This window comes from Pleurodeles waltl, chromosome 2_2 (genome assembly GCF_031143425.1).
Source record: "Pleurodeles waltl isolate 20211129_DDA chromosome 2_2, aPleWal1.hap1.20221129, whole genome shotgun sequence".
Lineage (NCBI taxonomy): Eukaryota > Metazoa > Chordata > Amphibia > Caudata > Salamandridae > Pleurodeles > Pleurodeles waltl.
In genome coordinates this window covers 508445868-509599300 of record NC_090439.1, presented here as the reverse complement: position 1 = coordinate 509599300, position 1153433 = coordinate 508445868, and the positions used below count along the sequence as shown (strand labels likewise).

At 45.4% G+C, this 1153433-nt stretch overlaps 4 protein-coding genes across 5 annotated transcripts in view; 1 reads left to right on the top strand and 3 right to left on the bottom strand.

The window, feature by feature from the left end:
• The window catches only part of RMC1 (regulator of MON1-CCZ1), a 219715-nt gene extending 37655 nt beyond the window's left edge, over positions 1-182060 (bottom strand). Inside the window, exons 1-18 of the mRNA XM_069220023.1 lie at positions 181850-182060; positions 148646-148722; positions 146918-147002; positions 134603-134659; positions 108168-108254; positions 104464-104604; positions 96284-96384; positions 84205-84294; positions 79904-80009; positions 74901-75012; positions 58201-58245; positions 51457-51510; positions 44052-44180; positions 39656-39762; positions 27906-28022; positions 12402-12479; positions 1577-1681; positions 278-346 (exon numbers count right to left, since the gene is read on the bottom strand). Of these exons, the coding sequence (XP_069076124.1) occupies positions 278-346; positions 1577-1681; positions 12402-12479; positions 27906-28022; positions 39656-39762; positions 44052-44180; positions 51457-51510; positions 58201-58245; positions 74901-75012; positions 79904-80009; positions 84205-84294; positions 96284-96384; positions 104464-104604; positions 108168-108254; positions 134603-134659; positions 146918-147002; positions 148646-148722; positions 181850-181984 (1695 nt within the window). The 5' untranslated portion in view covers positions 181985-182060. The remainder of the gene's footprint in view (positions 1-277; positions 347-1576; positions 1682-12401; positions 12480-27905; positions 28023-39655; positions 39763-44051; positions 44181-51456; positions 51511-58200; positions 58246-74900; positions 75013-79903; positions 80010-84204; positions 84295-96283; positions 96385-104463; positions 104605-108167; positions 108255-134602; positions 134660-146917; positions 147003-148645; positions 148723-181849) is intronic.
• A 69148-nt stretch (positions 182061-251208) lies between these two features.
• On the bottom strand, positions 251209-304363 carry RIOK3 (RIO kinase 3). The gene is made up of 14 exons (XM_069220021.1): positions 304090-304363; positions 303005-303114; positions 291352-291473; positions 288861-289006; positions 288671-288778; positions 286400-286509; positions 285831-285974; positions 278780-278907; positions 278211-278393; positions 276136-276295; positions 275158-275238; positions 274978-275067; positions 267439-267546; positions 251209-252483 (listed from the first exon to the last, which is right to left on the bottom strand). The coding sequence occupies exons 2-14, from the start codon at positions 303065-303067 to the stop codon at positions 252376-252378; spliced, it is 1551 nt and encodes a 516-aa protein (XP_069076122.1). The 5' UTR covers positions 303068-303114; positions 304090-304363; the 3' UTR covers positions 251209-252375.
• Positions 304364-489251: 184888 nt separating this feature from the next.
• Positions 489252-1023128, top strand: TMEM241 (transmembrane protein 241). The gene is made up of 15 exons (XM_069220019.1): positions 489252-489435; positions 516607-516653; positions 534759-534836; positions 592508-592589; positions 608597-608674; positions 615997-616022; positions 623286-623337; positions 718890-718938; positions 722410-722455; positions 759644-759679; positions 762850-762884; positions 805896-805965; positions 837650-837743; positions 1007675-1007739; positions 1022029-1023128. Exons 1-15 carry the CDS (start codon positions 489364-489366, stop codon positions 1022087-1022089), a joined length of 891 nt encoding a protein of 296 aa, XP_069076120.1. The 5' UTR covers positions 489252-489363; the 3' UTR covers positions 1022090-1023128.
• Positions 1023129-1118836: 95708 nt separating this feature from the next.
• CABLES1 (Cdk5 and Abl enzyme substrate 1) overlaps positions 1118837-1153433 on the bottom strand; it is a 442043-nt gene continuing 407446 nt past the window's right edge. For both annotated transcript variants that reach the window (XM_069220017.1, XM_069220018.1), the window contains 2 exons: positions 1133473-1133680; positions 1118837-1120223 (listed from right to left, as the gene is read on the bottom strand). In XM_069220017.1, the coding sequence (XP_069076118.1) occupies positions 1120083-1120223; positions 1133473-1133680 (349 nt within the window). In that variant the 3' untranslated portion in view covers positions 1118837-1120082. The remainder of the gene's footprint in view (positions 1120224-1133472; positions 1133681-1153433) is intronic.

Sequence of the window (1153433 nt, the reverse complement as noted above, 5' to 3'; positions counted from 1 at the left end):
GGGCATAAGGATGTTTGAGATTACCCAAACTCTATGCTCCCAGTAGTCAATCTTTTCAGTATGGCCAGAAGATAAACTAGATATAATGTCTACCATCTATTGAATTAACAAACTTCCCAGATGTTTCTCAAACTATGGGTACTAATTTTTCATTAAGGTATGAAACCTTGTAGCTAATTCCATCACGGAGTCTAACCGCCAAAATATCTAGACTCTTAAGAACACAGTTGTTTCACATTCATACATGAGTTTCGTTCTACAGTTTGAGGATTCTCACCTTAAGCATATCCAGAGAAAGTTGATGTGCAGGGGGGTAAATACTCTCTAGGGTGAGTAGCTGGCATGCCTAAAACCAAACATCCCAAAAAGTTAATATCTTCAAAGTGAAAAACAGAAAGAAATCAGTGTCTGTTTATTCAACTGTTACTGTATACTGGCTAAAACATGGCAAGCACAGGAGGGCTTTAGTAGCTTTAAATGTAGAGCTCTATACTATTAATGCTCACAAATCCAATGTTTGTTTTTAAAGTCATAACACATTCTGGACTATATTACTGCTTTAAGATATAACAAGCAATAATCTAGGTAATATAAAGACACTATGCATGCAGCCTCTGTATCCCTGGTACTGGTAACCACAAACATAGGTGACTAGTGAAACAAAAATCTTGTTTACTTAGCAGATGAATGGTTGTAAAAAGCCTAGGTCCAACAGCATCCATCTTTTGTCCTTGGAAGTCATTATTTGCTCACACGTGATTGACATTACATTGTTAACACAGTGTGTTCTATTTCTGACAACTGGTCACACAGAGAAGGATGGTAATGACAGCATCTCAATTTCCCAGGTCTGGTTCTGGTGAATGAGTCTTCAAGTCCATCCTTAAGGACAGACAGAATTAAATAGGGATTCTGGCTCTTCCTCAATGAAGGTGATCTATAATAGCTGTCGGGGGCCTTGCTCTTTCACACTATAGGTCTTCCATAAACTTGTCGTTGCTGTGTATTTCCTATTCTGTTACACTATTCTAATCACTGGACTCGAGAAGAGATAAATCTTTACTTCACTCCATTCTCTTTCTTTTTTTCATTTTAATGCAAACATCTTTCCTTCTTCATCTAAAGGTAAGAAATGTTAAGTTCAATTTATCTTTTTTACTGATACCAACTGCGGGGGAAAAAATGTAATGGTCTCATAAAGCTCACACTCCTGAGCATCCCTATGTCTCATTGCATCAATTAGGCTTGCAGTAGAGAAACAACAGCCACCAGAGCAGACTTATTTATACTTTTGCCAATGAAGTAAAGAGCCAAACCAAGAGTAGAAGCTTTACCTATGAGGAAATGATACACCTAAAAATGTTCTTTTGAAACACTTATCACCACTGTCAATTATTTAAAAGCTGAAAGATTTCAAACATCAAAGCAGTTAACTGAATGAGACTTAAACGTTCATTACTGATAGTCATACAGGTATTAAATGCATGAAATAATGACTGCAATTCCAAAGCACTACTATCATCAACTCCCTTAATACAGAGACTGGATTCAATAGTGTACCATTTAAAATACATACCAGAGGCTTGGAGTCACTGAGAACATGATACTGAAGGAACTGGTGCAGCATGTAAAAGAGTTTGTGGTGGACGAGGGTTTTGATGACTAACTCATACAGGTAATGCTGTAAGGAGAAGATTAAAAGATTAATGCTGATGAGATTTGACGACTGCCAAGTGAGAACATTCAGAGTAAAATACTGCCTTGTAAAACCAAAACATACTCTAAGTACCTGATTAAAATTTAAATGTACTACTCTCTACTAACAGAAGAATTAGAAAAATCGGTCACATTAAAATTTAAAGTATTCTGTAGGCCTAAATCTCATCAAAATCCTGAAATTGCACTGTCCACAACTGATTATCCGAGGCATCAACAGTGCTGCAATTGTATGCCATAATGCAAGATCATGTACTGGGGTCCTAGGTCACTTAGAGGTTACGGTATTCCGACTGTAACAACTGGAGTTATTTACCACTGTGTATTAAGGGACAGGCTGGTTCCCCCCCTCCCTTTAGTATTAAACTTTCTCAGGCCTAGGCTTACTCAAGGATACAATGAAGGTTAGACACTCACAATACAGTACGCCACTTCAATGGCTCTTATAATTTACTGTCTAGTCAGTACTTTACTTTATAAAAAGAGACACTTTAATAGACATACACAAAATATACTACACATATAACAATGATATACAAAGTAATCCAGAACTCATGTCTCTTTCCGAGCCTCAGATCTGACCCCAAGATCTAAATCCTATACTGTATGTTAACATTAGGGTCTTTCACTAAGGTTAGCCTAAGGCAAAAAAGGTAAACTGCCTCACTTGCCGGTGTGCCACAGGCTGCCTTGTTTCTTCTGACACTGTGGTAATATTGCTCGGTTCTGTTGGTGACTGCCACTATCGTGCGAGCAGGCCATAAACTCCTCAAGATGTCACCTGCAATCCCCCCCACGTATCTGAGGGTTGTTCTCCTCCTCCTGTTGGTGACCTCAGACCTCTCCTGCTCTTGTTGCTTGTGCCCCGGTTGACTCCCTGGAGAGAACCTATGCCTGTCACTATGGTGCTTCCCTCCTGCCAAGGCTCAGAGGCCACTTGTGTTCTTCGTTTCACAGGGGTTAGTCAGTGATCTCTCCAGTTAAGCGGGATGTCTCACCCAGATGCCCCTAGGTTTGTGCACTGCTTCATAGCCAGGGTAAGCTTTAGGATCCCTATGTGCTACTTTAGTACTTTAGTAGAATTAAGGAAGGAGCAGACCTTCAGCCTTTAGCGACTATCTCCATGTTAGGCTCAACCATTTTGAGTGTAGGCCCACTGCTTTGTTGACTAGTGGTTATTTTGGTGTTTTCAAACAAACAGTTATCCACGTAAAGGTGAGGCGTACCCTTTTCTGGTGAAGTAAGTGACCATCAGACCTATAAACCTGCTGAAGATGTAATGGGCTAATTTGAGACTGAATAGTACAGATAGTGCTGTCCATGTACCAGGAGTGCTTTGTGTGCCCACAGTATGTTTATATACAAAAGTAGGAATCCTTCAGGTATATGGGCACTTGAAAGTCTTTTATGTCGATAGACTATAATGGGTTTTGTGGGAGTAACCACTAACGATTCCTGTTTCCTGAGGGCTTTGTTTAGTCGGGGGTGGGGTTGGCACACTTTTGTCTTATTCTTCAACAAAAATAGCACTGAAGAAAAACCCTTGCTTTTTTGTGTATTCATAACTTTCTCCACTAAATTCAGATGTGGGTAATGTTCCTTCTTCAGGAGGGTGGGGTTGTATCATTAAGAACAAATTCAATACAACCATAGCTCACGACATCAAGCACTCAGCTGTTGCACAAAACTTTCAGCTGCGCTGGCAGATGCCCCTGAACCTTGCCCACTACAGCTCATTGCTGCACAAGAGGGATTCCTGGTGGCAGTCTTGCTCTTCTTGCTTACTGTGCCTCCCTACTTGAGGAGTCTGCTCTAAAGGTTTGTTCTGTTTGCGCTCCCTGTTGCCTATGGGGTTTGATAGACTGGGCACAGCACTCGTCACAACCCTGTGATCTTGTCTGTAATGATAAAAAGTGTGTCTCTCAGATTCATAACTGTTGCTCTGACCCTTTGCTCAGAGGTCGGTCTCTTGTGCTCGAGTATGGGGTGAAACTTTGTACAGTCCCACCAATTTTAGCTGTGACTGTGCCAGTCCTTAAAGACTGAAGCCATTCAACTACATTTCTCAAACAAACTGTGTTTATGGAATGACATACCCTATATGTGTCATTCCATTTTTGGTCCAAACAGTGCATGCATGGCTATCCACACCTCACCACAGTGCCACTTGACAAATGCCTGAAATTGGGTTAAGAGACTGTTCGCCAGGAGAATGGATTTGTCTGAGGCTTCGCAATCTCCAGGTAATTCTCAAGAAAGGGTGCTTTGTTTTGTCATACCAGTCTGTAGTAACATGACAACATGGCAGGTGAATTGATCACTTTCAATTAAGTGCTTGCAAAAGTATTCTCTCTTTTTCTATTTATATCCATCTTCTTAACCTTGCCATCCAGTATCACTCTGCAAAAAAGTACAGGTTGTAGGACATTTCTTTGCTCCTGGGTGAAGATTAACGAGTCTGCTTTCACTTGTAGGAGACACACCAGTACCATGCCTGGAGCCTTGCACATTTTGGCTAAGGAGGCAATACTGGAGGAAGCCCCTAGCTTGATTCTTTATGCACAACAGTTCCTCTTCCCAGAAATGATCAGGAAAAAAAAAAAATCTAATGGAACTACAGAATCTGTCCTTAGTTGTAGGAGCAATACAACTTTCCTGTAGAGCCCTCAGGCACATTGAATATTTAAAAGCATTATCAATAACAAAGTGAAATTTAACTGTGGCATCCAGAATACACATCCTGACACAGGGTCTGATTCACTGTCACCAATAGCTATTTAAGGCTGTAGTTTACTAGTCCAGTCCTGTTAGGTCAGTCTGAACTTCACCATCCTCATTCACATCCCCTTCAGTCGCTCCCTACTCTTGTTCCTCTTACCCAGTAACAGTGTTGGAAACTTGCAATGTGCATCTTTTCTAGGCTGTTGAATCACTGGTAGATAGCACTTGTGCAGGAAGTTACAGGGCAGACAGTGGAACTTCTGGTCCCTCTTGAGACACATAAATTATTAATGCATAAGAAGGCTCAAGGTGCTGGAAGCAATCATGGGTCTTTCAATAGGTTGGTAGGGCCAAAGACCTCTGGTTGGATCACTGTCTGGTAAAAGGACTCAGGCACAGCTTTTTTGTGACTAGCCAGTGCTTAATTTGTGCTAGTTGTTTCCAGTGCAGAGCACCAGCACTTATTTTTGAGGGCCGGCGCTTAATTTTCTGCCTCAAGCATTTATTGCAAGCAAAATGACACATTTAAGAAAGACTGAGGAAGAGTAAAACGAAAAAAAGGGAGAGAGTAGAAAGCTGCAGGAGTGAGCTGAAGGGGCAAGGAGGAGCTGTAAATGGATTGAAGAGGCCTGAGATGGCTTCAGGGTTATGCTGCCCCAGGATTCTGTGTTCCCACATGTAATTGCAGCAGCCGCCTATTTAAAAGGAGGACTTTGGGCATCTGCACATTTTTATTTACAAATTAAGCACTGTGACTAGCTGCTAATCATGTGTAGTTCTGTTTGACCTATTACATTTCCTTGTGAGGGAAACCATGTCACAAGTCTGACAAATGATTTACATGATTATGGCCTGCGGCTTAGAAAATAGCATGTTAGACTCTGGTGAACGACTGGGGCCCTCTCAAAGTGATACTCCTTTTAACATAGGTGCCTACTGCCCCATCACACACCTGACAGCTGTTGGCAGCAATTGTAATAATAGAGTACAAGTCATGTTTATCTGAACCCTAGTAAACAGGCTGCCTATCGGAACTCCACCGTAAATCTGTGACCCGGATCACGTGGGAACAAGTGAGTTAGTGTAACAATGTTAGATGTCCCACTTATATGTATGGCACCCTTAAGGCTGTACAGCACTTTATAAGGTTATTGGTGTCTGGAACTTGCCGTCTCTCCTCTCCCTCCACGCCACACTGCACTGCTTCTCTCATATCCACCCCCTCATCAAAATGCCAAGTGCAACTGCCTAGCTTGAATACCCATTTTCAATGAAGGAGAAAGAGACATTTTGTTTTTTGGGGGGGCTGAATAAATCAGCTCCAGCCAAAACGCAAAGCCAGGATGCATGCCTTTGCAATGAAAAGTGAGCACTTGCCCCAGACCATGCTTTGTGCTGCTAAAAAGAAATGATTGAATCCACAAACCTAAAAGGCGGACATGCAGATAAGGCACAGAAAGAAATTCACTTCTAGTTCACTGAACCTTTCAAGTTTTAAAACTACTTTGAATCTGAAAAGAGTCTGATTAGGGCCAACTACTCAAGGACTAAATATAGGCTTACCCCTTCGTCATATCTAGTGCTCTCCTTATTAATTCAAGGAGTTCTGCAAACGTGTGGAGAAAAACAAGAACCAGGAATCTTAAGCCTTCTCCCTGTTTGAGGAGAAAGGACTATACCGCTTCTGAACCTACCAAAAGATGGAGCCAATCAATTACTTCCCAGCCGGACCAGCTTTCGCACCACGTCTCCAAAGGAGATGCACTTTTTCCTATTACCCCATTGATCACTTAGCTGTGCTCGATAATCTCAAGAGGCTGTGTGCCTGCAGCCTGCACTTGTGCCCTGTGCACACTGACTGAGTGAGGCCAGCGTGCCCGCACTCTGCATAAGTCATACTTCTAAGTGTGCTTCAAAAACATGTGAACCTTGATCTGCACTTTACAACAGTCACTTAAGAATCCTGTTCCTGCTGATCAACTGCCTCTACTAGGTGGGGGTTTGTATCGTTCCTCCGGCTGCGTGTTCCTCCTAACTGTCCAAAAATACACCCCAGCCCCCTCCTTCCCCAAGCTACTACCCCTCTTCCCTAACCTGGTGCATGCCAAGTAACATGACACTGTAACTGCTGACAAAGAACATTGCCCACTCCTTCAAAGGACGCTAAAAGAAAATGCATTAACTGTAACCAAACACACTCTTATATTAAGCGAGGTGTAGCCGCTTGTATTGTTTCCTTGATCAATGTACACAAGACTACCTTTTACCTAGGGCTAGGGATTGGAATTCACATTCAAAACATGAATGGAGAAAAACAGAAGACAGAACCTGAAAACAGAAATCACAGTTGTAATTAGTTAAACCAGAAATTAAAGAGCCTCGGAGGTTAAGCACAAAATGTTTTGAAGAATTATTTTATCCCATACTAAATTCCTAAATTTTGTCAAAAATAGTTTAATTTCAAAAAGTCCTATCAACGCCTGCCTTCAACCTGTGTTTGGAGAGTTACATTGTGATACACCTAGAAAAGATTGGTTATTATGAAGACATCACATATAAAATGGGTGTCAGTACCAAGACTGCACTGTCCTGAAATATTTTATAGTGGTTTCAAGACTACTATTAAATAGTCTGGTCAGACTCACTAAAATGTAAGTCAAACTGCCTTCATGCGGCTAATTAACATTTGCTATAAAACATACCATATATGAAGGTATGTCAAATTTAGAAAAATTTGTCGCATGTACTTCTTATTGCTTCAGACTTGTGTCGATGGACAGTTAAGATTTTCATCACCATCCTTTCATTGTACAGAGGGAATGCTTTAAAACATAAAGCAGTCTACCAAAAGAATAGATTACCTACCTGCTGTAACACTTTTTGGTGAATACTGTAACTACCTTCAGATTCCTCACCTTTAGAATTTCTCCAAGCTGGATATGGAAGATTTTAACAGTAATGCTCCCGCACACCGATAGGTGGTGCTGTGCGGCTCTGTGTTGACCTTGTTACACCCTAGTAGTGACAATGGAGCCATATATAATTGCTAACTCTCTATATCGACATTTGGTTTTTTTTTGTGTGTCTATCCACACCTTCGGATGTAGGGCACAACCATAATCAGAGGTACCAGTGTGCATATTCCTAAACTGGGGACTTTTAACATGGAAGAAAGACCATTCCATAGAAAGGGGAGGCTTGTGGGCAGGGAGAAAACTGCCTTCTTGGCCAGTGCATATCAAATCTTAATGCACAGGAATATTCATTCCAACAGTCCATTTCTGTACCGGCTTGCCCTGCTTCACCCCCACAAAAACCCACAAAGAGCGAGAGATCAAGATAAATGGGTAAAGCTCCTTTAAGGTTCAAGCAAAGAAGCCTCTCCTCTTTTGAGGGGTGAGGCAGAGCAAAGAAGGACAGAAAAGCGATGGATTGTCCAATGCGCAAAGCAGTCACAACTTTTGGAAAATAAATCTGCCCTGGTCTTTAACACCACTATCTGGAAAAACAGTGGTGTAAGGCAGCTGCAAGGAAAGAACTTAGCTTCCACTCACATGGCAAGCTGAAGCTACCGCAAACAAAAACACAGTCTTCGTAGTCAGGAGACCTGGTGGGCAGGTTCGAATGGAATGTAAATGACGAAAGTGAGGACAAAATTAAGATTGCACTCCAGTATCACAAAGGGTTTTGAAGGAAATAATACAATCCAAGATTTTCCCTATTGCTGAAATATCACCTTTGCCACCTCAGGGTATCACCACCATTCGTGACCAGTCACACTGAGTTTGTCCGCGCTGGCATTCAAAGATCCCACAAGGTGGTTCATAACAAGAGGGATGACCTGGCGCTGCTGCCTGTTTCAGAGGTGACGTTGCTCCTGGCACAGGACCTGGACCCCACTCAGCCTTAATTGTTGCAGTCCCACATGGCAGTGGTGTTGTACATGAAAACCTGAACCAACCTCCCTTTGATGGGCAGTAAGGAAGGCTTTCAGCGCCTGCCAGATGCTCCACAACTCAAACAGATTAATGTGGGGAAGGGTCTCAGCTGGAGACCAAAACCATCTGATTTCCACCTCTCCCAGAAGACCTCCCCATCCCAGCAGTCATGCATCTGTCACCACGACAGCTCCGGGTGGGGCAAAGAGAGGGGGTCTGCAGTCAGCCCAACAGCAGTGGAGCCACCAATGGACATCTTCAGCAGTCTCTTCTGAAACCTAGATGGTATCAAATAGGTTACCCTGGTGGTGGGCCCACTAAGGCTTCAGGTAACATAGCTGATGATCAGGATGCCATAAGGTCCAGAAGCCTCAGAACCGCTCTTATCAAGACTGAGGCTGGAACATTGGGATCATAGCCCAAACATCTTCAACTTGTGGTGGAGGGAAGGCTCAAATCAACACTGTGTCCAGGATGGGTCCAATGAAAGGGAGCCCATGCGAAGGAGTCAGACGTTACTTCAACAAATAGGCAGTAAATTCCAGCAACGTCAGGAGAATCAATGTTGTCTGCAGGTGGTCTATTACTGACTGTTGTGAGCGCACCTTTATTGAGTTGTCTTGGTAGTGGAAATCTAGAATCCCCAATCTCTGAAGGTGTCCTGCACCCAATGCTGTCACTTTCGTGAACACCAGAGGGGCACTGGAAAGACAGGAGAATACTGAATAGTCAAAATGCCCTGGCCCACCTTGAACCGCTAGTAGCATCTGTGGAACTGCAAGATGGGTACATAAAAGTAGTCATCTTGCAGGTCCAAAACCTCAATCCAGTTGCCTAGATCCTGGGTAGAGAGAACGTGGGCCAACACAAGCATCTTGAATGTGTCCTTCAGCAAGAAGGTATTTAGAGGATGAAGATCTAAAATAAGACAAAGGCTTCTGCCCTGCTTCGCCTTGAAATAGCAGGACTATCAGCCTGTCCCTATTTCCGGCGCTGCTCTCTATGGTGACTTGGACCAAAACAGCCTGCAATTCTTGGAGCAAGATGGACAGGAGTTCCTCTGAAGGATGCTCTGATGTTGGTGGGAGGTGTGACAGGCCTAAAAGGAATTGCAGGGCAGTGCATGTTTAACAATATGCATAACCCACCTGTTGGATGTTATCCTTTTCCACCAGTAGAGGAAATACCCAATCCTTCACCCATGGGGTGGTCATTTGCCACTAAAGGCAACATTAAATAATATTAACAGACTGATAAAGTGTATATAGATACAGAAACAATGTAAAATTTTAAAACATACTGTAAATCTGAAGTAATTTGAAAGTGGAGGAACAAATAAGTTAGTATCGTCAGATGTATTCGAGGGAGCAGTGCAAGAGCATCAAACAGAATATGCTTTAGATGATGAGTGGCCTCAATTAAATTTATAAAAGTTCCCATTATAAAAAAAATACTATTAAAATATAATCTGATGAATGTTTGTTTCTGTATTTCTTCTTACACCTCAAATCACTGAAATGCTTAGGTCCTAGGATTCCAATAATGGCTCAATGGGAGTCCCCTGATTCCAATAACTATTCAGTGGGGGTCCCCAGATTCCAGTAATGAGTAAGTGGGGGTCAACAGAAGTCAAAATGTTAAGAACCACTCGTTCAAAGCATGGTAATATCTCTCCAGCAAACAGCTGGCGAGGACCTGACTGAAGGGCATGACTGGTAGAGAAAAACATCTGTTTTCCCAAGTACTTCAATTAGTTTTCACTCTCTGTCAGGAGTCATGGGGAAACAATTGGGGGTCGCCCTACTGGTGGAAGCCTGAACCATCAAACAATCTGGTGCAGGATGCAGTGTTAAAAACTCAGGCTTGCTTGGCGCCAGCCTGTGGTGTCTGGCGATCTGCCTGTTCAATGGTGGCCCGAAACAAGGTTTAGACCAGGTGGCCTTGAAGGTGTTGGTAACGCTTCATTAAATGGATGGAAGGGCTCAACGGAAGTTTGTCCAGTTTGTAGAACCTCTGGTAACAAATTAGTTTTGACTTTCATAGCTGGCAGCTGTGGATCTAAGATTTAAGACCTTCACTGCCCATCTCAACTACGGAAAGGGAGACACGCTCTTCTCTTGAAGATCTGCAGGAGAACACAACCGGGTGTCAAGGGATGTGTCCACAACTCTGGCATCTCGAAAGACCCTAAATAAATTGTCATCATTATAGTGGAGAGGAAAATAACTCCCTTCTTCTCCATTACTACTTCCAAAGGTTGGGTGCCTCTGTTCAGAGTCCGCACCGAAAAGTTGGTGGAACACTTGGGTGTTGCTCTTAACCAAAGGCATGGTTCTGGCTGAGGTGAATTGAAACAGGTCTGGAGTGTTGACTAGACTAGAGGTCTTCAAGGATCCTTCGGGCCTCAAGGTTCACTGGAGGAAGCGGAAGGGTGCACAGGATTTGCGACATGGACTCTCTGAAAACCTCAATCTACCAGAAATTCAGGGTGCATCGTGATCAGCTGCGGAATCAGCTCCCTGATGGGGGACTGGGAACAAGACAGAGAGGCACCTTGACACCTCATGACTTCTGAGAGAGAGTGGCAAGACTAGAAAGGGCCTCGTTTGGTCTTTTTATGCTTCTTCTCCAACTCACCCGAAGACTTGAACTGTGACAATGACCTGCTACGGAAGCAGTCCAGAGTGTGGGAAGGAGTCTGTGTCCACGACTTTGAACAGGAGAGGGACGTCCAAGACTTATTTCAATAATCGGTGAAATTCAGCTTGGCTTCAGGTTTCCACATTACTTTTAGATTCAGAAGGGCACACTTCTATCTGGAATGGCAGTTGTTGCCCGAACCAAAACATCAGTAACACACCTAGTGGGGAGCAGTCACATACATCTGTTTGTGACTGTTCATATAAGGCTTAACCTTTGTAGTTTTAGGAGGGGGGGGCATGTCTCTTTGCACACTGGAAAACAAGAATTTTGAAGAAGAAATCTTGGCATTAGAAGACAAACAGTTTGGGAGCTAGGCCCCAAACCACAATCAAAGAAGAAAGCAACTGACGTTGACATGCAGGAGTGGAACCTATGTGCGGCTTCGTCGTCACTTCCAGGCACAACAAAGTCAACACAGAGCCACATAGCTCACCTACCGCAGCGCAGGAGCATCACTGTTAAAATCTTCTTGGTCCAGTCTGGTACCTGGGAATATTCTAAAAGTAAGGAATCTGCGGATAGAAATATCCATCAGAAATAGGTCACACATGCTGAAAATCAAAATGGCATGTAGGAATAATGGTCTGTGAGAGGTTCATGCAGTGTTGAATTAATGTTTTGTGTTCACTCCTCCTCCACAGACGATATGGGATGCAATGCTGGATACACGAGTCTTCCAACTGTGTCATATTTTGATTCATCACAAATGACTGTCTTAAACTGGGTAGGAGCAGTTTTATATCTAGTCTATGTTTCTGAAAAGGCTAACTAGTAAGATCCTGCGTTTCAACATAATCTTTATGCCCCATCAAGATATAGCATAACTTTTAACAATTCTAAACATCTGCCTGTGTTGAAGTAATAAAGGAAAACGAAAATTCCTGCAGTCTTGAAACTCACAGGATTTCCTTTGTTTGAACTTTAATGGCTTCCAACAATCTAGGCTACCAGCTCGGGATGGTTACCACCAAAACTGTGTGCTACTAAGAAGCCCATTATTTGCAACGCTTTCAATGCAACATACTTTTGCTCACATCTTGTGTAACAGGTTATACATTAGGGTCAGAAAACAATGCAGTGGAGGTTTTCTAAAGCTTTCCATTGTATCAGGCACCTTCTCTGTTTCTGTTCCGAGAAAGTGGAGGGCCATCGAGTCAACAGAGCTTAATCTCTCACAACGCCCTCCCACGGCTTCATAAAAAGTCTACATAGCATGCGTTCTCAACAATTTTAAGCAGTGTCCTTACTGTCATCTCAAATAGAAAGGCAGTGCAAAACAAAAAAGGTAACAGGCTATGAATTGTTTGATATCAGAATTCGTACCTGAACTGGAATCTGAAACTGGTTCAGTGAGCGAATATACTCCATTAGAACGGCTGAAACAAACTTGTGTGGCAACTCCTAGAACGAAAAACGAGGATGTTAGCTGACCTTTTGAACATTACTGTAACCAGTTAAAAAGAGAGCAAACCCAGTTCCCATCCCACGTGCTTAATCACAGCCCCTCGAAGATGAGAACCAGCAAGAAGACTTTGCATGCCAACAGATATCATTAGCTGCTTTTCACGCCTGACAAGTAACATTTACCAGAGTTCCTTAATTGAGTTTGTGAATATCAGTAGAAATGAAACAAAGCCATATTAGAACTGTAATTCGCTGGTACTTCAACTCTGCATATCACTTACAAATGAAGGAGGAGCTGGTGTGTGTACCATGTAGGAGTAAGAATAATATACTTATTACATACCGCAATTATTGCACTATTCTGCATTCTCCCTGTTCTGTGTTTATAGGTTTCTGACAACTTCACTGTTTAAGGGGACATCTGGCAACAGAACTTTGCATGGAAGGATCTGCACGACGATTTGTTCACTAGTAAGATTTAATTTTATAGATTGATTTTCTATTCAAACATCCCGCCCTTACCATTCTACATACAGTTGTTCTGAGGAAGCCTTTTTGCTTCGCTCAGCACACTCCAGACTAATGACTGAGCCTTTATTCAGGGTTTCACAGAGGAGAGGAATGTAGTGTATGAGCTTTTAAAAACATTACTTTTTTAGCGATATTAGCATCTTTTCTTGTCAACCATTATTACATCCTCTAAATAACAATTCAGCACTACGGTACCCTCAGATGAACGATGCACAATGCAAATATAAAAAATAATTATAGCTTCATTACAGCCGTTACGGATATTTTTCTTGCAGTAATATTGAGTGAACAATGAGTGAAAGCATACTTGTTTACTTTGTCAAGTCCACAGATGGTGTGCAAATGTGTTAATTACATTGTGCTAGAGTAAGCTTTCCTTCCAATGGACTGATCTCTGGAAGGTAAGTAATATTTGTGTTTACAAAGGTTCTTCAAAAACAACCGTGTATAAATGTGCTCAATTTGAGCGGCTCAAGAGTCACCGTGTAGTTTTCCATGCCCTCTGTATATTGCACTATGGTCCATCTGAGGTTGGACAGGCAGAATTCAGGAAGAGCGAGGAGAAATGTCGACACATTGGTGCCTAGGTTCTAACAGTATTATAGGAACAGGCTCTACATTAAAATGGTAGAGGCTTCCAATTTATTCATTTTTTAAATGTTGCTGAGCTAATGTTTGATACTCATAATTCACATGTTCCAACAACCATTAGTTTCAAATAAAAGTGATTGTGTGTGACTTCACAAAAGTAACGTGGTGGACCTTAAGTAAACAAATTACCCTGCTGAACATGTTATAGATTCTGACGATGCCTCCATACCTATCTACCACTGTGAAGAAAGCCAGCAAGATTAGCGAGAAACCCCCTTGCATTGTCTGCTCTCTGAATTCTAGCAGAAGTATGCAAATCAAAGGCAACTCTGACAGGGGTTTGGGTCGGGGGAGTTAGGGACTGGAACGGGGCAAGGGGTGCCGGTATGAATTCTGGGACAAGTGCATTAACATGTGGGCGATCACATCCAATCCCATCACTTCAATCTATCCAGCAATTCAGTGGATCCTGTGGAAAGCAATGTCCATGCCACTCATGAATAGTTTTGGTAACCCAGAAGAGAACATGCAACCACGTGCTGCTGTATGCTAGCGGGAGCACTGTTCCTTTCCTAACACACACATTACTTCATGCCTGCAGGTTTGGAAGGTAGCTGGACACCACACCAGTCAAAAGCAGTAAGTCCCCATGAGGGCCGCCCTCTCAGAAAGGCTTTCATATATGACTTCCAATAATGCCACACTAATCCTTTTTAAAGATATAAGTTAGTAAATGATAACAAGGAAAGTACTAGTCCCCACTTTAAGTCCCTTCACGTTAGCTTGTGTCCGCCATGGATGTATAAAATCATAATATGAATACGGTCATTGTTGTGCTTACTAAACTATGACTGATGAAGGATTAACACCCACAAAGCAGCATTTACCCCTATAGCATAGCACACCTTTCCTTTGCCCTCAAACCCAGGACTTTCCTCAGCAGATGGCCAACATAATCATTCAGTATAACCAGAAGAAAGCAAACTATAGGGTCTCCCATCACCATTCCTGCCCTCACGATCTTCTCTTGCATGAGATCTTATGTGCGCACTCCACTCAGTAGACTGAGGATTTCCCAATCAAGGACAGACACGGTTTGGGACCTAGGATCTTGGAACTCAGTACTAAGGACAGCCTAACTCAAAGGTTCCCTTCCTGAACCAAACTCATACTTCTTCACGCTAAAAGAGTAATCTTCTCCATAGTGGCAGTAAAAATGGGGCGTGACCTAGCAGCCAGCAATGGCAGACACGTGAAACTCACTCTCCGAATGGGCCCAAGCATTTCTCCTGAGTAAAGAATCACCCGGCCTGCCCTGAGCCAGCACAGCCTGCTGCAGATGAGTTTGGGATCCGGGGAGATCCCGAGAGGACGAGCAGCACCAACCGGGAGAGGTGAGAGGTGGAGGGGAGGCCCGGGCAGCCGGCTCATGAGTATTGGATGCTAGGAGTGCAGAACGGTTAGTCCAGACCTGGGGATGTCTTATAATCCCGGGGGAGAAAGAGGCTAACGGGCAGAATTGGAGGCAGCCGGATTGTATCAGCCAGCGTACACTGCTGCCAGAAGAACCTGCGAGGTAGGGGTGAGGTTTGAGACCTAGTTTCGTGGACTCGAGGCCTGGTCCTGTGCCTCCCGATCCCGTTGGGCCACTGTGAAAGAGACAAGTTTCTCCCAGGACGGGCTGTTGCAAAAAGGCGAACAGCGACCCTCTGAGGTGAGGAGCAGATGGCAGTTCAAAACAGAAGGGCCATGCTTGGGGGACGGGAAGACGAATGATAATATTATGACCTAGATATCCACACGAACGGGATGGCAACACAGCGACAATGTGCTGGCGCTTGGGCCCGGGGCATGTTGCACCATTAGGCGGACGGGAGGAGTGAATGCTGACCTGAATAGGGCTACAACAAACTATTAGAAAGCCCAGACTGGAAGAGGACAAGTATACGATTAACTGACTTTGACAGGGAGTGGCTGAGTTGAATTGGGGCACAATGGGGAAGCACGAGTGAAATCCTCTTAGGAGGCTCCGGTCGATGTGAACATGCCGGAGACGCTGTCTGAACAGTGGAACAGGAGGCCATCTCCGCTACCATGCATTCTCAATTTGATAAAATCTTATCAGCGACACCAAAACCATTCTGCAACAAGCTATTGGGGCAGTTTCAGTGGGCCTGGGGTTACTGCAGACTTAACACGAAAGCTGGCGGATAGGGTGCAGGAGATAGAATGTAATATAGCAGACTGACGCCCAGCTCAAAAAGCACTTATGCACCAAGTCACCAAACTGACCGACTGAGTGCATAGACTGGAATATCTGACAGAGACTTCTAGTTGCAGATTCCTTACCTTAGAATTTCCTACAGGCGTGAGACTTGATCCAGAGATTTTTCTTTGAGCAATACCTTTGCGCGTCGGTAGGTGGTGTCAGTCGACTCCGCGGACGTCATTGGCGTCGTAGTCGCCATGATGACGTCGGGAGTAGTACATAGACGCAGTCTCAGTGCAGTGACGTCCGTTCTTTTCTTTCCGTGCCACGCGCTGATCCGGAGAGAGCTACCCTGAGCTCTTTTTGACTGATTTTGACCGTTTTGCCGAGTATTCTAGTGAGTTTTTGGTGCATCGAGGATGTTCCCGAAGACCGGGTTCAAGCCTTGCGAGGACTGTAACTGCATGATGTCGGTAACGGATCCGCATCTGGTTTGTCTGTGGTGTCTCGAGCTCGACCATAACCCAAAGTCGTGCTCCAACTGTCGGGCCATGCACCCGAAGGCCTTGAGGGAGAGGTCTCTCAAGCTCACGGTGGCCCCGCGGTCGACTCCGTGTAGGTCCCAGCCTCACTCGAGAGGATGGACTCGAGATCGTTTGCAGAGCCATCACCACTCATCTACCTCAAAAAATCTTCGGGTGCAGCTAAGAAGTCGTCGAAGCGGTCTCATTGCACTCCGACTTCGCCCTGTCGTTCGGCTGACACGACGCGGGAGGAGCGTCGACGCTCAAGGCCTCCATCCTCTGAGCCTGCTTCTGGGTCTGCTCTGCGCTTCCCTGAGCTTCCAGGAGCCGGAGCGACTCCCGCCCAGCTTAAGGAATTCTATGAGGCCATGCACCTCATCTTTGGGCGGACCGATATGGTGCCTTCGGACCCAAGGGGTTCGGTTGAGGGGCCTTCGGGTTCCGCACCGGCGGCTTCGGCTCCGGCCACCAAGGTCCCCTCTGGATCCGCTCACGGATCTGCTTCCGCACCGGTCGCACCATTGAGACCTTCCTCAGTGCCAGGTCGATCGTCGGCCAAATCCTTATCCCCGACGACTCTGAGTTGGGGCGGCGTCGGCTAACTCCGCCTCTGTCTTTGATGGGGCCTACTCACCCCAGGTCCGATTTGGACCCTTTTTTTTTATGGGTACCAATTCGGGGAAGAATTGGAGGAGTCCCTGGACCCTTATGAATTCCAGGGTGACCCATCTTTGGACTGGGCACAGGAATTGGGCGACGCCAATGGACTGGACACTTCTCCAGACGCAGGCATGCTGTCCCCTCCTACCGTGGCTACGGCAGAGGGAGCAACTTATTGTATGGTGGTCAGTAGGGCGGCCGAGGTCCTTGGCCCTGAGCTACCTATTGTAGAGGTCAGGTCCAACCTCCTGACATAGGTGCTTCAGCCAGGGGCTTCCACATCTGAGCCCCTTTTACATTTCAATGAAGCCCTCACTTAGGTCCTTTGGGTACTTAATCCAAACCCAACACAGGGGCTCCTGTGAATAGGACTATCGCACGCCGCCATCAGCCCGCTCCGAACGTCCCTAAATTCCTATCCCAACACCCCACGCCCCAGAGTCTTGTCATCCAGGCTTCCTCTTCCTCAGGCGCATTCCCTTCTGCACCCCCGGATAGGGAATCAAAAAGACTGGAACAATTTGTGAAAAGTTGTTTTCTTCCTCCAGTCTCGCGCTGCGGTCTGTGAACACCGTATGCCTTTTGGGCCACTATACCCCTCTCTATGGGATACGGTTGCGCAAGTCCTGCCGCAGATACCATGCTATCGTCTCCCAAGCTGTCAACGATGGGAGAGATGCAGCGAAGTTCACGATCCGATGTGGGCTGGACACGACTGACTCTCGGGGCAGATCAGTTGCTATGACAGTGGCCTTGAGACGCCACGCCTGGTTACTTACTTCTGGTTTTTCTGGGGATGTCCAACAGTCTCTCATGGACAGGACCTGCCAAACTGGGAATCCATCACTACGGACAGGTGGGTTTTGCAGATCGTTCGAAAGGGCTACTCCCTCCCTTTCGAATCTGCCCCACCGGTCAGGCCTCCATCACTCAGCCTACTCCCAGACGATCATTTGGCACTTTTCCGCCAGGAAGTCGCAGCTCTCTTGGCCAAGGGAGCAATAGAGAAGGGCCCTGTGCCAGATGTAAGTCATGGTTGTTATTCCCGCCCTCTACTCTCTGATGCCGAAAAAGGACAATGGCTTACGTCCTATCCTAGACCTTTGGTACCTCAACTACTTCCTCAAGAAAGAGAAATTCAAAATGCGCACCCTGGCTCAGGTTCTGTCTGCCTTAGGCCCAGGAGACTGGATGGTAGCGCTGGACTTGCAGGACGCTCATTTCCACATCCCCATCCTGCCTGCCCAAGGCTTTACCTACGATTCGTGGTAGGTCACAAGCACTATCAGTTTACTGTGCTCCCCTTAGGTCTTACCAGCGCCCCTCGTGTGTTCACAAAAGTGATGGCGGTGGTTGCAGCTTATCTGCGCAGGTTAAGGGTCTCAGTCTTCCCCCTACCTCGACAACTGGCTGTAGAAGGCGGACTTGCCCCAGAAAGTTGTCTCCCACCTTCAGACTACGGCAAACCTTCAGACTACGGCCAACCTCCTGCACATGCTGGGGTTCACTATAAACGTACCAAAGTCACACCTGACTCCCTCTCAGATGTTCTCTTTCATCACAGCTGTTCTGGATACAGTGCAGTTTCAGGCTTATCCTCCCGAAAAGTGAGTCCAAGATGTTCAGGCTATGATTTCGATCTTTCAGCCTCTGTCTTGGGTTTTGGTGAGACAGACTCTGAGGCTGCTGGCCCTCATGGCCTCCTGCATCCTGGTAGTGACATTCCAGATGGCATATGAGGGCTCTGAAGTGGGACTTGAAGTTCCAGTGGGCGCAACATCAGGGGAATCTCTCCGACATGGTCCAGATCTTGGAGGGGACTGCGAAAGACCTGCAGTGGTGCTTTCAAATCCACATTGGGTCCACAGCAGATCCCTCTCCCTTTCCCAGCCAGATCTATCTATAGTGACAGATGCGACGCTTCTGGGTTGGGGCGGCCACATGGGAGAGATGGTGATCAGAAGCCTCTGGTCTCCGGCGGAGTCTGGGCTCCATTTCAATCTTTTGGAGTTCCGGGCGATCAGGCTGGCGCTGAAAGCATTTCTTCCCTCTCTCAAAGGGAAGGTAGTGCAGGTGTTCACGGACAATACTACTGCCATGTGGTACTGCAACAAACAGGGAGGAGTAGGGTCCTTGACCCTTTGTCAGGAGGCACTACATCTCTGGACATGGCTGGAACATCAGGGCATTACCCTGGTGGTTCAACATCTGGCGGGTTCTCTCAACGCCAAAGTGGACAAACTCTGCCCTCGATGCACAGCCGATCACGAATGGCGTCTCCATCCAGGGGTGGCGCAAGGTCTCTTTCAGCGGTGGGGAGAGCCTTGGTTAGATATGTTCGCCTCCGCAGAGAACACGCAATGTCAGCTGTTTTGCATGTTGGAGTTTCCAAGGCGGCACTCGCTCGGAGACACTTTTCGTCTAGAGTGGAACTCCGGCCTCCTTTACGCCTTTCCACCTATACCACTTCTGCCCAGAGTTCTCAAGAAGATCAGGAACGACTGGGCCCAAGTCATCTTGGTGGCTCCGGACTGGCCACGGAGAGTATGGTATCCGGAGCTATTGAGTATGGCCATCGATCCTCCACTCAGACTGCCTCTTCAGGCGGATCTTCTGTTGCAGCAGCAGGGGATGGTTCTCTACCTGAACCAGTCCAATCTCCTTCTTCATGCGTGGAGATTGAGCAGCGACAGTTGACAACTTTTGATCTACCACCCAAAGTCTGTGATGTTATCTTGGCAGCCAGGCGTCCCTCCACCAAAATGGTATACGCCTGTCGTTGGCATAAATTTGTGGCATGGTGCACCAACAAATCTGTTGATCCCCTCTCTGCACCTCTATCTGAGGTTCTTTTGTTCATTATTTCTTTGGCCCAGCAGGGCTCTGCTTTGGGCACCCTTAAGGGGTATTTATCTGCCATTTCGGCCTTTCTTAGGTTACCTGATCAGCCCTCACTCTTTAAATCTCCTATTGTGAGTAGATTCCTAAAAGGTCTCAACCATTTATTTCCTCTCACTTCATTTATCATGCCTCAGTGGGACCTCAATCTTGTCCTTACTTATTTAATGTGTACTCCCTTTGAGCCGATGCACAATTGTCCCTCATGGCTCCTCACCTTCAAAACTGTTTTTCTTGTTGCCATCACTTCTGCTCGCAGGGTGAGTGAGCTTCAGGGCCTTTCGTCCAAACCTCCATACTTGTCTGTGCATCCTGACAAAGCGGTGTTGCGCACTAAGGCTTCCTTCCTTCCAAAGGTGGTTTGGCTTTTTCATGTAGGCCAGTCTATCACCCTGCCTACTTTCTAGGCACCCCCACATCCTTCCCATGAGGAGGAGAGACTCCACCGTCTGGACACAAAAACAGCATTGGCGTTCTATCTTAATCGTTCTAAAGATTTCCGGGTGGATGATCAACTCTTTATCAGGTATGTGGGTGCGAAGAAAGGAAAGGTGGTGCAAACACGTACCATCTCTCTATGGGTACTTCTTTGCATCAAGATGTGCTATGCTTTGACCAAGACGCAACCCCCTGAGGGCTTGTGTGCTCTTTCCACCAGAGCAACTGCTGATTCCACTGCGTTAGCACGCAGAGTTCCTGTCCTGGATATCTGCCAGGCAGCTAAGTGGGCATCCATTCACACGTTTGCTAAACGCTGCTGCAGTTCGGTCCTGCAGGACTTTCTAATATGATCCTGGTTCGCAGCCCACCACAGAGGATGCCATTGCTTGGGTATCTATTCTAAGGTAAGGAATCTGCAACTAGAAGTCTCTATCAGATGAACAAGTTACTTACCTTTGGTAACAAAATAGCTGGTAGAGACATATTCTAGTTGCAGATTCCTTACCGGTCCAGCCACCCACCCACCCATTATCCCCGGTTGCGAACTGATTTCTAGGGACAGGGATTCCCCCCTTCAGGTCCTTAGATCTGGTGCACTAATCTCAGTGTTCTTAGCAGCTCTGCAATTTGGTGTGGAAAGCCATTAAAAGAACTGACATTACTGCGCTGAGGCGGCATCTATGTACTGCTCCCAATGTCATCACGGCGACTACAATGCCCGCGGAGTCGACCGACACCACCTACTGACGCGCAAGGCTATTGCTTGAAGAAAAATCTCCGGATCCAGTCTGACGCCTGGGGGAAATTCTAAGGTAAGGAATCTGCAACTAGGATATGTCTCTACCAGATATTTCATTACCAAAGGTAAGTAACTTGTACATTGTGCAGAAGGTCGCAATAGATGCAATAACATCCGATTGGTGGGACTCCCAGAAGGAGTGGAAGGTAACGACATGGTGGCGTATCTCGAGACTTGGCTCAAAACTGCAGTGGCTCCTAACAGACTCACCCCTTTCTTCGCTTTGGAACAGGCGCATAGAGTGCCAGCCCGTTCACCGGCCCCAGGTAGACAACCACGCACAGTGGTGGCCAAATTGCTGCATTATCTCGATAGAGATGTTATACTGAATTTTGCCTGTAGAGACGGCCCCTACCCCATTGAGAATGGAAAAGCGATTATTTTCCCTGATTACACTGTAGCAGTATAGCATCTTATGCAGAAGCGAAGAGAGCACTGAGAGAGATCGGAATACAGTACTCATTGCTGTTGCCGGCTAAACTGAAAATCATAATGTACAGCAAAACACATTTTTGTGATGACCCCAGTGCGGCGTGGGACTGGCTAGAGGCGCATAAGGCTGGGACCCTCTGGGCAGGGAAGAAGGATGAACAGCGAGATGAAATCTGGGGACCTACTGGAGAATGCCGACAAGTTCGAAGACACAGAACGGCGATTGAAAACCACCCAATCGCAAAACCTCACTGGGAAAGAAGCAGCAATCAAGGCGGCGGCAGACATTGCAAAACAGCAACGTATAGGATTCCACTCAGGGACTGATGCGGGTGGATCAATAACAGACTCGGAGGCCGATAAGTCTGACCCTGAGAATGAGAGACTACCAGTGGTAACCCCTCAATCTGTGGACAAACTTAAATAACTCACTGCATAGTTACATTACCTAAGAACAAGATTGTTCTAACACCACAATATATAATGGTGGAAGCATGGTCAGTTTTTATGGACATGGGCACATCGGAAGCGGACTACTATTGTACTTGTTGGGCAGGAGTGACATTGCTAGCTTTAGACTGCTAGTAGCTTCTCCCCCTCCACCATGCTCTCTGGAGGAGCATATGGAAACAATTCAGAAGACATGGTTTCGTTTGCAGAAGTTGACTTGTTTCGGTGGAAGGCCTTTGCTGTTCCGTCCTGGGGTTGGGAAGTTCATTAACGGGTTTCGGTTGATGTTTTCACAAGGCAGGATATATGTTATTGGGAGTGAAGGAAGACTGGAGGAGGAGGGGAGACCGGATGTGTTTGCAGGACAACTTAATCCACCGGTATTTACATGGCTACTACAGCACAACATATTACATGCGTGACTTGGAATGTCCGGGGTCTTGGATAGGCAGCCAAACATTATAAAGTTTTACCAGTACTTAAAGCGCAGAGGTGTTCATATAGCGATGTTGCAGGAGACGCATTTGGAGGGGGTAGAAATAGCTTGGCTAGAGAGCAAAGGGCGAGGCCACCTTTATGCTACCTCTTATTCTGCCTAAGCAAAAGGGATGGTGCTTTGGGTCAAACTGGGAGTCCATTTTGAACCTGTGCACAAGCTCACTGATAAGGAGGGGAGATATGTGCTAGTCACAGGCAGGTTGTCAGGAAGGGAGGTCACCCTGGGTAGCGCTTATGCCCCGAACCAGGACCAACTTGTTTTTTTAAATAATATGTCAGCACAGGTGGGCTAGATACTGAGGGGAGATCTGCTGAGTGGCGGGGATTTTAACTGTGTAGACAATGTCCAACTGGACCGCTCTACTCCGCCATTGCAGGGGGCTCCGGCCTGGAGAGTTGCAGTGGGGTTCAAGGAGTGGCTACGGCAATGGGCCCTCTTGGGATTGAGGAGGCTCCAACACAGAAATGAACGTGACTACTCCTACTACTCATGTATACATGATTTACACACGAGGATAGATAAACTGTTCTGCTCGGCGGGACTATGTGATGAGGCAGTTCCACTATGGAGGCTACAACCGGCAACATTTGAAGATAATAGTTACAGGGACTCATTGGGAAGGACCAAAGCAGATTATTTCGCAGTTAATCAGGGATCTGCCTCTTCTGCCTTGGTGGAATGGGAATTTAATCAACGAATAACATGCACATGCAGCACAAACCAATACTTATCAAAAATAACATTAATGCACCAATTCATGTAAAAAAAATATACAATGCATTACTTATCTTTCAATGCAAAAAAACTATCTGGCTGCCCAAAAACACCCAAAAAGATTTTGTGTAAAGAAAAGTGCTTGTGAAAAGAAAGATTTTGACCTCCGAAGACGAATGGAAGGGATGTACCTCTGTGGTTCATTAAGCGGACATATCATTTTGGAATTTAGTGCCCAGTGACCATGTGAACCGTTTCCTGGTATGAAGATAAATTAAATTGTGGATGTCCTTTGGATTACACAAGAAAAATTAGTCTCCCCTTCTAAACCTTGGCAGGATTAAATGGAATTTAAAACTAGGTAAGGGATATATTACTTATCTACAAAAGATTTTAGGTTGCTCAGACTTTGGTTTTGTGCCCTGATGAAGACCCGCTTTTGAGGCGAAAGGTGGCCCAATTTATTGCGCCAGGTCGAAACGTCAATGATCTAGATTGAGCCTGCAATAATTGTTTGGACTACCAACGGGCAATAGTGATTTGGACACTTTTCCATAATTGAGAGTCACATATATTTTGTTATAGAATGGTCAATTGACAGGCTCTTATGTACATAATCTGAATAGAATTGTTGAGATAGATTTATTTTATTCTTCTTCTTTCTTTTCACAAGCACTTTTCTTTACACAACATCTTTTTGGGTGTTTTGGGGCGACCAGATAGTTTTTAATACATTTTGCGTTGAAAGATAAGTAATCAATTGTATATTTTTACATGAATTGGTGCATTAATGTTATTTGTGATAATAAGTATTGGTTTGTGCTGCATGTGCATGTTATGCGTTGATGAAATTTCTTTTTCGAGCAATTACCGGTTGGACCATTGTAGTTGTGTAATACAGAGGGTAACCCATTAATAGCCCGAAGGACATGGGTAAATCATATGTTTAATGGTTTGGTGGAATGGGAGGCCTTTAAGGTTGTGGGAAGAGGACATTATATGGGACAAACTGTGGAGGCACGTAGGGCACAACAGGAGGAATTGCGGACCCTTGAAGCTAATATACATGAATTAGAGATGACTAAGAGGTCTGACCCCGAAACAGAGAAGCAACTACGGGAAGTACACAAACAACACAGTGCAGCGTTAGATAGGTTACAAAACACTGACCATAAAGCGTATGTGGACCGGACTCATGAAGAGGGGGGTAAATCTGGTTGTCTACTGGCCTGCTTGATCTGCCCAGAATTAAGAAGCACCCCCATCACACATTTAAGTAAAGAGACTAGAGAACATATCCACTCCCCAGAGTTAATTAATGACGAATTTCAAACATATTATGAGACGCTGTATGGGCGACCAGAGTAAATACAGGATGTTGAACAGGAGGCACTTTAGGACAGACTCCTCATATCTACACTTCCGCAAGGGGTGTCTGAGACATTAGGGGGAGCTATTAGTGCACTTGAGCTATGTCAAGTTATCAAGGAAATGGGCAAGGGTAAAATGCCAGGACCCGACGGCCTTCCAGACAAATTTTATTTGAAGTATATGGATACACTGATCCCTAATCCCTAGTGCACTAGTGGTCCCATTGCACAAGACGACTAATTCAGGGCACCCACTTCAGCATACCACCCTCATTCTATGTTGAATACAGACTTTAAAATCCTTAATAATGTCCTAGCAAATAGAATCCTTCCTTATATCCCAGGTAGGAGCATCTCCCTTAACCTATGCAGACTTTTCCATATCTTATGCCACCCAGATACACAGTCCCAATCAGGGGCCACCCTTATGTCGGTAGACCTCAAAAAAGCATTTGATTCTATCCGCTGGGATTTCCTGACCAAGGTGATGGGGCGCACAGGTCTGGGGGAAGACTGGATAAAGTGGGAGATGCTTTTATATACAGAACCCACGACTAGAGTATGAAAGGGGGTTACTGTGTCTCCCGAGTATGCCATCTTTAGAGGGACTAGGCAAGACAGCCCACTGCCCCCTTTATTATTTGTGATTGCCATCAAACCATTGGCAGCCTGGCTCCGAACAGAGGGGACACAATCTGGTCTACTAGTGGATGGCCACCATCATGTTATTTCATTACATGCGGACGATCTGCTACTATACTTAGAAAACAATGGAAGGAGGTAATACACAGTGTCGAAAGACTGGAGGAGTTTGGGAGGGTATCAGGTTTGCGGCTGAACCGTGCGAAAACTTGGCTGTTCGTCTGTATGAAGGATACTTGCCCCCCACAGCTGGGAATCAGTTGGGAGGCCTCCTCCTTTCAACATCTTGGTATTCAAATTTACCACACCATGGAAGATGTATATGAAGGTAATCTGAGTAGAGTATATCATTCCATAAAAAGCAATGTTGTCTTTTGGAGATCCCTGAAAATGTCTCTGACGGCTCGTATAGCAGTAACAAAGATGGTGGTATTGCCCCGCCTACTTTATTAGTTTGCAAATATACCGATTACTATTCCGGTGGGATGGTTTCGTCGGGTGGATGCATTAGTTAGCGACCTTATATGGGATTGAAATAGACAAAGATTATTCCTCGCAACCTTGAAACGTCCCTCAATGGAAGGAGGACTGCGAGTACCGGACTGAGTTGTATTAATTAGCCAACCAACTACAATGGACTGCCAGATGGCTGGGAAGGATTCAGCAGGGAGGGTTGAAGTGACTGGGTTTGCTGCCTTATCAAGACAGGCTGTTACCGCGGTTAAGAGCAGACATGCCGATCCCCCACCCAACAATACTGGTGAAGGTGGCACTATACTCCTGGAAAAGGAGTCAGGTGAGGGCTCGTAGGCTGGTGGTGTAGGCACCCACCAGGGCTTCATTTAGTGGGTCTCCCACATGGCACACCAGTTACTAATTTTACAGCAGCGGGCTCCAGAGCTGGTCGGCTACAGGTCTGGGGTCTGTTGGCGATTGTTATCAAGAAGGTGGGCTTATTCCACTGGGAGATCTCATTGACACTCTAAGTCTAACTGACTCTCACGTTCTATCCTGCAAAGCTGTAACCCATGCTTTTGCAGACTTATGGCAATGCGGTCACCAAGAACCCCCCACACACAAAGTGCTCCAACTTATTCTTTCATTGGGGTCAGCAAGGAGGGTGATTACCTGGTTATAAAGAGCATTGAGTGACATGGGGCGTACACCCCTGACAAGACTGAGAGAAAGATGGGAAGGGCTATAAGGAAAAGAAATACCGGATAAAGAATGGAACAGGATGATGTCCTACCCCAAGAGTGTCTCCCGGAACACTAGACTTCGCTATATTCAATTTAACTTTCTACACATGACCTATCTTACGCCACATAGGTTAAAGTGATATATGGTGGGGAGGCCCGGGGGTGCCCGAGATGTTGACTGACTGATGCTAAATTCTGTCACATGTTGTGGAAGTGCCCTTTGTTGCAGGTCTTCTGGAGGGCAATAATAAACAAACTACACACTTGATCATGTGCTCCCCTGTACCTTGGAGTTATGTCTGATGGGAAAGTTCCTCAGGACTAAGAAAGGCAGGGTTGGGTCCAGATTCATAGATCTAGCGCTAGCTTTGTCAAGGAGACGTATTATGTTGGCCTGGAAATGAGGCCAGAGGTCTAAGCTTTATTGCATGGGAAAATATCTCACGAAGTGGACTGGAGCGGAAGGGCAAGCACTTCAGAAAGAGGATGCTAGGAGGATTAGGGGGCACATATTTGGGATGAGATAACTGATGCTGTAGTGACCGAATCTGACACGGGGGAGAGCTCCGCCTAGAGACACAAGCTATAGAGAAAAAGTTGCTAAGGAAAACCTATATAAGATGAGCGATAAACCAGGACCAGACAGAGGTGGAAAGGGGAACATTAGCACTGGGGACTGACCACGAGAGGGACATAATGTTGGCCAACCTGGATGCTGGACTCTTAAACATATCTATTCCTGGAGGATGGAAATAACGAGTTTACCGTGGTTGCTTGACCAATAGGAATAAGTAACGCGATATGGTCCCCTTTGACCTTCGGCCGTTAGCTGATACCTACAGGCAAATAGACGGAATTAAATATTCCTGTCTGCCTTTCTGTGATATCTTTGTTTTCCTTTTTTGTTCTCTTTTTTTTTTGTTGTTTTTTTGTTAAATTAGTTGATGATTAAATACATAGGCTACAAGGTTTCCGTAGGAATATTAGATAGACTGATACTGATGCAATACATTGACAATGCTTAAGAATTAAGAACCAAGAATGATTGGACATTTCTGTGACCATAACATGATGTACGGGTCTAATACATACAGGGAAATGCTTTCCATGATGTTTTGCATGCTAAACATACAGTTGAACCGATTTAATGCCAAAATGTTTAAAATGCCAATAAATAGATTTGAAAAAAATAGTGGCAGTAAATATTTATACAATTAATTTAAAAACATGCTTTTATTCACATCTACATCCGTTAAAAAAAAAAAAAAAACACTCAAAGTTTATATTTCTGATAACAATGGATCTGCAAGAGCTAACCTCTGGGACATATTTCAGAGGAGGCTCAAAACAAGTGAGAATCAACCAGACGTAGTCTTGTGTCAGCCTGACAGACAGAAGGCTAGCATAAAAATTTAGCAGGTTAACAAGGCAAAAAGATTCCTCTATTCTCATCAAGTGACATACCTTTTCGGTAAACACAGAAAGTACATGAGTGTACATATCAGACTGGTCGATGATTGCTTGGGTCTGGGGTGATCGCTTCATTAGTGAGCTCCCTCTGTTTTGTCCAGATTCAACTGCCTGCACAGGAAGAAAATAAAACACAAAATACAAGCCTTTTTAGAAGGTCATACAATACACGTTTCAGAACCTGCTGTGTTTAATGCAGTACAGACAATGCTAACAGTATCATCTATGTGTCATGCCAAACATTTCTGACAAAAGAACAATGATTGAAAATGAACACATTTGTTCCTGCTTATGCAAGCATGCATACTAGTTTTATAATTCACAAGGAAGGTTCATTATGCTGGTTAATTAAAACTGCATTTAAGTTATGCCCGTACAAAAACAGAATGAACTACGTAGATTCTTCAGGAAGGTTATCAAGGACTAAGACATGTACCCATCTCTGATTCAACAATATTCAGGTAAAAGATATGTTACATTTATAGTGGAAATGGTACGTACGCCTAGTATCTCTTCCAATACTAAGTTGTAAGAATCTGGCAGCACCCTGAAGTATGAGAAGACACTGATTATTAGGTTGTATAATCCAAAACTTTATCAGTTCAGCACCATAAATGCATGACAAATGTCTGAAAATATGGCTTTAGTCTACAATAAACCCTACTCCAAATGCTTACCATACATTGTGAGGAACCAAAAAGAGAGGATCCTGATTAGTCGAACTCAAACTGCTATTTACAGTTGAGGAAACCAGTTACGGCATAACAACATGCCAATAACAGAGTATCAAGGGTCCATTATAAAACGCACCCATAGTTTCAAATCTACAATTTACAATAAAGGGCATTTATCAGAAACAAAAATTATGAAACTGCGAACCTTGCAAAGCACTGTGATGATTCGAGATTTTAGAATGGCCTTAGACATACATAAAGTCAAAATCTCCATCAACTAGTGCCATGCTGGAGTCGTGTCTAAGGGCCTTACAACTAAATTACAGGAGTTTGGTTATCGGTCTTTGGACGAATCCTACATTCGGAAAGGGTAAGTTAGAAAACAATCTAAATTATCCTGTAGTCACCCTCCGGAAGCTTGGCACAGAGCAGGCTCAACTCAGAAGGCAACGTGTAAAGTATTTGTGCAATAACTCATACAGTAGCACAGTGAAAACACCACAGAAAGTACACCACACAGTTTAGGAAAACAGATAATATTTATCTGAATAAAAAGACCAAAACAACAAAAATCCAATATGCACCAGACAAGATATCACTTTTTAAAGGTTTAAACGGGGCTCAAACCTGACAGAGTCCAGATGTAGGTCCAGAGGTGTCTGATTTGGTGGGGTCATAGACCCAGTATATATACCCAAAAGTGTCTTTGAAGTGGAGGAAACTTCAAAGAGTGGTTCTGAAGTGCACAGAAACCCCTTTCAATACAGTCCTGTCTGCTGGAACTCCTGTGGGGAGTTATCAGTCCTTTGTGTGAGGGTAGGCCACTGGCCTTTGAAGTGCAAGTGAGAGCTCCTCCACCCTTCCTGCCCAGGAAGACCCATCAGTATTCAGATGAATGTAGATGCAGCTGAGTGTTCTGTGTTTATGGCAGCCTGGGTGGAACTGCACAAAGGGAGCTGTCAACCAGCATAAACCAGACGTGGACTGGAGACAGGCTGTAAGGCATGGAGAGGAGTAAGGGCAGAGAAATACCTACTTTCTAAAAGTGGCATTTCTACAATAGTACTGTAAAATCCAACTTTACCAGTAAGTAGGATTTCTCACTACCATTTCAACCATACCAAACATGACAATGCCACTCCTTTCAGATCAGAAATTACCACTTAAAGGTATATAACGGAATACCCAATGCTGGCATATGAGAAGAGCAGACTTCACAGTAGTGAAAAATGACTTTGGGAGTTTTCACTATCAGGACATGTAAAACTCACAAGTACATGTCCTGCCTTTTACTTACATAGCACCCTGCCCTGTGGGCTACCTAAGGTCTACCTTAGGAGTGGCTTATATGTAAAAAAAGGGGAGTTTAAGGCTTCGCAAGTACTTTTAAATGCCAAGTCGAAGTGGCAGTGACTCTGCACACACAGGCCTTGCAATGGCAAGCCTAAGGCATGGTTACGCGGCTACTTATGTGGGTGGCACAATCAGTGCTGCAGGACCACTAGTAGCATTTAATTTACAGGCCCGGGGCACATGTAGTGTCCTTTACTAGGGACTTACAAGTAAAATAAATGTCAATTGGGTATGAGCCAATGTTACCATGTTTTAGGGCGAGAGCACATTCACTTTAGCACTGGCTATCAGTGGTAAAGTGCCCAGAGTCCTAAAGCCAGCAAAAGTGAGGACATAAAAAGGGTAGGAGGAAGGCAAAAATGTGGGGTGACCCTTCAGAAAGCACCATTTTCCAATAGGTTGCATTGAGGGATAACCAAGTGAACTGGGGGAAAGGTGTTGTGGACCTTTGAGGAACCTATTTACAATAGGGGACTTGGAGAGATAGATGATCTGGCAGCAGGTGCAGAAAGAAATGAGATGGCAGATAAATTACCCTTCAAGGTGCCCAATGCAGAGCCCTGCTGGGCTAGGGTAAGGATAAACAAAATAACATGGGAAAGGGGAGCAGAAAAGGGATCAATCATCTTGTCAGCACACAATGTCACAAATTTGTTCCAATGGCCGGCATTTAATGTCTTGGTGAAGGGACCTCAGGCTGCCAAGTTGCCATTGCAGACTTCAGATGGTAGGTCGAAAGCTGCCAACTGTCAGCGCTCAATTACCACGCTTGAAGGTAGAATTTTGACAGGATCAGGTGGAGAACCCTCTCCTGCTGCTACCACAGAAGGTCCGATCAGGCTGCCCCTTTGGCAGGAGGACCAATGGCCATGATCAACAGCTCAAGATACCAAACTCTACAAGCCAACTCAGGAGCCACAGGAATGTCTTGGGCTCGGTTGTTCCTGATCTTCTTGATATCTCTGGGCAGGAGTGGTTTTGGTCGAAAGGAATTCAGGTCAGCTCCACTTGAAACGCAAAGCGTCTCCGAGCAAGAGCCGTCTGGGGAACTCCAGCACACAAAACTGCTGACATTGTGCATTCTCGGTGGTGGCAAACAGATCTAACAAAGGCTCCCCCCCACTGCTGACAGATAACTTGCACCACCTCCAGATGGAGATGCCATTTATGATCCGCTGGGCGTCTTCGGCTGAGTTCTGTTACCCTGGAGTTCAGAGAGCCCGCCAGGCGTTGAACCACCAGGGATATATCCTGATGTTCCAGCCATGTCCAGAGGCTCAGGGCCTCTTGACAAGGAGTCCACAACCCCACCCCAACCAGTTTGTTGCAGTACCACGTGGCTGTGGTGTTGTCCATAAACACCTGCACTGCCCTTCCCTTGATGGAGGGTAGAAAGGCTTTCAATGCCGGGCGGATCACACAGAGCTCCAATAGGTTGATATGGAGTCCGGATTCCACCGGAGATCAGAGGCCTCTGATCTGCAACTCTGCCAGATGGCCACTCCATCCCAATATTGAAGCATCTGCTACTACTGTCAGGTCTGTTTGGGGAAGGTAGAGGGGTATGCCACTGACCCAAAAGCAGATTGTTAACCACCACTTTAGATCTTTTGCAGTGCCCTCCGAGATCTGGCCTATGTCGGAGAGATTCCCCTGATGCTGAGCTGACAGACTTCAGGTCGCAACGCCGAGCCCGAATATGCCAATGGGCATGTGTCACAATCAGGATGCAGGAGACCATGAGGCCCAGCAGCCTCAAAGTCAGCCTCATCAAAACCCAGGCTAGAGGCTAAAATATCGGTATCATAGCCTCAATATCCTGGACTCACCGTTCAGGAGGATAAGCCCGAAACTGCACTGTGTCCAGAACAGCTCCAATGAAAGGGAGTGTCTGAGAAGGAGCCAGGAGGGACTTCAGCACGTTTATAGTGAGCCCTAGTGAGTGCAGGAGGTCTCCTGTATTGTGGAGGTGGTAAACGACTGCCTGGGACAAGCCCGCCTTCAACAGTCAGTCCTCGAATTAGGGAAAGACTGGCACCTCTAATCTCCACAGATAACCTGTAACCACTGCCATCACCTTGGTGAACACCCAAGGGGCTCTGGTACAGCCAAAGGGTGGACCTGCAAACAAAGTGTTTGTGGCCTACCATGTGCCGCAGGTAACGTCTGTGGGTAGGCAGAATGGGGATGTGGAAATAAGCGTCTTTTAAGTCTAATGCTACCATCCGGTCTCCCGGGTGCAGGGCAGACAAGACTTGAGCAAGCATGACCATTTTGAATTTCTCCTTTATTAGGAAGAAATTCGGAGGGCGTAAGGGTAGGATAGGATGAAGGTCTCCTTCCTTGTGCACCAGAAAATAGGGGGAATAGCAACCATGACCTACTTCTGATGCTGGCACCCTCTCTATGGCTCCCCTGTCCAAGGCAGCTGCTACTTCCCGGCAGAACTAAGAGATGGTCCTCCATCAGGCCCTCCATAAGTGGGTGCTATTGTGGAGGGGTAGTCCCAAAGTGGAGGGAGCAGCCTCTTCGGACAATCTGGGGAAACCAGTGGTCTGATGTTATTGATCTCCAGTGGAACAGGTGATGCTGTATCCTGCCATACACTGGTTGCCCCTGATGGTTGGATGGTAAACTAAAATGGTTTGGATGCCACAGCTACTGGGGAAGGTGGTGGGGTGGGCGGGTGAGGTGGGTGGACTGGGCTGAACAGTAGCTGCCTGAACCACGAGGTCTGTGGATGCTGCGTCCTCAGCCACACAGGGGCTGGGAAGTTTGCGGGCCATGGTGGCTGGGCGGACAAAGAAGTGGCTGGAAGCTCCTTCCGCAGCCACAAAAGGAGGGAAAGGCAGACTGAGTTTGGCAGGGAGCCATGGAAAGGCCCAAGGACCTGACTGTAGCTCTGCTGTCCTTCAAGTGCTCCAGCGCTGAGTCTGCTTTGACTCCGAAGAGGAGGGAGCCATCAAAGGGTAAGTCCTGAACTAAACTTTCACATCCCTTGAAAAGCCAGTCATTCTCAGACAGGCATGGTGCCATAAGGCCACTGACGAGCCACTCTGACTACTGAGCTGGCCGTGTCAAGCTCACATCTGCGAGAGTATGGCCCAGTCCTCCTCCAGGACCCTAGGCAGCACCTGTGCAACCGACTCCTAAAGGGAATTACAGTAATGGCCCCAAAGTCATGCAGTTTTCACAGGCTGCAATGCCAGGCTGGCAGAAGAAAACATTTTCCTTCTCAAGGTGTCCAGCCTTTTGGATTCCCTATCCTGTGGGGCCGTAGGGAATGAAGAATTTACTCGGGAAGTAGAAGTTTGGACCAGTAAAGCCTCCAGGGTAGGGTGTTGGTCAAGGTATGGTGTTAGGTGAGGGAAAAGGGGTTCTCTGGGGCGGGGAGATGGTGGCGGGCAATTGTCCAGTCCCCAGGAGCCTTGGTGCAGGGCTTGGACCATACCTCGAGCAGGACATCCATAAAGGGCTTCATTAATTGTGAAAAGCGGGCCTGAAGGGGTGCCACCTGGCTGAAGCAATTCCTTCCAGAGGTTAGTCTTGACAGTCACAGATGCCAACTGAAGGTCGAGGACCTTGGCCACCCTCCTTCACCACCACAACAAATGTGGCACCCTCCTCTGCTGCCACAGAAGGAGGAGAGGAGAGACCAAGCCAGTATCTGGGGAGGCGTCCTGTCCACTGGTATCCACCAATCTCTCACACTAATCCATAGTCGTGGCCAGGGACTGGTATTCTTCGAGGTACAGTAGCCCATCCTAATCGTCCCAAGTCCTAGCCATAAGAATAGGGCACAAGCATGGAGGGAAAGGCTCCAGTCAGTGCTGGATGATGCCCCTCTGGCTCCATGTCGGAGTCGGGGTAAAAATGAGGACAGTGGGACCTGGAGCATCGACAGTGCAACTGGCACCAGGGAAGGTCAAGGTGGTACCGGCACGTCTGTCCGGATCCATCTGGGGATACACAGTGCAGAGGGTGGACACGCCGGCAATGAACCAGTAGGGGCCTCTCCTGAACGCTCTAGGCCTGAAGACGCTCCAGCGAGGACGGGCCTCCCAATATCAGGTACATTGCCTTAAAGAATTCTCTGAGTTGGGTAGGGTCGTCCCTGAGAAAATTGAGGAGGCACAAAGACTGCCCAGAAGCAGGCTCAACCGCAGAGCCAGGCCTCAAGTAAAGGTGCTTCCTCATCTCGCCGGATGACTTCAACGGACAGGGTGAAGTCAAAGACCTCTTTGACTTCTTGCTCTTTTTCTTTTAGTGGGACTTATTGGAGTGGGATGACTGAATGCAACAATGATCTATGGCTCTGCAGCAGATCCCATGACCTTCCTCTCAACCAGGATAGAAACCATCATGGAGTCACACAACAAGATGAAAGGAGCTTGGTAGGTCGCTCTCTCAAGGACTGGGACTGCATGTCATGGCAATCAAAGCAGGTCTTGGTGGCATAATTGTGCTCACGGCACCAGAAACAAATAATGTGAGGACCCGTCACAGACATTTGTTGGTGACAGGCGCCGCAGGGCTTGAAGCCAGCCCTACTTATGGACATCGCTGCGATACCAGGAGATATATTTAAAAAAATTAAAATCTTCAACAAAAGTCAAAAAAAGGTCAGTCAAAAAAATTATTGAGGGTAGCTCTCCAGATCTGGTGCATAAAGAAAAGAACTGATGTCAGCGCTTTGGGATGGCGCCTATATAGGCACAGCGCACGTCACTTCCGGCACAGATGACGCAGATGATAGTACGTAGAGTAGAACAACATCATCTACCAGCGCACAGACATACTCCTCACAAAAGGTTTCCTGATCCAGTCTGACATCTGTGGATAACTGTGAAGAAAGGAATCTACGACTAGAAGTCTCTATCAGAAATGCGTATCACAGGTGAGTTCAGGCCTGGTCTACCAGAAAAGGACCCTAATATAGGCTATCTCTATGCTAAAATACAGGTTACGCATGTACGGTAATCAGATGATATTTCACATTCCCATGTGGATTCAACCGCTAGCAATTTTATCTTTTAGCAGCTTCTAAACAGTATAGCTTTGCATTTAAGTATCTTCCCATTTACTATATGTCACTTAAGGTGTAGGCCTATGTGCAAGGACTGAACTTGTTAAATGGTATTCACTTCCACTGTAACTGAGGCCTGGTAATCCTGCACTGTTTTGGTTATTTTCAGGTAGGACAGGGGTTACTGGACTCTAACTGTGACAACTTGGAGTCTTATCTCTGGTGTCCTGGGCCCTTGTACAGTCAGATCCCATACAGGATTACCACGTACTCCACTTTAGCACTTGACTCAGAATAGCGAAGCAGAGAGGTCGAAAGCTTACTCAAGGAAGGGGCATAATTTAAAACACTCAGACCAAAGCAAAACAGTAATATCACTTAAGAAGGCTACCTTCCACACAGTGCTTTACTTTCTAAAAAGAAAAATACTTAAACATATGGCAAAATACAATGTATAAAATAAGGATCTACAGGAAAAACCAAGACTCGAAACTCAATCCTAATGGACATCTAGCCCAAACATCACTAAAGCACTTAGATAATGAATGCTACTGTTCTCAATGCTGGAGTCCTTGAAAAAGGTAATTCAATGAACTGGATTCACAATACTCAGCTCCACAATCTATGCACACAGGTTACAATTTCAGTAGTAAGAAGCACACGTGCAATCTGCTGTCGCACTCTTGCTGCTGCTCATGAGACACCAGCTCTACTTGCTACAATTCCAAGATATCACATATATTTGTGGCTTTAGTGACTGGGGTTTCCTGTTACTGTTCAATGTGAGGAATCAAATTAAAAGGTTTCCATATACTTTCAATATAACATCTCCAGACCCGCTATCCCCAAATTCAGCTCTCAATAGAGGGGGTAACCACCCAAAAGACTGGCAAGAAAACATTTACACAAAATAGGATTCAGGGACAATGTCCAGTCCCTAATGATGGAGGCAAGAGTCACAGAAGTCTATTAGACAGAAAGCCTTTTGGGGGACTAAAGATGTTTCTCGTGCCCCTTACCAGAATCCCTGTAAAGGAAACAAGATATTTAAAAGGCCCTTTATCTTTCGACCCTCCTCAGTAGAATTTTATCAGCTTCATGGGTGCTCAAAGATTTGTGGACACATGCACATGTTCTGGCAGCAAAGACCAACTGGAGAAAAGTGAAAGGGCATTCAATGGTCAATTTCTCGAAAAACAATAGATGGATTTCTACATGGTCAATGGCTCATCAAACAGCCTAGCCCACCTAATTACCCATCAAACTTCCTCAGGCCAGACGACTGAACAGAGGTGGTCCTCGAGGTTCCTGGCGACAACCATGGCCTCACACAGGTTTTCTTCGAGCAGAGGCAGAATCTGGGACAAATAGGCTCACCACCAATGATATGGGCATTAGCTCTACCTCTGGGACCCAGACAATGCAGACAGATGTCATTAGTACTTCCTTTTGTACAGGGATTGGCACCCTTACATCCTGGAGCAGCGCAGACTTCATGGCAGCACTCACAAGTATCTGAAATAATGAACTCCTTCACACAGGCAGTCTCTTCTCTGTCCCATTTCACCACAGGCAGACCTCTTCCTTCCAAGGCAGTTGATGCAGCTCTTCAAGCAGGACTTCAGTCCAATACTAGGTCATAATCTGGCAAGGGGACAACAGTCAAGCAAACACTGTCCCTGGAACTCAACCCTTCTCAACAGAACTGATGCACAGTTCCTTCCTTGATAATAAGGGATTCTGGAATCAAGTTATTATACAGCCAGTATTTATCATCGAAGCTTATGAGCACTGGTGGACATTTTAAGTGGCTTCCCCGGTCAAACCATACCTTGCTATGGCCACTGCATGATTTGCTCATGCTAGCACAGCAGACCACAGAAGCCCATGCTGGGTTGGTTGGTACTACCCTGCCCAAGTAGAGATATTAACATGGCCCAAAAGGCAGACAATATCTCTTGTAGATATTGCAGATCAGGCAGGGTAAAGAGCTGAGAGGGCTGTGGCTGAGTTAAGATGGCAAGCTGTAAAAGAAAGAGATCCTGACACCTTCAACCACAGAACAATAAATACTTTAAAAGTTTAATCCCACAGAGAGAAGAATGCACAAACGTTGACTTGGGAAGACATTGCAGGTTGCCTCACAAACGTGAAATCCCAAATGTATCCAGTAGCAACCATTAGGTGCACACAATCCACACACCCAACTTCCAGAAAACGTATAGCAATCTACCATTTGTAAGCCTACCTTCCACGTATTTTCTAATGATACTGAAGTAAAAGCTTCAGGCAAAGGGCGTAGGGAGAGGTACTTAATTTTTTTAACATGCTAGATACCAGTCGTAATCTCCATTTAAAGGAGATACACAAATAGGTCTGCCCTTTTATATACATTGCACTGCCACCACAGCCTGCTCCAAAAACTCTGATTATAGAGAGGAGTCGACACTCTCCCTGAGGGGTGCACTTTGTATGTGCCTCTAAATTAGAGCACCATTCTGAGGTCTCAGTACATTCTGAGGCCCTCTGGGCATTCATGATTATTGAGATAACTGGGTCAAAATGCACAGAGATAACAACATAGGGAAGGGGAGCCTGATCTACAGAGAACTTAACTGCCACTATATCAAACTCACCAGTAAGCGCTTTGCTGGCTTCTAGTGGACACAAGGATCAAGTGTAAGGTAGTCTAGACCGTACCTAAAGTATACTGAGGTAATACCTGCAGGAAAGCCACGTTATGCACCAAACAAAAACCTCCATATCACCTCCACACATCTGGCTAACCTATAATCTTTCTAGAGTCCAAAAGACAGAGGCAGATGCCGGGGTACACAACGGCCTACAATATTAAAGGCCCTTAAACGTAACTAGAGATCTGAACCCACCCACAAATGGTTTAAGAAACTGAGCAATTCAGACTTGCATTCAACAGAATTCTTTACAGAACAGGGGTTGAGACCGAAAAAATATCAGACAGTCGTTCACCTTATACGAATGGGCTCTTACTTCCCTTTCCCTCTCACCATGCTGTATTTCTGTCTGCCCTCACAGCGCTCCGAAGTAAATGAAAGGGGTAATTTACTACTTTACAAAACCTCTAAGTAAATGTTTGTCTTTATGCCGTCCTTCAAAGACACATGAATAGGCTCTTACTTCCCTTTTCCTCTCACCAGGCTGTATTTTTGTCCACACTCATAGCGCTCCGAAGTAAACGAAAGGTGTAATTTACTACTTTACAAAACCCCTAAGTAAATAAATGTTCGTCTTTATGCGCCTTCCTTCAAAGACACATGAATGGGTTCTGTGAGAATGGCAGTGTCAGGACAGGGGTACTTGCATACATTAAGCAACAGGAGTTTGCAATGCACAAGGTATGCAGAATCGATTTTATTTATTATCCCTTGTAGTAATTGTTATTTCCTAAAGATATATTTTATATATTTTTATTGTTAAAACCCTAATGACTCAGTCTAGGTTTCTTTTAAAAAGGTCCATGAAGCATGTGATATTCCATTATTTGATACGCAAAATACTGCTAAGCTGACCTGTATTGGCAGAGGTATTCAAGAGTTTGTGCCATCTGATAGTCACTTCTTTCCATCAATGCCAATGAAGGTTAGCCTAAACAAATGGCTCCCTAAAAATGTGCAACAGGTGAGTTGAATACCATATCATACGATTACAATTTATGTTAAGTAATATTTAGTCCAAGAACCTCCATTCAACCAAATAAATTAGCAGCTCTTTATGACCCAACTTCAGTACGTATTGGATGGCTCAGGATGCACATCTATGAGGTCTCATTGACTCAAACACGTCCAAAGATGCTCAGGAACAGTCTACCGAAGGTTCATCCCAACAGTGCTGAAGATGCAGAACACAGTGAGCAGATTGAAGGACACACAAGATGTTTACTCTCTAGCTGCATTCCTTTCTGCACAGCTGCAAGAAATCCCTCTGATCAAATTAGTGGTGTTTCAAACAAGCATTGGCAAACCCAGTAGACCTGGTGGTGGCCACCAACCTTTTGGCTTTGTCAATATATGTTTTGCCGTACTGTTTGCAAACTTCTTGTTGGTGGAAGCCACCAGGCTCCAACCATTCTAAAAATATAAAATATAAAAACCACTGGCTAAAAGAAAACATGTTATTGTTCTCAAAAAGCACATACTGCCACAGTACACCTAGAAGAAACTATTGTGTGCGGATGTGCTCCATGTGAAAGAACAGAATGCAGTCACGCACTGTGAAGTTACCAAATGACTGAACTGGGCTGACCCACTGCCCCAAGCTGAATATTGTAATTGATAGAATAAAATGTGAATGACATAATTAAAGGCCAATTGGTGAAGAAGGCTGACGGAAGACATTTTGGTAAAAGTAAAAAGGCCTTTTCTAACGGCGGACCTAAAATAGAAAAAAAATGTAAAAGTCTTTCCCTAGGAGATCTTTACATCTGTGACTGTGTGCAACGTTGTGACATTTCATAGGACCGTGACAACACTGATTAGCCATCAGTTCAGACCAAGGCCCCAATGTTTACGAAAGGGAGCGTATGGCTATAATAATAGTGCAATAATTTATGGTACTTTAACTGGGCTGGTAGACTACCTTGCACTTCAACACTGCTAATGAACACCTTTATGCAGGTTTTTTTCAACTTATGAAAGAAAAGATGGGCACCTCACCCCAGTGTAGCTCTGCTCCGCTTCCAGGTATTTTTTATATTCAAAATTCAGTTTGTCAAACACAGTGGCAATAACAGATAACGGCCCTCTGCTCGGTCCACTTAACACTGTAAAAGACAATGTTTGTAACATGGTGAGAAAAGGCTACAAAGGAACACTCTTAACATTCAATTTATCACTTAAACCAATGCATAACATTGAACGCAATTTTAATGGGAAACCGATGGCCATTGATGTCATAATGGTCTGAAGTTTAACTTGTTTTTTTATCAGTTTTTAAAATGGAAGAATATAAAACTCAGTTTGACTTCCCACCCTTCTCTCTTTCAAATAAGACCCAGGACCCTCTTATTTTTTCTATTGCCCCTGCGTCCCCCATGTATCCCATGAATACCCGATCCGAGTCCAGAGCAGCAAAGAACATACTCAGTAATCACCAGATCCTTTTCTGTGTCGCCCTATTACAGAATTTACACACTCCCCAGGAAGCAACCCTGCACAAACACAGTTTCACTTTGTCATTAGTCTTTTGTCCCACAATGATTAGTTGGGCTTTTACTGCAGGTAAACTATTTAGCACTCTTTAGCTCTTTGTTCATGAGTTTCCTAAATATATTGAGGAGTGGCTCAAAACCAGTTGTGTAGTTTGGGTCGAGAGCCCTATTAGCAGCAAGGAAAATACCCCAACAGTTTGTATTATAATAAGTACAAAACTGGGGTGTAACGGAACAGTTGTATCCCTTGAACTTTGGTGTCAGTGCTTATGCTGCACTAATGATAGGCGCACCCCTGCTCACAGGTCTCAAGTTCCTCATTCTACCTGTGTTCCTTCTCTCTCACATCTTTATTCCTATCTCATTTTCGCACAGAGAGGGGGAGAGGGAGGATATGAAAAATAAATTAAATAAGACAAAAACTGCCAGGGTGCAGGCTCTCTCCAGCCCAGCAACCATGTTGCTGCGCTGGAGCGAGCCCTGTGCGCATGTGTTTGGACGGCCCGAGATGGCCAGCCAAACATACATGCGCAGTGAGGGGGAGTGCTGTGCACTCTCCCCTCAGTGCACTTCACCCCTGTGACCCCGCCCCTTTCAAAGAAAACAATAATAAACATAGTATATTATTGCTTTCTTTGAGAGGTTTTGCAGCTGCCGCTTCCTTATGGAGGAGCCACCCTTGGTCCTTACCCCTTTACCCTTTCTGTCTGATCCTTACCTTATTTACCATTCTGTTATAGATTCTTCTCCCTCTCTACTTTGTACCTATAATCTAATTTTTTCATCCCTTTTCACTCCTCCATTTCTCACTTATCTTCTATTTCCTCCATACACCTCCCTGTTCCACCCTCCCCAAAGAGTAAACACAAAGGTACACACTAGGCAGACTCTGTGCCTCAAGAATTCTAAGAAGGCAGCCTCTAAAATAACTGCAGCTAACGCAGCGCAGATTGTCCCCACCCCTGGACCTCACTGCCATTGCGTCAGCTGCACTACAGATAGCTATGCCCCATGACTAAAAGTAGTTGGTCACTGTTAGAAATGGGGTCTTTGGTTGACAGTCAGGTTACCCCCTGTTCAAGCAAGGGCCCTCACTCTAGTCAGGGTAAAAGAGAATCACCCTCTGCTAACCCCTGCTTACCCCCCCTTGGTAGCTTGGCAGAGCAGTAGGCTTAACTTCAGAGTACTAGGTGTAAAGTATTTGTACCAACACACACAGTAACTTAATGAAAACACTACAAAATGAAACAACACCAGCTTAGAAAAATAGGAAATATTTATCTAAACAAAACAAGACATAAAACAAAAAAACTCTGACATACAGAAGTCAAGGTATGAATTTTTAAAGATTAAACTCAAAAATAGCGCTTAGAAACACAAAATGCTTTGATGAGGTGTTAACACGGCGTCGTGATGGAGTTGTTCCCAACAATCTGACACCAGCGGCGCCGGACACGGAGTCGCATAGACCCCCAGGTACAGTACCTTTGGTGAAGAGTGAAAACAAACCGATGCGCGAAGTCGGGGATCGCGGCGTCTGTGCGAAACGCTGAATCCGTGCACTTCAAGCGGTGTCGGTCACGACGTGGTGCAGCGACTTCCACGGAGTTGCAGACTTCGGCGGGGCTGCAGCGATGTCAGGCCTGCGAAGGTCGTCGTGTTCCAGCAAAGATCATGGAGTCGGTTGCCAGCGGCGTCACCGGATTCAGCAGCGGCGTCGATCCGGAGTCGTCCAAAGTGGATTTCCTTGAATTTCCACCAGCTTTTCCTTTCAAGGGCTCAGGGACTGGATAGGGCACCACTTGTCAGAACAGGAGTCTCTCCAGAGACTCCAGGTGCTGGTAGAGAGAAGTCTTTGCTGTCCCTGAGACTTCAAACAACAGGAGGCAAGCTCTAAATCAAGCCCTTGGAGATTTCAGCCACAGGCAGGGCAGCTCGTCTTCCTCAGCTCTTCTCCAGGCAGAGGTTCCTCTTGTTTCCAGAAGTGTTCTAAAGTCTGTGGTTTTGGGTGCCCTTCTTATACCCAATTTCTCCTTTGAAGTAGGCCTACTTTATAGTTAAAGTCTCTTTTGAATGTGAAATCCTGCCTTGCCCGGGCCAGGCTCCAGACACTCACCAGGGGGTCAGAGACTGCATTGTGTGAGGACAGGCACAGCCCTTCCAGGTGTAAGTGACCACTCCTCCCTGCCCTCCTAGCACAGATGGCTCATCAGGAAATGCAGACTACATCCCAGCTCCCTTTGTGTCACTGTCTAGTGTGAGGTGCAACCAGCCAAACTGTCAAACTGACCCAGACAGGGAATCCACAAACAGGCAGAGTCACAGAAATGGTATAAGCAAGAAAATGCTCACTTTCTAAAAGTGGCATTTTCAAACACACAATCTTAAAATCAACCTTACTAAAAGATGTATTTTTAGATTGTAAGCTCAGAGACCCCAAACTCCACATGTCCATCAGCTTCCAAAGGGAATCTACACTTTAATCATATTTAAAAGCAGCCCCATGTTACCCTATGAGATGGACAGGCCTTGCAACAGTGATAAACGAATTTAGCAATATTTCACTGTCCGGACATATAAAACACATTACTATATGTCCTACCTTAACCATACACTGCACCCTGCCTTTGAGGCTACCTAGGGCCTACCTTAGGGGTGCCTAACATGTAAGGAAAGGGAAGGTTTAGCCCTGGCAAGAGGGTACACTTGCCAAGTCGAATTTACAGTTAAAACTGCACACACAGACACTGCAGTGGCAGGTCTGAGACATGATTACAGAGCTACTTATGTGGGTGGCACAACCAGTGCTGCAGGCCCACTAGTAGCATTTGATTTACAGGCCCTGGCAACTCTAGTGCGCTGTACTAGAGACTTACTAGCAAATCAAATATGCCAATCATGGATAAGCCAATTACATACAATTTCACACAGAGAGCATATGCACTTTAGCACTGGTTTATCAGTGGTAAAGTGCTCAGAGTTAAAAAAACAAAAACAAAAAAAAACAACAGCAACAGGTCAGATAAAATAGGAGGCAGGCTGCAAAAAGATTGGGGATGACCCTGCATAAGCAAAAAAGTCCAACAGTCACTCTATTGCAGCAGCTGGTTTCTCCACTGCCAGTAGGCCCCATTTCACAACACTCAAAGTCAGACGCCATGACGCATTGGAGTCAAGACCCAGAAGGACAACTTGAAGTGACCAGTGTAAAAATGAGTATTTTATCTAGACTCACCAATTTAGGGCACAACCAGAACATGTCTTGCAATGTGTGACTACATACACCAACTACCAGATATTAAGCTACCCACAAGTGGATCTCTAATTATAACATCATCATGCTCAGGAATGGGAATTGTGCTACATCCCATTCAGTGCTGTACATGTTGGCTGCCTAGACAACCATTCTAGAACAGTAGCACTACATGGTGTACACCCAATGCAGGCTGTTGTCAGGCAGGGTCTGTAAGAAACAGTATGTGTGTATGTATGATAAATACTACTGTAAAGAATGGGGAAAGCAGCAAGATGGTAATCAGCGTGCAAAACCTTCTGTGTTCCATAAACACCTGATGCATCAGATGTCATCCATTGTGAAAATTGTTGGTATGCAGATAACAGCCTCTTTGATTGAGTTTTTTTGTGTCTGGGAGCACCCTAAAAGGTTACCCTGTGAAAGTCTCTCTTTGCAAGGAATGAACTAATATATTCCTTTTATATCAATTGCAATGTTTTTTGTCAATAAAACTACTCGGTGTACAAGATTACAGGTTTGGTGCATTTTTCTGATTTTCTGTTTTGTGAAAATCAACAGTAAATGTAATGAAAACATGATTTGTACCAATACTTTGGATTTTAAGAATGGGGTTCAAAACAGCAACAAACATGAAATGTAAACTTACTTTGAGAGCACACCGATAAAATGACCATTTTGCAGTCTTTCCGCTGAATAAGAAAATCCATTAGCACTCCTTTGTCAGGCAATAAATTTACCACCGGCTGTAGTTTTACCTGTAGAAACCACAGATAACCTAGGTAAAAGAAGATATATTAAACATTACAAACTCATTCTAAATTAATATACTGCTTTCTTCCCACCCCTGTAATAGCACAGCTGCAGCACATTCTTTTCCTTCGAAGGGATACAGCCAGATGCTGCCAATGTAGAAAAATACCCCCTCTCACTTTCAAAGCACAAGAAAACATTACTTACGTCTTACAATAGTTCTCTCCAGACTGGGGATTTTTAGCAGAATTACATGGTGGAGACTATTACACTATCTCCGTGGGAGGGTATGAAAAACCACTGCGGAAATTGAACTGAATATTTAGGCCATATATGTCTTTTTAACGCAGCCATTTTGTTAGACCTACTGACAGGTAGAAATAGGCAAATAGGTGGTCTGTTATAATTGTAGTTTAACTTGATGGAACTGAATTAGAGTTTTAAAGACCACCCTCATAGCGGGGTTGCTTCAGAATACATCCACGCTGGTGAACCACTATTGCCTGTCAATACGGTTTTCATCTCTAGCGTGCGGTTCTGGCTTCGAATTGAACACTAGGCAGTGAAAGGAAACACTGAAGGGTAGTCCACTGGTCTGACTTCTCCCGCTCCCCCTACTCCAATGGCATGGTGGCTCCTCTGAGCACCTTCTCCAGGGCTTCAGTTTGTGCTGCACTTCAGCTCAGCTTTGGAACAGAAAACAACTGTGGCAGTCTTACATTTTGTATTACACTGTAGACACTTCAATATATTACATTAAAAAGAAAACAAATGATTACTTTGAGTAAAGTAGCCAGAATTGAAACTGAAATATGTAAATTTCAGACAATAATTCAAGATGAACACATTACCTGGCAAAATGTCACACAAATGCCAACTAAATGACTTCAAATAATGAAGAAAGCAACAAGGGAAAGCAGAGGACATTGTAAAAAAACCTAATTCAAATATACATCTCAAATTTAAAATAAACTAGTTAGTGTTAAACCATTTCGCATGGATTAATCATACCGAACAGGGTATTTTCCACATATTTTTGAAGAAATGGACCAACATATATATACATACATATTATATATATATATATATATTCAGGTGGGTGGGTCTCAATAGCTAGTTTGTGCTGGTGTTTCCAAATTTAAAAGATGATGCACTTGCAATAGCAAGGCTTTTTGGAACTAGCTGAACTTGATTTTCAACGGACCACCCCGGAAATGAAGGACTATGTAAGAAAAGATCCATTTATACTGCGTTCAGTTGGTAGCTTCTCTGGCAATAAGAGTCACCTTTGAGGTTCTGTTGAAGAATAGGGCTGAGTATTTTCTAACCCGCTAATTAATAGAGCAAAGACGCCTCAATGGTCAGTTTTCCAGATTGTGAACCATTTTAATTACAGGTCTGTTGGTTGTAGTAGACAATAACAACCATTTGCAAAGCCAAAAGCTCTGGCTTCCATTATAAACCAGATATACTTATTTTAACCAATAGTGCCTAAATTAATGTAAAATGTAATGCTATGTAGAATATTTGTATACATTTTCACGTTTTTGCTCAAATTAAAATAAAAGTATACTTACTGCTAAAAACGAGGACATAAAAGAAGGACTAATAAAATTTTGTAAACAACTTACACTGAGTTTATTTACAACTGCAGATTCATATGCAAATGCAGGCCTGAAAATATTGATTTCGAGCAGAGAAGTAGCATTTGTCCAAGTGTTTCCAATCTGATTGATTGCACTGGAATCCCATTACCTCATTTCTCTGCCCTAGTCAAGAATTGGAGGGTCGGGGCTTTAGCGGGTGCCTCCAGGGAAAATCTCACAGAATGTCAGAGTTCGCATTTCGAAAAGGGAACAGAAAACTAATCAGATTGAGAGTTAGCAACAAATATCATCTAGTGAGTTTGCTAACTTGACACCCGAGAGATACGGAAAAGAGCGATGACTATCTGCTTCTTTGCAAGGACACTTCCCATTGACAACCTACCAGTCTAAATTGCTTCCCGCCATGCAGACGCTAAGGTTTCTTTAGGATCGGGGGATCCACAGAAGGGCTCTCTGAAGATACCATCAAAGAGACTAGGAAGATGGAAATCAGTTTGCTTTATGCTGTATGTACACCTTTGAGAGCATGTAAACTTCCACACAGACCTTACTTGGATCCTATTCCACCAAGGTTTCTCTATACTTGCCCAAATGTTTGCAGCCCTTCCTTATGCAGCAGCTTAGGGGTCTTGCGTGGCAGAACCCACCAGCAAGACATGGCACAAAATACCAAGTGATCCACTGCAGCTATGAGGTAAAGATGAGGCTAAAGGAGGGTAACTAAGAACCCTGGCCATATGAAAAGTCACAATGACTCGCTCACATGGAGAACTCAAAGGTGCTCTAAACACTGAAATCTGGAGTTGCCAAATGTAACAGAGCCCACAATGACATGGTACAGAAATGCTACCCCAAAAAACTACTCTGGAAACTTGAACATCTTAGAAGCGAACTTTCATGCAGAAATTATGGGGGATCCTGAATGGATCCAGGAGAGAACGTTCAACTTTGAGGTTATTTCTGTCTGGGAACTTCAAGAAGTAGACGGACTCGGAAGTGCAACAAAGGAATGAGTAGACAGGAAGATGGCCACCCAGCAGAATGAAAGCAGCACAGTTGCTTAAGGTTTACATCCACCTGGTTGGCCTTATTAACTGAAGTTGAATGAAGGACGGATACAGCAAGTGTTGGGTTGCCAGGTGTTTTTAATTTACTGATGGTGAATGAGGCCCAGCTGCCGGATGTAATACAGCCACTAGGTATGTCTGACAGACTGAAGCGCAGCTGCCATAGCCTCACGGCCACTCTATGCCTAACTGACTGAGAGACAATGACTCGGACCTATCTGACATATCAAATCCCATATGATCCCTGACTGACTGAAATCCATGGGTGGTCGCAGGCACTTAGGGCCTGATTCCTACTCTGGCGGGCAGCGGTCGCCGCCCGCCAGGCGGGAACCGCCATATGGCCTCTCCGCAGTCAAAAGACCGCTGGGGCCATTCCGACTTTCCCGCTGGGCCGGCGGGCGCTAACATTGTTAGCGCCCGCCGGCCCAGCGGGAAGGCGGCCTGCAACACAGAAGCTGGCTCCGAATGGAGTCGGCGGTGTTGCAGGTGTGCGGCGGGTGCAGTTGCACCCGTCGCGCTTTTCACTGTCTGCTACGCAGACAGTGAAAAGCAGGCTGGGGCCCTGTTAGGGGGCCCCTGCACTGCCCATGCCAGTGGCATGGGCAGTGCAGGGGCCCCCAGGACACCCGTTCCCGCCAGCCTGTTCCTGGCGGTAAAAACCGCCAGAAACAGGCTGGCGGGAAGGGGGTGAGAATCCCCATGGCGGCGCTGCTTACAGCGCCGCCATGGAGGATTCGCCCAGCCGGGGGAAATCCGGCGGGAAACCGCCGGACCCGGTTTTCCGACCGCGGTCGGAATGGGCTATGAAGCACCGCCAGCCTGTTGGCGGTGCTTCAGTCATTTGAGCCCTGGCGGTCTCGGACCGCCAGGGTTAGAATGACCCCCTTAGTGGGTGTGGACCAATTGCACTAATCAGTTGGAAACATGTACTCATAACGTGTACCTGCACTTATCTATTTGTATTTCATGCACTGCAACTATGGCCGCACAATATTTTCAGTGTACACGGACCCGGGCCGCTTGTTGTTATTTTTAAACCATTTTGAAAGCCCCCTCTGGGTTCAGCGCTCTTGTAAACTGTGATCTTTCTGGGAAGTGAGTATTGCTTGGCGAGGGCGCTTTCTTGAAGCTACTTCTCTTTTGCGGCTGCGGTTTCTGGTCATCTTAAATAATCACATACTTCATGCAAAAGATTCACAAATGTGTTCCTCGTTGTTAGAATTAAAATCCACGTGAACCCGTGAATGAGGTCTTAGAAGTCCATAGTTACCCCCAATGCGCAGTGGTGAAGGACTGCTAGCCTCGCAGGGAACATTCCCTCGTGCACGCGCGGCTGGGGATCCAAACCTCCACAACAGTTCCTCACACCACTGCGACAGACACCACGAACACGCTCACTTTAGATGGAATAACATGCGCGCCTTTTCACAGGGCAAGAGGGGCTCAAGCAGAGGCATATTTGTAAGAAGTACTGCTTTCTGAATGCCCTAGAAATAATCCTATTTACGTTTGCACATTTTGTATCGGCGCGGCAGATCCTGACTGCGCCACAGTGTCTGTGAAACAGAGACAGACAGTGCTTTTAATGGGCAGGTACTCTCCGGTACGGAGTACCGGCACTTCTTTAATTTTAAAGGGAGAGTACCTGCGCTTCTCAGCACTGCTGCAATACATTTAATGGAAGAGTACCAGCACTTATTAGGAGCAAACAGGTACTATAAAGAGCGAGTACCTGCACTTCTATATTTCTGTGACCAGCACTTCTGTTTTTATGACTATTTCTATTTTAACAGCTGAATAATGTACTTGTCTATAAATAAAGTCAATTTTTAAAGAAATCAGTGAAATTATTATTAGGGGGATATTCTGTTTAAGTAACCCTACACCAGCTCTGGAAGTGAACTTTGACTGTTCAACCCTGCTATCTTGAAAGACAAAGTCAAGTCAAGTAAAAAAAAAAAAAAGGAGGGCTTGGTCATCCAGTCAGTGGAGGGCCCCTGTTTTCTGAACCCAAGATGTGAGAGGTAAGCACCATTAATTGCTACTATTGATGTCCAATAGCTTCTTGATTGCTCTGGGACCTCAACAAGAGCCACCCCGTATGGCCTAATCCAGTCCTGGAACACTATATTCATGAAGTCTTGCTGCACGCCGACAAGTCTTATTTGGAGAAGCACCCTACTGACTTGGTCTTTCTCGCACAACCTAGGTCTTATTGAAGACAGTATGACACATTTCCTCCCTCCACATGTGGGAACGGCTGGGATGCTGTTCTACATAATCAGAATTTATAAGGTTTAACCAAAAACAGTCTGAACCCGGCAAGTAATTCCTGAACACAGAGGTACAGTGATGCCTCAGAGATCCCTTAGTGTTACCTGAGAACATACACTGCATCTGCATTTACTACTTTTTAGGAGACACTTTCCGCAAGTCTTTTCTGCCCATCGATAGAGAGGAAGGTTGTGTGAGAAACCATCACTTCCTCCAAGTTTTGAATTCTTGGTTGTTCAGGCATAATTGAAGAGTCTTAAGCTCAAGCACCAATGTCGGATCATGACATATTTAAATGTGATTTCTATCTTGTGAAACTTAGGAACTACAGCAACAAATTCTGGTTGATACAGAGAAGACTCCACTGTATTCAGAACAGCTCCTAGAAAGTGGAATCAATGTCAAGGAAAGAAGCTGGACTTGTTTCGCTTGTGGTGCGCTTGTTGTCTTGTATGAAAGCTCCTTGAATCAGCCAATGAACGAGACATGGATTGGCATGTGGTCCCAGCACACATGCAAAAACTTTCTGTGCCCATCTAAATCTTAGAGGGTAGTCTTTGAATCTGTGCGTGACCTCCTTGCCAAATTATGAAAGTGATAAACCTCCTGTCCCAGGGTCGTCAGTCAGGGGGGAGAGGGGTTACTTTGAGCTGCAAGTATGTTATCTGAATCAGAATTATGAGAACATAATAGACAGGTGGGATACAATTAAACTTCATGGGTTATCTAAATTTCTTCTATTTACAAAACCTAATCTCACAATAAAATATTCTTTTCAGAAAAAAGGAGAACGAACCCACACGCAAACTTTGATTGTCAAAGCAATCATAAAACCAGGGTTAAGGTGTTATCTAAAGGAAGATAGAGCACTTAGGACTTCAAACTTGATACCGAAGAGTAAGTATTCTATGAAGCAGTGAAGAGGGTTAACATTTATATATTCAAAAAGGCACTTTTCACCACAAGTTTTTTTAAAGTTTAAATAGTTTAAACACAAAGTTCTCTATGATTACTTTGGGCTATGATTACACTACTTATTAACAATCTTTCTGGTGGATACTTTAACCTTAGATTCCTCATTTTCCAGAGATTTTGGTCAGCAATGAACTAGCGTGCTAATAGGGGTGCTTTGTGATTCCAAAGTAACTCAGTTCTTCCTCGGGCATGACAGACTAGAGCAACATGTATGTCCATCCCTTATTGCAAATTTTCAATCCTTAAGATACCAATATTTACTTGTTAAGAAACCAAAGCTCATCAGGGATTTGATTTGATTTTACTTTCTGTCAAAAAACACATTGAACCATTGAAGAGGAGTAAGACATATGGCAGGAAAATGGAAGTGGAATTCATAGCACCATATTACACTTAGGCCGGTAGGAGACATTGTAGAAGAGAGGGCAAACAAACTGAATCCTCAATGCTCTAATGATAGCCTGGTAAAACTCATCTTCCCATGCAAAATTTGCAATTTATGAAGCACAAAGAACCTTCTATAAATACTAATAACACAGCATTACATGCGTCATGACAAGTCCACCAAAATGAATAAATACAGCCAAGATACGGTTAGACTTCAGTTCCTCAAGCATAGTTGGTACAATATGCCATCCTGAGCTGAATATTGTTTAAAAAAATGATTAAAGGTATACCTAAGGGGTTAATTTACCCCTCAACCCTCCCCACTCTCTCACCCGGAGGGCAGTGAGGCACTGTACAAAGCAACAGGTTATATAGTCATCACATGAAGACAAAGAAACATGCTAGAATGTTTCCAGTGAGAACCAGGAACACAAACACAGAAGATAAACAGTACGACCATGGAGTAAAGAGGGAAAGGAAATATATGCAATTTATGATGGTTGAAACATTGTTTAGAGGTGGGTGTTTAGTCCTTTTACTGAACTGAACCACCGAAGGAAGAAGTCTTGGGCAAAAAGGAAAGTCATTCCAGTGTCTTGGTCCATATGCCAAGACAGCATGCTGGTGTTTGCTTAATAAAAATAAAACATGCCATTAAAATGTATTGGTATGGTCCAGTATTAATACTAATGTTTAACCACACTTGTTAATATGAGACACACGGCATTTTGCACACGTTATTTTCCATCTATACCACTTAAACATACGAAGATTAATTATTGCAGCTGAGTTCTTTGAATACTGGAGAAAATTATTTATGCAACTTTAAGTTAATCATGGCAATGGCTATAAAGGACCAGATTTGCAAAGGCATTAGTTGACATCAAATGGACCCTTTATCTGGAGAAGCCGCTAATGAGGGCCTAATCAGAAAATTTTAATAATTCCATTCCTTCAATTGAAGGTTTGCTGCTTCCCAAAAACATACCTTCGCTGGCACTGATGATAATATCTGGCTGAAAGACAATCCAGGATGAAGAATCTGCAGTGAGTTAAGGAAAATCTTCTCTTGAAAAAAAATAAAAATCACAAATTGTATTCTCCAAAGTTAGACTATTCATATTATGTTGGACAATACTTTTTGCCAAATTGCGCCACTGTTTTTGGGATGAATCATCTTCATGCAGGGCCATGCAGGAAGAACAGTCAAGAAAATATGAACACAAGACTGTATGGAAAGCTTAAAACTTATCAAACAAAAGAACAGATTGTGTAGCATAGTGACCCTACAGGTAAGTTCTACATTATATTCCCAGTGGTGATACCCACTCTATACAGCTGAACAATCTTAACAGTGAAATGTACCAATGACTGCTGGTATGAATTTCCATAAGTCCTTATAGAGCTTAAAATTAGGAAAAGGTAACCGTTACGTAAGAGGGCACCAACACAGACCCTAGTTATTTAGCAAGACTGCCCTTGTTTTAAGTCACCTATTTTTACCAAACAGACTTTTAGCTGTGGAAAATTCCCAGCACAATGTATATTACAACTTGCAACAACAAACGAAAAAGGTGGACTATTTAATATTGTGTGGATATATGTATAAAACTTTCCACTGAAAACACATTTTTGTTTTCTTAAGAACCTTGGCATTGTCATTCAAACCTGCTTGAAGCTTTCCCATAAAATTAGTTCATTCAATTTGGGTTTGATATGTAAGTTTATTTGCAGATCCACCAAGCAGAGGACAAAAAATAAAAAAATAAAAGAGTGGATGTGCAAAAAAGCAACATTTCCCATATCAACAGCTTAGGATTCTTTGATCTCCAAAGCAGAACATGGGGGAACAGACTTAAAGCAAACTTGGCATGGAAGTAGAACATTACTCCAGAGGTGCCTTTGCTTGGTTTAAACTGAGACCACTCAGTAGTTTCCAAAGTTAGCATTCATGTTTTTGAGGGTGCTTGAAAGGGTTAAAAAATACAGCAATATCTGAACTTTTAATCCATAGTGGACTGCAAATCCATGTTTGCAAACCAGCTGCACATCCATATTTAAAAAAAGGAACAAACTTGAATGGACAAGGGAGATCTTTCTCTTATCCCTTCTGGGTCTGTCAATGAAAAATCAGAGCCATGGACCTGGAGATCTCCGATTCACAGGCCACAACTTGATATCAATGGTGCAGTTATTGTTACATGATTCAAGACTCGGTCCCATAGTCCTGAAATGAGTTAAAAAACGCAAACAGGAGCAGTTATAGCATCATCTGACCTCTTGGCTTACATGGTGGGGCCCAAATAGCTCTCTCCCCTTCCTTTGAAGGCAAAATGAAAAAATATTACCTATTCTGCGACAGGTTTCACAGCCTCGGTTGGTTCACAAACCCATGGCTGACGTCTTGGGCCCTTGTTAGCCATCCCATGGGGTTCATGACTCAGGACCATGTCCATAGACCTTGCACAAGGTCCAACATGGGTTCAGAATCAGCAAGGGTTCACAAACCCTACACCAGGATACACAAACCCTTAAAACATTCTTAAATAATTTTAAAAGGAAAAGACAGGGCCTGTTTGAAACCTAGGCCCTTTGTCCAATTCCTTACCAATGGTCATGCACCTGAGTCGGTTGATTGCCCGTAACAGACAAGCGCAGGTCTATGTAGTTAATCTAACTGCTCACAGGTAAAGTCTGTGGACCTTGCCAAAAGGTCTAACATGGATCTAGATGGCAGCAAGGGTTCATGAACCCTTTAAATAAGCGATGTTATGGTTACGTTTTGGTTATAACACTTTAACATAGGTTTTAAAAGATCTCAAAAATTCATTTAAAAACACAAAGTGAAGGTATGATTTCAAACAAATCTGAAAACTATTGAAATACACTATTATGGTTAAAAAAAAATATCCATCATTCACTCTCCAGTCGTGCACAACGAATTACTTCACATATGGTAAACGACAAAGCTGATGAAATCATTCTTTGGTACCAATAATTCTTCGTTACCAATAATTCTTCGGTACCAATAGTCCGCTCATTTCCCTTGTAAACAGATTAATATTTATTAAGTGTCTCACTTCAAATACTGTTACACCTAATTAAACACTCATTGCAGAGTTAATAATCCATATAACTTTCTTATGGATACACCATGCAATAATACTGCATCCATTCCTAAAGAAACTTAACTATTTCACACATTAAAACACTAAAATCATATAAAAAATAACTTTGTATACCCTATTAAGAAAGACTCCAAATGTCATAAACTACTATAAAATAAACAACATGGAAATAAGCCTACTATCTCAGATACCACACATGCACAATCATGACATAAAACAACCACCATATCACACAACACAACAGCTTTAAAAAATATAACACAAATCCCATATTGCAACACACCTTACATGAATTAGAAACATTCCCTTGTAATATAAATACTACGCCAGTATCATAGGACCACACATTCATTGATCAATATAAACCTAAAGAATGTCTGACTAAATTAAGCTGTAACAGTTATCAAATATCACAATAAAACAAATGAATCACCATTCAAATACAAAAACACAAACTCAACGACCACTTCTAAAAAGTGCAACCTAGAACGATGTAACTGATCTATAACTTAGAAGAATTATTACAATACAGCATGTAAACAATAAAAATGTATTACTTTTTAAAAATAATTTTCCAAATCAGTAGATCCAAAAAAAAAACATTATGAAAAAAGATTTTACTATTATTTCCTAAAGGACTCTTATTCCAAGTTTACTCAACAAGCGTCAAACCAGGAGAAAATAGGTAAGTAAACCACCCGAGTACAGTAGCATTGTGTCCCCCATTCAGTTGTCTGCCCAGTCTGTCTACAAACATACCCTGCTGCTATTATTCCAACCCCTCCTGTTGTTCAAGCCTAACAACAAATCATTTATCAGTGGTAACACCAAGTTCAATTCTCTTTCATATAATATTGTTCACAAGGGGGGCGTGCATCGGATTTGGCCTCTAGGTACATGTACCATGCATCATACTGAACCCTGCTTGTATCTTCTGCATTCACCATGGAAAGCACACCCATTTCTGCATACATCCATTTCATGAGATCTCACAACCAGTCCCAGAATTGTGGCGCTACAGGAGCCTCCCAAACCATATCTATGTAACGTTACACCAGGACCAGGACTAAGTGGAATTCCCAAATGTGTTTAGTCTTTATCGTGACAGTCAATAGACCCAGCAAAGTGCCATCTACTTGGGTATCAGTCTGCCAGTTACTTCAGTCAGATATTGCACTACCTCATTCAAAAATCTGGACAACTCAGATTAATACCAAACCATAGGGCAGAAATCGGCATTTGTCTCAGCACGACTCAGGCACTCATTGGAAGCAGCCTGATACATGTGTCCAGTGAAGGTGGTTAAACTGAGTGCACTTCAACATGGCATTTTTTGAGGCGGTCTTCATACTAAACAAACATTTCAGCCATTAAAGTAAAGTTTAAATGGGTTTCCCACCATCTTTTAAGATGGTGTACAGAAACATCCTGTACCTATAACAATGCTGTATAAAGTACTATGATTGTTTTACATCCATGCCAATGTTTTAGGGCTACCTGCAACCCAAGAGAGATATTGGGTTCTTTATGGGCAGTGTCCCATATCAAAGTTAAGTGTTTCCAGACCTCAATTCATACATTTATCTTAATTCCTCAAAAGAAGTCAGAACTCAGTTATAACAAAAGTTCCCCCAGCTACGAGTTCTCACCTCCACCCAAGGATGTATGTTGTAATGAATTGTGAGCCAAAAGCAGTTGGGCAATGATCACAATGGTAACTATGGCTATTAAGAGATCTGTCTAGCTTTTGGTTGAATGTAGGTGTTCCTAAACTACTTCGTCACCATCATAAGCAAACTGATGGGAGTGTTTATCCTACCTCTGTTCATGAGCCATCAAAATATTTCGGTGTCTGCTAATCTTGAGTTAACATCCTTCTCAGTACTGCCTTTATTGGAAAACCAGCGACTCAGCCACTGATGCTGGATCGTGGCATAGTAAAGCTCATAATTCGGGCGCACATCCCAACTTCCGCTAAGGGGGCATACAGTTTTGATCTACTGACCAGACGACGCTCCATACCCTATATGACTGCGATCAGCAGTGATCTCAATTCCATATAAAAGGCCTGCATGAGCACCACTAGAACTACAGCAAACAGTATCACAACCTAGACAGGACTAGCATTTTAGAGCTAGCCACTAGGCCAACAGGAGAAAGAGGTAGGGAACACCAAAAGGAGAATAAACATCTTGCCATAGTAAGTGCTCACCCCAAATCGCCTTCTACTATATCCCATTCATCATGATAAACATCCACTCACAAATATTTAAAGGTATCAAAATGCCACTGCACCACTATGTTAGGCACCAATCTAGATTGAGCGTCAGAGAGAGGGAACAGGCACAACTTATCCCAGTTCATTCGAAGACCCAATATCCCCCGAAACTCATTCAAACAATTCATTAATAGTATCAGATTGTGGGATCATTACAGAAATAAACCAGTGCATTATCGGCACATACAAATATGATATACCATCTATTAGTAACTTTTAACCCCCACTCAAGACCCCTTGTGTATAGCAGATATGCCAATGGCTCCATGGCCAATGCAAAAACAGGAGGTGCGAGTGGGCAATCCTGACCGGTTCCCTTCTTAATCGGGAAATTCTGCGTAATCACAATGCCTAAAAAGATTTAACTCATATCAATTATTTTTTAAATATCAAAATTCATTATTCACACCATTATAAGTATCAACACTAACAACAGCAGTCTCATGAATACTGTCAGTGAGGCCCATTAGTGATGTCATCAATGATCCGGTTTACTATTTCATGAGTGAAGTCATATGTGAAGTCATTCGTAAAGTCATCAACAATGCATGACGGTACACAAGTTATGGTTATTCTACCTTACCCAGAGGTATACAAAACCATATTTTAGTGAAATATGAAAAGTATTTTTCACAGTTCTCTGTGAAATTTGGGTTTCATCATCATATTGACAGCCTCCAAACCACCAGGCAAAGCTTTACCAGTGCAGGGCTACTAGTATAATATACATGAAAGACAAAATTATATGGTAAGATTATCTAAATTACATGGCAAAAACTATAGTCATGAGGCACATCCTCCTGCAGTATGATTTTCCTCCATCTTAGCTAATATAATTTTTTTGTGTGAAATCAACAAACTATACGGCAACTCCATAAGTATGCCTCACATGTCAATTTAAATCAATTTTCTCATGAAATGTAAACAAAACCTAAATCTAAGCATTCTTATTCTAGTCCATGCCCATCTTTAGCTGTACTTTGAAGAAAACTACTTTTTGAAGCAAAAGAAACATGACAAATTAAATATATAATACTTAACAGGTAGCATGTGCAATGTGATCCTATAATGTCAATCTGGGGTTTGCAAACCACGCAGCCTTGTGGTTTATGATATTACCAGAACTTCTAGGTGTAAATGTTGGACCATATTAGGATTACCTGTTATATATGTACCACTGTGTATAATCCCCCATTAAAAGACAATAGATCAAGGGAATAAATATGTCATGTTAACACTGATTTGGCCTCCTTTGTTTATTTCTCTTGCAGCCTTTATTCCACATGATGTTAATCAAATTATCATCTAATGATTATATTATGCAATTATCCAGAATGAATGTGAAGAGGGCATATTTAACTAAGGTGTGAGGATCCACAAGACAGTAAAGAGTTCCCAGAAAGACCCCAAATGACAATGCATTAGAAAATTGGGGAATGGGCACTAGATAGTGTCATCAGTGAAAGCAAACTGAACTCTTTCTGGAAAGGTACAGCAACAAGTCCAAGTTGTATTCAAACTAAAGAGGCACCCTATGATATGACTGATATTTCACACTTGTGAAATTGAAACCTTTGCTCCCCAACACGTCTGCAGAGTGCTAGAGTAGTGGTTTAGGGGATACGATCCATGATCAGGAAAGGTGCCCAAAGTATCTTAATTTTGAAAGGAAGTAATATGTGCTGTTGATGGCTAGCTGATTTCAGACTTAACCTGGGCTCAGTAGCTGGGACAGGGAGACCTTAGTTCGAGACACATGATGCAGATTGATCTGAAAATATGGCGTTGTCTAATGGCCATGAACTTAGCGATTGTAGTCCCTGGAAAGGGGATAAAAGTGCTGCCACTAACACAATGGCACTGGAGATTGCCAGACATTTTAAACATGTGACACAATGTAAACAATGGGAGAAAACAATGGATTTATGTTTGGCAACCTTAACCTGAATACCTATTGTTGACTAGAAAGGATTTATTTCAAAAGGTGTTGTGGGTATTCCTTGAATTAATAGCAAATAATTCTGTTAGATTAAATGGGGTTCACAGGCAGCAGAGAAAAAGTAATATTTCCACTTATACTTCCTTAAGTGTCTGATAACGGATGGGCATAGAGTTAGGCGGGTTGAAAGCTCTTATTTAATCTAGATTTATGTAGCTTGGTGTGCAGCTGCAGGACAGCTTCCTACTCTTTTTACTCTTGCTAAATTTCTAAACCTAATTCATATGTCAAACAAAAAACTTACAATAATAATTCAACATTTCATTTACCAAATCTCTACATTTACACCAATGCATAAAACATTTTTGAAAAGTGAATAAAGGATACATAGTTTGCAGGGAACAGGTGACTGGCTGGTTACAGATGCAGGACCTGTACACACACAAAAATATAAATACACAAGTAATATGTACATTTGAAAATAAAAGACAAATCACTGTCTCAACTTTTAGCCATTGGATTCATAATCTCATTTCAATAGTGCAACTTCTCTCCAGAGGAGAGCAGTCCCAATTAAGCAGCTTATTGACATTTCTGTTAGGTCTATTCAACCTCTCCCTAAATGGTTGACTAGTTTCTAGAAATATACTACTTAAAAGCTGCTTGTGATTTATATAATGCTGGCATGCCACACTAGGCTATTTAATATTAAGATCATGAATAAAAGCAACTTATTCAACCACTGAATGTACAGCTCACATGTAGCAGCCGTATGTGGTAACAGCAAGCAGCCCTGCTTTCTTTTTTAATTTATAAGTTCTATTTGTTAGAATGTGCAAGAAACATAGTCCAAGTGGCTCAGGGCAATGAGGTTATTGGGTTCCCATTATGACAAATGGAGTCATCTGCCACTGGTGTCCAGGACTAACCAAACGTTTGGACCCCAAACAGGATTACCAAGTAATTATCTCCTTAGGACTTGGAATGCTCTGCCTCGCTACCCGGAATGAGTCAAACGCTTCCTCAAGGAGGTGATGTGGGCTAGCCACTATAAAACATAATATCCCTTGTAGGAAAGTACCCTAGTTTTGGCATGTTACCCCCAATGTCTGCCTGATGTCAGTATGTTTGACAGTGTTGACAGGGATCCTGCTAACCAGCACCCCAGTGATTATGCTCTCTCTCCTCTAAATGTTGTCATTGCATACTGGTAACTCAGGATGTCACCCAAAATTGCCATATAGGTCCCCCCTTATAAGTCCCTAGTATATGGTACCTAGGTACCCAGGGCATTGGGGTTCCAGGGGATCCCTATAGGCTGCAGCATTTCTTTTGCTACCCATAGGGAGGCCATGCAAATGCTTCTGCAGGACAGCCATTGCAGCCTGTGTGAAATGGTACATGCACCCTCTCACTGCCATTTACACGGAATCAGGTCACGTATAAGTCACCCTTATTGCAGGCCTTCCAGCCCTGAAGGCAGGGTGCAGAGTACCTGTGTGTGACGACACCCCTGCATTAGCAGAGGTGCCCCCACAACCTCCAGTACCATTTTCCCAGACTGCGTGAGTGTGGGGACACCATTATACGCATGCACTGGACATAGTTCACTACTTATGTCCAGCTTCACAATGATAACTCTGAATATGGCCCTGTTTGGTATCAAGCATTTTGAAATCAAACCCCAAGGCTTTTGCTAGCATTGGTTGTATGATTCCATGCACTCTGTGGGCTCCTTAGAGGACCCCCCAGTACTGCCAGTACAGCCTTATGGGGTTTTCCAGGCAGCCCCAGCTGCTGCCACCTCACAGGCAGGTTTCTGCCCTCCTGTTGCTCTAGCAGCTAGAGCCCAGGAAGGCAGAACAAAGGATTTCCTTTGGAAGAAGGGTGTTACACCTTCTCCCTTTGGAAATAGGTGTTACAGGCCCATGCCTCCGAGAGCCTCTGGAAATGCTTTGAAGGGCACAGATGTTGCCCTCCTTGCCTAATCCAGTCTACACCGGTTCAGGGACCCCCAGGGACCCCCAGACCCTCAGCGTGAAACTGGACAAAGGAAAGGGGAGTGACCACTCCCCTGTCCATCACCACCCCAGGGGTGGTGCTCAGAGATCCTCCAGAGGGTCCCTGGGTTTTGCCATCTTGGATTCCAAGTTGTCAGGGCACTCTGGGAGCATCTGAGTGGCCGCTGCCAGCAGGTGACGTCAGAGCCGTCCCCTGATCGGTGCTTACCTGTGTAGCTGACCAATCCCCCTTTCAGAGCTATTTAGGGTCTCTCTCTTGGGTGGTTTTTCACAATCGGATTGCAAGACTCCAACAGAAATCCTCTGCATCCTTTACTTCACCTTCTTACCGAAGAAACTGCACCTGGATCCTCCAGGAACTCTACAAACTGCAACAAATAAGCAAAGACGACTTCTGCAACATTGTATCTTCAGCTCCTGCCAGCAACTGCAACTGTTTCCAGGTCGTGCATCCTCCGAGGACTGCCTGTCTTCAGCCTCCACCATAAGAACGAAGGAATCGCCCTTGAAGTGAAGGAGTCCCTTCTCAGCAGGCACCACTCTGCAGCGACGACCGGTGGTGTAGGTCTCTCTCTCATGAAGAAGTGAGTGGATCCAACAACACAGGTGGTGGACTGAAGTGGTCCCAACGGTCCTGACTTCCTACTGTCCAACTTTGGTGGAGGTAAGAGCTTGCCTCCTCACGCAAGACATTACCCCATGCAGCAAATGTTTTGCAGTTGCCAAGGCTTGTTGGCATCCTATCACGAAGTTCTTCATGCACCATGCAGCTCTGGCCCCCAGCACTCTATCCTGCGATGCACAGCTTCCTGAGTGGTTCTCCAGCTGCATGGCATTCCTTTGTGTAGTGCTGCATAGGCCTCCTTTTGCACCTTCCTTGCCATCGTGCTGTGGGACTCCTGAGCGTGCTGCCTGGTCTTCCGAGGGCTTTCTGAAGTTGCCGAGAGCCCCCGTTGACTCACCCTGCTGGGTAGAGTCCATCAGGTCCCTCCTGGTGCCGGGGAGCGCCATTTTCTGCTAACAGCGTGCTTTGCGTGTGCCAAGGCTTGTTGGCGGAATCCAGCAACGCAAACAAGACTGCATTCATCCAACCGGCGTGGGACATCTTGTACACCAACCAGGAACCCGCATCTGTCTTCTTGGGTGCAATATTGACTTGTTCCTCACCAGTGGTTCCTAACTATTGTGATTTTCACTATTGCACTGTTTTCGAACTGTATTTACAGCTATTTCTGCATACTAGTGTATATAATTTGTGTATTACTTACCTCCTAAGGGAGCATGGCTTCTATGGTATTTTTGGCATTTGTGTCACCAAAATAAAGTACCTTTATTTTTGGAACACTGAGTATTTTCTTTCATATGTGTGAGTACTGGTTGCATACAGTGGTATTGCATGAGCTTCGCATGTCTCCTAGTTAGGCCTTGGCTGCTCATCCACACTACCCCTAGAGAATCTGGCTTCTAGACACTGACTACATTTCACTAATAAGGGATAACTGGACCTGGTATAAGGTGTAAGTACCTTAGGTACCCACTACAAACCAGGCCAGCCTCCTACATCCCTTGGTAATCAAATGTCCTGTTGGTGCTTTACCAAAGAAGAGCAGAACTCTTTAGCTCCTTAGAAGTCTAAAATCAGACTGCAAATACTATTCTAGTACCAATGCAAAAAGCACTGTAGATCCCTACAATGGAGTCTGATTCAATAAAGCGTGTTCCCGATCCTCAGGTCTGCAGTCTAGGGACACAAGGCACAGTCTCAATAGTCAAAAGCACATACTTCAATCATCAATTTTACTGCTTCTACTCTATAGACACCAAATTGGGTTGATACCCTTCCAAGACCTGTTGTATTTTCCTATTAGTACTGACTAAAATATGTGCTATGGGTGTATAAGAGTTCTACAATGTTTCTGTATACTTCCTATGAAATCTCTCTAGACCCAGAGAATTACCCCGAGTCACACCTATGAAAGGTGTCACCAAGTGCTGGCTCAAATACCTGATAGGTCCAGTCACTGTAAAGGTTTTTTTTTTGCAAGGGTTGCATCCAATGCCCAATAGGAGTATAAGGGTCACAGAAGTCTGCTTACTCAAAAGGATTATCTTTGGGGAAACAAAGATGGTTCTGGTGCCCATTCAAACAAGTCCCTCTAAAGTGAAGATGTTGTTTATAGGTCCTGTAACTTTAAAACCACTGGCTGCAGATAGATATTCTTACAGCATGCAGTGCCTACAGACTAAGGGGCATGGACTCCACCAGCCACGACAGAGCTGGCAATAAGAGACTGTGGCTTCAAAGGCTACATCTTTGGAATCATTTGGATCATTTCCACATGATCAATGGTTCCTGACCCAAATCTGTGCAGCCTTGCCTGGTTACCTCTCAAAATTTCCCCAGCCAAGTGGCTACAACTAGGGGACCATTCATTTGTTAAATCAATATTTCTTTATTAGCAAAATGATCACATTGTAAAGTAAGCTGCATATTATTTGACAAGATAAACAACTAGTGTCATATCTAAATTACAAACATAACTTTTGACTAGAATCAGTGGCATAATTCCATAGATATACAGGTGTATTCAAGTCCAGAATAGAATTATAGGTGGAGAACCAAAGCTGGGCCAAACGTCCCTTTCTGCAGTCGGTGGGGGGAAACAGATTTTTGCTTGGATATTAAAACTGAGCGGGCAGTGATGTGCACATTGAAATAGGGAAGGGATCACGGCAAAGCGGTTTGGAGAACGTGGGGCCGGAGGGTGATATCCCTGGGTAGCTCAGAGTGGAGGGGTTAGTTACTACAAATGAGGACCAGATGCAGTCGAAGCTATCGGTTTGGTCTAGTAGAAAGTGGAGGCAGGTCAGAGATTAAGCATGCTCACCAACCACAAAGTAGGTAGAGAACAACTTTTCCTCTGCGTAATGTAAAGATATGTTGTAGCTCGGTATCCTGAAGTGGCACAGACATCACTTTAGATCCTAAAAGTCCTCAACAGGTAACTGGGCTGTGGTCTCCTCCAGGCTGGCTCTCATCTGAAGAGTGAAGTCCAGTGTTTTCTTTCACAGAAGGTTTAACTTGCCTTCATACATGTCAGTACAGATGTGTTTCCAGCAGGTGTCCTGACCCAGACAGTCTTAGAATGGAAGATTGTAGCAGTCTGGTTCAATATGTACTTGGAACTCAGTTATACTCAACTGGTCAGGCACACGGCTCTGCCCTTGGTCATGAGGGATTCTGGAAAACTGTACTGGTAAAGCTTGTCAGCGTTTATTTTTGAGTGTATTTATGACCAAACAGCTTTCTTATCTTTTTTAAATTTCATTACAAGACCAGAGGCTACCACTACCACTATACTTAATCTTTTTATTGCTGCCCTAACATGCAGCCCTTTAAAGAACATCTATTACATCATAAAACATATATTCCAAGTTGGACTCCTTAAACAGAGTATATAAGTCCTTGTCACATAATCACATTCCTCTTTAATTGGCTGCTCCTATCAAATATAATGCTGTTCTTCCATGTATATTTACTTATTTTGTTTCTTTTATAACATTTACTTACTTATAGTAGGTGTTTTTCCTGTGTTCTTTCCCCTACAATTCATGGTCAGGTTCCTCGCTTTTTTCTTTAAGTTCTTGTAGTATGTAGTGTTTTTAAAATAATCATTTTGACCTCAACCTCTCATGGCTCTTAATGCTAAACAGCGATTTTCTAATCTGCTTTCTTGGCCAACCACTGGACAGGCTTGGGATGAGACTTGCTGATTTGGATGAGAGCGCTACATCTATACTGTGCAGGCTTCAAAATGGGAGGCACGGGTGGTGGCTTCGGATTCAGAGGAGCAGACGGTGCATGCTTCTTCTGACCAACAAAACAAAAGGGGAAAGTGCAGTTACTTCCAGACACCTGCCCCTCTCCCTCAATGAAAGTCCTCAGTCAGAAGCGCAACGCGTACCGACAATCAAAAGAGGACTAAAAAGAAGCTGTAATTTTGTAGTGGGCTTTTCTTTCAATTATCCCGTCACCACACAAATAGCACTGCCATGATGACGTGACTCTAGCAGTTACAAGTAACCGCGGTTCGCTGCCCCAGTGGAGGGGAAACTGTATCTTTTTATGGGATCTTTATATAAAAACAAAAGCAGGGAGAGAATCAGAAATTAACCCTTAAGAGAAGGAAGGAAAGGACTATATCCTTTTTCTTACCAAAACACCTTCACTATGACAGATGATATGCCCTCTCAGGTAGCCCTTCCTCCTGCCTCAGTGAGGGCTTATTTAAAAGATATTTTGACAGGGAGTTTAAATCTTCCCTTAAAGAGGTAGTAGAAGCCATTTTTTTCAAATGGAAGAGAGCTACTCCTTCAGAGGAGGACTGTTTCTCAGCTTTAGAAGAGGATTCCCCTGTAATTATTAAAAAGGGAGGTAAGGTGTCAAAAAAGAAAACACCTTGTAAGAGAGGACTCTATGGTTCAAGGAGACTTGGTGCATGGAGTCCTTAACAGAACACTAAGCAGGAGAGACCATTTTGTTGCTACAATAGGAAAGGGTGTCCTATGGGACACAATTAGAAAGAGTGTCCCTAATGGCACAAAAGATGGAAAAAAACTCCTGCAATCCAGGTAAACATCTTTATGATGATTTACAACTGGATAAACATTTCTTTGATCCGCAAGAGACCAATTTACTCAATAATGATCAACAACAGCCTTCTACCTCAAAGGCAATTAGAGACCTTCTGGGTGCAAATATGTTTAATCCCAGAGCTATCAGCTACCCTTGGGCCTCAGATTGGTGGCCAAGGAAGCATATTCCTCACGCTCATAGCAGCTTTTAAACCCACAGGAAAGATGATATTCTCGTTGTTAGAAATGGGGTCTTTGGTTGGCAGTCAGGTTACCCCCTGGCCAAGCAAGGACACTTACTCTAGTCAGGGTAAGTCACACACAATCCAAATTATCCTGTACCCACTCTCTGGTAGCTTGGCACTGAGCAGTCAGGCTTATATTAGAAGGCGATGTGTAAAGTATTTGTGCAATAATTCATACAATAACACCATTTAGCACCACAAAACTACACCACAAAGTGTTTAGAAAAATATATAATATTTATCTGGATAAATGCAGGTCAAAATGATTAAAACGCAATAAGTATATGTTGGGATATCACTGAAAAGTGATATAAAGTGTCTTAAGTCTTTTAAAAGCAAACAAAGTCTCTTTCAAGCACAAAGTACCTGGTTTGCGTGAAAAATCTCCACAAAGAACCGCAGAGGAGGAGAAGCGTGGAAACAAAAGGGTGTGCACCGATTTCTTGGACCGCACACGGCGACGTGTTGTTTAGTTTTCAAGCAGGAATGGCTGTGCGTCGATTTACAGTGCTTAGTCGTGGATCCTCTCCGGGTTGCGGGGTTTTCAGACGCCACGGGGACGATGCGTGGATCAGACAAAGGTTTCCCTAGTGTCCCTGGGAGAAAGAGAGATGGTGCCTAATGCCCACATGCCAGAAAATACTTCAAATTATAGGCAGTGGGTCACCATTGATGGGCAAAGGGTCGAGGCTCTGCATGACACAGGAGCAAGTATGACTACTGTCAAGATCAGCTGGTGTCAGCAGAGCAGACAGTCCCTAATACATTCCACTAGGTCATAGTCGCTGACAATCGTGAGAGTCACCTGCTGGGGGCTCTGGTTCCCTTTGAGTGTCTGAAAGTAGCTGTGAGTCCTGCCATGCCTGTAGGGCAATGATCTTGAGCATACTGACTCGAAGGAGGTAGAGCTCAGATCCCACCTGGAGATGTTAGGTTTGCCTGAGTGGGTCTGCATGACCACAAGGTCCATGGCTGCCCAGGAAGGAAGTCAAGGGCATCTGGAGCCTGGAACAATGGTCCAGACAGCTGCAAAGACGAAGGACAAGAGGCACAGGAAACCTGCTTCAGATGTTCCCACGGTGGTGGGCGGGCCCCTGAGGAGGAGGCGGCCCCTGAGCCAACTGGGGAGGACATAGTTGGCCTGGGCAACATACCTGAACTTGCTGACTGGCAAGAAGTGGGTGGGCCAACCAGGGCAGAATTCTGCAAGGCGGAGAAGGAATGCCCGACCCTTGAGGGTCTGAGGCAACTGGCCGCAGACCAAGCAGCAGGTGACGCCTCTGGCACTCATATTTACTGGGAGAATGATCTCCTTTACAGTGAGCCTAAGGTTCCAGGTCCTGGGGCATCATGTGTGCTGGTGGTCCCCCAGTGTTACAGGGCCTTCCTACTGGGTCTGGCTCACAAAATTCCCCTGGCAGGACATCTGGGCCAAGACAAGACCTTTAACAGGCTTGTCACCCACTTCCATTGGCCCAGAATGAGGGTAGCCTCAGATAATTTCTGAAGAGCTTGCCCCACCTGCCAGGCTAGTGGGAAGAAAGGAAAAAAGCTTAAGGCTCCCCTGATCCCACTCCCCGTCGTTGGCACCCCCTTAGAAAGGGTGGGCATCGACATTGTTGGTCCCTTGGACCCCAAAACTGCCTTGGGCAACAGGTTTATCCTGGTTTTGGTGGACCATGCCACCCGCTATCCAGAGGCAATCCCTCTGAGAACAGTGACTGCACCGGTGGTGACCAGAGTCCTGCTGGGAATATTTACCCGTGTGAGATTCCCTAAGGAAGCTGTCTGACAGGGGCACAAACTTCATGCGTCTGCGTATATGAAGTCCATATGGGATGAGTGTGGGGTGATCTACCAGTTTACCACCCCTTATCATCCTCAATCCAATGGGCTTGTTGATAGATTCAACAAGACCCTTAAAGTAATGATTAATGGCCTGACTGAAGCCATGAGGCGTAAGTGGGACGTCCTCTTACCATGCCTGCTGTTTGCTTACAGGGAGGTGCCCCAGAAAGGGGTGGGGTTCAGCCCCTTTGAACTTCTCTATGGTCACCCTGTCAGGGGACCACTGAGCATAGTTAAAGAGGGCTGGGAGAAAGCTCCCAAGACACCTCCCCAGGATGTGGTTAGCTACCTGCTGGCCCTCTGCAACCAAACCCAGCGCTTCTGGAAGCAGGCCAAGAGTAACCTCGTGGCCAGTCAAGAGGTGATGAAGGAGTGGTATCACCGGAAGGCCACTCTTGTTGAGTTCTCACCTGGAGACAAGGTTTGGGTGATGGAGCCAGTAGAGCCTCGGGCTCTCCAGGACCGCTGGAATGGCCCATTTGAGATTAAGGAGCATAAGGGAGAAGCCACTTACCTAGTGGACCTCAAGATCCCTAGGCACCCCCTAAGGGTCCTCCATCACAACAGACTCAAACCTCACTTTGAGAGGTCTAGGTCAGTATGGCTCCTAGTCACAGATGAGGGCATGGAAGAGGAGAGTAAACCTCTCCCCGACCTCATCTCTGCCAGAAAAGGTGATGGGTCAGTGGAGGGTGTCATTCTCTCGACTCCCTGACTCTAGACCAAAGAGGCGACTGCTATGAGTTGTTAGAGCAGTTCTCTTCCCTGTTTTCCCTTACTCCTGGACTTACCCATCTATGTGTCCATGATATTGACACGGGAGACAGATCCCACTGTGAGGAATACAAGTTACAGGTTGTTGGATAAGGTAAAGACCAACATCAAGGAGGAGTTCTCCAAGATGTTGACCTTAGGGGTTATTGAGAAATCTAGTAGTCCCTGGGCCAGCCCTGTGGTGCTGGTTCCTAAAGCTGCTGCCTCCAGCGCGAAGCCAGAACTCTGGTTCTGTGTGGACTACCGGGGTCTCAACTCAGTCACACGGAATTACGCTCACCCCATCCCCGAACTGATGAGCTCATTGACAGACTAGGTGCTGCCAAGTTCCTGAGTACGTTTGATCTTACATCAGGGTACTGGCAGATCGCCCTGACTGACGGGGCCAAAGAGAGATCTGCATTTTCCACATCTGATGGCCATTACCAGTTCCAGGTAATGCCCTCTGGGTTGAGAAATGCCCCCGCTACCTTCCAACGGTTGGTTAACGGGGTCCTAGCTGGCAAGGATGCTTACTGCGCAGACTATCTAGATGACACAGCTGTCTACAGTTCCAGCTGGGAGGAACACCTGCTCCACCTCAAGGAGGTGCTTCAGGCTCTGCAACAGGCAGGCCTGACCATCAAGGCTAGTAAGTGCCAGACTGGGCAGGGTTCCGTGGTGTACTTGGGACAACTGGTAGGTGGTGGCAAGGCGCAGCCACTCCAAGCCAAGATTGAGACTATGAAGGCCTGGCAACCACCTAGAACACAGACTGAAGTGAGAGCCTGTTTAGGTCTCACTGGATAATACCGCAGATTTGTCAAGGGCTATGATACCATTGTGTCACCCTTGACAGAACTCACTTCCAAAAAGCAACCTAGGTTGGTGAACTGGACAGAAGCTTGTCAGCCAGCCTTTGATTCTCTGAAGGAAGCCATGTGCATGGCCCCCGTGCTCAAGGCCCTTGACTACTCCCAGGAATTTATTGTGCAGACAGACGCTCTTCAGAGCATGGCATAGGGGCTATTCTAGCACAGCTGAATGAGGACGGCTCAGACCAACCAGTAGTTTTTATTATCACAGGAACATAGGTGGAGTGCTATTGAGAGAGAAGCATTTGCTGTGGTCTGGGCACTGCAGAAGCTGAGACCATACCTGTTTAGGACTCACTTCTGGGTTCAGACAGACCACAGGCCCCTTAGATGGCTCATGCAGATGAGGGTTGGGAATCCTAAACTCTTGAGGTGGTCCATTTCCCTACAGGGGATGGACTTTACGGTGGAGCATCACCCGAGGATTGACCACGCCAATGCTGATGGTCTCTCCAGATACTTCCACCTTAGCGATGAGAGCTCCCAGGAGGTTGGGTAGCTCTCCCCACTTTCAGCTGGGGGTGGGGGGGACACATGTTAGACCTGACAGCCTTATGGTGGTCACCCCTAAAGTTTTGCCTGCCTCCCTCCACTTTTTAGATACCGTTTTTGCTAGTTTTAAGACTCTGCGCACTTTACCACTGCTAACCATTGGTAAAGCGCATATGCTCTCTCCCTTTAAACATGGTAACTTTGGATCATGCCCATTTGGTCCCTATTAAAATGCACTATATGTGCCCAGGGTCTGTAGAGTAAATGCTACTAGTGGGCCTGCAGCACTGGACTGTGTCACCCACTTCAGTAGCCCCTTAACTTTGTCTCAGGCCTGCCATTGCAAGGCCTGTGTGTGCAGTTTCACTGCCAATTCGACTTGGCATTTAAAAGTACTTGCCAAGCCTAAAACTCCCCTTTTTATACATATAAGACACCCCTAAGGTATGCCCTAGGTAACCCATAGGGCACGGTACTCTGTAGACAAAAGGCAGGACATGTACCTATGTAGTTTACATGTCCTGGGAGTGTAAAACTCCTAAATTCGTTTTTACATTGCTGTGAGGCCTGCTCCCTTCATAGGCTAACATTGGGGCTGCCCTTGTACATTGTGTGAGTGGTAGCTGCTGATCTGAAAGGGAGGTCATATTTAGTGTGGCAACAACTTCAAGAACTAGAGCGTGGAGCATACTTGGGAAAAAAATCAGTGTTTTAAAAAGCGGAATAAGATAGGCCTTCCTCGGACCTTCATAAAAATTTACAAAACATTATACAATGCAGAGTGTCTTACAGAGATAAATTATCGCAACCACAAGGATCAAATGCCTCCTCCTAAGAAAGGATACTATAGGGCGGATCAGATCAAACCTAAATCTAGTAAGAAGGAAGCACTCACAGGTGCTTGTTACCACCGTAAGGTACGGCTCATTAGACGGGGCAGACTGTAGTAAATAATGGGCACGTACCCGGGACTTCAGGCGTGCAGCCTCATCCTGTGCACTAGCCCTAAGCTGGAAAACAAAATCCTTTGCCCACTTACGGTGGGCTCTAGTAATTCCTTCTGGGGTTGTGAACAGATCACTCCTTACTAGGCTCAGGGTAAGATCCCTAACATACTTAAACCAAGGAATATTAAGAAACCTATCCAGGGCCATATAATCCTTTAAGCCCCCCCCTCCCTGTTCAAGGTAGCGGATGGCCATGACCAAATATTCAAACATAAAGCAGAGGGACGAAATGCAGTTACATTCGTGACGTAGCCTATACCCAACTCCAGAGGAGAAAACTTAGATGTACTCTAGGGGACCCGAAGTAGGCATCTAAGAAAAGTAATTTCAGCTACTTGTTAATCATTCTGAGTAACATACCCCCACACCCCACTCCCGTAGACTGTGTAGGAAACACATTTAGTTTGGTATGTCTGCAAGATGGCCTCGGTCTTCTCCTCAAATGTGAGGCAAAGCCAAACGGAAACACATTTGCCCTTGCAAGTTCCTCTTTCCTCTTAGAAACCAAGGGATGTCAGCACAAAAGAGAATCAAAGAGAAACCTCAGGTAAGAGAAAGTCCTTGTTCTAAGGAGCACACTGTTCCCCAGGGTGAACCTGCATGATATGGTCCTGTGGGGTCCTACCACCTTCACGTAAGATTTATTAACATTAACTGTATGGTTCAAGTCCTCCATTAAGTTAGCAAAGGCATTCAGCACGATCTGCAAACCCCTAGTAGTCTTAGCCATAGGGACAGCATCATCGGCATAGAGGAGCACCAGCAAACTCCGGGCCCCCACAAGTGAACAGTCTACCACTACATCAATCAAAGCCCGCTCCAATCTAATAATGTAAAGATTCCAAAGAAATAGGGTCAAAATGCAGCCCTGGGGAACACCTATTTTAATGGCAAAGGTGCAAGAACATTTCCGGTTGTTGTGTTCCGAAGGAAGTCTTTTAAAAAGAGAATGATGTCCCGGTCCACCTCCACTTACCCCATTATCTACCAGAGCTTATCCCTGTTAAACCCTATCAAACACTGAGGAAAGATCCATAAATCCCTGGTGTATTGACCTGGGGTGGCTACAGTATATTTGCTTAGTACCATATAAAGGGTCATGCACTGATCCTCTGTGGATCTCCCAGAGTGGAAGCTGTACTGCAACTCCGACAGCACAGCATTATCCAACCTCCTTCCCCCCCAACCTGTCCAGGTGCATGCGCCTTACAATCTTCACAACCAAAGCAAAAAGGGAGATAGGCCTACAACAGGACGGATTATCCAGATCCCCTTTTTTAAAGGCAGGTACAATAATAGAGGGACACCCATGATTGCTGAGGGCCTACGCTAACGGCTCATTTACCACCAAGGTTAGTTCAGGAGTCCAGACCTCAGTGCCACTAATGTACCAGTCTAGGGGGGATACTGTTAGTTCCTGGGGCCTTACACCTGGAGAGACCAATAATGCCCTTCCTGACTTCGACTGAGGGAAAAAAAAAAAACTTGGAGGAACCCAAAACACCCCCTCAGCAAAAACCATCATTTTGAAGGAGTCAAAAAGCGACCCAGCAGTCCTCTGTGATGTGAGCACTCACAGCGGTAGCCATGTCTGCGGCCAGGAAAGGACAGTTAACAAGGCCCAAAAATTTGGAACCACATTTCAATATAATGGCCACGGTCAGTTCCTTCCACACCTCTGCACTTAAGGCATTTTTACATCTCCTCAGCTCTTCTTGGTACTGTATATGACTTGCCTTCGCCTGAGTGGGGTCCTGATGCTTAGAGTTTAAAGCTCCCATGAGTTGCCTGCGAGCCACGCTGCAGCCCTTATCAAACCAATTTGGCCTGTCCCCCTATTCCCCGGACGCTGGGGCCTTCTGAAGACTTGAAGCATGCCACAAGATTTATTCGAAGGAGCCCAGGACCACTTGAGGCGACCTGCCCGGTCCTAGGCAAGTCCTAATCTCATCCCCACACAGCAAATATAGTGTCTTAAAAAAGGCGTTGGGACGTAGGCCTACAAACCGTCCAATCCCCTCCTGAACCTGCTCGGGCAAAAAGGCCCCCAATATGGACAAATACACAGGATTGTGTTCACTAAACGGGTTCATGGGTATATCACACTTGACAATACGTGGGAGAAAGGGAGCCGAAACAAGAATAAAATCTATAAAAGGGCCACTTCCTCTCCCACAAACAGTGGGATTAAGGTCCATCATAGCTAAGGTGGAGCTCCCCAGAGTGAAATTTAAGTTAGACCCACTCATCAGTGCATTAAAAAAAAGATCCCTGCAAGGAAGGGTCCAGATGAAGACCTGGCAGTAACATACAGTCTCGGCCACCCTCCCCCCCACTCCTGGAGGTCCCAACACAAGTGCAAATTAAAACCTCCAGCCATCATGAGATTGGCTGGAGATAAGGCTGGGGTGGACAACTTCCGTAGGCAGGCAGCCAAGGCATGGATGTTTTTTGCATCCCGAGGGTCGAGCCAGGCATTATAAAAGCTCAGCAAAATTAACTTGGTAGATCCCCTGGAGGAAAAGGACAAACCCTGGATAGTTGTGGTCACAGTAGGCAGACCCCGGATTCTGGAGGGTAAATCTATTACCACAGGTGAGGTCACAGGAAGGATCAGCCCAGTTGTCCGATAACATGTGGAGGCCCATGTGCATGCTGACTCCTGGGGACAGATCTTCCCACTACTGAAGTTGGCCAAAGAAAAAAATGCAAGGGGAGAGCCCTGATAGAAGTAGCAACGGGCCCCGCACTGAAACACCTAAGAGTAGCAAGTAAATGGTCAGTGATAAAGGGCTTAAAATTAACAATCACACAATCACCCTCCCCACACCTTTTACCATTACCGACCGAGAAAGCGTCAAGACCACATTGATCCACCTGCCAATCTGAGTTCCCATGTTCAAGTTCTGGTCAAGCCAGTGCAAAACTTTATTTTTTAGCTGTGGAAAACTTTCCTAGACCCCGGCTTCTGGGGAGGTACATTCCCCAGAACTACAGAGGGGGCTGCTTCTGGGTGCAAATTGGGGGTGGCAATATGGCAAGGTGTTGTCTCCCCTCCACCTACACTAGCAGCATCTTCCACCCTGGGGCTTAACACCAAACCCCGAGAACAAGTGAGCCCCCCTTCACCTCCGAACACCCTACGTAGCCCCTGTCCATCCTTACTGGCTGGCCTCCCCCTCCTCTTCATGTCCTCCAACAGTCCCAGAGACAGCAGCGGTGAGGACAGCGGACATCCTGCTCATCTCACTGTTGTCACAGCCCCTGTCACGGACAGGGACAGATCACCGATGACCTTAGAGGAGGGGATAGGTGGAATCAGGGCGAGGGAACAATCGCCAGAAGGGAATGCACAGGTGGACTGCTTACTCGCCATTAACTCAATAGGAGATAGCCGCTCCCCCATTGGGCTCCATTCAACCAAGTCCAGGGTGGCGATCGAGGTGGTGCAGAGGGAGCCCAATAGACTTTGCAACTCATCCTTCACCAAAGGAGGACTGCGTATTGATAACCATGGGACATTTGGATTTAACCCCTACCTCCTGTATCTTTTACTTGCCGCCCCTGTATCTTTAGTCAGAGCTATCACAACTGCCGGCTCTAATGGAATGTTAGTTATGCAAGGCCCCCGAACTGCAGGTGCCAGTTGCAGGGAGAGGGTCGAGGGCTCCTCATCTCCTATTTCCGGTTGTGAATCGCGCAGCAGAAATCCTTTATGGGAACCCTGGAGAAGAGGAGCTGGGGAGGAAAGAGATAAGTGACGTTCCGCCAATGTAGTTTCCTGGTCTAAAATGTTCACAGCGCGATAAGATGACGTCCATTGTGGTGTTAGGTTGAGTTGTGGGAATATGCGTTGGTATTCTGTGTCTACCCATAATTTGGCAATACAAAATTACATGACCTACATGTAACCTATACACCCCCTCCTTATCGGCAAATAATCGACCCGCCTACTCTCCTCTCAAAAAGAAGGTGGTCACCCCGTACAAAAGGTAAACAGTGCAAGCAGACAAGAAAGAACCAATTAATTTTCCCCTGTCTGGATCGCCCTCTAAAGTAAGGCCCGTACCCTTTGCTTTTATAACACAGACTAGTTGCTGGGAAAGATACTAATAAAGTCCCACCGTTCAAAAGCCCAGGAACCAATAGGGTGGGGTGGGTGGGGTGGGTGGGCCCAGCCCAGCCTCTTCTCCTCTCTGACAGGCACGGACGGGCCTAGGTGTTAACCGGGTACGACCCCGTGCATCCCGCACCATGGGCAAGAGGAAGGTGCTACATGCGCCTGGGGCTGGCTCTGCCCCCTGTACTCCCCAGTACGAAGCAGAGAGCTCCCCAGGACCGCATGACCCACCAGGAAGAGTGGTGTCCTGAGGCGTCCCACGCCGCAGGGAAGAGGAAGGCACTGTATGTGCTGGAGGCTGGTTCCGCCCCCTGCACTGCCCCGTCTAAAGCACCATGCTCCCTGGCACAGCGAGTGCCACCAGTGAGAGTAGTGTCCTGAGGCATCTATGTAACAAACTTGTGTGGTAGCATTTTAAATTTGGAGGGGTTACAAACAGCATGAGAGATGATGGCACAGAACGAAGAGATGGAAATCGATATAGATATCAATCACGGAACTTTATTTCATTCAATTACCTCTTCAAATTTTGACAATACCTTTTAACTTCCAATCACTGGGATGGCACTAGGGAGCAATACAGATTATGATAAAGTCTATGTGTACTTTTTCGAACAAGGGCACATACTGTATCAATTCGTTTAAGAGTAAGGTCCCACACAGATGGCGATTTATAAATGACACTTTAGTAACATGGCAATGCTAGTAGCGAGTTGCACCCAGAGAAGACATCACCCATTTTTTTTACTTCTTTATTTTCATGAATCAGAAACTATGCTTTAATGGCTGAGAGCCCAAAGACTCATAATTCCTCATGCCTCATTACAGATATCACCAAAGGGACAAACGAGAAACTGGGTAATAGTAACAGCTTGCTATTTAGAGCCTTACAAAATAGCTGAACAGCAGTAGCAAGTGGTGTACAGAAACAGGTTTTCCATTACTATGAGTGACAGGGTATTTTGTTGAAGCAGTGGATTTTAACTTTCCTACAGCGCCCCAAACTACTTTTGCTTTCTGTTTAACTAGTGTTTAATTTAGTACACTTCAGCGATTACAGCCTACAAAATACAAAGATCAGACACTCATACCTGCCACAGGAATCTGGCATGGGTGCAGAGATCGAGCAGGAAGAACTGGCCGATGATATGTGACTGTACCATCAAACTCTCCTCGCAATCGAATATCAAATATTACTGAAGTCTGCAGTATTGAAAGAACGAACAGCCAGAATTGTAGTTATTATTAAATGTGCATGTTCTTGCTATGCAAGTCAAAAATACAAACACAAATCACTCATTGAGGGACTCAATGACATTTCATCAGAGGCTAGATTGCACAGGATAGAGAATGAAATAATATCACCAAATGTCTGAACTAGAAGAAGGAACATACAGCTATAACAACCCACCCTTCCCCAAAATTTCTCCTGCCATGATATGCGAATGTCCCCTGATGGCAACAGGAATTTGCACCAGTGTTTTGTGCTCCTGTGGCATCCTGGATCACAGAAACGGACACAAACAAATGGGCAGCCCCTTCCGAAGTAATGATCTGGCAGGCACACGTTTTGTTCTCATGCAGTCTCAAGGTGACTTTTTCTCAATAGCATGGGCGTGTGGCACGATTCAAATTAATATATTGTCTTTACTCATGTGCCTGTGCCATATAACTGACACATTCAGGGAAAAGCAAGCTGCTGAGAGGTACACTGACTGCGCCATTAAGGACGTGGCACATAGTCAGTTGTCCTCAAAGGGTGCCTTTTCAGAGGCAGAATATGAAGGTCCCATGGTCCTCAAGGCACTGTCCCACCACCCCTTACAGGCAGATACAGTCCCAATACAGCCTAGTATGTGAAGATAACGGCCTCCTCTATAAATTAAGGCTGGTGTTTCCATCTTGAAAGACAGGTCAGGGGTTTGAAATCACTAGTCTGTCATTTGGCACACCCTATAAGAGTGTACCATGACACAGATTGGGACAGAACACCTGATAAAGTAGTAAGGTTCCTGCAGTTCACACGAGGTTAGGTACAACGCAAACCACTATTTCAACATCTTTCACTTCTTTGTTCCCTTAGATCACAGACACATGGTGGGTGGGAAACATCCTGAACGACTAGGTCTAAACCACTACTTGCCTGAACCACTACTGCTAAACAACTAAAAAGTCTCTACAACTAAGTACTGAACAACTACTGTCTAAACAACAATTGTGCCTGAATAACAATTGCCTGAACAACTAATTTTAAGGTAAGATTTTCTTTTTGGTTTTTATAATTTATTAGTTGTTTAGAATATATATATATATATATATATATATATATATATATATATATATATATTTAGTTGTTTAGCAGTAGTGGTTTAGGCTATAGTTGTTTAGGACCTAGTTGTTCTGTCACATATTCATGGTGGGTTGCTGATTGAATTGAATCAAGGCCTTCGGTTCTAATATTGGGTCTCCTAAATAATGAACCTGGCACATCATAAGCATGTATGCTCCACCACCATTAACAAAATAAATTCTTACAGTAATAGGAGGGGATATTACCACCATGATGGGGCCAGCGTTCAGGAGGATTTTTTCTGTTAACGTCCGTAAGGCTCCCAGGAGCTTGACAGTGGCTAAATGGACATGTTCGCTGGGGCTATGCAATATATGTAGAACATAGTGTCCCACTAGTGCACAATTTACATTCCAATGGCCACACACCAAGCATGGTCATGTATGGATGATTTTTTTCTCCCAACGGAAGACACCCATAAAGTACTAGGGGCTGACATCCTCCCCTTCAGGATCTCCGGCCAGATTTGATCTCTTTAGGATACTCAATTGCCCCAACCCATAGGCGGACAGGCAGACCGCTTGCACTCAAACCTTTGCTGGCTGGTGGGAGAAGAGTTTGCAACTTTCATCAGAGAGGAAAACGAAAATTACATTGATACAAACAGAGGCTAAGTGACCTATTGTTCCATATTGTGGGAGGCATACAAAGGAGTGATCCAGGGGTGTGCATGATCCTTTCTGTAAGGTAAAGAACAGGCAAAAGTGCAAAAATGCATGGTAAACCAAAACCTGCATCTGCTTAGGCAACAGGAAGTAGCCACCGACAAGCTACGTAGCAGGGATATATCACAGAATAAGTATGAGGCACTGCCTGAAGCATATGTACATTGGCTTCACATGCTTGGAGAAAGCATTTGATTCCCTGAGATTGGATTTCCTTTGACGTTTGTGACTAAAGTGCATCTTGTGTAGGATCTGTCACTCACTTCTTCACCTTTGATATTTACAGGCAAGGGAGCAGGTGAGTGGCAACAACATCTTGGCTTACCCATTCAAGCCTTCCCGAAGTGGAAGCCTGTTTGGAAGACAGAGGCTCATACGTTCTGGGTATCACACTCTTCTGTCCCAATATGAAGCCACCAGGACGAGGTGATTCTTGATCTTTTTCCGAAGTTGATCCAGGAAAGGGAGTGGCAGGAAGACATACAAAGGTCCCTAGTTTCATTCCAGCTGGAATGCGTCTCCTAATGAGTGTTCTAGTGGAAACTCCAATGTGCCAGACCCCTCCCTCCCCCCCACCCCCCCAAACCTCGTAGAGATGTGTCTCCACCAGGCACAGAAGTTATGCATTCATCCCCATTGTCAGCTCTGGGTGGAGGGGCAAGCGTGGCCTGTGGCTGGGCAAATTAGGATCAGTCTGCCACCACTGCAGATTTTAAGTAGTCTCTTCTGAGACCTGGATGGTGTCAGAAAGGTGGCCTTGATACTGGCCTGCTGGGATTTCAGGTTACACTGCAGTGCTCATGTGTGCCAGGTGACCTAGTTGATAAGGCAGACCGACAAGGCTAAGCGATCACAAAGCCCCGGAACTATCCTTGCCTGGATCCAGGATCAAGTCTGACACATCGGGATCCTAGCCAATATAACTGAACAGGTTGCTGCAAAGGTAGGGCATTTCCTTTCTGAATAATGTGCTAGACCCATCTGTCGGACATGAAGGACATTGGTCGAGCTTGGGCTGACCTTGGTTCAGGATTAGACAATCATAGACACCAGATCATCTCTGAACGTCTGGGTGGCTAGAATTGGTGTGGATTTCTTGGCTAGAATGGAAGTCGGTACCGGACTCAGCACAGATCCGATAATGGGTCCAGATGGGACAGACAGTTCTTGGGAGGGACCTGCTGGCAATAATCCAACGGGAAACCTCCAGAAGTTCTGTGGAGCCTGAAGTGCACCATACATAACTGGAAAATTTGCAGCATTGCCTCCTTGAAGGTCTCAATCTTCTGCAGAGGTTGATAACAGCCTGGGAAAGTATCAGGACCAACTGAGAAATCAGCTCAGTTACCAGTGGCTAGACTGACTGCAACTGACATCTTAACTAGCTCATTCCTGCGCTTTGGAGTCAAAATGGTGGAATGGGCTTGGGCCCGCTTGCTTTTTTTAAGCTTATGTTGGACTTTGTGTAACCAGAGGACATCCAGCACGTAGTGGAGAGGCTGCCAGGATGTCCCTGTGATCGGGATCAAGACCATGCCTGAGTCTTGGAGCAAAAGACAGATCTGCATGAAGGTCACAATTTCTTCTTGTGTGCGGTGACATACAACTTTGTCACCCAGTCCCAAAAGGTTCCGGGTGCATTTATCACAAGACCCTGAGTTGTGTCCAGAGCCCATGCACCAAAGGTGTGCCTTGCAATGGCCTGTGACAGACATCTGTTTTTTGCACTTATGGTACAGCTTCTTGCAGTCGTGGCCCAGCTTGAATTCTCTTGTTTTTGATGGGGACATTGCTCCTTAGCACACTGGAAAGAGTTCTGGAGTCATTGCACAAATCAACAAAGTCGGGTCGGGAAAAGGAACGGACTTCAGCGTGTCCAGGTAGATCTTATTTGTGGTTCTGCTCCATCACATTCCTAGCAGTATGGAGCCCATCCACACCACCTGGTGGCATGCATGAGGACTGTCTGGCACCAGGGGGATATTCGTAGGTGTGTAATCTCCAAAGTATCCATCAGGGAATTTCTTCTCCAAACACATACTTTTTAAATGGATTAAATACTGCGCTCATTTGAGGAGGAGAGGCCATTAAAACGGCATAGGTTTTAAGATACAGTAGAATTGAACTAAAAATTGATTTCATTAAATGAATGCATCAACAGGTAAAGACTAGTTACTGGCCACACATTACAAATAAGTTCAAGGGACACCAATGACTGGAAGAACTACAAGTTTAGAGCAGGACTCTACCATAGACGCCACAGTTTAATTATTTGTCTGTGGGAATATACGTGGTCCAGGAGGTCTAGATTTAGGCACAGTAGTTCATATTAAACGTAAAAACAATTGCAACAATTTGGAAATGTAAGAAAAACTGAATACTGTGTGGCTACGATACTCAGGTACCATGAGACATGCCTAACACCCTTAAGATTTGTGGCATCACAAAAGTACACAATTTTAACAATCCAAATGTGCTTATCATTACTTATTATTAGGCCCCCTAAAGAAACAAAAGGTTCTATCAGTTTGGTGAAGAGAATAAGTATTCAAATACAGATCTTGAATTCAATTTTATATTTATTACTAACAATTTTGTTTGATTTTCATTTGATAGAAATCTCCTTTATGTTAAATATGACAAACCTGCCACACAAACAATTGTTTTGTACCATAGGGGGCCATATCATGATGCCGGTTTCTGCCCTGCACCAATGCAGCTGGGGTATGCATACCTCTTTTTACGATGTTCAGCACATGAATTAATTTGAAAAATATTTAAGTTAATGCAGATTTTGCTGAAAGCATACCTCAGAAACAACAAGAGGCAATTACCACCCTAAAAGTTTTCAAGTGACTATATGCACAGAAAAGGCCAAAAAGAATTACTCAGCATCCCAGAGCACCGTAATCCAGTCCTAGGTTGCCTAATTTAGATAAACAGCACATGTACCTGTTCAAAGACATGCATACAAATTATCGTCTACTGCCAACGATCCACAACCTTGAAATGTTTGAAGAAGAATGCAATCCAGACTAACTGCTAGAAAGAGAGACAATATTCTGCAAGCAAATCATACCTCAGTGTCTTGATGATGAACTACCACCAGGTTATCCACCACATTCACCGCAAACTTCCCTGTCCGATTCAGCTTTAGTACGTGCATCTTTTTACAAGAACCTTCCCTATAGTGATAGTAACAGATCAGAGTAAATGCTAACATCAAACAATAATTTTTACATCCACTATTTTCAATGGAATGCTCGCAAAAGAGATTGAAAGAGTATCTAGTGCAATTCATAACATCATATGAAAAAGAATGGTACCAATTATGTCATCTTGTCATGGGGTAGATCCCCATGTGCAGAATTAGATGAAAAAGGAACTAACCATTAGGACCAGCAATATGGTAAGAAATAAAGTCTATTGAAACCAACAAGTTGCTTTTCTAGTGTCGTGCATCACATCAAAGTGACCTAGCGCCACCTAAGCGCTATATAAACAAGCAATGACAATTCTTGTTTGTTTAGTCATGGCTTTTGCAAAACTTTATTGTTTGGGAAGCTGCCGGGTGTTTATCATTTGAAAACAAAAAAACATTGAAAAAGGCAAAAATGGTTTTTGGTCTCAAAAAAGCACACACTGCTTTATTATGCTCTGGCACTGAAAGAAACTACTTTGTGTGTGGATGTGCTCCCTGTGAAAGGACGAGGCTTAACTTACAGTGAGGTCAGCCAATGGCTGACGTGGGGTGACATTCTGTTCCTTGATGCATGCTAGAGTGGGCTGAAGAAAAATGTGAATGATGGAACCATAGACAAATGAATGAAGTGTGGCTGAAAGCCCCTCTAAGAAAGTAACTATGTCATAGTCATACTTTTATTGAAATCAGACTGGCAGCCTATTGCCTTTGAGAAAGAAAGAAGGAAAAAAGCAAAGATGGAAAAAAAGAAAGAAAGGAGGAACGAAAGAAGGCAAGACAGAAGGAAAGAAAGAAGGCAGGCAAGAAGGAATGAAGGAAACACAGGAAGAGGAAATAAAAGCAGGAAAAAAAAAAAAAAAAAAATCAAGAAATAGAAGAAAAAGAAGAGAGAAAGAAGGAATAAAAGAAAGAAAGAAAAAAGGAAAGAAAAAAGGCGAGAATTGAGAAATTAAGGGAAGAAGGAATGAAAGCAAAAAAGAAGGAAAGGTGGGATGCAAGAAATAATGAAAGAAGGAATGAAAGCAAGAAAGGAAAGATGGGCCAAAAGAAAAAAAAGGACTGAAAGAATAAGGAAAGGAACAAAAAAGAAAAACAGAAAGAAAGACGGAATGAAAGAAAAAAGGAATGAAAGACTAAGAAAAAGGAGAAGGAATGAGAGGAAAAAAATCAAAGGAAAGGAACAAAATAAAGAAACATGGAAAGAAAGAAGGAATGAAAGAAAAAATGAAAGACTGAAAGAAAAAGGAATGAGTGGAAAAAATCAATAACGGAAAGAAGGAATGAAAGAAATAGGAAAGGAAAGATTGAAATGAGAAATTAAAGACAAGAAGGAATGAAAGAATGAGAAGAGAAAGAAAGAAGAAAAGGAATGAAAGAATGAAAAAGCGTGAATGAAAGAAAAGCAAGAAAGAAGGAAAAAGTAGCAGAGAAAGAAGTAAGAAGGAAAGAAAGAAAATAAGAAAGAAAAAGAAGGAAGTAAAATTAAGTGCTACAAATGCTGCAAATAAAACACAATAAAGGCTGGTTTTCTTCCTGGGTAAAGTTTATTAAAGAACTAAGGGTGAAATTGAGCCCAGAATAAACGTGTCCTGAAGAAATTTTTGATTATGAATTCACATGTATAATATTAAAGTTTTCGATAACTTAATACAGAACAGTTTCAAATGGACGCAATCTGTTATGCTGTGAAAATACCAGCAGTCAGATAAAGGACACTCCAAAAGGAGTTTACAACAGCACTGCCAGGAGACAGCAACTAATAAAAGTGTGGAATGTGGACTGTGCCTGCATGTGCCTTTAAAGCATCCTACTATCACATCAGACTCAACACAAAGGGAACATTAAAGTAATACATTAAATAACAAAAACACTGGCACAGAAAGGAACTATCTTGTGTGAAGACATGCTCCTTGTGAAACAGCAAAATGCAGTTGCCCAAAGTTACGTTATCCAGTGGCTGGAAGTGCTCTGACCCCCTTCCCCAAGCTGTCTGCTGTAGTGGCAAAATGTGAATGACACACCAGCAGACCAGTGCATGAAGAAAGCTAGCTGAAAGCCCCTTTAAATAAGTAAATTGTATATGTGTATGTATGTATGTGTGTATTGTCAGACCTAAAAATAAGAGAGGATGTCTACATTGGAAAATGCCACTTCATCTTGGTGAAAGCGTGAAAGGAGAAAATGTTCCACAACTTAATAGCTTGCAGCCAGTAATATGCATTGTGCTTCACCACACAACCAGTCCACCCCCCTCCAAGGCATTATCCGTCAAACCATCACAGTCCCTAGATTTTAATTCTGGTCTTTCCAACTGCTGACGATGACCCAATGATTTTTGGTTAGTGCTGGGAAAAGCAGTGAAACGAAAAAAACAAAGGGTACTGGATTGTCTACAAGGTCATGTTAGTTTACCTTTACGTACTGTGGCTCGCAGACCGCTGGGTTGTGTCTTATTGCAGAGCCAGCTGAGGCTTCGCCGTCCTAAACCCGGCACTCCCCACACCTCAAGAGGCAGAGGACACTCTAGCTTAGTCCCAGGTGCCTCTCTTCTTGAAGTGAATGTGTCAGTCGGTTTCAGACTTTTGCACTAGCAGGAGAACCCGAGGGGCTAAAGGCACTCAAATGAATCACTGGTCCAAGTAGGACCACCTACAAATTTGTACTTTATGGCTACGTCCACACTGTGTTCGGCAGTAACAACCGCTCAGAAAGAGCTACAAAGATAATTCATATAGTTCATAAATCAAATTGACTTCCCGAAGCCAGAACAAGAAGAAGCAGCAACTTGACCTCGATCAGTCTCCTCTTGAGGTTTAACTTCCTCATACTTGCTGGGCTGGGCTGGGCTGGGCTCATGCATTCTTGCTAGGCTCATTCCATTGAGATGTGTTCATGAAGGTCTACAGTCAGCAGGGTCTTGTGCTGCTTTTACTGAGGAGCAGGTGGGCTCCTCCCGACAGGCACAGATGAGCTCAAAAAAAAAAGCAGATATTCTTTCAGTTTCCCCCAAAGAGTAACTGCAGTAAGAGAACTCAGCAGATGTCCCAGACTTAGGTCAGCCTGAACGGAAAATGGCAACCATGAAGAGGTGTCACGCCCTTCAGCTGAGGAGTTTCACCTAGGGCGAGAGTAACATACACTGGACAAAGGGAATGGGCTGGAATACTCAATTACCCACCAAAAACATATGTTTAGGAGAAAGGAACAGTCAGGGAGTAGTTACAGGCTGGGATGTCCAAGATGGAAATGACGCAAAGGCTTCCATCAGTTTAAGTGGCATGATCACCGGGTCACCATTAACCAGTCTACCTGAAAACCGCACATCCCACTGCCATACACTCTTGACAAATGTCCAGCACATAATGAACTAAATGGACTATTTTACGGATCCTTTACAAGGCAGAGCCTTAACACTAGAGAGATAGAAGGAACTCTTGTAAGAGGGGTACATGTTAAGGTATGTTCCCCACCACTAGTCACTGCCTTGCCTGGGCTGAGAGTGTAGTTGCCGCATTTTCAGAATGAGGATACACTGAGTGTTCCCTATGATCAGAGAGCAGCTAAAAAATAACAAAACTAAAAAATATCCGGAGAAATAATGGGTTTGCTCAGTTGTCGACTCCACTAGCAGTAATACGCAGATTAAGCCAGCAAAGCATGAAAGGGAGGGGCTGCACCGCTTTTCAAAGCTGTGGGGAGGACTTTCTTCCTCAACACTGTGGTCAAGCAAACAGTCGAACATGTTAATCAATTTTTGATAACCTAAGACTTCATGAGCAGGAACCATAGGCTTTTCACCTACTTATGGATTCATGGGAGGAACAATACAGATGAAGTGATGTATGTACTCACTCGGACCTTATTCTGTTTAGGGAAATGCTCGCATTTTTAAATTAACTGTAGAGCACTAAAATCAAAATGGTGATTTATGAATAACGGGGCTAGTAATAAAGGGAGTACGACAGACAGACTTCCCAAAAATATAAATGTGAATTACCCTGGTGAGGCAGAAAAGGCCCTGGGGAGGCCAGAAGGTGGACAATTGTATGCTAGTAAAGCAAGAGAATCTAGTAAAGCAACATGTCTGCATAATATGCAATAACTTACATATACCTTTTCTGCAAGCAAACTTTTAATTTTATTAATGCAACATCTTACTCTTTTCTTTCAAGGTGTACCTTGGCATATGATATAAGACCACTTCTGCTCCATTGCTGTTTGGAGTTCTCCAGTGATGTCTCAGAAACAGGACGAACAACTGTCCATATCTACAAAAACATTGTTGGTTATCACATAGATATTGGTGAAATTAACTCAGTTTTAGAAGCTCGCTAATGATAAAGATCAAAATGGCAAAATATTAAAAACACAGTTATGGTCTATCAGAGGTTTCTGCAGAATAATTAATTACACTCACCTGTAACGTTTATTTCCATGGTTTCAAACTACCATCAGTGCTTACAATCTTGGGGTACAATTACCGTAATACGAATGAGATCCAGAGAAATCACACAACCTTGGTTATGAGTATTTGTGAATTTTCTACTCAAGTAATATTCTGGACGCTGACCCAGAGGCAAAAAGACCATCAGGAGTCACAATGTGTCCCAAAAAGAGGCGGCACACAATCAGCGCATCTTCAACAGGGACCTCACATCACCCCACCCCCTTTCACCTCCTTGAAATGCATGCCAGGCTCCACTTGAACTGTTAAAGGCAACTACTTCAATCAGCCGCTCTGCCCTTCGCTAATGCGCTACCCTCAGGAAAGCTGCAAGTTCATTCTGCTCTTTGGGCAGTGTATTACCTGTAAGAGGGAACACTGTCCCAGGTTATGCCTAGCACATCTAGTTAAAGGTGCACCGGACGCAAAAGGGGACAGTGCACTTTAAGTGTAATAAAATCCCTGGGCCATATTATCTAAAATGGCTCAGTTTGGGAAACTGATGTTTGTACACCCTTATTGCACCCCCAGGCTCTCCAGCATTACAGAATGAGTCACAGATGCCTGTGATGTCCATTCTGTAGTGCAGATCTATCTAAATGGGGCCCAGATCCATGCAAATGAGGGAAATTGTGTGCCAGCATACATAATATTGCACACAGGCAAACTAAGGAAAAAATAAAGAAAAAAAAATAAAGGTAATCAGGAGGAGCACCGACTGCGTCACAAAGAAATTGTGTAGTCAGTGCACACCCTGAAAAATAGTTCTGAAAAGGGCAGAAAGGGGGCCCATGGACCGCCCTAGGTTTCATCCTACAGGTGGGTGCAGTCACACATTGCATCTGGCTGCAGGGGGAGCACTGTCACCAGAGCGGCATGGATCAGTGTCTGCTTTTGGGCAGAGCATTATATGTAAGAAGCAGCACTGCACCTGCTTGCCTCCTCAATAAGGTGTGCCACAGTGCAAACAGGGAAAGTGCATCCTTTTTATAATACAGTCCTTGGAGTCAACAAAATGCCATAGACGCTGATATGAAGAAATAGGAAAGGAAGGACATATTTCGGAAATAAAAATACTACATATAGAGCTAGGTGGAAGATTAATTTTCTAACAGGCAAACTAGCAGACATGTTAGCAGGAGGGAGTTTAAGTGGGGAGGGAGATAATCTTCAAATAAATAAACATGTAAATTACAAGGAAATCAAGATTGTAAGGAAGTATGGGAAGAAATGAGATATGTTGATCAATGGTGGTGGGTTAGTTACTATGTAAAGCACATTTATACCTTTCAGTGCACCTTCACTATGTAAAACTGTTAAATATATCTGGAAACGCGACATGTTTGAAGGATGTGTGTTGGGGGTGGAGCAGGCTGGAGTGAATGTGTGGATGGTTGTGTCCTTAATGTAAACGGAACTGGTGTGCACCAACCTCCATGTGTGCAAGCTTGGAATGCATTTTCCAGCCAAGACATTCCAGAAGCTTATACACAATCTCCTTTTTCCCTCCCTAAAACTGGTGTACCTGGCAGATAGGGCAGGAAACCATGCCATGCCCCTTTATCTTACCTCTGGGTTCTTAAAAAAGAGTGAAATCCATCCCTTCCCAGTTTCCTTTGTTGCGGCCATTTCCTACAGCAATGGTCTCCAGACTAGGCCAATAAACATAGCAGCTCCAATTCGGCTCAGTTTGGATAACACAGCAGGAAGTCTTCAAATAGGGCCAACTGATAGAAACCGGGTCTGTAGTTGGCAGAGGTATGCACCCAGTCCAAGTAGGGACCACAGCTCTTGTCAGGTGAAGTCAGTGACATGTCATAAAGTAGCCTGTGCTCACCTTCTGGTAGCTTGGCGCAGAGCAGGCAGGCCTAACTGCAGGCCTTACTTAGTAGAAATGTGTGAAGTACTTGTGCTACACACACACAATCATACAAGGTGCACCACAGACAGAGTTCACACCTGTATATAGAAAAAGTAAAGCTCATTTATCTAGACACTCAAGTTCAATGCAATACAGAAATACTTACCTTTGAAAGCTGAAGGAAGTAAGATCAATGTGCAAGAAAAAAGAGTAATAGGTCAAAAATATGGTGCCAGGGACTCTTTGGCACGGCTGTCCAATGTCCGTGATCGTACTCCTACCAGGAGCGGGACGCGGCTATGAATGTCCAGAGTCGTTCGGTCTGAAGTTGACGAAGTGTGAGTGGTGGAGCGGGACAGAGGCTGCTGGTGGGAAGCTGAAGGGACACGAACGGCGAAGCAGGGCAGAAGTTGCTCGGGTGAGGTTGTTGTGATGAGAGCAGCAAAGCAAGGCTGAAGCCACTCGGGTGAAATTAATGCAGTGAGAGTGGCGAAGCAGGGCAGAAGCCGCTCAGGTGAAAAGTTGATGCGATAATAGCAGCACAGGAGAGCAGGAGCCACTCGGTGTGGTTAAAGCAATGAGAGCTGCAAAGGAGGGTAGAAGCCGCTCGGGTGAGGTTGATGTGATGCAAGCAGCAAAGCAGGTCAGAAGCCGCTCAGATGAGGTTGATGCGCTGCAAGCAGCAAAGTAGGCCAGAAGCAACTCAGGGGGAGTTGTTGTGAGGCAAGCAGCAAAGCATGCCAGAAGCCGTTCGGGGAAGTTGTTGTGAAGCAAGTGACAAGGCAGGGTAGAAGCCGCTCGGTTGAGGTTGATGCGATGCAAGCGGCAAAGCAGGGCAGAAGTCGCTCTGGGAAAATTGTTGTGATGTGAGCGGCAAAGCTATGCAGGGGCGCTCGGTGAAGTCAAAGAGTTGTGAGGCGATGAGTGAGGGGAAAGCTGGACCACTTGGAGTCACTCTGGGCTTGGAAGTCGAGTCTTGGGTTACCAGGCAGAGATCAGGAGGAACTAGGGCACCACAAACAAGCATGGCATCAGTTTGTGAGAGCAGTCATTCCAGGTAGAGTGACAATCCTGGCACACAGCAGTCCTTACTCCAGCAGTGTGTCTTGAGTCCAGAAGTGTACTGTCTTGAGTGGGTCATGTGCCCAATATTTATATCAAAAAGTACCTTTGATGTGTGGGATGACTACGAAGTTCTTGTGAAGTGTACAAGTCTCCCTTTTAGGCCAGCCTCAGCTCCAGACTATCATTGGGAGGAATCAGCCCTTCTGTGTGTACTCCAGACACTACTTCTGAGGTGTAAGTGTGAGCTCTTACCAACCGTCTCCCCAAGAAGACCCACCAGTATGCAGATGCAGTGACCTTCTGGCCAGAGTTCTTAATATACTTTCTGAGATAGGTTAGTGAATGAGAGCTATGACTAGCATCCCAGTGAAAGTTAAGTTGGATTCCGGTCCAGTTCCATGTCCATCGACCAGGTGTCACACCGAGGCCTACCCAGTCTTGTCTGATTTACATAATGGACAGGAGCTCACTGGCAGGGTCGAGCACTGTGTGTAAACTATAATTAGAAGGGTCTTTTTAATACACTTACTAGTATATTGGGTCCTTTTCAGTGTTCTCGAATGGTAGCCGCTAGAAACACAGCCCAACGAGTTGGTTCCAAAGCTGTGGTATACCACTTTAAATACCTGATTAGTGATACCAGCGTTTGACATCCTACTTCACAGGTCACTTTAGTGAAATTAGAATTGGCATTTGCTGCTGGATATAACTGGTCTTGGAATTGCCCTGCCAGCATCTCAAAGCACCCAAAATCTGGATAAGTTGTGGGCATTGTTTTGTTCGTGACACACTTCATGGCAGGTAAATTGAATGTGCATACATATTTGTTCACCTGAACCTCAAATCAGTGCAGTGACACAAGAAACATGCATTTTTCATTGAATAATAACGAGGCAAACTGTTACCCCTTTGAAATATACCTTTGACAAGATGGTGACATGTACTGTTCTATACTCGCAAACAGCTCTACCGCCTAACACTGACAACAGAGTCCAAATTTAACAGGAACTGCAGAGCTTAGAGCATGAGCACTACGATAGTTGGGATCACATCTCTGGTCAAGAAGGAGCTAGATATGTCTAGTGTTCTTTGCTGATCATTACTTTAAGTACAGTATTTAGTTTAATGTACATTAACACTATTTTATTTTTACAAAGTAAAGCACTAACTAGACATTCAATTATTAAGATGTAGCATGCTGCTCATTTGTGTTCTCCGTTTTTAACCCCCATCACCTCCTTGAGTTAGCCGCGGACTGACTCCATTGAGTTCAGTGCTAAAGAGAAGTGAATTGGATTCAGAAAAAACAATGGCTTCCTCGAAGGAGGTACATTTTTGATTAAGTTATTATTAATGCTAAGGCAATAAACTATGGAAATTGGCTCTTGGTTTCCCTGTAATAGCAAGTTTCAGATCACTACCTCACATATAGTATAATCCAACAAGAAGGTGCTTAGGTGTGGCAAGCAGATATCCCCTAGAGGAAAGGCACCCCCAGCCATTAAGCATCAACTGGTTGACATTTTTGGCTAAGCATCAGCCTCTGAACTCTATTATCCGTTTTTGAATTTAAGAACATAGGGGTATCACAATGCATACTTTAATCCTTCAAACTGGAATTATTTCTCAGAAGTGGAGAGCATGGAGGCACTGTGAGCCTGAAGTGAATTCTACTGCAGAGAGTAATACCTTAATGGTAATATCTGCCTCTCAACTTTAATCACTAGGAAGTCTATAGTGCTGTATTTGAATTCCTTAGTAATACACTTTAAAACTCAAAATTCATTAAAGCGCAGGGAATAGTAACTATGTGTCATGAATAATTAAAATAACAAATGTGCCTGACTAACAAATACAGTTAGCGGTCAATGGGAATTAGCTGCCTGGTCTTGACAGCTACACTCCAACACAAAACTCCCCAGCGCTTTCTCTTTCTTTTTTGCCCGGTCTCTTTTGATCATCTAGAACTGATACAAGTCAAACCCAGAAATATGTTAAATTGCTAGGCATTATGATGATCTCATTATCAGTCTTATCACAATTGTAAAATGTAAGCACTTGTTCAAGTCCACATATCTCACTGACAAGGGGCAGCACTCAACAAAGCATTTAGGAATACTCATGCCTACCATTTAAGGACTTCTGAACTCTTACACAAAGTGATCAACTTAACCCCTTGGGTGCCTCGCACGAGCTGGTCTCGTCCTCAGCCACGGTTGCCGTGTGAGGAGGACGAGAACAGCTCGTCCTGCACCCGGCCCACAGGGCGTGTGCTAGCGCTCCCCCAAACCTCCCACCCACACCCCCATCAGAGGTTTAAGGGGATTTGCTTCTCCTTCCACCCCTGACCACCCCCCTCAGCATTCGGATGACTTCGGCACACTCACAGCCCGCCAACGTCATCAAATGCTGCCAGGGATGCGCTGGAAGCCATTTGCTTCCAGTGCGTCTGGAGAGAGGACCTCCTTTAGGTAAGTACTTCTTCTGGGGGGAGTTTTAGGGGGGAAAAACAGACACAGGGGAAAAAGGAAAGAGTTTTTCCTTTCCACCTGTGCCTGTTCTGAGTGGATTCCTGCTCCACGATTGCGGGCAAGGGCCGCGATTGTGGAGAAGGAGTCTACCCACTAGACACCAGGGATTGATTTTTTGTGCATTTTGGGGAGCGACCCCTTAGGCAAGGGTCGCTCCCCTAGGGGCAATGATCTATCAGTGTTTTGACCCCCCCCCCCCCCCCGGGGCCTAGTTCGGCCATTTTTTTCAGCCGATCTGCCTGGGTAGAGGGGCCGGGGGGAGGGCTGAAACCCACTAGACACCAGGGATCACCTGATTTTTTTATATCTTCGGGCAGCGACCCCTTGGTAAAGGGTCGCTGCCCAGGGGGCATGATATTTTCTGATGTTTCAGCCACCCCTAGGGCTAGATCGGCCATATTTTCGGCCGATCTGTCCCCCTTGGGGTCGAAACCCACTAGGCCCCAGGGATTGTGTTTGTGCAAGGGTCGCCCATCCCCCAAAAGGGGCATAAGAGTGATGGCCATTTCTGTCCCCCATGATGCCAGGAATTTTTTTTCTTTGTTTTTTTTGTGTTGGGGGGCACCCCCTTCGGCAAGGTTCGCCCCCCCCAAAGGGGGCATCGAATGGTTGGCCTATTTTCTTTAGGCCCGTCTACCCCCAAAGGGGAGGGGCAGAAGATCAGGCTATTTTTTTTTTTAAAGCCCATCTGCCACTAAGACGCAGTTTTCTTTTTTTTTGCCCTTTTTTTTGTGGGGGTGCCCCCTTTGGCTAGGGTTGCCCCCCCAAAGGGGGCACAGAACTGATGGCCATTTCTGCCTCCCTTGGAGGCAGATTGGACTATTTTTTGTAGGCCCATATACCCTCTGGGGGGCAGAATCCACTTAGGCACCAGGGAAAATTTCTAAATGCTTGGTGGCGGGGTGTTTTTCAATTGGCAAAGTATTTGCATTTGTGATTATAACAATGTATTTCTCCTTTTTGGTCTAGTTCAAAGCTCTTGCTTCATTTTCTGTGTCTCCTTGCAGTTTTGGCAGTTTGGGACCTGGGATTTGCGTAGTTGCATGTTTTAGGTAAGTAAAAATAGTTTAGTCCAAAGGAGTATTGTTGCCATGCATGAACAACATGTTTGTAGGTGGTGTAATAAATACAGTATTGGTTGCAAAATTGTCCTTACATTTGTGCACAATGATATTTGTGTTGTCTTAGGTCTAATTTGCTTTTCTTTTTTCTTTTTAGTGGGACATCATTGATGATTTCTGTGTCTGTGCAGAATAGTTGCTGGTGAGTTTAGCTTTTTCAAGCAAGTGAGTGGTATAGTTTTTGAGTACATAACTCTTTGTGATAAAGCCACACTTTGTTTATTACTTATTTTAGACACCGCTGGTTGTTGTTGGCGCATTTGTCAAGTTACACTTCTCTGGAAAGGATCATCAAGGCTAGCCGTAGTGACCGCTCAGCAGGTTATTGGCATGCTTTTTGAGTCGTCTTCTGACCATGATGATGAGACTAACTCTGCATCTGAGGCAGAGGAGGAAGTGAGAGATTCTGGCAATGAGTTTTCTGTCTGAGAGGAATCTTCTGATGAGGAAGTCACTCAGTGCAGATGAAGGGCCTGTTTTAGAGGAGGACCCTGGTGTGCCGATAGTGCAGCAGCCTGGGGCTGAAAGGTTTCCCATTGGAAGACCGGACACTTGGGTTGACCCAAAAATGGAGCAGCCACAGTAGCCTGCCTTTACTGGTCTCCCAGGATGTAGAGTTAATCCGGAAAACTTTTTGCCTGTCAATTTCTTTCAGTTGTTTATGGACGGTGTGTTTTTGGAAGAGATTGTTGAGCAGACTAATTTGTATGCAGAACATTATTTGAGGGACAACACTGCCAGACTTAGCCATCAGTCTAGATCTACTGAGTGGATTCCCACAAACCTGGAAGAGTTGAAAAGGTTCCTGGGTTTGACTTTTTTGATGGGGTTGATAAGGAAGCCGTCCCCGGCTTCTTATTGGTCTACTAGTCCCTTGATGGCAATCTATATTTCCTGCAACCATGACTCGTAATCAATTTGCTTCTTCTTCGGATGCTGCATTTTGTTGACAATGCTTTAGCCTTGCCATAAGATCACCCTGATTGTGACTGTCTTTGAAAAATTAGGCCTGTCCTTGATCATTTTGTAGACCGGTTTTCAGAGGTGTATGTTTCAGGCAAAGAAATAAGTGTGGACGAGTCTTTGGTCCTGTTCAAGGGGCTTTTGGTTTTTAAGCAGTAGATTCCTAGCAAGAGGGCATGATATGGAATTAAGATGTATATACTATCTGAAAGTAATACAGGATATGTGTATAATTTCCAGGTCTACACCAGTAGGGATTCCAGTATTGACCCCCATGGTTGTCCACCCACTTTTGGAGTTAGTGAGAAAATTGTGTGGGAACCTGGTAGACAACTGTTCAACAAAGGTCACCATTTGTACGTAGATAGCTTCTACAATGGAGTGTAGTTGTTCAAGAAATTGTTCAGAGTGGACAATGTTGCTGGTTGCACAATCCGTCCTAACCAGAAAGGCTATCCACGAGAGCTTGTCTGTAAAAATCTTGAGAGGGGACAGTGCAGTGCCTTGTGTAGTAATGAGCTGCTAGCTCTGAAATTTGTAGACAAGAGGGATGTGTACATGCTAACTACCATCCATGATGAGAGTACTTCACCAGTGGCTGTTTGGGGTCAGGTTGCGGAAGTGCGCAAACCTGTGTGAATTTTGGACTACAAAAAGCATATGGGTGGTGTTGATAGAGTAGATCAGAGGTTGGATACTGCTCTTCGTAAGTCTTACGTGTGGTATAAAAAGTTGGCCATCCATTTGTTTCAACTTTTTAATGCTTTTATTGTGTTCAAGGACTGCTCCCCTGAGTCAAGGATGACATTTGTTAAATTTCAGGAGTCGGCGAGAGTGCCTTATTGTGGTGGAACAGGCAAGAGTTCCTAGAGTAGCAATGGTGGAGGATGTGGCTAGATTGAAAGATCGCCACTTTCCTGATGACATTCCTCCCACTCCCAAAAAAGACTTGCCCACTAAGAAATGTAGAGTCTGTGCCCGAAGAGGAGAGAGAGCTGGATGTACTGCCCGGACTGTCCTTCAAAGCCTGGGCTGTGTGTGGTTGGCTGTTTCAGAAGAATTACTGGTAACTACCATGAGCATAAACTGCCTGTTTTATATTTTCATATGTTCAGTTTCACGGTTGGCATTACTGTAATGTATTTAGTTAGAGCTTTTGTGTTTGTAGTTTTGTACTTATTTCTCATTAGTTAGTAATTTCTTTGTTGTTTTAAAAAAAAGTGATGGCGGTGTGCGTGGAGTGGCGTTTGGCTGGCGGTGTGCGTGGAGTGGCGCTTAGCTTGCGGTGTGCATACAGTGGCGCTTAGCTTGCGGTGTGCATGGAGTGGCGCTTGGCTGGCGGTGTGCATGGAGTGGCGCTTGGCCAAATGCCAGTCCACACACTCCCATCAGCTGGTGTGATTGCTGTATAAGGCATGTGGGCATATGAAAGTGATGGGCCCTTGAATGGCGCTGTCTGTTGATGCGAGTGTAGTAATGTGCAGGGGCCCGTGGATGGCGGCTTGAATGGTCTTGTGCATGTCATGTATGAACGGTGTGTGAATGGACTGGAAAGGGGTTGGTGGCTTTACGTGGCTTTACAGCTCACGAGCTGTGAGTCATTGGTTCAGCTTTTTGGCCTTTCAGTTATTAACAGTGCATTTAATTTTTGTGAAATCTCTTGTTAATAAAATTTGATCTACTGAACCATCACTCACCCTTGTCCCAAAACCAACCAGTATGTGTGGTAAAAATGACAAAACCTGCTCCGCTGTAATCAGGTGCCACAGCAAACCCGTGACATGCCAGGTGTCTCGGGTGGGACCCCAATGATGAAGCATGCCACCAACTTGGTTGGTGGGTGAGGGGTCTTTTTAACATAAGCTAAGTGTGTTTCTTTTCTCAATTTTAGTATTTGGAACATCACAGAAGGCTGTGGATACATTAAAATGATCCATTACAAAACTACCTCTTTTTCTGGGGGGGGACTGAGGGCTCAGGGAGGTGTGTTTTTGGTCCCCGGTACACCGGTCATCTAGGGAAACCTACCAAAACCAGACATTTCATTTTTTGAAAACTAGACACCTGGAGGAGTCCATGGAGGTGTGGTTTGCATGGATTCCTCAAAATGTTATTACCCAGACTCCTCTCAATCCACAAAATTAGCTTAAAAAAAAACATTTTCCTCACTTTTCTTTGTAGGATCACCACAGCGGCACAAATTTCCTACCACCCAGCGTTCCCCTCAGTCTCCCAAGAAAAATGATACCTCACTTGTGTGGGTCCCCAAAGCAGAGTCAGCCTAAAATGTATAAAAGAAGTAATTGTGCTTATCAACTTGCTGTGCTATCCACTCAATTTCTACACGTTTTTGGCCTTATCCTGATGCAGGCACCTGGGCCACCCACAAGTGAGGCATCATTTTTATGGGCAGACCGAGAACACTGGGTGGTAGGAAATGTGTACAAGCACATTGTTCCTACAAACAAAAGTGTGGAAAATGCGATTTTTTAAAACTATATTTGAGGTTTGCAGAGGAGTCTAGGTAAGAAAATGTTGGGGGATCCACGCAAGCCACACCTCCCTGGACTCCACTGGGTGTCTAGTTTTCAAAAATGTCTGGGTTTGGTAGGTTTCCCTAGATGACCGCCGCACCGGGGACCAAAAACACAGGTGACCCCCTTGCAAAAACAGGTAGTTTTGTAATAGATCATTTTGATGTGTCCATGTTGTGTTTTGGGGCATTTCCTGTTGCAGGCACTAGACCTACCCACACAAGTGATATTTTTGTCGGGAGACTTGGGGGAATGCTGGGTGGAAGGAAATTTGTGGCTCCTCTCAGATTCCAGAACTTTCCATCACCAAAATGTGAGGAAAAAGTGTTGAGGTTTGCAAAGAATTCTGGGTAATAGAACTTGGTGAGTTAAGAGGCCAAAATCCACTGCTAGGCACTTTCCAAAAAACACTTCAGATTTCAATGTAAAAATGTGATGTGTCCATGTTGAGTTTCCTGTTGCGGGCATTAGGTCTACCCATGAAAGTGAGGTAGCATTTTTATCGGGCGGCATGGGGGAAACACAGAATTGAAGAACAAGTGTTATTGTCCCTTGTCTTTCTCTACATTTTTTCCTTCCAAATGTAAGACAGTGTGTAAAAAAGACATCTATTTGAGAAATGCCCCGTAATTTAAAAGGTAGTATGGGGATCCCGGAATTCAGAGATGTGCAAATAACTACTGATTCTCAACACCTTATCTTGTGCCCATTTTGGAAATACAAATGTTTCCTAGTTACCTATTTTTCACTCTTTATATTTCACCAAATGATTTGCTGTATACCCGGAATACAATGAAAACCCATTGCAAGGTGCAGCTCCTTTATTGGCTCTGGGTACCTAGGGTTCTTGATGAACCTACAAGCCCTATATGACCCCGCAACTAGAAGAGTCCAGCAGACGTAATGGTAGATTGCTTTTGAAAATCTGCCAATGCAGGAAAAAGTTACTGAGTAAAACGTGGAGAGAAATGGCTGTTTTTTTCACCTCAATTTCAATATTTTTATTTCAGCTGTTATTTTCTGTCGGAAAACCTTGTAGGATCTACACAAATTACCCCTTGCTGAATTCAGAATGTTGTCTACTTTTCAGAAATGTTTAGCTGTCCGGGATCCAGCATTGGTTTCACACCCATTTCCGTCACTAACTGAAAGGAGGCTAAAGGTACAAAAATGTTTTTTTTTAAAAAAGGGTATGTCCCAGTAAAATGCCAAAATTGTGTTGCAAAATGTGTTTTTTTCTGATTCAAGTCTGCCTGTTCCTGAAAGCTGGGAAGACGGTGATTGTAGCAACGCAAACCCTTTGTTGATGCCAATTTCAGAGAAAAAAAACATAGGCCTTCTTATGCAGCCCTTTTTCCCATTTAAAAAACACGAAATGTTTGCTGCATTTTGGCTAATTTCTTGGTCTGCTCCAGGGGAACCCACAAACTCTGGGTACCTCTAGAATCCCTAGGATGTTGGAAAAAGGACGCAAATTTGGTGTGGGTAGCTTATGTGGACAAAATGTTATGAGGGCCTAGGCTCAAACTGTCCCAAATAGCCAAAAAAAAGCCTGGCACCCTGAGGGGGAAAAGGCCTGGCAGCGAAGCCACAAATGCTCCATTACTTTTAAAGATTCTCTTCTCACTATGCCACTACTGAATGCAGAGGAGTTCCAAGGCAAGTATCCTCCATAGTGAGGATATCAAAAGTTCCAAATTAAGGACATGTGTCTCTCTTGAATACAAAAGGTACTTACATTGTTGCCATTGCAATATCTCTCTCAGAAAGTTTTAGTGGCTTTGGCACTGCTGTGGGCAACTCAATTTCAAACTTTGACAATTTTGACATTGTTCCACCCTGTGTAAAAATGAGATTTGATTAGCTTTTATGTATAGTTACTTTGTAAGAACATTACAAATATATTTTTTTATTACAGATGTACAGAAAAGTAGTGAATGTGGTTTAAATACCTTTTAAAGCATTTGACTGTTAAGTTTAATTTTAAAAATGACTGAAAACATGCCACATCCGACAACCCGACTACAGTGAAGTATTCCGCTTCAAACTGAACAATCCAAACATGAGAGCAGAAACTACGCCAACTATCTACCAGCCAGACTTGCATACCAGAGCTGAGGAGTTCAGCAGTAGTAATAAAGGTTTTTTTCTTAAACTACTACTTAAGTTACAAAATTAGTCTGTAATAGTGGCAATGACAGTCTATATGTATATACACATATAGTTAGCTTCATGGTGACTAAGGTATTCATATTCCAACTATGGTTAACCGGACATATGGTATGCCCAAGCGTGCACTTTTGCCACTTCCGTTATTAATAAAAAGCCTACTTTTGTGAATGGTTTGACCAGTGGCAATGGGTAGGAGAGTGGGTGTTGGGAAGAGAAGACCCTGGAAACCAGAAGTGCGGGTCACCCAACTGCAGGAGTAGCAACAATATAAGCTGCCTCTCTACTGCCGACCACTGGACAGAATGCCAAGCAGGAGCAAAAGGGAAAAAAGGAGTGTAATAAGCAGCACTGGCACACAATGACTAAAGTAAATATGTATTTTAAGAAACCCTTGCACTTTCCAATTGTCGCATAAGCACTGCACATCACCTTCTGGGGAAATATCAGTGTGGTGCCTCTTCAATGGGTGCGTTTGCATCTGCGATCATATTCATGTGGGCAATCTGTAGCCAATATTCACAGTCCTGCCAACAGTGCTGTTTTACGAGTGATATCACATTTGGAAAGGCTGAACCATCTGGTAGTGAAGTGTACCTTCCACCCTCCCCCTTCCCCCCCACCATGCTACTATGGATATCATCTAACAGAATTACCATGAAGGTTGAGACATCTTTGGGTAAACTCTGCTCTCTCCCTTTTAAATAAGCAAAAACATGGGCTGCATGTTTCTGTATTTGCTACATGTGTTAATTAAAGTTGCTATGGTGTGTTCCATAATTACCATATGGCAGTACTGGGTCTTTATGGGAAAGCATCAACAGGTTTCTAAAACATGAGCAATAATTAAATGTAATGATCATCATGATATGGTTTATCAATCTGCATTGTAGTGTTGTCAGGCTCATTAGCCCAGTTTAAACAATGTTAATTAAGAGAACTACCTGACACACTAGAGGTACCCCCTTGTGAATTACCTGCTGAATCGTGACATGCTCCAGCCAACAAGAAGAGACCATGACTCTCCCATCCCTCAAAATTGGGGTTGTTAGGGTTTGTCTCTCATACTGTGCAATTCTCATTATAGTGGTGTAACAAGGTACATCTTATCTCCATATTTGTGTGGACTTAAGGCGGCAAACGTATGTGATTGTGATCTCTAGTTGGTGACTAGCAAGACCCACAGTCATTTAGATCCTGGTTGTTTTAGAGATCATCCATGTGTTCCTGTTACATCTCAACGTAATTCGTGAGAGATAAATTAGAGGGAAACATTCATTCATGGCTCAATCAGTCGTGCATTTAGAGGCTATAGCTGATTTTTGTAAATTGGCTCGTGGCCCATAGTGGCTTTCCTGTTCTGTTTGTTATGCCCTGCATACTTATCAATAGTCACCTTTCAAATACACATTCATGAGCTTTAAATCCGAGTATTAATCACTCACACACACTATTCTTCCAAAAATAAAATGTATTCTCCCAAAGTCACATATTAGCTGTTTACCCACAGGCTTCTGAGACATATGTCCCCTCAGGAGGGAAATGGAAAACTGGCTGAGGTCCAAAGCCTAGTCCAGTTGAGGCTTCAGTTATTGTGCACAAGACCACCTTTGTGACGAAGCAAATCACTGAACAAAGTACTTCCTGAGGAGAGAAGTATGTACCCTCATATGGCGGCCAGACATGGCTAATGTGAGGGGTGGGGGGGGGGGGGATTGCTTCTTTCGATCCCTATATTTTCAGGCTTACTGCTCTGCTGCCTCTACTGAAACCGGTTTACGATGGCTCTGGGCGGTGGACAATGACTTGCTCTTAAGAACCATTTCACTGGGAAATGTTGGTCACAGGCAAGAAAGAGAAAGTGGCATGTTTCGGTAAGGCAGGGAAAGAAGAGCTTCTTCACAGGGGGAAGGTCTTGGCTATCTTTCAGTCCTTACACACATCACCTTTGCAAGCAGGGGGGACTGGGTAGGGGCAGACATGGGCTGACATGTCAAAAAGGATAACTAGCCCTGCACAATGGAAACCAAAATCTTGTGCAAAATGCATATGTTGTGTTTAATGGGCATCAGCACCCACCAGTCCATTCATCACAAAGTAAAAAACACATACTTGACATTCAACATAAGCACCCTTCATATTTGCCCCAGACTTGATAAGGCCAAAGATCCCTATTTAAGGGGAAATGAACAGACATTTACACAATTTGACCGGTGGGCAGTCTCTCTGCCCCAGAGATATAGAGGAAAAAAGGCCTGTTCTTAGACTACAAAATATGCTGGTTTTATTGTCAGTCTACTGGGTAGAGAGGGCAGTAGCCACTCTCACAAAACAGGTTCTCTTGGGGGTCCCTGACTTAAAGGCACAGCTCAGATGTCTTAAGTCACTTTAAAGAAGACCACACAATTCCCAGTGGGCTTGACCGACTGTCAAGCACACTGAAGAAAAGGTACAGGACGGTCCAGACACATAAGAGGTGGCAATGTAAACATGAGCCTCCCTGTGACCCCAACAGAAACTGCTGGCATTTCAAGTAATACAACTATGGGACATTGAAGTAACATAAGAACATTGTTCAAGGTATGTACTTTTTGCAATAATAGCAAGGGATTTCATGAATGAGCAGCTACCAATACATTTATCAAAATGTTTAGTTAATAAAGAATTTGGACAGGTAGACCCCAAGGTACTGTCATTTTTACATGACAATAAGTACAGTAAAGATGTGTACGTACAGAAAAAACAGCGGTTTAAGAAGAATATTAAATAGAAAACTATATTAAATAGGAAACTGGACAGATTCAGTCAGAAATTTCTAAAGACTAGGCAAACTATTTCCAATTGTCACATAAGCTGATGTTTCGAGGTGGTCATCAAGACAAAAATTCTATAAATGAGCAGGCTAACCGGGTTAGGAAGGTGAACCCTCGTTAGGCCAAGTACAAAAGTCAATCAAAGAATGGCGGAAGGGGCACACAGGTTCCACAAACAAAAGAGGGCAAACGCAGTGGAGTCGACCAAAGGTTCCGCCGCCAACAGCAGCACCATGATGGTGGCATGAAGGGTCAGTGTCTGCAAGTTGAGAATGGCTGTAGTCGAAGTCGCTATCCACTGCAATAACAGCTCTAACTCAAAACAAAAAGTTTCCACTTCTTGGCTTTAATTTACTGGTTTGTCTGAAGGGGAAAGCTGATGCTATTAGAGGCCACAGATTTGATTTTGCAGTGACGTTTACTTGGCAGGTTCTTTTGATTGGACTGGCTGGCATTCCCGTTGTACCTGAACAACCACAGAGGTGGGAAAGGACTAACACATGTGGCTGGAATCAGGGGAAAACAGGGAACGTGTGTGAGAAAAACATTGTACTGCCTCTCACTCCCAGGATGGATCATTTCAGGCTGGGGAAGACACAGGGCATTCTTGATGTTGGGAGAAATGGAACGTGACTGAACTGGCTGTACCATAACTGGGAAGTCACAGGTAAGTATATTGTTGGAAGCTGAAGTGAACTATTAAAGCTTAGGAGGAGTGTAGGCCTACTGTTTTCTGTAGCAGGTGTTACTATGCTGGGCCAGCGGCTGACCAGGAGATCAAACGGAAAAACTAGAATGCTAACGCAAACCAGATCAGCCAGGAGATGAGAGGAAAAGATACCAGAGGGTTTCAGATATGTCCATGGGCACGGAGAACTGTCAAGTTCCTGATGTTCAGATCATCTGAAAGTCCCTGCTGTTACTGGACACTGACGGCAGTAGGGAAGGACTAATATTTGTAGTAGGAATGGGGAGAAAACAAGGAAAGGGAGTGGGAGAAAAACACTGGACTGGACCATCACAGGCTGGGAACATCACAGGGCAATCTTGATGCTTGTAGGAACAGTATGTCATTGAACTAGCTGTAGGATGAATGGGATAAATGGGAAACTGCAGATAGGTATACAGGTACCAACTTGATTGCACTATAATAACATGATTATTGTAGTTAGTCGGAAGCTGCCTCTTTATATAGTGGACCAAAAGAGATACATCGTGCAAAGAGTCCAGGCAAACCCCAAAGGTATCACAGAGGTACAAAAGGCAACCCAAATGTTCTCTTTTGTGGTAGTGTGGGCAAGCAGTTAGGCATATCAGAGGGTAGTGCTAAGCTTGTGAGGCACACACAAAGGCAGTAAGTGTGACACACACACTCAAAGAAATCCAACACCTATTTATAAAAATAACAAGTACTTGTATGTAAATTTACATAATAAGATCACTGGAATCAGAGGAGTACTTTTCGAGATAGGAATATTTAAAGTTTTCAAAAGTTGACAGGGCATTTTTCTGCAGCTGCAATGCTACTCTATGATAGAGAAAACATACACAGCAACCAGGCACTTCACAGCAACTAACAGGACCAATCTTCTGGACTTAAGAATAGTACAGGACAAGGTCCAAGTCTGCATCAACAGGTCACCTCTGGGAGCACTGGGACTCCCAGGTGCACTGGTGCAGTTCAGCGTTGGGTGCCCCAGGTAAGTTTATGGGGATTAGTCCGGTCACAAAGATGCTGAAGGGGGGTAGACAGAGAGTCCAATCCAGGTAAACCACCATGGGGGGTTCAGTTCTTGCGATGCTCAGGGACGAAAGAGACACCAGTGGTCCTGTTCTTCTCGGTCCAGGGCATCTGAGTGCAGAGGTGGTTTAGACCATCGGGTTTCCACCACCAGGGGCGGTTGCGATAGAGGGGGCCTGCAGAAACAGGCTGTATGTGTCGACTGGGAGTCCAGCCCGACTGAACCAACAAGTGGGCTCAGGTCCCACAAGCCTGGGGAATGTAGGGACACCAGTGGTCCTCCTCTCCTCGATCAGGGCGTCCGGGTGCAGAGGTGCAGTGGATCGTCGGGTCGTAGTCATCTGAGGCGGTCACAGTGAAGGGGGGTCTGCAGAAAGAGGCTTCTGCCACTGTCAGGAAGGCCATAGGGGGCAAACTCAAGGTGACCTTTGTCTCTGGAGAGCCTGGGAATCACGTTGACACCATTGGCCCACCATAGGGTAGGTGGCTCGGGTGTGGTGGTGATGTCCAAAGTCAGGGTTTGGCAGTCCAGGGTCCTTGCAGTTCTTCTTTTAGTGCCTGCAGATGCAGGGAAGCAGCTACTCTGCTCCAAGGGAGTTCTCCTTGGCGATTTGCGAAGCACTGGCAGTTCTCCCAGTTTCTCAGATGCTGCAGTGACAAGACAGCTCAGTTACTCCTCAAGGGTTGGCTGCAGCAGGCAGGCTGGCGCCAAGTACATTGTGCTCCTTGGTTCTCAGGTCAGCAGGCTTCTTGTCCGCTCTTTCTTTTGTGTTTTCATCAAAGATCTGTTTTCCTGGCATCAGGAGGTCCCCCTAAATACTCTACTTAGGGGACTTTAAGGGGAGTAAAGGATAGTAGGTAATAGGCTACTTAATCTTCGGGTCACTAAATCTCCTAGATGATTACTTCCTTTGGGTAGTGGGCATCACCCGGTCCCAGAGTTTCTAATTCCACCACACACAAGATGGCAGGGCTGTGTTCACTTCAGGCTGGTCACCCTAGGGGTGTGCCCAGGCTTCAAATGCAACACACTTCCTGCATAGCTAATTTTCCCTATCTTTCCAGGTGCCAAATGGGCCCTAGGGTGGGGTGGGGCTATTGGGAGAGGGGGAGGGGCTGGAGGGGGGCGGGAGAAGGGGAGAGGTCTACGGTCAGCATCTCCCCCCTCAGGACAGCCAGATCTGCATAGCAAAGGCAGCGGGCTCCTTTGAAGCTTCCTGCCTTGGAATGCAGATTTGCAAGTCATCCTGTTTGGAAGGGTGTGTAACACCCCTGCCAAAGCAGGCTCTTGTTTCTGACCTCCAGACAGCAAATGCTCTCACCCCGAGGGTCAGAAATTCGTCTGTTTGTGGCAGGCTGGCTAGAACTAGTCAGTAAGCCCACCAGCAGTTAGTAGGTTTTCAGGGGGCAGCTCTAAGGTGCCCGCTGGGTGCATGTATTAATAAATCCATCACTGGAATCAGTGAGGATTTATTAATACAAGATGTCGGATGGCAAACATCCTTATTTTCTGTGAAGTCATCATGTTGCTGGGGAACTCGTATTGACCAGTGTCTAGAACATGTATTTAGAATGGCTTCCCTGTTCACTTACTATGTCGAAAAATCGACAAAGACATGGGGGCATATTTGTTAATGTATATATGCCCTCACCTGTAATAAAATGTACCCTGCTTTAGGGCTGTAAAGCCTGCTGTAGGGGTGACTTACAAATATTACAGGCAGGGTTAGGGGAAAGGGCACACAAGTGAATGCCATGTTGTGTTTTCCCTTTCTGGAGCATCTTTTCATGTAGCTTGCAGTGGCCGCCTGCATGAGTTTTCTGTTGGGTTACCTAGAGTGGCACAAGTTATGCTGCAGCTCTTAGAGATCCTCTTTAGTCTCCAGGCCCTAGGTATCAGAGGTACCATTCACTAGGGACTTGCAGAGGTGCTAAAGGACCTGGCCACCTGGGGATCAAGTGACCAAGTGTCTTGTTTTGGGGAAGCAACACTGGCACTGGGGACTTGGTTAGCAGGAACCCAGTGCACTTCAGTCAAAGTTGCATCAAAAAGTGGGGGTCTTCTGCAACCAGAACCCAACTTCCTACATAGGCATACTGTTTTTTTGTAACAATGTTTGACAAGCCCCTGCCGGACCACAATACCAGGCGGGAACCCCAGAACGCCACAGCAAACCAGACCAGCCAGGAGATAAAGAAGCAAGAAATAAAATAATACTAAAGGGTCTAGGGCACCGAGAAGGGAATAAAATAGCAAAAATGTGGAGAATACACATGTGAAGTGGTACAAAACGGAGTGCTGCAACTAATGACAGGTCGGGCATAAACTTCAAGTCAAAATGTCCTTAAATACTGGCTCTTATGCCCCAGAAATATACCAACAACCATGAAGTGAGTGTCTATCTAGTGTTCAGAACCTCATTAGTTTCCACTGTCCCATTCTTCCCACAACCTGCTGTCTTGATTAACCCTATGCTTGATTTTAAATCTTTGCTGAGCCTGAATATTAACATCATTCCAGCAAAGCGTAAACAGGAGGGAAACCCCTCGAATCAAGATAGAGCAGTTATTACAGTAGACAGTGGCTTGCACTCTAGCCCTTTTTTAGCACGTGGAAACTGATCCTTCAGTCATCTTTGATCAACTCCGGCTGGATACACTCCAGCATGTTTATCTTTTTTGTTTGGTGAACCTTTATTAGCCTCTGTCGTTCTTTGACTAACTCTTGTACTTTTGGCCCATCCATGGTCAAACCTCAGACCATATTATCCTGTATTTCTACTGAATCTTTGCACTGGTAGTGACTTACAAATAACAAGCATGAATGAAGTACATTGATGTAGGTGATTTAGGATGCTAGTACAACACAGAGCCAACAATGGTTTTTCACAGTAAGATGATTAAAACAGCATTGTATACAGACTCCAAACAAACTCAAGTTTTCTGTGCCCATGTGAAAGCTGGAACTAGTGTGCTCATATCAAATGCAGTTGCCTCTCACAATCCGAGATTCAGTGGCAAAAAGCTAAATAGCATCTTACTTAAAAAGTGAAATTCTTTTCTACACTAAATTATTTCACGCATACACACTTTTTTTTTTTTTTTTTAAATGAAAAGGAGAGTAAGGTCTCCCACCCCAGCCTAGTCACAAAAGAGCTGCTTATGCAATCAACCCCAGTAATCTCTGTCTCTTACCCTGAAATAGAAAGGCTGCAAGACGTTGCAGAGGACAGTGGTGGACAGCAGGATCACAGCGCTTTCTGGGCAATATAGGTACCAGTTGACATTGATGCTCTGACTCTTTAAGAGCTTCAGGTAACGTTTTTCTGGAAATACCTGAAAACGACAACATAGAATAGATGTTGAAGAGAGTACAATTCTAAAAGCAGTTTTAATATGAGCAGCAGTAAACTGTAAACCACAGGTTCAGCTTAAACAGAGAGCATAACAATGACACGTAATGACTGAAGACCATAATTCACACTTAAGAGCAGCTATCTTCTCACATTTAAGTGTACCCAATGAATGCAGAAGACACGATTCCAAAGCTACTTTGTGGTACTGTAGACATGAGTATTACTAAAGCTACAGCAAGGAACATAGAACATGCATGCACACATTTGTATAGAGATCACACATACATCTCCACACATCGAGAAACTCTGTTTGATTGCAGTTCACCAGTGTTGTGGCCCAGACAACAAGTGGTTAACAAAAGCACCTACACTTGATACTGCCCCATCAACAATAGCTTAATCTGAATCCTAAGTAAAGGCATCACTCCTCCCCTACGTTCTTTACTTACATTGATGGCTGGCACCTTCCTGGCCTAACTTAGAGGCAGTACACATCGCTACTTGAATATTTCTAACTGCCGGCCCTACCCTTGGACTACCTCACCAGGGGCTGACTAAAATCAAGGACACAAGGGAAATATGAAATTCCTGCTTATTTGTAAAGAACACTGCATTTACAATACAGTAGGGGTTGATTTGTTCATGCTTCCTGACTGACCTCCAAAGGGGAATGACTACTGCCCTTGTCGAGCACAAATTCTTCACATCAAAAATCCCTTCAGAGCAGAACTGAAGAGATACATTACTAAAGACAAATCCTCTACTAGCAGTCACCTCACGCCTATGCTTGGACCATTATGCGATTCATGGAGTCTGTTAGAAATGGGGTCTCTAGTTGGCAGTCGGTTTGCACCCTGTCAAGTAGGGACCCTCACTCCAGTCAGGATAAGGGAGATATCCGCTCAGATAACCCCTGCTCACCCCCTTGGTAGCTTGGCACACGCAGTACGGCTTATCTCAGAAGCAATGTGTAAAGCATTTGCACATAACACACAGTAATAAGTGAGAACACTACAAACGGACACCACACCAGTTTTAGAAAAATAGCCAATATTTATCTATAACAAACAAGACCAAATACGATAAAAATCCAACATACAGTAATAAAAATATAAATTCTGCAAGATTTACTCAAAAATATAGTTCCTTGAAGTCGATAGCTCCACCTGGGGCTATCACAGCGTCGTGATCAACAAAACCAACAGTTCAGGCCAGCCGCGCCGTTGAGGGACAGCTACGATGTCGGGAAGACCCACAAACAGTACCTTCAATTTGCAGGGCGTCGTGATCCTCGCGGTGAGCTCCGGAGAGGTGCATTGTGGTGTCGGTTCTGGAGTCGGTGCATGAGTCGTCTGGCCCTTGAGGTCACACGTGTTGCGGATCGAACTCCAGGCTGGTGAAGTCAGGTGCACCAGCGTAGATGGCGTCGGGGCTGCGGTGCGAAGCCGGATGATGTAACGTGCGGTGTCCACAGGTCACGGTGCAGGGAGCAGCGTCGTCGTTGCTGAAGCGCTGTCGTTGGTAGGCCCAAGCCAGCGGTGCAGGACGGGACGGTTCTTTGTGACCCTCACAAGCTGTGTCCACAGGCCACGTTCCAGGCAGGATGCCTGATGGCGACACAGGAGCTGATGGTGCTGGCGCCGGTGTCAGCAGGATCGTCTTTATCAGGGATGCCCAGGCTGCGGTGTGAGCAGGCAATGCCTGAGTGCGGGGCTCACAGGTCACGGTGCAAGCAGCGGCTCGGTGAAGTCATCCGATGACGGCGTATGGGAAACCAGGGGCGCGGTGTGAAGCAGGGCAGTGCGACTCAGTCTGGCGTCTGCAGGTCACAGTGCCGGCCAGCGGGGTCACGTTGGTTTCTCCTCTTGAACAGCACAAAACACACAGTTCCCAGTGCTGCAGGTCGAGGAAACTGAAGTCTTTGGTGTCCCTGAGACTTCCAACGGGAGGCGTGCTCTACTCTAAGCCTTTGGAGAATTTTCTCAAGCAGGACACACAGCTAAGTTCACCCTTCGCACTCTTTTCAGGCAGAAGCAGCAACTGCAGGCCAGTCCAGCAAAGCAATACAGCAAAGGGACAGTACTCCTCCTTCAGTTCTTCAGCTCTTTTCCTGGGCAGAGGTTCCTCTTGGTTCCAGAAAAATTCTAAAAGTCTGGGGTTTTGGGTCTTCTTCTTATACCCAGTTCTGCCTTTGAAGTTGGCAAACTTAAAAGCAAAGTCTCAAGTGTTTGCAAGATCCTTCCTTGTCCAGGCCAGACGCACACCAGGGGGTCGGAGACTGCATTGTGTGAGGGCTGGCACAGTCCTTCCAGGTGTGAACAACCACTCCTTCCTCACCCTCTAGTTCAGATGGCTCATCAGGATATGCAGGCTACACCGCTGCCCCCTTTTGTGTCACTGTCTAGAGAGGTGCAAAACAGCCCAACTGTCAAACTGACCCAGACAGACAATCCACAAAGAGGCAGAGTCACACAATGCTATAAGCAAGAAAATGCCTACTTTCTAAAAGTGCCATTTTCAAACAGACAATTTAAAAACCAACTTCACTAAAAGATGTATTTTTAAATTGTGAGTTCAGAGTACCTAAACTCCGCATTTTCATCTTCTCTCAAAGAGAATCTGCACTTTAAGGATATTTAAAGGCATCCCCATGTTAACCTAGGAGAGAGATAGGCCTTGAACAATGAAAACCGAATTTGGCAGTATTTCACTGTTAGGACATATAAAACACAGTAGTATATGTCCTACCTTAAACATAAACTGCACCCTGCCCCTGGGGCTAACTAGGGCCTACCATAGGGGTGCCTGACATGTAGTAGAAGGGAAGGTTTGGGCCTGGCGAGTGGGTACACTTGCCAAGTCGAATTGGCAGTTTAAAACTGCACACACAGACACTGCAGTGGGAGGTCTGAGCCATATTTACAGGGCTACTAAAGTGGGTGGCACAACCAGCGCTGCAGGCCCACTAGTAGCATTTGATTTACAGGCCCTGGGCACCCATAGTGCACTTTACTAGGGACTTACCAGTAAAGCAAATATGACAATCATGAATAAACCAATCAACAGTACACATTACACGGAGAGCATTTGCACTTTAGCACTGGTTAGCAGTGGTAAAGTGCCCAGAGTCCTAAAGCCAACAAAACCAGGTCAGAAAAAATAGGAGAAAGGAGGCAAAAAGACTGGGGATGACCCTGCAAAAAGGGCCATTTCCAACAGAGTCCATTTCATTCTAATCTGTGAGAGATGACGAACTAGATTGCCCTGCAAGAGTTGGGTGCTATTCTTATTACTGAAAGACCTCCACAAGGCCCAGCTGACCGATTATTTAGATTGAACACTTTGGTAGTATGTTTTTGCAGTTAGACAGAATTCACCATAAAAACTATAGTCACTAATCATATAAACATGTTAATAAAGCAAAACGTTCAGAACTTGAAAACAACTTTTTTTATAACTTTTTTTTTTTTTTAAATCTATGCCACAAAAAAAATATACATCATCATGGATCTCACAAGCACAGATTGAAGGTAACAAATTTACCTGATAAAACTCGATGCCTTGATCAGTTATGAAGACTATTTCTGTGGAGCTTGTCCAGCAGAATCCTAATATGCTGGCATTTCTGGTCTTCAAGAATAAAACCAAGTGAAAACATGTTAATATATAAACAGAAACTGAAAAAGAAAATATTGTTCGAGATATTTGTCTTTTTGAGTGGTTTTCATTTCTGTTGTATAAAATGACCAACGCTATGTTGTAAAGTACTGTAAATTATCTAATCTGAGTTGGTACGTATGGCTTGCAGAGCTGAAGTTCTATAGATGGAAATAACCTTGGACATATAGAACATATTCAGGAGGCAAAGGATGCATTGGAAGTAGACGTAAAAGATCTTGCCACCTGGCTGACAAACAGCTTAGTGATATTCAGGACCACGCTGTGCAACAGGCAGTTTCAGAGGTCTTCTGGAATCTTACAAACCTGAACAACTCAACAAGTTAAATATATGCTCCTTGAGTTTGTACACAACCTGCAAGTCAAGGGTTTTAAATCTGGAAGATAAACAGAGTCTTCAAACCTTTTGAAAATCTATGGTATATGAAATCAAAAGCAACACATTGCATAATATAACTCAAACGTGCAAAGTGACTATTTAGTTCGGAGACTGCAAATTCCTAATTTTTTAAAATTCGCTCCTAAGTACTAGTTTGTTTTTATAGACCACAGTATACGACAGTAGACTGTTTAACCTCCCAACAACCGCATCTTCCTCCAAGTAACACCTCCCAGCATTTGGCATGATTTACAATTGGCAGGGGTTAAAAAAGGCCCAGTTGCTCAAGAGATAAGCTGCAGTACCTCAATAACATGATTAAGGCTTCTTTCTTCAAAAAAGGGTCTCGAGGGCATTTACCAACCCAAAAGGAGCTGAGGTTCTCTCATCTGCAGTATGCTTACCTACAAAACCTGCAGATCCAGCCTTTCTAACAAATTCACTATTTGATTAGCCTGGAGTTATGGGACCTGTACCGAAATTGAGTGCTAGTCCCTTTTAACAGCAAGGGAAGCAGTCTGCTTTTTAATAGCATGAAAAAGCAAGAACCAGAAGAGGTGATGTGATGTGATTTATACCAGGTGATAGTGAGAAAATGGGTGATTTGGCCTTTGTCAACACTGTATGCGGATAGGCTTGGCCTACAGGTAAGAAAGTGTCTCTTCCATGGTAAATGCTGTGAACTGCTTAATCTCAATACTGTTTCTATAGTACAGCGAAGAAAGCATGTTAGTTCACTAATATTCATTGAAACTTTTTTTTTTACTTGAAATCTTTTTATTGGCAGCTTGTGATAGCATATGATTCTATCCAACACTTGTGATCAATTGTGATATCAATATGGGTTTAACAGTAATAAATTGTAAGCACATAGTGAACACAGCAGGATTGAGAAAAAAAGCCCAGCAAAGGGGCAAAGCATTTTCTGGATCGCCAACTCAAGTAAGCAACATTTAAACAAAACCTAATCAGAATTAGAAATAAAGGAAAGAATAAAGTATGAAAGGTCAAAAAGAAGGCTTTGGCTGAGGACACTGCTCCGGGGAGAAATATGGCCGTAGAAAGACCAGGAGGGAAAGCAAAGAGATTTTAGTGTGGCAGGGAAGAGAATAGAGGAAGTACAGAGGGACACACCTTGTAAGTGTAGTCACTGTAGCCAGGGAGCGTATTAATAAAATAGTTCAAGAGCTTTGAGCCTGGGTGGAGTAAAACAGGAATGTTCCAGCCGTGTACAGTAGTTTATCAGGGATTGTCAGATGTGAAACAATTTGGCATCTGTGTGCGCTAACTTATGAGACAGGCGTTCCATAGCTAGGACATGCCAGAGGCGTGTAACCATTGGGCAATCGGGAGGGGCAGTGGTTTTCTTCCAGTTTAGAGCAATGAGTTGTTTGGCTGCACCTAGCATATGCCTTATTATGCACCAATCAGTGTGTGACATCGCCGCCAATGTCAAAGGGCGGATGCCCAGGATCACTGCATTGTAAGAGTTTGGAAGAGGAAAGTCTACAACCCTTTGATGTGGCTATGGACTTCCTTCCAGAATGTTGCAATAAGAGAGCAGGAATACCATATGTGGAGTAGTTCTCCAGGTGCCAAAGTGCAGCGCCACCACAGAGGCGAGGTGGTAGAGTATGTAGAGCGAAAGCATTTCTGCGTATAGTACCATCTCATCATCACTTTGTATGCCATCTCGCAATGAGATGAGTTTCTATTAATCTTAGAGACGTTGAGCTATAGTTGTTCTCATTGTTTCTGGGTGGCATACTGGAGGAAAGCAGTTTAATGTGTGGAGCATTGGCCACAGTGGAGTAAAATGATATTGCCAATATGAGGTGACCACAGAGCCATGCAGAAGGTCTCGGCGAGGTGAAGCTCACAAGATATGTTAAGGGGTAAATGTGGTCTGAAAAAGCAGTGACCAGGATCAGGGTAGGTACATAGCTAAAGTAGGGTAATGGAGAAAGAAGTTAGCTTAGTTACTAAGTGTTAAAGCATGTTGTGATAACTGGGCGCATGTGGGAAGATAAATGGTAGAGAATTACCCCAGGGGAATCGGTCAACCTAAAGAGGAAAAGAGGCAAGTTAGAAACACAAACAACAGGAGGCCAACATGGCCTAACAACTTTACTCAAGTACTAGTAGGGCCAGCACATCATTGCGCTAGCCATATTGGAGAAATAACTCTCTTAAGGGTTGAATCGAGGGGGGAAAATGCAGCATTGGTCATTGGTCCCATGCATCTCAACCCCCCATGGCCAGCTAGAACCAAGGTGGAGATCAGTCCAAAAGTGTTCATGAGTGGATCTGAGGCCTAAAATGGTCTGAATCAACTGTGCCATAAGGTGACAGGGCAAACAGGGATGGCGATGTATGAGCCATAAGAGAGACCCGAACTAACCCATCCTCTGCTGATGAAGCACTTACTACTGGATTCACGTTTTCCTCAAGCTGCCGAAGTATGGCGATCAAGAGGGTTGAGGCGCCCTTCATTCCATTACGAGTCCTAGTGGGAAGGAGGGCCCGCAGTACACAGATCCTGAGGTCGAAGGAGTGGGCGAAGGGTCTCTCTCCATGTTGCACAAGTGTGGTATGATATCCTTTTTGGCTTTGTGGGATGCAAGTTCTTTACCATAGAATGCCGGGGTTTCTCTGTGGTCCGTGGTCCGTGTAGGGCGTATGGCCTAACAAGTGGGAGACTGAGGCAGAGAGGGACTGATGTCCTGTGAGTCTGTCTTCAAATTTCAGAATGGTTAGGCCTCTCTCAATAATTGTATGACCCGGCACTTGCATTCCCATGTAAAGATTATGGTAAATAGGTGGCTCCACTGATATCAGATGTTGAGTTCCCACAGTTTGCCTGTGACAGGTCTAAAGACTCTGCTGCGCCGCAGGGTAACAGGTGCGAATTTTTGAAAGAGTTGAACAGTGTGGCCTTGAAAGACCAAAGCAGCCTTTTTTCGTGATGCCTACAGAGTTGCCTTCTTTTCCGTAAAGAAATGGACCCACTTTAAGATGTCTGGAGTGGAGTCAGGACGCCCCAGGGCAGATGCCACTCGGAGAGCCCTATCTAACACAGGGGAGGAGATGTCATTGTCCTCCGGAATCATGTGTAGAACCTCAACAATGAAGGTCATTATACCCAAGCTCTCCATCCCTCTGGGAATCCACCTAATGCAAATGTTGTTCCTCAGGCTCCTGTTTTCGAGGTGCTCCAGCTTCCCTTGCAAGTTGATCTGCTGTTCCTCAAAGATCGTGACCCAGCGCCATAAAGCCTGTTGGTCCTCTGATCAAGCATCGACAGTGTGTTCCAGATCATTCACTTGCTCATCTAGCTCATTGACATCACATTTAAGATCATGGCAGCAGGATCTGAACTCAGATTTTAGAGCACTAATTTCAGATCCGAGTTCCTGTAGAAAGTTGACCATGTAGGCTTAGTGATGGGCACTGGGGTGGCAGCCCTAGAGGAGGTATCAGAAGAATCAATGGATGCAGGAGGTGCTCTGTGCCAAAAAGAAGTAACCGGATTGTCCTTCGATGGGCCACTAGATGTGTCCTTTGCGGGTTTGCCTCGTGACATGGCAGAATTCAGGTAGGAAAATGGGAATGCGTTGTGGCACAATACAGGTACCTGGCTCAGATGGGCAGCTTAGAGCAGTTTCCGGAGCAGCAAAGAGGTATCTTGCAACAGCATTGAGTGGTCGTGGGTCAGGTAGTAAGGACAGTTCCCGTGATGTGGAAGAAAGTTCAGGCCCCCAAGTTAGGGTGTTTGTGGCACATGATTTCCATGTGAGGGAAGGTAAACCCGAGGAGGCCAGAGTCCGGCACTGTTTTGATGTTAGTCTCTAGTTTACTGCTGTGCTTTGTCATGAGGCATCACCTCTATGTCCTCTGGTGCAAGGCAAAAGAGAGAGGGGGTCAGGCACCCATAGCAGGCCTCCACGCTGTAGGCCAGGCTGTGCAACTTGGACCCTGGGGGGCCACTGTTTATGGGATCAACCAGTTTATGTCAGGAAAGGATGCCTGCGTTCTTTATGAGAAGCCCTTTATTGACCCACAAGTGGTGTAGGCCAAGAGTTACTTTTGCAGCCAATTCGCAATTCGATTCCCTTTCAGGTGCTGGGCCCAACATGTTGGGCAGTTACAGGGGTCTATAAGCAAGTCAAATGAAGGAAGCATATAGGAGCTCCTTGCCCCAGATCTGTGTACTTCCAGGGTTGATCGCAGTGCAAACCTCGGGTAGCGATTGTGTGATCTACAGCAGTCTACAGGGTACGCATGCTTCTCAGGCCCACCCGCTGTCCCAGAGACAGCACAGGCCAAGATATGAAAAGGAACCACTGATCTGCAGCCCAGTCCTCCCCCTAGTCTCAGGTCACAGCCCTGTAGCCAGTTCTAGCAAACTGGTTTGGAGTCAGGCCAGCGGGTTATACAGGCCCCTTACTCATTCACTGCTCACCGTTTGGCCCACCTGCAGTGCCGGTTATATGCAGCAGGTTGTGGTGTGGTGTCCTCGAGCATGTTGTGCCTCTCCCCATAATCAGCTGGCAACAGTTTCCAGCAAAATATGTGGGGAGGGAGAGGGATCAAAGTCCGCTCACAACTGCACGTTGGGAGGTCAGAGGGGCTTGCAGATAGGCCCACCGCCGTGGAGGTTCCTCACGATGGCAGGATCTTGATGCGATGCCTGGTGAGTCAGGGTCCTGGACAGCAGAGTGGAGCACCTTTCCGGTCCCAAAAGAGGTGAAAGTTGGGTCGGGTCGCTGACAGTCCTGGATGTCGGTCCGCACAGATGAAATTTCCCCAATGCAAGATGGAGGCTTTGAGGCTACAGTTTAGGTCGCCGACTGTACCTCATAGCGGGGTTGCTGGGGGAATCATTTTAGGGTCCAATGTCGATATTTCAAGCCCCACAGTAAGCTCAGCTACTAGATCTCCCTCTACCCCCAAATACTGTGGTGGGATCTAGTAGCTGACCTTGCTGTGAGGCATGAAATCTCAGCCCTGGTGTGTTGGATGGAGATAGAAAGCCGATGATGATCTGGAGTTCAAGATACGCACATCATACTCCATGTTCCGCCAGGCCACGAGCTCCCCCTCCCCTGCCTCAGCACTGAATTCTATGTCTTATGGTACAGAAGTACATTGAAGTGGGATAAGAAGCGTATAGGCAGACGAGAAACATGGTAGGACTGTATGAAACTTTGCGCTCACTACAATGTCTCTAATTTTTTGCACAGTCTGAGGTGCGGGTATTTAAACCTGTTAGGAATTTAATAGCCAAATGCGAGGGGTCTTGTGATGAAACAGAATGCTGTAAACAAGAGGTAGTTTCAGAGTATGAACCTATAATAGGATTACAATTCACAAAATGAAAAACTCAAGGCTCATTTGTAATGGAAACAAGATAAACAGTTTTTCAAGCTGCCATTTATTTTGGTGAATGAGTGTCTCTGGAATAAGGTAATCAGAAGGCAATGGGGGTTATGATATCAACTGTGTTTTGGAATTTTAAGCTGAGAAAGATAGTATCAGAGTGAAATGAATTGGTAACCACAGACATCCTGCTCCCCCACCCCACCAACAGCTCTTGTTGTTCACTTTGTGCTAGGCACCTATTGACATGTTATATGCTCTTGAGCATTATTATGGCTCACGTGAGAGGAAATATCAAAAGTGCATAGAAAATGCCTTCATCGAAGTTGGCAACTACTCTGAGGAAGCTGGAAGACCATCTGTGGGAACTTTTTTTTCATAATTCCCAGGGCAGACAGGGGCTACTGGGCTTGGCTTGTGACAATCTGACAGCCTTACCACTGATGCCCTGGGGCTTAAATTTACTACTATATACTAATCATACTGCTGCAAAACCGTAACCCATGCCCTGGTTACAAGCAGACTCGACTGAAGAAACAACAGCACATCCAAAACCCCTCCGCCAGACTCCTCCTGGACATCCCCCACCGAGAACACATCACCAATCACCTACGAGACCTTCATTGATTTCCTATTGAGAAAAGAAGTAACTTCAAGCTCCTCTTCCACACTTACAAGGCCCTTCACGACCTAGGACCCGCCTACCTCAACCACTGCATCACCATCTACTCTCCGCTCAGCAAGCACTAGCCATCGTACTCTGCGTATGAAAGATCTCAGCCTTTCGGAAGATCTTTCGCCTACCTTGTGGCAAAGAGCTGGTACACCCTGCAACTCAGGCAGTCACAATCGCTACTTCAGTTCAGGAAGGATGTTAAGACCTGGCTCTTCAACTGAAGTGCAGAGGACAAACCCCCTTAGCACTTTGAGACCCTTACAGGTGAGTAGTTGCGCTTTATAAACCCTGATTTGATTTGATTATTGCTACTACTAGTGATCCCAAAACTGAGCACCTAGTACACCCCTTTAGAACCTGACCTTCAGGGTAGGGAATTAAGCAACCCAAAACTTACTAAGGAAAATTGTGCGGAGTACAGACTCCGAACTCAACAAACTAAGCAAGATAAGTTAATAATAATTCAATGTTCAAGACTTTGAAAAAGAAAAAGTACTTTACTGAACCACACACCACTTAATATGGTACATAACATGTCAGAAGGTAAACATACTGAATGTTCTTCAAAATAATTCAACAATTACTGGGACAACTCCTAAGCTTTTTCCATTGGGACAACCTCTTTAAGGTACTCCCTATGCAACAACCACAAACGATCTCTTAGGATTTTCCTTGGTGGAGGCACACAGAAAATGCAAATCTTTGGGACGGTCACTCTGGAAGTGTCAAAACTTGTGATTACTATGTCCCTGTGGTTACTGACCTTGCTCCTCTTCCCATTCAGTGTTATCTTTGATGGCATAGCTCCTTGTTGCCAGATTCAGGCAGCACCAGCATTGTCAGTGTTCAGTGGGGCTGTGCTGTTCCCTGTGGTGTGCTCTGCAAGGCCTCTGGAGCACAGCTAGCAGCATCTTTGCCCTGTCTTGCCCAAATAGTGTGTGAGCTTCCTATGGGGGTGGATACTGAGGGTTACGGTCTAACTAATTCTAGCACCCTAGGAATTTGTGTGACGTCTTCACAACAGAAGTTGGGATGAGTCAAGTTCTCCAGTACACTGCATTCACAGTTTAGTTTATGCTGCTGGGACACTTCAGGATCCGTGGGCCAGACCCTAGCAGAGTGTCCTTCCCGTCTGCTGCAGCAGATAACTATAGCTTGCCCCACTCAAGCTTTATCACGGGCCCTCTCCTTTTGAGCAGTGTCTTCCTAGTTCAATGGCACCTTCAATGTACTTCCTGGTTAACGTTCCCCAGGCTGCTTTTCCTGGCTGGATTCGTGACTTCCACTGATGTGGAAACTCCAGATTCTGGTAGAAAATTCTTGCCATTTTGATTGCCTGAAGTTTCTGGCCCGTTTTTACACCAAAGCTGTACACAATATTAGTTAGTTATGAGACCAGTTTTGGCCCTGTTGTTCATTCAACTCAAGCCAAGGTCTTTGTTGCAAAGTCTTTGTTGCATAGTGCTTGCAGGAAAGTGGGTGGGAAGGGCCAGGAGAATTGGTTGTTTCCTGTCAGGAAAGAGCCAAAACAAGGGTACAAAAAGAAAAACACAGGCTCCCTCATTTAACTACCTGTTAACCTTTGGTGGGAACTCAGTCTCCTCTCTTCAACACCCAACACACTGACCTACTACAAAGGATCCCTGAAATAACCCCTTAGGAGCCCCGAAATTCACATCTTCTCTCGGGGCTTTCACATCTGCTCTCTGGGCTCTCTCCTGCCCTCCATCTTATGCACTGCTTGGATACTGGAAGGTCAAAATGGATTCCAGTGTGATTAGGACCAAAAGCATCACAAGCTTCACACACGTTTTAAACACGGAAGCAACCAATGCACATGCAACATCCATGCCAGACGTAGATAGACAAAGGTTTGTTTGCAAGGGACTAGCCGAGCCCCATAAAATGCAGGACAGGCCAGTAACCAACTCCCCTTGGCAGAGACCGGTAAAAAGGCTTGTCTTGCCACCACCCTTTTTTTCTTTTTTTTCTTTTTAATCACTGCCACCACTGTCAGTCCTCTACAGCTCGGCAAGCCATACCGGATAAGGAGGGTGTCCATAGTGTTGCCCAAAAGACAAAGTCTGTATCTGGGTTGCAGTCAGTGTTGCAACAATGTCTGTAGCACACATGCACAACAGTCATGTGTTCTAAAGCGGACTATAATAACCTCAAAAAAGAGATGCATGCTCTACGGGGGATCTTGCTCAACCCCAACAGCATCGAATGTGGATTTCTGATCACCAGCCTGGCATAGGTAACCTGATGCCCTGTGTTCTAACTTCTGCGTTGGTGGATTCAAACACCTGATTAGATGAATAAGAGGAAATACATTTCTAATTGACAGGAGACCAAAGGATAAGATGACCAGAAGGCAATATCAGCCAATTTCGAACTGTAAAGTAAAAATAAAAAATAAAGTGAGTGGTGTAGGGAGCTGTGTCTTTACAGGATATATCAAAATGTGAGATATTGTTGTGCAGAGTGTCCAGGTGTTCCCTTACTAATAGACATGGGCTTTCTCTAGCAATCCCAAGGTGCTCTTTTATGGGGTAGTGTGGTACAGCAGCCTTAGGCTAAAAAGAGATGAGTATTACTCATTTATCATAGGCACACAGTCAATAAATGACGCACAACTCCATAAGGAGACCCACATCAAATTACAAAAATAAAAAGTCTCTCTCTGTATGTTTCGGCACCAGAATCAATACGATCAGATAAATACTTTTTGCAAGAAGAATCTTTACAAATGTCAAAATTCTACAGACGCAGCAATGTTATCCTTTGGAAGAAAAACAAGTACTGCATACAGGTATAGTACAGCCACTTACGGGACCAATCTCCTAACTTAAAATGAGTGTGGGGCAATGTCCAAGGCCACACCAACAAATTACTCTGGGCAGCAATGGGGCGGCCAGGTGCAGAGGTGCAGAAAACTATAGGATACCCGATGTTAGTTTATGGGAATCGGTCCGGTTACAAAGAGGCTGCAGGTTTGGACTGGGGGGGCCTGTTGGCTGAACCAACAAGTGTGCTCAGCTTTCACAACGCTCTGGGACACGGGGACATATTAGATCCTCTTCTCCATGGGTCTTGCTCTTGTTTACCCCCCTTGGAATTAAGATTTGGGGACTAAGGCCACTGGGCTGCCCCAGTGACTATCAGAGCATTCCATTACCCCCAAATCCTGCATCTTGCTAACTTTGCTCTGATGCTATCCTTCACTTTGTCAGATTGTCTGTGTATTTTAATTTTGACAGGCATATGGCCATCGGTGTCCACACCAGTTAGTCTGAACGGGGTGAGGGAAAAGAGCTTGGCATACTGCTGTAGGACATACCTGCAGTCAGCCTGCTGCTGGGCAGTGAGGGTGTCTGAAAAGACCACTACATCAACTGACCCATCTTTGGAACTGTGGGAAAGGAGGCTCACTCTCTTCTTCCTGATCCTCATCAGTGACCATCCGCATGGCCACATCAGCCTTGTCATGGAAGAGCTTAAGGCGGTTCAGATGTATAATCCGGTGAGGGTTTCTGGGAGTGCCTAGTCAACCAAATAGGAGGGCTCACTCTTCTTCCCGAGAATAGGGTAAGGGCCAACACATTTGTCCTGGAGTGCCCTGAGAGCCACTGGCTCTAGTACCCAAACCTTCTGCCCTGGTTGGAACTCCACCAAGGCAGCCTTTTGGTCATACCAGAGCTTCTGGAGCTCTCGGCTGGCCTCAAGGTTTTTGGATGCTTTCTCCATGTACTCAGCCAACCTGGAACATAGGCCAAGCACATGGTCCACAATATCTTGTTTGGGCACTCCCAGCCTTCTGTCGCCAGACACAGTGGTTGCTTACAGGATGACCAAACAGAAGCTCAAAGGGGGAAAAACCTACTCCCTTCTGTGGTACTTCTCTGTAAGCGAAAAGCAAGCATGGTAACCGGATGCCCCATCTCCTTCTGAGTTTTTCAGGGAGTCTGCAACCACATGCCCTTCATAGTTTTGTTGAATCTCTCAACTAAATTGTTTGCTTGTGGGTGATATAGGGTAGTGAACTTCTACATCACTCCACATTCATTCCACATATCCTTGAGGTATGCAGACACCAAGTTACTACCTCTGTCTGATACCACCTCCTTAGGGAAGCTCACTCTACCGAAGACACAGAGTAGGGCCCTAGCAACTGCAGAAGCAGTGGCAATCCAAAGGGGTATAGCTTCAGGGTAACTGGTAGCATGATCCACTACCACCAGAATGAATCTGTCCCCTGATGCAGTTGGAGGGTCTACGAGGCTAACAACGTCAACCCCTATCCTTTCAACCACAGGAGGTGAAATTAAGGGAGCCTTGCCACTGGCTTGACAGGTGACACAGGAGTCACAAAACACCTTCACCTTCTGGGGCATGCCTGGCCAGCAGAAGTGAGGGACTAACCTTCTCCAAGTTTTGGTCTGGCCAGTTAAGGGGATGTAGTGTGCTACGGTGAGGAGAAACTCTCTATGTTTCTGAGGCACTGCCATTCTCCAAGTGGCACCAGGTTTGGGGTCTCTGACCTCAGCATACATGAACCCTTCCTTCCAATAGGTTCTGTGGGAGTCACTGACATCCTCTGTTTCCCGGTCAGCAGCTTGCTGTCTCAGGCTTTCAAGAGTGGAACAGGTCCTCTGTCACTGGCACAACTATTCCCTAGAGGGTTCCCCTGGGCATAGGAGCTCTGCCGTGTAAGGGTCAAGTTCTTGGGGCTTAGTTCCCTCAAGGGCTGACAGGTCTTCTCCCTGAGGAGAGGGGACCTGTGCTTAGGGCTGCTCTGAAGCTTGCTTACCAGTCTTCCTGCCTTTTCTCTTGGGAGGGCTGACACACTATTAAAGGCTCCAGAACCTCTTTTTCACCCTGGGCTTTGCAATCTCTGGTCTTCACACAGACGCATTCAGGTATACCCAGCATAGATGCAGGGATCTTTTTTTCGACCTCAACCCACGCTGAGGACTCCACATCATTTGCTAGCAGACAGGCCACAGGAATTGCAGAGGATACCACCAATTTCGTTTGTCCAGTAACCTCCCCCCACCCCCCCCCCCAAAAGACACAATTGCCATGGAGTGCACCTTAGCTTGGTTGTCAGCATTGATGACTCTGTAGGTTTAACCAGTCAAATACTGTTTTGGGGATATCAGTTTTTCAGTCACCATAGCGACACTTGCACCTGTATCCCTCAGTGCTTCATGCCACCACAGCCCCGTACTCCTGGCAGATGCTGGAGCAAAGTCCCAGAAGCACAGCTCACCTACGCTCTCAACCACTCCCTCCCACTGGATGCAGCTGATGCTAATGAAGCCGCAAGCAACCTACACCGCTGGCTCTCAAACTGCACGGACAGCATAGCCCTCCTGAGGAAATCATCTGGGAATCAACAGAGCAAGACACCCAAGTGGTTTACGCCAGTCCTACCGGAATCCAAGCATGCCTGCAGACGACTGGAACAGAAATGGTGCCTCCGCAAATCCACCGAAGACCGCACAGCCTACAAAAATGCAGTCACCACACACCACCAGAATATCAGAGCCGCCAAAAAAGCCACCTTGTAAGCACGCCTCAACTCCAAGGCTTACAACAGCAAAGAGCTCTTCATTATCATCAAAGAGTTCACGAACCCCGGGACAGACACCTCATCCATCTCTCTATCCCAAGACTTCAGCAACAATCTCACCACTTTCTTTCACCGTAGGATCCAGGACATCTACAAAGGCTTCAGGAACCAAAGCCCGCCAGCCCCGCTCACCACCACGGACCTTGCAACCCACCAGATACTGAACTCCTGGACCCCATCACCATAGAGGACACCCAAAGATTGATAAACTTCATCTATTCGGGAGCACCCTCTGACCCATGCCCTCATCACATCCTCAACCTGGCCAGCGCCACCAGAGCACCGGAGCTCTGCCTAACCATTAAACTATCCTACAAGACTGCCACATTCCCCTCAGACTGGAAACATGCAAAAATCAGCCCGCCACTCAAGAAACCCACTGCCGACCCTGGAGAGCTGAAGAACTACAGACCCATCTCTCTGCTCCCTTTCCCAACCAAGGTAACAGAGAAAGCAGTCAACCAGCAACTCACCGAGTTCCTCGAGACACACCATAACCTAGACCCGTCCCAGTCTGGATTCAGAAGCAACGACAGCACCAAAACCGCACTCTTAGCAGCCACCGACAACACGTGCTTCATACTGGACCGCGGAGGCATGGCCGCACTCATCCTCCTCAACCTCTCCTCTGCATTTGACACCGTCTCCCACTCCACTCTCTGTGACAGACTGCACAATGCCAGCATTCAAGACAAAGCCCTGAACTGGATCAGGTCCCTCAACAGAAGAGCACAGAGGGTCAGACTACCACCATTTACGTCAGAACATAAAAAAAACACTTGCTACGGAGTGCCCCAAATCATCACTCAGCCTGACGCTTGCAACATCTACATGGTCCCGCTCGCTAAGATCACCAAACAACACGAGCGAAACAGTCTCCTATGCTGACGACACCCAGCTTATCCTCTCCCTATCTGAGGACTCTACGCAAGCCAAGAGAAATTTCCACAACCGGATGAGAACAGTCTCCGCCAGGATGGAGGCCAGCTGCTTCAAGCTCAACTCGGACAAGACAGGGATCCTAGTGATCGGCTCTACCCCTTCTGCCTGGAATGCCTCCTGGTGGCCCACTGCTCTGGGTAACGCCCCCACCCCCACTGACCATGCTCGCAACCTGGGCATCATCCTGGATTACTCTCTATCAATGACTAGCTAAGTTAACGCTGTCTCCTCATCAAGCTTTCACACCCTCTGTCTTCTGCGGAAGATCTTCAAATGCATTTCCCCCTGACACGAGGAAGACAGTCACCCACGCACTCATCACCAGAAAACTAGACTACGGCAACGCACTCTATGCCGGCAACACCAAGAAACTTCAATCTAGGCTACAAAGAGTCCAGAATGCAGCAGCCAGACACATCCTGGACATCCCCGGTCACAGTCATATCTCCTCCCACCTCAGACACCTACACTGGCTCCTGGTCAACAAGCGCATCACATACAAACTCCTGATCCACACCTTCAAGGCACTGCACAACATAAGACCAGCATACCTCAACCACTGCCTCAACTTTTGCGTACCCAACAGAAGTCTCAACTCCTCGCAGCTCGCCCTTGCAGCCATTCCCAAGATCCGGAAAAGTACAGCAGGAGGAAGATCCTTCTCTTATCTAGCAGCCCAGACATGGAACACACTTCCCCCTCAAGCTCAGGCAGACCACATCACTGAAGCAGTTCAGGAAGAACTCAAGACCTGGCACTTTGCTGAGCAGCACACCTACATTCAGTGCTTTTAAACCCTATGGGTGATTAGCCGTGCTTTACAAATCCAGGATTGACTGATTTGATTGGTATTATGCGTTGCCAGGACACCCTGCCCTTGTATTACGAAAATAAGAAATATGTTGAACTGAAAATTCAGTCAGCAGTGTCTTCAAGTCTCGTTACCAATCCAATCAATCTTTAGTCTGCAACTCTGATCCCATTAATATGAGGCTGTTGTCTGTACTTCTCCAGATTAGTGGGCCAGACAGCTAGGGCAGCTACTTCTACCCCCACCCTCGGAGACTAAAGTTCCTTCTGTGAGCTCTCTGACATAGTCCGGGCCCACCTGGGATCCCGTCTGGAGACATACCACTGCAGCAGGATCTGCAGGTGCAATAGGGGTATTCTTTTTGGGACAGGCAGGGTCTCCAGTTTGGTGCCTACTGGTGTTGCAATTAAAGCACCAAGCCTTCATAGATTACCAGCTCTAGCCCTGGTACCCATCCTTGGTCTGTGTCTTGTCTTGAGGCCCACCCTCCTGAACAGGTTTTTGGCGGCCTTTAGAAGACTCTGGCCCTCATTACAACATTGGCGGGCAGCAACCGCCGCCCGCCAAGTTGTAACCGCCGTGCGGCCGCCAATGCAGCCGCACTCCCGCGGTGCCCATTATGACATCCCCGCTGGGCCGGTGGGCGGACCGGCCCAGCGGAGATGTGGGCCGCAACATGGGAGCCGGCGGTGTTGCGGCCGTGCGACGGGTGCAGTTGCACCCGTCGCGCTTTTCACTGTCTGCAGAGCAGATGGTGAAAAGCCGCATGGGGCCCTGTCAGGGGGCACCGCGACTCCCCGTACCGCCAGCCTTTTTCTGGGGGACTCGTAATCCCCAGCGCTGCCCTGGTGGATTACTACCGCCGGGGCCGGCCCCGGTGGTGCGACCGTGGCGCTTCCGCCACAGACGTAATAAATTGGAAGCACCGCCAGCCTGTTGGCGGTGCTTCCGTCATTTCAGCCCTGACGGTCCTGTACCACCGGGGTTGAAATGACCCCCTCTGTTTTTATCTTTAGACTGGTCAGCATCTTTTCTTTGGAGGGGGGGGGAGGGTTTACAGCTCCTTTATTTAGTCACTCCCACCATGAGTTGTCTTGCTTGGATACCCTAGTCTTGACTCAGCGGTCTGCCTTCTTATCCAATTCTTGGGGAGAAATTGGACCTAGGTCTACCAAGCACTGATGCAATTTTTCAGAAACACAGTTACTTAATAGATGCTTTTTCATATTAAGACTATAAAGCCCATCATAGTCTTGCACCTAGTTCCCTTTTAACCAGCCACCCAGTGTTTTGACTGAGAAGTTGACAAAATCTGCCCCAGATTGAATAGAGGTTTTCCTAGTCTCCCTGAACCTGATCCTGTATTCCTCAGTTGTGAGTCCAAAGTCCTCAATCAGGGTATCTTTTATGTGGTCATAGGACGTAGGCTCCTGGCACTGAATGAGACAGATGCTATCACAACGCTTTCCTGAGAACAGCTCGCAGAGTAGAGAGCCCCAATATTTTTGTCTGAGTTTCCTCATTTTACAAGCCCTCTCAAAGGCGGTTAACCTCTTGGTGATATCATTACCTTCTTCGTATTTGGGGACAATCCCTTTGGGGATCTTTGGGTCAAAAGCTTTTTCTTTCTCCCTATTTAACATTTTGCTGCCATTACAGATGGGTCCTAAGCACATCTCAACTCTTTCTTTTTCTATAGCTAAGAGTTTAACCTCCAATCCTATCCTCATAGCTAGCTTCTGGAGTTCAACATCGTCACTGTCTTCATCTCCTTGGGAACTATCAAAAGTGCTCCCAGTGGTGTTACTCTCAGCGGAGTCGTAGAAGAATTCATCATCCTCTTCCTCCTCCTTCTCACAAGGGACTTCTTTACTTGCCATGGCGCTATCGTTTTCTGCAAGCAGCTGCTGCAGATGGGCTTTTGTGGGATTAGACTCCATGGTTAGTTTCCATGCTTAGCAGAGGGCCTTAAGTTGAGCCACCTTAATGTTTTGGTAGGGGTTCAGGTTGAGCTCCTGTGATGTACCTGCTGCATCATACATGGCTTTTAAAACAGCTGGGACCCTTTTAGAAACTTAAAAAAAACTAAGTACACTTCTAAAGCACATAACTAGCTAAAGTATTTTAATTTCTAAATAGTTTGGACTGTGGGACTTAACGCAAGGCCCCAAAAGTAAATTTCAAACCATTGAGAAAAATCGGGAATTGGTAAAAATGTTTTTGGATTCCTTAGTGGCATCACACATTAACTGACTGATACACCAAAAGTCAAGTCTTGTACTCCACCGTTGAGTCACCAATGTAGGAAGCTGGCTCTTTATATGATATATCAAAATGAGATATATCGTGCAAAGAGTCCTGGTGGACAGGGGCTTGCTCTAGCAATCCCAAGGTGCTCTTTTAGAGGGTATTGTGGTCAAGGAGCCTCAGGCTTATCAGAGAGAGCGTTAGACATCTGCAAAACACACACACAGTCAGTAAATGAGACACATGAAGGAGATCCACACCAATTTACAAAAATAACACTTATCTTTATGTATGATTTGGTACCAGAATAAACATGATCAGGTTTTGCAAGAAAAAATGTTTATAGTTTTTAAAAGTCGACAGTGCATTTTTCAAACGCTGGAATGTTATCCTATAGAGGAACAAAAAGTAATGCATACAGGTATAGTACAGCGACTTACTGGACCAAGCTCCTGGACTTAAGGTGAGTATGCGGTACTGTCCAAGGCCACACAAACAGGTCACACCGGTTGGCACTGGGGCAGCCAGGTGCAGAGGTGTAGAACAGCATTGGGTGCCCAATGCTAGTCTATGAGGCTCCAGATTTGGACAGGGCAGCCCTCTGGGCGGAACCAACAAGTGGCCTCAGCTCTCACAGTTCTTGGGGGCACCTTAAGCACTCTTCTACACGGGCCAGGGGCGACAGATGCAGACCCTTGTCTTGAGGCATCAGGTTTTCTCCACCGGGAGCACTCACAGTTGAGGGGGCTTGCGGGCAGAGGCTGCAGGCAGCATCAGTGAATACACAGTGAGCAAGTACAAGGCGGGCCTTGCCTCTGGAGGGCAAAGGGACCACCCTGGCACCATTGGTCCACTTCATCTCGGGCTAGGCGGCACAGGTGCAGTGGTGCTTTAAGGTGTCTGGTTTTCAGTGGTCCGGAGTCCTTGCAGTTCTCTTAGGTTGCCTGCAAGTTGCAGGGAAGCAGCTTTGCTGCTCCACGGGAGGGCCTGAGTCTTTTTGAAGGCATGCAGTCCTCCCACGCTATCGGAGGCACAACAGCTTGCAGGAAGAGACGACTTTGGTGCACTTCAACGAGATCAGCAGACAGGCCGTCATGGCTGGATCCAAGTCATGTGCTTCTTCCTCATTCTTTGCTTTTGCAGCTCTTTAGTGCCCTTCTCCTTCATAGGTCAGCAGGAATCAGATTTCCTAGTGCCAAGGGCTCCCCTAAATAATGAATTTACGGGTGCTTTGGGGAGAGTAGGGTAGTAGCTAATGGGCTACTTACCCCTGGGGTCCTTACACCCCCTATATGACCACTTCCTCTGGGAAGTGGGCATAACCCTGCCAGTGAGTTCTTAGTTCTCCCATCACCAAGATGGCAGACTTTCAAAAGTTGTGGTGGGACCCTTAGGGGTGGGACTGGCCTGAGAGGTGGGCAAGCCTCGGACTACTAATTTTCCCACCTTTCCAGGTGTCAAATGGTCTCTGAGGTGGGGGTAGGGTCAACATCTCTCCTTTAAGAAAGGCCAGATCTGCATACCAAGGGAAGTGTGCGTCTTCTAAGCCCCCTGCCTTAGAATGAAGATTTGCTGGTCATCCTGTTGGGTGGTCAGGCTTTGTTCCTGACCTTTCAAGAGCAAAGGCTCTCACCCTTGGAAGTCAGAAGCATGTCTGGTGGTGGCAGGCTGGCTAGAACTAGTCAGTCAGCACACCAGCAGCTGGTAGGTTTTTAGGGGGCACCTCTAAGGTGCCCTCTGGTTGCATGTAATAAGTCGATCACTGGAATTAGTGAGGGTTTATTATGACGAGATGTTTGATACCAAACATCCCTATTTTCAGTGAAGCCATCACGTAGCGGCAAAAGTCTTACTGACCAGTGCCCAGCACATGTGCATAAAATAGCCTCCTTGTTCACTCACTATGTCTAAGAATCAATAAAGACACAGCAGGTAATATGTAATGTAGCACCCTGCCTTAGGACTGTAAGGCCTGCTGTAGGGGGTCACTTACATTTATTGTATGCAGTTTTAGGGGACATAGCATAAAGGCTGTGTGCTATGTCGAGCTTTCACTTTCACATACAGTGCACGAGATCTTGCTTACAAGAGACATTGTTTACAGTAAAAGGCTTGAAGCCTGACCATACCTTGTCATTCTTCTTTGCTGCTTACTAACTGGCCAGAGCGGGCCAGACGTCACTTCCTTTTGTGAGGAGCACTGACCAAGCACAGATTAATTTAACGTAATTACTGTCCATCTGCTGCGCACTTTCACGTTCTAATTCAGGCACTATTTCTTCTTTCCCCTCCCACCCACCCTTTTATGTGTCACTTCTTCCCCTACCAGTCACCCATTCTTCATGTTGCTGCCGCCCATTGCCATTGCTTGCCCGTACCCACACCATTTCCCCATCCTTGTTTGCCCATCCGCATAAAAGCGCTTTAATATGGTGCTAGTGCTGTCCACGTCAAAGCACTTTTTATTGCTTTATTTTGTATGTTATCCAGGCACAATCACACAATAAAAAAATGGTATATGGCCACTACCACCAAACACCATTTTGAAAGCCTATATAAATTCCAAGGTTATTAATAACTTTTAAGAGAAGCTGGCAAACAAGGTGGATCTGAAATCCAAAGACATATCTATTCCAAACACTGTATGTACAGTACAAATACAAGTCATATCCTCACCACTGATCAGCAGTGTTAGGAATGGGGTCTCTAGTTGGTAGTGGTTCGCACCCTGTCCGAGTAAGGGCCCTCACTCTAGTCAGAGTAAGGGAGTCACACAGCTAAGATAACCCCTGCTCATCCCCTTGGTAGCTTGGCATGAGCGATTAGGCTTAGCTCAGAGGCAATGTGTAAAGCATTTGTACACACAAATTCACACAGTAACAGTGAAAACACCACAAAAGTACTCCACACCAGTTTATAAAAATAGCCAGTATTTATCTACCTAATACATAAGTAAAGTTAAGAATTTTCAAAGATTAAATCTCAGTATAGCGCTTAGAAACACAATAGCTCCAACGGGGGCTATCACAGCGTATTTACAGAGTCACTTCCAACAGTCCAAAGCCACTTGCAAGGGAGTATGGGCCAATCACAGAGTCACACAGACCCTGGGTACAGTACACTGGAAAACGATGCGGAAACAAAGACGCTACCCGGAGTCAGGGATGTTAGGCATCACTAAAGCTGGCGTGGCATTGGTTCCTCACTACTACCGGGAAGGTGAGGTGTTGGTCCCTTACTGTTGCAGGGGAGATGTTGAGGAGTCTGTTCCTTACGGTTGCAGGGGAGGTGATGCAGTGTCGGCTGTGAGGCGTCTGTTCCTTACGACAAGGCGGGGTGAATGAATCCAGCAGGTCAAGATGGGAGGTGTCGACTTTGAGGTATCGCGATCACACCACAGGGCCACAGGAGCTGTGTCAGAGTCAGCATAGGAGGTGTCACGAAGTCTGTGACATGACAGTAGGAATCACACTGTGGCGGGACTTAGGAGACTGCAGCAGTATCCGGCCTGTGTTACAGGTTGCAGTCGCTGCACTTGGGGAGGGACCATGGCTCTGGTGCAGGCACCGACGCGGAGCCAGAGAGTGGCGCAGGTTCCGAAGTCGCTCTGGAGTTGATGTGCTTAGTTTCTTCTTAGTTGCACAAGAGCTCACTTCCAAGACCCCAGGAACTGGATTTGACAAAACTTGGCAAGTCAGGACTCGAAGCAAAAGAGCTGAGGCACTGGCAGGTGAAGTCTTTGATAGCCCTGAGACTTCTTAACAGGAGGCATGCTCAGTTTAAGACCTTGGAGAACCTTGAAATCAGGATGTGGAAAACCAAGTCCAGTCTTTTCACTCCCAGGGTAGGATCAGCAAGCAAGCAAGCAAAGCAAAGCAACAGGCAGAGATGCAGTCCCCCCCCTCCCCCCACCCTTACAGCATCCAGCTCTTCTTCCTGGCAGAAGGTTCTCAGTCCAGAGGTGCTTTAACTATGTGACAGAGGGCCAGTACTAGAGTGAATGCACAAACAGTTCAACTGTCATCGTGACCCAGACGTGTATTCAGCAGACAGGCAGAGGCATAGAATGGTCAAGCAAGAAAATGCCCACTTTCTAAAACTGGCATTTTCAAACTTACAATGCAAAAACCAACTTCACCAAAAGCTATATTTTTAAATAGTGGGTTCAGAGGCCCCAAACTCCATATCTTTATTTACTACCTATCAGCTTACACTTAAAAGATATTTCAAGGCAATCCCCATGTTATCCTATAGGAGGGATAGGCCTTGCGATAGTGAAATACTGCTAAATTCAGTTTTCACTATCAGGACATGTAAACAAACAACAGTACATGTCCTACCTTTTAAATACACTGCACCCTACCATGGGGCTGCTTTGGGACTACTTTGGGGGTGACTTACATGTAGGAAAATAGATGGTTTGGGGCTAGCAAGTGGGTGCACTTCCGGGTCTAAATGGCAGTTTACAACTGCACACACAGACACTACAGTGGCAGCTCAAAGAACATGTTTGTAGGGCAACTCATGTGGGTGGCACAATCAGTGCTGCAGGCCCACTGGTAGCATTTGAGTTACAGGCCCTGGGCCCACCTGGCACACTATACTAGAGATGTGCTCGTAAATCAATTTAGCCAAACGTGGAGAAATCAATCACCAATATATTTTAGACAGAGGGCATATGCACTTTAGCACTGGTTAGCAGTCGTAAAGTGCCCAGAGCCCTAAAGCCAACAAAAACAGGTCAGAAAAAAAGGAGGACGAAGGCAAAAAGTTTGGGGATAACCCTGCAAAAAAGCCAGATCCAACCATATCTATTTAACTATTTTTCTGTAGTGCAAAAGCCAATACATCTGATCTCTGCATAACATTTTTTTGTCATACTCTAATAGTAAACTACTTCAGTCACCCATTTTTTTGTTTCAAATTAATAAACACCAAGTTAAGTGTATGCCAAAAACATATGAACACTTGTTTGTAGGTAATGGTGCATACTCTTCAGTGCATTTAATTTGAATTGGTTAACTTTAGAGGCACAAAAGCAATTCTTTGATACAGACACTTAAGATTCCCAAGCTGCTACTAAGCCTTCTCATTGTTGCTCATTGTTAGCTGAATTATTCTACCTACAAAGCTTTGCTAATCCCCTGCCCACTTCACAGCTGAACATGTTTTAAAATAACTGCAAATGGTTTATCTTTATTCCATGCATATTCTCTGCACCCCATACCAATTTCATGGGCGGTTGTGAAAGAAAAATTAGCTCTAAATTGGTAATATTCAAATCATGAGGCATATCAAGCCACCTTCACTGTGTTCAATTTGTGTTTGAGTTTTTTTTTTTTTAAGTGGGTGAGCGTAGAAGTGAAGCATTTTAAATTCCCTCACCTTTCTGTATATAATCCCAGCCCCCTGATATACCTCAGTAAAAAAAATAGTTGTCTAAAGATTTTTTATTTTTTATTTCTGTTTTTGGATCATGAGGGAAGTAATTTAGCTTGAGTAGACATTGTTGATCCAGACCGAATTTTTCTGGCAACATTTTTAAAAATAGCAGATGTGTTGCAGTGATGATGTAATATTTCAGGACCCATGAGACCTATATACTTCATTTTGGTGTCAAAACAAAGGTTTTGTGGGTCAAGTAGTCTTAGAGACAAAAAAATAACTCCCCAGAACAACCCTTATGCCATTTTCCAAAATGTGGGCTAAATAGAGGAAGAAGAGACATATATAGACATGAAACAAATAATAATAGTTTTTAATCCTTATGTATACACCAAACAATGTTTATGATCTGAATATGAAAAAGTAATGTTTATCACTCCTGTTTTAGACACATTTTCATAGTTCACTTTATTTGTTTCAGCAAACGCTCACGGTACAGTTGCAGAATGCTGAACATTTGAGAAGAGCACATTGACAGGGGCATCTTTTTGTAGCGTGTACGTGTGAGTTCTGTAGGTAGAGGCTTTAGAAATGTCTTAGTGCCCCATTAATACCTTCCCAACCAAATTCACACATATCTTGCTCCACATATGCATGATTCAAAACAATTACACATCTTCTGTCCGAGTAGAATGCTCTTTTTAATGTGTCCGCACACAGAATATGAGGTCAGTGGAAGGTCACTTAGAGGGACTGATCTCTTGAACTCACTGTACCAAAGATAGTCAAATGTGCGAGTCAGAACTCGTTACCTACACACGCACATGGCAATTTCTACATCTTTAAAGTTGCATTCTTCTGTCTCAGCAAATCCTTTTAGAAACTTCACAGCAGTTTAAGTTCCAAGTTTTATTCCAATTTTGCTCATTGTGTAATCCCCCATAAGAATATGTGCCTTGATAAGAACACGGGCATCTCTGGGTCAAGTTTCTTGTACAGAACATGAAGCGGGATTAAGTGTCTTTTCTGGTCTATTCCATAACGCATCCAGGGCTGATAATCCTTGACGTATGAACATTGCCACAAATCTAAGTAGCACAATAAAAACATCTGTGTCATTTGACAGTACAATGACAGAGAACCATTTTGAACAGCCACTCAATATGTGGCACAACACGAAGGTCGGCTTCCTCCAATTTGGTGTTAAGTTCTTCAACAATATGGATATCTCCCTCCAGACACCAACTCATTATTGGCAATCATTACACTTGCAATAATTGGAAATTCAGTGTTCACTGAAGCATCAGCAGTGTTTTGGCGAGTTAACTTTTCCAAGTTCATCTTGTTCGCTCTTTTCCTAGCCGCTCTGACTACTACTGAGTCTGGTGGAACCTGATGTGCGATACAGTCTGGGTCTGTAGGGGCAGGCTTATATTTTTTGTCAATTCTAGGGGTGGTGACTTTAGCTTTGACAGGCTCATTAAAAATTTGCTCAGCATGTTTAACCATTCCAGGCAACACTGGGAGACACTGGTACCTGCAGTGAGTAGAAGACAGTGTGTTAAATAGAAAGTCTTCCTCCAGGGGTTCAAAATGCATAAGCACTCCATGATAAGCCAGTGCCCTAGAGACTACTTGGGTGTAGGCAGTAGTGCGTTCTGGAGGATAAGGTTTAGATGGGTAGAGGTCTGGGTCATTGTCTGGAATGGGATCAGGGTCATAGAGATTCCATGGGTCTACTGTATCTCCATGTGAATATGAGTGTTTTGGAGAAGGCAATGGTGGTGGACTATTGTGAGGTGAAAAAGAAAGCTGTGGAGAGTGAGGAGGAGAAGTAGGGAGAGGTGCAGGTTTCTCCTTTTGTTTCTGCACTTTTGCTTATGGTTGAACAGAGTCTAACTCCTCTTGAAAAGCCAGCTTTCTTTAATCTTTAAAGGAGGTGCACTCATCCATAACCTATAATATTGGCTCATTCTCAGTCTCTTCTTCAGAAGCTTTGTGAGATACCTGCATGGGCTTTGAGATTTGCTTTAGTTTTCTCAAAAGTCCCTGTTCCTCTGTGTAGGAGGATTTTTTCGGCACCAAAGTTTGGATCTTTTTTGTTCCCGAAAAAGTAATTGGTTGTTTTGGTTCCGAAACAGAGTGTCAAATTTTTGACTCTGAGGAATGAGGTCGTTTACTGGAGTCTGAGGTGGAAGCTTTAACCAATTTACTCAGCTCCGATGTGGACCAAGGAGTGGCCTTTTTCGGCGCAGACCCCGAAGGTCGGTCGCCAACAGTCTTTTTTCGGGCCAACCCATGGCCTTCCGGCAGTGGTGTACCCAAGGCCTTCACATGTTTTTTATGTAAGGGTGTAGGGGCAGATGTACTCACATACTGGCCAGCTGTGATGGGTCTATCGTCTTCGATTCTTGTTCGGAGTCGGTGTCTCGGATTGAGACTGCTGTCTGCGCCTGCTCTTCCTCCATGACGTGGAGATGTTCGGTGCTTCTCGACGCCATTTCTAGTCTTCAGGCTCTGCGATCTCTAAAGGTCTTCTTTGATCGAAACGATCGACAGGCTTTGCAATGTTCCTCCCGATGGTCTGGAGAAAGGCACAAATTAAAAACCATGTGTTGGTCTGTATATGGGTACTTCGCGTGGCATCGAGGGCAGAAACTAAATGGAGTTCGATCCATCAGGCTTTCCATGCGGTAGGCCCGAACAGGCCCAAGTCGGGCGCACGCGCCCCGAAGGGCGAAACGAAGGTTCCGACGCTACTACCGGTTCGGTGCTAGATGGGAAATGCAATCAAAACAATACAGACATATTAACAGGTTTTCCGATTCGAAATCTCAGAGCGAGAGGAAACACGTCCAAACCCGACAGCGGAGAGGAAACAATCTAACTATGGAGTTGATGCCCATGCGCACTGTAACAGAGAGGAGGGGTCACTCGATCCTGTGACTCCAAAAAGACTTCTTCAAAGAAAGACAAATTGTAACACTACGAGCCCAACACTAGATGTCGGAAGAGATATGCATAGCATGTGTATGTGCAGCTACAAATACCACAGAATATTTTATATATATATATATCCGGATTAGCAATGTTAACCCAAGCTAAAGTACTTCTCTAATGATACAAAAATACAAATCGAAAATGAAAATTTCTGGACAACAATTTTTTTTAGGGATGTATATAAAGGGGCCAGGACCAATAGCAGCTGTGTTATTTAATTCCTTGTTATCAGGTCTTTTCCCATTTACCTTGTTAGAACAATATTGAAATTAAAGAACTGCAAATATCTTGGTAAAACGCCCAACCTTGAAGGGAGAGGCCAAGAGAGTGGCATGCATAAATCCGGAAAAGCACCTAACAAAGAATGACTCCTTTTCCAACGCTTGAAACTATCCTCTCTTTCAATTTCACAGTCTCTGGGATTTTGTATCCCTAGGATACCAAAATATGCAGAACCTAAATCATCATCTGATATGTCATTGTTATTAATGCTTAGTGGCACTCCAGCTTCTTCCATTTATACCAGCTCTGTGTTTTTTTGTGTGTTTTTTTTTTTATTTTTTTTTTTACTTTGCTGAGTTCCATGGTTCTATTTAACAATTAAAAGTTCTGTGCGTGAATGTGTTTCCATCAACTGAACGTTCAGGCTTAGCAGGCCCCTGTGAAACTATTTCAGAAAGTTATTTTTTATCAGAAACTTTATTACCTTATCCGGATAGTTTAGAATGTTGGCAGTTCTTGTTTACATACCTTTTTGTTTCTAAAGTAGATGTGAATTTGTACATTTGAGTTCCATAAAGTTGCTGATCCATCAGCTCCAAACTGTGGTTTGTTGCTACACCCCCATTGCTTGTTCCCCTCTGACACCCGACCGCCCCAGCTGTGTCAGTGTTGCTTCATCCCTCCCACCTTCTTGTTGTAGGCGTTGCTCACCCCTCTAAACTCCACCCCCTGCATACACCATAACAAAAAAAGTGGGCAGCGCTGGCTATGTCACAGCACTTTTTTATCTAATTTTACTTTTAGCCATAATGCGCAGCCACGCTGCTGTACAACACGGCTAACAGACATTGGCAGAGCCAATAGCTCTAGCATAGGCTGGACCAATTAGCTTTGTCAAAGCTTGTTTAAGGATGCTTTCATCCATGAAATGCAGTGGGATGACGTAAGCAATGTTGGGCAAACCTGTTAGCCAACGCCTAAAGCCAGCTGAACCACATAAGTTACGAGCTAAAAGGGGCTCTCCGAAAGCCCCGTTTTTTTTTTTATATCTATGTATGTATATGTTTGTGGAGTGTGTGGTGTGTCGTGTGTGACAGCAATCTCTCTCTCCAAAAAACTGAAGCGGTCTCTAGGTGAGATGTAAAACAAATGAGGATTTCAATACTGATTTTCTGTCCCATTTTGACAAATTTTACAAAAATAAATGTAATATTTTGACCAAACAAAGACCAATTATTTTTACATTAGTGATGTAACAGAAAACCAGAATTCAGTTTACCTCTTTAAATTTCTGTCAATTTTTTAATATTATGTTGCTCATTCTCAATTAAATACATTTTTTTTAAAAATAAAAATATATCACCATTTTTCCTGGTTTTTCAGACTTTGTTTGAAAACTCGGAGCACGGTTAACCTTCTAAACCCAAAAAGACATCTACCTTGGGTCTGAAATCAGTAATTACCAACACTAGACACTGTGACCTCATAAAAAGATCTACAGAAAGTGGTTGTGAGTGACATGGGCTTTTAGAAACGACCTAAGCAAAGAAGGCTTATAGCCTGTGTACTTATAACTGATATTAATTAATGTATTCAAGTTTAACAGTGGAAGATCACTACTTACCTTGCATTCCTGTGAATAGTCTGTCTGGGGGCAGTCTGGTATGAAGTTTAGGAAATCCTAAATAAAGAAAAAATAATTACCAAATTAACTTGCAGACGTAGTGAATATGACTGTAACACAGTAAACACGGTCTCTTCTAGCCATACAAAACTAATGCAGAACAATAACTGACACTGTCTGCTTATAAGTGAGGTACTCACTTTCTTGTAAAATATGGTCTATTGACTACTCATCTAGAAAGATTCTGGGGTGCTCAACAAGATCTGATAAAAATGTTCATATGCTCTCAGGAAGGATCTAAGCAGCACCAAAAGAGATTCCACCTTCAGAGCGGCACATAAATCCTCAATGGTTTTCCAAAATGAAGTAGAATGTATTGTGCCTGGCAATGTCTCAGAGTGATCATCTGCATCTTCTTCTATCATTTAGAATTACCTGATATGTTTTCTTCTCAGAGACCACTGTAATTAGTCTCCTGACAAGTACTAAATATAATTATGTATGTTGCCTGTAAACACTGAGGGTCACAGGTATATTTTAAAGTTGTGCTCCTATTGCGATGGGTGGCTACAATGACATCAACTGTTGTTACCTTCTGATAATAGAGAGATACAGTCCTTTTAACCTGAACCCCTGCAGATTCCAGCTTACTTCCCTCTTCCTCCCCCACACAAACCTGTATAGTAAGTCACGACTAAGCCCTCCAATTCCAACAACTGTAAGTAGTATGCATGAGTGTGCTTGGGAACATGAGAGGTGGGATACCCCTGGACTGGGGTTCCCCATGTCCCATGCTTGATGCAGTGTATCTTTATTTTGTGTGTAGTAATTAGCTCATTTATTAGGGTTTTATAAAAGTAAAGCACGGACAGGACATTGATTTATTATTTGATACTTCTGTGTTTTACTATGTTAATAGATTCTAGCTTGCACCACTTCCTTCAGTAAGTCTTGGACTGCTTGGCAAAGGTGAGAGTCAGGTGCTTGATGAACAAGTTACTTCCCTTCGGTAACGAATTATCTGGTAGAGACATGTTCTAGTTGCAGATTTATTACCTTAGAATTTACCTCAGACATCAGTCTGGATCCGGAGATTTTTCCTTGAGCAGTACCCCTGCGCAACTTTAGGTGGCAATGGTCGACTCCGCGTCTGCTGTGGTCATCGGATACAACGTTGCGGGTCATATATAGGCGACACCCCGGCACGTTGACATCAACCACTCCCTCCCACCTGATGCAACAGATGTTAATGAAGCTGCAATTAACCTACACTGCTGGCTCTCAGACTGCGCCGACAACATAGCCCCCCTTAAGAAATTCAGCAGGGAATTGTCACAGCAAAACTCCCAAGTGGTTTACGCCAGACTTACAGGAATCCAAGCGCAAAAGGCACACAATTAGAATGTAAATGGAGGTTCAGCAAATCCACCAAAGACGGCAAAGCCTACTAAAATGCAGTCACCATGCAGCACCAGAACATCAGTGAAGCCAAAAAAGTTACCTTTCAAGCATGCCTCAACACCAGCACTCACAACAGCAAAGAGCTCTTCGTCATCGTCAATGAGCTCACGAACCCCGGGGCAGACACCTCATCTATCCCTCCCTTGACCCCTGCAACGACCTTGTTACATCCTTTCACAGAAAGATTCAGGATATTTACGAAGGCTTCAGGCACCAAAGTCCACAAGCACCGATCACCATCACGGACCTACCACCCCACAAGATACTGAACTCCTGGACCCCCATCACTATAGAGGACACCCAAAGACTGATGAACTCCATCCACTCAGGTGCACCATCAGGTTCATGCCCTCATCACATCCTGAACTTGGCCAGTGCCTTCACAGCACCGTAGCTTGGCCAAACCATCAACCTATCCTTCAAGAACGCCACATTCCCCTCAGACTGTAATCATGCCCAAAATCAGCCAACTATTCAAGAAACCTACAGCCGACCCTAGGACGCTGAAAGACTACAGACCCACCTCTCTGCTCCCTTTCCCAGCCAAGATAACAGAAAAAGCCATCAACCAGCAACTCACAGAGTTCCTCGAGACAAACCATATTAGACCCTTCCCAGTCCGGATTCAGAAGCAACGACAGCACCAAACGCACACTCTTAGCACCGACAACATACGCATCCTACTGGACCGCAGAGGCACCACTGTACTTATCCTCCTCAACCTCTCTGCTGTATCTGACACCGACTCACACTCCACCCTCTGCGACACACTGCATGACGCCAGCATCTGAGACAAAGCCCTGAAATGGATCAGGTCCTTCCTCACCAGAAGAGCACAGAGGGTCAGGCTACCACAGTTCACATCAGAACCTTAAGACACTTGCTGCAGAGTGCCCTAAAGATCCTCACTCAGCTCAACACTTTTCAACGTCTAACATGGTCCCGCTCGCTAAGATCACCAAACTAGAAAAAGTAGGCAAGGTTATGTATTGACTTACATGAAAGGGCATGACCACTTTAGGTAAAAAGAGGAAGCCCTGGTACAGAGCACCACCTTGTCAGGGTGTGGATGGAAATAAAATGTGGCTTTGAAGAAAGGGCCTGCAGCTCACTCACTCTGCGAGCAGGAGTGATGGCGACCAGGATGGCTGTCTTTAGAGTAAGAAGCCAAAGTGGATAGTTATAAAGTGGCTCAAAAGGACCACACATCAGCAAAGAAGAAAGAACCAAGTTCAAATCCCATTGGGGCATTATGAAGGGAGAAGGGTTAAACATATGGGTAAGACACATCAGGAATAATTCCAACAATGGAACATTTAAGCAAAGAGGAAGCCGAGATAGCAGACAAATAACGCTCGAGGGTGCCCAGAGCAGAGCCCTGCTGGCTAGAGAAATAACAAACAAAATGACCTCAGAAAGAGGGGCAGAGAGGGGGTCAAAAGACCTGTCTGTATACCATGGAACAAATTTGTTCCAACAACAGGCTTATACCATTTTGGTGGAGGGACGCCTGGCTGCCAAGATAACATTACAGACTTCAGGCAGAAGGTCAAAAGCTGTCAACTGCCGCCACTCAATCTCCATGCAAGAAGTCGAAACTGGACAGGTTTGGGTGGAGAAGCGTCCCCTGCTGCTGCGACAGATGATACTCCCCAAGGAGCAGTGTGCTTGGAGGATTGATGGCCATGCACAAGAGCTCGTGGTACCAGACTCTTCATGCCCAATCCAGAGCCACAAGAATTACTTGGGCCCGGTTGTTTCTGATCTTCTTGACAACTCTGGGCAGAAGGGATATTTGGCAGAAAGGAGGCCTAAGTTCCACTTGAGACGAGAGGTGTCACTGAGCGCGTGCCTCCTTGGAAACTCCAATGCGCAAAACAGCTGACATTGTGCGTGCTCTGCAGAGAGAAACAGATCTAACCAAGGCTCTCCTCCGTTGCTGAAAGAGACCTTGCACCACCTCCGGATGGAGACTCCATTCGTAATCGACTAGGCATTGACGGCTGAGTTTGTCGGCTCTGGCATTCAGAGAGCCCACCAGATGTGGGCAGAAACCCCTGCCCTGCGCAGATGAACTGCGACCACTGCCATCACTTTGGTGAACACTCAAGGGATGCTGGTAAGGCCAAAGGGGAGTGGGAGACTGAAAATACATGTGGCCTACCGTGAACCACAAGTTACATCTGTGGGCAAGCAGGACGGCAATATGGAAATATGCATCCGGGAGGTCCAATGCTACCATTCAGTCTCCTGGGTCCAGGGCAGACAGGACCTGGGCCAGAGTGAGCATTTTGAACTTCTCCTTTTTGTTTAAGTTTGAGGAACAGGAGGTCTAGAAACCGGAAACCGGAAAGTATCGGGAATAACAACCACGGCCTACTTCTGGCAAAGGGACCCTTCTCTATGGCTCTCTTGGCCAAGAGAGCTGTATCCTCCTCGCGGAGAAGTGCCAAGTGATCCCCTGTCACCCGATTGTAGGATGGTAGCACTGATAGATGGGTAGTCTTGAAGGGGAGGGCGTAGCACCTTCGGACTATTTGCAAAACCCACCTGTCTAACGTGATGGATTCCCAGCAGGGCAGGTGATAGCGAATCCTGCCTCCGACCTACCCCTTATGGTGAAGCGTAACACTAGGAAGGTTTGGAGGCTGCAGTGGGAGGGGTGGTGGACTGGGCTGACCTCAGGCCCCTGATCCACGAGGACGCTGGATACCACAGGGGCGTTGTTGGGTGCACCTACTGTAGCCACGAAAGGGGAGAAAAACAGACTCGGGGGGGAGCAAGGGACAGCTGTGAGGCCCAAGGACCGTGCTGTAGCCTAGGACTCCTTAAAGCGATCAAGCGTCGAGTCTACTTGATCTTCGAAGAGATGGCCGCCATCGAAGGGCGAGTCTATAAGCACAGCATGGACATCCCCTAAAATCCAGATGTCCTCAACCAAGTGTGGCGCCTCAAGGCCACCGTCAATTGTAACCGATCTACCCAGTGAGTCAGTCGTATCCAGTCCATATTGAATCATGAATTTAGCTATGTCTCGCCCATCAGCAACCCACTTGAGAGAGAACGGCTGGTGCTTCCTCCGGGACCTGTGCCAGCATGCACGCAACCATGTCTCATAAAGTATGGGAGTAACGGTCTAAAAGGCTTGTGGTGTTCACGGACCACAATGCTAGAATGGAGGAAGAGAACATTTTCTTCCCAGGTTCTACTTCCTGCCTATTAAGCTTCTGTCAATAGATTTGCCTTGCAATCAACTACAGGGAGCTGCAAGTCAAGAACCTCAGCTTCTTTTTTGATCACTGAATGAAGGGAAAGAACTGCTGGACTAGGTGGGCCGACAGACAGGAAATTCGATTTCTATCTCTGTGGTAGTATCCAGGCACTTACTGAAGACAACCCAGGTATTTCAAAAATATGTGCCTCATCTTCTGTATAGGGTAGAAGATCAGAATCAGAACCAAACAGTTGGTATCTCTCTGTGGCATTCCTACTCAAGTAATCGTAAGTCTTCCTATGGGATCTATGGTGGGGGAGGATCTGTGGTTAGAGGAAGAGGGAGAGGAAGAGGTGGTGGTGGTGGTATAGGCTCCGTCTTTGGCTCTGGCAGAGGTGCTATTAGTGGCTTCTGGGACAGAGCCTGTGTTACATTCAGAGATATTTATCATCTTCTTTATTGTTTTAGATAACCTTCTTGTAAGAATATTTAGTTTACATATTATTTATTTATGTATCGTTATTTGGAGATTGTGCTCCGCTCTGTGCAGCTGTTCAGAATTTAGAACTCATGTTCTGGCTGAGCAGCTGACAGACGCAGAGCCACTTTGATGCTGTGCTGTGAATAAACTTTCTTCTTCAAACCACCTTCTGCCTGTCTGGAAATCAAGATATATTCTACAAAATTGGTGACGAGAGCCCAGAGCATACAGTCATCTGTTATATACACAGCACAGGTACATTTTGGGGAGAATTTATCTTTAGCTTCTGGGGCTATTGTCGATCGTGCTTCACATGCAGTTATTTCAAGCATCTAAGAAACAGTGAGTTGGGTCATTTTTTTCTATTGCAATTGACTGAGAATAGTACTTCACCATCGGTTGGATTTATTACTGCCACCTTGCTGTGCATTAAGGCAACGTTCAGCTCATCGTCGCTTTGACACAACAGTGACATATTTTAAAGGACTTTTCATCTGCGGTCTGTAATATGCTTGTTCCAGTTTACAGTGCAGTGTTAAATCATTTTAAGTACTAGGACTCATACTCTTCGCAGAAGAGATGGTTACCTTTGCAGCATGTTAAATGCATTATTTAAACTCATTTGACATGTGCTGCCTCGCGCTTTATGCTGAAGCATTTCTTTTGGAACTGTCTGAGAGCGAATACATTTACTGCCCCATGCTTCTATTGGTTTTCATTATATGCGCTTACACAGTGTTTGCACTTACTGGCAATCTGATTTATCTTACTCACGCACAACAACCAAAAAAATTGTGTGGGCAATAAATAAACATTAGGAAATTTGACCTTCCTGGATAATTTATTAACTTACTGTCAGGAGTCTGGTTTCTTCTCCTTGGATGCCTCCTTACACTTGTCTTCTCTTCTCCTCATCTGCTGGTTGTCATCAACATAGGACTAAACATTAATGGAAAGAAAAATAGGACAACCTACCTTACACTCATCTGCTCCACAATAATATACACACAGAGAGCTTGGTTGTCATTAACAACAACATAGGACTAAATATTCATGAAAAATAGGACAACCTGTTCAGAAAACAATTTGCTATACACAACCTCCAGACAAAAGTGACCACTTTATTTATGTTAACTTATTGTTTTAATTAATAAGTTCTTTTTTGCAGGTCCATTCAGCATTCTGACAACAGTGGCTAGGTTTATTTTTATTAATTTCTTATTTTAAAGTATTGTAAGGGTTTAATCACAGTTAAACATGCAGTTTGATCCTCCAGTCAAATTTCTGCAAAACAAAAGGGAACCTGTGATACCGTGGATAGGATGGAAGGAGGAATTTATAATTTATAAGAAAGCCTAACATCAGTATTGCTTTAAACAAGTACAAATGTTTTACTAGATCACAGAAGGAAGGCGATTTTCTCACTGCTTTAAGAGCCCTTTCTATGACATGCACTTTTGGGCCTATGACTGATGAAGTGATCAGAGATCAATTTGTAGTCCATGTAAAAAGTAAAGAAAATAGAGGAACAGTTATGGGTCATGGGGGACCCAAAATTGCAAGATGCCATTGCTACTGCAAAATCTTTGGAACAGCCAGAAAAATTGATGAATTCAGTGCCCAACAAATGTCACAATAGTTAAGAGGTTTGTGCTATTAACCAAAATGAAAAAAAGTGTGTGTGGTGAATAGTGCATGATTTCAAAATAGTAATGTTAAAGGTGAAAAGATCACTACATGTTACAGATGTGGTAGTACCAATCATATTGCCTCATTTTCCCAGTGTACTGCAATTGGAAAAGAATGTACTAAATGTGACCTGGCAGGACATTTTGCTCAAGTATATAGAGACACAAAAAAGAATATTACAAGTTCAAAAGCAAAAACATCATATATTGGGGAAGGCAGAGAGCGTAGCGGAAAATGTGAGTGTGGTAAACTTGAGATGTGCACTAGAGGAGTTGCATTTACCATTAAGAATCTTAATGCAATTGAGGTGGAACATGAAGTTAAAAGTCAACCCAAGTGTGTTGTAAAGGTTTAGAATGTTTGCTTGGAACTCATGGCTGATTCAGGCCCTCCATGGACTATTGTTACTAGAAGTTATTTCATTGAGAAACTTGCTGAAGTGTTAGACAGACACCAGTTAAAGAAATCTGCCATTAATGATTATAAGATATGAACTGGTTGACGTATACTTTAAAGACAGGGTGGCTCAAGTCAAATTATATATAGCTGAAAGGGGAGTAAATGTCCTTGGCTGGAATAATCAATGCAAATTGGGCATTATCCTTAATACATTTACCACCAGTGTAGTTATTGAGTTTCTCAAAGAGATTTTTTTGATAGAAGGGTACACTGAGGTGTTGATAACAGACAATAGTGTCCAGTTGAAGTATAAAGAAATGGAAGATTTTTACAGGGAATGTAAAATACAACATATCACCACAGCCTTGTATGAACCTCAAGGGAATGGACAGGTGGAGGGATTCAACTGTGTACTAGAAGAGTGGGTAATGGATGCTAAACAGTTTGGTGATGAGTGGAAAAATATATTGAGAGAGAAATTATGGTTATATAGGATAATATCTCATACTATCACAGAAGTCAGTCCTTTCAAATTATTAAAAGCGAGAGATCCTGTATCTAAATTGTGTCCATGGTGGTTCAAGAAGAGGTGGGTAAAGAAGATTGATGTGGTTGATGTTGAGGATGTGGAAAAGAAACAAAGTAGAATGAAAACATGGTATGACTAAGGGGAATGTGAAAGAACCCAAGCTTGAAGTGGGTGGTTGGGTGAGAATCCGGCTGCCAGGAACTTTGACAAAAGGCACACCAAAATATGGCAAAGCGATGAAAGTAAGAAAGGTTAACACTAATAGTTTAATTACACAGGACAGAAAGGTATGGAATGTCAGACGTGTGTCAGGAACCAGAGAGAAGATGATAGAATGGAAAAATAATTAGAGGAGAATACTCTTCTTAAGATTGACAAACCTAAATGGAATGATGGCTGTACAATAGAAAGGCAAGGATTGGAAAATGCGGATTCAGTGATGAATGAAGAGATTATTCCTTGTTTTGATTCGGTGACTTCAAGAGTCAAGGAAAATAATCGAGTGAGTCATGCACCTGGAAAATACAAAGATTTTTTTTAGTAAGCTGTTGTCTTTTTTTTGGGGGGGGGGGGGGGAGGAAGATGTGTTAAAAATCAGACACATTTATTATTATCTTTATTGTTTTAGATAACTTTCTTGTAAGAATATTTAATTTACATATTATCTATTTATGTATCTGTACACAGAGATTGTGTTTATGTTTAATTGCAAGGCTTCACTCTGTGTAGCTGTTTAGAATTTAGAACGCATGTTCTGGATGAGCAGCTGACAGACAAAGAGCCACTTTGATGATGTGCTGTGAATAAACTTTCTTCTTTAAACTTTCTTCTCTAAACCACCTTCTGCCTGTCTGGAAATCAAGATGTATTCAGACAGTCAGAGCCTTCTACTGCATCAGTGGAGGCCAAGTGAACCTAGTTAATTGTGTGAAAAATGGAGCCAGCATGGCGGGATTGACATCAGACGGTTGATTTTTTGCAAAAATGTTGAACATAGCATTTCAGAAGGCTGCTGGGTCATTGCCAAGAGCCTGGAACTCTAGTTGTGCTTGTCTAGGCATCGGTTCGGATGAGAAGGGTACCGGTGCCAAAGGCTCAGGAAGGAAGGTGGCGCTGGTGGCATAAGCATCAGAATAGTGACATCATGGATCAGGTGAAAAGCAGGTGCAGAGCCGTCTGGAGAGCTGGACCTCAAATGATCTAACTCTGGCTCCAAGGAAGATGATCCTGTTGGTGCCCAGGGATGTTTTGGAGACTTACCTTTACCCAAACGTGTTTTAATGTTTTTTATGCTTTTTTTCCTCTTGATCTCGTATGAAGAAGGTGACCTTGAAGGGGATCGAGAGTGACAACAATGTCTTCTGTCTTCACGAGCCCGGGCCACAAAAGGTTTTGGGCTGAGCTTCTGACGGCCTTAGAGTTCATACTGAGGCAAGAGTTGCAGTGCTGCGAGTCATGATCAGAGCCCAAACACCACAAACTAATAGGATGGTGGTCAGAAACAGACATCTGTGCCTTGCAATCTCTACGTGGCTTGAAGCTCGAGCGCTCTGGTGGAGCCATGATACTGCGCAAAAAATGTTTGTGTGGAAAAAATATTTCCAAAAGGCTTCGGAGAGACGGAGCTCCGGACGGTTGTATGTGCATATACTTTAATGTTATAACTTTTATAAGTATAGTTTACATTATTAGTTCTTAAGATATTGTTTACATTTTACATGTTTCAAGTATGTACAAGCTTGATGTTTACTTTCAATCCTCTAACTGTTCTTGAGTGGAGGTTCTAGATCTCACAGACGGCTGAGGCGATCTGGATTTGATTCTGTATGGACACCTGTGCCTGCCGTGGACCCGCAATAAATACAGCGCTTACTCACTCAACGTTTTATCTTAACGTTTGGAGATCTCGTTTTTTGGAGTGTTTATTTTCTCGACGTGTTCCCTTCTACAGGTGTTGAAAAAGTAACTGATGCCACTGGCCTGGAGCGGGTACTATACGGCTTCTGTGACATCACCTAATGCCACTTCCGGCACCCGCGCCATCTATCAGCGACGTGAGAGCTTTGAATTTCTAGAACCAGTCTGATGCCTTGGGTTGTTCTACAAGTGAGTAATCTGCAGGTAGGAGTAATCATCAAAACTACGGTTACTTGGCTCTATTTATAATTGAAGACACACTTTAGAACCCAGTAGAATTTGACTTTCATAAGTTATTTTTGATCTGCCCTGGATACTTACTAACACACTTGGTATCTGCCACGAGTATTGCAATACTCAAAAAAGCTACTCCAAACTTAGGGGGTCATTACAACCCTGCCGGTCAAAGACCGCCAGCGCTGTTGTGGCGATTGCACCGCCAACAGGCTGGCAGTGTAATCCAGGGAATTATGACCGCAGCAGAAGCGCTGGCGGTTTCGCCCCACATTTGCCCCGGCGGTGATAATCCACCTGGGCAGCGTTGCTTGCAGCGATGCCCAGGGGATTACGAGTCCCCGACCGCCAGCCTCAAACCGCCAGGAAAAGGCTGCCGGTTCGGGGAGTTTCACTGCCCATGCCATGGGCAGTGCAGGGGCCCCCTGACAGGGCCCCATGCAGCTTTTCACTGTCTGCATAGCAGACAGTGAAAAGCACGACGGGTGCAACTGCACCCATCGCACGGCTGCAACACCACCGGCTCCATTTGGAGCCAGCTCCTGTGTTGCGGCCCAGCAGGGATCTCATAATGACAGCGGCGGGAGTGTGGCTGCATTGGCGGCCGCCCGGCGGTAAGAGAGGGCCTTAGTAATTTGTTGATCAGAAGTTTAACAATGTTGAATCGCCCCCACCCTCCACCCCCCTTGGGATAATCCTACTAAACTAGAAATGTAAACATCACAAGATGTTGAACGAGCAAGAGATTGTCAATCTCTGCCGCTTGATCACTCTTATTCACCTAGCTTTAATTTTAGGGTCCCCTCTCAAAAAAATCTACTGTGTGTTATGCTGGGCTGTGCCAGCCAAGATAAATAAGCATACCATTTATGAAATGGTAGCAAACTTGTTCATATTACTAAAAATATGCATTAGCTCTAGTTCGGGCATCCTTATGTTCAACAGTCTTGTCTATGGAAATTCTTGTAAGCAATCAGATGAGTGGAATGAGATGTTGAAGGACACACAGTGGAGGAGGCCGGAATAGGGCATACATGAAACATCAAAAATAATTCTTGAAGGTGAACAGCAAGAACATTTAATGAATTATTGAAAATCAAGATATTACACCAATTCACAGATGTCCTATGTACATGTAGTTATAATATGGATGTATATGTTTTGTAAGCGGCAACGTTTTTTCAGTTCAGCGGACATAAATGTTCACGATAATAACAGAGATATGCATTTCTGGTAGCTTCTTCTAAAATAACAGTATCTGTGGAAAGTGAGCTTGGAAAGGAGTAGCAGGGATTTTGATAAACACTAAGGCGACAGATGTTTTCTTTAGTGGTCCAAACTTCATCACAGTTCATCATAATATGGTAGTATTTGTTCCTTAGGTTTGCAATATGCATAGAGACTCATTAGGGAGGCCATATTCAAAATATAGAAAACAACATTTTTATATGTGCATGCATGTAGACGAAACACGGTTGCCATCTTGAAATCAAAGAAAATAACATTTTCTATACTTTCAAATTCAGAGATGGCTGGCTGCTATTGTTGTCTTTACCAAAAGCAGGCACAATTTTAAAACCATCTGGCATTGACAATCCAGATGGTTTGGCGCAGAGAGGGAGGCAACAAAAGATGGGCAACAGCAGAAGGAAAAAAAAAATGCAGGAAGGGAGAGAAAAGCTGATGGGAAAAGGAGTATGGGTTGGGGGAGAAGCGAATGGGGGGGGTGGGGAAGAAGTGAATGAGGGGAGTGATACCCAGATACCAGCCACAGCACTGCTCAGTCTCAGAAGAAGCAGACAACACAACATAAATTAGAGATTGATGTACAGACACAAAGACAGAATAAGGAGTTAGGAACCATAAAGAATGCAAGCGCATGATTGAGGAAAAGTTAAAAAAGGAGCAGGATATGAACTTCTGAGAGGTGCTACATCACAAATGGCAATACCAACAAAACAAAAAAAATCAAACCCAGGCTAAACAATATATGTTCAAACGTAGGAGCAAACACAAAAATACATAAGATAGCCATCAGTTCAAGAGCAGGGAAGTGATCGAGACTAGAAAGACATACAGCCAATCATGAGCAAGGAGCTGACCAAAAGCCCCTTCTATTTATTATTGCATGCAATGCCGTCAATGACAGACAGACACTGTCTGTGGTGAGATCACAAAAGGCAATAATATCCATTCAATATTATCCATCTGAACAAGGTATATGAAGGCAACCAGTAAGAACTAGTGAGACAACTAGGAATGCACAAAGCGGTCAGAGACTCTCTCTTTTAATTCATTTATATATGGTTTTCAAAGATTCATGTAGGGAACCAATACTCCCTTTAGTAATCATATCTAACACAATCACATCTCTCAGAACAAAATGCTTACCACTGCCTTTGGGGTTCGCTGTATCGCCAAAATCCTGTTCCCAATGGAAAATTTGATGCATTTCACCTCCCCCTTGTCTTCCATCCTTTAAGACAAAGTACACATGAAAATGTCAGCTTTTGGCTACATTCAAAATAAGAGGAAGCTGTGCGAGTGAAAGTAATTCTAGAAGGATAAGGTAAGCTATATAAACTGTTAAACTAAATGAATCCAGCAGAAATACATGAATGTTGCACTGTAGTGAATAAAAGTGGACAAAAAACACACAACATTGATCATTTGTTTGTGTGAAGTACTTAGCACACAGACTCAAGGATTGAATTGACCTATGGAGGGACTATACATAGGTCATCAACTGACAGCTGCAGAAAATTCTAATTTAGGCGTCATTGAGTATTTGCACACAAGTTGTAATTCCGAATCAGGTGCAAAGTTTACACAATAATGCATCTTTTCTCTGCATAAATGTCACCTGGCACAAACCTGACAAAATTTGTGCAAATAAAATAATGCAATATTGTGGACTCTGTAGCTTTGAATGAAGGAAAAGGTACAGAAGTACCACCTTTTCCCCCTAATGTGAGGTGTGGAATGTGGAATTGGGAGATATGAACACTTTGGGGAAAAAAGAACTCCACTGTATCTTATTTCCTCAGGCATTAGTAGATCTATATAATACCAAGGACAAATAGTAGAGCATTTTATAAATGGAAGAAGCAGCCAGTCATTTAATATGTGGAACCCTAAAGTAACAGAGAGAGGGCAGTTAGATTGTGAAGTGTCTAATATGCCCTGCTCTAATCAAATAGTACCAAAGGCCATTATGAGGAAGAAGAATACTGAATAATGTATTTAAGTGTTATTGGCTCTTTCAACTATTTATTAGGTGTAAGCAATACAAGAGGAGGTCACACTCTACTAAAGTTATAAGCTTGTACAATATGAAGGTAAAGGTAGGTCACCAATCCAGAAGATCCACATTGTTACGAGTGGGGGGAGGGTGAAAGGGGGGGGTCACTGAGGTGAATGTATATTAAACCATTTTATCCATGCACATCCCAAAAATTTCAAGGGAAAGTGGTTTGTCTGCTAAAAAATTACAAACTGAAATGATGCAAGAGGTCATTCTTTACACGATAAAGCAGAGTACAGTGCAACCTCCCTATATTTCTGAAGTATTCACACAGTTTGTTATTTTTGTGTCTACACAATTGCAACTATTCAGACATTAAAGGTTTACAAACACTATTTCCAAGCGGTCTTTTCTGAGAACGATGGCTTAAATGGCACAAATAATGAATAAGGTGTTCTGTGCCAGCATGCCAGAGAAACTGTGCCTAGTGTGGTGGGCCTGTAAAAACATTGTGTGTGAGCATGGCTGCAAGGAATTGTGGTAATCCTAGAGGAGACACTTTCTTCCTCCTGCGGAAGACAGGTCTTCACTACAATACATCTCCATGGAGAGATTCACAGAGGAAAAATGGCTCACTTGGACTCCTCTTATCCCAAAATGCAGTAGCGATCAAACAATAACTAGTCTTTAACATTATGAGCTGTGAAGGTTAAATGCTGAGGGCAGAGATTCTGGATTTAGCAATGCAGCCTATCTCTCTGTATGGTATGCTCCTGGGATTAACAACCCTCTGTGGAGGTTTGTGTTTAACCATGAACACTTACTCTGTGACTAGATGTAACAAATTGAAAGAACAACTCAGCCCACTACATTACCTGAAGGAGATTGGATTTCTGTCATCGGGTCCTTTCACAACAACCCCAGTGGTCCCACCAGTCCGAACAGCAAATACCTAGAAAGGATAAAGATATGTGGTAACTATAAAGACAAGTATTTGTAACCTCACCCATTCACTCAATTACAGTTGTTTCATTAAAGGCACCACCAAGACAGATGCAACCTTTAGGATTGCTGGATTCTGATGTGCAGCCCAGCAGGACCCTGGCACAATCGCCACCCAAGAACATGCGCCTCATGCCTCATTTTATCCCTGTGGGCGACCTATGTGTTCCTTGGCTGGAAACATGAGTCACAAGTTCCCCAACAGGTGCTCCACATGTTTCTGAATGTATGAATAATGCTCACCGCTAGAGCTCTAGACCAGTATTTCCCAAACTGTGGGTCGTCAGGCAATTTATGGTGGGTCACATCAGAGCAATAAACAAAGATGCCTTTACATTTTGGATTTATCTTGTCACATTTGCTGTGTTTACCGAGGTCACATATTAGCCTACCTCTTCTAACAAATTGCTACTTAGCCTTTTAACATGGGGATTGGAATTTATTTTCATTTCTCCAACTGCAAATTGAGACAAGTTTTTAAAGTGAACTACGTGACAATCTTGATGAGGTACCGGGAGTGTGAAAGGAAAGGCTGAAGGGTGTATTTTTTTATTTTCAAACACACAACAAAATTGTAATACCTGTAAACGAACACATATTTCAGAATACATTAGTAGTTAGGAAAGCAAAAATGAAGAACTTTTTTTGTAATCTGAAGTGTGATGGAAACAAAGATGTTAATAGGATCAAAACAAATCAGACACTTTTACTTGGTGATAAGCAAATGATGAATCTTCACTAAACCGGATTTCCACGCAATCACTTGTGTCCTATATAGATTTATCAGTAAAACTGTATGTCTGTGCATAGGTTGTGGCCATTTCAATGGAAAACGTGCTGTCTGTAAATGGCAGTATGCTACTGCACTATGCTTTAGTAATATATTTGAGATACTGTGCTCCAAAATGCACCACCAGCACCATACTACACCCTTGCCACTCTTGTGCTGGATACATTTGCTACACTGCGTGAAGCTAGGACTTTTTACACACCGTATGACTTCAATTATGTAACACTGATGTCAGCACCCCATTGTGAACATTGTTCGTCTGGTGCAAAGGTGCTGAACTATACCCCTAAATCCAGTTTTAAAACAAACCCTTGCAAGTATTCTCAAGCTAGGTTCTGGGTAAACCTTCCTGTAATTTTTGCTAAAAATTGGGTTGCGGTTCTAAAATGTTTGAGAAGCACTGCTCTAGACGATTAACAACTAGTGACAGCCAACATACAGTGGTCGGCAAATAGCCTTTTCACCTGAATTCCTGTGGCTAACCTTTATTCTGGCTCTGCCCAACCTTTATTCTGGCTCGCCCATGAAAAATAGTGTTGTGTGCCATGATTTGGGTTCCTCATTTCGTTTCAAGTATAAGATGTATGTCTGCGAGTTTGTGCCTGGTTACAAGAAAGAGAAGATACCTTTGGATTACCTAATTATCCCTGCATCCTGTGATCTGATCTGCCAACCAGCCAAAGCCCAGCAACAGCCCTTGTAAGACAAGGAGGTTGGCTGTTTCATATACAGACAGTGAACATTATTGGATGCTGCCATGCTCAAGGGAACCAGAGAGAGAATGCATATTTGATAGCTAGTCGCCCCCCCCCCCAAAAAAAAAAAAGTACAACACGTCTAGGAAAAATACAGTTCTGACTGCTTCCCTCAATGGGGACCACTTTGAATCAAGCAGGCCAGATAACTTGAGCCCACTGGCTTATATTTCTGAAAAGAGGAAGACCCTGAAGGTCTGAACAGAGTGGCAAACTAACCTTGGCATTGAAATTACAGATGAACAGTGGAAGTACTGTTGTGCACAAACAGACACGTTGACACCTAATTAGAGACTTTGATTATAAAATATATATATATATATATATCGCACCCATGCTAAACCACACAAAATAGGTCTAGCAGTGGACTCCTCCTGTGCTTGCTGTTGGCAAGAGATGCAAACTTCTTACACTTAGTTTGGCAGTGCCACAAAGGGACAAATTATTTGGGATGCTGTATATGACTGTATTCAAGAGGTGTTGGGCAATGTAGTTAGAGATTGGGGGCCTTACTGAGTTACATCAAGGATGTTGTTGCTTGCATCCATAAACTTAATGCCATGATGCTTCACCAACAAAAAGAAGAGTGGCAATGCATTGGGCGAGAGGGAGGTCCCCTCCACATTGAATTGTCGTTGAAAGACGTCTCATATCATCAGGAACAAGAGGCAGAGAACTGGACAATGATGCCAGCCAAATGTCGACCTAAGGATTTATGGTGCCAGATCGGAATGTATCTGGCTTCAAAGATGACAACAATTTTTTTTTGTAAAGCATTTTATTAATTTTTTAATCAAATAACATACAAGAAAATACAAAAACATCCTTTCCTCCCTCCTCCCATCCCACCCTCACACATACCCAGGTCACCGACCATGCAATTGTTCATTCATTGCAAGTCCATCCTTTCCATAATTTGTCAAATTTCTTAGGGCATCCTCTATTTTTATATATTGCTTTTTCCTGTGTGTAACTCAGATCGATTTCCCTTTCCCAGTCTTTTTTCTTCGGGTCCCTGCATGTCCTTGTCTGCATGCTATCCTCCTCTTAGACAACAAGAACCCCAAATTAATGAGTATTCATTGGTACGAGGTGGCATCAGAGTAGATCAAAATGCCTAGTACGGCCAATGGTGCATTCATCCTATCTCCAGTCCACTGACCACCTCCATCCTATGATGTACCTTCTCCCAAAAGTCTTTGAATATGGGCAGTCCCAAAGGGTATGGAGAAAGAACCCCGATTGCCCACATTATCGCAAACAAGAGGGATCAGGTATTTTCCCAAAAATGTGTACGTGTGACCTAGTGTAGTAAACTCGATATAGGATTTTTAATTGTATTCATTTATAATGGGCTTTAATCACCATCAGCTTGGGGAATTGTAGCGCCTCTATCCAGTCTTCATCCTCCAGCTCACCAATATCAGCCTGCCATTTATTTCTTAGTGTGGCCAAATCTTTTTGGTTATTTCTCATAAGAGTCTGGTATGTAAGCGAGATTTTCTTCTTCTCCACGGGTCTGTTCAATAGCCTATACTCAAGCGAGGAGGGCTTCAGAGTTTCCGCCCCTGCGCAATCCACGTTTTCAAGGCATGAGGCAATTGTAGGTATCTAAATATTTGAGGGTTGCATTTGATATTCTGTTTGAAATTACAAGAATGGTGCAATGCCATTGGTGTCCCACACATCCACAAACATAAAAGTCCCTATTAGATCCCATTGTCCTAAACTTTCAGTGTTGTGACATCTCGTAGTCTTGTACCCAACCATAGTGGGGTCCCGGGAGTTAGCTGCACTTTCCAACCCATCAATCCATGCAGCTCAGGCACAAATCTACTAAAAACCTCGTAGCTCGGAGAGCATCTCTTATCAATTTCCCCCCATAGATGACGTTTGGATAACCTCTCTCTCGCCTATTTATTCGAAACGTTGGATTGGTCAGCAGTGCAAAGGCCCAATCATTAATTATAGATTAACCTGCCACTTCATAGTATGATTTTTTTTTTTTATTAGGGAGGGCTCCTTCATATGAGGAACGCTGTAAGGTAACAAGGGCCATTCTCGGAGTGCCGCCTTCCTGGAGAAGAGTCTGCAGAAGTGCATCTACCACAGGGAAGAAATGTGTAGGCAATCTATAGGGGATATTTTGTAATATGTAAGGAAACCTGGGGAGTGCCACCATTTTATATATTGCCGGCTTTCCCAGCAGGGAGATGGGCAGGCCTTCCCAATGTTTAACGTCCTTCCCTAGGTTCCGCAACAAGGCAGCAATACTATCGTCATAGTGCATAATAGCAGACTTCGATCTCAAAAATTCCAAGCATTTCAAATGTGTCCTTTCAATCTGCAGTGGCAGCAAAAGAACCTGTCTCACCTCCCAGTACGCATTGGGAAAATTAAGGATTTATCCCAATTAATACGCAGTCTAGAGTATTCCCCAAAGAGCTTAAATACTTCCTTAATTCTATCTAGAGTTCAGTCCGGATCTGCCACATATAATAAAACATAATCAGCGTACACTGATATACGCTCTTCCCAAGATGAATCCCACCTCCAACCTGTGTATCATGTCTTACCCATTCCGCTAATAGTTCTATTGTTAATGCAAACAACAACAGCAACAGGGGACATCCCTGGTGTGTTCCTCTATCAGGAATGTATAAGAGAGAACTCCATTTACCTTCACTCTCGCTTGAGGTGCGGTATACAGTAAAAGGATCCAATGAAGAAATTTGGAGACAACTCTAATTTTTGCTTGTACTGCAAACATGTAGGGCTACTCCACTTAGTCAAGTGCTTTATGGGCGTCTAGGAGGGCCACTGCCAACAGCACCTGTAACCCTGTCGCTGCCACCATATTGGTATATAATCTTCTAAGATTAAAGCGTGTAGATGGATGTGGCATAAAGCCATTTTGATCTAGGTGTATCAGGTCTAGTATTACTCCCCTTAGTCTATTCGCCAGTGATTATACCAATGTCTTAGCCTCTACATTGGGCAATGATATGGGTCTATATGGATCCCGTCTATCTACAGGTTTCTCTGGTTTCAGGTAGCCGTCCTTAGATTCCCGGCAGATCCCCTTTTTCATAGGACTTAATGTACATCTTGTGTAGGGAAGGGAAGGTACTACCTTCGCAGCCATATGACGAAAGACTTTCACCGGTAGCCCACTGGAACCCGGGGTTTTCCTCACTTGCAATTGTGCAAGTCCTGTCCTTACTACTTCTGCTAGGTCTGCCTCAAGTTATAGTGCTTTCATCCTGTTCGATTTTCTGCAGGCACAGGCTTTCACAATGTCTTGTAGCTCCAAATCTACATAGCTATGAGTACCCCTATAAACCTCCTGCAAATAGCCTGCTAATGTCTCTGCTATAAGCTCACTAGTTTGTACCTCGTTCCTTCGGGGGTTTATCAAAGCCACTTTATGTGATCTTGTAGCCATCCTAGTTGTCAGCCATACGAGCAGTTTCCCCACATTGTCTTCTCCTTCATGTATCCTTCATTGTCGTGCTTGATATAATAATTTGACTTTGTTTGTTACTACCGCTTTATCTTCTGCTCTTCTCTTTTCTAATTGTCGGGTTATGTCATCCATGTGTGAATGAGCCTGGCTATCTTCTAGTCATCTTATGTCCCTTTTCAAATCTTTGCCTTCTTTGTCCGACCACCGCTTATCTGCCACCTCACCAGCTATTATCTCCCCTCCTAATGTCACTTTATAGGCCTCCCGTAGCACTGTCTCATCCATAACAGTCCCCCTGTTTTCTGTAAAGTAATTATCTGCGAGTTTAGCCAGTCTCTCTACTTCTTCCACCAAGGTTAGTTGCCATGCCGCCATTCACCAGGCATCTGTCTTGCAATATTAGTTTGTATTCTGATCTCGAAGATGGAGTGATTTGAGATACCTCATGCTTTAAATTGGGTACCTACACATATGTGAATTGTCAATGCAGGTGTAAAGATATAGTCTATATGAGAATGTGCATTGTGAGTCTCTGAATAATACGAATAGGCCTTATCAAGAGGGTGTATGGAGTGCTACACATCCACCAATCCCAAAGTCCAGGTGAATCCGCTAAGTTTCCCTGCTAGGTTTTTCCCTCATCTGTTAAGTTTCCCCTCTTCCCTCCAATTTGCAGATAGGAATTCAGTACATTTTGAGGTGGAATCTCCACTGCCAAGCCAGTACATACATTCTATGCTGGAGTTGGAAAGTGGCACTTGCTGCCTGATTCGAATAGTGGAGACCAGGGATGGCAGATGGATCAGCAGTCCACCATCTCACAGATGAAGGCAGCAATTTATCACCCACTCTAGGGAACAAATTAATGCATGATGTGTTAGACCACTGTTAGAAATGGGGTCTTTGGTTGGCAGTCAAGTTACCCCCTATCCAAGCAATAGGTCACACACAATCGAAATTATCCTATGCCCACCCTCTGGTAGCTTGGCACTGAGCAGTCAGGCTTTACTTAGAAGGCAATGTGTAAAGTATCTGTGCAATAAATCATGCAATAACACAGTATAGCACCACAAAAATACGCCACACAGTGTTTAGAAAAATATATATATAGATATATAATATTTATCTGATAAGATGCAGGTCAAAACGATTAAAATGCAATAAGTATATGTTGACATCTCACTGTAAAAGTGATATAAAGTGTCTTTAGTCTTTTAAAAAGCAATCAATGTCTCTTTCAAGCACAAAGTACCTGGTTTACGTTCAAAATCTCTGCAAAGAACCGCAGAGGAGGAGATGCGTGGAAAACAGGGAGGTGTGCATCGATTTCTCAGGCCACTCACGGTAATGCGTTGTTTAGTTTTCACGCAGGGACGGCTGTGCGTCTATTTCGGGCGCTCGGTTGTGGATCCTCTTCGGGTTGCGGGGTTTTCGGACGCCCCAGGGACGATGCATGGATTACCGGTGCTGACAGGACAAAGTCACAGAGGCTGCGTCAATCCGGTGGGCGTTGCGTGGAAATTTCTACTGCACAGCAGGCGCTGCGTCAATTCCTCTCTCGAAGTCGGGCTGCGTCGTTCCGGCTCTGCGTGCGTCGATCCAGTGACCCTTGCGTCGAATTCCCAGTCACTAACCTGCCGCTGCGTCGATCTTCTCGTTGCGAAGCCGGGCTGCGTCGTTCCGGTTCGGCATGCAGTGAATTTTTCACCGCGATGCAGACTCTGCGCCATTTCTGGCAGGCTGTGCATCTATTTTCGCCGCACAACGAATCCTTCCTGTAGAGATGAAGTCTTTTTGGTCCTGAGACTTCAGGGAACAGGAGGCAAGCTCTATCCAAGCCCCTGGATAGCACTTCTCACCACAGCCAGAGAGCAGCAAGGCAGCAGTCCTTCACAGAAAGCAGTCAGGTGAGTCCTTTGGGCAGCCAGGTAGTTCTTCTTAGCAGGATGCAGGTTCTGGTTCAGGTTCTATTCTCCAGGAAGTGTCTTGTCAGGTTGAGTGTCTACCTCAGAAGTGTCTAAATTGGTAGGGTCAGAGACCCTGCTTAAATACCCAAATGTGCCTTTGAAGTGGGGGAGACTTCAAAGGGTGGGTTAGAAGTGCACAAGGTCCCCTTTCAGTTCCATCTTGACTACCAGGGTCCCAGTAGGGGGTGTGGCAGTCCTTTGTGTGAGGGCAGGATACTGTCCTTTGACATGTAAGTGTCAAGACATTCATCCTCCAAGCCCAGGAAGACCCATTCAAAATACAGATGTATGCAAGTGAGGCTGAGTATCCTGAGTTTGGGGTGTGTCTGAGTGAATGCACAAGGGAGCTGTCAACTAAACCTAGCCAGACATGGACTGAAAGGCACAGAAGGATTTAAGTGTAGAGAAATGCTCACTTTCTAAAAGAAGCATTTCTAAAATAGTAATATAAAAGCCAACTTCACCATTAAGCAGGATTTTGTATCACCATTCTGACAATACTAAATATGACATGGCTACTCCTTTCAGATCAGGATCTACCACTCAAACAGTATATGAGGGTAGCCCCAATGCTATCCTGTGAAAGGAGCAGGCCTCACAGCTGTGTAAAAACTAATTTAGGAGTGTTACACTACCAGGACATATAGAACACACATGTTCATGTCCTGACGTATTTACATAGCACCCTCCCTATGGGATACCTAGGGCCTACCTTAGGGGTGACATAGGTAGAAAAAGGGGAGTTTAAGGCTTGGCAGGTACTTTTAAATGCCAAGTTGAAGTGGCAGTGAAACTGCACACACAGACACTGCAGAGGCGGGCCTGAGACATGGTTAGGGGGCTACTTATGTGGGTGGCACAACCAGTGCTGCAGCCCACTAGTAGCATTTAATTTACAGGCCCTGGGCACACGTAGTGCACTTGACTAGGGACTTACAAGTAAATTAAATAAGCCAATTGGGTTTGAGCCAAGGTCACCATGTTTTAAGGAGACAGCATATGCACTTTAGCACTGTTTAGCAGTGGTAAAGTGCACATAGTCCTAAAGCCAGAAAAAGAGAATGAGGAAGGTAAAGTTTGGGGGGTGACCCTGCAGAAAGGCCATTTCCAACATATCCCCCTTCCAGCCTAAAGCCAGGGTAGACTATTCAACACTCTGATGGACTTCCCTGCTTCAGGCAATAGAACATGGACAATGGCCCACTACTATAGGGGCACTTGCCAGTTCTACGCCTTTCTGACTCAGGTAGGCTCCTCTGCCTATACTTTCTGGGGCCACGGAACTGCCCATGGGGAACCCTTCTCATCACCTGAGGGCCCCATCCGTGAAGCGCCTAACTTTAATTCGCTCACAGATGTATCCCAGTAAGCAGACAGTACAGCCATGGCCAACAAAGTGATGTGGCCCGTTCCATTCCTTGGGTCGGACTTCTGTCCCTAACCCAGGGAAAACTCTGCCCCCAAAGACAGAAACCAACAGACGCTACTGACAGCTGTCAGTGTCGAGAGCCAGGCCCCAGACCATCCACTGCTAAGTGGAGACCTTGAGTGGGGCCTTTGGATGAGCTACTCCTCCAGCTGGGGGGCTGGTATGGAGCTCCCAAGGGGCTACTGAAGCATCTCAGAATGGGGGGTGGTAGCCCCAGGGGTCTTGCACCCCTTCTCCATTCTTACCAGTTCAGGGTGGGTCCCTGACACTGGTCACTCAGTCCAGGGTCTGCACCCTGAGGCTGAACAGAGGACAAGGGTGAGTCCTTCCTCACCTTGCCTCCACAATTGAGCTCACGTACTCTCTTCTGGGGAGTGGTACTGCCAGACAACTGAACTGTCAGGGCACCCTTAGGGGTCAACCCTTTCAGTTCTCCTAACACTAGGGGTAGCTCATTCCCCAGAATGCAGTCAATGAGCAGCTATAGACTAACTATGACCCGCCTCTGGGTGACCTCCCCACCCCACTCTTGGGACACCAGGGCCATGGGGCGGAAGAAATCCTCCCCAATGGCTGGAGTCACTCTACACACCTGGCCAGTGTACTGTTCTGGTGACACTAGTCTCTCCACCATCATGGTAAGACTAGCCCCTGTGTCTCTCAGAGCGGTGACTGGGACCCCATTCACTCCCACCTGGTGGAAGTGACTCCCCCACCCTCACGGATCACCAGTTTACCCTCTGAGTCCACCTCCCAACTAAAGGAGATGAAGGTATGGTCTACAACCTGCCCCTGGGTACCACTTTCCCCGAAGGCCACATTGGCCACCCCTGTAGAGGTCCCACCAGGGGTGATGTCTTTGGACAGACAGAGTCCCCTTTCCTGTGTCCTAGCTGGGAACACTCAAAGCAGTGGGGTTGGGAATGGGATGCTTTGGGCCACCGCCCACCAGAACCACCACCCTGTTTCTCAGATGGGGCCATGGGAACCTTGCCTCCCCACTTATTCTAGGACTTGTCTGGGTCACCTCTAACCTCCCCCTCACTCTGTTGGGGGGGAACCCGAACCACCCTTCTTGGGGTCACTCCCAGGTACCTTTTTGGACAGTCTGGTGCTAGTCCAGAGGTCCACCTCCTCAGCAAGCTTCCTAGGATCAGTCAGCTTACTGTCAACCAAGTGCTGGCGCAACTCTGTCAAACAAAGACTGAGTATATGCTCTCTCAGAATTAAATTAAATAACCCTGTGTAAACATCTACTTTGCTGCCTTGCACCCATCCATTAAGTGCCTTATTGGAGAAATCAGTACAACTTACCCCCCAAGTTTGTGTGAAGAGTTTGGTGCTGCCCCTGAACCTCTGACAGTATTTCTCAGGAGTCAGACCAAACTTGGCAAGTAAAGCGGCTCTCATGGGTGAATATATGTTTTGATCCCTAGGATCCAGTGTAAGAAGTGTATCCCTCCCCACAGCTGGTACATACCACCACAAGGCCGGCCCCCATTGCTCTACACGAACCCCATGAGCCCTGAGTGCAACTTCATAAGCAGCCAGCCACTTATCAATGTCATCCCCCACCACATAACTGGGCACAACATTTTTAGGTATGCAAACCTTTCTTTCGCCAGCAGGCTCTACATGTATGCTGCCACCATTACAGCTGGACTCAGACAACTTTACCTTAAGATCCAGCTCCTTGAGACTCAGTTCATGAGCCAACAAACGTTTCTTTTCAGCCGAGACTCTCTCAGCTGCAGCCTCAGCTCTCCTCTCTTCTGCCTCTCTTTGAGCTTTCCTTTCTTCTGCCTCCATGTATAACTTTGCCATTTGCAGTTGAAATTCTCTCTCCTCCCTCCTTTGCTCTGCGGTCAGGCCACGGTCAGAGACACTGCTCCCTGGTTTACCAGGAGGCACGATTCCAGGGGGAACGCCCCCTACTACTGGTAAGAAATTCTCTGAGGGGCCAACATCTGGACCCTCTGCCTCAACATTCTCCTCAGAATGGGCTTCTGCCCAGACCCTCAGCGCCTTTTGGAATACCTCCCATCTGGAAGCCTCCTCTACATTTGTGTAGATGAGGGATATCAACTGCGCTTTCCTAGGAGCCTTAGCCTACATTAAACACTACTTATTTTGAAGCACAATACAACGCCTTTGAAGTAGAGGGGGGTGAAAATTGACTATTATCTGTTCTCTTGTGCATTAGAAATAAAGGTTCACAGTTGATGTGAGCCTATGGTGCTCTGATCTCAAATGTACTGCTGTGGTCCTCCTGCTGCTCTGGGACTTGTGGTCAGTCTAGTTGAAAAAGACATAGTGGGGGACTACATGAGGCTCAAGAAATGTCACAACCTGAAAGACAATGAGGGTGGAAGCAAAAGCAGGTGTTTCTGCTGTTATTCGTTGACTAGCAAGTGGGGCAGGCAAAAGGGTGCCTCTGGAAAACTTGAACAGTTAACCGTCCCTTTCTACACCCCTCCCCCCCCGAAGAGCAGATGCTTGTGGACATAGGAGATGAAAGGAATGGTTAATGGGAAACCAACATACAGGTGGGGATGTACAGCAGTTAAACAGGGCCTGCAGATGCAGTATTCAAAAGTGAAAAGACAGTGCAGGTGGGAGGCAGCCCACATAAGGAGTGGCCCAGCTGGATTCCTGCACCAGTATATGGGAGATGCAGATGCACCTTCACAATGAACACATACAACCAAGGCAGCAAGAAAAAGCGCTGGCCATTTTGATTGGATGTGCACCTCCGCTCAAGATTTACAGGGTAATTAGAAAATGAACCTGTGGATGTGGCCTGGCCAACAGGATATAGCCCTTGAGTGCCAAACCAGCCCGTAAAAAAATCCTGCACAAGCCTAACATAAATTTTCGCCCCCTATAGCAGATGTAGGGAAGCAGACGGGATCTGGTGACATGTGGCCCCATTCACTGGGTCCCCTATGAACATTAAGGTGACAGAAAAGAGTCAACAATCGAGGGCCTATCAGGGTTCAGATGGGGCCATGTGGCAGTGGGTCTCCCTGGCAGTGGATTGGGGAATGCTGCCCAACCTAACTGGTGTAAGGCGATCCTGGCGAGCATAGAGGCCCGCTGGGAGGAGGGGCACCCCGCTGAGAGGAGCCCCCGGCAGGAGTGCAGGCAGTGCGGACCACTATTGTGATCCAGCACTGCAGGCGCTGCCCACCTCCAGGGCCTCACAGAGCAGGCTGTACCTTCCAGGTGCTGGCGGAGGAGTATCAGCGAGGCAGGCAATGACAGGAGATGTGTTGGAGCTACTCCAGCCCATGCTGGTGGCAGCCATGACCAGTAACAGGGCCCCGGGGAACATTAACACATGAAGGGGGCCCACCCAGCCTTGGCTGCCCCCACTGGTGATTAATTATTGAACAGTGAGTAGCAGGAGCGGTATTCAGACCTGAGGCCGGGGCTTGGAAATGGTCAGCCCGCCAGACTTAGCTTCAGAGAGGCAGACCAGGAAATGGGAGCTGCACACTGCAAGGGATGGCATGGTTGGGCCACGACCGGCCCCTGATCCTGCTTGAGCAGCAGGAGGGGCCACAGAAAAGTGAAGGTGACCCTGCTATCAGGGATGCAGATATTGGTGCAGCACTGAGAGGCCCTACAACATAGTGGGGTGCTTCATGGGGTGTATGGGGCCACACCACAGATGGGCCGATCTATCGCTCCTGCAAAACATGAGCTCATCGAACCGCAGGCAAGAGGTCCTGGCTTGTCGCTACTGAGTTAACACTACAGGTGCAGAGTGTTTAGGGCCTACTCGCAGTGGAGCACAATCCCAGAGGCCAAATAGACTTTTTCTGTGTGGACTGTCGCACTGGGGCTGCAAGAGCATCAGCAGTAGTGCCCTAAGAACGAGAAAGTGGAAGTTGGGAACAAATCCAGATAACGCTGGTAAGGGATGGGCTGCTGCACACAGATGCAGATCATGATTAAGGACATTCCTGTGCACTTGCACTCCACAAACACTATCACTCAATATACTACTCTGCAACAGCCAACCCAGAGACTTACACAGCAAGGGTGGGTGGTCAACGCAGAAGGCTGCCAAGATAGGGAGTAGGAGCCCACCAGCCTCTTGGATTTCCTATCCGGGGGTGAGGAAGGGAATGCACCATGGGAGGTCGAGCCTTAGACAACCAAACTCTCAGGGGTGGGGTGTTGGCTGGGGAAACTAGGATCACCAAGGGCAGGGCGATGGCGGCTGCAATTATCCTGTTCAAGGGAGCCCCTGTGCTAGGCTTGGACCAAGTTCCCAGCAGGACATTGGTCAATGCTTCATTGAAGGGCAATAGGGGTTCTGAGGAGGAAGCCCCAGGCTGAAGCACTTCAGTCAAGAGGTTAGTCTTGACTGCCACAGAGGGAAGTTCAAAGTCAAGGAACTCCGCTGCCTTCTTCACCACCATTGCATAAGATGATCTCTCATCCATAGCCATGGTGAGTGGAGAGTGCAAGTCAGTGTTCAGGCCACTGGCATCTCCTAGCTGCTCATAGCCGTTCAATGATGTTGGGGTCTCTAACTGGTATTTTAAAGGATCCAATGATCCCTCCCACTCTTCCTCCATGTCTGACTTCCCCGGAAAACTCTCAGGCAACGACCTCGGATCAACGGGCTTTGCTGGCATCTGAACCAACACTGTTCTAACTCATCGGGGATGAGAATGTGGCTGGTGCCGCAGGTGGGCACCAACAGCGACGGTGCTGGACGGGAGGTCACATTGGCAGGACCGGCGCCGGTTCGGGTCCATGATCGGATCCATGAGGCCCCATCGGAGCTGAGGCTGAAGTAGTCAGCGAAGAGCATGAGCCTCCTCCGATCCCACAGGGCCTAAAGGCACTGCAGAGGTGTCAGCCAGCTCAAATATGGGGCGCAATACCTCGTAAAAGTCCTTAACTTGAGTAGAGGTCACCCCTGACTTCCGAAAATTGGGGGATGGGGATGTGCGGAGTCGATCTGGCAACAACTTCTCAGAACTGTGCCTGGAATGCCAATGCGCCAAGTTTATCACGTCAGCCGACAGACGAGGAGAAGTCCTTTTTGACTTCTTATGTTTCTTGTGGCTCTTCCCCAAATGTCCAGCAGACTTTGAGTGAGAAGAAGAGGGGTTGGGACTCCTGGAGCAGTCCCACCACCTTCTTCTCGATCAGGACTAAGATTTCTTAGGAGCCATGCTCATTGGCAGTCCAGGCATGACTTCGAATCATGGTCGCACTCGAGACATCATAAGCACACATGGTGCAGGTCTGTTACAGAGATGATGCAGTGACAGCACCACATGGCTTAAACCCTACCTTCCTAGATGATATTTCTAGACACACAGGAAAAAAATATGACAACATGTTGAAAACAGCCTGTCAATGAGAGACAGTGGGGTAGCACTTCTCCAGATCACACTAACTGGCGTGTAAAGAAAAGAACTGCCGTTCGTGCGCCTTGCTGGCACCTATATAGGTGACCGCAACATCACTTCTGGCTCCAACAAAGCTGATGACAGACAGAACCAAACAAAGCCCTCCAATGGCGCTCAGGGGTACAGCTCAGGCAAAAGTTTCCGGATTCAGTATAAAGTATGGGGAATTCCAAGGTAAAGAATCTGCAGCTAGAAGTCTCTATTAGATGTCTATGATCACTCACGGGGAACTGGAGCATTGAGTCGAGGATGCTGAGTGTCATTACCACCATAGAAACATCCGCGCCTTGGCTTTCCCAGACAGAGCAGAAGGGACCTCCACTGAAAGATTCCTCAAGGACTGGGTGCGGACAGAGCTAAAACCACAATGACTGTCTGACTTTTTTTTGTGGTGGAGCAGGGGGCGCATAGGGCTCTGGTCCTCTACCCCCTCCCCCTTGCCCACCACCACCTGGGGCCCTGCCCACAGCAATTATTGCCAAAATACTAAATTACTGCGACAAGGACAGTGTTCTTTGAGCCACCAGTGAGCAGGTTATCCCCGTTCTTCTGGAGCAGCAAGATAGCCATTTACCCAGACTACACTAAAAAGGTGCAGGAGCAACGAAAATCCTTCTTAAGCATAAAGCAAAAGCTAAGGGTGCTACAACTCAAATACATGCTCCTGTACCCAGCAAGACTGAGGGTCATCTCCCAAGGAAAGCCTCACTTCTTCGACCACCCTGACAAGGTATGGGAATGGCTAGAACTCTGGGACAAGACAGCAGTGCTCCATCCAGGGGGAAGTTAGCAGCGTAACCAGGGATTCCAGACACCACTGGGCCCCCACGCAACCGATCCACACAGGATAATTCAAACGCCCTTCTTTGGGCTCTCAGAAAATAACGATCAAGGAAGATGGGGCCATGCAACTACACAGCTCAGAAGCACAGGATATGGAGTTGGATGATGGGACTCAGCCACCTGAGACTGGAGCAGAGACTGGGGCATCAGGCCCTGCACTGGACTTTGCCCCAGACACCATGGTTGCCCCAGAGATGGGAAATTAAGATGACTGAGGATGATTGCTACCCCTAGAAAGAGCTGCTCGGGTTTGTGAGTTGAATGACAGGGAGAGCCAAAAGTTTCTGGAAGCTAGTCTGACTCTCAGCTGGTGTGTGACATATAGCAGCTGTGAACTGGGATGTTGGGTGGCGGAGGGTGGTGACATTACACAGGGGCGCTATGGTAGGATAGTCAGACAGGTATACCAGACCTGCTGGGCAGGACTGCTGCAGCAGAAGTGTGGGGAAAGGGATTAAGCATTGTGTGCAGGTGTGAGTGGCTGGCCAGGCTGATGGCCAGTTGAACAAGTTAGCCAGTCCCTGTTGGATAGGCAAGTCCTGGCACATGCAATGGGTGGGCATTGATAGATGAAAGGCTGAGCTATGTTTGTCCATGGGTGTGTGTGGGGGGGGGTGTTTGGTTTGAGCTGTTTAAATATGTTGTTGTTCAGATAGCAGCTGAGAGTGGGTGTGATTCATGGGGGCGCTCAAGCAGGTTCACTTCATCTATGATGTGGGGTGCCTACAGAATTGTGACCTGGAATGTCAGGGGATAAGGTACCTACATCAAGAAATACAGGGTGCTCACCTTCTTGAAGAGACATAAGATCAGTGTAGCGTGCTTGTAGGATATTCATTCGTACGATGTACGGGCTAAGCAGCTGACAAAGAAGTGGCGGGACAGGTTTTTCACTCCTCTTACTCTACATATGCCAGGTGGGGACACTAATCCGGATAGGTCCAGTGCTGCCATTTACCCTAACATACATGGGGATGTATGTGGGAGGGAGGTATGTGCTGCTTCGGAGGACCCTTGATGGGAGAAAGTTGACAATACTGAACACTTATGCCCCCAACATCAATGGCCCGCCTTCTTTTTGTCCACGTGGACCCGGTAATGCAGGAGGCAGAATCACCCCTTATATTGCTAGGAGACTTTAACTGCGTGCTAGACGGCACTTTAGATCGAACACCACCCATGGAGGGTATGAAACCTCATGACTGCTACACTTAGTGGAGTAATGCAGAATATGGGCCTGGTGGACATTTGGTGCGAGAGTCACAGGGCATACATGAGCCATTCCCTGACTCACAACACCTACAGTAGATTAGAGTGGATACTAGTGGCTGGGATTCCATGGGCTGAGGACATTGAGATGAGACACTTGGCTTGCTTCCTGTCTGATCAATCCCCTGTCAGCTGCACGTTGCAAGGGGAAGGCCCTGACATAGAGTGAGGTGACATGGAGAATGCCAGTAGATATCCTTATATCCTTATCCGATGGGGAAGAAGGCGCTCTCAAGGATGTTGACGGACTACATGGAGGTCAATGGGGGGGTTCCACGGCACACAGGGCCACGGATTGGAAGGCCCTTAAGGCAGTGCTCAGGGGAACCTGCCTGGGTCTGACCTGCAAGATGTGATGACAGCTGCAGGTGGAACAAGGGAGAGAAGAGTCAGAGCTGGCGGGGGATCAGTCCCTTCCCAACACATGCAGAAGGGAACAGGGGGAGAGCAGATTTTTAGGACCACCTAGACAAATTCACATTGAAGCAATATAGACAGAAGCTGCACAGGGAAGGCAATAAACTGGGCAGGCCATTGGCCTGGATTCTGCAGAAGGAACACTTGCCACCTCTGATGACACACTTGCTGACATCGGAGGGCAACAGTGTTACCACCACAGCAGGCATAGTGATTGAGTTCCAGGATCATCTACAGCAGGTGTATACTGCAGACCCCGAAATAGATACGGACTGCTAAAGGCCATTCTTAGAGGTCCTGGGGCTGCCCAAACATAGGGCCACAGCTGCCAAACCACAAGATGAACCCATAGACCTAGAGGAGCTGGGGGTGGCGTTACATATGCTGCTGCGGGCCAAGGAGCTGGGTGGAGAGGACTTCCCTGCTGAGTTTTACCAGGCCATCTCAGCAAACCTTTTACAGGGCTTACTTGAGGTCTTCCATGAGGCTCAAGACAAAGGAACACAGCTGCTGACTAGGAGAGAAGGAGAGATTTGTATGCTGGGAGGCGTCAAGGCCAACCACGTGGCGTACAGGCTGCTTACCATGATAAATTCAGACATGAAGGTCCGGTGTAAGCTGTAGGCCAACCGATTGGGCCTCCATATGACCAGCCTGGTCCATGAGGATCAGTGCAGTTTTATCCTCGGTCGGAATACCCGGATGAACCTAAGGCGCTTATCCCATGTTATGCACAAAGATGAGTACTGTGAAGACAAAATGACATTGGTCTCCACTGACTGAGAAAAGGCCTTTAATACAGTGAACTGGGGTTATCTGCTCTGGTCCTATGGACCATGGGATTCAGACCCCATTTAAGAGGGTGGGTCCGGTTATTGTACTCTAACACAGTGCTAGAGTGCGTGTTGGACAGAGTCGCTCAGAAAAATGGGACCTGTGCTGAGGAACGCGTTAGGGTTGTCCCCTCTCGCTGTTCCCGTTTGCTCTTGTGATGGAGCCCTGGCAGCCCATTTGCACCAGGAGCTGCAGGAATGGGGTATACGCTTGGGAAATGTTCAACATATTGTCTCGATGTAAGCGGACAAAGCATTAGTCTATCTTTTCTCTGCCTTGTGTCTTACTGACAATCCTAATGCGCCTGTTGGATGAGTTATGGGTCCTTTCCGAGTTCAGGCTCAATCGTGCTAAGTCTTTGTTGTTCCCCTTGAGTCCCTGGTTGGAATACTGTGGACTGCCGCCCGAACATTTGGTTGCTCTTTAAAATACTTGGAAATCATGGTGGTGCATAATAGGACACAACAACCGAATCTCAACATGGGCAGGGTGCTGAACTCATTGAAGGCCTCAGTGACATTCTGGAATACACTCCCCCTGTCTTTGACGGGCAGGGTGGCCATCTCAAGGGTGGTGCTCCTACAGCGCTGCTTATATGTCCTGCATAATTCTATTTGGCCCATGCTAGCAAGAGATCATCACCTTCTTGTTGTGGACGAGCAGACATACTAGGGTAGTCCTGGCTATGCTGACTAAACAATATGAGGAGGTTGGACTGGAGACCCTCCAGCCACGGCTGGACTTTTATAGTCATACTACACATTTGCAGCACACGGCGATGGGTGAAGGCAGGGGATAGTTGGGGGAAGAATCTGCTGCCAGGGACGGTTGGGGTAGCCCAGCTACCAGGGATGTTAAGGGGGGGAGTGGGTGTCGCTGGTGACTTGCCTTATGTAGTGCAACAGACTTCAAGAATATGGAAATGCTTTGTAACAGCGCTGTTGAGGCGTGCCCCATTCCACTGAGAACTACTGATATGGATTCTGGCACCAATCAGGCAAATGGCAGCCAATAGGTCCTTTTAAGCATGGAGGGAGGACGGCTGTACCATACTGGGGGCTTTGTACCCTGAAGAGAATTTCATCGCTTTCAAGGAGGCAAGAGCGGAGTTGGCACTGGGAATTGGTCACTTCTTATTTATTTATTTTGACTTTTGTAGATATTGTTATATATATGTATATTATAAACCTGAAAGGTATCCTGGCGCTAGAGCAGTCAACCTGGAGTCAAACAGCAGCCAGAAGGAGAGAGAGACAGTTGTAATGAATGTAGAAAGACCTCCTAAACCGTAGAAGATCAGTTGAAGGCCTAAGACAGGTTGGAAGTCTATTCGAGAGCTGGGCAGCCATCACTGAGAAGGCACGACCTCCCTGCCTGGTATTCTTGGAACTGGGAATACAAACAAAATTAGCTGATGAGGAGCCGAGGTGTCTCCCCGCCCGGAGCATATTTTTGGAATGCATTCTGAAGCGGATTGGGCAGCCGCCCTGAAGAGCCTTGAAGACAATCCAGGGGGCTTTAAAGGCAATTCTTTGCCTGATTGGGAGTCAATGAAGCTCCTTCAGTGCATCCGATGCAGATGACCTACGAGGCTTATCCAGAGCCAGTTTGGACTGCAGCGACCTGGACTCTGTGAAGCTTTCGCAGCAAAAGGACTGGAGCTCCTAAAAAGGAGAGCATTTGAGTAAGCCAGCTTACTTAATATCATGCTGCGTACAAATCAGGGTTTTGGCAGAGGGAAAAGTTTCCACAAACTTCATAAAAGTGAAAAACATAACCCAGCTGTTTTAGTGACGTGACATTCCAAGGATAACTTGCTATCAAAAGTGACTGCCATATTACGGACCGAGTTTGAGGGAGATGGTTCTTCCTGAGTAGGCAAGGCCAAAAACTGGTTGGAAGAGTTAAAGGGATTTTGTTAGCAGAACAGCACCAGAGATCTGTTTTGACTCAATTCAATTTAAATCAGTTAGCATTTAGTCAAGTAGCAATGCCTTTTGTGCAGTTGTGGAAGGTCGTAATCTCTATCTGGTGGCCACTGTCCAGTGCCAGAATTAGCTTGGTGTTATCAGAGTAGTTAACTAGATGGATATTGAACGTTTTATTAAGGGTCACCAGAGGTCATAGAAATGATAAACAGAATGGGGCTAATGGCCAATCCATGAGGGACACCATACTTGAAATTCCTAAAAGCAGAGTGGTAAGGAGGTAGAGTAATGGCCTGGAGTTGCTCTGACAAGTAGGAAGACATCCAGCTCAGGGCAGTGCCCCTTGTCCCGGCCATGGCAAGTCTTTCCAGGAGGATACTGTGATTTACTGTTTCAAAGGCGTTAGACAGATCTAACAAAATCTGAATCGTTGATCTGCCACCATTAGCTGGCATTCGAAGCTCATCCATGGCCGTGAGAAGGGCAGTTCCCATTACATGCCCAGGTCTAAATCCAAACTGTTCCTTTTTCTAACTGAGAATGAAGTTCTAGATAGTGAGAGAGGCTTTTGCTGTAATGTCTTTCCAGTAGCTTAATCGGAAAAGGCAACAGAGAAATTGGCCTGTAGTTGCCAGGGATGGTCAGATCTAGGGAAGTTTTTTGAAGGCAGGGAAGACAATAGCTTTTTTCCACGTTTGTGGAACTGTACCCATATCTAGAGACTGATTGCAAATCTGTCCCAGCAAAGGGAAGGATTCCTCTGCCAGATCTTTCCAAATCCTATTAGGGAAGGGATTAAGCGTGAAGACTAAGGATATGGAGTTAGCTACGGAGCAAAAATCATCAACTGACATAGTTTCAAACTTCTCCAGACTACATTTAGGGCTAACCGAAGGGTTAGGTGAGTCGAAAAGACTGCAAAACACAAGAGGGAGGGATTCCAAGAATGAGCTGCCATTTAAAATTCCAAATACAGAGAGACTAATCAGATGAGGGGGACTGTTAATGTCCTCCAAGATTATATTTATTTTTTCCTCAAAAAATAATGCAAGGTCACCACATAATTCATGGGACGGGGAAATTCTCTTTTCAAGCAATCTGGATTAGACACCTCTCGTATAATATCAAAGGCCTTCTTAGTATTGTGGAGTGCAGTGAGAATAGCTGTGGTGTAGAAGTCTGCTCTGCAGCCTTGATCTCTTTCTTCTATTTATGTGAGGAGGATTTTAGCTGTATCTAATCCTGCTCTTTTTGAGATCTGTACCATTTCCACTCGGCTCGTTTACAAGCTACCTTAATTGCTTTAAGGAGGCGCTGTACCAAGGGACGAGTTCGCTTCCTTCTTTATTGCAGTGGGATTTCAAGGTCGAGAAGCTTGAGAATCTTTTCTTCCATGACTGTGTCATTTTCATTTACTGATCTGTCTTGGGCAAAGGAGGCAGACAGGTTGCTAGGACCTGCTTTGTGTATGCCATGCTCTGTTAGTTATTGAGATGGTTTCTGCCTTTTGACAGGCAAGATTTTGCTTGCGTAGAGATGGAAAGTGATCAAGGCATGGTCAGACCAACAAAGCGCAAAGATGTCTAAGATAGAGACCAACTTCTCAAGGCAAAGATAAGGTATAGAGTATGACCACTGGATTGAGTGGGGCCAGAGACCATCTGGTGCAGACCTAGGATATTGCAAGAACTGCAGAAATCTTTAAAAGCAGAAGCGGGGGAACCTCCTCCACCCACATATTAAAATCCACAAGAATGAAGATATTAGAGTGGGCCAAAACGACATTAGAGATTATCCTTATTAGAGGTTATAATTGGAATGCCAGGAGTACGGAAGCACAATAAACCTGATAATACGCAACCTTTCTGAGACTTGAGAGAGAAACCCATACTGTCAAGAGTTAGGGACACCACATTCAAGCAGTTCTTTGAAATAATTCCTACTCCTCCCCTGTATATTGGCACATGGCTTGTGGAGAATACTGTAACCCATAAGGGAAGCCCAGGCCAAGATATTGCACCATGGGGATTTAGCAGGGGTTGCCAAACAGGCCTGGCCATCCTTCCCTGAAGTGCCTTGAACCACCCACATCCTAGGGATCTTGCTGTCTTGCAGGGCGGGCAGGCACCTGATATCCCTATTATACAAAACCAAAGTTGGCCGACACAGCGGACAGGATGCCGCAGACTTGTGGAGCCAAGGGTGCCAACTTAGGGGCCCTGCTGGATGATGGAGACTGAGCTCAAGCCTGTTCCACTAGTCACTGTTGGCTGCAATAAAGAAAATGTAGAAATGTGTAAACTGAATAACAGAAGTAGAAGGGCAAAAGAAAAATGAGCAACAGGCCTTTAGTCGTGAAGTTATAAATCTGTAGGATTTGGTGCATGTTTCTATTCTAGATAGCATTCTTTGCAATTATAGATTTTAATAATTTATACAGAGAGCACTAACATTTACCAATTTCTGTGCTAACATTAAAAAAATTCAAAAGGAATAGCCGCATTCACATACGTGTCAGTGAAAGCAATTTTTACTGCAAAATTAATTTTTTTTAAATTGCAAAACATTTCAAACATAATTAATAGGTGTGTGTGTGTGTGTGTGTGTGTGTGTACAAAGATTTGTAGCACAATATTCACAAATACTATGTTGAATAAGTAATCCATGACTGCCGCTCCACCCGGATCCACGTAATCCAAAGAGGGTCCAGGATTTACGAATCCTGTTATTAATTATTCAACGCTCTACTGCTATACTTGGCCAGAGGCCACACGTTGGTGGGTTGAGAGCAGGGCCAGGCCTCTGTCCAGTTACTACTGTGCGCAGCAGGTGGTGGCTGTCCGTGGTGCAATGGAGCCTTGCGGCCAACCACAGCAGGGTACAGTCCAAGGTCTTGCACAACAGAAGGATGTCTCCAAGCTGCAAATCAATGTGCAGGGAAAGTTGGCCTCCTACCGAGGTTGTACCCTGGTCTTGCTGAAGGACCAAGAGATGTGACCTTGCCACCTCCCCCCACGACCCCACCACGAGGTATTGAGGGCATGTACTACAACTTTCCTTGCAGTCTGTGGAGGACCCAAATAATTTTCGTAAGTGTTTTTATCATGTCAAAGCAGGATGCGGCGACTGAAATATTTTGCTGCTTCAAAGATAACTGAATCAAACTTTACTCAGAGATGTCTTAGCTGACTCAGAAAGAACGAGGAGCATACCTAATTCATCAGGCCACCTGTTATCAGTCCATAGTTATTGATTTTTCCCAGAATGTATATTTGTGACTTTTCTGAATTAAGTTTTAGACATTTGTCGTTCATCCAAAAAGAGAATGGATAATACAATGTTTAAACCTGTCTTGACAAAAAGTCAACTCATTGGAACAGGACACAAAGGCAGCCAGAGGGGTCATATAAGTATTAAAGAGCATAAGCTTCAAAGATTAACCCGTGGCACTCCATACTTGAAAAATGACGGGTTTTAATAAAATGGGGTAAGGCAGACGGATTCACTTCTCCTACAAAAGAATATTAGCTATTCAAAAAACTTCTGTATGCTTTATTTCTATTTCCTCTAATTGTTGGATCAGAATGGTATGTGACAAGATGTTGAACGCAGTCAACAAGTCATAGGAACCGCGTAGCTATTCCTTATCTAAGATACATTTAAGGTATTCCGACATTGCCAGAAGAATCAATTTTGTGCTATGTGCCGCCCAGAAGTTGAATTGGGGGGAATCCAGAATATTATTGCCTGAGGTAAAGGGATAGATGATGGCTTACATGTCTTTCCATTATTTTGTCTGGGGCTGGTAACTAAGATATAGGATGATAGTTGTTGAGGATAGTAGGATATGCATTAGTTTTCTTTAGAAGAGGTGTAACCCAAGCTTGTTTCCAAGAGTCAGGGATAGTAGCAGTATTAATAGATGTGTTTAGTAAATTACACAACATTGGTGTAAACGTAGCTGCCCTTTATTTGAATATAGAAGGAGAACATGAGTCACAGTGAGAATCCATATTTATATTATTAATTAGTCGCATCATTTCAGGAAGGGAAACAGAAGCCAACAAGAGTGAAGACCCGTCCGTAAATTTCACGGGCCTTCCTTTATTTGGGTCTCACGCCCGTTGTCTATGATGATTCCTTTTATGGACATCTTTTGCCCGTAATTCTAGGGATTGCAGTGTGTTATGTTGCTCCACGGTGAGAAGGCTCTGTGTTCTGCACCAGTCACCTTGTAGGTCACATTGTTTTAAGTAACATTTCCTATAGACTGACTTACACACGTCACTGTCGCTGTATAATGTGTGTGAAATGTAGCATGCTTGAACACTCTACTCTACATATGAGTAGCACTAATAAAAATATTAAATACACATGAGAGAGGGTCTGTGTGGAGATGAGGGGCACGATTGCAACACCGGGGGGGGGGGGGGTTCCTGAGGGAAATCAATGGAAGACAAGGTCTTTGAGGGTGTGGGAAGATGCCAACAAAGACTGCCACCAGCAATAAAGTTTGCCCTGCCTGGGGGAGGATTAGGTTGAGGTGGGGCAGCCACTGAAAGTGCGTGCCAGCCTCAAGCCTGATGCCTGCTCCCATTGGAACCTCACCCACATAACAACGCGAGCTTTTGTATGGCTTCTGTCTGCCACCCTCGCTCTACCTTCATGCACCCAGAGGTAAAAATAAAGCATTAATATTTGAGGCAAAAGGGAGAGACACATGGATACCCATTTGGTGGCTCGTTTGTACAAAGGGAAACCCCCAAACCTGAATTAATAGCGGCTTCCCCTTAACCAAACTGTGATCTTAGACAAATATTTTATTTTACCGATCCTCCTTTTTCTTCACCTTCACATATGAAGGCATCCTTAAATGCACAAGTTCAGAATACCAGCTGTACAAAAACGTATTGAGTTTTATTTAACATACTATAATATTGCTAATTTTTAAAGCAATCTGGCCCACATACAAGGTTCATAGGCAAGACATTTGTCATATTAGTTTGCTAATGGCACTGCTGCCAAAGTGGGGTGGGGGAAGAAATAGTTGTAGGTTCATGTTTTACAACTATCACCTTATTAAGTACATCTTACTGCAGTGATATAAAGTGATGTATTATTGTCAATGGTTCTACATGTTAAAGAAATACACTTTTTTGAATTTCAAAGAGACTTTATAATATTTTACGTGATGTCTGTTGTTTGATTTACATGGCAAACATTTTAAGGGTTTGGATTGTGCACAGGCTCCAATTGTACAGCTAGACCCTTGGCTTAGTTCTGTCCCAACTCACCTTGTTAATTTGTTGGCTTGCCCAACACTAGGCTCATTCCTGCAGCCTGTGCAGTGTCCCTGATCCCAAGGCAAAAGCACTTCAGGGCCTGATTGTTAGATGGACTGGTAGCAAGGCATACCCATAGAACAGATAGATTTCATTTTATTGTATTTTCTGTAAAAAAATTATTTCAACATTTCCAGTTAGTGGAGCACGATTAGAAATACCTAACATAACATGACCAGTGTGCACTAATCCCAAAACGCTGTAATGCTACACTGTAACCTGCCTGGCAAAAGCCCTGCACTGGAGCCTTGAATGGACTTCCCCCTTATTTGTTGAAAAATAGCTTTGTCTTAAACATTTCCGGTCTGTCTATATGTTACATTAAATTGATTTGTAAAGCGCACTAATCACTCGAGTGGGTGATCAGGCGCTTGAGCATGTGTGTAGTTTTGTGGTCCCCAAGGTGCTAATAGGAAGAGCCAAGGCTTCAGCTTCTTGCGAACTCAAGAAGTGAGGAGGAGGCTCTGATGTGTAGATGAGGTCTTCCATGTATGTATGTGTTATTTCAGTTGCACGGCCCCAGCCAGAAATCGACAGCACTGTACATGATCCAAAACTACATTTATGTCTGGACATCTGTGCCAAATCACTGAGGGGCATATTTACCCAACAGTTCCAGTAACACTGAACAGTAAGTGAAGTTGCTGCGTTGCATTATGTGAAAGAGAACAAAAGCACCATATTCCCAAAGAAAATGTGAATTGCAATTGGGACTGAAAGCTCTGATATGCAAGTTACACAGTGAACCATCACATAATCTGTTTCCACTCCCCTTTCAACCTCTTCCTGTCCAGTTCCCTTGTCTTTATCTGCTCATGCCTATCTCCTACCAAGTCTCTGCCTCTCTGAATCCCCCCCATGAGTTTTCTTGGTTCCTCCTACCGTGCGTTTTAATGCCACCTCTACCTTTTTTCTCTTTGTCATAGCACCTTTCTGTGTCTAATTTTTGCTAATTTCTCTGCCTATCTTCTTCTGTAATCCCCTTTTCTCTTTTGAATTGCCTATTCTTTCTTTCTCCCACTGGCAGATCCTTGCTTGCTTTCCTCTTCTCTCACTGTTCACTCTCACTGTGCAACTTTGTGTCTCTTCATCTCTGTATATAAACCGCTCTCATTCTTTCACACTATCTAGCAGTGCTAATGCCTATGAACTTCAAGTCTATGTTTAGCAACATAGTGCTGCTTCCGGCACTATCATTCATGGCACAGGGTCCAATTGCGAAAAACAGTCCTTATTTTGTCTGTCAAATTCTGCATGGAGTGTGTATGTAAACTAAACATTATAAACCTAATTTGGCTTGTAGTTTTGTCAGCAGCCTGTTTTACAATTGTGCAACGTCTTCAGATGTGTCCTTTGAAATTACCATTTGTCCTGAATTTTAACTGTCGCTGTCCAAAATGTGCTTTCTTGCCAGGTGGTCACCCTAGTGCAAACTTGCTAATGCCACATGGAATAGTGGGGTAAATAGTTAGTGGAAGAAAAAGATTACTGAATATTTCTGGTACGAAGAGTTAAAGCTTCATGCATATGGGTTATTTTGACCAAAAAAGTGGTCAGGTTACAGAGTGATTGAGAGTAAATAATGTCTTGATTAACGGCTGTAGTACGAGTCCTAGATTTGACAATACCAAAGATTTATTTCTGTGAATTTTTTGCAGATTCATTCTTGTTCCCGTAAAAAATGGATTTAGCTTGTTTGATTGCCTTATGATAGAGTTTTCTAGAGGCACAATAGTGCTTTTTTTCTGGTGCACTCAAGAGGATCTCTATTTCTTTTCTGGGCAAGCCAGGGCACTGGTTTGCTCCGAGACTAGGGTTAGTTTCTTCTTTAATGGAGCCAATTCGCTGAGGGTTGATATGATCCAGTCCTGGTAAAGGGTGGCATCCTCTATGGTAGCCGGGAATGCTGGTCTGTTCTTAGCTAAAGAGAAATTGTTCTGATTCGACAACCAATGCTATGCTCCTTTGAAAGAAACAGACTTCCTTGGCTGATGTCAGAAGCAGGTTTAGGCACCATACAAAAGCACTGCAAAGTGGTCAGACCAGATTAGAGGCAACAGTATATCACAGGATAGGTTCTCTAGGTTAGAAAATATCAGGTTTAACACGTGTCCTGCACTGTAAGCGGCCTGGGACATCTCTTGAATGAGGTTTAGGACCATCAGCTGTTTCGCTGCATTATTTGTGTTCATATCAACATGGTAGTTGAAATCCACTAAGACAGTAAAATATGACGATCTGATTATGTAGAATGATAGAGTCTCAGCAATTTCTTTACAGAAAGTGGTAGAGTGCCCACAATATCTATAAACTAAAGAACCAGACAAAGAATAGGTGGGTTGTATCAGGGTACAGATGGGGACCTCAGCTTTGGTAATATTAATTGCAGTGGTTGTACAGGTAAATGTTTCAAAATGATGGCAAAGCGCCCTCTGTTCTTATTGAGGTAGTTCGGATGGACGATGGAATAGCCTGTAAGAATTGCCACTGCAATATCCAGTGCGGTGCACCCTTTGAGGCAAGTTTCAGTACGGAAAGTGACATCAGGCTTAAAATCAGTAATACATTTAAAGATATCTGGTTTATGCTTGTGTAACGATCTAGCAACAATTAAGTAAAATTTAAAAGACTGTGCGCCATCTGGCCCATTCCAATTATCACTAAAGAGAATCTTGGGGTTATCTGTGCTAAAAGAAAAATGACAAAGGCAAGTGGTTTGCTCATGGTTCAATATTTTAATGTCAAGAGGTTTACACTTACTATGGGAAGGGTGGGGGGTGGAAGCAAAAAGCGTGTACCTTGAACATGAAATACCTTACACCAGGAAACCACCGGGAGAGTGGCACTGCGCGTGATCCAAGCGTGGATGAGCTTGCCTTCAGCATGCCCATTGGCACTGAGAGAGCCTAGTTTAAATAACATATATTAAAATGAAATGCTCATATCAATGCTTAACGATGTTGCATAGAAAACGATAATGATAGTGATTTTGCTTAAACGTGCATTTGAATTAGGACTATAATGTGTTTGGCTACCAATGTATATGCGAACTAATAACTCATTAATAGAATCATTAATGCTATGGTTAATCAAGTCATATTAACGATTATGATATTGCATTTATATTAAAAAATCTCATAGGCCTTAAGTTAGCGTGAGCTGTGGGTTTTAGCTGCCTAGCTCTCAAATTAAAAGCATTTTTCGGTTTTTCAGCGTGCTGATTTGCAAAGGGCTATGACCCTGCAAAATGTTCCTTTTCTTCAACTTAATGTATCGGTACAATTCTGTTCTCATCCGCATGCTTGCTGCTTTAGTATGAGTTTATACACAAAGTTGAAACAAATGTAGATTAATGTAATGTACAAGGACGTTTAAACCATGGACAAAGGAACTCATGACCCGAGAAGACGTGCCAAGCTGTGAAGTAACCTCCGGATGTGCCACCTCCGAAGACGTCAATTATGAAGACCAATCAAAGTGTTATGAATTATCGTGGGGTGACAATTAGAATTACCTAATTTATAATTTGATAGGTTAAAGATAGTGGGGTATAGCAAATGTCCAATAGAATTTTGGGGGAAGGTATTATGAAAAAGGGATAAAAACCCATGTCGCGAAAGGGTCGGAAGAACTAGGTAGGGAATGCTATTGATTTTATCCAGAAACTCTGTCACTCTGTTTGGTGACTTTGAGACTTATTAAATCATCCTCACCCATAGACTGCCCCTATACACTTCTCCTCCTTATGAGGGAAGTGTCCCCTGTCCTTTAGACAAAGTTTAGACTGACGGCGTTTTGACTGATGTCCTGAAGACGAAGACTGATCCTGCGTGTTGAACTAATCTTTGGAGGGTAATTATGACAATGCAATTTGTAATTTGTCTGTTTGCCTTTCCTTTCTAGGTACCAACTGCTCATTTTGATAGAGACCATAGTTAGATGTTTTCTAAATTGGTGTTCTAAATTGTTTTTGCATGAAGCCCAACATGCTGATGCTAATTAGTGGTTAGGACAGGAGTTCACTTCAACTGACGCAAAATAGACAAATGACTGAACGTTACGCTATGCTGAACTGAGACATATACGATATTCACTGTATTATGATCTATGTTCACGCCGTGCTATGTTCTTATGTTTGTGATTCTTGCATTAATGAAATTTTATCACAGTTGCCATATCATGACTATGCTCTTATGCTTCCTGGTATTGAGATTAACTCATCTGCTCGTAGATTGTAATCAATAGGGAATAAAATTCATAAAATTCTATCAAAGGTGTGGTTATTCATGGCTGAAAGGCCATGGTTGCGCTGACAATTTGATTAATGTCTTTATCTAAAGTAAAGTGCATTGTGATGGTAAATATTGATGACATTATTGATATATTGCTTGACATATTGATCAGTTATCTCGTCCTACGGTGTCTCACCACTGGGTCACAAGATTCATTGGCCTAAAACGAGTCCTAATGTGTATAAATTAACATAGAAGGACGCGTTATCAGTTCAATATGCAGTTTTGTCACTTTTGTATTACCCTCTCCTGGCGTAGGGTATGGCCCCAAAAAAGCTACAGCACTAATGCACTCAAAGTGCGCAGAGGCCTGAAACGGGGGCAGTGGGGTGGAGGACAAATAAAACAACAAACTGGATTCCAGCAGGTCTTGTGTGAGATCAAGCTCTCTTGACTCACACACTACCAAGAAAAGTAAGATAATTAAAAGAAAAGTGTGATCACTAACAACATAACCATAAAAGACTCATGGAACCGAGCACTAAGTGGGAGATGGGCACCCCCACAGAATTACAAGGAAAAAAAATATTCAAATTAGGAAAACAAGGGGGGAAATATTACCACATCTTAGGAGGCAGTTACCAGTACATTGCTGGTAATTGCCACCTTTTCCAAGCTGTCGATGAGGCTGGAAACGAGGAGGAAAATCTGATGTGATTTTCATTTGAACAGTAAAATTGCTACCTGTGAGAAGATGATACTGGACTGTACCTTTGAAGAAGAAGTGCCTGTATACCAGGAAGCCCACATACTTAGGAGACCTGTAGAGTGGTTGAGGCACTCGGCAAGGTCCAGAGCATGAGGTCCCTTCACCCAGCTGCTTAATCAAACCACCAACTCTTTTCTGCATCTCAATGGCATGGGGAAGAGCTATTGTCATTTGCTCATTCTGGGGACAAGCCTCCTTTGTCTGTACCTTGTCCATGCTGCAAGGAAACCTGTGTGCACCTTCAAGTTATTTCCTTGATCCTTGACAATCACTATGACCATAACCCTGGCCTGGGAATTTGAAAATGTAGCTGCAGGAGGTCGACCATGTTGATCGCAATGAAATGCATTTCAAATTTGAACCATTGGTCTGTGTTTTACAGCTGAGTATTTGCTGGCGAGTTTGTGGAGCCCACTCATTGGGGTCTGTGGGTACTCCTGGCAATGTTAAATTACTGCTGCAACTGATTATTCTATATAGATCACCAAACACAGAGATGCAGATGTACCGGCATCATCGGAAGTCTCTCTGCAAGCAGTCTAAGCTAGTAGACTTCCATGGACTGTGCCCAGTCACTGGGCACTGAATGTTGCCCCAGGAGCACCCTTTTAGTGACCACTGCATCCTCCTAAGGCTCACCTAGCTAACTTGGACAGTAATTGAGCATCGCTTTGGTCCACAGATGGCTTGTGGCAGGTGCATGGATACCTCAAGAATTTCTACATCGGCACATGAACCAATTCTGGCCTGTGAATACAGAAAAGTAGCAAGGTGAATCATTAACTATTTTAAGTATACCTTTTTCAAAGCTGTGTAACCAGTCACTCTTTGAGAACGACTTGTGCTGACTGTAGAGACCTCAACTCACCAGCACATTCACATTTCTGTGCTTATTTAAGTGAACGGTCATCACCCATAAGGTTTGGTTCTTTACTCACTAAAATGCACTGGTGATAGCAAACAGCTCTAGTTTAAAACTGGCTATAGAGTCCAGTGTTAACACCATAAGAACGTGCTGCCAAATCTCCAGGTAGGAAGAAACTAGAGTTTGCTACTTTTCGTAATCACTGTTTCATGTAAAGCATTTCATTTTTGTGTATTAAAGCACTTTTATTTTTAAAAAGTTAAGCATATTCCGTTACTAAGGGACACCATTGTGTTTCACTGTGCGCTGAGTGTCTAACCCTTACAAGCTCCTTCGCTAAAACTCAGGCTGCTCAACCTCATTATTATTTAGAATGAAAGGATGAAGGGGTGCAACGGGGATTTTAATTTAGGGTCCAATAATATTTGGGCCCATGACACAAGGTTGTAAACAGTTCTCAAAATCGGAGGCCATAACCCTAGATTGCTCTGGGACCACAAGTACCAGTATCTCGGGGCAGAAGGAGTCTGTTCAGTCAGTCAGTGAAACACAGTGCCCTGGAACACATCAGTAAGGCTAGAGGGTCAGACAGACGCGAGTGAGAACTGGTATGAATCGGAGCTGGTCAACCAACAGGTTGAGCACATCCATGTCAGTTGCTGGAAGCAGAGTTTATAGAGCAGATGCTGTTGGGTAATAGGCGTTGTCTTGTTGGAACGACTCTAAGAGCTCCAAATAAAGAACATCTAGTGGCTCCAAAGTTGCATACCTTACAAGCCTAAAGCAGCTGTATAGAGAACCTGAGGCTCCTGTGAAGACCATTAGTCAATGGTGCAGATCCGAAATGTAAACTAGTGTAATAAAGCAGACCCCAAATACTGCTAAAACAACCTGCTGTGGACCCAGAATTTTATGAGCTATAAGCCTTGGTCTATCTTCTGATATGTATATCCTCCACCAGTCCCAGGCCAGCACCCAACTTGCGATGTACTGTTGCCCACAGCGACAGGACAAGCTGAACGCAGCACACACAACACCGGATGCACTGAGCTGCTACAGCGGAGTATATTATTATATACAAGTTGTTAAAGCAGATATTGCTAATTAGAAATTATTAAAAATTGCGTATATGTTATGATTTATAAAAGTTAATAGAGAAATTAATTGTAGAGAAAACTGATGTGCATGTTTTTGGAAAATGTGCCCACGGGGTATGTCAGCCAAATATACGAACTTGTCCTAAAAGAACTAAAAATGCGTGAAATAATGAAAATGTGTAATAATGATGTAGTAATGTGCCATAATGAAATGTATAACCTATGTTTTGCATTGTATCGTAGAAGCTAACTTAGCCGAAGCCGTGGCCTACTTGCCAGGCCTCATGCAGAAGCAGAATTATTAAACACACGCTATAGAAGTTGCTAGTGCCCATGAACCGACCATGAACTGTGTGCTTAGCTAGAAGTTTCTGCAATGTACCGACGAACAGGAGATGATGAAGTCAATTTGATACAATTATGTGTGGAGTAGGCTGAATGTACTTTCCCAGGACTTGAACAATAGAGGCACTGACTGAAGAGGAACATGCAACATTTTCGATACCTGGAGAGCCGGATGATGAGGACATCATACAGTGGACCAACCCATGAACTGAGGAAGACTAAATACTTTGTTGCTGATCCATTTCATGAATAGGTAGCTATGACAATGTGACTGATTAACCTTTCTTTCTAGGTACCAACTGCGCTGTTTTATAGTTTTCTTAGGTAGAGGTTTTCCAAATAGGTTTTGCATGAAGTCCCACATGCTAAATGCTAATCTGGGTTAGGTAAGGGTTCTTTGGGTGACGTTGACAGTGACAAATGATCGACGGACTGATTGCTGAACTCTGCTGTTAATGCTGTTATATTCATCCTTGTTGGCTTATGCTGAAGCATGAGAATATGTTTTCTCAAGTTCTGATTACATTATGTTATTGGTGGTTATTAAAGAACAATTTCTGAGTTGATTGAATAAAGTTTGATTTAACCTGATGACTTAGTATTGTAGCTAATAGGGAAATAAAATTGATAAAACATATAATTGAGTTGTGGTTATTCATGAAATGCTGATTTATTGTCTCATGCTTAATGATTCTCTTAGTGGTTGATTGATTACATTGATAATTGATGTTCATCAATTACTGCATAACTAGGATACTTTATGTGATCCAAAAGGTTCATCGGCCTATACACGTCCCCTTGTAAGTTTACTTACTAAGGACCAGGCACGCTTGCAAAGTCAACACTCAGTTTAGATAGACGGCTCACTGTTTTCAATTAAGAAAATGTACTATGTTGTCAAAAACGCCCTCCATCCCATGCACAGTTATATATTGAAAGATTAATTACCATAATTTCTATCCTAACTCTGCCTTTTAGGTACGCTATGGGCAGAAGAATACGTCCAACCTTCACAACGCGTTACATCACTCTTCAGGTAATCAGAGACAGGTCAGGCGCAATCCCTGAAACCTGTGACGTTGACAGTACACAGCAGGACGCTAAACTACAAATCAACATACCCCTACCTGCAAAGAACAAAGCAGCATCCTATGCCTGCGGCCACACAGAAAACTGCCACTCTCTGGCCCGGCACATACCAGTAATCATTTCTAGCAACTGCCAGCCCTGTAAACATGAACCTGGCATGTGATCCACTACACCCATCACCCAATGCAGCCCCAAGCTTCCGTACTTGCTTGTTTGCTTCATCGAAGAATACACTGTTGATGCTAGATGCCTTCTCAAAGTGCACCGGCCTCGGGCACAGCTCTAGGTAGTAGTCGCCGCTCATGTTTGTAGCCTCTGAAGTTGCCTCCAGCGAAAGCATATCAGAAACGGAGCGTGCCCCGGATCACCTGCACGGGCTGGCGTTGGCTGGGCGGTGTCTGTGCCAGTGTCCACATTTGTCCTTCTTCTACGTCTATGCCGTGACCAAGTGACGTTTTGGTCCCTCCTCTATGTCTACTGCCTGTACCTACTATCAGCTGATACCACTGACGGCTGGGAAGACCTTGTCCCTTTTTTGTGTCTGTGGCTCATGCACACAAGCAGATGAAACACAGGCTGCAGCTCCTCAGAAATCATTTGTACGGCTACTTAAAGTTAGTAACAGTGAGCAAGAAATGTGGAGTTTTATGACACCTAATTTTATGGGACAGTGTAAATTAAATGATACTGTGTGCTGTCGACTTCAGAATAGAGAAACCAGGTTCGAGTTCTGGCGTCGGCCTGCTGGACGTTCTGTGATTCATAGCAAATCATTTGATCTCCCCGTTCTTTACGAAAAAATAAAATCTGACCTTATGCAACGTCACATGGCGCTCATGTAAAAATACTTTTTGTGTGTGTTGGTGTATCTCATAGTGGCATGGTTCTAACTATAACTACACAATGGCTGGCTGTACCAGGTTCACATAAACACTAATAGACCCCTTTCAGACGGGAGACTCCAGATTCGTGAAGTCGGCAATGGCTTTATTTTGCCTGTCTCCCACCTGAAATTGAATTATTGTTTCAAAATCTCATACTTTCCTCTTTTAAAATGTTGAGATGTATGGGTTTAGTTAATTTGTTATAGCTGGGAGGACAACTGTGTAGTTATAGGGAAGAGCCGGTTTCCATAGGAAATTGATTTTTAGTTTTACAAGACCAGAGGCTCATATTATGCAGTTGTTTCTTGATTTTGATTCAACAGTAACCAAGCAAGATAAATAACTATATTTCTCAGAAGAAATTGACAACAGGACTACAAACTGTGACATCACAATAGAACAGCCAATGGGAAGTTGAATAACCCAATAACTATCTTGACTGAGAGCAACAAATCCTCTTGTCTTGCTTCTCGCAGTTAAGATAAGTATAACATTTACTATACATTAATATATACAGTTATTTAGTATTCTGTATTTTATATATCAATTTTATTATTTGGTTATTGAATGGACTTAGCTTTTACGAGCGCACACGCGCTTCCTTCTTTGCTCGTTTCCTCTTGAGCATTTTTCAGTTATAAGCGCTCTATTTTCTGCACTCCTCACCTCACTGCTACAGGTCGCCTTCATCTTGCCACCTCAAACAACGTACTGTTGCATTTAAGACTTTTTATCTCCTCATCCACTAGCGGTATTCTTTTCCCTTCTTTGCTCCTCCCATTTCGCAGCCCTTCTATGGCCGAGTCCTCCAAATCCACATGCCCCCTTCTCTCCATTGGTGCCCTCTAAAAGCTCTTTTGCCTTAAAGCCAGCCTCTGTTAACCCTTTCCTACCATTTTTACTCAAGTAATTCCAATTTTACATTTCTTTCCTTGAATTTTGAGTATTTAAAAAAAAATGTGGTTAATTATTTGTTTTCCCCTTAAATTTGTCATTATGTCTGAGGAAGAAGAAACTCAGGCCTTTAAAGATAATTTTAAATCCTTCATTAAAGATTCAGTTCAACAGGCTGTTGTTGTTTCTATGCTGGATGTGTTGGAGCTTAAACATCATTAATAAAAGTGTGCTACTAAAATGAAATGAAATAGCGTGATTAAAACGTGTAATGCTGAAAAATGTGTTTTAAAAAAACGTGTTGTGTGCTTTAGAAAACATGTCCACTACGGTGGCAGCCATAAATCTAGTTCGACATAATAATAAATAACTGCCTAAAGAAATGTATTTTTGTTGGTTTATTATTAAATGCATGAAAAGATTAATGGTTTGAAAATTATGAAATGTTTAACTCTGCATTTTTTTAGCATTCATTTTAAAAAGGGCTTATGTTAGAAATGCAGCTGCATTGTTTAAACTGCTAATGTTGTGAAATGTTTTCCTAAGCATCCTGTGACATGTTCTTTGCTTGCAGTGGGAAGGTTATGTTCTTATGTTGCAACATTTGTCTGGTTTTCTGAAGATAACATGTACTTGTGAAACAAAGGCTTACTGAATTTCTGAATAGGCTTTATGTGTAATCTGCAACATTTGTATTTTGCTGCAGAAACTGGTGACTAAATGGAGAAAGGATGAACTAATGATGAACACAGAGAAATGAAAAGGCTACGGTAGAGAATGTGGAATGAATTTAATTGGCTCTTGACCCAAACCACCCCATAGACTGATCAATAGGGTTTTTGCTAGTTGCTTTAAAGGAGTTTAATATAACAGAATTAGGTGATGTAGAGTTTCTGAGTTCTACTGCTCCTGTCAGGGCTGACTTCGTCTGCTCCTGTGTGCCTTGCAGCTCTTGGCTGTTTTGCAGATGTGCTTTTATTTCTGCTAGTGAATAATGTGCTATGTGTTTAACTTTCTGCTACTGACAGTTCAGATGCATTAAGGCCAAACATTACTGAACTGTTTTGTATATTGTCCCTGACCAATGAAGATGACCAGAAGGTGCTCCACTGATGAAAACTTTGCTGCCTGCTGATCCATTTAGGAGGGGTATAACCAAATTGCACATTTGTCTTTCTTTCAGATTTGTATGTGTTATCTTTTAGAAACCTAACCACTATTTTTGGTTAGTGCCATAGTCATAAGTTTTCCAAATTAACTTTTGTCTTCTTTTTTTTTTTTGAGCGAAACACAAACATTTATATATAATTAGAGTAATAGTTAGGGATGCCACATTCTAAATTTGACTGTTGCATATAAATTGATTGTAAACAGTTCATCTGCAATAACTAAATGCATTCTGTATCAATCTTTTATTTGCTATTGTTGTTATTCTACATGGTGGTTCTTGAATGCCTAATGATAAATATTCTGTCTAAGTTAAGATTCTTTCAAAGGTTTGGTCAGACTGTGTTATTCATGTACTTTTATCATTTGGTCTTGCATTTGGTTTAAGTGATCTCAGCATTGTTAATCTAAAAGGCAATAAATGTTTGAACTTTACTAAACTGGTCTGGTGATTCATGGCCATATGGGCCATGGTGCATCTAAATTACTGACTCCAATATGAAAAGGGATGTTTTTTTATTTGATTTCATTATTGTTAACCATCTCACCCCTATCTGAGTCCAAAGGTGCGTGTCGACCTCTAAGGGTAATTGATGGATACCCTATACATGTCACCTTATAAATAAATTATCAAAAGAAATATACGGCTAGACACACCCACAGATGTTTCTAAAATACTGGAAGCTTCACTAACAAAAATACTTTCTTCAGGGCATGCCTGGCCAAGGCAGAGACCCGGCACAACGCTTCTCCCCTGAGCTCCCGCTCAGTGCCCCTTTCATCCTCGGCAACTGCGGCTTGTGGCAGGGTCCACATTCCCTGCCACCCCCACTGTGTTGCCCAGAGACAGATTTATCCCACGAAGGGATGCAGGGGACTCAGTATCAGTGCGTGGCTGGCTTGGACTGGCCTGGTCGATGGCTGGGCCAGAGGAGCGGCCATATTGGGAGCTGCTGACAGGCCTCGTGGTGCATACCACCTGGTGGTGGGCGGACCCCACTGGGCTGAGACTCCAAAAGGAACTTTTTCACCGACAGACTGGACAAAAACAGCCACAACAGCTGAGAACTCTTCAGCATCGTCAAGGAGTTCTCCAACCCCAGCGCCAACGCCGTCACGCCCTCACAGGATTTGTGCGAATCCCTCGCCACTTTCTTCCATCGCAAGATCAGCGACCTCCACGACAGCTTCGGACACCAGACCCAACCAAACACCACCGAACCCGCATCCCCGGCCATCACCCTCAACAACTGGACCCACATCAACACGGAAGAAACCAAATCCATCATGAACTCTATCCACTCCGGCGCCCCTTCGGACCCATGCCCGCACTTCATCTTTAACAAAGCTGACAACATCATCGCCCCGCACCTCCAGACCGTCATCAACTCTTCTTTTTCTTCTGCTACCTTCCCCGAATGCTGGAAACACGCCGAAGTCAACGCCCTACTAAAGAAACCTACGGCTGACCCGAGCGACCTGAAAAAATTCCACCCCATCTCTCTTCTGCCTTTCCCAGCCAAAGTAATAGAGAAGACCGTCAACAAACAGCTGACCACCTTCCTGGAAGACAACAACCTGCTCGACCCCTCACAAACCGGATTCCGAACCAACCACAGCACTGAAACCGCCCTCATCTCAGTTACAGACGACATCAGAACCCTGATGGACAACGGTGAAACAGTCGCCCTCATTCTTCTCGACCTCTCGGCTGCCTTTGACACTGTCTGTCACCGCACCCTAATCACCCGCCTCCGCTCCACCGGGATCCAAGGCCAGGCCCTGGACTGGATCACCTCCTTCCTCGCAAACCGTTCCCAAAGAGTTTACCTCCCTCTGTTTCGCTCAGAACCCACCAAGATCATCTGCGGCGTACCTCAAGGCTCATCGCTCAGCCCGACACTTTTCAATGTCTACATGAGCCCCCTCGCCAACATCGTACGCAAGCACGACATCATCATCACCTCCTACGCCGACGACACCCAACTTATACTCTCCCTCACCAAGGACCCCGCCAGCGCCAAGACCAACCTACAAGAGGGTATGAAGGACGTCGCAGATTGGATGAGGCTCAGCCGCCTAAAGCTGAACTCTGAAAAAACGGAAGTCCTCATCCTCTGCAACACCCCATCCGCCTGGGATGACTCCTGGTGGCCCACGGCCCTCGGCACCGCACCGACCCCCACAGACCACACCCGCAACCTCGGCTTCATCTTGGACCCTCTTCTCACCATGACCAAGCAAGTCAACACCGACACCAGAAAAACCGCGACCCACGCCCTCGTCACGAGCCGCCTGGACTACGGCAACACCCTCTACGCCGGGACCACAGCCAAACTCCAAAATCGCCTGCAACGCATTCAAAACGCCTCGTCCCGCCTCATCCTCGACGTACCCCGCAGCAGCCACATCTCCGCACACCTGAGACACCTGCATTGGCTCCCTGTCAGCAAAAGGATCACCTTCCGACTTCTCACCCACGCACACAAAGCCCTCCACGACAAGGGACCGGAATACCTCAACAGACGCCTCAGCTTCTACGTCCCCACCCGCCTCCTCCACTCCTCCGGCCTCGCACTCGCTGCTGTCCCTCGCATCCGCCGCTCCACGGCGGGTGGGAGATCTTTCTCCTTCCTGGCGGCCAAGACCTGGAACTCCCTCCCCACCAGCCTCAGGACCACCCAGGACCACTCCGCTTTCCGGAGACTCCTAAAGACCTGGCTGTTCGAGCAGCGATAACCCCCCCTTTTCCCCTAGCGCCTTGAGACCCGCACGGGTGAGTAGCGCGCTTTATAAATGTTAATGATTTGATTTGATTTGAGACTCTAGCGGTGACGAAATGGGCCACTGGAGTCAAACCCAGGCGGCACAGCTGCTGCCGGGAGGACGGGAGGTGAATGCAGGCTGCTGGGGCTGCCAGAGGAGGCGTCACTACCTGGCTGCCTGACAGAGGAAGAGGAGGTGACATGCTGGGCCACTGGCCTTGCACATGACAATGCAGTATGGCGCCTGAGAAGAACTGATGTATGACTGTTCCCTTGGGGCCCTGCTGCCACGCCGGCTCCCACGCTCAAGGTGCTATACTGAGCTTCTACCGGGCTTTTCTCTGGCTGCCCTCCATGATCTATCTTCCACAGGGTGCCATTGGTGGATGTCACCTCATTAGGCTGCTGCAACTAATTTTGGGTCGTGACATTACATCTTGAACCTTTCCCCCTTCCTCTCCAGGCACGGGGATCTGAAGCTAACCTGGGATGTACATTCTGCATCTCCACGGCCATCTGCAGATGCTCTTCTGGTTCGGGTGGTGGAGCCCTGGCCTGTCTGCACATCTATAGCTTTTTTCTGGCCCGAGCTATTGCTCCTAGTGACTGTTCTGTTGCAACATTGCTGCCTGCTGTTTTTTATGCTGAACTTTCTTGCACCCATGAGGGCATGGTGGCCCTGTTGACGTGATAGCAGGACAGTCCAGGTTTTCACGAGTGCCTCCGCATCTCTAATTGGACGATCAAAGACTTCTGGTCCAGAGCGAAGGATACTCCCAGCCCTTCCGGGCCTTTCAAGCCCTACATAGGCCATGGTGACCAACCAAACTAAAACACTTGGGAGTACTTCCATTAAAGATTTGCTTCAAAAGCCAGACCTGACTGTCCGGTCGCAGGGGGGGGGGTGACTCTCTAGCCCCAAGCCAGCTGTTGTAAATTTCAGCTGACAATCAGAATCCGGCGACCAAAGGGGATATTCAGCTTTTACTGGCTGAGTTTGCGCAAAGATATCAACGTGCTTCGCCAAAATTTTACGCACACTGTCTCGGACCCTGACAAATCAGTCTGACAAATAAACTCACACCTAACTACAGTTGAATTGGCTTCTGCCGACCAGGTTTTGGAGAATGTTGACCGCACAGCACATATTGAGAAACTCAAGACAAACTGCAATCTCCTTCAAGACAAATTGGATGATCTGGAGAATTGGTCCAGACGTAACAATGTTTGCATTGCTCTCCCCACGTCGGACCTTGAGACGCATGTTCAAGCTCTCTTGGCCCACCTTCTGGGCCCAGACTATGATCAGCCAGTGCTTCTTGATCGTAGGCACCAGGTGTTTTCACTGTACCAACAACAGAAAAACCTTCCTCCTGACGTCCTCACCAGAGTTCATTATTTTCATATTAAAGAGAAGGTGATGCAGGCGGCCAGGTGACAGAAACCGGTGGTTTTCAGGGGCGACAGCCTATCTATATACTAGAATGTGTTCATGCATACCTTAGCAAGATGTAGAGAATTCAGGGATATAACACTCCAACTGCTTGAGAACAAGATCATATATCGATGGGGCTTTCCCTTGCGCCTTCATTTTACTTACCAGGATAAACGAGTGGCGGCACATACTTCGGCGGAGGCCGGTGAGGTACTTGGTCTGTCGCCTCCTCGTACCTCGGAGAAGATTCTCCTGGGCCTTCAGTGCCTTCCCTAGTGGACTGAGGGGGTATGGCAATATCCGAACTCAAAGAAAAAAAGGAAAAAAGCCTGCAAGCAACGAAGGGTAGATGCCCAGTCTCAGCTTCGTGCTTCCTCTGATGATGACACCCCTGTTTGATGGTTGTGCTCGCCTGGGGACTAGATTAAGCCAGTGGTGGCAGAGCACACATGAGACTCTAATATATGCTGTGCACTCTTGTTACATGGTTTTGAATTTATATCCTTGATGGGGGGTGAGTCCTACTATTGGGACTTGCCTCCTAACTTCTGCCTTCTCTTCCAGTTTGATGGATTTTCTCTTTATTCCATGTCATATTGTTTGTTTTTATCAGGCTGGCCCACACGGCCCCTACTCACACAGGGGCGAGTCTGGGCCTTTCATATTGGTGCATTAGGCACCTTTGTTTGGTTTTTGTTTGATGTTTTATGTATGTTTGATTATATGTTGTCTGACGCATTGACACCTCTAGGCCAGTCTTATTATTGGAAGACACGTGACGACCTCAGTGTTTGTTTCACTGTGACGGTGCTGTCTATCCTTTTAGCTTATGGCACTTAAGTTGGCTACTTTGAATGTAGAGGGCCCCAATTTCCCCATTAAACACAGGGTGCTGACTAATTGGTTTCATCAACGGCAAGTCGATGTTGCCTTCTTACAGCAGACACATCTTCTTGGGGCCGACACCAGACGTCTGCGATCATATTGGTATCCTACACAATTTCACTCATGTTACACTTCTAAAGCACAGAGGTGGCCCTGATGTTTCGTAAGGGGCTTTTGTTACAACTCGAAGCTACTCATAGGGACATAGAGCGGAGTCTGGTGGGTATCAGGGTTTCTCTGGGTCCTTCTATAGTTACCTTAAAGTCAATCTATAGTCCTACCACTGACAGTGACTCCTTCTACACTACACTATTCCCCACCCTATCCCACTTTGCCCACAGTTCTACTATCCTGGGGGGAGATCTAAATGCCACACTCGATCCCTGCACTGATAGATCTGGAGTGGGATTGGGCAGGAGACAACTTCACTCTGCTTTGCTTCAGGGCATGGCCGATCTTCCTCTGCTTGACGCTTGGAGACACTTTCATCCTCGAGAACGTGATTACACGTTTTATTCCAATGTTCACAAAACGTATTCACACATTGATTATTTTTTAGTCTCCAACACCTTGGCCTCGCAGCTTTTCTAATCCGAGATTGGAGTCGAGGCCATGTCAGACCACGCACCTGTATACCTAGATATAGGGTACGATACCCCTCAGCCCCCTTTCCCTTGTCATTGGGTGATGAATGAGGTGGCATTTTGACATCCCTCCCTTTGCGATAGGGTCAAAGACACTTTAGAATGTTATTTTACGGAAAATGGCACTGGGGATGTGTCTCCTGTGAACCTCAGAGACACGGCAAAGGCTGTTTTAAGGGGTCCATTGATATCTCACACAGCTGCATTTGAATGCACAGCACAGTTGTGAAGGCAGGAATTGGAGACTAACCTAGCCAAGGCGGACCTCCGAAACATTAGGGGAGAGTTGGAGCACTTTCTCATGAAAGAGGCAGCTAAGAAACTCCTCTACATTGGTCAGACATACTATGAGCGAGGGGACAAGGTGGACAGATTATTAGCACACAAATTAAGCCACCATTCCACATGTAACCATATACTTGAGATTTGTGATGAAGAGGACTGCCCTTTTTCCTCAACCCCAGACATAATGAAGGTCTTCCATGACTATTATTCATCCGTGTACCAGTCTCAGGCTCTGTCTGAGCATTTATAGGATGATTATCTGGATGGATTTGACCCCCTGATTGCAGGGAAAATTTATCACATCTCAAGTCCGAGATTAACTCGTTTTAAACATGCATAATATGATCCTCCAGTCTTGTAATAAAATTGCGATTTTCCTAGCCGAGATGTCAGAAAGGCTAGATTTTATTAAAAACATGGATGCAAGTGTTATCCCACCACTGTTTCCATTAATCCTTCCTGTAGGAAGCTGGCCTGGTGTGTGGTGAGTACCTATTGTATTATCACCTTATACCAGGTCCAGGTATCCCCTATTAGTGAGGTGTAGTCAGTGTCTAGAAGCCAGGCTCTCTAGAGGTAGCTATGTATGAGCATCCAAGGCATATCTAGGAGACATGCAAAGCTCATGCAATACCACTTATAGTCAAACAGCACTTACACACCTGAAAGAACCACACAGTGTTACAAAAATAAAGGTACTTTATTTTAGTGACACAAATACTATATTAGCAATGAGTAAACACACTATTGCACACATCTTAGTTGCCAAGAATGAGCATAGAAAGCAATAGAAAACAGAGCAATAGCAAAATGAGTGACCCTAGGGGGAGCCCAAACCATATACTAAAAAAATGGAATGCGAATAAGGGATCCCCATCCAGGTAAGTGGAATCTGTAGAGGGGAGCTGGATGAACTAGGAACCAAAAAGGTAAGTACCATAGTGCCCCCCAGCGACCAGGAGAGAAGAGGTAAGTACCTGTTGTTTCCCCAAACCCACAGAGAAACTTTGAAAAAGGACTGTGCAAGACCCAAGCAAGACTGCAAAAAACATAAGATGGATCCAGACAGAAGAGGACCTGCAAATGAATGGGACCAAGTCCAGTTCAAGTTGGAGTATCCGGTTGGGGCAGCAGCCACTTCCCACCATTCTGGAGTTGCAGGAGCAGGTCGACCTTGAGAACTAGGAGTTGACTTTGCAGCACAGGAGCAGAGGAAGAGTTCCAGGAGTGATCCAGTTGATGTTCCACCTCGGAAGAAGAGTTGCAGTCCGTCAGTGGTGTGGAAAAAACACCAACAAGCTTTGGCAAAGGCAACAGTTACAGAAGAAGATTTGCAGAGCTGCCGGGGACCAGAAAGCTCTGAGGGGACTCAACCCGCAGAGGAGAGTCCCAGGCATCCCCAGGCAGTCAGGAGAGCAAGAAGTCATGGAGGCAGCCCCCATAGGCAGCTCACAGGCAGCAGGAGTTGCAGTGAGGCCCACTCTGCACATTTGGAAAGGGGTCCCATGTCGCTGGAGCACCAGGAAGGAGAACCTACATTGCAGGGAAGAGTGCTGGAGGCTCGGGCTGCACAGAGCCTGAAGATCCCTTGGAAGAAGAGCAAATAAGCCTTGGTAGCTGCAAGAGTTGCGGTGCACAGGGGTGCTGCCTGCAAGGAGAGGCAAATACTCACCACCTCCTAAGTTGGACAGCTGGTAGAGAGGACCAAGGGGACTACTCAGGACCACCACTTGTGTTGCAGGATCCAAGAAGAGTTGCAGGAGAGAGGACCCACACAGACGGTCATTGTTGCAGTTGGTGCCTGCGGATGCAGGGGAATGGCTTCTTCACTCCAAAATAGATTCCTTCTTGCTTCTTGGTACAGACTGAAGACTTGCTGCCCTCAGAGGATGCACAGCCAGGGAAATGTTGCAGTTGCTGGAAGGAGCCGGAGAAACAACGTTGCAGGGCAAAGTCGTTGCTGGAGCTGCAGATTATAGGTTCCTGTGAAGTCCAGTTGCGGTTCCAGTTGCAGAAGTTGAAGTAAACATTGCAGAGGAGTCCTGCTGGTATCTTGCACATCGAATCATAGTTACCATTATGCAACTGGACATAGTTAGTGACCTATGTCCAGTACACATGTAAAATGGCGTCTCCTCACTCATGAAGTCCAGGAAAATGGAGCTTGAGTTTGTGGGGGCACCTCTGCTTATGTAGGGGTGCCCTCACACACAGGTACCTGCAGCCTGCCCTCTGGGCTAGGAGGGCCTACCATAGGGGCATCTTATAGTGACCTGGTGCAATGACCTGAAGTGAAAGGGTGCATGCACCTTTTCACGAAGGCTACAATGGCAAGCCTGTAGACACATTTTACATGGGCTCCCCCGGGTGGCATAATACATGCTGCCTCCAATGGGGAACCCCTGGTGCCCTAATGCCCTGGGTACCATATACTAGGGACTTATAAGGGGGCACCAGTATGCCAAATGTGGGGTGTTTGTGGTACAAGCAACCACGTTTAAAGGGAGACAGCACAGTCACTGGGGTCCTGGTTAGCAGGATCCCAGCACACACAACCAAAACACACTAACAACAGGCTAAAAGTGGGGTAACCATGGCAAAAAGAGAATACTTTCCGACACTCCTTGTTTTTTTCTGATGTGCCAACACCTTCTTCCTCCTCTTCTACCTCCCCCAATGTTGGATGAACTATCTTCTCAGATACAATTTGCAGAATCACTTCATGGATCACTTCTTCTGGGTCGAAACGGTGCCCCTCATCTCCTTTTAGACTGCTTTGCAGACTTATTGTCTATGCTGGTTACCTACTATTCAGTGCTATGGCTTCTTTCTATGTCTTTTATTGATACACTTGCTACAAGAAAGGAGGATTTGTTGCTCTCAGTCAAGATAGTTATTGGGTTACCCGATGTCCCGTTAGCTGTTCTATTTTAATGTCACAGTTTGTAGTCCTGTTTTCAGTTTCTTCTGGGAAATGTAGTTTTTTATCTTGCTTGGCTGCTGTTGAATTAAAAGCAAGGAAAGACTGCATGATACTCGCCTCCGTGTCTTTAATAAAAATCTAGCCTTTTGACACCAAGGGTAGGAAAATGTCAATCTTCAAGAAACATTGCAATAAAGGTTCATCTACTTCAGCTCCTTCCTGGAAAGTTTCAGTGTGATCAGCTAAGTGGGGGTGAGGAAATGGTGTCCCAAAACACATTTTCTCCATGAAATTTCACATAGAGACTTTAAACACAGCTACAGCCAAAACAGCTGAATGCAATTGCACCAAATCTGGTGAAATGCTGTGGCCCTCATCACGACCCTGGTGGTCTGAAGACCTCCAGGGCTGTAGTGGCAGTGTCACTGCCGATGGGCCGGCAGTAAATACTGCTAAATTAGGAGTTTAGTCGTTTTGCCAAACCCAAACTGCTGAGGCTCTACCCGTCCTGCCACATTACCGCGTTCCACCCAGGCTGGGTGTGAGCACCTCCAGCATGCCGCTAGTGGTATCACGAGGTGGGAGACCGCCAGCATTTTTCTGCCAGTCTCACCGCCAGAAAAAGCTGGCAGTGTTGCACCCTGGCAACAGGAATAAGCATTGCTGTCGCCAGGATACACTCGCACATACATCCCTATACCCGCACATATGCACTTGCATACTCCCACACACACACACCCACGCACTCGCGTCATACACCCCCATTAACAGTAATATACAAACACCGCACTCATTCACGCATTCACTCCCCAGCACATAAAAACATTCACACACCCCTCCCCCAGCGCATACATACATGCACACACCCTTCCCTCCTCCCCTCCTCCCCCAGGGCATACATACATTCAAACTGCCTACAACCTCCCCCAGTGCATACATACATTCACACCCTCTCCCCACTCCCCCCAGCACATACATACATTCCTATTCCCTCTACCCCGGCGCATACATACATCCACCCCCTCCTCCCTGCACCACATACACTCACTCACCCGCTCTCCCTCACTCCTTCACCCACACAGGCACGCACCACCCTCCCCCGTCCACTCACACAAACACTCACCCCCCTCCCCGTCCACTTACATACACATTCACACGCATACAAGCACTCACCCCTTCCATCTGCTCAATCACACTCACGCACTCAATCGCTCACACACGCACTCACACACTCACCCCCATCCACAGTCACTCACCCCCTCCCTCATCCACACTCACTCAGCCCCCATCCACAAACACTCACACACGCAGACATGCAGCCACAAACACCCCTCCCCCCGCATTCATGACATTCAGACACGCAGACTCACACACACACACCCTCCCGTCAGACGTTCCACTTACCTCGTCCGTCGAGGAGGTCGTCCGGGAGGGGATAGGTCCTGGCACTTCCACCACCGGCAGTGCCTCGCCATATGGACACCGCCACACCGTATTACGGTTTGTAATACGATGTGCTGTCTCTTTTTGGCATGGCGGTACAGGTGGCGGTACAGCCTCTGCAGCGCCGACTGCCAGCACAACTGTTCTCAGAATTCCACCTGATTTTGGGCAGAGGTCAGAGATCAGTCGTATTAGGGCCGTCTTAAGACCGCCAGCACTGGCGGTATTTCGGCACCGGCGGCTTCAGCGGTCTTTGGAAAATAACACCATAGTCGTGATGAGGGCCTATATCTTCACCCACAAAGTGTGCTTTTTGTGATTTGGTGTAAATCTGTTCAGTAGTTTTAAGAAACTAAGGTTGAAAATGTATTGCTATCTAGAGATGCAGGACTATCACAGGAGTGGAATATCAAAAGATAAGGTCCGATTGGCTGCCTCACATCATTAAAGATGTTTGGCAGCCGTTTTAGAACTCAAGCCCTAAATCCCCTAAATCCCTAAAAAAAATGTAAAAAAAATAATAAAGGGGAGCTCCTAGATTTTGAGGGGATAAAATAAAAATTAAGAAAAAAAACAGTACCACAGTAAAATCTTTTGATAAAAGTGTGGACCCTGCATTTTTCAATCACATTCTCACCAAGGTGGTTCAGGGCCATTGGAGAAGGAGGGGATCAGGCACATTGTTATTTTAAGGGATGTGGTGCGTGCCCCCCACCACCTCCCTGAGCCATTTATTTGCCCAGAGGACCCCGTCCCTCCGGGCCAGATGTATTTTTTTTATTTGGGGAGGAGGCGTGCCCCCCCTCAGCCATACACCCAATCGGGTATGCTGTTCCATACGTGAAAACAATACTGTTTCAAAATATTGTGCCTCGTGTGACAGGGACGTCGTCGCAATCCCTGCACAAGACACGGAGCAGACAGTGTACGCATGAAGGAGCCCCGGGGGAACAACGGAAATCCCTCCCCCCGGAGTACATAAAAACATCTAGGTCGCAAGGAGGCGAGGAGGAGCGGAACCCGGAAGGACAGAGGGAGACCCGGCTGAGGAGAAGAACGAGGAATCCAGAGAAAACGAGACCAGGAAAAGAAGGGACATCCAACGGGAACCCAGCATCGCCTGGAAACCGTGAACCACAGAGATATTGTGGAGCCGAACGAAGGTGGGAAACCACTTGCAAAGCCACCTGAGGGAATTGAGTACCCCAGAGACAGTGAAGGAGAGATGCCTGCATATTCGGAGGCCCCACAAGATCAACAAAAGGACACATCATTCCACCATCTTTGGCGAGACATGTCTGACCAAGGTACGGGCAGTTTTTCTGGGCACTGGGATAGAAGGGGTGGGAGGCAGCAATGTGAAGGCAAGAGGATGGTGGAGACGATAATAGGGGAGAAAGTGCATGCCATAACTCCCTCACTTGTGTTAGTTACAGACAAAGAGAAATGCCTCTATACTTTTGCACCCATATGTCATGTGACTGCGCTAGTGAGCACTTCCCTCCTGCACAAACCCTCACTAACCTTCACGAACCCTTCCGCCCCAGAAATCCCTCTGAGGAAGAGACCCTTACCTGACGTTCGTTTGTTGATTCTTCTGAGGGACGGTCATCTGCAAAGTCCAGAGTTCCAGAGAAGACCAGTTGGTGGCAATGAAAGAGGATTAACCGAGGAGAAAAAATAAAAAAGAGACTGACAGGACAATTAGATAAGAGAGACTGTATGAGTTGGGAACTAAAAGAGAAAACCATTATAAAAAGAATAAAGAACCCTGAAACTCCCTTCAATTTAACATATTATTACTTCATTACACAGAATAAATAAGTCTCCATCAGAGGGCCACCCAGTGACACTTGGCTTGTTACTTCTCACAACTGTTTGGTGCACATTCTTTTTTTGCTCCAAACTCTATATCCTTGATACACAATTTATCCTGATCTTTTCAAATGGATGCTTTGATGTCAACACTTGCAGTCACCCTGTTCACCCTGCTGACTTGCGTGCAGCCCTATAACTATCCATTCACTTTTTCAAGCATTCATGGACTTTGCTTCTTATTTGGATTCTATATTTTACCTTTTCTTTTTTAGTTGTTACTCAGTTTTTCAGGTCTACATTTTTAAATCCTTTTCAAATAATTGGCACCCACCAGTCTGGTAGTGGAGTAAGTTAGTTTACCTCATTCGGTGTTGGGTCACCTGATTTCAACATTCACTTCAACTCCACTTCTTTAATTAATTCTTCTATTTTTTGTCACAGTGATTAATACTGATTTGGTCTTCCACCTTTTTTGTAGACTCTTCTCCATGGACCGGGATCTATAAGTAAACAATACATTCAGTAACCTTCCTGAAGTGTATTCCCTCCTTTTTAATTTTTTTATAAGTCTAACTCCTGATCCTTCATTTTTCAGCTTGCAGATACCCTGTTTTTTCTTCTATATTTATTCAGTAGTCCTGATGATGACCCTCAAGCTACCTAGGTTGAAACATGGTTGACACCTTAGACCATGTGAACATACTACATCTTTTAGTTGTACTGGAATCTGAAGATTTGAGACCCTCCAACTATACAAACTTGTATACTTTATATTTCTCCTGTTGTCCCATTGCCGCCTTGTGTTATACACACCACTGCACAAACTTATTGCCACCCACTGTATGATCACTTGAGCACAGAGCAGTACACTGTCAAACTGTAAGAGCTTAATACAATTTATTAATGCAAGTCAACCAGGTCTCTCAAGCAGAATATTTTAATTACTGTTGTTTTATTTGTATTATAAACCACATTAACATATTTGTAATTTTTTATTTATGCTATATCCTGAACCATTGTTTGTATTTCTGACCCCCCCCTGTTAAAGCCAATAGGCCAATCGTTTATATTTTGGTGTTCTGACCCTTTGACAGAGTCAGTAGGTCTGCCTTACTTAAAATGAGATCTGTTTATATAGTTACTCTATTTTCTTTTGAACACTCAGAAATTCACTGAAGAAAACAGAGGTTAAAGTAGCGTTGTAGGTAGGTTTGGTAATAATATCCTACTTTAAGTTAAAAAATACTCAGAAATTCACTGGAAAAACCAAAGGTTAAAGTGATGGTATAGTTAGTTCCAGTAATAACTTAGTTTACATTCAGATAAACCTCAGAAATGCACTGAAAAAAACAAAGGATACAGTGATGGTATAGGCAGGTGAAAATGTCAATAAAACTAGCATTTTCAATCTATAAAAACACTGAACTTGACAAGCTGTAGTTTACTGAAGTAACTATTTCATGCACCCTTGCCATGCAATGCTTATCACCAGGCATACTACAATACTTTAGACATGTTCTATGACATCATTGATAACATCACTGATGACAACTACAATTACATTGTTGATGACATCACTAGGCATGGCTAGGGCATAAATTCTAGTTATTTCAGTTAACTATATGTAGTGGGTTTCAGTGTTTTTTTAAGTTTAAAATGTTCCTTTTTTACTGCCATTTTCATGTACCAATAATACACACACACACACACATATATATATATATATATATATATATATATATATATATATATATATATAATTTTGTAAAATATTTCCCATTCTTTTTGCTAATGAAAAACCGTCCTTGCCGGATTAATGACGACCATGAGTTTCCTCAGGTTGACAAGAAAGGGGGGGGGCTCCGGTACTATGGTGAAGATTAGCTTGGATGGCATATGTTTTTCCATTAAAGGTGTGCCTCATGTTTTATACACAGCTACCTCTAGGTGAAAGTTCAACAATATAGTTAAACATATTTGGTTCTTTTTTTAGTTATGCATCTGCTGGAGCGCTCTGCTTTCCGGCTCGAGTTCAGAAGCCGCAAGCACTCTAGTGAGACACCATCACTATTCTCACCATTAGAGGTTGACTAGATCTTTGGACTTGGTGAAGAATGTAGTAGTCAGATTCATTCAATCACAAATCATCGACATGAACCTGAGGGAGCGTAGCACTTATACTCAAAATTAACATTAAATGTTTATGAACTAATGCCGCATAGAAAATTTATTAATGTGTTATTTCTAAACACGCGCTTCAAATGTGCCCATGGGAAGTGGCCACCAATGTATACAATGACTAATGAAACTGACTAATAATAATGAAAATGAGATGTTAAAGTATGATTTTACACTAATATTAAGAGTTATATGTTAAGGTTTTGCTAATAAATCAATAGGCCTTAGTTAGCATGAGTCGAGGCCTAGCTGCCCTGTTTTCATATTAAATGTGTTTTTCTGACGTGCAGTGTGCTGACTTGCTGAAGGACATGTACTCGTATTTTTCCAAAGCTAAAGGATGAATGTAACCGTAGTAGATCCGTTCTCATGAAATTCGACTTGCTCAAAGAAACATTTTTGCTGAATGAAACACTGTAGACTAGTTGCAGGTGTAAGGTCGCCTGAACCAGTACAGACAATGGACCTACTGACTGAAGATGCGAGAGGACCTCGAGAGTATGAAATCATACCGGACATTCTGCCCGCTGAAGACGTCAATCATAAGAACCAATAAACTATGTGAGAACTGTTATGGGGTGACAAAATTTGATACTAACAATGTAAACCCATTGGATGCAGATAGTGGGGTGCCAACCCTAACCAATCAAGAATTAGGGGACTGTACAACAGAAAAGGGATAAAAACCTTTGACACAAGGAGCCATTAGGAGATGCCATTGCAAACTTTTGTTATGAGCCAGACACTTTGTCACTCTGCATAGAGACTTTGCTGTTTGGTTCTTCAAACCATCCTTGCCTTACCTTGCCCGTTATATACTTTTCCTCCTTATGAGGGAAGTGCCCCCTTCTTACCCATCTTGCTGAATTCCCTGGCTGATGGCGAATCAACTGATGTCCTGAGGACGAAGACTGAATCTGTATGCTGACCCATTACGGAGGGTAACTATATGATGATTAAATTGTAATTGACTGATTGCCTTTCCTTTCTAGGTACCAACTGCTTCTTTTGACAGAGACCATAGTTAGATGTTTTTCCAAATTCATGTTACCAAATTGTTTTGCATGATGCCCAACATGCCAATACTAATTCGAGGTTAGTTAAGGGGTTCACTGAATCGGACGCAAATAGACAAATGACTGGTTCAATGCTTTGTTGAATAATGCTCTAATGATACTCTGCTAAGGATAACCTATGTTGACGTCGTGCTATGTTCTAATGTTTGTGATCTTTGCTTTGATGAAATCTTATTCAAGTTGCCATATTATGACAATGCTAATGTGTTTCATGGTTTTGAGACTAATAAACTTGCTAGCAGAATTGTAATCAATAGGGAATAAACATCACAAAATCGTACTAAAGGTCTGAAAGGACTGAAAGGTCATGGTGGTTTCTGAGTCTAATTGATGACGTTATTGACATGTTGATCAGTTATCTCGTCCTAAGGTGTCTTCAATCAGGATCAAAAGATTCATTGGCCTAAAACGAGTCCCAGGGTGAATAAATTAATCAGATTGGGACGCGTTAACAGTTCTGGAAGCAGAGCGACGGTTTCGGCCCTTTGGGGCCCCAGGATGAGGGACCATTGTTTAAAAGTGTTTTTCAAAATAATGCAAATTGGAGGTATGATGTGTCTCTAAATTCCCCATGACTTTCCCTGAATCTCGGAGCTTGCCTAAGTGAGTTGGGTATGTTCTCGGCGTTTTAGTATGCGTGGTGTAGGGTTTGCGCTTATTCAGCTTGTGCATATTGCAGGTGATTTGTGAAATTTGTGTGGATTTAGGCCAGGTAATGTTGTTTTAGTAGGAGTGGGCGTACTCTGCAGTATGAGAGTAGGGAAGTCGGCAAACTTCATGTGAATGTGGCGCTTTGTGCTAAAAAATTATCCACGTGGTTGTTGGTGATGTGTGGACCCGGCGTGGTCTAAGACTCCGGAGTATATTGACAAGTGTAGGAGACACTTGGTTTATGTTGTAATTTGTGCGGTTTAATAGGTCAATCGGGAGTGGTTGACAAGTCGAGTTTGAGTCAAATTGTGTGAGTGAAACCTTCGATGGAGATTTGGCAAGTTCTAAAGTGCACTAGAACAAACCATTGACAAGTTGAGAGCAGGATTTGCGGGTCGAATTCTGCTTGCGAGTGCGTGAGCTGCGAAGGAGAGAGTAACGGCCGAGGCTTCAAGTGAAATCTCTGTAAAGTTCTAAAGCAATTGTGTTACCCTTCCTGTAGTAAACCGGCAAATTTGGGTTTTTGTTGTTAAAGGTGCTCGCAATATATTGCATTAGTTTTGTGTGAGGAGGACAAGCCGCAAGACTTTGTCAGCCGCAGTGTGTGTGTGAGTGTGACATCATTGGAGCCGCGCTGGGATAGGTCAGTTGCTGAGAGGGGTCGTGCACGGATTGGCAGCCATCCGTGAGAGGCAATTGGTTGAGAAGGTAGGCGAAGAGTGTTCTGGGGATTAAAGTCACTTCCTGATTAGATTCTAAACAAAATAAAAGATGCAAAAATGAAGTTTTTCAAGGCTCTAAAGTGTGCTTTGAGGGGAGATACATGCATTACAGCAAGTGTGGGGGAGCCTACACCGCCTGAGGGTACTCCAGCTTATATCGTAATGGAGGGAAAGGGAGTCGCGCCATGTCTTTGGTTAAAGCAGTGGTGCAAATTGACAGAGAAGGAGGGATGTTTGGCGTTTCCGGAACACGGAACGTTTAATATAAGAATTTTGGAAAATTTGCGATTGATGCTAAGTGTGCAAAAACCGCCCCCAATACCAGCTCAGTATGAGGCATTATTGGTCTGGGATTTAATGGCCATACAACAGAGGCAGCAGAAATTTATGAGGAGAATGAAAAGAGCAGAAAAGACTTTAGCGGAAGCTAAATGGGATAATGAGACCAAGATGTGGAGAAGGGGAATAGTTGACGGAATTAAGATGTTTCCGGCAATAACCCAAGAAGATAAGACACAGGGAAAGAAAGCCACTTGTAAGACAGACAAGGGCTCTAGTAAGCCAAAGGAGACTCAGAGGTCTTGGGCAGATGAAGATGATTCAGATGGTGAAGAGTTTCTTAATCAGTTGTTACATGATCGCCCGCCACCATATGCCATAAATAATAATATACAGAGCACTAGTGTGGGTTCTGAAGACCCGGCACAAAATAAGGGAATCACGAGTACAGTGCAGACAAGTGATACAGTCTTGATACAGAATGGTGTCAGTGTACCCACTGTGCCAGATACACAGATACAGTTGCAGCCACCACAGATTCAGAGGCTCTATCCTGATGTTTCAGTATTAGAAACAACTACGAGTTTGATGGTGCTGCCTGATCCAGTATACACAAAATCAAAGTTAGTGCAGATTGAGCCAACTCTGCAATTGCTGCCCCAGCCGCAGCAACAGATGGTTCAGAGTTACACTTCTGTTGCAGGACCGCAGTCAGTAGCTACAGCACCCATGATGAATCAAGCTGTGGGAGTTAATGCTCCACAGGCTTTGGGAATTGGACAGTCACCAGCTACTATATCATTGCCAATTACTGTTGGTCCACCAGTACCGCTGTATGCGCAAGTTAAGCCTGGCGTATGTGATTAGGGAGTAATGACCCAAGAGGCAATAAGAGGAGGGTCTACCGGAAACTTGCAGGGAATGACACAGGGAGGACAGACAACTGAAAGGTCTAGATCCTTGTTGGACTTTAGTCCGATTGAGGTTCCTTTGGAGACGATGAGGCAAGCAGGGTTGGGAACACTAACCCCACAGGTAATGAGTACAAATACGACACAGACACCAATGATGCAGTCTGGAAATGTCTCGTTGCAAGGCTTAACAGCGCAACAATTGAAAGAGTGGTTAGATAAGCTCAACACTCCGCAGACTACTACAGTGACCGCAGAGTGGTCAGAAAGGGAAGAATACCTGAATTTCGTGGGACTGGGTGTAGAAGCCACGGAACTAGTGGAAGGAACAATGGGGGTGAACAGATTAGAATCATACACAGAAGCAGAATTGAGGTATGTGTGCCCCCAAAATAACCGAGTAAGTGAGCAAGGTGCATCAGATGTTGGCAAACCTAGCAGACAAATACAGCATAGACATGTAAAATAGTAAGCATTTGAAAAGGAGCTATAGGTTAGACTTTGAGCCTAAAGATTTTGATCATATGAGATCTACCGGAATGAAGGCACACCTCAAAGAGATACTGCAGAGTGCTCAAATTTGGGGAGAATTAGAGAAATGGGAAGGCAGATGGGCAAAGAAGAGAGATAAAGAGAAAGGTGATGGCCCGGAACCAAAGCAGGCGAAAGCTGCACCAGACACGGGGACAATAAAGATGTTACCAATGAGAGAGACAGCTGGAGGGGTTCTAGTCCATGTACTGTGGTCCAGGGGTGACATCCTGTCATTTACAAATGATTATCCCAGGTTGAGGCAGAAGCCGATAGAATGGTACCAGCAGACAGACAGGTTTGTGAAGCTTGCGAAATGTCTCTGGGAAGACTTGAATACCCTGTATGAGATTATAGTTCCCGTGGAGTTATGGCTTGAGTGCAAGAGAGGTGTGGATTGGCCGACAGAGGAACCAGCAAGGGACAAGGTTACTGGAGTCTTCTGAAGTGATGAGGTATTATCACAAAGTGATTGAGTTTTTGAAGCAGAAGGTGTCGCCGAAGGTGACTGATTGGCAGAAGATTGATCGAACATCACAGGAGGGCAAAGAGTCGATACATGCTTACTATGAGAGGTTGTTGAAGGCATTCAAACACTATAGTGGCACTGAGGTCATAGAACTGAAAGATATGAATCACCTTGTGTTCAGGTTTGTCGAAGGGCTGAGACCAGAGATTAGCCAGATGATTAAGAATCATTTGATCTGTTAGCAAGCGAAGCCGATTGATGAGGTGTTGCAGTATGCAAAATACTGTAGTGATGAGATTGAATTGAAGCAGAGAAAGTTGAAGGAGAAGGTGATGGTGATGCAAATTAAGGCAGCGCAAGCAGGGATGCAGGGAAATGGGATACAGTAGCAACCGCAGGGAACTGGAGTGTTTCAGGCACAACCGAGAGGTCGAGGTCGAGGAGGTTTTGCGAACCGTGGTCCAGATATGAATACTGTTGTTGTTCAAAATTATGTCCAAGAGATGAAAAAGGTGTCACCATGTCACGCATGCGTGGGCGTGGGGCACTGGAAGCGGGAATGCCCAATGGTGGTGCAGGATGGTGTTGTTCGACAAAGCAATGATATCGGTACATTTCAAAATGTCAGGGGTCCAAAAGTGAGGGGCCAAAATCCGAACTTCCAAAATAATATTGTGCAGATGCAGGGTCTCTAACCCATGCAACAAATGCAAATGCCACGTGTTCAACCAGCACAAATGCAGCAGGCACAACAGCAGATTCCCATGGTACCTAGGTGGTCATTCTGACCTCGGCGGTAAAAGGCGCCTACCGCCGGTCAGAAATCCTCCATAATTCCGCCGCGGTCGCGGTAATCCACCACGGTCATTCTGACCCGCAGCAGCCAAACCTCCGAAAATCCGACAGCCACAACATACCGCCAGACCAGCGGTCGGCGGAAAAGTGGAGGTGACCAAACCTCCACAGTCACGCCAACAGAAATATGCCCATGCCATTACGACCCACGAATCCACGCGGCGGTCTTTCAAACGCGGTTTTCCATTGGCGGTACACACCGCCGCGGTCAGAATACACACAAACGAACAAAACTCAGCCACATTGGACGATTTGAATTCCACACACCTGATACACATACACACACCACTCCCACACACACAATACAATATAAAACACACACCCACATCACCCACAAACCCCTTCGACCAAAATCCAAAAAGAAGCACTGAGAGACACAGCAGCGATCACAGAACACCATCACACAGAGGCACACTACACCATCACCCACACAATATGCACACACCAAACAACACACACCACCACACTCAACACACTTAACTACACATACTCCACCCCACAAATCATACACACCACTCCATGGCACCCCAAAGACACCCCCGCTTCTCAGATGAAGAACTCAGGGTCATGGTGGAGGAAATCGTCCGGGTAGAGCCCCAGCTCTTCGGCACACAGGTCCAATACACCAGCATTGCCCGGAGGACGGAGCTATGGCAGAGGATTGTCGACAGGGTCAACGCTGTGGGACAGCACCCCAGAAATCGGGAAGACATCAGGAAGCGATGGAACGACCTACGGGGGAAGGTGCGTTCCATGGTATCCAGGCACAACATCGCCGTGCAGAAGACTGGCGGAGGACCCCCACCTCAACCCCCACAATTTACAACATGGGAGGAGGAAGTCTTGAACATCCTGCATCCTGACGGCCTCGCAGGAGTCGGCGGAGGAATGGATTCTGGTAAGTTGAAGCTTCAATACTGCTTCCCCCCCACCTGCATGCCAAATCATACCCCAACCCTCACCCCCATCCTCGAACCCCACCCTCACCCCCACCCCCATCCTCACCCCCACCCTCACCACCACCACCATCCTCACCCCCACCACCATCCTCACCCCCACCCCCAGCACACCTATTCCCTGCCAATGTCTCACCATCACAACCCACACATCCCAAAACCTAGGCCTGCATGCGTCCACTAAGCATGGACACCCATCACCAAAGCATGCCCAATGCATATACACATCCCCCCCACAAGCCACCCTCACCAAAGCCCCCACACACGAATGCCAGCACTTGGGGACACGGGAACCCACAGATACACCCATATGGCACACATTGAAACTATAACCATACCTCTATACCCCTGCAGGACCCGACCGCCAACACACCGCCACGGAGGGCCCAGAATTCTCCACACCCCCCACCCAAGAGGCCGTCAGCGATGACAGCAGCTCTGTCGACCTGGACACTGATGACCAGCCCGGACCATCGGGGACCTCTGGACAGTCGGTTCCCCTCAGACAGCCACAGGCCACTACAGACCCAAACCCCTCCGGGAACACCAGCACAGCTCCCACCCAGCGGGCCCATGCCTCTGTCTCCAGGGCGCGTCAATCAGCGGTGTGTCTACCACTACAGGGCACCCAGGATAACCCACCACCCCAACAACAACAGGGACCTGGGGGCAGTGGTAGTGGGCACACCGGCCAGGGGGCAGAGGCCCAGGGAAACAGGGTAACTGGGAGGGCAGCTGTGCGACAGGGGGGGGACGGGCCCAGGGAACCCACTCTCCACGAGGCCCTCACCACCATCATGGGAGCATACAACCGCTCCCAGGAGACGATGGCGACGGTACTGGCCAGGTTCCAGGAGATCCAGGTACTGCAGGAGGAACACTATCGGGGGTACAGGGAGGACATCAGAGCCCTCACCTCCACCCTGGTTACCATGGTAGGGCTGCTGCAGGAACTCATCAACACCAGGACGGACACTCAACAACAACAAAGGGCCCCTGCCACTAGCCTGGACCAAGAACAGCCAACCACCTCCGCCGGCGCTAGTGGACAGGAGGCCCCCGCACAACAGCAGCCCACCAGACCCCCACCTCCTGCAGGAGAAGAACCACCCCGCAAGAGGGCCCTGAGATCTCGCAAGAAGACAGAGTAGGATGTCAAGACCCCCGCCAGCAAAGGATACCACCTGATGTCATCCCACTGTCCCACATTGTCACCCTGTCCATCCTTGAACTGCCCATGCTCCATCTCTCCACAGGCCTATGGACAATGCACCTGTGTGACTGTTACTCTGGACTCTGCCATGGACATTCCTTCACCATAGCCCCCACCCACTTGAAACCACCCATCCCATTTTGAGCACTGAAATAAACACCTATTTTGCACAAAACTATCTGGAGTCTGGCTGTGATTTCAAAATATTGTAATTGACATGACAGTGCAAATATGTCCTTGTACATAGTGAAGTCAACAAACAGCTGCCACAAAGCTGTAGTCCATGGGGAAACGAAGCACAGGACTCGTAGTGGGGACCCCAGATCTGAAATAGGGAGGGAAAAGCCACAACTCAGTCATCATACACTGGGGCAAATAGACAGGCAGCAGAGATGCAGGAGAGTAGTTTACATTTACTAAATTATGTTTGAATTGTTACCTGTGTCCTATTGGAAGTACTGTGCAATGATTCTGTCCCTGTTGTCTGTTTCATTCCCGTCGTCTTCCTCCTCTTCACTCTCCACAGGTTCCACAGCTGCCACAACACCACCGTCTCGACCATCCTCCTGCAGGAAAGGCACCTGGCGGCGCAAAGCCAGGTTGTGAAGCATGCAGCAGGCCACGATGATGTGACACACCTTCTTAGGTGAGTACATTAGGGATCCACCTGTCATATGCAGGCACCGAAACCTGGCCTTTAGGAGGCCGAAGGTGCGTTCGATCACCCTCCTAGTACGCCCATGGGCCTCATTGTACCGTTCCTCTGCCCTGGTCCGGGGATTCCTTACTGGGGTCAGTAGCCACGACAGGTTGGGGTACCCAGAGTCCCCCAATAGCCATACACGGTGTCTCTCTAGCTGTTCCATCACGTAAGGGATGCTGCTATTCCTTAAGATGTAGGCGTCATGCACTGACCCAGGGAATTTGGCATTTACATGCGAGATGTACTGGTCAGCCAAACACACCACCTGGATGTTCATGGAATGGTAACTTTTTCTGTTCCTGTACACCTGCTCCCTGTCTCTTGGGGGAACCAAAGCCACATGGGTACCATCAATGGCACCAATGACGTTGGGAATATGTCCAAGGGCATAGAAATCACCCTTCACTGTAGCCAATTCGCCCACCTCAGGGAAAAGGATGTAGCTCCTCATGTATTTCATCAGGGTAGACAACACTCTGGATAACACCTTCGAAAACATGGGCTGAGACATCCCAGAAGCAATTCCCACTGTTGTCTGAAATGACCCACTTGCCAAGAAATGGAGTACTGACAGGACCTGCACCAGAGGGGGAATCCCTGTGGGTTCGCGGATGGGGGACATCAGGTCGGGCTCCAGCTGGGCACACAGTTCATGTATAGTGGCACGGTCAAGCCGGTAGGTCAGGATAATGTGGCGTGCTTCCATTGTCGACAGGTCCACCAGCGGCCTGTACACTGGAGGATTCATCCGTCTCCTCGCCAAACCCAGCGGACGGTGCCTAGGAAGGACAACATGGAGCACACAGTCAAGCAACCCACAGGTACGTACTCACAGCTTGCACAGTAAACGATTCTCTATGCAGTGAATGGCGTGTCTGAGTGGCTATGCAAGGCCTAGGCCTGTGTGACGCAGTTGAAATTGAGCCATGTGGACCCTCGAAATGGCGGCTGCCTGACCTGTGAAGTGTGACAATGGGATGTGAGGTCAATGCGCTGGCGTGGCACACCGCGGCGGTCGGCGGTCGAAGACCGCGGCGCGAAGCCGCATTGGTTAACATTGAAGCCTATGGGTTTCAGGAGCCAATGGCGAAGGGCGCCGGCGGTGGCGGTACGCACCGCCGCGGTACGCACCGCCGCGGGCGTGACCGCCATTTTCTATCTACTTATTCACTCGCGACTTGAACTTTCACAGGAGAGGACCTATACTGCAAGTGTTGCTGTGACCTCGGTCTGGAAGGGACAATGGCTGCTGCGCCTGGGGAAAGGGCCCCTGCCTTCACTGGAGAAGAGTTGGAGAAACTTGTGGATGGGGTCCTCCCCCAGTATGCGCTACTCTACGGTCCTCCAGACCAACAAGTGAGTTTAATTCAATATGGATTTGGGGCCACTGGCTGGCTTGGGGGCCTGGCGGGGGGCCTGGTGGGGATGGGGGGCATGTTGGGCCTGGCGGGGGGGCCTGGCGGGGATGGGGGGCATGTTGGGCCTGGCGGGGATGGGGGGCATGTTGGGCCTGGCGGGGGGCCTGGCGGGGATGGGGGGCATGTTGGGCCTGGCGGGGGGCCTGGCGGGGGGCCTGGCGGGGATGGGGGGCATGTTGGGCCTGGCGGGGGGGCCTGGCGGGGATGGGGGGCATGTTGGGCCTGGCGGGGGGCCTGGCGGGGGGCCTGGCGGGGATGGGGGGCATGTTGGGCCTGGCGGGGGGCCTGGCGGGGATGGGGGGCATGTTGGGCCTGGCGGGGGGCCTGGCGGGGGGCCTGGCGGGGATGGGGGGCATGTTGGGCCTGGCGTGGGGCCTGGCGGGGGCCTGGCGGGGATGGGGGGCGTTGGGCCACTGGCAACGAAACTGCAGACAAACTTGAACGTGGTATTTCTCCCTCCCTATACGTGTCACATAGGTCCGCGCCCATGAGAAGATCGGGATTTGGCGTGCCATCGCCAAGGAAGTCCGGACCCTGGGGGTCCACCATCGACGGGGCACCCACTGCCGCAAGAGGTGGGAGGACATCCGCCGCGGGACCAAGAAGACCGCCGAGTCTCTGCTGGGGATGGCCTCCCAACGTAGGCGGGGTGCCTGCCGTCAACTGACTCCCCTGATGTTCCGGATCCTGGCGGTGGCCTACCCTGATTTGGATGGGCGCGTGAGGGCAGCACAGCAGACACAAGGGGGTGAGTACAAGCATAATCTACTCTGTTGTCGCGCAGTGGAGGTGTCTGGGTGGGGGAGGAGGGCTGTGGGTCCCCCTAGGCCAGGGCGATATCTGTAGGCTGGGCACCCCCGTAAGCCCCTGTGTCCCCAGCCACCACCCTCAGTAGTGTGCCAGTACAGCCATCCCTGGGCCGTGTCATCCATGGGTGCAGTTGTCAACTCTAGGCGTGTAGGGCATGTTCCACGGAATGCGTAGCGGACCCCAAGTGCGCAATTTAGTGCAGGGGGCATCTGTGTCTGTCATGTCCGCTAACTGTACCGGTGATCCATGTACTCAAAATCTCTTTATTTCTCTCTCCCCCCCCTTTTTGTTTGTCTTTCTGTGCTTGTGTGCATCAGCATCATCAGGCGGAGGAGAAGTGGCATCGGGGCAGGAGGGAGCTGCATCTCACATGGCCCAGGAGGGCCATGCCACAGAGTCTGACTGGACCAGTGAGACGGAGGGCGAGGGGAGCTCCACAACGGGGACGACTGGACCCTGCAGCGACACGGACACGTCCTCGGAAGGGAGCTCCCTTGCGGGGGTGGCACCATCCGTGCCCCCCGCCATTACAGGTACAGCCGCCACCCAGCGCACCATCTCCGCCCTCCCAGCAGCCCCTCAGCGTTCGCCCCGTGCCCGCTCTGCCAGGAAGCCGGGCATCTCCTTCGCCCCAGGCACCTCAGGCCCTGCCCCTGTTACCCCCGCTGCCCTCAGTGAGGAGGTCATTGACCTCCTCCGAACGCTCATTGTTGGGCAGACTACCCTTTTGAATGCCATCCAGGGGGTGGAGAGGGAGGTTCATCGCAGCAATGCGTACCTGGAGGGCATTCATTCGGGTCAGGCTGCCCATCAGCGATCGTTCCAGGCTCTGGCCTCAGCACTGACGGCAGCCATTGTCCCTGTCTCCTGCCTCCCTCTACTAACTCCCTCCTCCCAGTCTCCTGTTCCTCTGCCTGTCCCACCCACACCATCAGACCAGCCTGCACACACCTCAACACCCAAGAGCAGCTCATCCAAACATAAGCACCACAGATCACGCAGACATTCACACAAGCAACATTCCGATGCAGACATGCCAACAGTCACTACCACCTCTGTGACCCCCACCTCCTCGTCTCCCTCCTCCCTCCCTGTGACGTCTACACTCACACCTTCATTCACCTCACCATCAGCCAGTGTTTCCATCACCAGCACACCCTCCAGTACAGTCCGCACACATGCAGTCACCACCCCCACTGCCATTTACACGTCCCCTGTGTCCTCTCCCACTGTGTCTGTCACCCCCTCTTCCACACCACACAAACGCAGCCACCCACCCACCCAACAGCCATCCACCTCACGACAGCCTCCCGCTCCTGCACCTGCACCCAAAGACAGCAAACTTGTCTCGCCTACAACCACATCCTCTCCCTCCACTCCCATACCCACTGTACCTACCACTATCCATTGTCCCAAGAAAATCTATCTCTCTACTGCTACCTTCTTTCCTGACCCTGAGCCCCCCCCTCCTTCTCGTCGGGGTAAGAAGAGCACCTCAGCCACCACCAGCCCTGCAGCCCCCTTGACAAGGGTGCAGGGGTATTGGAGCCCACCAGCCCGCAGGTCTGGATCTTCGCCCAGCAGCAAGGGGACAGCCAGCCCACCCCCTGGGAAGAGGAGCAGAAGGCGGAAGGGCCGCCGCAGGAGCCCGGGTTCTATATCCCCCCAGGACACTAGCCAGCCACCGTCACCAGCCACAGCTCCAAAGGGAGGAAAGGGCCACAGACTCCCGACTAAGGAGGGCAAGGGCAGCAAGGCGGAGAAGTCAGGCAGCAGGCCTGCTGCCCATGGGGGACCCGTCACAGCTGCCCAGGAGGATCCCGCAACCCCCATAGCCGCTGCCCAGGGAGGAACCGTCACAGCTGCCCAGGGAGAGCCCACCACCCCCATAGCCGCTGCCCAGGAAGGACCCAGCCCAGCTGGCCAGGAGGGCCCCACCACCCACAGCCCAGGTGGGCATTGAAGGAGCACCATCCCCGCTGCCCAGGAGGGCACCACCAGGCAATGAGCAGTTGGCCATAGAATGGCCGCCGTCTCCAGCACCGCTGAACTGGGCCCTTCAAGGCAAGAACCGCTGAACTGGGCCCTTCAAGGCAAGAACCGCTGAACTGGGCCCCGCCGTCTCCAGCACCGCTCCGCTGGGGACCGCCGTCTCAAGAACCGCTGAACTGGGCCCTTCAAGGCAAGAACCGCTGAACTGGGCCCTTCAAGGCAAGAACCGCTGAACTGGGCCCTTCAAGGCAAGAACCGCTGAACTGGGCCCTTCAAGGCAAGAACAGCTGGCCCTTTGGCAGACGTGGCAGGGCAGGATCTGTCTCGGGCAGGGCTGCAGGATGTCCTCTGGCCAACATGCCTCCTCCAGTGGCAGTGGAGTCTGTTATGGACTGTTTGGACTGTGGCTTTGCTGTCCCCAGGATGGCCCAGTGGGCAGGCCACCCACTGTATGGACTGTATGGACTGTGGCTTTGCACTCCCCAGGATGGCCCAGGGGGCAGGCTACCCACTGTATGGACTGTGGCTTTGCACTCCCCAGGATGGCCCAGTGGGCAGGCCACCCACTGTATGGACTGTATGGACTGTGGCTTTGCACTCCCCAGGATGGGCCAGTGGGCAGGCTACCCACTGTATGGACTGTGGCTTTGCACTCCCCAGGATGGCCCAGTGGGCAGGCCACCCACTGTATGGACTGTGGCTTTGCACTCCCCAGGATGGCCCAGTGGGCAGGCCACCCACTGTATGGACTGTATGGACTGTGGCTTTGCACTCCCCAGGATGGCCCAGTGGGCAGGCCACCCACTGTATGGACTGTATGGACTGTGGCTTTGCACTCCCCAGGATGGCCCAGTGGGCAGGCTACCCACTGTATGGACTGTGGCTTTGCACTCCCCAGGATGGCCCAGTGGGCAGGCCACCCACTGTATGGACTGTATGGACTGTGGCTTTGCACTCCCCAGGATGGGCCAGTGGTCATGGAGTCCCCTCGTGGATCTGGCGTCGTGTACTCAAGTGGCTGAGGTGCCCCCCCTTCCCTTCCCCCTGAGGTGCCTGTCCTTTTTTCTTTCTGATGCCCCTGCAGTGTTCTCTCCGTGGAGTTCTTGTCGTGGGACTGGGCCTTGCCCCTTTGCTCAGGACCCCTGTGGTCCACGGACAGTGGTTGGACTACATATAGTAGATGTATATATTTTGTACATAGTTTATTTATTTATTTGGATTACTGCTGTCCATTTTTCAATATATCTGCCCGTTTAAGATCTCTTCTTTTGGTCTTTGCATTATTTCGGAGGGGGGGGTTTGTGGGTTGTGACAGTGATCTGTGGGAATGCATTGATGTGTGTGTTGTAGTGGGTGTGGGTGGGTGGGTGTGTGCCGGTAATCTTTTCCCTCCCCTGTGTCGTAGGTGCAGTACTCACCGATGTCTTCCGCGCCGCCGGGCGTGCTCCTGGTACAGGAGTAGGTATAGGAGTGCGGGGATGACCTGTAACTCGGGTTCCATACTGCCGGAATCTCGCGTGGAGTATGTGGAGGTGAGCGTTTTCCCGTTCGTAGTCTGTTTCCGCTGTGTTTTTATCGGCGGGGCTCCCGCCCCGGAAAAGGTGGCGGATTGGTGGGTCGTGATAGGGTGGGCGGTACATTGTCTGCCGCCTGGCTGTTGGCGGTGACCGCCGCGCTGTTTGTTTGTTCCGCTGTGGCGGTCGGAGTGTTAATGCGGCTGGCTGTGTTGGCGGTTCCCGCCAGGGTCAGAATTGCATATTTTGGACCGCCGGCCTGTTGGCGGGTTGGCCGCCGCTTTATCACTGACCGCCAGGGTCAGAATGAGGGCCTTACTGTGTAAAACAAGGTGTTCGATTACCTGTTCCAATGAAGGGATTGAGGTGCAGACAAACAGTGATGATGAAGGGGACGATGGTCAGTTCTCAGAGTTAGAGACGGAGACCGCAAATGAAGAATACCCTTTGATAACCCTATTCCCGATGTTCACAGTGACCGACTTCCAGGCGAATTACAGGGAACAGTGACAGAAAAGGTGTGGGACTTGACAGGAAAAGAAGTGGGACTAATAAAAGGAGTAGAACCGGTCAAGGTAGAGGTGAAGCCAAATGCAGTGTTTCCCCAGGTACCGCAGTACCACATGGCACAAGATGTCATTAAACAGGTGTCGCAGATAATTGCAGACTTTATAAAGCAAGGTGTTCTAAAGGAAGTGATGAGCAGCCCGTGTAATTCACCAATACTTTGTCTGAAAAAGCCTTGTGGGAAAACTCGAATTGTTCAAGACTTGAGGAAAATAAATGAGATTGTGGTCAAATGTTGCCCCATAGTGCCAAATCCAGCCGTGATCATGTTTCATGTTCCGTGTGATGCAGAGTGGTTCACAGTTGTGGACCTGACTCAAGCATTCTTTTCGGTGCCTCTTCATGAGGACAGCCAATTTCTTTTTAATTTCAAATTCCTGGACAAGGTTTACAGTTGGTGTTGAATTCCTCAAGGGTTTTCTGGATCACCTTCCATCTTCAATCAGATACTGAAGAAGGATTTGGAATCATTAGAACTGCCTTTCTGTTCGACTCTAGTACAGTATATTGATGATTTGTTAATTGCATCCAGAACAAAAGATGACTGCAGGTATGACACAATTGCCTTACTGAACCATTTGGGAAAGAATGGACATAAAGTGTCCCCAAAGAAGCTGCAATACTGTCAGAAAGAGGTGAAGTACTTAGGTCACCTGATTGAGAAAGGGTCGAGAAAAATATCCAAAGAAAGGGTGACAGCCATATTACAGATGAATCCCCCAACAACTAAGAGAGACGTTAGGATGTTTTGGGGAATGGTTGGCTACAGTCGTCAGTGGATTCCCAACTTCTCGATTATCTCTAAGCCTTTGGTGAGATTGACTGTTAAGGAAATTCAGGATGGCCTGGGTGCCATAACCATGTCCGAGAAAGAGATGAAGGCATTCATGGAACTGAGGGAAAGCATGTGCAGGGCACCAGCTTTAGGTATGCCTGATTACACAAAGCCTTTTGTACTGTTTTGTCATGAACGTGATGCTTGTTCTTTGTCTGTCCTGACACAGGTCCATGGAGGTGCAAACCGCCCAGTAGCATATTTTTCAGCTACTTTGGACTCAGTCGCAGCAGCCTTACCGGGTTGTTTGCATGCAGTTGCCGCAGTTGGTCAAAGCCTCACTCAGTGTGAGGGTATAGTGATGGGACATCCTTTAACAGTAATGGTCCCACATTCAGTTGAAATCCTGTTGACCCGAACCAAGACGCAGCATATGACAAATGCGAGATTAACTAAGTACGAAACAATTATACTGGGTTCACCCAATGTGTCACTGAAAAGATGTACTGTGTTGAACCCGGCAACTTTACTTCCTATTGAAAATGCAGACATCGATGATGCTGAGGAGGTAGAACATGATTGTCTTTAAGTAACAGATCTGTGCACCAAACCGAGACCTGACATTAAAGATACCCAATTGGAAGAAAATTATTACATTATCTTTGTTGATGGTTCATGCCTGAGAGACGCAGTAGGAGTACTGAGGGCTGGATATGCTGTGTGTACAATCACTGGTATCTTAGAAGCTTCCTGGCTCGAAAGAGTATACTCTCCTCAAGTGGCTGAATTAATTGCTCTTACTAGAGCATGCCACGCAGCTGAAAACCTGAAAGTCACTATTTATACTGACAGCAGATATGGATTCGGAATTGTACATGATTTTGGCCAGTTGTGGTCACAGAGGGGTTTCCTGACCTCTTCTGGTTCTCCAGTGAAAAATGGCAAGAAAATTAAGGACTTGTTGCATGCAATTCAGTTACCTCTTGAAATTGCCGTGGTGAAATGCAATGCTCATGTTAAGTCACAAGACTTTGTGTAAATGGGAAATGAATATGCAGATCAAGTCGCAAGATTCTGTGCACTGAACTGTATATTGTTTCAAGACCAATGGGAATTGTTAACTGAAACTGAAAATGAAACATGCTCAGGGTATGCATTAAGGGTGATTGACACACTGGATGAGCTAAAATCATTGCAGGGACGTGCCAGTAAAGAGGAGTAACGTTCCTGGCAAAGAATGCAATGCGTACAGAGATCTGATGACTTGTGGGTTTAAGAGGAGGGAAAAATAGTTTTGCCAAACAGTCTTTTGTCACAATTTGCGAGGTTTTACCATGGTCAAGCACATGTTGGGAGAGACGCAATGATCAGGTTGTTCAAAATTGACTGGTTCAATCGGAAATTCAGACAAGCCACAGAGGTTACCTGTCACAGGTGCATCATCTGTCAACAGATGAATGCAGGAAAAGGGACTGTGGTGACTTTGAGCCACAAAGGGAGAGCTGGAGGTCCGTTTAGCAAGATGCAAATGGATTTCATTGAAATGCCTGTATGTGGAGGATTGAGGTATGTGTTGGTGATTGTGTGTGTTTTCAGTCACTGGATTGAAGCATATCCTACACGTAGGAATGACAGTCTCACAGTAGCAAAGCTGTTGCTTAGAGAGCTAATACCAAGGTTCGGATTTCCGGTCTCTTTAGAATCAGATAGGGGAAGACACTTCAACAATGAGGTGATTAAGCTCTTGTGTGCCGCATTGAACATTGAACAGAAGTTGCATTGTAGCTATCGCCCTGAAGCATCAGGACTAGTGGAGCAGATGAATGGTACCTTGAAGTCAAGAATGGCAAAAATGTGCGCAGCTACCAATTTGAAATGGCCAGATGCATTGACCTTGGTGCTGATGTCAATGAGAAACACACCCGACAAGAAAACAGGACTGTCTCCTCATGAGATTCTTATGGGCGAGCTATGAGATTGCCCGCAGTGCCTGCAAATGTTCTTGTGAATATCACGGATGATATGGTGTTGGACTACTGCAAGGGTCTGGCTGACGTGGTCCGCTCTTTCTCTCACCAGGTGGAGGCTACTACTTTGCCACCGATAAGTGATCCAGGTCACACCCTGAAAGCCGGTGACTGTGTTGTTGTCAAGAAACACGTGAGGAAGTCATGTTTGGAGCCACGTTGGAAGGGGCCATATCAAGTAATACTGACAACTACTACTGCTGTGAAATGTGCAGGTCTTCCAAATTGGATTCATGCCAGTCACACAAAGAAGGTGACGTGTCCAACTTATGAGGAACTTGAAGTGTCCAAAACAACAGCTGCAGAGAAGGAAGTCTCAGGGCCGGAGAGTAATCAAAGGGGAACTGAGACTTAAGGAGAGCTCGCTGAGGACGGCTTAATCACTCAAGCAGTAACCGAGATCCAGAGGGGTGACAGTGAGCCTATCTCAGCTGAGGTAACAGGGGAACCGGCACAAAGAGAGGTTCTCCCAGAAGCAGACGGATACTGGTTTGAAGTTGATCCCATAACTGACCCTGAAGGCGAAGGAGGTGAGGCAGAAGGAGGTCAGAGTGTTCAGACTCCTCCTGAGCCACTTGCAGACCCATCAAGAGAAAACACCATAGTACAAGAGGAGGGCACTGTTCAACATCCTGAAAGGCCAAGTGGAAAGAAAACACTTAAAGGAGATAACTGGCCGGAGCCACAAGCTGCAAAGGAGAAAGTGATCCCTAATGAAACAATAGAGGAAGAAGTTGACACAACTAGGAAAGAAGATCTCAGTGAAGGAGAATTACATGGTGATCGCAAACTGAAAAGAAAGAGAGTTGCAAACAGGAGGTACGCAGGTCCTGAATGGGCGTACGCAACATCAGCTGAATGGCAACAAGAATTCTTGGCATTCTGTTTTGATCGGGAAATTCCAGGTCAATACTACGGCACCTGAATTCAACCATAGAAAGAGACTGTGTTAAAATTTTAAAATTGAATAAAGAAAGAAATCTGAGGAAAGAGACTGATAAACTACCGGATGTTACACTGATAACCTGAATTGACTCTGAAAAACAGATTATGACAAGCTGCTAACCTGATTTGACAAAGGGTCCTGGTAGTGAGTGAAACACTGTAAATACTTGCTAAGAGAAAGAGACTTTGCACAAAGAAAAAAAAAAAAAGACCTTTAGGTCTACCTCAAAGTTGATTGTTTGTTTTATCCTATTCTGCTCTCTGATTCTTTATAGATCATGAGTAACACTAGAGATAATGATAGGGGTAAGATGTGTGGTTGGTTGAGTGCTATTTTGGGTATTGCGTGCGTAATAATAATTATAGGTGTGATTGTGGGAATGCCATTGGTGGATAAGAGTGCGATTAACAATGCTTCAACTCCTGAAACTGCTACACTAACACCATGGGAGAGGTTTGAGCAGGATACAAAATACTTGCATGAGGGAACTAATTCAAAAAGGGAACTATCTACTAATGTCTTTTATCGCTTGCTGAATGAGTATGTTGATACAATGGATGCAAAGAATTGCTATGTGTGCACAAAGATTCCTTTGTCAGTACAAGAAGGGGTTACTTATCATAGTCTGCCACTTACATATGGAATAACCTGCAGTTTGCTATTAACGAGATTCTATGATCACGAACATGTTCAATACTTCTATTCTAATTTAGATGTAGTGTTTTCTTTTGTGCCTATAATTGAGTTTCTAAATAAATTAGCTAAAGAACATAACATAAAAATAGTTAGGGGTTTCTTTGAGCCAACACTGACATTTGGAACAGTTTATGCGCACCGCAATAATCTAACCTGCTTACTAACGCCTGTAGAAAAGAGCTTCTTAGATCACACTGATGATAGAAGAAAAGCATTAAAGGAAAGGCTAGGGAAGGGATTAGAAAAACGAACGTTTGCAAATGGTTATGCTTATAGTGCAATAAAGACACAGGGCAAATTAGCTATAGATGCATTACACGTAGGAAGGCTTTGTATTTATAGGCCAAAATCTGAGCATGACACTTTATTTGTGGGAACGAATGAGTGCAGGCATGTGTTTTTGTTTCAGTGTAAATGGACGTTCATGTTAAATGGACAGGATCCAGCGATCCCTGGGATCTATTATATATGTGGACTTAATGCTTATTACCGTCTACCAAAGGGATGGTATGGGACATGTTATTTGGGAATAGTTTTCCCAAAGATCTACCAAACTGATGACTTAAGGCAACTTCCTAAAATGTCAGAATTACATCATACCAGACAAAAGAGAGAGACTGCGTCAGCTGTCGTAGGTGACATATTTGGAACCATAATTCCTTCAGTGGGGGTAATCTTAAACTCCATAAAGATTCAAAAGTTGTCTACTATTGTGGATAACATGCTGACAAACTTCACAGGGGCTATACTCCTGATGGACACTGAACTTGCTGCGGAGAGGGCTATGACTCTTCAAAACCGGCTTGCTTTAGACATTCGTTTAGCGAAGAGTGGCGGAGTCTGTAAGATGCTTAATGAGCGCCATTGTTGTGCATTCATTCCTGATAATAGTAATAAGATTAGAGGTATGCTTACTAACCTAACAAGATATAGTGCAGATTTGAAGGAGCTGAAGGAACCTGGAGTTTGGGAAAGAGTTGGAAAAGGAATTACTAAAGTAGGGAATTGGTTTAGTAGTATTTGGAAGGGGGTACTTGCAAAAATATTAAGGGGTATTTTGATTGTTCTAACTTGTTTATTCGGACTATGGTTATCATGCAAAAGAATTAAAAGAAATTTGGCAAACCGCAATAAAAGAAAAGAAGAAAGGAAAAAGGAGAAAATGTTCAAAGAAATTTGGGAAAGATCACACGGGGGAAGAAATTGAAATGCGTGGCCTAAGAAAGTGAAAGGTTGTGGAGGGAAAGGTTTTGTGTGATGACAAGTGTCAACAGAGGAGGGACTGAGGAAGCATAGCACTTGTACTCAAAATTAACATGAAATGTTTATGAACTAATGCATAATAATGCCGCATAGAAAATTTATTAATGTGTTATTGCTAAACACGCGCTTGAAATTTGCCCACAGGGAGTGGCCACCAATGTATACAATGACTAATGAAACTGACTAATAATAATGAAAATGAGATGTTAAAGTATGATTTTACACTAATATTAAGAGTTATATGTTAAGGTTTTGCTAATAAATCAATAGGACTTAGTTAGCATGAGTCGAGGCCTAGCTGCCCCGTTTTCATATTAAATGTGTTTTTCTGACGTGCAGTGTGCTGACTTGCTGAAGGATTTGTACTTGTATTTTTCCAAAGCTAAAGGATGAATGTAACCGTAGTAGATCCGTTCTCATGAAATTCGACTTGCTCAGAGAAACATTTTTGCTGAATGCAACACTGTAGACTAGTTACAGGTACAAGGTCGCCTGAACCGGTACAGACAATGGACCTACTGACTCAAGATGCGAGAGGGCCACGAAAGTATGAAATCATACCGGACATTCTGCCCGCTGAAGACGTCAATCACAAGAACCAATAAACTACGTGAGAACTGTTATGGGGTGACAACATTTGATACTAACACTGTAAGCCCATTGGATGCAGATAGTGGGGTGCCAACCCTAACCAATCAAGAATTAGGGGACTGTACAACAGAAAAGGGATAAAAACCTTTGACACGAGGAGCCATTAGGAGATGCCATTGCGAACTTTTGTTATGACCCAGACACTTTGTCACTCTGCATAGAGACTTTGCTGTTTGGTTCTTCAAACCATCCTTGCCTTACCTTGCCCATTATATACTTTTCCTCCTTATGAGGGAAGTGCCCCCTTCTTACCCATCTTGCTGAATTCCCTGACTGATGGTGAATCAACTGATGTCCTGAGGACGAAGACTGAATCTGTATGCTGACCCATTACGGAAGGTAACTATATGATGATGAAATTGTAATTGACTGATTGCCTTTCCTTTCTAGGTACCAACTGCTTCTTTTGACAGAGACCATAGTTAGATGTTTTTCCAAATTCGTGTTACCAAATTGTTTTGCATGAAGCCCAACATACCAATGCTAATTCGAGGTTAGTTAAGGGGTTCACTGAAGCGGACGCAAATAGACAAATGACTGGTTCAATGCTTTGTTGAATAATGCTCTAATGATACTCTGCTAAGGATAACCTATGTTGACGTCGTGCTATGTTCTAATGTTTGTGATCTTTGCTTTGATGAAATCTTATTTGAGTTGCCATATTATGACAATGCTAATGTGTTTCATGGTTTTGAGACTAATAAACTTGATAGTAGAATTGTAATCAATAGGGAATAAACATCACAAAATCGTACTAAACTGGTGTGGTTATTCTTGACTGAAAGGTCATGGTGGTTTCTGAGTCTAATTGATGATTTTATTGACTTGTTGATTGACATGTTGATCAGTTATCTCGTCCTAAGGTGTCTTCAATCAGGTTCAAAAGATTCATTGTCCTAAAACAAGTCCCAGCGTGAATAAATTAATCAGATTGGGACGCGTTAACAAACCCATAAACAATTCTGAATACCATTAACAATTTGACACTAAATCACACTCCAAACTGAATAAAGTTTCAAAGCTCTATTACAATCCCAAAATTAATGTAACAAATATGGTGCGCAAAACTAAATTATAAACATACATGAAAACCAATGGCTGACCAAAATGTCTAAAGAGATTTAGCCTACTAAGCATCAGAACTGTTAAACACTTCAAAAGAAAAAACATAAATTACCAAAACCACAATATGCACATTAATTTCAGATTTCAAAACAGATGATGGTGACATCAGTAAATCAGCAAAATACAATTTTTAACAACCAATTTCAGGGCCGGGTCATCGTTATTTCTAACACAAATTTAGACTTGCATGTGTGGGAACGGGCCAACACATGCGAGCAAAAGTAAAAGTCAAAAATAATTTGAAAAAGTCATCCAACTAGAGTTACTCTATATGAAATATGCTGGTATAAGTATCTAAACTGAAAAGGAAACAAGAAACCACATTTAGTTATACCTCTCCTCATGGGACAGCAGACAGGAATACTTCATCAGACAGAGCGTTCACCTTCTCCTGACATCAGTAGACAGCAGCATCAGGACAGTGCAGAACATAGTCTGCACATAGGATAAATCAGCAGTTCATAATTAGTTGGGCATATTAGTACTGAAAAGCATAAATTAATGGGGCAATTAAGACTAATACAAAGATTAAAAATGGCAGTAAACTTTGAGAGGGGCAGGAGGTGGAAATGACAGCAGCATCCTTTGCCAGGCATCAGCCGACTCTGACAGAAACGTAGTAGACTCGATGCAGGGGTAGAATAACTTATGGTTTCAAAGTTCCTCACTCTTCAGAGATATCCATGGTCCTTTGATTGGTCCTTCAGGTGAGCTCATCTGACGCACAAGATTCAGCATCCAATAGTTGTCGCTAGCACCATCAAGTTTGCAACTATTCTGAATTTTCTCAATGAAAGCGCATTGTCATTTCAATGATTTCATACAGTTCCAACAAAATATTACATTCTCTAGTTGTTTGTTACTTCAGAATTCTTTCTCACGATACACAGGATGGACTAAAAATTTCTCACATGAGAATTGTGAGTTTCCCGTCTTGTTCGACAGCTAGAATAAAATATTGTTACACAGCTAACAGTTAACATTGCAACATGTTCTTCGTCTTCAATACAATGGGACATTCAATATCACATCAACAACCTGGGGAAAGAATTCAGGTCAGAGGGAACAGAATAAGCAAGCAGTTTTCCTCTACTGCTGCAAATATAAAACTTCAGGCCTAGTCAACCTAAAAAAGCCTAAATGCACCTTAATATAATTAATACATTTATAAAACCTATTACGCATTTTACTTTAAATCAAATATTCAAAACAAATTATTTTATTTGCAAAGATTATTTACATGTTAGAACAGTTTAAACGTGCATTTATTTTTCTGCACACATATAACTCTATGTTAATAGAATCCATTTACATCAATATAAACACAATTAAATCATTTTCATTTAATACTTCAATTCTAAAATTCATCTAATAAAAACACTCAGCATTAATTCAAGTCAGTAGCTTACTGAAATATAAATGCACAATGTCTTTGTGTCAAAACATGATGTCAAAATGCGAATGTTGGTCACAATGTCCACTATAATTTAATATCTGTTAGGCTATTAAACCGAAGGTCTGTAACATACCATATGCTAACTTCTATGCCACTAATATATATTAGTAAAATGTGATCTCTCTCACATCTGACCCAACCCCATTTGTGCTCAGGATCACACTCCCCATACTTTTGTGTTCACTTCAACCACCAAGTACTTATCTCATAAGATACATTTGGTTGCTATTGAAAGCATTATGGTAATTGTTTATTTTGTTATGAATTTTCACACAATATCTTGGTGACAGCAAATCAGTTTTCTGTCTTGTTTAAAATGGCAGTCATCAGTTGTGTTCTTGTAGGTCAGTTCTTGCCTTTCTTTGAGTCAGTCGCACAAATGCTTGCTCTTTGAATAGGTGCACAAGGATACAATTTCAGTATTGTAAAAGCACTATCAGGCATACAAACCTGATATCTGCATAGTGCATATGTAAATGAATAAGTCTTTCAAGTCATCCCTCATACCAGCATATCTGAAAAATGTGCATCCCACCAACATATGCATTTTCAGGCCTCCCTATCAGGGTCATTCATGGAGGGATTTTACTTTCACAGCTTGGAGAAGTGAAAGAATCAAACATTTTCTAGCATTCCTGAACAAGAATTTTTAATTGTATTAAGGACACGGAAGCAAGGACTATGCATTCTCCCTCTTGGATTGTTTTTAACAGGAGTCACAGTGAGAAAAACATTAAACTAAAATAACATAGTAGTAGTACACAACTCATAGTTGCTTGAGGAAAAAACACTACTTCCAAGATGGGAGACCATCCACCAATCACAGTCCAGTATAATATAAAAAAAACTCTGGCCCACTGAAAAACCACCTCTACTTTATTCAAGGACTTCTTCTCTGTGGCAAAATGGAGGACTTACTTGATAACTTTCTCAGTTGGCCTTGCCACATGACCTCCAACAGCCCAAGGAGGCAATTAAAGATGTAAACTGTGAAGAAAAACCACAAGAAAGAAAGAAGAAAGAGAAGATAGAAATAGAAAAAAGGCTCCTGTTTCTTACCCTTCAGAATGTAAACACATAAGAGGAAGAAATAGAAGAAGGACTTCAAGGAATTGAAGAATGCTGAAACCAAGACTAAAGACGAGGGGGAGGAGTTTGGTGGAACCCAAAAATAGAACAGCTGCACCAGCCACAGACACTGAAAGATTGGCCGAAGATGATCTTGAGATACACAGAGGAGCATGCAAAAGGGGGGAGGCCCCACTACCAGCCACAGTGCCTCCCACCTAGTACAACCCAGTACAAGGACTGGAGAGGCACCTCGCTCCCGCAATGTTCCTGGAGGAGCATGGCTTAGCCAGATGTGTGATTGCTTTCGGGGGTGGAGACATGGGACAAGTTGTGGGAAGTGAGTGGAGCGGGGAGCAGTCAAGAAAAGTTTCAAAACTCAAACTCCATATTTAAAAGCAGAGTATGGACTTTTTCTTTCTTTTTCTTAAATTAGTTTATTTTGATTTTCTTCTGTTAATGGTATGTTCTTTTTGAGAAAGACAGAATTGCCTAAATCACTTAAAGTGAACTAGCATTACCAGGTATGCCTAGAAGAGATAAAAAAGGGATGGGATTACCTTATGCTAACAGATGAAGGAAACCAAGGCTCAGGAACAAAAACAAGCATCAGAAGAAGAGGACGTTTTTCTGATTAGAAGAAAGCAAAAAATAGGATCAGGACCAACGATTGTACTCTACATAAAGGAGTTATCTGGATGACCTCTGCTGATTGGCTTCTGATCTGATAAGTTACTCTGGGAATTATAGGAAAGGAAGGAAAGACATAATTGCATCCTGACCATTCAGGGAAAAAATGCATCTGTTGCTAGGGCTAGCATATCTACCTCCAGATATGACATAATAAATCATATCAATCTTGCAGTGCCCCTACCTGTCCATCAAAATCATGAATGATGATGGATAGAGTTTCCATTTGTCGAAATTGTGAAGGAAACAATAACTCCATTTTGGCAATTTATATCGCGATGATTGATATTTTGTTGGTCAAGCCGAATTGCCAAAACACTATCACAATGTTCTCTAGGATGTGGGATCTCGTTCCCACAAGCAGCTGATGTATTGAATAGCTGAAACATTGAACATTGTCCCTTTGAAGCAGTATACAACAATAAGAATTCTTTGGGGGTTGCGTGAACAGATTTCAAAGAATCTCACCAGAAGATGGAGGCAGTTAACTGCTTTGTGTAACTGCTCTTTTCTTGGGACCATCTGCTTCCTGTAGAGCTTTCTCTGCATCCTGCTCCCTAACTGAGAGAACTGGCATCCACTTCTATCACAATGGGCCTGATTTAGAGTTTGGTGGAGGGGGCAGCCGACAAACGTGATGGATATCCCATCCGCCGTATTAAGATCCCATCACGTTTGTGACAGAGTAACTCATCTGCCAATATCTAAATCAGGCCCTATATCTTGCACAGTACCAAAGATGGCCACTCCATTCCAAGTTCCATGTGGGGTAGCCACCATTGAAGCTCTTGTTTCACTTTCTGAGATAGGAGTATTCCTTGAGCATAAGAGAGACCTTGCAATGCCAGATTCAATTGCGGTCATGCTCTGTAGTGGAACATTCTAGGATGGTCACTTGAATGGAAGCTGAAAAAAAGTTCTGGTCTGAAAGAGAAAGGGCTGCTGAGGTTCAGAGTCAGACCCGGAGACAAAGAAGGCGTGGGCACCAAAATAAAAGTGGCCTCCGTTAGTGAATCAGATAGCTAAAAAAGTGACCCATGTTTCCAAACTGGGGCAATCCTGAACTCAGAAAGACACTCTGTATAAGTGTTTTGCGAGGTATGGAAGATAGCATGGATTTGAACTTGCTACAGTCAATGTTTGTTTTAATGTCAGGAAAATTAACAGTAAAAATTCGCCCAGCAAACCATAAAACAGGCAAACAAACACCCAAAAAATGGCCCACGCACTGACCTGTCAGACCAGCCCCTTGCGCACTGCCTGATTGCCCTATCGGCTAGTCCAAACCTGCCATTCAATTGGTTCTCTGTGTTTTGACTGTGGGGAGTGGGGTTATATGGCTGGCTTGTGACCTCTCAAGATGAAGCCAGAATCTAGGGATATAAGTTTGAAAGGAGCTGCGGGCTAGAAAACATACTTATGTAAAAGAAGTGGTTGTCTTTATTGACTAGGGCACTAGTTGATAGCGGCTGTGTTTAAACAGTAGAGAGTTCTGTTTTGTGCAAAAAGGGGATTGAGGGACCACCAGTACCAATCACACGCATACAAGGTGACACTCCAACATACCTTTGCAGACAAATTGAGGTAGTGATTAATGAAAAGCAATATGACTCAACTGTTGGGGTACTAACCAGCCCACGTGAACCTGTTAGTTTAGGGTCAGATATTCCAGGCTCAAACAATGTATTCTTTAGCAGAGCATCAGAAACAAAGTGGGAGTCAAAGGCACTGCTTTACTGCACTGATGTTTAACGTGTGTGACAAAAGAACCAAAGGGCAGAAGTCAAAGACAGAAAGAGAAGAGGACAAGAAACACCACCTTTGTGGCAAATGGGAAAACGTGCAAGATTGATTGAAAAAGTGAATCTAAAGCTACATTCTGACAGGAGCAACAGAGGGTGTGGCAACACAATGTTTTTAGCAAGTTAATGATCTGGTTCCCCAGAGCTCCTATTACCATTGAAGAAGGAGCTGATCAACCTTGCTCCGATGGGTTCGAAGACAAACTAACTCCTGGTTCTCAAACCTTTCCGAAACATTGTGTTAAAATTAGCTCAAAGTAATTTTGGGGCTGGACATCAATGGGCTGTAAATGCTCAGCAAATTATTCTTCATAGAATCTTCTGGCCAGCAGTGTACACATAAACTGTGAAGTTTTGTAAACAGTGTGCTTAATGTCAGCGCATAAATAAAAGCTTCATACCACAAGCTCCTCTTCAACCACTCACATTGATTCAAGTTCGATGGACCCTCAGAGCATTCAGGCAGAAGACAGTGATATGTTTTGGTTTTGGTAGACTGGGCCTGATTTACAGTTCGTTCAATGGGTTACTCCATCCAAATGTGATGGATATCCTGTCTGCCACATTACAAGTGCGTTATTTCAAATTGCACATGTAATACAGCGGACGGGATAGCCTTCAAGTCTGTGACAGAGTAACTTGTCTGCCATACTCTAAATCAGGCCTGTTTATTGGTGATAAGCAGGGGTTCTTCCTTTACATGGCACGACTGTAGCTCACCTCTGTGATATAAATATTTCATTGTTTTAAATGGTTGTCCTAACTTCTAAAATCCTTACGGACCATGGTATCAATTTCATGTCATAATTATATTTCCAGATGTGTAAACTGCGAAATATAGAACACATTAAAACTGCTGTCTTATCATCCTAAGATTGACGGCCTGGTGAAAAGATTTAACGAAACAAAACTGATGTACAGAATAAGTATTCAACCAAATGGCAAAGGCTGGGACAGAGGCCCTTTCCTGATTCTGTTAATTTTTCACAGTACTCCTCATGCCACAATAGGGATCAGCCCGTTTATACCTTGCTTGGGAGACAACCCAATTCCTTACTTGTTATGACCTTAGAAGATTGGGAAGAAAAAGATCAGGCAACTCCTCTAGTAGAATATGTATTTGCCATGAAAGAAAGGTTACACATAACATGTATATTTGTAAAGCACATGTTCACCCCTTTGGACATCCTGGTGCTGAATAACAGATGTTTATTGTTACCCAATACAGTGGTACTCATTGATATTGGATGGATAAGATGCTGAGTGGACTTGTTGAGTGGATGCATGAATCCATTTGTATTACATTTGGGGCAACATATGGCTACAAACCATTTGCAAACTTTTATGACTGCCAAGGAAAAACAATCCAATAAAAGAGCTTGTCTGCAAACAAATAAATGTATGAGACAAGGTGGTAATACTCTTGCCCCCATAGGAAAATAAGTTACTGGACAATTGTCATTGGTGATGTCACTAGTAAAGTGATATATTGAGTAGCATATCGGAAATCCACCTCCCAGATGTACAATCTTAACGCTCTAAAGAAATCAGAAGAGTAAGACAATCCTAAAATGATAGGGATTGTGGGGATTGTGAAGCAAATACCCACCCCATGCAACAATATGTTCTCCCTCTGATGCTCAGGCACTCTGAGTGAGTTGGCAGACAGATCATCAGCCTCCTCTATTAGGAAACAAAATAAACACTCATTCTACACATGATGGGCTATTTCTTCTTGATACTGCTGAGGCATACCTCTTCTGTTGCACACACAATAGATACTCTTGAAACTATTAGAGTTTGTGATATAGCCATATTGTCAGCATAGAGCCATACTGTATCCCTTAATCCCTCGAGAAGTGGTAGTCAATTAAGTCAATATTACAACTATATCCATATTACAATTCCCTGTCAGGTTATGCATCAACATCCATCAAGTGGGTAGGAACCTACTGTAGTGTAAGGTCTTGTACCATGGTCTAGTGGGACTGTGTCGAGGGGTCCTTTCCATACTCTCCCCTGTATCAATGCCATTATGAGTTATCCAGTGACCCCATATCTTATGGAACTTCCTCAGGCACCCTTTAGCATTATAGGTGACCTTTTCGGGGGGGACATGTATAAATCCATCCCTGTTTTTCATTCTCGGAGGGTTGGTTGCTCCGGAGCTCCCCAATGTTAGGCCAAATCCCTTTCCACCACTATGAGGTCCAGATTACTAAAAAAGGAGCTTAGAGCTTAGCTTGAGGGATGTCCACTTCTGTGGATATACATATTAGGACATATTTAAGACCTACCTGGATGTTCTCCCCAGTATTGTATTTAATTCCTGTATTATATCAGTCCAATAAGATTGCATTCCAGGGCATTTCCACAGTGTGTGCAAGAACTACCCTCTGTCTGCCCCACATCTTAGACAATTAGGAGACTCTCCCCTGACAAATCTAGGGCAGGTGAGCCCTGTCATAATAGGACCCATTAAGGATCTTAAATTGGATCGGTCTGAGCCTGGATTTAAATGCCACCTCCCTCGGGTGCATCAACGCTGCCACCCAACCCAATCTGTATCATCTAGTTCTCCTGCCTCACTTTCCCATCTGTCTCTCATTTTTCGTAGTGAGTCCAATATATTGTTGTTTGTTGTCTTGTATGTCCAGGAAACTGATTTCTCTTCTATCACCCCCTGAAGCAATCTCCCTTCTAGCGGGGCATACTTGTGGATATCAACAGTGTCGAGTCTCTCTGTCCTCCAAGTGTGTTTTAATTGAAAGTACTTAAAGTCTTGTTCAGCTGATAGTCTTGATGTAGAGAGCTGAAGAAGATCAGGTCTCCTCCCTCTAGGATATCACCCAGTTTAGAAATCCTGATTGTGTCCCAAATTCCAAACCCCCTCAGCCTCCTGATCTCCTTCAGGCATGTTCCTACCCATAGGGGGGGGGGGGTTCCCTGGTAACCTTCGTATCCTATCTTATACACCTCTTTGCCCCTTTCCAGGCTTCTAATGTCATCTGTGTTGCCGGTAATAAGTTCTGTACTCCCTTCTCTCCACAGAGGTAGACTAGATAGGAGATAGACTGGAATTGGGTTCTCTCTAGTACGTAGCTGGTTTGGTCCCCAGGCGCATGACCGAATTCGTTAACCACTATTAAGCGTGCTGCCCAGTAGTAAGCTTCTATATCGAGAAGAGCTATTCCCCCATCATACTGGTTTTGCTGTAACATCCCCAGCACCACTCTTTGGTGCCTCCATTCCACAGCAATTTCCGGACTGTCATGGGTTCACTTTTTAGCACCTAGGTTGGGCACCCATATTTTAGCCTTTAGCCCCATAGCCTGTGCCTTTAAAGCACGCCCACATTTTTATTCGCTTTTATTAATTTTTATTAGATTTTTCCACAGGTAGCTGATAAAATGTAAAAGCAACAAACTGAAAAGCTATCATTCTCAGAAAACACATTTTATTTGTGTTCCACATTTATCTGCACATTGTATGCATTTTGTTCTGTGCTCAGCTCAAGGCTGTTATATTTATCCACCATACTTGACTAAGTATTGCGGCTACAAGAGTACGGAGTCACGGACACACAATCACGTCAGGCCTGTTCACAGAACACAAACGTTTTATTATAAAAACACCACCCAAGCCAAGGGAAGTTAGAGAGGACATTCCAGCCATAGAAGCCATCTTATGCTGTGTGAAACTTCGTTGCAGCTTCACTGATCTTGGTCTTATCTTGCCAGCCAACTGGGAGGACTGCCAGGCAGACCTACAGGCACAACCCTGGACTATTTCTCAGGTATGGGTTGGGGTTCCTTCCCTAGGACCGGTATGGGCAGAAGAGACTCACACTGCTACGCTTTCATGTTAGAGAATAGGGTGTCGGTAGGAACTCTTAGACACATGATCATTCTGGGATGGTGGGACTGTTTACCTGTTTCTCCCTAATGGTCACAATTATCACTGTGTCATGGTTAACCCTCCTTATAATTGCAGATCATGTATTTCATCGTAAAATGTAGTCATTTCAATAAATGCATTGAAACTTGTCCTGCATCTCTCTGCCTATCTTTGCTTGTGTATGAACATTGTGTAACTGAGAGAAAAGGGCACGGTCTGTCAACCATGACATGCATTTAGGCTGCCACAAATTGCCTTTACTTTTACTTTGCCTCAGGTTTCGGTGAGGTGCTGCTAGCTAGCCAATCGGCTGAGGTCAGCAGCATCTAACCAGTGAGGGACTGACTCAGTCACCCACATCTGGTGGTGCTGCCGCCCAAAACCTAGCAGTCTTGCCCCAAGGTAAGAGTCCTATGACAGGACCTCTCCCTCTATTCTGGTCAATATCTCCTCTGGGATTTTGTGATATGTATTTTGAAAAATGTATAGTAAGTTTGGTAGGGTTATCATCTTCAACCCTTCCCGATGATGTAAGTGGCAAAGTTCTCCATCTTTCCACATCATTTTGAAAGTCTGTAAATATTTTCCAAATATTTCGGTCTAGACTGCCTTCTCTATCCACAGTCAGGTAAAGTCCTAGATATTGGAACCCCTCTCTGTCTATGCGTAAATGGTCTGGTAGGTCTTGTGTGTGAAGATGCCCTCACCCCCCCCACGGATAAAGACAGGATTTGCCCCCAATTGATCCGGTAATTTGAGCATGCCCTACATTGTTCAAATATTTCACTGGAGTTTGTGACATACTGAAGAATGTTGTCAGCATAGATGGAGATTTGTTCGTCCTCCGCTGCATCTTCCCTAAAGCGGAAGCCTGTTATGTCCGGGTGTGTGCAAACTGTACACGCCAATGGCTCCAGTATGAGGGCGAACAGTAGGGGGCGACAAGGGGCATCCATGTCTTGTTCCCCTCTCTATTGGGAACTTTCCAGACAGCTCCCCGTTTACTCTAACTCTGGCCACTGGGTTTCTGTAGAGCAGTGCTATTGAAGCTAGAAATTTGGGTCTAAACCTGAATCCCTTCAGAGCCTGTGTCAGAAAAGGTCAATGGGTGACGTTGAACGCCTCCTCGGCGTCTAGTAATAAAAAATATATATGGGTTTTCCCATATTCACACTGTCTCTAGCTAATTTTGGAGCCTGCGGAGGTTGAATCTTGTCACCCTCCTTGGCATAATGCCTTATTGATGCTTATGAATTAGGGGGGGTTATCACTGTCATTAGCTGAGTGGCCAGTATAGTTGTCAGGATCCTTGTCTCAATGTTTAACCACAAGATTACGCAGGTGGTAGGAACTACAGTAAATTAAGTCAATATTATGCAACAATTGGCTAATATTGTGCCATCGCCTACAAGTGAATATCCTTCTCCTGTCACGATTGTTTGCAGCCATATGAGTCAATAAGATTCTATATCCATTTTAGAGAGGTCGACCAGATTTCAAAATTTGACACCTACCTAATCCAGAGAGTAGATAAACTTGTTGAAAAACAATAGTAGTCAGACATATAAGTCTATAAATGCCCTATATACAGGTTATTGTTAAGGCCCATTAAAAACCCTTAAAACGTACAAGACCACCTTTTCCACACACTCAGATTATCTACCCTTTCAAGGTAGTTCCTTTCGATTTACATGAAGCCCTGGCAAAAGCTTACAGGAAATGCGATGCGCATTCAGAAAGAACAATGTCAAAACCTTTCTGTGTTTTGGAGTTATTAAAGGCGTCTTGCGCTTACTTTTCTGAAACAGCATGTCCTCTCACATCCCTTTTTAAGACAAAAGATCATATAAAGTTCCTTGGGAAAAAGGGGGAGATAGTTTTTACATAACTTTCTCCTATGCTACGGCTAAACCAGTATTACATTGTCTTGACTTCGCCAAGACATTTATATTAACTTAATACAAATGATTTAGGTGTAGGTCTGGGTGCAATGCTGTCTCAGATTTTCGAGGAGTGCATTCATCCCACTTTAATCCTATTTATGAAACTGCTCCCAAATGAAATAGCATGTGCCACACTTCTAAAAGAATGTCTAGTGATTTGTTGGGCCTTAGAGGCCCTACGATAATATTTGTAGGTTTACATTTTCATGTTTATTGATCATGCCGCGGTTGCTGGTTGGCACCAGATAAGGATTTAGATCTGTTGGTTCTCTAACCTCAGTCACTTTCAGTATTTCACAACCCTGGATATCTCTAAGGTACTGCAGATGATCTTCTTACCTTACAGAACAGGCCTAAGGTACTATTCACATGCTGAACATCTTGCCTAAATAATGCTGTGATGGCATGGGTGGAGGGTGAAATGCAAAATATTAAGTAGTCTTTGACTTTTGAAGAAATCTAACACTACATGGTGCTTAGCAAGTGGTAAGTCCCCAGGAGGCGTTGATCTCTTGGCTGAGTTCTACAAGGAGTACTTGGACCTCCCGGCCCTGCAATTCCTAGAACTATATGACACCGTTGATAGGGGTTGTTTGCCACCTATTCTGCTACAAGCAGTGCTCATGATATTTTCAAAACCTAATATGGATCCACAACACTGCTTTTCGTATCACCCAGTGTCACTTTTAATTGTGGACAACATTTGGTCCTCCCATATCAATCTGGATTTATTCCTTAAAGATCTATTATACATAATCCACACACAATGATGTCTGTTCTCCATCACGGTGATTCAGATCTGCCTGCTTCTGCCATTTTATTGGATCCCCAAAAGACACTTGATTACCTAGTTGGCCCTTCTTTTTTTAAAGTGCTGGCACGTAGTTAGGCAACCTTGGTTATTCTTTTATACATACGGCGAGAGTCAACGTAACTATCCTGCCCAGCCCCTTTAATATCGGAAGAGGCACCTGTCAGGGGCATCCTTTACACCGACTAATTTTCTCCATTGCTGCTGAACAATCGGTATGCCTGCTAACAGAGTTTCACTCCAAAGTGGCTTATTAATCATGGGTAAGCTGCATCTGGTATCGCTCAATGAAGATATTATCCTTTATATTCAAAAACTGGACACAAATATTAACCCTGGTGTTGGAAATAGCCTTTTTTGCAGGGTCGTCCCCGGTCTTTTTGCCTCCTTCCTCCTATTTTTTCTGACCTGTTTTTGCTGGATTCAGGACTCTGGGCTCTTTACCACTGCTAACCACTGCTAAAGTGCATATACTCTCTGTGTAAAGTGTACTGTTGATTGGTTTATCCATGATTTGCATATTTGATTTATTGTTAAGTCCCTAGTAAAGTGCACTAGAGGTCCCCGGGGCCTGTAAATCAAATGCTACTAGTGGGCCTGCAGCACTGGTTGTGCCACCCACATTAGTAGCCCTGTAAGCTTGGCTCAGACCTGCCACTGCAGTGTCAATGTGTGCAGTTTTAAACTGCCAATTCGACTTGGCAAGTGTACCCACTTGCCAGGCCTAAACCTTCCCTTTTACTACATGTAAGGCACCCCTAAGGTAGGCCCTAGGTAGCCCCATGGGCAGGGTGTAGTGTATGTTTAAAGTAGGACATATACTAGTGTGTTTTATATGTCCTAACAGTGAAATACTGCCAAATTCGGTTTTCACTGTGTAAGGCCTATCCCTCTCGTAGATTAATATGGGACCTGCCTTTAAATATCTTGAAAGTGCAGGTCCCTTTGAGAGCAGATACAAATATGGAGTTTAGGGTCTCTGAACTCACAATTGCTTTTAAATTGTCTGTTTGAAAATGCCACTGTTAGAAAGTAGACATTTTCTTGCTTATACCATTCTGTGACTCTGCCTGTATGTGTATTGTCTGTCTGGGTCACTTTGACAGTTGGCCTGTTTTGCCCCTCTCTAGACAGGGACACAAAATGGGGCAGGGTGTAGCCTGCATATCCTGATGAGCCATCTGAGCTAGAGAGGGAGGAGTGGTCGTTCACACCTGAAAGGACTGTGCCTGCCCTCACACAGTGCAGTCTCTGACCCACTGGTGTGTGTCTGGGGCCTGGCCTGGACAAGGAAGGATCTTGCAAATACTTGAGACTTTGCTTTGAAGTTTGCCAGCTTCAAAGGCAGAACTGGGTATAAGAAGAAGACCCAAAACCCCAGACTTTTAGAATCTTTCTGGATAGGAACCTCTGCCCAGGAGAAGAACTGAAAGAGGAGTACTGTCCCTTTGCTGTGTTGCTTTGCTGGACTGGCCAGCAGTTGCTGCTTCTGCCTGAAAAGAGAGCAAAGGGTGAACTTTGCTGTGTGTCCTGCTTGAGAAAGTTCTCCAAGGGCTCAGAGCAGAGATTGCCTTCTGTTGGAAGTCTCAGGGACACCAAAGACTTCAGTTTCCTCGATCTGCAGCACTGGGGACTGCGTGTTTTGTGCTGCTCAAGAGGAGAAACCACCACGATACCGCCAACGACTCTGCTGGCCTGCCCTGTGACCTGCCGACGCCGCACAGTCGCATTGCCCCGCGACCCTGGTCTCACCGACGCCATCATTGGACTTCACTGAGACGTTGCTTGCACCGCAACCTGTGGGCCCCCCACTCCGGCATCACCTGCTCACACCACAGCCTGGGCATCCCCGACGATGACGCTCCAGCTGACACCGACGCCGCTGCCTGCACCGTGGCCTGTGGACACTGCTCTTGAGGTACACAAAGCATGTCCTGTCCCACACCCCAGCCCCGGTCCACGGCACCAGCATCATCGTCACTTCTGTGTCGTCACCAGGCATCCTGCCTGCACCGTGGCCTGTGGACACCGCTCGTGAGGGTCACGAAGCAGGTCCCGTCCCACACCCCAGCCCCGGTCCACCGGCGCCAGCATCATCATCACTCCTGTGTCATCACCAGGCATCCTGCCTGCACCGTGGCCTGTGGACACCGCTCATGAGGGTCACGAAGCACCGTCCCGTCCCGCACCGCTGGCCTGGGCCTACCGACGACAGCGGTTCAGCAACAACAACGACGCCACTGCCTACACCGTGACCTGTGGTCACCGCACAGCCCGCTTCACATCGCAGCCCCGGTCTAACCGACGCCGCTGGACGCTGTCACCGAGCTGCTGCCTGCACCATGACCTGTGGGCAACGCCTGTGAGTTGGCTATTCTCCATTGGTTGGCTGCCTGAGATGCCACCATCTTCCCTGCAGCATCAAACTTCCTACTCTCTTTGCCTGGTGGGGGTGCATCACCTGACGACTGTGAGTTCGGCCTCTTCATGGCAGCGCTTACCACTACTGAGTCTGGAGGTAGTTGTTGGGTAATATAGACAGGATCGGAAGGAGGTGGCTTATATTTCTCCTCCACTCTAGGAGTAATTATTCTTGCCTTTATAGGCTTGCTAAATATCTGGTCAGCATGTTTTATGATGCCGGGGAGCGTAGGAAGCGACTGATATGTTGCATGCGTGGAGGAGAGTGTATTAAATAAGAAATCATCCTCTAATGGGTCAGTATGCATGGTGACATTATGATATGTTGCCGCCCTAGCTATCACTTGAGTGTAGCCTGTACTTTCCTCTGGTGGTGAAGACTTAGAGGGATAGCAATCTGAGTTATTGTCTGGAATGGGGTCTAGATCATAAAGATCCCATGGACCCACATTGTCCTGCTGCGAATCAAATGAGTGCGATGGTGACTGCATAGGTGTAAGACTGGTAGGAGGAGAGATATGTAGATGTGGAGAGTTAGGAGGAGACTGAGGAGGAGAACATTGAGGAGGTGGAGGTCTCTCCTTTGTTTTTGGCACTTTAGCTGGAGGCTGTGTAGTGTCCAATTCCTCCTGAAAGGCTAATTTCCTCTTTGGTTTTGGAGGAGGTGGTTAAAATTCTGCCAGTTTCTTTATGGATATGAATCCTGGCTTGTCTTTTATCCATTGCTTCCATGATTGGTTGCATTTGTAAGTCCTCCTCAGTAAATTTTTGGCTTTCTCTAAGTGCTTTTGAAAGTCCATGCTCCTCAGTATAACTAGTTTTTTCGGATCCGAAGCTGGCATCTTCGGTATCGAAAAAGACGGGGTTGAGGATGGTCTCGGCTCAGAAAATGATTTTCGAGATTTAGACTTGGGAGAGTGGTGTTTGCTCGGTTCGGAGACGGAACTTCGGCTCGAGTCCGATGGCTTCGGAGGGGTGGCCTTCTTCAGTGCCGAGCTGGTGGGTTGGTCACCGAGCGTTTTCTTTCGGGTCGAGCCTTGGCCTACCAGCAGTGCCGTCCCCAAGACCTTATGTTTGGGCTTAAATGACACAGGGGCAGGCGTACTCACGTGCTGTCCTGCTGTGACTGGTCAGTCCTCCTCAGAATCCTGGTCGGAGTCAGATCCTCGAACGGAGACTGCGGTCTGCATGATTTCTTCCTCTTCGATGTCGAGATGTTCAGTGCGTTTTGATGCCATCTCGAGTCTCCGTGCTCTTCTGTCCCGGAGTGTCTTTTTCGACCGGAAGGATCAGCAGGCCTCGCAATTTTCTTCCCCATGGTCGGGGGAAAGGCAGAGATTACAGTATAAGGGAATTTAGCATGGCGCTGAGGACAGAATCGGAATGGAGTCCGATCCATGAGGCTTCCACGCAGTCGGCCCGACCAGGCCTGAGTTGGGTGCACGCGCCCCCAAGGGCGAGGAAAAGATGTTTGTTTTGACAGTACGGAAGTGTAGATCGAAGGTGTAATGTGATCTAAACAATACTGACAAGAAATTAAGAGTTTTCAAGCTTTTCCGAATCGAACTATCGGAGCGAAAGGAAACACGTCCGAACCCGATGGCGGAAAGAAAACAATCTAACATGGAGTCAATGCCCATGCTCAATGGAGCCGAAGAGGAGGAGTCACTCAATCCCGTGACTCGAAAACACTTCTTCGAAGAAAAACAACTTGTAACACTCCGAGCCCAACACTAGATGGCAGACGTATGTGCGATTTGTTGTAGTTGAGTGAGAAACCTAGCTTGTGAAGGGTTTCTATAACATACTTTGTGTGTTGTGACCACCGTTCTTGCGTATTGGTTTTGATTAACCAATCGTCTAGGTACGGGAACACATGTATTTGCTGCCTTCTGATATGAGCTGCCACCACTGCCAGGCATTTTGTAAAAACTCTTGGCGCTGTTGTTATCCCGAATGGCAACACTTTGAACTGGTAATGTACCCCTTGGATTACAAACCTTAAGTACTTTCTGTGGGAAGGATGTATAGGTATATGGAAATACGCATCCTTGAGTTCTAGTGTTGTCATGTAGTCTTGTTGTTTGAGCAATGGGCTCACGTCTTGCAGTGTCACCATGTGAAAGTGATCTGATTTGATGTATATGTTTAATGTTCTGAGATCTAGTATAGGTCTTAGAGTCTTGTCTTTTTTGGGTATGAGAAAGTACAGGGAGTAAACCCCTGTTCCTTTCTGATGAATTGGTACTAGTTCTATTGCATCTTTTTGCAACAACGCTTGGACCTCCAGTTGTAAGAGATCCATGTGTTGTTTGGACATGTTGTGTGTTTTCGGTGGGACTTTTGAGGGAATTGAAGAAATTCTATGCAATAACCATGCTGGATAATGGCTAGGACCCACGTGTCTGTTGTAATTTCTTCCCAGTTGTTGTAGAAATTGGTTAGTCTCCCCCCCACTGGTGTCATGTGTTGGGGATTTGTGAGGTTGAAGTCACTGTTTATTTTGTGGAGTTTTGGGGCTCTGGAACTTCCCTCTACTCTTTGGGAACTGTCCTCCTCTGTATTGTCCCCTAAAACTTCCCGCTGATATTGACTTTGATAAGTGGGTCTTGTTTGTGAGGGTTCTGTGCTCTGTCCCCGAAACCCCCCTCGAAAATGTGTTTTCCGAAATGTGCCTCTGCTCTGTGGGGAGTAGAGTGCGCCCATGGCTTTGGCCGTATCTGTGTCCTTTTTAAGTTTTTCTATGGCAGTGTCCACCTCCGGCCCAAACAACTGCTGTCCGTTAAAGGGCATATTCAGGACTGCTTGTTGTATTACCGGCTTGAATCCTGAGGTTCTTAGCCATGCGTGCCTCCGTATGGTCACTGCTGTATTTACAGTCCTAGCAGCTGTGTCGGCTGCATACATTGCTGAACGTATCTGATTGTTCGAGATACTCTGGCCTTCCTCCACCACCTGTTGTGCTCTTTTTTGGAACTCTTTGGGCAGGTGTTCTATGAAATGTTGGCATTTCGTCCCAATGAGCCCTATCATATCTCGCCAGCAATGCCTTTGAGTTGGCAATGCGCCATTGGTTGGCTGCCTGTGCCGCAACCCTTTTCCCCCGCAGCGTCGAACTTGCGACTTTCTTTGTCTGGAGGTGGGGCATCTCCTGAGGTGTGTGAGTTCGCCCTTTTACGACCTGCCCCTACTACCACTGAGTCTGGTGTTAATTGCTGCGTGATGTACACAAGGTCTGTTGGTGGCGCTTTGTATTTTTTCTCCACCCTTGGAGTTATGGCCCTGCCCTTCACAGGCTCCTGAAACGCTTGTTTGGAGTGTTTGAGCATTCCTGGTAACATAGGGAGACTCTGGTACTGGCTATGTGTAGACGACAGTGTATTAAAGAGAAAGTCATCCTCTATAGGTTCTGCGTGCAGAGTGACATTATGAAACGCAGCTGCTCTTGACACCACCTGTGTGTAGGCAGTGCTGTCCTCAGGTGGTGACGGTCTCGCTGGATAACAGTCGGGACTGTTATCAGATACAGGCGCATCATAAAGATCCCATGCGTCGGGATCATCCTGACTCATCCCTGTGTGAGTTGGGGACTGCATCATTGGTGGAGTGGCTACTGGTGATAGTTGTGGTGAGCGTTGTGGAGATGGTGGCGGAGTCACTTGTCTTGCCACCTTTGCCTGTGGCTGTGGCTGCTTGTCTTTCTCTTGGAAGGCAAGTTTCCTTTTCATTCGTATTGGAGGGAGAGTACTGATCTTCCCTGTGTCCTTTTGAATGTGGAGCCTTCTTTGAGTGTAATCTGGCTCCACTGCCTCTAGTTCCTGTCCGAATCTGTGTCCTTGCATCTGTGAGGACAGGCCCTGTTCCTCGGTGTAGGAACTTGATTTCGGTACCGAGGCCGGATGTTTCGGTATGGAAACCTTTTCGGCAGTCTTTTTCGGCTCCGAAGACACTTTTTAAATTTTCAGCGTACTGATCTCTCGATGCAGACTCATTTTGGTGCCGCCCTCTCGGTGTCGAGATTGCTCTGACCCGGTGTCGAGTCTGCTCTGTGCCGGTATCTCGACCGGAGTCGGATGTCTTCGACACATGCATGCCCTTTTTCGGTGCCGATGGTCGGTCACCTATTTTTCGGGTTAAGCCATGGCCTGCTGGCGGTGGTGTCCCCTGGGCTTTAGCGTTTTTTCCGTGAGTTTTGTGTTGTGACGTCTTACTCACGGTTTTCGGCGTCTGTTCAGGATCGACCTCGTCCGAATCCACGATGGAGAAGGTTTCTTCCTCTTCCTCCAAGTGTCGTTGTCCTGTCGGCGCCAACGCCATTTGTAGACTTCTTGCTCTTCGGTCTCTTAACGTCTTCCTCGACCAAAACGCTTGACAGGCCTCACAAGTATCCTCTTTGTGTTCTGGAGACAAACACAAATTACAGACCAGATGCTGATCTGTAAAGGATACTTGTTGTGACATTCGGGGCAGAAGCGGAATGGGGTCCGTTCCATTAGCCTTGAAGACGCACGTGGTCGGGCCGACCAGGCCCCGCCGGGGAATCGAAAACCCCGAAGGGCCACCGGAGCTCTTCAGAAATCTGTGTTGATCTGTTGTAACTAGCCCGATACCAAACACAAACAATACCGTCAAATTTTCTGAGATTTTAACTAACTTTCCGAACCGAGACGCGGAGCGAAAAGGAACTCGTCCGAACCCGATGGCGGAAAGAAAACAATCTAAGATGGAGTCGACGCCCATGCGCAATGGAGCCGAAAGGGGAGGAGTCCCTCGATCTTGTGACTCGAAAAAGACTTCTTTGAAGAAAAACAACTTGTAACACTCCGAGCCCAACACTAGATGGCGGGATGTGCACAGCATGTGTATCTGCAGCTACACATGCCATCGAATATATATATATATATATATATATATATATATAGCATGACACAAATGGGTAAAAATGAAAATGTCACTTACCCAGTGTACATCTGTTCGTGGCATTAGTCGCTGCAGATTCACATGCTGTGCATAGTCTGCCGTCTGGTGTTGGGTCGGAGTGTTACAAGTTGTTTTTCTTCGAAGAAGTCTTTTCGAGTCACGAGACCGAGGGACTCCTCCTCCTTTGTTTCCATTGCGCATGGGCGTCGACTCCATCTTAGATTGTTTTCCCCGCAGAGGGTGAGGTAGGAGTTGTGTATGTTAGTAATAGTGCCCATGCAATGGAATGAATAAGTATGTACAAAATAAAGTTTAAGTAATATATTTACAAATGTACAAATGTTGAAGATTACTTCCAAACGGCTACAGGCTCCCGGGGAGGCGGGTGGGCGCATGTGAATCTGCAGCGACTAATGCCACGAACAGATGTACACTGGGTAAGTGACATTTTCAGTTCGGTGGCATGTGTAGCTGCAGATACACATGCTGTGCATAGACTAGTAAGCAGTTATCTCCCCAAAAGCGGTGGCTCAGCCTGTAGGAGTGGAAGTAGTTTGAAATAAAGTTCTTAGTACGGCTTGACCTACTGTGGCTTGTTGTGCGGATAGCACGTCTACACAGTAGTGCTTAGTAAATGTGTGAGGCGTAGACCATGTGGCTGCCTTACATATTTCGTTCATTGGAATATTTCCTAGGAAGGCCATGGTAGCGCCTTTCTTTCTGGTTGAGTGTGCCTTTGGTGTAATGGGCAGCTCTCTCTTTGCTTTAAGGTAGCAGGTTTGGATACACTTAACTATCCATCTGGCTATACCCTGTTTTGATATTGGGTTTCCTGTATGAGGTTTTTGAAATGCAATAAACAGTTGTTTTGTTTTCCTAATTAGTTTTGTTCTGTCAATGTAGTACATTAGTGCTCTTCTGATGTCTAATGTATGTAGTGCCCTTTCAGCTACTGAGTCTGGCTGTGGAAAGAACACTGGTAGTTCTACTGTTTGATTTAAGTGGAACGGTGAAATAACTTTTGGTAAATATTTAGGATTAGTTCTTAGAACTACCTTATTTTTGTGTATTTGAATAAAAGGTTCCTGTATAGTAAACGCTTGAATTTCGCTTACTCTTCTTAGAGATGTAATGGCAACGAGAAATGCAACCTTCCACGTTAAGAATTGCATTTCGCAAGAATGCATGGGTTCGAAAGGTGGACCCATGAGTCTTGTTAAGACGACGTTGAGGTTCCATGAAGGAACAGGTGGTGTTCTTGGTGGTATAATTCTTTTTAGGCCTTCCATAAACGCTTTAATGACAGGTATCCTAAATAGTGAAGTTGAATGGGTAATCTGCAGGTATGCAGAAATTGCCGCGAGGTGTATCTTTATGGAAGAGAAGGCCAGATTTGATTTCTGCAAATGTAGTAAGTATCCTACTACATCCTTTGGAGATGCATGTAATGGTTGAACTTGATTACTATGGCAGTAGCAAACAAACCTTTTCCATTTACTTGCATAGCAGTGTCTAGTGGATGGCCTTCTAGCCTGTTTTATGACCTCCATACATTCTTGGGTGAGGTTTAAATGTCCGAATTCTATGATTTCAGGAGCCAGATTGCTAGATTCAGCGATGCTGGGTTTGGATGCCTGATCTGTTGTTTGTGTTGTGTTAGCAGATCTGGCCTGTTGGGTAGCTTGACATGGGGTACTACTGACATGTCTAGTAGTGTTGTGTACCAGGGTTGTCTTGCCCATGTTGGTGCTATTAGTATGAGTTTGAGTTTGTTTTGACTCAATTTGTTTACTAGATATGGAAGGAGAGGGAGAGGGGGAAAAGCGTATGCAAATATCCCTGACCAATTCATCCATAGAGCATTGACTTGAGACTGCCTGTGTGGGTACCTGGATGCGAAGTTTTGGCATTTTGCGTTCTCCTTTGTTGCAAATAGGTCTATTTGAGGTGTTCCCCAAATGTGGAAGTAAGTGTTTAGAATTTGGGGGTGAATCTCCCATTCGTGGACTTGTTGGTGATCTCGAGAGAGGTTGTCTGCTAGTTGATTCTGGATCCCTGGAATAAACTGTGCTATTAGGCGAATGTGGTTGTGAATTGCCCATTACCATATCTTTTGTGCCAGGAGGCACAGCTGTGTCGAGTGTGTTCCCCCCTGTTTGTTTAGATAATACATTGTTGTCATGTTGTCTGTTTTGACAAGAATGTATTTGTGGGTTATGATGGGTTGAAATGCTTTCAACGCTAGGAATACTGCTAACAATTTGAGGTGATTTATATGCAGCTTCGTTTGATGTACGTCCCATTGTCCTTGGATGCTATGTTGATTGAGGTGTGCTCCCCACCCTGTCATGGAAGCATCTGTTGTTATCACGTATTGTGGCACTGGGTCTTGGAAAGGCCGCCCTTTGTTTAAATTTATACTGTTCCACCATAGAAGCGAGATGTATGTTTGGCGGTTTATCAACACCAGATCTAGAAGGTGACCCTGTGCCTGTGACCATTGCGATGCTAGGCACTGTTGTAAGGGCCTCATGTGCAGTCTTGCGTTTGGGACAATGGCTATGCATGAAGACATCATGCCTAGGAGTTTTAATACCATCTTTGCATGTATTTTTTGTGTCGGATACATGGCTTGTATAACCTTGTAAAAATTTTGAACCCTTTGTGGACTTGGAGTGGCTATCCCCTTTGTTGTGTTGATTGTCGCTCCTAAGTATTGCTGTGTTTTGCACGGCAGAATGTGTGATTTTGCATAGTTGATGGAGAAACGAGTTTGTAGAGGGTTTGTATGACATACTCTGTGTGGTGTGAACACTTTGTTAGGGAGTTGGTCTTGATTAGCCAATCGTCTAGGTAGGGGAACACGTGTATTTGCTGCCTTCTGATATGTGCAGCTACTACTGCTAGGCATTTTGTAAATACTCTTGGTGCGGTCGTTATACCGAACGGCAACACTTTGAATTGGTAATGTATTCCCTTGAATACGAACCTTAGGTATTTCCTGTGCGAGGGATGTATCGGTATGTGGAAATACGCGTCCTTTAGATCTAAGGTTGTCATATAGTCTTGTTGTTTTAGCAGTGGTAATACGTCTTGTAGCGTGACCATGTGAAAGTGTTCCGATTTGATGTAGATGTTTAGTGTTCTGAGATCTAAGATTGGTCTCAGTGTTTTGTCTTTTTTTGGTATTAGAAAGTACAGTGAGTAAACTCCTGTGTTCCTTTGTGTACGTGGTACAAGTTCTATTGCGTCCTTTTGCAGTAATGCCTGACTTCTAATTCGAGAAGGTCTAAATGCTGTTTTGACATGTTTTGTGTTTTTGGTGGGACATTTGGAGGGATTTGGAGAAATTCTATGCAATAACCATGTTGGATAATTGCTAAGACCCAAGTGTCTGTTGTTATCTCCTCCCAAACTTTGTAAAATTGGCTTAGTCTTCCCCCCACTGGTGTTGTGTGAAGGGGTTGAGTGACATATGAGTCACTGTTTGGTTGTAGGGGTTTTGGGACCTTGAAATTTTCCCCGGTTTCTAGGGAATTGTCCCCCTCTGTACTGGCCCCGAAAGCCTCCCCTTTGGTACTGTCCCTGGTAGGTAGACGGTGTCGATTGTGAGGTGCTGGCTTGTGTGGCTTGACCCCGAAACCCCCCTCTGAAGGGTGCTCTGCGAAATGTGCCTAAAGTGCCTCTGCCCTGCGGGGAATAGAGTGCGCCCATGGCCTTGGCCGTGTCAGTGTCCTTTTTCAATTTCTCAATTGCCGTGTCCACATCGGGTCCAAACAATTGTTGTTTGTTGAATGGCATATTGAGCACTGCCTGTTGTATCTCGGGTTTAAACCCAGATGTGCGCAACCATGCGTGCCTTCTTATGGTTACCGCAGTATTTATTGTTCTTGCAGCTGTATCCGCTGCATCCATAAAGGAGCGTATTTAGTTATTAGAGATATTTTGTCCCTCCTCAACTACTTGTTTTGCCCGTTTCTGTAATTCTTTGGGTAGATGCTCGATGAGATGCTGCATCTCATCGCAATGGACTCTGTCATATCGCGCTAGGAGCGCCTGAGAGTGCGCGATGCGCCACTGGTTTGCAGCTTGTACAGCAACCCTTTTTCCAGCTGCGTCGAACTTGCGGCTCTCTTTGTCCGGAGGTGGGGCGTCGCCTGATGTGTGCGAGTTGGCTCTCTTGCGAGCTGCCCCTACTACAACTGAATCTGGTGGCAGTTGTGATGTGATAAAAGCAGGGTCCGTGGGCGGTGCTTTATATTTTTTCTCCACCCGTGGAGTTATCGCTCTGCTTTTGACAGGTTCTTTAAAGATCTGTTTTGCGTGCCTTAGCATTCCCGGGAGCATCGGCAGGCTTTGATAGGTGCTATGGGTGGAGGAGAGGGTGTTGAAAAGGAAGTCATCCTCGACAGGTTCTGAGTGTAACGACACGTTATGGAACTCTGCTGCCCTAGCTACCACCTGTGCATACGCTGTGCTGTCCTCAGGTGGGGAGGGCTTGGTAGGGTAGGACTCAGGACTATTGTCTGACACTGGGGCGTCGTATAGGTCCCAAGCGTCCTGGTCATCTTGGCTCATGGTGGTATGAGCTGGTGAATGTGACGGAGTTTGTGCCGGTGATGTATGAGTTACAGGTGGAGGAGAGGGTGGTGGAGTTACTTTCTTCACCACTTTTGCTTGTGGTGTTTGTTCTTGTGTTTGGAACTCGAGTCTCCTTTTCCTCCTGATTGGGGGAAGAGTGCTGATCTTCCCTGTCCCACTCTGTATGAAGATCCGCTTCTGGGTGTGGTCTACGTCAGTGGTTTGTAACTCTTCTTCAAATCTGTGTTTGCGCATTTGAGAGGACAGTGATTGTTCCTCTGAATACGAGCTGGCAGTCGGTTCGGTTGCTGGGCGTTTTGGTACCGAAACTGTGTCTTTGCTTGTTTTCGGCTCCGAGGAGAATTTTCTCTTTTTTGTAGTCGAGCCTTCTCGGCGTCGATCATCCTCGGTGACGCTGTCTCTGCGTCGAGCAGCTTCGGTTCCGCTGTCTCGGCGTCGACCCTTTTCGCCAGCACTTTCTCGGTCCCGAGATTGCTGCGTGCCTGTGTCTCGACCCGAGTCGGACGATCTCAGCACGGTTCGCCCTTTTTCGGTGCCGATGGACGGTCACCTATTTTATGGGTTGAGCCATGGCCTGTTGGCAGAGGCGTCCCCTGGGCCTTGTCTGTTTTCCCGTGTGGTGCTTGTTTCGACGTCTTACTCACGGTTTCTTCGGCGTCGAACTCCTCCGAGTCCGATTCATGGATGGAGAAGGCTTCCTCTTCTTCTCCTTGTTCCTCGAACCCTCGTTGTCCTGTCGGCGTGGACGCCATTTGCAACCTTCTGGCTCTTCGGTCACGGAGCGTCTTTCGGGACCGAAACGCACGACAGGCCTCACACGTTTCTTCCTTGTGCTCGGGCGACAGGCACAAATTACAGACCAAATGTTGGTCTGTATATGGATATTTACTATGGCATTTAGGACAGAATCGGAACGGGGTCCGTTCCATCGGTGTCGATGTTACACGCGGTCGGGCCGACCAGGCCCCGACGGGGGTCGAAGTTACCCCGAAGGGCTACCGGACCTCTTCACGATTCGGTGTCGATTCTATCTAACCAGATACCGAACGAAACAATACCGACGTAGTTTTCCGAAGTTCTGACTATCTTTCCGTCCCAAAACCCGGAGCGAAAAGGAACACGTCCGAACCCGATGGCGGAAAAAAAACAATCTAAGATGGAGTCGACGCCCATGCGCAATGGAAACAAAGGAGGAGGAGTCCCTCGGTCTCGTGACTCGAAAAGACTTCTTCGAAGAAAAACAACTTGTAACACTCCGACCCAACACCAGACGGCGGACTATGCACAGCATGTGTATCTGCAGCTACACATGCCACCGAACTATAATTAACCCAAGGATGTGTTCATATATGGTAGGGTTCATGTATGAGAAATGTATACATAAAGAACAATTTACTTATCTTCAGTAGCACTCCTTCTGGTAGAGACTATCTAATCACAGAATCCTTAAGTTTTGATTATTTCCCAGTGGTCCAACTGGATCCAGAAACTTTTCCAGCAGTAACTTTGCAGGCCAGTAGGTGGTGCTGTGCAGCTCCACAATGACACTGTTTTGCTACAGAAGTGACATGCAGAGCCTTTATAGGTGATACTCCAACATGCTGTAAGTTGCTTTCGAACCTCTCTGCTCCCCAAGACACTGAGCCCCAAAAGAAAACTAAATGTGACCAGTGTGCGGACCCCTAGACTTGGGATGTTATTATTGGATACAGTCCAATGATCAGAACGCAGAGGGTGGCGGGTCAGTGAGGAATCTGCAGTTATCTTCTGTAATGCTCTTCCTGGTAAAGAATCTAAGTGACTTATTATTCTGATACAGACTTCTAACCATAGATTCCTACTTTCTGAATAGATACTAAAGCAGTACCTATTTGGAAGTGGTTCTATGAATGGGCTCAAACCAAAAGATTCTATAGCATTAAGTGGGGGGGGGAGGGGTAGAGCACCGGACACAGACAGGGAGTTGGTTTCACAGACATGGAACAGCATCACGGCTTTCAGCAAGATCAGTGCTCACGTCTGCAGAACCAGTTTGGGGAAAACGGGGTGTACAGTGGGTTGACACAGAGAGCTTGAAACTCACTTAAACATAGCACTGATGTTATGGCAAGAAGGAACCTCATCTTGGGAGTGAGATGCTGCAAGAGACAGCTATGAAGTAGCTCAAAGTGAGTACACAACAAATACAGGAGGACCAAGTCAAGGTCCTACAGTAGCATGGCAAAGGCAGAGGGGGGGAGCTTTAAAAAAAACATGCCGCAACCAGTGACAAACTAGGAGGGCTAATCTAGCAACCAGAAAAAGGCTAAAAGAGCCCCTTTAGCTCTGCCCAGAGCAAAGTCTTGACAGGCTAGGGTCAAATCAAACACCAAAACGTCAGACCTCTTTGCTTTGAGCATGTCTGTCGCTTGTCATACCAAGCCACAAATTTGTCTCAACAATACGCATATACAGTTGCCGTTGAGGGACACCTGGCTGCGAAGAAGACATCAACCACCTTCAGAGGAAGGTCGAAGGTGTTCAGCTGTCAATCAATCTCCATGCAGAAAGATGGAAATTGGGCAGGCCCGGGTGCAGAACTCTGTCCTGCTGCAGTGACAGCAGATCCTCCCAGAGGGGAAGTCTGGATCAGGAGACAGGATATTGGATATTATACTCCCCAGTCCCAATCCAGGGCCATTCAGCAGATCCTCCCAGAGGGGAAGTCTGGATCAGGAGACAGGATATTGGATATTATACTCCCCAGTCCCAATCCAGGGCCATTAAGATGACTTGGACCTAGCCAGTCCTGGTCTTCCAAACTTGGTGTTTCCAAGGTATCTCTCTTCTATATCTCTTCTACCCCAACAGGCAGCACTGCTGACACAGTGTTCTCAGCAGTAGCTAACAGATGGAGTCAAGACTTCAAATTTGTGAAAAAGACCTTGCACCATGTGCGGATGCAACTTCCATTAATGATCCACTAGATGTTAAAGGCTGAGTTCATTTGTCCCAGCATTCAAGAAGCCTGCCAGGTGGTTCGCCACCAGAAAGTGCCTGATGGTCCAAACATTTCCAGAGGCTCGGGCCTCCTTGCACAAGGTCTGTGATCCCATCCCCACCCCACTTTGTTTGTTACAATACCACATGGCAGCCCCTGTCATAGCCTCCCCTTGATGGATGGAAGGAAGGCTTTCAAAGGCAAGCGGATGGCCTTTACCTCCAGAAGGTTAAAGTGGAGCCAGGACTTGAAGACCAGACGTCTGTGATTTTCATATCTTCCAGATGGCCACCCCAACCCAGGAGCGATGTATCGCTCACCACTGTCCGCTTACTGTGAGCTAGGAAGAGAGGTTGCCACTTACACAATTGGCACCACTGCAGCTCTTTTGTAGGCTTCTCTGAAATCTGGACATGGTCGGTGAAGTCTCCTTAGTGTTGGACCCACTGAGACTCCAGATCCCACTGCAGAGCCCACATATACCACCTGGCTTGCTTGACCAGTAGTATGCAAGATGCCATGAATCCCAGCAGCCTCCGTCGACCTGACAGAAATCCAGAACTGAGAATGAAAGATTGGGATCGTAGCCTAAATGTTCTGAACTCTTTCTGGGGGAAGCCAAACCATGGCCAGAATAGCTCCAATGAAGGGAAAAATCTGAGGAGTCAGGTGTGACTTTGGCACATTGATAGTGAACCCAAAATCTGGAGGTGTTTTGCAACTGCCTGGGGAGATGAGCCCGCTTTCAACACCCAGTCATTGAGATAGAGGAAAACTAGAACTCCCTGACCTCTGAAGGTGTGCTGCTACCAACTCCACCTTCACTAACACTGGAAGGGTGCTGCTGAGGGAGCACCAGGCACTAAAATGTCCCTGTCCCACCATGAACTGCATGTTGCACTGACCAGCCTGTAGTACGGGAACATGGAAATAGGAGCCCTGCAGATCCAACGCAACCACTCAGTCTCCACGGCCAGTGGTAGATAAGAATTGAGCCATGGTAAGCAGAATGCATTTGTCCTTCTAGAGAAAGGCTGAGAGGGTGCACGTCTAAAATAGGATAAAGGCCTCCATTCTTGTTTTGCACCAGAAAATAGCGTGAATAACCATGGCCCACTTCTGATCCAGGCACCCTCTCTCGACAGCCCCTTTGGGCAAAAGGGATTGCACTTTCTTCTGTAAGACAGTCAGATGGTCCTCTGTCAGTCGGTTCAGGGTTGGTGGACGGTGCAGCAGAGTGGTTGTGAAGGGTAGGGTGTATCCCTTCTCGACAAGCTACAGGATCCAGCGGTCCGATGTTATGGCCTGTCAACTCAATAAGTGGATCCTGTCTGCAATCGGGTGGCTGTTCTCCACTTATGGCAAGATAAAATGATTTGGTAGGTGAGGCCATGGAGTAGTATGACTGGTTCATTGACCTGGTCGCGGGGGTCGGTGGGTGCCACAGCACTACCTTGAGATTTCTGGGCACCTTCCTGAGGCAGGCGTCGTTGTCAATACGCGGTGCCTCTGCCAAAACTGCAAAAGGCATGGTACGGCTGATGCCGCTGGCCAGATACAGCAGACAATCCCAGGGAGAGTTCTGTGGCCCTGCTCTCTTTGAACCACCCAGAGTGAAATATGCCTTGTTTCCAAAACAGAAAGTATTGTCAAAGAGCGTGAACACAAGGGACAAATGGCTATCACTTGAAAAACCTGTTGATCGCTGCCAGGCAACACTGGTGTGTATGGCTTGCCCAATAGAATCAATGGTGCCCAGACCACAATGAATTGTGAATTTGGCTGCTTCACGACTGTCGTATATCTTGGTCCAGAACAGACCATAAGTCTTCCAAGACATCTGGGAGAACTTGAGCCCTACAATTACAGAGGGTCAAAATAGCAGCCAGCAGGAAAATGGGATTGACTGACCTGAAGGCCAAACTGGTGGAAGAAAATACTCTCTTAAATGTCTCAACTCTTGAAATTCCACTTTGGGGTGAGGGACTGGTGGTGGGAACTAATTGGAAAAGTATTTTGTTTTTTTTGGCTAGTAGAAGCCTGCACCACTAAGCTCTCAGGAGATGGGTGTGGAGACATATGGGGGGCTGAAAAGGGCAGGTCGTTGGTGTCTTTCAATTTTGACCACGGACAAGGAAGCATCTATGGGGTGTAAGAAGGCCAGAATCAGGAGATATGTCAGGGCTACAGACACCCTCAAAGTCATCATACCAGTGCTACTCACAGTAGAGTTAAGACAATTTCTTCGCATGTCATAATAGTTTTCAGAATCTATGCCAAACGGGCAGCCCCTCCTGTCTTAAGAGTTGTGACTCAACCCAGGCTCCATAGGCAAACCTGATGAGGATCTGTCATAGACGTGCTTGTAACAGTCACTAAATGGTTTGAAACCTGTCTTGGGAGGGGGCATTTCCCTCGCACAATGTAATTGTTCGGTAAAAGAGGTCTCTGAGACATGTGGTAGATCTGCCGTGCTGGAAAAGGTTCTGGATACAGTCTGACAGCTGGAGAATATTCAAAAGGTAAGGAATCTGCAGTTAGAAATCACTACAAAAAAGGGGCAACTGCAGTTTTTACTTTGGTGTGCAAAAAATATCATCTGTGAGTGCAACCAGCAAAACTGTGTGTGCGCTGTGAGCCCTTATGTCGAAGGGGGCCACAGGGTGCATCAAGACTATCACCCTCCGAGAAGTGAGGATGCTGTGGGAGCACCTGCACACCATCACCCATACAATGGACCCAAGACAAGATTGTCGCAACAAAGCTCCACACTAGAAGCTCCCGACTACACGCCTGCTGGTGCGGGTTGACTTTAATTTAGAGTCAAAGTGGACTCTGGAGACTTGGACTGCTAGCGGGGCATACCCTGGATGTTACAAATAGCAAGTAACTACTATCACTAATGCAAGGTGGGGATGGGACAGGAAATTGCCACAGAAACACTAGTGCACTGGTAGGGGGCTGAGGCCCTGCTGGAGGGCACCAAATGGAGAGCCGGATTCAAAGATTGTAGAATGACAATGAATTGGGAGTACGCATTCATGGACATTGTTCCAGGACAACAGGAATGAACGGGTCGAAAAAGTCCAGTAGGGGCACTGTCGGGCTTCAAACCCAGAGCCCGATCTGTACATGTCTGAAACAGGTGCAGAAAAAAAATAAACAATGTAACAATGGAGCTGATACATGTGGACATTGCCAATTAAAGAAAGGGTCACTATACCTTATGACTTTAAAGACTTCTTTAGAAGAAAAACAAGTTGCAAGCATCTGAGCACAACATTAGATGGAACAAGTATACACAGCATGTCTATCTACAGTCATACATGCTACGAACAGAAACTTTTTGAAAACTGTAAAGATAATCGTAGGACTCAGAAAAGTACTCTTTTCATAGTCATTGAGACCCATGATAGGTTACACAGAAGGTTAAGCCATCATAATCCTAATGTGCAACTAAAACATAGGAACAAAAAAAAAATGTTAAATAAAAACTCAAGTGCTTTCATTTTAGGTTTATTGTTCACTTTTTTTTTTTTTTTAATCAATTGCTTTGAAAATGAAATCCAAACTTATACACACACACACACACAGAGAATAACATGACTGATGTTTCTTGTTCAAGGTCTGGTATGCTTTGTCTTCAGATACCAACACCATAACCCAGTGTGAGATGGAACAACAACGGGCATCCAACCTTTTGTTTACTTTAAGTGAAAACACAAAACTGGGGCTGGAGAGGAGGTGAAAATAAAATGGCATTTCAAACGCTAATTCTTATTGCATAGTACAAGAGCACTTTCTTCAATTGGTACCAAATGTAAAGGGATTGATGGCTAAACTTTATTTTTGTCTTGCTTCCCTATTTCTGTACTTTCATGACAGAGAAAAACAATTGAGCTCTGTGATGTTGCTGAATAATGTCTTAACTATTCTTGACCAAAACTGACACTAAAATACAGTATTTCAATACCAATTATATGTCCAACGAGTCTTTGGTTTTTAGTATTTTTGCCTTATTTTAGTTGATTTCCAGATTTCACAGTATGACAAGAGTGTTTAGCTACAATCATACTGTGCAAGACTCAATAACCTTTTGGTTGCAAAATTAAGAACCAACCACTACAGGATTAGAAAATAAATGATATACCATATGAACTGGAAAAAAAAAATATATTTTGTGATAAAAAGCAGTTCAACCTATTTAAAAAAATTAAAAAAAAAAATTTAAAAAAAAAAAACACTGCACTTTTCAGTTTTGTGACAAATTATCAAGCAATTTGGTTGGCCAAAGAACATTCTTCCTGGGTCTATAGACCCTGCAGTAATGATGCCATAAAATCCTTTAGATTAGGAAATTGGTCAGTAATAATGGTCTTCAAAGTAATCTAAGACTTACTCTGGAGCACAGTATGACAGCAATGGTGCTCATTCTTCTAGCACCATACTTTTTAGCATCCCAAAGCGGGAAACACAAACTACTCTGAAAACACTGAAGTACTGTTGCACATCTAGAGTGTCTTCATGGTTTTGTTTTTTGATTGCCATTCAATTTTACTGCACTTTCCATTGGTCATTGGCAGCGGACTTTAACCACTGCACAAACACCTTCAGAAGCAGCAAACTTGTGTTCCTCTTACTGAAAGGACATCCCTTTTGTTCTCTGTATGTTAATCATCATATATTCTTGGTGGCCCATCATCATCTGTAGTGAACGAAGAAACCTTTTTTCCATGCATCTGCACATGATCTTCGTTGCGTTTCTCCAACCTTTCAACCTAAAGTGAGTGAAGGAAAATAATTAGGAAATAACCAACAATAATAAACCTTAAAAATCCAAAATCAAGTTAATGCTGTAAGTACTGATTATCAAAGGTAGAAAGATAAAAGGAAAAGTTACTTACTTGCAATCATAATTTTTAAGCATAGGAATCTTTAATTACATCATGAACTGTATATCTCTGTAAGCAGCAGAATCCCAGTACGAATTCCCAAGAAAAATATGTACACACACAAGTCAATTAAATTGTCAGTGTCAAAAAATGCAGACTCCAAATTTTCCATAGTGCTTCACAGGGCATTCGGGCAATAAAACCTTTACTTAGAGAAACATAATTGTACCTTTAAGAAACCAAGCGGACTACCATCACACAAAGCACAGTTCCAGAAGATTTTGAAGCTTGTACCAGAAGTTTGTACTAACTCGTAGGGTAGTGCATCAATATGACATAACATGTATTTGTAAAGCAAAGATTTTTATTGTTACCCAACTGGATGGTACTCACTTTAACAACCATGGACGGATGAAAGGCTGAGTACACCCACTGTGATTCCAACCTCTGACTAAGAGGTCAAAAAGGGATTTTTAAAGTGGATGCATTCGTTCACTGAGCCACCAGGGCTGGCAAAGGAAGAAGCATTGAAGATTAATTTAGTAGAGTTCTTGAGAAAGAACTCAAGTAGTTTTCATTGTCCATCATGGGAGGTTTACTGATATTCGTGAGAGTTCAACAGAACAGCAAGCCCAAGCATTATCTTTAAGAGAGTACTAAAGTACTAGAGGCAGATGTCACAGGTGGATGTCTGGGGACAGGCCAATAGAGCTACAGAATTTTTTTGCAGATATGGTTGTCTAACTTGGGTCTCTATCATCAAGTTAGAATAAATAAGCAGTGCTTTGGAAAAGGTGTGAAATCATTCCGATAGCTGCTCTGGAAAGTTCTAATGAAACATTATTAAGGAGTTGTATAGTGTGGTGCATGTCCCTTGCGATTACACCTCAGAACAACACAGAAGTCCTGGTGGGAGGGAGAAAATGCACTCTTTTAGGTATGGAAGGACCTCCTAGATGATGCTTCGTTCAAAGGTCCTTTGTCATACATCATTAACGTGAGAAAGAGAACTCTATATGGGGCTATGGTGGCTCCTTTCCTTTTGGTTCACTGAGCCCTTTGTCTTCCTAAGAGGAATCTGTTCATTCCCTGGAGATAAAGCATTACTGCAAAGACAATTCAACAAGCTGTAGACAAGATATCACCATTCCTGTGTGAATCTGGCTACAACTGCCAAAAAGATAACATGGAAAGATGTCTTGTTTTGCCCACAAGATACCATAGAGCCCTTCTTGTATTTAAGGGTACATTGACTTGTCCATGAATGTAGACTGAGGAAACCGTAATTTGAAATGCCTCGTGAGGAAGGCTGGGGGGGATTTTAGGGTTATCATACTGCTTTGCAACATCGTCCATTTGTTAGATTAAAGTCCATATTTAACTAAATCTGCCTACAGAAGTAACAGGCACAAGGAAGGCACCCCACTGTGTGCTGTGTGGTTTGAAAGGAAAGGCTAATTAATTTATTAGCACTATATTAAGTTCCCAAAGAGCGCCAGGTACCCTAATTACTGATACACAGATTTCCCTATAAACTGCAATAGATGCTGTGTGTGCTTTTAGAGATTGAAACTATAAATCAAACTTTTCTATTGAAAGAGAAGGAAATAATTCTTGGCACTTCACTGGATCAATGCCCCCCCCCCCCCCCCCAATCCACCGTATGCAGAACTTCTTTTTTTCAAACATATAAGATAGCTTGTAAGGCCTTCTCTTCTTTCTATCATGGGAGGCTAAACTGGTAATACTGCAATAATTCAGTACGCAGGCCATTAAGCTAAACAACACAGAAGAGATGGTGCGGTGGTTGTTTCACCAGGTGAACATCTGTGTCTGTATAACTTTTTCGCCTTCTTTGTTCTGACTTGCCTACACATGATCACCAAAATAATTAAAGTGTTAGATGAAAAGGCACTGAGAAATGTCATTGACCAGCTCATCATAAGCATGTTTCTTGTTCTTGGGGTTAAGTACCAGGGCACGTGGCTTGGCATTTTGCATTTTTGACAGCCAAACATTTCGATCTGGAATTTCCACAAATCACCAAAAACGTGCCCATTTGTGGGCTATCAGCCTTCTGATTCTGTTCTCCTGGTAGGTGAAGACCAACAATGTAGATGTTGAGTTATTGGCCTCTCAGTATACTGCCAGTCAAAGATTTCAAGGAAAGTTGTCTTGCTCTCAGCTTTTGCATTTGGCTATTATATGAGGGGTCCTTTTGTAACCATGCGCAATGAATATGAAGGTTTGAAGAATGCCTCTCACTTAAGGGATGCTTCGGTTTCTACTGTTTGGGAGCGAGGTGCAGGGCCTATTCTTGCAGTGCTGAGATGACGTGGCCTTAGAGATGACGTGGTCTTAAATTAAACAAGTAACTTACCACTGGGATCCATGTACTAGAATACTGGTCCATTCGAACAGGAAGACAAAGTATTACCATTTAGCACTCGTTTCTCACACATCAGTGAGGATCAGCAGTTAAGGCCTACTTAAAGATGTGTTGCAGAGTAACTCAGGATGTATCAGTTAAAACAGTCAATGTTCAGTCAGTGCTTTAGACTTTAAAAAGAGACTAACTTCAAAACTCACACACTCTAACACTAATCCCTGGCTCGTGTCAAAATTAATCAGCCAATGAGCAAAGTAATTAAGTTAATGTCAACCTTTGGGGGAAGGCTTGTGGGATCCAGGCATTAACAGTAGCTAGCTATTGAAAAACCACATAAAATGAATTATTTCCCAGTACCGAGATGGAGACCAGTGTACCTGGCGACATTCAAAAGGTGAAGCATCTGCAGGTATAAGAATCCACCAGAAAAGCCACGTTTTGAGTGACTTCCTAAAAGGATAGTAGCTTGAGGGTCAGCTGCAAGTCAGAGAGCAAACAATTCTCCATCTTCTAACCTGGAAGGAAAAACCAGTCCACTCTGCTCTGTCCTCTGGCCTCAATTACAACAAGTAAATATGATGGGATAGAGTGTAGGGAGGAGGTCTGAAGATTACAATTAAGTAAGCAAAAGATTTCCCGAATGCTCAGAACAACCTAATACATAGCCTTCTAGAAAGCAAAGAAAGAATTATCTCAATCAGTCTATTCAACTTTATGAGAAACAGTTCTCTAGTACTCGTTGACAATGACTAAACTGAAACACATTGGCAATAACTTTAGGCGAGTACAAAATAGCCCTTTCCCTCAACTGTATTCATCCTGTTAAGAAATGCACTGAAGTATGAAAATATTGAGGAGTCAGTGTCAAGGTGTGTATATATTCTTTATACCCTGCCAGTGGAAATACATAAGGTCCAATAAGGATAGGTTACTTACCTGTAAATCCTAGTTCTCTTCCAGGGGTATCCTCATCAAAGTCATAAACATTGAATATTCCCGCCCTTGTGCGGGGACCCCGGAGCATATATAAAATACACACATATTAACATGTGTAAAAAACAGCAATGCAGGCTATAATGTTAAAAACAGGCTAAAATGCTTTATTTCTATGAAGTTTTTTTTTTTTTTTTTTTTTTATATTATAAAGCTATAATAGAGAATAAATATCTACCCAAGCCCCTCAAACTAGGCTTAGGGAAGTAAGCGGCAGCAAACTCTAGAGAAAAAGAGAAAAAACTGCATTGAAAAACAATGAAGCATTCTTAGCCAATAGGCTGCATGCAGGTTAACACAGGAGAACCATAAAAACTTTGGCACCGTGCCTTTAAGACCCTGAGCACCTCCAGTATCCCACCATGCCTCAGGGGTGAAGGAAAGGTGACAGTTGGTTCACAGTTAGGTCAGTTCTTTTTACGGTGACAATTTGTATAACTGATTCAAAACACAGTCTGTCCTGCACTTTTAGGAGACGTGCGTCCGGGGAGGAGGGTGGGTTGTTTATGACTTTGATGAGGATACCCCTGGAAGAGAACTAGGATTTACAGGTAAGTAACTTATCCTTCTCTTCCAGGGGATCCTCATCAATAGTCATAAACATTGAATAGATTAGCAAGCCCATCCCTAAACCCAGCGGACTGTCCGATAGAAGTGCAGGAATAGATATGTCTTACGCAAATAGATTTCTTAGAGAGGCCTGCCCCACTTGGGCATCCGCTCTTGCATCTGAGTCTAAACAATAATGTCTTGTAAACGTATGGACAGACTTCCATGTAGCAGCTTTACAAATCTCAGATATCGGAACATTGTTAAGGAGAGCAGCAGTAGCCGCTTTACCCCTTGTGGAATGCGCTCTAGGCCGCGCTAGCAATTGTATATTAGCTAGCTGGTAAGTATTAACAATGCAAGAAACTATCCATCTTGATATTGTTCGCTTAGAAGCTGCCTCTCCTGTCCTTAAATGACCATAGTTTACAAACAAGCGGTTAGAGTGTCTAATCGATTTTGTCTTGTCCAGATAAAATTTCAGCACTCTTTTCAAGTCTAATGAGTGCAATGCTTTCTCTGCCGGAGTCTCCGGATTGGGAAAGAACGTCGGTAAAGTTATGGTCTGATTAATATGGAATTCTGACACCACCTTCGGAAGGAAAGATGGGTGAGTTCGCAGAACCACTCTATTGTCATGAAAAACCGTGTACGGTTCTTTTGCAGACAAGGCCTGGATTTCACTGACCCTCCTCGCTGAAGTAATGGCCACTAGAAAAGCCGTCTTCCACGTAAGGTGTTGTAAAGAGGCCTTATGGATAGGCTCGAAAGGAGGGCCCATAAGTTTTGCCAGGACTATGTTTAGTTCCCATGGAGGAGAAGGCCTCAGAATTGGCGGAAAAACTTTCTTCAAAGAAATCCTTGACTACAGGTTTTGTAAAGAAGGACTCCTGAGAAGGCGATTTGCGATAGGCAGTAATAGCAGACAAATGTACCTTAATAGATGATACCTGCAGACTGGACTTCGCTAGATGAAGCAAATAGGACAGTATGACATCCTCCTGCGCCCGTATGGGATTATGACCTTTCTGACAGCACCATATGTAGAATCTCTTCCACTTAAAAGCGTAGGAACGCTGCGTGGAAGGTCGTTTGGACTCTTTCAAGATGCTCATGCACTCCTGCGAGAGTCCTAGGTGCCCATACTGCAGGAATTCAGGAGCCATGCTGTTAAGCTCAGAGAGGGTAGGTTGGGATGTAGAATCCTGCCCTCCATTCTGCTCAGAAGATCCGGTCTGCACGGCAGCCTCCTGTGAGGTTCTTCCGACAGGTTGAGGAGATCCGTGTACCAGAACTGTCAGGGCCATTGCGGCGCTATAAGAATCATTCTGGTCCTGGATCTGTAAAGTTTGCTGATCACTGCCGGAATGAGGGGAATCGGCGGAAAAGCGTAAAGAAATGTCCCTGACCAGTCGATCAACAGGGCATTCCCTCGAGATCCCCGACGGTAGAACCTGGATGCGAAGTCTGGGCATTTCTTGTTTACTTCGTCTGCGAAGAGGTCCAGTTGAGGCCGACCCCATTGCGCGAAGATGTATTCTGCGACTTCGCCGTGCAGGACCCAATCGTGAACGTCCTCCAGGTGTCTGCTTAGAAAGTCTGCTTCCACGTTCTGCTGACCTGGCAGGTGAACTGCTGTAATTGACATTCCTCTGGCCAGGAGCCAATGCCATATCGCTTGGGACTCTCGCGATAGGGGTAGGGACCTCGTTCCCCCCTGTTTGTTCAAGTAATACATCGTGGTTGTATTGACCGTCTGTATCAAGAGAGTTTTCCCCTGAATTAGCGGTATGAAGGACTTGAGAGCGAGATGGACCGCTCTGAGTTCTAGCAGATTGATGTGGTACTGCTTTTCCTTGTCGGACCACAGACCCTGTGCTTGAAAAGGACCCAGATGAGCCCCCCATCCCTGAAGAGATGCATCCGTTACTAGGGTGTCGGATGGAAGCACCTGGTGAAACGGAGCACCCACTGACAGGTGAGGTCTGTGCATCCACCATCTCAATGACTGAAGTGCTACCTCCGGTAGCCGCACGGTGTCCTCCCAGCGACCTGTTCTCTGGCTCCAGTTGGTCTCCAATGCCTCTTGGAGGGGTCTCATGTGGAGTCTGGCATTTGGGACAATAAAAATGCACGATGCCATAGAGCCCAGTAGTGATGTCACCTGACGTGCCGTAGGTGCGCTGGCTCTCAACAGGTCCTGGCACTTTTTGTTTATTGAGGATAGTCGTTCCTCCGAAGGATACACTTTTTGTAGTTCTGTGTTTATGATAGCTCCTAGGTAGTGAAGATTCTGCGTTGGAGTCAAGGTTGACTTCTGGTAATTGACCTGAAGACCTAGAGCTTCGCAAACTCCTAGTACAATGTCCCAATGGCTTCTCGCCTGCTCCGGAGAAGAAGCCTTTAGTAGCCAGTCGTCTAGGTATGGATATATGTATATCCTTTGTCTTCGGAGATGTGCCGCCACCACTGCCATACATTTCGAGAAAACTCTTGGGGCAGATTTCAGGCCAAAGGGTAGAACCCTGAACTGGTAATGCTGTAACGCTATTCGGAAGCGCAGGAATTTTCGATGTTTTGGAGCTATTGGGATGTGAAAATACGCATCCTGCAGGTCGATGGAGCACATCCAGTCTCCCTGATGCAGTTGAGGGAAAATCTAGTGAAGCGCTAGCATTCTGAACTTCTGCTTCCTTATGTATTTGTTCAGCAGCCGTAGATCCAGGATTGGCCTGAAAACGCCCTCTCGACCCTTCTTTGCCACTAGAAAGTAACGGGAGTAGACCCCCTGTCCTCTTCGTGCAGGTGGAACCCTTTCTATGGCATTCTTTCTTAGGAGGGCGAGAGCCTCCTTGCGTAGCAAGCTGAGATGAGATGGATTGTCTTTGGTTGGTGGCAAGTGTGGTGGAGGCTGTTTGAAAAGAAGAGAATAGCCATGTTCGACAATATTGAGCACCCATTTGTCTCTTGTGATAGAGTGCCACTCGTGAAGATAAGCCGTAATACTTCCCCCCACCGGAGTGGTGTACAGTGTCGAGGGAAGCAAGATTTCATTGCTTGGTGGGTGCTTTCGGAGTGGATTGTTGAGGTCTGCTTGACCCTCGCTCCCTTGTGTTTCTTCGTTGAAAAAGAGGTCGTCCCTGTCGCTGCTGTGACCTTTGCGCCCAATGAGGGGTTTGAACCCTCTGCTGGAAAGGGCGCCTATCATACGGCCTGTACCTCCTCCTGAAATCTTTCTTTCTTTCGAGGCCCACCGCCTTCAAGGTATCCACCTCGGTCTTCATGCGGGCCATCTCTTCGTCTGCATGGGCACCGAATAGAGAGTTCCCGGCAAATGGGAGATTCAGGATGCGTTGTTGTGCTTCCTGTTTCAAGCCAGTGAGCCTCAGCCAGTAAGATCTCCTTGCACAGATACCATGTGCGTACCCATGAGCAGCCAAATCCGCCCCATCCGCTGCCGCGGTGATAACCTGGTTGGATACCAGGCATCCTTCTTGTAGTATCTCCTGGAAATCTTGTCTGTCTTCTCTGGGCAATTTTTCTGTAAATCTACTGAGGGAATCCCACAGAGAACGATCGTACCTGCCCAGGAGCGCAGACGCACTGGAGACCTTCATTTGTGAAGCCGCCGTCCCGCATATCTTCCTCCCTAGAGAGTCTAGATGCCTGCTCTCTTTATCCGGGGGTACCGTGGATGAAGATGCCACCGAGTGGGTCTTACGGGCGGCAGCTATGATCACCGAGTCCGGTGGCGGATCCTTTCTAAGGAATAAAGGGTCTTGTTCTGGAGCCTTGTATTTCTTAAGAATCCTAGCCGGGGCAGACTTAAGCGATGCTGGGGCCAGAAAAGTGTCCATGGTTGGCTGCAGCAAGCCAGGCACTAGAGGCAGCAACTTTTTCGACGCTGATCTCTGTTGTAGAGTCTCAAAGATGATCGATGAGGAGGTAGATGGTTCTGGAACCTCTATGTTGAGTTTCTGCGCCCCTCTTAGCAACACCTCGTTGAATGTGGTAATATCATCCACCGGTGAGACTCTAGCAGGTGGTGAATCTGTAAGGGTGGGTGAGTAACGCCCGACAGAAGAACCTGATGAAGACCAAGAGGGTGATCTTCTCCTTGACCGCGACCTGGATCTCCGTTGAGAGCGAGATCTGCTGCGAGACGCTGTAGCAGAGCGTCTAGGCCTCGCGGTCGGTTGGCGAGGAGCTGAACGAGCCCGTTCTGCCCTGGCTGTCGGTGATGGCGTTCTTGGCAGGGAGGCAGTAGGTGAATACATTCGCGAATACTGCGAATCTGGGGAGGCCGCTGGTCTGTTGAGGCTCTCCAGCCATCTCGGAGATAGATTGATGGGCGAGACATGCCCAGATGATGCCACTCTTGACCGAGAAGAGTCGCTCGGTATGGAGACCACTGGAGATGGCGCCTTGTCTGGCGTGGGGCGATGTTCTGCTCCCTGTGGGACAGGTAAAACCTGCGTCGACGTCGATGGCTGTTTCGACGTCGAAGGGCGCCCAGCCGGTTGGTCCTGCCTCGACGTTGAGTGCCTCGACGTTGAGTGTCTTGACGTCGAACGACGCTCCTTGGACCTCGACCTGCTCGCCGTCGTGTGCCTCGACGTGGAGCGATGGGAGGTCGATGGCGGATGTTTCTCGTGCCGTCGTGGTGATCTCGACGTCGTGTGTCCTGACGTCGGGGGCGCACAGCCTTTGCCGGCGACCAGGCACGACGTCGATGGCTCGACGTCGATCGGCGGGTTGCCGTCGACGGAGACCTGCCCCTGCTCTGATGTTCCCTAGACGCCGTTCCCTTCGACGTCGGGTGTGTCGCCGCCGACGGCGATCTATGCCGGTGAGACGGTGGTAGCGACGACGTCGACGGTGAACAAACAGGCACTTTCCTACCTGTCGACGTCGACCGGGCCATTCTCTCCTGAGAATGGCCTTCTGGCTGTCTGGGAAGTGAGGAAGACGATGTTCTTTTCCTCTCCTGAAGCCCATGAAGTCGGATCTTCTCTCTGTCTTTCAGAGTCCTCCTAGACATGTTCTTGCAGTACTTACAAGTGTCAGGGCAGTGACTCGGAGGCAGGCACACTATGCACAGAGAGTGGGGATCTGACTGGGCCTTCTTCTTCCCACAAGCAGGGCATTTGACAAAAAGAGAAGGCATTTTTCTGTCAGAAAAAACCTTCCTAGCTCAGACAAAGATATTATTTGGCGAGTGAAAAATGAAAAAACGCTTTTTTAAAGAATTTTTCTGAGAAAAACTCAGAAAAACTGAGAGCTCAATGCTCCAGGATCCTCTCAGAAGAAGCCGAAAAAAGAACTGACCTAACTGTGAACCAACTGTCACCTTTCCTTCACCCCTGAGGCATGGTGGGATACTGGAGGTGCTCAGGGTCTTAAAGGCACGGTGCCAAAGTTTTTATGGTTCTCCTGTTTTAACCTGCATGCAGCCTATTGGCTAAGAATGCTTCATTGTTTTTCAATGCAGTTTTTTCTCTTTTTCTCTAGAGTTTGCTGCCGCTTACTTCCCCAAGCCTAGTTTGAGGGGCTTGGGTAGATATTTATTCTCTATTATAGCTTTATAATATAAAAAAAAAAAAAAAAAAAACACTTCATAGAAATAAAGCATTTTAGCCTGTTTTTAACATTATAGCCTGCATTGCTGTTTTTTACACATGTTAATATGTGTGTATTTTATATATGCTCCGGGGTCCCCGCACAAGGGCGGGAATATTCAATGTTTATGACTATTGATGAGGATCCCCTGGAAGAGAACTCATATTATTTGAAGCAAGTGTAGTAATAAACGTAGGTTGACATATTTCTTCAGGGTAAAACCCAAATTCCATGTTTTTACCACAGTAGAGCTGTACTTTCTAGGACTTTTTGAACCCAATCATCAATGCTTTGCTCTATGGAGCTTTGCAAGGATATTGCACACTGGGGCTGTTGAAATGTTACTTTTATAACTACTTCACATGAAAGTAGTGCATAGCATAAGTCGTATACTGATGCACAATGAGAAATGTGAACTTTATTATCATTGTTGAAGGAGGGCAGTGGCAGCATGACTGACTTAAGGCTTTCCTGCTTCATGGTCCTTCCCCACAATCAACAAAAGGAATAATGTGCATGTTCCACTCGCTGCATGCATAACACTTATTTATACCCATTGGCATTCAATAATTATATTTGTAGCTGCGTTAAGTGCTTTGGCATCAAACTATGTTGTCCTTGCTACATAAAAGTACAAATAAAGTGATGCGTGGTGGAATGTAAAGTTTCCTAGTTTATGTAACAAAGTTTCAATTCTTTTCTCCAAATAACTAACATGTTAAAAAGTAACTCCTACTGTCTGCTTTGAAAAGAGGAGGCAACAGCCATCAAATTCACTCGGGCAGATGTGTAAACTAATCCTGAATTTTGAAACATTAAAAGAAATAAAACTGATGTCTTTGATGCTTTAAGTGGGTCTTGTAGAGTATAAAACCATAATTTCACAAATCCACTGCATTTAGCTGTTTAGTAGCCTGCACTACATTCTGCGCAGCACATTCCTTTCAGAAAAGGCATACACTCAATTACTGGTGATACCCAAATAGTACAATTTCATGTGCCATACTGGTAAAGCGAGTGATGCAGGATGGCCAATAATGGTTCTCAATCCCATTTTGGAGCAATGGGGATCAATGTCATGAAGCAGACTGCAACCCGATATGGTATTACCAGAAGTAGGGGAAACCATAACAGAGGGTCCTTGACCAATACATCTAAAGGGCACTCCCTGACAAGCGGCGTAGAGGTACCTGGAGACAAAACTCTACCTTTTTTGTTGTGTAGTGTGTTGAATAGATCAATTTATGGAGTTTCTTATCTTTGGAATTAAAGTATTAGAAAGAAGGAGTGATGTCTCTTTTGTGTGTCTCCTGGTGACTTCTACTTAAGAGATCTGCTGAGTAGATGTATACTCCTTGCAGATTGTCTGCCACCAGAATTATTTCACAAAAGTAAGCCCGGTTCCAAACTGCCTGTGCCATTTTTTATTTTCCCAACAGCTGCTGGTGAATGTAGTATCTGACGGTCATAATGTGTCATTATTAGCAATACTTTGTGGCACAGCTGTTTCTATAAAGCCTGCTCTACATTGAGTTACAACACACCAATGTGCTATAGGTTTTCTTGTTGTTGACTGCTTGCCCTGAATTTACATTCTAGGCATGTGTGCTCCCGACATACAGAACAAGCTTCAGTGATAGAACGAGACAAATGTACTGCTTGGCAGATAATTTTCAGACCTACAGCCATCCATGGCTATCAACACGGCTGGCCATGTAGATAGTCATGGGTGACAGGGTTTAGAAATGATCTGCCCTGCAATACATTTGTTTCGTTCCTACTGAAGGTTGTGCTGTATTTTGGCTCTAACAAAACTTGATCCTTCTGTGTTCAGAGAAAACTGGCTTGCCAAGTATTCCTGAAATGTACATAAGTCTAGGCTTGCATCCGGAACTTGTGCACTGCATAACCTCCAATGGTCCCAGTAAATTTCATGAGATTCCTCACGGTCAGAGGACAGCAGATCTGGACAGGCAAATATTAAACTCTCTACATTGTTGGGTAGGCTTTTGCCTCTGCTGAATTTAGTGTCGCTCTTAGAAAGGCCTTAATTAGCTGCAGTTTTCGTTACACAAACTGTGAATCCCAAGCAGTCTGTTAAGGGAAACGTTTGGTGAATGAAAAAATGACATATCTGCCATGTTGTTCTCTTTGCGAGGCATTTGTCCAGAATTACACAAATTTAAGAATGGAGATGTGCCGCCTCCACCGCTAACAGATGTTTTGTCAACACCCTCAGTGCTTGACTTCATGCCAAATGGGAGAACAGGGATCTGGATTTTATGACAAACCTGAGTAATTTCAAGTGAGTTGGAGGTATATGCACAAACAAGTACTCATCCTTGAAATTCAATGTCATCAGAAAGTTCCTGATGAACAAGTTACTTGCCTTCGGTAATAGTCTTTCTGATTGATACTCTACCTAACCGCAGATTCTTCACTCTGTGAATGCCCTTAAGCGCCAGACTGAATTCAGAGCTTTTTTTCACATCATTGTTTCTGTGTGGCAGCAAAGAGAGTTATGTTGCTTAGAGTCAGATTACTCCAGCCATTGAAAAGGCACCAGAGCAGCATATAAGTACAAAACCTGTGCCTTGACATGAGTTTCTTTCTTGCTGCGGTCCGCACCCTCAGACCAGAGCTGAAAAGCTGATCAGATGACAGTGTGCAGATCTCTAGATTGGGTCTTTTTTTTTTTATGTATGAAAAAGAAGGAGACCATTTCACAGAGCAGGCGGGGGAAGGGAGGGAGGGTGGTGAAGAATCTGTGGTGAGATAAGAGTATCTGCCAGAAAGACCATTACAAAAGGCAAGTAACTTGTTCTTCTGATGGACACTTCTAACCACAAAATCCTCACTTTGTAAGTACATAACAAAGCAGAACCTCCCAGGAGGTCAATTTGTGGAGTGGCTAAGAACAAACAGGCCTGCAGGGCTGAAAGGGCTAAATGCACATAAAACTGACTGTCCAGACAATAGTGCTTTGCAAACATGCGCACTGATGCTCAAGTAGCTACTTGACAGATATCCAACACAAGCATTCTGTGTGCCAGCACATGGGTGGAAATGCTTAATGTTCTTTTGGGGTCCAAATGAGGAGTCCCTCCTCCTCTATCCAGGGGTGAGGTAGAGCAAAGAACGTTGAAATGGATTGTCCAGTATGAAAGGGAGTTACAACCTCAGCAAGAATACTACTCTGATCTGGAAGACCACATAACAAAGTGATGGACAGAGTGTTGAAACTTTTCAAACACTCGCCCCCCCTGTCACAGGTCAGGTTGCAAATCAGCCTTGACCCTGCTCCCCGTGGAAACAGACCAGCCCAACTACCATGCTAGGCCCTACCTGGACTGAAAATAGGCATCCTGGGACTTGTTTTGAGGTATCACCTCATCAGCCAGGCTAGCTTGAATCCAGCGGTGCAGCGAGTAAGGGATGCACATCTGGGCATACCTTAGCCCTGATCTGGTAGGCCAGTTTGTCCACCTCGCATGATGAGCTCTAGTTATCGCAATGAGGAGACACAAAGGACAGGTGTGCATTGGTTCAAAAGGGCTACACGTAAAGTAATGTAAGAACTAAATTAAGGTGCCAATGAGACATATCAAAGGGGTAAGGTGGAAACATATGTTCTAAACCTTTGAGAAAAAGGCTCAACACTAGGGACTTAAACAAGGACTGTTGGGCTTGTAAATGCAAAAAGCCTGACAACCGTTAGCCTTGCAGGGCTAAGGATGACACAAAAAGCAAGACATTAAAGAGCTTTGCCTGTAATGGGTCCATATTGTGGGAATCACACTATGTCACAAACCTATCACACTGCCCAAAATAGACAGATTTTACCGATGTATGACTGCCCGCCAAAATGACATTAGTGACTTTGGGAGGAAAGTTGAATGCAGTCACTGGCTGCCACTTAATTTATACACATGACTATGAGGTTGCACGGCCTGGGTGTAAGACCTGGCCCCACTGCTGCAACAGAAGATCCTTCTGAAGTGGCAGCCTGATCGGAGGACAGATGCTCATACCCAGAAGTAGAAGGTACCATTCTCACCATGCCCAATCCAGTGCCAATAGAAGGATTTGGGCATGGTCGTTCATGATCATCTTCAGAACTCTAGGCAGGAGAGGCAGAGACGAGAACCCATACAGTAGTAAGTTCTGAGCTCCACTCCATGCAGAATGTGTCTCGAAGGGAAAGCCTTACTGGGAACTCCCACAGGCAAAGTTTTGAAGAGACAGAGCCACAATTCTCTCCACAGCTAGAAGACGCCCCATGCCACCTCAGAAAGCAACTTTCATTTGTGATCTGCTAGGCGTCACTGGCTGAGTTTCTCCACAGTGATATTCAACAATCCCAGTAGGTGGTTAATGACCAGGGAAACGGCCCAACAGGTCAGCCAGTTCCAGCGCACACAGACCTTACTAGCTTCCCTTCGATGGTCAGAAGGGAAGCTTCTAACACCAACTACAAAACGATGTGCAACCAGGTCTCCGCTAGAGGCAGCAGTCCTCTGATCACCATCTTTCCCAGGTGACCACCCCAACACAGAAGGGATGTCACCACTGTCTGCCCTGGGTGGAGTAGGGAGAGGTCAGCCACCAATCCAATTGCGGTGCAAGTCTTTTGCAGTCTCCTACGAAACCTGGACAGCATCTGACAGGCTCCTTGTTGCTGAACCCACTGAGACCCGAGATACCACTGCAGACCGGCATCTGCCATCTAGTGACATGCAGGATGATGGAAGCGAAGTCTCAGAGCCACACTCACTGAGGTTCAGGTCAGAGGTCCGAATGTCCTGTTGACAGGAGGTAAGGCTCAGAACTGCACTGTATCCTGAAAGACTCCGATGAACAGAAGTCTCTCCAAAGAGTCAGATGTGACTTCAGCACATTGATCGAGAACCCCAAAGATTTTAGGGGGTTTGCTGTCAGGTGTAGGTGGTCAGTGACTGACTTTGGTAAGCCTTTCCTCAAAAGCCAGTCGTCGGGGTAGGAGAAGACTAGTACACCCAGCCTCCAAATATGTGCTGTGACCACCATCACTTTAGTGAACACCAAAGGACACTGATAAAGCTGAAGGGAAGCAGAAAAAAATGAAAATGTTCTAGGCTCACACTGAACTGCAGATACTGCTGAATGTGTTTTGCTAAACAGAACATCTTCCACTGCTCCTGAAAACAAAACAGCCCAGATATTGATAATTTACTCAGTTTGCCCATTTTTGTTCAAACTAAATCAGCAGGGATAGCTGGATTACATTTCCAGCATTACTAAGGCAGGCTTACCTCCACAAGGAAGTCCACTTCATTATCAGCTGTAATATTCAAACCAGAGACGGCATTGAAAAGCTCCCGATCACTGAGAACATCTGTAACACCACCTTTCTGGAAAAACTGTTACACATAAAAAATACATTAACATAAGCATTGCATTTTAAATCAAAGAAAAAAATAGAAGCCAACAAATAACACAGAAAAAATAATATTTGCCCTCTCAATGCCTCATGCGCTCTGGCACCCATACAAAAGTTGCTTATCTATAATACAGGTTTGACATGGATAATTCAGTTCTATTTGCACGTGGTACGGACTCTTTACAGCAGATAGAGTGAATCCCAGAAACCTTTCAACTCTTTATACTGTTAACTCAAGAGGGGGGGGGGGGGGGAGGTAAAATGAAATTTAAACTGAGACCGACAACCATCTGGGGCAAGCTAGCCTGCAATGTTTGACAATAGAACATTGAGAAAATCTTGAGAACCTTTACTTAGGGAGGAATTAATGTTACATATATCAGAAATGAAGACGGGCAAAACGCCAGTCACAAATGGACTTGCGTTTTAATTGTATTAACTCAACAGTAGTATACTGGTAGATTGGTTGCTAGAAGCACATATGGAGGCACAATGAGGGAGGCTATGATCTTAGCAGTACCCCAAAAGGTTAGGCATCCGGTGGACTGCTGCTCGTACAGTTCTTTGTCTATGCTCTACATGGAACTAAGTGAAGTCACTGTGAATAGGCTGCTGAAATTAGTACGTTGATTAGTACTGACTAATCAGGGTTTATCCCACAAAAGAAGGACTACACTTAACTAGTGATGATTGGCACAATAGAAAATCTTTCTGAAGACTGTTGAAGAGTGGTTTGTGGTGGCAATGCTCAATTTAGAAGAGGCACTGAACACAGCTGGATAGGATGTTCTGCTTGATCACTGCACAGTTACAAATCTGATCCCTAATACAGCACTTATAAAGATACTTTATAGATCGTCTTTTGGGCGACTGTCAGGGAAAAACCCTAGCACACTGTCATCCATCCTATTTGTTCTAGAGGTGGAACCACCAGCAACAACAATTAAACTCAAGATATATGACTGGAGAATACAAGTAGGGAAAGTCATGCAAGTAGTTTCAATGTGTGCAGGCAACGCATTGGTTTAAATGTGGTACCCTGAGAGAACCACTGTGCGCCTGACAAAACATCTTTTAGAAAAGTTAGACGTTTGCTAGAGCCTCGGGGCTCATCAAAAACTAGTAAGTCAAAACTGTTCCAAATAGGGCATATTTCGGGGGTGCCTGGAGAAATGGAGATTGGTCATACACTGGATCCAGCTGGAGAATTCCCTCACTGAAGAGTAAAGTGGCAGATGATGTGCCGGAACTGTGGAGAAATTAGTATGCTATTTTGTGCTGACCCCAGGCCTGCAGAAGAGATGGAGCACTGGCGGAAGTTGCTGATAAAAATTATAACCTCTCCATATGTGATGTTCTCTCCAAATGTAATGCTATCATAGCTTGAGAGAAAACAAAAGAGATATGGATATTTGCAACTGTCACTATATTAAATAGGAGTGAAAGCTTATACTTGTCAGATGGGAAATGGCGGGTCGCCGTAGTGGGTCACTTTGCTTGTTCACTGGGCACCTTACGCTATATGCATGTATTTTTTTTATTGGAAAAATGCAATAAAACATTAAAATAACAAACACAATGAATATTGAAATCTATGATTACACTGTGCTCAACTGGTGCGTGCTGTTCATTTAAGTATTCGAGGGAAGGAAAGAGTTGCAAGCATGCAGGGCAACAAAGAAGTATTTTCAGTTCAGATTGCTTAGCTGTGATTAACCTCTGCTGCATGTTCAACCCCAGGGAAAAGAAGGCTGGTTAGGAGAGGGAATGGAGGGGAAATCTGTTCTATTACAATCATGCTTCACTACATCCACCAAGGCAAACAATGCAAAAGACTTCCTGATTGATGTGTGGTATATGCTCCACGTCCTGTTGCGACATCTTCAACCGATCGGGCCCGTCCAAAAGCAAGCACCCTTTTCTTCTCCATAACGGGACAATGATGTAACAGTTTTTATGCAGTGCTTCCTTCCAAACAGTTGGCATTTCTGCGTGATGTAAATGGACTCACAACTCTCATACAAAAGTTGCTTTCTAATAAAAGAGACTCTTAAACATAGATTGCCCACTCCATTTGCACACGGTACAGTATTCCCAGCAGTTGGGATGGATCTCAGAAAGCTCAATCCTTTAAATTTTTATTTACACCTCTTTTGAGCTAACAATAAAACTACAGACTGAGATCGATGACTGTCTGTCAGAAGCTAACCTGCATTGTACTGAGATCAATATATCAACTATAAAAGAACGACGCATTGAAGAATGAACACCGTCAGGCCACTCATGAAGCTGCTAGGCAATATTACCTCGTGACAGAGTAAATTACATGAAGTAGGGATTAGGACGGGCCACCTTCCAGCCAGACTAGGCAAAAGATATGAATAACTAGATGGGTGGAAGAAAATATAGAAGAAAATGGTACTATGGTTGAAGAGGCCTGAAGTATTCATTTCACTGGCATTTGCTCAAAACTAACATGACCTGTACAAAGCTACACGAACGGCCACAGAAGGGGATTCCACAAAGTTCCTGTGCCAACACTGGAGGCAGAAAATAGAAGTGCACTGCAGGAGACCTATCCCTGTATGAAATTTCTAAAGCCCTGAAATTGATGCCAGATGGGTGTGTATATATGCACACACAAAGGAGGGGGGGGGGATATGGGGTGATGGCACAAAAATGCTTCCCAAAATAACCAAAGAAAAAAAACTTGCTCCTATATTAAGTGTGCACCACTTAGATATGCTTCAAGAAGCCAGAGAGATGTGCATACTGGCCCCCGGCTTAAGACTTGCAATCATAGTAGTAATACATAAAGGCAAACTGAAAACCCCTTACAACCCCTACAGGCTCATTTAATTTTTAAATATCGAAGTTAAGATCCTCGGCAAGGCACTTTCAATGGAACTAGTAAAAGTCATTACTAAAATTACACACAAGCATCACACAGGGTAATGCCGGGTGGGACGATTAGGCAGAATCTTAAAGATTGTACACTTGATTACATGAAGTAAGAGGCACAAGAGTTTTATTGGCCATTATACTGTTGGAGGCTAAGAAGGAATTTGATTCTATAGATTGGTCATAAACAACCTTGATGTTGAGGATGTTAGGTTTTAGCCCAACCTCTTTAAATGGGCAACATTGATCTATAGTGGGGCAACATTGATCTATAGTGGGGCAACATTGATCTATAGTGGGGCAACATTGATCTATAGTGGGCAATGACAGCTGAGAGGCTACATGGTGTGGTCGCTGAACCGTCTGAGCTGGGGTATTATACTAGGCAGGGACGCTTGCTTACCTCACCCCACTTGCTTTTTGCTCTCTGTATAGAGCCCTGGCCGGTTTGGTTAGGTTGCAAGATTTAACAAGATTCACAGAAATCACGGGAGACCCTGAAAAGATCTCACTTTACATGGACGACATTTCCCTCTACCTCACTGGTCCCGGAAAGTCAATCCTGGCTGCCTTGACTGTGTTTCAGTGCTACAAGATGTGCTAGGATATTAAATTAACTGGAATAAATCTGTCTAGTAGAATATAGGCAGATGAGGAGTTATAGAACACAAGATATAATATAACTAAGGACCGCTACAGATCCTTGGGTATTGAAATAATGAATAACCTTAACTTTTTGGACATAAACCTAAAAGTGGTCATAAATGACTTTCTGGTAGACCTGGAGAGAAAGGGTGGGGGGGCAGGGGGGAGCTGGAACTGCCATTATTGCGGATGGGCGAAGCCTCGATTTTTATAGATCACACTGCCTAAATTATTGTGTATCCTGCAGAATACCATTGTGTGATCCCAGACTCTTTCACATGATTGATAAAAAGGATACACACATATGTGGGATGGGGCCCTCCCGATTCGATCTGCAGACATTGCAAAGGTCAGACTATAATGGTGGAATTGTAATCCAGATATTAGAGCTCATTATGAGGCTTCCCAACCCCAGACTGTTAATGGAGTTTCGCCCCGAGAAATGACCTGGCACTACAATTGGAAACCGGAGATATGACCAGTATTTAAATGTGAAAATAATCTGGAATAGATTGTTAGAACCAAACCAAATGACCCGCTACAGTTAGGATAGGGCCACTAAATATTTAGACTGGAAAGAGTAAAGAACAAAGGTGATGCCATTATGAAAAGAACCATGCAAAGTGAAGGAGGAAAATTAACAGGATTGAAAAGTAGGACGCCACAAGCATTTCCAATATGGGCCATGTAGTAGAGGATACAAGACTGAAGTGGTCTGAGAAACTACAGGATACGTATGAATTGGTGCATACTCTGAATCAGAAATACACGTCTGGCAGCTGAAAATATAGCATGGGCAGAGGAATCCATTCTATGAACCTTTGGAGGCAAAAATATTTATGGAAGAAATACCAAACAAGAGAGTCTTCCAGATATGTCGAGCCCTTATTACCATGTGCCCGATACCCTGCAGAAACTCAGGAAGACATGGAAGGGGAATCTTGGAACCCCTGATTGGGAGGCAGTCCTAATGCACCCCAGAGAGGTAGCTATAAATGATCGACTGAGATTATTAGTCACAATTTCTGCATAAGGCATGTTACAGTAAAATCAGACTACATGAGATGGCAGAGTCCAACTATTAAGTCACAAAAGAGAGTACGGGGTTTTTTGGAAATATAAATGGATTGGAAGTGTGCTAATTGCGTCACCATGCCAGTCCTAAATCTCAACTAGAGATACAACGCGGGGTGGTTCACGGTCTGTGGAGGGAGATTTCCTTTACGGACTAGGTGGTCTCACACACTATATAGTGTCATGCTTCATCATATGACCACCTAGCCCCACCCAGGTAGGGCAATACCACCTGGGCGGACTCAACCTCGCTGTTAAAGGAACAGGAGGGAGTGCGAAAATTAAGTTAGATTTCTGGAAAGATAGGGATCCAGCTATGCTATGGGAATAAAAACACCTACTCAGATACCAGGGTGAGTTTTAATAGAAGGTTCTGTGTGGCGTGTTTAAAAGGAATGGGAGACCAGTGTGAGAACAATGACTCACAAGGTCACCTATCTAGCCGACATGTTTCTGCCCTTGTGATTGAGCTATGGAGGGTCTCTGGGCATTCATCAGGGCGTTGGATCCCTGTAGCGGATGCTAATAGCGCGCTGCAGTTTAATTCGCAATAGGAAAAAACGTGGGAAGGGAAGGAAGGGCCTACCTTAGACAAGGGAATACCTGGGGAGAACCCTAACAATAAAGGCTACTAGCCTCTGGTATCCTGGAGAGGGAGCGTCCCCTTATAGTCAGACTTGCATCAAAGGTGGGCGCTCGCTGTGCGCCTATACCGACCTCTCTGTCAGGACCGCAAGCGACAGAGGTCGGTATAGGCGCACAGCGAGCGCCCACCTTTGATGCAAGTCTGACTATAAGGGGACGCTCCCTCTCCAGGATACCAGAGGCTAGTAGCCTTTATTGTTAGGGTTCTCCCCAGGTATTCCCTTGGCTAAGGTAGGCCCTTCCTTCCCTTCCCACGTTTTTTCCTATTGCGAATTAAACTGCAGCGCGCTATTAGCATCCGCTACAGGGATCCAACGCCCTGATGAATGCCCAGAGACCCTCCATAGCTCAATCACAAGGGCAGAAACATGTCGGCTAGATAGGTGACCTTGTGAGTCATTGTTCTCACACTGGTCTCCCATTCCTTTTAAACACGCCACACAGAACCTTCTATTAAAACTCACCCTGGTATCTGAGTAGGTGTTTTTATTCCCATAGCATAGCTGGATCCCTATCTTTCCAGAAATCTAACTAAATTTACGCACTCCCTCCTGTTCCTTTAACAGCGAGGTTGAGTCCGCCCAGGTGGTATTGCCCTACCTGGGTGGGGGTAGGTGGTCATATGATGAAGCATGACACTATATAGTGTGTGAGACCACCTAGTCCGTAAAGGAAATCTCCCTCCACAGACCGTGAACCACCCCGCGTTGTATCTCTAGTTGAGATTTAGGACTGGCATGGTGACGCAATTAGCACACTTCCAATCCATTTATATTTCCAAAAAACCCCGTACTCTCTTTTGTGACTTAGTATTGTGTTTGGGGAGTCGAGTACGATGGGTGCCTTTTCTTACTCCCTTATACTCTCCCTTTGTGTACGATCAGAGTCCAACTATTAACAGATTCTGGAGGGTAACAAATGCAGAATTAGGAGCAATACTGGGCACCGGCATAACACTCCGCCCTCATTTTAACATCTTGAGTATACCAACTGATACGGGCCTCCCAAAGTCGAAGGTGTTGTTTTGTTCAGCAGATTTTCTTTCAGCAAAAAGACCCATAACTAAAATATGGAGAAGTAAGTAAGCTCTGACTCAGCTAATGGGGCACAAAGGCATAAATATGTGTATGGTTTCGGGATCTATACATATATTCATGCTGGTTTTCCACATCAGCTTAGTCGAGCTTACTTACTGAATTGCTTAGTGTATGAAGCGAGAGGGTGTTGTGGAAATTCAGGAAAGTGTGGAACTTATTGTGAACTTGACTGGGAAGTGCGCTTGCTATTGAGCAGTAGCCCTATGCCTGTGCAGCCAAATGAAAGCACTAATGAAGAGGGACAAATGTAGGTGGGGCTGCGGGGGACAATGGACTAGGTGGCTGGATTGATAGAATGAAGCAATATGGAGGAAAATGCCTCCGAACTGGAAAAAAAGAATAACGTTTTTAAAAAAAACATGAAAGGATGAAGATTGGATAGGCCTTGCTGGTGGTTAAACTTATGACATACATGTCACACCAGTTGTCAGCAGCAAGCGCTTTACTCGTCAAGTCACATTGCTGGCATAAAACTAATCCCCAGAGTTATGCTAAAAGAATCCAAAAGAAACTCCTGGTAGGAAGAGGTGGGGCATAAACCCTGCCACCTAAACTGCAAGGAGCCCTGCCATAACTGAGCATCACTTTCACACCCAAGGAAAGCCAGTAATGAAAGCTGCAGTACTTGACTGAGTCCATGTAGCTGCTCTAAAACATGTGTGTTATTAACTCTTAATTTTGTAGAGTGCCCTCTAGGTTTTTTTTTGCTGCTACTTTGTATGAACAGGTCAGTGATAGCCTGGTTAATATTCTTAAGTGCTCCAAAACATGGAAAGTAATCTGTGGTCTTCATGAGATTCCTTACAGGTCTTGTGTCATTGTACATTCATCTTTGTCTAGTTACAGCTTAAGGAGTAGGAAAACGCAGCAGTAACATGAGATTCCAGGAAACTAATTTCAAAAGGAAAACACTCAATTCACATCACTGAACATGTTATCAGTAAGTGTTCTGGTGAGGATGAAATCTAACTTGCACATAGTTACTGCAATGGGGTTTACTTAGTTAACAGGTATAGGTCTTCCGTAACTGACAACAAGGATCATCTTACCTGCGAGACATTCCTGCAGTCCCTGAAGAGAAATTCCAATCCATGAGGATGGGTAGGCTCAACAGACTGGCTTACATCGATGAGCCATACCTACAAATATAATAATAGTTTTGGTGCTCTCAATGATTGTTCAGCAAACATTTTGCATTTAAGGTAAACTTTAACAGTGACTTGGCTCACCTTTCCAGCATGCCACAACATATTGTATTCACTCAAATCAGCATGGACCAGATTGCACTCATTGTACAACTGCTGCATCATCTGCAAGTGGAAATAGAGTGGGGGGGAAACAAGAACAAACCAAATTATCATTTTCAACTAAACAATTGTTATATCGAGAGCATGGGATAACAGCTCAAACAAATTAGAAAAGAACAGGATAAGCAAAAGCATTACTTTGAACAGGCTAATGTCAATACTACATGGAGTCTATTATGGAGAAAACCACTGTAGGACTTGCATACAGTAAGTTCAGACATCATTTGAACACATACAAGAAACATGTGGCTGTGATGCAACTAGCACCATATAAAAATATATAGCCTTAATCTACCAGTCTTAACCCAACCCCCCCTTCCCTCCTGGCCACAGGTTTCAAAATCGGCAGAGCCAAATCAGCCATTACAACAGAATATAAAGCATTAGGCAAAGCACTATTCAGGTGCCAGATCATGATTTTACTGAAGCATAAAAAAATGCAGACAAAGTCACTTTATGCAAAACCTTGTGGATTTTTGGAAAACGTCAGAACTACTTAAGAATATATCTAAGAATCTGAAACAAATTAAACATATCTCACAATGAGATTTCTTCTGCACATAACGAAGTGTAATACAGCGTAAAGATGTGTATAATTTAAATCTAAGTTAAGCAGACAAATGTATCATTTTATGAATAAATGCAGTCTTCATTAAATATGTAAATGGTCAAGACCTCGATGAACTACTAATAAAACACCAAAAGAACACAGGTATACATTTGATAATGTATTCACTTTTACCACCTCAATAAACCGCATTTTAAAACGGATTAGCATGACGGGCGTTCTATTAGTCAACAAAACTAAATCAGTTCTAAACAGAGGGACACAATTGTTTTAATCTACAATCCATGTGTATCCTAGGAGGTCTACAAAAGGAATGGGTATGAGAAACTTACATAAAGAACCTGATAATAAGCTCGTTTCATGTCTTCTCCGTTCAGTTTAACCTCCTTGAGTTTGGGAGCTGGGACCTGATCCTGGCCGATGAAAGACATCACCAGAACGTGTTTCTTCAGCATTACTACTTCAGGACAAGGGATTCCAGCTTTCTGCATTCTGCAAGAAGGGGCATATTAACTCTGATCAGAGACATCAAATTGAGGTAATACCAAAATCTATAGCTAAAGTATACCAACATTCATTTTTAACACTATTAATACGGCAACTTTTCCCAAACATGAACTCATTCCCCTCCAACCACAATATCTTATATTGTATAGTCATTATTTTCTCATTAGATGACATTTAACTCATTGGTTTATCCTAGTTATGAAACTGTGCCTGAATAGTCTCACCGAACTGCTCGTTACTAATACGATATATAGAATTACTAATATGATATATGGAATTTAAAGTTTGTGTATATTATTTTGATGATATATACTAGTTGGTTTGCAGATTAAACTTCCCTAAATTAAACTGATTGGAAAAATACCCTAAATTACATTTCTAAAGTACCAACTAACCCCCAATTTAAAATAATACATCTAAAATACCTGCCAGGGATATAGTTAGTTCCAATGACCCTCAACAAAATATATGTAGCAATGTACCCAAAGTGTCTCAGAGGCACTGCTGAGCATGAACATGTTATACATATGATATGGACCTGCCCATGGTTGCTAACTTGAGGTCAGGTATAGTAAATAAATGTATCTGCATAGTATCTTTAGAACTTAAACAATGCATACAAGGTTTAAATAAGGACCCAAAAGGGGAAAAAACAAATGCAACACAGGTAATAGAGGTCACTAACCAGCCAAATTATAATACTGAATAAGCAAATTACTCAAACCAGGAATAGAAAATACCCTCCCATTGCTAGAAGCAGATCCAAACATACAGAAAATGGACAGAAGACACACATTCCACAAAGGCTGTGAGAAAGCATGGATGTTGAATATGGCATAATGAATACCTAAGCAATTTAGAAATGCGTGCCTCATACTAAAAACCTGTATGCTTATAACCGGTTATAAAATGAGGGGGGAAAACATTTTTTTTAAAACAACAAAAAAACACACAAATTAGCAGAGCAGTTTACTGGTTTGGAGACACTGGGATTCACATATTTATTTTGCAACCAATATTATTCTAATATTAATCATAAGAAAGGCATTCAGTTATAATGGATGATTGTGACAAGGTACAGGGGAGGGCAAGACTGGCCCATGATAAATAATACCTTTAAAAAAAGTTTGGACACAGAAGCATAGCATGGCAGACAGAACAGGTTTCAATGAGGTAGACCTGAAAACAATATGGGCATCCAGGCATATCTAGCATGGCTTTATACAGTCACAAATGATCGGGGCTAGGAATCCAAGTCAAGGGGCTTAGATGACCTGGTATCTGGGAAGAGAGAGTATGTAGTCTCCCTGCATAGAAACAAGTGCAAAGCACAGGCACCCATGTACTACATATCTGCTGCCACGACAAGCAGTCATCACAGAGCCTGCACCCAGTGGGTAGTAGCCAGTCCCACTCAGGAGATAGTTTGGTGCAACCTAGCAGCTTAGTGGACTCCCAAGATTGGCGAGGTTACTAAAAACACAACACAGGGTCATCCAAAGGAAAAATACTGGGCGACTGCAACAAAGGTATGGAAAGGCCATTCATCGTAAGGACAACAGGAAGCTTAAGAAGGAATTGGATAACCGCTCAAACGCCAGGACTGTTCAATCCTGGCTTTTTTGTAGTGGGAGAACTGCGGTAGTTTTAGTAGCTACAGTTCTACTGGAAACTGGGTTAGGATTATCACATCCTGTCAGATTACCAACAAACAACGATTTCCTGCCACATAAACACTGGCAGGATTTGAACAGACAAATTGCTGAGGGATTAAAAACACCCAGAATGTATTAGTCCATTCCATAGAAAATGACACCACTGATCTTATACAAATATTTTATTCACCTATGGGCAAAACAAAAAAGAAGCCAAACGAAAACTAATACAGTTTTAAAATTACCTGTTTAAATTATGCTTTTCCTTTTCAGCCCACATGCGGATTATTTTGCGTGGATTGAGTTTACTGAAACGCTCCTTGAATCGATAGTCATCCTTAATGTATTTGTCACGGTTCTTGAATTCATTAAGGGTAGTTTTAAACACCTTTATGGCACACTCTGAAGGCACTGCTTTATCATCAATACTTAAAACAAAAATAAACAGCAATATTAAAAAAGGACAGGGGAGATCTTCGCAACTCAAGTAAAGCATCCGTCCACAATCTCAGTGAGTAATGCTCTCTAAAATATATATATATTTTTTTTTAATGAAGTGCTGTTCAATATCACCATTGTGTGTTCTATGTAACGGAAAGGTCCCATGACAATAAATCTAATACACACCGTAGTTTGGAAACCTGCTTCAAACAAACTTGCCATCCCTCTACTTTCACACACTCTGTTCCGATTTCTATAGACACCTTTAATATCTACAAAAGTTCAACGCCCTAGACACACAATTGGCCGTAGATGCAACTTCTACAAGCAACCAAAAGAGGGCAGCTTAGACCACAGAACAGAAAACACTCACCTTCCCCCATTAGCATGGAAGACCACAGATTCCTTCCCAGTACTGAAGCAGCCGTTGATAGACTCCAGCGTGCCAGCATTCACCATTTTGTACAACAGTAACCTTGTCTTAGGATCCACTGCTTGTTCCTAAAAGGAAGAAAATGATAGTGCTGAGTAACACTTTTAAAAGTGGGGTTGATAGGTAAGAGACATGCCATATACAGTACCATGCTGATGTGTTAAAGCCAAAAGATGTGCCTGATGCAGGAGGTGCATTTCATTCGCCTGAATGACCCTAGGACTCTATTCCATCCGCATTCCCGGAAAGACTGAACCGTTTTTCGCCATGGATATCTCCCATGCTAACATAACCACAATCCTTCTTTGTGGCATAGTTATGGTTAAGACGCATGTAATCGACACCACAATCATACAAATACACTAACTAGCAAATGAGCGCAAAGGAACAGGTGAGGCCACCTCTGCATCAAAGTATACACCCGACAGTGCAGCTCCCTGGCCCCTCCATTCTCACGTGGTGCAGCCCTGCAAATACACACCGATACCGCCCCATCCCGAAGCGCAACATACTCAATATCCTGCCCAATTACGACTGCCATCTGCTTGCCTACGCCTTATCACTTGGTGGCTTTGTCCAGATGCCGGCCTGTGTGCCATATCTAATCCAGAATTGCTCCTGGCCTAAGAGTTGATTTCGAGACCTTCTGCTTACTTTCGTAAAGCCTTTCACGTTTGAGTGTCCTTCCTCCACTACCAGAGAATGCCACGGTACTGCAAGATACTGCTGCTTCTGAACAGAACCGTGCTTATACAAGACTACGCCTCTAAACTTAAGGAGGGAGTGGACTGCCCCCTTCCTCCAGGTCCTACACTTACCAAAAAAATAAACATTTTTTTAAACTCTACATTTTAGGAATTGCCATGAGTAATAACATATGCCACTACATTATTGCCTCAGAATAGTCATGTTGAGTAATGTTGGCAACAATTTAGAACGAAATTTCTACATACATTTTTCCAGTATCGACCAAGAATTCCATGCAGTATTCACAGGTTAACGCTCCCAAAAGGGATCCCAGATATCTGGAGCCAGGTCCACTAGTGCATCAGAGGTGCAGGCTAGTGCCAGGCCTCTAGATCTGTCTGAAACCCAATACTAGCTTTAACCACCCTTCCACTAGCTATTAAAGCATTCGAGTAAACCCTCGACAAACCAGAAAAGGGTTTCCAATTAAATCCGAATGTCAGTCCTCCCACAAGCACAGGTGACCTATGGAAACAGGAGAGGGTGGATTAACTAGTGGCAGTTATAACTATCCCCTCTCCAAGTCGTTCCTTAACACTCGCATCTGAAAGTGTTGGACATCAGATATCCTTGGTCCTTGCGGTCAGGCCCTAATAAATCTTACTGGCTTACCCGACCTTCAACTCATAGACCTGTTGAGGTTTCTCTCACTATCCACATGATATTTTTCAAGCCTAGCATTCTGCTCTCGGGGAGGCCTCGTGAAGGCATGAAAAGAGTACTGTTTGTTGCGCATTTGTAATAAAAATAATAATAATTTTTTTTTTTTAAAACACCAACATAACCACCACTTCTTCCATCCTTACTCTAACACCCAACCCGACACCCTCTCCCACACTCTCTAGCCACACAAACACCAGGCTGAGAAGTTGATGCAGATGCACAGATCAACCAAGGACATGCAAAACACCACAAAATTATGTACAAGACCTTTAAGTATTCATAGAATCCATGATTTGTAGAAGTGTAATTTGTAATCCTAAACTAGCAGTATTATTGTTATGCAGGTTTGCAATCCCTCTAGGACACAAGCGTGGTATGGTTCTGCTCACCTGGCCCCTCTCTGTAGAGCCATTGTCTAAAGAATGTATCTCGGTGCATTTCATTCATGTTAACGCTTTTAAACAGTCCTTTTTAGGTCGAGTGCGCAAGAGCTTTGACCTGTTGTAAGTATTGTGGGCTTTAAACCACACCCATCACATTCACTCGTTCTTGGGCTTGCAATAAAAACAAAACAAAAAAAAATATATATATATATATATCACTTGATGTCATTGGTAATTGCTTTACGTTTGTCTTGCCTGGAGGCAGTTTTTTGTCACACCTTGCGGACTGCCCCCGATACATGGATTATTGCACGATTGCTGATATAATTCTGCATGAGCGAACTCGTTTTTGGTCTCTCCCCTTCCTGCTGCATGGCGCTCACAGCGTGAACAGGTTCAACAGTGTGAACTCAATCAGCAGTATTGAAGCGCTTGTCATTTTGTTCACAGTTACCTAATCAGAGTGATTTCTTGTGGCTCTCCCCTTTTAAAAAAAACACTTAAAATTGGTAAATGCTTTATGTAAAACAGAAATCCTCAAAGCGAATGACTCTCTCCCAGCACAGTGGAGAGCCGCTTCTACAATATTCACTGCACTTGGGAAAACTCGACCCATAATGCTTTGCAAGCATTCCTTTTCACAACATTTCAGCCCATAACTCAGCCTGTGGTGGTCCTAGGACAATGGGTGTAGGAAGTTGGCTCTGTATGTGCTATTTCAAAGTAAGGAATAGCATGCACAGAGTCCAAGGGTTCCCCTTAGAGGTAAAATAGTGGTAAAAATAGATAATACTAATGCTCTATTTTGTGGTAGTGTGGTCGAGCAGTAGGCTTATCCAAGGAGTAGTGTTAAGCATTTGTTGTACATACACATAGACAATAAATGAGGTACACACACTCAGAGACAAATCCAGCCAATAGGTTTTGTATAGAAAAATATCTTGTCTTAGTTTATTTTAAGAACCACAGGTTCAAATTCTACATGTAATATCTCATTCGAAAGGTATTGCAGGTAAGTACTTTAGGAACTTCAAATCATAAAAATTGCATGTATACTTTACAAGTTATTGACAAATAGCTGTTTTAAAAGTGGACACTTAGTGCAATTTTCACAGTTCCTAGGGGAGGTAAGTATTTGTTAGGTTAACCAGGTAAGTAAGACACTTACAGGGCTTAGTTCTTGGTCCAAGGTAGCCCACCGTTGGGGGTTCAGAGCAACCCCAAAGTCACCACACCAGCAGCTCAGGGCCGGTCAGGTGCAGAGTTCAAAGTGGTGCCCAAAACACATAGGCTAGAATGGAGAGAAGGGGGTGCCCCGGTTCCGGTCTGCTTGCAGGTAAGTACCCGCGTCTTCGGAGGGCAGACCAGGGGGGTTTTGTAGGGCACCGGGGGGGACACAAGCCCACACAGAAATTTCACCCTCAGCAGCGCGGGGGCGGCCGGGTGCAGTGTAGAAACAAGCGTCGGGTTCGCAATGTTAGTCTATGAGAGATCTCGGGATCTCTTCAGCGCTGCAGGCAGGCAAGGGGGGGGATTCCTCGGGGAAACCTCCACTTGGGCAAGGGAGAGGGACTCCTGGGGGTCACTTCTCCAGTGAAAGTCCGGTCCTTCAGGTCCTGGGGGCTGCGGGGTCTCTCCCAGGCATCGGGACTTTGGATTCAAAGAGTCGCGGTCAGGGGAAGCCTCGGGATTCCCTCTGCAGGCGGCGCTGTGGGGGCTCAGGGGGGACAGGTTTTGGTACTCACAGTATCAGAGTAGTCCTGGGGTCCCTCCTGTGGTGTTGGATCTCCACCAGCCGAGTCGGGGTCGCCGGGTGCAGTGTTGCAAGTCTCACGCTTCTTGCGGGGAGCTTGCAGGGTTCTTTCAAGGCTGCTGGAAACAAAGTTGCAGCCTTTCTTGGAGCAGGTCCGCTGTCCTCGGGAGTTTCTTGTCTTTTCGAAGCAGGGGCAGTCCTCAGAGGATGTCGAGGTCGCTGGTCCCTTTGGAAGGCGTCGCTGGAGCAGGATCTTTGGAAGGCAGGAGACAGGCCGGTGAGTTTCTGGAGCCAAGGCAGTTGTCGTCTTCTGGTCTTCCTCTGCAGGGGTTTTCAGCTAGGCAGTCCTTCTTCTTGTAGTTGCAGGAATCTAATTTTCTAGGGTTCAGGGTAGCCCTTAAATACTAAATTTAAGGGCGTGTTTAGGTCTGGGGGGTTAGTAGCCAATGGCTACTAGCCCTGAGGGTGGGTACACCCTCTTTGTGCCTCCTCCCAAGGGGAGGGGGTCACAATCCTAACCCTATTGGGGGAATCCTCCATCTGCAAGATGGAGGATTTCTAAAAGTTAGAGTCACTTCACCTCAGGACACCTTAGGGGCTGTCCTGACTGGCCAGTGACTCCTCCTTGTTTTTCTCATTATTTTCTCCGGCCTTGCCGCCAAAAGTGGGGCCGGGCCGGAGGGGGCGGGCAACTCCACTAGCTGGAGTGTCCTGCTGGGTTGGCACAAAGGAGGTGAGCCTTTGAGGCTCACCGCCAGGTGTGACAATTCCTGCCTGGGGGAGGTGTTAGCATCTCCACCCAGTGCAGGCTTTGTTACTGGCCTCAGAGTGACAAAGGCACTCTCCCCATGGGGCCAGCAACATGTCTCGGTTTGTGGCAGGCTGCTAAAACTAGTCAGCCTACACAGATAGTCGGTTAAGTTTCAGGGGGCACCTCTAAGGTGCCCTCTGTGGTGTATTTTACAATAAAATGTACACTGGCATCAGTGTGCATTTATTGTGCTGAGAAGTTTGATACCAAACTTCCCAGTTTTCAGTGTAGCCATTATGGTGCTGTGGAGTTCGTGTTTGACAGACTCCCAGACCATATACTCTTATGGCTACCCTGCACTTACAATGTCTAAGGTTTTGTTTAGACACTGTAGGGGTACCAGGCTCATGCACTGGTACCCTCACCTATGGTATAGTGCACCCTGCCTTAGGGCTGTAAGGCCTGCTAGAGGGGTGTCTTACCTATACTGCATAGGCAGTAAGAGGCTGGCATGGCACCCTGAGGGGAGTGCCATGTCGACTTACTCGTTTTGTCCTCACTAGCACACACAAGCTGGCAAGCAGTGTGTCTGTGCTGAGTGAGAGGTATCCAGGGTGGCATAAGACATGCTGCAGCCCTTAGAGACCTTCCATGGCATCAGGGCCCTTGGTACTAGAAGTACCAGTTACAAGGGACTTATCTGGATGCCAGGGTCTGCCAATTGTGGATACAAAAGTACAGGTTAGGGAAAGAACACTGGTGCTGGGGCCTGGTTAGCAGGCCTCAGCACACTTTCAATTGTAAACATAGCATCAGCAAAGGTAAAAAGTCAGGGGGCAACCATGCCAAGGAGGCATTTCCTTACAATGGGACTACCACCAAAATGTTCAGCACAATGCACTCTGTCTAGGTCATCTTTGGGTCCCCACACTAGGTTAGTGGGGACCCCAAAATAATAATCCTTCCTACCATTCAATGTCTTTTTAAGCATTTTCATGGCTGGAACTTTTGTTTGCAGCTGGAAATAGCTTTAGTTTTAAGGGTCTTTTTTGGAATATCATTGCTATAGGCCTGCTTCCCCCTGAAAATATATAATGCACTATGCTACTGGCTACATACATGGTTACTCTGCATTATTTATTGCCTTTTCGTTTGTGTGTCCTCTAGGGGCTCACTATATAGTTACATGACCATTGTTCTTACAAATGCTATTTTCGTTGTGGTGCCTTCCTGGGGCTGTTCAAAGCATCACAGTCATATCAACATATTAAAATATTTGTGGTACGGAAACCTGCCCCATAATGCTTTGCAGGGCATTAATTTTGCAAAACATTTTTGCTCATAACTCATCCTGTGGGGGTCCTAGGACAATTGGACCACCTTCACAACATTGACCACAATGTGCTCTTTCCGTCTAAATCTTCTCTGGGTCCCCACGCTATGTTAGTGGGGACTCCAAAATAATAACCCTTCCCACCATTCAATATGTTTTAAGCTTAAAGGCCTTGTTTTGAATATCATCGCAGTATGCCATTTAGCTTCAAAAATGTCCTCAAGGGGCCAAGTATATAGTTACTCTGCATTACTTTTTCCTGTTTTGCTTTTCATTGGGTATGCCCTCTAAGCGCTAACAATATGGTTACATGGCCGTGTTTCCTACAAATGATATTTTTGAAATGGTGCCCTCTAGGGGCTGTTTTAAGCATTACAGTCTGCCAAAAGTTTATTTCCGATAAAGATTTAGTTGATAATTGTATATGTTTTAATGATTTCTCCTTTTTACAATTATGACCATAATTCAGGCCAACTTAAAATCCTTATTACACTATGACTGTGTGAACACTCATAGTTTATTTCTTCTGTGTGGCTGTCGTGTCTTTTTTGGGGGGAATTGTGTTAGCCAGCCAGCAACTCTGATGGTGGGGTAGTGAAAGCGGTATTCTATTGGAATTAGCATGGCAAATTTAAATTAGGAGGCTAAATGGCAACATTGTCATTTTTTGCTGCAGGCAGAAGAAAAAGAAGGTAAATGGAAGCACTTTAGTTATATGAAAGGGCACTGGAATTGTATAGCAGGAAGACAAAATTATGAAGCGGGGTTGACCAATTTATGTGGCAGGAAAAGTCAAGTTATGAATTTACAATGCCAACAACTCTAACTCAAGCAAATGCGAGACCTATTGCATTGCAAATGCTTGTTTTAAGCAATTGCTCATTTAGGGTGGTTTTTCCGCTTGCTATCTCCTCCTCTAGTTCTTCTACATTTTCCTCACATTTCAGGGCTTCCTTGTCCGCTGTTCTCCTCCATAAAATTTTCTCAAACACAACCCATAATACAACATTCTTCATTGTTTCTCATTCCACTCCCCTGCTACAGCGTGTGCTAATATTAGGTTTGAATATATCCCCCCCTCCATGCAGCCCTTCTGAATATTTTGTTTGGCAGTCCGCGAGGGAACAGTCTCCAAGCCAGAACACAGTGTCTTAGTTTTCCTAGTACACACCACTTCAAATGGAGAACGATCCAAGATTGACCTACCCAGGTAATTCAATTTGGTGAATGTCACCCCAACGACTGTCGCATATTTTGTGTCTGTCCAGAGAGCTACACAAAACTCACACTGATCATGCATTATAACCGAACTAATTCTTGCATTCTGTCATACGTAACACACAGAATGGTCATGAACCTACCGCAGTAGAGTGTTCCTTCTTCTCATGGACCTTAGCACTTCGGCGCTGCTCAGAAATGGCATGTTGTTTTAATGCATTGAAAACTTGATTGGACAGTTTTAAATCCATTTGAATACCATCTCCAACCTGAAATTCTGGTGCAAACTAAATAAAAATAACAGTATTATAATAAAGTTGTCAAGGAATGCAAAACAAGAAAAAGGTATAGTTGAACAGAAAAGGTTTGTCTGCACAAAATCTTTAAATATTTTCACATAACAGTTAGAATGCAAGCTTCCCTAGGTTTGAAATCACACTAATACTCATCTTTTGCACTGTCTTAACAACTGAACAGTTGGGATGACCGGTCTAGCTCACCAACATGACCCTCAAACATTAGGCAAGATTAAAGGCAACACTGATAAAAACATCAAATGCTGAAGAATATATCACTAACAAGGGTTTATTAAAGTAAAGTGGATCAGCTTTCACTTTCCTAGTTGCTGAACGAACTACGGTCAACTGCCCTGATAAAATTATAATTGTAATCTATAAAACCTTACATACCACATATGAAAAGCAATTCTTACATTTTCCATTCTGGCAGTATTTTTTCGGCCACACACAACCTCGTCATGTTTTGTAGTGATGTCTTTTCCTTTTCCACTGAAGCCTTTTTTTGGAGTGGTGGTAGGTTTGTCTGCAAATCATTATAAACATTAGAAAAGTGAGTTATGGCAAGTAGAAGAACAACTGCAAACTACGAAAACATTGTGTTTTTTTTTTAGAATACAAAATTTTGCGACTATCAGTGTAAACAGAGCTCAGAATGCATTGTGGATTACGTTTTGGTGGCTCTGCCCTAACCTAATCAAATGGGGTGGGGGAGTTTGGGGAGGTCGAACAAGTGATCATCATTTCATTGGAGCCTGTAATACCAAACTGTTAGGTGCCATGCTTTTAGAGGACAGGCTAAAGGTGGCAGGCAGGGGTTCCTGTGGAGGTTATCAACTAGCAGCTGAGATTATTGCACACACGTATCAGAAAAGCTAACACATGCTGTATATGGTATAGAGGATCTGTCTACGCTTCTCTGAGACACATTTGAGGACTACGGAGTACAAAAAGAGTACTTCCAAGTGCCATAAGGCTAAAGACAATAGGCTTGGTAAATTAACATACTTGAAATGGGAAATCTTGTGAAGAGATGACAAGATATGTGAGAAGTATGGACAGTCAGGATTTACTTTACCCAGCTGTTCTATCAAATTTGGTAGAGGTGAAGGGCACTAAGATTCGTTGAAAACTATTTTAAGAATTGCACGTGACTAGTCTTAATTGCTCTGTTACCTAGAAAGTTTAGTATGGAGTTGGGAATTTTGTGGTGAAGGTTTGTTTTCCAAAAGTATTTGGCGATATTTACAAAAGAAGCATTACCAAATTCTAGGCAGAGTTCACAGTTTATTCTGAATGACTTAAGTCAAACATTCTAACCTTCAGTACTTAGAGAGGTCACCAAAAACTGCAGTGATGTCTATAGTATGAACAATATCACACACTTGCCTCCCACCAACATTTGTGTACCAGTAAAATGAATGAAAAAAGGTTTGAAGGGAAATGCAAAGGAGTTCGGTTAGGGTAACAGGAAGAAAGATGTGAGATATAGAAGTAGGAATGGGGTACGTATAGATGCCTCAGCTAGGGGTGGGTAGGGTAACGTTTTAATGGAGGATTCAGGTCAGGGACGCGCATGGTATTTTGAAGCCCAGTTTCTCCACGAGCCACAAATCGTGTTTAAAAAGTATGGTTATCCTCAGAAATAGAGCTGGATACACTCAACTATGCTTTGCCCTCTTCAAATCCTGAGAATGGAAAGAAGCCAGAGGAAGGCAGATCCCATAATGGCATACAAATTACTTTTGTTGTTTTTAAAGTAGCCATTAAAAGTTATAGGTTTCAACAATACTACTTCTTCTCTCAGAACAAAACATGTTAAAAAGGCACTTTTGATGCCCTAAGAGGGTAAGGCACATTAACACTACATTTCTCCTATGATAGTAGTAGACACCATTCGAGGATTCCGGGTATAGAAAGCATACTGAATAACTACCAATTACAACCACCTCACCTTCAATAGGTGGTAGTAGTTTGCACAATCTGTGAACCCCAGTTAAACCGCCCCGCCCCCCAAGACTCTCCCACCCCTCCCAAACAAAGAAATGCTGAATGGAGTCACTCCACTTCATCATAGGTGCTGCATGAATCAAATTCATTTAGGAGTAGATGAAAATTAAGCATTTCAGTACTGTGTGATTTCATATGAAGACAGTCCTCAATACATGAGGACTGTAAGAAGCTAGATTGAGTATTAGCGCAACAACATATTTATGTTATATTGAAAATACAATTTTGGGCTACACTATTTAAAGTTTTAGGTTTTGTGGGGGAAAAAATAAATAAATAATAATTTTTTTAAAAAATCTCCGAGTTGATAGAAACACCCACTTGGCGTTGTTTACGCCAAGCAAATATTCAAAGGAAGTAATGTGCTCAAACTGACAATCTGTTTCGCGAGATGGAAGTAACTAGCTGCATAAATAGGTGAAACTTTATGATTGACATTTGCAAGGTTTGCTTTTTTACCTCCTTCAATACTACAAAAGCCACCTAGGAAAGAGGTACTCTTCCAAATGTCTGATGAGTGTTATCTGACAGGTAGCCTCCATCAACATGACACTGGAATGGGAATTATTTTTCTTGCGCACTGCCTTTTTAAGAAAACTCTAATGGCACTGCACAGATCACAAGTTATCCTTGTCACAGAGAAACACATTTACACTTACTCAACATGAATAAATTACCTGCTCTGTAAGGGTCGTGACGAGTGTCCTGCCAGTCTACTTCATCTTCAGAGCTATCACTTTCCTCACAAGGATGAACCTTTCGATAATTCTCAAATGATATGGAAACTACAGATTAAAGAATAAAAGACCAGTTATGAAAGAAGCCAATGATTTTATTGATTAAATATCAATATATTTAGTTTTGAACCTTTGCTGTCTCCATTGAACTTCTTTTCCTCCCGCAGAAGCTGTGCATCATATTCCCTGTCGAACTGCATTTGCAGCATCTGAGCTAGTACTTCATCGCTGCAAGTATCAACGTCGTCGCCAGTGATCAACAGTCCTTCATCAGTCCTTAAAATTTTAAATAAATGTATGAGAACAGTAAAACATTCACTAATACAGATGTGCAGTTACATTTCTTAACTATGAAATGAAATGACTTTACAATTCGAGAATGAAGCATGTGAAATGGGGCAAGAAGAAATCAAAATAAAGTACATTTAAAGGCAGGTGGATGGGTTGACCGTAGGCACCCACATCTGTAAACCACCAAGCCTCTGTTGGTATCACATAGAACAGAGAAAACTCAAGTACATTTTGGATATTTTACATGTAAAACTCAAATCAAGCACAACACAAATGCACCACAACACTAATGTTAAAACTCTGGTCGAGAGGTCATTTTCAGTAGCCCTTAATGCAACTACCTTACTCACAAGAATATAAATAGAAAGCAGTTTTCCCTTGAACACCTGTCATTAGCTCATTCTGAAGAAATTTGGATTAAAACTGTCCGAGATGCCACCAGAAAGCACTACTCTGTCTTCACGCTGCTCTATATAGCAGCGGAACCCTTGGTGCTCTCTCTGATCTAGGAGGGCAACAAGAAGCAGTGGGGTTAAAGGAGCTCCCTCCACCCCACAACACCCCGATGGAACGGACAGGATTGCAGCTGCACCCTTGCAGCAGAAACTGAAGTGGATACAGGGGAGAATGAGCTTTCTGGAGTAGCTACATAAGAAAGGGGTGGCAGTGCCCATCTGCAAACACAATATAGTGGTTCATGGATCTTCTCATCTTCTGTCATTGTCACTGAATGCTTTCATTTTCACATGCTATTAACATGGGCGTAGCTTTGCCAGTAAGATGGGGGAGAGGGAGAGTGGGAGCTTTAAATTTCCCAACAATCACACTGGCACATAATGTTAAAATACATTAGAGGACAAGCAGAGTGCACGAGAAGGACTTGAGGGGGAAGTGGAAAGCGAAAGCAATGCGGATAGGTAGGGGTACTAATTGAGAGAAAGCACATAATTTTGTGAAATAACCAACACTTTTGAAGTCTTTCCAAATAAGGAGAGAGTGAGTTTGCATTTTTGTCTGTGTGTGTAAAACGTCCTGGTGAAATCAGACAGAAACCTCACCATACCCAACTATTTATCACAAAATACATTTATTAGGGTTTGAGGAGGTGTAAAACCCTAAACGCACCCACCCCCGCAAAGTCCCCCCACCCCGAAGTTACTCCCCTGGCTACTAATGAAATTCAGGGATAGCCACTGATATAATATGTAGAGGTAAACTCATAGAAAGACTAACAGTGTTGTCTTAAAGTATGTTCCCTTTACTTAAAGTACACTGTGTTGATGTAGGTGTATGTGTTTAACAATACAAGAGGATTAAAACCATGTGTATTTTTCCAAAGAACTGCAGAGATTGTACGATGGCAGGATGCTGATGGCACTGTTATAATTTTCATGAAGGAGCGTAATTAGCTGTGTAGTCTTATAAGGCTATCCACTTGGTCTGAGGGGTTGCTCTCCATTTTGTTTGGTAAATAAAAATATTTAAACTGTGAAAAGTTTCTAAATTAAAAACTTGAGCTTGCAAAAATTAGGATTCTATAGAATATTCAAAACCTCCACAAAAGGCTTGTCAGACCAAATGTGTGAATATCACTTAGAGCCTATTTGCATCATTGGGTTATGCAGACATATCCAGGGTGAGTAAGCTGTAATAAATTGCTGAAGAATCATTTGCTCCGTCAACAAAGTTTTTTGTGGAATGGTAAATTAAGTTATAGTACTTTCACATATAAAATTTGATAAAAATTGTGAATTTGCATTTAGATTTTTTTTTTTTTGTTTACTAGGATTCATCACTCAGCAAGTATGTAATGTCTGGGTGTTACTAAAATCTATATTTTTTAATAACTTTTTTATCTTAAAACTTTTTCTGCATTTTGTAGCACCCTAACTTATACTATTCGTAATGATTCCTGCCACAGACTGGGGCCTCGTAGTTCTAAACATACACGTTACTATTCTCCATTGCACCAACCAGGATTCAGTTGTGTGGCACTCTGGTTCCACACACAGACCTCTGCAGTGTAATAACTAATAGAAGTTTCATAATGTATTTACCACTGATTAACTTAACTTGCATTTTTCATTTAAAAAGTGCGTTATTTTATGTGTAGATAAATATATATTTTTAGCCATGCCTTTGACCCCGCCCCCAGGTTCACTCACCCCGCCCAATTGTGCGTAGCATCACAGTTCCTCATACTTTTTTTTTTTTTTTAAATGCACTTTGTCTACTGTACAGACCTAATAAACTACTACAAATTCAGAACAATTGGGACAAGCTACATAAAAAGCAACATAAAAAAATGGCAATTTCACACACAAACTTACAGAACTGTTTCAGGAAAGGCATCACTTTCTTCTCCTAGCTGTAGTTCCTTTGCAAGTTCCTCACTCATAACATCATTCAGTGAGCAGGGTATTACTGCATTTAAAGATGCACCCCATGGACACTGCAAGACAAACATTTGCACATTGTTTAGCAGAGTAGTGGCAAACGCCACAGAGGCAGATCTAGAACTCAGAGAATTCAACTCCAACCTTTTAATGTTTATTGAACATAGCAATATTGAAAGCATAACACATAGCTAGCAAAACACATTACAAAAAAAGTATAGACAAATAATGTCAGGTCTCATTCACAAAAACAGAAGTAGGTATATGTTTAGAATGAGTCAACATTTGCCCTCGGATTATTTTTCTTTAGTTCAAAGAACTCCTGTGTTGTATTTAGTAATCAACGACACTGGTGGATTTCCAGGCAAAAACCCTAGCCTCCTAATCCAATCTGGTTTTGACAATAAGTTTACTGTGCAATTTGTACTTTTCTACAATACCCATTTCCGTACCAAGAAATCCCTTCCCCAAAGTTATTAAATTTGGTAGGGTTTACTTTTTTCATGCAAAAAATAAATAAATAAGTAAACCTTGTGAATACCTATAAAATTGCAACTTCCTGATGTTCACTAAAACTTGTATTTTAACCCACCCTTCAAAACCCAATTCTTAACCTTGTCCCACAACCCCCTAGTGAACTTACTGGAACAGAATATTCCAACAAGTAGGTGGTTTTGTGCGCCAGAGGTGAAATCTCTGGTTTAAAAAAAATTAATTAAAAAAAACATAAATGAAGCGTCTGTGAACAAGGATTTTCAATTTACAAACGTGAAACGCTTTGTGCTTACATAAATGATATGCGCAAAAAGGCTAGTGAATGAAGGCCTAAACATTGTGCTACTGTTACAAAGAAATCAGTACTAGCCAGTTGGTACTAGGAGCATCTACAAAACGAAAATCGTATTGACTGATAAAAGAAAATGAATTTCTGAATCTGTAATGCCTGAGTCAGCAATGTTTTTGAGGTATTGTTTTAAAGAGTAGTGTGATGAAGAAAGGATAGGAAGGAACCAGTTAATTTAATTGTCTGTGGGTGCCTCACCTGCTGAGCTCTATCAGGCTACACAACTACGATATCTGGTAGAGTGGTCAAGGGTAAGAACAGAGAAGCACTGGTGCTTCATCGACCAGGCAGTGGCAGGGCAACACATTTGGAAGATCCCTTGGCTTCCTAGGGCATTTGGACCCCAGGGGTCAATATATTCCCCATTTTGAAAGTCACAATGGAGGTGTGGCATAAGGTGTATGTGAAAAAGGGTCTGTCCACTCCTATATCTCGATAAACACCGATCACTGGCAACCCAGGCTTTCTGCCCGCACTCACTGGATACTTGTTTCAGAGTTGGCAGGACTGTTACTGTAAGACGGTTGGGGATCTTTTTGATGCTGACAGTGTCATGGAATTATCGTGACTTTAGGAGACCTTTGGGATACCTTCGAAGGCATACTGGCAATATTTGGTGGTGCGCCATTGGGTGGCCTCCCCAGCAAATTCGCCAGCAGGCGGGCAGACCCCTTACACCATTTAAGCATTGGCTACTTACCCACACATCTCATATGAAAAAAATTAAAAGTACCTCATCTCTATGCGTTTTTGGTAAGGACTCCACTTCTGGTAAAAACTAAGGCGAGACGCAGATGGGTGAGGCAATGTGGCCAATCCTTCTCGGATAAGGAGTGGCGAGGTGTCCTGCATAGGGCGAGGGTCTCGGCATGCAACACAAATGCAAAGGAACTGTTCCTAAAAATAGCTCATTACCGGTACTAAACACCGGAGCAGGTTACGGCCTGGAGGTTGGGTGGCACTGATCAATGCTGGCGCCGATGTGGTCAACTGGGTATGCAGACACATTCTGTGGCAATTCCCCAAAACAGCCTCATTCTGGGACTCCGTATTACAGGCTATCGATAGCATCTATGAAACTACTAACCTAAGATTCCCAAGCTATGTCCTGCTGGGGCTTCCGAATTCCGCTAAACACTTGATAACTTCATAGTGGCGCATGCGCGCACACACACACACACACACACACGTTATGGTATATATTGGGCATGAAAAAGATCATAGTGAGTGCGGCGGGGTGGGGAAGGGGGAAGGCTGCAGTTCAATAAGACATGGGGCCCATGCATCAAACACCTCTCCAATGAGTTTAAGTAGCGGACATGTCTGCAGTACCTTCACATTCTACACCTGACCGCTCCTGGCGACACCTGCCCTAAGCAGCACTCACCCCTATACAGATTCATAGATAGTAGTTTCAGAGGATGGACCTGTTGGTAGGACCTAGAGAAGATATGGATGTATTTGCTGGTTGGTTGTGTTTCCCCCGTTTCTTCCCATCAGTAGAAAATTGATGGCCACCAGATGAAATTGAGTTGGGATATAAATGTATCTGGTCTATGCTTAAATTGAATATAAAGATCTTAAACCTAAATTAATTTAAATATTTTGTACAGAGCTGCATGTTGCCTGGAGGTCACTTCAGGGCTCTATTCAGTTCGAAGTTAAGACCATAAATGCAGCGCAGACAGCGTCCCATCATTATCAGGTGTAAGCTGGTAAGATATTTATCACTCACCACCAACAATTTTGAATCTAGTCAAATGTAATTCTAGACATTTCTGTTTTAGGAGTTTCCCAAACATAGATAGATGGGTTCTGATCTCAAGTTTGTGTTCAGAGTGTTCCACAGCTTTGGTCCTTCACTCCCAGCAATCCGTCCCCATGCTCTAGTCTCCTGGGTGATCTGGAGTGATGTATTGGACCAGACATTTCTGATTGAGATGCTCAGGAGGTAGTACTGTTTTTTAATGTGTCATAGACGTATTTGCCAATATGCTTTGTGTGTCATAAACAAAACTTTTAACTTAATTCTCTCTTCTACAGTCTGCCAAGACTGTGAAGAGATTTGTGTGCTGGATTCACATGAGTCTTTCAAAATAACCAGGCACCTGATTCTGTAGTCACTGCATTTTTTCAAGGTTTTTATGGGATGTTATGTGTAAACTATGTAATAGTAGTCCAGTCTTTCCAGTACCAATGATCTTGTCAACGTCACGCTAAGGAAGCGGAAAAGATAGTGTCCTAAAGAGTAACTGCAGGTTTACACCCATGACCATGGATGATTTTGGATATTAAAAAATAAAATAAAATAAAAAATTGTAGGTGAGGAACATAACACCCAATTGCTTTGCCGTCATGGCAGTGGGTAGCCACCTTCCCAGATTCTGCTGCCAATCGGAAGACAATGATTTCAGGCCCTAATCAAAAAACACCAGGCTCTCCGTTTTTGCCAAACTCAAAGTTAACTTTCTTGCATCTATTATTATAACATATGGTTAAAGCATGGTTTTATTTCATTTTGCATGGTCTCAGTCAATCTAATATGTACGTAAGCTTCATCAGAAATTTGAAAGAGTACCCCCATGTTGCTCAAGGGTCTCTGCTCGATATGCACATAGAGGCTGCAAAATAAGAATGCTCAGCCGTACAGCACGCCAAAAGACATCAACATAGATGACGATGCAGGACCTTTTTGCATCAGTTGCATGTAATAACGGAGAAAAAGAGCAGATTCCGTCTAAAGCTTTCCGAGAGATTCCTATCTAGTTCGGCAGCTTTTCAATAGTACTGAGTGGTCAACTCTGTCTTACGCAGCTAGAAGGTAAAGTAGAATCAGGACAATGTTTATCTTCATCTATTGTCTCTCTAAGTGGTTTTGGTGCTTCTTTAGAGCCCGACTGATAGTCATGTAAAAGGTGGTTCTCTTCCAAATAGTTTTGAAGTAGTTTAAGGACTTATTTTTCTCAAATTGTACTGAAATTGATTAAACTGGATATCAGGCACGAATTAGCATCTCTGGATCAATTTTTATTTTTAAGCCGTGGTGTGATAAATGCATGCATCAGCAGTTTTCACACAGAACATTCTAGGAGCTTAAAGTCCTCACAAATAATTGATATCTTAGATTCTCAAATTGAAACAAGTCTGTTGCTGTGTTATACGGATGAACATGATGATCATTTTCAAGACTTGAGGGTTAGTTAGTTCCTGGATGACACCAAAGATTACACTAGATTTGTTTGGGGCCTCTTTGATGTGTTTCATAAATTAAAATGGGCTGCTCATTTTGCTTTCTTTGTGGCTCTGTTGTATCATTTTGTAAATAACTTGAAACTTATCTTGTCTGCAGATGAAAATGTCTTGCACCATCGCCATTCGAGCAGTTTCTTTTTACAGTATTGCTAAATCATTGTTGAGACATTTTTTTAAGGATGAAAATAATTTATTTTACTTAATTAAAACAGTAAAGATATAGACGAAGTCAACTGCACAATCACCTGACATACTTAGGCCCTCATTACAGAAAATATAAAACAGATACTAGTACTGAGATGCTGATAGTTGTCATTTACACAGTTAGCGTATATTTGATTAACTCATTCCACTTAAAAAACTGAACCAACATAAAATTCCAAATTAAGATAAATAATGTTCTAAAAAGTGTACATTTATTCTCGTTTTTTCCATCATTCAACTACTTCAATATATTTAAAATGACAACCACCATTCGAAAATCACCACCTTTAAGAAAAAGTTAAGCTTTTTATGTCCCTTTATATCCCTAAAAAAACCGATCCAACCAGCATTCTCGCAATAATCTAAAATGCTGGCATACACATTAGGGTCTGATTACGACTTTGGTGGACGGGATTACTCAATCACAAACGTGACGGATACCTTGCCTGTCGTATTACACGTTCCATTATATGCTATGGAACTTGTAATACAGCGGACGGGATATCCCTCACCTTTGTGGCAGAATAGCCCCTACGTCAAGGTCGTAATCAGGCCCTTAGAGTATGTGTGTGTGTCAAAATTTCCTCAATGAAACCACAACAACAACAACATTGCTCAACCTCCAGGTCCCCAGCTCTCGAAATGGTAAAACATAAAACTACCACGGAATACACGTGCGTCTTCACTGTCTAGGTCAGAGAAGGTTGCACAACTTTTATATATTTGCTTTTTTCTGAACTACATTTGAACTTGTTTGAGAAGGGCTCACTTGCCGAAACTTAGAAATGCCGTGTTATAATGACTGTTTCTAGCATGGCTTCTGGGTCTGGAGTGGAGAACGGAAAAAAAACCAAAAAAAACAAAAACTGTCTAGCCATTTTGTAAATTACTAGCCACAGATACTGTATAAATGTCCTCCAGCTGAACAGGCACTGTTTGAAACAAGCCACTGGGAAAAAAAAAAAAAAAAAAAAAAAAAAAAAAAAGCAGCGTGGACAAATTTTGGATTAAGATCAATACGATTGAATTTAGGGCATATCATTGTGGATTGGTATGGCAGTGCTTTAGGAGTAGCCACACAAAAAATATTTCTTGCACGGTAAATAATAAAAACGCCTGTGTGTAAAACGTGATGCCCTAATAAGTAGAGTTTAAGCGCTTATAGGATAGAAACACAGGCTCAGTAACAAAATTTTATGACAAGACCGGAGGCTCTATTATGCGTTCTTTTCTCACTTTAATTCAAACAGCAGCAGTCAAGAAACTACAACTCCCAGAAAGGTTAGAGAACAACTAACCAATGGGAGCAAAACCACAACTAGAACTGGACCAATAGGCAGGTACCATATACCATAGAGAGCACCCTTGACTGCAAGCAGCCCTCTTTTCTTGCTGCTCGCAGTCAAGATAAGTACTCTCCGGTTTCGTCTTATACGTGTTTTCTTGTTTGCTATGTTTAAGACTTTTAAAGTTTTCTATACTGTTATTGTTGCATACTGTTTCTGCTAAATATTGTTTATTTGCTTTTCTTTTGTCCCGGCGACGGTTTATCCCGCTTCCTTCCCTCCTCCCGAACCTCAACACTTGTAGGCCTTCCCGCGCGCTCCTTCGAGCGTTCTAATTGCGCAGTCCGTTGAATTTTCTTCAGCGAACGGCTCATCTGAACTATCTGGGAATCCACCTTACCGTTCGGCGGCCTGACAGACGAGGCGCGTCTTCCTCGTTCGCTTTTCGCAGCCGCTCCTGCTTCAGCGGCGGTGTCAGAGAACAGTGTTCTCTTCGCTCTCTACTCGGGACTGACGCGTGCGTCCCCTGCATTCCTTCCCTTCAGGTTTCCGCCCTGGGGAGGGGCCAGTTTAGTTTAGGAGCGTGTTGCTCCTGTTAACCCTTTGTGAGCCCTGATTTCTCTCTTTCCCTGCTGGAGCTTTGGTTTTACTGTTACCTTTGTTTCGTTTTGTCATGGATTCAGGGAGTTCTCCCTCAAGGTCTTCCTCTCAGGAGGAGGAGGAATCTTTTCATTATTTAAATACATTTATCCAGTCCCCAGTAAAGCATGCTATGAAAGCATCTATGCAAAAAATGTCCAAAAATATTGAAAATTCTGTATTGTCCATGATGTCCAAATCTATGGCCTATTCTGCGGGGGAAAGCAGAAAACGAAAACTATCATCTTCCAAATCACGCAAAGGTGCACAGACAGGAAGTGAGCTTGACTCACACCAGACTGAGGACTTGATTCCTCCCAGGCCTCCTTCAAAGGAGGGGATTTCAGCTAAGAATTCGGCGTCTCATGCTAAGTGCAAATCTAAATTGAAGCATGTTTCTGTGCCCAATAAGATCGTGATATCAAAGATTTTGGACTCGGACGATGAGGACTTGGATGACTTATCCCAATCTGATAATCTGAATGATACGTTGTCCCCCCCATCACCTAAACGTATCAAAACTGCGACAAGTGGTCCTTCTAACAGCGTAGTAGACTCCCAGGGTGTGCCCATGTTCGACCCTTCCCTCATTCAACACCCTAATTCAACGGAATGGTTGCCTCTAGATCATGTTGGTGATTACATATCTTCCCGTTTGCGCCTCCCCCTAGACAAGCAAATTAGATCTAAATTAAAATCAGAATGCCCTAGGCCCTCTCTAGAATCCAATATTACTGCAACCCCAACTATTGATGATTCTCTCATCACCTTCTTTTCCAAGTTCGGTAAAGACCCTCGTAAGGGAGTGGACAAGGCCTGGACCACTTGTCAAGACTAACTTTTGGATGTAGTGGGTCCTCTGGCAAGGATCTTCGATTTAGCCGAATCAGCCAGAATTGAAGAAACTCCTATTGATCCTTTGGATCTTTCCCTTTGGACTCAGCGGGCATTTTGTTTTTTGGGCAATGCGAATTCAGCTATTATACATGAAAGACGCAAGGGTCGCTTACTAAAAATGGATCCCAAGTTGGCTAATTTGGCCACTCGAGACCCCGGCATTCAGGCTGACGGGAAACTTTTCGGAGATAATTTTATAAAGGATGTTAGTCGTTTTGTTTCCACCTTCTCATCCCTGGACAAAGCACAACAAAACCTCAAAAAGGTTTTTAACCAACGTGTTTTTGCCCGGGCCAGTAGAGGCAGGAGCCGCTTTACCGGCCGCACGTACAGGAACCAAGGCTCAAGAGGTTATTCCGGCTCTTTCAACTCCTACTCCTACGAGTTCAAACCTCAGTTCTATCCCCAAAGATCTAGGGGATTCCGCAACCGTGGCCAGCGCTCCTCCAGACCGCCCATCAATCAAGGTAAGCCTACCTTCTGGCCCTCCCGTAGGAGGTCGACTACGTTTTTTCCTTCAAAAGTGGAAATCAATCACTACAGATCCGTGGGTACTCTCAACCGTTCAGGGATACCAAATCGAATTTTTTTCCCCTCCTCTCCAATCTTATCCCCCTCCTCTTCCAAAATTTTCTCTGGAAATGTCCTCCCTAATCTCTTTAGAAATTCAATCCCTTCTAAAAAAAGACGCCATCCATCCTTGCGCTCTAGACCCATCCGGGTTCACCAGTTCCATATTCCTTGTCCACAAGAAGAACAAAAAACTGAGACCAGTAATCAACCTAAAAATTTTCAACCAGTTTGTCATTTACCGGCACTTCAAAATGGAGACTATTATCCATCTCAGGGATATTTTGCTCCAGTTCGACTGGTTAGTCAGACTAGACCTTCAGGATGCATACCTGACCATTCCTATTCATCCCTCTCACAGGAAGTTTTTACAATTTCTCTGGAATTCAGAAAGTTATCACTTTTCCTCTCTTCCTTTCGGCCTCTCTTCCGCCCCCTGGTGCTTCACAAAACTTTTGAAACCAGTTGTAACCTTCCTTCGATCCCTAGGTATCAGGCTAATTATTTACCTCGACGACATTTTGATTATGCACCAAAACAAATCATCCTTACTGTCTCACCTACAGATTACATCCACCCTCTTCTCGGATCTCGGTTTCATTATAAATTTCGAAAAGTCAGTTATTTTACCTTGTCAACAAATAGAGTTCCTCGGATTCCAAATAGACTCTGTTTCAGCGGCTCTGTTCCTTCCCCGGTCCAAAGTCTCTACAATAAAAAAAGAACTAATCTTAACCCTTCAAGAAGACGTTATCTCTCTCAGAACCCTCGCGAGGGTCGTCGGCCTTCTCTCGTCTTCCATTCAGGCCATCTTTCCCGGTCCCCTCCATTATCGCGCCCTCCAGCGCCTAAAAATCCGCCATCTTCGTCGAGGTCTCGCTTATTCCGATCTCGTTTCACTGGATCGGGAGTCCCGGATGGAAATTCAATGGTGGATATCCCATTTAGAAGCCTGGAACGGCAGGTCCATCTTCCCCTCTGTGCCCGATCTTGTGTTAGAATCAGATGCGAGTCTCACGGGTTGGGGCGCCCGCTGTGGTTCGATCCCGACTGGCGGTATATGGTCCTCAGAGGAGTCCAGATTGCACATAAATTGTTTAGAGCTTCTTGCAGGCTCCTTTGCGATCAAAAGTTTCACAAAACACAGAGCACGTTGCTCCATTCTGCTCCGTATGGACAACATATCGGCAGTGCGTTACATAAACCTCGTAGGAGGCACCAGGTCCAGACCCCTGGCTCTTCTAGCCAAAAGTATCTGGGATTTTTGTTTGTCCCACAATATTTCCCTCTTAGCAGAATATCTCCCAGGCTCTTTAAATTCCAATGCAGATTGGCACTCTCGCCATCTCACAGACGCCAGCGACTGGAAATTACATCAGTCAGTCTTTCACCAGATAGAAAGGAAATGGGTCCCTTTCCACATAGATCTCTTTGCGTCCAGACTCAACTCCCAGCTTCCTCATTTTTTCAGCTGGCGTCCCGATCCTCTGGCTCTGGCTACGGACGCCTTCCTACAAGATTGGTCCGGCTCCCTCAACTATGCCTTCCCTCCTTTTATCCTGATCAACAGGGTCCTGAATCAGGTCAGACGGCAGAGAGCTTCCATTGTCCTGTTAGTTCCCTTTTGGCAATCTCAGGTTTGGTTCCCTCCCCTTCTAGAACGGACGGTGGATTTTCCTATTCTCCTCCCCACATTTCCAGCTCTCATTCTCGATCCTCTCGATCAACCTCACAATTTGATCCTCGACCAAACTTTAACACTATCAGCCTGGCTCATTTCCGGGCTACCCAACAGCCCCATGCTATTTCGTCAGAGGCTTCTGAGTTCATCAATAACGCATGGGCTCCCGGCACGAGGAGAGCCTATAAATCAGCTTGGGCTCTTTGGTCAAGCTGGTGTCTGGGAAAATGTTCCAATCCCTTTTCAGCGGATTTGAATCTCATTATTAATTTCTTAGCCGCCCAAGCGGGTCTAGGTAAGTCATACCGTACAGTTAATCTTTACAGATCAGCCATTTCCATGAACCACTCATATATCGATGGAAATCCTATTGGTTCTCACCCCCTAATCTGCCGTCTCCTGAAAGGTGTCAAACTCTCTAGGCCCCCTTCTGCGAAGTATTCTTATCTTTGGGACGTTTCCCTAGTCTTGAATCTCTTCCTCTCCTGGCCAGATAACCCAAGCCTTTCTCTCAAGATGCTCTCCGCTAAACTTACCATGTTGTTATGCCTAATTTCTATAAAAAGGACTTCAGACGTCAAGTCCTTAGATGTCTCCGCCCGTCAATTCTTACCTTCAGGGGTTCTATTTCACATCTCCAAACGCACCAAAACTAATTTACACTCAGTTTTCTACCCTTTCTTTCCGGACAAGCCTAAGTTATATGTTGGTCTTTGTTTAAAAGAATACGAAAAAAGAACAGTCAACCTGAGAACGTCCTCTTCAACCCAGTTGTTAATTTCTTTTCGAAAACCTCACAATCCATTGACCTCCGCAACTTTAGCTCGCTGGATCAAATTGATTATGTCCCTAGCAGGAATAGATATTTCTGTTTTTGGGGCTCATTCCTCCAGGGGAGCTATGGCCTCTAAAGCGTTTGCTATTGGGTCCAATTTAGAGGACATTCTCAGGTCGGCTGACTGGTCAAATGATAATGTTTTCAAAACTTTCTATTGCAAACCTGTTAGAACTGCTTCTTCTTTAGTTATTGACCAGCTTTAAACGCGCATAATAGAGCCTCCGGTCTTGTCATAAAATGTAGATTTTCCTAGTAATTATGACGGAAAGTCTTAATTTTATTAAAGACACGGAGGCGAATATTATCCCACCACAGTACTTCTATTAATATGTACTCTTTATCTCCCTCCCAGCGACTCCTGCACTGCCTCCAGCTTCCGGGTAACTCGTCTCCTTCAATCAGCTCCATCCTCAGGAAGAGACTTCTGGGGACGTCTTCTCAACCTATCCGGAGTCAACTTCCTCAAGCATCGTCTCTTCGGTTCATCGCCCTGGTTCAAGACTTGTGCTCCATCATTTTATCCCTAACTATTGTTGGCCTCATTTATCCTTTGTTCCATGACTCTATCTGACTTGCTCGTTCAAGAAAAGAGGGCTGCTTGCAGTCAAGGGTGCTCTCTATGGTATATGGTACCTGCCTATTGGTCCAGTTCTAGTTGTGGTTTTGCTCCCATTGGTTAGTTGTTCTCTAACCTTTCTGGGAGTTGTAGTTTCTTGACTGCTGCTGTTTGAATTAAAGTGAGAAAAGAACGCATAATATTCACCTCCGTGTCTTTAATAAAATTAAGACTTTCCGTCATAATTACTAGGAAAATCTACATTATATGCACTTCTCAAAGCAAATTTCACAATACACCCCACACCTTGCCGAACTAAGGCTCAATATGGTATTTATTATTCTAAAAATTAACATAATCTGGCATTCCTCTCAGGTCTTCTTTTTGTAAGGTTTGTAATTTCATCTTTCAAACGTGACCTTTGTTGTACCCCCTAAGCGTGTTGCTGGCAGACCAGTTACAGTGGTCGCTGAGGAACCGAAGATGTTCACAAGTATGTAAAGAACAAACGTAGACTGGCGAAATAGTCTCGGGCATTCCCCTAGACTTGTCATTACGTCACCGCGCATGAGTCACCCTTCTAACAATGAACACGACGACAGAATAACAACCACTGGCCAAGACTATTCCCCACCCCACTACTTTAACAGCCCATTGGTAGTTTTCAGAAACTAGAAGAAATTATATTTCACTCTGCACACAAGAATGGTCTTTTAAGCCTTAAAACTTTCTTGTACTTGTACTGTATTGAGAAATTGTTGTGAAGTAATTCAATTGTGAGAAGGGGTGGGGCTTTCATAAATTATGAAACACTGCTCACCTTTTGCTGAGGCCAGGCTGTGCCTGGCTGTGGTTCTGGTATCGCGACTTGCACTGGTTCCATATTGACATTCAGAGGTAGCAGGGACTGACTGACGGAAAATGACAGAACTGCAAGAGGACACGTAAGATTAACATATGTATTTTTCCAAACTGCCAACATCAGAAAAAACACTATCACGGAAATGACAAACTCCTTTTGATGAATATTAGAGGAATTGTATTCTCATACAAGGAAATGTAAATACATTCAAACGTGTGGTGTTAAGAAACATAACTTAGAAAACAAAAAACGGGTTCGAATAAATAGTCCTTACCAAGAATAAAGTGAGAATAATCTAGCAAGACCTAAAGGTGAGGAGACATTCACTCGGTCTATTTTAGTGCGGAAAGCAATATTCGGTCATGGTCTAGAAGGGGGAAGTGTATTCTGTGTATAACAATAGTATGAGGACGATATTTTAATCTTAGTAGGCGGTACGTTTCTATAATATACCATGGGTGGGAGCTACTGTTTGTTGCCCAAACCAAGTTCAGTGATGTAACGCTCGCACATAGAGATCTAATAAGGGCAACTCAGGTTTACAGCGCTTGCAACCAGCAAGCAAAGCGTTATGAAACACTCTGTAAAACAGGTATTACTCCGATTATGTGAAGTTTAAAAAGCCGAGATGGGAATATCAAGAGTTGCAACATTATGACGGATCACTTAAGTATGGGAGACAGTTTAATTATCAACACAGGAGAAAAGAAATATATAGGTAACAACCAATACAACGAAAATACTAATGTGTCGCCCTCATCCTTATGGGAAGATGCTTTATTCAGTCTTTTCCAGCAATAAAAGGGAGTCGTAATCTACCGTCATAATCAGAAAAGAGGAAGGAATCATTGTGACCACAAATATAACAATTTCCTCTTTTTATTACACATGTAACACTGGGTCCTGACCAGGAGTTTATACGTGATCACCAGCCTGTTAAAGGCCGCACCCTTGCCGGGCATGCCCGGGCACAGAGCACATCACTGGACTCCTGTGAACACACTCAAATTCGACTAGCGACGATTTATTCGTGAGCACTCTACCTGGGGCGGTGGAGTCCGGTATCGGCAGATCTGGCTGTGGTCGGGCTTGGGGTTGTAATCTGGGCTTGATGGTACGGCCGGTGCGAGGTGGTAATTCGAGCAGAGGTGTTATTCTGGCTCCAGATGGAAATGGCCGTGTAAATTCTTGACAGCTCCACTGATATGTTCAGACGGTGGGGGCGGAACGGGCATTCTAAAAAGCGCAATGACGCACTTCCTTCGCACGCACCCCTCTAAACCGGGGCGCGGCGCCTGTTGCTAAGGCTTTGTCACTGTGCTTTTTTTATGCGGTCCAAAGGGTGACTAGACGCGTCGACGTCACAAACACAGCACCGTGGCCTGCCAATAGCTTAGCTTCTGTTAGAGGCAGTCACGGGGCGCTGCATATGTGGTTAACTTCTACATGAGTCATTCCGGGTTTTATTTGTATTGGACTTTCCTTTAGAGACCTTTTGAGTTCACTAAAATCTTATGTATTATTTACTATAGGGGAGTTTCAACCATTAGGTCTGACGTTAGCCAAGACCTTTCAATTTTACTAAAATAATAAAAGTATACTAACAGAGAATTTCAGCCAATAGGTCTTGCATTAGCTAACCGTAGCTGCCAAGTTTTCAGCTTGCATATGTGTGACATTTCCATGTTAAAGCATTTTTAGGTTTTATGCATGACACTTAACATTCACACTTTTATAGTGAGTAGAACAGTGGTTCCCAAACTTTTTAGAACTGAGAGAGCGTAGCTTATATAATCTATATTAACATAAAATGTTTATAAATTAAGATGTGATACTACTGCATAGAAACTATAGTAATAGCAATTTTGCTTAGACGTGCGCTCGAATTGTGACCACGAAGAGTGGCCACCGATGTATACGCAAACTAATAATGATGATCAAAATGCTTATGTTACGTTCAAGTGAGCTTATACTAACATTTGCGTTATTAAATCTGTATTGAAAACCTCATAGGCCTTAAGTTAGCATGAGCTGCAGTTTAGCTGCTTGGCTCTCATATTAAATGCATTTTTCTATTTTCCAGTGTGCTGACTCACAAGGGGCCATGACCCTGCTTATTCTTTTTCCTTCGACTTGGAAGATGAATGTAACCATGTTAGATCCGTTCTCAAGCATATTTTCTATGCCCATGGAATAAGTGTTAAAATACATTGAAACAGTGTAGATTAATGTAATGTACAAGGTCATTCAAACCGGTGAATATAGTGGAACTGCTGACCAAAAGATGTGCAAAGAATTACAGAGGGATGAAGTCACACCGGACGTGCCACCTCTGAAGACGTCAATTATGAAGACCAATCAAAGACTTGTAAACCAATATGGGGTGAAGATTAGGATTACTTAATGTACTTTCTGATAGGTTAAAGATAGTGGGGTATAACAGATGACCAATAAAGTTTGGGGGAATGTACTACGAAAAAGGGAATAAAAACCCATGTCACAGGAGGTCATCTAGGCGGGTTAGGGAAAGCTATTGATTTTATCCCGAAACTCTGTCACTCTGTTTGCTGACTTGAGATTTTTATTAAAACCATCCTTGCCCTTAGTTTGTCCATTTACACTTTACCTCCTTATGAGGGAAGTGCCCTTTTGCCCCAGAGCTGAGTTCTGACTGATGGTGATTTGACTGATGTCCTGAAGACGAAGACTGAACCTGTGCGCTGACCTAATCCTTGGAGGGTAATTATGACAATGCATTTTGTAATTTGTCTGTTTGCTTTTCCTTTCTAGGTACCAACTGCTTGCTTTTGACTGAGACCATAGCTAGATGTTTTCCAAATTGGTGTTCAAAATTGTTTTGCATGAAGCCCAACATGCTAATGCCAATCAGAGGTTAGGACAGGTGTTCACCAAAACTGACGCAAATAGACAAACAACTGAGACTATGCTTTGTTGAACTGACGCAATATTGACACTCTGCCAATCTTGATTTATGTTCACGCCGTGCTATGTTTTGATGTTTGTAATTTTCGCTTTAATGAAATCTTATCACAGTTGCCATATCGTGACTATGCTATTATGTTTCTTGGTGTTGAGATTAACGCATTTGCTGCTAGATTGTAATTAATAGGGAATAAAATTCATAAAATTCTACTAAGCAAGGTGTGGTTATTCATGGCTGAAAGGTCATGGTACCGTCATTTGAACTGATTAATGACTTTGACTAAAGTGAAATGCATTGTCGTGATAAATATTGATGACATTATCGATGTATTGATTGATATATTGATTAGCTATCTCGTCCTACGGTGTCTCTCAACTGGGTCAAAAGATTCATTGGCCTAAAAACGAGTCCAGATGTGTAATAAAATATCATAGAAGGATGCGTTACCAGTTCTGGTACCAGAGCGACGGTTTGGCCCTTTGGGGCCCTCGGACGGAGAATCATTGTTTAAATTGTTTTTCTGAGATAATGCAAATTGGAGGTATGATGTGTTTCTAAATTCACCATGACTTTCCCGGGATCTCGGAGCCTGCCTAAGTGAGTTGGGAATGTTCTCGGCGTCATCGCGTGTGTGGTATAGGGTTTTGCGCTTGCTCAGCTTATGCAATTTTGCAGGTGATTTGTGAAGTTTGTGTGTATTTAGGCCAGGTAAATGTTGTTTTAATAGGAGTGGGCGTACTCCGCTGTATGAGAGTAGGGAAGTCGGCGTACTTCATATGAGTGCGGCGCTTTGTGCTCAAAATTATCCACGTCGTTGGTTGTTCATGTACGGACCCGTCGTGGTCTAAGACTCCAGAGTATATTGACAAGTGTAGGAGACACTTGGGTTTATGTTGTAATCTGTGCGGTTTATTAGGGCAATCGGGCGTGGTTGACAAGTCGAGTTTGAGTCAAAATGTATGTGTGAAACCTTCGATGGAGATTTGGCAAGTTCTAAAGTGCACTAGGACGAACCATTGACAAGTCGAGAGTAGGATTTGCGGGTCGAATTCTGCTTGCGGGTGCGGGAACTGAGAAGGAGAGAGTAGCGGCTGAGGCTTCAAGTGAAATCTCTGTAAAGTTCTGAAGCAAATGTGTTACCCTCCCTGTAGTAAACCGGCAGATTTGTGATTGGTGTTAAAGGTGCTCGCAGTAATTTTCCATTCGTTTTGTGTGAATCCAGTGAGGGGCGGATGAGCCGCAAGACTTTGTCAGCTGCAGTGTGTGAGTGTGACATCAGTGGTGCCGCGCTGAGATAGGTCAGTTGTCGAGAGGGGTCGCGCACGGATTGGCTGCCGTCCGTGAGGGGCAATAGGTTGAGAAAGGTGGGTGAAGAGTGTCCTGGGAATTAAAGTCATTTCCTGATTAAATTCAAATAAGAGAAAACTTAAAAATGAATTTTGTCAAGGCTTTTAAGAGTGCTCTGAAAGGAGACGTGTAGGAAGTTGGCTCTGTATGCACTATTTCAAAGTAAGGAATAGTATGCACAGAGTCCAAGGGTTCCCCTTAGAGGTAAGATAGTGGCAAAAAGAGATAATACTAATGCTCTATTTTGTGGTAGTGTGGTCGAGCAGTAGGCTTATCCAAGGAGTAGTGTTAAGCATTTGTTGTACATACACATAGACAATAAATGAGGTACACACACTCAGAGACAAATCCAGCCAATAGGTTTTTATATAGAAAAATATCTTTTCTTAGTTTATTTTAAGAACCACAGGTTCAAATTCTACATGTAATATCTCATTCGAAAGGTATTGCAGGTAAGTACTTTAGGAACTTCAAATCATCAAAATTGCATGTATACTTTTCAAGTTATTCACAAATAGCTGTTTTAAAAGTGGACACTTAGTGCAATTTTCACAGTTCCTGGGGGAGGTAAGTTTTTGTTAGTTTTACCAGGTAAGTAAGACACTTACAGGGTTCAGTTCTTGGTCCAAGGTAGCCCACCGTTGGGGGTTCAGAGCAACCCCAAAGTCACCACACCAGCAGCTCAGGGCCGGTCAGGTGCAGAGTTCAAAGTGGTGCCCAAAACACATAGGCTAGAATGGAGAGAAGGGGGTGCCCCGGTTCCGGTCTGCTTGCAGGTAAGTACCCGCGTCTTCGGAGGGCAGACCAGGGGGGTTTTGTAGGGCACCGGGGGGGACACAAGTCCACACAGAAATTTCACCCTCAGCGGCGCGGGGGCGGCCGGGTGCAGTGTAGAAACAAGCGTCGGGTTCGCAATGTTAGTCTATGAGAGATCTCGGGATCTCTTCAGCGCTGCAGGCAGGCAAGGGGGGGATTCCTCGGGGAAACCTCCACTTGGACAAGGGAGAGGGACTCCTGGGGGTCACTTCTCCAGTGAAAGTCCGGTCCTTCAGGTCCTGGGGGCTGCGGGTGCAGGGTCTCTCCCAGGTGTCGGGACTTTGGATTCAAAGAGTCGCGGTCAGGGGAAGCCTCGGGATTCCCTCTGCAGGCGGCGCTGTGGGGGCTCAGGGGGGACAGGTTTTGGTACTCACAGTATCAGAGTAGTCCTGGGGTCCCTCCTGAGGTGTCGGATCTCCACCAGCCGAGTCAGGGTCGCCGGGTGCAGTGTGGCAAGTCTCACGCTTCTTGCGGGGAGCTTGCAGGGTTCTTTAAAGCTGCTGGAAACAAAGTTGCAGCTTTTCTTGGAGCAGGTCCGCTGTCCTCGGGAGTTTCTTGTCTTTTCGAAGCAGGGGCAGTCCTCAGAGGATGTCGAGGTCGCTGGTCCCTTTGGAAGGCGTCGCTGGAGCAGGATCTTTGGAAGGCAGGAGACAGGCCGGTGAGTTTCTGGAGCCAAGGCAGTTGTCGTCTTCTGGTCTTCCGCTGCAGGGGTTTTCAGCTAGGCAGTCCTTCTTCTTGTAGTTGCAGGAATCTAATTTTCTAGGGTTCAGGGTAGCCCTTAAATACTAAATTTAAGGGCGTGTTTAGGTCTGGGGGGTTAGTAGCCAATGGCTACTAGCCCTGAGGGTGGGTACACCCTCTTGGTGCCTCCTCCCAAGGGGAGGGGGTCACAATCCTAACCCTATTGGGGGAATCCTCCATCTGCAAGATGGAGGATTTCTAAAAGTCAGAGTCCCCTCAGCTCAGGACACCTTAGGGGCTGTCCTGACTGGCCAGTGACTCCTCCTTGTTTTTCTCATTATCTTCTCCGGCCTTGCCGCCAAAAGTGGGGCCTGGCCGGAGGGGGCGGGCAACTCCACTAGCTGGAGTGTCCTGCTGGGTTGGCACAAAGGAGGTGAGCCTTTGAGGCTCACCGCCAGGTGTGACAATTCCTGCCTGGGAGAGGTGTTAGCATCTCCACCCAGTGCAGGCTTTGTTACTGGCCTCAGAGTGACAAAGGCACTCTCCCCATGGGGCCAGCAACATGTCTCGGTTTGTGGCAGGCTGCTAAAACTAGTCAGCCTACACAGATAGTCGGTTAAGTTTCAGGGGGCACCTCTAAGGTGCCCTCTGTGGTGTATTTTACAATAAAATGTACACTGGCATCAGTGTGCATTTATTGTGCTGAGAAGTTTGATACCAAACTTCCCAGTTTTCAGTGTAGCCATTATGGTGCTGTGGAGTTCGTGTTTGACAAACTCCCAGACCATATACTCTTATGGCTACCCTGCACTTACAATGTCTAAGGTTTTTGTTTAGACACTGTAGGGGTACCATGCTCATGCACTGGTACCCTCACCTATGGTATAGTGCACCCTGCCTTAGGGCTGTAAGGCCTGCTAGAGGGGTGTCTTACCTATACTGCATAGGCAGTGAGAGGCTGGCATGGCACCCTGAGGGGAGTGCCATGTCGACTTACTCGTTTTGTTCTCACTAGCACACACAAGCTGGCAAGCAGTGTGTCTGTGCTGAGTGAGAGGTCTCCAGGGTGGCATAAGACATGCTGCAGCCCTTAGAGACCTTCCTTGGCATCAGGGCCCTTGGTACTAGAAGTACCAGTTACAAGGGACTTATCTGGGTGCCAGGGTCTGCCAATTGTGGATACAAAAGTACAGGTTAGGGAAAGAACACTGGTGCTGGGGCCTGGTTAGCAGGCCTCAGCACACTTTCAATTGTAAACATAGCATCAGCAAAGGCAAAAAGTCAGGGGGCAACCATGCCAAGGAGGCATTTCCTTACACAACCCCCCCCCAAACGAAAGAGGATGAGACTAACCTTTCCCAAGAGAGTCTTCATTTTCTAAGTGGAAGAACCTGGAAAGGCCATCTGCATTGGCATGGGCAGTCCCAGGTCTGTGTTCCACTATAAAGTCCATTCCCTGTAGGGAGATGGACCACCTCAACAGTTTAGGATTTTCACCTTTCATTTGCATCAGCCATTTGAGAGGTCTGTGGTCAGTTTGAACTAGGAAGTGAGTCCCAAAGAGGTATGGTCTCAGCTTCTTCAGGGACCAAACCACAGCAAAGGCCTCCCTCTCAATGGCACTCCAACGCTGCTCCCTGGGGAGTAACCTCCTGCTAATGAAAGCAACAGGCTGGTCAAGGCCATCATCATTTGTTTGGGACAAAACTGCCCCTATCCCATGTTCAGAGGCATCAGTCTGCACAATGAACTGCTTAGAATAATCTGGAGCTTTTAGAACTGGTGCTGAGCACATTGCCTGTCTCAGGGTGTCAAAGGCCTGTTGGCATTCCACAGTCCAGTTTACTTTCTTGGGCATTTTCTTGGAGGTGAGTTCAGTGAGGGCTGTCACAATGGATCCATATCCCTTCACAAACCTCCTGTAATACCCAGTCAAGCCAAGGAATGCCCTGACTTGAGTCTGGGTTTTTGGAGCTACCCAGTCCAGAATAGTCTGGATCTTGGGTTGGAGTGGCTGGACTTGGCCTCCACCTACAAGGTGGCCCAAGTAAACCACAGTTCCCTGCCCTATCTGGCATTTGGATGCCTTGATAGAGAGGCCTGCAGATTGCAGAGCCTTCAAAACCTTCTTCAGGTGGACCAGGTGATCCTGCCAGGTGGAGCTAAAGACAGCAATATCATCAAGATAAGCTGTGCTAAAGGACTCCAAGCCAGCAAGGACTTGATTCACCAACCTTTGGAAGGTGGCAGGGGCATTCTTTAAACCAAAGGGCATAACAGTAAACTGATAATGCCCATCAGGTGTGGAGAATGCTGTCTTTTCTTTTGCTCCAGGTGCCATTTTTATTTGCCAGTACCCTGCTGTCAAGTCAAAGGTACTTAGAAATTTGGCAGCACCTAATTTATCAATGAGCTCATCAGCTCTTGGAATTGGATGGGCATCTGTCTTGGTGACAGAATTGAGCCCTCTGTAGTCCACACAAAACCTCATCTCTTTCTTTCCATCTTTGGTGTGAGGTTTGGGGACTAAGACCACTGGGCTAGCCCAGGGGCTGTCAGAGCGCTCAATTACTCCCAATTCCAGCATCTTGTGGACTTCCACCTTGATGCTTTCCTTAACATGGTCAGATTGTCTAAAGATTTTGTTCTTGACAGGCATGCTGTCTCCTGTGTCCACATCATGGGTACACAGGTGTGTCTGACCAGGGGTTAAGGAGAAGAGTTCAGGAAACTGTTGTAGGACTCTCCTACAATCAGCTTGCTGTTGGCCAGAGAGGGTGTCTGAGTAGATCACTCCATCTACTGTGCCATCTTTTGGGTCTGATGACAGAAGATCAGGGAGAGGTTCACTCTCTGCCTCCTGATCCTCATCTGTTACCATCAACAGATTGACATCAGCCCTGTCATGGAAGAGCTTAAGGCGGTTCACATGGATCACCCTCTTGGGGCTCCTGCTTGTGCCCAGGTCCACCAGGTAGGTGACCTGACTCTTCCTTTCTAGTACTGGGTAAGGGCCACTCCATTTGTCCTGGAGTGCCCTGGGAGCCACAGGCTCCAGAACCCAGACTTTCTGCCCTGGTTGGAACTCAACCAGTGCAGCCTTTTGGTCATACCAAAACTTCTGGAGTTGTTGGCTAGCCTCAAGGTTTTTGGTTGCCTTTTCCATGTACTCTGCCATTCTAGAGCGAAGGCCAAGTACATAGTCCACTATGTCCTGTTTAGGCTCATGGAGAGGTCTCTCCCAGCCTTCTTTAACAAGGGCAAGTGGTCCCCTTACAGGATGACCAAACAGAAGTTCAAAGGGTGAGAATCCTACTCCCTTCTGTGGCACCTCTCTGTAAGCGAAAAGCAGGCATGGCAAGAGGACATCCCATCTCCTTTTGAGTTTTTCTGGGAGCCCCATGATCATGCCTTTTAATGTCTTGTTGAATCTCTCAACCAAGCCATTAGTTTGTGGATGGTATGGTGTAGTGAATTTATAAGTCACTCCACACTCATTCCACATGTGCTTTAGGTATGCTGACATGAAGTTGGTACCTCTGTCAGACACCACCTCCTTAGGGAAACCCACTCTGGTAAAGATACCAATGAGGGCCTTGGCTACTGCAGGGGCAGTAGTCGACCTAAGGGGAATAGCTTCAGGATACCTGGTAGCATGATCCACTACTACCAGGATATACATATTTCCTGAGGCTGTGGGAGGTTCCAGTGGACCAACTATGTCCACACCCACTCTTTCAAAGGGAACCCCCACCACTGGAAGTGGAATGAGGGGGGCCTTTGGATGTCCACCTGTCTTACCACTGGCTTGACAGGTGGGGCAGGAGAGGCAAAACTCCTTAACCATGTTGGACATATTGGGCCAGTAGAAGTGGTTGACTAACCTCTCCCACGTCTTGGTTTGTCCCAAATGTCCAGCAAGGGGAATGTCATGGGCCAATGTTAGGATGAACTTCCTGAACAGCTGAGGCACTACCACTCTCCTAGTGGCACCAGGTTTGGGGTCTCTGGCCTCAGTGTACAGGAGTCCATCTTCCCAATAGACCCTATGTGTTCCATTTTTCTTGCCTTTGGACTCTTCAGCAGCTTGCTGCCTAAGGCCTTCAAGAGAGGGACAGGTTTCTTGTCCCTTACACAGCTCCTCCCTTGAGGGTCCCCCTGGGCCTAAGAGCTCAACCTGATAAGGTTCAAGCTCCAAAGGCTCAGTTCCCTCAGAGGGCAGAACTTCTTCCTGAGAAGAGAGGTTCCCTTTCTTTTGCTGTGTTGTAGTTGGTTTCCCAACTGACTTTCCTGTTCTCTTGGTAGGCTGGGCCATTCTTCCAGACTCCAGCTCTACTTGTTCACCCTGTGCCTTGCATTGTGCTCTTGTTTTCACACACACCAGTTCAGGGATACCCAGCATTGCTGCATGGGTTTTTAGTTCTACCTCAGCCCATGCTGAGGACTCCAGGTCATTTCCAAGCAGACAGTCCACTGGGATATTTGAGGAGACCACCACCTGTTTCAGGCCATTGACCCCTCCCCATTCTAAAGTAACCATTGCCATGGGATGTACTTTTCTCTGATTGTCAGCGTTGGTGACTGTGTAAGTTTTTCCAGTCAGGTATTGGCCAGGGGAAACCAGTTTCTCTGTCACCATGGTGACACTGGCACCTGTATCCCTCAGGCCCTCTATTCTAGTCCCATTAATTAAGAGTTGCTGTCTGTATTTTTGCATGTTAGGCGGCCAGACAGCTAGTGTGGCTAAATCCACCCCACCCTCAGAAACTAGAATAGCTTCAGTGTGGACCCTGATTTGCTCTGGGCACACTGTTGATCCCACTTGGAGACTAGCCATACCAGTGTTACCTGGATGGGAGTTTGGAGTGGAACCTTTCTTGGGACAGGCCTTGTCTCCAGTTTGGTGTCCATGCTGTTTACAGCTATGACACCAGGCCTTTTTGGGATCAAAGTTTTTACCCTTGTACCCATTGTTTTGTGAAGAGGCTCTGGGCCCACCCTCCTGTGCAGGTTTTTGGGGGCCTGTAGAAGACTCTTTACTATTTTTAGTTTTGGTTGTCTCATCACCCTTCCCCTGGGGAGTCTTTGTGACCCCTTTCTTTTGGTCACCCCCTGTTGAAGTCTTGGACACCCTTGTCTTGACCCAATGGTCCGCCTTCTTTCCCAATTCTTGGGGAGAAATTGGTCCTAGGTCTACCAGATGCTGATGCAGTTTATCATTGAAACAATTACTTAACAGGTGTTCTTTCACAAATAAATTGTACAGCCCATCATAATTACTTACACCACTGCCTTGAATCCAACCATCTAGTGTTTTCACTGAGTAGTCAACAAAGTCAACCCAGGTCTGGCTCGAGGATTTTTGAGCCCCCCTGAACCTAATCCTGTACTCCTCAGTGGAGAATCCAAAGCCCTCAATCAGGGTACCCTTCATGAGGTCATAAGATTCTGCATCTTTTCCAGAGAGTGTGAGGAGTCTATCCCTACACTTTCCAGTGAACATTTCCCAAAGGAGAGCACCCCAGTGAGATCTGTTCACTTTTCTGGTTACACAAGCCCTCTCAAAAGCTGTGAACCTCTTGGTGATGTCATCACCATCTTCAAATTTTGTCACAATCCCTTTGGGGATTTTTAACATGTCAGGAGAATCTCTGACCCTATTTATATTGCTGCCACCATTGATGGGTCCTAGGCCCATCTCTTGTCTTTCCCTTTCTATGGCTAGGAGCTGTCTCTCTAAAGCCAATCTTTTGGCCATCCTGGCTAACAGGAGGTCATCTTCACTGAGAGCATCCTCAGTGATTTCAGAAATGTGGGACCCTCCTGTGAGGGACTCACTATTTCTGACTAACACAGTTGGAGACAGGACTTGAGGGGTCCTGTTCTCCCTATTTAGGACTGGAGGAGGGACATTGGCCTCCAAGTCACTAATTTCTTCCTCTGTGATGTCATCATCAGAGGGGTTGGCTTTTTCAAACTCTGCCAACAGCTCCTGGAGCTGAATTTTGGTAGGTCTGGAGCCAATGGTTATTTTTTTGATATTACAGAGAGACCTTAGCTCCCTCATCTTAAGATGGAGGTAAGGTGTGGTGTCGAGTTCCACCACATTCATCTCTGTATCAGACATTATTTTGCTAAGAGTTGGAAGTCTTTTTAAAGAATCTAAAGCTGTTTCTAGAATCTAATTTCAAACCTTTAACAAACTTTTAAACTCTAAAAGACAATGCTAAACAGGGACTTAACACACAAGGCCCTAGCAGGACTTTTAAGAATTTAGAAAAATTTCAAATTGCAAAAATGAATTTCTAATGACAATTTTGGAATTTGTCGTGTGATCAGGTATTGGCTGAGTAGTCCAGCAAATGCAAAGTCTTGTACCCCACCGCTGATCCACCAATGTAGGAAGTTGGCTCTGTATGCACTATTTCAAAGTAAGGAATAGTATGCACAGAGTCCAAGGGTTCCCCTTAGAGGTAAGATAGTGGCAAAAAAGAGATAATACTAATGCTCTATTTTGTGGTAGTGTGGTCGAGCAGTAGGCTTATCCAAGGAGTAGTGTTAAGCATTTGTTGTACATACACATAGACAATAAATGAGGTACACACACTCAGAGACAAATCCAGCCAATAGTTTTTTATATAGAAAAATATCTTTTCTTAGTTTATTTTAAGAACCACAGGTTCAAATTCTACATGTAATATCTCATTCGAAAGGTATTGCAGGTAAGTACTTTAGGAACTTCAAATCATCAAAATTGCATGTATACTTTTCAAGTTATTCACAAATAGCTGTTTTAAAAGTGGACACAGTGCAATTTTCACAGTTCCTGGGGGAGGTAAGTTTTTGTTAGTTTTACCAGGTAAGTAAGACACTTACAGGGTTCAGTTCTTGGTCCAAGGTAGCCCACCGTTGGGGGTTCAGAGCAACCCCAAAGTCACCACACCAGCAGCTCAGGGCCGGTCAGGTGCAGAGTTCAAAGTGGTGCCCAAAACACATAGGCTAGAATGGAGAGAAGGGGGTGCCCCGGTTCCGGTCTGCTTGCAGGTAAGTACCCGCGTCTTCGGAGGGCAGACCAAGGGGGTTTTGTAGGGCACCGGGGGGGACACAAGTCCACACAGAAATTTCACCCTCAGCGGCGCGGGGGCGGCCGGGTGCAGTGTAGAAACAAGCGTCGGGTTCGCAATGTTAGTCTATGAGAGATCTCGGGATCTCTTCAGCGCTGCAGGCAGGCAAGGGGGGGATTCCTCGGGGAAACCTCCACTTGGACAAGGGAGAGGGACTCCTGGGGGTCACTTCTCCAGTGAAAGTCCGGTCCTTCAGGTCCTGGGGGCTGCGGGTGCAGGGTCTCTCCCAGGTGTCGGGACTTTGGATTCAAAGAGTCGCGGTCAGGGGAAGCCTCGGGATTCCCTCTGCAGGCGGCGCTGTGGGGGCTCAGGGGGGACAGGTTTTGGTACTCACAGTATCAGAGTAGTCCTGGGGTCCCTCCTGAGGTGTCGGATCTCCACCAGCCGAGTCAGGGTCGCCGGGTGCAGTGTGGCAAGTCTCACGCTTCTTGCGGGGAGCTTGCAGGGTTCTTTAAAGCTGCTGGAAACAAAGTTGCAGCTTTTCTTGGAGCAGGTCCGCTGTCCTCGGGAGTTTCTTGTCTTTTCGAAGCAGGGGCAGTCCTCAGAGGATGTCGAGGTCGCTGGTCCCTTTGGAAGGCGTCGCTGGAGCAGGATCTTTGGAAGGCAGGAGACAGGCCGGTGAGTTTCTGGAGCCAAGGCAGTTGTCGTCTTCTGGTCTTCCGCTGCAGGGGTTTTCAGCTAGGCAGTCCTTCTTCTTGTAGTTGCAGGAATCTAATTTTCTAGGGTTCAGGGTAGCCCTTAAATACTAAATTTAAGGGCGTGTTTAGGTCTGGGGGGTTAGTAGCCAATGGCTACTAGCCCTGAGGGTGGGTACACCCTCTTGGTGCCTCCTCCCAAGGGGAGGGGGTCACAATCCTAACCCTATTGGGGGAATCCTCCATCTGCAAGATGGAGGATTTCTAAAAGTCAGAGTCACCTCAGCTCAGGACACCTTAGGGGCTGTCCTGACTGGCCAGTGACTCCTCCTTGTTTTTCTCATTATCTTCTCCGGCCTTGCCGCCAAAAGTGGGGCCTGGCCGGAGGGGGCGGGCAACTCCACTAGCTGGAGTGTCCTGCTGGGTTGGCACAAAGGAGGTGAGCCTTTGAGGCTCACCGCCAGGTGTGACAATTCCTGCCTGGGAGAGGTGTTAGCATCTCCACCCAGTGCAGGCTTTGTTACTGGCCTCAGAGTGACAAAGGCACTCTCCCCATGGGGCCAGCAACATGTCTCGGTTTGTGGCAGGCTGCTAAAACTAGTCAGCCTACACAGATAGTCGGTTAAGTTTCAGGGGGCACCTCTAAGGTGCCCTCTGTGGTGTATTTTACAATAAAATGTACACTGGCATCAGTGTGCATTTATTGTGCTGAGAAGTTTGATACCAAACTTCCCAGTTTTCAGTGTAGCCATTATGGTGCTGTGGAGTTCGTGTTTGACAAACTCCCAGACCATATACTCTTATGGCTACCCTGCACTTACAATGTCTAAGGTTTTTGTTTAGACACTGTAGGGGTACCATGCTCATGCACTGGTACCCTCACCTATGGTATAGTGCACCCTGCCTTAGGGCTGTAAGGCCTGCTAGAGGGGTGTCTTACCTATACTGCATAGGCAGTGAGAGGCTGGCATGGCACCCTGAGGGGAGTGCCATGTCGACTTACTCGTTTTGTTCTCACTAGCACACACAAGCTGGCAAGCAGTGTGTCTGTGCTGAGTGAGAGGTCTCCAGGGTGGCATAAGACATGCTGCAGCCCTTAGAGACCTTCCTTGGCATCAGGGCCCTTGGTACTAGAAGTACCAGTTACAAGGGACTTATCTGGGTGCCAGGGTCTGCCAATTGTGGATACAAAAGTACAGGTTAGGGAAAGAACACTGGTGCTGGGGCCTGGTTAGCAGGCCTCAGCACACTTTCAATTGTAAACATAGCATCAGCAAAGGCAAAAAGTCAGGGGGCAACCATGCCAAGGAGGCATTTCCTTACACAACCCCCCCCCAAACGAAAGAGGATGAGACTAACCTTTCCCAAGAGAGTCTTCATTTTCTAAGTGGAAGAACCTGGAAAGGCCATCTGCATTGGCATGGGCAGTCCCAGGTCTGTGTTCCACTATAAAGTCCATTCCCTGTAGGGAGATGGACCACCTCAACAGTTTAGGATTTTCACCTTTCATTTGCATCAGCCATTTGAGAGGTCTGTGGTCAGTTTGAACTAGGAAGTGAGTCCCAAAGAGGTATGGTCTCAGCTTCTTCAGGGACCAAACCACAGCAAAGGCCTCCCTCTCAATGGCACTCCAACGCTGCTCCCTGGGGAGTAACCTCCTGCTAATGAAAGCAACAGGCTGGTCAAGGCCATCATCATTTGTTTGGGACAAAACTGCCCCTATCCCATGTTCAGAGGCATCAGTCTGCACAATGAACTGCTTAGAATAATCTGGAGCTTTTAGAACTGGTGCTGAGCACATTGCCTGTCTCAGGGTGTCAAAGGCCTGTTGGCATTCCACAGTCCAGTTTACTTTCTTGGGCATTTTCTTGGAGGTGAGTTCAGTGAGGGCTGTCACAATGGATCCATATCCCTTCACAAACCTCCTGTAATACCCAGTCAAGCCAAGGAATGCCCTGACTTGAGTCTGGGTTTTTGGAGCTACCCAGTCCAGAATAGTCTGGATCTTGGGTTGGAGTGGCTGGACTTGGCCTCCACCTACAAGGTGGCCCAAGTAAACCACAGTTCCCTGCCCTATCTGGCATTTGGATGCCTTGATAGAGAGGCCTGCAGATTGCAGAGCCTTCAAAACCTTCTTCAGGTGGACCAGGTGATCCTGCCAGGTGGAGCTAAAGACAGCAATATCATCAAGATAAGCTGTGCTAAAGGACTCCAAGCCAGCAAGGACTTGATTCACCAACCTTTGGAAGGTGGCAGGGGCATTCTTTAAACCAAAGGGCATAACAGTAAACTGATAATGCCCATCAGGTGTGGAGAATGCTGTCTTTTCTTTTGCTCCAGGTGCCATTTTTATTTGCCAGTACCCTGCTGTCAAGTCAAAGGTACTTAGAAATTTGGCAGCACCTAATTTATCAATGAGCTCATCAGCTCTTGGAATTGGATGGGCATCTGTCTTGGTGACAGAATTGAGCCCTCTGTAGTCCACACAAAACCTCATCTCTTTCTTTCCATCTTTGGTGTGAGGTTTGGGGACTAAGACCACTGGGCTAGCCCAGGGGCTGTCAGAGCGCTCAATTACTCCCAATTCCAGCATCTTGTGGACTTCCACCTTGATGCTTTCCTTAACATGGTCAGATTGTCTAAAGATTTTGTTCTTGACAGGCATGCTGTCTCCTGTGTCCACATCATGGGTACACAGGTGTGTCTGACCAGGGGTTAAGGAGAAGAGTTCAGGAAACTGTTGTAGGACTCTCCTACAATCAGCTTGCTGTTGGCCAGAGAGGGTGTCTGAGTAGATCACTCCATCTACTGTGCCATCTTTTGGGTCTGATGACAGAAGATCAGGGAGAGGTTCACTCTCTGCCTCCTGATCCTCATCTGTTACCATCAACAGATTGACATCAGCCCTGTCATGGAAGAGCTTAAGGCGGTTCACATGGATCACCCTCTTGGGGCTCCTGCTTGTGCCCAGGTCCACCAGGTAGGTGACCTGACTCTTCCTTTCTAGTACTGGGTAAGGGCCACTCCATTTGTCCTGGAGTGCCCTGGGAGCCACAGGCTCCAGAACCCAGACTTTCTGCCCTGGTTGGAACTCAACCAGTGCAGCCTTTTGGTCATACCAAAACTTCTGGAGTTGTTGGCTAGCCTCAAGGTTTTTGGTTGCCTTTTCCATGTACTCTGCCATTCTAGAGCGAAGGCCAAGTACATAGTCCACTATGTCCTGTTTAGGCTCATGGAGAGGTCTCTCCCAGCCTTCTTTAACAAGGGCAAGTGGTCCCCTTACAGGATGACCAAACAGAAGTTCAAAGGGTGAGAATCCTACTCCCTTCTGTGGCACCTCTCTGTAAGCGAAAAGCAGGCATGGCAAGAGGACATCCCATCTCCTTTTGAGTTTTTCTGGGAGCCCCATGATCATGCCTTTTAATGTCTTGTTGAATCTCTCAACCAAGCCATTAGTTTGTGGATGGTATGGTGTAGTGAATTTATAAGTCACTCCACACTCATTCCACATGTGCTTTAGGTATGCTGACATGAAGTTGGTACCTCTGTCAGACACCACCTCCTTAGGGAAACCCACTCTGGTAAAGATACCAATGAGGGCCTTGGCTACTGCAGGGGCAGTAGTCGACCTAAGGGGAATAGCTTCAGGATACCTGGTAGCATGATCCACTACTACCAGGATATACATATTTCCTGAGGCTGTGGGAGGTTCCAGTGGACCAACTATGTCCACACCCACTCTTTCAAAGGGAACCCCCACCACTGGAAGTGGAATGAGGGGGGCCTTTGGATGTCCACCTGTCTTACCACTGGCTTGACAGGTGGGGCAGGAGAGGCAAAACTCCTTAACCATGTTGGACATATTGGGCCAGTAGAAGTGGTTGACTAACCTCTCCCACGTCTTGGTTTGTCCCAAATGTCCAGCAAGGGGAATGTCATGGGCCAATGTTAGGATGAACTTCCTGAACAGCTGAGGCACTACCACTCTCCTAGTGGCACCAGGTTTGGGGTCTCTGGCCTCAGTGTACAGGAGTCCATCTTCCCAATAGACCCTATGTGTTCCATTTTTCTTGCCTTTGGACTCTTCAGCAGCTTGCTGCCTAAGGCCTTCAAGAGAGGGACAGGTTTCTTGTCCCTTACACAGCTCCTCCCTTGAGGGTCCCCCTGGGCCTAAGAGCTCAACCTGATAAGGTTCAAGCTCCAAAGGCTCAGTTCCCTCAGAGGGCAGAACTTCTTCCTGAGAAGAGAGGTTCCCTTTCTTTTGCTGTGTTGTAGTTGGTTTCCCAACTGACTTTCCTGTTCTCTTGGTAGGCTGGGCCATTCTTCCAGACTCCAGCTCTACTTGTTCACCCTGTGCCTTGCATTGTGCTCTTGTTTTCACACACACCAGTTCAGGGATACCCAGCATTGCTGCATGGGTTTTTAGTTCTACCTCAGCCCATGCTGAGGACTCCAGGTCATTTCCAAGCAGACAGTCCACTGGGATATTTGAGGAGACCACCACCTGTTTCAGGCCATTGACCCCTCCCCATTCTAAAGTAACCATTGCCATGGGATGTACTTTTCTCTGATTGTCAGCGTTGGTGACTGTGTAAGTTTTTCCAGTCAGGTATTGGCCAGGGGAAACCAGTTTCTCTGTCACCATGGTGACACTGGCACCTGTATCCCTCAGGCCCTCTATTCTAGTCCCATTAATTAAGAGTTGCTGTCTGTATTTTTGCATGTTAGGCGGCCAGACAGCTAGTGTGGCTAAATCCACCCCACCCTCAGAAACTAGAATAGCTTCAGTGTGGACCCTGATTTGCTCTGGGCACACTGTTGATCCCACTTGGAGACTAGCCATACCAGTGTTACCTGGATGGGAGTTTGGAGTGGAACCTTTCTTGGGACAGGCCTTGTCTCCAGTTTGGTGTCCATGCTGTTTACAGCTATGACACCAGGCCTTTTTGGGATCAAAGTTTTTACCCTTGTACCCATTGTTTTGTGAAGAGGCTCTGGGCCCACCCTCCTGTGCAGGTTTTTGGGGGCCTGTAGAAGACTCTTTACTATTTTTAGTTTTGGTTGTCTCATCACCCTTCCCCTGGGGAGTCTTTGTGACCCCTTTCTTTTGGTCACCCCCTGTTGAAGTCTTGGACACCCTTGTCTTGACCCAATGGTCCGCCTTCTTTCCCAATTCTTGGGGAGAAATTGGTCCTAGGTCTACCAGATGCTGATGCAGTTTATCATTGAAACAATTACTTAACAGGTGTTCTTTCACAAATAAATTGTACAGCCCATCATAATTACTTACACCACTGCCTTGAATCCAACCATCTAGTGTTTTCACTGAGTAGTCAACAAAGTCAACCCAGGTCTGGCTCGAGGATTTTTGAGCCCCCCTGAACCTAATCCTGTACTCCTCAGTGGAGAATCCAAAGCCCTCAATCAGGGTACCCTTCATGAGGTCATAAGATTCTGCATCTTTTCCAGAGAGTGTGAGGAGTCTATCCCTACACTTTCCAGTGAACATTTCCCAAAGGAGAGCACCCCAGTGAGATCTGTTCACTTTTCTGGTTACACAAGCCCTCTCAAAAGCTGTGAACCACTTGGTGATGTCATCACCATCTTCAAATTTTGTCACAATCCCTTTGGGGATTTTTAACATGTCAGGAGAATCTCTGACCCTATTTATATTGCTGCCACCATTGATGGGTCCTAGGCCCATCTCTTGTCTTTCCCTTTCTATGGCTAGGAGCTGTCTCTCTAAAGCCAATCTTTTGGCCATCCTGGCTAACAGGAGGTCATCTTCACTGAGAGCATCCTCAGTGATTTCAGAAATGTGGGACCCTCCTGTGAGGGACTCACTATTTCTGACTAACACAGTTGGAGACAGGACTTGAGGGGTCCTGTTCTCCCTATTTAGGACTGGAGGAGGGACATTGGCCTCCAAGTCACTAATTTCTTCCTCTGTGATGTCATCATCAGAGGGGTTGGCTTTTTCAAACTCTGCCAACAGCTCCTGGAGCTGAATTTTGGTAGGTCTGGAGCCAATGGTTATTTTTTTGATATTACAGAGAGACCTTAGCTCCCTCATCTTAAGATGGAGGTAAGGTGTGGTGTCGAGTTCCACCACATTCATCTCTGTATCAGACATTATTTTGCTAAGAGTTGGAAGTCTTTTTAAAGAATCTAAAGCTGTTTCTAGAATCTAATTTCAAACCTTTAACAAACTTTTAAACTCTAAAAGACAATGCTAAACAGGGACTTAACACACAAGGCCCTAGCAGGACTTTTAAGAATTTAGAAAAATTTCAAATTGCAAAAATGAATTTCTAATGACAATTTTGGAATTTGTCGTGTGATCAGGTATTGGCTGAGTAGTCCAGCAAATGCAAAGTCTTGTACCCCACCGCTGATCCACCAATGTAGGAAGTTGGCTCTGTATGCACTATTTCAAAGTAAGGAATAGTATGCACAGAGTCCAAGGGTTCCCCTTAGAGGTAAGATAGTGGCAAAAAAGAGATAATACTAATGCTCTATTTTGTGGTAGTGTGGTCGAGCAGTAGGCTTATCCAAGGAGTAGTGTTAAGCATTTGTTGTACATACACATAGACAATAAATGAGGTACACACACTCAGAGACAAATCCAGCCAATAGTTTTTTATATAGAAAAATATCTTTTCTTAGTTTATTTTAAGAACCACAGGTTCAAATTCTACATGTAATATCTCATTCGAAAGGTATTGCAGGTAAGTACTTTAGGAACTTCAAATCATCAAAATTGCATGTATACTTTTCAAGTTATTCACAAATAGCTGTTTTAAAAGTGGACACAGTGCAATTTTCACAGTTCCTGGGGGAGGTAAGTTTTTGTTAGTTTTACCAGGTAAGTAAGACACTTACAGGGTTCAGTTCTTGGTCCAAGGTAGCCCACCGTTGGGGGTTCAGAGCAACCCCAAAGTCACCACACCAGCAGCTCAGGGCCGGTCAGGTGCAGAGTTCAAAGTGGTGCCCAAAACACATAGGCTAGAATGGAGAGAAGGGGGTGCCCCGGTTCCGGTCTGCTTGCAGGTAAGTACCCGCGTCTTCGGAGGGCAGACCAAGGGGGTTTTGTAGGGCACCGGGGGGGACACAAGTCCACACAGAAATTTCACCCTCAGCGGCGCGGGGGCGGCCGGGTGCAGTGTAGAAACAAGCGTCGGGTTCGCAATGTTAGTCTATGAGAGATCTCGGGATCTCTTCAGCGCTGCAGGCAGGCAAGGGGGGGATTCCTCGGGGAAACCTCCACTTGGACAAGGGAGAGGGACTCCTGGGGGTCACTTCTCCAGTGAAAGTCCGGTCCTTCAGGTCCTGGGGGCTGCGGGTGCAGGGTCTCTCCCAGGTGTCGGGACTTTGGATTCAAAGAGTCGCGGTCAGGGGAAGCCTCGGGATTCCCTCTGCAGGCGGCGCTGTGGGGGCTCAGGGGGGACAGGTTTTGGTACTCACAGTATCAGAGTAGTCCTGGGGTCCCTCCTGAGGTGTCGGATCTCCACCAGCCGAGTCAGGGTCGCCGGGTGCAGTGTGGCAAGTCTCACGCTTCTTGCGGGGAGCTTGCAGGGTTCTTTAAAGCTGCTGGAAACAAAGTTGCAGCTTTTCTTGGAGCAGGTCCGCTGTCCTCGGGAGTTTCTTGTCTTTTCGAAGCAGGGGCAGTCCTCAGAGGATGTCGAGGTCGCTGGTCCCTTTGGAAGGCGTCGCTGGAGCAGGATCTTTGGAAGGCAGGAGACAGGCCGGTGAGTTTCTGGAGCCAAGGCAGTTGTCGTCTTCTGGTCTTCCGCTGCAGGGGTTTTCAGCTAGGCAGTCCTTCTTCTTGTAGTTGCAGGAATCTAATTTTCTAGGGTTCAGGGTAGCCCTTAAATACTAAATTTAAGGGCGTGTTTAGGTCTGGGGGGTTAGTAGCCAATGGCTACTAGCCCTGAGGGTGGGTACACCCTCTTGGTGCCTCCTCCCAAGGGGAGGGGGTCACAATCCTAACCCTATTGGGGGAATCCTCCATCTGCAAGATGGAGGATTTCTAAAAGTCAGAGTCCCCTCAGCTCAGGACACCTTAGGGGCTGTCCTGACTGGCCAGTGACTCCTCCTTGTTTTTCTCATTATCTTCTCCGGCCTTGCCGCCAAAAGTGGGGCCTGGCCGGAGGGGGCGGGCAACTCCACTAGCTGGAGTGTCCTGCTGGGTTGGCACAAAGGAGGTGAGCCTTTGAGGCTCACCGCCAGGTGTGACAATTCCTGCCTGGGAGAGGTGTTAGCATCTCCACCCAGTGCAGGCTTTGTTACTGGCCTCAGAGTGACAAAGGCACTCTCCCCATGGGGCCAGCAACATGTCTCGGTTTGTGGCAGGCTGCTAAAACTAGTCAGCCTACACAGATAGTCGGTTAAGTTTCAGGGGGCACCTCTAAGGTGCCCTCTGTGGTGTATTTTACAATAAAATGTACACTGGCATCAGTGTGCATTTATTGTGCTGAGAAGTTTGATACCAAACTTCCCAGTTTTCAGTGTAGCCATTATGGTGCTGTGGAGTTCGTGTTTGACAAACTCCCAGACCATATACTCTTATGGCTACCCTGCACTTACAATGTCTAAGGTTTTTGTTTAGACACTGTAGGGGTACCATGCTCATGCACTGGTACCCTCACCTATGGTATAGTGCACCCTGCCTTAGGGCTGTAAGGCCTGCTAGAGGGGTGTCTTTCCTATACTGCATAGGCAGTGAGAGGCTGGCATGGCACCCTGAGGGGAGTGCCATGTCGACTTACTCGTTTTGTTCTCACTAGCACACACAAGCTGGCAAGCAGTGTGTCTGTGCTGAGTGAGAGGTCTCCAGGGTGGCATAAGACATGCTGCAGCCCTTAGAGACCTTCCTTGGCATCAGGGCCCTTGGTACTAGAAGTACCAGTTACAAGGGACTTATCTGGGTGCCAGGGTCTGCCAATTGTGGATACAAAAGTACAGGTTAGGGAAAGAACACTACACACTTTCAATTGTAAACATAGCATCAGCAAAGGCAAAAAGTCAGGGGGCAACCATGCCAAGGAGGCATTTCCTTACACAACCCCCCCCCAAACGAAAGAGGATGAGACTAACCTTTCCCAAGAGAGTCTTCATTTTCTAAGTGGAAGAACCTGGAAAGGCCATCTGCATTGGCATGGGCAGTCCCAGGTCTGTGTTCCACTATAAAGTCCATTCCCTGTAGGGAGATGGACCACCTCAACAGTTTAGGATTTTCACCTTTCATTTGCATCAGCCATTTGAGAGGTCTGTGGTCAGTTTGAACTAGGAAGTGAGTCCCAAAGAGGTATGGTCTCAGCTTCTTCAGGGACCAAACCACAGCAAAGGCCTCCCTCTCAATGGCACTCCAACGCTGCTCCCTGGGGAGTAACCTCCTGCTAATGAAAGCAACAGGCTGGTCAAGGCCATCATCATTTGTTTGGGACAAAACTGCCCCTATCCCATGTTCAGAGGCATCAGTCTGCACAATGAACTGCTTAGAATAATCTGGAGCTTTTAGAACTGGTGCTGAGCACATTGCCTGTCTCAGGGTGTCAAAGGCCTGTTGGCATTCCACAGTCCAGTTTACTTTCTTGGGCATTTTCTTGGAGGTGAGTTCAGTGAGGGCTGTCACAATGGATCCATATCCCTTCACAAACCTCCTGTAATACCCAGTCAAGCCAAGGAATGCCCTGACTTGAGTCTGGGTTTTTGGAGCTACCCAGTCCAGAATAGTCTGGATCTTGGGTTGGAGTGGCTGGACTTGGCCTCCACCTACAAGGTGGCCCAAGTAAACCACAGTTCCCTGCCCTATCTGGCATTTGGATGCCTTGATAGAGAGGCCTGCAGATTGCAGAGCCTTCAAAACCTTCTTCAGGTGGACCAGGTGATCCTGCCAGGTGGAGCTAAAGACAGCAATATCATCAAGATAAGCTGTGCTAAAGGACTCCAAGCCAGCAAGGACTTGATTCACCAACCTTTGGAAGGTGGCAGGGGCATTCTTTAAACCAAAGGGCATAACAGTAAACTGATAATGCCCATCAGGTGTGGAGAATGCTGTCTTTTCTTTTGCTCCAGGTGCCATTTTTATTTGCCAGTACCCTGCTGTCAAGTCAAAGGTACTTAGAAATTTGGCAGCACCTAATTTATCAATGAGCTCATCAGCTCTTGGAATTGGATGGGCATCTGTCTTGGTGACAGAATTGAGCCCTCTGTAGTCCACACAAAACCTCATCTCTTTCTTTCCATCTTTGGTGTGAGGTTTGGGGACTAAGACCACTGGGCTAGCCCAGGGGCTGTCAGAGCGCTCAATTACTCCCAATTCCAGCATCTTGTGGACTTCCACCTTGATGCTTTCCTTAACATGGTCAGATTGTCTAAAGATTTTGTTCTTGACAGGCATGCTGTCTCCTGTGTCCACATCATGGGTACACAGGTGTGTCTGACCAGGGGTTAAGGAGAAGAGTTCAGGAAACTGTTGTAGGACTCTCCTACAATCAGCTTGCTGTTGGCCAGAGAGGGTGTCTGAGTAGATCACTCCATCTACTGTGCCATCTTTTGGGTCTGATGACAGAAGATCAGGGAGAGGTTCACTCTCTGCCTCCTGATCCTCATCTGTTACCATCAACAGATTGACATCAGCCCTGTCATGGAAGAGCTTAAGGCGGTTCACATGGATCACCCTCTTGGGGCTCCTGCTTGTGCCCAGGTCCACCAGGTAGGTGACCTGACTCTTCCTTTCTAGTACTGGGTAAGGGCCACTCCATTTGTCCTGGAGTGCCCTGGGAGCCACAGGCTCCAGAACCCAGACTTTCTGCCCTGGTTGGAACTCAACCAGTGCAGCCTTTTGGTCATACCAAAACTTCTGGAGTTGTTGGCTAGCCTCAAGGTTTTTGGTTGCCTTTTCCATGTACTCTGCCATTCTAGAGCGAAGGCCAAGTACATAGTCCACTATGTCCTGTTTAGGCTCATGGAGAGGTCTCTCCCTACCTTCTTTAACAAGGGCAAGTGGTCCCCTTACAGGATGACCAAACAGAAGTTCAAAGGGTGAGAATCCTACTCCCTTCTGTGGCACCTCTCTGTAAGCGAAAAGCAGGCATGGCAAGAGGACATCCCATCTCCTTTTGAGTTTTTCTGGGAGCCCCATGATCATGCCTTTTAATGTCTTGTTGAATCTCTCAACCAAGCCATTAGTTTGTGGATGGTATGGTGTAGTGAATTTATAAGTCACTCCACACTCATTCCACATGTGCTTTAGGTATGCTGACATGAAGTTGGTACCTCTGTCAGACACCACCTCCTTAGGGAAACCCACTCTGGTAAAGATACCAATGAGGGCCTTGGCTACTGCAGGGGCAGTAGTCGACCTAAGGGGAATAGCTTCAGGATACCTGGTAGCATGATCCACTACTACCAGGATATACATATTTCCTGAGGCTGTGGGAGGTTCCAGTGGACCAACTATGTCCACACCCACTCTTTCAAAGGGAACCCCCACCACTGGAAGTGGAATGAGGGGGGCCTTTGGATGTCCACCTGTCTTACCACTGGCTTGACAGGTGGGGCAGGAGAGGCAAAACTCCTTAACCATGTTGGACATATTGGGCCAGTAGAAGTGGTTGACTAACCTCTCCCACGTCTTGGTTTGTCCCAAATGTCCAGCAAGGGGAATGTCATGGGCCAATGTTAGGATGAACTTCCTGAACAGCTGAGGCACTACCACTCTCCTAGTGGCACCAGGTTTGGGGTCTCTGGCCTCAGTGTACAGGAGTCCATCTTCCCAATAGACCCTATGTGTTCCATTTTTCTTGCCTTTGGACTCTTCAGCAGCTTGCTGCCTAAGGCCTTCAAGAGAGGGACAGGTTTCTTGTCCCTTACACAGCTCCTCCCTTGAGGGTCCCCCTGGGCCTAAGAGCTCAACCTGATAAGGTTCAAGCTCCAAAGGCTCAGTTCCCTCAGAGGGCAGAACTTCTTCCTGAGAAGAGAGGTTCCCTTTCTTTTGCTGTGTTGTAGTTGGTTTCCCAACTGACTTTCCTGTTCTCTTGGTAGGCTGGGCCATTCTTCCAGACTCCAGCTCTACTTGTTCACCCTGTGCCTTGCATTGTGCTCTTGTTTTCACACACACCAGTTCAGGGATACCCAGCATTGCTGCATGGGTTTTTAGTTCTACCTCAGCCCATGCTGAGGACTCCAGGTCATTTCCAAGCAGACAGTCCACTGGGATATTTGAGGAGACCACCACCTGTTTCAGGCCATTGACCCCTCCCCATTCTAAAGTAACCATTGCCATGGGATGTACTTTTCTCTGATTGTCAGCGTTGGTGACTGTGTAAGTTTTTCCAGTCAGGTATTGGCCAGGGGAAACCAGTTTCTCTGTCACCATGGTGACACTGGCACCTGTATCCCTCAGGCCCTCTATTCTAGTCCCATTAATTAAGAGTTGCTGTCTGTATTTTTGCATGTTAGGCGGCCAGACAGCTAGTGTGGCTAAATCCACCCCACCCTCAGAAACTAGAATAGCTTCAGTGTGGACCCTGATTTGCTCTGGGCACACTGTTGATCCCACTTGGAGACTAGCCATACCAGTGTTACCTGGATGGGAGTTTGGAGTGGAACCTTTCTTGGGACAGGCCTTGTCTCCAGTTTGGTGTCCATGCTGTTTACAGCTATGACACCAGGCCTTTTTGGGATCAAAGTTTTTACCCTTGTACCCATTGTTTTGTGAAGAGGCTCTGGGCCCACCCTCCTGTGCAGGTTTTTGGGGGCCTGTAGAAGACTCTTTACTATTTTTAGTTTTGGTTGTCTCATCACCCTTCCCCTGGGGAGTCTTTGTGACCCCTTTCTTTTGGTCACCCCCTGTTGAAGTCTTGGACACCCTTGTCTTGACCCAATGGTCCGCCTTCTTTCCCAATTCTTGGGGAGAAATTGGTCCTAGGTCTACCAGATGCTGATGCAGTTTATCATTGAAACAATTACTTAACAGGTGTTCTTTCACAAATAAATTGTACAGCCCATCATAATTACTTACACCACTGCCTTGAATCCAACCATCTAGTGTTTTCACTGAGTAGTCAACAAAGTCAACCCAGGTCTGGCTCGAGGATTTTTGAGCCCCCCTGAACCTAATCCTGTACTCCTCAGTGGAGAATCCAAAGCCCTCAATCAGGGTACCCTTCATGAGGTCATAAGATTCTGCATCTTTTCCAGAGAGTGTGAGGAGTCTATCCCTACACTTTCCAGTGAACATTTCCCAAAGGAGAGCACCCCAGTGAGATCTGTTCACTTTTCTGGTTACACAAGCCCTCTCAAAAGCTGTGAACCACTTGGTGATGTCATCACCATCTTCAAATTTTGTCACAATCCCTTTGGGGATTTTTAACATGTCAGGAGAATCTCTGACCCTATTTATATTGCTGCCACCATTGATGGGTCCTAGGCCCATCTCTTGTCTTTCCCTTTCTATGGCTAGGAGCTGTCTCTCTAAAGCCAATCTTTTGGCCATCCTGGCTAACAGGAGGTCATCTTCACTGAGAGCATCCTCAGTGATTTCAGAAATGTGGGACCCTCCTGTGAGGGACTCACTATTTCTGACTAACACAGTTGGAGACAGGACTTGAGGGGTCCTGTTCTCCCTATTTAGGACTGGAGGAGGGACATTGGCCTCCAAGTCACTAATTTCTTCCTCTGTGATGTCATCATCAGAGGGGTTGGCTTTTTCAAACTCTGCCAACAGCTCCTGGAGCTGAATTTTGGTAGGTCTGGAGCCAATGGTTATTTTTTTGATATTACAGAGAGACCTTAGCTCCCTCATCTTAAGATGGAGGTAAGGTGTGGTGTCGAGTTCCACCACATTCATCTCTGTATCAGACATTATTTTGCTAAGAGTTGGAAGTCTTTTTAAAGAATCTAAAGCTGTTTCTAGAATCTAATTTCAAACCTTTAACAAACTTTTAAACTCTAAAAGACAATGCTAAACAGGGACTTAACACACAAGGCCCTAGCAGGACTTTTAAGAATTTAGAAAAATTTCAAATTGCAAAAATGAATTTCTAATGACAATTTTGGAATTTGTCGTGTGATCAGGTATTGGCTGAGTAGTCCAGCAAATGCAAAGTCTTGTACCCCACCGCTGATCCACCAATGTAGGAAGTTGGCTCTGTATGCACTATTTCAAAGTAAGGAATAGTATGCACAGAGTCCAAGGGTTCCCCTTAGAGGTAAGATAGTGGCAAAAAAGAGATAATACTAATGCTCTATTTTGTGGTAGTGTGGTCGAGCAGTAGGCTTATCCAAGGAGTAGTGTTAAGCATTTGTTGTACATACACATAGACAATAAATGAGGTACACACACTCAGAGACAAATCCAGCCAATAGTTTTTTATATAGAAAAATATCTTTTCTTAGTTTATTTTAAGAACCACAGGTTCAAATTCTACATGTAATATCTCATTCGAAAGGTATTGCAGGTAAGTACTTTAGGAACTTCAAATCATCAAAATTGCATGTATACTTTTCAAGTTATTCACAAATAGCTGTTTTAAAAGTGGACACTTAGTGCAATTTTCACAGTTCCTGGGGGAGGTAAGTTTTTGTTAGTTTTACCAGGTAAGTAAGACACTTACAGGGTTCAGTTCTTGGTCCAAGGTAGCCCACCGTTGGGGGTTCAGAGCAACCCCAAAGTCACCACACCAGCAGCTCAGGGCCGGTCAGGTGCAGAGTTCAAAGTGGTGCCCAAAACACATAGGCTAGAATGGAGAGAAGGGGGTGCCCCGGTTCCGGTCTGCTTGCAGGTAAGTACCCGCGTCTTCGGAGGGCAGACCAAGGGGGTTTTGTAGGGCACCGGGGGGGACACAAGTCCACACAGAAATTTCACCCTCAGCGGCGCGGGGGCGGCCGGGTGCAGTGTAGAAACAAGCGTCGGGTTCGCAATGTTAGTCTATGAGAGATCTCGGGATCTCTTCAGCGCTGCAGGCAGGCAAGGGGGGGATTCCTCGGGGAAACCTCCACTTGGACAAGGGAGAGGGACTCCTGGGGGTCACTTCTCCAGTGAAAGTCCGGTCCTTCAGGTCCTGGGGGCTGCGGGTGCAGGGTCTCTCCCAGGTGTCGGGACTTTGGATTCAAAGAGTCGCGGTCAGGGGAAGCCTCGGGATTCCCTCTGCAGGCGGCGCTGTGGGGGCTCAGGGGGGACAGGTTTTGGTACTCACAGTATCAGAGTAGTCCTGGGGTCCCTCCTGAGGTGTCGGATCTCCACCAGCCGAGTCAGGGTCGCCGGGTGCAGTGTGGCAAGTCTCACGCTTCTTGCGGGGAGCTTGCAGGGTTCTTTAAAGCTGCTGGAAACAAAGTTGCAGCTTTTCTTGGAGCAGGTCCGCTGTCCTCGGGAGTTTCTTGTCTTTTCGAAGCAGGGGCAGTCCTCAGAGGATGTCGAGGTCGCTGGTCCCTTTGGAAGGCGTCGCTGGAGCAGGATCTTTGGAAGGCAGGAGACAGGCCGGTGAGTTTCTGGAGCCAAGGCAGTTGTCGTCTTCTGGTCTTCCGCTGCAGGGGTTTTCAGCTAGGCAGTCCTTCTTCTTGTAGTTGCAGGAATCTAATTTTCTAGGGTTCAGGGTAGCCCTTAAATACTAAATTTAAGGGCGTGTTTAGGTCTGGGGGGTTAGTAGCCAATGGCTACTAGCCCTGAGGGTGGGTACACCCTCTTGGTGCCTCCTCCCAAGGGGAGGGGGTCACAATCCTAACCCTATTGGGGGAATCCTCCATCTGCAAGATGGAGGATTTCTAAAAGTCAGAGTCCCCTCAGCTCAGGACACCTTAGGGGCTGTCCTGACTGGCCAGTGACTCCTCCTTGTTTTTCTCATTATCTTCTCCGGCCTTGCCGCCAAAAGTGGGGCCTGGCCGGAGGGGGCGGGCAACTCCACTAGCTGGAGTGTCCTGCTGGGTTGGCACAAAGGAGGTGAGCCTTTGAGGCTCACCGCCAGGTGTGACAATTCCTGCCTGGGAGAGGTGTTAGCATCTCCACCCAGTGCAGGCTTTGTTACTGGCCTCAGAGTGACAAAGGCACTCTCCCCATGGGGCCAGCAACATGTCTCGGTTTGTGGCAGGCTGCTAAAACTAGTCAGCCTACACAGATAGTCGGTTAAGTTTCAGGGGGCACCTCTAAGGTGCCCTCTGTGGTGTATTTTACAATAAAATGTACACTGGCATCAGTGTGCATTTATTGTGCTGAGAAGTTTGATACCAAACTTCCCAGTTTTCAGTGTAGCCATTATGGTGCTGTGGAGTTCGTGTTTGACAAACTCCCAGACCATATACTCTTATGGCTACCCTGCACTTACAATGTCTAAGGTTTTTGTTTAGACACTGTAGGGGTACCATGCTCATGCACTGGTACCCTCACCTATGGTATAGTGCACCCTGCCTTAGGGCTGTAAGGCCTGCTAGAGGGGTGTCTTTCCTATACTGCATAGGCAGTGAGAGGCTGGCATGGCACCCTGAGGGGAGTGCCATGTCGACTTACTCGTTTTGTTCTCACTAGCACACACAAGCTGGCAAGCAGTGTGTCTGTGCTGAGTGAGAGGTCTCCAGGGTGGCATAAGACATGCTGCAGCCCTTAGAGACCTTCCTTGGCATCAGGGCCCTTGGTACTAGAAGTACCAGTTACAAGGGACTTATCTGGGTGCCAGGGTCTGCCAATTGTGGATACAAAAGTACAGGTTAGGGAAAGAACACTGGTGCTGGGGCCTGGTTAGCAGGCCTCAGCACACTTTCAATTGTAAACATAGCATCAGCAAAGGCAAAAAGTCAGGGGGCAACCATGCCAAGGAGGCATTTCCTTACACAACCCCCCCCCAAACGAAAGAGGATGAGACTAACCTTTCCCAAGAGAGTCTTCATTTTCTAAGTGGAAGAACCTGGAAAGGCCATCTGCATTGGCATGGGCAGTCCCAGGTCTGTGTTCCACTATAAAGTCCATTCCCTGTAGGGAGATGGACCACCTCAACAGTTTAGGATTTTCACCTTTCATTTGCATCAGCCATTTGAGAGGTCTGTGGTCAGTTTGAACTAGGAAGTGAGTCCCAAAGAGGTATGGTCTCAGCTTCTTCAGGGACCAAACCACAGCAAAGGCCTCCCTCTCAATGGCACTCCAACGCTGCTCCCTGGGGAGTAACCTCCTGCTAATGAAAGCAACAGGCTGGTCAAGGCCATCATCATTTGTTTGGGACAAAACTGCCCCTATCCCATGTTCAGAGGCATCAGTCTGCACAATGAACTGCTTAGAATAATCTGGAGCTTTTAGAACTGGTGCTGAGCACATTGCCTGTCTCAGGGTGTCAAAGGCCTGTTGGCATTCCACAGTCCAGTTTACTTTCTTGGGCATTTTCTTGGAGGTGAGTTCAGTGAGGGCTGTCACAATGGATCCATATCCCTTCACAAACCTCCTGTAATACCCAGTCAAGCCAAGGAATGCCCTGACTTGAGTCTGGGTTTTTGGAGCTACCCAGTCCAGAATAGTCTGGATCTTGGGTTGGAGTGGCTGGACTTGGCCTCCACCTACAAGGTGGCCCAAGTAAACCACAGTTCCCTGCCCTATCTGGCATTTGGATGCCTTGATAGAGAGGCCTGCAGATTGCAGAGCCTTCAAAACCTTCTTCAGGTGGACCAGGTGATCCTGCCAGGTGGAGCTAAAGACAGCAATATCATCAAGATAAGCTGTGCTAAAGGACTCCAAGCCAGCAAGGACTTGATTCACCAACCTTTGGAAGGTGGCAGGGGCATTCTTTAAACCAAAGGGCATAACAGTAAACTGATAATGCCCATCAGGTGTGGAGAATGCTGTCTTTTCTTTTGCTCCAGGTGCCATTTTTATTTGCCAGTACCCTGCTGTCAAGTCAAAGGTACTTAGAAATTTGGCAGCACCTAATTTATCAATGAGCTCATCAGCTCTTGGAATTGGATGGGCATCTGTCTTGGTGACAGAATTGAGCCCTCTGTAGTCCACACAAAACCTCATCTCTTTCTTTCCATCTTTGGTGTGAGGTTTGGGGACTAAGACCACTGGGCTAGCCCAGGGGCTGTCAGAGCGCTCAATTACTCCCAATTCCAGCATCTTGTGGACTTCCACCTTGATGCTTTCCTTAACATGGTCAGATTGTCTAAAGATTTTGTTCTTGACAGGCATGCTGTCTCCTGTGTCCACATCATGGGTACACAGGTGTGTCTGACCAGGGGTTAAGGAGAAGAGTTCAGGAAACTGTTGTAGGACTCTCCTACAATCAGCTTGCTGTTGGCCAGAGAGGGTGTCTGAGTAGATCACTCCATCTACTGTGCCATCTTTTGGGTCTGATGACAGAAGATCAGGGAGAGGTTCACTCTCTGCCTCCTGATCCTCATCTGTTACCATCAACAGATTGACATCAGCCCTGTCATGGAAGAGCTTAAGGCGGTTCACATGGATCACCCTCTTGGGGCTCCTGCTTGTGCCCAGGTCCACCAGGTAGGTGACCTGACTCTTCCTTTCTAGTACTGGGTAAGGGCCACTCCATTTGTCCTGGAGTGCCCTGGGAGCCACAGGCTCCAGAACCCAGACTTTCTGCCCTGGTTGGAACTCAACCAGTGCAGCCTTTTGGTCATACCAAAACTTCTGGAGTTGTTGGCTAGCCTCAAGGTTTTTGGTTGCCTTTTCCATGTACTCTGCCATTCTAGAGCGAAGGCCAAGTACATAGTCCACTATGTCCTGTTTCGGCTCATGGAGAGGTCTCTCCCAGCCTTCTTTAACAAGGGCAAGTGGTCCCCTTACAGGATGACCAAACAGAAGTTCAAAGGGTGAGAATCCTACTCCCTTCTGTGGCACCTCTCTGTAAGCGAAAAGCAGGCATGGCAAGAGGACATCCCATCTCCTTTTGAGTTTTTCTGGGAGCCCCATGATCATGCCTTTTAATGTCTTGTTGAATCTCTCAACCAAGCCATTAGTTTGTGGATGGTATGGTGTAGTGAATTTATAAGTCACTCCACACTCATTCCACATGTGCTTTAGGTATGCTGACATGAAGTTGGTACCTCTGTCAGACACCACCTCCTTAGGGAAACCCACTCTGGTAAAGATACCAATGAGGGCCTTGGCTACTGCAGGGGCAGTAGTCGACCTAAGGGGAATAGCTTCAGGATACCTGGTAGCATGATCCACTACTACCAGGATATACATATTTCCTGAGGCTGTGGGAGGTTCCAGTGGACCAACTATGTCCACACCCACTCTTTCAAAGGGAACCCCCACCACTGGAAGTGGAATGAGGGGGGCCTTTGGATGTCCACCTGTCTTACCACTGGCTTGACAGGTGGGGCAGGAGAGGCAAAACTCCTTAACCATGTTGGACATATTGGGCCAGTAGAAGTGGTTGACTAACCTCTCCCACGTCTTGGTTTGTCCCAAATGTCCAGCAAGGGGAATGTCATGGGCCAATGTTAGGATGAACTTCCTGAACAGCTGAGGCACTACCACTCTCCTAGTGGCACCAGGTTTGGGGTCTCTGGCCTCAGTGTACAGGAGTCCATCTTCCCAATAGACCCTATGTGTTCCATTTTTCTTGCCTTTGGACTCTTCAGCAGCTTGCTGCCTAAGGCCTTCAAGAGAGGGACAGGTTTCTTGTCCCTTACACAGCTCCTCCCTTGAGGGTCCCCCTGGGCCTAAGAGCTCAACCTGATAAGGTTCAAGCTCCAAAGGCTCAGTTCCCTCAGAGGGCAGAACTTCTTCCTGAGAAGAGAGGTTCCCTTTCTTTTGCTGTGTTGTAGTTGGTTTCCCAACTGACTTTCCTGTTCTCTTGGTAGGCTGGGCCATTCTTCCAGACTCCAGCTCTACTTGTTCACCCTGTGCCTTGCATTGTGCTCTTGTTTTCACACACACCAGTTCAGGGATACCCAGCATTGCTGCATGGGTTTTTAGTTCTACCTCAGCCCATGCTGAGGACTCCAGGTCATTTCCAAGCAGACAGTCCACTGGGATATTTGAGGAGACCACCACCTGTTTCAGGCCATTGACCCCTCCCCATTCTAAAGTAACCATTGCCATGGGATGTACTTTTCTCTGATTGTCAGCGTTGGTGACTGTGTAAGTTTTTCCAGTCAGGTATTGGCCAGGGGAAACCAGTTTCTCTGTCACCATGGTGACACTGGCACCTGTATCCCTCAGGCCCTCTATTCTAGTCCCATTAATTAAGAGTTGCTGTCTGTATTTTTGCATGTTAGGCGGCCAGACAGCTAGTGTGGCTAAATCCACCCCACCCTCAGAAACTAGAATAGCTTCAGTGTGGACCCTGATTTGCTCTGGGCACACTGTTGATCCCACTTGGAGACTAGCCATACCAGTGTTACCTGGATGGGAGTTTGGAGTGGAACCTTTCTTGGGACAGGCCTTGTCTCCAGTTTGGTGTCCATGCTGTTTACAGCTATGACACCAGGCCTTTTTGGGATCAAAGTTTTTACCCTTGTACCCATTGTTTTGTGAAGAGGCTCTGGGCCCACCCTCCTGTGCAGGTTTTTGGGGGCCTGTAGAAGACTCTTTACTATTTTTAGTTTTGGTTGTCTCATCACCCTTCCCCTGGGGAGTCTTTGTGACCCCTTTCTTTTGGTCACCCCCTGTTGAAGTCTTGGACACCCTTGTCTTGACCCAATGGTCCGCCTTCTTTCCCAATTCTTGGGGAGAAATTGGTCCTAGGTCTACCAGATGCTGATGCAGTTTATCATTGAAACAATTACTTAACAGGTGTTCTTTCACAAATAAATTGTACAGCCCATCATAATTACTTACACCACTGCCTTGAATCCAACCATCTAGTGTTTTCACTGAGTAGTCAACAAAGTCAACCCAGGTCTGGCTCGAGGATTTTTGAGCCCCCCTGAACCTAATCCTGTACTCCTCAGTGGAGAATCCAAAGCCCTCAATCAGGGTACCCTTCATGAGGTCATAAGATTCTGCATCTTTTCCAGAGAGTGTGAGGAGTCTATCCCTACACTTTCCAGTGAACATTTCCCAAAGGAGAGCACCCCAGTGAGATCTGTTCACTTTTCTGGTTACACAAGCCCTCTCAAAAGCTGTGAACCACTTGGTGATGTCATCACCATCTTCAAATTTTGTCACAATCCCTTTGGGGATTTTTAACATGTCAGGAGAATCTCTGACCCTATTTATATTGCTGCCACCATTGATGGGTCCTAGGCCCATCTCTTGTCTTTCCCTTTCTATGGCTAGGAGCTGTCTCTCTAAAGCCAATCTTTTGGCCATCCTGGCTAACAGGAGGTCATCTTCACTGAGAGCATCCTCAGTGATTTCAGAAATGTGGGACCCTCCTGTGAGGGACTCACTATTTCTGACTAACACAGTTGGAGACAGGACTTGAGGGGTCCTGTTCTCCCTATTTAGGACTGGAGGAGGGACATTGGCCTCCAAGTCACTAATTTCTTCCTCTGTGATGTCATCATCAGAGGGGTTGGCTTTTTCAAACTCTGCCAACAGCTCCTGGAGCTGAATTTTGGTAGGTCTGGAGCCAATGGTTATTTTTTTGATATTACAGAGAGACCTTAGCTCCCTCATCTTAAGATGGAGGTAAGGTGTGGTGTCGAGTTCCACCACATTCATCTCTGTATCAGACATTATTTTGCTAAGAGTTGGAAGTCTTTTTAAAGAATCTAAAGCTGTTTCTAGAATCTAATTTCAAACCTTTAACAAACTTTTAAACTCTAAAAGACAATGCTAAACAGGGACTTAACACACAAGGCCCTAGCAGGACTTTTAAGAATTTAGAAAAATTTCAAATTGCAAAAATGAATTTCTAATGACAATTTTGGAATTTGTCGTGTGATCAGGTATTGGCTGAGTAGTCCAGCAAATGCAAAGTCTTGTACCCCACCGCTGATCCACCAATGTAGGAAGTTGGCTCTGTATGCACTATTTCAAAGTAAGGAATAGTATGCACAGAGTCCAAGGGTTCCCCTTAGAGGTAAGATAGTGGCAAAAAAGAGATAATACTAATGCTCTATTTTGTGGTAGTGTGGTCGAGCAGTAGGCTTATCCAAGGAGTAGTGTTAAGCATTTGTTGTACATACACATAGACAATAAATGAGGTACACACACTCAGAGACAAATCCAGCCAATAGTTTTTTATATAGAAAAATATCTTTTCTTAGTTTATTTTAAGAACCACAGGTTCAAATTCTACATGTAATATCTCATTCGAAAGGTATTGCAGGTAAGTACTTTAGGAACTTCAAATCATCAAAATTGCATGTATACTTTTCAAGTTATTCACAAATAGCTGTTTTAAAAGTGGACACAGTGCAATTTTCACAGTTCCTGGGGGAGGTAAGTTTTTGTTAGTTTTACCAGGTAAGTAAGACACTTACAGGGTTCAGTTCTTGGTCCAAGGTAGCCCACCGTTGGGGGTTCAGAGCAACCCCAAAGTCACCACACCAGCAGCTCAGGGCCGGTCAGGTGCAGAGTTCAAAGTGGTGCCCAAAACACATAGGCTAGAATGGAGAGAAGGGGGTGCCCCGGTTCCGGTCTGCTTGCAGGTAAGTACCCGCGTCTTCGGAGGGCAGACCAAGGGGGTTTTGTAGGGCACCGGGGGGGACACAAGTCCACACAGAAATTTCACCCTCAGCGGCGCGGGGGCGGCCGGGTGCAGTGTAGAAACAAGCGTCGGGTTCGCAATGTTAGTCTATGAGAGATCTCGGGATCTCTTCAGCGCTGCAGGCAGGCAAGGGGGGGATTCCTCGGGGAAACCTCCACTTGGACAAGGGAGAGGGACTCCTGGGGGTCACTTCTCCAGTGAAAGTCCGGTCCTTCAGGTCCTGGGGGCTGCGGGTGCAGGGTCTCTCCCAGGTGTCGGGACTTTGGATTCAAAGAGTCGCGGTCAGGGGAAGCCTCGGGATTCCCTCTGCAGGCGGCGCTGTGGGGGCTCAGGGGGGACAGGTTTTGGTACTCACAGTATCAGAGTAGTCCTGGGGTCCCTCCTGAGGTGTCGGATCTCCACCAGCCGAGTCAGGGTCGCCGGGTGCAGTGTGGCAAGTCTCACGCTTCTTGCGGGGAGCTTGCAGGGTTCTTTAAAGCTGCTGGAAACAAAGTTGCAGCTTTTCTTGGAGCAGGTCCGCTGTCCTCGGGAGTTTCTTGTCTTTTCGAAGCAGGGGCAGTCCTCAGAGGATGTCGAGGTCGCTGGTCCCTTTGGAAGGCGTCGCTGGAGCAGGATCTTTGGAAGGCAGGAGACAGGCCGGTGAGTTTCTGGAGCCAAGGCAGTTGTCGTCTTCTGGTCTTCCGCTGCAGGGGTTTTCAGCTAGGCAGTCCTTCTTCTTGTAGTTGCAGGAATCTAATTTTCTAGGGTTCAGGGTAGCCCTTAAATACTAAATTTAAGGGCGTGTTTAGGTCTGGGGGGTTAGTAGCCAATGGCTACTAGCCCTGAGGGTGGGTACACCCTCTTGGTGCCTCCTCCCAAGGGGAGGGGGTCACAATCCTAACCCTATTGGGGGAATCCTCCATCTGCAAGATGGAGGATTTCTAAAAGTCAGAGTCCCCTCAGCTCAGGACACCTTAGGGGCTGTCCTGACTGGCCAGTGACTCCTCCTTGTTTTTCTCATTATCTTCTCCGGCCTTGCCGCCAAAAGTGGGGCCTGGCCGGAGGGGGCGGGCAACTCCACTAGCTGGAGTGTCCTGCTGGGTTGGCACAAAGGAGGTGAGCCTTTGAGGCTCACCGCCAGGTGTGACAATTCCTGCCTGGGAGAGGTGTTAGCATCTCCACCCAGTGCAGGCTTTGTTACTGGCCTCAGAGTGACAAAGGCACTCTCCCCATGGGGCCAGCAACATGTCTCGGTTTGTGGCAGGCTGCTAAAACTAGTCAGCCTACACAGATAGTCGGTTAAGTTTCAGGGGGCACCTCTAAGGTGCCCTCTGTGGTGTATTTTACAATAAAATGTACACTGGCATCAGTGTGCATTTATTGTGCTGAGAAGTTTGATACCAAACTTCCCAGTTTTCAGTGTAGCCATTATGGTGCTGTGGAGTTCGTGTTTGACAAACTCCCAGACCATATACTCTTATGGCTACCCTGCACTTACAATGTCTAAGGTTTTTGTTTAGACACTGTAGGGGTACCATGCTCATGCACTGGTACCCTCACCTATGGTATAGTGCACCCTGCCTTAGGGCTGTAAGGCCTGCTAGAGGGGTGTCTTTCCTATACTGCATAGGCAGTGAGAGGCTGGCATGGCACCCTGAGGGGAGTGCCATGTCGACTTACTCGTTTTGTTCTCACTAGCACACACAAGCTGGCAAGCAGTGTGTCTGTGCTGAGTGAGAGGTCTCCAGGGTGGCATAAGACATGCTGCAGCCCTTAGAGACCTTCCTTGGCATCAGGGCCCTTGGTACTAGAAGTACCAGTTACAAGGGACTTATCTGGGTGCCAGGGTCTGCCAATTGTGGATACAAAAGTACAGGTTAGGGAAAGAACACTACACACTTTCAATTGTAAACATAGCATCAGCAAAGGCAAAAAGTCAGGGGGCAACCATGCCAAGGAGGCATTTCCTTACACAACCCCCCCCCAAACGAAAGAGGATGAGACTAACCTTTCCCAAGAGAGTCTTCATTTTCTAAGTGGAAGAACCTGGAAAGGCCATCTGCATTGGCATGGGCAGTCCCAGGTCTGTGTTCCACTATAAAGTCCATTCCCTGTAGGGAGATGGACCACCTCAACAGTTTAGGATTTTCACCTTTCATTTGCATCAGCCATTTGAGAGGTCTGTGGTCAGTTTGAACTAGGAAGTGAGTCCCAAAGAGGTATGGTCTCAGCTTCTTCAGGGACCAAACCACAGCAAAGGCCTCCCTCTCAATGGCACTCCAACGCTGCTCCCTGGGGAGTAACCTCCTGCTAATGAAAGCAACAGGCTGGTCAAGGCCATCATCATTTGTTTGGGACAAAACTGCCCCTATCCCATGTTCAGAGGCATCAGTCTGCACAATGAACTGCTTAGAATAATCTGGAGCTTTTAGAACTGGTGCTGAGCACATTGCCTGTCTCAGGGTGTCAAAGGCCTGTTGGCATTCCACAGTCCAGTTTACTTTCTTGGGCATTTTCTTGGAGGTGAGTTCAGTGAGGGCTGTCACAATGGATCCATATCCCTTCACAAACCTCCTGTAATACCCAGTCAAGCCAAGGAATGCCCTGACTTGAGTCTGGGTTTTTGGAGCTACCCAGTCCAGAATAGTCTGGATCTTGGGTTGGAGTGGCTGGACTTGGCCTCCACCTACAAGGTGGCCCAAGTAAACCACAGTTCCCTGCCCTATCTGGCATTTGGATGCCTTGATAGAGAGGCCTGCAGATTGCAGAGCCTTCAAAACCTTCTTCAGGTGGACCAGGTGATCCTGCCAGGTGGAGCTAAAGACAGCAATATCATCAAGATAAGCTGTGCTAAAGGACTCCAAGCCAGCAAGGACTTGATTCACCAACCTTTGGAAGGTGGCAGGGGCATTCTTTAAACCAAAGGGCATAACAGTAAACTGATAATGCCCATCAGGTGTGGAGAATGCTGTCTTTTCTTTTGCTCCAGGTGCCATTTTTATTTGCCAGTACCCTGCTGTCAAGTCAAAGGTACTTAGAAATTTGGCAGCACCTAATTTATCAATGAGCTCATCAGCTCTTGGAATTGGATGGGCATCTGTCTTGGTGACAGAATTGAGCCCTCTGTAGTCCACACAAAACCTCATCTCTTTCTTTCCATCTTTGGTGTGAGGTTTGGGGACTAAGACCACTGGGCTAGCCCAGGGGCTGTCAGAGCGCTCAATTACTCCCAATTCCAGCATCTTGTGGACTTCCACCTTGATGCTTTCCTTAACATGGTCAGATTGTCTAAAGATTTTGTTCTTGACAGGCATGCTGTCTCCTGTGTCCACATCATGGGTACACAGGTGTGTCTGACCAGGGGTTAAGGAGAAGAGTTCAGGAAACTGTTGTAGGACTCTCCTACAATCAGCTTGCTGTTGGCCAGAGAGGGTGTCTGAGTAGATCACTCCATCTACTGTGCCATCTTTTGGGTCTGATGACAGAAGATCAGGGAGAGGTTCACTCTCTGCCTCCTGATCCTCATCTGTTACCATCAACAGATTGACATCAGCCCTGTCATGGAAGAGCTTAAGGCGGTTCACATGGATCACCCTCTTGGGGCTCCTGCTTGTGCCCAGGTCCACCAGGTAGGTGACCTGACTCTTCCTTTCTAGTACTGGGTAAGGGCCACTCCATTTGTCCTGGAGTGCCCTGGGAGCCACAGGCTCCAGAACCCAGACTTTCTGCCCTGGTTGGAACTCAACCAGTGCAGCCTTTTGGTCATACCAAAACTTCTGGAGTTGTTGGCTAGCCTCAAGGTTTTTGGTTGCCTTTTCCATGTACTCTGCCATTCTAGAGCGAAGGCCAAGTACATAGTCCACTATGTCCTGTTTAGGCTCATGGAGAGGTCTCTCCCAGCCTTCTTTAACAAGGGCAAGTGGTCCCCTTACAGGATGACCAAACAGAAGTTCAAAGGGTGAGAATCCTACTCCCTTCTGTGGCACCTCTCTGTAAGCGAAAAGCAGGCATGGCAAGAGGACATCCCATCTCCTTTTGAGTTTTTCTGGGAGCCCCATGATCATGCCTTTTAATGTCTTGTTGAATCTCTCAACCAAGCCATTAGTTTGTGGATGGTATGGTGTAGTGAATTTATAAGTCACTCCACACTCATTCCACATGTGCTTTAGGTATGCTGACATGAAGTTGGTACCTCTGTCAGACACCACCTCCTTAGGGAAACCCACTCTGGTAAAGATACCAATGAGGGCCTTGGCTACTGCAGGGGCAGTAGTCGACCTAAGGGGAATAGCTTCAGGATACCTGGTAGCATGATCCACTACTACCAGGATATACATATTTCCTGAGGCTGTGGGAGGTTCCAGTGGACCAACTATGTCCACACCCACTCTTTCAAAGGGAACCCCCACCACTGGAAGTGGAATGAGGGGGGCCTTTGGATGTCCACCTGTCTTACCACTGGCTTGACAGGTGGGGCAGGAGAGGCAAAACTCCTTAACCATGTTGGACATATTGGGCCAGTAGAAGTGGTTGACTAACCTCTCCCACGTCTTGGTTTGTCCCAAATGTCCAGCAAGGGGAATGTCATGGGCCAATGTTAGGATGAACTTCCTGAACAGCTGAGGCACTACCACTCTCCTAGTGGCACCAGGTTTGGGGTCTCTGGCCTCAGTGTACAGGAGTCCATCTTCCCAATAGACCCTATGTGTTCCATTTTTCTTGCCTTTGGACTCTTCAGCAGCTTGCTGCCTAAGGCCTTCAAGAGAGGGACAGGTTTCTTGTCCCTTACACAGCTCCTCCCTTGAGGGTCCCCCTGGGCCTAAGAGCTCAACCTGATAAGGTTCAAGCTCCAAAGGCTCAGTTCCCTCAGAGGGCAGAACTTCTTCCTGAGAAGAGAGGTTCCCTTTCTTTTGCTGTGTTGTAGTTGGTTTCCCAACTGACTTTCCTGTTCTCTTGGTAGGCTGGGCCATTCTTCCAGACTCCAGCTCTACTTGTTCACCCTGTGCCTTGCATTGTGCTCTTGTTTTCACACACACCAGTTCAGGGATACCCAGCATTGCTGCATGGGTTTTTAGTTCTACCTCAGCCCATGCTGAGGACTCCAGGTCATTTCCAAGCAGACAGTCCACTGGGATATTTGAGGAGACCACCACCTGTTTCAGGCCATTGACCCCTCCCCATTCTAAAGTAACCATTGCCATGGGATGTACTTTTCTCTGATTGTCAGCGTTGGTGACTGTGTAAGTTTTTCCAGTCAGGTATTGGCCAGGGGAAACCAGTTTCTCTGTCACCATGGTGACACTGGCACCTGTATCCCTCAGGCCCTCTATTCTAGTCCCATTAATTAAGAGTTGCTGTCTGTATTTTTGCATGTTAGGCGGCCAGACAGCTAGTGTGGCTAAATCCACCCCACCCTCAGAAACTAGAATAGCTTCAGTGTGGACCCTGATTTGCTCTGGGCACACTGTTGATCCCACTTGGAGACTAGCCATACCAGTGTTACCTGGATGGGAGTTTGGAGTGGAACCTTTCTTGGGACAGGCCTTGTCTCCAGTTTGGTGTCCATGCTGTTTACAGCTATGACACCAGGCCTTTTTGGGATCAAAGTTTTTACCCTTGTACCCATTGTTTTGTGAAGAGGCTCTGGGCCCACCCTCCTGTGCAGGTTTTTGGGGGCCTGTAGAAGACTCTTTACTATTTTTAGTTTTGGTTGTCTCATCACCCTTCCCCTGGGGAGTCTTTGTGACCCCTTTCTTTTGGTCACCCCCTGTTGAAGTCTTGGACACCCTTGTCTTGACCCAATGGTCCGCCTTCTTTCCCAATTCTTGGGGAGAAATTGGTCCTAGGTCTACCAGATGCTGATGCAGTTTATCATTGAAACAATTACTTAACAGGTGTTCTTTCACAAATAAATTGTACAGCCCATCATAATTACTTACACCACTGCCTTGAATCCAACCATCTAGTGTTTTCACTGAGTAGTCAACAAAGTCAACCCAGGTCTGGCTCGAGGATTTTTGAGCCCCCCTGAACCTAATCCTGTACTCCTCAGTGGAGAATCCAAAGCCCTCAATCAGGGTACCCTTCATGAGGTCATAAGATTCTGCATCTTTTCCAGAGAGTGTGAGGAGTCTATCCCTACACTTTCCAGTGAACATTTCCCAAAGGAGAGCACCCCAGTGAGATCTGTTCACTTTTCTGGTTACACAAGCCCTCTCAAAAGCTGTGAACCTCTTGGTGATGTCATCACCATCTTCAAATTTTGTCACAATCCCTTTGGGGATTTTTAACATGTCAGGAGAATCTCTGACCCTATTTATATTGCTGCCACCATTGATGGGTCCTAGGCCCATCTCTTGTCTTTCCCTTTCTATGGCTAGGAGCTGTCTCTCTAAAGCCAATCTTTTGGCCATCCTGGCTAACAGGAGGTCATCTTCACTGAGAGCATCCTCAGTGATTTCAGAAATGTGGGACCCTCCTGTGAGGGACTCACTATTTCTGACTAACACAGTTGGAGACAGGACTTGAGGGGTCCTGTTCTCCCTATTTAGGACTGGAGGAGGGACATTGGCCTCCAAGTCACTAATTTCTTCCTCTGTGATGTCATCATCAGAGGGGTTGGCTTTTTCAAACTCTGCCAACAGCTCCTGGAGCTGAATTTTGGTAGGTCTGGAGCCAATGGTTATTTTTTTGATATTACAGAGAGACCTTAGCTCCCTCATCTTAAGATGGAGGTAAGGTGTGGTGTCGAGTTCCACCACATTCATCTCTGTATCAGACATTATTTTGCTAAGAGTTGGAAGTCTTTTTAAAGAATCTAAAGCTGTTTCTAGAATCTAATTTCAAACCTTTAACAAACTTTTAAACTCTAAAAGACAATGCTAAACAGGGACTTAACACACAAGGCCCTAGCAGGACTTTTAAGAATTTAGAAAAATTTCAAATTGCAAAAATGAATTTCTAATGACAATTTTGGAATTTGTCGTGTGATCAGGTATTGGCTGAGTAGTCCAGCAAATGCAAAGTCTTGTACCCCACCGCTGATCCACCAATGTAGGAAGTTGGCTCTGTATGCACTATTTCAAAGTAAGGAATAGTATGCACAGAGTCCAAGGGTTCCCCTTAGAGGTAAGATAGTGGCAAAAAAGAGATAATACTAATGCTCTATTTTGTGGTAGTGTGGTCGAGCAGTAGGCTTATCCAAGGAGTAGTGTTAAGCATTTGTTGTACATACACATAGACAATAAATGAGGTACACACACTCAGAGACAAATCCAGCCAATAGTTTTTTATATAGAAAAATATCTTTTCTTAGTTTATTTTAAGAACCACAGGTTCAAATTCTACATGTAATATCTCATTCGAAAGGTATTGCAGGTAAGTACTTTAGGAACTTCAAATCATCAAAATTGCATGTATACTTTTCAAGTTATTCACAAATAGCTGTTTTAAAAGTGGACACAGTGCAATTTTCACAGTTCCTGGGGGAGGTAAGTTTTTGTTAGTTTTACCAGGTAAGTAAGACACTTACAGGGTTCAGTTCTTGGTCCAAGGTAGCCCACCGTTGGGGGTTCAGAGCAACCCCAAAGTCACCACACCAGCAGCTCAGGGCCGGTCAGGTGCAGAGTTCAAAGTGGTGCCCAAAACACATAGGCTAGAATGGAGAGAAGGGGGTGCCCCGGTTCCGGTCTGCTTGCAGGTAAGTACCCGCGTCTTCGGAGGGCAGACCAAGGGGGTTTTGTAGGGCACCGGGGGGGACACAAGTCCACACAGAAATTTCACCCTCAGCGGCGCGGGGGCGGCCGGGTGCAGTGTAGAAACAAGCGTCGGGTTCGCAATGTTAGTCTATGAGAGATCTCGGGATCTCTTCAGCGCTGCAGGCAGGCAAGGGGGGGATTCCTCGGGGAAACCTCCACTTGGACAAGGGAGAGGGACTCCTGGGGGTCACTTCTCCAGTGAAAGTCCGGTCCTTCAGGTCCTGGGGGCTGCGGGTGCAGGGTCTCTCCCAGGTGTCGGGACTTTGGATTCAAAGAGTCGCGGTCAGGGGAAGCCTCGGGATTCCCTCTGCAGGCGGCGCTGTGGGGGCTCAGGGGGGACAGGTTTTGGTACTCACAGTATCAGAGTAGTCCTGGGGTCCCTCCTGAGGTGTCGGATCTCCACCAGCCGAGTCAGGGTCGCCGGGTGCAGTGTGGCAAGTCTCACGCTTCTTGCGGGGAGCTTGCAGGGTTCTTTAAAGCTGCTGGAAACAAAGTTGCAGCTTTTCTTGGAGCAGGTCCGCTGTCCTCGGGAGTTTCTTGTCTTTTCGAAGCAGGGGCAGTCCTCAGAGGATGTCGAGGTCGCTGGTCCCTTTGGAAGGCGTCGCTGGAGCAGGATCTTTGGAAGGCAGGAGACAGGCCGGTGAGTTTCTGGAGCCAAGGCAGTTGTCGTCTTCTGGTCTTCCGCTGCAGGGGTTTTCAGCTAGGCAGTCCTTCTTCTTGTAGTTGCAGGAATCTAATTTTCTAGGGTTCAGGGTAGCCCTTAAATACTAAATTTAAGGGCGTGTTTAGGTCTGGGGGGTTAGTAGCCAATGGCTACTAGCCCTGAGGGTGGGTACACCCTCTTGGTGCCTCCTCCCAAGGGGAGGGGGTCACAATCCTAACCCTATTGGGGGAATCCTCCATCTGCAAGATGGAGGATTTCTAAAAGTCAGAGTCACCTCAGCTCAGGACACCTTAGGGGCTGTCCTGACTGGCCAGTGACTCCTCCTTGTTTTTCTCATTATCTTCTCCGGCCTTGCCGCCAAAAGTGGGGCCTGGCCGGAGGGGGCGGGCAACTCCACTAGCTGGAGTGTCCTGCTGGGTTGGCACAAAGGAGGTGAGCCTTTGAGGCTCACCGCCAGGTGTGACAATTCCTGCCTGGGAGAGGTGTTAGCATCTCCACCCAGTGCAGGCTTTGTTACTGGCCTCAGAGTGACAAAGGCACTCTCCCCATGGGGCCAGCAACATGTCTCGGTTTGTGGCAGGCTGCTAAAACTAGTCAGCCTACACAGATAGTCGGTTAAGTTTCAGGGGGCACCTCTAAGGTGCCCTCTGTGGTGTATTTTACAATAAAATGTACACTGGCATCAGTGTGCATTTATTGTGCTGAGAAGTTTGATACCAAACTTCCCAGTTTTCAGTGTAGCCATTATGGTGCTGTGGAGTTCGTGTTTGACAAACTCCCAGACCATATACTCTTATGGCTACCCTGCACTTACAATGTCTAAGGTTTTTGTTTAGACACTGTAGGGGTACCATGCTCATGCACTGGTACCCTCACCTATGGTATAGTGCACCCTGCCTTAGGGCTGTAAGGCCTGCTAGAGGGGTGTCTTACCTATACTGCATAGGCAGTGAGAGGCTGGCATGGCACCCTGAGGGGAGTGCCATGTCGACTTACTCGTTTTGTTCTCACTAGCACACACAAGCTGGCAAGCAGTGTGTCTGTGCTGAGTGAGAGGTCTCCAGGGTGGCATAAGACATGCTGCAGCCCTTAGAGACCTTCCTTGGCATCAGGGCCCTTGGTACTAGAAGTACCAGTTACAAGGGACTTATCTGGGTGCCAGGGTCTGCCAATTGTGGATACAAAAGTACAGGTTAGGGAAAGAACACTGGTGCTGGGGCCTGGTTAGCAGGCCTCAGCACACTTTCAATTGTAAACATAGCATCAGCAAAGGCAAAAAGTCAGGGGGCAACCATGCCAAGGAGGCATTTCCTTACACAACCCCCCCCCAAACGAAAGAGGATGAGACTAACCTTTCCCAAGAGAGTCTTCATTTTCTAAGTGGAAGAACCTGGAAAGGCCATCTGCATTGGCATGGGCAGTCCCAGGTCTGTGTTCCACTATAAAGTCCATTCCCTGTAGGGAGATGGACCACCTCAACAGTTTAGGATTTTCACCTTTCATTTGCATCAGCCATTTGAGAGGTCTGTGGTCAGTTTGAACTAGGAAGTGAGTCCCAAAGAGGTATGGTCTCAGCTTCTTCAGGGACCAAACCACAGCAAAGGCCTCCCTCTCAATGGCACTCCAACGCTGCTCCCTGGGGAGTAACCTCCTGCTAATGAAAGCAACAGGCTGGTCAAGGCCATCATCATTTGTTTGGGACAAAACTGCCCCTATCCCATGTTCAGAGGCATCAGTCTGCACAATGAACTGCTTAGAATAATCTGGAGCTTTTAGAACTGGTGCTGAGCACATTGCCTGTCTCAGGGTGTCAAAGGCCTGTTGGCATTCCACAGTCCAGTTTACTTTCTTGGGCATTTTCTTGGAGGTGAGTTCAGTGAGGGCTGTCACAATGGATCCATATCCCTTCACAAACCTCCTGTAATACCCAGTCAAGCCAAGGAATGCCCTGACTTGAGTCTGGGTTTTTGGAGCTACCCAGTCCAGAATAGTCTGGATCTTGGGTTGGAGTGGCTGGACTTGGCCTCCACCTACAAGGTGGCCCAAGTAAACCACAGTTCCCTGCCCTATCTGGCATTTGGATGCCTTGATAGAGAGGCCTGCAGATTGCAGAGCCTTCAAAACCTTCTTCAGGTGGACCAGGTGATCCTGCCAGGTGGAGCTAAAGACAGCAATATCATCAAGATAAGCTGTGCTAAAGGACTCCAAGCCAGCAAGGACTTGATTCACCAACCTTTGGAAGGTGGCAGGGGCATTCTTTAAACCAAAGGGCATAACAGTAAACTGATAATGCCCATCAGGTGTGGAGAATGCTGTCTTTTCTTTTGCTCCAGGTGCCATTTTTATTTGCCAGTACCCTGCTGTCAAGTCAAAGGTACTTAGAAATTTGGCAGCACCTAATTTATCAATGAGCTCATCAGCTCTTGGAATTGGATGGGCATCTGTCTTGGTGACAGAATTGAGCCCTCTGTAGTCCACACAAAACCTCATCTCTTTCTTTCCATCTTTGGTGTGAGGTTTGGGGACTAAGACCACTGGGCTAGCCCAGGGGCTGTCAGAGCGCTCAATTACTCCCAATTCCAGCATCTTGTGGACTTCCACCTTGATGCTTTCCTTAACATGGTCAGATTGTCTAAAGATTTTGTTCTTGACAGGCATGCTGTCTCCTGTGTCCACATCATGGGTACACAGGTGTGTCTGACCAGGGGTTAAGGAGAAGAGTTCAGGAAACTGTTGTAGGACTCTCCTACAATCAGCTTGCTGTTGGCCAGAGAGGGTGTCTGAGTAGATCACTCCATCTACTGTGCCATCTTTTGGGTCTGATGACAGAAGATCAGGGAGAGGTTCACTCTCTGCCTCCTGATCCTCATCTGTTACCATCAACAGATTGACATCAGCCCTGTCATGGAAGAGCTTAAGGCGGTTCACATGGATCACCCTCTTGGGGCTCCTGCTTGTGCCCAGGTCCACCAGGTAGGTGACCTGACTCTTCCTTTCTAGTACTGGGTAAGGGCCACTCCATTTGTCCTGGAGTGCCCTGGGAGCCACAGGCTCCAGAACCCAGACTTTCTGCCCTGGTTGGAACTCAACCAGTGCAGCCTTTTGGTCATACCAAAACTTCTGGAGTTGTTGGCTAGCCTCAAGGTTTTTGGTTGCCTTTTCCATGTACTCTGCCATTCTAGAGCGAAGGCCAAGTACATAGTCCACTATGTCCTGTTTAGGCTCATGGAGAGGTCTCTCCCAGCCTTCTTTAACAAGGGCAAGTGGTCCCCTTACAGGATGACCAAACAGAAGTTCAAAGGGTGAGAATCCTACTCCCTTCTGTGGCACCTCTCTGTAAGCGAAAAGCAGGCATGGCAAGAGGACATCCCATCTCCTTTTGAGTTTTTCTGGGAGCCCCATGATCATGCCTTTTAATGTCTTGTTGAATCTCTCAACCAAGCCATTAGTTTGTGGATGGTATGGTGTAGTGAATTTATAAGTCACTCCACACTCATTCCACATGTGCTTTAGGTATGCTGACATGAAGTTGGTACCTCTGTCAGACACCACCTCCTTAGGGAAACCCACTCTGGTAAAGATACCAATGAGGGCCTTGGCTACTGCAGGGGCAGTAGTCGACCTAAGGGGAATAGCTTCAGGATACCTGGTAGCATGATCCACTACTACCAGGATATACATATTTCCTGAGGCTGTGGGAGGTTCCAGTGGACCAACTATGTCCACACCCACTCTTTCAAAGGGAACCCCCACCACTGGAAGTGGAATGAGGGGGGCCTTTGGATGTCCACCTGTCTTACCACTGGCTTGACAGGTGGGGCAGGAGAGGCAAAACTCCTTAACCATGTTGGACATATTGGGCCAGTAGAAGTGGTTGACTAACCTCTCCCACGTCTTGGTTTGTCCCAAATGTCCAGCAAGGGGAATGTCATGGGCCAATGTTAGGATGAACTTCCTGAACAGCTGAGGCACTACCACTCTCCTAGTGGCACCAGGTTTGGGGTCTCTGGCCTCAGTGTACAGGAGTCCATCTTCCCAATAGACCCTATGTGTTCCATTTTTCTTGCCTTTGGACTCTTCAGCAGCTTGCTGCCTAAGGCCTTCAAGAGAGGGACAGGTTTCTTGTCCCTTACACAGCTCCTCCCTTGAGGGTCCCCCTGGGCCTAAGAGCTCAACCTGATAAGGTTCAAGCTCCAAAGGCTCAGTTCCCTCAGAGGGCAGAACTTCTTCCTGAGAAGAGAGGTTCCCTTTCTTTTGCTGTGTTGTAGTTGGTTTCCCAACTGACTTTCCTGTTCTCTTGGTAGGCTGGGCCATTCTTCCAGACTCCAGCTCTACTTGTTCACCCTGTGCCTTGCATTGTGCTCTTGTTTTCACACACACCAGTTCAGGGATACCCAGCATTGCTGCATGGGTTTTTAGTTCTACCTCAGCCCATGCTGAGGACTCCAGGTCATTTCCAAGCAGACAGTCCACTGGGATATTTGAGGAGACCACCACCTGTTTCAGGCCATTGACCCCTCCCCATTCTAAAGTAACCATTGCCATGGGATGTACTTTTCTCTGATTGTCAGCGTTGGTGACTGTGTAAGTTTTTCCAGTCAGGTATTGGCCAGGGGAAACCAGTTTCTCTGTCACCATGGTGACACTGGCACCTGTATCCCTCAGGCCCTCTATTCTAGTCCCATTAATTAAGAGTTGCTGTCTGTATTTTTGCATGTTAGGCGGCCAGACAGCTAGTGTGGCTAAATCCACCCCACCCTCAGAAACTAGAATAGCTTCAGTGTGGACCCTGATTTGCTCTGGGCACACTGTTGATCCCACTTGGAGACTAGCCATACCAGTGTTACCTGGATGGGAGTTTGGAGTGGAACCTTTCTTGGGACAGGCCTTGTCTCCAGTTTGGTGTCCATGCTGTTTACAGCTATGACACCAGGCCTTTTTGGGATCAAAGTTTTTACCCTTGTACCCATTGTTTTGTGAAGAGGCTCTGGGCCCACCCTCCTGTGCAGGTTTTTGGGGGCCTGTAGAAGACTCTTTACTATTTTTAGTTTTGGTTGTCTCATCACCCTTCCCCTGGGGAGTCTTTGTGACCCCTTTCTTTTGGTCACCCCCTGTTGAAGTCTTGGACACCCTTGTCTTGACCCAATGGTCCGCCTTCTTTCCCAATTCTTGGGGAGAAATTGGTCCTAGGTCTACCAGATGCTGATGCAGTTTATCATTGAAACAATTACTTAACAGGTGTTCTTTCACAAATAAATTGTACAGCCCATCATAATTACTTACACCACTGCCTTGAATCCAACCATCTAGTGTTTTCACTGAGTAGTCAACAAAGTCAACCCAGGTCTGGCTCGAGGATTTTTGAGCCCCCCTGAACCTAATCCTGTACTCCTCAGTGGAGAATCCAAAGCCCTCAATCAGGGTACCCTTCATGAGGTCATAAGATTCTGCATCTTTTCCAGAGAGTGTGAGGAGTCTATCCCTACACTTTCCAGTGAACATTTCCCAAAGGAGAGCACCCCAGTGAGATCTGTTCACTTTTCTGGTTACACAAGCCCTCTCAAAAGCTGTGAACCACTTGGTGATGTCATCACCATCTTCAAATTTTGTCACAATCCCTTTGGGGATTTTTAACATGTCAGGAGAATCTCTGACCCTATTTATATTGCTGCCACCATTGATGGGTCCTAGGCCCATCTCTTGTCTTTCCCTTTCTATGGCTAGGAGCTGTCTCTCTAAAGCCAATCTTTTGGCCATCCTGGCTAACAGGAGGTCATCTTCACTGAGAGCATCCTCAGTGATTTCAGAAATGTGGGACCCTCCTGTGAGGGACTCACTATTTCTGACTAACACAGTTGGAGACAGGACTTGAGGGGTCCTGTTCTCCCTATTTAGGACTGGAGGAGGGACATTGGCCTCCAAGTCACTAATTTCTTCCTCTGTGATGTCATCATCAGAGGGGTTGGCTTTTTCAAACTCTGCCAACAGCTCCTGGAGCTGAATTTTGGTAGGTCTGGAGCCAATGGTTATTTTTTTGATATTACAGAGAGACCTTAGCTCCCTCATCTTAAGATGGAGGTAAGGTGTGGTGTCGAGTTCCACCACATTCATCTCTGTATCAGACATTATTTTGCTAAGAGTTGGAAGTCTTTTTAAAGAATCTAAAGCTGTTTCTAGAATCTAATTTCAAACCTTTAACAAACTTTTAAACTCTAAAAGACAATGCTAAACAGGGACTTAACACACAAGGCCCTAGCAGGACTTTTAAGAATTTAGAAAAATTTCAAATTGCAAAAATGAATTTCTAATGACAATTTTGGAATTTGTCGTGTGATCAGGTATTGGCTGAGTAGTCCAGCAAATGCAAAGTCTTGTACCCCACCGCTGATCCACCAATGTAGGAAGTTGGCTCTGTATGCACTATTTCAAAGTAAGGAATAGTATGCACAGAGTCCAAGGGTTCCCCTTAGAGGTAAGATAGTGGCAAAAAAGAGATAATACTAATGCTCTATTTTGTGGTAGTGTGGTCGAGCAGTAGGCTTATCCAAGGAGTAGTGTTAAGCATTTGTTGTACATACACATAGACAATAAATGAGGTACACACACTCAGAGACAAATCCAGCCAATAGTTTTTTATATAGAAAAATATCTTTTCTTAGTTTATTTTAAGAACCACAGGTTCAAATTCTACATGTAATATCTCATTCGAAAGGTATTGCAGGTAAGTACTTTAGGAACTTCAAATCATCAAAATTGCATGTATACTTTTCAAGTTATTCACAAATAGCTGTTTTAAAAGTGGACACAGTGCAATTTTCACAGTTCCTGGGGGAGGTAAGTTTTTGTTAGTTTTACCAGGTAAGTAAGACACTTACAGGGTTCAGTTCTTGGTCCAAGGTAGCCCACCGTTGGGGGTTCAGAGCAACCCCAAAGTCACCACACCAGCAGCTCAGGGCCGGTCAGGTGCAGAGTTCAAAGTGGTGCCCAAAACACATAGGCTAGAATGGAGAGAAGGGGGTGCCCCGGTTCCGGTCTGCTTGCAGGTAAGTACCCGCGTCTTCGGAGGGCAGACCAAGGGGGTTTTGTAGGGCACCGGGGGGGACACAAGTCCACACAGAAATTTCACCCTCAGCGGCGCGGGGGCGGCCGGGTGCAGTGTAGAAACAAGCGTCGGGTTCGCAATGTTAGTCTATGAGAGATCTCGGGATCTCTTCAGCGCTGCAGGCAGGCAAGGGGGGGATTCCTCGGGGAAACCTCCACTTGGACAAGGGAGAGGGACTCCTGGGGGTCACTTCTCCAGTGAAAGTCCGGTCCTTCAGGTCCTGGGGGCTGCGGGTGCAGGGTCTCTCCCAGGTGTCGGGACTTTGGATTCAAAGAGTCGCGGTCAGGGGAAGCCTCGGGATTCCCTCTGCAGGCGGCGCTGTGGGGGCTCAGGGGGGACAGGTTTTGGTACTCACAGTATCAGAGTAGTCCTGGGGTCCCTCCTGAGGTGTCGGATCTCCACCAGCCGAGTCAGGGTCGCCGGGTGCAGTGTGGCAAGTCTCACGCTTCTTGCGGGGAGCTTGCAGGGTTCTTTAAAGCTGCTGGAAACAAAGTTGCAGCTTTTCTTGGAGCAGGTCCGCTGTCCTCGGGAGTTTCTTGTCTTTTCGAAGCAGGGGCAGTCCTCAGAGGATGTCGAGGTCGCTGGTCCCTTTGGAAGGCGTCGCTGGAGCAGGATCTTTGGAAGGCAGGAGACAGGCCGGTGAGTTTCTGGAGCCAAGGCAGTTGTCGTCTTCTGGTCTTCCGCTGCAGGGGTTTTCAGCTAGGCAGTCCTTCTTCTTGTAGTTGCAGGAATCTAATTTTCTAGGGTTCAGGGTAGCCCTTAAATACTAAATTTAAGGGCGTGTTTAGGTCTGGGGGGTTAGTAGCCAATGGCTACTAGCCCTGAGGGTGGGTACACCCTCTTGGTGCCTCCTCCCAAGGGGAGGGGGTCACAATCCTAACCCTATTGGGGGAATCCTCCATCTGCAAGATGGAGGATTTCTAAAAGTCAGAGTCCCCTCAGCTCAGGACACCTTAGGGGCTGTCCTGACTGGCCAGTGACTCCTCCTTGTTTTTCTCATTATCTTCTCCGGCCTTGCCGCCAAAAGTGGGGCCTGGCCGGAGGGGGCGGGCAACTCCACTAGCTGGAGTGTCCTGCTGGGTTGGCACAAAGGAGGTGAGCCTTTGAGGCTCACCGCCAGGTGTGACAATTCCTGCCTGGGAGAGGTGTTAGCATCTCCACCCAGTGCAGGCTTTGTTACTGGCCTCAGAGTGACAAAGGCACTCTCCCCATGGGGCCAGCAACATGTCTCGGTTTGTGGCAGGCTGCTAAAACTAGTCAGCCTACACAGATAGTCGGTTAAGTTTCAGGGGGCACCTCTAAGGTGCCCTCTGTGGTGTATTTTACAATAAAATGTACACTGGCATCAGTGTGCATTTATTGTGCTGAGAAGTTTGATACCAAACTTCCCAGTTTTCAGTGTAGCCATTATGGTGCTGTGGAGTTCGTGTTTGACAAACTCCCAGACCATATACTCTTATGGCTACCCTGCACTTACAATGTCTAAGGTTTTTGTTTAGACACTGTAGGGGTACCATGCTCATGCACTGGTACCCTCACCTATGGTATAGTGCACCCTGCCTTAGGGCTGTAAGGCCTGCTAGAGGGGTGTCTTTCCTATACTGCATAGGCAGTGAGAGGCTGGCATGGCACCCTGAGGGGAGTGCCATGTCGACTTACTCGTTTTGTTCTCACTAGCACACACAAGCTGGCAAGCAGTGTGTCTGTGCTGAGTGAGAGGTCTCCAGGGTGGCATAAGACATGCTGCAGCCCTTAGAGACCTTCCTTGGCATCAGGGCCCTTGGTACTAGAAGTACCAGTTACAAGGGACTTATCTGGGTGCCAGGGTCTGCCAATTGTGGATACAAAAGTACAGGTTAGGGAAAGAACACTACACACTTTCAATTGTAAACATAGCATCAGCAAAGGCAAAAAGTCAGGGGGCAACCATGCCAAGGAGGCATTTCCTTACACAACCCCCCCCCAAACGAAAGAGGATGAGACTAACCTTTCCCAAGAGAGTCTTCATTTTCTAAGTGGAAGAACCTGGAAAGGCCATCTGCATTGGCATGGGCAGTCCCAGGTCTGTGTTCCACTATAAAGTCCATTCCCTGTAGGGAGATGGACCACCTCAACAGTTTAGGATTTTCACCTTTCATTTGCATCAGCCATTTGAGAGGTCTGTGGTCAGTTTGAACTAGGAAGTGAGTCCCAAAGAGGTATGGTCTCAGCTTCTTCAGGGACCAAACCACAGCAAAGGCCTCCCTCTCAATGGCACTCCAACGCTGCTCCCTGGGGAGTAACCTCCTGCTAATGAAAGCAACAGGCTGGTCAAGGCCATCATCATTTGTTTGGGACAAAACTGCCCCTATCCCATGTTCAGAGGCATCAGTCTGCACAATGAACTGCTTAGAATAATCTGGAGCTTTTAGAACTGGTGCTGAGCACATTGCCTGTCTCAGGGTGTCAAAGGCCTGTTGGCATTCCACAGTCCAGTTTACTTTCTTGGGCATTTTCTTGGAGGTGAGTTCAGTGAGGGCTGTCACAATGGATCCATATCCCTTCACAAACCTCCTGTAATACCCAGTCAAGCCAAGGAATGCCCTGACTTGAGTCTGGGTTTTTGGAGCTACCCAGTCCAGAATAGTCTGGATCTTGGGTTGGAGTGGCTGGACTTGGCCTCCACCTACAAGGTGGCCCAAGTAAACCACAGTTCCCTGCCCTATCTGGCATTTGGATGCCTTGATAGAGAGGCCTGCAGATTGCAGAGCCTTCAAAACCTTCTTCAGGTGGACCAGGTGATCCTGCCAGGTGGAGCTAAAGACAGCAATATCATCAAGATAAGCTGTGCTAAAGGACTCCAAGCCAGCAAGGACTTGATTCACCAACCTTTGGAAGGTGGCAGGGGCATTCTTTAAACCAAAGGGCATAACAGTAAACTGATAATGCCCATCAGGTGTGGAGAATGCTGTCTTTTCTTTTGCTCCAGGTGCCATTTTTATTTGCCAGTACCCTGCTGTCAAGTCAAAGGTACTTAGAAATTTGGCAGCACCTAATTTATCAATGAGCTCATCAGCTCTTGGAATTGGATGGGCATCTGTCTTGGTGACAGAATTGAGCCCTCTGTAGTCCACACAAAACCTCATCTCTTTCTTTCCATCTTTGGTGTGAGGTTTGGGGACTAAGACCACTGGGCTAGCCCAGGGGCTGTCAGAGCGCTCAATTACTCCCAATTCCAGCATCTTGTGGACTTCCACCTTGATGCTTTCCTTAACATGGTCAGATTGTCTAAAGATTTTGTTCTTGACAGGCATGCTGTCTCCTGTGTCCACATCATGGGTACACAGGTGTGTCTGACCAGGGGTTAAGGAGAAGAGTTCAGGAAACTGTTGTAGGACTCTCCTACAATCAGCTTGCTGTTGGCCAGAGAGGGTGTCTGAGTAGATCACTCCATCTACTGTGCCATCTTTTGGGTCTGATGACAGAAGATCAGGGAGAGGTTCACTCTCTGCCTCCTGATCCTCATCTGTTACCATCAACAGATTGACATCAGCCCTGTCATGGAAGAGCTTAAGGCGGTTCACATGGATCACCCTCTTGGGGCTCCTGCTTGTGCCCAGGTCCACCAGGTAGGTGACCTGACTCTTCCTTTCTAGTACTGGGTAAGGGCCACTCCATTTGTCCTGGAGTGCCCTGGGAGCCACAGGCTCCAGAACCCAGACTTTCTGCCCTGGTTGGAACTCAACCAGTGCAGCCTTTTGGTCATACCAAAACTTCTGGAGTTGTTGGCTAGCCTCAAGGTTTTTGGTTGCCTTTTCCATGTACTCTGCCATTCTAGAGCGAAGGCCAAGTACATAGTCCACTATGTCCTGTTTAGGCTCATGGAGAGGTCTCTCCCTACCTTCTTTAACAAGGGCAAGTGGTCCCCTTACAGGATGACCAAACAGAAGTTCAAAGGGTGAGAATCCTACTCCCTTCTGTGGCACCTCTCTGTAAGCGAAAAGCAGGCATGGCAAGAGGACATCCCATCTCCTTTTGAGTTTTTCTGGGAGCCCCATGATCATGCCTTTTAATGTCTTGTTGAATCTCTCAACCAAGCCATTAGTTTGTGGATGGTATGGTGTAGTGAATTTATAAGTCACTCCACACTCATTCCACATGTGCTTTAGGTATGCTGACATGAAGTTGGTACCTCTGTCAGACACCACCTCCTTAGGGAAACCCACTCTGGTAAAGATACCAATGAGGGCCTTGGCTACTGCAGGGGCAGTAGTCGACCTAAGGGGAATAGCTTCAGGATACCTGGTAGCATGATCCACTACTACCAGGATATACATATTTCCTGAGGCTGTGGGAGGTTCCAGTGGACCAACTATGTCCACACCCACTCTTTCAAAGGGAACCCCCACCACTGGAAGTGGAATGAGGGGGGCCTTTGGATGTCCACCTGTCTTACCACTGGCTTGACAGGTGGGGCAGGAGAGGCAAAACTCCTTAACCATGTTGGACATATTGGGCCAGTAGAAGTGGTTGACTAACCTCTCCCACGTCTTGGTTTGTCCCAAATGTCCAGCAAGGGGAATGTCATGGGCCAATGTTAGGATGAACTTCCTGAACAGCTGAGGCACTACCACTCTCCTAGTGGCACCAGGTTTGGGGTCTCTGGCCTCAGTGTACAGGAGTCCATCTTCCCAATAGACCCTATGTGTTCCATTTTTCTTGCCTTTGGACTCTTCAGCAGCTTGCTGCCTAAGGCCTTCAAGAGAGGGACAGGTTTCTTGTCCCTTACACAGCTCCTCCCTTGAGGGTCCCCCTGGGCCTAAGAGCTCAACCTGATAAGGTTCAAGCTCCAAAGGCTCAGTTCCCTCAGAGGGCAGAACTTCTTCCTGAGAAGAGAGGTTCCCTTTCTTTTGCTGTGTTGTAGTTGGTTTCCCAACTGACTTTCCTGTTCTCTTGGTAGGCTGGGCCATTCTTCCAGACTCCAGCTCTACTTGTTCACCCTGTGCCTTGCATTGTGCTCTTGTTTTCACACACACCAGTTCAGGGATACCCAGCATTGCTGCATGGGTTTTTAGTTCTACCTCAGCCCATGCTGAGGACTCCAGGTCATTTCCAAGCAGACAGTCCACTGGGATATTTGAGGAGACCACCACCTGTTTCAGGCCATTGACCCCTCCCCATTCTAAAGTAACCATTGCCATGGGATGTACTTTTCTCTGATTGTCAGCGTTGGTGACTGTGTAAGTTTTTCCAGTCAGGTATTGGCCAGGGGAAACCAGTTTCTCTGTCACCATGGTGACACTGGCACCTGTATCCCTCAGGCCCTCTATTCTAGTCCCATTAATTAAGAGTTGCTGTCTGTATTTTTGCATGTTAGGCGGCCAGACAGCTAGTGTGGCTAAATCCACCCCACCCTCAGAAACTAGAATAGCTTCAGTGTGGACCCTGATTTGCTCTGGGCACACTGTTGATCCCACTTGGAGACTAGCCATACCAGTGTTACCTGGATGGGAGTTTGGAGTGGAACCTTTCTTGGGACAGGCCTTGTCTCCAGTTTGGTGTCCATGCTGTTTACAGCTATGACACCAGGCCTTTTTGGGATCAAAGTTTTTACCCTTGTACCCATTGTTTTGTGAAGAGGCTCTGGGCCCACCCTCCTGTGCAGGTTTTTGGGGGCCTGTAGAAGACTCTTTACTATTTTTAGTTTTGGTTGTCTCATCACCCTTCCCCTGGGGAGTCTTTGTGACCCCTTTCTTTTGGTCACCCCCTGTTGAAGTCTTGGACACCCTTGTCTTGACCCAATGGTCCGCCTTCTTTCCCAATTCTTGGGGAGAAATTGGTCCTAGGTCTACCAGATGCTGATGCAGTTTATCATTGAAACAATTACTTAACAGGTGTTCTTTCACAAATAAATTGTACAGCCCATCATAATTACTTACACCACTGCCTTGAATCCAACCATCTAGTGTTTTCACTGAGTAGTCAACAAAGTCAACCCAGGTCTGGCTCGAGGATTTTTGAGCCCCCCTGAACCTAATCCTGTACTCCTCAGTGGAGAATCCAAAGCCCTCAATCAGGGTACCCTTCATGAGGTCATAAGATTCTGCATCTTTTCCAGAGAGTGTGAGGAGTCTATCCCTACACTTTCCAGTGAACATTTCCCAAAGGAGAGCACCCCAGTGAGATCTGTTCACTTTTCTGGTTACACAAGCCCTCTCAAAAGCTGTGAACCACTTGGTGATGTCATCACCATCTTCAAATTTTGTCACAATCCCTTTGGGGATTTTTAACATGTCAGGAGAATCTCTGACCCTATTTATATTGCTGCCACCATTGATGGGTCCTAGGCCCATCTCTTGTCTTTCCCTTTCTATGGCTAGGAGCTGTCTCTCTAAAGCCAATCTTTTGGCCATCCTGGCTAACAGGAGGTCATCTTCACTGAGAGCATCCTCAGTGATTTCAGAAATGTGGGACCCTCCTGTGAGGGACTCACTATTTCTGACTAACACAGTTGGAGACAGGACTTGAGGGGTCCTGTTCTCCCTATTTAGGACTGGAGGAGGGACATTGGCCTCCAAGTCACTAATTTCTTCCTCTGTGATGTCATCATCAGAGGGGTTGGCTTTTTCAAACTCTGCCAACAGCTCCTGGAGCTGAATTTTGGTAGGTCTGGAGCCAATGGTTATTTTTTTGATATTACAGAGAGACCTTAGCTCCCTCATCTTAAGATGGAGGTAAGGTGTGGTGTCGAGTTCCACCACATTCATCTCTGTATCAGACATTATTTTGCTAAGAGTTGGAAGTCTTTTTAAAGAATCTAAAGCTGTTTCTAGAATCTAATTTCAAACCTTTAACAAACTTTTAAACTCTAAAAGACAATGCTAAACAGGGACTTAACACACAAGGCCCTAGCAGGACTTTTAAGAATTTAGAAAAATTTCAAATTGCAAAAATGAATTTCTAATGACAATTTTGGAATTTGTCGTGTGATCAGGTATTGGCTGAGTAGTCCAGCAAATGCAAAGTCTTGTACCCCACCGCTGATCCACCAATGTAGGAAGTTGGCTCTGTATGCACTATTTCAAAGTAAGGAATAGTATGCACAGAGTCCAAGGGTTCCCCTTAGAGGTAAGATAGTGGCAAAAAAGAGATAATACTAATGCTCTATTTTGTGGTAGTGTGGTCGAGCAGTAGGCTTATCCAAGGAGTAGTGTTAAGCATTTGTTGTACATACACATAGACAATAAATGAGGTACACACACTCAGAGACAAATCCAGCCAATAGTTTTTTATATAGAAAAATATCTTTTCTTAGTTTATTTTAAGAACCACAGGTTCAAATTCTACATGTAATATCTCATTCGAAAGGTATTGCAGGTAAGTACTTTAGGAACTTCAAATCATCAAAATTGCATGTATACTTTTCAAGTTATTCACAAATAGCTGTTTTAAAAGTGGACACTTAGTGCAATTTTCACAGTTCCTGGGGGAGGTAAGTTTTTGTTAGTTTTACCAGGTAAGTAAGACACTTACAGGGTTCAGTTCTTGGTCCAAGGTAGCCCACCGTTGGGGGTTCAGAGCAACCCCAAAGTCACCACACCAGCAGCTCAGGGCCGGTCAGGTGCAGAGTTCAAAGTGGTGCCCAAAACACATAGGCTAGAATGGAGAGAAGGGGGTGCCCCGGTTCCGGTCTGCTTGCAGGTAAGTACCCGCGTCTTCGGAGGGCAGACCAAGGGGGTTTTGTAGGGCACCGGGGGGGACACAAGTCCACACAGAAATTTCACCCTCAGCGGCGCGGGGGCGGCCGGGTGCAGTGTAGAAACAAGCGTCGGGTTCGCAATGTTAGTCTATGAGAGATCTCGGGATCTCTTCAGCGCTGCAGGCAGGCAAGGGGGGGATTCCTCGGGGAAACCTCCACTTGGACAAGGGAGAGGGACTCCTGGGGGTCACTTCTCCAGTGAAAGTCCGGTCCTTCAGGTCCTGGGGGCTGCGGGTGCAGGGTCTCTCCCAGGTGTCGGGACTTTGGATTCAAAGAGTCGCGGTCAGGGGAAGCCTCGGGATTCCCTCTGCAGGCGGCGCTGTGGGGGCTCAGGGGGGACAGGTTTTGGTACTCACAGTATCAGAGTAGTCCTGGGGTCCCTCCTGAGGTGTCGGATCTCCACCAGCCGAGTCAGGGTCGCCGGGTGCAGTGTGGCAAGTCTCACGCTTCTTGCGGGGAGCTTGCAGGGTTCTTTAAAGCTGCTGGAAACAAAGTTGCAGCTTTTCTTGGAGCAGGTCCGCTGTCCTCGGGAGTTTCTTGTCTTTTCGAAGCAGGGGCAGTCCTCAGAGGATGTCGAGGTCGCTGGTCCCTTTGGAAGGCGTCGCTGGAGCAGGATCTTTGGAAGGCAGGAGACAGGCCGGTGAGTTTCTGGAGCCAAGGCAGTTGTCGTCTTCTGGTCTTCCGCTGCAGGGGTTTTCAGCTAGGCAGTCCTTCTTCTTGTAGTTGCAGGAATCTAATTTTCTAGGGTTCAGGGTAGCCCTTAAATACTAAATTTAAGGGCGTGTTTAGGTCTGGGGGGTTAGTAGCCAATGGCTACTAGCCCTGAGGGTGGGTACACCCTCTTGGTGCCTCCTCCCAAGGGGAGGGGGTCACAATCCTAACCCTATTGGGGGAATCCTCCATCTGCAAGATGGAGGATTTCTAAAAGTCAGAGTCCCCTCAGCTCAGGACACCTTAGGGGCTGTCCTGACTGGCCAGTGACTCCTCCTTGTTTTTCTCATTATCTTCTCCGGCCTTGCCGCCAAAAGTGGGGCCTGGCCGGAGGGGGCGGGCAACTCCACTAGCTGGAGTGTCCTGCTGGGTTGGCACAAAGGAGGTGAGCCTTTGAGGCTCACCGCCAGGTGTGACAATTCCTGCCTGGGAGAGGTGTTAGCATCTCCACCCAGTGCAGGCTTTGTTACTGGCCTCAGAGTGACAAAGGCACTCTCCCCATGGGGCCAGCAACATGTCTCGGTTTGTGGCAGGCTGCTAAAACTAGTCAGCCTACACAGATAGTCGGTTAAGTTTCAGGGGGCACCTCTAAGGTGCCCTCTGTGGTGTATTTTACAATAAAATGTACACTGGCATCAGTGTGCATTTATTGTGCTGAGAAGTTTGATACCAAACTTCCCAGTTTTCAGTGTAGCCATTATGGTGCTGTGGAGTTCGTGTTTGACAAACTCCCAGACCATATACTCTTATGGCTACCCTGCACTTACAATGTCTAAGGTTTTTGTTTAGACACTGTAGGGGTACCATGCTCATGCACTGGTACCCTCACCTATGGTATAGTGCACCCTGCCTTAGGGCTGTAAGGCCTGCTAGAGGGGTGTCTTTCCTATACTGCATAGGCAGTGAGAGGCTGGCATGGCACCCTGAGGGGAGTGCCATGTCGACTTACTCGTTTTGTTCTCACTAGCACACACAAGCTGGCAAGCAGTGTGTCTGTGCTGAGTGAGAGGTCTCCAGGGTGGCATAAGACATGCTGCAGCCCTTAGAGACCTTCCTTGGCATCAGGGCCCTTGGTACTAGAAGTACCAGTTACAAGGGACTTATCTGGGTGCCAGGGTCTGCCAATTGTGGATACAAAAGTACAGGTTAGGGAAAGAACACTGGTGCTGGGGCCTGGTTAGCAGGCCTCAGCACACTTTCAATTGTAAACATAGCATCAGCAAAGGCAAAAAGTCAGGGGGCAACCATGCCAAGGAGGCATTTCCTTACACAACCCCCCCCCAAACGAAAGAGGATGAGACTAACCTTTCCCAAGAGAGTCTTCATTTTCTAAGTGGAAGAACCTGGAAAGGCCATCTGCATTGGCATGGGCAGTCCCAGGTCTGTGTTCCACTATAAAGTCCATTCCCTGTAGGGAGATGGACCACCTCAACAGTTTAGGATTTTCACCTTTCATTTGCATCAGCCATTTGAGAGGTCTGTGGTCAGTTTGAACTAGGAAGTGAGTCCCAAAGAGGTATGGTCTCAGCTTCTTCAGGGACCAAACCACAGCAAAGGCCTCCCTCTCAATGGCACTCCAACGCTGCTCCCTGGGGAGTAACCTCCTGCTAATGAAAGCAACAGGCTGGTCAAGGCCATCATCATTTGTTTGGGACAAAACTGCCCCTATCCCATGTTCAGAGGCATCAGTCTGCACAATGAACTGCTTAGAATAATCTGGAGCTTTTAGAACTGGTGCTGAGCACATTGCCTGTCTCAGGGTGTCAAAGGCCTGTTGGCATTCCACAGTCCAGTTTACTTTCTTGGGCATTTTCTTGGAGGTGAGTTCAGTGAGGGCTGTCACAATGGATCCATATCCCTTCACAAACCTCCTGTAATACCCAGTCAAGCCAAGGAATGCCCTGACTTGAGTCTGGGTTTTTGGAGCTACCCAGTCCAGAATAGTCTGGATCTTGGGTTGGAGTGGCTGGACTTGGCCTCCACCTACAAGGTGGCCCAAGTAAACCACAGTTCCCTGCCCTATCTGGCATTTGGATGCCTTGATAGAGAGGCCTGCAGATTGCAGAGCCTTCAAAACCTTCTTCAGGTGGACCAGGTGATCCTGCCAGGTGGAGCTAAAGACAGCAATATCATCAAGATAAGCTGTGCTAAAGGACTCCAAGCCAGCAAGGACTTGATTCACCAACCTTTGGAAGGTGGCAGGGGCATTCTTTAAACCAAAGGGCATAACAGTAAACTGATAATGCCCATCAGGTGTGGAGAATGCTGTCTTTTCTTTTGCTCCAGGTGCCATTTTTATTTGCCAGTACCCTGCTGTCAAGTCAAAGGTACTTAGAAATTTGGCAGCACCTAATTTATCAATGAGCTCATCAGCTCTTGGAATTGGATGGGCATCTGTCTTGGTGACAGAATTGAGCCCTCTGTAGTCCACACAAAACCTCATCTCTTTCTTTCCATCTTTGGTGTGAGGTTTGGGGACTAAGACCACTGGGCTAGCCCAGGGGCTGTCAGAGCGCTCAATTACTCCCAATTCCAGCATCTTGTGGACTTCCACCTTGATGCTTTCCTTAACATGGTCAGATTGTCTAAAGATTTTGTTCTTGACAGGCATGCTGTCTCCTGTGTCCACATCATGGGTACACAGGTGTGTCTGACCAGGGGTTAAGGAGAAGAGTTCAGGAAACTGTTGTAGGACTCTCCTACAATCAGCTTGCTGTTGGCCAGAGAGGGTGTCTGAGTAGATCACTCCATCTACTGTGCCATCTTTTGGGTCTGATGACAGAAGATCAGGGAGAGGTTCACTCTCTGCCTCCTGATCCTCATCTGTTACCATCAACAGATTGACATCAGCCCTGTCATGGAAGAGCTTAAGGCGGTTCACATGGATCACCCTCTTGGGGCTCCTGCTTGTGCCCAGGTCCACCAGGTAGGTGACCTGACTCTTCCTTTCTAGTACTGGGTAAGGGCCACTCCATTTGTCCTGGAGTGCCCTGGGAGCCACAGGCTCCAGAACCCAGACTTTCTGCCCTGGTTGGAACTCAACCAGTGCAGCCTTTTGGTCATACCAAAACTTCTGGAGTTGTTGGCTAGCCTCAAGGTTTTTGGTTGCCTTTTCCATGTACTCTGCCATTCTAGAGCGAAGGCCAAGTACATAGTCCACTATGTCCTGTTTAGGCTCATGGAGAGGTCTCTCCCAGCCTTCTTTAACAAGGGCAAGTGGTCCCCTTACAGGATGACCAAACAGAAGTTCAAAGGGTGAGAATCCTACTCCCTTCTGTGGCACCTCTCTGTAAGCGAAAAGCAGGCATGGCAAGAGGACATCCCATCTCCTTTTGAGTTTTTCTGGGAGCCCCATGATCATGCCTTTTAATGTCTTGTTGAATCTCTCAACCAAGCCATTAGTTTGTGGATGGTATGGTGTAGTGAATTTATAAGTCACTCCACACTCATTCCACATGTGCTTTAGGTATGCTGACATGAAGTTGGTACCTCTGTCAGACACCACCTCCTTAGGGAAACCCACTCTGGTAAAGATACCAATGAGGGCCTTGGCTACTGCAGGGGCAGTAGTCGACCTAAGGGGAATAGCTTCAGGATACCTGGTAGCATGATCCACTACTACCAGGATATACATATTTCCTGAGGCTGTGGGAGGTTCCAGTGGACCAACTATGTCCACACCCACTCTTTCAAAGGGAACCCCCACCACTGGAAGTGGAATGAGGGGGGCCTTTGGATGTCCACCTGTCTTACCACTGGCTTGACAGGTGGGGCAGGAGAGGCAAAACTCCTTAACCATGTTGGACATATTGGGCCAGTAGAAGTGGTTGACTAACCTCTCCCACGTCTTGGTTTGTCCCAAATGTCCAGCAAGGGGAATGTCATGGGCCAATGTTAGGATGAACTTCCTGAACAGCTGAGGCACTACCACTCTCCTAGTGGCACCAGGTTTGGGGTCTCTGGCCTCAGTGTACAGGAGTCCATCTTCCCAATAGACCCTATGTGTTCCATTTTTCTTGCCTTTGGACTCTTCAGCAGCTTGCTGCCTAAGGCCTTCAAGAGAGGGACAGGTTTCTTGTCCCTTACACAGCTCCTCCCTTGAGGGTCCCCCTGGGCCTAAGAGCTCAACCTGATAAGGTTCAAGCTCCAAAGGCTCAGTTCCCTCAGAGGGCAGAACTTCTTCCTGAGAAGAGAGGTTCCCTTTCTTTTGCTGTGTTGTAGTTGGTTTCCCAACTGACTTTCCTGTTCTCTTGGTAGGCTGGGCCATTCTTCCAGACTCCAGCTCTACTTGTTCACCCTGTGCCTTGCATTGTGCTCTTGTTTTCACACACACCAGTTCAGGGATACCCAGCATTGCTGCATGGGTTTTTAGTTCTACCTCAGCCCATGCTGAGGACTCCAGGTCATTTCCAAGCAGACAGTCCACTGGGATATTTGAGGAGACCACCACCTGTTTCAGGCCATTGACCCCTCCCCATTCTAAAGTAACCATTGCCATGGGATGTACTTTTCTCTGATTGTCAGCGTTGGTGACTGTGTAAGTTTTTCCAGTCAGGTATTGGCCAGGGGAAACCAGTTTCTCTGTCACCATGGTGACACTGGCACCTGTATCCCTCAGGCCCTCTATTCTAGTCCCATTAATTAAGAGTTGCTGTCTGTATTTTTGCATGTTAGGCGGCCAGACAGCTAGTGTGGCTAAATCCACCCCACCCTCAGAAACTAGAATAGCTTCAGTGTGGACCCTGATTTGCTCTGGGCACACTGTTGATCCCACTTGGAGACTAGCCATACCAGTGTTACCTGGATGGGAGTTTGGAGTGGAACCTTTCTTGGGACAGGCCTTGTCTCCAGTTTGGTGTCCATGCTGTTTACAGCTATGACACCAGGCCTTTTTGGGATCAAAGTTTTTACCCTTGTACCCATTGTTTTGTGAAGAGGCTCTGGGCCCACCCTCCTGTGCAGGTTTTTGGGGGCCTGTAGAAGACTCTTTACTATTTTTAGTTTTGGTTGTCTCATCACCCTTCCCCTGGGGAGTCTTTGTGACCCCTTTCTTTTGGTCACCCCCTGTTGAAGTCTTGGACACCCTTGTCTTGACCCAATGGTCCGCCTTCTTTCCCAATTCTTGGGGAGAAATTGGTCCTAGGTCTACCAGATGCTGATGCAGTTTATCATTGAAACAATTACTTAACAGGTGTTCTTTCACAAATAAATTGTACAGCCCATCATAATTACTTACACCACTGCCTTGAATCCAACCATCTAGTGTTTTCACTGAGTAGTCAACAAAGTCAACCCAGGTCTGGCTCGAGGATTTTTGAGCCCCCCTGAACCTAATCCTGTACTCCTCAGTGGAGAATCCAAAGCCCTCAATCAGGGTACCCTTCATGAGGTCATAAGATTCTGCATCTTTTCCAGAGAGTGTGAGGAGTCTATCCCTACACTTTCCAGTGAACATTTCCCAAAGGAGAGCACCCCAGTGAGATCTGTTCACTTTTCTGGTTACACAAGCCCTCTCAAAAGCTGTGAACCACTTGGTGATGTCATCACCATCTTCAAATTTTGTCACAATCCCTTTGGGGATTTTTAACATGTCAGGAGAATCTCTGACCCTATTTATATTGCTGCCACCATTGATGGGTCCTAGGCCCATCTCTTGTCTTTCCCTTTCTATGGCTAGGAGCTGTCTCTCTAAAGCCAATCTTTTGGCCATCCTGGCTAACAGGAGGTCATCTTCACTGAGAGCATCCTCAGTGATTTCAGAAATGTGGGACCCTCCTGTGAGGGACTCACTATTTCTGACTAACACAGTTGGAGACAGGACTTGAGGGGTCCTGTTCTCCCTATTTAGGACTGGAGGAGGGACATTGGCCTCCAAGTCACTAATTTCTTCCTCTGTGATGTCATCATCAGAGGGGTTGGCTTTTTCAAACTCTGCCAACAGCTCCTGGAGCTGAATTTTGGTAGGTCTGGAGCCAATGGTTATTTTTTTGATATTACAGAGAGACCTTAGCTCCCTCATCTTAAGATGGAGGTAAGGTGTGGTGTCGAGTTCCACCACATTCATCTCTGTATCAGACATTATTTTGCTAAGAGTTGGAAGTCTTTTTAAAGAATCTAAAGCTGTTTCTAGAATCTAATTTCAAACCTTTAACAAACTTTTAAACTCTAAAAGACAATGCTAAACAGGGACTTAACACACAAGGCCCTAGCAGGACTTTTAAGAATTTAGAAAAATTTCAAATTGCAAAAATGAATTTCTAATGACAATTTTGGAATTTGTCGTGTGATCAGGTATTGGCTGAGTAGTCCAGCAAATGCAAAGTCTTGTACCCCACCGCTGATCCACCAATGTAGGAAGTTGGCTCTGTATGCACTATTTCAAAGTAAGGAATAGTATGCACAGAGTCCAAGGGTTCCCCTTAGAGGTAAGATAGTGGCAAAAAAGAGATAATACTAATGCTCTATTTTGTGGTAGTGTGGTCGAGCAGTAGGCTTATCCAAGGAGTAGTGTTAAGCATTTGTTGTACATACACATAGACAATAAATGAGGTACACACACTCAGAGACAAATCCAGCCAATAGTTTTTTATATAGAAAAATATCTTTTCTTAGTTTATTTTAAGAACCACAGGTTCAAATTCTACATGTAATATCTCATTCGAAAGGTATTGCAGGTAAGTACTTTAGGAACTTCAAATCATCAAAATTGCATGTATACTTTTCAAGTTATTCACAAATAGCTGTTTTAAAAGTGGACACTTAGTGCAATTTTCACAGTTCCTGGGGGAGGTAAGTTTTTGTTAGTTTTACCAGGTAAGTAAGACACTTACAGGGTTCAGTTCTTGGTCCAAGGTAGCCCACCGTTGGGGGTTCAGAGCAACCCCAAAGTCACCACACCAGCAGCTCAGGGCCGGTCAGGTGCAGAGTTCAAAGTGGTGCCCAAAACACATAGGCTAGAATGGAGAGAAGGGGGTGCCCCGGTTCCGGTCTGCTTGCAGGTAAGTACCCGCGTCTTCGGAGGGCAGACCAAGGGGGTTTTGTAGGGCACCGGGTGGGACACAAGTCCACACAGAAATTTCACCCTCAGCGGCGCGGGGGCGGCCGGGTGCAGTGTAGAAACAAGCGTCGGGTTCGCAATGTTAGTCTATGAGAGATCTCGGGATCTCTTCAGCGCTGCAGGCAGGCAAGGGGGGGATTCCTCGGGGAAACCTCCACTTGGACAAGGGAGAGGGACTCCTGGGGGTCACTTCTCCAGTGAAAGTCCGGTCCTTCAGGTCCTGGGGGCTGCGGGTGCAGGGTCTCTCCCAGGTGTCGGGACTTTGGATTCAAAGAGTCGCGGTCAGGGGAAGCCTCGGGATTCCCTCTGCAGGCGGCGCTGTGGGGGCTCAGGGGGGACAGGTTTTGGTACTCACAGTATCAGAGTAGTCCTGGGGTCCCTCCTGAGGTGTCGGATCTCCACCAGCCGAGTCAGGGTCGCCGGGTGCAGTGTGGCAAGTCTCACGCTTCTTGCGGGGAGCTTGCAGGGTTCTTTAAAGCTGCTGGAAACAAAGTTGCAGCTTTTCTTGGAGCAGGTCCGCTGTCCTCGGGAGTTTCTTGTCTTTTCGAAGCAGGGGCAGTCCTCAGAGGATGTCGAGGTCGCTGGTCCCTTTGGAAGGCGTCGCTGGAGCAGGATCTTTGGAAGGCAGGAGACAGGCCGGTGAGTTTCTGGAGCCAAGGCAGTTGTCGTCTTCTGGTCTTCCGCTGCAGGGGTTTTCAGCTAGGCAGTCCTTCTTCTTGTAGTTGCAGGAATCTAATTTTCTAGGGTTCAGGGTAGCCCTTAAATACTAAATTTAAGGGCGTGTTTAGGTCTGGGGGGTTAGTAGCCAATGGCTACTAGCCCTGAGGGTGGGTACACCCTCTTGGTGCCTCCTCCCAAGGGGAGGGGGTCACAATCCTAACCCTATTGGGGGAATCCTCCATCTGCAAGATGGAGGATTTCTAAAAGTCAGAGTCCCCTCAGCTCAGGACACCTTAGGGGCTGTCCTGACTGGCCAGTGACTCCTCCTTGTTTTTCTCATTATCTTCTCCGGCCTTGCCGCCAAAAGTGGGGCCTGGCCGGAGGGGGCGGGCAACTCCACTAGCTGGAGTGTCCTGCTGGGTTGGCACAAAGGAGGTGAGCCTTTGAGGCTCACCGCCAGGTGTGACAATTCCTGCCTGGGAGAGGTGTTAGCATCTCCACCCAGTGCAGGCTTTGTTACTGGCCTCAGAGTGACAAAGGCACTCTCCCCATGGGGCCAGCAACATGTCTCGGTTTGTGGCAGGCTGCTAAAACTAGTCAGCCTACACAGATAGTCGGTTAAGTTTCAGGGGGCACCTCTAAGGTGCCCTCTGTGGTGTATTTTACAATAAAATGTACACTGGCATCAGTGTGCATTTATTGTGCTGAGAAGTTTGATACCAAACTTCCCAGTTTTCAGTGTAGCCATTATGGTGCTGTGGAGTTCGTGTTTGACAAACTCCCAGACCATATACTCTTATGGCTACCCTGCACTTACAATGTCTAAGGTTTTTGTTTAGACACTGTAGGGGTACCATGCTCATGCACTGGTACCCTCACCTATGGTATAGTGCACCCTGCCTTAGGGCTGTAAGGCCTGCTAGAGGGGTGTCTTTCCTATACTGCATAGGCAGTGAGAGGCTGGCATGGCACCCTGAGGGGAGTGCCATGTCGACTTACTCGTTTTGTTCTCACTAGCACACACAAGCTGGCAAGCAGTGTGTCTGTGCTGAGTGAGAGGTCTCCAGGGTGGCATAAGACATGCTGCAGCCCTTAGAGACCTTCCTTGGCATCAGGGCCCTTGGTACTAGAAGTACCAGTTACAAGGGACTTATCTGGGTGCCAGGGTCTGCCAATTGTGGATACAAAAGTACAGGTTAGGGAAAGAACACTGGTGCTGGGGCCTGGTTAGCAGGCCTCAGCACACTTTCAATTGTAAACATAGCATCAGCAAAGGCAAAAAGTCAGGGGGCAACCATGCCAAGGAGGCATTTCCTTACACAACCCCCCCCCAAACGAAAGAGGATGAGACTAACCTTTCCCAAGAGAGTCTTCATTTTCTAAGTGGAAGAACCTGGAAAGGCCATCTGCATTGGCATGGGCAGTCCCAGGTCTGTGTTCCACTATAAAGTCCATTCCCTGTAGGGAGATGGACCACCTCAACAGTTTAGGATTTTCACCTTTCATTTGCATCAGCCATTTGAGAGGTCTGTGGTCAGTTTGAACTAGGAAGTGAGTCCCAAAGAGGTATGGTCTCAGCTTCTTCAGGGACCAAACCACAGCAAAGGCCTCCCTCTCAATGGCACTCCAACGCTGCTCCCTGGGGAGTAACCTCCTGCTAATGAAAGCAACAGGCTGGTCAAGGCCATCATCATTTGTTTGGGACAAAACTGCCCCTATCCCATGTTCAGAGGCATCAGTCTGCACAATGAACTGCTTAGAATAATCTGGAGCTTTTAGAACTGGTGCTGAGCACATTGCCTGTCTCAGGGTGTCAAAGGCCTGTTGGCATTCCACAGTCCAGTTTACTTTCTTGGGCATTTTCTTGGAGGTGAGTTCAGTGAGGGCTGTCACAATGGATCCATATCCCTTCACAAACCTCCTGTAATACCCAGTCAAGCCAAGGAATGCCCTGACTTGAGTCTGGGTTTTTGGAGCTACCCAGTCCAGAATAGTCTGGATCTTGGGTTGGAGTGGCTGGACTTGGCCTCCACCTACAAGGTGGCCCAAGTAAACCACAGTTCCCTGCCCTATCTGGCATTTGGATGCCTTGATAGAGAGGCCTGCAGATTGCAGAGCCTTCAAAACCTTCTTCAGGTGGACCAGGTGATCCTGCCAGGTGGAGCTAAAGACAGCAATATCATCAAGATAAGCTGTGCTAAAGGACTCCAAGCCAGCAAGGACTTGATTCACCAACCTTTGGAAGGTGGCAGGGGCATTCTTTAAACCAAAGGGCATAACAGTAAACTGATAATGCCCATCAGGTGTGGAGAATGCTGTCTTTTCTTTTGCTCCAGGTGCCATTTTTATTTGCCAGTACCCTGCTGTCAAGTCAAAGGTACTTAGAAATTTGGCAGCACCTAATTTATCAATGAGCTCATCAGCTCTTGGAATTGGATGGGCATCTGTCTTGGTGACAGAATTGAGCCCTCTGTAGTCCACACAAAACCTCATCTCTTTCTTTCCATCTTTGGTGTGAGGTTTGGGGACTAAGACCACTGGGCTAGCCCAGGGGCTGTCAGAGCGCTCAATTACTCCCAATTCCAGCATCTTGTGGACTTCCACCTTGATGCTTTCCTTAACATGGTCAGATTGTCTAAAGATTTTGTTCTTGACAGGCATGCTGTCTCCTGTGTCCACATCATGGGTACACAGGTGTGTCTGACCAGGGGTTAAGGAGAAGAGTTCAGGAAACTGTTGTAGGACTCTCCTACAATCAGCTTGCTGTTGGCCAGAGAGGGTGTCTGAGTAGATCACTCCATCTACTGTGCCATCTTTTGGGTCTGATGACAGAAGATCAGGGAGAGGTTCACTCTCTGCCTCCTGATCCTCATCTGTTACCATCAACAGATTGACATCAGCCCTGTCATGGAAGAGCTTAAGGCGGTTCACATGGATCACCCTCTTGGGGCTCCTGCTTGTGCCCAGGTCCACCAGGTAGGTGACCTGACTCTTCCTTTCTAGTACTGGGTAAGGGCCACTCCATTTGTCCTGGAGTGCCCTGGGAGCCACAGGCTCCAGAACCCAGACTTTCTGCCCTGGTTGGAACTCAACCAGTGCAGCCTTTTGGTCATACCAAAACTTCTGGAGTTGTTGGCTAGCCTCAAGGTTTTTGGTTGCCTTTTCCATGTACTCTGCCATTCTAGAGCGAAGGCCAAGTACATAGTCCACTATGTCCTGTTTAGGCTCATGGAGAGGTCTCTCCCAGCCTTCTTTAACAAGGGCAAGTGGTCCCCTTACAGGATGACCAAACAGAAGTTCAAAGGGTGAGAATCCTACTCCCTTCTGTGGCACCTCTCTGTAAGCGAAAAGCAGGCATGGCAAGAGGACATCCCATCTCCTTTTGAGTTTTTCTGGGAGCCCCATGATCATGCCTTTTAATGTCTTGTTGAATCTCTCAACCAAGCCATTAGTTTGTGGATGGTATGGTGTAGTGAATTTATAAGTCACTCCACACTCATTCCACATGTGCTTTAGGTATGCTGACATGAAGTTGGTACCTCTGTCAGACACCACCTCCTTAGGGAAACCCACTCTGGTAAAGATACCAATGAGGGCCTTGGCTACTGCAGGGGCAGTAGTCGACCTAAGGGGAATAGCTTCAGGATACCTGGTAGCATGATCCACTACTACCAGGATATACATATTTCCTGAGGCTGTGGGAGGTTCCAGTGGACCAACTATGTCCACACCCACTCTTTCAAAGGGAACCCCCACCACTGGAAGTGGAATGAGGGGGGCCTTTGGATGTCCACCTGTCTTACCACTGGCTTGACAGGTGGGGCAGGAGAGGCAAAACTCCTTAACCATGTTGGACATATTGGGCCAGTAGAAGTGGTTGACTAACCTCTCCCACGTCTTGGTTTGTCCCAAATGTCCAGCAAGGGGAATGTCATGGGCCAATGTTAGGATGAACTTCCTGAACAGCTGAGGCACTACCACTCTCCTAGTGGCACCAGGTTTGGGGTCTCTGGCCTCAGTGTACAGGAGTCCATCTTCCCAATAGACCCTATGTGTTCCATTTTTCTTGCCTTTGGACTCTTCAGCAGCTTGCTGCCTAAGGCCTTCAAGAGAGGGACAGGTTTCTTGTCCCTTACACAGCTCCTCCCTTGAGGGTCCCCCTGGGCCTAAGAGCTCAACCTGATAAGGTTCAAGCTCCAAAGGCTCAGTTCCCTCAGAGGGCAGAACTTCTTCCTGAGAAGAGAGGTTCCCTTTCTTTTGCTGTGTTGTAGTTGGTTTCCCAACTGACTTTCCTGTTCTCTTGGTAGGCTGGGCCATTCTTCCAGACTCCAGCTCTACTTGTTCACCCTGTGCCTTGCATTGTGCTCTTGTTTTCACACACACCAGTTCAGGGATACCCAGCATTGCTGCATGGGTTTTTAGTTCTACCTCAGCCCATGCTGAGGACTCCAGGTCATTTCCAAGCAGACAGTCCACTGGGATATTTGAGGAGACCACCACCTGTTTCAGGCCATTGACCCCTCCCCATTCTAAAGTAACCATTGCCATGGGATGTACTTTTCTCTGATTGTCAGCGTTGGTGACTGTGTACGTTTTTCCAGTCAGGTATTGGCCAGGGGAAACCAGTTTCTCTGTCACCATGGTGACACTGGCACCTGTATCCCTCAGGCCCTCTATTCTAGTCCCATTAATTAAGAGTTGCTGTCTGTATTTTTGCATGTTAGGCGGCCAGACAGCTAGTGTGGCTAAATCCACCCCACCCTCAGAAACTAGAATAGCTTCAGTGTGGACCCTGATTTGCTCTGGGCACACTGTTGATCCCACTTGGAGACTAGCCATACCAGTGTTACCTGGATGGGAGTTTGGAGTGGAACCTTTCTTGGGACAGGCCTTGTCTCCAGTTTGGTGTCCATGCTGTTTACAGCTATGACACCAGGCCTTTTTGGGATCAAAGTTTTTACCCTTGTACCCATTGTTTTGTGAAGAGGCTCTGGGCCCACCCTCCTGTGCAGGTTTTTGGGGGCCTGTAGAAGACTCTTTACTATTTTTAGTTTTGGTTGTCTCATCACCCTTCCCCTGGGGAGTCTTTGTGACCCCTTTCTTTTGGTCACCCCCTGTTGAAGTCTTGGACACCCTTGTCTTGACCCAATGGTCCGCCTTCTTTCCCAATTCTTGGGGAGAAATTGGTCCTAGGTCTACCAGATGCTGATGCAGTTTATCATTGAAACAATTACTTAACAGGTGTTCTTTCACAAATAAATTGTACAGCCCATCATAATTACTTACACCACTGCCTTGAATCCAACCATCTAGTGTTTTCACTGAGTAGTCAACAAAGTCAACCCAGGTCTGGCTCGAGGATTTTTGAGCCCCCCTGAACCTAATCCTGTACTCCTCAGTGGAGAATCCAAAGCCCTCAATCAGGGTACCCTTCATGAGGTCATAAGATTCTGCATCTTTTCCAGAGAGTGTGAGGAGTCTATCCCTACACTTTCCAGTGAACATTTCCCAAAGGAGAGCACCCCAGTGAGATCTGTTCACTTTTCTGGTTACACAAGCCCTCTCAAAAGCTGTGAACCACTTGGTGATGTCATCACCATCTTCAAATTTTGTCACAATCCCTTTGGGGATTTTTAACATGTCAGGAGAATCTCTGACCCTATTTATATTGCTGCCACCATTGATGGGTCCTAGGCCCATCTCTTGTCTTTCCCTTTCTATGGCTAGGAGCTGTCTCTCTAAAGCCAATCTTTTGGCCATCCTGGCTAACAGGAGGTCATCTTCACTGAGAGCATCCTCAGTGATTTCAGAAATGTGGGACCCTCCTGTGAGGGACTCACTATTTCTGACTAACACAGTTGGAGACAGGACTTGAGGGGTCCTGTTCTCCCTATTTAGGACTGGAGGAGGGACATTGGCCTCCAAGTCACTAATTTCTTCCTCTGTGATGTCATCATCAGAGGGGTTGGCTTTTTCAAACTCTGCCAACAGCTCCTGGAGCTGAATTTTGGTAGGTCTGGAGCCAATGGTTATTTTTTTGATATTACAGAGAGACCTTAGCTCCCTCATCTTAAGATGGAGGTAAGGTGTGGTGTCGAGTTCCACCACATTCATCTCTGTATCAGACATTATTTTGCTAAGAGTTGGAAGTCTTTTTAAAGAATCTAAAGCTGTTTCTAGAATCTAATTTCAAACCTTTAACAAACTTTTAAACTCTAAAAGACAATGCTAAACAGGGACTTAACACACAAGGCCCTAGCAGGACTTTTAAGAATTTAGAAAAATTTCAAATTGCAAAAATGAATTTCTAATGACAATTTTGGAATTTGTCGTGTGATCAGGTATTGGCTGAGTAGTCCAGCAAATGCAAAGTCTTGTACCCCACCGCTGATCCACCAATGTAGGAAGTTGGCTCTGTATGCACTATTTCAAAGTAAGGAATAGTATGCACAGAGTCCAAGGGTTCCCCTTAGAGGTAAGATAGTGGCAAAAAGAGATAATACTAATGCTCTATTTTGTGGTAGTGTGGTCGAGCAGTAGGCTTATCCAAGGAGTAGTGTTAAGCATTTGTTGTACATACACATAGACAATAAATGAGGTACACACACTCAGAGACAAATCCAGCCAATAGTTTTTTATATAGAAAAATATATTTTCTTAGTTTATTTTAAGAACCACAGGTTCAAATTCTACATGTAATATCTCATTCGAAAGGTATTGCAGGTAAGTACTTTAGGAACTTCAAATCATCAAAATTGCATGTATACTTTTCAAGTTATTCACAAATAGCTGTTTTAAAAGTGGACACAGTGCAATTTTCACAGTTCCTGGGGGAGGTAAGTTTTTGTTAGTTTTACCAGGTAAGTAAGACACTTACAGGGTTCAGTTCTTGGTCCAAGGTAGCCCACCGTTGGGGGTTCAGAGCAACCCCAAAGTCACCACACCAGCAGCTCAGGGCCGGTCAGGTGCAGAGTTCAAAGTGGTGCCCAAAACACATAGGCTAGAATGGAGAGAAGGGGGTGCCCCGGTTCCGGTCTGCTTGCAGGTAAGTACCCGCGTCTTCGGAGGGCAGACCAGGGGGGTTTTGTAGGGCACCGGGGGGGACACAAGTCCACACAGAAATTTCACCCTCAGCGGCGCGGGGGCGGCCGGGTGCAGTGTAGAAACAAGCGTCGGGTTCGCAATGTTAGTCTATGAGAGATCTCGGGATCTCTTCAGCGCTGCAGGCAGGCAAGGGGGGGATTCCTCGGGGAAACCTCCACTTGGACAAGGGAGAGGGACTCCTGGGGGTCACTTCTCCAGTGAAAGTCCGGTCCTTCAGGTCCTGGGGGCTGCGGGTGCAGGGTCTCTCCCAGGTGTCGGGACTTTGGATTCAAAGAGTCGCGGTCAGGGGAAGCCTCGGGATTCCCTCTGCAGGCGGCGCTGTGGGGGCTCAGGGGGGACAGGTTTTGGTACTCACAGTATCAGAGTAGTCCTGGGGTCCCTCCTGAGGTGTCGGATCTCCACCAGCCGAGTCGGGGTCGCCGGGTGCAGTGTGGCAAGTCTCACGCTTCTTGCGGGGAGCTTGCAGGGTTCTTTAAAGCTGCTGGAAACAAAGTTGCAGCTTTTCTTGGAGCAGGTCCGCTGTCCTCGGGAGTTTCTTGTCTTTTCGAAGCAGGGGCAGTCCTCAGAGGATGTCGAGGTCGCTGGTCCCTTTGGAAGGCGTCGCTGGAGCAGGATCTTTGGAAGGCAGGAGACAGGCCGGTGAGTTTCTGGAGCCAAGGCAGTTGTCGTCTTCTGGTCTTCCGCTGCAGGGGTTTTCAGCTAGGCAGTCCTTCTTCTTGTAGTTGCAGGAATCTAATTTTCTAGGGTTCAGGGTAGCCCTTAAATACTAAATTTAAGGGCGTGTTTAGGTCTGGGGGGTTAGTAGCCAATGGCTACTAGCCCTGAGGGTGGGTACACCCTCTTGGTGCCTCCTCCCAAGGGGAGGGGGTCACAATCCTAACCCTATTGGGGGAATCCTCCATCTGCAAGATGGAGGATTTCTAAAAGTCAGAGTCACCTCAGCTCAGGACACCTTAGGGGCTGTCCTGACTGGCCAGTGACTCCTCCTTGTTTTTCTCATTATCTTCTCCGGCCTTGCCGCCAAAAGTGGGGCCTGGCCGGAGGGGGCGGGCAACTCCACTAGCTGGAGTGTCCTGCTGGGTTGGCACAAAGGAGGTGAGCCTTTGAGGCTCACCGCCAGGTGTGACAATTCCTGCCTGGGAGAGGTGTTAGCATCTCCACCCAGTGCAGGCTTTGTTACTGGCCTCAGAGTGACAAAGGCACTCTCCCCATGGGGCCAGCAACATGTCTCGGTTTGTGGCAGGCTGCTAAAACTAGTCAGCCTACACAGATAGTCGGTTAAGTTTCAGGGGGCACCTCTAAGGTGCCCTCTGTGGTGTATTTTACAATAAAATGTACACTGGCATCAGTGTGCATTTATTGTGCTGAGAAGTTTGATACCAAACTTCCCAGTTTTCAGTGTAGCCATTATGGTGCTGTGGAGTTCGTGTTTGACAAACTCCCAGACCATATACTCTTATGGCTACCCTGCACTTACAATGTCTAAGGTTTTTGTTTAGACACTGTAGGGGTACCATGCTCATGCACTGGTACCCTCACCTATGGTATAGTGCACCCTGCCTTAGGGCTGTAAGGCCTGCTAGAGGGGTGTCTTACCTATACTGCATAGGCAGTGAGAGGCTGGCATGGCACCCTGAGGGGAGTGCCATGTCGACTTACTCGTTTTGTTCTCACTAGCACACACAAGCTGGCAAGCAGTGTGTCTGTGCTGAGTGAGAGGTCTCCAGGGTGGCATAAGACATGCTGCAGCCCGTAGAGACCTTCCTTGGCATCAGGGCCCTTGGTACTAGAAGTACCAGTTACAAGGGACTTATCTGGGTGCCAGGGTCTGCCAATTGTGGATACAAAAGTACAGGTTAGGGAAAGAACACTGGTGCTGGGGCCTGGTTAGCAGGCCTCAGCACACTTTCAATTGTAAACATAGCATCAGCAAAGGCAAAAAGTCAGGGGGCAACCATGCCAAGGAGGCATTTCCTTACAAGACGCATACATTATGGCCAGTGAAGGGGAGCCTACACCACCTGAGGGTACTCCAGCTTATATAGTTATGGAAGAAAAAGGTGTCGCACCTTGTTTATGGATGAAACAGTGGCGCAAATTAACAGAGAAAGAGGGATGTTTAGCGTTCCCAGAACATGGGACGTTCAATACGAGGGTGCTAGAGAATTTGAGGTGGATGTTAAGTGTACAGAAACCACCTCCAAGGCCAGCCCAGTATGAGGCTTTAGCGATTTGGGATCTAATGGCTCTTAAACAGAGACAAGAAAAATTCCAAAGAAGAATAAAAAGGGCAGAAAAGACTTATGCAGAAGCTAGGTGGCTAGGAGCAAAATTTGGAGATGGGGAATAGTTGATGGATTGAAATTGTTCCCAGCAATAACACAGGGAGAAGAGACGGAGGGAAAGAAAGCCACCTGTAAAACAGACAAAGACTCTAGTAAGCCTAAAGAAACTAAGAGACCTTGGGAAGAGGAAGACGATTCAGACGATGAAGAATTCATGGATCGGATATTACATGATCGCCCACCACCTTATGCGGCGAGCGACAATGTCCTGAGCACTAGTACAGATCCTGGGAACCAGACGCAGGAGAAGGGAGTTACTGATACAGCACAGACTAGTGATACGGGTTTGATACAGAATGGTGTCAGTGTACCCACTGCGCAAGACATGCAGATACAGTTGCAACCTCCACCGCAGATACAGAGAATCTATCCAGACGTCCCAGTGCTAGAGACTACTACAAATCTGATAGTGCCGCCAGGCAATCAAGGTTAGTACAGATTGAGTCAACTCCACAATTGATGCCCCAGCTGCAGCCACAACTGATACCAGGGTATAATCCAGCAGCAGGTCCTCCATTAATACCTGCGCCGGCTTCACTGGATCAGACTTTTGGAGTTGCTGCTCCACGAGGTTTGGGACCAGGTCAGAGCCCCGCTGCAATATCATTGCCAATTACTGTTGGTCCACCGGTGCCACTGTATGCACAAGATAAACCTGGTGTATGTGATCAGGGAGTAATGACCCAAGATGCAATAAGAGGAGGGTCCTTAGGAACTCCCCAGTTAATGGCTCCAGGAGAGCAAGCAGTTGAAAAACCGAGGTCCTTTATTAAACCTTAGCCCAACTGAAGCACCATTGGAGGCAATGAGACAGGCAGGGCTAGGGGTGTTAACCCCACAGACGATAAGTACGAATGCTTCACAATTGCCAATGATGCATGGAGGGAACATTTCACTGCAAGGTTTTACAGTACAACAGTTGAATGAGTGGTTAGAGAAGACCTATGCTTCACAGAAGACTACAGTGACTGCAGTAGAACCGGAAAGGATAGGGAGAGATGAGTACCTGAATTTTGTGAGACTGGGGGTGGAAGCTGCCGAACTAGTAGATGGAACAATGGGGGTAAACAGATTAGAGTCATACACAGAAGCAGAATTGAGATACTTGTGCCCTAAGATTACTAAAGAGGTAGTTAAGGTACATCAGAGATTAGCAAACCTGGCAGACAAGTACGACATTGATATTCAGAACACTAAACATTTGAAAAGGAGTTATAGGTTAGACTTTGATTCAAAAGACTTTGAGCATATGAGGTCTGCCGGAATGAAAGCGCATTTAAAAGAAATACTGCAAAGTGCGCAAATCTGGGGAGCGTTAGAAAAGTGGGAAGGCAGATGGGCAAAGAAAAGAGATAAGGAGAAAGGTGACAGTCCGGGGTCGAGTCTGGCTAAAGCTTCACCCGATACGGAATAAGTAAAAATACTACCCATGAGAGAAACAGCTGGTGGAGTTTTAATTCATGTGCTGTGGTCCAGAGGAGACATCCTATCTTTTACAAATGATTATCCCAGGTTGAGGGAGAAACCAATCGAGTTGTATCAACAAACAGCTAGGTTTGTGAAGCTTGCAAAGTGTCTCTGGGAAGACTTGAATACTTTGTTTGAGATCATTGTTCCGCCTGATTTGTGGCTTGAGTGCAAGAGAGGGGTAGACTGGCCGACAAAGGAGCCGGCCAGGGATAAGGTGACTGGAGCTCCCTCTGAGGAGGTGATGAAGTACTATCATAAGGTGATTGAGTTTTTGAAGCAGAAAGTGTCGCCGAAGGTGACTGATTGGCAGAAAATCGTCTGAACCTCGCAGGAGGTTAAAGAATCATTTCATGCTATTATGAGAGATTGTTGAAGGCATTCAAACATTACAGTGGTACTGAGACCATTGAGCCGAAAGACATGAACCATCTCGTGTTCAGATTTGTTGAAGGGTTGAGACCAGAGGTTAGCCAGATGATTAAGAATCATCTTATTTGTTGGCAAGCGAAGCCGATTGATGAGGTGTTGCAGTATGCGAAATACTGTAGTGACGAAATTGAGCTGAAGCAGAAAAAGTTAAAAGAGAAAGTGATGGTGATGCAGATAAGGGCAGCGCAGGCTGGTATCCAGGGAAATGGAGTTCAACAGATGATACAACAGCAACCGCAAGTGAATGGTGTGTTTCAGGCACAACCGAGAGGTCGAGGTTTTGTGAATCGCTGTCCAGACTTGACTACTGTTGTGGTTCAAAATGATGCACAAGGAATGAAAAGGATGTCACCATGTCACGCGTGCGGGGGGGTGGGGCATTGGAAGCGGGAATGCCCAAACGTGGTGCAGGATGGTGTCGTTCAACAAAGCACTAATGTCGGTACATTGCAAAATGTGAGAGGTCCAAAATTGAGAAATCAAAATTCGAACTTCCAAAATAACATGATTCAGATGCAAGGGTTACAGCTCATTCAGCAAATGCAAATGCCGCGTGTTCAACCAGCGCAAATGCAGCAAGTACAACAGCAGGATCCCATGGTACCTAGACAGCAAATGCAATTACCAATGGCTCCGATGGGACAGCAACAGGTGATGCTTCCTCAGCAGGTCACAGGTCAGGTGATGAGTCAAAATAATACAGTACAGCAATTCCCATTGCGCGGTGAAGATGGAATGAATGAGGAGTGGTCGGATGACAGCTCAGATAGCGAAGAATGCAGGCTTGCAGCGTCCCTAGAGGTAGATCAGAGGGGACCCTATGTAGAGGGAAAGGTAATGGGTCACAAAGTGTCATTTTTGGTTGATACCGGAGCTACACGCTCTACTGTTAGGAGTGCAGAGGTTCCAAAATTACCACTTTCAGGGCGTACCATAAGGGTGGTCGGAGTGGCAAACCAGTACCTCACAAATCCGATTACAGATCCAGTGCAAGTTGAGATCGGCAACTTCCAGGGACTGCATAAGTTTGTAGTCTGTGATTCAAGTCCAGTGTCCCTACTGGGAAAAGACTTATTGTTCAAGACAAAATGTTCGATTACCTGTTCCAATAATGGAATCGAAGTGCAGACAAACAGTGATGATGAAGGGGATGATGGTCAGTTCTCAGAGTTAGAGACAGGAACTGCAAATGAAGATTACCCCTTGATTACATTGTTCCCGATGCTTACAGTGATTGACCTACCTGCCGAGTTACAGGGAACAGTGACAGAGAAAGTGTGGGATTTGACAGGAAAATAAGTGGGATTGATAAAAGAAGTAGAACCAGTTACAGTACAAGTGAAACCAAATGCAGTGTTTCCCCAGGTGCCGCAATATCACATGGCACAAGATGTTCTAATTCAAGTGTCACAAATAATTGCAGATTTTGTGAAACAGGGAGTCCTGAAGGAAGTGTTGAGCAGCCCATGTAATTCACCGATAATGGGTCTGAAAAAGCCTTGTGGGAAGGTTCGAATTGTGCAGGACTTAAGAAAAATAAACGAGATTGTGGTAAAATGTTGCCCGATCGTACCCAATCCAGCAGTGATTATGTTTCAGGTCCCGTGTGATGCTGAGTGGTTCACCGTTGTAGATCTGTCACAAACCTTCTTTTCAATACCTCTTCAAGAGGTAGGAAAGTACCATCTTGCCTGGCATGTTACCCCCATTTTTCACTGTATATATGTTGTTTTAGTTGTATGTGTCACTGGGACCCTGCTAGTCAGGGCCCCAGTGCTCATAAGTGTGCCTGAATGTGTTACCTGTGTTATGACTAACTGTCTCACTGAGGCTCTGCTAACCAGAACCTCAGTGGTTATGCTCTCTCATTACTTTCAAATTGTCACTAACAGGCTAGTGACCAATTTTACCAATTTACATTGGCTTACTGGAACACCCTTATAATTCCCTAGTATATGGTACTGAGGTACCCAGGGTATTGGGGTTCCAGGAGATCCCTATGGGCTGCAGCATTTCTTTTGCCACCCATAGGGAGCTCTGATAATTCTTACACAGGCCTGCCACTGCAGCCTGAGTGAAATAAGGTCCACGTTATTTCACAGCCATTTTACACTGCACTTAAGTAACTTATAAGTCACCTATATGTCTAACCTTTACCTGGTAAAGGTTGGGTGCTAAGTTACTTAGTGTGAGGGCACCCTGGCACTAGCCAAGGTGCCCCCACATTGTTCAGGGCCAATTCCCCGGACTTTGTGAGTGCGGGGACACCATTACACGCGTGCACTACATATAGGTCACTACCTATATGTAGCTTCACAATGGTAACTCCGAATATGGCCATGTAATATGTCTATGATCATGGAATTGCCCCCTCTATACCATCCTGGCATAGTTGGCACAATCCCATGATCCCAGTGGTCTGTAGCACAGACCCTGGTACTGCCAAACTGCCTTTCCCGGGGTTTCACTGCAGCTGCTGCTGCTGCCAACCCCTCAGACAGGCATCTGCCCTCCTGGGGTCCAGCCAGGCCTGGCCCAGGATGGCAGAACAAAGGACTTCCTCTGAGAGAGGGTGTTACACCCTCTCCCTTTGGAAAATGGTGTAAAGGCAGGGGAGGAGTAGCCTCCCCCAGCCTCTGGAAATGCTTTCATGGGCACATTTGGTGCCCATTTCTGCATAAGCCAGTCTACACCGGTTCAGGGACCCCTTAGCCCTGCTCTAGCGCGAAACTGGACAAAGGGAAGGGGAGTGACCACTCGCCTGTACCTCCTCCCCTGGGAGGTGCCCAGAGCTCCTCCAGTGTGCTCCAGACCTCTGCCATCTTGGAAACAGAGGTGCCTCTGAGTGGCCAGTGCCATCAGGTGACGTCAGAGACTCCTTCTGATAGGCTCCTTCAGGTGTTGCTAGCCTATCCTCTCTCCTAGGTAGCCAAACCCTCTTTTCTGGCTATTTATGGTCTCTGTCTCTTGGGATTCCTTAGATAACGAATGCAAGAGCTCATCCGAGTTCCTCTGCATCTCTCTCTTCACCTTCTGCCAAGGAATCGACTGCTGACTGTGCTGGAAGCCTGCAAAACTGCAACATAGTAGCAAAGACGACTACTGCAACTCTGTAACGCTGATCCTGCCGCCTTCTCGACTGTTTTCCTGGTGGTGCATGCTGTGGGGGTAGTCTGCCTCCTCTCTGCACTAGAAGCTCGGAGGAAATCTCCTGTGGGTCGACGGAATCGTCCCCCTGCAACCGAGGCACCAAAGAACTGCATCACCGGTACCCTGGGTCTCCCCTCAGCACGACGAGCGAGGTCCCTTGAATCCAGCAACTCTGTCCAAGTGACTCCCACAGTCCAGTGACTCTTCAGTCCAAGTTTGGTGGAGGTAAGTCCTTGCCTCCCCACGCCAGACTGCATTGCTGGAAACCGTGACTTTTGCAGCTACTCCGGCCTCCGTGCACTTCCGGCAGAAATCCCTTGTGCACAGTCCAGCCTGGGTCCACGGCACTCTAACCTGCATTGCACGACCTCCTAAGTTGTTCTCCGGCGACGTGGGACTCCTTTGTGCGACTTCGGGTGAGCACCATTTCACGCATCCTCGTAGTGCCTGTTTCTGGCACTTCTACGGGTGCTGCCTGCTGCTGAGAGGGCTCCTTGTCTTGCTCGACACCCCCTCTGTCCCCTGACGCAATTTGCGACATCCTGGTCCCTCCTGGGCCACAGCAGCATCCAAAAACCCTTACCGCACGATTTGCAGCTAGCAAGGCTTGTTGGCGGTCTTTCGGCGGGAAAACACTTCTGCACGACTCTCCACGGCGTGAGGGATCCGTCCTCCAAAGGGGAAGTCTCTAGCCCTTCGCGTTCTTACAGAAACCTACGCTTCTACTGTCCAGTAGCAGCATCTTTGCACCCACAGCTGGCATTTCCTGGGCATCTGCCCATCTCCGACTTGCTTGTGACTTTTGGACTTGGTCCCCTTGTTCCACAGGTACCCTCGACTGGAAATCCATTGTTGTTGCATTGTTGGTTTGTGTCTTTCCTGCAGAATTCCCCTATCACGACTTCTATGTCCACTTTGCACTCACTTTTCAGGGTCTTGGGGTGGGCTATTTTTCTAACCCTTACTATTTTCTAGTAGTCCCAGCGACCCTCTACAAGGTCACATAGGTTTGGGGTCCATTCGTGGTTCGCATTCCACTTTTGGAGTATATGGTTTGTGTTGCCCCTATCCCTATGTGTCTCCATTGCATCCTATTGTAACTATACATTGTTTGCACTGTTTTCTAATACTATTACTGCATATTTTGGTATTGTGTACATATATCTTGTGTATATTTGCTATCCTCATACTGAGGGTACTCACTGAGATACTTTTGGCATATTGTCATAAAAATAAAGTACCTTTATTTTTAGTATATTTGTGTATTGTGTTTTCTTATGATATTGTGCATATGACACCAAGTGGTACTGTAGGAGCTTCACTCGTCTCCTAGTTCAGCCTAAACTGCTCTGCTAAGCTACCATTATCTATCAGCCTATGCTGCTAGACACCCTATACACTAATAAGGGATAACTGGGCCTGGTGCAAGGTGCAAGTACCCCTAGGTACTCACTACAAGCCAGTCCAGCCTCCTACATTGGTTGTGCAGCGGTGGGATAAGTGCTTTGAGACTACTTACCACTCTTGTCATTGTACTTTTCATAAGAGAAAAATATACAAAACAAGTTCAGTGTGTGTACACATAACTAAAAAGTTTTTGCATTTCCTCTTTTCACTCTTTTCTAAGTGCTGAAAAGTACTTCTAAACTTTCAAAAAGTTCTAAAAAGTTTAAAAAGTTTTTTTTTCTGTCTTTCTAAAAGTTCTGAAAAACTTTTTTTCTCACTTTTTCTGTCACTTAAACTCTTTCTAAAATGTCTGGCACAGGCCAAAATGTTGATCTGTCCAAAATTGCATATGATCACCTTAGCTGGAAAGGAGCAAGGAGTCTCTGCATAGAAAGAGGTTTGAGTGTAGGGAAGAATCCTTCTTTGGAATTATTGCTTAACATGCTTAGAGAACAAGATAAGGCCATAGGGGCCACATCTGTTGAAAAAGTAGCAAATGGTTCCCAATCTGATCCAGGGACTCCCCCAGGAAAAGATTCAGGAAAGAAACTTCCTAGCCTGCCCATTACTAGACAGTCTAGCATAGTTGGTACAGATGCTGGGTCACATCATACAGATGATGTGCTCTCACATTACACTGTTAGCCAAGCTGTTAGGGTGCCTTCTGTAAGGGACAGGTCTCCTTCTGTCCATTCTCACCATACTTCTGTGTCTAGGAATGTCCCTCCCACCCACCCTGATGACAGATTGTTAGAAAGGGAGCTCAATAGATTGAGAGTGGAACAAACCAGACTGAAGCTCAAGAAGCAACAGCTGGATTTGGATAGACAGTCCTTAGAAGTAGAGAAGGAGAGACAGAAACTGGGTTTAGAAACCCATGGTGGCAGCAGCAGTATTCCCAATAGTCATCCTGCAAAAGAGCATGATTCTAGGAATCTGCACAAGATAGTTCCCCCTTATAAGGAGGGGGATGACATTAACAAGTGGTTTGCTGCACTTGAGAGGGCCTGTGTTGTACAGGATGTCCCTCAAAGGCAGTGGGCTGCTATCCTATGGCTATCATTTAGTGGAAAGGGTATGGATAGGCTCCTTACTGTGAAAGAAAGTGATGCCAATAATTTTACAGTTCTTAAGAATGCACTCCTGGATGGTTATGGCTTAACCACCGAACAATACAGGATAAAGTTCAGAGAGACCAAAAAGGAGTCTTCACAAGACTGGGTTGATTTCATTGACCATTCAGTGAAGGCCTTGGAGGGGTGGTTACATGGCAGTAAAGTTACTGATTATGACAGCCTGTATAACTTGATCCTGAGAGAGCATATTCTTAATAATTGTGTGTCTGATTTGTTGCACCAGTACTTGGTGGACTCTGATCTGACCTCTCCCCAAGAATTGGGAAAGAAGGCAGACAAATGGGTCAGAACAAGGGTGAACAGAAAAGTTCATACAGGGGGTGACAAAGATGGCAACAAGAAGAAGGATGGTAAGTCTTCTGACAAGGGTGGTGACAAATCTAAAAATGAGTCTTCATCAGGCCCACAAAAACACTCTGGTGGGGGTGGTGGGCCCAAATCCTCTTCAAATCAAAACAAAGAAAAGAAACCATGGTGCTATTTATGTATAATAAAAGACCATTGGACAACAGATCCCAGTTGTCCAAAGAAAAGCACCAAGCCTCCTACCACTACAACCCCTACTGCTACACCTAGTGTCCCTACTAATAGCAGTGGTGGTGGGAGCAAACCTACTAATAGCCAATCCAAGGGAGTAGCTGGGCTCACTTTTGGTAACTTAGTTGGGGTTGGTCTGATTAGGGAGACCACAGAGGCTGTGTTAGTCTCTGAGGGGGCTATTGATTTAGCCACCTTGGTTGCTTGTCCCCTTAACATGGATAAGTACAAGCAACTACCCCTAATAAATGGTGTTGAGGTTCAGGCCTACAGGGACACTGGAGCCAGTGTAACTATGGTGATAGAGAAACTGGTCCACCCTGAACAACACCTACTTGGTCACCAGTACCAAGTAACCGATGCTCACAACAACACACTTAGCCACCCCATGGCTGTTGTAAATCTCAACTGGGGGGGGGGGGGTTACTGGTCCAAAGAAAGTTGTGGTAGCTTCAGATTTACCTGTAGACTGTCTATTAGGGAATGATTTGGAGACATCAGCTTGGTCAGATGTGGAGTTGGAGGCCCATGCAGCAATGCTGGGCATCCCAGGGCATATTTTTGCTTTAACCAGGGCTCAGGCCAAAAAGCAAAAAGGACAGGGAAGCTTGGATCCTGGAACAATGGACCAAGTGCTCCCTAAAGCTAGGGCTAGTAGAAGTAAAGCACTTCCTACTATCCCTCCCTCTACAGTGGATTCTACTTCTGAGGAAGAAGAATTTCCACCCTGTGCAGAACCTACACCAGAGGAGCTGGAAGCAGACACTGCTGAGCTTTTGGGTGAAGGGGGGCCTGCCAGGGAGGAGCTGAGTGTGGCACAGCATACCTTTCCCACACTAGAGGGTCTAAGACAGCAAGCTGTCAAACAGGCTAATGGGGATGTCAGTGACTCTCACAGAGTTTACTGGGAGGACAACCTCGTGTACACTGAAGCAAGGGATCCTAAACCTGGAACTGCCAGGAGGTTAGTGATTCCTCAGGAGTACAGAAAGTTCCTCCTAACTCTAGCCCACAACATTCCCCTAGCTGGGCATCTAGGACAAATGAAAACTTGGGACAGGCTTGTTCCCTTGTTTCATTGGCCTAGAATGTCTGAGGACACAAAATAATTTTGTAAGTCCTGTGAAATCTGTCAAGCCAGTGGCAAGACAGGTGGCACCCCAAAGGCACCCCTTATTCCACTGCCTGTGGTTGGGGTTTCCTTTGAAAGGGTAGGGGTTGACATAGTTGGCCCCCTTGACCCTCCTACTGCTTCAGGCAATAGGTTTATCTTTGTGGTAGTGGACCATGCCACACGATATCCTGAAGCAATTCCTTTAAGGACCACTACAGCACCTGCAGTGGCAAAGGCCCTCCTGGGAATATTTTCCAGGGTGGGCTTCCCAAAGGAAGTAGTATCAGACAGGGGAAGCAATTTCATGTCTGCTTACTTAAAGGCCATGTGGAAGGAGTGTGGTGTGACTTACAAGTTCACTACACCCTATCATCCACAAACTAATGGACTGGTAGAGAGATTTAACAAAACTCTCAAAGGCATGATTATGGGACTCCCTGAAAAACTCCGCAGGAGATGGGATATCCTTTTACCATGCCTCCTTTTTGCCTACAGGGAGGTACCCCAGAAAGGAGTGGGCTTCAGCCCCTTTGAACTCCTCTTTGGACACCCTGTTAGGGGTCCACTAACACTTGTCAAGGAGGGTTGGGAACAACCTTTAAAAGCTCCAAAGCAAGATATAGTGGATTATGTACTTGGCCTCAGATCAAGGATGGCTGAGTATATGAAAAAGGCCAGTAAAAACCTTCAGGCCAGCCAAGAGCTCCAGAAGCAATGGCATGATCAGAAGGCTGTTTTGGTTCAGTACCAACCAGGGCAGAAAGTGTGGGTCTTAGAGCCTGTGGCCCCATGAGCACTCCAAGATAAATGGAGTGGACCCCACATAATTGTTGAAAAGAAGGGTGAAGTCACCTACTTAGTTGACTTAGGCACTGCCAGGAGTCCCCTTAGGGTGCTCCATGTCAATCGCCTGAAACCCTACTATGACAGGGCTGATCTCACCCTGCCCATGGCAACTGATGAGGGACAGGAAGAAGACAGTGATCCTCTACCTGATCTCTTCTACTCCACAGAACAAGATGCTCTTGTGGAAGGTGTAGTTTTGGCTGATTGTCTTACTGCTGAGCAGAAAGACCATTGCATAAATCTCCTGGGTCAGTTTTCTGAACTCTTCTCTACTGTGCCAGGTACCACTTCTTGGTGTGAGCACACTATAGATACTGGAGACAGCTTGCCTGTCAAAAGTAAGATCTATAGGCAGCCTGACCATGTCAGAGACTGCATAAAGCAAGCGGTGCAGAAAATGTTAGAACTGGGAGTGGTTGAGCACTCTGAAAGTCCACGGGCCTCTCCTTTGGTACTTGTACCAAAACCTCATTCCAAGGATGGAAAGAAGGAAATGCGGTTTTGTGTAGATTATAGAGGTCTCAACCAGGTAACCAAAACTGATGCTCACCCTATACCCAGGGCAGATGAGCTCATAGATACACTGGCATCTGCCAAGTATCTAAGCACTTTTGATTTGACTGCAGGGTATTGGCAGATCAAATTATCAGAAGATGCTAAACCTAAAACTGCATTTTCAACCATTGGAGGACATTACCAATTCACAGTAATGCCTTTTGGATTGAAAAATGCACCTGCCACTTTTCAGAGGTTGGTGAACACAGTCCTGCAAGGGCTGGAAGCTTTTAGTGCAGCATATTTGGACGATATAGCTGTCTTTAGCTCCAGTTGGGATGATCACCTGGTCCACCTATGGAAAGTTTTAGAGGCCCTGCAAAAGGCAGGCCTCACTATCAAGGCTTCAAAGTGCCAGATAGGGCAGGGGAAGGTGGTTTATCTGGGACACCTTGTCGGTGGGGAACAGATTGCACCACTTCAGGAGAAAATCCAAACTATTATAGATTGGGTTCCCCCTACTACTCAGACTCAGGTGAGAGCCTTCCTAGGCCTCACTGGGTATTACAGGAGGTTCATTAAGAACTATGGCTCCATTGCAGCCCCTCTTAATGACCTCACATCCAAAAAGATGCCTAAAAAGGTATTGTGGACAGCTAGCTGTCAGAAAGCTTTTGAGGAGCTGAAGCAGGCCATGTGCTCTGCACCTGTCCTGAAAAGCCCTTGTTACTTTAAAAAATTCTATGTCCAAACTGATGCATCTGAATTAGGAGTAGGGGCAGTCCTATCACAACTTAATTCTGAGGGCCAGGATCAACCTGTTGCTTTTATTAGTAGGAGGTTGACCCCTAGAGAAAAGCGTTGGTCTGCCATTGAGAGGGAGGCCTTTGCTGTGGTCTGGGCACTGAAGAAGTTGAGGGCATACTTGTTTGGCACTCACTTCATTGTTCAGACAGACCACAAACCTCTACTTTGGCTAAAACAAATGAAAGGTGAAAATCCTAAATTATTGAGGTGGTCCATATCCCTACAGGGAATGGACTATACAGTGGAACATAGACCTGGGAGTAACCACTCCAATGCAGATGGACTCTCCAGATATTTCCACTTAGACAATGAAGACTCATCAGGTCATGGCTAGTCTTATTGTCCTTCGTTTGGGGGGGGGGGGGTTGTGTAGGAAAGTACCATCTTGCCTGGCATGTTACCCCCATTTTTCACTGTATATATGTTGTTTTAGTTGTATGTGTCACTGGGACCCTGCTAGTCAGGGCCCCAGTGCTCATAAGTGTGCCTGAATGTGTTACCTGTGTTATGACTAACTGTCTCACTGAGGCTCTGCTAACCAGAACCTCAGTGGTTATGCTCTCTCATTACTTTCAAATTGTCACTAACAGGCTAGTGACCAATTTTACCAATTTACATTGGCTTACTGGAACACCCTTATAATTCCCTAGTATATGGTACTGAGGTACCCAGGGTATTGGGGTTCCAGGAGATCCCTATGGGCTGCAGCATTTCTTTTGCCACCCATAGGGAGCTCTGACAATTCTTACACAGGCCTGCCACTGCAGCCTGAGTGAAATAACGTCCACGTTATTTCACAGCCATTTTACACTGCACTTAAGTAACTTATAAGTCACCTATATGTCTAACCTTTACCTGGTAAAGGTTGGGTGCTAAGTTACTTAGTGTGAGGGCACCCTGGCACTAGCCAAGGTGCCCCCACATTGTTCAGGGCCAATTCCCCGGACTTTGTGAGTGCGGGGACACCATTACACACGTGCACTACATATAGGTCACTACCTATATGTAGCTTCACAATGGTAACTCCGAATATGGCCATGTAATATGTCTATGATCATGGAATTGCCCCCTCTATACCATCCTGGCATAGTTGGCACAATCCCATGATCCCAGTGGTCTTTAGCACAGACCCTGGTACTGCCAAACTGCCTTTCCCGGGGTTTCACTGCAGCTGCTGCTGCTGCCAACCCCTCAGACAGGCTTCTGCCCTCCTGGGGTCCAGCCAGGCCTGGCCCAGGATGGCAGAACAAAGGACTTCCACCCTCTCCCTTTGGAAAATGGTGTGAAGGCAGGGGAGGAGTAGCCTCCCCCAGCCTCTGGAAAGGCTTTCATGGGCACATTTGGTTCCCATTTCTGCATAAGCCAGTCTACACCGGTTCAGGGACCCCTTAGCCCTGCTCTGGCGCGAAACTGGACAAAGGGAAGGGGAGTGACCACTACCCTGACCTGTACCTCCCCTGGGAGGTGCCCAGAGCTCCTCCAGTGTGCTCCAGACCTCTGCCATCTTGGAAACAGAGGTGCTGCTGGCACACTGGACTGCTCTGAGTGGCCAGTGTCATCAGGTGACGTCAGAGACTCCTTCTGATAGGCTCCTTCAGGTGTTGCTAGCCTATCCTCTCTCCTAGGTAGCCAAAACCTCTTTTCTGGCTATTTAGGGTCTCTGTCTCTTGGGATTCCTTAGATAACGAATGCAAGAGCTCATCCGAGTTCCTCTGCATCTCTCTCTTCACCTTCTGCCAAGGAATCGACTGCTGACCGCGCTGGAAGCCTGCAAAACTGCAACATAGTAGCAAAGACGACTACTGCAACTCTGTAACGCTGATCCTGCCGCCTTCTCGACTGTTTTCCTGGTGGTGCATGCTGTGGGGGTAGTCTGCCTCCTCTCTGCACTAGAAGCTCCGAAGAAATCTCCCGTGGGTCGACGGAATCGTCCCCCTGCAACCGCAGGCACCAAAGAACTGCATCACCGGTACCCTGGGTCTCCTCTCAGCACGACGAGCGAGGTCCCTTGAATCCAGCAACTCTGTCCAAGTGACTCCCATAGTCCAGTGACTCTTCAGTCCAAGTTTGGTGGAGGTAAGTCCTTGCCTCCCCACGCCAGACTGCATTGCTGGAAACCGTGACTTTTGCAGCTACTCCGGCCTCCGTGCACTTCCGGCGGAAATCCTTTGTGCACAGTCCAGCCTGGGTCCACGGCACTCTAACCTGCATTGCACGACCTCCTAAGTTGTTCTCCGGCGACGTGGGACTCCTTTGTGCGACTTCGGGTGAGCACCGTTTCACACATCCTTGTAGTGCCTGTTTCTGGCACTTCTGCAGGTGCTGCCTGCTGCTGAGAAGGCTCCTTGTCTTGCTCGACACCCCCTCTGTCCCCTGACGCAATTTGCAACATCCTGGTCCCTCCTGGGCCACAGCAGCATCCAAAAACCCTTACCGCATGATTTGCAGCTAGCAAGGCTTGTTGGCGGTCTTTCGGCGGGAAAACACTTCTGCACGACTCTCCACGGCGTGAGGGATCCGTCCTCCAAGGGGGAAGTCTCTAGCCCTTGTCGTTGTTGCAGAAACCTATGCTTCTACTGTCCAGTAGCAGCATCTTTGCACCCACAGCTGGCATTTCCTGGGCATCTGCCCATCTCCGACTTGCTTGTGACTTTTGGACTTGGTCCCCTTGTTCCACAGGTACCCTCGACTGGAAATCCATTGTTGTTGCATTGTTGGTTTGTGTCTTTCCTGCAGAATTCCCCTATCACGACTTCTATGTCCTTTGGGGAACTTTAGTGCACTTTGCACTCACTTTTCAGGGTCTTGGGGTGGGCTATTTTTCTAACCCTTACTATTTTCTAGTAGTCCCAGCGACCCTCTACAAGGTCACATAGGTTTGGGGTCCATTCGTGGTTCGCATTCCACTTTTGGAGTATATGGTTTGTGTTGCCCCTATCCCTATGTGTCTCCATTGCATCCTATTGTAACTATACATTGTTTGCACTGTTTTATAATACTATTACTGCATATTTTGGTATTGTGTACATATATCTAGTGTATATTTGCTATCCTCATACTGAGGGTACTCACTGAGATACTTTTGGCATATTGTCATAAAAATAAAGTACCTTTATTTTTAGTATATCTGTGTATTGTGTTTTCTTATGATATTGTGCATATGACACCAAGTGGTACTGTAGGAGGTTCACTCGTCTCCTAGTTCAGCCTAAGCTGCTCTGCTAAGCTACCATTATCTATCAGCCTATGCTGCTAGACACCCTATACACTAATAAGGGATAACTGGGCCTGGTGCAAGGTGCAAGTACCCCTAGGTACTCACTACAAGCCAGTCCAGCCTCCTACACCAGTTTTGATTCAGTTTCAAATTCCTGGATAAGGTGTACAGTTGGTGCAGGATTCCTCAAGGGTTTTCTGAGTCACCGTCCATCTTCAATCAGATATTGAAAAAGGACTTAGAATCCTTAGTACTGCCTTTTAACTCGACTCTAGTGCAGTACATTGATGACTTGCTGATTGCATCAAGGGCAAGAGATGACTGTAGGTATGATACAATTGCCTTACTAAATCATTTGGGAAAGAATGGACATAAAGTGTCACCCAAGAAGCTGCAGTACTGCCAGAAAGAAGTGAAGTACTTAGGACACTTAATTGAAAGAGGGTCTAGGAGGATATCGAAAGAAAGAATAACAGCCATTTTGCAAATGAACCCCCAACAACAAAGAGAGATGTCAGGATGTTTTTGGGAATGATGGGCCACTGCCGCCAGTGGATACCCAACTTCTCGATTATCTCAAAACCATTGATAAAGCTGACCGGCAAAGAGATCAAGGATGAGCCGTATATTATAGCTTTATCCAAGGAAGAGCTTGAGTCATTCATGGAATTGAGAGAGTGCATGTGCAGGGCACCAGCTTTGGGTATGCCTGATTACACGCAGCCTTTTCTACTGTTTTGTCATGAACGTGATGCTTGTTCTTTGTCTGTCTTAACACAGGTCCATGGAGGTGCAAATCGCCCTGTAGCATATTTTTCCGCTACTTTGGACCCTGTCGCAGCAGCCTTACCGGGTTGTCTGCGCGCAGTTGCAGCAGTTGGTCAGAGCCTCACACAGTGTGAAGGCATAGTAATGGGATATCCCCTAACAGTAATGGTTCCGCATTCAGTTGAAATTTTGTTGTCGCGAACCAAAACTCAGCACACGACAAATGCTCATCTTACCAAATATGAGACAATTATACTGGGGTCACCTAATGTTTAGCTAAAACTATGTACTGTGTTGAACCCAGCAACTCTACTTCCTGCTGAGAATACTGAGGTTAATAATAAAGAGGAAGTCAAGCATGATTGTCTTGAGGTAACAGAACTATGTACCAAGCCACGACCTGATATTGAAGATACACAGTTAAAAGAAAATGACTGTATTATGTTTGTTGATGGATCCTGTTTGAGAGACTCAGTCGGAATGCTAAGAGCTGGTTACGCTGTATGTACCATAGCTGGTATCATCAAAGCTTCCTGGCTCGAGAGAGTGTATTCTGCACAAGTGGCAGAGCTAATTGCCCTTACCAAGGCATGCCACGCAGCTGAAAATCTGAGAGTCACTATCTATACTGACAGCAGGTACGGATTTGGAATTGTACATGATTTTGGCCAATTATGGTCGCAGAGAGGTTTCATGACCTCTTCTGGTTCTCCGGTGAAAAATGGTGAACAAATTAAGGATTTGTTACATGCGATTCAGTTACCTCTTGAAATGGCCGTGGTGAAATGAAATGCTCATGTTAAATCACAAGACTTTGTGTCCATGGGAAACGGCTATGCAGATCAAGTCGCAAGGTTTTGCGCATTGAACTGTATATCTTTTAAGGATCAGTGGGAATTGATGCCACAAACTGAAAATGACACATGCTTGAACCTTGCATTAAGGGTGGTCGATACACTAGATGAACTAAATATACTACAGGGTCGTGCTAGCAAAGAGGAAAAACGCTCCTGGCAAAGAATGCAATGTGTACAGAGGGCTGATGACTTGTGGGTCTCAGAGGGGGGGAAATTAGTTTTGCCAAACAGTATTCTGTCACAATTCGCTAGGCTCTACCATGGACAGGCTCACCTCGGGAGAGATGCGATGATCAGGTCATTCAAAATCGATTGGTTTAATCCAAAGTTCAGACATACCGCAGAGGTTACCTGTCACAGGTGCATCATCTTTCAACAGATAAATGCCGGAAAAGGGACTGTGGTAACTTTGAGCCACATAGGGAGAGCTGGTGGTCCATTTAGCAAGATGTAGATGTATTTCATTGAAATGCCTGTTTGCGGAGGATTGAAGTACGTGTTGGTGATTGTGTGTGTTTTCAGCCACTGGATTGAAGCTTACCCCACTCGTAGAAATGACAGTCTCACAGTTGCAAAGCTGCTGCTTAGGGAACTAATACCCAGGTTCGGGTTTCCGGTCTCTACAGAATCAGATAGGGGCAGGCACTTTGACAATGAGGTGATTAAGCTCTTGTGTGCCGCACTAGACATCGAACAGAAGCCTCACTGTAGCTACCGCCATGAAGCATCAGGACTAATAGAGCAAATGAATGGTACCTTGAAATCAAGAATGGCAAAGATGTGCGCAGCTACCAATATGAAATGGCCAGATGCATTACCCTTAGTGCTGATGTCAATGAGGAACACCCCTGATAAGAAGACAGGACTATCACCCCATGAGATCCTCATGGGCAGAGCTATGAGGTTACCCGCAGTACCTGCAAATGCTCTAGTGAATATCACGGATGATATGGTGTTGGACTTCTGCAAAGGCTTGGCTGATGTGATTCGCTCTTTCTCTCACCAGGTAAAAGCTAACACATTGCCACCGATCGGTGATCCAGGTCACACCCTACAAGCCAGTGAGTGGGTGGTTGTCAAGAAGCACGTGAGAAATTTGTGTTTGGAGCCGCGCTGAAGGGGCCATATCAAGTAATTTTGACAACAACCACTGATGTGAAATGTGCAGGCGTTCCAAACTGGATACATGCCAGTCACACAAAAAAGGTTACGTGTCCAACTGATGAGGAACTTGAAGTTTCCGGCACAACAGTTCCAGAGAGGGAAGTCTCAGGGCCAGAAAACAGCCAAGCGGGAACTGAGACTGCAGGAGGGCCCACTGAGAACAGCCTAGTCCCTCAAACAGTGAATGAGTTCGGGAGAGGTGACAGTGTGCCTATCTCAGTAGAGGCAGCAGGAGAACTAAATCAAGGAGAGGTTCTCCCAGAAATAGATGGATACGGGTTAGAACTTGAACCCGTTACAGATCCAAAAGAAGAAGAAGAAGGGGAAATAATAGAACAAGACCAAAGTACTCCGGCATTCCCTGAGCCAGTTGCAGGTCCATCAAGAGAAAACACCATATTACAAGAGGAGGGTGCTGTTCAGCGTCCTGAAAAGACAAATCGGAAGAAGACGCTTAAGGGAGATAACTGGCCAGAGAAACAGGCTACAAAAGCAAGAATCGTACCAGGTGAAACAATAACAGAAGAGACTGATACATCCCAAGTAGAAGATCTGAGTGAAGGAGAATTGCAAGGTGAACGCAGACTGAAAAGAAAGAGAACCACAAATAAAAGGTACGCAGGTCCTGAATGGGCATATGCAACAACATCTGAATGGCAACAAGAATTCTTAGCGTTCTGTTTTGATCAGGAAGTACCAGGCCAATACTACGGTACCTGAAGTAAGTCAAAGAAAAGGACTTTGTTAAAATCGAAAACTGAAAAACTAAAGAGAGAAGATTTATAAGTTACCGGATGCGACACTGATAACCTGATTTGACTTTGAGAAACCTGATTATGACAAGCTGCTAACCTGGTTTGAAAAAAGGGGTCCTGGAATGAGTGAAACGCTGTAAATACATGCAGAGAAAAAGATACTTTTTGCATTAAGAAAAGAAGAAAAAAAAAAAAAAGAGAAAAAGAGTTTTATATCGTCCTCAAGTTGATTGTTGGTTTGCTGTCTGATTCTTTACAGACATGGCTCATAATAGAGGTAGTAACAAAAAGGGTAAAGTGTGTGGTTGGTTGAGTCTTATAATAGGTATTATGGGTGCAATAATAATTGTGGGAGTGATTGTGGGAATGCTGTGGTTGGATAAGAAAGTGACTAATAATGCTTCAAAACCTGAAACTACAACATTAACACCGTGGGGAAAGTTTGAGCAGGATGAAAAGCACTTGCATGAGGGAACTGATTCAAAGGGGGAACTTTCTACTAATGTCTTCTATCGTTTGCTGAATGAGTATGTTGAGACCATGGATGCGAAAAACTGTTACGTGTGTACAAAGATTCCTTCATCAGTGCAAGAAGGGGTCACTTATCATAGCTTACCGTTAACTTATGGGATAAGTTGTAGCTTGCTATTAACAAGATTCTATGATCAAGAGCATGTGCAATATTTTTATTCAAATCTGGATGTTGTGTTTTCCTTTGTGCCTGTGATTGAATTTTTGAATAAGCTAGCTAAGGAGCATAGTATAAAATTAGTGAGAGGTTTCTTTGAACCAACGCTTACATTTGGGACAGCTTATGCACACCGCAACAACCTGACTTGCTTATTGACACCTGTAGAGAAAAGCTTTTTAGATCACACTGATGACAGACGCAAAGCATTGAAAGAGAGATTAGAGAAAGGGTTAGAAAAACGCACATATGCAAATGATTATGCTTACACTGCAATAAAGACGCAAGGCAAACTTGCTATATATGCACTGCATGTAGGGAGGCTTTGTATATATAGGCCAAAATCCGAGCCTGGCACTTTATTTGTGGGAACGAGTGAATGCAGACATGTGTTTTTGTTTCAGAGTAAATGGACTTTCATGTTAAATGGACAGTATCCAGCGATACCTGGGATCTATTATATCTGTGGACTTAATGCTTATTACCGTCTCCCTAAGGGATGGTATGGGACCTGTTATTTGGGAATAATTTTCCCAAAGATTTACCAGATTGATGACTTAAAGCAAATACCTAAAACGTCTGAATTACAACATGCTAGACAAAAACGAGAGACAGCGGCTGCTGTCGTTGGAGACATATTTGGAGCCATAATTCCTTCAGTAGGGGTTATCTTAAACTCCATAAAGATTCAAAGGTTGTCTACTATTGTGGATAACATGCTGACAAATTTTACAGGGGCTATACTCCTGATGGATACTGAACTTGCTGCAGAAAGAGCTATGACTCTTCAAAATCAGCTTGCTTTAGACATTCTTTTAGCAAAGAGTGGCGGAGTCTGCAAGATGCTCAACGAGCGTCATTGTTGCTCATATATACCTGACAATAGTAAAAAGATTAGAGGTATGCTTACTAACTTAACTAAGGATATTCCAGATTTGAAGGACTTGAAGGAACCTGGAGTATGGGAAAAATTTGGAAAAGGAATTGCCAGAGTAGGGAGCTGGTTTAGCAATATTTGGAATGGGGTACTTGCAAAAATATTAGGGGGTCTATTAATTGTTATGGCCTGTCTATTAGGATTATGGGGAGCATGCAAAATTAATGATAAAATCATAAGAAATTGGACAAAGAGAATCAGGAAAAATGAAGAAAGTGAAAGGGAGAAAATGTTTAATGAAATTTGGGAAAGTTCACACAAGGAACAAGATGTCAAAATGTGAATTATGCATAATGTGAAAAATTGAAGCGAAAGGTCAAAGGGAAAGGTTTGTGTGATGACGAACGTCATCAGAGGAGGGACTGAGAGAGCGTAGCTTATATAATCTCTATTAACATAAAATGTTTATAAATTAAGATGTGATACTACCGCATAGAAACTATAGTAATAGCAATTTTGCTTAGACGTGCGCTCGAATTGTGACCACGAAGAGTGGCCACCAATGTATACGCAAACTAATAATGATGATCAAAATGCTTATGTTATGTTCAAGTGAGCTTATACTAACATTTGCGTTATTAAATCTGTATTGAAAACCTCATAGGCCTTAAGTTAGCATGAGCTGCAGCTTAGCTGCTTGGCTCTCATATTAAATGCATTTTTTTATTTTCCAGTGTGCTGACTCACAAGGAGCCATGACCCCCCTTATTCTTTTTCCTTCGACTTGGAAGATAAATGTAACCATGTTAGATCCGTTCTCAAGCATATTTTCTATGCCCATGGAATAAATGTTAAAATAAATTGAAACAGTGTAGATTAATGTAATGTACAAGGTCATTCAAACCGGTGAATACAGTGGAACTGCTGACCAAAAGATGTGCAAAGAATTACAGAGGGATGAAGTCACACCGGACGTGCCACCTCGGAAGACGTCAATTATGAAGACCAATCAAAGACTTGTAAACCAATATGGGGTGAAGATTAGGATTACTTAATGTACTTTCTGATAGGTTAAAGATAGTGGGGTATAACAGATGACCAATAAAAGTTTTGGGGAATGTACTACGAAAAAGGGATAAAAACCCATGTCACGGGAGGTCATTTAGGCGGGTTAGGGAATGCTATTGATTTTATCCAGAAACTCTGTCACTCTGTTTGACGACTTGAGATTTTTATTAAAACCATCCTTGCCCTTAGTTTGTCCATTTACACTTTACCTCCTTATGAGGGAAGTGTCCTTTTGCCCCAGAGCTGAGTTCTGACTGATGGTGATTTGACTGATGTCCTGAAGACGAAGACTGAACCTGTGCGCTGACCTAATCCTTGGAAGGTAATTATGACAATGCATTTTGTAATCTGTCTGTTTGCTTTTCCTTTCTAGGTACCAACTGCTTGCTTTTGACAGAGACCATAGCTAGATGTTTTCCATATTGGTGTTCAAAATTGTTTTGCATGAAGCCCAACATGCTAATGCCAATCAGTGGTTAGGACAGGTGTTCACCAAAACTGACGCAAATAGACAAACAACTGAGACTATGCTTTGTTGAACTGACGCAATATTGACACTCTGCCAATCTTGATCTATGTTCACGCCGTGCTATGTTTTGATGTTTGTAATTCTCGCTTTAATGAAATCTTATCACAGTTGCCATATCGTGACTATGCTATTATGTTTCTTGGTGTTGAGATTACCGCATTTGCTGCTAGATTGTAATTAATAGGGAATAAAATTCATAAAATTCTACTAAACAAGGTGTGGTTATTCATGGCTGAAAGGTCATGGTAGCGTCATTTGAACTGATTAATTACTTTGACTAAAGTGAAATGCATTGTCGTGATAAATATTGATGGCATTATCGATGTATTGATTGATATATTGATTAGCTATCTCGTCCTACGGTGTCTCTCAACTGGGTCAAAACATTCATTGGCCTAAAAACGAGTCCTGATGTGTAATAAAATATCATAAAAGGACGCGTTACCAGAACCATGACCCACTTTTCAGAACAACAAACGTTCACAACCCATACACCTTTAATTGACATGAGGAGGAGCGATTTTCAGGTCTGCCTAGAGAGCACGTGCACTGTATTGAAGAGACGTTGTGTTCAGCCTGTGGGCCTTAGCTCACCCATAGACTTACCATCTGCTCGCATATTCTATGTCCCCATTTGTCCATGGCATACATGCATCATGCCTCTTCTTGTGTTTAGCCCTCCCACAGAGCATGGATCAAGTACTTGTGTCCATCAACTGCTCCCGTTTTAGGAGCTACTTTATTCTTTGTGTATGAGCACACCACACAAATCCTCGTGTTTTCACTCGCTCTGTCCTCCATCTCCTTATGTCTCTTTCCCTTTACCACCCACCCACCCCAATTGCAACCCAAGCCAGATGACCCTCACATCTGAACGTAGTCCAACTCTGTATATAAGTCTCAATATAAAAACTATTAATGTGAGGGTGAGAAGTAAACAGTCATAAACTGATCACTATGTACGGCTGACATTACGGATACACAAACGTGAATATAAATGTATGTAGCCTCATCTTTACTTTCATAATGTAATTTTTTTGGAGCTATTCCACATTCAAAAAATGCTCCTTGCCTATATGCAAAGAGCTGTGTGTGCTCTCATTGGAAGTGTTGTCTATCCTTTTTTGGCCCCCCTCCCTTTGTGCTTGTTCATTGGTGTTTTATTGCCTCTCTCACTACGAGGCCCAGGAAACTTTGCTTTATCTGGCACGTAGGAAAATGGTCTTAAAGCAATCAACATGTCCCCTGGCGAAAGTAGACATCCCTGTCTGGTGCTTAACACCCTATGAGTCAGTTGCATTTGCTATCCATTAATCCAAATAGTGGCAGTGGGGGAGGCATGGGAGCTCATAATTGTATTAATCATACCTGAGCCTAGGCCAATTTTATGAAGAACCTCAAGGAGAGTGGTCCAGCTGACCCTATCAAATGCCGTCTCCGCATCAAGCGAAAGAAGGCAAGAGGGAAGTTATGATGGTGGGATTTCTCAACCAGATGCGCCGTCCGGCGAATATTATCCACCCCTTGCTGATTACGGATGAAGCCCACCTGATCAGGGAGTATGAGGCCGGGTAGGTACTGTTCCAGCCAATTTACTAAGATATTAATGAAGATCTTGGTGTCGGTATTCAGGAGAGCTGTAAAATGATAAAAGGAGAGGAAGGCGGGGTCCTTGCCCAGCTTGGGAATGAGGGCGATCTCGGCTGCCACCATAGTGGAAGTAAGACCCTTGTCAGATGTAAGTGAGTTAAATAATGTCAGTAAGAGGTCTTAGATGACGAGAAGGAATGCTCTGTAAAAAGTGACAGAAAGCCCAAATGGGCCTGGAGTCTTGGCGACCGGAAGGCCCCTCAGAGCACAGTGCAGTTCTGCTAGGGTGATTGGAGCATCCGAGAGTGCTGCATGCTGTGGGTCAAGTGGATCCCAGTTGCTGGCACGCAGGTAAGAATATATTAGATCCCGAGGGTGTCTTCCTGAGTGTAAAGGGTTTGGTAGAAGTTGTGAAATGCTTGCTGCTTTGTCCGTTCAGTGGTGGCCCAGGTCGTTTCACCAGTCCGGATGTTTGCAATATGAGCCCTGGCATGTTACTGACACAGTCTGCAAGCAAGAAGGGAACCAACCTTATCCCCCCATCGTATTATTTCTGTTTCAGTGGCCAGGAGTGACCGTTCAGCCTTGTTGGTCCTGTGCGCCCTAAGCTGCCCCACAGTATCTCTAGCTGTCGCGTATTGCGCCTAGAAAGAGCGGACTGGTCAAGGCGCTCGACGGCTTTGATCTCAGACATCAGGCCTGTCCCCACCAATCGAGACTCCCTCTCACGCATGATAGCAATGGACGAGAGGACCCCCCAGATGGTGGCTTTGAAGACATGCCAAAGCGGGTGGGCCGATACATCCAGGTGATCACAAAGGTCGAAGTAATCTGTTATCCCCTTTTGGATCTTTGGGCCAGATGTAGTAAGCCGTTTGCATGTCGCAAACTGCAAAAATCGCAGTTTGCGGCATGCAAACGGCCGAACGCGATGCACATTCACAAATAGGAAGTGGTGTTCCCTTCCTATTTGCGACTCGCATAACAATTCAGACTTGCTTTGTGACCGCGAATGCGGTCGCAAAGCAACTCGCGGTTACCACCAGTGTCACACTGGTGATAACTCATTCGCAAAAGGGAAGGGGTCCCCATGGGACCCCTTCCCATTTGTGAATGTCGAGAAAAATATTTTTTCAGAGCAGGCAGTGGTCCTATGGACCACTGCCTACTCTGAAAAAACGAAACCAAATGGTTTCGGTATTTTTTTCATTTTGCAACTAGTTTTCCTTTAAGGAAAACGGGCTGCAAAATGAAAAAAAAAAACTGCTTTATTTAAAAAGCAGTCACAGACATGGGGGTCTGCTGAGTTGAGCAGGCCACCATCCCTGTGAGTGCAGGGACTCGCTATGGGGTCGCAAAATGCGACCCACCTCATGAATATTGATGAGGTGGGTCTTTGCGACCCCATAGCGAGTCGCAGAAGGTGTCTGAGACACCATTCTGCATCCGTTTATGTGACTTGCAAATTGCGAGTCGCTCAGACTCGCAATTTGCAAGTCGCAAAAACGGATTTTGCTACATCTGGCCCTTAGCGAAATAAACTGGATCTCTGAGTAACCGCAGAGGAAAGCGCCAGCGAGGCGGAGGCCGTCCCAAGCCACTGCCTCAGGTCCACACTAGTTCCACGTGGGTGTGATCCGAGATGGCGGAGATAGCTGCAGTCTTCAGGTCATGAAGCAGTGAATGGGTGAGGCTAAGGGTAGTCAATGCGGGAGTATGAGGCGTGAAAGTGTGAGTAAAAAGAGTAATCTTGTGTGTCTGGATGTCTGTAACTTCAGGCGTCCACTAACCCCAGATCTGTAAGGTCACACATCACCCCCGTACCCTGGAAGGGTGCAGTGCTATGATCAAGCTTAGAGTCCCACACCAGGTTTAAGTTGCCACCCACCACAAGATCACCCCTCTCATTTTTCAGCTTTTTCTGCAAAAGGTCTCTAACCATTGATGTCATTTAGGGATCACCTGGGGTCACAGCTGTGACCCCTGGCTTTCCCCTTGTGATCCCTGGCACTGTCTTTGCGACCCCTGGGATCCAGCCAGAATCGCCATGGCCTGCGTTGAGCATTCCCTCCAGGGCGCTTGAAAAGAAAATAGAAAAACAAGTCCCTGCGCTGGAAGGGGTTATTAAATCATTTCAGAATGCATGTGAAGTCATTCTGTGTGAGCAAAGGTCATGGAGGGTTCATGCATGTTAGTAATTACGCTACTATTGGTTCCTCATTGCAGTCAATAAGCTAGCTGCTCTGATAGCAGGACACCTGGTTGTGTCTCTCCTCTCGAAATATTCAGGTAAAGCTTTAGAATGCATTACTTTTTATAAATGTATATTTAAATTATTGTGATGTTTCCAAGTTGATTCCACACACCTCCTAGCAGTGCAAGGTACTTAACAGCCCATCCTGTCTGAAACACCCCGATTTCCCACGCAAAGCAGACAGGGCTGCCTTCCGTATTGGACCATGCTTGGTGTTTTTTGCAAGAGGCCTGCCCAGATTTAGCTCCTGCTTCCTTAGTCCAAAGTAGGGGCCTGCTTTGCTTTTCGTTCAGCCCTGTGTCCCTCTTTGTCCCTTTTTAAACTCCCGTCAAAGCCCCATGAAGTCGCAGCCCAAAAAGCTACGGAAGTCAACCCTGGCAGGCATGAACACAAGGACAGCTCAGATAAAGGGAAGACTGGGGTTCTGGGTGACCTTAGCTGACAGGGAAAGGAAAGGGACTTTATATATGTACGGCTGTGAAACCTCAATTACATAAAAAGCTGCTAGAAGAGTTTAGCTCGCTGTCTTAATCCATCTTGGTTGGGCAATGCTCCTGCTCAAGAGAACTAGCTGATGGTAATACCATTTTGCCAGTTGTTAAATATAAACATTAGTGATTTATATATTGTATTTACTCTTAGTTAGCAGACATTTACACAGTGTTATTGTGCACCAAGGAAACACTCCTGGAACTGGAGAATAAGAAGTATGATTCTTGCCATATTGAGAAAAGTTATGCCAGGGAAAAATGGTGCCCACACCTGGTTTATTACAAATGGGCCTGGCATCACAGTGATAATGACTGTAAAACATGGAATATAGTACCTTTTTTTGTCAGCACAGAATGTTGGCAAGTATGCCCCCTGTGGCTGGATGTGGGCTTCACATGTTACTCTTCTTCTTGCTCGTCCACTCTTTGGCGTGTTCTCAATTTTGGAATGTGCACTTGTGTATGCTGCCTAAAACCTGCGCTTACAAGTGTAGTCAATTACCTATTATGGGATACGTACTGATATCAAAGCATTGCTGGCAATGCATAAACTAGCCAATTAAAATTGTAACGAATCTGCTTATACACTTTGCAGCGGAAATTAATTACTAAAGTGAAGGCACAGTCCCACTATAATATAGCATAATTGCTAACAAGTGCAGACACTGTCCGGCTGAATGTATAAACACTGCTAACAGATACTGTCACTGCCTCTTTAAATAATAACAAATATGACAATTGTAGATAGTGACCAATTCATTAAAGTTGCAGTTGCATTGTAAGGCATGTGTTCGGTATGTTTGTAGAAAATGTAGCTTCACCGTAGGCAAATACAAATGCTGCCTCATTAGATGTCAGCCTTGTTGACAGGTGCAGGCAAAGGCCATTCCTGAGAAACTTGGCTACCACCTGTTTATTGAACAGAATGACCCCCTTAGTGTCTATATTGTGCCCGCTAGTGTATGGTAGTGGGCAGTATGGGCCAGAGGAGAGAGGGTAGACTTCCCCCGGGGAGGCACACGACCAAGTGAGATGGGGAGGCAAAAGAAAGAAACAGCAACAAAAGGCCAATAGGGCCTAACAACTCCATTCAAGTTCTGGCTGGGCTGGCGTAGATATGCACCGGGCCTGTCGGAGGAGTCACCCTCTTGAAGAATGAGTCAAAGTTGTAGGCCATCAGGAATGTTTGCCAGGCCAACCGGAAAGGGCAGACCACCCAAAAGGAAGGGTGGCATTTGTGTTAGCAAAGTCAGCTAGGCCTTCTAGACCCCTGTAACTGGCATTGGTCAAGGCCCAAGGATAACTGAAGACAAGACAGGCAGAAATCCAAGACCCCTCTTGGAAAAGGAGTTGAGGTTGGTCGGTCTCACCATCAGGCAGTCAGGGAGGCATATAGGAATGATTCCTTTTCTATATTTTGTGGTTCGGGCAACAATAACTAGTGCGTCCTTTTGCAAATGCTCTGGCAGGCTTGTTGCGACGTCCAGGGTGTATCAGCCATGAGGCCTTGGGTCCCTCACTCCCTATTCCACCGGTGAAGACGATACTACAGGAGAGACTCAGTGTTACAAAGAGCCAGCTATGGGTGGGACTGTGGAAGAGCTCTTCCCCACATTTTGAAGATGCTGAATAATGTCATGTTTGGTCTCGTGGGTGGAAGTTTCCTTGTGGTGTTTGTCTGAGCGGCATGGTGGCACCTTGTTCCGGGCAGAACGCAGCACCTCCCCATTTGGCGAGCGGGTCTGCAATAGGTCTCCATCCTGAGGATCAACTGGCAGACCCAGTAGAATATTTGCCTCTGTTAAGGACAAAATGGTGCGTCGCCTTCCAGGGATACAGGATGGCAAAGGAATGGCCCCATTGGTAGCGAATGTTCAGGTCTCGTAATTTATCAGGGATGGGCTTTTAGTCTTCTGCGGCCCAGTGTAGGAGAGGAGCGGTATTAAAAAAGCTGAATTTCATGGCCACAGAAGACGAGGTCAGCCTTGCTCCTGGAAGCCCGCATGACAGCTTCTTTGTAAAGAAGTGAACTTAAGTCTGGATGCAAGGAATGGAGTCAGTGCGTCCTGGTTCAGAAGTCACATGGTGGGCCCTATCCAGCTCCACTGCCAGGGATCACCTGCAAGAGTTTAGCAGTGAAAGCCATAATGTTGATGCCCTCCACCCGCTTAGGCCCATCCCTGGTGAGGATGCTGTTGCGGCGTCTTCTGTTTTCAAAGCGTTCCTGCTTTGCTTGCAGTTTCGTTTGCTGTTCTTAGAGGACTACCACCCTGAACCAGAGCATCTCTTGATCTTCTGAGCGTGCATCAACTGTGCGTTCCAGGTCATCCACTCTGCCCCATACCTCAGAGATGTCACATAAAAGTTATTGGGGACAGGATTTAAAGTCTGACTTAAGAGAGCCTAATTCAGAGAGGATTTCTTCCAGAAAGCAATCCATATAATCTTGCGATAAGGGCACTGGTGTGGTATCTCCACCCATGCCTATAGAAGGGAGATCTGCCATCTCCATATTGACTGAGGATGCTTTATTTCACAGCAAAGTCACTGAGTTATCTTTGGTGGGTCCAAGTGCCATGTGTTTGGGGGGATTTGTGATGGGGCTTAATATCTATTTGTAGGAGCTTCGGAGGCGAAGAGCTTATAGCTGCACAAAACGATGTCCATGGGCTATTGCGAAATGGTTGACACCGTTCTAGTGCTGTACCAAAGTGAGGTCACCCGCAGCACCCAGTAGATTCGCAAGTGCAGAGTGGCACAAGGATCCCTAGAAAGAGTGGAGGGTGTCCCTGATTTAGGTCCCAGCCAGGGATCTCATCAGGGGTTCAGATTCCCCAGGTCTGGCACAGGATCCAACAGGGTGGGTGGAGAAGCGTGTCAAGAGTCCCTACAGGGCTTAATTGCTAGCTGCTGACCCCGCATCAGGAACACCTTGAAGGGTCAGAGAAGGCTGTCCTCAGCTCAAGGACACTCCCTGATGCGGAGATTTAGCAAGGGAAATCCCTGATACCGCCACTGACGGGACCACCTCCGCAGAAGTAGTGGGGTGAGGGGGCGCACTGCGGTGCTATGTCCGATTAAGTGTGCCTCCCATCAGAAAGTCATTAGCGGAGCAGAGTGACATGGCCCTCCGCCAACAGTTACAGTTGCGTTCTCCTCTCATCAGGCTGCTTCCAGGGGAAAAACAGCATGCTCCAAGGATTGAGTCTTGAAGGTTGCGGCAGCTGCAGCGAGCCTACCTCAAACTGGTGGTCCAGTTACACGCCTGTGCTCTGCCAAGGGTAACAGATAGTCCTCACACGATCGGCGCTAAGTCAGAGGGGCTCGTCTGTGCCACCAGATTCTCCAGCTAGGTACTAGCATGTTTCCATTGCAGGGTCGCCGCGCACCCCACCCAGCAGCAGCACTGTGCAAGCCCATCCCCAGGGGAGCAGCAGTTTCCTATCAGCAAGCGCGACACCTAGGACACAATGCTTCAGTCTGAATTTCAAGTCTAACGGGAGGCCACCACTCCAGTGGCAGCCGAGCACAGGGCCACCCCCTCAGCAGGCCGTAGGGAGGTCTTCGCTGTTGCCACAGGAAGCACCGCTGCTGCAGATGATGTGGGGCAGAGAGGAGTTGAGACGTCCACCACTTCTCCACAGCGTTCCCCCTGCCTCGGTGCCAGGTCCAACTGGGCAGCTATCGGATCAGAAAGTCTGGAAGGGGGCAGGGGCATATAAATGCGTGTTCTTTCACACCAATGGTGTCCGGTGCTGGCTCCATTTGCCAGGCAACTCCAGGAGAAGAGCTGCAAATTCCAGGGCTGCCGCTCAAAGGCTGCCCAGGCCGCACTGCGCTACTCCCAAGTCTGCACTCCACTCACCGGACCGGACTCCATAGAGGGCACCTAGTCAGTCTGGTCGTGAGCAGCGCAGTGTCAGGAGGGCACGCTTGTGTCACCTGGTACCCTCACCAGGGACAAGCACTCTTCTTTTGGAGGTGTGCTGTGTGTCTCCCGCAGTGGCTTGCAAGCCAGTTCACAGGGTGATGCTAGTCCCAGCAGCGAGCATGCCGTTGAGGCCATAATGCTGCAGCCAGTGTCAGATGGGAGACGAGTACCAGGACATGTAGAGATTCCCATGTTGCCAGTCCTGTCCACCTTCACTAGGTCCGATGGGCCCTTGCCAGTCCCTGCCTCGCCGTTGTCCCTGACCAGACAGGCAGAAGTTGCAGCACCACAAAATGGCTTCCTGGATCAGACTGGGCCAGGCCACAGTGAAGGGGCCTCAATGCCATTGCAGGTGCTGCATCTGTCCAAGTATTGGTCCATCCCCAGGTGTAAAAGCAGGGCCTGAGGTCCCTGCTGCCGTTAGCGCTGCTCATACACAATCTCGGTGACTAGGATGGTGCTGAAAGGCCAGCGAGGGCCCGGAGGCGAGCCAAGACACGTCTCACTCCATGGTCTGCTAGGCCACAGCCCCTATATGTATCTTTTTATAGAAACATTTTTATAGGCATTTATTTCCAATATACAAAAATCAACAAAAAATGTATTGGCTCCCCTTTCGAAAAATAGTACATACATAGTGCTATCTATTTCCCCACCCCAGTTGCCCACCATCTCCATCTATATGCCAGTGTTTGGGTCTAGTCAATCACATCATTGACTCTCCATGTTGCGAGCCGAACATTCGGCTCGGGACGCAGACGCAATCCACGGCAGCAGGACGTGCTGCACCCCTGCCATTACATATTTTAGTCGAGGCCCCAAATTGGGCATGGGGCCTCGACGAGTTACGGGCATGGCGCACCCCTGCTAGTTCTTGCCTCCTTCCACACACTAATTCACACCCACTTTTCTGCTTTCCTTGTTTCTCCCTGTATTTATGCCCTTCTTTAGTTGCCATGATCCTTTCTCCTTCCCAGCATGTCTTCCTTCTCCCTGCATGCCTTTGGAACCTTTTTTAACATGGTGACTTTTCTATAGGTTTGTATGTTATATTTCCAACCCAATATGGTGTATTTTACTTCCTGTTGGTCACTTCCTGTTCTTTGGGTATATAAGGTGTGTGATTCCTGTTCTCTTTGCGCTGCAACACTTCCTTTGGGTGGTGATCTTCGCTCCTTTTTCTTCTGCGTCAGTTATATTTTTTCCTTAGACTGTTCCAGCTTTTTTCATTGTCATTTTGGCCCTGGTAAATCCTGCATACCGCTGTGCTGACGGCCGTCAAGATACCGTGGCCACGGCGGAAATTCGCTACAGGTATTACGACCCACATCTCGTAATCTGCCACAATACAGACACCCACACAAGTCCGCCACACCAAAGGTCAGTGATAAACTGGCGATACCAAAACCTACACCGTCACGCCAACTGGAATACGCCCACACTATCGCAACCCACTAATCAACGCGGGGATCTTTCAACCGCGGTAATCCATTGGCGGTACACACCGCCGCGCTCAAAATACACACACACTTACAAAACACAACCACATTGGACAGTTCAAAATACACACACCTGATACACATACACACACCACACCCACACACTCACACCACTATAAAACACCCACCCACATTACCCACAACCCCTTACAATGAATTTTTTGAAGACGCACAGAGAGAGAGAATAGCAAACACAACACCAGCATCCACAGGCACACAACACCATCACTCATACAACATCTACGCACCTCAAAGAACACACACCAAGACAACACATCACACAGTACAACAAACATCACCTCACACATCACCCACACCACATTATGGCACCTCAAAGACACCCCAGGTTTTCTGAGGAGGAGCTCAGGGTCATGGTGGAGGAAATGATCCGGGTAGAGCCACAGCTTTTCGGATCACAGGTGCAGCAGACCGCCATTGCTAGGAAGATGGAGCTATGGCGGAGAATTGTCGACAGGATCAACACAGTGGGACAGCACCCCAGAACACGGGATGACATCAGGAAGAGGTGGAACGGCCTACGGGGGAAGGTGCATTCCGTGGTATCCAGACACCAGGTAGCAGTACAGAGGACTGGCGGTGGACCCCCACCTCCTCCCCCACAACTGACAACATGGGAGGAGCAAGTCTTGGCAATCATGCATCCTGAGGGCCTCGCAGGAGTAGCAGGAGAACTGGACTCTGGTAAGTCAGATCTTTACTACTACATCCCCCACCCTACCTGCATGCCATCACAAACTCCTACCCCTACTCTAACCCCCATCACTCCACCACCTCACATATGCCCCACCATCACAACCCACCCATCCCAATACCAAGCCCTGCATGCAACAACTATGCATGAACCCCCATCACCAAAGCATGTCCAGTACAGATACCCACCCAGGCCCCAAAATCACTAATCATACAAGGGCAAACACAATAATGCAAGCACAGGAGTAGAGGGTAACTCCCCCATTGCACAAGATGGCACACACAGACACAACAACTATGCATTTACACCCCAACAGGACCCATACCCAATGTCACCGGACAGGAGGTGTCAGACATATCCAGTCCTCCCACAGAAGAGGCCCACAGTGATGACAGCAGCTCTGCATGCCTGGATCAAGATGACCAGCCCGGCCCATCAAGGACCTCTGGACAGTCGGTTCCCCTGCCACAGTCACAAACCACCACTGAACCTCCCCCCTCAGAAAACACCACCACAGCACCCACCCAGCGGGCCCATCCCTCTGTCCCCAGGACACATCAATCAGCAGTGTGTCCACCACTACAGGGACCCCAGGCAAACCCACCAACCCAAGACAATCGGGGACCTGGGGTCAGTGGCAGTGGGCACACGGTTCAGGGGACAGAGGCACAGGATAACAGGGAAACTGGGGGGACTGCTGTGCGACAGGGGGAGGACAGGCCCAGGGAACCCACTCTCCACGAGGCACTCTCTAACATCATGGGAGCATACCATCATTCCCAGGAGACCATGGGCACGGTACTGGCCAAGTTTCAGGAGACGCAGCAGCTGCAGGAGGAACAATACCTGGGGATCAGGGAGGACTTGAAGTCCATCAACACCACCCTGGTCACCATTGCAGGGGTGCTGGCAGACTTTGCCAACACCATGAGGGACACAGTGGCACACAAACGGGACCCTGACACTAGCCTGAACGATGAACAGCCCTCCACCTCCGCCGGCGCTAGTGGACAGGAGGTCCTGCCACAGGACCAACAGGCCACCAGCACCCCACGCCCTGCAGAAGGAGAACCAGCTCGCAAACGGTCCCTGAGATCCAGGAACAAGACAGAGAACATTGCCAAGACCCCCACCAGGAAATAAGACTCTCCTGATTGTCACCCTTTTGTCCCACTATGTCACACTGACAACTTTGAACTGCCATTACTCCACTTCCTATGCCCCCTTGGACAATGCACCTGTGATACCAAGAGACTGGACTCTACCATGGACATTCCTCCACCATCACCCCAGCCCATTGCACATCCCCCTCCATTTATTAGCACAGACATAAACACCCTTGAATCACAAATCAATCTGGAGTCAGTCTGTACTTTCACAAATGTGTAATTGCAACCGCTCCGAAAAATATCAATGTCAATGTTCATGTTCACATACTAATGTTCGACAGTTGTTGGGCATCAGTAAACATAGCAGAAGGCAGAAAGTGGGACCCAGATCTGTGAAATGGAAAGCCAAAGTGACATGTCAGGGTCCACACACAGGTAATAAGGCAGATTCATACAATGTCCAGCAGTAGTATGATATGAGAGGAGCAGGGCCAGTCTCTTACCTGTGTCTCACTGGAAGTATTGCATGATGATGTTGTTTCGGTTGTCTATATCTTCTTCTTCTGCCTCCTCCTCTTCACTGTCCACAGGCTCCACAGCTGCCACAAGACCAACATCAGGCCCATCCCTCTGCAGAAAAGGCACCTGGCGTCGCAAAGCCAGGTTGTGCAACATACAGCATGCCATGATGATCTGGCACACCTTCTTGGGTGAGTAGTATTGGGAGCCACCTGTCAGATGGAGGCAACGGAATCTGGCCTTCAGGAGGCCGAAAGTCCGCTCAATTATCCTCCTAGTTCGCCCATGTGCCTCATTGTAGTGATCCTCTGCCCTTGTCCTGGGATTCCTCACTGGGGTCAGTAGCCATGACAGGTTGGGGTAACCAGAGTCACCTGCAAATATCGAGGGACAACTGTTAGACATACACCAACCCTTAGGGACTCACCCATACCCAGATACCTATGTCAACTGTGTTGGGACCTTGGGCTCACCTATTAGCCACATACGGGGCCTCTGGAGTTGCCACATCACATAAGGGATGGTGCTATTCCTCAAAATGTAAGCGTCATGCACTGAGCCAGGATACTTGGCATTCACATGGGAGATGTACTTGTCTGCCAAACACACCATCTGCACATTCATGGAATGGTAGCTTTTGCGGTTTCTGTACACATGTTCATTCCTGCAGCAGGGGACAAATGCCACATGTGTACCATCAATGGCACCAATGATGTTGGGGATATGTCCCAGGGCATAGAAGTCACCTTTCACTGTGGGCAAATCCTCCACCTGAGGGAAAACGATGTAGCTGCGTATGTGTTTCAGCAGGGCAGACAACACTCTGGACAACACGTTAGAGAACATTGGCTGTGACATCCCTGATGCCATGGCCACTGTTGTTTGAAAGGACCCACTGGCCAGTAAATGGAGAACTGACAGGACCAGCACTAGAGGGGGGATTCCTGTGGGATGGTGGATAGCTGACATCAAGTCTGGCTCCAGCTGGGCACACAGTTCATGGATTGTGGCACGATCAAGTCTGTAGGTGATAATGATGTCTGTCTTCCATTGTCGCCAGGTCAACCAGGGGTCTGCATACCGGAGGATGACGCCATCTCATCACCTGCCCCAGCGGACGTGCCCTATGGAGGAGAGGGGTGAGCAGAGGGTCATACACATAGGTTTCACAAGGGTGTTTAGAACAATCGTGATGTAATCGGTGTGTGGCGCTGTCTGTCCGTATTCCTGGCCAAAAGTGCTGTGACACAGTTAGTTGCCCTGCCATGTGCCCCCCTGAAATGGCGGCTGCCTGACCTGTAATAAGGGACAAGGGGAAATGAGGTAACTGCGCTGGTGTTTTCCTGCGAAGCGGTAGGCGGTCGAAGACCGTGGCGCAAATCAGCATTGATTATCATTGGGCCCTATGGGTTCCAGGAGCCAATGATGATGTACTCTGGCGGTGACGGTACGCACAGCTGCGGACGTGACCGCCATTTTCTATCTGTTCACTCACTTGATACCTGACCTTCAACAGAAGAGGACCTACACTGCAAGTGCAGCTGTGACCTGAGTCTGGAAGCAACAATGGCTACAGTGTCTGGGGAAAGGGCCCCTGCCTTCACCGCGGAGGAGTTGGACAACCTGGTGGCTGGGGTCCTCCCCCAGTACACGCTACTCTATGGTCCTCCCGACAAGCAGGTGAGTACACTGTGAGCATGATGGATGGGACATGAATGTATGGAGTGGCGTGGATGGAAGATACGGGGGGCAGAGGCCAGCATGTGAGGATGGTCAGTGTATGTTTTTCTGGGCCGGGGTGGGAGGTTTGTGGCCAATGAGTAAGAAGAACCGGACGGGGGTAAAATCCATTCTTACTTCACTTTTCCTCAAGGTCAGAGCCCACCAGAAGAAGAGTATTTGGCATGCCATTGCCAAGGAAGTGCAGACCCTGGGGATCTACCATAGACGGAGCACCCACTGCCGCAAAAGATGGGAGGACCTGCGCCGCTGGAGCAAGAAGACAGCGGAGGCCCAGCTGGGGATGGCCTCCCAACGTGAAGGGGGTGCCCCTCGCACCATGACCCCCCTGATGTACCGGATCCTGGCAGTGGCATATCCTGAGTTGGATGGGCGCTTGAGGGCATCACAGCAGCCACAAGGGGGTGAGTACAGTCTCATTCAGCTGACTCTGTGCACTTTATGAGGCTTCTGGGTGGGAGAAGTGGGCTGTGGGTTCCCCTAGGCCAAGGCAAACGTGCCAGGGTAGATCCATTGTTTGGCAGGCTCAGTGGCACTCCAAACCCGAAAGTGGTAGTGGCCCTCTACACCTATTCAGGCTCCTTTGGGTTCCAGGTGTGCATCAAATGGGTCTAGGCATAGTCCCCCATGGGCATGTGCTTTTCCGCTGAACTGTTAGTGCATGGGCTAGTGCATAGGGTTGCTCCCTGTGTGTTGTGTCCGCCAACGGTGGTGTTGTTGCAGGCATTGACCATATGTCTCTTCTATATTTCCTCCCCTTTTTGTTTTGTCACCCTGTCCTTGTGTGCATTAGCATCATCTGGCGGAGGAGCACCGGCACCGGAGTAGGAGGGAGCTGCAACCCACATGGCCCAGGAGGGTGAATGTATGGAGTCTGAAGGCACCAGTGGGACGGAGGGTGAGGGGAGCTCAACGATAGGGACAAGAGACACCAGCGACAGCGACTCCTCCTCTGATGGAAGCTCCCTTGTGGTGGCAGGCACCTCTGTGCCCACCGCATCAACAGGTACAGCCGCAACCCCCTCTACCAGCACCGCCCTCCCAGCAGCCCCTCAGCGTGTTTCCCGTGCCCGCTCACCCAGGAGGGTGGGCATCTCCTTCGCCCCAGGCACCTCAGGCCCTGCCCCAGTCAGCCCTGCTGCCCTCAGTGAGGAGGCTATTGACCTCACTGTTGGGCAATCAACCATTTTGAATGCCATCCAGGGTGTCGAGAGACATTTGCAGCAAACAAATGCATACCTGGAGGGCATTCATTCTGGCGTGTCAGCCCAACAGAGAGCATTTCAGGCTCTGGCCTCAGCACTGATGGCAGCCATTGTCCCTGTGTCCAGCCTCCCCCCTCCAACTTCCAGTACCCAGACCCAATCCCCTCTACCTCAGCCTATCCCAAGCACACCATCAGACCAGCATGCACACTCATCAACACACAAGAGTGGACATGGCAAATATAAGCACCACACATCCCACAGGCACTCACACAAGCACTATCCCCATGCAGACATGCCAACATTCTCTGCGTTCACTGTGTCCCCCTCCTCCACGTCCCCCTCCTCCCTCACAGTCTCGTCTCCACTCGCACCTGCATGCAATACATCCTCATCCACTACCTCCATCACCAGCACGCCCATCACCACACATCGCTCACGTGCAATCACCACCCCTACTACCATTCACACATCCCCTGTGTCCTCTCCCAGTGTGTCTGTGAGCCCTCCTCCCAAACTACACCAACGGAGGCACACACCCGCTCAACAGCCATTCACCTCACAACAGCCTCCAGCCCATGCACCCTCACCCAAACTCAGCAGACGTACACCTCCTACAACCACTACCTCTTCCTCCACTCCCAAACCCCTCCATCTTCCCGTCCCAGTGTGTCTAAAAAACCTTTCCTGGCTAACATTGACCTCTTCCCTACACCTCCCCCCCATCCTTCCCCTAGGGCCAGGATGTCCAGATCCCAGCCCAGCACCTCAGCCACGAAATCATCGAGCAGTGTGGCCCCTGCAAGTCCAGTAACATCGTGGGCGGCACCCATCAGGGCTGCCTGTGTGCCACCTAGTGAGGCCAAGGATCACCCTATTCCGCCACCTGCCAAGGTGAAGAAGGGGCCCACATCCCGTAGGGAAAAGCCGCACCAACCACCCAGCAAGGCCTCATCCAAGACAAAAGAGGACAGTGCCAAGGTTCCAGCAGTGACTTCCAAGGTGGGGAAGGGAGACAAGGCTAAAGGGAAGTCAGCTCCGGGCACAGAGCCTCCGGGTGAGGGACTGGTGTCACCCCTTCTGCCAAACAGAACAGCAACCTGTACGGCGGTGGCCAACGCTGCAACCACTGCCACCTGTACTGCCACCTGCACCACCTCCTGCATGTCTGCTGCTTCTGCAACAGTCCCCAGCATCATCCCCAGTGGGCAGCCGTCCGAGGCTGCAGGAGATGTCCTGCTGTCTCCCTCCACAGGTGCGGACACATGCACCACCGGCAGCATCTCCGCCACAGACACCGCCGCAACCACCGCCACCTGCCCCGCGACGTGCACAGACAGTGCCACCACAGCCGACATGAACATCATTACCAGTGGGCAGCCGTCCGAGGCTGCAGGAGACGTCCTGGACCCTGCACAGACTACATGAGGCACCACAACCAGCACTGTTAGTCCCAGCAGTTGGCAGGCAAAGTCGCCGCAGGGTGGAGTGTGTCTCTTCCTCCATGGAGTATCATGCTACCTGTTCCCAGAAAATCTTGTGGCACACACGCCCAGGTGAGGGAATGGGAACTGCCACACACCATGTGCAGCACACTGAACACCATACTCCCTCCAGAACCAGTGGAGAAAAGCATCTGCTACCCCAGTCCTTGGCAGGATGAAGCACTCTTGGCACCATGCCCCCTCCAGAACCAGTGGCGAAAAGCATACACTACCTCAGTCCTTGGCAGGATGAAGCACTCTGGGCACAAAGCCCCCTCCAGAACCAGTGGAGAAAAGCATCCACTACCCCAGTCCTTGGCAGGATGAAGCACTCTGGGCACCAAGCCCCCCCAGAACCAGTGGAGAAAAGCATCCACTACCCCAATCCTTGGCAGGATGAAGCACTCTGGGCACCAAGCCCCCTCCAGAACCAGTGGAGAAAAACATCCACTACCCCAGTCCTTGGCAGGATGAAGCACTCTGGGCACCAAGCCCCCTCCAGAAGCAGTGGAGAAAAGCATCCACTACCCCAGTCCTTGGCAGGACGAAGCACTCTGGGCACCATGCCCCCTCCAGAACCAGTGAAGAAAAGCATCCACTACCCCAGTCCTTGGCAGGACGAAGCACTCTGGGTACCATGCCCCCTCCAGAACCAGTGGAGAAAAGCATCCACTACCCCAGTACTTGGCAGAATGAAGCACTCTGGGCACAAAGCCTCCTCTAGCACCAGTGGAGAACAGCATCCACTAGAGAGACTGTGGCTTTGCACTCCCCAGGACCAATTAGTGGGCAAACCACCCACTTGAGAAACTTGTGAGACTGTGGCTTTGCACTCCCCAGGACCAATCAGTGGGCATGGAGCTCCATTGTGGAGCAGTGGTGTCGTCCCTTCATCCGGCTGAGGTGCCCCCACCCTTCCCCCTGAGGTGCCTGTTTATTTTCGACCTGATGCCCCTGCAGTGTTCCCTTTTTGTTTTTTTTCCCTCTGGGACTCCTTCCGGAGGGCACGGACTGCCTTTTGCGTTCCCTCCGTCAGCAGCACCGTGGCTACCAGAAAGGGTCGCCCCTACATGGGTCAAGGAAGAACCTATAGGAACCAAGACCTCAACGCATTTTCAGTGGGCCACAGACATAGACAACGAGTAGTTCGTGACAGATTGCAGTGCCTAACGAACTAGACTTCGTCAGGCAGAATGGAAGATGCTGCAACGGCTGCTGCAGAACCTAACCAGTCCCTACTCGTAACTCTTCAACAACAAGCCCAGGAATTGCAACAATTAAGAAATGAAAATGTGGCTTTACGGCAAGCCCTGACATCCCGAAGTACCAATGTCCCTACCGTTTCTACTAGTACACCTCGGTTTTCAGGAGACCCAAACAAGCTGCGAGAATTTCTTGCTGCCCTGACTGTCTATTTTGCCTTTAGACCAACACAATTTTCGCAAGATAAAACGAAAGTGAGTTATCTCATCAGTGCCTTGTCTGGTCCTGCCTTGGCCTGGGTGACCCCGTTAGTAGCCTCCAACGACCTGGTGCTGTCTGATTATTCAGCCTTTGTGAGAAGATTTAAACAAATGTTTGAACGCCCAGGATTGGAAGCATCAGCAGAAGAAGCGCTATGTGATATTCAACAAGGCACTCAAGATGTTCTCCAATACATCACACACTTCAGACAATTGGCAGCCGAGACGACATGGATGGAGCGTACTCTGGTAACTCTGTTTCGCAGAGGTCTACGAGAAGACATAAACGACGAATTAGTACATTCTGCCAGAATAGATGATCTACGAGGGTTGATGGATTAAGCGCTCTCTATAGAATATCATCTCCAAGAACGTCGTCTAGAAAAAAGAAAGAATCATGGACCCTCCCAGTCAAGCAACCCACGTATATTTGTACATCGTCCTGAAGAACCTCAACCTGTATCAAGGGAGACAAAAGGAGAACCTATACAGGTAGATACTGCTCGTGGTCCACTCTCTACTAGCGAGCGAGAAGATAGACGGAGAAGAGGACTGTGCCTATATTGTGGTGCAGCTGGCCATTTGCTCTGCACTTGTCCAGTTCGTCCTATGAAGACCTCGGGAAACGCCACTTCCCGTCCTCTGTGAGAAGGGAGGGGACGGGATCTTCAGCGATACCTTCCATCAGTTCTTCCAAGGAAGATGCCACTATTCTATTTCTGTTACCTGTTATCCTGCAATTACCTGATGGTCGTGAAGAAAGGACCCTGGCATTATTAGATTGTGGAGCTAGTGGCATTTATATGGATATGACCTGGGCTAAAAAACTACAAATTCTACAACTGCCTAAAGACGTTCCAGAACAAGTGCATACTGTCGACGGATCCTTATTATCATCTGGTCCTGTCATTAATACCACATCAATTCTAGGTCTACACTTTGGGAAACATCAGGAACATGTCTTGTTTGATTTAATTTCCTCTCCCAATCATTTAATAATACTAGGAATACCATGGTTTATGAGACACAATCCATATATTAACCGGGAAACCAGAATCATTTCTCTGTCTTCTAAGTTTTGTCACGATTGCTATGCCTCTAATACCTATTGGTCGCCCAGAAAAATAATATCCTCAGAACCAAATTTAGGACACTCCATAAGCTCAGTCCAAGGGGTACCAAGTCAATATCTGGAATTTATAGACGTATTTCAAAAACCATTAAAGCCTTTACTCCCTCCACACAGAGACTACGATTGTACCATTCTCCTGGAACCTGGAGCGGTTGTTCCTTTTGGAAGAATGTATTCTCTTACTGAACCAGAAAAACAGATTCTCAAGGACTATCTTCAAGAAAATCTACAGAGTGGTCTTATTACACCATCTTCTTCTCCTGCGGGGGCTCCCCTCTTCTTCGTACCTAAAAAGACGAAAGATCTTCGTCCCTGTATAGACTTCCGTGGATTAAATAAAATCAACATAAAAGATCATTATCCACTAGCCCTCATCAAAGACATTTTGGAGGCTGGCAGAGGAGCACAAATGTTCACAAAATTAGATCTTCATGGAGCATATCATCTCTTGCGTATCAAGGAGGGGGATGAGTGGAAAACTGCCTTTCGAACACCCTTTGGACATTTCGACTATAAGGTAATGCCTTTTGATTTAACAAATGCCCCCTCAGTTTTTCAAAGTTTTATGGATTCAATAGTCTCCGACTTATTAAGTCACACTGTGGTGATTTATCTAGATGATATCCTCATATTTTCCAGACGCCCTGAACTTCATCCTAAACACGTAAAGCAAGTCTTAAACAGACAAAAAAAAACTGATTCTCAAGGACTATCTTCAAGAAAATCTACAGAGTAGTCTTATTACACCATCTTCTTCTCCTGCGGGACTCCCCTCTTCTTCGTACCTAAAAAGACGAAAGATCTTCGTCCCTGTATAGACTTCCGTGGATTAAATAAAATCACCATAAAAGATCATTATCCACTACCCCTCATCAAAGACATTTTGGAGGCTGTCAGAGGAGCACAAATGTTCACAAAATTAGATCTTTGTGGAGCATATCATCTCTTGCGTATCAAGGAGGGGGATGAGTGGAAAACTGCCTTTCGATCACCCTTTGGACATTTCGACTATAAGGTAATGCCTTTTGGTTTAACAAATGCCCCCTCAGTTTTTCAAAGATTTATGGATTCAATATTCTCTAACTTATTAAATCACACTGTGGTGATTTATCTAGATGATATCCTCATATTTTCCAGACGCCCTGAACTTCATCCTAAACACGTAAAGCAAGTCTTAAACAGACTTAGGCAACATCAGCTTTACTGTAAGCCAGAGAAGGGTGAATTTGATAAGACCGAGGTGAAATATTTAGGCTATCACATTAATCAAATTGGTATCTCTATGGATCCGGAAAAAGTTCAAGCCATACTAGATTGGCCATCCCCTTCCTCAGTCAAGGAAACTCAATGTTTCTTAGAGCTGGCCAACTTCTACCGTCAATTTATCCTGGACTTTGCTAAACAAACCAGTCAAATCACACAAACTCTCAAAAAAGAGAGTTTGTGAAACGGTTTCATCTGGACGGACATGGCTGAGACTGCTTTCCAAAACTTAAAACAGGCCTTCACCCAAGCACCCATACTGAGACATCCGGAAACCAATAAACAATTCATAGTTGTTACTGACACCTCAGAAAGAGCTATCGGGGCAGCATTACTACAACAACAAGACGACGATGGTTTAGAACATCCGATCTTTTATCTATCCCATGTGCTCTCTGATTCTGAGCAGAATTATTCAGTACTGGTAAGAGAACTTTTGGCACTGAAAACAGGCTGTCAAGAGTGGAGACAATTCCTCATGGGTTCAAAAGAACCTTTTCAAGTAAGAACGGACCATCGTAATCTGCAATGCTTATGCAGTTTTCAGTGTTGAAACAGTCGACAAGCTCGTTCTTTTTTCTTTAGTCAATACGATTCCTATCTTACCTATATTCCAGGATCTCAAAATATTTTAGATGATGTCCTATCTCGCCGTTATCCTGACAGTTCTAATACCCCTTCACAATATCTACTTGAACCAGACAAAATAATTGGTGTAGTTCAGTCATTCCTCGATGAAGTACAATCTGAATACTCAACCCTTTCAGAACAAGAACTAAAGGATCTACGTCCCAAAGTATGTAAACATAAAGAATACTACTATTACAAGGACACCTTATTTCTACCTTCTATAAAAGTGCAAGAAAAGGCACTTCAGATGTGTCATGTTTCCCCTGTAGTCGGTCATCGGGTATTAAGGCCACGCAGGAATTACTTCTTCGCTCTTTTTGGTGGCCTACATTGAAACAAGACGCAGAAAGATACGTGGCATATTGTCCCATTTGTGCCCAAGTGAAAGTACTAGGCCCGCAGGACTACTTCAACCATTACCAGTTCCACCAGCCCCCTGGCATTCCATATCAACTGATTTTATGTGTTCTTTGCCTCCATCAGCGGGAAACCGAGTTATAATGGCGATGATAGATTCATTTACTAAGATGGCTCATTTTACTGCCCTGAAGAAATTACCCACATCTCAAGAATTGAGCCAGATCTTTATTCAAAACATTTTTCATCTCCATGGTCTTCCACAAAGTATTGTGTCAGACAGGGGATCTCAATACATATCACAGTTCTGGAAACACCATTGCAGAGTTTTCCTACAATAATACGGTTCATAGCGTCTCTAAAGTCACCCCTTTTTCCTGCTCATATGGATTCCATCCCACATCTTTTCTTACCACTCCTAAGATCTCTTCTACACTTCCTGCTATCACCTCTCTTTCCAGGAGACTACATAGAATTCAACGGCTTATTCGATCCAATCTACTAGTCACTAAAAGATACATGAAAAGAATGGCCGATAAGAAATTAAGTGAGGCTCCCGCTTATCACGTCCAAGATAAAGTCTGGCTTTCTTCAAGATTTTTGCCCCTACGTCTTTCCCAAAATAAGTTTAAACCCCGTTACTACGGACCCTTTTGTATTCTTCAAAAAATGAATCCCGTATCTTTCCGCCTCCGTTTACCTCGAACCTGGAAGATCCATCCAGTATTTAATGTCTCCCAATTGAAACCCTATACAACTGATCCTTTTTCCCGACATTTCACATGTCCTCCTCCTTAGTTGGTGGATAACGAACCTGAATATGAAGTACAAGAAATATGTGACTCTCGTATATTCCGTAACCATCTCCAATATCTTATTCATTGGAAAGGCTATCCTCTTAGTGAATGTTCTTGGGAAGATGCCTCTTCTGTTCACGCCCCACTTTTGATTCGTCAGTTTTTTGGGCTGTTTCTGCACAAGCACGGGGCTCTGGGGGGGGGGCACCTACTGGTTTGCGGCACAAGCCGAACATTCGGCTCGGGACGTGGCCACAATCCGCTGCAGCAAGACATGCCACGCCCCTGCCATTACATATTTTAGTCAAGGCCCCAAATTGGGCATGGGGCCTCGACGAGTTACAGGCGCCCTTACTAGTTCTTGCCTCCCTCCATACACTAACTCACCCCCACTTACCTTATGCTTCCTTTTTCTTTCTTCTTTTCTGCTTTCCTTGTTTCTCCCTGTATTTATGCCCTTCTTTAGTTGCCATGATCCTGTCTCCTTCCCAGCATGCCTTCCTTCTCCCTGCATGCCTTTGGAACCTTTTTTAACATGGTAACTTTTCCATAGGTTTGTATGTTATATTCCCAACCCAATATGGTGTCTTTTACTTCCTGTTGGTCACTTTCTGTTCTTTGGGTATATAAGGTGTGTGATTCCTGTTCTCTTTGCGCTGCAACACTTTCTTTGGGTGGTGATCTTCACTCCTGTTTCTTCTGCGTCAGTTATATTTTTTCCTTAGCCTGTTCCAGCTTTTTTCATTTTCATTTTGTCTTTTGTTCAGATTTACTTTTTACTTTTTGTTTTTGTTCCAGGAGTTCCTGCTTAGAGGTTTTTTCCCTTTTTGGGTTTTTTCCCCCTGGGACTCCGTCTGGAGGGCACGTGCTGCCTTTGGCGTTCCCTCCGTCAGCAGCACCGTGGCTACCAGAAAGGGTCGCCCCTACTTGGGAACCAAGACCTCGCCGAATTTCCAGTGGGCCACAGACATAGACAACGAGTAGTCCGTGACACTCCAAGCCAAAGTATGTCCACCATTTCCTCCAAATGGTCTCAAATTTACATAGGCTGCCACTAGCTGTATATATTATCTCTTCCATTTCGCCACAACAGTCCATTCCTTTAATCCAATCAGTCAGGAATGGGTTTTCAGGAGAGGTCCTGTTGGGCTTGCTGTCTCTGCACCACGCACACATTGAAGGTGCGGCCGAAGTTTATCATCATCAATGAGGCCCTTCCGCGCTGTCCTGAAAATGCCCACTGTCCCTCAGGAAGCTGCTTGCCATTCTAGTCTATCGACCGCTGTATCCTAGCGTCGCATCACTTTCTTGTTCGTCCAGGCACTCACTTGTCTCCTTTCCCAGTGTCTCAGCATTCTTGGTGGTGGATTTCTATGAAGCAGAGACTTTTACCAAGATACTCTTCCACGTTCTAGAGCAGCCCTTGCATGAGCGTCGGGTTTGGACTGAATTTCCCTCAGTGACCATGGAACTTTCTGTGAAATCATGTATTTGTAAAGTGCCCCTTTTTGGATTGTCACCTCCCACTTTTTGCTGTCAGGTGCTGTTGTTTTTGACTTGTCAGTGTACTGAGACATGCTAACCAGGCCCCAGTACCAATGCTCTTTCCCTTCAATTGTATATTGAATTGCATAGGTCAATTTGCAAGGACCTTACAACCCCTGTAATTCACAATAAATGGTACCCAGGGCAAAGGAGTTCCCTGGGTGGTAAATGGGGTTACCAGGGCTGCAGCACTGATTGTGCCACCCTGACAAATCTGAGTCAAAGAGAGCCTGCAGAGCTGCCATGTCAGCCTGCACGAGCAGCCTGCTGCTCGAGTATGACTCTGCCCACACCAGGTGCAAGCAGAGTCCGTGTTACTGCCCATGGACAGTTTAGTCACCCCTAAGGCAGGCCCCCTCTGCAGGGTGCACTGTCCCATGAGTGAGGACGTATGTGCAGAAGCACATATACCCTGTGTTGGCATTTAAAACGTGATGCTGGCCCGAGTAACCAGCAGTGCATTAGATAAGATGGGGTGGTATCTGACTACTGCTCAGATGTCCAACCCTGCAATGATTCAGCTGAATCCCTTCCTGTTTGGTATCAAACACTGTGTTTTTAACCCTGAACATGATGCCCATGTTTAGGATTAAAAAGCAGATGCCCAGGTGGCACCCTTAGAGGGTGCCCACCAAGTTATTGAGTCCTGTACTGTTTTGGTGGGCTCTCCCAAGCCACTGTCACCGCATAGAAGAGCCTGACCTCTTCCTGGTGGTGCTAACACCTTGGCAGGATATAAGACAAAGGGCCGGAGCAGAAAAAGGTCCCACCTCCTCCCACCCAAGCTGGCTAGTGAAATAAGCATCATGTCACGGTTTTCAATGGGCTTACCGTCGAAGCTGAGAGGCGTAGGGGAACGGCCTCGGTTCCGGCAGGTTCTGCTCTGGCCGAGGTAGGGGCGACCCCTTCCGGTAGCCACGGTGCTGTTTGGTAAGAGCAAACCACTACAGTCCGTGCCCTCCAGAAGGAGTCCCAGAGGAAAAACCCCAGTAGGGTAAAAAACCTCCACAGGAACTCCCTGAAACAAAAGGAGGACACCAGGCGTTAGGACTGAAGATCAGGAAGACTGGAGAACAAAGACAGGTCAGGAAACACTGGAATCGCAGGAAGAAATCAATCAGAGCGTGACTACCACCAAGGAGTGTTGCAACGCAATGAGAAAGAAGCTAAAGTCCCCTTATATACCCATAGACAGGAAGTAGGAAACAGGAAGTAGAAACACCACCATCTTGGATTGGGAAAAAGGACATCGTAGTGAATAAAGTACACGTGTTCCAACAAATAGAAATAATGCATGCTGGGAAGAAAGGAAGTGGACAGCATGCTGGGAAGGAAAAAGGCAGGCATAAAAACACCACGTGTGCCAATGTTCGGCTTTTGCCTCTAAACCTAGGTAAGTGGTGAGTAGATTAAATCTTATGTGGGCTGAAATGAAAAGCGCACTAATTGCGCTAAGCGCGGTCAGACCCGAAACCCACTCGGGGTCTCAAGGCCTGCCGCGTCTGCCTTTGCGGCAGAACAGAAAGAAGGGGGCGCGGCGAGTGCCGCGACCCCTGATTCGACCTAAGGCGGTTTCCGCGGTTTGAGCACAGACCGCGGCTTTCCCCGCGGCCTGAGCGCAAACCGCGGCTTCCCCCGCGGCGTGTGTGCAAGCCGCGGCTTCTTCCGCGGCTCTCACACACGCCGCGGCATGTAAAGCATGCCGCGCCGCGGCACCCCGAGCCTGCGGCCGGGGCCGCGGCAGTCGCGGCGCGACAGTATATCACCCCCGAGGCCCCAGGTTTGTGAGGGAAGAGTCGAAAAAAGCGACTGACCAAAATAGGAGCATGAACTGAAGGGGCATCCTCCCAGGAGCACTCACTCATAGGGTAACCTTTCCAATGAATGAGATATTGGAGGCGCCCATGAAAAAACCGGGAGTCACAGATTTCCTGGACCTCGTACTCGGGCACATTATCAACCAACAGAGGAGGGGGACAAGAAAATTGTCTGTGAAAAGGATCGGGACGATAAGGTTTCAACTGAGAGACATGAAATACAGGGTGGATCTTCCACGTCCGGGGCAGGCGAAGACGCACAGACACTGGGTTGATCTTTTTGAGAATTAGGAAGGGGCCATAAAAGCGAGGTTTGAATTTGTTCTGAGTGAGTCGGAGAGGTAGGAATCTAGAGGAGAGCCAGACCTTTTCATGAACCTGATATTGAGGAGCCGCACAACGTCTCCTATCTGCTATCTTTTTCATGCGTAACGTAGTGGCCACAAGGTTGGAATGGAGAACTCGTTGTATACCCCGTAGCTGTCGAACATAGGAGGAGATGGCAGGAAGATTGGAGTTATCTCTCAGGGGAGTCGGAAAAGCCTTGGGATGGAAACCGTAGGAGCCATAGAACGGAGAGACCTTCGAGGCACTGTGTAGGGAGTTGTTATAGGAGAATTCTGCAAGCGGTAAAAAGGTAGCCCAATTACTTTGTGTAGCATTGCAAAAACTACGTAAATACTGTTCGAGACCCTGATTGAGTCGTTCTGTTTGTCCGTTGGTTTGAGGGTGGAACCCGGATGACAAGGCCACTTTGATTCCCAAGGTCTTACAAAATTGATTCCAGAATCGGGAGATATATTGAGGACACCTATCCGATATAATGACCTGAGGTAACCCATGAAGCCGAAAGATTTCTTGAGTAAAGATTTGACCCAATTCCTTAGCCGTTGGTAACTTTCTTAAGGCCGTGAAGTGAGCCATCTTGGTGAAGGAGTCCACGGTTACCATTATTACGTGGTTCCCCATTGAGGAAGGTAATGCGCACATAAAATCCGTGGAGATGGTATGCCATGGGCCGGGGGGAACTGGTAATGGACGGAGTAATCCCACTGGTCTGGTACGGGGTGTCTTGGCTTGAGCGCATATAGGACAAGAAGATACATATGTCTCAGTATCAGCTTTGAGAGTTGGCCACCAGAAGGAGCGCAGCAAAAGTTCTTGGGTAGCTTTCATTCCTCGATGACCTGCGATAGGGGAATCATGGCACATATGTAAAGCTTCAGTTTGTACTACTTTAGTGGGTAAAAACAGGGCCTTGTCATGATAATAATAGCCATGATCTGTATGCAGTTGCGGACGCAACTTTCTCAGCTCTGCTTCGTCTAGGCGGGCATATTCGGACTTGACTTGGTCTAAAAAAGTCTGTGCTACCCCAATGATCTTGTCGTTGTCAAATAAGTTCTGAACAGTAGAATCGCTGCACTCAGGATAACGTCGGGACAAGGCATCTGCCAGGATGTTCTGAGAACCAGGGATGTAAGTGATATAGAAGTCGTATTGGCTGAAAAAGAAAGCCCATCGAGCCTGCCAGCTATTTTGACACTGAAAGTTTCTGAGGCACTGTAGATTTCTGTGATCTGTCCGGGGCTTCAAAAGGTTCCTTTGACCCCATCAAAAAGTGTCTCCATTCTGTGCACGCGGTTTTTAAAGCGAGTAATTCACGTTCTAACACGGAATAATTCCGCTCTGAATCAGATAAAATGTGTGATAGGTAAAATACAGGGTGTTCTAAATCATCATCGTCTTGTCTTTGCAATAAGGCAGCTCCAATGGCCCTTTCTGAGGCGTCTGCGACAACAATGAATTGCTTGCTGGTGTCTGGGTGTCGTAGGATAGGGGCTTGAATAAAGGCTTTCTTTAACTCCTGAAAGGCTAACTCAGCGTCTTGTGTCCAAAAAAAACCCTTCTTTAGGTGTTCTTTTTTAAGGGTTTGCGTAATATAGCTGGTTCTCTGGGCAAAGTCTGCTATGAACTGGCGATAGAAGTTGGCTAGTCCCAAAAAACACTGAGTCTCCTTGATGGAAGAAGGAGATGGCCAATTCAATATAGCCTGCACCTTGTCTGAATCCATGGCGACTCCGGTTTGGTTTATGCAGTATCCCAAGTATTTTACTTCTGCCTGATCAAACTCGCATTTTTCAGGTTTGCAGAACAAATGATGTTGTCGGAGTCTCTCTAAGACTTGGCGAACGTGCTTGGAATGTTCCTCTGGATGAACCGACTAGATTAGGATATCGTCAAGATACACCACCACTGTTTGTTGCAAAAGATCGGAAAAGATAGAATCCATGAACCTTTGAAAAATGGACGGGGCATTAGTGAGTCCGAATGGCATTACTCTATATTTGTAGTGACCAAAAGGTGTTCTAAAGGCGGTCTTCCACTCATCACCTTCTCTTATTCTTAGAAGATGGTAGGCTCCTCGGAGATCCATCTTGGTGAATCTCTTTGCTCCTCTGACTGCCTCTAAGATGTCCTTTATGAGGGGTAACGGATACCGATCTTTAATAGTGATCCTGTTTGATCCTCTGAAATCGATACAAGGACGCAAGTCTTTAGTTTTCTTTGGTACAAAGAAAAGAGGAGCCCCGGCGGGTGAAGAAGAGGGAGTAATCAACCCGCTTTGTAGGTTCTCATCAAGATACTCCTTCAGAATCTGTTTCTCTGGTTCTGTGAGGGAGTACATCCGCCCAAAAGGAGCCACTGTATCTGGTTCTAAAGGAATGGCACCGTCGTATTCTCTGTGGGGTGGCAGTTCAGGGTTTTCTGGCTTCTGGAATACATCGGCATAATCCTGATAATGCCTGGGAACTCCCTGTAGAACGTTAATGGAGCCCCCCACTTTAGAAGGCGCTGTTGAGAGGCCTTTTGGGGACCAATAATCCCCGGCGGGATAGCAGTGGTGTTGGCAAAAGTGAGAGGACAATGAAATGGTTTTCGTTTCCCAGTTGATGTAAGGATTGTGCCGTGTGAGCCATGGAATTCCCAGGATCATGACGTGGTGTGGTGATGAAATTAAATCAAACAAAAGGTTTTCTTGGTGTTTTCCAAACTGTAAACAGAAGGTAGGGGTGGTATATTGTACAGGTCCAGAGGCCAAGAGTGACCCATCCACGGTGTGTACCTGTTCTGGTACATCCTTAGGTATTTGTGCTATCTGTCGTTCCTTGGCCCAGGCTTCGTCTAAATAGATGCCACTGGCTCCGCAGTCCAATAAGGCCAAGGTTCATTCTTCCCGACCATCAGTTAAATGAAGGATAACTGGTAAGAGAAAAAGAGCAGTTCCTTCTTCCCTGGAAGAGCAAATAGAAGGTATATCACGATATCCCGTCCTCACCCTTCTTACTGAGGACGGGAGTTGGCGTTTCCCAAGGGCTTGGTTGGACGAATGGGGCAAGCGCGAATTAGGTGACCAGCTGCACCACAATATAGACAAAGCCCCTTCCTTCGTCTATGTTCCCTTTCACTGGCTGATAAAGGTCCTCGAGCCGTGTCGATCTGCATTGGCTCTTCCTCAGTATTCCCTTTAAGTTCAGGACGGACTTCCTCGGTACGATGAGAGAAGGAGCGAGACGGTACTGAGTGAAATGGCAAACGCCTCTTCTTTTTCTCCATTCTTCGTTCATTCAACCGATATTCTATCGTCAGAGCCTGGTCCATTAATCCTTTAAGGTTTTCAATTCTAGCAGAGTGCACTAGTTCATCTTTAATGTCCTCTCTGAGACCTCTACGGAACAGTGTCACCAAGGTACGTTCCACCCAGGTTGTTTCTGCTGCTAATTGTCTGAAACGGGTGATGTATTGTAATACATCTTGACTCCCTTGTTGGACTTCGCAAAGAGCCTCTTCAGCTGACGCCTCGAGTCCAGGGCGTTCAAACATCTGTTTAAAAGTAGTGATAAAGGTGGAATAATTAGATAGGCAGGGATCGTTTCTGGTTACTAGAGGTGTGGCCCAAGCCAAGGCTGGCCCGATAAGGCACTAATCAAATACACCACCTTGGTCTTGTCTTGTACAAATTGCTAGGGGCGAAAGGCAAAGTACACCGTCAAGGCATCCAGGAATTCTTTTAATTTGGTAGGATCCCCGGAAAAACAAGGTGTAGTGGCAGCTACTGCGGGGACATCTGTGGTCCTGGATGCAAAGGCTTGTCGATAGACAGTATTTTCAGTACGTAACTGTTGGAGTTCTTGAGCCTGTTGTTGTATCGTCATAAGCAGGGTCTGGCTCGTAGGTTCCGTGTTTGCCACTGGATTATCCATGATACCGGACTGCAACTGGAGTTTTGGGCGTTGCAATCTGTCACGGTTTTCAATGGGCTTACCGTCGAAGCTGAGAGGCGTAGGGGAACGGCCCCGGTTCCGGCAGGTTCTGCTCTGGCCGAGGTAGGGGCGACCCCTTCCGGTAGCCACGGTGCTGTTTGGTAAGAGCAAACCACTACAGTCCGTGCCCTCCAGAAGGAGTCCCAGAGGAAAAACCCCAGTAGGGTAAAAAACCTCCACAGGAACTCCCTGAAACAAAAGGAGGACACCAGGCGTTAGGACTGAAGATCAGGAAGACTGGAGAACAAAGACAGGTCAGGAAACACTGGAATCGCAGGAAGAAATCAATCAGAGCGTGACTACCACCAAGGAGTGTTGCAACGCAATGAGAAAGAAGCTAAAGTCCCCTTATATACCCATAGACAGGAAGTAGGAAACAGGAAGTAGAAACACCACCATCTTGGATTGGGAAAAAGGACATCGTAGTGAATAAAGTACACGTGTTCAAACAAATAGAAATAATGCATGCTGGGAAGAAAGGAAGTGGACAGCATGCTGGGAAGGAAAAAGGCAGGCATAAAAACACCACGTGTGCCAATGTTCGGCTTTTGCCTCTAAACCTAGGTAAGTGGTGAGTAGATTAAATCTTATGTGGGCTGAAATGAAAAGCGCACTAATTGCGCTAAGCGCGGGCAGACCGGAAACCCACTCGGGGTCTCAAGGCCTGCCGCGTCTGCCTTTGCGTCAGAACAGAAAGAAGGGGGCGTGGCGAGTGCCGCGACCCCTGATTCGACCTAAGGCGGTTTCCGCGGTTTGAGCACAGACCGCGGCTTTCCCCGCGGCCTGAGCGCAAACCGCGGCTTCCCCCGCGGCGTGTGTGCAAGCCGCGGCTTCTTCCGCGGCTCTCACACACGCCGCGGCATGTAAAGCATGCCGCGCCGCGGCACCCCGAGCCTGCGGCCGGGGCCGCGGCAGTCACGGCGCGACACATCAGGGCAGTGAGCCTCAAAGGCTTCTGCAGCCTTTGATGTGTAAGTAGCTGCCCTCCCCCCCCCAGTGGAGGACAAAGCCCTTCCAGCCCTGCAAGATGAGGCAGGTGGGAAATTAGCTATGCAGGAGGCGTACACCTGCAAAGGACTAGCCACACCTTTAGGGTGGGCTAGGAGGTCTGCCCAGCTGAGGGAGGATTCTGCCATCTTGGCAGAGCCTAAGAATAGTGTGTTCTGGGTAGAAAGTGACATACTCCCACAGCAAGTCATCACTGCAGGGGTGGATTAGCCAAAGGGACTAGTAGCCCATTGGCCACTGTCCATCACACCCTTAAACACCCCCCTAAACCAGGATTTATGGGGCTCCCCCAGCACCAGAACTTAGATCTTACCTGGAATGGAAGAAAGATGCACAAATAGCCGTCTGCACCAACAACAGGACCTGGACTCCAGCCCCAGCTCAAAGAAGAGAACACAGAGTGGCCTAAGAAGACCAGTACTGGAACTGTGTACCAGACGTGTGCCCGAGGTGAAGACCCGTGGGTCCCAGCAAGAGGGACCCCAGTGGACACCGAGAATCCAAGGAAGATTCCCCTGACTGGTGGTACAAGTCCCCTGCAAACTGCAGGAGTAAAGGTGGGCGGAGATCGAAGAACTGTGACTCGACAGGCTCTGTGTTTCTGAGCCTAAAGAAACTCAGTGCCCAGCATCTAAAGGGTGGGAGTGAGGCCCGTGCCAAGTTTCAAGCCTCTACTCCCTACCAAACGGCCTCCAGCCACCAGAAAACCCGTGGACCTCCCTTGCAGCTACTAAGGCTTGTCTGTCACCTACCTAGAAACCGACAGCCACGCGAAGTTCACCGACTCCAGAACACCTCCCCAGCATAGAGACTGACATCGCCAGTGACCCCTGTCCCGTGGGTTTGCAGCCTGAAGGAAGTGACTTCAACTGGAGCAGCAAGCCATCTTTTGCACGACCAGCCCAGTGATTGACAGCTAGAAGCCACCTCTGCACCCGGAGAGGTGAGGTTCCAATTGTCAAATTCTGCTCAAGTCCCCCCAAGGATCTCTACATCCTTAGAGTAGAGTGTGGGTCCACCCCCAAGTCCAGTTTTACAACGGAGTGCAAAACGCACCAGCCACTGCGGACAGTACGGCACCAAGCTGAAGTCCCTGGGCAAGGTAACAAACCTCTGACTGTTGAATCTTGGTCTAGGTCGGCGCAGAACCTTAAGTTCCCATTGGTTCATCTGTACTCACCCTACAAGTGCCCAAGTGCACACTGCTATTTTCCCCATTGACTTCAATAGAAGCGCTTTAAACCTACAAAGTACTGTATTTTCTAAAGACTTAAAAATTCACATAACTGGTTGTACCAAAGGTACAAAGTTTGTTTTGGTGTCTAAATTAAGATTAAAATCTAATTTATTTTTCTAAATTGGTGTCAGATTTCTATTGAGTCGTGACTTATTGTCCATGTTGGGAATGTGAAATGCTTTACACTTGTTCCTCTAATAAGCCTAACTGCTCTTTGCCACACTACCAGGACTGAACTAGGATTTTCTGAGAATGAATCCGAGGTCCACTACTGGGTATTATGTTGGTATTCTATGGTAAGACTACCTAGTCATACCATATAATACCTTCACTTTGCTACACTGTAAAACAAGAAAACGAACAAGTATTAAAGACCTGTAACATAAACACTTAGCTCAGTGGTTCCCAAACTTTTTCGATCCCCGGCTCCTTTGACCTATTGGCCGTGTTGGCCACGGCTCCCCATTATGTAACTTTTTTTGGGCGGGTGGGGGAACGTAATCCCAGCCTGTACCTGTACCTACACTATTTACAGTTTGTCTTCTTTATTCTCTCCTTCAGGTTGCTGAAACCCATTTATTGGAAACTATTTTTGTTCTTTGGTCATAGGGATATTATTAATGGTACTTTGGCGCCCTCCGCTGGTCACAATAATTAATGCAGGGGGTTTTGTTTCCAATACCACGATGAAAAGCTGCCGATTTAAAGCACCTCCGAGTGGTTTCCAGACTGTGTGCGGCGCCCCTGGCTAGTTTTGAGGGCGCACCAGGGAGCCGCGGCGCACAGTTTGGGAACCACTGACTTAGCTGATTACTTCATCGTGTCTCACATCCCCATGTTAGCTCCCGATTTAGCATTGTGCTCTGAGTGGATTCTCCTCGACTTGCATGCAGTACAATCCGTAAATCCCTGCAAGACAAGAAATGAACAAGCATCAAAGTCTGGTAACATAATTGCCGGTAATGCTCTTAGCACAAAAGACACAATATAATCACAATATATACTTATCTACCTTAAAGACGATTTCTGGAATTTTCCTTTGCACTACGGTCATCCAAATTCGCTGTGACATTGATGAACTATAAACCAAAAGAATAGAAAGCATTAGAATCCACATACAATTAAATTTAAATTTAGTTCTTTAGATTGTGATACTAGCTATGGTCAGGTATGATGTATAATGCTTTTTCCTGAGTTAGTTGTATGTTATGGTCAGTTATTAAGTTTACAGAGTACTGACATTGTTCAAGAAGTGTGACAAGAAGAAGACTAATAAGGCTTCTAGGTATGTCTTTTCACATGCATATAGAGACATATGAGTAAGGCTGTGTTATAACAACTTGGAATGACCCCTTATATTTATATTTGTTTTTGTAGCACATGTACAGTATCCTATTGGCCTAATCCTACCACATACAGGAAAAGGGGAATTAACAGGTATTTACTGCACTATTCTCAAACATAATTGAAGGACAGATTTCAGGGGAAATATTCACAGTACCTTATATTAATGATAATTTGTTTTTCTCTACAGGTAGATCAGTAAGTAGACGAACCATAGGTTGAAGTGTAGCGCTCTACTCCGTGGGCATTCTCATATTCTTTATCTCCCTTCCCATTTTCCCTGTTTGATGAATTGTGGCTTTGACCTTGTTGGGCCCTTTTAGCCAACACAGAAGTGGAGATTACGCTTTGTGTCGTCAGTCTTCACTCCTGTGGAATACTCAAGATTAGAACCTGTCAGTTCCATTGCCCATAGACGTTTCTTGTGGTCACAACAATTCTCAGGCCCACCAACTTCCTATCTTACCTAGGACTTCCCACATCTGCCAGTCTGCCCAACAGTGTGAGTCTAGGGTGTGCCAGAATCCATGACCCAACCACCCTGGAGAGGGTATTCATTACATTCGCCCAGTGCTTGTGTATCTGTGGACAAGACCATATCATATGATAGAAGTCCCCATTCGGATCGTGACACTGGAAGTATGTAAGGGTGTCTCAGATTCTGGCTTTCCAAGTCAAGTCAAGTCAAGTTTATTTTAATGCATAGTTAATAAAAACCATTACATCATACATGCTCACAACCATTTTTTTAAATGATAACATATAGATTTGCTATAACTAACTGAGAGATCTTCAATTTGCATTTATAGCTATATATATTATTAATTGTCATTACTAACAAAAACCTCATTGAAATACTAAAAGTTTTTAATATCATTCTATGTTAAAAATTGTTTTAAATATTGTAATATCAAATTATTTATAGTTTAGTTGGTACTCTGAAGGCAGAAAATACCTCCAAGGATTCTGATAGGGGAAACTTAAAAACGGCATGATCTTCATCTTATAGGCCAGCCAACATGTATTTTGTTTATAATGGTTAATGGATATATGCTAGTTTTTTGACTGTCAAACGCATAAACTTTATAAATCTGGCGTTTAGGATATAGTCAGAAGGTTAAAAAGAAGCTATCACCTTTTCTCTACAGGAGCGTATTCCCCTCTGACTAAAGGCTATTTTTAGGAGAATCTGTGCTCATTCAGCAGACCATTACAGATGCAGATCAGATGAGTAATGTCTCCCACTCCACACCCACATAGCCTACACTGGAAGATTGCTTCAGTACGTTCCCATGTGGGTAGGTGAGCACCTCCAGGAATAAGTCCAAAACGATGTTTGATAAAAAGATTCTTATTAGCTTTTGACCAACCAGCCTACAGGTATGGTTGGCATTTCAAAATTTTGTACTCGTTTATGAGCATCCATGAGTGCAACCTGGTTGCTAATAGGCTCTTATCCATAAGTACTGATCTTTTCTTCGCTATTTGGTTCAGGATTTTTTTTAAAGAGCAATAGGAGAGATTTGAATCCCATAGTTCCTGTGCCTCCAAATCTTCTAGGCCTGATCTAAATACTGTCTAGCTTTGGTTGTAGGGTTCGAGCTGATCTCATTCCAGAGTGCCTGGTAGAGATGATTTTCCTTTGTTAATTGTAGGTCTTTTCATGTTTTGATGTAGCTGCATTTCCTAGCTATATTTTGGTTTAAGTACCCAAACTCCAGCCTAATTTGAAGTTGCAAAACGTATCCTGGTGGTTGGAGTAGAAACCTAATATTTTTCTAAATATTCCATTTAGAATAGCGGCATCTTGTCCTTGCAGGGCGCCACTACCGTATCCTATAGTTGAATTTTATTTTGCTGCAATAACTTGTAAAAGAGGGTGAAAGCTAGGGCCATTTAGTGACTTTTTCAGAGTGTCAAAAGCAAGCAGTAAAACATTTCCTTTCCTATGTAGATCCTGCTTCTGAGGGAGAAAAGAACCCCGTTTATCAAATAGTACACCCAGGTATCTATAATAGTTGACTTGCTTGTTCTAATACTTCCCCTTGTGTGTACCATTTATCAACTCTAAAGTTCTTTTTACTGACTTCCATTACCTTGTTTTTTTCTGATTGATTTCCATTCTGTTCTGCTCAGCATATTCAATTACATTTGCAATCAGCCAACATAGTCCTACTTTAGTTTGACTCAAGAGTACTACATCGTCAGCATGTAGCAGAATGGAAATGGACATGTCCCTAACTTTAGGGGAATGCATGTTTACCCTATTGAGCCTAGGGGTAAAATCTGATAAAAAGAGATTGAAAAGATACAGAGCCAGTACTCACCCCTGTTTCAGACCTTGTTTTGCTTCAATTTTCCTTGAAAGGAAAGAACCGTCCCCTATCTTAACTCTAATCCATGTATCAGTATATAACTGCTGAATAGCCTATAGTAATTTCTCTGGTATACCCCAGGCAGCTAGCTTTTCCCATAGAAGACTTTGCTGTACCAAATCAAACGCTGATTTGAAGTCTACAAAGTAAAAATACAAAGGTTGATTTTTTTGTTTGCATTTGTCAATGACGATGGAAAGAGTTAAGGTGTTTGTAGCCGCCCGGGGCCCACTTGCAAAACAAGTCTGATTTGGGGGGAATGATATTGTTCTCAGTTGCCCAGGCACGAAGATGCTCCAATAGTAGGCCAGCATAGTATTTTGCCTCTAGATCCATTAGCGTAATCAGACGATAGTTTTCAGGATGACATTTACTGCCTCCTTTAAATATTGGATGAATTATAGCCCCCCTCCAAGAGTTTGGAATACTCCCTAGTTCTATACAGTGGTTATATGTCAAAAACAATTTTTCTCCCCAAAAGGCCGGGTTAATTTTAAATAGTGCATTTGGGATCCAATTTGGGTCTGGGGTCCCGCACTTCTACTGCTCTTTATTAAGTTGGCAACCTCCGACATCGAGAAGGCTAAGTATGCGGACTCATTTTGGACAGTTGGGGTATTTGGTGTTGCTCCTTCTGAGCATTGTTTGCTTGTCCTTACATCTTCCTTTTTTCCATCATATCAGCCGAAGTGAGACGTTAAGTATTCAGTCCACAAAGACTCCGAAATATTGGAACTGGTTAAGGTCATTGGGGCCTTATTCAATTCATTTACCATTTTCCAGAAACCCTGTGCATTTGATTTTTCACTCAGGAATTTTGCCTTAGCCCAAAAGTCATGAGTATTCCGCATTTTATGGTTCCATATTTGTTTTTGATAGATATTGTTGATGTTTTTTAGATCGTCCTTTATATGACAGTCTGTTGGGTTTTTCTTATATAGTCTTAATAGTATGTTCCGTTGTCTTCTTAATTTGGTAATATATGCTGACATTTTTATCTGCTTTGTTTGGTATTTTTTCTCGACCCTGGTTTCGGTGGGTTTTTTGTAGTCTGTCTCTAAGAAAACCAACTGCGAATCTGTCCAGAAATGTTGACCATGCCATTACTGGGTCACAAAGCATATCATTTTGGCATTGTTCAAATATCGTAGTTGAAACAATACTAATAGACTCCATTGATTTTTCATTCCATCGAAGTTTCTTATAGCTCGAGGTAGAAACATCTTTTGTTGCAGTAGGAGCAGGATTAAATATAGGAAAGCCACAGCCAATCTCGAGACATTGTTGACCATGGTCACTTTTATCTGTTTTTATAATATGATACTTAGGCCCTCATTACAACCCTGGCGGACGGCAGTAAAATGGCTGGCAGGACTTTTCCCCATAGTATGACATTGGCAGTTTGGCTCAAGCCAAACCGCCAATGTACCACACTGTCCCCCACGGCGGTAACGACCGCCGGGCTGGAGACTTCAGTCTCCAGCCTGGCGGCCGTAATTAGCCCGCCCGCGGGATTATGACCCCGCCTATTGCCATGGTTTTTGTGGCATGCTTACTGCCACAAAAACCATGGTGGTAGCACTGTCAGTGACAGGGAATCCCTTCCCTGTCACTGATAGGGGTCTTCCCCGCCCCCTCCCCCGGTCTCATCGCCCCCACGACATACATGCACCTTAACGCACCATCAAACACACGCATACACACACTCATACCCACATTCATCCACGCATGCATACATCCATTCACACACACATCCACACACACTGACATATATACAAGCACACACGCTTGCTCACAACACAACATACATGCACTCACACATCCATACACGTACACACAGACAACACGCATCAGACCCCCGCATACATGCATGCACAGACATGCACACACACAACAACCCCCACCCCCCTCCCCTTTTGGAGCACCCGACTTACCTGATGTCAGGGGGTCCTCTGGCAGGAGATGGGACGGGATGCTGCTGCCACCCGCAGCGTCCCCTAGCAGAACACCACCAGGCCGTATCATGGGTCATGAGACCGCCATCCGCCGGCATGGCTGCAGCCGGATTTCCACCATCCTTCTGGTGGAAATCCGGCTGCGGTCACAATACAGCGGACGGCTGGTAGCTGCGGTGACGGTATATACCGCCAATATTGTAATGAGGGCCTTAGTGATTAAAGAAAATAGGGACTAGGAGGCCGTGGTATAGTCAAGTGTTGCTTGAGCTCCAGTGACATAACGTGACCGCCGGCGGAGTATCTTGTAGAAACCTCCCATTTAGGAGTCTGAGTCTGAGGCCCTCAAGGTCTTTTACTAAGCAGAGTGCCTTGGTGTCAGATTTAACTAGCTCTAAAACCCCCAGGGACTGTTGCGGCACTGCCCACTGCTGATCTTGCAGCATAATGTGGGCATGCTTTTCAAAGGAATTTAATAATTTCATATTGAAGTCCCCCGCTACTAAAAACTCTGGGGATCTTAGATCCTGATAGCCAGTTAAAATTATGTCTATCAATTTAGAGGATATGTGTTTTCTGGAGCGTGCATCAGGATGGATATAGACATTAACTAGCAAAAGTGAGCTTGTGAGCTCCGTGTCCCAACCATCTAGTCCTACTATTAAAAAGTCTTAATTTTCCTCATATACCCGTGTGCATGCTATATTTAATTCAGCTGAAATAAAGATTGCTAGTCCCCCCCTCAGGTGAATCTCTTTTCCTTAATTGCTGGGGAAAAATAGCCCATAAATCCGTCAATTGTAAATAGGTTGGTATCCCAAGTCTCCTGTCAAACAAATAAATTGAAATTGATTTAATAGACTAGTAAGATCTTTTTGTTGGATGTTTGATCTACTCCTGTTTATATTCCAGGAGCATACTTGGAGAGGTTTATCGTAGGGAGTTGCCAACCCAGAGCCTGTTGGGCTAATCGGAAGTCACTGACGATTATCTTTGTGGAGTGCTGCCGAGAGCCACCCTAAATCTAGTTCCTGTAAAGGGTGATCATAAGATACTTTGTGCCCTGTGTATTGGTCATCAGGACATTGATTCCCAATTGCAGATCTAAGGACTGAAAAAGGTTTATTTATGCCTTTTGATTTATTTAATTTGGTTTTATTATTTTGGGCCTCTAATGGGTCAGGATACCCTATTTGTTGGGGTATTCGAAATCTAATTCCCCATCTTGAGAAATAATTTTTTTCTTTTATGACTCTTTTGACCACTTGTGATGACTTCCAGGTAACCAGAGTTGATCTGTTTGTTTTACCTTCATTGCTCTTTACCCCTGGCAGGAATTATATCGAGACTGATATTATGATTCCAGAATCAATTGTTTACAATCTGCGGGAGGACTATTTTTTGGGCTTCTTATAAAGTTGTCCTGGTCTCCAACTAGAGCTATTCCTTTGTGTTCTACATTATGGAGCCCTGGCGAAGGATCTCTGTCAAGATCTATCTCAGAGAGTGGTCTGGGAGTTTCCACCATTTCCTTTGCCCCTGGTCTCACCACTTCCAATTGTCTAATGGCGAACCCATTTCCTTTTTCTGCCTGGAGCTGAGTCAATCGAGCCCCTTGTTGTTCGGCACGTTCGAAATTAGAAATTTACAGCTGTAATACATATGCCTTCTTCTTCAAAGGACCTCCCACGGGTCTCTGGAGTAATGCTCACTTCGGTTTTGGGCTCCCTTTGGTATAGTTTGATATTTCGAGGTACCAGCCTTGCTGGGTCTGTTCCCTTTAGATTTATCAGATCCTGTCTGTCATTATTTATTATGTGCTTTACTGTAAATTAGAATTGTTTGAATTCCTATGATCAGGGTAAGTAGGCCCCTTCTTATGTGTATTGAATAGTGGGAACAGATTGTTGACCGTTAGACTGTTCTTTTTGTTGATACTCAAGTCATGAGACATATGCATCCCATTTCTTATATCTTGAGGGGGAAGAGAGGAGCTCACCTTTATTGTAGTAGGGCGCGTTACAATGTCTCTTTTTTTATTCCTTGCTTTCCGTTGCTTTTTCTTTTATCTTTTGGTGGCCAGCTTTTCAGTGTGTAACGAGTACATCGCAGATTTAGGGGAGGGAGGCGAATTTTCAGTTTTTTGAGTCTCAGATTGACGGCCTTCATCCTCCTCAGAGAATTTCAGTGGACATATCTTTTCCCTGGGTATTACCCCCTGACCGAAGCACAGTTCTTCAAGGAAATCAATTTTTTGTCAGTTGTTATCTCAGGACAGCGAGTACTTGGATTGCTCATGTTTGGATTTTGACCCGCCACCTCTCGCTGCTTAGGAGATTTTTGCTCTACAAATTCACCGCATTTTATCTTATTTAGATTCACCTTAAGGTCTGTTATCATTAACTTTAGGGCCTCTGGGAGTGTGGCCAGCTTGTTAATTATGGGCTCACAAGTACAGTCTGTTTTTGTCATCTCTGCAAAAGTCTGTGCTTGCTTTATCAAGATGTTTAAATTAGCCAACTTCGGATCAATCCCTGAGACTGATTTTGCCATGACATTTAGCAGATCCACCTGGACATCGATTTTTGATGATTGATATGACAGGGCATCAAGAGTTAGTTAGGAGGTCTTAAAAAAGATACCCCATACCGCATTTTGATCCAATTTAGTTGGAGTAGTTTGTGTAGTTGGTGAGTTCTCCTTTATAGACTACATACCTTCAAGTTCATTTATTTGTGTTTTTGATATACCAGAAGCATTTGAGGATCTAACATCAAGGGCAGGGATATCTAATTGAGTATCTGAGGTAGAAGCCTGCATTTCTTGTGGAGTTTCTCCCACCTCTTTAGTGCACAGACCTTTGAAGACGTGTAAAGTGGAGCTCTATTCTAATTGTGTACGAGATGGGGAGAGCTAGGGTTAAGGTTTAATAAGCCTATTTTGTTATTATTGTTCAAAGTATGAGTAATTTCTGAAGTGTAGTTCTCCCTCTGCATTTGACAGGCCTCCTGTGGCCCCAAAGCGGATAGTCTTGGCATGGAATCCAAACCCCTTTTAATAATTACATTTACCTCGAGAGGAGGTTTAAAACCTAATTGTGGATGGTCAGTCAGAGTTTTCAAGGCTGGACAAGTGGAGGCGACTGGGTACAACGATGATGACCTGAGGGTCAGTAGTTCTAAGTTGCTGATCGAACCCCAGATATTTTCTTTAAATGTATCCTCCGTTTACTTTGTAGTATTATCAAAAGCAGATTTTTCAGCCACCCCTCCTCCTTGAGCCCACTCATATCACTTGGTTTGTATAGCAGACTACTTTAGCTTTTTATGGGGGAGATAAGATGGGGTAGATCCGCTGAGCCATTTGGTATAGAAAGAATTGTGTCCACAGGGTTCTTCAGAAAGTCAAATATATGGAGGATATTCACCGATTTCTCAACCCTTTGTAAAAAAGGGTTTTTTGGGGAGATTAAGGAGTGATACTCTGACTTTGTTTTTGTTTTCCGTTTTACTTTTAAAGTGGAGAGGAGGGTTTATAGTTCTTTTTATTCCTCTTTGTTTGCGGCTGAAAGGCCCTTTCTTTCCCAGATTGCATCTTCCCCAGCGTAATGATTTTTCTTCACACTTTCTTTTATAGATGCGCCGCCACACCTCAAGGATTGAGGGGCACAAGCACGCGAAATTCTCCTCAATCTGCTATTGGATCCTCCTCAATCTGTTCCTGGATCCTCTTTAGACCGGTAGAGAGCTTAATCGGCTTGATCGGCACCAAGGGATCCCAGTGCGGATGGCCTTTGATCACCGCAGTTAGTCATTTTTATTGCGCTGCCACACCTCAATAATGAGGGGCACAGTCCTCCTCCCACCTAGAGTCAGGCAGAGCCAGCTGGTTTGGTATTCACTGTGGTGAGCAGGTCACAGTGGCTGTCCTACAAGCCGTACCCAGATCTGCCCGGGCCGCTTCTGTAGTGGCCTGGACTCTCCCTTGGTGGCAGTCACCCACGAGTGCCGCACTCACCAATATTTGTCACGATTCACCCTGGGCTTACCATCGATACTGGAGAGGGATGGTGAGCGGCCTCGGTTCCTGCAAGTCCTGCTCTGGCCGAGGTAGGGGCGACCCCTTCCGGTAGCCACGGTGCTGTTGACAATAGTAAGCCACTACAGTCCGTGCCCTCCAGAAGGAGTCCCAGAGGAAAAACCCCAAGGGGGAAAAAACCTCCAACAGGAACTCCCTGAAACAGAAGGAGGACACAAGGATTAGAACTCAGGATCCTGGAAATCTGGAAGACTGAAGACAGAACAAGAACGACTGGTGTCCCAAACGAAAACCAGCCGAAGCGTGACCACCACCGCTGAAGTGTTGCAACGCAATGAGAAGAAGAAAGGATTCCCCTTATATACCCCTAGACAGGAAGTGATAAACAGGAAGAAGTAACACCACCATCTTGGCTTGGGAAGGAGCCATAGCTAGAGATAGAAAATATACCCTTGTACAAAAGGAACAGATGCATGCAGGGAAGAAGGGAAGTGCACAGCATGCTGGGAAGGAGAAGGCATGCTTTAAAACCATGCATGTGGAAGAGGAAGGCCCTGAAGGCGTGTGGCAGGTGAGTAATGCTAGGTGGTGAGGCCCAGGCACCCTAGAACAGCGTCTGCATTGCGCGCCGTGCGCGGCGAGGACCGCGGGCCAATTCTGGGTCTTCAGCCCCGCCGCGCTTTAATAACAGCGTGCAGTTGGAGAAAAGGGCCACCGCAGGCGCCGCGAACCTTGACCCGGACCGCGGCTTCCCCCGCGGTTTGGCCGGGATTCGCCTCAGCGGCCTGCGGTGCAACAATATTTGCCAATGCAGCTGATACTGCCAAGATTGCTCTGAGTTTCTGTATTTTGCTGTGCTGTGCCTGTATTCCCTAATTAGTCCACTAGCACTCTTCTGGCCTTGTTTTGGACCCCTGGATTCTTGCCTCCTGGGTCCCACCCCCATCTACACCCCCACTGACCGCCTTCCTACCTCTTTCCTCCTATCCTCATTCAATCTCCAGGGAAGAGGGGAGGCCGGGGTAGGTCAAGCACTGCCTTGGGATTGCTGGGGGAGGTCAAGCACTGCCGGGGGCTACACGGGGCTGCTTGTATAGATTTGATGTTTAGTGTTTGCACATCAGAACATCAGAACATCAGCACTTCAGCACGGCTCGGTAGGGGCAGGGGTAGAGGCAGGAAGTGGCATGAGTGGCAAAGCAGGGAGCAGCACAAGGCTTTTTGGCTTTCTACTGCAGCCGTGCTCACCCAACTCAGCTTGTGCTTCGCTCCTCTCCTCCTCGGCTCAGCTCCTCGGCTCAGCTCCCTGCTCGGCTCACAGGCTTGCAGGCAGCTTGCACAGCTGCACAGCCTCGCTCCACTCACTCCGCACCTTGGTCCGGCTCCCCGGCTTCTGAGCTTCCGGCTCCGACTCCTACGTCCCACGTCACGCACTAGCGCTTCCAATCAGCGCGTCACGCACCAGTTCAGTAGCTCCCTGCTGACTGATCTGCTCTGGCTCAACACCTTCCTGGGTCCCAGGTAGTAAACTGCCCCAACAATAAGATTCTGGCTTTCCACATTAAATGAGATGTAAGGTATGCCTGATGCAGATGTTTGAATTGCATAAGTCAGAGCCTCACCGATATAGCCAGGGTCCGAGGCGTCATATATGCATCTCACCAGTCAGCCTCATCTAGCCCTCCCACCCACTCCTCCCAGCTCTCCTGCAGGTGACCCATCAGGTCAAGTGAGTTTGCTTGGAGAAAGAGGAGAGGGGGGCTGGGAGCCAATGAAGGTCCAATACCAAGGCTCCGCAATAACCATATAACATATGAGGGAGGTACTGTTGCTCTTAAAGAGAAAGGAAGAGAACAGGGCGGAGGATGAGACAGGGACAGGAAACCCTAAAAGTTATCTCTTGGTGCCCCACACATCCCTTAGGGATGTCATGCTTCATCATAGGGCATGCTCCTCATAGGACCAGTGCTGCAATGTCCTACGGCCCCCACAAAGAGTTGCTTTAGCAGAGACATTTTTTCTGTTATTCCTTATGATGAGTAATAAAAGTGTGACGGTATCGTAGGTGTGTGGGGTGGAGTGATAGTGTATGTCCAAGTGAGGGAAGATTAAACCAAATAGATCCTTCAAGGTGATGTCTCTCTTGACAGGACAGGATTAAAAAACTAATAAGGTGATCAGGGCTACTATAGGGGTATAATGTACCCAAGCAGCCTAAAAAATGCAATTAGGTCGACATGTTTCGCACCTTAAGGCCCAAGAAAGGATCTGAGGTGCTTCTTCGGGACCTAAAAAACTGTGGGGGTGCGACCCTACCCCACACTTAAACTCTCATGTGTAGTAAAGGTGTTGGCCTTGAAAATTATACCTGCTGTATTGGGTAAATGATTGCCCAACCTTTTGGATCAATCAGATATGCCCAAAAGGCCGGAGTCAGAGGTTAGTGCCCAGCTGCCAAGTAGTTACTGCATGGAGAGTGTGACCGACCTACTCTCCTCGGCTCACCTATATTGAGAGTTCGCTACCAAGGTTTTATAGATCTGTGAGATTCCCTTTCCATAGATGGCCCAAAAGCAAGCGCCCCTCAAGTGGGCTATGTTCGGGGACCTCATCTAGGTCCCAGTGATATTCATAAAACTAATGATGGATCTGCAGATATCAATAACATTGTGAGGTAGGCCTTTGGAAGTCTTCGAATAGGCCCTGAAATGCCCTCATGTGGTTTTGTTCCCAACTATTTCCCAATTTTGAGATCTCTATTGACTCCCAGCCTCTGAATCCCTGTAAGTCTGACACATGTCAGCCAACATCCCTCCCACAGAGTGGTTTAGATCTTGAGTTTGTGGTCCCATTCGGTCCATTTGAGTGCTGCTCTTCACACCTGGAACATCACCTGGGTTGGTTCTGGCAGGGATACAGGAATGTGTTCCCCATATAGGATGCCCAACACCATGTTTAAGTCAAGTAGGAACAACTTTCCCTCATATGCGAGGTCTCCACACCCCCATACATCCATTCATTTATGGGTAGTAATATGGCAGACCAATAATACAGGCAGACGTCTGCCATGGCAAGGCCTGCTCCATAGACCAAAAAGGGTGCATATTCTGAAATCTACTCTCTGGTTTACTGCCCCATATATATCTGCGCCCCATGGCTGCCAAAGTATTGAACCAGGACTGTAGGATGTGGCACGGGTATTTCTGAAGAACATAAAGGAGCCTTGGGAGGTTCATCATTTTGAAAAGGGCTATCCTACCCAAGACGTTCAGCTGGAGTTTGTCCCATCTCGCCAAGTCCTCCCTAGTCTTCCGCAAAAGAAGACCAAGGTTAAGGCTCCAGGTGAAGCCTAGTTCCCAGGAAATATGCATTCCAAGGTATTGAAAGCTAATGTGCCATATCAGGATCTGGGGCTGCCAGATATCATCTTGTCAGTCGCCTCTCAGAGACACTAGTAGGGACTTATCCCAGTTGACCTTCAGCCCAGAGGCCGCCCTGAAGGCATCCAGAATGTAAAGGAGCCGCGGTCCCATTTCTGCTGGTATGGACAAAAACAATACTATGTCATTGGCGTAGAGGGCTATCCGGTCCTCTGTGGCTAGGCCTCAGTTGAAACCACAGACCTGGGCGACGCACTGGATCCAAACCACCAGGGGCTCTGTGGCACAGAAAACAAGGGGGAAAGGGGGCCGCCCTGTCTGGTGCCCCGTCTGATGGAAAACTGGTGGGACAGTACCCCATTGATACACACCTAAGCCCGCAGACCAGCATATAGGACCTTCCTTAACATAGTCACAATATTTGGGCCCAGACCCCACCTTCATGAGAGTCTCCTCTTAGAACGACCAGTGGACAGTATCAAACACCTTTGTAAAGTCTATCAATAGAAGAGCTGCCTGTCACTGAATACCTAATGCGGTCCAGTGCGAGGTGCATCCTCTGGATGCAGTGATAAGTGCTACGGCATGGGATAAAGCCACATTGGTTTGGGTGCATGAGGTGAGTGATGACCTGCAGTAGCTGATTAGCTAATGAGAGAGATGGGTTGGTAAGATGCACATTCATTATGGGAACGACCTGGCTTTGGCCTAACACTATCATTGCCACATCTGTGTAGGGAGGAAGTGGCCATTGGTGGTTGCCTCCTTGAATAAATCTAGGATGGGTGGGACGATGTTAGACAGCTTGTGGTAGTATTCCTCCGGGTAGCCATCCGGCCCCAGTGTCTTCGCGGGGTTCAGGTCCATCAGTGCATCTCCCACTTTCTCAAGTTTAATCATTTGCTCTAGCACTGTCCTGTCTGCTACCATTAGTCGAGACATTGGGATATCTGCCACCAAATGGGTTATCGATTTGCATTCCGGGCAGACCCGGGCAGCATAGTGCCCCTTGTAGAAGCAAGCAAACACTGCTGCAATCTCCTGGGCTACCTGCCTGGTCTTATCCTTGATATTGGGTATTACCCTTGCTTCGGTGTCTTTTGTGGCTTGTCCAGTGGGGAAGCTTACTCGACTTGTCCCCCACTTGCACACCCTTTGTGTGGAGGCCATACATTTTCCGGGTTTCTTTCAGGCATACCTAGCGCAGTGTTATTCAGTTGTTCACTAACTGGCACAATGCCTGGTCTGTGAGAGCATTTGGTTTCCCTATTTCCCATTACAGTATTGAGACCTCTAAATTTGCAATTCAGTTCTGTTTTCACTTTCCATCCCCTGACAAAGGAGCGGGCGATAAATCTCATGGAGGCCTTGTATGCCCACCGCAACACCCCTGCTGTGTCTACCTGCCATTATTTAAGTGTAAAAAGACTTTTAATTCAGCAGTCAGATATTCCGTAAACTGTTCATCCACTAGGAACTAAGCATTACGTTGCCACACAGGGTGGTCCCAGGATGTGGAGCACCCCAGTGGGTAAAGACCAATAACCTGCGGGGAAGTATAAGCGATCCCATGGTCTGCAGCAGGTCAGAGTCCAGGAGAAACAGATAGTCTACGTGAGAAAGCATCCGATGCCCCACCAAAACATGTGTGTATTCCCATTTCCCAGGGTTCCACACGCACCAGGAGTCGCTGAGTCCCAGTCCTGTTGATCGCTCTACTAGGCCCTTCCCTGCCTCTGGGGCCCTTCCCTCGGTCTGTGCCAATCCATTTATCCCATCACATCATTGAAGTCCCCCCACAATAGTTACCATGTGTGACAAGTGTTGTTAGAGTGGACTGGTGTGTGGCCGGTGGGACATATACACACATTATATTGTATAAAGTGCCTTTGAGTGAGCTCTCCAGATTCAGGTATTGGCCCAATCATCTTGTGTTGCTATTGTCACTACCAGGGATAATGTCCTGTGTAGTAATATGACCACACTGCGAAATCCACTATGAATCCCGCATGGTACACCTTGTCATAGCCTTTACATACCAGGAAGTGGCAGTTATGTCCCCATAGGTGGGTTTCCAGGAGCAACAGGATCTTAGGGTTATGGGGGTCATTCTAACATTGGCGGGCGGCGGAGGCCGCCCGCCAATGTTCCCCCTCCAAAATACCGCTCCGTGGTCGCAAGACCGCTGAGGGTATTTTGGGATTTGCCCTGGGCTGGCGGGCGGCCGCCAAAAGGCCGCCTGCCAGCCCAGGGCAAATCAACCTTCCCACTAGGACGCCGGCTCAGAATTGAGCCGGCGGAGTGGGAAGGTGCGACGGGTGCTGTTGCACCCGTCGCGTATTTCAGTGTCTGCAAAGCAGACACTGAAATACTAAGTGGGGCCCTCTTACGGGGGCCCCTGCAGTGCCCATGCCATTGGCACTGCAGCCCCGCGGCACCCCGCAGGGGGCCCCGCGGCACCCCCTACCGCCATCCTGTTCCTGGCGGGAGACCCGCCAGGAACAGGATGGCGGTAGGGGGTGTCAGAATCCCCATGGCGGCGGAGCGCGCTCCGCCGCCATGGAGGATTCCCCCGAGCAGCGGAAAGTCGGTGGGAGACCGCCGACTTTCCGTTTCTGACCGCGGCTGAACCGCCGCGGTCAGAATGCTCGAGGGAGCACCGCCAGCCTGTTGGCGGTGCTCCCGTGGTCGGTGACCCTGGCGGTCACCGGCCGCCAGGGTCAGAATGACCCCCTATGTCTTTGCACAAATTGAAAAACTGCCCCCTCTTGATACATCTAGAAATTGTTGGAAATGGCTCTTCTGCAGGGTTATCCCCAGACTTTTTGCCTTCCTCCTTCTCTTTTTCTGACCTCATTTTTGCTGGCTTTTAGACTATGCGCACGTTACCACTACTAACCAGTGCTAAAGTGCATATGCTCTCTCCCTTTAAACATGGTAACATTGGATCATACCCAATTGGACTATTTAATTTACCTATAAGTCCCAAGTAAGGTGCACTGTATGTGCCCAGCGCCTGTAGATTAAATGCTACTAGTGGGCCTGCAACACTGGTTGTGCCCCCCACTTTAGTAGTCCCTTTACCTTGTCTCAGGCCTGCCAATGCACGGCCTGTGTGTGCAGTTTCACTGCCACTTCGACTTGGCATTTAAAAGTACTTGCCAAGCCTAAAACTCCCCTTTTTCTACATATAAGCCACCCCTAAAGTGTGCCCTAGGTAACTCCTTGAACAGGGTGCTGTGTGGGTAAAAGGCAGGACATGTACCTATGTAGTTACATGTCCTGGTAGTGTAAAACTCCCAAATTCGTTTTTACACTACTGTGAGGCCTGCTCCCTTCATAGGCTAACATTGGGGCTGCCCTCATACATTATTGAAGTGGTAGCTGCTGATCTGAAAGGAGTAGGAAGGTCATATTTAGTATGGCCAGAATGGTAATACAAAATCCTGCTGACTGGTGAAGTTGGATTTAATATTACTATTCTAGAAATGCCACTTTTAGAAAGTGAGCATTTCTTTGCACTTAAATCTTTCTGTGCCTTACAATCCACGTCTGGCTAGGTTTAGTTGACAGCTCCTTGCGCATTCACTCAGACACACCCCAAACACAGGGTACTCAGCTTCACTTGCATACATCTGCATTTTGACTGGGTCTTCCTGGGCTGGGAGGGTGGAGGGCCTGCTCTCACACAAAGGACTGCCGCACCCCCTACTGGGTCCCTGGCAGACAGGATTGAACTGAAAGGGGACCTGGTGCACTTCTTAGCCACTCTTTGAAGTCTCCCCCACTTCAAAGGCACATTTGGGTATAAAACAGGGCCTCTGCCCTACCACCTCAGACACTTGCTGGAGAAGAAACCTGAACCAGAACCTGCATCCTGCCAAGAAGAACTGCCTGGCTGCTCAAAGGACTCACCTGACTGCTTTCTACAAAGGACTGCTGCCTTGCTGTTGGCCTGCTGCCTTGCTGAACTCTTGCCTTGCTGCAGAAGTGCTCTCCAATGGCTTGGATAGAGTTTGCCTCCTGTTCCCTGAAGTCTCAGGACCAAAATGACTTCTCTTTTTCAACTGGACGCCTTGTGCACTGAAAAATTCGACGCACAGCTTGCTCTGCGGTGAAAAATTCACCGCACGCCGATCCGGAAAGACGGCGCTCGACGCGACGCCTGCAGCGTGACCGGAACTTTGACGCACGGCCCGTCTGGACAACGCCACCCGACTTCCAGAGAGGAAATCGACGCGACGCCTGCCGTGAGGAAGAAAATTCCACGCACAGCCCACCGGAACGACGCGCAGCCGGATAACAAGCCTAGGATTTCACGCACAGACCCTGGGACATCTGGTAATCCTGCAACGCACAGAAGGAGACGGTCGGCGTGCCGGAAAACAACGCACGTCTTCCCCGAGTGAAAAATAACGACGCAAGTCCGTGTGTGAAGGGGCGAAACCGACGCACACCATTTTTCTTCCCAGAGAACGACGCACGTCTCCCCGCGTTGAAAATAACAACGCAAGTCCGTGTGTGAAGGGGCGAAACCGACGCACACACCATTTTTCCACGCATCTCCTCCTCTGCAAACCAGGTACTTTGTGCTTGAAAGAGACTTTGGTGGTCATTCCAACCTCGGCGGTAAAAGGCGCTTACTGCCGTTCAGAAGACCGCCATAACACCGCCGCGGCCGCGGTAAACCGCCACGGTCATTCTGACCCACAACAGGCAAACCGCCAAAATACAGACATCCACAAAAGTCCGCCACAGCAAAGGCCAGCGGGAAACTGGCGATGACCAAACCTCCACCGTCACGCCAACAGAAATACGCCCACACTATCACGACACACGAATCCACGCGGCGGTCTTTCAACCGCAGTATTCCATTGGCGGTACACACCACCGCGGTCAAAATACACACACACTTACAAAATACAACCACATTGGACAATTCAAAATGCACACACCTGAGACACATACACACACCACTCCCACACACCCAATTCAATATAAAACACACACCCACATCACCCACAAACCTCCACTCCTAGAGATTCGTGAACACGCACCGAGAAAAGACATCCGAGCACCCAGACGCCCAATTCACTGTCACCCAGCAATATTTGCACGCACTTCACACAACACAACAATACACATCACCACACTTAGCAGCACACAATCCACCCCACACATCACCCACACCACCCCATGGCACCGCAAAGACACCCCAGGTTCTCTGATGATGAACTCAGGGTCATGGTGGAGGAAATTGTACGAGTAGAGCCACAGCTGTTCGGGGCACAGGTGCAGCACACCACCATTGCCAGGAAGATGGAGCTATGGAGCAGAATAGTGGACAGGGTCAACGCTGTGGGACAGCACCCAAGAAATCGGGACGACATCAGGAAGAGGTGGAACGACCTACGGGGGAAGGTGCGTTCCATGGTATCCAGGCACAACATCGCGGTGCAGAAGACTGGCGGCGGACCCCCACCTCCTCCCCCAGAATTTACAACATGGGAGGAGCAAGTCTTGAACATCCTGCATCCTGAGGGCCTCGCAGGAGTAGGAGGAGGAATGGACTCTGGTAAAGCAAATCTTAACTACTTCTCCCCCCCACCCCACCTGCATGCCAACTCATACCCCCACCTTCACCCTCACCCCCATCACATCCTACTCCTTGCAACTTTCTCACCATCACAACCCACCCATCCCAACACCTAGCCCTGCATGTGTCCACAAAGCATGGACACCCATCACCTAAGCATGCCCACTGCACATACACATACAAACCCCCCCCCCCAACCACCGTCACAACAGCCCCCACAAAGGAATGCCAGCACTGGGGTACACGGGCACCCACCCATTGCACGCTATGACACACACAGAAGCAATAACCATGCTTTTATACCCCTGCAGGACCCGAACGCCACGTCACCGCGCAGGAGGGTCCACAAATGTCCCCTCCACCCCCAGAAGAGGCCCACATTGAGGACAGCAGCTCTGTCTCCCTGGATCTAGATGACCAGCCCAGCCCATCGGGGATCTCGGGACAGTCGGTTCCCCTCACACAGCCACAGGCCACAGTAGACCTTCCCCCCTCTGGGAACACCAGCACAGTACCCACCCAGCGGGCCCATACCTCTGTCCCCAGGACACGTCAATCAGCGGTGTGTCCACCACTACAGGGAACCCAGGCTAACCCACCACCCCAACAACAACAGGGACCTGGGGGCAGTGGTAGTGGGCACACGGTCCAGGGGACAGAGGCCCAGGGAAACAGGGGAACTGGGAGGGCTGCTGTGCGACAGGGGGGGACAGGCCCAGGGAACCCACTCTCCACGAGGCCCTCTCCTCCATCATGGGAGCATACCACCGCTCCCAGGAGACGATGGCGACGGTCCTGGCTAGGTTTCAGGAGATCCAGCTTCTGCAGGAGGAACAGTATATGGGGTTCAGGGAGGAACTAAGAAACATCAGTTCCGCCATGGGTACCATCGTAGTGGCCCTGAATGAGGTAGTCACGACATTGCGGAACACTGTGGCACCTCAAAGGGCCCCTGACACTAGCATGCACCAAGAACTGCCTACCACCTCCGCCGGCGCTAGTGGACAGGAGGCCCGACACAAGACCAACAGGCCACCAGAACCCCACCCCCTGCAGAAGGAGAACCACCCTGCAAGCGGGCCCTGAGATCCAGGAAGAAGACAGAGTAAGATGTCAAGACCCCCGCCAGCAAAGGATACCGCCCTGATTGTCATCCCACTGTCCCACATTGTCACCCTGTCCAACCTTAAACTGCCCCTGCTCCACTTCCCACAGGCATTTGGACAATGCACCTGTGAAATTGATAGTCTGGACTCTGCCATGGACAATCCTCCACCATCACCCCTCACCGATTTGCAACCACACATCCAATGTAGAGCACTTGAATAAAAACACTTATTGCACAAAACAATCTGGAGTCTGGCTGTGATTTAGAACAAATGTATTAGACATGACCGTGCCAAAATGTTCATTCACATTGTGATGGTAACAAACCGCTGTCACACAGCTGTAGTCCATGGGGAAACAAAGCAGATGTCACGCAGTTGGGCCCACAGCTCTGAAAACGGAAGGGAAAGTCACAACACAGTTACCATACACTGGGGGAAAAAGTCAGACAGTAGAGAGGTAGGAGTCATTAAGTAAGTGTAATATGCCGGTGTCTACTCTTACCTGTGTGTCACTGAAAATACTGCTGTATTACTGTGTTCCTGTTCTCTATGTCGTCCTCTTCGGCTTCCTCCTCTTCACTCTCCATAGGCTCCACAGCTGCTACAACACCACCACCTGGACCACCCTCCTGCAGAAAAGGCACCTGGCGGCGCAAACCCAGGTTGTGAAGCATACAGCAGGCCACGATGATCTGGCACACCTTCTTTGGTGAGTACATTAGGGATCCAACAGCGAGCACAGAGTCAAGCAACCCACAGGTACGTAACCACAGCTTGCACATAGCACGATTCCCAATGCATTGAATGGCTTGTATGAGTGTTGGTGCATGGCCTAGGTATGTGTGACGCAGTTGGTAAATAGGCCATGTGGGCCCTTGAAATGGCAGCTGCCTGACCTGTGAAGGCGACAGTGGGATGTGAGGTCAATGCGCTGGCGTGGCACACCGCGGCGGTAGGTGGTCGAAGACCGCGGCGCAAAGCCGCATTGGTTAACATAGAACCCTATGGGTTTCAGGAGCCAATGACGATGTGCGCCGGTGGTCGCAGTACGCACCGCTGCGGTACGCACCGCTGCGGGCGTGACCGCCATTTTCTATCTGCTTAATCACTCGATACCTGATCTTCGACAGGAGAGGACCTACACTGCAAGTGCTGCTGTGACCTCGGTCTGGAAGAGACAATGGCTCATGCGACTGGGGAAAGGGCCCCTGCCTTCACTGCGGAGGAGTTGGAGAAACTTGTGGATGGGGTCCTCCCCCAGTATGCGCAACTCTACGGTCCTCCAGACCAACAGGTAAGTACACTGGGACCATGCTTAGTGGGCAATGCCTGGGTTGAGTCGGGTGGATGAAAGATGGTGGGGAGGGGAGCGATTGAGGCATGCATCAAACGACAGATGAGAGCTTGTGCCACATGGCAAGGGTGGGATGGGGGGCCACTCACATCGAGCATGCAGAAGGTGATGACACATTTTCTCTCCCTGTACATGTCACATAGGTCAGCGCCCACCAGAAAGTCGCGATTTGGCGTGCCATCGCCAAGGACGTCCGGACCCTGGGGGTCCACAACAGACGGGGCACCCACTGCCGGAAGAGGTGGGAGGACATCCGACGCGGGAGCAGGAAGACGGCGGAGGCTCTGCTGGGGATGGCCTCCCAACGTAGGAGGGGTGCCAGTCGTCAATTGACCCCCCTGATGTCCCGGATCCTGGCGGTGACCTACCCCGATTTGGATGGGCGCGTGAGGACATCACAGCAGACACAAGGGGGTGAGTACAAATACATTCTGCTGACTTTGCGCGCAGTGGAGGTGTCTGGGTGGGGGAGGAGGGCTGTGGGTATCCCTAGGCCAGGGCGATTTCTGTAGGCTAGGCCCCTCCGTAAGGCATGGCCCTGTGCCCCCGCCTCCCACTTCTGTAGGGTGCCAAGTACAGGTATCCATGGCCCTGTGTCATCTGTGTGTGCAGTTGTCGTCCATAGGCTTGTAGGCCATGTCCCACGAATTGCGTAGTGGACCCCAAGTGCGCGGCGTAGTGCAGGGGGCTTCTGTGTCTGTCTTGTCCGCCAACGGTAGCGGTAATCCATGCACTCAACATGTCTTTATTTCTCCTCCCCCCTTTTTTGTGGTCTTCCTGTTCATGTGTGCATTAGCATCATCAGGCGGAGGAGAAGTGGCATCGGAGCACGAGGGAGCTGCATCTCACATGGCCTTGGAGGGCCATGCAACTGACTCAGATTTCACCAGTGAGACGGAGGGCGAGGGGAGCTCCACAGCGGGGACTCGTGCTGATGTCAGTGACAGCGACTCGTCCTCTGAAGGGAGCTCCCTTGTGGTGGCGGCAACATCCGTGCCCCCCGCAACAACAGGTACAGCCGCCACCCAGCGCACCAGCACCGCCCTCCCAGCAGCCCCTCAGCGTTTGCCCCCTGCCCGCTCACCCAGGAAGGTGGGCATCTCCTTCGCCCCAGGCACCTCAGGCCCTGCCCCTGTCACCCCTGCTGCCCTCAGTGAGGAGGTCATTGATCTCCTAAGGACCATCATTGTTGGGCAGTCTACCCTTTTGAATGCCATCCAGGGTGTACAAAGAGAGGTGCACCAGAGTAATGCATACCTGGAGGGCATTCATTCGGGTCAGGCTGCCCATCAGCGATCGTTCAACGCTCTGGCCTCAGCACTGACGGCAGCAATTGTCCCTGTCTCTAGCCTCCCCCCTCCAACTTCCTCCACCCAGACCCAATCCCCTGTACCTCTGCCTATCCCAGACACACCATCAGACCAGCCTGCACACACCTCAACACCCAAGGGAAGCTCATCCAGACATAAGCACCACACATCACACAAGCATTCACACAAGCAATATCCACATGCAGACATACCAACACCCACTGCCTCCACTGTGTCCCCCTCCTCCTCGTCTCCCTCCTCCCTCCCTGTGACGTCTCCACTCACACTTGCATGCACAACATCTTCAGCCACTACGTCCATCACCAGCACACCCACCAGAACACTCCGCACACGTGCAGTCACCACCCCCACTACCATTTACACGTCCCCTGTGTCCTCTCCAAGTGTGTCTGTCACCCCCTCCTCCAAACTACACAAACGCAGGCAGCCACCCACCCAACAGCCATCCACCTCACGACAGCCTCCAGCCCAAGCACCTGCACCCAAAGACACCAGACTTCACACTCCTACAACCACATCCTCTTCCTCCACTCCCATACCCACTACACCTACCCGTCCCTCTCTTTCCAAATTGATTTTCCTTTCCAAACTTGACCTCTTTCCTACAACTGCCCCACCCCGTCCGTCTCATAAGACTCCAATCAGCACCTCAGCCACCACAAAACCGGGACCAGTGAAGACTGTTGTCCATGGACTGTGGAGTCCCCCACCCTCAAGGGCATCCAGTTCAGCTAGGAGCCAAGGCATGGCCAGCCCACCACCGGAAAAGCATCCTAAGATTGCCAGTGCCCGGCGCGAGCGACCAAAGACCCCAGGGACCAAAATCCCTACATTGGCACCGTCAGGAAGTGAGGTGCCACCTGGCACACCGCCAAAGGTGGGAAAGGGCCACAAGCGTGCAGGGAAGGGTGGGAAGGGCAGCACGCCCGACAAGTCCGTCAGCAGGCCAGCTGGCCAGGAGGGCCCCACCAGCCCCATCCCAGGTGTGCAGGAGGACGCACACAGGCCCGGTACTGCAGCCCAGGAGGGCCCCGCCAGCCACAGCCCAGCTGCCCAGGAGGGCCCCGCCAGCCACAGCCCAGCTGGGCAATGAAGGACCGCCAGCCACAGCCCAGCTGGGCAATGAAGGACCGCCAACTCAAGCACCGCTGAACATGGCAAGGACTGCCAAGGCAAGCACCGCTGAACAGGGCAAGGACCGCCAAGGCAAGCACCGCTGAACAGGGCAAGGACCGCTGAACAGGGCAAGGACCGCCAAGGCAAGCACCGCTGAACAGGGCAAGGACAGCTGAACAGGGCAAGGACCGCTGAACAGGGCAAGGACCGCCAAGGCAAGCACCGCTGAACAGGGCAAGGACCGCCAAGGCAAGCACCGCTGAACAGGGCAAGCACCGCTGAACAGGGCAAGGACCGCTGTACTGGGCCCTTCATCTCAAGCACCGCTCCGCTGGGCACCGCCGTCTCAAGCACCGCTGCACCGGGCCCATCATCTCAAGCACCGCTCTGCTGGGCACCGCCGTCTAAGAACCGCTGCACTGGGCCCTTCATCTCAAGCACCGCTCCGCTGGGCACCGCCGTCTCAAGAACCGCTGCACTGGGCCCTTCATCTCAAGCACCACTCCGCTGGGCACCGCCGTCTCAAGAACCGCTGCACTGGGCCCTTCATCTCAAGCACCGCTGAACTGGGCCCTTCATCTCAAGCACCGCTGAACTGGGCACCGCCGTCTCAAGCACCGCTGAACTGGGCACCGCCGTCTCAAGCACCGCTGCACTGAGCCCTTCATCTCAAGCACCGATCCGCTGGGCACCTCCGTCTCAAGAACCGCTGCACTGGGCCCTTCATCTCAAGCACCGCTCCGCTGGGCACCGCCGTCTCAAGCACCGCTGAACTGGGCCCTTCATCTCAAGCACCGCTGAACTGGGCCCTTCATCTCAAGCCCCGCTCCGCTGGGCACCGCCGTCTCAAGAACCGCTGCACTGGGCCCTTCATCTCAAGCACCGCTCCGCTGGGCACCGCCGTCTCAAGAACCGCTGCACTGGGCCCTTCATCTCAAGCACCGCTCCGCTGGGCACCGCCGTCTCAAGCACCTCTGGACTGGGCCCTTCATCTCAAGCACCGCTGAACTGGGCCCTTCATCTCAAGCACCGCTGAACTGGGCACCGCCGTCTCAAGCACCGCTGAACTGGGCACCGCCGTCTCAAGCACCGCTGCACTGGGCCCTTCATCTCAAGCACTGCTCCGCTGGGCACCGCCGTGTCAAGCACCGCTGAACTGGTCCCTTCATCTCAAGCACCGCTGAACTGGGCCCTTCATCTCAAGCACCGCTGAACTGGGCACCGCCGTCTCAAGCACCGCTGAACTGGGCCCTTCATCTCAAGCACCGCTCCGCTGGGCACCGCCGTCTCAAGAACCGCTGAACTGGGCCCTTCATCTCAAGCACCGCTCCACTGGGCACCGCCGTCTCAAGAACCGCTGCACTGGGCCCTTCATCTCAAGCACCACTCCGCTGGGCCCTTCATCTCAAGCACCGTTCCGCTGGGCACCGCCGTCTCAAGCACCGCTGAACTGGGCCCTTCATCTCAAGCACCGCCGACTGCATCTGTGTCGGGCAGGGCTGCACGAAGCACTCTGGGCACTAGTCCCCCTCCAGTACCAGTGGAGACTGTTATCCACTTGAGAGACTGTGGCTTTGCACTCCCCAGGATTGAACAGTGGGCAAACCACCCACTGTAGAGACTTGAGAGACTGTGGCTTTGCACTCCCCAGGATGGCACAGTGGGCAACCCACCCACTGTAGAGACTTGAGAGACTGTGGCTTTGCACTCCCCAGGATATGGCAGTGGGCAAGCCACCCACTGTAGAGACTTGAGAGACTGTGGCTTTGCACTCCCCAGGATGGCACAGTGGCCATGGAGGCCCCTCGTGGATCTGGCGTCATGGACTCATCAGGCTGAGGTGCCCCCCCTTCCCTTCCCCCTGAGGTGCCTGTAGTTTTCCTATCTGATGCCCCTGCAGTGTTCTCTCCGTTGGAGGCAGGTATCCTGTGTGGGCTTTGCCCATGTGTTTTGGCCCAGTGGCCCACGAACAATGGCTGATGGACATATCGGACTGGACAATTTATGTATATGAAGTTATAGATGTGTGATATATTTTATACTCAGTCTTACAATATAATTCTATATTTATAATTTCCTTTTGCCTTTGCATTCTTCCGGGGGGTTTGGGGGTGTAACTGTGATGTGTTGCTATGCATTGATGTGTGTGTTGTAGTGGTTGAGGGTGAGGGTGGGTGTGTCACATATGAGTGTCCCCATAATTTTTTGCCTCCCCCTCCCTGTGTCGTAGGTGCAGTACTCACCGTTGTCTTCTGCACCGGCGTTTGTGCTCCTGGTAGAGGAGCAGGAAGACAATGGCTGCTAGGATGTGTAGTTCGGGTTCCATGCTGTCCAGATTCCTCGTGGGGTGTATGGAGGTGAGCGTTTTCCGTTTTGAAATGTCTGTTTCTGCCGTGTTTTTATCGGCGGGGTTACCGCCCCGGAAAAGGTGGCGGATTGGTGGGTTGTGATAGGGTGGGCGGTACATTGTCTCCCGCCTGTCTGTTGGCAGTGACCGCCGCGCTGTTTGTTTGTCCCGCCGTGGCGGGCGGTGTGTTAAAGTGGCGGTCTTTGTTGGCGGTTTCCGCCAGGGTCGGAATTGCATTTTTTTTACCGCCAGCCTGTTGGCGGTTTGACCGCCGCTTTAACACTGACCGCCAGGGTTGGAATGTCCCCCCTTGTTTGCTTTTTAAAGACTTAAGACACTTTGGGGGTCATTCTGACCCTGGCGGCCGGTGGCCGCCAGGGCCACCGACCACGGGAGCACCGCCAACAGGCTGGCGGTGCTCCCACGAGCATTCTGACCGCAGCGGTTCAGCCGCGGTCAGAAGCGGAAAGTCGGCGGTCTCCCGCCGACTTTCCGCTGCTCGGGGGAATCCTCCATGGCGGCGGAGCGCGCTCCACCGCCATGGGGATTCTGACACCCCCTACCGCCATCCTGTTCATGGCGGGAAACCCGCCATGAACAGGATGGCGGTAGGGGGTGCTGCGGGGCCCCTGGGGGCCCCTGCAGTGCCCATGCCTATGGCATGGGCACTGCAGGGGCCCCCGTAAGAGGGCCCCGAAAAGTATTTCAGTGTCTGCTAAGCAGACACTGAAATACGCGACGGGTGCAACTGCACCCGTCGCACCCCTGCAACTACGCCGGCTCAATTCTGAGCCGGCGTCCTCGTTGCAGGGGCATTTCCTCTGGGCCGGCGGGCGCTCTTTTGGAGAGCGCCCGCCGGCCCAGAGGAAATGTTAGAATGGCCGCCGCGGTCTTTTGACCGCGGTGCGGTCATTTGTCGGCGGGACTATGGCGGACGGCCTCCGCCGTCCGCCATAGTCAGAATGAGGGCCTTTATATCACTTTTCAGTGATATCTCTACAAATTCATATTGCACCTTTTATCGTTTTGACCTGCAAATCTCCAGATAAATATTATATATTTTTCTAAACACTGTGTGGTGTATTTTTGTGGTGCTATATTGTGTTATTGCATGATTTATTGCACAATTACTTTACACATTGCCTTCTAAGTTAAGCCTGACTGCTCAGTGCCAAGCTACCAGAGGGTGGGCACAGGATAATTTGGATTGTGTGGGACTTACCCTGACTAGAGTGAGGGTTCTTGCTTGGACAGGGGGTAACCTGACAGCCAACCAAAAACCCAGTTTCTAACAGTAATCCACTGACATTAGAGTTAATGACAGGGTGTGTCCCTATTGTGATGTAGTTGGTGTATTATGTTGGATTTCTATGGGAAACAGCTGACCCTCCCTGTCAGGACGGCCCTATTGGAGCCCAGCCCCGGCAGTGCCACAGAGCCAGATTCACAAGTAGAGCGGGGTCGAGTGGTACACCTAGTGTTAGCAAGCAGCTAAACCAGAAAAACAAGTCAAATAGTGGTAACATAAAAACATCTCCCCATCCTCCAACTCCGCCCACCCTAAACTTCCCACCTTGTGGAAGCATCCATTGCCCATCTCCAACTAGGAAAGAGAACTAACTAGGGAGTGATGTGCTTAAATGGTGTGGATGAATCACCACCTCCCCCTGAGCAACGTCATCTTACAAAGTCATTGTAGGATACAGTGGGGCTGGTGTGCAACATAAAATCGCAGTCCACATGTGGTACATTCTGAGCTCGATTCCTTGTCCTTGGCGAAGAGTAGCAGGGATGCAAGCCTGTCAGCCGATAGGCATTCATTCCCCTTGGAATCCCTGGATGCCTCTGCTGCCGAATACTCTCCATGTCTCCAATGTGACCGCTTTGGGTGGCACTTTGTAGTCGTCCTCTCGGGCACCGGACCTGCTGTCTTGGATGGAGTGGCCGGCTGTCATGGCGGTGGTCGATTGGTACATAGTGGGTGCTGTTCAGTGAGCCAGGTCCGATCCTCCTCCAGAGAGTTGAAGAACACAGTCTTGGATTCATGGATGATTCGGAATATGACAGGGTAGAGAATCACATAAGGCACCTGCATATTGGGTAGCTTTTGTTTCACTTGATCATCTGACTTGCACTGTGTAGTGAAGGAAGATCCTTATGTGACATGATTGGAACAGTAGTTGCCTCTTCACTCTGGCGCCCCGCAGGACTCATCCTGATCCCTGTATTTGCAAGAAACATACTATCAGTGGGTGTGGTGGGACCTCAGGTAGAGGTTTTTGGGCAAGGGATCTGTGGGCCTGCTCCAGAACGAAACAAGAGGACAGACTTCCAGAGTCTATCCATGACCGGATCCATTGTTCCCAAAAAGTCTCTGGGGCTAAACCCTTAACCCTCTCTGGAAATCCAATGAAGTAGAGATTATTAAGGCGGACCCTGTATTCACCATCTTCAGTGCTGTCCTGCAGTGTTGTGGTGTGTTGGGATAAGTGGGTGACTTCTGATGAGAGGCTCTGTGTCATGTCCTCCAACTCTGATATCTTCCCCTGTGCCTCTGTTATCCGGTACACAGTGTGTCAATGGTCCTGGCGTGACAATGCCAGATCCATTCCAGCCTTTTCAGTTTTGGCCCCCAGTGTGGCTCGGGAATGGCTTGCAGGATCACTGCAGTGTTGTCTCCGGTAAGTGGGTTTCCCTCTGGAGTACATTTGGACCCCCTGACCGGTGCTCTGAAAGTGTCCATCGTATCTTGGCCCGGAGAGGCCTTGTTGTGGAACCCCATGGGGCTACTCAGCCACGGTATATGGGAAAGCCAGCGGGGGAGCGTAGCCTCTTAACAGTACCTCCGATACTGGTAGTCCAGTGTCCAGGGCATCTATATAGGGAGGCCAACCTGCTAGCACCAGGGGTCTTGTGGGCACAAGAGCAGTCGCCCTCCAGGTCCCGGGCCCTCACCCCGTTGTCTACAAGCCGGCACCATACCCACCATGGGACCTCTGGTCTTTCAAGGGGCCGATTGACCTCAGAAATAGTGGCAGGAATAACACCAATAATTGAGGACATGTTGAAGAAATGGATTTTAAAAGCAATAGTCCAGAGTCCTTGCAACACACTGATTATGTGCTTACAGAGGCCCCATGCGAAGTTCAGAATAGTACAAGATTTGAGAAAGATTAATGACATAGGGCCTGATTTAGATTTCGGTGGCAGATAGCCCGTCTGTCGAAATATAAATCCTATGGGATATAATGGGATTTATATTTCGGCGGACGGACTATCCGTCACTGTTATGACGTAGTAACGTGTCCGCTGAAATCTAAGTCATCCCATGTTGTCCTGTGGTACCAAAATCAGCCACAATACTTTATCAAATTCCGTGCACTGCTGAGTGGTTCACTGTTGTGGAACTTTGGCATGCTTTCTTTTCGGTTTCATTTCATGAGGATAGCCAATTCCTATTCTCATTTGTGTTTCGAGAGAGTCTTAGCATGGTGTTGAGTCCCACAAGCATATACTGATTGAAGGTATACTGAGAGTCTTTCAATCTTTAATCAGAGTCTAAAGAAAAATCTGGAAACGTTGCAGATGCCTTGTAATTTGGTCCTTGGACAATGGATGCATGAAAGCTTTCCTAGAGCTGAGAGAAAGTCTCTGCCATGCCATAGCACTAGGAATGCCAGATTATTAAAAAATGTTTACACTGTCTTGCAGTGAGAGTGGCAGTTGTGCTACCTCAGTGCTTACTCAATTACACAGCGAGAAAAGAAAGCCAATGGCCCATTTTTCAATTACTGTTGACCCTGTCACTGCAAGGCTGTCTGCTTGCCTGAAAATCAGTAGCGGACGTGAGCATCAGTTTTGAGAGGTGTGAAAGCATAGTGACACGACATCCTTAACTGTTATGGTCCCTCACTCCATTGATATTTTGCTTACCAGAACGAAAAGCCAGTACATTACTAATTCAAGGTTAACAAAATCTGAGCAGCAAATCCTTGCATCTAACAATGTGACGATGAAATGTTGCCACGTTTTGAACCCCAGTACCTTGTTAGCCCTGCCCAAAAATGATGTATCTAATGATTTTGAACTTGACTGACTTGATATCACGTAGTTATGCACCAAGCCAAGACCCGATATAAAAGATGAGCCTTAATTAGACCTGATTATCTGCTTTTTATGAATGTATGATGGAACAACGAGTGCTGGAAGCATGCATGCCTGAACAACACGGTCGGAACGATGACCACGTTGTTACCATGAATGCCTTTACCACGCATGCCTTTACAACGAGTTTTTAGTTGTAAAAGCATGCCTAGTAAAGGCATGTGTGGGAACGGCATGCATGGTTCTAGCATGCGACCCCCAACCTCACCTAAGGCCCAGAAGTATCCCACCCCTAATACTAAAACTACCCTGACCCCACCCGTAAAACAAAACTACCCCAGATACCTCCCACCCACTCTAAGCCCTAACCCCTTCCCCGCTCTCCCCCACCCGACCTAAAAACAACCGACCCCCCACCCCGCCCCTAAAAACAAAATTACCCCTATCCTCCCCCCCAAAAACAAACTACCCTGATCCCCCACCCCACGCCTAAAAACAAAAGCACCCTGATCCCCCCACCCCACCCCCAAAAACCTAACTACCCCGATCCCCCCACACCAGCCCCCAAAAACAAAACTACCCCCACACTCAAAAAACAAACTACCCCGATCCCCACCCTGTCTTTATAAACAAAAGTACCCGATCCCCCAACCCTTGCCCCAAAAACAAAACTACCCTGATCCCTCCACCCGCCCCCAAAAACAAAACTACTCTGACCCCCACCCCCAAAAACCAAATTACCCCGATCCTCCTCCCCAAAAACCAAACTACCTCGATCCCCCACCCCCAAGTCAAAACTACCCCGATCACCCCACCCTTGCCCCCAAAAACCAAACTACCTGATCCCCCCACCCCCAAAAACAAAACTATCCTGACCCCCCACCCCTGAAAACAAAAGTACCCGACCCCCCCACCCCCAAAAACCAAACGTATCCCGATCCCCCACCCCCCACAACCAAACTACCCTGATCCCCCACCCCAAAAACCAAACTACCCCAATTCCCCACCCCTACAAACCAAACTACCCCTATCCCCCTACTCCCCAAAACCAAACCACCCTGATCCCCCTCCCCTACAAAGAAAACTACCCCGACCCCCCAAAAACCAAACTACCCCGACCCACCACCCCCAAAAACCAAACTACCCCGATCCCCCTCCCCCACAAACACAACTACTCCGATTCTCCCAAAAACCAAACTACACCGATCCCCCACCACCAAAAACCTAATTACCCCAATCCCCCCCCTAAAAAAACTAATTACCCCAATCCCCCCACCCTCCCACCCCCAAAAAACAAACTGTCCCACCCCACCCCAAAAAAAAAGTATCCCGACCCCACCCCAAAACATAACCCTGAACACCCACCCCTAAAAACAGAACTACCCCAATCCCCCTTCCCTAAAAACCAGAACTACCCGATACCCCCACCTCTGCTCCTAAAAAAACAAACTACCCCGTCCCACCCACCTCTGTCCCAAGCCCTTAATCCACCCCACCCCTAAAAACTCTCCCCAACCCTGCCCCAGCCTCACTTACCTGACTGCGTCCTCTCCCGGTGCACTCACCCTTTTTCTGTGCCTTAACCACGCATGTCCGTTGTTCAGCACATGCATGGTTAAGGCAGAGAAAAAGGGAATTGTTGTTAACCCAAGCGTGGTTCCTCTTGCGTTAACAACGTAATTGTTGTGCCGGACGATTTCTGCTTTTTATTGATGGCTCATTAAGAACAAATGATGGCTCCCTGAGAGCTTACACTGTCTGCACAATAGAAGATATTGTGGAAGCCATCTGGCTTCAGGGCATTACCTCAATACGAGTTGCAGAACTGATTGCCTTTACCAGAGCTTGAAGTTTAACAGCCCAAATGAGAGTGACTATATTTACAGATAGTCAGTATGATTTTGGCGTAGGCCATGACTTTGGTCAGGTATGGTCACAAAGAGGTTTCATTACATCATCTGGTTCACCTATACATAACTGTGAGCATGTGAGAAGACTATTGGAAGCTTTACAGCTCCTAACTGAAATTGCTGTTGTTAAATGTGCCGCTCACAGGAGTGACAATGGTTGTCTCACAGTCGGCAACAAATATGCAGATGTAGTAGCATGTTAATGTGCTTTTGTGGCCTGTACATTTAATGGAACATTCACTGATGAAGCTCAAGAGGACATTGTATTTTCAGTGTTGACATCTATAGCTGGCACATTAGAAGAACTCAAAAGTTTGCAGGAAAATGTTTCAAAGCAGAACAGCAGAGCTGGATCAGAGCAGGATGACATTTGGACTTTAGCAGTTGGGAAACCAGTGTTACCAGACAGTTTGTTATCTCCTATGACACAACATTTTCATGGCCCATACATTTAGGTAGGGATGCAATGGTCAGGTCCTTTTGAAAGAATTGATTTAACCCCAGATTCATGACACGTGCAGAAGATTTGTGTCACCGTTGTGTAACATGTAAAGCCACGGTCAGAAAACCGGGGCTGGCGGTTTCCCGCCGTTTTTGCCCCGGCTGGGCGAATCCGCCAGGGCAGCGCTGCAAGCAGCGCTGCCCTGGGGATTCTGACCCCCTTACCGCCAGCCTGTGGGCCCCAAGAACCCCATGAACCCCCAACTGCACCCGTCGCACCGCCGCAACACCGCCGGCTCCATTCGGAGCCAGCTCCTGTGTTGCGGCCCCCATTCCCGCTGGGCCAGCCGGCGCTAACTTGGTTAGCGCCTGCCAGCCCAGCGGGAATGTCGGAATGAGGGAAGCGGTATTTTGGCCGCATGGTGGCCAAATGCCGGTTCCTGCCTGGGATTGGAATGAGGGCCTAAGTCACTTAGGGAGATCAGGTGGTCCCTCCAACCAGATGCAGAGGGACTTCATTGAAATGCCTATTTGTAATGGGCTGAGATATATCCTGGTTATAGTGTGCATTTTCACTTGATAAATGTAAGCCTAACCAAAAAGGAGAAATGACAGTCTCACGGTACCTAAACTTCTGTTAAGAGAATGGGTATTGAGGTACGGAATGCTGGTTTCTCTGGAGTCAGATCGAGATACTCACTTTAATAGTGAAATCCTTAAAATGTTCTGTGCAGCATTACAAGTGAAGCAGAAGTTGAAGTATAGCTATCGACCAGAGGCTTCTGGTATAGTCGAGCAGCTTAATGAAACAATCAAGTCCACATTGGCAAAAGTTTGTGCATCCACTTCACCGAAATGGGCTGATGCTTTACCTTTCGTGTTGATGAGCCTTCAAAGTACACCTGACAGGAATACAGGTTTATCTCCTCACTAGATCCTTATGGGAAGAGCCATTAGACTGCCTGCTGTACCTACAAATGCACTTGTGAACATAACAAATGACATAGTACTCAATTATTGCAAAGGATTGGCTGATGTGGTGTGTTCTGTCTCTCAACAGGTTGAGACTGTTACTGCAAATTTGCATCAAGAGCAGTGCCACATTTGAGCCCAGGGGACAGGGCACTCATTAAGAAATACATGGGAAAGCCCGGTCTAGAGCCAAGTTAGAAAGACTCCTATCAGGTGTATCGATCACAAACACTGCAGTTAAATGTGACAGAGTGCCAAACTGGGTGCATGCTTCGCATACCCAGAGATCACAGACCTGTATGAAGAAATTGTGTTCTATCAGTGTAGTGCTTCTGCTCTTATCTCGTTTTCAGCACTTACATAACATACCAGGAATGCACTTCTGAGTTCAAAGAAGACTTTTATTGTTGTTAATTCTTCTAAAACCGCTATTTCGTAAATGACGAATCAGTAGAATTCAAGCACACGTTAATGCACAGTTTGCAATATACACAGCAGGTTATATTTATAAGATATTGAATGCAAAGCAAAACAAATACTTCACCGTGTGAGAAACTATTTACAGCTTCATCTTTCTAGGGTCTGCAAGCTGATGACTCCCTGTCAGCTGCGAGAAAGAGATTTATCTACCCACACAGGATGCTGGCAACTGGCGCCAAGCTCCAGCACGAAGTCAGGCAGATTTGAATCTAATTCTCTGAAGCCTGTGACATTTGTTACAAAGGTGTGCCCCCTCCTCTCAGAATTGGGAAAACTACGCAAGCCTTTGGAGACTGGCCAGATCTCCGAGACTGCTCCTCTTCCCAAGCTCAAGCAGAGAGAAAAACAACCAATGTACCCTCTCTTATCAGGTCTAGTCTACTGTGAGAAGAAAACAGCTTGGTTCATCTTGTGCAAAAACACAGCTTGGAAAAATACAGCTTGGATTCTCAACTGCAATGTCTAACTCCACGTTAAAGGCGATAGGCAGCTAACCTAAATATCAAATGCAATGTCTAGTGTCATGTCAAAGCCAATAGGCAGCTGAGCTGAATACAAAATGCAATGTCTAATATCATGTCAAAGCCAATAGGCGGCTCAACTGAACAAAACATACAATATGCTACTGGTGAACATTGAGCAACTAATATGCGCAGTGGTGAAACACAAAGTCATTGGTCAAACTCCATTAATGGCATAACAATCAGTCAGACCCTAGAACACTGGTGAATGTACCACTATAAACTATACAAGTTGCACAGGTACAAGGAGCAAAACAGCAAGTGGCACAACAGCAAGAAGAAAGGGGTGAAGAACTGCGGACAGGTGAAGAAATCTGATTCTCAGATATCTCCCAGATTAGCATTAGAGCTCTTGGTACAGAAAGAGGAGAAACAAGAACTCAGACTGAAGTGACAGTTGAGACACCTTCGGAGGAACAAGAAGATCAAGAAGAAGGAACAAGTACTCAATCAAGATCAAGAAAAGACACCCCCAGTGATAAATGGTCAAAAACCTGTGGTCAAAAGAAATTGAAATCAAGTGTGTCAGTTGGATCTATACACCAACAATAGATCAGGAGACAGAATCAAGCACATAGAGTCTAGGTTTTTGCTTTGTCTTCTGGGGTTTGTGATCTTGTTTTAACCATTTAAACCCATGCCTACAAAAAATTAATGTGTCCTTGTGTAATGTAAATGGTGGTCATGTAAAGTGCTCCAGTAACTTTGGGCCAAGTTTGTGCAATATAAACTACAAAAAATAGAATTCAAAAATACCAGGGCTACAACTTGCAGCATTAACCTGTGAAATTTCAGAGGTCTCAAAACATTACCAGTTCAGTCAGATTTTTAAGATAAAGAGCACTTTGTCATATGGACACAACAACAGGTGTTTTCCACCTTACAATAACCAACCAAGAAGCATTGGGCAAAATGTCACAGTAATTGGAAATACTGGCCGGTTTTGGTTGAAAAGTTTTAATTTTGAATTGCAGAAAGTGCTCCCTGAGGGCACAGCTCCCAGCTTTTCTTTTGGTGCCCAGGCATATTTTGGCCCCCGGTCACCCTTGCGCTACCCAATTAATGGATTCCTTACTAGGGTAATTTTCATCTGAGGAAGCAGATGTCTAGGCAGATTTCCATCTACAATGCTTGCTTTCATCTTCTTAGCCTGCAGTAGCTGGGCACATTACTGGTAATGTACATATTGGACATGCCTATTCAACTGGCTACAGAAGACTTGCATGCAGTGTGAGAGCCAGGGTCAGACTGGAATAAAGAATAGACCTGAGCATCAAATTAAAAATGGCCTCTATTAGTGAATCCAATAGCAAAAAAGTGGGCCACATTTGAAAATCAGGGCAGTGTTAAACTTGTAAACACAAACTGCATACATGTTTTGCTATGTATGGGAGATTGCATGCGTTATATTTGTTGTAGGCAATATTTGTGGCAAGATCGGAGGAATAAACAGTAAATACTGGCCCATTAGTCTATAAAACCGGCCTGCAAAAAAGTGATAACCCAACCAATACACTGATCTTCAGATCAGCCCTTCTGGCACTGCCAGATTTCTCCACGGGCCATGGGCGGTCCATTCATAAGCATACATGCCAATAGATTTGATTCAGGCAGGATACTCCCAATTGTTTTTTTAGCTAAAAATGGCTTTATTTTCATACATGCCAACATGTTGGAATCGGAAACTGAGAGATTTAAAAAAAAATAATCAGGAGAATGTATTTTACCTACTTACTTCTATTGGCACAGAGGCAATTCCAGGTGGGAGACAGCCAAAATAAAGTCATTTTTGGCTTAAAAACTTGGGAGTCTCCCGCTTTAATTGGGTCCGATGGCATGTATGTCAGTGGTTCCCAGCTTGTGGTCCATGGACACCCAGGTGGTCCGCGAAGCCTCCTTAGGGGATCCTTGACTGCCTAGAAAATTAACTAATATTAACAGATTAATAAAGCATATTTAAATAAAGTGGCTAAATGTACAATTGACATTTTAAAACATACTATAAATGTCAAGGAATTTGAAATTGGAGGCTAAAATAAATGTGTAGTCTCAGATTGATTCATGGGGGCAGTGCAAGTGCATCAAACAGAATATAGTATGGACGATGTGTCCCTTCAATTGAATTTAGAAAACCTGCATCCTTCCTATTATTTTTTTTAACTTACATTTGTTTACAAATTAAATAAAAGGCATTATAATATTTGTGTATGTTTTCGATGAATGTATGTTTCTGTATTTTTTGTATATTGGTTTGTGGTTCAAATCATCGACAATGTTTAGGCCACGGTCCTTGGCTTTCCGTATGACTCATCGGGCGAAAAATGTACAGACCACAACTCTCATCTTAGGGGTAAAAGGGCGCTTTAATAGTACAGGTCTGGCATAAAACATTAACCTTGGAATTAAGCCAAACAAAACTACAAGATCCTCACTGTAGGAAAGTACCATCTTGCCTGGCATGTTACCCCCATTTTTCACTGTATATATGTTGTTTTAGTTGTATGTGTCACTGGGACCCTGGTAACCCAGGGCCCCAGTGCTCATAAGTGTGCCTGAATGTGTTACCTGTGTAGTGACTAACTGTCTCACTGAGGCTCTGCTAATCAGAACCTCAGTGGTTATGCTCTCTCATTTCTTTCCAAATTGTCACTAACAGGCTACTGACCATTTTTACCAATTTACATTGGCTTACTGGAACACCCTTATAATTCCCTAGTATATGGTACTGAGGTACCCAGGGTATTGGGGTTCCAGGAGATCCCTATGGGCTGCAGCATTTCTTTTGCCACCCATAGGGAGCTCTGACAATTCTTACACAGGCCTGCCACTGCAGCCTGAGTGAAATAACGTCCACGTTATTTCACAGCCATTTTACACTGCACTTAAGTAACTTATAAGTCACCTATATGTCTAACCTTTACCTGGTAAAGGTTAGGTGCAAAGTTACTTAGTGTGAGGGCACCCTGGCACTAGCCAAGGTGCCCCCACATTGTTCAGAGCCAATTCCCTGAACTTTGTGAGTGCGGGGACACCATTACACGCGTGCACTACATATAGGTCACTACCTATATGTAGCTTCACAATGGTAACTCCGAATATGGCCATGTAACATGTCTATGATCATGGAATTGCCCCCTCTATGCCATCCTGGCATAGTTGGCACAATCCCATGATCCCAGTGGTCTGTAGCACAGACCCTGGTACTGCCAAACTGCCCTTCCTGGGGTTTCACTGCAGCTGCTGCTGCTGCCAACCCCTCAGACAGGCATCTGCCCTCCTGGGGTCCAGCCAGGCCTGGCCCAGGATGGCAGAACAAAGAACTTCCTCTGAGAGAGGGTGTGACACCCTCTCCCTTTGGAAAATGGTGTGAAGGCAGGGGAGGAGTAGCCTCCCCCAGCCTCTGGAAATGCTTTCTTGGGCACAGATGTGCCCAATTCTGCATAAGCCAGTCTACACCGGTTCAGGGACCCCTTAGCCCCTGCTCTGGCGCGAAACTGGACAAAGGAAAGGGGAGTGACCACTCCCCTGACCTGCACCTCCCCTGGGAGGTGTCCAGAGCTCCTCCAGTGTGCTCCAGACCTCTGCCATCTTGGAAACAGAGGTGCTGCTGGCACACTGGACTGCTCTGAGTGGCCAGTGCCACCAGGTGACGTCAAAGACTCCTGCTGATAGGCTCCTTCAGGTGTTAGTAGCCTATCCTCTCTCCTAGGTAGCCAAACCCTCTTTTCTGGCTATTTAGTGTCTCTGTCTCTGGGGAAACTTTAGATAACGAATGCAAGAGCTCATCCGAGTTCCTCTGCATCTCTCTCTTCACCTTCTGATAAGGAATCGACTGCTGACCGCGCTGGAAGCCTGCAAACCTGCAAACCTGCAACATAGTAGCAAAGACGACTACTGCAACTCTGTAACGCTGATCCTGCCGCCTTCTCGACTGTTTTCCTGCTTGTGCATGCTGTGGGGGTAGTCTGCCTCCTCTCTGCACCAGAAGCTCCGAAGAAATCTCCCGTGGGTCGACGGAATCTTCCCCCTGCAACCGCAGGCACCAAAAAGCTGCATTACCGGTCCCTTGGGTCTCCTCTCAGCACGACGAGCGAGGTCCCTCGAATCCAGCGACTCTGTCCAAGTGACCCCCACAGTCCAGTGACTCTTCAGCCCAAGTTTGGTGGAGGTAAGTCCTTGCCTCACCTCGCTGGGCTGCATTGCTGGGAACCGCGACTTTGCAGCTACTCCGGCCCCTGTGCACTTCCGGCAGAAATCCTTTGTGCACAGCCAAGCCTGGGTCCACGGCACTCTAACCTGCATTGCACGACTTTCTAAGTTGGTCTCCGGCGACGTGGGACTCCTTTGTGCAACTTCGGCGAGCACCGTTTCACGCATCCTCGTAGTGCCTGTTTCTGGCACTTCTCTGGGTGCTACCTGCTTCAGTGAGGGCTCTTTGTCTTGCTCGACGTCCCCTCTCTCTTCAGGTCCAATTTGCGACCTCCTGGTCCCTCCTGGGCCCCGGCAGCGTCCAAAAACGCCAAACGCACGATTTGCAACTAGCAAGGCTTGTTGGCGTCCTTTCAGCGGGAAAATACTTCTGCACGACTCTCCAAGGCGAGAGGGATCCGTCCACCAAAGGGGAAGTCTCTAGCCCTTTTCGTTCCTGCAGAAACCTCAGCTTCTTCTGTCCAGTAGAAGCTTCTTTGCACCCGCAGCTGGCATTTCCTGGGCATCTGCCCATCTCCGACTTGCTTGTGACTTTTGGACTTGGTCCCCTTGTTCCACAGGTACCCTAGATTGGAAATCCACAGTTGTTGCATTGCTGGTTTGTGTCTTTCCTGCATTATTCCTCTAACACGACTTCTTTGTCCTTAGGGGAACTTCAGTGCACTTTGCACTCACTTTTCAGGGTCTTGGGGAGGGTTATTTTTCTAACTCTCACTATTTTCTAATAGTCCCAGCGACCCTCTACAAGGTCACATAGGTTTGGGGTCCATTCGTGGTTCGCATTCCACTTTTGGAGTATATGGTTTGTGTTGCCCCTATCCCTATGTTTCCCCATTGCATCCTATTGTAACTATACATTGTTTGCACTGTTTTCTAAGACTATACTGCATATTTTTTGCTATTGTGTATATATATCTTGTGTATATTTCCTATCCTCTCACTGAGGGTACACTCTAAGATACTTTGGCATATTGTCATAAAAATAAAGTACCTTTATTTTTAGTATAACTGTGTATTGTGTTTTCTTATGATATTGTGCATATGACACTAAGTGGTACTGTAGTAGCTTCACACGTCTCCTAGTTCAGCCTAAGCTGCTCTGCTAAGCTACCATTATCTATCAGCCTAAGCTGCTAGACACCCTATACACTAATAAGGGATAACTGGGCCTGGTGCAAAGTGCAAGTACCCCTTGGTACTCACTACAAGCCAGTCCAGCCTCCTACATTGGTTGTGCAGTGGTGGGATAAGTGCTTGAGACTACTTACCACTCTTGTCATTGTACTTTTCATAAGAGAAAAATATACAAAACAAGGTCAGTGTATATACACATAGCCAAAAAGTTTTGCATTTCCTCTTTTCACTCTTTTCTAAGTGCTGAAAAGTACTTCTAAACTTTCAAAAAGTTCTTAAAAGTTTAAAAAGTTTTTTTCTGTCTTTCCAAAAAGTTCTGAAAACTTTTTTCTCTTTTTCTATCACTTCAACTCTCTCTAAAAAAAATGTCTGGCACAGGCCAAAATGTTGATCTGTCCAAACTTGCATATGACAACCTTAGCTGGAAAAGAGCAAGGAGTCTCTGTATAGAGAGAGGTTTGAGTGTAGGGAAGAATCCTTCCTTGGAACTGTTACTTAACATGCTTAGAGAACAGGATAAGGCCATAGGTGCCTCATCTGTTGAAAAAGTACCTAATAGTTCCCAATCTGATTCAGGGACTCCCCCAGGAAAAGATTCAGGAAAGAAACTCCCTAGCCTGCCCATTACTAGACAGTCTAGCATAGTTGGTAATGATGATGAGCCACACCATACAAATAGTGTTGTCTCACATCATAGCAAAAGCATTTATTCTCACCATACTGGTAGTAATGTTTCTGTTAACCAAGCTGTTAGGGTGGCTTCTGTAAGGGACAGGTCTCCTTCTGTTCATTCCCATCATAGCTCTGCTTCTAGGAATGTCCCTCCCACCAACCCTGATGACAGAATGTTAGAGAGGGAACTCAATAAGTTGAGGGTGGAACAAACCAGACTGAAGCTTAAAAAGCAACAGCTGGATTTGGATAGACAGTCTTTTGAATTAGAGAAGGAAAGACAGAAGTTGGGTTTAGATACCCATGGTGGCAGCAGCAGTATTCCCCATAGTCATCCTGCAAAAGAGCATGACTCCAGGAATCTGCACAAGATAGTTCCCCCTTATAAGGAGGGGGATGACATTAACAAGTGGTTTGCTGCACTTGAGAGGGCCTGTGTTGTACAGGATGTCCCTCAAAGGCAGTGGGCTGCTATCCTATGGCTATCATTTAGTGGAAAAGGTAGGGATAGGCTCCTTACTGTGAAAGAAAATGATGCTAATAATTTCCAAGTTCTTAAGAATGCACTCCTGGATGGTTATGGCTTAACCACTGAACAGTACAGGATAAAGTTCAGAGAGACCAAAAAGGAGTTCTCACAAGACTGGGTTGATTTTATTGACCATTCAGTGAAGACCTTGGAGGGGTGGTTACATGGCAGTAAAGTTACTGATTATGACAGCCTGTATAACTTAATCCTGAGAGAGCATATGCTTAATAATTGTGTGTCTGATTTGTTGCACCAGTACTTGGTGGACTCTGATCTGACCTCTCCCCAAGAATTGGGAAAGAAGGCAGACAAATGGGTCAGAACAAGAGTGAACAGAAAAGTTCATACAGGGGGTGACAAAGATGGCAACAAAAAGAAGGATGGTAAGTCTTCTGACAAGGGTGGGGACAAATCTAAAAATGAGTCTTCATCAGGCCCACAAAAACACTCTGGTGGGGGTGGTGGGTCCAAATCCTCCTTTAATCAGAACAAGGAAAATAAACCATGGTGCTATTTATGTAAAATAAAAGGCCATTGGACAACAGATCCCAGTTGTCCAAAGAAAGGCACCACAGCTCCTACCACTACAACCCCTACTGCTACACCTAGTGTCCCTACTAATAGCAGTGGTGGTGGGAGCAAACCTACTAATAGCCAATCCAAGGGAGTAGCTGGGCTCACTATTGGTAACTTAGTTGGGGTTGGTCTGATTAGGGAGACCACAGAGGCTACTTTAGTCTCTGAAGGGGCTATTGATTTAGCCACTTTGGTTGCTTGCCCCCATAACTTGGAGAAGTACAAGCAACTACCCCTAATAAATGGTGTTGAGGTCCAGGCCTACAGGGACAGAGGTGCCAGTGTCACAATGGTGATTGAGAAACTGGTGCACCCTGAACAACACATACTTGGACACCAGTACCAAGTAACCGATGCTCACAACATAACACAAAGCCACCCCATGGCTGTGGTAAATCTCAACTGGGGGGGGGGTAACTGGTCCAAAGAAAGTTGTGGTAGCTTCAGAATTACCTGTAGACTGTCTATTAGGGAATGATTTGGAGACATCAGCTTGGTCAGATGTGGAGTTGGAGGCCCATGCAGCAATGCTGGGCATCCCAGGGCATATTTTTGCTTTGACAAGGGCTCAGGCCAAAAAGCAAAAAGGACAGGGAAGCTTGGATCCTGGAACAATGGACCAAGTGCTCCCTAAAGCTAGGGCTAGTAGAAGCAAACCACTTCCTACTATCCCTCCCTCTACAGTGGATTCTACTTCTGAGGAAGAAGAATTCCCTCCCTGTGCAGAACCTACACTAGAGGAGCTGGAAGCAGACACTGCTGAGCTTTTGGGTGAAGGGGGGCCTGCCAGAGAGGAGCTGAGTGTGGCACAGCAAACCTGTCCCACATTAGAGGGTCTCAGACAGCAAGCTGTCAAACAGGCTAATGGGGATGTCAGTGACTCTCACAGAGTTTACTGGGAGGACAACCTCTTGTACACTGAGCATAGGGATCCTAAACCTGGAGCTGCCAGGAGATTAGTGATTCCTCAGGAGTACAGAAAGTTCCTCCTAACACTGGCACATGACATTCCCTTAGCTGGGCATCTAGGACAAATGAAAACTTGGGACAGGCTTGTTCCCCTGTTTCATTGGCCTAGGATGTCTGAGGACACAAAGGAATTTTGTAAGTCCTGTGAAACCTGTCAAGCCAGTGGCAAGACAGGTGGCACCCCAAAGGCACCCCTTATCCCACTGCCTGTGGTTGGGGTTCCCTTTGAAAGGGTAGGGGTTGACATAGTTGGCCCCCTTGACCCTCCTACTGCTTCAGGCAATAGGTTTATCTTGGTGGTAGTGGACCATGCCACAAGATATCCTGAAGCTATTCCTTTAAGGACCACTACAGCTCCTGCAGTGGCAAAGGCCCTCCTGGGAATATTTTCCAGGGTGGGCTTCCCAAAGGAAGTAGTATCAGACAGAGGAAGCAATTTCATGTCTGCATACTTAAAGGCCATGTGGAAGGAGTGTGGTGTAACGTACAAGTTCACAACACCCTATCATCCACAAACAAATGGACTGGTGGAGAGATTTAATAAAACTCTCAAAGGCATGATTATGGGTCTCCCTGAAAAACTCCGCAGGAGATGGGATATCCTTCTACCATGCCTCCTTTTTGCCTACAGGGAGGTACCCCAGAAAGGAGTGGGCTTCAGCCCCTTTGAACTTCTTTTTGGACACCCTGTTAGGGGTCCACTCACACTTGTAAAGGAGGGTTGGGAACAACCTTTAAAAGCTCCTAAGCAGGATATTGTGGACTATGTACTTGGCCTCAGATCAAGGATGGCTGAGTACATGAAAAAGGCCAGTAAAAACCTTCAGGCCAGCCAAGAGCTCCAGAAGCAATGGCATGATCAGAAGGCTGTTTTGGTTCAGTACCAACCAGGGCAGAAAGTGTGGGTCTTGGAGCCTGTGGCCCCAAGAGCACTCCAAGATAAATGGAGTGGACCCCACACAATTGTTGAAAAGAAGGGTGAAGTCACCTACTTGGTTGACTTAGGCACTGCCAGGAGTCCCCTTAGGGTGCTCCATGTCAACCGCCTGAAACCCTACTATGACAGGGCTGATCTCACCCTGCTCATGGCAACTGATGAGGGACAGGAAGAAGACAGTGATCCTCTACCTGATCTCTTCTCTTCCACAGAACAAGATGCTCTTGTGGAAGGTGTAGTTTTGGCAGATTGTCTTACTGCTGAGCAGAAAGACCATTGCATAAATCTCCTAGGACAATTTTCAGAACTCTTCTCTACTGTGCCAGGCACCACTTCTTGGTGTGAGCACACTATAGATACTGGAGACAGTTTACCTGTCAAAAGTAAGATCTATAGGCAGCCTGACCATGTCAGGGACTGCATAAAGCAAGAAGTTCAGAAAATGTTGGAACTAGGAGTGGTTGAGCACTCTGACAGTCCATGGGCTTCTCCTGTGGTACTGGTACCAAAACCCAATTCTAAAGATGGAAAGAAGGAAATGCGGTTTTGTGTAGACTATAGAGGTCTCAACTTGGTAACCAAAACTGATGCTCACCCTATACCCAGGGCAGATGAGCTTATAGATACACTGGCATCTGCCAAGTATCTAAGCACTTTTGATTTGACTGCAGGGTATTGGTAGATCAAATTATCAGAAGATGCTAAACCTAAGACTGCATTTTCTACCATTGGAGGACATTACCAGTTTACTGTAATGCCTTTTGGTTTGAAAAATGCACCTGCCACTTTTCAGAGGTTGGTGAACACAGTCCTGCAAGGGCTGGAAGCTTTCAGTGCAGCATATTTGGACGATATAGCTGTCTTTAGCTCCAGCTGGGATGATCACCTGGTCCACCTATGGAAAGTTTTGGAGGCCCAGCAAAAGGCAGGCCTCACTATCAAGGCTTCAAAGTGCCAGATAGGGCAGGGTAAGGTGGTTTATCTGGGACACCTTGTTGGTGGGGAACAGATTGCACCACTTCAGGGGAAAATCCAAACAATTATTGATTGGGTTCCCCCTACCACTCAGACTCAGGTGAGAGCCTTCCTAGGCCTCACTGGGTATTACAGGAGGTTCATTAAGAACTATGGCTCCATTGCAGCCCCTCTTAATGACCTCACATCCAAGAAAATGCCTAAAAAGGTATTATGGACAGCAAACTGTCAGAAAGCTTTTGAGGAGCTGAAGCAGGCCATGTGCTCTGCACCTGTCCTGAAAAGCCCTTGTTACTCTAAAAAATTCTATGTCCAGACTGATGCATCTGAATTAGGAGTAGGGGCAGTCCTATCACAACTTAATTCTGAGGGCCAGGATCAACCTGTTGCTTTTATTAGTAGAAGGTTGACCCCTAGAGAAAAGCGTTGGTCTGCCATTGAGAGGGAGGCCTTTGCTGTGGTCTGGGCTCTGAAGAAGTTGAGGCCATACCTGTTTGGCACTCACTTCGTTGTTCAGACAGACCACAAACCTCTACTTTGGCTAAAACAAATGAAAGGTGAAAATCCTAAATTGTTGAGGTCGTCCATATCCCTACAGGGAATGGACTATACAGTGGAACATAGACCTGGGAGTAGCCACTCCAATGCAGATGGACTCTCCAGATATTTCCACTTAGACAATGAAGACTCATCAGGTCATGGCTAGTCTTATTGTCCTTCGTTTGGGGGGGGGTTGTGTAGGAAAGTACCATCTTGCCTGGCATGTTACCCCCATTTTTCACTGTATATATGTTGTTTTAGTTGTATGTGTCACTGGGACCCTGGTAACCCAGGGCCCCAGTGCTCATAAGTGTGCCTGAATGTGTTACCTGTGTAGTGACTAACTGTCTCACTGAGGCTCTGCTAATCAGAACCTCAGTGGTTATGCTCTCTCATTTCTTTCCAAATTGTCACTAACAGGCTACTGACCATTTTTACCAATTTACATTGGCTTACTGGAACACCCTTATAATTCCCTAGTATATGGTACTGAGGTACCCAGGGTATTGGGGTTCCAGGAGATCCCTATGGGCTGCAGCATTTCTTTTGCCACCCATAGGGAGCTCTGACAATTCTTACACAGGCCTGCCACTGCAGCCTGAGTGAAATAACGTCCACGTTATTTCACAGCCATTTTACACTGCACTTAAGTAACTTATAAGTCACCTATATGTCTAACCTTTACCTGGTAAAGGTTAGGTGCAAAGTTACTTAGTGTGAGGGCACCCTGGCACTAGCCAAGGTGCCCCCACATTGTTCAGAGCCAATTCCCTGAACTTTGTGAGTGCGGGGACACCATTACACGCGTGCACTACATATAGGTCACTACCTATATGTAGCTTCACAATGGTAACTCCGAATATGGCCATGTAACATGTCTATGATCATGGAATTGCCCCCTCTATGCCATCCTGGCATAGTTGGCACAATCCCATGATCCCAGTGGTCTGTAGCACAGACCCTGGTACTGCCAAACTGCCCTTCCTGGGGTTTCACTGCAGCTGCTGCTGCTGCCAACCCCTCAGACAGGCATCTGCCCTCCTGGGGTCCAGCCAGGCCTGGCCCAGGATGGCAGAACAAAGAACTTCCTCTGAGAGAGGGTGTGACACCCTCTCCCTTTGGAAAATGGTGTGAAGGCAGGGGAGGAGTAGCCTCCCCCAGCCTCTGGAAATGCTTTCTTGGGCACAGATGTGCCCAATTCTGCATAAGCCAGTCTACACCGGTTCAGGGACCCCTTAGCCCCTGCTCTGGCGCGAAACTGGACAAAGGAAAGGGGAGTGACCACTCCCCTGACCTGCACCTCCCCTGGGAGGTGTCCAGAGCTCCTCCAGTGTGCTCCAGACCTCTGCCATCTTGGAAACAGAGGTGCTGCTGGCACACTGGACTGCTCTGAGTGGCCAGTGCCACCAGGTGACATCAGAGACTCCTGCTGATAGGCTCCTTCAGGTGTTAGTAGCCTATCCTCTCTCCTAGGTAGCCAAACCCTCTTTTCTGGCTATTTAGGGTCTCTGTCTCTGGGGAAACTTTAGATAACGAATGCAAGAGCTCATCCGAGTTCCTCTGCATCTCTCTCTTCACCTTCTGATAAGGAATCGACTGCTGACCACGCTGGAAGCCTGCAAACCTGCAACATAGTAGCAAAGACGACTACTGCAACTCTGTAACGCTGATCCTGCCGCCTTCTCGACTGTTTTCCTGCTTGTGCATGCTGTGGGGGTAGTCTGCCTCCTCTCTGCACCAGAAGCTCTGAAGAAATCTCCCGTGGGTCGACGGAATCTTCCCCCTGCAACCGCAGGCACCAAAAAGCTGCATTACCGGTCCCTTGGGTCTCCTCTCAGCACGACGAGCGAGGTCCCTCGAATCCAGCGACTCTGTCCAAGTGACCCCCACAGTCCAGTGACTCTTCAGCCCAAGTTTGGTGGAGGTAAGTCCTTGCCTCACCTCGCTGGGCTGCATTGCTGGGAACCGCGACTTTGCAGCTACTCCGGCCCCTGTGCACTTCCGGCGGAAATCCTTTGTGCACAGCCAAGCCTGGGTCCACGGCACTCTAACCTGCATTGCACGACTTTCTAAGTTGGTCTCCGGCGACGTGGGACTCCTTTGTGCAACTTCGGCGAGCACCGTTTCACGCATCCTCGTAGTGCCTGTTTATGGCACTTCTCCGGGTGCTACCTGCTTCAGTGAGGGCTCTTTGTCTTGCTCGACGTCCCCTCTCTCTTCAGGTCCAATTTGCGACCTCCTGGTCCCTCCTGGGCCCCGGCAGCATCCAAAAACGCCAAACGCACGATTTGCTACTAGCAAGGCTTGCTGGCGTCCTTTCAGCGGGAAAACACTTCTGCACAACTCTCCAAGGCGAGAGGGATCCGTCCACCAAAGGGGAAGTCTCTAGCCCTTTTCGTTCCTGCAGAAACCTCAGCTTCTTCTGTCCAGTAGAAGCTTCTTTGCACCCGCAGCTGGCATTTCCTGGGCATCTGCCCATCTCCGACTTGCTTGTGACTTTTGGACTTGGTCCCCTTGTTCCACAGGTACCCTAGATTGGAAATCCACAGTTGTTGCATTGCTGGTTTGTGTCTTTCCTGCATTATTCCTCTAACACGACTTCTTTGTCCTTAGGGGAACTTCAGTGCACTTTGCACTCACTTTTCAGGGTCTTGGGGAGGGTTATTTTTCTAACTCTCACTATTTTCTAATAGTCCCAGCGACCCTCTACAAGGTCACATAGGTTTGGGGTCCATGCGTGGTTCGCATTCCACTTTTGGAGTATATGGTTTGTGTTGCCCCTATCCCTATGTTTCCCCATTGCATCCTATTGTAACTATACATTGTTTGCACTGTTTTCTAAGACTATACTGCATATTTTTTGCTATTGTGTATATATATCTTGTGTATATTTCCTATCCTCTCACTGAGGGTACACTCTAAGATACTTTGGCATATTGTCATAAAAATAAAGTACCTTTATTTTTAGTATAACTGTGTATTGTGTTTTCTTATGATATTGTGCATATGACACTAAGTGGTACTGTAGTAGCTTCACACGTCTCCTAGTTCAGCCTAAGCTGCTCTGCTAAGCTACCATTATCTATCAGCCTAAGCTGCTAGACACCCTATACACTAATAAGGGATAACTGGGCCTGGTGCAAAGTGCAAGTACCCCTTGGTACTCACTACAAGCCAGTCCAGCCTCCTACACTCACTAAAACAATATTTCCTCCTAACCCCTCCCCCACCCTCTAAACTTGCCCCTCACCAATACCCCTTGATCAATCCATTACCCATCGTCCTGCTGCCCACCTTCTGTAGTTACCCTTGCTTTTCCTCCCTTGTGTTCCTTGAGAAAAACTCCCTGCCCTCTCATCTTTTTGCATCATTCCCTTCCCCCCAAAGCCTTTGTGTGAAAATCCCCGCCTAACCAGACCTGCCTACCAGCGGCATGATGGACTTAACCTAAAAACGTACAACCCATGAACCAACCATAACCAACCCACAGACCTGTCATATTAGAGCCTATTTAAGCCCTGCACTGCAACAAAGCTCAACACCACAACATCCCTGCCATGCCAATCTACACCCAGGAAAAATAGCACGCCCTAATAACAGAAACCTATTGAATTACTATGGGAGGGCAGGTGGGCCCAAAAAACAGTACTGCCTCCTGGGTGTGACAAACGGCCAAAGAGGCCACCCACACCCTGCACCTACCTTATATACCCCCTCCCCTAACACCCACCCCATCCGGTAATCCAACCAATCCCGATTCATCTTGTGGGTTCTCCGACTATCGCACGATAAGCCCGGGGGGAGACCGGACAAGCCCTTTACTCCCACAAACCCCCATTTGGCGAAAAGTGTACAAACCACAACTCTCATCTTAGGGGTAAAAGGCCGCTTTAATAGTACAGGTCTGGCATAAAACATTAACCTTGGCATTAAGCCTAACAAAACTACAAGATCCTCACTAATACAATATTTCCTCCTAACCCCTCCCCCACCCTCTAAACTTGCCCCTCACCAATACCCCTTGATCAATCATTTACCCATATATCCAGCTGCCCACCTTCTGTAGTTACCCTTGCCTTTCCTCCCTTGCGTTCCTTGAAAAAAACTCCCTGCCCTCTCATCTTTTTGCATCATCCCCTTCCCCCCAAAGCCTTTATGTGAAAATCCCGCCACACAGGAAAACCCGCCCGGCGTTTTCCTGCCCCACTCAAAATCCTGCAACTAGCGATCCCAAAGCTTTTCACCGAACAAATCAGCAATCATGATCCTAAGGTCCAAAAAGTAATGCTCATTTCCCATAAAAGACACATGTACCCCATCCTGCCGAAACAACTTAACATCCGAACAGACTATATTCTCATGCTGCAAAAAAGAAAAACCCTGAACCTGACAGAAAATCTGCATTTCCCTGTCAACCTTCTTCTGCTGCTTCTCTATCCCTGCAAACGAATATGCTCCTCTCCAGACCCTTCTTGGCACCAAACCAGTCCACACTACGTGCGTCCCTGCCCAATATTCCTTAATCCTCACCAAATCCATCTTCATAACTTTCAAGAGCCCAATACCCGATAATGGCACTAAATCATTCTCACCTAGATGAATAATTAATAGGTCCGGACAAACTTCCTGCCCAAGCCTCCTAGAAAGAACATACAACAACTCGCCCCACCGCATGCCGCTCTTACCCACCCAACTAATCTTAATTCTATCCCCATCCAAACCCAATTGCCTTCCAAAGTGCCTTGACGAAGCTTGCTTCTCTGCCCAGCGCACAAAGGAATGCCCCACTATCCACACTGAACAGGTTCTGTCCGGGCCCCCGACACAACCTACAAAAGAACATCAAAAACTGATGAACACGTTAGCAAGGAGAGGGAGGAAAAAAGGTGGGGGGGGATGATGAGGGGTGGAAGGGGGCAGAGAAGGCTATCGGAAAGAAAAATAATGTATTATCATATTTTAACCAACAATCCAATACCTAAAATAACAAAGTGATCATACAATTATTTATACAATCTGACATAACGCTGGAAACATTGCGACCTCCACCTCCTCATATCCATAATCGCTCCATCTGATTTACCCATTAGTTTCGCTTCTGTACCTGCACCAATCCTAAAAGAATGAGTCCCATAGCATTGAGGATTTAAACCTAATCGTCCAACTGCCGTCTTCAAAACTGCAAGCAATTGATGAGCTCTTTAAACTGAACCGTCTTGGTGAACGAATACAAACCTGGACGATACCGGCAAACATCTTGCAAAAGAAACCCTAAGCCTGAAGGGGCAAAACCGAGTCCCAGTGCATCTCAAAATAACTTCTTGACCCCTTCCCAACTGGTCCATCTTGGATGATCGAATCCATATAACAATATCACCGTTCCTTACCTGAACATCCAAGCCTAAAATACCCTCATTTCCTTTGACTCTGAACAGCTCTGAAACCCTAAATGCTTCATGGAAAAGCCAAGACATGCAAAGTGACATCAAACTCACCTCCCAAACTGAAAAACAAACCTCTTCCAGGACCACCAACCAATCCTGCAACAGCTGTGATGTTATAGGGCGCCTGCGGTCAACTCTCACCCCCCTCCCTTGCCTAACCCAAAAGTAACCTCCTACAAATCTCCCCTTCAACCGGATCGTATCCCCAAAAATACTTACCATAGAATGAAATACCTGACAACTTACCTGATATCGTGACAGCAGACAGACCCATCTCAATCTGTTCCATAATAAAATGAACTGCATCCTCTCTCGTTTTTCCACATGCCTCCACCCCTCCCTCCCTTTTAACAGCACCCAAATTCAGAAACTCCAACCAGGCCTGAACATAACTCCTCCTCGTAGACGGAGCTATGGACTGCTGAACCAGCTCCAACATTCTCACTCTCCTAAATCCCACAACTCCCCGGGGACCGTAGTCTTCAGCACATCCACTCCCGGTGCCATCCCACGGAATCTCTTCCACTGGAAACAAGATAGTGCATCAGCAATGTCGTTATTAACTCCTGGAACATATTTAGCCTTGAACATTATATTAAATGTCAAACATTTCAACAGAAACACTCTCAAAAGCCTGAGCACTTTCTCATCCTTCGCTTTCTGTGAGTTCACCAGATTAACCACAGTCTGATTATCCACATTGAAAACAACATTCCTATTCGCAAACGTGGGTCCCCAAATGGACAATACTACAACAAGCGGAAGGAATTCCAGGAACGCAATACTATGCTTGGCTTTTATCCAACTCAATGGCCAACTCTCCGCCGCCCAGTGTCCGTCCCAGAAAAGACCAAACCCATGAGCTCCTGAAAAATTGAATTTGCCAAACCCAATCAGGCTCCTCCACCAGCATAGTAATACCATTAAACTCCTGCAGAAAACCAATCCACATCCTCAAATCATCTTTTACGCTTGCTTGAAGCCGAACATAATGATGCGGCAACACCGCTTCTCGCATCGTAAAACCCGGTCTTCTGCAAAAAGCTCTGCCAACTCTCACCACTTTACAAGCAAAATTCAAATTTCCCAGTAAACTCCGAGCCCGTTGCAACTCCAATTTTGTTTTCTTCACCGCCTCCTCCAACATGGAAACCAACTGCTGCACCTTTTCTTGCGGCAACCTCACTTCCATTTTTACAGAACCCAACTCAATTCCCAAAAAGTTGTAAAATGTCGAAGGCCCTTCAGTCTTCTCACGTACAATGGGACCCCAAACTGGGCCATCTTATGCTCAAAAACTGACAACGCCCTACCACACTCTCCCGACTGAGGTCTACCAACCAGCAAGAAATCATCCAAGTAATATGTGACAAACTTGAAACCACACTGAAACTGAAAAAAACACTGCAACAATGTACTAAACATCTCAAACAAAGAGCAGGATACAGAACAACCCATTGGCAACATCCTATCAACATAAATGGCATCGTCAAACTGCATGCCCAGCAAGGAAAAATCCTCTGGGTGTACAGGTAAAAGCCTAAAGGCTGACTGAATATCTGATTGTGCCATTTCAGCACCCTGCCCACACCTTCTCACCAAAGATATCGCTTGGTCCACTGAAGCATAATACACTACCGAATCCTCCAGTGCAATGAAATCATTAACAGAAGCTCCGGCTGGCCAGGACAGGTGATGAATAAGGTGAAACTCACCTTGTTGCTTCTTGGGAACCACCCCAAAAAGTGAAATAGTCAAGTTAGGAAACGGCCAACTATAGAAAGGACCCACAATTCTGCCTAAGTCCAATTCCTTCTGCAACTTAGACCTCCCCACCTCTGGAAACTTCCTTGCTGACCTCAAATTATTGGCCCATTTTCTTAACTTTTGAAGCACAATTTGAAACCTTCCCTAAAACCCCTCAACAGAATTTTTGCCTCATCCAAGCGGGGTTAGAACTGCAACCAATAACCAACAACATCCAATTTAATTGGTGTAGGGCCCTTTACCTGCCAACTATTGCACGTGTCCCCTCCCCCTATCAACTCCTCTACCCTGCGCTCCTTGCCAACCGCAAAGGAACCCACTAAAGCATTGATATGCTGGGTGCCTGCCACCACAGTTGGAAAAGTTGTGACGAAATTTACATTGCTGTCTGGCACACATTCCACTGTTAAATGACCAACAGGCCCCGTTATGCCGGAACTGCCCTCATTGCCCAAACCCCACCCCGAATTGTGTGGGCCGGCCCTGAAAGGGCTTATACTGCACCTGTAAACCACTTGCCGTATGTGTCGTAGGCGTATTCCTTGACGTTCGTAACCATTGCATCCAAACCTCATTGTCAATTTCACCTCACACTTTATCTGGATAAATAGCCGTCCGCGCTCTAAATTCTTCATCATATCTAAACCAGCCAAATCCCCCATAATCCATCTGAGCGCACCTCACAATGTCCATGTATTTAAATAAAGCCACACAACTATCCAGGTAACGTTCACAAAACACACTGGTGTAAATCAAAAAGGCAGAAGTCTAATTCTCAATCGTCGTCGGAACTCTAGGTCTACGAGCAAGTTCCCATTCCTCCTCCTTTGAACCCTCCTTTGCCTGCACCTCCCTGTACAACAACTTAAAAACATCGATAAATTTACTTCTCCATATCTTCTCCTTTAAACTCTGAGTGAGATGCGCCCCCAAAGGCATTGACACTCCCATGTACGGCAATTTTTTAGCTTTAATCCCACTCCCAGCTGCCTCGTCTGAAGGAGCACCAGAAGCAACCTGCCCTGCACTTACCTGAGCCACCTCAAACTTACCTGGACCCACGTCAGAAACACCGCCCTGAGAAACCTCCAACTTACCTGCCACCGGCTCCTCCCCAACACCCACCTGAATGGCAACGCCAACATTTCCCTTACCATGGTCCACCACCGCCTGACTACGACCTGAACTCAATACTGCTTCCCCCCCCAACCCCACGTACCCAACCTCAGCCCCCCTTGTTTCATAACCAAAAACCTCACTTCTAAGCAAGTTTCCAGCCACCAACTCCTGATGACGTCCCACAAGACGATCGCCCTGGAACGCGCGCTTGCTCATTCTAGTCTTCTCCACTGGAGCACCCGTCTGCACCGCCACCTCATGCACTGCCTCTTCCTCCTCATAATTCAAAAGCTCCTCGCCAAGCTCCAATCGCAAACTAGCACCCTGGCTAGCAGAGGAACTCTCGGCAATCCCAGGACCAGCATCTGAACCTCCACTTCCTTGAACAGCTGCATCCCTCGGTGTCAGGCGAACCGCTCCGGGTTTCGCCCTCACTTCATCCCAGTGTCCTAAGGGTGCCCCGACCCTCACCGACAATTGCTGAACACCAGATGGCCGTCTAAACCGCAGATTTGCCATATAATCCTCATGCCTGCCAGAAACATGAGGAGTGTCACACCCAGACTGGTACACACCTTGACCTGGCTGCCAAAAATCCAATCTAACTTGCACCATACAAGCCCTACCATCTTCCCTGGTTTCATCACAAATAGTGCCCCTAAGCACTACCCCATTACTATCCACAAATTCAACCTGCTCTCCAGCTTTAAAATCTGACTGAGTATCCACCTCCCACTCCTGCACCTTACGAAGCATAGGACTCACTGTTCTTGGCACCCAAAGAATCCTCCTGCCATCCCTAGATATGAAAAAATTAGGTAAAGCACGCCCCCTCCCCCCAGCCTCGCTCACCAAAACCATTCTTTCCTCACTCTCACCTTCCGAATCTATCACCACAACATCCTGACTAAATTCGAAGGGTGCCACCCGTTTATGCGCTCCTCCTAAATCCTTCTTGCCAAAATCGGCTTCATCTGATTCAAATGCCTCCGAGGGCGCCGCCATTTTGCACGCCACACCGGAGGACTTTCCTCTAATTCAAGCTCCATCCGCTCTGCGTCATTTTTTACAGCGGATGGAGCTTGCCGTCTGCCTTTCCCAGACGCGCGCTTACTCTTAAGCGCATGCGCACCATCCGGACGCACCCCCACCCGGCCCACAACAGCCACCGCACTCCTATAATTCACCCCTCTCCGCCCGAAGCCACACGCTGACAGAAAGAGGCGCTGGAGTGTCTCGCAAAGCACACACTGCCCGCCGAACAGACTGCAACAAAGGTAAGTTTGCCGCCCCCTCCCAATCAACCTCAACTACGCGTTCTGGCAACAGCGTAACCTTTCGACCAGAAACGCTTTTGGCTTTAAATTTTTTAGGGGCTTGCTCCGGTGACGTGCAAGCCAAAATTGCTGCTGTCACGCCCTCAGAGGATGATCTTTTCGGCCTACGCAGCCCCACCCACGCCTGCTCTAATATTCCCTCCTTCAATAAATCCTTCCTCCTGTAAGACCTTCAACGCCTGCACAGCTTTGTTAGGCTCCATAACTTGCTTATAACTTTCCCAAAACACGTAAAAAACAAAATTATCTCTTAATAACCACTGCCTCCCAAAAAAACAGTACCGCCTCCAGGGTGTGACAAACGGCCAAAGAGGCCGCCCACACGCTGCCCCTAACTTACATCCCCTACCCCTAACACCCACCCCATCCGGTAATCCAACCAATCACGATTCCTCTTGTGGGTTCTCCCGCTATCACCTGATAAGCCCTGGGGAGACCAGGCAAACCCTTTGCTCCCCCCAAGCCCACATTGAGGGTCCCAGGATTCCAGTAATGATAAAGTGTGGGCCCACAGATGTCAAAAGGTTAAAAAGCACCTATGTATGTTATTTTGGGTGTTTCCCGAATGAAATTGCTTCTGCTTCAATGGAAGCCAATGAGGGAGATACATTCTCCCGATTATTTTTCTAAAATTGCCCGCTTTCCTCTTTTAAAACGTTAGCATGTATGCCTAAGTGCTCTGATTTTTTAAATCGGTTGTGATTTCTGCAGCAAGGAAGCGCGCCACCGATTTCGGAAAGATATCGTCCCTTTTGTGGGTCCATCTAACTAAAGGGTGTGTGGCACGGTGTGTGGCACGGTCGGGCCACTCGCTGATACTGCAGTTCCCCTTTAAGAAGGCAGGTCTACTCCTAGCAAAACCCCGAGCCTATTGGAGGACCTCCCCGCCAACGTGTCCGTCATGGCAGCACTCCCGTGCAGCTGATTTCCTGGTCATACACACCAGGAGAAAGAAATCTCTTCCTCCCCTGCACGCCCGGCGAGTAATGTTTTGACAGATGTATTTAAAGAGACCAGCTATCGGTCTCTTCTTCTGCCTCTTTTATTTGGCTTTTTATTTCACAAATAAGGTGAGGTGCCAGTTAATTGTACTATCTACGTGTGTGTGTGTGTGCTCTTTCATCAAATTAATGAATGACCGTTAATCCAGGTGAAATACACCTAGAGCCTTTCACACGTCAGCGTAGTAGGATTATTTTCTCAATGAGTCCGCTGTCTTTTGTTAGATCCTGGCGACTATAATAGTTTGACACAGTGAGCTCTGCTTGTCTGTCCTGCTTCGGAGACACCGCCCCCTCGCTTCAGCATTTATAATTATGTCTCTCACGCACTAATGAATGAGCTGGCTGAGAAAGCGCCTGTTTTCTGTGCATAGATGCTGCAGTTTTAAGAAGTCTGACTCAGTCTTTGCAGAAGGGGTCGTGGCGCAGAGCTTGCACCTTATACCCAACTTGTCAAACGCTGCACATCAAATTCACAAGGAGATCCGAGCCAAGAGGTCCGTTCTTGCTTGGCGCTAACAGCCAGTGCAATTGTGGAACCTTGAAAATGTTTGGCATGCAATTCATACTACAAACATGGAATTATGATAACTGCTCGTCAAAATTACAATAAAAAGAATTTCTTCAGTATGTGACAAATTGTCACTCAGAAAACTCTTCATTGAGAGGCATTTATTAAAAGTTATAGTTTCTAAAACATGAACTTAGAAACATTAATGTCCCCCCCCCCCCCCCCCGCCCCCCTTGAGGACAATTCCTTTTGGGAACTGAGGCTAGTTAGTTGTCATTTGCGTCATATACGTAGTTTACACTCTTATTATACATGCAGCGAGATTATAGTCTACTGAATGTCACACAAGAGGCAGTTGCCTAGGGTCACACAGTTTGATCAAGCATGCAAGCCGGCATTAATACCAGGTTTTCTGGTTTCACATTGTGTAATTCAACAACTAGATGGGTATTTCTTTCAGTCTCCTATTTTACATCATTAATGTTTAATTTTTAAATCATGGTGCTTGGCCCTAGAGCACGGGTGTCAGGTAGTGGTCACATGAAAGCTCTGCTAGTTTTGGGCGTGAGGGTCTTAAAGGACCTTGCGATGAACTGGGCACAAGACTTCTGTGGTTCGCCCACCTCTACACTTTTCAAATCTAAGGTCAAAAGACATGGCTGTAATCAGTAGTAGATGGGAGTTGCTATTGAATTTGTGGTAACTGAAGGATTTTAACTCTTTGTATAAATGTTAAGAAGTGTTTTTTGGCAGCAAATCACCAGGTTCAAGACATTTTGCACATATGTCGGCTACAGGGTATGCAGACCTATTATTTTGAATACATAGCAATGTTTTGAGTGAACTTTGCAGGCCTTGCTCCTGATTCAGTGACTTGGTTATCTTTCTCTGGTGTCTCCTGTGTGACTGCTTCCCTCCCTATTCTTGTGTTTGTCCCACCCAGGGGTATTTTGGTCTCACTTGTTCTGATTGGTTGATTTGCACCCTTCCACTGCTGAATTTAGGTTTCCTGGGACATCTTGTTTGGGGTCAAGGGCAACAAGTTTTTATGTTTACTTTGTCCTTGGGACAAGTAGGCCCAACCCTCTACAGCACAAACCCTTTGGCTGCCTGTTTAGAGAGAGTGGAACTCTCTGCAGTTGAGGTAATGCGTTTCCAAAAGATAATGCTGTTCAAACTTGTATTTATCGTTCATTATTTGAAAGCCTTCATTATTAGGGTGAGTGCTGTAAATAAATGTTTTAAGGTCACACTTCACTACTGACGTTGGTTCCAGTACAAAAAAAAAAAAAGTGTATACACATGTTTGAAAACTTTAGGCTATGAGGCTAAGTAAAATGCTCCCAGAATGCTCTCTGATTAGATGCAAATGAAGTGTCATTTAGTAAAATGTGTTGATGCATGCTAGTATTTCCCAAAAATATTTCTAATGGAAAATCAGTGTAACCATTTTCAACACGAATATGGGAAGCATGAAAATAAACAAACACTGACAAAGCCAACTGATCTGACATATTTTTATAAGTCTTTTAGTTTAATCAATGCGTCTTGTTTTGACATGGCTTTTGTAACACTTTATTGTTGTGGGAGCTACCAGGCCCTCAACATTGTAACAAACACTGGCAAAAAAAAACCCAACATTTTTTGAACTCTAAAAGCACACGTTGCCACCAGTGGCATAACAAAGGCCCCGCAGCCGCCCTCCAGGGGGCCCCTTCAGCACCTGCCCTGAGTGAGTCTGGAGAGGGGGCTCCTCCATGTTCTTGCAAAGGGGCACCCTCCAGTTTCGTTACGTCACTGATTGCCACTGTAGTTCCTGACACTGAACAAAACTACTTTGTGTGCCAATATGCTCCTTGTGGAAGAGTAGAATGCAATCACTCACAGTAAAGCCAGCCAAAAGAGAGAGAAATAGAAGTTTTTATTAAACAAAATGTCTTTGTTAACACCAGACCTAATTAGGGACCAAGACCCACATGTAGGTAGCTTTTTGCATGTCACAAACAGCGACTTTCGCTGTTTGCGACGTGCAAAAAGCACATTGCGATGCACAAACCCAGTTTTGCGATTCAGTAACCTGGTTACCCAATCGCGAAACGGGTTTGCGACTCGCAATTAGGAAGGGGTGTTCCCTTCCTAATTGCGACTCGCAGTGCAATGTAGGATTGTTTTGTGACCGCGAACGCAGGCGCAAACCAATCGCAGTTTGCACCCATTTCAAATGGGTGCTAACACTTTCGCAATTTTGCGAAACCCATTGTGAATGTCACTGTAAACATTTTTTCAGAGCAGGCAGTGGTCCTGTGGACCACTGCCTGCTCTGGAAAAAATGAAACGAAAACGTTTCATTTTTCGTTTTTGTAATGCATCTCGTTTTCCTTTAAGGAAGCAGTCACAGACATGGTGGTCTGCTGTCTCCAGCAGGCCACCATCCCTGTGAGGGCCGCTATTCGCAAGGGGGTTGCAAATTGCGACCCACCTCATGATTATTCACTAGGTGGGCATTTGCGAAGCCCTTGCGAATCACAGATGGTGTCAGGGACACCATCCTACATTCGGATTTGCGACTCGCAATTTGCGGGTCGCAAATCTGAACCTACCTACATGTGGCCCCAAATTCTTAAAGAAAGTCACAAAAGTGCACCCATGGTATATGTCGTACCCCTATAAAATATTTGTGAACTGTATTTTAGAATGGGTAAATACGCATGTGTAGATTTGCTCATGTGAAAATCTATTGAGCATCTGCAAGTTCATTTTCCCTCCGGCCACTTTCTTCCCAACCCTGGAAGAAGTTCTAATTCTGCCATTGTCAGGAGTAAATGTCCAACCTTTCTTATTATGGGAAAATATTAGAGAGAAGCTGGTGAAAATCTTTAAAACATGCAGGTTAGTAGGTTTGCAGACTCAAAGGCATTCCAGCCCTGGAACTATTGCTTACTGCTTCCTCCAGCCCCAGTATTCAGATCTGCAGAAAGGTGGCAAAATAAGGAAATTGCTACAGTAGGGATTGAAACTGCAAGTATTCAAGCCCTATTATGGTAGTAGCCCTGGCATAATCAGAGAGGCTATTATCAGATCTCTTACATAATGAGATTGCTGCCATAATTTGTCGCCACACTAAATGGCACCAAAGGGACAAGTAGATCTTTTTACAAGACAAGTAGATTTGAGAAGCAACCTGTCCCCTGGACATGTAGATATTTTAATAAATTCCACACCCCTGCTGTGTGTGTGAAACAGCTGTGTAATCCCGCAGTTTCGGCTCTCGCCCCATTCGCCTTAATTTCTGTCTGTTTCTTTGGCTTAGTTTGCAACTGGCGCTCCCTGCCCGGATTTCCCCGGAGCTGTGGTACATAGCGTTGGGAATTGCATGTCACCAGTCAGCATCTGAGGAGCTGATCCAGATGGTCAAGTCTTGCTCCTACAAGAGTGAGACTGAGTATGCCGTCATTGCGCTACCAGCAGGTAGATGCTTGGCTTCATTCTTGTGACATGTTACTTGTGGCGGCTGCTGTGAGCTCTGCCAGATAAGTTCCATGTGCAGTGCAGGGATGATACTTTTTGATTGCACCCTGCGGAATGGCTTCTTTACATCTTTTCCAACTATGATGCATTCAGCTTGTTCCACTGCTGAGATGTCTGCTTCTCAGAGAAAGATCTACGTCCATTGTCAGATGTCTGTATAAAGAACCTTGCAAAATAGTAAATTATCTTTGGTTTTCTTGCAGCATAGCTTCATGTTTACCTACATAAGACATTGTCATGTTCACTGATTACCTAGCTTCCTATACAGTACATAGGTAATGTTGTGGGGTTTAGATGTCATTAAGAGCTTGCGTGCTTTTTGCTTAGAGCAAGAGGTTTCACAGCTAATGTGTCTAATGTGGTACCTTGGAGATTGGTGGCTGTGGCTGCATGAGGTGAGAGCATTATCCTAGTGCAAAACGGATGGGGGATTGCAGGCCTCTGCATAAGGAAAGAGTTACCAAATGTCCACCTGAAGCAATACTGCAAGTGGGTGGCCAGGAATTGTAGCTTTGATTTAGCATGATCAAATCATTTTGTCCACTGCTTTATTCAGTGAATAGAGCCAATTGGGTTTGTTAAAATGTCATGTATTAACAAATGGAAAGACAATTTGCAGCAAGCTCATAGACAACGCACCTGTCCCTATGAGTACCTGTTAATTCAGAGAGTATGGCCACTATATACTTTCCCCTCCCCCCCCCTTACCTTTGGTTCTTCTATATTTGTTTGTATTTCGACTTATGAGTGTCTTTTTTGCTAGGCACTAAAAACGTACTGTTACCATTTGCCCCTGTGACTGACTGGATTCCATTACGGTATGCTTCACTTTATATGCACTATCTCCTACATCTATTTGGATTCTGGTTTCTTAACACACGAGGATCCTTTCTACTCACTTGTTTCTTGAAATATGGGCACATCCCCCCTCCCCTTTTGCTTCTCATCAACTTCTGTCCTTACAAGTTCATTCTTTTGACGACTTAACCTCTTGGTCTTTGTCGTATCACTAGGGGTTTGTCTTATTAATACTTAGTGCTCAAAGTCCAGGATTATATACACAATTACATATTCCTAATATTCGTAACATGTACTTGTTTTTGGGTGTACATATGATCTTTGTATGTTCTTATCCGGTCTCACTGTGATTTACATTTGTGTTGGTACGCAGTAGGCTCTTCAGTTGTCTTTTCTATTCTGAATCATAATATTTCTTTATGCAACTTGTTATCTAGTGTATATTGTACATATTGTTTTCATGTTACATTACAGCCCTGAAGAAGCCCCGACAGAGGGCGAAAGGCGTTGGCTGTCCATTCATTGCCTTACGTACCTCATTTACGGAGTTTGAAAATACCAAGCACTGAACTTGTAAAGAAATATTAAAAAGAAGGAAATATACTTCTGCATCATTGTAGTACTGGACTTTTCTTTGAATCTACACTACATGTGCTTTTGTGTGGCGGTGCACTGCCCCCCTTTTTTTATTAACAAATGGACTAATTCCTGCGCACGGACTCTCATCCATTTGGGGCCAGTTTCAAAGCGGTCTCACATTTCTGATGGAGGGAGCTAAGAGTCTTTAAAATGAGCTACTGGCCAGTTGGTCTTTTTGGATGAGACTAAGAATTCATCTTCAATGGAGACTTGTTCAGATTGCACGACTCCAAGAATAATTGATAGTGGAAGGACTTTCAGTGCTGCATGCACCTCATGAAGATGCTTTCCCTGCTTGATTTTCTTCCAGTGCTGTTCTACCAACAAGAACTGGCAAAGAGCAACCGATTGACTTTGATAATCCTTGTACACTAATTGCACTGGTATTTTCTTTGAAGCTTTGAAAAAAGACACTGTTCACCAGGTCATTTTGGTTCCTAAAACTACACAATTGTGCAACAACATGCCCAATGTTTGATGTGGGTGATTCAGTGTTCTAATTAGTCAGGTAGCGCTCTAACGCAAAATTCGATTGAGCACTAGTCTTTGCTGAATAAATCCTGTACATAACGAAAATGGAAATCGAGAACACATCCACACCTGCAAAGCTAAAGAGAGTTGTGTATATGTATATAAGGCTTAACTACAGTTTTCACGTCATACCTATGTTATGTTTCAAACAACTGGCATGATGGCGCTCAAACATTCAAAACCGACTGCAGGCGTACCTGTGCATTTCGTTGTGTGTAGTTGTAATGTACCCTATATGGCAAGGGTTTGTAGTGGTACCTGAGGTCCAGACAGTTGGTCTGATCATGCCTTGGTGAACATGTCGTGGCTGGTATGCGTGCCTATATATAAGGGGTGTGAGAATTGACACAGTATGCTTCATGCCAGTGTTTTTAAAATATATGATTGTGAGTCATTGCATGGAGGGTGTGCTACATTATACTTTCTTTTAGAGGTCGGTATAGCTTATCCATCTGTGGAGATTCTTTTATGTATTTGGTAATTCTGTTTGTTGTGAGGAGGGTTGGTGTATTTCTGTAGTTGATAGGTGTTTACTTGGAGGTTGAGGATCACGCACGGCAGTGAAATTTGAAGCACCATTGTTTTTATGTCCTACTTGAAAACAAAGCAAGGTAGATTTGTTTTCCCATACCTTGATGTAGAGGGAGTTCCAAAGTTTGCTGGTGTGAGCTGAAAATGAGGAGCTTCCACGTCTGGCTTGTTGAAGCAGGCACTTTAATTCGTAAGAGTCCTTTAGAACGAAGCATGTGTCTAGGATAATGGGCCGGACATTTTTGATATAGTAATCCTTGGTCCAATTCCTTAGAGCGCTGGCTGCATTAAGTGCAATGCCTTGAACATGTTCCAATTAAACTGTAAGTCAGAGCAGAGGCAAAAGGGCTGACTAATGTGATACTGGGACTTAGCATGTTGGAGTAGCTTGGCTGCTGAGTTCTGCCACCTTTGCAATAGTCCTTAGCAGATCATTTTTCTGTGGCCTACTTGCATCACTGATGTAAAGTTCTGCTGTGATGTAACAGCCAGATCCTTGCGCTGTCATTGCTTCTCCAGTATGGCTGCTGGATGTATGCCACATGCATGGTAGCAAAACTGTGCGATCTGGGCAGAGCTTGCCAGGCACCAAAATGGCCTCGTAGGCTGAGACCTCCTCCGGCCGAGAAGACGATCCTGGCATTAAGGGCGCCCAAATGTGAGAGTGCGCTCCCAGGGATGATGTAGCTGGACCCGGTGAACAAGAGAAGCCCACCGAATCCTGGCTCCTCGAGATGGGTGCGGAGAACGGTGAAGTGGCCTACTTGGACCTGGGCGTGCTGCTGGCCCAGGGAGCCCCGGACGGAGCGTGGCCTGCTGTCTGCATTAGGCAGACCTGTGGAGTGTGGTGGTGAGCGGCAGGGGCTCAAAGGGCGGAGGAAGGTCCCAGTGGAAAGAGGAGGTAGAACCAGCCGTGCCCTGCGGACGCATCTGGGGAAGAGTGGTCCATGCCTGGGAGGCGAAATGAGTGCCGCAAAGGTGAGCGGGTCCTGCGGTCTGACTGGGGGATCCTGGATAAGTGGGCTGGGGCAGCCCTAGGCGGACGATAGTGGGGAGTCGCCAGCCCCGCACGCCGGGCAAGATCGACCCGAGAGAGTGCTCTGGCAGCGATCGGCCTTTTGGACCTCGGAGGTGGGCGGAAAGAGCGAGGCCCCGTTTCTGGACCCAGAGTATTGGTTGGCCTGGGGAATGAGACGCACGAACTGCTGATGGTCTAGGGGTGGCCGCAGGAGCCTGAAGGCGCATTATTAAGAGACAACTGATAATGCTCAGAGACCAGGGGCACAGGAGAGGGTAAATTGGCATGAGGTCTACCTGAAAAGAGCCACAGAGAGAAGTCGTACCCGCTTGATGGGAGCTGTGGGCAGGAGTGGGCCGTGCTAGGGTGTTCTGGTTGTTTAAAGTGCATCACGGTGGCCTCACAGACAATCAGTTCATTTTGGCCCTATAGAGGCGTCGTTCCCCCACATCTCTCTCTGTCCGCGGGGCCACGGTCCAGGAACAGATTGCATCACTATGGGAAAATGTGACAGAGCGCAGGCCAAGCTACAATTTGAGTAGAGGAAGGCTCTTAAGGTACGGAGGGAAGGAGTGACTGCCTCCGAGGGCGTGTTGGAGGGAGCTTCAGGGGAGACATATGCGGACTTGAAACAAATATTGATACCTATGCAACAAAGCCTCACAAAAAGTGATGGCAAGATAGATGCCCTCACGTACCGGATGGATCGAATGATGGACGGGCTGGATGGGCATGCTGAACGTTTAGACCAGCTGGAGTGAACAGTGTCGGAGGCGGAAGATGAGCATAATATGCTAGCGACAGCCCAGAAGAAGGTGGATTAACTTCTCCATACATTGCAAGCAAAAGCAGAAGACCTGGAGGCTCGCTTTCGTAGGAACAATGTACACATAGTGGGAATAGCGGAGTCGAACGGAATTGACAATATGGAGCGGTATGTGCAATAGCTATTGTCTGACCTGCTGGACCATGAAACTTTCTCAGATATGTTTGTGGTGGAGTGGGCGCACCGCTTGTTGGCGCCGTGGCAGCCGCCGGGGGCTCCACCGCACCCCATCATAGCGAGGCTGTTAAACTACAAGGATAGAGCTGCGGCGCTTCGGAGGGCCCGAGATAAAGGAACACTGCACCACGAGGGCACCACAATATCCCTCTTCCCTGACTTCACCCAACATGTGCAGGAAGCCAGGTAACTGTTTTTGCACGGTAAATGGAAACTCTGAGATCTGAAACTAGACTATAACATGCTTTATCCTGCGAGACTCAGGGTGATGGTTGGTAGAAAGGGCCTGATCTTCAATGATCCACAGAAACTGCAGCAATTTATCGCTGAAAAAGAGGCCAAGGGACAACGACGGAATGCACGAGGAGCTGGAGATGCAGAGGAGGAAATGGATGCTGTAGAATGAGACTTGCTGGTATATCGATGGACTGCCGAGGCTGCCTGCCCTGTTGGCCCACTGATTGGGGAGATTGTATGGACCTGTAAGGCAGTGTCCAATGGAGGTGCTGGCACCAGGCGTGAGACATTGAACCCATTTCATAAGAGACCCTTAATGCATAAAGAACTGAAGGATGTCGGCCACAGCTGTGGACATGTGCAATGCAAAGCACTTGTCTTTATTGATCCTGTTGTGTGCTCCGCTTCGGTGTTATGTGTTGTTGGTATGGGGAATTGTAGGAGATCTGGGGGAGGATCTGTGCAGATAGTGCAAGTTGAGGGCAGCGCAGTGTGGGAGGGTGGGAGGGGTAGTTGGGATTGAGTGAAATATACTCCTAGTTGGCTGGTGACCTGTTTGATGCGCGCAGAGTACGCTTGTAGATTTGTCAAGATTATCAAGATATTCTATGCCTAACACTCAACTTTCTCGCTATGAAAGATCAGGCAAGGTCTAAGCTGTTACAGCTACTCACCTGAAATGTCCACGGCCTAAATGATAATCGAAAGATCTATAAGGTAGCTGCATATTTGCGTTGGCATAAAGTAGACATAGCAATCCTTCAGGAGACACATTTGGAATCAGGTAGTAGAGATATAGCGCAGCGAAAGATGCAGGGATTGGTATGTGAGGCTAGTTTTATGACGCATATGAGAGGGATGCTCATTTGGCCCAGGAAAGGGGCAGGGATTAGGCTGCAGGATATGTGTGCGGATCCGGCTGGTCGCTATGTAGTGGCTAAATGTATTATAGGGACATTTGCAATGCTGGTGGTGGGTATATATGGCCCTAATTATGATTGACCCTAATAACTATCACTTCCTTAATGCTAGGCTATGGCAATGGGCTGACATACCGCAGGTATGAGGAAGGGATCTAAATTGTGTGCTAAATCCAGATCGAGACCACTCATCCGATTCCCCCGAGACCTTCTTCATGGGCAGCCCAGCCTCTTACTAAGATTGAGGGGATGGTGGATGTATGGGTGCATCGATATCGAATGATTGCGGCGTACACTCATTACTCGACAGTGCATAATATACACACCAGCATAGATTATTGGTAATGCTCACGACAGTTAGCTCTCAAAATACGGGTCTGTGAGGTTTTGCCACATATATATTTGGACCACTCACTGATATTTCTAGAAATTGATTTCAGTGTGCCACCCTCACCTCTCTTGTCTTGGAGGTTCCCTCTGAATTTGCTACGAGATGAGGCATTTAGGGCGAAACTGGGTCGGGATTTAAAAGAGTACTTTGCCTTGAATGTGGGGACGGTAGAAAAATTTGCCACAGTCTGGGAGGCATTTAAGGTCTATATACGCGGCGTCACGACAGCAAAGCACGGGGAAGTCCTGCGGGCGCTGCGCGGTCGACTTGGTAGGTTGGTAACAGAAATAGTGGACCTAGAAAGCAAACAGTTGGAGTTGAGAGATGGTGGGGTTTTGAATGGGGTACGTGGCAAGCTGACAGAATTTCAGGAGGTTGCCCAGACTGAGGTGATGCATATAGGGAAGTGTGCGGTGGCACGAATTTACGGTGAGGGGGAGCAGCCGTGGGCCACACTGGGGACGCTCCTTCGCCCCGACTAATGTAATATTGCAAATACAAGATGATACTGGAAGAGTGTGGAGTGATGCCAGGTCCGTGGTGGGGCAGTTCCGTGATTATTATACAGACTTATAAAAGTCACGCTTGTAGTTTGATGAAGCTCTCACATGGTCATGCTGTGGCTTACGGATGACCATAGGGAATGGTTAATGGCCCCATTGATGCCAGAAGAGGTCAGGGCTGCCCTGAAGGATGTGCCGGTGGGCAAAGTGCCCGGCACTGATGGGCTCATGGTAGCCTTTTATAAGGCGTACCAGGATGTGCTTATACAACATCTGGTTACACTTTTTGAGGAGATGGCAGCCATTGGCTGTATGCCTCCCACGATGCGCGAGGCTCTGTCGGTGGTTCTGTTAAAGCCAGGTAAAGCTGCTGCTCATGTAGGCTGCCGTCCCTCATAAATGTGGATGCCAAACTGTATGCCAAGGTCCTGGCGAATAGGTTGGCCCCCATTATGCCTCAGGTGGTGGTGTTGGAGCAGACGGGAGTAACCAATCGTACAGTTTACGTACCTTCTTCAACACAATGCAGTACATAGATCAGAGTGTCAAAGCAGTCACAGTTTTTCTAGATATCAAAAAGGAGGTTGATTCAATGGAGTGGGGATTCATGCAAGCAGTTCTGTGCCACGTTGGTACAGGAGCTATATTTATTCAACTGGTTAGGGTGCTGTACACTTGGCCACTTGCTGGACTGCGGTTGAATGTCATATTGACTCTCCCTATAGAATGAAGAACGAGGCAGAGATGCTCCCTTTCTCCCCTATTGTATGCACTCGTCGAGCCGTTGGCTTGCACTCTCAGGGAATACCATTCACACAGAGGGTTGCACTTTCCACATTCTACCCTAATAGTGTCTTCATATGGGGATGACACCTTGCTGTATGTCAAGGACCCAGAGCGGAACCTTGCACCAGTCTGCTCAAAGTGGTACTGTTTGGTTGTCAACTGGACTCCACGTAAACTGGGATGAGTCTTACTTTTAGTACTGGCCCGGTGCAAATGGAGTATCAGCTACAGTGGACAGATGATTATGTTCTCTATTTGGGGATCAAGATTCACTCCGACCCGGCTGTCGTGCTGCTAGATATTTATGGCATGGCAGTGCAACGGTTGTCTGAGGCAGTTGAGCACTGGATTTGGCTTCCTCTTTCCCTTGCTGGGAGAGTGGCGATTATGAAAATGGTGGTGCTGCTGCGGTTCCTTTTTCTGCTTTTAAATATCACGATTATCCTCGCCGCACCATTTTTTATAGGTTAAAAGCTTTCCTGAGCAGGCTGGCATTGGCGGGCAAACAGCCCAGAGTAAGATGGCAAACACTGACTCTCCCATACGATACGGGGGTCTATGTGCCCCAGATTCAGAAGTGTATTACCAGGTTGCACAGGCACAATTTTCACACTACCGGTTACATGGACCAGTGGATCTACCCCATGTTTAGCTGGAGCAGAGGATGGCAGAAGCAGCCAAACTGCTTTGGGTTCTGTTTGACAGACCAGAGGCGCCGACAACATCTGCCTGACAGAAAATGGAAAAGGAAAAGGCAGGCACGGTCCTTACTATACTTACTGACCATGTCTCGGGAGTGGTGTGCTTGGCTTCCGCTGTTGCAGGAGCGGGACGCTGTTAAAGAACTACAGGACTTTGGCATCGCTACTATGGGAAATATGTTTGAAGTAATTTACGGGACTGGGAGGAGATGTGACGAGACAGGGTCAATGTCACTCCACTGACTAGGTTCTATTATTAGGAGATTTTGGGAGATGATCTCGTTGAGCCCCCTCTAGCCGTCACTCTGGCTGCGCTGCTGCAGCACTCCGCGCCAGATCATGTAATATCGCGATTGTATGCCGTGACGCAGGAAGTGCGTATGTCAGGGGGTGTCTAAAGCTCGACTGGCATGCAGAGGGACTTGGGAATCATTTGAGATGATTAGCAATGGGAATATTGTTGTTCTGTAACTAAAACCATTTTGCCTAATGGGCGCCACAGGCTCATACGCTGCAAATACCTTAACCAGGTTTATCATACTCTGTCCCAGTTGCACACGTACGGCCTCTGGGATTATGCAAAGTGCTCTAGATGCTCAGAGGGTGAAGCCGGTTTCCTACATGTGGCATGGGCTTGTCCGGGCATACAGCTTTTCTGGCAGGTGGTCCTCCATTAGTTAGGTTTCATCACAGATGTGTTGATGGAGCCAGACCCCATGCTGGCGTTCCTAGGCTATGATAAGCGACTACCACCCACGAATAGACGACTAATAGCTGTAGGGCTTCTTCTGGCAAAGAGACATGTGGCTAGGTGCTCGGCTAGGGCCCCCTTGCTGACCGTGGGGATATGGACAAGGGATATGACGTATTGCAGTCTGCAGTCTGATGTATATTGCGAACTCCTTCCAAGCTGCAGTTACCCAAGGGACATCTGGGGCCCTTTTCAGACTTACTTGGGGAGACAGGCGCGGAGACGGGGAGCGGGAAGTGCACTCATCGATCAGGGGAAGGGGACCATGGCGCACTGGGCTCCTTAGCTGTAATTGGGTAGCCTGCCGTACCCTCGCCACTGGCAAGGGTTTTGATAAGGGGGAGACGAGAGTTTGTATTTACAATATGTGCTTGGTTGTGGACCAGCTGCGCACAAGCTATAACCAAAGATGGCCTGCTGTGCTCCGCACGGGTGGGGCACAGGGGGATGGCTAAAACTGAGATGTTAGACATATCTTTCATTTAAAGATATGACAGGGGTGGTTCCCTGTCATGGAAAGGGGATGGCCGTGAAGGAGGGCTGAAAGGGGGATCACTGCCAAAGTATACTATTCATTGATATCTGATTGTTTGTAATGTGTATGTTATTGCTATTATATACTGAAAACCAATAAATAATTAAAAAAAAAAAAAAAAAAAAGAAACTGTGCGATCCGTTTTGCATAGCCCCTGGCTTAGAATGGCACAAGCTGAAGGATGGGATACAGCTTCCTCAGGCAGTAGGAATATATTACCTGCTTTCCTATTAGGGGATGGGGACCCAGACACTGAAAGAGGGAAAATGGAAACAGGTCTGCCTTTAGAAATGTAAAGATGCCCTTTTAGCAGGGGGTTACTGAGTAGTCCTTCCTGAGCACTGCCATTTGGTGGATGGTTAAGGAGTGAGGGTGAGTCAGCAGGTTCTGTTAAGGTTGAGGACGTTTCTAGTTAGTGCCTGCTCCTTTTGTATGTTCTTGCATGATATTTTAGGAAGGCTCATGACAGTGAGCTGCAGAGAGTTCATTGTGCTCATGATTTGTGATACGCCTGCTTGGAGCCATGTCATCACTACCTGTTTGAGAGCCATCAGCTTAACAAAGGTTATGTCTACGCAGCAACCAGAAAATGAAATTTGAAAGGGAACCACTCCAAACTGGTTCCATTACCTTAAACAATGGATCCATATAGTCGGCCTGGAAAATTGGTATAAATGTGGGACCTAAACCATCTTATTTTGTTCAAGCTTATAGTTGCTTCACTCACCTTGAAGGGGGTGCTCCCCAGAGTACTTCAGGAGCTGCTTTGGGACCAGGACTGGTGCCTGCCTGACAACCAGTCTCCCAGAGATGAGGGGACATCAATTGAAGTCTATGAAAGCTTTCTGGAGAAGATGTGGGGTCCTAGCTCTTAGAAACCTTGATTGCCTTCTCTGACGGAGAAGGATATTGCCAGGCCCTCCAGGAGGAGAAATTGTCCAGGAGGAGAAGCCCATCTGTATTCCTGGTGTGTGGAGCACCCAGATGAAGCGACTGACATCAGGAGTGCAATGGTCAACCGGTTTCCATTAGCAGTTCCTGTGGTCTATGGTGAACGGTGTAAAGAAAAATGAAAACTGCAAACAAGGTCAACAGTATGCTGTCCAGCAACATTGCAGAGTACCTGGAGGGACTTGTGCTATTGCTGCTGACATTTGGCATACCCTGGGAAAATCAGTGTTGCCATTATAACGGAGTACCTGTTTCAAGCCACAGAGGCTGCAACCTCTGAAGACAAGCACCCGCTGACCAGGTCTGCCAGGCTGTTTATCCAACCTTCCTGAGTGAAGAATGAAGCTGCTGCCCACAGTCTTGCCTCACCCCTGAAGATGCTGTCAGTAGAAGCCTTGTAGAGTTATGAATTGTTTTCAACTAAGCTGTGTCTCCTGCGAACAGGTAGCACAAGGTCTGGACATCAATAATTCATGAGCGACAGTATTTTGAACAATATGCCTGACGTTAGAGAAGTAAAATTGCTAGCATGAATTTGTTCTGTTCAATATAAGATGCACTGACCTACATGCTGCCTAACATGGTGGTGCGATAATGAAATTGAACAACTGTCTGTTGCTACCCATGACCTGTTAATCCTAGTAGTTACCACAAATATTGGGGCCATAATAGGAACAGGGAATAAAACATTAAGGGTGGTTGGATACTTTGCGAGAACCCATAGGTGGGATCATCAAACCCTGTCCTGAACCACCTTTAGTGTGAGCACTGTTACCTAGCACTGAAACATTAAGGTACGTCTGCCTGTTGACATATGAATCATAGCCTCCCACATTCCCTCCCTGAGAAGTCTTTGACTGCTTGCCCTTGCTACCCTGAGAGTCAAGTGCAGAAGGGATGTACTTCGCCCAGTTTCTAGAGCCATAGTGGATTGACCTCAGGACACCAAAGACAAATGACCTCAACCTCCACAGTTGTGGTCTAATAGCCCTTGTGTGCCTTGCGGCACATCATCTCCCCAAACAGAGTATAACAGATGTGAACTGCCTTCAAGTAAATTGCAGTCCTAGAGACGGGGGTGATTGAAAAACTCAATACTTAGTTCATTTATGATTCTGTAATTGCCCCCAGTCAAGGTTTGAAGAGCAAGGTGGAACTGTTCGGGAATGCTGTGAGCAGTACAAGTGTTTGGATGCTGCCCCCCTCAACGCCGTAGAGTTGATCTTTAAAGAGTACAACAACTCTTTATTGTTACTGTCTTGGCTCCAGGTGAGTGAATCGCAAGCAGAGTATCTACGGAGGCTTCCTGTGACATTTTGAGGTTGCAAAGCTCTGGTGAGGTGGATGCGGTGCTCTTTGTTTCACTTACTGTTCTCTGTTGATGACACCTAATTACATTAATTGAAATGTCTGTCTTCACATGTTTCACTGTTAGGATGGAGGTGGTGTTCTCAGGTAAGACACCCTCAGACAGTCCGTGGTAATCTTTTTTGTTACCGCGACTCTTGAGAGAGGTCATCCTTTGTCCCCTTCCCCCATTTTATTTTGTGGACAGCTCTTAATTTGCTTGGATGTGTCTCAACATTGGTGTCTAATATATTCAATAGTCTTTACACAGAGTGCAGTCAATAAAGGAAGTCATGTTGTCTGAAACAATAAAAAATATATGAAATTGAAGATAAGGTGGTTAAGCCCTGAGGGGAAAACCGGGATTCAGGCAGTAACGTCCAGAGGTATACGGCAATAGGGAGATGATGTGATTAGGGTTTGCCATGAAGAGGACAATCTATTGCCAACAATGTAGTATTATGTGGCAAACAGTGATAAGAGGCAGGCAGAGTTACATAAGAAATTGTTTAAATCCAATGCCTTCTCTATTGCTGATTCATGTACTATGAAGATACTTGCCATTCTGCTACCCTGCTTCTGATGCCCATAGGCCGACATCATTGCTGTCTTTCTTTCCTCCTTGGGTTGTGTGGGGAGGCACAAAATAAACTACTGAAATTAAGAGAGAGAGACTGATGGTTAGCTGGGTATTCTCTCCTGGGTACCTGGATAACACATGTGGCTGAGATATTGTAGGTGAATGTCTTCCATATCATTAACCTCAGATCTTCAGGTGAATGTCATCCCTATCATTAAACTATGTCCCCTGCATCTGTTCAACAGCCTTCGGTGATCAGTTGCTCTTTTAGGTTGCTCTTTGGGATTGCTACTCCATTTCCTGTTCCTTTAATCAAAGATGCAGGTGAAGTGTCTGAGGTTTCAGAGTCTCAGAGATTGGAAAGTAATTCTCTCAGCAATCGAGCCCAATTTAACTCAATCAGAGGTGTATACATAAGGGAATAGGTTTGCCATTTCAGCAACTATTGTGCCATTCCACCAAATTTGGTGTCTCATGTTTGGTGGGCTGACTGCTTAATCAGATGAAGGTTCAGTTTTTCAAATTCAGTTTTCTTTGCCCATATCCTTTTGACTGCCCTCCTGGCCACCAGTACCAGGATTCTGTAACTGCGTAGAGACTCTGTGCCTGTCATGGAGACCTGGGTGAAGGATGTCAATGTGGGCTAGAGCAGAGAAAAGGGCTTTGATTTGGAAGGAGGCTCAGGGGGTGCAGAGAAATACGATATAGGGGCTGTGGATGGAAACAGTGGAAGCCATGGAGCATCCAGAGGGAGACACAGTGGAGAGACCTGAAGGGCAGGTTGAACCGACTGGAGGAAACAAGGTGGACACCTTGGCAGATAATGATGAAGAGGGGAGTGTCCATTAGGAGAGGCCACTGTTCCATCCCTTGGAACAGGATGCTTCCTCTGACTGTTGTTAGCCCCATGGGCAGCTGCTCCTCGGATCCCTGGTTATTGTTCCTACTTCTCCGGATCCCCCATTGGAGAACTGGATGACTGCCTGACTCCATTTCTTTTTCGTTCTTCTTCCTGTGCTTCCTAGCATTTATCTGGCATATGTGTGCCCTGAGACGGTTTGATTTATTTTCTTTTTGTTGTCTTTTTTATGGGTTGGCTTCCATGGTTCCCCTTTATCTCAGTCCTTCATAATAGTGAGACAGAAATTGAGACATGATCCACATATCCACATTCCTAGGGGCACTACATAGTCTGGTCTTATTGGACCATGCTCTGGTTGGGTTCTGGGGGTGGGAGTTGGAGAGATACGAGCTGTGTTCTGCATCTGTACTGAGTCTTTGTATTATATCTTACTCCAACCGAGGAACCACTACACTGTCAATATTTCTTTTTGTACCAACTAGGGACATAATCCTGTATGATTTGCTTATTTGACCACTGATTTTTAATGTTGTGAATTTGTGTAGACACACAGTTTTTCCTGTGATACTTCATGACCTGTTCTGGCTGTTGGATATTGTTTACTAGAAAAGCCAATAAACACAAGTTTAAACAAACGTGTAGAGACTCTGTGGCATGTCAGTGTTGGCTCCATAGCATTCCGAAAGGCATGTGTTGCTAGTACTATTAAGTATGTATCCTTGCATTGGTTGGCAAAACACTTGTTACAAAACCTGGGCTTGTCTTAGTCATTTGGATGATTTTTGGAATGGATCTCCACCCCTTCATTACCTTGAGGCTAGTGCAGTGCAATCTGCATGCAGCTAAAACTCGACATTGGGCAACCTGAGAGAAGTCTTGGTCAGTGAATAGCAAAACTGCATCTGTCGATTATCAAGTACTTCTGGCCCAGGAACTGGTTCTGACCTATACAGATAGCCTTCCCACTGCTAAAAACGACTTAGGAAAGTGTTGTTTTAAATAAGCAGCTTCTATCTTTTCTATTTTTAACGTTTTAACGTTTTTGCTGACTTTTAAAATCTACAGGGAACTGAGTTACAAAGGGGGAAGGGCTACCATAGAGTGCCTGATACCTTCCTGTTTTGACATACTCTGGTAACTATAGAGCAGCTGGTGGGTTGGCGCTCTAGTGGTTAGAATCCCACTCCATTTAATTGCGACTGGAACACGGGCATACTCAGTAAGGAAGGTAGGCAACCACTAAGAGATAAGGAATGTTGGAAGTTGGTGCTCATCAAATGTAGGTCCCTCCTAGGTTGCCGCCCGCCAAGCTTGTAATGAGGGCCTATGTCTCTAGAGGCAAGGGTAGTTCCTAAAAAATTGAGACAACGCCATTATCAGACCTCTCTTGAAGAAATCTCATCTAGACCCATTAGTTTTGAGCAACTATCGGCCCATCTCACTCCTTCCAGCAATGTGGAAGATTCTAGAGAAACATGTCAATCAGATTTTGTTTAGCTATCTTGAAGATAACCAGCTCCTACATCCCTCGTAAATGGGCACAGCATAGCACAGAGTCGGCGCTGCTGGTGGTTACGGAGGAACTCAAAAGCAATCTAGATCAGGGAGTTGCTCACTGCTACAATCATGTTATTAGATCTAACTGCAGCTTTTGACACCGTGGATCGTAAGATTCTGATGAAGAGACTTAAAGAAGTAGGGGTCCAAGATAAGGCATTGGATTGGATGCATCTTTCTATAAAGGACCGAACCTTCCAAGTCATGGAAACATCACACCTTTCAGACATTATGATCTCCAAGTGTGGGGTAACACAGGGATCGGCCCTAAGCCCTACTTTTTTAACATCTATCTGAGACCTCTGGCAAATATCGTATTGGAGCATTGTCTATCCATAATATCCAATACAGATGATAACGCAATTAGTAGTGTCTCTAACAAAGGGATAGAACCTGGAACAGCAGCAGTTGGCTCCATGCCTAGAAAAAGTCACTAAATGGATAGCAAGTTGCTGCCTAAAACTAAATGGCGATAAAACAGAGGTAATGTTCTTTGGGAATAACTTAACTCCAACAATAGCTGGCCAGATTGTTTCAGGAACCCTCCTATACCTACCTCTCTTATTAAAATCTGGGAATGTGGCTAGACAAAGCTCTTATTGTGGACTCACAGGCAACTAATATAGCCTCTATGTGCTTCGGCTTACTAAAGACAATCTGTAACATCTTGGAGCTTATCCCAGAACACTCCAGACAGACAGTGGTTCAAGCCCTAGTAATACCCCGTTTGGACTATGATAATTCCCTATACCTAGGTTCAGCAAAATATGTTACTAAAAAAACTACAGGTAGTGCAGAATGTGGTGATGAGAACACTACTGAAAATTCCCAGATCTGAGTCCGCAAAAGAGTCATTGAGAACGTTGCACTGGCTGCTCATTGAAAGAAGAATTAAGTTTAAAACAATATGCCTTGCACACAAAGTCCTCAACTAAAAAAACCCCATAAGGTGAGAGGACTATTATCGCCATACCTCCCTTGTAGGCCTCTCAGATCTGCACATGGCTGTCTCCTGAAGATCCCAAGCATTCGAAAATCCAGATGGGGAGGTAGATCATTTACTTATCTTGCACCCAAACTATGGAATGCCTTACCCCTGGAGATAAGATGCTTGGAAGATGAACTTAGGTTTAGGAAGACCCATAAAGTCTGGCTTTTCCCATAACTCCCTGTTATACTAATCTGTAATACTTTCCCATTTGGCTTGGTAATTCCATCAATGTCACTCACTATCTCACCTAGCGCTGGGAGGTCCTAGAGAAGCCATGCACTTTGTAAATTCTTAAACATAAACATAAATTTGCACAGAGCTGCAGTCACACTACTACTTCCCGATGTCTTTTGGGATCAACTGGAGTAATCTGCTTTCACATTTTTCTTTGCCCTCTGCTGGAATAGAAAGGTGCCAGACTGGGTTTGGAGAATGTGCTGCGGTGCCTGGAGTTATTTTTTCTTATTCAGTCTTTGTGTTTTTTTTTTCTCTCTCCAGTAAACCTGACAATCATGCAAACACACTGAGAGATCCTCCTATTTACATGACTGATACTCCCTTAGCTGTGCCCCTACAAGTGTTCCTCTTTAAGTTGGGAGCTACTGCCCTATATATCTAGTCTTTGTCTGACTGGTAGTGCTGGCAGCATGATTAATAGTAAAGGCATGGGTGCTGGTACCTGTCTCCTTTATGAGAGATGCTACTTGCCTCCCCATGTAAAAGGATCTGCAAGTTTCCCTTAACAAGGTCTTTCACTATGGTATAAATGAGATATGGATGCAAGGTGTATGTATACATTAGCGTTTTATGGGTTTAGCTTCAGGACTATGTTCGCTTTGGCAAAAGTCCATAGTGGAACATTTGGATTCCACAAATTAGTGACAGCCTAAAATGGTGGACGGCTTTGTGTAAGATTACCATTGTCATGGCTGACATGGACTTCGTGAATCTCTGTCCCCCTAGTATTCTGCTGTCTGGTGATAGAGTGTTCCCTTGGCTGCGGGTGCTAGAGCCTCTTCTGTTTAAGCTTGCTGCAATTAATCTTCCAGAGGATTTCCATCTTTTCTTCCAGCCTGATCTGCACCTACAATTGATGTGAACTTCTGTCTGGACCCAACTAACATCTCTACCTGAGCTTCTCGGAACTAGTTCGTTTTGGAATGGATCCTATTGTCTATAGTACTGACATAAGCTGATCATACACTGACTATTAAATGTTTGATTGGGATGCCCCTCAGAATTTCACAATTGAAAGAGAGCAGATTGGTCAGATCTGACTTTAAGTACTGGACCCCTTAACCAGTATGTGGCTTCGGGATTGCTCTTCTGTCGAAGACGGAGCTGCGCAATAGTGTAGCAGAGACTTGTGTTCTAAGGACAGCACTCTGCCAGTGGCTGTCTTCTTTCAACAAAGTGGGAATGGGGTTAGACCCTGATACCAAGAAGACCTGTTGTGTTGTCCCACATCAACATGACTGTTGCCTGTGGAGAGATGCTGCAATGCTGTGCTTTATCTGAAGGAAACAGCCAGAGTCCATCTGATTTGAGGAGAACTGTGAGTTTTTTTTTTTTTGAGTACATGAACTCCAGGGCACGAGGATCTCCCCCATACAACTGCTTCAGTACATCACAGGCTTCCATCTGCCTACCTCAACTAAGGTCCCAGGGGGCAGAGTCATTGCAGGCAGCATCTGTTGGTAAGGTTGCGTTGTTCCTAAGCCACCTATGCTACATATAAAAACATATGTACCCTTTAGCTGCCTCTACCCTTTAGCTGCCTCTGCAGAGCCTTCAGTAACCACTCGTCTCCACTGTGCCTCTGGATATCAGAAAGGTAGCTGGAGGAGAGGGCACTGATTAAGGAACCATTGACCGTATCTACAGCTGCTGCTGAGTTCTAGTGCTTTAAACCTTTGAACCCCCTGGTCCACACCCCAAGAACTGGCCTGTTTCCAGCTTTGGTGTGGCCAGTCCCTGGCCTAGTTGGTACCCTGGGACTGAAAACCTCCACTCGCGACTGGTCGTTTTGAAGTTAAGGTGCTGTCAAATGTTTGTGCCCAGATTAAGGGATTCCATTGTACAGTCTTTAAATCAGCTCCAGTCCTCTGCCGTAGTCTTAGTCGCCGGGCTTGTGTTTTGTGGCAGACTGAGCTCTCGGGTACTGGACTTAACTCCCTGTCCACCCACTTGGCTGACAGTTTACCAGGTATGGGGAGAGCTCTTCTACCCATTTTGAGACTATGTTGGCATTACTCTGGGCCTGTGCAGTTTCCTAGTAGGAGCATTGAAACTTTGTAAAAACATTGTATCTTTCAATAGAAGCACAAATTTTAGCAGGGTAAACGCAAATTAATACATTTGATCTTGAAGTGTTGCAACCTGACCGGTGGATGACTAGTAGGTGATTTAAACTGTATCTAGTGGAATGCTAAGAAACTGTGTAAATTATCTCCATTGACATCAGTGGTCAATAATCTGTAAACCTAGCCCTCTGCACATGGAGTGAACTTGGTTTTCTGCTTCAAAGTTGGAAACTAATCATAAACACTCGCTTAGACTTAACAACGGCCACAGACTCAAAATTAAAGGAAACTATAGCACTTAATGCTGAGGTGCTGTACTAACATTTGGGGTCATACCTCTGACTAGGAAAAAGCTGGAGCGCTTAGATTTTCGTTTTGTGTCCTATTCTGTGTGCGCCACTCAATTAATATGCAGTAAATTACTTTTCTTTTTATAAAAGTAAATCATTCATCGGGCATTAAGCTATTAAGGGATTTTGCAGTCTTAGGGGGTCATTTTGACCTCAGCGGTCTTTTGAGAAGACCGCTGAGGGACCGCCGTGCTGAAGACCGCCAGTGGTTGCGGTTTTCCGCTCTGCGTATTATGACTGCTGGCAGCCCTCTGTCCTTTTTCGGACGGAGAGCCGCCAGCAGCCATACTGGCGGGCGGCGGGGAAGTGGAGGTTGCTCCACCTCCACGTCAACAGAACACCGCCCACCGAATCACGTCCTGTGATTCGGCGTGGCGGTGTTCTGTTGACAGTGTGGTGGCGGCGGAGCAGCCCCCATGGATCCCGTCCCCTCCCGGAGGATCAACGGACCAGGTAAGTTGATCGTCCGTTAGGGGAGGGGAGTGGGGGGGTGTTGTGTGTTGTGTGGGTGCATGGGGGTGTGCGTGTGTGTATGTAGAGGGGATGTGTGAGTGCGTGTATGCTTGCGGGGGTGTTGTGTGTTTGGAAATGAGTGCGTGTATGTCTGTAAGTATGTCTGTATGGATGTATGCGTGTATGTCTGAATGTGGGTGTGCGTGTATGACTGTGTGTGTGGCTGTTGGCATGTATGTTGATGTGTGTGCGGGTATGTGTGTTGGTGGTGCCTGCGTGCCTGTCGGGTGTGTATAAGTGATGTGATGTTGGGGGTATGGGTGGGGAGGGGGGGTCTGCCACCTTTGGGGGGTGGCAGGGTTAGTGGGGGGTGTAGGGGAAGGACTCGGGGTGGGGGAGACCCCTATCAGTGCCAGGGAATGAATTCCCTGGCACTGATAGTGCTTACCGCCATGGATTTCATGGCGGTTCGAAACCCCATGAAATCCATGGCGGTCAGCCAGGTCATAATACCGGCGGCGGTATTGTGACAACCGCCATGGTCATAATTGCAACATTTTTACCGCCAGCCTGTTGGCGGTAAGACCGCCGCTTCTCCGCCGACCGCCAGGGTCATAATGACCCCCTTAGTGTCTAACCCCATCACCTCAAGTAAGCCTTCAAAGGCTCTGCCTCATTTCCATTGAGTATCAAGCCCTTTACTTTTAGGACCAGTTGTTTGGTAAGTCCAGAGGATAACTGGTAAACGTCTCCAACTGTCACAGTTGGAGCTCAGTAATCCTTGATTGCTCTGTGACCTCCCAAACTGCATCTTGTACACTTCAGACTTCATGACCTGATGATGGATGTCTCCCTGGTATGAAAGGACATACCCTCTTGCAAACATTTTAACAATTCCAATTTCCATGCATTTGCTCTGGCCTGCGCTGTCAAGCATCATTCATCTGTTGCCAACCGTGATACATGATGATTCGCTTGAGTTTGTTTCAAAGGTGATCCATAATGGTACTCTTCATGTCATAAGTTTGCTCCATTGCAAAGAACAAAAATGCCAAAGCATTTGAACAATCTTTACATAATTTTGCTTCTTGTTTGAAGCAACCTTCCTTCTGTACATAGAAACTCAAGCCGTGCCTCACTGACTAGTCTGAGCAAGGCTTGTTGTCTCAAGTGGAGCCGATGTGGCCCATCAGTGTGGGCTGTGCTCCTCATTTTGAGGCACGGATAAGCTGATTGATTGAACTGTCAATTGTTCCCCTTCTATAGTAGCACAGACCTTTGAAAAGGGGTAGAATATGCTACACATTGGCATTTTCATTTTTTGCATGCTTTAGTAGAAACATTTTTGTTACATTTTTATTATGTTGTGGGTGAGTTCTTAGCTGAGCTTTCTAATTATCGTGGAGCCATATCCGTGTTGGCGAATCCCCCCACTCTTTTATCCTAGGAGCCCTTTGTCCCATAGGGTACATATAGATCACTTAGAGCATAGGATGATATGTGAGGACTATGAACGTTTTCTATACATGTAGGAGGGGTAAAGTTTTTCACTAGCACCCAATTTTCTAGCTATCCCTCACTGGTTGGGAATAAAACCATCCCTTGGGTGTGGAACACTGCTGCCGAATGAGTCTTTGTGTTCAGCAAGGGGTACGATATAAGATGTGGGTTTAATACACTTTTGACTTGGATGAGGCATCATGGTCTGAACCTAGGAACTGCAACCAGTCGAGACTGAAAAGCCGTACCAGATTAGTGGCTGGATTCAGTCAAATACAACTTGCTTAATAATCGGCCTCAGTAGTGTACTTATGGTTACAAAGTCATGGATTTATCGGTCACGTTACCTGGATGTAACTAGACATGATCTGATTTGGAACCGAGCAGGCACCATGTTGATCTGCTTTCCTTGTATTTGGTAATATGACTATTATTTGAGTTCATGCTTGCTCAGGGATTCCGTGTAATGATCAGCTTCTTAAAAGGCCTGACATAACTTTGTCCAGAGCCACAGCGAGTTACCTTTGTGTTCCCACAAATATGCAGATAACATCACTTTAGTTAAAAATAATTGGTATATATTTCATGACTTGTCTTATGACCTCCTGAAAGTTTTCAGCCTACAAATAGACTGTGCAAAGAAACATTTTTCCGTGTTGATCAATATGGTGTGTGAACATAGTGATGTATCGTGAAAGGCAAAATCTGTTATCTAAATCTTTTCTTGCTAAAGATTGTATACTCTTTGATATGGTTGATCTTGTGATTTATATGGTTTGATTGCTGTATGTTTATCTTTTGGTTACCCAGGTCTGTAGTTTTACCTTGGGCAGCTTCTTTGGTACATATACCATGGAAGGCCCACTGGTAGTCCAGCCCTGTGCAACCATGATGCTGTACTTAGGAGAACTTCTGATTTCCACATCCAATTGTTTATTTAGTAAATAGCATTCTTCCTTAGTGCTGCATTTGGCATAGGCAAAGATGCTGAGTCACGAGAGGTCAGTTAAGAGCAGTGAGTATCTCTTAATCATTGGCCTTCAAGTGGAGATAACTATGTACATGAAGCTCAAACTCACAATTTGTATTTAACCTGATAAAGCAACTTTCTGGTAATCCTGCTGTGGTAACTGACTTAAATAGATCAGTGTAGTGTAGCCGAGTTGTAAACTTTTCTCTACATAAGAGAAATGAAGTTGACCACTGTGGTACATATATTCATGGGTCAAAGGGCTCGCGGATGAGTCAACTTTTTATTTTCCTTGGTGCACAGGATTTTGAGTGTAGCTCTACCATTGGTTAGGTGACAGTAAGGTAACCCACTAGTAGCCTAACTCCAGTGCTGTGCTCTTTTACCTATGTCCTTGGCCATGATAAAAAAACGCATTTCTAAAGTTACTGCTTTATCTTTTCCTGATGATGTGCTGTCATGACTGGTTATTCTAGAAGTTGGGCCTAGTGGTGTTTACCTAAAATTGTTTTCTTATTCTGCATATGAACATTTCTGATGGTGTGGTTTTGGACAACTGTTACTGCAGCGATACCAGTAGACACTCCTCAATAATTTGTGAGCTGAATGACTCCTCATTTGAATAAAAATTGTGATTTACGGTAAAATCTCCATCAAAAAGCAATCTCATGGCAAAACTGTCTGTCCTCTCACTTGATAGCTGGCATACAATGTTGAAAGTATAGTTCAAAAGCTACAACACCCATTTTTGTCAAATAGGATATAACATTTCTTTGTGATCTGGAAAATTGTCCCTTCTTGTCACCAGAAATGTGTCCATTACATCCTGAACATCATCACTGACTTGCGGATCTATTTAAAGGTGCAGGTGACAACTTGCTTCTGTATTGCCTCAACATTGTAGCTATGTCTGATGGCAGCGCCATTTAATATGCAGGAGAAAGATATATTTTCTCACATAGCACTTCCTTTTATTGATTCTGGAAGTTCAGTGATTAAATCATATATGAGACTAGGCATGGTTGTCTTTAAACGCCAATCAAAATGGCTACAGCTTTGGAAAAGGCACTTTAGGATGGCAACTCCTGTTTCAGGTATCTTTGCAAGGCTTTCCTGTGAGGTTGCAAAACCACTTCTGCTTTGCTAATATTGATTTCAGTTCTCAAAGTTGTACATTTTTATGGTGGCCCTGATATAAAGTTAATGTGTTCGATCTCATTAAGTGTCGCACTGACGAGTGCAATATTGTTAGGAATATTACTATCGCTAATTTCGCGTTTGGAGCATTCTGATAGTTAGCTTTTGGAAAATTATATTTTTATTATTTCTGATCTGAAGCACTACTTTCTAAGGTTTCCCAAATATTTTTGTCTGTGTTCCTCTGAGTGATTGCTAGTAAATTTCTTAAATTCTAGTAAAAAATAAGAAAAATTATCTCAATGGGCCATGTGCCTTCTTTCCACTATACAAACAGCATAGCAGTGAGTAAGGAAGTGATTTGTTTTTAAACTGATAATCCTTCCTCGTGGTTACGTCTAAAGTGGTTTGGACAACTGATTGTGTGGTATTACATAAAAGATGAAAGGCCAGGTCAGAAACGGACCACCTAACTAGTGCGGGAACCGAAACTAAATTAATCTACTGACTGGAAATTAAAGTCAAACTTCTGGAGCTACTGGAAATGGTCATTGCAAGTTATGACTCACAAAACTGATTGTTGACCCTAGAGATCTTTGTGATGATGAGAGCTCAATTGACCACGAGGATTGACTTGCACACATGATGAGAGAAATAGCTCAAAATATGTCTTATCTGTGGCTCAGTTTTATAATCTCAGCTGACAAGTGCATTTTTATTATTTCAACTAATAATGGATTCCTCCACAGCGTGTAACAACATATTATGCCTGCTGTTTATTTGACTATATCAAGTGTATACATTGTATAACAATGCCTCCATAGGGTGTCTAATTAACTGTGTATTTGTTTTCCAGTATGTCCTGTCTGTCCTGAAATTCACCTACCCTACCCTTTTTCAAGGGTAAGTATTGCATTGAAATATTAGTTTGAAACCACTGATCCATCAATCAAATGCTTTATCTCTTTTTGTTGTGTGAAATATGAATGTTAAAAACACAAGGATGGGCTAGAGGGGATTATACGGTCAAGCAAATGTCCCCCAATCATTATATAACTATACAAAAAAGATGTGAAAATTCAATCCTAGTCTGGTTTTGTGTCCGGTTGCAGGTCAGTTAAAAGGAAAAGCATTCCTTTTTGGCTACTCAGGCCCTCACCCACCAAGGTGGCATGCTGCATCATCGGGCCCTGCTCCTTGCTGGGCAGGCGCTGCAATGCCCAGCTGGCCCCAACAAAGGGAACAATCCACGCAGGCACGCACCACGGTCTACTTTGAGAGGGATTGGGCATAGGAATACATTTATTATGTTTCTTCAGGAGATATAGGAGTGTAATGTTCATCTGCCGATATCTGAATTACATATGGCAGCATAAGAAATTTGAGATGAAGGACAGTTTAAATCAGGAAGAAGTACACGTTTTAACGTCACATGGAAACAAATGGGGTAAAAAGATTGTGGCATAAATTATGTAAATAAATGGTCAATATACACAAACAAATACACATCCCGCAGACTTATTAATAGTGAGTCTGTAGTAATGTTGGAACAAACAGTCCATACGGAAAGTCTTTTTTAATTGGTATTAACTGTGACAACATTTGAAGAATCTTGTAGACTATCCCTGTGTGTGTGTGTGTGTGTGTGTGTGTGTGCATATATTATAATACAATATGTCCAGCGTTTCATCCTTCCAAGGTCTATTAAATGAGTGCCCCCCACTCCCAGCAAACCCACCCTACCTTAAGAGCTGAGCATCCATGTTGCCTCTTCCCTTGAGTTGTTCAGTGTGCAGGACCTTCCCTTGTGTATCCACCCAGTATTCTAGTCTACTGGGATGCCACAAGTTATAGTTACCTTAGGACACTAGTTATAGTTACTTGAGATATCTATAACTATACTTGTGAAATTCAGTGGTTTAGTGTTTAGTAATATTATGTTGTTAATGAACATTCCTCCTAACTGTAAAGTTACTTTAACCTTTTGTTTTCTTCAGTGAATACATATGTATATATTCACTGAAAAAAAACAAAAGTTGCAGGGATGTTATAGTTGGGTTCACATTCTACCTGCACAAAACCATAGAAATTCAGCAGTTATAGTTATAGTTATATTTATGAAAAGAACCTATAACTCGTAGCCAAACGTTACATTCCAGCACAAGTTATAGTTTCTTCATTAAAGTATAACTATAATTGCTGAATTTTTGTGGTTTTGTGTGGGTAAAACGTGAACCTAACTATAATGTCCTTGTAACCTTTGTTTTTTTCAGTGAATTTCTATTTTTTTAATGTAAAGTAGTATATAAATACTGTACGTTAATATAACCACTGCCGTCCACAGCCTTTGGCCTTGCGCTCTGGGATTTGGCTGCCCCAAACCCACGTTGCGCAAGGTCTTTGGACGTGTGCGGTGGGGGTGTGGTGTGTGAGGTTTAATTTTTTTTATTGGGCTTCAGATCCGCGGATACCCATGGATCTCTGTTGGTAACCACAGATCCGCAAAGGATCCATGTCCCTAGATATCTATAATATTTGCCTTTAGCAAAAAGCACGATATGCTGACGAAGGTCAAGCTACATGCCAAATTTGGTGTAATTCCGTCCAGTGGTTTGTGCTGTAGCCGTGTATAAAGACTTCAAAATTTCCATAGACAAAGAATGGGGGGAAAAAGCATTTTTACCCCCCACCCTTTTTTTTCCAGCCCCCACTTGACGAATCACCCCAAAACATTCCAGGCAGCAGATAAAGTAGCTAGTACAGTACTTTGAAAATTTCATGAAGATCTGTCAAACGGCACCAAAGGTATTAGCAAAACAAAACACTCTTCGTCTATGGGAAAAATGGATCCTTACTATAACTACTAATAAGTATAAACATATATATATATATATATATATATATATATATATATATAAAATTGAAATTTTACATATATATTTTGAGGGTAACTTCTCTTTTTTTCTTTTTTTTTTCTTACCTTTTTCTGTTTTGGGGGCAACTTTCAGCAACGCCTCCTTTTTGATTTTTTTTATATATATATATATTTATATTTATATATATATATATATATATATATATATATAAAATTGAAATTTTACATATATATTTTGAGGGTAACTTCTCTTTTTTTCTTTTTTTTTTCTTACCTTTTTCTGTTTTGGGGGCAACTTTCAGCAACGCCTCCTTTTTGATTTTTTTTTTTTTTTAAACACCTTACTTCCCTTTTCCTCTACCTGCCCCTGAACCCTAAAACCCTAACCTCTCTTTACCTCTACCCTCCCCTGAACTCTAAAGACCCCTTACCTTCCTTTACCTCTACCTACCCAAGAACCTTAAAAAACCTTCACCTACTTTTACCTTCACTGTCGCCCTGAACACTAAAAAAAACCTTACCTCCTTTTACCACTACCCATATGTGAACCCTAAAAAAAAGCCTTTCCTTTCCTCTCCCTGAATCCTAAAAACCCTTGCCTCCCTTTACCTCTACCTGCTTCTGAACACTAAAAATCCCTTACCTCCCTTTACCACTACCCGCAGCTGAACCCTTAAAATCCTTTATCTTTCTTTACCGCTACTCTCCCTTACCACCTTTACTCCTTATTCTTTAAATAATGTAATGCTTATGACATTTTAAAAAAAACATACCCACCTGCGTTGTAAAGTACCAAACAAGCGACCTGGGTGGTGCTTACCTGTACGGTAACGCCATATTGAGTAAAGGCTGTAGGGTAAAGACTGCCTACTCCATATAAGATTTGCTTTATTACAGTTTGATAGTTTAGCAATAACTCATAAATGTATTTGCATGTCATTGTGTAAGTGAAGTTGTAATAAGAACATTATGTAATTTCTTGCATTTTACATAATTTGATATGATGCCTGCCCTTTTTAAAATAAGGAGAAAGTGTATTTAGGTTTGGGCATAGATAAATAGAAGGCAGAGAGAAAATCTTCAACTCCAGGGTGATTGAGCAAGCAGAAGCTGTAAATACATTTTGTGAAGGCCACAGGCAGGTGACTCGAGCCAACGCGGTCTTATATGCTTGCTGGCTGGCTCCTGAGCAGAGACAGACAATGACCTTCTTCACATAGAACACAAAATCATGTTGTTCCATTAAGGCATGTGGGCGAGAGGCAGCCTTAAAAAGTTGCACAGGGTCTTTTGGTGCTAAGACAGCTTAGTTATAGGCAAGAAGGGAAATGTCGGAGGATAGAGCGAGATTTCATCTTTTCGTGCAAGACTATTCTGAATTGTGAACCACTGTTTCAGTGTTGCAGTTCTTGTAATAGGTTGTTTATTAATCAGTTTCATTGCCACTATTTTGTTCATTTGTTTAGTTACAACAATATACATTTTATGCATTAGGATAGGACATTGATACTATTAAAATTATAAAATATATCCTTGTTGTACATTCTTGAGTGTGTGTGTCAATGGTGCAAATAGGTTCAGAACCTACTAACTGCAGATAATACTGTGAATTATCACAGGTCTTATTGTTACACAGATAGCACCATCCTCATGTAATGCTTATGTGGTTCGTGGGCTACAATCCTCCCAGCTTCCTGGCTGTAGCTGGAAAGTTGGCATTGAGCCTATATTTACTGAGGGTTTAGAAAATCTAAATTTAAGGCTTTATTTTGTAAGTAATTACATAAAATATATCGCTCAGAACACATTAAACCACAGCAATACAAAGAAAATCAGAGACTCTAGCTCTTTCCTAGCCAAGGATCTGACCACAAATGTTTTCGTAGCTTTTAATTGATCAATTTTCTTGAACATTGGGTTTGTGGTCAGTATTAAGTTTGTCTGAGTATTCATGATCAGTTCCTGACTTTGTATTTATATAAGTAAGTTCGTTTTGCCAGCTCAGGTCTAGGCTCACAGATCATTGAGTATTTCCTTAAATGGCGACATTACACTTTGTAGGCTAGTGATCATGCCTGCTTCCATCCCACAACAGCCAAAATTGCAGTGCACCAGACTTACCCTTCATTTAAATACTGTTCAGTGCAGCCGTTAGATAGCCACTGATCACACTGCTAAACCATAAAAACATGTCTAGCAGCTTTATCTTGCAGCTTAAGATCTTTTGAATGTTCTTCTCATCTTCCTGAATACTGAAGAACCAGAATGACATATTGCTTATGCTTCATTTTGCATCCTTAGGCAACTCACACATTCATATTGAGTCTCCAGTGTATTCTAAGGTCTGGCTATCTTTTTAACTACTAACTCTTTCTTTGACGCTGTCTATGCATGTTTGTTATCAGCAATTGCTCCAGTGTGGTTGGCCTAGTGTGCAGAAATCTCCGCCAGTATTTTAAATTCCCCCATAATGGTCATGTCAACGTCTTTCTTGAAACCTATTGCTTTGTTGGATCTGCTCCTTTCCTCTGAGCACTTGGCAGCCTCAATTTTTCTCTTAAAAAACAGCAAGCTTTTGTTGGATATATTAATGCAGTACTTTCCTATGGGGATTATACCTTGCCCTACAGATCTAAAAACATTGAGGGCACACTTATTTCCAGAAGCTCAATTCCTTCACTTAACTGTGATATCAGAGATGAACAGGCAGTAGAAAGTACCCTCGACTGGCCATTAGTTTATTTGTTTTGAGACTCCCTCACATTGCCCGGGGTTTCATGGGCTCAACCGTAAGCTTGTGTTGTCTCTTCAAATAGCTTTTTATTCACACCCACCATGCTGTAAACATCAGCTCAGTTGGGCCTCTCTGCAACTTTCAGGGAGACTCTTTCCCTCTGAGTGCTCTTCAGGAATCCTAATGGTGAGCCAATAGTGATTTCACCAGGATTGGACTTCTCATCCAAAATGGTTGCTTGCCAGTCATGCTGGAACCATGCTTATTTAGTTGGATGAACTTTCCGAATAGCTCTTCTCATTGGGAATGTGTTTTCCCTAGGATTTGCTACTTTCCCCTTGAGGCCCCACCGCCACAGAGCCGAACACTAATTTAACCCGTGGTTTTTGTGGTATAGCCTCTTCCCTAAAGCGACTGCCGGATATCTAAAGCATCAAATACTTTCTTGGCAGCACTTAACACTTCCCATCTGAAACCTCTGTTTTGCTAACGGTCCTCTTTGAGGTTGTTAATTCAGACCCCTATTCACTCCCTTCCCAGTTCTGCAATAATGTACTACTTCCACTCATAGCTCCAGAATCACTTTAAACTGAGTACTTAGCTATACATGTTACTCCAACCAGATCTTGATATTTGTGAGGCATAAAAATAGGTGCCGAACTGCTCCTTCAGCCCATCACGATGTAAGTGTCATCTGCACAGTTTTGAATCTGCAACGGTGGTTGTACTTTGAGAAGGCAAATAGAAAAGAAGAGAGGCTCCACAATTTGTGTCAAAAAAAGAAAATGCCAAATTTAATTGTTAATGGGTGGCTCAAAGTCGAATTACAATGTTTTAAAATTCTTGTTCCTCTAGCAAATTCCAGTATATGTACCAAGATAGAAAGATTCACCCCTTTAAAGGATACAGAGTGGTTCAACAGGATTGGTATGGTCAAATGTCCCTTAGCTATAAAAGGTATCTGTGGTGATGGAGTGATTGGCAAGGTACATGGTTGAATGTAGGTGAATTCTGTCTGAGCCACAGTGTTCAAGGCAACTGAATGAAAGTATAGGAAATATTGTGAGGGAGAGCACCTTATTTCCCATGCCCAGGGGCTGAGAAAGGGCCCCTAAGAGGAGCAGAAGCAAACAGTTTCTCAGGAGTTGGGCATGTGGGTGCTAGGCCCACCATGAGCTATTGTCTGGTGATATTTTGGGGTAGTCTTAACCATTCTGGAGGACTAAGTAAGACCGGTTATGCAGATGATGTGATGAACATGACCTCAGAGAAGAATGGTAAGTCTGCAACAAATACAGGTCACCTCCTGGGCCATTAAGTTGATGGATCAGTCAGGCATCGGTTCTGTCATCTTCCCTTTGTCACAGGTGAATATTGACTTCCTATCCATGCACCAGACTGGGCATCAACCTTGATGTCAAGACATAAGCGTTATGTATTATGTATGAATTATTTCTAAAGTACACATACAGGGAGTGTGGAGGCTGGCTGGGGTCTAGGATGACTGTAGATCTGTGGTTCCCCTGATGTTGCCCTACTCTTCACCCACAATCACTCCTGATAGCGCTGATGTGACCTCTGGATAGGAACAGAAAGCAGTTCTTTTGAAATTCCAGCAATGGCCTCTCTTCCTTCTCCCGGCCCACGTGGTGTGGTGTGTACTAAGTGTGAGAAGGCAGTGGTAGTGGTGCTCTACTTGTCTGACCGGTGTTTAAACAACAAGGACACCCCTTTCTGCCCCCGTGGACCAGGGTAAGTGTGTATTAATATAAGAATTGTCCTGTGGGACTCCCTTAAAAGTGGTACCTTCTTATGGGTCTTAAAGGCAACCAAAAGCTATTCAGACTTATTTATCATGACAAACTGTATTACAAAGAAGACAAAACACAGGACTGCACAGTTTGCATCCTGGAATGTTTTGACTCCAATCAAGTGTAACAATCAACACCATAAGTGATCATAGTGCAGACAATGCAGTGCTCCACTTCTGATCAAATGTACAAATAACATAGATAATTGACACTGTATAGTGTATTTTATCTATGTTCTTTGTAAATATAATCACCATTGGAGCACTGCGTCTTCTGCACTATGATCACTTAGTTTGTTGACGCAAACTATATTGATGGATAGGGTGAGAACAGAGAGGTGTAACTCATAAGTCCGATTTTCATCCAAGAGGTCTGACTCTGAATGGAAGATACATAGATGCCTAGGTATCGAAAGGAGACTCTTTCTAGGCAAATTAACTTGTCTCCAAAATGTAATTGCTGAGTGGGGGCCGCAGAGTTGAACAGGAAAAGACAGGACTTGTTTCAACTAACACAACGACTTGACACCACCCTGAACTCTGTGAGGAGAAGAATAAAGCAGAATGATCACACACACGGACTTTTGAGGAAAAAAAAAAAATATCAGTTGCATAAAGTGAGACTGCGTGAATTCTGTCCGGGAGGGGCATCTCCCTGCCTCACACACTGGCTGGTTCACTAGTGGCTCCACATAGAGCATAAGTAAAATGGGGGAAGAGGGATTAACTCTGCCCCTGTACACTGAAATGGGTGGAAAGGTTTGTGGATTTGTGGATTCAAATTATGAGATCTGTATACAGAATCCAGATCAGCTGTATCGTGCGAACTCTGAAGCTAAAGCGATCCAAAATCAGAAAAAGGTAATCCCAATGCAGCACTTTGAATGCTTATTCCCATTCTAGTATGAGGGCAGCGGCCCTGGGCCAATTAGATTGTGCCACTTCCTTAATTTTTTACAGCTGTCTGATGCTTAGGAAAGTGTTCCAACCCGGGACAAACTCATTCTGATCAGCAAGGACAATTGCGGGAACACCTGTTGCTCTCCAATGGCCAGGAATTTACTGAGGATTCTGTTATCCATATTCATAATATCTAGAGGACGAAAAGAGGCAGGGTCATTTGAGTTACGCCCAGGCTTTAATTCTGAGGTCAAGGTGGCCTCTCAGAAAGCATTAGGAAGAAGGCTGGCCACTTGGGTTGCATTATATATCCAAACTAACTTGGGTGCCAAGGAGGTGGCAATTGTTTTGTAAAACTGGGCCAGGAGGCAGTCTAACCCGGTGATTTACCAGTACCCAGTTCAATGATTGCCCCTCTATTACCCTGAACTGTAATGGGGGTCTGTAAAGACTGCGGCTTCCGTGGAATGAAAGGAGAACACTTGAAAATCCAGTGAATCAGCGTTGAGATGCAAGAAGAGTTTATTGTAAAGATAAGATCATAGTACAGCCCTACGCCATCCACCAACTCTGTTCCTCGCCTCAACCTTTTCTCCCTTGTTTCCTCACTCTGGTTCCACCCGCATCATCAGAATCCGAACCTAGAACATTCATGCCATTTCTAAGATACCACACCACCTCCCCCATATCAACCTTCATACTTAAACACAATGTAACCAAATATTACTATACATAGGGGGTTATTACAACTTTGGAGGAGGTGTTAATCCGTCCCAAAAGTGACGGTAAAGTGACGGATATACCACCAGCCGTATTACGAGTTCCATAGGATGTAATGGACTCGTAATACGGCTGATGGTATATCTGTCACTTTACTGTCACTTTTGGGACGGATTAACACCTCCTCCAAAGTTGTAATAACCCCCTATGTCTTTAAATCGCAACAGCCTCGTTACATTTTTCTTCGGCTGAGAACCTTCCATGCTTTGTGACTTCGAATCAAGCGGAATGCTTTGTATGTCCTGGGCATCAACATTAGGCTTGACACACTTGGCCACCCTATTCATATTCCATATTTTGTGATCACTCGTCTTCACTGCATTCCTAAACAGTTTTATAACCTCAAAAGGACCCCTGAATTTAGACGGTTTTCCCTTCTTTCTTGGAGACTTATTTTCACATAATCCTCTTCACGTAACACAGTTTCCTTCACAGCCTTCCGTATTTCATACCGAATCTTCCTTTTACCTTTTACTTCTCTCTCTCTCTCTCTCTCTCTCTCTCTCTCCTTCAATATTGTCACCTGATCATCAACTCCTTTCCTTTTCTCTATTACCCGCCTGGGCTCAATCTCACTACATGGTACCCTGCCCTTGAACAGTTGAAAAGGGGTAACCCCTGTGGTGGAATGCAGTGTCATAAGTTACTCACAGACTTTCTTCCTCAACTCACTTTCCCACTCTGCACCACCAACATGCGCTAACTGTAAAACACTCCTTCAGAACTTTTATGAAGCGTTCAACAACTCCATTAGATTCCGGATGATACAGAGCTGTTCTTTTATGCACAATGTTTCTTTCCTTTAAGAAAGACTCCGTTGACTCTGAGACAAACTGCACCCCATTATCAGTTAGCAGCGAAGAGGGAAAACTTTTCCTCTCAAATAACTCTTCAAGAAAGTTGATTATGTCCCTTGACTCAACCGAGTTTACAATCTTAATCTCAGGCCATATTGAATACATATCAACACGGACTAAAACATACCGATCAACAGATTTCATCCTAACTGGACCCAAAATGTCCAAGGCTTTGTCAACCCAGGGCCCAGACACTTCTTCTCTTGTGACCATGGGTTGTGTCCTATGTTTCAACACCTTGTCTGATCGCGCACACACATGGCAGTTCCTCACCTCTCTCTCCCCCATCATATCTATGGCAGGCCACCAGTAGGCATTTCTTAACATTTCTTTCGTCTTAGAGATGCCCATATGACTTGCGTGAGGTTGATCAACAAGTTTTTTTCTCAAGCTAATAGGTGGAACTAATTTGCTGCCTCGCATCAACACTCCATCCACAACCGATAATTCATTCCTGACCTGCCAAAAAGCCAAGAGATTTGGATCACATTCTTGCCGCAAGCCTCAGCCATTCATAACTTTGCTTAATACGTCCTGCAAAATGACATCTCTCATCATCTCTTCCATCCAAACCGACTCTTGTATCATTCCTTCAGTTACCAAGCAGACTTTTATATCTTCGTCAGACACAATATCAGCAAAACAACCTCCTCCAACTGTCTCCTCTTCCTCTCCTGTTTCCACACACAATATTGAAAGGCAATCAGCCTGAATATTCAATGCCCCAGATACATAGGAAATCACAAAATCAAACTCTTGTAAGGCTACTACCCACTTCCTGATTCTATGCGAGACCATGTCAATTCCCTTCCTGGCAAACACCTCTACGAGAGGCTTGTGGTCAGTTATTATCTCAAATTTGTGTCCCCACAAAAACTTCCTTAGCTTTCTCACAGCCCAAAATACACATAAGTCCTCCTTCTCAACCACTGAATAGTTAAACTCTGCCCCTCTCAAACATCTTGATGCAAAGAGTATCGTTCTGATTTGCCCTTGCCTTCTTTGCAACAAAACAGCGCCAAGACCCTTAGAGCTAGCATCAGTCATCAACACAATCTCATCATGTGTGTCAAAACTTCCTAGATCAGCTGCCTTATCCAGACAATCCTTGATGTCCAGGAACTCTCTTTCACACTCCTGATCCCACTTAAACTCCAAACCTTTCTTTAACAACAGTCTGTCCTTTCTGCAAACCGTGGAACAAATTTATTATAAAACTCTGCCATCCCAAGAAACTTCACTAGCTCTTCTCTATTTTGTGGACTAGATAATTTTTTGATTGTATCAATGAGGCATGCCTTGGGACGAATCCCCTTCGCCGAATTTTCATGAGCCAAATACTCAATATTAGGAATGTTGATCCTGCACTTCTCAGCTTTTAGAGTCCATAGACCATTGATTTGCAACCTGTCCAAAACCACCCTTAACCTTTCATTATGCTCTTCTAAGTTGGCCCCAGTGATCAACAGATCATCCTGGTACACCTTCACTCCCTTTGCACCCTTCAATATTTTCTCCATGGCCCTCTGAAACACCGAGGCGGCTGATATCAAGCCAAACGGCATCCTGAGAAACGTAAATGTGCCAAAAGGAGTTATGAAGGTGGTTAGTTCTTGAGATGAACTGTGCAAGTTTATCTGGTGGTAGGCAGAAGTCAAATCAAGTGTCGAAATGCTTTGCTCCACCAAGAGAGCACAAGATTTCCGTAATATTTGGGAGAGGAGAGTGATCCACTATGACTGACTTGTTTAAATCTCTGAGATCAACACAAAGCCTGGCCTCCTCATTGGCCTTCCTTGCCATAACTACTGGTGCCACCCATTCCGAAGCTTCGACTTCCTGAATAATCCCATTCATAATGAGTTTGTCAATCTCAATCTTCATTTTATCTCTAACCATCAACAGGACATTTCTCAGTTTTGCTTGAGTCTAATCTCATGCACATAGTTCTTAAGGCAGCCTAAGTCCCTGCTGAACACATCTGGGAACTCGTTCACTCACTCACTCACATCCTCTGAGACAGCTTGAACCACTGGGGCGTCTTTAAGCCTAACCGGCGGATCTTCATTTGGATCTAATAAAATGTACAGATCACGTTGATGAAACCAACTAATTAAAGAGTCTCCCTTCACTGAGATATACACTTTTGCTGGTATGAGGCGCTCCTTAAATTCTATACTTCCCCAAAAATAACCAAGCAACTTGATTGGCTCACCACCATAACCTTTAGGTCTCACATACTGTCTCAATAAGTCAACCGTCCCCTTCAAATGCTGATCATAGAATGATTCCGGTATTAATGTGATCTTTGCCCCAGAATCAAAGAGAATCTTGACTGGTTTACCATTGACTAAGATTGATTCTACAGGACCATCGAAGGATCCACATCCTGTTTCCAAAATCTGCACCACACTTACTGCTCCTGTATCGCTCGTGTCATAATCACACAATACCTCTCTTATTTTTTTTGTGTTGCCCTTTGTCCTGTAACACTTTGCAAGATGACCAGTCCTACCACAATTTTTACAGGTCATCCTCCAAGCAGGACATTCTTTGTTATTGGCTATATGACCAACACCCCCACACCTAAAACATTTCCCAGCAAATGCCTTTCTTAACTTCACGGATTCACTACTACTTCTATCAACATCAAGCCACTCTGTACTGTTTTTACAGTAGCGGCTTCTTCTTTCGCTGTGTCAGTCACAACAGCGTCTTTACAAAGTACTTCAGCACATTTTCTTGAATGTTCACACCACCACCAAAACCTCTTCCAAGGATGGGTTGTCCTTTTGCCACATACTCTCCTTTGCCTTCTCTAGAGAACAGCCTAACATAAACTGGTCTCTTAATCGTTCCTGGTAAGAGGACCCAAACATGCAAGTAGACGCAAGCTTCTGGAGCTCTGTTATATATTGCTCCGTCGTCTCACCTTGATGTTGCATCCTTTTCCCAAACTGATACAGTTCGAGAACGGTGCTCACTTTGGGTAAGTAGTGCAAGTCAAGTTTTTCTTTTTTTTTATACATAGCTCAAATTCATTCAGACCCATAGAATCTCCATCCGATAAATCCGGTACATTCTCAAAGACCTCTTGACCCTCAGTGCCCAGGCAGTGCATCAACAGAGATGTTTTCCTTTCCACGCTGAGTGAAGTCCCACACACCCTAGTATAATTGTTAAAAACCTTTTTCCACTTCTGTCATGGAATTGGCGGATCACCAGGAGAAGACAAAAAGAATGGAGCAGCTGGTACATTTTGCATGTTGAATTGTCCTGTGATGCCTTTAGTTCACAAGGTGTGTACCATGTGGTGTGCATATCACCGAATTAATCTGAAATCCAGAAAACACAAAAGTACTGTAGGTAAGGCAAGTCACGCACTGTAAACAGCAAGGTGCGCGCAACACCTCAAGACACACACTGCAACTGCTTAGCTTGTCCTGAAGGAGGTGTGCGCAACATCGCAAGACACACCCTGTAATTGCTTAGCGTGTGCTGAAGCAGACTGGTCTACACGCCTCACAAAAGTACTGTAGGCGCAGCAAGACATGCACTGAAAATAGTCAGGTGTGCGTATCACTGCAAGACATGCAGAGCAAATGGTAAGGGCAGAGGTGTGTGCATCACCGTAAGACACCTGCTGAGAATGCTTAGCGTGTGCTGAGGAGTCTGGTCTACACGCTTTGTAAATCTTTTGTTGCCAAGGAGATGAAGCGCGCACAGCACTTTCAGTTCCACTTGCTTCGCGCACGCCTTGTTGACATCCGTTGCTATGGAGAGGAAACGTGTACAAGCGCACACAACGCATTCAGTCCACACGCGTTGCGCACGCCTTATTGATATCCGTAACTATGGAGACCAAACGTATACAAGGAGCGGTGCCCGAGCTCGGGTCTCCAGAGCTCGCGCACCAGAGCTCGTGTCTCCTGAGCTTGCGTTCCAGCTATGCACACATGCGCAGAAACTGTCCTGTACAGAGCACTCACCAAAAGAGAGGTAATCCATTTTAAGTACCTTCAACTTAACGAGGGTTTCTGCGCATGGCAAGGTATCTCCCAAGTAAGCGATTCCTTTCCAAAGAGGATGTATTGTTCGGGCTAAGCTTGTCACCGTCTCTACGGCCGGCACGTCGCTCTTCACCAATGTAAAGACTGCGGCTTCCGTGTGACGAAAGGAGAACAATTGAAAATCCAGTGAGTCAGCGTTGAGATGCAAGAAAAGTTTATTGTAAAGATAAGATCATAGTACAGCCCTACGCCATCCACCAACTCCATTCCTCGCCTCAACCGTGTCTCCCTCGGATTCCTCACTCGGGTTCCACCCGCATCATCAGAATCCAAACCTAGAACATTCATACCATTGCTAAGATACCACAGGGTCTCTGTCTCCTTGTGATCAATCAGTGATAGTCAGAGAAAGGTGGTCCTGTTAGGAATGAGGCCATCACAGTTGGGGTGGTAGCCCATCAGGCCAAGCGGAGTGAGATCAGGCAGCCGTATGGCAGCCCAATGGCAGCCAAAACCAGGCAATAATCACTGTCACTGACCTACATAGCTGCCCCCTACTCTCCAGTGATTTCGGACACCAGGTGCACCCATTTGAGGAATACAGGAGTGGATTCTGGAGCCTAGGCTAATAGCCTCGGAGCTGCGCGCCCACCATGTTGGCCATCACAGCCATGCCCAGACCTGTCTGCAGCCTTTGATACTGCCTCTCATCAACTACTTTTAAAATGGATTTTATGAAACTGGATTGTACTCAACCACTCATCAGTGGTTTGGATACTTTCTTCGTGAACGCTTGCACTCTATACATCTCCCTCCATTCAGGTCCAATCTTGTGAAAGGCATCTGTGGTGGCCCCCAGGGGCTTTCTTCATTGAGCCCTACACTCTTTAATGTCTATATGACACTTTTGACTAACCTCATCAGAGCTTGGGAGTTTGACATATCTGTCTTACGGATGTCTTACAGACACTCTGTAACTGACGGTTTAAATGCCCTCCATTGGCTTCCTGTGCGCACCAGAACTATATTTACACCTCTTTGCCTCATACTCAGGAGTGTAGTCCACTTGTATAAACTCTGCAGAACCTCGAGTTCGCTAATCAGGCCACGATGCTGTAAGACGTACTCCGAGCCAGAATGGGTGTTACGTTCTTTCACTTATCTAGCACCATCACACTGTGGTGTCCTTCCATTAGTACTGCTTATGACACCCAAGCTCGCTACTTTCCAGACAATACTGAACACGTGGCTATTTCCTGCCTAGTGGCTACTTCTTTTGATCTGATTGTGCCTCCTTTCCTTGATGGCCTCTTTCTGTTGTCTCTCTTCTATAAATCTGTCTAGGGCCGGGATATCCCTATTGGGATGATTTTGCACTGTAGATATCTAATCAACATAAACATAATTCTGAGACCCTAGGAAAAAACATCAGATCAAGTCAAAGTAAAAGTGAATAAAGGCTAAAACAAGCTAAAAGGCTGTCAGATGAATGTATGATGCAAATGTACACAAAAAGTAATACAGAAATAGAAGACTGTAACATGTTTTCAATGTCCAAGCTGAGAGCTAAGATCAGAAAAATATACAAGCAGGGTAAAAGCCGATGGATTGTGCCTATACAAGAGCTTTTGGCAAAGTGCTTTGCCATGTTGTACACCAGTGTGGCATGCCTAAAAGTTAGCGGCATGGAGTGTCAGAGTGGAGTGGGGAGTAGAGTGTTGTAGAGTGGATTTGTTGGAGTTTCATAGAGTGGATTAGGGGGAGTAGGGAGTTGTAGAGGGGAGTAGAATTTACTGGTTCAGTGACACAGTCGTAGAGTGGAGTGGAGTGAAATAGGGTGGAGTGGAGTGGGTTGGAGTAGATTGAGGTAGTGGGGTGTATTGGACTGGAGTAAAGTGGGGTGGAATTGGATTAGGGTAGGTTGAGTGGAGTGGGGTGATTGGTATCGGGTGGAACAGATTAGAGTGGGGTGGACTAAAATGGGGTGAGGTGGATATTATTGTGGTGTATCCCAGTGTAGTGGATTAGAATGGTTTCGGGTGGGTGGTTTGGATTAGATTGGAGTGATAGGGGTGTGGTGGTTTGGATTGGGATGGGGAAGATTGGAGTGAGGTGGATTTATCTGGACTGTTGTGGGGTGGACTGGATTGGAATGGGGTGGACTGGACTAACTGGTTTTGAGTTTGGTGGATTGGATTCACTGGATTGGAGTGAGGTGGATTGGAGTGAGGTGGATTGGAGCTGGGTGGATTGAATTGGAGTGGAATGGATTGGAGTGGGGTGGGCTGGGCTGAATGGATTGGATCGTAATGGGGTCCATTGGACTGGATTGGTGTGGGGTGGACTGGATTGGAGTGGGGTAGATTAAGGTTGTTTGGAGTGGGGTGGGTTGGACTGGATTAGGGTGGAATAATGTGGACTGGATTGGAGTGGGGTGTATTAAAGTGGATTGTATTAGAGTGGGATGAATTGGGTAGCTCTGGACTTCATTGGGGTGGATTGGAGTGGGTGTGTTGGGTTGGATTGCAGCGCAGTGGGTTGGATTGGAGTGGGTTGCATTGGACTAGAGGTGGTTGGATTGAATTGTAGTGGGGTGCTTTGGACTGGGGTGGGGAGGGGTGGATTGGACTGGATTGGAGTGACGTATATTAAGGTGGTTTGTAGTGGGGTGGATTGGACTGGATTCGGGTGGATTATTGTGGACTGGATTGGACTGGAGTGGGATGGGGTGTATTAAAGTGGATTGTATTGGAGTGGGACGGATTGGGTAGCCGTGGACTTGATTGGAATGGGGTGGTTGGGTTGGATTGCAGTGTGGTGGGTTGTATTGGAGTCGGTTAGATTGGACTGGAGTAGGTTGGATTGCACTGGAGTGGGGTGGATTGGATTGGAGTGGAGTGGGGTGGGGTGGATTGGGTGGGGTGGATTGGATTAGGGTGGGGTGTATTGGATTGGAGTGGGGTAGTATATTGAACTGGGCTGGTGTGGGGTGGATTAGAAAGGTGTGGGGTGGATTGTGGTGGATTAGAGTGGGGTGAATTGGGATGGAGTGGGGTGGATTGGATTCGGTGAGGTGGACTGGATTAGACTGTGCAAATTGGATTGGGCAGATTATTTTGGATTGGAGTTGGTTGTTTGGGATTAAAGTGGGCCAGGTTGATGTGGGCCAGGTTGTTTTGGATTAACGTGGGGCAGATTGAAGTGGGCCAGGTTTTTTTGGATTGAAGTGGCGCTGATTGCGAAGGGGCAGATTGTTTTGGATTGGCGTGGAGAAGATTAATTTGGTTTGGAGTGGGGCAGATTTGAATGGGGAAGATTGTTTTGCACTGGAGTGGGAGCTGATTGGAGTGGGACAGCTTGTTTTGGACTGGAGTGGGGCAGATTGGAATGGGGCAGATTGTTTTAGGGATTGAAGTGAAGTGGATTTGGTTGGTATCGGGTGGACTGGATGGAAGTGGGGTGAATTAGGATGGAGTGGGGTGGATTGGATTGGTGTGAGGTGGATTTGATTGTGTGAGGTGGATTGAAGTGGGGCAGATAAGAGTGGGACAGATTATTTTGGATTGGAGTTGGGTAGACTCTTATAGATTAGAGTGGGGTGGATTTGAGTGGGGCAGATTGTTTTGGAATGGAGTGGGGCAAACCTGATTTGGGTGGGTTGGAGTGAGGCAGATTGTTTTGGATTAAAGTGGTGCAGATTGGAATGAAGTGGATTGGAGTTGAGCGGATTGGAGTGGATCCAGATTGTTTTGGATTGGAGTGGGGTAGATTGTTTTGGATTGCAGTGGGACAGATATGAGTGGGGCAGATTGTTTTGGATGGGAGTTGGGTAGAATGGAGTGAGGATGTAGTGGAGCAAATTGTTTTGGATTGGAGTGAGGCATATTGTTTTGGATTGGAGGGCGGCAGATTGTAGTGGGGTAGATGGGAGTGGGCATATTGTTTTGGATTGTAGTGGGGCAGATTGTTTTGGATTGGAGTGGGGCTAATTAGAGTGGGGTAGATTAGATTCGGTGGGTTGGGAAGATTGGGGTGGGGTGGAGTGGATTGGATTTGGGATGAGTGCTTTAGATTGGAGTGGGGTAGATTGGTGCGAGGAGGGGTAGTTTGTAGTAGGGCTGATTTGAGTGGGGTGGATTGGGGTGTACTGCACTATTATGTGTTAAAGCATCAGTTCAGAATTTACACATAATGAAGAAATAAGATAATCGTCATCTTTTGAGAACAGCGCTCACAAGAAAAAACAAAGCAAAACATGAGTGCAAAGTAAGAAAAGACGACTTGGCAAATAACAGAAAGTTAGCTATAAAAAATACAACTTAGCAATTTGGTTTGTCCTGCTGGGCACATTTTTACCAGTCACAAGCCTTCTGTTTGCAGGGCACTAGAAGTTAAAAAGAACAAAATAGTACCTCACGCCGGGAGCAGCGGATGGGCACTGATTACGTTAAATCAATCAGTGCTTGGTCCCTGCTTCACACAGAGGAACAGATATGATGCTTGGCCTGCAGGGACAAATTACGAGGCTGTAAAGGAGAGTGCCACGCAAGCCAACAAATGGTAAACGACAGGCGGCTCCAAGCCCCTTTACTGTACACAACAGAATTTGCAAATGAGATGCATGTGCTAGCACATGCACTCGCAGGCTAAACCCTAAAAAGACTACTGTTGTATTGAGGAACGGTAGTCAAAAGAGGCCATTTGTCATGAGATGAATAGATTTGCATTCATAAAATATATTTCTTCTTTGTGATGCCCTTGACTGGTGCAGAGAAGAGGTTCAATTAAGGTATTAGAGCATATAATGTATCCCTCCAGGCCTTCCATAAAATCAGTTGATACTCTATTTACTGTGTGTTAGTGTTCAGTAGCAGGTCACTAATATGTCTCCTTAGCATAATTTCATCATATTTTTGCTGCATAATTGAAGCATGATTAGGCCTGGTCGTGAGTTTCATGCACTGTTATTTTCCCCCACATCCCTCCAATAAGCAAATACAGTTTTAATCCATATATTTATTATCAATGTTTTTGTTTTTCAGATGGCAGACGCTGGTAGGAGGATTTTTGCTTCATGTATCTTGGAAACTGGGCTGGGTAGAGCTCACCAGCAGCTCGAGGTATAGTGAACTGTTTTACCTATTTTAATACAGCCCTGAGCTCTAATATAGATAATGAGGGTAACAGGAAGCGGTGAAATAATTGTGCTCTCGGTAATTCTGTTTGTTTTGGTTGTCACTGTACCCCCACAGTCAAGGGTTTTGTAATATTTCATCCGCGCATGTTTCCGTACAAGAAGGCCTCTCATCATATTTTGTGGTGGGACAAACTGACCAATTTTAATATAAAAATTGTTCACTTAGATAAATGGTATCTGATGTGCAGTATTTAGACTCGCTGATCACTGTATGCGTATGATGATACAGTAGCCAAATAAGAAAACACAGCTCCACGTCCCCTGCTTTCAGATTATTCAACAGAATTCGGTTCTCATGAGATGGAGGAGTGTGGATAGCGTTGGCCAAGCCGTGATAAAAAATACATTTGTTTCACTCACCAATTAGTTACCAGAACTTACAAAATCTACACAAGAAAGCTGTGGATAACAGTGTTTTTGTCAGCACACAAGCCTTTTGGGAGGGCAAAAACATTTTTTCTAGATATTATTTATTGCGGTTTAATGGATAGGCAAATGCTGAAACAAACTATTCTTGCATCCAGCTTTATAACATCGTGAGCGGGTCAATCTTGGAATCTATGGATAGGATTAAGCAATATCAATGACAAATAGTAAGCGTGGGAGCGGATATAAGGTCACGTAACAGCACATCATATGTAGCCAGAGTAGACATATTTTTATTTGGCCATAAACTTTTCCATTGTGAAGATGTTCCAAACTTTAACATAAGTAGCAGTATTACTTTTTCAGAGCATGCCCACTCGGACTGCGACCCATGCTCCATCATCTAGGTAGAACATGTATTGTATTGCAAAGAAATGTGATGTCCACAAATGAAGCCCGAACTGAAGTCTCCTCTAGGGATAACACCGTATTAAAAGACTGACTGATATTATCAGCTAGATGGGAAAGAAAGGTTGGGTGACCACTCCCAAAAGCAGGTGCAGTATGTTGCTACACCTGCCTGAGGAGTTTCTGCAGGTGATGGGGATCCTCGGGTCCTCTCCCACAGGACATCCTAGGGTATTTACTGTGCACCACTTTGTTGCCTTTATGCATGGGTCAATAATTGGGCACAGTTTGTATGGTCCATACCACCAGGCAAGTGATGTAACTCTTTGTTCAGATTACATGAGTGCAGATCAGTCCGTTCTACAGAAGTGGTGCGTAGGAATTTGCAGCTCTTGTCTAATGCAAAAAAAACAGCCCGGAACACCTAAGGCCTCATTACAACCCTGGTTGGCTGCGGTGGTGTTCGGACCACCACCAATGTGACGGTCCAACAGCCACATTATGACTATGGCGTTTGCGCCATGGTCGGACTGCCAGCACAGCCAGTTTTACTCCACTGGAGGTGCTGGCGGTCCTAATCCACCAGGGCAACGCTGCCCTGGGGATTATGAGTCCCTTCCCTGCCGACGATTAAATTGCGGTAGCACCCCATGTAAAGGATGGCGGAGATGGGATGCAGGGGGCACCATGGCGGCCCCTGCACTGCCCATGCACTTGGCATGGACAGTGCAGGGTCCCCCATTGCCAGCCTCGTCTCGCTTTTCACTGTCTGCTTTGCAGACAGTGAAATGTGCGACAGATGCTGGTGCACCCTACACACGCAGCATTGCTGCCGGCTCTGTTTAGGTGCCACTTTCAGGTGCTGATGAGGTACTGTTAGCTGGCTGGAAGGGTTAGGCTGACAGTTGTCACATGGTGTGAAATTGGACTCAGTTCCCCACAGCCTGGTGGTGGTGCAGCCCGAATCCATCAGTCTCATTAGTATAGTGAGAGCCCACACAACAGTCCATTAGCACCTACATTGAGAAGGCCTCTTGGCACCAACTGACTATGCTCTGCATCATGGACCCCTTACATCCAGAAGCTGACCAGACTAGCCATCTGGTATTATTTCATCTCAATGGTGGTAATGTATTGATGATGAGTGTCCCAGAGACCCACTCAACCCCTATTAGGAGGGAATACCCTATTTCATGCCTCTGGAGGAAGGGATAAAACCTAAAAAACAAAGTTAGTTGAAGCTATTGTGAATGCACCATCACCTAAATCAAAGGATGAATTGAGATTCTTGCTGGGGTTAGCCGAATTCTATTAAAAATTTGTAGGGAATTTTTCACATAGAATGTATCAAATGAGAACTCTACTTAAGAACAAAGTCAAATTTTAATGGAATGACAGTTCTCTGAAATAATAGTGCATGGTGGCCCCAAATCAGCTGCAACCTGTAATGTGACTCCACCAAAAGATACCCAACACAATGTTTTATTGGAACCCCTTACTGTGATAATCAGAACGACTTTCTCTCTTCTTAACTGCCTAGTATTTCCTCCCTCCTCTTCACTGTCCTCTGATAATTCTTCATCACTCTCTTTCACACAAGCAACCTTAATACTGCTTTTTTTCCTATTTTTTTTTTTACACACTCTAGCATAATGCCTGTCTATCCCACATTCTAAACATTTGGCCGTTTTAGCCGGACACCCTTCAGATCTCGTTGAGTGTGTAGTACTTCCACACCGAAAACACAAGAATTTAGTTCATTCTGAACTGTCTATTTTCTTCTTATCTTTCCATATATCAGCTTCTCGTCCTCCAGTAGGCCCTTTCTTCTGTTTCTCATCAGACACTTTGCCCACTACTTCTGTTGCTCTCCTGTCCTGTGCCAACATAGCTTTGGGACATTGCTCTGATAGTACCGCCTTTTTGACCATGGCAATGATGTCTTTAAGATTAGCCTCACCCTCCACCCACGTACCAGTTCACCATGCAAATTTCCAAATCCACAAGTACTCACCAATTGCTTTAAGACCAAAACATAACTTTGAATAACGTCAAGCTTTTCCTGTTTCTGCTGGAAAAAATACATGACGCGTGACCGCAATACAAAGAGCAGGTGAAAAATGCTCATTTAAATCTTGAATAGCATCCTTAAAAACATCATTATCACTTCTGTCAGGTTTTTGTATTTGGTTGTAGATATGTAAGCCTTCTGGACCTAGACAATGCATGATAATCTTTTTTTTCCTCCCCACAGTAAATGTACCATTACAATCTTCCAAATTGTCAATGTAATTCCAAAAATACTCTTTCCGCTCATTCCATTGTACAGCCGGTTCTCCAGGAGATGCCAAAAACTCTTTTTGAGAGATTAAATGAGGAGAATGTACAATGCTTGCACTTGCTGAATTTCCACTAGATGACATATTGTTGACAATTAAAGAATTTCTGCTACTAAAAATGTTCCTTGTACATTCGCTTTGACAATACACAATGCCGATGACATCCTTGGAAAAAAAACACAAAAACAAATCAAATGTCACCTACCAAATGAAAATCTTGAGATTCTAGACTAATATCTTTTATGGATCAAATCTGTTTATTGGGTTAAACATAGAAGCAGATAAATACAACTCGTCACAGCATGACAGATAAAATGCCCCACTCCGGCAAAGAAGCACCATACCGGTATACCAAGGCCCTCCCAGGAGTCACTGAACTCCGCCAAAAGGGACCTCGCCCATGGCCTCTTGCCTGCTGTCCAATGAACAGTTGTCTGGCGGACAAAAATCTTTAAGCTGCGAAATCCATACATGATAAACCAAACATACAAATAACTGATAACACACCAACAGTGCTTCCCTTCCAGAGTCCATATCCTCCCTTCGTATCTCCACTCCCTCGCCCCGCCACTCTCATACAGCCCCGGTACTCCCGGAAATCTCTCCCAACAGGAGCCCTGTCCAATGTTTAGGTCAGCCCCAGAACCCTCAAATAAGTCGGACATGTCAGCATTGCAAATTCTGTGGATAGGATCTGCAGGAACGACCTCCACAGCGTGCCCATCTCACCCACTCGCTGCTAAGAGGCCAGTGTAAGCTTTTCCATAGCCAGGATAAACCACAGCTTTTGCAACCATGACAAATGTGACGGAACCCTATCTGTGCCCCACAGTGCTAGGAGCAACTGCAGCGCAGCATTGAGAGCTAGGGCTATCTGCCTCCCCTTTATCGATCGCAGGGGAAAGGTGAGGGGGTTGGGCAAATCCAACAAGATATACGCTGGAAATCTAGGGATCTTAGTATGGAACCTCATGTCGATATCATCTATAATGCTCTGCCAGTATCGCTTAAGCTTGGGGCAATGCCAAAGTAAGTGCACGAGCGTGCCACCACACCCCCTCCAACAGAGGCTCGACTTATTGAGGTCCTATGTATGTATCCTTGCTGGGGTATAATACCAGTAGGAGGCCACCTTATATGCTGTCTCCGTCTCTGCTACATTGTAGGCCGTATGATGTATTCTATAAAATATACTATCCCACTCCTCATCCGAAAATTCCCTCTCCAGCTCCCGCTCCCATCTCAGCTGCCCCTTGGACTTAGGCGGGTGCCCCTCCCCCTGCAAAAGCCAGTAAAGCTCTGAAATTACTTGCTTATCATCCTTCTTCAGCAGCAGCAACTTCTCAAAAGGCGTAAGAGGCCTATCTATTAATACTCTTTTAGCTGGCAACAGGGCCCAATGTCGAATCTGATAGTACATCAGCCGATCCACCTCTGTCAAACCATATGCCTCCCTCATCTGATCAAAGGACATCACCCCGTGCTCATCAAAGAGGCATCCTACCCTCTTGCACCCCCCCTCGTACCATTGTCTCAAACCGTCCACACGAAGCCCAGGTTCAAAGTCAGGGTTCGCGCCTATGGGGGTCATCGGAGACGGAAAGGACGTGAGCCCAGACCTACAAGCCACCGCATCCCAAATGCGTAATGTTATGCCCGTGATCGGGGAAGAGTAGAGCCCCCCGGCCCTGTGCCGACGCCGAAGCCAGGGCTCCTTCCATATATGGGAGCCCGCCACTGCCTGATCCATGAAGCACCAATGTTTCTCCGTAAGTGGACGGCTCCACTCCAACAAGAAACGCAGCTGTGTCGCCTGAAAGTATCGCAAAAGGCAGGGAATCGCCAGCCCCTCCTCCCCCTTAGGGCGATATGAAACCCGTCGCGGAAGACGCGCTGGCCGGCCCTCCCAAACGAATCTCAGAATCGCCGATTGCAGAGTTGCTATCGTCCGAGACGGCGGAGTTAAAGAAAGTGCCTGGAACACGTAAAGTACACGCGGCAAGACTGTCATCTTCACCGCCGTCACCCTACCCAGCCAAGATAGTTTATGTCGCCCCCAAGACTCCAGGTCTCGCTGCACATCACGAACTAACTTTGTGTAATTCAAACTCGCCGTCTTTGCTGCAGTAGGCGCCAAGTCCACCCCCAGATAGGAAAGCCGCGAAGATGACCAAAGAAAGGGGTATCTAGTTCTCAAGTCCACCTCATGTTCCGAGCTTACAGACAAGCCAAGAACCTGGGACCTCTTCATATTCACCCGAAATCCAGAAGCCTGGCCAAACTCAGCAATTCTCTCCATGAGCGCAGGCATCGAAGTCGCGGGCTCTGCCAGGGTAAGGATCACTTCATCCGCGTACAAGGTAATGAGATGTTGGTCCCCACCAAACTTCACACCTGAAACCAAAGGGCTATCCCGCAAACGCTGCGCCAGAGGTTCCATGTAGAGCGCAAACAATAGGGGGGAGAGCGGACAACCCTGCCGAGTCCCCCGCCCGACAGGAAACGGCAAGGAAAGTGTACCATTAACCCGGACCGCCGCCCTAGGAGAACGATAGATACATCGGATCCAAGATCTAAAAACAGGGCCCAGTCCGAAATGCTCCAGAACCCGGAAAAGATAAGGCCAATGAACCCTGTTGAACGCCTTCTCCGCATCTATAGAGAGGAAAAGTGCCTCCCTACGGGATCGATCTATTTGTCTAACAGATGTAGAAGCCGCTTCGTATTGTCACCGCATTGCCGGTATGGAATAAAACCCGACTGTTCTGGATCGACGAGACCCGGCATATAAGGATTAAGGTGATGGGCAAGGATTCCGGTGAATAGTTTAGCGTCTATGTTCAGTAGCAATATCGGCCTATATGAGGCGCACTCCTCCGGGTCCTTCCCTGGCTTCTGAATAACAACAATGGTAGCGTCCGACATACTAGGCGTCAAGGCCCCCGAAGTCCGAAAGGAGTTGAAGAGCCGCACCAAGAGCGGCGCGAGTTCTACACAAAAGGTCTTATAAAAAAGTGCAGTGAAACCATCAGGACCGGGGGACTTCCCACCCTTAAGGCGAGTAATCGCTGATATGACCTCTTCCCATCTTATCGGTTGGTCCAGGAAAGACATCTCCATTTCCCCCAAAGGGGTGATAGCTATACCCTCCAGAAAAGAGTCCAGAGCCTTCCCATTCTGCTCTTCGGCCTTGTATAGCCCCGATAAAACTTTGCGAACGCCTCCGCAATCTGATCACTCGTGCACACCTCCCTTCCGGAAGGGGAACAAACCAATTTTATCATCGACGCTGCGCTCGCAGCCGGTGCGCTAAAAGCTTCCCGCACCTATTGCTCCCAACGTAATATTTATGTTTGAGCCTCGCTGCCGCATACTCCGCCCTATCCCAGTCTAGCCGCTTCAACTGCTGTCTCACCTTCTCCAGTTCCCGCCAGATTCTAGGTGCACCAGTGGATTTATGGGAACGCTCCAATACAGCAACCCTCTGCTCCAACTCTTCCCTTATCTCTCTCCTTGCCTTATTATCTTTAGAAGACAGCGCCATCACCTCGCCCCTCACCACCGCCTTCAGGGCCTCCCACACTGTCTCCAGACTAGTGCTCCCATCATCATTAAAACTGAGATAGTCTGTGATCGCACGCCGGATCGCCTCCACCATTGCCCCATTCTGAAGCAAGGAGTCCCTAAAACGCCAGCTTGGGGTACCCACCCGGCCTATATCCATGTTGAGTTCTACAGTAATGGGAGCATCTAATATCTTTTTCCAGCCCGAAATCGATACTATGAAAACAGAAAGAAACCACACGGAGGTTTCTATTAGTTTATTAAGCCCCTGTATGACATGCTGCCCAATCTTCCAAGATGGCCACCAAACGTCGTCTAACGTATTGTTTCTGTGGGCAATAGGGCTTGTATTGCAGCGTACTGTTCGTCACTGAGCACAGCTAATAGGAACACTCATGCACTCAGATCAGCAGCTGGTAAACTGCGCTGCCGTCCTCACACTCCTTAAACATTACGTTTATCAGCATAATAGTTACAAGTATTGGCACTGCTGCACTGTTAATAAAAAAAAAATTACCGATCACTTGCTGAAGAAGTCCCCACAAATTTCAGCAGCGAGAAGTAAACTGTCCTGATGTTTTCACAAAACGTTGTATGTTTTGTTTATGTTCTCCATCCACAAAGCAAAAACAACAACTCTCTTCAACCTCGATCCCGCTCATTGCCAACTTCTATAGTAAAACTCTCGGTACTTACGGCAAGTAGTTATTTGTATTGATCGTCATTAGAGATACATCCGGCACCAACTGTCTCCAGCTCAAGAATGTCGATAATATTCCCTGTAATATCAAACCCAAGGAACCTAATTCTATCCCACGCGCCATCCCAACCTTCTAATCCAACCCATCCCTACACTTGGTTAGGTTTTTTTTTTGTACCATTCTCCTCGATTAAGCGTCGTTATTAGAAACTGCCACCTACTCAGTACCATCCCAACAGAAGTAAAAATAGATTGAATAACAATATTTTTAGACCAGTTAAGTGATTTTGTTAGGTTAGAAGTGGACTATTTAAAAAAACTAATTTTGCTGATATAATTTATCGCTCCTATTCTCAGTGGCAGAGTTATTGAATATTTGCATATATTCTAGCAACAAGTATATTATCTCTTAGTTTTGAGGGTATTGTACCATTTGCATCATGCACGAGTGGGAAATACATGTTAATAATTGGGACTAAAACCAATTTTTATTGGATTTTGTGTGAATTCAGGCTTGTTCTGCAAAACCATTATTAATAATGATAGAACCAGCACTTCAACCTCTAGCCAGGGTAATAAAACTCCTATATTATCTGTTTTTACTTAATTTCAGCCTTCTCTGATGAATGCACCTTTCTAATTGGTTATAAAAAGCTAAATCCTTGAAGGGAACTAAACCAAAAATGTAACAAAAATTCCACTAAAGTTATCTTTTGAAAAGCTCATTACATTTTTGCTAGCAGCTTACAAACAGACATGATATGGAGTATCCTTCTGTGGTTCAATTTTATGCACATAGAAAGAGATACATTGGTGGATTTGCAGCACAATATTTTGTTCAACAAATATGATCCTCAAACTTTCATATAGTGGTCACAAATTTGCTTCAATCAATACAACTTGTTCAGTTTTACTGCTACATAAATCTTGTAAAATATATATATATATATATATATATTTTTTTTTTTTTAAATGGCTCAAACCTAGTTCATGACAGGTAAATTCCAAAGGTTGTGGTTTAAAACTATCTGCTCTGGGAATCCGAAGTCCTCTGGAGATCATAACACTTGTCCTGTTTATCGGTACACTCTCCCTATTAGACACTTCACATATAGGAAGCGTCTGCATGTCATTTGTAGTTAGTAGGAGAGGACCAGCTGAATCAGATACAGATTGCCATTCTTTTATATACTTTCACATCTTTTATATTGACTTAGAGCAAGATTCACTGCAAGACTTCAATATGAGCCCAAATGACAAGGCATCTACATGTATGTAATAAAGAGTCAAGCTTATTTATGAGATTCAAAATAACCATATGGCTGAGCCTCTATTATATATTTTTATAACCTACTGGCAGCCGCCAGTGAGGACCTAGTTACCATTGAAAAGGTGTTTTTTGACTTGGCTTATTCTTTTGTGCCATTTGATGAATCTTCACGAAATTTTCAGAATAAGGGTCAAGTTGGGTCTTGTTGTGCATGGAACGTTTTGGGGTGATCCATAAAGTGGGGACTGAGAAAAAGGGAGGTAAAAAAAGTGTGTTTCCCATGTTAATTACCTTATTACCTTAGGCTCTGTAGGCACACCTTCCGCCCGAACTGCTGGACAGAATTACACCAAATTTGCCAGAAAGGTAGATTTTGGTCCGCAGATCATGCTTTTTGTTATTTGGTGTAAATCTGTTGAGTAGTTTAAGGAACATTAAAGGAAATCAAATTTGTGTATCTAGGTTTGCAACGACTTTGTAAATATTCCTGATCTCATGCAGAGATCTGATTGGCTGCCAACAACCAGGAAGTGTTGGCAGCCATTTTGCGACTCAGCTGCAGCTGAGCCTCACAAAACAAATCTAAAAAAAAAAGAAAAGGGGGCAGGATAGAAATACCTTGAGCCCCTGGCCTTTACTCCAGGACTCCCCTGGGACACCACAATGGCTAAAAAGCATTTATTTAGTAAAATTCATTGCTAAATTTGTGAGTATTCACGACTTTCACTGTGCACGTGCTTTTAATTTTGTCCCTAGGTGGCCCAGGTCTCCGTGGGTATACTTACTATAATTATTAAGGAGGTGGCACTTGGGACCCCCCTCCTAGGGCTTTCAAAAGCTCCGGGGACCACCACCTCCATGGGGCTACATTTTAAAACTATGCGGGGGCTGCGCTGGATGGTGCCAGGGTACTCGGTAACACGTGACCGGGTCCTGGAGGATGGGGTCCCCAAGGACGAAATTGGCCTAGGGAGAGGGGCTATGTGCCACCTCCCATTTTAAATTAAGTATTTTGTCCTGGGGTGGTGGTGGTCCCCAGGGCTTACGGGGGATCCGTGTTCCTCTACTTATATTTAATAAATGTAGCCCTGATGATGTGGGGTGGTCCATGGGGCCTGGGGGGGTCCGTGCAGCCCCCTCTTATTTTTAATAAATATAGCCCCAGGAAAGTGGTGTACCTTTGTCCTGGGGGGGTCCGCATGCCCCCCCACATATTTATTAAATATAGTCCCGGGGAGGTGATGATCCCAGGGTCCCCTCCATATTTTTATGGAATATAGTCCCGGGGATGAGGTGGTCGATGGGGCTTTTAAAAGGCCTAGGAGTGGGCCACATGTGCCCCCTTTTTTTTTTTTTTTTTTAAACATAGTGTTATTGGTTTGTATTCAAAGAAACAGTACACCTTGTGCTCTAGTAAGCAGAACAGCAAAATACACAGGAGTTACCCTTCAACCAGTCATAGTCAATATACAGCAAGGTACATCCTGTCCATGGGGTACATGTAACACCACTAGTACGACAGTCGTATCCGGACATGCAAGTGCTGTTCCCCCTGCCCGACCCCTTCCCCCCCCCCAAGCCCAGCCCCAACAATGCAACCAATACCATATAATGGGATGTCACATGTAAAAGCAGTAAATAAAGTTACAGGGCCCAGCATGCCCCGCTGCCCCTCCAGTACAGGGCAGTTACAGGCTGTAAAACGTTATCTCCTATTTGTACAATTATTCATCTGGATAGTGTGCAGGTGCATTAAGGACCAGGTTTTTGAGACAGTCTACCAGGTGGTCCCACGCCTGTGCCCCATCAAACATCCCGCTGCCTTGTCTTGTCTCCCTAAAGAATACCATACTTTCATACCCAGCCCATTTGAGCAGGACCTCTTTCCATCTATCGCCCCTTGGGCCCCGCAGGGCCTTCCATCACATAGGGATCTCATGTTTTGCCAATAGCAGCGAGAGGTCCACAAATCTGGTGGTCGTTTTACGGTTGTGTGGACGAGGGAACCCCTCCCCCAATAAGCATGCCAACAGGGTGAGAGGTATTTACCTCTGGGTGATGTCATTTATGCAGTCAATCACCTCCTGCCAGTAGTCTGTTAGCTCAGGACAATACCAATACCACACCAAATGGAACATTTAATTATTTTGAGTTCCACATTTGGGGCAGGCGGCAGAGATGGCTCAAAAAAGGCGTACAGTCTTTCTGGGAGTGAGATACGCCTTATGTAAGAAGTAGAAATTGATCAGCTTGAAACAAGCGTTTCCCGATATCGTATAGGTATGAGAGAGTGTTGTGGACCAATCCTCGCCTGAGATCGACAGGCCCAGGTCCTCTTCCCATGGAGTCCAGAGGTCAGTCAATTGAGGTACAATATCGGTCCTCAACGCCTGATAGAGAATGGTCACTACATTAACCCGGCCCCATGTAGTACATAGGGTCTGACATCCTTGGTGAGGCGGGGGCTCAGCTATACCACTGTGCCAGTGGGCACATAAGCTCAATGTCACAGCCTGGTGTAGGAGGAACTGGCCCCTCGGTATCCCAAACAGCAATGAGAAATCAGTAAAGGTCAACAACCAGGAAGTGTTGGCAGCCATTTTGGGACTCAGCTGCAGCTGAGCCTCACAAAACAAATCTAAAAAAGAAAAGAAAAGGGGGCAGGATAGAAATACCTTGAGCCCCTAGCCTTACTCCAGGACTCCCCTGGGACACCACAATGGCTAAAAAGCATTTATTTTTTAAAATTGATTGCTAAATTTGTGAGTATTCTCGAATTTCACTGTGCACGTGCTTTTAATTTTGTCCCTAGGTGGCCCAGGTCTCAGGGGATATACTTACTATAATTATTAAGGAGGTGGCACTTGGGACCTAGGGCTTTCAAAAGCTCCGGGGACCACCACCTCCCTGGGGCTACATTTTAAAACTATGCAGGGCTGTGCTGGATGGGGCCAGGGCACCCGGTAAGACGTGACCAGGTCCCCATTTTGGTAGAGCTTGCCCACAGATGTGACCCCATATTGAGGCCAGTCTGTCAGGCTGCATAGCTCTGTGTCTGGAGCTACCTGCATCAGTCCCCACAGTGGAAATTTTGGAGAGTAGGGCTTTGTAGTCAGAGTGCGTTAAAGTGCTTGTTTCTAACAGTGTTGTACAGCCTGCAGGCCCCTATCGCTGGTGCGTAATGTGTTCCCCGGTGTTATCAGGATTTGTAATAATGTGGTCAAACCACCCTGTGCCTTCCAGTCCCCCATATGAGTTTGATCATCAGGGAGTTTAGTTCTCTGAAGATGTGGCGGGGTATAATGAGGGGCAGGGTGACAAAGAAATACAACAATCTGGGGAGTGTTGCCATCTTCACCATAGCTATTCTTCCCACAACAGATAGTGGTAGGGCTCCCGAGAATGCCACCGAGGTGTGAAAGCCTCTCACAGCCACCTTAATATTGCCCTCCAGAATATCTTGAGGGTCAGGGAATATTTTAACTCCCAAGTGCTTTAAACAGGAGTCCTTCCAGTGGAGACCATGGAAGTTGCGGGGTTCGGCCCCGCTGCGGCAGAGAGGAAAGAGGTGGGATTTTTGCTAGTTTATGGTGAGTCCAGAGGCCTCACCAAAGAAGTTCATAAGGTGCACTGTGACTTAGTATTTTATAATCCATGTGTACCATGAAAAGAGGGTGGTACGCCTGTACCTCGAAGGGTGATTGTCCAGGTTTTAATAACGGTATAAGTAGCGCCTCTTGAGAGGTGGGTGGGAGGTGGCCTAGCTACCACGCTGTGACATAGACGGTAACCAGTCGCGGTGCCAGTTCTTCGGCGTGCGCAACATAGAATTCCACCAGCAGGCCATTGGTACTGGGTACTTTTCATGTGCCATGGCTTTAATGGCTCAATGTACCTCCTGCACAGTAATCTCTCCCCCTAGCACTTCTGCCTCCTCCTGAGTAAGCCTTGGGAGTACTGCAGAACCCCAAAAATCATCTCCCTATGATGAGGATAGCCCCAATGGGGAGTGTAAAGTGCGGTATGATACTCAGTAAACCTATTATTGATCCCCTCCTGCTATTGGATTCTAATTCAATTTCAAGGATAAGGGAGCTGGTACTTTTAGGATTTGTTAGCCATTTCAGCAGGGTACCTCATTTTCCCGCTGAGCATGGGCCCGGGCCATGTACTCCCGGTGATCGAAGCATTTGATCTTTTCCAGGAGGATAGCTTGTTGTTCTTTAGCTTCAAGTAATTGTTGAGGCAAGTCTGGATGCTCCAGGCGTGCTAGTTGTAGGTCTCAGTGTCTTTTCTCTTTTCTCTTTTCTTGTACTTCTAATTCAGTAACAACTGTATGCCGGACCCCTACAATCTCTGCTATGCATCTCCCTCTAATGACTGCCTTGAATGCCTTTCCATTCCACTATGGGGGATGTGGCTGTGGCCTCCTTATCAGTAATGTAAAAGCATATTGCTTCCCTAATGGTGTGCCGTAATACCAGATCCTCTAATGCTTTCACCCTCATCTGCCAAGCCGGTCTCCGGGGACGCCCCTATGCCAACTCAGGTCTTGATCTGAGATCGTGCCACACAAGTATCCCACGTTCCTGGTCGTCCTGTGTACTCCTGGGGAACACAAAATGGTATCTAGGAGGACATGTAGGTCATGTAAACCCAAGTAGAATGAGTAATCCCTGATTCCTGGATTAAGGCGCCATGTGGAGAACGTGCAGGCCAACCTCTAGACTGGGTAGTCCCCCAAAGGTGGATGAGATCTGTTCAATGCTGGGTCCGCTATGCACTTGAAGCGATGCCCCCCCCACTATAGCGTATGGTGCCAGGATACCCGAGAGGGTGGCTAGGAAACCCTCCTGTTCAGTGTTGAGTGCATAGAATCCCACAATGGTTAAGATACGATCCGCCAACCCACCAGTTACTATCACATATCTCCCTTCGAGGGCAATTAATTCAGTGGTGGACTGGAACAGGACCCCAGGCCTAACCCAAATCAACACCCTGCGCGAACGACGAATAAGAAGTAGCTTACACCTAAACCCCTCCACCTCTTAAAGCAGTGCGATCCTTTCGGTGGCAGTGAGGGGAGTCTCTTGTAGGAGAGCGACGTATACCCCTCTGCTTTTCAAATATGTGTGCACCTTATGCCTCTTAATCATATTATTAAGCTCCCTCACATTCCAGCTGATGAATTTAGATGTCAGGGCAGTTGCCATAAGGAAACTTACTTCCTGCACCCTGCCCCAGCAGATGCAAGCTGGGGCCCACTGTAGGTGATTAGGCCGGTAAGCCACGTAGCGGCAAGACGAAGGCGTACCAACCAAAAAACTGCAACATTCCCAACAAGCAAACCCAACTCTTCATCCCTTGGACCAGAAGAAAACACCTCCTCATCCAAATAGCAAAACAAGCATTCAACAAGCATGCTTCTCCTGCACACTGCAAAATGTGCTGGCAGATTTTTACAGCCATTATCTGCCTAACAAGTACTCAAGTGCAAAGTAGATGGAGAGGGCAGTAGTCAAGCAACAAACGAGTCAAGACAAGCTTTCAAACTTTGTGGTTCACATCACATGATTTCATCTGAGGTTCCAGGAGTAGTAGAAGTCAGTACAGGGAGTTGCAGGCAGAGCCAGCCACTCCATCTGAGTCAGATGCTCCAGAATCAGCTTCCACCGGCGGAGATGGCGGAGTTGGATTGGCTCCACGCATGGATGCGGCCGTCCCCACAGCCTTATGTTGCTCATCCAGGGCTTCAGATCCAGATGGATTAATACTCGCCCCCAATCTGCGAGGCAGTTCTTGTCTGTGGGTTGACACTACCCCTTTCTCAGTGTCTAGCTGCTCAAGCCACTCCCGAAGTGCTTGGGGGCCGGTGAATAAGTGTACCATTTGTTCATGTGTGATCCGTTGTCTAGCTATGAATAACATTGCATACATGATCTCCAAGTCTCAAAGGCATTTCTTGGTAGCTTGGAAGGATGCAAGTTGTTTTTGGATACCCTGGTAAAGTCTGGAACAGAATTACTTTATGGTTGTCTACTAGGATATCTCCTTTCAGTCGTGCTTGGACAAGTATGTGGTCCCAATCCCTACAATATAATAATTTGGCCATTATCTGCTGGGGAAGTGCACCCCAGTGGCGGCGGCTGGTACAGAACCCAATTGTCTCGTTCAAAGGCGTAATATGGGGGGACAGTCCCTCTGGGGCCACAGTGTTGCAAATCCACGTCTTCAGAAAGGGGATCACGTTCCATGGCGACCCTTCAATGCGTTCTGGCAGCCCCACTATATGAATGTTGTTTCTTCGGGCCCTGTTTTCTGCATCTTCAGCACTGGCTTCAAGGACTTTTAACTTTTTGCTCTACGTCGGTTAGTCGCACTTTCATGGATGCTTTGTCAGGTGAAGCTTCCTCTAGGGTGCATTCCAGAGCTGTGACTGTCTCAGCCAGGCGTGTATGGTCATCCTTTAAGAGCACAATATCTGCAACTACTGTCTCAATTTTAAGCTCAGAAGCTTCTCAGGTGGCAGTGCTGGCCTGCAGGATGGTGTCCAAGGTGGCCCCCTGTGATTGTCCCTCGTTTGTACTAGGTTTCACCATGGTGGGAGGGATCACGTCCTGGGACAGCAACAGGTCCGAGAAGTCCTTCTTTTTGGAATATTTTCCCATACTGGCTCGCTTGTGGCAGTTCAGATATTACAGCGTTAGTCGCACTGACGTGTGTGGATGTCAGTGTCACAGAAGTGTCTCTGGTTATACGTTGGTTAGATGCTCTGGGTCACTGATGTAACCACTCATTCCCAACCAGGTGTTCCCCTTCGGCAGCAACGACTAGAGAACCCGCTAGGGTTAAGGGTGTACCTACCTGGGCCTCTTTTCTTTTTCTTAATCTTTTTTTCCTGGGACTAGGCTGAAGATGAGTCCCAACATGGCTGCCAACACTTCCTTGTTGAAGTGTTGGCAGTCAATCAGATTTCAGTACAAGATCAGGAGTGTTCGCGCAGCCTTCGTGTCTCAATATATGCACATTTGTTTTTTTTCTCTAATTTCTCAAAAACTACTGAACGGTTTACACCAAATACCAAGAAGGGCGCTTTCTGCCAAATTTGGTGTAATTACGTCTAGTGGTTCAGGTGCTATTCCTGTTCAAAATCTCTATGGAAAAATTCATGGGGAAAAAGCCTTTTGGGTCCACCCCTGTTTCTTGGGCCCTGCTTGACGAATCACCCCAAAACTGTCCAGACAGCAGCTGAAGTGAGCATCGTATTTTTTGGGAAGATTTTGTCAAGATTCATCAAACTGCACCAAAGTTATTAGCAAAACAAAAAATACTTTTTCTGTGGAAGCTCGGTCCTAACTATAACTACTCAGTGGCAACCACCACTACGATATATATTTATACATACCTCTGTTTATCCAAAGAGAGGTAACCCTGAAGATACTCTTGTGTCCCTCTTGTGCAGTCATCCATCCACAAAATGCCTTTTCCTCATCACAGCACACAACACAGTCGTTGTGAACCAAACTGAAGCTTTCTGGGCCCATTTTAATAGTTGTTACATATTTACCACTTGCCTCCATTTGTTGATAGTTTCCAAGTGCTAAATGGCCATTCTGCAAATAGCCACTAATTGGGTTGGCTTTGAAATGACATACAAATAGCAATCCACTTAGGTAATGTTAAATTATGAATTGGTGAAACATTTGCTTCAGTGTACAAAATTACCGATTCTGATTCCTTTATTTAAAGTTCTTTGTACATAGCAACCACTATTTTAGCAGTTGCACGCAGTTTGTGACTGTTTAGCAAATCATTATTTTATGTACATAAGGCCTCTATCTCCTAATTTCAGGGAATTTCCAAACTTACATTGTGTGTCTATTCCAAAATGTACCTAAAAGATGTACACTTTGGGGAATGTGGAGAATGTTCTGCTTCATACATCAAAGATTGATTCCATGTTAACCACTTTAAATGGAAGAACATCTGTTAATGCAGAGGACTGTACATAAGTTGATGCAGTGGATAAAAGTGTGAGGTTTGTTCAGAGTTACTTTTCCAGACTACAAGCCAGATCCATGTTGGATGTGGCATGTGTCGGTCATTGTGCTTTTGCCACAGCAGCTGGAGGTACTATTCTTGCTTAAAGTCATATGTGGGTAGGAGACTGTAAAGTTGATAAGTTGAAAAATCAGTTCTTTTGAAGATCTGTTTGTCTCATAAGAAGTTAATTAGAGAATATCTGGTATCTGGAATGGATAGTAACAAAGACCTTTAAAGACGGAAACCATGCTCTCTCTTACAAAGGTAAAGAAATATCTTCCTCTAACACAAGAGAGTTATAAATATTTCAAAATACAAAAGGAAGTGTTTTCAATCCTTTCGATCTGAAAAGAAGCTGTACACAGTACTTCATTCGGAAGGACAGTAATCTAAACAATCCTTACTCATGGGATTTGGTGGATCCCTTATTTTCAGTGGGAAGATGTATTCAAGTCTTTGTGCAGAGATTGGAGGCTGATGTGATGGACTAATTGATGGAACAGATGTTTGGAGAGTTTACTCTATAGACGCCTATACCTTCAAAGTCAGGTTTATCCCTACTCCCATCTCCAGGTGCTAGGTAATGCCAAAGATATATTTTCAGAACTCAAGAATCTGCCAAGGAAAAAACTGTGCTCTCAGTACCTTCCAACCAATGTGGTCAAGGAGTACATTCCTTTTTGTTTCTAGTAAAAAATAAGTCTTTTTCATTCAGCCCTTCATTTCAAGAAAGTAACTGCTAAGGTTTTTGCCATCCACTTTAAACGTGAGTGTCCCCAAACAATGATTCCTTTAATTCAGCTTGGGTGATTTCTAGTTTTTTGTAAATCAACAGAATACATATTAACACATTGCCATCCACAAGGAATATAAGCAATTTCAGTTTTACATCCTTACATTTGGGCTGTAAATGGTTAAAAATGTGTTCCAAATGTGATATAATCTCTGGTAGCATTACTTCATTACCAAGGCATTGTTTTCATCCTTATGTTTAAGGTTGGTTGAGTCATTCTTCATCAAGATCTCAGACCCATCATCATCACCATTGAGTTTTTTCATTGCTTCAAGTCCATGCCTTTTTTAATAATTTGTGGCAAATCCAAGTTGATGCCTGCACAAGATATTAATTTGATTGAAGCAAGATTTTGCACAAATGCTGGAATGATAATATAGAAATAATAGAAAAGCTTCAGGGGCATGTGAAATCTCCGTACATCAAGACCGTCCAAAAGTAAAGGCCTGTTTGCAAGTCCAGGGAGATATAGGAACAACTTTAATGGTGATTTGTTGGGTCAGATTTCACTTGTGGATTTTGGTTTGGTATCTGTTGCAGCTTAGAAATAGCGTTCCCAGAACTGGCACAACTATAAGCACTAATCTTGGTAGTACTGTGTCCTGCAGGAGCAACATGGATCCACCTATACACTGCCATGCAAGGGCTGGCAGAAAGGGGGTGCCAGGGGCCCTATGGGGGCCCCTTCACTGCCCATGCTCTTGGCATGTGCAGTGCAGGGGCTCCCAGGGACAGCCCCATCGCGCATTCTACTGCCTGAATTACGGGCAGTGGAAAGTGCGACGGGTGCTGCTGCACCCACCGCACCGCCACATTGGCGCCAGCTCGATTATGAGCCGGCATCAATGTTATGGCCCTGCGGTGAACTCCTAAAAGGGCCAGCGGTGTTCTAGCCACACAGGCCTCCTGATGATGGTATGAGTTTAGTGGACAGCCTCTGCTGACCGCCAAACTCGTAATGAGGGCCTAAGTGTGTAAATCCATAAAGAAGCTGAGAGGAAAAAGTCTTTAGGCGTATGCTCTGTCTTTCAAAAAGTGAAATTATAATGGTTACCACCAAACAGGAAGTGTTTGAAAACCAAACAGTTGCCGGGCCTAGACTTCTATGCTCTTCCGTTTATAGTGCTTAAATGCCTAAGTATCTCCCAGTCTCCTCCAGAAAGATAGTCACAGCTCATGCAAGCAAAAATGGAGGGGGAGCAACTCTAAAGGCATGAAGCCATATTTACAAAGGTGAATTCAGCCAAAACGTGCTTATGACCAAATTTACGTTTTCTACACCTGCCAGAAATTCACTATGAGATTCCTGGCAGGCCAATTTGCATTTACTATAATGAATTTCTCACCACTAGTGAGGCGAGATCTGCATTAGTAAATCCCACTCAGGAGGTGGGAAGTGGGTGTTCTAAGGTGTGATTTGTCTTGGGTAATGAAGATGCCAACAACCATGTACATTTGTGATTACTTTGAAAGACCACTCCAATTTTTTCCCACCCAGGCAATGGTTGAGATTTACTCTAGCCAAGTAACTCCTATTCAAGGATAGCAAGGAGAACAATTCACCCCCAGATTTGTAAGGGTTGTAGGGAAAGAGCTTTCTTCAGGATTTTCCCAGCGAATGTGCATGGTGCAACTTTCTAAGCATACACCTGGGAATGTTTGTGTATAGAGAAAATGGAAAAGTATGCTCAGAGCATGTGTAAATTTCCCCCCCATACTGCTTCTTTTTTTTAAGGAATAGGGCTTACAGACTATGCACATTGTTTGTCTCTTCAGCACCAGAGGCCCGCGTCAAATTGGAACAAATCAGAAGAGCTTTTCTGGGGTTTGCTTCCCGGCTATTGAACACAGGAGTCCTGATCTGTACAGACAATATTACAGCAATGTGATACATAAAAAAGACCAGGGCGAGACTCATTTGAATATGCTTTCAGACATTGCTGTTCAAACATTCCAGAGGGGCCAAGGTTTATGGTATCTGTTAGTCCTGATGCATATGGGCAGTGGTTCCTCCTGATTTTTTTGCTTCTTTTAAGTAGGTTTCTTTGGTTTTCCTTTTCAAGAGCCTAGAAGCTTAGAGCACTTTCCTTCTGCAAGTACAGAGGGAAAGTGCCCAAGAAATCCAAATGAGTTAGAAACTGGCACCATCACCCATGTGTGGGTTTGAGTACCTGGGCCAGGCCACGTATGGATGGGGGGTAGGCTTCTTCAACCCGAATGTTCATGCCTACAACCTGGTAGGGTGGTTCCTATGTGAATTTGCACATGACCAAAGTGACCACGGCGCGCAAATTTACGCACAAGTATTCTTGGTAGCAATGGAGCCTGAGGGCTCTGGCCGACTGAGGTGCACGAGCACCATGGTGGTGGCTGTAGCCGAAGTGTCACCTGCCTGGGCAGGTTAGTGCATATGTTAAGGCACAAGTGCCCAGGAAGTGCCAAACACCCATGTGTGTTCGCACTGCCCATGAGAGCCTCTCTACCCATACTGTGATATGGGACGCTGAGGCTTATTAAGTCCGGTTGCAATAAGGGATTGCAGGGGAGGAGCGTCATACTTTTTGGTATTGTTGGACTCAAGATGACAAACCCGAGTCGTTGGTAACAGTAGCTTTGCCATCCCTGGCCAATAATTGCCATTTCTAGTAAGTGTCCATTTCTAGGTGTTGGGACTGGTTCTAGTGCCCTGTAAATTAGGCTTCATTCCATAGGCCCGGGGAAAGAGCACATCTGCACATTCCCCAGATGACTGCTATAAAACTCGGGCATCCAGAATTACAGACCTCCTGCCCTTTGGGGCCTGATGAGATAGATGGTGGGAGAGATTATCACACTTGGCCTCCTGGAGCCAGAGCCTGGCACCCATAAAGATAGGGATCTGCATTCCAGGACCCCATGGCAGGCATGGAGAAAATTTAAGGGAGACACTGTGGTTCAAAGGAATACCCTTCGAACGACCCCCCCACTCTAAAGGTTTTGCTTAATATAAATAGGTGTTCTCAAAACCTGCAACTTAGAGTACCACCGATGGATACCTGGGACCAGGGCGGCTGGAACGCATCTGCGCACTGTCAGAGGAATATTGGTGCCCACGAGGATGTCTGTCCAAGGAAGGGGATCCATGCACCCTTCCAAGTTAGACAGTGGCCTGAGGCTGATTGCCTACTGCTGACTGGCATCCTGAAGTGGCTCTTCAAGGGCAGGTTGGCTGCCCCCTGTTCTCTCGAAGGTCTCAGGGACATCAAAGACCTCCTGAGAGGGACCTACATTGTAATCGGTAATATCTGGAGAGTGGTACCCTCTGTTTGCGCAAACATCGTGCCAGACTCCACCTGGCAGGAGCGGTGTGCGTGTGGACCAAGAACTAAGTATGGAGACTGGGCGCACCGGGTGTGGGGTAGCAACATACTGCTCACCTTACTGATGAGTGGCCCTTCATTGTTGGGATTACTGCATCCAGAGACAGCTTGTGAAGTGAACAGATCACCGTTGCAGGACCCTGCTGGGGGCATGTTGAGGTCGATGGGGGTAGCATTTCACTTGTGTGACCGGTGGCTGCATGCTTATTGAGTGCTGTGCCCAGTCATAGGTTGGAACCTGCAGAGGTGTGGGTACAACTCAAAGAGTGCTTTATGTGGCCTAGTATTGCATGACGAAACTTGCGTCTACTATGTTCTTCTGGAGAGTCCAGTACTGATAAGGTCATAGAGTACTGGGCAGAGTACCTCAACCCAGAGGGGTATTGAAACCTCCTCAGTGGAACCGGTAGATCTGATGAAGTTCAAGCCATCACGCGCCAGACTAGTGGCTCCTGTCGAGGCAGGGTGCAACGCTAGGAGTTGGTTGAAGAAACCTGGGGCCAGATGCAGAAAGGGTTTTTGCGCAAAACCCACATCGCAATGCCCATTCCCATTTTGGGAGTCGGTAACCTGGTTACCGACTCGCAAAACGGGACTGTGAGTCGCAAATAGGAAGGGGTGTTCCCCGAGTCGCAGTGCGATGCAGGATTGCTTTCTGACCGCGAACGCGGTCGCAAAGCAATCACAGTTACCACCAGTATCACACTGGTGGTAACCCATGGGACCCCTTCCCCTTTGTGAATGGCCTTGAAAACATTTTGCCTGCTCTGAAAAAATGAAACTGACACGTTTCATTTTTTTCATTTTGTAATGCATCTCGTTTTCCTTTAAAGAAAACGGGCTGCATTACAAAAAAAAATACTGCTTTATTTAAAAGCAGTCACAGACATGGTGATCTGCTGTCTCCAGCAGGCCACCATCCCTGTGAGTGCTGCAAGTTGCAAGGGGGTCGCAAATTGCGACCCACCTCATTAATATTAATGAGGTAGGCCTCTGCAACCCCCTTGTGACTTGCAGATGGTGTCAGGGACACAATCCTGCATTGCGACTTGCAAATTGCGAGCCGCTCAGACTCGCAATTTGCGAGTCGCAATGCAGGATTTTCCTACATCTGGCCCCTGGTGCCATCCGGGTACCACCAGTCATTGGGGGTACGGCACTGAGCACTCTCTATGTGGGATCAAACCTGTCTGGGGCCACAGGAAATTCACGGGCCCCAGACAGGGTGTCTCTAATCCGGAGACACGAACCTGGTAACTTGTTGTCTGTAACCTGAAGTGTTGAGGTCGGGTCTAGTCAACACAGACCGACTGCACCTCTTCATTTCAGAGGTGCTGAATTTGGTTACTATTTGGTAACATTGGATTGTCTGGCAGGGCTGGGTGCCTCTGAGTCTAACAATTGGCACTGGTGACTATCCCCCTGTGTTTTGCAGACCTGTGAGTGAACTTCCTACTGAGAGCCTGAACGCCTCCTCCTTAATTGTTTCTGGCAATTATCAGGGTGTCACATTAAGGTGCTGGAGGCGAGCGCCTGGGCACCTTATAGTGGTGCGGGGAGAGAATTAATGGTATCCTCAAATGTATATACAGTGATCAATGTTTAAAGCGTTGAAGCCTATTACTTTGTCTTGTGTTGTTCGTTGAGATTCACACCCAAACGCACACTGCATATTGACATTTACGCTGAGATCACACTGTAATCAAACTGTTAATCATGTGTGTGTGTTTGTGTGTTGAATACTGTTTTTCTATGCATTTAACTGTGTAAAGTCTCTTTTTGGGGTCATTCAACCAGGGTGTTGTGGAACGTGCTGTACTGTTGCATTACACATTACCTCCGAGAGGAGCCTGACTGCTTTGTACCAAGCTACCCAAGGGTGAGCGCAGGTTATCTAGCAGGTGTACTTGACAGTCCTGGACAGGAGTGGGACATTTGCCTGGCTGAGCCTCCAGGCTTTAGGCAACAGTATCCCTCTCAGCGATTCACAGCAACATGTTGTAGAATACTTCAGAACACAGAATGAGCAGGGTAATATTCCTTCATCCAGATTTTTTTTTCTGAGTCCAGACATTTTGGGGGAAATGTGCAGGAGATGGCGAAACCTAAGGATGCACTGTTATGTTCGGATTGCTTATATTTTCGTAGTTTGCATTGTTCTTTAATGTAGTTACAGAAAGGTATGCATTATATTCCTAATGCTGAGATTTTTCTTCCCTTTCGGCCTACCTGTAGGCTCTGCCTTTGTTCCGCCTTACCCCCTATTTTCCCTTGTCCTAACAAATTGTTAAGGCTGAAAGTTCTAAACCTCAGGTGACAGATTTGCTGTTCCTGCGGGATGTTCACAAAGTAAGTCTCCTGGGATTGATTGGATCAGGATTCTCAAAGGAAACCGCAATTTCCGCTGATAACCTCTGCATTAAAAAAAACGAATCTCTCCCTTGGATGAGTTTGTGACCCAATCCCTGCTAAATCATGTGCTCTTGGCCATCCTTGTCTAGCTTCAGTAATCGGTACTCATCAGCAACACTGCCATTGTGACAGACTGACACACACACTATTCCTTAAGGGCAGCTGAATTGATACTCACATTTGGAGCTTAGTCTCATATCCTGCACATACTAAAGATGACCCAGTAATTGATGTAAGTGGACCAAAACATTGCATTATAAACAGTAGCATATGTTACTTTTGCTCCAAAATGTATATTATTATTTGATGATCAATGAATTCAAATAATTCCATTCAGTCACAGCTTTTATCGATGGAATGCTTTACCCTGCATATTTACAATTTGCAATGTTCTCTGTCATTTAACTTGTGGTCCCCTGAGCACTGAGCTCTACTTTTTACCTTCTATACTTATATTATAAAAATGTGTTCTAAATAATATCTTTCCCTGCTGTTAATGTTCACAAAGGCCGTTTTGCTGTTTTGATGGACTATTTATATATTTGTTTTTTATGTTCACAATGATATCTCTATGAGTCAATGTTGTTTGTTTTGTTCTCAACATTGGTCTTCATTTCAAAGGTAGTGTAAGAATAAGGGAGTTGATCTTGTTTCAGGTGAAGAAGTGAATATTCTCTTGTTTTTGAAGCAGGGGTTTGACCTACGTTAGCTGTATGACCTCCTATCAAGGTCTTTTAGGAAACATTGGGATGAGTTGAAGCTTTTGAGCTTCATGCCTTAAGGAAATTGAAGGGTTTGCTAATGTTCGTCCTTCTAATATGACTTTAGTTCTTGTTGGGATTTACTTTTGGTTTTGCAGGTGTTGCAGCAGACACCCTTTGAACCCCTGAATAAAGTTTGTCCTCAATTTTTGACTTGGGAGAATTTCTTTTTTGGTGGTAATCACATCAGCAAGATGTTTGAGGGAGTTGGGATCTATACTTTTTGTAGGTTTCCATTATAGTCTCCCTGACAAGTTGGTTTAGCATTCAGGTCCTTCCATTGTACATCGTGTTTTCTGCCTTTCATTTTAATTATGAAATCGTTTTGGCCGAATGTATGTCTAATCATTTCTCTCCTGGGCAGGTTCAGTTGCATTTGCAAGAGGCCAAAATAGCTGTTCTAATTTATCTGGAATATGGTGGTGACTTTCAAAAGATCTGATTTCTTGATTTTAAATTTGATGCTACTGGAAAGGGACTCAAACCTTCCATTACCCCTTTAAGGAGGTGAGCACAGTCTACTATTTCAGTAACATACAATGGAAAACATTTGCCTTCTCAAAATGGTGTTCAGGGCAGTATTGTAGGCAGACATTGAGGGAGCCTCTTTATCATAGCCTTAGATCCCGACGTAATGGGCTATACCGGCCATTAAAGTCCTGCTCCAGCGTTAAAGGCCTGAGCCTAAGGCAAGGGCCATTAACAAGTGAGCGGGACTTTAATTTCCAGTATAGGCCAGCTACGAAGGGCTGTAAGGCTATTAGAACATTCTGCCATTAGAGGGCAGAATGTTTTAATAAATAAAACAAAGTCCTCACAGAGCCCGAGGGGATTAAAATCCCCTTGCGCTCCATGATGCCTTTGTCCACAGCTAACTTTGGAACGACGCTCGAGGCTTTTACCAGCCAGTAAAAGCCCAGAGCCCTCCATTGTCTCCAAAGGAGCTCCCAACATTCCAGTGTTTTACTATAGCCTTAGAACCCGCCGTAGCGGGCTCTACCGGCTATTAAAGGCCCGCTACCGCAAAGGCCCGAGCCGAAGACTACGGCGGGTTCCAAGGCTATTAGAACATTCTGCCATTAAAGGGCAGAATGTTCTCCTAAATAAAACAAAGGCTTCACAGAACCGGAGGGGATTAAAATCCCCTCGGGCTCCTTGAGGCTTTGTTCACAGCTGCTGCTGTGAGCAAAGAAGATTGGAATGTAGGCGCTGCGGGCTTTTACCAAGCCGGAGCACTCCAGTGTTTTCAATGGAGCTGCTAACATTCCAGTGTTCTAATAGAATTTAGCCGGCTGCAACCTGGGCAGCTCCTCTCACAATTGTAAATCATTATCTCCTTTTGTGCAAGGATAAAGTCTTTGTTTGACTTTAGTGCCAGAGTTCTTACTTTATAGTTGAGCCGTATTTTCTTGAATTTTGGTGCTTTAATTGAAGCTTCACGTGTGATGCATAATTATTTTGTTTTTGTATATTTCTTGGCATAATTTTTTAGAGTGTGTGGCCCTGTGCTTGGATATAACTCCTAGGCCACCGAATGGAGTGAGGAAGTGGACTAGGAGGAAATGTTTACATCTCTTATGAGTAATTCTATTAATTTGAGTGAAAACCACCTTCTCGTTCCACTCATGAAGTCTCTTTTGTCCTTCTTGTGAGAGGGTGGGAAGAGGATTTTCTTCTTGCTAAAAAAAGAGGGCAGAAGAGTTGTGTCTCCTTGGAAGAGAGCTTACCTTATAGATTAATGACTGGAACGAAGAAGAACGGACTTTAAATATAGGAATTACTGCAAAACATTCGTTTTAAGGCATTTAAGAAAGGTGCTATTCAAAAGATATTTTATTTAGTGACGAATACATACATGTAGCCTGTAGAGGGCAGCATAATCCACGGGATAAAGTGAGGCCATAACGTAGTAGCGTACTTTCATCACTGAAAAAGCTAAACTTTTTAATTGGAAACATTGTTGGGCGAAAGAAATAAATACACCTTGCAGACTGAAAACGTGCTAGTACACATTTATCAGGTAGTTTGGTCAGGTGACTGTTTTAGACTCACTTGAGTTCACTTTTTGAAACCATTGGCCACATTGAGCAGGGCAGGACTGATTGAGAGCGATTTTTCTCTGGCAGACAAGCATCGTAGTTTTTAGGCAGTATGAAGGAAGCTGTGATCTTCCGTATGCGCAGGCGACCACAGCCACCCCTCATACCCAGGATGCACGCCAGCTTGGTCAGACCTTTGATGGAAACCGAGTTTTCACCAGGTTCAAACATTCTACTGCAAACAATAATCATTTGCATTATCTTCAAACTCACACGCCAGTGGAAGGAACAACAAATGTATGTCATTATCTAGGGGGTCACTTTTTTTCTACACAAGGACACTCTGCCAGACTCTAGTTGAGACTTAATTGCTGCAAATGTATTTGTTGCCAAATAGTAATTTGTGCCTGCTTTGCTTTCAAAATAGCTAGAGCAGACAACCTCTCAGTGGCGGCCTGTCAGCGTATTTCCACCCGCCATGGTGTGAGCGTATCCTCCAGTCTCCCGTTTGTCTTCCCATTTGGGGATGTGACCTATCCCATTAGAGGAATGTACCTGAGGCATTGTCCCCCACGCCCCACCTTTGCTCCTTACCCCTGATTGACAGTCGCAACCATCAAAGTTCTTAACTCACTTAATGGATTTATTTGCACCACAAAAGCAATCCGGTCCTACATAAAATGTGCATTTTTTCTGTTACGTCTTTGCTACAGCCTCTATTTTAGCACTTATTAGTCACATTAGCGATGTGCCTCTTAGAGGTTAAAAGGCACCCGTTCTCTGAGTGGTCTGGATTAGGACTAGTTCCATTAAAAGGACTACTATATGAGACCCGTTCTCGGAATGGTTCTGGATAGCACTAGTTCCATTTAATTAATTACTTTATGTCTATAGAAAAGGCTTCTAAATCTACATGAATTCCCTTATTAATGTATCGCATCCCATTCTGTGTATCCCATTTGGGGATAGGTCACACCCCCAACACGCCCACAACATGGTAGGTGGAAATACGCGGATACGCCGTCCCGGGAAAAACAAAAAGTATATAGACTCGGGAAGGAAAGTGCCTTTCCATCTTTCAGAGGACCAGGGGACCGATACAGGTGAAAAGACCGGTGACAACCCTTGATGAAGTAAGTGGGGGCTAATTTCAACGGGCGAGGCATGCTACTTTTGATTTACAGACGTTTGGGAGCCAGATTTCTAAACATTAATATAACTCCCACAGTGTTTGAATGCAAGGCTTGCCCCTCCCCTGGACCTCCATGAAGCAAAGCCTAAAAGAGGCACAAGTAGGTGTCTACTTGTTCACCTAAGGCACTGGCCGCATATGTGACAAGGAGTTTGCAAACATTGCATTAAAAAATTAGCATATACCATGTGGGTCCTGGACTTTGCAAATCGCAACCTTTATGGCCCACAAGTGACGAATGCGCGAACACTGCACATGAGAAGATGATTCCCTAAAAACGAGCATAAACATAGGAAAGCAAGATGCAATGTGATATGCCAAGTGCATGGGTAGAGCGGGGGCCCCCCTGGGGCCCCTGGCACCCCGTCTCCACCAGCCTTTACATGGCAGTGAAACCGCCATGTAAATGGCGGCGGATGGAGGGATTGTAATCCCCAGGGCAGCACTGCTTGCAGCGCTGCTCTGGTGGATTGGGACCTCTGGCACCGCCAGGCCGTTAGGTGGCCAAAATGTGGCAGTACAGGCAGTCCGACCTTGGTGCAGCTGCCACAGTAGTAGTGTCACGGTCAGACCGCCTCTTTGGCGGCGATCCGAATGCAACCGCAAGGCTGTTGTGGTTATGAATTAAACTTGGAAAGGTGAGAAGGTATTCTCTTCCCACTCTCTCCTTTGTTGGTTTATAAGATTGTTGTGATATACAAATGTGCAATAGTGAATTCATTTAAATACATATTTTACATAAACTGGCATGTCATCCTGTATTATATTGATCCTCTCAATCTTCAACATTTTATCCTGCATATTGTAGCTGTTTCCTGCCCCTAACCAGGTTGACCATTATGCCTTCTATGTTTATGTAGTGTTTTATTTGTTACATTTTTGATCTCAACACACTTTTGGTCTAGGGTTTGATGGATATAACAGGTTCGGAGTCATTCCACCAACTCCGTGAAATCCTTAGTTAGTTGCCCATCTGTTCTTGTGCTCATCATCTGTCCTTCCCGAGTTATCGCCCACTCAGTAATAACTCTCCTGCATTTCTTCAATGGTGACTCTGAACTGTGTTCCAACTGTGCTGTCTTTAGTTGACAGTACTCCAGGGCATGCATGGGATGGCCAAAGAAGGAAAGCTTGTAGGACCATAAAGAGAGATGTGGTAGGAGGCTTCTCTCTCTCTCTATCTCATATATGGTCAACCACGTGTGACACACGGTCAAAAAGGAATCCTTGAGATGTGGCCTATACCGTTTTCAGTGGTCCTCTCATCACTGTAGCGTTTCCAGGCAAGTTATTAATTGTTGGGTATTCCATCTTAGTGGGGTTTCATTTCACGAAATTCATAGTTATCCAGTATATGTTGGTACTTCATTGTCCTGCTTCTTTTTTCCAGACTCATGTTCTTCGCGTTTAAAAGGGCACTACAGCTTTTTTGAATAGTATGAGGTAGATTTTCTACAGTAGAAGCTTAGGCTCATGTGTTGTTATGCCGTGCGCCAGACCTGCTTTCAGTCAGTTCCATTGGTTTCCCCTACAGATTTAATCAGAGCACCTAAACGCCACCAGTGCCTTTTTTTTTCAGGCCCGGACGTTTTTTAAGGCAGGATTTTCATATGCTCACCAGCTCTCTCTCTTAGTTTTATAGCTCCTGCGTGTGATGCAGGTCACCTGCTGTAAAAGGTGTAGGTCCTGAAGGTCCCATTTCTTTGGCGCTGACATACATTGGGTGGTCTCTGGGCCTGAAATCTTTTGCACTTCTACTCTGCAAAAATGTGTTGGACTCTGCTTCATCAGAGGATGTAAATCCTTGTGGGCTCTTCTCCTCAGGAGGCTTGGAGCATGTCTCTGGAATGTGGAGTATGAGTAGGTATTATTTTTACTTATGCTGCATTTCTGAGCAATATGCTCTGCCCATCCAAACATTTCAGGCTGGTAAATTCCTTTGTGGCATAACACAGTTCCCTAAAGTCCCTTCATGGCAAACTGAGTGGTCAATCCGCTTGTTTCCTTTCAACCCCAGTACTTAAAACCCCAGCTTGCCCACAATGTCTAACGCCAGGATTCACCCTTCGAGTGCTCCTGTGGTTTACTAAATAGGTTGGACCAACACCTTGGGGCAAACATAACACAAGAGCTTGCCAAAGCTGCTCTAATTATATGCTTCAGAGTCTTTTCTGCTATATGATGCACATGCCATTTCAGTATCCCATCTTCTGTAGCCAATGGTCCAACACTAAGCGTCCCTGATATGAGCCGCAAGTCTCTTCACTGATGATGGAGACTTCACCACTTCTGGTGTGGAGCCACTCAAATTAAAAAAGACTCAAAACAGACATAAGGAATCTATCTGATTGTCTAAGGTTCCAGGAGCTACAAAAGATCCTCTCTGCTGGAAAGCTCCCAGGATCACCACAAATTGGCCTCTGGTTTATGTTCCACACTCCCCAGGCCCATATTTCTCAGAATGGGCAGCCTAAATATAAAATGATCATATGTCTTCTGCAGAGTGGCTGCGATCATTTCGAGCCCCAATGACCTAGTTCCATAACTGTGGTATGCGAGTTCACCTGAGTCTAGTGCCTTCTAAGGTCCTCTCAGAGGTAACTGTGCACAAATGTGCCACCAAGCTATCTTCTGGCTTTTCTGTAACTTCTACTGGCTCCTTCAGCTCCAGACTTCCTAGACATATAGCAGTGTATTCATCTGTTCCAACTTTCCCACTTGACTTCTTTAATACATCATTTCTGCTTCAAGACCGCCTGTGTTTGTGTATGTAAATATGTCACATTTGTTTAGAGCAAAACTAGCCAAAGGCAGTGGAGCATTACATACTGTCAAAAGCAAAGATATGTTTAAGGAGTGATTGAAGAGGTAGAGGTAGATAGGGTCTGGTAGTAACCTCTACTGCGTTGTGATGTAGTGTTCTTCAAAAACGTGCTTCTTCAGCTCTTTCCTAAATTGGAGTACAGTTTGGTGCAGCACTGATAGAACAATTTTGTTCTAGAGCTTAGGTGAATAGGTGGAGAATGCTTATTGCTTAGTTTCTTTTTTTTCTTTCTTTTTTTATTTACACAGGCTTTGCCTCCAATCTGCCAGTGCTTTGACTACAGGTCTTCCAAGTGAGTTTGTCAGCTAGATATATGGGGTGCTGGTCATAATGGTTTCGTAAATGATGCAGCTGGTTTTCAAGATGTTGCAGGCAGACACGGCAGTCAGTGGAGTTCCACCAGCATAGGGGTGATATGGTGATTTTTCTTTGGGCCTTAGATGAGAAGTGCAGCAATGTATAGGATGTCTTTATAGAAGAGCTGGTGTGTAGTTCAAGAGGCCATGGTGCGAGGTGTTGCCACCATCCATATGAGAATGTACAATGACTTGAACAGCTATTCTGAAGTTGCTTTCTGGGAGCAATGGTCTTACTTCTTTAGTAGAGAGAATTGGTACCATGCCATCTTTGATAATGTGTTCCGTAGCGGTAAGACTAGTGTCCAGTGTGTACTCAAGTGACTTGGCATTGGGCCATAGTTGGTGTGTCACTCCATCTAGGTCCATATCATTAAGCCAGACTTGGAATAGTTGCTGCTTGTTGTTTTTGGAAATATCAGGAGTTCTTTCTTGGTAGGGTTGAGCGTCAGTTAGGTGATGGCTATCCCGGCATGGATGAGGGTCAGGATGTTTGGATCAAAGGGGACTTTTTAGTAGTGCTGTTTCATTGGCATATTGGTGAATGTTGATATTGCTATTGGTGAGCTTTGCCCCACATAGCTCTAAGTAGAGGTTATATTGTATTGTATTGTATATGCATTTATATAAAACTCATACCCCTGATGGGGTGCCAAATTGCATTAGGTTTCAGAATCAGGCACCCTTCATTATCAAATTGTACAATAATGGCTAATGACTTCTTCCCTCTGTGCCATAGTTCCTATGTTCCTTTGCTAACCTTTGGGTGCTTAGAACATGCTGAACACATTTATTTTAAAATATGAATTTACAAAAATGAGGTTAAGTTGCTAAGTGAAGAAGGACATTTTGAATTGTGCTGATGTTGTAGTTATTAAGTGTTTCATACCACTAGTGTGGCTTCAAACACAAGAGTGGATGGGTAGCACGCTACATCACGTCAGAGGCCTTGATTAGAAGAGTGATGAAATATAGGTTGACCTCCCTGAGAAGCATTTTGTTGTCATGCAATATTGATAAGCTCATGTTCTTTTGCTGACTTAGACAGCTGTGCAAAGGTATGTAATGGAAGCAAATAGAGTTGAGGATAGAGTGCAAACTCTTTACATTAATGTAGTAATATGGTCTCCTGGAGTATCGGCCATCAACCAGGACTGGGTTTTTTCTTTCAGTCTGACTCCAGGTGAAAACCACTATATGCATTCAGCTTTGAGGCCTCAGCACCAGGCGTTTCTTGGCCTTACTCTTTTCTTTTTCTCTTGAGGGTTACACATCAGGGCTTGCCTGCTGGTGTTTGATGCAGGCTTGCTGTGTGTGCGACGTATTCAGTCCCAGTGTCTTTTCATGATTTCTTATGAGACTGGAGTTGGAAAGCTGCCATAGGTCGTTGTTGCTTATGGTATTTGGCCAGCAGATTTGTTTTTCCAGAGACAGGTGATAATGAAGGTTTGGACCTTGTTGGTGGTGGTGACTGTTGTCCTCCAAGTTTCTGCTCCATAAGGAAAGACCGGTTTTATATTGATGTTAAAAAGCCTGATCTTGGTTTGCAGCATTAGATCCTTGGAGCTCCAGAACTTCTTTAGCTGAATGAAGGCAGATTTTGCTTTACCAGTTCTTGCCTTGATGTTTGCGTCTGTGCTGCCCTGCTTGTCTATGACACTGTCTGGGTAGGTGAAGACCTCAACTTTATCCAGTGCATCGCCTGCAAGAGTGACTGCAGTTGTGTTGGCCGTGTTAGCCTTTAGGATATTGGTTTCCCCCCTGTGGATATTGAGGCCAAGTTGCGCTGATATGGCTGCCACATTGTCGGTCTTTGCTTGCATCTGCAAATGAGTATGGGAGAGTAGGACCAGGTCGTTTGCAAAGTCCAGGTGGTCAATCTGGATCCACGTGTACACTGGATCCCATTTTTTCTCCTTGCTGTGGATGTCTTCATTATCCAGTCTATGACCAGCAAGAAGAGAAAAGGTGAAGACTAACACAACCCTGGCAGATTCCCTTCCTCACTTGGAAGGCTTCCCTGAGTTGTCCTCCATGGACTAGATTGCAGAGGTATCCTCCATGGACTATCTTGCAGGTCATTCCCTCATTAGAGTTTCTGATTAGTATTACAAGTTTATCTCACACACCATAGTGGCAGAGGAGTTTCTAAAGGCTCTCTGTCCCCGCTTTTGAATGCTTTCTCAAAGTCGATGAAGCTCACAAAAAGAAAGGGGTCCATTCTATTGACTGCTCAATGATGATGTGCAGTGTTGGAATCTGGTATATACATGATCTGTATTTGCGGAAGCCAGCTTACTGGTCTTGTGACTGAGTGTTGACTTGCTCCTTCATTTTGTTCAAGATGACGCTGTTGAACACTTTATCTTAGGTAGATAGAAGAGTTATTCCTTTGTAGTTTGCATAGTTACTCAGGTCACCTTTCTTGGGGAGCTATCCCTCCTTCCAGTCTGGGACATTTTCTTCTTCCCACATCTTTCCAAACATGGGGTAGAGTATGCCTACTGATGTTTCAGTGTCTGCCTTTAGTTCCTCTGCAGGAATGTTGTCGGGTCCTGTCGCTTTCCCATTTGTCAGATATTTGGTTGCTTATCATATTTCTTTCTTGCTTGGTCTGCTGCAGTCGATTGACACGTCCTTGTCAGCTGGCTGTATGTCTGGTGAAGTCTGTGGCACGGGCTGGTTCAGAAGTTCTTCAAAGTGCTCCACCCATCTTTGTTGTCCTTCGTTACCCATGCTTGTCTTCCCAGCTTTGTCTTTAACAGATCTTTCTAGCTTGATGTCTCTGCCGGAGAGACTCTTGTTATGTCGTAGAGTTCTTTCGAGTTTCAATGGTTTGCTGCTTCCTGTGCTTTTGTGGCAAGACCATCCATGAATCTCCGCTTGTTTGCTGTTAAGCTTCTCTTTACTTCCTTGTTGGTTTTGGTGTATTTGCCTTGAGCTTTTGCTTTTCTGCTCATGTTTGGCTGGTGTTGACTGCAGTTTTCTTTTCTTTTCTCTCTTGGACTTTGCAGAAAACCTTGGGGGAGATCCATTCTTTATGCTAGTGTTTCTAGGGACCCAGGACCTCTTGGCAGGTTGATGTCGCTGTTTCTTTGATCTCCTCCTGCTGACTTTCTACTGGTTCTCTGATGTTCTCTGGTTCTTGCAGGTAAATCTCCTGGTGCTCGTGCAGGTGGGCTGCCAGCTGTCAGATCAACTGAAGACCACAAAAGATCAATACAGATGTCTCAAGTTTTCCCTGGCTGGGGAGTGTATCTAGGCTGACTTTTCCCTGTGCACCATGGTACTTGTAGCTCTGTTTATGCCATTGTAACTTTAGGGGCTCCAGGTTACAGAATGCATAGCTTAGCATCAAGGAGCCTGGATAGTGACAAAGGGGCGCTGCTGTGACAAAAGCTGAGGGAGGTGCTGTGAGAGGCTGAGGAGACACATGCAGAGAGCAGTGAGCCTGGAGATCGGTGGGGAAGTGGGGGAGTTGCATTGGCCCGGGGAGAGTGGCCTGATAGAAGAGGACTTTGAGCAAGTGCGCGGGTAGAAGCACTAGCCTGCATGTAATTACATGGACAATAAATGGCTGAGAGTGACTTGACTCTTGGTCAAGGGTAAGGGGAGACTGCTGGCTGAGGATAAGAGACTGCTGCAGGGTAGGAGGAGTCTGACTGCTGCTTAGAATAAGAACAGCCTGCTGGTCTAGATTAAGAACATTCTTGCGAAAGGAGACTGGTGCACCAGGCTAAATGGAGACTGCTAAATTACAAGAACAAAAATGCAGCAGGCCTGGAAAGAGCACGCATCAATCCCTAGAAGTATCCAACCGTGAAATAACATTAATTAGGTGAATATGGTGTGCAACTCCACCCTGGTCCTTGCTGCAAAAAAGGACCAATAAGGCAAAAAGCCCCAATACTACAATACAGTTTTTTATGGGGGGATGCACCACTGAGAAGACGTCCAAAAATCACAATAAATACAAGCAGTCCAATGTCGTAGAGAAAATATACGAAGATCTTTTCAGATTGTATCAAGCCGGTAGGTCGGAAAAGGTCTACGGGCCCGGCCGTGTGCCGCCCGTATTGTAAACCGGCCTTGATACTCTTTGGAGCGAACTAATTAGAAGACAACAAGTCTTCCCCACAAACTTTTCAGGCTTATTTTATGCCTTTACGTGGTCGTTTTGTACTTTTTCATTTCTACATCATCAGGAATATCACATTGCCCTGAGGAAGCCCCTTCTGTATGGGGCGAAACGCGTTGGCTGCTTCCGTGCTTCCTATAGGACCCCCAAGGATAGAGGCCTTGGCGGTAGAGAGAGCGGTGGAGAGTGCAGTGACTGGAGAGCCCGGCATCGCCCGGGCCTGCCCCCCTGGCTCCTGGCCACAGACCCCAGGCCCTTATTACTCCTGTGTGAGTATACATCATAGGACGGTGATTAAGAAGAGCAGAGTAAGTGATTGTGGCGCCAAAATTGTGCAATCTCTGTAAACCTGCACCTCCCTGACCTGGGGCAAAGGCAACAGGGGCCCCTTGATTGTTCACCTAGAAATTAGCCTTGAATTGTGGAATTTCATGTCAACACCTAGCGTAAATATGGGAAAACACAAAACTGGAAGCTAGAAGCCGGCCCCCAAATCACCTTGCTCTACCATTAATTCCTTCTTAGTACGGGCGGTGGTGGTTATCACCAAGGAAATAAACCTGGCAGAAAGGTGCCTATCCCTGGGGGTGGCTGGGCTCAGCATAGTTACAGGGATGCTTTCTAGCCCAGTGGATATAGTCTTTGATGCAAATCAAGCTCTAGTAACTGTTGTAGGGCGATGTGGTGAAGAATTTTTAGGACCTATGGACCCTAACGCTGATACTTCCATACCGGCCACTCATTCTCCTGCTGCTAAAAGGAAGAGACGCTGCAAAAATGGGGGTGATTGTGATTTGGGTCCCCTTGCACCAGCCAACCCTGAAGCTAAATCCTGGAATAACTTTTTAGCTGCCATCAGTAACTTGCTTATGCCACTTAAAGATAAGCTGGACAAATTCGAAGGTGAGGTAGAGACAATTACTGCCATGTGTCAGATGTTTTCCTTGTTCACTGGAACTCCTAACTGTTCAGCAGGTGTATTACAAAATGGGCCAGATCCCATCGCTACTCTGCAGGTTATAGACTTTGCAGCTGTAAACACCAAGGGGCCTAGACATAGGGCCTCTGATATCTGGCAGTTAAGGGAGGAATGTGAAGTAGGACAAATTGCAGGGCGATGTGTGACCTCCAGCAATAAGCTGCATGGTTTGTCACTGTGTAACCCGAGATCTAATAGTTCTCCCACTGAGAACATCTTACTTTCAGCCTTGTAATAGTCAGGCAGCCGGGCCTGCTATCATGTCCCCCTCAGGGGAACCTCTTACTATTGATTTACCACCAGCCTGTTGCCCTTATGTAATTGTTATGGTTAATGTTAACTCTTTGCGGCCTGGACAGATTGAACCCCCTGAGACCTTGAAGAATAAAGTCATGCACTGACTGGCCCTAAATAACCTATACTCACTTGACTGTGCTCACCAAATCCTTTTAACTAGGAGAGTGGGTTGGCTTGGCCCATCAGTGAAAAACTTCGGGGGTGACTGTGTAATTATTAACTTTCTGAACCCTAGATTTGTGATGGAAATTTTATCTAGGGCAGGTTTACGTCAACCACGTGGCACGTCCCCGTTATTGTTCCCTATGGACTTCTTCTATTGACACCTGCAACCCGTGCATCCCCTGGTTCATTCTCACCTCAAGCCACTTACCACTCTACCTGTGTCTATAAGTAATAGATATCAGGTTCTGGGCTTACTATCAGATAATGATTGACAAATACATAGTGGCCAGGGGAATAAACAGGTGGGGGGACTTGCTATGGAGGGGCCTATTAAGGGTATAATGTCTAGCGGTCATAGTAGTGCGCCTACAACGACCCCGGGACCAGATGGGGCTGTTAGTACAACATGTATTAATAGCCTTGATGGGGAAGCACTGGGGGGGGGGGATTTACGTAGCACTAGTCCGTCTGAGGTGGCACCTGGGGACAGTGAGTGTAAAAAGAGCAATGATGAGTGCTATAAATTCGCCACTTGGAACATGTAAGGTCTACGCATCAAGGTAGGGGCAGAGGAGTGGTGTAATATTGTTAATGACCTTGATATTTTTTTTATAAACAGTTTTTATTATTTTTTAGAAGGGGAAAGGGAAGGGGAAGAAAAGAAAAGTACAAAGCAGAAGACATATGCACCATATGGAGTTCCATCTTCAACTCATCTTCAATATTGACAATCGGCAATACTGCGGACCGTAAAGCAGGCAACATTTCAGGTCTTGTTACAACATTCCTAGCTGTGTTTTTCTTCTGGTCTAAGTCAGTAATTCTAACCATCGTCCCCATATTTTCTCAAATTTCTGTGGGCAACCCCTGGATTCATATACCAATTTTTCTTGGTTTGCACACCAATCAATCCCCCTTTTCCACTTCTGAAGTGACGGACCCTCGGGGGAGCTCCAGGCAGCGGCAATATCCCTCTTGGTGACCAACAAGGCCGTGGCAGCCAGGGCACATCTTGCGCGTGCCCCCCCACCCCATCTCTTCCATCACTCCTAGTAGGACTAATTTCGCAGATTTCTGTACCTCTTGTCCCAGGGCCCGTCCCAATTCTTGGATCACTTTATCCCAATATTTCTGTATCACTTGGCAGGTCCATACCTTGTGGAAAAAGTTTGCTGGTTCACCAGGGCATCTTGGGCATTTGGCAGAGGGACAGTCTGGACAGCGTCAGATACGCTCCGTACAGATAATAGAATTGCACTACGCGAAGTCTAGCCGACACCGCCAGTACCCTGGGTGCCATCAAGGCCTCCCTCCTCTCCGCCTCCTCCAGGGCCCCAACCCAGGATTCCCACCTGGTCCTGATTAGACTTAAGTTACCGGGGGCGTTGTTAATTAGCATCTTATAGATTTGAGAGATACCTTTCCCCTCCAGGTTCCCCATGAGCGATTTGGCTTGGAGTGGATTAAATTCTGGGATGCGGCCCGTGGTGGGCAAGTGGACCTTCAGGGCGTGTCTTAGTTGGAGGTATCTGAAGAATTGAGTCTGATTTAGCTGAAAGTCCACCTGCAGGTCTTGAAATGACTTCATAGTTCCCCCTTTCCATACGTCTCCCACCAAGGAAATGCCTAATAGGTCCCATTCTGCAAATCCTTCCAGCGCTGCAGGGGCGCTTAACCATCTCCCCCTACATAACAGGATCTGAAGGGTGACAACGGCTTTCCAGTGGGTGTATCGCAGTGCGGCGCGCACGCCAAAAAAAACAATGACCTTGATATTATCTGTATCCAAGAGACGTGGTGTGTCGCCCCTACTCATGTACAAGGATTTACCTCACACTTCTTGTGCGCCACTGCTTCCCAATCAGGGAGGGCCAAGGATGGGCTCCAGCTACTTATTTCTAACAAACTCCCTGTAGTAGTTTAAAAGAAAACCCTCTTGGAAGACCCCTAATTTTCAATTGATGTGGTTAACTTCTAGGAGCATGGTGGATGTGGCGCTAATCACCTTTTATAATAATGTCTTTAATTCCACTCTTTGCAGAGTAGCCCACGCTCTGGATCATGGTTTGCATACATTTTTACACCCAATCCATTCAACTTTTGTTATACTATGGCCGGAGACTTTAACATTCAACCCTGTTTTTTGCCAGCATCCCAGGTCTGAGGGCTCAGTAGTCAGGAGGGGGTAGTCTATGACCATTTTTGTCATAATGACTATGGAGATGTTCTAAATTTAATTCTATCCAAATATGATCTGATGTTACTAAGATGCAAATAAGGACATAATGGGGAAGTGATTCCATCCTTTAGAGGTAACAACTCCTCATCTGTTAATGATCACATCTTAGGGGGTTATTCTAACTTTGGAGGAGGTGTTAATCCGTCCCAAAAGTGACGGAAAAGTGACGGATTTACCACCAGCCGTATTACGAGTCCATTATATCCTATGGAACTCGTAATACGGCTGGTGGTATATCCGTCACTTTACCGTCACTTTTGGGACGGATTAACACTCCTCCAAAGTTAGAATAACCCCCTTAGTGTCTTCGGCCGCTAATAATGTATATGACACTCCCTATATTGTCCAATCCTCATTGAGCTACCATGATCCGATTATCCTCCTGACCCTACTTTAGGGCCCAAAGTGTGGATCTTATATTATTATGAATCAGGTTTATTCATATTGGACTAATTGGGTGAGGTTAAAATGGAGATATATTGACCCAGATGTCTTGCTACAGAACATTGTTGAGGGGTGTCTGCATGAGTTTATCTATTGTTTGAAAGATGAAAGCTGCTTAGTTTGTTCAATCATGTACTTCCTACATCAAGGAATGGCAAGCAAAAGTCAGGCAGACTGGGAGGAAAAGAGGATGGTTTGACCACTCATTGACAAAAGCCTGGGGGAAACTCAAGTCAGCTCTCCACGTTTCCCCTAGAGACCCTGCGGCAATCAGGGCATTACATGGTAGATATAGGGAAGCCCTGGAGCAAAGGAAGAAGCTGCTGAGGGAAGAGGCATGCTCAAAATTAGTTTTCGCTACGGAAACAAACAATAACAAACTATTCTGGGAAGTAGTAAATGAATCCTTTTGTCTAACGAGGTGTCTCCTAAAATAGGCTCCAGCGTTCTCTGCTCAGCTTGGGGGTCCACTTCTCTGAGGTTTTCAAACAAAAGAGAGGGGTAGCAGACATTGCTGGATACAAGGAGCTGTAGAGTAGGAATCCCACTCATCTAAATATCACCATTAAGGAGGTTCTCCTGGCCATTTCAGCTAGTGCTGGGGGCAGGGCTCCCAGTCCTGATGGGGTTCTGGTGGAAATCTAATATTAACCTCTGGGGCCCAATCCTCACTAGGATGTTTAACGTGGTAGCGACTGGTGACTCCCGTTAAACTGGGCTTCTTCCATCATTGTACACATGTACAAAAAGGAGATAAATCAGACCCTAAAAACTACCGGTCAATATCGCTGCTGGACTTATCTATGAAAGTCCTAAGTAGGGTCTTATTGGCAAGACTTGATGAGTGGGTTTTGGACATTAACGTCCTTTCTCCTGTTCAATTTGGTTTTACAAAAGGATTGGGAACCATTGACCAATGTGTAACGTTAGATCCGCTGAAAGGGAAATATACAAGGGCAAACCCAGGGGCTTTATACCTCTTTTTTGTGGATCTCAGTAGTGCCTTTGATTTAGCAGAGCATGCCCTCTTGTGGCCTACACCACTGGAATTGGGTGCCTCGAGGGAAATCAATGACTTTTTTGCCTGCCTGTGTAAAAACTCAACATGTAAAGTCACCTTTGGTCTAAAGGGAGAATGCATCCCCTCCTTTTAAAGTCAGGAGAGGTATCCGCCAGGGCTGTGTCCTTGCCCCATTACTATTTTCTTTATTTATTAATAGGGTGGATAATTTCCTGTAGACCATTCAGGTGGATTTACCTTGTGTGGCAGGGCATCCTATACCTGTGCTATTATATGCAGATGATGCTATCTTGATCTCTAGGACTCCACTGGGACTCCAGAAAATAATGAATATCTTTGAGGAATTTATGACACTAAAGGGTATGATGATTAATAAATCAACAACTTTCACTATGGTCTGTGGACAAAGGGCCTGGAAACTTAGAAGATTTTTTATCCAGAACACACCAATTACCACCATTAATTCCTTTAGCTATTTCGGTGTCATATTTTCAAACAAAGGGTCCTGGGAACAGCATATTTACATGGGTAGAAATAAAATGTGTAGGAACTTACATGGCATCTTCAAATTTGCTTATAAACTGAAAAGCTGTCCTATAACAGCTATGGTGGATATCTATAGGGCCAGAGCTTTATCTATGGTGGCCTATTGGTCAGGTATTTGGGGGATGGATATACTAAGAACACTCCCCTGCAAACATAGGAAAATTGTTTCCTAATACGGTTGCTATGCTTTCCTACCTCAGCATTTAATTGGGTTTTACATCAGGAGATAGTCCTCCTGTACCTGGAGGATGTGTTGCAGATGAGCCCCTTCTCTTATGGTATAGCATTTGGTCCAAAGATGAAACTGTTTTCACCAAACAATTTATCTTAGATTATTTAAAATTGGACAATGCCTTATGTATCCCCTGGCTTGCTTACATTGATTCCTCTCTTAAATCTATGTTTAACATAACTATAAAATTGGACCCTGAACGTCGCAACACTTTCAAAGAAATTAATCAAGGATACTTTCCTGCAATATAGGTCAGTCAGCAGGAGAGCCATCGAAATGATGAAATCTACAGTTGGTGTATACATGTCCTTTTCCGTTGAGGAAAGTAGCAAATGATATTTATCCAGCGTTATTAACATACAGCATCATTTCGTTCTGTTAAGATTTAGATTGGGAATGGTGCATCACTTAGTAGCATTCCGTACAATGTAGACTTGTCCCAATGAAATGGTCTGTTGCCCTTGTGATGGGTTTAGCAAATAGAGCACCTTTCACTTTATGCTGTTTTGTGAATTTTATGCACATCTTAGGAGTTTTTATCTTAAACCTTTTTTTATTGCCCTGAATATAGGAACTCATCTGGCCACATTGGAATTTTTATTAGACTTAAATAATCTCCACTTGCGTTACACGGTTGCGCTCTACATTTTAAATGACATTCATGTAAGGAAAAGTCTCAATTTTTAGATTTTGTACCATCTGGATATGAGTAACTGAATGTGCTGTGTTTTGTTCTAATTGTTTAAATTATTTATGAAAGTTTATATTCTGATTGGGATTGCGCACAATGTTTTATTTATTTACTTTTATGGCTATTTATTTTTTTGCGATGTAAGTCATATAACCGAACTGAGTTGAAACTTGTTACTGAAGGTGAATGCATATTCACTCCATTTCTGTGCATCTTTGAGCAGGCTGGTGTTATTTTGCTGGCATCGGTTTATCAGTTCCATCCATACTTCCTTCAGCTTTGCCCTGGCCACGACTAAGTGATGGTCTGACGCCCATCCTCTCCTTTCATCACTCTAACATTCTGCAGGGACCTCCGGGACTTGGCAATGCAAACATGGTCGATCCGATTCTCTGTTGAATGGCCTGGTGACACCCACGTTGCCCTGTGTATTTGTTTGTGTGGAACTACACTACTGCCTATCACCAGACTTTTCAGGGCAAAGAGATCTGCAAGCCTTTCACCATTCTCATTCATGTTGCCAAGGCCATGGTTGCCCATGATTTCTTTGTACCCAGTGTTGTCGCTTCTCATTTTGGCATTGAAGTGTCCAATCAATATGGTGATGTCTCTATCAAGGCATTTCTTCAGGATGGATAAAATGGTTATTTTTCCTCTTCTTTGCTGTCATTTGTTGATGCATAGCACTGGATAGCATTCATGTTGATCCTCCTCTTTTTTTGTGGGGAAGGTTGAAGTGATGATTCTGAGACTGTGGGCTTCCCATCCAATCTGAGCTCTGTTGGCTGCTGACATTAGCATCAGTGCTACTCTCTGAGTATGTGGGGCATTTTCTTCCTTGAATCCAGAATACAGCAGCATTCCTCCTGGAGTGTTTTTTTTCTGTCCAGACTGTGTCCATCTAGTCTCACTAATGCGAGGCAGCACAAGGCTGTATTTTTTCATCTCCACAGCCACTTGGGTTGTCTTGCCTATCTCGAACATGGTCCTCAAGTTCCATGTCCTAATGGTAATGGGTCTTAGTCGAAAGTAGGTGGATCAGCCTTGTGGCTTCCAAGGGTCTCTGGCTTTCACCACATGCCATCATAGCTCTTTGTGAAGGAGATTCCTCTCTTCCTAAGGCTGGGATGTCTTTTGGTTGACATTTCTTTAGCTAGGAGTTTTTTACATGGTAGAGTAGCTAGCCCTATGCATAAACCTCCTCCTTTTTGCAGCTGGGCTTGTGGCCGGCCAAGTCGGAGTTATTATTATGTCTGATTGTGCGGATCTGTACAAGCTTAACCCAGGAACGCCAGACAAGTGTGTGCCCGGGATACAGGCAGTCATGGCATATTATTATGTGCACTCACCCTAAGAGACAGGTGAGCTTTCCACAGGCATCTAGTGGATATTGAAGGTGACTGGGAAAACATGAACCCCTGTGGAATTCATTGGGCTATCCTTCCGATAAGTGTTGTTGGGTCTCTTGATAAAGCTCCTTCCCTGTTGCTGCCACTCCCTGTACCCTCATTAACACAGGTATCTATTCCATTTGCAGCCCTTGGTGCACCCTTGTGCTTCTCCTCTGTCCCTACATCTGCACTCTCATTGAGCCTTTTATGATTGTTAATAAGTTGTTGTTAAAGAGTTTTATTTGCATATGCAGCAAAGGCCCATAGAAACCCCTAGTGTTAAATCCACATTCATGCTTAAGAAACCTATCACTGCAAGTGAATACACACCATCGAAGGGATGGGATAAATGGACTCCCAAACAAATGAGAAAAAGAGGAAAAAACTATTTTAACCTAACGTATGCCTTATGAAAACGACCAGGTGTCCGATTAGGGCATTTGAATTATTATTTTATTACAAAACAACCAATCAAATTTGAACCAACTAGGAAGTCGCAGACAAAATAAATAAACATTGAACATTTAGCTGTCATTGTGATGAGTCTGCAAAGCCCACCAGTCTTCTTTGGCCACCAAAACCTCCTCTCCAAATCTATTTGGAGCAAGGCCTGATATGAAATACTTTCTTGAACCCCCATTTCAGTGAAGGATTTTCTCAGCCCCAGCATCCTTTTTCTTCTCTCAGTGGTGGATGGGACAACATTAAGAAATAAAAGTGCTCTGTGTCTATGATGTTGAACTTTTTTTTGCTGCAAGTTTGACAATGACAACCTTGATAGGTTCATCTTTGAAGACTGCTACAATAATTCTCATGTTCTTCTCTCCATTTCCCCTTCCTACTGCTGGCAGTCGTTAGGCCATTTTCATGAGGATTTACACCTCTTTTTCGGTAGGATTAATTTATGTGGAGAGAGAGGCTTCAGCAGCAGTCTTTAAGTCAGGGTGGTCCTTCTCAAATGGTCAACCATACAGCTTCAGATTTGTACCCTGTTAATATTTTTCAGCCTCTCCAACTTACTTTGCAGAAGCACTATAGCTTGCACAACAGTCTACTAGAGTTTGAAGTACTGAGTGTGTACCATGTTCTGATGGGTTACAAGGCTTTCCACCATTGCCCTTCTGGACTTGTGTTTCTGTTGCTGTAATCAAAATCACCATTGTTTACATCCTCAATTCCACACTGTCAATTTGGACTCCATGGCATCGTTCTTTCGGTAAAGGCGGTTTAAAGATCCTATCACTGCATTTGAACTGAGTTAAGCCTCCCACTGTCCCCCATTTCAGTATTCATGCACTCCTGTTATTGGGATCTGAAATTGTTCTATCCTTCTAGCACCCCTCCCTTTCCTGTCCTGCGGGTGTAGCAGTGGATTCACATGTGCTTACTGTGTGGTTTACCCATCTGATTCTGTAGGCAAAATCACACTGATCCCTAGTAACAGTACATTTGATACAAAGAACCAAATGGCAAATATAACTTACTCAAAGACGTTTATGACAAACAATTTAAAAACACTTAGTGGTGCAGTGACTATTGGTAGAAGATAAACCTGCTTGGTGCTCTTTTTTGAGGTGATCAACCCAAGTGATGAATCACGGTGAATAAGTATGTCAACAAAACACAAAAACATGATGGCCCATTACAGCAAGTTCTTAGCAATTATGTAAGGTCCATGTTTTGAAAGTCAACAGCGTTTCGATACCAATATAAATGACTGGATTATCATCAGAACTCAGGAGAATACGACGAGCCTGTGAGAGAGAGAGTATGATGGATAATAGATTTGCTCACGATGGGTGTGGTTGTATCTGCTGACAAGCTTTAAGGACAGGGTGTTCAGGAATGTCCATAGCTAGAAAAATGCTGGGTACTCATGAGGTGGGCTGCAGTCAGCCCATAGTAGAAAGCAAGTTCAGCCCTTATTTCAACCACTAAAAGAGGTCCACAACGGATATGTCTCTTATGTTTTTCTCGTGTTTGGCTATGACTTTGGTGTGTAAGCTGGGGAACTTAGGTTCCCTATTTATCTTCATACCCAATATTAAAATCATACTAAAGAGGGTGGTACTTTGGCATGAACCAGAGTGTTTACCGAAAATGTTGTCCACTTTTTTAAAGAAACATGCAAATAGTAATCCTTTTGTGGACCCAGAAACATGTCTGCACCAAGGCACCCCTGGCAACCCAGAAGGAGATACTCCCTCGCTCTTTTGATGTCCGCAAGGCAGTTGCATTGTATTTGTCTGGTGTGGTAATTTGCCTTTGTGACAGTTTGTAAATTTTGACCCTGTTTGGAAGGATATTAACTATGAAGTTGAGCAGTTGGTTGAGCAAGATCTTCTGCAAGTGTTATGAACTGGCAAAACAAAAACTTGTGGGCTTTTTTTAGGGCAAGTATCCAAAACAATTGCTGCATCCTTTTGTAGAAGAACAGGATGCTTTTCTTTGAGAAATTTGGAGTGTAGTCTCCTCCGCTTTGCCATTCTCATTTATTTCCTACTAAAGATTAGATGTGGGGTATGAGGGTTTAATTCTAGGATGCTATCTTCGCAGTTGTGTAATCGAGTCATGTATCAATACCGCTTCTTCACAGGTGCATAATCGAGTCATATATCAATACCGCTTTACAGGTGTTTGTAGCTCTGTCCAGGTGGTTGTGCTTATTGCCAAAGGGGTAGGCGAGCCATTAGCCAGTCTTGGTGAGTTTTTAGAAGGACAGAGCAAGAACAACAATGAAGAGGCACATCAGTTACTTCCTGGTAATCTCCTTATTCCAGTTAAGCCTTCTACATCTCAGTCTTTACCAATTTGATACCATATGTCGCCAAGAGCAAACTACTTTTAAAAGTGGCGGGGTGGGGCATTGTCTTACTGAGCCCTGTTTAAGAGGAGAGGTTATGGGCCAGGTGTTGGGTTTTCCATTTTTTAGGTTATTGTTTCTGTAGGGAACATATTAATTGTCTTGAGAAAGTTGAAAATATAACAGACTGTAGAACCTTAGACTGAAAGTCTGAGATGAGGAAGTCTGAATCAGACTAATTAGATCAATTACCAGTTTCCTGTGAGTTGTTCAGCTTTGAACACCTGAAGCTGGGATAACCGCAGGATGATGTCTGTTTATTTCCCATCTTGAGGCACTGAGAGTATGAAACTGAAGTTTTCTTGAGTCGCTGGTTGCTCTTTTTTCCTTCCAGTTGACGCCCCTTTTAGTGAACCTATTGTGACATGCATCAGCTAGCAATGATTTTACATGTCAGTTTGCTGTCAGCTTTGCCCTCACCCACTTCATCACTTGTGAATAAGAAAATAGACATGTCATCTTTAGGGAAATGCTATTTTAGACATTCAAGGCATAGTCCGTTTTACATTCTAGGGCACCTTCTTCTCCTTGGCAGAGTATACATTGGCATAAGCAGCAATTACCATCCATATTCTGGAAGATTTCATGTTTTTCTTGCATATAGTTTTAAGATGGCTAGATGGTCCAGCTGCTTAAGCATTTGTTGCTGACATCTCAGATGAAGTGCAGATCGCATGACATTCCATTTTTATGATAAATTTGTTACCATTATAATGTGTAATAGTAACACCTCTTATTTCTCTTAAAAATGGCACGATTCTGCTGTTGGATGCCTCTTAAAATATGTTACTATTTATTAATTATTAAAAATATTTCTTCTTATGCTCTGTGTTTGTAACAAACCTGTCAAAGCTAGTGAATACTAATAATTTGTTACAGTAACAAGATGTTTAATTTTGTGTATTGCCAGTAATACATGATATTCTATACAACTTAGAAGTACAACATTGAGTTGGTGAAGTGGAAGAGAAGGCAGTAGAGAGCATGCCACAGTATCGGACAGTAATGTACCAGTGTGGTAGGGTGAGACTATAATAGAGTATTGTTATTTATTAGAAAAGAATGTTTATTGCAAGAATTTAAGATACCATAACTAGGCCACAAGTTTAATTTGGGCCTCAGTCTGCTTGCACTGACATCCATTTTGAAGTTGCTGAAAAGAATGTGGCTTTTTAAAACTGCTAGTACAAGTTTTGTACGTGCATGTCTCTCTTCTGTGTATTTCCTTTTTGATAAAATACACTAAATGGTATTTTATGTACTTTGTTGTTTTTGTGTACTGAATTAAATGTATTTACTTGTGTGCCTTACTAGAAAGGCAAATCGAAATGTTCTTGTATGTTGCAATATTCAAGGACGACTGCTTTCCAAGAAAAACTCTTTTTAAAATTGCTTATTGTTTGGTTTGCTTCAATAGTGCAATGACGTTTCCCTTGATTTTATTACAAGAACGGAGGCTCCTATTATGCTTTCCTTTCTTGCTTTATTCAAACAGCAGCCAAGATAAAAAATAAAACTACACATCCCATGAACATAGGGAAGAAAGAAACAAATGATGTCATATCAAGGCAACCAATAATAAATGAGTATGCACAATAACTATCTTCACTACGAACAGCAAGTCCTCTTTTCTTGCTGCTCGCAGTCAAGATAAGTTCTATTATCTCAGCTTTATATTCTTTTCGTGTTTTCACATTGATATATACATATCTTCATATTGTTTTTTATGTCGCTATTATTGTAGTGTTTTCCGCTTATTTTGTGTGTCCGCGTATGTTCCTTGGTTTTAAAATTTTTCTATTTTGTGGGAATTTTATCGGCGCGCTCGCGCCTCTCGGGCCGAGTCGAACGTTCTTCCGAACGTTCGGTTCTCCCGCAGCGCTCCTGAGGTAAGCGTTCAGTTCGCGCTTACCTCGGAGCCGTTCTGCCGTGTTTCTTCCGTTTTCCCTCGCGTCTTCAGCTTCTTTAGAGACGCTTCCTCGGAGCCCTCTGCCGAGTGCGCTTTGTTCCTCGCGTCTTTCAAAGGAGGTTCTCTTCTCCTTCCGTCCCAGGAGGTTTGGCCTGCCAAACCCCAAACTTTTACTGGTTGCTCCTGCCTGGGCACACCCCATTCTCCTCACGCCCACCGTTTTTTCTCAGTTAACCCTATATGTGCTAGTTTATTTTAACTCATTTTCATTGAAACAAAGACAAATTTAGTCAAATAAATTACCTGGTATCCTCAGTCTTTTTATTATTATTCCGAATGGCTAAAAAAGTGGATGATTCGTCCAGTGAAGTTCAAATGGATGATTTACGCGGTGATTTAAATTCCTTTATTCAGAATACAGTTCAACAAGCTGTATCTTCTTCCATGTTACAAATGTCTAAAAAATTAGAATTATCTTTTAAAAAATTCTCCCCTCAAACTTCTAGTACTTCGGAACCTGGGAAAGGAAAAAAGCGCAATTTTTCAAAGTTACAAACGATTGATGAATCTCCCCAGTTGGCTGGTCCTTCCCCCCGTAAGGAGTTTACAACGGTGGATAAGGGTCCCTCTCCTCTGAATATTGTTCAGCTGAGGGATACTGATGACGATATGGATGATGGGGATGATAATGATGGTTTCCAGAGTTCTGATGACTTCTGGCAAGGGCCTTTGGAGAAGAGGCAAAAAACTTCTCTTTCTGATTCAAGTACTCCAACGATTAATGATATTACAGTCTTGGATGCTTTGGGGGAACCAATGTTTGATCCAACGTTAATTCATCATCCAAACTCCACGGAATGGTTCCCGTCTGATCACGTGGCGGAGTATGTGGCATGTCATTTAAGGCATTCTTTGGACAAAGCCACAAGAAATAAATTACGTTCGGAATGCCCTCGTCCCTCTCTTCAGTCTAGCATTACGGCCACACCTATTATAGACCCTAATATGGTACTATTTTTCTCTAAATTTGGAAAAGATCCAAAAAAGGGTGTTGACCGTGCATGGTCAATGTGCCAAGACAAATTGTTGGATTTGGTTGGTCCTCTGACCAGGATTTTGGATTTGGCTGAGGATGCCAGGTTGGAGGGATCGCAAGTTGATCCTGAAATTTTATCTAATTGGGCCCAACGTGCGATATGTTTATTGGGAAACGCTAATACGGCTATCTCTCAAGAGAGGCGTAAAAGCCTACTATTAAAGATTGAACCAAAATTGGGCAGTTTTGCAACCAGGGAAGAGGGGCAGCAGGCTAATGGACTTCTCTTTGGTGATACATTTATTAAAGAACTTGGTAGATACGTTTCTACCTTTCAAACGTTGGACAAGGCGCAATTTTCAATGAAGAAAATTTTCAACTCTAGGGTTTTTGGCAGGGCCGGTAAAGGAAGGAGCCGCTTTACCGGCCGCTTCGCCTCCCGTGGTGGAAGTTTCCGAGGCTCTTCCTACTACTCTTCAGAGTTCAAGCCCCAGTTCTATCCCCAAAGAGGGAGAGGTTTCAGAAACAGGGGCTACCGCCAAAGAGGAGGACAGGTCTCAGGTAAGGAATTTAAATTTTGGCCATCTTCCCGTGGGTGGTCGGTTAGCTCTTTTTCTTCCAAATTGGGGTCGTATTACCGCGGATCCTTGGGTTCTTCAAACCATTCAAGGGTATTGCATAGATCTTTACCAGTTTCCCTATCAGATTTCCCCTCCAAATCCTCTAAGGTTTTCCCTCGAACAATCTCGTTTAATGAAGTTAGAGATTTTATCTTTAATAGCAAAAAATGTGATAGAAGAAACCTGCCTACACCCTTCGGGTTTTCTCAGCACCATATTTTTGGTCCAGAAAAAGAACAAGAAATTTCGCCCTGTAATAAACTTAAAATTGTTCAACAATTTCGTGGTCCACAATCATTTCAAAATGGAAACGATCTTACAACTCAGAGACATTCTGTTGGAGGGCGATTGGTTTGTTCGACTGGATCTGCAGGACGCTTATTTTGCGATTCCTATTCATCCCTCTTACAGGAAATTCCTACAGTTTCAATGGGAGGATTCGATTTTCCAGTTCAAAGCCCTTCCTTTCGGACTGGCTTCAGCTCCTTGGTGCTTCACAAAGGTGATGAAGCCAGTGGTAGCTTCTTTGAGAGCTCAGGGAATAAGATTGATCGTCTATCTGGACGATTTTCTCATAATGGCCCAGAGCAAAGAGTCTCTGTTGCAACATTTACACATTGCCCTTCAACTATTACATTCCCTTGGTTTTCTGGTGAACATGGAAAAATCTTCCCTGTGCCCCTCGACTCAAGTGGAGTTTCTAGGTTTCCTCATAGATTCCAAAACCTCGTCCCTGTCTCTTCCTCAACAGAAGGTGTCTCGTATAAAACACGAGCTACGTCAGATCCTCGATCTTGCCTATCTTTCTCTACGTTCGCTAGCAAGGATTGTAGGACTTTTAGCTTCCTCCATTCAGGCCATATTTCCAGGCCCATTACATTACAGAGCTCTGCAAAGATTAAAGATTCATCATCTTCGCAAAGGCATGCAGTATTCGGATGTGGTTCAGTTAGATCAAGATTCTCGCGCAGAGATACAATGGTGGCTCGATCATCTGGAGGCCTGGAACGGAAGAGCGATTTTCTCTTCGGCCCCAGATCTAGTATTAGAATCCGATGCAAGTCGGACAGGTTGGGGCGCAAGATGTGGCAGCGTCTCGACTGGGGGCGTATGGTCAGAGAAGGAGTCTGCCTTGCATATCAATTGTTTAGAGATGCTTGCAGGTTCCTTTGCTCTGAGGACCTTCGCGAAAGACAAAGTAGGTTGTTCTATTCTCCTAAAGATGGACAACATTTCTTCCGTAAAATATATAAATCATCTAGGGGGAATGAGATCCAAAGCCCTGGCCGATCTAGCCAAAAGTTTTTGGGAGTTTTGTCTTCCCAGAAAACTGTCTGTCACAGCACAATACCTCCCAGGGAAGCTGAATACCATAGCGGACTGGTGCTCCCGTTACCTAAAAGATTCCAGCGATTGGCGTCTTCACCCTTCAGTTTTTGACAAACTTTCGTCAAAGTTCGGTGTCATGTCGATAGACCTGTTTGCTTCACGTCTAAATACGCAGCTCCCTACTTTTTACAGCTGGAGACCGGACCCTCAAGCTCTGGGTACCAACGCTTTTCTCCAAGACTGGTCTCCCCATCTCAATTATGCCTTCCCTCCGTTCGTTATGATTGCCAGAGTTTTGGCTCAGGTGCGTCGTCAGTATGCTTCACTGGTTTTGATAACCCCCTTCTGGCAAACTCAACCTTGGTTCCCTTCGGTTCTGGAATTATCAATAGACCTTCTGATCCGAATTCCTTCTTTTCCGGACCTACTTCTCAACCCGGAGGGTCATCCTCACGAGTTGGTTCTCAATCATTCTTTAACCCTGGTAGCATGGAAGGTTTCGGGTCAGCCTGGAGAACCCCAGGAATTTCGGAGGAGGCTGCCCAATATATCCGTCACTCTTGGGCCCCAGGAACTTCCAAGGCCTACAGGTCCGCTTGGATGGTCTGGTGTGGCTGGTGTCTGGACAGGAATTCAAATCCCATTTCAGCCGATATAATTCTAATTATAAATTTTTTAGCATCTCTTGCCTCTCAAGGGAAAGCTTATAGAACGGTAAATACTTATAGATCAGCCATTTCTGCGGAACACGTTCGTATTGATGGAAGGCCGATTGGAGAACACCCTTTGGTGTGTCGTCTTTTAAAGGGAGTAAGATTTTCGAAGCCCCCTGCTCCTAAATATACACATTTATGGGACGTCAATTTGGTTTTGAATCTTTTTAATTCTTGGCTTGATAATGATTTACTTTCTTTGAAGTCTCTTTCTGCAAAATTGACTATGTTGTTATGTTTGGTTTCCCTGAAGCGTGTTTCTGATGTGAGAGCTCTGGACGTTTCTTCCGTCCAGTTCTCTCCTTCCAATGTGTCTTTTAGAGTTCATAGAAGAACTAAGACTCATATTTCAATAGTTCATTACCCGTATTTTCCTTTGCATTCTAAATTATGTGTTGGGAACTGTTTAAAAAGTTATATTGCTAGAACTGCAGATTTAAGAACGTCCTCCTCTTCCCAGTTGTTGATTTCTTTTGCTAGACCTCATAAACCGGTCTCCTCTCCCACTCTAGCTCGTTGGGTTAGGTGGGTTATGTCTCTTGTGGGCATTGATACGAACACTTTCGGAGCACATTCTACCAGAGGTGCCATGGCTTCTAAAGCCCTTAGCACTGGAGCTCGCTTGGAGGACATTCTTAGATCTGCAGATTGGTCTTCTGTTACCACGTTTAGAACTTTTTATTGCAAGCCTATTACTTCGGTGGTTGATTCAGTTGTTAATATGCTTTAAACAAGCATAATAGGAGCCTCCGTTCTTGTAATAAAATTCAGATTTTCCTAGCTTTAGTAAAGGAAAGTCTAGATTTTATTAAAGATACGGAGGCGAGTATTATCCCACCGCTTTTATTAACCCTCCCTTTCTTTTACAGTGCCGGTCTCTCCTGCACCTGCTACTTCATCCTGAAGATACTGCTCCTAGATGTTCTAGCCTGCTTTGAGAAGTTGCTCCTTCTGACGCTCCTCAAGTTCATCGGTTCATGTTATCCAGGAACTGTGATTTCCGATTCTCTTCTCTGGACTTTGCTAAAGACTTTTTCTCGTTATTAATGGCCTTTTTCATTATTGTGGTTATTATTCCTTTATTTCGTCAGTTTTGACCTGCTCTTGCAAGAAAAGAGGACTTGCTGTTCGTAGTGAAGATAGTTATTGTGCATACTCGTTTATTATTGGTTGCCTTGATATGACATCATTTGTTTCTTTCTTCCCTATGTTCATGGGATGTGTAGTTTTATTTTTCATCTTGGCTGCTGTTTGAATAAAGCAAGAAAGGAAAGCATAATACTCGCCTCCGTATCTTTAATAAAATCTAGACTTTCCTTTACTAAAGCTAGGAAAATCTGAATTATTGGGGAAGTGGTGTTTACCATTTATTCACGATAAAGGCGTTTTTTGAAGTAACCTATTTGATGTAGCACAACTTCTTCAATGTGGACTGGTTTATATCCTGTATCTTTTAGTACATCCCTATAATACCACTTCATGACATGTCAAGTGCTTTGTTTTTAGTTGTCTGAAGCTATAAAATATGCCCTTTGAGGGATGTGTGCCAGACTGTTTGATCGCTTTCATGAAGGCAGATTCTATGATAGTCTGTTTATTTGATTTATACATAGAGACTTTTCATTGTTTCCATATAGACCACTCCCTATGTCAGACTATAATCTGATTTTATGATTAGACTTTAATTGAGTAGATATATACTGGCAAATTACCTTGTTATGAGCTCTCCCAATTGGCTTTATTTTGTGCATTATTGATGCTGATTTAAATCTGATTAACTACTTTTTGCCTTTGTAATGATTCTTTTATGTCGAGTAAATCTTTATGATTTGATCTTGAATTGTGTTCTGTGAAGCTTTTCTTTATTTGTTCAAGGGTCCCCGCCTGTAGGACTCACACAATCCCAATCCTGTACATTGGTCCTTTCAATTTATTATTGCAGTGTAAGCAGGCAAATTGGACAGCATATAAACTTACAAATTCAAAATCAAATTGATAAGTCTCCTTAGCTTGAAGACTCCCTATGTCCTGGGCTAACCTCCATGCAGTCAATACCATTCATGAATCCCCACACAACCTCATTAATTCAAGTGCACACTGTGCAGGCACAGGGTATTCATCTTGATCCTTCTGGGAGATGACAGAAGGATCTACCTGAAAACAATTTAGGACTCTATCTCAGGTACCAGCATTTATGGCATGGAAGATTTGATTTGATAGACCTGAGAGAATTCTCTCAGTCATCTGTTCTCAGTTTTTAGGTGATGAAGTTGGTGGAAATCTCCTGGAGTAACCTTGTCTTCACCCTCAAAGAAAATAGCAATGCAGTATTAGCTCAGTACGAGCCAATATAACTAATGCCCAGAACACCCTGTGATCCTGAGTCAAATTCCGTGCCTCAAGGGGTATCTTATTATTCCTGAGAAAGTGTATAGGAAAGGGGAATTGGGTCTCCACAATTTCCTTTCAGTCACAATTGCAATAACCAGAGACTAAGGGGCAAATGTATCAACAATGCATTTTGCGAGTCGGAAATAGCAATTTTAAGAAATCGCTATTTCTGATTCGCAAAATCCAATATATCATATTTGCGATTGGGTAATAGCGATTTCTTAAAAATTGCAAATGCTATTACCGAATCAAAAATTGCGATACAGCCCCCATTCGCATCTGTGGGCATGTTGGTCCATATTTGCTAATATTTTGCATGTCCCAAATTGCGAATTCCTAACTGGAATTCGCAATTTTTGGAAATGCAAAGTCCAGGGTGCTGGGGGCCTTAGGCCCCCTCTGCTGCACCCCAAAATACTTTTTACAACATGCAAGGTGCACACATGCCAAAAGGGCATGTGTGCTTTACATGTAAATTTAAAAAATGCATTTTTAAAATTTGCACATGGTTACCACCAAGTTCAACTTGGTGGTAAATAGCGATTCCTTAATGCCCAATTCGCATTAAGGAATTGCTTCTTACATGTGCTTTAGAAATCGCAAATAAGGATTCCTTATTTGCGATTTTTTATTTAGAGAGTCGCAATTTGCGACTCTCTAAACAGGGTCGCAATTTTAAGGAATCGCTATTTTAGCGATTCCTTAAAATTGCTTTCAGAATGCCTTTGATACATTCTGAAATGGCTTTTTGCATTTGCAAATGGGCATTCACACCGTTTGCAAATGCAAAAAGCTTTGATACATCTGGCCCTAAGACCTATTAGTGATGCCCCATTAATTGCTTATTATAGCAGGTTTGAAACTAAATAAAATATGGGTAGTTTATTGTAAGATGGACAGGCAGGACTGTGAAAAATTGCCTTATAATATCCGATACATTGTGACCAAGATTTCAAATTTCAATTCACTCATGTGTTATGTAGTGCTTACAATTTGCTATGGTCTGGAACAGCATTTTAAGTATATGTGAAGGGTCTTTGGACTGGAAATTATTTGTGCCATAAACAAACAGCTTCACTTCACAACCACCGGTGCCTCGATCATTCTTGCTATTTGAGTAGCTAGATTTCTAGTTGTATTTGCTCTTCATAAGTCAAGTATGTAAGTATTCATTTGTTTCAAGGAACAAATTATTTGAATCCAGCTATCAAAGTATTTACCAGTTTTCTTCATTAGCTACAATGATGATTACATAACAATTAATAGGATATTTTTGAATTTTGAAAGTCAAATTGAACTAGAAGCTAAATGGGGCCTCAACCCAACACGTTTGACATATTCTCCTGTTTAAACCAGGTTAGAGATATTCATTGCTGAAATAAAAAAAAGTAGAAAACCTGTTATACTGTATTGCTCTGTAGAAGTGATGTCATATTGTTTTGCATTGCAAGACATGTGTTGGTAATCCTTTTCTGTGCTGTATCTATATTGAAGATTGATTACTAATCCTTTTTGTGTTCAAGATGTATTCATGAATTATTGGAGATTATAAATAAATCTAATACAAAACAAATACCTTTTGACCCTAATTAGTTGTCTTTTCACATTGTCTTATGTTGAAGTTGGAGTGCTGCTCATCTGAGGTCCTTTAATGCCAGTCTTTATTGGAATGTACCCCTAATGTTAAATTTAAATATGAAACATAGTTGAAAACAAATGTATATCCCCCACCTCAGGGGAGGAAGTTTAGAATGGAAACTGAGGTGACTATAGGCACATTGTATACATAATCTAAAGGTGGTTGAGATGTGTTTGAATTTAGATTGTGAACTACAAGTGTATGTACTTGACCAAAGTTATAAAGAATCTATGCTATTAGAAATTTCACATTATTCTACTGTGACACTTAGTACAGAGAATACAGCATATGTTTCGGATTTTAACCCATTTTCTCTAGGGGGTTTGAGTCTGCATGTCAAACATTCTTTACGTTATTTTCCTTAATTTTAGAACTAATAAGATAAAGTTAGAGTTTGTCTATTTCAACAGTGACATGATAATATTGTAATTAATATGCATTCAGACTTCAGCCACATGTAGTATGTGAGAGTGGCCCTGTAAGGAAATCCATTAGTATCATAGTAGTATCGAGTTTTGTACATCTGCATCGGACCAATGATCATTAGAGAGGTTTAAATGAGGCTGGCTCGGTCTAAGTTTATCTACTACGATGTTTCATTATGAAGTTTTACTTGTGTAAATGTGTACTGTAAGCTTGTAATTCACAGGAATAATGTAACAATTTATTGTCCTGAGAAATATCTAAAAAATATGGTAAAACTAAAAATGAATTATCATTTGGATATTAGTGTTAAATAGTAAAAGTTGTGATAGGTAGGCACACCATCATTGTGATCACTGTAGTTAGGATCATAGAAGAGATTATGAATTTTCAATTGTAAATATATGTATGACAGCACCAGAATTTAATTGTAATTCAGATCACAAAGCTGAGTAAGAGCAGGATGCCGTCAGCATGCTTTAGTCACCATTGTGAATGAGTTAATCAACATATTGCAGCCTTTTTATTGACTAGTTTTTGATCGCCCCATGGATTGAGGCAGATGGCTATTTTCCTAAAACAATGTATTGCTGTTCAATGTCAATAGCAGTTTTTCCTTTTAAATCTGCTTGATCGCGATTTACAGTGAATCTATTGAAATTGTAGATTCTCTATAAACAATAACTAGTGATATACAAATGATGTTTCAATGCACAGGAAATCATAGCAGTGTATATTTTCTACATACGCCACTAATTTTCGTTTATGGTTGTGATTGGAAGCATAGTGTAATTCTTTTTAGACTAAATGCATGAGTAAAAGAAAATTAGGTGTCTAATTGAATACTTTTTATGTGACAAGTGACAAAAGTCTCACTATAGAACAATTTTGTTGAGTTTTATGAAAGTAACATGGTAAGACATTGTAGAGGAGGGTTTTCTCTAATTAGATTACAGTATAAAATTCTATCTTGTTGACCTTGCTTTGATGCAATATGATTATTTGAATCTTTAATGTAGGATAATAGGATGGCATAGGCTGATTTTCCAGTAACATATGAAATTAGAAATACACATTATTTTTTAGAACTTAATCATAATATATAGTTTAACTGAAGGATTCTTTGTTTATCTTGTAGAACAATATTTTAATTTCTCGTTCAATGTAATGTTTATGTGGCCCTGACGAAGCAAGGAAACAAAACGCGAAAACATGTTGCTGAGTTGTATAAACTGAATTTTTAAAGCACTGGGCGCATCTTGTCAATGTCAGTGTGACCCCTCACAAAAAAGTTTAGTAATCTGAAACCTGACCAAACAAAGACAGGACATATGCTGAGCTAAGCTGAATACTGAACTAGAGAACTGGCAATACCTTCCAGTGTAATCGGGACATCATGATTAAAATCCAAATGTTTAATTATTAGTCAACTAATATTGAGGTAACTGTGTCATTTTTGGCCACCAAAGCAAATCCGGAAATGGTAATAAGTGCAATACTACTAACAGAGGAACTTGTGTTTTTTCCAGTGCGGGGCACACATACATTTTGTAGCAGACTCATTCCTTTATACTGTTGGTGCTAGTCTGTCTTTTTAGGCTGCCCATTTTATAGTGCTAATACAGTGAGGACAACTGTTTACAAATTGAGCAATCCCAGTGTATTTCGTTACATATTAATAGTTGTAGCTAAGGCAACATTTTAGCTTTCCCACCACACAGCATTGCACTTTGACGTTATACTCTTGCACTCGTATGTCGTTTCAATTTCACTCTAACACAATGGTATTGTCCTACGAGTATAAAGCTTTTAAAACTCATGTTTTTATCCCCATCCTAAGAATAGCTCATACGTAAGATTTCTAATGAGGGCTTGAAGTACAATGGCCAGAGAGAGTGTGCACCCAACCCCACTTCCATTCACGAGGCAGACAACAAAACTCATTCTTTGCATGCAATATCCCCCATATGAAACAATAAGAAAACTCTACAGGGGAGCAACAATTTTGAATTGTATCTCACAGCGGAATGAAGAACATGTATTTTTGCATTGTACATAGACTGACTGAGTGGTTCACACTAAATGGTTTTTATATGTTTCAGGTCTGAAATACGTTCATGGCTGCCTTGCTCTGGGTTGTTTGTTGGCATCATTTATGCAGGTTCCAGGGCGTTGTCAAGACTGGTAAGAAATTACCATAATAGAAAAACTTTACACATATATTTCTTGTTGCTACACATATTTAAGAAATCACTTTTAATATGGAGAAAAGCATTTACTGTTGTGCTGATGATATGTTAGTTCAGTGGCAGTCTGTACTTTAGAAGGGAGAAGGGTAGTTGGGGCACAAATGCACACGTAAACACCCACTTTTGATTTTTATGAGAAATGCTCGAGCTGGTTGGCCTTAGGCACATCAGGAAACATCAAAGCCTGCATGATCACAATGTTAGTATACAATAAGAAAAAACCTATAGCACATCAAATCAGGCTGAGCCATAGAACGTTCTCCTCACCTCAGATGATCTGAATATTTCCTTTACATTTAAAATATGAAGAGACAATAGAATAACCACTATTTAAGCCATAGGGTGAAATCTTCAAAGTGCAAAGACAGACAATTTAGGTTACAGTTGAAAGTAGCTTCAGTTAAAAGAACTAGGTGTAGGGTATATCATTTTTCCATAGTCCCTTCTCTGTAGGACAACCTGATATGTTGCGTTTTATATATCCAACAAACATGCCATCTCATGTATGGTCCTGTTTGGGGTTTTTATGTCTCCTAGGGATCTTACTGACATTCATCGAGTAAAGCCAACCGTGTTGCTCCACCAAGCCATCAACTTGTCTGTCTGCACTTCCCACAGCTCATTACATGACGTTTTAAAGATATTGGCGACAACAATTTGCCTTGGAATCTCTCAGTATGGGCATCACAGTTTTGAATTTTACAATTTTACTGCTCGACTAGCTGGAAAATAATAAGTGGAAGCAGGGGATCAGATGACAGTCATGTCTAGCTGTCCTATGAGGTTACCTTACATTTTTTCTATCTTTTATTGGGTTTCTAAAGTACAAACTAGATAAGAGCATTGGAGGACAATCACAAAATCAATGACGACCTATAGGTTTCCCCTGACTGAGAAATATCAGTGGCTTTCGGAGGCAATGATGTGACGGTTGCCAGGCAAGGGGCTGAGGTAGTATTCTACCTAAGTGGGGTGCAATGTAGATAAGTATGAGGGACTGGTAAGCCTGGGGCTATGGAAACATCAGCAGAGAGATGTGGATTGGTCCGGGTCAAAATCTTGGGGGCCTGACCTGATATTACCATTGGAAAGGGGTGAAGCGTATATCAAACAGTAGATCTGGGAGGGGGACTGAGGGGAAGGGGTGGGAGTAGCTGGAGGGGTGGGGTCACCAAAGCTTCTGGGGCCTATGTTTGGTATGGGAAACTACAGTTGCTGAGAGGAGAAGACGAGTTGGAGGTGGTTGTCCAGAGGTGAGGGCCGGATGAGATCAACCTTGACCCGCCTGCCTTCGTTAGCTTGCTCTTTATTATTCTCTCTGTCTTTCCCAATTGTTCTTCCTGTGCGAAGATCACAATTTTTTAGAGTTGTGTGATAATAAAAATGCATTCTTATCGATCTATTAAAATGTATTTTGTTGGCTGGGTGAACATTCAATACAGAAGAATTATTTTTAGGAATGAGGGCAAAATTAGGCCCGACCCTAAATTAAGGGTCACTTGAGTGAGCAAAATGGTATGCCAGTGCTGCATAGTTGCCTCTTCAAAGATTTTTTTTCCTGTTCAGTCACATGCACTGGAAGAGGTGCAGGTGGCTGAGCCTGGACCTTTCCATGCTCACTCAGCTCATCGCTCAACCTTGTTGCTTCTCCGGCAGGTAATTCGCTTACAGCTGGTGACAAAGTGAGAACTGTGGCTTGTGGATAGTCTGCAGAGGAGGGAACAACAGCTGCCTCACCTTAACAGCACCAAGACCCCAACACATCACTCTCATGGCTATTTAGCATATCCACCTAAATACACCAGGTGTATATGTATTTTGGCCATCCAGATATGGCCCTGTTGGGAATTGCAAGATAGATCCAGCGCTTCCATGCCCTGATGAATGAAAAGATGAGGTGCCTCTCCTTATAAGATGCAGCACCCTCCAAGCTTGATAAGAAGGCTCATATGGTTGTGTTTCCTCATCCAGACAAAAACAGAAGATATCTATTCTATTACAGAAGGGTGTTTTGAATGAAACCTTTAACAAACACTTAGCTCATCCATGGTTCTTACAAAAGTCACTGGCTTCAAATATATATGGCTCATTCTGATATGACAATCTGCACCGGCACGACTTCCTTAGGATTCACCACGCTATTTGCACCTTTTAGCAGCACTTAGATGCAAACATGTGACTCACAAAATGATAATTTTCACTCAAACAGATTTACTTTAATGTAAAATTACACCAGTATCACTGAATTTTAAATGTGAGTACGTCTTAAAAGGGTGAATTTAGTGGACACAACCTGCAAAAAGTGGTGAACATCCACTGACTCACAAGTTGAAGATGTTTTCAAATGTTTTGTTGTGTTTGACATCCTGGAATTAGTTACAAATATGCTTTTGTCAAGGGATGGTGAAAATCCGTTTTATGGTGAGAAAGTTAAGGGAACACTTTAAAAATTTACGGGGTTGTAGAGGAAGAGGTTTCAGCTCCCGGAATTAAAAATCTCACTGATTCATTACATTTATGAATTAGGAAATCTAAATATGTAAATCTTAACTTCTGTGAGAGTTCCAAGGAAATTGCACCAGTTTTTGTGAATTTTGATACAGTTTGAAATGTTCTCTGGACAACTAAACGGACCCAAGCAAATTTCAGATTCACTTGTGAATTGAGTCCAAAGTCGTTCGCAGGATCTGTTTCCTTCCGTGTAGTAAAGAATTGGAGGCTTGCTGAATTCCAATGAAGCATATTTCCATTTTGAGGTTGATGTTTCATGTTAGTTGGAGGAAAACTCACCGGCAAAAACGACAAGAGAATCCGAGAGAGAGGAAGTGGATGTTTAAAGAATAGGATTCACGAGGGAGTGTAGAAAGGAAGAAAAAGACTGATCCAAGTGAATTTAGAAGCTAGAGAAGTGGGAGACTGGACGCATTTATTGCTCTGAGCAGTTCCAGGTCTCTAAATATAACCGCTCCACTTTCTCTGGGAGTTCACAGCTTGTTTCCTGGCTGAAAATTACATTTCAGAGACAAAACAGATACTTTCTCGCTTCCAGACTGTTTTGTTTTCATTACTGTTGCCACAAGAGCATGTGGGAGATTAGAGTATCTTGTTTCTAAAAGTGTTTTAGGCTTACTATCCGGAAACCGTATGTTTTTCTTCGTGTTCACAAAGTGACAAGTGGAAATGGGACCAGGCCTTGTTCAGTACTTTTCTTTACTGGGCAATGGAGTAATGCTAAATAGTCTCCGGTATTGTTCTGTACAGGAATGGTCCTCTTCCACCAGGAAGGTATGGGGGACTGAGTCTTACATCTTCCTCGTTGTAGAATACTAGTAGCTTTGAAAACCACTGTGCTGTCCTGTAATAGGGCTGTAGTTTTCTGCACACTGCAAGGCATATGCTGCACACTGTGATCTGTAGAGCCTGCGCCGAGTTACATGACATGTTATCTCTTTTGTGGACAAGGAAGCCTTATAACTGTATGTCATGAGATCATGTCTGTGCAGAACTTGTCACTCTTTTGTTTACTACAATGTTATTTTCTTCGCTTCTGTCCTGGCAACTTGGGTGCAGTGATTTTTAGGCGGCTCCAGGCACAATGATATTTATTGATTTAACGTCCCCACTTCTCTAGCAACAGAAACTGGTCTGAGTCTTTCAGATGAAAATTGGTGAACCTTTGTGGTGGATTCCTAAGACTGATGCCACAAATCTCCTTAATACTGGAACTTAATCATAGGATGCCAGGACTCTTACAATGACAAATATGGGGAAAATAAGCCCTCTGAAGTTTTTTCTTACATAGTAAGCAAGCATTTGCAATGTAATGGGTCTCGCATTTGCTGGAGTTAGTTATTACCGTTATAAATTCCTAGCTGCACTTTTCTTGCCACATAAGTTGAAATTGAAAAGTAAAACAGTTGACATAAATGAGCTGATTCAAAGCGCCACAGCCGCCATGAGTGTGAGCGTAAAGGAGAGACATAAAAGGAAAAAGAAGTCCGCTCGCAGTCAAACATATTGGCAAACACGCAATTATTCATGTATCAGGGTCAGTCCTCAAGGCGGTAACAAACCCGCCCGAAGCGGGACAAACGTAAAGCATTTACTAATGTCATCAAAGGATTTTTGAAGGGCAAGCCCACGAATGAGTGAAAGTGATGGGCTTGAGATGGGGGTGGTTAAAAGCCCACATAGATACCAGCACGTCCGAAAAGCAGCCCTTGTGCGCTGCTATCCTCGACCTAAAAAGGTATGCCTACCTGTGTCCTTGCCCTGATCAAACTTACATAGGGTATACTATCACCCAGCATCAGTCACCAATTTAACATACTGTAAGGTTTTTGAAAGACAAACATTTTAGGAACTTGAGCATTACTCTTTTAGCTTATCTTAACTTCTGAGTGTAGAAGTCAGTTCCAAGAACATTATACTCACAATGCCACACATGAAAAATAGAACTGTCTCAGTTATGGGCAGTGAAACCTTACCATCCCCAGTGCACGTTTAATGATCTCAGACATGCTGTGACAGGTGCTCTTGCAAAGGACATATTCTGGGCCATTCTCTGGCAAAATACAGAAGTCAATCCAGTGGGTACTTATAGAAACAAGCATATTTCCACTGTCAGCAAACAGAGGATAAAAAGTATAAATGATTGTTTCTTAATTGATGCAATAAATGAAGGTGATGTGATATGTGATGTGATTAGCATGTTAGCATATATAGAAGAGAAAGAATTCCCTCTCACTAACAATCATGATGCCACATCCAACAAAGGTTTGTTAGAGCGGTCAGTTGCAACATTCTCAGAGTTTTGCTCTTTTAACAGGGAGGTCCTCAGCGAGCTTGTTGAACTCTTAGGTTCATTGGGGCAAAAACAAAAAGTAACACTAAGAATGTAGAGGTGGCCTGACACAGGGCAAGGGAGCATGCCCTCCAGGGCCATACGGGGTCTTTCCATTCCACTGCATCAAAATGAGAAAGATGGCCCTTAGATTTATTTGCCGCCATATTCCAATCCAGCAGAGACTCGCTGTAGCCAGCCACTATGAATTCTCTGAAGGCAGTGACCCAGTCACTGCAAATCAAAAGAACTTTCGACCAATCTGGAGGACGTAGTGTGGGATTTCAAATGCACCAGATAGTTTGAGTGGGGGGTGCAAAGGGGCAGGTGGGGGGTGGGCAAAACAAAACAAATAAAAAATAAAATAAAAAACACAAACTTACCTCAGTCCCCGCCGCATCCGCATCACCGCTCTTTAGGTCTTTAGGCCTCCACTGTAGGCACAGGCTCCCAGCCTGGGACCAATCCTAATGCTGCTCTCATGCTGCTGGCAGCATGAGGGCAGCATCAGGATTGATCTGAGCACCCTGGCTTTACACTTCCAGGCAGACCGGGAGCATGTGCCTGCTGTCTCCAACCCAGCAACACAAATTGGGTTGGAGAGAGCTCAGTGCGCATGTGGGTGTGGCCGTCCTGAGACAACCAGCCAAACACATGCCCACTGAGAGGAGTGCACACCACTCCCCCTTTATGGCTGTCATCCCCCATGGCCCTTCCCCCTAGAAAAATAAAACAATGATAAACGTTGTTTAATATCGTTTTATTTTTTAAGTTTTGCAGCTGCTGCTGGTAGGGGGACGACCTTTATTGGTGTCACCATGTCTAGTTTGATGGTTGCTGTGGTAAAATTGGCATTCAATGGGATCGAGAGGGGTGCCCATTGGGAATGTTGTAGAAACACACAAACTGTAACTTTGTGTGTGGTCACAACGAATTTTTATGGAAACATTTCAATTTTTGAGGAAAGGAAATTAAGATGCATAAATCCTAGCAAAACACACATCAGATTTTACAGTGGCCACTAATATACTGTCTTAGTTTTATGTGTAGATATGAAAATCCGTGTTTTGTACATTGCTAAGTGCCGATAAAGAGATTTTTGTTAGTTTCTACAAATGAATAACTTTAAGAAAATCACACGTGTATGATTACCATTGGTAAAATTAATGTTTTTTATAATCCAGGGTAACAGTACTTGGAGACACGCGCTTGCGTATGTGGGACGTCTCTGACTCGAATATGAAGCCTTGCCTTCTTATAACTTCTTTTGTGTGTACCACAAAGGATTTCTGTAGATCTGGCCACCATCAGAACCTTTGGAAAACAGAGATATTGTACGAGTTTTTAGGTTGATAGGCCAGCAAAGAAAGAAACCACATTAGTTCACTGAAGGAAATCATAATAACTGTAAGAACAAATCAAAAAGTATTTGAAAGGTGTAAGTAATTACTGCATGGTGCATTAGAAATTAGAGATTTGGAACAGAGATCTACAATGCAGGGACCAATGCTGTTTGCCTTGGATAACTCCCAGAATGAATGAGTGAGTGAGTGATAGAAAGAGAGGATGGGTGGTTAAGGAGGAGAAGAATCCCTGATCGTGTCACACCTGGGAAGTGCGACTGGTTTAGCACTCACCTGTGATAAAACATTATTAACAGGGGGTTGACAACAGAAATGTGAAGTGGGTTGAGACACAACTTAAAAAACAACAAGGTGATGGAAGAAATGTTTGAATTAATCCCAGTTACTGACAATAGCTCTGGGGTGCATTCCAGACCATCGCTTTCTGCCCACTGTGATATTCTACAGAGAGACCCCGCCTTATGCAAATCAGTGTAGGTCCTGCTCCAGTAGGGACAGTCCACCCCGAACTGCCAGGGCAGGTCCCCTCCAGATGGGAATGCAAGCAATCCCAGACCAGTTTCAACCTCCTTAGGCCTCATCAGTGGGATACAGCTTGAGTCCTGTGGCATAGTGTGACAGGTATGCCTAGATTTAGGCGCCATGCTCACTTTGCCACTGTAACCAAGCTGCACCGGACTAAGGAGCTAGAAACTAGGGCAAAACTGGTCCGGGGTTGCTTGTCTTTCGGTTCAGAGAGAACCCAGTTTGGCAGTTCAGCCTGGATTTATTGTGGCAGGATCAAGGCTATGACTGGGTCTGATCTGAGGTGGTGTTATGGGCAAAAAAGGATGAACTGCGACGTGGCCCGAGTAATTATCAGGGCCTGAGTTCAATTCAAGCATCATATCCAATACTTATTTGGTTATTTAAACACCTGTCACAGCAAACTGGTGGAAGCCATCGGGCACACCATCAGCTACTATCTGACTGTGGCTTGACCCTACTCAAAAGAAATGCTACTTCTTGGAAAAATATCCCAGTTCTTTGATTACATTTTCGAAAGACTGCTGAATGACTTTCCGGAGCTCATCAACACCGATTTCCCCACTAAGGCATCAAGCTAACTGAGGCAGACTGAGTGGGACCTGGTTGATTACCTCCAGGCTACTCCTCACTGAGCGAGATTAGTTAACCATCAGGTGGAGGGTGTAACACACCACGATCCCTAAGCCACTCATTGGCGAATGCCATCAGTCGGTACTGTTCAGTGCTTAATTTGTAAATAAAGAGGTGCTGGTGCTCAAAGCCCTTCTCTTAAACACGAGACTGCTGTAATTAAATCTACCAGCACTGACTACTGAGGCAGCGTAATCCTGAAGCCATCTAGGGCCTCTTCAATCCATTTACGGCCACCCCTGCCCCTTCAGCTCATCCTGCAGCTTTCTACTTTCTCCCTTTATGATGCTTTTTAGTTTTTCCTTCTTCTGTCTTTCTCATATGTGTCTTTTGCTCGCAGCAAATGCTTGAGGCATCACCCAGAGAATCTCATGCTTGAGTATTTACTGTTTTTGTTATGTTGATTTTGTGGTGAAGATGGATTTACTATACTGCTGGCCCCTGTGTGCATGTGTCACACTCATCCATGTATCCCGTGGCTGGGTTTGAGTAAGGGTTCAAGTAACAGGAAACCAGGGTGCACTAGCCACAGATCCAAAACGGTGTCTGCATTTGACTTGTTTGTATTGGCGCAGAGCATTGACCATAGTACAGGAGCTGAAACATAAAATACAATTGTAAATTAGTGCAGCAGAGACTATTTTGTATTGCAGCACACGAGTTACTGAAGAAAGTGCAGTGCTGAAATTGTATTAGGAGGTCAAGGTGTAATTGTTTGTAAGTGGAAATGCAAAAACCGGAGTTAAGGAACTAGTACTTTTTTTTCTTACAATAGAAAGGGATGAGGATTGACCACAGATAGGTGACAGTATTGCAAACAGGGCAGAGCCTTATACCAGCTGATTTAGAGATGATGGTCATGCAAAACTACATAATAAATCAATACACTTAAATGTGATGCAATCTAACTTACTGAGAATGGGAGATTCTTGCTGAATTTATCACAACTTTGTTTGATCAGCATCTCGAACATTGGTATTTGACAATTAAGGCATGGTCCTCTTGGGGAGACAATAGGCATTTAAGGGCTTGTGAGCCTGAAAAAAAGGACAAAGGTTGCCTCAGTTACTTCACATGTGTCTCTGAAAATAACAGCACTTTTCAAAAATGACTGAAAAAATGTCCTTCTACTATGTTCGAAATATTAAATATTTTATTGCAAGAAAATGAAAGGTAAAACTGAAACTTTTTTTGTAAAATCTAGTGGAGGAAAATGCCCTCTTATGTTCTAAAGCAGTAATTCTTAATCTGTAGACCGAGGACCCAGGGGTCCGTGACTGCTTACAAAATTAAATAATGTTGACCGATTAATAAAGTGTTAATACACAAAGAAGCGAAATGTTAAATTAAATGTGAATCCTTAGATTGATTTGTGTGTGAGGTGCTAGTGCACCCAACAAAATATAGTATGGATAATGAATGTCTCAATTACATTTTAAAAAGCTTCATCCTTCCTATTAAAATGATGGTTTGCTCATATTTGTAAATTAAATACAATATTTCATTTTTTGTGTATTTGATTTGAAGACACCGATGGCTACTTTAGCTGGCCCAGCTTCTGCCCTTAAAGCAAATTGGATTTGCACTCCCAAACCTGAAGTACGCATGTCAGGCTGGCTCAGTCCGGAGACCGGCCAGTCTGTCAAGCGCATTTTAATTACTCAGCAACATAGCTATCCATGACAACAGCCACGCCCCTCTGTCCATGTTGACAAGTGACACCAATAAAAGTAAATGCTGCTGAGCCCAGGCTGGGTACAAAACTTTGCCAAACAGGAATTTAAATATATAACAGTAAATAAAATAAAGAACTTTAAAACTGCTATATTTTCTAGCGACATGGTGGCTCAAAGTAGAGGGGCAGCCCTTTTCCGCCCCTTAACGGGGGCAGCTGCTAGCTGGAAGTCAGAGACCCCCCAATGAATTATTATTTAAGTACAGGGACCTTCACTGAGCGATTACTGGAAGGCATGGGCTGCAACCTAAGGATTTTCTCTGATCTGAACCTCAAAACAATACATAAAAAATACAGAAACAAGCATTCAAACAAAAGTGCAAATAACACATTTTACTTAATTTGCAAACTAATATAAATAAACAAATATTTTTTTTAATTTAACTAGAAAGGTTGAAGCTTTTCTAAATTCAATTGAAGCCACACATCATACATACTATATTCTGTTTGATGCACCTGCACTGTCCACACCAATCCATCTGAGGATACTAATTTCATTTTTAGCCTTCAATTTCAAATTCATTGACATTTACAGCATGTTTTAAAATTTCTATTGTAAATTTAGCCACTTGATTTATATACACTTTATTAATCTGTTAATATTAGTTCCCTTAGCAGTCGCGTACCCCCTGAGCAAGCTTTGAGGACCTCCAGGGGAAACCAGACCACAGGTTGGGAACCACTACTGTAAGGTATACAATAATGCAATAATTGGGTGCAAAGGGCTACTTAGGCCTCTGGAACCATGTACTGCTGTACTGATAGCTGCTTTCCTGGACGGAAGTACCTGCTATATCATTTCATGTTTTATTGTGGAGGTAGAAACATATATTGTTTTAATAGGCCTTATATAATCATGGAAGATGTGGTATTCTTAATGTGAGCATCAGCTTCAGTGATATGAAGGTCAGAATGTGAGTGACAACATCCCTGCTGAAGAGTTAAAGAATGAGCAACTTCTGAGGATGAATTAGTGCTCGGAACTAGTCGGAGGTGACACTGGTGGCTGATTCAGTATGTGATTAATAAACTACTTTCATTAGTTAAAGCTGTCTATGGTCCTGTTAGTGGATGAAAAGCTACATGCTGCTGTAAAGACTACCTATACCGATGATCCATAAAATAATTTATTATATACTAATCGCTAGCCCATGACAGTGGAGTTACAATGCACAAAAGAGCTGCCATAGCACATCTGCTCGAGCTCCAGCTGCTCTCTTGGAATCATGAACATGTTTTCTAAACAACATCACTGTGAACAGTGTTCTAGCAGTGTACGGTGTCCTAAGAAGGGCAAGAAGAGAACACTAATAAAATATATAATAATAAAACAACATCACACACACTTCTTCCTTTCAAAAAGAACTAAAGCAATGCCTAATAGATAAACAAAAACATACACTATCACAAGCAATATGAACAATCTAACACACCCTACATAAGTCATTGTGATATATAACATAGTAAAGCACAGGATATCATCCCAACAACAATAGTCAGGAGTATAAGGTGAAGAGAAAGAAGTTAGACACATAAATAATCATTCAGTCTTATAGGATTTTTTATACTCAACCAAACCTACCCTGTTTTTCATTCTGGACAGCATGCCTATTTGGGTGCCTCAGGTTCTTCCACCTTCATTGCAGTGTTTCATTTGCACATCATTCTTATGACTGGTGTCACCTTTCAACAACCAGCTATAACTCTCTTTTGGAGCTTTCCCCATCATTCGTTCTTCTACACATGGAAGTACGACTCGGGTGCCATAGTTTATGGTCACTAAGGAGGACTGAATTGCAAAATGTTTGTTTTCACTTGTAAAAGCTGGAAGAGTTTACTCTCCTTCTTTCTTGGAAACTCTGGTAACATTACCTTGACCAGATCACCAACATCAATACTTATAACTTTTCAATTATATTTCTGATGATTGATATTTCTTATATGCTTCCTGAGCTTGTGTCAACTTGTCTTTCACAACCGAGGGTGACTAGTCCACTTTCCTAGATTCCTGTATCCACCCAAAAAAATCTTTGGGAAATGGAACCCTTCCTCTCATGAGCTCAAATTGACTACGTCCTGTGGCTGTACTTGGAGTAATTCTGTACGCTCACACTGTATGCAAACCTCTGTTCGTCAGTTTAATATGGCATTATTAGTAAGCCATATAGCCCCTTTCACATGAAATTTAACGCCATTACATTAATTTGTACCATCATCTGGAGAAACCACATCCAAATGGGACGAATGTCATAAATATTTTCTGAATTATATATCTACTTTTGATGATGATGAGTATCTTACTCTGAAAAAGAAGAATAAATGGTCATAGTGCCTAGGATCTAGTGGCTTGAAAATGTATAATTGCATAGAAAAAATGCCACGACAACCAGGCCCAGGGTAATGTATTTACTGTAGCACTGGAAGATCTGGATTCTTATTTTGCTCCCCCTGAATATGTGGGCAATGAGAAATACAAATTTTATAGCAGAAAACAGAGCAAAAATGAAACAATAGAAAGGAATGCACAAATAAATAAATTAATTAATTTATAATACAGCAAGATAAGTAATTATCCTGAATGTTGCAAGCCTTTAGAAGTCCTTGAAAGCCAGTGCATATCTGATATGCGATGCTGAGTATTAAACTCTTTGTAACAAAAAATATGGCAGCATCTAATTTTGACTCTGCGTGACCTCGTAAGTCATAAGGTGAAAAGATCTACTGTTCCAAAATACCCGTGTTAAAGGAAATTGGTCTGTTAGTAGGAAAGAATCTATCGCCTTGATTCACACACAATGAGGCTATTAATCTATCATTGGCAATGAAAATGAATTTCAACGTTTATAAATTCTTTGAATTAGGAAAAAGGATGAAAAATCATTAAAAGACCAAACGTCATAAATACATGTACCCAAACACAAATTCAAACATATATTGACAAACATGTATTATCAAAAGCCTGTTATATCACAAGTAGTTTGCCATTGTTCTCCTCATTTGAATACAATGTGGTTATATCCGTAAATTATATTATAATCCACTTGTGTATGATGGTTGTACTCAAAAACACATTTCAGGTTCTATAGACATTTCATCCTAAATCGTAGAGAAATGTGTTCCACAATCCTTTACAGGTATATTAGATCGTCCTTACAACCTCGCAATATATCAAAAAGGTCGACGCGTTTCATCCCCTTCATATTCGGGCCTCATCAGGACTAATGGAGACAACAATGCCTATTCAACATAAACAAGACCAAAATTATAAATTAAAAATTAAAAACAATCTGTAATTCCTCCACCATCTACATACTAATTAAAAAAGAGATGCTAGTTCAAAGTGGAGAAAAAGGAAAAAGAAGAGTGGAATCCCTACAGTGAGTTACCAAATCCACCACACCACATAGATATCAAAGTGGTTCTCATGCTCTATTCATGTAAGAATAAGTATAGGCACCTTTTACGCGGCTCATTGTGTTTCTAAATTAACTATATAGTGATCAAACAAAGTGCCTCCAACTAAAAAAAATCAAAAGTCTTTACCTTTTATTCACTGCTCAACTCACTTCCGCAATCTGTGCTTTAAACTTCTGAAAATAGTATTTATGTAATATTGAGTCAACCAGTGTATATCTTTCAACGTTATTTTGTCCCATAATTTAAGCGTTCTATACGTACTTACTGCTTAGCCACTGATTCTTAAAAAGATAACAAAAACTCTCTTGCAAGAGGCGTCAGGGTGCCGCACTCTGGCGTATTTGCTCCGAGGCAGCAGGGCTGGATGAATCACTAACTTCTAATCCCTGCGCACAGGCCGTTGCAGGAGCTACTTCAAAAACGCCAATGCGCGGTTGTGGAGCCTAACCGCATTCGTGGGAAAGCACGCTAGAAAGTTGTGGCCATATTGCGAGGAGACTTTTACATTGTAAAATATGGCCGCCATCTTGAAACCGGTTTACATGACACAACTATGAAGTTATCGTGCCTTAAATAATTTATTCAGCAGTAAACAAACTACCTACTACGAAAAACCTTGCATTGACTTGCTGCTTTGGAAATGTACATGATGAATTAATATGTGACCAAATTGTAATGCAATGCTTCATATTCAAGCATTCAGTGTAGTCTTTGGGCAAAAGGTGAATCACTGCTACAGGAAACTATTGACTTTGTTAAAAGGGAGGTAGAAGGTAATGATGATAAAGACATGCTTAACAAGATAAACCCTGGAAAAAAGTTTCCCAAACGGATTCCATAAAGAAAGTTCCAGGTCAGGAATAATTAAACAGTAAGAAAAAAATGAACTTGCATTTAACTATTTGAAGATGCTTTTGGTGTGGTAACACTGATCACTGTGCTACCAAGAAAAAGTGTCCAACACGCAGTCAACAGTTTTCAGGTTGTAAAATAATAGGGTACTTTTACAAGGTTTTCTGGAAAAAGAAGCACAATGACATTACATTATTGACCGAAGAGGACTCTGATATCGAAGATGCGGAAGAGGATGACATGAATATATGTGTTTTAAGCATTTAATCTAATACTGGGGTATTGAATATTGAGAGTGTTAAGACAATCCAATGTGTGAAATAATGTGTTTTAGTGGGGTAAAAATATCTATTGCAGCAGATTCAGGTTCACCCTATACCATTGTCATTTTAGATGTTTGGGCAGACAACATAAGGACATTATGTGGAACCACCCGACCTTTCTCTGCATAGTTTCTCAGGAAAGACTATTGACATTGTGGACTTTGGAAGGTTAATATTTGGTTATAAGAAGACGGAGGGTGAATGTAAATTGTCTGTTTCAAAGAAAGACTGTTTTGGAATGGAGAGACCAGAGTTATTTAAGTATGATGCTAGATCCTAGTAGTGCTGAATCTGTGCTTATTCTTCAAACTGAAAATGAATTTGATTCACCAACCTTGACCTTGCGCCCTAAGGTACTTACAGGAAAAATTGGGAAGCTTAAAAGATTTCAACATATGATAGTTTTAAAGGAAGATGCAGTACTGTGTGTCCTTAAAGCTGGAACTGTTCCCATCTCTATTCAAGATGAAGTTTCAAAGGAGCTAAACAAATTGCAGGCTGTTGATATTATTAAACCAATAGAATCATCAGACTGGATTTCTCCATTAGTTGTGGCAAGACGCTTCAATGGGAAGCTGAGATTGTGTGTTGACCTTAGTGATTTATATAGGAACATTTTGGTTGATCAGTATCTCTACCAAAAATAAATGAGATGCCCTTGACTAAAGGTATAAAATGGTTCACTTCTATCAATCTGAGGGCTGTGTACCATCAAGTTCCATTTCATCCAAATACTAGGAGTTTAACCGGTTTTGTTACTCCATTTGGATGTTTCCAGCTTGTTTGAGTATCATTTGGTCTGGCATCTGCAGCACCCTTGTTTCAGAGTCGAATGTGTGTGTTATTCAAAGGAGTCTACAGAATAATTTCTTGCAGGATGATATCTTGGTAATTGATAAGATAAGATCTGAACTTGATTCAAAACCTTCTCAGGAGCTTGGTATGTTGGAGAAGAAGGGTCTTACTGCAGAGTGCAGAAAATGTAAATTTGCTGGAAAAAACATTTCATACCTAGGCAATAAGGTGAGTGGGAGGGCTATTAAACCTAAAACGAAACGTGTGTAGACTTTAAGAGATTCACCATTCCCAATAAGTAAGGATGATATGACATCGTTACCAGAACTTGCAAATATTTTTCCAAGTTCATAGATAATCTTTCCAGCAAAACATAACACATACAGTAACTATGTAAAGTTAAGAATACATTTGTTTTGGTCTAAGGTGTGTCAGGAAGACTTTTGAATAGTGTTTTTTTAAGTGTGGGATGTTTGCAGGGCTCCTCCTTTGCAAGGCTTGAATGAATCCTGCACTAAAGTGGTCACAGTAGGAGTGAATAAAAATACCAATGTGAAGAAAATGTGAATAATAAACTGAATAAACCTCCAGAAAATACAAGATATACGTCAAAAACCTTGACCTGCAGTACTTTCCAAAAGTCAACACAATTCTCAAGAGGTATCATTTTGGGAGGAGAGCTCAAGAATCGATGAATAAGTAGATGTGATGAATCTGGCAAAGTTAGCACCCTCATGCAAATTGAGGAGCGCAAGAGACAAAAGACTTTGTGATTATTTCATGTTGGGCTGAATTATAGAAGAAGAAAGAGATGAGCTATGGTATGTTACATGTGTGAATGAAAAGGTGTTTGCTCGTCACACGCAAATAGACTTCCCTGCGGTATTCAGTTCACGGATGGTTTAGGCTGTTTGAAGGCTTATGTGCATTAAATTCAACTAAAGCATGCAGAGCCCAAAACCTGTAAAGTACATGGTGTGCTAGTTGTGCTGAGGCAAGCCATGCAGTATGAGTTAGAACATTTGCTGACAGAAGGGATCATTGAAGAGGCTGGGGCAACTGATTGGCTGTGGCACGCAAGTCCAGTGGAGATATAAGATTATGCATACCACCTGCTATTCTATTGATAGGACCTCCCTGGGGTGAAGTACTTGCTATGTCATCTCATGCTGGGTTGAAGAGGTAGAATAATATATTGTTACTGGACTCTTTATATAGTCAGGAGTGGTCCTCGAAAACTGGAGAAAAGCATGCAGTGTTCTATTACAGTTGGAAGTCACTGGTGGTGAAATGAATAGTGATTAGTGAAAAGGGGCTATGTTGAAGCCTGTGGCCAGTGCACATGTGCGTCATTATGTACTGTATGCAGTCTGTTTCTGGAGACACAAGGCATGAGGTGATCGCCTACGAATTTACATGTGCTGACTCATCTTTGCTATCCTTCTTCCCTGACAGCCAATCCCTGTGTTCTTTACCTTGCACAATGCAGCAGATGTGCTATCATGTGGAATCCAGAGGTGCACGCTGAAAGAGGTACCGTAACCATCCTATAAAAAGTATATCACCTGATTTGAAGGTTAAACATTATATTTAGCTGTTTTGCAGCACATCTGAGGCCCTGATTGTGAGTTAAGGGTTAAATGTATATACCTATGCAAGCAGGAGTTCACACAGAGATTGGAATTGTGAGTTGGCCAAATCTTTTGAAATTTGTGGAGGGGAAAATATGGCAGACAAAAAAAGGCAAAACATGCAGAATTCCCTGTTAAATGCCCCATTTCCGAGAGAAAATTTGGAACTGTAGGTATTTACTACACCTTGTTAACAGCTCAACCTCTTATATTGATATTTAGTGGGTGTTGTAAATTCCTCAATCTTTATTCCTTTCCTCATAATCAGGGTCCTAGTCGTTGCTGCATGACCATGTCGTGCTGCAGATATGACTCGCTGGCCTACAGTTTAATTTAGTCCTTTGGATAATTCTTTTCTGAGCTAACATGGCAGACTATCCAAGAAGTACAGTGCAGGTTATTTGAGAAATTACCTACATTCACAAGCATATTACCACACCTTTCTGTAATGTTTCAAAGAATAGGCCTTAGTATGTTCCACCTTACTTTTCAATTGTTGTGATCTCATGATTTACTGTGTTTCAAGCTCCTACTCTTTAAATGCATGGATGTAAAATAGAGGGCACCCCTCTTGCCCTCCATTTAGAAGTTCTGTTCACTTTCTGTAATTTTATTCTCTGCCCCTTCGGTACTCCCTGAGCAGCATATCTGAGGCCATTGAATCGCTTGGCAAAGCCAGTAGGCCTGGCCCTGGCAAGCATGCAAGTGTTTTTATCTGTTTTTTTGTGTCAGCATATACATTGGGTGTTAAATAGTTTAAAAGTCATAAAAGTAATATAAGTATGCTGCTATCTAAATGTGTTGTGCATGTGCTTACAAAAAAAGTGAAAAATGGAATGAAAGTACAGATTGGCCCGCCAGCCGTGGCACTGAAGTGGACTGCTTTTTAGGCATGTGCACAGGCAAAATACCATCACCTACACTGAAAAGAGCCAATGGTTGAAGTGAGCTTACCCATAACCCCATGCTGTTTGCTGTGATGGGCATCAAGGTCACCAGAACCCTCCTCCTTCTTACATTAGAAGATTCCTCTTCACCATCTGTGACCTTTTACCCACCAATCATTGGTTTGTCCTCTTGCAGACCCTTCTAAGTCTGTGGCTTGGGGAGACAAGCTGTGATAACTGTTGGATACTGATTTCCTCACAAAACCATTGCTTGGGCTCACTCTCTCTCAGAGCTGTCAACATCCTGTGCCAGATTCCTTAATTGCCTTAGCTTCGAACTTAGTGCTGGTATAGTTCCAGCAGCACCAAAACTATAAACCTTCTTCCCACTGACCCATCACTGTAACTTTTTTTCTGGAAACGGGCATCCAGAATGTCAGTTTGTTCATTCTTCTTTATTGCTACCCTGGAGGCGTTTCCATACTGCCCCAAGGTCTTGGCAAATCATTGGGTTAAATTTTTGTAAGATAGCAATGACATTCATTTTAACATCTTTCCATACTTAAATGACAGTGGTAATCTCAATCAATAACCATCCCACTAAAGAAATTGGTGCTTCAGAAATGTTTCATTTTGAATGCCCCCTCCATTCACCTAATATTTATAAATTACTTTCAGGTGCTTGTAGAAATGGATAGAGGTGTTTTTGTTGCTTGCCTTTCACTTGCATCTGATAATTCAGCTGTGGGGTGGTTTGACTCTTTACTTAATATTTATCTGCTCCCTCTTGTAATCCTCATGTATTTTACTGGAACCATGCCATTTTCTGTTGGATGCACCTCTGTGGGCCAGCGTCTCTCTTTCAAGCTTCAACAATTATTCATTGATGTCTAATTTATCATTCTTCAGTGCTGCTTTGTTGTGGCAACATTGCTGCCAATCAGACATCAGAAGTCACACTGACAGCCAGTAGATGCAATAGACTAAAAATTGATGGTTTTCTGAAAATGGCTTATATGCCTACAAATAGTGCAACTGCAAGTTATGTGACCGTAGCTTGTGACACTCCCAGTTTCTTGTGAAAGATTTAGAAAGGCTTTACCTGGATGCTCAGAGGGGTGGGGATTTCAGCTCAATTGTGGCAGTCATTCAGATGCCAGCAAAATCCCTGCTTGATGTGTCCTTTTACCATCTAAAGGCTTCTGCTTAGCTTAAGGAAGGGAAGTCATTTGAACACTGAGTTCTGCGTGAGGAACTGGAAGGAGAAGGGGTTCAAGAGACTTAGAAATTGGGTCTCTAGTTGGCAGCGGGATGCACCCTGTCCAAGGAGGGACTATAATCCTAGTCAGGGTAAGTCAGATACACAACCTAAATTAACCTGTGCTCTCCCTCTGACAGTTTGGCACATAGCAGGCTTGCTTAACTTAGAATGCAATGTGTAAAGTATTTTTGCAACACTTAAAAACAGTGACACAGTGAAAGGCAGCACAAAAAGACTCAACACCACTTTAGCAAAATAGAGCATATTTATCTGAGTAAAACAGGACCAAACATCCAATAAGTAGATCCTGAGTTATGTCATTTTAAAGATTTAGGTGAAAATAGCACATAGAAGTGCAAAGCGTCTACTGGGTTTATCTGGTCGCTCTACAGGGGCTTATGTAGCCCTTTGTTTGGAGAGAGGCACAGCCCTATTGCGGTGTAAGTGAGGTAGTGCTAAGCTCCACTCCCCCCATCAAGCCAGTTAATGGGCTATTAAGACCCATTAGTCACACCTAAACTCACATTGTGTGTGACTGTCTAGAGGGAACACAAAAAGTTCAACGTCCGCCAACCTTCAGACATGTATTCAGAGACAGGGAGAGGCACAGAATATTTAAAGTAAGAAAATGCCAACTTGTAAAAGTAACACAAAAGGATGATGGACGGAGTGCTGAAAATTTTCAACCACTCACCCCCAGTCACAGATCTGGGTTTAATCCATTGTTCTTTTGCTCACCAGGTAAGGCTAAGGCTAGTGAGGGAGAGCTCTGAGATGCTCTTGAGAGGGAGCAGAAAAAACTAGAAATTTTCCCTAAGGTGAAATGAACACAATGGTATGGTGATGAGTCCTGGCACTATGCAGCGAGTTACAACTGATGGACCTTAGTAGGACAGAAAACACTCTTGCATGGGTCAAAGAAAGTTAGTATGTAAAGGTCAATAGGGCAGCAAGGATGTTGGTAACTAGACGGGAACACAAGCATTCATACGATCATTTAAGCAATTGAGAGGAGCCTCTACCAAAGGAACCGGAAAAACTTACAGCATTCTACCAATTCTATTAGGAACCTTATTTGGGAGATTCAAAAGAACCTTCCCACAATAGTGGATTATCTTAGAAGAAGTCTCCTGGAGATCCTTGATGAAGATCATTGAAACTGTTTGGAATATTCAGTCACTTCTGAGGAAATAATACTGGCCACTAAGACCCTCCAGGTGGGGGACAGTCCCAGGGCAGGACGGGTTCCTCCAATCATTTTATAAAGAATACTGGCCAGGCACAATAGGCATCCCGACTGGGGTGTTCATTAATACTGCAGATAACCTCCATGATCAACTGTTTCTGATGGTAGAAATGCAACCTAGTGAGAATGTTGGGGCGGATTGGACCAGAGCCCGGTGGAGATTCATGGTGCATTCTGTCCGGCATTGTATGCCCAGCATCTGGCATTTCCAACAAGTATTTAAACAGTCTTTATATGAGTGGCATTAGGTTGTTGCTCTCCAGCACCCATGAGGTCCAGTGTATACTCACATTGTTTCGTCTGAAACAGTTTCCCAAATTTTCTAGATGATTTTGGGGATCAGTATTCTGGTCTTTTAGGGACATCAGTTCCTCTTTCAGGATTTTCGTTCCTCCTCACTGCTGTACCACATCTCTTCTAAAGAGTATACTCTCTCTCCCAGGTCATTTAAGTCTCAGTTAAGCTCCCGGAGTTTGTTTCGGATCATTATGGAGCATGGTGAGGGCCTCCCTCAAAACGTGAACAAGGTCTGCCATGCATTGTTTCTCAGTTGGGGTAACTAAATTTGCCTTGTCTGTTGCCAGTGGGTGCTTGGTGCGATGGTCAGCTTTGCAATGCCACTTTCTGTGCCACTGGTTTCTGGAAAGGTTCTTTTAGAACTTGACTTTGGTCGTGGCCATTGTAGTATGGTGGTTCTTTTCGCAGCTGAGCACAGTTTCATTTTTTTACAGCGTTAAACTCTTTTAGTGCCCTTCAGGTCAAGACTCAACTGATTGTTACTTTCTACTCCATTGGCACCCATTAGCCACCTGAGGTTCCCTCCTGGTGCAAGCCCCAGCTCAGCAGTCTAGATAGCAGAGGGGAAGAGGAGCCCAGAAACATTTTCACTCACCAGACCAGTTTATCCCAGAAGCCTCTCAGCATGCCCCCCGTGGAAGTACTTTAGGCTGTAACCCTGCTTTCTTCGCTTACTCCTTTGACTGGGGACCGATGGCAGGATGAAATAGCTCTCCCGATCTGTTTGGGCCACAATGGACCGAGCAGGGTCTCTCTCTACACCAGGGTGCCCTCTGAGATGCAGATTGGATACCTCCCGAGAGCTCAGAGCCCTACCGTCAGGATCTGCTGAACCCACTTCTCTCCACCTTATAATCACTGTCTGGGGCAGGCATCATCCAGAGTCACCACTCGGTTCACTTGGGAAAATCTCTGTGCATCTATCACACCAGAAAGTGAAGGAGCTGGCAACACCGACTTTCCTCACCTATCAAATCTCTCATGGAGACTCCCTTCTTGGCCACTACCCTCGCATACTGCTCACCGCAGCTTGACAAGTCACCACAAAGTTGTAGGGATCCTGGAGAAAAGGCATTTTCAGATCTCCTCCAGAAGCTACATCATTTCTCATCTTGAGTCTAGGATGGCAGCTATGAATTTATGAAACACTGGCAATCTCGATCTAGGGTAGAAATGTGTGTATCAATCATTGTCATCTTGATCATGCCCTGTCACAGAGAATTTTAAAGAAAGCACTTGCGCATTTGGTGGACATTATGAACAATTAAACAAGGATAGTAAATCCCTATCTCAACCAAAGGCTAGTTCTAGTCTCTTATCAGAACTCAAACAGCATAATTTACCAAAGTGCTTACATTACTGAGGGAACATGTTTTTTTCATAAATAGAGGGAAGTCCCACCAGTGCAGGGAATAGAATTTTTGGCATACTGGTGCCCGGTTCAGGACAGAACAATCACATCCAGCTGTCAGAACATTCACTTTTACATCTGTGTCTCAGTCTGCAGTAGGATTTGTTAGCAACACCTTTTCTTATGGTTTCATAGTGTCACCTTCACTTGAGGCTCATAGTCCATTAAGTTCTACAATTCTGGAGTTCTTTCAGTTCGCTTGTGTTAGATCCTATCATTATTTTACCTGGGGTATGAAATGACCTAGGCTGGTGGTCCACTTCAGATATTCCTGCCAGAAGATGTTTTCCTACTTTTATGTACCTGTCAAGTCATAACAACTGATGCCAGTACTCAGGGACTGATCACTTACAGCCGAGGTCTGGCGTCAGACTGAAGAGACCAGACAGGAGTCTAGTGGGCGATAGAGAGGTTCCTGTGACACCTTGGGGGATCATCAGTGATACTTCTAATGGCCAACACTACCACAAACACTCTTGTCAATGTGAGTGGGCAGGATCCAGTGAAATAGATTAAGAGGATAACAAATGTTAGTTTCTTGGAAGAAGAAATTGTTTTCTCTTTTGGCAGTGCTTGGTCAAGGATAAAGCAAGTCGGCTCTCTGATGCACGTTTCTCACTTTTTAGGACCTTCTTTGTCCATTCACGTCCCACATGGTCTGGCCTTCCTTTTTTGGATCTCTTAGCCTTCTGGCAAACTGCATTCCGTACTTGTCTTTGTTCCTGGTTACTGTACTTCTCAGGTTGGCTTCAAGCACTGTTTAGCACGGGCCACCAGGTCTTCTGATTGCACTTTGTCCTGTCCCACTTACACCAAAAGCCCTGATGCAGCCAAATATATTGCTTGTAAAGGTCACAGTTACAGCATATTTTTAGTGAAAATGTCATGGTCCATTTCCCCTTTCCATCACCTTTCTGTAACAGAATAATCAGTTATTTTCTTAGTTCCAAACCTATTGCAGTCAGCGGTTCGTCAGAGCCCCAAACACCCCAACAGGACAGTGATGTTTCACCTCTGCAATTTCCTTTTATTTAATTTTAGCCTAGAAGTTGTGGTTTTCTTTTGTCGAAATTACTTATCTCATCTACTACTTAAGGGAAGACAACAAAGTAGTAATTAGCTCGTCTGGAACCTCCTTTCCAGATGTACATAGAGGATGTTCAGCTTATGGGCAGAAGCACAGTGGGTATCCATCACAAGAAATTACAAGAAACCCAGTTGGGATGCACCTTCAATATTTTCTCTTCATTATAGATTGCATGCAGCATTTGGAACTTCTGTCTTTGGTCCCCCTTGTTTGAACTTCAACAACCTAATTTTGCTTTTATTCAGTGCACATATTTTTGCACGGTTCTGTGTCATGATTTAGTTAAGAAATTTCTGGTCAGAGGCCCTTTTTGAGCAAGAACGATATATAAAGAAATCGCTCACTTACTGATGATCGCCATCACTCCAGGGTCCGCCTTCCTTGGCCCATTCCTTGCGCCCTACGTTAGGACAGAGGGAGGAGTTTGTCCAACAGGAATTAGTAGCTTGTGAGCTATGGGAGAGGTGTTGTGATAGAAATTGGCTAACTTGAGCAAATGTAAAATACCCAAGGAGTGCTTGTTGGAGTGGTAAATACGTCATTCAGTAAGAAATGGAAAGAGAAGATGGACTCAAAAGTACTGAAGATTGTTGATCAGTAATCGGATAAAACCTCCCATTTGTGGAGCACTGCTGCCTTCCTTCGGGGGCTAACTATCAAGTTTCCCAGGTCCGTGCTTCAGTAGCTCCTTCAGTCCAAGTATTTCCTTGCGTTCTGTGACATAGGGAACTGAATGTATAGTGGAATCATTGGGGTTTTCACGCAGGAGAATGCAAAGAAAAAACCTGGACTGGATGAGCTACTCGCTTGCTTCGAGAACTGGTACACTTGAGGGCTGCCAAGAATTTACTTTTGGTAGAATTGAAATAACCAGTGTCCGTAGCCTTTGAATTATGCGAGAAGCGATGGAGCCGAAACAGAAGACGGATGTGTTATTGAGTAATTTCCCAAAAGTCTTGCTTTTTAATGATGCTTCTTCTAGTGTTTGAACTCTAAATAGTAACATGCGTTTATGTTTTTTGTTTATTTCAATAGCAAGTGTGCCCCGCCAGAGTATGGAGGTAAGAGGCTTCCAATTGTTGGAGCACTTCCTTTTTAACTATAGCTCAAATTGTTCTTTTCATACAAAATAGAGATATTTTTCCGTGGTGAAAGGTTTAAACAGTGTAGTGGCGTGAAGTAAATGGATGAATTAGCTAGTGCTGGCTAGGCTTTCCTTCTCACTGGTTTTCCTTTTTTGCAGCATGCAAGATGGTGTAACACGAAACTTGTGGTGTGACACTGGCCGTGTGCCGGGGAAACTATCCGGCTTAAATATGTCCTCTTGGCATTTGCGATGGAAAGCACATAGCTGCAAAAAAAGCAGATTGTTCTAAAAGGCACGATCCTGTTTATTGATGTTATACTCACTTCAAGAAGTTATGTTAATCTACATTTGTGGTTGTAAGAATGTGATACTCGGCACAGGAAATGAGGCAGGAGAAGGTGCAATATGAAAATTAAAGCAGTCTCAAATCTGGCTTCTTCAAATGTAAACCAGACGAACTGTACAATCAAACTCTAGTTAAAAGGTGTGCCATTGCAATCCTTGGCCAGTCATTTTGGATTTTTGCCTAATTTTGCATAAAATTCCATGGACGTGTGTGAAAACATTGCCAACGCTCCCATAAGGCGACAAGACCACATTCAGCCTCAGATCACCTCCTCTGGCTGGTGGTGTTAGAATGCGGGAAAAGTCCCAAAATGTGTTTTATTTTAATTAGGAGATCGGAATCACCACAAAGGTAAAATTGTACTTTGCACAGGGCACACAAAATCCTTGCACTATTTGTTCTTTAAAATCCGCCCTTCTCTCGTGCACGAGTCCTCTCTAACTAGTCATACGAGTTAAGATGACATCTTTATCAAGCTTGAGGCTATTTTTGTGAATACGGCGATAACTTTTCAGCTTAGTATTTCCACCAGCTTTAGAGTTTGGGGGCACAACAAACATGTTTGCACAGGTATCCAGACGTATGAGCGCTTTTGTTTTTCCCCAGCCTTTTTTCTGGCAGGAACTATACACTGGATTACTGTGAAGAAATGAGATATAAATCTGTGGTAGTACAAAACTCTGCCGCAATACACAAACCCCTAATTTTTCATTGTACCAAAGCAGTCTAAGTGATGCCCAGTGTGCAGCTTTGATGTGACATCAGTTTGCAGCATTTACAACAGCCTGCTGTGGAGTATGTTCGCATTCAGATAAGCAAAACTGTCTGAATGAACTTTTATTTGCATTGCTACTCATCGTTCATTGGTCGGTTAAATACAACTGGCCCTTTGACTGTCCTAGTGTTCAGCAAGTGGTCTTTTGCTGTGGAGGCACTTCATCTGCTGACTACTAATCATTACTGTTGGCTTTTTTGGCACCACCTGCCCATGTTAACTCTCCTGCCAAGCTTTGGCTGTTACCTCCATGTAAGTGGGATTGTTCTGCCATTCTGTAAACACCAGAAATCTATGTTTCTTGACATCCTCCAAGACCAAAAATGATATTCCGCGTCCGCTTTCACCATCGAGTTGTGATGACAGCTCCCACCACCTAGAAGTGACATTTTGTAACAGTCTGTTCACAGCAAAGTAGAGAAGGAGGTTTAATGGTTTGCGGTAAATCCTCCATACGATACTAGAAAGCATACAGGAATATTGCAAACCTAAACACTTGCCTGGAAGTCCCTCAGCTTTCCAGAGACAAAGTCCTCTCTAAGGACATGGAACCCTAAATCGCCATTGATGGCATGTTTCATCACTGGAATCACTCCTTGTTTGGAGTAGGCATATCACTAGTCGGAGTGCGCCCATAAGTAGCACTTATGAACTCATATATTTACGAGTCCATCAGAGAAAGAAAAACTAGCTTTGCCAATTTTGGGTGGCAGTCATCCTGTGGTTAAGAATAGCTAAGGGTTCCCTTATTCACCTTTATCTCAGTTGCCCCGGAAAGATTAAAAGCAAGAAAGTGACATTTGGTGAACACTTGTAGATCCCTAAGTCTGTTTGTCAATATGTTTCAGCCACAACCATAATCCCAAAATGGGTCTATGGCCTTTGTCGGGACCCCGGGACCTCTATAGGCGGCACTACTTTCTCTAGTCTAATACATATGTGTATGATGGTTAGGGTGAAAGTGATAACTGAAATAAACAAAATGAAGTGGTTATTTAACACTCGCTATTAGATCATTTCAATGCAAGATTGACCAGAAAAATGGTAACGAAACAATGACTAAGCAGGCACGTCTGCTCACTAGTAATATAAATGCAACGCCACCTCTTTGTGAGGTAGTGGAAATTATCAGAATGCAAAACGAATACCCAGTGACAACACTGCACACAACAGTGCAAAGGAGGAAGATGCCAGGCCTGATGAGAAAAGGAGGTCAAGTTGAATAATCTTGACCCTAAGAAACACATGCTCATTGCGTCATAAGGGAACATCGTAAGCTTACCCTCTGTTGTCAAACAGTGTAGATAATTAATTGAATAGTGTTTATAAATAATCTGCAATGTTCAGTGTAATAAACCTCACGAAAATCATCCACTGATTTTCATTTCTTATCATGTTTCCTTTGTGACGACATAACTCAGTGTTACTTAGTGTAATGAAGATCCCATTTTACCTCCTTTCCAAGTCATAGGGCATTGAAAAAGAGGCTAGCTTGCTATCTTGGTGAAAGTTCCAAATTTCAAACTAGCGAAAAATTCTTGCTCTAAGTTGAGTTAAACAGATCCCTGCAGTGAAGACCTTGTCATACTCCTAAGTAGAGAAATAGCAAGGGCAAAAACTAATATGGCCTTTATTTTAAAGAATGAAAAAAGGGCAGGCTGATTAGAGGGGCAAGCCGGGAATAAACTAAGGCATGAGAGGAACGTAAGAGTTAGACTGGAATGGTGATCTATTCGATATAAAACTGAAGACAGAGTCCTCAAAAGGTTATATAACAAATGGGTAAAGAGTGGGTTATGAAAGTGGTAGAAACCTGTGAAAGATACGCTTGTAACAGGAACCGCTTACGCATTTTTAGTAATGGTGTTTCAAGGGTGTGAAGGGTACTTAAAAAGGAATATATGAAAATCAGTTTAATAATTACTCATACCCAAGTATCATGTGCCTACCCTCACAGCATCAGCTCTTCCTCTGGGTCCAGGAGATGCAAACAGATAGTGTTCAGTGATGTCTACAAGCAGCTGGGGAAAGAGACCTCAACTCCGAAGTTGACATGGTCTAACTCTGGCTCCCACAGGTCTCCTCACAACAGCTGCTCCTGAAAATGTGCAGTACTGCATCTGCTCTCCACAGGCAGTTGTCATTCTCGCACAAGACAACACAGCAGCTCATCTTCTTGAGTCCTTTGGTGTAAGCTTACTTTCAGCTTAGAGTGGGAATAGCTCAAGGACCGTGCTGTCCATCTTGAGCACCAAGTACGTTTGGTTCCTATACCCAGGTCTTGCATGAGAATATTGGGGAAGTGTATTTAGTTTCACTCTGTAGTATGCTGCAGTGGATCAAGGGTATTCAGTGGTGTTTGTAGTTCGTGCGAAGAATGCATAATTTGACAAAATAATTTGACCACAATATAACTCAAAAATTGTAACTTTATGATGAGGCCTCAAATATAACTCTAAAAGAGAGAGGCACGCCTGCCCTTTCTTATTTAGCATTGTCTACAATTTCTGAGTGGTCATGCCTGAAACGATAGCTCAAAGGTTTAGGAAATAACTACAGAGAGTTACAGTGTTCTCCAAAATTGTGAAGGAAAGGGTCGGGTTCCCGTGATGTTCAGGACAAAGCTTGCAAGAGGACTTTATGATAGAAAATGTCCTTCTACAAACATCAATACTTCTCAGGGTGCTTCTGCTGTAACAAGTGGGATAACAGGCAGGGATTTACAATGCTTTCTAGAATTTATTACTGTAGTAGTTCTTGTCTCAGCCTCCATAAGTTATTTTTGGCCCATCCGCTATGTGTACACTGTGCCAGTTGGACTCAAGTTATCACATTTCACCAATATTTAAATTCCTTAGTTGATCAGAAGCCCCAAATTAAATTTCAGCCATATAACTTTACTTGGTTCACAGAACATTCCAGCAGACCAGGCTACTCTTCTTGATCAAGAAATGCCATTACTCCTCCTCCTTCAACCCACCCAGATCAGCAGAATCCTTTATTTGACTAACTTAATTTGCTTGGTCTGAGTATGATAATGGGCGCTTTATTCCCTGTCAAATCCCAAACTTTAGAATCCTGCTGCGCTCTGAGCCTGCTCACTTCTTCATCTGTCAGGGTTGAAGACATGCTCTTTAAACAGTAATGTCCATGCAGCCTCTTGTGGTCAACAGTAAACTAACCCAGTAAACAGGTTAAGTTGAAACAGTCTTTGTAGTAGAAGTAACAAATGATACGATATTGGTTATGACATAGAACAGCAAGATGTACATGCATTACAGTTTAGACCTTCAGATAGTAAGGTCATCACAAAGCTTGAGGTAGAGCATATTGGTAGTGTACTGAGACTATTATATTGCATCAAAGAAATAGTATAAGCTTGAGATAGATTATGCTAAATATTATTGTCAATGAAAGTATATTTCAATTGATAGTATTATATTGGATTTATTTGATAATGTGCCTGTGACTGTCGGATGTGATATTGCCTAAGCCTGTAACGCTCCACTTGTATGTCTTTTAACTAGAAGAATTAATTTATTAATCTGTATTCTGAAGTTAGCTGCAAGAGAATGTACAATTTTCCCTGAGGTGTTGAGATTTCAGAAACTTTTGGATAGCAGACCAAATTCGGATTAAATGATAGATACGTTTATTTGTATTCATTTTGTAAAAAACAATTGGGGAAATTGAACGGAGTTAGAAATCTGTTAGGGGGGCTGGATATCTACACCTGGCCAATAAAGCATATGTATTAGCTTCACTCCTGTGAGGTGATAATAAAAACTGAAAATTCGGACTAGGTTTCATCACAGATTTCTGAAGTTTTTTCTTTAAATCAGCAAATCGATATAGTAATCACATGCCCAGGTGGTAAGGTGTTCACACATGTCTCTGTGTTAAGGTGGTGACACAGGAAAAGCAACTGAAGAAAAATGATATTCAGTTATTGGACCAAATGCTTTTGCTCACCATTTCATCAGTAATGATTAATTGGTACCAAGCACCTAAACTCTCTAGCCATATTTGATGGATCTGTTGCATATACGGAAGCGATCGGTATGTGTTGGGTAGTACAGAATTATTAAGCAGCACGCCACACATTGAGATGTATCAAACTGACAAATTCAAAGTGCCAAGCATTCATTGTGCATTGTCTTGGTGAAATACTTATTTATTCAACTTTATATGAGCTGTAAACACTACATTTAGTGTAACTCAGGATGAATAGCCGCAGGCAACAGTTTCTGCTCTCCTCAGCAGCTTGTCTTAGTCTGCTCGATAGCCATCTTTCTTCCAACCAGTGGTCTGAAGAGTACAGGCATCGGAAGAAATGCCACCTCTAAAGCTTTGGAGATGAACAGTCAGTGACACCAGCACATCTCCCCTTACTTAGCTGTGATGAGTCTTTCAGGGAGATGAGTGTAGCAGAGAGGACCGGTAGGCAGCTGTGTGACACGGGGGTGGTGTGGTACAAGCAATGTTGCTGAACTCTGACAAGGAGGAAGTGTGTGCTAATGGAAGTTTCTGGGTTAGGGTTAGAAATACAGTTCTCACAGAAAGGGTTGTCTTAAAGCAAATCTTCATGGTTAGTGTTCTCTTTTTCAGCCCTTGCAAAAGCAGAAATATGAGGAGTTTTTTGTCACAGTGTGGCCATTCCTTCACACAGTGAATTCTTCATCTCTGTGATTGCAGTGGATCACTCTTGCGAGAGCATTTTGACTTGGCCATTATCATGTCCGTTGCCATAAATGTGATGGTTTCATCTTCGTCCTCTTGTACTCAATCATCTGTAATATGCCATTTTTAAGCTAAACACTCTACAATGCGGCATCCAAGTAATGCAGGCTCATAGATGCTACCCGAGGGATTTGAGTATGTATTTTTACCCCAGGAAGGGTTTTTGTCAGTATTGCTGTGTGATAGTCTCTGAGTGTCTGGCACATAACGTTTGACTGAATTTCTGTTTTTAATATGTTATATTTCAAGTGTGGTACTTGGAAAAGAAACCTATGTATGCAGCAAAGTCACTGAAATTTCTACTAGACTTGATAAGACAAGGTATGTCATGAAAGTTCTGTTCAGTGCTGGAATGACAACCTATTATGCAGTGTTGGGTGCAGGCTCTACCTCAGGGAATCTGAACGATTCGTTCATGGCTACCAGCAAATGATGACAGACAAAAACTCAGTTAAAGAAAGTGGTAGTTATATTCTCCCAAATGCTTCCCTGTAGTTGAGAAATGTAAAGAGGTTCTGTCCTTGCCCAGTCTCTGGATATTTAAGCGTCTTCTCAACTGGATGATCAAAGAACAAGAACCACACCTCCTGGCAAAACAGTTATTTTTGACTATGGTGCCCTAATGTCTCTTATGAGCCTCATCGGTGACCTTTTTCTCATCATCTTGGAGAAAACCAGGTAAGTCCCACACAAAAATAAACCTTTGCTATGATGTATCAGTTTACACTGGAGCTACTTGTGAAAACAAATACGGTGGTACTAAGAAAAACATAGTAAATGCCCGGACTTTCAGCTAAACCTAACGGTAAAGTTAAGCTGAAAACATCTATATTACTCCTTCAGTGTAAATGTAAAATGTAAATTAGCACTTGTATAGCGCACTACTCACCCGTTAGGGTCTCAAGGCGCTGTACTCATACCGCTATGGAACCCCTCCTGGCTTTTCCCTGTGAGGCGCCCACTCCTGAGCACCCCCAGGGTGAAGCCAGGCATCCAAGCGCTGTTGGGGCCGTTGTGGAGATTAAGCAAGCTATTGCCCAGAGTTGCAGAGTGGGACCCATGAATTAGATTAGGCACCGAGGCGAGAATTATCTGGTCAAGGGGAATTGAGCCCAAGACTGCCGAAGCGGGACTTGAACCCTGGTCTTGAGCCAGATCTCTGCTTCAGGGTCTGCCGCTCTAACCATTGAGCCACATTTCTCCCTGAAACACAGGGGGGAATTGTCACGCGCCCTGAAGCAGGCAGCGACGTCATGGTTGGGTAGGGCCCCTGGGCTTGTTGTAAAATGGCTGCCGTGAGCCAGCTTGTTTGTTGTGCAGCGTTCGCTGGACCTAAAATGGACCCACAGGCTAAGCCTCTCTGTTTTCCTTGACAGTGCACTCTTCTTGCTGATAGCAGCTGGATGCCTTCCATTACATGATGCCCAGGTACGTTTGCTTCCAAATGCTGATCCTATTGCTATTGTAACTACAAAATGTTTCGCTGTCCCTGTAACTGCAGAGCCTAATTAACAAGTGCGAGTACACCAAACACTCTTTATTCCAGCCGCCTTCTTGCAAATTGATAGCACGTGAGGAGCTAGTCTCCCGCTGCCATCACAGTTAGTGCCATCTGCAACTTGCCAGGTTTGCTCTTCAATTAGGACCGTGTTGTGAAGAAATATTTTCAGGTTTTTATTTTTAGAACATTCCTCATTGTATCTCTTGTTATGGGCAGTCAATGAGACTGGAATTCTTCTTACAGATATGTTGATATTACCAGCCCATTTGCTGCCACGCGGCACAGTGCCTTAGAGCTACTCCTTTAAATGGATTGCATACAGTTTTGTTTTTGAACCTAGACCTCTTCGAAGGGAGCCATGCCTTTAATGTTGAACATACTTTTCATGTCATTGAAGAACTCTTTGCCACAATTGTTTTGATTTGGCTGTTTATTGTAGACAGTTGTTGAAACTATTTTATCTCCTGTGCAAACAGTAAAAATGTACATAGGCTGTATGTAGCAAGTGCAATATTTGGTTCCCTGTCATGCTATGGTAACTGTTCTACGCCTACCGCTGCACATCCACTTTAGCAAATGTCTAGTGTTCTCTCTTTGCACGTCAAAATATTCAGAACTGAAATGAAATATATATATATCACTGAAAAAAACAAAGGCTACAGGGACGTTATAATTAGGTTCTGAATTTACTTGTGCAAAACCATTGAAATTCTGCATTCATAGTTAGAGTTCTTTCAAGTAACTATAACTTGCGCCCTAAGGTTACTATAACTCGCGTCCTGGCCATACACAGTTTTTTAAAATCAATAATGTTATTGCAAACGTTGCAGTGTTATCAAAGATGCCATACAAGATCTCATCAATGACATAACATGTGGAGTCATTAGTTGTGCATGGCGAAGGCACAAGTTATAGTTACCTTATGTCCCTGTAACCTTTGTTTTTTTTCAGTGAATTTCAGTGTTTTTTTTAGCATAAAGTAATTTTAATTACTATACATTATTTCAACCCCGGCCGCACACGGTCGCCACTAGGTAATTATAGTTAGGACCTAGTTTCTATGAAAGAAGGGTTTTATGACTTGCCTATATCTCTGGCGCTGCTAGATGTATCTTCACGAATTTTTTAAAAAAATTCGACAGTCATGTCAGCTGCACTCTGGAAAGTTTTGCCGTGATCTGTCACACGGGGCAGAGAAAAGGGGGGGATCAAAAAAGGTGTGTTTCCAATGCTAATTCCCATATGGATATTTCATAGGTCTACAGCCCGAACCACTGGATGGAATTACATCACATTTGGCAAAAAGGTAGCTCTTGGTCCAGAAAAACGCCCTTTTTGTGATTTGGCGTAAATCCGTTAAGTAGTTTTTTTCAGTAAAAAAACAAAAACGAAATTTGTATATATAGGAATGTGAAGGCTTCGCAAACCCTCTTGAACGCGTGTGAGATCTGTTTGGCTGCCAACACTTCAACAAGAAAGTGTTGGCGGGCATCTTGGGTCTTGGCTTCCGCCAAGTCCCAGAAAAAAAAAATGAAAAAAAAACAAAAGCTCAGGTGGTAGGGTCCCTCCCCCTAACGCCCTCCCCTTCTCCCACAGAGCAAGCAAGTATTTAAAAAAAAATATTTGACAAGAGGTGTGGTGGATCCACTGAAATTAAAACATTTAAAAAAAATGAAAATCAACCACAGGCTCCTGAGCTTATTTCACTGGAGCCCCCAGTTGGGTCAGGTCCTTGGGGCATTCATGTATTCAATGCGGTAGGGGCTCCTGCCCCCTCCCCCCCGTAGCCATGGGGACCACCAGTGAAAAAAAAAAAATATATATATATATATCAGACAGCAACGCGGTTCGATGAAAGGCGCCGCGCTCAACGAGTACCGGTGCTACAGCTCTGGGTGAACCAGCCCAAAAGTAAATGTTGCATCAAAAATTTAGCCGTGCACTCCACCAGGGTGAAAATAATTCTTGAATTTTATTTGAAACAAAAAAGAACAGAACAACGCGTTTCGACCGGATGGTCTTTGTCAAGTTCAACAAACAATTAACAAAGCAAGTTCCTTTTATAGTGGAATATATTAAACTCATATAGTGCATGCTGGGAGCTGTAGTTAAACAAATGTTACATAAATTAAATACAGATTTTCAGAATTACGTGATTTTACAAACAATCTATTCATGGTGAAAATACAATCATAATTAAATTTCCATATTCTTTTATTTTTTATTTTTAAAGTTAAATATCTTGCAAACTTACTTCATTTATATATAATTTCAATCTCACATTTCCCCTGTTACCTTCATTAACTCTATACTGATATTTTAACTCAATTGTTCTAGTAATACTATTATAAAAATGTTTTATTATTGTTTAACTAGTTTCATATAAATTAGAACTTGCTCTAAAAACAAAAGAGATCAAATTTAATTTGTATCCAATGCTCACAATGATGATTTCGGATAGTTGTTATTTAGGAGTTTAGCCGATCAGAGATTTCACTGTCACAGTTCATGTAAGCTGCTTAAGTTATGTATTCATAAATGAACATAAAGTTCCTCATCATTATTCATCCCTAAAGGGGCCTTAGTTTTCATTCGAATTATGAACTTCGATTCTAATTGTCTTAACTTTCTAACTCGGTCCCCTCCTCTTTCATGATCTGGGATGTGATCTATACCATAATATCTCAGTGTCCTCCAATCATTCGATGTATGTGTCTGTAAATGTCTGGCTGTCGCATATGTATAATCCTTATGGGTAATAGCTCTAATATGTTCAAGGATTCTTTTTTTAAGTGCACAAATTGTACTTCCTATATACTTTAGACCACAATGACATTCTATTATGTAAATTACATATTTCGTTTCACATGTAATTTTATGTTTTATAGACCATTCCTGCCCATTTGGTAAATTGATTTTCTTCATTGATTGCCCTATTTTGCATGCTTTAAAGGAATTACATTTGACGAAGCCCTTGTTCTCTACCTCAAGCCAATTACTATCTTTTTCTAACACAAAATGACTTTTAACCAAATATCCTTAATACTGGGTGCCTTTTTGTATGAGAACAAGGGTTTCGAACCTATTATGGGTCCCAAATCCGAATCCTTGCCTATTATTCCCCAATGTTTGCACAGAATATTTTTAATTAATGTGCTTTCCTTGGTGTATTGCATAATCATTCACACTTTTTCTTCAGATTCTCCTTTTCTTTTGTTAAATAAAAATTCCTCCCGTTTTTTAGATTGAATAATACTCATATTACTCTTAAGGATCTTCTCATTATATCCTCGAGTTTTAAATCTCTCATATGTTTCATCCAATTTTGTTAGTAGATCTCTATCATGAGAACAATTTCTCTTCATTCTAATAAATTCCCCAAAGGGGATACTATTTACTAAATGTTTGGGATGAAAGCTTTTACCATGTAGTACACTATTACAAGCGGTCTCCTTCCAGTACACCGTAGTTTCAATCTTGTTGTTCTCAACGTAGATAGTAATGTCTAAGAAATTTATAGATGTTTTACTAGTTTCATAAGTGAATTTTAGACCAACTTCATTGTTATTCAGAATATTGAAATACTGCATAAATTCACCTTTTGATCCATTCCAAATTATAAAAAGCTAATCTATGAAACGAACCCATAGTAATGCTTTCTCAGCAAATTCCTCATTTTGTTTGTTCCATGCTATTTCCCTTTCCCACCAACCCATCACTAGGTTGGCATAATTCGGAGAAAAGGAGATGCCCATTTAGTAAATAGTATCCCCTTTGGGGAATTTATTAGAATGAAGAGAAATTGTTCTCATGATAGAGATCTACTAACAAAATTGGATGAAACATATGAGAGATTTAAAACTCGAGGATATAATGAGAAGATCCTTAAGAGTAATATGAGTATTATTCAATCTAAAAAACGTGAGGAATTTTTATTTCACAAAAGAAAAGGAGAATCTGAAGAAAAAGTGCGAATGATTATGCAATACACCAAGGAAAGCACATTAATTAAAAATATTCTGTGCAAACATTGGGGAATAATAGGCAAGGATTCGGATTTGGGACCCATAATAGGTTCGAAACCCTTGTTCTCATACAAAAAGGCACCCAGTATTAAGGATATATTGGTTAAAAGTCATTTTGTGTTAGAAAAAGATAGTAATTGGCTTGAGGTAGAGAACAAGGGCTTCGTCAAATGTAATTCCTGTAAAGCATGCAAAATAGGGCAATCAATGAAGAAAATCAATTTACCAAATGGGCAGGAATGGTCTATAAAACATAAAATTACATGTGAAGCGAAATATGTAATTTACATAATAGAATGTCATTGTGGTCTAAAGTATATAGGAAGTACAATTTGTGCACTTAAAAAAAGAATCCTTGAACATATTAGAGCTATTACCCATAAGGATTATACATATGCGACAGCCAGACATTTACAGACACATACATCGAATGATTGGAGGACACTGAGATATTATGGTATAGATCACATCCCAGATCATGAAAGAGGAGGGAACCGAGTTAGAAAGTTAAGACAATTATAATCGAAGTTCATAATTCGAATGAAAACTAAGGCCCCTTTAGGGATGAATAATGATGAGGAACTTTATGTTCATTTATGAATACATAACTTAAGCAGCTTACATGAACTGTGACAGTGAAATCTCTGATCGGCTAAACTCCTAAATAACAACTATCCGAAATCATCATTGTGAGCATTGGATACAAATTAAATTTGATCTCTTTTGTTTTTAGAGCAAGTTCTAATTTATATGAAACTAGTTAAACAATAATAAAACATTTTTATAATAGTATTACTAGAACAATTGAGTTAAAATATCAGTATAGAGTTAATGAAGGTAACAGGGGAAATGTGAGATTGAAATTATATATAAATGAAGTAAGTTTGCAAGATATTTAACTTTAAAAATAAAAAATAAAAGAATATGGAAATTTAATTATGATTGTATTTTCACCATGAATAGATTGTTTGTAAAATCACGTAATTCTGAAAATCTGTATTTAATTTATGTAACATTTGTTTAACTACAGCTCCCAGCATGCACTATATGAGTTTAATATATTCCACTATAAAAGGAACTTGCTTTGTTAATTGTTTGTTGAACTTGACAAAGACCATCCGGTCGAAACGCGTTGTTCTGTTCTTTTTTGTTTCAAATAAAATTCAAGAATTATTTTCACCCTGGTGGAGTGCACAGCTAAATTTTTGATGCAACATATATATATATATATATATATATATATATATATATATATATATATATATATATATATATATGCTTTCTGCGCCAAGTTGAAAAATGACAAAAACCTTTTACTTAGAAATGGAGTACAGCAAGAGTCTTCATTGAGCCCTACCCTTTTTTAATGTATATGTACAACCAAAAGCAGATCTGGTGCAAAGACATGAGGGGTCATTCTGACCCCGGCGCCCGCCGGCCCAGCGGGAAGGGGGCCTGCAACACTGAAGCCGGCTCCGAATGGAGCCGGCGGTGTTGCAGGTGTGCGATGGGTGCAGTTGCACCCGTCGCGCTTTTCACTGTCTGCTAGGCAGACAGTGAAAAGCAGGCTGGGGCCCTGTTAGGGGGCCCCTGCACTGCCCATGCCAGTGGGATGGGCAGTGCAGGGGCCCCCAGGGGCCCCTAGACACTCGTTACCGCCAGCCTCTTCCTGGCGGTGTAAACCGCCCGAAACAGGCTGGCGGTAAGGGGGTGCAGCGCCGCCATGGCGGATTCGCCCAGCCGGGGGAAATCCGGCGGGAAACCGCCGGACCCGGTTTTCTGACCGCGGCTTTACGGCCGCGGTCAGAATGGGCAGGGAAGCACCGCCAGCCTGTTGGCGGTGCTTCCGTCATCCACGGCCCTGGCGGTCTTTGACCGCCAGGGTCGGAATGACCCCCATGGTATCTTATATCATCTGTTCACAATTGGTCATCTCTCTTTCTAATGATCACATTAACCATTAACCATGCTGAGCAGTTAAAAAACTACCTTTTGGGGGTGGCCATGTGGATGGGAGATAGCCTCCCCCCAAATTCAGCGGAGGAAAAATCGAGGTCATAATAGTCAGAAACAACATACATGTCTGGACAACTAACTGTTGGACTGACTTACTTGGACCTTCTCCGTGAGCTAAAGCCTATGGTTAAATCCTTAGGGACCCTAGCCCAGATTACTCGGAATACTGTTGTTCGGGCATTGGTGACATCTCATTTGAATGGTGGTAATGTCCTTTCCCTGTGAGTCACCCAAGTAATTTTAAAGAGACTGAATCATTCAGAATGCTGTCTCTCAGATTCTTTTATGTTTGCCTAAACATGACTTAATATTGTCCCACCTTGTAGACCTTCATTGGCTCCCCTTACAGGAGCAGATATATTTTAAAACTCTATGCCTAGCATTTTGATCTTTAACCAACACGGACCTTCTGTTCCTAGGCCAGATGGTCAAGCCCTATTCTCCAGCCTGAGCATTAAGATGTGGCCATCGGAATCTCACAATAATTCAGAGATTTCTAAAAAACATATCTGGCTCCCATGCTCTGGATCTTTACCCCTTCACATTAGACTCTCTGAACAAATCTCTCTTCCGGAACTTGCTGAAGACATGGCTGTATCACACTGTAGACTGGACTTTCATTGTAAGGTCCTCTAACACTGGGAAGCCCCTCGGGGTCGCCATGCCCTTCACAAAGCAATAAATTACAATTTACAGTTTCACTCCAGGCACAGTGTTACAGGTTTGGATTAGTAAAATGCTACCCAAGCCAACCTGGAATGATTAAAAGCAGTTCCTGACATATGTGTTTAGCTCTCATTAGAGCCTGGGAAAAAACATAGCTTTGTCTTGACTCGTGGGGCACCAAGTATAGGTAAAAACTAAACCCGCACAAGCTTAGAGTCCTGCATAAATAATTAACAACAAGGATAGGAACTCTGAGTAGGTCCCAAGTTTCGGTGGAGTGCTGCTACTGTTGGAACTCATCTACTACACCAGCAACTCTCTAAATCTGCCCATCTTAAACGTCTGATTTTCTAGCAGAGTTTTTACTCATAGCGTTAGCACACTGCTATCCACGGTGAGCTAGAAAAATGACAAACGCATTTTACCACTCCAGGGGATAGGACATGCTGTTTGTAAGTATTATGTTGCTCAGTATTCAGAATGCAATCGTTCAATATTTGAAAACAAATAATCCAACCAAATAGAGTTTTAAAAAGAGCTTTTTAACACAACTGAATGGCACATAATCAAAGATATGGTATCAGTCTAGCCATTATGCAACTGTGTGATCTTGATCTGTGATACGATCACTATGTGGTCGCAGGGCTTGTGCATTCAGTTCTCCAAAAATATAGGACAGCAGGACCTCAATGCATAGCTAAGATTCGTTAAACTGTGGTTAACCAATGCCATTCAAGAATGCAGTCTCCTGCGATGTACTGTACACAATGGCTGGAGTATCTACCACCTGAATTCAAGTCTGCATTGTGCCCACTATATTGTCTTCATGTATCATACATTTTTTCAATGCTGTTTTTGAAGTAAAAACAATATTTCTCGGCTCAGTGTAAAGTTGTGTCGTCTCTAGTTCCCCGCGATGGCACAAAACCTGTGGGGTGTGAAGTTTGGACAACCGTTAACAGATGCTAAGTGGAAAATGACGTACAGAGTTGTCAAGGACGTATCTAGCAATGCAAGCTTTCAGCTGGTGCACTTACATTTCCTTCACCACACCTATATGACTCCCCTCAAGCTGCAAAAATGTGTCCCCATAGTTCTCTGTCTTGCCTTCGCTGCAGGGCTGGGGAGGCCATATTCATATATATGGTATGAGCCTGCCTTGAGGTCCGTACTTACTGGCACTAGGTAGTCCACAGATTGTGTACAGTAAAAAACGTTCATATAAGTGCAACCCCTAGCTACTGTATATTTGGCATCATATGACATCCCAGAAGCTTAAAAATGCTGCATAGGTTTTCTATGCTGGGTCGAGTTCTAGCAAAACATTGGGTCGCAATAAACTGAATCAGGCTGACAGGGCTAACCATGGAGTCATAGAGTCCTGGGAAACGAATCTGGTGGAGTGGTCGTTGGCAGAGGAGCTCAGAATTGAGACCTTAGGATGGATTATAGGGCGATGGAGGACGAACTCCTGTGGTCCACAGTGATGCAGATGATGACTAAGAGAGTGGAGTGAGAGGATACGCTCAGTAGGATTGTCAGGCCAGAGGTACAGGATCTCTGATACCCAGAGCGTGGAAGATACCCTGAGGGGCGGCAGCATGAGTGCAATGCATAGTGATGCATCAGGGTTTTCAAAGATTGCAAAGATTGTCATGCTTTTGTTGATGGTACGTTAGGGTGCTGATTTGTATCTAGTAGAATACAATAACTTAATGGTCCCCTGTAATCTTGTGCATTGTATGGATTTTGAATATAACACCACTGCACAGTCAGATGCTCATGTAAACCTATGGCAAAAGAATGTGTTTGCAAGCTTTATCTATTTTTCTTTGTTGTTAAAAAATATAATAAAAGTTATAAAAGAAAATGTTGTGTCTTCTCTGCCAAACCCAAGATCAGAGGGTACTTGTGTCTTGTTCCGAAAAACTATATCCCAGAAAGCTCCAGGACCAACAGCTACCATTCCCTCTCCTGAGACTAGTTTTGGGACAAAGACTACAAAAGTACTCTGACCTGTACAGTCAGTGAAATTGAGAAGAGGAAGAAATCCCATGACCCAGAATACACCTGCAGTTGAAACTGAGCTTTTAAAAACAGATTCTAATTTAAAAAGAAGAATTGGCAAAGGCAATAGGTCTCACCTTTACAATACAAGTGGTAAGCTATTGACTTTGCCAATGCCTGTTTGTAAAGCATTTTTTAAAGAAAGTAATTGAAAATACCGGCATAAAACAAACACATATCCTAAGTTATTTTGAAACTGCACCTTCGCTTCAATATTTTCAACCATTTTAAACAACATTTTTTTTCAATTCCTTATCACACAGGAAACTCATCACAATTTAAAAATAATAATAATGAAGAATCTGAATTTTAAGGACAAATGCATTGTTTCCTTGACATGCTACCTGGTGCAACAGCTGAAAATGCATGCAAAGCGCTGCATCAGAGAGACCATGATGTAGCTGGACTTGCTATAACCTCCTTCTGACACGTGCTTCTTGTGCACTATGTGGACAACACATCAAGTTTTTTAAATGGTTTTACTGGCAAAAGTTTCCTAAACAAATGATCATCAGCAGGCCAGTAACATCATCCAGAGGCGCAGTATAATAAAACAGCAAAGTCATTTACATCATATTATACTCAATTGGAGAATATATTCACAAAACATGTACCTCCAGATAATCTCTGAGTTGCTAAATGGAGCATCAATCTCTATAGGAGCCCTGGAATTCTATCACCAGCACAGATTGTCCATCCCAAACTCTAGTGATGTCTTGCTACATCACTGCTAGTCCCATTCCACATTGTGGCGGATCGTTCTAGATACCCAATAACATTACCTTAGCCTTCAGGTTTATGGGAAGCCCTGACACCTGAAGCAGTTGGTGTTCACTCTGGCCCAGAAGCCCCAAATTTATTGGCACCTCCAAAGTTTGTGGATGAAAGAGCCCACCTCCCTAAAATCTCTCAAGCACAAGTCAGTGTTTTTTCTCCCAACTGAATGAGTCCAACTCTAATCGAATCACCACATCCCTGGGATGGAGCAGTATCTCCTCTTAGGTCACATTCTCTAGTAAGTTTGTCTCTCTCCCCTTTGAATTATAGATGATCTAGTAAAGTCAAATCCAAGAAACCACCTTTTTTGCAAGAGCCTCCCTAGTACTTTATGGCCTACTGGAGTGTTATCAGGGATATCACTGACAAAATCCACTTATTTTTTCAAAGTCTGATGCTATTCTTACCCTGTACCTAATCCAACATAGAGATCCTGCTCGCTTTTGAAAACTTTTAGATCTTTGAGATCAGACATGGCATTTCTAGCCCATTGTGGAGTTTCCTGGATCATGATCTTATTTCAGCCTTGAGTTATCTTGGTTGCCTACCATGCATCGACTACTGATCTTGTTGTCTCTGGAAGTCCATCAAGGAACCTACCAGTATATAAGGCTCCATGATAATCATTAATCCTAAACATGTGGCAGTCTTATCGAGAGACACAAAATGCTCATCCATTAACCACTGCAAGTGTGAATGCACTCATTTATAGACATACCATCATCCTAGATCCCTCTATATAGGTGGTTCCCAACCTTTTCACTTCTGTGGACCCCCACTTTATCATTACTGGAACCTGGGGACCCACACTGAATCATTATTGGAATCCTGGGACACCCTCACTGAGTCATTACTGAAAGCTAAACTGTTAATATTATTTAATTGTCTAAGCAGTTGCGGACCCCCCCCAGGAGGCTTTGCGGACCCCCAGAGGTCCCTGGACTACAGGTTGGGAACCACTGCCCTATATAGTGTTGCAAGTGACATCCGAAGTAGGCAGCTCCTGTTATCTCTGGCAAAATGCATCTAGTTTTTTTTACATCTTGATCCCAATGTATTTGAAGCCAGGTTTAGACATTAGAAAATAGCATAGGAAGTGTGTCACGGGGGACCAGTTCATAAGAAGAAACATGCATTTGTGAAGCCAATAGGTCTGGCTTGAATCTGACAAAGCATGTTAACATAGGCATTTTTGAATGCTGCTTACATGCTCTGCATGCACAAATGTAGCTTGACATATTGAAGTATTTCCTATTGGCTTTGCCAGTGCGGGAATAGGCGACAAAAGGGATTGCTTGCTGTAGAGAATGCTAATCAGAAATAACAATAGAAAATAAGAAATTTAATGTGACAGAGTGTTGAGTGAGTGCCCTTTTCAGATACAAAAATGACCTTATGCTTTCTAGTGGAAACACTTTCTGGAAGGCAGAATGATACACCAAACAGCCAGTAGCTTGTTGGGTGATAAACCTCTTCCAGGTGGACCCAAAGGCCATTCTAGGTACTTTTTAAAAACGTGGTAATAATATGTTTGTCAAGCCGGACTCACAGAGCTTGCTTCGCACAATTAATACTAAAATCACAGTTACATCTACACACTAAAAATATAAAGAGTTCTAGTTATAACTGTGCACCTTTTGTGAACTCTGACCTTTATTATTCTCCTGGGTCTTACACATTCCAGGCATCCTTGCTTCTCAATTTGCCCCCTTTGCAGAAACAAAAATGGAGGAGCTACAGGGGATGGTGGGGAACATTACAAATACAGAGGCCAGTATTTGGGGCTATCTCACAGCAAAGAAAACACAATGGGACAAACTGTAGCAGAATTGTCACCTCACAGCATATGCTGCATCCTGTAAAACAAAAAGATTTAAAAAAGAAAGAAAAGATACAATTACCTAAAGATGCACATCAAGGTCTCTGACCTCAGGCAGTGGTGTCTTTCCACTGGAGCATGTATCCCATCCACATTCACTCTCAGACAGTGGGAGAAGAACCTCTTGGTCATTGGCCTCGAGGGATGGCAAGTCCAGAGCTTGGGGTTTATCCACAGTAGGGGCCAGATGTAGCAAAGGTTTTTACCCATTCTGTGTCTATGGGAAAAAGTGTTCGTACATATGGCCCTAGATGATTTAAGACAATGTAGTTGCACTACCCAGCAGCTTCTCGGGATACAGGCCAGAAGGAAAACAATGAGGATACTGTCCAAGGAGAGGTATGTACCCTGTTAGTTAGCATCAACCACCAATGATAGCTTAATCAATCGCCATTAAAAATGGCTGTAGGGCACTCAACACACACCCTGATGAATCATATGGCAGCAGTTATCACCATTACTGCAGTGCTACAGTGATGTTTCAGCACTTCAAACCCAGGGGTGACCAGCAAAGTGTATCCGCCATAGTTGAGGCACGTTCAGTGGACAAAACATTGTGGTGATAATGCCAAATGCTGTGTTCTAGAGCCCGACAGTGGTTTGTGCGTGTGAGAGATGTTGGCTCTCATGACTACCACATCTTATAAGGTTGTTGTGTTTGTGATGTGCAGGAATTGTCTTTTATGTGAGATGATGCCCCAAATGTGAGTCCAGGGACATAGGCACAGCAATCCTTTATTTTTATATAACTCACTCTGGGGTCCTGGGTTTAAGATGGATTCCAGGTCCAGTTTGTCTTCCCCATGCAAGAGGGGAGCAGATAAGCACAGCAAAGCAGCAACTCTTTTGTAGTGGTAGTCCAGCAGAGTGACAGTCCTTTCAGCAGCACAGCAGTCCTTCTTCCTGGCAGAGTATCCACAGGTCCAGACGTGTACTAAAGTGGTGGTGTAAGAGGTCCAGTACTTATAACAATGTGGGCCTTTAAAGTGGGGAGATTTCAAAGACGTGCTACGGGGGTTAGGCAGCCCGTTGTGTGGGGACAGGGCACAGCCTATTCAGGTGTGAGTGAGACTGTGCCCAGCTCCTCCATCCCACCCTCTCAAGATGGTCCATCAAGTCACACTTAACCTCCCATGGTGTGTGGCTGCCTAGGTGGAATACACAAAGCCCAGCTGTGAACCACCCCAGACAAGTGATCAGAGACAGGCAACAGGCATCAAATGGCTACTGTAAGAAAATGTCAACTTTCTAAAAGTGGCATTTTCAGAGTTGCAATTTGAACTCCGACTTCACAGTGAGTTTGGATTTTAAATTGTGATTCCAAAGACACCAAACTTGAAAAGTCTATCTCTTAACAATCGGGAATTACAGCTATAAAATGTAATAAGGTAGTTCCAAAGTTATCCTAGGGGAGAGATAGGCATGCCAGTAATGAAAATTGACTTTGGGAGTTTTTCACTACCAGGATATGCATGTCTTAAAAGTACATGTCCCTCTGGTTTGTTTGGAACCTGCCTTAGGGGGTGTCTCATATGTATAAAAAGGGTAGGTTTGTGCCTGGCAAAAGGATTATCTTGCCAGGTCGACATGGCAGCTCAAAACCGCACATACAGGCTCTCCAATGGCAGGCCTGAGACATGTTCAGAGGGCTTCGTAAGTTGGTGGCACAGTTGGTGCTGCAGGGCCACTAGTAACATTTAATGTATATTCCCTCGGTACATGTAGTACCGTTTTAATAGGGACTTACAAGTAAATTAAATATGTCAATTATTGATGAACCAATATTACCATGTTTAGAGGAGGGAGCACAAGCACTTTAGCATTAGTTAGCACTGGTAAAATGCAGAGTCCTAAAACCAGAAAAAGACCAGTTAGAAAAGTGAAAGAGGTAGGGAAAAATTTGGGGAGAAAACCACCGTAAGGTTGACGGGTCTAACACCATTGTTTTAATCTTTACTCCTGGAGCACATCTCAGAATAGCAGCTTCTGTGCTGTTTTTTTTTATTCTGTCAAGTGATTTTGTGAACTACTTCTCGGTAACTCTGAATTTGGTTTCAAGAATTTTCCATGAGCATTCCTGGAATACCGACTTTAGGGCCAGATGTACTAAGATTTCAGTTTATGGTTTCCTAATTGCAAATCTTTGCCATTCGCAATTAAGAAATTGTGAACTGTGATGTATGAATGTGTCTCAGATACATTTAACGATTTCCAGTGGATCGTAAATAACCTGCCTCATCAATATTCATGAGGCAGGTTGCAATTTGCGACCCATTGTGAATGGCATATATCACAGGGATAATGGCCTGCTGGGGTCAGCAGACCACCATGCCTGTGATTGCTTTTTAAATAAAGCAATATTTTTCTTTAAATGCAGCCTGTTTTCCTCTTAGGGAGTAGGCAGTGGTCCATAGGACAATACCGGCTCTTAAGAATGTTTGCACCCACATTCACAAAGGGGAAGGGGTCCCTTGCGAATGAGATACCACCAACATGAAGTGCATTCTGGTTGCAAAACATTCATACATCACCCTGCAAGTCACTATTAGGAAGGGATGCCCTTAACACGCCCCTCTCTAATACCGAATTGTTAACCCATTTTGCAATTCTGTAACAGGTGACCGAATCGCAGAATGGGTTTCGTACTTGGGGAAATGCTTTTTAGCGGTTACAAACAACCAAATTCTCAGTTTGTGACCGCTAAAAACTTTTGTACATCTGGCATCTAATGGGTTACAGATGAATAATTTACATACTCTTCAATCTGAACTTGCATGGTAGACCTTTTTAACACCCTTACCTTTTTTGTACTTGTTATGATTTAGTGACTACTACTTGATGTAGCCTCATTCTTTTTTTTGAAAAACCTTTCTCTGGGTTTTAGGAACATATGCATAAATATATGCATTGTATATTTTCACCTACGGTTTGTGTAGATTTGCATATTTTTATTAATTCATTAAATCCCTAATAGAGTACAACATGCATACTTGAGTGTGTTTTCAGCACCGCAGAAGTGTTCAAATGCACATTGTCCTTGATTTTCTTTTCCATTTGTGAGTGTTAGACCTGGCAGCTCTTGCCATGGTTTCCCTGTACTTTGTGCTTCTGACCTCCTGTTTTTGGACTCTGTGCTGCAATTCGTTTTGGCTGGTGTTGATACTCTGTGCACTTTACGACGGCTAACCAGTGCTAAAGTGCAAGTGCTCTCTGTCTAAATTGTATTGGTCATTGATTATCCATGAGTGGCATATTTGATTTACTACTAAGTCCCTTTTAAAGTGCACTAGAGGTGCCCAGGGTCTGTAAATCAAATGCTACCAGTGGGCCTGCGGCACTGATTGTGCCACCCACATGAGTAGCCCTGTAAATATGTATCAGACCTGCTACTGCAGTGTCTGTGTGTACATTTTTAAACTGCCAGTTCAACCTGGCAAATGCATTCACTTGCCAGGCCCACACTTTCCCTTTTACTACATGAAAGTCACCCCTAATGTGGGCTCTAGGCAGCCCCATGGGCAGTGTGCAGTGTATTTAAAAGGTAGGGCATGTACGGATGTGTTGTACATGTCCTGATAGTTAAATACTGCCAAATTTGTTTTTCACTATTGCAAGACCTGTCTTTTTCATAGGTTAACACGGGGACTGCCTTTCAATATCTTTTAAATGCAGTTTCCCATTGGGAGCAGATAGAGATATGGAGTTAGTGGTCTCAGAACTGACAATTTAAAAATACATCTTTTGGTAGAGTTGGTTTTTAGATTGTCTGTTTGAAAATGCCACTTTTAGAAAGTGGGCATTTTCTTGTGTAACCCTTCTGTGCCTCTGCTTGCTTGTGCATTCCACGTCTGGGTCAGACTGACAGTTGGGCTGTTGTGAATTCCCTCTAGACAGTGACACAAAGGGAGCTGGGGTGCAGCCTGCATATCCTGATGAGTCTCCACTTACACCTGAAAGGGCTGTGTCTTGCTCACACAATGCAGTCTCCACCCCCTGGTGTGTGTCTGGGCCCTGGTCTGGATAAGGCAGGATCTTGTGAACAACAGAGACTTTCCTTTTAAGTGTGCCTACTTCAAAGGCAGAACTGGGTATAAGTAGTGGACCCAAAACCCCAGATTTTCAGATTACGTCTGGATCAAGAGGAACCTCTGCCAAGGAGAAGAGCTTGTTGCTTGAGGAGGACCTGCCACTCTACCTGTTGCTTTGCTGTGCTGGCCTGCTACTGCTACTTATGCCTTACTAATGAAGGGGCAGGACTTTGCTTTTTGAAATCCTGCTTGTGAAGTTTCTCCAAGGGCTTGGGCTGAGCTTGCCTCCTGTTAAGAAGCCTCAGGGACATCAAATACTTCACCTACCAGCACCTGGGTACTCCTGCTGAGGACCCTGACTTGCCAAATGGTGCCAATCCAGTTCCTGGGCCCTTGGAAGTGAGTTCTGGTGAGAAAGCAAGAAGATCCAGGCACACCGACTCCGGACGACTCCCGAGCCGGCCCCACTGCACGATTCCGCGCCACTGCGTGCAACCCAAAGCCATGGTCCCTGCTGGAGTGCAACGACCCTGACCGACACTGCAGGCCTGGCGCCACCACAGCCATGCTGAAGTTCTGCAACTCTGTAACCATGTCACCGACATCTGTGGCATCCAACTCCGCCGCGGCACCAGCAGCCCCGTGGCATGACCGCGACCTCGTAGGGTCACCCAAAATGTCTTGACCCGCCAGATTCATCAACTCTGCCAGATCGTCAGGGACGGATGCCTCGCACCAAATCCAGCGACGCCTTTCCTCCCCAACTCTTTGGCTTCGGATTGTTGGGGATGACTCCATCATGGCGCCGCAATAACTCTAAATTGAAGCATTTGTGTTTCCAAGTGCTATATTCAAGTTTAATCTTTAAAAATTCATAACTTTGCTTGTGTATGTTGGATTTTGTCACTTTAGTCTTGTTTTACTCAGATAAATATTGGCTATTTTTCTAAGCTGGTGTTGAGTCCTTTTATGGTGTTTTCACTGTTTTACTGTGTGTGATTGTACAACTACTTTACACATTGCCTCTGAGATAAGCCTGACTGCTTGTTCCAAGCTACCAAGGGGGTGAGCAGGGGTTATCTGAGCTGTGTATCTCCCTTACCCTTACTAGAGTGAGGGTCCCTGCTTGGACAGAGTGCAAACTGACTGCCAACCAGAGACCCCATTTCAGTATTGGTTGGTGAAGAAGAAGGAAATATGAATAAGGAGGAAATGATTTGTGTGGCGGTGAATGTGGAGGATGCATTGGAAGGAAAGTTAACCTCTATTACCAAAGAAGAATAGGGAATTCAGCTTTAAATAATGATATTTTTGAAGACTTAGTGAGAAGGATTTGTGAGGGGTGGAAGAGAGAAGGTGATATGAGACCAGCTTTAAGACGTTTTGTTAAACTACAAGAGGAACTTGGCACAGGAGGCACAGATACCTTAGTTTTGAGGCGTGAGAGATATATACCAGCGAAAGGAGCGAGAAAGACATTGATTTTATTGGTGCATGAAGGTCATTGGGGACAATCTCTTACAAATAAACGTTTAAAGGAAAAGTATTGGAGGCCTGGAATGGATAGGGATGTGAAAGATTGGGTGTAGAGGTGTTTGTTCTATACCGAGAGTAAGAAGCGATTGAAGATAGGAGTACAAAGTATGGATTCATTAAGTAACAGTTAAAGTGCCAGTGAGAGTGCATGGGAAAAAGTGTGCCTAGACTTTCTAGGTCCCATGAACTAATTGGGAGAAATAAAAGATTTGGCATGGTTTTGGAAGATGTATTTTCTATGTGGGTGGCAGTGGAATTTTTGGGGAATATCAAAACTGAGAGTGTCATAAAGACTTTCGAACAAATCTCAATGAGGGAAGCTAGTCAAGGAATACTGATTACAGACAATGGTACACAATTGACCTCCAATGCTATGCAAAAGTTATTGAGGGGGCATGGCATGAAACATATATGTAAATCATGATATACTCTTCAAGGAAACAGTATGTTGGAATGAATTAATTGCATGGTGAAAGGAACTATACAGAAGGCGATGCATGGAAAACGGGATGTAAAAAAAAAGTGTGGCAAATATTGTGTGGTCATAAAATACCACCGAAAATGCTGTTCCAGGTGAAACTCCCCTCAAAAGGATGATAGGGAGAGAAGCAAGAATGAAATTATCATCTCAGTGGTAAACTGAAAATAAAGTAAGCAAGGAACAAAGAACAACCATGGGTCCGGGATAAACAGGAGTGGGAGATTTGGTGAAAGTACATTTGGGGAAAAGAGATAATGGTGTAAACATATTTTCTAATCCCATAGAGGTGAGAGAATTGCCTGAGTGGCATGGTGCATTGACGAATGGACATAAGTGTAATAAAAGAACAGTCGATTTATATTGCAAGATGGATGATCTGGGCATGTGAAACAGGAAAGGAAAAAATGCAGAAGAGCAGAGTTGTAATGGGTTTATGTTAATGGATGATGTGGAGATGAGTGGTGAAGATGGAGTTGTGGACGGTGATTTGAGGAGGGTTAAGGTTCAGATAGTCAAGATTAATTTGTATGGATAGATAACATTTTAGACAACCTTTGAGACAACATCACGTCAGTTAGATTTTCTGATTATTCAATAAAGTAAGATTATATTCATCATCATCATCACACGCAAGCTTTATTCGGTCATATTTAACCATCAAAGCAATAGGATCACAACAGCTAAAATACAATGTATACATAATAAATACAGGAAGAAAAAGGAAAATAATTTAAAAAAGAAATTAAAAAACATGTATACTAAAATCCTTAGCATGCTTCCCCTAAGAGGTATTTAACCACCTAAAAACCCATCTCTCTTTATCGTCCTCATTAGCATCTAGTAAAAGGTCACAGTAATCATGAAACTGTTTTGTAAGACCAAGAAATAAATAAGTTAAAAGCTATAATCACTTAAAATCATTTTGGCTTTTTAAATAACGTGTGCGTATATGCCATGCGGCCACAAGGAACTTGCTGACCGCACAGATTAAAGGGGTAGAAGTGTCCCTCATCATCAGCCTTAAAGCATCTTTACAATGCCTCATGCCCATATTCCTACAAGCTGGGCGGAGCCACTTCCGCCGAGCATTCCCATAAGCAGGACAAATAAACATGAAATGAACTATGGTTTCCGTAGTGCAATTACAGCTAGGACATATATCAATTGTCAAAGTAGGATTCCAGGTGCTGCTAAAAGACTTAAGGGGTAAACATCCATACCTGAACCGGACGTACAAGCTTTTGCTTAGTAGGTCGGAAATTAGATCCATGAAGGGTTCGAAATCAGAGTACCACTTGAAGTCAAGGAATTGGGATGGCAGCCTGCCATGTGACATACGTAGCACGTAATTTTCCCTGACGTAAGACCAACAGACTGTTTTCAAGTGTTGCTTCTGATCCCTCCTTAAATTGTGGGGTTGACTCCAGAAGTCTCTAAGTCCCAGAGTATGAAACCATCTCGAAATGTGCTTAAACCAAGGAATGGAAAGTACATTGGGTCTATCTAGGATGTCTTGTAGAAACTCCTTGTATACAATTAATTCAGGAGTAGTCCAAATGCGTACCCAAAAAAGTAAAGGTCTTAAGGCAATTACATCAGAGATACGAGAGAACCCGAGGTCCAGAAACACTGGAATCAATGGGGTATTACGAGGGCATGCCAATAGAGGTCTTACAAAGCTGTTTTCTCCCACAGAAAGTTTACTAACATTAGAGAATCCCCAAACCTCTGCACCATAGGCTGTGGCACTCTGAGCCTTCGCTAAAAAAAAATTGATAGCTGGAGAAACAGCTTTCACAGTAGTGGATTTATAAAAACCCAGAATGGCTCCTGATCTATGTAGTAGGAGGGCTGTGCTTTTATCAACCTGGGCCTCCCATTGCATATTGTTACTAATTCATACCCCTAAGTAGTCGATGGAACATACCTTACTTAGGGGAGTCTCATTAAGAAGGCTGGTACATCTTTTAGTAGAACCACAGCCCAGGGTCATAACTGTGGTTTTATTAAGATTGAGTTCCAATCCATAATCTGCACAAAACGCACTAAACCTGTCCACTAGAGCCTGAAGACCCATGGGTGTTTTAGAGATCAGAAGAGAGTCATCGGCAAATAACAAAATTGGGATTTTTAGGTTATTCAAGGGGGGCGTCATTTTGGCAATCAGTTACAACTTGAACAACCTCGTTAATAAACAGGGTGAAAAGAGATGGGGCAAGGACACAGCCCTGGCGCACCCCCCCCGCCTGATGTCTATCCGGTCAGTGAGTTCCCCCTGGCTGACCCATCTCACTCGTGCATAGGTATTCACGTGCAGCCTTTGCATTAAATGCACTAAATTCCCAGGGACTCCAATTTTGTTCAAAGCTTCCCATAGTTTCTCTCTGGGGACAAGGTCAAAGGCAGATTTTAAATCCACAAAGGCAACATACAATTTTTGTTTAGCTAAGGTAACATATTTCCAGAATAGCAATGAAAGCCTAAAGACCTGGTCCATGGTGCTAGTTTGTGGGCGAAAACCCGCCTGAAAAGGGGATAATACCTGGTTGTCTTGAACCCATTCCAAGAGCCTGTCTAAAACTTGCTTGGCAAAGATCTTTTGCAAGTTATCAATAAGACTAATTGGTCTATAATTAGCGGGCAAACCCACATCACCTTTCTTGTAAATAGGTATTATTTCCGCCCCATGCCACGAATCTGGAATGGGGCCACCTGCTGCTATGGCATTCGAAAGAGTGTTTATATACCATGCCCATATGACGGGTTCAGATTTAAACAGGTCCCCCGGTATCTTATCCGGGCCAGGTGCCTTAGCAGGTCTCAGGGAATTAATGGCTGTAGTTGTTTCAGCTATTGTAAAAACAATGTCCTCCGCAGAACTATCAGAGGAGAATCTGCAGTCATCACCCCCATTGCCCGCAAAATCCTGTTGTGCATGTAAGGCATAAATCTCTGAAAATTGAGCCACCCATTTTTCGGGCTGAATATGGATGCTGATAGTGTCATTGCCCCCTCTTGATCTACTAGCCAGCAGCCTCCAGAAAGAGCCATCGTCTTGGTTCTTGAATGCCTCCAACATCCTCTGCCAGGTCTCGTATTCCCAATTTTTTTTTGCTAGTTCCAGGACCTTGGTATACCTAAGTCTGGCATTTCTAATCTCCCCCTGTGAGTGTTTTTTAAGAGCTGCTTTTAGATTAGACCTCGCGTGAGCACAATCCTTATTGAACCATTCCCTAGATTGAGTACTATCAGGAGTCGGCCTAGAAAAAGTTTCCTTATAAAAGATGCCCTGTAGGGTGCCTACCATTTCTGTGTGGATAGTCATAATTGGAATAGTATCAACCTCTTGCTCGTCAAAGCTGGAGAAAAGTTTTAAAAACAGTGAATAGATTTCCTTAATCAGATACGGATTTGATATTACCTTTGACCAGCTAACACGGGTTTGTCTAAGGTTCAGGCAAGGAATCGGGACATCGGTGGTCTCTAAATGCTGGAGTCTTCCAAATGCATGGCTAGTTAGAGTAAGGCACAAGGGATTATGATCGCAATCATAGCGGGGTTCTATCTTCATATCTAAGGTGCTTGTCCAAAGCCTGATATCCACCAGGAAATAATCAATAGTGCTGGAGGAAAACCCTTGCTTAAAAGTAGAAGCACGTTTGGAATCAGATCTAGTACGGGCATTACATTCTCTTAGTCCAAATCTTAAGCAAAAGGACGCCATCTGCGAGGCGACATGAGAGTCAATGGAAGGGACAGCTCCATCGTTTGGGGAATTCCCCAAAGTTCGTCTTCCTCAGTTGTCAAGCTGCTAACGAAAACAGTTAAAATCACCTGCAACCACCAGATGATCTGATGGGTGCAGGAGCTCCATGAATTCAGCTAGCTGGGCAAGTGTCTTAGACTCTGCGCCTCGTGGGACAGACCTCGCGTACACATTAACCATGATCACTTTAAAACCAGGTTGAAATGTGAGTTGAACACCCAGTAAATCATGTGAATTAAAGCATAATACTGAGTGATCACATTTCAATGTTTTATTCAACAAGATCATAAGCCCCCCTATCGGCCTACCAAAGCCCCCAGAAGCAGATTGGGCCGCAGAGAAGTAAGTTAACCCATCTAAATTGATCAACTCTTCAGCCCAAGTTTCTTGAAATAAGCATATATCTTGCTTGTTAATAAAGCTGACCCACTCGGGATTATAATATATTATATTTTGCTCCTTCTAATCCTAGCATTTGGTTTATGGATAAAAGATGACAATGTGGCTGTTAAGCTTTCATTTAATTTATCGACACAATTCATTGCTTCAGTTCATTATGTTTTTCTGCATGTTTAGTTAATATATTTTGCCTCATTTCATATAATGTATCTCACATATGTTTGTGTGTAAAGAAAGGAGATATGTTGTAATGATATTGCATGGATATCACTGGGTTTTGCCTTGTTCTCTCGTGCCGTCAGCACTTCCTCGGCACTGAAGGCATTGGGTTTCCCAACATGCTATCACCTGGTGAGGTGACGGCTGAGGAAGAGTTTTCAGTTGGACTTGAGGGAGCCTCACGTATGTGGCCACAGTTCAATAAAGTAACATGCTACATTTGAATGCTGTGTGGAGCTTTACTACAGATAGCCTCTTGGATGTTTATCTAGTCAAATACCCATCACCATTTTTGAGACTGCTACATAGCCTTACTGCCTCTAAAAGCTCTACTAGTTTTTCCATTGTTTGTTAATGCACATCAAAAGCATTTCATTAATCTATTAGCTTACATCAAAACATCTTCCTTTTATGGAAATAGGGATTAGTGACCTCTGGAATCTTCAGCTGCTGTTGGGTGTCTGATGAGGTATTTGTATAATATAATGAAGATGGGCTTGAGGGAGGTGAAATTTATGAGGTGTAGGGCTTAGTGTAGCTCCCAGTTTGTCTTCCGGCAAGGGTGCAGCTGGCCCAAGGGCTGACCCTTATTAGTCAGAACCCACACAGTTTACTGCTGCAAAGGGATTTACTCCCACATAAAATACCTCCATACTGGCATGATTTTAGGAGTGATTACACTAATTTAACTGAGCAAACCCCTCCCACCCCCACTAATTATTCTTTGACTCAAGAACTGAAAATTTCAGTTTCACTTATGTGCCAATAGTTTTATGAATCGGGCCCCATGATTAAACCTTTCCATGGAAGCAGCCAGAGGCTGTGGCTTTCTGCCGAGTCCATACGTTTTTCAACAGTTGAGGAGTCGAACATCCTAACTTATATAGTCGAGTTTTAGCAGAATTTCAGGGGTCTTGGATTTGCCCTTGGTCCAAACCGGTATGCAATATATTTTGTTGGTGGAAGCGTACTTTGACTGATTAATTTGCTTTGTTGTGTTTGGCTCTTGGTGAGTGCCACTATAGTGAGTACCAGATTCTAAATTTGGCTATTCACTGCTATGATGGAACACTGGGAGAGAACTTTTGTTTCCCACTGTTGTTATGTCATAAATGCATTTCAGGCTGCTCAGACAAGTGCTCTGAGGGAGCCTGGTAGTGCAGCCCTGCAGACTGTCTGAGCCTATGTTTTTTTTTGTATGTTTTGGACAGGGAAGAGAAGCCATTTTATGTATGGCTCTTACACTACTCCTCTACCCTGCTTAGTAGTTGAAAGTAAAGAACTGGTGGTTTTGAGAGCCATACATAAAATTATAGATGTGGAAAAAGTGAATTACCCTATCTCAGCCGTTTAATTTATTGATCTGTGTTCTGCAATAGTATTATTGGTTGGTTCCTTTATCTAATAGGCCACAGACCCTATCCTTACACTTATTTTCTTCATTTTCCTCTTACTGCTTTACAGATAAAGTGATACCATGTTATTGTCTTGAGTATGTTGGCCAATTTATGTTACACCTGGGTTGTCCTTTAGAGAGTCTCTGCTCTAGTGATAGGTTTAATCCAGTGAGGAAGTACTAGGTTGTTTTGTCTGTTTTCTTTTATGTCAGAGGCAAAAAAGACAAAGTAAACAGGGATCGACTATATATGACACCAACCATTGTTACCTAGTATATACACATAGAGATGTGGTCATTCCTTACTCCTAACAGAGCCATGTTTCAACTACCCTCGCCTTCGGGTTGTTTGGCAAGACACTTAAAGCATTTTCACTCATTGCTGGTCAGGATACAATTAACAAAAAATTTCCAACAAACCCATACCACCCTGACAACATACCGAAGATGACAAAAGTACATTCTTATTAGTTAATCATTTGAATAAAATGCTATGGTATATTATCCAGTACGTCCAAAGCATATATCTGCCACCACTGCAGCATTGTAGCGCTCTAATTTTCTTGAGTTATTGCAGATCAACTTTTCATGTTTGGCTGCAGAAATGCATGAGTGTAATATGACCTATGTGGGAAGAGTTGGGTGAGGTGTGTGAGGTCCTGGCACGTGGTCTAGTATTTTTGCAGCAAACATAATGCTTCTCATATGCATGTATGTATGCTGATATTTAAAGGTTATAGGATGGTGCTAGATTGAGCTTCATGTAGCTTAATGTTACCAGAAAGTTGCTGAGTTCATTTCTGGAGTATGTATTATTCTGTTTAGCTTGGTGGTTCACTAGTTTTGTGGATTTTTTGGGAGATTTCTTAGGGATCACTTACGGCACGAAAATATTTAAATACCCAGATTCTTATGGTCTTCTGAAAAATGAAGTAGTTTTCTAGCTTCCTTAACTGGCTGGGGAGAGAGTTCTTCAGCTTTATTCTTTCAACTTAGAACGAGTGCTCTCGGTTAGGTTTTATTAAAATGTGGAACTTCAGACTGTTGGAATGTGTTCTGTCTGAGCCTTCATCTGGGGTGGTAGGTCTCAGTTTTTTGTCAAAGGAATGTTGGGCCTACCCAAAACATTGCTTGGTGCATTAGGCAAAGTACTTTGAACACGATCTGACAAGACACTGTAAGTCAATGCAAGGGCACAGTGACACACATGATGTGGTCCCAGCTTTTCAAGTGTAGAAGTAGCTGCATTGAGTTTTGCACCCACTAATTTATTTATAAGAGATTTCTGGCCTACTAGATATAGCCTGTTCATATAGCCCAAGTGAGAAAGCACAAATGCAGTGTTGTTTGAACTCACAGAAGGAAGCCTAAGTAGGGAAAAATCTGTTTTAAGATTCTTGGCATGTCTGTTGAGGATTTCACTACAGCATCTTTTTGCAGCTCCAGCGTAAGAGCAGCACATAGGATGATTACTAGGTGTTTTGTTGTGTTTGTTTTCGGAATGCTTCTCTCACATTTGCAGGACAGGCTGGATCCCTTGTGCTGGTGGTCAGTTCCCACCTCAGTTTCACCTCAGTTTTCTTCAAGTTGAGCTTAAGATGGTTCTTGTTCATTCAGCCTTTCATTGCAGTCGGGCGAAGCGCCACTTTAGATGTCATGGTATTGTTGAAGTTCTTGAATTTGAGGATAATCTGCATGTCATCAGTGTAAATATATCGAAGGATCAAATGCACCCAGGCAAGGTCTGAGGTAGGTAAGATGTTTGAGCCTTGGGGCACTGTTTTACAGGTGGTGTTGTGTGGAGATTAAATCTGGTAGTGAGATGATGAGGTTGGGAAGAAGCAAACCCTTCCATGGCATTTCTTTCGGTGTCCATATTCTTCAGTCTAGGTGGTGGATCGTGTTGAAAGTGGACACGAATCTAGATGGTTCCATGCAGCCATGCATTCTTAGGTTTTGCATTGTTGAGATTAGTATGGATTCTGTACCTCGGCAAGGACGGAAGGCAGCCTCTGCAATGGAAAGGAAGTTGTTTTTTTCAGTGAATAGCTGTACCTGGATATAGGCTGGCTTTCTAATTATATTAGCGAAGTAGCATCTCTTTGCTGTTGATCAGTAGTGTTGTTTACAACACAATCTGCTTGCAGGCTAGTTTTTTTTTAAGCGGCTTGATAGAAGAGAAACCAGCTATTTTGCCATGATACCGGTGGTAAGTAATGAATTGATAATTTTTTCCTGCAGCTTCTGCACTAGGCCTAATAGAATTTATTTTATGACAGCCTGGGGCATGAGTCAACTGGGGATTCAGATTTTATGCTGTGTAATACTAGTAATCACCACTAGATGCTCATACATATGGAAGTATAGTTCAATTCTCCCTCGCCACACATACAAAGACGCATACAGTCACCACCACCCTTTCCATTGAAAAGCCTTTTACATCTTTTTACTTCCAGGGACAGAACTGCACAGAATTTGGATATTGCATGACGTATTCAGATCAGATCAGTTCTGGTATGCCAACTTTCTGCATATCTGTGCAGGGGAAAATAGGTTAACTGTGGGAGTGCAAGGGTGTTAAATGAAAGATATGGCTTCTCTTTTCCCATTTTAGCTTGCATTGTAAATTTTACTCGCCCTCTGCTGCCATAACTGATGGACAGGTTGGCATCAAACTTGGCATTAAAGTAGCACTTTAATCAGAAAGGGTGCGTTTTTTTTGGTTTGGTGTAAAACAATTCTGTTGTTTTTGAAACTTAAGGATTTGTTTAAAAAGTTGTAGAACGGGCTTTAAATGGTTGACGCGTTTGTCTTTGCTGTTTTAACCATTGAGGATTAGCGATCCAATCCCTAGATATATGAAAGTTAAAAAATTAAGAAATCTGATTGAAGAGGGGAGGTCCCCCCCCGTCATTCCTTTTAGATCAACTGCCATTTCAAGTTACTGGACACATTTCCATATCCTGAAAAAAATGTCTTGTGAAAAGCCTGCCTAGCAAAATCTGTTGATGACAAGGAGTGACCCATATGTTGAAACTTGCCACCGTGTGTGGGTGAGAAGTCTGCATCCTTTTTATAGAAGGTTAATCTCAGAACCTTTTTAGGCCTTGAGACAACCATGTTATCAGTACCACTTGGGGGAATGGGTTATAATATGATTTATTGGCAAGGTATGGACGCCTATAGAGAGGGAAAATATTTGAGAGCAAGTCATAACTCTTTGTCTTTTGTGAGTTACCACTCCACTCCCAAGATACCTTGATGTAATGAAAATGTTTTCATAATTTTTATTATTGTGAATTCTATTATTATTAAAAATCACAATTACAGTAAATGTGATTATATAAATTGATAATAATTATAATAGTAATTATGATTATATTAAGTGCACCAAGCAAAATATATTTTTTAATTAATTTATTTTTCCAGAGCTGGTGGTGAATGATCATGCAGCATCATGAAGAAGACTGAAACAAGCACATCCTGTAACTCTGATCCCCAGTGTATAACTAATTTATGGTCAGCTGCCCAACATGGAGTTGCGCTCACAAGCCCGCAGGACTACTCATCATGGAAAACTTTGTTAGAGGCAGTTCTAGTAAGGAATCACATTCCACGGCTAGACATTGCAAGAAATGTGGAAAGCAACATAGTTTCCCAAGTATTTTACCACAGGAAGTGCAGGAGCCTGTTTACTATGAAGAGAGAGTTACAGACTATTAAGCAAAAAGCGGAAGCAAGTGTCAGTGATGATGCTGGAACGAATGAGTACATGAGTAAACGCTTAATAGAAGAACATCATTAAAGTCAAACGTGTTTGCTGAAGAATGTATATTTTGTGGAAAAATAAAATACTACAAGGGAACATCAACGTGTAGAAATTAATCAAGGCCATGGAGCTTAGAGTAGACAAAAGTCTTCGAGAGTGTGCAACCACCAATTGTGATTCAAAGATCTTAGTAGTTTGTAGTAGGGACATAGTGGCTGTAGAAGCCTATTATCATGCATCTTGTTATAGGAACTATACAAGGGTTAAAGCATCTAGCATTCAAACCGATGATCACTACGAAGCATATGATGAACTATTTCAATATATTAGAACTTTGATTATTCCTAACAAAGAGTTAATACATCTGACGACTCTCAATGAAAGGCTTGAAACCCTCATGACACGCAGAGGAATTCATGGAATAGATGAATAAACCAAGAAGCCTATTAGAAGAAAATTGGACTCCGAGTTCGGTGACAGCCTCCACATATTCCCAGACAACCAAGGAAAATATTGGCCCAACCTGATAGTGTCATGCTACAAGATGTTGTAAGAGAAAAACAGAATTTGAAAAGACAATTAACATGAACAAGATCATTGACCAAACATCATCGCACTTAAGAATAAAACAAACTTGACATCAACGCCATGGCCATGTCATCCATCAGACATTGATAAAGGTTATTATTACCTTAAACGGTTCCTATTAGGACTCCTGACTGGAGATCCAGAAAACACAAAGCCGTCCAAAAAGGTTGCCTTACTTATGCAATAATTCAGTCAGGAAATTATAAATGCAGTCACAAATGGCCAGCAGAACTCCCCAAAACAATTGCTGCTCACATACGCTGTAAAAACACTGACAGGCATTGTTGAAATAATTCGCACTGTAAATAGATTTGGTCATGGTATTTCATACGCATAACTGGAAGAAAATGATACTGCCTTGTGTCTTCAGAAACTTTCTGCTACCTTAAATGAGCAACTCGTTCTTCCAGCCGACAATTAGTCTCAGGTCTTAACTAACTTAGCATGGGATAGCATTGATAGGCTGGCAGAGACTCTTACTGGTAAGGGGACAACTCATCGAGTCAGCGGTGTAGCTGTGCAGCCCAAGTTGTTTGGACCACAACCTTTTAAAGCTCCTCTGCCAAGTATTGAGAAACAAAAGCAAAGAACATTGTCCACCACAAATACTGAAGAATTGTTCATGTATGTTTCTGGTGAATGAGTTGGGCCTCAGCCATTAATGACAAGTACCAAAGTTATGCTGGAATTTGTTGCCCAATTGAAGCTTGCACAAAATAAGAACATAATCTTGGTTGTTACAAGACAAGAAGCGAGCCTCACACAGATAATATCAAGTTGGACAGGATTTAACATCAGTACTAGAGACTGAGTTTAGTGAATCCCAGGATTCCATTGGCTACTTGCCCACCATTAATGCCCTTGCAACTGAGTTGAAAACTGCTTCTTGAATTTTGAAACAGTCGGAGCTGATAAGATAATCACTGCATTTGGCAAAAAATTAAGTGGTCATGGATCAAGCTCTACGAAAAAAGCAACTGAGATCATGTGGAAGCATAAAGCAAAATACGACAGAATCATTGTTCAAATGTCATGTCCATTCTTGGAAAACGCTTTCAAGACGCTGGCCTTTGCGACCTTTGCATTGAAGCAAGCATGATAGCAGAATGATCAGTATCATCTCTACTAGAAGGTCATATGTACAGTCGTGCAGTTCAAGTACACACATGCATGTATGAAGCTATGTTGAGGCTGGCTTGGCTGGAATTTATCCCCGGGGTGGAGAAGAATTAAGAAGAGAACATTCAGGTAGTCTACTCCTTCATTGAGGATGTTAATGACTTTACAAAAGACCTATGCCACCAGAGATTAGATGATCTCTTGCAGAATGCTGCCTTTGCCGAGTTAATACATCTTTGGGATGTATTTATGAAACATCTTTGTCATGATAATGGCGATATCTCTGCATTTTGGATGTCGTATGTGGATATTGTTGAAAATGTCTTGCTGGCTCTGCCATGCGCTGCTCAAGAAGGAAATTGGCATTTACATCTTACCGCCATACACTCTATGATCCCATGATGTTTTGCATATGACAGGATGAACTACACTAAATATCTTCCTGTATACTATGCCGAAATGACATACCTTGCAGTGAAACATCCAGAGATACACCACAACTTCATCAATGATTACTTTTCAGTTCAACTGTCAGATGTTAATCTGTTAGATGAATTCCGGTTAATCCGTTTAGATGAATTCCGGTCGATCAAGCGATTGAGGTAATGGTCAACAAAGACACACAGAATCCGGGTGGTACAACAAGGTTCAACCTCAATGCGGGTGCTGTGAAACGATATTATACAACTGCTGAACACAGAAGCACCTTTTTGGGTCAGATAAGGGAAATGATTCGTAACAACAGATCAGATCTTACTTACGCAGAACTACATAAGTTACAAATTGAAAAAGATGAAGATACTGTTACAAGACCTGTTAGTCTGGTTCAAAGCTGGATATACACATTTGTGGGGCAACATGATCTCATTAGTCTCTCCACTGCAAAAAAGGCATCTAAAGACATAGTATCTGACATAATGAAGAAGCATAAAATAGGTGAACAGTGAAGCTGTGAAAATTATGCATATAAACTATATCCGTATATGAGGAATACAATGAAATTTTATTGTTATTATTTTAAGGACTATATTGTTGTTATTACGAACAATAATTATCATTATTTTTAAATTAGATGGCATTTAACCAATCTGGTGAAATTAGATTTATTTTTCCACACATTATAATGAATGTGTATGCTATTTATCAAAAATATGAAAAACATTATTTTGTTTTGGCTATGGTTGCTAATCCAATAATATCAGACAAAAGGCAAAGAGTGATGACTCGCTAGCACATATTTTTCATCTCTAGGCATCCATACCTTGCAAAAAAATCATATTAGAACCCATCCCTCGAGTGGTACCAATGGCCTAAATTTGGGGTCTTGGCTTATGGCCTATCTGGAAAACCAGTAATATAACCCAAAAATTATATCAAAATAGTGCTGCAGGCCTTGGTACCCTTTTTTTGATTTGATGTTTAAGTTTAGGAGAACATACTATTGGTCATACTGTGTCCCACTCCCTCAATATGTCGTTTGATTGCTTGGGTTTGACCCAAAGTCCAACCAGCTTCCTCCCTCAGGGAAGTGGGCTTCCATGCCGAGGTCATGCTGATGTCACCTCCATTTTTAGGAGAAGGAAGCTCACAGCTGAGAAACCTTGCATTAATCTTTCTGCTAATGTTTGTAAATCTTCTGAACGTGATAGTATAATAACAACATTAACAGAGGCCTTAAGGAGTTGTCAAGACTTACTCATATTGTGTCCCTTTTCCATGATGTTTGAGCTCATAAAGAAATACTTATGTGTCAGAAATGCAGATGAGTAGGGCTTTACTCATTTGACTTTAATGATCCCTGTGCTTTGAGGACAACACAAATGCTCATTGATTACATTTATTTGTGTTGATGAAGGCACAACCAGAGCTGATGGATTTGGCCTAGATAATGTGTGCCTAGGAATGTGCCACTATGTCTTCAGTGATGTATTTAGTAATGATACACACAAATATGCTGGCATCTTCAGAGCACTCCACAATACTGTAATGTACATGATACTCTTCTTTCTCTGACAGGGCTTGCAAGTACCAACACATGCCCTCTCCTTTGTATGGAATCATAGACCCCTGCATTAACAAACTTCCTTGTTCTCCTACTGTGCTTGAGGCAGAAGGAAGTGCCCCTGAAGTTCAGAATCCAAGAAGCAGAGCCATCACACAAGTTGTATAATTTCCCCTTTCCTCTCCTGTCATTTTAGATGGGAGTTTAAAAAAGGTTTTCTAAGCCTTTGGGGTGGTAGCCTTTGACCCCTGGATGTTCCAGGCATTAATGGGTTTTTACATAGATTTAGGTTTTGTGAGCAATATCTTTCAGAATGAGACCAGAGCATGTTCTCAATGATAAATCTAGAGGTGGTATTTTTTTTGTGCATGAGTGTTACTTCAGTGTCAAGAGAATATGTTTTCTATGGGATACCGTGCGTCCAGTGGACTGTCTGACCCATTTGTACCTAACAAATGCCAATGTAGGGGTCTCAATCAACGCAACTTCCAGTTCTTTTGGCAACAAAAGACATGGTACCTCGAATGCATTCCTTTTAGTCTGTCTTCTCCCCTTTAGTGCTTTACCAAGGGGTGTTGCAGCAAGACTGAGTTCACTTGGCGCAAGGAGCATCATCTGTCTTGATAACATAGCTGAAGACCAGGAGTCAGTGGAGAAGCATACTGTGATGTCATCCAAACTGCTGTAGGGTTCCACTGAACGTCAACAAGTCGAGGCTGCTCTATCCCAACAAACACAGTTCTTGGCTTTTATGGTGGCTATTATACTGAATAATTTCAGTTTCCCACCAGAAAAGGCAATTGTTAGAAATTCCACCTTTCTGTTGGGTCATCTCCAGACATTTTTGCCTTTTCCCTCCACTTTTTGCTGAATTCGTTTTTGTTGGCTGTAGAACTCTGGCCACTTTACCACTACTAACCAGTGCTAAAGTGCATGTGCTCTCTGCTTAAAACATGGTAACATTGGTTTATCCACAATTGCCATGTTTAATTTACTTGTAAGTCCCTAGTAAACTGCTCTATAAGTGCTCAGGGCCCGTAAATTAAATGCTACTAGTGGGCATGCAGGGCTGATTGTGCCTCCCACTACAGTAGCACTTTAAGCATGTCTCAGGGCTGATACTCAAGAGCCTGTGTACAGCTTTAAACTGCCATTTCAACCTGGCAAATGCAACTACTTGCCAGGCCAAAACCTTCCTTTTTATTATTTGTAAGTCACCTCTAAGGTAGGCCCTAGTTAGCCCCAAGGGCAGGGTGCAGTGTTTTTAAAAATGTGGACATGTACTTTGAAGTTTACCATGTCCAGGTAGTGAAAAACTGCTGAATTTGTTTTTCACGACTGCAAGGTCCATCTCTCACACAGGATAACATTGACATTACCTTAAACCATCTTTTAAGTGTAATTTCCAAATGGGAAAAGATAGATATATGGAGTTTGGTGTCGCTGGACTCACAATTCAAAATCACAACTTATGGTGGAATTGGGTATTAAATTATAAGTCTGAAAATGCCACTTTTAGAAAGTTTGCATTTTCTTACTTTAACCATTCTGTTCCTCTGTCTGCCTCTGAATATACATCTGGGTTGGGTGACAGCTGGGCTTTGTGCATTCCATCTAGACAGCCGCACACAATGGGAGTTTAGGTTTGACTAGATGGGCCTCAATAGGCTTAAATGGACCATTAACTGGCGTGATGGGGGTGGGGGTGCTTAGCACTGCCCCACTTGCCCCTGAAAAGACTTATCCTGTCCACCCATCTGTACATTTCAAAGACCTACCTCTGGAAGCTTCTCCCACCTTCCAGAACCAGGCCATCAAAGTATAAATACTGGACCCCAAACCCCATCAAATCAGATCTCTACTGGAACCAAGGAAACTCCACCAGGAAGAAGGAGTGCTGTGCTGCCTGCCAGGAGGACTGCCACTCTGCAACTGCATTGCTGTGTTGGCCTGCTGCTTGCTGTGCTGTAGAAGGGAGTGACACTTTGCTACTTGCTTTCCTATGTTGGCCTGCTGCCGCTACTTCTGTCCTGCAGTGAGAGGGCCTGGGATTGCTCTCTACATCCTTGAACCCAAGAAACTCAAAAGGCTTGTCTTGTCCCCTGTTCTTCTGCAGTCTCAGGACATAAAAGACTGCTGCAGCTCACCTGCTACAGCACCTGGACTCTACCATCTGCAAGTCTACCCCACCAAGTGGTGCCACCTCAGTCCTGGACCCTTGGAAGGTACTCTGCCTCTGTTGTTTTAGCAGAACTGCTGCAAAGGAGCTGGCAGTTTCACCAGAATCGACGCCAGGAGACACAAAGCCCTGCAAAGCCTCACCACGCAGCTTCCAACCCATCAGAACTGATGCTGGACGACGCAACGGCATCGTGGTCAGCCTGAACTTGTCACTTTGACCCAGTCCAGCGTGACCAGATAACCACTGTTGGCAGTTTGCACATCTATGCACTATTTTCACCTAAATCTTTAAAATTGCATATCTCGGGATCTACTTATTGGATTTTTGATGTCTTGTTTTAATTAGATAAATATTCTCTATTTTTCTAACCTGTTGTTGACTCCTTTTTTGTGGTGTCTTTCACTGTGTTACTGTAATTAAATGTTGCACAAATACTTTACACATTGCCTTCTAAGTTAAGCCTGCCCGCTCTGTGCCAAGCTACCAGATGGTGAGCACCGGTTAATTTAGGTTATGTATCTAACTTACCCTGACTAGGACTGTGGTCCCTGCTTGGACAAGGTGCATACCTCTGCCAGTCAGAGACCCAATTTCTAACAGTGATCATGATCAGGAAACAGATGACATTACTATTGCATCATTCAAAGATGATTTTGAGAATTCTAGTGAGGGTTTTAGGTCCTTTTGCCAGCCTTGAGCAATGCAGTTTCTTGTTTGCCCTTACATTACGGGCCCTGTAACATCCCAGGGGCCCCCAGCTATGAAAAGTGACTAGGTACTTCAGCTGGGGCTTCTTCTTGGAAGGCATTTACTAGGAGCTACTAGGGTGGCTATGCTACATTAGTCTGGAAAGGAAAGGGAAGTTTGGGGGATTCTTCTAATTTTCTGACCAAATTGGAAGTGTCCAAGTGAACAGTGTCACACAGGTTGAGGTGCCAAATAAAAATGTCAATGATGATCAAGTGTGAGACCTTTTTTCTGGGTCTTGGGGCATTTGATGTTTGAGCAGTTTCTGAGCTGGGTACTGTCGTTTACCCCTGGTGTACAAAGCCTCAGGCACTATTGCACAAACCAACTGTTTACCACAAAATGTTGTAGAGTTGTCTCAGTAAGCAGTTAATGCTTACTCTTGGAGTTGTGGGAAAATTAAATTAGATCCTCTGTCACATAATTCATTATGCTCAACAAATTCAAGCACAGTCAGTGATATCTTTAAAAAAGTATGTCTTCTATTTCAGTGCAGTAGTGCAGAGCTCCTAGGTCACAAAAAAAGAAGGTTTTTGCACCTTTAGTGACTAGATGATTTAACCCAAGAGCATTTATAGTGCTTGTGTGGTAAGGTGCTAGAATTAAAACATATTTGAACCCTATGATCAGTGTTTTCCTGTAGAGAAAGTTTCAAGTGTCTTCATCTCAAAGCAGAAATCCTTGTGTTTTAGTCATGTAAGTGTACCAGATAGAGTTCTAGCATAAATGATGTGTACTGTAATGCATGTGTCCTGTACCGTAGCTTTTTAGAGACCCTGAATACCATGCTGGACATCTCACTGTAGCAGCTTTTGTGGCCCTCCCTTGCAGCATAAACTTATCATCACTGCAGCAATAAACCATTCCCACTGCCATTCAGGACCTCTTATGACAGAGGGTAGACTGCTAGTGCTTTGCAGCACTGGCCTGCCCCATGGTCCAAGCCCTTTAACCCCCCCCCCCCCCTCCAGCAGAGTCAAGAGTCACACACCATTGCTTCCTGCCATCCATTCCTTGTGCTGCAGCCCCCTGCATCTTGCACCGGCTTCACCAACACCTCATAGCTGGGGAAAAGTTGCAGCCCTGCTTTTCAGATGAAAAATGCCTCATTCATGACATTTTCTGTAGTAGGAACATACCTATCAGGCCAGGTATTTGAAACTTCAACTCGGGCTAAGTCAGGCAAAGTATAAAACTTTGCCCTCCCTTCCTGCTTACCCCATTGGATGTCCCCCAGGTTACCAAACTGTAAGGGCTCATGTCTCAACAACAGCTGGTGATGGGTGAAAATTGTGAATGTTGGGGAAACACATAGGATCCTGGTGCACCTCTTTGACACCTGGCAAAAAGTAGCAACTAGCAAATAGGACTTAGAGTTATGGAACAGTCATGCCTTTAAACTGCAATTCTTTGGAATCCTAAGAATATTTTGGGAATTTTAAGCAGATTGCTTAGTTTGATGATGACCTGGTGGGCTGCAAGATTCTCATGGCTCCTGGACAGTTCCTTTTCTTGTGATGACATTTAGGCCCTCATTACAACCTTGGCGGTCTTTCCTAAAGACGCTGCGGGCACCAGAATACCGCCATTGCTGGCGGTATGTCTGGCTTCCTATTTAGACTTTTCCGCTGGCCCAGCGGAAAAGTCACATCAACATTGCTGCCGGCTCATAATAGAGCCGGTGGCAATGCTGATGTGCAGTAGGTGCAGTAGCACCCGTCGCGCAGGGTCCCCCCTGGGCACCCCGAGTCCCCTTACTGCCAGCATTTCCATGGCGGTGTCTACTGCCATGGACAAGCTGGCGGTAAGGGGAGTCGAAATCCCCAGGGCAACGCTGCTTGCAGTGCTGCCCTGGCGGATTACGACTGCCGGGACCACCATGGCGGTATACCACCGGTCCCGGCAGTGTTACCACCGCAGTCAAAATAAGGTGACTAGTACTGCCAGCCTGTTGGCGGTACTATCGCCACTAAAGTCCTGGCGGTCACAGACCGCCAGGGTTATAATGAGGCCCTTAATCTGGCTTCAGTTGTCTAAACTTGCTCCCTTTTCTGTCTCTATCATACAGTTGTATAATATAGATAGATCTGCTCCTTTTGGCCTAAGACTGTTGACCCTAAGATAGATCTTTTTCTAATAATCTCCAAGTGCCACTTAAATTTCTTTCTCAGCCGACATTTGAATCTGTAGGCTGTGGGGATAGATTTTTGTTTGTCTTTCCCAGTGAGTTTTGGATTGTTATTCTTATCCCCTTCCATAATAATTTCATATTTGCTATTAAGAGCATGCCGGGCAAGGGCTCAGCTAGTTCTGGTGGCCCGCTGTAGTGGGCCCAGGCCTGGTGTCTAGGTGTTCTTTAACCATCTGACAACTTTGCTGTTCTTCTTCCATGGTTCTGGGACTGCATGTGGGACCCTTATGTGTGTGTACATGAAACAATCATTACAGTTACCTCTTGAGGGCAGAAGATTTCAATGGCTCCTAATTTTTGGTAGCTTTATGGAAATGCTTTTGAACTGTTCATGGAATCCTGGGCACTGGGTATTGTGCGGTGTCCCTGGCAACATGGCAAGCGTGGTTTCGCTGATGTGTGTGTAATAACACCTGGGTCGTATTTTCCCATCTCTAATATTGGTTCTTCTTGTCTTTTGTTTTGGTCAGGGTAGGATAATGATTATATCTTCGATGGTACTCTTGGCTGGGAATGATTGGGTTTCTGATTGGATATAGTTAGAAATGGTGTCTCTAGTTGACCTTCAGTTTGCACCCTGTCCAAGTAGGGACCCTCACTCTGGTCAGGATAAGAGAACTACCCAGCTCAGATTATACCTGCTCACCCTCTTTGTAGCTTGACATGAGCAGTCAGGCTTATCTCAGAAGCAATGTGTAAAGCATTTGCACATAACACACAGCAATAAAGTGCAATCACTACAAAAGGACACCACACCAGCTTTAGAAAAATAGCCAATATTTATCTGTGTAAAACAAGATCAAAATAAGAAAAATCCAGCATACAATAATAAAGATATGGATTTTGCAAGAGTTACTTAAAAATACAGTTTCTTGAAGTCAATAGCTCCGTCTGGGGCTATCACGGCACTGTGAACAACAAATTTAACAATTCAGGCCGGCTGCGGCGTTGCGGCCCAGCTATGTTGTCGGGAAGACCTGCAAACATTACCTCGGAACTGTAGGGTGTTGTGATCCTCGTGATGAGATCCAGAGTGCGGCATCGCTGGTGTCGGTTTCGGCAGTCGGTGCGGAGGTAATCAGGCCCTTTGCAGATCGAACTCCGGGCTGATGACGAAGTCAGGAGTGCTGGTGTGGATGGCGTCTGGTCTGCGATGTGAAGCGGGATGATGCGACGTGCGGTGCCTACAGGTCACGGTGCAGGCAGCGGCTTGGTGGCGGCATCCTGTGGCGTCAGTGAGACCAGAGCTGCGGTGTGAAGCGTGGCTGTGCAACATTCTGTGTCACCAGGTCATGGTACAGGCAGCAGCGTCGTCGTTGCTGAAGCGCTGTTGTCAGTAGGCCCTGGCGGCGGTGCAGCGTGTGGCTGGCTTTGTGCGCCACCCATGGGTCGCAGTACAGACAGTGGAGTCTGTTGACAACGATGGAGTCGATGTCGCTGCCGTCAGTGGACCGGGGCTGCGGTGCGGGACAGGACAGTGCTTTGTGTACCTCACGAGTGGCGTCCACAGGCCACTGAGCAGGCAGCAGCGTTGGTGTCAGCATGGAGCGGCGGCGGGGATGCCAAGGCTACGGTGTGAGCAAGGCGATGCGTAGTGCGAGGACCACAGGTCACGGTGTAAGCAGTGGCTCTGTGAAGGCATCAAGTGGCATCGTCGGTGAGACCGGGGTTGCGGTGTGACTTGGGGCATGGCTCTGTGTGGCGTCGTCAAATCACAGTGCAGGCATCAGCGCCATTGACAGCGTTGCAGTTTTTTTTCTTCTGTTGCAGCACAAAACACACATTTCCCAGTGCTGTACGCAGATGAAGCTGAAGTCTTTGATATCCCTGAGACTTCCAAGGGCTCTACTCAAAGCCCTTGGGGAAACTTCACAAGCAGGATACACAGCAAAGTTCAGTCTTTGTCCTCTTTAAGGCCAACCCAGCAAAGCACACACAGCAAAGGAGCAGTACTCCTCCTCCAGCTCTTCTCCTTTGTAGAGGTTCCTCTTGATCCAGAAGTATTCTAAAGATCTGGGGTTTTGGGTACACTACTTATACCCAGTTCTGCCTTTGAAGTAGGCAAACTTCAAAGGAAAGTCTCTGTTGTTGGTAAGATCCTGCCTTGCCCAGGCATGGCCCCAGACACACACCAGGGGATCTGAGACTGCATTGTGTGAGGGCAGACTTTCAGGTGTAAGTGACCACTCCTCCCTCCACTGTAGCCCAGATGGCCCATCAGGATATGCAGGCTACACCCAAACTCCCTTTGTGTCACTGTCTAGTGGAGATATACAAACAGCCCAACTGTCAGTCTGACCCAGATATGGAATATACAAGCAGACAGAGGCACAGAATGGTTAAGCAAGAAAATGCCCACTTTCTAAAAGTGTCATTTCCAAACTGACAATCTAAAAATCAACTTTACCAAAAGATGTATTTTTAAATTGCGAGTTCAGAGACCCCAAACTCCACATCTCTATCTGCTCCCAATGGGAAACTGCACTTAAAATATATTGAAAGACAGTCTCCATGTTAACCTATGAGCGAAATAGGCCTTGCAACAGTGAAAAACGAATTTAGAAGTATTTCACTGTCAGGACATGTAAAACACACCAGTACACGTCCTGCCTTCTAAATACCCTGCTCCCCGCCCAAGGGGCTATCTAGGACCTACCTTAGAGGTGACTTACATGTAGGAGAAGGGAAGGTTTGGGCCTGCCAAGTGGGTACACTTGCCAGGTTGAATTGGCAGTACAAGACTGCACACACAGACACTGCAGTGGCAAGTCTGAGACAAGTTTACAGGGCTACTCATGTGGGTGGCACAGGCCCTTGGCACACCTGGTGCACTTTACTAGGGAATTACCAGTAAACCAAAAATGGCAGTCATAGATAACCAAATCACCAACACAATTTACATAGGTAGCACTTGCACTTTAGCACTGATCAGCAGTGGTAAAGTGCGCAGAGACAATAAACCAGCACAAACAGATCAGAAACAAATAGGAGGAAGAAGGTGAAAAGTTTGGGGACAACCCTGCAAAAAGGGCCATTTCCAACAGATATGAACTGGTTTATTTGATTATTAAAAGCTTAAGATTTTGAATTGGCTGCCTCTATAATATGCAATTCCCTCTGTGCTTGTTTGAGGTTTAGCCAACTAATCCAGGCTTTTCTCCGATACAATTGTCTCAGATAGTAAAAAACCTGTACTGCTTGGTATTCCATAGGCGAATTCTAGACCCACACACACACACCTTAGAAGTGGATAGGAGATTGTTGTTCGTGAAAGAGATTTGACATTGTTACATTTATGAAATAAGATTTCCCATGAGTTTCATATCCTGCTTTCCCAAATAGTGAAAAATTGCTTGGTTAAATGTGTAAAAGGGCAGGAGACCAGAACTATAGCTATGAAAGCTTAGCTCGGTCTCTTGATAAACCTTTGCTAGTTGGGTTGCAACCCTTGTTACTCTGACTAGATTGATACGTCTACATTTGTGTCCGGGGCTGCAACGAACTTCATGCCCTTCTAGGTCTGGACTATTCTCAAATATATTTTAATGTCTTCACACTAGTCTCAGGACTTGTCCTTTACAGTGTTTTAAATGAAACCTGCGAAAAACTGCTGGAATGAGGTGGACGGAAGTAATTTGACTTGCATAATATTTATTCTTCATTCCCTGCCTTAAATTTTAGATCTTTCGCAAATGATTTGTGTGGATAAACAACATTTTAGGTATCCTGAACCATTGTTTGAAAGAATTAACCTACTCAAAAAGTCCCCATGAATCACTCTTGGAAGATTAAAAAAATATCTCTCTATTCGGGGCAACTTCCAACATGTTTCAAGATTAGATTGCCTACATAAACTGTACATGTTCTGTACCAGGTGGCACAAGCCTGGCAAGGTCAGGCAAAGATCAACAACTTTACTGGGAATTTGCCCGTTCACCTCTACAAGTCACAACTATTGAGTAGCCTTATAATGCATTTAAGAGTAAAGACCAAACCTTATATTTCAAATCCATCATTTTCTCTCCCCGGCCATATCCATTTGATCCAATAAATACACCGTTCAGATAAGGGCAGATAGTGTTTTGGAATGAGTCTTTGAGTGGCATTTACTGTACGTTGAGGCAAAGGGGCATTGTTACACTCGGCATCCCGTAGGTGGATTCATCACATGATACATGATACTAATATGGCAAATTATCCACTGCTTTCTAGATCTTGGTAACATCTGTTATCCAGAACCTGGATATTTCTTGAGTGCACATTATCAATGTGTCCAATTGATGATGACAGTTTCCAAGCCATGACTTTGGCACAACCAAAGATCCAGTTTTATTTCCCAGAACTGGACGCAACTCCTGAATTTTCTGAAGTAAGGCACTTCTTCACGGAGAAAAGCTTTGGAATCAGGTGCGTAGAGTGGAGTGTTCAAAAACTCCTAGCAAATGGACCCAGTAGCAACAATTTGTAACTGGTCAAATGGAAATGAATGCCACATACGTTTATGAGAAGGATGTGTAACCATGTGATTATTCAATTGCCTAGAAATCTGTCCAGGATCTTAATTTGATGTACTAATTGCATATAAACTAGCAGATGGCTATTGTAGCGGTTGTAGCTCTTATCTCCAGAGGACTCTGATCTTTCACAAAACAGTCGCCCCATTTTTCCTGATGCCACAGCAAGTCACAAGACAGATTTTACTACAATTACGTTTATTGCCTAATTCAGATTAATCTAAACTGAAAAGATGTGTTGTTAAGTTATTAGGCTGCGTGAGCTCCTACACGCATGTATCATATTTAGTAATTAGTGCTTGCCTGAAGCTTAAATATAAATTTTCCTCATGTTTTTGATGCTTCTGAATGGCTTGCCAATTATTTGAGAGGCGTGTGGAGCCTTTCGAGTTTCTCCACGGGAAGCCAGGCGCTTAACGCATTCCGTGTGCGTTTGGTTTTTAAATTAAATGTCAACAGAAGCAGTGCCTTATGATCAATAATATATTTTTAGCCTCCAAGCGGGGCTCACCTCAAAGTGCCTTCCTGGGGATGTTTGGCAGCCCTTCCGATCTCGCAAAAAAAGAAAAAAAGCATTTTCTTTGTGAGCCGTTTAGTGTTGAACGCTTATTTGGGGGCAGAACCTAAAGCCGCAGTTACCCATTGCATCGGACGTTACCTCTCGATTTAAACTCTGGGCATTTACCATCTGGCTCAGTAATCAGGCTGCTGGACATTCTGTCTCTCCATCTCATTACAATGTTCGGCACACTGGCGTGAGGGGAACTTCTGTCTGGCATAACAACTTTTCGAGATGAAGCATGGTGTATCACATTACCACCGACTGTTGATTATGTTAATCAGCAAGCGGCTAAACGCAGTAGATAGGCGAAAATGGTATTTGCATGGTCGCGTATTAGTGCGTACTTAGTGCTCTCTTTAAATGAGCCATGAAAGAATTTGGGTTATTGGTGAAGTGGGGTGAAACCGTACGCCAGCAGCAACCACAATCCTTGTCAGAGTGAAGTCACGAGCAAACCACACATTGACCTGTGCTCAGCCCTCTGGTAGCTTAGCACAGAGCAGCCAGGCTTAACTTGGAGGCCATGTGTAAAATATTTATGCAGTAATAAATAACAGTAATAAAGTGAAAACACCACACAAGAAAAATCATACACCAATTTAGAGAAATAGAGTAAACTTTAATAAATACATCAAGGCTAACACAACAATAATCCAGTCAGAACAATTGGATTATGCAATTTTAAAATAGCAACAAAAAGCTGAAAGTGCCAACTGTAGTTAGCAGGTCACGCCGTACTGGGAAAAAAGTCACAAGTTAAGGCCAACCGCGATGGCGCATGGGCTGGCTACAGGCACCCATTTAGGCATGCTGAACAAGAGTACCCTAAATTCTGGTTGCAAAGAGATGCGTAGTGCTGTGTCGAGGATGTGTCGCACAGCAGAAGCAATACAAGGTCCAGACGAGGAGATGCATCTTGCAGCTGCGGTTCTGGGGAGCAGCGAAGTGCGATGCAATTTTCTTGTGTGGTGATGCATCGCATGGCAGAGGTTCCGATGGGCTGTGTTGGTCGAGGCAATGTTCTTGCATGAAGATGGGTCACCAAGGGGTGGTTCCACTGTGCTGCGATAGGTGATGTGAAGTCCACATGTGTACTGAAGAGTTAGGGGTCTGAGGTCCAATATTTATACCTGGTGCCCACTTTGAAGTAGAGGAAGCTTCTAGAGGTTTCTACTCCCCTGATGTGTCAGGCATCACCCTTGTCCCTGTGTTGGCCCCAGATTGTAATGGTTCACAAAAGACTAGTGACAAACACTTCAGGCAGAGCCTTTGTAATGTGCAAGTGTGATAGGTGATAGCTCCTCTTCCTCACCAACTCAGAGTGGCCCATCCTGCCAGCACCTACCTTCCCTTTGTCTCACTGTCTGGGGATAAAACACAAATACCAACTGCCATCCATACCTAGTCACGTGACCCAGGATCAGACTGCAGGCACCAAATGGTTAGGACAAGAACAGGTCAACTTTCTAAAAGTCACATTTTCAGGATTGTGACTAAAAATTCCAACTTCACTAAAAAAGAGGGCTTTTAATTACAATTCTTTAGACACCAAACTTGACTTGTCCATCTGCTCCTAATTGAAAGTTACAGCTTATAAACTATAATAAGTAACACCATAGGTATCCTATGAGAGAGGCATGCCTTGCAATAGTGGAAAACAAATGTAATAATTTTTCACTACCAGGACATGTAAAATTTAAAAGTACATGTTCAACTTTTGAAATACATACACTCCACCTTTTGGCTGTTCAGTGGCTAACCTAGGGATGACACATGTTTTAAAGAGGAGGTTTGGGCCTAGCAAGAGTTTTAATTTGTCAGGTCTAAATGGCAATTTAAAACTGCACACCCAGGCTGCAAGGACAGGCCTGAGGTGTGTTTAAAGGGCTACTTAAGTGGGTGGCACAGTCAGTGCTGCGGGCCCACTAATAGGATTTAATTTATAAGCCCTAGGTACAGGTAGTAACCCTTTACTAGGGACTCACAACTAAATTAAATAGGCCTACTGGATGTAAGAAAATTCTGCCATATTTAAAAGAGAGAGCACAAGCATTTTAGCACTGGTTAACAGTGGTAAAGTGCACAGAGTTACTAGCCAACAAAAACTAGTTCAGAAAGGTGAAGGTAAAGGCAAACAGTCTAGGGATGACCCTGAAGACAGAGCCATGTCTAACAAGCTACCTATCATTTTGTGCTGGAAAAAGTGGTTTAATGGTCAGCAATGGATTTACCACCCACGTTTGTACATGTTTAAGTGAAATTTCCACAAGCCCCCTTTTTGTTTGATGTTTACTGCAGCATCAAAGTGTGATGCCGCTGACTACCGCAGCATCTCTCTTTCGGACCGCGGCCAGGCCGGCAGTCCGCATTTCAGGACACCGGAACTGCTGTGGCCCGTTTTTCTGTGCTCATTTTGCTGTGGTGTGGCCCAGGAGGCACATTTCATGCTGTGGGTCGCACGCAGCCCCTGACAGCCTCCCTGATTTTCCCTCTACTCACCTCCTTGGGTCTTTCCTATTCTTTCCTCCTTTTTCTTCTGTCTTCGTTTCTTCTTTCTTCTTGGTCTCCATATTGTCTTCTTCCTTGGTGTTTTTGTTCCCAACATGCCTTTTTCCTTTTCCTTTTCTACTTGGTCTTTTTTCTTATTCATTTCTATATGGCCTTTCCCAATCCAAGATGGTGTTGTATTTCTTCCTGTTGTGTCACTTCCTGTTTCCCGGTATATACGCACTGCAGTTCCTTTCTTCCCTGCGTTGCAAACACTTCCATTTTGGTGGTGATCCGTGCTCCTGTTTCCCGTTTTTGCCATGCTCCTGCTTCTTCCTGCAAGATTATATATATATATTTTTCCTTTTTTCACAGCTTTTTCCACTTTTTCAGGAGTTCCTGTGGTAGAGGTTTTTTCCCATTTTGGGGTTTTATCCTGTGGGACTCCTTCTGGAGGGTACTGTCTGCCTTGGGGACTTTTCCAGTCAGCAGCACTGTGGCTACTAGAAAGGATCGCCCCTATTTTGGCCAGTCCAGAACCAGTAAACAACCGGGTGTTCCTCCAAGTTCTTCAGCCTACGTATTCTTGTATTCTATTGCATTCTATTTAGGATTTGTGAGGTCAACGAAGGTGACACCTAGCCAGTTGAGGCTGGCAGCAGAATTGCATCATGTAGGGTAAGGAGGAAAAGTTATGGCAGGAAATACATTTTTGAGCGGGATACATTGTGGTCCTCAGTCCCTTTGAGATCTTTGGGCATGGTCTGCCACAAGGCAAAAGCAACCACCAAAAAGGCTTGTCCACCTTGTCTCAATCTTTTGAAGTTAGGTGTTCTCAGAGTCTGAGAGTGTTGGCACTTGGGGAGGAATTTTAAATTAGAGATGAGAAAAACTGGACCAATACCAAGATGTGGCATGAGCACAGTGCTTGCTGTTTTCACTGGTCTCTCATTAGGTTTGTCCTGAAGACAGCTTTAGCTGTATAGTTTCTAAAAAAAAAAAATCGTAATAAAAATATTTACAAATATAAATACATACAGGGACTTTCTGTCAACCCTCTTCTTTCACTGGCCTGTTCATCGTTTTATTCACATCTGCTTTCACACATAACAATGTATAATATGGGCAGTGGATCTGCTTACTTCATCTATTCGTTGTCTTGCATTATGAATGACTACAAGAGAGAGGGGTATGCCCATATAACCCCACATAACCTGGGCTATTTACAAAAAAAAAACAACGGTATGTAGTGGGAATCATTTATTACATTTGATGATTTATTTCATATTAGAACATTGGAATGTTGCTAGCTCCATTGAAAACAATGGAGTGCTGCAGGCTTTTACTGGCCGGTAAAAGCCCGCAGCGCCAACAGCAACAGCTGTGAACAAAGCCTCACGGAGCCCGAGGGGATTTTAATCCCCTCGGGCTCCGTGAACATTTTGTTTTTTAATAGAACATTCTGCCCTGAGTGGCAGAATGTTCTAATAGCCTTAGAACCCGCCGTAGCGGGCTCTACCGGCTATTAAAGTCCCTCTCCCTTGTTAAATGCTCTCGCCTTCGGCTCGGGCATTTAACGCGGGGAGCGGGCCTTTAATAGCTGTAGAGCCCGCTACGGCGGGTTCTAAGGCTATAATGAAATCATTCATTTTTATTGGAACCCTGACCATCAGTTATTGCCTGCTGATGAACACAGTTTATTGAAGTGCTGAACAATAAATATTTTTACAATTTTCTATTATGCTTCAATTTCTCTGAATGTTTATACAAACATAAACTTATGTTTTACACAGACATCCAACGTGAGAAGGTTTGCACAGTATAATTTTGTACCTTGTCCATCGCTGTTAGTATTTACAATTTAGGTTGTTAGCTAATATTTTCAGGTCATATCCTCCTGTAGGTAGTCAGAATGGCAAGAAGTCACACAGACATCTCTCTTTGCTGCATGTAAAGAATCAGAAGCCCGGCACCCACCAGTGCTCTTGAGCTACTGGCCCATCCCTTTAGTTTAATTATTCGATGTTTGTCAAGTTTAAAAAAAAAGAATTCTGGCTGCCAGTCTTGCAGTACTCCCACTGGACTCAGCGCCTACCCTTCCATGAGGTACTATGTTACTCCTTTGAGAGCCACTGTTTGAACTTCCATCTCATGGTACTGTGGTACCATGTATATTGCCACGGGGAAGGCTGTGCACCCAGGGCGAGCCTGTAGCCATCTCCCCGCTGCGACGCCAGGCACAGCAGGGGTTTGGGTGACGACAGTGGGGTTGAGCCAGTGGCAGGCTAGAGGCAAGATCCTGCACCCCAGCTGCGTACAGCCAAATGCTGTGCGCAGTGGAGGGGGCAGGCAGCTCACTTTGGAGGAGGGTGTGGGAGGTTGGGAGAGCGATCAAAGCTAGGCTACCCACGGTGCTGTTCACCCTGCAGATAACCCCCACTGCAGAAAGCAGATTGTCGTTTGCAGAAGGTTGGTTGATCGCTCACTAGTGGGCAGGTGTGTGGGGGGGTTAGTCGGTATAGGGTCCTCCTCAGGGACTTTGGCCGTGCACATCCTTATATTGGCTGGCCCTAGCAGAGTTGGCCATGAACAACATACATTTTTTTCTATTCTATAACCAATCAATGTGTTCTAAAAACCTTTTTTGAGTTTTGTAAACGTTCTTTGGTTTCTAATTTATTTTGGGTGGGAGTAGTTCAAGTTAAAAAAATAAAACAGGGTATCTGAACTTGGATTAAAAAAAAACCTTTATACAGACCAGTTGGTGGGCAGCTATCAATGTGTCCTGAGCTGCAGAACTTTCCTCGCCAACTGAAAGAACTTTGTTGCACTTGGTAAAGTTAATACAGAGTTTTGGGGATTGATATTCCCTTGTATTGGCAAATATGTGAGTTGGCATGGAGTCTCCAGGTTGGAGAAATGGTCCTACGGCTAAAGAAGAAGCATCTTCTTCCTCTTCCCTTCTTCTTTTGGCAGAGTTGAACTGGGTAGTGTGCCACATGTTTAGATGTTTTCTCATACCTGATGTGCCAAACAAGTACTTCTTTCTTGTAACTTGGCTAAACGCTCTGTGGCACAAGCCACAAATGACCATTTTTGCAGTTACTTTTTTCTCCCCAGCTGGAAGAGAAAAGAAATGCTAGACGATGGACTCTGGCATGATCCTCACCTACTCCTCCTGCTTCTGTCGATCCTGCTGTGGAATCTCCTCTCTTCTAGCTAGATGCCATGGGTTTTTGGCTAAAGACCCCCAAAAAGTGGAAACTGCCATAAAGGTGGATCAGCGCTCTGCACAGAATTTTCACACACTCAAGTGCAAATTCTTCATGAGGTTATGGGATGTGAATACCCTCAAAATGCATCTATGTGGTCTTTTCAACTAGTCGGATGTGATTTTACTGTAAGTCGTTGGTCCTGCTATACTGTTACTATACCGTGTTACTGTGACATCTAAAACACAGACTTGTTACTACAAACTGCAACAGATCTTAGTTAGTTGTGACTGTTTGAAAAACCCTAGGCTCAAACTTAAGATAACATGACCCATTCAAATCAAATCAAATCAAAAACATTATAAAGCGCGCTACTCACCCGTGAGGGTCTCAAGGCGCTAGAGGGAGGGGGTTACTGCTGCTCGAAGAGCCAGGTCTTGAGTTGCCTCCGGAATGCGAGGTGGTCCTGGGTGGTCCTGAGGTTGGTGGGGAGGGAGTTCCATGTCTTGGCCGCCAGGTAGGAGAAGAATTTCCCACCTGCCGTGGTGCGGCGGATGCGAGGGACGGCGGTGAGTGCGAGGTTGGCGGAGCGAAGTTGACGGGTGGGCATGTAGAAGCTGAGGCGACGGTTGAGGTATTTAGGTCCCTTGTTGTGGAGGGCTTTGTGTGCGTGGGTGAGGAGCCGGAAGGTGATCCTTTTGTTGACGGGAAGCCAGTGCAGGTGTCTCAGGTGGGCGGAGATGTGGCTGTTGCGGGGTATGTCGAGGCCGAGGCGGGCGGAGGCGTTTTGTATTCGCTGCAGACGTTTCTGGAGTTTAGCGGTGGTTCCTGCGTATAGGGTGTTACCGTAGTCCAGGCGGCTCGTGATGAGGGCATGGGTCACAGTCTTTCTGGGGTTTGCGGGGATCCAACGGAAGATCTTTCGGAGCATGCGGAGGGTGAGGAAGCAGGAGGATGATACGGCGTTGACTTGTTTGGTCATGGTGAGAAGAGGGTGAATCCGAGGTTGCGTGCGTGGTCTGAGGGGGGGTTGGTGCGGTGCCAAGGGCCGTGGGCCACCAGGAGTCGTCCCAGGCGGACGGGGTGTTTCCGAGGATGAGGACTTCCGTTTTGTCTGAGTTCAGTTTCAGACGGCTGAGTTTCATCCATTCTGCGACGTCTTTCATTCCAACTTGCAGGTTGGTCTTGGCGCTGGTGGGGTCCTTGGTGAGGGAGAGTATCAGCTGAGTGTCGTCGGCGTAGGAGGTGATGTTGATGTTGTGTTTGCGTACGATGTCGGCGAGGGGGCTCATGTAGACATTGAAGAGAGTCGGGCTGAGCGAGGAGCCTTGAGGGACGCCGCAGATGATCACGGTGGGATCTGAGCGGAACAGTGGGAGGTAGACTCTTTGGGAGCGGTTGGAGAGGAAGGAGGAGATCCAGTCCAGGGCCTGTCCTTGGATACCGGTGGAGCGGAGGCGGGATATTAGGGTTCGGTGGCAGACGGTGTCGAAGGCAGCCGAGAGGTCGAGGAGGATGAGGGCGACTGTTTCTCCGTTGTCTATCAGAGTTCTGATGTCATCTGTGACTGAGATGAGGGTGGTTTCTGTGCTGTGATTGGCTCGGAATCCGGACTGAGAGGGGTCGAGTAGGTTGTTGTCTTCAAGGAAGTTGGTAAGTTGCTTGTTGACGGTCTTCTCTATGACTTTGGCAGGGAAGGGGAGGAGCGAGATGGGGCGGAAGTTCTTCAGGTCGCTGGGGTCTGCCGTAGGTTTCTTCAGTAGGGCGTTGACTTCTGTGTGTTTCCAGCTCTCGGGGAAGGTGGCAGAAGCAAACGAGCTGTTGATGATGGTCTGGAGATGCGGGGCGATGATGTCGTCGGCTTTGTTGAAGATGAAGTGTGGGCAGTGGTCCGAGGGGGCACCGGAGTGGATGGAGTTCATGGTAGCTTTGGTCTCTTCCGTGCTGATGTGAGTCCAGGCGTTGAGGGTGATGGCTGGGGTTGTAGGTTCTGTGGTGGTTGGCTGGGTCTGGTGTCCGAAGCTGTTGTGTAGGTCGTGATCTTACGATGGAAGAAGGTGGCGAGGGAGTTGCAGAGGTCTTGTGAGGGCGTGATGGCGTTGGCGTTGGCGTTGGGATTGGAGAGCTCTTTGACAATGTTGAAGAGTTCTTTGCTGTTGTGAGTTTTCTTGTCCAGTCTGTCTGTGAAGGAAGTTCTTTTGGTGGCGCGGATCAGATGGTGGTGTTTGCGGGTGGCGTTTTTGAGGGAAGACATGTTTTCTGCGGTGTGGTCCTTGCGCCAGGCTTTCTCGAGGGTGTGGCAGTTTTTTTTAGATTCCTTGAGGGTGTCTGTGAACCAAAGAGGTTTCCTGGTGTTGGTCTGTCTTGGGAGGCGTCTGAGGGGTGCGAGGTTGTCTGCGCAGTTGGTGATCCAATGCGTGAGGCGGAGGGCTGCGTCGTTGGGGTCGGTGGAGAAGGTGGGTTGGTTGTCGCTGAGAGTGGAGAGAAGCTGTTCCGCGGGGATTTTGTTCCAATGTCTGCGTGGGATGGATTGTGTGCGGAGGTGGCGAGTCTCGCGTCGGAAGGTGAAGTGGACACATCTGTGGTCGGTCCAGTGTATTACGGAGGAGTGGCTGAAGGATACGTGGTTGCTGGCGGAGAAGATGGGGTCGAGCGTGTGTCCGGCGATGTGGGTGGGGGTGTTCACCAGTTGCTTGAGACCGAGGTTGGCGAGGTTGTCGAGCAGGGCGGTGGTGTTGGGGTCGTTGTTCTGTTCCAGGTGGAAGTTGAGGTCACCGAGGAGGATGTAGTCCGGCGAGGCAAGGGTGTACGGGGAGATGAAGTCAGTGATCGAGTCGCTGAAGAGGGCGCGTGGTCCAGGGGGTCTGTAGATGAGAGTTCCTCTGAGGGTGGTCCTGGGGTCGGTGTGGATCTGGAAGTGCAGGTGTTCGGCGGCGAGGGGGGTGTCTTCGGTGGAGGTGGTGACGTTGATGGAGTCCTTGAAGACGATGGCGATTCCTCCACCGACATGGTTGGTGCGGTCTCTCCTGGAGATCTTGTAGCCGTCGGGGATGGCTATGGCGATGTCGGGGGCCGAAGAGGCGTTCATCCAGGTCTCAGTGATGAAGGCGACGTCCGGTGCGGTGGAGTCCAGGAGGTCCCATAGTTCAATGGCGTGCTTGTGGACGGATCGTGCGTTGATCAGGATGCATTTGAGGTAGTTGTTGGCGCGTGGGCTGGCGGGAGGGGTGGTTACGCGGTGGAGGGTGAGTTTGCAGGAGAGGCATGCGAAGGGTCCATGGGTGCGTTTAGGGTTGGCTTGGAAGCAGGTACGGGAGCGCCCGGGGTTGAGGCCGTGGAGGGTGTTGGGGTCGTAGCGGTGCTGAGGGGTTTGGGAGTGCTGGGGGTCAGGGGTCGTGGCGCTAGGCGCAGTCCAGGCGCGTACGGGCGCAGACGGGCTTGCCTTTGGCGCGCCTTCGGCGTGCCAGCGGCGCGGCCGCGCAGCAGCCGCCATAAGAGGGATGGGGGGAAGGGGTCAGCTGGGGGCGGGGGGGCAGGAGGGGGGTGACGAATGGGAGCAGGGGGGCGGGCCGAGCAGGAGGTGGCGGCGGGAAAGCGGAGGGTGGGGGGGTCAGGTAGAGGGGAGGGGAGAAAAGATAGGGGAGGGGGGATTACAGAGGAGGAGGGGAGTCAGGACGAACAGAAGAGAGAAGAGTCAAGAAGAAGAGTAAAGAAGAAGAGGAGAGAAGAGTCAAGAGAGAAGAGTCCAGAAGAAAAGGAGAAGAGTCAAGAAGAAGAGGAGAAGAGTCAAGAAGAAGAGGAGAAGAGTCAAGAAGAAGAAGAGTAAAGAAGAAGAGGAGAGAAGAGTCAAGAGAGAAGAGTCAAGAAGAAGAGTCAGGCAGAAGAGGAGAGACCTGAGAAGCAGAGGGGAAGCGTCCAGAAGATGAGGAGAGGCCACAGAGGAAGAAAAGGAACACGCAGAGAAAAATACAGAAGAGGAGAAGAACACAGATGAAGAAAGAAGAAAAGAACACACAGGTCGGGGTGCAGAGGAGAAAGAAGAACACAGATGAAGAGCAAAGCAGGAAGAGAACGGGGTGAGGAAGAGGAGAAATGAAGAATACAGAAGAAGAACACAGATGAAGAAAGAAGAAAAGAACACGCAGGTCGGGGTGCAGAGGAGAAAGAAGAACACAGATGAAGAACACAGATGAAGAAAAAAGAAAAGAACACGCAGGTCGGGGTGCAGAGGAGAAAGAAGAACACAGATGAAGAACACAGATGAAGAAAGAAGAAAGAACATGCAGCAAGTGGGCTGCAGAAGAGGAGCAGAGAGCGAAGGGAAATGGACAGCAGAGGTGCGGAGAGAGGTTGGAGGAGAGAGCGGAAGGTAGAAGACAGAAGTGCAGGAAAAGGAGAGGTGAGTAGCGCGGGGCTGGGCGAGGGGCTGGGCGGGGGGAGTACTTACTGTTTTAGCAGGTCTTGCCGGGAGGTGTCAGGAGCCTGGGCTGGTGGAGCTGCAGCGGCAGGGGGAGCGACCTACCCTCGGGTCAAATTCATTCATGGTAAATACAATTTTAAAATGTGGTCCTGCCAGACTCCAGCAGGAAAAGGAATTAAAGGCCCCGCTGGAACTCTGCAGCACTCTCTCATTGGTTCAATGGACCCCACGGGGTACTGTGGGACCGAGGCCCCTGCCCCCCAAAAAAAGTAAGATGCCAATTGATTGTCCAGTTAGGCACCTTGTACTCAATCCACGAAATGGCAGGGGTAGCGAAAGTGTCATTATTCACTATTAGATTAATTTAAAAAAATGATTGAAAACAAGAAAGTGGAGCCCCAAGCAACGTCCATAAGGACGAGCTGCCCCTGTGTTCTTTGCACTTATTTTGCCACCTCTGAGGCTAGTGGTCGCAGAGGCAGTGCGAGGGGTCGCAAGGGGTAAGCTCGGGGTCACAGCTGGGTCCCATGGCGACCCCTAAACGACATCCATGCAGGGTACATTAGTCAGAAAATAAGTTCACAGCTTTTAGAAACAGACTCAAATGATTTTCCTGACCACCATTACCAGCAGGGCCAGCTTTAGGGCGGTGCGATCGCCCCCGGTGCTGGCCTGGAATGGAGGGCGCAGACCTCAGGGGGGCGCTGTGCTCAGCCATAACCTATGAAACTTGTGATTTAAAAGCACCTGGTGAAAAGTTCCTTTTGCGTCCAGCCTTCAGGAAATAATTAAAATGTCAAGATACATTTTGAGATTAATGTTCTTGCTAGAGCGATAGCCATAAAGTAGCGTAGAGGGTTAATATGCCTGCTGCAAAAATCAGACCTATATTTTATGTGGATAGCTGAGTACAATAATAAAGTCAGCCTTTACAAGCGCTTTAAAACAAATGAAATGTATGTGAAAGGAGGGCTATGGAGAAATGGGGAGCACATTTGCCGGGTGGTAGTGAGTGAATTCAAGGAAGTGGTCATGGGATGGGGGACACCAAAAAAGACTGTGGCACATGGTGCCACCAGCGCTAAAGCCAGCCGTGATTAACAGACTGTTGTTTAATATAAGCAGTTTAGTGTAAATGGAATCACAGTCCACCATGGCCTCAGACTTAACTGAACACAAAGAGCGACTAAGCACACCATCCTTCAGGCCAGCATAGGTGCAGCATCAGAAGATGCCACCATTATTGTCATTCTAGTTCTGCAGCACCACAACAACCAATGCTTGAGAAAGAATCAGTGATGTGACAACTTTTCGAGCTTCAAGTTGGCTTAAAAAAAAGTGCGCTTGAGTTTAAATGCAGTTTGTGCAACCAGGTGCTGTATTTCTGAAAGGCTGGACAATGTCCAACGGGAACCAGTGGGATGTCGAAGTTCCTTAGAGTTGTGCAACAGCATAGCTTGGTCAGAAATGCAGAAGACTCGAGAGGCTGAAGAACAACAGACTGCTCCACAGGAAGAGCTGCATCACAACAAAAGCAAAGTGATGACAAGTTGCAGCATGTTGCAATGTACTGCAGGCGCTGCCTCAAATTTTTGGTCTCCGAGAAAACGAATAAAATAATATTTTCAAAGGCCATGTTAGAGCATCTTCACACAGATTTGGGGACAAAAAGAAATTTAAAAAAATGTTTAAAATGACATTTAAAACTATTTTTAAAAAGTTCCAAACTTGAAATAAAATTACAAAAAGATCAGACCAAAAAAATGTGAAAAAAACCAACACAATAAAATGCAGAAAAAAATATTTCAAAGTAAAATTGTGCAGCAGATCTCTTCTACACACAACCACAGGGACTAGGCCTTTTGCCCAGTCCTGTATTACTTATGGCCCTGCAACAATTGCAGAGGTTCTCCACACCTGATGAATGAGTTACACCTCCTGAATATAGAATGTGATTAAAAAACAAAACTTCAAAAATAAAACCAAAGGTTAAAATGCCATAAAATTACTTTATTGTTAAGAATGGAATTGATACCTGAAATTACGTACAAAAAATAGAAATTCACTAAAAATAACAACAGTTAAAGTGACTTTTTAGTTAGGGAGGGTAAAAAAACCTTCTCTAAAGGGGAAAAACAGAAATTCACTAAAAACAAAGGTTAAAGTGATGTTATAGTATGGTGACAAAGTCGCACAAGACCTAACATGTACACACCGAAAAAAAACTTGAAATTCATTAACTATTGTTCAGTGAGGTAACTATAACTTTGCCTGTTCATGCACTCATTATGACCTCACATACTGCATCACTCACGACATGTTAAATGACATCATTGATAACATTGTTGATTACATCACAAATGACTGATGACATCATTCATGTTACTGCTGATCCCATCACCTCATAAACTCCTAGTTCATTTCAAACCACATAGCAAATTCCAGGCTTTTCTTTCAGGTATAACCCCATATCAATGCTGGAAGAATGAGCAATTCTTACAATTAATATCTTTGCTTGGTATCCTGAAATGCAAAGGCCTAAAATCCAACACAACATTGGTCTAGCAACTTTACAACAACTGTAGCAATGAAGGCAACCTACAATGGTAATATGCAGTAGCATTCTAACAAAAGAAATTGTGTAAATTTGTCACTCCAAATTCACGTACCAACTGGTGAGACGAAAGCACTCACCCTTAGTACTTACCCGAAAAGCTATATAACTTAGTAAAAAGATGTGTGCTGCCCATCCAGAGGCATGATTAGTCACTCCGGGATGCCTATCTCCTTTTGGTCCTGACTAATGCTTCTCACTTAGCGACCCAGCAGCCAGTTGTGATTCAAGTAAGACTGCATAATAATTTGCTTTGACCACTTTTACCTGACATAAGACATACCTGCTACAGCTCATGTTTGTCGTCCAGTATCCTGGCCCACCCATGGGAACTAATGGGTAACTGCACTGGTGTGGAAAGACTGAAGTGATCTGTTACACTTTGCTGGCTTCCAGAGGACTACAGCATAGCCCTGCACTGCAGATCATGACAAAATACGAACTGTGACTGCTTTTGAGATCTTTTAGTGGCAAGAATATAAGCGATAACTGTAAAGCAGCCCATCCCTGCAGATCTCTGACCATCTCCCCCCTCGCCCCCCATCCTAGCTAGAGACCTAAACTCTCAGAACGGGTTACCTGTGCAGTAACCTGCATAGTGGATTGTGAACGTTAAACATACCCTAAAGAGCCTTGCAGAGCTTATCAAAGCTGGCAGCATACTGCACACTGTAAACGATAAACTGCGCATCAGACACCGCTAAGCACTGCTTCCCGGAACACGTTAACCTCACTTTGGTGGTCTTCACGCATGATATGAAAGCACTTTTCTCATAGGATCAAACCAAAAAACAACCTTCCATCCACACAATCTGTACTTTGCTCCATGGTATCTGTGCAGGCCGGTGCATCAGTGCCCCACATAAAGGCAGTAAGTGTTACATAAATGCGACGACACAAAGAAGTTCAATTTTTACAATTAGAAAATGACGTCACATCTCACTAGTTAAATCATTTAAAGTCCACTAGTTGTGGCTAGCACATAGCTCCTTGATGGGCTGGGCAGAGCAGCTCGGCCAATGCCTAATTTGTAAAAATCAAATAATAATAATAATAATTGGTGGGGCCAAATGTTATTCCTAGGACCCTGCCATCCCCCCACCCCTTCCATTGCTCCCGGCCAAGTTGCCGGTATGAGCATCACCCACTGAATTTCATGCTAGGCTGTACAAGGGACAAGTGCCTGTGAGTGGTACACTTGCAAGCCCCTGGGAATGAGTGCGAAGAGGTCTCAGGTTTCAAGTTCACAAACCAGACGAGTCTTTCCATAACTTAATTGTAAAAAATAGGCAAAATGTTACCTGATCCACAAGTACAATTACAAAATCAGACGTATTTAAAGGAAGGAAAGAAAAGTTGATGTTCTGCTCCATCTCCTAAAAAGCAATTCTTGGAAAAAAAGACCACATCGGTGTATTTTAACAAATGTCTAGAAGAAAAAAAACTGGAAAAATAAAAATGATACGGATACTATTGCCTTTTCCTTCTTCTGGAGAAGTTTCAGACATTGGCCTTGCTTTCTCCATGGTTACAGCAGCGCAGTTTCGTTCTCTTGATCACACTTTGGCCCTCTGTTCATGAAGCTGTGGCCACATACATACACACTAATCTCGCCTGATAACCTCACTTGCTCGTGGCCACGTATAGCAGCATAGGTATAGCGTCCATGCTGTAGGCTGGGCTCTGTGCAGATCCAGAGGTAGATTGCTGGGGGTGGGCAGTGGCTTAGGTAGAGTGACCTCTGCATCTTTTGCCTTGTCCAGCTGATCACCATGATTCCACTGTGGTGTGCTGCGGGCATGTGACTTACTAAACACAGGCTAGAAATCAATGTGTATGGCAGGTCAGGCCTTTCCGCCTGGCAGCAGAGGAAAAGGAGTTACCCCACTGCAGTTTCAAAGTTCTGGCTATCGGCCTCACATATGACATAGACAGGGAGGGCACCAGGCAGCTAGAAACAGAGTAGGGTACGCGCAGTCAGTGGCAGTGAAAAATGCTGATCTGGTAGTCCCCCCAGGAAGTGGTGGCTCCCTGTGTGCCCTTCAACCAAAAGAGATACCCTAAGCCACCCCAATCACAGAAGTGTCCTTGCTCAGAGGTCAAGGATCACAGTAATGTTATAGTGCAGAAAGTAATGTTGTAGGTGATTACATCCCTTTTGGAGTGCTGGGGAGATGTACAGGAGCTTCTCAGACAGTCTAGACCAGAACCCAGCACTCCTTCATGAAAGATCCTGCCAGCGTAATGAAGAGCTGCACCTCTCCCTCGACAGCTGGTGTGAATGTATCGATAAGATGACTGCAGCCTGACACCAGTGCTAATGGAGAAGCCTCACAGCAGAATGGACCAAAAGATGATGTCCACGATTTTGCATGTTGTGAAGAACTCTGCCAGAGGTTATCAAACGTTACCCTTAAAGATGTTATCTCTTATGAAGCCTCCACCCACAACAATGCCATAAGTAACGAAATCCCATGTGGAAACAGTTTTGCTGAAATGGAAGATGTGGATGAATCAAAAACTGCTCCTAACTCACCACTACGTGACTATATGGACTTTCTAAAGAAACTAAACGATGCAGTTTTCGTGCAAGAGCCGTGCCTCAGTATTTGATGGTGGATATGATACTTTGGATCCGAACAACTCGCTAGACGTTCTAACAAGAATAAGCAGAATTTACTATTGTGATGAGTAAAGATTTTTACTACTTCTTTACTTTGTATATACTAACATATTTAACTACTAGTTTCCAGTGCTTTCACTTTTGAACCGCAGAAAGAATCCGTGAAAATCGCCTGGCCAGAGGAGCCACAACCCACAGTTAATGCCTTTCATTTTTATTGCTGGCGCTGCACAAACCAGGCTGGAAGTTCTACAATCCAGAGTAGTGCGCTGCGTCCGAACTGTGCTTCTTATGAAAATATTGACGAATGTGAAATGTGAAAAGGAAGCCTGGGTGTGCCAGCCTTGAGGACGCATGGCCTGTTAAAGGTTTTTGTGCCTTTTTCAAACACCACTTTTACGTGCCCTGTTCATCAATAAGCAGGATGGGCACAGGCGTGTGCAAACCTCTTTTCAAGAACTATCCATCATATATGTCTTTTTTGTTAGAGTTCCACAAAGTTCACAAATTGTTAAGAATGTTGTATAATTTGATAAGGAAAAAAGGATTGATCGAAAGGGCGAAAGAAACATTTGTGTGCAATATTTATTTTAAAAATAGACAAAGCTGTGTTTTTTAACCCCACCAAAACCTGTTTTACAATGCTGCACCTTCATTACTGTATTACTTATTTTGACATACATACTTCTAAGACAAGCTGCAGAATGGCATGGTAGGCTCTAATTCAAATGAACGCCGTGGATCCTTTATATTGCAAAATTGCTATACGCGTTGCTTACAGAAAGAATTGGTAGAATACAGCCCGCATCCTTAAACTATTTGAAGTTTTGTGTTCCACCGGCGATGCCTCAGTGTATTAGGCTGATGTGCTTAGCCACCTAGTGGGTTAAAACATGGTTTCCTACCATGGACCTATATTGAAACGTGTACAAGTACAATATAAAGGGTTTTCCGGCGGACAGAGCTGTAGCCCAGCGTGAGCAGGCGCACTCTTCAATTGTTTACCAGTCGGACAGTCTGCAACATTTTCACAAGATTTGTATTTTCAAGAGAAGAGGGCGCACCAACACTGCTTCCTCAGGACTGTTGAGACAATTATTTTTACCAAGCAAATTAATTGTCTCCTTTGGAATTTGATGAATATAAAAATAAATAACCCCATTATGAACATTGTGGAAGCAGGTGCCTCCTCTTGTTTTGATTTTACAATATAAAGGGCTTAGATCCTAACCCAACATTCAGCATGCAATATGCCATTGAGCTTTTCAAAGATTATTTCAATAATAAAGGATATCTACTATATGATAGAAACAAATTATGATCTTTTGAATGCCACAAATATCCTATGCACATTAAGCTGTAGGAGGAGGAAAGGGACACCCTATTTAGCACCATTGACTCTGTAACCCCAAAACAGCAAAACTTGTGAATCTCCGGCAGTCTGCCTGTTGTTAGTGAACTGTTCAGTGCAGTGGATGTCCTAGCATGTATACAAAGTCACATCGCTATCAGCAAGAAGCCTTGTAACAAAAAGAATGTCAAAGATGTGTTTCTGATTAGCATTTTCTCTTTTCATAAAATGATTTCATGCAAAACAATTGGGCTGTAATTGCGGTACCCATGGCTGATGGTGTGTTAAGGAAGATTTACTACAATAAAGGTGGGGTTGGAAGTGTTGAAACACTTTTTAGAAGGGAGTGAGTTGAAAAAGAGCCTGTTGAGAGACCTTTGGTGAACTGGGTAAGAAGTGCATTCACTAAAACAATTAATCTAGGAAGCTCTTTAGAGAAGGCCAATTGTAGTGAAAACACAGATTATCAGTGGTTGACAGACATAATCAGCCATCAGGGTCTAGCTAAATGTAATAATGAGGTGTAATACATACTGACCGCCATAACATATTGTCCAATTAGGCCTTTGCATCACTGCGGTGTTCACAGCCATATTAAGCAAAGGACAAATCCTTCAAAAACTTCAAGTGGACTCTGAAAATTAATTTCTACACAAACTGTTTTAAAGATTATTAAAATAACGCCCCATTCATCATTTTATTATTTGCGCAGGGATGAAAGCTGCAGTGACAGAACGTATTAACAGAATGTTAAAACCTAAGATGGGGTGATATTTCATGGCTTAAAGCACATTTTGCTAAATGGATGTTTTACAATCTTTTATAGATATTTTAATGCTAGTTATCCTTGGCCCATCAATAATGCACCCTACAATTCTTTATCTGTATGCAGAACCGTCTATGGTGAACAGTCCACTGAAAAAGTTAAGAAACATTCAGGTGTGTAAGCTGAAAGGGATCTTGGGAAATGTTGAGATTAAAGAAGGTATACATATTTACAGTTTAGAAGATTACCACCGTGAAGAGGTTATGGGAAGCTTTCACAACGAGGAGTTTCTAAAAGTATCCGCTGATCCGCACAGGGTATACAGAGTTGAAACTATTAAAAAATGGAAGTGTAGGGATACAGAACATATCTGTATTCAAAGGGGTGCACTGACCTAAAAAAAATGTGGCTGTGGCTAGCACTTATATATCACCTTACAACACCTAGAGGGACATGTTCCCCAACAATAAAAGCTTTAATTTGATTGCAAATTGGCTAATATGGTTGGTGGCAAAGGGAACATGGAGGCTGCTGTCACTAAAATCTAGTATCCACACACCGGAAATACAAGACAAGGGGCCAACGTTTACAATTGAATGTAACCAGAAGGTCTCGTTACTCCACTCTTGCTTTTCTCACAGCTATTTTTAGATGACGTCAGAATGAAATTGTTTTTAAAACTCAACAGCTCAGTACAGAATTAATTTGTACAGGGAGATTAAGCAAGCTTTTATGAACAGTACAGCATATAAATAGCGCTTTATTTTGGGAATTGTAATAGAGATTTTGTACTCTCCACAGATATAGTTATTTTAGAACCGTGGAAGGTCAGCAATAGGCATTCCTTCCTCCCTGCACAGATGTGTGTAAGTGAAGGGGAGGGACAATAACAAAATTGTTAATATTCAATACATTAGGCCCGATTACTCACCATTTTCTTTGAGCCACTTTGATACCATGTCTATCATGATACTCAATGATTAGTCTTAGTCACTGCTTTTTAAATAAAGTGATTGTCAAGCTTCATTTAAAAACGTGATGTGAAAAAATCAACTTGATGTTCATGAAAATATATAATGATCAAGCCCTCTAAAGGGAATATTACTGTTGCCAGGCCGGATATGGCTTCCCCCATTCTTTCAGGGTGCACCTGTGATGTGTGCAAAAGGATTGGGAAGCTGTTTTTGAAGTTTGTTTAGAATAGCTGCACATTCATTGAGAAAAGGATTTGAAATTGCCAAACCCCATTCTGGCCGCTCTAACCTCGTTGGTATCTATAGAGGTTTTTTGTGTCAGGGTCCACAAACATGTATCTAGATCTCAATATTCTATTGCATCTGATCTGTAAAATCACAAAAGTGAATCATGCCAACATAGAATATGATGCCAAATTGTGATGATATACTATCCCATTCTAAGCATTTTTTACCTAGTAGACAGTACTCTTATGGACCATTTCATTTGCCAAAGCAATAACCTAAATGCCTAAAGTTCATGTCTCGATTAAGGGAACGATAGCCTGCTTTCCCAGCTTTTTCAGTGGGGATCTTATACAAAGACTCATTTTCACATTTTGAAGAAATTTCACTTCCTCAGGCATATACACTTCCATCTCTTTTTCCAAGATAAACAATTATTCAACCAAATCGATCTGAAGATCAAACTGTCTTGCAACAAAGACACGTTCTGTCTCATCAGTGGTGATGCTGAACAATATAAATTGGTGAAAAAAACGAAAAGAGAATGAGTGTTACCCAGTGTCAGATTGGCACATGCTTAACCTTTACAGCTGTCATTTGTCTGGACACCATTGAAAGAGTCACACTAAATATGTTCAGCAAGCTCACCAGAACAAGCTTAAATCAACAGAAAAGTTTATTTTTAGGACAGTTTCCAAAACTTAATATCAATGGATTCATCAAGAGTACAGCCTTTAGTGGCGTGAATGCTTCAAATCCTTTCAATTTCTACATCACTTATGTGGCACTGTTCAACAAAGGGGCTGTGATTCATGCAAGAAACCCCATACACAGTTTTGAAGACTGCAATTTTATTTTGAAATACCTTGAAAACATCTATAAAATTTGTCATCATTGCAAGAGAAAGGTATGTAGAGGGGTACACGTTGTTGTTTGCATTTGATTTGAGTCCAGATATGGAAAATAGTGACTTATAATGTGATCGAAAATGGGAATCTAAAAGCTGAAATACAATTTAATAAATCCCTGGGGTCATATTCTCTGTGTTTTACAATGTGATCCAAATCAGTTACCCCTGACTGATTTTGTTTGATTATATTTAAAAACAAAGGTTAAAAACAAGGTAAGCTGAATTGAAGGGTGAGACTGCACCTGTAAAATAAAACTTGGTGGTAAAATCTGAATAATGGCTCTCTATTTTTTTTTCAACATATTTTATTGCATTTTGATAGTCATGGACAAGCTATTATTGCAAAGATCATTCTCATTCATTGTACTGTGGGCCAACTGGATGGCTGCATCCCTACATGCATCTGAAGAAGCACAAGAGTCAAAATATAACACTTACAAATAGCTGCAGGGGAATGCCCAGAGTCAGAGACCCAAGAATACAAGCCCCATTGCGTGTAGCGAGATCAGGCAGAATCTTTTCCTGTGGTTTAAACTGTTCCTGCAGTATTTCTTCCTTCGTAATGCGTGACTCTCGGCGGAGCCCCAGCACTAAACCTCTTCTCACCAACCCGTCACTAGGGGTGCAGTAGGTGATTTCCAATAGCGTCTTATCTGCCGTTTGGCTAGGAACATCGCTAAATCAACAGAGCATGTTGCAGTCTTGGAGGTTTTAGGTCTAGGGTATAGCCCCAAAAGACACTGTTAAGCTGTGTCCCAGTGTGGGGGCCCCATAAGTGTCATGGGTGATTCTCTAATGTCCGTCCCATAGAATAATAATGTGGGACATGACAACATCATATGTAGCAAGTATGTGCCCTCAGCTTGGCATCTCAGAGTTGATTGTGAGGCTGTAGGGAATATCCTATTAAGTTTTGATGGTGTTAAATATGCCCTGTGCAACAACTAGAACTGGATGAATTTAAAACATGTATTTTGGGGTATCTTCCTGGGGTATTCTGTAAGAAAACTCCATTCCTTGTTGTCATAAATGCGTCTAAGGTTCGTTTCCCACTGGGACTTCAGCAGGATCAGCGAGGTTTGAAATGGTTACACAGCCCTTTGTAGAGCTACTTGATCAGGTATCTGCTGGTGCCGATTTCATGAACATCCTAAACCAGTGCATGTGTGCCAGGTTCCCAGCCCCTTGGTGACCAATGCATGTGGACACAGTGCAGAATATTAGCATGTGTGAGAAAGAGGGCACCAGGGATCTAGTGTAGCTGCATGAAGTCCTGATGGGGCAGCAGCGCCCCATCCCTGAACAAGTCGCCCACAGTGGTGCTCCCCGCGTTCTCCTTTTGCAATAGGACATTATTATCCCTGAAGTTAAGGAGACACACATCCATAGGGAACAGTGGTGTTCAATGCAGAGGGCAATGGGTTGGCACCCTGTGTCCTTTGTGCTCATTCCATGGTGAACAAGGTCGAGAGCCCCTGTGGAGCTACCACCTTCTGGAACCATTGTTTGATAAACCGTGTTGGTTTGGGTCCTTCCGTACCCTCTGGCACCCTCACTATGCACACATCATTTCGGCGAGTGTGACCGTCCTCATCTTCCATTCTATCCTGCAAGACTGTAAGCTGCTTCCGAAGATCGTCATTTGTGGTTGACTATGATGCCTGTTGGAGGGTCAATGTAGACAATGTTGTTTAAGCAGCCTTAATCTTGTCGGAAAGCTTACACAGGTCAAAGCACAGGATGCCAAGATCAACTGACAGTGTGTTAATGCTATGTTCGATAACGGTTCTGGAGTCACGGATTTCCAGTAAAAACATATCCAATTTATTGGCTTGGAGAGGTAAAATCATATACAGGATGCATTCCTCAAGTGTATGACTGGAGGAGCAATCAGAGTGGCTTTGTTGCGATGGCCCATGGCTTTGTTGAGATGTCAGTCTTGGTGGGTCCCATGGTGATCTTTGGTAGGGTGATGGGAAAACCACTGCTCAGTTTGTGACACTACTCTAAGTAAGCACGTTTTGGGATGTATCCACTCACTTTGTAGTTGATTTGAACAGTATGGTAGGTAGACTACAGGGTCAACTAACCTGATGTATCTCCCAGCTATTGCAGAATAACAGTTAGGCACGTGTTTGGTGAGATCATGTGCAGGAAGCTGGACACAGAGAGTCAAAGCATGCCTAAAGTCTATATTAGAAAACAAAGAATAATAACCAAAACAAGTGGCTCCATTTATGCTGCATTTCAATAGTGAGCCCAGACAGGGAGAAGGGCTCACAGGATATGACCCAGTGAGCTGTGCAGTGTTTGTGGAGAAAGCCCAGGTAAGGATCCTGGCAAAGGAAGGCCCTGCAAGGCCTGATCGAAGAGTAGTGAAGGCTGCTGTGCCCAGGGAGAACCCAAAAGAGTATTCAGGCCCTCACCTCAATAGGAGGTTCAGATTCACCATTGTGTGGAGGCCAGGAGAAAGGGGGGGGAACAGGCCTTAACACAGTTTGCGTTGTGTAGGCAGCAGGGACCCCACATATGGATCAAGGAGACCTCATGGAGTGCGGCACATGCACACCACAGCAGTGCGAGGCACCAACAAAGTCCCACGTCGAGTGGTTATGTAAGGGGAGAAGATGTCCCACAATATCGAGCACAGTCCAGGGGCCTGGGAATGCTCTTCTCATGCAAAGTCCAGTGTGAGGGCGAGTCCTAGAAGGTGTGAGGGCGACATGGCCTCTTGACTCACAGCAATACTCAGTGCTGTGTTTGCATCCTCCCGTTCACAGAAATGATTAGCTCAGACTGCCAGCAACGAGAAGGCTCGATCTTACTGGGCTCCTGGACAAGGGGGTCAAATGCTGCAGCAGCTTTGGAGCATACTGTTTGTCACTGGATATATTGCAGCACCCAGGCTGCCGCCATTCAACGTGTGCTTACCCCCAGCGCAGACCACCTCACCGTTGGACACCGGGGGCTGCCCGTTGTCGACTATATCAGTTGTCACTTGCGCTCCCACTGTGCACATCTATGCCGGGAGGCATCCGCAGTGATCAGGGGTCAGCGGATGAGTGGGGGGAAAACAGGTGGTGCCTCTACCATTGCGCTAGTGTTCTCGCTGCTTGGTGGCATCCTTCAGGATGTGGCGGTCAGGGAAGAAGGCGCAGGCTGTCAACGTGCACCACCTGGTCACTCACCTTGCAGTCCCCTTGGACGGGCCGACCACACCCAGATTTTATGCAGGCGACACTAGATAAAAACGCCTTAAAGGTGTAACACGGGGTTCTTCCGTCCTGTAGGAAGCATCTCCTCACTGTGGGCCCAATTACGCTGCTGGATGATACAGGGTTCTCGGGCACCTGGCGGGAGCATTAAAGAGACATATCAGCCATCTTCGGCAGTTAACCACACTACCATGGCTTTACATCTTTATTCACATTTTAAGTATGCATATTTAACTGTAAATAAAAATTTTAAGACGGGCTGTGCATGTGTGACATTTACAGACCAAGGAGTTTGGAATATTAGGAAAATGAAAATTATAAAACTTTTGTTTATCTTTACTATACAGATATGAATAAAAAAGCATTCATTATGGAACATAGAGTAGAAATAAACAACGGCAAAGGGAATAGGTGTAGTGTTGACTTTAGTTGTGTCATGTTTTTTGTCAAACATAATTATTAAAGGAACTGCCCGGTATTCACCAAAAATAAAACAAATTGGGTAAAAGCAAATATAATTTTTTTGTTCTCACAAAGCACACCCAGTAGTCCCTGGCACTGAAGGGTGCTATTTAGTGTGTGAATGTGCTTGTTGTGAAAGAGCAGAATGCTTTCACTCAAAGTGAAGTCAGCCAATAACTGAAGTGGGTGTACCCATCGCCCGATACAGTATGCTATAGTAAGAGAAAGGAAAACATGAGTGACACAGCAGCCAATGGATGATATGTAAGTATATTATTATAAAAGTAAGTGTACTCAAATTAGAAGATCTTGGCTAACCCATATTCATTTTTGAAAAGTTTAGTTTTGAACTTGAAAGATAAAGCTTCTGCAAGCCTTACTGGCCTCTTGGCAAAGAAAGGGGATGGGGGTGTCATTGAGCGGGGTGGAAAACAGCCAGAGTTTTTGGGGGTGATGAGGGATTAGAGGAGAGATTTTTCAGGCTTTTAAGTTTTCTGTGTTCAGCAGGTCTACAGTCACATATGGAATGTTGAGGTTTGCCATGTTAACTCTTGGTGGTGTGTGATGCCTCCAACTAAATTGTAACGGTGGAAACCTCCAACAAACCTGCCTTTGTGGAAGAATTTGCCATTTACATTTAAGGGGGCTATGTTCTTTGCAGCAGACATTGTGCTTTGTGTAGACCTTTTGTACTGGCTTTTGCTTTTTTAAAAGTTGATCAACAAATGGGTCCAGGAATTGTGGTGGCTCATGAGACACAGGCAATGGTGGATTTTCACTCAGTGACATTTAAAAGCCAACTTTTTTTTTTTTTTACCTCTTCTCCCTGGCTATATATTTTTTTAAGAACGTTGGAGCACAGGTTGGATTTTAAATTAAGGTGATTCAAAATATCTTTAATGTCCGCATCCAGTCCCTACATTTGATTTCTTCTAATGTTCTATGCGTCATCTGTAGTCGTCATAACTTGATCCACCTGCAGTCAAGGTCTCAAGTCCATCTTCTGTGCATATTCCACCAATTCCATCCTAACAGGCTAGTAATTAGCAGTATAGGAATGCCCAACAACGACTGTATATATCCACTGGAGTGCTTCACAATTTTCTTTTTAGACTGCAGGGATTTACAGTTGTTACTGAGCTTTTTTATGAGGTGATACTTCTTCTTCAGACTTGGATCTCCAGATCTGATATTTCCTCATTGCCTTTGAGTGGTTAAGGCAGCCTCTGAAATTGCAACCACTGAATCATCTGAATCCGTGCACCTGATTGCTTTTCTTTACGGTGGGATATCTATAACTCGCATATTTTGAGGGCTAGGTTTCGGAATGGACGAATGTGTCAACATGGTGTTTAGATTTTTACTATAAATTCCCAACTGTAAATTCAATTTGGAACTCTGTAATGATTCTTTTTTAAAGGATTAAGGTTTATTTTTGAGTGTGTAATCAATAGAGAGATTGGAGTCTACAGTATTCTTGAATAGCTGTTTTTATATCTACCAGTAAGTAACCCTTATGCTTCGCTGTAGAGTCATTAAAATTCCAAGAAAATGTTTGTGTTGCTACATTTACTTCGCTATAATGCATATCTGTTGTTTGTCATGAGGGTTGTCAATAAAATCAGCTAGGATTGTTTGAGCGTTATGGAGAGGCTGCCGTTAACGTTGTTGAACAAGTTCTGCACTATGCAACAGATGCTTAGACTGTGATGGTGCAAATATTATGTCAAGGCTTTCTCCATCTCTGGATTATCCCCAGCTTTGCACATAAGATTATCTACAATTGTCATACTTACAATGCTTGGGGGTAGCAAGTCACCCTTGTTGAGACTAGTAAGTATCCCTCTATGCACTCAAGTCTTGGGTGAAGCCCTCCATTTGTGTAGTACACAGTAATATATATTTGTGTTGCAGCAGGGCTATCACACTGTTCAGAAACCCCTGATGTATCCTGCTTTTTCTGAGAAATAATTTTATGTATTCAGAAAAGAGTTCTAGTGTAGTCTGCTCAAACTGCTGTATTTCTTACAACCTTGCTCCAGAACATTTAGTACTTCTATGCTACACCAAGTACCCATGAGTGACCTTTCCTCATCAGACTGTCTGCACTTGCTAGCCTATTTAGCATGCATCCGACAATGAGGGAACATTAGCTCACCCTCATCTCTGTGTGGGTGAACAGGACGAAAAGCCCCCTGGGAGCGTAGACTTGACATTTAATCAAGCCAAAGTATTTATTAAGGACTTTAAAATCGCTTTGAATTATGAGCACATGCCGTTGACGGGACGGTTTTATCTTTTTCATGTACAGATACAGACTTTTGAAATCGTAGAAATTCATTTTCTCACCATCCGTTGTAGACTTTTTTAACTGCATAGCATTAGTGTGGACTCCCCTCAGCCCCCCCCCCCAAAAATAAATAAAACAGACATAGCAGAGTTCAAGCAGCTTGGGAAATGTTGTTCTTCTTGAAGGAGATGAGTTTCACATTGGATTTTAACATGTCTAACTACTGGTGCTTCAGGATCACCTGTGGTGGAAACACCATTATATTTGAATGCATTTGGCACCCCTTTAACTATAGTGCAACCATTTGGGAAATACGGCCCCATTCTGTATTCACCACAGTAAGGTGCGTTGAGTAAACATGTTTTCCTTTTTATAGATGTATATTACCCATTGAATGGAGAGTGCAGAATTGAGCTTTTGTTTGCTGTTGTGCAAGTCAGCTAGCTATGCTTTTCTGCTGTAAAAATGTGCTTGCAGAAAGCAGGGGTGTAGGTATTCAATGCCTTTTACCATCTCAAAGTTGTTTGGATGCGCAACTGCTCCTTGTTTTGTCATTGGTATGACGCAGCCTCTAAATAGACATTTAAGATGAATAGTAGGCTTAAACTTGCACCACCATTTCAAAAACCCTTCTTTCTCCCTAGGCATCATAAATTCAGTGCCATAGCATTCAGATGAAGAAATAGGCTGACATAATTTTGATTTACTGGACTGTTAAAAAATAAATTGAATAACTTTAGGCTCTCGAGTTTGCTCAGTTAATCTTAAGGTTTGACCTTGATCAATTTAGAGCCTTGAGCAAAGCGTTCTACAGGTGCCTTTTCAGAACTCAAAATGAAGAACAAGAGTTATTGGCCGACATTTTATATCCCTGAGATTTTAATTGTAAAATGGTAAGGAAATTGTTCATGCAAGAAGTTCCTGCAAACTTTTCTCATCTGTAATTAGATAATGGGCAATTGGTCTGATTTTAAAGTCATGCAAGGGCGTTCTTTTGATTCAGATAGAAACACATTTTACAACACGGGCATTTTATCAATTTTGCAGCTGTGGTCAGCAGGCAGTGTAACTTTTGCACTGGAAATAATCTGATTTGGGTATGCATTGAATTAGGCAATCACTCGCAATCTGTCTGTTTTATTAAATAGTTTTGTGAGCAACAGAATAGATTATAGCATGGACATGTCAATTTGTGCCCGGGGTCTACAATGCACCTGCCCGTCAGACATATTTTGCAGAGGGTTTCTCACTGTTGAACAGAGATGGATTTAGCGTTTTGAGGCGAGCTACACTGTCACAAACGTGGCGGATATACCATCCACGTACTTCACATGCACGATATCCTAATGCACAGGTAATAATGCGGCCAGGATAGCCTTCACACTTGTGACGTTGTACCAGTCTGCAAAGCTCTCAATTAGGCCACTTGTGTTGTAAATATTGTAGCAATAGGAGCAGACATACTTCTACCCTAAAAAAAACCCTTCAGGTTTAACATGCAGTAAAAATGATTGGCATGTATACCATCTTAGTTATTAAATGTTCTGTGCAGTGAAATATTTCTACAGACCACCATGATACAGAAATCGTACAGTCATTTCAAAGTAATTTTAAATGTGCCCATTTCCCCAGAGCCTATCAGCTGTTGAAGCGGGTATTTCAGGATTGACATGGGCTTGAGATAGTATAGGGGCCTCCGTTGTGCTACGTTTTGCAACCAACCTCGCAATGCTCCCCTTCAGACATGTGTAGGTCTAACTATAGTTAAACTTGAGGAATAAAGTTTTTTCCCACTGATTTTACTTCTAAGAGTTCCTTTTAGGCTTTTACACACTCCTCCCTCCTTCCCACAAACAATGAGAGCCACTTTGTAAACGCTTAGCAAGATTTTCCAAAAACTCCACAGCGTCAACTATATTTCACATGGAACATCTTGTGAGAACCCTCAATATTGAAACAAGCTGGAACATACGTTCTATAAGAGCTTGTGTGACCTGGTGAATAACTACAAGATTGTGATCTGCTAAGTGCTCTAGATTGACATATACAAATTCTTCATAAAAATTGGTTGCATGAAATCTTGCTACATTTCCATGATACCTACTTATTCTTTCTAGAAACACAATCTCTGAATCTGGAGATTGAGGATCAAAGAGTGATGCAGCGATTGCCGGGTCATCATTTTAGGAAGGTGTCCCTATAAACAGTCTTTATTTGCCTGGTCACAATAATTTTAGCTTTCTTTAATTCATTGAGTAAACACCTCTTCTATTTGACGGAGCTCACCCTCTTTCCTTATTGGTAGCACAATGGTTTTTAGACCTCGGCACGGTATTGTTGTGACATGTCTTTGAGCATTTAATACAGATTGTCTCATTAAGGACCTGCTTTTGCCTTCACTGCTTTTTTTTACCTTGGTGAGCGCTATTGTATGGCATATCTGGCTCTGTTTGCTTTGTAAGCTGGTGAATGAGGAGATAGATCTTTGATGGTTTCATCATTGATCTAGCATAGCCTACAGCTTTTTTGACTATGATTGCAGGTAACAAAGGAGGGGGGTCTTAGAAAGTATCTCATAGGTCTTCTTTGAATAGCATAGTTTTTGTTTGCCATCATTTGTCAAAATATTGCCCCATTCAATAGGGATCTCTATTTTTGCCATTTTTTTAACATGAAATATCATTCAAGGCTGACGAGGCTGACTTGATAACTTCCAATATATCATGTTAACAGTCATGTAATATTTGAATCTTTAAATTACTTTTTCTGTCAAAGACGAAGCATTCATTACCCCATCTCTTTTGTTTCTTCAGTGTTACGGTTTTAGATGAACATTTTGATTTTAGCTTTCTGATTCCAGTAAGCAATTCTTTAATGTATACAACTAACTTTTTTTATAAGCAAATTTTGTGTCTTGAGGAACAATGTGGATCTGGGACGGGGTGGGTGTATATTAGCTGCAATCTGTCAGAGAGCTGCTGTTCTCAGACCCTCAACATTACTTTTGTGCACCAGTAATGAACCATGTTCAGAATAGTTTTGAGTGCTCTTTAATCCTATTCTTAAGCAATCCCTGCTGGGACACTGTGTTTAGAAGTGTGGCTTAAGACTCAGGCTCCAAATGGCTTTGCTGAAAGGAGTTGTGGAGGAGTGGGTTGTGAGTCAGGGGCATCTTCAAAATCTAGATCAGATGCTGGAATCTTTGGGGAGTACACGTGTGGAAGAGCAGGAACATCAGAGACAAATCAAAGAGGATGAGGCCTGGTTCCGGGAGATCCTCAAGCTCCGCATCAAAAGTCAGAATCTTGGGGGTTGAGGCTTTGGGTGATGTCTCAGGATATTGTTGTGATCAGACTATCAAGAAAATCAGAAGCTCAAAACGAACTATGCCTTAATAGCACAGATTGTTTAAAGCCTTCTGCTTTGACACAAACCTTAAGAGTATGATATTGGTGTCCAGTTCTGGGGGCCATTCCAAGTGTACAGCAGAACGTAGAATCTCGGTTTTGGGTAAATATAAAGCATAGTTTATTTTTTCAACTGGTTAAGAACAAAATTGAGCGAGAGGGTGGTCTACGCTGAGACAGGGTGCCCAATTTCTTTTTCAAAGTATGGAGTCCATGATGAGAACATTTTGATTTGGACTTCGACACAGGAATTGCCTGAAACACCCAGAAAGGCAGTGAGGGAAGTGGACATAGGGGAGGGCCACAGTTGGTGAGGGTGTCCTGTGTCAGAGATTGCTTATTGGGTTTCCATAGCAATCGTAGTAACAAGGCTATCATCTATATTGAGGATATATGTGGACTTTACAACACATGGTAGTATGTTGTCATTTATCAGGTGTTGTTCCAAAGGTAAAAACTTAATAAAAACATTTTTCATACAAAAAGGAAGGAAACTGGGGTCTGATTTTGGAGCCCTTGGTGTTCTGCATCACAAATCAGTAACTTAGTTCCAGTTCGTGTATACCCATATTTTAGAGACAGATTAATGGAGGAATTTGGTTAAGGATCATAGGAATTCTCAACAAGTTGTTGAATACACCTGAGGCCTATAATGATGTTTCTTAAAAAATCTGGGGGTGACCTTTTTTTGGTGCCCAGAAAGGTTCCCACTGGATCTCTGCGGTCCTTCCAGGTGTGGTTGGGCTGTTGCCTGATGCCTTCTGCTCGGTGGTGGCTTCACATTCTTTACTAGAGGTGCAGCATCAGCATGAGTCTGTACCGGAACTATTGTTTGAAACGTCAGAAAAATATAAAATACCCTCATATACAGTATGCACAGGCGGTTATTAGAACTTCAGTGCACTTTTCATTAACCCCCTTTTCCATACTACAATTCATAAAACACACCTCTTTTATCATTTTGAGAAGCACAGCTGATTGTCGGTTGTCCCGCAGCAGGTTCATCTGCTTTTCATTTCTGGAGCGTGTTCTCAATGCCCCAGAGCTGAGGGTGATATGCACGGTGATGAAGCAAATATATAAATAGATCACATTTCCAATATTTACTAACAGTTTTTTGTGGGGGGGGTATTAAAGGGAGCTAAAGGGTAGTGAGTGTGGGTAAGCACACAGACACATAGATCAGTTTGACAAACTTTAAATGATGGCTGTGTAGCAATGCCTATTTGTTATCTGCAGGTGTCTTATCCAGGTGACTGGTTGAAACCTGTTCGGTATAAGTCAATAAGGACGCTCAATGAAGGACCACACGCCAATTATAAATACAATTTACCTTTACTAGAATTTCAGGTAAATGTAGGCATTTAGCACATTAATAATAGTAGAATTGAGAATAGCAATGAAAAGCATCTATTTATATATAAGTACACTACAAAGAGCATCTATGCATATATATAAGCAAAAAGTTAATTGACAGATATAAGTTTTGATTAACTGTATACCAAAATGCATCACACTACGATGTTCAGGAAGCAAAATATAAATGAGTTGAGTACTTCAGATAAGCTTTGATTTACTGCACACCAAAATGCATGTTTCAGTTACTGCGGCAGGCTCACACTACGAGGTTTAGAAAGCAAAATATAAACAAGCTGAATACTTCAGGTTATAAACACAGTGCAAGCATAAATAATCAGTCATAATAATAGAGCAGAGAAACAAAGGCCTTTCATCCCTGTGTAGAACTTAACTTAGTCCACGAAATGCTGGGAAGCCCTCTACCGCCTGCTTGGACCTCTCTCCCCCTCAAGCATCACGGTCAGCAAAACAGGGAGGCAGCGCTGGGCCATGACAGCTTTCACAACTCCATCTGCGAGCTTCCAATCCCTGACCCACACTTCAGTGCTTAAATAACTCGTAGCTTGGATTCTATCTCATTCTGGCATTTTCTAGCTATGTTATCAGCACTTGGCTGCTCTGCCCTGCTCCAGCCTTTGTTTTCATTCCATCTTCTCCCTGTACTCTCGTTCTCAAGGTTGAGATGGAGTCTTCTACACAAACAAGCTTGAAAATAATATCATGAACTTTTCCACGTTGTTTGGGGGGGTTTCAGCAGGCATCACACTCATCTACACTGCTCAAGCTAATTAACCCTTCGCGTCACAATGTCTTCCGCACCTTTCCCTATACTGATCACTCCACCCCTTAGATGAGCGTGATGCATGCAAAACGGTTATAATTTACTTTGACATTCCGCTAGCTAGATTGCTACTAATACTGGTCAGCGTTATTCTAAGCGCCTGCATCTTTAGTATAAAGCTGTTTTGTGCATACATATAGTCTACATAGTATAGTCATTAGCGTAACACAGACAATCAATAACCAAATTAGCTGTTGTAACACTATATTTAGCGTCTTCATAGCTCCTAGTGCCCAGCCTAAGAAAATGTCATAGCAATGATGCTCAGTTATTTACTGGATGCACGAAGCAGTGTGCATAAGCTGTTTAGCGTTTATGGTCATCGGTATGGCTGTATCCTTGGTGTATTTAGCTGCCATATCAAATTTAGCAAAGGTAACTTGTGCGTAGTGCTGATTGCCTCTAATCTGGGTAGCTTAACAACAAGCGAGATGTTCCACTCTAACTGCGCACGCATTTGCGTCTGTAATATGGTTATGGTGAACTTAGTTGGTCGATACAAGATGTGAGTGCTTATGTCAATAATGCTTGTAATATTGCGCATACACATTACTTGTTCTACGGTGGTTTGTATAAAACCGTTAATAAGTAAGGGATGATTAATGACCTAACATATGCTCTCTGTCCCTATCTGATATAAGTCTGTGCCATTTAATAGGATAAGGTAACCATTCGCATTCTCCCGGTATTATGTGAAGACATGGATCTAGCACCCGTCCAGTGTGGGTACATACCCACCCCTTAGACCAATCTGCACATCTAGTGGGATCTACAGTGTGATTTGTTTAATCAATCCACTTTTTGTCAGTGTGAGGTATCCACCATTCTTTTACTTATCACTACGGGGAGTCATATAAAGGGGCACCATATGTCAGGAGGAAGATCACTTCTTGCTATATCAAAAAGAGCATAACACATTTCTTCCTCACAGTGAAACTGTATGGGCTTTACCCATATTTCTTCAGGCAAATGCAATTGTTGTCTCCAATATTCACCCAGAAGCTGTCCCCATTCTGCGTTAAAGTCTGCATACTGTAGATTAACAATGCTTTGCCATAGTATGCACTGGATGCCTTTAGACACTGCTTGTGTTTTTTAAAAGCTTTTTTTTTCTCCAAATTGTTCATAAGTGAAATTATGCCATTGCCAATCACGATACAACCCACGCAGGACTTTCCATACTTCTTGTGAGTGTGTGGGCCCCCATTGAGAAATTACTTTTATGGCCTCTCCTGTACTATATCCTGTAGAAGATAGCTTATTCCTAATGGCTTCAACATCAAAAGAATTCAGGGCCCCTACTCCGAATCCGGTGGCACCAGCTATTAATTACCCTAGATCTCTTTTAATGCGTAACTTTGGCAAGGGCCATAACTGTGGTGTCCATGGTGCACATAATGGATCATACTTTGAGACATTCCCCTTGGCAATATTTATCTGTAACACAATACGATTAATTATGCTTGCATGCAGAGCTTGCTTACATCCTATTCTATATCGAACTATAGAAACGTTGCTTAAGTTGCTAACCATGCGTCTTTCGGTTACATAAAACATGAAGGCTGGTGGTTTGGAGTATCGAATTCCTTTAGTTCTATTGTTCATTGTAACAACCACCATGTGTCCTGGTATCACAATATTTTCATATCATGTTTAGCTTATACCTCAAAGCCTGTACTGTTGCTGGCATCCCCTGCACATGGTTCAGTCAATTGGCATGTCGGATTTGCTGTCCAGTTACCTTCCAGGTCACAGCTTTGGTAGCCATCCACTTGCCTCCAGGTACCTCCACGTTGCAAAGTGAAACATTTCCCTGGTCATCAGTTACGTTAGCGGCTTGAGGTGCACAAGTGACATGAAGGTCCTTAATGACATTCTCTGCTACATTCGGTCGGACCCACACACTTTTTCCGGTTATAATCATGAACCACGTTGTCGATGCAGATGTCATCATTTACGACCGTGGGGTAAGTCTCACTGCAGGTACAAATACAGGTACATTAGAGTTCTTTAAAAGTACAATATATGTACTCCCCACCCCTTGACCCAATATCTTTCCTGCCACTGGCTTTTTCCCTGAATAGTTCACCCATACTTTTCTTCCTGTGCTTCCAAATCCTCCCTCACCTCTCTGGGTATTATCGGGGGGGCAGATCCTTCTTCAATGTGTGGGGTGTACGCTTGTTCACAAATCAATTGTGCAAGTCTGTCATGTGCTGATAACTTTTTTAGCTGTTCTTTCAACAATCCGTTATATCTCTCAATCATGCCTGCAGCTTGTGGATAATAACTAAGGTGTAAAATCCACCGAATTCCCTGTTCCTGCGCCCAATCCTGCACTGTTTTACCTGAAAGGTGTGTGCCCCTATCTGTTTGGATTTCATCAAGTACCCCATAATGTTTTATCAAGTAGTTTAGCCCTCGCAAAGTGGACTTTTGGTCTGCAGACTTACAGGGCATACCCAACATAAGGCCAGAGTAGGTGTCCACCATGGTCAATACGTAGCTTTTTCCTCCTTCCTTTGGTAGTGGCCCGATATAGTCCAATTGCCACACTGTAGCAGCTGCGGTTCCTCTTCTGATATGGCCGCTAGGCTTCTTTTGCAGGGGCATTTGTCTTATCTGGTTGCATGTGGGGCACTCTTTTACTGCTTGCTGCACCTGTTCTTTAGTAACTGGAATCTGTTGTTGCTGTGCCCATGCATAAGTGCCATTCTCTCCTAGATGTCCAGATGTTGCATGGGCCCAGTTTGCTAGAGCAGCTTCAGCCTCCTCATTGATGACCACTGTTCGTGTTTTGGCCATCTGATCTGCGGTGTTGTCGAATAGAGATGCAAGTGAGGTGTCCGATGGGCAATGGGCATCCACATGTCCCACATAGATTTGACATTTTTTGCCCTTTCTCCCACATCTCTTTCCATAGTTGCTCGCCTCCCGAAATGGGGGTGTCTTTAATTTTCCATGCATCCTTGCACCAAGTCGGGGCCCAGCTTACTAGTCTTTGGTAAGTGGCCCGACTGTCAGTGTACACAAATGTTTTCTCTCCGATGGGGGCTTGTTCGCATTATCCCCTCCTCGCAGCAACATCGTTTCTGTAGCAGGCTGGAATGCTACTGTTTGCCATTGTCTTTTTCCTTGATAGTACCGGGCGGTACCATCTGTGAACCATGCATTTTGCCGTTCTTCTTCGGTGAGTTGTTCAAAAGGCAGGGCTGTCTTAAATGGTGAGGATTCCATTTCAGAGGGCTCTGGCGCAGGGGCCATTGCCTGCGAGTCCACTGCCCCTAGCTTATCTTCTTGTAACTTCGACACTCCTGCTGGTCCCGGTTTTGCCCTCTGCTGCAGATACCATTTCCACTTCACGATGGCAAACTCCTGCGCTCTGCCTACTTTATTGCCAACCCCTCCTTCTCTTGTCCAACCTAGTAAGGGGACCGATGTTTTTAAGATGACCGGCCGATCATCAGTTATGCGTTCTATTTCCACTAAGGCCCAATCTTGTGGCACCCTCTTTTTTCCCTGCCTCTGCCATAGGCTCCACATCACTACATCATCTACATCATCCTGTACTATCATTTCCAGCTCAAACGGGTCTCCTTCTGTGATGGGACCTAACGTAAAAGGATTCTATAATGCATCTTTTGCTCCAGTGTCCCACAACCTCTCCGACCATTTAAACAAAGGCTCTGCAGGCTTCTGCCTAAACATACGGGTTCTCTCCAACAACTCACTCTGCGTATAATCTCTTACCAAACAAGAATTCTGTATTTGCCCACCATTCACTCCCTTTTTACCTTCAATTTCACCTACACGTCCTTCTCCACTTTCAACTCCTCCTAATTCTGTTACACGTACTTCCACCTCATCCTCCCAAGTATGTGGATCCCAATTTTCTTTGCGTACCAGTGCCCTCACTTGCACAGTTGAGGGCATTTTAGGCTTCTGCCTACTCTTCTGTTTGCGTACCAGTGCCCTCACTTGCACAGTTGAGGGCATTTTAGGCTTCAGCCTACTCTTCTGTTTTGCTACTCGTACTGCTAATGCAGTGCACCTTGCCTCCATTTGATCACCCCGAGTCACTGCACTTTCTATGGTTTCTTTCATAAGTAACTGCCTTTCCTGCAAGGCTGCAACCTCATCCCGCAGTTTTCTTATCTCTGCATCTTGTGTTAATGTTTTCCTTTATACCGTACGGAGCGCAGACAGGAAAAGCCATCCCACTTGCCCTGCTGCTTTCAGCTCCAGCTTCGCCCCTCTTAGCTTCACACTCTCAACTGCATCTTCCACTAAGAGAGGAGTCACTTTCTCATCTAATGCCTCCCATAACTCCGGCGCTGCCCACCGGTTCAGGAGTCCTGCCACACCAGAGAACGGGTCAGTTGCTAACCACCCAGGAATGGATCTGGCTTCTGCCCCATGCTGCCTTCCGCTCTCTGCCTCCCTTTTCTTACGTCCCCAAAGAGGCATTATTGACTTATACCCCACTCCTGGTACCAAAATGTCTTATCCAGGTGACTGGTTGACACCTGTTCAGTATAAGTCAATAAGGACGCTCAATGAAGGACCACACGCCAATTATAAATACAATTTAGTTTTACTAGAATTTCAGGTAAATGTAGGCATTTAGCACATTAATAATAGTAGAATAAGAATAGCAATGAAAAGCATCTATTTATATATAAGTACACTACAAAGAGCATCTATGCATATATATATATAAGCAAAAAGTTCATTGACAGATAAAAGTTTTGATTAACTGTATACCAAAATGCATCACACTACGATGTTCAGGAAGCAAAATATAAATGAGTTGAATACTTCACATAAGCTTTGATTTACTGCATACCAAAATGCATGTTTCAGTTACTGTGGCAGGCTCACATTACGAGGTTTAGAAAGCAAAATATAAACGAGCTGAATACTTCAGGTTATAAACACAGTGCAAGCATAAATAATCAGTCATAATAATAGAGCAGAGAAACAAAGGCCTTTCATCCCTGTGTAGAACTTAACTTAGTCCACGAAATGCTGGGAAGCCCTCTACCGCCTGCTTGGACCTCTCTCCCCCTCAAGCATCACGGTCAGCAAAACAGGGAGGCAGCGCTGGGCCATGGCAGCTTTCACAAATCCATCTGCGAGCTTCCAATCCCTCACCCACACTTCAGTGCTTAAATAACTCGAAGCTTGGATTCTATCTCATTCTGGCATTTTCTACCTATGTTATCAGCACTTGGCTGCTCTGCCCTTCTCCAGCCTTTGTTTTCATTCCATCTTCTCCCTGTACTCTCGTTCTCAAGGTTGAAACAGAGTCTTCTACACAAACAAGCTTGAAAATAATATCATGAACTTTTCCACGTTGTTTGGGGGGGTTTCAACAGGCATCACACTCATCTACACTGCTCAAGCTAATTAACCCTTCGCGTCACAATGTCTTCCGCACCTTTCCCTATATATATATATAGAGCCCTGGAAGACTGGACCTGCTCTCACTTGTATCCAGGACACAGGGGTGAACTCCAAATTTAATAAGGCTGACCTCCTGTTCAAGCTACATGGATAAGAGGCCTTTCCTGCAAGTGCCCAGCTGGTCAGTGGCAAATGGAGTGGGCTCTGCCTGATGATATGTGAGTTTCCAGATGCCTCCCATGACGTCCTGAGGTCTGTAGAAGTGTACAGCTGTGGTAGATTGGAACTTCAAGGACTAAAGTTAGAAGGTAAAATCTTTGACCAGGATGAATGTGGTTAGTTTATCCGACTTGTGCTACATCGTGGTCAGTGTCAAATTGCACCTATGTCCTGTTCTACCACAACCATTGACTATCATTTGCACTTTAGGATGCTTCTTAGCACTGTTTATACTTAAAACTTTTAAAATTCATATCTCCAGTTTCCCCTTATTGGATTTTTGTCATTTTGGGGCCAGTCGTTTTGTTTATTAAATTGTACTCTGTCCTAATTCATTGTGGGATTTCTATTGTTTTGCATTTTGATTTTATTACTGTTTTATTACTGTATTAATACTTTATTCATTGCCTCTAATTTAAGCCTGTCTGCTCTGTGCAAAAGCTACCATGGGGTTGAGCTCAGGTTTATTTAGTGACTTTAGTGGTTCACCTTAACAAGGCCTTTGATTATTATTTGAGATGAGTGCTCACCTCCCTCAACTGATAACCCAATGTCTTACATTGGTGTTCAGCAGGGGGATCCATGACTTGTGTTCTGCAGTACTACTCAGTGATTTAAGTTGAAATCAAAAATCACTTTTGTATTCTGACCTCAGAACCGGCGTCTTATTTTTAAATTGACTTTGGATGTTTAATTGGTCATTTTTCGGTTTTTCCATTTTCCTGAATTTGAATTCCTACCCTCCAGTTTTGCACCTATGGTTTTGAAAGAATGGAAGTGGATCTGAGATGCATTGAAAGTCTCAGCATGGCATATCTGAGGAAGCAGTTTAAGGTTAGAGGTCTGAAGCTGCCAAAGGGATCCAAAAGAATGAGCACATGATAGCACTCAGTGCAGTGGAGGAAGTACACATGGTAAGTCCATCACACAGGAGTAAGAGGAAGCTGGGTCAGAGGAAGAAATAGAGAAAGAAGAGGAGAATGTCTTTGCAGTCAGCCCAGTGACAGTGCAGAAAATGGTGTCCATAGGATCCAGATCACCCGCTTTGTCTAGAGTAGAGAGCAGCGTGTCCTCTCACTGATTGGCCCAATCAGAGTTGGAAGACAAGAAAGCAGAGAAAAACCTAAAACTATAACCTGCTACCGTTTTCTTGGAGGAAAAGAAAATGGCCCTAGAGGGCAAGATACTAGCCTTGGAAGAGAAAAGGGCTGTGCAGGCTCCTAATGTCAGCCAGAAAGAACTATACCTAAAGGCAAATAAGATTTCTTAGATATGTGGTGATAGTGTCATTGACAATGAAGCTCCTAGGAGAGGTAGTAGCATCACACTTTCCAAAGACATGGAGTCTAGCTATGTGGTAAGGGATGACATCAACAAGTGGTTTGAGGTCTATGAGCTGGTCTTGTGTATGCATAGAGTCCCACTGGAGAACTGGGAGTACTCTCTCCTTAACCATATTGCTTTCTTATAAGAGATGCACTTGGCAGATGGGAAAGGGCCCAAACCCAAGAAACGTTGAAGAGGCCAGTGCTATTGTACGGACTAATCAGGCTATACTTGGGGTACATTGAGATGGCTCAAACCTGCAGCCTCCTTCAGATGCATCTAAAACTGTGATAAATAATGAGAGGGGATTAGTTCTAGAGGAGGGGTTGCTAGATGGCGTGACAGTCCCCTTAGGCAGCATTTATTCTCTCAATACTGGCCATCAAAGTTTCTGATGAGCCTTTCTACCCAGCTTCATAGTTGGTCTCATAGACCTTGGATTATGGGGGAGGAGTTCAACAGTGTGCTACATGTTAACTTTGATAGGTTGACCCTCCGTTGCCTCAAACCCCTATGACTGGTAATGCTGAGTATTTTATGCAGTGGGTTTCTTTAGAACCTAGGCATCTGTGCAAGGTCAGTCTCACTTTTTGCCTTCATCCTCCTGTTTTCTGAACCTGCTTTTGTTGGCTTTTAGGATTCTGTGTACTTTACCACTGCTAACCAGTGCTAAAGTGCTTGTGCTCTCTCCTTCAAACATGGTAAAATTGGCTTACACCATATTAACAGATTTAATTTACTTATAGGGCCCCATTAAGTGGTATTACCTATACCCAGGGACTGTAAATTAAATGCACTAGTGGTTTTACAACACTTATTGTGCCACTGACTTAAGTAACCTTTTAAACATGTTCTTACCTGTCACTCCAGCCTCTGTGTGCAGTTTAAACTGTCATTTTGACCTGGTAAAATAAATCTTTTGCCAGGTCTAACCCTCCTTTTTTATAAATATGTCACCCCTACGGTATGTCCTAAACAGTCCATAAGACAGGATACAGTGTATTTAAAAGATTAGACATGTCCTTTAAAGTTTTACATGCCCTGGCAGTGAAAAAATCCTAAATTCATTTTAGAGGCTTACCTCTCCCACATGATAACTTTGAGTTCTCTTATTACATGTAATAATTGATAACTTTGTATTGGGAGCATGTAGTAATGTGGAGTTTGGTGCCTAAATAATTGTAATTTAAAACCTTCTTTAATAGTGAAGTCAGATTTTAAGTCACAATTCCTAAAATACCACTTTTAGAAAGTTGACTATTTCTTGTCACAAACTTTTGGTGCCTGGAGGTTGTATCCTAGGTCACATGAATAGGTGTAATTGACAACTGATCTTTGTGTATTTTTGACAGACAATGAGACAAAGGGGGGAATAGGTGTTGGCACTATGGGCCATCTCTGAAGGTGGAATGGGAGGAGCTGTGACCTACCACACACGCACATCACAAAGACTCTGCCTCAGTACATTCACAAAGAGTTTCATTCTAGTCTTTTGTGCCTCCAGACAAGCTGGGTCCAGGAAAGACAAGCAGGAAATTCCAGACTCCTTTGTAGAGGGGGCGGGTGCTCTAGAAGCTTCTCCCACCTCAAAGTGTGCACCAAGTATAATTAGAACGTTGGAATGTTGAGATCTTCACTGCAGACAACGAGTGCTCCAGGCTTTTTACTGGCTGGTAAAAGCCTGCGTCAACATTCTAATGTTCTCTTTGTTCACAGCAACAGCTGTGAACAAAGGCCTCATGGAGTCCGAGAGGATTTTAATCCCCTCAGGCCCCCTGAGGACTTTGTTTTAATTATTAGAACATTCTGCCCTCTAGTGACAGAATCTTCTAATAGCCTTAGAGTCCGCCGTATCGGGATCTACTGACTATTGAAGGCCCGCTCCCTTGTTAAAGGCCCTTGCCTTGAATGGCTGGTAGAGCCAGCTATGGCGGGCTCTGAAGCTATAGTAGTGGTTCCTCAGACCCAGCTCTTCAGATCATTGCTGAACCTGTGGACTCTGACAGGAAGAAGGACTGCCAAGCTTTGACTTTTGCCCTGCTGATCTGTTTGCTGACCAAGGACTGCTTTGCTGCCTAAGGCCTGTTGTTGTTGCACCAGGACTCTTCTGCTGATGTAAACTGCCCTGCTGAACCCAGTTTGTCCTGCTGAACCCAACTTTGTCCTAGCGCAAGGCAGCTTGTCCTAGTTACAGAAGCCTCTCAGTGCAAGTCCTCACAAGCCCCAGGTTCTTTGATGCCAGCGCAACCTGAAGCCAACACTGGCCCAGCACAATGTATCTTGTCTCCTGTGCTTACACATTGCAGCGCAAGCCTCTGAAAGCCTCCCCCAGCTTCATTGACAACGCAGGACCTCGCATTGCAGCTCTTCATCAGTAGTCATAAACTCCACTGCTGTGTGATGTATCTTGATGCCGGACCTTGCATCGTAGGTCCTCGTCTATGGTTACTCCATGTTGGCCTGAGCAGCCTGATGCAAGGACTTCGCATCTCGGCACCCAGGACCAGAAACAAGTTTTCAGCGGACTGAACCCAGTTCTATATCTGACCCACACTCTAGCGCGGTTAACCTGAACTTGTGACATGCCAGGTCTACTACGACCAGATAACCATAATTGGTGTTTTTTGCTTCTTAGCGCTTCATTCTCACAAGACTTTTAAACCATATGCCTGATTATACTAATTGGATTTTTGTTATTTTGGTGTCAAATAGTTTATTAAATTTTACTCTATTTTACTAAATTGGTGTGGGATTTTTCTTCTGTTGTTTTCACTTTATTACTGTTCTGCGATGCACACATTCTTTACACATTACCTCTCGTCTAAGCCTGACTGCTTTTGTGCCAAGCTACCTGAGGGTTGAGCACAGGATGATTTGAGGTTTGCTTGTGTTTCACCCTGACAAGAACAGTGGTTTCTGAATGAGTGATTTCACCCCCCTCAACCAGTAACCCAATTTCCTACCGTTTCCCACTAGTCCTTGGTGGATGTAAAGCGGGTCATTCATCCAGAAAATACTCCTTTTATTCTCCCTCCCCCATGACCTCCACATCCACTTGGATAGCTTCTTCCACCCCATTGCTGTAAAACTACTAGTCTGTAATGTTAAGTACATTGGTAAGATGATCTCAGACCATACTCCTTTACTTTTGCAACACACCTGGGGAATATGCACTTCTCCAAACGTGACCTGGAGGTTGCAACCCTCTGCACTGAAAGACGTGGCCTTTCACAAACAAATTTGAGAATCCATAATCCACTACTTCTCTGACAACAACAGCAAATCATTCTCTCAGTTAGTGGAGCAGAAGCCTTTAAATTATTGCTTTGAGGACATGTATAGGACTGTGATTGGAACTTGGAAGGTGGTTGAGCAAGACCTGTTGAAATGGGAATGTTCCTTGGGAGCTCTTGAACGTGCAACCCTTATTGATGGCTCATATAGCGCACTTCTCTTGGCTGCCAGGGAATGTTGCGCTTAACTGATTGAGACATTACGCTGCATAGAGTATGAAGCCTACATAACTAAAACACATTCATAAGGTGAGAAGTACAGAAGGCTGGTATCATGTCTGGTAATGCAGGATACTGTGAAGACCCCATCTCTTTCCTACTTCCTCTCTCCTCAGATAATATTGTGCACTTCCAAGAAGTTATTCACCCTACATTTTGTACAAAATATTGAGCCCTTCATGACCTGGTGACCTCCCACACCCATCCCCATGCCATAATGTTCCTGGAAGGAATACCCTTTCCAAAAGAGGTTTGAAGTACTATAGCACTTTAGGACTCGTAAATCTCCAGGCTTAGATGGCTTCCCAATAGAATTTTGCAACACACATATGGAGCTGTTCATCTACAGACTGGCTGACTTGTACAACACTGTGATACAAGAAGGAACCTTACATCGTTCAATGAGGAAAGCCCTTTTGGTTTCCATTCCCAAGCCTGGTTATGACCTTTTAGATGTACTCTCTTACATTCTTCTCACCAACGTTAACAAGTGTTAGAAGATCCTAAGTAAGGCCTTGGCGATCAGACTTTTGAGGATTATGCCAATTTATTCACACTGATCAAATTGGCTTTATTTCTGGCAGATCTATGTCCCTCAACATCCTTTGGCTCCACAGGGTACTGGAAGCTGCAGCATTCCTATAGCCCTTTTCTCCTTGCTTGGTCCTCGTCCTGGAAAGAAAATGTTGGCATGTCAAACCGGGACTTCATATCCATTGTACTACAAAGGGCTGGATTAAGCTGCAGAATGATTCACCTGGTCAAATGACTTTATAGTCACCCATCTGTCAGTGTTTAAATTGGCTGACTAACTTCCCCCACCATTCCTGTGAGGCGGGGTATGTGACAGGGGTGTCCACTGTTATCCTTGTTGTTTATGTTGTCAATATAGCCTTTAACCCTTCGTCTTGGGTGGATGGGTCATCTCCCTACAAAATAAAACCCATGTGTTATCCTTATATGCTGATGACGTATTGATCTATTGTAAAGACATTCATCTGGGCATGTTGATGGTGGCACAAACATTGAGTGACTTCAAAAAAGCCTCAGAGCTTTAGGCCAGCTGGTAGAAATCCTTTTTATTTTCTCATAGACCTGCCTGCCCCATAAACACCCAATTACATGGGAGTCCACCATGACTTTTTGTTACCTTTGTATTAATATAGCATGATGGTAATATAAGGAAGGCAGTATTCTCACTTCGATCTCAAATTGTGTTCTTGAAGCCTCTTCACCTGACAGTTTAGGTCCATGTAGCACTCACAAAATTATAATGTTTCCTCAGTTGCTTTATTATTTTTCTAACCGCACAATGTTTGTGCCCAGGAGCATGTTCCAGATGTTAAATACCATGATGGGGTACATAATATGGAATTACTGGCTTATATCCCATGATGTGGGACTTAATATGGAATACTGAAAGAAGCAGGGTTGCTTTAACTAATTTGAAACTTTCCATGGATTGGTGAGGTTTAGGAGCTCTGGATTTTGAGCTTTATTACCTTGTTACGCAACTTCAGGGACCTGCCCGCTGGCTCACTGGTTGACATTTCTTCAAAGCAGGGGAATACTAGTAAACATCTTTTTACCCAAATCCCTCTTGCTGAGACACTCTAACAGGCTGTTGCACAATGCCAAGGACAGCTTCCACAGAGCCCAAAAATTCACTTTTAGCACACTGTTACATACGCCTATAATCCTTATAAAGATTAGCCGCACCTTCAGGGGAGATGTTATGGAAAGAACAAGTGAGATATATCAGACTTCAGGGATTGTGTTTATGGGTGACTTATTCCAAGACACCCTAGTCGAAAAGGCTAGCCTGCTGGTGGGCCAATTTCCTACACATTGCGGCCTTATCATGGCAAATGCCAGCTTACGAGGTATAGCCGATAAGGAGCTTCTCACCCATCCATTAGCCCATACATTGTTTACCATTTGTTCTGGGCGGAAACTAATTGCATGGTTAGTTAGAGCCATTCTGGACCATTCAATGGACCTTTTAGCATATCGTCACAAAAAATGGGAGTGTGTTAAATGTTGTCCTTTTTCCCAAAAGAAGTGAAGAGCCTACTTTCTCACCCCCACAAGATCTCCAAGAAAGTTAGATTCCACTATTTTCAATTTAATATTCTGCACTCTGCTTACCTGACTCCAGTAAGATTCAGGAAAATCTACCCATCCGCTGATTCATTATGTCGTTGCTGCCATGATTCAGGTGCAGGTTTAAAGCCTTTTTTCTGAGACTGCCCCACAGGAATTGTTTAGTGGAATCAGATTTCCTCTGTTGACTGCTGCGACGGGTCGTTCAGGATTACACACTCTGGAATACTATATTCTAGGGCTATAGACGTGCAACAGCTCTGGAACTGTGGTAACCAGATTCTTGGGCCTAGCCTTTCACTTATTGAGGCGCTCAATTACAATGAAATTGAAGGCCTCTTCCTTACGTACAGTATCCAGTGCTTAATTTGAGCTGGTGGTTTCTGGTGTATCCTGCTGGCACGATGCAGTACTTCATTGGGTTTGAGTTGTAAGCTCTCATGATGCGCAGAAAGGAGACGAAAGGACTATGCCAACGTCTAATTGCTCCCTTGTGGGATGAGCTTAAAAAAGTTTAAAGAAGGCACAAGATACTACACAAGAACTCCTTGCGAGGCCTGACTTAACATCCCCATACACTCACACACTCATGAAACACACTCTGTTACTCTGAATGTAGTGCACTATTCTCCATCGTACTTGGGTACTTCAATTCCTAACTCAGATCCATGCACTTAAAGGACCTGGATGAAGATGCAAGTAGGGTGGTGTTGTAGAAATTGTTCATCTGGTATGGAACTTTTCTGGGTCCTAGTTCTGTCTTTGGACACCCTAACAAAGTAGGAAGTACTCACCTAGACCCTTTATTAAACAAAAAGTTAATCTTCAGCAAAGAATCCATTGCCTGGGTCCGGTATTAAACACAGTCACTTGAGAGTCCAATAACCAAGAGTCCAATTATTCAGGGACTGAAAATCCTTCTCTCCCTTCCAGTATCCAGTGCTTAATTTGAGCCTGTTGTTTCTTGTGCTGGGCATGAGCACTTATTTTTAAAGGCCAGACCTTATTTTCCTGCCTCAAGCATTTACTGCGAGCAAAAGACACATATGGAAAAGACGGAGGAAGAGAAAAACGAAAAAGTGTCACACACATGGAGAAAGCAGAAAGCTGCAAGAGTGAGATAAAGGCAGGGAGTGGAAGTAAAAGGATCAAAGAGACCCGAGATGGCATCAAGATTACACTGCCTCAGTATTCTGTGCTCGCACATTGGATTAGAGCAGCCACGTGTTTCAGAAGAGAGCTCTGGGCACCGGCACATTTTTATTTACAAATTAAGCACTGCCAGTATCATTGCAGCTGAGTCATAGATCATAGAATCAGCCAATGGCAGTTAGATTTTTACAGTTCTACTGATTCCTACAGATCCAAGGGCACAAACTCCAGCCACCTCTCCCTCAAACACAAAGCTGTAGAGAAAGAAATCTGGGGTTCACATGAATATCTCCAGAACCCCTTGAAAAATTGCGATGTAGTCATAGGTTTCAGACTCGTGGCAACCTCCTTCAGTTACCTCACTGAGTCCCCTAGGCCATGAGTTCAAGCTGAAGTACCCCTTGAGGAAGCCATTGAGGCCTGTGTGCAAATTGAAGGCACACAAGGCCTTCCTGCACAGTAGATGGTGCCAGGGATGAAGCCGGTTTACTAACACAGGCATTAGACAACAACTCTTTTGTGGGCCCCAGGCACAGCAGACTGGTAATGAACTTTAGGTATCCTTCTAAACACCAGTTGGGTGCCCTCTTGTCCTAGAGCAGTGCATTCCTCAACCCTGTGGCTTACAAGTCCTCACAAGCAGATGGCCTCCTGAACTCATTTGGCAGGCGGGTTTTCTTCAGTAAGGCTTAGTCAAGCATTGTAGTCTATGGGAGGCAGGGCTCTTAACTCTCAAAATAGTTTGGTAGCACTTCTGTCATGATGCACGAAGTCTTCTCTCTAGCCTTGTGAAGCAAGACTCAGCACAAACATTCATCCAGTTATAAAAGAGGGAAGATCTCCTTATATAGCTTCACATCCTTAAGCAATGCTATGTATATGTGCTATTTCATCAACCACATCTTCTTTGAACATTGATAGTTTTATTAGTTCACTTGTGAATATCTATATGTAACTCCACGTGCAATAAAAAATGCCATAGCCAATGCATTTCGTCCTACAGGACTTCTTCAGGGCTCACAAATCAAACTGGTTATTCCTCCCACAGCATTCCGATACGGCGACAGAGAAGAGATCTTCCCTCTTTTACAATTGGATGAATTTTTGTGCTCAGTCTTGCTTCACAATTATAGCACCATAAGGTTTGGTGATTGAGGATTAGGGGGCTGGTCTTCTGGACTCGTGCACAATTTCTCCATAGTAATTGACTTATGTCACTCACATGACTGAAGGGAAAGGTGCGGCTAGATATGCCTCCGCCCCAAATCTTCTGTATAGAATCTTCTCTCTAGCCTGTTAGGAAGATAGCAGCCAGGCAAAGCCCTCCCTCTGGATTACAATCGCTTTCAACTGCACTAATGTGGATATCCTTCCTCGTCAATAAGGAAGGAATGGTTTCTTACCTGTAACTCCAGTTCTCTCGTAGGGGTATTTCCATGATAGTCATAAGCACTGAATAGTTCCGCGCGCCTGCGGGGACCCCGGAGCACTGTTGTGTAGTATATTCTTAAGTGCAATCATCAGCTCCTTGACAAAAAAGGTCTGTGAAAAACACTTAAGAATAACAATGTGCAGCCTATGTGAACAGCTACACAGGCCAAATTGTTAGAAGAAAAAACAGTTGTAGTGTAAATTTCACGTTTAAACCTCTATTTATTCTATAAATACATAAATAAATACATTCTCATATTTTATTTACACCTCTCATGAGAATAAAACAATGTAGGGCAGTGTAGCCCATAGGCTGCCATTATACAGAATGAAAATAGAGCTGTGCCTTTAAGAAAAGTAAAGTCTTCCTGTTTCCCATCATGCACAGCAAAAGGCAGTTGCCTCAGTTCTTTTTTGGAGGCTATTAACCTGACATGAAGAAAAAACAAAACATTTGTTGGAGTACCAACCTCCATAATATTCATGTTCTATGTCAACTCCACCGGGGAGGAGGGAGGGTTGCTTATGACTATCATGGAAATACCCCTACGAGAGAACTGGAGTTACAGGTAAGAAACCATTCCTTCTCTCGTAGGGGATTTCCATGTATAGTCATAAGCACTGAATAGAGTAGCAAGCCCATCCCCATAACCGCGGTGGAGTAGATATAAGAATACTGAGAAAAACATGAATCATGCAAACAAATTCTTGAGCAAAGCCTGTCCAACCTGAGCATCTGCCCTAGCGTCTGTATCAAGGCAGTAATGCTTAGTAAAGGTATGGACCGACCTCCAAGTGGCAGCCTTGCATATTTCTGCCAAAGGGACATTTCTCATCAAGGCTACAGTAGCTGCTTTCCCTCTGGTAGAGTGGGCTTTTGGCCTACCACCAAGGGATTTGTTTGCTAACTGATAACATAACATTATACATGAAACAATCCACCTGGATAAAGATTGTTTAGATGTGCCCAAACCTGTTCTGATTGGGCCATAGTTAATAAAAAGCTGTTGTGATTTTCGTAAGCTTTTTGTCCTGTCCAAGTAAAATTTAAATACTCTCTTTACATCCAGAGAGTGCACAGTTCTCTCAGCAGGAGTAGCTGGATTCTGAAAGAAAGTCGGTAATGAAATTGTTTGGTTCACATGGAAGTCGGAGACTACCTTAGGTAGAAATTTTGGATGAGTTCTCATTACCACTTTTGCAGAATGAAAAACCGTGTAGGGTTCCTGAGCGCAAAGGGCCTGGATTTCGCTAACCCTACGCGCTGAAGTGATTGCCACCAGAAAAGCAGCTTTCCATGTGAGATGCTGCAGCGATGCCTTGTGTATCGGCTCGAATGGCGGCAGCATCAGACGTGATAAGACAACGTTCAGTTCCCATGGAGGAGAAGGCTTTCTAATGGGAGGAAAAACCTTCTTTAAACCTTCTAGGAAATCCTTAATAATCGGAATCCGAAAAAAGGAAGTTTGTGAAGGACTCTTTCTGTATGCTGTTATCGCCGCCAAGTGAACTTTTATTGACGACAGTTGTAAGCCCGATTTTGCCAAACTTAACAAGTATGGCAAGATAGATTGTTCTCCACAGGAAACCGGGTCAATGTTGTTGTGTAAACACCAAATGCAGAATCTCTTCCACTTGCTTGCATAGGCTGATCGTGTGGAAGGGCGTTTTGCTTCCTTCAGAATTTCCATACAGTCCTGAGGTAGGTTCAAGTGTCCATATTGCACTAGCTCAGGAGCCATGCTGCCAAACTCAACGATGAGGGGTTGGGATGAGATATCTGCCCTCTGAACTTCGTGAGAAGGTCCGGACGATATGGTAGCCTGATGTGTGGTTTGAGTGACCGGTGAAGAAGGTCTGGGAACCACCACTGGCGTGGCCACTCCGGAGCAATTAGGATCATTTTGGTCTGAGCATTGGACAGCTTCTGGAGGACCGCCGGAATCAGGGGAAGCGGTGGAAAGGCGTAAAGAAATGCTCCTGACCAGCTTATCCACAGGGCATTCCCCAGTGTCCCTGGATGGTAATATCTGGAGGCGAAGTTTTGGCATTTTTTGTTTTCTGGGGTTGCGAATAGGTCTGTAGAGGGGGTACCCCAGAGTGCGAAAATGGAATGAACGACGTCGTCGTGTAGTACCCATTCGTGGTTCTCGTTCATTACCCGACTGAGGGCATCCGCTTGAACATTCTGGATGCCGGGCAGGTGAGTTGCCACTAGCGACAGGTTCCTGGCTAGAAGCCAATGCCAGATTGTCTGAGCCTCTCTGGATAAAATTCTGGACCTGGTGCCTCCTTGTTTGTTCACGTAGTACATAGTGGCCACGTTGTCTGTCTGAAGAAGGAGAGTTTCCGTTCTCAGAGAGGGAAGGAAGGCTTTGAGCGCAAGGTGGACTGCGCGAAGTTCCAGCAGGTTGATGTGATAGAGACTCTCTCTCTCTGTGACCACTCGCCTTGGACTCGAAGATGTTCCATGTGCGCCCCCCATCCGAGCAGTGACGCATCTGTTACGATGGTTTGAGATGGAGGTCGTTGTTGGAACGGAATCCCCACCAAGAGATTGCTGGGTAAACACCACCACTTGAGGGATTGTAGGGTGTGAGGAGAAAGCAGGACTTTGTTCTCCCAATCGTCCCTCAGTTGACACCACTGATCCTCTAGATTTTCCTGCAATGGTCTCATATGGAGACGAGCATTGGGAACCAGATGGATACAAGTCGCCATCGAGCCCAGTAGAGAAGCTATTATTCTTGCAGTGGCTTGAGGTCTTTCCTGCAGTTGTTTGCACTTTTGGAGAATCGATAACCGTCGTTCCTCCGAAGGAAACACCTTTCCTAGCCTGGTATCTACAATGGCCCCTAAGTAATGCAACCTCTGAACAGGTGTTGCTGTAGATTTCAGAAGATTGACTTGAAGACCAAATTTTTGTAGCAGTTGTAGAGTCCATTCGAAATGCTGCTGTGCCTCGAGATAGCTGGAGGCCTTTATGAGCCAATCGTCTAGATAGGGGTAGACGAATATTCGCTGTTTCCTCAAGTGGGCGGCTACTACCGCCATGCATTTGGAAAAAGTTCTTGGCGCTGATTTTAGGCCGAACGGTAGAACTGCAAATTGGTAATGGCGTTTTCCGACGGTGAACCTTAGGAATTTTCGATGTTTCTTGGTTACTGGGATATGAAAGTAAGCGTCGCAAAGATCTATCGCACATAGCCAGTCGCCCTGCCGTAGATGTGGGTAAATTTGGTGTAAGGCTAACATCCTGAATTTTTCTTTGCGAATCCATTTGTTTGCTGTCCTCAGATCTAAGATGGGACGAAACTCTTGTTTGTCTTTTTTCGGTACAAGGAAATATCTCGAATAAATCCCCTTCCCTTGTTGGCTGATGGGAACGGGTTCTATGGCTCTTTTTTGCAATAGGATATTGACCTCTAACTGCAGAGCTTCGAGATGGTGGTTGGCTGTTTTGGGTGGAACAGATGGTGGAGAACTGGTGAATCTGAGAGCGTAACCATGTCTCACAATATTCAATACCCAGGCGTCTGTTGTGATGCGTAGCCACTCGTCCAGATGATTTGAGATACTTCCCCCTACCGGAGTGGATAACGGAGGAGGGGGAAGCAAAGATTCAGGGCTTAGACGTGGGAGCTTGTCGAGGTGTCTGGGTCTGAGGTGTTGAACGACCCCTTGTCGACCTTCTGGAGAAGCCCCTCTGATGCTGCTGCTGCTGCTGTTGCTGAGGGCGTGAAGACGACCAATGTGGAGCCTGATACCTGTGGGTGAACAGTCTTCTTTGATATGGGCGGAATCCTTTTCGCTGTTCTTTAGGTCGCTCCATGCCTACCGCTTTCAGGGTATCCAGCTCCGACTTCATTCTGGCCATCTCATCATCGGCATGAGAGCCGAACAAAGTGGAGCCTGAGAAAGGCAGGTTCTGTATCCTCTGCTGTGCTTCGGGTTTAAGCGATGTAAGCCGCAGCCATGCATGTCTCCTGAGCGCTATACCATGAGCATAGTTATGTGCGGATAGTGTTGAAGAATCCGCCGCAGCACTTATAATCTGGTTAGAAACCATAGCTCCCTCGCTCACGACCTCTAGGAAATCTTCCCTTTTGTCCCTAGGGAGATGCTCCGCGAACTGCAGTATAGAGTCCCAGAGGGATCGATCATATCTCCCTAATAAAGCAGTGGCACTGGCTGCTTTCATGGTGATAGATGCCGTCGAGCATACTTTTCTTCCTGCAGCATCGATCTTTCTGCTCTCTTTGTCTGGGGGAGCAGAGGAAGACGGTGACGTCGAATGCGATTTCTTCGCTGCCACTATAACTACCGAGTCTGGTACTGGGTCCGACCTCAAGAATAGAGGATCTTGCTCTGGTGGACAGTACTTTTTAATGAGTCTAGAAGGAGCAGACTTTGTTGTAGCCGGCGTGAGAAAAATGTCCATTGCTGGCTCAATAAGACCCGGAACCAGTGGAAGTAAAGGTCGTGAAGATGTCCTTTGATGCAAGGTCTCAAAGATCACTGATGTCGATGGGGCCGGAGCTGCTAGCGGGATATTCAGCTTGGTTGCCCCTCTCACTAAGACCTCCTGAAATGTGTTGACATCATCTATGGGAGACACTCTTGGGGACGGTGAGTCCGATAAGGTTGGAGAGTAGTCTTGTGTGGACGATGAAGAATGTCCATGATGTGATTCCTGACGACGGTGCCTAGAGGTAGATGTACGCCTCGAGGAATAACCAGAACGCCCTGCAGATCGCGTTGGAGTCCTCGGAACAGGTTCTGGAGGAGGCGCCGGAAGAGGAGCCGTAGGTGTTACCGGCGTCTGTGGTAACGGCGACTGCCTTTGCGAGAGCTGTGGTGATGCTGGAAGTAGGATAAGCGAGGCCGAGGATTCCGAGGTTGTATAAACCCTTCTAGGCCTCTTAGATGGTCTTCTCGACGTCGAAGCACTCCTCGACGTCGAACTGCGGTGACGCCGAGTGCCTCTAGACGTCGACTCGTCTCGCCGCTGAGAACCTCTCGACGACGAACCTCGACGTCGGTGCAGTGACGGTGAACGCCTCCGACGGCGAACACTCTCTCTCGACGGCGATCTCCCTCGCCGTGTCGACGGCGAGCCCGACTCGGATCTCCTTGGCGTGGACTGTGTTCGCCGTGTCGACGGCGACCCAGATCCTCTCGACGTCGGGTGTCTTCGCCGCCTCGACGGCGAAATAGCTGTCGACGGCGAACGATGTCTTTTTCTCGCCGGCGAAGCACTCCTCGACGGCGAACATGTTGGCGCCGTTCGTTGCTTCGACGTCGACGCTCTTGACGTCGTCGGAGATCTATGTCGTTTTTCAGCAGGTCTGGAAGGAGTCATGGAGGAAACAGGTTGAGCCCTGGTAGAAGTCTGACCTTCTCCTCGCTCTGTAGTGGAATGGCCACTTTTTCTCCTGTCCTCTCTCGCCTGAAGTCGGATCTTCTCTCTATCACGAAGGGTTCTTCTAGAGAAGGTTTTACAAATGTCACACGACTCCGGTTTGTGGCTGGATGGAAGACAAATTATACAGACCCTATGTGGATCTGTTTTAGCCTTCTTTCTTCCACAAGAAGGACATTTATCAAAAAGTGAAGGCATTTCTAACTAGAAAAACCTCAAAATTCTGTCAGAATTTAACAGAAATCAGTAGAAAATGATCACTCAAAGGTAAAAACGTCGAGTGAAAATGAAATTCAGAAGATATTTCAATGAATTTCTGTCACAAAAGCTTTTGTGAGGTAGAGCTCAATGCTTCAGGGTCCTGTCAGCAGGAGCCGGAAAAAAGAACTGAGGCAACTGCCTTTTGCTGGGCATGATGGGAGACAGGAAAACTTTACTTTTCTTAAAGGCACAGCTCTATTTTCATTCTGTATAATGGCAGCCTATGGGCTACACTGCCCTACATTGTTTTATTCTCATGAGAGGTGTAAATAAAATATGAGAATGTATTTATTTATGTATTTATAGAATAAATAGAGGTTTAAACGTGAAATTTACACTACAACTGTTTTTTCTTCTAACAATTTGGCCTGTGTAGCTGTTCACATAAGCTGCACATTGTTATTCTTAAGTGTTTTTCACAGACCTTTTTTGTCAAGGAGCTGATGATTGCACTTAAGAATATACTACACAACAGTGCTCCGGGGTCCCCGCAGGCGCGCGGAACTATTCAGTGCTTATGACTATACATGGAAATCCCCTACGAGAGAAATCTGAAACCAGGTACTGGTTGAAATAGCTTGTACCTAAGGAGAGAGCTGGCTAGTCAGCTCTCTTGCACTATTTGAGTTGTAGCGTGAATGAACACTGCACATTCAGTCCATGCAAGAGCCATGGGCAAGGGGATCCTGTCCTGGGCTGGCTCTCACCACTCTGTAAAATGTGTATTGGATCACAGTCAGCAGGCCACATCTGACAGAAATGCAGGTCGAGGCAGGAAGCGGGTGAGGAGCTGGGAACTCTCTGGCAAATGCATTGTGGCAACTTTAAAGACTAAGGGGGTCATTCCAACCATGGTGGAGGACCACGGAAGCACCGCCAACAGGCTGGCGGTGCTTCCCTGCCCATTCTGACGCAATCAGCCGCGGTCAGAAAAGGGGATCCGGCGGTTTCCCGACGGATTTCCCCTGTCTGGGCTGAATCTCCATGGCGGTGCTGCAAGCAGCGCCGCCATGGAGATTCCGACCCCCTTCCCGCCACCCTGTTTCTGGCGGTTTTTACCGCCAGGAACAGGATGGCGGGAACGGGTGTTGTGGGGCCCCTGGGGGCAGTGCATGGCATGGGCAGTGCAGGGGCCCCCTAACAGGGCCCCAGCATGATTTTCACTGTCTGCTTAGCAGACAGTGAAAATCGCGACGGGTGCAACTGCACCCGTCGCACCCCTGCAACACCGCCGGCTCCATTTGGAGCCGGCTTCTATGTTGCAGGGCCTTTCCCGCTGGGCCGGCGGGCGCTCCTTTGGCGGGCGCCCGCTGGCCCAGCGGGAAAGCTAGAATGGCCTCCGCGGTCTTTTGACCGCGGAGCGGCCAAATGGCGGTGACCGCATGGCGGGCGGCGGCGGTCAGAATGACCGCCTAAAGGTCTAACAACCCCAACCACAGGACTAGGTGTATGAGGAAAAGGAATGCAAAAGTGCATGCTTCAAGTCAGCAGAGACCACGTAGGCCCTGTCAGACCCCTCCACAATTTTAAGTTGCCATACTCACATATGAAATCAAAATGGACCCTTCCAAACACACCATGCACAATGTCAAATCCACGCACAAGCCTCACACTGACGTGCATACACACCCTTCACAGATATCCCATATATATATATATATTTATATACATATATATAAAATATATGGTAAAGGATCATGGTAAAGGAGGACTTTTACGTCATAAAGGGCAAAGGGAAAGAGTCCTGTTCCTTCATCACCTACTACACCTCTGCCATAGCCGGTCCCTCTATGCCCAGGTGGAGATGGAAGTAGCCACACTCTGAAATAGGGGTGGAATAAGCATTAAACAGGGAGAACCTTCAATGGGCTCGAATAGTTGTTGAGCCCAAAGGAATGATAGTAGAACTCTCCACAATGCAACAAAAGGCCGGCTAGCAGGGCTGTCCGGTGCTTACCGAGGACGTCATTCTCACTCACGGCTCCAGTCCTGAGGTTCCCCTCCAGACCCATGGAAGTAAAATCGTCCTCAGCTGTGTCCCAAAGTTATGGACGCCCCTCGTTGCCATTATCATAAACTGATAATAGCACACCCTGAAACTAAGTAAGAAAAGGGCTGTTTCCAAGGATAGTGCTTATGGACTCGCAAAGGGTGTGGAAAGTGCTATATAAATATCAATACAATGCACGCGCACCTAAGACCTAAGTTTTACATTGATTTTTATACAATATTCTATGCATATGCGGTTTTACATAGGCGCTTCAAAATGTATGCGTGCCTCATTTATTCATCGATCCTAGAAATTGCTTTTGTGAGCTGTACTCTCCATACGCACATCAGAACAAGAAGTCATTGTAATTAAGCCTGGGGGGATCAATACTATTAAAAGTTAAGCATACATTGATTTTGTAGTGGAGTCTTTGCACTGAATACGCACAGCTCTTCTCTTGTTTCACTCAAGATGATGGCGTGAACACATTGTATTAACAACCGCTTGTAGTGAACAGTCCGTTTTTTAACACGAGTCAATGTTTCATTGATTTTGTTTTGTTCTTTTTGCAGTTTGATCCGGAGGGCTATTTCTGGGCCGTAGTCCATCTGATATGTGTGGGTAAGTCGGACATTATCTCAGCAGCCGGTCTTCTGATGCAGCCACCAGAAGAACCTAATGTGAGGTTATGGAAAAAAGCAGCGTAAAATCACCCTCCTGGGAATAAAACTACACAGTGCGACGTCCAATACAAGACAAATGTTTGCTGTGTGTGCTGCGACTTTCTAAAACAGGCCAGTGCATGACATAACCTGATGGAAACGGTAAATGTAGTATGCCTGGGCGAAATTCTCGTAATTTACTTTGGGGAAATCATGCAAAATGTCCAAAAACGTACACAAAATGGATTTCTGGCATTTTGCACTATTTTTAGGTGTGAATGCGTCCTTGCAATCATTTTGGACAGGAGGGTGCATTTTGCACAAAAAAAGCAATATTACTCAGGAAGCAAACAACGAACTCATGCTTTCCATTTGTTCATGTTGCTCACCTGCTCCCCATGTGGGATTTTTCACTCGTACATTTCAATTGCGAGATACGTTGTAATGACATAATCTTGGGCATTTTGCAAATCAAGCATCACACAAAATTCCAGAAATAATGCAACCTTATGCTAGCATAAACTAAATTTCCCCGGGCCTTCAATTTATGAAACTACTTTCCTTGACTTATCTACCTAACTGTATTGAAGAAACATGAATTTCAAGAAAGACACCACGGCTTGGAGCGTGCTCTCTTTAGCTCATGGATATCGGCACAAAACTCTATCAATATGTTCAGCAAGCTTTGCCCTAATATCAGGGGCACTGAAGACCTTATCCAGATATGGATCATTTCACATTGTATTAGTTAATGACCAAAATTGATGTAATTGGTCAGAATACTTGGAGTAAAACCTCTCTTTGCTAAATGTCCACACTTCACCCCAGTCTCATATAGTTGTACAGCACATTTGAAAAAATCAGTTGCCTTTAGGTTATAAGCTGGTTACCTGGACATCTTGTTTGACTCCGAACTTTCATTCTCGCATCAAATAAAAATATGGCACTTTCTACATCAGCTTAGGGATGCTGAAAACATTAAAACACCTTCTCCCTAAAGACCATTTTACACAGACTCACACAGGACTGTGTACACACCAAGCACGGCTACGGCAGCTCTCTGGCCTCAAAACCTGTGAATTTTGCACGCTGCAACTAAGCCGAAGATGCATAAGCCAGACTGTTCTGCATAACCTTAACCACAATCTCACCGTTTAGTTAGGGGCCCATGTTTCTGAGTTACATCCCGTACACCTTGCTTGCTCCACCCCATTCTTCTAGTGATGACTGGTGTACAGACCACCTGCTGACCTCTAGAGAAATGCTTATAGGTCATCTCTCCTCCCAAACCAAAATCTAACGCATAACAATCGCTTGCCTTAACCATAATATCGCCTAAAACCGTCAGTATTGCTATCTGCAGGTATTTTCAAGTTCTCAGTTTTTTATGCTTTGTGAGTCTACCCATGGGGTATTTAGTACTTATGTTTATGAAGGAAATGAAAATATCTGTCTGCTAAATTGCAGAATCTCTTTGAAAGACTGCTCAGCCAGTGCTTAATTATTGAAAGAAAGAGTATTGTGCCAAAAGCTCTGCTTAGAAGCGCATGGCTGGTGCAATTGAATGTCAGTCTATGTAGTCTTAAATCCACCTCATGCCTCTTTAATCCACTTCTAAACACTCCCTATCTGTTTATCTCACTCTTGCAGGTGCCTGTTTTCTTCTTTTTTGACAGATTTTCCATCTCCTCTTCTCCTGTTGTTCCGCTTTTTGTGTTTTCCCTCTCTTGCTCGAGGTAAATGGCTGATGCAGAAAAATAAGTGCTGGTCCCCTAAAACGAGTGCCTAGGGCACCCACTTGCAACCACTGTCTCAAATTAAGCACTGTGGTCAGTCTACATCAGTGTCGGCATCTTGAGTTTCTATAAAATTCCAAATATTCCTTGAAACACATACCTAAACTCCTCTTGAAAGAGGAAAGAATCAGTTCATAGAATGCTCAGAGACTCAAATAATATAAGCAGAAAATGAAACCCTGTGGTGGTCTCCAAATTAGCGATTTAGGCTGGCGTTGTCTGCCAGTTAGTCATTTTGAAGCTGGCGCACAGGAGCTCACATGAGCTCCTTCTCTGTGCCTGGACCTGCAGGTGCATTTTACTTTGTCCCTTCTATAGTCCCTGTCCATAGCGCTTGCCCCTTCTGCAGTCCCTGTCCATAGTGCTTGTCCCTTCTGCAGTACCTGTCCATAGCTCAAAGTAATTGTGCCCATTTTTTAACAAGGCTAATCATGTCTGAACCTTAGTCCCACCTATCAGTTGGGCCTATGTCTTATTTATGGATATTATCCTTTTTAGGACGTTTATGTAGTGATCCATACCCAGGGGTGGCTCCTCCGCAGCTGTCTGAGGCCGGCCAAACACACATGCGCACTTAGGTTTCTCCAACCCGGCTGTATATACACAGCCTGCTGGAGAAACAGCATAGACCCCAGGCTTGTGTCTGAGTGGCAATCCGAGCCGCTCAGACCAATTCTGACGCTGCTTACATGCTATGTTTAGCATGGAAACAGCACCAGGATTGCTGGGGAGCCTGTGCTGGTGCCCCAGCGAATGCTGGGACACCACAAGAGGAGCAAGGCGGCTGGATGCGTCAGGAGATGGCAGCGAGGGAAACTGTACGTTTTTTCTTTTTTTTTCCGCGTTGTCCCCTCCACTCGCTCCTCTCCTTGACATATGCTTCCGCCGCCGCTGTCCATACCATTTGGCAGTTGTTTGGTACAGATTAAAGTAATGTGTCTGACTACGACTGCGTTCTTGATGCCAGATCATTGACTTAGGGCATGTGCAGGGCGGTAGCCTATCACAGTATCACATCCGGTGTGATATGGCCAGAGGTCGTCAGATAAAAAAACGGATGCTAAATTTGTTCTTCAGTCTTGCCACATCTTCTATGAATCTTAGGTGTAGAGGAAGAGTGTTTCTGCTGTTTCGCCAACATCCAGTCCCCTCAGGTTCCATGTCTATGTTCTCTTTTCCTTCTAACTATAAGTTTTATGTCATTTATCTAATAAGTAAATTGCTTCAAATTCTGACTTTTGACATTTTTCAGCAATACAGTAATTGCATAGGTTATTACCTGAACTGCATGAACATTATTCCACAGGCCTTTCATATTTAATTGATAATAATCATATAATATTAATATCAGTGTGGTCTCCCTTACTGCATTATTCTAAAATAAAATTTAGCAACACAAACGCACCCCCAATACACACAGTTTGCTACCACTTCTATACATGTGATTCAACTAATCTCCAAAATGCACCTTAAGCCTGCGAAAGGGTTACTTTCAGAAGTTATAGTGTGAAGCATTTAGGATTGCATTGTCATTTGAATTACAGCATTATATGAGCCCACCCTAGCTCCGATGAGAAATGTCTCCTTTGGTTATACCCTGTATACACATCAATCCAATGTCTCTTCCCTTACAGGGGGCTACAAAGCTTATAGAAAGTCTCAGAAATCGAGCCTAATAAGGTAAATTGTTTAAATTTGTACATATCCAAAAGTAAATCTAATTTTAATGTTAACACAAGTGGGTATACAATATTGTTTCATGAGTTGGTTAGTTTTTTTTTTAGCCAAATATGCTTTTTTTGCTCAGATGGGGCTAAGAACTCCGATTGAACAAGTGTGCACGTGCTGCTAAAAGGGTGTGACGAGGGCTTGCGTCTATAGTGCCATAACGAGCATGGCGGTAGCCTGTGCTCAGTACAACAGGATCTTTTTTTATAACGAGGTCTGGGTGGTTTTTAAAAGTTTGGAACAACAGGTACTTTAGTATTATCGCCGTATAATGCTTCTAGCCTTGGTGGTCTTTCCTTAACCTTGAGCCCCGCACCGCAGCTCCTGTGCCTCATACCGGAGCAATGGTTTCCTTTTGCAGTTTTCTGTGGCTCGCGGCGCCTCTTTTAAGTCCCCACATTTTCTCCGGTGTCTGAGCTGAAGAGCAGGCCGGTGATTCTCCTCGCTCTGCCGTTATTTGTCAACTGCCACTGAGTGCTCACTCCTTTCTTCGAACTGTGTGTGGCCGCTCTCTGAGTATCCCACCGCTTTCCTGGCAGCAGTCAGCCCCCTGGTGAGGTGAGGTGGTCTCTTCCACTCACTGGACTCCCTCTGCCAGTGAGTTCTTCGTGGTCTCCTCTCCCGTACAGTGGTTTCTGACATTAACCCTGACAGGCCTCTCCTCAGGCCTGCTGTTTACAGTTCCAGGTGAATGAGATGAAGAAAACTTTGCAGAAACTGGTTCTGATTATCAGTTTTCCCCCTTGTGTGACATACCCCAAGTTGATGACAACCACCTGGTGGATGTACTTCATAACAAAAAAGCCTAACTGCAAAGTTTTATTTTTCCCCCAATTTCACTGTCTCTATGTTTTGGCGGGCGGGGAGTCGGCCCTCCGTGTCCCCCCTTTAAATCTTCCCTTCCTCATGCTTACTCCTTGTTTTTTAACTCCCTTCCTCTACCCAGATCCTCACTCAATCCCCCTATCTTCTTTACACATTTTACGCTTTTTTTAGTGGGTGCCTTCCCTCCATCCAGTCACTGTACATATGCTATTTGTTTTGCTTGGACATTGACTCCGCCACCCATTCCTACCTCCTGTAATGCCTGTGTGGCTATTGATCTTGCTCTCCCACTATTTTCCTTTATATTCACCTGCTGTCAACTACATTTTTCTCATCCCGTTGTCTTTTCTACACTTATCGTGTCTTCTTTTTTCTCTTCGTTTTTTTGAACCCTCTTTTTCTGCTTCTTCCTTTCCTGTCTTGTCTGTGACCCAAATATTCCTGTATCTTTACCCTTGTCCACTTTTTTAAACTATATAATTGTAACAATTTCTAATATTAGTTCATAGGAATTGTATGATGATTTCACACACAGTATATATGTGTGTATAACTACATAGTGGCGATCGTCACTATGTAGTTAGGACCATGTTTCCATAGAATTTTTTTTTTTTGACTTGCCTATATCTTTGGCACCATTTGAAGATCTTCACATTTATTTTTATTTTTTTAAGTGTGCCGGTGATTCTTATTGCGCATGGGGAGTTTTGAGGTGATCTGTCAAGCGGGGGCAGAGAAAAAGGGGGTGCCAAAAAATGTGTGTTTCCCATGGTAATTCCAATAGGGGCTTTGAGCATGACTACAGCCAAACCGCTGGTCGGAATTACACCAAATTTGGCAGAAAGATAGCTTCGGTATGCAGATTGCAGTCATTTGGTGTAAATCAGTTCTGTAATAACTTGCTCGTGCACAGAGCTGCAGAGCTCTTATTGGCTGCCAACACTTCAACCAGAAAGTATTGGCAGCCATTTTGGGTCTCTGCTTCAGCCGAGTCTTGCAAAAAAAGTAAAAAAAATAAAAATAAGACAAGGGGCCAGACTAGAGTCACCCTTACCCTTTAGCTCTGGTGCTGAGGTGCCAGAGAGACCCCCCAGGGCTAGAAATCACTGTTTTAAAAAATGTTGCCTCGATTTCACAACAACGTTGCAAATCACAGGAAAAATGTAAAAAAAAAAAAAACATGAGTGGGCTGCTGTGCTTGTTTTTTTTTAAGAAGCCCCCAGATGGGCCAGGTCCTGGGGGCAATGACATTTTTAATGCACCTCCCTGGGGCAGTTTTGTAAATAGATGCTGGGGGGGCATGCAACACCCCCTCACAGCCCTGAGGACCACCACCTCCCCAGGGCATTCAACTAAATACATGTTGGGGGCGCCACCTCCCCAGGCCACTATTGCTAATGAAATGCGGGGGCCACTTGGGCCCCTGGGGGCCACCACCTTAACGGGGCACAACGTCTATTGTTATGCAGGGGAGGGAGGCACCTGCATTCTCGCCCTCCACCTACCCCCACAGCCCTGGGGCTGCTACCTCTCCAGGGCTAGTTTTGAAAAAGATAGGTCTCTTGCGGACCTCAGGGCCCTGGGGACCACCACTTCCCCGGGACTATTTATGTTGGAGGAGGGCTGTGCAGTTCCCCTCAAGGAGCCACTGATGGCTCTGGAGACCGCCACCCCCCAGGGCTGGCTCCTGGTACGCCCCAGGGTGCCCACCCACGAAACATAGCTGTTAGCTGTGACTGGGTGGGAGCTTTGACAGCTCTGACTTGTGTCCAGGGAAACAGATGAAAACATTGCTCCTGCAAGCAGGGAGCTGCTATTCAAAGCAGCTCCCCGCTTGTGGGAGCAATGCCGGCTCCCGCAGGATGTGTTGCGCCAGTTAGGACCGAGGGGACCCTGAGGCTCCACCGCGGTCTTGTCACTCTCTCGCTCTTCCATCCCACCATGGGATGGAAGAGCGAGAGAGAGAGAGACTGTCATTGCAATAGTCTCTCCATGCAATGACTTCAAAGCGTCAAACTAGCAAGATGTTTGGTACCAATGTTATAGTAACGTTTGAATGCAAAGCAGAACAGAGTCACTTCTGGGCTAATGGTCAAGGTCTTGTGCTGTCACTCATTAGGCTGAAGGTTAAATCCTAGTATCTCTTGGCAGTGTGTCTGTTTATTTTCTAGTGTTTTTACTGTTAAATATTCCTAGTGATGGAACATTGAAGTCTTTTTACCCTCAAAATCTGTGGGTTGAATGTCTTAGGTAAGTCTGGACGCTGCACAGTAAGGAGTCACCTCTGGCCTAGTGGTTAAGGTCTCGGGTGTGTAGGGTTAAGGGTTCTAGTCTAGGTGAGTCAGTGGTCATTTACTGCTTTGGTTTCTTTTCGACTATAAATATTTAAGTTACATACTGAAAGGTGATCTCACTCTTTTTAATGAGAAAAACATTTTTCTTTTGAATTTGTCAGGAAATATCTCATTCTAAGTACATCATTCATCAAAGCCTAAATCGCACTCTTTCTATCTCTCTCAATTTCTCACTTTCTCACTTTCTCTCTCTCTCTCTCTCTCTCTCTCTCTCTCTCTCTCTCTCTCTTAACCCTTTGGCCATGTGTGGCACAAGGTTGGATGGCTATCGACCAGGCCCTGCAGCCAACTGCCACTGCGAATGGCTAAAGGTTGTTTGCAGTGGTAGTTAGATCAACGTATATTAATGAAATTGACTATATGTTTAAAAAACCATAGAAATTCACCTGTTGGAGTTATCTCAAGTAATTATAACTCATGCCCTAAGGTAACTATAACTCACACCCTCACCTTGCACTGCTAATTACCATACAAATTACGGCACTCAGAACACCTTTGATAACATCATTGATAATATCAATGTTGTACTTGCTGTAAAACTTTTGATGAAAAAACTGTGCATGGCACTTGGCGAGAGTTATAGTTGCCTTAAGGCACGAGTTATAGTTACTTGAGATCACTCTAACTATAACAGGTGAATTTCTATGCTTTTGTAAGTTTAAAATGTGTGCCTAACTATAACATCCCTGTACATTTTTTTTTTTTCTCAGTGAAGACACACACACACACACTCTCTCTCTCTCTCTCTCTCTTTTTCTCTCTCTCTTTCTCTCCACAAAATTTGTCAAGTTTTTCACCAGGCTGCTGTTATTCAATTGGGGAATTTGTCATAATAAGGCAGTGCAGCACTTACAACCAGTCAAAGACCCTGGGTCCATAAGACGTCTGGACATAGGGTTGTTACAATGCTTCCTTACCAAATGAAGGTGAGGGGGCACAGAAAGGAGCAGAATCGTGGCTGATTGGTCAACTCTCCTGGTGTTTTCAGCACTGTATGGGCTTGCATAACTCAAAGATTCTCTTGATATGACTCAGCCTTGGTGTTAATTTCATTAGCAGGTCTTGATGGTAACATGTTTGGGGCGTTCGTATAAAGCAGTCACCTTGGCAGGTGACAAACCTTATCTTCTGAGTTGTCTTTTAGTCATTGGTAAATTTGCAAAGGATGCTGTCATCTTTCCCTGTTAGTTTAATAAAGGAGAGAAGTTAGTTTTGGTTATGACTGCTACCTGAGCAGATATACTTCATGCTTTCCTCACATTCATGCTGAAAAAATCACTTTTGCTCCTCAAAGTAAGAAAGTTGTGAGCACCCTTAACGCAGCATATTAAAGCTCAAATGCCCTTGAGTGAGAAGCTGATGTTCCCAAGCCTAACTAATGTGGAATTATGAGGGATTATAATCTCTGAAATTGTACAAAGGAGATGCATTATGCCTGATTCCAAATGGTAGCCTGCTATTCAGCATGCAAACAATCTTCTCTGACTCAGCAATTCCTATTACTGATGTATGTGCCATGTGACATGAGTGAATTGTTATTTCATTTATTCAGCCATTTCAACTTCTCTTCGACAAGGGACACTTTAATAGTGTACCAGAAACTAAGTCCAAATCTATTATTTGGATGAGTTCAAAGCCCATATTAATACTTCAAGGAGTACAGCTTCTACAAGTCAATAGTAATTTTCAACACATAATGAAAATAAATTCAAAAATCTGGTGTGAATGCTTAAATTAGAGTTATAATTCCATTAGGCCACATCACACAAGTGTAGTATCAGAAACATTATGCATCTGAAATATTGGAAAGATCATTCAGCTATTTGACAAGGTCAAGGGAAGTTAAATCCACCCATTGCACTAACGCTGGCAACCAATAAGTCCTTTGAGTGAAAACATTGAAAATTCTTGGGAGACGTTTTGATCGTCTTGGAAAGTATACAAACTGGTCTTCACCACTTATTGTAGCTCTCAGGCAAAAATGAAAGTAAATGGTTTGGTTTCATATCTGAAAGAATTGTATTGGTAAGGGTGAAGAGTTAGGAATATCCACCTTGCCATTTCCTTAACCCTGTGTATTAAGCCACTGCCCGATTATATTGGATGGAATGATAGCATCCGCGGCCCAGCGATGATTCTGCGAATATACGACCTTTTTCCTGATGATGATCTGATTATCATTTCAACTCTGTTTCGGGAACTAAGGAACCGGTGAAGCTGCTAACATTAGGAGTGTATCAGGCTTTAGAAATGATTGCAATACGTCAGACCCACTTAGCATCTCCGGCTGCAGAGGACAGCTGTCCACATCTCATAAACTGTTTATATCTAGACTAGTCACCCTACTAGGTAACTTTGGACTCAAAAATATACTTATCTTTACAGAGGGCCTCTTTTACTGAGTCTTATCAAAGAAATGTAATCATGCTTAATACAGAAAATGTTGCTCTTAGGCAAATGGCGAGTTCTAAAATGAATATTGGCACCACTTTTTGATTCAAAGAGGACCCAGCTGCAGCCATCTTCTAGGTTAGTTAGAAGTCAGCCAAATGTGAAACTAGTAAGGTGTGCATTGAGTACTGAAAGTTCAGAGGAGCCACTTGATCCAGTTAGTGATAGAGGTTTTCCCAGTCTAAACATCCTGAAATATTTGAAAGGTTTCAGTCTTTGCATCTGCAATGACTGAAATATATTCTGAACTAAATTACTAGAGTGTGGGTATACCTAAATAGTCCCTATTTATGCAGTGTAGTTAGATCTCAATCTCTTCTCATTAAACTGTTCAGAAAGGCCATCCTCTCACCTAGGGTCTCTGTACCTCACAAACTGACACTTTATTTCCATCGGCGCTTTCCCCACCTCTTGATAACGCAACATTTACAAAAGTTTCTGAAACGTGGATATGTGCCATACATGATATGAAATGCAGCTTCAGGGTATGGAACTTTTTTTAAAGGTGGAACTAAAACCAGTTCAAGCTATGCAAGACACATAAAAAATGATAACAACACCCTAGTTCCTGTAACTCCAAGTGCACTGCTTAATTCTGTGAAAACTTCACCCGATTGCTACATTATATCAAGGAATAGATTGTCAGTGGTGGTCTTATAGGAAGGACATAGCTAATTATTTGGGCCTTGTCATTTACTGTGAAATAGAGGCCACAAATCTCTCCTTTCGTAACAAAGAGGCGGCTTGCAAGAAGTTTACTGCTGCTCTGTGGCACTGAGAAAAACAAAAAGATAAGAGGTTCAATGCTATAATTAAACTCTGCCACTGGTAATTACTCTGAATTGCAGTCTATCATTATTATGCCCACCATGGCACTCTATTTGGCTTCAAATCAGCCTTGGTCCTTCTCCAGTAGGAATGGTCCAGTCCGAACTGCAAGATCAGGTCTCCTCCAAATGGGAGTACAAGAGACCCCTGATTTGTTTAGGTTTACCTGGGCGTCACCCATGTGGGTTAGCTTGATCCCCTGTCTGTAAGCAGAGGTCTCAGACTTCACAATGAGGAAAACAAAACAGTGATGAGTGGAATGCTTGTATTAATCTCGGCCATTGATAATTCCACTTCATTCCATTCCCTTGCATTTTGTTCACTAATCCATTGCAGATGGAGACCGAGCAAATTCAAATCAGTGTTGGTCCTGCTCAAGTATGAATAATCTAGCCCACACTACCAGTCCATGCCCCCTCCAGATGGAAACACAAGCTTATCCTGGTGTGTTTAGAAATAGTGTAATGTACATCAGATTCAACAAAGGTCCAACCTGCATTGTGCAATTCAGGTGTGGTTTCTGGGTATGTTGTCAACCTAAATAACTCTCCTGTTCTAGCGGTGATTTGTGATGGACTGAAGTACAACCAACACTTTTTTGGATAATATCCTAGATATACCTTTATACCTACAAATTGCTTTTGAGCTAAGGAGTGTAGTTCGCCGCCCACATGCGTTATTTAGTTTCCCCTACAGTGCTGCTGCAACGACCAGCCTGACCCCACTCCAGTCTCATCCCTCAGTTCAACGGGCCTGCTTTCCAGATCACTGACAAACTGTAAAAATCTGCTGAAACTCAGACAGAGCTGGCTTCAACGGAAAAGCAAAGACGCCAACAGGGTGGCACGCAACAGTGTTTGCAACCCTAAAACAAGCATTTGCAATGCAACGGGTCTCGCGTTTGCTCATGTTAGAGCTGATCGCGTTGTAAACTCCTAACCCGACTTTTCATCTATCGGCAAAAGTGCTTTTATGTACGTAACCCGAAAAAGTGAAATTAACTGTGCAAAGCGCTCGACTTCTGCCAAGCAAAATCGCGCTAGGAAAATAGAGAAAAAGTATTCCACGATCCAACAGAAAACAGCGAGCCTCGCATGTTTTCTGTACTTGGTCGCTGCGCTCGAGGAGGGATAACCACAGAAAAGGCATGACGTGTGCATGCCTTCCACTAATGAAAGCAAGCAGATTTTACTAGGCAAGCCCACCAACCAATCAAACACACTGACGTGACGTCGACATGGCTCCGAGCCCTTTTCTAATAACTAAAGCGTCTCGCTGCGATAAAATGTCAGATGGAGGATGCGTCACTAGTGCGGAGGCCACTAATCCCACATGCAAGACTGTATCCAGAATATACTGCAGCTGACATTACAGAGTATTTAAGGAGCCGGAAGTGCATTCTGTGCAGGTTGCATCAGAGAAGCAGGCACTCGAGAGACGTGATATTTTCTGCAAATTGTCACTCCTTGCACAGGAAAGCGCAGCTCACGCAAGAGAACGAGAAAGAAACAAAATCGAGGAGTAAAGAACAATGTTTTCAGCACGCGAACAATAAAAGAATTCGGACTTAGTGTTTCTAATTGAACGAACATGGACTCTTTATTTACACAGGCCATCCAAATAGTAAAACACAGCGCTTTCCAGGATTGCGTGTATGAATCTTGCTCCAGTCCTCCCCTGAGGGTGAACAGGATTATTTCCGGAATTACATCAACACTCGTTAAACCACAAGAAGTACACGGATAAGCGATGCCCCGTCCGAGACTGCAGAGTTTCATCATAGCAGTTCTAATCGGTGGCATTGACGTTTCGTCACCCCTGCACTAGATGCATTTAACCGTCTTTAGGATAATAATCATGAATGCATTATGAGTACACCCCCCTTAAAAAATACATTTTCCATGTGTCCGATCACAATACTTCTTACAAAAAAATAGGATGTTCTTACATCAAAATAAAGTGCTCTAATGAGACATGAACATTGGACTTACAATGATTATTGCCCTGATGACAGTTCAGTGCATCCCCTGGAAGAGAAACGAAATGTGGATGCCACTGACTGGAAGCGATATGCAATTTTTAACTCCATATAACATTTTGGAGTGATTGGAAATCCAATCTGGGAAAGATCCGGAACAACGCGTCTGGAACCACGCCTGCGGTGTTAACACCAGCGGAAGGACGCTTGCTTGATCAACGCAGGCCTTTTTCTCTGCCTTAACCACGCATGTGCTGAACAACGCACATGCGTGGTTAAGGCAGAGAAAAAGGAAGATCCATCAGGAGAGGATGCGTCAGGTAAGTGGGGCTGGGGCAAGATTGGGGGTAGTTTTTGGGGGTCGGGGAAGAAAGGGTTGGGGTGGTTAGGTTATTTTATTTTTTTAAAGGTCAGTACTATGGTTTTTAGGGTGGGGGTCGGGGTTATTTTGTTTTTAGGGACAGAGGTGGGGGGGGGTCGGGTAATTTTGTAATCATCGGGAGTGGGTCGGGTTTTTAGGGGCAGGGGTCGCGGTAATTTTGTATCTAGGGCGGGTGGGGGGTCAGTGTAATTTTGTATTTGGGGGAATTGGGTTAATTGTTTTTAGGCCTGGTGGGGGGTGGGTTTTTAGTGGTGGGCGTTGGGATAATTTTGTATTTAGGTCGGGTGGGGGGGTCGGGTTTTTAGGGGCAGAGGTAGGAGGTTGGGGTCATTTTTGTTTTTAGGGAAGGTGGTGGGTGGGTTATTAGGGGTGGAGTGGGGGTTGGGGTAATTTTGTTTTTAGGGCGGGTGGGTTTTTAGGGGTGGGCGGTCGGGGTAATTTTGTATTTAGGGCGGGTGGGGGTAGGGTTCATAGGGGTGGAATGGGGTAATTTTGTATTCAGGGCAGGTGGGGGGTCGGGTTTTTAGGGGCAGGGTTGTGGTAATTTTGTATTTGGGGCGGGTTATTAGGGGTAGGGGTGGGGGGTCGGGGTAATTTTGTATTTAGGATGGGGGTGAGTTTTTAGGGGTGGGGAGGTCGGGATAATTTTGTATTTAGGGCTGATGGAGGGGCGGGTTTTTAGGGGCGGGGTGGGGGTTGGGGTAATTTTGTATTCAGGGCAGGTGGGGGGGTTGGGTTTTTAGGGGCAGGGGTGTGGGGTTCAGGGTAATTTTGTTTTTAGGGTTTGGGTAGTTTTATTTATGGGGGTGGGGATCGGTTTTAGGGCTCAGGGTGGGGAGGTGGGTATCGGGTAGTTTTTAAAGGTGGGGGGTCGGGGTACTTTTGTTTTTAGGGGCGGGGTGGGAGGGGTCAGTATAATTTTGTTTTTAGGGGTTGTGTCATTTTATTTTTGAGGGTGGGGGTCGGTTTTAGGGCTCAGGGTGGGTGGGGGTATCGGGGTAGTTTTTAAGGGTGGGGTCGGGGTACTTCTGTTTTTAGGGTGGGGGGTGGCATGCAACAACCAAGCATGCCCTTTCCACACATGCCTTTACAATGAAAAATCATTGTAAAGGCATGCGTGGTAAAGGCATGTGTGGAAACAATGCAGTTGTTGTTCCGACCGTGTTGTTCAGGCATGCGTGGTTCCATCATACAACCATTGGAAATACATTCTGTGCATTGTCTGTGAAGACTGGCCATTTTTAATGTGTATCAATATTTTATTCAAATTGTGACACGTGTTTTCTTTTTTTTTTTTTTTTTTGCATACCTATACCTTTTCATTAATTATTTTGTATAAATGAACTTTTGTATACAAATATGTTTTGCCCACACTAGACCATCAGCCACTGATACAGACTTTGTCGTATCATAGTCTTTTTGTAATTTTGTAACCCAGCTTCAAAGGAAATTTCTAAAACTTCACGAAGCATTTCAAAGTAATTTTCCCTTTGGGGGGGGTCACTCTTGTTTTTTGTAATTGTATTAGGATTCCATCAGGGTATTGGTTGCCTCATATACTCACTCTGCCACCAATTACAAAGAAGTTGTGAAAGGAATTAGCTGGCATTGTCCCCTCTTCCATCACCCTCAGTGGTCTGCCAAACCCCCTTTATGTAAGCGTTGGGTGGCAGTATTTGCCACCTGATTTTTGCACAGTCCTGAGCGTGGGAAAGATGCCTTGGGAGTACAGTGAAACCCACCAGCTGATAACTGGTGTTAGCCCCATCTCACCCTCCCTAGGGCTGAAGGAATCCCTGGGAATTCTCCCTAGCAGGATGTACATGTGTGGTAAGCTGGGGCATGGAATCCCTGGAGATCCCCTGAACTCCAAGAGAGAATCAGGTCATGCCACAGCTCTCATCACCAAAATACCCAAAACACAATGCTAATCACTAGAACTCCCTTCTTTGATGTGTGCAATCACCTCTAAACAAAGTGGAATCCTAGGAATTCACTTGCTGATATTGTGCTCAGGCACATTACCAGCAAGTGAACCCCTGGTTTCCACTTTTGTCACTGGTGCCTATGCACTTAAGTGAAGATAGTCCTTGGCATTCCCATTGTGAATCGATCTCTCAGAGTCCTGGGGAATTCCTTTAAATTCTACTCCTGACTCCACTGCCGCTCGCCACGTCCACTGATATCAGCTTTCTGTAAGGCACAGTTTCTGCCAGATATAGGCAGATCAGGACAGGGACATCAACAGGGCTGTTCTTGCATTGGTCTTCTGTTGTTTGACACTGCCCTGCCCTGAAATCAAAGACAGTGCTGTAGCGCCACAAAATCCTAGCTATGTCACGACTCACGTGCTGCTTACGCCTGGAATCCGCAGATCGAGTGGCGTGGGTCTTGAATGTTCGGCCTTGGCCCAGAAAGGGGCGACTCTTTCTGGTAGCCACGATGCTGTAGGCAATGGAAACGCCAAGAACAGACCGTGCCCTTCAGAAATAGCGCCAGATGGAAAAAAAACCTGAAAAGGGGAAAAAACCTCCAAACAGATAGATTCCTGAAACAGGAACAAAAGAACAGGAATCAACAGAGGCAAAATATAAGTAATACACAGAAATGACGAGATCCAGAACCGATAGGCTAAGAATCAGGAGCGAAGACACCATCAAAACAGAAAGTGTTGCAGCGCAAGGAAAGAAAGAAAACACATCCCTTAAATACCACCAAACAGGAAACGACCAACAGGAAGTAAAAGGACACCATCTTAGATAGGGAAAAGTACATAGAATAGAATAGACTAGGAACCATAGAGAATAGGGAATAAGGAATGCTGGGAAGAAAAAGGTAACATGGGAAAGGGGAAAAAACATAAAGGAAGGTACAACCAGATGTCCCAGAAAAAGAAGAAAAGAACAGAAAAGGAAAGAACAGGTAAGAGTGGTCAGGGGGCACGAAAAACGCGGTGCACAGAAACAGAGCGAGGCCCCATGCCCAATCTGGGGCCTCGCAAGGTACACAGCAGCCTGGGGGCGCGCCGCGTCCTGCAGCCGCGTTGTGCGGCCCGAGCCGAATGTTCGGCTCGTGCTGCAGTACGCGGCGCGACAGTAAGTCCCCCCCGAAGGCCCAGGTTTGTGTGGAAATAAGCGGTGAAAACGATGAATCAGAAGAGGTGCGTGAACAGAAGATGCATCTTCCCAAGAGCATTCATTGAGAGGATAACCCTTCTAATGAATCAGATACTGAAGACGTTTGTGAAAAATACGAGAGTCACAAATTTCCTGTACCTCATATTCAGGTACATCATCCACTAACACAGGAGGAGGACAAGGAAACTGACGAGAGTAAGGGTCAGGTACATAAGGTTTGAGCTGGGAAACATGAAAGACCGATGAATTTTCCATGTACGGGGCAAGTGAAGACGGACAGTGACAGGATTAATCAGCTGAAGGATACAGAAAGGCCCGTAGTAGCGGGGTGTGAACTTATTCTGAGAAAGGCGGAAGGGCAAGAATTTGGATGAAAGCCAGACTTTATCCTGAAGGTGATAGTCTGGAATGTTCCTACGTTTCTTGTCTGCTATTTTCTTCATATATCTCTTGGTGTTCAATAAATTGGATCGAATTAGTCTATGGATTTGTAGAAGTCGTCTGGAAAGGGAAGTAACCGCAGGCAGAGGAGAGGTAGACTGAGGAGAAGTAGGAAAAGAAGTAGGATGATAGCCATAAGAACAGAAAAAAGGAGTGACTTTGGAGACACTATGGACAGTATTATTGTAGGAGAATTCAACAATAGGGAGATAAGTGTTCCAGTTGCTCTGGGTAGAATTACAAAAACAACGAAGGTATTGCTCTAATCCTTGGTTCAGACGCTCAGTCTGTCCATTGGTCTGAGAATGGAAACCCGATGACAGTGCTACATTGATATTTAGTGTCCTACAAAAATATTTCCAAAACCGGGAGATGTACTGAGGTCCTCTGTCAGAGACAATGGTATGCGGAAGTCCATGGAGACGGAAAATATGATAGATAAATATCTGGCTTAGTTCTTGGGACGTAGGTAATCTTTTCAGGGCAGTAAAGTGAGCCATCTTAGTAAAGGAATCAACAGTGACCATGATAACCCTGTTTCCTTCTGATGGAGGGAGCGAACACATGAAGTCAGTAGAAATGGTGTGCCAGGGAGCTGGTGGAACAGGCAATGGCTGTAGTAATCCTGCAGGTCTGGTACGGGGAATCTTGACTTGGGCACAAATGGGACAAGCCTGAACGTATATTTCAACATCCGATTTCCAGGTAGGCCACCAGAAAAATCGCGAGAGAAGTTCTTGTGTGGCCTTGATGCCTCTATGACCAGCAACCGGCGAATCATGGCACATTTGTAATGCCTTTTCTCTAACTCTATTAGTAGGGAGGAACAACAGATTCTGATAATAATAATATCCTTGCTTTTTACATATAAGGGGTTTTAGTTTCTCTACTTCTTGGTCAGACAGGCTGGAGTATTCCAGTTGTACCTCATCCAGGAAAGACTGAGCTACTCCGATGATCTTACTAGGTTCCAGTAGATACTTAGATGGGGTAGGAGTACAATCTGGATAACGGCGAGACAGAGCATCAACCAGAATGTTCTGGGATCCAGGGATATAGGTGATGTAAAAATCATACTGACTGAAGAAAAAGGCCCAGCGAGTCTGGCGACTATTCTGGCATACAAAATTACGTAAACATTGTAGATTACGATGGTCTGTTCTCACCTCAAAAGGCTCCTTGGAACCCATAAGAAACTGTCTCCATTCTAGGCAGGCTGTTTTCAGAGCTAATAACTCTCTTTCTAGTACTGAGTAATGTTGTTCCGATGTAGAGAGTACATGAGACAAATAGAAAACAGGATGTTCAAGACCATCATCTTCTTCTTGTTGGAGTAAGACAGCTCCGATGGCTCTTTCGGAAGCATCGGTAACTACAATAAATTGTTTGTTGGTATCTGGGTGTCTCAAGATGGGGGCTTGAGTGAAAGCCTTCTTTAAACCTTTAAAAGCTGTTTCAGCCGCCTTAGTCCAGACAAAACCTTTCGTTAAATTTTCCTTCTTTAAAGTGTGGGTTATGTGGCTGGTTTGTTTCGCAAAGTCAAAGATAAACTGCCGATAAAAGTTTGCTAATCCTAGAAAACATTGTGTTTCCTTAATAGAAGAAGGAGAAGGCCAATCTAGGATGGCTTGTACCTTTTCTTGGTCCATAGCTATGCCGGTGGGACTTAAATGGTAACCCAGATATTTGACTTCCGTCTTGTCAAACTCACACTTTTCTGGTTTGCAAGATAGTTGATGTTCCCGGAGTCTTTGAAGGACTTGTTTCACGTGAGAAGAATGAAGTTCGGGACGTCTAGAATAAATAAGAATATCGTCTAAGTAGATCACAACTGTCTGGTTCAAAAGGTCAGAAAACACTGAGTCCATAAATCTTTGGAAGATAGCGGGGGCATTAGTGAGACCAAAAGGCATAACCTTGTACTCAAAGTGACAAATGGGGTCCTGAAAGCTGTTTTCCACTCTTCTCCTTCTTTAATACGTAAAAGGTGGTAGGCCCCCCGTAGATCCAGTTTGGTAAAACGTTGAGCCCCTCTGACTGCCTCTAGAATATCCTTGATGAGAGGCAAAGGATAACGATCCTTTATAGTTATCTTATTCAGGCCTCGAAAATCCAGGCAAGGACGAAGATCCTTTGTCTTCTTGGGTACAAAAAAGAGGGGAGCCCCTGCCGGAGAAGACGATGGAACAATAAGACCACTCTGTAAATTCTCTTCCAGATACTCCTTGAGAACTTCCTTTTCAGGTTCCGTGAGGGAATACATCCTCCCAAAGGGAACAACAGTTCCAGGTTCCAAGGGAATAGCACAGTCGTAATCTCGATGTGGAGGTAACACAGGTCTGGATGGTTTTTGGAACACATCTTGAAATTCTAAATAGTGTTCAGGGACTCCTTGGACAGTATTGATGGAATATCCGGTAGTACTTTCAGTAGGTGTCATTCTTTTAGGTGACCAATATTTGTCGGAAGCAAAACAGTTCTCATGACAAAACTGTGAAGACAAGGAAATAGTCTGGGTTTCCCAATTCACATACGGATTATGTCTTATGAACCACGGAATTCCTAGAATGACGGTATGGTTGGGGGATGAAATGAGATCAGAGGAGATGTTTTCTTGATGGTTACCAAGCTGTAAACTTAACGACAGGGTAGTAGTATCGACTGGACCAGAGGATATCAAGGATCCATCCACTGTGTGCACTTGTTCTGGAATTTCTTTGGGTTGTGTTGGAAATTGATGAATGGTGGCCCAAGTCTTATCCATGTAAATACCACTAGCACCACAATCTAGTAAGGCCATAGTTCCTTCTTGACGGCCATCAGGTAGCTGTAACATGACAGGTAACATGAACAAGGACGTGGTATTGTCCTTAAATGAACTGATGGAAGGTATAGCCGATGATCCCGTCCCCTCCCTTCTTACAGAGGACGGGAAGTGGCGTTTCCCAATGGCCTTTGAGGACGTACAGGGCAGGTACGAAGCATGTGGCCAGCAGCACCACAGTACAGACACAATCCTTTCTTACGTCTGTCTTCTCGCTCGCTAACGGAGAGCGGGCCTCGAGTAGTATCCACTTGCATGGGTTCTCCCTCTATGTCTCTAGCAGGGGGGTGAGGTTCCTCAGAACGATGCAGATAAACCCGTGAGGTGCTTGGCTGGGAAGGTCCTCTATTCTTTCTCTTTTCCAATCGTCGTTCTTGAAGACGATACTCGATGGTAAGTGCTTGATCCATCAGACCACGAAGATCTTCAACTCTGGTGGAGGGTACTAACTCATCCTTTATCTCTTCTTTAAGTCCTCTGCGAAACAAAGTCACCAGAATACGTTCCACCCAGGTGGTCTCTGCCGCTAGCTGACGAAAACGCGTAATATATTGAAGGACATCTTGTGAGCCTTGTTGGATGTCACATAAGGCTTCTTCCGCAGAGGCCTCCAATCCTGGACGACTGAACATTTGTTTGAAGCGATTCACAAAGGCAGAATAGTCCAACAATACCGGGTCGTTGGATGATACCATCGGGGTTGCCCAGGCCAAAGCAGGACCGGATAATGCACTGATAAGATAACCCACCTTTGTCCTGTCATGGGAGAACTGGGTAGGTCGGAAGGCGAAATACACCGTTAATGCATCAAGGAATTCACGTAGTTTAGTTGGTTCACCAGAGAAAGGAGGAGTAGAGGCGGAGATAGTCGGAACATCGCCACTGCGGAAAGCCAAAGCCTGTCGTAACGCAGCATTTTCATTACGTAGTTATTGCAATTCCTGAGCTTGTTGCTGAATAGTTGTCAGAAGAGATTGATCAGGATCTGCAGCAGCCGCCACCGTATCATCCATGGTGTTAGAGGACGTCAGGAGAATTTGGCGCTGCAATCTGTCACGACTCACGTACTGCTTATGCCTGGAATCCGCAGATCGAGTGGCGTGGGTCTTGAATGTTCGGCCTTGGCCCAGAAAGGGGCGATTCTTTCTGGTAGCCACGGTGCTGTTGGCAATGGAAACACCAAGAACAGACCGTGCCCTTCAGAAATAGCGCCAGAGGGAAAAAAAACCTGAAAAGGGGAAAAAACCTCCAAACAGATAGATTCCTGAAACAGGAACAAAAGAACAGGAATCAACAGAGGCAAAATATAAGTAATACACAGAAATGACGAGATCCAGAACCGATAGGCTAAGAATCAGGAGCGAAGACACCATCAAAACAGAAAGTGTTGCAGCGCAAGGAAAGAAAGAAAACACATCCCTTAAATACCACCAAGCAGGAAACGACCAACAGGAAGTAAAAGGACACCATCTTAGATAGGGAAAAGTACATAGAATAGAATAGACTAGGAACCATAGAGAATAGAGAACAAGGAATGCTGGGAAGAAAAAGGTAACATGGGAAAGGGGAAAAAACATGAAGGAAGGTTCAACCAGATGTCCCAGAAAAAGAAGAAAAGAACAGAAAAGGAAAGAACAGGTAAGAGGGGTCAGGGGGCACGAAAAACGCGGTGCACAGAAACAGAGCGAGGCCCCATGCCCAATCTGGGGCCTCGCAAGGTACACAGCAGCCTGCGGGCGCGCCGCGTCCTGCAGCCGCGTTGTGCGGCCCGAGCCGAATGTTCAGCTCGCGCTGCAGTACGCGGCGCGACAAGCTATTACTTAAACTGAATAGTGGATTCTGCACAAGAGGTCAATGGCTCGAAGCAACATTTATTTGAGGGGATTTCATCAATGTGTAATGTAATCATCAACAATAATCAATATAATCAAAGATCTCGAACCTCAGGCAATAACCACACCAGTTTATTAAGAAGAATTATAAAATGTATTTCCCTAGATTAATAAGGCTAATGTCATGAAAATATCTCTCAAACCCAAATGGCAAGCATATAAAATTAATAATGGTTGATTAGAACGTCTAATATATCTAAGTTTAATCAAAACAATCAAGCAAACAATCTCCAAAACAGTAACACTGATTAGCAACACCAAAATCGGTAATAATGGCAATTTATGCATTTGTACAACATTCAAATGTGTCATTATAAATGATGAGCATTCAGTATTAATACCTACACTATCCACAAATTAGCATCAACTTGTTGGGCTTCTTGTAAAAGATTTTAAAAACACAAATTTAGAAAAATCTCTAACATCATTAATATGCAGCAATCAGATTATAAGTTGCAGCTGGTACCTGCAAAGCAAAAGAGACACATATAACAAATAGTTGTATACTTTACCCTAATCGATAACAACATGCAGACTACTTCAGCTAGGAGACACCATCAGGTATGTCTTCAGAAGAATCGGGCATAACGCCAACTAAACCTACACTGTTAATACGACTCGGATCACCAAGCCTTCAGTTCTCCAATTCTAAAATCTCAAGTCTGCCTGAAGAAAATCCTACTAAGGTTGTTATACTAATCTTTAAAAAGCTTATGATTGGTCAGTTCATGTGTTGGTTACGTTTCAGCCAATGGTAAATTTAATTGATAACCTAAAATACGACAACATAACATCAACTAAGATATTTTCTCAACAGTCATTTTTCCTCTTCCGTCTCGTCTGTAGTTCCATTGTTCCATCTCGTCTAAACTTCTCTTCTCAGGAAGAAACTTTCTCACTTGTTACTTTTACTTCCATCCTCGAGGAAGAAAACATGTATTAGTAACATTCTCAAACAATTGAACATTCAACTTATTCAAAGATTCAGTTCATCATGGCCTTGTAAGACATAATGCAGCAACCCACTAGGGGTGGCTGTGAACACATCTATTAGAGCATCGAATACACTTTTATGTAAGCATTGAATTATGGAAAATAACTACGACATTTAGTTAGAATTTTACTCAGTTAGGAACAAAAATAAGCCGTGACAACCATTTTCAAAAGTCACCCGTCTTACACATTAATTCATTAAGTAATTACAGTAGTATGCTAAAATCATTAATAAACATGTTAGAAAAAATTCACACTCTCACAACAGTCACAGTTGGTGGGTGGGGCAGCAACATTTTAGTGGTAGTTGAGTGCTTTAGGTTTGAGACAGTACCTCCTCCTAGGTCTAAGTGAAGGCCCTGGTGCCTAAAATCTCACTCTTTATGTTATGAGAAAGTGGCACCTGTTGAATGTCTCAGACACCAATGTAGTTACCCTTAGTTAACTTGGTTCATAAAATGGTCTTTTCACTGTCATGGCTACATTTTTAGCACGAATAGTCACATTGATAACATATGGTCTTGCCAAGTAACCTCTCTGCAGCTCAAAACGGGGTGCATATTTCCATCTGCCTCTACTAGAACTCTAATATTAGTGTGCAGTAGTTTAATCACCATGTGGAGACTTGAATGCTGCATAAGTCCTAGGACTGGATGGGCTCAGTGTAGAATTCTTCAAGTATTTTTACAGTTTCACTGCTGGCCAGATTATTAAAAGTTCAAAAAGAATTGCTGGCAGTAGGAGAACTACCCTCACCTAACCTTCACCATGGGGGAAGTTAGAATCTCATATTACTGAAATTTAATAATGATCCAGCCTTAGGTCCTTCATATTGCCTATATCACTAGTAAACAAAGATAGCTGTCCTGGCTGAGTCCCATGCACAAGCCTGGCTTTATCTCTAGCAGATAAACCAAGCTATAAATTGTGCCCCCGCATGCACAGTGTTGTCGTCAACAATATCAGTTCAGTTGTCATCAGTAATGTCATCAATGATGTCACAAACCACGTCATTAAAGTTGTAATCTGTGAGGTCATCATCATAATTCTTTATTCGTCCATCAGAGATACACATAAACATACAAATCCTACACATATTGGTACAATTCATAGCAATACAAATACATAAATATTCAGACATAAAACAGCACGTTAAAATAGGAGTCCTTCCTTGCGACATACCAGATCAGATTATGTACAATTCATTAATGATTATCAATGCGTCGATTTCCTAGAAAAGACAGCTCATTTCAAGAAGGATCCCACTCTGCCGCACATTTCTTCATCTCGTTAACAATTAGAGGTACCTGAGGGCTACTTTTTAGTATGTAAATTGGTGCTTCTGTAAAAGTGGAATTAAAAACCTTTTGGTATAAATACCATAGTATTTGGGGAAAAAAGATAAAATGTCTGAAACCCCATCACATGGACACGGACGACTTGATGAAGCGCACGAAAATGGCCCATGGGAAAGCACAGCACATATTTAATTATCCCTGCTCTAAGCCTAAAAAGCAATTCTCTAACCCAGTTCTCGAGTGAAAGGAAAAGATAAGGTTCTAGGCGGACACCCTTTATCAAGTTTGTGGCGGCTTTCACAGTAGATTTATAGGACTCCTTGTTGCCCCTGGGAAGGCGTCTTCTTTCAGGAAACAATGTACTAATTAAGTTTTTATTCAGAGTAATAAAAGCTGTGTTACCAAACAACAACGAATGACCCAGCTCTGCCAGAATTCTGTTGACATAAGCAGCCCATGGGATAGTGAGACCTTCAGTGCAAGCAAGACAATCTTTTATAATTGAATGATTCAAGCTGCCTCTAGGGTTAAGCTAAACAGATAACCATAAAGACAATGGGCTTAGTTTGATATGATCTTCTAAATAGGGGAGACCGAGCTCTTCGTGACATACAAAATGTGAGGCTGCGTTAGTTAATTAAAGAATTAGCTCGCAAAAGGGGTTCGCCTCAGCCTGTAATGTAGAGGGATTAGCATTACCCCAGAGCCCTTCTTGGTACACAGCAACAGGTGAAAACTGCAACCCTTAAACTTCGAGAAGGGTAGTAATAGCCTTACAGCCGACCAGCCAGGGCAAATTAAAGAGGGCAGCTGTAGCTTTACAAATCCTCATGCTGCAGTTTGAAGCATGTGTACCCCAGCAACCAGAGGAGTTGAATGAAAACCCTAGATAGGAAGACTGTTAAACATACCAAACCGACATCCATCAAAAACCACGCTGGATGTACCCTGGTGTTTGGCGCCGCAGATCATTGTATGTGAATTGCTAAATTAGTTTTTAAATCAAGGTCTGCCATAAACTCTACAAGAGAGCATACTAACATACGAAAAGCCCTAGGTGTACATGCCATCACTATCAAGTCAACAGCTTACAATAATGTGGGAATGCAAACTTTGTTTATGGCAGGGACATGCCTATCTGAAGTTATTAAAAAGCAACTTTATTTGTTGATATATTAATTGAATAAAAGGGGAGCAAGAACCCACCCCTGCCAAATGATGCATGAACAGCTAGAAGAATTTAATAGTTCCCAGTTCGCACCAATCCTAACACTAGAAGTTAGATCATGAAGCACATAGAGAAAGTGCACAAGTGCCTTGTTGAACTCCAGCTCTGGAAGGGTTAGCTACAGTTAGGTACGCTTGACACAGTCAAAAGCTGTACACTGATCCATAAATGCAAGGTAATGACAATGGTGTACTTTCCAATAATAAGAGCCAATTTCAAGCAGTGCTCCACTGTACCTAAGCACTCATGGAACCCGCATTTACATTGATCAAAGATATTTTTTATTACTGACCCAGTTTCTCATTCTGTTAAAAATTACTTTACTCAAGATTTTCACAGATGTGTCTATCAGAGATAGGACAGAGGCAACACGGATCAAGAATGATTGCCCTTCTTAAAATTAGGGACAATTATTTAGGTGAACCATGGTCTCAGTAAAAAATGACTATCTTGGATTTTAAAAACCTTAGTCAGTAAAGTCCTTCATCTGTTCAATCTAAGCTCTAATCCACCACTGCCACACCCCAATCTAGTACTTGTGGCACACCGTTGTTTCTGCCGCATTCTCTATCTTACTCGATCCTCCACGCCATACTCCCCAGCGATGGCATTACTGGGAACACACAGAGGACGAGTTCTAGCAATCATGACAGAGCTATCTTCATGGCATCCAGCTGGCTTCCACATGCTGGGCAACCTCTTTGGCGGCGGAGCCTTAATCGCCTATGAATCCCTAGTGACTGAAGTAGGCTTACCTTCCTGGCACTTCCTTACATACAAATCCCTGGTTGGAGCATTAACAAGTAGCTGGGGCGACATAACAGCTGAACCCCAAATGCACATTACCATGCAATACCTGCATGTGATGGACACAGGTCGCCACATTACGCGGTGCTTAACAAACTCACTGAGACATCACACAGCAACATCACTCACGCCCCTTTGCTGACACTGGGAGGCAGACCTGACATGACAATGCACGCATAAAGGTTGGGCTACACCGTTGGCAAGCCTTAACACATGTGCCCCGAAATGCTAGGTTTAAGCTTATACAATACTACATTGTACACAAAGCATATCTGACCCCGGCTAAAATTAATAGATAATTTCATAGAACAGTGGTTTTCTTTAAGTTACCATACTTAACTGTGACGTCACTTTAAGTGGATTTCAATAATTTTTAATGCAGAGTAATATTTTATTACCATACATAATGGCAACTCTCTGCAGCCAGGCCCTGAGTCCAGCCCTTTGCGGCCGTCCAACCCTCCTCCATGCATGGCCAAATGCTGTGTGCAGTGTTGGCTTGGCCGCTGGGCAAGGCCCTGCATCCAACCCTCCCCTTCCTCGCCCCCCCTCCACCCGGGTAGCCAACACTCCTGCCATGCGTGGCCTTTCCCTGTTTGTGGTAATCCATTTCAATCACTCAGGACCTACACCATCCTTTTTGTTCTTTTATCAGATCCTGCAAGTTTCTTGCCAGCATGGACCTTTTGCTCCCATGGGACTCCAACTGGTTTGTGGAAACCTGCCAAAAGTGTGTGTTTTAATTTGGCACCAGGATGGTCCCTCTGGGACCTCCCCCCCCCCCCCCCAACAGTCCCTCTGGGACCCCCCCCCCCCCCAACAAGTTCCAGGGAGTCAGGGTACCCAAACCCTGCCCTCTTAACCTTATTTATTTCAATTTTCAGCACACAGGGCCAAATCCCCATGTCCTGAAACGGTGGCTGCAACATTTCTCTTCATGTTGTCGCAAGGCAATGAGCGTGCAAGCTTCAGGAAAGAGGCAGCTAAAGGGAACAAAAGACCTCTTTGCCCTGTCAGATCACTCTATTATTTGAAGCTCAGTGATTGCAGGACTCTCACAAGCCTACTGTGAACCCAACCATCTAGATAGACAAAGATTTTGAACCTTAACTTTTCAAAAGCTACTCAACAGATTTACATGAATTCACCAAAATCTAGTGTTCTGCCAAATTTGTAGTAATCCCATTGCTGTTTTTTTTCCTATGGAAAACTGCAAGACCAAATTGAATTTTGGGACCCCATCCCCTTTTCTCAAAAATGTTCCAGGAAGGAGCTGAGGTAGGTGAACATTTTTTTTAACCGTTTTGTGAAGATTTGTGGAACGGTGCCAAAATTATTAGCAAACTAAAAAAAATGCTTTTCTTATGGTACCTCAATCCTAACTAGCCCTACACAGTGACGCCCATCACTGTCACATATATATCAGGGGCGGCTCCTCCATATGGGCGGAGGAGCGTTGTCCCCCGCCAGCAGCAGCAGCAGCTCCAAGCCTTTTCCCCAAAAACTATAATAAACTATGTTTATTATAGTTTTTGGGGAAAAGGGGTGGGACCACGGGGATGATGAGCAAGGAGGGGGAGTGCTCAGCACTCCCCCTCACTGCGCATGTATGTTTGGCCGGCCGTCTCAGGCCGGCCAAACACACATGTGCAGAAGGGTCTCTCCAGCCCAGCAACAGAGTTCCTGGGCTGGAGAGTGTCTGCACAGGCTCCCAGTCTGCCTGTGAGCCCCGGGCTAGGCGCTCCCAGCCAATGCATTGGGATTGGCCGCAGGGCAGGCTGGGAGCCTGTGCCTGGAGTGATCGAGGGAAGAGCAGAAGAATGGAGCGTCGCAGGAGTGGAGGTAAGTGTTTTTTTATATATTTTTTTAATGTGTTTTCCCCCCATGTGCTGCCCCGCCCCCTCGGCGAACCGTGTGCCGCAACTGATATATATATATCTCTAAATATATTTATAGGTAGATACACTCCCTTACCTACCCAGAACCCTAAAAACGTCTTAACATTACCCTCCCGTGAACCCTAAAAAACCCTCAACTGATTCTTAATGCTACCCACCCCTGAACCCTGGCTATAACCACAATCCGGCAATGCCAGCGCTCCTTCTTCGTATGGAAGTTTGATAGTTGCTCCTTAATCCTGAGGTGTGAGCCTCAAGTTGCATCAATAACAACTCTGCACCATGAACCTAGTACATTAGATCAGAGGATGATTTTATGTGGTGCCCCCTACACCTTTCTGCATTAAGCTAACCACCCACAATCTCATTTCCATCCCATCTCCTGCACCCAGGTTCTCTGTGACAAATCCCACTCTCCGTATCTATCCACAGTTGAACCAAATTATATTGAGATGCACACTTAAGTCATTTTAGCATCTAATATGCAGGTTCGGAGAACCAGCCCATTCTTTACTCTCCAGCATTAGAAAAATCTACTGTTACCTAGGTCATTCCTTGTGTCCCTTGAAGAATGACTGGACCCACATAAAGTCTAAACTTCCTTTATCTTATTGTAAGTGCCAACAATTCAGAACCTCTAAGTACTTTCTTGGACAAAGTGCCACAGCTTTAGTGAAGTTATTAGGTTGCCTTTAATGAAAAGACCCACTGGTGTGGGGCCATGTCAAGGTCTGAATCCCTACTGGTGTAGGCAAAGCAGCCCGTGTGACTCAAAAAGAGCTTTCAAAGGACTGTCAAAGGAGTGTGTAATCACATTCTTTGGGCTCTTCAAATACTGAGTGAAAAAGCAATCTTTGGTTGCTTGTGCTCATAGTTTGAGACTAGTCTTCTCTATTGAATTGGGCCCCCTATTGTTTCTAACTCAGGGTCAGGAACTTTTTACCCCATGAATAAATCATTGTGTTGCATTGTGCCTTTAGCCTTATCCATTATTTGTATACAACAGATTTCTCTGTGTGCCAGTGGAGGCTCGTATGGGTTAAATAATGCTGACGAGTGCCTCCGGCGTTGCTTTACTGCGTTCTAGTATTTGTAGGATAGAGTTACATCCTCTTCTTTGGGAGACCTGCACCTTCCAGTTGCCATTTTGAGCTTCAAACTGTGGATGATTTACAAAGAGCGATGAACTGTCATGTTTATTTTGGGAATAGCCACGGTATTCTTGGCCGCCGTTGATGGCCTTGGCTGATGGAAGGTCTTGGCCAGCCCCCTGCTGCAGTGCAAGATGTTTAGAAGAGTTATTTCCTCATAACTTGAACCTGTTCAAGATGACATGCCTGCTTTCTTTCGAAGTTGTGTGTTACGATTATTTGTATCCGACTTCTGTATTTAAAGCAAACATCGCAGGCAAATAACTTTTTTCCCCAAAAAAATCTTGATTTTAACTGCATAAGGCATTCGATGGCACAGCCAGACAGACGGCACGATCTTCTCTGCTAACCTCAACAAGTAACGCATCTTATCAGGATACTTTTGTTATCTGGAAAATACACCTGGTGGTAGTATTGAAGATAATGTTTTCACGCCATGGCTCAACGCTCCCAAATGTCTTTTGTGATTTCTCCATTTTGCATATTTGGTTTATTTTATGCAGGAGACCCTTACGCCTTGGGGGGATGTCAAATTTAGCAAGAAATAGTAGCAAGAGTATTTTTTTACTCAGAAAAACTTTATCCGGCATAAATATTGACATTAAAGATACAAAAATAATGCATAAAAACCAATAAGACAATAAAATAAATGAATAAATATACCATACCATCGCAGCAATACGACCTTAGCACAAGCTTTGCAGACAAAGCATTACTAGCGATGGCTGATAACATGGCATTATAGGTAGGTGTATAAACTGAACAAGGCACAGCATCCGGATTAGTCCGTCACCACTCCTCCAGGGGTATCGGAGCGTTAACATTAAAACCTAGCCCTCCATAGATTTTCCACTTTAATAATGCATGAGTTGAACCAGAAGAGATATGGAAAACGTGTGCCACGGGCGGGGTAGCGGAAGTAACATCACATGCCCTTTGATCCCCATTTTCACCCACAGACATATACTTACACTTATACACACACTTACATTCAAAAGCATTTTTACTTACCTCAGCTGCCATGGGAGGGCATATTTACATTTGTATTACACTAATAGTTAATGACATTTTGTTTTATTTTAATATTTTATTATTATTATTCACTATTAGTGTAATAACAAATTGACAGAAATCAAAGAAAGTCCCAACTGGCGTCCATAAGGATGAGCTGCCACTGTGTTCCTGGCACTGAACTTGCTACTTCCGAAGTCAGGGGTCGCAAAGACAGTGCCAGGGTCGCAAAAGGGCAAAGCAGGGGTCTTAGCTGCGACCCCTGGCTACCCCTAAATGACGTCCATGATGTGTGCCCATGTTAAGGGCACATATTTGTTTTTAGGTTTTGCATTTTTTTTACTTCAACTATGTGTGTCTTGCAATCAGTGTTCTCAGTAGAAACCACACAATTATCTATGAATTAATAAAAAAGAGAAATCATAATAATTGAACTCTATAGTAATGGACGTAGGTATTTGACCAGTTCATACAGATATAGAATATAACTGAACTATGAAAATATTTGAAAACTGACCACTTAAGTGGCAGCCACACCCCCCCAAGCACAAACATCCCTTTTTCATAATTACCCTCATTTTGAATTCAAGGAGATTCCTTACTGAAAAAAGCCAACTGCGTGGTGTGGTTAGTCCGTTGAAACAGCAAGCAGTTAACATTTCAAGCATTCTGCCAGGTCGGTTGGACTCAGTCTCAACTCCATAAAATATGTAGGTTGATGTTTATAGTGATTTACAGTTTAGTTCGGTGGCTTTTGAAAGTATTTCCTTCTGTGGAATCTATTATGACGTCTCAGTTCCTCTACCCTGAAATTATTTATATGTTAACAAGGAGTTGCAAAATACTGTTTAACTCTTCTTTCATTTAGGATACTACTAACAGTTTACCCTGAAGCACCCCTTTTAGCAGCCACTGTCACTTGTCACCTTTAACAGTGAGTCTAATGTACAAATGCATTTGACAGATGTGCCCAGTGTCTGTCTGTGCGGGCAGGATCCATGCCAGATTCCCAAAATAGCACATTTGACAAACCTGCATACAGTGAATCTGAATGAGACTAAGGGGACAATGTGAAATTGTGCACACAGTTTTTGCGACCTCTCTCTAATTTTGCAATGCGACCTACATATGAATAAGCTGCGTTGCCAAATTTTCAGTTGCAGAGGGTGCAGAACGACCTGTGTAATGAATAATAATTAGGCATGGTATATTTGTTATCCCTGTGATCAGCTACAAACACCAGGATAGTGGCCTACAAGGAACAGCAGGTAAATACTAGGCAAAATCCTAGCTGAGCGGTACGCCCAAATTCTCCCTCGCCTAGTCCAAACAGACCAAAGTGGTTTTGTGCCAGGGCTCACCACATCGCAAAACATCCTGAGTCTGTTTCACATACAAGACAGGGTTCAGGGTCTTCATCCTAGCTCCGCCTTATTAATACTTGATGTGGAAAAGGCCTTTGACACACTGACATGGCCATACCTCTTTGAGGTCCCCACTGGTATGGGCATGGGACCCAAACTCTTAGTATGCACCCAACTGCTTTACACAAGTCCATCGACTTCACGCGGATGTCCGAGAGTGGGATATTCCACTTGCGGACAGAGTGAACACGGTTTCCCTCTACGTGGATGATTTGCTCTTATACCTCATAGGAGTTACCACGGATCTTATGCTCACACAGCAGCCTTACTGGCTACCTGCCCCGCCTGCCACTCTTCTATTAAAATCTTGCACTTATGACTGCTTGTTCCCTACCACCTAACCCATCCTGGTTTCCAGCTCCCCTATTCATTGGTAGTTCCTTATCTGTTTTACCAGGCCACACTATGGGGGTCATTCTGACCCTGGCGGTCGGTGATAAAGCGGCGGCCAACCCGCCAACAGGCCGGCGGTCAAAAAAATGCAATTCTGACCCTGGCGGGAACCGCCAACACAGCCCGCCGCATTAACACTCCGACCGCCACGGCGGAACAAACAAACAGCGCGGCGGTCACCGCCAACAGCCAGGCGGCAGACAATGTACCGCCCACCCTATCACGACCCACCAATCCGCCACCTTTTCCGGGGCGGGAGCCCCGCCGATAAAAACACGGCGGAAACAGACATTTCCAATGGAAAACGCTCACCTCGAGACACTCCACGCGGAATCCGGACAGCATGGAACCCGAATTGAACATCATACCTGCTCTCGTCTACCTGCTCATCTACCACGAGTACGAACTCCGGCGCAGACGTCAACGGTGAGTACTGCACCTACGACACACGGGAGGGGGGAGGAAGAAAGGTTACAGGCATACACATATGCGACCCCCCCAATATGTACACACCAATGCAGAGCAGGAAGTCACAGTGACACCACACAAAGACCCTTTAAAAATACAATGACACAACCAAATTTGGAATCAATTTTCATGTACAAAAAAAGCACCTGGAAATAATTGAGCAACCGTGAAAAATATTTACAAAAACCAAAAAGATATACACATCAGTGTATCACTGAAGTAACAAGTCCTGCACATCCTACGAATCTAACATGTCCGTGGGCCAAGGTTCTGCGAAACAAGGGCAAAGCCCACACAAGAGACCTGAGTCCTTTGGAGAGAACACTGCAGGGGCATCTGATGTCAAAACTACAGGCACCTCAGGGGGAAGGGAAGGGGGGGCCACCACAGCCACATGAGTCCACGACGCCAGATCCACGAGGAGCCACCATGCCCACTGTACCATCCTGGGGAGTGCAAAGCCACAGTCTCTCAAGTCTCTGCAGTGGGTGGGTTGCCCACTGGACCATCCTGGGGAGTGCAAAGCCGCCACAGTCTCTCAAGTCTCTGCAGTGGGTGGGTTGCCCACTGGACCATCCTGGGGAGTGCAAAGCCACAGTCTCTCAATGTCTCTACAGTGGGTGGGTTGCCCACTGGACCATCCTGGGGAGTGCAAAGCCACAGTCTCTCAAGTGGATTACAGAGTCCACTGGTCAAGGAGGAGGCATGGTGGGCACAGTGAACCATAAACAGTGCCTGAGACGGCGGGACCCAGCGCAGCGGTGCATGACATGGCGATGTCCAGCGGAGCGGTGCTTGAGAGGAAGGGCCCAGCGGAGCGGTGCTTGACAGGAAGGGCCCAGCGGAGCGGTGCTTGACAGGAAGGGCCCAGCGGAGCGGTGCTTGAGACGGCGGGGCCCTGTTCAGCAGTACCTGTCTTCACGGCGGGGCCCTGTTCAGCGGTGCTCTTCTGCACGGCGGGGCCCTGTTCAGCGGTACCTGTCTTCACGGCGGGGCCCTGTTCAGCGGTGCTCTTCTGCACGGCGGGGCCCTGTTCAGCGGTACCTGTCTTCACGGCGGGGCCCTGTTCAGCGGTACCTGTCTTCACGGCGGGGCCCTGTTCAGCGGTGCTCTTCTGCACGGCGGGGCCCTGTTCAGCGGTACCTGTCTTCACGGCGGGCCCTGTTCAGCGGTGCTCTTCTGCACGGCGGGGCCCTGTTCAGCGGTACCTGTCTTCACGGCGGGGCCCTGTTCAGCGGTACCTGTCTTCACGGCGGGGCCCTGTTCAGCGGTACCTGTCTTCACGGCGGGGCCCTGTTCAGCGGTGCTCTTGCAGTATGTCAAGGGAGTCATACCTGGCCTGGACACCCTGCTCACTCGCCCTCCGACCGTGCTGTGTCAGGCCCCTTCGGGGAGTGAGTCCTGGGCCCTTTGGTGTCGTCCCTTGCAGCCGGGATGGGGCTTGTGGGGCCATCCTGCTCCGCGCTCCTGGTGGTTGTCCTCTCCGCCCTGCTGTCCTTCCGCTCCTTAGATGGGGCTCTCGGGCCCTTGCCTCCCCTGGCTGCTGTGGCCGGTGAAGTGGCCGGAGTCACCTCCTTGGGGGCAGCCGTCTCTGTCCGCTCACGGCGGCCCTTCAATTTCCGGGTCCTCTTGCCTGGGCGGGGCTGGCTGTCCCCTTGCTGCTCACCGAAGTGTTACTGCCGCCAAAGGGTGGACTCCACATGCCATGCACCACTTGCACTGTAGAAGTTGGGCTGGTGGTGGCTGAGGTGCCCTTGGGACTTTTCCCAGTTGGAGGGGGTGGGTCGGGGGAGGGAAAGAGGTCAAAACTGGAGAGGTAATTTTTCTTGGGACCAAGGTAAGGGGTAGGAGTAGTGGTGAGAGAAGTGGAGGAAAAGGATGTGGTTGTATGAGAGCCAGGTGTGCTGTCCTTGGGTGCAGGTGACTGGGACGTAGGCTGTGGTGAGGTGGTTGGCTGTTGTTTGGGTGTCTGCCTGCGTTTATGTGTCTTGGAAGAGGGGGTGACAGACACAGTGGGAGAGGACACAGGGGACGTGTAAATGCCAGTGGGGGTGGTGACTGCAGGTGTGCGGACTGTAGTGGAGGGTTTGCTGGTGGTGGAAGAACTGGCTGATGTTGGGGTGCATGCAGGTGTGAGTGTAGACGTCACAGGGAGGGAGGAGGGAGACGAGGAGGACGGGGACACAGAGGTGGTAGTGACTGTTGATATGTCTGCATCTGTGTGTTGCTTGGGTGAATGCTTGTGTTTTCTGTGGTGCTTATGTTTGGATGAGCTGGCCTTGGGTGTTGAGGTGTGTGCAGGCTGGTCTGATGGTGTGGATGGGATAGGTTGAGGTACAGGAGACAGAGAAAGGGTGGAGGCAGATAGAAGAGGGAGACTGGAGACAGGGACAATGGCTGCCGTCAGTGTTGAGGCCAGAGCAGTGAACGCTCGTTGATGGGCAGCCTGACCCGAATGAATGCCCTCCAGGTAGGCATTGCTCCGATGCACCTCCCTTTCCACCCCCTGGATGGCATTCAGAAGGGTAGTCTGCCCAACAATGACCGTCCTCACCAGGTCAATGAGCTCCGCACTGAGGGCAGCAGGGGTAACAGAGGCAGGGGCTGAGGTGCCTGGGGCGAAGGAGACGCGCGCCTTCCTGGCCGAGCGGCCACGGAGCGAAGACTGAGGGGCTGCTGGGAGGGCGGTGCTGGTGCGCTGAGTGGCGGCTGTACCTGTTGTTGCGGGGGGCACAGATGGTGCCGCCACCGCTAGGGAGCTCCCAAACGAGGACGTGTCCGTGTCGCTGGTGTCTCCACCGGCCCCCGTTGTGGTGCTCCCCTCGCCCTCCGGATCACTGGTGCCCTCGGTGTCTGTGTCAGTGCCCACCGGGGCCTGGTGACCTGCAGCTCCCTCCTGCTCCGACGCCAAATCTCCTCCGCCGGATGATGCTAAAACACAAGAAGACAAAGATTTAGGGTGGGGGGAGAAATGAAACAAAGTTGAGTGCATGCCTTAGCAATACCCTTTGCGGAGAGGACAGACACAGGTGCCTCGTGCACTAAGTCGCGAACTTGGGGTACACTACTCAGTACTTCTGACTAGGCAAACAGGTCTAGGGACAACACACGCGCACATGTGTGATGCTGGAGCATGGGTAGCTGCACTTGGCACCCTACAGAGGTGGGGGGCGGGGGCACAGGGCCATGCCTAAGGGAGCGGACTACACTACAGAGAGCGCCCTGGCCTAATGTCACCCACAGCCCTCCTCCCCCACCCAGACGCCTCCAATGCGCATACAGATAGGAGAATGTGCGGATACTCACCCCCTTGTGTCTGCTGTGCTGTCCTCAAGCGCCCATCCAAATTAGGGTAGGCCACCGCCAGGATCCGGGACATCAGGGGGGTCATGGTGCGACTGGCACCCCTCCTAGGTCGGGAGGCCATCCCCAGCAGTGTTTCTGCGGTCTTCCTCGTTCCGCGGCGGATGTCCTCCCACCTCTTGCGGCAGTGGGTGCCCCGTCTGTTGTAGACCCCCAAGTTCTGGACTTCCTTGGCGATGGCACGCCAAATATCGATTTTCTGGTGGGCGCTCACCTGTTTGACATGTACAGGGTGGGAAAGAGAAACCGTCACATATCTGCATGTTTGGAGTACATGCCCCCCCCTCCCCAACCTTGTCATGGTTCCCATTCTCTCATCTGTCGTGCGTTGCACTCCTCATTCCCTCCACACCCCACCAACTTACATCCCCCCCCCTCCACACAGGCATAACCCATTCAATGTGCACTGAGTGTACTCACCTGTTGGTCTGGAGGACCGTAGAGTAGCGCATACTGGGGGAGGACCCCGTCCACGAGCTTCTCCAACTCTTCTGAACTGAAGGCGGGGGCCCTTTCACCAGTAGCAGCAGCCATTGTCACTTCCAGACCGAGTTCACAGCAGCACTTGCAGTATAGGTCCTCTCCTGTGGATGATCAGGTCTCGAATGATTGAGCAGATAGAAAATGGCGGTCACGCCCGCGGTGGTGCGTACCGCGGCGGTGCGTCCCGCGACCGCCGGCGCACATCGTCATTGGCTCCTGAAACCCATAGGCTTCAATGTTAACCAATGCGTCTTCGCACAGCGGTCTTCGACCGCCTACCGCCACGGTGTGCCCCGCCAGCGCAGTGACCTCACATCCCATTGTCCCACTTCACAGGTCAGGTATCGGCCATTTCAAGGGCCCACATGGCTTAATTTCTAATGCGTCACACAGGCCTAGGCCTTGCAATGGCACACATACAAACATATCAAACCATACATTTACCTGTACTGTGCAAGCTGTGTTGTACGTACCTGTGAGTGGATTGACTCTGTACTCCATATTCTCCTTCCTAGGCACCGTCCGCTGGGACTAGCGATGAGAAGGAGGAATCCTCGCGTGTACCGGCCGCTGGTGGACCTGTCCACAATGGAAGAACGCAACATAATACTACGATACCGACTTGACCGAGCCTCCATCCATGAACTGTGTGCCCAGCTGGAGCCAGCCCTGATGTCCCCCATCCGCCAACCCACAGGAATTCCCCCTCTAGTGCAGGTTCTGTCTGTCCTCCATTTCTTTGCAACTGGCTCATTCCAGACAACAGTGGCCATGTCATCTGGGATGTCTCAGCCTATGTTTTCCAAGATCTTATCCAGAGTGTTGTCTGCCCTGATGAAACTCATGCGGAGCTACATCATTTTCCCAGAGGAGGGTGATTTGCCTACAGTGAAAGCTGATTTCTATGCCCTTGGACACATCCCCAACATCATTGGTGCAATTGATGGGACCCATGTGGCTTTAGTCCCCCCAAATGACGATGAACAGGTGTACAGGAACAGGAAGAATTACCATTCAATGAATATCCAGGTGGTCTGTTTGGCTGACCAGTACATCTCCCATGTAAATGCCAAGTTCCCAGGGTCAGTGCATGACGCGTATGTTATGCGAAATAGCAGCATTCCCTATGTGATGGAACAGCTACAGAGACAGCGTGTGTGGCTAATAGGTGACTCTGGTTACCCCAACCTGCCGTGGCTATTGACCCCAGTGAGGAATCCCAGGACCAGGGCAGAGGAACGGTACAATGAGGCCCATGGGCGTACTAGGAGGGTGATTGAGCGAACCTTTGGGCTCCTGAAGGCCAGGTTTAGGTGCCTGCATATGACAGGTGGATCCCTAATGTACTCACCAAAGAAGGTGTGCCATATCATCGTGGCGTGCTGTATGCTCCACAACCTGGCTTTGCGACGCCAGGTGCCTTTCCTGCAGGAGGATGGTCCAGATGGTGGTGTTGTAGAAGCCGTGGAGCCTGTGGAGAGTGAAGAGGAGGAAGACTCTGAGGACGACACAGACAATAGGGACAGAGTGATACAACAGTATTTCCAGTAACACACAGGTAAGAATCACCCACGCCATTTCACAATTGCTTATAGCCTCCTGCATCTGTACTTTCTGTAGTTCCCCACAGATGTTTGTCATTAATTTTTGCCTTTCCCTTCCCTTCTCAGTGCTGTCTGACTCAGTACCTGACTTCTGCTTGGTTCGCCCATGAAATACAGCGTATTGACATTGGTATGTTGTCATGACTAATTGACAGAACAGAAATGGAACAGTAATATGTAATACATTTGTTAATAATACAGCATGACTCAAAACAGATTTGTGTGCAAAATGTGATTTATTTACAGTGCTAGATATCGGTACATGTGATTCTAAGGGTGATGGGTGGGGGTGGATGAATATCCATGGCAGAGTCCAGTTCTCAGTCTCACAGGTGCATTGTCCTTTTGCCTGTGGAAGGATGGAGCATAGGCAGTTCATGGTTGGACAGGGTGGCAATGTGGGACAGTGGGAAGACTTGAGGGGGTATGTCCTGCTGGCGGGGGTCTTGACATCCTACTCTGTCTTTTTTTTTGGTCTCAGGCTCCTCTTACGGGGTGGTTGTTCTTCAGCAGGAGGTGGGGTTCTGGGGGGCTGTCGAGGTGTTGGGACCTCCTGTCCACTAGCGCCGGCGGAGGTGGTAGGCTGTTCCTGGTCCGGGCTAGTGACAGGGGCCCTGTGTGGTGCACCATGGTCCCGCAACGCGTCCTCTATCCTGTGGAGGGCCAGGACGATGGTCCCCATTGCGGTCCCGATGATTCTCAGCTCCTCCCTGAACCCCATGTAGCGTTCCTCCTGCTGTGCCTGGATCTCAGTGAACCTGGCCAGTACCGTCGCCATCGTTTCTTGGGAGTGGTGGTATGCCCCCATGAGGGTGGTGAGGGCCTCTTGGAGAGTGGGTTCCCTGGGCCTCTCCTCCCCCCCCCTGTCGCACAGCAGCCCTCCGAGCTGCCCGGTTTCCCCCGGCCTCTGTCCCCTGGACGGTGTGCCCGCTACCACTGCCCCCAGGTCCCTGTTGTTGTTGGGGTGTTGGGTTAGCCTGGGTGCCCTGTAGTGGCAGACACACCGCTGATTGAGCTGTCCTAGAGACAGAGGCATGGGCCTGCTGGGTGGGAGCTGTGCTGGTGTTGGCAGAGGGGGTCGGGTCTGATGTGGCCTGTGGCTGCCTGAGGGGAACCGACTGCCCAGAGGTCCCCGATGGTCCGGGCTGGTCATCAGGTTCACTGTCGACAGAGCTGCTATCCTCAGTGTGGGCCTGTTCCGGTGGTGGGATGGACACTTCTGGACCCTCCTGGCTGGTGTGTTGTCGTTCGGGTCCTGCATGGGGTAAGAGAGTTTGGTTATTGTTTCTGTGTGTGCAATAGCGTGCGTGTTATGGGTGCCCTTGTCCCCCAGTGCAGGCATTCCCTTGAGGGAGGTGTTGTGAGGGTAGTTAGTGGGGGGGGGGGGGGTTAGTGCAGTGGTCATGCTTAGGTGATGGGTGCCCATGATTTGTGTTGGCATGCAGGAGTTGGTGTTGGGATGGGTGGGTTGTGCTGGTGAGACATTGTCAGGGAGGATGTGTGCTGGGGGGTTGGGGGTGAGGGTGGGGGTGTGGGTTGGCATGCTGGTGGGGTGGGGGGGATATAGTAGTTGAGATTGGACTTACCAGAGTCCATTCCTCCGGCTACTCCTGCGAGGCCCTGAGGATGCAGGATGTTCAAGACCTCTTGCTCCCACGATGTGAATTCGGGAGGGGTGGGTGGGGGTCCGCCGCCAGTCTTCTGGACTGCGATGTTGTGCCTGGAGACCATCGATCGGACCTTCCCCCGTAGGTCGTTCCATCTTTTGCGGATGTCCTCCCTATTCCTGGGATGCTGTCCCACCGCGTTGACCCTGTCCACGATCCGCTGCCATAGCTCCGCCTTCCTAGCTATACTGGTGTGCTGCACCTGCGAGCCGAAGAGCTGGGGTTCCACTCTTAGGATTTCCTCCACCATGACCCCGAGTTCTTGGTCCGAAAAGCGTGGGTGCCTTTGGGGTGCCATGGGGTGGTGTGGGTGAGGTGTGGGGTGGTGTATGTGATGATAAGTATGTTGGTGAGTGGTGCTTTGTGCTACTATGTGGTGTGTGTGATGGTGTAGTGTGCCTCAGTGTGTCTTGCTATGGATTGTCTGCTGTGTCTCTCTCTCCTTCTCTCAGTAATTATGGTCGCAGGGGTTTGTGGGTGATGTGGGTGTGTGTTTTATAGTTGGTTGATTGTGTGGGAGTGGTGTGTGTATGTGTATCAGGTGTGTGTATTTCAAATTGTCCAATGTGGCTGTGTTTTGGTGCTGTGTGTGTATTCTGACCGCAGCGGTGTGTAGCGCCAATGGAATACCGCGTTTGAATGACCGCCGTGTGGATTCGTGGGTCGTAATGGCATGGGCGTATTTCTGTTGGCGTGACGGTGGAGGTTTGGTCATCTCCAGTTTCTCGCTGCCCGCTGATGTGGCGGGCTGCAGTGGAGGACGGATTTTTTGAGGTTTGGCCGTTGTGGGTCAGAATGACCGTGGCGGTTAACCGCGGCCGCGGCGGTGTTATGGCGGTCTTCTGACCGGCGGTAAGGGCCTTTTACCGCCGAGGTCAGAATGACCCCCTATGTCAACTACTAAACCGACACACCTCATAGAATGTGCACAACTCCTCAGAGTGGTGTTGTTGCTCTCACTAAACGCATCTGAAAAGTACTTCCTGAAACAGTATCATGTATTGCTGAATGTCCTTTAAGCATTCTGTTGTCCCATGTTTGTAACCTGTATTTGAAATCTTAATAAAAAGATTTAAACAAAAAAATACAAGGAACAGCATATCACCACCCCTATGTTTCCATTTTCAGCCAGGTTTTGGTTTTCTTAAGCAGTCGTGTTTCCTTATAGCAACCAGTGCTGCTTTAAAAAGGAATGTTTTCCATTTGGGCAGACATGGGAGGAGGGGGGCTTCCCCCAAGCTCCGGACGCGATTCACAAACGGGACACATTCCCCTGTGAATCATTTCCCACCCCTAATAATGTATGTATAACTAAACAATTGTTTGGGATTGCAATTGCTGTCACAAGCAACTGATGCATTCCTATCTGAATCAGAAATATGATCGGGCAGCCGTTACATGCGCCCTCCTATTTGGGTTTCAGAAAGGATTGCAAAGCCGTTTTACGAGTCAGAAAGAATTTTCAGACTTGTAAAAGATATTTGTAATTCTTAAAGCCCTTTTGCTGTTGCAAACTTTCTGGTTTAGTGAATCGCAGGGACTACACTCACAAAAGGGCTTTGTACAATAGCCCTCAATATTCATACCCTTGGTAAACCCGAAAATGTGTTGTGACTCCTTCCTTCATTTAATCCCTGTGTTTAGTGCAGGGGTTCTCCAAACCTTCCTGTAACAAGAGCTATTTATGTTCAATGAAAATCATCCCGCACTACTAATATTAGTGATGAAGAAGTGGCCACCCCATTAGGCAGGGTTGACTGCCTCTGAACAGGTAATACAAAACAGCCGTAGCTGCAGCACCCTAGCACCAAGGTATTAATGTGAATAATAAATCTCTCCAACTCAAGCAATGGATGTAATAACATTTTGAAAATTCAACCATTTTTCGCCAAACACTTTATGGGTACTGGAAATAAACACATTTTTATTTCGGAGAAATGCCTTTTCGTTGTGGCGTGCACATATTAATTCAAGCTTCTGTGGTAGTAGGCTGGACTGCACACAGTAGAGCTACTCACAGGAAGCTGGAGAGCTACTGGTAGCTCATGAGATACTCGTTGGAGATGCCTGGTTTAGATCATTAGTCCTGATTCAGTAGAATACGTGGAAAACAGACACCAATGAGCCCACCTCAGTTGGAGATTACGTTACATTCTTAACACGTTTGCTGTTTTTATTAAACTACTTTGTTGGCTTTTGTAATATCCTGCCAAAAATAACAATCTGTTTATTTTTTTCAGCGACCTTGATCAACAATACATAAACTATATTTTCAGGTAAGCAGAATCTTGATTCCCAAGTGAAGGGTAAATTATTCTTCTAAGTGATGCATTACGCTTTAGAAATGTTATTGCAGTAATGACTGGCGGTGCTGCTCTCCATGTGATCAAATGTTAAAGTAGGGGATGAACCCAAGAGTTGCAGTTACAGGGTTACATTTTACTGCACTTAACGAACGTGGTTCTGCCGCTCTGATACTTGGGTATTTTCCACATACAGAGGCAAAGTGGGGTAAAATGTGACAAGTGCCAAGTATCAAAGTTTGATGTGTGAACTACCTATGCATCGGTATGCAGTGGAAATGCTAAGTCAAGATAGGAAGTGCCATTCTGGTAGTCGGAAGTTTCCTAAGTAGGCTGCAGGCTAGAAGGTTGGTATTAGTGCGGGAAAGCAGTAGTTAATTTGTAAACAAAAACGTGCCAGTGCCCAAAGCTCTTCTCTGAAACATGCAGCTGCTGCATTTAAATGTGGGAGCACAGAATACTGAGGCAGTGTGTAATCCTGAAGCCATCTCTGGCCTCTTTAATCCATTTACAGCCACTCCCTGCCCCTACAACTCACCCTTGCAGCTTTCTCCCATTCTGATGCTTTTCCGTCTTTCTTTGCTCTGTGTTTCCCATTTGTGACTTGCTTGCAGTAATTGGCTGATGCAGAAAAATAAGAGCCGGCAATCAAAAATAAATGTCAGTTCCTCCCACCGGCTCAAATTAAGCACTGCTGGAAAGGCTGTCATGACCCAGCCACTAAAGCCCTCATGGCCCCCATTTTAATCCCTGACTCCTGCAGCGTTGGGCTGAAATAAACATTGTTCCTGTGATTATTTTAGTTTCCAATCCAGCCCTGTGCCCAGCACTAACAATACCCCTGGGAATGTCACAACGGGTAGCTAACATAGACTAGATTACTTAGCAGAACATGTCGCTGCTGTTTGCAACACACAAGAAGTTCTCATGTTCAAAAGGATTCCAGCAAAGCTGCATCAAGAACCACCCTGTAGTTGAACACATCGTATGTCAGTCTGAAATTTGCGCTGTTCATTTTGTACAAAGTTTCCTGATTATGCGTTTGTATTCCCAGGAGTATAGCCACAGGCTATTTCTTCCCATAGTACAGGGAATTTGTATTTCCACGCGTCTCATTGTAAATGTTCGATGTAATTGTTCTCAAAAATATTGAGAATAGTCCCAAGGCGCACATCCCACCGAAATTAGCCACACTGGCTGTTTTCCATCAAATGAAACAATGGTCCTTTTGGTCTCCAAAGTTGATTATTTTAATGAAATAAATTAACATTTTTAGAGCTCTAATATGTGAAGCAATCCTTTTGTGAAGGGAACCACCCTATTTCTTATTTGGTTTTCAAATATTTTCCAAAGAAACGCTGTCATTCATTGACATATTATCCACGTCACTCAGAGTACTGTACATGTCCTCCATGCGTTTGGGGCCCACCAGGTCCTTCATCAGGGGGAATGTACTGTGAATGAAAGAGCATACAACGCCCATCAGTCAATAAAGCTTCAGACAGGTGCAGCTGGCGCGGACTACGGACATCCACTGCCAACCCGAAGTTTAAATAAAGGGGTGTCCACAACCAGTGAGGGGCGTTCGAAAAAATTCCCATCTGGTAACTCCACTGGGTCCATGCTACCAGAAAGACTCCATGCACTGACCATAAAACACGGCACATTGGTTCTATGTGCCCAGCGCAGGCACACAGAACACATGCTATACTGTGAGCATAAAAAGTGCCAGTCCATTTTTAATATCATTAATTCACGCCATTCAATACTCAATCGCCACGAGAGTTGACAACCACAACCAAAATTTTAAATAACCAGTGATATTTCTCAATTCTGCCGGTTAGCCATGAATCACTAAGGGCCAGATGTATCAAGAATCCATTTTGCGATTCAACAATTAGCGATTTTTAAGAAATCGCTATTTCAGAGTCGCAAAATGGTATGTATCATATTTGTGATTCGGTAATAGCGATTTCTTAAAAATCGCAAATGCTATTACAGAATCTCAAATAGCGATTCTGACCCCATTCGCACCTATGGGCCTGTAGGCCCATATTTGTGAACTTTTTGCATTTCCTATCTGGAATTCGCAGTTTTGGAAATGCAAACCCCAGGGTGCTGGGGGCCTAAGGCCCCGTCTGCTGCACCCCCAAAAATTATTTTAGGACATGTAAGGCGCACACATGCCAGAGGGGCATGTGTGCGTTACATGTCAATTGAAAAAATGCATTTGTAAGAATAGTGACAAGACGAAAATGGTTAGGGAACCACCTTTGAGTCATATGCAGTTTCCTAAGGCTCCATGGGAGAAGTTAGCCTTCGATCTGATGGGGCCAGTGGATAGATTGGGAAGGAGCAATCTGCATTGTTTTAAAGATTTGAACAATTTTCTGTGTTTTCAGGATGACATAATTGTGGTAGGTAACTCATTTGAGGAGCATGATGAGTTATTACAGTAAGCTTTTGATATGCCACATCGGTGAGTCTTTTGTATATTATGTCTGTCAGACTATGATTTTCCTGATTCAGTGGTATGTGTACTACAATTATTTTCAGGTTTCCTAAACTTTCTGCACAGCTGGTTCCCTGAATTATCAATAAATTTAACTAATGAAGTGCTGTGCATTGTATTTTACTTTTGGCCACTGGAATTATGCAGAAGGGAGGACCAAATTATGTGACAGGATTTATTAAATTATTTAACAAGAAAAGGAAAATTATGCGACGTGATGTGGTACCTTTTTGTGGCATAACTGCTTCTTTATTTTATCAGTTTTACTGCATATTAACTCTGTCTGGGCAAAGGATTCACATCATTAGTATCAGTTTAACATCTAAAAATAGTAATGAACACTGTAAATGCGACCTAGCCCACTGAAAAGGGCCTGCCACTGTGTGGCAACACGTGTCGCAGCGTTTTTATCAAATTTTGATGCGTGTGAACTAGAAGGTTTTTTTTTTTAAACTGCAAATTACACAGCACATGATGGGTTATGAGCAAGTGCTGTATACCCATAATCATGCAGAAAACGCCACAGCCATAGAATCCCATAAATCCATTGGCCATGCCTGTGTGTATTAGTGTCGAAAAATATTCCTTTCTTCATTGTTAAAGATATTGTCATTTTTCTTTCTCTTTTTAGTGTGGTGTTGTTGGCCTTTGCGTCCCACCCTTCAGGTAATCCCGCTATAAAATATGATTTGGTTCACCTACGAGAAGTGCAAAACTCTTGTGCCGAAGCGCTAACTGGCAGCTAATAGAGGAAGGGAAAGTATGTTTGTCAATACTCCAATTTATTACATAGCTTAATTTGTGGTAAGAGTGCATTATCACCCATTAGCAAATGCAAGAGCAGTCAATCACCTGGCAGAAAAGTATGTTAAGAAGCACCGGATCTAAATCATATTATCCTCAATGTAATGTGGAGCTCTCCATTCCAAAGCTCACGCGCCTCAATATCGACCCACCTCTTCCTCCTCCTCTTGCTGTGTGGCCAGCAGGACTCCGATTCTCTCTTCTGGCCTCTGGGTATGCTTCCAGTGCTCCACAGAAGAGGCAAACAGGAATAGCGGCACCATCGGCTCCTCATTTGGGCTCACAAACCTGCGTTGACCTTTACAATAGAACGGAGAGAACATGGTTATTGACCCCAATTCGGATCTTTTTTTGTCTTAATTACTGAGCCTTCCCTTATTGCTGCACTCTCTTCTTTACTTTATTGGTGCACGCTTCTGGTTTGTCTGCAGATAGCCAAGGTATCACTAAAATATGGCAGTCCATCACAAGCTAGCGCTTTACAAACCTCCTAAAATAAAATTAAACACAATGAAATGCACACGTATTATTGACCGTGAAACTAAATTAGACTAGCAAGAGAAGAGGATATATTTGGCTTGTCAATTTCCTTTGTGCTGGAATGGCCGTTGTATTCTTACATCCTCAGACACCCTCCTCCCCATGTGTGGTATGCCCGCCGCAGAAGGGAGGGGACCAGTAGCCTTCACCATGACCGTGTAAGCAGTGCGTGGCACCACACCACACCTAGTGAGGGCACAGTGGCCTGCTTTCATTCACTCTATCTGGGGAGGAATTCGAGCGTGTACAGAGAACATTAATTTCACTTTTGTATCAGATACCTTGCACTCACCTTATGGTTCCCCCCTCTGAAATCCTTGTGCCTTCTTTTGCTGCATTGCTGAAGGTTCACAGCATGCTTTGTCTGCGGAGGACATCCCCTGTTTGTGATCCCCACAGACTCTTTGTGCCCTGGGCTGTGTTATCGTTATCCCCGCTGTAGAATCTGCAGCTGTGCCACACCACTAGGGAGGTGCTCCAAAGCTGGCTTGTTGTGTAGTGGAACATCTTCAGGGCTCTCCTAGGGATGTCTGGTTCTTCAAGTTGTTGGGCTTTATAGGTAGCTATTAGTAGTGACAACTCAGGAAGGATACGTGTCCTACAGAGCAACGAAGGGCCTACAGGCAATTTATTTTGAGTTGCACAATTACACAGATATATCCATTCACTCACTTGTTTCCAGAAGAGCGACTGCTTTACATATTAAGAAACTAAAGGTGAGTAAACACCTTTTTATCCAAAGATCTCAATACTAGCAGACCTATTTTTTCCAGACAGTTCATCGTCTTTTGTTCGGAAGATGCTCTCTAGTATCACAGAAGAACTATTCACACATATCTACACCATGACACTGCCAAAGCTGCTACGTGATCGGTGTCACCGGTGAACTATCTGGAGTGAAAATTCCCTGAACTGATTCTGAATTTGTGTACCACTCCCATTAGATGTTCCCTAACAAGGAAGTTCTAATAGGTGCTGCACACAAAGCCCAACTTTACTTAGCTTCAAACCACCACGCCAAGAGTGCTGGCTTTTGGATATAGAACCACTGGGGCCCTGATTGCCTCAATGGTAGAACATAAGTCAGACACAATGATATTATCTAAGGCATGGAGGCAACAACAGCCTCCACAGTCTCAATATTGCTGTGTTACAAGTGGAGCCCATATTGCTGCAATGTGATCTCAGCAGGTTTGCCACCAAATTTGATTGATAGACCTCAAATACTACAAAAACAAAGCTGCTGAGATGTGTCTAAATCTAGGTGTATTTGACTATGCCAAACCAGCTTTGAAAGGTCTTCACTGGTGTTCAGTGAATGCGGGCATCAAGATGTATTGCATAATCTGCAAAGGCCTCCTGGAACAATGGTCCAGCATACTTACTAAAGCTGGCCCCTCATTACATCCCCGCAAGGAATCTTTGGTCAGCAACATCACATATGATCCCTCGGTGCCTCTCGAAATGACAGAAGCACACGGGGTGATCTTTGGTAGTTTTGAGTCCAATACGCTGGAACACCCTGAAGTCTCAAACACCTATAAAGAAAATTAATAAAAATCAAGCTGTTTTAAAAAGCTTTCTTCCTAAAACCGCATCTGGGTTTGCGATCAAAGAATATTTTGTATGATTTCCTTCCACACTTGATGAGACTCCAACGAACAGATTATCACTGTTACTTCTTGTGTACTTCATGTGTGCTTCTTTTACCCTAGCTAGCTGTAAGCCCAGTGCTCTGAAGTTATTGCAAGATGACAAACAGTGCTTTATGAAACACAACAATAAACAAATACAATTCTGCAGAGACGCCTGCTGTCTTTGGAGTATGAAATGGAGCTCACCAGTATAGTTAGCTGAGGATAAATGGAAGCCTGGCTAGTGGCACCAAATATACTGGTGGCTTAGGCTTAAGTCATATTCACTGTGACAGATTGACCTCTTAAATGATGGTCTTGTCCTGTGTGACAGTCCTGCAAAGTCAAGCTGTGCCTACCTTTTCCCTAGACTCAGCTGTTTCTCCCACAGACAGGGTAGCTGAGAAAGATGGTCAGGTCAATCCAGGAGATGACCCCTACCAAAGAAGTGAAGAAGATGTTGGAAATCATTTTGATAAATGGAGATGCTTTCAAAGTGATGGAAAATTGCCTCAGCCACATGGAGTAAAATGACAGTAGCCAAGGAAAACGTATATGCTGGAGGCCAGTGTCCCACTGTGACACTGTCACATTTGTCCATTGAGGAAGCTGCACATTTTCCTTGCTGTAGAACCTACACCAGTCATTGCTGTAGCTTCTTGTTCAAGTTGTCACAGATCAGTACCTCACAACATTCTTGTGCTCATCATACGAAGCTCTTTTGGTTCCTTCCTTCTTCTCATCTCTGCTTTGTGTTCTTCTTGAGCTCCACTTTAGCCCTTTAATTTACCTGCCTAGATTCCCAGCCTTCCACTCTCCACTCTCCATTCAGTGAAGACTTTCAATTTCAATCAGTCCACTCTCCATCCGACCACAATCAAATGAATACAGAAGTTACTGCGGCTCATACCATCAAATGATTTGCTGTCCTCTTCCTTTTATACTTAGGTACATTATTGTTTCAGCTAAGGTTTGCGTTTTCTTCTTCTGTTCTTCCAGAACTTCTGAGTAGATAAGCCATTCCACATCTGCTTGACAAAAGCCCACTACCACCTTAACACATCTGGGCCCCAATTGTCCTTGGAAGTAGTAGTTCCTGGAGATACTAGCTTGTCTGCAGAATCTCAGTGTTGTTATGAGCTTGTAAATCATGCACGCCTCTGAGAGTGACAATGTAGGCCTTATCTTCAACATTTGATTACACCGACTGTAGAGGGATCTAGATGAAAGGACATTGCAGGAGGGACTCCCAGGCAGGAGAAGTGAAAACAGACACACTCCTGTTACATTCTAGCACAAAATACATATTAAGAAGGAAAGGTGGTTAAAACATGGCAAAACCAATATTGTCGAAAAGTTTTACAGTATAGAAGAAAATGTGTAGAAAAACATTTTAATCAAACTACTCAAAATCGAAGGGATGTCGGAAGGCCCTTTAGGATGCCCAGAAGTGTGATACAGCTATATTGGTGAGTCATAAAAGCTGTTGTTTATTACTTATCAGAAGCAAGTGCACGTTTGAATTTAATTCGGCAGAATCAATATGGTCCTGGGTTTGAGGGGCCTGGGAAATTACCTGGTATTTTTCCATTACCAGCCCTACTCAAATGACGTGCCCACTCATAATGAGGGCATACGTTGGAGTTCTAGTGCGCCCCGAGACAGTGTCCTTGTCAGTGTGTGCAAAAGAAGAAACTCCAAGCCTGATGGTAAATTTAACTGGAAGATAAGAAGTCAGCATCTGCCAAGATGCCTTACCTTGTAGCTTATTAATATAGATTGTTAATACAGATTGCTAGCATCTCTTACACCGAATATAGGGCCAGATGTAGTAAACTTCTGAATTGCGACCCGCAAATTGCGACTCAGAGCGACTCGCAATTTGTGAGTCGCAAATCGGAATGTTGGATGGTGTCCCTGACACCATCTGCGACTCGCAAGGGGGTCGCAAAGGCCCACCTCATTAATATTCATGAGGTGGGTTCGCAATTTGCGACCCCCTTGCAAGTGGCGGCATTCACAGGGATGGTGGCCTGCTGCTGACAGCAGACCACCATGTCTGTGACTGCTTTTTAATGAAGCAGTTTTTTTTTTGTAATGCAGCCCGTTTTCCTTAAAGGAAAACGAGATGCATTACAAAAACGAAAAATGGAACGTTTTTGTTTTATTTTTTCAGAGCAGGCAGTGGTCCCCAGGACCACTGTCTGCTCTGAAAAAATATTTGCAGTTCCATTCACAACGGGGAAGGGGTCCCTTAGGGACCCCTCCCCTTTTGCGAATGGGTTACCACCCATTTCAAATGGGTGCAAACTGCAATTGGTTTGCGATCGCGGTCACAAAGCAATCCTGCATTGCACTGCGACTCGCAATTAGGAAGGGAACACCCCTTCCTAATTGCGACTCGCAAACCCGTTTTGCGATTCGGTAACCAGGTTACCGAATCGCAAAACAGGTTTTGTGCATTGCAAAATGCTTCCTACATCTGGCCTATAGTGAGGCACCTCTTGTCCTTTAGAGACCGTGGAGCAACGAGATTCCATGGCGATATATGAGACTAACATGCACGCAAGTAGCTGATCTCGAGCCATTGGGCCGATCCTCAAACTTTTTGAATTGTGAAGTATAATGCGAATACAAAAACTTGCGTCCTTGGTTGCAAAATCTGCACCCTGAGACCACATAGTGGGTATCTGTGGTTTTTCACGTGGGCAAATGGCACCTACAACATCGGAAAATCCACCCAGTGGTCAGATTATCCTCAGGCTTAAGTATGAGTTAGGCACAGGCAAAATGGCAAGGTTGTTGGGGCTTCTGAAGGCATCACCACAAGTGGCACAACCTTCTGCACCAGGGAAATTAGGGAAATATGAATCACAAAAATTGCGTGGCATTTTGCAAATCATAAGATGTACCTCTGCAGCCCTGGTTGTACACGTTTTCTGTGAGTCGACTCCTATACTATTTTACACTACCTGCAGTTTAATTAATGTATAGCATTTTGGAGGACAATGGCACTGTTGGCATGGTTACCCCCTCACTTTTTGCCTAGTGTTGATGCCAGCTTTGGTTGGAAGTTTTGCTGGGACCCTGCTAACCATGCCCCAGCACCAGTGTTCTTTCCCAAAAAATGTACCTTTGTCTCCACAATGGCACAGCACTGGCACACAGTTAAGACCCTTCCAAAAGAAAGCCCTGGTCCCAAGGGCCCTGTGGCCAGGGAAGGTCCCTAAAGGGCTGCAGCATGTATTATGCCACACTAAGGCACTCCTCACTCAGTACATGCACACTGCCTTGCAGCTTGTGTGTGCTAGTGGGGATAAAAGACAAAGTCGACATGGCACTCCCCTCAGAGTGCCATGCCCACCAACCACTGCCTGTGGCATAGGTAAGTCACACCTCTAGCAGGCCTTACAGCCCTAAGGCAGGGTGCACTATACCACAGGTGAGGGCGTAGCTGCATGAGCACTATGCCCCTACAGTGTATAATTCAATTCTTAGACATTATAAGTGCAGGGTAGCCATACTGAGTATAGGGTATGGGAGTTTGTCATTACGAACTCCACAGCACCATAATGGCTACACTGAATACTGGGAAGTTTGGTATCAAACTTCTCAACAGAATAAACCCACACTGATGCCAGTGTGGGATTTATTGAAAAATGCACACAGAGGGCATCTTAGAGATGCCCACTGTATGTCAGCCAGCCTGGTAGTGTAGGACTGACCAGTCTCTGCCAGCCTGCCACTTCCAGATGAGTTTCTGACCACATGGGGTCAGAGCCTTTGTGCACCCTGTGGCCAGAAACAAAGCCTGTCCTGGGTGGAGGTGCTTCACACCTCCCCCTGCATGAACTGTAACACCTGGCTCAAGCCTGGTGTTACAGCACCCAAGTGGAGATGCCCGCCCCCGGACAAGCCCTTACTTTTGGCGGCAAGTCCCAAGGGATAATAAAAAAAACAAGGAGAAGTCACCCCCTCAGCCAGGACCACCCCTAAGGTGTCCAGAGCTGAAGTGACCTCCTCCTTGAGAAATCCTCCATTTTGGTTTGGAGGATTAGGGCCAATAGGGATAGGGAGGTGCCCCCTACCCAGAGAGAGTGGGCACAAGGAGGGCGTAGCCACCCTCAGTGACAGTAGCCATTGGCTACTGCCCCCTGACCCTAACACACGCCTAAATTTAGTATTTAGGGGCGACCCTGAACCCAGCTCTTCAGATTCCTGACGACCTCAAGAAAAGAAGGACTGTTGAGCTGAAACCCCAGCAGAGAAGAGGAGGAGACAACAACTGACTCAGCCCCAGCCCTACTGACCCGTCTCCTGCTTCAAAAAGGTGTAACAGAAGAAGCAACGCATTCTGCAGGACCAGCGACCCCTGAAAAGCCTTCAGAGGACTGCTTGCCTCATCGAGGACCAAGAAACTCCTGTGGACAGCAGACCTGCCCAACAAGAAGACAAAGAAACTGTCTTTAAAGGTACTCCCACCTCACTCTAGAAGCGTGAGTCCAAACTACTCTGTACCCAATGCCCCTGGCCGGTGTCCAGAGGAACCAACCAGTCAGAGAGGACCCCCAGGCGATTCCGACCAAGTGTCTGCCCTAGGCTGACCTCTCCACCCTTCCACAATGACTCCTGCAGAGGGAATCCCGAGGATCCCCCTGACCTTGATGAAGATATCCGACGCCTGCCTGTAGGCAGACCGGAACCGGAGTACTCCCTGTCTCCATAGGGGCCCACGTTATTTTGGCTCTTGTTTCACCTCATCACCTAACCGGCCCTGTGTTGCTGGTGCTGGGTGTTTGGAGTTATCTTGAACTCCCAACCGTGGACTACCTATGCCCCGGAGACTGAACCTGTACGTTTGTTACTTACCTCAAAAACTGTACTTTACTTACCTCCCCAGGAACTGTAGAAAATTGCAGTGTGCACTTTTAAAATAGCTTCTTGCTATTTTAAAGAAAACTGTTTACATTGTTGATTCCATTCAAAGTTCTAAGTATTACTATGCAAAGTACCTTTCATTTAATGTACTTACCAACTAAATAAATCTTGTGGTTCTAGAAATACATTAAGAAAGAATATTTTTCTATATAAAATGTATTGGTCTGGAGTTAAGTCATTGAGTGTGTGTTTTCACTTATTGCTTGTGTGTACAACAAAAACCCTCTGATAAGCCTAACTGCTTGACCACACCACCACAAATAGAGCATTAGTATTATCTATTATTGCCTAAGTCAAGCCTTTTGGGGAACCCCTGGACTCTGTGCACACTATATCTCATTTTGAAATAGTATATACAGAGCCAGCTTCCTACACATTTCACAAATCAGTCTCTTCAGGCAGTTTGCGATCTATGGTGCACATCTAAGCTCTAGCATCCTGTGCACATACTCCCAAGCCAGCATTCCTTTTCCAGTGTTCTACTTTAAACCATCGAAGGATATGATTTGACTTTGCGGTGACCTTTGTGGAGAACTCCCTCTGCTCCTACGTAAGCACTTAATGCACTCTTAAAGTGACCACCTTCTTTTTAGGGTCGCACAGCGCTCCGTCCCTGTTGTAATCTCTCTTTCCGGTGTTCAGTCCTCCTTGAGCGCACCGGCCAATTACTGAAAACTTACGAGGCTTAAGGTTCTTGCACTACTTTATCTTTTTATTTTCCACGCAGCACAATAGCTCTGGGTTTTACATAGCGTGATAGCACTAATTTTTTTTGGATTTTCAATTTAAGCACGATCACACTCGTTTTTTCTTTCTATTTGTGTGGCAAGAAAAGTCCAGTTAGGAGCTTATAACGCTAATAGCTCTAACTCGAGCAAATGTGAGACACGTTGCATTGCAAATGCTTGTTTCACAGGGACACACTCTCTTCTTTTGCCTTCAAAGTATGGCTTTATGGTTTTGTGCAGTTGTACTCTATGTACAGAGATAAGCATCATTTTTCATGTAACGTAGTGCATTATTGTGTTGTTAAGTTGCACTCTTTTTGTATAGCTCAGAAAACGTGATTTCCAAAGCATCTAGGTGCTTTTCAATTCCTTAGAAAGACAGGTGATATGTTGCCCCATTTTGGGTGCTTCTGTTGGGGTTTGGTAACTGCACTTACTTCAGTAGTCCATGACTTTGCACAAAGGATTAGGATCACAAAGAGTCCCCTGTTTTGCAGACCTGATCTTGTTTCTGCTTCCTCGATTGTACCAACCTGACACAGCGCAGAATAGCCATTTACAAGGATTTGCAGAAATCCTGCCTCATGTTTATAAACATGTAATTTGTGAATCCTTGATTATGGCTGCAGATGGAACTTTATGGTATACAACTGAAGAAAAAGAAAGACTTACAAATTGTAGGACTTTATGGTTGCCGTAAGAATACTGCAGAAAAAAGGTATTGATTTATTAAATCAGATGCTGTGCATATCAGAGGTAGTCACGCTCATTAATTGTATGTTCTTATATGTTGAAAATTGATGTCTTTGGCAATGACTTTGCTTTACAACAAAACTTGGTTTGATTAAATAATTATGCATTCTTGAATTTATTTATGATAATTAGACTGCAGCATTTTTTCTGTCTATTTTTTAAGGTTGTTAGAACTATGGTTGTGTTACTTTTGCACTCCTGTAATTCCTGAAGAAAAGATGTAGGATTCTCCTGGAATGCATTGGTTGGGAGGTGAGCGATATCATCTGCTCCAATGCTGTTTTGTGGCCATTTTCAAATAGTTTTGGGGATATGTGGCAGAGAGCCTGCCCTGAAGGATGTTCATGGGTACCTTGCCCCTGTGGTGAATATCGCGATATGTCCATTGGACCATAGGTGTTCTTCTACATTTCTAGTTTATGGTGTTTCAGTGCTCTTAGCAGTAAACCTAGCGTAGATCTTCACATAACCAGGAACTTACTTTAGCAAAAACTGGATAGTAAATAGGAGAAGCAGATAAAAAGAGAACCCACCTGCTGCTTGTTTGAGTGTGCTGAGAGTTGCAGGCAAATAGTGGAGCTGTGAAGAGTGAGGTGAAGTGGAGAAGAAACCAGTTGAGGTAGAATTAAGAAAGAAGTGGAGAGGCAAAGGCAGAGCAGAGTAGAGACCAGTGTAGGGAGGAGAAGGAGAAGAGTGAGGCAGCAAAGAGGAGAAATTAGCGAAGGCCAGAGAAGCAGGCAAGGATTGGACCGGTGCTGACAATGTGGTGCAGAAACCATTTGAGGTGGAAGGGGCAAGGAAAAAGAAGTATAATGGAGGCCCCGGCCCAAGACGAGAAGGGTATCAGTATTGAGCAGTGCACGAAGTACCATGGCCATCTGAGTAGAGGTGCCCAATCCTCAGAGGACATAGTTCCAGGGTGGAGCTGTGGCCTCAGGCAAGTGTTGCAGTGGTGGTCTATTAACCTAAATAATGCTGGCTGGGAAGACAGCAATCCTTTACATTCTGGTGGGAGTACTATTAATTCTAAAACACAAACTGTGGTGAAAGGAGTGCACAAAGTGGTGTGGTATTCATTAAAGGTACATGTTAGACTTGGCATCCTTGGCGTGGTCTCCCCTGTCTTTTTTGCCTCTGCTTCCCATGGTTTGACTGTGTGCTGGACTCTGTTTTTGCTGTTTTTGGTACTCTGGGTACTTTACGACTGCTGACCAGTGCTAAAGTGCAAGTGTTCCCTGTGTAATTGTATGTGTAATTGGTTTTTCCATGATTGGCATATTTGATTTACTAGTAGATCCCTAGTAAAGTGCACTAGAGGTGCCCAGTGCCTGTAAATCAAATGCTACTAGTGGGCCTGCGGCACTGATTGTGCCACCCACGAGTAGCCCTGCAGAACATCTCAGGCCATGCAGTGTCTGTACCCACTTGCCATGCCCAAACCGTCCCTTTTTATACCTGTAAGGCATCCCTAAGGTAGGCTCTAGGTAGCCCCATGGGAAGGGTGCAGTGTATGTTAAAGGTGGGACTTGTGCTGTGTGTTTCATATGTTCTAACTGAAATACTGCCAAATTCGGTGTTCACTGTTGCAATGCCTATCTTTCTCATAGGTTAACATAGAGGATGCCTTTAAATACCTTTTAAAAGGAATTTCCCTTTGGGAGCAGATGGAAATATGGAGTTTGGTGTCTCTCAAGTCACAGTTTAAAAATACAGTTTTTGGTAAAGTTGGTTTTTAAATTGTCAGTTTGAAAATGCCACTTTTAGAAAGTGGGCATTTTCTTGCTTAAACCATTCTGTGACTCTTCCTGCTTGTGTATTCTCTGTCTGGGTCAGACTGACGGTTGGGCTGTTTGTGAACCCCCTCTAGACAGTGATACAAAGGGAGCTGGGGTGTAGCCTGTATATCCTGATGGGCCATCTGAGCTAGAGTGGAGGGAGGAGTGGTCACTTACACCTGAATGGGCTGTGCCTGGCTTCACACTATGCAGTCTCCAACCCCCGGGTGTGTGTCTGGGCACAGGCCTGGGCAGGGCGGGATCTTGTGAATAACAGGGACTTTTCTGTGAAGTTTCCTTACTTCAAATGCAGAAAGGCGTATAAGTAGTGGATCTGGAACCCCAGACTTTCAGATTACTTCTAGAACCAAGAGGAACCTCAGCCAAGGAGAAGAGCTGGAGGAGGAGTACTGCCCCTTTTCCTGTGACTGTGCTTTGTTGGGTTGGCCTGCAGTTGCTGCTTCTGCCTGAAAGAGGACAAAGACTGGACTTTGTGGTAAATTCCTGCTTGTGAAGAATCTCCAGGGGCTTGGACTGAGCATGCCTCCTATTTTGAAGTCTCAGGGCCATCAAGGACTTTCTCTGCCAGCACCTGACTCTCTGCTGAGACTCCTGCCCTGCCAAGTGGTACCCTATCCAGTCCCTGGGCCCCTTAAAGGTGAAGCTTGTAGAACAAGGACTGAAATCCACACAAAGGAAGCCGTGCTGGGAAAATTTCAACACACCACCTGCAACGCGGCTGTAAAAAAGATACGCCACCCGCTTCGCAGCTGAAATCGATGCACCACCTGCATCGTTGCTAGGATATCGACTCATCATCTGCATTGCAGCTGGAGAAATGATGCAAACACCTGCTTGCAGCTGCTGATAACGGCACAAACCCCACGCAGCATGGTTTTCCATCACCGTGTGGCTGGATTTCTCATGCAACATTGCTGGGCATCAAAGTCAATGTGAACCTGCGCGGATCTGAGGTGCCCCCTCCGGAAATCGATGCATCGCTCTCTTGCGAGAGAGAAAAACAACACATCGCCTACCCGACCAGAGAAAAAATGATGGACGGCCTCACTTGCAGGTAAGGAATCGACACATCGCTGACTTTCTGACGCAAGCTCGCCCATGCAGCTTTATTTTTAACACAAACCCTGTACGGTGCGTAACAACGTTTCCAGTGTTTTCTATGGTGTAAGACTCTTTTTACTTTAAAAATTCTGAACTTGACTTGTATATATTGGATTTTTATACACCAAAAGTAATAATACACTGTTCCAAAAAGAAATGACAAAAGAGAAAAGAGACACAGAGATGTCCTATTTTTAGGAGCAAGAGTCCTCACACAACCAACTGGGTGTCATGCTTCATCATCGGCTATTCTCTTCGTCAGACCGGCGCTGCAATGTCTGACGGGCACCCCCCGAGGGGGGGCTCTTTGCCGGAGATCTTTTATTGATGACGCCAAGACCCCAAGAGTGAGTTTGGAAGAAAGAAAGAAACAAGGGGAGAAAAATAACTAAAATTGGCTCAAGACCCAAAACCTCAGGGTAACAATTTTATTAGTCCATGGTGGGTAAAGGCCAAGATTAAAAATCTAATTGGAGAGTGAAAAGGAATAATGATCAATCACTCTCTCTCTCAATCATAGGGAAATAGAAGGTCAGGAACTACCAGGCCCTCCCTTAGAAAGAGGTCAACATGTTTCGCGTCTCTACGGTCCAACAGGATCCAATGACGGTTCTTCAGGACCAGATAAATAAGTACTTCTCCCTTTGTGCACTGAATAGACTCCTATACTCTGACACTGTCAGTTATCATGTCTCCAGTCACTTACACTAGTTCGCTATATGTCGAACTTGTCATTCCTAAGTCACCCTGTAATGGAATGAACACTGATTATACAATGGTATTCCAGGCAGGATCTACTCATCCTGGGGTGAAAAGAGAACAAAAGGTGTCAAATTGTGAGGCACACGGTGCTTGTGTCGTGAGTGGCCTACCACAACATGCAAAGAGAATACACACTTACCCTCCCTATTGCGGAATGGGCTTCACGGGACAGCGTAGGCCTAAGGCCGGGCACACAGATTTTCTAATAAACAAAAAGGAAGACAGACATGCCTGTTATTTTATATCACACGAGAGTCATGACATCCCCACACAAGGACATTAGTCAACTTAAAAACAATCATTGATCATATATAAAGTGAAATGAGTCGGGTAGTGAGGACAATAATCTGAATATTTATGTTGTGACCTGACCATACTATGGTGGTCATTCCAAGTTTGGCGGGCGGCGATTGCCGCCCGCCAAACTTACGCCGCCACTTGGCCGCTCCGCGGTCAAAAGACCGCAGGGGCCATTCAGACTTTCCTGCTGGGCCGGCGGGCGCCCGCCAAGGGAGCGCCCGCCGGCCCAGCGGGAAAGGCCCTGCAACACAGAAGCCGGCTCCGAATGGAGCCGGCGGTGTTGCAGGGGTGCGACGGGTGCAGTTGCACCTGTCGCGATTTTCACTGTCTGCTATGCAGACAGTGAAAATCATGCTGGGGCCCCAGAGTAATCCTTAAAGAGGGTAAATGATTAATAACCCAATCAAAAGCACGACCAGGGGTAGGTGACCTGTAGTAGACCTGGAGCATACAAGTATGTTCGCTTATCTGTTTTTCATGCACTAACAATTAACTGGGTTATTTGATTCTCTGCTGCCATATGCTTTTGATTGGGTTATTAGTCATTTACCCTCTTTAAGGATTACACTGCTGCTTCGTATATATACAGCATTGACCAAAAAGTCTGATATATTGGTATATGTCGCTTCCTACTATCATTGCTCTTTGGACATATAGGGGGTGATTCTAAGCTTGGCGGGCGGCGGTAGCCGGCCGCCAAGCGGGAACCGCCAGAAGACCGTACCGCGGTCAAAAGACCGCGGCGGTCATTCTGGGTTTCCCACTGGGCTGGCGGGCGACCGCCGAAAGTCCGCCCGCCAGCCCAGCGGGAAACACCCTTCCCACGAGGACGCCGGCTCAGAATGGAGCCGGCGGAGTGGGAAGGTGCGACGGGTGCAGTTGCACCCGTCGCGAATTTCAGTGTCTGCAAAGCAGACACTGAAATTCTTTGTGGGGCCCTCTTACGGGGGCCCCTGCAGTGCCCATGCCATTGGCATGGGCACTGCAGGGGCCCCCAGGGGCCCCGCGGCACCCCCTACCGCCATCCTGTTCCTGGCGGGAGACCCGCCAGGAACAGGATGGCGGTAGGTGGTGTCAGAATCCCCATGGCGGCGGAGTGCGCTCCGCCGCCATGGAGGATTCTCAAGGGCAGCGGGAAGTCGGCGGTACACCGCCGACTTTCCGTTTCTGGCCGCGGCTGAACCGCCGCGGTCAGAATGCCCAGCGGTGCACCGCCAGCCTGTTGGTGGTGCTACCGCGGTCATTCGCCCTGGTGGTTTTTACCGCCAGGTTTAGAATGACCACCATAGTATGGTCAGGTCACAACATATATGTTCAGATTATTGTCCTCACTACCCGACTCATTTCACATTATATATGATCCATGATCGTTTTTAAGTTGACTTATGTCCTTCTTGTGTGGGGATGTCATGACTCTTGTGTGATATAAAATAACAGGCATGTCTGTCTTCCTTTTTGTTTGATTATTAGAAAATTTGTGTGCCCGGCCTTAGGCCTATGCTGTCCCATGAAGCCCATTCCGCAATAGGGAGAGTAAGCGTCTATTCTCTTTGCATGTTGTGGTAGGCTACTCATGACACAAACACTGTGTGCCTCACAATTTGACACCTTTTGTTCTCTTTTCACCCCAGGATGAGTAGATCCTGCCTGGAATACCATTGTATAATCAGTGTTCATTCCATTACAGGGTGACTTTTAGGAATGACAAGTCCGATGTATACCGGACTAGTGTAAGTGACTGTAGACATGATAACTGACAGTGTAAGAATATAGGAGTCTATTCAGTGCATGAAGGGAGAAGTACTTATCAATCTGGTCCTGAAGAAGCGTCATTGGATCCTTTTGGACCGCAGAGACGCAAAACATGTTGACCTCTTTCTAAGGGAGGGACGGGTAGTTCCTGACCTTCTATTTCACTATGATTGTGAGAGAGAGTGATTGATCATTATTCCTTTTCACTCTCCAATTTGATTTTTAATCTTGGCCTTTACCCACCATGGACTAATAAAATTGTTACCATGAGGTTTTGGGTCTTGAGCCAATTTTAGTTATTTTTCTCCCCTTGTTTCTTTCTTTCTTCCAAACTCACTCTTGGGGTCTTGGCGTCATCGATAAAAGATCTCCGGCAAAGAGCCCCCCCTCGGGGGTGCCCGTCAGACATTGCAGCGCCGGTCTGACGAAGAGCATAACCGATGATGAAGCATGACACCCAGTTGGTTGTGTGAGGACTCTTGCTCCTAAAAATAGGACTTCTCTGTGTCTCTTCTCTCTTTTGTCATTTCTTTTTGGAACAGTGTATCATTACTTTTGGCGTATAGTATTTACCTAGGGAGGCTATACACTGGACCATTAACCCTCCCAGTCCCCTTTCTCTTTGATATATATTGGATTTTTATCATTTTGGTCTTGTTTGATTTAGATAAATATTGCCTATTTTTCTAAACTGGAGTGGTGTCCATTTTGTAGTGTTTTCACTGTATTACTGTATGTGTTGGTACATTTTACACGTTGCCTTTGAGATAAGCCTGACTGCTTGTGCTAAGCTACCAAGGGGGTGAGCAGGGGTTGTCTTAGGAGTGTAACTCTCTTACTGTGACCTGAGTGAGGGTCCCTGCTTGGACAGAGTGCAAACTGACTGCCAACCAGAGACCCTATTTCTAACAGCACACTAATAAGAACATAGACTAAGCAAAAGGGAATGTGGTTCATGTACGCATTGGGAAAGTCCTCATTCAGGACTTCCATTGTGTTTCCTTTTCTTTCTTTGCTTTATGTTTGACTAGCTCAGGGAAGATGGAATTGATGGCCCTGTTCACTCACAATATACTTATACCCACTATGTCCATCTATCTGAGGTGAAAGTTCCCTGAACTGGTTCTGGATCACAATATAAAGAAGAGGACATCCCTGCAATAGGAATACCAAGTTGATTTAGAGATATGATGATTGTAGCATCCAATAAAAAGAAGATACTTTGCAAAACCAGAAACTTTATTAGTTTGTTTTCTGTCCCACACTACAGAATGGAAAAAATGAATTAACTTTTACATTTATTACTGGGGTGTGGTCTCCTTAATTTTCTAAGGGACTGGGTAAGCAGTGTTTTACACATTCAACGCCCATCCCTGCATTCACAGTCACGAAATGTAGGTTGTAGCGTATTTCCATGGTTGTCTCAATTATGGTCTGGTATTGCAACTTTCCACAAACTACTGTGGGCATGGATGTATCCGAGTCAGTGTATTCCCTATCCACTGTTCTTCAGAAGGAAGGGAGATTTGAGTATCCAAATGCTGGTGTGTAGTCTTCCAATAACAGTGAAGTGAACAATATTTTTCCCGGATGGATCCTTCCAACTGTAGATTTCTTACCTTTTCAATCCCTAGGCAGGATACAGAAATCTTTCTTCAGTGACTCACATGTGCTGGTAGGTGACGAATCAGTCCCATCTCTGGAGGAATGACACAGAGCCAATTGTAGGAGCCTCCCCTCTACGTGGACATCAGTTCCTTTTTTTTACACCCCCTTTGGCATGGGTCCATAGCTTTATTCTCAACCTTTTCTGTGTTTTACCAACTTTCCCCAAATTTTAATTGTGACTCTGTAAAGCAATTTCTCCCTATAAGGCTCCAGGATTTAGGCCATGGTAAGCCTGTAGGAAGTAAAGATCCACACATCATCAGTCTTTTGTGCCTTATCCAAAAACATGACTGGAAGACCTCTGATAAATGCTCCCTGGTGCATCTGAATTCTATCAGGGAGCATGAGGCCAGGTTTTGCATTGTTGAACTCAGAAATCAAGACTGGTCTCTTTCAAAGTCTAAGGGCAGTTCCCAGTCACGGTTGTTTTCCTTTGGTAAGTCCAAGTTGAAGACAAAAGTCAAGTCTTGACACAAACACAAAGAGACCAAGTGGGATTGACCTCCATCCTACCACTCTCTCTCCTAGAAGACGTTGCACAATCAGCAGTCGAAAGCTCCAAGTCCATTGGCATTGTCTGATTCAGACCAGATTCTGAGGTTAGGTGGGCTGAGATTGCTCCCTCATGCGGTGTCAACCATTCCTTTGTCCAGTCGTCATCATCTCAGGGACTGAGATCTGCCTCCCAGGCTGCTCTAAGCACAAGGACTGTGTGAGAATAATTCGAGACTAATGTTTGATATATCTTTGCCATTTTGTAAGCACCCAGATCCCCCAGGAGCAATTTGCCCTCAAGCAAATTAAATTTGGGAAGGGTCACAAGGTCTTTTAAGTATGGGGTGAGTGCGTGATGGAGTTGTAAGTAGAGATGGAATTGGCTTCAGTGCAGTTGATATTCAACTTGCATCTCTTGGAAGGATTTCAGGATCGTGCCACTCATCACGTCTCCTTGGGTGGAGATTCCGATGGTGTCCCACATCCAAAAGCCAGCAAGTTGTCTCACTTGTCCCATCATATTGCCCTGCCACAGTGACGTCCACTCTGTAAGCTTCCTCCACCACCCCATCTGTCAAAAGGAACCCCGCCACATGGCAATGACCACCTGTGTGGCTGGTGGAAGGGATTTCACCCATCTCCGCTGTACAAATAGTCAAGAATGGATGCAGCCCCCTTTGTCCATTTCTCTACTGCATATGCTGGTCTCTTTGATGGTTCTATCACCAATCGTTTATAATCAGCAGGTGAGATGAAGAGTAATCTGAGTAAACGTCTGCGGCAGTGATAACACCACAATATATATATTGGAAACACATTCTGAGAGGAATGTGCGCCACCTCGCCCCCTCCACAAGAACCTGCCGAGGACAGCATTCACCTGTCTGAACCATGAACGAGGAATAACATAGGGGTAGTTTTGAAATGGATACAGGAGTGGGGCAAGGAGCCCATCTTGAAGACTGACGATCTGCCCGTCAAAGACAATGGCAGGAACAACCAAACCTGCACCTACTCCTTTACCAGTGCTATAGCAGCCACCAGGTTATGTGGCCATGACAGTGTTGCATTCGGGGAGATTTATACCCCCAGATATTTAAAGCCACCTTCTGCCAGGGTTCTATGGTCAGTGTGAATAATAATGGGTAGAGCGAACACCCCTGTCTCGTGTATCCTGCAGATTAAGAACGGAGCTGACACTGCGCCTGCAATCCTAACCGTTGCAGACAAGTCTGTATATAATAGTCGTCTATAAGATAGAAATTTGGGACCTAAGTTCAAGCACTACAGAAGCGTGAATAGATACTCCAAGCTGACAGAGTCAAAGGCTTTATCCACATCTGCCAACAGTACCTCAACTGGCTTCCCCAGACGATCAGCCACGGTGTTACATACTCGTCTGATATTGTGACCTGTGGCACGGTTCGGCATGAAGCCTGCCTGGTCAGAATGAACCATGTCAGGTAGAAACAGCAGCCGATTAGCCATTGTTGTTGCAAAGACTTTAATCTCCATATTGAGGAGAGAGATAGGGTGTTACGACAAGCGTTGTTCCAGTGGCCGGCCCAGATTCTGAAACACTACAATCTCTGCATGGTGCCAGTCAGGCGGAAGTGACCCCGCCTCCAGAGCAGAGTGGAGCACACCCAAGAGATCCCTCCCCAGGTGTGGCATGTTTGACTTAAAGAATTCGCACAGGTACCCATTGGGGCGAGGAACCTTCCACACTGCATCCCTGCCATGGCACGGGAAGGCACCCGTCCGTGATCTCCTCCTCCAGTTGAGCCCTAGCCCTGTCCGAAAGGGACTGGCGTGGAAGAGTGGTCACAAATTCCATAATTTGATGGTGAGTCAGCACCACCCTTTGGGCATACACCTCACTGAAGTATGCAGCAACACTCTGAGCTATGTCATGGGGGTCTGTCAACAACCTTCCCCGTATATTACGGATTATCTGAATAAGGACGGAGTGCTGGGTGACCTGGCATAGTCTGTGCAGCATCTTGCTTGATTTGTCACCCCATTGATATAAGCGACTCTGAACTGCCTGTCAGGCTGGCTCAGCTTCATCTAGCAGTAATTGCTGGTACTGATGTTGAGTAATACACAGCTGGTGCCTCGCAATATTACCATCAGGTTGACAACCCTGTGCCTCCAGTGTCTGCATCTGTACCTAAAGGGCAGCAAAGTCTTCGGCCCTACGACTACGCTCCCCTGCACAATAGCTAATGTCAAACTAAAGGACAGTTGGTTTAAAGGCTTCCACAGTGCAGATGCAGAGTCCACAGTGCCCATTTTAAGGGTAAAATATTTGTCTATGGCTCAGGCAAAGTGTACCTGATAGGCAGGATCACACAGATGCTACGGCAAAAGGCACCAGCGAAAAGCAGGTGTTTCGGGCCCAACATTAAGTTGGAGAACTACCAGGGAATGATCCGATAGACCCCTGGCTAGGATATCCACACCAGACACCCTGTGGACCAATGTACTGGGGACCAAAAAGCAATCTAGCCTAGAGAATGAGCCATGGACTGTGGAGTAGTATGTGTACAAGTTATCTGTAGGGTGATATACACTCTCCAGGTATCTGCCATTCCAAGTGTAGATGTTAGTGAACTAAGCCTAGTCCCACCTTCCTCTACAGCTCTGCCCTGGAGGCACCATCTATCGCTGTGGAGATGCATTACATCAATCAAGTTGCCTTCAGTCACTGAGAGGCCCCGGGCAGGTCTCCCCAAGACGGATGACAACATCTATGAAGGTGTGACGTACATGCTACTCAGCTTGAGGGTTTCACCATGGAGAGTTCCATTGACCAGGATATACCTACCATGACTTGGTAAGCTGAAAAGGGACGCCCCGCTGGATCAGTATGCCAACCATCCCCCGGGAGCCCTTTGCACATCCAGAGTGAAATATCTGCGTATAGCCTTAATTGGGGAGGCAAGGGACCTTGGTGCCAAGAAGATGAGTCTCCTGTAGTAGTATGGCTGCACCCTTTTTCTTGGGATCTTTCAGGTCCGCCCCCCTTTTAATCTTATCAAGAAACCCCGTACATTCCAGGACATCACGCAAGGATGTCCCGTGGGGTTAGTAGAGAATGACTCACTCATCAGAAGCCACTTTGGAGGGTCAAAGCGCTGCGGGTGATCCCAGGAGTAAATGTGTAGTGGGTCTGTGCATTACAGCTCTAACTAATAAATAACATTCCCAACCCCGCCCATACTTCAATGAACCGGAAGTATCTATCACAATAAGTGTCCTCTCAGAGCCCCCAAAGAGGGGGCCAAGAGAGCACTCCCAGTGGATCCCCAAACCCAACAAGAACTACAAAACCACTGAAGATAATTAACTTCCTATCTCAGTGGTCTGTAGTAACTAGGTTATGCAATGGCTACTACGCATTCATGCATTTCCAGACCATGTTATATGTCCAACATTCACAATTGTGGAAGGGGCCACACCCAGGATGGCCAAGTTTGTCTAGGATCCATCAGCTCTGCCAGGAGGACCGAGATCGGGTACATTGTTTCCCTGTAGTTTTCAAGGGTCGATTCCCTCTATCACCCTGTAACGAGTCTGAGTCTATGCAATGCGTGTTGTGAGTTTTCAAAGTCACAGACTCCTCAGTCCAATTAAAGACTTCCTCAGGGGAATCAAAGAACAGGGTTTGCGAGTTATAAACAACTCGCAGACGTGCCGGGTGAAGAAGCATATATTATATTTTTCGGTTCCGCAGGATTGGCCCTGTTGTTGTAACATTTGTATATAGTCAGTAATTATTCTAAAGTGATGAGATTGGTAAGAGATTTTATCTTGGCTCTGAGCGTGTTTAAAGATCGCATCTCTGTCCATATAATTGAGAATCTGAGCTATCACTGGTCGGGGCCTCGCCCCCAGTTGGGGGGCAGGGGTAAGGGTGGGGGTCTCTGTAGGCTCTCTCTACAACAAAGCATGATGAAAGGGACTCCACCGGCGCGATCAGTCGGAGCCAGTTTGTCAAAAACTGGTGAATGAGGGAACCCTTGCATCCTTCAGGGAAGCCAACAAAACATAGGTTATTACTTGGTCTTCCGCATCTTCCACCATCGCTGCCAGTTCCTTTCTCACAACTGTGAGGGCATTCACTTTCTGCTGCAAGGTCACGACAGAGACTTCAGCACTAGATACATTAATCTCAGCCTCTGTGATGCTCTCCACTGCCTTCCTCAGATCCTGCCGAAGCATATTAACACCAGAGCCCACTGCTGCAATCTTTGCTTCCAGCGCATCCTGTGACTGTGTAATGGCTGCCAGCAGAGCTGTATTGTCTGGAATGTCAGTCACCAGTGCGCCGGCCACAAGGACCACGGCCCTGAGATGGGCATATTAGTCCATTCTGCTTTGCTTGGCTGCCTCCAGGGGCTGTTATTCTTTTGTCATGACATGCACTGCCCCTCGTGTTGCTTCCTGTATCTCACGGTTGGCCAACCAATGCACCCAACCTGCCAGACCCGCTACAATCGATTGTGTGGGGCAGCACGAGCACTCGATAGGAAGTTGGCGCATGCTGCAGGCCTCCTGTCAGCGATTAAATGGAGTCTAGAACAAGGAGGTTGCCACACTCCTATGCAGCGGTCAGCACCCCGCCGCAAGCTGCACCAGGACCTAGCCTGACCACTGTTGTAACAAGGGTGTTCACTCTCAGTGAGGCCCCCTAAGGGAGTCCCACGCTGGTAAGTTTAATGCCAAGTGTGTAAGCCAGGAAGCCAGATCGATGCAGCGCAGACAGGACAGCCTCGCTAATTATGGAGGGTGGGGTAATCCTCTGCCGACCCCAACGGTCCTAGGATCACTCCAGGAGAGTGAACATGGAGCCCTTCGCTCTACCATCAGACTTTGCTGATATCCCAGTGGATCTGTGATCAGACAATTCAGATTCCAAAGCTAAAAGGGGAGGGCTACAGCACTCCTGCAATTTTTCAGGTGACTGGCGCATCGACAATCGCCCCAACAACCTACAGCCAGACCTCAACATCCAGGGCGAGTACTGTTGCAGCCACCTGTAGCACCTCCTGGTCCGTGGCACACACCAAGCTTCACCTTCCTCTTTCCACGGAAGGGGGGTAAGCAGTCGTCTCTGGTGTGCGCACAGCTCCGCCAATGGTGGCCGGTTCGGTTACCACATCTTGAATCCTTCTACTTCGACCAACCCCTCACGATCCGTGTGTGGGGGGGGGGGAGATACACTCCCACCCAAGCCCAGTCCTCTGCAGACCCAATACCCCGGAAGAGTGCACACAGTGACTATCCCCCCCCCCCCCCCCCCCCCCACCACCTCCCTGCATGGGGTTATTGTGGCCGACACCGGGCACAATAGTCACTGCCACTCCTGGCCTCGCACTTCTTCGAGGTGTCCGCCGACCTCTTCAGGCCTTCCATCCGCACCTGGGCCCCACGCGGTATTTCAATCAGGGCAATCAGCCAATCTGGCAGGGAACCCCAGGCCTCAGCATCATCCGGCCGCTGTCCGACCGGAGGCCTCCAGCACGGCTCTTCACGGCTCCCAAATTATTGCTGCGCACTGCCTCCACTGCAGACCCTTACCATCCAGGCGCCCGCAGCGCCCAATCGAAAACTTTGGGGGCCGGTGCGGTGATCGTCTGCGGGGCCACGGACCTCCTCTCCAACTGCTGCGGTGCCCCTCCTCCAAGGCCTCGCAGCAACGGCCCGGCAGACTCAGCTCCCTGCGCGTGACATCCAGAGGCTGCCGCGAGAGCCGACTAACACTCCGGGACACACAATATTTAGGATTTAGATGTGACCGCCAGGATCGATGTTAAATGGCCCCGCCATGATCGCTGATCAGGTCATGCCCCCCTAAACTGGGTTTTTAATACTGACCACATCTTAATTTGTCTGTCACTCCATGTCTGAGGGTGCGAAAATAATCTGATTGATAAACTGATGTGAGCGCATGGGAGTGTGGCGCTTATATCTTGCTGCGAGTCTTCACATTGGAGTTGCTGCGAAGACCCGTGGTGCCTTCAACCGGCCATGAGGGCGACTGCAGAAAGTTTTCCAAATTCAGTCTGCCACCTGGAGATTTTGACAGTTGAGAAATCAACGGTAAATAAAACAAATTATCCTACAGAAAGACTGTGAGAACATGAGAAACTTGTTCTTTTCTATGCTATACTGCATAGATGTTTCACCAGCATTGTTTATACGCCCCCGCCATGAATGCAGCCAAGGAAGGGGTGAGGTTAACTTTCAACTTTTGATCTGCTCCCTTTGGGTCTCTCAAGCGTTTTATCCTCTGATTCCAATAGGACAATAACTTACAAATACAGCATTTACAGGCATTAGTACCCTCGTCACTAATTAGGACCTTCTGCTGAGATTCCTTTGTGATTATTAAAACAGTGTTTCTTTCCTTCTTACTCTGGGAGGAGAAAATGCTTTTGTTTGTTTTGTGAGCAATGAAGTGGGCGGGGGGAGGGGGGATGGTTCGGGGGTCACACACTGTTTATGTAAAATGATTAATTCACTGCCTTTTCCCTACGACCATGAAAGAGACTGGGACGAATACCATTTTTTGTGTTGAGTTGTGGGGTGCAGAGCACTTCCATTGTTTTGGCGAGAGGACAGTGCAGAAAACAGTATATGAAGCCATTCCGGTATTATGTTTCTGTTATTTGGAAAGGAGGGGAATTTGCACTTCCCCTGCTTTCAACATACCCTACAAAATGTTCAGCTGAGTTGTCGCCACATGATGTGTTGTTTACTCCATATTCCCATTAACAAAAGCACGGGTGTCCAAACCTTGTAGTAACACTTGTAAGTATTACCAAATTCAAAAGTACTTGTTTCACCAACACTAGAACGCTGAAAAGTGGGCTTGATAATGCTAAGTATGAGTTTGCTACCATGCATATGAAACCATGCAGGTGAAATGCATAATCCTACTTGGTTTACAGCCTGGGACGCTTTGGGGCATGCATATCTCTTCAGCAAGCACAAGAACGGCAGTGCTATCTTAACACGGAACCTGGTACCTGCAGGTTACACAAAGATCTCTGTAGAAACTCAACATCTTGAACTAACTTACTGGGACCATGAGTTGTGCCCTTTTGCTTACACACACATATTTCAGCTTAACAAGCACAATTCACCTCTTTTTATGCAGCACACACGACACTTAGTGGTTCCTTTGTTTTGATCAACAGATTACATGACTACTCTAAAAAGTGCTTTATTTACATCCATAAAACGTTAGGGAAAAAGTTCCTTGCACAGTTTTGGAGAACAACCATGCGACCCTGACCTGGGTTGTTTCCTTGTAGTTTATTTTTTTAACTCCATCGTGCCCAACAGTCTTGCAAACCCAGTGAGGGTTCACCTTGCTTATTAATTTGAGACCCTAGATCGGTGTCCTGGCACCAAAGGAGCACCCAGTGTGCCCCCCTCCTCCCCTCTGCTTTTAGCAACTTACTTCCCTCTGTAACTGTGCTTGGTGAGTCTGGTGGTGATGACAATATGACTGGTAGTGTAGGGAAAGGCCTTTTTACCTGTACCCTCTAGGGGCAGTTAGATACTGGCCTCCACCATGGACAGGATCCACCCAGTAACCTTTAACTCGGAACCTTTACCTGAATGTATGGAAGGTGTTTGGAAAGAGAAAGTCCACTGAATCACTCTGGAGAGCTATGCTGCCCTGGCCTGTGTTCTATTTCTGGTCTCGGTTATTTTCATAATGTTCACTGAGGTAGCTTGACAAGCATGCAGGCTCTGTGGTCCTTCCTGCTTACTGGGTTGAGAGCACAAAGTTTTACTCTGAGACCGGGGCCCCTTTAAGAAAGTTGCCATAGCCCTCTGTACCCGAGCTTTGTGGGGCTGGTGACGTTGCCAGTGTGTTCAGTAGAGAAGGAGCAGTCCTTTTTACCTGTTCCATTCATGGGGTCTTGCCGACTGGTGTCCTCCGAAATAAAGCTTTGACAGTCTCCTTAACCAGTGTGCTTTCTTCCCAAATGTGTCAGAATGTATGAAAAGTGCATGTACACGTGTTTGTATAGTTGAGTGTTAAGCCTGTGGACGTCTGCTTAAGTGCATGGTAGAGTCCATTTTGGCTCCATGTGTGCAATTCAAGAAGGCAGATGGGTTTGTGCGAGTTTGCGGAGACTTCTACTGACTTAGGAGCCCAATCTTTTGCAGTTCTTTCTCACTGGCCCCAATGTAAAGTACATTCTACAGAAAGCTGTCAAGTTTCCCAGGTCCATGAATGAACAGCCCATGTAGTACAGGTTTTTATTTGCATTTATGAGCCTTTAGTACGGATTTTCTAATAATAGTTTTGTTTATCCCGTTAGAAAATCCGCACTACAGGCCCAAGAATGCAAATGAAAACCTGGACTTGATGAGCTACCCACGCATGGACTTGGGAAACTTGACAGCTTTTTGTGCTGCCTAGGGCCATCAGTACATACTATATATAGGTTTATAGACTGACAAGCTATTTCTATAGAGTGCACAAGAGAGCGAGAGTTAAGAGACCCTATATATCTTTTAGAAAGGGGGTGTTCATAAATTGTCCTGAAACCAGACAGCTTACAGTTCGTGGCCGGATCACCTGCTGCTATTAGCCTTTTTTCTCTCATGGGATGTGTGGTAAAATCAAATACATTTTGCTGCTTTGTGTTGCAATTTGCTTTTAAGCTTCTACGTATTGTTAAATGGAAAAAAAAGTCCTAGCCGTAGGACACCTGGTTTCCGTCCAAAAGTCATAGGGGCATATTTACAAGAAAGCAGCGTAACGGTCCAGAAGCGCCACTTTTCATGCGTCACCCCTGCCTCACCTAACAACACCGTGGTTGCGCCGTATTTATAATAGGGCGAACCATGGCGGTTGTTAGGGCAATAGCATCAACGTTTTTCATGCTACTGTGGCGCTTTGCTGCACTAGAGTAAAAAATGTTAACACTAGCACAGCACAGGGAGGCCTGGGTGCGTCATTTTAATGCCTTCTCTGAGCAGGTGCTAAAAATGACGGAAAAAATGGCGCAGTGAAATGTAAATTTCACTGCTTCATTTTATTGAGCCTCCCGGCGTTTGGAATGCCCCCCTTGCATACATTATGCCTGACGCAGGCGTAATGTGGGGCAAGAGGTTGCAAAGTGGCATAATGCAAGCATTGCGCCACTTTGTAAATACAGCGGGGGAAAAAGCAACCTTAGCATAAAAAAATTACTCTATGGCGTTGGTCGGTGGCGCTAGGGGCTCGTAAATATGCCCACTTAGATTTGTACATAAAGCACAACCATGCCATGCCAAGATGAATGAGTGTGTGGTCTCGAATCCAAGCCAGAGTGAGTCATACAGGCTGCTGCAAACTACTTTCGCCTCTGTATAGGTCAAAGTAGCAAGGGAGATATTTTAGATTCAAAATAGGTGGCTGGTCGCCTATTACCTCTGTAACACTAGTCAAAGATACATTGGTAAACAGCACTGGGAGTGTGTTAAGTCAATCACAGACTATAGCTGTGCGCAAAATGATTAATTTCCAAGATACAACTAGCCATGTGGAGGTAACTGCTTTGCCCAACTCGCAATAAAGTGTCACAAACAGTGGCTTAGAATGTCACACATAAACACACTGGAAACATGGAAATGACACACATAAGCAAACTTTAAACTTTACAGCTATGCATAATGTAGATAAGGTCACAACACTTTTGTAAGATAACACAACGTGTAACACAATTGCTTTGCACTGGATTGTGATGTTACCTTATCACTGGATAGTGGTGCAACTTTTACTTTTGAATGCACAAGCACTTGAAAGACGGCCATAAAAAGTACAGAAGGGTTTCATCCACCAGGTGGTGCTAGAGACACTGTTATTTGGCAGTGGTAGGCAGCATTGAAGTACTCAAAATGTCCATTCTCCTAATGATCCTGTGTGCATCTCAAGTGACGCACCAGGGATTATGGAAGCTATTTCCCATGCACCTCCAGGGTTACTGCAGTACATTCCTTTGGCATGGGAAGAGAGCAAGAAGTACTTTAGGTCAATGTATTTTCCATTACTACTGTGCTCCTTTATGATTGGCTCTACCAAGAGTGACAATGCGGGGTGTATGATTAACCACACGCTGAGTGGGAGAGTGCCTTGATAAGTGCAGTGGCTGCCTGAAAGTCAGAGAGACACAAAATTATGCATCTGTTACAAGGGCAACCCCAATAGCGTTCGGCCAGCTACTCAAACACTGTGACCTAACTTCTTTCCCCTTCTCCTTTTCCCCAATGTGGGACAACACAGACTTCAATCCAGGCCTGGATAGATGGGCCATTGTGAAGTTGAAAGATGGTGGTTGCAAAGTTCTGAGGGACTTCCCTCGTGCTAAGGAAGGTCTTCGAACAGCTGTAGAATGACTTTGGGTTTGGCAAGAAAATAATGTATCAATGCACACCTCTTAGTCAGTGGATCCATCAGCCATTAGTTAAAAAACAAACCCACTAGGCACCTCACCCTCTGTGAAAATGTACTGACTAGCCCAACTCAAGGCACACATAGGGCCTGATTTAGTTCTTGCCGGTATTACCACAAATCTGCCATAGTGGCAGACTCGAAATCACTGTCGAGTTGACTGATTTCTGCCTGCTATATTTAGATGTATTGTGGCTGAGCTGCAGAACGCCATGACGGAGTGCTCTATCTAGCTGTTAGGCTGGCAGATTCCCATGGACCTTAGTTCGATGTTACAATCCTGCAAGCGGTGTACTGGTGGCGGATAGCTGATGGAGGGAGACCATTGCGGGAGCTACTGGCCATTGTACAATGGCAATGGCTATTGCATAGAATTATGTGGCACACACACACACCCTGTACCATAGCCATATGTGTCCACCTGCACAATACAACACACTACATGCCCACTATTATCCATTGCCATTCCACCACAACATAACATTTACATGCAGAAAACACACATTGCCATATGTCCGTGACACAACGTACACACACCATGGATACTACACACACACACACACACACACACCTACAACACAACCACAACAGGCAACACAGTGACACACCCATCGACACAAACACACACACAAAAGCGCAATTGCAGACATCACAACAACGACCACCACACAACAGCTCACACCTGAATGTTGCACACAGCAACACAACACACAACAGACATCAGACCCAAATGCACGTTGCACACATACAGACACTACATCACACTCAAGCTCTCTCCACCTCAACCAGCCAATCCACTCTCACATACACACATGTACTGACTGACATACACAATTGGATTCACAATATCAGAGGTACAGATTCACTTGCAATGCACACACATAGACATGGTGACTACTGTGATGCCAGCATCCATTTGGCAATGAATACTGACACTACAATAACAATTGTGCATGTGTGCGATGTGTCTTGTACTAGTGTGTCCACATCAATCACTGACACAAATGTGTTCCCAACAAATGCATGTCAGAGATATTTAAAAAAAATACCTGTGGCATGTTTATTTCTGCAGAGGCCATGAGCTCATGTGCAGTGCCCACACAACGTACACAGTACATGCAGAATCCCTACGTTTGAGTTAGTTGATGGGGGGGATACTGTGTCCTCCGTGTTCCAGTGACAGCAGCAACGGCAGGTGATGTCCAGTCGGATCCAGTCCAAAATGGAAGCGGAAACGTGGTTTTGTGCCCCTTCCCCTTCCAATCCAACAACTTGGGTGCGGAGGTTGGACCACCCCAGTTGCTCAGCAATAAAGGTGGCTGGAGTTCTGCCGTCAGCCCCTATCCTCAATGTGGCCGTCGAGGCGGTTGGAGATTTTGGTGGAGCCGACGGGGCCCGGGCTCTCTTTCGCCCATGGTCCGCCAACATCTAAATCGGGCAGGCGGACTGCCTAGTAAGCGGATGGGTTTTCCATCGAAAAAACAATGGCTGGAAACATTACCACCAATATCTAAATCATGCCCATTTCTAAACTCTTTGCTTTACTGCTTTGCATGGAAAATGGCTAGTCGCCATCCATCTCACAGGCTGTCAGAACACCAGTGCTGACAGCAGGTGCGTGACTTCAGGGAGGAGGTCTATGGAGTGGACACACTCCCCCCAACACTTTTTGCAGAGTCAGGTGGCTGGCTTGAGATGTTGGGTCTTGTCACATTTCAAACTCATGCTGACATCTGTTTGAAATTGGTGATGCTTGCCAACACCGTTGTCTCATACAATGCAAACATCTTGAGTCTTTTGTGGCACATCGGCATTCAGTATGCACTTAAATGCGGCTTCTGAGCGCAGTGTCTATCCCAAATAGGATTGCTTGACTCTTCAATCACCCGAAGGCCATTTCAGGCCTCCCATACCATGATTTGAGTGGCGGAGGTCTGCATGGTGATGTTTGGGGCCTGCTTTCCTTCTCCCATGCGAGTCCGATTCACAGAGAAATGGCCACACTCACATCCTATGTTTCATCCTTCCTGCAGACCCAGGTATCCCTGTGTCAGCAGTTTGGATGTTTATCTGACAATCCTACTGTCAGCAAGCTGCTGTAGGAGTGGAGTGCAGGTCCCTAGGAGCCACTCTTTCAGGTGAGCTGCAACTGTTGTGCTCCTAAGAGCTTCTTTTATGGACCTCTTCCACCTCAGACAGTGCAAAGAACCAGGAACTCATATACTGGCCCGCTGCAAATAGGATTGTTTTGTAGTGTAAATCAACTTTTGATCCCTGTAGGCATCCCTTCTAACCATACAAGAGTTTATTTCAGGGAGATTTGTTGTGATGCTAGCCATGTGAGTAGGATTTGAGGTGATGGTGTTTTGTTTGAGGTATTTAATCTCATTATATACTTGCTAGAGCATGTTCATCCTTCGCAGGAACCAATGCTCATCGAGGTCAACGGATCTTTGGACCCTGCAGGGGTTGTGGTAGAACCAGCAACACAATTTCAATACAAACAATTAATTACACAGTATGACCAATGTTACCATACAAAGACAACTCCAGTCGGGAATAAAGTTGTTATATATTATAATTATATATTGTACATATAAAAGGGATTTATTACAAACTTAAGCTCAAAGTCATGTAGACAACTCGCAAGACAATATTATAAAGATACAAAATCACCAAGGGTTGCCCAAGGCGGCGTAATAAGTTCAGTTGAACTTTTATAAATAAAACTAAACATTCAAGGAGAATAATACAAAACACCAACAAGATTATCTGAGGTACATAAAACAAGCGTGGCTAAGATTTGACAAGCATCAAGCCAATTTCAAATCAGCAAAGTTACAATTCATCTGGGCATGGGGAAACCCTACCATTAGCCAAATCAGGGAAGAGTGTGTGTGGGCGGAACAAATGAGCGCAAAAGACAAAAAGGGCAAAAATAATTTTGGAGATTGATAAGCACGGGCCACAGGCTACTAACTATGGTGGGCAAAAGATAGGTAAAAAGGGAAAATGTCAGCATGTCAGAAACTTGATAAAGAGCCTCCTGCAGGGGTTTAGAAACAAATCTCTAAGTCTCAGTGGGACATCTCGAAGGGGCAAAGGCAGAGAGGAAGATACCTCTCGAAAGGGGCTCATCAGGCCAGATTCTTCAGCTGCAAGGGTTCTGGTCAAAGGACATTTGAAAATCTCAACAAAGTCCAACTGGTCAATTACATATCAAAATTCATACGGCAATCTGATTTGTTCTGGGCGACAGTTCATTTTACGTTGAAGGGGCATCATCCAATAGAAACTGATCACATGACTCCAAGCTGCAACATTAGCCCATCTTTCCAGGTCTGACATGAGATCATCCATCCATGTAGCAAAAATGTTTAAATTGCCAGTCCACAGTCCAGGATGTCTCTCTTCCAGGGTCGAATTTCTAAAACTCTCTGTGTAAAACAATAGGGGTTTATTACCAAAGCTAGTCATGAAAACAAAGTCTGAAAGAAAGTTCACATTAAGGAAATAACTTTGCATTTTCTGCATAATCACGAGAAACAGGGCCTGGCAGGCCTCACTTTGGCTAATGCAAGTCAATTAATACGGCACATTAATACATCAAATAAAGCAAATTTTTATACACAAGCTGTTATTTCTTCATTAATAGGTCTTCATTAGCATTTAGATTTCGATAATTTTAAATTACATAACTCTGTTAATACATTTCAGTCAGTATAACATAGAACTACATTTCTCTGTTTTTGCACATGCCTTTAAATCATTAGAATTTCAATAGTTTCCATACATTTTATTAGTCTAGAGTCTAAATTTCATCATATCAATTTAATCCATAAAACATTTAATTTACCCTCAATGCCACCAGCGTTTCTAACATTAGTCTAAACAAATGCACATTAAAAATGAGTTTTCACTGCATCACTCAACAATCAACTATTATTACTTTGGTTAACACAATGCATAAACTGTCACATATTGATGATTTCTGGGTCATGAGGGACAGCACTAAAGTTTCTGCTACATCATACTTCATAAGAAGAAAGCACGGGCTTCAGCTCCTGCTGCAGGGAACTTCTACTGCAGATGATAAAACTTTTTGTGCAGGTGATATTATAATCTGACATGCCTCTGCAGTGATGTCACATAGAGTGTAGAATGTGGCATGTAATTATGGCCACATATAGTATGTTAGGGTTTGAAATGTAAAAGTTGTTAGATGAACAGAGCTTAGGAGCAGGCCATACGGAACTGCTCTAGTGTGCAAGAAATAAACATTTTGGAACCATTAATCAGAGACTGATGAATGTTCAAGATATATAACAACTGTTTCAACACGCTTTTGGCTATTCCACTACAAAAGACTTAACTTCTGGATATGTTCAGCAGTGAAAATCTTTCAAGAAATTATACAAAAAATGTCATCAGGCCTGTAAAAAACTTGACGAATTACAGTGACGACATTCTTGTTTTTGGAAAAACAAAAAGTGAACATGACCAAGTTTAAGGAAAGTATGTTGAGAACTCATGAAAGCTGGACTGATGCTGAATGCAGATAAATGTGAGATTGACAAGCCAGAATTAAAGTTTTATGGTCACATTTTCTCAAGAAAAGGGATGAAACCAGCTCCCATGAAAGTATCTTTCCTAAAATTGACAAGCAGTCCAAAAGATATAACAGAGTTACGCTTTTTTTTAGGAATGGCTAGTTACTGCTCTCGTGTTATCAAGGATTAAGCTACTGCATGGGTGGCCGCCGGCTCCTTGCAGGTACAGGCATTTTCTCATTTTGATTCCTGAAACTATTGAACTTGCTGCTCGTATCTTATTGTGTATACGTCAATAGGCCGATTTTTCCTTTTTAAATACAATGTGTGCTGTGTTTTTTAGTTTTTAGTTTTCGTTAAAAAAAAATAATATTAGTAAAGGCAACTTTTAAACTTTTTATCCTTTGTGTGCATACTCAGAATTTGTGAGCCACGGGGGCTATTTTTAACCTAATTTGTTGTATTTTGGGACTTTTCACTCTGGGGCCGATTTTTGCAGAGGCACCCGGTGTTTTCTAACCTGTTTGGACCGGTAGACATTACCAGGCCATTCTGCGGCAGCCATTTTGGAGCTAGGTCGGCCCACCCACATGAAAGATTTAAGCATGGGCGGCCACAGGCTGCGCAGCGGGCGCGCCGCTGGCGTACCGAAGGCGGGCGCGCCGCTGGCGTGCCGAAGGCGGGCCAAAGGCGAGCCCGTCTGTGCCCGTCCGCACCCTGACGCGCCCAGGGATGCTGCCCTTTTTTCCATCAATAGGCTGAGCTACTCTTCTTCTCAATTGCATGCCCTTAGAGGCAACCGGTCATGTACTGTCAAGGCAAGCATGTATCATCCCTTTACCTGCTTTTCTTGTCCTAATTGTTCCTGGACACCTTCTTCTGCCCCTCTGACTAACTCCCCTCCCCAACAGTTGGGCAACATGCTGCTGCTCAATTGCCGTTCCTTATCAGCACATTCTTTACATATCTATACGCTTCTGGAAGAATCAGCACCTGATGCCCTGTTCCTGACGGAAACCTGGCTCAATGAAGATTCTTCAGTCGATATTTGCAAGTCCCTACCCCCATCTTACTCTATAACCCAAATAGACAGACCGCAGAATAGAGGTGGTAGTATAGCAATTATCTACAAAAACACCATTAAGTGTCTGCTACTGCCACTTAGGATTCCAGATTGTGATGGAATGACCTTCTCCCTATATCTATCAGCCACTTTTACCTTCTCGGGAATTCTTCTCTATCGCCCACCTTGCCCTAGTGCCTTCTTTTTAGAAGCGCTGCCCGAGGCTGTGGCTAGTCTTATAGGTAAGACTCCGAATCTAACCGTCCTCGGGGATTTCAATATCCATCTTGACAATCCAGACTGCCCTTTGGCAAAATCCCTGTTAACCTCCTTTACTGCGTTAGATATGACCCAATCTGTCATGGGCCCTACTCATGTGAAAGGTCACACCCTAGATTTGCTATTCATCAATATCCCTGATCTCATCATCTCATCCTCGCTGCCTTTATTATGGACAGATCATTCCCTCCTTTCATTTAATTTTCCCTATGATGTCCCCAGAGACCCTCAACCCAGGCTAACCACCTTGGGCGCACCTGGTCAAAGCTGCTACCAAGTCTTTGGCATACTGCACTTTGTGCTTCCACCATGATTAACGACAATCCCCCCTCGAACACTCCGGATCGGTTCGACAGCTGGATCTCTACCACTTTAGATCTAGTATTGCCCACCAAATTAAGAATAAAAAAACCCTATCATAAATCTAAGCCATGGTATTGGTCCTCATTATTAGAACTCAGAAAAAACTGCAAAAAACTAGAGAGGACTTGGAGAAAGGACTACAGCTCTACAGCTAAAGAAAATTACAAGCAAGCCATCAGAACTTATCATCAGAACATCAAGTCTGCTCAAACCATCTACTATAGCAAGAGAATAGAGAACCCTTCCAATTCCCAGAAGGAAATATTTCAGATTTTCAAATAACTCACTATTATTCCTATGCCGGCTTCTCCGATAGAAGCTTCCACTATATATAGTAACTCTCTAGCAGCTCATTTCCAGGACAAGGTTACGAAGTTATATACCGGCTTTTCTTTGGTCCCTCCCCAGAAGTCATCTGATAAGCAGGTGGTGAACTCCCTAACGGCCGGGTCCTCGCTAACTATGTTTCTACCGCTCACAGATGTGCATACTCTTAAATTGCTTACTAATATTAAATCAGGTTCCCCTTTGGATCCTGCCCCTCCGGCTATTCTGGCAAAGGCCGCAGACATTATTATTTCTCCATTGACAAGAATACTTAATAATTCCCTTACCTCTGGCATTCTTCTCCAATCTCTCAAACATGCCATCGTAAAACCCCTTCTTAAAAAGCCAAAACTTGACCCCTCCATCCTGGATAACTATAGACCCATTGCTCCCCATCTTAGCTAAAATATTGGAGAAACACGTAAACTTGCAACTGATGAGCTATTTTGAGATTAATGCGCTCCTTCACCCCACTCAAATGGGCTTTAGAGCACAACACAGCACTGAGTCTGCGCTCCTAACAGTGACTGAGTCTGCCCGTCAACTATTAGACCAGGGAGGACATGCGGCCATCATTCTCCTTGATCTTGGCGTAGCCTTTGATACGGTTGACCACTCTCTCCTTTGCAACAGACTCTCCAAGGCAGGCGTGGGAGGCCTAGCGCTCTCCTGGCTATCTTCCTTTCTCACAGGAAGAACCTTCCAAGTTTGGACCGTTCTTTTCTCTCTGACATCGTTCCCCTAACTTGTGGAGTCCTTCAAGGTTCCTCCTTAAGTCCAACTCTTTTTAATATCTATTTATCCTCCTTGGCTAAAGTAGTCACTCCCTACAATCTTTCATTGGTCACCTACGCTGATGATACTCAACTAGTGGTCTCCCTTTCTAGTAATGGGAACTCTCCCTCCGTCAACCTAGCCAGCTGTATGAGGGACATCGGCGATTGGATGTTTCAATCCAAACTCAAGTTTAACAATGGCAAATCCGAAGTACTCATCTTAGGCAATGGCTCTCCAGCATCCCCTCTAATATGTTACTCAGAGGCCTTTACCAGTCTGCCTCCGCCTAAAGGACAGGTAAAAAGCCTAGGTTTTGTACTGGACTCCCGTCTCACGATGGAACTACAAGCAAAGAAAATTTCTTTTGTCTGCTTTGGTTTTAATAGATCTCTTAGGAAGATTCTCAATCTTCTTCCTGTCTCATCCAGAAGAATCCTGGTCCAGGCATTGGTTCTTTCCCGCCTGGATTATGGGAACTCTCTCTATCTTAGTTCCCCGGAATATGTAGTAAGGAAACTGCAGATTGTGCAGAATGCGGCAGCTATGCTCCTTACGAACTGTCCCAGACATCTATCTGCCAAGCCGGCTCTTGCAGCACTCCATTGGCTGCCGATCAAACAGCGCATACATTTTAAATCCATGTGTATCACTCATAGAGCCCTACATAACAGAGGTCCACATTTCTTCAGAAAACAAATCTCAATTTACGCTCCTTCGAGACATCTGAGATCATCTTCTACTCGACAGATTCATATACCCCGTGCCTATAGATCATGGGGAGGAAACTCTTTTATTATCAAGGCTGCCCGTCTCTGGAAAGCCCTACCTCCTGAGCTCCACCATGAACCTTCTGAATATCTTTTTAGGAAGAGGTTGAAAACCACTCTCTTCAGTCATTAGCCTGTCCCTCCTGCTCCTCTCAAGAATTTTCCTGTACTTTCAGCGCTGGGATGCCCTAGGGTAGCTACGCGCTCTATAAATGCATAAAAACGAAACTAAACTAAACTACTGTTAGCTCACCTCTTCAAGAATTAATGAAGAAAGCAAAAACATTCATCTGGGAGCACAAAATGTGAACATGCATTCAAGAAAATCAAGGATGGTATAGCATCAGCAGCAAATTTAAAATTCTTTGACTCAGATCTACACACTGAACTAGTAGTAGATGCTAGTCCATGGTCTGAGCTGGCATATTATTTTTATGAGCCATTAGATTCTGGACAACAACTGTTTGTTTTAATTGATGATACTCAAGATTTCCAATTGTGAAAATGGTGTCATCTGTGGTCAGTGGTGGATGGTGACATTTGAAAGGGGGGGAGCATAAAGGTTTGGTATGACTTTTATGTAGCAAATGAAGCGAGCAAGCCTAATGGACAAATACTTGGGGTCCTCCTCTCAAGAAAAAAATTGAAAAAAGATGGACAACTGGTGCATTTGAAAGCAAATGAATTTAGTGAAAAAGCAAGGTTTATAAAGCAGTGCAAATGTGTAACCTTGAAATATTAAAAACATAACAAACTGCCCCATATCTTACTGCAATAATAAGTTCAACAATTATTTTAATGTGCAAATTGTGCAGCGTGACAACTTCCGGCCCTTTAAAGTGTGTGCTTGCCCAGTGTCTTGCACTGCATGCGACATCAACTTTGGAAGAAAATTCCAAAGCTGCTGGATGCAATCAGTCATACAGAAATATGTGGAGACAGCGTGTTAAGTGAGATGCAAAAAGTGGGGGCTCTCTAAAAGGGACATGTAAAATACATTTCTGTGATTCCCTTAGTGTGCTACCCGACCTGTGTTTTGGTTTCCCTCAGATGTTATTGCATCCAGATATATAACACAACTGACATACACCTAAAGCTTGTCAGTCCTATTGGCTTTGTCTATGGTTATCTGTTTAAAATAAATGAGTAACAACAATTACTTTTTTTATAAATAATTAACATTGGAACTGTTTCAATTCTGAAATTGTGCGACTATAAATTAAATATTATTGAGGCCTGGGGAAGGAGTATGGCCTTCAGTTATGTGTGCTTTAGGTTTGATATGTATGATCTTTTTCTCTGCGCATCTCATCCATCTGCATGTTTTCAACCTCTTCTTTTTCCTCTTCAGCACCCTTTTTTCACTCTTGCCTGAATGCACTTCCTTGCATCTCCCTCATTTTACGATTTCAAACATACACTGCACTCATACATATTTAGGCACTTTATTTCCTTTTGCTTTCTCTTTCCAAATATTTTGATCTCTTTGCACAACCTTCACACACATTTAGACTGAATTTCAATTGTAACTGGAATACATGAGCATTGCTCTGTGTGCTCTGCAGAGGCGCCAACCCACTGACAGGCACTGTGATTTGCTGGCTTCAGCCTCAGCGCCAGCGCACTCAATCAAAGCCCTTCATAAACACCTGGCACAAGTCAAAGTATGCACTATTGAAGAATAATTCAATGCACAAAAAAATACAGAAATACAGCAAGATGGAAAAGTTAACTCTCTTGGGGAGTGCAGCATTAAGTAAAACTTAAAAAAAAGACAGGAACAAAATCACTGACACACATTAACTTAACGTTTTTAACATTCATTGTTCGCAAATCAATACATGTTTTTGGCATTCATGTTAAGGGCATGAAGATAGGGCCAGTTTTAATGCCATACAGAAGATAACTGCCTTTCCTATAAGCACATATTTCTCGCTTTGAGCTTGACTCAGATATTTGGATAAACTTATATTATTATATATGGATAAGGGAAATCAGAACCCTTCTCGTCTTTTGGAACAATTTAGCGGGGGAACAAATACAGCAGCTCTACTTCTGAAGACTCCAACGCCTGAAACCATGATGCTAAAAGCGTCACTGGTCTACAGCAGATACCAACACAGACCACAATGGAAACAAAGGGCTTTAGAAAGCTAAGCCCTGCGTCATGAGTCACAGTGCAGAAAATTTGATTTACTGCCTGGCTTCCGTCTCCTACTTCAAAGCAAGGTGGGACAGGCAGGCAGCCTAGGAATGACAGCCCAGAGTTAAATACATTGATTTGTTTGTGGATATGATCGATTTATTTAATATTCTTTAAAGGAGAATTGCAGGAATTCCAGAGGGGTGTAACCCTTAGCCCTAAAGGTGAAACCACCCCTGTACTGTGAAACTTGCAGTCCTCAATGATATTTTTTCTGTAGCGAGTATACCCAAAATATAAAAGATAAACTATGGTCTACTTTTTCATAGAAGTGAATTTGGCAAATTTCTTGAGTATATGGGAGTGATACATAGGAAAATTACTCCACTTGGACCACAGGCTAATGGAACAGTAACAAGGTTGATGGCTACCATTAAAAAAAATCAGTTCAAAGAGCCAATTCGTCACAAATTTCTATAAATGAAGCTTTATGCCAGATTCTACATGATTTAGAAATACACCTCATGGGTCAACTGAAAAATGTCCTTTGGAGTTGTTATTCGACAACCTAGACAATCATGGTTGCCGAAAGTGCCTTTGAAACCCCCTTAGGAACCTGATCAAATTGCAAAAAGAGATAGGATGATGAAAGAAAATATGAAGCAATATGCAGATCAAAGGAAACATATTCATGGAAGAAATGATCAGGTTGGAGATCTTGTATTAGTAAAACAGAACCAGGTTCGAAAATCTCTGAACAGATTTAATTAATCTCCATTGGAAATAACAAAAGTAAATGGTTTGGCAATCAGTGCGCAAAATGAAAACCAAACAGCAGTAAGAACCAAAGCACTTTTCAAAAAGTTTATGACTCTGATTTAAGAACAACAAAATATAAAAGAGAATGAGTATACTTCTTTCAGAAGGACGGGAAGGACACTCAATTAACTGCAAAGATGGACTGAACAGTGTTAAGTTGTGAAAAGAGAATGAGTATACTTCTTTCACAAGAACAGGAAAGACACCTAAGAAACCCCAAAGACTGACTGAACAGTGTTAAATTGTTTTACTCTATTTTCTTTTGCCATTTCATTTTATTTTGTTTGTGTTTTTTCTTGTTTTAAGTAATGATACTTTATTGTTTTGTTAGAAAGGGGGGAGATGTAGTGATGTCACATAGTATTTAGAATGTGGCATGTAGTCATATAGAATGTTAGGGTTTGAAATGTAAAAGTGGTTAGATGAACAGAGCTTAGGAGCAGGGCAGAAGGATCTGCTTCAGTGTGCCAGAAATAAACATATTGGAACCATAAATCAGGCTCTTTGATATTACGGCCTCCATGCTATTGACAGCTCCAGGAGTTATGAGAACTGGCAGAGCTGCAGGAGCAAAGGTACTCTTAGTCACATAATGTGGCCCTGTCCGCACATTGCTTCCTTCTGGAGCAAAATAGAAACGCTGCCTTTGAATTGGTCTCCTGTGCAGAGGTGATTTTGTTTGGAGGGCCCTCTGAATCAGGATATTAGCTGTACTCAGTGTGGGAAAACTGTGTCATGTATGTTGCTTGCACCCAAACGTGATATTGACTAGGTGGGCAAAAGGAATCCTCCTGTCTGAGATGGCGTGGTGTCAAAGGAATTTGGGGTCCTGGGAATAGAAAAACTGAGTGTGATGGCCAAAGGATGGGAGCATACCTTTAGAAAACAATGTGGCATGTTACTATCTTACTTGGCTAAAACCTTTAAGTGGCTCCACGACCCACAGAGACTGTGGTAGTTGAACTTTCTAGAACATTCTGAAATGTGTGACCAGTCGCGGCTCGTGAGGGTCAAGAGGAGCGGCGCGGGACTGGGGGGTTGAAGGGAGACTACAAACAATAAATAAATAATAAAACTTACCTGCCGTCCTGCCGCTCGTCATCACAGCAGGTACAGGTACCCAGCCTGCCCTGCTGCCAATCCTAACGCTGCTTTAATGCTGCTGGCAGCATGAGAGCAGTGTTCAGATTGGCTGGAGCGCCCTGGCTTGGCACTCCAAGGCAGAGTGCAAGACTTTGCCTGCTGACTCCAACCCATCAACACAGTGCCAGGTAGGAGAGAGCCCAGTGTCCATGTGTATTTGGCCGGCCCGAGACAGCTGGCAAAACATACATGCACACTGAGGGGAGTGCCTCCCACTCCGTCCATGTCATCACCCGTGGCCCCACCCCCTGAAAAATAAAAATGTTAATAAACATGGTTTATTATTGTTTTTTTTCGGTTTGCAGCTGCTGCTGGGGGCGGGCGACACTCCTATGCCATGATGAAGGAGACACCTGAGGTGAAAGGAGGGGTGGTAACAGACCCGCTTAGTTGTTAAGTTATAGAAGAGTAGCTCTATGGTTGAGTGGCATGGAGTGGTTTCCAATGATATTGAAATCGGCGAAGCACTGGTTTACTGTCGTTCTTTCAGGCAGAAGGTGGTTAGGAAAGACGAAGGGGGCTGTGTATAAATGCTTATACGTGTAACAGCTTGAATAAAAGTTCATAGAAAGCTAACCTAACAGGTGGAGAAGACTCGGTGCCAAAGTCGGGGGTGGGGTGTAAAACTCAAGTTCCGCTGATGCAACGTTCAGGGACGACAGTGTTCCCAGAAGTCTCTCTGGCTGTTGCTCAAAGTGGACGGCACGGGTCGTGGCCCCCTGCCCATTGTGCTCTTTTCTGGGACGCAATGAAAGGAAAGAAAATAGCATGAAAGTGCGGGAGTTCGATGGTCCAGTCTAGCATAATTAATCTTTTGTTTCATCTGGGCGTTATCATAAATCACAGTTCTTAGCATTTTTTGGGGATCTAGGATTGCAAGAAATGTCATAAACTGAACGCATGCACATCATACTTTTCATGTCTGTCACTTTCTTTCTTTATTTGAGCTGTCAGCCGCACATTTTGACTTTACCAGAGGAGAGAGCTTAGCTAAGACAAAAAAGTAAAGACATACCCACTCAATATGTAACTGTAATAACAATAATAATACTCAGGCAAAAAGCAAACGAACTGAGGGGGCAACATCTAATGTACAATTACTTTGGAGTTTTCATCTAACAAGGAAGGGCCAGATTTACAAGGGCATTGCACCACTGGAACGTCACTTTTTGTGTTGCTCCGGTGGTGCCACATTTACAAGGCAGCACTAAGTCACTTTATGTGGCTTAAATCCACCTTGTAAATATGGGCCCCCTCCGATGTATTTTTCTATGTCAGAACGGTGTGCAATGGGTGTTGCTATTGGCGTTCCACCGCAACACCCATTGCTTTTGACGCTGCTCCAGATTTACAATAAGTTGCAAAACTGTGGCAGCTTCAAAACTGCACAACGAGGAGGAATACTTTCATTCCTCCTCGTTTTTGCTTTTTCCATGTGTGCTGCATTCTTCAGCACACCTAGAAAGAGCAAAAGGCCATGAATGATTGTTTATGTGTAGGAAGATGTCAAAAAATAACGCTTTGGTACTTCTATGTGTCCTGCATTTTGTAGCACACAAAGTAGGTGCCAAATCACCAATATAGATTGTTTATGTGCAATAAGGGGCACCTTCCTGCACATACACAATCATTCCCTTCAGCACAGATACCCTTGCACTATGGTGCAAGGAAGCCTGTGTTGACAGCTATATTTAGCGTCGGAGCAGGGGGAAACACAGGAGTGCGCCATATTTTAGTAAATATAGTGCATCCCCACATTGCTAAAGTGATGCAACGTGGCGGTGCAAGTTTTGGTGCAACACTGCGCTGTGCCGCGCCACTTTATAGTGAATCTGGCCCAGAGTTTTATTTTTGAACAAGATCAGGTGCCAGACGAAATGTCGACTTAAAAAAAAAAAAAAAAAAACAACAGATGTGATAAAAAAATACAAATCTGATGTGGGCCACTTTCAGAATTAAATGCATGTAATTTAACAATCATAATACCCAGGGAAATTAATTTGATGTGTGCATCTAATTATTTATTTGTAAATGTGCAATCCATAATGTGTGACAAAGCCTCAGGTAATGGATGTAAAGAATTGTTGTGGGGAGTGGTCGAGTTAATTTTGAATTTAACTTCAGTTGATAAAACAAGAATGAATAAGAAAGTCGAAGGGCCCGAACACAGCTACTTAGGTTTTTTTTACTACCACTGGTCGCTTTAGGGATATGACCCCTTCCCTCCACTGTAACCGCAATGGGTTGGTAGTTCTCCAAAATGGATGTACATATATAATTTTTCCAGTTTAAGGCACTTTGATGTGGATTGTGGCTCACCCTTTAACGTGTGTATGTATATGTAATTTATACAGTGCACACCTAGCCTAAAGGCAACTTGTTCAAAGAGAAGCATAAAGTGAACGAATAAGGGGAGCTGGGTTGAGGGTGGTTGATGCATTGTTATGTAGTGTTCTTTAAAGAGGTGAGTCTTCAACTCTTCCCTAAACTGGAGCAGCATTGGGGTCGGTCTTGATGGATACAGGGATATTGTTTGAGATCCTGGGTGCATGGTTGGAATGAGTGGTTACACTCGGGTTGATTAGCGTGCACATTTGCCTGAACATCGTGACCGACTAGGTCAGGGGACTGTAGCTCAGGCAACCTCAGGTAATCTACAAGGCATTTTTAGTCAGTGGAGCTTTGTATGGCAGCTGCCAACCCATGAAAAAAGAGAATTGCTAGTAATTTGTTCTCACGCTGTGGAGAGTAGTACCGGTAGTGAACAGGAAGTTGGGATCCCAGCTACTAAGGGGGGCCTCAGCTGTATGGGGGGAAATTAAGTATCAAAATAAAGCTAGAAGCCAATGTTTTTTAAACCGCTGCTGCACAGTAATTTTACGAATACAGATTAAAGGGAATTTATGTCTGCTATAAAAATGGTAATTCAAACCATAAACAGCCACGAAAAATGAGAAGGAAAGCATAGAGAAAGATAACCGGCTCTAATGTTAACTGGAAGATTAGCGCCTGTAGTTACCATGTTATCAGTAATCAAGGTATTTGAACCATTTCTAGAGCAGCCTTTATTGAAGTTATGGTTAAAGAATGAAAGTTTGGCTTTAATTATAGTACACCTAACTAGGTCGGGCAAGCCTTGCTGCATACATGCCTATCATTTTTAAGTTGTATTCGGTCAAGTGATTACTTACCCTAGTTGAAAACCGGAGTCACTGATTATTGTGTGCCTCAGAATGTCACATAGGTAGAAAGTAAGTGGATTTCTAAATTTGCAGTAACGATTTGTACATTTTTAGTAAAGTAAATATATTAGCTTATGTGGCAAATGAAGGGGGTAAAATACTACTGCCTCGTGCTGTATGCTGTGGTGGGTTGGGGCAAAATGTGAGTGACAGCTTAACAGACTAATGAATGAAGGACACTGACCAAAAGCCCCTCTATCTATATATATTATGTATTATTGTTGGGAAAAAGGATAGTTTAGCAAGACAGCTAAAGCTAAATATCGGAGTGCTTATTTAAAGAACTACAGTTCTACTAATTGTTATGCAGCAGTATGTGGTGGGTTGCACAGATCATATGTGTGTGAATTGTCATTATTTGTAACGCCAGTTATAGGGGTACAGCGATAAACGTTGACTTGTGTGCTCCATAGTCGTTTACAGGCGGGCCTGTCATGGTTTTGACTGTACATGTTATTGTGTTTCCCAGGTGACCTCGTGAGTGCCTTGGAGTTCCCGTTCCTCTACTTCTACCGGTTCCACAGTGGCTGCTGTGCCAGGTAACCATTGCCCGCTCGAGAGGTGATAGTTAATTCCACAGTGAGGGATAATGCTCTAGCCATTTGTTTATATACCTTTCTGCTCTTGGCATGTTATGTAAAATCTGTTAAATTTATTATGAAGTATATGTTCAACATGTTCAACAGTTTATATTTATCATGGACATTTGTCATATACCCAAAAAGGATAAGCATTTTCGTAGGTGAGCCTCTCTCTTGTCAGGAATTGATCAAGTATCAGCATTGGGAAGATGTTTCCACGTATTTTGTTGTGTGCTTTACTCTGTGCTGATGTTATATGGATTTGCGATAAATGGGGTTCAGACATGGTGTCCCTAGGTCCATTCTTCTGTCGAATAAATTCTTACATTGCTTACATTACTTTAACCATCATGTAGGTTTACCACTTTGCTGATTCGCCAGCAGCCACTGAAAAAAAGCTGTGTCAGTATTCTACGCATTACGCAAAAAAGAACGATTATGCTGTAGGATAGATTCTGCTCAGAACCCTACCAAATATGACACCAGTACCCCTAAGCCATCCCATACTGAAGATACCCTGAACTCGCCAGAGGTGCTGAAGGAGAGTCAAGACTTTGGTGAAAAGATGGATTTTTTTTCCCTCTGATCTGCCGCATTCTGCTAATGCAATTATTGTGGAAGCTTTAGACATGTCAGAACAGCTAATACTGACACTGCCGAGCAATGACAGGAGGGCACATTCATATCTGCCGGCCTTAGAATCATTATCATTGTGGACAGAGGAAAGGGGACAAGGCCTCGGAGAGGTGGTGGGGCCCTGGAGAGTGGGGCTATGGACCCCCTGCACTGCCCAAGCAGTCACACCTACCTTACGCAGAGCTGGAAATCTATTCTGTACCAGCACATCACCCAATAGTGGATCTTCATCGGGTCGCCATGTTATATATGAAGAAAGCATTTGTTAGTTGGCAGGCCTGCATACGTTTGACCCACCCAACAAATGGAAACAGTACGCACTGAAAGAGGGTGTTGGACCGCATGGGATGGTGGGTAGAGAAGAATGGTAAAAAATATAGTTGGCCATGGTGGAGGGTAAGAAGCCACAGGGTACTACGCTGGAGAGCCATGCAGAGGGCAGTGACAGGAGAGCGTGTTGGGGAAAAAATAAAAAATGGTTAAAGTAAGGAGGAGTTCCCAAGGGTTACCCAGTATGAACTAAAGTGAAGAAAAAGAAAAATGGTTAAGAATAAGTGGGAGCATCAGCAAAAAAAAGACTGCTTCATGATCTACGTGGTGGAACAATCTAGATTCGCTGATTCTGCACAGGCCTAGCATTGGAGAAATTAGGGAGCCTGTTCAGCTTGGTTGTGAGGTAGAGTTTGACAGGTAAATCATCTGGCTGACTGAAAGACACTTTCCATTTTTCATGCTGGGTTCAGAAGATTTACTTAAGAAGGTCTCCACCAAAGGCTTAGACAAGTCATTTTTAATCGCTGAGTGGTGCAAGGTATTCATAATTGAATGGCGTTTGACACATGGTTCCCTTTGTTTAGAAAATTCTTGTGTACTTAGTACAATTTTGTGGGTGGAAAGCTTAATCCTTTTTTGTCTTGCTGCCTAACTTCCCATCATGCACCGAATCTACAAGTGTTGGAATAGACCTTCTTCTGCATGGCTGTGGAGAGCACGCTCATGCCCTGTTTCATTTTCCATGTTTGTGCAGCCTCTTTGTTTTTATTTATTTTGTATCTCATTGATCATGAGCACAGTAGAAAGAGCAGATGAAGAAGTCGAAAATAATGGGAATAATCTTTCCTATTAATGCTACCTATCAAATGGCAAAGTTTCAACATCAATGACAGAACAACAAAGGTGCTACATCATAGCACCGTCCCACATGTGGCAACCATCAATTCTCCTGTATAGATGGTGTGCGTCCTCCGGTTGCATGCTATCCCAAAAAGACTCCTCCCACTATATTCCTAAAACAAAACCCTGCATGAAAAATCAACCCTCACTTAAAACTATTGATGATTTTTCCTCCTACTTTGCATTAAATGAACCTCTCCTTACCAGTCCTCCACCCATGGATCTCACCCTCTCCTTTGAAATCATATCCCTACAATCTATCAATACCTAACCTCCTCTAGACCATCTGTCATCCCACCCACCATTTGCATGAACTCTCACTGGTAATCCAAGGGGGATATGAGTTCAAGATCATGTACACTTTGCGTACCTTACAGGTTGAGATTGCAATCTGTAGGTATACGTAAGAGTACACGAGGAATCCATGTTTGCTTCTCTCTGTGCTGTGAGAGCGGATGCTGCATTGCACCCTATTGCAGAGGGCATATCTGGAGGAAGGATCACAATAGCCCATGTGAGTGTAAGGAACTGTGGGAGCTGTTAAGGCGCCGGTGCCATTCCCAGACAAGAGAACACCCAGCTGATGTAGGAAAAGAAGCTACAATACCTGTTTACAGGGCTCAGGAGGAAAGTCCTCATCTATGTGCTTGGTTGTGAGCCTGCTTTGTCTCCGACCTGCAGGTGATGCAGGCTTACCTGCTTGTGCCCTTCATGTGTCTACACGGAGTTGTGAGGTTCCCCTCACCTCCCACCAATCTAGGGTTATCGGAGAGGTAGTTGGAGGTGTGGGCACTGATTAAGTAGCCTCTGCCCTCTTCATGATCCATTGCCCAGTCCCTGAGGACTGCCCTGTCTCCAGCTTTGCTTGTTGCCAGTCCCTTCTTCCTTGGGCAGCGTGGGACTGTAAACATTCAGCATGGCTGGCAGTTCTTCAGCTATAGCGCTTTAAAGTAAACTGTGAGGACGCTTTGGGGGAACCTGTATGCAGGCCCCAAGATATAACTCCAGAACCTCACTGCAGTGGTGTGATTTGTAGATCTCTCTGGATTGCACAGAGCATGGCGCATTGTCCCCTTCACTCCTCCTTTTGACTGGTCTGGGATGGGCTCTTGTTTAATTTTTTTTTTTGTCGAGAGGAAACAGGTGATGTTCATCGAAAAGAGCATAATTGTTTTTATAGCAGGTGCATCGAAAATGAAAATGCACATTAAAATGTACCTCTCTGAACAGGTCGCTTTTTGGCACATAACCTTTCCCGTAGCCACAGCAAGAAAATGGATTACACGTCTATTGGCTCTCTAACCATGCCCCATTATTACGGTATTCCGCAAGAAATGCAAAACTTCTTAGTGCACCTATTTAATGAGCACATCACATCTGTTCTGTTGGTTTTAAACTACTGTTATCTACAGTGCCAAGAGACTTTGGTGAATATGCGCTATCCAGATAACTTACAGCAGAGCGTAACACTTAGATGAGTAGAAAATAAATCTGGTAGCCCTCAGACTGTGACATGAGATTGTGAATTGTGCTTTCACATGCTGCTTGTGAGCACACAATGAACATGGCCTGATTGAAAATATTGGTTAACGTTTCGCCAGTCTGGCTTCTGTGCTTGTGAGGTCTGTCTGGTTCGCGGCTTGTGAAGTCACTGAGTTCAGACTCCTCCCTTGGCTAATACTGGCAGTAGAACGACATAGGAGGAAAACTCAGCTCATGGCGGGTCGGCACTAGAATAACATTGGGATCTCTGTCTAGAGGTAGTTAAGAGTTCTGGTTCTGTTTGGGTTTCCTTTTTCATGTGTAGTAGTTAGTTATGTGTGAATACTAACATACTTTTCTTGTGGGGTCTACGAGTGCCTCCCAGCCCTGGATTCAGCTACTCAGCCGCCAGTCCAAACTGCAGGCCCTCCTTTCCTGCTGCCAGTCCTCTCCCCACCCCAGGGGGAAAGGGGAAGACCCGGTACCGGTCCAGTTACCAGGCACACTCCTGTGCTCAATTCTCTGCCCCTTCCGTGCTCTCGTCAGCGTTCCCCCACCACAGAGCTGGCTTTCTGATGAGATGCCATCCCGGCAGTGGCGGCCGGCAGTTTTAGGAGGGAGGGGGACGGGCAGGAAGCACACTCACACTCATTCTTTCACACACACACGCACACCCATTAACAACACTCATCAACATTCAAACACACACACACACACACACACACACACACATACCTTCAACCTCGGAGGTCCCAGGAGGGTTCCCTTACTGGCTGACCTTAGGTCAGCAGTCCCAACTTCATCACAGAGTGGGATGGGGTCAGTGATACTGCTTATCCCACCCCACTCTGTGATGAGGTGTCACTGATTGACACTCGCCCTGGGTGCTTCAGGGCTGAAACCTGAAGCGCCCAGGTCGAAGTCAATGGGTGACGCTTCCTTCGTCACTCGTTGGAGGGCCTCGAGGCATGTTTGCTAAGCCGAGGAGGTCACACCCACAGAAGATGTGACCTCTTGGCCCAGCAAAGCTCAGCTCAGGCAGCCAGGAGTCTGCGAAATCACGCATGTGTCGCTCCTGGCTGCCTGACCTGAACATGAAGAGTGTCTGTCAGGTTGAACTTTGTTCAGCCTGACTGGCACTCTCCATGAGGGGCAAAAGGTGGGGGGATATGGCCCCTCCACCCTAAAGGACGGGCCGCGCCTGCATCCCAGGGCATTTCAGTTGCTTGTTGGGGAGGGTAACATGGGCCCACCTAGCTCTAAGATCATCACCAGTCCTTGCCATCCTATCCCTCTGGGACCCTCTGTGGATCCAGCACCAGATCAAGCACCACTGGTGCAAATAGTGCAGTGGCACAGAGTCCTGGTAATTTTTGTATTTTATTTCCCCAATAGCAGTCAAGGGAGACATTTTCCTTGCTTGCAGCAGGGTCAGTGGCATCTTTGCCATGCTACAGCACCAGACCAGGCCCCAAGGCAGGCGCAGTGAGGTAGCTGTGAGACGGGGTGTGAGAAGAGTTTAAGACTCTCTGCTTCCTCACGCCACCCAAAATAGTATTTTAGAATAAGTACCATTCTTAGTCACTTTGTGAAAATGGACAATGAGCAATGAAAAACAGTCCTGGATTAATAAATCTTTTGCAGCTGCATGTCTTCATCTGCAGGTGGAAGCCTCAAACTAGGCTCAAGTTTGTGCAGGTGGGGTTGATACTTGCGAGGCGATGCATTGCTATTCATTGGGCGAGCCGAATTCCCCCACCCGTGAAAAATGGTTGCTAGACCTCCTTGAATGAGCAAGGGCTGAGGAATGCCGGCTGCGCAGGGTCCGTACGAGCGACCATGCGGAGGGCGATTTGGAGCTCTGGGATGGTATGGTGGAATGTTTGGGGGGGGACTGAAAATGGGGAAGCTGGTGACCCAGCAGAGGTGCCCACACAAATCCGACACTGATTGCTCACCTGGGGACAGCTTAGTGGAAACTTGATAGGAACGATGGAGAAGACTGGGATTGTTGTATAACGAACGACTTTGGGGTGTGGGATGAATGGATGATTTGCAATGGCAGTTATCGTCGATTACCCGCCCTGATCCGGAAATTATTTGGGAGGGTTCCAGGGGCGATTGCATGAGCACAGACTTGTAGCTCATGCTGCGGAGTACGGGGCTCAGGGCATGGTTCTCGTTTTCTCGCTCCTTCCTTCCTTCCTTCCTCCCCCCCCCCCCCCCCCCCACCTGACCTAATTGATGCACCTGATGGTGGATTGTTCTCCTTTCTTCTACCCCTTGGCTTTCTCGTCTTCCCCCTACTCTCCCTGCTTCGACCACTGAAAGCTTATCGATGCTCTCTCTTGCTGATGGAATTGTGTGATTATGCACTGCTAAACCTGCCATACTGTTGTTGCTTTATTACTGTTCTGCCCTGTACTGTTTGTAATGCTTCTCTAAAATGCGAATAAACAATTTTTCTAAAAAGTTCTTCTTCATAGCTATGTGATCATTACAAGCTGCTTTTATTGGAACACGATGCAGGGATATGTGGTTTGTGATTATAATGATGCCTGTCTCAGTCCCTGGCATGAATCTTCTGAGTAAATATCTACCAGCTTGGATGCAGTCAGAACAGAGCATTCTGGTAATGTACAACTGTTTGGCTTAAAATAAGCATTAATATCCAAGGGAGAGGCCACTTCCATGTAATTATTGACTAGGGTGGAGTCACAGAGTCTGAGTCAAAGCCTAGGGCACTCGTCAATAACTACCTGGCAGTGCTTTCCACCCTTGGATAACATTCTGGATTAATACACACCCTAATGTACACCTTACTTAAAGTAAAAAGGATTTTGCAAGTGACCAAAGAATGTATAACATAATAATAACAATCTACATGTCCTTTGAACCCTTTATATGGTTTTAAAGATGGTGATGGAGACTGAATCTTCCTTATTATTAAAGCAGGGCATGAAAATATACTCCTGCTGCTTGAAGTTGCTCTGCCTGGTTACCCACATGTATCCTATGTGATGCATACATGTGCACTGCTCCTCATTCACTCATGGGTGGGCTCTACAGCTCAGTTACCATGGCTAGTCATAACCAGTGCATTACCCCAGCTGCCTGGATCCATTGCATATGTGGATTGCTCCTCTGCTGCTTCGGGGTGGGCTCTAAAGAGCATGTATCCCGGCTGTCTGGAACCACTGCAGTCTAGTGAGCTGACCCTTTGCTGCTCTAAACTCCTTCAGAATCAGAACCCACTTCCCCTGTGGAGGAATAGGAAATAGTGCAAGTACAACTATCGCTCATTCATTCCACGCCAGTGAAAAGCGCAGCTACACAATGATAGCGACTCAGGGAGTGCAATTCTCTGCTTAGTATACATGCCATCAAGACACTTCCCACATATGTAACACTCGGAACCCCTTTCCTTACAGCCAGAAACAACAGTATATTAATGTGCTGCACATGCTATCTGTCCGTCACTCCTCTTTCGCTACACTGCACACGAAGGCGCAGCGACCAATGTGATGTTAAGATCACAACTCTTGTCCTCATACACAGCGCCTAAGCGCGTGCACAGATACCTCTCTTCCAAACATCCACTCCCCTATAACACACAATGCTATGGATCTGCAAAGTGTTTCGGTGCCTCATCAGCGGTTTGAAGAGCATTAGAAATGCAACCACAGTACAGTACAATACCATACAACGCATTACGTATTCCAACCTCGTGTTAATGGTGCACTCGAGACTACATGTGGGCCTTTAGGGAACTCCGGAAAGTATATTATTGTGGTTAACTTATTTGAAGGAAGCTCAGTTTTTCTGTGTTGGTAATTTGTTGGATATACAGAAGGAGTGAAGACACAGGTATCACGTAGCTTCTTAGCAGAGCTCAGGATATCCCACCCAATAAGGGTAGGATCTGTGGAGTAGTAGAACTCACCTTCCTTCTGGATCCGAGAAAGGAGATCCCTGCCTTGGCCCTTTGATGTTTGTGTCAACGTTCACTTGTTGGTGTCTCATGTTTCACTTGTAAGTGAATGTATGTTTGTCCTTTTTTTAATTAACTTACAATAATGAAACTGTGATAATATGACCGCATGAAATTGATGTATGGTTCTGCTCAGACACACCAGCTTTAGCATGTATACTATTTATGTGATGTTTCCAGTGACATCACAGAGCATTCTGGTACTAGCAGCTTTTAACATCACAGCCAGTGTTTCGTATTTTTCTCACTTTTTACTCAATTTCCTTACTTGCGTTTCACTCTCATTTCTGAACTTCTGTTGGCCATAGCATTTCTGCCGTTTCCCTCAATTAGATTCTCGTACAGTAAAGGTCAAATACTTTCATTTAGGAGCAGTGGAGCTATCCCTTGCAGTGTCCTAGAATGCAACACTAAAAAGTCTGATAACAAGCATTGGCAAAGCCAGTCGCTCTAATGTTTGTGATCTACTGGCTTTGCCACTGTTTTTAGGCCACGCTGCACTGAATCCTCGATGCTGCGCATGGGGGCTAAAAGTTTTTTGTGAAAAAAGAAAAAAAAGCCATTGACACTGCAGTCTGCACCATTTTGTAGGTGCATGCACCTCACATGCGCACTGCTGTAAAACAGGGAGGGGGGCAGAAACAATGGGGGGGTGAAGCAAAACCTGGGGGTATGGGGAAATGCACAAGCAACACTAGGAGGGTTAAAGAGAGGTGTAAGAAAAGCAAGGAGGATGGGAGGGCGGTGTAAGTCTTAAAGGAGTTAGGGGAAAGCAAAGCAACACAGAGGGCGTGGATGCGTAAACAAACAACCAGGATAGAAAAAGAGGACACAGGTGGGGGAAAGCAGCACGGACGGCATATGAAGGCAATGGTTAGAAGCACACAGTTGAGCACAACAGGGAGGGAGGCAGGGAGAAGCAATCAGTTGACGGAGAGCAACATGAGTAAAGGGGGAGAGAAGTACATGAGGGAGACACAAAATAGTGCTTGAGAAGCAAGCAATGGAACAGAGATGCCATCCAGTCAAAGAGATGGTAAAGAGGCAAGGCTGCATGGGAGGAGTAAAAGCAAGATTGACAAGCCAGGACAAAAATAACAAGCAGGCAAATGAGAGTGACAGGAAAGCCAACCAATGATAAGCAGTGGGTGGGCTCCAAGCCCTCGTCTGTTCTTGGTAAACCACAATATGCCTCACAACAGACAGCACATGCTCTGTCTAGTGGGCTCGACCTTAAAAGAAAGCAAGTTAGTCTCTGCATTTTATAGCATTCGCGTATTGCTCACCGTGCATTCTGGTAATTACATTCTTTCATATGAAGACGCTTGGGGCTCATATTCTTGCTTCGCTTCTTCTGACAGACCTTTTTAGGAGTCCCGAGGGGTAAAGGGGAATTAAAATCAACACTTTAAATCAAGTTAACAGTGTAACCTATTTGGTCACACATTAAATCCGAGAGACTGAGAGTAAAGTTCAAGAGTTTATTACAAATTGAGGGCCAAACCTATGTAAATGAATCTCAAAAACATGCTTTATAAGCACAGATTCACCAAAGGTGAATTAAAGCGTTGAATGAGGCTAAAGGCACACAAGAATTTCAGTTACAGCAATGTAAAAGATAAGAAACAAGATCTATGATCAGTATATAAATTGCAGTCCTCTCAGCTCATCATTGGGGATCTAAATTAATCTAAGTACCCCAAACTACACTGAAGGGAAATCCTAATTAAGTCTCAGGAATTATAGGAAAGTGTCAGCATAGCAGAAACCTCAGTAGAAGTTCTGATATAGGGAGGCGTTTCGTAGCTTAAAGTCTCACAAAGGGCTAAAGAGTAGAGAGGTCGATACCCCTCAAGTCTCAAGGGGAATCTACTCTCAGAGACTAAAGAGAATGTCCCTTCGATTAAGTAATTGAATACCAATTAAACCTACAGAATCTTGACAAAGTGTACATCATTAACACCAGCAGTTTTCCATCTTCCTTGTGCAATTACTAATCATCTACTGTGCATCCACTTTCAATAATATGATTTAGATGCTCCACCTTACATTCGTAACGTTAGGGCACACAATTGATGTATTATCAATTACATGGTGATGTCACTTCTGTGACCCATGAATATGCGTTCCCACACATTTTTCTCAATTTTAATGTCTATGTCACTGAGTGTTCAATTGTGGTCTCTAAACATGTTGTGATGAGCTCAGCTTTTCAGCAGTTGGTCTGCCTTGAATGCAACAAAGTAATGTCACTGTCAGCAGTTTCCTTTGCAGAATGTGGCTAGTACCCCCTAGGCTTCTTTAACGCACAGAACTGCATAGAATGTGGGCCCCTTAGAGGATTCTCTACCTCACCCCCATGCCTCCACCGTGCGCCACAGAGACATGCTTAAACCCCTGTACCTGTGTGTTTTTAGCCATGACGTACATACGCTCTCTGGCTTGTGATGGCTTCACATCTGTATTTTTTCACATAACCCTGCCTTGCGGAATGCAAAGTAAAGTTCTATTGTGCTAACATGCAATTTGCAGATTGTGGTGATTACCCAGCGCGCCGTTCCTCTCTGCCGGCAGATTAACATGCCTTGGTTTTGCCCCAGGAACCTATTGACAGAATGTCGTAAACGAGGGAACGAAAAGGTTGTAACATGTCACGTGTGACTTAGAATTGCCCTCAGGAACCACCACGTGTAGCAAGCCCTTCATTCTGCCTGGTTAGGGTGGACCCGTTATTTGCTTTGTATAAACCTGTAATGGTGGCCTGATGATATCTATTGAATCCTTTCTCAGCCGTTTTATTTTTAGTGACTTTGATTTTCGGTATTTTTTGTCAAAGCTTTTCTAGCAGATGTTGGAATGCTGCTTTACATGTCAGCAATGCCATGTTCAGGATGAGAACATGTGGTTAAATAGTGTTCCTCCATTCTTTAGGGCATAGGGAAGGATTACAAACAGTGTAATCTCTTACACTGCTAATTCGATCCTAATTGCCCTTGATTGACGTGATTTGCTTAGCTACCTCCTCGAAGACCTGGAGTGTTTCATGAGTCAGCCTGGCTACCTCTTACCCAACAGAGCTGCTCCGTTACTGGGTTTTGTGTGGTAGGGCACACCGTGCATTAGACTGAAGTGCACAACCAAACCCCATATCATGGACTAGTCCACTTGTGGGAATCATGGTGTCTGTGCGTGTTGTGTGTTTGTATATACAAACTCATACTGGTTCATAGCCTTCTTTTAAGCCAGTGTTGTCAGTGTGTAGTTTCTCCAATTGCAATAACACCTGAAGGACACTCGCTAGCCCTATTTTCCAAAACTCACAGGAGTTTTACGGGCAGCTGGACTCCTCATCTTCTGCTTGACTCAGGCCTGGATGCGCAATGGGACAAATTACCTCCATGACCTACAATTCATTCCCAGTAGCCACTGAAGTTAAAGCAAGATCTTCTGTGGACTTCTCTCCCAGGGTCTATTCTGCTGTTCAATTGTCTTGTGGTATGTACTCTCCTTATGCTCTGCTGTTGTAGCCCTAGAATCTTTGAAACATTTTTTGCGGGCAGTGACACGTTGTGTCTCAGAACCATGTGATGTATGTATGTTCACAAATGTACATGTGTTTTATGGATGGCTCAAAAAGCACCTGAGATATTATAGCTACTCTCCTGACTGGCAGATGTATGTAAACACGTAATGATGGGCTTCGACCTACACCTATCAGTGAATGATAAACTCTCTAAACATTTGTCTTTCATGAGAGTGATAGACAGGGCAATGTCTACAGTGTAGGTCCTACTTGGTTGATTTAGTGAAGCATAGAGGACAGTCACCTTTTGAAATGGTGCTAAAGTAGTTGTCAGCAACATTGGTAGAAATTCTGTTTTGTTCTCATTCCAGAAAGCTCCTCTCAAAGATAATTATTGGTGTTAATCTGGCACCAAGATGATCGGGGATTAGCATCCACCTTAGTCGTGAGAGATGCTCAGATTTATGTCATCTGGAGATCTTTTATTTTAGTTTTGGTGAATGTGCCTACTGTGGCCTTTTTTTCTGCATGACCACTTCTATTTCTTGCATCCTATGAGATTTCTGCTATATGGTTACGTTTTTAAAAAGACTGCAGCTTCAAACTAACTCAGTCATTAAGGCTTACGATTTCCACTTCACCCCAGTGCAGTTGGCCAAAGTAAGAGAGACTGTAGGAGTAATGGTTAGGGTGGAGCAGACACTACTTCACTTGCCTACAGAGTTCCCTGTACACCCTCATGTCTCTTTTTCTGGAATATGGTACAATAACTGATCACATTCTGAATTTTCTTTCCCCAAAATTGGCAGTACAGTTGTTTGTTATACTTTGGATTTTTAAATAATCAATTTTATTTCCATTTTCAGTTCAGTAGTACCAATAATATATTCAGAAGGGTAAGAAATATTGCCTTTTCTTATGCAGCACGGCACAGTGTTATAACAACAGGTCTACATGTGTGTCATGCAGCCCAGAGAAGAGAGAAAGCACTCAAAAACCAATATTTTCATTGAAGATTGTCTTGACCCGCTGACACTGAAGTGGGACAGGTAATGACCTTATATTAGTTTACTGGAATGTTTAGCGCACCTTTGAAGACAATGGAGTAACTCCTGGCTTCTAATAGTTGGTAAAAGCCCGGAGCATCAACATTCCAATGTTTGACGTTTACAGCAACAACTGTGCAAAAAGTCTTCACAGAGCCTGAGGGGATTGCAACCCCTAGGCTCAGTGAGGCCTTTGTTTTACTAAATAGAACATTCTGCCCTGTTGGGGCAGAATGTTTTAACTGCTTTATAGGCCCGCTCCCTTGGTAAAGGCCCTTGACCTTCGGCCCCGACCTTTAACGCTGGAGCGAGCCCTTGATGACAAGTTTAGCCCGCTAGTGCGGGTTATTGTAGTGATATATGTGTTTTGACCACTGACTTTGTGTTGCACCACTTTGCACCTGGCCTAGCTGTCCAGTGTTCACCAGTTACAGACTACATTTTGTATTCAGTTTAGCTTTAGATTAATTCTGCCTATTAACTTTATCGTAGCATTAGACACTGCCATGTTAAAGCTGCTCGTAAATTTCCACATTGCATTCTGTCTTGTTTTCGTGTTTTTTCTCACAGAAGAGCTAGGACATATTATCACCGAAGAGCTAGTACATAATATGGAGGAGTTAGTCAGTCAGCATGTACTAGACTGATGTTCATGGTACAGCAGGAAATGGCTTAGGCTTGGGAGAGACACCTTGGGAAACTGGCCAGTTCCAACCTATTTCTTTCAACCCTGACCTGAACTAGCCAGCATGTTTGAATTGGAAAATCAGGTTTTTTTTTCCAGAAATTTCCTTTTGGTTTTTTAAGATATAAAAAGACCCAGTGCGACAGTGAGAGTGTGAGTGGCCTCAATCAGGATTCTGGACGTCAGATGCCTGATATCTTTCCCGTGAGGGTGGAGCTCTCTTTCTCTTTCGCAGTCGAACAGGGTCATCATCTTGCTGGCATGAGAAAAATGAAGAGCTTCATGCCCTAAGGTGCTGAATTTTTACTTCATTATTTGCTTTGCATTATAATATAAATACATATATTTGCGGTGTACATTGCAGTGGAGAATCATTTTGGTATGTTTTTCCTTTCATTGCTGTGACTATTTTTAAACATGTGCGTTCAACATGCTAATCTCCTTTTAGGAACCTCCTGGTGAAATAATAAATGTCTTCTTTGAATTGACAAGTGCATTCTAGAGATTTTTGTCAGCTCGGTCATCGATGAAAGCAAAACAGTTATAAAGCTATATTCTATCATGCCACTGCAGGCAACCTCTGCCATGAAATGGAGAGTGTCTGCGACCATGCACCTGTCTATGCCCTTCTCCAGCACCTAGGGCTCTTTATTCCTCCATTTTTTCAGTTTCTCGCATACAAAGCATTTTGAACTTTATATGATTATAGCATCCAAAGAATCAAAAACAAGTGAGTCAACTGAATTTCTGGTTTATTTGGTCAGTTTCAAGGAACTTTAGAAAGGCAGCACTGTCCCTCTGGAGATTGGACGGTCGAATCCTTTAATGCTGACAAAAGCATCTGAAAATGGCTGTTACAATGAAAATGAATGAAATAGAAGGTGTTGTGTATTAAATGCATTTGTGAGATAAATGATTGTGACAAATATTGTAATGATTGAGAGTAATTTTAAGAAGTAAAATAGCTCTTCATGCCTATCAATGGCAGTACTCAAAAAGAGAGAGATATCCTTGTAGCCAAAGGCATAAGCTGAGCCCAGATATAATTCATAAAGTCTCAAGCCAATGACTAAAAGGGGCTGGCGTATGCCAGCCAATGGTTTGAAGGAGCACCAAGGGACAACGACAGATCTGTGTTCATTGAACATATTTGGCCTGGTGATTGTTTTGCTAGACCTAAGAATATACATTGAGTCATATTAAATCATTTGCGTATTCAAATTAAAAAACAGAACTGCAGCACACAACAAGTAAAGGAACAAGCAATGCTTACAAGAAAATCAGCATTGGGAGTCTACGTGGGCGTTTCGTAATAGGGGCATTAGCTAGTAGCATGTTTAACAAGCATAAAGTTGTGCATGTAGAAGTAAAAACGCAAAATGGATAATTATCGTTTGAAATTTGCAAAGAATGTGGCTCCATGACTACTGCTGTGCAAAAGGATATGGGCATTAGCAGGAATTTCCCACAAAAGAAAGACAGGGTACCGGAAACCTTGGGTCACAGATGCTTACACATTATATGTAAGTATGTACCACATATTGACAAGCTTCTGGGTCAGCTATCAGGTTTAGTAATGCATGCATTTGAGTTTTTGTCACTTGTTCTATGGTTGAATTTGTATTCAGTCAGTATATGCCAGGCATAGATCGAACGCGGTTTGACTGAGTTAGTGTTTGACCTATTCAATACATGTCCTTCACAGCCGGCAACTCTCTCCCACTTGTCCTGTAAGGGGAGCAGTGCTTCTTTTGTGTTGGTGGTAAGGGTGGGGTTGATACAGGCACCCATTTATGGAGACTGAGACCTAGGAGGTGCAGCATAATGGGAAACCCTGGTCCTCTGACCTTCCATCGCTACAATTCAGAGACCCTCCACGTGCTGAACACAGGACGATCCACTGCCTGCCATCACCCAGAGATCTATGGACCATTCTCCTGTCTCCTCTGCCACCACACCCTCACCCTCACCCTACAGCAAGCACTGGACCCTCCCACTGCTGAGCCATCGAACACCAACCCGGAGCGTCTCAGCTGCATCCTCCTCAACATTCGCTCCCTCCACTAACATGCCACGGAACTCTGGGACCTACTGGACTCCACCTGCCCAGACATCACCTTCCTCACTGAAACTTGGACAAATCCAGCATATGCAGCGGAAATCGCCATCCCCATCCCCAGCAATTACAAACTGCTCTGGCAGTGGCCTGGCCATCATACACAAATCCTCCCTCCGCGTGTTAACCAGCGCCAAAGAACACCCCGCTCCCATGGAGCACCTCCACTTCCAGATACATGCAAACCCAAGTCAGCCTTCTGTGGCACCCTCGTCTACTGTCCACTCGGCCCCAGTCCAGCCTTCAGTGGCTCCATCATCAACATAATTTCTCTTCACGCTTTTGCCTCCTCAAACTACTTCCTCCTTGGCAACCTCAACTACCACATTGACAACCGCAACAGCACCAACACCACTTCTCTGCTCGACAACCTCACCACAATAGGACTCAAGCAACTGATCATCTCACCAACACACGTCGCTGGACACACCCTCAGTGCTATCTTCTCCATCAGCAACAACATCACCGTCGACGACACCTCCACACTTCACTGGACTGACCACCACTGCATCCATTTCACTTACACCTCACCGACCATCCACCTCCACACACTCCGTGCCCCAAGCAGAAAATGGAACCAGTTCACAGAGGAACAGCTCTCCAACACCCTCAGTAAGTCCCTATGCAGATTCTTACATGTCAGCATGGAACTTCCAATAATGGATCACCGATTGCGCCAACACCCTAGCATCTCTCCGTAAGACCTGGGCGAAACACCACCTCAAAAAGGTCTGGACTCCAGGCTCACCTGCAGATGGCTAGAGAAAAGGTGGAGGAACAGCAAATCCCGGGAAGACTTCAAGGCCTTTAAAGATGCCACCAAATCCCACCACCACCTCATCAGAGACAACAGGAAAGCCATCCTGCAGGACCGTATCAGCGCCACTGCTCACAAAACCAAAGAGCTCTTTGCCATGGTCAAAGAGTTTGCCAAACCCCAATTAGAAACAGCAAGCATCCCTCCATCTCAAGACATCTGCGACAGGCTAGCCAACTTCTTTCATCAGAAAATCGAAGATATATACAACCGCTTCAGACCCCAAGACCCTCCGAGCCCTCCGACAACCCCCCAGATCCTACCCATCGAACCACCACAGACCCTGCACCGCTGAACCACCCTCACCATGGACGAGACCTACACCATCATGAGCAGCATCCACTCCGGAGCCCCTATGGACCCCTGTCCTCATCATATGTTCAACAAGGCCAATACATCCTCACACCCTCAACTGCTCCATAGAGACAGCCACCTTCTCAGAGAGCTTGAAACATGCTCTTGAAAAAGCCCACAGCGGAATCCCAGGACCTCTAGAATTACCACCCCATCACTGCTGCCATTCCCAACCAAAGTAATTGAAAAGGCCATCAACGCTTAGCTCAGAAAGCACATCAAGGACAGCCACATCCTAGACACCTCCCAATCATAAGCAATCACAGGATGGAGACCGCCCTTCTTACTGCCACAGATGACATCCGCTCGCTCCTCGACCACGACCATACAGCAGCCCTCATCCTACTGGACCTATCTGCCGCTTTCCACACAGTCTATCACCTCACCCTCTGCTCCAGGCTCCAAGCAGCCAGCATCCGCGGAAAGGTCCTATAATGGATGCGCTCCTTCCTGTCTGGCAGAACACAGAGAGTCAGACTCCTGCCTTACGGAGATCAGTTGTGGAGTTCCACAGGGCTCCTCCTTGAGCCCCACACTCTTCAACATCTACATGGTCCCGCTCACATCTATTGTCAGGGACCATAGGCTGCACATCGTCTTCTATGCCGACGATACCCCGCTGATCATCTCACTGACTGAAAACTCCACTACGGCTAAGAAGAATTTCCACTACGGGATGGAAGCAGTTGCCGCTTGGATTAAGGACAGCTGCTTCAAGCTCAACTCTGACAAGCCTGAGATCCTCATCCTGGGAACATCCACATCAGCCTGGAATGACTCCTGGTGGCCATCGACCCTCGACACCTCCCCCCTCCCCAACAAACCACACACGCAACCTTGGCTTCATCGTGAACTCATCGCTCACCATGACCCGCCAAGTCAACTCAGTTGCATCCTCCTGCTTTCACACACTCCGACTTCTCCGGAAGATCTACAAATGGGTCCCAAAGGACTGCAACAAAACCATAACCCATGCCCTGGTTACTAATAGGCTTGACTACGGAAACACCCTCTATGCCGGTACCACCCAGAAAACCCTGAAGAAATTACAGCTCATCCTTGACATTCCCCGCCGCGAACATCTCTCCAATCACCTAAGAGACTTCCACTCTACCCATTAAGAAAATAATTAACTTCAAGCTCCTCGTCCATGCTTACAAGGCCCTCCAGGACCTAGGACCCGCCTATTTCAACCACTGCATCACCTACTCCCGCACCAGACCTCTCAGCTCCGCTCAACAAGCACTAGTCACCGTACCCCGCATTTGGAAGGCCTTGGCTGGTGGAAGATCCTTCACCTACCTTGCGGCAAAGAGCCTGAACACCCTGTTCCTGCAACTCAGGCAGTCACCATCGCTACCTCAATTCAGGAAGGACTTTAAAACCTGTCTCTTCAACTGATGCTCAGAGGACAAACCCCTTTAGCACCTTGAGACCATTATGGGTGATTAGCTGTGCTTTATAAACCCTGATTTGATTTTGTGATTTTGAAAATAGTGTCAAAAAGTAGGGGTGATAAAGAACCTGTGATATAAGGAGACAGAGAATAGGGAGGTGGGAGAAAGACCCATGAGATGTAATCTGGACTAGGCAGCCTTTGTATTTGGCAACTCTGTTTCTCGGGTTCTGATTCCTGCCTGCCTAACCTATTAGTAGCAGGGCCTCCATCATTAACCCCTTCGTTAACAGGGTGCTTAATATGTGTTTAGCAACCGCGACGGTACCTTCCTCCTGGAAGTAAGCGAAAATTTCACCCTTGGTTAAAAAAAAGCCATCAGCAGACCCCAGTATACCTTCAAACTGTAGGCCCATCTCCTTGGTTCCAGCATTTTCCAAGATTCTTGAAAAGCGTGTGAACTGTCAGCTTTTCCTATATCTGGAAGCCAGTAACTTACTTCATCTCTGTCTATCAGGCTTTAGGCATTGCTTTAGTGCAGAGACCGCGCTTATGGAGGTCTCAACATATCAAAGGCACTTTAGATATTGGGGGAAAGGCTGTGCTGATAATGCTAGATTTACCAGCAGCCTTTGATATGGTTCCCCACTCAAGACCTCTAGCGCATCTCCAGGCCATTGGTTTAACAGAACTAGCTGTGGAATGGCTTGCTTCCTTTCTAGCAGATAGAAGCAAACAAATCTGGATTCCTCCTTTCTACTCAAAACCATGTGGATTGACAATGGGAGTTCCCCAGGGCTCGGGACTAAGTCCATCCTTATTCAATCTGTATCTTACTCCTTTGGCCCAGATTCCTGAAGCCCTTGGGGTGAAAATTATATCATATGCTGATAATAGGAAGCTGCTGTTTTCATGTGGTAGGTGAGAAGAGATCTTTGGAGATCAGACTAAAACCTTCCTGACAGCCGTGTTTCAGTGGATGGCCGCACACCAACTCAAGTCCAATGCAGACAAAACTGAAATTTCGTTTTTTGGTAATACAGCACATGAATTTTGGAAGACTTTTTGGCCTGAAGACGCTTCCCTCCAGGTTTGCAGGAGGGCTCAGTTAAGAACCTACAGGTCAAATTTGATTACAATCTGTCTTTTAAGTCTTAAATCAGGTCCGTGGTTGGCACTTGTATTGGGATATTTTAAGAACATTTTTGCGCTTCTTGTCTTTTTCAGCTAAGGAGACGTTGATTCAGGCCCTGATAACTTCCAAATTGGATTACGGCAATGCCTTACATTTCAGATTGCCAGAACAGCTGCAGGGCAAGATTCAAGTAGTCCAAAATGCCACAGCTAGTCTACTTCTCAACCTGCTGATTAGAGCACAGATGTCTTCCCATCTGTGAGATCTTTATTGGCTCCCTATCAAGAAAAGAACCTTGTTCAAAGTGTTAGTTCTGGTCCATGGGGCTCTGTACCAGATTGGGCCCATCTATCTCAGAGCTAGGTTCACTTTCTATGACATACAATAAAAACTGAGATCAGCTAACAGACTGCTAATTGTAATCCCCAAAATTTGACGGGCCAGAGCGGGAGGAAGATCACTCACTTATCGAGGAGCCATTGCATGGAACAAGATCCCTCTGGAGCTCCAAGCTCTAAGTAATGCCACTACATTTAGAAAAAGGCAGAAAACTTGGCATTTTGTGCAAGACTAATTTCCATCTGGTTCTCTGTGTCAGACAGTGCTCTGCGTCTGGACACTCTCAGGCGTAACTGTGTGCAATACAAGTTGCATCACATCATCATCACTAATGGCAAACTCCTGAGGACAGTTTTAGCAACTGCACTTAGCTTTTTAATGTTTTATTTATTTATTTATTTAGTTAGTCCTTTGTTTTCAAATGAAACACTGGTGGGGAGCATTTCTGGCCTCAGCGCTGAGTGAATAATAAAGTGTTGTGCCTTGGGCCATTTTCCGAGTTGGCACATGGTTGAAATTGGGAGAGCCTGGACCCTGACGCTGGGCCGACAGCAGTAACGCTACATCACAAATATGAGATGTTCTTAGTTCAAGAATTAGGAAGCTGTGATGCTATTAGTTTCTTGGCAGAGAAGCACAGGATCTGAAGTCCAGGTTGTCATGTCTTTTTTTGGCTTCACTACAGGAGGTACTCTTACAAATATCCACTATATCAAGTAGAAGAGTGTAACAAGGTGGCAGTATTATGTTGTAGAACTGGGGAGTCTTACCATGGAATACTAGCTCATTACACAGTAGTGGACTTCGGGTTCACACCAGTAAACCTTAGCTTAGTCCTGGTAGTATGGCAAAGAGCAATCATGATACTTAGAGTAACATGTGTAAAGCATTTCACAATACCAACATGGACGATAAGTAAATGACATGTCTCGAAAGAATTCCGATACCAATTTAGAAAAATAAAGCAGCTTTTTATATAAGCTTTATACATTTAGACACCAAAGCTAATTTTTAAGTTACACACAACCGGAGTTATAAAAGCTTTGGAAAATAGGATATTTCACTGTTCAAATGGCTCCCTTTTAAGTCAGTTGAGAAAATCAAAGTGTGCACTTGTCCACCTGCAGGGTGCCGCCTGGGCTTAAGGTTCTGCTGGACCCTAGAGCAAGAGTCAACAGTCAGTTTCTTATTACCTTGCCCAGGGAGCCCGTGTCCAGAGATGAATTGGCTGTCCTTGGTGCTGACGGGGTACCCGGCTGCTGGCACGTTTGCACCACTTGGCAAACTGGTACTTGGGGGTGGACACACGTTCTACCCTTTGGCTGTAGAGGTCTTTGGGGGCCAGGACCAGGAATCAACAGTTGGAACTTCGCCACCATGTCTGGTGGCTCCGGGTGCAGAGTTGGATTCCAGCTGTCAATCACAAGAGCTGGTCACGCCAAAATTGCTTTGCTGCTCATCTTGACGTCACTCTCTTCAGGATGCAGAACCACAGGAGAGGGGTCGTTGCCTACGTCAGTCTCTACGCTGGGGGTTTGCTCTGGAGTCAGTGATGTCCAAGTGGCTGACGGTTTCTGGATTGGCGACACACTAGCCTTGGTAGCGGCAAAGGTGGTCCTATGGCACTTCGACGTCCGACAGGGAGTAGAGGTTTGAAACTTAGCAGAGACCTCACTTTCACTCTCTGGATGGTGGACACCGAGTTTCTTTAGTTTCACTCACAAGTAGCCTGTCGGGTCACACTTCTTCGACTTCAACACAGCGTTTACACCTGCAATTTACAGGTGAATGGTAACACCAGTCAGGGGAGCCTTTCTTGGCTTCTCGGTGTCTACTGGGGTCCCTCTTGTTGGACCAATGAGCTTTCACCACGGGCACACGTCGGTCACTCAGTTCCAGTGATGGTCTCGTTAGGTCACTTCTGTGTCCTCTCTTCGTTCTGCAGCAGGAGTCCAGGTCCTTCTGTCGGTGATGACGTCTTCTTTCTGCCTCTTCTTCTTTGCAGGGAAGAATCCACTAAACCTAAGGGTTGCCGAGATGGCAGAAATCTCTCTTGGCCGTTAAGACCTCCTAGCCCACCGTAAAGGGGTGGCTAACCTTTTAGAGGTGTACGCCTCCTGCATAGCTAATTTCCCATCTGTCGGCTGGACAGGCGGGAAGACCTTTGTCCTCGAGTGGGGGACAAGTAATTACATTTCAAGGGTAGATGAAACCTTTGAGGCTCACTCCCTTGATTACCTTTCACACTAGCCAGCCTGGGATGGAGGAGGTGTGACCTCCTGTCTGCCCAGCCCTTTCTCTCCGTCTTGTGGAAGTGCTGTCACAATCAGCAGGAGGGGAGACTCTTGTCTGTGGTGGCAGAGGCTTGAGAGAGCCCGCCAAAATAGCAAAGAGCATGGTAACTTGATGGGCACCCTGTAAGGCTGCCACCAAGGCACATGCTAGTTAATCCTGCGCATGGGCATCGTGCTTGGGGTTAAAAAGCAAGGTGTTTGATACCAAACATGGGGTGAATCGGCCAGGCCATCACGGAGCTGGACATCTGGGAACTGCCCAGATGCCAGTCCATGTTATCCTATGGACCACTGGTTACTCATAGTAGCATTACTTTTTAAATGCTATCACTGGGTCATATATGCTCCTGCATATATGTCCTCACTCATAGTACAGTGCACCCTGCCTCCTGGGCTATAGGAGGCCTGCCTCAGGTATGAATGACCTGTACCATGGGCAATAAAAGGACTCTGCCTGCACCTGGTGTGGGCAGAGTTGCACTTGAATAGCAGGCTGCTAGTACAGGCTGACATGGCTCTTCAGTCTCACTTTTACTTGGGCCACCTAGGGTGGCACAATCGGTGCTGCAGCCCTGGTGACCCTTGCCCTGGGTAGCACTGGTACCAGTTACTAGGACTTACAGAGGTGGTATGGTCCTGCCAATTGGCCTATGCATTCCAACATACTGTTTAAGGGTATGCTACACAGATCAAAAACAACAGCATCAAGCAGCAAAAAGTGAGGGGAGGGGGCAACCATCCAGAAAGGGCACTTTACAACAAGGAGGACAGGCTAGGTTACATCAGATGTATACACCTGTAAGGCTAAGGCATCTTTACAGCCTCCACTATAATTAGATGATTGAGCATAAAGGGACTGTCCAGTACCTCTCGAAAGAGGGTACAGTATCTGGGATGGAATCACAATGCAGTAAGTAGAACTATTACAGGCCCTCGTAGCAAGTCTTGAGAGGGGACAGTTCAACAATGCAAACCTACTTGTAGAGATACTGAAGGGTTACTTGTGTAAACAAAAGGATTAGGGCAAAACAATCCTCTTTAAGTAGATTAGTAACTAACCTCCAAAACAATGGGAATTTCTTCCAGTGACCTTCAGCAACATGTCACCTGCAAAAAGAGACTGTATATTTATTGACCAGGGCAGTGTAGCTGCTGAGGTGCCTGAATATCACCATTATGAGATAAGAGTGCGGTCCATCAACAGGGGTGGAGCAAAGTGGGAGAAGACCCCAGAGTCTCCCCAAAGACCCTAACAATATGTGAACTGACATGGTGGCCTTACTTAGATTTTAGGGTAAGTAGGATAGCCATAAAAAAATATCTGATGTCCTGTTGGGCGAGGTTAAAGTGTATAGGACCTCTATATGGTGAACAAGAGATAGGGGGTCATTATGAACAAGGCGGTAAACACCACTGTGTTCATGCTGGTGGTCTTTCCATAGACTGCCACCCCCCTTGAGACCCCGCCGGCCGCAGTATGAACATTCTGCTGGGAAAGCAGGCCCAGCAGAATGCAGGGCCGGAACATTGCCGACGACTCCACATGGAGCCGTCGTCAATGCCTCAGTGCGGCAGGTGCAGCAGCACCCGTCGCGCAGCATTGACCTGCGCGATGGGACACTGCATGGGGGCCCCGGAGCACCCCTTCCGCCAGCCTTTTCCTGCTGGGGGAACCCGCCAGTGAAAGGCTGGGGGAAACAGGATACATTATCCAGAGGGCAGCTCTACTTGCAGTGCTGCCCTGTCGGATAATGTAATCCTCCATCGTCAGACTGCCTGTCGGCGGTAGCCTGGAAGTGGTGGAGGGCCGTCACAGGCGGCCGTCCCTGTGTTTATTATATGGCGGTTCAGACCGCCATGCCACTGGCGGTCTTTTCTGCCGCCGCCGGCATGGTGGTCTGAACCGCCAAGTTCATAATGAGCCCCATGTGATGTTCCACAGCTGTAAAACTTTAAATAAGGCCCATAGTGTGACCAGGTTTATAATGTTCATTTTAGTGTTTAGTATCCAAATAAATCCCATAATATTTCCTTCTTAAACACCCACAGTGTAGGGGGGGTGGCTACGCAGGTCAACATGGTGGCCACGTTTTAATCAGACCCCATGGCCTGCTGCCTATCTGCCCGAATCCTGCCTGACCGAGTGGCCCCTGATGGTCTCGGGGCCACTGAACTACTTGTGGTGGTCAGGGGAGAGGACAGACACAGCCGCCTTGGGCGGAAGAGCAGTTAAACTGGCACCCGGTGCCTACCCAAGGTGCCCGCCTGGCCTTAAGATGGCAGGCTCCGTGTGAGATGGACTTGGGCTCTGGCAGTTCCTGGAACCACAGCGTCCCGGGAGACGGAGGAGGACGGAGCGGCAGTGGACTGGAAGTGAGGGGGGGTGACCGGAGGGGATGTGTGGGCAGCACAGACCAGGTAGTAGTGGAGGCCCTGCCCCAGTGCAGGTTAGAGGCTGGGTCCTGTCCCCCGCCCTCCCTCCACCCCCACCCTTCGGGCAGCACTGTGGAGGACGAAGGTAAGGGGGACATCTGGGCTTCCGTGGACTTCCCTCCTCTCTGTGAGCAGCACTGTGGTGGACGGAGGCAAGGAGGTCATCTGGGCTCACACGGACTGGCAACTCCTCAGATGCAGGAGGAGCCGGCCAGAGAGGTATGACTGGCTGCGGAGGGAGAGTTGGAAAGTGGCTTGAGGTGGAGAGTGGGGGGGGCCCTGGACACCGATGTGGGCCTGAGAGGGCCACCAGTGCTTTGCGCCTGAGGTGCCTCCTGGGCGGCAGCCTGGTGGGCCTTGTGTCCTCGTGGCTCCTTCCTCCGGCTGGGTGCGGTGTGCCGCAGTTGACTGACAAGTGTGCAACTGAGTGGAGGACCGGGTGGCTGGCGGCGGTCCCCCGGGCCAAGTCTGAATGCAAGCTCACAGCCACGGGCAGGTGAGAGTCACCGCTTGGGCCTGCTGTCCTCCGCCTCTGTGGCCCGGGACAGCCAGACAGCCTTGCCATGGGCTGGAACAGGCCGTCGCCGCCCGTGCAGGCCCAGACAAAGATGGATGAACACAAGATCCCCACCCCCACAGTGGACGGTGCTGCTGGAGGAGCCTGTTCCTCCCTGGGGCCTGCAGCATCTCAGCTGGACCTTGGTGCCATCCTTAAGGCGATCCAAGACTCAAGCCATGGAACACAAGGTCGACGAACTCCGAATAGACCTTTCATTGATCTGGCAGGGCTTGTGGGTAGTAATGAGGAGGGTCAATGAGGCTGAAAAGCGTATCTCTACAACGGAAGATGATTTGGCTGCCCTTAAGAACCAGGTCTCGCAACTTACGTCTTCGATGGCTGTGCTGCACAGACCAACAGAAAATGTGGAGAACTGGGCAAGGTGCAACAATTTGCACCTGGTGGGCCTACCAGAGACTTTGGATGCTCCCGATCTAGCTGCGGCGCTTATGGGGTGGTTTCACACCTGGGTGCTTGCAGAGAAATGATCCTCCACCTTCATTATAGAACGTGTGCTTCTCTCGATGGCGCTTCGGCCGCCGGTCGGCACTCTGCACCGACCAATAATCTTGAAGATCCTGAATTTTAGAGACCGTGTTGCATATTACGCGAGGCCAGGACCCAGGTGGACATCCGGTACCAGAACTCTAAAATCTTTATTTTTCCAGACTACTCCAGGGCAGTGCAGCAAAAGTGCAGGTCATTTGAGGCTGGTAAACAGAAACGACGAGCACTGAATCTTCGCTACATGCTGCTCTTCCCTGCCCGCCTGAATGTAATTTTTCAATCCAATACGTACTTCTTCGATACTTCTGAGCAGGCAGGGGAGTGGGCTGCAGAAAACCGTGCCCTGAGGCCTGCGGAGCTGGGGCGGGGGGACTTGTGAAAGGCAACGGAGATCCTGTTTGGGCCCATCTCCTGGCCCGAGGAAGTCACTCGCTGAGGCTGGGGAGCAGAAAGGACGCCTGGAGATCTCACTGTTGCATGAGCTGCGTGTGGAGACGGCTCTGGACACTGCCTTGGTGGCCACCCAGGCACTCTTTGCGTTGGCGGAGGAGACGCTGATCCCCTTGGACTGATCATGGGCGATGAGGACTGGTAAAGAAGAGGGGTGGCCCGGAGACTGGGGCCTGGGCCGGAATACCTGGCAGCTGCTTGGGCTGTTGGGCCTGAGGCGGTTTGTGGCCTGGGTGACCCGAACTTCTTCATATTGTTTCAATAACTATCGCCAAGTGGCACATCTGTAATTAAGGCACTGCTAAGCTCTGAGGACCCTCAAAATCAAGTTGTTCTATCTTGCTGGTTTACAAATGTGTTGCTAAAGGGTGACAGTTGCTTCAAGGGTAGAAGTATGGGGTGTGGGGTGTTGGAGGGTTTATGGGGAGTTGTGTTGTGTTGCTATTTTTGTGTTAACTATTTCTCTTCTAAGTTAACCATGTACACAGTGAGTGCCATGTATGCTGACACATTGCCTCTAGGCGCCTATGGTAGCGGGCCTTATTAGGGACCTTGGTTGTGTTCAGCACCCATTTACAAATCAGCACCATGTTAACGATACTCTCTTGGAACGTCAGTGGTCTGTTAGACCACATTAAGAGATCAGCACTTGGGATACATCAAGAGATATCGCCCTGGTATTGTTCTCCTGCAGGAGACCCACTTAGCGGGGACCCAATGTATGTTTCTCGGTTGCTTCTGCTATGACCAGGTGTATCACGCAGGATTCTCCAGGCCCTCCAGGGGGCTGGCCCTCATGGTTCATAGGTCGCTGCCCATGTTGGTGGCCAGGGTCCATGCCGACCACAAGGGGATGGACATCAGATTAGAAGGCTGCCTGGCTGGCAGACAAGTCAACCTGATCTCCTGCTATGTTCTTCCACAGCTTCCTCAGCCCACTCGGGCAGGTCTACGCTACTTGCTGCTGTCCCTCCCGCAGGGTCCTACAGTTGTAGGGGGTCTTTAATGCGGTCCCGGATCCTATCCAGGATACCTCCACTGCCCCCGTCCTGGCCGGTGGGCCGTATCGATGTGCCTGTCGACATGGGCGGACTCCTTGGGCCTATGTGATGCGTGGCGCTCTTGGCACCAGCAAATGAGAGCGTTTACCCACCAGTTCGCGGCCCATCATACAGAGGTGCGGATAGATCCACTCCCGGCAGTGGATCTCCTGGCCTTGACCTCAGTTCAGATTCTTACCATCAGTATCTCGGACCCGGTCCTGCTGAGCTGGGGCGCCCCTGTGCACACCCTGCACCCAATGTGGTGCTTTAGTACATGGTACTTGAAAGACCCCGACTGTGTTGGCTTCATAGATCAAGAACTAGGAAACTACTTTCGCGAAAATGCTAGGTCAGTGGCTTCGGCGGTGACTCTCTGGGCGGCCAGCAAACCCTCCTGGAGGGGCGTCATCAAGGGGTAGGTCAGGCGGCGGAAAGCCCTGCAATCTCCGTAGATAACCGAGCTGGAGGGCGAGATGGTGGACCTGGAGCGTTAAGCCCGCAGTCAGACGGGGAAAAGCCAGGGAGACAGCTGGCACTCTTATGTGCAGAGCTCCAGAAGGTGTCTAATGCAGAGGCTAGACAATGTTGGCAGGCCTCGATCCAAAGGGTCTACCAACTCGGCGATAAGACCAGAAACCTGCTCTATTGGTTGGCGACTCGTGATGTCTCGGCCCGGGTGGTACCGCTCATCCAAGATCAGATTGGCTCTATACAGGAGGAGCTACAGGCGATTGCCCACACTTTTTCCTCCTATTATAAGGATCCCTACGCACAAGTCCCCCAGCCCATGGACGAACTGGAAAACCCCATCCTGGGAGATATTCCACTGCCCACCATTCCAACGTCTTTGGCCAAAGGTTTGGACCTACCCTTGACAGAGGAGGAGGTGGAAGACACCATCTCAGGTCTTCAGTCCGGGAGAACCCCGTGCCTTGATTGGTAACCCGCTGAATACTATAAAAGGTTCTGCTCGCACCAGGTGTCTCACTTGGTGAATGCTTATAAAGAGGCGCTCCAGCGTGGCTCCTTTGCCCCGGGCCTTGACTGCGCCACTATTGTAGTCATATCCAAGGGTGACCTGCCCTGGGACCAATGTTCATCATACCAGCCCATTTCGCTGATCAATGCAGATATTAAAATATATGCGAAGGTCTTGCCGACCCAACTGGCCCGCACATTGTCCTATCTCATCCACCCTGTTCAGTGCCTTATTATGCCGGGCAGGAGCATGTACCACTGCACATTGCTGGTCCAGTTGTCGCTTTCGCAGATGGAGAGACTGGAGGATGGGTTGGCACTCCTCCTGGTGAACATTCACCAGGCTTTTGACACCCTAGCTTGGAACTTTCTTGAAGAGGTCCTGGTGCGAATGGACTTTGGCCTGGTATTTAGGAAAATGGTCCACTTTCTTTACCACAACCTCTCGGCACAGGTGCGTGTCAATGGTATTATGTCAGATCCCTTTCTGATTAGACGGGGAACGCGTCAGGATTACCCCCAGTCCCGCCTGTTATTTGCCCTTGCCATTTAGCCGCTGGCATGCCTCCTATGTTGTGATCTGCTTATCAGTGACTGGAGATGGGGGATCAGCCACGAGGACCGGGTGTACCTGTATGTGGGTGACATCCTGGTGTTTCTGGGGAAGCCTCAGAGCTCCGGACCCCGTTGTCTTGAGCTCTTGACATTACGTGGTGAGACCTGTGGGCTGCGCTTGAACCCTAGGAAGTCACTCCTGGTGGAGGTGTGAGGGGTGCAGAGGGAAATGAGTGGTGCCTGGATATCCCCGTGAATCGAAACGCCTTTGAATACTTGGGAGTCCATCTTTCCCCTATCCCAGACCTGTCTTGGCAATTAAACTGTTAGCCCCTGTCCTGCACCCTGGTTGGGGACCTGACCCGCTGGCGTTGACTGCCACTGGACGCATTAGTTTGCAACGCCCTCTTCAAAATGATTTGTCTCCCCCGCTGTTTGTATGCCCTGACAAACTTACCCTACTTAGTACCCCGTGTCTGGTTCCGGCACATGGTTGCAGCAGGTATCTGGGTTGGAGGGTTTTAGGCAATGGGATAACATTGGGATTACCTACCTGGGGGATGTGTGCAGTGGCGATCGTTTGATGTCCTTCCTGCTGCTGAAAGACCACTATGCCTCGGCCATTACCCAGTTATTTTGCTTCCTCTAGATGTGCCACACCCTGCAGGCCCACCTGCCGCCTGACTTGTCCCTTCCTGAATATAGGCCTTTTGAGGGGAAACTTCTCATTGGATGCCTGGGGAAGGGTGCCATTACTCAAATGTATCGCTCTCTGCTTACTAACGCACCAGATGGCCTCAACAGGCTGCAGGACAGTTGGACAACCTGGGTGGGAGAGCTGGATGAGGACGACTAGAGGGTGGCGTATCTCGCGCCTAGAGAATTGGCTATATCTGCAAGATTGAGGATGGTGCAGATAAATCACATGACATATCGTTCCCCACTGCACCTACAACGCATATGTTTGGTGACCCCTTCTGGCTGCCTGAGATGTGGTCATCTAGAGGCACATCAACTGCACATGGCCTGGGGTTGCTCAGGGGTGAGTCCCTTCTGGGTGGGCGTGGATCGGGAGATTTCTGAGGTTCTGGGGTGTTCATTGAGTTTGACTGTCAGGGTGGCGCTGTTGGGCCTTCTGGAAGATTTATGAGGGGCAAGATCTGATCGAATATTTGTGGGGGTTGCGTGTCTGGTGGTCAAATGAGACACTGCACAATTTTGGAGAAGCCCAGTGGTGCCGTCGATTTCGAAATGGTGCTCTCAACTAGAAAAGCCGATCTATGAGGGACGTTGCTGCCCTCGGAAATATGAGAAAATCTGGGGGAAATGGTGGGCCCACCATGGGTTAAATTTCTGAGCAGGGTAATTATGTTTTGGTTTGGGAAGAGGGAAGTGTTGTCAACTGCAAGAAGTGTAACGATCTTCTTCAACCGATCGTGCTGCCATGTACTCACCGTCATGTTATCCTTTTAAATGAAATAAAATTGGATATAAAGAAAACACCTACAGTGGAAGGAGCTCAGAAAGATCTCCCAGCCTCACAGAGTGTAAATGCTGCACTATAACAGAAAAGTATTCAAGGTGTTTGGGTGCAAAAGTGTTTCATTATTCTAGTGATTTTTCCCTCAAGCTCTATTAACCCAATTTCCCTGCCAGACTGAGGATATCTGAAAAACACTGTCATAATATGACAGCAACTTCCCACACCAACTAGACCCTGCCGACCTCATTGCCAAGCTACCAACCACCAACCAAGAGAATCACCTGACCAAATGGACACCCCTCACCAGGGACAAGACTGCGTCAATCATGCAGACCATCCACTCAGGGGGCCCATGGAACCATGCCCCCACTACATTTGCAACTTGGGAACTTCCAAGATCGGCACTGCCCTCTCCCACATCACTTACACCTTCCTTGCATCTGCCACATTCTTGGATGACTAGAAACACGCAGAAGTCCGTGCTCTCCTCAATAAACTCCTCAATAAACCTTAAGCTGACCCAAACCAACTATGCAACAACTTTCCAATATCCCTGCTCCCATACCGAGCCAAAGTGATGGAGAAGGCCGTCAACAAACAACTTGCAACCCCCCTAGAGACCCACCACCTACTGACCAGAACAAACCACTGCACCAAATCAGCACTCATTGCAGCCACCGACAACATTAGGACCATCCTGGACCACAGAGAAAGAGCAGCCCTCATTCTACAAGACCTATCCACAGCATTAAACACTGTCTCCCACTACAATCTGATCAGAAGACTCCATGATCTAAGCATCAAAGGACCTGCACTACACTGGATCTGCTCCTTCATCATGAGAAAACCCAATGATTTTACTGTACCACATTTCACATCAGGAACCAAGAAACCGATCTGCGGAGTCCCCCAGGGATCTTTCCTCAGCCCCACCCTGTTCAACATCTACATGATTCCGCTAGCCAACATCATCTAATGTCAAGGCATTTCCATCATCTCATATGCCAACTACACCCAAGTCATCCTCTCCCTGACGGACAAGACTGCCACCTCAAGAACCAACTTCTGGACCATGATGGACTGAATGAGAACAAACTGCCTGAAGCTAATTTCCACTAGGGCATGAATTCTGATCTTTGGTAACAAGACTTCCTCCTGGGACTCCATCTGGTTTCTGTCAGAGCTAAGAACAACACCCACAACCAGTCTAGAAACCTGGGAATCATCCTACATCACAAACTCTACACGATGGCTCAAGTTAAATCAGTCATCACCTCCTCCTTCCACATCCTATGCATGCTACGCTCGATATTCAAGTGGTTGCCACAGGACACAAGACAGACTGTCAACCAAGCACTCATCACAACCAGGCTTGACTACAGCAATGCACTCTACACCAGAATCTCCAAGCAACTCCTACAAAGGCTGGACTTTCCAGAATGCTGCCACAAGATTCATACTAGACATCCCCTGTCGTTCCCACATAGCACCACACCTCAAGGAACTCCACTGGCTCCCCATTTACTGAGGCAGCCAATTCCAATTACTCACTCACAAAGCCCTACACGACATTGGGCCAACAGAACTATTTAACCTAATACACGTTCACCTTCCTCCCAGACATCTATCCTCTACTTCACTCTTGCTTGCATACAAGCCCTGCATTTACAAAAACAAAGAAGGAGGTTGCTTCTTTTCCGACATCGCACCCAAAACTTGGAATGACCTCACCAGCCTTTTAGGGCTCCTTGCGTCTCTTTACGTCTTGAGTTGCTCAAGAAGCTTGAGACCTGTTTCTCCGAATAACACTGTGGGGATCATTGGCCCACTCACGTGCTCATGCACCTGGATGCTCTCACAGGTGATTAGTGAGCTCTACAAGTCTACATATAACATAACTTAACATCATAACATAACATAACATAACCAATTATTAACATAACCAAACATTAACATAACAGAATATAACCATTAACCTAGCCTGTGTGCAGTTAAATTTGCCACCGGATTTAGGCATTTTTTACATTTTGGGTGCAACTGAAACTTTCATTTCTCATCCAAACCCATACTTGTATTTTGCATTAGGTTCCCTGCTTGCCCTTGACAAATATATGATTTTTACTGTTTGTTTTTTTTGCTAGATATTTTTCCTATTATTCATCTCTTCCAGTGGAAGAGTGGGACACATGCCAATCTGCAACCTTTGCAGTATCTCTGTTGCCTCTTTTGTGAAACAAATATGGTTTAGCCCCATGTAATTCTTGCATTTACATAACATTATTCCATTCATGATGTTCGTGCTTACCCTATGGCCAAGTTCTTGACTAGCTAACTTTATTGAAGTCCTACTTCCTTAAAACAGAATTTTCAGCATCTAGATATTTACAATACATTGCAGCACAAACCCCGGAGCCAAGAAAAGCTTAGCTTGCATACAAATGCTAGCTTAAGCTGCTCCGTCATTATATGTGAATTATGCTTTATTTTAAAGACTGATACAAATTTGTATAAACTCCTTCAAAAAGTATAAGTTCTCTGCATTTAGTTTAGAAATGAATTACATCAGAGTCTAGATTTTTGGTTTTTCGCAAATGAAAGAAACTGAGTGATTCAGTGTTTAAACTGGTCTTTTCTGTTCCTCTTTTAGTGGAATTTTAGGTTTTGTCTTGATGCTAACTACAGTGAAGCTGAAAAGCAGCCTGTCTTCCGCGCACTACGCCTCTTGGAATTTCCTTGCTAAGGTAAGAGCGAAGTGGGTTGCATAATTTTGTGAGCAAATCCGATGAGAAGATATCCCTGCACAATACCCTCTGCCTTGGCTTTGTAGGACCACAAGTTGACATAGTTCAGTAGTAAGCTAAATAAGCAGTACAATTCTTTAAATCAAACTACTTCTTACTTCAGTTCAGTTGGTGGTTGATGTATGCTGATCCTAGGTCATGGAGGACCTTGTAGGCATGTGTCAGAATCTTGAAGAGGCATCTTTTCTGGATCGGGAGCCAGTGGAGGTTCCGGAGGTGGGTGGTGATGTGGGTCGGTTTGGGGAGGATGAGTCTAGGGGCTGGGTTCTGAATGATCTGGAGTCTCTTCAGGAGTTGGGTGGTGATTCTCTTGTAAAGGGTGTTGCTGTAGATTAGCCAGCTGGTAACTAGGGCTTGAGTGATGATTTTCCTGGTGTTCAAGGGGAGCCATCTGAAGATCTTTCAGATCATGTGGAGGGGTGTGGAAGCAGGCAGAGGCAACTGCATTGATTTGACATTTCATAGTCAATTTGCTGTCCAGGATGATGCCGAGGTTGTGGGTGCTGTCTCAGTGTGGACCTGGGTTCGGAGAACCACCAGGTGTTGTCCTATATAGAGGTTTTATTCCTAAAGATCAGCACTTCAGCCTTGTCTGTGTTGAGCTTCAGGCAGTTGTCTTCATCCAATCGGCAATACCTGTCATGCAGTTGTGGAAGTTGGTCCTAATGGTGGATGGATCTTCTGAGAGTGAGAGGATGAGCTAAGTGTCGGCTCAGTGGGATATGATGTTGAGGCCATGGGTTCTGATAATGTTGGTTAGGGGTGACATGTAAGTGTTGAACAGGGTGGAGCTGAGTGATAGCCCTTGAGGGACGTCACTGATGGTGCTCTTGAGTTCAGAGGTTGAGGCTCATTGGTGGATTCTCTGGGTTTGTCCTGTGAGGAATGATATGATCCATTTGAGGGCATTCCCTTTGTTTCCAATATGGTGGAGTTGCTTGATTAATGTGTTGTGGGATACGGTGTCAGACACAGCTGAGAGGTTGAGGAGGAAATGGGCTGCTGTTTTTCCCCTGTCAAGGAGGGTTCGGATGTCATCGGTGGCAGCGATCAGGGCGGTCTCAGTGCAGTGGTTGGCGAGGAAGCTGGATTGGAAGGAGTCCATAAGGTTGTTTTTCTCCAGGTGTTCTGTGAGTTGGTGGTTGATGGCCTTTTCGAGTACTTTGGTGGGGAAGGGGAGCAGTGAGATGGGGGCGGTAGTTTGTGAGTTCACTGGGTTGGTGGATGTTTTTTTGTGGAGGGGTCTGACCTTTGTGTGCTTCCGTCTGTCAGAGGAGGTGATGAATGGGTTGAGAATGGCGGTGAGTTTACCACTGATTTCATTTCTCCTAAGGTTGAAGAAGTGGTGGGGGCAGGGGTCCGTGGGGGCTCCAGAGTGGATGGAATTTATGGGCCTGTGGTGTCCTGGGTGGTGAGCTGCTCCCATGTGGTAAGAGGGTGGTTGTGGGTGCCGTCTGTTGGTGTGTGGAGGTTATAGATGTCAGTGGGTTGGAGTTCGAAGTTACTGAAGATGGTGGATTTCTTGTTGTGGAAGTGTCTGGGAAGGGGAGATTGTGTTCTTGGTGGCTGACGGGCATGCAAACCATTTGACGATGCTGAAGAATTAACTGCTGTGGTTTGAGCTTGATTTGATGCAGTCTCAGTGGCGTAACGACTCTTGAGGGGCACCCCTGCAAAGTACCTGCAGGGGGCCCCCCCTCCTCCCTGGACCCAGTCAGTGGCCTACCACCAGTACACAGTGTACTGTGCTGAGGGAGACCCTGTAGCTGGGGCTCCCCTGCACCACAGGGCTTGTGGGGGCCTTTGTCTGCGCAGGGTGCCAGGGTGCTGCTTTTTGCGTCTTTCAGGCTTTGTTGGTATTTGTTGAGGGCTGATTTGATGGTGGTTTGATCTGTGGGATTTCTGCTGGCATACTATCTTCTTTCTAGCCTCTTGAGTTGCGCTTCATTGTCCCGAGTTCCAGTGTTTTGTCTGGTGGCTTGTTTGGTGGATCTGCTGGAACACATGAAGTGGTTCCCTTGTGCAACATATCCAGAATGTTGGAAGTGACAGAGTTGGCACTTTGAAAGATTGGAACAGTAACCACGCAAGGAGAACATGGAAGTCTTCCATGTATAATTTTTCTGGGAGTCCTTCAAGAAATGTGCCAAACGTGATGTTGCTGTTATCAAGGAAGCTTTCCTACAAGAGTAACTAACATGTCCTATTGTACTCAATTCAGAACCCTTCTTACTGTGACTATTTGACCCATGTTTTACTGACCATCAAGGCACATGTTTTGTCAGCAGTTCCATCTAAGAAAGGGTTTTCTCTCTTCTTTTTTTTTAATTTCTTTTTGTTCATTTTTTATAAAGATCCAGCATGATAACAAAAAAATTACAATGCCATACCTTGTTATTATGCTGGTTATCTCTCTTCTTGATAGCTTGTTTGGCCTGCCATTGGAATTAGGGCTAAAGAGAAGCCCTGAGTTCTTTTTTGTGTACACTTTACATTCAGTCAGTGTTGTTGGGTGCACCAACCGTTGTACAAGTGGGGCTTTACACCCCTTCTTTGCTTAATTAAACTTTTGAGGGATCTAGGCGTGCTCATAATGGTCCTAGTTCTATCCTTATATCTAATGCCTGTACTTAGCTTCCATTCACTGTAAATGAGTTTATTTGGAGCAGGCTAGTCACTGGTAGATCTGATGGTACCACATGTAAAGAAGGCAGTGTCTCATTTTTGTTGAGTGCATCTACAAGTTGTAGATGTGATAACGCGTCCCAATCTAGATAATTTATTCACTCTGGGACTCGTTTTAGGCCGATTAATCTTTTGACCCTGATTGAAGACACCTTAGAGCAGGATTACTAATCCACATGGCAATCAATAGATCAATACCTCAATAATCACAATAGCAAATCAATCAAATTAATCAATGACATTAATAAGACTCGGAAACCACTATGACCTTTCAGTCATGAATAACCACACTAGTTTAGTATGATTTTATGATATTTATTCCCTATTGATTACAATTCTACTAGTAAGTTTATTAGACTCAAAACCACAAAACACATCAACATTGTCATAATAAGGCAACTCGAATAAGATTTCATCAGAGCAAAGATCATGAACATTAGAACATAGCATAACGTCAACATGGGTTAACCTTAGCAGAGTATCATTAGCGCATTATTCGACAAAGCATAGATTCAGTCATTTGTCTATTTGCGTCCGTTTAGTGAACTCCTTAACTAACCTCGAATTAGCATTGGCATGTTGGGCTTCATGCAAAACAATTTAGCAACACAAATTTAGAAAACATCTAGCTATGGTCACTGTCAAAAGAAGCAGTTGGTACCTAGAGAGAAAAGCAAACAGACAATTACAATTTCATAATCATATCATCCGTAATGGGTCAGCATACAGAGTCAGTCTTCGTCCTCAGGACAGCAGTTGATTCGCCATCAGCCGGGAAACACAGCAAAGTTCAGCAAGACCGGGCAAAAAGGGAATACTTCCCTCATAAGGATGAAAAGTATAGAATCGGGCAAGGCAAAGTAAGGATGGTTTAAGGAATCAAGCAGCAAAGTCTTCGGGCAGAGTAACAAAGTGACAGCATGCAATGGCAAAATGGCTTGTAATAGCTCGTAAGAGCTTGGAATGGCATCTAATGGGCTAGAATGGCTGATTTCTCCTCGTGTCCATGAATTTTATATAAATCTTGTGGTACAGTCCCCTAATTTCCAATTGGGCAAGTTTTAGCGCACCATCATCTCCATCCAATAGTTTACAGATCGCCCCCATCAAAATTGTCACCTCATAACAGTTCTCACGTAGTTTATTGGCTCCTGTGATTGACGTCTTCAACGGGTAAAATGTCCGGTATGATTTCATGTTCTCGTGGTCCTCTCACAAACTCAGTCAGTAGTTCCATTGTCTATACCAGTTTAGGCGACCTTGTACCTATTGCAAGTTTACACTGTTGCATTCGGCAAGAATGTCTCCTTGAGCAAGTCAAGTCTTCATGAGAATGAATCTACTACGGTTACACTCATCTTCCAACTTCTGGAAAAGTACAACTACATGTCCTTCAGCAAGTCAGCACACTGCACGTTAGAAAAACACATTTAATATAGAACCGGGCAGCTAGGCCCCGACTCATGCTAACTAAGGCCTAGTGAATTAATTAGCAAAACCTTAACATATAACTCGTAATACTAGTATTAAATTATACATTAATACATTATTATTTCATTATTAGTCAATTTCATTAGTCATCGTATACCTTGGTGGCCACTCCCCGTGGGCACATTTCGGACTCACGTTTAGTGAAACACATTAATACATTTTCTATGCGGCATTATTATGCATTAGTTCATAAACATTTCATGTTAATTTTGATTATAAAAACCACACTCCAACAGATGCATCCTCAGCGAGCATTAGCAAAAAATACATCTGGCGTTAATGTTTTAATGCATGCAAACGGTATTTGCGTGTCTCCAAGCGTTACCACATTAAAGCCAGATAGATGTGTGTGTTTTGTTTGTTTTCGGGAGAATGAGAGCATTTATATAGCGATGGCAAGCTTGTCTCACATTGTTCCCCGAGTCCTCAGGTTTGCGAGCAGAACCTGCATGTCTCGAAGAAGCCGCATCCCAGGCCAGCAATTTCTTTTGCAACATTTATTTGTTTATTTAAATTGAATTTTTGTCCTATATTCAATCCAAAAACAACACTGCAATTGCATGCCGTATTGCTGTTGTTTTATTACATATACAGCCAGACAGGTTATCACATGTACAACAACGCACTTTGTCCCCCTTATATTTTGGAATGTCATGCACATGTGTTGTCCAGCATGTGTTCGTGTTTATTGAATGTGAAGTCTGTGACTCATCATGAGATCTCCGAGCCTGAGGTAACTTCTGTGGCATGAACTGCTAGGTGTGCATGTACGGGTTCCCAGATATCTCAGGGTCTGAAGGTCGTGGGGGAGAGTGTGCAATACAATTCTGTGAGTGCAGTACACTGTGCCCAGTCAGTAAGCCAGTCCGTCGCTTTAAGAAATGCCCTTCGGCCCCAGCACATCTCCATTCGTCTTTTACCCCGTAAAAAGGTCAGTTCACCAATGGTCTACTGGTTTGGACACTGTCTTCACATAGCCCAAAAGCGCCAACATTTGGTCCTCTGGGAAGGTATCATATCATTTAGCATTTGTACCGATATATGCTAATAGCGGGCAACAGATGGATAATGTCACGCCAGGTGCCTAAGTGTCGCTTCTGGCAAGGAACATCTGTCGCAGCTATTATCCCTTCTGTAGTTTGAGTGGTGTATAGTAGAGTTGGTGTAGGTAATTACAGTGTATTAGGTGTTGTCTGGCATTCACTGATACCTCTTTAATGTGTATTCCCACTGCACGTCTGTGATTGCAGTCGCCAGGTATCTCGGCAAAGGGTCTTGGGATCAGTGTTCTATTTTTGGCATGTCGGCGATAGTCAGCTTACAGAGTAGAATTATGGTTTGTTTGGTAACTGGGCCAGCTGCAAGCAAGGTAAGCGGACGCCAGTCTGTGGGCGCCTGTGGGTACCTCGGAAAGGCCTTTCACCGAATCCCTCAGACAGTAGTATGTAAACACACCCAGAGTAGTGGACGTTCCCTTAACCAGGTAGGTGACTAGTGGTATAAATTGAGCAGCTGCGTAAAGATATCTTAGTGAGTTACGTTGTCTATCACATAGGGATTTTATGATTGCTCTTTCATTGGTGATGCTCAACTTACTGTTGTTTATTAGTTTAGTGTGCAGTGGGTACCTTATATCTGTGTCACATAACTGAGCCAAGTACGTGCATGCCCACGCAGTGCAATTCACTGTGTGGATCTCCCACGGTCAGAAGGGTGTTTTCAGCAATACTGTGTTTAGGTGCCATGGGCCGCTAGTCCCTGTTCTAGGTGGCAGTGGGGGACTGCCCGTAATCGTGGAACCAATGTGCGGCACAGTGGGCAGGATATTTAAATAAATAGATCACTGACTGTAGGAAAGTACCATCTTTCTTGGCATGTTACCCTCAATTTCTGCCTGTTTGTCAGTGTGTTTTTACCGTTTCATTGTGATCCTCTAGTCAGGACCCCAGTGCTGATAGATTGTGGCCTATATATCAGTAAATTTTACTGTGTTGTTAGTATGCTTGACTGTGTCACTGGAGTTCTGCTAACCAGAGCTCCAGTGCTCATGCTCTCTCTGTTTTCTAAATTTGTCACTATAGTCTAGTCACTCCAAATTGGCACACTGGACCCTCATTATAAGTCCCTAGTATACAGGGAGTGCAGAATTATTAGGCAAATGAGTATTTTGACCACATCATCCTCTTTATGCATGTTGTCTTACTCCAAGCTGTATAGGCTCGAAAGCCTACTACCAATTAAGCATATTAGGTGATGTGCATCTCTATAATGAGAAGGGGTGTGGTCTAATGACATCAACACCCTATATCAGGTGTGCATAATTATTAGGCAACTTCCTTTCCTTTGGCAAAATGGGTCAAAAGAAGGACTTGACAGGCTCAGAAAAGTCAAAAATAGTGAGATATCTTGCAGAGGGATGCAGCACTCTTAAAATTGCAAAGCTTCTGAAGCGTGATCATCGAACAATCAAGCGTTTCATTCAAAATAGTCAACAGGGTCGCAAGAAGCGTGTGGAAAAACCAAGGCGCAAAATAACTGCCCATGAACTGAGAAAAGTCAAGCGTGCAGCTGCCACGATGCCACTTGCCACCAGTTTGGCCATATTTCAGAGCTGCAACATCACTGGAGTGCCCAAAAGCACAAGGTGTGCAATACTCAGAGACATGGCCAAGGTAAGAAAGGCTGAAAGACGACCACCACTGAACAAGACACACAAGCTGAAACGTCAAGACTGGGCCAAGAAATATCTCAAGACTGATTTTTCAAAGGTTTTATGGACTGATGAAATGAGAGTGAGTCTTGATGGGCCAGATGGATGGGCCTGTGGGTGGATTGGTAAAGGGCAGAGAGCTCCAGTCCGACTCAGACGCCAGCAAGGTGGAGGTGGAGTACTGGTTTGGGCTGGTATCATCAAAGATGAGCTTGTGGGGCCTTTTCGGGTTGAGGATGGAGTCAAGCTCAACTCCCAGTCCTACTGCCAGTTCCTGGAAGACACCTTCTTCAAGCAGTGGTACAGGAAGAAGTCTGCATCCTTCAAGAAAAACATGATTTTCATGCAGGGCAATGCTCCATCACACGCGTCCAAGTACTCCACAGCGTGGCTGGCAAGAAAGGGTATAAAAGAAGGAAATCTAATGACATGGCCTCCTTGTTCACCTGATCTGAACCCCATTGAGAACCTGTGGTCCATCATCAAATGTGAGATTTACAAGGAGGGAAAACAGTACACCTCTCTGAACAGTGTCTGGGAGGCTGTGGTTGCTGCTGCACGCAATGTTGATGGTGAACAGATCAAAACACTGACAGAATCCATGGATGGCAGGCTTTTGAGTGTCCTTGCAAAGAAAGGTGGCTATATTGGTCACTGATTTGTTTTTGTTTTGTTTTTGAATGTCAGAAATGTATATTTGTGAATGTTGAGATGTTATATTGGTTTCACTGGTAATAATAAATAATTGAAATGGGTATATATTTTTTTTTTGTTAAGTTGCCTAATAATTATGCACAGTAATAGTCACCTGCACACACAGATATCCCCCTAACATAGCTAAAACTAAAAACAAACTAAAAACTACTTCCAAAAATATTCAGCTTTGATATTAATGAGTTTTTTGGGTTCATTGAGAACATGGTTGTTGTTCAATAATAAAATTAATCCTCAAAAATACAACTTGCCTAATAATTCTGCACTCCCTGTATGGTACATAGGTACCTAGGGCATTGGGGTTCCAGGAGATCCTTATGGGCTGCAGCATTTTTTTTTTGCCACCCATAAGGAGCTCATACAAACACTCCTTTAGGACTGCCATTGCAGTCTGAGTGAAATAGTGTAAGCACTATTTCACAGCCATTTTCACTGCACCAGGTAACTTAAAGTCACCTATATGTCTAACCTTCAGTTCCTGAAGGCTAGGTGCAAAGTTACTGTGTGTGAGGGCACCCCTGCACTAGCAGAGGTGCCCCCACGTTGTCCACGACCAATTTCCGGGACTTCGTGAGTGCGGGGACACCATTATAACTGTGCACTACATATAGGTTAATACATATATGTAGCTTCACAATGGTAACACCGAATATGGCCATGTGAGGTGTCTAAGATTGTGAAATTGTACCCCAATCCGATTTTGGTATTGGGGTGCCAATTCCATGCACCCTGGGGCTCCACCATGGACCCCCAGTAATGTCAAACCAGCTCTCTGAGGTTTCCAATGCAGCCCCAGCTACTGCCACCTCACAGACAGGTTTCTTCCCTCCTGGGGATTGAGCAGCTTAATCCCAAGAAGGCAGAACAAGGCATTTCCTTTAGGAGAGGGGTGTTACACCCTCTCCCATTTGAAATAGGTGTTATGGGAATGGGAGGGGTAGCCTCTCAGAGCCTCTGAAAATGCTTTGAAGGGCACAAACGGTGCCCTCCTTGCATAATCCAGTGTACACTGGTTCAGGGACCCCCAGTCACTGCTCTGGTGTGAAACTGGACAAAGGAAAGGGGAGTGACCACTCCCCTGTCCATCTCCACCCCAGGAGTGGTACCCAGAGCTGCTCCAGAGGGTCCCTGGTGTTAGCCATCTTGGATTCCAAGGTGTGGGAACCCTCTGGGAGCATCTGAGTGGCCAGTGCCAACAGGTGACGTCGGAGACCCCTCCTGATAGATCCATACCTGGGCTATTTAGGGTTTCTCCTCTGGGTGTTTCCTCAGATTCGGTTTGCACGACTCCACCAGGACTCCTCTGCATCCTGTGCTTCAGCTTCTGACCATCAGGTCAACCCCAGAACTGCTCCAGGAACACTGTAACTGCAACAAAGTATCCAAGAAGGCTACTGCAACTCTGTAACTTCAGCTCCTGCCAGCAACTGCAACAGTTTCCAGGTTGCGCATGCTCTGAGGACTGCTTGTCTTCATTCTGCACCAGAAGAACCGAAGGAATCTCCTGTGGAGTGACAGAGTCACTTCCCTGCTTCAGCAGGCACCCTTCTGCAGCAACGACTGGTACTCTGGGTCCCCTCTCATCGTGCGTGGTCCCTGGACCACAGGTTGTGCACCGAAGTGACCCTAACTGTCCAAAAGTCCAGCTGTTCATATTTGGTGGAGGTAAGAGCTTGCCTCCCGTGCCAGACAGTACCCCTGTGCATCACATGTCTTGCAGCTCCTTGGGCTTCTGTGCACTTCTTCCAGGAATCCTTTGTGCGCAGCGTAGCCCAGGTCCCTAGTACTCTATCCTGCGACGCTCAGCTCCCTAAGTTGTACTCTGGCGGCGTGGGGTCCCTTTGTGTATGGTGCGATGACCACCATTTGCAACTCTTTGTCCCTGTGTTCTGGGACTCCTGTGGGTGCTGCCTGGTCTTCTGAGGGCTCTCTGAAGTTCTGAGAGCCCCCTCTCGCTCCTCATCCTGAGTTGAGACCCCCAGGTCCCTCCTGTGCCTGGGCAACACCTTTTCCCGCCATACGCATTTCTTGCGTGAGCCAAGGCTTGTTGGTGGAATCCAACGACAAAAACCAGCCGACATGGGACATCTCCTGTACCAACCGGGAACCCGCAGGTGTCTTCTTTGGTGCATTTCTGACTTTTTCTTCCAACCGGACAATCCACTTTTTTACCTTCATCTGGGTTAGCAGGGGCTCCTGTTCTTCCTAGACTCTTCGACTTCTGGACTTGGTCTCCTCTCTCCACGGGTCTTCAGGTCCAGGAATCCATTGTTGGTGTCTTGGAGTCTTGCTTCGTTTGTGCATAATCCTTTACCACGACTTCTAGCGTGTTCTGAGGAAACTTGCTGTACTTCACTCCTGTTTTCCTGGTCTCTGGGGTGGGGTACTTTACTTACCTTTGGTGTTTTCTTACACTCCCAGCGCCCCTCTACACACTACACTTGCCTAGGGGGGAAACCGACATCCGCATTCTACTATTTTAGTATATGGTTTGTGTTGCCTCTAGGTCTGGGCCTGATTTTGGTTACTAGTGTGTATATTGTGTACAATACTTACCTCCAAAGGGAGTATAGCCTCTAAGATATTTCTGGCCTTGTGTCACTAAAATAAAGTACCTTTATTTTTAGTAACACTGAGTATTGTCTTTCTTGTGTATAAGTACTGTGTACCTAGAGTGGTACTGCAAGAGCTTTGCATGTCTCCTAGTTCAGCCTTGGCTGCTCTGCTACAGCTACGTCTAGACAGCCTAAGCTGCTGGACACTGCCTACATTTCACTAAAGTGGATCACTGGACATGGTATAAGGTGTAAGTACCTCTGGTACCCACTACAAGCCAATCTAGCGTCTCACACTGACACAATATTGTGGTAAACAATATCGTTGACAACAATATTGTGTCAAAAATATAGTATACCACTATATTGTGCTCCAATACAAATAATGGTAAGTACCAAAATATCACAAAAATATATCATTGAGGCTAATATCGTCCAAAATATACAGCAATATCAATTTGTTCAGTATAAATAGTTCAAAGTAGTAAATGTTAAATATTTTAATAGATACATTTAATATAAATTAAATAAATTCCACTGATATTTAATAATATATATATACTTATATAAACACATATATATGTTTGTGTGTATATCAATGTACATATATATATATATATATATATATAGAGAGAGAGAGAGAGTAACATATTTAATACAACCATTTTGTTTACATTTTGTACATTTTATTATATGTTACATATATTAATGTAGTAAAATAAATCAATATTCCACATTTTACATAATTAAAAATTAACGATCACAAATTGTTAATTAATCATTACTTAATTAACTTCCTATCCTAGACCCCTACATATTTAGTAGCCCACAACTAGAATATAAGTAAAATAAATCTTCCATAAATTACATAATAAAAACAATTAAATAATTAACAATTAATAATTGGTAATTATTACTTAATTAACTTCCCACCCTATATCCCTACAAACCTAACATCCTACAAAGAGCATATAATGAAAATAAATCAGGATTACATAATTTACGTAGAAAATATCAATCATATACTTAAATAACATTTATAAAATGATCCATAATTAATTATTACCTAGGTAACTTCCCACCCTAACCCCCTACAGCCCCAACAATCCACTGCAACACTATAAATTACTATTAATAATTTAAAAAAAATAGCATTTATCTAAACAATAGTAACACATAAATTAATATATCAAATAAAACAATAGGACTTTTAGCAGAGTTGTTGCTTTTCCTTGATCGAAAACTGACTTTTACTTCTGAGCATAGTCTAAAAACAGGGAAGCATAATTATTAAACTTGTGCTACTTATGTATTCCTCTGCTTGCAATGATGGTACTGCCCTCTACTTCATGCCACTGCAATGTATGCCTTCCTTCCTGCACCACTCCACTCTACACCTCTTCACTCTACTCTGACGCAGCCTTATCTATGCCACTCCAATATGTGCCTACAGCACACCACTGTACTAATCGCCACTGCAATCTACGCCATTGCAATCTACCCTCCACCACTCCACTCTGCGCAACTCTACTCTTCACCACTCTTCTCTGGGGCACTGCACTCTACTGTGACCACTGCATTCTATGCCAATGCACTCTACACCACTTTACTCAAAACCAATGCATTCTATGCCACTGCACTCTACGGCAATGTACTCTGCACCACTGCACTCTACGCCATTCTACTATGTTCTACAACACTCTACGCCACTGTACACCATTGTACTCTGTCACTGCACTGAAAGCCACTCTGTTCTACTCTGTACTACTGTACTGTACACCACTGATTTCTATGCCACTGTACTCTGCACCACTCTACTCTGTGCCAATGCACTCCATGCCTCTCTACTACACACCACTGCACTCTCTGCCACTGAACTCTGTGCCACTCTGCTCTATCCCATGGCACTCTGTCACTGACTCTATGCCACTGCACTCTAAGCCACTCTACTCGGTGCCACTCTACACCAATGCACTCTAAGCCACTACACTTTGCACACTGTACTCTGCATTGCTCCACTCTATGCAAGTCAACTATAAGCCACTCTAATCTACTCTGCACCAAAGCACTCTACAACACTCTATGCAACTGCACTCTACGCTACTCTGTTCCACTCTGCGTCATTCACACTCTGCCACTGCAATCTACATTGCACCACTCCACTCTACAGTGCACCCCTTGACTCAATGCTACTGCACTCTACACCACTGCACTTTTTGCCAATGTACTCTACTCCAGTACACTCGATGCCACTCTGGCACTGCACTCTGCCACTTCACTACACCTTTCTACTCTAGTCTGCACCACTCTACTCTGCACAACTCTACTCTATTCCAGTGCACTCTGCCCTACTCTACTATGCACCATTGCTCTCTTCGTACCTGCACTCAGCACATCTCCAGGCTTTGCCTCTCCACAACACTCCACTCTACTGCAGTGCTCTCTACACCACTACTCTGTCACTGCACTCTGCCCTGCAGTACTCCACTCCACTCCACACCACTTCACTATACTCTGAAACAATATACTCTACACCACAGCTCTCTGTCAGTGCACTCTACCCTGCAGGACTCCACTGTACCATGCACCACTCCATTCTACTCTGAAACAATCTACTCTGTGTCACTGCACTCTGCGTCACTCCACTCAATGCCACTACAATCTACACTGTACCACGTTGCACCACTGTACTCTATGCCACTGCACTCTACTCTAACCACTGCAGTATGTGCCAGTGCAGTCTATGCCACTTTACTCAAAACAAATGCACTCTGCGCCACTGGACTCTAAGCCAGTCTATTCTGTACAGCTGCACTCTACACTACTATACTCTGCAACATTCTACCCTACTGCATTCTACACCATTGTACTCGACATAATTGCACTCTATGCCACTCTATTGTACTCTGCACCACTGAACTCTAGGCCAGTGCTCTTACTCCACTCTACTCTGCACCACTGTACTTCACACCACTGCACTCTACGACAGTCTACTCTGCAACACTGCACTCTCTGCCACTGAACTCTAAGCCATTCTATTCAATGCCACTGCACTCTGTGCCACTCTTCTCAATGCACTCTACGCCACTGCACTCTACCATCTACTCTGCATCACTCCACTCTGTGCCACTGCACTCTACCCTGCACCACTCCACTCTGCTTCATTCCACTCTGCGCCACTTCACTCACTCCACTCTGTAACACTCTACTCCACTCATCACCCTCTACAACACTCCACCCTGCTCTATGCCACTCCACAACACTCTATGCCTCTCCACTTTACAACACTCTACAGCACTCAACTCTGACACTCTGCTCCACTCTACACCTTCCACCCTATGACAATCTACTCCCTCCACAGCACTCCTCGGCACTTCAAGACACCCCACGCCACTCAGCTCTACTCTGCACCACTCTACACCACACTACTCTACGCCACTCCACAACCCTCTGTGCCACTGCATAACACTCCCATCTGTTCCTCAACACTATACTTTATGACACTGCACACCACTCTCCTGTACGCCACTAACTTTTAGCAATGCTGAACGGCAGCCACGCTGGTGTACAATATGGCTAACACATATTGGCAAAGCCAATAGCTGTGGCATTGGCGAGACCTATTGGCTTTGCCAACGCTTGGTCTACCATAGTATTAACCTCCTTTGTAGTTAAGTTTAATTTCCGAAGATTCCCCAGAATGCATTTGAAAGTTTGAAGTTGTAAAGATGTTCTGTTGTCTCTAAATTCTTTCATGTAAAGTGTCCCACCTCCCCTATAGCTAGTAGTGCGCTATATAAATGCCATGAAAAACGGTATAAGTAGCATCTTCCTGGCAGTTTAACTCATTAGGGCACTCTCCACTGGTCATCTAAACGACGATGGAAGCCAGGCAAATAACATCTCCTAAGGGCAAGCTTTATGCAAGAACAGCTGATGTCCCTAGAACAACTAGTCCCCCCTCCCCCATACGTTTCGGAACTATAACTATTGCACTAGTTTCTTTATTAAAAAGATTCGCTAGGTGGATCCAGAAAGCTCATTTTATAGCACATTGCATCATTTGTATACAGATGACATTAGTTGCAGACCTTAGGTTAATATATATGGCCCTCCCCCGCCGATATACAGAACACTCAGAGGTTTATAAGTTATAAATGGTTCCACATTCCGGACGAAACATCCAGGATATTAATAGTGAGATTCCACCTATGTGTAATTTGTGACTATGCAGACTCTTTGACACAAGTTATTTCTGAATGTCTGGAGCTGAACGCTAGGGGTCGATAATAAGGACCCCAGAATTCCAGATGGGGCCGGTAACAGAGTTACCACCGCCTTCGGGATTTACAAGGTCCGCAGTAAATCCACACACCCGACCCATTTCACCTGGGGTCGTGATTCCTGGAATCAGCTGAAATCTCCAGCTAAACTATCGAAGGGAAATTAGGAATCACTGGGCAATCAGACCTGGAATTTCTGATTTCCAGGTAATTCGTGCACCCTCCCACTTCTTCCCCCTCCCCTCTAACTCCGTTGTGTTAATCTTTTTATTTGGAGCAAATTGCGTTCCTCCTCCGGATTCACAGAGAATTCTAGGAGAGGTCCTGGGATGCTCCAACTGTAGCCTCTGTCCTTGTTCATCCACATACGGGAACCTGCATGCATTGTGAAATGTAGCACGTGCCTATTTCCTTATGCGTAAATGTATGCACCAGTGCATTAGCACTCAAGGGCTTTTTAGTTTGCATCTCCTAGCGAAAATATTTTCCCCTTCTTCAGAAACCCCTTTGCTTACACCATAACCACTTTTCGTTTAGCTTCTCTTTCCCACACCCCCAAAAACAGATTTTCCCCTGCCCTTTACGTCGCAGGTTTATTCTCAGGGTAGGAAACTTCCTCCAGGAGGTTTCTAAATACCCCCAGACTTGTGAATTTTAAGTGTTCACCAGTTTTTGAAGGTGGGATGCCTACACCTCACTTCTCCAAGAAGATTGATTCAAACATGAATTCTCACAGGAATTTGCACTTAATTATAGTGGTATTTATGCACTTAAGTGAAATTTAGGTGCAGATACCGTTGTGAATCGGACACTACAAGCTTTAATGGCAAATAAAAAATAAATCCGCTTTTATGCTGAAGATTTAGAGAAAATTATAAAATAAACAGTAAGATTCATCAATTAGAAGAAAGAAAATTAGCTGTAAGTTAATCATAAGTACCTTTTGAGAAACATTTTCCTTTTTTACCCTATATCTTTAACCATTGCGTGCCGGAGTTAGTGATTTCTTAGTAGGAAATGTTCCTGAAGCATAGAAATACATATAAATTGCCATACCGTGCCCTACAGCCTCCAGCTATGTTTTTGTTAGCACTAACCAGTCTGATTTTTGCGTACAAAAATGCCTTAAAACTAAATTTGGACAAGGAGTAGTTTAGTGAAGGGATGGCAGGATCTGTGAGCAGAATCCTAGAAAGAGGGGTCAAGAGCAATGTGGGCTGAGGAGTACATCTACAAATTAATTTGGAGTTCTTTTGTAGTCTCTTTTGATGATCGGCGAATCGGCTTTTTTCTGAGATGTATGCCAGGGTGCAGTTCAGTCTTTCTTTTTTTTTTTACATTATTTTATTGTTAATAATGCAGTATAGTACAAGGCCAATTGGGATCAAAGTCCCGGCATTTATAAACAATTATACATCAAGAATATTAGAGAAATAGAGAAACGTATAAAACAATAAAATATTATCATTTGTACTTCGAAAAACCTGAGGTACTGTTCAATTCCAACATATGATAGGAGAAGGGGATTAAAGGAAATATGGATAAGGGTAAAGGGTAGATTGTAGCTGATCAAACGAGTAGACAGGGAATCGCGTCATTGATTGCCCAGGTAAAAGGTGAGAGAGAGTAGGAAAGGGAAACAGGTAAGCTAGCTAGTCGAACAGCAAGGGTTTTTGGTACGGAGTCGCCTGATTCCCTAAGGATACAAAGTAAGATTCTCGCTGCGTTGGTCTGAATTGGGAACAGGTCAGAGAGCGGTTGCCTAGCGAGCTTTCGGCCAGGGTTTTTTACCTTGTGGAGAACGCAGCGCCACGACACTGGTGTGTCCTAAGGTTGCGGGTTACCAAGGGGGTTATGCGGTGCGAGTAGTGGGGCTTGCAGCTCCTGTCTTCTCTTTGGCCAATTCAAACTGAAACTAGGTGTCTTTCTCATGACACGGAGAGAGAGGTCTGTGGCGAAAGTCTGCTTGAAATGCTGATGAAGAGCAGTGTATAGTCTCTAGTGAATTTAAGAAGGAATAAAGAAGGGAAAAAAAGGAGAGAGAAAAAGAAAAAGGCTAAGGAAAAGAGAGAGAAGAAGAAGATAGAAGGAAAAGAAAAAAGAGAAAGAGAGAAAGAGGGGAAGGAGGAGCAAAGGAAGAGAAAAATACAAGGACAAGGGGAGGGGGGGAGAGGGGTAGGGGAGAGAGGAAGGGGCGGTGGTTCCGGATGGTTCGCTATCATCCCATTGTAAGGAAGGGAGCCCATACCTGCGTGAATATTTGAGCTTGATCTTGTAAGTTATAGATGATTCTTTCGTGTGCGGCAGTACGGGTCATGGCTATAATCCATTCTTCCGGAGTTGGGGGGGTTTCCGACCACCAGTGGCGGAGTATGCAGATTTTTGCAGTGGATAGTGCAGTGTGCAACAGTGTTTTGTGTGGTCTGGAGAGATCTGGTAGGGAGGTCGTGTCTTGTAAAAGTATGAGGGCGGGGGTGAGTGGTGACGGGAGTGGCATTGATTCGGCCAGGGTGGAGCTCACAACATCCCAGAGTGGTCGAACTGTTGGACAGTCTGTCAGGATATGTTTTAAGTCACAAGATGTCCCTGGGCACCGCCAGCAGTTCGTGTGTGGGAGGAGTCCTGTCCTATGTAATTTCGCTTGGGACCAATGCCAGTCGTGTAGGACCTTAAAGAGGCAGAGTTTCAAGCGTGCTTCCCGGGTGCCTCTGTCTAGTGCCTCTAGGATGGCTTCCCAGTCATCTGGATCTAGGTCCTGTTGCAGTCGGGTTTGCCACTGTAAGTGCAGTTTGTCCGAAAAGAGGCTGGGAGTAGAGTTGTCGGATAATTAAATCGTAGAGACCTGACATTACTCCCTTATGTTGCCCCCATTGCTGCAAGTAAGCCACTATAGGTGAGGGCTGGGACCCCCGGAGGGTGGTTATATTCCCCCGGGAGATGCAATGCTTGAGTTGTAGGTATCTCCATTCCTGATTTGGTTGGAGGCCTAACTCCTCCCGTAGCTTGGGGAAGGGTTTGAGCACGTTATTTTCCAGAACCTGAGAGAGGGTGATGATACCTACCCTCCTCCACTGCGGCCAGTTGAATACTTCACCACCTATTCTGAGTCCAATGTTGCGCCATAAGGGTGCTTGGGCTTGGATGAGGGGGTGGACCCCAAATAGTCGGTGGGCCCTTCGCCAGGCTGCCCTGGTCACCTTCAAGATAGGGTTCACTGAATTGGTGGATGGGAGGTCTTCACAGTAAGGTCCCCCGAGTCCCTTATTCGCAGACAGAAGTTGTCTTTCCACTGCTATCCACAAGGGAGGGTCTGGTATTTTCGACAGTGTGTTGGACAGTTATGACAGTTGTAGAGCTAGAGAATAGTGCTCCCCCAATGGGTGTGGGCCACAAGATTGTGGGATAGAAGAAAGTAATCAATCCGGGATTGGGTACCATGCACCGGCGAGAGGAAGGTAAATTCTCTGTCTGCCGGGTGAGTCAGCCTCCAATGGTCGACTAGGCCATTGTCCGCGAGTATTTCAGTCTGTAGGGCTCTGTCTGCATTGTTACTTATGTCCAGGGGTCCTGTTCTGTCCAGTGCTGCGTCCCTGGCTAGATTCCAATCTCCTATAGCGTAACGGGATGCCCCTATCTTGGTCAGGAGTCGATTAAGCTGTAGGAAAAAAAGGCGTTTGGGACCTGCAGGTGCATAGACGGAACTCACACGCAGTGTTGAGTCTCCGATCTTCAGTTTGGCAAATGCGTAGCGGCCCTCCGGGTCAGTCCACAATCTGACGACCGTGAAGGGGAGGGTTTTACGTAGTAGGATCGCTACCCCGCATTTTCTTGGGATATTCTCCATACTGGATGAGGGTGGGTTGCAGCTAAACAGGACGGTACCCACCCAGTCGCGCCGTAGTTTATCAGATTCAAGACTATAGATTTGTCTCTTGTAATAGGGCGATGTCCGTCTGCTTGGAATTAAGGTAGGATAGGACTTTTTTACGCTTGATGAAATGGGTGAGGCCATTTACGTTCCATGAGATGACCCGAAGAGATACTACCAATGCTCCAGTCGGGTTGGGCATCCCTACTTCCTGTACCAGCCCACCCGGGGGTATGGGCACGGGGGCGGGTGGAATAGACTTTATAAACTGGGGAGGAGGTTAGGAGAGGGAGGAAGCAACAGGTATGTAGAATAATAAGGAGAACAAAAAAGTCAGTGGAGAGGGGAAGCCAGTAGGCGAGATTGAAAAAGAGAGAGGTTAGGTTAGAAGATAGAGGAGGGGGAACGGGGATAGGGTCCCGGTACACGCAAACTTTAACCGGCGGGTCTAAAACCTAGGCCAAATGAGCATCAACGCTCGGCCACCGGGCCCCGCGTTGGGGAGGGCAGCGCCTACGCAGCGCCCAGGCCCCCCACGTAGACATCTCCAGTCATGCCCAAGGGAGGTATATGGCCCGAGGAGGGGGGGGACATGCAGAGGAGGGAGGGTAGGGCCATGCAGAGGGCACGCGCTGCTCTCATGACAGTTTGAAATTGGAGGTGGAGTAATGTTGCACCTTCGGAAGGGGGGGGGCAGAGGAGGGAGTGGGGAACAGAAAAGGTGCATGACAAATGTCTGTGCACGTTTAAAAAAACAAACAAATTATTTATTTTTAATTAAGAAAGAGAAAGAGAAGAAGCAGGGGCCGTATCTTAGTTGTGTCTGGGGGGGGGCGGAATGGGGGTGGGGAGAAAGGCGATCTCACGCCATAGGTTGATCTAAAGGGTTGCGGCGTAACTTTACCCAGGGTCGTAGCACCTGTGGTCTGCTCTGCTCTACACCAATGCCCACGGTGGGCCCTCTGCAGCGTCCGTTGACAGGCCAGAACCCAGAGCCCAAACCCAGTCCGAGAACCTCGAGCCCCACCCCGACTAGGATGAGCTAGTGATTCCCGCATTTCCTAGAGGGTACACTAGGCCGTATTTCCAGATAGGGTGAATGATATGGGATAGGGTTAGTGTTACCAGAAAAAAAGAGGAGGTGGGGGGAGAGCAAGAGCGGTCGGGAGCAATCAAGAACAACCACACAATCCAAACAGTCTAAGGCGGTCGAAGCCTACTAGAGGCAATTACTCTTAACGTTATAATGTCTTAAGGGTACACATGAGAACAGGTACTCATCTCTTCGTCTGGTCTCCTCCGCCGTGGGGTTCCTGCAGCGCCTCCACGACAGTCCATGGTTCATGACATTGAAGATCTATAGGGGTGCGGTGCCCCTCTTGGTTTCAGATGGAGGGCACCTAGGGTTTCAGAGGAGATCGGGATTTATCTCTGTCTGACAGCTGTGTGTGCATCGCCACCGCCTGCAACGCTTGGCCCCTGTCATCAAAGCGTTTTGTTAGTCTCTCCAGGTCTCTACCCCTGGCTTGGGGTTGATCTTCCATCGGTGTCCAGAACCATTTCTGGCTGGCCCGCTCCCTGGGCTTGGCTCTGTGTGTTTTGGGGGAATTGGGCTGTTGCTTCCATGGGTTGTGTCTGGTCGTGTAGACCCTCTAGGAACGTTTTCAGGTCCTCTGGGTCGTAGAAGGTCCGTGACTCCCCATGCTTGGTGATCCACATACTGGCTGGCTCGAATAGGCCAAATTTCACATCCAAGTGACGAAGGCGAGGACGGAGGGAGAGAAAGGCTCTCCTTCGGTCTGCTGTTTCTTTGGAGAAGTCAGCCGAGAGGCGGATTTCGAGGGAGCCCAACCGGAGTGGACCTTGTGTTCGGGTTGTCTGTAACAGTTGGCGGGCCTGCCCATGTCGCAGGAAGCAGGCTATGATTGGGCGGGGCGGTCTTTTCCGTTTTGTCTCTTGAGGCCAAGCCTAGGCACCCTTTGGAATTCCAGTGGAGGATCAAATGTTGTGTCAGCTAGTTTGGGAGGCGTGTCCCACAGGTATGAAAGAATGTCTGTACCTTCAATGCCTTCCGGAAATCCGAGAAAGCAAATGTTATTTCTGCGGCTTCTGTCCTCTAAGTCGGTTAGCTTGTTGCGGAGGTGGAGGAGTTCCTGATCTCTGTCAGTCCGCTGCCACCACTCGATGGTCCAGTCCGGAAATTTGCGTCTGGAAGCCCGCTATCTCCAGGCGCATAGATCTTGTCTCCGCTGTTAGCGCCACCATAGCATTGTCCATACCTTCCAGTTTGCGACCCACTGTCGATATCTCCTGTAGTATGCGATCCATTGACGCTCCTTGTGCGTCTTCTGACATGGCATGCGGGGGAGATGGAGGGTCCGCGGCAGGGGAGTGTTTCTGTTGACGCAGGACTTCGGAGAAGAGTAGTTGGCGGGCTGGTTTGCCCGATGCTTTGCCCGCCATCTTGCCCCTGGGCATTGCAGATTTCCCCGCGCTGATGAAGGTCCGGAGGGTGCCGTTCCGTGTCTCAGCTGGAGCGACGAGCGTGGACGTGAGGGCAGCGGAGGGGGAGGGGTGGTGGGGGGGAGAGAGAGAAGGGCTCTGATTGATCAGTAGATTCAGGTGGGTACCAGTTGATCTCTTAGAGCGACCTCAGGGAGCAGGCGACCCAAAGTTTGAGCAGGATGAAGATCCTGGTACTGACTCTATGTCAGGCAATGTCTCACTGTGCCATGTCAGGACCGTGTAAGGGTGAGGCTTCCTGCTACTCTCCAGCCCCCGTGTTGGCCTGGGGGTCCGCAGAGAGAGAGGAGGGGCAAGGGGGGGAGAGGATGGGGTGCGCCCTCCAGGGCTGGCCTCCTGGCTGCTTGAAGGCACTGGTGTGGGTATCAACGACCGTCCTCTCTTCTTTCTTGCTCCCCCTCTGTCTATCTCTCCCCTCTCCCTCTTGTGCTTTATTTTTGTTGTTCCTGCGCCATTACTATTGTCTTTGGTTACTCCCCACCTTTTTTGCATTGTTAACTGGGTCCGTTGCGGCTCTTGAGTCTCCTTGCACTCTGTACCTTAGTGGTTCTAACTTTGTTGCAATTAGTAATGTCCTTTCGCTTTTATTTTGGCGTATTATTGTTCTTTTTTTCTTTTTCTTATTTGGTGTTGTTTTCTTTTTTTTTTTTTTTCTTTCCTCCTCTGATCCACTCCCCGCCGTTTTCCCTCCTTCAATGTTTGTTTCTGTCCTTCTCTCCTTCTTTTCCCCCTTGTCTTCCTTCCTATTCACTCTCTTCCCCTTCCTCCTTGTATTCCCCCTCCTCACCGGCTCTGTCCCCGTTGCCCCTGTACCTCTGCCCTCCGTGGGGCTTCTGCCGCTCTGGGGAGCCTCCTTTGCTGAGTATGGAGGTAGGGAGTGTGGGCAGCCGTCACCGGAGCTCTGAGGATGAGGCCCCTAGTCTCCAGCCGGGCAGGGGAAGGGAGTCGGAGAGCTCCTCGCGCTTCGTCGCCCCCAAGGGAAGGGGGTGGTACTGGGAGAGGAGGGGAGGCGAGACACCAACGCCGGGCCTCCGTTCGTTCTAGGCCGCGGCATTAATCCTTCTCTCTCCCTCCGGCTCAGAACGGCGAGGAAGGGTGGGCGGGGCTCCGCCCGCTCGCCGGCCCCGACGACCGCGGCAATACAGTCGCGGAGACACAAACATGAACGGAGGGGTGCGTCTCTCACCCGCGGTCCCCTCTGGGGGACGTGCCTGTCCGCGTCTGGTTGTCTCTGCACTCGAGGTCGCGGCTTGGGATACTGCCGCGGGCCTCGGTCTCGCACTCTTCGCTCCGTACGGTGTTCCTGGGGAGGGCACGCCCCGTGCCACGAGCGCCGGTCTCTAGCCGTCTCTGACCATCTCACGGATGCCGGCAGTGTTCGGGGGCCCTCTGTGGCGCCCCCAGCGCCGCCGCCCTCGCCGTGCGGCCCGCCGCCTCACAGAGCTCGGCTCCTAGGCGGCCATCATGGATTGCGGCCAGACCACACCCTGCAGTTAAGTTTTTCTGACCCAGCACTTCCTGAGTTAACAGCAGTGAAAGAGAATGCTAAGTCATTATATATGTGTTCACCCTTTTACTTTTTTCTTTCACTGAAGGTATACAGTATTTTAGGTAATTATTCAAGAGAGCTCTTCCAAAGGCATTGCATCATTGCAAGTATTGGCACTGTCGATATATATCCCCAGAATCATCCCCTATGCTTTTCTGACGCCATCAGATGTGAAAAAACATAGACTAGTGCACTCATACTATGAAACATGGGACGTAGATTTTGTAAAAACGTTGAAGGCCAGGCTGTTGCTCCAGTTTTCAGCATTTAAAGCCTAGGTTAGTGGTTCCCAACCTGTGGTCCGCAAAGCTTCCTCAGGGGCTACGTGACTGCTTAGAAAATTAACTAATATTAACTAATTAATACAGTGTATATCATTAAGTGGCTAAATGTACAAATTAAAAATGTAAAACGTACAGTAAATGTCAAGGAATTTGAAATTGGAGGCTAACAATTAAATTCGTATCCACAAATTGATTAGTGGGAGCAGTGAAGGAGCATCAAACAGAATATAATATGGGTGATGTGTGGCTTCAATTGAATTTAGAAAAGCTCCAACCCTCCTATTAAAATTACATTTTTTATTTTTTTTAGCTTATTAGTTTGCAACTTAAATAAAATATGTTATAATTTGTGTATGTGTTTGATGGAATGCTTGTTTCTGTATTTTTTGTGTATTGTTTTGAGGTTCAAATAATCAGCAATGTTCAGGCCTGGTTCCCTGGGTCCCATATTCCGATTAAGATTCATGGGAGGTCCCCGGGTTCTAGTAATGATAAAGAGGGGATCCACAGAAGTCAAAAGGTTGGGAACCACTGGCCTAGGTAATCTGTGCAGCTACAAACAAGGTGGAGATTTGGGGTTACACCGGGGTGCTTAATTCCTGAAAATGTATTCTTTAATGAGGTCATCTAAGTGACTACTGGAACACACATTTTACCTTTGCACTTTGAGCTCGGGCTTAATAGTACATGAAGCATGTCTGAATGTGCATGCAGCAGTGGTTTATCCCTTTCCTTTCTGTAGTTCGATAATTCGTAATATTTGCCTAGCGCTGCCAGTAATTGTCCTTCTTATATCTAATGTATATTAAAGGGACCTGTAAGGAAATGGCTCCCTGTTGCATCTGCTGGACTACTCAGCCAATACCTGATCACACAACTAAATTCCAAAAATTGTCATTAGAAACTGATTTTTGAAATTTGAGCTATTTTTCTAAATTTTTAAAAGTCCTGCTAGGGCCTTGTGTTAGTCCCTGTTAGCATTTCTTTTAGAGTTTAAAAGTTTTGTAAAAGTTTGAATTAAGTTCTAGAAATCGTTTTTGATTCTTAAAAAAGTATTCAAACTTTTAGAAACAAAATGTCTACTACAGAAGAGATAGTGATGGAACTCAACCTCACCCATTACCTGCATCTTAGGATGTCAGAGTTAAGGTCTCTGTAAAATCAAAAAGATAAAAACTGGTTCAAACCCTACCAAAGTACAGCTCCAGGAGCTCTTGGAAGAGTTTGCTAAAAACAACCCCTCTGATGATGGCCTCACAGAGTGGGACACTAGTGATGTGGAGGAATTCCCACCTCCAGTCCTAGTTAGGGATGCATCTTAGAGATGCCCCCTGAAACCATACCCAACTACCAGTGTGGGCTGACTAGTTTTAGCAGCCTGCCACACACCAGACATGTTGCTGGCCACATGGGGAGAGTGCCTTTGTCATTCTGTGGCTAGTAACAAAGCCTGTACTGGGTGGAGGTGCTTCTCACCTCCCCCTGCAGGAACTGTAACACCTGGCGGTGAGCTTCAAAGGCTCACCCCCTTTGTTACAGCACCCCAGGGTACTCCAGCTAGTGGAGTTGCCCACCCCCTCCGGCCACGGCCCCACTTTTGGCGGCAAGGCCGGAGGAGATAATGAGAAAAACAAGGAGTCGTCACTGGCCAGTCAGGACAGCCCCTAAGGTGTCCTGAGCTGAGGTGACTCTGACTTTTAGAAATCCTCCATCTTGCAGATGGAGGATTCCCCCAATAGGATTAGGGATGTGCCCCCCTCCCCTCAGAGAGGGGGCACAAAGAGGGTGTAGCCACCCTCAGGGATAGTAGCCATTGGCTACTAACCCCCCAGACCTAAACACACCCCTAAATCGAGTATTTTGGGGCTCCCAGAACCTAGGTAACTAGATTCCTGCAACCTAAGACGAAGAAGGACTGCTGAGCTGAAAAACCTGCAGAGAAGACGGAGACACCAACTGCTTTGGCCCCAGCTCTACCGGCCTGTCTCCCCACTTCAAAAGAACTGCTCCAGCGACATGTTCCACAGGGTCCAGCAACCTCTGAAGCCTCAGAGGACTACCCTGCATCTAAAAGGACCAAGAACTACCGAGGACAGCGGCTCTGCTCCAAGAAAGAGGCATCTTTGCAACAAAGAAGCAACTTTGAAAGAACACACGTTTCCCGCCAGAAGCGGGAGACTTTGCACTCTGCACCCGACGCCCCCGGCTCGACTTGTGGAGAACCAACGCTACAGGGAGGACTCCCCAGCGACTGCGAGCCCGTGAGTAGCCAGAGTTGCCCCCCTGAGTCCCCACAGCGACGCCTGCAGAGGGAATCCAGAGGCTCCCCCTGACGCGACTGCCTGCTTCTAAGAACCCGATGCCTGGTAAGGACACTGCACCCGCAGCCCCCAGGACCTGAAGGATCCGACCTCAAGTGCAGGAGCGAACCCCAGGTGGCCCTCTCCCTTGCCCAGGTGGTGGCTACCCCGAGGAGCCCCCCCCTTGCCTGCCTGCATCGCTGAAGAGACCCCTAGGTCTCCCATTGAACTACTTTGCAAACCTGACGCCTGTTTGCACACTGCACCCGGCCGCCCCATGCCGCTGAGCGTGTACTTTTTGTGCTGACTTGTGTCCCTCCCGGTGCCCTACAAAACCCCCCTGGTCTGCCCTCCGAAGACGCGGGTACTTACCTGCTGGCAGACTGGAACCGGGGCACCCCCTTCTCCATTGAAGCCTATGCGTTTTGGGCACCACTTTGACCTCTGCACCTGACCGGCCCTGAGCTGCTGGTGTGGTAACTTTGGGGTTGCTCTGATCCCCCAACGGTGGGCTACCTTGGACCCAACTTTGAACCCTGTAGGTGGTTTACTTACCTGCAAAACTAACAAACACTTACCTCCCCCAGGAACTGTTGAAAATTGCACTGTGTCCAGTTTTAAAATAGCTTATTGCCATTTGTGTGAAAACTGTATATGCTATTTTGCTAATTCAAAGTTCCTAAGTGAAATACCTTTCTTTTAAAGTATTGTTTGTAAATCTTGAACCTGTGGTTCTTAAAATAAACTAAGAAAATATATTTTTCTATATAAAAACCTATTGGCCTGGAATTGTCTTTGAGTGTGTGTTCCCCCTTTATAGCCTGTGTGTGTACAACAAATGCTTAACACTACCCTCTAATAAGCCTACTGCTCGACCACACTACCACAAAATAGAGCATTAGAATTATCTCTTTTTGCCACTATCTTACCTCTAATGGGAACCCTTGGACTCTGTGCATGCTATTTCTTACTTTGAAATAGTACATACAGAGCCAAATTCCTACAGGACCTTCGAGTGAATGATGTCACAGTAGGTCTGAAAATCCCAGTGACATCATCCAACAAAGCAGGATTCTAAAATGCTTATTGTGATTGGTGATTGTTAGAGATGCAGGACTAGGGAAGATAATTGTGTTTGTTTCTCTATACTGAACGGCCCCCTTAACAAACATTGGCTAAAACCACATATTCAAGTAATATAGGATTTAAAAAGAGATATATAAATTGAATATGTGACTACTGTAGTATTTCGGCACCTGGCAGTGTTATGGGGTTGTGGTACTTAGAATAAAACATATCTTAGGAAGATTATCCTATTTCTACTTGGTCATTAGTTGAGCAAGAGATCATTACATACTGAATTTGACTGACAGTTTTGCCCTTGACTTCTTTCACATGCAGTTGTTAGTCACGCTGGATTTACTTATAGATGACATTACTTGCTTCTTAATATAATTTTTTTCCCTGATGTTTCAATACATAAAACTCACAGAGCATTGTTTTTTTGTTACTGATAGAAATGGGGTCTCTAGTTGGCATTGGTTTGCACCCTGTAGAAGGAGGTACCCTCACTCTAGACAGAGCAAGGAAGTCATACACCTAAGATAACCCCTGCACACCCCTGTGGTAGCTTGGCACGAGCAGTCACGCTTACCTCAGTGGCAATGTGTGACATATCTGTACACACACACACACACACACACACACTAATGCAGTGAAAACTCCACAAAAGTACTCAACAACAGTTTAGAACAATATACAATATTTATATGAGTAAAACAAGACCAAAATGACAAACATCCAACATACACAAGTAAAGATACACATTTTCAAAGATTAAGTCTTGGTATAGCGCTTAGAAACACAATAGCTCCAATTGGGGCTATCACAGCCTCTTGACTGAGTCACTTCTAACAGTCCGGCGCCACTCACGAGGGTATGCAGGCTGGTCACGGAGTCGCACAGATCCCAGGTACAGTACCTTGGAAAACAATGAGAAAGATGTTACACAGATTTGGGGAGGTGAGGAATTACTAAAGCTGGTGCAGCGCCAGTTCCTTATCAGGGAGGTGAGGCGTCGGTTCCTAACTGCTAGGTAGGGGAGGTGAGGCATTACAGGAGAGGTGATGCGGCGTTGGCTGCCAAGGCATCTTTCTTTACGACAAGGCGGAGTAGATGACTCCAGCAGGTCAAGACGTCAAGTGTTGACTTTGTGGTGTCACAATCACACCACAGGGCCACAAGTGCTGCGGGGGAGTCTGAGTCGGGTGCCACAGACGTCGGTGGCACGGCACTCTAGACTCACACTGTGGCAGGGCTTCGGACGCACTGCGGAGGCATCGGGCCTGCGTAGTGGGTTACAGTGGTTGCACTCAATGGGGACCATGGCTCAGGAGTAAGCAGCAGCACAGAATCAGAGAGCGGCACTGGTTCTGAAGTCACTCTGGAATCCACGTGCTTAGTTTCTTTTTGGCTGCATCAGAGCTCACTTCTAAGGGCCCAGGAACTGGATTTGGCACCTGTTGGCCTCTCACCAGGAGATCCCAGGCGCTGGCAGGTAAAGTCTTTTATCGCCCTGAGACTTCTTAACAGGAGCCAAGCACAGTTCAAGCCCTTGGAGAACCTTGGAAAACAGGATGTAGAAAGCCAAGTCTAGTCCTTTTACTCCGAGGACAGAAGCAGTAAGTAGCAGGCCAGCACAGCAAAGCAGCAGGCAGAGTGGCAGTCCCTCCTACAGCGTCCTGCTCTTCTTCCTGCAGAATAGCCTCAGTTAAGAAGTGTGTGGTGTTAGGGTCCAGTACTTATACCCATTTTTGAATTTGAAGTACACAAACTTCAAAGAGAGGTATTTTTAGTGCACAAGACCCTGCCTTCCCTGCCCTGGCCCCAGACACACTCCGGGGGGTTGGAGACTGCTTTGTGTAAGGACAGGCACAGCCCTATTTTGTTGTAAGTGTCAGCTCCTCCCACCACACTAGCTTAGGAAAACCCATCAGCCTGGTGATGGGCCATCAGGATATGCAGGGCACACCTCAGCATCCTTTGTGTGACTGTCTAGAGTGAATGCACAAACAGCCAAACTGTCATCCTGACCCAGAGATGTATGCCACAGACATGCGGAGGCACAGAATGGTTATGCAAGAAAATGCCCACTTTCTGCATTTTCAAACCTACAATTCAAAAAACAACTTCACCAAAAGATGTATTTTTACACTGTGAGTTCAGAAACTCCAAACTCCACATCTCTATCTGCTCCCACTGGGAAATTACACTTAGGAAATCACTATTTGGGACATACAAACCAAGGATGGCAATGAGCAAAAGGCCTCCGTGGTGCACCCCAGAAATAGTGGTGCACATGTAGAGCACACATATGCCCAAAGGGCGTGTGTGCTCTATTACAATTTTTAAAAAGCATTTTGGGGTGTTTTTTTTTTTTTTTAAGTGCCCTTGGTTACCATTGACTTCAAGTCGATGGTAATTGCATTTCCTAAATGCCCAAATCACATTTAGGAAATGCTTTGTACATCAGAATAGGAATCACAAATAGGTAATCCCTGTGTGCAATTTCCTATTCTGAAGATCGCAAATTGCAATTTCTTCAGGGTAGAAATCGCAATTTGCGATTTCCTAAAGGCCTTTATCCCTCAGAAATGGCCGTTTTGCATGCCTTAATGGCTTGAAATACCGATTCGGACCATTAGGAAATACAAATGGGCTTTGTGCATCTGGCCTATAGTGCACTATACTAAGGACTTACTAGTAAATCAGATATGCCAATCATGGAGAAACCAATCAGCAATACATTTAAGACATAGAGCATATGTGCTTTTGCACTGGTTAGCCCAGAGTCCTAAAGCCAACAAAAACAGGTCACAAACAAATAGGAGGAAGAAGGCAAAACGTTTGGGGATGACCCTGCAAAAAGGGTCATGTCCAACAGTTGCTTTACCATTGCCAATATAAAAATCGTATAAAAGAAAATCACTGTAATAAAAACAAAAATATTAAATAGAATTCTAAATGTATTTTGCTATAATCTAGTGAACACAACAGTACACAAGATATTCTTCTGCAGTAACCATGACTTCAAAAACAGAATTTTAGATCAGAATATCTTTTGAAAATTGTATATACATTTTCTAATAAAAGTCGTTCCAGATTTATGTAATGTGCCATCTCATAGTTTTATGCACTTTTACTTAAATGTCAATCAAAAGCAAGTAGAAATATTTACAAATGTAAATCACCAACAAATCTTAGGTTCCTTTTATCTGATAGGATGGAGGTAAAATGATCGTAGTGATAGCTAGGACTTTGTAAAAAGATTGCCTTGTATATTTGGGCATTGACATAGCTACTTTGGCACTGGCTCCTTTATCGTTACCTAGTAATTAATTGAAGCTTAGAAATTATTTTCCTCTGCTTTTAGACCAGCCAGATATATTTAGCCACTGAGTACAGGATAAAGGTGAATAAGCAAAACTGCAAGTAAGTCATTATGGAGAGCGCATTGAGCCACCTCCCTATTGCATTAGTCCGTTATATTCCTCAAGTTCAAGTAAAGAGATCAGAAAAGCACAACATGGGGTAGTGCTTCAAGCTCACCAATATCAAAAGATAGGCTGTGTCGTAATGGTAGGACACTCTTTCTGAAATAGGTCTATGCTGATCTATAATTTTGTTGGATAGAGTGTGGCTAGATAAGATTCTTGCCCCTTTTAAAGAGGACAGACACCCACAATTCACTCACTCTATTACTCACAAGCTAGGTGATGGAGCACCCACTTGGGGTACCGATCGACCAGTAGAGAACTGGGATGTGATTGGGGTCCTGGCCATGCGTACAAATCACAATACCTCCAGAACAGCACTGGGTTGAGGGGGTACGGCCTCTAGCTAGGTAGATGGATTTTTAATGAAGTTGGAGAATTCACCAGTACCTCAAAGGCAGCTAAGAGGGACATTCTGGCACCCAATGGCCATTATGTAGAGTCAGGTTGAGCAGGCTATCTCTTGGTCTGCAGGAGATGAGGCCTCTTCTGGACCCAGATGATGTTGGGATACAGGTCTTTCTTCCTGGGCATCAGACTGGGGTGACAATGTATCTCCAATGTAGTCTGATGAACTGTTCCAAACAGGTCCTTCCAGTCACCTGGGTCTGCTTATCTTTGGGGGTTTGATCACTTCTCTTAGTAGTTGCAGTACAGCATCTCACACAGACATACAGGTCATCCTCTCCTCTCAGGTCAGCAGCAGCATCTCTGCCATTTTGTCTTGGCTACTTCCCAGTCTGGGGGAAATGTCCAAGCCATAGACGTTTTACTTCCGGAACACCTGGATCTTCTTTCTCAAACTGGTGTGCGGGAACTCGTCGGATTTTGAGAGGAACATTGAACATGTACTAGTCACACAAAGCTGGTATGCATCCTCCCCTTATGGCCAGGGGCGACCAATCAGGGCGTTTGCAGTTTTCAAAACCTGAGGGTCACCTCTATCCTAGGAGGGGGTAGATGGCTCTGACATAATCAGCTCATGCACAGGCATTCAGCTAAGATACCCACCCTGAGTCTGGTTGAGCTGGACAAGGTAATTTTGTGGAATGGCTCCAGACAGGTAGCCATCTTCTAGAAGAATGCATATCTCAGGCAATAAACTGGGGAGTGGGCAGTGGCATTTTCAAAAGGGTTTGAGAAAGGATATTATGTTTGTTCAGGCTTCCACATCAGACATGACTGCTGGGCATCCTTACACAAAGCAATCCACCATCTTGAAGTGTACACTCATATGGAAGCTGATGGACTTCACCATTATATCTTGCACACAAACACGTGAGAACGACATCAACATACTTTCAGTCTAATTCCACACTGGTCACAGGCCTAATGTAGGAAATGTTTTCGAGTTATGAATAGCTTGCAGGCTTTAAGCTGAGGGAACCAGTAGTCCTTCCTTCATAGGAGTACAGCTAGAAAGCCTGTCCCTGATTATTCATTATGTTGCCATCACTACCAGTCCATACACAATGGCTCTAGGGGACGTAGAACCCTCTCACATAGAGGGGTCACTTTGTGAGATTGAGAATCACAGACCGGCTGTAATAATCACTAAACCCAAGAACCGGGGGCGTGGCCAAGATGGCAGCGTGAGCGGACGCGTTAGTCCGAGCTCCGCCACCCGGGCCTCTAAATCTGCCTGGAGACTCCCAAACCGGGGGCCCGTGGGGTCTGTCTGGGGTGCCTGACGTGGTGGGACCCGGAGGCATCCGGGCGGACTGAAGGCGCCCGCGGCCGGACCATTGCACGCCTGAAATAGCGCGTCCTGGGCTGGAGTCGTGACCGACGAAGGAGGAGGGCTGCGATCCCTGCCGTGGCGCGGGCCTGGAGCCCGGTGACTTGCTGACCACACTTCGTGAGGGCTGTGACCCTCCGGTGAGAAGAGCCTGCGGCAGGGCCCAGAGCGGTGCGGGGTGCTGGAATTGGAGCGGCAGTACACGCCTGGTGGGCCTGCTGGAGGGAGGCCCTAGAGATGACGGTGAGTGGGCAGAGCTGTGCCTGGCCTGCAGGGCACTGTGCGGGCAGAGTTTGGGGGCACAGAATAGGACTGGCCATTGGTCGGCGGTGCGATCGGCCCGCGGTGGCCTTATAGGAAGCTGAGACAGACTGTTTGGTGATGGAGCCCGCGGGGCATCCTCCAGCGTGAAAGGTCAACAGCCACTAGCAGTAGTGTGTGGCCAGAAGAACTCGACCCCCGGTAGCGGCGCGCGGAGGTCCGGCTGGGGTTCCAGTGTCCCTACAGTCAGACGGCAGAGGGGATGGCGACATCCAAGACCAAGCGGGATCGGTCGGTGAGAGACATACTTACCGGGGGACGTCCAGCCCCAGGAGGGGCCCCTGAGGAGCTACCGTCCGCGAGGCCCCCTGAGGAAAGGGGGGGAGGCAGCAGAGGACGAGGCGGCCCCTGTTACGAAGGCTTTCCTCACCTCCCTGTTTGAAGCTCTCCGCATCGACCTGCAGGAACTCCGCAAAGACATATCTCAGGAGGTTAAGGGGTTATGTGTTGAACTCACCTCCCTAGGTGAGCGGTTGTCACCGGTTGAAGATGGGGAAACGGCCCGTGGTGAAGAGGTGGCGGACCTGCAGCAGGAGGTTATCCGCTTGCGGAAGCAGCAGGACTCCCTTCAGATGGCGGTGGAGGACCTGGAGAATCGGTTGCGCAGACATAACATCCGCATTAGAGGGGTACCGATCGGGGCTGAGAAGGAGGACATTGGAGATTTTGTGGTGGCGCTGTTCCGATCTATCCTCGACCCGGAGGAATCTCGGGAGATCATACTGGACAGAGTCCATCGTGTGGGCCGCTCTGGTGGCACTGGGGACCACCCGCCGGACATCTTGGCGTGTGTTCACAACTTTGCACTGAAGGAAAGCATCTTGCAGCGAACGCGCAACCTCCCGCAGGTCCATTTTAGAGGACATCAGCTCCAATTATATCGGGACCTTTCGATTCGGACCTTGCAGCGGCGGCGTGAGTTGAAACCTATTACAGAGCACTTACGAGCACATGCTGTGTCGTACTCATGGGGCCACCCTTTTCGCCTTGTCTTCCGTTGGGAGGAGCAGCTCCGCCAGGTGAAATTTTTGGCAGAGGCGACCAGGATACTGGGTCTGGAGGGAGACACCCAGGGTCCGGACATGAAACTGGGGCCCGCCAACGGGACCCGTCCGCGTTGGCGGAGGAAGGAAAGACGGAGGAATCAGCGGCACCCTACTGTGTCAGAGCACATCTCAGAGCCTCAATCGGCAGTGAGCAGCATGCAGCCGGGACAAGTACCTAGGCGATGAGAGATGAGGAGCTACTGATCGGCTGTGGGTCGCTTGTTGCGGGATCTCGGCCCTTATAGCAAGGCCTGAGCGGCACAGTCGATGGACTTGGTGAACGAATCTGTGTGGTTCTACGGCCCTGCTGTGACTTTTCCTCTTAGTGATGTGTGTGAGAGGACTTCTTTGCTTTGAGCACCTGTTGTGCGTTTTGGTTATATGTTGGTATGCTTCCCTGCGAGTCTGGCGCTTATGGATTACAACGGTGTTGCCATGTGACCTGGAGTGGCTGAGGTGCTGCTCTGGGCCTTGGCCCCTCCGTGGATCTCCTTCCCCCGCTTGCAATTTTTTTCCCTGAGAGGTATGACAGTTAAGTGCTTAAGTTTGAATGTCCGTGGGCTTAACAGCCCGACCAAGCGGCTGACAATATTGTCGAGGCTAGAGAAATCTGGGAGTCATATTTGTTTATTACAGGAGACGCACCTGCTGCATAAAGACACATTTCGCATGCGTTTGCGGTGGTTCCCTAGACAGCTTTGGTCTTCGGCAGCCACGAAGCATGCTGGGGTGGCAATATTGCTTTCAAGGACCTTTCCTGGGGAAATAGTGGGGAAGGTACACGAGGTGCAAGGCAGGTTTCTGGCTATTAGAGTTAGGCTGGGGCCCTTCCTTTTCACTATCGCCTCTCTCTATGCTCCGAATGCCCAGCAGGAGGCCTTCCTGAGACAGGTGGTTTCCCCGATCCTTAGCTCGCCGGACAGTGCCATTTTGGTAGGCGGAGATTTTAACCTGGTGATGGACAATGAGCTTGACCGCTCGGCCCAACGCTTTGGGCAGGCAGGGGCGTTATCTGAGGCGGGACATCAGTGGCTGGCTGAATGTGGGTTGGAGGATGTATGGAGGAAGTTACATCCCACGCTCCGAGATTACTCATTCTATTCAGCAGCGTCCAGGACTTATGCAAGGCTCGATCTTTTCCTGGCTTCACACAAGTTTACGCCCCGAGTCAGGGAGGCCACGATTGAGCCTAGGGCTTTGACCGATCATGCTCCGGTTACTGTAGAGCTTGCCATGGACGTGGGTCGGTGGGCACTCCGAATTGGCGCTTTAGGGACTCCTTGCTCCAGAGTGTGACAGTGGTGGAGTCGCTTCGGCGCGGGATCTTAGACTACATTAGCTTCAGTGACGATGGCAGCATGTCCTTGGAGACCGTGTGGAAGGCTCTAAAAGCTGTGATACGGGGCGAGGTAATGGCACTGTCTGCAAGAGACAATAAGGCGAGGAGGGAGATAAGGGAGAAGTTGGAGCAGAAAGTGGTTGTACTGGAGCGCTCCCATAAATCCACCGGCGCACCTATAATTTGGCGGGAGTTAGAGAAGGTGAGGCAGCAGCTGAAACGACTGGATTGGGATAGGGCGGAGTATGCGGTAGTGCGACTTAAGCATAAATACTATATTGGGAGCAACAGATGCAGAAAGCTTTTGGCGCATCGGCTGCGAGCACAGTGAGTGGCGTCGGCGATAAAACTAATCCGATCGCCTTCTGTAGGGGAGGCCCACACGACTGACCAGATAGCAGAAGCCTTTGCGGAGTTCTACCGGGGGTTGTATGCGGCAGATGGGCAGGACGATGTGGCCCTAGATTCCTATCTAGAGAGCATAGCAGTTACCCCTCTTAGGGAGAGGGAGGCATCCCTGTTGGATCAGCCGATAAGAGCAGAGGAGGTTATATCAGCAATCTCGCGCCTAAAGGTCGGGAAGTCCCCTGGCCCCGACAGGTTCTCTGCATTATTTTATAAGACCTTCTGCGTGGAGCTCGCCCCGCTCCTTGTGCGGCTTTTTAATTCCTTTCAGACGACGGGTGCCCTGACGCCTAGTATGTTGGACGCTACTATTGCTGTTATACATAAACCGGGCAAAGACCCAGAAGAGTGCGCCTCATATAGGCCGATTTCGCTCCTGAACATTGATGCCAAGCTGTTCACCGGGATCCTTGCGTGCCGCCTCAACCCTTATATATCGGGTCTTATCGATCCGGATCAGTCTGGTTTTATCCCAAGCCGGCAATGTGGTGATAACACGAAGCGGCTTCTGCATTTGTTAGATAAAATAGGACGATCTTGTAGGGAAGCGCTCTTCTTATCTATAGACGCAGAAAAGGCGTTTGACAGGGTTCATTGGCCATACCTCTTTCAGGTGCTGGAGCGTTTTGGCCTGGGTCCTGGGTCTAGGTCCTGGATCCGATGTGACTATCAGTCCCCTAGGGCTGCGGTTTAAGTTAATGGCGTGCTCTCCTTGCCGTTCCCGGTTAAGCGTGGGACTAGACAGGGATGCCCGCTTTCCCCCCTCTTGTTTGCGCTATATATGGAGCCTCTAGCGCAACGTCTGCAGGACAGTCCTTTGGTTTCCGGTGTGAAATTTGGCGGGGACCACCATCTCATTACCCTCTATGCAGATGATGTGATCCTTACTATTACAGAGCCCAGTAAATCGTAGCAAAAGCTTATGGAGATACTAGCTGAGTTTAGCCAGGTTTGGGGATTTAAGGTGAATATGCAGAAATCCCAGATCTTAAGTCTGTCGGTGAATTCGGAGCATGAACAAGAACTGAGAGCTAGATACCCCTTTCAGTGGTCGTCTTCTCGTCTTTCCTATTTGGGGATCGAGCTGCCGACGTCTGCTGCGAAGACAGCGAGCCTGAACTACGCAAAGTTGGTTCGCGAGATGCAGCGAGACCTGGAACTGTGGGGGAGGCATAAGCTGTCTTGGCTAGGCAGGGTGGCGGCGGTCAAGATGACTATTTTACCGCGCATACTATATGTGTTTCCGGCGCTTCCACTGACCCCACCCCCTCGGACGATCGCTACTCTACAATTAGCGGTTCTGAGGTTTATTTGGGAGGGCCGACCAGCGCATCTCCCGCAGTAGGTTTTATATCGTCCTAAGAGTGGAGGGGGGCTGGCGATTCCGTGTTTTTTGCGATATTTCCAGGCAACGCAGCTGCGCTTTCTTTTAGAGTGGAGTTGCCCGCTCACGGAGAAACAATGGTGCTTTATGGACCAAGCAGTAGCGGGCTCCCATATCTGGAAGGAGCCCTGGCTCCGACGTCGACATAGGGCACGAGGACTTTATTCTTCCCCGGTCACGGGAGCAACAATGCGAATATGGGATGCGATGGCCTGTCGTGCGGGGCTGACGTAGTTTCCCTCCCCGATGACTCCCATTGGTGCGAATCCTGACTTTGACCCTGGACTCAATCTAGAGGGCTTACGACGCTGGTACGAGGGGGGCTGTAAGAGAGTGGTAAGCCTTTTTGAGGAACAGGGGGTTCTGTCCTTTAATCAGATGAAAGAGATGTATGGCTTGCTGGAGGCGGATAGACTGATGTACTATCAGATCCGGCACTGGGCCCTCCTGCCGGCTAATAGAGCATTAATAGATAGGCCCCTTACACCATTCGAGAAATGGTTGTTGCTAAAGAGGGACGATAAGGGCATCATTTCGGAACTTTATCGACTCCTGCAGGGGGAGGGGCGTCCGCCCAAGTCTAGGGGACAGCTGAGGTGGGAGAGGGAACTGGAGAGGGAACTTACAGATGAGGAGTGGGACAGTATATTCTATAGAACACACCACACAGCCTATAATGCAGCAGGAACGGAGACAGCATATAAAGTGGCCTCCTCCTGGTATTACACTCCAGAGCGTATCCACGCATGGAATCCTACTAAGTCAGACCTGTGTTGGAGAGGATGCGGAGCGACGGGTACACTGGTGCACTTGCTTTGGCACTGTCCCAAGCTGCATCGCTACTGGGGAAGCATACTAGATGATATCGATACAGCGTTTAACACTGAGATCCCAAGATTCCCACCGTATATTATACTGGGGTTACCCAATCCTCTTACTTTTCCTCTAAGATCGTTAAGGGGGAGGCAGATGGCCCTGGCGCTTAATGCTGCATTGCAGCAGATTCTAGCTCTCTGGGGAATGGACAGGGTTCCGACGCGGGTGGCTTGGCTCCAGAAACTTTGGTTTATCCTTGCTATGGAGAAACTCACTCTGGCTTCCCAGCAGCGAATGGGGGATTTGAGTGTATTATGGAAGCCATTCCTTCAGATCCTATCCTCAGAATTTACTGAGCTGACGTGCCCGGCCTATCTGAGAGTTTTGCGATTGACTTGAACTTGGGTAAGAGTGCTGCGAGGAGAGACTTGAGAGGGCTGAAGTTGGAGGGGGAAGGGGCAAAGGAGTGGAGAGACAGTGAGATGACCTTGACTCTGGAGGGGAAGCATTGTGTGTATGTTTATTTTTATGTTTAGGTGGTTCTTACTTATGGGACTTGCAACCTGACAGTCTATGGGACGCTGCCAGCCAACTCTCCGGATTACAGTATGGGGGTTGGCAGAGAGGCCCCTTCAGAGCGATTCTGGGGCTAATGGGAGGAACCTATGTTGATGGGGTTGGGGTCCTTCCTGGAGCGATATACTTCATCTATTGTCCTGAGATGTGTTGTATTTTGCATGTTCATACTTTTAAAATAATAAACAGATTTGATCCATAAACCCAAGAACCATCAGCGGACTTCTCATTGTTTAGTTCTCGGGGTTGGGTGGACGCACAGGGCTTTCCAGAAATGTACATTCATAGGGCAATACTGCTTCACAAATCCATATAGAGGAGTTTTGTCCCAACAGTGACCTAACAAACAGCTTTATGGCTTGCCAAAAGAGAAGTTTAATTTGTTATCTCTTCATCACTCACGACGGCCTCCTGCTGCTGCTTTCAAAGTTACATTTCTGCAGCACACGGTGGGTGAATATCAACCCACAACATCTGGACTGCACATCTGTCTGAATTCCATTGCTACAAAATATCTGTGTCTTATTTTAGTGACTGAATATCAAAATCTTGATCTTAAAGACTCCTAGTGTAAATAAATCAATTTTAGGAGGTACGGGTAGTAGGAGCTTGTTAGGAACGAAATTGATAAGAGTGGGTGAAAGAAGGCTTCCCTGTTTTAGTCCATTATTGTCTTATGTTGAGTCTCTACCTGGCTCTACTGAATATTGTTGTTTGACCTCTCCGTCTTCATGAGGGCTGACAGGGCTCAAGGATGGATGTCACTGACACAGAGGCACAGCAGCACTAGCCTTGCAGAAAAGAGCATGGCTACTCTCCCTGGTGTATTTTATTTTCATCAACGGGATGTTAGAATGTTAATGAAAAAAACAGAAAAAAGATTAGCATTCCATTTTCTTAATAACTGTGCTATATACTGAAAAAAATGGAAATAGTTGGACGTGTAGCTCTTGTTCAATGCTATGTGGAGCATGCACGTAGGTGCAGTGCAATCAATGTTCCTGTAACTGAGTTGAATTATCAATGGGATTGATACGAAATAAGATGATTGTGCTCAACTCCAGAGAAACTCACTTCTGCCTGGGTGTGCGCTTCCCTCATTCACTTTTTAGGTCGAGCGTGCAAGCGCTCTGGCCTGTTGTAATCTATCTGTGGGCTTTTAACCACACCCACTGCATGCCCATCGCTATTATTCGTTCATGTGCTTGCTTTTCAAAAATCCTTTGTTTTCATTGGTAAATGCTTTATGTTTGTCCTTCCTTGGGACAGTTTTGTTACTGCCCTGGTCATCAACTCTGTTACATGGCTAATTGCATGTTTGCGGATATATTTGACTGCCAGCGAACTTCTTTTTCCTTTTGTGTCTCTCCTTTACGCTCACACTTATGGCGGCCGTGGCGCTTTGAATCGGCTCGCTTATATCAACTGTTTTACATCCCATTTTGAAGTTTTGTGGCAAGAAAAGTCCAGTAAGGGAATTATAACGCTAATAGCTCTAATTCGAGCAAACGCGAGACCCATTGCATTGGAAATGCTTGTTAAAGAAGCTGTCTTTTAAGTACGGAGGTAATGATGGTGTCCATGGGCGTAGGAAGTGTGGGGGACGTGGGGGATGTATCCCCCCCAGATTTTGGAGGGTGGGGGACACGGGGGACGAAGGTGGGGGGGACAAGGGGACACAATAATTTCCCCTCACATCTATTATTCAGAGGGCCATTAGCGCACAAAAGCGCTACTTATAATAGCCCTGTACCGACCATCCTCCAATCTGATGGTAACAGAATGAAGGTGAGTCAGGAGGCCCCCTACGCCCTCTGCCCTTTTATTTGTCCTGTTCACAGCCGTGGGCATTAAGGGTGCTCATAAGAACAAAGGGCACGAGGAGGAGAAAAGAGTTTTGGATGATTACTGTGGGCATCACCTGCCGCCTTGAAGAGGAGCACTGCAGGATGCCTTCAAGAGGAGCTGCAAGACAATGAGGAAGATCTAAAGAGGGAACAGAGTCCCACTCACCCTGGTGCCTGCAGGCTATAAAGGAGACTCTGTGAAACACAATTTTTGTATTTGCCCAAGATCACACCAGTTGGTGAAACAGTGAAGTCGAGATTGAGCCCAGATTTTACCTTTTCACACAACAATTTAGCTATTAGAAGGGTACATATTTCTAACATTTATGTTTAATGTTTTGTTTTCTAGGTAATGAAGGGCTTGATTACAGCGTGGCTAACAGGGAGAAGACATATTTAATTTTGGGCTGTTATGCCTAGCGTTATTATTTATGTTGTTGTTATCGTTACATACTTCAACATATTGAAGAATATTATCTTTTCTCTATCTTTTCTTCACTGTACTCTGAAACAATCTACCCTATGCCACTGCACCCTACACCACTTTTCTCCACTCTGTGCTACTCTACGCCACTGCAATCTATGCTGTACCACTCCACTCTACATCACTCTACTCTGCGGAACTCTACACTACGCCACTGCAGTCTATGCTATTCTACTCTAACATTGTAAACTACACCCCTGCACTCTGGCAGTGCACTCTTCACCACTTTACTCAAAACCAATGCACTCTGCACCACAGCACTCTATGCCAATCTACTCTGCACCACAGCACTCTATTCCACTGCTTTCAATGCCACTGTACTCTGTGCCACAGCACTCTATGCCACTGCACTCTATGTCACTCTACAATACACCACTGTACTCTGCGACCCTCTAATCTGCAACATTGCACTTTATGCCACTGAACTCCACGCCTCTCTACTCTGCACCACTGCACTCAGTGCCACTGTGCTCTGTCCCACTGCACTCTTTTCTGCACCACTGCACTCTAATCTACTCTACACCACTCCACTGTAGGACACTTCACTCTTCTTTGAAATCAGCTCCTCTATGCCACTGCAATCTACGCAACTCTACTCTATGCTATGCCAGTCTAATCTATCCTGCACCACGCCAATGTACCCTGCACCACTCCAATCTGCTCTGCACCGCTCTATGCTACTGCACTCTACATCACTATGCCCCACTCTGCAACGATCTACCCTTCCCCACTATACTGTACTCTGCAGCAATCCACTCAATGCCACTGCACTCTATGCCACTCTATTCTACTCTGCACCACTGTACTCTAAGCCACTCTTCTCTACTCTGCATCACTCTACATCACTGCACTCTACACCAATGCATTCTATGCCACTCTACTCAACAGCACTGCCCTTTATGACACTCTACTCTGCAACAATGCACTCTGCCTCTGAACTATACTCCTCTCTACTCTGCACCGCTCAACTATATGCCACTCTACTGCACTCTACACCAATGTACTATATGCCACTACACTCTATGCCACTCTATTCTGCATCACTGCACTCTACACCAGTCTACTCTACCTTGCACCACTCCACTCTACCATGCAACGCATCACTCTATGACACAGCACTCTGAACCACTGCAATCTATGCTGTGCCACTCCACTCTGCTCCCCTGTACTCTTCACCACTCTACGCTACTGCACTGTATGCTAAACAAGTGCAGTACTCGCCAATGCACTCTACACCACTTTACTCAAAACCAATGCACTCTATACCACCACACTCTACACCAATCTACTTTGCACCACTGTACTCTATGCCACTTCACTCTGACATTACACTCCATGATACTAGACTCTGACACTCTATTCCATTAAACTAACACTTTCTCCACTCTGTAACTCCCTTCACAACTCCCTCTACGCCACTCCATTCCACTTTACTCCACTGTATGCCACTCCACACCACTCTATGCCACTTCAATCTACGATACTCTACTCAACACCACTGCACAACCTTCTATGCCACTCCACTATACAACAATGTACTATGTTCACTGTAACACTCTACCCAACTTTCTCTATGCCACTTCACATTACTTAACTTCACTCTACTCCAGTTCACTCTTCCTTATGCCTTTCCACTCTATGACACTCTATTACACTGTGACACTAATCCACTCTACTACTACTTTATGGCATTGGCGCTTGATTAGAGATTCAGATCTCCATTGATTGCCTTCTCACTCCTATGAGAAGTGAGTCCGATTTATCTTCGCCGTTTTGGTTACAAGCACTCTGTAACCCTTTTAACTCAAGCTTAATGAAGGCTTAGGATGATCCTGATACTTGTCTAGGGGATCTAAATATCTTCGGCCTAAGTACCTTGACTTGAATTTGTGATATTGTACATAAGTTGGCATAAGCATAGGTACTATGAGCTAATGACTTCTTGATTCACTATTTGAGTCATTCATGTAAAAGTCGGTGTATAAAAGCTTGTAAATCATTATTGTGGATGCTAATCTTGTAGGAAAGTAGCCTCTTTCTAGCTTGGTTACCCCCACATTTGGCCTGTTTGGCAGTTTGTTGAGTGTGTCTACTGGGATCCTGCTAATCAGGACCCCAGTAGTTATGCTCTCTCCTTTAAATTATGGTTGTTGCATACTGATAACCCAGTATTTCACCCAAAATTGGCATACTGGTGCCCCCTTATAAGTCCCTAGTATATGGTACTTAGGTACCCAGGGCATTGGGGTTCCAGGAGCTCCCTATGGGCTGCAGCATTTCTTTTGCCACCCATAGGGAGCCCATGATAAGGCTTCTGCAGGACTGCCATTGCAGCCTGCGTGAAAAGGTGCATGCACCCTTTCACTGCCAGTTACACTGCACCAGGTCACTTATAAGTCACCCCTATAGCAGGCCCTTCAGCCCTGAGGGCAGGGTGCAGAGTAACTGTGTGTGAGGGCACCCCTGCACTAGCAGAGGTGCCCCCACGACCTCCAGGACCATTTTCCCAGACTTCCTGAGTGTGGGGATGCCATTTTACACGTGTACTTGAAATAGGTCACTACCTATTCCCAGCTACATAATGGTAACTCCAAAAATAGGTATGTTTAGTATCAAACATGTTGGAATCATAACCCAAGGCTTTTGCAAGCACTGGTTGTATGATTTCATGCACTCTGGGGGCTCCTTAGAGGACGCCCAGTATTGCCATTCCAGCCTTCTGAGGTTTTCCAGGCAGCCCCAGCTGCTGCCACCTCTCAGACAGGTTTCTGCCCTCCTGTTGCTTGAGAAGCTCAAGCCCATGAAGGCAGAACAAAGGATTTCCTTTGGGAGAGGGGTGTTACACCTTCTCTCTTTGGAAATAAGTGTTACAGGCTTGGGAGGGGTAGCTTCCTTCCCCAGGCCACTGGAAATGCTTTGAAGGGCACATTTGGTGCCCTCCTTGCATAATCCAGTCTACACTGGTTCAGGTACCCCCAGTCCCTGCTCCTGCACGAAACTGGACAAAGGAAAGGGGAGTGACCACTCCCCTGTCCATCACCACCCCAGGTGTGGTGCTCAGAGCTCCTCCAGAGGGTCCCTGTGTTTTGCCATCTTGGATTCCAAGTTGGCAGCGAACTCTGGGAGCATCTGAGTGGCCAGTGCCAGCAGGTGGTGTCAGAGCCGTCCCCTGATAGGTGCTTACCTGTTTAGCTGACCAATCCCCCTATCATGGCTATTTAGGGTCTCTTCTTTGGGAGGTTCTTCAGATTCGGATTGCAAGACTCCAGCAGAAATCCTCTGCATCCTTTACTTCACCTTCTCACTGAAGAAACTGCATCTCGACCCTCCAGGAACTCCACAAACTGCAACAACGAAGCAAAGACAACTTCTGCAACATTGTATCTCCAGCTCTTACCAGGAAATGCAACTGTTTCCCGGTCGTGCATCCTCACAGGACAGCCTGTCTTCAGCCTGCACCAGAAGAATGAACAAATCTCCCTTGGAGTGAAGGAGTCACTCCCCTGCTTCAGCAGGCACTTCTCTGCAACGACGACCATCTGCTTGGGTCCCCTCTCCTGTTGAGTTGCATGGATCCTACATCACGGGTGGTGGACTGAAGTGGTCCAGATGGTCTGGCCGTCCTACTGTCCAACTTTGGTGGAGGTAAGAGCTTGCCTTCCCACGCAAGACAGTAACCCTGTTCACCACGTGTTTTTCAGTTGCCAAGGCTTGTTGGCATCCTTCTATGAAATTCTTTGTGCACAATGTAACTCTGGCCCCCAACACTCCTTCCTGCAATGCAGAGCTTCCTGAGTGGTTCTCTGGCGGTGTGGGATCCTTTGTTTTTGTGCTGCATGGGCCTCCTTTTGCAACTCTTTTGTCCCTGTGCTGGAGGACTCCTGTGTGCATTGGCTGGTCTTCTCTGGGCTCTATGAGTTGCTGAGAGCCCCCTCTGACTCCTCCTCCTGGGTAGAGTCAACCAGGTCCCTCCTGGTCCCAGGCAGTGCCATTTTTCTAATCGTGAGCTTTGCGTGTGCCAAGGTTTGTTGGTGGAATCCAGCGACGCAAACCAGACTGCAATCATCCATCCAGTGTGGGATATCATCTGCACCAACCAGGAACCCGCATCCATCTTCTTGGGTGCAGTACTGACTGTTGTTCTTCACCAGTGGTTCTTCTTTTGCACCTTGATTCGGGTTAGCAGGGGCTCCTGTCCTCCCTGTACTCTTCTGTGCTTCTTGGACCTAATCCCATTCTTCCACAGGTCTTTAGGTCCAGGAATCCACCCTTTGTGTCTTGAAGTATCTTCTGGTTCTTGCATTATCTTCTTTCTCGTGTTCTTGTGTGTTCTAGGAAAGTTATTGTGATTTACTCCTGCTTTCCTGGGCTCTGAGGTGGGTTCTATTACTTACCTTTGGTGTTTTCGAATACTCCCAGCACCCCTCTACACGCCACACTTTCCTAGGTGGAAAACCGACATTCGCATTCTACTTTCTTAGTATATGGTTTGTGTTTCGCCTATGCCCATTTCTAACCATTGTGATTTTCACTAATTGCACTTTTCTAACTGGTTTTATTGCTATTGCTGCATACTTGTGTATATAATTGGTGTATTACTTACCTCCTAAGGGAGTATAGTCTCTATGGTATTTTGGGCATTTGTGTCACTAAAATAAAGTACCTTTATTTTTGTAACACTGAGTATTTTCTTTCATGTGTGTGAGTACTGTGTGACTACAGCGGTATTGCATTAGCTTTGCATGTCTCCTAGATAAGCCTTGGCTACAGCTACCCCTAGAGAGCCTGGCTTCTAGACACTGCCTACATTTCACTAATAAGGGATAACTGGGCCTGGTATAAGGTGTAAGTACCATAGGTACCCAATACAAACCAGGTCAGCCTCCTCTAAACCACTGTACTATATAGGTTACTTTTTACATTTTTATTGTAATTGGTGACATTGGGTCATCCAGATAACTTGTGTAATGCCCGAATACCAGTCTTTCTCGATTTCCCCTGTTGATGGTTTCCCAGTACATTTGGGGGAATATTTATACTCCGTTTGCGCCGAATTTGCGTTGTTTTTTTCAATGCAAAACTAACTCCATATTTATACTTTGGCGTTAGACGCGTCTAGCGCCAAAGTATGAGGAATGAGCGTCATTTTTGGGCGTGAACGCCTTCCTTGCGTTAATGAGATGCAAGGTAGGCGTTCCCGTCTAAAAAAATTACTGCAACGCAAATGCGTCGTATTTATACTCCCGGGCAAAAATCACGCCCGGGAGTGGGCGGGGCAAAAAACCCCGCATTTGCGCCTCTTTTTAACGCCTGGGTCAGGGCAGGCGTTAAGGGACCTGTGGGCTCAAAATGATCCCACAGCTGCCCTCCCATGCACCCAGGGACCCCCCTGCCACCCTTGCCCACCCCAGGAGGACACCCAAGGATGGAGGGACCCATCCCAGGGACATTCAGGTAAGTTCAGGTAAGTATAATTTTTCTTTTTTTGTTTTCTTTTTTTTTGGCATAGGGGGGCCTGATTTGTGCCCCCCTACATGCCACAATGCCCAATGACCATGCCCAGGGGACATAAGTCCCCTGGGCATGGCCATTGGGCAAGGGGGCATGACTCCTGTCTTTACTAAGACAGGAGTCATGTAAATGGCGTCTGGGCGTCGTTAAAAATGGCGCAAATCGGGTGGAGGTGATTTTTTTGCCTCTACCTGACTTGCCCCATTTTAAGACGCCCTAACGCCATTTTCCCCAATGCCGGCGCTGCCTGGTGTACGTGGTTTTTTTCCACGCACACCAGGCAGCGCCGGTCTGCTAGCGCCGGCTAACGCCATTCAATAAATACGGCGCCCGCATGGTGCTTCAGAATGGCGTTAGCCGGCGCTAATCTTTTTGGCGCAAAACTGCGATAGCGCAGTTTTGCGTCAAAAAGTATAAATATGGCCCTTGATCTTTTATATTTTGATTGAATAAATGTATGAAACATTCCATTTGCATACTACTTTAATATCATTGTTTATGGGAGTGGTATTGTATTTTATTCAAGGGACCCCTGTTCCTTTAAAGTTAGTTTACTGCTCCATTTTAGGACACTCTACTTACTCCATGACACTACGCCACACCAGTCGATGACACATCATTCTCCTTTATGCCATTAACTTTGAGCTATGCTGAATAGTAGTCTCACTAGTGTACAGCATGGCTAAAACACATTGGCAAAGGCAATAGAACTTGCATAGGCGAGACCTATTGGCTTTGCCAATGCTTGTTTATAATGTATGATCTTCAAGGTGACTTGCAATATCCTTATGTATGCCAGGGGTATTTTACCCCATATAATACATGGTCACACTACCAACTTTTCCACAAACCACTTAAAACCTTAGTGCATAGCTTCTGTCATTCCAAGCTATTAAAGTAGAGCAGAAGAAAGAAAAGCAACATTCAATTTTTTGCTTTAAACAGCTGCATTAATTATGCTCTGTGACCTGATCTGCCTTTTACCTTGGCTGCTAGCTCTGGCAGAGGGCACTGTAATGTCAGAACTCGACTGTACAGGGAGTGCAGAATTATTAGGCAAGTTGTATTTTTGAGGATTAATTTTATTATTGAACAACAACCATGTTCTCAATGAACCCAAAAAACTCATTAATATCAAAGCTGAATATTTTTGGAAGTAGTTTTTAGTTTGTTTTTAGTTTTAGCTATGTTAGGGGGATATCTGTGTGTGCAGGTGACTATTACTGTGCATAATTATTAGGCAACTTAACAAAAAAAAATATATACCCATTTCAATTATTTATTATTACCAGTGAAACCAATATAACATCTCAACATTCACAAATATACATTTCTGACATTCAAAAACAAAACAAAAACAAATCAGTGACCAATATAGCCACCTTTCTTTGCAAGGACACTCAAAAGCCTGCCATCCATGGATTCTGTCAGTGTTTTGATCTGTTCACCATCAACATTGCGTGCAGCAGCAACCACAGCCTCCCAGACACTGTTCAGAGAGGTGTACTGTTTTCCCTCCTTGTAAATCTCACATTTGAGGATGGACCACAGGTTCTCAATGGGGTTCAGATCAGGTGAACAAGGAGGCCATGTCATTAGATTTCCTTCTTTTATACCCTTTATTGCCAGCCACGCTGTGGAGTACTTGGACGCGTGTGATGGAGCATTGTCCTGCATGAAAATCATGTTTTTCTTGAAGGATGCAGACTTCTTCCTGTACCACTGCTTGAAGAAGGTGTCTTCCAGGAACTGGCAGTAGGACTGGGAGTTGAGCTTGACTCCATCCTCAACCCGAAAAGGCCCCACAAGCTCATCTTTGATGATACCAGCCCAAACCAGTACTCCACCTCCACCTTGCTGGCGTCTGAGTCGGACTGGAGCTCTCTGCCCTTTACCAATCCAGCCACGGGCCCATCCATCTGGCCCATCAAGACTCACTCTCATTTCATCAGTCCATAAAACCTTAGAAAAATCAGTCTTGAGATATTTCTTGGCCCAGTCTTGACGTTTCAGCTTGTGTGTCTTGTTCAGTGGTGGTCGTCTTTCAGCCTTTCTTACCTTGGCCATGTCTCTGAGTATTGCACACCTTGTGCTTTTGGGCACTCCAGTGATGTTGCAGCTCTGAAATATGGCCAAACTGGTGGCAAGTGGCATCGTGGCAGCTGCACGCTTGACTTTTCTCAGTTCATGGGCAGTTACTTTGCGCCTTGGTTTTTCCACACGCTTCTTGCGACCCTGTTGACTATTTTGAATGAAACGCTTGATTGTTCGATGATCACGCTTCAGAAGCTTTGCAATTTTAAGAGTGCTGCATCCCTCTTCAAGATCTATCACTATTTTTGACTTTTCTGAGCCTGTCAAGTCCTTCTTTTGACCCATTTTGCCAAAGGAAAGGAAGTTGCCTAATAATTATGCACACCTGATATAGGGTGTTGATGTCATTAGACCACACCCCTTCTCATTACAGAGATGCACATCACCTAATATGCTTAATTGGTAGTAGGCTTTCGAGCCTATACAGCTTGGAGTAAGACAACATGCATAAAGAGGATGATGTGGTCAAAATACTCATTTGCCTAATAATTCTGCACTCCCTGTAATAACCCTATCATAGTCATTTTCCGATGTCGATCTTCGGTGCCTTGGTGCATCACAAACAGCTGTTTCTAAAGAAATTAGTGACTGCAGTTTATACAGAGATTAGAGAATCCATGTTTATATAGCCTGTAACTGCAAGAGCTTCTTCAGTTGAAATGCTTCTAGTTATGACTGATGTTGAGTTGAACTGCCCAAGATCACACACAGGAGTAGAAGTATTATTAGAACTATGGTTTCCGAGCACAGTTTACTACTCTTGTACATAATCGCTTTTGATATCTCCAGTGCGGTTCCAATTGGCATGAGGCGAAGGGCATGGTGGGTGTGGGGCGCAAAGGGCATGTTCTTCCTTTTTACCCTCCTGCCTTTATTTGCTTGGTGCATGAAGATGCAAGGTTAATCAACATGTTATTTTCACATTTGAGCTAATTACTTTGTGAATGTAAATAACAATTAAAGATACTTTCAGACTGTGAAAACATGCCTTCCTTTCTCCCTATTTCACTTCCAATATATATGATTGTGTATATTTATCGGAGCCTGCAGTTCGTAAACAACGAGCGATTTGTATAGGGTTGATTGAAAGTCCCCAAGGCTGTCCCTGTCCCCCCCAGAAATGTATTGTCTCCTACGCCCCTGATGGTGTCCCTCCCGCATGGCACCAGGTCTCCGCCGCCACCTTCCTCTCTGAGACCAGCAGCTGTTCATTTCCCCTGGGGCGCACGCGCCTCCTTGCGTAGAACACCTCTAAAGGCACTTTTGTTGGCCATATTCGATAGTTTGCGGAAGACATGCTGATTTGTGCTCCATCGCAGGCAATTCCAAGGAAGGAAGGAAGCAGCAGCTTAGTCCAGCAGCGTTTGTTTTGAGGCTCAGCCACGGATGGAGAGTGGCCAAAGCCCAGAGACTCGAGGGACACATTCGGACAAATTCGCGTCTGTTTTACATTTCGACGTTCTTCGCCGGCGTGTTCATCCGGGTGATTAACTGTGCTCGCTGCCGGGAGTTAAACGTTTGCGTACCTACGTGAAAGCTGAGCTCCTTTTCACTTACCGACAAATTCGTCTAGTTTGTGTTTTCGGTGGAGGCAGTGGGAATGATTCGGGGATTCGTGGCGCTTTTGATGTTTTGAATGAATACAAGTGATATGCATAGGTGTAAACCTCTCATCTTCCATCAACTTGTTCTCCCGGGTACTGTCGCAAATGGTAGTTCTGGTCCGCAGAGCTGAGGCGTGTGAGGATGTTTTGAAAAGTAGTCTATTAAATCACACATGATGAAGCTATAATACAAAAAATCCAATTTGTTAAAGTTAAATTGAGGAAACAAAAGGGAGTGAATTCCAGTAATTGCGTTCAAATGTAAACTATTAAAATATGCAGAAAACATTTTATATTTTCCGAAAACAGGTCTATTTAGTGTTAATTCAAAATGAAACAATGAAAAAGGGAATGTAAAGAACCTGGGTAGAAAAAATTGCATGGCTGGAGGACGTGGCCGAAGGCCCTGCGCACCAGCGGTTGCCTGTCTACTGAGTGGTGGGCTGCTTAAGCCCAACCCCAGCTTCGCACAGGCAAGGCCTTGCGCAGCTGGGGTTGGGTGACCGCGACAGATGGGCCCAGGGTCTTGGCTGCACACAGCAGGGTTTTGGGGGCCATGCAAGCTAGGGGCATGGCCTGCGCCCTATGCAGTTTGGATTTAGCAGCACAGTAGGTTGGGCGTAGGCCCACATCCGTGCACATTGGGGATTGGACACCCATGGTGGGTTTGTCTCAGGGTCTCATTGCAGGCCATGCAGTATGTATAGCCCTCCCTCACCAAGTTGCCATGTGCAGTTGGGTTTGGGAGGCCAGTCCCCCACTGTGCACTGTGTTGGCCGTGGGGGATGGGCCCCCACAGCGGGGTGGGCAGATAGCCTGGACTCCCAATGCCGACTCGGGCCATACCAACAGACATCTCAGAGAACCCCTAGGCTACTCATCTGCTCAGGTGCTGCCTGGTTATTCCAACTGCGTCATCCGTCTTGTAGATCTACACCTTACTTGTAAGCCCTTCGTCTACCATCTTGGACCTATACATTAGTGCCCTGCAACGTAGCAAGTCCTGATAATGCCCTCTCATTCATTTTCGGAGTTTAAACACCGTCACTGACCCCCTTTACATATCTCCCTGAGTTTAGAGTCATCTCTTTTCTTCTTTCTATACACACTTCACTTCCTCACGTTTGTTCCGCTGTGTGATCACTTCGTCCTGAACTTGAATGTCATTACAGAGCCCTAATAAATCTATTTTAACAATCGGTTCCTGGATGGCTGGACAATATATTTTTATGATTTGTTCCCTTTTCTTGAGTGAAATTTCCATCCAGGCACTGTTAAAATGTTGTTCAAATTTAAGTAGGCAGCGATCCGCTGATTTTGTGCATAATTTAACTACCATTGGTTCCTAGCCGGCACGCCGGGATAACCCTTGTGTTGGATTACTTTTATGAGTGCCGCATGAGTACGCAAGATTGTGATGGTGGCTCATTAGCTTGTAGTTGAATAACCCATGTTGGAATGAAATGTATTGACATTTTAAATGTAGCACCCCAACTCTCTTGGTAAGCTGTGCAGCTCGGTAACCTTAGCGACAGAACTGATATCTGGCAGACGCTTGAATATTTGATTTCTCTGACAGTGTACTCTGGTCTTCCTTGCCCGGGAGCACACATCCTCCATCTCTTCTGGATAGGGAAATGTTTGAAATGTGTGGTAAAGTGCTAGAATGAACAAAGACCGTATCACCACATGAGAGCATTAGAGTGGGAGCTCATTAACCAGCCCCTTTAATTAGAAAGTGCAAATCACTTCTTCTTAAAGATATGTTTGACACACACCTATGAAGCCCTTCTTGCAGCACTCACTTACACTTATCATAAACATCGCCACAGTAGCCTGAACGCTTCAAACGCCAAGTTAAAACCTTTGTCAAGTGTCAACATTTTCAATTAATACTTGCGACCAAGATATCATGATTTTTCTTTTTTTAACGTTGTTTTGATTAGCTTTTAAACAATGCTCACCATCACAAAAATTGTATCCTATTGTACCATCTGTCGTAACGTGACTTTAGTTTAAAAACAAACATATAATTTTTCTTAAAGTACAGCCATAATAAGCTAGTTTGTTCAGAAGACGTCACATATTGTAACCTGCGGTGGAGATTAGTTAACTAATTAACTCCTTTAAAATGTACAAAGAATGGGAGTAAAGAAAGAAAACCATGTGAAAAAAAACATAAAAAACAACTTTCACAGCTTTGCTCTGTATTGCCCCAAGTCAGCCCGTATTTGCCTCTGTATGCATCTCATACCCCCTATGTGGTAATCTTAGCAGCAGGGGTTTATCGCAGTACAGAGATCCTGTATGCCCCCATCCTATTTGACATAATCTGAACATCAGTGTGTGCGAGTGTGGGGGAGGGGAGATCAACATTTAATCCGCATCCCCCACAAATAAGACATTTCCAAACTTCAGCAATTCGACATAGCATTGTCTTCAACACTCCTCACTACTCAGGGTTGCCCCCTCTGCAACTGCCCATTTCCCAGACTCCTCCTTCCACCTACACCTGGATGGCTCCTCGAGGGTTTGTAAGACTAAATCCAACAATATGGAGCCTGCCTTTTTCATGTTCAGGCGAGTATACAAACCCTGTAGGCACATCTCTCTTAAGTAGACCTCTTCTACCCAGCATCTCTCTAACTCAGCAGTGACTGTCTGCCAGAACGGGGCTAATGTTGGGCAACTTCATGTTCCACATCTATCAATGTGCATCTGGAGGATGATTTCCTCCCATCCCTGTAATAACGTTCAGTCTGGCCGGTGTGACGTATGCGGTCTGGCGATAGGTGAAATGTGTATATTTGAAACTCGTGTTCCTGAATACTTTGCATGAGTGTTCTAGTATTGCTTCATATTCGTTGACCCTCAATTCCCCACCCATCTCCCCCTCCCGAAAAGTTCTCAGACTTATCATTTTGTTAGATATCAACATATTTTCTTAAATGACATTAGGTAAGGAAAGAGAGGGTAGGGGTTAGTAAGGAAACAATTAAGGACCCTGCAGGTTACAACTACTACCCCAAAACTAAATTCAGGTCTGTTAAAGTGCCAAGCAGGAACCTCTGTTCCATATCATAATAAGCTGCGACTCCCAAAAAGGCTTAGAGCAGTGCATCAAATTGGGAAGACACTGAATCACAAGTTTGAGGAAGAACACGCTTCGGTGCCTTGCACCTTAGTGTGCTCCCTTGATTCTGTCCAAGAAAGATTGGCCTGCTTCCACCCATCTTTAAACATAAGATTTACTCTTGTGGATTTTCTTCAATTTAGCTGGACTCTTTAGGGATGTTGCCATTACCAATGCCACCATCTCTTTACTCTTTTATAATTTCCAAGAGCATTTTCCTGTTAGCTTGTGTTTCAGTGCAGAAGTAAGGAGTAAGCAAGAATTATCTATTGTTCGTATGCAGGTCTTGCCATAGCCCCGTCACCCTCTTTAAAATTGGTTCTCACCAATCAGAGGTCCCAGTACCACCATTACGGTACCCCCATCAAAAGCTACAGATAAACTAATACACCTAGAAGGCATCCTATGTACCCTTTTCACTAAGGGTGGAATAGATTAGTTGGGCATTAAGTGGTCTAGCAAGAATAATTGCATCATCTCTGCAAGCTCAACATCTGGAGCAGCAGATGTGAATCCCACTACTCCTATATTGGCCGTTGCCTTGAAATTCTCCAAAGCCTCAATTCTACCATCCATCATAATCATGGTGCCCTTGAAAATGAGGGTGTGGCCAGGCAAGATGGCGAGCTAGATGTGTTTAAGTTGTCTCCCGGTGTTCCCAACTAAATCCTTCACCATCTGACACAAAACCCCTCCATTTTCACTGAAAACAGATGCTAAGTGCAAATCTGTTGGTCGTCCAGCCATACTGATAAAAAACACAGGATCAAGGGGATCATATGCTTATTGGCAGGCTGGAGAAGTGGTGGGCAGAGAGCAGCAGCATTACTGGTGATAGCGGCTGGGAGTTTGGTGACCAACTGAAGACATGAAAGGAGCCACCTTGGGACACTGCTAGCCTCAATAGCCTGCTGGATAAGTTCACTGCGGGGCAGTGTATGGCTGCCAGAAAAGACAGTCAGAGAATTAAATAGCAAGGAGGTGCACGCTTGGATGTAGGGGGTAGGCCACAGGCTACATCCGACATGCAGACCAGCAGCTTCGGCCTTAATGGGAAAGGTGGAACTGAGGCTGTGCCAGGAGACAACAGGGACCTGATGCAGGAGATCAGGGTAGGTTGGCCTTAGTGGCCCCACACTATGTGGCGACAGATCCTATAGTGGGCTCTACACCTGAAGCAGAACACATTACTGGAGCTGATAAGACAAGTGATGGCATGTGGTGGGCTGGATCAGAGAGATTAGCACTGGACCACTGCTAAAAACTGGGTAGTCACAACTGTTCACCCAAAGAGTGGGCTATGACCTGACTGTTTAAAGAGGGGGCCAAAGGCGGCAGAGTGTGCAGTGTCCATTGAGAGTATGGAGAAATGCTGTGGGCTGACTCGAGCTCTAGACCGCAGAGTCCCTAATATGAAAAGTGAAGCTGAAATCTCAGCGGAAACAAGACTCCCGCAGAGAATGAGGATGAGGTCACACCAAATAAGGCGCTCCTGTCCCTCTAGGACATAGGCAGCTGAAGGATAGCTCAATTCCCAGCAGTGGGGAAGCTGAACTAGCACACACTTGCAATATCCATTGGTCCTTCAGCAGACAATGGCCCTGATTCATACTTTGTGGTGCAAAACTGCAGCTCCGGCTTGCACCATTTCTGAGCACCAGCTGGGCACCATATTTATGGAATGGTGCAAGCCGGTGTAAAGGGTAGGCTAGCGTAAAAAAAAAATAACGTTAGTCGGGTGCGGGTGGCAGTATGGAAGAAGGGGGTTTTGCACCAAAAAAATGACGTTAGGCAGGTTGGAGTAAAAAAACGATTTCTGACGCAAAACCATCCAAACCACGTGACTCCTGTCTTGGAAAATACAGGAGTCATGCCCACCCTCCCAGTGGCCAGCACAGGGGACCAGGGTCCCCTGGGCATGGCAATTGCACCCAGTGCCCTGTAGGGGGGGCCATTTCAGGGCCCCCAATGGCACTTAAAAAAATAAATACTTACCTGTACTTACCTATACTTACCTGGGATGGTGTCCCCCACCCTCTGCTGTCCCTCCGTTGTGGGTGGGGGGTGTCCTTGAGGCCTGGGGAGGGCACCTGTGGGCTTATTCCACGGTGTTCCACCCTGGAAATAGGCCCACAGGTCCCCTAAAGCCTGCCCTGACCCAGGCGTTAGATAATGGTACAAAGCAAGATTTGCACCATTATTTGACCCCTCCTCCCCCCGTGCGTGATGTTAGCATGGGGGGATAAATATGGCGCTAAGGCCATAGAGAATTTTTTTGCACGGGAACGCCTACTTTGCATCTCATTGATGCAAAGTAGGTTTCCATGTCCAAAAGTGACTTTAACTCCATAACTTTGGTGCTAGACAGGTCTAGCGCCAAAGTATAAATATGGAGTTAGTTTTGCACTGAATTTGCGTAAAAAAATGATGCAAATTCAGTGCAAAACAAGTATAAATATGCCCCTAGGTTTCCACGTCCAAAAAATGACTTTAACTCTATAAATTTGGCGCTACACGGGTCTAGCGCCAAAGAATAAATATGGAGTTAGTTTTGCACTGAATTTGTGTAAAAAAATGACACAAATTTGGCGCAAAACAAGTATAAATGTGCCCCAGTATTCGGCATTTGAGACCATTGTGGAAGTTAGTTGTCCATAGCCGAGCTCTGGTTAACACAGGGGTGACCAACAGGGAATTGCTCGTCTTGTGGAGAGGAGTGTGCAAAACAGTGGCTGTAAGACACTGGGGAACGGGAAGGGAGGGGAAACCTCTGGCATGGTTGTAAAGCAATTCATTGAAGTACAGTGCTGCCCAAGTTATCCTAAACTCTGAATTCAAGCATGTGCTGTCCCTGTGAAGTGGAAAAAAATGGCAAGCCAAGCACCATGAACCATGATGTCACGTGCCCTGCTGTTGCAACCAACACAGCAAAATTTGCATGGCGACATGATTACAAACATAAAGGGCGAGACAATGGTAGAAAGAAGTTTACCCCAAATGGCCAACCTAGATTTCATACTTTTGGTGACAGGAGAAACGTGTGAGGCTCTGGAATCAAAAACTAACCTCATTCTTTTGAAGGGAGACCAGTGAAAGACATCTGCCATGGTCACAGAAAATAGATCTCCATTGTCATCATTGCATTGTATTGAATCTGCACAGACATTTTGAGGACCTTGAGGAAAGGGTGCACTACCTAGAGTACAAATCGGAAAATTAAGAGTGGCGTTTCAAAAGGAACAACGTGAGGACAATGGGACTGTTCCAAAAAATGTGAAGGTTAGTGCATGGAGCAGCTCCTTGACTAGTGGTTTGGCATTGATGTTGTGCCAGGCAATGTCTTGAAGTTCTTCTTAGCTGAAAGAGCAGATAGGGTTTCAACAATGCCACTCACACCTGGAATCCCCCATGAACTGTAGTGGCTTGCATGCTCAATTACACAGAGAGACTGCATATTTTACACACTGGGGCAAAACAACGCATATCTGCTGCAGAAAAGTAAAGTGCTGCTCCACCCTGACTTCACAGCAGCAGTTTAAAAACACCAGAGCTCATCCCTAGAGGTGAAGTAGGTCCTACCATCCTTAAACTTGAAGTTCATGCTTCTATCCTGGTACACTAAGTATGTGCTTATATTTTGTCACAATAAGCTTATTATTAGCAACCATCACATGGAACTGTCTTATTGCTGAACACTCTAGGGGCTTACATGTTCAGACAGAAAGATAAATGATGCAATACAAAGAAAATGTGTCACTACTATCCCCATGATCCCTACTATATTCAGTATCATCAAGTGGAATTTAAGGGGCCTGGAAAATGTGGTCAGACGATATAAGGTAAATAATTACCTGCGCAGGCGCAGCATAGATGTTCTATAACTCGAAGAGATACACCTGACCAAGACGGAAGGAGCCTAGATATGGTACCACCAACTATATTATATGACATAGTCTTCTTATGAGAGGTATCTGACCTAGGGGGTTACACCCCACACATATTCTGACATGGAGGAAGCAACCGTTGGCTCTCCACAAAGCAAGATACACAAGTGGTGTTTGGACGCCCATTGAGCAGTACTTCTCCATATATGAGAAAATGATGGACAGCACTCTGAGTGAAAGACCTTCACGATTTGCATTAGGGTATGTACATACCAATGTCAAATAGACTTAAATCAACCCTCAATAAAAAGCCCATTGGACAGGAAGTGGTGATAGGTCAACTGGAGAACAAAATAGTAGCAGACCTACAAGCCAGGTAAGAACTAACAAAGATCAAATAATCCTATGTGAAAGCAATTGAAAACTTGCACAGACCAGCCTAAATTGTCAACCAAAACTGTAACACAGTGAGAACTTAAATTTGTCACCAGTGTTAGTCTATTTATCCCCAATTGTCATTTTATTAAATTCTTGTAAACAAGCTGAAAACCCTGTTTTCTCAGTACTCATACCTGGAGAGAACATGTAATTACACATTAAAATAACACTAGAAAATGACATTAAAAAAACCATATATATATATATATATATATGTATATATATATATATATCTCGATCCAAGCAATGTTATCCTGTGAGGGCGTGTTCCGGCGCACTTTCTTTCCATGGTGGTGCAGATTTAACGGCAGGACACCCGTTTAATAAATTTCAGCAAATTCCTTGAATTTCACAAGGAAAGAACCGCACTCCAAAGGTGTAAGTTTTCCAATTGCTTTAATGCTGAGCTCTAAGTCATTCACAAAGATTACATGAGCACCCGACGCGTTTCGGTCATTCCGACCTTGCTCACAGGTGTTACATGTTGTGCCCCTTCTCAGTGTTTATATACCTATCTAAAGAAAGACATACTATTTGAATTAGAACAAACAAATAAAATAAAAAACATTTATTGAAACTCGACAGTTGTACCTGATTTGTAATTTTTAACATTCTAATGTACAACAAACAAAGTTTTTTTATACTGTTTGATTTTCATTTAACAACAATGGATATTTACCTTTTGTGATGAATTATGGGAATTGTAGTTTTTTCCTTTACCAACAGTTTTACAACCATTACATTTGTAATTTGTACCTAAGTTTGAAACACTTTAGATACCCTTTTGCATAATCGTCTGAGTTTCTAAGATATTACAGTACCAACACTCTTTGTGTTTTTATTGATTAACACATATGTGGCAGATGTCGGTTTATCCTAGCTCTTAATTACACAAATACATTTGTTTGACAGTCTCTCAGTTATTGTTGCTACTTATGCACTCAAGTGTGCAGATTTTCTTTAAACACTGGAAACTTTTTTAGGGGGCAACCAATATTAGAAAAGCCAAAAGGACTGCCTGCTGTGCAGAAACAAAAATTGCACTTGAGTTAGATTCACACAAGTTAGCAACCTCGTCTTTATAAATGAACAAATAACTCTTTGTCCTGATTCAACCCTAGAGGAGTTAATGAACGAATTTCTAAAATGTGTCTAGATTCATGTTGGCGCAATTTCCTCTCTCTATCTCCTCCACGCTCATTTATGGGGACTTGATCAATTGCATAGTACGTCATTAGTTCCCATTGACTTTTATGTGCTTGCTCCATATGTCTTGACATTGCATAGCTCCTGTCCCTATTAATAGTAGCCCGAATGTGTTCTAAGATTCATTTCTTTGTCCCACATATAGTGCTCCAGTGCTCCCTACATAATTTAGGTCACAAGGGCATTCAATGATGTAGGCTGTGAATCGACTCTTACAAGTAATGTGCTGTCGAATTTGTTTCACATTTCCATTGCCAATGGTGTATTCTTTTGTGTTTTTGGCAATTTTACATGCTTTACAATTGCCACACTTCCAAAAACCTGATTTGTGAAGCCAATTTTTCTTGTGGGAACTGAAATGACTGTTCGTTATTTTATCTTTCAAGTTCGGTGCTTTCCTGAATGTCAATTTTGGTTGATCGCCCACAATCTGGCTGACTGTTGCATCCATTTGTAAAATTGGCCAATGCTTCACTAGAATTTTTCTAATCTCGGTCGCACTATTAGAATATGTAGTAATAAACCATATCTGATTATCTGGTTCCTTTTTCCGCAGTGGCACAGTATTATGAATCAATTACATCCTGATTAATGCCTTTCTTTGCCAACATGATACATTTTTTGGGATATTGTCTAGCTATAAATCTCTCTTCCGAGGCTTTCAGATGTTTTTCACATTCATCCGATTCTGAGCAAATTCTTTTAATTCGAAGAAATTCTCCATACGGGATGTTCCATTTTGTATTAGGAGGATGGAAACTGTTAGCATGCAGGATGGAATTTGTAGCTGTGATTTTTCGATGTAATGTTGTATGTATAGAATTATCTTTGATATATATTTCTCTATCCAAGAAAGTTACTCATGTGGAACTTATTTCATAAGTAAATTGTAGTTTTGTTGTGGTATTGTTCAATATGTTAAAATATTCCTTGAATTCCACCTCTGTGCCATCCCAAATTAGAAATAAATCATCTATGAACCTAAACCAATTTTTTTTTTTTTCTTGATGTCTTTCATTATCCTCTGACCAAGCAATTCGTTGTTCAAACCACCCCATTGTTAAATTCGCAAAATTTGGGGAGAAGGAAAAACCCATGGTAGTACCTTTGGTATGTAAATATAGTCGTTGATTGAAAAGAAAGAAATTGTTGGTTGGGCACAGATTAATAATTTCTATCAACATATCATTATGTTTGAGAAACTGGATATTTCTTTGACTTAAATAGAACTTGCAAACCTGTATACCTATTTGATGTTCAATGTTAGTATAAAGTGAAATCACATCCATTGTTATAAGTTTATAGGTGTGCTGCCAGGGAATACCCTCCAAATGTCTCAATAAGTCACCTGTATCTCTCAAATATGAATTTGAATTTCGTGCCAAAGGCTCTAAAAAGAAGTCAATATAATGAGACATAGGTTCTAATAATGAGGCAATGGCTGACACTATTGGCCTTCCTGGAGGGTTAATAGGATTTTTATGAACTTTTGGTAGGAAATCGATTGTGGGAGTAGACTGATGTTCCACATATAGATATTTGGCCTAATCCTGATCAATTAGGCCTTTATCTGTCCATATTTTTTGATAAGATTGCATTTTTTCTTTTAGTTGTTTAGTTGGATTTTCACTAATTGGTTTATAACATGTTCTGTCTGATAATTGTCGCATTGCCTCTTTTACATAATCCTGTTTATTTTGAATTACAATATTGCCACCTTTGTCTGCAGGTTTGATTTCCAAGGTTGCATCCATTTGTAAATTGTGGAGAGCTTGTTTTTCCAGTGTTGTTAAATTACTCTTCTGTTGATGCCATTGCTTTTTATACAGATCATGAATTACAATCTCAGCAAATAAATCTATTTTATTACCAGCTGGTAATGCTGGACAAAACCTGGGTTTCGGTCTCTTTTTCGTAAGTCCTGCGCCTAGTGGAATTATTCCTTCTTGTTGTTCAAGCCAATTCTCGCTTTGTGGTCTATCCAAATTCACTATAGTCATCAAAGTGTCTTTATCTTATACTGTCAAATCATATGAGCGTTCCACAGGATCCATTTTCTCTTTTTGGTCCTCCTCTTTGAAGAACTTTGCCAGTTTAATTTTACATATATATTTATATAGATCAATATCATGGGCTGGTGGGAGGAGAGAGCATCTGAAACAATGAAAGAGTTTGAGGAAAATGTGATTCTATGGTGTTGGTTTATTGACGTCATATTTGTAATCTGGAAAGGTGATGAGGGGTCGGCTATGAAATTTGTCCAGAATTTAAACACCAATGCATTCAATTTAAGATTTACCGAACATCATAGCTCTATTAGTATTGAGTTCTTGGATATTGTAGTGACAGTAAATAATAATACTTTGATCTCTAAGCTACATAGGAAGCAAACGGCCGGCAATAGCTTACTCTATGCCCGCAGTGCACATCCTGTAAGCTTAATACAGAGTATTCCATACGGGGAGCTGTTAAGAGCTCAAAGAATCTGCAGTAATTTGGCAGATAACCATCGGGAATGTGAAGCTATGTGCAAAAGATTCAAAGAAAGAGGCTATGGCTTTAAAGCCATCAGACAAGCCAAAGAAAAGGTGCAGCGAATGAGCAGGGGAATTTACTGTATAAAGTGAATGAGGACCAGGATGAAGGGAATACAACAATCAGATTTGTTACAATTTACAGCAACCAATCGTTCAATGTGCATAGCATCTTGAATAGAAGTTGGCATACACTACAGACAGATTCAGTTTTGTGCAAATGCATAAGTGATAGACCACAAGTGATGTTCAGGAGAAGCAGATCACTTAAGGATGACCTTTGTCACAATTATGTAACACATGAGAAGAGCGTGGTAGAACCTGGATTTTATTGCTGTATGAAGTGTAAAGCTTGTAAGAACAGCAGCAACTGTAAGAAGTTGAAAATACCATGTAGACAGGAAGGGTTTACTGTTAAAGGCAATTTTAACTGCAACACTATGTATTGCGCTTATTGCCTAATATGTCCCTGTGACAAAATATATATAGGGAGTACAATTCATTGCGCTAAAAAGAGGGTGCTTGAACATAGACGAGCAGTGAGAAATCATGATAAGAGCTATCCAGTAGTCAGACACTTTCAAGATGTACATTTTGGTAATGAGAATTTACTACGGATTGTAGTGTTTGACCAGGTGAAATTGAATAACCGAGGAGGAAACAGGGAACGAAATGTAAGAGTTTTGGAATCAAAATATATAATAGAGTTTAAGATACTAGATCCTGTAGGGTTGAACTTGAGTGAGGAAATGAGTATACATTTGGGATAAGCAAGTGGATTATCACAATGAGAGCCGCATAGAGAAAGGATTTATGATCCTTTTTCATGTTTTTAGAGAGTTTGGGTGTTTCTTTCGGGAATTGGGATATTGCATGTAATGATATTAGTGGTTAAACCGTCTGAGGAATAATTTCACAGAGGTAGAATACGTAGGCAGATGGTTGGACATATGGTTGAAGATAAAGAGAATTTTTGCAGTGTGATATACATATTATGCTTATGTGTGGTGTTCAATTCAAATATCTAATTATGAATTATGCCCACTCGGGTTTGTATAAGAGGTGTTTAATTACTATTACAGAATTGATAAATGATAATTTATGAATCCAATATGCATTATTATTTTTTGTAAAAGGTATTGATATTTATTTGAATGTTTGACTTGGATTACCAAAAGGGAAAATTGTTAAGTGAATATTGCACTTCGTAGAATGGTATCATTAGAAATTCAATGGTCAACTGTTATGATTTTAACATTCAAAGATGGCCGCCACTATTGAGCTAATATTCTAGGGAGATACGTGTTTGCCTGTTTTTTGTTTCACTGGTTATTTAAATTTGTATGATACACACCCACTCCATCTGTGACCAAGGCTACGGGCGAAACACGTTGGAGTTACTATGTTTCCGAATTAAATTGTAATATATATACACTACAGAGGTGTCCTGGTCATCCTTGGACTGAGAGGATTGTTGTTGAATATATATATATAATGTCCTGTTGAAGGCTTCGGCCGAAACGCGTAGACATTTGGTTGGGACAGCGTGTGTGTCTTTTTAATGGTGAGCACATTGTCGATTTTCTTTTTGTGCTTTTTGTACCAATTTTTGCTGGTTTTGATTTACCTGCAATCTAATCCGTTTATAATAAAATAGCAGCCGATGAATTTATCGATAAAAGTGGTTTTTTGAGTATTTTACCAGCTGGTATTGGATGATGTGCAGCCCTTGGTGTGCGATTTAAAATGCACCATTTGTTCTGAATATATATATATATATGCATACATACATATAACACCACACTACTGACAAAACTAAAGACAAAAGAGCACTAAATCACATTATTATAACATAAAGAGAGAAACAAATGGCAAATTTGAGACTTTTGTTCGATCTTCCAATACTTTACACATGTGGCTTTCTCGTAATTTAAGCACAAAGTCCACAGTAGGAGAAAGTCCAAAAGAGGATACACACACTGAAGGCACCCTTGTCCTCTATTCCTTTAGTCTGTGTACTAAGTGATGTTAGAAAATATTTAAAAAAATTTAAAAGGCACCTACAGTCAGAATGCCAACGTTTTTTGGCCCTTATGACTGTGGGCCTCTTCAGGACAATGGAAGATTAGAAGTACCTAATGGAAACATATTCGCAAACAATAATATCACTGCCTCAGATATTGCTAAGGTGCACCCTTGGTTGAGCATTACCAATATTTTAACCACACTGAAAATGAGATCTGTGGTCAGTGCTGTTTGTTGTACAGAGAAAGCTCAAAAGGAACCCCCTGGCAAACACGTTGAACAGAATAGAGGCACAGATGATCGAAAAGGATGAGACAGCCTCGAGGGCTCCCAGTTATCTAGGTGAAATGTAGGCTTTGATTTAAACATAATTGACTTGAGCGGAACAGTTGGGCTTGACTAACTCTTAGGGCCTTCTCACATATCTAATTCAATGCCCTACAACTCAGCACTACTATCATCTGCCACTACTGTGTATGTAACTTTGATGCACTGACTAGGTAAGATATGTAACTTTGGTGTTGCTCCCTTCTCAGTGTAATTCTGGGTTTGCATGAGCTCCAATGTTGTTAATTTTGAGCGTCCTTCGTATGTTAGTTCCACTGGTTTTGCTGCATTGCACCTCTTGACTGAATAGCATCTCTTATAAATACTTCCTGTGACAATTGGCACACTTCAAGATAGTTAACATTTCTTTTTTTTTTTTTTTTTTACCTCGGGTAATATGCTCATTCCAAGAAGGCTGACAGTCTTCCCTTGTACTGCCAAAGTGCATGGATGTTACATCGGACATTGATTAGATTTTGCTTCCCTTGCTTTTGCACAACCCAATATGGCAGTCAGAGCTTGACTTGACCTCGCCCCGCAGGTGACATTAAGTTTGAAGCAGGTTGACAGCAGGCCCCTCCCTTGATCTCAGATGTTCCGCGGACACTGCCGGGGTGCCGACCTGACAGGCGGCACTCCCCATTGGACTCTGAACGTACCTTGGAGGATTCCTTGAACTGCAATACTTTACAGTTTTTTCTGTCGAGACTGAATGGGAGGCAGTCACCTAGACAGGATCCTGACTTGACCAAAGGTTCCCACCTAACGAGTAAGTTCATAGTACTATTGGTATGTGTACTTTGTGGTCTGTGTTCTTTCTGCACTGTTTGTGACAAATTGCACCTCACAATTTCAGACTGTATGTGAGCTCACTTGGAGCCACACTGACAATGCTCCCTGACGCCAGTAGCGGCAAGTAAGTTACCCTTGTTTGATACGTGGCACCTTGTAGCACATTTTTCTGTTAGCACGATAGAGGGTCCTTAGGCACTGGGGTCCTCCCACATGGATTTTCTCTCTCTCTCACCCGAACGTGGCAGGTGTATTTTAGTAGGAAAAATTATTTGTCTCACGTGGTGGAACTATTACAATTTGATCCTCTCTGTTTGCAAGAATTTAATAAATCGCAATTGGTGCTAAATAGACCAACACCGGTGACAAATTTAAGTTCTCACTGTGTTACAGTTTTGTTTGACAATTTGTTCCCACGCTGTACCATTCACTTAATGTAGTTGTTTGATGCCCAGGTAGTGTGGGGTTATTTGGGCAAACAACGATAGTATGACACCAGACTATAGAGGATAGGTAGCTAGGCAACATGATGAAGATAACAAGACTTTCAGATGGCTTGCCTTAATCCTGGAAGCTACCTCCACAAGATGCCCCCCAATGGCATTAACACTCCTAAAGACAGAGTGGTGTGGACACAGACAGAAATAGATGATGTCCTGCTAACCTATTACTTCATTTTGTATGCTGAAAATGATATCACAACCAACAGAGAGTTACAGGGCTACATTTGCAATGCGTAGATTAAGAACTTAACCCTGGAATAAACAACAGATTTAGAGCCACCGTTGATGTAGATGAGATAGACAGCCAAAACAAGATCTGGAGCCAGGCAAAATGTCTGGTAGCCACAGATTCCCAACTGTTTCTAGATGAATTACGGACCATTGTTCGCTCCCCTACTGCTTGCACTGTATCTAGAGACAAAATGCATTGATTCACTGCCGACTGCAAGTAGGGAAGCCATAACATTCATGCAACCTAGACCCCATGTCACCCACCGTCACTTAAGTTACATTTCAAATTGCTGGGGAAAGTACTCTTGAACAGGATTTCCACTCTCCTGCCTAAACCGGTGCAACGCAACCAATTGGGCTTTGAATCCCAAAGTAATATGACAACAGACATTAGAAGACTCTTCCCTGTAATGTCAGTTTGTGGGCAGGAGGGAAAACGCCCCCCGGTGGTAACCATAGATAGGGAAAAAGCCTTTGGCTTCTTAAGTTGGAGGTGCCTCTTCGATGACCCGAAGGCAGTAAAATTGAGTTCCAAAATTCTATTATGAATGCATTTGTTGTACAGAAAACTAACAGCCAGAGTAAAATCAGGTAGTGTAATAGCAAAATCTTTCTCAGACAGGGCACATGCCAATGATGCCCCGTTTCTCCACTCCTGTTTGCCCCAGCAATGGTGCCGATGCCCAACAAGCTATGTAAGGAGGGCACAAATAGAGGCATAGTGGTGGATGAGCATGCACCCATCATCTCCCTATATGCAGATGATAGATTGACATACCTCAGTAGTGCGAAGACAGACTTGGCATAATTGCTGGAGAGCTGAATAGATTTGGGGTGCTGTCCGGATTAAAGATTAACAGGCACAAGTCTGATCTGTTAAAAATGATGGAGACTCTCAGGATGCAAGTATTGACCTCCTAACATTAGAATGGTAGGAAAGCATATTTAAATATTTGAGAATCCATGTGTACTTTACTAGTGTCAAACTTGTCGACGGCAAGCACATGAAGACACTAACGTCCACTCGGGAAAAAGACTACCCTTGCTTGTTATAGGCAGAGTGGCCTTCACCAAGATGGGGATACTACCAAGATTTCTCTTTCTTTTGGCAACTATATCAAGAGGATTGGCCAAACGCCTGTTTGCTGAAACAGATAGAGTGCTAACATATTTATTATCGGGGGGACGTAGAAACAAAGTGTCTTTTAAGCACCTTTCTTCTCTGAAGGGTGGATATGATGACCTAATTTAGAAAACCTGTACCTGGCAAATGAGCTAAATTGGGTGACTAGGTGAGTGGCAGGCTCTGGACACCATGAAATTCAGTACTAACGGTCAACAATCTGAGGGAAAACTTTTATTGACACAAATATTTAACAACGTTTGGTGAAGCACCAGGTAATGGCACTTCTTGAGATAGCCAATTACGGATGAGTGTTATGAATCACTGCTACGAAGATGGCATTCACAGCCACCCTGCCTTTATGGAACACACCACCACTTGCTAAACTGGGGAGAGTCTGTAAGAGGGCAATATGGAGAGAGGCAAGTGTCACAACAGTAGGAGACATGCATGAAAATAACACATTACCTACATCTGCGATTTTGTGACAGGCACATCCGGTCTCCTGGGGACAATTCCTGATCTTCACTGCTTTGATCAGGACAGTACAGAAAATTTCACCCAGCAGTAAAAAAGGGCCAACGGCAAACTGAGCATTAGAGACAATACAGAAAGCTGGTAACACTTCTGTATCTGGCACTCAGAGGTTGCTATCTTCACACCCTGCGTGACACTTGGTTGTTAGACCTGGTAATGGACCTTACGAACGCAGACTGGCATATGATAATAGCATATCCATAGACGGTATCCAGAAACAAGGTTCAAATAATACAGTTTCAGAGAGTGCATCACACATATTTTATGCCCAGTTGACTACACAAAATGTATCTGGCGATGCCTGATGAGTGCCTTTAATTATCACTTTGGAAACGCCAACCTGATGAATTTGTTCTGGAGCTGCAGAGTCATTCATGGGTACAACACTGAGGTCAGGACTGTAATGTACCTGGCAGATGTTACATTAGTCACTCTAGTCACTAGCCCTAAGGTGTGCCAACTGGGCGTACATAAGAGCACACAGAAAAATAAAACTGAATGCAAATTTATCAGACTTGCTTTATTGTTGGCTAAGAGGAGACTGTAGTAGCTCACCACCAACAAAACCATGGCAAAGGGACTGAAGCAGTAACTGTCACGCAGTCAACACATCCAATAATGGCCTGGGAAGCGATGACTTGAATAATATGTTGAGACACATTACTACTGACACTCACAGAATATTATGAATCACCCTGAGCAAGAATAGGAAAAGTGGTCGTGGTAGACATTATCTAGTTCGTAGATCATTAGTGTTCCTGGTCGCAATCACTCTCTACATTATAAACTATGAAACAGCTTCAAAGTCGTGTATTTGTTCTAAATGCAACGGAAAGTGATCATCGTGTAGAAAACACATACATTGTTGTATTTTATATACCTTCAAGAAAAGGCTTGTAAAATAAATATTAAAAGTGGCCCTAGAAACTACTATTTTAGATCCCCCCCATGTGCAAATCGGTTTCAACTACAGAGGGTCTAACCTCCACCATCAGCACCCCAGAGTCCACAGCTGGCACAGTCATCTCTGTCCCATTCACTCTCTGCACCAAATAGGCCAAACACTTCTCAGCTGAAAAGATAGTCCTGTCCACCTTGTCCAGTTTCTTGACCTTTGTGTACTGTGCTACCTTCATTTACTTTTATCCCCTCATGTGTGCGGTGGCCACCTTATGTTTGCTCTTTTTGCCTCCTCCACCTTTTTTCTCCAAATCTGCAGTTAAAAGAAGTCCTAGTTTTCTCTCTAAAACAAGTGACCAGTCATCTGACATGCTGTCCCACAGCTGACAGTGTCTGATCTAAGCCTAGAACCAATCTCTGTGTGGTCGACTTACCCCTTCAGCTCCTCTTGATTAGTTTCATCACTGAAACCTTATGGATGATGCCATTGGTAGTAGCCAATAAATCGTGAAGTAAGTCATATCTTACAGACTTAACCTGGACAAGTGCTGCCGACTGGGGGTCAAACGTCCTCCTTGGGTTCTATATAGTGCTGCCATGAAGCAAACTGGGGTTGAGAAAAAGTCTGCCTTGCACCTGAACCCCTTTTGCTTATGCTTCTTGGGGGGTTGACAGAACCAAAGAAGTCTGAGAATAATCCTACAGACAAAGGGGAAGCAAGAGGTAAATCAGTGACCCTATCATAATTTTCCAAACTGCCTCCTATCCTTACTTCCTCAGTCCTCTATTTCTAGCCCTCTATTTCTCACTGATACACCCGAATGATGCTTTATAATAATTCTGACCTAATTCGTACCAATAACCACCCAGACTCTCTTGCTACCTCTGTATCCATAAACCACTAAAGGTCCTCTTCTTCTTATAATACTGTAAAGATGCACCACCTGCCTCCACATCAACTCCTTCTCCTCTTTCTCTCAAACTCGCCATGCCAGTACCAACCATATTTTCAACACACAACAGTGCTGTCTCCTCAGTTCTCAGACTATGGTAAGTGCTAATCAAGTATCTACAACGTGATCGTGGGCTCGTCTCCTGACCTGTTCATCACAGAAGCCTGGCTAAGTGATCGCTCCACACCAATCTGCCATAATGCAATACAACTGGGATATGGACCATGGGTCAAAAAGACCACACACTTTGAAGACTTTGCCATTGCCAAATGTGAACTTATCTTGATATACCGTTCCCTCTCTCTTGGCATTCTTCTGCTATTTTTCACTGATATATAGATCACCCACAAATAATAGAGCATTACTTAGTTGATGCTGTCTCAGAGATTGCAAAGAACCACAACAATCTCGGTATCTTGGAAGACTAAAATATCTAGCTTGACCAACCCAGTCTTGACCCAACTAAGATCCATCATAGCCCAGATCCTGACACAACAGATGCAAGTTCCCCAGTAATTATACTGTTCACCTCATCTCCTTCTGCATCAACTGCCCAATCAGACGTCTACCACAAGAATAGGAAATAAGAGAGCTACTTGAAGATAATGGAAGAAACAACCTGTCAGAACTTGACTCCGAATCCATTAGGTCATTTCCCCACACACAAATAACATAATAGAATACATTTTACAATTGGCTAAATAAAAGGTTTGACCGACTAATTCCACATAAAGCCACAACTTTAACTAGGCACAGAATTGGAACCCCCGGAGCAAGAAAAAGGCTAAAAAGCTCAAATCTGAACTGCGTGCTCTACAGCACTAGGGAAGAAAATTAACTAAGCTGACAAAATATTCCTACTGTCCCGCACAAATTCAAATAATGCTTCAAGAACTTGAAGGCTTTGTTGCGCCACACATATCTCTTATAAAAATGCCTATTACGAGAACAACATGGAATCCTCCACCAAAAATACCTCATTCTCAAACTTTCTATGTCATACATAATTAATAACTATCACAGTAAAACAAAGAACCGGAAGGACTGCCTAAGGAGCAAGAAGACCTACGTCCAGCCTATGAAAATTATGATGAATATAGCAAAAGATGAAGACAAAGAACAGTTTCTAGCTTCCTTTTGTCAATCAGCACTCAGAAACCAAACTCACAAAACTGGGTATGGTTTGCAGACTACATGGTTGTCGGTCATTCCCATCCTAGGAAAATGTTTTCAAAGACATCTTATTTAACAGACCTCTTACAGCAGACAGCTCATCAACAAAAAGAATCTTGACCTGTTAAATTGTGCACTCACAGACTGGGGATCTCCAATAGCCCATTCGTAGGAAAACTAATTGAAAGAGCTGCTTTCTCACTGATTGTAGAGAACAATCTAGTTTCAGATCCTCAAATAAGCTTCTACCCATGCAGAGACATCAAATCCACATATCATCAATATAGAATCATTTATAATGATAGTGGAGAAATGTGGAGTAGCTGCACTACTATTGCTAGATCTGTCAGCTGCCAGTGACTCTGGCTGCAGCCGGGCTCTACTGCAGAGGCTAGAAAAGCTCAGAAATCAAGAACGTACTGTTAACTGGATCTCCTCCTATCTCAAATGCAGGCAGGGCAGTGCTCCACTACTCCTGTTCATGTCAGGCCCTTTTATCACACTATTCAGTGTTATCCAGGTCTTAATTATTTCTCTTCTCATGTTCAAATTCCCACTGCCACCATTGCTTGAACTGATCAGATCCTTCAACCTAAGCCAATGATTCACCAACCATCCTACATTCGTCTAACCAGTAGAAGTTGAGTGAATATTAATGGAAGAAGAATCTCGGAGTGTCTGTGACCTCCACACTTGCTTTAATCCTTCAGATAACACAAGTTGCCTTAGTTGTTTTATATGCAATTGAAACACTCTGATCCATTTCCTACATCTAGGCTATTCCCCAAAACTACAGGCTACTGTCGCTCTTGTTATATCACTCGTAGACTATGCAAATGGTTTATATCTTGGAATATGTATATCTTTATATTAGGTTAGCTTAAAAAATCCAAAGCACGCCAGCAAGGCAGCTACTGTACCCACCCAGATGAGACCACATCACATTAGTGTTACCAGTGCTTCATTGGCTCCTTATAACCAGACATTTTGACTTCAAAGCTTTCTGCATCATCCAAAGGACCATCCATGGCAAAGGACTTGTTCTCATCCAAAATACATTCCGAAGATACTAACTGACCACAGAACTTCACTCTGGACTAGCACCTTTATTTGCCATCGCCCGCTACAAGAAGACGACAAGTGGAACTTTATTCACTGTGCAAGCAGCAAAACTGTGTAATTTCTTCCCAACAAAAAACATAAGTCCATAAGACCATCTGAAATTCAGTTAGAAAGCAAATACCTATCTTATTTCACTTAAAGAAGCTCTGTGTTGTGCCCTACTGTATTAATTGAACCCGCCTTTAGCCAGTGCATTCTGTGGACCACTTTTTCGTCTGCTTTTGTGTGGTCTTCTGTGCACTCATTTTGGCTGCCAGCAACCAGAGTCTTCAAAGGTATGTAAGGAATGTTATCTTTAGGTGGTTCGAACTCAGTGGAATTTTTTTAGGAACAAGATTGCACCCTAATCATGGCCCATCCCCACACACATGAATGGATTCAATGCCTACTTTTCCCCCTTGCCTACTCCCCACTCTAACACCCTCAAACCTGTCCGTCTTCGATCTGGACTGGGCAAAAAGTGCGGAGATAAACCCACATTGCCTTTGGGGTCTTGTCCCTGTGCGCATTATCCAGTCCATGAACATGGGTTGCTCCCATGTCATAATGGGATGACCCTATAAGGCGGTTTTCCAAGCTGCCTGTACCCAGCATGTGCCCCTATGAGTATATTTTCTCACTGTTAATTAGATCATGCAGGATATTTATCCAGGCTGCTGATACTGCAGCCGGGTTCCTCCTATCAACTTTATAACTTCTAGGTGGACTAAGCTGGCTATCAGTAACCAGTAGATTCACAGGAGCTACTGATAACCATTGCATGCCCCCTGACTACTCTGTAAATTCCCAATGGACCTGTTCTCCTCTTCGTTGACCCAATAGACCCAATAGGGGGTCCACCAAGTACAGAAACAGATCTTCAACATGAAGGAAGTGAATATCTTCCCACTCCGGGTCCCAGCGGAGACCCCACAGCATTGCATCATGTCTCACCCATTCAGCCAATGGCTCCAGCGAAGAGCGAAAATTAAGGGGAACAGAAGGAAACCCTGCCTTTTCCCTTCCCCCCAGAGGAAACTCTTGTGATAGTGTGCTATTAACAACAATCCTAGCCAGTAGTTGGGCCCACTCTCTAAAATCTTTTGTAGCACTGCCATCAAGTATGGCCATTCGAGTGAATTGAATGCCTTTTCTGCTTCCAGTGATATTATCACTGCCAGTTCTCGGAGGATCTCACTTCTGTCCAAGACACCATATAGGCGTCAAACTATGGCGCATTGATTGGTGTGACATGAACCTGTACTGGTCCATGCTCATAAGTTTTGTAATCACTGGGTACAAGTGGTTAGCCAGCACCTTCGCCAGGATCATGGCTCCCTTATTGAGCAAGGAGATGAGCCATAGGAGGCACATTCCTCTGGCACTTTCTCTTCTTTGTGGACTAAGACAATATTGGTCGTTCTGATATCTTGTGGCAAGCATCCTTCATCTTGGGCTTCACAATAACTGCAGGTAAGAGGTTCAGTCATTTTTGCCCCTGAGATGTATTAAAAATTCGGGAAGCAGGATGTTGGGCCCTAGGAACCTAACACTTCTCAGTTGTCTTATAGTTTCTGCAACCCCAGTCACCTCCAGTTTTTGCTTCAGAGGTACCCTGTCTTCCTGTGTCAGGTGTGGGATGGGGTGGGGATATCCTTCACAAAACTGTTACTCTCTTCCTCAATAGGGCCATGTCTGGAGCTGTAGAGTTGTTTCAAAATTGCCAAAGTCTATGTTGTCTCTGGTGCAGTATCCACCTCCAGTCCCCAGTAGTTTTGAGCATCCATACCCATCTCTGACCCTCTCCCCATGTGCTAGCCATACTATTAGTTTGTCCACCTTAATACCCACCTCGTAGAGGCCTAGTTGGGAAGGGCAGAGAAGTTTTTTTACCTCATCTTCAGTAATCTGTCTATATTCTTCCCTTGCCAGAGCAAGTTGATGTGCTAGAGCAGGGTTTGGGTGTAGCAGGTATTGCCCTTCCCACCGGATCAGGCATCGATATAGTTCTCTAACAGTTCTAGGGTTGTCCCTGCATATCCCAACTACTCTGACAATGAGCTGTCCCTGTGTGACAGCTTTACACATTTCCCTTAGTGCTACTTCAGATTTGATAAAACCTATGTTCTCCAGAATGTATCCATCCATTGCCTTAGTGTCCCAGTATTTTATGTACCATGGGTCCAGTTTCCATTTGGGCTTGTGTACGGCTGTCATGGCCGTCAATCAAGTGCATAGCTAAGAATGACCAGAAATTCCCCTTGATAGATAGTATGTGTCCCTGTATCTATGCCCTTGAATCAGGGGAATCAGTATATAATCCAGCTTCAAACATGCCTTCATTAATGTTCGAGGCATGGAAATATTGACACTCACTGGGGTGTATCTCCCTGTACAGGTTTGTTTGTCCCAAGGTCCATGTAAAATCTTTTAGTCTGTTGTTCACCCTCCTCTGAATAGCTGTTGATGCAATCCTGTGCAGTCCTGTCTGCATAGTCAAATTAAGGGCTCTCCAACAATCAACAATACTCCTGGTGCTTCTATGATCCATTTTCCCTTTTTCTCTAGAGATGCTGATTGTAACCTCTGGGGGGCGAATCAGAACACCACCTCAACTCTTTTCCTATTCCAGTCACCAAAAATAGCTACGTAACTGCCCTGGGGTACGTTCCTGTTTGTATGATCGTCAATGGAAATTACTTCTGGGTCAGGATTCCCCCACCCCCAGAGGCAGATGTAAACCCTGGATGAGCTAAAACTGTATATTTACTACATCCCAAATAATCACATTTGTTTCTAATCAGGTGATTCCTTTAATAAGATCAGATGAGCTTTATGTCTATTAAGAATCTTTCTCTCAACCCCTCTTTTCAACCTATGCTTTATACCAGTAATGTTCCATGTTAGAATGTCAAGACCTGTTGTTGCAGACCCCCTTTGGTGTGTCACAGCCAAATATGGGGTATCAGACCGGTAGCTTCGACACCACTACCTTTCTCCCTTCATGAAATACATGACCCCAGTATAAACTTTCCCACTGCCTGAACAGCCTCCCTCCCTACTACCTTTCTGGGAGTCCTCAACTACCCACCATCCTAATGTGAGATGTCTGTTGTTCCTCTGTATGTAACATTTGACTTAACTAGTGATATTATCTAACAGTAAAATCATTACTTACTCACATTTTTGTGAAGATGTGAGTACATTGTGGAAGGCACCAAATTGTGCTAGTCTGCCTACGGTGTTCTTCACCAGGTGTGCATTAGGCCTTGGGGATAACCCGGTCATGTCCCTTGATGATGTGTCTCAGACGTTTCTTCATCAGTGAGTCCCTGTGGTGCTGATCCTGTCATTCTTAGTATAATCTCCTCTGAGTCATGGTTCGAGTTCTTGCCTTTTGTTATCTCCTGTGTTCCACAGGTCGCTAACCTTCCAGCCAGTCCCATACTTCCCCAGGTGAGGTGAAAAGCCATGACCTTCCAAATAATATGACTTTAAGTTCTGCTGGGAAGAGCATCATATACTGATTCCTTTTGAGCATCTCCACTTTGGCTTTGTCAGAAGACCTGCATTTAGATTGAGCCTCAAGTAAGATCTGGGAGGTTCCACATTTTTTGTTTCTCTGGTGGAATTTGTTGTCAGACCACCTGTAGAAGATCATCATGATCCTATAATTAAGAAGTCTTGCCATCAAGAGTCTCGTTCATGTACCGAGCCTGGGCAAAACCCGCAGGACCCGATGTGCTCTCTCCACTACAAAGTGGTCTGAAAGTTGTTTAAATGGCATTACGGTTTTAAGAAGGACCTCTATACATTTTTCAACATTTTTCCCTCCAGCTTTTTCAGACTACCAGGCGTATAGTATTCCACCTGAATCTTCCTTCTGCTTCTTCTGCTTTGGCATGCTGGCATTGCGCGGTATGAATAAGCTGGCAAACTTCTTATGAAAGCTACTTTATGGCACCAATATGTTCCTCTATATTGTGCTCAGCTGTGCCTACTGTGGCGGACTTCTTTTGGAAGTCAGTGCATACAGAGTTAATGTCCTGAGAAAAAGTGTTAATCATGTGCTCCAAGGCCAATCTGATCTCTTTGACTGCTTGCAGTAGTTCTTTTAGGTATGGAGCATGGCCCTCTACACCCTTTTCAGGGGGTAGGGCTGCAACTCATGCCTGTGTCCTCAATTTGTGTGTGGCTCCGAAATGCATATTTTTTCTAATTTTGGCTGTGATGCTGCCTGATGACCCTTATCCAGGGTCATGACTACCGTTGTAGGGTGGGATGAGCCCCCTCAAATCCCACCTCTGATGGTCCCATTGGAGAGTGCTGCAGTGATTCTTTTGCATAAGTTCTTTGGCCTGGCTCCCAATGGGGTATCTCTCCAGCCTATAGTAATAAGGCATAGTAATCATCAGTCGTAAAGCCCACAGACTCTAAAGCCTTCCATGGGTCACTGTATGTCTGGGGGCTGCGGGAGGAGAGGGGGCAAGGCCGGCAGCCAGCCCACAGTCCTGGGAGATTCCAGCGGTGTGTGTTTGCGATGCTTTAGTAGTGGGCCTCCCACTCAATAGAAACTTTCTCCTCCCTACTGCATCCCTCCAATGCACAAGCTGCTGAGATCGGACCGCAACCTGGGTATTGGCCCTTGTACAGGATCAGGCAATCCCAGCAGTTTTACTCACAGCAGCTTCCTCCCTTTAGTTGTGGCTTTGGCAGATGTGGACCACCACCACCTCTACCCCCTGTCTGCTATGCTTTGTGGGTCTGCCCCTCGAGTGCTCCCGGTGCAGCCCCCCAGCAACATTGCCCACCCATCTGCCATCTTGCATCCTTCTCTATAAGGACATTATGGACAGCACACAGCATCTCATGAGCTCTCAGCTGTCCAATATATTGCAGCAGTACACCTGGTGTGTCGGTTGCTGATGTTTCAGGGTCATTTACAGACCTGATGTGCCAGGATTTTACCTTCTTCAGCAGGAGTTCACATCTACTGCACCATCTTAGTCCAGTGATCAAAAGTGTCGGAGAGGTGGGGGTGAGGGAAAAAGCAAGCAAACATGGCAGATGTGCTGCTTAACACTCCATGCCCACCATCCTATTATCCTTTGCAGATCCTGGTTGAGAGCCAGCACCGAGGGTCAAAAGGGTTGCAGATGAAGCCAGTGACCCTCCTGATGCTCCAGACGCACTTACCGGACAGTGAGCTGCCTAGTGACACCCAGCTACCCCTGATGTGGCCGCATCTCTGTCAAGATGGTGCCTGAGTGGCCTTCGTCGCCAACTGTTGTGGCCCCCTGACAGGCCACCGCTTTCCCAGTCCACGGCCAGCACTCACCTCTCATATCAAGGGGCACTTCCTGCCGCCACCCTTGATCCAGCTGAAGACATGGGACCGCTGGAGTGGTCAAGTCCATCCTGGTGGCCTGACAATCCCCTCACCCCCTCAAGGACTCCCACCGAGGAAGTCCAATTCACACTTGAACTGGAGCCACACTTGCATGGGTGAGATTGCCTCCCGGGTGACAAAACGTAGCATTGCTGGGAACCCCTCCCACAGGAAACCCCAATTTACCTGACACTACATTGTCGCTGAACACTGCCTGGGGGGGGGCAGCGCCCCGGGCCTACATCTGTAGGTTTTCTGAAGGGGTGATGCGAGGGGGGAAACTTCATGTTGGGCTCTCCCCCCTTCCTATGGACTTCTTGCGCCCAATGCTAAGGCCACCAACAACCATGGATTTGCCATTCAGGGGAGGGGTCCCCTGGCTGCTGCTGAAACACAGCGGCTCCCTGGGAGGCAGCCGCCTCTTCATCTACTGCCCGCTACTACTCCTCCCCTTGACACCCTCCTCTTGCTGCCCTCTTTGACTCTGATGATGCTGCAGGGCCGCTGGAGCAATTCCAGCGATCCCGGCGATCCACCCTTGGGGATCAGTCTGTGGCCCAGCCTGGATTCCGAGAGCACTTAGCCAGCACTCACACCCAAGCCGCGCTCACCCAGGTAAGCACACCCCAAGGCAACAAAACGCAGCGCTGTTGCAGAACCTCACAAGTGTCCAACACCAATCACAGAGGACATACCCCAATTCACGGCCAGCGCCATGGGACGGTGAAAGACCTCCACATCAACACACAAGACCCCACATCTGGACCCCCCCCTCGGTAATCCCAGACACTCATCTCCAGTCCTCCTTTGCCACCCTCCCGCAGCCAGCATAGGACTGCCTAGATCAAATACTAGCAGTCATTGAAAACTCACGCAAATCCATGGAGTCAGCTCTCGGGGCACTGGTCTTTTAACTTACCCTTCTTACAGATGATCACCAGAAACTCAAAGAGCATGTGACAGAAAGTGGGCAGAACATATCCACTCTGCAACCACGGACCTTGGACAACTCACAAGCCATCAGAGACCTGCAGGAAATAATCTGCTCCCTTTAAGACCGGTCAGACAATGGTGAGGGTCGCTCCCGTAGAAGCAATGTGCACATTAATGGCCTGCCGGAAGGAGTGGATGGGACAGATCCACCCAAATTCCTAGACACTTGGTTTTGCTCATTTGTCCCATCCTCGTACCTCACTGCCTTCTATTCACTGCAGAGAGCCCATCGAGTGCCCCCCTTGGGTACGCCCCAACCCATGCTGGCAAAACTCCTCCATCACAGAGACTGTAATACCATCGGGACGCATGTCTAAAAGGTTGCTTCAAGCTCGAGAACGCCCATGTGATGATATTACCTGATTACACCATCCCGGTACAACGCAACACGTTCCTCAAAGCCAAGAAACGTCTCCGGCAATTAGGGGTCCACTACTCCCTGCTGTTTCCAACCCGATTAAGGATTATACACCAATGGGAGACTCACTTTTTTACAGACCCAAAAGAAGTATGAAACTGGACTGACAAACACTTTGGCACCTCTCTGCCATCCCCTCCCCCAGCCCCCCATCTGCCCGCCCCTCCCCCCTGGTCCAGAGAACTACTGGGTTTAAGAGAAAATGTACAGCTCAATCCCGTAGGACTCTCCCTCTCGTTGCCACAGAGCCGCCACCTACAGTGGCTCCAAACCTGGAACAAATCATTGAGAATCGCTGCGGAGCACTGGTGACAGCAGCGCAACTGAACTCAGAGATGGTCCTCTCCGATGTGGACTGTGGCCCCCAAATTTTCTCCACAGATGGTGATTCAGATTCATCCCAAGGCTCCACCCATCCATCTCCCTCTCTCCTGCTGTTAACCCCCAAACATCAGAAACAATAACCTCCCCACTGACCGTGGAACTCCCCCCTCCTTTCATGGATAGATATGGCACTCACATCTACTTATACGCTGTTGACTCTTGGACTTCCATATTGCATGCACAGCTGTTAACCCACTTGCTGTCAACTTCTCCTCCTCAGGCTCCCAGACTGACGTGCTTTGACACCTTCCACCACAACCTGCATGGTGGTTTGCTCTTCCTCCCTTTAGCCTAGCTTCCTGGCCACCCCTTGCACATTACGACTTGTTCTCACTTTTCAATGGTTTGGGCATTCTGCTTGTTGCACAAGGCTCGATTTGTTTCTACCTGACCTTTCTTGCATCACCCTTCTCCGTCCATACCCTCATGTCATGGGACTATCCGGCACCCAAGTCACTCTAGCTACACAGAGGTTGCAGTGGGAGGTTGTGGAGGCACCCAGTCCTCCCGCATATCTACTGAGCAAAACCACAACTCACCATCCCGACAATGACATGTATTTCCGCCACTTGCTTCCTTACTCTTAACATCAAAGGTATGCACACCGCCCCAAAACCTCTACTCTGTCTAGTCCTTCATCAAATGTCAACACCCACATATAGTTTTCCTACAAGAACCTCAGAAGACATCTGCAGAATTGCCATGACTCCAAAAGCCCTGGCGAGGCTCCATATTCGCATCCACTTACTCAGCATATGCCAGGGTAGCCCTGGTTTGGATTCACTCGGGAACTCCTTGCCATGAGTTTGATGTTCTCACAGACAAAGGAGGCAAGTTTGTTTTCACTGACGGGCATCTAAATGGCACCCCAGTACTAATTGGGAGCATATATATGCACCAAATGTAGATCAGGACACCTCCTGGACGTCATTGTCTGCCGTCTTAGCAAAACTACAATTGTGTCCTTAATGTCGACCTTGACCGTTCTCACCGGCTACTCTCCCGCTTCCCCCATCTCACTGCCATCTAGGTTCACAGAATGGACCCAGAGTTGGTCACTCCTAGATACCTGAAGGTCTCTCAGCCCACAGCCCAAGTTTACTCCTTTTATTCCCTACTCCATGATATTTGCGTCTAGATTGCACACACTTTTCTCACTCCCTTACCCCCACGCAGGGGCACACCTCACCCCCCTCATATATTCCAGGAAACTAAGGCTAACCATATCTGCTATAATTTCAAAACAAACACCGGCACAGCCTCCAACAGACTCTTTCAGTGGGATTCGTTTAAGGTGGTCACCCGCAGCCCCCGCCTTCAGGAGATTGTAGGAGTACACAGAGTATTAGATAGGGAAATTGAAGAAGTAGAACATTGCATGCCTTCACTGAAGCACCAGGCTGAGTGGGATCCCTCCTGTTTTCCTGCACTGTTAGATGCCAAGTGGCAACATGCCTCCCTACAGGAGTGCCTCTGTCGCTGTAACCTTTCCGCCTAATCAACTAGAACGCATATGGAGGGTGACAAGTTGGGGCGCCTTCTTGACCGGCTTGTTTGCCAGGAACAGAGAGAGACCCCCATCCTCAAACTGCAATCCCCTACTGGGACCCTATTATGCAGACAATCATGTATCTTATCTGCTTTCAACAAATATTATTCCTCTGTGTATTGCACACAACGGATGACCCCTGAGTCAGCAATCACAACATTCCTAGACCCCCTCCCTCTGCAGGCAGTGCTGGATACTCTCATATTCAAAGATGATGTAAAACAGGCAATTCGGGACCTAGCCAAGACTAAAACTCCTGGCTTACACGACCTCCTGATAGTATACTATAACACCTTTGCTTACACCCTTGCTCCCTTCTTAACCACGTACAACGAGGCTTTGTTCCTCTGCCACCTACCATCCTCACTCAGGGAATCCCTCCTGGTCTCGATCCCCAAACCCGGCCGAGACCGTACGAATGTATCATCGTACCACCCCATCGCCATACTAGGGACAGATTATAAAATTCTGGGGAAGAAGCTAGCTACCAGATATGCACAGGTCTTACCAGATCTTATGCACCCAAACCAGAACAGATTTGTGCCGGGAATGTAGGAGGCTGGACTGGCTTGTAGTGAGTACCAAGGGGTACTTGCACCTTGCACCAGGCCCAGTTATCCCTTATTAGTGTATAGGGTGTCTAGCAGCTTAGGCTGATAGATAATGGTAGCTTAGCAGAGCAGCTTAGGCTGAACTAGGAGACGTGTGAAGCTACTACAGTACCACTTAGTGTCATATGCACAATATCATAAGAAAACACAATACACAGTTATACTAAAAATAAAGGTACTTTATTTTTATGACAATATGCCAAAGTATCTTAGAGTGTACCCTCAGTGAGAGGATAGGAAATATACACAAGATATATATACACAATAGCAAAAATATGCAGTATAGTCTTAGAAAACAGTGCAAACAATGTATAGTTACAATAGGATGCAATGGGGAAACATAGGGATAGGGGCAACACAAACCATATACTCCAAAAGTGGAATGCGAACCACGAATGGACCCCAAACCTATGTGACCTTGTAGAGGGTCGCTGGGACTATTAGACAATAGTGAGAGTTAGCAAAATAACCCTCCCCAAGACCCTGAAAAGTGAGTGCAAAGTGCACTAAAGTTCCCCTAAGGACAAAATAGTCGTGTTAGAGGAATAATGCAGGAAAGACACAAACCAGCAATGCAACAACTGTGGATTTCCAATCTAGGGTACCTGTGGAACAAGGGGACCAAGTCCAAAAGTCACAAGCAAGTCGGAGATGGGCAGATGCCCAGGAAATGCCAGCTGCGGGTGCAAAGAAGCTTCGACTGGACAGAAGAAGCTGAGGTTTCTGCAGGAACGAAAAGGGCTAGAGACTTCCCCTTTGGTGGACGGATCCCTCTCGCCTTGGAGAGTTGTGCAGAAGTGTTTTCCCGCCGAAAGGACGCCAACAAGCCTTGCTACACGCAAATCGTGCGTTTGGCGTTTTTGGACGCTGCTGGGGCCCAGGAGGGACCAGGAGGTCGCAAATTGGACCTGCAGAGAGAGGGGACGTCGAGCAAGACAAAGAGCCCTCACTGAAGCAGGTAGCACCCGGAGAAGTGCCAGAAACAGGCACTACGAGGATGCGTGAAACGGTGCTCGCCGAAGTTGCACAAAGGAGTCCCACGTCGCCGGAGACCAACTTAGAAAGTCGTGCAATGCAGGTTAGAGTGCCGTGGACCCAGGCTTGGTTGTGCACAAAGGATTTCCGCCGGAAGTGCACAGGGGCCGGAGTAGCTGCAAAGTCGCGGTTCCCAGCAATGCAGCCCAGCGAGGTGAGGCAAGGACTTACCTCCACCAAACTTGGGCTGAAGAGTCACTGGACTGTGGGGGTCACTTGGACAGCGTCGCTGGATTCGAGGGACCTCGCTCGTCGTGCTGAGAGGAGACCCAAGGGACCGGTAATGCAGCTTTTTGGTGCCTGCGGTTGCAGGGGGAAGATTCCGTCGACCCACGGGAGATTTCTTCGGAGCTTCTGGTGCAGCGAGGAGGCAGACTACCCCCACAGCATGCACAAGCAGGAAAACAGTCGAGAAGGCGGCAGGATCAGCGTTACAGAGTTGCAGTAGTCGTCTTTGCTACTATGTTGCAGGTTTGCAGGCTTCCAGCGCGGTCAGCGGTCGATTCCTTATCAGAAGGTGAAGAGAGAGATGCAGAGGAACTCGGCTGAGCTCATGCATTCGTTATCTAAAGTTTCCCCAGAGACAGAGACCCTAAATAGCCAGAAAAGAGGGTTTGGCTACCTAGGAGAGAGGAAAGGCTACTAACACCTGAAGGAGCCTATCAGCAGGAGTCTCTGACGTCACCTGGTGGCACTGGCCACTCAGAGCAGTCCAGTGTGCCAGCAGCACCTCTGTTTCCAAGATGGCAGAGGTCTGGAGCACACTGGAGGAGCTCTGGACACCTCCCAGGGGAGGTGCAGGTCAGGGGAGTGGTCACTCCCCTTTCCTTTGTCCAGTTTCGCGCCAGAGCAGGGGCTAAGGGGTCCCTGAACCGGTGTAGACTGGCTTATGCAGAATTGGGCACCTCTGTGCCCAACAAAGCATTTCCAGAGGCTGGGGGAGGCTACTCCTCCCCTGCCTTCACACCATTTTCCAAAGGGAGAGGGTGTCACACCCTCTCTCAGAGGAAGTTCTTTGTTCTGCCATCCTGGGCCAGGCCTGGCTGGACCCCAGGAGGGCAGCTGCCTGTCTGAGGGGTTGGCAGCAGCAGCAGCTGCAGTGAAACCCCAGGAAGGGCAGTTTGGCAGTACCAGGGTCTGTGCTACAGACCACTGGGATCATGGGATTGTGCCAACTATGCCAGGATGGTATAGAGGGGGCAATTCCATGATCATAGACATGTTACATGGCCATATTCGGAGTTACCATGGTGAAGCTACATATAGGTAGTGACCTATATGTAGTGCACGCGTGTAATGGTGTCCCCGCACTCACAAAGTTCAGGGAATTGGCTCTGAACAATGTGGGGGCACCTTGGCTAGTGCCAGGGTGCCCTCACACTAAGTAACTTTGCACCTAACCTTTACCAGGTAAAGGTTAGACATATAGGTGACTTATAAGTTACTTAAGTGCAGTGTAAAATGGCTGTGAAATAACGTGGACGGTATTTCACTCAGGCTGCAGTGGCAGGCCTGTGTAAGAATTGTCAGAGCTCCCTATGGGTGGCAAAAGAAATGCTGCAGCCCATAGGGATCTCCTGGAACCCCAATACCCTGGGTACCTCAGTACCATATACTAGGGAATTATAAGGGTGTTCCAGTAAGCCAATGTAAATTGGTAAAAATGGTCACTAGCCTGTTAGTGACAATTTGAAAGTAATGAGAGAGCATAACCACTGAGGTTCTGGTTAGCAGAGCCTCAGTGAGACAGTTAGGCACCACACAGGTAACATATACATGCACACCTATGAGCACTGGGGCCCTGTGTGACAGGGTCCCAGTGACACATACATATAGGCCACAAACCTATGAGCACTGGGGTCCTGACCAGCAGGATCCCAGTGACACATAACAACCATACTGAAAACATAGTGTTTTCACTATGAGCACTGAGGCCTGGCTATCAGGATCCCAGTGAGACAGTGAAAACAGTGACAAACATCCTGACATACACTCACAAACAGGCCAAAAGTGGGGGTAACAAGGCTAGAAAGAGGCTACCTTCTCACACAACCCCCCCCCCAAACGAAGGACAATAAGGCTAACCTTGGCCAGTTGAGACTTTATTGTCTAAGTGGTGATAAGTAGAGAGTAGCTCTGCAATAGACTGGTTACTCCCTTTATCATCCACTATATGGTTACTTCCCTGTGGGGATGTAAACCACCCTGTTTGAAGTTTTTTAGCTAACCAACAATGTGAAGATGTATTTTCAGAGTTTCTATCAGTAAGTTTTAGTTTAGAGCAGTGGGAATTATCCACTGAACCTATTTGTAATGATGGAAATGCCAGACAGGTATGCTGTCTCAGTAAAGCCATAGCTGGACAAAAACTTTGTCCATTTGGCTGGAAGAGAGAACAGGGATGCTGTTTCTCTTGAGTTGGAGCAGGGCAGGGATGCTGTCCTATGAGCTCCACACTAGGGCAGGGATGCTGTCCTAAGTGTTGTGAGGCAGTACAGGGTTTCTGCACTAAAGTTTCTCTGGGAGGGTTGGAGGGATGCTCCATGTTAACTAAAATGGTGCTCTTTTTGTCACCAATGTTAGTTATCCCACAGAGAGGTACTTCTACCTCAGGGAGTCCAGCTATGCCAGCTGATGATTCCCTTGGAACAGGTGCCACCCCACGAGAGGTTTCTCCCACCACAGGAATAGTATCCTGAATGGTAGGGTGGTTAGGGGATACTGTGATACCCTTTTTACCTGTTGATGGAGAGGGATCCTGAGTTTTCAGGCCTTCTCTCTTTTGCTTTTTCATTTCACTTGAAATGAGAGGGAACAATTCCTCAGGGATGCCCAGCATGGCTGCATGGGCATAAAACTCTACATCAGCCCAACCTGAGGCCTCTAGGTCATTACCTAAGAGACAGTCTACAGGTAAGCTAGGTGATACCACCACCTGCTTAGGGCCAGTAACTCCACCCCAACTAAACTGAATTATAGCTAAGGGAAGAAACTTAGTGGAGTTATGGACATCAATAATCTTATACTGTTGTCCAATGATGTGTTGATCAGGGTGCACTAGGTTGTCAGTCACCAAAGTGAAACTGGCACCTGTGTCCCTGTAGGCCAAGGCCTCAACACCATTTATTGAAACTGTCTGCCTGTACTTATCCATTGTAAGGGGACAAGCAGCCAGTGTGGCAAGGCCAATGCCACTAGGTGTGACAGAAACTGTCTTGGGACTGATGACATCAGTTTCCACTATGGACCCATAAGTGAACCCAACTACACCCTTTGCTTGACTGTTGCCAGCAGTCCCACCACTAGTACCACTACTGCTAGGGGCACTAGAGCTTGATGTATTAGTGGTGGTAGGCTCAGGGGGTTTACCTGGACAGGACTTATCCCCTGGCCTATGGCCTCTATTTTTACACACAAAGCACCAAGGCTTTTTAATGTGTGCAGGTTGGGAAGAAGAGGAAGAATTTGTTTTATCCCCACCCTCTGAAGAGTGTTTAAGATTTGAAGTGGGATCTTTGGTTTTACCCTTATCCCCATGCTTATCTTGAGATTTTTCACCATCTTTCTTCTTATTGCCATCTTTGTCACCCCCTGTATGAACTTTTCTGTTCACCCTTGTTCTGACCCATTTGTCTGCCTTCTTTCCCAATTCTTGGGGAGAGGTCAGATCCAAGTCTACCAGGTACTGGTGCAACAAATCAGACACACAATTATTAAGTATATGCTCTCTCAGGATTGTGTTATACAGGCTTTCATAATCAGTAACTTTACTGCCATGTAACCACCCCTCCAAGGCCTTCACTGAATGGTCAATGAAATCAACCCAGTCTTGTGAAGACTCCTTTTTGGTCTCTCTGAACTTTATCCTGTAGTGTTCAGTGGTTAAGCCATAACCATCCAGGAGTGCATTCTTAAGAACTGTAAAATTATTGGCATCATTTTCTTTCACAGTAAGGAGCCTATCCCAACCTTTTCCACTAAATGATAGCCATAGGATAGCAGCCCACTGCCTTTGAGGGACATCCTGTACAACACAGGCCCTCTCAAGTGCAGCAAACCACTTGTTAATGTCACCCCCCTCCTTATAAGGGGGAACTATCTTGTGCAGATTCCTGGAATCATGCTCTTTTGCAGGATGACTATGGGGAATACTGCTGCTGCCACCATGGGTATCTAAACCCAACTTCTGTCTTTCCTTCTCTAATTCTAAAGACTGTCTATCCAAATCCAGCTGTTGCTTCTTGAGCTTCAGTCTGGTTTGTTCCACTCTCAATCTATTGAGCTCCCTTTCTAACAATCTGTCATCAGGGTGGGTGGGAGGGACATTTCTAGATACAGAGGTATGATGGGAATGAACAGAAGGAGACCTGTCCCTTACAGAGGGCACCCTAACAGCTTGGCTACCAGTATAATGTGAGAGCACACCATCAGTATGGTGTGATTCAACCTCTGTACCAACTATGCTAGACTGTCTAGTAATGGGCAGGCTGAGAAGTTTCTTTCCTGAACCTTTTCCTGGGGGAGTCCATGGATCAGATTGAGAACCATTAGCTACTTTTTCACCAGATTGGGCACTTATGGCCTTATCCTGTACTCTAAGCATATTAATTAACAGTTCTAAGGAAGGATTCTTCCCTACACTCAAACCTCTCTCTATGCAGAGACTCCTTGCTCCTTTCCAGCTAAGGTGATCATATGCAATTTTGGACAGTTCAACATTTTGGCCTGTGCCAGACATTTTTTAGAGAGAGTTAAAGTGATAGAAAAAGAGAAAAAAAAAGTTTTCAGAGCTTTCTGGAAAGACAGAAAAAAACTTTTTAAACTTTTAAGAACTTTTTGAAAGTTTTAGGAGTACTTTTCAGCACTTAGAAAAGAGTGAAAAAGAGGAAATGCAAAACTTTTTGGCTATGTGTATATACACTGACCTTGTTTTGTATATTTTTCTCTTATGAAAAGTACAATGACAAGAGTGGTAAGTAGTCTCAAGCACTTATCCCACCACTGCACAACCAATGTAGGAGGCTGGACTGGCTTGTAGTGAGTACCAAGGGGTACTTGCACCTTGCACCAGGCCCAGTTATCCCTTATTAGTGTATAGGGTGTCTAGCAGCTTAGGCTGATAGATAATGGTAGCTTAGCAGAGCAGCTTAGGCTGAACTAGGAGACGTGTGAAGCTACTACAGTACCACTTAGTGTCATATGCACAATATCATAAGAAAACACAATACACAGTTATACTAAAAATAAAGGTACTTTATTTTTATGACAATATGCCAAAGTATCTTAGAGTGTACCCTCAGTGAGAGGATAGGAAATATACACAAGATATATATACACAATAGCAAAAATATGCAGTATAGTCTTAGAAAACAGTGCAAACAATGTATAGTTACAATAGGATGCAATGGGGAAACATAGGGATAGGGGCAACACAAACCATATACTCCAAAAGTGGAATGCGAACCACGAATGGACCCCAAACCTATGTGACCTTGTAGAGGGTCGCTGGGACTATTAGACAATAGTGAGAGTTAGCAAAATAACCCTCCCCAAGACCCTGAAAAGTGAGTGCAAAGTGCACTAAAGTTCCCCTAAGGACAAAATAGTCGTGTTAGAGGAATAATGCAGGAAAGACACAAACCAGCAATGCAACAACTGTGGATTTCCAATCTAGGGTACCTGTGGAACAAGGGGACCAAGTCCAAAAGTCACAAGCAAGTCGGAGATGGGCAGATGCCCAGGAAATGCCAGCTGTGGGTGCAAAGAAGCTTCGACTGGACAGAAGAAGCTGAGGTTTCTGCAGGAACGAAAAGGGCTAGAGACTTCCCCTTTGGTGGACGGATCCCTCTCGCCTTGGAGAGTCGTGCAGAAGTGTTTACCCGCCGAAAGGACGCCAACAAGCCTTGCTACACGCAAATCGTGCGTTTGGCGTTTTTGGACGCTGCTGGGGCCCAGGAGGGACCAGGAGGTCGCAAATTGGACCTGCAGAGAGAGGGGACGTCGAGCAAGACAAAGAGCCCTCACTGAAGCAGGTAGCACCCGGAGAAGTGCCAGAAACAGGCACTACGAGGATGCGTGAAACGGTGCTCGCCGAAGTTGCACAAAGGAGTCCCACGTCGCCGGAGACCAACTTAGAAAGTCGTGCAATGCAGGTTAGAGTGCCGTGGACCCAGGCTTGGCTGTGCACAAAGGATTTCCGCCGGAAGTGCACAGGGGCCGGAGTAGCTGCAAAGTCGCGGTTCCCAGCAATGCAGCCCAGCGAGGTGAGGCAAGGACTTACCTCCACCAAACTTGGGCTGAAGAGTCACTGGACTGTGGGGGTCACTTGGACAGCGTCGCTGGATTCGAGGGACCTCGCTCGTCGTGCTGAGAGGAGACCCAAGGGACCGGTAATGCAGCTTTTTGGTGCCTGCGGTTGCAGGGGGAAGATTCCGTCGACCCACGGGAGATTTCTTCGGAGCTTCTGGTGCAGCGAGGAGGCAGACTACCCCCACAGCATGCACAAGCAGGAAAACAGTCGAGAAGGCGGCAGGATCAGCGTTACAGAGTTGCAGTAGTCGTCTTTGCTACTATGTTGCAGGTTTGCAGGCTTCCAGCGCGGTCAGCGGTCGATTCCTTATCAGAAGGTGAAGAGAGAGATGCAGAGGAACTCGGCTGAGCTCATGCATTCGTTATCTAAAGTTTCCCCAGAGACAGAGACCCTAAATAGCCAGAAAAGAGGGTTTGGCTACCTAGGAGAGAGGAAAGGCTACTAACACCTGAAGGAGCCTATCAGCAGGAGTCTCTGACGTCACCTGGTGGCACTGGCCACTCAGAGCAGTCCAGTGTGCCAGCAGCACCTCTGTTTCCAAGATGGCAGAGGTCTGGAGCACACTGGAGGAGCTCTGGACACCTCCCAGGGGAGGTGCAGGTCAGGGGAGTGGTCACTCCCCTTTCCTTTGTCCAGTTTCGCGCCAGAGCAGGGGCTAAGGGGTCCCTGAACCGGTGCAGACTGGCTTATGCAGAATTGGGCACCTCTGTGCCCAACAAAGCATTTCCAGAGGCTGGGGGAGGCTACTCCTCCCCTGCCTTCACACCATTTTCCAAAGGGAGAGGGTGTCACACCCTCTCTCAGAGGAAGTTCTTTGTTCTGCCATCCTGGGCCAGGCCTGGCTGGACCCCAGGAGGGCAGCTGCCTTTCTGAGGGGTTGGCAGCAGCAGCAGCTGCAGTGAAACCCCAGGAAGGGCAGTTTGGCAGTACCAGGGTCTGTGCTACAGACCACTGGGATCATGGGATTGTGCCAACTATGCCAGGATGGTATAGAGGGGGCAATTCCATGATCATAGACATGTTACATGGCCATATTCGGAGTTACCATGGTGAAGCTACATATAGGTAGTGACCTATATGTAGTGCACGCGTGTAATGGTGTCCCCGCACTCACAAAGTTCAGGGAATTGGCTCTGAACAATGTGGGGGCACCTTGGCTAGTGCCAGGGTGCCCTCACACTAAGTAACTTTGCACCTAACCTTTACCAGGTAAAGGTTAGACATATAGGTGACTTATAAGTTACTTAAGTGCAGTGTAAAATGGCAGTGAAATAACGTGGACGGTATTTCACTCAGGCTGCAGTGGCAGGCCTGTGTAAGAATTGTCAGAGCTCCCTATGGGTGGCAAAAGAAATGCTGCAGCCCATAGGGATCTCCTGGAACCCCAATACCCTGGGTACCTCAGTACCATATACTAGGGAATTATAAGGGTGTTCCAGTAAGCCAATGTAAATTGGTAAAAATGGTCACTAGCCTGTTAGTGACAATTTGAAAGTAATGAGAGAGCATAACCACTGAGGTTCTGGTTAGCAGAGCCTCAGTGAGACAGTTAGGCACCACACAGGGAACATACACATGCACACCTATGAGCACTGGGGCCCTGTGTGACAGGGTCCCAGTGACACATACATATAGGCCACAAACCTATGAGCACTGGGGTCCTGACCAGCAGGATCCCAGTGACACATAACAACCATACTGAAAACATAGTGTTTTCACTATGAGCACTGAGGCCTGGCTATCAGGATCCCAGTGAGACAGTGAAAACAGTGACAAACATCCTGACATACACTCACAAACAGGCCAAAAGTGGGGGTAACAAGGCTAGAAAGAGGCTACCTTCTCACAGGGAAGAAGTACATCTCATAACCTGTGCCAACTGTTTCATGTAGAAGACCAAACCCAGGACAGGTTTCGCCCTTCAGTCTGCCTGATCCTTGACCTGGAGAAGGCCTTTGACACCCTAGAGTGATCCTACCTTTTCCATGTCTTTAGACAAGTGGGTTTAGGTCCCCGTAAACTGGCCTACACGTGACTCTTATATATTGAGAAGTTGTCCAGGATGCGGGTGGGCCAATTTATATCTGATGAACTTGAGATCAAATGTGTCGCATTACAGGGATGCCAGCTCTCACCGCTGCTTTTTGTGATAGCTATGGAACCCTTAGCAGCCTTACTTCGATTGAGTGGAGACCAATGGGGTATACCGCTCTCGGACAGGACACATGCTGTTTCACTCTATGTGGACAACCTTCTCCTGTACCTGCCTTATGTCTGAATGGCCCCTACCCCAATCCTATTTGCTCTGCAGTCCTTTGCTGAGGTGTCAGGACTGTGGGTAAACCATAGTAAATCATCGGTTTATCCACTCCATGCCACCCTCTCTCTAACAGACCTGACCATAGTTGGCGCCCCCTTCCCTGGAATGCTTCCGAGTTGTGCTATTTGGGCGTCCGCCTATATCACTCCCCGCAGGTCTTTATGAGGGAAGCCTACATCCAGTGCTAACTTCGCATTCGCTCAAGTCCCTGGTCTCCTTCTGGATCAAACTGATCCTGGCCGCGATGGGATGCATTGCACTATCCAAACTGATAATGCTGCCCTGTCTCCTCTACTTCTTTACTAACCTCTCAAAACGTTCTTCAAGAAACTAGATTCCTTACTTATTGAACTTATTTTGGACAGAGGACGACGGAGGGTTGTTCTGAAGAAGCGAAATTGCCGGCTAAAGAGGATGGACTGAGTGCCCCCTCCTTCGAACTATATTTTCTAGCTGACCAACTCTAATGGGTAACTAGGTGGCTTGCCAGTCGCAACCTTGGAGAGACAGGCATTAATTCCTCACCCCTCACCCCTACATCCATTAGGTGCCTCCTTCTTCCAGTACCCATTTCAAGCCTGCCATGCTCCCTGCAAATAAATGTAGCCCGCAGATGTATCCGTCGACTCTCCTCTCTCAATAAATGCTCCCCCATACACCCCTAGTTTCCCCCTGGTGGCCCTCCCAAGCTACCCAGGCACTTACATTACCAGCGTCCTACAGCAGTGACACAATAACTCATTCATTACAGTTGGCGACTTGTTTTCAAAAGGCCATCACCTCCCATTATCTCAACTTCAGACCAACTATGACCTGCCTCCAGGCCAATTTCTCACATGTCACTGCCTACAGCATACTTTTTTGCCTATGAGGAACCAGAGATGAAGAGCCATCTACCCACATAGTACTGCACACTTTGCTAACCATGGGGAACGGCCACCGCCCTATTACATGGGTGTACAAGGGCCCGTCTGAGCTACACTAAAATATCACGTTCTCCTCTCCGAGATATATGGGAGGACGAAGTGGAGAGTGTTTTTCAGAACAAGGAAAGGGCCAGGGCACTGGAGTTCTCACACACTGTTTACAGGAACGCATGCTTTAAGAACATACAATTCCACATACTCCATAGGGCATATCTCACCCAATCGCAACTCAACAAACACTTACTCATGGCAAACCTGTCCTCACTGTCACACTGTAGATGCAGACCTTCGTCACATGCTGTGGGCATGCCCGGCCCTATCAGCTTCTGGCGCGAAGTCCATGGTACCCTGTGGGAGATCACAGAGCTCACCAACCTCGGCTCCTGTGAGGCCTGCGCCCTGGGTGTCTTTAAATGTCAAAAGAGCCAAGTTGTCCACGCTCATTTTGCCAACTTGGCCATCATACTAGCTAAATGCACGCTAACACTACACTGGAAGGCTCCTGGGGCAACCAAATAGGAGACCTGGCTTGGGGAAGTGCGAAAGTGGGGGTTGGCGAAAGGCACTGCACTCCACCAGGAAGAGGCCCGGCGTATTCGCCGACAACCCATATCCCTAGCATGGGATACTATGCTAATGGAATTTAACCACCTTACAGCCCCTTCCCACCCATGGCGACCCCCTTTCACATTAATCCATTAGCTTTCTAGCATCTCTGATTAGCTAGTCTCGCCCCCACACCGTTCCCGCCATGCCGCACATCATCCAGTTCATCCCGGGATGTGCTGTATGTGACTGGACCCCTTCTTGCTGCATCTCACCATTCCATAACACTAAATGGACTTTCAGCGGAACCCGTAGTCCTCTTCCCCCCACCACTTTTACCTTAATGCTGCTACTGTTTGCATCTGTATGTATTAATTTTCTTTTTGCCACCCTTATTGTATCAAACTCAGTATCTCAGGCCCCACAATCAAGACTGTACAATCCAACATCTACTATAAAGATTCTTATTTGAGTGACGATTGTATGTAATCCTTTCTTTTCTGCCCCCAGACACTCCCCACCCCCATTGTTTATAAAAAACAATAAAGAGAATGTTTGTAATAAAAAAAACTGTGTCTGAGACGCGAATAATTGATTGTTGGCAAGGAAAAGTCCGAAACTGGGCAAGAGGGGTTTCCTTGCAAGAGAAATCAAAGAGAGAACACACCCTACCTGCCGGAATTCCCCACAGTAGAATACCTCAGCACTACACACAAAATGACGTTTGAAAGCGAGAGATTCAGGGTGTGGACGACACCTCTTAAAGGAGTAGATAGATTAACTTATGTGAGTGAGAAACGTGGAAGGCTGAGTAGAGAAGGGAAGGTTGCACCGACTCACTGGGCAGTTTAGATAAAATGATGTTAACAAGTACCTTAGGCACCAGCAAACACAGTGGGACCCAGAAGAATCCGGCTGGTAGTATGTCAACAGGCCATCGGAGGAGATGGAACCAAGCACCACAATGTTCAAGGTGATCAAACGACAAATTGGGAAAGGGAGGCATAACAATTAGGGAATATAGGATACACAAACCAGGAAAAGAACAAAACTATAAATATTAGCAACAGATTGCGGAGAAGAACTGAGTGGGAGCCATACAATCGAAAGTTGCCAGGCGTCATCTTGCTAGGTAAAAGTATTTTTTTAGAAACTGATGTTTGCTGTACTAGCTTTGACCCGAAACTGCCTGCTCATGACCTCTCGTGTTTCTGTGTGGGCCAGTCTCCGAGAGGTTGTGCTATACATTCTCCATTCCATACTTGCCAAGTTTCCCAGGTCCATGTGTGACTAGTTAGTCCAGTCCTGTTTTTACTTAGAATTCAGGGACTTATGTTCGTGTTTTTTTCTGGGCTAAATACTTAATAAGACTAAAAGTCCTAAAATTATAAGAAAAAATGGGACAGGTGTAACTAATCTCATATGGACATCGAAAACTAGCCGGCCATGCATGAGACCAGAAGTGATAGGCCAAGATCCGCACCATCTGTTGAAGAAGGAGCCTGATTTACAATCTAGATCAATTTTTTAACATCATGCTCTAATAATGGAGAGGACTACTGTCCCGCTACTGGGTTTAGCACATAAAGCGATGGGGGCTGCTTAATGTGTTTTGTGCTATTACAGTTGACCAGACCTTTTTCTCTGTGTCAGTGAGAAAGTGGCCTACTGACCCCTCTTCTTTAAAGTTCTGCCGTTATGTGAAATGTAGAAACCTTGCTCAGATATACTGTGTCTATTTTGAGTATGTGCATGTTTATAATATGCATGCCGTACGTTGTATGTAGTAACACAGTGTGTGTGAGTCTGAGCACTGAAGTAGACACTGACAGAGAGAGATGCAGGAAGCAATACATATCATGAGGGGATCCCACAATCTCTCGCTGCAGTTTTTGACGAGGAACTGACCCAGAGACTGTACCCTGCTAGCCTAGGCCGTACCTGCAGTCCACCGCAGCCGTGAACCATGTGATGCAGTCATACCTTGCCGCTGTCCGCCTGGTAAGTCTGGGAGGACCCAACTCAACCTTGCCATTGAATACTTGATTGACCAAGGCAGCTGTACTAGTGCACCCCCAGAGATAACCTGTCCAGTCAGACCGGTTGCCTCTTTGGGCCAGGCAGTACTATAACATTCAGACCCTTGCTGCCTTCTGCTGGTGCCGTCGGCCACCACTGAGGGTGGCTCCCGCGATCGCAGACTTTGCTCAGCTTTCTGCTTGTCCAGCAGGAGCTGATGCACATATTTTGCGAGGCTCTACCACTACAGGAGCTGCTGAATGATGATGTTATGGAATACTAAACATGCCCCAGACTTGAAACTTTCTGCCCTTGAGAGACAATGGGTAAGATTGTGTACCTAAGTTTTGTGCTTCATCCCCACAGGAGAGACTCTCATAATCTGCATCTGTGCCTAGTTCATGCCTCTACCACCATTATTGGGGACGGTAGTGCCTAAAAGTTACCATTGAGAGGATATTAGTGCTGGAGGGAGTATCAGAATTTGAAGAACTTTACTAGGGATTTGACCTGGTATTAATCACTGGACTGTGTCTTATTTAGATTTGTTGTATAATTAAAGTACCTGCTTTTTACCATAAAGACAAGCCCTCACCTGGACATTTGTGTTAGTGTGTCTGTTGGTCATCTGTTGAGTTCTGAGTTCTTGACCTCTACTCTGTGTCTTTGAGAAGCCTTGGTCTGCTTGCCCTCACTACCATGAGGGTCAAGTTCAGAAAGGATTGTAACCGGCAGAGTTTCCAGTGCCTTAGTAGGATGGATGTCAAGACACCACTGAGACTGGTACCGGCAGATGCTGAAGAGGTCAGCCTTTTCCAACCCTTAAAGATTTCATGCATTCATTAAATCTGATACTAAGACATCACTGTGATTTGGATTAAGGAGTATCTTATTTTGTAACATAGCTTCTGAGGAACATTTCTAACTGCAGATCCGCACCAGGCGAATCGCCCCAGATACCAAACTGGATGGAGAAACTCTTGTAATAGTTCCTCTGTGAGAACAAGTGGTGGTATCAACCTCCATTGAGGGTTCCTGTAAACTGACAGGTGGAATTATACAACCCCGTTGTGATTCCTTTAGACATGATGACAAGTAGCCACATTTGCACACTGCAGTCAGTTCCTCTTTTTCTTTGCACAAAGCTGCAGATCTGGGGCTTTGCTATAAGCAATTTTGTTTTTTGCAAATTCTCATTTCACTTTTCCCGTGTGCACTGATGTTGCCCCAGATGACAACAAGTTACAAGCCTTGTTACACATGTCAGCAGCAGATATCAGTGATGGATACTTATAGTGTTTATCTATAGTGCCTCAAGACCAATCATGACTCCAAATTGTGTGACAAGTGTTCTATGATGTCCACAATGGCCGTCAGGGAAAAGAAACTAAGCTTTATGTCTTGGAACAGAAGAAGCTAGGTTGTTCCCCTCACCCTAGTTAAGTAGATCTAAGGCAAGGTCCAAGGAAAAGCTCAGTAAGAAGCACAAATTAAAGCTCCTTGATGTCCACACACTCCTGATCCAAGCAGAGATTGCACAATTGGTAACTGCAGCATCTGCCTCCGTCTTCAGTGTCCAACTCTGAGCCCGTGTTGATCCTGTTCAGTTGGCCTTTATTGACTCACAGCAGGTTACTGACTTCTAGCAAGCCATGTTGTACATCATTAAGTTAATTTGGCTCCCTGAGATGACCCTTACAACCCAATGGACCCAGAGGGATCTCCATTTGGACCTCTGCCTGAGGGCCATTCCCAGGTGCTGACTGACTCTGGTCGAAGTTAGCCTGCTCTACCAACAGCACAAGGCTGTGTCACACCTCCACCCTGGTGACATACGCCCTGCTTTCTGGTACTCCATCTGCAGCACTGGCTGCAGAGCTAGCAACGGTTTCAATCTCAGATCTGAACATCTTCAACTACAGCCCGTACACTGTCAAGGTACATGATTATCAAAGCAAGAGCTGGCGATGAAGAGGGTTCTCCAGTTCCTATGCCTCAATAAGAATATGCATTGGATGGAATACATTTGTGAATTGCATACAGACACTGTCCATGCCCTCCAACATGCTCTGCATGATGAGGATGACAATAAGGAAGATAATTTGCTTCCTCCTCATTTGCAAAATGCCAGTGGCTTGGATACAGCTATGGACTCTCCTTAAATCCTCCTTTTAGGTCTGTCATGGAAGAAAGTGCTCCTTTTCAGTAGTGGTTTAAAGGGCTGTGGAAGACGAGAAATTGCCTCTTCGCAACAGAGCAGACTAAGGCTGACCTCCTCAAAGACATTTTGCAAAGTGGGCAATCTAACTCTGAGCCTTTGTAGCCTTTCAACAGTGCCCTTAATGACTTGGCCCTGGGTTCTTTGCCAAAACCATTACCAGTTCTAGCTGTGACTCATCCGTTTTCAAATGGTCACAGATAAGCCCCAAGTGATCCAAAATATTGACACAACGTCCGATCTTGAAGATCCTTAAAGTGCAGGTCTCCATGAGCAAATTAAACCTGAATTATTTTCCTATTTCTTCACCTGGCAGAGAACCAAAAACAGTAGATGCTATCAGCAAGATTGTTTTTTCATATGCCAGATAGGCATTCTGGTTCTGAATGCAGTTTGTCTCCTGGTGTGTTTTGTGCATGCTTTTTGGGACATAGTAGGCAAGGTTATGCCGGCCCTGAGCAGTGTCTTCACTCAGACACTAAGATTGTGAAAAGTATGCTTTATATACTCAATACTGGATTTGGTTGCCTGTGCCGTGCTTGCCAGTGTCATTCTTAGACAGCATGACTGTATGCATTCTGCTAAATTCTCAGGGGACCTCCCGGCTTCACTAATGAACGTGCCATTTGATGGAGCTAGACAATTTGACCAGAAGTCCTTAGAGAATTTTAAAAGACAACAGAGCTACAGACCACTCACCGAAGGTACTCTTCCCAGTGAGACTCTTCTCAATGAGTTTGCTGCAGTTTCATCAGCCGTATAGGACGTTCAAAGGATAGTTGTGGGGCCTAGTTTATTACCAGCAACTACCCTCTCTGTCTATACAGAATCCCAGCCAGGCCTTTTTAGTGTCACGTGGAGAGGAGTTTCTAATGGGCGAGCATCACTCCTTGTCCTCCTCTGTGCCAAGCACTGGTGCCAAATCTCTTTAGTTCATCCTCTGTTGTACATTGAGACCAGTGATTGGCAGAACGTGCTTGCCTTACTGGCACTCCATTATTTTGGAACAGTGGGACCTTCAAATTATCTCAGTTGGTAAAGCTCTTTATGCAACATTGCACATTCCCCAGCTTCCTCTCAAAAGTCAGAGGATTACAGTACGATTCTGTCAAAAGAACTGATGATATTGTTCATCAAAGTGGTGTTAGAAATGGTACCAGAGGTGCTGAGAGGACTGCAGTGTTACGTTGGGTAGTTTGTGGTCCCCAAGAACAATGAGGGACTAAGACCAATTCTAGACCTCAGAACCTAAAACTCCTTTCGTAAGTTGTCAAAAATGATGCTCGCTCAAGTTCTTCGGGCCTTAGATCCTGGGTACTGGATGGTATCCCTTGACCTTCGGGTTACGTGGTTTGATGTTTTGGGTCCTGCAGTCCCACAGACAGTGACTCTATTTTGTGGTGAGGTCAGGGGACGATTTCTAATCTGCCTCACTTCTCCTTGGACTTGCATCAGATCCTGGGTTTCTTAGGAAAGTCATGTTGGTGGTTGCTGCACATATTCACAGGTCAGGGATACAATTATTCCTGTCCCTTGATGATTTGCTACTGAAAGTGGTTTTGCCACAACTTGTTTTGGATAATGGTGTCATTGCTGTCTACTCTGAGATTCTCCATCAATAAGTCCATCTAATGAATCTCATCTTCAGCTGGTGGAAAGGACTTTCTTAGTTGGGCCATTCAGTACATGGTTTCCATGGCAGCCTCCTTGCCCTCACCATGAGCCCAGGACATTCAGACTATGATCCAGATGGTTCAGGTGAGTTTCTGTTACAGTATTGATGGTTCTCAAGCTGCTTGGGCTCTTGGCACTGTGCATTCTGTCAGTGCTTGACACCCATTAACATATGGAGGCCCTGGAAAGGAATTCATGGCTGCAGGGGCTACATGAATGCCATGTGTAACTGCAATAAGCAGGGTGGACTAAGGTATTGTGCCCTGTGTCTGGAGGATCTAGCTTTGGTGATGGTGGTTGGTTTGTGGGATTCCCCAGACAGTCAATAATCTGGTGAGATCCCTCAGTATCAACACAGACAAATGAAGCAGGTATCACCTTGCCAGTCGTGTGGTGTCTACACTCAGAAGTGACACAGGGTATCTTCACCCAGTGGGTTGTACCCTAGGTAGAGCTATTCACTACCTCCGAAAATACAGGGAGTGCAGAATTATTAGGCAAATGAGTATTTTGACCACATCATCCTCTTTATGCATGTTGTCTTACTCCAAGCTGTATAGGCTCGAAAGCCTACTACCAATTAAGCATATTAGGTGATGTGCATCTCTGTAATGAGAAGGGGTGTGGTCTAATGACATCAACACCCTATATCAGGTGTGCATAATTATTAGGCAACTTCCTTTCCTTTGGCAAAATGGGTCAAAAGAAGGACTTGACAGGCTCAGAAAAGTCAAAAATAGTGAGATATCTTGCAGAGGGATGCAGCACTCTTAAAATTGCAAAGCTTCTGAAGCGTGATCATCGAACAATCAAGCGTTTCATTCAAAATAGTCAACAGGGTCGCAAGAAGCGTGTGGAAAAACCAAGGCGCAAAATAACTGCCCATGAACTGAGAAAAGTCAAGCGTGCAGCTGCCACGATGCCACTTGCCACCAGTTTGGCCATATTTCAGAGCTGCAACATCACTGGAGTGCCCAAAAGCACGAGGTGTGCAATACTCAGAGACATGGCCAAGGTAAGAAAGGCTGAAAGACGACCACCACTGAACAAGACACACAAGCTGAAACGTCAAGACTGGGCCAAGAAATATCTCAAGACTGATTTTTCTAAGGTTTTATGGACTGATGAAATGAGAGTGAGTCTTGATGGGCCAGATGGATGGGCCCGTGGCTGGATTGGTAAAGGGCAGAGAGCTCCAGTCCGACTCAGACGCCAGCAAGGTGGAGGTGGAGTACTGGTTTGGGCTGGTATCATCAAAGATGAGCTTGTGGGGCCTTTTCGGGTTGAGGATGGAGTCAAGCTCAACTCCCAGTCCTACTGCCAGTTCCTGGAAGACACCTTCTTCAAGCAGTGGTACAGGAAGAAGTCTGCATCCTTCAAGAAAAACATGATTTTCATGCAGGACAATGCTCCATCACACGCGTCCAAGTACTCCACAGCGTGGCTGGCAAGAAAGGGTATAAAAGAAGGAAATCTAATGACATGGCCTCCTTGTTCACCTGATCTGAACCCCATTGAGAACCTGTGGTCCATCATCAAATGTGAGATTTACAAGGAGGGAAAACAGTACACCTCTCTGAACAGTGTCTGGGAGGCTGTGGTTGCTGCTGCACGCAATGTTGATGGTGAACAGATCAAAACACTGACAGAATCCATGGATGGCAGGCTTTTGAGTGTCCTTGCAAAGAAAGGTGGCTATATTGGTCACTGATTTGTTTTTGTTTTGTTTTTGAATGTCAGAAATGTATATTTGTGAATGTTGAGATGTTATATTGGTTTCACTGGTAATAATAAATAATTGAAATGGGTATATATTTTTTTTTGTTAAGTTGCCTAATAATTATGCACAGTAATAGTCACCTGCACACACAGATATCCCCCTAACATAGCTAAAACTAAAAACAAACTAAAAACTACTTCCAAAAATATTCAGCTTTGATATTAATTAGTTTTTTGGGTTCATTGAGAACATGGTTGTTGTTCAATAATAAAATTAATCCTCAAAAATACAACTTGCCTAATAATTCTGCACTCCCTGTAAGCATCGCCCAGCCTTTTTTATTCTGGAGTTTCTGAAAGATACATCTTCCTACAGCTTTTTCCCCTAGTAAATACGCCTTTTAGACTTTAGACTAGTCTGGGAAACCCATTCCCCAGCAATGATTCTCCAATACCACAAAGTGACACTATGCAGCTTCATCCATGACTCTGCCTCCAGACGTGTAATGTATGAGGTGCCAACCATTGTTCTAGCATCAGGTCCTGTTTTTCCGAGTGTCATTGACATTGTCCAGAGGTCTCTCTGAATCTCACCTACAAATTCCTTAGCTATTCAACAGTGACTCGGTCAAGTGTCTTCTCAATGCACTTCCAGCTTCAAGCTTTGTAGGGGGTGTCACAAGAAGGTGTCCCTTTTGGACTTTCACAATTACTTTATTTGATGTCTAGAGTCAGGACATCACAGCCTGCCACTCTAGTGGTTTATGCACCCAATGGCTGTCAGGGAGTAGAAGGCCAAGTTATTTTCGTCTAAGACTTGCAGCAAGACACCCAAGTAAACTTCCTCTCCCAAAGCTAAGTGGTGTTACGGTGTACACTCTTCTAGGACATAGGAGTAAGCATTTCCTTTCTGAGGAACCTTCCATGTCTCAAAGAAATTCCCTGACTCCAGAACCTAAGAAGCTGAGATTACAGTTTCCCAGTCCAGCTGACCCTGTGCAGGTTGAGGCCTTCAGGCTAGTGGTGCTGAATCTGTTCAAGATTACTTTGCAACCCTCTGGGCATGTGGTGTCATATTACACCAACCACACTGAACAAGACAGAGTGGATTACTGTGTTTTTTGCTGGATTGAAAGGTTATCAGGCACACTATTTAGCATTGGGTCATGCTTCGTATCAAGGTCTGCTATTACCTAGCCAAGAAAGGCCCTCTGGGGGGCATTCCTGCTCATTCCTTCAAAGTCATGGCTGCTTCCACAACTCTTTCCATAAGGCTTCCTGGTTGGCAGCATCTTCTGGGTAGCTACATGATTTTCAATACATACTTTTACAAAGATCTACTGCTTCACATTTCAGGCACGCAATGATAGGTAATTTGTCTGTGGTGAGCTGCATGGTTTCCTTGATTAACCAGTCCTGTGCAGTTCTCCCTCTCAGGAATGTACTGCTTTATGACTCATTCATAAGGTGATGAAGCTGTAGGAAGATGTATCCTTCAGAAGAACAAGTTGCTTACCGTCGGTAGCAAGATATCTGGTGCGTTCATATGCTTCCCGCAGATTCCTTACAACTTTCACTCCTACTGGATTAGCTAGTGGTGCAATTAATAAAGTCTAAAGGTATGCAAACATGTTATGTGGTTTGGTTGTTACTAAGGTGCCTCTCTCAGTAGGGTGCCAAATGAATATTAAGAACTGATGCCAGTGCATTGACTGGTGCCTAATATACCCCAGAGACATTCTGTTCTGCAGTGTCATTGCAGGGGAAGCGTTTTCTTTACCATTCTGCAGGTGAGAAATCTGTCGAAAGAATAAGTATCCACTGGAAACATCTTTACTAAAGGTAACTGTTTCTTTCTCCTCAAGGATCTGTAGGAGATGTGTTCCACCTTCACTGAGGCTTAATTGTTGTTTATACAGATCTGCCAATGCTGATTTTGCAGGTCTTGAAAATAGTTAAAATCATGCTACACCAAGCACAACTGATTATGGCAGCCCTTGGTTGGCCAGCAGGGTCCAGTACTCCAAACTGCTTCTGGAAGTGAATGTTAGTCCTCCACTTCAGTTTCCTCCTTGGGTGGACTTGCAGTCCTACCAGCAAGGGAGGGCATTGTACACAAAGGGCCTTTCGGCTCTTTCCATCAAAGAAAAGAAAGGCTGCTACTGTCACTTTAGCTTGTGATGTTATAGTTTTGGACATCTTCCAGATAGCCATGTGGTCATCTCTCTATGCTTTCATCATCCACTACTGTATTGATTTGCAGATCCACATAGAGGGACATTGTGCATGCTTGGTCTAGCAGGAGTTCCTGGTGTAAATGTTATTCCCTAGACACACTACCTTGGAGGAGGCACTGCTTTGCTATGGATTCACAGTGACGATCTCAAGTTAGAAGTATCCACCAGAAGAATAGGTTACTTTTGTATAGCTTTTTCTGGTAGCTACTCTAACTGCAGATTCTACATCACTCTCCCACTTTCATGCTTTGAGGAGTAGATCTATTAACTAGGTTCCCAAACTGCCAGTGAAAGAGTCTGTTGCTACTCTCCATGTTCTCTGGCTCAAAATGTCTATTGTTTAAACTGACATTAGGCAGGAGTGGCCCATTTATGTGGCTCTGTATTATCCCGTCAAGAGGTGGGTTAGAGTTGCAATGGAGGTTGATGGTGCCCTCTGTGGGCAGGAGGTACTGCAGGAGTTTCCAGATCTAGTCTGCCACCTGGAGAGATTCAAAAAGTAAGGAATCTGCAGTCAGAAAGAGAATCCACCAGAAAGGGTGTTACCGAATGTAAGTAACTTTCATCTTATTGACAGCTTTAGCTGCACCATGTTGTGCCTCCTGCAATAGTGCCAGGATAAGCAAAATAGCATTAACGCTGCTGGAGCACTCTCCACCGCCTGCGAAATAGAGCAGTTTACAAGACATCCTTAGTGAGGGTACTTTAAAGCTAGTGCCTTACTGCACTCTACGTGACGACCCTTCCTGTGCATTGCATGGTCTGTACAGGCCCAGAAGAGTTGTCATAGGCGTGTCTGGTGCACACACGCATAGCTGTGGCTAGCAACACTCCAGTGGAGGAGAAGGAGGAGCAACAAGGATGGGCTGGAGGTTAGATAAGAGATCGGCTTCCATAACTCACCTTCACTGGTTCCATTTATCAGCTGCTGCTGGTTCCAGTGATAAAGCAGATTTTGAAATCATTCTAGGGTTTTTACTTTAATGTGTTTCTGAATGGTTGCATGGTGACCATTTCCAGCTTAAAATTATTTTTGCACACCGCGATCCTGTGTTTTATAGCCGTCAGTTCTGTCTCTGAGTGGTTGTACATAGCCAGTTTCTCTCCATTGAATGCTCGTATGTTATTTCTAATTATTTCATTTGCGTCGTTACAATCAAAACTACTTGTGCCATTAAGGAGCAAGCCTTCTGCAGCAGGTGCGGTGTGCGACAGACCATGGAGTATGCTGTTCTAGGAGGGAGCTGGCGTTGTATCTCCTCATGGAGGGAGTATGAGGCACGCAGTGGAACTAAAACTGGCTGAGAGGGATTGACGGGGTCTGCTGCATTTGATTGGCTGCTGGAGTTTGTGCCAGGATTTATGTTTATGAGCCTGTGGATTTGGGAACAACGTTCAGTTGCAGTTTTCTCTAGCTGGAGCTTTGGGGCACTTCACAGGGCAGCCGTTCAGGGCCTCGGCTAGGCATGTGTAGCAGGTAGTAGCTTTTATTCTGCTTTGTGGAAGACCCTGACAGGCCCACAGTGAATACCCCGAAGAAGGATGGGCCCAAGAGCTGGACGGCCTGGCACTAGGCCTCATTGAGCGCCAGCAGCAGAGCACACAGCGCCTTGAACAAGGGTTACTATGACATAGAAGTCACAGGGCTAACGTCAGGTTTCCCCATGGTACTCGTTTTATGACCCCGAAAAGATGAAAGGCAACTTCAGAGAGCTCTAGGTTGATAGAGCTTACGACGTGTATGGTAGACACAGTCCTTACTTGCTTTTAATCATAATTGATATGATTAACTGTGGGATGGTTATAATGCGTCGCCCGTTTTCTTGGCGTGTCGAGGTTAGACATTCAGCGGGGTTCCCCGGCGTGCTGCTGCAGCAGTAACCCGGGGGGGGGGGGGGACGGACGACTTTTGTATGAAAGTCTGCCTCCGAAGGGTGCTTAACCTCCTCCACTCAATCAGCGGGGAGAACGGAAGTGTGCTAATTAGAAGAGGCACTTCACAGGCTCGCCCTTGGAAAGTCAGCGCGCGAGGCGGCTCTCGCTTTACCTTTCACAGTCAAGGGCACGGATGAGTGATGAGCGATAGACCTGCAAAACGTTTCTGTAGGGAGGGACGGGAGTGCCGTCCTGCTATTAGCTCGTGAAACGTTTATGTTTATTTCCCTGGACTGACAGTCATTCCTGCGAGTCGTTACATTGTCAAGGAAGGTAGAAATCAGGGTTCCGATGAAGAACAGTCCGCCCACCCTGACCCACCTCGTGGCATGTTGAAGGTGGATGTTGGGAAGCACGCTCTTAGTGACCACTGCTAGCTTCTAATGAGCTATGTTTATGGCATCTGTATAGGAAGGTGGCCTGGTGTGTGGTGAGCACCTATGGTGTTATCACCTCATACCAGGTCCAGGCATCCCCTATTAGTGAGGTAAAGACAGTGTCTAAGAAGCCGGGCTCTCTAGAGGGAGCTGTGGATGAGCAGCCAAGACTTATCTAGGAGACATGCAGAGCTTATGCAATACCACTGTAGTCACACAGCACTCAAACACATGAAAGAACCACAGTGTTACAAAAATAAAGGTACTTTATTATGATATTACAAATACTAAAATACTGTATAGGCAATACTCTACTAGCAGGTCAGTAAACACACTATTATATATGCATTAGTAATCAGGAATAGAAAGCACTAGCAAACAGTGAAATAACAGGAAATAATAGAGACCCTAGGGGTGGACCAAACCATATACTAAGTGAATGGAATGCGAAAGGCAGACCCCCACCCAAGGAAGTGGAATCTGTAGAGGGTAGCTGGAGGAACTAGAAACCCCAAAAGGTATGTACGAGAGTGCCCCCCAGAGATGAGGAGAGAAGACGCAAGTACCTGGTTTTTCCCCAAACTCACAGGTAAAGTTGGAAAAGGGACTGTGCAAGACCCAAGCAAGACTGGAAGAAACAGAAGATGGATCCTGACAGAAAAGGACCTGCATATGAAGGGGACCAAGTCCATTTCCAGTTGGAGTGTCCGGTGGGGGCAGGAGCCACTACCCACTCTTCTGGAGATGCAGGACCAGGTCGACGGTGAAGACCAGGAGTCAGATGTGCAGCACAGGAGCAGGCGAAGAGTTCCAGAAGTGATGCAGTTGATGTCCCATGTTGAAAGAAGAGTTGCAGCCAGGCATAGCTGCTGGGGGCCAGGAAGGTCTGAGGGGACTCATCCCAAGTAGGGGAGCCAGGAGAGTCAGAAGTTGTGCATGCAGCCCCACAAGCAACTCGAAGGCAGAGGAGTTGCAGTGAGGCTCACTCAGCACACCTGGAGAGGAGTCCCACATCGCTGGAGCAGCAGGCAAGAGACTGTGCTTTGCAGGGAGAAATACTGGAGGCCAGGGCTACATGGAGCCTGAAGATCCCTTGGAAGAAGAGCCAACAAGGCTTGGTAGCTGCCAGAGTTGCAGTGCACATGTCCTGCAAGGAAAGGTAAAGACTCACGACTTCCCAAGTTGGACAGCTGGTAGAGCGGGGACCAAGGGGACCACTCCATACCACCACCAGTGTTGCAGGATCCACGCAGTTTTGCAGAAGATAGGATCCACGCGGCCAGTCGTCGTTGCAGTTGGTGCCTGCAGATACAGGGGAGTGACTCCTTCACTCTAAGGTAGATTCCTTCTTGCTTCTAGTGCATATTGAATACCTGTCGCCCTGAGAGGATTCACAGCCGGGGAAATGTTGCAGTTGCTGGAAGAAGCTGCAGAAACAATGTTGCAGGGCAAAGTCGTAGTTGGAGATGCAGATTGTGCGTTCCTGTGAAGTCCAATTGTGGTTCCAGTGGCCAGAAGTCGAAGTTAACGATGCAGAGGAGTCCCGCTGGAATCTTGCATGTCGAATCTGAGGACCTACCCAAGGAAGGGGATAGGTCACCTAACATGATGACCACCTATCAGGAAGGGGCTGTGACGTCACCTGCCTGACCTGGCCACTCAGATGTTCCCAGGGGCCTCTGCCTACCTTGGATTCAAGAAGGCAGAATCAAGTGGCCACCTGGAGCAGCTCTGGGTACCACCTTTGGGGTGGTAATGGACAGGGGAGTGGTTACTCCCCTTTCATTGTCCAGTTTCACGCCGGAGCAGGGACTGGGTGTCCCTGGACTGGTACAAACCGGTTCATGCAAGGAGGGCACCAAAGGAGCCCTTAAGGCATACCAGTGGCTTGGGGAGGCTGCGCCTCCCAAGCCATGTAACACCATCTGTTGCCTCCCTCTCCCAAAGGAAATCCTTTGTTCTGCTTCCTGGGCTTAAGCTGGTCAAGCAGCAGGAGGGCAGAAACATGTCTGTTGGTTGGCAGCAGCATGTTCTGCCCGGGAAAACCCTGCAAACTGGTATGAGCAAAGCTGGGGGTCCTCCAAGGAGCCCCCAAAGTGCATGGAATCATACAGCCAATACTGGTAACAGTACAGGGAGTGCAGAATTATTAGGCAAGTTGTATTTTTGAGGATTAATTTTATTATTGAACAACAACCATGTTCTCAATGAACCCAAAAAACTCATTAATATCAAAGCTGAATATTTTTGGAAGTCGTTTTTAGTTTGTTTTTAGTTTTAGCTATGTTAGGGGGATATCTGTGTGTGCAGGTGACTATTACTGTGCATAATTATTAGGCAACTTAACAAAAAAAAATATATACCCATTTCAATTATTTATTATTACCAGTGAAACCAATATAACATCTCAACATTCACAAATATACATTTCTGACATTCAAAAACAAAACAAAAACAAATCAGTGACCAATATAGCCACCTTTCTTTGCAAGGACACTCAAAAGCCTGCCATCCATGGATTCTGTCAGTGTTTTGATCTGTTCACCATCAACATTGCGTGCAGCAGCAACCACAGCCTCCCAGACACTGTTCAGAGAGGTGTACTGTTTTCCCTCCTTGTAAATCTCACATTTGATGATGGACCACAGGTTCTCAATGGGGTTCAGATCAGGTGAACAAGGAGGCCATGTCATTAGATTTCCTTCTTTTATACCCTTTCTTGCCAGCCACGCTGTGGAGTACTTGGACGCGTGTGATGGAGCATTGTCCTGCATGAAAACCATGTTTTTCTTGAAGGATGCAGACTTCTTCCTGTACCACTGCTTGAAGAAGGTGTCTTCCAGGAACTGGCAGTAGGACTGGGAGTTGAGCTTGACTCCATCCTCAACCCGAAAAGGCCCCACAAGCTCATCTTTGATGATACCAGCCCAAACCAGTACTCCACCTCCACCTTGCTGGCGTCTGAGTCGGACTGGAGCTCTCTGCCCTTTACCAATCCAGCCACGGGCCCATCCATCTGGCCCATCAAGACTCACTCTCATTTCATCAGTCCATAAAACCTTAGAAAAATCAGTCTTGAGATATTTCTTGGCCCAGTCTTGACGTTTCAGCTTGTGTGTCTTGTTCAGTGGTGGTCGTCTTTCAGCCTTTTTTACCTTGGCCATGTCTCTGAGTATTGCACACCTTGTGCTTTTGGGCACTCCAGTGATGTTGCAGCTCTGAAATATGGCCAAACTGGTGGCAAGTGGCATCGTGGCAGCTGCACACTTGACTTTTCTCAGTTCATGGGCAGTTATTTTGCGCCTTGGTTTTTCCACACGCTTCTTGCGACCCTGTTGACTATTTTGAATGAAACGCTTGATTGTTCGATGATCACGCTTCAGAAGCTTTGCAATTTTAAGAGTGCTGCATCCCTCTGCAAGATATCTCACTATTTTTGACTTTTCTGAGCCTGTCAAGTCCTTCTTTTGACCCATTTTGCCAAAGGAAAGGAAGTTGCCTAATAATTATGCACACCTGATATAGGGTGTTGATGTCATTAGACCACACCCCTTCTCATTACAGAGATGCACATCACCTAATATGCTTAATTGGTAGTAGGCTTTCGAGCCTATACAGCTTGGAGTAAGACAACATGCATAAAGAGGATGATGTGGTCAAAATACTAATTTGCCTAATAATTCTGCACTCCCTGTATTGGTGTATGATTCTGACATGTTTGATACCAAACATGCTCAGGTTCGGAGTTACCATTATGTAGCTGGACATAGGTAGTGACCTGTGTCCAGTACACGCGTAAAATGGCATCCCCACACTCACTTGTTTTATGATGTTGCCTTGTGCGACCTAAGTGGCTACGGTATGCCCAGATGTGGTTCCCTTGCTTGCTGCACCACTGGATTCAAGCTAGCCTGGCTGCTTGTTTCCTGTCCAGGGAGGACCTGGCCTGGCAGTTTGGTCTGGACTGTTCCAATGGGGAACATGGTCAAGGCTGATTTGCGTATGGCTAGATCCAAACTGGGGTGATATGGCGAGCAAAATAACAATGGATTAAACCCAGATCTGTGACTGGTGGTGAGTGTTTGAAAAGTTTCAGCACTCCGTCCATCATTTTATTTTGTTTTGTGATGTTGCACTTAGCCATCAATATCCCTTGCCCTGAAAACATGATTAATCTATCATAGCATAGTGCACTGAACTCAACTTCTTGGAAATTAAACCGTTAAATGGCTGGTCTGGTCACAGCAAATGATTAATCGGGCAAAACTCACCATGCTCCTGTTTTTTGCAATCACACCTTTTGGAGAAATTATCAAAATCACTAAAGTCCAATCACCAACAGGACCCTCCATCCTTCTTTGCTCAACTGCCTTGCTCAACTTCTTACTAACTAAATCCAGCAGTTAATTTGCTGATCTCAAATTCTCCTTCTACATTGTCACTCTGAAGTCCTCATAACCCAAACATCATCTGTGTTTGTATAATACCTCAACTGGTACTGTAAAGCCTCTGTATTAATTGGCACACAAACCTTTTCCCATCAGCCTGTGCAAATCCCTTCCCCTGCCCTGCTGTGGCTCCTACTTGTTTCTTGACCTCAGCTGTCAGCTTCACTGAAGCACTGGGTAACTGGATGTTTTCCTTTGCATTTCAAACATTCATGTTTAAAGTTAAAGTATTCCGTGTTACAGGAACTCCGTTGTATGGCCAAAATGCCTTTCCTTGTGGAAACTGACCTCTGGACACCCTACTCACCCAGCGTTTAGTGAACCACACTGTAAAGGGGGCAGGCACAATAGTCAGCCCATTTTTGTTGTAAGTCATTGGAGCAGGCCTATTTGGTAACATCAGCTCTAACCACATGCCTGTATCCTATTCATTCAATTTACCCTCTCCATCATCTGGTTCTACATTCTGCGTCATAATATACACAAGTTATAACTCTGAACATAGCCTGTGCCGTTCGAATTTCATCAGTATACTTTAACAACACCACACTTCCTTTTGGAAGTTTCTCAGGATGCACACTATCGCACATCAAAAACAATGCTGACCAATTTCTAGATGTACTTGGTACTTCAGGGCGCATGGCTAACTCCATGTCCTACTTTATAGTCATCAATTCCCTGTGCAAAACCTTAAAAACGTATACAGTCCACTTTTTGAAAAATTTCACATTTGTTCACTGCCACTGCATGCACACCCATATGGAAACTTTTTAGGACTATCCAAAGATTTTTTCACTGCCTCATCTGTACCATTTTTGTCACCTTTTTTATCTTTTACCTTCTGTGGACTGCTGTTCAGTACCCACTACCTTGTGTAACACACACTTCCTGCCTCTCGAACTCTCTTGTCCTTCAAACCCTTCAACATCTCACCCTGTGTGCCTCCAACTATTTTGCCACTAGTCCCTTATTTCCCATTCCCCCTTTTTCCAACACCTTGTTTCTGCTTTGGCTCTCTTTCTGCAACCCTTCTTCCAGCAGCAAATGTTTTTTCTGCACCTTTATGCCCACGGCACTTCATGTTGAGCTCCCTCTGGCTCATGAAACCTTTAAGACACAAGGCTTCTTCTCCCTGTTATCACTGTGCATTCCCTTCTGCTCAAGCAGGTTCTCTTCCCGCTAGTGCCATTCATCTTTGGACCTATCCTAAGGTGTGCCAACACGTCTTCATACTCTCCTGTACTTCCTCCTCATCAATGTACTCCCTTTCCAGCAGCGTACCATCTTGCAACTCCCTACCCCATTCACTCATACTTGGCACTTCCCCATCGCCCACACCACCATCAAAACAAAAATAAAGTTGTTGAACTAGCTCCTGGATATGGGAGGCTGGACTGGCTTGTAGTGAGTATCTAGGGGTACTTGCACCTTGCACCAGGCCCAGTTATCCCTTATTAGTGTATAGGGTGTCTAGCAGCATAGGCTGATAGATAATGGTAGCTTAGCAGAGCAGCTTAGGCTGAACTAGGAGACGAGTGAAGCTCCTACTGTACCACTTAGTGTCATATGCACAATATCATAAGAAAACACAACACACAGATATACTAAAAATAAAGGTACTTTATTTTTATGACAATATGCCAAAAGTATCTCAGTGAGTACCCTCAGTATGAGGATAGCAAATATACACAAGATATATGTACACAATACCAAAATATGCAGTAATAGTATTAGAAAACAGTGCAAACAATGTATAGTTACAGTAGGATGCAATGGAGACACATAGGGATAGGGGCAACACAAACCATATACTCCAAAAGTGGAATGCGAACCACGAATGGACCCCAAACCTATGTGACCTTGTAGAGGGTCGCTGGGACTATTAGAAAATAGTAAGGGTTAGAAAAATAGCCCACCCCAAGACCCTGAAAAGTGAGTGCAAAGTGCACTAAAGTTCCCCAAAGGACATAGAAGTCCTGATAGGGGAATTCTGCAGGAAAGACACAAACCAACAATGCAACAACGATGGATTTCCAGTTGAGGGTACCTGTGGAACAAGGGGACCAAGTCCAAAAGTCACAAGCAAGTCGGAGATGGGCAGATGCCCAGGAAATGCCAGCTGTGGGTGCAAAGGAGCTGCTACTGGACAGTAGAAGCGTAGGTTTCTGCAAGAACGACAAGGGCTAGAGACTTCCCCTTTGGAGGACGGATCCCTCACGCCGTGGAGAGTCGTGCAGAAGTGTTTTCCCGCCGAAAGACCGCCAACAAGCCTTGCTAGCTGCAAATCGTGCGGTAAGGGTTTTTGGATGCTGCTGTGGCCCAGGAGGGACCAGGATGTCGCAAATTGCGTCAGGGGACAGAGGGGACGTCGAGCAAGACAAGGAGCCCTCTCAGCAGCAGGCAGCACCCGGAGAAGTGCCAGAAACAGGCACTACGAGGATGCGTGAAACGGTGCTCACCCGAAGTCGCACAAAGGAGTCCCACGTCGCCGGAGAACAACTTAGGAGGTCGTGCAATGCAGGTTAGAGTGCCGTGGACCCAGGCTGGACTGTGCACAAAGGATTTCCGCCGGAAGTGCACGGAGGCCGGAGTAGCTGCAAAAGTCGCGGTTTCCAACAATGCAGTCTGGCGTGGGGAGGCAAGGACTTACCTCCACCAAACTTGGACTGAAGAGTCACTGGACTGTGGGAGTCACTTGGACAGAGTTGCTGGATTCAAGGGACCTACGATTCCGTCGACCCACGGGAGATTTCTTCAGAGCTTCTAGTGCAGAGAGGAGGCAGACTACCCTCACAGCATGCACCACCAGGAAAACAGTCGAGAAGGCGGCAGGATCAGCGTTACAGAGTTGCAGTAGTCGTCTTTGCTACTATGTTGCAGTTTTGCAGGCTTCCAGCGCGGTCAGCAGTCGATTCCTTGGCAGAAGGTGAAGAGAGAGATGCAGAGGAACTCGGATGAGCTCTTGCATTCGTTATCTAAGGAATCCCAAGAGACAGAGACCCTAAATAGCCAGAAAAGAGGGTTTGGCTACCTAGGAGAGAGGATAGGCCAGCAACACCTGAAGGAGCCTATCAGGAGGAGTCTCTGACGTCACCTGATGGCACTGGCCACTCAGAGCAGTCCAGTGTTCCAGCAGCACCTCTGTTTCCAAGATGGCAGAGGTCTGGAGCACACTGGAGGAGCTCTGGGCACCTCCCAGGGGAGGTACAGGTCAGGGGAGTGGTCACTCCCCTTTCCTTTGTCCAGTTTCGCGCCAGAGCAGGGCTAAGGGGTCCCTGAACCGGTGTAGACTGGCTTATGCAGAAATGGGCACCAAATGTGCCCATGAAAGCATTTCCAGAGGCTGGGGGAGGCTACTCCTCCCCTGCCTTCACACCATTTTCCAAAGGGAGAGGGTGTAACACCCTCTCTCAGAGGAAGTCCTTTGTTCTGCCATCCTGGGCCAGGCCTGGCTGGACCCCAGGAGGGCAGATGCCTGTCTGAGGGGTTGGCAGCAGCAGCAGCTGCAGTGAAACCCCGGGAAAGGCAGTTTGGCAGTACCAGGGTCTGTGCTACAGACCACTGGGATCATGGGATTGTGCCAACTATGCCAGGATGGCATAGAGGGGGCAATTCCATGATCATAGACATATTACATGGTCATATTCGGAGTTACCAATGTGAAGCTACATATAGGTAGTCACCTATATGTAGTGCACGCGTGTAATGGTGTCCCCGCACTCACAAAGTCCGGGGAATTGGCCCTGAACAATGTGGGGGCACCTTGGCTAGTGCCAGGGTGCCCTCACACTAAGTAACTTAGCACCCAACCTTTACCAGGTAAAGGTTAGACATATAGGTGACTTATAAGTTACTTAAGTGCAGTGTAAAATGGCTGTGAAATAACGTGGACGTTATTTCACTCAGGCTGCAGTGGCAGGCCTGTGTAAGAATTGTCAGAGCTCCCTATGGGTGGCAAAAGAAATGCTGCAGCCCATAGGGATCTCCTGGAACCCCAATACCCTGGGTACCTCAGTACCATATACTAGGGAATTATAAGGGTGTTCCAGTAAGCCAATGTAAATTGGTAAAATTGGTCACTAGCCTGTTAGTGACAATTTGAAAGTAATGAGAGAGCATAACCACTGAGGTTCTGGTTAGCAGAGCCTCAGTGAGACAGTTAGTCATAACAAAGGTAACACATTCAGGCACACTTATGAGCACTGGGGCCCTGACTAGCAGGGTCCCAGTGACACATACAACTAAAACAACATATATACAGTGAAAAATGGGGGTAACATGCCAGGCAAGATGGTACCTTCCTACACTGGACCAGCCCATATCCACAATGTCCTGGGTCCTCTCGGCGGTTTAGTTGGACTCCCTGGACCATCTCTCACTTTAGGCCAGGGTGCTGCAACCAAACTGGACTCTTCCAGCTTTCACTTTCTGCTGTCTTCGTTTTTCCACTGCAGGCGGTGGGCATAAGCCTGATCTGATCACCTCAGGCTGCACTGATCTAGGTATCTACACCAATTTCCCCACACTTTTATATAAATCCAAAAGAACCCACCTACTTAATCTCTGCCTTGCCCGTGCCTCCTCTCTACTGCCGTGCAATAAAGCCCCACCTTCTTAGCTCTAACTGCAGAATCATCCACCAAGCCCCTTCCTAAAGCTCACTACTACTTTCCAACCTTCTGTAAACCTTCCCCAGAGATGCCTTTACATGTTTATCAGGCACTGGTGCCACATTCTGCACATTGTTTCCTTCTGCCCTTCAATTTGGGAACGTTTCAGTTCTGGTAGCGTTTTCCTCCACCAACTCCTCCTCTTGCCACGTTAGCGTTGAGCATTCCATAACCCACGATGGCCACAAAAGCATACCGTGTCTTCTTTCCTAAGATCTTTCGCTGTTTTCCCCCCTCTAAAAGCCCATCTTATCTCCTGCTTGTCTACAGTGCTGGCCTCGCCATCCGTTGAGGCTGTCCCAATCTCCGGGGCACACCCTAAATGCCTGCAAAATCTGGTGCCACCTGGTTGCCAGTGCCATGCAGCACACTCAATCGCTTGTCTCTGCTCTCCTTTACCATTCCCTGACAGTAAGGACCCCTCCAGGTAAGACCTCACCACATCTCATGTTACAGTCCAGGCTCGCCCCAGTCTTACAACATACACCTTGACCTCTAGTTGTCACTGCTGCAAGACAGGGCTCTCTGCTCGGCCCTGCCCCTCAGCAACCATTCCTCCTAATCCCCCACACTGGATTAGCAGCGGTCCCTTCATCTGATTATTACCTCTTGCTGAAGGGACTAGCGTGTGAACACAGATGTTGCCACACCTGCAGCTGACCTCTTGGTGTCCCTGGCCCACCTTGGCGTTCATGCTAGCTCAGAAATGTCTGGCCACATCCAGTGGCGTAACAAAACTTGATCCCCCTCCCTACAAAGTACATCAAGCGGACCCCCCCCCCCCTCCAAACTCACTCAGGAGCTTTCAGGCCAGGGTTCTGTACTGAGTGAGCTCCCAGGAGCTCGTTCCCCTTTCCCCTCACACCTCCGAGGCTGCCGGGGCCTTTGTTAAAACCACTGGCCAGATCATATCATCCTTTCTTGCATCTTGCACTGCAAGCAGAACCTCTATCACTTTGTTTTTCTGTCCATTTGCCATCATCAGTTAAAACAACACTAACTCACTTTACCCCGCTAGCAGGGTCCGACTGGGACAAAAAATAGGCCTGGGCACCAAAATAAAAGTGGCCCTAGTAAACGAACCAGATAGCTTAAAAAAACGGGGCCTTGTTTCTATCATCACGCACAATATTCCTGTGTTGAGATTCAATTAGTGGTATTTTTTTAAACCTATAGAATATAGGAATTAAGTTTAGATCCATATGTGCTTGGAGTTATGGAGTGCTGGGTAGATTCTAGTGAGCGGAAATCCCTGGCAGGGACTGGATTCTTGGAGGCCAAAAGAGACATGAGTTACTGGAGAAGCCCTGGGTCTCCACCTACGCAGTTTGGTTCAGTGGTATGGACTACTGTGCCGCTACGGAGAAGGAGATCTACAAATAGAGAGGGGGTGCAAACAAGTGTCAGAAAATTTGAGGTCTTTGGCCCTGCGGAGGTTCAGACATTGAGTTGTAGACCAATTGTGCTGCCCGCTAAGTAAACTACCCTTTAACCTGTTCTGTGAGATTTTATGATTTATCATTGCCCCCTACCTTGTTGTATTGTTGTGTAACTTTTCACCGTTGAATAACACAATAAACAGATATATTTGATATATTTAAAACGTATTATAAGAAAGCATACTTCTTAACACAAGTGTCTGAAGTAGTCATTTTGGATTATTGCATCTGAATCTCACCTCTGGGTCTCAGTTCATTACCGCCACAGGATATATTTGGAGAACGTCATTAACGGGGTCAGTCATCGAAGACAGAAATGCATGTTTTCGTCAGAACCTTAAAACACTGATCCACGTGCTTTTTATTTGGCATTCTCTTTATTATTACTGGACGCTTCGCAGAGATAACGCAGAGTTTGGGTAAAATTTACTTTCAAATGTGTTGAAAAAACACTTCCTCTCCGGGACGAAGTGCTGCCAGGCCTTCTCAATTGAGTATTTTTTCAGTCAGTTTGTGTGGTAGTTAAACAAGATGGAGGAGTTTAGAACTGCTGACTCCTTGCAATGCATGCACTCCTGTCAGCGGGCGTGAGTTGCACAATATCCTAGTGCTGACAGGAGACTCTCCTCCTCCTGGTGCTTGTGTAGATAGATCAAACCTTTGTGTATCTTGGACTGCTTTACGCAGCTGGGCGGCCGACACTGCAACACTGTATAACTTGCCCAGTATTTATCTCCACACACAGGAAAAGGCGGGAGCCACGAAGAAGTGAAGCGCACTAGACGAGTGTCTATAGAAGCACACACCTGAACCACACGAGTGCCATGTAGGTCTGGCTTACAGACAGGTTTAGCTGTCTTGCCAATATCACGTAATCAAAAAATCATGACTAAAAAACACATACATATATGAATACGTAGAGGAACTTTGGGTCAGCCCTTTTCTCTCATTGGTTTGTTCAGCAATCATTCAATGGCGCAGCGGGTTAGTCCACTTCAGTGATTGGCTTTTTGTAATGTGAGTGATGGCGTTGGTCCGATCACATGCACACATCCACCTAAACGGACGTTTACTTCAGTGCCTGGTCTGGTGTGCCTGGACTTTGCCAATTATATTCTTTATCCATTTTATCCGTTTTAGTCATTCTTGTGTGTTGAAACTATGCCTTCAGGTTGTGCCAATAAGAAACATATTGTAATAACAATAATGTGCATTCAAACTGAAATGTGTTTCTACACTTCATATGTGTGCTTACTATTAAAATGGCATGAAATGGTTACATTTTTATTATTACAAGGATACGATCACCTTGTTTGGGGGTAGCATATTTTCTTTTCTTATTTCGTCTTATTTTATAGCATACGTTTGCAATAACAAAAGAGTTAAAAATAAACACATCAGCATCCTCCAGTGCCAGGCCTCTTGGCTTTTTCACTGCTTGTTCATATGACGATTCAAAATGCTGTCTAGGAGCTTAATAGCAAGTTGATGAGTTACAGGGATATAAAGAAGAGTTCAGAAAGTGAAGTAACAACTTTCAAAGTTCGTAAAGTAAAGTACACAGTGTTAAGTATGCTTATGCTACTAGCCTGTGGAATGGGTTTATTGGTCTGCGCAGCGCTTAACATTCCAGGCGGCTCCAGGTGGTTTCACACTGTGCTTGCCCATTCATTGCAAACATGAAAATCTTTAGCGATTTACATACCAAGGTCTATTCCCTGAAACATTCGACACAAACACAAGTAATAATTCGAGAAGTAAGCATGCCTCGGATTCAGTAGCTAAAAACACTGTGAGAAGGTCTCGTTGGCACGTGCACCACTTCGGTGTGTGCCACAAGGACTTGGCAGGTGATGGGTATTCTTCCAAATCCGTGAACATTGACCCGACAGCGTAAGTCCCTCAAGGAAACAGCTTAGCAATGCCACTGTACCATGTGTCTCATTCAAATCCGTCAAATCCGGCTTTATGTTTCTCCAAAACTTCTGCTTACACAGATTAAAGAGCAAAATGACATTATGCGGAGAACAAGCATGAAGGGGCTCACGCACAGCACTGTTCTTTAAATGTCGGTAACAAGTGTTTGGCCCCATCTACTTAAGAAACGCGAGCAGCGTTCGGGGTGGGGACCAAAAATGTCTGGCTTTCTAGGTATCTGCATATTTGTTTTTGTTTATGTTTGTGTTTTAATATAGCACTGACAGGAGTATACTCACAAAAGTAAAGTAATCAGTTCCGAATGAATTTATAAAAAAAAGAATAAGATGACTGCATTATTAAAAGGATAAAGGTTTGTGTGTGAAAGGGTACTAAATGCTGGCTGGCTTGAGTGAGCCCAGATAAAGTATGTTTTAGAGTTTAGTCTTTGTGAAGGTACGAGTTTTGAGTACTGTTTGCCCCTTAGGTCATGATCATCAGAAGTTAGCACTGAGAAGCAGAGCATGCAACCTTAAGTACCAAACAGATTATTTTATTTTACATGGTTTTGGTATAGTGCAGCATTTTCTATAACATACCCTCTTGGCACTATTTGATGATTCAGGGGCTCATTATGACTTTGGCAGGTGGCAGAGGCCGCCTGCCAAAGTACTGCGTCGGGATGACCGCCTCTGCGGACGTCCCTCAGCAGGCCCTATTACGAGTTTCCCGCCGACCCAGCAGAAAACTCGCTCCAACATTGACACCGGCTTGTAATCGAGCAATGTTACGGTGTGTCAGGTCCGTCGCGCTTTTCACTGCCTGTACTTCGGGCAGTGAAAAGCGCAACGGGCCGTCCATGGGGGCCCCTGCACCACCCATGCAGTTAGCTAACTGCATGGGCGGTGCAGGGGCCCCCATGGGGCCCCAGACGCCCCCTTTCCGCCATACAAAGGCTGGTGGAAAGGGGACTTGTAATTCGGACGGCAGCGCTGCTTGCAGTGCTGCCCTGGCGGATTACGACAGCCAAGACCGCCAGGCTGTCGACTGACAGCAACCTGGTAGTGCTAGCGGTCAGACTGTGGTGGCTCCGCCAGGGTCATAATATGGAGGCCGGACCGCTGCTTTCGCTTTTCCCAGGACCGCCAGACGCGTAATGAGACCCTCAGTGTTCATAGATTGTCTGCTGGTTACAACTTTCCTTTATTGCACTGGTTCATCACAATTGGTGGGTCTTGTGATTGAGCTCCCACCAAGCTTTTAAACAGCTTCAGCGTGCCATCTATTTCAGTTCTGACTAGGGGTGGGTAGGACTTGTGGAGTTTCACTCTGTAGAATTCTGTGGAGTTGCATGCTAGTTCTCGCTCACACTTGCCAACTTACCATTGACGAACTGCACGCAAGAAAAAATTGTGCCACACAGCGGTTGATGGAATTTGGCCAGAACTCCACGTTACATGCATAATGCGGAGTGGCCAAAACTCCATCAGCGGAGTGACGTTTATCTCCCACCCCTAGTTTTGACATGCTTTTCTAATGTATACATTTTCCAATGGTTCCTCACTTATGGATGTCTTCCCAGGCATCAAACTAGTCTGGAAAATGTTTCCCTAGCAATAGCTCTTCCGCGCTGGCATGTGGCTCCATTTGGTTTCAACCTTGACTCTGCCTCCTAGCCTTGATTACAGCATAGTCGGTTAGGTATCAGTTGATGTGCTGGTGCCATTTTCAGTTTTTTTCACACCTGTTTTACATGGAACAATAGCTCACTTGGTCATTCACAGACAAAATTCCTCAGTATTTTGACACCAGCAAGGTAAAACTTCTCCTCCAGAAGTCTCAGGGTTTAAACACAAGTGTAGATGCTGTAAGAAAATATCCTTGTCAGACCAAAAATATGTTTGTGTGTGGTGTTGTGGCTCAAACATGACATCACAGCCTACAACTCTTGTGCTTTAATGCATCCAAAAGCCATCAGTGAGTAGGAGGCCAAGGTTTTTTTTTGTTCAAGCAAGCAATCGTCTTTTCCTTCAGATAAGTCTCTACATTGCGAAAAAGCTCTTCCCACAGAAAAGCAAGATGAATTATCGGAAAGAGAAATCTTTTTCTTCCTTGAAGGGGATGCTCCTGCTCCCAGCACCATTCAGTGTGTTTCTTAGGTTCCTTGATGCTTGCTTCCTGGCTGAAAACAAACCTGATGTTGAAGAAGATGAGACCGGAGTTTTGGGCTCCATCAGGCAATGCAGTGCAGGTTGAGGTTTCCCACCTGGTGATGTTAGATTTTTCAGGATGGCTGTTGCCCCTCTGGTTCACTCTGCAAGGGTGAACCCAATCCTATGAGTTTTGTGGCACATGCAGCACTGATACTCCCAATGCCACACCTCCAGGGCCTCTTGTCCTGACGTCAAAGCAGCTTTTGAAGCTGCAGGGTGCTGCCTCCCATTTGGTTGGAGCCCTCTTAGGTGCTATCACTGAGGACGGCCTCATAACCAGCCCTCAGAGCCTTAAGTGTTGGCCAAAGTTATCTGATTGGTGAACAAAGAAAGAAAAGGCATATTTTGATGATGAATCCTTATCATAACACTTTTCTAGTACTCAGATTCGCCCTGATGATAAATTGCTTGACTCTGACTTTGATGCCTGCACAATGCCTCATAGGAATTATGGCCACACAGAAGATGATGCCTCAGAGGCTGATAACCTCCCTCCCCACTATAACAATGATGCTGGATTGTACCTTAGCATACAAAATGCAAGTGGCCTCGATACTTCTCTGTAAGGGTACATCCCACATGTTTGCCATCCTTCAGAGAAAGTCTCTTCATTCACTACTGTGGTACGGAAAGCAGCATACGTTTTAGAATTGGCTACGCCCTCTGCAGAGGCTAAGTGTAAAATTTCAACAGAGATCTTCAAACCCTCTTCTTCATCTGTGGAGCCCTTGCTCCTATTTAATTAGGCTCTTCTACAGCCTGTCATGGCTGCCAGGGAGAATCCCTTTTCAGGCCTGCTAATCCACAGGCGAATAGCCAGGAGACATAGAACCATAGACCCACATCTCACCATTTGCCTCAAAGTCTGGTAGTACACGCTTCTTCCTAGTTTCTGAACCTATTGCCTTTCCCACGGCACCTCTAGATAAGAGCTGAAAAGACTTGAACTATGGGCTCTAGCATCTTTGCTTCTGGTAGATTTACCCTATGGACAGTGAAAACCCACTGGCTTATTGCCTGATATACATACCCATGCTGTGTGAAAATTAGCAAACGTAAGAATCCTCACTCTACCAGACCCTTTCTAATTTGGTCAAAAGGGGTTTGGATGGCTCCAAACAGATTCTGAAGTGTGGCCTGGACTCTGCAGTCAAAGTGGCTTGATCCATGGCATTGTTGTTGTGGTGAACTGCCACATTTGGGTGCATTTCACTGATTTCTCAGGAGACGTCCAACCAACCCTCAGACACTTGCCATTTGATGACATGCTACTTTTCAGGGAAGAGACTGACTCTTTTTTGGAATGCCTCAAGGACACACGAGCTACCACTCACTTGCTAATCCATCCTTCCCAGAAGAGCAGTTTTTCCAACAGTAGAGGACATTTTGAGACTAATCTAGGGCAGTGCAGTCCTGATAGAGATAACTTACTCAGCCAATCTTGACACCCTAAAAGATTTGTCATTCCTTTCGTGGCAGGAATGGGCAGAGTGGCTGCTATCACCAGCAGCAGCAGATCTAATCCCCACTATCGCCTGCTGGATCTACTGATGAATCAAAACCTCTCTGCTGCCCCTTACACCACCATTTTCCAGTGGGACAAGGATCTCCAATTTCTTTTCCAATGGGAGATGATTATGATGGATTGCTGGGTATGTACTACCCTTCCTGTCCCTCATGCAAGGCCTCAATTTGCTTGTAGCAATGGGCTTGCTGTGCATGTTTCCGCAGATTTTTTCCAAATTCCCCATGAAAGGTGCAGGAAGATCAAGCACAGTTAATTCTGTTTGCCCCAAATTAGGCAAGGAAGGTCTGGTACACTGATCTGTTGGTACACAGAATTTGGCCACTTTTCCTCTCCCACACTGGTTGGCTCTTCTCACAGGACTGTGGTAAGGGCCTCCACAGCAGTCTCAAGCTATGCAGGTACACACATTGGAGATTTAGGCCAAACTCAAATCTTTTGCCTTCCTGGTGAAGTAGAGGACACCATCCTGGCTATCAGAAATCCTGCTACGAAATACATTAATGTGAGTTTGCTGTAGCAACTTTGTTCGGGGATGCTAGTAGAAATGTCTAGACACTGTTGAATTCTGCATTTCTGTCATCCTGTGATTTGTACTGTCACTTATGCAGTAGGGGAAGACAGTGACTATAGTTATGGGCTATTAGGATGCCCCTTTCGCCTTCCTGTGCCTTGCTGAGCAGCCATCAGTGTTCAGATCGCCACTAGTGGCATGCTTTGTAAAAGGTTTACTTTATTTGTTTTTTCTCATATACTCATTGTTCTTCAGTGGAGTCTGAATCTTGTGTTGACTCTTATTGGCACCCTAATTCAACCTGATACAGAGTTGCCCAGTTTGGCTCTTCACTTTGATTGTTGGTAGCAATAACTTCAGGTCATAGAGCCTCAGAACTCCAGTCTCTCTAACTTGGTCCACCTTTTACAGTCTTCTGTCTCGAAAAGTTGGTCCTCCGCACTTGCCCATTCTTCTTGTCCAAAGTGGTGTCTGCCTTTCATATGGGCCAGTATGTCATTCTTTCATCTTCCTTCTCCATCCTCCTCATACATTCACAGAGGCAGAGTGCTTGCATATACTGGGCCCAAGTATACATTGTCTTGTTATGCCTACCGGACTCAACAGCAGTGGATGATCAGATCTACGTGGGCTTTGTTTGAGCCAAGAGGGCAGTGGCAAATGCACCATTCTGCATTTTAATATCCTCCGTTTCAAAGTCCACTACACCCTAGTGTTACGAATTGCCAAGGATTACATAACCCCAACCCAGTAGACCCTTTGTGGCTCTTTGGAAACAGCAAGTTTAGACCAACTTACAAATTCTGGTATGAAAGGACAGACAAGTTATGACCCACTGCTCTCCCTCAAATTACCTAGAAATAATGCTGATCAGCCACGTAACAATGTCTGAAGCCGTCAGGCATATTTATTTATTTGTGTTGTGAGTTCCAGCAACCTTTTGCCATAAGTGCAAGCACACAAGAAATCCAGTCCTTTATTTTAAAGGATTTATTATAAGCTAGTTTCAATGCAGAATTCATTAAACAAAATAATTGTAGGAATCAGTAAACTCATAGTGAGAGCATGAGGAAAACCGTGTATATTCTAAAAATCGTCAACATATTGCATAGAGTGCATTTTAAAGATCCATACAAGCCAAACCTCTAAGTATCAAAAGTATTGTCATAATGAAGTTAATAATTTCGGAAAGAATCAACACATTTATATGTGTATGTTATGACTGAGTTATGTGTGTATGGGAAGAAATGTTGTAGGACGAACAGTCCCTGTTGCCTTAAGTGGCTGGACTCAGCAGCAGCTTGAACCTTTTTAAATTGGTTGGGCGAACAAAGTGCTCCAAAACTTTGCAAAAAAAAATAAAATACCTCCATCCAAAACCCCAAAGTAAACTACCCCTCATTCCTAAAGCTCAAATAACATGAACTATGACACAAACACTGCACTTACATGCACTACACACTTACATGCACTACACATGTACATGCATTACACAAACATTACACATTTGAAGGGAAAAAAGGCACCTACTCACGGGCTGCGCGTTCTCCATTGTGTGCTTCTGGTCTCCGATAGATGTAGAGCTCCTCTAACCAGTCCAGACGCTGCTGTCCTGCTGTTAATCAGCATGAAAGAAGCTCCTTGATTGGATGGAGCGTCCTGGCTGGACGCTTCTTCAGGTCCTGAAGGCCTGTGCCTGGTTTCCACCCAGCTGTCTTAGCTGGCATCCCTGCCAGGCACTGTCCCAGTCCTCTGCTGCCAGCAGCAGAGAACATGCCCACCATGTTTCTGGGCTTTTATGTGCTTCGGGGGAAAAAAATTAAAAACCTTTTCATTTAATTACCATTCTATTTTTTCCTGTGCAGCTCGCAGCGGGCGGGGAGGAACGCTTCCGACCCCCGTGAAGAAACTGCCACTGGCTAGACTTGGAACCACTCTGCTCTGCTGCCTGGAACGTCATTAAAAGCCCTGTTCCCTAACATGGAGAGGGCAGTTAACCGCAATTATATACTTTCTAAGCCACTTATTTTGAGAAAAATTAACCTTGTTACCATGATATACAGTGAGAGAAATAATATGAACAATTCACTTGCATGCTCATATGAAAACCTGAATCTCTTCTGCTTTCTCCTAAGCATCATCAAATGAATACATATACTACAATCCCATGATAAATGTAATGCATACAGTGTTCATTGTCACTAAGGCCCATATTTATACTTTTTGACGCACAACTGCGCCAACGCAGTTGTGCGTCAAAAATTTTAACGCTGGCTAACGCCATTCCAAAGCGCCATGCACGCGCCTTATTTATTGAATGACGTTAGCCGGCGCAGCTGTCTGGTGTGCGTCAAAAAAAATGACTCACACCAGGCAGCGCCGGCGTTGGGGAAAATGGAGCTTGGGCGTCAAAAAATGGGGCAAGTCAGGTCTGAGGCAAAATATTGGCCTCAACCCGATTTGCGCCATTTTTTTTTACTCCCAACCCCCATTGAAATGACTCCTGTCTTAGCACAGACAGGAGTCATGCCCCCTTGCCCAATAGCCATGCCCAGGGGACTTATGTCCCCTGGGCATGGTCATTGGGCATAGTGGCATGTAGGGGGGCACAAATCAGGCCCCCCTATGCCACAAAAAAAAACAAAAAAAATACTTACCTGAACTTACCTTAAGTTCCCTGGGATGGGTCCCTCCATCCTTGGGCGTGCTCCTGGGGTGGGCAAGGGTGGCAGGGGGTGTCCCTGGGGGCATGGGAGGGCACCTCTGGGCTCCTTCCGAGCCCACAGGTCCCTTAACGCCTGCCCTGACCAGGCGTTAAAAAATGACGCAAAAGCGGCTGGACGTCATTTTTTAAGGCCCGCCCACTCCCGTGCGTCATTTTTGCACGGGAGTTTAAATAAGGGGCACATGCCTTAGAGTCATTTTTTAGAAGGGAACGCCTACCTTGCATATCATTAACGCAAGGTAGGTGTTCACGCTAAAAAATGACGCAAACTCCAAGATCTTTGGCTCGAGACGGGTCTAACGCCAAAGTATAAATATGGAGTTAGCTTTGCGTCGGATTTGGGTAAAAAAAAACGACGCAAATCCGGCGCAAACAGAGTATAAATATGCCCCTAAATCTTGAAAGTAATTAAAATAAATTAATCAGCTATTTCAAATGAATAATACCATATGGCCTAAGGAAATGAGCAAATGGGGGCCTAAGTGACAAATAAAGTAAACAATATGACACTAACAAGAAATATCCTTTACAGGGCATTTGTGCCCACTTCACTGGGCCAGGGCTGTTCTCAGGAGTCTCTCATCAGAGGCCTCTCTGTGACTGACCACTTCTGGGCGGCCATGTGATCATCTTCATTGTTATGCAGAACATTACTGCCTGGCAACCCAATCGCGCAGTGACAGATACTTTGCAAGTGTTGTGTTGCATGACTTCCTTGGTTAACCAGCAGCATTCGGTCCTAACTCCCAGAGAGTTTTTGCTTTGGGACTCATTCATAAGCTGAGAAATTTGTCGAAAAATATATCAATCAGAAGAAAAAGTATTTACCCTTGCTAAGGATATTTCTGGTCAGTACATAATCTTCCTGACGATTTCTCACCTCCTTCCCTGATAAGTTAGTGTCTTGCATAGTATGATCCCAAAGTATGCAAACAAGTTCTATGCTATCATTGATGCTCTTGGTTCCTCTCCCCATGCCATGATGGGGCGCAGGACAAGTTTCAGGAACTAATGACAGTGCTACTATTTCTGGACAAATCATTTAGGGACTAATTTGATGCCTGGTAGGATATTCATAAGTTGAGGAATTTAGTGGAAGATGACGTATCTACCAGAAATATTGTACCCGAAGGTAAGTAACATCATTTCCCGACATATGTCAGTATCTCCCTGTCCCATTTTACAAATCTTATCTCGGTGTCCGAGTTTGCATACCCATCTCAGGCTGCCGTAATGTACATCTCTTCTTGTGCCTCTGTCATTTTCAAACTCTCCTTGTTTGTTGTCACTGTGGGAGAGTAGTCCTTGTCTTGGGTCACTGTATTCCATGACCATTTATGCTTCCATGTTCCACCTCTCCCTACCCGAGTATGAAGATTTTCCTTGTGCAAGTGCGCATTCCCCCTTTTCCTATATTTCTGTACTCCTTGTCATTTGCATTCTTTGCCCAAGAATAAAAGTACACTGTGTTTTCTTGGTCAAGCAGCTGACATTTTTAAAGCACACAGTTCTGTTGAGCAAACAGCGATAGATTTTAAAATACACTGTTTTCTTCGTCAAAAACAGCAGTAGGTTTTAAAACATACCGTGTTTTCTTGTTTTCTTTGTCAAACAGTTGATGGTTGTATGGCACACTACGTTTTCTTGGTCACACTGATGAAGGATTAAAGCACATTGTGTGCTTATGGTCAGGCTGTTGAATGTTGAAAAGTGCATTGTAAAAACTGCCTAAACAGTGGCTGCACCATCTGCCTAAAACTGTTGCCTTTCTCAAGAGCATTTTGTGGGCACAGGTTTAAAGTGCACTGTATGTAATTTGCTTTTCTCTTTTCCACTAAGACAGGTTTAGTGGTGGCAGTGCCGCCTGACTCACAAACGGTGCCTGCTGCCATGCCCTTGCTTCTATCACCTCCCAGAGTGATCCAGCCCTCTTCCCCTTGCACATTCCCCCTTCCATCCAAACTATTCTGAATCCTTTGTCCAGGCTAGTCAAGATCCTTCTCGTATCCTCCCTTCCTCCACGTGCCCTACCCACCACCTCCTCTCCCTACTTAATCCTTGCTCCTAGAGCATCCAGCCTCTGGCCCTGAATAAAGGCAGGAAGGTTAGGAGTAACATCCTTTTGATACTTCTCTGTTTAGGGCAGTTAGAACCTGAAAAGTGGTGTGGGCCAGAAACCCCGTCTTTTGACTTCCCTTCTAACAATCCACCCAAAAACCCCTTCGCCTCTCTTTCAGTTCGTCTTATCTGTTAAGTATCCTCCTTCGACAGAAGATCCCTGCTAACAAAAGCATTACTTAGGAATCCAGACACCCCAAGGGTTGCTCCCTTTTGCTCCTGGGTAACCAGGTAAAGCATGTTACACAGGCACCTGATATGTAGTACATGCCTTTTGATTGCACACTCGTTGTTTACAGGATGATTGCACAGATTGTGTTACAGCATTTATATAGAACTGCCTACCCCTATATGGGTTTCGGAAACGTTTACCTATATATGTAGGAAGTTGCACCATTTAGGGTGTGTGGATGGAAGGGTGTTGCCTTTGTTTTGTGATCCCATGTGGAAAGTGTTTCCATGTCATGAGTGATGGCCCCCAGGATGCAGATATCATGTTATGGGACACAGCGCGTAGCAGTGTGGTGGATGATGCAGTGTGAGAGATAGACATGCAGTTTTATTGTTTTCAATGTGTTGGCAGCTTCGGACAACAAATGCTACTAATGTATTATGTCATAAAGAGGGTCCTGTGAGTTGCAGAGCTTCTCCTTGACCTTACTAGACAGTTGAGATATTTTTTGCACATCTGCTCCTAGAGGAATCATGTGTCCTTATTGTGTTAGGCTTTGTGTGCAGCACAGAGAGACCTAAATCTGAAACCTGACTGGACACTCCACCACCAGCCATTGTAGGGTGTAGAGGTTGGAATGAGCACATTGATACACAGTATTTGTAGTGTATTTGTTTTCCAGCAAAGTAGGCTAGGAACCCTATTAACAATGTATTTCTGTTATCCAGCTGAAATCCCACCGGAGAACTAACAGCTTGTAATTATGGCGGTACAATAAGTACGGTATGGTAAGGAGTAGGGTGTGTATGTTCCTTGCCTTGACTACATTGCTAATATGCAGCTCTGGGAATAGTTTGGAGGTCAGTGATCATTATTAAGGTCTTTATTACCTTGGCAGGGATATGATGTGATAAAAAGATGTGCATTATGTATAAGTGTCCACAGACATTTAATGAGGCAGAGAAGGGATCTGTGGTGAGTTGGCGTCTTATATAAACCATTGCTTTGGATTCCTGAATATCCTTTTTCAGAGTATAGATGTTTGGAAAGTGAAAAAAATGTGCAAAACCCTAAATCTATTAAAATTATTTTTTAAATACCGTTCTGAAGTAGTCATAAATGTGTTTTATCAGCACATGCACGTGGTCTTCGAGGGGTGACCACTTGTATCTACTTAATTAATTATTGAGAACAGGATCAAAAAAAATCCAATAAAACGAATTTATAATAAATTATTTGGGTTCAGACTATGTTTCAGAAATGAACCTGATTATTTCATTTTGACAAGTGGCGTGTATAACAAGGTGAATAAACAGTCGCACTCGTAAATAATACTTCAATAAAAGGGTTTCAATTAGTTTTTACACAAATAGAGTTATATCATTTAATTTATCTAGACAGTTGAGGTTTCACTCTACACAGTGGAGCATCTCTAGGACAAACGAGTCAAACAAACATCCACGATTCTGAAACAATCATAAAATGTAGTTAAATATAACCAAACATATATGCATCTGAACCCTAGTTATATATGGAACTCATTTGGCAGTGTCAATGGATATTGGCTACTAATGTTTTTCAGTGTGCTTCCTGTTTCATACATAAACAATATCCAGATCATAAGGTCAATATATTTGTTCACCTGATTATTTCATATGCCATGTATCAATGTATGCATTCAATTGATATTCCAGAATTCATTGTGTTTTTAATTTGCCATTTGCAATGCCTAGGCAAACTTTACTGATTGCACGCATTTGGCCATGGACACCGATAGATGCCGATGTGCCCACAGAAATACCCTAAAATTAGCTTGTTGGGTGCCAAGGGACGGTGGGATAACCTGTAGCATGTAGAGAAGTTTGGGGAGTGCAATCGTTTTTATCAGTGTGGTCTTGCCCATTACTGACAGTGGGGAGGGTCTTCCATTTACAGAGAGAATTAGTGATTTGATTCGACAGTGGGAGACTAATAAGAGCCCACATTCCTTCTGGGCAGAGGGCTTTGTGCGATCTAAAGTACATGAAGCGATTTGTTTGAATTTGATGGTGTGACGGCTAGAGCGCCTCCCCATTGTTTCAGTGAATGATACGAGAGCTGACTTGCTCCCGTTTACCTTCAGGCCGGATGCTGCTTCAGATAGTGCCAATATTTGTATTATTTAGTGGCACAGTGAGCACGGAACCCATGTCTTGGCATCATTTTTGCACTCCATGCCACTGAACTGCAACCGGCCCTAGGTTGCTTGTATTCTGGTTCAGGGAGGACCTGGACTGGCAGTTTGGGCTGGACTGTTCCCACTGAACAGGATCAAGACTGATTTGCATATGGCTGGGTCCAAACTGAGGTTACATAATGGGTAAAAAACAATGGATTGGGATGCAACCCTGAGCTACTGTCAGTGAATGAGATTAATTCAATCCATCTCCTTTTTGTTGTTGCAGTTGGCGCCGTAAGTGCGACAGGTATTCCCAGATGTGGGACATATGCTCACTGTGCAACTGGAAGCAAGCTATATCTGGCTGATGAGCCTTTATCACAGTAAAACCAGTCCTAGGTTGCTTTTGTTCTGGTGCAGGGAGGACCTGACTTGGCAGTTCAGTTTGGATTGTTCCCATTGGAGCAGCATTGAAACTGATTTGCATATGGCCGGGTCCAAACTAAAGTGGCACGGTGGGCAAAAAACGATGGATTGGGATGCGGCTCAAGTATTTGTTAGTGGCTGAGATTAGTTCAAGCATTCCAGCCATCACCTTGTTGTTGCTTTCAATTGTTTACAGCACCCAGTTACCAAGCAATGTAGCATAACCTCATATCTATCAGACTATATCATTTAAGTGTCAGACATAATGTCACAAGCGGTCATCCAAGTTGAGTACAGACTCAAAGGGCAAAGTCCTACATACTGATCTTCTGACAAAATCCATTAGCAGCAACTCCTTATGTAGTACAGCTGGCCTAAGAGTCACTGACTCTGCACCCACACCTCCACCAGCATGAGCACCCTAAATCTCTTGCAGGGCTGTTAATAGCTCTTCTTTTTGCATCACTCTGCTTGTTATATGAACCACGACTGGAGAAGGCCCAGTGGAAAGTGGGAGTTGAGCATCGTCAGGAAACTTTGCAGTCTGGAGGCTGCATCTAAAGGTGGATGAGCCAAAAAATTAATAGGGAGAGCCAAGCCAGAGCTGAGCAAGGGTCTGGGTCAGATATAAGTCCCTGTGCATGAGCCGAGCCCTGAAAATATTTGCTATATAAATCATACAACAGACGGCATGTAAAATATGATAAAGTATCTTAATTTTTTTTTTTAAATGTATTACTTTAACATTCGGAAGCTTTGACATTAAAATGTCTCATTATAACACTGCACTGATAAGTACTTATTAAGAGTTTTTAAACATTAACAGATTCTATACATGACACAGATTATTATAGAGTAACATTATAGTCCGAGCCATTGGGCTTTTTTTTGCATAATTATGTATTTGCCACACAATCCATCATCTGCTGCATAATCTGCGGATTTTACCCAAAAAATTGTTCCTAGCTCGAACAGATCAAAAGTTGCCAAAAACGTAGCACCATGGATTTGCGTGCAGTAGAGGGCCCTTTGCAAAGGTTGACTAGTGATTTTTTTGGTTGCATTTTTCTGTATTTGGTTGTTGTACTAGTACTAATTAGGTGAAATCTTTGCCCAGACAGTATTACCATGTGTAAAAATTACAAAATAATTGTTTTAGTATTAAAAAATTTCTGCATTATACCAGATTCTTTGTCTTTTCTTGCTCCATAAATTACCTTGCACATGATTTGATGCTCCCCGCTACATAATTCTACTGGCCCTGATTATAGTCTATTAAATGAAAAGCAGTAGGTATTTGTTCGACTGGTAATTTGATCCCACATATTTAAAGTGCTTTCACATATAATAGTGAAGCAAGCGTTTGCAATGCAATATGTCTTGCATTTGCGAGAGTTAGTGCTAATGGTGTTGTAAATGCATAATTGGACTTTTCTTGCCACATAAATTGGTCAACCCTGCCTCATAATTTGGTCTTTTCCTGCCACATAATTCCTCTGACCCTACATATAATGAAAGCACTTCAATTTACCTTTTTTTCACTATCTGCAGCAAAAAATGAAAATGTTGCCATTTAACATCCTTATTTAAATCTGCCATGCTAATTTCAATAGAATACCACTTTCACTATCCCACCATCAGAGTTGCTGATGGGCTAACACAGTTCACAACAAAAAAAGACACAAGACAGCCACAAAGGAGTAATAGAAATAACAGAAAAATAAACTAGCAGGGTCGCCCAAACATATCAAGAGTGTTCAAACAGTCATAGTGTTAAAGGGTCATAATTGCAATAAGGAAAGATTAATAAAACATATACAATCATCATGTAAACACAGTAAAAACTTTAATCAGGAATAAACTTTTGGCATTAGACTATAATGCTCAAAAACGTCCCTAGTGCGCACCACAAAAAAAGTAGCATTTGGAAGAAAGACAGTCATGTAACCATACGGTCAGCCCCTAGAGGGCATAACCGCATAAAAACAGAGTGGCAGAAAGTAATGCAGTGTAACCGTATATGTAGTTCCTAGAGGGCGTAATGCCACACACATTTTTTAAGGACTTCTAGCAGGCCTACTAGAATATTAGTACAAACAAGGCCTTTAAAACACAAATTACTCCTAGGTGTAAAACCAAAGTCCAGCCACGAGAGACCTTAAAAAGACACTAAATGGTGGGAGGCATTATTTTGGGGTCCCCAACAACCTAGTGTAATGTAGAGCATTTACCTAGGAAATCAAGGGAATTTTGAAAGGCAGGCCCAGAAACGAATTAAACTGATGGGCGTGAGAAGGGCGTGGTTAAAGCTCACAGAATAGATTACAACATGTCAGGAAGAGCCACGCTTACGCGCTGCTAGGCTACACCTAAAAAGACATTTTGGGAAAATAAGATTACACCAGTGGTTCCCAACCTGTGGTCTGGGGACCCGCAAAGCCTCCTCAGGGGGTCCAGGAGTGCTTAGAAAATTAAATATTATTAACAGATAAATAAAGTGGCTAAATGTAAAACAGATAATTTTAAAACATACCCTAAATATCAAGGAATTTGAAATTGGTGGCTAAAATGTAAATTAGTAGCATCAGATTGATTTGTGGGAGAAGTGTAGATGCTTCAAATTCGTGGGAGCAGTGCCTCAAACAGAATATAGTAAGGACAATATGTGGCTTCAATCGAATTTCAAAAAGCCCCAACCTTCGAATTAAAATTAAAATGTTTGTTTTTTATTTATATTTGTTTGCAAATTAAATAAAATGTGTTTATCATTTGGGTATGTGTTTGAGGAATGCTTGTTTGAGTTGTTTTGTATATTGTTTGGCAGTTCAAATCATCAACATTGTTTAGACGGGTTCCCCGGATTCCAATACTGATTCCTTGGGGGTCCTTGGGTTACAGTAATGATAAAGTGGGGTTCCACAGAAGTGAAACGGCTGAGACTCACTGGATTACACAATTTAAGCTAGGAAGCCTGAATTTACCCAGGTTTTCCTTTAAACAAATCAGCCACTTAATCAGTAACTATTTGTCTGTCTTTTCTATGTTAACCCTTTGTTTTTACCTCTTTGTGCATTTTCTGCCGTTTTGTGCGCTTCACATGAGCACTAGTTATATTACACACTGGAAGACTAAGGCCCTCATTATGAGTCTGATGCTCCTAGGACCGCCACAGTCGCAGTGGCGGTCTGACCGCCGCCAAAGAGGTGGTTGAACTGCTTTGGCGGCAGTCAGACCATCACATTATGACCGTGGTGGTTCGGCCATGGTCGAACCGCCAGCATTACTAGTTTCCCTCCACTGGACGGATTGGTGGTGTTGATGGTCCTAATCCACTAGGCCAGCCCTGCGTGCAGTGCTGCCCTGGGTATTACGACCCCCCTCTCTCTGTCGCACGTGCAATGGGTGCTGTTGCACACTACTTACCGCAGCATTGCCGCCGGCTCGATTACCAGCCGGTGTCATGTTGTGGGCTGTTTCAAACTGGGCCAGCGGGCAGAAACTCTGTTTCTGCCCCCTGACCTAGCTGGAAACTCGTAATAGAGGCCGCGGGAAGGTCACCGCACTGGTGATGTCCTGACTGCGGGAGGCCTGGGGCCTCCCCGTATTTGGAAGTGTGAAGTTTAGAAACTGTGGATTAACTTTCCTTGCCAGTGCTAAACTCCTTTTTATATACACATTGTACATTAATACACACGAGGATGCTGATGCCTATCCATTTCCCACTCCAGTTTTAGTTTATATTTCCAAGTTAGTGGAAAATATGTGACCTAATAAAAAACAATGTACGATCAGCATAGCCTCCACTTCCCACTAAAGTTAAGCGTGATGAAAAGGCTTGAGAAGAATTTCAGCAATGTTGATGCTCCGAAGACAAAGCACTTGAAGTGTCAATCCTTTGGGGGAGGCGGGTCTATCATTCAGTGAACGGACGTGCCATTGGGCTGCACGTCAGAGCGTGCTAGGGTTCTCAAGCTCTTGGCCTGTCCCAGAGGGATGCCTTATCATTTTATTCGGATGACAGAGGCAATGAATTAAAGCCAAGACTTGTGTTAAAATAATAAAGAAAAAGTGGGAACTTGAAAAGCGAGACATTAAACCAAAGCAGAGAGCGTCTGGCACCCGAGACAAAAGGCTCGAGATAAATGAGAAAATAAATAAATGAAAAACATTGGACAAATGATATGCAAACTATTTGTCCCTGCATAGTGTGTCCTGAGAAAATGTCGCTTTCTGTTTTTGTGTCCGAACTGAGAACAACAGCCTTCGTAATTGCTGTTTACAAGGTGTGCTCAGTCACATCAGTCTATATGAGAGGCACAACTTGCCCTTTTCATATTCTTTACATTTTGTCATAAGAACAGAATTAAGAAGCAACAGCAATGTTGAGATGAAAATAGGGATAAAAGACAGTTCTCAGCGGCAATTCGAGAGATCAACTCCACTGATTGCTTATCAAATTTGTTAATTTTAGATAACTATGCAGGCGTGTGAGTTCAAGTTCCGAGTACAAACTAATGGCAGAACAGACACTTTAGTTTGCCTGCAGTCAACATTTCGACAGTTAATCTGGCGATTGTAATAGGTACACCAGGGATTTCTATCAGAAGATTAGCAAACCTCCACTGTTCCCAGAGTCTTTTGCGCCCGGCAGTTTAGGCACAGTCTGCCTCACCAAAATTAATTTTGACCAAAGTTGTGATATTAAGTGGTTAAATAAAATACTGCTCCAAGTTCCCAGTATGAAACAAGCATTTACAATGCAATAGGTCTCGCAGTTGTGAGAGTTAGAGCTACTGTTTTTGTAAATGACAATGGGCTTGATTACAACTTTGGAGGAAGGTGTTAATCCGTCTCAAATGTGACGGATATACCACCAGCCGTATTACGAGTCCATTATATCCTATGGAACTCGTAATACGGCTGGTGGTATATCCGTCACATTTGGGACGGATTAACACCTCCTCCAAAGTTCTAATCAGGCCCAATGTCTTTTACCTATGTGTTTCGGTTTGGAGTATAGTGGATGTATGAACAGAGACACAGCTGCAGCACTGTCTAGAGGACTAAGAATGGGGAATTACCACTGGGAACAGAGACAAAGCTGCAGATTGTCTACAGGGCTAAGAATGAGGAATTACTACTGGGACCAGAGAAGCAGCTAGCAGCATTGTCTAGAGGACTAAGAATGGGGAATTACCACTGGGACCAGAGAAGCAGCTAGCAGCACTGTCTACAGGACTAAGAATGAGGAATTACTACTGGGGCCAGAGAAGCAGCTAGCAGCATTGTCTAGTGGACTTAGAATGAGGAATTACTACTGGGACCAGGGAAACAGCTAGCAGCACTGTCTAGAGGACTTAGGTTGAGGAATTACCATCAGGACCAGATAAGCAGCTTGCAGCATTGTCTAGTTTACTAAGAATGAGGAATTACCACTGGGGCCAGAGAAGCAGCTGCAGAACTGTGTTGAGGACTTAGAATGAGGAATTACCACCGGGACCAGCGAAGCAGCTGCAGCACTGTCTAGAGGAGTTAGAAAGAGGAATTACCACTGGGACCAGATAAGCAGCTAGCAGTGCTGTCTAGAGGACTTAGAATGAGGAATTACCGTCGGACCAGAGAAGCAGCTTGCAATATCGTCTAGAGGATTTAGAATGAGGAATTATCACTGGGACCAGAGAAGCAGCGAGTGTCACACTGTGCAATTCCAGATTTTATTTTTGGGAAGTTTTTAGTCAGGCCAAAACTGCCAAAGGAAAATAAAAGTGCTTCACAATAAACAAAGACTACATTACGTTTTTTAAATTTTTTCACAGGGATACATGGTGGGATTTACAGGATACAGAGTCAATGAGAGGATTCTAATCTAGTTGCCCATGTTATATGATTGTCAAATGTAGCCACTAAGCAACTTCACCTCCCTTAAATACTTGGCTCTTTTTGGGCTTGAAGTTCCAAGTGGACCTCAAGCTGAGCCAGTGCCAAGCATCTGGCTCGTGCCAGGTTCAGACTTTCAGTGGCTCGCCCACCTTTAATAATAAATGCAGCACAGGTGATGGCTACAGTGATGGGTTGCCACCTTATCCACAAAAAAAAAATACCAGGCACTTGTTGGTTTTAAGATTCCTGGCAAAGGCCAGGCCTTGAATCATAAATATAACTTTATTAAAAAATTGTCTGTTCTAAGTTTTTAACATGGCCTTTCTGTTTTTGTGTACTTTAATTATCACACAAGTGTTAAAGGTAGCTGTAGAACACATTTTAAAGTGCTTTCTTCTTATATTTATTGTTTTATATTTGTAATGAAAAGGGGAATAAAATACCATCTTCAGGTGATTTTACTAATATTTGTACTGGCTGGAAAATGAAAATTCTGGCCGGGCAGGAATAAAACTGGACATGTGGGAGCCAGAGCCCAGGTCAAATTAGGCAGTATATGCCTAATTGAAAATGTTGCTGGTAGAGATTGTACTGCCTGGTATGGTTCCTACACTGGTGATATTAGGGCATGCAAGCTAACAAATTATTCACTAATATGATGCACTGGCCAGCCCTGGTTACATTACCTATGAAGAGCCACTCTTGGCTGGCAACCGCACAGTCTAACAGAAGCAGGACTCAGGCTAGGACCAAGAATAAACAACATCAAGTGCAACAATTCTTATTTTTGGTCCTCTTGTTTATGATACAGTCTGCCCATGATGATTGGGTGTGGCTACTGCTTTCTGGCTTGTATGCAACTTGTACCTACTCAGGGTCTGAAATGTATTGTAGGACTTACCGATTCTAGGGGAAAGCCTTAAGGGCCTGATTTAGAGTTCGGCGGATGGAATTTGCTATATCAAGGCGATGGAGTAAAGTACTGTCTTGCTCTGATGGGGTACCCACCTGCTGAAATGACTGCTGGCCCAACAGACATATCTTGCATTGGCAGGAACTGGCATACAGCAGTACCTGTCAATGCATTGACATTTTGATGGATGGCTCCATCAACATGACAGAGCCATATGGCAAACTTCCAATATTATTTTATTTTCAAAGTGAAAATCCCAAAGCTGGATTTTCTTTATGAAAAAAAACAAAACAAAAAAACAATGCCCCCCTTGCCATGGAGGTTTTCTCACAGTAGCAGAAAAAATGCATTCCCTCTCTGACTCTCACTGGACTGGCTACTTCACTGGCTATGAGTACTTCTGCCACCTGATCTGTGCATGTGTGCATGCGGGGAGAATGATGCGTCTGTGTGAGTGAGTGCAGGATGGGCGTTGCGCCTGGTGAGTGAGAGTGCAGGGTGAGTGTTCTGTCTGTGTCAGAGCAGGGTGAGTGGTGCCTGCGTGTCATATGCTTTGAAAGAGTAAGTGAACTGTTTGCCCGTGTGAGTGCAGGGAGAGCACTACTGCTGTGTGAAAGCAGGGTGAGCTGTGCACATTAGTGAAGGCAGAGAGTGCTGCACGTCTGTGTGAGTGCAGGCTCAGACTTCGGTCTGGGTGCGTAGCATGGGTTTGCACTAGGGCACCATTTGCACCTTTTTTTCCCAACAAAAATGTAGTACGTTTTCTCAAAATAACGTTGGTGGAAAAAACGCAGTTTGCACCTAACTGAGAGAATTCCCCATGCACATCCTCCATCAACTCAGGATTCCTCACTGCGCTAGCTAGCTCCTTATACTTAGTTCACACAATTTTGCCACACCACTTTCAAAATCCACCAACCCCCAGTGAGAGAGCCTTCTAGTTTTGACCCCGATGGAGTGGAACTTTACTGCAGCCTAGAACTTGATCATTATTCCTTTAAGAGATCATTAAAAAACATGACTATTCAAATAAGCTTTTTCATGATTCAAAGAAGCTTTTTCATGCTGAGTAGTCTCGCTGGTTGTCTCTGAATCAAACTTTTCATTCCCTCGATATTTCGCCACTTTTGTTTAGCGGCATGAAACATTTGGAGTAGGTGCGCGCTTATATATAAATAGAACTTAACACCAGCCTCAAAGAGAAGCGCCCTCCCCTAAGAGGAGTGGAGCAATGGAGGCCGTGGTCGAACATTTACACCTAATAAAGTGGAAGGGAGGTGCATATGGAGAGAAACTTCTGCCATGGACTAGGAAGGCTGTTCGGTCACAGTTCAAGTGTCTCTTACATGCGGAAGATAATACAGTTGGGGATCAAAGGTCCTCCTCATTCACACACGGGCTGCACACCAAGTAACACTGGTAAGTGTAACTGAAGTGCACACAGAATAGGTTCAGGTAAACTACAAATCCCAGAATGGATGTCGTTTACTGTAAAAAACTGGCTCTATAAACTCAAATTGTCATAGATAAATATAATTGAAGGTATTTATACATATCCATCATAAATTAATTTTATATCTTTAAATTAAATAAAAAGTGGTTTAAATAAATACTTCTCCTAGGAAGTAAACCACTGCAGATGTAAAGGCACTCCTGATGGAAAATCAACAATGTAATAACTCATGATGTAAGAGACTGCGAAGTAACAACTGACATTCGGGGGGATACTTCCGTGTGATAATGGTCATGGAAGCCAGATTGAAGTGGACTGAGTAAGATTGGGTGTGGTGGGAAAGAGGATAAGGTGGTTTCATATAAGAGTTTCCATATAAGATGTTCAAGAGCTTTTTTAGAAGAAGGAGAGATTGGGGTTTCGATGATAGTTGGAAGGATAGATGTGTCAGCAGTAGTTTAATCGTAGCGGTGGTAGCATCGGATATTGTGGGTAGCTCCCTGAGTCGAGGGAGTGTTTGAGGAGTGAGTTCAGGCAAGGCATGGGGAATTGATGAGATTTCCAATGTAAGTGTAGGCAGTGCGCTCACTAGAGATGTGGGAAGAAGGCAAAGAGTTGGGACGAAGGGGGTTAGGCAATCTGGACTCAGGAGAAGCAAGACTGTGTGGTGAGGAGCATAGCAAAGGGGGAGCAGATGATTTAGATTTCTGACGAGAAATAGGAAGTCAAGATCATGGTTGAGGGTGAGGAATGAGCAACAGCCATGAGGGGAGGGATGAGTAGGGTACTGATGATGAGGACAAGTTGCATGTGGGAGCACAAGGAGTAGATGAATTCTTGTAAATTGAACTTTGCAGCAGTGTTCAGGCTGAGCTGAGGGCAGTGTGAGTTTGTTTGTACACCCCTAGACCGCCAGTCGTCGGTTTCGCATCACCTCTGAAATAATGTGCACATTTTAGTTTTAATTCAGCAGACAGTGGAAGTTATCAAGGCCTTACTTGTGGGGCAAGTATGGCTGTGGTGATGGAGTGGAGACATTAGTGCTAGTTAAATGCAGTTCGCAGAGCGCCATTAAAAAGGGCATTGAAGAAGCATTGAAGAGGCACTAAAGAGAACTGGAATTTAACACAAGAGCAGCAGATTTAGTCTAGGATTGCTGAACGTGAGTCCGAGAGCACTTTCGTTATAAGATTAGGTCTTGGTTGTGAGTGCTTATGAGGGAAGCTTACTGACTGACATTATGATGATGACGTAGTCCAAAGCAGAGAAGGATCCATGATAGGCAGGGAGTGAGTTTTATCCTAGCATTCAGTCTGGAAGAACAAAGTCCGTGATAAAATAATACACAGCAGTGACCGGTATTGGGATGTAATGTTGGTCAGTGGCACAGAAATTGAGTTACAGGAGAAGGACCTGGTTACAGTTGGTGGTTGTGATGTGAAGTTCATACTGTTGCTTTTGATTGCACTCGCCCATTGCGACTTTTCAAAGCGATTGAGAAGTTGTGGATCTCCATAAACTTCACTTCTATTTTCTGTCCTTGGTCAGTGCTTTAAGACTACACCTGTTAGTGTGAAGCAGTGTGGGAATTTACCTTCATTCTACATATATTAGAAGATAATTACTAGCATGTTTTACTTACTGCTGGGTTGGCCATATTCTTGAAAAATGTGTGTGTGCATATTGTTTTTCTCAAAGGAGTAAGTTACAACAGTTTTAGTTTCGGTGGAAGCGAGTTTTATTTGTCTGATGCTAAATACCTTTTGTTCATTGGAAAAATAATGTAAGAGGTTTCTCACAGTGGCAGATACAGTAAAATGTAAGTTTTCTATCCATTAAATAACTGACTCCTTGGTATTAAATCTGCTCCTTTGCTAGAAAAGAAACTGTGGTGTAACATGCTGATTTTGAAGCAGTAAATCCCTTATATGAGGAGACCAAACAGCATATAGCCTGGGTTGTAATAAAAACATTGTGAGCAGGAGCCTTCAGGAGTGTCCGGACCCGACTGGGATGAGTTAGTTAGGAGACCTCGTGAAACAATTGTGTGGCACATCAGCGGCGGTTTCTTTATAAGGGCGTGGAGGTGTCGCCCCCTCTTTGTTTTGTTGCCCCCAGGCCCATAAGTTATCCTTATTGTGCTACTTTATTTGGATGTGCGCGGCATGGCCTGGGCAAAGTTGACAGTGACTGAGGGGGAGGGGGAAGGTGGGGTGGATCCTCTGAGCCGGCTTGAATTGCTGCAGGGCCTCTTTTGGGTGAAGTGCGCATGTCTAGTTGGACGGGTGCCTTGCTCTGTCCAGCTCGACATGCGCACTTAAACCCTTGCGTCCCTCCGCAGTGTAGGAGCCCAGGAGATTTTTCCACAGCCCCCAAGGCTCCTAAAGGGCGTTGGCAGCGCCTGACCGAACCAGTCCTCGTGCTGCTCTCTTGCTGTTTCCTGACTATCAGCAAGAGCAGGAGTCACAGGGCGAGACAGAGAGTTGAGGGAGCTTACAGCTTCCATGCTCGTGGCATGCTCGAGGCAGTCACGAGTGTTCGGAGTTGGACGTTGCTGAGGGACTGAAAGGTGAGTTTTATAACTTTCAGTCACCCTGGGTGAAGTAGGGCGTTTGAATCATGCTCATTGCTTCTATAGGATGATTTTTAGGTCTTTCCAATTACTGGTGTCCACAAGGAGATAGCAGCATTCACAGCACTGACTCCTTATGCATCGAAATTGATGTAAACGTTTTTGTGGTAGCTGCATTTTGCTGTCGTACAGTCATCTGCCTTCTGACTGCATCGCTCACTTCCATCGTAGGAGTTTCACTTTTCAGTCAGAAATGTTTTTTCCCACGCAATCTCTCTCTCTCTCCAGATAATGAAACATTGATAGAGATGGCATAACTTATTCAGGCTTTAAAAGATAAAATCGCGGGCAATCTCATTATGCAACCACAAGTGCAGGCCAGAGATGTATGTTCAAATTTTGCCCAGTGGACTTGCGCATGGAATGGGGGAAGTCGGGTCAATGGCTGAATTACTTCTCTGAATTTAAATTTCGTGGTGACACAAACTCACCTCAGTGCATACAAAAGCCTATTGCTCAGAAAATACCTCCATTTCACAGAAATGTTTCCCGTCACCAGTTTATGATGAATAGTCTTACCATGGAGTATTCGCGAAAGAACGCAAGCCTGGCATATTAAGTCTCTTTACTGTGTTTGGATTTCTTAGGCCTGCAGCTTCACTTTGTGAAGTGTGAGTGTTCTTCCCTTTGCATGACTGTGGACTCATAAATAGTGAAGTACTGCGTAAAAGGCTGAGCGTGGCGCAGAGCACTCTAACAATTAGAGTGTGGCCGTGGGTGCTGCAAGATGGATGCACGCATCTTAGCGCTCACCCGACACAAGAACGGCGTGTAATGTATTTATCTGTATATGTGTTTCTTCAAACAGTCCAAAATGAAAAATATATATGCAACGGAAAATACCAAGAGGAAAGTTTGATTTGTGTTGTGCTTTGCTCAACAATCGAATCTGTACTAGAGGCAAGCCAGCAGTTAATTCATTAAAGCTTTTTGCCCTCTGAAAGAGCATCTTAAGTTAGGAAAGCAAGTCTTAAGTACCCCAATGTCTTAACCAGGTCAAAATTCATTGTAAATCACTGCAAGCATGATTCTTGCAGATACACAGGTAATTCTGATAAAACTGCCTCAATGGAAATAACATAGGGTTTTATTGGGCCACACCTGTCATTAAAGGCCTTGTACCCCAGTTATAGGCCTGAGCCACAGACAGTGGTCTCTAACAGGGTTCACGATATGAAAGGGTCCTGATGAAGAAGCATGTGTGGGCCATGAACATGAAAGGTGTTGCCTAGTGTTTCCCAGGTGTCTGAATTGAGCAGTTGAACATAGTGCAAAATATTTTTTAATAAAAAGAGTTATTGTGGGTTAGAGTTTTTTTTGCTAACATCACTGTTACACATTCAATTTATTACGAGAGGCAGATGTGGTAATTGTGTTTCATAATCGGTTTCCTCGATGTTTTCACTTGAACGTTTTTCTGCGTTGTGAATCAGAGCCAGTTTAGTTTATATTCTGTTTGTGCGAATTGGTTTGGCCTGCTTTTTTTCTTTTTGCAACTTCGAAGTTTCTGTAGCATTGCTTCATGGTGTTAGTTGATTTATAGGGGAGTGCTTTACCCCACTGTCACTTTGTTTCCACAACCATTTAAAAGTCCTCTGGAACAGAAATGTCAACTGCTCGCTATGGAAGTGCAGTGTAATCCGGCTAGTACATCCCTTCTCAAACCCACTAGAATTTAAATTTACTTAACCAATGTATTTAACTGGTTGCAATGCTTGGCCTGTAGCTATGTCTAATCTACCAGGACTGAGATGCAACCAAAACTGCCAGTGTCCTGTCAGAACGGCCATGTTCTCTGCTCACAGACCCGTTACCAGGTTACAATAGCTCACAATAGGTGTATGATGACCCGTGCACAAGAGATTGCACTTTCACAATTGCTTTATTAACCTTATTACTTTCTCAAATATGCTTGAAAATGCACCATCAGCCCAAACTTTAAAAAAAAATTCCTTGGAGGGAGAATCCTCCCGAACCCCTCTTTTGAAAGTCGGACTCACTCCCTATGCTCGCTCGCTACCACCCACTCATTGGAAATTTGTATGCCCCACCACTTTCAAATGTCACCAGCTGCCACAGTAGCACGCTCGTACTTGAAAAATCGCTATATGGCAGTTGTATATTTTCCTTTACCACAAGTTAAGAAGAACCGCTGTACACAGTCTGTGAGATCCTCCTTATACTTGATGTACACACATGGCAAACTCAGACGATTAAGGATTCTGGTTCCTGCGAGGGGCATCAGAATGCCTGCCTCAGTGCTGCCCCCTTAACAACAAAAGTCAAATCAAGCAGGCGTTTCAGCAGTTGCTTCACGTAGAGATTTTATGGGCAGGGGCCTTTTCAAACTTAGCACTTGATACGTTAAGCCAATGGGACACTAGTATTTGCAGTCGGCACAGGATTGGACAATTTGTTTCATGACTCTATTAATGTCTTCTCTCATGGGCAGTGGTACTGGAATTATACAGCAGTAGAAGGGCAAACTTTGTAGCAGATTACACATCAAGAAAGGGAAAATTATGTGGCAAGTAAAGGCACATCATGCTGCACGTTATACAGGTAAAGACAAGTAAGCAATTCACTATGGAAATAATATCTAGCTCGGGGGTCTTCAACCTTTTCTGTAGTGAGAGCTACTTCTGATCGGTGAAAATCACAGCTAGCTACTGAAGGCTAAACAACTCACCATTAATACCAGACACCTCCATGCCTAGCTTCATTGACTTTAAGCCTAATGTCATTAGAGCCAGATACTATGACTTGAACAAAATACGTTGACTGCGGGCACTATGACATGACTGTCGTGTGTACCAGTGAACATGTTTTTTTGGGGATGGATGAAGATGTGTGAGTAAGAATGGGATATATGTGTATGGTGGAATGAGAGTGTTATATGCATTTGTGACACAGGATATACCTTTTGCCATTTTTGGCACTCTTACAGGTACACAAATATACAACTATACTTTTAAATGGGAGGGATGGGATAGGGATTTTTTTTAATGCATTTACATTTTTCCCACTTAAAAAAATGGCTGTACTTTTCAGTTATAAATACAACACTGTGTCTACCAGCCATTGAGAGCAAGATGCCTGCTGCGTGTAAATGTGAAACTTTGAAATGGGAGAAAATTAAACTCAAGTTAACTTTATATTTACATGGATTCCATAAAACTCTTCATTTGAATTTTGTCCTATTTCAAAGTGTTGCATAACCGCAGGCATCTTGCTCTCAGTGGCTGGTAGACACAGTGCCATGTTTATAACTGAAAAGTACAGCTATTTTTTAAAGTGGGAGAAATTTAAAGTCAAACAATCAATCAATCAGCACATTTATAAAGCGCACTACATACCTGCTAGGGTTTCAAGGCGCTGAATTGGGGGTGGGGGGGTTGCTGCTACTGGTCGAAGAGCCAGGTCTTGAGGAGTCTTCCAAAGATGAGTAGGTCTTGGGTCTGTCATAGTTTGGTAGGGAGAGTGTTCTAGGTCTTGGCGGCGAGGTAGGAGAAGGATCTGCCGCCGGATGTCTTTCGATGGATGCGGGGGACGACGGCGAAGGTGAGGCCTGTGGAGTGGAGCTGTCGGGTGGGGGTGTAGAAGCTGAGTCAGTTGTTCAGGTAGGCAGGTCCTGTGTTGTGGAGTGCTTTGTGTGCGTGGGTGAGGAGCTTGAATGTGATCCCCTTGTCTACGGGGAGCCAGTGAAGGTCTCTCAAGTGGGGTGTGATGTGGCGGGGTACGTTGAGGATCAGTCGGGCGGAGGCGTTTTGGATGCGTTGGAGGCGTCGCAGGTGTTTGGTCGGGGTGGGGGTGTAGAGTGCGTTGCCGTAGTCTAGCCTGCTGCTGACTAGGGCCTGTGTCACTGTTTTTCTTGTTTCTGTCGGGATCCACTTGTAGATCCTGCAGAGCATGCAGAGGGTGTTGTAGCAGGAGGAGGAGACTGCGTTGACCTGTTTTGACATGGAGAGGGAGGAGTCGAGGACGAAGCCCAGATTGAGTGCGTGGTCGGTCGGTGTCGGTGGGGTTCCTAGAGATGTTGGACACCAAGAGTCGTCCCAGGCGGAGGGGTTGGGTCCGAGGATGAGGACCTCCATCTTGTCCGAGTTCAGTTTCAGACGGCTGCTTCTCATCCATTCAGCGATGGCCTTCATTCCCTCGTGGAGGTTGGTTTTGGCGGTGCGCGGGTCCTTGGTGAGGGAGAGGAGGAGCTGGGTGTCGTTGGCGTAGGAGATGATGTTGAGGTCGTGTTGGCGGGCCACTTGTGCGAGTGGGGCCATGTAGATGTTGAATAATGTTAGGATGAGCCCTGGGGTACGCCGCAGATGATGTTGGTGGCTTTGGAACGGAAGGGAGGGAGGCGGACTCTCCGGGTTCTGCCGGAGAGGAAGGATGTGGTCCATTCGAGGGCTTTCTCTTGTATTCCGGTTTCGAGGAGGCGTGTTCTTAGAGTGCGATGGCATACCGTGTCGAAGGCGGCTGACAGGTCCAGAAGGATGAGGGCTGATGTTTCGCCGTTATCCATTTGGTGTCTGATGTCGTCTGTGGCAGCGAGGAGGGCGGTCTCGGTGCTGTGGTTTTGTCTGAAGCCAGACTGGGAGGGGTCCAGGATGTTGTTGTCTTCGAGGTGGCGGGTCAGTTGTGTGTTGACGATTTTCTCGATGACCTTCGCCGGGAACGGGAGTAAGGAGATGGGTCGGAAGTTCTTGAGGTCCTGGGGGTCTGCCTTGGGCTTCTTAAGGAGGGCGTTGATTTTGGCGTGTTTTCAGCTTTCCGGGAATGTTGCTGTTTCGAAGGAGATGTTGATGACCTTCCGTAGTTGGGGAGCGATGGCTGCGTCGGCTTTGTTGTACACGTGGTGAGGGCATGGGTCTGACGGTGATCCTGAGTGGATGGAGTTCATGAACTTGCGTGACTCGGTGTTGCTGACGTCGGCCCAGGAGGTCAGGCGGGTGGTGTTTGCGGGGGTGGTGTCTGGCGTGGTGGGGGCGGCTGTGGAGTTGAAGCTGTCGGTGATCTTTCGGTGGAAGAAGGTGGCCAGTGAGTCGCAGAGTTCTTGAGAGGGTGGAATGTCGTTGACGTTGGCGCTGGGGTTGGAGAGTTCTTTCACGATGCTGAAGAGCCATTTGCTGTTTTGTGCGTTGTTATCTAGGCGGTCTTTAAAGGGGATCTCTTGGCTAGTCTGATGAGTTGGTGGTGTCTGCGGGTGGCGTCCTTGTAGGCCGCGAGGCTGTCAGGTGTGTGTTCGGTGAGCCATTTATTCTTAAGTTTCCGGCAGTTGCGCTTGGAGGTCTGGAGTTCTTCGGTGAACCAGGTGGCTTTCTTGGTGGCTTGGTTGTTGGTGGTCTTCTTGAGTGGTGCAAGGGAGTTGGCGCAGTCGTTGATCCACTGTCTGAGGTTGTGGGCGGCGGTGTCTGGATCGGTGGGGTCGGTAGGCGGGTTCTGGGCAAGGGCGCTGGTCAGTTGGTCTTTGGTGACTTTGCTCCAGTGGCGGCGGGGTGGTTGTAGGGTGCAGTGGTGCTTGACCTGTTTCTGGAAGGTGAAATGGATGCAGTGGTGGTCGGTCCAGTGGAGTTCGGTGGTGTGGTTGAAGGTGACGTGGGCGCTTGTGAAGAAGACGGGGTCAAGCGTACGGCCGGCTGCGTGAGTGGGTGCAATGACGAGTTGTCTGAGGCCGAGGTTGTCGATCAGGGTGGTGGAGTTGGTGTCGTTGTTGTTCTCGAGGTGGAAGTTAAGGTCCCTGAGGAGGATGTAGTCCGTAAAGGCGAGTGCGTGGGTGCTGGCGAGGTCAGAGATGGAGTCGCTGAAAGGTGCCCGTGGTCCAGGGGGTCTGTAGACAAGCGTTCCTCTGAGGGTGGTGTTGGGGTTGGTGTGTATTCGGAAGTGCAGATGTTCGGTGGTCTTGAGGGTGTCGTCCGTGTGGGTGTAGACCTTGAGGGTGGACTTGTTGGCAATGGCTATTCCTCCTCCGATTCCGTTGGTGCGATCCCTGCGGGTGATCTTGTAGCCCTCCGGGATTGCTATGGCGATGTCGGGCGCCGAGGAGTCATTCCACCAGGTTTCGGTAAGGAAGGCTACATCCGGGACGGCGGTGTCGAGCAAGTCCCAGAGCTCGATGGCGTGCTTGCGTGCGGAGCGGGTGTTAAGGAGTATGCAGTGGAGGTGGTTGGTTCTGGTCTCTGGAGGTTTGGTGGTTCTGTCGCAGGTGAATCTGCAGGTGTGGCAGGAGAAGGGTCCGTGGTTGTTCCTCGGTGAGGACTGGAAGCATGCTGTGGTGCGGCCAGGGTTGAGGGCGTTGAGGTCGCTGGCAGTGTAGCGGCGTCTGGAGGTGCGGGGGTTTCGTGGACCGGGGGTGGCGCTGGGCGTGGTCCAGGCACAGACGGGCGCAGACGGGCTTTCCTCTGGCGCCCCAGCGGCGCAGTCGTGCAGCGACCGCCATTAAGAAGGGGAGGAGCAGCTGGGAGGCGTGAACGAATGGGGGGTGGAGGGGGGCGGGGCCGCAGGGACGCAGCAGCGGGAAAAGGAGATGGCTCGGGGGAGCCGAGGTGCTGGGGGGGCAAGGGGTCACACAGAGCGGCAGAAAAGAGAAATAAACAGGCGCAACAAGAACGAGGCAAAAGACAAGGTAAACACAGCAATTACAGTCCTACAAAAGTTAGGCACTTACCACTAGACACCAGGGATGACCAGCAGGAAGCAGCGAGGGCGGGGAGGGGGAACACGGGGACAGCTGGGTGTCGCTGTACGCGTGGGGAGTGATCTAGTGGCCACAAAGGTCAAAGGTGAAGAAATGTGCTTCATAAAATATGAAGACGTAATGGACTAAATTGAAAGTGGAGAAAAACATTAAGACATTGTTTCACAGAAATATTTTTCTTCATTTTAAATTATTAACATAATTTTTTTTTTACTATTTTACTATTTTCAGTTATTAATATGGCATAGTGTCTACTGACCACTGGCAGGCCTGCTATTTGTAAATGCAACGCTTTGAATTGGGGAAAATTAAAAAGAAGATTTTATTTATTCATTGTGAGCTCTTCATTTTAAATTTCTCCCATTTAAAAGAATTCAAAACATAATTTTGTTCTCACACTCCAATATTGAGTTGACAAGGACTTTTATTTAAGAGTTAAATACCTCAGTACTTCAGTTCAATTCAGTGCCTCACCCTGGGTAATAAATGACTCCAGCACTGCTCAGTATATGACCCTGCTATATCTACAGCCTGATGATACTAGTGTAAAATAAACACGGCCTTCCCTGAACTTTAAAAAAGAAAATGTGACCGTGTGCTTATTTAAAAATAAAACTCAAGGCTGTGAGCTACACTGAAAGTGTCTGTGAGCTACTGGTAGCTCGCGATCCACTGGTTGGAGACAGCTGATCTACCTATTCTGATGTTTTAAGACATTGACACAAAAATGAATGGAATTGGTATAAACATACATAAGGCTGTTCTGGAAGGGAACAATAATACACATAAAGCAGAATCTATTCTAATATAAGGTTTATCAAATAGAAGCACAAGTTCCCTTCCAGGGTGCAGATCAGTGTCTGGTGGTTGACTGTGTCGAAGGCTGCATAGACGTAAAGGAGGATGAGTTTCCAGGGATTGTTTTGGCATAGATGAGAAGTGTGTCATCGAGTATTTTGAATGGTAGCGATTCAGCATTTTCGGAAGCCTGAATAATACTGGGGAAAGGTGTTTGGATGACGATGCGGAGATAGCTCATGCCATCATTTGGGTCATATTGACACTGAATCTAGATACCACATGCAGTGCTGCTGAATGATTGTTAAATAGTAACATCTGAGCAGGGCCTGTTAAAATCTGTGCAGTAAAAAGGTTCAGCGCACAAGCTTGTCCGTACAAATGTTAACATTTGCCCTATGGACGATCATAATTCCTTCTGCAGCATTGTGTCACTGGCTCTTATGGTTGGCATCATGAGAGACCTGTGGTATAGCTGAAGCTCCACTGTTAGCTGCACTCCCTTGTTGGCGCTGGAAGGTCTGCGAGTCCCCAGGTGTGTTGCTTGGGCTAAGCGGATGTAGCAAGGATCCTAGAGTAACGTTAAGATGACTATGGATCCCAACCCTAGGTAGGCCTGAGAGTCACTGGATAGGGTGCATCAGCAGCAGCTTTGGGGTGGGACTTGAATAAGGAAGTACAGACATCGTGCTCTAACTCACAATAACCTGTGCAATGCAGCAGTGTAGGAAGTTGGCTCTGTATGCACTATTTCAAAGTAAGGAATAGTATGCACAGAGTCCAAGGGTTCCCCTTAGAGGTAAGATAGTGGCAAAAAGAGATAATTCTAATGCTCTATTTTGTGGTAGTGTGGTCGAGCAGTAGGCTTATCAAAGGAGTAGCGTTAAGCATTTGTTGTACACACACAGGCAATAAATGAGGAACACACACTCAGAGACAATTCCAGGCCAATAGGTTTTTGTATAGAAAAATATATTTTCTTAGTTTATTTTAAGAACCACAGGTTCAAGATTTACATGTAATACTTCAAACGAAAGGTATTGCAGGTAGGTACTTTAGGAACTTTGAATTAGCAAAATAGCATATACAGTTTTCACATAAATCACATATAGCTATTTTAAAACTAGACAGTGCAATTTTCAACAGTTCCTGGGGGGGAGTAAGAGTTTGTTAGTTTTTGCAGGTAAGTAAACCACCTACGGGGTTCAAGTTTGGGTCCAAGGTAGCCCACCGTTGGGGGTTCAGAGCAACCCCGAAGTTACCACACCAGCAGCTCAGGGCCGGTCAGGTGCAGAGGTCAAAGTGGTGCCCAAAACGCATAGGCTTCAATGGAGAAGGGGGTGCCCCGGTTCCAGTCTGCCAGCAGGTAAGTACCCGCGTCTTCAGAGGGCAGACCAGGGGGGTTTGTAGGGCACCGGGGGGGACACAAGTCCACACAGAAAGTACACCCTCAGCGGCACGTGGGCGGCCGGGTGCATTGTGCAAACAAGCGTCGGGTTTGTAATAGAAAGCAATGGGAGACCAAGGGGTCTCTTCAGCGATGCAGGCAGGCAAGGGGGGTGCTCCTCGGGGTAGCCACCACCTGGGCAAGGGAGAGGGCCACCTGGGGGTCGCTCCTGCACTGGAGGTCGGATCCTTCAGGTCCTGGGGGCTGCGGGTGCAGTGTCCCTACCAGGCGTCGGGTTCTTAGAAGCAGGCAGTCGCGGTCAGGGGGAGCCTCGGGATTCCCTCTGCAGGTGTCGCTGTGGGGGGTCAGGGGGGGCAACTCTGGCTACTCACGGTCTCGCAGTCGCCGGGGAGTCCTCCCTGAAGTGATTGTTGTCCACAAGTCGAGCCTGGGTCGTCGGGTGCAGAGTGCCAAGTCTCACGCTTACGGCGGGAAACACGAGTTGTTTCAAAGTTGCTTCTTTGTTGCAAAGTTGCAGTCTTTGGTGAACAGAGCCGCTGTCCTCGGGAGTTCTTGGTCCTTCTAGATGCAGGGCAGTCCTCTGAGGATTCAGAGGTCGCTGGTCCCTGTGGAAAGCGTCGCTGGAGCAGTGTCTTTAGAAGTGGGGAGACAGGCCGGTAGAGCTGGGGCCAAAGCAGTTGGTGTCTCCGTCTTCTCTGCAGGGTTTTTCAGCTTAGCAGTCCTCTTCTTCTTAGGTTGCAGGAATCTAGTTTCCTAGGTTCTGGGGAGCCCTTAAATACTAAATTTAAGGGTGTGTTTAGGTCTGGGAGGGCAGTAGCCAATGGCTGCTGTCCTTGAGGGTGGCTACACCCTCTTTGTGCCTCCTCACTGAGGGGATGGGGGCACATTCCTATCCCTATTGGGGGAATCCTCCATCTGCAAGATGGAGGATTTCTAAAAGTCAGAGTCACTTCAGTTCAGGGCACCTTAGGGGCTGTCCTGACTGGCCAGTGACTCCTCCTTGTTTTTCTCATTATCTCTCCTGGACTTGCCGCCAAAAGTGGGGGCTGTGTCCAGGGGGCGGGCATCTCCACTAGCTGGAGTGCCCTGGGGCATTGTAACACGAAGCCTGAGCCTTTGAGGCTCACTGCTAGGTGTTACAGTTCCTGCAGGGAGGAGGTGTGAAGCACCTCCACCCAGAGCAGGCTTTTGTTTCTGTCCTTAGACAGCACAAAGGCCCTCACCACATGGGGTCAGAAACTCGTCTCTCAGCAGCAGGCTGGCACAGACCAGTCAGTCCTGCACTGAACAATTGGGTAAAATACAGGGGGCATCTCTAAGATGCCCTCTGTGTGCATTTTTTAATAAATCCAACACTGGCATCAGTGTGGGTTTAATATTCTGAGAAGTTTGATACCAAACTACCCAGTATTCAGTGTAGCCATTATGGAGCTGTGGAGTTCGTGTTTGACAGACTCCCAGGCCATATACTCTTATGGCTACCCTGCACTTACAATGTCTAAGGTTTTGTTTAGACACTGTAGGGGCATAGTGCTCATGCACCTATGCCCTCACCTGTGGTATAGTGCACCCTGCCTTAGGGCTGTAAGGCCTGCTAGAGGGGTGACTTAGCTATGCCACAGGCAGTGTGAGGTTGGCATGGCACCCTGAGGGGAGTGCCATGTCGACTTAGTCATTTTCTCCCCACCAGCACACACAAGCTGGCAAGCAGTGTGTCTGTGCTGAGTGAGGGGTCCCTAGGGTGGCATAAGACATGCTGCAGCCCTTAGAGACCTTCCCTGGCATCAGGGCCCTTGGTACCAGTTACAAGGGACTTACCTGGGTGCCAGGGTTGTGCCAATTGTGGAGACAATGGTACATTTTAGGTGAAAGAACACTGGTGCTGGGGCCTGGTTAGCAGGGTCCCAGCACACTTCTCAGTCAAGTCAGCATCAGTATCAGGCAAAAGGTGGGTGGTAACTGCAACAGGGAGCCATTTCCTTACAAGCAACTTAAAGCAGCCTGTATAACCTGCAGGAAATAGCATTTCCTGCCGTATGCATACAACAACAAACATGTATTGCAGTGAAAACGGGGAGGAAAGTCAGGTTAGACAAATAAAAAGTGGACTTCGATCACTAGTCTGTTCAATGTGTACATCTGGCTAGATATACTTTATTGTATGTCGGTGAAAGGAGGCCTGGTGGAAGTAATACACAGTTGCTGGGTACTTGAAATCATGGCCACCGACCCACCCCCCCAAAACATGTTCCCTCAGGAAAACTACTGTGAGTCCCTTGGCATGCTTGTTGACCGCTACTGAAGTGTGCTTGAAGTACTTAAAATCTGCAGACGAAATGTTGGCAGTGTCGCAGATTAAGGCTCAGGAAGAATGCAAAGCATGCACCACTTCAGGATACAAATATGCTTGACATGTTAAGCATTGTAGAGGCGACAAAACAAGACTGAAGAACACAACTTGCCCCATCACCCCCTCCCCCACCCGGCTTCCCCCTTGGGTGACTGTCTAGGTAGCTCTCAAAGACATGCGGAGTTAGTCTTAAAAAAGAGGCAGCAAGAATAACTATTCTTTAATTTGATAACACATGACCTCATCAAACTAGCACTTAAAATATTCCCTTGGTTCCCTGTGGCTTCTAGGATTGAGTCCTCGTTGTTATGAACGATGCAAAGGGCATTCTGGGGCATTCCAAACTATTATCAGACGTTGGCCCTGTACCAGGCTGGACCAGGATCCGCTTCTTAAGGAACTTGAAGACCATTAGCCAACAAATGATGAGATGACAAACCATGGGAGAAGAACCCTGGACTAGGGTCGCACTAGCCTATAGCACAATCTGGCAGTGCCTGGTGGGCTGGTCTGAAAGGTCACTGTATGGGCCTGTTTTTGGCTAATGGCCCGTTTTTCACTGTTGATCTCTCAGCAATTAGCGCAAACATTGCAGGCAGTCACCCATACCTTGAAAAAACACTTATTACAGCGTGTTTTTACACGTTTAAAATTGCCCTGATTTGCAAATGTGGATTTAAACATTTTTTTTTAAGGTCTGGCTTGACAGCGCATCTGTCACCAAATAATTATGTGAAAATCACCAGGATAGGGGCTTTGGGTCTGCCCACATGTTGGTAGCCGGGAGTACAAATTTTGATGAGGCAGAAGTTGTGTGCATTCACAAAAAAGGGCTTGCCCTCCTCACAGTTGTGATAATTTTGCTCACATATCCACCTGCCCGACTTTGAACTTTTAGGGGCACACCCATTCCATTGTAATGCTATTAAAGTGTCTTAGGTAACTAGATAATTTATGGCGTTTTTCTCTGCCAGCAACGCAGATGGGAGTAGGGCAGTCAACGCAGATGAGCAATATTTAAGAGGGCCTAGCGCCACTTTAGCGTCATTTTTTTCCGCGCTAAGGCAGCGCTAAGTTGTCCTTTTCCCCGCACTGTATTTACAAAGGGGTGCAATGCATGAATTGTGCACTTTGTAACCTTTTGCGCTACACAATGCCTGCACCAGGCATAATGAATGCAAAGGGGACGGTCCCCCTTTAGGAGAGCCCGAAAAAATGGCGAAAAGAAATCTAAGAGATTTCTTTGCAGCATTTTTTTCAGCACTTTTAACGCCTGCTCAGAGAGGCATTAAAAGGAGGCACACCATTGTTTAAATGGGCCTTGCAGGCTTAGTGTCAACATTTTTTACGCTAATCCTGCAAAGCGTTAAAAATGTTGACGCTAGTTCCCTAACTGCCGCCATGGTTCACACATGTGGCACGCACGCACACACACACGCACGCACATACACACTCTATCTCTCTCTCACTCTCTCTCTCTCACACACATACACACTTTTTTAAAGAAAATGACGACCTTGCTAAAACATACATCTGTGCTTGACAAACACGCTTTCTCTGTGCGCACAGTGCTTTGGCTGTTCGCGTTGCCAGTACTTACTCTGACTGGCTGGAGCTGAAGCCGGTGGGTTGCATGCCTCAGATGCCTTTTGAGTGTCTTTTGGCAGGCCGTTGTCCCTTCGTGTCTGCTGGAGGCCAGGCAGAAAGGCCTTGAGTGGTAGCACAGCAGGCAAGTCATCGTTCTTGTGTTGTCACATAATCTCCGTCTCTCTGTTTTTCTTGGCTGACCCTCTACTTTTTTCGGTTCACGCTTGATAACAGGCTCTAAATAAAGAAAGTGGAGCCAGTGGTTGGAAAAACACTGGCAAATGCAAACACTGAATCGCCTTCAGCTGTTGTCACTGCGCTGTGTGTTTTGTGCGGAGCTTGATAAACCTGAACCCAGGCAGCAAAACAACTGTGCCATGATGGAACTCCCCACTTACCTACTGCATCTCTGTGCCGTGCACGGAGAAAGACTTTAAAGGAGAGGTACTGTGCACTTTGGTGATGGACAGACACATGTGAATCCTAGGATACTGTGAAGTCGGGTGATCTGCTGAAACAATGAAGGCAGCACCCCATACAGTATTCAGATTTTGTGAATAAAAACTCCTGCCTATAAGCACGCGTCCCTTTCCGTTTCAGTTTGCAATTTAAAATGTAAAAAGCAAAAAGATCCATCGTTATGATCGGGACAAAAGATCGTTTCATCTCACTCCATTGAAATGCCCAAAGAGGCGTGGCACATGTTACCGATGGAGTGGAACGTATTTGCAGTGTTTTCCCCGACAACTAATGTGTTCAGTGGGAGAGGTTAGTCTACACAACACTTGGACGACTTGCACAAACAGATTTCGAAAAACGTCAATGATAGTGGTTCCTAATCCGTTCCTCTACTTTCACACAGTATACAGCACCACGACTGTTGGTGTTTCCTCTCCACTTTCTTTGCTTTTTCAGGTAGATCACTCTGTTTTCAGTCTTCTGGGACCACCTGCTACTGATTGTCTGCCCCTACATTCGTCCCACAACTATTCTGTTGGCATTTACTCTCAAAGTAGTACTCATTTTTCTCATTTGACTTCCTCATATCATCATGGATTTCTTTGCTCTCTGTTTTCGGGCTCGAACTGCCATTCCCTCCCTCCACCACACCTTCTTCTCCTTAGTCCCACTCCGCTACCAGCTGACTACATCACTATTGTGTATCCTATACCAAAGTTACTCTCCTTACCCTGTCCTTTACACCACCACTGCTCCGTGAGCGCCTTCTCTCAGACTACCCATGACCTCTTTGTCGATTCCTCCACAACACCAGTTTTCTCTCTTTCCTTGCCCTTAATATCATTGTTATCACGGCCCTTTTCCTCAAATAGCTACAACTCTCAGCCCAACATGACATACCACCAGTCCCCTCTGCGGCCTTCCTCAATACACAACTAGTTTCTTTGCCCACTCTCTCAAGCCACAACGACTAGAGACCTTTACAACTATTATTTTGTACCTTGCAAGAGTCAGACCCTGCCTGCTTGTCCCTTTCTCCACGAATACTCCCTGAGTACTTACCCTCAAAGTACAACAACCACATATTCCCATTACACTAGTTTTCCCCTTCACTCTCCTGTAAACCACCACAGCTGACATTCTTTCTTTCCCTTTTACAACCTTTACACTGTTTATCCTGTTCCCATACCTATACTTCCCCCGTCTTGCCTCTTGCCTCCACTAATCTTAGTTCCTCTGCTCTCTGTCCATTCCTTAAACACTGCAGTCACTGCTCTCTACACCACACCACTTTCCGCCGTCCCCTCCGTAAAACTCTACAACTCTCTCTTCCCTTTTCTTGTGACCGAGCACTCCTGGCTCTGGGCTTAGGGTGCATGGGTTAAAAGCAACCAATTGAAAACCGTCAATTTAGGCAACAAAATTGCTTTTGAAGATGAGAAATGAGGATTCGAATGGCACTAGTAGGGCGTTGAGGGGGTTGGGATTGTGACATCTGATGACTCTGCAATGTTAAAAATGCTTGGGGTAGAATGTTGTTGGTATTCAGATATGGCCAGCAAGAAAGTTAGGTGTTGTTACCACTGTAAACATCACTGTTGAGACGTTATCTCTATTGCTTTTATGTTTGTTATGTTTTGTATGGTGCTTGCGGTAAACATAATTGCCTCTGCTTGCTGACAGAGCATCAGAAAAAGCTTTACGATGATCCCTTTGTGGTAGATGGTGGAATTGTAACTATGGGTGGGTTTTGAAGTGGCAGTGAATAAGGAGCAAGTGGCCCATGACACAGAAGCCCCAGCTACTGATGGTCTTAAGTAGAGGATTACATGGTGAGGGTGGGATGGGTTAAGAAGTGGGCACTGAGGGCAGCTGCAAAATGCACCCTGTAGCTCTACAGGCCCGGGCTGGGGTTGATATTTGAGAAGTTTCTGTCCATGGCAATTGTGCTTTCTGCATGAGGCACTACATTTTAGGTTTTTTGTTCACAGAGCACAGGAAGCGTTCAGGATTTGGACGTTTGGCTTGTGGTAGAAGTGTAAGCGTGGAGTCTCGTAAAGGCATTTGGATGCAAGGCATAACACTTTGAAGTGTTTTCTGCTTGAACTGGAAGTCTGAACTGAAGACGACATTTGACAGGTTGTCCTTTTTTGTCAGGCCAAAGATGAGGCATCGTACTCTTTTTTTGTTGTTGTTGTGTTTTTGCACTCTTTTGATCTGGTGTTTGCCAAGACCTGAGCAGTGTCTTCTGCTGTAAAGCTGCTGACATTTTACAGGGGTGTCCACGACCTTTGATGGGGCATAGATAGAGTGGCAGCTTCTCTAGTGTCCCCAATAGGTAGGGACTTTGCTAAATGAAGTCAGCAGACTGCCCCGATGGATTCCCATTTCTAAACCTAACAGTAGGAATCTACCAGAAAAAGTATTCATTTACAAGCAGCGTCTGTGTCTATATGGGTGAGAGTAAAAGAAAGAGATATAGCCAGACGGCATGTGGATTTCGACTGCAGAACGTAGCACTATTGCTGGTATTCTAGGTGAGATATTGTTTCTTCTTGAACACTAGCACAAGCTCAGCACAGCCCAAGTCTCTGTCTCCTGCCCTTGTTGGCCGAGTGTCAAAAAAGGCTTGGCCAGTAATGGGACGAGACCAGGACCTGGGTGGGACAGTGAGCATGCAGCAGCCCTTGCTGCGTCCACCTGTACCTGCACTCTACGCTCCCTCCTTGTTCCAGCTTGTTGCAGCCTCTTGGCATGTCCCCTGGGCTCTCCTGTCTTAGTGTTGGTGATGAGCTTCCCTAGGTTCAGGAAGCTGCTTCACAATATGTGGCTGGGCACTATAGCTGCAAAAAGGCTTCACCCTTCTGACTCAAAGCATCCTTTCAAATACCTAATGTTGGCCGGTAGATAGAATTAAAACAGACAGATGATCTAGTGTCAGACCGCTGAAGTTGTCCCTCTTCTTTTCAAGGAGGGGTTACTGAAAATGTAATGGTGTATAAAGTCAGTGTAGCAGCGATTAATCCTTAGCTGCGTAAAGATATCCCAAACTTATAAAATGACATACAAAATCTGATTTCAGTTACAATAATAAGTGGTTGTACACATTCTACGACTACATTGTAGGATTCACAGAGGGATATGCTAACCAGGGGCATAGCTTGAGGGGGTATTTGGGATATTACACCCCCATACTAAAGGTATTTTGTGATATATAGTTGGGTACAGATGCTCTCAGTTGGGTATGATGAGGTCTCAGACACAGACAAAAAACGTGCGAGCACACTCTCCCTCTCTGTGCTTGGAAAATCTTCAATAATGTTGGTTATTTCACAAAATAATGTGTTTTCTCTTACTTCGTGCCTCTACCAATTCCCATTGTTCTCCCTTTCCACTGCCCCTTAAGCCCATCTTGTGCGTCCTTCTTGGTATGACATATTCTGACATTATTTGCCAGTGTGATTGTTGGAGAATCCGAAGCTCACACCCCTCCAGTCTTACTGATCAAGCTACACCCCTGATGCTATCAAGTGTCATTGAGCTGTATTATCAATGAAATAGTGCATTACACAACTGACGAGCATAAACACTGAAGAAAGACTAATACTGAGTAATGCAGTGGAAAGAAATATTACTGACTCGCCCCAAATACAGCGATGTAACATCCATATCTAGTAATACTCAGTAAAAGAAGAAATAACGAATAGACTGGTCTATTTGACTCTTGAGAGCCCTACCACCTTTACTCAAATACACTGCCTAGCAACAAATTGAGAAAATATTGAACTCATCATGGGCTGTTTACCCGAGCAATGATCCGGACAAAGCTATGTGAGTATGTTGCCTTGCCCCGAGTGTTCTCTTTTTACAGCTGCCCGTCCATTTCAATCATAGTATGAAAAGCGAGAGAAGAAAATCTCGACCACAAATGTGAGTAATCACTGTAAAGAAGAAAATGTAATACCATTTGAAAGGTGAAAGTACCTCGGAAAATCGTATTTTCAAAGCAGTATCAACAGTATTGTAAAGTTTGAGGAACCTGTGGTAACGCTCACTCCAAAAATATTGAAATATTCGGGTGAAATTGTAAACAATAAAATGATACAGATTTGACTATTGTGATGCAATAACTAATGAATGCACTGTAAAGAAAAACAACCTGTAAAAATAAAATCATGTTTTCCGGAGTTTTGGGCCAGTAGTTTTCTAAATAATCGAGAGCTCAGGGTCTCTAGCAAAGGAGATTCTGTCCACAGCAGAAATATGGTTCATTTAAGCATCATTGCTTGATTCTCTGGGTGGCGGTTACCAGGTAGTCCAAGGCACAATCCAAGAGAGGATGTGTGGTGTGAGACTATATCATCCAAGGTTGTGTGTTCACACTCGTTTCATATTATCTGATCTATCTTAAGTATATCTACAGTTTAAGCAGTTCAAATCAGTGGAAAGCACAAAACACAATACTATACGCAGATTCCTATGTGGCACAAAAGGTACTAAAATGAGCCACTATTCTGACAATGAAATGGTAATGGCGTGGCATTACCAGGAGCAGTTAAAGCTGCTGATGTTTAAGCACTATACAGTTACCAAACAGGGGCGTCTGGCTAAATATAGTCTACAAACTTGTGATTAATTATTGTACAAATGGCTTCAATGCTCACAAAGCTAGCTAGGAACATAGCTAGAATGTACAAGACGAGCACTGGTGAAATGCACTACAAACACAAAATCAACAAACATTACTGTTTCTGAAGCCTGAAATGGACACTGAAGCTAAATCGGAGGATGACAATATTGCCAACAAAATAAGCAACGTTGTTTCAATGATCATTGTTAAGGTTTGTGACCCTAGAGGTTTGTAAAGCCCTAAAACAGCAGTAAGCAAAGCAAAGTGCAATGGGAACTGCAGTGTCGAGACTGCTTGCAAGGAAAGGGTAAAATGTTTCAGAGCTTGTGTGTTTTGACCTAGTGGACACCACAGAGTTACGTCAAACTCGGGGTGTCACTGGATACAGCCAGCTGTCTAACCAAGTGGTTGCAGTACATCCATGCTTGGCAATGCCAATGGAGCAACAAAGAAATTGATAAAGTAAGAAACGTTTTTGCAGAGAGGGGTGAGTTTCCAAGCTCATTCACCACTGTCTAACCAGCAGTGGAGCAGTCAGTCTCTCTGGCAGCCACCCCTGTTGGACCTGGCCCTTTTTGCAGGATCATCCCCAAATGTTTTGCCTTCCTCCTCCTATTTTGCTGGTTTCTTTTTGTTGCCTCTAGAACTCTGAGGACTTTATCACAGCTGATCAGTGCTGAAGTGCATGTGCTCACCCTTCTGAACTTTGTATGATTGGCTTACACCTGACTTTCACATTTAATTTACCTGTAAGTCCCTTGCTCAGTGATATCCCTTATGCCGAGGGCCTGTAAATGAAATACTACTAGTGGGCCTGCAGCACAGCCTGCGCCACCCACAGAAGTAGCCTTTCAAACCTGTATCAGGTCTGGCATTTCAGGGCTTGTATGCACAGTTTACTGCCACCCTGACTTGGCAAGTCAATCTACTTGCCAAGGCCTAAACTCCCTTTCTTACTGCACCGAGTTACCCCTAAGGTAGGCCTTAGATAGCCCTATGGGCAGGGCGTGGTGTATGTAAAAAGGTAGGACATGCCTTTAGGTACTACATGTTTTAGTAGTGACAAATAGTCTATTTAGTTTCTCACTACTGTGAGCGCTGCTACTCCCATAGGAGTGTATTGGAAAGCCTCTGACTTTAAAGAATAGCGTGGGCATGTTTAGTGTGTTTGGGATGGTAGTGAGAAGTGCTGCTTACTGGTGTAGGTGGATTTTGTATTACCATTATAGAAATGCCACTTTTAGAAAGTGAGCATTTCTTTGTGCTTATGACTGGAGTTTTGCAGCTTGAATCCAATTCATGCCTGGGGTAGAGTGACAGCTGGGCTTTGTGCATACTTCTTAGACAGCCAGTACACAGGGAGGGTGGAGGTGTAACAGGATTGCATCTGCATACTGAATGGTCTTCCTGGGTTGGGAGGGGGAGAGGCGGGGCACACTTACATTTGTATACGATTTGTCCTGCCCTCACACGAAGGGCTCATTTACCCCTACTGATGTCTGGAGCCAGTGCTGGAGGAGAAGGGGGCATTCCTGAAACCGGTTAGTGTTTCCCTCCCCTCCTTGTTTTGCTAGACTTTTCACTGTGAGTGCAGGGTGGAGTGTTTCATCAGTGCTGGGAAAACGTGGGAGAATGCCTGGTGAAGTCAGGCCAGAGGTTCTCCCCCCAAAGGCTGACCAGCGTGTGCTTTATTTTTGCCGTATTTTTCTCTCCCCCTGGGGCTGGGTGCCCTCTCATCTGTGTTTTCCCCCATGTGGAGTGGCCGATGAGAAAAGAGGAGTGCAGCATTGTCGCCAGGGGTAACCAGCAAGCAGGGACTAAGCCCACTCCTCATAGTGCCCCCAGGCACAAGCAGGCACCTACGTGGGTGTGATCAGGGCCGTGGCCCGGGTGAAGAGAAAAGAGGACCAGCCAACTTAATTGGAGCCTCTGTGCCGTCTGCTTGTGGGCAGGAGCCCGTGGGAAAAGAGTCTGTGGACCGGGAGTCCCAGGAGGGGCCCTGGGTGCGCTGTCAGTCCAAGAGGAGGCCCCCCTGAATGCTGCAGCAAGGATCTGCCAGCCGCACTGACGCGGGGCGGCTGCCTGCGGGAGCCCCCCTATGCAGGGAGCTGCTAGGTGTTTCCTCACCTCTGTGAAGGCCAGGTTTGCCTTGGAAGACGTCACGCTAAGGCTTGCAGCTGCACCACGTGGATGCAGGCAGCTGCAGTGCCAGGTTGAGCACGGGATCTGATCCCAGCCTCCCACGAGGGAAGGGAGAGTGGCGCCTTCCTCGTGTTGGGGCGACCTGCCTCTTTAGAGGGGTGGGTGGCCCTTCCCCACATGACATACATCTTTGGGGGCATTTTTTGGTTTCCACAGCCCTGCCCAGTACGGTATGGAAACCTCAACGAAAGCCCTTTCCCGCTAGCAGGAAAAGTGTAACAATTATTGCAGTAGGAGCGCAAGAGCGACTATACTGGACTGGGTGTGTTTTGCGTTCAAACCCATCACATAGTAGGAGCACAGGAGCTCCTGCGAGGCTGAGGTGAGTTTTATTCCCTGCCCTGCCAGATAATAGAGATGCTAGTAACTCATTATGGATATTACGGAGGAGGGGTGATACATTACTGGCTGCATTGTCGCATTCTGAAATTGGTGCCAGTCATGTTTCTGCTGGCATGAGCACAAATACTGGTTTAGGGTATGTAGGATATACACAGTGATGTTTCCTCTGTGATGTGTATTATGATGTGCAATAAGGAAATGATTCCTGCTATCTGTATTTATTTTAGTAATGATACTTACCTGACTACTGGTTGTGTTGCAGAATACTAGTAACCGGTGTGATAATCTTACAACTGCTTGGGTAGTGGGATATTACTGATTCATGTCGTTTTTGGACTGATGTTTTATGCAATACAGTATATTTTTTATATAGCTGTTTCTGGAGTCTTCTTTGTGGTGTACTTATTGTGTCAGTAGTGTTGTGTGTGTTGTACAAACACAAACACTATACACATTGCCTTTGGGATAAGCTTGACTGCTCATGCCAAGCCACAAAGTGGGTGAGCAGGGGTTATTTTGGATGGGTAGCTCCCTTGCCCTGATTAGACTGGTGGTCCCTGCCTGGCTGAGGTGCCTACCCTAGCCAACCAGGAACCCCATTTCTAACAACCTTCATCACTGCTACGGGCCATGAGGGTCTCAGTGGATTATCGTGAACATTGGGTGTTGTTAAATTCTAATCATCAGCTGACTTTCTCCATGTGTTAATAGAGGTAAATTGATCCTATACTCTTTAGAATGATAGAGGACTCCGGGGGCGGGGGGTGCTTCCAAGCAGAGCAAAGTCAGTAGCAGCAGCCGGGAATTCGAGCAGAGCTTCAGGGGGGCACAGGCTCTGCCCAAGCCACAATAAAGCATAGAGCTTGTCAGCTCCATGCTCTGAATGATTCGTCTACACACGTCCTGAGTACAAATGTTGTTCAGTACATTGATATGCAACTCCATCTTATGGTCCCAAAGCGGGATACTTGGGAATGTGAAGACTACCAGTCCCAGCATTTTGCGTCCTTACAATTTCAAAGGTCAGCCAAACAGACAGAATCACGCAGTCTGGGATAGCGAGAACCTGTGCCCACCTGCAGGGTCTCAGGTGAAGCCTCCAGACAGTGTGAAACAAAGGAAAGCAGGAAGAAGAGGTTTGGGATTAGGTTATTTTCCGTATAGAGCTTCATTTCTACACTGCAAAACCGATCTTACGTAACCCTAAAAACAGGCATACCTCTAATTTTAACAAAGAAACAAACACAAGTGTCATAATTTTCTCACATCTCTGAACTTCAGTTTGCATGAGAAGGCAACTCCTTTGCATGTCCTGAGGCCCCCCAAGAATCTCAGACAGCTGCCACCAGCAAGGTGTAGGTCTGAGGAGTGTAAGAAGGGGTTACCCCCTTAGGACTAAGAGCAAGAAACTAATGGAAGCCTCCCCTGTCAGAGTTCACCCAAGCAGTGACCCTGATGTACACCAGTTAAGGAAGTCTGTTGGGATTATGGGCCCCTTAAATAGTTGCCAAAATTTAAAAATGACATGGGAAATATTGGATAAAAGGAAAACGGTTGGGGTGCCCTCTGAATAGATGCAGCCCTGTGCTGAAAACACATCACAATGGAAGGGAAGGAAGAAAGCCACATACAAGAGCGACCTCTGTGTGTGCATGGCTGTTCCTTCCATCACTACACCTTTGGTTCCAAGGCCCTAGTGTGAACACCTGGGACAAAATTTTCACTATTCCTGAACACTATTTTCATCTTCAACAGGGCTATGATGCCTTCTGGTGCACAGGCGGGCTCCATGGGACAGATGGCACACTCCCTGTTGGGTTTTCTGGCACCCTATCAGCCAGTACCCTTCATGTACTTCCTGCTGTTGCCTCAAGTGTCCTGGGTGCCTGCACATCCAATGCCAGTGGCACCAACACTGAAGTTGACTCCACCCCATTACTTATTCCAGCTTTATTACCAGTGTCAAAACACAACAGTTTTCCAGCATCGCAGTCAACTCCAGCGGTCCCCCAAAAGATGCCACGGGCACCCCAAATGATGCTGCTGGAGCTGCCACCAGCCCAGCCAGATCCACAGTACTTGCCTGTTATGCCTCATCATTCTAGGAGGGAAGCTCATAGGCATGTAGAGAAGAGAATTGATTCAGGGATGACGATCCGCAAGAAGATATACCTTCTGCAGAAGGTGCTGAACACACACATAATGATGGACCTGTGCATTGAAGGCTTGAAGGATGCAAGTGGCCTCAACACTTCCCCTGGGTGAGAGCTGTTATCCACAGCATGTCTTCCTCTACCTGAGGTGAAAGTATTGAGAAAAGCAACAGAAATGCTTGAGCTCCAACTTCCAGCAACAGTGGCCAAGTCTAACATTTTTACAGAAGTGCTGAATTCTATCTCTGCAGTCTTCCGAGCCACATCGTCCTTTTAATGAAGCCCTGACTGTGCTTATCTTGGCTGTTTTGGGGAAGCCAACAGCATCTACAGCTGTATCTAGGTAGATAGCTTGTTGTTACAGACCTGTCTCTGGAGACCCCGACTTCTTGTCAACCCGTCCATACCCAGAAAGCCTGGAAGTACAAACATCACGTTCTTCAAAATTCTCCCAGATCATTTCTATTCACTCATGTGACCGTAAGTCTAAGAAAATATAACAATACGCAAAAATGTATTTTTGGTCTGAATTATGGTTCTCTAGTCTATAAATGCCACTTGATTTATGAGAAGATATGTGCATGCCTTGTTGGATTCAGCTCAGGCTGTCATCCATAACCTGTCAAATGAGCTTTAGGCCCACTTCAAAAAGTTCATAATTAATGGACCATGCAATCAGACCTTGACAGTATGGACTCATTGGCTACAGCTAAGTGCACTTCTGTGGCTCAACGTAGACTGCTTGGTTGTGAAATTAAGGCTTGTCTCTGCATGTCCAGACAACATTCATGGACTTACCCTTTGATAGATCTTGTCTCTTGGGGACTAAAGCAGACTCAGCACTTGAAAGAGACAGCAAAGCCACGGCTAGATACCTTGGTCTACAAACCCAACCTATGGTTTACTGACAATTTAAGGAATTTTAGAGATTAGTAGATACTTCTGCTTTCAAAGGTGCTAACAATATTCTGCTCAACAACAACAGCAGGCAAACCCCTTCTACAGGCATTACAAATGGTGAGGCAGCAGAAACAACATGCCCTACCCATTCCCTCCTCCTCTTCCTCATTCTCTTGCTCATCCTCTTCCCCAGCCAATAGCCTAAAGAAGCCCTAGTTCTGCATTATCGGAGGTCACGCCACCCATAAGCATGGAACGCTATTACTTCAGGCATTTGGGCCTTTCAAATTGTATAGAAGGGGTATGCCCTACCCTTCCAACAATGACGACCTCCCAACCCTTCCCGACCAGTTGCGCTCCTGCAAGACCATCTGCACAATCTTCAACAGGAGGTTCAATCCTTTCTTCAAACGAGTGTGGTGGAATTGGTTCTAGGCAAGGAATGGGATCAAGGATGTTACTCTTTTTACTTCAAGACCCCCAAAAAGGACAATGGTCTTCAGCTGATCCTAGACCTAATGGTTTTGAACTGGTTCCTCAAAAAAAAAAGTTCAAAATGCTATCTCTAGCTCAGGTTTTGCTGGTGCTGGAAGCGGAAGATTGTATGGTATCGGTTGACCTGCAGGTTGCTTATTTCTACATCCAGATTCTGCAGTCACAGTAAGTTCCTTCACTTCACGGTCGGATCCGAACATTACTAGTTTGCGATCCTTCTATTTAGCCTCATTTCCATACCTTGAGTCTTCATAGAGATGATGGCGGCATAGCAGTCCATCTCAGGTGGGCAGGAATTCTAGTATACCTTTACCTGGACAACTGCCTCATCAAAGCCAACTTTCCAGAGATGGTGACTCACCACCTTGAGGGAACAAGACAACTGATGTTCAACCTGGGCTTTTTGATCAACAAGCCCAAATTTCACCTAGTGCCCTCTCAGTACATCTGACTCAAAGGGGAAGTACTGGAAACAACATTTAGTAGAGCCTTCCCTCCTCCTCAGAGTTTTCAAAATATTAAGGCTATGTTTCTGATGATTCAGAATGGAGTAAACATTCCAGTCCTGGCGGTCTTATGTTTGTTTGGTCTGCTAGCATTCTACTGGTCATCAATGCATGCTGGCACATGAGGGCTCCCTGTTGGTTCCTCTGTGGGCAGTGTTCTAATACAACAGGAATCTAGAAGGCTGTATCCAGATTTCCAGGGACACTGCAGTGGATCTACAGTGGTCGAGTGTGAAGCAGCAACCTTTCTCATGGAAAGCCTTTTCACTCTTCTCCTCTAGTGCAACAGTAACCACAGATACTTTAACTCTAGGGTGGGGAGCTCATTTGGAAAAACTGGAGATCAGAGGTCTATGGTCACCAAAAGAACACATTGGAAAACAGATGATATGTCTGGATCTCAAAGTCTTTCTCCCTTCCTTCCCTTCAAGGTCAGCCAGTCCAGAACTTGATAAACAATAAGACTGCAATGTGGTACATCAACAAACAGGTAGAAGTCGGGTTGCATTATTTCTACAGATAGTTTCCATGACTCTGGTCCTGGGCTCAGTACCATCAGATTTGTTTGGTGGCAAATCACCTGGCCTCGACATGCAAGTGGCCGGTCTCAGCCGGCGTCATCTTGCTGACCATGAGTGGTGCCTATCAGTTGTGGCGGACTTCTCAGATAGATTTACTTGCCACTTCCAAGAAAGCGGATTGTCCAAAATTCTGTGCCGTCAGTATAGGATGCAGGGAGCATTGGAGGGAGAGGTTGGTTTGAAGTAGAACTTCCTACTTCACTACACTTTTCCCCCATATCCTTGATTCCTCATGTGTTGAGGAAGATTGGCCTTACCCAGACGTAAGTAATCTTAATTGCCTGGGACTTGGCCCCAAACGGTGTGGTATGCAGACCTCATTTACCTCTCTCTGTACCCTCTGCTCTTTCTGTCTCGGAGGGTGGACCTCCTCTCAGAGGCTTGTTCTACACCACAACCACCAGAGCCTCCACCTACATGCCAGGACATTGGGCGGGGCAATGGGAGTATGTTTTCTTTGCCCCCCCCCCTAAAGTGGTGGATGTTATTTTATGCACTAGAAGACACTCCACCAAAATAGTTTATTCCAGCTTTGACAATTGGTGTGCAGAGATTTCCATAGATCCCCTACAGGCTCACCTGTCCGATATTTTCTGTTGTGCCCCCTCCCTCACTACTATTAAATGTTGTTTGCCTTCTCGGCTTTTTTATGTCTTCCAGATCAACCATCTCTCTTCAGTTATGAGATTCCTCAAAGTTCTCACAAACAGGTACCCTCCATATTCCATTTTGCCACAATGGGGTCTCTGTTTGGATCTCACTTAATGTGTTCCCCATTTGGACCTTTACCTAGTTGTCCTTTACAGTTATTAACATTTAAGGTTATCTTAATTGCTATCACTTCAGCTTGGCAGGTATGAGAACTTCAGGGACTGAGTGTAAAGCCCCCTTCACCACCTTTTTCCACAGCAAACTGGTATTACGAACCAGGTTTGCCTTCCTGTCTAAGTGGCCACTCCCTTCCACTTAGGTCAGTCCATCACCCTTCCACATTCTACCCTCCTCCACATCCTACAAAAGCAGAACAAAGACTTCATTGACTTGATTACAAGCGAGCAGTTAGTTTCTACATGGACAGAACATGTAAATTCAAGCTACATGATCAGCACTTTGGGGGATATGCTAGAAAAAAGAAAGGCAAGACAATCTACCAAGAGGACATTATCCAGATGTATTATCTTGTGCATCAAGATCTGCTATGTCAGGGTGCACAAGCAGCCTCCAGAAGGTATCAGGACCTGTTCTACCAGAGCCCAGTCATTTACTTCAGCACTAGCAAGAGGAGTGCCGGTAGCAGATATCTGCAAAGCAGCAACTTGGTGCTCCCTTCACACTTGTGAAACAACATTGTCTGGATTACGAAATGAGGAGGAATGGCCACTTCGCTTATTCAGTTCTTAAGAATAGACAACCATGCAAGCTGCGACCACTTGGGCAATCTGTTCAAAAGAGTAAGAATCTCCAGGTAGAACTATCCATCAGAAGACCAAGTGCTTACCTTTGGTAACGCTTTTTCTGGTGGATACTATGGGGGTTATTCTAACTTTGGAGGAGTGTTAATCCGTCCCAAAAGTGACGGTAAAGTGACGGATATACCACCAGCCGTATTACGAGTTCCATAGGATATAATGGAGTCGTAATACGGCTGGTGGTAAATCCGTCACTTTTCCGTCACTTTTGGGACGGATTACCACCTCCTCCAAAGTTAGAATAACCCCCTATATCTACCTGCACATTCTTCACCAACCCAACCACCTCTTTGTTGCATGACTGTGTCTACCAATAGTTCTGTTGCTTGATATTCTTCATAATACTGAAAACAGCACTGATCTAAATATGATGTTGTTATCTGTTCACCTGAGATGCTGTAAAAAACTGGCTGGTAACTGACATGAAAACGCTGATGGGCCGCTTTATGACTCCAGTGACATCACTGGGTGCTGCATGCAAGCTTATGATCAAGCCAGCATCCTCTACCAGTGTACGAGAGCTATTGAAAAGTTTCTGGATCCCGACAGATTCCTGGGATAGTAAAAAGTTGCACAATCTGCAGGTAGATATTTTATCCACCAGATAAAGCATTACCAAAGGTAAGTAACTTGTTCATTTATGGGAGACTGAATCAACCATCTTGCTAAAGAGAGGTACAGGGGCTATAGGTACATCACTACTTCCCCTATAAAAAAGTAAAGATACCATGAGGGGATGCATATTTTCATCTTACTACCTCACTCCACCTATCTCCCACCTCTCAACACACAGACATGCAGCAGATGAGAGGACTGCTTCTATTTGCTTGCTCGCGACTTTCTCAGGTGTGTCTTTCTGTCTATCTCTCTCTCTCACACACACCCAACCCCCTCCCCCCACAACCTTTTCCCCCTCCATTCTTGACTTGAAATCACTGGACCTGACTACCAAGCTAACACCCCTCATGCTGTTTTCCTGCCTTTTTAAGTGAAGGCATGTACCCTATAGAAAGCTGTGATACTGATGAACAGATTTTGGCAACTCAGAAACAGCGCACCAGAAAATAAGGACATGTTTTTGTGATCATGGGGGTGCGAGGGCAAGCTCTAGGAGGGACTTTGCTTTACAGGGCGTATTCCATTAGGCTAACAGTTGAAAAAGTATTCCAAAATGACACCATGCTTATACTGATGTGTACACACCAATAGAAGAACTCTTTTACAGGAGGTCAGAAGGTGACAACACGAGGGATGTGATGATGCACTTTCACTTCTGTGCCTGTTCCTTCTATTCTTGACTGTAGGACATTGCCCTCTAGTACTCTTAACAAGCTACTGCATAGACTGCAGATCATTGCCCTTTAGAACCCTAGCAGGCTACTGAAAGGTCTACAGAATATTGCCCTATAGTGCCATAAAAGTTACTGCTAGGACTGTAGGACATTGCTGTCTAGTAACCTAAGAGGTTACTGAAAGGACTGCAGGACTCTATCCTCTAGTCCCCTTAAAGCCTACTGTAAGGACTACAAGCCATTGTCATCTAGTACCCTAACAGGCTCCTGCAAGGAATACAGGTCATTGCTGTCTAGTGCACTGACAGGCTTCTGCAAGTACTACAGGTCATTGCCCTCTAGTGCTCTAGCAGACTGCTGAAAGTAGTAAAGGACATTACCCTTTAGGCAACAATGTCCTGCAAGTCCTTGCAGTAGGTTTTAGGGCACTGGTGTGCTAACATGCTCTTGCAAGTACTACAGGATTTTGCCATCTAGTACCTTAACAGGCTCCTGCAAGGACTACAGGATATTGCCCCCTAATGCCCTAGGAAGCTACTGCAAGGTCTACAGGCCACATTGCCTCTGGTGCCCTAGCCGGCTCCTGCAAGGACTATAGCACATTGCACTTTAGTGCCCTAGCAGGCTCCTCCAAGTACTACAGTACATTGCCCTCTAGTGCCTAACAGGCTACTGCAAGGGCTGCAGGCCATTGTCCGCTAGTGCCTTAGCAGGCTACTGCAAAGACAACAGGACTTTGCCCTCTAGTGCCCTAGCAGGCTACTGAAAAGACTACAGGACATTGCCCTCTAGTGCCCCAGCAGACTCCTGCAAGGACTACAGGTCATAGCCCTTTAGTGCCCTAGCAGGCTCCTGAAGGTGCTGCGCTGTAGTACATCCAGTACCCAAAGAGGCTACTGAAATCTAAATTGTAATTTCTTTTGTGAATTCGACTGTTTGTGTGTAATCTCTGCCTGTCATACTAGACTCGCAACACGTGGGTTATTTCTTTACACAATAGCATCTTGTTAAAACCCAGTGCACGTGCTCCTTGGGGGTACAAAGGGGTTGTTTAGATATCCGTCCAAGTACCTTGGGTAATGCCGCCTGCATGTATTGCTGTAACGGGGCCAATGTGTTTCAGACTGGAAATAGCCTTTGGGGTTCACTTAGGCCTCAAGGGAATTCCTAAGTATATTATGAGACACCAATGTCACAGTACAAGGCTAAACTGGGAGAAAAACACCAGTGAGTTACTTTTTTTCCTCAGAGCTCTTAATTAAACACAACAGCTGAATATGTTCCAAGACTTATCAACGTTTGTGAAGTATTTGTTCTTATTGTGGTCGCCTTATCTGACTCACTGCTGTATGGTCATTGGACAGATTTTTCTAAAATCTTATATGAAATCGTTCATCGTGTCATATCCTGAGCATTCCAGCATCTGCAAAGATTGTGTGTTCCCCGAGCGAACTGATATTTGCCCCTGCTTTCCTGGAAACAAGGTGGTGTTTAATGTTCCAGCACACGTGGACACTGTATAGTCACCTGCTTAGTATTACCTTGCAGTTACATGGGTCCGTCCTCAACCAACCTCACATCTGAGAGAAGGAATTAAGCCAGGGCTGTAGGTTCCATTGATGCAGCAGGTGCAGTAGCACCGGAGCCCAGAGGTCTGATGGTCCCAGTTAATGCTGATTATTGCTGTATTTTTAATTCAAACAACAGCCAGGAGGGCCTTTTCCTTCCTGGCACCAGGGTCCATGACACACCGGCTACGCTTCTGAAAGAAGGCCATGTGTGAAACCTCTGTGGGCTGGGAAAACGGAGTGTGCCAATGAGTCAAAGTCCACCTATCCACTTTGTGCACATATATAGTTGCTGTGACTTCAGCCAGTCTACACAGTTAGTCAGCATGCTGACACGCCAGTACTCAATCCAGCACTACACAGCTGAAACTACTTATTTCACCCATGGTCTGGTCTGGGCTGTGCAGACGATGGGTGCATGCGTCCACCAGCTTTTCAATCTTACATTGGAGTATACTGTGGCTAGACTACAGTGTGGCAGCTGAGGAGGAGCCCATCGAAGTTCCTTAGTTCATCTACCCGTACCTCTTTTTGGGACACTACTGTTGCAATGAGTGTAGAGTATATTCATTGTGTCTAGCTATGAGTGAGTGAGTTGGCAGTACCCAGGAATAAAGAGGGGCTCGCAAAGCAATCCCATTGGCTAGGGCAGATTGGTTTTTATAATACCTGTCTCCAGGACACATCAATTTGGGCTGTTCAACACTGCTATTTGGCAAAGTAAATCATTGTCATTTAGTTATATATTCCTTCTGTAGAGTGTACCTTCCAAATAAGTGTTGGGAGGGGTATATGGAGGATATCATAAAGACTGACTTATGATGGGCAGAGTAGAGTCAAAGCTACCTATGCTCACTAAAACAGCAGTTGCTCCTGTTAAGGAATGGCTTAGGGCTCAGTTACTTTTAGGGGATTCCTGGGGAATTGCCCCACTTATCGCCGTTGTTTTGTTTAAATGTGGGGTGGCTTCCACTTCTTGTGAAGTATGACCACCAGAGTAAGGACAAAGGGTGTTGGGTAAGAACATTGAGCTGCTGGGGCAAATAAGATTAAATAGTTTTGATTGTTGTCCATGCTACAGCTTGGAGTTGTCACTGTTCTGGGCAGGCACTATCTCATCACTGCTATGTAAGGGGTGTGTGCGTGTGGTGTGTGTTATAATGCACTAGGAGTTGGTTGTGTGGCATGTTTTTAATTTTAACTCCAGTTAAGGGTTAATTCCTGTCCTAGGAATCATGCAGCTGGAGGGGGGAGAGTAGGGCTGCGCAAAGTCAACTGGTTTAATGCACCAGCAGCCTCTGTGGAAAGGGATGTTGTGGGGCAAACAAAGTGCTATAAAGATGTTTTAATAGTTCCAAATCAAATATGACTCGGTCAACAGTGAAAGGTTCAGATACCTTCAGCACCGACATCCACAGAGATGCCATAATTTCGAATGGGGCACATTAACAGAGTCCATCCCCTTGGTACCAGGTTACCTCCTAGCAGGTGAAATGGGAGATATCCCAGGCTTATCAAACATTGTTTAATAACACTCCAAACTCCTTGAATCGTTTGGTGGAAAGGTGGGAAAGCGGTGAGGGACAAATGGAAGCAGATGTGTGGGAAGTTCCTCCACCATGTTTATTATATCAGCACCAGGCTTAATGTGTGGTCTTGCTACCAGATCGGGTATGTATTTGGTGTTAAGAGGAAAGGACTTTGAACTATTTGGGATCGGACCATTGTACAGGTTTTTTTTGTGGGGAGTACCTGTGGAACAATTCTGGGGAAAACTGCAGACATGACACCTTTGAGAGTGTCATGCTTGGCACTAGCACTGAGGTTTAATGGTGGCCAGGTGGAATTTAGCCAAGAAATGGGGTAGAACATTTGTGTCCAAGCGGGGAATATGGGTAGTCTGGGTGGATTTGTGTAGGCCATCGGAGATGTTGGGTTTGTCAATTGAGAGGATATCTATGCAAGTTTGAATGGATATGAAGGTCAGGGAGGACTTACTACGAACTGTGATAGATATAAGGTGTAGTTGGCTGGAATGAAGGGCTTGGAGTAGTGGCTTGGATATAATTGGTTGGCTAAACAATGAGTAGGATGGCCAGTAGGGTGAGTGAGTTTATCTGACATTCTGCATTTACAGTGAAGGCAATATAGGTTCCGTTTTTTATTTTATATGCAAGTTTTATTTACTTTTTTCCTATGAGCATATAAAACAAATAAAAATCACTTTAAAAAATGCACAGCCAGGTGCATGGTTGGCCAGCATATATATGCTGGCATACCAGCTATCTTTGGGACTGGGCTGTGCCCTGATGTGGTACTATATCTGAGAATCTTGCACAGATGAACTACTCTGGTTGTTATTTTGAGGAGCTGGATCTTTGTATTTTATTGCTTTCATTTGTAGAGTCAAGGTACAGAAATTTCAAGTCTTCTTAGTCATTGTCATCCTCAATGTGATCAAGGGGTGGGTCCCTGATGTTTAACTATTGCCTCTATTTGACCATTGACTGTACTGACTGAAATTACAAATGAATCAATTTCAATCGTCCTCCACAAAATCTCTCAACCTGTTGTTGTACGAAATACAAATCTGGTGGCAGACGATTTGTACCCCAAACTTTTCTGTGTTCCTTTCTCTCCGTCCAAATAAATTATTTCAAGGCCGAATAAGCATGTTATTTGCTGTTGGTGGAGGGGGAGGCTTGAAACTCGCAGTGCCTCCCATCACAAGGATGTTTTTTTCTGATGCTGGGCTGTGTTCTCTCAGTGAATGTAAGGAGGGCTTGGCTTTCTGTGTGAAATTCCTTGTCAAAGCCGTCATGCAAAAAATACAACAGCAGACTCAAACTCTTTTGATTAAGTATGTGTTTATCAGTGTTTCGCCTGCCTGGCACAGGTTTTGATTAGCCCATTTGAATTCAAGCACCATCGCTTTTTTCCCTTTTTGTGTGTTGCGCACGTGCTCGTGTGGACATGTTTTCCATCGGAAAACTCTTGTACCTTTCCCGAATGACCTCTGGTACTTTCTCTGCAGGTCGTCACAGCTGGTTTGTCGCCGTTTGTCTTCGACATTACTCTGAATGTTCCGACCCTTTGCTGGTAAGTGCACCTACGCCATGGCATTTCTACGTGTCCTATTAATTGAGTGATTGCTTTCTATTGATCCAGGCTGCGTTTCCGCTCATTACCTGTTTACTGCAATTGATGACTCGGAAAATTGCAAGGGAAAATCACCTTGGGGGCTACAGTGAGAGCAGGCATGTATCCCAACAAGGCGTCTGAGTGAAGGTCCCGAAAAAAAACAACTAAGGGCCCTGCTGCAGAAATATTGCACAGCTACGAAAAAGGGCTGAACCCATTTGCCACTATTTTGCTGCTTTTCAATTGACAGCAAACCAAAGTTGACCCGCTTCATATCACAGAAAGCTTTTTACACCTGAATGGACGTTAGAAAATGGCTCGGAGAACCATCGCTTAATTATTTTACGTTTATAATCAACTTTTTAACAAAGAAACTCTAATCAAGGCAAACCCTTTTAAAAAAGGAGAAAGGTAGTCCTCACGTTTTCATATTTGAAAAGTGGTGAAAATTATTTGTGTTCGAATGTGTATTATGTAAGCAAAGAAAAACAAATAATGTGAAATACCTTTTGTCAGCTTTCCCCTTGTGCATATACTGGTCTCCCCATTTCAAAATATATGTAAGCAACGAAAATTGTGCCAGTAGTGTTCCCTGGTGGGTTTTTTCATGCCACTGCCGTGTTCCCTAACAAGATCCCAGGACTGACCAACTGAACAACAACCAAAACAGTCAGAAATGCGTTTATGAAATGTGGGTCGATTGACGCACTTTTCTAGTGACGCACATTCGACTTAGTGAATGTGTTAAAATATGCTAAAATCAGAATTGACTGCTAATAGAGCAACTCATAACACAAATGGAAAAAAATATATTTATTAATCGATGAATCAAAAACACTGTGTGAACTTGCCTTCTTTACGCTGAAGCTGCCTTGTCAAAGCTTTCGATTACTAACAATGTTCCGTTGGCCTACGAAAGGCTATCCCATCCGGGGAGAGCTGAAAGCTGGCTATTACCTAAAGCTGCTGGTTGCTCGCACCAGTGAGGGGACGCAGCCCCCCCGCCAGCCAGCGCCTTCGCTCTTGGATGGGAGTCAAGGAAGCCGGTCAGTCATATTTTGGCAACCAGTGCGCATTTCAGAAAGGGAAAGTTGGCATGCGGAAGAATAAGGAACTCTTTGTTTGGCTTCCAGAAGCTTCGATCTCTGCACCGAAGGCATTCTGGGGGAGGCTGAGAACAACACACGCACCTGCCTTTCATGGCTGGGGTTTTTATTGACTTCGTGTGTTATTTAATAGAGAACTTGACAATTGGCTCACAAAATAAAACAGTAATTTGACTGCATGATACTATTGATACCAGATAAATACTGCGTGTGCAGTTGGAGGAATCGTAGTCCCTTCTCTTAGCTGCACCCTAAAACGAGGTTATGGGCATGCACTAATGGGACAGGGCCTGGGGTGGATTAATACAATACATTTTATTGTCACCATCGTTATGAGGGAGAGGCAAAAACTTTGCAGCTCAGGATGTAACCTCATAAGCAGTCAGTTTTCTTCGTAGGAGTTTTCTCAGATGTAAGTCTGTTGGGGACCTTAACTATATAATGTAGGGTTAGCTTTCAAACTTACATTACTTATGTCATGTGCCATTGCACCAAGAACTGATCTTGTGGCTGTTATTGTTTTTGACAGATATGACAACGTAGTTTTCCCATTCTGCTATAGCTGTACAAATGAAACATGGCTTGAACACCTTCACTATTGAGAAACACTTCATAGATAACTGGACCACATCATCAGGAGAATTCACAAGTATTGGTTATGTCAACTTCTTCATGATTTTCATCGTACTTTTGTGCACGTTGGAACAAACATAGGTTAGTTAAATGCCTTGCAGAAAGACTAAATTGCAAACAGTCCCGCGTTTATGCGCAGTCCTCTTGGATGGCAGCCTGAGTAGCCAAAAAGCAAGGCACCTCTCTATAAACCAACATTAGCAACACAAAAGGATGATGGACGGAGTGCTGAACAATGCACTCACCCCCAGTCACAGATCTGGGTTTAATCCATTGTTCTTTTGCTCACCATGAGACCCTAGTTTGGACCCAGCCATATGCAAATCAGTCTTAATTGTGTTCCTATTGTGAACAGTCCAGCCCGAACTGCTAAGCCTGGTCCTCCCTGGACTGGAAATAAGCATCCTGGGACTGGTTTCAGGGTATCACCCTTCATCAGCCAGGCTAGCTTGAATCCAGTAGCACAGTGAGCACGGGACCCACATCTGGGCATACCCTTCCCACTTAAGGCAACTTTAGCAACACAAAAGGATGATGGATGGAGTGCTGAACAATGCAAACACTCACCCCTAGTCACAGATCTGGGTTTAGTCCATTGTTCTTTTGCTCACCATGCCACCCAGTTTGGACCCAGCCTATGCAAATCGGTCTTGACCGTGTTCCTAATGGGAACAGTCCAGCCCGAACTGCCAAGCCAGTTCCACCCTGGACCGGAAACAAGCATCCTGGGACCAGTTTCAGGGTATCATCCTTCATCAGCAAGGCTAGCTTGAATCCAGTAGCACAGTGAGCATACCCTTCCCACCTAGGGCAACTTTAGCAACACAAAAGGATGATGGACGGAGTGCTGAACAATGCAAACACTCCCCCCCCAGTCACAGATCTCGGTTTAATCCATTGTTCTTTTGCTCACCATGCCACCCCAGTTTGGACCCAGCCATATGCAAATCAGTCTTGACCGTGTTCCTCATCGGAAGAGTCCAGCCCGAACTGCCAAGCCAGGTCCTCCCTGGACCGGAAACAAGCATTGTTTAACTTTGTGCACATTGGAACAAACATAGGTTTGTTAAATGCCTTGCAGAAGGACTAAATTGTAAACAGGCCCGCGTTTATGCGCAGTCCTCTTGGATGGCAGCCTGAGTGGCCAAAAAGCAAGGCACCTCTGTATAAACAACTGCCAAGCATTATGTGCCATATCAACTAAACATAGACAATCTACATAAGAATATCCATACAAAGAAAAAAATCATTTTTCAATGCACCAGTTCACATTTTGGTTCTGGCTGTTACTTTGTGTGGGAGAAATGCAGAGAGACATTATGTTGATTATGAAAATATAATATCAAAGCTCGCTGCCCATGCTTTAATATGAGATTAGACAGTAAACCAGGAAGATTTTTGACAACTGAATTGCCAGAGACAAGTTCTGCAAGGCAGCACACTAAACCACTGGGGTGGCCAGAGCCACTATCATTCGTATCCCTATAGTTCTTCATGCAAGGAGTACGCAAGTAGACAAGCCATCAAAATGGTGTGCCATGGACTCTGTGACCAGAAGTTGAAGAAGTAACCCTGCTCTACTTGCCTTACAGGTTTTACATCCGTGAACACAATCTCCCTCGATTGTGTTGATCGTTGTGCTATCAGTGGCTGATTATAACATCTTTCCAATAGTGGTTTCTGTTGTGAAACTTCAGGAATCCAAAGCACATATTAATGAAACCCCATCCATCTCCTTGCAAAGGCTGAGCTCTTAAAAAAAACTTCAGCAGAATTTGACTGACATGCCCACAGTTGGTCTAAGTTGTAGGTGCCAAGCTTTTCTCTGGTGTTATCCTCAGAACAATACAAGCATTGCGTTCGGGATAAGGCATCAACTTTAGCATGCGGATTACCAGGTTCGAAATGGATAGCAAAATAAAATATTGCCAAGTAGAGCATACACACTGATTTTTCCTTGGATGCACCTGGCATCTGATTTAAAGAATCCATTTTTTTTATTTATTACAATTTTATTGTGTGTTCAAAAACAAGACATACTACACTCTTCTATATCATCTTCATTCAGTGGATATAACTAACCTCCATTACCTTACTTTTCTACTCAACATATTGCCCAGCAATCGGAGGCAAAAACAACTACAGTTAGTACAAACAGGAGCAGCAAGCCTGGACTTGTGCATGAAACAGTCCATCACTTCTCTTGTCAGACCCTCCCTTGGCTGTCTTTGGAGCAGCAACTAACCTTTAAGATGCCTTACATTATCCTCAGAGTGTTTTCGTCTTAGGTACCAAAACAAACCACAAGCCAATGTACAGCTGATAACAGAATTGCGCATGCTCCATTCATCAAGTAAGGGTTGAGCTGGAACACCTTGTTGACACAAGGCCCTAATAGTCAGACCCCAGTCCTAGACAACATCAAAACCATTTGAAGTTCAGGAATGAGTTAACAACTGGCTTGCCACGAACTCCCCTCAGCCAGCTGATTCGCGATATTGACTGTGAATCAAATAATCCTTAGACACATGACCTGTTAGAACAACTGTTCAGAGAAAGAGCTTTGCACTCCCTCTGAACAAGAGGAACTTCAATGGAGGTGCATAGAAGCTATGAATGCCACCTCTTTTTTTATCTTGCTGACTGTCTTTTTTCCACGCACTCCTTTATAGCTTTTTTTCCATTCCTAGGCACTCTGAAGTGGCGTGCAAGTGGCACGTGATGCCCAATAAATCAGTAATAAATAAACAACCACGTTCCAACTTGCTGCTAGTCGCACTAAAAGAAGGGTGTGGTCACTGTGGCTGTGATCCCCTAAATAGGTATTACAATGATGCATACGGTTCATCGCCTGGCATTGGTGGACATTGACCAGTTTTAATTAAGTCATTACCCTCGTGTGGTCACAGGTTGCATAATACAGTGAATTGGATTGTACAAAAGCACCTTGTAATGTTTAAGCCTACATATATAATCTCCTTCACAATAGCAGTGCAAAGCAGTGGCTCAGTGGTTGTATGATACTGTAGTGACATTGGTAACATTGGAATAAAAATATTACACCCGCTACACCACCACTGTTCATATCTCCACATCTACTTACCTTTCGAGGTAGTAGTCGGAAGCAGGGGCAGCTCCTCCGCTATGGCGGAGGAGGGTCGCCCCCTGCCAGCAGCAGCTGCAAACCTTTAAAAATAAAACGATAATAAACTGTGTTTATTATCGTTTTATTTTTAAAGGGGCGGGGCCACCTGGGGGGACGAGCACTGAGGGGAGTGCACAGCCAAACACACATGCGCACAGGGCTCTCTCTAAACCGGCACTGTGTTGCCGGATTGGAGAGAGAAGACAGAGCCTCCAAGTTTGCCTCGGAGCCCCAGCCAGGGTGCCCCAGCCAATCCTAACGCTGCTTTGAGCATCATCAGGATTGGCGGCAGGGCAGGCTGAGAGCCTGTCCCTGAAGTGCAGCGGAGAGCGGTAGTGCGGTCAAGGTAAGTTTAAAAAAAAAAAATCATTTTTGGTTTTCCCCCCGCCATTTTGCCCCATCGCTAGCCGCAACTGGTCAGAAGGATGTAGTGAATGCAATACTTTTGTCATGCAGTATAACACGTGGTACACTGGCCCAGCCCACTCATACTGTCTGTCCGTTTTGCACACTTGTGACTTCATTAATACTGCCACATGAAAATCATTTGTAACAAGTGAAATATTGTTACCACATGGTGCCAGTTTTCCATCCAATTCTGACTTTTCCACCTTTTAATATATAGGCCCTTATGTGTCAAATCATTTCCTCATGGGCACAGAATGGGTAAAACCCTTTGGTGCATCAGGACCATTGTGGAGAAATAGTTTCTGAAACCAATTTCAATCCATTGTATTTCATTAATAGCAATTATTGTCATTGCATTGTCTTTGACGTATTATTACTTGGAAGAAATCGCTCGTGCAAAAAACCTTGAACCTTGGGCAGTTTAGTTGAAACCCATAATACCTGGTTCAACACCATTTGAGATCAGTTTCAAACATGGCATGGTAGTCGCGCGGAATGAAGCAGTCTAACTCACAGCTCTGGCTACATTTACCCCACTTTGGAGCTGATTGAATTCATGAAAAAATAAAAATACTAAATATTAAAAACACTGACAACTCTTACACACTACATAAGGAACATATGCAATTCCACGTGTAAGTAGTGTTCTGTACTGTTCTGTGCATGCAGATATTAAGACTCTACTGGCGAAAAGTGCAGCTTGTGAAAAAAAGTAATAAAGAAAATAAGCACTAGGATATCCTCTGTTGGAGCAACGTGCAGCTTGCCAAAAGCATCATAGCCATTATGGCAATGTTCCTGAAGTAGCAACCGGCTATCCATAGCGTGCGTGATATTTCAATGGTAATTGTCAGCCCCACAGGGCTGATTTACTGGACCATTCAACATAGTGAATCATATCGCTAACTTCACCAGAGTGAATGAGAGATCTTAGGTTAAAAAATGTAGCCTTCACGAGCATAATGACCTTTACTGTCCTCCTAACCGGAAACCCCTACAATAAGGCTCTTAGAAAAAAAAGCGAGGGAAATGATTTTAGCAGTGGAGGTTGAAATTTAGAATATATTGAAAGGCTGTTAGAAATGTCATCTGATTTGTCGGAAACTTTGTACATCATGGACTGTATTATTACAGTTATGGGTGGTACCTACCATCCAGAAATAGATGGCTAAAAGCAAGCAGTATTTACCACCCATTACCATATTGGACCACGTCTCCAGTTGGTTTGATGGGCCATATTTGCATAGTGTGGGATGCACTATATAACTCTTTATTGTGTAGACTTGGAGAGTCCTTTACTCTGGAATCTCTTCCAGGCACCATGCTGAAAACCGATCTCTTCAAGGAATATTACCTCAGGCTGACTTCTCACCCCTTCCACCAGCTACACCTCCTGCATGGATCCTCCTCCAGTGCGACCCCATTGGAGTTTCCACCCTGACCAGTGTTCCATTGCTAGCTAAATTTGTACTTTAGAAATACAAAAATGTATATATTGGATCTGGAAACTTGAAATAGCGCTCCTGAACCAAAAAGTGGTGCTATGGCTCTGTCTTAAATCTGGAATCCCCGGATATGATTGAGAGCACAATACATGCACACTGGCTTCAGTTCCTTCTTCCGAAACCTTCGCAGCAGATTCAGAGTCAAGCTCCTCCGAATGTTTTTCTACCACATTGTTACATTACAGTGTTTTTCAGGGATGTCTCTCTGGAAAGTTTGACAATTTAAACTTTGTTTGTCTTGCCAGAACAAGAAGTTTCTTTCGAACCACGCAACCTCTGGCTTGGGGCTTAAGTATAACTCCAAGCGATGCGCTGAATGTGGCCTCATGCACACCAATACCATCGAGGACAAGTCCATGAGAAAAAAAAACACAAAAAGAATCTCAAAAGGAATTCTTCAGCCTCTCAGCGGTGATCCTGTGCAAGGGGTAGGGCCTCTTCATTCTGGAGAACTTTCCTGCTCTCAGTCGTGGGCAGAATTTCTCTCTCAAAATTGATTGTGCACCTGTGGCTACTGTACTTATTTGCCATCCTCCACCTGTGGCTACTGTACTTATTTGCCATCCTCCCTCTTCTTCTACCGGCAAAGTTATTTGGCTTGCGCTGTCCAAGCTTAGGCTGCTCACTGACGAGGTAACCCTCGGGAGCCTCCAATTACAAGCATTACTACCTGATGTCTACAGTGGAAACCACCTCCGATCCACCCAGCAGCTGCAACAGATTCTATGGTTGCTTCATCCTACTAAGACCAACACTCCATCCTAACCATGTCTGCTTCGAGTGGCACATTGCTGCTTTTGCAGGAGCTTGCCTATCCCACACCCAACGCTTCCCTGCGCTTCCACGACTCCACTGATGGGCTCCACACACACGCAGGGTTCGTTGGCGTCCACCGACCTACAGAGCTGGTACGCTGCAGCTGATGCCCTTCGACAAGTTGATAGATCAGCTTAACATTCCCAGGGGGCAGTTCCTAATGTATCACACATTGATACATGCATTGTGCGTCAGCTGGAACATTCAGGCAGTGGAATCCCAATTAATGCCATAGTGCAATATTTCCACACCATGGACAAAGGTCGCAGCATTATCAGTTGGCTGACAAGTTCTATTGGGAAGCACACCAAAATTTCTCTTACTAGCCTTTGAGACAAGTCTGAAACCAAAATAGTACAGGCTCTACCAGATAAGGAGTTGAGGGATAGGACAGGGCACTGGCATTAACTGATTGCTGTCTCAAGAAATGCAAAGTTCAAACTCATTCCATTCTTTATACTGCATGGGGCACATCTGCCTCATATCAATGTGTTTTTCCCTGGAGCGAATTACTGCTGCCCTCAGTGGCCCTGTTCCAGACACCAACCTACACCACATGTTATGGTCTTGTCCATTCTTGTCCTGTACTTGTTAACAGTTCCTTCTCAGTTTGTGCAAATGACTGAGATAACTACCTGTCACAGCTGGGAGGTCTGTGCCCTGCGCCCTTTCCCGGGCAAAACAAAACGATAGCTTTCGTTCTCTATCCCCCTCTGCTCCTGGTCTAGTGCACAGTCACAGGCCTTTGGAGGCTTCCCTCCGCCATGTTGTATCGGCGTGGCAGCGGTCACTGTTAGCTTGTGCTGGGGAAAATAGTGCTGAGAATTGGAAAGGCAAGAGGCCTCCAGAAATACACCATCACCATGGAACGGGACAACCTGCTACTCAGCTTCCAGGTGTTGGTCAAAGATGATTCCCCCTGCCAAGATGCAATACCCTACCCCCCCCCCGCCCCCCCATGACCTGGTGGAGACATTGCAAGTTCCCTTACACTACTACACGTTTGACATAGCTAGCCCTGCTTGCATAACCCTCCTTACTAATACCCCCAAGTTACCTTAGACAGGTGCTTGCTGGCTGCCCCCACCCCACGTCGATTCGTTAGCATTTGCTCTTAAATTGTGATGGTAAAGATGCCTATTTCCTTGCCTCCTGTTAAACAAACGTGCAAAATAGGTTTGACTGTTTTTTTATACTCACCCTCTCATTTCATTACCATCCTAGTTTACTGATGCTATTCATGCACGCCATGGTAGCATTAATATTGTACTAATATCTTCTGTCTTTAATGTTTTTGCTTTTCCCCTACCTGCAGTCAATACTAGAGACACTATGATTTACACTGTTGATACTCTGCTTCCATGTTGCTTTATTAATGTTCTTATTGCAAAATCCAATAAAGAAATGAAAAAAGGGGAAGGGGCAAGGCCTCTAGTTGGCAGCATCAGTCACCTACCCAGCATAATTTTCTGATCCCACCTTCAGGAACCCGGCGCTGGACCCAGAAGCAGAGTCCCATGCTCACCTTCCCGGAATCCCCTTCTCCTTGCGTTCACCCTGAACAGACTGCAGCTTTCACACAGATGATGGTGGCCATCTTTGACTCCACCCCACCTCCCTCTGATATGCCTGTGGTCCCAAGAAGCTTTCATGGCCCCCATATGGAGTTCCTTCAGCGGCTTTTGCCTCTTTCAGCCCTGTTCATCTTCCTAATGCCGTTCAGACACTGGCTGATCCTTCTTCATTGATGAAGACCTTGCTGATTGCTCTGCGACCACCGCAAATTTTGGACCCATTGCAAAACCTAATGAATTTCCCAAAGACTAAAGGCCATTTTTGCCAGATCACAACAAAAATCACCACAATTTATGCAGGAGTGCCCCTTAAGGCCATTGTCTTCTAATAAATACTTTGTCAGACTGAAGGGGCTGTAGGTTCCTATTTTCAGCCCATTCATATGCAAAACATTGTATAACATGCTGATGACAACAGCAGTGAGACAGACAACCTTCCTGCCACCCAACGGGATGAATAATTGTGGCTCTCCGGCCCTGGACAATGCTAAGGACTTAGCTATATCTCTGAGGTGGACCTGGAGTTTTGGAGTGTCCTTCATGGCCTCCCACGCACAAAACTGCCCCTTTCATAGGTGTGCTTCAGAAGACTGCGAACGTCCAGGAGTTAACGCTGCAGAGAAGAACAAGGTGAATCTCCTTACAGTAACTTTGTATCCGGCATCTGGTTCTTTTTGGCTCGTATTCCCTTTAAGGAGTTAGCAGACCTAATTGTGGTCACATGGAGCAATCCTCTAGGCACCCCTTTGTGAACTGCCAGGTCGCTCGCTGCCATCGTCTGGCTCATGGGAATCCAACATTTCTGACTGCTCATCCCTCATTGAGAGAGTCTTGTGGTTCAGGCACCATCCTCCCCTATACAGATTCCTGACTCTTTTCATTCTGTCTCTACAGACAGAGAGTCATAAGATAGAAACATTGGGGAAGAAGATTTTATCTCCAGGGAGCCTTGACATTTAGGGGGTGATTCTAACTCTGGCGGGCGGCGGAGGCCGCCCGCCAGAGTTCCCCCCTCCAGAATACCGCACCGCGGTCAGAAGACTGCTGCGGTTATTCTGGGTTTCCCACTGGGCTGGCGGGCAACCGCCAAAAGGCCGCCCGCCAGCCCAGTGGGAAACACCCTTCCCACGAGGAAGCCGGCTCCGAATGGAGCTGGCAGAGTGGGAAGGTGCGACGGGTGCAGTTGCACCCATCGCGAATTTCAGTGTCTGCAAAGTAGACACTGAAATTCTTTGTGGGGCCCTCTTACGGGGGGCCCCTGCAGTGCCCATGCCATTGGCATGGGCACTGCAGGGGCCCCCAGGGGCCCCACGACACCCCATACCGCCATCCTGTTCCTGGCGGGCGAACCGCCAGGAACAGGATGGCGGTATGGGGTGTCTGAATCCCCATGGCGGCGCAGCAAGCTGCGCCGCCATGGAGGATTCATCTGGGCAGCGGAAAACCAGCGGGAGACCGCCGGTTTTCCTCTTCTGACCGCGGCCAAACCGCCGCGGTCAGAATGCCCTGCGGGGCACCGCCAGCCTGTTGGCGGTGCTCCCGCCGACCCTGGCCCCGGTCAGAATCACCCCCTTAGTCCACAAATGCAGCTAGCCTCCTGGCCAACTTCTTCCATGCCGTAGGGTGCAGATAGTCATCCCAAATCTCACAGACCATCTTTGCAGCCGTTTCACAAACGTTTTACGTGATGGACAAGATGTGAACAGCCAGATCTTCCACAAGGTGTTGACACTGGGTTTAGTGGTGTGATCCAAGGGTTCTTCTATCACCATCTGCTGCCATGCCTCAATGCATTCCATGGGCTTTTCTGGAAATGTGCGTTGGGGAGGGGTAAAGGTAGGAAAGAGAGATGGACTTGTACATACGAATCTTGTGGACATGCCCTTTGATGGAGCACACCTCTTTAAAGAGAAAACAAATTCAGTTCTATAGCTCTTCTAGGGAGACCAGTCTACGACTTGGTCATTGTGACTAGATTCAGCTGCATGCCAGTTTCATCAACAACACCAGAAGTTCAAGGCCTGCCTTTTCTGCAGGGCCAGCCTTGGCAGTCAGTACAACAGCTTAATGAGTTATATTGGAGCTAAAGCGACGTGATGGCTCCAAAGGCGGTAGAGGGCAGCAGGAGAAGCCCTTTTCCTCCTCTCCCCCTACTCCTCACACAAAAACACTTTAATATGCCCTTGAGAGGGCATGTGTGGCCTAAAAAGGGAGTGGGGGTGTCTTTTTTTTATGTGTCACACTAGCAGAACATTGCTCCAGATCGTTGAGCCCCTAAATTACTGAGCAAGGCTACACTCTTCCTTTCCACGAAATTCTGCCTTCCATTCCCCATCTTCCATCCGTCACCTCAGACTACCATCCCTGTATTCTGCAACTGGTGGTTCTTGCTCTGTTTAGCAACAGGGCCATGGAATTAGTCCTAGAAAGTGAGATTGGGTAGAGATGTGTTTCCCAGTATTTTCTCACTCACAAAAAAGAAGGTGGACTGCATCCCATTCTGAATCTTTGCATTCTGAATTCTTCCTCTTAAAGGAACATTGTAAAATGCTCAGGTCTTAGTGATTCTAATACTGGATTCCCAATTCTTTCAGGATGCATTCTTTAATGTTTTGATCCTGCATTCACAGAGAAGCTAATTTTGCTATTTGTAGGGTGCTCCACTACTGTCAGTTTGAGATCCTCCCATTTGGGCTAACATCAGGGTGGAGTCTTAATGTCAGCGTTCACTGCACTTCTACACAGGTAATGGATCTCTGTATTCCTGAACCTCAGTGACTGCCTGCTGATGCTGAGATTACTAGTGTAAGACCGCTTGCAGACCACAATATCCTTGCTCTTTGACATAGAGTTTTCAAACAGACTCCCCAGGTCCAATCTCCAGCCTTCCCAGTGTCTCCTGTTCATCGCAAGTGTCATCTCAACAGAGTTGGGCACTGTCACCCTCCAGACATTTCCACCTCTTCAACTAATTCAGGACATTCAGGCTATGATCCAATATTTTAGAAGAGAGCTCTGTTTCTGGCCTTGACAGCCCTCTGTCTCTTCGGCCTGCTCACCTCTTCTGTCATGAAGGTACCCTGCGTTTGCAGACACGTGTTGACTCAAGTGGTGTCAATTTTCAGTGGCCCCAGCTCTAGAGAGTACTGCTGGACAGCATCTGGATTTCCACAAAGGCAGTTCAAGACCTGCAGTGGTGGCTGGTGTCAGACCACCTGACGTACAGAAAGCCCATCTGTCTCCTGTCGGCAGTGGTCTCAGATCCATCTTTTTGCTCAGCGGACATGGTCATCTCAATACATTGGAGCTCGGAGGCTCATGGTCGCCTTCATAGTAGAATTTGCACATCAGTGTGCCTGAGTCGCAGGTGAATCATCTGATTCTCAAGGCGTTCATGCCTTCCATCCGCGGTTGACTGACCCAAGTCCTGATGGAATTTAAACACTTTTTTGGTACATCACCAAGTACTTTGGCGTGGACTTGCATCATCTGTGCCTGGAGATTCCAAAGCTGTGGTCTTGGATTTAGGCTGTCAATGGCTGGTTGTGAGTCACCTGACGGGCTTCATGAATATGCATGCTAAAGATCTCAGTTAGCACCATCTTGCCGATCACAAGTGTCATCGCCTTCTGATGGTGGGCTATGCTCTTTCACGCAGGTATCCAGCGGGATCTGTTTGCCACTCACACAAATTCCCACTGTCTGAAACTGTGTGCAATATATGGAACCTTGTAAGATGCATTCTGTCTGTGGCAAGATTTCCGTCTCCATTATGATTTTTTCCTCATCCCTCTGGTTCCTTTAAAGCTGTGTCTGAACCATGCACAACATATCTTAATCGCATGGGAATGGCCAAGAAGGATGCAATCCCGGGAGGTCCTACACCTGCTCTGTGCCCTCCTCTTCCTCTCAGGGCAAATGTCCTCTTGTACTGGGGGAGCAAGACCTGCAGCCAAGCCTCTTGAGCCTCCTCCGTGTCTGGAGATTGAACACGGAAATCAGAGCTTGGTTAATCTGCTGCTGAGGTGGTGGATGTGATTTTGCCAGCCTGTTGCTCCTCTACCAGATCAGTTTATTCTGGGTGTTGGTCCAGGTCTATCTCTTTGTGTACTGAGGAGGACGTTTACCCCTTCAAGGCAGGCTTATCTAATGTGTTGCGCTTTGCATTTTCCTTGGCTTGGTAATCCTTTGTTGTGGGAATTCTTAAGGGCTATTTGTTACACTTTTCAGATTTTTTTTGTTTGCCAGACCCACTCTCCTTGTCTTTGTTTTTTTATAGTTATCTATTTTCTGAAGGGTTGGCCTATTCCTTGCTGTAACATGAAATTCTCAATACAGCCAGCATGAGTTTTGCAGTACAAGGCTTAGCAATAATGGAGAAAGCGATGCTGGACTCCTTTTAGGACTGAATGGTGTATCACAATCACAATATCAACAGCGTAGAAATATGAAAATAGCTATGTTTGAATGCATATAGCGACAGGAAGAAAGCTGGACGTAAGCATTCCAGTGGTGGAGTAAGCCCCGAAAATCTCAAAATAAAGATTTGGAGGTAGATGACCTGACCACTTTAGGGCACAACTCATGAGTGACCTACTCTGAGAGATTTTTGACAATTGTAGTTTTTACTTAAGACGAGGATGAGAAAGTCCCGTTACATTAATGAGAAGACTTGCCTTATCTTAGTGCCCTGGCACTATTTTTCATTCTATATTAACATGTGTTTTATAGTAATGTCCATTGCTTTTGTTGTGTGTTTCCGTGCATAGTGGTGACCTAAGAATGGCCTAAGTGCTCTGTGTGTATCAAAATCAAAAACATGTCTCATCCCACAGGATACTTCCAGCATACCTTCTAGGATTTCTTATAACGTAATTTATTTTGTGTTGTTTTAACTTGGTCTTCGCATAGCTATATCATGTAGCCTAAATAGGCTCGTATGACATAACAAAATCACTGATCTCCTTATAATTCCGTCCTAAATATGTTTCCAGTCATGTAAGAATTAACAAGAGTCCATCCTTTTCTCAGAATAACGTTGGCACTTGTCTCCTTTACAGTCTCCTGCTTGGTGCTGTTGGTGAAGCCTTGATGGTGTACTCTGACAGGACTGGTGCATAGAGCAGAGGACAACTATGAAGCAAGAGACTGCACTTACCAACTTCATCATTACAAAGTCTAGCCTGGGTTGGCACCCATCTTTCTGTTTATAATTAGCATACAAAATCCAAGGTACCTTTGCTCCTAGCATTGAAGACTCGCTTGTTACAATCCATCCAGTGAATCTGCTATTTCTCTGGTGAACATGCAACACAAGAGAAATAAGAGCAAAATGTGAATGGTGGTTATGCTTGAACAGAACACTACTGAGTGAGATTTGAGTTTATGAGAGACTGCAGGAAAGGAGGTGTCCCTCCATTGTGACTTAATGAAGATCTGAGAGTACAGTTTCCTGAAAAGACTTGAACTCACTCTACCCTTCTGCAGAAGCCAGGATGACTGTGCCACCGGCTGCATATACCACAGATTTCCGTTAACAGATTGGAGGCATCTTGCAACCTACAAGAAGAACAGGAGAAAGAGATGGAACCAAGATATCATTGCATGATAAGAAATCAACGAATTGTGTTCTTGTCATTGGCCACCTTTCCCAGTCCTGTCTGCTGACATCACAGTTCAAAGAAGACCAAGCAAGGACTACTGGATGCATGTAGGCTTGTCTGCAACTCATGACTTATCAAAGAGCTGGGCAGATGGAGCTGCTCTGACAAAGCCTGGTCATAAACCAATTGAGGATATTTGCACAACTGTGATTTGTCATTTCCCATTCCGAGGGCTGGCTATTTATTGCTCGGCTGTTATTACAGCGGGTTTTCGGGTGTTAGTACATGTGTCTGTACCATGAGAAAGAGAAAAGCAGATATCACAAACTCAGAACTGATGGCACATCTGTTATAGCCGGCGGAAGCAAATTTCAACAAATTTAAATGTATGATTCGGATTTTTTATAACCAAAGTTTGCAATAAGAATGTTTGATTGCCAATGTTTTTATGGAAAATTTGTAGCAAAGTGGAAAATAAATAAAGAGGTGAAATTGACATGAGGGCAATTGACACAATTGGCAGCTGTACATTTTTAATAAAATAACAGATAAACACGCTTATGCATCACTGATGTTAGTTAATGTAGATCACATGCGTTTGAAACTGAATTCAGTATGGAAGAGGAGTGCATATGCTTACCGACTGCGAAGCAGAAAGGAGCTCAGCATCGGGGGAACTGCAAAGAGGCCTTTGGATTGGTGGGTACCAGAACTTCTGTGTTGGGATTTCTGATTTTTTTGTGCATTTGTTTGTGTTCGTGCTGCACTAGCTAGCCTTTCATGCTATAAAACTGTGGAACAAGTATCTGCCACAAATGTTTCTGCCCTCATAACGTGCATTTTTGCAGCACCATAATCAGACCACACTTCTAGAATCAAACACATCAGGGAAGACTCCCTCCTTATATTAACAAGTAAAGAATACACTGACCATGGTCTTTGTGGATATACATGTTGCATTCAACACAGTTGTACATGACCACCTAGGCGCTCACATATGTGAACTCACAGGGACTAAATAAACAGTCTTCACATTCTTACACTTCAAGCAGGCTGGCAAGAAGTCACATGAAAGACTAGTCACCCAAGTCCTTCCAGAGTTTCCACCCACTGCCACTGGATCTACCCGCTACTTTATTTCCCTTGATTTGGACCACTAGCCCCCCTCTGCAGCAGCTTTTTTGCAATATCCACGTTTTCCCATAACGTTCCCTTACACAGCTAGTTTTTCCTTCTCAATATGTCTCTGCTGAACAATCTTCAAATTAATTAAATGCAATTAGTTATGCCCGAAAGTGAAATTCTCCTAAACTAAAGTAGAGCTCTGCCCAGACCATCGACGGACCCATGACCTAGGCCCTCCCAACCCTACTTCACCACGTACAGAAAAATGAAATGATCTGCGATCAACAATACCCCATTGACGTACTTCAACATCATCAAATCCACAAACTTTTTGACTGAAAAATCCTAACTTTAACAGGTTATCTTTTGTAGTTGAGTTTTCGTTCCATGTCACCACTAGAGTACCACACATCCAGGACCCAGGTATCAAACAATCATTGGCAAAGCTAACAGGTCTTGCTTTGGGACCTTTTAGCTATGCCACTTGCTTTTGCAGTATCAAAATTAAATAGTAAAAAAGGTGCAATGGTGATCGTGTCATTCCGCTGACAGAATTAATTCTCTGCCCAGTTAAATCACTTGGGCGCAATTTGAAAAGCCAAGATGTTGAATGCAGCTTGGATCCTTAAAGATATTTGTAGCAAAGCTTTAGCAAATTTTATTCATAAAAAGGACACAGTGCCGGTGGGTACTGGAGGAGTTTCAGTCATTGGGGAGTGGTTTGAGGCAGAAGAGGGAAAGAGGATCTTACAAGGACTCAAGGGTGAGAGAGTAATATGGAGCACTGGGTGGGGGAGAGAGCAGCATGTGGAAAGAGGGACATGGACGAGACAGTGTGCAACATAGAGTGGGGAAGGAGAGAAGCACATGAGGGAGACAGCTGTAAAAAACATGCACTCTTGGGGAGCACTTAAGCAAAAAGAAAAAACAGAGGAAGGACATAAGTAAAGAGGATGGGGCAAACACATGATGAATAAGGCAAGCCATTGAATAAGGACACAAATGAATGTAACAATAAAGCCAATCAATGGTAAGCAATCAGCAGGCTTTAATTGTACTGTAATATCTTGGTAAGCTGACAATAGGTCTTTTGCAAATTGTGCTGTCTGCTAGCCTCGACCTAAAAATTGAAGTTAAACTATTTTTGATCTTCGCTGTGATGCTGCTTGTAAAGCTTTGCCACACTTGTCATGCCTGGACTGTCCTTCAGTGAGCTCCATTACCTTTTGCCATAGCAAGAAGAGTCTCGGGTGTGTCTGATAGATGCTGTGTAGTTTGATTGTATTAATCTATTTGTTCTATGAGTGGAGAAGTTGAGGTGGTTCTATTTTAAAATTGTAAGTGGCATTACTATCTTTTCTTACAGTTGCTACTTCTTGTTAAATAATACCTGAAATTCTAATGTGTTGGGTTATGTTACCTTTACCATGGGGTAGTTACCAAGTGGTACATTTACCACACAGTAATTAATATGCAAGGTATTTTACGATGTAAGACTTTTCTGCATAATGCTTTACTACACAAGACTTTACCACACATTGTAAGTTACATATGGTGGTAATAGTAGTATGGTGTTGGTTAAAAAAAAGAGGGTTGGGGCAGTTTACCGCATACTAATAAAAAGGATAGGGAACTGGTGCGTATGGGGGTTGTTTTAACCCCTTCGCTGCCAGGCCTTTTCCCCCTCCTGTGCCGAGCCTTTTTTTGGCTATTTGGAGCAGTTCGCGCTTAGGCCCTCATAACTTTTTGTTCACATGAGCTACCCACACCAAATTTGCGTCCTTTTTTTCCAACATCCTAGGGATTCTAGAGGTACCCAGACTTTGTGGGTTCCCCAGAAGGAGGCCAAGAAATTAGCCAAAAAACAGTGAAAATTTCGTTTTTTTCAAAAAAATGGGCTGCAGAAGAAGGCTTGTGGTTTTTCCCCTGAAAAGTGCATCAACAAAGGGTTTGCAGTGCTAAAATCACCAGCTTCCCAGCTTTCAGGAACAGGCAGACTTGAATCAGAAAACCCAATTTTTCAACACAATTTTGGCATTTTACTGGGACATACCCCATTTTTACGATATTTTGTGCTTTCAGCCTCCTTCCAGTCAGTGACAGAAATGGGCATGAAACCAACGCTGGATCCCAGAAACCGCAACATTTCTGAAAAGTAGACAAAATTTGGAATTCAGCAAGGGGTAATTTGTGTAGATCCTACAAGGGTTTCCTACAGAAAATAACAACTGAAAAAGAAAAATATTGAAATTGAGGTGAAAAAAACATCACTTTTTCTCTACGTTTTACTCTGTAACTTTTACCTGCAATGTCAGATTTTTGAAAGCAATATACCGTTACGTCTGCTGGACTCTTCTGGTTGCGGGGACATATAGGGCTTGTAGGTTCATCAAGAACTCTAGGTACCCAGAGCCAATAAATGACCTGCACCCTGCAGTGGGTTTTCATTCTATGCCGGGTATACAGCAATTCATTTGCTGAAATATAAAGAGTAAAAAATAGCTATCAAGAAAACCTTTGTATTTCCAAAATGGGCACAAGATAAGGTGTTGAGAAGCAGTGGTTATTTGCACATCTCTGAATTCCGGGGTGCCCATACTAGCATGTGAATTACAGGGCATTTCTCAAATAGACGTCTTTTTTACACACTGTCTTACATTTGGAAGGGAAAAATGTAAAGAAAGACAAGGGGCAATAACACTTGTTTTGCTATTCTATGTTCCCCCAAGTCTCCCGATAAAAATGATACCTCACTTGTGTGGGTAGGCCTAGAGCCTGCGACAGGATATGCCCCAAAACACAACGTGGACACATCACAGAAAACAGAGCTGTTTTTAGCAAAGTGACTACCTGTAGATTTTGGCCTCTAGCTCAGCCGCCACCTAGGGAAACCTACCAAACCTGTGCATTTCTGAAAACTAGAGACCTAGGGGAATCCAAGATGGGGTGACTTGTGTGGCTCGCACCAGGTTCTGTTACCCAGAATCCTTTGCAAACCTCAAAATCTGGCTAAAAAAACACATGTTCCTCACATTTCTGTGGCAGAAAGTTCTGGAATCTGAGAGGAGCCACAAATTTCCTTCCACCCAGCGTTCCCCCATGTCTCCCGATAAAAATTATACCTCACTTGTGTGGGTAGGCCTAGCGCCCGGGACAGGAAACGCCCCAAAGCGCAACGTGGACACAGCCAAATTTTTGAAGGAAAACAGAGGTGTTTTCTGCAAAGTGCCTACCTGTAGATTTTGGCCTGTAGCTCAGCCGCCACCTAGGGAAACCTACCAAACCTGTCCATTTCTGAAAACTAGAGACCTAGGGGAATCCAAGATGGGGTGACTTGTGTGGCTCGGACCAGGTTCTGTTACCCAGAATCCTTTGCAAACCTCAAAATTTGGCTAAAAAAACACATGTTCCTCACATTTCTGTGGCAGAAAGTTCTGAAATCTGAGGGGAGCCACAAATTTCCTTCCACCCAGTGTTCCCCCACGTCTCCCGATGAAAATGATACCTCACTTGTGTGGGTAGGCCTAGCGCCCGCGACAGGAAACGCCCCAAAGCGCAACGTGGACACAGCCAAATTTTTGAAGGAAAACAGAGGTGTTTTCTGCAAAGTGCCTACCTGTAGATTTTGGCCTGTAGCTCAGCCGCCACCTAGGGAAACCTACCAAACCTGTGCATTTCTGAAAACTAGAGACCTAGGGGAATCCAAGATGGGGTGACTTGTGTGGCTCGGACCAGGTTCTGTTACCCAGAATCCTTTGCAAACCTCAAAATTTGGCTAAAAAAACACATGTTCCTCACATTTCTGTGGCAGAAAGTTCTGGAATCTGAGGGGAGCCACAAATTTCCTTCCACCCAGCGTTCCCCCTCGTCTCCCGATGAAAATGATACCTCACTTGTGTGGGTAGGCCTAGCGCCCGCGACAGGAAACGCCCCAAAGCGCAACGTGGACACAGACAAATTTTTGAAGGAAAACAGAGGTGTTTTCTGCAAAGTGCCTACCTGTAGATTTTGGCCTGTAGCTCAGCCGCCACCTAGGGAAACCTACCAAACCTGTGCATTTCTGAAAACTAGAGACCTAGGGGAATCCAAGATGGGGTGACTTGTGTGGCTCGGACCAGGTTCTGTTACCCAGAATCCTTTGCAAACCTCAAAATTTGGCTAAAAAAACACATGTTCCTCACATTTCTGTGGCAGAAAGTTCTGGAATCTGAGGGGAGCCACAAATTTCCTTCCACCCAGCGTTCCCCCACGTCTCCCGATAAAAATGATACCTCACTTGTGTGGGTAGGCCTAGCGCCCGCAACAGGAAACGCCCCAAAGCGCAACGTGGACACAGCCAAATTTTTGAAGGAAAACAGAGGTGTTTTTTGCAAAGTGCCTACCTGTAGATTTTGGCCTGTAGCTCAGCCGCCACCTAGGGAAACCTACCAAACCTGTGCATTTCTGAAATCTAGAGACCTAGGGGAATCCACGATGGGGTGACTTGTGTGGCTCGGACCAGGTTCTGTTACCCAGAATCCTTTGCAAACCTCAAAATTTGGCTAAAAAAACACATGTTCCTCACATTTCTGTGGCAGAAAGTTCTGGAATCTGAGAGGAGCCACAAAATTCCTTCCACCCAGCGTTCCCCCACGTCTCCCGATAAAAATGATACCTCACTTGTGTGGGTAGGCCTAGCGCCCGCGACAGGTAACGCCCCAAAGCACAACGTGGACATAGCCAAATTTTTGAAGGAAAACAGAGGTGTTTTTTGCAAAGTGCCTACCTGTAGATTTTGGCCTGTAGCTCAGCCACCACCTAGGGAAACCTACCAAACCTGTGCATTTCTGAAAACTAGAGACCTAGGGGAATCCAAGATGGGGTGACTTGTGTGGCTCGGACCAGGTTCTGTTACCCAGAATCCTTTGCAAACCTCAAAATCTGGCTAAAAAAACACATGTTCCTCACATTTCTGTGGCAGAATGTTCTGGAATCTGAGAGGAGCCACAAATTTCCTTCCACCCAGCGTTCCCCCACGTCTCCCGATAAAAATGATACCTCACTTGTGTGGGTAGGCCTAGCGCCCGCGACAGGAAACGCCCCAAAGCGTAACGTGGACACAGCCAAATTTTTGAAGGAAAACAGAGGTGTTTTTTGCAAAGTGCCTACCTGTAGATTTTGGCCTGTAGCTCAGCCGCCACCTAGGGAAACCTACCAAACCTGTGCATTTCAGAAAACTAGAGACCTAGGGGAATCCAAGATGGGGTGACTTGTGTGGCTCGGACCAGGTTCTGTTACCCAGAATCCTTTGCAAACCTCAAAATTTGGCTAAAAAACCACATGTTCCTCACATTTCTGTGGCAGAAAGTTCTGGAATCTGAGAGGAGCCACAAATTTCCTTCCACCCAGCGTTCCCCCACGTCTCCCGATAAAAATGATACCTCACTTGTGTGGGTAGGCCTAGCGCTCGCGACAGGAAACGGCCCAAAACACAACGTGGACACATCACATTTTTTCATAGAAAACAGTGCTTACCTGTGGATTTTGGCCTCTAGCTCAGCCGGCACCTGGGGAAACCTAGCAAACCAGCGCATTTTTGAAAACTAGTGACCTAGGGGAATCCAAGATGGGGTGATTTGTGGGGCTCTGACCAGGTTCTGTTACCCAGAATCCTTTGCAAACATCAAAATTTGGCCCAAAAACACTTTTTCCTCTCATTTCGGTGACAGAAAGTTCTGGAATCTGAGAGGAGCCACAAATTTCCTTCCACCCAGCGTTCCCCTAAGTCTCTCCATAAAAATGGTACCTCACTTGTGTGGGTAGGCCTAGCGCCCACGAAAGGAAATGGCCCAAAACACAACTTGGACACAACATATTTTTTCACAGAAAACAGAGGTGTTTTTTGCAAAGTGCCTACCTGTGGATTTTGACCTCTAGCTCAGCCGGCCCCAGGGGGGGGGGGAAATGCCCTAAAATAAATTGGACCCCCCACCCCCCCAAACCCCCCCTGCCCAGGAGCTACCCTTACCTACGGGGTCGCTCACCCTGCGTGACATTGGCGCCAAACAACAAATCCCCGGTGCCTAGTGGTTTCTGCCCCCTTGGGGGCAGATTGCCCTAAAATTGACCAATGTGCCCCCAAGGGGGGCAGAAATGGTCTAAACACAGTTTTCCCCCCAGGGGAGCGACCCTTGTCTGATGGGTCGCTCCCCATCTCTAAAAAAACAAACAAACAAAAAAAACACAAAAAAAAAATTTGCCCTGGCAACAAGAGGTTTCTGCCCCCTCTGGGGGCAGATCGGCCTAATAATAGGCCGATCTGCCCCCAGGGGGGGCAGAAATGGTCTAATATAAATTTGCCCCCCCAACCCCCACCCCCCCACCAGGAGTGACCCTTGCCTACGGGGTCCCTCCCCCTGCGTGACATTGGCGCCAAAAAACAAATCCCCGGTGCCTAGTGGTTTCTGCCCCCTTGGGGGCAGATTGATGTAAAATCGACCAATCTGCCCCCAAGGGGGGCAGAAATGCTCTAAATACAGTTTGCCCCCCAGGGGAGTGACCCTTGTCTGATGGATCGCTCCCCATCTCTAAAAAAATAAAATAAAATAAAAATTGCCCTGGCGCCTAGAGGTTTCTGCCCCCCCTGGGGGCAGATCGGCCTAATAATAGGCCGATCTGCCCCTAGGGGGGGCAGAAATGCCCTAAAATAAATTTGCCCCCCCAACCCCCCCCCCTCGGAGCGACCCTTGCCTACGGGGTCGCTCCCCCTGCGTGACATTGGCGCCAAACAACAAATCCCCGGTGCCTAGTGGTTTCTGCCCCCTTGGGGGCAGATTGCCCTAAAATTGACCAATGTGCCCCCAAGGGGGGCAGAAATGGTCTAAACACAGTTTGCCCCCCAGGGGAGCGACCCTTGTCTGATGGGTCGCTCCCCATCTCTAAAAAAACAAACAAACAAAAAACAAACCAGAAAAAAAAAAATTGCCCTGGCAACAAGAGGTTTCTGCCCCCCCTGGGGCAGATCGCCCTAATAATAGGCCGATCTGCCCCCAGGGGGGGGGCAGAAATGGCCTAAAATAAATTTGCCCCCTCAACTCCCACCCCCCCACCAGGAGCGACCCTTGCCTACGGGGTCGCTCCCCCTGCGTGACATTGGCGCCAAGAAACAAATCCCCGGTGCCTAGTGGTTTCTGCCCCCTTGGGGGCAGATTGACGTAAAATCGACCAATCTGCCCCCAAGGGGGGCAGAAATGCTCTAAATACAGTTTGCCCCCCAGGGGAGCGACCCTTGTCTGATGGGTCGCTCCCCATCTCTAAAAAAACAAACAAACAAAAAACAAAAAAAAAATTGCCCTGGCAACAAGAGGTTTCTGCCCCCCCTGGGGCAGATCGCCCTAATAATAGGCCGATCTGCCCCCAGGGGGGGGGCAGAAATGGCCTAAAATAAATTTCCCCCCCCAAACCACCCCCCCCCCCTCGGAGCGACCCTTGCCTACGGGGTCGCTCCCCCTGCGTGACATTGGCACCAAAAAACAAATCCCCGGTGCCTAGTGGTTTCTGACCCCTTGGGGGCAGATTGACATAAAATCGACCAATCTGCCCCCAAGGGGGGCAGAAATGGTCTAAACACAGTTTGCCCCCCAGGGGAGTGACCCTTGTCTGATGGGTCGCTCCCCATCTCTAAAAAAACAAACAAACCAAAAAAAAAACACAAAAAAAAAATTTGCCCTGGCAACAAGAGGTTTCTGCCCCCCCCGGGGGCAGATCGGCCTAATAATAGGCCGATCTGCCCCCAAGGGGGGCAGAAATGGCCTAAAATAAATTTGCCCCCCAACCCCCACCCCCCCACCAGGAGCGACCCTTGCCTACGGGGTCGCTCCCCCTGCGTGACATTGGCGCCAAACAACAAATCCCCGGTGCCTAGTGGTTTGACCTAAAATCGACCACTTCTGCCCCCAAGGGGGACAGAAATGCTCTAAATACAGTTTGCCCCCCAGGGGAGCGACCCTTGTCTGATGGGTCGCTCCCCATCTCTAAAAAAACAAACAAACAAAAAAAAAAACACAAAAAAAAAAATTGCCCTGGCAACAAGAGGTTTCTGCCCCCTCCGGGGGCAGATCGGCCTAATAATAGGCTGATCTGCCCCTAGGGGGGCAGAAATGGCCTAAAATAAATTGCCCCCCCCCAACCCCCACCCCCCCTCTCGGAGCGACCCTTGCCTACGGGGTCGCTCCCCCTGCGTGACATTGGCACCAAAAAACAAATCTCCGGTGCCTAGTGGTTTCTGCCCCCTTGGGGGCAGATTGACATAAAATCGACCAATCTGCCCCCAAGGGGGGCAGAAATGGTCTAAACACAGTTTGCCCCCCAGGGGAGCGACCCTTGTCTGATGGGTCGCTCCCCATCTCTAAAAAAACAAACAAACAAAAAAAAAACACAAAAAAAAAAATTGCCCTGGCGCCTACAGGTTTCTGCCCCCCCTGGGGGTAGATCGGCCTAATACCAATAGGCCGATCTGCCCCCAGGGGGGGCAGAGATGGCCTAAAATAATTTTGCCCCCCCTACCCTACCCAGGGGGGGCAGAAAAGGCCTTCCCCCAAAAAATGCCCCCCCTGGGAGCGACCCTTGCCTAAGGGGTCGCTCCCGTTGCAGAAATTTCCGCAAAAAAAAAAAACTCCCTGGTGTCTAATGGTTTCTGCCCCCCTTGGGGGCAGATTGGCCTCATCAAAATAGGCCAATCTGCCCCCAAGGGGGGCAGAAATGGCCTAAATATATATTGCCCCGTAGGGGAGCGACCCTTGCCTAAGGGATCGCTCCCCACCTAAAAAAAAAAGAGAACATCACAAAAAAAAAAAAAACTCCCTGGTGCCTAGAGGTTTCTGCCCCCCCTGGGGGCAGATCGGCCTAATAATAGTCCAATCTGCCCCCAGAGGGGGGCAGAAAAGGCCTTCCCAAAAAAATGCCCCCCCTGGGAGCGACCCTTGCCCAAGGGGTCGCTCCCGTTGCGTGAAATTCGCGCGCAAAAAAAACCTCCCTGGTGTCTAATGGTTTCTGCCCCCCTTGGGGGCAGATTGGCCTCATCAAAATAGGCCAATCTGTCCCCAAGGGGGGCAGAAATGGCCTAAATATAATTTGCCCCCTAGGGGAGCGACCCTTGCCTAAGGGGTCGCTCCCCACCTAAAAAAAAAGAAAACATCACAAAAACAAAAAAAACTAAAAAAAGGTCCCTGGTGCCTAGAGGTTTCTGCCCCCCCTGGTCGCTCCCTTTTGCCAATTTCATTGAAAAAAAAAAAAATCCCTGGTGTCTAGTGGGGTTTCAAAAGCCGGATTGCAAGCAATGTGAGAGACTTCAAAGGGAAGGAAATACATTTCCTTCCCTTTGAAGCCTCTCTGGGCCTCCCCCATGGGATCGAAAAAGAAATGCAAAAGCATTTCTCTTTCAATCACGCTGGAAGCTCTGCTTCCAGCGCGATGGGGGAGACCCTGAGCGCGCTGACGTCACAGGGGGGGTTGGGGGGGGTCGGGGGTGGGAGGGGAAGGGCTTCCCCTTCCATCCCTGACTTGTGGGTGTGGGGGGGAACCCCACAGAGGGAGCGCTAGCGCTCCCTCTGGGCTCTGTGCACAGGACGTAATGGTTACGTCCTGGGCACAGCAGCACTGTGCCTCAGGACGTAACCATTACGTCCTGGGCACAGAAGGGGTTAATAAAAAATAAAGAGGTAGGGGACTTAGAGGTGTCCCCCATAATTATATAAGGTAGGGAATTTAAGGATGATTGGTTAAAAAAGTGATACCAAGGGGAGCAGGGGTTTACCCCCACCCCCCCCCCCCCATAAATAACTTACACTGGGATAGTTCAAATACTTTTTAAAATATACCTGTAATAGTAATAATTTTATACATTTTCCAAAAAATCAGATTTAATGTATATTTAGGAGAAGGATGTAAGAAGGATAGTTTCCCACGGTGGGTGGTCATTTTCAAAATATTTAAGCGATTATTAACATTTGAGTAATGATATTTAATTAATACTCAGTTTGTTTTTTTAATTTAAAAATAAAATAATTTTGTATTTAAATACTTTTTTTTCAGTAGTGGAATGTAAGAGGTATGGCTCCCTTGGTCGGAAGTAATTAAAAAAAGATTAAAACGACTAATACGTTTAGTATGCATGTTAATAATTGACACTGATAACATTTTCTAAATGTAAAAATGTATCAGTTTGTTAAAAAAAAAGATTTTATGTTTTTGTTTTGGGAGCAAGATGCAAGGGGTGTTGGGGTCCTGGATGGGGATTATTTGAAGAAAGGTTGAAAAGGCTACTAATTTGTGAATTAATACTTAATACTCTGATATATATTCTAATTTCAATAATACTATCTATTTGTTAATTTAAAAAAATATATATATATATTTTAGGAGCAGGATGTAAGGGTGTCAGGATACTTCAATTCGATTTCCTCAGAAGCAGAAGATAACTCCTCAGTCCCGACCCGAGCTACTCACAACGAATATTAATCCTTCGTGCTGAGTACCCCGGAGGGGGAGGGGGAAAGGGGAATGGGATGGTAGAGAGACTGCCACAGAGATGATGAACGCCAGTACTCAGTCTGCCTCTTCACATCTAAGATTGGATACAGCACCTGCAAGAGTCACAGTCGCAATTACTAGGGACAAACAACATCAGTTTTTCACTTTCTACTCTCAACACTTAATTCTTTTTAATTCTATTATTTCTTCACTCACCCTGAGTTCTCTGTAGCCTTGCTTCTCTCTATAAATGATAGCTCTTCTTAAAAAAATGCTTATTACTAATTCTGGAAGAACTTCTCAACCTTTGTTAGAGATTGGTTTTATGTTGCTGTATATATATATATAGTTGGTGATAATGCGTTCTTCAAATCAGCTGATGTTATTTAATTTCTCCTGTCTTATTGTGACTTCGGTCAATACTTGTATTTGTAAATGCTTGTTTATTAAAGTTCGTTTCTCCTTTCTTACTTCGACATTTGTTGCTAACTTGTATTTGTAAATGCTTGTTTATTACAGTTAGTTTCTCCTTCCTTACTTCGACATCTGTCGATAACTTGTAGTTGTAAATGCTTGTTTATTTAAGTTCGTTTCTCTTTTAAACTCTATTTTGGTTTATTACCATTGAATTTGTAAATGCTTATTTGTTAACAGTTCGTTTCTCCTTTAAACTTGGCCTTTGTTTATAACCTTGACATTTGTAGATACTTGCTCTTTTAAAGTTAGTTTTTTCTTTGACTTTAATATCTTAAACAAGAACCTTGTAAACATAAGGTTAATTCATACATTAACTCTGTAGCCTTGCCGACATCCACGGGAACGGTCTACTATCAAACTCTTCGAATAAACCTTGACAATATTTATCCGTTTTCTGTAATATAATCTTCAAATGTAATTTTACCTCACAGGAGTTTCTGTTCTGACGCGCGCTCTCTCTCCACACAGCTGATTCCTGTCAGACCTCAGTTGAAGTGCAAGGCTTCCAGCTGGAGAGCTCGTAACCTAGCAACCAACCGATTGCAAGACTAGAACTGTAACTAACCTTCAGGACTCACAGCGGCCATCTTGGATCTTCTCTTCTTGATTCTTCCTTTGAAATAAGCGCAAGATTACTCTGCAAACCTTCTTCCAGTTTGGGCTTTGCTGTCTCCACTGAGGATCTCTCTTTGCTTTTCTCATGCACTTCTTTGATTTGACTTGGCAAGTTTGTGTGGTCATGACAAAGGGGCATAGGGGCCCTGGGAGGGGAGCAATTTAACAAAGGTAAAAAAAAAGATTACTAAATGAAGTTTGGTTATTAATACTTAGTAATATGACATTATTTTTCTATAATGTAAAAATGTATGTTTTTGATTTTAAAAAAAGTATTTATTTTAGGAGGAAGAGGTAAGTGGTGTAGGGATTCTGGGTCGGTATTATTTCAACAAACATTAAAAAGACTACCAATTTGAATTTGGGTATGAATACGTAATACTATGATAGATCTTTTCCAAATAAAAAAAAAACTAATTGTAATTCAAACGTATAAAATGTATTTTTTAGGAGCGGAACTTAAGGTGTATATGGTCCCTGGATAGGTAGTAATTAAAAAATATATAATGAACTAACAAATAATGTTAGATTATTTATACTCTTAATAATCTGAAAGATTTTCATAAAAAATAGAAAAATAGTTAATTAAACGATAATTGAAATTCAATTTCCGGAGTGGGGGTGTAATAAATAATGTAGACCTAATTTTTTTTTATAATAATGCAATACATATTTTGTAATCATTAACTATTTAAAAACAAATAATAAGAAGACCACACACAGTTTTTGTATTTAAAATATATTTTTAAATACATAATTATTTGTTAATTAAAAAAATATTTACATTGGCGGAAATTGATAGTATTTATAAGAACTTGTTTATTAAACACGTTATATTCAAAATTTCAACATAATTTTAATTTAAAAGCATTTTCCCATGCTTTTCCATTTGTTGCTTTTTTTAATTTCTGACTGCAGCCATTTTGTTTAACGTATTTCTTGCTTCTGTGTTTGTTGGAGGAGTGCCATGATCAAGGACAGATGGGTGATGCTTTCTCAGAGAGCTGAGAACCACTCATTTTACTGTCCTAAAGACTTTTTAAAGCACCTTTATTGTAGAGAGAGAGAGACTAAGGAAGGAATTTTAGCTGGGTATACTAATCCCTTTCCTGTTATTCAGATTGCCAGAGATATGCAGTATCTTTTTTTTTGTTTATTTATTTTTTAGAATTGATTTCAATTTCAATAAAGCAGTCCTAATGCATCCTTCCTATTCTATTTCGTGTTGTTTTCACATTTATTTTCAATTTTTATTAACTGTGGTAAATTGCCAAGGCCTTTCATTGTTTTTCATTTTTTAACAGTAGGGACTTAGGATTTTGAAGGTTAGAACATTTTAACCCTCCTCACAGTTATGGTCCAATTTCATCAGGAATGTTTCCAGGATTTTTAATAATTTAATAAAGTATATTTCTGATAATTTGTCATAGTGGATTTATTTTGGTTTATTGTTTCCTAGAATGTGGATTTGATTGAAAGTTTAACAAAATTAGCTTTTAGTGGTTTGATGTGGGGATTAGCACTCTGTGTATTATGATAGTAGAAGATTTTTAACATACTCCTGCCAATTGAAAAATAAAGACTTCTTCAGGTAAGACTCAATAAGATTTTATTAACCTTGGCAATTGTAATTTATGGAATTGCTTTAAAGACAGGAAAGTGAAGATTTCTAAGTTTGTTAATAATATGAGTATTTTAAAATGTTTTGTGTTGTTCTTAGTTGCAGACTAAAAGAGTGCCCTTCCCTCAATTGTTAGAAATTTAGCTCCTTTTAATTTTTTTTTTTTAAATGATAACAGTTCGGATGGACTTTACATACTGATCTATTGAAAGAACCATGCCAACTCTCAACACAATTATGAGCTTTTCCTCTACCTATAAGCAAGTCAGGTAGCAGTTCCGCCACAAATCGTGAAATTTGGAAGCTCTTCTGTGGTCTTTCCTGTTTAGGTGGCTGATCCAAGTCTCCTTAAAATAATTTAGAAGTAAAGCCACTCCTTTCTCATTCTGTAAAAATACGCTGATTGAATAATTGATGTGTAGCAGTTGTCTACTTGTGTAAGAAGGACAAAAGCTAACATATATTAAGGGGTCTCCAACTTTTTCTGTAATAAGAGCTACTTATGTCCAATGAAACTCACCAAGAGCCCCAACTATTATTAGTGTTGTAACAGTGACCACATCAGACAAGATTACGTTAGTGGTCACCATATTCAGGTTTACTACCAACAATCAGCTCAGTGCATCAGACATGGTTGCTAGTAGTAATGTAAGCAAGGCTTTATCAATACGGAATGCCTCTGCATGAGTAATACCTGACAGACATAGTTACTATGCGCCTCTGGTACAAAGGTGATAACATTTTTTTAAAAAGTTTCCCCAGTGTCACATATTTTAGCTCCAAATACCCAAATTAAATATATTATGGAAATTCAGCTATTGTTCTGCATATGAGTTCTGAAAATGAGCACATTTTCATCTCAAATATACACTCTCAATCTTGGTAAACGAAAATTAACTCAACCATTCAAAAGTTTCAAATTTAGTAGACTGGGCTGCAAAGAGGAGAGCTACCAGTAGCTCACAATCTGCTCATTAGAGAAGTCTGTACTAAAGGCTTAGTATAGTTACTAATGTTACTGTCTATAGTGCATATTTGGGAGAATGTAAGTGGGGTTAATTTGAAAGTACCATCCACCACCCAAATAGTACTACTTCAAGAGTGTGGAAATTGTGGACAGTAGCAAATATGAGTATTCATTTAGTTGGGTGCTTGTGATCATAAAACAGGAAGGGTTCATGATTATAGGTCTTAATTAGTGGGTTAGGAATTTCTAAGACCGTAATTGTTTTAGGCTAAGGGGATTGTACTTTACTTGCCAGTCTTTTATTACTCATTAAGCGTTTGAAATTGGGGATGGCAAGCATAATACCAGCAAAATGATTGTTTCTTGACACTTCCCTAAGTACTGTGGTTGCAAGGTTTTTAATTTGCTGTATATTTCCTCTCACTTCTGTTAGGTTGTAGAGGCAGAGTTGTTTTGCGCATATATATATATATATATATATATATATATATATATTCATACACACACACACACACATATATATATATATAATGAAAAAAACAAAGGTTAAAGATAAGTTATAGGTAGGAAAACTCTATTAATTCTGCACAAACCATACTTAAACTACACAAACATTAGAAATTCCAAAGGTATAGTTGTAACTTAAATTTATAATATACACACCACCTTCAAATTAGTATAAGGCATGCATCTACATGCACAGTGTTACTTATACATTTTAATCTAACACACCACCTTCAAATGATTCTGTTGTGCATCGCCATACACAGTGTTCTCACCTCACTCGCCATACTACATTAACTATAAATTGCACTTTCATACCCTTCCAGATGACATCACCTATACTATGTCAAATCATAGCTTTCATACCAACACTTAGACATCTCAATTGAGATGATTTATCAGAACAATGCATAGTAGAGTGGTGAATTATAGTTAGTATAGTATGGTGAGTGAAGTGAGAACACTGTGGGCCTCATTACAAGGCTGGCCGTCTTGAGACCGCCAGCCTTGAGGTGACAGTTGGGATCTTTTTTTATGCTGTGGAAGTCCAACTGCCACATTAAGACCCTGGAGGTCAGATCGCCAGGGTTCTGCCGTCTGCGCCAGGATCGGTGTACCAATGGGTTGAGGGCGGGTGGAGGTTGTAAACAGCAGGGCAGCGCTGCGCCAGCCTTCCTCCCCAGAGAGAGCAGTTAAGAGCAATTTAATAATTTTTGTCTGGCAACAGTACAATCAGTATATCAGACACAGCAGCACTGTCATTATCTCAGTACTCATACACATAATCTCCTTATAATATTTCCAGTGGGCATGTTTCGTTTCATATTTCCGTCATCCCACCATTGTGTTACTCTGTGTTACCCCTCATTTCTTTTTGCACTTGGATCTCTGCCATCTCCCATATCATTCTGCCTCCTTGTCCCAAGCCTGTCCGTACTAGTCTTTGTCTCACCCTGCATCCAGCATGCATCCGTTTCTCAAATTCCCATAGCAATTGTTTGCGCGTGAGTGGTTGAGTCATTATCCATCATATGGCAATACACTTCTTAGCTACTGCTAACCGCAGTTCTAGTATTTTTTCTGCATGTTTTGGGTGTTTGGTCTGTTTCACCTGTCCAATAAACATATCTGAATTGAGGGTCGCATCATGATTCCTGTCACTTCTTGCAGCGCTTCTGTCACCACCCCCTAATATCTCCCCACTACCGGGCAATACCACCACATGTGTGTGTAAGTCCCTGTTGGTGTTTTGCATTTGGGACAATGCACTGCTGTAGAGGGAACTATTCTATGCATCCACTGTGGTGAGTTTGGCGGTCCCAATGCAGGACCGCCTAACTCACAGGGAGGACACCACCACCATGGCGGGTGCGTCCTCCCCCCACCCTATTACAATGTTTTCGCCGGCATGACCTGGCTGACCAGCGGAAACCTTGAAATAGAGCGTTTCTGCTGGTCAGATCGGTGGGACAGGGCTATGAGATAGTACTCAACCCTCTTAAAGGAGCCGAGTGCTATCTCGTAGCACAGAGGGGGCCTCATTCAGACGGTGCTAGGCGGGTGGCTGCTGCACTGCCCATACCATGTTTAATAACATATTAGTTCCCCTTCTCCCCTCTCGTGCAGCCTATCCCAATTTGACCATCCAAACAGCACATGTAGTGTCTATCCCTCCCTTTTCAACATCCAAAACATAATTCTCCTTCATAGTACATTGCTCCCTGGGCTCCCTGTGTGGGTGCACCCCTGGAACAGCGTTACCATGTAACTTGAACATTTGAAGGAGTAACAGTGAACTCTCCCCCCCCAACTGACAGACCTATATAAAAATCTCAGTCAAGTGTGATATGCCCCCTCAGCTACCATTATACCACTGTGGTGAATTTCTCCCTTCCATTACCATCATCAGTTATGTGGTGTTAATAATATCTGTCCATTATTCAACCAAGAGCATTTGCACATATCACCAAGTACTTGTGCTGTTTATTAATGATTCTCCAGGAACTGATGGCTTCTTCCACTTGATCAAAACAAATATAATTTCTCTTGATAATCCACTCTTAGCCATGCTGGCAGTAGTAGAGCATAGGCCCAACCTTTGTCTCTTAGTTTCCGTTTCACTTCTACAAATGTTCTGCGTGTCTTCTGTGTCTCTATACCGTAATCTGGATAGATAAGGGACCCATTAAATTCAGTTTCTCTTTGCTGGCGTGCTGCCGCCCAGTATACTCATCTTATCTTTGTACCTGGGCATTTGTGCTATCAGCATTCTAGGCGGTGCTCCTGGCTTGGCTCTTTCCCCTGGCATTCTGTGAGCTCAGTCCACTGACATTTCCTATTCCCGGTAGAACTTTTGGTAACAATTACTCCAAGAACTGCTCCACTAGTGCTGTCTCTGTGCCGTTTGGTATCCTCAGTATGTGCACATTATTTCTGTGAGATTTGTCTTCTAAATCAGTAAGTTTGGCCTTCTGTATTTTTAGGCATCTCTCCTGTTCTGCCAGTTGGCTGGTGTGGGCCCCTAGTATCTCCTACTCACCATCTGCTCTCCTGCCCAGATCTTTCACCCGCTCTCTTATTTTGTACATATCTTGGCACAGTAATGCTACTGTAATGGCCACTCTGTCTATTTTTTCAGTTATAGCTCTGTTAACTTCGAATATTGAGGCCCATATTTATACTTTTTGGTGCAAATCTGCGCTAGCGCAGATTTCCGTCAAAAAGTTTAATGCGGGCTACTGCCATTCCAAAGCAGCAGCTGGGCACCTTATTCATGGAATGACGGTAGCCGGTGCTGCGGCCTGGTTAGCGTCAAAATAAATGACGGTAACCGGGCAGCGGAGGCGAAGGGAAGACAGGGGGTTGTGCGCCAAAGAATGGTGCAAGTCAGGTTAGAGTAAAAAATATTGTCTCTAACCTGACTGGCGCCATTTTTTGGTGCACAACCCCCATGGAAATGACTCCTGCCTTAGAAAAGAGCTAGCTCAGATTTGCGTCAAAAAGTTTAACGCTGGCTACCGCCATTCCAAAGCAGCAGCCGGGTGCCTTATTTATGGAATGACGGTTGCCGGTGCTGTGGCCTGGTTAGCGTCAAAATAAATTACGGTAACCGGGCAGCGGAGGCGAAGGGAAGACTGGGGGTTGCACGCCAAAGAATGGTGCAAGTCAGGTTAGAGTAAAAAATATGGTCTCTCACCGGACTGGCGCCATTTTTTGATGCACAGCCCCCATGGAAATGACTCCTGCCTTAGAAAAGTAAGGAGTCATGCTCCCCTGCCCAATGGCCATGCCCAGGGGGCTTCTGTCCCCTGGGCATGGTCATTGGGCACAGTGGCATGTAGGGGGGCCCAAGTTAGGCTCCCCCATGCCACTTAAAAAAACAAATACTTACCTTCACTTACCTGTACTCACCGTTGATGGGTCCCCCCCATCCATGGGTGTCCTCCAGGGGTGGGCGAGGTTGGCAGGGGATGTCCCTGGGTGCAGGGAAGGGCACCTGTGGACTGCTTCCATGGTCTCCCACCATGGAAATGAGCCCACAGGTCCCCTAACGCCTGCCCTGACCCAGGCTTTAAAAAACGGTACAAATCCGGCTTGGCGCCATGTTTTAAGGCACGCCTCCTCCTGTGCGTCATTTTGACGCCTGAGGATAAATAAGACGCAAATGCCCTGGAGTCATTTTTTGCACGGGAACGCCTACCTTGCATGTCATTAGCGCAAGGTAGATTTTCGCGTACAGAAAATGGCGCACACTCCATAATTTAGACGGGTCTAGCGCCAAAGTATAAATATGGAGTTAAGTTTGCGCCGAATTTGCAACAAAATAAATAACGCAAATCTGGTGCAAACAGAGTATAAATATGCCCCTAAATTCTTAATATCTAGTGTATATGGTGCTTCTATGTATCCTGCTTGTAACTCCTCTTCTGTAGCGTTCCCCTGCACCATCCTGGCAATGCCTCCCTCACTCCCCATCCACCCCGCCACACATCAAACATCACTATGAGCGATATTGGGCCTTTCCCTATCCCTTGAAATGTTCGCCGACATGTGTCACGAGTGGGCAGTATGCTGACTCGTCTCTACCATAAACAGGTGGGGCCTGCAGGCCGGTGCACCATCTTCCTTAATTTTGTGGCTCGCTATTGCTTCTTAATCTCACTCCCCACCTTTGGCTCTCCTCCTCTGGTCGCTATGCAAAGTGCGAGGTGCAGACACCAGCACTCCAATCTCCATCCTCTATTCCACGTCACGGCCTGTGCTTGACTGCCGCATCGGTCGGCCACACTCCTTCCTTACCCCACCCCCCTTTAGAGGCACCTCATCAGGTTCCTTTGTGGTCACTCCCAGAGTTAGCAGTCCCAGTGCGTGTGGGGCAGCGTGAGTCCCAGCCGCCGGTGCCCAGATCGCCGGCTTCCACTCCTCTCTTCTGCGATGTGGCCCCCAAGCCAGTGCCATGTCTTGCTGCTTCAATTCCTCCCCCACTCAGCCCTCGTTCAGTCTGCTATCCCTTTGCCCGGGCTCCCTGTATTTATTCCCAGTGGGTAATGCCCTCAGCACAATTGGCGGGGAACCTTCCCCTGCACTGGGGAGTCCTGTCTCAATTATGTAGAGCCTAACGGGGGGCTCTGCATGTGCAGTCGGACGTTTTGCAGTGTCCACACCCCCTAATCACCGATGAGCTAAAGGAGCGATTAGCAAGATCCCAAGGTTGCAAATGTGCTGTACTTGTTATAGTCGTATATCTCCCGCTTCCGATCAGCACACCTCAATGGGGGTGAGGACAAAATACCTGGAGCTGGGATAAGCTTGTTGATTGGTGCCTGATGCGCTTCAGTGATGTCACATCCGGAGGCAGGGTTGCAGCTGGAGCTATCTGGTGGCACTGGAAAGCCATTGTTGAGAAAGATTTCTGGTCTACAATGAAGCCTGGAATGGTTACTCAGAATGAGAGGAACCTGTATGAGGATTATGTATACACCAGAAATATCTTTTATCAAATTTAAATAACTTTTTCTTTTGTCAGAGGTCTTCTTCCATTGGTGCGTTAAATTACCATATGCATTCCTCTCACCTCTACATAGAGCATGGGGCTGCAAATAAGTCCATTTCTGATCTGGCTTGCTGAATGTGTTGCAACTTTTTGCTTGTGCACATCTGCAATTAAAATAGTTCACTTGAGTGCCAGGTCTCATGGGGCAATATGTATTTGAATTTCTTTTTAATAGAAATTTTCTTTTCTTTTCATGTGAACCCTGCAACTCCTCAGGCCCTTACTGCCGCTTGCAGTGCACCCCAACCCATGCAGGTACTGATAGCATTAGCTGTACTTGAAATAGGCTTCCGCATCTATGCTAATAACAAAGAATTCAAACAGCATTATGTGCCCATGTGTGGACCTACGGATGGCCTCTTTGGAATAGTTTTTGTTATACTTTGTAACAAAACTATTTCAAGATGGCTATCCATGCGTGCTCCTGTGTACACACAGCTTGCCATGTTGAAATGGTTTTTGTTACACTTTTTTCAGAACCATTTAAAGCTGACCAGTTGTGCGAGAGCTTGCACAAATGGCTTTCTTGGAATGTTTTTGGCATATTTTATTATTCTTTACCGGTCCAACATGGCTGGCACATTCGTACAAATTCAAAACATATTGCTGTCTTGCAATTGTAAAGAATTATAAAATATGCCAAAGCAAACAAGCTCTGCGGCCAGATGAACAAGTTACTTACCTTCAGGAAATCTTTCTGGGGAATGTGTTATCCAACCACAGATTCCTCACTTTATAATACTCCTCACGTGCTAGTTTAGATCTGGAAACTTTTCTTCAGCAATGCTCCCACATTGCTAGATGCAGCCGAGCAGCTCAACATTGGCTCCAAACAGCCTAGGATGGGATGAAGCAGAGCCACATACAAACACCACCCCTGCGTGCTGAAGTAAATTTCTTGTTTTTCCCCTTTCTGCACCCTCAGACAATTGTGGTAACAGATTGTTGTATTCTAGCTTGGAATCTTTTTTAACTTGGAACCTTTTTAAATGATAAAAAAAAATAGGCCACTCAACAGACCGAGGAGAAGTGAGGAATCTGTGTTTAAATTGAGTATGCACTGGAGAGAGTGTTACAGAAGGTAAGCAACGTGTTCATCTGATGGATATGTCTAACTGCAGATTCCTCACAACAGAATAAGTATCAAAGCAGGAACTTTCTAGATGGAGGGACTGTGGATTGGACTGATACCAAGAAGTCCTTCAGGACCGATTAGGCAAACAGCACTTGATGATGGGCCTGGCTGTCAAGGCAGTAGTACTTTGTGAATGTATGCACTAATACCCACATTGCAGCAGATGTCAAGGACAGGCACTCCATGAACCAACGCAGTGGTAGCAGCCTTTTCTCTGGTGGAATGGGCTCACAGACCTTTCTAGGGCTGTGTCTTGGCCATTGTGTAATGTACGAAAGATCTGGTATATTGTGGGGAAGAATCTTACATATGTTATTGCAACGGTGAATGCATCAATTAATCCCTGGTAGAGTTAACAAAACATTTTAAAGGAAAAATTTATTCTTTTAGTCACAATAGTACCATAGACTGTTACTCAGTGTCTTAGTATCTGGAGAGTGGAATAATTACATTAAAGTTCAAAAACACATAAAACAAGAAGACAAAAAACAAAACATGCTAGCCATCTGGCTAGGGCAAGATCCCTTGTGTCCATTACAGTCTTCCTCCAGTCTTCTAATTTAATAAACAAAGGGGCATATTTATACTCTGTTTGCGCCGAATGTGCGTCAACATTTTTGACGCACAATCGGCGCAAACCCTGCCCCATATTTATACTTTGACGTACGACCCCGCGGGCGTCAAAGTTCCACCATGTGCGTCATTTTTTGGAAGGGGGAACCAGCCGTGCGTTAATTATATGCAAAGTAGGCGTTCCCTTCCAAAAAATGACTTTAAGGCCTGTGCCCCATATTTATACTGTAGCGTCATTTTGACGCACAGGAGGGGGCAGGCCTTAAAAAACGGCACCCAGCCTGATGGGCGCCGTTTTTTAACGCCTGGGTCAGGGCAGGCGTTAAGGGACCTGTGGGCTCAGAAGGAGCCCAGAGGTGCCCTCCCATGCCCCCAGGGACACCCCCTGCCACCCTTGCCCACCCCAGGAGGACACCCAAGGATGGAGGGACCCATCCCAGGGAAGTAGAGGTAAGTTGGGGTAAGTATTTTTTTTTGTATTTTTTTTGTGGCATAGGGGGGCCTGATTTGGGCCCCCCTACATGCCACTATGCCCAATGACCATGCCCAGGGGACATAAGTCCCCTGGGCATGGCCATTGGGCAAGGGGGCATGACTCCTGTCTTTGCTAAGACAGGAGTCATTTCAATGGGGGTTGGGCATCAAAAAAAATGGCGCAAATCGGGTTGAGGCCTGAATTTTGCCTCAGACCTGACTTGCCCCATTTTTTGACGCCCAACCTCCATTTTCCCCTATGCCGGCGCTGCCTGGTGTGAGTCATTTTTTTTGACGCACACCAGTCCGCAGCGCCGGCTAACGTTATTCAATAAATAAGGCGCCCGCATGGCGCTTTGGAATGGCGTTAGCCGGCGGTAACATTTTTGACGCACAACTGCGTTGGCCCAGTTGTGCGTCAAAAAGTATAAATATGGGCCAAAGTGTGGCTTTATTCCTTATTCCAAGACCAGTCCACATGAGAGGTAGTTATGGGATAAACACAAAGAGAACGTTCCTGTCCTGTTTTCAGTGTGACTCCCAAATATAACTGGATATCTCTCTGGTTTGGAAAAACTCCTCCTAATAAGGTGTTGACAAGTTTCGGCCCTTGTCAACCACAGGCCTCAGGAGAGTGGAAGAGTGAAGTACCTAGTAATTAAATAATATATATATATATATATATATATATATATATATATATATATATATATATATATATATATATATATATATGTATGTGTGTGTGTATATGTATACAATTATGTACACATAATTTAACCACAATTAAAAACATGGTACTTAAAGTACTGTTGCACCATGTGACCTAAAAACCATACCAGGTGGAAAAAAGATGCAGACCAGGCAGAGCCAGTCCAAGAATTCAAAGTCAAGAGAGCCAGCAAAAGCTTCCAACAGGCATTTTGACCTGCAAAACAGCCAAGCAGTGTGCGGTGCAAAACTGCATCCACTCACTTCAAAACAAACCAACTAGGCTGTTAAGGGACAGTGCTAACACGTTGACACCAATGGTTGACACCCTCCGTTGTTCAACAAGGTTATGCACAAGTATTTCTCCACATTTCCCTGGCCATCAGATTTGAATGACTGATATAGTGCAAAAGGTTCAAGAAAGGTTATGGCTTTTGCTGGTCTCTTGACTTTCTATTCTTGGATTGGCTGTGCCTGGTCTGGGTCTTTTTTTTGCACCTGGTATGGTTTTTAAGTCACACGATGATACTACAAATTTGGCTAGTGCGTAGAAGATCTTGATGCAGAGGACTATGCTCTAAAAATTGTCCTGTTCTGCACAGCTTTCCCTTTCTTCGGTCTGGAAAATCCCACAACAGTGCTCCTTTTTACAACCAGTGTAAAAGGTTTAAGACCATTTAGGGCCAGCTGATGGAGGCGTTCCTCCTCTTTCAAGGGGTGAGCAGGAGTAAAGAACACTGGCACTGGCAGGTGGACGGATTACCCAATGTGAATGGGAGCCACAACCTTCGACAAGAATGCCGCCTGAGTCCTCAGCACCAACTTGTCCAAGAAAGGTTGGTCCATAGTGGTTGCACTGAAAGTGTCTGGAGTTCACTCAAATGAAGTGTTGACATAGTCATGATGAGGAAGACAGTCTTCAAAATCAAGAGGTGCAATGAGCAACTGTACATCGACTCAAACAGTGTACAAATGAGAAATGCCAAGACCAAGTTTAGGTCCCACTATAACATCACAAGCATCTTGGAAGGGGACATATATGTCAAACATTTAATAAACCTCTTCACAACAGGTGATTTCAAAAAGGATGTTTGGTTCAGTAAATGCAGAATGGCCAAAAGGGCTGACAATCTTTAATAGTGCCCACTAAAATGCCCAATAGAACATTTGACAGATTTGCTCGTAAGGCTTCAATCTTACAGGCACCACACCAGGTCATAAATGTGTCTGAACCCCTGGCATTAATGGATTTTCTGGAAGGGCGCCTGGCAACAAAGATGGCAGCCTCCTTAGACAGCAGATAAAATGCAGTCTGTTGCCACTGTTCTATCGCTAACCATGTAGGTGAAGATTAAGGTAGAGGACCCTGCCCTGTTGAGGAAATAGAAGGTCTTCATGAAGTGATAGTGTGATCATTTTCATAGGGTTCAGGGAGCCACACTCTCCAGGCCCAATTCGGAGCCACTAGGATGAACTGGGTCTGGTCGTTCCTGATATTTTTCAGAACGCAGGGCAGGAGAGACAAGGATGGGGAAGGCATACATTAATCCTGTTTCCCATTTCAGCCAGAATACATCTCCTAACAAGTGGACTTCTGGAAACTGAAGACCTACAATTTTCAACATTGCACATTCTCTACGCTGACCAAAAAATGTAGATAGGTTTCTCTCTGACTATGCAAACTCACTCTACCTGGGACTTCCAAAGGGACTGAGTCAGAGCTTACAGATGGTTCAAATCCAGGCTGTAAGGTTGGCTTGGCATCAGCCTATATACTGTTACACTAGACCTTGTTCAAACCAGGTTTATTATTTTCAAATCCTGCCACAATACAAATCCTACTTTTTGACCTCCAGAATCCGGAACTGTACCCAAACGCTACCTTAGATCAGCTCATCAAAATTTGCTAGTGGTGCCCAAGTAGAATAAAAAGAGATTGGGTGGCACAAGGTTTGCTGTGATTTCCCCAATCATGTGGAATTCCCTTCACCAACATGTCAGAGCCACAACCTCCTACGCAAGCTTCAGGACCTCGCAAAAAACATGACTCTTTAGGCAGGCCTATGGATAAGCTTTGAGTTCCCTCCCTCTTATGCCTCAGCGCCATGAAACCGCTTCGGTGTACATGTGCTTAATAAGTACATTGTAACATAACACTTTTGGAAGACACCTCGCGCCATCCCACAAGCACATGGCACTTGTGATCTTCCAGGCACCGATTACTCAGCTCATCCGCTCTAGCATTCAAGGACTCTACCAGGTAGTTCACAATCAGGGAACTGCCCTGGCACATCAACCAGAGGTGAAGAGCTTCTTGACAAAGGACCCAGGATCCCTCCTCGCCCTGCTTGTTGCAATACCACATGGCAGTCCAGCTGTTCATGAGAACCTGCACCAGCCTGCCCTTGGGTGATGGCAGAAAGGCTTTCAAAGCCAGACAAATGACCCACAACTCCAACAGACTGATATGGAGCTGGGCTTCCATCAAAGAATAGAGTTCTCTGATCTCCACTTCTTCCAGATGACATCCTCAATCCAGCGTGGATGCGTGATTCGTCACTGTCAGCTTTTGGTGGGTTAGAGAGTGGGGCCTGACACTAGACCAATTTAGGCCCGTATTTATACTTTTTTTAGTGCCGCATTTGCGCCGCTTTTTGACGCAAAAGCGCCGTAAGCTTACAAAATACAATTGAATTTTGCAAGTTTGCGCCACTTTTGCGTCAAAAAACTACGCAAATGCTGCACTAAAAAAGTATAAATACGGGCCTAAGTCTGAGCAGCGACCACTGCAGATTGAGGGGCATATTTATACTCCGTTTGCGCCGAATTTGCGTTGTTTTTTTTGACGCAAATTCGACGCAAAAATAACTCCATATTTATACTTTGGCGTTAGACGCATCTAGCACCAAAGTTCATGGAGTTAGCGTCATTTTTTTGCGTGAACACCTTCCTTGCGTTAATGATATGCAAGGTAGGCGTTCCCGTCTTAAAAAATGACTCCGATGCATATGCGTCGTATTTATACTCCCGGGCAAAAATGACGCCCGGGAGTGGGCGGGTTTAAAAAACCCGCATTAGCGCCGGATTTTAGCGCCTGGGTCAGGGCAGGCGTTAAGGGACCTGTGGGCTCAGAATGAGCCCAGAGGTGCCCTCCCCTGCCCCCAGGGACACCCCCTGCCACCCTTGCCCACCCCAGGAGGACACCCAAGGATGGAGGGACCCACCCCAGGGACATTAAGGTAAGTCCAGGTAAGTATTTTTTTTTTTTTTTTTTGTGGCATAGGGGGGCCTGATTTGTGCCCCCCTACATGCCACTATGCCCAGTGACCATGCCCAGGGGACAGAAGTCCCCTGGGCATGGCCATTGGGCAAGGGGGCATGACTCCTGTCTTTGCTAAGACAGGAGTCATTTCAATGGGGGATGGGCGTCGTAAAAAAATGGCGCAAATCGGGTTGTGGCGATTTTTTTGCCTCAGCCTGACTTGCACCATTTGTGGACGCCCATACGCCATTTTCCCCCTACGCCGGCGCTGCCTGGTGTACGTCGTTTTTTTCAACACACACCAGACAGCGCCAGCGGCTAACGCCGGCTAACGTCATTGAATAAATACGGCGCCCGCATGGCGCTTCAGAATGGCGTTAGCCGGCGCTAATTTTTTTGGCGCAAAACTGCGTTAGCGCAGTTTTGCGTAAAAAAGTATAAATATGGCCCTATGAGCTGTCTTCTCTGAGATCCAGATAACATCAGTCAAATTATCTTGATCCTGCGTGCACTGGAACTTTAGATTCTGTTGCAGAGCCTGCATGTGCCATCTGGTGTTGCTGAAGAGGAGGATGCAAGAGGACGATAAGCCTCAGTACGGCTCTCACTCTAATCCAAGCCTGAGGCTTAACCATCAGAATCATAGCCTGAATGTACTGAACTAGTAGCACCGGAGGGAAGGTCCTGCACTGCACTGTGTCCTGGATAGCTCCAATGGCAGGAAGCCTCTGTGAAGGAGTCAGGTGTGACTTTGGCTCGTTAGTAGTGAACCCCAATAATGTCAGGAGGATGGCTGTCATCTGGAGGTAGTCTACGACTGATTGTGGTGAGCCCGCCTTTAACAGACAGTTGTCAAGATAGGGGAAACTGGTATCCCCAACGTAATAGGCCTCATTCAGTACAAGGATATAGTGAAAGTAACAACCCTCTGCTCTTTCCAAGTCTGGTACCTCCTCAATAGCACCCTTGGAGAGTTAACACTTGCAACTCTTGCTGCAGACTAGGCAGGTGCTCTTCTGAAATCTGCTCTGATGTGGGTGGAGGTAATATCTGGAAAGTCAAAAAGAAAAGGCTGGGCATAACCAATTTGTAAGACCTATCAGTCAGACATGATGGATTGCCAATCTCAGAGGAAGTGATGGATGCGGACCACTTCCCCATCCCAACTCGATGAACAAGCACCACTACAGACAAGAGAAATGTGAGGATTAATGCTCCTGTTGGCCTGCCAGTTGCCTTGTGGAGAAGTGTGGCTCAATGGTTAGAGCGGCAGACCCTGAAGCAGAGATCTGGCTCAAGACCAGGGTTCAAGTCCCGCTTCGGCAGGTCTTGGGCTCAATTCCCCTTGACCAGATAATTCTCGCCTCGGTGCCTAATCTAATTCATGGGTCCCACTCTGCAACTCTGGGCAATAGCTTGCTTAATCTCCACAATGGCCCCAACAGCGCTTGGATGCCTGGCTTCACCCTGGGGGTGCTCAGGAGTGGGCCCCTCACAGGGAAAAGCCAGGAGGGGTTCCATAGCGGTATGAGTACAGCGCCTTGAGACCCTAACGGGTGAGTAGTGCGCTATACAAGTGCTAATTTACCTTTTTTACCAGACCCTCATCCACAGCCTAAAATGACTGGGTTGACTGCTGTAACAGCTGAAGCGGCTGCCTCTTCCTATACACCAACCCTCTGGAATAGACTATGAACTTTTTGAATTGCTTTGGAACTACTAAGCAGAGGTTAATAGATCCAAGAAGCGTGTCTTTGCTCTACTTTCCTTAAAGTGCTCCACTGAAGAGTCTGCCTTCTCATAAAAATGCGTGACCCTTCAAAGGGCATATCCTATAGTGAAGCCGATACATCACTGGAAAATCCTGTGGAGCAGAGTCATGCATGTTAACAAAGTACCAAACTGGTGCCAACTGCCCTCAACAGGCAATCGGTAGTATGTAGACTCAGTAGTATGTAGACCAGCATGGAAAACCTATTTGTCCGCCTATTGTCCACCATGAATTATTTGAGACAAGTGGCCCTAAGGAGCATATTTGAGAGCCCCTAGCGCCACTGTATTTACAAGGCTGCATTAGCCACTCTTTGTGGCCTAACGCCACCTTGTAAATACGTCCCCTTCACACGCAGCACTTTGCATGGAAGGGGTGTACAATGGGTGTTGCTGTGGGTGTTCCACAGCAACACCCATTGCATTTTGACGCTGCCCCAGATTTACGAGTTTTTGTAAACCTGAGGCAGCGCCAAAATCTAACGCCACCCCAGGGGTGGTGTTAGCAGGGTGCAACGATGAGAAATGCTTTCATTTCTCCTTGTTTCTTGCTCTTTCTGTGTGCTGCATTCTGCAGCACACATAGAAAGAGCAAATTGCCATTTAAGATTGTTTTTATGCAGGAAGTAACACCTTCCTGCACAAAAACAATCTCCCTCTCAATGCAGCCATCCTTGCACAATGGTGCAAGGGTTGCTGCATTGGCGCACAGCAGCAAATACAGCACCGTATGAGGGAGAAACACGGGTGCGCCGTATTCCTTTAAATACAGCACATCCCTGCATTTTGAAAAAGACGGTGCATGACACTGCCAAATTTGGCGCAGCGCCATGCACCGTCATTTTTTGTTAAATCTGGCCCCAAGTTCTTCCACGACCCCAGGCAACATCTCACTAACCATGTCTCACAGGGCAGGTGTATAACGACCCAATTTGCAAACATCATTAATCAACTGCCATACCAGACTGGCGGAGGGAAACACTTGCCAAAAGCCTCAATCCTCTTGCATTGTCTTTTTGGAGGAGTTGTGGGTAATGCATTGGGATTCACTTTACTGGTTGAGGCTTGAACTACAAGGATGTATGGAGTATGATGTTTGGTAAAATCAGGATCGCCAGAAGGCAGCCTAAGATGCCTGGCAACCTACCTATTTACTGGTGGGCACTTTCTTCCATTGGTCACACAAGTGCCAAGTCAAAGCCTGCTTCAGGAGAGGTGTCAAACCCGCTGACCTTGCAAATTCATGTAAAAGGCAGCATCTGTGTGATGAGGGGGGGTGGGGGAGAAAGCCATCACAACCATCTACAGCCTAGGGTGAGCCTCGAGCTGAATGAGAGCCATAAAAATAAATCTGCCTCTGCTGGCATGTACACCCTTGTACAGGCACTATGTCAGAGTCAGGGGTATGACCACTGATTGCACTTTTGTAGTCCCATAGCATGACATTAGTCGAGGGTGAGCCAAAGCCAGTTCGGTGTCTCACATTAGTATCTATGCTAGATCATCTTCCTGGGCCAGGGGGTCTTGCACTAGTGTCCACATGGAAGGGACCAGCACAGGAGCCAGAGCAGAAGCCTGTACTGGAGTTTCAAATGGTCTGAAGTGGGTTTCGAGGGGTCAGATGGTGGCAAGTACTGATTTGCCAGCAGTAACCCAACTGTGGGCCCCTGGGGTTCCATGGGTCCCAGTGATGCACCAGAAGGAAGTGGAAGTGCACCAGAAATCTGCAGCATGACCTCCTTCAAGGCTTCAGTCGGCTGTGGCATCACCAATGGCATGGGAAACTCAGGGCACACTGGGATCAACTGAGGATTTGGCTCCACGACTGGAGACCTCGAAAGAGAACGACTCGCATCATGATGCCCTCGTGTCTTTTCTTTAGGTTCAGAGTGACTAGATAGGATTGAGTCCCACCACTCTTTTTTAGGTTTGCGCTTGGATTTAAATTTTGAATTACGAGAGGGGTATGAGCATGATTCTGAACGCTTGGGAACATGAGGGCACATTTGGCGCACAACTTAAAAATGTGGCCGGAGTGCACTGAGAGATGCAACACGTGGGTCCATGAACATCATCTGTTTTTTTGCAGTCGCAGCATGGTATGAAACCTATATTTATGGGAGAGAACATTGTTCCCTAGTACAATGCCAATGCAGAACCACACAGTCACCACCCAACAGTGTGTGGGAGAACTGCTGCAGAAAAGTTTCCAGATCCTTGGGGAGTTCCAAGCTGTGGTTAAAATTAGCCAGCAGAAATTAATAGCCTGACCTGTTGACGTTGCCAGTGTTTGGCTACCAGGGTCTTTTTCGTATAAAATGGCCATACAGCAGAAAAATACTGACCATGATGTGCAGACCGCAAACATTACTGGGCCTCCATTACACACCCACTCGCTCTGAAGCTCAAACAATAAAGGGCACAGTGGTCAAAACTGAACTAGGAGGGAAAGAGAAGCATAGCTGAGGAAGGAAAGGCCATTTAACTGTAATCCTAGTTCTCAGTCATGAATATTATCTGACTTCGCCTATTAGAGGGAACATCTTATATATACTCTTTTTTATTTAAGAAACGAAATCCAATGAGCCAAATTAAAAATACTATTACCTTGGCTCAAAAAACAAGAACGAAGTGAGAACCTGAAGGTGCTTTGTTGAAATCCAAAGGATCCTGAACAAGGATAGAGATATTCTCAAGAATAGTAGCAAGAATTGCGGGATAGAAAACATAAGTGTCAGCAAACCAGCTAGCTCTGGTACGGGAACCACCTCTCATCATCCTCTATCAATGTGCCGGATCGACTCCTTCTACCCCGCCTCAGGAGGTGCCTATATATTCATTTTTGTAAGAAGTCTTGATACATTTTGTAGTGTTATCGTTGCTTCAGTGAACTATAGACAGGGATAAATAGAACAACCTGTGCCAACAAGGTTTCTGTCTTTTGTGGTGGCAGAAGTTGGCAGAAGCAACAGTAAGGTGTCCATATCTGCACGCTTACCCATAATTTGAGTTTGGGTCTTACAGCGTCCAATGTATGGGTGAATGTTTCCAGAAGCCACAAGGTCACCACACAGTAGAATAGGCAAGTGCTCTCAAGAAGATTCCACCTTGACATGGGAAAAAAGCCAGAGCTGTTAAAAAAAAAATCTCTACTGGACAAAGACTTCAAAGGATTGAAGAATCCAGGAATCTTGAATCCAATAGTAGAATTCTTTAGGAGCGAAGAGGCAGGCTTAGTGATTGGAGGGAGTAAGGAAACAAGTGAAGAAACAGGTTTATCTTGTGATGCACCCTTCAACCAAACAAGTCTTTCTATAGTAAAAGAACAGGAAAATAAAATGACATCAAACATCACATGACAGGAAACCCAAAGGAATACGAAAACCAGAAGGGAACCAAGTAAGAAGCAGCTACGTGGGAAAAGGAAAACTGGACTAGCTTCAGAGTAGCTTTCAAACGCAGCTACAAACCCTCAAGCAGGTGATTGCCATTTTAGAGCAGCCCCAGGTGATTGAAACTCACAGATACAGGCTTCATGCAGTATCTCCTGAAACCCGGGATCTGTGAGACCATACAAGGAACTGCGGCTCTTGGGTGGCCAGCCAGTCAGGATGTCACCCAGAACATAGTACTTTCCCCATTCTTGCCAGAAGAACAGATTCGTTCACATGCAGCAAAAGAAGAGAACGGAGTTGGGGATTATTCATTCCCAGATCTTGTACTAAATAGGTGTTTGCTTGAGTCATACTGAAAATGATTCTATAACTATTTCTCTCCACATTGTAATCCACAGACCCTTGCAATGCTTTAACTACTCACACACACTTCAGTCAGCCCTTTTTACTCAGTCATACACGTCACTGTCCAAATTTCGCTGACAAAATAGCACTGATGGAATGCCAAGTATGACATCATCAGTAAAATGCAGTGCACAGCAGCAAGGTTGTGTAGCACCTTATCTTCAGCTATACGGACGTTTGGAAGATGCGCATTTTAAGCTTGTTTTAATGGGTATTATGCTTGTTATGTGAAGCAGATTCTGCAGACCCTTCTCATCCCATCAGCACTTTGTTTTCTTTGAGAAGAACAATGAGAATTAGATTTATGTAGCTCCAAGTGTGCAGACACCAAGAACTTAGTCCCAAAGGCATTTCTGCTTCTAGCTATTAGAAATAAATCAGCCTACCACCCTGACTTGCTAAACATCTCTGGTGGACACCACGGTCTCAGGAGTACAAACTCTTTCTACTTGGAAGCAACTAGATTTGAAACAAGCCAGATCTCAGTCAAGATGTCAGGTACCAATTTAAGGAACTCACTAGCTGTCTGTCTGCAATCTCCTCCGTTTAAGGAACTTGCTACATCATCTTTTTTTCTGTAGCCATCTGCACTGATTCTAAAGTTGTTCTCCATACTGGTTTACCTTCTACTGGGATTGAAAATGTATAGTAGCAAATGGATTTGCTGTGCTGCCTTTGGGTTAGGCTTGCATTAAACAACATATGCAACTCTATGTTCTCTGTGAAATGTGCGAATACCTTCCTAATGCCAGTAGTGCCATTAATTAAACAAGCGGTGGTAAAGCCAATAAGTGTCACCTTTGTGAGAGCTATTGGCTTTGCCAATGTCATTTAGCCATGTTGTACAGCAAAATGGTTGTTGATCAGCATGGCTAAATATTAGTGGAGTATAGTGGCGTGGAGTGGCATACAGTAGAGTGGAGTGGCGTATGGTAAAGTGGCACAGAGTAGCATGGACTGGCGATATTAGAATGGCATTATGTGAAATGGAGTGGTGTGCAGTGGCAGAGTAGAGTGGCATGTATTAGATTTGCTTAGACTAGATTGCTGTAGAGGGGAATGCAGTGGAGTAGAGTGGCAAAGAGAGGAGTGACATGGAATGGCATAATGTGTCATTTTGTGCCGTAGAGTAGTATCGTTGTAGGTGTAAGTAACTAAAGCATCAATAGAGACACATGATAGGAAGAATGCAGCATAAATAAGAAGCTGTATGCCTATGTTCAAAGTAGGAAAGCACATTGCCCCTCCAGGAATAATACTGAAATGCTTATAAAATAAAATAAAATAGTGCACTGCAAAAAAGACGAGGAAGAACACATACTAGGTCCATGTTCCAGGGAGGAACTAATACAAGAAAGACGGGAACGCAAAGCGTTCGAAAGATTGCAAATAAGAGGGACAATGCAAACAACGAATGGCATGTTGTAAGCCCCCCGAATTGTAAACAATACGTCTCACAGCACAGTGCATGCTCTGTGCAAGCAAGACCATAGAAGTCGCTGTTTTAAGGTACAAGTAGCATGACATAGTGACCACAAGAGGGCTACATAACTTTCGTGTAACATTTTCATCAGCAACAAAATCTCGATATATCCCTGATGTTTCCGGATTAGTTACTAGATTTTGGTTGTTCTTCTGCTTTTAAGTGCTGGAGAGTGAATATCTACTATTACAACATTACAGTGTACAGAGGTGAACGTTATTTTTCCAGCTACCCTCCTGAAATGTAATCCTCCAGGACACGTGCACATGACACTGTAGCGTGACAGGGTGGGCGCTTACTTCTTTTTGCAATATTTATACGCAAGGGTGTAGGGCTAAGTTCATACGTAATCAATATGCTGTTTGTTTCTCAAGTAACCTTTAATTAGCTGGAGGCGGCAATATGCGAGGTGTACATTGTTGCTTGAATGCTGTTTCACACATGCAGCAGTACACTGCACAAAGGTCCTAAGTCACTTCGTGTGCTACTTAAGTTTACTTTCATGAATTTAATTTTACAATCTAAAAACCACGTGTTACCGTGAGAAGAGGGCTGTGTTGCGAGAGTAAACGGGTAAAGCGGGGGAGGTAGTTGGTCGTGTATCTATAGTGACAAAGTCGGCCCTTTTTCGGTATTTTTCAAAACGTTTTCCAAGACGTGTGCCACCTTGAAAACACAGAAAAGTTTACTGCCGCACAAGAGCGAAGTAAGGCCTATATTTATACTTTTCTAATTGTATTTTGTAAGTTTATGCCGCTTTTTCATCAAAATGCGGCGCAAATACCTAAAAAAGTATAATTATGGGCCTAAGTGTGGTTGTAAGAAGGGGAAGAGAAGCGCATACCACGAACGTCAATTCACCGAAATGCCCAGGGTAGCGGAAGTGAGATCACACGCCATTAGACCTTTACTTTTACTCACACACACGCTTACATATACACACATTCACACACTGTTGCTCACATGACTACACTCTTACCCTCAAGTACGCACACAACTTACATTTAAAAGCATAAACATGGTTTTCCAAGCACAGAAATGGGTTCCCCCATGGAAAAGGTTAAGGCCCTTATTTATACTTTTTTTAGCGCCGCATTTGCGCCGCTTTTTGGCGCAAAACGGCGCAAACCTACAAAATACAATGGCATTTTGCAAGTTTGCGCCGTTTTTGCGTCAAAAAACGACGCAAATGCGGCGCAAAAAAAGTATAAATACGGGTAAGTGTGCAAATAAACAGTGAAACTGCACACCTTGATTGCCCGCCTAAGCAATCTGCATAAATTTAAATCGGTGGGAGGATGTACAACTTTGGTATATTTCTAGGGGCACTCCTTAGGATGGTTGTAAAGTGCATGTACATTTAGCAGAAAATTCCCAAGATCAATTCGTGGGATGTTTGTAAAGTCCATGTAAATTTAGCTGGAAATTTACAGCAGAACTTCGTGGGTTGTTTGCAAATTTCATGTAAATTAAGCAGGAAATGCATGAGCATTTTGGCCCTTAATTTTTATAGTGGGACGCTGTCCTAACTGATTAATTCTGTGACTATCTTCTAGTTAAAGGTAAACTAGTTTTCCTATTTAATCGGAAATCGCTACTCTAATTTCAGTGGAATTATTCATACTACCACCTTACAATGCCTATGTTCCCTTGAATGAATCCACTGCGGGAACCGTGAAAAAAAAAAATGACAACGCCAGGCTATTTGAAACAAAGGCCCATATTTATACTTTTTGATGCAAATCTGCAAAGTATAACGCCGGCTACCGCCATTCCAACACACCAGCCCGGCATCACATTTATGGAATGACGGTAGCCGGCACTGTAGCCCGGTTAGTGTCAAAATAAATTACTCTAACAGGGCAGCGAAGGCGTAGGGAAGACTGGGGGTTGTGCGTCAAAGAATGGTGCAAGTCAGGTTAGAGTCCTAAATATTGACTCTAACCTGACTAGCGTCATTGTTTGGTGCACAGCCCCCATGGAACTGACTCCTGTCTTAGGAAAGACGGGAGTCATTCCCCCCTGCCCAATGGCCATGCCCAGGGGACTTCTGTTAGGCCCCCCTATGCCACTTCTACGTAAAAAAAAATGCTTACCTCTCCTTACAGTAGATGGGTTCCCCCATCCATGGGTGTCCTCCAGGGGTGGGCGAGGGTGGCAGGGGGTGTCCCTGGGGGCAGGGTAGGGCACCTGTGGACTGCTTCCATGGTCAGAGACCATTGAAATGAGCCCACAGGTCCCTTAAAACCTGCCCTGACCCAGGTGTTAAAAAATGGTGCTAAACCAGTTTAGAGTATTTTTTAAGGCCCTCTCCCACCCATGTGTCATTTTTGCACGGGAGTATAAATAAGGCGCAAATGCCTTTGAGTCATTTTTTGCCCGGGAACATCTACCTTGCATGTCATAACGCAAGGTAGGTTTCCTCTGTAAAAAAATGACTCTCACTCAATAAATTTGGCGCTAGACGGGTCTAGTGCCAAAGTATAAATATGAGTTAAGTTTGCGCTGAATTTGTGTAAAAAAAATTACGCAAGTCCGGCGCAAACAGAGTATAAATATGCCCCATAGTGTTTTGCCATGATAGAAATTCGTGAGAGAGGAAGAAGCAATCTTAATAGAGCACAAAAGTCAACACATGGCATTTATTGTAGGCGGGAGAGGAATCCGTTTTTTTTTCTAATCAAGCCAAGTACAGTTACAGATAAATACATTATCAGTTCAGCTTGAGCGATGGAAATAATGATTTCCAGAACATCTTGTCCAAATAAAAATTAAGTAAATTCTTATCCCAACCCTCCTTAGCAGCAAATACAAACTGACAGGTTTGATTTCAAAGTGCTCCTCATTCATTAATGTGTTCATTTTACAAGAGAGCAGGAGAGCATATAGGGCTTTTTGGCTCAGCCATTTATTTGTTGAGGCAGTCTGCATGCTCTAAAATTCAGCAGCACTACACCTTCAAAAGTCCCAAAGACAATATTTGTAACTACGTCTTCATACTTATTTTGTGGAACATTGTTTTGGGACAGGAATTTCCCCTGGCCTGCGTGACTGATTACATATGAAACTGGTATTCTTATTTTTTGGGGCGAGCGCAAATCGCTCCATCCCTCTTCTAATCTCTCTGTAGGGGGATTTTAACCACGCCCATGTTACGTCAGTCACTTTCATTGGCTCGTGGGCTTGCCTTTTAAAATCCGCCTGTTTTCATTTGTGAAAGGCATGCATACGTCATGTCTTTTCCAGTGTTTAGCCCTCCTTGAGAGCACTAGTAAACTACTAGAAACATACAATGCTCCATGTTTTCCATATGGTTTCTGGACTACTTTTTCTCTTTATTTCGCAGTGCGATCTCGTTGTGTTTTAAACAGAGCGATCACGCTCGTTTTTTTGTCTTTTCATTTAATGTGGCAAGAAAAGTCCGGTTAGGAGTTTACAACGCTAATAGCTCTAACACAACGTAATGCGAGACCCGTTGCATTGCAAATGCTTGTTTGTTTAGTCGTGCAGTCACACTACTCTGCTCAAAGGCCTAGGTCTGTCCATAGTAACATGAACCAAAATCTATTCTCTTGTCCGGAACGACGCACCAAACGTCCATTTATAGCAGGCCTAGGATTACAGTCCGTGCTGGGGTTACTCAGTTTTTTTAACCTTTGGTGTGCTCAGACCTTTTTCACTTTGTCAGGAGATTGTGCACCTCTTAGGTAAAGATCTGCTTTAATGTGAACCACAGACCTTTCGCAGACATTCCGTACGTGGGTCGAATGCGTATATGTGCGGTAAATGTCTAGCATGTGGTTGCAGGGCTCTCTCTGGGTGTGAGAATCAGAGTACTGGGTTCAGTGGTGTAAAAAACGGGTTATTAGTTGAGAGGGGTGAGAGCCCTACTCAAGTAATAAACACAATCTTTATCAGTTTGAACTACAAAAGTCACTAATTAAATGTGCTTAACATTTGGTAGCTAGGCACACAAGCAGTCAGGATTACCTTAAAGGCAATGTGCAAGGCATTTGGGCAGCACTGAAAGTGAAACCATAACACAAGAAAAATTCCAAACCAAGTTAGGAAAATAGAGTGAATTTTAGTAATTAAAATGACACCAAAATCACACAATCCAATAAGTCTAATTGGAGTTATGAATTTTTAAAGTTTTAAGTAAAAAATAGTACCAAGACACACAAAGCACAAATCGTGGTTATCTCATCGTGCTAAGCACTGTCTAGGTCAAAACCAAAAGTTTAGACTGACTGCAAAGGAGCACGCGTCAGGTACAGGAACTAGGTTCGTACCGGTGGAAGTGTAGGCCCGTATTTATACTCCGTTTGCGCCGAATTTGCGTAGTTTTTTTCGACGCAAATTCGGCGCAAAACGAACGCCATATTTATACTTTGGCGTTAGACGCGTCTAGCGCCAAAGTATGGGCAAATAGCGTCATTTTTTTGCGTGAACGCCTTTCTTGCGTTAATGAGATGCAAGGAAGGCGTTCCCGTCTAAAAAAATGACGGCGACGCAAATGCGTCGTATTTATACTCCCGGGCAAAAATCACGCCCGGGAGGTGGCGGGTCAAAAAACCCCGCATTTGCGCCACTATTTAACGCCTGGGTCAGGGTAGGCGTTAAGAGGCCTGTGGGCTCATTTTGAGCCCACAGGTGCCCTCCCCTGCCCCCAGGGACCCCCCCTGCCACCCCTGCCCACCCCAGGAGGACACCCAAGGATGGAGGGACCCACCCCAGGGACATTCAGGTAAGTTCAGGTAAGTATAATTTTTTATATTTTTTAATTTTTTTTGGGTGGCATAGGGGGGCCTTATTTGTGCCCCCCTACATGCCACTATGCCCAATGACCATGCCCAGGGGACACAAGTCCCCTGGGCATGGCCATTGGGCAAGGGGGCATGACTCCTGTCTTTACTAAGACAGGAGTCATGAAATGGCGTCTGGGCGTCGTAAAAAAATGGCGCAAATCGGGTTGAGGCGATTCTTTTGCCTCAACCTGACTTGCCCCATTTTAAGACGCCCTAACGTCATTTTTTCCCAACGCCGGCGCTGCCTGGTCTACGTGGTTTTTTTCCACGCACACCAGGCAGCGCCGGTCTGCTTGCGCCGGCTAACGCCATTCCATAAATACGGCGCCCGCATGGCGCTTCAGAATGGCGTTAGACGGCGCAAAATTTTTTGACGCTAAACTGCGTTAGCGCAGTTTAGCGTCAAAAAGTATAAATATGGGCCTTAATTTCTAACTCAGTCCAGTTTCACATGAGGAGTCTCAGTCAGAGCTTTGCATTCACAGGACACTGTGAGGAGATAGTTGTTGGCATGAAGAGCTGGTCTCTAGTTGGGATCTTTGTGTTGGTGGGAACGTGGAGTGGTTGTTGTCACAAGAAGAACTGTGTGGGTGAAGTCCGGGGACTTTAGCTGGGGAGGTTGCATCAGATGGAGGTTCTGCATCAGCCTTGGTGAAGTCCAGTTGCGTGGAGAGTTGGGACAGTTCTTTTTCAATACGGCGAGCCCAGAACCTCTGGATTTTCACCTGAAGTCTTGCAGGTTGTAAGTGGGTTGGAGGAGTGCACACTGACGCCAGCCAAGTGTCAAGGACATAGTGATGCAGATTAACTCCAACAGAGGCCAGCTGACCCTGGGAGTCACTACTGGGGTCTTTGGTTCAAACAAGCAGGTCCAGTCTTCTTCCAGGTTTCCGGCAGCAGGGTAGACTTCCTTCTGAGTCTCCATAGGTCCATGAGTTTTCTGACTATGTTCTGAGGGTGGCACCTTTATGTGCAGTGTCGTGTGGAGGCAATCCCAGGCCTACTCCACCACTACTTCTGGACAGTTCTTCGCCTGGGCCCGCCTCCAAACTGTCTAGAATAACAAAGGGCAAGGTTTAGGCTACATTTGACAGTGACTGAGCAGGCAGCTTCAGAAGTCAGAAAGAAGGTGGGCACAGCCCTCAAGCTACACATTGCAGCTCAGAAAATGCTGAGTACAACCCCACAGGCCATCATGCTCAGGATAATAACACTCTCCTTATACCCAAGGCCCTTTTGTGCGCTCTCTGGAAGCAATATACATCACACCACAGGAGAGCCATTAACAGGCATGTGACCCTAGGCACTAACAGAAAGGCACATTTAGTTTAGGCAGAAAAATGCTAACTTTCTAAAAGTGGCATTAATCAGAGCAGTAATTAAAAATTCGATTTTTTTACCATTAAAGAAGATTTTAAATTACAATTAAAAATAACTAGATAAAATATTTCTCTATCTTTTTCCAAACTAAAGTTATCACTTAATAAGTGTAATAAGATAACCCAGTGTTAGTATATGGACAATTTAGATTTGCTACAATGAAAAACAGCATTAGGAGTTTTTCACTGTCAGGACAAGTAAAACTTTAGTACACATATTGTTCTTTTTAATTACCAGACATCCTGCCCTATCTGCTTTTAGGGCCTACCTTAGGGGTGACTTATAAGTATTCAAAAAGGAAGGTTTACGCCAGATAAAAGGTTTAGTTTGTGAGACCGAAATGGCAGTTTTAAAACCCCACTCCAGGCTGCAGTGGTATGCATGAGGAATGCTTTACAGCGATACTTTAGTGCTTGGCACAATGCATACTGTAGCCCACTAGTAATATATTATGTACAGGCCCTGGATACATTTAGTACCATTCACAAGAGATATACAAGTAAATTATATTGACCAATTGAGTGTATACATATTTTACCACGTTTAGAAGGGAGAGCAGACAGACTTTACCCTGGTTAACAGGAATAACGTGTGCAGAGTCCTAAATGCCAAAAAGTGGTTCAGAAAAGGAAGGTAAAAATCTTGGTGACCCTGCAGAAAGGGCCAGTTCAACAAGTGGGGTCCATTTAGGATGCCCCCTGGTTTAGCTTGGCAGAAGATGGAGGGTGGATACAGCTTCTACAAACAGTAGAAGTGTATTGACTGTATTCCTGTGGATGGAGGGTAGAGACCCAGACACTGAAGTGAGGGAGGATGGAGCGAGAGCTACCCTTGGAAATTCAGTTAAGTTACCAATAGGAAAGAGATTTTGAATAGCTCTTACTTACCACTGCAGTTTGGGGATGGTAGCGGTGAGGGGAGGGACTACAATTTGTTGTTTAAGGTGAGGAAGTGTTTATTCATGGCCTACCTTCTTGTCTGTCTCTGATCTACTGATTTGAAAATGTTGATCAGAGTCAGGTGTAGGGATCTCACACTGCATCGTGCCATTGTTTTGGATACTCCTGTTTGGAGACAGCAACATTACCTTATTCTGAGAGATCCGTTACCTTGCCTAAAGAGGAGGCCAGACTAAAACCATTTCTGAAACTGGGTCCACATTCTGTATGGAAAAAGCTTATATAAGTGGAATCCAAACTACCCCACTTTGTTCCAGTAACAGATTCTTTTTGGCGAAGGAAAGGATTGCTCCAAGGAGTACTCTAAGGAATGCTGTGTGACTATGGCTGGATTCTGAATAACAGCCAGCATCCCAGAAGTGAGGAGACTTCACTAGACGTCTGCTCTTTCTGCTAGAGGAAGCATGCTTGTCTGCTGACAGAGAGAAGGACATTTCCCAGACACACTGAAGGAAGGAGAAACTGTCAAGAAGAAGCATAGCATCTTTCTGGTGTGAAGAACACCCAGAGGAAGCTGACCATAAAAAGGGAGCAAAGCCAGAAGTGAATAGCATTGTGAAAGGTTCTTCTGGGCTTCCCAGAGCACTTCCGCTTGGAATGCACCAAGACTTACGTATCAAGTCTTATTGCATCATTCCACATCCTGCAGTCTGCACAAGAGAACGGTGCTGGTGTCAAAGTGAAAGCTGAGGATCCCTTAAGCCATGGAAACCCTGATCTACTTGGAGATCTCAACTGTCGAAGAACCACACCCACTGATGACACAGACTGCACCTGCCACATCAAAGTGACTGTCTTCATGGGAGGCCCCTACTGCTGAAGACGAGTGTCATCTGACATGCTGCTTCTGCCCAGTCACGTATGTTCCAGTGGTGGCTGGTGACTGAAAGCAGTGGTGGGGCACAAATACAAGATGGAACTGCACCTTGTGAGAGAGCCTCACTACCCACGTATTTCCATTCACCTACTCACCCACTGCCTTTGGTCACCTACCCATTTACTGATCCACATTGTCATCCACTGCCATTCACACAACTCTTATACACAGACACCCACATTTTCTCAGCCACTCTGTCAAGCCCTGCAAACACATTCAAACAAACACACATTGCCTCACCCATCCAGTATCCAGCAGTTTCAGTGATAAAAGGTACATGTTTATTTGAGTTGCAGATTACATGTTTAATATGACATATCACGTCATTAGTCTGCAGAAGAAATAAAACAATAACGAGCCATGATAAATTACTGGAACCATTACTGCCTTTGAGAGATGAAATCACCTACAGAGGCAGTGAAAGGAGAGCTGAGAGAACAGATTCTTTTCTTATTGTCTGTAAAAAAGATAGAGCTCCAACTTACTTGTGTGCAGGGTTGTCTTTGGCATATTTATGACTTGAGGTCTTCAGGTCACACTCCTGTCTCCCAGAGAGCCCTGGATGGAGTTATTTATTGTATTTATTCCATTTCTCTGCCACAGATTGGGGATTTTCTTTGCGCAATGCCACATTCTTTTAATAAAATGTGACCTCTGGTACGTAGACCCTTCTGATCACACCCCACCATTTGAGTAAATAGGAAAGGGTGGAGAATAATATCGGAGTGACATGAAGTTTTCAGAAACCTGGGCTGAACAAAAAACGTTCCGTCACTGCGTTCTGAGAAAACGTAAGGGCTTTGCCTGGGCAGGCCCTGTCAGCCCTACTGTGCAGGTTTCAGCCACATACTGACGCAGGCGCAGTGGGGCTTTTCAAAGTGCACAACTTTCACTCCGAAAATGTTGTGCAGAAAATGTTTTACTTTCATCATGTAATTACATTTATGCTTCACTACAGAGGCCAGAAAAGGCTAGGGGCGCAGCCCCTTAGCCCTTGAACACCAGCTGCCACTGGTATGTTCTAAGTGAGTCTGTCATGACCCCCCACAGTTACATAACCACTGCAAAAGTGGCAGTGGTCCCACCCACACCTTCAGAAATACATCTCTATTGAGCAGGACCTAGCTGGGAGATGAAAGGAATGAGCACATTAAGAATTCTGAAGTACAAGTGTAAGACGTTTGCGTGTGTGAACTCTAATTGGTGAAAGCTATTTTAACTGATTAACGCATCTAGCCAGTGGAGTACATTTGAATGAACTGCACCTGTGTTTAATCAATGCTTACATCCATGCTTAACAGTGAAGCTGTAGACATCAAGATAGCCTATAGAGAGGATATCACAAGAAGTGTAGTGCCTCAGATCATAAATAAAACTACAACCCAGTTAATGGTAATCCTGTTGAACTGCGTAGTATTTCATTTTGCTGTGAAAGAACTTTCTTGTATGTAAAAGATAAGCACTGGGCTGGACAATATGTTATATTGCCTGTTGATTTTTGACCTCTTGTCCCCCACTTTACCTCCCTGAGATGCCGCTGACTGCCTGCCTTGCTGCTGTGACAGCCAAGTGTGAAGAGGGTGTGCTTGGCTTAGTTTGCAGACCAACAGTGGCACGGATGCCAGGGCACCAATGGAAACAACTTCAAACAGCAGAGTCGTTGCCCAATTGCTCCCCTGTCCTTTGGAATAGAGTCTAATTTGACATTGAGTTCAACCAGTACAATGGTTCCTAAATCGTTTATAAAATGATACTTGCTTCATATCTCCCAGATATTGTGCCTAAGTCTTTAAGACATGAGGTAATAAACCCAATTTCAAGAAGTCCTTGCAAGACTCTTCTGACACAAACAGGTTTAAGCCTATTGTCTATCTATAACTGATAGCTAAGACTGCTGAAAAAGTACTAACCAGACCCCTAAAACGCTTCTTGACAACTCTCCAGGCTAGGTTCGGACTGGAAAGGCTAACATTATAAGTGCTAACTTCATTCAGTTCTGGATGGCCTTCACCTAACTGTGGGTGAGAGGTATAGCTTACTAGATCCTATTGGACCTCTTAGGAAATATTCTAGCAGTCTACAGAAAATGCATCTCATATATAATGTGTCACACCACCTTCGACCTTTCAAAGATCTTTGACAGTGTGGAGTCGGAGAATTCTTCAGTAACTTGTTTCCGAAGAGGTTATGAACAAAGTTCTGGTGCCACATCTTTTTGTCCTCACTCTGGCCTTTCATTTGTCCATTGTATTAGATTTGCAGCCATGTGTTAAATCCTAGATGGGTACTTTGTTTTCTTCGATATTTACCTACAATGATGCTCAATCATTCCTATGGTTTCCAACCCCTGCACCTTTTCTTGTAATATTCAGACTAAACAGAGGTTGGATGAGAGAACTTTGGGACATCCTATCAAGTAAAATAAAATCTGTTAGAGATGGAAGAATAGATGGAAGGGAAAAATCTGGGGTTGAATGCAGAAAAAACTGAGACATCGAATACTGTGGGGTGCTCACTTCGACCATAGACACTGGGTGAACCATGGCAGACCACGTGTGTGCATCAGCAACTTGGGGTTTAAAATTTAAATTTTAATTTAAAACACGTACCTAACCCACTTTAGACAGATTAATATGAGGGCCTGATCATTTTGTTCCTATAGACGTTTTCTCTGTTCTACAAGTAACAAATCGTGTAACCCTGGTAAATGCCTTTATCTATTATCAAAAGGATTTTGGACACACATTTTATCAGGGCCCACCAAGGGAACATCTCAGCAACTTCAGAAGGCCACTGCATGGAGGTCCAACTGACTGTTCAACCCTGGACACAGGATGATATATCAAAAGTTTATTACAATGTAAACTGGTTACTAGATGAGCAGCACAGTGTTTAAGGGTTTTCTCCAGGGCTCACATATCTTTCCAGATGGATCCCTTTTGTCTGTCAATTGTGTCCCTTGCCAAAAGGAGGGCTCTGATATGGCTAAAAATGATTTATTCCCCAGTGCAAACAAGAAAGAATTGGTAGTAAAGTGTTTCTATCCCTGCACCTCCATTCTGAAACTTGCTGCCTAGGGCCATCAGAACCATTATTGATTCTCTTGCTTCAGGAAGCAATTCAGACCAGTCTTTTTACTGATTAAACGTATCGAAATATTTGTGACCTCAGATGTCCAATTTACTTGCTTTGCTCTAAGAAGCCAAAAGCAATTACTTGCTTAGAAAAATTCAGCAATAGCAAAATGGGTGTTTCTGATGGAAACTTCTAACAGATTTCTCACCCTTTCGATTTCCTGAACTGCATGGCTGGATCCTGAAACTTTTCCAGCAAATGCTCCTGTATCGTAATAGATGGTGCTGTTGAATCTGTAGTGACCTCTTCTCACATCTGAAGTAATGGTGCAGTGCAGCATATAAACACCACCTCTGCTCGCTAATGGGCTCAGAGAGATTGAAACTCCGAAGTGCCACTCCTCAGCATTTACCTTCTACACCATTACCGCTGCAAGAGGAATTGCAGTCTCAGCAGCAGAGCAGATTTCTTCATCCAAATCTACACAATCTGCACCTCCATGCATGGAGGTTCAGCACCATTGGAGTAGTTTTTGACTTGTGCATAAAGGTCGTGGATGTAGTTTGGTTGTGTGCTATCCATCCACGAATTCGATCTATTGTCAATGTTGGGCAAAGCTTCTGGCCTGACACGAGGGTCATTGGATCAGTCCATTGCAGTTGAAATATCCTGATATACCTCTATTTGTTTGGTCTTTGGCCCAGCAAGGTATTGCTATGGGCACTGTTAAATGTTTTTGTTAGCCATCTTGCTTTTTCTACCTTTGGCTTATAAGCCTTCCCCTTTTCAGTGATGACTTGCGATGCATTTTCTGAAAGGCCTTACATACATTTCCTCATCCACCTTTTGTTATGCCACATTGGGACATTAACTTGTTTTTTATCTTCTCAACTGGTACACTTTTCAACCCTAAGAACAGCTGCACATTAGTCTTCCAACCCTTAAGACTGTCTTTCTCATGGAGCTTATGTCTGCACGCTGTGTCAGTGAACTGCAGGTGTTGTTGGTACAACAACCTTGTGCTGCCTTCTTTCAAAATTGGGCTTTGGAACCATGCATCCTTTCTGCTTCCTCTGTGACAGGCATTCTATAGCGTGTCCCACTCTTTTCTCTCTGCCACATACCTCTAAGGATGGCTTTATCCAGATGGATTGTTCTCTGCATAAAAATGTGATATGCCTTGGGCAAGTCGGAGTCTCCCGAGGACTTTTGATCTCATTTTACTAGAACTAAGGCTGCTACTACAGCCTTAGCCAGGACTGTCCCAGTATTGGGAAGCCAGCAGGCAGCTACATGGGCATTCATCTACACCTTCACCAGGCATTACTATCCTGATTATCAGGTTCGCAGAGAGGCAGTTTGCAAGCTCATTCGTTCTCAATTTCCTGGTGTGAAGTCCACTTCTCAGAACCTCCAACCTTTTGAGAGGTTCTCCTTTAGTATCTATTCAAAAGGTATGGGCTCTGCAGTTTGAAGTTATCCATCAGAAATACACATTACTAACCTTTGACAGTGCTCTTTCTGGTAACTTGTTCATCCACTACAACAAAATCCAGGAAACACCAGTTGTAGAGTACATACAGCCTTTATACATCCGTGGGCCTAGACTGCAATTCAATAAGCATCCACTGAATATTAGTAGTAGTGGTATTGGTGTTCAGACTTCAGTCTAACAGGCAAAGAATTTTCCTACATTTCGTAAGAGTGAGCAATACAACAACTATCCAATTAGGGATGGCAGCCAAAGAGTGCCTATAGATGGCCCATCAGTTGAATTGAAATGTTTTTGAGTAGGGCTACATTGTTTAAGTATACGTTTCTTAGAGGGAAATCTGGAATTCGTTTTGGGTTACATGAGTCCGTGGCAAGCTAAAATGCAGGACGACTTTGTGCGAAATGGCCCAAGTCATTGCTAACTTGGGAGCTCATCTTCTGTATATTCCTTTCCTAAGGCTCCCCGTATAATATTACTGTGGCTTGTGAGTACAGGTGTCAGGGCCCCTTCCTTCCCTTTGAAACTTGATGAAGTGCCTCTACCAAAGTGCCCCACGCCTTTTCCTACTTCTACAGGAAGGGTGGTCTACTGTCTAGGAAACAACCAACATTTCACCTCAGCTGTTTGAGACGCTGCATTCCCTAGTAGGAACTGGTCATACAGTGGCATGCAGTCTTTAATTGAAGAAGCCCCCTTTCCCCCAACTAAACACTGCAGGAGAGCTGATTGGTCAGTTCTGGTCTTAATCACTGGTCCCATAGACAATTACGTTGTTCGAGGATTTCTCTACATTCCAAGACTGAGCGGCACCCCAGTGTACCAAAGAGAGTTGTGATGCAGGGACAGCACTCTGCAACTGTGCTTCTCACCAAATTGGGAGTACATTTGCAACAAAATAACCCAATGAAAACAGCTGCTGTGTTGCTTTGTGCCAGTACATTTTGAAGGGATATTACTGTGTCTTGCTGTTTTCCGTGTGTCTAACCCTCATCACCTCCTTGAGGCAGTCCCACATTTCTCTGCCTCGTCACCATTCAAAGTTAAGTGATTGAGGGGAGTACTTGTCCATTCAATTTATGGTCCAGGAGTAATATGGGCCCAGGACACCAGTGGTAAATAACTCCAACTGTCACAATTGGAAGCCAGTAATCCGTAGAGGGCTTTAATTATATTTCAAGCCAAATGGTGCACTTTATAAGTTTACTTTGCAACACTTACTAAAAGCCAAGACAACTCTGCTGATGAATTAGTGCCAAAGTGTTTTGAACATAACTTGGCACATCTGTTTGTAATTTTTCCTCAACAGTCTGCTCAACGTAAAATCACTATATTTCTGCTCAGTCCATACTCCATAGATTCATAATACTCTTTAATCCTTAACATTATTTTTCTCCGTACTAGATGTCCCATAAAGACTGCCCCATATGTCGGCCATATTGTAATGGATTATGAATAATTTATGAACTCCCCACAGTTTTGCTCTGCATTAAGGACAGACACCTTCCTGTTCTCTGTGCTGACCCCTCAAACCTCACCTCAGATGTGGTGAGGGGCATGCCATGGTTGTTCAGGCATTTGTTTATTGGTTCTACCAACACCTGACTGTCTTATTCAGCCACAGTAGTAGAATGTGACTCTAATCTGACTGATATTTGGATGAAAACCTGATTCCCAGCTGATAGAGGGAGAGGGAAGTTGTGGAGGCAATCGCGGACAGATAAATGAGACAAAGCCAGGGCCTGCAGACCAGGGATGTAAAACAGTAAATGTTTAACCTGGAAGCATTAGTCAACCCATCATGTAAGATTAAAATAGATGCCTGTGAAATTCAGGCGTTTTGCAATGTGAATGTACACTCTGTCAACTAATTTTACAGATACCTCACCACAGACAGCATTTCGCAACACAGATGTAATGATAAAAACTACAGCTGCGGTGATCTGATTTACAAAAATAGCTGCTGCAAAGATCCCTAAGTGACCCACTGTCATAGGGGGCGCGTTCATGGTTTAACGGTCAACAAACACAATTTTAGTTGTTTATAGAAATAGCGATTAAAAAAAATTTACTTGCTAAACATCGTATAGCTCTAGTTGGCCCTGGCCTGCAGAAACAGTATGGGGAAGCTCTCGCATCTGTCCTGCTTGGCATGCGCAGATCCAGAGGACAGCAACCCTGGTCAATTTTTGACCAACTGCGACCTTTTTGTCAGATTTTTTTTACTTTTTGGTGCATTCGAGGGATGTCTCATAAGTCCGGCTTCGAGCCTTACGACACCATGTGACTGCATGATGTCGGTGACGGAACGCACCTGGTCTGTTTCTGGTGTCTGAAGCACCACCATGACCCGAAGTCGTGCTCCGAGTGCCAGGCCATGAACCCGAAGCCTTTGAGGGAGCGGTCCCTAAAGCTTATTGTGACCTAGTGCTCGACTCTGCATCGTTCTCACTCGAGAGGAAGGTCTTGAGACCGCTCGCAGAGTCATCACCACTCCTCCTCGCTCCATTAAAAATCGTCGGACATTTGGGTCACAAGAAGAAGTTGAAGAAGGCTGAACATTCTTCAACTTCACCCTGTCGCTCGGCCGATGCGACACGAGACGAGAGTCGACGCTTGAGGCCTCCATCCGTGGCGCCTAATTCCAGGTCCGCTCCATGCCTCCCTGAGTTTCCCAGAGCCGGAGCCACACCAGCCAAACTTAAGGAGTTTTATGAGGCCATGCGCCTCATTTTTGAGCAGACCGAACCCCCTGCAGCACCAATGGGGCCTGGGGATTCGGATGGGGGCCCTTTGGGTTCCGCACCAGCAGCTCCGGCCCCAGCTTTCGAGGGCCCCTACAGATCCATTCCATTCTCAGATCCGTGCTGACGCAGGTTGTATCACTGCAACCTTCCCCAGCGCTGGTTGAGAAGAGGATGCTCCAGACGTTGGTTGGGCCCGTAATTGACGTCGACCCAATCCTGATCCCTGATGACCCAGGACGGCATCGATCAACGGCATGTCTGACTTTGACTGGGTTTACTCACCCCAGGTTCGATTCGGACCCTTATTATTATGGGTACAAATATGAGGAAGGATTGGAGGGGTCGCTCGACCCTTTAGAATACCAGCTAGAAAACCCTAACTTGGACTGGGAACTAGAATTGGGTGACCCTAGTGGTTCAGATACTTCTACAGATGCTGGCATGATTTCTCCTCCTACCATGACTAAGGTGGAAGGAGCGTCTTACTCCATGGTGGTCAATAGGGCGGCTGAGGTCCTTTGGCCTTGAGCTTCCCACTGTGGAAGTCAGGACTAACCTCCTAAGAGAGGAGCTTCAGCCTGGGCCTTCTACTTTGGAGCCTCTACTTCCATTTAGTAAAGCCCTCACTAATGTCCTTCTGGGTACTTGGTCTAGACCCAGCTCAGGTGCTCCTGTGAATAGGACAATCGCCCACTGCCATCGGCCTGCCCCAAACGATCCTAAGTTCCTGTCCCAACATCCCACGCCTGACAGCATTGTCATCCAGGCTTCCTTGTCATCTGGCGCATTCCTATCTGCTCCCCCATGATAGGAAATTTAAGAAACTGGACCAACTTGGGAAGAAAATCTTTTCTTCCTGCAGTCTGGCATTGCGGTCCCTGAATACCGCATGCCTTTAGGGCTGCTACACCCACTCACTAGTATACGGTTGGGCAGGTATTGCCGTAGGTCTGGGAGGAGATCCCGGCCATCATCTCCCAAGCTGTTGCTGATGGGAGGAATGTGGTTAAGTTCACAATTCGTTGTGGGCTGGGCACAACTGACTCAGTGGGTAGCTTGGTTGTGTTGATGGTGGCCTTGAGGCACCATGCCTGGTTGAGTACTTCTGGCTTCACGGGGATGTCCAATAGTCTCTCATGGACAAGCCCTTCGATGGCACCCTTCTCTTTGGAGTCAAAGCGGACTCGGCCCTCGACAGGTTCAAGGAGTCCCGGGCTACAGCTCGGTCCCTTGGTCTAGCGACTTCCCCTCGCCCACCACAGTCTACTTTTCACCCCTTTCGTAGCCACGGAAGGGGCTCCCTGTTGCGTCCTTACCCTGCCAGCCACAGAGCCGCACATGCTTCCCAGCCACTGCGTGGCCGTGGACGCGGAATCCCACGGGCTGGTGGGACAAGAAACCAGAGGTCTGCCCAGTCCAACCCCACCCTTCAGTAGCCGACCAGCCTTCTTAGTCTATCCCCCCATCTCAGGCCAGTTGAAGTCAGGATTTGCCATCAACTGCCCCACTGGGACTCCAATGTGACGCACAGGTGGGTTTTGCAGATCGTTTGAAGGGGCTACTCTCTCCCCTTCGAGACTGCCCCTCCGGCCATGCCTCCATCGTACAGCCACTTACAGGAGGATCATCTGGCACTTCTCTGTGAGGAAGTACGGCTCCCTTGGCCATGGGAGCCTTGGAGAGGGTCCCTGCGCCAGAAGTAGGTTGATTATTATTCCTGCTACTTTCTAGTTCCCAAAAAGGACAAGGGCTTTTGTCCTATCCTAGACCTTTGGGCCCTCATTCTCTTCCTCAGGAAGGAGAAGTTCAAAATGCTCAGTCTAGCTCAGGTCCTGTGTGCCTTGGACCCAGGAGACTGGATGGTAGTGAGACACCTACTGCCATATACCCTTCTTGCCTGCCCACTGGCACTACTTGTGATTCATGGTAGGTCACAAGAACTTTCAATTTACCATGTTCCCCTTCGACCTTACCAGCGTCCCTCGGACATTCACGAAAGTGATGGCGGTGGTTGCAGCTCATCTGCATAGGTTAGGGGTTTTGGTCTTCCCCTACTTCAATGACTGGCTGTTGAAGGCGACCACACCCCAGAAAGTCGTCTCCCATCTTCAGACTACAGCAAACCTTCTGCATTCGCTGAGGTTCACTATAAACGTGCCAAAGTCACACCTGACTCGTTCTCAGATGCTCCCTTTCATTGGAGCTGTTCTGGACTCAGTCCAGTTTCGGGCCTATCCTCCTGAAAAGCGAGTCAAGGATAGTCAGGCTATGATTCCGATGTTTCAGCCTATATCCTGGATTTCTGTAAGAATGACTGAGGCTGCTGCGTCTCATGGGCTCCTGCATTCAGCTGGTAACACATGCCCGATGCCATATGTGAGCTCTGCAGTGGGACCTGAAGTTCCAATGGGCGCAGCATCAGGGGAATCTCATCAACATGGTCCAGATCTCTGAGGGAAATACGAAAGACCTGCAGCAGTGGCTTTCGAATCACAATTGGGTCAGCAGCAGATCCCTCTCCCTTCACCAACCAGATTTCACAATAGTGAGAGATACGTCACTCCTGGGATGGGGCGGCCACATAGCAGAGGCGGAGATCAGGGATCTGTGGTCTCCAGTGGAAACTGGACTCTACATCAATTTTTTGGGCACTCAGTGCGATCAAGCTTGCATTGAAAGCATTCCTTCCCTCTCTAAAAGGGAAAGTGGTGCAGGTGTTCACGGACAACACTACCACCATGTAGTACTGCAACCAGCAGGGTGGAGTGGGTTTGTGGGTCCTTTGTCAAGAGGTTCTAAGCCTCTGGGCGTGGCTGGAACATCAGGACATCACCCTGGTGGTTCAACATCTGGCGGGCTCTCTGAATGCCAGAGGAAACAAATTCAGTCAATGCATAGTCGATCACGAATGGCATCTCCACCTGGAGGTGATGCAAGGTCTCTTTCAGCAGCGGGGAGAGCCTTTGTTAGATCTATTTGCCTCCGCAGAGAATGCACAATGTCAGCTGTTTTGCACATTGGACTTTCCAAGATGGCACTTGCTCGGCGATGCTTTTTGTCTCGGTGGAACTCAGGCCTCCTTTAAGCCTTCCCTCCAATACCACTTCTGTCCAGAGTTCTGATGAAGATCAAGAATGACCGGGCGCAGGTAATCCTTGTGGCTCTGGACTGGGCACGAAGAGTCTGGTATCCAGAGCTGCCGAGCATGGTTACGGATTTCCCGATCATACTGCCCCTTCGGGAGGATCTTCTGTCGCAACAACAGGGGACGTTTTTTCACCCAAACCTGTCCAGTCTCTGCTTTCTTGAGGGGAGATTGAGCAGCGACAGTTGACAGCTTATGACCTTCTGCCCGAAGTCGGTGATGTTATCTTGCCAGCCAGGCATCCCTCCACCAAAATGGTATACGCCTGTCACTGGCAAAATATTGCAGCATGGTGTACCAACAAGTCTGGTAAGCCCCTTTTTACACCTCTCTCTGATGTTCTCTTGTTCATCCTTTCTTTGGCCCAGCAGGGCTCTGCTTTAGACACCCTTAAAGGTTATTTATCAGCCATCTCTGCCTTTCTTAGATTGCCAAACCAACTTTCCTTATTCAAATCTCTCATTGTTGGAAGGTTCCTTAAGGGACTTGCCCATTTGTTTCCTCCGACCCCGTTCATTATGCCCCAATGGAACTTGAACCTGGTCTTGACTTACCTCATTTGTGCCCATTTTGAGCCAATGCACAATTGTTCCTTGGGGCTCTCAACCATGAAGATGTTTTTTCTTATTGCCATTACCTCTGCTCGCAGAGTGAGTGAGCTTCAAGCTCTTTCTTCCAAGCCACCATTTTTGTATGTCCACCCTGACAAAGTGGTACTTCATACAAGGGCCTTCTTCCTTCCTACGGTTGTTACTCCTTTCCATGTAGGCCAATCTATCATTTTATCTACTTTTTACTCACCCCACATCCCTTTCATGAAGAAGAGAGACTCCACCATCTTGATCCAAAAAGAGCATTGTCATTCTACCTCAATCGTACTAAAGATTTCCGGGTGAACGATCAATTCTTTGTTGAATATGTGGGTGCGAGGAAAGGGAAGGCGGAGCAGAAGCATACCATCTCACGATGGATATTGCTCTGCATCAAAATGTTATACATTCTGGCAACAAAGCAACCCCTGAGGGCGTGCGTGCTCACTCAACCAGAGCAACTGCTGCTATCGCAGCATTAGCACACAGAGTTCCTGTCCTGGATATCTGCCAGGCAGCAACGTGGGCCTCTCTGCACACGTTCACAAAACATTACTGCCTGGACAGTCAGGTCCACAGAGACAGCTACTTCGGTCATTCGGTCCTCAGGACTTTTTAGTATGATCTTGGTTCACAGCCCACCACTAGTATTGCTTAGATATCTATTCTAAGGTAAGGAATCTGCTACTAGAAGTCTCTATCACATGAACAAGTTACTTACCTTCGGTAACAATTTATCTGGTAGAGCTATATTCTAGTTGCAGATTCCTTACCGACCCACCCATCCTCCCTGCTTACAAACTGATTTCTAGGGACAGGGATTTCCCTTTCAAGTACTTATCTCTGGCACACCCATTTCAGTGTTCTCAAAAGTTGTGAAAAGAAACTGATGTCAGTGTGCCGGGTGGTGCTTAAGTACGACCACAACGTCGTCACATGACCACGATGCCTATGACAAACGCAGAGTCGACCGACGCCACCTGACAGCGTGCAAGGGTACTGCTCGAAGGAAAATCTCCAGATCCATTCTGACGCCTGAGGAAATTCTAAGGTAAGGAATCTGCAACTCAAATATGTCTCTACCAGATAAATAATTACCGAAGGTAAGTAACTTGTTCGACTAGAGGCATTACGACAGAGCTGCTATATGTATCAGTGAGACTGTGGTCTTTGGGGATACATAAACGTGTGTTTATGAATGGGATACATTTGTATGCGTGACTGACAGCGTATGTACTTGTGGCACAGGACATACCTTTCGCTATATGTGGCACAGGACATACCCTTCACAGTATGTGGCACAGTTACAGGTAGAACACAAACATACAACCATTTTTTTTTAAATGGGAGAAATTTAAAGTGCAGAAAAATGTTCTGGAAAAGTGTTCATAATATGGAACATTTTTCTGCACTCTGAATTTCCCCCACTTAAAAAAACAACTATTTTTTAGTGATACACATGGCACAGTATCTACTGACTACTGGGAGCAAGAGGATTGCTGCTTGTAAATGCAACACTTTGAAATGGGAGAAAATGTAAATAAAGAGTTAACTTAATTGTAAAAGATTGATTTTCTGGTTGGAGGGGGAGGAGTGAAACTCTACTTAAGCAGTAACCATAATCCTTGCCAGGGTGAAGTCACAAGCATACCCCAAATTAACCTGTGCTCAACCCTCTGGTAGGTTGGCACACAGCAGTCAGGCTTAACTAAAAGACAATGTGTACATTATTTGTGCAACTCTTCAAACAGTAATAGAAAGAAAGCAAACAAAAAACATCCCATACCAGATTAGAGAAATAGGGTATTTCTATATATACATAATTCTTTTTCATTAAATTTCATAGCATTGACGTAAATTCATATTGTGCATAAAGTGTCTACCCCCCCCCCCCCCCCCTCCAGCCCATGGAAACCAGTGTTCACTTCCCCCAACTTGAGTATACAACAGCCACTGGTGTAACAATAAGGGACCATCATAAGGAGGTAAATAAAATCCAGGGTAGTAGCCAGCAGTGGATCAGCAGTCATGATGGCAAAGGATGCATCCCTACACATATGTCTCCAGACAATACCACTGGGTGAAGCATCATTGGAGTCCATGCCCTGAGTAGGAGAGGACGCTTGCATTTGGAGATAGATGTGTGAAAGAAGCCAGATTTCTCTACAAGGTCAGTTGTTAATTACAGTATATGAAGACTGTAATCCAGTCTTTGAACCTGGTTGCCTATTCACATCCCCATTGGCAGGCGACATCTCTTAGTAAGCACTATACCCAGCACCACATATCTCCTATATGCAGCATCCACATCGTTGGCATGCCCAAGAAGGGAGAGGAAGGGGGGTGTCAATGACAGCTCTTCCTCTACCATAATGGAGAGAATGACTCGCACCTCCTGCCAATAGGACTGTACCAGCCCACAAGACCAGGCCAGATGAAGTAAGTCTGCATCTGCCATCCTATATCTGGTGCAGCAATCATCTGGCATCAGGCCAAACTTATGCAGCTTGACAGGAGTGTAGTTCGCCCTATCGAGGAATCTATAATGAATTACTCTGAATCTACTTCTGGACACTATCTGTGCTGTCAGTGTGCATCAATAAATACCACACCTTTCAGTGAGCACTACGCCCCCGTTCCTTCGAACAGCTGCTGCACCCGCCCGCGATAGCCTGGAGATTTTGCTTGAGCTGAACAGTACAAGGAAGAAACCAGGTGTCCAATATTGGTAGCTTGAAGGATGCTGTGGAGTGTGATGAATATAGCTGGAAAATCTGTTACAGCCGCCTTGGAATTGCATTTCAAGCACATATATGTGAATCCATCCAGAGGAGAGACCGGCATGTCCCTTATATACTTGGCCGTCATGGTAGTAAAGAAGCCGTCATGGTACAGATCGTGCCTTTTGAGTTGGTGCCTCCACAGGGTTTAATGTGTGACCTGTAGCAAGGGGTGATATTCCAGTGGGAGCAGAGGAGGATATAGAATCTTCTTGCCCACTTTGCGGCATGGTCTTTGCCAAGCACCTGAAGTGCATGCCACAGTAGATGAGGTTACAGAGGGGTACCCGGAGGGGACACACATGAATGAAGCAGGAGGAATCTGTGCCATGGATCCTCTTTTTACGTCCAGATGGAGGAGAAATGGAGTGGGGTGATTCCAATGAAAGGCGTGAACGCACAGATAATAAAGCTCCATGTCCGAGGCTTTAAAACCTCCCTCCTGAAAAGAGAATGTGAGGGTGTTCCATTGTAGACAGGGTGGTTTCCCCACCCAGGCTAAATGGAACAACAGTGTTGTGAGTGTACGGGAAAAAAGATTGATTTAACAGGGGAGCTATGTTTAGAAAGAAGTACAGTAACTTGGGCAAGAGTATCATCTTTATTAGGGTGATACACCCCGCTCGCAACAATGAGAGGGAAATCCATTGGGTAATTTAATCAGCAAGTGTGGAGAGGGATGTTCCATAATTAGAGCGTATTATCTCCTCCCTATGATGGAATTATCACTATCCCCAGCTACTTGAGATCTGACGAACACTACTGCATGGGGAAACTCCGGAGTGAAAGGTGTTGTGCCCTGCATGGCCACTAAATCAAGACAAATATCCTCAAGGTGTCATTCAGACTCGGGTGTTGATCCCGAAAAAATAGGGTGATGTCATTGGCGTACAGGGAGATTAAAAGGTGGTGACTTGAGTAGCGTAATACATAGCCACGATAGAGCAGTCTCAGCTTGGTGGCCACAGGCTGTACCACCAGGGCAAAAAGTAAAGGAGATAACTGACAACGGTGCCTAGTACCCAGTGTAATGGCAAAGGAGGAGGGAGTTGCTCTGTTAATGCATACCTTGGCTACCAGATTGGAATAGAGGAGCACAATCCAGGCCACAAAATGTGGGGAAAGCCTGTCTGACAAATAACAGCTTGCAGATAGTCCCCTTCCAGGATTCAAAAGCCTTATTAGTGTCTAAAAAGACCACTGCAGCCGCCGAGTCTGGATCACTATTCTGCATCACTGCAAACAATGTACGTAGGTTGTTAGAGGTAGAGTGCCACGGAATGAAGCCTGACTGGTCAGGATGAACCAAGAATGTCATAAGAAGAGTAAGTCAGTTGGCAAGTATCTTGGCAAGGATTCTAACATCACAGTTAAACAACAAGAGTGATTGGTAAGATTCGCAATGATCCAGGGGCTTACCAGGTATGCACAGCATGATAATGAATGCATCTCGAATGGAGGGTGGGAGCTGCCCCTCTTCCCTTTCCTTCTTAAAGACCGTGAGCAGCACAGGCGCCAAACCATCTACATAGGTTTTATAAAAATTCTGCAGGTAGTACGTTGGGCCCCGAAGCCTTACCAGCCACCAACTATTGTATCACCTCACTGACCAAATCCATGGTGAAGTCCTGTGCAAGTACACTGCTTGTTACTGAGCCATCCCTGTGCTACATCCTCTAAGTATGACCCTATCTCGACAGGTGCCGCTGGCCGAGAGGTGTAAAGACTGCATTAGTAAGCTGAAAATGTCAGCAGGGTACTGGGGTGACGGAGGACATCATTAGCAGCCCAGTGGGGGGGCTTATTCATAATAGCTAGTGCTTTTTCCGGGCACTTAGCCTCACCGTAGCTCCGCACAGTGGCTTTTCTACCATGGATGTGGCTTTCTCTAGTGGCCACATCATGATATTCTGACAGTACCAACATAAATTGGTGGGCTATCTGAAGGTCTGAGGTGACTGCTTGCAGCATTTTTAAAGACTTAAGGTCTTTCTGTGACCAGGATAAATTATCCGTGAGGAACCGCAACCCCACCGTCCTTGGTGAAGCACCACCCTCTTGTGGTGACCCTGAAGTCCTCCCAGACTGTGCCAGCCAGCAGCACTGTTCCTTCATTAGGTTTAAAGAATTCAAAAATGTCTTGCCCAAGCTCCTCCATAAATTGATGGACAAGCAGCATGAATGGGGAGACACACCAACTGGCACCCAGCAGGACTTGAGGGGTTGGACAATATAAGCAGTACCAGTGAGTGTTTAGAAAAGGTGCTCTCTAACTGCTTGATCTCACTCACCCAGAGCACAACCCCTCTAGAAACTGCACAGGAGTCCAACTGGAACCAGCTTCCATGCACCTGAGTAAAAGGTACTGTTGGAATTTTCCCTTTTGCAGGGTTACCCCCAATATTTTTGCCTCCTTCCACCTATTTTTTATGACCTGTTGTTGTTGGCTTTAGAACTCTGGTCACTTTACTACTGCTAACCAGTGCTAAAGTGCATATGCTCTCTGTGTAAATTGTATTGTTGATTGGTTTCTCCATGATTGGCATATTTGATTTACTAGTAAGTCCCTAGTAAAGTGCACTAGAGGTGCCCAGGGCCTGTAAATCAAATGCTACTAGTGGGCCTGCAGCACTGGTTGTGCCACCCACATGAGTTGCCCTGTAATCATGTCTCAGACCTGCCACTGCAGTGTATGTGTGTGCAGTTTTAAACTGTAAATTCGACGTGGCAAGTGTACCCACTTGCCAGGCCTATACATTCCCTTTCTTACATGTAAGACACCCCTAAGGTAGGCCCCATGTAGCCCCAAGGGCAGGGTGCAGTGTATGGTTAAGGTAGGACATATAGTAATGTGTTTTATATTTCCTGACAGTGAAATACTGCTAAATTCGTTTTTCACTGTTGCAAGGCCTGTCCCTCTCATCATTAACATGGGGGCTACCTTTAAATATGATTAAAGTGTAGATTCCCTTTAGAAGCGGATAGACATGGAGTTTGGGGTCTCTGAGCTCACAATTTAAAAACACATCTTTTAGTAAAGTTGATTTTAAGATTGTGTGTTTCAAAATGCCAGTTTTAGAAAGTGAGCATTTTCTTGCTTAAACCATTTCAGTGACTCTGCCTGTTTGGGAATTCCCTGTCTGGGTCAATTTGACAGTTGGGCTGGTTGCACCTCTCACTAGACAGTGACACAGAGGGAGCTGGGGTGTAGTCTGCATTTCCTGATGAGCCATCTGTGCTAGGAGGGAGGGGAAGAGTGGTCACTCACACCTGGAAGAGCTGTGCCTCCCCTCATACAATGCAGTCTCCAACCCCCTGGTGTGTGTCTGGGGCCTGGCCTGGGCAAGGCAGGATTTCACAATCAAGAGAGCCTTTCCTTTGAAGTAAGCCTACTTCAAAGGGCAAAATGGGTAGAAGGGCATCCAAAACCACAGACTTTAGGACACTTCTGGAAACCAAGAGGAACCTCTGCCTGGAGAAGAGCTGAGGAAGAACAGCTGCCCTGCATGTGACTGTGCTTCATGGAGCAGTTGCTGCTTCTACCTGTGCTAGAGGACAAAGACTGGACTTTGTGTGCCTTCCTTCTTGTGAAGAACTCTCCAAGGGCTTGATTTAGAGCTTGCCTCCTGTTGTTTGAAGTCTCAGGGACAGCAAAGACTTCTCTCTGCCAGCTCCTTGAGTCTCTGCTGAGACTCCTACTCTGCCAAGTGGTGCCCATCCAGTTCCTGGGACACTGAAAGAAGAAGCTGGCCGCCCAAGAGTGAGAAATCCACGCACCGACCGCCGTGCGGGGAAAACATCGACGCAACTCCGATCTGCGGCTGAAAAATTGCTGCGCCGCCAGATTCACGGCTGAAAATCGACACTAGCCTGCAACGCGACCAGAAGATTGATGCCCGCGGGTGGAGAAACGACGCCCAGCATCGCTGACGGAGGCTGGTGAGATCGCAACCCGGGCTGCGTTGTTTTCGGATCATAGTGCGGCTGAATTTCTGACGCAAACACCGCTGGGCATGTAAAAATGACGCAAGGCCTGCCCGGACCCGAGTGCGGACTGGATCGATGCATCGTTCTCCTGCGGAGAGAAGAAACGACGCACGGCGACCCGACTGAAGGAGAAACGACGCAAGGTTTCACTCGTGAGTGAAATCAACGCATCGCAAGCCCTTTTTGATGCACACTCGCCTGTGAAGGGTTATTTTTGATGCACCCAAGGTAAATTTTTCATGCTAACAGCGTTAGCGTTGTGTTTATAACTACATGAAGACTCTTTTTGTTTTTTAATTGATAACTTGACTTATGTATTGTGGATATTTGTCGTTTTGGTCTTGTCTTGTTTAGATAAATATTTTCTATTTTTCTAAACCTGTTTTGTGTCTTTTTGTAGTGTTTTCATTGAATTACTGTGTGTGTTGGTACAAATACTTTACACCTAGCACTCTGATGTTAAGCCTACTGCTCGTGCCAAACTACCAAGGGGGTGAGCGGGGGTTAGCTGAGGGTGATTCTCTTTTACCCTGACTAGAGTGAGGGTCCTTGCTTGGACAGGGAGTAATCTGATTGCCATCCAAAGACCCCATTTCTAACAAGTACGCTCTCTGGCAAGGGGGTTTTGAACTCACCAGATGTCCGTAGGTAACGGTCACTTTTAATATTGTGGAGGTGATCTGAAGCAATACTGCGATAGATAGGCGGTACATGCGAGTGGTCCACACCCTCTGCGAGAATGCAATTAAAGCTGTCCCCCCGAGAGTAATAGGGAAGGTCCTGTGTGCGATTTGATCCCACAGGCAGTCAAAAAAGACTGGGTCGTTGGTATTAGGCCCATAGCAAATAACAATAGTGATCATGTGCAACAGTAATTTCCCCCAGGTGATCACATGTCTCCCCTGGACATCGATTATGAACCTCTGTGGTAAATATGGCACCCACCTGTGAACAAGAATCACAGCATCTCTTGTATATGAAGAGTAGCAGAACACCCTTTAGGGAGCCCATTTTGTAGATAATGGTGTGTAGTGTAGGTGAGGTTCCTGCAGCAGCACTATGTGAATATTGTGCCTAAAAAAGTAGGATAAGATATGCTTGCGCGGGTCCCTTAACCCACAAATATTCCAGGTGAGATCGTTACATAATGAGCGTGAAAGGGTAGACCCACAGTCACTCGCTCTACCAGTCACGGCCAGCTGAAGATGAGCATAGTGGACTCATGGCAAGTGCTGGCATATAGGGCATGGAGCTGGAGCACTGGGGTATGACAGTGGATATACAGATCATTTCACAACGATGAACAATCCAGAAAACCATAGCCACCCCCACACTGACAGCCTAATCCAGTCAGGAAGATCAACCCAACCATCATAGACCTTGAAACAGATGTGTGCAAAACAACACATCAATTAGACCCAATAAAGGGGCGAATAAAAGCAAACACAAATCAAAGGGGTAGCCTGCAGGGTACAGCCAGTGCAGCAGTGGGGTTCATCCTCATTGTGACAAGGGTGTCTGGGGAAATTAATCAAGTGTCTTCAAGCAAGAATGATGTGTCAAGTGGCAAGTGCAGAGAAAGGCTTCGAGTGCAGGTATTGATTGCAGAGTAATAGTGTCAAACCATAGAAATGACTCCAGGATGTTGTTGTCTGTCTCAGATCATGGGTCCGAGCTCTATTCCAGGCCTGTAGATAGTGATTAAATTACGGCGTGCCTGGTGGATGGCAATCGTAAAGTCTGGGAAAAGAGTGATATCCTTGCCATCAAAGTTCAAAGTGCCTTTCTCCCAGCCATCTAGAGAGCGGTGTCATGATCACCAAAGTTTAAGAGATGAGCAACAATCAGGCGTTCAGGATCCCCCGGTGGGGGCCGAGCTCACAGAGTGCGATGAGCGCACTCCACAATGAGAGGCGAGAAGGAGCCTGCACTGACGAGGGCTGTTAACATTTTCTCCACAGTACTTAAATTTGCCTGTGTTGGGGGATTCAGGCACTTCTACAATGCGAAGATTGTGGCGGCAGGATTGCTCCTCCAAATCCTCATTCTTGGCTGCTATCACTTCAAGGACTTTCTCCACATTCAAAAGAGTGTCCCTGCGGGATGACAGAGAGGCCCTCATTCCAACCCTGGCGGTCCCTGACCGCCAGGGCGGAGGGCAGTGGAAGCACCGCCAACAGGCTGGCGGTGCTTCCAGGGCTATTCTGACCGCGGCGGTAAAGCCGCGGTCAGAAAAGGGGAACCGGCGGTTTCCCGCCGGTTTTCCCGCCGGTTTTCCCGCCGGTTTTCCCCTGGCCCAGGGAATCCTCCATGGCGGCGCTGCTTGCAGCGCGCCATGGGGATTCCGACCCCCTTCCCGCCAGCCTGTTTCTGGTGGTTTTCACCGCCAGAACCAGGATGGCGGGAACGGGTGTCATGGGGCCCCCTAACAGGGCCCCATACAGATTTTCACTGTCTGCTTTGCAGACAGTGAAAATCGCGACGGGTGCCACTGCACACGTCGCACACCTGCAACTCCGCTGGCTCCATTCGGAGCCGGCTTCCTCGTTGCAGGGTCTTTCCCGCTGGGCCGGCGGGCGATCTTCTGGCGATCGCCCGCCGGCCCAGCGGGAAAGTCAAAATGACCCCCGTGGTCTTATGACCGCGGTGCGGTCTTTCGGCGGTTTCCGACCGGCAGGCGGCGCCCGCCGAAGTCGGAATGAGGGCCAGTATCTTCAACTGTGGCGGTGTCGGCCTCCTGAAGGCACCCATCATGCTTCTCTAGTTTGCGAGTGATGGCATACAGCGTAGTTCTCATGGAGTCTATTTTGGATTCAATTGAAGTCAGACTTTATAGCATTGCCAAAAGCACAGCCTTCACATCGTTTGCATCAGAATGTGTCTCCTAAGATGGGGCCGCTGCATCAGGAGTCTCTGACTTGGGTTCCACCCCTTTCTGGGAGCGGGAGTCAAAATGCAGCTTGGACTGGCGGCCATCAGATCTACCCCTAACGCTACGATCTGTGCAGTCCAATGAGAAGCAATGGGCAGTGCACAATAAGCTACGAGATGGAAGGCACCACCTGCAGAAGTCCAACAGGCGCAGTTCAGGGAGTGCAGCAATTAGATGTGGAGTGGTCAGGGTCCCGCCTCACCCCGACATGTAGATCCAGTGTGGGGGGCATGAGCAGTCCCAGGCCTCCAGAGGCCACCTGATGTCCCTTGCGTCAGGACTAGTCTGGTGCTGTGTGGGGCCCAATTCACGTATCTCTGGGAGCCAGCCTACTCCTGTGCTGACCTAGGCCAGCTGAAGCAAAGGATAATTCAGGCCCATTGCCCTCCTTTTCCCCCAGCACAGTGTAAGTAATAGCTATGGGCAGCTAAGGCTAGAGAAGACTCCCGCAGCCCGATTAGACTCACCATGTGTATGATGCCCTCCCGCAATCTTGAGCGGGCAGGCTGTTCCCCAGGCCGCACACAGCTCAAGCGCATCAGCCTCTTTGCGCCAACGGGGGAGGACGACTGACACTGCAGCCCCCTTGTCAACGTGGGGGCCCAGGTGCCAATATCCTCTGCAGGCAACTCCTCTGTTAAATTGTTTGCTGATCGCTGCACCCAATATACATTCCTCTATGGACTAGGCTCCTCGGTTGCATTGTGAACCCCTGTTGAGCTATCCTACATCCCTGTCACAAGGCTGTCTGGCACCCCAAAGTAAGAAAACATCACAAGTTCAAGTGGATTGTGATGGTGTGTGTGTCAGATACAGGGACCAGGTTAGTCCCACTGAAAAGTTACCTTCTCAGTCCAGCGCACAGTCTCCTGCACTTTACTTTGATGACATTCATATGGTTGTTCAAGAATAAACTGAGCAATATTGTTGGATAACGCCGAGACTGGATTTGGATTGGTTTGCATACAGATAGAAAAAGAGACCCACAGAACCACTGTGCACTTTGTTTGGCGGTAAGACAGCCTATTCCATTGTATGCAGAGCTGTGCCCAGCTCTACCGTCCTATCCTGCCAGTGATGGTCCATCTAGACACAGCTAAGCTCTCTGTTGTGTGCACCTGTCTGGGAGGAATACACAAAACCTAACTGTCAGCTACACCCAGTAATCTGACCCAGAGACAGGCTGCAGGTATCAAATGAATAAGGGAAGAAAATACCAACTTTCGAAAAGTTGCATTTTCAAAATTGTTATTCAAAATCTGCCTTTACCATAAGGTAGGATTTTTCATTACAATTCCAAAGACACCAAACATGTTACCGAGTCCCATTTGGAAATTACAGCTTATTAAATGTAATAAGGTAACCCCAGTGTTATCCTATGGGGAGGCCAGCTTGCAGCAATGAAAAATAAATGTAAGAGTTTTTCACTACCAGGACATGTTAAACTTTAAGACACATGGCCAACTAACTTTTTTAATTCACTACGCTCTGTCCTCTGAACTGTCCAGGGGCTATCATAGGGGTGACTTACATGCATTAAAAAGGAAGGGTTGGGCCTGATAAAACGTTTATTTTGCATGGTAAAAATGGCAGTTTAAAACTACACAAAGGCTGCAGTGCAGGCCTGAGACACGTTAAATGACTACTTAAGTGGGTTGCACAATCAGTGCTGCAGGTCCACTAGTAACGTTTACTTTACACTCCCTGGGTACATGTAGCAGCACTTTACTATGAACTTGTAAAGGAGTCAGCACATGCACTTTAGCACTGGTTAGCAGCGGTAAAGTGTGCAGAGTCCTAAGGCCAGCTTAAACGGGATCAGCAAAAAGGATGAGGAAAGCAAAACGTTTGGGGGAAGACCAACCTAAAGCTGACAGATCTAACATGCGTCTCCCTCAGCTGAAAGTGGGAACTACTCAACCACTGATGAGTTCTCATCACTAAAGTAGAAGACCCTAGTTACACCACTAGCATTGGCATTGTATGACCAAGGACGGTGTTAGACCGTATAGCCCATTCCCTGTAGGGAGATGGACCACCTCAACACTTTTGGGATTTTCAACACTCATTTGCATGAGCCACCTGAGTGGCTTGTGGTTTATCTGAACCCAGAAGTGAATCCCAAACAGGTATCGTCTCAGTTTCTTCAGTGCCCTGACCACAGCAAAGGCCTCCCTTTCAATCACACTCCACCTCTGGTCTTGGGGAAGTAACCTCCTGCTAATGAAGGCTCTCGGTTAGTCTAGGCCTGCCTTATTTAACTGTGCTAAGACAGCCCCTAAGCCTTTCTTTGAAGTGGCTGTCTACACAATGAACTCCTTAGAGAAGTCTGCTGTAAACCTGGCCTTCTTCAGGCTTTCTGGCAGGCCTATGTCCAGATCACCTTTCTGGGCTGCTTCTTAGAAGTGAGCTCTGTGAAGGGGGCTACAACGGTGCCATATCCTGTGAGGTCCAGGAAGGCCCGCACCTCAGTCTGTGTTTTGGGGGGTAGCAGGCCAGGATAGTCTCAATCTTGGCCTGGAGTGACTGCACTGTGGCCCTATATACCACAGAACCCTGCGCTTTCTGGCACACATACTGGCCTTCATAGTTAGGCTTGCCTGCTGCAGGGCCTGAAGCACCTCCTGGAGGTGGTATGTGTGTTCCTCCCAGCTGGAGCTGAAGACAGCTATGCTGTCTAAGTAAGTGGCACAGAATGCCTCCTTTCCTGCTAGGACCCTGTTGACTAACCTCTGAAAGATAGTAGGGGCCTTCTTTAAGCCAAAGGTCATCACTCTAAAGTGGTTGAGGATGAACAGAGAAGCTCCAACAACTGGCGGCAGTCACTCTGCTGTTCTAGGGTCAGAGTAGGGGGAGAGGTTGACACCCTCTACAGACCCATCATGCTCATAGGTAGACAGTGGATCTGGGAGAGGTTAATTTTCCTCTTCTATCCCTTCATCTTTCACCAGGGGCATGTTGACTTCAGACCTCTCAAAGTGGGTTTTGAGGAGATTTATGTGGAGCACCCTTAAAGGGCTTTAGGGGGTCTTGAGGTCCATTAGGTAGGTGGCCTCCCCCTTCCGGTCCTTCACCTCATATGGGCCTGTTTAGTGGTCCTGGAGACCTGTGGGCTCCACAGGCTCCATAACCCATACCTTCAGGCCAGGTTGAACTTCTACCAGAGTGACCCTTCTGGTTGTACCAGAGTTTCATGACCTCCTGACTGGGCTCATGATTGCTTTCACCTTTCTCCAGAAGCGATGCACTTGGTTGCAGAGTGCCAGCATGTAGCTAACCACATCCTAAGGGGGTTTCCTGGGAGCTTGCTCTCACCCCTCCCTGACAAGTCCCTTAACCGGGCGGCCATAATGGGGGCTAAACCAACCCTCTTCTGTGGCACTTCCCTGTAGGAAAACAGAAGACATGGCAGTAGGATGTCCCACTTACACCTCATGGGCTCAGGTAGACTCATTATCATTATTTTAATCTCTCCACAAGCCCGTTGGTTTGGGTCTTATACCGTATGGAGAACCTGTAAATCACACACTCATCTCACATGGACTTCATGTACGCTGACATGAAGTTAGTGCCTCGGTCAGACACTACCTCTTTGCGGAACTCACATAGGTAAAAATCCCCATCAGGGCCCTGATCACTGCAGGTGCAGTCACAGACCTCAGAGCGATGGCCTCTGGGTAGCAAGTGGCGTGGTCCTCCAAGACCAAGAAGAACCTGTTGCCTAAAGCTGTCTTGAGTTGCAAGGGACCAACAAGGTTGCTGTCCATTCCTCCCTAAGGGAATGCCATTGACAGGTAATGAGGTGAGGGGAGCCTCATGCTCTAACTTCCCACTGCTTTGCAGCTGGGACATGGCCTACAGAATGCATCTCTGGCCATCTTCATCTGGGGCCAATAGAAGTGGGCAACAAGCCTGGCAAAGGTTTTGTCTTGCTCTAGGTGTCCTGCCAGTTGGATGTTGTAAGCCAATCCCACTAGGAAAGTCCTGTAGCACTGAGGGACCACCATCACACTGGCTGCCCAAGGTACAGGAACCTTCGGATAACTGTAAAGGTGTTCATTCTCCAAATACATTAGGTAATCTCTAGAGGTATCAGCTGCTGCCTGGGCCTCAGCTTGCCACCCCAAGCCCTCTAAGGTAGGGCACTGTTTCTGTCTTGTACAGAATTCCTCCTGGGTGGGCCCACTCTCAATTACCATCCAGCAACTTCAGGTAGGTCATCCAGGGTGGAAGTTTCCTCCCCTGTAGGCTCAGAAGCATCCTCTTCAGGTGCCTCTTCAACCTGGACTGCGGAAACATCTGGGTGTCTGGTTTTCCATGCCCCTTGCTATCACTGTTTTTGGAAGCTGCCTGGGCCATCGTTCCAGGCACCCTAGACTTCATTCCTGGGCAGCCATGTACCATGTGGTCATACAGACCGGTTCAGGTAATCCAGCATCTCCAAGAGCAACCTGAGTTTTACCCCCTTCCATATAGTGTCCCCCAGGTCACTGTCCAAAAGACAATATACAGCCATGGGAGGGCTCACAGCTACTTTTAGAGAATTTGAGGCCCACTCACCCCCACTTAAAGGGAACCAGAGCCACCAGTAGATGACTCTCATGGTTGTCTGCGACTATGACTTGGCGGAATATGTTAGGGAGGACCTGCTCAGAGAACACTAGCTGACAACTTACAGTAGTCATGCTGGCTCCTGAGTCCCTCAGAGCCTCCACCTGTTGCCCACTGATGGGGACCCACTGCCTATACTTAGAAGTATCTGCATGTATATGGGCTTTTGGTGCCATCTCTTATCCCCATGGGACACTAGGGTAACCTCTGTCTGCTCCTCGAAGCTAACTGAGACCACCTCCTCCCCAAACGCTACACTTACCAACCCAGGTCCCTGCCCGCCAGTGGGGTGCTGTGCCCACTTGGGACATTTGGGGGCATATTTACACTCTATTTGCGCCAAATTTTGACGCACATTCGGCGCAAACCGTGCACCATATTTAAACTTTGACGCCCGAACCTGCGAACGCCAAAATTACGCCATGTGCATCATTTTCTGGATGTGAGAAACTGCCTTGCGATAATGACATGCAAGGTAGGCTTTCTCGTCCAAAAAATTACAAACACCAGTGCGCCTTATTTATCCAATCGTGCAAAAATCCCGCACGGCAAGGAGGTGGAGTTGGAAAATGACGCACAGCCCGATTTGCGTCAAAAATTAACGCCTGGGTCAGGGCAGGCGTTAAAATGGGGCAAACACACCTGTACTTAATGAAAACACACAGAAGCAACAGCAGAGCTCCAAATGGAAGACATGGAGGTGCTTTTCATCCAGCATGCCCACAGACGCAGAGCACAGGCCCAACAAAGCAGCTTCCACAACACCAGCAGGGACCCCAAAGGCAACGCAGAAGACAGGAGAGGATATTCCGTACCAGGACAACCCTTCTGGGACTCCGGCAACAAGACATCATCCAGAGGTACAGGCTCAACTGGCAAGCCATTCCGCAGCTGCTGCGCAATACTGAGCCACAGTTGGCACCCAGCTTGCAGACACCCCACACCATTCCACCAGAAACCAAGCTGCTAGCTGTACTCCACATGTTGGCAAGTGGCTCCTTTCAAACCACCGCTGCCCTGGTTGCCAGGATCTCACAGCCCTCATTCTCCGCCTTCCTACCCAAGGTATTGGATGCCATCATCTCCCTCACACCCTGCCACATCAGCTTCCCCAACACACAGCAGAAGCAGCAGGAGACAAAACAGGGCTTCTACCAAATCAACGGCTTCCCCCACATCTTTGGTGCCATTGACTGCACACATGTACACCTTGTGCCACCTGCTGCAACCGAACATCTATACCGCAACAGGAAGCACACACACTCCATCAATGTGCAGGCCATTGTCGATCACCGGGGATTGATCACCAACATTGTGGCAAAGTATCCTGGGAGTGTACATGATTCATTCATATTCCGTCATTGCACCATCAATCAACACTTTAAGGATGGACGATATGGAAATGGCCTACTTGTTGGTAAGTACCGAAAACTACTTATATACACGCAGCACAGCAACCCTCTAGGACAAACAACACATACACCACTACATTGACACGTGGCCAGGAAGACAATGAGGTTGTCACACTGCTAGGCATGTGTGATATCCTGACCCATTTGGATATACACCTATGGACAAGTGACTGAACCAAATAACAACAGATGCCACTCCACAGACACAAGGGAACAATTTAAAACAACACAATGACAATGACATGGCCTCAACTGGCAGTACAACTTTGAAGATTAATCTTTCAATATCACATCAGTAACACTCAATCAAACACCCTTCCAACCAATACGTACTGTGTAAGGGGTGTGTAATGTGTTATGCTGCAGGTCAAACACCATGACACATAGCATGATGATAACTACAATGAAGGTGACATGGAATCATTGAGGCTGTACCAATATCTCACATAACTCCTGCTCTCACATTGCCCACTACCAATAAGCAAGTGGACTGTGCGAAGAACACATATTGATGGGACAATATTGAAAGTGCACATTCCTACACATACGGATTGAGACAATTTCACACACACACAACAGATGTACTGGCATTCGGACCTTCTGACACTCCAAATGACAATCTCACAACCAAGTTAGCCAGCTGAACTAGAACATGTTCAGTAGTATAGGTACACCTTACAACCTGAGTCAACTTGGCAAGGGCAGAGAAATAGGTCTGCAGAGATTTTGTCACACATGTGAAATGTGTGCCTAGTCAAATGTCAACACGTCAGTGCTGACAACGTATGGAGATGTGTTGTACATTGTCACCTTGCCAAATCTAAGGGTCTCACTGATGTTTAAATAATTCAATTGCATATGTGAAATTGGATGGGATGTCCAGGGTATATTGATGCAACCGTGTTATCACCACTGTGGAATTGATTCTGTGTATGGAAGTATCATGTCACTCCCAGTTAAGACACATGGACACCTCTTTCACATGACATAATGCAAGGGTGTACACAATGTACTGCAACTCTACAAAAAAACTGCTGACATCCGGTCAATCAGCCAAACACCCGTTCAGAAAAGGAAACAACCCAGTGCTGATGGTACATCCTAGAAGCCTAGGATTCCACACAATAACACAAACACAGATGAGTCACAGACAACACAAGAGAACAACTGCCATGCAAAGTGATAATCTTTCAGCTGATCAGGGGTATGGGATCCAACCATGGATCATGACTCCATCTGCAAACCCAAGCACAGCATCAGAGTGTGCCTATAATGAGGCACATCGGAAGACACGCACCATAGTCGAGAGGACCTTTGGCATCCTGAAGTCAAGATTCAGGTGCCTCGACATCACCGGAGGCAGCCTCCTATACTCACCTGAAATGGTGTGCAAAATCATTTTGACCTGTGCCATCCTGCACAACATATGGGTAAGAAGGAATATTCCCCTATATGAACCCGACCCACAAATGCATGAAGAGGAGGAAGAGGACGATGCTGTCCATCAACATGAGGGGGACCATCCAAACACAGCTGCAGGATTGCGTCGGAGACAACATATTGTCCAAAATTTATTTTAACTCTACTCATCCATCACCACTGTCTTACCATATGTCAATAAACACCTATTCTAATCACTATATCATGGTCTGGATAATCATTTTTTGCATAACATTATCACTAACTATCAGAATCAGAGTGTAGTCTCATGGAGCATTGCAGAAATACAGATTAGGATACAGAAAAATCCACATCATATGTGATGCATATGAATGTAAAGCCAAATTCACACACACTGTAAATGACATATATCCTGTACATTTCACATTTGAAAGGCAATAGCAGAGGACCACAGCTATTTCACACATACATGTTGGCAACATGGTTCATCGCAGCATATGGCACACAACTAAGACACCATCAGCCAATAATGTAAAAAAAAAAAAGCCTCATACATGAGGCAGTGGATGTGCTATTGCATTGGTGACAAGAAGGTCTGACCAGACCCTTGACATCACTAAGTGTTACATCAGCTATCTTTGCAAGGAGTATGTGGGACAAGAATTCCATATAAGCAGCAAATGGATAGCACAAGTGCCCCAGGTATGACTAGCATTGCTCACAAGACATCCCCTGCACATGGCAGCCCAGGTCTTAAGTCCTGCCACACCCATGTTCCCTGTCTCACCCCACCCTTCTTCAGAGGTTCCTGGAAAGGGAATATGTGTATCCAGATAATCCCTCCTCTACACACACCCAGACTCACATTCTGAATCCAGTGTGCTTCCCTCTTTAGTATGGTAGGCCATAGTCATCGTACTTCTGTCTGCATGGACTTCTGGTTAAATAATGCACTGCCTTGTAGTCCGTAGGACCTGTAATCACCTGTACATTGCTTCCCATGTGAAAGGTACTGTTGGCCGTTTGAACTTGATTCTCACCTACAGGACTTGTGAGAGACTGAAGCTGCATAGACCTGTGAGCACCTCATGCAGACCAGCCATTTGCACACGCACTTCCCTTGCAGCTGCCTGAAACAGCATAGAAGCTGCCATTTTATGTATAACACTGTTATTCATTGCCGTATAAATCACTTGTGTAACACGGCACTTGGGTTATTCTGTTACGTTCCAACACTCAGGACAAACACAGTTTTCATTTTCCACAGTGTTGTTCCACCTTTGACCAGTCTCAGTCTGCTCACTGTGTATTTCCCTTGTTAAATTTTATTATCCTGATTGACCCTGCATCCTGTTAACCTGACTGGTTCCTGTCTTTGCGTAACCATAAAGGCTCCCTGTGGCTATATTTGTATCATAGCTACTTTCCCAGCCCTCACTTTCCTCCTGAGGTATTGTGTCAAGTGGGTCTACAATGAATACTCAAACACATTGTATAGCATAATCAGTTTACTTATCGTACCATGGGGTGGAACCTGTCTCCAAATAGCCTAATCATGGGCCATTCCTTGTCTGGGTTTCATGTATGTATGAGTGACAAATAGTGACAGTGTACCACGGCTGGATGCATGGATTGGGTATGGTGCCTCCAGCACAACAAACAACGTCAGATAATGTGCATGAAATGTCAACACATGTTAGGACCCTGACAGTCCACACGCTGATTCACATTGCCCCCAACATATTGATGGGGCTTGCGTGGTGAATAGCTGTGAGATTAATCAGCACAGAGGCAGTGATGTTCCCGGATGCAGTCGGAATTTTAGAGGCCAACCTATGTACAAATGTGAGGAAACCTGCCGGTTTAAAATTCCTGATCCATTAACTTTGTCAGCACACCAATGTTGCCCTGTTGTCAGTCTCATAACACGTCTGCAGTGCCATAGCTGGACTATCCCCATGTGTGTTCTCAATTCCTCATTGCCTTTCCTTTAATTCAGCTGTGAAGGATACTTTGTAGATGCAGGAAATGGCTCTACAGACTCATGAGTAGACCTGCAATTAACTGTGACAACATGGATACAATAATGATACAGCCTAAACATTGGCCCACACACTTGAACCGGACACCTTTGTGCATTTTACCACTGGAAATATGGGAAAAGGTGCTGCTTGGTCTGCTGGTCCTCCACTGCCACAGGCATGGCTCATTTATATGACTCCAACTGTGGCGTGACATGACGTTTGTGCATTGTATTTGGGACTCGGTGTCACAAACATCGTACCCACATAGCATTATCCCATGCCTGACTCCTGGGTAGTAAACAATCAAGTGCCTAGGAAGTAGTATCCAACATTCCCGTGATGGCTTAGTTTTGGAACATTGCCATGATCAACTGTCTGCTATCTATCCTGTGCATACTTTGTCATTGGTGGTGATTATGTTCCAAAAAACCTAGGAAGTGCACACAGCATTTGTTGCTACGTGTATGACAAACACATTTCCTCTCTCATTTCCACACTTAATAGCATCTGATGGTTGGACACATTGACTCCACATGCATAGTAGCAGATTTGAAAACATGCGTCTTGTGATGTTCACACAGTGGGACAACTATAATAGTAAGAGCCAAATCACACACATTGACACATAGGCATTGAGTTACTGTATTGAGTTGCGTAGCCTTGCTATACTCTTGACGCAAAACATGCCTAAACTGGGTAATATCTAATTGTATTCCACACGTTTGGCCAACTATTGCGTCAGTTAAGAGTGCTAATCCGGTACAACAAGTAGAGGATCATGGTCCGCAGTAGTATGATCTGTCACATGTGCCCATACACTGGAATCTACAATGTTGCTGTAATCAGCCTACCTCTGTATTGTCACACCTGTCATGTACTATTACAAATGAGAAATGACCCAAACCCAGGCAAAGACAGAAAGTTTGACGCAAAAAAGATGCACATGCATCAAAAAATGACACATATGCGTCGAAAAATGACGCTCATTGCCATGAAACATCCATTGGCCCTGAGCGGTAATTCCCACACTGTACCCCCGGAAATTGGTCAAGTATGAAACATTTTTCAAAATATGGATGCGGGGTTATTTCTAAGCATGTGCGTAAAAAAAAAATGACACATACTGTAAGCGTTATAATATTTTTAAGCATTAGATTAAAAACGCACCACATTTGAGGCAGGAAGTGATGTACTAAGATATCCTGTTTACAGAATTGGTACAGTGGGTGTACTTTCACTTTCACTTTGCAGTCTGTGATATTTCCTGACTGTGTGGCTGTGTTTTGACTTGTCTCTCTGTGCATTTTGTGAATTTGTCTCCTGTGTGGTCTTCAAATTGTTTTTTTGTGTTTCAAAGTGTCTGTGGTATCCTGTGTTACTGTTTTTTGACATTTCTGGTGTCTAAATTTGTCTTTGTACTGTTGGGAGTCTGTTGTGGGTAGTGTTAGTTTGGGGATAGTTGGGCTGTGTTCTGTTAACATTTTTGCATTTCCCTTTCCTACTTTCCCTCCATTCTCCTCTGTACCCCTTAATTCCCTGTTGTTTGCGCAAGCATGTTGGGTAGGCTTTGTCTTGGCAGGATGGGACAGGAGGAGCTGGGTGGCTTTATTTGACTGGTGTGCCACTTCCTACCCTTAATGGTCGAAGCAGGTGGGCATGTGATACAGGGGTATCACACAGAGGCAAAGAGGCTCCGGTGGGCAAAGGTCCTGTACCATCTAAAGTGAATCTACAACACACGGAGCAACGACCACCAGCTGAAACACTATTGGGCTAACCTGGTCACCCGGGAGCAAGACCTGCTGGACCACCTGGGGATTGTGGTTGGTGGCCCTGTTGGTGAGTACAAATCAGAGTAATGTGCACATTCAAATGCTCTGTAGTGACAGTAGCAGATTTGTTCATATGCTGCAGGCAATTTTTTGGGACATGTGGAATGCAAGTTAAACATGCAGTTTCCTGTGAGATATACAATAATTCCTACACATTACTGTCATTTGTTGATGCAACAGCTACACTAACTTACAAAACACAACAGGAGCCTGTAAATTAGTGCTGCCTTCACGTCAATAGATGATGGAAATGTGCCCCTAAAATATGTTTCATGCATGGTCTGTGAGTGTACCAGGAAACACATGTTTTAAATCCAGATATTTTCAAGAAATATTGTGTCCCTCAATTTTTTCGGATAAATGTCTGAACTGGATTCTGACACATACGTAACAAGTTATAGCTGACCTCAGGTAACATCTTAGACTGATATTTGGACTTTGTAGTGCCACAATTAAATTAGGGGTGGATGCCAAAAGTTATGCACACGGGTTCATATCTCTATGGTTGGTGCAATTTACCATAGCTGTGGCACATACAATGAAGCAAATTATACATATTGAGGGCTAACAACTGTCCCAGGCCCTCTCTACATTGTACATGTGTGTTTTACATTGGTCTTAGTCACAATAGCTGGGTGACTGGTATTGCAGTCCTCCAGGAAAGTGGCTTTGCACGTCCCTCATGGATACACATGATGAGAGGAATACACTCCGTGAATTAGTCTGCTAACTAATGAGGCAGCATGTTTGCCACCACATGATAGTTAGGGCCACTGCATGTGTGCAGATATGTGTGTATCACTCACTGGAGTCCCCGAGTCTGTACATGTTTGCAGTGGTATGTCGGATGCAGTATCATCATGTCTGAGAGGCTTGACTTTCTGATTTATTACACATAGTATTTGGAAGTGTTGTACAGTGCACAGTCATTGAGCACATTTCTCCCCTCCATGCCTTACAGGTGGACCTGCCCCCTACACTATCGGAGAGGTGGCTCGATTTGCGGACCCAGACATCTCCAGTAAGTGTTGATATTTCTGTTCTGTGTTGTGTGTGCTGCTGTTGTGTGATTGACTCATGTGTCTTGGACACATAGCAAGGTGTGATGCGCTGGTCAATGATCGGATATGTTCCTTGAGTGGAGTATCATTCTTTCCCCATCTTTGAGTTGGCCAATCATTTGCATATTGTCATAAATTGGGATTATAGGTCAGTCCTGTAAGCACGGCCATGTGAATAGGGATGAGTTTTGTGGATAAAACCTATAATAAGAAAATGTAGCAAAGGACCATATTTGTGATTTAGTCAGCAAGTCAGACCCTGATTCTCACAGAATAGGGATGCCAAAGTCTTACCCACAGACTTCAGCTTCCCTATTCACCAATGAACATGTTTGACTGTATGTTTGACTTCCTAGCAACATGGAGCTCTACATGTTGTGCTACGAGTATGAGGCACTTGAGTACAATGGCCTGGGTGTGCATGCAGCTCATGGCCAGATGTGTGCTTGCATCTATCTGCTTGTTGTCAGTCATGTGTTACTTGTAGGAAATGATGTTGACAATTGTCTGCATTTCCAAACATAAGTGTGGATGGGATTGTCCAAGGTTTGGCTGTATCCTAGTTGGACTTCCTCCTTACCTGTGGTGGGCTGCCGAAACCCATGTACAGCTGTCCAAAGCTTCCTGGGTGTCCTTGTTGTTTGAAAGTATTTGTTGCCTGTCCTCCCCGCCCCAGGACAGGCGTAGGGTTGTGAAACGTGTACCTAGGACTGATGATCCAAGTTTAGTACACAGACATGTAAATCTGTAACGGACTTGTCCAAACCTAGGATACCCACTCATGATTGGCAACTGCATTCTATCCTGGCAATTCCATTTACAACTCGCAGATCTTGTGGCCCTTGATTGTCATCAAGAAGATAGTCATTAGTTGGCCTGTCAGTGGTGGAGGGCTTGCAGCATTTTCTTTACCTGAAAAATGGCTGAACAATGATGCAGAAGTCATTCAAGTTGTTACCCATCTTTTAGAGTATTGCTGTGCTGTTTGATAGGACATGTGTAGGCTGCATTGGCATGTCCTTTCTCAGGGACAATCAGTGATCTGTTTGATGATATGGGCTGTTTCTGGTACATTAGATGTATTGTGTTAAACAAAAAGGTACACTGTTCCAAAAACAAAAACAAAACACGTGAAAATCTGGTATTGAGAAAGAAAAGATTCAGAAGCAAGGGCCCTTAGGTCTCATCATCAGGCTTGCTCCACGCCAGACTGGTACTGCAATGTCTGGTGGGACCCACAGTGGGGTCACTAAGCCAAAACTTCTGTGCAGATTAGAAAAACAGTGGAGAGAAAGGAAAAGGGATGAAAAATAAAATTGACTCAACCCTCCTCAGGAACTACCTTTCACTAAATAATAGGGGATGTTGATCAAGGTTAAAAACATAGAGGAGAGTACAAGGAGAATAATGACCCTTTACTCTGACAGTAATGTGGTTCTAGAACGTTGCTTCTATCACCACTAATTAGTCAACATGTTTCGCTCCTACTCATTTCTAAAAAGATCTATTGGCGCTTCTTCAGGACTGTGCAAAAAATCTTTTCCAATCAAACAAACCAATTATATTGTGGTGATAATGATTATGCACAGGTATCTAATAGTGAGATTCTACTCACTCTATTGATCACTGGGCTCCTGCACGTATGCCATACCTGAAATTAAAAAGAACAGCAAACTAACACCATTTTGCCAGATGCATTACATTGTCATATTGTGCAAGATCTATTACATCTTCATATAGTCTATGACATATAATTGTAACAGAAGGGGCATACCCAATTGAAGATTAAGACAGTAACTTCACTTTAGTGGCAAAAAATAAGAGTCACACGAAGAGAAATTGAAAAAGAGAGGAAAACGGGCTTACCACCTAGTCTGGAGGCATAGTTCTTGTAGGGAGAAACAGTTTGACAATTTGTCAATATTCCTGAAAGAAAAGGAGAATGAAAATGTGCACGAAAAATAACCCATGCCTCTGTATTCATACCAAGACCTACCAGGGGATAATCTCAAAACCCCTTAAACATCTATTATTTGACTTTTAGAATTGGGCAATGTATCGATTTTGAGTAGAACAGTAAGGCATCTGTGAAGAAAAACCACAGAGCGGGAGCTTTAAACCTCCGTGAAAGTTTACCACTATTGTTAATCAAGAAACCTTTTAGTAGTGGAGACTGCCTCAAACCGAATCTCCTGGCTTAGAATCTTAAAGAATAAAAGGAAAAGGTTGGCAAATTCCAACAAACATGCGTATTTCGTAGGGCAATATGAGAAGCGGACTTACAGTGCGGCAAAAATCCCTCTGTGGTCCTCGCAATGCGTTGAACGTAGTATGGACGCGGTAACCTAGGAAATATAATCGTCATCAGGTGCGGCGTCCAATAGGATCGTCGCTCGAGGGGATGATGACGTGTCAGGGCATAAAAATTGAAAATGGACTGCAGCTTTGTCATCTCAATAAGGCATCAATCATCTGTAACAACAGAGAAGAAAGACTATAGGCTCATAAAATAGATGCCAGTTGAGAACTACTCCGTTTTATAGTTTGCAAAGTGGAGTAAGATTTGGGAAAAAAAACACAGCCCGACCACAGAAGTCAAAATCGGATGGTGGAAACAAATCTCAAAAAATGAAAAGAATAATGTTCGCCGATATTGTGCACCTCAGAATATATTTTGTATATAATTATATATACAATCGTGGTTGTAGAATGAAAAATAATGCACCTGGGTCGTAAAGATAGGTGGTAAAAAAAAGTGTGGTCAAAATCTAAAGAGAAGGTGCACTATTGAAAATAGGTTATCAGGAAAAAGTCTCAATGGTGGAAGAACAAGCAAAAAACAATGAAGGGGGCTAGAACCATATTCAGTCTCATAGAAAAAGAAATGTCAGGGGGATTACACTCATCTTTGACCCCCTGCGACACTGAACCAGGGTATCTCATCGTTGAGCTCCTGAATGTGTGTACCTAGTTTAAATATCCAACGTTGTTCCACTTCCAAAAGTGATCTTGTGGGTGATCGTACTACTTCTAAAACGATCCACCACAGATCGTCCAGAGTATGTTGAACATTAAGGTAATGAATACTTAGTTTGGTAGTAAGACGACCACATCTAATGTTACTTCTGTGTTTGTTTATCCTAATCCTAACTGGTCTTGTGGTCATCCCTATGTAACGAAGTCCACATGGGCAGCGAATCATATAAATACAATTTGATGTATTGCAATTGGTATGTCTGTTCAGATGCCACTGGCCCATTGGTTCCAGTACAATCGTTTTTGTACGTCCGGTAAAGGGACAGACATTACAGTTACCACAGGGGGAATGTCCTTTGACTGGAGGTAAAGACCACAACTGATTTTGGTCACTGTTTTTCTTCTTTAAAGAAGGTCTAATGTGTACTACTAAATCTTTTATATCAGATGTTCTTTTAAAGGCAAAAAGGGGTCTCTGTATCATAGTCCCTCCGCTGGTAAGGATTGACCAGTGTTTTTTAATCAATTTGTTTAGAGAGTTAGCGACAAGGCAAAAGGTTGAGACACAGGTCAGACACGGTGTAGTATTCTTCTGAGTTGACGAGAGCAATATTTCTCTGTTGTTGCGAGCTCGCTTACGTGCTATATTGATAACTCTGGTTGTGTAATGTCTCTGTGATAGTTTTTGTGACAAGTCATCAGCTTGTTGTTCAAATGTAGACACACTACTACAGTTCCGCCGTAATCTCTGGAATTGGCCAAATGGCAAATTATCTCGAAGAGCCTTTGTGTGGTAACTCTCGTAAAGGAGCAGACTATTTCGGTCCGCCTCCTTATGATAAGTACATGATTGTAATTTGCCATTAGATGTATTGTCTGATTTACTTCTGGAGCCATATCACACAACGAAGTACCTAATGTTTGGTTTTCTATTTGTTTTAACAGCTGCCAATATGAATCCCATCCAGATTCGGGAGTTTCAGTGCAGGGCGATGCGTTACCGCCACATTCTGGATGTGGAGTTGGGGTTCCGCAACATGGCAAGGCGTTATCGCCATGAAAGAGCCTCCGGAGTGTGGAGGGAATTTGCCCAAGGGGGCCCTTCCGTGTCCACCACAGCCACCAGCACCACCACTACCACCCAGGTGGCACCAACCTTAGCAGGCACCTTTGCTGGACCGTCAACCTCCACTGCTGCAGGACCTGTCACAGCACCACTTGCACCTTCTCCTACAGGTATGGCACCGACAAGGGCACATACTTCCTCAACTGGCACCCAGACCACCCCTGCTGCACTCATAGACCCGGCAGCTTTTCAACAGATGCAACGGAACTTGGACCATATGTTGCAGAAAATGACTAGGCTGCAGCAGGAGGTGGCAGAAGTAAATTGGAGGGTGCGTTCCATAAAAAGGACCCTGCAGAGGGCAAACTTGTAGACAATATACTCTCAGCCATGATTCCCTCCCCTCCCTCCTCTGTCCTTGTTCCTTTAATTAGTGGGTTTAGGGGGCTTAGTGTAAGGTTAGTATAGGCCATTAGTTTACTTAGTAGTAGTCGGTGGGGGGGTGGGGGTATGATACTTTTAATATCTGTTTTTTTATGCGTGTTGATGATGTTGGGGTTTGGGGTTTTATAAAAAAATATATATAAAAATACAAAAAAATATATATTTGTTTAGTATAAGATAGTATGTGTGTAAGTTAGTATATGTTGTCCTCCATGTGTCCCGTCTTATAAGGGGGGGGGGTTTGATGTTTAGATCGTTTTGCTAAATGTGATAAATAAGGTTAGCTTAGGGCCAGTTGTGGGTAATGTGTAGTTAGGATGGGTTAGGTAAGGTAAGGTGTTTCCCCAGGTTTTAGCTTCTGTTTTTACTGTTTAATAAATATTTAGGTAACCCTTTACAGTATGTGTCACATGCTTGGGGATCAGGGCCTTGCATGAGTGAACAGTGTCTCTTTTGTTTTAGCTTTTCTGTCCCATGCTGCAACCAAATCCCAACTGAGCTGTTACATTGGCAGCTACACCAAAGCTACTTTGCTACGATTCTGCCATCCATTGCACCCACCACTCACGGTTACTATGGATCCCAAAGTGCTGTTCATTTTTGATGCATGTTTTCAATGTCACATACTTTGCTACCAGAATTGGTATTGAGGACACTGTGTTAAGTCTGCCTGCAGCCTGATGTCCAAGCGAATCCTTATAAGGTGAGTGGTAGTAAGCTCTCATGTAGTATGGTATACATAACTCACACCTATCATTTGTTACAATGTTCAGCCCAGTTACATATTTGTTTGTAAACTCATATACATCCATTGATGCAGTATGGTGTGCGTTAGATAAAATTTGGGTCAAATGTCACATACGTAAGTTTTGGCTTGAAGAAAAATTTGAAGGCAATAATTTTTGGCTTGGACATCCCTTCATGCAACGTTATTCTGTCCAACACAGCATTATGGTGTATAGTTTCTATTTTCCTCAGAAATAACCCTCAGGAAGGGCAGATGATGGTACAATCCAGACCACTGTGCATAGTTATCAGCCAACATTCTTTCAGGTCAGGTGTATTGACAATTTATAATCCTTGACCTGAGTTAAGCATAACTGATCTACCTCACTGTTGATGTGTCACATTACACAGAGACAAAGTTGTTGTGTAAGTGCTATTTATTAGAAAGTGCTGTAGTGCTATATGTACATTGTCCATGATTGTGAGTCCATTAGTGTGACACCTTCAATTGTGATCCTACACAAGTGCAAAAGGACATGTCATTGGTCATGCTGGGGTGAAGTGTCAGACAGTGCAGAGGGACATAATTTGCCAATGAGTTAGTGAGAGACAATCACAGGGCAGAGTGACAAGATAAACAGTGGGCTGGAGAACAGTGCTTGAGTACAGTGGTTGCAAGACTGGCATGTTACAAAGCACAAGACCTTGGTAATAGATGGCCATGTGGCAGGGACTAGTGCTACAGGGTACTCTTACGGGTGAAGGTGATCTGTTCCACGTCTTCATCTTCTGATGTGTGTGTTGTCTCCTCTGCCCTTGGTGGTGGTGGTTGTGAAGGGGCAACACACACCTCAGTGTTTGAAGACGTGGAGTCAGACATCCCGGTAGCTGCCAACTGTGGGGCTATTAAGGGCAGTACTGCAGCAAGGAGAAGCTGCTGGTTCTTAAGAATAGCAGCCACATCACTGTGGTAGGCAGCCAGGTCGGCCCAGAGGGGTTCAATATTGTATTTGTGCACATGTTGACAGGATTGTTGTTGTAAGTGTTGTGTCAACTCTATTACAGCTGTGCTGATTTCCTTTACCTTTTTTCAAGTTCCTACAAGATTGATGTTTGCCGTTGCATGGCTGCTGCCTGTTCTGCAGTTGACATCATGCACGAACACACACCCTCTAGGCTGGCTGCCATATTTTCCATCCCCACCCGCACTTCCTTGGCCAGCTCCCGCTGTACTCCAACTACAGTTCTCTCAAAGCTGGTGCCAGTGTCGTCAGAGTCCTCAGCTGGGTTGGAGCTGGCAGGTCGTACAATTGGGGTGGTGGGTGGGTCCTCTGTGATGGCTGCTAGTTCTGTGCTCCTCCTTGTGACTGAAGGTGGGGTCTGGAGGGTTCCAAGGACATCTTGGAGGGTCTGCTGGCTGATGTTTGTCAGCTCGTCATCCATGTCATCAGGCTAGTCCTGGACAGGCATATCCACAGGAGAGCCATCTTCCTCTGCAATGAGATATGGTACAATTAGTGTGTCTGTGTTGTGGGATTTGTAATGTGACGTGCCTGCCTTCCTATTATTTTCACATTGTGAACTTGCTTCCTGTTCATTTTTCTTGTCTTTCATATTAGCATTCTCCCAGGCCTATGCCCCACCTGCATGTCACATGTGTTGTGGTCAGTTTGGGGACTTGTCAGCATCACATCCTCTAGGTGTTGATTCAGGCCATATTGTGAATTGCCATCTTCTTGTCCTACTCAACCCTCCGTCTACTTCTATTCTCATGGTGAGGCCTTTCACTGGCTGTGGGTGTTCTGATGGCACTTGCACCACACTTAACATTCTGGAACTGCCCCAGTCTCTCATATTTCACATCCAGCTATATGTTGCTGAGACCTAGCATATACTATGTATTGCATTGGTATGGCATGATACGGATGTCAGCATTGGTAGTGTGTACTGCTGATGTTGGGAAATGTGTGCTACATTGGATTGCACTGATGGTCCTAGCAGTGTTCCATTTCCTCCTCTGACTGTGCGGGTGAATTTCTGTAACCAGTTACATATGTCCTCCCCCTCAATGCTGTTGTCTGAGCAGTATGGCATTTGTGATGTTGCATGGTGTCATTGGAGCTATTGTGAGCCAGGCATAGGGTGGACACTGACATATGCAGCATGGGTATCACATTAGTACTGTGTACCTCATAATGTTTATGACAATGGCTGATGTTTGTAGCAACTATGGACAATCACATTTGACAGGATTGGAACATTTGTATTGATTTCAGGGGATTGATAACGTTGTCATCCTGAACCCTCTAATTTGGGTGTGTTTGATCCATGGGGACGTTACTGCCATTAGCTACTTGACCTGCACACACAGCAAAGGTGGTAATGGCAACTGTTGTCAATGTTAAATTCCACTTGCAGATATGGCCTGAGGTTGTTAATTGGGCCATAGTTCATGTAGGGAGAATACTCACTGACGTGTGACAGCATGCCAGTTTTACGTTGTACCCTACCCTCCTGGCCTGGCTTTACCTTTCTAACATCCTTGGCATGGCAGCATACCCCCATGCAAAGGTTGTTGGTGTACTGTAGTACTGTTCCCCAGGTTTCCTCTGAACGGGCCATGCCCCTGTACCGTGCCCCTTTAGCCATGCCACTCCCTGAATATTATGACCTCCATGCATTGTGTAGTAGGTATGTCCTCCCCCCGGTTGCAGTTAACAATTCGGCATTTTAGTTCTCCATGCGACTTACCCTGCATCTGTGTTGTCTCCTGGTAGTCTGTGCTGTCCTGTCCTTGGATCCCTGTGACGATCTCCTCAGGGATGACGGCTGCCACCATCTCCTCCATGTGGTCCAGGGCCTCCGGCGGTACTGGACTCCCACCTCCAGTCTGCAGTGCTGCCTTCCTGTTCCTGGTCATCTTTTCCTTGGCCCTGCGCTTGCAGTCCTGCCAGCGTTTCTTGCACTTGATGACTGTTCTCCGTACTTCTGCCACACTGTTTTTCTTGTCAACAATTTGTTGCCATATTGCCTCTCTCCTACTAATTGGCAACTTTGAGGTGAAAAACAGTTGGTGCTGGTGTTCTGTCACCTCTTTCACCAGAATGTCCTGCTCCTCTGCACTGAAGCAACAATTTTTCTTCTTCTCCCTGTCCTGGGTCTTGTGTGGATCCTCCTGGCTGGTTCCTGGTCTGTTGTCATCTTCCTGGGGTCTGTGCAAGCATCTGGGATCCGTTTTGGCTCTCCTTAGCACATTTAGCTGTGTTTGTGCCGCTTTTTGACGCAATTGCGTCAAAAAACTATGCGTTTTCGGTTTGCTCACAGTCATTTTCGCCGCGCTAATGTCATTTTTCTTTACGACGTGACTCATTCGTTTGAGTAAAAAAAAAATGACTCACATCTGTGGTTTGCGCCGCCGTGCGTCAAAGTATGAATTTGACGCCCACATGGCACAAAGAAATGGCATCAGAAGGCGGTAACATTTTTGACGCAAAACTGCGTCGGCGCAGTTTTGCGTCAAAAAGTATAAATATGGCCCTTGGTGTCTCCCTTGGAGTGCCCATACTCTTAGTACATTGGGGGACAACACTCCCTGTCTGGCAAAGAATCCTTTCGTCTTTGGCTCAGATTGGGACTGGTTACTGCTGTTCCTTTGGGAATCGATTTGGAGGTCTTTTGAGAACTTAGTTTTACGTTTTTCTCCCTCATCTTTCTTTTGGTGGGACCCGTGACCCCCCTTTTTGGGGGTCCTGCACTGATGACTTTTTGGTCACACTGGTGCGGACCTAGAGGCCTGCATCCTCAGCAAGATTCCTGGGGTCAGTCAGCTTGCTGTCTACTGGGTGCTGGCCCTGCTCTATAAAATAAATACTGAGCATGTGTTCTCTGAGAATCAAGTTCTATAGCCTATTGTAATCATTAACCTTGCTGCCCCTCACCTAGATAATCAGTGCCTTGTTGGAATAGTCCAGGAAATCCACTCAAAACGATTTTGGAGTTTGTGGCTGGTCCTGAACATCTGGCAGTCAGACCAAATTTAGCTAGAATGGCTTTCATAGGGGTATACCTGGTTTGGTCTTCTGCTTCTAGGGTAAGAAGTGTGTCCCTCCCAATGTTAGGGATATTCTTCCACAGGCCATCCTCTCAGTGCTTCTCATAGACCTTGTGTACTCTCAGGGTCACCTCATAAGAAAAAAAGATTTACAGGCGTCCTGAGCAGTCAGCGGTCGATCCTTTGGCAGAAGGTGAAGAGAGAGATGCAGAGGAACTCTGATGAGCTCTTGCATTTGTCATCTAAAGAATTCCCCAAAGCAGAGACCCTAAATAGCCAGAAAAGGAGGTTTGGCTACCTAGGAAGGAGGATAGGCTAGGGTAAGAGCCTATCAGAAGGAGTCTCTGACATCACCTGCTGGCACTGGCCACTCAGAGCAGTCCAGTGTGCCAGCAGCATCTGTTTCCAAGATGGCAGAGGTCTGGAGCACACTGGAGGAGCTCTGGGCACCTCCCCTGGGAGGTGCAGGTCAGAGGAGTGGTCACTCCCCTTTCCTTTGTCCAGTTTCGCGCCAGAGCAGGGCTGGGGGATCCCTGAACCGGTGTAGACTGGCTTATGCAGAGATGGGCACCATCTGTGCCCATCAAAGCATTTCCAGAGGCTGGGGGAGGCTACTCCTCCCCGGCCCTGACACCCTTTTCCAAAGGGAGAGGGTGTAACACCCTCTCTCTGAGGAAGTCCTTTGTTCTGCCTTCCTGGGCCAGGCCTGGCTGGACCCCAGGAGGGCAGAAACCTGTCTGAGGGGTTGGCAGCAGCAGCAGCTGCAGTGAAACCCCGGGAAAGGTAGTTTGGCAGTACCCGGGTCTGTGCTAGAGACTCAGGGGATCATGGAATTGGCTCCCCAATGCCAGAATGGCATTCAGGTGACAATTCCATGATCTTAGACATGTTACAGGGCCATGTTCGGAGTTACCATTGTGACGCTGTACATGGGTAGTGACCTATGTACAGTGCACACGTGTAATGGTGTCCCCGCACTCACAAAGTCCGGGGAATTTGCCCTGAACGATGTGGGGGGCACCTTGGCAAGTGCCAGAGTGCCCACACACTAGGGGCCAGATGTAGCAAAAAAGCAATTTGCGACTTGCAAATTGCGAGTCCCTGCGACTCGCAATTTGCAAGTCGCAAATTGCTATGCAGTACGGTGTCTCAGACACCGACTGCAACTCGCAATGGGGTCACAATGACCCACCTCATGAATATTCATGAGGTGGGTCGCAAATTGCGGCCCCATTGCGAGTATAGGCACTCGCTAACATGGAGGCCTGCTGACGTCAGCAGACCTCCATGTTAGCGACCTGCTTTTAAATAAAGCAGTTTTTTTTTTTTTAAATGTAGCCCGTTTTCCCTAAGGGAAAACGAGCCGCATTTCAAAAAAATCCGAAACCTTTTGTTTCGGTTTTTTCAGGGCAGGGAGTGGTCCCTTGGACCACTCCCTGCCCTGAAAAAATGTTTTGGGGTCCAGTCTCAAACTGGAAGGGGTCCCAGGATCTTCTCACCTTCAGGAGACTCCTCAAGACCTGGCTCTTCGACCAGTAGCAGCAGCCACCCCCCCGCGCCTTGAAACCCTAACGGGTGCATAGCGCGCTCTATAAATACTATGATTGATTGATACATATAGGCCACAAACTTAGGAGCACTGGGGTCCTGGCTAGCAGGGTCCCAGTGACACATAACAAACATACTGAAAACATAGGGTTTTCACTATGAGCACTGGGCCCTGGCTAGCAGGATCCCAGTGAGACAGTGAAAACACCCTGACATATACTCACAAACAGGCCAAAAGTGGGGGTAACAAGGCTAGAAAGAGGCTACTTTCTCACAATCTCCCGCCAAATAACTGTGTGACAGGTCTTTGGGTATACACCCCTTCTTGACTCCTTCAGACACTGAGTATATGCTACTGGAATCTGATTGCTTTGCCTTAAGTTCCAGCTCTCTGAGACTACACTCATAGGACATTTTCATTTTCTCCATGGCAAGTTTCCTTTTCTCTAGTGCCAGTTCTTTCTCCATCTTTAATTTGGGCAGCTGCATCTGAGACTCCCTTTCTGACTTCCTGTCCGATCAACTCTTCAGAGGACAGGCCATGCCAGGATACACTGTTTCCTGCCCTGGCAGGGAGTTCCAGTTCAGGACATGGGTCATCCTCCTCCACTGAAGGCTGTGTTTCATGGTTTATCCAGGTCCTGATACTGCTTATCCATTTCATCCTCATTAACCTGCTCCTCTGCGGCTGTTGTCAACTGGTGAACCTCCATCAAGGCCCTCAGAGCTTTCTGCAGCTCCAAAGTTTTGGTGCCTTTCTTCATTAGCAGTACCCTTTCCTTACAGATCATTTTGAGCTCAACAACAGTGTAACTTCCCAGGTTGGTGAGCTCAAACTCCATTACTGCAGGTATGGATTCAGACAGTCCGTTGGCAATGAGAGTTCATTTGGAAAAAGCAAAAAGAGCCAATCAAGGAGAATTTAAAAAACTTAAAATGGTCTCACATTACTCATATGGGATGGTAGTGCAACACAAAATTACTGTATGGTTCTGCACAAATAGAAGTCCAATTCTCACCGCTGAACACTAGAGTAAGAGAGTGGATTTCTGGTTGGGGATGCGGAGGGGGAGTAAACCCAATTCAAGCAGCAACCACAGTCCTCATCAGGATGAAGTCACAAGCAAACCCCAAATTAAACTGGGCTCAACCCTCTTGTAGCTTGGCACCGAGCAGTCAGGCTCAACTTAGAGGCAATGTGTAAAGTATTTCTGCAACAATTCAAACAGTAATACAGTGAAAACACTACAAAAAAGGATCCCACACCAAAGTACAAAAATACGACTATATTTAATATTTAACACAAGACCAAAAGGGCAAATATCCAATCAGTTGATCCGGAGAAATGCAATTTGAAAGATTTAAGAGAAAACACTACCAAAAAGCCCAAAGCACCACTCGCTATCTAGTCATGCGAGACCAGGAGAAAGTCACAAGTCGCTGTATCACAAAGATCCTTTTGATATTGCGAACAGTTGGACTAGTGCTTTGCAATGGCACTCTCTGCAAGTGGGCAATGCTATAGCGTGAAAGGTCAGGCTGATGGAACTTTGCATTGGTGGCTGTGCGAAGGGCAAGATTTTGGCACCAATTGGCACATTTGCAGTCGTTAATCACCCATAAATTTCAATTCAGACATTCTGAGGCCACACAAAGGATCCAGGACAAATAGGGCACCACATGTTGGGAGGGGAGGGGTGCAGGGGTTTGCTCCAGCAGGAGCTGGGTTCTGTTTCAGGTGGCTGGGAGCCTATTGTGTCCCTGAGGCTCTAAACAGGAGGCCACCAGGCCAGCCCTTGGAGTCACTATGGGAGTCCTGGGTTCCGGTGCAGGTCCAAAGCCCTCTGACTCAGATAGGAGGGTAGCAGGGCAGCAATCCGGCAAGGCAGCAGTCCAGCAAGGCAGTTGTCCAGCAGGGCAGGGGGCCAGCAGTCCTTTCAGCAGCACAGCAGTCCTCCTTCCTGGCAGAATTTCCACAGGTCCAAAAGTGTATTGAAGGCTTGGTGTCTGAAGTCCAATATTTATATCTGGTTCTTCCTTTGAAGCGCGCCAAACTTCTAGAGGTTTCCCTTTGAAGTCCCTGGCTCTAGACTAACTACATTCAGTACGCAGCCCTTTGTGTGGAGGCCAGACACAGCCTATTGAAGGGTAAGAATAGCTATGCCTAGCTTTGCCTTCCCGACTTGCCAGTGATGGCCCCTTTCAGGCACACCTAAGCTCTCTGGTGGTGTGTATGAGGATACACAAAGCCCAACTGTCAGCTACACCCAGTCATGTAACCCAGAGACAGTCTGCAGGCACCAAAAGGCTGAGGCAGAAAAAAGGCAACTTTCTAAAAGTGGCATTGTCAAATTTTAATTCAAAATCCAACTTTACCATACAATAGGATTTTTCATTACAATTCCGAAGACTCCAAACATGAACTGGTAATCTGTTCCCATTTGGAACTTACAGCTTATTGAATGTAATAAGGTAACCCCAAATGTTATCCTATGGAAGAGGCTGCACCCTGCCCTGAGCGGACTTCTGTATTAAAAAGGAAGGTTTGGGCCTAGCAAAATGTTTATTTTGCCAGGTCCAAATGGCCATTTAAAACTGCACACAGGCTGCAATGACAGGCCTGAGTCATGTTTAAAGAGTTTCTTAAGGGGTGGCACAATCAGTACTGCACGTCTGCTAGTAGCATTTAATTTACAGGCCCTGGGTACACATAATACTACTTTACTAGGTACTTAAAAGTAAATTATCTATGCCAACTGGGGATAAGACAATGTTACCATATTTTAAGGGGTGAGCACATCCACTTCAGCACTGGTTAGCAGTGGTAAAGTTTGCAGAGTCCTAAGGCCAGCGAACACAAGGTCAGCAAAAATGGAGGAGGGAGGCAACATGTTTGGGTAAAGACCATCCTAAGGCTGACAGGTCTGATAGTAATCATTAAGATAACTTTTTATTTTAATTTTCTCCCATTTAAAGGCATTCAGAAACATAATTTTGTTCTCACACTCCAATATTGAGTTGACAAGGACTTTTATTTAAGAGTTAAATACCTCAGTGCTTCAGTTCTTCACCTCTGTGCCCCAGCCCCAGCCGGGCCATAAATTTGACTGAGTACTGCTCATTGTCAAGCCCTTTTATCTGCAGCCTGATGATAATAGTGTAAAATAAACACATCCTTCCCTTAACTTTAAAAGGAAAATGTGAACCTGTGCTTATTTAAGAATGAGCTCAAGGCTGCAAACTATTCGGAGCTGATCCTGGTTGGAGACCCCTGGAATAGACTGTGGACTACCTAATTACTCTGCAGGAGAGAAAAGATGATAGGCTAATTATTTGAGACTGCTTGACCACACTCTGCAGTGTGACTGTTGTTCCTCAGAGGTATCTCAATAAAAGATCAAAGTAAGATGGAGTAGAGTATTTTAATGAAGAAAGATAAAAGGTGGACAAAAGTCGAGGCACTCCACAAATTTGGTCCTTTCTGGTTCCCATAGTCCCAGAAAGTGTCTAAAAACGAGCACTGGTAAAGCCAAAAGGTCTTGCCCATGCAAGAGCTGTTAGCTTTGCCAATGTCTGTTAGCCATTTTGAACAGCAACACAACTGAAAGTTAGAAAAAAAATGCTATGTTGATGTAAGTGCTTACCACATTTTCTTAGTATGCAATATGGTATTAATCTCTGCATTAACAAAAATAAATGTTTCCAGGAACAAATGACATTAACAACTTGTTGGCAAATGTAAAAGAACAAGAAATTAAAATGCAAAAATTACGCCTCAATCTTTTTTTTCAGTGTTGGCAGAAAATGTGATTTGAAGGCTGAAGGTACTAGGCAAAACACAAATTAAGCAATAATAACAAAAACAAATGATAACCGCCATCGATAAAGCGGTCAGAGGACTGAAATGTATTTAAAGTGGCCTGAAATTGTCCAAATCAAGAAAGATAATGGCATGGCTGCAATGTCTGAAACTCATAAATACATAAAAGGCATTCAAGGAGAAATAACTCACTTGTTCAATTATCTTACCTCAGAGCTGAAGTCCGCTGTGTTTGTCCCGCATAAACACAGCGCAAAAAAGACCAAGCAGAGGAGAGAGCCCAGCACAGTCTGTAATTTTGTAGCATTTGAAACCCCTTGGCTTTACATCTGGGTGGTTTTTTTCCTGACAAGAGATGAAGGGGAAAGCAACAAAGGGGGAGAGAAGGAAAGTGGGGGGCAGATAGGGCAAACAAAAACGGGAGGGGATGGAAGAGGTCGGACAGGCAACAACGCAGGATGGGTGGAATGCGGGGAAAGCAACAATGTGGGAAGGGTGGAGGGAGTAAGGGGGTGCAAGTCAAAGGAAAAAAAGTACATCTAAATGCAGCGAGCAGTTGAAGGACAGAGTGTAAGGAAATCAGTACTTGGGCCATGTAAGAGTGTAGTGACAGACACATGAACAAGAAGTGCATCAGGCACTCGCTGGCCAAGAGAAGCAAAGAATTGAGAGTGGCAATGAAGTCAACAAATGAGCAATGGGCGAGCTTTAAGCCCCCTGTAAGTAAACAAAATGTCTTGCAAGCAACAACAAATACACTGTCTCAGGTGAGACCTCAAATATAAGGCGTAGGAGGCGGTAGGGGCCAAACTGTCAAAGAGGTAAAAGTACCCACCAAACATAGCACAGGGCATAAAACAACAACAGTGCCCCCAAAACATTTAGGGGCGCTAGGGTGACTTTAAGGTTTGAGGGTGGGTGGAGGGAAAGAGAAGTAAAGGTGATTTTAAGGTTCGGGTGGACAGAGGTAAATGGAGGTAAGGGTGATTTTAGGATTCACGGGTGGGTAGAAGGAAGATTTTAGGTTTCGGGATGGGTTGAGGTAAAGGGAGGCAACAGTAATTTTAGGATCCTAGGGTGGGTAGAGATGAAGGGAGGTAAGGGTGATTTTAGGTTTTGGGTTGGGTAGAGGTACAAGTATGCAAAGGTGATTTTAAGATTCGGGATGGGTAGAAGTAGAGATGATTTTAAGGATTAAAAAAGCCGACAGTGTTCCCAAAACAGTTACGGGCACTAGGGAGTAGGCAGAAGAGTGTTTTAATAGGGGGCTGGAGAGTGTTTTGCATGATGGGAAACGGCCTTTACCAAGTAGGATCTTTACCAGTAAAGTTTGTACCTTCATCATGCAGTACTCTACCATGCAAATTTCTTTGGGGATGGGTAGAGGTAGATGGAGGTAAGAGTGATTTAACGTTTTGGTGTGAGGAGAGGTAAAGGCAAGTACAGCTAATTTTAGGGTTTGGGGATAAGTAGGAAGAGAGATAAGGGTGAATTTAGGGCTCTGGCGTGGGGCAAGGTGGGGGTGAAATTAGAGTTCTGGTGGTTAAAGGTAAAGGCTGATTTTAGGATACAGGAGTGGATAGAGGTACAGGGAGATATGGGTAAAACATAAGCTTTTAGAAAACTCCTCATTTGTTCATGATGAATAAAACATCCTCTAAATTATAAAAGAGAAAACCAACAAATAGACATTGTGGGAAATGTTAATTAAGAATATCAGAAAAGCACATATTATATGTAAACAGTCTTAAACAGAGGAAGTATCAATGGAAGGAACAGGCAGCCAACATGTATGTTTTGGTTTGGACATTGGTCACATGCAACAAAGTTTTGTTATTGCCTGCTGTTTGCATTCAGCTCTTGGAAATACCAGGAAGCATGAGCTTCAACTTTGATAAGTTGTCTTGCAAATAAAAACAAACAAAAAAACAGGCTCCACAATCCAAGTGCAAGCAGTGTGGAACAACACAAATAATAAAATCAATCAGTATTTCGCCTGTGTTCCAGGGGAAAATATACAAACAGAGACAAAGTGAAGCAGACACAAGCCCACCAATGAAAAGGAAGAGAATAGAAGTGACAATGAAACAAATAATTGTAGGTGATGGGCGAGCACAAACAAAACCCTATTTAGAGGTTGTTTTTTTTTAGGATACAACAGATCATCACAAGCGACAGTGCATGTGCTCTATCAGGCAAGACCTAAAACAGGTATTGACAAAGCCAATAGGTCTTGCCTATGCAAAATCTATTGCCTTTGTCCATTTTGTTTTAGTCATTTTGTACAGCATTATTGCTGAAAGTAAAATTTAAAAAGGGCTATAACACGGTCAACGCTGGCCCAGTCACCAAGTTTTTTTTCTTCATTTGGGCTCAAATTCCGCACATAATGTACACACAGCTTTTACAGAACAGTGTCTTACTAAAATGACAGCTGTCTCATGATGCAAATACCAAATGAAATATTATGTGGTTACAATAATGAATCTGGGTGAGACCATCTCCTGTACTAAAATCAAGCAAGAAGAAAGCAATTTACGGATGGAAAGGGGTAGTTAGCTCAGGCTCTTTCAAATGGCTGGAAATGTGTGGAAATGTACAGCTTTTTTTAAATTGAAGCCGCGCCATGTTTATGGGTCAAAAACTGCAAACCCAGAAGTATAGTTCCCGTAAGCCCAAGTGCACAAAAATTCATAAGTGAAAACCGTTATAAAATCATGTGTGAGCTATACCCACAGACCTTGGGACCGGGGAGCCAGGGTGCCTAAAAAGTTAATTCTTTAAATGCTGTTTATTGAATACCTTGTCAATGTCAGAAGCATTTGGAAAGAAGCAACTGCGACCGAGCAGCAGTAAGACATTCTGCATCACCACATGATCTAAATGTGGGTTCCTGATGAAATCAACTGCGTTTGTCTGACTGACTGACTTGGTAGGAGCCGTATGATTAGGGCCTGAGGGAAGAAAGCATGCGCAGTGCAACGGGGGAACACCAAATGAAAGGAGGGGTCAACAGGATAGGGGTTTGGGAGGAGAGCAGGAGGGGGTCTACCAAATGACAGGTGGCAGGGGAGGGTCACGGAGACTGCAGAGGGTGTAGGAGGAAGCAACACAATGACCTGCAGCGGAAGAGGTGGGTGGCCCAAGCAATGACACTGGGGGAGAAAGTTGTAAAGCGCACACAGCTAATTCCCTGCAGTGCTTTGATGTGTATTGAATCTAAAGAACAGAAACCTAAATCCTCCAAAAGCTTTCTGAAGCAAGCGAAATTGGCAAAATGAAACTAGCTGCAGCTGATCAATAAAAAGACAAAAAGGCTACCAATGGTAAGTAAGAGAAAGGACTGTGACAAGTGAGCCTACCAATGCTAAAAGTAAAGGGAGTGATGAGTGAGCCTGCCAATGGTAAGAGAAAAGAGAGTGAAAAGTGGAGCCTACCAATGGTTAAGTAATGGGTGGACGTTAAGCCCCCTTTTATTTTATTTTTTTAAAGAATAGACTCATAAGAAAAAATGCACACACTGTCTCAGGAGAGACCTAAAAAGGACTATTGCTCTGTGGAAGAGGCCGAACAGAGGAGACACAGTTCTATTATTGTTTATATGCATTAAAATCGATATCATTTGCACCTTTTATAGTAGTTATTGGATACGTGTCCAAATTTCAAGGCTTATAAACTCACGGAGAAGTTCTCTTTTATCCCTGAATAAGTGAAGCTGTTTTCATGTATTATTATAACTGCATCTAAAGGATTAATTTCCGTTTTCTTTTTTTTTTTCATTAAATTGTTGGGAAGGAGAAGTCCTTTGCATGTTAAGAGACATGTACATCTGCCCTGAGTGCCCAACTGTACTGCTGTCTGAATCCCTAATGCTGATTTTTTTTTTGTCATAACCAAACATATATGTTGTGTGTGAGCCATGACCTAGGCCTGTCTCATGGACTGAGGTCTTGTTGCACTGGGAAGGTGCCCTTAAAGCGCTACCCTCAGTGGTGGAAGGCTATCGCCTTCATCACGAGTTAAGCAGCAAAAGTGAGGCTGGAGCAGCATACTGTGTAATGATCAGTAGTAGTGAACAGGACCTTTTCAACCTGTGTCACTAGAATGATTCCTACAGGCTCACTCACCTTCTTAAAAGATCTGCTGCTGTGTGCTTAACTTACCCTTGGCCTACATCAGTTAGATTTGGACTGCTGCAAAGCAGAGGAGTAGTGACTCTGTGGTCACTGTATGTGTGCCTGGGAAGGGCACAGTACAAGGATTGAGCAGTAATGTATAGTGCATTTGTAGTTAGTACGTGTGCTTGGTGTACTTATGCAGAGAGCAATACATTACATGTGAGAATTTGTGCTGTGCAGTTCATGTGTGGCTAAAGCATGTTTGGGTAGTATGTGTGTTTGCATGAAGTACAATACATGAAGAGTGAAGGGTTGTACACCATGCACACAGTGAGAGAATGTGCTGGCAGTACATATGTTTTGAAAGAGCACACATTGGCTGAATATAGGAAAGCTTCAGTACTGAACGGAGCATGCAGATTGAGTGTGTACTGAATGAATATGTAGATGTAAGTGCAACAAGCATAGAGATCTCAGTGCTGGAAAGTAAGTGTGTTGAGAATGTAATGGTACATTATATGGAGGACCCTGTGTTCCATTTTGGGAAACCCAGGCCTGCCTGGTAAAGAGCTGAGTAAAGACATGAGGAGGAGATGGATCCCCTAAGACAGATCTGTGTATTGCTGAATTCAAGGAAGGGGCCTGGGAGATGGGGGCTGATAAGAGAACCATAAAGGATAGGACTGAGGGTCTGGTATTAACCCTTTGACGCACATAACACTGTGACTGACATCCAGATGTAAACTCTGGTTACTTCCATGAAATATGTTGTGGACAATGAGCTTCGGAGTTGTACCTGCTGTGACAAACCTCTTTCATGAGGAAGATGAAAAGAAAAAGTGCCCACTTCAAAAGCAGCAGAACCCCAAAATAAAACATCAAAGACCCAGACCTCAAATTACATTTGGTGTCTGGAAAAGGACTATAAGAAAGGAAGGTTGAATCCCCAAATATGTGTTATCTGCCAAGCAGCCAGACAGGCTATGTTACAATGGGAAGCTCTGCGAGACTTCCGCCTGTGGCCAGGACTGGGGGCCAAGGCCTGCTAGCCTCCCTGCTGGGTGAGGGGACATCCCCAAGAGAAACCAAGACCACCTGGACTGGAGCACCAGCACCTGCCAAGACCAGTGTGCCCTGTGAGGAACAGAGGGTTGGAGGGAGCGAAGTCACCCTGTGCGAAGTGTGTGGATTTTACTATATACCTACAAGCCAGTGACCCACGTGTAAGATTATTTTTGGTGACCCCTATATGCCAGGAAAGAGCCATCCAAGACTGTGCCAAGTATTAAACACTGTGTACAGGGTGCCGAGCCCCCCACGGCTCGTTGCAGTGACCCTGTTTGCCAGAGGGGGGCACCGGTGTCCAGAGCATGAGACTTTTGTCCGCCTTGTGTAGGGCGATCGCATCAAAGAGTCTGCACCCGATAATGTGCAATGCAGCAGCCCCGTAAGCCACAAGGAGCTGCTGGTATCGCTGTGGCCCACTGTTTGGGTTGTGGCCTGGATTACTGCCATGGCCCGTGGGTCTAGCCTGCCAACTGCACCTGTTTCCCCTGAAAATCACAGGACACCACTGAGGACAGCACACAATCGCCAGAGCTGCAGTTGGGAGCTGGAAAACTCCCCCTGGTCCTCTTGCTAAGGGAAGCAAAACTTACCTTTTGAATCCACCAAGTGGGGGCAGCTATAATCACTGCAACCTGACCGGCAGCGCTGCTCAACAGGAAAACCTGCACTGCCTGGTGCTGCCGTGTCAATCGCGAGCAGCCCGACTTCGCTGTATAGGATCTGGACTTGGGTGCACCTGAGGAGAGGACACTCACTGGACTGTCGAACACTATCACACCAATGGAGCAAGTAAGACTGACACTGGGCTTTTGGGGCCCTGGGTTAGTCACAATAAAGAAGCCTTGACTTCTCCACCACAGCTACCTACCACTGAGAGTCAAGTGCAGAAGGGGTATTTGGCTCAGCTGAGCGTGATCCACAGTAGGTCTGCCCCGGGACATCAGGAGTAAAAGGCCACAACCACCACAGCTGGACGCAGTAACCTGTGTGCCCTGTGGCCCTCTGAAATAGGTTCTGACATAAATAATTTTGTAACCTTGATTGTGCTTAAACTTTTTTTGAAAGTCCTTGTGAAAGTTGCTGAAAGCATGTAAACTCGAGCCTACTCTACTTGAGTTACAAATAGAAATTAGCCCTACATTCTAGTGTACTGTGGTAAAGAGCGCAGCGAAGTGTGTGTTTGCCACAGAATCTGTTAGAACGGATATTTATGAACAATTATACAAATATATTTGCTAGAGACAACCAAAAAGGCATAGTCTGAATAAAGATCTTTATGTTCCGACGGTTCAAGATTTACATATTTTTGCTTAAACATTGTTTTTACAGTAACTAGTGCAGGATCTTCTTGAATTATGCAATACAATAAAATAGCCCATTTGTTTCGCTAAGCCTTCCCGGTTTGTTAAACATGTAATACATTCGCGACGCATGGCTCTGCCTTATCTCAAGCCTGAAAGAAGCTTACATTCTGTTGCTCGGCCCTCTCCTCGGTTCTTAACATACTGTTGGACACGCTGCACGATAAATGTGCTTGGTATGCGCTCTAACATAGAGCACAATAAAATCAACACTGTGCAATTCTAACCATCCCCACAGTGAGAAAGTGCAATGGTTAACAATGTACACATAAAATAAGACATTAGAAAATCAAATTAACAATCCCACTTCTTTAGACTTTCAGTTGCAACTATCAAATGCATATTTGTGTCCAGTCCTCTTTTGTTGTAGTGTGTTCAGCTGGAAAACGTTAGATGTAAAAAAAAAAAAAAGTCTCCAATTTAGTTGAAAGTAGTGCACGCAATGACGCAGTGTGTCACTTTTTCCTGAAAGATTAAGGCCAGTGCTCTGATTCTTGCCTTCGTAGGTCACGGACATTTTTCGTGGCTTGTTCCTTGCCACTGGGGACACATTTGATGCTTCCAGGGGAATCGGATGTCCTTTGGTTGGTTGCATTCTAGGCGACTGTCTGGAACCGCTTTGCTGTAGCACCGACCCTGCCAGAAGGTACAATCTGAAGTGGGAGGTATATGTGAATTTAGGGTCACTAACTCCATTGGAAACAAAATCAGGCGTGTCACCCTAAAATAATAATCTACACCCTCTGCCACGGGGACAAGTGCACTTTTAAGAGCCGGTATAAAATAGGTTGGCACACACTGTTAGCAAGCTGCGGATTGCCCCTTGGGAGCATGTTCATAAAGTAGGGTCTCTGTTTTCGCTCCATTGGTCCATTTGGTTCAAGATCGGTTTCACCACCGAAGCCTCTGATTTAAGTTAATTTGCACCATGTTTTGGTTTCCCTCCTGCACCACGACGCTCACTGCGAGGGAGTCTCACTTTTGAGTCTGTTTTCTGGTGCCAACGTGGTTGTGATTAAAACACAACAGCGTGGTGTGTTTTCAAGTCTTGATTTGAATTTCCAGTAGTAACTGCTGTCTCCTAGAATCCAGTGAAGCCAGCAGTCTGCAAGGATACCCCTCCTACGAAGGGTGGCCTGTGCTAGGAGGGCTGGGTTAGCCGTTTGTAGTGTGGCATCACTTCATGCTCCGGCAGGTGAAGGGCAAACTCCAGGGCCACCAACACCGGGAATTCAAAGGCCATCAGTTCTCGTCTATTCAAGCGGAACTTTTCTTCCAGTTTCTGTAAAATAAAAACATCGTTAGATAACTAAGTACTTTACTTTTCACTTAAGCCTAAGATAAGAGATATGACCTGCAAGGGCATTATCCAGCATGTGTTCCTCAGCTATTCATCACAATTCCTCACAAATGCCATCTGTGCGTAGAGCACAATATGGCTTTGTGCTCATATTCCATGCCCCCACACATCCCACAACCAGCACATACCATGCTCTTACCTTACTTTGCTTCTTCCCTCTCCAACACCTTTGCTAGTTAGAGCCTCGCTCAATTGCACCCTTTATTTAAACATCACTCCCCACATGACATGCTCTTCTCCTGTAAACAGCCCCTTACATTGGCAGGTACCAGCCCTACTGTCCAGCCAGAACTGGAGTCTAGCACTGTGCATCTCTGAGGCAGTGGCAAATGTGGTACACGTTAGGTGTGGAAATTGTGTGCAGAGGTTGAGAGTACGCAGAAGGCGCAGGGGTAAGATGAACTAGCTCCACAAAGGGGGAGGGGTGGGGACCAGTGGCGTAACAAAACTTGATGAGGGCTCCCTGCAAAGTACCTGGAGGAGACCCCCGCCCGCCGGACCCAGTCAGGGGCCTGCTGCCCGTGCACTGTATACTGTGCTGAGAGGCCCCCTGAAGCCCAGGGCCCCCCCCCCCCGGCACTACGGGGGCCTTTGTTACGCCACTGGCTAGACATGCAGCCCATTTGGTAGGTAGAAGAACTACGCTGTAAATGGAAGGAGCTTAGTAATAGGAAAGTCTGCACTGGCGAGGGGACAGATAGTGCAAAGGACGAGTGGCAACAGAATACGATGATTGCATTTGGGTATTTAAAAAATGTTATTTTCTGCCTTGACATCACAGTGAGAACCTCCAGGTGAGGGACTTTCGCTCTCCCCACATGTTGAAAGCCAGGAGTACATATTTTGATTGGGAAGAAATTGTGTGCTTCCAAAAGACAAAACAAAACAACAACAAAAAAAAAGTGCTTACCCTCCACAAAGCTGTGATCATTTTGTTTACTCACCCAGCTGTTTGAGTTTGAGCTTTCGGGGCACACACGACACTGTTTTGCTATTAAAGTGTCTTATATACTTTGGTAATTTATGGTGTGGCCTCTGCCAGCTGCACAGATGGGAGGAGGGCAGTCATTAACCTACATGGATTTTTAGGTCTGGCATGACAGTGCTTCGGCCATCTGACCTTTTAACCAACACAAATATTCTTTGCTTCCACACAAATGCATACCCATTCACATGCTATCTACTTTACGTGTAAGGCTTTACATTACCATACAACATTCCAATAAAGCAAGACCTATTGGCACTGCCAATTCTTGTTTTTTACTGCTGCTGGTAAGACTCTTAAAAATTAGCCAAATGAGTTCACTTTTTATGTGCTACTATGCTTCTCTTTTTATTATGCAGCTTTTCAACGGCACAAGCATTTTTAAGGATATTTATTTAGTAATTGCTTCTGCAACTTAAAACCCATTTTAATCAGATTTTCTAGCTCACCCAAAATCACTTTGTGGCCAGAAGGCTGCGGCGAGTATCTTGAACACAATGGATCTCCCTGCACAAGGAAGCAATATCTCATGTACGGCTGTAGTTGTGAATACTACTACATGAAAGGTAGCATACACCGAATGTAAAGTCGTGGACACAGGTGGCGGATCCAGCTAACCCACTACTGCTGGTATCCTCATGTGAATGAATTCCACCACCTCATCGCTGGCTGGTAGAGTGGAATTGGCATGATTTACCAAGCAAGCGTGGACTAATCAGGAATGAATAAAGCTTTTGGTGGTCTAATTAGGACTAGTGTAGGTTGGGGCTGCCAGTACATTGGAGGGTGCAGGGAATTCCACTACACACAGGTCACTTCTCCAATGTGGATGGGAAATGTAATATAGTGAGGGCCTGGGTCTACCCTCACTGGAGCCTTCAGACACTAGTCATCATTCCATATCCTTAGCTGAAAAAATAAACCTTTTCCCTCCCACTTATCTCTTCAGATTGGCCTTAGGATCAGAAAAAATATTAGCACTCTTAAACAACTTCTGACCGAACTTATCTTCAGAAAAATCAAAGCACAAGGTTCACCTGACAGCAGCTGTCCATCATCAGAAAACTACCTTTTTTCCTCAGGCCAAAAGTATGGTCGTCAAGCGTCTGCGCTGATAAAGCGATGCAAGAGAGTCTCCAGGACACAGACTGCAGGCTTCACTCACAAAGATGCCCACATCACAAATGTTAAGAGTGGAATGCAGACAACGGGGACAGTGTCAGCTCCATTTTAAAAGATGAGACACAAGTACTGATCATCTGAGACAGTAGTTTTCAATATCATGTCCATAAACTGGTAGCAAGCACATTTTACTGACATTTTCTACTCAGATTACTAAGGTATATTCTCCAGAATATTACTAAAGTAATATTCTGGAGAAGCAGGAAAGGTTTTATGAATCATACTTATAAAAGCAATGCTACACAACACAAATATTTAGTAAATGAACCCACAAGCAAATCTAAAGATGGAAATAGTAGAGGGATACAGTATTTTTCTTTTGTGATTCTCATATAGAAGTAGCCAAGCTAGGGGGGCGTGGTCACACGATCCAAGATGTCGGACGCGTAGTCCGAGAGCTCCGGCGGGGCCTTCATTTCTCCGATTGAACAGAGCCCTGCCCCGGAGCCGCCGGCACAGCAGACCTGTGCCACGTTGAGCGGTGGAAGCAGTGGAGTTTGCCATAGGATCGACCGGCTCCGGCGCGAGCAGGATTGATGGGGTGGTGCCGCCACGCCTGGAATCCCTGAACGCGAGCCGGGGGCTCGATTAGGTGCGGTGCGCCGATCGCGGCACAGAGGAGACGGCTGTGGGAGGAGCAGATATTTACCGGCGGGCCCCATGGAACTGGAAGGGGGGGCTGCCGCGCCTGAAAGCCGCAGCGAGAATAGGACGCCGGGGAGGAGCCCGAGGAGCTGTAGAGGGGCCCGGTGGTGGCCCCCTCCCCCTACGTCAGGAAGAGGCAAGGTGAGCGGGGCCCAGGCCAGAGACCTGTAAGGAGGGACGAATCCGGGCCCTACCTGGCAGTGAGAGCAGTGCCGGCCCGGAAGTGGATTGGGGCTGGGGGTCCCCCTGGGCTCTTCCGGGCAGAGACGCGGCGAGGAGTACGTGGCCCAGGCAGCAGGACTGGGCCTCCTGGAGAGGAACAGGACGTCATCTCTGGGCCCACTGGAGCTAGGTGGGGGAGCCCGTACACATCAAGCACAATGAGGTGGGGGCCATGGGATCGCCCCGGTGAAGCAACAGAGGGGACCGGCGAGTGTCCTACCCCCAAGTGAAGCGGACCACGGGATTGGTGGCCCGACCGGGGTCTAGTAGGGGGGAGCGAACCCGGACCCCCTCTTGGAACTAGGGAGAGGTGCCAACCAAGAACCGAGGCGGCACAAAGGAACCACCTGACCCCTACAAAACGGAAGACTGCGTGGAGAGTGTGTGGTGGGCGACAGGACCGGGCCCATAGAGTGCAGACGGAAGACCTCTGGGGACACACTCCCCCCTCCTTGCCTTTGCTTTTCTGCTGCGCTGCGGGGGATGACTGGGGGACCCTTGGGGGACCGGACGCCTGGCGGCCACACCGGGCAGGCACAGGAAGAAGAGGAGGACCAACCGAGGCTTGAGGCGCTGGACGGGCCCCTCTGGGAGTGCGGGGGTGGCCTGCACGGGCCTCTTTTGCAATGTCCACATCTGGGGATTAAAGTGTACCTGGTAGAGGTCCTGCAAGAAAGATCGTGAACAGTAACAGTCCCGTCGAGGGGGGTAACGGCCGACCGGAACACTGGTGAGCCGCAATAGACCAAAGGGAAGGTCCACGCGAGACCAGGGGGACCAAGTGAACTCTGAGTAACGGCTGCCGGCCACAGTAGAGAGCTTTCAGCGCTCATTGCCACAAGACGCCGCCGCAGAGTGAAGAGAATGGACCGCCCAACAACCAGTGAAAGGAAAGGAGAAGACATGCGTGACCCAGTACAGCCCTCAGTGCAGGACACGCTAGACAAAATCTTAGGAGCAATAGAGGACACAAAAACCACCCTACGGCGCAACATCAATCAGGTTGCAGTGGAGGTTGGCAGGGTCAAAGACACGGAGGCCACGCTAATAGATATAGTTCAGAGGCAAAAGGATTTGGAGTCCACCATGCTACATCTAACAGAGAGAATAACACGACTAGAGCAGAGGGCAGAGGATGCTGAGGGGAGGAACAGAAGGAATAGAAGGAACAATCAATCAATCAATCAATCATTTCATTTATATAGCGCACTATGTACCCGTCAGGGTTTCGAGGCGCTGGGGGGGGGTGGGTGAGCTGTTGGCGGTCGAAAAGCCAGGTCTTGAGGAGTCTCCTGAAGGTGAGGAGGTCCTGGGTCTGGCGTAGTGAGGTGGGGAGAGAGTTCCAGGTTTTGGCGGCGAGGAAGGAGAAGGATCTGCCGCCGGAGGTCTTGCGCTGGATCCTGGGGACGATGGCGAGGGCGAGATTTGCAGAGCGGAGTTGACGAGTGGGGGCGTAAAAGTTGAGTCTGGAGTTGAGGTAGGTAGGTCCGGTGTTGTGTAGAGCCTTGTGAGCGTGGGTGAGGAGTTTAAAGGTGATCCTCTTGTCCACGGGGAGCCAGTGGAGGTCCTTCAGGTGAGGGGAGATGTGACATCGAGTGGTGGGTCTACCGGAAGGATCAGAAGGTACAAATATGGTGGAATACCTGGAGGAATGGATGCGTAAGACAGTGGCCCCTGGACTTTTGACACCGTTCTTTGCTCTGGAGAGAGCGCACCGGGTACCTGCGAGACCTCCAGCACTGGGAGGCCACCCAGAGTAGTGATAGCACGCCTGCTACACTATAGAGACAGGGTCATCCTGCTCCAGAGGGCCAGGGAGGCAGGCCCTTACAGAGTGGACAATGGAGAGGTGACCATTTTCCCGGACTTCACCATCGAGGTTCAAATTAGGAGATCCTCCTTCCTTGCGGTAAAGAGAGCGCTCAGAGAAGAGGGAATTCAATACTCACTCCTCTTCCCAGCCAGACTGAAGGTGACGATGGAGGGCAAGTCCACTTTCTTTCAAAACCCAGAGGAGGCATGGGAGTGGTTGGAGGCCCAGTGTGGACGGAGAAGACGGAACGGGGGACCGGATGGGGCCCTCCTCTGCCCTCCTGGGGGTGGGGGGACGACGGCACCGGACCCATCCCCGCGCCAAACCATCATGGTCCCAGAAAGACCTAAGCAAGAAGGAGGCCCTGAGGGCGGCGGCGGTGGGCAGAGAGCCCTTCATCGATTCAGACGGCACTGCGGCATTGTCAGTGGAGGACTCCGACTGCTCGGAGAGCCTGCCAAAAGTGACCCCGCAGACAGCGGACGAACTGGGGTGACCAAGGCGCTGATGAACTCTGGGGCGGGGCACACTGCTTAGGAGAATGGCCCCAATGGACATTGTACCACCCCCGACCGGTTTGTCGTCCAATCATATTGAATGGCGAGAACTAAGCGTATTTGTTGGTCTATGTTGTTAGGTTGCAATGTTTTCATGGGCAGCCCACAGTTAGGAAGGTGCCCTGGGGTGGGGGAGTTGGGGTTATTTAAGTTTGAAATTAGATGTTGCCAGAGGGAAATAGGATACACACGAGGGTGGTTAGAACATACAAAGTAGATGGGAGGACATCGAGAGGAGGTGGGGCCTGCACTTTTTACATGACATATCCAGATGGCTGACTATAATCTTTTAACGTGGAATATACGGGGCATGGGTTCACCTGCAAAAAGACATAGAATACTGTCCTACCTGAAGAGGAGGGGCATACACGTAGCGATGCTCCAAGAAACTCACTTGACCACGAGTGAAGTGGAGAAGCTAAGACGTAGATGGCGAGGGCAGGTGTTCGCCACCAGGTAATCCGCTTAATCCAGGGAAGCACTAATAGTCTGCGCCGGGGTGCCCTTCGAAGCGATATCCATAGACATAGACCAGGAGGGCAGATTTGTAGTGGTGGAGGGGAGGCTCCATGGGATCCCAATAATCCTAGGAAGCGTATATGCCCCTAATCAAGACCAGGCCCCCTTCCTGCAACGCCTCTCGAGTCGCAATACCCTCCAGCAACATGGGGAACTATTACTAGGAGGAGACTTTAATAGTGTCCTGGATGTAGACTTGGACCGTTCCTCACCTCCGCTACCGGGCGCAGCGACACATAAAATAGCCAAGAAAGTGAGTGAGTGGGTGAAGGCCTGGGGAATGGTAGACATCTGGAGCGAACAACATCCACACAATAAAGACTATTCATTTTACTCCGCCTTGCATCAGATACACACTAGAATTGATAGGGTGGTGTTCACTCCCGGGATAGCAAGAAGTATGACTCACTCCGAGTACTTGGGGCGAACCATATCGGACCATAACCCATTACTAGTAAAGTGAAGGGCGACTGAGGATAGGCCCCCCCATACCGCTTTGGAGAATGTCGCCGACAGCGTTGGAAGACCAGGCATTCAGAGAGGCACTCCGATCTCATTTAACTAATCAAATTAATATAAATAATGGGTCAACTTCCTCCAGGTTTATGGAATGGGAGGCACTAAAGGTAGCAACGAGGGGCTATAGCATAGGCCAGACAGTCGGGATCAGACGTACATTAGACCGAGAATTGATCAAGCTCGAGGAGACTATACATGATCGGGAAAAAAAAAGGACATAGAAGCACACCAGAAAAGGAAGAATACAAACAGGCGATGAAATCCCACTCACAGGTGGAAGAACAACTCCGTTGCCATTGCTTCCGGAGACATTTAGCCTCAGTACATGTGGAGGAGGGCAGGTCGGGGAGGATGCTGGCCTGGTTGGTGAGATCAGGAGGAGAGGGAGCGCCCATAGTAGGCATACGTGCCATAAAAGGCGACCACAGATTTAAACCCGGCCCTATAAATGACGCCTTGAAAGAGTACTATACTTTCCTGTACAGGGAGCCAGGAGAACTAGATAAGGACAGACTGAGGGAATTCTTGCGACCACTCCCTCTGCCGACCCTGGCCAGTGGAGATGGTGAAGAACTAGGGAGCCCAGTGACGACGGAGGAGGTACTGGAAGCTATCTCGCAGTTGGCCTCAGGGAAAACACCAGGCACTGATGGGTTGCCAATGGACTTTTATAAGAAGTATTCCAAGTTACTGGCCCCACAGCTGGTGGACCTCTATGCAGAAGCACTACAACGCGGCCTACTCCCAGAGACACTCAGGGAAGCGGTGGTGATACCTCTACCTAAAACGAAAACGGGCGAAGCGTCGGTCACCAACTTCAGACCACTCTCCACGCCAAATAGCGATTTTAAAATTCTTAGTAAAATATTGGCTAACCGTCTGCTCCAGCACATATCAACCCTAGTACATTCAGACCAAAATGGGTTTGTATCGAACCGTAACATGTCACTCAATCTTAGACATCTCTTTGCTATCGTACAGATGCCAGGAACAGTGAAACCCCCCAAAGGGATGATACTGGCAATAGATTTCGAGAAAGCCTTTGATTTAATCCGCTGGGACTACTTGAGGAGGGTGATGTTAAGGATGGGCATGGGAACTAAGTGGGTAAAGTGGGTGGACCTGCTCTATAGAGCCCCACAGGCAAGAGTGAGGACGGGAAAAACCATCTCAAGCCCTTACCCCATACATAGGGGTACCAGGCAGGGATGCCCTTTATCGCCGCTATTATTTGCCCTAGCTATTGAACCCCTGGCTGCGCATATGCGGATGGAGGGTGTGGGCAGGGGAGTGACATGGGGAGGAACTGAACACAACATCTCACTATATGCTGACGATATCCTAATCTACCTCAGAGATGGGGACTCTGGGTTGCCTTGGGCCTTACAGGCACTGGATAGCTTTGGAGGTCTTTCGGGTCTACAACTCAACAGAGGCAAAACATACGTCTTCCCGATCACAGTAGGAGGCGCCCAACCCTCTGCATTCCCGGAGGCCGTGGTATGGGCTCCTAACACATTTAAGTACCTAGGGATTCAGGTTTTTCACGACCCAAGGGACTTAAGGGACGGGAACCTCGGCAAAGCGCTTGGCTCCCTTAGAGCATCGGTGGGGTTCTGGAGGTCATTGAAACTATCCACAATGGCCAGGATATCACTGTCTAAAATGATCATGTTACCTCGCCTCCTTTATTATTTCACTAACTTACTGGTACAGATTCCGGCGTCATGGTTAAAGGAGTTGAACTCACTACTCAGGGATCTAGTGTGGGATGGAGGCCGGCGCCACACAGCACTATCGATCTTATGTATACCAACTAGTGAGGGGGGACTCGGAGTACCGGACTTCGAACTATACTACTTAGCATGAGAATTACAGTGGACTGCTAGATGGTTCGCGGGCGGGGGCCACCTGGATAGAAGCACAGCAAGGAGAGAACCAGGAGTTGAGGAGATATTGTCAGACATGGTGGGCCGGAAGATTAAGTCACAGGAAAAGAGCACGCTGACAAAAGTGGCTTTGTCCTGCTGGAAGAAGTGCTCACGGCGAGTAGGAGTGGGGAAGGCCTACTCCCCTGCATTGCCGCTGAGCATGCTGAGGGTAGAAACGACTGCGGAGAACCGGGTGGACTCTGACCTGGGGACGTGGACGAAAGCTGGGGTAGAGACAATAAGAGAACTATTCTGTGGAGGGGTGTTGAGCTCATTCACTGAATTGATGGACAGTAAAGGGGTCCCTAGGGGGCAGTTCCTGGTGCACCAGAGACTGACTCATATTGTAAGGGAACATTGGGAAACGATTAACGCGGAACCCGCTACGCACCAGGTGTTACACCTACTACTGACGTCGGGCGCAGATACCCACCTAATCACAAAAATATATAGAACGCAAATCGAGGACACGCTAGATCAGCTAAGACCACTGAGGGATAGATGGGAAGGGTCCATCGCACAAGAGCTGTCAGACACGGAATGGAGGAAGTTATTGGCATATCCCAAGATAGTGTCAAGGAACACGCGCCTGAGATACATTCAGTACAACTACACACAAAGGACATACCTCACCCCACTACGCTTAACTCGTATATACGGAGGTACCCCTAAGGGATGCCCCAAGTGTGGCGCCATGAATGCCAACCTCGATCACATGATCTGGCAATGCCCAGAGGTCCAGACTGGGTGGGGAACTGTGGTGAGAGATCTGGAGAAGCTGTTGGGAATGCCCATACCACAAACCCCAGCAGTGTGCCTGGTGGGCTTGAAATTGGGACTAACACTTGGGAAGGTACAGGAGCGCTACATGGACATTACACCAGTACTATATAGGAGACTAATTGCTATGGGTTGGAAATCACCCAGGAGCCCGAACATGGCGGATTGGAGGCATGAGGTATTGAAATGGTCCGGGGACGAATTACAGGTCGTGAAGAGTGAAGAGGCCAGAGCCCTGCGCCAGACACCAATGGCTCCGGCCTGGGAGGAAGTACTGACAAAGGGGAGGCGAGTAGTGATGGGCGAAGACAGTGATACAGGAGAACCGAGTTGACAGATCAGTAAGACAACTGCGACAGTTGAGGGATTAACCCACTATATTAATTAACAGTATGGGGGCAGACTGTGGGAGCACGAAGTCACTAAAAAGCAGGAGGAAGACACAAAACAGAGGAAGGACGTAGAGGAGAGAGGTGGAGAACAGTAGAGCGATAAACAGGTGACCCAGCACATACGGAGGGACCACCAGGTATTGGAAAAGGGCCAACCACCCTTCATGACACCACCCACAAACAGATTCCAGGAAACCCTGGCACCATCGCGTTTGTAGAAGTGTTTATGTTTATATTAATGTTAATGTTGACTAATACTGGCTTATGGACAATATGGAAGGAATTGCTAGTGAAGGTATGTGACCGGAGCCACAATATTAGAACAAGTACAAGTATAAAGTAGATGGGAATAGTAAATGCTCTAATGTACCTGAGACAAAGCAAACCAAATACAAACCTTCAACATAGGTTAAAGTGAAACGATGTCTAGAATTTATAGCAATGATTGAACATGACAATGCCTTGAATAACTTAACCTGTATAACAGCAAAATGTTAATAAAAATATTTAAACAAAAAAAAAAAAGAAGTAGCCAAGCTAATGATCTGATCTGAACAGGAAAAGTATCAAGGGTTATTTTGGTGATATAAGGAGGGCATTGATTGTGTGATAGAAAAGCTTGTATGGGGTAACCAAAGCACATCACTCAAAAGTTAAGTTTACAAATGGTGTGGGCACCTATGTAAACATAGTGCCTTGTTATATGTTGGGTGACTATTGAGCATGTTTTGTAGAAGCAGGGCAGCTGAAATGTTGGAATTCCGAAGCTGTGGCACTTTCCGCAAAATTATAGATTTTTCACATTTGCCACATAATCCACAATCTACTGCATAATTTGCAGAGTTATAAAAATGTTTCTAGCTCAAATGTATCAAAGGGCCCGATTTAGAGTTTAGCAGAGGGGATTATTCCGTCACAAATGTGACTGATATCCTGTCCGCCATATTACAATTCCATTATAGTCTTTTAATATGACAGACGGGATATCTGTTACGTTTATGGCGGAGTTGCCCCTCTGCCAAACTCTAAATCAGGCCCAAAATGTACTAAAATGCAGTGACATATGTTACAGTGCAGTGGAAGACCCTTTGCAAATTCTGACTTGTCACTTTTCAGTTGCTTATGGCTGTATTTGGGTGTTAAATTTGTACTAATTAAGTCAAACCTTTACCCAGACATTGTTAACATGTACAAATGACAAGATAATCAAGGGATATTACTACACCACATATTTTGCCTATTCGTGCTGCATAATTTAGTCAACTCTGCCTCTTAATTTCAGTGGCCCAGTGTAAAAGGGAAACACTCAGCAAGGAACTATCCAGGCACAGACGTCATTTAGGGGTCACAGCTGCAACCACTATCTTGCTTTCTGCGACCCCGGGCACTGCCTTTGCAACCCCTTGCCTTAGAGGTGGCAAAATCAGTGCCAGGACACAGGGGTGACTCTGGACTCATTATTTTCTGTACAGCTTTCGCTATATTAATAGTGAATAATATTCCATTTTTTCCTATAAGTGTAATAAAAAATGGAGTACAATTTCCTGGAAATGACCTCTGATGGCAGCTGAGGTAAGTTAAATGTATGTTGTGTGTGTGCTTGTGGATAAGAGTGTATTTATCTGAGCGACAATATGTGTGAGTGAATTTAATTTATAGGGAGAACGTGGTGTTACGCTTGCAAATCTGTCCTAGGCCTTAGACACTAGTCACCTGTAATTCTTGTCTTATACAGACAGCCTGTGGTACAATAATGGTGCTGGTACACTTGAGGCAACTAGTAGCAGGACAAACAGCTATGGCAAAATATGGGCAGCACATTGGTGGTAATTCTTGGTATAATGAGCACCCATGGTAAAACACTGTTAGTGGCATACTAAAGGCAACGCCAGGACTTGTACATTGAGGTATTTCTTGGCACCAAAGAGGACAGCCTGACATAAGGGAGGAGGGCAAACATGACAAAATGCTGACCTTGACATACTAAGGTAATCTTTGACGATATATGATACTTGGATGGCTTACCTGGAAATATTCTGGCACTGGAATATTAGAGGCACTCACGGCATATGGTGCATCCATGATAAAATGTTGTCCCCGGCACACCGGAGGTATTTTTTGACCTATGGTGGTATCCAGAGCACATTTTGGAAAAACAAATGGGGTCCTATTCCTGGGAGAATCAGGTTTCGTTGGCTTGGCACATCATCAAAGGATATGAAAATGTAATGAGTGTCATTTCAGAGCCTATGACTTTTTAGCAAATTTATTTGGAAATAGTACTTTAAAATGCATTATTTTAGCACACTTGTTTCACTATTTTCTTGAGCCAGGAGGGAACCTATTAGTAGAGGCCTGGCTTTTTGGCTTTGCCTGCTCACTAAAATACAGGGGTAAGAGTTACTTGCCAGAAGTTTCAAAGCTCAAATCAGCATAGGTGGTATCTAAAATAGATGTCTGGGATTTCATCATGCTTAAGGTCATATAACATGAGTTTCTTGAAAAAACAAAAATCAGGATCAAGGGTCATACGATGTCACTTTCTGTGAAGTTATTAAAGTCAAAGGGCATGTGGTTTCACTTCTGCTACCCCTGGCATTTTGTCGAATTGATGCCCATGTATCCAGGTGGGTTGTATCTCGAGCCTGACTTGCAAACATGGAGAAAGAACAAACACCTTATTTTAGATATAGTGCAGATGCACAAGGAAAGCATCATACACACGATAATTAAGCCTGCCTGACATCATAAAGCAAATCAATAACAAATCTGCAAATTCGATAGTACCTCTTTTGGATAAAATGCTAGCATTACGTAAAACTCCAGAATACATGTGCCCCAATACTTGTGCTTGTGCCTAACCTAATACAGTGCAGGTTACTTTTAGTCAGGCTCACTGGAATTATGCATCAGGAGAGGGCCAAATTATGATGTATGATTGACTAAATTGTACGGCATCAAAAGGCAAATTATGCGGCATAATGCAGCACGTTTTGTGATAGTATTGATTTTCTTCTCATCTGTACACTTGTTAACACTGTCTGGGCATTGGTTACACTTCATTATACCGGTTTAACAACCAAGTATGGGAATAAGCTACAGAAAAGTGACCCGTCAACCTTTGCAAAGGACCTTAAACTGCGCGGCAACATGTTGCTATGTTTTTAGTAACTTTTGAATTGTTTGACTTAGGAACTTCTTTTTTGTTAAAATCTGAGGATTATGCAGCAGATGATCAAGTGCCAAATCCATAACTATGCGAAAAGCGCATAGTTATGGATAAGACAAGAGTACTAAAGGTAATTCTTGTTTTATACAGACAGCCTGTGGTAAAACAACTGCACAATTCCAGAGGCCCTGCTTTTGGTGCAGCCCCATCAAAAGCCAGTGGAAAAGTCATTCGGTCTATTAAATTGCAATCGCTTGGCATACTCTCCCTGTTGCCAAATCCCCTCAACCCTCATCTTTATTCGTGTTCAGCGCTCGGTCAACCGATAAACGCAATTTGCAGCACAGCGAACTGAGGTCAGCAGAACGGTTAAGGTCGCTGAGAAGGAAGGCGATATTTTCCGTCACTGTTAACACCAATTCCATCACACTCCAGTGAGAATCCCTCGGCCACTTACATCGATAAGATGCTTAACCTCGTGCTTTCTGAGGTCGCTCCCTATTTTAGCTGCTAATAGGACGCAGGCTCCTGCACACAGTTTTCGGTTCTGCTTGTTGAGTTTCCCCTTGAGAGCCAGCTTTTCGAAGTACACAAACGCCATTGCCACGGTGGGCTCCTCGTAGCCACACTCATCCTGGGCGAGTTTACGGATGTCACGTTTGAGGCTAAAGAGGAGACAAAACATAATCAAATTACAAAACATCGTGCAACACTTAATTCCAGCGTGCCTCAAATAATCAACACTGAGAAAAACGCACCAAGGCCCTGGTTTGAAGTTGGTCACGAAAACTCAAATTCGTGAAGGAGGCAGTACTATATTCCATTGCAGAAATCCCCAACAGTGATTACCCCTTTGGTGGGATTACCTCCATCAGAGGGTGGTATGGTGAAGTGAATTCAGCCAGAAGATTCTCAAGGAGAATGACCAAACACAGAGCAGACCACTTCTTCCTCAAATCGGAGGTTTTTAAATCAGAGTTCAACTCTAAACAAATCCCCAAGTCTAAACTCAATACAGTGTACACAGATAAGACTGCAGCTGTGCGTCTATAAAAATCCATCATACTCTTGCTCACAAGCAACCAGGACAAGCAGACTCATTATATACCTAAATAATTTGATAGAGTGTAGTGGGTCAGTCACATCTGGTGCAGATTGGTGGTCTTCTTGGTTAACAGGACAGGCTAATATCCATAATGGATTTACTCTTGCGGTCACTGCTATTCTGTTGATTAATAATGGCATATCAACTCAGTACCCTAAGTAGCCAGCGATATCAGCATTTAACTGGCAAACAAGGCTGAATTTCATTGGGTATAGAGGCAATGATCCAAAGAATCTTTCTACGACTTCAAGAATTAATAGCAGAAAGGGGTCAAGAAAGAAAGCCAGGGTAGGAAGAAGTGGAAACGAGAAACAGTGGTGATACAGAAATAGGCACCGGACGAGAGAAAAACTAAAACTCCAGTTATTTTGTATTTATTTTCACTCGCCATGCTCCGCCGTCTATGGGTAGAGCAAAAACAACTGTCTACACTAAACAGTCTCCCGCTAGCCAACATAATCCCGTCAAAAAGTGTTCATTTTCTCACACTATGAAGGTGGACATACACATATACAGATAAAATTCCATGAATTTTACTTGGTGATCAATACATTGCTCAATTCATTATGAAGAAAGGACACAGATCTTAATTAAATGTAACCTCAGCTCATTGGGTCAGAATACAGACAAACACTGGCAAAGCAAATAAGCCTTGTCTTTTGATCTATTGGCTTTGGCAATGCTTTTTGGCAATGCCGCTCAGCACCAGCTTAATTAACACTAAATAGTGGCGCAATGATGCATATGTGTGCATGCGTTATCACACACGTGTGATGACATGTAAAAAGGGCAGCAAGGCAAAAATGTTTCCCCTTTAAAAAAAAAAAATGCTGTGAGCGGTCCAGCAACAGATTGCAGCTGCGGGGCCTCCAAAAAAGATACATTTATCATTTGTTTCTAAAGAACGAGATGTGAGTGGTTGGAAGCACAGCTGCACGGAGGGGAACAGTGTTGCAGGAAGAGTCTAGAGCAGAGGTCTTCAAACTGGGGGGGCGGGCCCCCTTAGGGGGCCTCAAGTGATCCCAGGGGGGCACCAGGCTCTGGCCAAAAGAAGCATTACACAGATAACAGGGCTTTATTTTAAGCAGGAACATGCTATTGCATTGTTATAAAGGTAACAGTACTTAACTGCAAAGTTTAAATAGGTCTAGACTTATTTAAACATTGATATCTTTATAAAATAATTGTGAAAAATTCTGAGGGGGGCTCAATGATTGTATTTTTCAACTGGGGGGGGAGCGGTATTAAAAAGTTTGGAGACCACTGGTCTAGAGTAATTGACAACGTGTGACAGAAGCATCTGGGGTTTGGAGCAAAGGAGGAGTTGGGCAAGGAGCAAATAAAAGGGCAGCAGCAGACAGAGTGGTGGGTAAACTAACAGATATGAGGGGGAAGGAGAGCAACACAGTGTGGGTGGGGGGGGGAGGTTGGATTTCAGTCTGGAATCTGCAAACGAGGAAAAGAAAAACACATACAATCGCATACAGCTGCTTCAAGAAAAAGAGAAAAAAGCAGTTCCCTTAATGTGAGGCGTGGAAGGATACAAGTCATCTAATAAAAAATTAGTAAAGAAGCTATGCTCCAGTGGCCGAACAAATGCAAAAAGGAGAAGGACATCATTGAATAAGTCGTAAACAAAGGAAAGTGACAAGAAAGTCAACAAATGGGTAAATTCCAACTGCACTTTAAGAACTGATATTGTCCACAATAGGTTTTTGACAAAAGACAGCTAAAAGATCTTTCAAGGAGAGACCTAAAAAACAATCCGTTTTGTCCTGGTGAGAAGTTTTGAGAGAATTTGCAACAGCCTGACTACAGATACATTCATAATCTACACTGAAATCATGTGATTAAAACCTAATCAAACACATGCTACTTGAAAACTAGGAAGATGTTTTCTTGTTTTTTTTTTTCAAATCAAAAAGTGGCCATCTGGAATGATGTTAGTGGCTGTTGGCTAATTCCCTGGTAATCCATATTTTCACACATTACATCCTTTACCCCAGTGCACAGATTCTCAGTATGGCTGTAAGTAGCTTTTTTCTTTTCTTTTTTTTAAAGATAATTTTGCTTATAATTAACGTAGGTGGCGTCCTCTCGGAGTGTTTAGGGTCTGTCCATAAGTTTCCTCCAGTTGAACTGCAAGGAATCGCTTTAGGAAATCGTGTCAACGTGAGCTTTTGTGCATTACGTGAGCTTTTGTGCGTATATGAGTAGTACTGTAAAGTTGTGATTGAAGTCTCATCTACTTCATTCACAACAGGAGTGCTCCACTCATTATAGGCATTCGGGAAGGCATTAATGCATGTGATAACTAAGCTACATGCGTGAACAAGAACTTTATTTTAAAAAGTGCTTTTGCTTAATGCAAAAAACTTGGTACATCCTCTTTAACGAATGTTAGGAGGACAAAGAATTAAGCAGTAATGCCCTTCTTATTCACTGAAGCTTAAAGACTTGGGGACCTGGGTTGCTTAGTTTTGAGCTGGCACATTTCCGTGAGCCCGTAATGGAGCATTCCTAGTCTGTATCAGATCTTTGTGCCCAAGAAATGTGGAAAAGTGATAGAAACAGACCAGATTAAACTGGTCAGGTTGCTACCATCTTTTGCTGTCCTCATGAAGATCCCATTAGATTCATTGTAAGAAAGCAAAACGTCAACTTATTGGGTTCCACTCATCTCATTGGGTGTTGGGACTCTAAAAACTCAAATATCTATACCATTGGGTTTCTAAAAAATCTTCTTGTCCCAAGGGCAGGGACCTTTTGTACATACTGTAAGTATCATCAGTGTAATATATGTTTGGTTTACTTAATTGCATTTACACTGTGCCATCAACTTGGAGCACCTACATTGTTTTGAATTTTTATTATATTGACTGTCTTTCATATAAAACAATGATCACTGATTTAATTACGTTGAATATTTATGGCCATTTAGATCATGTATTAAGTTCCAGCCTGAATGATTCCAGGAGGAACACTGCTAGTTATGGTCTTATTACTCTTCTTCCTTGGAATACTGAGTGCCCAGTTTTTTTGATGAGTTAAACTGAGTGCTGATTTTTAAGTCTTGCCTAAAACAGTGCATGTGCTGTCGCTTGCAAGGCATTTTGTTTACTTACTGGGGGACTAGAGCCCGCCCAAGGCCTACTATTGGTTAGCTTTATTGTCACTCATTTTCTTGCTTGTCATTAGTTTGTGTGTGAGGGCTTTGCTTCCGCCTGTTGTGTTTGTACCTCTCCTGGAGTGTGGCTCAAGTTCAGGTGTTCACAGCTCCCGGAATCTAGCACATCTTTTTCCTTTTTGTCTAAGCACTCGATTACAGTACATTCCTTGCCCGTAGTCTTCCTCGTGTACTCGTCCTTTATTGCTCTGGGCTTTTTTCAGAGTGGTAATTACTTTCAACTGAAGGCGCCTCAAACTAAGATTGCAACTGTAGGAAATTAATTTCCAGTACCAGCAACATCTGTATATAAAAAAAAGAACTAAAGCAGTTGTTTCAATGCACTGTCATCTTATTGGCTTTCAGAGGGGGCATCAATACAAACCTTTAAAATAACTATTGGGTGCTAAAGCCGGAGGTAGATGCATGCCTTGTTCAAGATACAGCGCTCTCAAGTTTTTCAAATCCAAGCACTATAGGCGCATCCAGTCCATGTGCAAGCTTTGAACTGTGGCAATTGTAGACCTGAAGTACCAGAAACTACTCATGCATAGAGCTAGTAAACGTGGCCACTCTGAATTCGGTTCTAGGTCTAGCAGTCTGTTTCGGGCATCACAAACCCACAAAAATTAACTATAGGCAACACATACATGAAGCACAAAATAAATACATTGTATACCTGAAGCAAGAGCATGACTCACTTTTCTGATGAAAGGCTCCGAGGTCATGCTGCAAAAAGCTAAGCGACAATTAGGTAATTACAGAGAACAGTGATAATTAGCTAATTACAATGAATAGTAGTTTCTCCTGTTTAGAAGCAAAACACCAGCAAATAAAATGCTACCAGACAGACGGAGTGTTAAACAATTTGTTGTGATTGTAGTAAAGGAGATTCTCTGCCTACACTGATAGGGCCAAGATGAAGACAGCGCAGTCCTAAATCTTTTCAAATGTGAAAGATTAGGTTCATCTTGTGCCAGGGGGACAGGAACTCACGGTTCTGAGGAGCAGCCAAGGGATGGATGAATTCCACCGCTTGGACAAAAGTACCTGTGGAAAAATGGTCGCTGCACCAACGTCTTTATTTTGTATTCTCCCTACTATGTCCATGAGGAGAGCATTACACACCAGGTGATGTTCTGAGGTAAACGTAGGAAGAAAACTATGAATCCCAAGGTGCTTCTACAAATTACTTTGGTTTTACTGAGCGAAGAGGAACAGGAATCTGAACTTGGGTGAGCGGGGAGTGCCCAAAGAGGTGTGCCTGTTGGTGGGAGTTGTTTTGCTGGTAATTAACATAGTTTACTTATTTTGTTCCATGGACCCCTGTGGCTTTCTGCACACTCCTGCTAGTTCCGTGCCATTGATTTTGTCCGCATGAAGCGGAATTTGTAAAAGATAGAGAGAGATTGTTTTGTACTTAAAGCTTATTAAACGTAACTCTTTTCTGTTGCACAAAAATGGCTTGCAATTTAATTGAGAAAAAAATGCAAGGGCAACCAACCACGTTCCCGAAGCTCACCAGTTGTGCTGGGCACAGTCAGAAAATGTTCGAGTAGATTTATTTTGGCCTACTACCACCACAATACACTGACCACGTACATAGCCACCATAACCCTAACCACCACCAGCTACCACCACCTTCACCACCCTAATCACCTACCTACCAACCACCATCCACAGCACTACTAAGCACAACTCTCACCACCATCCTACCTCTAACACCATCCTTCCCACCACCACAACTGCCATTATCCTGGCCACCAACATACCCACAACCACCAGCCTAACACGACCATCACCCTCATAACAACCATCCCTCCACTACCACTCTCCCACTCTCCCACCACCCCCATCCCTCACCACTACTCCACCGCCCTACCATCATCCTACGCAGCTCCTCAACCACAACTACACCCTAGCCACCACCACCCTAACCACGACCAATCTAACCACTACCACCCTATAACCACCTCCTCCACCGCTCCCTACCACCACAATTACACTAACCACTACCATCCCACAACCCTACCCACCACTACCCTACCACCCTATCCTCCCATCACCACCACCCTAACCATCAGCCTATCAACACCATCCAAACCACAGAACACCACCACGCTAATCTAACTAGCACCATCATCCTACCAAAACCACCATCATCCTAACAATCACCACCTATCCTGAACCAGCACCCCAACCACCAACATTCTACCCACTCCCACCCCAACCACTACGACCATCCTCACGACAACCCTCACCATCCCCACTGCCGCCCTCACCACCACCATAAACACCCTTCTCTAACCACCACCAAACCTTCACTCAATATGGCTCAATTCCTGTAGAAGCTCTTCTTTTTAAAAAGATTTTTCAACTCATTACTTAATAGTTTTTTTCATGAAAAGCTGTGGCCTACCTTTGCGTTTGTTTACTTTTGAGTAACTTGTTCCTGACTGAAACCATGTATCTAGAAAAGCTGAGTCATACCCAAGATTAAAAAACATTTACATGTTGTTTACACAGGATTTATCAAACTGCAGGCCTGCTCTATGGAACTCAATATGTGAAGATTGAAAAGGAACTCTACGGTAGAATGTTGCTGTCAGCCATAGGGGCAAGTGCTCTTTGGGCAGAGTTACATTTGCATAAACTTCATATTTGATTTTCTTGAACATGTTAGTTACTTATAACTGGGAATAAGGAAACAGTGTTCATCGCATTACATGGCATGTTTTTAATAAAGCAACTTATGAACGCAGTCAAACCTGCTTCGAAGACTGTGTTATTTCCTTCCTCTCCTTGTGTTTGTTCCTTGCCTGAAGCAAGCTTCGTTATTTGTGTTTTCCAATTGTCACCATCATGTACTTCTCTTCATCCCTCCGCTTTACTCCACATTGCTCTCAGCAGTGTACCTCTTCCCCAGCCCCCTCTATGTTGTGCTAGTCCTGTGTGCTTCTCCACTCGCATTGCTTTCTCATCCTCTTTCTCCCAGTTCCACATCACCCTCCCCCATGTGCTTATTTGCCCACGCTCCAAATTGTTCCCTCGACAGTGTTGTGTATTTCTCCCACCACACTCCACGTTGCTTCTGTCACCATCCTCCATCTTGTTTCCACCCCCAATCAACTTGTTGCCGCCCCACAAAAAAAACCACACACTTTTGCACTAACGTGTTTCTATATTTACCAATATAGCTTGGATCATTAAAACTGAAAAAAAAGCACCTGTGCATTTTATAGGTGTGCGCAGGCAAGGTGCACAGGTCTACAAATTGACAGTTGCAGCGGCCACGTCATAGCACCTTTTTTTTGGTTTTCTCTTTAGCCATGCTGCACATCATTACTAAAAACTAATGGCAAAGTCAACAGTTCACAACGGCAAGACCTAGTACCTTTGCCAATGCTTGTTCTCTTTACAACACATTTGTTCCCTTCTTAACCTGCCTCGTTCTGTTTTACTCAACCTATTGGTTGGTTTGGGTATTGGACAAGAAATGTGATTGGAAGGTTAGGGACCTCAGAGTACTCTTAGAGCGATGAGGTACTAAATCTGATCCTTTGAAGATGTATTGCGGTTGCCAGGTTGTAAATAACCCCCTGCACTCACTGGAGTAGGGACATCAAATAGAAAGGACAGGGATTTCTTTATGAAAGGTTACCTGCAGGTACTCATGTATGTAATTTATGAATCACTCTGAATTGGTTTCAACAACGCTAGAGTTTGATCATGCATAATTTCACCCCTCAGTCCTGCTTACTAGTAAGTCTTGGGCATCAGTGATGCTGCTCTTCAGTACAAATAGCTGGGGTGCAAAAGAGAGAGACATGGTGTATGATGGTGACGATCGCTCCAAAGACTGGCAGATTCTTTCCCTTGCTGTGTTGCCATAAAAAGACATGGCACCTTCTGCCTTCCTAACTGCTGACTAGATTGGTTAGTATTCATCATATGCCTAGGTTTCCAACCCAGCTGGCCACTTCATGCAAAGTATGGCACTTGGACCGCCATATAAATATTCCCATACAGGGACAATAATGAGTTTTAATGGCAGGATGTTTACTTTAACTTAGAGACAGCTGATGTTCTGACATGATCCTAAACAGAAACTCACTTGTTAGTTTCAGCTAGGAATAGCTACACCAACCCACATTTAAGATATCATCCTTAAAGCACCTTAAGCAGCTCATATTAACCTAGCCAATCTCCTTTGCAGTCACCACAAATACTGGATTACTCAATTAACCTTTGCTTGAGTAAGGAAGCATTGAAGAGACAAAAAAAGCTAAAATTGTCATTTTAAATCCTAGTTGCACTCTCTTCCACACACTCTCCAGAGACACTTTCTCGTGGACCTTCCTCTACTCAAGTCTTCCATAAACTCATGCTGGCACACAAGACTATGAAGAATGTAAGTATATAACACATACTGATGCTACTGACACACTGGTAGCAAAACTAGACACTATTCACAACACTTTGTCACGCCAAAACCTTTATGAGGCATCTGTAGACTAGATTTCCTGCAGTGTCCTCTCTTGGGTAGGTTTACAACAATCAACGTTCTTCCTTGCAGCAATAGACCAACCAACAGAAGACATCTTGGAGGCAGGCGTCCCCGCTTCTGTCCTCCCTACTAAACCTAGCGACTAAAGCCAGCCCAAAAAGAATACTTTAAACTTGAAATCACCCCTGAACATTGGGATCACTGAGAGAAAAAACGATAATACTAAATTGCTATAACACCCATAAATGCTAAAGCAAAATGGGAGATTATGTTGGGCTTTGGATTTACAAACTGCTCGAATGTCAGCACTGCTAAGTATGAATCCTCCAATATCTGTTTTAAAATGACACAATAACGATTTCTTATGAGTAGTTATATGCTCACTCTTACTTTGAATAAGATTATCCTGCAATACTCTTTCAAATGCACTAGATGTGGGTCTTGGAGAGGATTATTTTACAACTAGCAATGTCATGCCAGGTAATGGTTCAGTTCTGGTGCAGGGCTGTGGATGCTATGAATACCAATAGGGCAGTTCGGACGAATTACAATTCAAAGGTTGTCGCGTTGGGTTTCCTTCCTAAGAAATCTGCATGACAGTTCCACTTGGTTGAACTTGCCCTCCTTCTAGCCAAACGACGGATGATCCTACAGAGCAGTTGAAGGAACAGTCAACTACTTATGCAGCATGGGTGAAAGACCTGGTGTTTTGAAAGGCAAAGAAATATTGCAATAGTCTTGTGCAGCCACTATGGACTCCCCAGAGATATTTATGAGGTCTACCGAGCCTCCATAGTTTCCAGGATTCTTCCCAAGTAATCAAAGGAAGGGGAGGGATGTAACTGAGAAGGTATTTAATGAGGGGAGATGATAATGTGCTAGATTTATAGTTGTTTGATAATTTGGTGAGAGCCTACCTTCTTTTTATTTTGATATTGCTTCACCTTGTCATCATTTTCCTAACTGAATTGTGGTTCGGCTATTTATGTCATAATTTTGTGACGAGTGAACAAGGAAAGGAAGTTATGAATATGATGCCTTTGGGATTTTATTGCTGCATGCAATGTAAAGTGTGCAAAAACAGTATACGTTGCAATAAAATAATGGTGAAAGGGACTATGAAAGAACATGTCATGAAAGGACATTTCAACTGTAACACATCATATTGTGTGTATTGTCTAATATGCCCTTGCCAGAAGCTTTATGTAGGTAGCACAATCCATTGTGCCAAGAAAAGGGAATTGGAACACAGAAGAGCCATTAAAAATCATGATAGCAACTATCCAGTGGTAAAAATTTTCATGATAAACATTTTGGAAATGAAAATTTACTCAGATATGCAGTGATCGATCAGGTGAAAATAAATTGTCGAGGAGGTCATTGGGAACGTGAGTTAAAAGTTTTGGAATCAAAATATATAATAGAATTTGACACACCTGATCCTTTAGGGTTGAATTCCAGTGAAGAAATGTGTATTCATTTGGGATAAAATGACACATGTAAAATGAAAGTTGTGTAGGATTATACCAGCCTCCTTAATTGCATTGTACAGTATTTTATGAGTTTTAACATTATTAGTTTAGTAGTTTGGTTAAATGGGTATATATTTTTTCACTTAAATTTGATCTGATCTTATATGTAATGTGGCGGAAGTGGATTTAATCATGAGAAAGATGTATAGATAACAAACATATAGGTGTTTCAAATTATGAAATAAGGGATATGTTATGAATTCTAATTTCCGGTTGAACAATATATTATAAGATTTATGGATACCCTATATGGAATTAAGACAGTCCACTTGGACAGGATAACCCATAGGTACTTGACAGGTTTTCAATAAGAGTAATAATATTTAATGTTTTATACAGAGTAAGATGTGATCTACAGGGTAAATATATGTTTATATATTTAAAATCTTTATTGGTATATGGAATAAGGAGATATAAAGTATTGTTTCATTTATGAAGGCCAATAGTGATTTATATGATCAAGGATGATTGCACATTCTAAGATGGCCACCAATGTGAGGGTGTTTACACTGAGATGTGGGCAGAAGTCTGTTTTTTATGTTTGGTGTTATTTATAGATGTGTTTGTATAACTACTCCATCCGTGACCAAGGCTACGGCCGAAACGCGTTGACAGCATTTTGGAGGAGTCCTGGCTTTCCTTGAAGAAAAGAGGAAATTTTGTATATATAAACACACACATACATATATAATTGGGCCAGCACACACAACAATCATAAATGTGTGATGTGGTCTAGGTTTTAGATCGTGGTGCTGAGATCCAGAGCCTATTTCTTTTATCTGGAGAGGGTGCAACAAGCTTGCTCTATATTCGAAATGAGACTTCCGTGTCCTTCCATGTCTTTGGTAATATACATTTAGCACTGGTGGCAGAATACTATTTTTCTGATTGATAGTATTGACCAGACCTTTATCTGTTTAGAGATATGTGTTGTGCCTACAGGCCCCACAAGTGTAAAGTTCCATTTGAAAGTAATGCCTGGACCATGCGCTGGTATCACTATGTGCGTTGTTTATGTATGATTGTTGACTTGTAGTAGGACTACACATTGTTTGTGAGTGTGTAGCTGCAGTAATTAATGGGATATCGGCTTTGTAACATAAAGCACAAGATGAAGATTACGGTACAGTCTTCACAGACAGCGGAAGTGTATCACTTGTATTCACGATCTAGAAGGCATAGCCTTCGACAATGATGTATGGATAACCTTCAGCTGGAATCACTCAGGGCAGAGCTGCAGGTATGTGATACCATGTAGAGCACATTCCCCTCCACAAATGTGAGAATAGTGCACATTCCAGAAAAATGCTGGCCCTGGCAGCAGTGATGGCCCTGCGGTGAAATAATAGCCCTGGCATAACCGTAGTAATTTTGGGCATATTGTGGGCAACCAAGCCATGAGGGTGCTGCTCCCTTGGAACTGGTGGGCCTGGCGTTATTGAGGTAATTAACAGTTTATGGTAGCACTTAGCGAAAGTAGTACAGAATGAATCTTAGGTGTGTGCCTTCAAGCAGTGTCTATACCATTGTGGTGCAAGCAAGTCCTTGCATTTTGCATTGCTTTGTCCCATCCTTAAACAGTGAGGTATTGATACATTTTCAGTTACGTAATCCCACCGCCTCTAAATGATTAGTACAGTTTCATTATCACTTGAGGAAATCTGACATCACTCATGACATTTCACTTTCATTAAAGCTCAGGTGAGAATTCAAACTTTTTTTTTTTTTTTGTAAAAAAACCTGGATTCCATGCTTTAGACCACTGGCGCCCCAGAAGCAGCACGTTTTATGGCGATCAACAGTAAGTATTGTGGTAGCAGTAACTCAAGAGCACAGAGCTTATTGAAGGTGCATGCCTTGAGTAAGCCACCCACCCCTAGCACTTCAGTAGATGTGGTCCTTGCACTTTTCATTTTGTTTTTCAATCTTCATTTTAGCAGTGAACTTGTGATCAATCTTCAATGAAGTAATCTCAATTCATGTAAACATTTAGAACAGTTTCATTTTCACTCTGCTAACCTCCTCACATTGCGTTTTGGTTCCATTAATGTTCCTGAGGTTGAGGAGGTGTGGCAGAATGTCTCAAATGGTAAAATATCTGTTAGAAATGGGTCCTTTGGTTGGCAGCCAGGTTACCCCCTGTCCAAGCAAGGACCCTCACTCTAGTCAGGGTAAGTCACACACAATCCAAATTATCCTGTGCCCACCCTTTGGTAGCTTGGCACTGAACAGTTAGGCTTAACTTAGAAGGCAATGTGTAAAGTATTTGTGCTATAAATCATGCACTAATACAGTATAAACACCAAAAAAATACACCACACAGGTTTAGAATAATATAGAATATTTATCTGGTTAAAGTAAGGTCAAAATGATCAAGATTTGATACAAGTTGAAATATCACTTTTGAAATGATCGATAAGTCTTTAGTTCTTAAAAAGCAATAAGTTTCTCTTGCAAACACAAAGTACCCAGTTTGTGTCTAAATTATCCGCACAGGACTGCAGAGGAGGAGATGCGCGGAAAATGGGGAGGTGTGCGTCGGTTTCTGCAGGCGTATACAGACGATGTGTCTATGTTTTTCCACGGAGCAGGGACTTTGCGTCAATTTCCAGAGCGGAGACTATGATCCTCTTCGGGTTGCCGGGTATTTGGACACCACGGGGACGATGCAGAGAAATCCTGGGAGTGCAGAGTGAAGTCACAGGAGCTGTATCGATCCGGTGGGCAATGCAGGGAAATTTCTGTCGCACGGCAGGCGCTGCGTCGATTCCTCTTGCAGGAAGCCGGGCTGCGTCCTTCCGGCTCGGCTACGCGTCAATCCAGTGGGCTGTGTGTCGAAGTTTCGGTCGCACCGCTGGTGCTACGTCTATCTCCACTCACGGAGCCGGGCTGCATCGTTCTGTTTTGGTGTGCAGTGATTTTCTCACCGTGGTGCAGGCTGCGCATCGATTCTGGCAGGCTGTGCGTCTTTTTGGCCTTGAGACTTCAGAAAACAGGAGGCAAGCTCAATCCAAGCCCTTGGAGAGCACTTCTCTGCAGAGCCAGAGGGCAGCAAGGCAACAGCAAGGCAGCAGTCCTTTACAGCAAAGCAGTCAGGTGAGTCCTTTGGGCAGCCAGGCAGTTTCTCTTAGCAGGTTGCAGGTTCTGGTTCAGAGTTCCTTTCCCAGTAGTTATCTTGTCAAGAAGTGTCTGAGTTGGTAGGGTCAGAGACCCGGTTTAAATGCCCAAATGTGCCTTTGAAGTGGGGGAGACTTCAAAGAGTGGCTTAGAAGTGCACCAGGTACCCTTTCAGTTCCATCCTGTCTGCCAGGGTCCCAGTAGGGGGTTGGGCAGTCCATTGTGTGAGGGCATTTCACTGTCCTTTGACATGTAAGTGTCAGGCCCTCCACCCTCCCAGCCCAGGAAGACCCATTCAGTATGCAGGTGTGTGCAGGTGTGACTGAGCATCCTGTGTTTGGGGTTGTCTGAGTGAAATGCACAAGGGAGCTCTTAACTAACCCAGCCAGACGTTGATTGTAAGGCACAGAAGGATTTAAGTGCAGAGAAAAGCTCACTTTCTAAAAGTGGTATTTCTAGAAAAGTAATATTAAATCCAACTTCACCAATAAGCAGGATTTTCTATTACCATTCTAGTCACACTAAATATGACCCAGTTACTCCTTTCAGATCAGAATCTACCACTCAAACAGTTTATGAGGGTAGCCCTAATGCTATCCCATAAAAGAAGCAGGCGTAACAGCAGTGTAAAACAAATTTAGGAGTTTTACACTACCAGGACATATGGAACACACATTTTCATGTCCTGCCTTTTACCTAAATAGCACCCTGCCCTATGGGCTACCTAGGGCCTACCTTAGGGGTGACTTGTATGTAGAAAAAGGGGAGTTTAAGGCTTGGCAATTGCTTTTAAATGCCAGGTCGAAGTGGCAGTGAAACTGCACACACAGGCCTTGCAGTGGCAGGCCTGAGACATGGTTAAGGGCTAGGTATGTGGGTGGCACAACCAGTGCTGCTGACCCACTAGTAGTATTTAATTTACAGGCCCTAGGCACATGTAGTGCACTTTGCTAGGGACTTACAAGTACATTAAATATACCAATTGGGTATGAGCCACTGTCACCATGTTTTAGGGAGAGAGCATATGCAATTTAGCACTGATTAGCAGTGGTAAAGTGCACAGAGTCCTAAAGCCAGACAACATGAAGTCAGAAAAAGAGAAGGACGAAGGCAAAATGTTTGGGGGTGACCCTGCAGAAAGGCCATTTCCAACAATACCCAAGTACCTTCAAAACAGTTTTGAGGTTTGCTTGCCTTGATCATATTTGCCTAGCTTGCTCGACGAATGCTAGTTTATGTTCTTCTAATAGGTTTCAGTTTTATCAAGAACTTTCCCTTAAACCTGAAGAACATTCACCTTTCATGCTCTTCTGACTGGGAATAACTAGCTATTTGTATATTGCTGTGTGTCATGCTGCTGGCACACTCATTTTTTGTGTATGTTGTAGGAGTTCATCTTTAGAAAACCCACATATATCTTTCCTGTGCTTTACAATGAATACAAATTATGGACTTAGCTAGGCCATTATTTGAGGTAACACTGGATCCTTAGGAATTGATAAAAAGTTAAGTGGTTTACAGAAATACGTAGATTCAAACTGCATCAATGCAGAGAATTAACTCTTGTTAAGCGCTACTTGGCTGGTAAGTAAGGATTTCTGTGGAATTTTATAGTTTATGCACTGTATTGATTTACAGTGTTGACTGTATGTGATATTCTGACTGAAGACCTTTTCAGAATAGTTTTGATGGGTTTTATAAAATGATAAAAACAACAAAAAGTAATACCATTTGTTGTACCTACTTTTCAGGGTGTAGTTTTTAGCTTCAGCCTATATGGGAAGTGTGTGGTGTGTGATGACCACCAAGCTGTGATTACCAGGATATGGGATGAACAGCATGGTGATGGGAATTGTGCAAAGAACAGTGCATATTTGTGAAACAAAATCAATATCTACTTGCCAATATTGGCAAATGTGCAATCACTGTATCAGACCCACAATACAGTCAACATTGGTTTGAGACTCGAATCACAGTGGATCCACGAGGATCACGTATTTGGCGGTGTTTCTGGCCTAGAAAAGGCATAAGGTTATACACCCCAAGTTGCCTGTAAATTAGTCAGCAGGAGGTTTGCCATTCTGCACAAAAATCCTCTATTTCAAACATGATTGGAGCATGTGTATTAGATGCACTTGGGGGGAATAAAGTACGTTTTCAACCCCCCCATAAAATTTGTCAACTTGCTTTTTGCAGTGATAGCAGATAACCAGGGCACTATGCACAGAGGTGCACAGGATAACCCTTGCTTGACTAAGCAATTATTACAGCAGAAAGCACTGAACAGCCCATAAGGGGAAACAGAATGAAAACGTTACCCTCTAGGCATCTATTCGTAGGTTGAAGCATGAAAATCATGTGTATCTACAGCTACAACAAAATAATTATTTACTCACAGCATAATGAAAACAGGTAAGAGAGACGAATAACCAATACGTGAACATGGATCATGGTGCAGCGTTTCAGGTGTGTGGCACTTAATACCCTGAGCTGGAGCTGACATAGAAGAGAGCAGGTGCAATGTAAAGCAACAAAATCTATCTTTTAAAAATAAAGGGCACCGCACCATCATCTGGAGTTATAGGGCGAGGTACAAGAAAATATAGGCTGTCTTAATGGCAACATTTTGGGGAAACCTTAAACTGAAATAGGTTCTGTATTGTATACAAGGGCCTCCAGTAACAGCCGTCTGTTACTGCGCATAACGTAAATTTAAATTTAAGAAATACAAACCATGCAATCGCAAAACCGACTTGCATGTTTTCTGACTGAGCTGTACGTGCAGAGAAAATGCAGTCTGTAAGCGCAGATAGTCCTGACTTGGAGCATGGAGGGGACCAGGTAATAAGGTTTTTTGTGAATATAAGTGACCCATCACGGTATTATTGCATTTTCACGCTCTGCACTTTATATGGTTGTTGCACATTGACCTCAATTCTGTCGAACACTGTGTACAGTACCAGAGGAGTGCACTGTGAGTGGGTTTATTAGGGTCAAGTGCGTGGAGCGCTCTGTTCCTGATGGAATCTCTCTATGTGCTTTTAACCACGCCCATCAGTTTTGTTGGTTGGTAGGCTTGCCTTTTAAAATTCGCTTGATTTCATTAGTGAAAAGCATGACTAGATCATGCTTTTCCGGTGGTTAGCCTTGCTCAAGCACACTGGTCAACTACTGAAAACATATGAGGCTCCATGTTTTCTGTATGGTTTCTGGACTACATTTTCTCTTTATTTCATGGGCAGAGCGATCTCGCTGGAAAGTAGTAGAGCGCTTTGCATGTCATCGACCTTCTTACATGGATATTTGCACTTTTCCAGTTACATGGATAATTGCACTTTTGCCATTTACACGGATAATTGCACTTTTGCTGATACATTTCACTGCAAGCGCGTGTGTCTGCTTCGCGCTCATGACGGCTGTCGGCTCGCTTATGTGAAACTGTTTTACTTTTCATTTTCAGTTTATTTGGCAAGAAAAGTCTGGTTAGGAGTTTACAACGGTAATAGATTTAACTCGTTCGTATTTGTTTTCATTGTGTAGCGGCGGGAAAGGTGCACAGCTTTGCCTAGCCACGTGGAGCCAAGAAAGGTTTCTGCTTCAGTATTGCTAACTCAACGCTGCATCCTGAGTTTATTCATAGCTCTTGCAGCAGGCTGATCATTTCAACCAACATTAATGTACCTCCTTATTGGGCAGTGTTAAACCTTGAACGCCTTGCAAGTCGGCTTTCACTGACAAGGGACCTACTCTTTAAGGCAGACTTTCTGTCCAGTTATAGCTGCATATGGTGTTTGAAATGAAAATACGCTGCATTTGAATGCATTCGTAACAGTGCTTGTAAGGCCTATTATTTAAAAACATATAAAGCATTTCAGACAGCAAAAATGTTTTGATCCGATTTGTGAATTCTAGATTTGGAGGTTACTTGGGATATTTAGGTGCTCATCATCTGAGTGCCGTTATATAGAGATCTCAAAAGTCAAAGTGGTTAATAAAGTTGGCTAGTGACCTAATGGCAGGAGATTAGATTGTGTTCACAACAGGGCCTATTGCACACTAAATATATTATTTTGATTTGAGACAGTTACACGACTGGGACAAGCAGACTCAACAACAGCATAACAAATTACAGTAGTTGCCAGAGAAGATTATAATTAAACAGCGGCATAATAATTCACGGTAAATGCCAGCAAAGAATATAACATTTTCACAGATGTCTTGAGAGGAACATTAGTGTAAAGTACATCACAGTAAATTGCAGTTGGGCGAGAGAAACTCAAGGTGAAACCCAGGACAAAAAACTGAGGCCGAAGGCAAAGGAAGGAAATTAAAGAATGCGGAATGCTTGAGCTAGTTGCTGAATGTTCACGTTACACATTCCATGCACAAAAATCAGAGCCACAAACTGAGAGGCTTTGTCCCATAAGGAGTGAGCTGTAGTGGGAGTCCTGTGCACAATAAAAATGCTGCACCAACCAGTCAGAAATGAGAGAGGTGGCAAAAAGACCTGTGGGTAGATTATGATGTTGTTGCACCCTGGCTACAATGTGTGATAAGGTGGTACCTTAGCTTTGGCACCGCTCTTTATGATGAATAATCTGTCTAACTGCAGATTCTGGTTATCAAAGATATCCCCAGGTGCCAGCCTGTATCCTGAGAATGTTCTCAGTAATGATCCAGTGCGCTGAGAGGTGGAGTATGTGTGTCCCGCAGGTAATACAGTTCACCCTGGAAGTGAAGTGGAGGAGCAGCATAAAAGCGCCACACTTGTGGGCCAAGATCGGTTTCCTAATCTTTCTCCTTCTGCACCATTGGACGCAGAGCACTTCAAACAAACTGCAGCTGAGAGTGTGCCAAAATGCACCCTGAAACCTTTTTATTGTGTACTGGAATCTACTCCACATAATGGAGAGGCGGGAGGACAGAGAGGAATCTGTAGTTAGATACAGTATCAACTAGAATGAGTGTTGCTGAAGGAAAGTAACTTGCTTTTGTGATGGATACTTCTAACCGCTGATTCCTCAATTTAAGACTAGATATACCAGAATCTCACAAATGTAGGGGTGTGAACGCATGCACCAAAGCCCACTTCGCAGTCTGCCACATGTCCAGAACCGGGAAACCCCTCTGCCAGAGCAGTCTAATCGGCCTTAGCCCTGGTAGAATAAGCCCACAGGTTTTTAAGGGTTTTTTCTTGCCCTGTACATAGCAGATTGTAATGCAGAGGACTATCCAGCTTAACAAGAACCTTTCCTGTACCACCTTCCCTTTGTTTGCACCTGCAAATCCTTCATAAAGCTGGTCATGCACTTGATGGTCCCCTGTGTAATCAATGTTAAAGCTCAACACCCTTTTAGGATCAACACACTGGAGCCTCTACTCCTTCTTTGAATGATTAGGTGGCACTAAAAAGGTTGGCATTGTGATGGATTGGTAAATATGGGAAGGTGTCACAACTTTCGACAAAACAGCACTAGCTTGTCCAAAAGGAAGTTAGTCTAGGGTGGTTGTACCAAGAGCACCTGCAATCCACTCAAGCAGTGCACAGATGGATTGGCAATTGTGGAAAGTTTTTTTGAGTGTCAGTAGTCACAGTTAGCAGTTCTGTATTGGCTCAAAAGGTATGCACATAAGAAAAGTCAACCCTAAGGTCAAATCCTGTTGTGACATCGCTAGAGGGTTCAGGAAAACCGTTGGAGTAAGATTTCTGATAAAATGCATAACAGATGATTTAAATAAAGTTGGTTGATCCGGCAAACAGAGGAAGTCAAAAGGGCCAACAGATAACTCTTAACTGTGTGAACTTCTAGGTGCCTTGCTGGGTCAACAATAAAATCAATAACACATTCAAAAGTTTTGCCTGCAGAAAATCAGAATGAAAAGTACAGCACCAGGCAAAGAAGTTCTCCCAGCAACCAGCGAAGGGAGGTTTTGTTGAACGGTGTCATTCTACAGGGTTTAATATTGACTACAACAGCCGGCAGATTGAACACATTTAACTGTTGCTGCTCAATCGCCATGCACAAAAGTCTATAGAAGTGTACTTTGTGGAGACTTGGATGCAGGAACCTCCCCTGTTGCTGGGGCAGGAGTGTCTCCCAAAGTGGTAGCTGGACTGGAGGGCAATTCTCACTCCCATTAGCTTTGGGTATCATACTCTTCTGACAGTCCGGAGGTATTAAGAAAAATTCGGCCTGGTCTGTCTTGACTTTCCTTAGACCTCTAAGCAGTGGAAGGAACATGTACATGAGATCTGTATCCTATTAAAGTCAGAATGCATCATGTAGTGACTTTTTTGTTGAAAACTCCAGTGTTCTCACCAGGGGTGAACAGATTTAAACATGGCATACCACACAGGCCAAACACACCCTTTGCCACCATGGGGTGGAAATGCACGTCATGATCTACCAGCTGACATCTGCTCAGCTCGTCTGCTTTGGGATTCAGAGGTGGGCTACCATAAAGATGTTCAGCTTGTCTAGCCACTTCCATAGGCATATGGCCTCCTGGAAGAACAACCAGGGGCCTGCTGTGCCCACTTGTTTCAGTACCACATGGTGGCCATGCTGTTCTTGAGGACCTGCATCAACATCCCCTTGATAGATGCCCTGATAGCTTTCAGGACCTGAAGCTCTAAAAGACTAGTGTGGAGATGACTCAGAACTCTACCTCTCCCAATTCATCACCCCACCCAGAAGTGCGGTGTCTGTCACAACCGTTACGTCTTGGTGGGGAAGGGAGCAGGGCCTGCCACAGGTCAGGTTGGCGTTTGTCACCACAGAGGATCTGGAGGCATTTTCTGCAATTAAGTCAGCGAGGCAGCTCTGATGCTGGGCCCACTGAATCCAGAGGTTGCACTGCAGGCGAATCCAGAGGTTGCACTGCAGGCTTTGCATCTGGAATCTAGTGTTCAGAACTAGGAAGATGCATGAGGCCGGGGCCCAGGATTGAGCCCAACTATATCAAGATCATATTCTGAATGCCCAGGCTC

Excerpts from the sequence above, each read along its gene's own strand:
- RIOK3 (XM_069220021.1), bottom strand. The coding sequence starts at position 303,067 with ATGGAACCAGTGCAAGTCGCGATACCAGAACCACAGCCAGGCACAGCC. Across the intron at positions 289,007-291,351 it reads GCCTTTCCTGAAACAGTTCT|GACTGATGAAGGACTGTTGA; the intron begins GTAAGTTTGTGT and ends TAAAATTTTAAG. Across the intron at positions 275,239-276,135 it reads CTTATTATCAGGTTCTTTAT|ATGATGCAGCAGTTGTACAA; the intron begins GTAAGTTTCTCA and ends TTCCACTTGCAG.
- TMEM241 (XM_069220019.1), top strand. The coding sequence starts at position 489,364 with ATGTATTTAAAGAGACCAGCTATCGGTCTCTTCTTCTGCCTCTTTTAT. Across the intron at positions 489,436-516,606 it reads CTTTTTATTTCACAAATAAG|TATGTCCTGTCTGTCCTGAA; the intron begins GTGAGGTGCCAG and ends TTTGTTTTCCAG. Across the intron at positions 759,680-762,849 it reads TACATAAACTATATTTTCAG|TGTGGTGTTGTTGGCCTTTG; the intron begins GTAAGCAGAATC and ends TTCTCTTTTTAG.